This window comes from Leucopleurus acutus (assembly GCF_964270905.1).
Source record: "Leucopleurus acutus genome assembly, chromosome: 18".
NCBI lineage: Eukaryota > Metazoa > Chordata > Mammalia > Artiodactyla > Delphinidae > Leucopleurus > Leucopleurus acutus.
The window spans coordinates 31,899,970-32,993,762 of NC_139160.1; the positions used below are offsets into that span (position 1 = coordinate 31,899,970).

At 37.9% G+C, this 1,093,793-nt stretch overlaps 1 protein-coding gene and 2 pseudogenes across 6 annotated transcripts; 1 reads left to right on the top strand and 2 right to left on the bottom strand.

Moving 5' to 3' along the window:
* Window positions 1-405,961: 405,961 nt before the first annotated feature.
* On the bottom strand, window positions 405,962-969,004 carry DIAPH3 (diaphanous related formin 3; the record flags this gene model as incomplete). Of its 4 annotated transcripts, XM_082859701.1 has the most annotated exons (28): window positions 405,962-406,224; window positions 545,034-545,090; window positions 545,606-545,701; window positions 580,933-581,068; window positions 606,932-607,094; window positions 622,563-622,689; window positions 646,887-647,016; window positions 662,074-662,313; window positions 694,246-694,347; window positions 698,338-698,432; window positions 705,532-705,624; window positions 755,035-755,149; window positions 755,878-756,201; window positions 758,838-758,942; window positions 771,545-771,609; window positions 774,349-774,467; window positions 778,783-778,904; window positions 779,741-779,854; window positions 780,141-780,251; window positions 793,338-793,443; window positions 795,348-795,484; window positions 800,719-800,788; window positions 800,874-800,948; window positions 835,325-835,455; window positions 885,770-885,874; window positions 905,894-906,061; window positions 933,053-933,085; window positions 968,825-969,004. In XM_082859701.1, 28 exons carry the CDS (start codon window positions 969,002-969,004, stop codon window positions 405,962-405,964), a joined length of 3,582 nt encoding a protein of 1,193 aa, XP_082715827.1. The 4 variants fall into 4 exon arrangements, with proteins under 4 accessions (XP_082715827.1, XP_082715828.1, XP_082715830.1 ...); XM_082859702.1 differs by lacking the exon at window positions 933,053-933,085; XM_082859704.1 differs by lacking the exons at window positions 905,894-906,061; window positions 933,053-933,085.
* LOC309974924 (large ribosomal subunit protein eL31-like) lies at window positions 466,804-477,680 on the top strand (annotated as a pseudogene). The gene is made up of 2 exons: window positions 466,804-466,852; window positions 477,236-477,680. The product of its transcript is annotated as a large ribosomal subunit protein eL31-like (transcript).
* Window positions 969,005-1,054,585: 85,581 nt separating the features above from the next.
* On the bottom strand, window positions 1,054,586-1,055,224 carry LOC309974863 (transmembrane emp24 domain-containing protein 2-like; annotated as a pseudogene). Its single transcript has one exon. The product of its transcript is annotated as a transmembrane emp24 domain-containing protein 2-like (transcript).
* Window positions 1,055,225-1,093,793: the final 38,569 nt, after the last annotated feature.

The window sequence follows — 1,093,793 nt, forward strand, 5'->3', positions numbered from 1 at the left end:
TCATTACGATATGTAGGAGAGACCCAGGTAAGGGAAAACCTATAGGACAATGTAAAACAAAAAAGATCAAAAGTGGGATCCAAACCAGGTTAAGGAGCTGGCAATATCTAAAAGAGGGGCCCAGAGCCCTAGTCAGCAGTTAGGACTGACCTCTAGAGTTAGGGGACCAGGTAGAGGGTTGAGGGAAAGACCAGGAAGCCAGACTTCCTGGTCAGCCGACTGACTTTCTAGGTGTGTAGTGAGGATGGGCAAGCTAGACTATGAATCCACTATCCCCAGAGGTCACTGGTGAGGAAGGACCTGCTGAAACCTTACTACAGACATGGCAAAGAGTTCCTCAGGAGGGTCACAGACAAATGGCCCTTTGCAATTACAGCATTTGTATAAAATCCAGGTGTAAACAGCAAAGCTGGCACATCCTTAAGTTTAAAAATCTCTTTCGGGTCTTCCCTGGTGGCACAGTGGTTGAGAGTCCGCCTGCCGATGCAGGGGACGCGGGCTCGTGCCCCGGTCCGTGAGGATCTCACATGCCGCGGAGCGGCTGGGCCCATGAGCCATGGCTGCTGAGCCTGCGCGTCCGGAGCCTGTGCTCCGCAACAGGAGAGGCCACAACAGTGAGAGGCCCGCGTACCGCAAAAAAAAAAAAAAAAAAAAAAAAAATCTCTTTCTTAAACAGAGTTAATTTGTGTCCCAAGTTTCTGGTTATTCGTCTCATGGTTCCCCTAAAAATATGATTTAGAACCTCTAAGTGGGTAGAGGGAATTAGGGATTCTCTCCAGCTATAAATTATTCATCACCTTACTCCACTCTCTTTACCTTCATTGGGATTCTTCCAAATTGACAAAGAAACCTATTTACTGTTAATTGATCACCACTCTAAATTCACTGAGATTGCAGCAGAAACAGGCATCTCAAGTATTGCAGCTGAGATTAGCTGTATCACATCACAGGAGAGGAGGCAGGATGTGGCTACAGCGGGTTGTCCTCACTGACAGCAGACTTCCAATTTCAAGTGCACATGCTTCGAAATTCAATACGACAGTCTGAGTTTGTCTGAAAGTCAAGCTAAAGTGCAGAGCCCCATCTTTACAGCACAAATGATGGTCAATGGGAATTAAGTCGGGACAAAAGGATCCTTACTTGTTCCACTGCATGTTAAAACTTACTAAAAATAGGTAAAAACTCTTGATACCATATCTGTTGATAGCATTGGAAAAGGTTTTCATTTTTTACTCAGTTCTAGTTTCCCAAATATAATAAGCATTACATTTTAAAGCAAATAAAATAAATGCAGGAGAATCTAGTGTTATATGGGCATAAGGAAAAATTCTACCAAAGAAATGAGCTCTAAAGAGATGCATTTTATTTCACAATATTTTTGCCAGAAATGACTTGTTCATAATATTATCCATTCAATTGTAAGGTTTTACTGTAGAAATTGCTATTCTTCAAAGTTGGGAATATTTCTTATCAAAGCCCGAGTCAATTATACTAAAGCCAGAGGTTAGTGGTACAAGAGCAATCAAAGAAAAAGTAGTTAAGATTCTTATACTTAAGAACGTTGACCCAATCTATAAGAATGACAAGTTACATTACAAATATTAACATCAATTCATTCATTCAACAAATACAAATTGAGCTGCTAGTTCAAGTCAAACATTATTCTAAGCAAATCTGAGAAGTCTCTGTCCTCGTGGATTGTACATGGAAAGTGGGATGGAGGGTGTTGTGAGAAGAAAAATGAACAAATATATCCAATGTTATGAATGATGAATGCTGTGAAGAGAACTGAAGGATGGAGAGAGTGTTTCCATTTTATAATGAGTGGTCAAGAAAGACTTTCTGACAAGGTGATATTTTCGCAGAAATGTTAAAAAGAAATGGAATAATAAAATAAGCTATGTGCCTATCTGACAGAAGAGAGTTCCATACAGAAAGAATAGGAAGTGTTTGCAGGTTTGGGGAACGAAAATGTGGCCAGGGTGGCTAGAGCCAAGAAGGTGTGGGAGACCGTGGCCCATCGTGTTGACCATCGTGTCAGAGCTCAAATCAAGCAGGGCGTGGGAAGCTCTTGTACAGACCTTGGATCCTACATTGTCAATGGATCAAAGGGGCTTGTCTGCAGACAGTGGGAGCAGGCAGATGAGGAGAAGCGAAGGCAGGAGGACCACTTAGGCAGCTGTTGGAGTACTTCAGGCAAAAGATGTTGTAGGAGATGACAGTGGAGGGTGTGACAATTTAAAGACAGGAGCAGCTGACATACATCCGGGTGCTGATCTCCATAGATCCTTTTCCATAGGGAAAGAGGAGTCAAGGATGGCTGAGGTTTATGTCCTGGAGTTGCCACTCATTAAGAAGAGGAAGACTGTAGGGGAAGGTGAGCAGATTTGAGACAGAGGAATTATTCTGATCGTATCGAAACTGAGATGACAGTTAGATATCCAAGGAGAGTGGGTGTGTGTCTTTCCCTGGTCATATTACTGAGAAAAATCATTATTGCTGCTAGTAAGGATTAAATCATGTAGTAAAAAAAAAAATTCTCAAGAGGAGATGCCTGAGATACAGAAAGGCTCTGGAACTGGAAAAGCTAAAATGACGTTAGCTGAATGATCTCAGTGTGTCAGCCAACATTTCAGAGATTGGGAGATCTCTCACCTCTAAAAAAAAGAAATGTGACTAAATTCCATGAATGAATGACTCAGCTCTTAAAAATTCAAAGAGTATATAAATCCTCCCAAGCCACTGCTCACAAATAGAGCTCTCGTGTCTACCCCAGGAGCAGAGGGGAAAGGTTATTCTTTAGATGAGGACAATTTCCTCCTTTGGGACTCAGGACTTGTTTGAAGCCTTAGGAGCTAAAGTTCAGAAAGGCCTGCCTTTTGCAGAGGCTGCAATATCAAGAGGGAGAAATGTATAAGCACCACACCCAGGATGTTCCAATCCTGGCTCTTCTGGCAGGAGCTTGGTAACCTTGCTCAGATCTCTAGAATTCCGCCTAAGTTTCCTCATTTAGAAAAGAAACCAAATATAACACCGTTCTCACAGTGTTACTGTGAAGATGTAAGAATTAAAGAATTGAATACCATGTAATACAGTGTATAAGGTGGTATGATATGGACTATACCATATGATTTAGAATGTACCGTAATTCCTATGTATTCCGATCTCCTCACTACTTACTCCGCAGCTTGAGGGGAGCCTGACAAGAACAAGCCCTTTAGTGTCAGGGTCTGATTAGCCCTGTAGCTGAATGAGTGAACGACATGAATTAATTTACACGGTGGGGAGTCCGAGAGAATACATTTTTAGCATCTACTATATGCAAGATATTTTGTAAACATTGCTCAAATTAATCTCCATAACAAACATATAAGGTAAATATTTTCATCCTATTTTGTAAATACGGAATCTGAGGGTCTGAAAGGTTAAGTAATTCAAGCAACTCGCACAAGATCATGCAACCAGTAATTGCTTCTCAGACACGCTTGATTCTGCAACCTCTTTTCACTCCATCACTTTGTCTCCCTTGATGCTGCTTCCCACCCTGCCTCGGTGGCCTAGTGAGGTTTTGAAACATGATGATGAGACCAGGTCTCCAGACTAAGAATAGCCTGTGAACATGACCTGTCTAGACTTGTGCTTGTCTGTGCCTCTCTCTTCTCTGAATCCCACCTACCACTGTGCTCTGTCTGCACTTCAGTTTTTATGATCAAAGCCCCTCTTTAAATCAATGTTGCTCCTGATCAGTCATCCGGGCATGCCTTCAGACAGCAGGCTGGTCTGCAAAGCTACCAATAATCTCCTTTGACCACTGTTATTCAACTTTGAAGAAACCTACAAGCTGCCTTTAAGTTTTCCCTCTAAGTCACTCTTACATTCAATCCATCACCAAGATCTGTTGTTTCTACAGTCAAAATATCTCTTGAATCTTCCCATAACCATCCTTCTCCTCCAGCTCACCGATCACCTCTTACCTGTATTTCTGCAATAACCCCAAAGTTCTCCCCATTTTCCCTCTTATCCAACCCCAATCTCTTCTCCACATAGCAAAGATTTTTAAAGTAGAAATGGATTATGTGCTCCCCCCGCCACCCACCAAATAATGTCTGTAGCTTCCCATTGCACTTCAAATAGAATTGTCACCTTTAGGTACTGTGTACTACCCCCAAGCCTGCATGACTTACCTCTCATTCTCATCCCTGCTCCCCTGCACCAGTCGTAGCATCTCTGTTCACTTCCAGGAGAGGCAAATCTCCTTCCTCTCTGAGGTGTCATGCTACTTCCCCACCTCCTCAAGCTCCCTGCACCTTCTCCTTCCTCCAGTTTCTCCATTGCTTTATAACAATTCATAGTTGGCAATTTCAGATGGTTGGCTGCCAAGAGAAAGGAGAGGAGCCTTACAGGCAGAGGTAAGAGCAAATGCCAGCATGTGCAAGGCTTCTGATCAGAGACGGGAAAGAGCTATGTGTGTTTAAGAAGCTGAAATATTTTTTTTTCAAAAGACAGCCTTTGTGTCTCTGTGTGAGACTGTAGACTCCGTGGTGGTAGGGCCTTAACTGTCTTATCCACTAGTTCACCTGGCCTGATACTTACAGAACTGACACAGAAAATTCACCCAGTACACATGTAGGACATGACTTATGGCCTTTGGAATCCAGTGTCACAGTCACTCTGGACATTACTTGATTTAATCTTTTTCTCAACAGTGCAGAAAATATGTGGTATTTTCCACAGAAACTTGTATCTAACTACCTCACATACACAGGTATATTTGTAGTCACTGATACTTATCTGTGCATAATTTTGTTATCTTGGTTCAACCTTAACTATTTTTTAGTGAATCCATGACCCATTTTCTTCTCTTTGCTATGTCCTTCTGCTGACTCTGTTCTCCATAGGCTGTGGGTTGATCTCAAAGGTCTTGTGGCCTCATCTTGACTGACATGTAGCTCACAAAAATAAGCATCTTGGCATTTCTTCGTCTGACCAGCTATGTTAACAGAGGCTTTATGAATATTTTATAAATATTTACTGATGATGTGATAAAAGAAACAAAAGATCTAGTAAGCCTGACTTTTGTTTAATGAAATTTACTTTAAAAGTCTGCACTTATTCAACCTAAAATTGTTATTTGTACAATGATATTTGTATTAATTTTCAAAAAGCCAAGGTAAAGAGATATTTTAAAGCGGTAAATAGTTCAGAATAAATCCAATGAATTTTAAAAAACAGTTATTGTACACCTATTTAGTGTTTATAATTGTGCTAAATTATTTCACATATATCTTTAGTCTTATAAAGAAGATATTATTAGCCAGGTTTTACAAAAGAGAAAACTTAGACTTACCTAGGTTAGGAAAATTTTTCAACGGCAGAAGGCTGGTAAACGGCAGAACCACAACTGAAATCATAAACTGCAGTCAGTTTAATGAATGAAGATCTTAGTTTTCCAAGCAATTGTGTTTATGGGACCAGAATGTAAGTAAAATACCTAGTTTTAAAAATAATCAGGTTTATCACCTATCACTGCCCTAACACTGCAGAAAAACAGCTCCAACATCTCAAGGGCTTACAGCAATAAGCATTTGTATTTTTCATGCCTGGGTCTCTATGTCAACTACAGTTTGATTGATCTTGGCTGCTCTCACTTAGATTCCTTTGGGCTTGGCTGGTCTCCAGCTGAAGGTCAAATTCAGGTCTATTTCTACATTTCTTCATCAGCCTGAGGCAAGAACTACCTAGGGCAGGTGGCAGAAGCAAAAAAGACTAAACCAAGTGGAAGCAAAGAGCAACACATTTAAAGCTTCTGCTTGCTTTCACATTTCATTTGCCAAAGCAAGTCACATGGCCTGGTCCAAAGTCAAGTAGGCAAGGAATTACGTTTCACCAAATGGACTATGTGAGGTACTACAAAGTTACATAGTAAAAGGCATGAATCTATAAACTCATAATACAAAGATAGTGAAAAATTGGGAATCATGATACAATCTACTACAGCATTCATACAACTGGTCTTTGAGTTCAAGGAGCAATCTTGGATCTAGTTACTTAAAGACAAAATAAAAGAAGTAGAGCAACCCTTTTAAAATAAATTTATTGATAAAAATGCTTATTTTGAGATGTAAGTTTACATATAAACTTAAAGATAAGTGTATACAACTGTTTTAAGAATATTATTAAACAGAATGTTTCAGAAATAGAAGCTGGCAGTTCCAAAGTTCCCATATCCAAAGAAAAATTGATTATCAGCAAGAGTCATTTTTAAATCTGTCATATCAATAGCCACTAGCTACTAAAATTTATCATAAGATGTTAGTTTACAGATCTCACCAGTAGAAAGATATTAAAAATCAATGCAAAAATAATAAAATGTGGGCTTCCCTGGTGGTGCAGTGGTTGAGAGTCCGCCTGCCGATGCAGGGGACACGGGTTCGTGCCCCGGTCTGGGAAGATCCCACATACCGCGAAGCGGCTGGGCCCGTGAGCCATGAAGCCTGCGCGTCCGGAGCCTGTGCTCCGCAACGGCAGTGGCCAAAACAGTGAGAGGGCTGTGTACTGCAAAAAAAATAAAATAATAAAATTCTGTTTAATATGTGGGCTCAAAGAAGGTATTCAAATTCATGAGTGTAGAAATAGGAAGTATCTTGATAAGGTTGTTTATATTGCAGTGTTTCTGAAAAAAATAAGAAAGCTACAATTTATAAAAGATGGCCAAAGATCTTGGGTAAAAATTTTAAATGCTAGAAATAAAGTGAAAAAGAAGAAAACACATATACAAAACTACTTAACCATTTTCTTTACTACAGAGACATTACTATTTTTAAATGCTAGGAAATTAGTTTAAATTTTTAAGAGGTTGGGATCATTATGCCGTTTAGCAACATGTATTCACTTTAGAAGCACACACCAATGCCATGCTATTAAAGATGAAGAAATTAGTCCACTTCCAATTCTTTCCACCTCCTGATTTTTTTTTAATAGATCTTTATTGAGTATAATTGCTTCACAATACCGTGTTAGTTTCTGTTGCACAACAAAGCGAATCAGCCATATGCATATACATGTGCCCATATCCCCTTCCTCTTGAGCCTCCTTCCCATCCTCCCTATCCCACCCCTCTAGGTCATCGCAAAGCACCAAGCCTATCTCCCTGTGCTATGCTGCTGCTTCCCACCAGCCAACTATTTTACGTTCAATAGTGTATATAGGTTGATGCTACTCTCACTTAGCCCCAGCTTCACCCTCCCACCCCATGTCATCAAGCCTATTCTCTATGTCAACCTATTTATTCCTGCCTTGAAACTACTAGTTTCATCAGTACCATTTGTTTTGTTTTGTTTTGTTTTAGATTACATATATATGTGTTAGCATATGGTATTTGTTTTTCTCTTTCTGACTTACTTCACTCTGTATGACAGACTCTAGGTCCATCCACCTCACTACAAATAACTCAATTTCGTTTATTTTTATGACTGAGTAATATTCCATTGTATATATGTGCCACATCTTCTTTATCCATTCATCTGATGATGGGCACTTAGGTTGTTTCCATCTCTGGGCTATTGTAAATATAGCTGCAATGAACATTTTGGTACATGACTCTTTTTGAATTTTGGTTTTCTCAGGGTATATGCCCAGTAGTGGGATTGCTGGGTTGTATGGTAGTTCTATTTTTAGTTTTTTAAGGAACCTCCATACTGTTTTCCATAGTGGTTGTATCAGTTTACATTCTCACCAACAGTGTAGGAGAGATCCCTTTTCACCACACCCTTTCCAGCATTTACTGTTTCTACCTTTTTTGATAATGGCCATTCTGACCTGTGTGAAGTGATAACTCATTGTAGTTTTGATTTGCATTTCTCTAATAATAAGTGATGTTGAGCATCTTTTCATGCACATCTTGGCCATCTCTATGTCTTCCTTGGTGAAATGTCTGTTTAGGTCTTCTACCTATTTTTTAACTGTATTTTTTGGGTTTTTTGATATTGAACTCCATGAGCTGTTTGTTTATTTTGTAGGTTAATCCTTTGTCTGTTGCTTCATTTGCAAGTATCTTCTCCCATTCTGAGGGCTCTCTTTTTGTCTTGTTTATGGTTTCCTTTGCTGTACAAAAGCTTTTAAGTTTAATTAAGTCCCACTTGTTTATTTTTGTTTTTATTTCTGTTACTCTAGGAGGGGGGTCAAAAAAGATCCTGCTGTGGTTTATGTCAAAGAGTGGTTTTCCTATGTTTTCCTCTAAAAGTTTTATAGTGTCTGGTCTTACATTTAAGTCTAATCCATTTGGAGTTTATTTTTGTGTATGGTGTTATGTAGTGTTCTAATTTCATTCTTTTACATGTAGCTGTCCAGTTTTCCCAGCACCACTTATTGAAGAGGCTGTCTTTTCTCCATTGTTTGTTCTTGCCTCCTTTGTCGTAAATTAGGTGCCCATATGTGCATGGGTTTATCTCTGGGCATTCTATCCTGTACCATTGATCTATATTGTTGTTTTTGTGCCAGTACCATACTGTCTTGATTACTATAGCTTTGTGGTATAGTTTGAAGTTGGAGAGCCTGATTCCTCCAACTCCATTTTTCCTTCTCAAGATTGCTTTGGCTATTCAGGGCCTTTTGTGTTTCCATACGAGTTGTAAGATTTTTTGTTCTAATTCTGTGAAGAATGCCATTGGTAGTTTGATAGGGATTGCGTTGAATCTGTAGATTGCTTTGGGTAGTATAGTCATTTTCACAATATTGATTCTTCCAATCTAAGAACATGGTATATTTCTCCATCCGTTTTTGTCATCTTTGATTTTTTTCATCAGTGTTTTATAGTTTTCTGAGTGCGAGTCTTTCACCTCCTTAGGCAGGTTTGTTCCTATCCATCTCCTGATTTTTAAAAAAATTGTATTCAATTACTTCTTTGTGCTATATAACATTTACATCTTCCTACCACCTCTCACACTGTCTCAAGTCAGCCATGCTGACCCTCTTATGATTTCTCATCCCTGCCAAGATCATCCCTGCCTTGGGTTCCTTTTACTTATTTCTCCCTCTTCCTAGCATACTCTTCCCCAAATATCTGCCAGGTTGGCATCTTCTCATTAGTCAGGTCTCAGTTCAAACCTCACCCTCTCTGAGAGGCTTCCCTGACCACTGACCCTCAATATACTCAACATATCACCATGTTTAATTTTCTTTAGAGCATTTATCACTCTCAGAAACTCCCTTGTTCAGCACTTTATTTTCTGTCTTCCCACAGAATCATGTAAATTCCATGATGGCAGGAATGTTTTGTTTATCACTTCTAGTCAGGACTGTGACACTTTAGAGGAAATCTGTTCTTCTCTCTAGATTGGAGAAGACTTGTGTCATATCCCAGCAGACTCTCTTGTCTCAAGCTAAGCCTGAAGGATTTTAGAGTTTTGTTTAATATTTTGCAGTTGGAGGTTGCTTCTTTATCCTCATTGCACTGATGACAGTTTTTAAATAGTTAACCTCTATTTTTCTTTTTGTTGCTATTCCAGGTTTTGATGCATGCCAAGAGAGGAAATTTAACTAAAATCCTTCTACACCAACATCACCAATTTGCATTCTGCAAACACTGTAAATATCTTAACTTTCCTCTTGAATTTGTTTGTATGAGACCAAACTTAAAAGGAAGAAATGTTGATGGATGCTAAATAGTGGGAACCACCACTGCCATGGTGAGTTGCAGATGCCTTTGGGAGTCTGATAAGAACAAACGACAGGCAGACCTTTATAGGCAGACTCATAAATGCTGCCACCTGAAAGCCCGTTCATGGACTCCTTTAAGGACCACAGACCCCACATAATGTGGATTTCCAGTCATATTTCTCTACATTAACATTTGAACTTCTCAACATATATATAATAAAATTTCCAATTATCTGAATTATTCAAGTCAAAATAAATTCTGCTGTACCCTGCCAGGAATCATCTATTTAATTGATAATATGTTAATATTGGTAAAAGTATTAAGAATAGTTCCTGGCACATACAGAGCACCCTATTAGCATTTGATAAATATATTAAAGTAAAACTGTTTTGAACTAACCCCCACTCTCTTCTTAGCTGTTCAAAATATATTGCTGTTACATGGCATAATTACTAGTGAAACAAAATATATGTCCTGGCAACTATATTCCAAATGCATAAGACTATGATAAAAAGAGCATGAACTAAGCTGTCACAGAGTTGTGAGGGATTTTTATGCTGTGATGTCAAGGATGGGGAGAAACCCAACCAGCAACTACCTAGATGTTTCCAAACCCTTCTCAAGACTCCAAGAGTGTGAGCTTCTGCCGTTCCGAGTCCAGGGGGGTTTGATTTCTCTGCTTTAATTCCAGGCAGTCATGGTGATAGTAAGTACCAGGGAGGTCAGGTGGTTATAGAGCAGTGACATGATAAGAGTAAGTGGAGTAGCAAGGGACCAGCAGTCCCTGGAGACCCTCTTGTGCATGCAGTATGATTAATCAATTTCTCTAAAAGTAATATTCTTTCCATCAATTACATACTTTGTAGGACAAAAACCTCCCAAATTACTCCCAGACTTTCCCCAAAGTGAAGGTAATTGGGTACCCCCCTTTTTTAAAAGGTGCACATTTTGTTCCTAATTATAATGTCATTACCATAAGGTAAATGTCCTATTGCCAAGGTAACAGGAATGGTGTAACTTGCATCAGTGGGGAAACTTGGATTAAGAACTTGAACTCCATTTGGTCAGAGGACTTCTTGTATTGACTGCCTTCACACTTGGGTTAAAGTACTGCAAATCCTTCTGCAATGGAGCTATTCCTTCCTAGTCTTGTCTCTCATTCCTCCAAGTCTGGGGGACCTGCACAGATTTGCTCCTCTGACCCACACTTCTTCAACACCTCTCCACTTTTTAAAGGAATTTCTAAAATTTTATCTTCTTATAAAAAAAAAATTTAGGCCCATTGTTGAGTTTTACCTTTAAAAAATTGCTTATTTCATTTTTTTCAATTTGTATACTGCTATTAGAATATAGTATTCTTGAAGAATAATGATACTCTCCTTTATCATAATTCTTATACAAAACTATAAAATGATGTCCAAACTTGGAATTTCTTCTCAATCTACACAGTGACATTCCCCTAACCTAACACAATTCCTGAATACAGAATCACACCTTTTGACCACTGTAGATATCTTTATTCTTTTTCTTTGTTCAATTGTTTCCCATGGGCAAAAAATCCTGAAGTTTCTTCCAAGATGGGTTAATGTATTCTCAAGTGGCAGCTAGGATGTTGACCATAGCACCCAGCCAAAGGAGCCTTTTCTATATATCCTTAGGTCATGAAGCGTCTATGTCTCTACGTGCCTATGCTGTCCCTCTGACTGTCAGTCATTTGAGGTTACTGCATTAATATGCAATAGAGATATAAGAGGGATTTTTAACTGCCAGATGCACTAGAACTAGATTGTATCCCGGTCCAATTAATTCCCCCTTGAGCCCATCTTTATACAATAATATTTAACCTGTGTAATCCGTGTGAAATTCGGCAATACTGTCAACTTCTCTACCAAAGATGTTCCCACTACTAGTAGAGCACAGAAATAATGCAAAAGAAGCCACTATGTTTAGCTATACAAAACTCAGCAATGACCACACACTGCACCCATCACATATAAGTGCACTGTCTATATTCACAAAGACCCTACTACAGCATGGCAAAAGAATAGAGCTAAGGCACTGTTCGCATTTTTAAATGATCCATCCTACTCTTTTTATTCCTTCAAATACAGTGTTTTCTACCATATTTATTCAATTGTCACAGAAAACTAATGCAAGTATAAATGTAGCCAGCCATAAGAAATAAATAAATGCCCAACAGCCAATATAGATTATGTATTAAGATGTGGGTTATATCAAGGCAGGTTATTTCTGCAGGGACTTCATTCCCACAAATCCTCAAGCATATATGGTGTTACACAACAGATTGCTCTGCCAGGGCTTCTGCCTCTGAATTCCAGGTGTGCTCAATTTTGCATCTGTTATTTCACAAACATTGGACTTGAGCAGCAAACCATATGGCTTCCCTTACTGGATCAACTTTTTATCACAAATATGCACCAATTACCAGTACAGAGGCTGTGCCATCTGAAAATGCCAAGAGTGAGTGGTGTTGGGTTGGGTGCATAGACATAACTCAACATGAGTTTACAGCAACCCTGAATGTACTGTCTGGTGCTTCCCAGCTGACCCTGATCTATGGTATCTGGATAACAAATGTGCACATTTAGAATATTCTGTTCAGTTATAGCTCTGTGCTGGGAATCAAACAAGTTACAAATAGCCCCAAGTCCAAATACAGTAGTGACATGCAGTAATGGTGTCATTATCAGGCAATAATTCTATGCCTATTACTGACTCCTACTAGTGATAAAAAGGGTAGCCTGTAGCAAAGTGGCCACTCACAGACACTAGCAAGGGGATAGCAAATTACACTTAGGGTCATGATTCTATCCTCAATTAGCTCTGTGTATAAATGTGAGTCTCTGTGTGTGTGCCTGCATGTGTATGTGTATACATCTGCATGTGTGCATGTCTGTGTGAAAGTCATGTGTCTGGTCACTAATTCCCTGGCAAAGAAAAATTAAGTAAAACAAAAAGGGAATGTTCATTTTTAGAATCATTTTCTGGCATTGCCACATGACAAGTTATAATAAAGTGTGTTTTCACTGAACAACACTTCTTTTCATAACACAGTTATGGATCTCCAAACAGGAGAAGATGCTTCTTGAGAAGGGAACTCTCTGAAAGCCAAAAATACGGAAATGTTCTTTTCTATATAGTTCTTCAAGCAATAGAAAGGTGTCTAGAGAAGAATATCTACTTGAAATTCCCAAGCAAGAAGAAAATAGAAATTTTTTGATCCTGCATATTTACAGCACCTTAAAAAAGACTTGTTAAGATCGTTATTATATCCCTCTTATCAAGGACTTATCATAAACTCTGCTTGAGGCAGTCTCAGATTATAAGGGTTTTACTATGCAAGGAAAGCAAAAATTCCTGCTGTCCTACTGGTATTTTTATAAATTCCTCATTTATTTTACAGATCATAAAATGGTGACAGAGCAAACGTGTAAAAGACAGCCACAAATTTACATTTTTAACAACATTCAAAAATCAGTCTAATTTTATAATGATTTTAAAAGCTTACAAACATTTAATACAAAGGGAAACAAGAGATCTGGAAGTTCAAAACTGGAGCAAAAGCTAACACTGCTGAAAATGTTAGTTGTGTTGTTAATCTAAGCTTCCAAGTCCTTTGACTGGCATTGCAAGCTTGGTGCTAATCAAAGCAACAAATAACATAGCACCAAAGTTTGCTTGGATCACTTGGCTTTCTCTGTTTCTCTCTACTTCCTAGTGTGTGGTGAGGCTGGCTGTATCTCAATGTTATTTACTTATGTGTTATCAACTTAGGCAATGAATTATATAGTCAAGAGCATCATATGCTTTCTTTCTTTTAGCCAATTGTATTGATTTAGTTCTTTCTCATTGGCAGATAAATTCAGCTTATGTAGCAGCAGTTATCCAGAAGGAACGTTAATATGATCCACAAGATATAAGGAGCTTGCTTAAGCCTCCTGGACCATCCTTAAAATCTGACTTTGAGACTATTTTTTATTTGACCAAGACAAAAATCTCACTGGCCTCACCTCGTTAATCTTGAATGCAATGTCACAATTTACAGTCTAGAGGTTTAACCTTAATAAGCACAGATCCAAACTTTATCAGAGAGACTTACATCATAAAAAAAATAGCCACTTATGTTTGAGGATCAAAGCCTTGACAGAGACTCATGACTCTCACCCAGGTAAACTCGTAAGGGGCAGCAGTGCTAGGACTCCTGAAACTGGAACTCCACCATAGGGAACACATACAATATTGCTTTGTGACAAGTTGAGATGGTCTCAATATTAATTGATTCTATTTGATTGTCCCACCTCCTGCCAACTTACTAATTATCATTTATTATGCAGGAATAGAGTGAACAGAATAGACTCTGGCTGTGTGGTGACCAAAATAATGAGTTAAACCAAGGGTTAAAGGGAGGAATTTGCTGCCATATCCTTAATAATAGATATCACCAAAGTTATTCAGTCATTAGAATTTAATAAATGTATATTTACACCATTTCTTACTATTGTCTTATTCCAAAATTTCTAAATTTACCATTCATTTACCGGAACAGACAAATTTTCTCTCTATTCACCTGGCTTGGTCACTAATTCCTTCTAGCAAAGAGCTGGAGAATCATAAACATTCTGCTGCTTCCAACATAGCTGACTCTTCTGTTTCTAAATTAGAAGAGATATTATCTCACACAGGCATTTGAACTCCATGAAATCGATATAATACTGTATGTCTTTGGCATTCTCAATGGATACATCCTCAGAACTCTACGATCCTCAAAATTATGAACTCCATTAATTGAGATGGAGATGCTGGGAAGCTGGCTAGGCTTTCTAACCAGTAAATTGAATTCATCCAATTTCCAGGCTAGTAGCCATGTGACTCAAATTCACATTTTTGTTTTCAAGGGGTATATCATTTAATGTCTTCAGGAAGTAGGTATGTTTTTCCTTATTCCATCTATGGACATTTGGATCCCTTGAGGAATGTCAGAACTATAAATACTAAATTTACTAATGCCAACAATTGCAAAAATCCTAAACTTAATGTTTTTTGCTTTTGATAAGAGCAAATAGCATTTTTAATATTAAGGCAATAATAAATTAAACCTGATGTTATGTTTAATTAAATGTTGAGTAAAGTTTTATAGATTTCTATTGAATACCAAAATGTAATCCTTCATGTTTAACATGTGTATGTATGTAGATCCATATGGTATTTTTCTACAATGCTTTGGAATCTTTATTTATTTATTTTTTTGGCCTTGCCATGCAGCATGCAGAACTTCCTCAACCAGGGATCAAACCCGTGCCCCCAACATTGGAAGCACAGAGCCTTAACCACTGGACCACCAGGGAAGTCCACCTTGGAATCTTTTAAAATAATCTGCAAAGTAAGAAGTAAATAAGGGTCAACTATAAGTTACAGTGAAGTGGAATGAAATAGTTAATCACACATAATTTTACCTACAGGTATGAAGTTAAAGGAAACAAAGAGAAAATAATCAAATAGATGATCATTAAAGAAATATAAAGGAAGGAAGAATTTTAGTGTAATATGTGCTAATAAATTGATCAGAAAATAAAAACAGATTTATCAAAGATAAAAGAAAGAACTGAACAAAAAAATTAATGCACTTAAAATTCCAACCATCAAATGATTAAATAATCAGGCTGTTATTGTTAAGAATCCAGCTTTTCAAATATGGTGATTCAGTCTTCAACAAGAAATGAAGATTTATGAGCTGATGCCCTTAGTAACAGTTTAGTATTTCCCAAAGTTCTGAGGCCAGTAGTAGTTCTCATGTGAAGACTTAGCTGTACCTCAATAGCTGTTCTCTTCTTCTTCATTAATATTTCCTTCTTCCAAATTTTTTTTAGGTAGCTGCCTGCCCAGATAATGTCATCCTTCTGGCCTCCCTTGTAGGTAGGTGTGACCATAGGCCTTCATCTTTCTGGCCTCCCTTGCAGGTAGGTGTGACCATAGGCCTATGGTACAGAAGTCAAATGGCAGTTTCCAAATGTTCTTTTAAATAGTCATCTAATCTCACCATTTATCCTGTTTTTACTTCTTTCTTCTTGATGTTTTCTGGAGTGCTAATGTGATAACAGAAGCTGGACTAACCATTCTGGACCATAAGGTGACCTTAAGAATGAAAGATATGAATGGTAGAGCAAATCAGAAGAAATCCACCTCCCGGTACAATACCAGTCTTGAACCTCTAGGCTTAAAACTGTTGATAATTTGTTATTTGGATAGTGGTCTCAAGTAAGTGCATGAACATTGTTTAGGAAAAGAGGCCAGGCCTACAAAATTGGCTTTCTCATCAATATCTCTGCCTTCTATAAGAAATCCATCTACCAGCCTGCACTTTTAGGCTCTCTTCCAGTGACTCATTCTGGTAAGAACCTGACTTGCTTTGGCCACATTTACTTATTGGGTAGAATTAACATGAGGAGGATCTCTGTTCACTCATGGCCCAGTCTCTTGGCTCTGTCCACCTGAAAACAATGGACATCTACTCTCAACCTCCAGGCTCTGAAGAAAGAATAAGTCAGGCTCCTCCATCTTGCTCCTATAAGTGGATAGACCAATTCAAGACAGTGTGGATGGAACAGAAAGACCTATTTTAGGCTCAGAGCCAAGCCCAATTCTACAATTTAGCTAAACTATGTATGAATAGGGCAGTTACTTTAATCCCTATCCTGCCCTGTTGTTACTGTTATCAATTTTAGGCCTTGAGGAGAAGAGAGGTGAGTAATGAGACCACCCCAGCAATGATATTTTGAGCTTCTCCTCAGTGTATCAGTGCAAAGTCAAATCAGGAAGTGGTCCTTAATACTCCAGTTCTATATATTTGTCCATTTTAAGTAACTATGATTCTAAAAAATATTCCATAGAAATCATATGTTCTTTTTTTCTTCTTCCTCTTTGGGTCTGTGGTTTTAAAAAACATATCCAATAAAACAACACACACACACAAATCATCACCCCTCTATATATTAGTGATCTGAGCTTGAAAAAAAAAAAGAATCACAATATTGTACCATTTTCAATCCACTGAGCAATGTCTTCAATGATGACAATAGGAATGTAATGCTCAAGGAAACAAGAGTAAACTCCAGGTATTTGGCATTTTTTTGTATGTGGAATCTTAGATATTCCTAAGAAAAGTGCCAGGGAATAAGCTTTACACAACCAAGAGCAGTTAGATGTTATCATGCCCCAGTACATCTACTGCGCAGATAAGGAGGTCTGTACCGTTGCGGCAGTATCATGCCAACCTATATCAGAGCCTGAGGTAAAGGAAAAAATCAGTTGTCCTGGGCTGTCTTTATTTAAAATTTTATTTTAAATCTAAAGTTTTGATATTTTGTTCATCGTGGATTTTTTTGTGCTACTTTTGGTTTAAATATTTTCTTGGGACATTATTTATCTCTATTGCTCCTCCTTACATTTGGCACCCAAAACAAAATTGGATGAGGATAGATAAAAGGGTCTTGGGGTCTCATCCTAGTACTAGCCCCGCATTTCAGAGTCCTGCACTGGCTATCTGTGTGACTTCTGCCAAGTTTATCTGCATTTCTGGACCTTAGAATATCTGAGACGAGTCACCAGCTGATGCTTCCTTGCTTCACCTTATTATTTGACAATAGGAAAAGCCTGTGCCATGCATGATGCCTGAAGAGTTGACATTAAACAACATAAAAGCAGTCTTGCTGTTGTCCTCAAAAATACAAGCCCCTACCTGCATAAGGCAGGCTCATAACAGAGTTGGTCCAACCATCCTTGAGGTAGATGTCACATGGACATGTCAAAGAGCTGCAAATGGGGTGAATACTCAGTTGTGAACCGCTTTGGAGGATTTTTCTTCCTTTTAAAAAGAAGGTACACAGAGCTACTAAAACCTGCAGATATTCAATAAGAACCAGTATCTCTGCTTTGCCTGCTTCCAATTACACAGCATCATCCAAGCGCCAGTCTGAGGTTTCTTACATGCACTGATGCTTAAAGCACAGCCGTAGCAAAAGCTGGACTGACACTCTTCTTTGCCTCTAGCAATTGCTCAGTGTTCTGTTTTATTTTATTTGGTTTTTGGTTGACCACACTACAAGCCCGTCCTGCAGCGATAGCAAACATGGTTCCCTTCCAGGAGACTCACAAGACCTCTCTAGCGATCTTCATACTCTCTGCCTGGTGGGGAACAAAGATGGGACGAACTTCTTACAAGGAGCCGCCACAGACACACACTGAGAGGCATGTTCCTCCTCCCAGGCTGAGTGCCGTCTGCAATGCTGAGATTGTCGGCAAAGAACAACGGGTATCTTTAGAGATAAAAGCATTACCTAAATGCAAGATTTTGTCAGGTAATGACCTCACGATTTTCACCGTATCTCACAATTGCTGTCTGGTGGTGATTATAGGGTAGGGAGCAGTGTGTTTATTGGAAAGATCCAGATTACGCCTGGGAGGGAGGTAAGTTGTCTGGCAGGACTGACATGCAATGAAAGATTATAAAAACCTGGTTTCTCCAGTCTGACAATGAGCATGGTTAGAAAGGAACTTAATTGCACCATTTAAGATTAGGAAAGGTACAAGGGGAACAAAGTTATCAATTCCAAGCTTAAAATGCCATCGCACAATATGAGAATAAGTACTCATATGAATGGCACAGCAAGAAAATTTAAAAACCAATAAAATGAAATACTTCTGCACACAGTGGAATTCAGTGCTGCAGGAGATCAGAGAGTCAAATGCAGCAGCTGTATTTTAAAAGGAAGTTGAATAATTTTATGACCACTATAAAAGAGGAGACAGGCTTAAATTGCTACAGGAGGTTAGAAATGAGGAAAAACTTCATAACTACAAAAGTCGTAAGACCTGTGTGTAGGCCTAGTCAGAGTATTTTGATTTGCCACATTTTCTTTAGCTTTACCAGGATTTGTCACTCCTATTAGCCAAACCAGAAACTGTTCAACCTCAAAGCCCATGACCTTTTGTTTTGCTCTGTGTGGCTCACCATCTTTTGTCTTCCCCATTTGTAACATTACCAAGGCATTTATCACAGACTCCCTGGTGATACCTCCCTGGAAACACGTGTCCACCAAAGTGACTGGCCAGATGCTGTTTACTTTGCACACAGATTTCTGAAAGCTACTTTACGCCTTCAGTCTCTCCTCCACTTCAAGTCACATTATAGCCCTGAGGAGATACTGGGAGCAGACTCCAAACTACACCCAGAAATGCCATTAGATTTCAAATCAGTTGCTTTAACCTCTTATGCACCACAGACCACAATAATCCATCAGACGATGCAGGTTTAACCACATTCTGCCTCTCCCCAGTAGCCAACAATAGGCTTTTAGATAAATTAGGATTTTCATTCTGTTGACTGTCTATTGCCTCACACTCCTTACGGGATCATTTCTTGGATGGTGGCACCCTGAAATAATCTCTTGCATTGGTGTAGCACTTCAGAAGTTACGGCATATTTCTGTATCCATATCATTTGATAATCGTAGAAGCTCACTATGAAAGTCAGGGTAGGGCAAATATTAACATAGCCTGTTGAAAAATGAGAAATCAAGCTTCATTTCTGCTCAAGCGCTTATACTTTCTGATTCCTGGTCCTTTTCAATACAAAAGATGACTTACTACAGCTAAGAAAGCTGGCCATTTTATTCACAAATCTCCCTCCTTCCTCTGCCACTTTACTTAAATGCTCTACCACATCTAGAATGGTCTGCTGTTTCTTTCTAATAGTTTTAGTTTACTAAATGCAATTTACTCCATGAAAACAACCTTCATTCACTTAAAATAATCTCATACCCCAAGCAATTATCCCTAATACACACATTTCTCTAGGCCTCTTTCCCTAATCTTCTGAAAAATCATGTTTGCATCTATAAAATACCCAGGAACAGTTAAGGTGAATCAAATCCACAATGTTAGTCATTTTATATGCCTCACAAATTCAGGAACATCTTCCATATGAGTGTTCATATCTTCTTTCATTTATTCAATAAATATTTGAGCATTTTCTATGTACCAAGACACTGAGGATATGTAGCAGAGAATGAAACAGACTAACATTCCAGACCTTATTGAGTTTAGAGTCTAGTGGGGAAGACAAACAGTAAACAAAGTAGCTAAGAAATTTATAGAAGTGATAGAGTCTAAAAAATATAAATTCGGTAAAGAAGGAAAAAAGTGTCAGGATGGAGGCAAGTAGATAAAATTTTGAAAAAGTGGATAAGGCTTCACTGAAAAGATGGACTTTTGAGTGAAAATCAATGAAGCAAAAGAGATAGCCATGTGACTATCTGAGGGAAGAGTATTTCATATAAAGGAACAGCAAGTGCAAAGGCCCTGAGGTGGAGGTCTGACTATGTGTTTCAAGCAAGAACAAAGAAGCCTGTGTGGTCAGAGTGGAATTAAGGAGGACATAGTGGTAGAAAGTAAAGTCAGAGAGACACTGGAATGATAATAATACAGGGCCTGGTAGGAGATGGAGACCATGTGTGAAGAGAATGATATGAACTAAGTTATACTTTACAAGATATCTATCTGATTGGTTGAAACTAGGCCAAAATGGGCAAGAGCAGAAGAAGGAAGATCAGTTAGGAGTCTATTGCATTAATGCAGGCAAGTGACTCAGGAGTCATAGTGAATGTGGTAGGAATGGGATAAATTTAGGATATATTTTGAAAGTAGAATCAGTTGATTTTATGACAAATTATACGTAGAATACCAGAGAATGAGTGGAGTCGGGGATAACACAAAGATTTTGGCTAGAACAGGTAGGCAGATGAATTTTCTATTAATGAAGATATGGAAGGCAAGTGTAAGAGCAGATTTGGAGGTGGGGAATATCAGCAGATCTACTTGAGAAATGTTAAGTGTGTGATGTCTATTAGACATTCCTGTGGAACCTCAAGTAAGCATTGTGTATATGGAATATTTGGATGCATTTGGATTTTGAAGTTCAGAGAAGAGGCCCAGGCAGGAGACATAAACATAGGCATTAATAAGCATGTAGGTGGTAAAGATAATATTTAGAAATGAAACAGGATGAGATCCCCTGGGGAGTGGGAGAGAAGGGTTAGAAAAGAGAAAAAGTTGAAGGAGTGAGCCTTGCACATTTCAACATGTAGAAATTGGAGAGACAAAAAAAATGGTAAAGATATATCTAGAAAAGTAAAAGAAAATCTAGGTAAATGCGGTATCTTAGAAGTCAGGTGAAGAAAGTATTTCAAAGACAGAGTGATAATCTAAGTCAAATGCCTCTGATAGGTCAAGTGAAATATGAGAAATAATCTTTAGATTTAGCAACAAGGAGATCATTGGTGACCTTGTTAAGAATGGTTTCACTGGTATAGTGGGGAATTAAAGGATAATTTAAGTGGATTAAAAAGAGAGAGGAGAACAGTAATTGGAAACAGAAAGTCAGCAAACATAGATAACTCTTTCAAGGGAAAATGGGATCATACCTAAAGGAGGAAGTAGGGACACGAGAGGGTATTGTTTTTTTTAATATTGGAAAAATAAGGACACAATTATAATCTAATTGGAATAATCCAATTTAAGGAGGTTTGCCGAGCTACAAAAAAAGGGGGAGAATTGCTGAAGTGTTGTCTCTGAGTAGGGAAGGCAGGATGGGGTCTAATCATTCATGGAGTGTTTAGCCTTAGCCAGGAATATGAAGTTCACTTACAGCAAAAGAAAGAAGGTAGAATTGAGATAAAGGTAGGTGATTAGAGCATGTGGACATTTCTTCTGATTGCTCTTATTTTACCAATGGAGTAAAAAGCAGCATTGTTAGGCCAGAGTTAGAGTGGGATGTGGGTGCTTGGGACGATTGACAGAGAGGAAGTACATAGCACGAATCTAGGAGACTGGGAGAATGAATGGATCGGTAGGATGGCTGGCAGCCTTAAATTCTGCCTTGAAAGTAATGATCATGTGTCTAAAGTGAAAACAATCATCGTGAGTTTGATTTTGTCTCACTTGTACCAGCTGCCTGGATTCAGTCACAGAAGTACTCAAAAGCTTGTTTTAACCAAGGTTGTGATTTAGCCAAGTATAACAAAGGGAAAGGGAACAAGGGAGTTGAGGGTACAGTAGGCCCTCCATATGCATGGGTTCTGCATCTGGGGATTCAACTAACGGCAGACTGAAAATTTTTCTTGTTTTAAATTCCAGAAAGTTCCAAAAAGCAAAACTTCAATTTGCTGTGTGCCAGCAACTACTTACATAACATTTACATTGTATTAGGTATTATGAGTAATCTACAGATGATTTAAAGATACAGGAGGATGTGTGCAGATTATATGGAAACACTACTCCATTTTACATAAGGAACTTGAGCATCACCAGATTTTGGTATCCCGGGGGGGTGAGGGGGGTTCTGGAACCAATCCCCTATGGATACTGGATTTTGATGGATGACTGTATTTGCAGATGACAAGTGAATGAGTATAATGATTGGCCATAGATTTCAAACTAGATAAGAGGTTAGGAGAGGAGGTTAGGGGTTTAGAGAAAGTGAAAAAGTAGTAGGAACCGGGGGGTGGCGGGAGTGAAAAATGGTTGCAATTGAGGTAACTGAGGAAGCAAACTGGGAAGAAGGGGCGGGGTTGGTAATCAGTTAATGAGATGATTGAGGTAAAATGTGTTTGGATAATAAAAAGATCAAGATTATAGCCATAGGAGTGGTTGGCTGAGGTCCAATGAAGGCTAAGAAACTGGGAGTGCAGAGGACTGACTGGAAAGGTGATTTGTGTGGACTTGTAATCACTAAGCATGTGACATGAGTGGTACTGGAGTGAGGAGTAGTAAGATAAATTCTCAAGGGATGCAGCATACTAGCCAAAGGGATGGACGGGACAGTGGATGGTGGCAACAAAAGATGTAGCAGATGATACTGTAGTCTGATGACAGGGGAGTAAAAGTTGAGTCTATTTAAGGAAGAGGAGGGTAGACAGAATGATCTGAAAGTGGTCAAAATGAAACAGCCTAATCTATCTCATCCTTTTTACAAGGAATGTGGGAGATAAATGCTATATTTGAGGGTCTCCAGGGGAAGTAAGCCAGGCTTTAGTTAGACAAGAAAAATGAAAGGAACTTTGACAGAAGAGGCTGAGAATATAGGGATGTTTTTGCAGTTGACCATTTGTTCCAGAAAAGTTAACATGGTTAGGAGCTAAGAAGTGAGGCAATGAGGATGAGAGTCTGGAATGACTTGGGGGTCCCTGGGCTTTTTGTGGTAACTGACCTGAACAGGGGTGAAAGGCATGGTGAGGTTAGTTCTCATGGCTTCAAGGCTGTGAGCTCTCTCATCCTTATAAGTGGGCTCTCATTCCAGCGAGTGAGCTCTTGTTCAGGAACTTCAAGAGTTCTAGACTCTTAATTGTGGAAATGTGGAAGTTGCAGAGAGGCAGTCTTATTCTTAAGGCACAGCTAATCTCCTAAACCCTGCTGCTGTGGCCTGCAGAGGAGTGGCTGTCCCTAGTGTTCTGACGCCTTCTTGACTTCTGTCAATAAGGCTCCAAGGCCGCAGAGATTGCAAAGGCAAGAGTGAGCCCTCCTTCTGGTGTCCACCTCCCACTACAGTGGTAGCCAAGGTCGTCCAAAGAGAGCAAAATAGCTGAGGTGGCTTGTGGAGAGTTTTAAGGAAAACCTTAACCGTACATCCACATATATTCATTTCATTAGAGTACATACATATATTTCATTCATTAGAGTATGTGAAATATTTACCAAAAACAAAATTTTGGAAGGAAGGAATATTGAGAAGCCTACAGCTTCAAAGGAGATTTAGCTGGTCTCCTTTGGTTTTTTTTTTTTTTTTTTCTGAGTGTTAACACATCAAGCTCAACCTGAGGAAACAAGGATTTGGTAGTAAATTCCATATGTTTCCCAGATAGGGTTGCTAGGTAAAATACAGGATAACCAACTAAATTTGGATTTTAGATAAGCTATGAATAATTTTTCAAAATATAAGTATGTCCCATGCAATATTTCTCTTTATTGTATTTTTATTTGCTATATTTGACAATCTTACCCCAAGGGAATTTTAGAAAATTAATAGAAATATTCAGATGGCTAATGGTGGTCTGTCTTAGAGTAACAAGCCCTGAATGCATATGTCTCAGAAATAGTGGAAAAGTTTTAAAGCCTCCTTCTCCCAAGGTACCCATTCTAGGTTTCCTGTGTCACCAACTGAGTTTGGAAGTATACAGCTAAAGCTGAAATAAGCCAATAGTCACCTAAGGTGCTTCCTCTCTGTTTTGCCCAATACACTCCATTATTCCCAACGTCCCCACAATTTCAAATGATGGTTTACAGAATGGAGAGAGAAACAGTACAAGAGATTGGATATGGTAACCATTAGAAGGTGGTTTCAACGAGATTCCATAGTCATGGGACAAAAAGGAGACATTCTTAGGGATGGTCCCCAGGACAACAACCCTATCCTGTTGCAGGCCTTTCACAGGACTGGCCTCCCCTGTGGGATCTCTGGCATAGCTCTGGATAAATAAATGTTCTACATCTTTCCACCTTAACAGGTTTTAAAGAAAAAGAAAAAAATGGAAGATGGAAAAAATCTTTTCTAATGAAATGTTTCAAAAATTCCCAATTTAAGTATAAAGAATTTAGAACAGCACAGTAAGCTTGCCACCTGTGTTCTATTTACTTAGAGCAAAGATGATGTTCCCTGATTACTGAAGTTCATCAATGACCAGAGCACACCCTGTGTTATACTACCTACCGGTGAAAGTCACATGGGTGGCTGAAACATAAAGAAATGCATTATGTTAAAAATCTACTACCAATCCAGGAGGCAAGAGCCAGCTGGATAAATCAGAACAGATTTCAAATAATCACTCTATATGAACCTGCAAATTTATCCACATCCCTATCTCAAAAGCTAACATATTTCAGGTTCTTTCTCATATTTAAATCTAGATAAGTGAATTTCCAATATCCTTTGAGGATGTAGCTGTTGTTTAACACTGTGATTTCATATTTATACAGCTCTTCTCATTGTAGGATCTTAGACCACTTTGCCAGCATAATTCAGTATTAATAACCGTGAAAAAAAACAATAATTTCAGCTACGGTATTCTACTGGGCAACTAATCAGGAACACATTTATTTCCCTGGGCATTTGGAAGTTCCTGTTTTAACCTCAAGGAGAAAAAGCAGCCAAATCTTCTGACCCCGCAGAGGAAAATAAAAATAATTAAGGCCAGCCAACAGGACGAAAGAGTGATGTTTCCAAACAAACTCCACTTGTGGGAACCTCTAGAAAACCATTTTATATGTTTCAGGAAAGAAGAAATTGGTTTGGTAATGTGGTGACATTTTTTGACAACATTTATGTAGGAAAGGAAACCAAGATTATTGCATGGATTATACTACTTGGATAAGTTTGTATTTTTTGATTAACGTGGCAACTCCCCAAAATCTGACTATAAAAAATCAACTTGGAAATGTGTTTTTCTTGTGAATGAATGATTGGATGCAGCCTCTTCTATGAGCCCTGTACCTAGAATATTATATCCTCTCCCTTCACCCCAAAATCTTACTCTACCCAACAATGTAGCCAGAATGGTTATTTGTATCACTGATAACTGATGCCTGATGCAGAGAATATTTGTTTCTAGAAACCTCAGTAACCTTTTCTCATCTCAATGGATAAATCCAATCCCATTTTATTTTTCTTACCTACACACCATTTACCTAATTCCATATCAAGCCAGCTTCCTCAGGTACTTACACAGCCTTTTTCCCAATATTTAAATATAGGACCATAAGTAAAAAGGGGTTAGCACAAAGTACTAGTTCCTGAGTCAGGGAATAACCATTGAGAATTTAGTTTAAAACTGATAGAAAGGGGCTTCCCTGGTGGCGCAGTGGTTGGAGGTCCGCCTGCCGATGCAGGGGACGTGGGTTCGTGCCCCGCTCGGGGAAGATCCCACAGGCCGCAGAGCGGCTGGGCCCGTGAGCCATGGCCGCAGAGCCTGCGCATCCGGAGCCTGTGCTCCACAACGGGAGAGGCCACAGCAGTGAGAGGCCCGTGTACCGCAAAAAAAAAAAAAAAAAAAAAAAAAAAAAAAAACTGATAGAAAAAGCTCCATGCAAGAAAACAAGCAAGTGTATCTATTCTGTCTTGTAACCAAGAAAACCATCCTGTGTGTGTGTGAAAATTAGCTGTAAAACTTGGCAGATTCTTACCAGATGCAGAGAATGATTTTTAAGCAGTTGAAATAACTAGGATAAACAGGCCTCTTTAAATGACATTGTGCATGTCACCACCTTACAGCACAGTTTATTTTAGTTGATTTGCATATCGAAATTCTTGGTACTGCATCATTTATCCCATTTTAAAATGAAATCTCCTCTTCAAAGTTTCTTTTACTTTCTTTTTTTTTTTTTTCTTTTTGAATCCTCCACACATCAGACTTCCACCACCAAAACAGATGTCATTCACTCAAATCAGGTCACGAAACTGAAGAAGTAGCATGCTGGGAAGACAGACCGAACCCTGGACATCATTAGGCAATGCGGGATTAAGTACTCCAGAAAGGAATTGCATTTCCATGTCACAGTGGTCTGAGATGGATTTAGGACAAGACAAGGCAAGTAATAAGTATGTCTGTTGAATTTCATGAATCCTACTAAATCAATTAGTTGCTAAGATATAAGAAGATTTTCTCTATCCTCTTCCTCACCCCCAGTTCTACATAGCCCAGGAAGTTATCAAGCACAGGGGACTGGAGTGATCTGCCAGCGCTCAGCTGCTGCAGGGGGCTCCTAAATGGAAAATTACTCTGATTGTGGCAGTACAATTTCAGATGGCAAGCACTGTCCATGATAGTGAACCTCTCTGCTGAAGCTCAGAAAAAGGCCGAAATGTTTATCCCATTTTAAAGACACAATTAGCTCAAGTTTTTATCTCCACATCTGAAGAGCCTAAATCAGACTAGTGCCCTGTGAGCATTTCTGATGGAGAAAAGGAGAACGCAGTCCCACACTGGGTTAGTTCCTTTTTCTTTCCATTAACGGACTTTTTGAATAAGCAGCAATTAATCACCCTCCTCTGCCTACAAAGACAAAATTAGAGCTTTATATGCTAACTCTATTTGATGAGTATTTAGGGTAAAGAAATAGCAATATAGTCAGCATCTTCAACATCAGAATAAGAGCTTATGCAGAGTGTTGTGAATAAGCAATTTTTTTTTATCTCCACAGGAATTTTTCAGCACAAATCATTTTTTAAAAACCAGAAAGTTATTGAATCATCTTTGGAGGTGTACGAAGTACAAATGAATATATTTTTAGTGATTTCATAAAACAAGTGCAAAGAACACACAACAAAAATGCGTTGCCCATTAGTGTTACCATAAGAGTTTACACTTAATCCAAGCATTCTTCCGCTGCACTGGACCTTTTTGATGTTTTTTTTAAATTTAAGTATTAGAGTACATTCACTCACTAAGTATTTGTCCCTTGAGGCAGAATGTGATTTTTGAAAACTTTCAAAGCTCACATGGAAATTCTTCTCATCTGACGAATAAGAGCCCCCAAAGTGATCATGTTGAAAAACAATACTTCTTGGTAAGCACCATGTTTATCACATACACTCAGTGAGGCAACATTTATGGACTGAGACATTGCCCTGTGTAAGGTGCCAAGATGGAGAGATACAAATAAGAACACATGTGCACCCTACCCATTAAGGAGCTTGAAGTCTATTGGGGAGAGAAAAATAGATAACCTTGACAATTGCAGAATGCCTTTAATGACTTACAGAGTGAGCTGAGAGGACCCACAAAGGAATTATTAATGAGAGGACTGGTTAAGAATGTTGAATTTGATCTGGGCCTTGAAAGATGAGTAAAATTTTAACAGAGGAAATTAGTAATGGATGGGAATGGAAGTTCATGTTAAGCAAATGTGAGAGGAAAGCCACAATACACAAGAAAGAGCAGAGTGTGTTTATGGTGCCACAAGTATCCTGTTGTAAGTCAAGTCTTATATGAAAAATAAGAGGCTAGAAAAGTAGAAATGTGGTCATCAAAAAATGTACCACTGAATAGGACCTGAGAGAACATCTGATTCTACTCTCTTGCTTCATAAATGAAGAAACAAAAAGTAGCTAGCATAACTTGTAAGGTCCCAAGGATCACTAGATCTAGCCAGAACTGAACCCAAATCTTCTGCCAACCAGTTTTCTTTGCACCACTCCATGTGTAGGTTGGCATCACCTTCTGGAAGTCTGTCCTTGTAAGCAATAATGAGTGTGAAGTTGTTGAGCAGGAGAGTGATATGATCAGATATACATACATCAAGGAAAACTTTGAAAGCAGTTAGAAGAGACTGGAGGGAGAAAGATTGATGAAAAAGCTTCTATAGTCATCTAAGTTGGAGATTATAGCAGCCTGCACCAGACCTGTGATGACCGAAATAGAAAGGAAGCAGTGGATTCGAGTGTCATTTCAAGAATGAAATTGCTGCAACTTGGTGATGAGAGAGAAGAAGCTATTACAGATAATGATGAAGCTTTAGAGCTTCGGTGAAGGATATTACCCCATCACCTGAGAAAGGAAAAGGAGAATGAAGAAAAGACTTAGAGGGATAAAATAGTTAACTCTGTGTTTTCCTATCTTGGTGAATGGCATTCAATTGCTCATTAGAAGCTAAGAAGTCTCTGTTCAGCTTTCTGGACCCTAGATCCTACATGCAAACATCAGTGCACATGAGGCTAAAACATCAACTTTATTAGCAACCGGTGAAGAACAACAACGAAAAGTAAGTTTTGGTACACTGTATTGGAGATGTACCAGAAGAACTTTCCTTTTTCGCCTCAAGTCAAGTTTTGGGGAAAGAGTAATATGTCCACAGGGCAGACCCGGAGTCAACTTCCCAGGCAGCATTAAGGGCAGCTTCACCACCCAGATGGAGACAGGATGCAGAGGAGAAGCCCTCCCCATAAGAGCCAACAAAGAAAGGGGAGGTCTTCTGCCTGGTTCTTTATTTTGAGGACACTAGTCCCACCCTCTAATAAATGGTTGTCCAATGAGTGTTAAACTCTGACCAAGCTGAATACTCCTCCTCAAAGGGAACAGAGAGAAGCAGAAGCTTCCTTCCCAGCATGTCCCTGCAAAAGTCAAATTTCCAACAGAGTAAAAAGAACAGAGAACTTCCTTCCTCTATTTTCTAAGTCAGACACCAGAGAGTCACCTTCAACAACATTCTCTTCTCCCATAGCAGTTGAGTGATGCTGAAGTCTGATCAGCTCTATCTCCTGAGCACAGCCCAACTCTGTCCTCATTTGCCTATCCCCACTGATATTTTTTTCATATTTCCCCTAGACCAGTGCAGTAGCATCTCCCAAATGATGTCATAATCTGTGGCTTCACAACATTCCATTTCATTCTTTACAATACTGAGAGATACTAAAATGCAATGTAATTCTCTCTCCTCTTACTTAAAGCCCTCCACATGCTCCCAGTCATTTGGAAAGCATCCAAATACTTGACAATGTTAAATTTATTGCAATTATTTGTCATCGTATCCTACTATCCTACTAAATTCTGGGTTCTCTTATTCAGGAACATTGTCTAATTTATTTGTGTATTGTTTCAAAGCATAGCAATGTGCCTTAGTGTTCAAAAATGTATTCTGACCTGTACAAAACCCTTCCATATCTGACCCTGCTTAGTTCTCCAACTTTGTGTCCTGTCACAGCCTCATCAATTCCTACCTACTTTTTCATGCAAGTTTTAATTCCAAGTATTCCAAACTATTTGCTGGTAACTGAATATTTTTTGCTCTTTCTCCTCACATTTGCACACAGTCTTTGCTCCCTTCCTTCTGTTCCTCTGTTCCTCTTAGATATATTCCTACATATTATCTATATTTCAAAATAGCAGCTCATGCCTCCTTCCTGCAAATAGCCTTTCCTAATATTGTTTCTTCTCATTACAAAACTGGGCCAGGGTGAGTAGAAGACTCTTCCCATAGTATCTATGCATATTTCTAACTCTGCATTTATCAAACTGCTTTATAATGGTGATTTATCTTTTTTCCTATATAGATGTGTGAATGAAAAATATTGCCTGCCATATCAGTAAACAAAGGATTTTGCAACCATCAAGCCATCACATTACAGCTGCCCTGATGGTGAGCCCTGAGGGAACTCAGGGTGAAAGAACACAGAATACTGGCCACAGATAGCCGAGGTGCATATTCAAAGGAATAATTTCAGTGAGCCCAGATTCTTGCAACTTCCCATACATAGAAAAGCACTAAACTACTTAATTTGAGATATCTGGTTTTCTTTAATTAACAATAATCTTTTGATGTTCTGACTACCTGGTCTTTGTTGCAAAAACTCCTGTACATCCTGGCTCCCCTTCTTGCCTCTATGGAGAAGTCTCTCAGAGTTACCTGAGATGCTGTGTCCCAGGCTTAAGTCCTCAGATTTGTGCCCTGAATAAAACATAACTCTCAACTTTTAGATTGTGCCTTTTTTTTTCAGTTTGACAGTTGCTAAGTTTCCTATGTAGATGTTAAGATGCAGGCACAGGTCTTCATGTGAATGATATATACATAGATTCAGTAACTGTTGAAGGCAAAAAGGAAGGAAGGAAGGAAGGAAGGAAAGAAGAGAGGGAGGGAGGGAAATAAAGGAGAAAGCAAGGACGGAAAAAACAAGTTCAGTATTTTACATATTAAGTTTTTCAACAGAATATTCATTGGGACATGTCCAACAGAACCACAAGGTGGAAGGTTGAGCCTCTATTCCTCTGTCTTCCTGCTAAATACTTTGTTTTACCAAACCTTCAGAAACAATTCAATAACTAGAGGGTTCATTTTAAATTGCATTTTAAGTTAGAAGACAGAGTAAAAACAAATCTTTTAGGAAAAGCCATGTTTTATTAAATATTTAACTTTCTCCTAAGACTTATGGAGTTATGCAAGTCAGAAAAGGTCTGCTCTTCAATTAAATGGTGCAACTATAAAAAGTAAATAAGGTCAAATTTGACTATGTTTATGAAGTATTTGACAATTCCCTCTACTACTAGAAGAGTATCACATCCCTCCAGTACATTGTCTGGTAGCTGCCTTCCCTCTGTGCAACTGCATTTCATGGCCATGGTGAGAATCATGAAAAACAACATTCCAAAAATTAAAATAGAGTCTACTTTTTCTCTGATCAAAGTCAAAGGTCCTTCAAAAAATTCTTATAGGAATAAACAAGAACACATGAAATACTCTAAAAGGATAAACCCATTATAGTTAAATAAGTTATAGCAGCAGGAAGAGCTTAGGACAATAAGAGATATCAAGACCAATTTAAAGTACTATATAAGTAAGTTGTAAGAAAACAAGAAACTTTATTCTGCAAAGTTCTGCTTTTAGAACTTCTGCTTCTTTGGAGAAGAAAGAAGAACAAAGAAAATTAAGGTTCTTCTTAATGATAGCATATATGTAACGGGGCTGACACTTCCACTCAGCAGGTTTTGTCTTTTCCTTTTCTATTATCATTTTCATGACAAACCTATGTGACTAATGTTCTTCATTCAGCCAATAAATGTTTATTGCATGCCTATTACATAAACACAACGGTTAACAAAACTCAGTCCTTGCCCTGAAGCTCAGCAGGTGAATTAACCAAAGGCAAAATCAAGGTGTGATAAGTGCTAAATTGAGGAAGCAGGTAGAAAGAGAACATAATTTAGTCTGGGGGAGGGGCTAGAGTGCAGATTTCCAGGTGGAGGTAATTGCTAAACTGACATAATCAAGCAAAGAAGAGTGGCTTAGCAACAGGGAAAAGGAATCAGAGGACAGAGAGGATGTTCCTGTCTGAAGGAACAGCATCTGCAAAAGAAAAAGAAAAAAAAAAGCATATTTGTAAAGGATTTACCAACATTTCAATATTTGTAATTTATATTGTGGTGGAAGAAAAGATAGGAGATGAGGTTGAAAAGATAAACAGCAAAATCATGAAAAATCTGAAAGGACAAGTGAAGGAGTTGGATTTTATCCTGAGGACTGTGGGTTGCACCAGTGTTTTAATCACATAGTTTGGGTTTTAGAAAGACTGTAGGTCATTAGTGTGGGATAAGACAAGACTGGAGACAGTTTGGAGATGGTTCTGATAACCTAGGTAAGAGATGATGATGGCCTAATTCAAGAGAGCAGTGATGCTGTGGAAAGACATGGAGATACTGGGATGGTATTAGGAATGAAGAAGATGTGACTGAACTTGATATGTAGTCGTGGGAAGTTAAAACGGAAGAAATTGCTCTCTAGGCTTTTTATACCATGTCTTTTCCTTTTTTTTTTATATGATCTATGAAAGCTAAGCACTAATGGTGGTTAAACACCCTATGAAGTCATGGAAGGCTGCAGTGTGGGCTGCATCCAGTTGTTTATATTGATGGCCTAGGAACAGTGATAAAAGAAATGAAACATTCTGCCCAGTTAACAGGAATTTTTTCACTGCTCTAGGAAAATGGAACATTCAACATTATGTTTAGGAAGATGAATGAAAAATATTTGAAAAGTAAGAAGAACAAGGACTGAGGTTTATAATCATTATTCTCCATATAAATTACTAGCAGTTTATAAACCATCCATAAATACCTCCATGAATCTGATGTTTCAGAATTTAGTTTTGCTGTTTCATAACAAAAGAAGTTTCTATGATTATTATTTCATATGAGTTCACATCCCATGTTTTTTTCTTTGAACCTACAGTTCAAACAAACCTCAAATCTAATCACAAGACTTTAGGTTTTTTCCTCTAAAATCTGGGAATATATTGAAATTCCTTTCACATTTGCATGAAATCTATATGGAAAGTATAGTTCCCTATTAAGAGCCTTCTCAGCCAAAGATAAATATAAGCAAATTTCAAAATGTTCCAATTACCATCAAGTCTGCTTTTTACCACATCAACCATGAGACAAAAAGAAGAAAAAAACAAAAAAAAAAAAAAGGGAAAAAGTACTGTGTGCTTTGAGCAGAGAGGAATAACAGTGAAAATCTAAACAGACCACACTGATAGTCTCCTTTAAGGAAATAAAAGTAAACCAGACTCTGAGAAGGGAGAAGTGCCATGAGACACTAAAATGATCAGTTATATTGCAAGAAGGGAGAAGACGGAAGGGAGTTGTTCATAAGCAAAATTCTTCCCCAAACCCCACATAACAAACTAACCAACATAATACTCAAGGGAACTTTATTCTTTTACTGCTCCTTCTCTGAATGGTCAGAAGTAAAATCTAGTAAATACATGTTGATAGGTTTGAGTCTGGGAAAAACAGTATCCTAACATTACAACCCTTGGCTATAATCCAGCGAATATATGACCAAGCCAGAAATTTCTCCAACCATTACAATGGAACCACACAGCAAACACCAGGAATATTTTAAGTTCCTCTGAGTAGTATTTATTGTTACTACATCCATTAAAAAAGAAATTGCCTTAAATTTTTGAGATGAAACGTTTTAATAAGTATTTTTAGAGATGTTAGAAATTAGACAAATACCTACCTTGATCTAACACCCTGCCTTGGGAGGATAAAGGCCCCTGAGAAGCTTACCTTATGTGGAAAAAGCATCTTGGCAGTTGTGATTAAGTTAAAGGTCTTGAGATGGGAAGATAATCCTGTAAAATCTGGGTGGGTCCTAAATGCCATCATGGTGTCTCTGCAGAGAGGCGAAGAGGGAGATTTGACTCAGAAGAGGAGAAGTTGATATGACCACGGAGGCAAAGAATGTAGTGATGCAGCCAGAAGCCAAGGAACCCCTGAGTCACTAGGAGCTAGAATAGACTAGGAACAAGGCTCCCCTAGCGCCTCCAGAGGGACCAGGCCTTGCCAACATCAGTGATGCTGATTTTGGACCTCTGGCCTACAGAATTGTAAGAGAATAAATGTATCTTGTTTTAAGCCACAAGGTTTGTGGTGACTTATCACAGCAGCTACAGGAAGTCCATACAGACATCTTGGGTATACTGGGGGATGGAGATGCTTCTCATCACTCACTTTTCCACTCAGCAGTTCTCCTACACAATGCACTCACGGCCTTGGGCATATTACCTCATAAAGAGGCAGAGCTTTAACTGCTTTAACTGAAGAGAGTCTCCCGGGTATCCTCACACCAGAGGAAGTTGAAACTTCTGTGCAATCAGAACAGCCAAGCCCCACTCAGGAGCAGAGTTAGGCGATGGGTAAGAGACTATATCCTTTTCAATGCACTCCTGCTGCCAGTTGCCCCTGGACCCATTCTGGTAGCAAGTCAGTTTGTATGACTCACCGACTCACCAGTAGGGAGAAATCAGAGGCCAAGTGTGGGGTGATGGGAAGCCTTCCAGAGAAGGAGGTCCTTGTCTCAGGTCCGGCATTCACAAGCAATGTGACTTTGGGCAAGTTGCTAACCTACTTCACAACAGTGTCATAGGGCAGCTTTGCGATTAATTTGGAAATGCCTTTTGGTCTACAGAAAATCCATTCTGCCTGTGAGATTTGTATCTCCCAGAGCTACTGATTTGCATACCATGCAGCTCTGCCAAGGAAACAAGCATCTGCCTGCAGTAAGTACCCATGCAGAGTTCTCTTACAAACACAGGTTCTCGGCACAATCCAAATAAAAATGAAAGAAAGGGAGAGGGAGTCTCTTCCATTTGTTTCAGTCCTACTGATGAAATCCTATTTGACAGATTCTGACTCTGTTTCACAAACAGGTATATTGGCAAACGTTAACTTCCTTGAACCCTGTGAAGCTGTTGGCAAATTGTGTTCAAACGCTTTTGGATCCTCAGGAATAGGGCACTGTATAAATCCAGGGAACAATTATGTGAGAGAGACAGAGCCTTTATCTCCCAGTCTTAATAAAGAACTAAGCATAACGCCTATCAAACTTGTAGTTCTGACGCCAAATTGACCCCTCTGGGAGCTGGGAAAGTCTCAATCTCTTTCCTGCCTTATACAGCAGTGGTAATAAAAGAGTATACACTGAGGATTAACTAAAGTTCACATACTGCCTTGAAGAGAAAAGTCTTGATTTAAGTGCTGAAAATTACATTAGTGGGAGGGGAAAGACTGGAGAATGGAAAAAAGAATGGAAAGTTCCAGAAAGTTATAATGAGAAATATAAATTGAAGCAGGTCTAAGGGAAAGATGAGAGATCAGATGCATCAAGGTAGGGGGTAGGAAAGACTGCCCCCCAAAAAAAGACTTTTCCTCCATCTGTGTTGGCTAAGGCAGGCTCTTCCAGTCCTAAAGGGAAGTATATCCTTTAGGCAACAAAAGAATAATGATTCCAAGTGTAGAAAAGAGAAAGTAGCAGTAGAGTACCAGGTCATAAGAAAAGGGAAAAGAAGACAAAGAACAAAAACGGTTAAGAGAGGGAAAGGGACATGATAAGACAATAGAGAATGAAATTCATGAAGTCCATAACAGGGTCTAAGAAAAGAGGCCTTTAGTCCCCAATCCATTTTAAGGGCAAGCATTGTTGTCCTGATTTTATGAAATCAGAGCTAGCCCATACTGTCACCTTCCTGCTACAAAAGCAATGTGACCAAACCAAATAGAGAGATAGTCTAGCCTCTTAGCATATGGCAAAAAGAAATATTTTATTCACATTCAGAATTCCTAACGTAAAATACTCTGACCACCAAAGCTGTATTTGCACACGAAAAAGCAATTTGGCAGAATTTCATTAAAAAGTTGGATACAATTAAATTGGTTTCCAGGCTCCTATAATCAAGTAAATGGTTAGTTTTTTTGTTTATCTGTTTGTTTTTTAACCTAAGTTGACTAAGCTTTCCATAGATGTAGCTGACAATAGTGCCTACAAAAGGTAGCATTTTCAAATTTTCTCTAAATGGTTAGAAGCAAAGTATTATAATGCATTTTGATTTTGTACTGGATAATTCCAAAACCATCTTGTGGTTTTACAAAAAACTTGGCCAAATTCCATCAGATAATAGTCATGTCTCTCTTTGTGATATGAAGGGGAGTAGAGAGGGCAGGTGACAAAATTGGACTGCTCCACAGTCCAGAGAAAAGACATTTCCCCAGCTCATGAGTGAGCAGATCTCAGATTACATGACTACTCTGCCAGGCTCTGTTTCTTCAGCAGCGCTCAGCCCTTTTACTCTGTTCCAAATAATTAAACCATATCATCTGTGTAGTATTTTAAGTTATAATGATCTTATTTTCCCAACAGCATCATTCATTTATTGGACAAAAGTATTGAATAGAATTCAGTTAAGGAATAGAAAGCAGACTAGTTATTTCAATCAAGGATGATTTATACAAGGAATGATTAAGTAGGTGTTAAAAAACTAGAAACATGGTTTTATCACAGGTAGGGTAGTATTGTCCAACATGGTAGCCACCAGCCACATTCGGCTTTTGAGAGCTTGAAACGTCATTATTCTGAATTGAGATGAACTGAAAGTGTAAAATACCAGATTTCAAAGACTAAGTGTGAATAAAGGAAGGTAAAGTATTTCATTAATAATTTTTATATTGATTACATGTTGAAATGATAATATTTTGGGATATGTTGGGTTAAATAACGTCATCTATTTATATTTACTTTTATACTGTGACTACAAGGAAACAAAATTTTACAAATGACTTGCATTTTCTTTCTACTGGGCAGTACTGGATTACAGGCTTAGGAGGCCCCCTGGAACTGGAGTCTTTTGAGAGGGCGCTGCAGGTTGGTGTTAATGTGTCTGAGAGAGAGTGATGGGGCTGGTTCTGGAGGCATGGAAGTCTGCAAATTGGAGCTGATTGTTGCTGAATCAAGTGTCACTACCATGGTGAAGGAATGTTGGTGCAGGGATGCTGACAGGAATAACAGAAGAACGAGTAGGAGGAGGTCTCTTCTTTTCCAGCCTTGTAATTTTCCTCTGTTGCCGCCAATCGGCAGAACCTAAGAGGAGCCCAACTCTGGGAGAGAAATGTGATTGGCAGGTTCCCAGCCCCAGCAGCACAAAGCACAACATTGAAAGGAGAGTTTGGTGTTGAGAGGCAAATCGCTTAATCACCAGCGTGACATATGCTCCTTGCTGTCAGGCATGGTTTTTAGATATTAGGGATGCAACCATGAACCAAAGTCCTTGGCCTCATAAAGCTTCCATTCCAGTGAGATAGGCAGACAATAATAAATACATAAATAAGATAATTTCAGAGTGATAGGTGTTACAGAAAGAAGAAAACAAGGTCATGGGTTAGAAGGTGACAAGGTGAAAGAATGAGTTGGGCACTGCTTTAGATAATGAGATCAGGAAATGTCTCTCTGAGAAGATGACATTGGAACTAAAGTCTGAATGGAGGGGTGGAGACGGGTAGGGGATAAGAAAGAGGAAGCATTCCAAGGCCAAAGGAATAAAACATGCATAATCTCTGAAAAGAGAATGACCTGAGATTGTAGCTCAGCAGTCCCCCCAACCTTTTTGGCACCAGGGAATGGTTTCATGGAAGACAATTTTTCCACGGATGGGGGACAGGACGGGGGGGTGGCGGTGCTGGGGGGGGTGAATGGTTCAGGCTGTAATGCGAGCGATGGGGAGCTATGGGGAGCAGTGGGGAGCGAGCGGCAGATGAAGCTTCGCTCGCTCCACTGCCATTCACCTCCTTCTGTGCAGCCCGGTTCCTAACAGGCCGCATACCGGTCCGTGGCCCAGGGGTTGGGGACCCCTGTTGCAGCTGAAGCAAAGTTGCCAGGAGAAAAGATGATAAAGGGTGGTTGGGAGTGGATTATGTAGGGTCCCTGTAAATCATGGTAAGTAATAACGGATTTTAACTTAATTGCTATGGGAACCACTGCAGGATATTAAGCAGGAAAATGGTATGATTTGATTTACATTTGTAAAAGGTCATTCTGGCTGCTGTGTAGAGCACTGGGCTCTAGAGGGGCAAGCATACGACGGAGACCAGGAAGCTATCGCAATACCCAGGAAAAAGATGATGATGATGCCTGAGGCTGTGGTGGAAGCAGTGGAGATGTTGAAAAAGTGACTGTATTCAAGATATGGATTAGAGGTTTGAGCCAACAGTACCCATTAAGATCGGGGTGATTCATGTAATTCATTTGAGTAAATTTTCCAAAGAGCTGACACACTTTAAATGCTGAAATTTTAAGAAAATGTTCTTGTTTTTTTTCATGGAAATAATTCAAAATTGTACAAAACGTTTCTTGGCCTTGTTCTATAGAAAATCTCAACCGAATTTACAAACTGTTATTTCTACTCAGGGGCCTGTTCTCCAATTTTGTCTGCCATCTGACACAGTCTCTGTCAATTTCTTGAGTTCCTCAACTCCAATTACTTAGACTCCATATGTTAAAACTCTGCTTGTTTTGAGGCAGATCTTAATTAGGATGAAAAGATGATTTTTCCAGCTAATCTAAGCCACACACTGACTATGCCATTGAGGTAGAAATTGCACCTGCCTGGCTCAGGTCAGCATCTGCTGCCCCAGTCTGTCCATAAAGCCTCTGCTTACAAAAGCCTTCATCTAACCAAAATTATCCTTGCTTCTGAGATATCAGTCATATTTAGCTGTTGTGACCCACGAAGGTCAAAATCAACATGATGTGTACTTATGAAAACTGAATAACCAATCATTCAGAAAAGCTTATTTCCATATTACTTTAAGTCCCAATTTCCAGTACTTGTCAGTTTTCCAGTGTTCCTAGCTGATTCATAACGTTGCTAGGGTTTTTAAGGGGCCAATAAATGATCTTTCTTTTTTCATCTGCCAAGATGTTAATGGGAGTCCAAACTGAAAATCAAATTATCATTTACTGATGGATCTAAACTAGAGACTGGCTTGGATTTAAGGCTAAATGACTTTGCTAATATGTCCTCCTAAATTAAACTTAATGCCCCATACTACAAACCCACTACCTTCAATGAAATGGTGAAGGTGACAATCAGATTAGAGTTGGGTGAAAAGCAAATAGAAGGTGAGATAGAAAATAAGGCTTGATGAATTCACAAAGGTAGGCTCCTGAAAGGAATGGAGAAATTGAGCTGTAGTTGATGGGGATGTCAGATCAATGAAACACTATATTTTAAGAAGGTAAGTAGTGGGACATGTTTACATGTACATGGAAATAAGCGAGGGAAAGACTGAGGATGTAGGAAAGTGGATGTATATCAGGAAAGGTGATTGAGAGTCTGTGGATGGGATTCAGAGCAACAGTGCAGAGACTGGCCTCCATAGTAACAGGTGGGAACATAACAAACATGGGGGCAAATGAACTTAGGTTTCTAGATTTAGCTGTGGGCAGATGGAGTTTTCATTCTATGTTTTCTATTTTCTGAATGAAAAATGAAGTGAGGTATTCAGCTAAGAATGAGAGGGTGGGAAGTGTGAAAAGAGAGAGGGTTTGAAATTAAAATCTTGCTGGGGAGCAAAGTTACTGAGGAAACATTTCTGAGTGGTGGTGAAGGTCCATTTGAGGTGTGTGATAGTTCACAGGAAACCAGTCAGCTCAGACAGGTAACTTTCTCCAGCAGTATTTAGATGCTCAGGGATATCCAAGGAGAAGCTGGTCATGTGAACTCAAGTAAACAGGGTTATCACAGGTCAAGGAGGAGGAGAAATGGAGAGTCAAAGGAGTTGAAGACATTTGCAAGAGCATGATTATATTAATTTATTTAGCAATAATCTTCTAACTCCTAATATATGTCAAGAACTAATCAAAAATATATATACACTAATATGTATAAAATGGATAACTAATAAGAACCTGTTGTATAAAAAAATAAACTAAATAAAATCGAAATATTCAAAAAAAAAAAAACACAGTGAGATATCACATTATACCTGTTAGAATGGCTAAAATTAAAAAAAAAAAAAAAAAAAGAACTAATCAAAAATACCCAGCTAACTAATAGGTAGATATAGGTGCAGGCCACTATCTAGGGTGCAGATTTTTTCTTTAACCTCTTTTTCTTCTTTTCATTTTTCTTAGGGAAAAAAAAAAGGAAAACAACAGAAGACAACATATATTTAGTACTTACTATGTGTCAGGTACTCTACTAGGCACTTTTAAAAATTATCTTACTGCTTCCTATATCAATATTATGAAAAAAATCACTATTATTAGCCCCATTTGCAGATGAGGAAAAAGAGTATGAAGATATTAAGCAACCTATGCAGATAACCACAGCACATTCTGAACTACTGGCTTTAGAGCCCCTTGCTTCCACAGGTTGTCTTCATCACTTGTATTTTTACTTTAACACATAAGCAGTGGGTCCTTTATTTGGAGATCCATTTGGAAGAAGTAAGAACTTTGAACTCTGTTATAAACCGGAGTGAAATTATTATTCCAAATTTTCTGATTTTAAAAATTGAGCAGTCTTGCCATATAAGTAATTATTTTAAAACTTTACAAAGAGGTAAATAGCTACTCTAGTCTCCTTCCTTCCTAAACTCTCTTGTGGGTGATACATGCTGAAGAAAATATTTATGCTTTACCTAATGTTTTCAACTTAAAGGATACAATCTGAATTTCTAAATTTGGGCCTGAAAATAAACAGAACTGTCCCTCCTTAATTCCTCTTCCTTCCTTCCTTGCTAATCAAACCAAGATAATTGTTCTGCCCTAGAAAATGTTCAGTGAGTAACATACTATTGTTTTTTTTTTTTCCTATGCAAAGCCGAACTTAAATAGACACCCCATCCTATTCATCAACAATCACAAAATTAAAGAGGAATGAAAGGACTCAGGCTTTAAAACAAGGATTATGTAGGGGTGAAGGTCACTCACATTTTTAATGTGGAAAGTTTGACAGGGAAATAGGAGGTGTTCCTTTATTACCTAGAAAAAACACACAGTTTCTAAAGCTGAATCATACAAAATTCCCTTTGACTATTTTTTAAGACTATGTCATATTTGAATGTATTCAACCATCACTGTCTGGAAAGACAAATCCAGGTCAGACAAACATTAAAAAATGAACACTTCTGAACAGCAAAACTAATTGGTCATGCATGACATTTAGCAAGGTTTGGTAATAGCTATCATTTGCTGAGGATGTACTGCATTCTAATCCAGAGATTCTCAATCTTGGTTACACATTAGAATCACTGGGGATTTTTTTTAACTTTATTTTGAACTAATGTTAGACTTACGGAAAATTGCAAAAATAATAGAGTGAGTTCTCATATATCCCTCACCTGCTTCCTGTGACATTAACTCCTTACCCAGTACAAAGATCAGAGCCAAATTAACATTAGTACAGTATATTAACTCAATTAAAAATCTTATTAGAGTCTTTGAAGTTGTTCCACTCATGTCCTTTCGGATTTGTCTGGATTTGTTTTCTCATGATGAGAATGGAGTGATGATTTTTGTAAGAATACCCAGAAGTGATGGATCCTTCTCAGTGTATTATATCAAAGAGCTCATGATATCCATGTCTTTTTCCTGGTGATACTAACTTGGATAACTTCGTTGAAATCATGTCTACTGGATTTCTCCACTGTAAGGTTATTATGTCTCCCTTAGTATTTAATAAGTATCTTGATACTTTGAAACTATGCAAATAATGTTTCTCCTCAAACTTTTATCCATGAATTTTAACATTCATCAGTAGATCTTGTCTACAACAGTTATGACTGTGGTCTTATAAAGTGAGTTTCTATTTCTCTAGTTCCTTCTACATTTATTAACTGGAATTCCACCTGATACCGAGTCCCCATCACAGGTCAATTATATTAAAATATACTAAGCATATTATACCTGGTCCTCACAATGTGGCTAATAACCAGATGTTATTATCTGCTTTGGGATATGAAGAAACTGATACTTGGAATGACAAAAACTTATATTTTTACAGCCAATAAGTAACTCTGATCAGCTGTCTCCAAAATCCATGCTCTTTTCACTGTCCAATCTTCTTCCAAGTTCAGCTCACTGCTCTTGATGTCAAAATTTGTCCCATTTAAAGCCTACTCTCTCTACTAACTCTAATCATCTGTAATTTTTGCCTAGATCAGTCCAAGGTTGTACACATTTTTTTTTCCCAGAACCTTTTGACATCCACCTGCCTAAAGAGTAAGGAACAGTTGCCAGCTATGTTTTTTGCCTTTACCTGGACAACAGATCATCGCTGAACAATATGTGGGTGAACAAAAGGGTATGTCATATACATATCAAACCATTTATATATTTAGGCTAATAGGCAACCTTTTGAAGAAGTATAATCCAAATGCTCTCTGAAGGAATTAAACTCAGCAAGCATAGAAACCTATGTGTGTAGTGGTTAAGAGTGAGGTTTTGCTCCTACACTGTTGGTGGGAATGTAAATTGGTACAGACACTGTGGAAAACAGTATGGAGGTTCCTCAAAAAACTAAAAATAGAGCCATATAATCCAGCAATCCTACTCCTGGGCATATATCCAGACAAAACTATAATTTGAAAAGACACATGTATCCTTATGTTCATACTGTACTGTTTACAATAATCAAGACATGGAAACAGCTTAAATGTCCATCAACAGATGAATGTTTAAAGAAGATGTGGTACATATATGCAGTGGAATACTACTCAGCCATAAAAAAGAAAGAAATAATGCCATTTGCAGCAACATGGATGGACCTAGAGATTATCAAACTAAGTCAGAGAAAGACAAACACCATATGATATCACTTATACATGGAATCTAAAATATGACACAAATGAACTTTTCTACAAAACAGAAACAGGCTCACAGATGTAGAGAATAAACTTGTGGTTGCCAAAGGGGAGAAGCAGTGGGGAGGGATGGTTTGGGAGTTTGGGGATTAGCAGATGCAAACTATTATCTACAGAATGGATAAACAACAAGGTTCTACTCTATAGCACAGGGAACTGTATTCAATATCCTGTAATAAACCATAATGGAAAAGAATATGAAAAAGAATATATATATGTTTATATGTATGTATGTATGTATGTATATATACAACTGAATCACTTTACTGTACAGCAGAAAGTAGCACAACATTGTAAATCAAATATATTTCAATAAAATAAATTTAAAAAAACAAAGAGTGGGGTTTTGGAGCCAGGTAGACCTGAGTTAGAGTTTGGCGAATCACTCAATGAATATGTTTTTTAACTTTTTAATATTCAATTTCCTAACTGTTAAAATGCAAATATTAATACTGATTACATAAACTTCTTGTGAGGATTCAATAAGCTCTTAGTACAGGGGGATAAGCAATCAATAACTATGAACTTTAAAAAAAAACTCACTGTAACCAAATTGCCTAACACCTGACAAGAGATGAGTGCTTTTTAAAGGAATTTTTAGGTACAGCAGATAGAGGTAATTTTGGAAGAGACTGCCCTTTAAAAGAGAGCAGATGTTGTGGGCATGTACAGGTATTTTGGAACAGCCCGTGGGGTGCATAAGGATTCTGATGGAGAAAGGGATAAAAGGAAATGGAGAGTGTGAACTATCACCTTAATTCAGTTCCCTTGGGGGGGTGACCATCAAGTCAAGAGCTAGATAAAAGGGTGGGCCAGGGGAAGAGTTGCCATAGCTGCCAATCTGGAATAGCGGGCAGTTAAAACATCACATGAAATGTAAAGAGAGAAGATTTTCCTCAGAATGTCTCTCAGGAAGGTAGACCTCTCCGGTATGCACCATATGTGTACACCATGGGGATGAGGAATTTTATCTATTTCAGTCACTTCGGTATTCTTGGTGCCTAGAACACTACCTACCATATAGTAACTGTTCAGCAGAATTATTAGACTACTGGATAATGAATGAATACACTAATAAATTCAAAAGTCTGATTAGGAAGCTTAGCTACTTATAGGTCTTCTCTGTTGCTAACAGGGGTAAAAGAAAATTAGGGGGATGGACTGATTTTTCAGGTCTATAGAGGAAAACCTGGGTCCACCTACCAGCTGCTCTCCTTGTCTCCCTCTTCCTCATTAAGGGTTCAGGGTCTCTTCTAAATACTTGTTGAACAAATAAAGAACAATAATTTTTAAAAGGGCACCAAATTATAAACATGCTCAGGACATCTAAAAATCTGTTAGACTTTGGCTATATGTCACTGAAAATTACAACTGTACAAAGAGAAACAGTCATTTCTTGCCCAACTATGAAAATGTGAAATAAGATGCCGGTGGCAAAGATTTGAAGATGCTTTTCTCCCTTTCATGTTTAATAAGAGAGCCCTGGGAAATGTGCCTAGCTAAAGAACTTTATTTCCCAACCACATTTATAAATAGAGGTGGCCATTGAGATGTAAGTGATCTCCAGGGAAACTGCCTTGTCCGTTGGTCTTGTATTCCTGCCTGCAATAAAGTTATAATGATTGGAGCTCCAAGAGTTATCGTGTGATTTTGAGGATGATGAACAGAAGGGTATAAGGAAACTGGGTCTCTGATGATTTTCTAGAGCTGCCATAACAGTGTCTATCTCCAGACTTGATTTGTATAGGAGAAAAACAAATTTCCATCCTGTTTAAGTGACTATAGTGATGTAAGTACCTAACACAGTTTTAGTGTTGTGCCCCATCAGATGAAGTGTGTGTTTAGTTGAAATGGTAGAAGAGAGAAAGAAAGCAAATAGAAGTTTTAATTGACAGTTTTAGTAATTATTAACAGGATGGAAGAAACTACAGTGCACAATTTAAATAAATACTTATTATGAGAGCACTGTTATCTACTACAGAATTAAATAACTGAGCTGTGTTTTTGTCAATAACGGGCACATGTGGTATTGAAAAGAATCATAAATCACCTAGTCCAATTACCTGTCTGATGCTCAACTCTTCTCTAGAATATTTAGGTAAGAAGTCATCCAGCTTATGCTTGGCTACATCAAGTGATGAATAACTCTCTACTTCCCACGCCAGCCCATTTTTATCTTTGGACAGTTCTGAAAGTTAGAATGTTGTTTCTTACATTGAGCTGAAAATCTGTTTTCCTTTAGCTTCCATCCACTCATTCTAGCTCTCATCTTTAGAGCCATGATCAGTACATCCAATCCCTGTCCTAAATGATAAGCCTTCAATTATCACACTCCTCTTGAGACAGATGCCCCTGTGAATTTTCATGCTACAAAATCATGCTGACCATGTTTCTGAATATATTGAAATCTGCTTTCCCAGAATCCAGGGAATATGTATGACTACTCTTTTCTTTCCTTGGCATCATATACCTTGAAAGGACATGGCCACATTCTTTCTAGTTTGTAACAACTTTTATTTTGCCAAAAATTTTCTCTGTTACTCAAACACAGATACAAAGTAATCATTATTCCCAGTTGTTTTCAATAACTCTGAGAGATACATTTTGAGACAAAGCAAGTAAAGAACTTGTCAGATGTTTTACTATTTGCTGAATGAGACTACCCCAATTATACTTCCCCCAATTTTTGAAATTCCCCTACTTACTGTGTTTTATATCTAGGCAACTTATATGACTTAAATCAGAAATAAATCATTTATTTCTTACATCAGGTCAAATGACATTTGGTACATTTCACCATAATATCACCTCTGTCCTTTCACCTTTCATACACACGCCAGTGATCTCCAATAAATTTCTGCTTTTAGGATTTTGGATTTCTAAGCAGGCATAAATGATATTGACACAGAGTACTATTGTGAATTTCTCCACTAAACAAAGTCTATTTCTATTCAATTGGATCTATTCTTCTATTACCATATTTCATACAGACCCCACCCACCAAACTTTGGTGACACCCTGAGATTTTTACCATCTGTGTAATAATATTTAATTCAATTGGTTACCTGCTAAATTCAATTGATTACCTGCTAAAATCAAATATATTGAGCTCACAAAATGTAATAATAGGCAAATAAATGTAACCTAAAAACTTATTTTTTAATTAAAAAAACTGAAACTTGACCAACTAACAAGGACATTGTAAATTTACTCTGGAACTAATCTCTGGGTTTGACACCTAAGGGCAGACATCCCATAAGGAACTTCTGCCGCTTTTCTCTGTTTCTACAACCGGTGTTATGTCAAACAGGCAAAATTAAAATGGTCAGGAACTGCAGTTACCCTGTACCTGGAGAGCAGAACTCATTTTTCAGGCTAGATTTTTAAGAGTGTAAAGCCAGGTTCACAGTTTAGGAGAAACATAGTTTCTCATTCACAATCTGTCGCCCAGTCAACCTATTCTACTACCGATATCAGAAAGGTACAGAGATAAAATATACTTTAAACTTTAAATCCCTCAAACCAGGCTGTCAGGGAGGGGAGAGGTCAGATGCTGACATGCTGGAAAAAAGGAAAGCTGATGATGACCACAGTGGTGATATCAGTTTTTCACCAGATAAGTATGAGTTGGGATGGGATCACGTTACGGTGTTGACGTGAGAGACAGATGCGCCTAGAGAGGGTTAGGTAAGTGGCAGGCGAAGCAATACATGCGCAAAATTGAGATAGATCATCGGCAATCTCTGGGAATCATTATGTTCCCTACTAAACGTAGAAGAGACTGTTTTTGAATTATATGCATCCTGAAAAAGTCTTTTCTTCTGGGCCCAGAAATTTCCTGCCCAAAGCATAGGCAGGAAAGATGAGCTCAGTCCACAAGCTTACTCACGTCCTTCACTGGCTTTCACTTCAGCATGTATCTATTTTTCCTTCTCATTAAAAAAAGGCACTAAAATATGTTATCAGGATACCATTTGGAATTTTCATTCATATGGCATATTAGAAATAATTGCTTAAATTATACAATTATTATGTGGAAGACAACTTATTTTTATTATTAGCTTTATGGGTTGGTATTGACATTTTACATAAGAGTAACGATAGGTTTCTTCTGTCTTCAAAGACTCTACAGCCTAGGAAAGAAGACAAGACATTCATAAATACCTAATACATAATTTAGACTGTAACATGTGCCTTAAGAGTGAGCTAGAGTCTTAGAGGTTTAGAGAAAGAAGAGATTAATTCTGAACTCAAGAACACCACTAGCAAAATGTGCTTTGAATGTTTATGTCTCCCTAAATTTGTATGTTGAAATCCTAATGCCTAATGGGATGGTATTAGAAGGAGGGGGTCTTTGTGGGGGGGGGGTGCTTAGGCCATGAGGGTGGAGCCCTCATAAAGAGGATTAGTGCCTTATAAAAGAGGCTCTGGAAAGATCCCTAGCCCATTCCACTATGTGAGGAAAGAGTGAGAAGGCAAAGGCTATGAACCAGGGTGAGGGCTCTCACCAGAAGGCGACCATGCTGGCACCTTGATCCTGACCTTTCCAGCCCTCAAAACTGTAAAAAGTAAAATTTTGTCATTTATAAGCCACTCAGACTGTGGTATTTCATTATAGGAGCTCAAACAGACTAAGACTATTGGTGAAAGGACAAGATTCAAACATGAGCATGGTGAGTGCTGATCTCAGTCTTACTGCCCTGCCTTGGCCACATCATTTTACTGTGCATTAGTTTCTTCAAACATTAAATGAGAAAGGAAAAACAGCATTCTTGCCCAAAGTACTCATATCCTCTGGAGACAACTCAGAGATGAACAGATCAATAGACAGATTCCAAACCAAGCAAAAACATCATATTGTTCATGGAAAGCTTCACAGCGCTCAGAATAGAGCAGCAGTGTCATCACTCCCCACTGCTGCCATCCTCCAAACTTTACATTCTTTAGGAACGTCCCACAAACCGAGGCTATATTGTCAAGCTGGAGTAAAACGAGATGTTCACATGCAGCCAATCTTAAAAGAAGGTTAATTTGTGTTAGCAAATTGTCAAATAACCTGTCATGCCTAATTATTTTTCTTTACCCACATCCTTTTTACCCCACATAGCATTAAATAGAAAAAAATAAAAAAGGTCTCCAGGATTGTGTGATAGCTGATCTTTCAAGGCTACTTTGTGGCTAGATAAATAAAAAGAAAAACAGAAACATTGCTATTCCAGGATTTTTTTTCTCTCTTTGAAGACACTGAAAAGCAATAATGATGATATAGATTCAAGGGCAAGTGCTTTATCCTTTATAAAGTTGAATTAGTAAGTTGATTCTCTTTATCCAGTATGTTTTTAATGCACAGAGAGATAACATTTGATAAGTTCATAAAAAAAATTACATTAGTACAACAAGTAAGAGAGTATAGGCAGTGAAAATTCATGAAACAAACCAAAATGCAAAGAAAGTGATTGAGTCCCTATTGTAGTACATAAATTACATTGTTAAAATGATGACTGATATTATAGCTTCTATTTCAAAGACTCCCTTTATATAACAGGTCTATTGTCAAAACTGATAATAAGAAAATACTTTCTCAAGAGCATACCTGCCCATAAATTATTCTTATAAAATTGTAGACATGAGAGAGTTATCTGAAATAATGGCACATCTAAATTGAGAGGTGGGGAGAGGAATTTAAAGGAAGAAATGACACTAAAATATATCACCTTAAAGTGTTTTTTAAAAAGTACACCACATAAAGGTTCTTCATAATAGTCAAAAAAGAGCATGCAGGATTACATTATTTAGATTTATGTAGCACTCCATATTTTTCAATCATCCTCCATGCATGAATTCGTAACAGTGTTCTTCTATAGTTATCTGATTATATATTAGAAAAGTCTCTCTCACTCTCTCTCTGTCTCTCTCTCTCCCTCTATCCCTCCAATGAAGAAATTGAGAAGGAAATGAGTCAAATAACTTGCCTCAGCTCCTACTGAATAAAGACAAGTTTTTGAACATCTAATAAGAGAACTTTCAAATATGATAAGAGAGATCATGTCTGACCAACTTATCTAAAAAAAGAGAGTGAGAGAGAAAAAAAGCCCTCAATCAGGGCTGACCCCAAATTTGTTCTTTATACATTTATAGGTTGCAAGGAACAGAGGGGGATTTTGGTTATTGTCAAGTAATAGGGATCACTTTCAGTTTCCAGTCCAAGCTTGAGAAATAAAACCTTCTGGAGACCCAACCTTGTGGGTGCCCCCCATCACTTGCGTGAGTTTTACCTCCAGTAACACTACCAGGTTCTTACTGAGAAATCAGAGAAAAATCTCCTCAAGCTTCTGGAAGAGGAGGGGGAAAGTAACTGTTCTGAAATATAAATAGAACATTTTTTTTCTCCTTAAAAAAGACTTCCTTTAAGGAAAATTGTTTTACCAGAGCCTAACAGATCTGGAGGAAGGGAAATGCCCAACTCCAACCCCCTCTAGCCTTCCTGTCTCACCTAAGGGGGAAAACAGAACAAAACAAAACTGAGACTTAGACATAATCATAGGACTATGGAATGATTCCCTAATTCCCACATGTACCGCATCAATAGGGGTCCTGAATAATAACAGGGGATTACAGCTAAAAATTACTGTATAGCTCAGACCTTATTTACAAAGGGGGCTTTAGGGAAACCCAAATACAAGAGAAGACAAAAGCCGGAGAGGACAAAAGACACGACAAAGTTTAGCCTGTGACATCTATAGCAAATAGTGAACAGTCTAACACCTAGCCAGATAAATTAAAAAACCTCATACTAAAGATCTCATTACCTCGGTTCCTTTTACCCAATACACATGTCAGCCTTCAACCAAAAATTACAAAGCATGCTAAAAGACAAAAAACAGTCTGAAGACATAGCAACCATTAGAAGAAGACACAGATCTAGCAGATATTTTGGAATTGTTAGACCTGGAATTTAACTATATCCTTAGGCTGCTAATGGAAAAGGGGACAACATGTAAGAACAGATGGGTAATGTAAGTAGAGAGATGGAAATTCTAAGAGAGAATTAAAAGGAAATGCTAGAAATCAAAAACACTGCAACAGGGCTTCCCTGGCGGTGCAGTGGTTGAGAGTCCGCCTGCCGATGCAGGGGACACAGGTTTGTGCCCCGGTCTGGGAAGATCCCACATGCCACGGAGTGGCTGGGCCTGTGAGCCACGGCTGCTGAGCCTGCGCATCCAGAGTCTGTGCTCCGCAACGGGAGAGGCCACAACAGTGAGAGGCCCGCGTACCAGAAAAAAACCCCAAAAAACAAGAAGAAACACTGCAACAGGAATGAATGTCTTTGATCCGCTCATCAGTAGACAGGATGAAGCCAAGGAAAGAATCAGTGAACTTGAAGATATGTCAATAGAAACTTCTCAAATTGAAAAGCAAAGAGATTTTTAAAAACTGGGGGAAAAAAGGAATGGAATATCCGAGAACTGTGGAATAAATACAAAGGTATAATATTTACCTAATAGGGATATCAGAATGAGAAGAAAGAGAGAAAAGGAGAAATGTTTAAAGTATTAATGAAGTGATGGCGATTTGTAGTGAGGATACAAGGGAAAATTAGGGAGTGCAGAAAACCACATTCAGCTGTCAAAGCAACAAGTTCCTAATCTAGCAGTAATCTAGCAGTCACTATCCTCACAGGTAAATTTTCTACTGTGAGTGGAAATGGTCTGTTTTCTGACTACATTCTTCCTTCTCTTCCTCATGCCCTTTTTTACATGGCTTCTACCACCTCATGCCTGCTGTGTCTCTCTTAGCTTTGTGATCAATTTATTGTCCGTGTCCCTCTCTGGATGTCCCTATCACTAAGAGAAAATCTGACTGGGTTAATCACCCTCCAGCATCAGAACCTCTACGAGACAGGATTCCTTTATCAAACCGCCTGACAGGATGTTGGCCAACCTATAAGATGACTATATGCAGCTCAGGTGCCCATTCCTAATCCAGTCATCTCTGAGCTAAGCAGAAGGATCGTGTGATAAGATGAATGAAGAACCAGAAGCTGCCTCCTAGTTCATGTTTGGAAGGAACTGTTAGCAAGGTAGTCTCTCAGTATGTTATGAATTTATCTGAATTACCAGGCATTTTGGTAGCATGTTGCAAAAAGCAAACTAGGTACCCAAAGAAAATGGTAACTTTGATTCAATGTATCCTTTTCTCCTTGAGTTCTATTTCTGGTTTACACCATGTTACATATTCCCCACAACCACCAATGGGGGGGCAGGGAGTATGAAAGGTAACACTGCTGATGACAGCTCCAAGGTAAACTCTGAGATTCATCAGAACCTGGACTAGGCTGCCCCTATGACTCAAAGCATTCTGGTGACAGACCAGGGCAGACAGCTACACAGAGAGTACAAATGTTGATCCGATGTCCCCAAGAACAGCTGTGCACAACTTGATGGTCCCGTTCTTTGAGTTATTTCACTGTGTCGCCTGTCCCAAATATTTTCAACCATCCTCTACTAAACGTGGCTGAAAGACATAGAGGAAAATGTGTGTGTGCTAAAACATAGGCATGTGTGTGTATGAAAATTTCCCCTCAAGAGCACACTATGTTTGAAAAGAATTATTTTCCACTTACCTGATTTCGATTTAGGATATTACTTTTCTAAAACAGATAAAATCAATGTAGGAAGAAAGCAGTGTTCTATCAGTAATGTTTAGTTTTCACTGGAATTCAAGTTAAATATGAATGTGCTTTCTCTTCACTAGCTTTCAAGAGATCGTATTCAACTAACTTCCCTGTACACATAGGACACAGAGCAGTGAGGGAGAGGTACCAGACACCAGCATCATTCTCTTTAGTTCTTGACTGTGTCTGACTTTCAAGGACATTTTTCTCAGGGAGAGAAAGAGTGTTTTGCTCTACCTCCATGTAAAGTGCTGTGAGTGAGCAAAGGCTACAAGGTAGAAGATGAGAACCCTGTTCCTGTTCAACTAACTCTCTCTGGCCTCAGAATCAAAAGAACTATCCTCATGCATCACATCCTTTCTATTATCTCTGTGCATACTGTTTCTTGGCAAAAAATATAGTGATACCTTGTGTTTTCCTAGTAGATATCTGTGTTTAAGAAATTGACACAAGGGCTTCCCTGGTGGCGCAGTGGTTGAGAGTCTGCCTGCATCGTCCTGCCTATGCAGGGGATATGGGTTCATGCCCCGGTCTGGGAAGATCCCACATGCCGCGGAGTGGCTGGGCCCATGAGCCATGGACACTGAGCCTGTGCGTCCGGAGCCTGTTGCTCCGCAACGGGGAGAGGCCACAACAATGAGAGGCCCGTGTACGGCAGAAAAAAAGAAAAAAGAAATTGACACAAAATGCACACCAGTACACTTTTCTCATTTTACCAGTTTTCTCTGATTCCACATACCTTATAGCCTGACTGTTGCATGGCTGTAAGCAGCACATTTCACCCTAATCTGTTTCTTATGATAGATTTTTAGGGGAGAAAAGGCAACTATTTTGAATATTTTTTCTTCATAACTCCTTTGTCTCCTTTGTTTTTCTTCATAACTCCTTTGTCCAAGAAAAAACAGTGGCCACAGTTGTCACTATTCAATTTGCAAAAGAAAATACCAAGGTGATTTATTCATTCATCAAAATATATTGAGTGCCCCCAAGACTCAAACAGCCTTTGTAACGTCTGTGGGAACTTAAATTTGTCAGATACTTTTCCTATTATAAAGATGAAGAAACTAAGTCACAGGGAGGTTAGACGATTTATCTAAACTAAGAAATGGAGTATAATTGCAAAAATGAAGTCATTTTTTAAGTCTGGCTTCATGATTGTCAGCCAAATCATTGCACTTACACTTTCACACACAATTGTTACAAATGTTACCATACATCAGGACCCATGAGATCTGTACTTCCTGTAATATACATGTCATGTAAAGTATATCTCATGTAACATTATGCAATTGTTTGTTTTTACCTGTTACATAAAATTTATGGTGAATTTACACGCAATGTTAATTGAAAAAATGTTCAGAGTCGACTTTTTCACTAGCAAAACAAAACAAAACAAAACAAAATAAAAAACGAGCATATCTCTTAAATTAAAAAAGAAAATTGACCAGCCTTACTTTGTTCCCTCTCCTAAGGGCCTCTTGTCCATGAATTAGCATTAATGAAGGGAGTGAGAGAAGTGAACTCCCCGTACCTGGAGAGCAAAGAAAGCCAGACACATATAGAGAGCTTAGTGTACATGCCGCATAATAGTATTTCTGAAGAGTAGTGAATTCTGTATTCAAACAGAGATCGGCAAATAAATCCAGAGTTCCTGAGAGTTTGATTTTTCCTTTTTAAAGACGAGATGCTCTGATGGTTGGAGGTTTTCATTTCCCAGCCCTAACACAGAGTAGTCACATATGCAAACACGGACACAATGCCTGCAGTCTCAATGTAGATTAATTATTTCTGGCTGCCAGGAACCATGAGTGGGCTATGCTGTTGTCATGATAAACCCCACCCCTCCCTCACTCAGAGACAAAAGAAACACACACATGAAAAGGCCAGAGCCTCAAACCATAGTTATTTCACCTTGAATAGACTTTCCAAATGAAGCCTTTCATTTTGCTTTCTATATTAAACATTGAAAACCAAAAAGGAATTTCAAATCTTGTTTCTTCATTCGTGTATCACAAACTGCTAATTAGAAAAGATTTCTTTTACTAAATGATTTAGTTCTTATGTCTTTTTTAACACTTGAAAGGTTACAGCTTCAGGAAAAGAGGAAAGAGGCTTAATTAAAGAATGAATTATTGAATATTCAGTTTTAATTGATGTTGCCCCAGTGCTATTATTTTGCATGTTTATAGATGTTTTATGTGATTCTGTTATCAGAATAACCAGAGAGAGACATCGACTACTGAGACTAAAAAAGGGGGAGGGTTTCTGCCTGATCACATCCAGTCATTTAAGTTCAAGAATCATCTGAAGAGTGGTTTCCATGACAACGAGTCACTAATTGTGAACATAAAGTAAAAAATCAACCTTCCCTGAATTTGGCAGCTACATGGATGATGCTGAATTTTTTTTGTAAATAGTAAAATGGCACTTTTCCTTAGGCAATTCCTCAAGTCACTTTCCTGAAATGAAGAAGCCACTTCATTGTGGAGTTAACTCTGGTCTGGCAATGGTGTCAGATTAAAGCCATCCAGATCTGTCAGGCTTTGACTGCCAGCACCTAGCTTCTGCTACAGATATGGGGAGAAGGTTGCAATGAGGAGTGAGGGATTTTTGCATCTTAGAGCTGAGAGAGTTGCTGAGGACAATGAATGACCCAGTAAATGCTACCAAACACTGGATTTGAACATTCTCTAGACTGGGGAAAGAAAAACAATTGAGGGGGAAAAGTGAGTTAAAACCCCAAATCAGCCACTTTCCATGGGGTTAGTCATCCATGCTCAATCACTAGCAAAGGTTTCTGGTTTCTCTGTCTGGCAGATTAAAAAAAAAAAAAAACAGAAAAACAAAAAAGTGAACTCTTTGAGACTTGGAAACCTGTTCAACCGACACAATCACACCATTGAATATTCACCAGTTGATGACTTGCAGCATATCATTTGTAAAAATTGCTTCAGCCTGAGTTACCTTTCACCAGCTCTGTAAGTCTACTCACTGGGTCACTAGGAGTGAGTAAGAACATTTTGATAAATTCTGTTTCCATGACGATGAATTAACCAGTGAAAATGGGGAGGTGGTGAAGGATCTGTATTCTGTAGAATACTCTCAGATGTTTGCCTGTTTTCATTTTTAGCCATTTAGTTCTCATGGCTTTGTTCCAGGACTCTTTAATTTGCCAGTAGCTGTTTTTCCTACACAGATTACGGGAGTAATTCATCAGTGAATGTTTCATTCAGTGGTCCTATCTAATGTAAGAAAACATAAAAAAGAATTTTTCCAATTATGACTTTCTGTTTGTTTAGAAAGAATGTAGTAAGCTTTTTTCCTTTCTTTTTTCACAATCTAGCTTTAGTGTTCTTACTCTCCCTTATTGACCATTACCTTACACAGACTATAACTGCAATTTGTAAGGTGCTGGGATCTGCTTTTAAATACCAATAAATCCCAAAAAGGCAATGATTTTTGAATTTACTGGACTGAAACCCCAGAGGGAGACATAAAGAGAAAACGAACATTAAAACATGTAGGCCCAGTACATGTTACAATGGAACAAAGTGTTTAGGAAAAATTAAGAAAGGAATAGAGCCTTTCCTTTACTAAATTACTTTAAACTGGCTTACTTATTTATATACAATGGAATGTGTTTATGTTATTTCAGCATTTACCCACTTCCTGAATTTAATGATAACACTACTATATCCTTGAAAGGGAGGAGGGGACAATTGATTCTGATGGTTTTGTTTTCCAAATGATGAAAAAAGCAAAAAGAACTCATCTATTTGTACCAGAAAAAAATAGTTATGCAACTATTTTTTTCTGAGGTATGAAGTAAGAAAAATGTCTCCTCAAAACATGTATTTTCAATCTAAATTAATTTGTATCTCAACAAGTAACTAATTTATCTCATTTTAAAATCTAAGTTCAAATGGTAGGATTTTTTCCCTTGTCTTTCTTTTCACCTAAAACAAGGCAAATAACCAGTTTTCAATTTTCAACTGTTTATTCTGCCATTGTGTAGCCACAAATTTAAAGGATAATTACATTCTTTTCCAAATTCATTGATTTGCTCAGAGCAGGAAGAAATGTTATGCCTAGATGTTGTAGACTGCCAACAATGAACAAAATGATCAGATATCATCTTAATCTGAGACTAAAAGTGCAAAGGACCATGAGATTCACAGGAAGTAAAGCAGAAAACTATTTAACATTTATTATGCAAAGCTCTGCCAATCAAAACTACTTTTGAAACAATTTCAGTAAATAGTAATGCAATAATATATTTTTCTGTGAAGAACTTTCTTCAGGGTCATATTTGCTTTGAGAGCTTAATTTCTCTACCAAGAACAGAAAGAACTCTCACATTGAAAAGAATATGGTAATTTCCTTTTTCTACCTTTTTAACACATACATACCAAAAATATTATTAATATTAGTGGATCTCAGAGAATGTGCATGATTGGAAATCAAAGTAATTGTTTTAAATGAATAAACTCTAGTTGTTGTGCTAATCTATAAACTATTAGAAAAGAAAACCATGCCACTCTAAAATCAGTGTTGGCAGCCCGGAATTTGTTCATCTTGATTTAAAATAGCAAGGGCAACAGTGTCAGTTGACTGGATATGGACAAGGGGAAGTCTAATGAGTTCTTTTGTTCACCTGCCATATGTAACTCCTTCCACTTCTTATGGGCAATGTGCATGGGTTCTGCTAGCAGTGCCATGCTTCCCTTCCTAGACCTAAGGTCGTAACGCAGGTAGCTGGTATTCAGTTCACATTGATGTTAATAGTGTGAGATCCCTCTGCCAGCTGTTGTCTGGGAAATAAAGATGGCATGGCCCACACAAGAGACAGCTGCCTCCACATCAGCGTGACCCGTAGCTGGCACCAGGCAGTGCAGGAGTCAGCTTGTTAATGCTAATGTCTCCGGTGAGATAGGAATAAACAGCCACTCTCTCAGTCCTGTAGATTGAAAGTGTCACAAAAATACTGCCAGTCTAGGCTGCTGATCATTAAAAACGAGTACAGATGAGAGGAATAATGGCTTGTTGATCCACCTGAGTCAAGTTTGACATCCTTGTGACACTATTTACAACTGTATAGAGTCTTTCAGGTATTAGTGGGAGAGATTTTGACAAAGAATATAAGCATGAAATTTCTTGAATTTTAGGTTAAAACTGGTTAATAACAGAGAAAGTATAAAAAGAATATGTATATATATATATGTATAACTAAATCACTTTGCTGTACACCTGAAACTAACCCAACATTGTAAATCAACTATATTTCAATAAAATTTTTTTAAATAAAATAAAACTGGTCAATAATGAAACATACTATATACTCCGATAATTTCTTTTCACAATACACATTAAATGGTGTGCTTAACATCTATTTCATATGACGCATATGCCACAGAACATCTATTACTTAAAATTGTTTTTAGCACTGACAGGACACTACATAAATATTCAGGACAATGACATTTTCAAAGGCTTATTACTTTGCGTGTGAACATAATACATAAATAAATACATAGTATTTATCATAAATATGGTCACATTTAAAAAAAACAATGAAAAGAAATATTGAATGTATATTCATATAGCAATATAAGGATTAATAAGGAAATATATATTTATGAGTCTAAAGAACAGTATCTTCTAATATTTCCAATCTGTTCCTGAAAATGTATCTGAAATACATTTTTAATCATATAGTATTTTACTTCACTGAGATCTCACTACTTAAATACATTTTGCAGTGAACCTGTTAGTAAAGCCAGAAATATATTTGCAATATGAAATCTATTCTCTCCACATCTGTTTTGCAACTTTATTTTTTTTATAGCTATGATTTTAAAATGATATGTTTAGGGACTTCCCTGGTGGCGCAGTGGTTGAGAGTCCGCCTGCCGATGCAGGGGACAGGGGTTCGTGCCCCGGTCCGGGAAGATCCCACATGCCACAGAGCGGCTGGGCCCGTGAGCTATGGCCGCTGAGCCTGCGCGTCCGGAGCCTGTGCTCCGCGACAGGAGAGGCCACAACAGTGAGAGGCACGCGTACCGCAAAATAAATAAATAAATAAATAAAATGATGTGTTTAATATTAAAAGTTTAAAGCACATACATGCTTTTGTTGTTGGCATTTTTTCCCACTTTTAACCCCAGAAGTGATACTGAGAGATATAGCTTCAAGGGCAGCATTAAATCTCTTTGGAGCAAAGAGATTTGATCAAGAATGCTGGCCCAGGATCCAATATCCCACATGCCCAGAATCTAATCCCAGTGGCTACATACTGCTCCCTATGGTGCAAGAGGTTTATATATATAGTTGACAGCTTAGGATCTCTGTCCCAAGCCAAGAAAACATCTATTGAAGGATGTTTAGATGAAAGAAAGACATAGTGTTCTACTTAATGTATAAGTCAAGGCTAACCTCCATCGGTAAATAATATAAGATTTTTAACTGCATTGAAAGATTATTTTAAAAAGCCCTTTTAGTAGATTGCTACCAATTCAGTGAGCTAGCTGACACAGTCATTCACTCAACAAACATTTATGGAGTATTCACTATTTCTTTTCCCCATAGTTGGCTAGGTGTGCACATAAGATATATAGAGGTAGAGATAAAGAATCTAATGATTATAAAGCAATATGGAAGAGTAACCACAGAAACGCAACCAGAATAATTGTATTGGAGGATTGTGGGAAGGGAGAGAACAGTAAGGTTTAACAATGTGATAATTAGGGAAAAGGCATTCCATACAAAGGAACAGTTGAACAAAGAAAAGTGAAAATTAATCTATTACATATAGAAACCCACAAACAGCTCAGGGTTGCCTGAGTGCCCAGTCTAAGGCAGATGGTAGAAATGAAGAGTGACAGAGATAGAGGGGGGCCATATCAATGAGGTTCCATAGTCATTAACTACTTGCATGTTATCTTGTCCCAATGACCTTTTGGGAGGTGAAGGTAGCAGTTCTGATGAAAGATAATGACAATGATGGAAAATATTCGACAAGAAGATGAGTTGAAAATATGTTTAGGAAGTAGAATTAACAAACATTGGTGATTGATTGGGCATCTCATGAAGAGATGAGAGATTTCAAAATACTATATGATGCACAAGTTCTACCTGGAGCAACTGGCTGGATGGTGGTGCCAACCAACCGAGGGAAAAGAGCCAGCTTAGGGAAACTGTGTTAAAACAGAAGTGTCTATGGAACATTCTTGTAGAGATGCCCACGTAGTAACTGGGTAGATGAGTCTAGAGCTCAGAGCACAGGCCTAGATTTGGAATCCATTGGTAAATAATGTTATCTGAAACCAGGAGACTGAATAACATTGTTCAAAAACTATAGAAAGTGAGGGGCTTCCCTGGTGGAGCAGTGGTTAAGAATCTGTCTGCCAATGCAGGTGACGTGGGTTTGAGCCCTGGTTCGGGAAGATCCCACATGCCGCGGAACAACTAAGCCAGTGTGCCACAACTACTGAGCCTGTGCTCTAGAGCCTGTGAGCCACAACTACTGAGTCCACGTGCCACAACTAATGAAGCCCATGTGCCTCGAGACCGTGCTCTGCAACAAGAGAAGCCACCGCAATGAGAAGCCTGCACACTGCAATGAAGAGTAACCCCTGTTACCCGCAACTAGAGAAAAAAAAACCCGCACGCAGCAACGAAGACCCAACGCAGCCAAAAAATAAATTTAAAAAAGTATATATATATATATATATATATATATATATATATATATAGAGAGAGAGAGAGAGAGAGAGAGAGAGAGAGCAAGTGAGATAAGTTATGAATTCAGGATCCAACCCTGGGACACAACAATTATTTTAGCGATTTCCAAAAGAAAAGTAGCCAAGAAAGGAAACAACAAGGAGCTGACCAAAGGAGGAGAATCCATAATACATTAATATTATGGGAGCCCCAAAAGTGAAAAATGAAGCAGAAGGCTCCAGTAAGATAAAGATGGAAAAATACAAATTAATCTCCCTCTCTACCTCTCCCTACCTTAATACAAATCTACATCATTAAAAAAAAAAAGAACTTAGAAACCTAAAATGAAGAAACATTTGGAAAGGCCACAGTCTGCATACTCACATATTATTTAGGAGTTTTATAAGTTTATTCTATTTATTCATTCTCTACCTTATTCTCAAAGCACTACAAATTTCTTAGATAAAATTCCTAAATTCATTCTTCACAATTAAACTTGTAATAAATGTTAAGCAAAAGTCAGTTCAGTGTTATTCTCATTGACAAGTACCAGGAGTGTAGATTCTATCTCTTGCCAATTATGGGTGGAAACTTTGGCTTTAATGTCATGTTGAGAGTGCAATGGGTATTTTGTGAGAGATGAGAAGCCTCGCCCATCAATTGAGTCCTAATAGAAAAGCATAGCATTCTTCAATGCAGACAAGAGCAAGTTGTAAAATGAAAGGAAACTGGACTATAAAACCAGACAAAGTAAACTCACTGTAGACTCCTGGGTAGAGGACAGCAGAAATGCATTGGACTGTTGACTTCTTGGCATTGTTCACAGGAACAACCCTTCAACTGGAGACATAACTAACATGCCATCAAAGCTTTGTTGTCAGACACCATCAGATTCCAGTAACAGTTCAGCCTTTCCCAGCTGTGTGTCTTAGGCAAATACCTAATGTTCCTAAATTCTACTTTCCTCATTTGTACCTACCCCAGAAGCTTGTTGTGAAAATTAAGAGGTAACATGTAAAGCATTAGTCTAGTACAGCGGTTCTCAACACAGGGTGATTTTGCTCCCCAGAGGACATCTGGAAATGTCTGAAGACATTTTTGGTTATTAGGGCTGGGGAGGGGTTGGCTGTTACTGGATTCTAGTTGGGTAAGAGTTTGGGGATGCTGTTAAACATTCTATAAGACACAGGACAGCATCCAAGAATGAAGAATTATCTGACCCCAAATGTCAACAGTGCCAAGGATGAGAAATCCTGATCTAGTAGTTGTGCACACATTATAATAGCTGGTGTTTCCTGAACCCTCACACCATGCTAAGGGTTATTTAAGTGATTGACATTATCTCATCTAACATCACCCAAATACCATGAGATTAGTCCTAGTATTATCCCCTGTTTACAGAATAAGAAACTGACAGACAAAAAAGCAGTTAAGTAATGTACACAGAGTCACATAACTGGTAGTGGTAGAACCAGGATTTCATAAATGTTAACTATTATTACATTTCATAGAAAACTGAAAAATTACTCAGGTATTTTCAACTCTTAGCATCAGATAAGAAAGATTGTTTTTTTTTTCAACTTCCATGCCAACATTAATATAAATCCAGGCAAAATTGATATGTTGCATGCTTTGACTTCCTTACTCAAATTTTTCTTTAAATGTGGACAAAATGAAAATGGAGTAATGGTTAAAAGGGGGGAGGAGGGGAATCTAGCATTTCTTAAGAGCACCTTAAAAAGACAATTGCCAGAGCTCCTTTTAGAGAAATCTTAGTGTTAAAGATCAGTAAAACCTGACTTCAGTAACTGGCATTAGGTCTCCTCTAATGCTGAAGTCAATAGCTCCTCTTGTAATGGTGTTATGGTTTAAGCACTGCTTCAGGCCTATGTGAAACTTGAATGTGGGATCAAAGAGATAAAAGTGACCTGACTCTATCACTTTCACTTATAGCCTGAAATTCCTAGGATTTGTACATTTATGCAATTTTCAGTGATGTGTCATCGATTGTTTTTAAAAATCTTTTGCATCAATGTCTTTTGGAAGGTATTTTTCTCCTTTTTAAATCTCCCTTTAGGGAAGCTGAACTATAAGCTGTTGAGTATACATGTGTGTGGACCTGAAACCCTGAAAGGCAACAAATGCTGAAATGTGAGCATACATATGAGTATCTTGACAATTATAACAAAATGTTTATGGAAATTTGGGGATCCTGAATTTCCAAGATAATTGCATGTTGAGGGAAAACAGTATAGTATAAAGAAGGAAGCAATATGGCATAGTGGCTAAAAGTGCAAGATTTATCCTCTGGTCAGTATTCAAATCCCAACTGTATCATTTAATAATTATGTGATCTTGAAAATTGACTTGACTATTCTGAATCTCAGTTACCTTTCTTACTGAAGAAGGAAGACAGAAGGTTTGACCAACAGAGGTTGGTGTTCAGTGACTTATGAGTTGAATTTGAAAGGTAGTCAGGGATTAAGTAATGCAGAAATTTATATACCATAGTAGGATTTTGGATTTTATTCTGTGATGGGAAATCATTGGACATTTTTTAGTAGGGGAGTATCATGATGGCAATTTATGTTTTGAGAGGATCATTACGGGTCCTATGTGAAGAATAGACACTAGGGAGCCAGGAGTAGATGCAGGACAACCAAGAAAAGACAATTGCAATAGTGCAGGCAAGATATGTTGGTGGCTTCAAATAGGAAGATGACATCCCACACCTGGCAGCAGCCAAAACCAATTAGATTCATGACTCAACATAACTTCTGATAGATTGAATATGAGTTGTGAGAAAGAAAATAAAAATGATGTCAAAGTTTTGGGTCTAAGTAACTGGATGAATGGAGACAGAATAAGGAACAGGTAAAAAAAGAAGGGGCATTATAGAGTTTAGTTAGAGATAGTAATTAAACATCCATGTGGGAATATTCAGTCAACCATTGGATATAAAAGTGTATGCGTTCAAGAAAGAGGTCAAGAATGGATCTTAAAATATAGGCATTAAAAGAGTAGAAATATATTTAAGCTATGAGAACTGAGTGAGATTGCTATAGGAATATGTTAAAATAGTAAAGAAAAGAGACTCTGGGTATGATCTCTAGGGGTCTCCAATATTTAGAGGTCAAGAAAATAAGAAAAATGCAGGAAAATTATGGGAGGGGAGTTTCTTAGAGTCAAGCAAATAAAGTGCTTCAAGAAAAAGGAAATGACCTACTGTCATATGTTACAGAGGCACTGAGTGAGATGAAGGAAGAATTGACCATTGGCATTGTCAAGATAGAGACCATTGGTGACCCCGAGAAGAAAACATTCAGTGGAATGATGGGTCAAACACCTTATTTCATGAAGTGAGTTCAAGAAAGAATGAGAGGAGTAGAAATGGAGAAGGGAAAAGTAATTAACATATGTTTGTGAAAATCAAATAAGAAAATATATGGGAAGCATTTAGCTCAATTCTTGGCACTTTACAAAGTGACAATTGATAGCTACCGTCACTGTTTTTTATAATTTTTATGTAGTCATCCCCTATCATTTTATTAACTGTATCCACAGCCAGACCAAGAGAAATATATGTGTGTATTAATATATTAACATTTTTGTCAAGGTGTTCAATATATATGTATGTATAATTATCTTATTTTTTCCTTACAATATTCTGTGGAGAAAAAATATATAGTCATGTAAGTTTTTCACAGCTGACAATGTTTAGGCTCACAGCTTATGACTTACCTAAAGTCACATATAAAACTAGAGTGAAACCAAGATCTAATGACGCTTGACTCTTTTCTCTTTTCAGCAATAAAGAATAAAAGTTCAGTTATATCACCAAAGGGAAAAACAAAAAATATCAATGAGAATTAGACAATGTAAATACAAATATACCTTGTTTAGTGAGTTTTGCTTTATTGTACTTAGCAGATATTGTGTTTTTTACAAATTAAAGATTTATGGCAACTTTGCATTGAGCAATCTACTGGCATCATTTTGCCAACAGCTTTTGCTCACTCCATGTCTCTGTGTCACATTTTGATAATTCTTGCAGCATTTCAAGCTTCTTCATTATTATTATATTTGTTATGGTAATCTGTGATCAGTCATCTTTGATGTTACTATTGCAAAAAGACTACAACTCACCAAAGGCTCAGAAGATGGTTAACATTTTTTGGCAATAAAGTATTTTTAAGGTATATTCATTTTTAAAAAACATAATGATATCATTAATAGACTACAATATAGTGTAAACATAAATTTCATATGCACTGGGAAACCAAAAACTTCATGTGATATTCTCTTTATTGCAGTGGTCTGGAACAAAACCCATAATATATCCAAGGTATGCCTGTATCTGACTTGAATAATGAACACCCAAAAGATATTTTTAATTCATAAATCATTTGCACATGTTCTGTTAACCATCTGGTATGTTCTGTTCCTTTTAGACATGGTCAGATTATTCCATCAAGTGAGAAAATGTTCTGCCATAAAGACAGATTAAAGTGTTTTAGTCATAGAAATTATGTAAGGGAAGGTAGAAAAAACCAAAACATTTTTTAAGTATACACTTAATCAATCAAGAAACATCAATTTCTTGCAATTACCCGTGTTGGGTAGTTGGTTAGGTACTGGGCATACAAGAGGAAATAGCCAAGCATGATTTCTGCTCCCTTGACATCTATAGTCTAGTGAGATAGATAATAATCAGAGTTAAGAGACAGAGGAATATGTTCCAAGTAAAAGAAAAGGTAACACCCAGAAAAAGAACTAAACAAAGTGGAGATAAGTAATCTACCTGATAAGGAGTTCAAAGTAATAATCATAAAGGTACTTAATAAATTCAGAAGACTGGATGAACACAGTAGAAGTTTAACAAAGAGTTAGAGGATATAAAAAAGAACCTAACAGAGCTGAAGAATATAATTACTGAACTAAAAAATACACTAGAAGGAATCAACAGTAGATTTGATGATACAGAAGAATGGATCAGCAAACTGGAATACAGAGTGGTGGAAGTTATCCAAGTTGAACAGAAGAAGTAAAAAGAATTTTTTAAAATGAGGATAGTTTAAGATAACTCTTGGACAATATCAAGCATACTAACATTTGAATCAATGGGTCTTATAAAGACAAGAGAGGGAGAGAGAGAGGAAGGGGCAGGGAACTTATTTGAAGAAATAATAGTTGAAAACGTCCCTAATATGGGAAAGGAAACAAATGTCCAGCTCCAGGAAGCAAAGAGAGTCTCAAACAAGATCAATCCAAAGGGATCCACACCAAGGCACACTACAATTAAAATGGCAAAAGTTAAAAATAAAATAAAATCTTAAAAACAGAAAGAGAAAAGCAACTAGTTATGTACAAGGGAATTCCCATAAGACTATGAGCTGACTTTTCAGCAGAAACTTTGCAGGCCAGAAGGGAGAAACATGACATGTTCAAAGTGATGGGGGAAAAAAAAACCTACAACCAAGAATACTCTACTTAGCAAGGGTATTATTCAAATTTGAAGGTAAGATAATGAGTTGTACATAAAAGTAAAAGCTAAAAGCATTCAGCATCACAAACCAGCTTTACAAGAAATGTTAAAAGGACTCCTCTAAGCAGAAAAGAAAAGACTACAACTATAAATATAAAAATTATGAAAGAAAAAATCTCATTAGCAAACATACATAAAGGTATGTTCAACCACTTATAAAGCTAGTAAGAAGGTTAAAAGACAAAAGTGGTAAAATCAACTATATCCACAACAAGCAGTTAAGGGAAACACAAAACAAAAAGATGTAAAATATAATTTCAAAAACATTAAACATGAGGAGAGGGGAATAAAAATGGTAAAAATGTGGGGTTTTTAAGATGTGTTCAGACTTAAGAGAAAATCAACTTAAAATAATCATATCAATAATATATGCTGTTATATATGAACCTCATAGTAACACAAACCAACAACCACTAACATATATATATATACACACAAAAAAAAGAGAAGAATCCAAACAGAGCACTAAAAATAGTCATCAAATTACAAGGGAAAAGAACAAAAGAAAAAGAAAGGAACAAAAGCAAATACAAAACAACCAGAAAAATGACAAAATGACATTAAAGACATACCTATCGATAACATAATTACTTTAAATATAAATGGACTACATGCTCCAGTCAAAAGACACAGGGTAGCTAGTTGGATAAAATACCAAGACCATATATGCTGCCTACAAGAGCCCAATTTAGATCTAAAAATACACAAAGACTAAAATTGAGGGAAGGAAAACAGTATTCCATGCAAATGGAAATCAGAAGAAAGCCAGGTAGCAATAATTATATCAGGTAAAATAGACTTTAAACAAAAGACTGTTGCAAGAGACAAAGAAAAACATTATGTAATGATCAAGAGATCAATCCAGGAAGAAAATATAACAATTGTAAATATATATGCACTTAACATAGGACCACCTAAATACATAAGGAAAGTATTAACACATATAAAAGGAGAAACTGACAGTAACACAATAAAAGTAGGGGATTTAACACCCCACTTACATCAATAGATCAACCAGACAGAAATCAATAAGGAAACACTGGCCTTAAATAACACACATTAGGCCAGATATACTTAATAAATATATGTTCCATTAAAAAGAAGCAGAATATACATTCTTTTCCAAGTGCACATGGAACATTCTCCAGGATAGATCACATGTTAGACCACAAAATGAGCCCTGGTAAATTTAAGATTGGAATCATATTAAGCATCTTTTTTGACCGCAACTGTATGAAACTAGAAATCAGCTACAAAAAAAAAAAAATGCAAAACCCGCAAACACATGGGGGATAAACAGTATGCTACCAAACAACCAATGGTTCACCAAAAAATTCAAAGAAGAAATTTAAAAATACCTGGAGACAAATGAAAATGAAAACACCACAATCCAAAATCTATGGTACACAATGAAAAGAGTTTTAAGAGGGAAGTTTATAGAGATACAAGCTTACCTCAGGAAACAAGAAAATTCTCAAATAAATACCTAACCTTACACCCAAAGGAGCTAGAAAAAGAAGAACAAACAAAATCCAAAGTTCATAGAAGGGAAGAAATCATAAAGAGCAGAAATAAATGAAATTGAGAAAAAAAAATAGAACAGATCACTGAAACTAAGAACTGGTTCTTTGAAAAGATAAACAAAATTGATAAACATTTAGCTAGACTCATAAAGAAAAAAAAAAGAGTGAGGGCTAGGTAAATAAAATCAGAAACAAAAGAGGAACAGTTGCAAAAACACCACAGAAATACAAAGGACTATGAGATTACTACAAATAATTATACAGCAATAAAATGAGCAACCTAAAAGAAACAAATAAATTCCTAGAAACATCCAATCTCCCAAGACTGAATCAGGAAGAAACAGAAAATATAAACAGATTAGCAGTAATGAAACTGAATCAGTAATAATAATAAAAAATAATTCCCAACTACTGAAAGTCCAGGACCAGAAGGCATCACAGGTGAATGCTACCAAATATTTAAAGAAGAGTTATCACCTTTCCTCAAATGATTCCAGAAAAATTTGAAGAGGAAGAAATTCATTCTATGAGCTTCCATACTCAGTCTACAAGGCCAGTATCACCCTGATACCAAAACCAGACATTGACAACACACACACACACACACACACACACACACACACACACAATGGCATGCCAATATCATTGATGAACATAAATACAAAAATCCTAAACAAAATAGCAAACAAAATTCACAATACATTAAAAGAATTATTCACCATGATCAAGTGGGATTTATGACAGGGATGCAAGGATGGTTCAAAATCTGCAAACCAACCAATGTGATATACCACATTAACAAATTGAAGAATAAAGTCTATATGATCATCTCAGTAAATGCAGAAAAAGCTTTTGACAAAATTCAACATCTATTTATGATAAGAACTCTCAACAAAGTGGTTATAGAGAGAACATACTTCAACATAACAAAGGCATATATGACAAACCTACATCCAACATCCTACTCAACATTGAAAAGCTGAAAGCATTTTCTCAAAGATCAGGAACAAGACAAGGATGCCCACTCTTACCACTTTTCCCCAACATAGTATTGGAAGTCCTAGCCACAGCAATAACACAAGAAAAAGAAATAGAAGAAATACAAATTGGAAAGGAAGAATAAAACTGTCACTGTTTGCAGATGACATGATACTATATAGAAAATTCTAAAGATGTCACCAAAAAAACTTTTAGAACTAATAAAAGAATTCAGTAAAGTTGTAAGGTACAAAATTAATATATTGCAAATCAGTTGCATTTCTACACACTAACAACAAACTGTCAGAGAGAAATTAAGAAAACAATCCCATTTACAATTACATCGAAAAGAATAAAATACTTTGGAATAAATCTAACCAAAGAAAGTTAATAGTCTGTACTCAGAAAATTATAAGATATTGATGACAGCAAACAGGAATGGAAAGATGCACTGTGCTCATGAACTAGAAAAATTAATATTGTTAAAATGACCATCTTACTCAAGGCAGCCTACATATTCAACGCAATCCCTATCAAAATACCAATAGTAATTTTCACAAAACTAGAACATATAATTCTAAAATTTGTATGGAAATACAAAAAACCCCAAATAGCCAAGACAATCTTGAGAAAGAAGAACAAAGCCTGGCTGTATCATGCTCCCTGGTTTCGAACTATACTACAAACCAGATTAATCAAAACAGTATGGTACTGGAACAAAAACAGACACATAGATTAATGGAATGGAATAGACAGTCCATAAATGAACCCACACTTATATGGACAACTTAACCTACAACAAAGAAAGCAAAAATATAAAATGAGGAAAAGACAGCCTTTTCAATAAATGGAGTGGAAAAACTGGATAGCTACATGCAAAAGAATCACACTGGACTATTTTCTCACACTTTACACAAAAATAAATGCAAAATGCATTAAAGACTTAAATGTAAGACCTGAAACCATGAAACTCCTAGAAGAAAACATAGGTAGTATGCTCTTTGACATCTGTCTTGGCAATATTTTTTTGGATCAGTCTCTTCAGGTAAAGAAACTAAAGCAAAAATAAACACATGGGGCTACATCAAAGTAAAAAGCTTCTGCACAGTGAAGGAAACTATCAACAAAATGAAAAGGCAACCTACTGAATGGTAAAAGGTATTTGCAAACAATATATCTGTTAAGGGCTTAATATCCAAAATATAAACAAAAAACAAAACTCATTCAACTCAATACCAAAAAACAAACAACCTGATTAAAAAATGGGCAGAAGAACTGAATAGACATTTTTGTAAAGAGGACATACAGATGGCCAACAGGCACATAAAAAGATGCTCAAAATCACTAATCATTGAGGAAATGCAGATCAAAACCACAGTGAGACACCTCACACCTGTCAGGATGGCTATTATCAAAAAGGCAACAATTAACAAGTGTTGGCAAGGATGTAGAAAAAAGGGAACCATTGTGCACTTCTGGAGAGACTGTAAATTGATGCATCCACTATGGAAAACAGTAAGGGGTTTCTCAAAAAATTAAAAACAGAACTGCTATATGATCCAGCCGTTTCACTTCTGGCTATTTGCTGAATAAAACAAAAACACTAATTCAAAAAGAAGTATGCATTCTAATGTTCATTCCAGCATTATTTATGATAGCTGATACAAGGGTCCACTGATAGAATAATAGATAAAGAAGATATAATGGAATCATATATATAATGGAATAATAGTCATAAAAAAAGAATGAAATGTTGCCATTTGTGATGACATGGATGGATCTAGAGGGTATTATTCTAAGTGAAATAACTCATACAAAGAAAGACAAATATTGCATGATGTCATTTAAATGCAGAGTCTAAAAAACAAAACAGACAAACAAAACAAAATGAAAACAGATTCATAGATACAGAGAACAGATTCATAGCTGCCAGAAGGAAGGAGGGTAGAAAACCCGGCGAAATAGTTGAAGGGGATTAAGAGGTTCAAACTTCCAGTTATATAATAAATAAGTAACAGGAATGTAATATACAGCATAAGAAATATGGTCAATAATGTTGTAATAACTTTGTATGGGTACAGATGGTTACTAGACTTATCATGGTTATCACTTAATGTATGCAAATGTTAAATCATTATTGAGTACACCTGAAACTAACATAATATTGTATGTCAACTATATTTCAATTAAAAAAAGAAATAACAATTAAACCAACAAAATATATTTCATTAGTAACAATAGATGCCAGAAGACAATAATATTTTTAAAGTTATAAAGGAACATCACTGTCAAGCTAGAATTCTATACCCAATTAACCTATTGTACAAAAGGAGAGAAAATAAAGATATTTTCAGAAACATAAAAAAGAAACATATATCATTTGTATGAAAGATAAGAAAATATCTGCATCCTTTCAGCAAACCATGTATAATCACTTCCAGAAGCTTGGAATGAAGAGACTCTCAAAAAATACATGCATTCAGTAAGGCACTTTGGTAAAAAATATAAAAGGGAAATTGGGTTGATTTTCTTTTAAGGAATCCATATTTCTTGTTTCCACATTAATGAAAATAGGGAGTAGTGTACTTCATTTACATATCCTTGTAAGAGACCACTGAAGCCAAGGTGAAACATTAATAGAAATAAGCATTAAACAATTCTGAAATGCTTCCAAAATGTGTGAGCTGCTCCCAAGTCTCCAGGTAATCAGTATGGAACGCTACTTACTGCTCCTACAAGGCCAAAGTTTTCAATCCACGAGAGACTAGGGTTTCTTTGGAGCTGCATCCAATCTAAGGTAATGCATACCTCCTGAGAAACATGCACTTCTCCATCAGTGAGAGAATGGCTAAGATAAATTACGTGTCACCCTTCAAATCAGCTACTTCACACTCCAGTCATCTTTGTTAGCAACCAAACTAATCCTTCTTGTTCAACCAGTCCTTTGACACCCAAACTGCTTGGTACATGTTCTCACCAATCCATGCCTCACTGCTACTGTCTCTCCAAAACCTTTCAACTGTGTTCTCTGGAATTCCAATCTGATTAACCCTTACATCTTTAAACTCTTCCTGAACAATGTCTTCCACCTTGGTTAAGAACTTGGAGCTTCTGATGTGAGGTCTATGAACTATGTTTCAAGGAGTCAGTGACATGCTTAAAAAGACAATTTTTAAGTTTTCTTTCTATTATTTTGAAATATGTCTTTGTTAAAAAAAATTGTCTCTGTATTATAAGGATACTGTGTTATTACAAAAGGTCTAGGTTGCTTAGTTTATATGATCAAGCAACGTGCAATCAACATTAAAACTTCTTATAATGTTTTGAAATGTTTTCTATTGACAAAAATTAAATAAAATGTCTCTGCCTTATGATTAAAGAGAACTATTAGTGTTTACTTTAAGCATAGATTAACTTGCAGAAAACTTCCAAGGAAATAAATTATAAGGATCGTTTTATATCCTTTGGTTTTAACTTTGAAAAGGAACACACAAGCCACAATAATTTTTGTATCAAAAGGTTTGCATGAATGGACACACAAAGCTAGCAAAAGGTTTGCCTTGAATTTGTGGACCTTTATACACACACACACACACACACACACACACACACACACACACACACACACACATACACACGCACCCATATACTTGGATTGGAAACACTGTAATATTACCAAAACCTTGCCAAGCCAGGAATCAAGTCCCATCCTGGACTCCTCACTGTCTTTCACTCTTCACCCCACATCTATTCACTTTCCAACGCCTATGGATTAAAACCCTTAAATATCTCTCAAATCCATCCACTTCTCTCCATACCCACAGCCATCACTCCTGTCCAAGCGAGGTCACCTATTACTACAATTACTGCAATCTTTTCTGTGCCTCTAGTGTTAGTCCTCACTTCCTTCAATTCTGCAGTCAACCAGGGTGATTCTTACATTGCAAGACAAGAGAAAGAGAGAAAACAGATACATCACTATGGTTGTTTTTGAAACTGAGACTTTTTGGAAATTCTGGGGGAAAGTTGTGATGAAGGGAAAACTATTGAGGTAGAAGAAAATCTTAAATAATCACTTTGTTTATTGAAGATTAAAGTCTTTGGGATTAATTTGTACTATAATTGCAAGTAAAATAATATAATGAAATTAGAGGTTGCTTTTGGATAAATCAGAGTTTGTTGACTTTGTTGTTTTATTTTTAATACAGTAAAGGTTTATTTCTGTCTCAAAGTTTTCAGCCAACATTGGTTGCTGGGAGAGGGAGGGTCCTGCTCCCTCAGTTGTAGGGGGCAAGGCTGAGAGAAACTCCACTATAATGGTGATATATCATCTGAAGTTCATGCCTTCTTCAATTCCCCTCTGCAGGGAATGCATAGCACAAGGGTCTTTACACATTTTTTGTCCTGCTTTGGTCTGGGAGTGATCCACTGATCAGAACTAGTTGGAAGTCCCTCTCTAAAAGCAATGGGCTTGGGAAACATGGTTTTCTATGTTCCCAGAATAGAGAACTGGATCATCTCTACAAAGTCTTTCTATTCACTTTATACTTCAGTCAATTTCTTTGTTGTGTAGAGAATTTTCTCACCCACCCACTAAGGGAAACAACCCCATAGTACACTAAACACAGAGCCAGGCTATTTCTTTTCTTATTCAGGTCACATATGGTCCTTTCCATCTCATTATGAGCAATAAAAACCAGGTCTCATCACTCTATCAGATGGCCACCAAGGACAGCTCCCTGGCTCATGGAATGATCTGGGTTTTGCTGCATTTTGGCTGGACCTGGGGAGGCCTTTTTGTATCTGATGATATGAAAGAGGAGCAGTTCCTCTGGGATCTGAAAGTGGAGATGGTAAAGAAAGATATCTGTGTGGACTTTACAGAAAAGCTTCCTGCCATTAAGAGAACATATGAAAAAACTGATGTGACTCCCATGTCCAGAATCAGTTTCATTCACAAATGTGCACATAATGTGTCATGATATAGGTTACTTCATGATCCTGACATGCTTCAAGAATTTTATTTAACCTCAAGGAAGCTGTGGATCATGTCAGTGATTTGTTTTTTTAATGTTAGGGTATGTTAACTTGTCACATGGTTAGCCAGAGAAGGGAGTTATTCCTTTATGTTCTTTGGGATGGGATTCATGGGGTAGTTGAGGCTCAGGAAAGGCAGGAGGTGGGATAAGAGACTCTGACCTGAGAAGGAACAGATCACAGATTGCATAAATCTGTAAGGATAGCTAGAGCCAAGGGAAGAAGTCAGCAAGGACCCCCCGTGACAGCTAATGACAAATGAACTGACTTCCAAGTTTCCTTTTTCTCCTCTGTAATCCTCTTATGAAAGCCACACATATTTAGAAAAGCATGTTAGTATAGCCTTGGAGAAGGAAATAAATAGGCTCTATTTATGCTTGTGGCAAAGCAGTATGGGAGAGGACAGCAGCTCACAGAACAGTGATGGGAAGGCCAGGAGTGTACGTGAGGGGCCTCAAGCAGTAGTTAGGAGTGAGCAGTGAAGGGCAACAACTGGTAAAAACAGAAGCCTTCCTTTTCTGGAGATCCTCAGACAAAATTTTGTACTTAGAGCTGATGGAACATTTGTTCAATGAACTTATATTGTTAGTTAATAACACTCCTCTAGGTGCCAGGGATAAGAGAAGTGAACAAAACTACCACAGCCTAGGTCTTGTGGAACATAGGTCCCTGTGCAAGAGATGGATAATTTAAAAATACCCTAAATTATGTCCTATGGTTTTAAGAGCTGTGGAAGAAAGAAAGTGTGGTTGATGTGATTGCAGCAGCTGGGGAGGGCTCCATGCCATTTATAAGAGGAGATCAGGGGGACCTCCCTAAGAAGATGGCATTTGAGCAGAGAGCTGAAGGAGTTTGTGATTGATTTATACAGATGTCTGCAAGAGAATGTTCTATGTGAAAGGAACAAGTGAAAAAGATGAGACTCAAGTATGCATGATATTTTTGATAGCTTAGTAAAGAAAGGAACTCATATGTCCATGTGACTCACTGCTATCCCCATTGGTATATATTGGCATCAAATCTTATTTTCCACTGAGAAAGTCATTAACTTCATCAGAAACCGAACATGACTGACCAGTTTTTCCTGAGGATTTAATCAAGAAATGAAAGCAGAATGTGAAAATATTAACTTTTATACTAGAGTTTTCTGATCTTCCATAGGGCAAATCTGGAAGAATTTGATTAACCTTTGGGGAGATATTTCACTATTTGTTTTGGGGGTTTTGTTTTTCACTTTTTGTTTTTTGGAGGTTTTGGGGGGGCTTTGTTTTTTGTGGGTGTTTTGTTTGTTTGCTTTGTTTTGTTTTTGTTTTTGTTTTGTGGTACGCAGGCCTCTCACTGTTGAGCCTTTCCCATTGTGGAGCACAGGCTCCGGACGAGAAGGCGCAGAGGCCATGGCTCACAGGCCCAGACACTCCGCGGCATGTGGGATCCTCCCGGACCGGGACAGAAACCCGTCTCCCCTACATCAGGAGGCGGACTCTCAACCACTGAGCCACCAGGGAAGCCCGGGGTTTTTGGGTTTTGTTTTTTGTTTTTTTGAGAGAGAGAGCAAAAAGGCCAGACAACTCTAATAGTTTTTCAGAACAGAGTTCATTCATGATTTGCCTTATTTGGAAGCCATGTTTGGCCACATTAATGTGATACATCTTTTTACTCAGGGTCTTCCATCATTGTCAGGGAGGTTATTGCAAGAATATGTGCATTTGGGTCAAGCTGCTCACTTTTGAAGAGAAGATTAGAGGTAGAGGACTATATAAATGTAATGTTAATGAAGTGTTTCCACAGTTTAAAATTAAGAGTGACAAAGCTTTAATGTCTCTGCAAGCAGAAAGCTGCAGATACCTGGAAATGAAAGAAAGAAAGAAAGAAAGAAAGAAAGAAAGAAAGAAAGAAAGAAAGAAAGAAAGAAAGAAAGAAAGAAAGAAAGAAAGAAAGAAAGAAAGAAAGAAAGAAAGAAAGAAAGAAAGGAAGGAAGGAAGGAAGGAAGGAAGGAAGAAGAAAGGAAGGAAGAAGGAAGGAAGGAAGGAAGGAAGGAAGATGTAGTGTGCCTTTGATGTGGGAAAGGCCAAGGATTACTAAAACATTTATCTTTATTTTGATGCCAAGAAATATGGAACACTCTGACTTCAAAGGCTGAGGCAGGAAGTGGAACCAACCCTCTCCTAGTTCACCCTCAGATAACAGTGGCCTTGTGTGGGGAATTCCAGAGATCACCCAGTTCTCCAAGTTGAGTAGTTGAATTCAATGTAACATCATTTGAATGATGAGTGAATGTAACATCATTGAATGATGAATGAATGTAATATCATTTCCCTTGTCTTCAAACAAAAGAAGCTACCTTCAAGGACTATGACACAGACACTCTCAGTGTCAGCAGGAAAATTATAATAATTCATGCTTTGATTTTAAGGTCACCTAAGTAGAAGTAAACCGTAAAGAACTTAGTTTCCCTTCCTTCCTTCCTTCCTTCCTTCCTTCCTTCCTTCCTTCCTTCCTTCCTTCCTTTCTTTTTCTTTTTCTTTCTTTCTTTCTTTCTTTCTTTCTTTCTATCTTTCTTTCTTTCTTTCTATCTTTCTTTCTTTCTTTCTTTCTTTCTTTCTTTCTTTCTTTCTTTCTTTCTTTTCTTTCTTTTTTCCTTCCTGCCTTCCTTTCTTTTTTTTTACATTTGCAGATATCTACAGCTTGCTTCCTTCCTCCCATCCTCTCTTTTCTTCCTTTCTTTCTCTTTCTTTTTTGTGAATAAAACTGAGCTTTCTCATTAAGCTTTAAAACACATTAAAATTTACTTTTAAAATCTGCATAATTTGCAATTATGTTAATTTTTTAGGAAATCCACCATTTGTTGTTGGCATGAAAAAGCAAAACCAAAAGATGCAATTATTTGTAGAGATTGATTTTACATTCTATCTCTGAAAAGAAATCAATTTTCCATTCAACAGAATACCTTGTATGCAGTTCTTATGTATATGTGTGTTTATATGCAGTTTCCTAGGAACAAGTCTGTGGCTTTCATCAAATTCTCAAATGACTTTCAAAGGAATAAATACAAATTTAGAAAGCCAAGGCCCACTGCCTTAAATCAAACCCTAGCTTTACTCTGGGAATAGTTCTTCTTCTCCTGTTCTCTCCAGTAGAGTCTGTTAATTTCCTCAAACTTCACAGATCTCAACACTTGAATATGGTCTCCACTACCATTTCCAAACCATTCCTCATCCACCATCTTGTATAATGTTTATCCTCACAGCATCACTGTCCTCCACCAACTTCCTTTTCATTGTCCCTCACTTACTAAAAACTTTATAACCTAATTCACAGTCTTCCTCTCCATTCCAGGTTCTACCAGCATTAACAGAAAGTTGACCATACAGGTGAACAATATATCCAAAACTGTCCTCAAACATTTCTTTATTTCTATAATTTCAATGACCTTCCCCAACATTCTAATTCTGTTACCCACATCCCATAGATAGGACTTCTTCCTTTGTCATCACTTGAAATGCTCATGTCTGATTTCCTAAATTTAAACATCACAACCTAATAACCACAACTCCTAACTTTCCAATTCTTTCACTCAGCTACTTACATAATACCTGTAGCTGCAAAGCATCCCAATGGTTACAGCAAGAGCTCTGGAGCAGACACTCTGGGCTTAACAGCAGTTTTACTATGTTTAAGATGTATGAACATGAGCAAGTTTCTTAACCTCTCTAAGCCTTTGTTTTTTCTTTTGGAAATAATCGTTGTTGTTGAGAAGATAACATAACCCATAACATTTAGCATGATGCTACTGAGGAAGCATGTAATAAATCATAGTCCTTTTTATTATTATTTGACACTAACAAGATCTCTAGTGACTTCCCTCCTTTAATTTCTTCTTTGTTAACTCACTTCTAAACCCACTTCCCTCTCTACCTATCTTAAAAAAATGTAGTCTTTCACTTTAGACATTCTCCTGCCAACACCCTCAATTCTTTTACCCCACTGTACTTCCATTGCACTCACTGTACAAAATGCCAGCCCTAGATTGCCATTAAAAAATAAAAAGGCATATGACTTGGTGTGCTGTCCTTGGGCTGGTATAGGTGTTCAGTGAATTATGAGTGAATTAATGAATGAATGCTACCATAAGTTCAAGGCCTTCGTAATACCTTCAGAACTTCCCAGTAGACTTATTTCTTAGTCATCTCTTTTCTTTTTTTTCAAAGAAGTTATTTCAAACATTCTCTACCCTTCTGTACACTACCACCTGATTTCTCAGGAATTGCAATCTATATATTTTCCTCTCACTCCTGGATCATACTCTTTTGGACCTTCTGCATCAGCATTGAATCACATATGAGTCTCTCTCCTGCCCAGATGCAAACAAAATCTATATCTCAAAGTTAAATCCATCCTTCTTCATATTCTCTCCAGTTGTTGCCCTATTTCTCGGTTTTTCCCATCAAAAGTTCTTGAAAGAGTTGTCTAATATTCATGATCTATACTTTCTCACCTCCTGTTTACTCTTCAATATGATTTGAACCTCACCAGACAATTGGAACTCTTTCTGCCAATGTTATTTGTTGCAATAAAAGCTTGACATTTTGGCAGCAATTGACATTGCTAGATATTTTCGTTTGAATGCTTTTTTCCCCTGAGGGTTTTTTTTTAAATAACAGCTTTATTGAGATGTAATTCACATACTATAAAGTTCACACTTTTCAAAAGTACAATTCAATGTTTTTTAGTGTATTTACAAAGTTTTTCATTGATCACCATGATCTAATTTCAGAATATTTTATCACCTCCAAAAAGCAACCCCATACCCAGTAACAGTCACTCCCTACTCTCTCCTCCCCAGGCAAACATAAATCTACTTTCTGACTCTCTGGATTTGCCTATTCTATTCATTTCATACGATGAAATCATATAATATGTGGGTTTGGCTTCTTTCAATTAGCATATTTTGAAGGTTCATCTACATCATAGCATGTATCAGAGCTTCATTCCTTTTTGTGGTTGAATAATATTCCATTGCATGAATATATCACATACATGTTGTTCATCCATTAATTAATTGATGTGCATTTGAGTTGTTTCCACTTTTTGGCTACTATGAACATTCCTGTGCAAGGTTTTGTGTGGATATGTTTTCAGTTCTCTTTGAGTGTATATCAAGGAGTGGAATTGTTGAGTTACATGGGCACTCTATATGTAATTTTTTGAGGAACCATCAAACTGTTTGCCAGAGTGGCTACACCAGCAACATAAGAAGGTTCCAATTTCTCCACATCGTTAACAACATTTGGTATTGTCTATCTTTTTAATTATAGCCACCCTAGTTGGTATGAAATGGTATCTCATTGTAGTTTAGATTTTCATTTCCCTAATGACTAATGATCTTATCTTTTCATTTGCTTCTTAGTCATTGTTTATTCTCTTTGGAGAAGTATCTATTTTTCCCTTCCCTCAGACTTCTCTGATCATACTTTACTGGTTTTCCTCCCTCTTATGTAGGTTCCTCTTCATCCACCCATATTTTAAATATTGATGTTTTTCATTACTCTGCTCCAGATCCTATCCCTAGGTGGCTTCGTTCATCCCAGGAATTCATTAAAATCTAAAGATCAAATATTCCTAAATCTCTACCTCTTGTTCAGTTCTCTTTCCTGATATCCAGATTTGGCTATCCAACTGTCTACTGGACATCTTCATCTGTATGTTCTATAAACATCTCATACTGAACATGGTTAAACTTGAATTCACTGCTCTCCACCTAAACCTCAACCCATTCCTCCCAAGATGAAGCCATTCAGTAGATTACCCAACCCAACATTCTACCTATCTTACTCTTCCCGTTCCATTAACTCACACATGTAAAACATCCAAGTCCACCTTATTCCATCTCTTAAATTCTTGAAATAGGGTCCTTCACTATGTCCCTATTATCAGTGCCCTAGGTCAGCCCTGTTCATTAATTACCTGAACTAATCACAAATTAGAGTGGAAAATACAATAGACTGGCTCCCTTACCACCAGGTCAGCCAATCCTGCCAACATGAACAGAGACTGGCATGCTTAAGGACTACATTTCCCAATCTACCTTCAAGCTGGGCTTTCCACACTGAATTTTCAAGCAGAATTATGTTCCAGGCTAGAGGATAGAAGTAAGTATGATGAAATGGCAGTCACTCAGTTCTCTTGAAAGCACTGACAGGGAAGCAAATTTGTTATCCTGTGGCAGCTTTCCTGGAGATCCTTATGCAATGGTTCTTAAACTTGGCTGTGTACAAGCATCACCTGGAGAGGACTTTTTTTGTTTAATTTTTAATACTATGACTGGGCCCCGCTCCAGGTCAATTAAATACAGTCTCTGGAGGTGCAAGCCCAGCATCAGCACTTTGTTAAGCACTCCAAGGGATGCTGGTGGGAAGCCAAGTTAGGGAAAAATTACCTTGATGTCTAGCTGGTCCCTAACTTCCTGGTTGCCAAGCCCAAGCCATGGTAGCAGCTATTGCTCCTGATTCAACAGCTTTCCTGAGTGTGGCCAAGGCAGTGTGATTCACGAATGGGAGGTTGTGGCAGCAAACGCAGCAGTTCATTGGCCAGCCAGCATGGCAATGTGACTTGTGCAATTGTTTCTGGAAGCTCAGACTAGAGTCAGCTTCTCCAGCCCTTCCAACAAGTCTGTAAGCTGCTAAATACTCTGTAATAAATCCCTTTCTGCTGAAACTGGCCAGAGATTGTTCAGTTGTCTGCTACTGAAACTTGACCAATACAGCTACCTAAAATTCAAATCAAACCACATGACATTCCTGCTTTAAATAATTTACTGGTCTACCCTGTTTTTACATTTAATCTAAAATGCTTTTAAATGACTTACAAGGTCTTTTGTGATATGGCACCTGCCTTTTTTTAAGGCATGTTAGAAACATGCATTAAAGTAATTTAGAAATGCATAGCTTCATTGAGGAAATTAATCTTGGAAGAATTTCTTGAAAGGAAAGATTTGGACATATGGGCAACACTAGCTGTACATGAATATACATCACTGCATCTTATATTATTATTTTTAAAAACTGTAACAATTCCATGGATATTATCAGTAGTAGTGAAGTGAGAAGTGTTTTCGTATACTCATAGGGTGAGTATTAGTTAAAAGAATCTCTGTGTGATAGTCTTGTAATTGGTTTCTTTTTTTAATTTTTATTTTATATTGGAATATAGTTGATTAACAATGTTGTGTTAGTTTCGGGTGTACACCAAAGTGATTCAGTTATACACATACATGTATCTACTTTTTCAAATTCTTTTCCCATTTAGGTTATTACAGAATATTGAGCAGAGTTCCCTGTGCTATACAGTAGGTCCTTGTTGGTTATCTATTTTAAATATAGCATTTTGTACATGTCAACCCCAAATTCCCAATCTACACCTCTCTCTCACCTGTCCCCCTGGTAACCATAAGTTCATTCTCTAAGTCTGTGAGTCTGTTTCTGTTTTGTAAATAAGTTCATTTGTATCATTATTTTTAGATTGCACGTATAAGTGATAAATGATATTTGTCTTTCTCTGTCTGATTTACTTCACTCAGTATGACAGTCTCTAGGTCCATCCATGTTGCTGCAAATGGCATTATTTCATTCTTTTAATGACTGAGTAATATTCCATTGTATATATGTACCACATCTTCTTTATCCATTCATCTGTTGATGGACATTTAGGTTGCTTTCATGTCTTGGTTATTGTAAACAGTGTTGCAATGAATATTGGGGTGTATGTATCCTTTCAAACCATGGTTTTCTCAGGATATATGTCAAGGAGTGGGATTCCTGGCTCATATGGTAGCTCTATTTTTAATTTCTTAAAAAACCTCCATACTGTTCTCCATAGTTGCTCTAACAATTTACATTCCCATCAACAGTGTAGGAGGGTTCCCTTTTCTCCACACACTCTCCAGCATTTATTATTTGTAGATTTTTTTTGATGATGGCCATTCTGACTGGTGTGAGGTGATACCTCATTGTAGTTTTGACTTGCATATCTCTAATAATTAGCTGTGGTGAACATCTTTTCATATGCTTCTTGACCATCTGTGTGTCTTCTTTGAAGAAATGTCTACTTAGGTCTTCTGCTCATTTTTTGATTGTTTGTTTTATGATATTGAGCTACATGAACTATTTGTAAATTTTGAAGACTAATCCTTTGTTTGTCGCATTGCTTGCAAACATTTTCTCCCATTCTGTGGGCTTTTTCATTTTCTTTATGGTTTTCTTTGCTGTACAAAAACTTTTAAGATTAATTAGGTCTCATTTGTATATTTTTGTTTTTATTTCCATTACTCTGGGAGGTGGATAGAAAAAGATACTGCTGAAATTTATGTCAGAAAGTGTTCTGCCTAGGTTTTCCTCTAAGAGTTTTATAGTACCCAGTCTTACATTTAGGTCTTTAATCCATTTTGAGTTTATGGCTGTGTATGGTGTTAAAGAGTGTTCTAATTTCATTTTTATCATGAAGCTGTCCAGTTTTCCCAGCACCACTTATTGAAGAGACTGTCTTTCCTCCATTGTATAGTCTTACCTCCTTTGTCATAGATTAGGTGACCATAGGTGCATGGGTTTATCTCTGGGCTCTCTATCCTGTTCCATTGATCTTTTTTTTCTGTTTTTGTGCCAGTACCATACAGTCTTGACTACTGTAGCTTTTTGTTATATCTTCTTCTTGGATTGATTCCTTGATCATTATGAGGTGTCCTTCTTTGTCTCTTTAACAGTCTTTATTTTAAAGTCGATTTTTTCTGATATGAGTATTGCTACTCCAGCTTTCTTTTGATTTCCACTTGCAAGGAAAAATTTTTGCATCCCCTTAGTTTCAATCTGTATGTTCCCTAAATCAAAAGTGGGTCTCTTGTAGACAGCATGTATATGGGTCTTTTTGTATCCATTCAGGTAGTCTGTCTTTTGGTTGGGGTATTTAATTCGTTTACCTTTAAGGTAATTATCCATATGTATCTTCCTATTGTCAGTTTCTTAATTGTTTTGGATTGTTTTTGTAGGTCTTTTTTTCTTTCCTTCCTCTTTTCTTCTCTTTTCTTGTGATTTGATGACTAACTTTAGTGTTGTGTTTGGATCCGTTTTTCTTTTTTGTATGTGTATCTTTTGTAGATTTTCAGTTTGCAGTTACCATGAGGTTTTGATGTATCAGTCTGTATATAAACAAGATTGTTTTAAGTTGCTGGTCTTTTACTTTCAAATGCATTTCCAATATCCTGCATTTGTGCTCTCCTGTTCTCACAATTGCCAGTTTTGATATCATATATTTGTGAGGATGATTTCCAACATTTACTCTATGTTTGTCTTTACCAGTGAGCCTTTCCATTCGTAGTTTTCTTGTTCTAGTTGTGGCCTTTTCTTTTCTGCTTAGAGAGTTTCCTTTAGTGACTGTTGTGAAGCTGATCTGGTCATGCTGAATTCTCTTAGCTTTTGCTTATCGGTAAGTTTTTTTTATTTCTCCATCAAATCTGACTGAGAGTCTTGCTCGGTACAGTATTCTTGGTTGTAGTTTCTTCCCTTTTATCACTTTAAATATATCATGCTACTCCCTTATGGCCTGCAGAGTTTCTGCTGAGAAATCATTTGATAACCTTATGGAGTTTCCTTGTATATTGTTTATTGCTTTTCCCTTGTTGCTTTTAATATTTTTCTTTGTTTAAAATTTTTGTCAATTTAATTACTATGTGTCTTGGCATGTTCCTCTTTGGGTTTATCCTTCCTGGGACTCTCTGTGCTTCTGGACTTGGGTGACTGATTCCTTTCACATGTTAGGGAAATTTTCAGCTATTATATCTTCAAATATTTTCTCAGGTCCTTTCTCTCTCTTCTCCTTCTGGGACCTCTGTAATGCAAATGTTGTAGCACTTAATGTTGTCCCAGAGGTCTCTTAAACTGTCTTCATATTTTTTTTCATTCTTTTTTCTTTATTCTGTTCCATGGCAGTGATTTCCACCACTCTGTCTTCCAGGTCAATTATCTGTTCTTCTGTCTCAGTTATTCTGCTATTGATTCCTTCTAGTGTATTTTTCAATTCTGTTATTATATCATTCATTTCTGTTGGTTTGTTCTTTAACACTTCTAGGTCTTTGTTAAACATTTCTTGTACCTTCTCTATCCTTGCCTTCATTCTTTTTCTGAGATTCTGGATCATCTTCACTATCATTATTCTGAATTCTTTTTCTGGTAGGTTGCCTATCTCCATTTCACTTAGTTATTCTTCTGGGAGTTTATCTTGTTCCTTCATCTGGGACATATTTCTCTGCTGTGTCATTTTGTCTAACTTTCTGTGATTGCAGTTTCTGTTTCACAGGCTGCAGGACTGTAGTTTTCCCTGCTTCTGCTGTCTGCCCTCTGGTGAATGTGGCTATCTAAGAGGCTTGTGCAGGCTTCCTGATGGGAGGGATTGGTTCCTGCCCAGTGGTGGGTGGAGCTGGGTCTTTTCCCTGTGGTGGGCAGGGCCATGCTCTGGAAGACTTGAAGTCACTTGTCTGCTGATGGGTGGGGCTGTCTTCCCACCCTGTTGGTTTTTTGACCTGAGATATCCCAGCACTGGAGCCTACAGACTGTTGGGTGGGGCTAATGGCATCCTCCGGGAGGGTTCATGCCATTGAGTACTCCCTAGAACTGCTGCTGCCTGTGTTTTTGTCCCCACAGTAAGCCACAGCCACACCCCTGCCTCCACAGGAGACCCTGTAACACTAACAGGTACATCTGGCTCAGTCTCTTATGGGGTCACACTATCTCGTTGTGGCTTCTTCTTTGTCTTTGTATGTAGGGTATCTTTTTTGGTAGGTTCCAGCATTTTTTGTTGATGGTCGTTCTGCAGTTAATTGTGATTTTGGTGTTCTTGTAAGAATGGATGAGCTCACTTCCTTCTACTCTGCCATCTTGAGCTAATCTCCTGTTTTTGGTTTCTTATACTTTATTCTTATTTCACATTTTTTTTCGAAGAACATGTATACGTCCATCAGAAAAAAAAATAAAGACAGTTTCACTATAGGAGGAGGAATTTTACATTTATAACAGACAAATCAAATCAAATAAGCAGCCCTCCTTACAGAGCAATGCCCTAACAAGTCAGAATTCTTTCTGGGTGACTTAATGGACACATGCTCTCCATTGACAGTCTCCTTTCATGCAAGCCACTTTGGTCATTGCTATGGCCTTTCCAATGTAGAGAAGGTAATTGGAAATACTATAAGGACATGGAGATATTCAAATATCTTGTAAACTGTATTTATCTGCTTTGTCTGTGGGTTAAAAGTAAAAGAGTCTAAATAAAGAAGAAAGGTAAAAGCAGGCCTCAGGAAATTAGGAGAAATCATCAATAATTCTGCTATCTGCTCTGCTTCATCTCTTACATTAATAGCATGTGTTATACCAAAAGGGAACACAATTTGGTATTGACTAATGCACATACTGATAAAAAAACATCATCAAAACATGTTCCCAGTCCCTAGCATGCACCAGGAGCCATGGGAAGAGCTTTAGAAAATGATAAATACCATTAAAATTTCATAGAGTATCTCATCTGGTTCCTTCAATATCCCTGTGTGATGGGAATTCCTGCATCATCACGTTACAGGTAGGAAAACTGAGGTTCTGGAAAATTAAGTCCCTTGCTCAGGTAAGCATAATTCATAAGTAGCAGGCCAGGTTTCTTAGCTAGCTTTTACTATTCATTTAAGTTCTTTTCTATGCAGCTTACTTAATTTTATTAATTCTATTTTATTGTGGTAAGAACACTTTACATAACATTTACCCTAATCAAATTTTAAGTGTACAATACATATTGTTGACCATGGGTAAAATGTTGAAAAGCAGATCCCTAGAGCTTACACATCTTGCTTACTTAAAACTTTATGCCTAGGGCTTCCCTGGTGGTTCAGTTGTTGAGAGTCCGCCTGCCACTGCAGGGGACCTGGGTTCGTGCCTCGGTCCGGGAGAACCCCACATGCTGCAGAGCAGCTGTGCAAATGAGCCATGGACACTGGGCCCGCGCATCCAGAGTCTGTGCTACGCAATGGGAGAGGCGACAACAGTGAGAGGCCCGCATACCGCAAAAAAAAAAAAAAAAAAAAAAAAACCTTTATGCCCATTGATTAGTAACTTCCCATTTCCCCAGTCCCTGACAACCACCTTTCTATTCTTTGATTCTGTTAATTTGACTATTTTGGATACCTCATATAAGTGGAATCACATAATATTTGTCTTTCTGTGACTATCTTATTTCACTGAGCATAATGTCTTCAAGATTCATACATGTTGTCACATATTGCAGAATTTTCTTCTTTTGCAAGACTAAAATATACCACATTTCCTTTATCCATTCTCTGTCAATGGACACTTAGCTTGTTCCCACATCTTGGCTATTGTGAAGAGTGTTAAAATGACCATGAGAGTGCTAATATTTCTTTTTTTTTTAATTTTTGAAGTTTAAAAAATTTTTTTATACAGCAGGTTCTTATTACTCACCAATTTTATACACATTAGTGTACACAGGTCAATCCCAATCACCAAATACATCACACCACCACCCACAGCCTGCCATGGCTTTCCACCCTTGGTGTCCATACGTTTGTTCTCTATATCTGTGTCTCAATTTCTGCCCAGCAAACCAGCTCATCTGTACCATTTTTCTAGGTTCCAAATATATGTGTTAATATATGATATTTGTTTTTCTCTTTCTGACTTACTTCACTCTGTATGACAGTCTCTAGATTATTCCATGTTTCAACAAATGACTCAATTTTGTTCCTTTTTATGACTGAGTAATATTCCATTGTATATATGTACCACATCTTCTTTATCCATTCATCAGTCAAAGGGTATTTAGGTTGGTTCCATAACCTGTCTATTGTAAATAGTGCAGCAATGAACATTGGGGTGAATGTGTCTTTTTGGACTATGGTTTTCTCTGGGTATATGCCCAGTAGTGGACTTGATGGATCGTATGGTAATTCTATTTTTCGTTTTCTAAGGAGCATCCATACTATTCTCCAGAGTGGCTGTATCAATTTACATTCCCAGCAACAGTGCAAGAGGGTTCCCTTTTCTCCACACCCTCTCCAGCATTTGTTCTTTGTAGATTTTCTGATGATGCCCATTCTAACTGGTGGGAGGTGATACCTCACTGTAGTTTTGATTTACCTTTCTCTAATAATTAGTCATGTTGAGTAGCTTTTCATGTGCTTCTTGTCCATCTGTATGTCTTCTTTGGATAAATGTCTATTTAGGTCTTCTGCCCATTTTTTGATTGGGTTGTTTGTTTATTTAATATTGAGCTGCATAAGCTATTTATATATTTTGGAGATTAATCCTTTGTTCATTGATTCATTTTCAAATATTTCCTCCAATTCTGAGGGTTATCTTTTCATCTTGTTTATAGTTTCCTTTGCTGTACAAAAGCTTTGAAGTTTCATTAGGTCCCATTTGTTTATTTTTTTTTTATTTCTATTACTCTAGGAGGTGGATCAAAAAAGATCTTGCTGTGATCTATGTCAAAGAATATTCTTCCTATATTTTCTTCTAAGAGTTTTATAGTGTCTGGTCTTAAATTTAGGTCTCTAAACCATTTTGAGTTTATTTTTGTGTATGGTGTTAGAGAGTGTTCTAATTTCATTCTTTTAAATGTAGCTGTCTAGTTTTCCCCGCACCATGTATTGAAGAGATTGTCTTTTCTCCATTGTATATCCTTGCCTCCTTTGTCATAGATTAGTTGACCATATGTGCGTGGGTTTACCTCTGGGCTTTCTATCTTATTCCATTGATCTGTGTTTCTCTTTTTTCTGCCAGTACCATATTGTCTTGATTACTGTAGTATAGTCCTAAGTCAGGGAGTCTGATTCCTCCAGCTCCTTTTTTTTCCCTCAAGACTGCTTTGGCTATTTGGGGTCTTTTGTGTCTCATACAAATTTTAAGATTTTTTGCTCTCGTTCTGTAAAAAATGCCATTGATAATTTGATAGGGTTTGCATTGAATCTGTAGATTGCTTTGGATAGTAAAGTCGTTTTCACAATATTGATTCTTCCAATCCAAGAACACAGTATATCTCTCCATCTGTTGGTATCATCTTCAATTTCTTTCATCAGTGTCTTATAGTTTTCTGCATACAGGTCTGTTGTCTCCATAGGTAGGTTTATTCCTAGGTATTTTATTATTTTTGTTGCAATGGTACATGGGAGTGTTTCCTTAATTTCTCTTTCAGATTTTTCATCATTAGTGTATAAGAATGCAAGAGATCTCTGTGTATTAATTTTGTGTCCTGAAACTTTACCAAATTCATCGATTAGCTCTAGTAGTTTTCTGGTGGCATCTTTAGGATTCTCTATGTTTAGTATCATGTCATCTGCAAACAGTGACAGTTTCACTTCTTTTCCAATTTGTATTCCTTTTATTTCTTTTTCTTCTCTGATTGTTGTGGTTAGGACTTCCAAAACTTTTTAAAATAATAGTGGTGAGACTGGACATCCTTGTCTTATTCCTGATCTTAAAAGAAATGCTTTCAGTTTTTCCCCATTGAGAATGATGTTTGCTGTGGGTTTGTGGTATACGACCTTTATTATGTTGAGGTAGGTTCCCTCTATGCCCATATTCTGGAGAGTTTTTATCATAAATCGGTGTTGAATTTTGTCAAAAGATTTTAATGCATCTATTGAGATCATTGTATGGTTTTTGCTCTTCAACTTGTTAATATGGTGTATCACATTGATTGATTTGCATATATTGAAGAATCCTTGCATCCCTGGGTTAAATCCCACTTGATCATGTTGTATGATACTTTTAATGTGTTGTTGAGTTCTGTTACTAGTATTTTGTTGAGGATTTTTGCATCTATATTCATCAGTGATATTGGTCTGTAATTTTCTTTTTTTGTAGTATCTCTGTCTGGTTTTGGTATCAGGCTGATGGTGGCCTCATAGAATGAGTTTGGGAATGTTCCTTCATCTGCAATTTTTTGGAAGCGTTTGAGAAGGATGGGTATTAGCTCTTCTCTGAATGTTTGACACAATTCACCTGTGAAGCCATCTGGTCCTTGACTTTTGTTTGTTGGAAGATTTTTAATCAGAGATTCTATTTCATTACTTGTTATTGGTCTGTTCATATTTTCTATTTCTTCCTGGTTCAGTCTTGGAAGATTATAACTTTCTAAGAATTTGTCCATTTCTTCCAGCTTGTCTATTTTATTGGCAGGGTTGCTTGTAGTAGTCTCTTAGGATGCTTTGTATTTCTGCAGTGTCTGTTGTAACTTCTCCTTTTTCATTTCTAATTTTATTGACTTTAGTCCTCTCCCTCTTTTGCTTGATGAGTCTTGCTAAGGGTTTATCAATTTTGTTTATCTTCTCAAAGAACCAGCTTTTAGCTTTATTGATCTTTGCTATTGTTTTCTTTGTTTCTATTTCATTTAGTTCTGCTCTGATCTTTATGATTTCTTTTCTTCTGCTAACTTTGGGTTTTGTTTGTTCTTCTTTTTCTAGTTCCTTTAGGTGTAAGGTTAGATTGTTTATTTGATATTTTTTCTTTTTTCTTGAGGTAGGCTTGTATAGCTATAAACTTTCCTTTTAGAACTGCTTTTGCTGCATCCCATTGGTTTTGCATCATCGTGTTTTCATTGCCATTTGTCTCTAGGTATTTTTTGATTTCCTCTTTGATTTATTCAGTGATCTCTTGGTTATTTAGTAACATATTTTTTAGCCTTAATGTGCTTGTGTTTTTTACGTTTTTTCCCCTGTAATTCATTTCTAATCTCAAAGCGTTGTGGTCAGAAAAGATGCTTGATATGATTTCAATTTTCTTAAATTTACTGAGGCTTGATCTGTGACCCAAGATGTGATCAATCCTAGAGAATGTTCTATGTGCACTTGAGAAGAAAGTGTAATCTGCTGTTTTGGATGGAATGTCCTATAAATATCAATTAAATCTATCTGGTCTATTGTGTCATTTAAAGCTTCCGTTTCCTTATTAATTTTCTGTCTGGATGATCTGTCCATTGGTGTAAATGAGGTGTTAAAGTCCCCCACTATTATTGTGTTACTGTTGATTTCCTCTTTTATAGCTGTTAGCAGTTCCTTTATGTATTGAGGTGCTCCTATATTGGGTGCATATATAATTATAATTGTTATATCTTCTTCTTGGATTGATCCCTTGAACATTATGTAGTGTCCTCCCTTGTCTCTTGTAACGTTCTTTACTTAAAAGTCTATTTTATCTGATATGAATATTGCTACTCCAGCTTTCTTTTGGTTTCCATTTGCATGAAATATCTTTTTCCATCCCCTCACTTTCAGTCTGTATGTGTACCTAGGTCTGAAGTGGGTCTCTTGTAGACAGCATATATATGGGTTTCATTTTTGTATCCATTCAGCAAGCCTGTGTCTTTGGGTTGGAGCATTTAATCCATTCACATTTAAGGTAATTATCGATATGTACGTTCTATGACCATTTTCTTAATTGTTTTGGGTTTGCTTTTGTAGGTCCTTTACTTTTCTTGTATTTCCCACTTAGAGAAGTTCCTTTAGCATTTTTTGTAGAGCTGGTTTGGTGGTGCTGAATTCTCTTAGCTTTTGCTTGTCTGTAAAGCTTTTGATTTCTCCATCGAATCTGAATGAGATCCTTGCTGGGTAGAGTAATCTTGGTTGTAGGTTCTTCCCTTTCATCACTTTAAGTATATCATGCCACTCCCTTCTGGCTTGTGAAGTTTCTGCTGAGAAACCAGCTGTTAACCTTATGGGAGTTCCCTTGTATGTTATTTTTCTTTTTTCCCTTGTTGCTTTCAATAATTTTTATTTGTCTTTAATTTTTGCCAATTTGATTACTATGTGTCTCGGTGTGTTTCTCCTTGGGTTTATCCTGTATGGGACTCGCTACACTTCCTGTACTTGGGTGACTATTTCCTTTCCCATGTTACGGAAGTTTTCAACTATAATCTCTTCAAATATTTTCTCTGGTCTTTCTCTCTCTCTTTCCCCTCTGGTACCCCTATAATGCAAATGTTGTTTTGTTTAATGTTGTCCCAGAGGTCTCTTAGGCTGTCTTCATTTCTTTTCATTCTTTTTTCTTTATTCTGTTCCACAGCAGTGAATTCCACCATTCTTTACTCCAGGTCACTTATCCGTTCTTCTGTCTCTTATTCTGCTATTGATTCCTTCTATTGTAGTTCTCATTTCATTATTGTATTGTTCATCCCTGTTTGTTTGTTCTTTAATTCTTCTAGTTGTTTGTTAAACATTTCTTGCATCTTCTCAATCTCTGCCTCCATTCTTTTTCCGAGGTCCTGGATCATCTTCATTATCATTATTTTGAATTCTTTTTCGGGAAGGTTGCCTATCTCCCCTTCATTTAGTTGTTTTTCTGGGGTTTTTTTCTTGTTACTTCATCTGGCACATAGCCCTCTGCCTTTTCATCTTGTCTATCTTTCTGTGGATGTGTTTTTTGTTCCACAGGCTGCAGCATTGTAGTTCTTCATGCTTCTGCTGTCTGCCCCTGGTGGATGAGGCTATCTAAGAGGCTTGTGCAAGTTTCCTGATGGGAGGGACCGGTCGCTTATGTTTCTTTGAGATCTTGATTTCAATTCTTTTGGATAAATATTCAGAAGTAAGATTGCTGGATCATATGGTAGTTCTCTTTTTAATTTTTTGAAGAACTTCAATACTCTTTTCTAGGGCTGTTGCACCAGAGATGAAAGATTTGTGTATTGAAAACTACAAAATGTTGATGAAATAATTTAAAGAAGACACAAACAAATGGAAAGATATTCCACATTCATGAATTGGAAAACTTAATATTGTTATGATGCTCATTCTACTCAAAGCAATTTACAGATTCAACATAATCTCTATCAAAATTCCAATGGCACTCTCACAGAAATAGAAAAAACAATTCTACAATACATATGGAACCAGAAAAGACAACAAGTTGCAAAATCTATGATGAGAAAGAAGAACAAAACTGGAGGCATCACACTTTCTGCTTTCTAAATATATTAAAAAGCTACATTAACCTAAGTTTTGAAAGGAAAATTCACAGAAACTATCCAGGTCTTAATGCCAGGTCTGCAAGTGGGAGGAGGATGGAGAAGCTGGGGGGCGAGGAAGGGCTGAGGGAAGAGAATAACAAAGGAAATTTTCAAGGAAGTGAGTAGCATGGAACAGAGGAGGCCCCACTCATCACTTCTTTACAAAAGAAAATTTGGAGAAACATGCCCTTTTGGGAAACAAATTTAGTGGTTAACACAATGTCTGTGTTGTGTACACATCCATTCCACAGAGAGAGGAAAAAACGCCTTCTCTTCTGTTGGTTCCAGGGAAGGTCATCCTAAACCGAGGGATCAGCAAGCATCACTGTGTCTTCTTCTTCCTGCCAGAGTGTGTGGAGCTCCCTATACTGCTCATTTTTAATTGAGAAATTCAACTTATAGTAAATTTCTACTTTAAAAACATGAAATGGTGCTGAAGTAAGTAAGAAATACAAGAAAAAGTAAATTCTCACCTCCAATTCCTTCCCCACTCTACCACCTGCATCTTTTCTCTAAAGGTGACTCTGTGGAACGGTAGCATTGTCCCTACACAGTTGAGGTTCCTGCCCAGAACAGAGCCTCCCTTCTGTACTTCCAGGAATTAATTTTAAAGAAACACACACAGGTACATCGTATACATGGATGTTCACTGTATCGTTGTTGGTAACTATAAAAAATTGAGGGAAAAGATGCCCATGAATAGGAGTATTAAATAAATTATGGAAGAGCCATACCATGGAACAATAAACAACAATTAAAAATAAGAAAGTGGACTTACAACAGGAATGTTTAGAAATAGACTCCTAACAACCCTTCCTCATTAGGGTCCTGGTTCCTGTCTGGGAGGGAATTTAAGTTTGGGGAGTTCTGGGAGAAGCCTTTTTATCCTAAACAGCTAATAATAGTGCTCTTCAACCCTAAACATTAAAGGGAACTGAAAAAAGTGAAGTGACAGTACACCTGACAATATAAAAAGTAAATGACCCACATGGATTGAAGGAGGCCAACACAATAAAACTCTGCTAGTAAGACATCTAAGTTATTTTTGCTACCGCCTCTACTATTTTGCTAGTGTTCCATCCAGGCATCCAAAATATTCATGCTCTCTCTCCCTTCCTGCTATCAGCTCAAAGGCTGATCTGAAATCAGTCATTTACAGCTTAGTGGGAATATGTTGCAGAGCCAATATAGGCCTGGCAGGGGCCTATTTCCAGAAGTTCCTGGGCTAGAGAAGTACATGTAGCTAAAGTATTTAAAATAATTGTGCAGTGGAATTGTTTTCTGCTATTTCCCCCATTTTTAGTATTTTTATTACAAGTGTATGGTTTTCTGCTACAGAGGTCAGTTGTGTTTTTGAGGACTAACCTGACAAGATAAGGATTATTTTCTAATATTGATCAATGGGAGGATGTGACCAAAATTTCAAAATTCCTAACATTCACATTAGAAAGAAATCTGTTTCTAAATTTTGAACTACATGGATGCTAAATCAGAAATTAAAGGTGGTTAAACACCATGAACTGCTCTCAAGTAGATATTTTTGCCTTTGGAGCAGGGGTCTGAGTGTCATTGCTGAAGATAATGGAAAACCACTGAGGTCATGAGGAAGAGTGACAAAATAAAAGTGACAAAGAAACTCAATTTGTTAGTGGAGTGTAGAATGGACTCAAAAGGATAGAGGTGGAGGCAAGCAGATTAGAAAGCTCCTGTTGTGTACAAGTCACTAAAATGCATATTTTACACATCTAACCTCACTTATTCATCACGACAATAATCTGCCATAGATATTTTGATACTTATTTTACAGATGAGAAGACTGAGACTCAAGGAAATAAAACAGCTCTCCTAGTATCACATTGTTATTAAATATCAGTGCCAATTTGAGGAAAGAGAGAATATAGAATAAATTTATAACCTCTTAAGGCCTGAGATCAGTTACTTTGATGATCCTCTCTCTAGAACAGTGCTTCCAAATTGGCTGAGCATTGCAATCACTTGAAGAACTTTTTAGAATACCTAGTCCAGCATTGCACACCAGAAAGATGCTGATTATCAGTCAAGTTTGGGAACCTCTGTTGTCATCCAGATGATCTTCTGGTCATTTTACTAAAAGAGAAACTAGCGCAAGGGATGACTAATTCAGCATTAGACGTATTAACTTTGAGATACTGGCAGGGCACCCAGTAGAATCTCTGCATAATTTAGTTGGAATCATGAGACTAGAGCTGGGAAGAAACATCAGGACTAGAGGAATACATTTTGGAATGATCTGCATGGAGGTAGTACTTGGAGTCATGAAAGGTCTCCCAGGAAGAAATGGAGGGGGGAAGAATAGATGCTGAGGACAGAGCTCTGATAAATAGCCACAGGGGTGGAATGGGAGGAGGAAGAAACAGATAGACACAACTGAGACATTCTTCTTTAGATAGAAGAAGAACCAGGAAGATAAAATGCCACAGGAGTCAAATGAGTGGAGTCCAATTCTATAAGCATTAAAGGTAATAGTCATTAAGGAAAAATTTAGATTTAATAATTGAAAAGTTACTGACAAACCCTGAGATTATTATTTGGGATAGAAGGCAGGCAAAAAGGAGTTGATGAACTTGGTGAGAAAAGGAAGGAAGCAGATGTAGGGTTCAGGGAAGTCTGGCTATGAAAGAAAGGGAAGAAAAAGTAGCAGCATCTGGACCACAAAACTCAATGGAAGGTGTTTTAATTGTTATTGTCATTGGAGTATTTGGTGCATGCTAAGTAAGTGTGAAAGCATAATATTAAATTTAACTATAAAACAATTTACCCAAACCCAGAGGAAGTATCTCCAGTTCTAAACAGGGCTTGGCCATGTTAACAACAAATATTTATTGAATTTGGTATGTTAAATTTGACTAAGAGGTTATCAACAGGATTCAGTTTAAAGTTCAAAAATAAACTTTGGGATCATGTTGGGATCAAACCAGAGGAGAGGTAGTTCTGGGGTTCTGTACCTCATGTTTAATACTTCAAAGATGTGTAAGTGCAGCAGTCTGCTTCAAAGGAGGGGAAAAAAGGCAGACAGCCTACCATCTCACAAAACTGTTGACAAAAATTAAAGTATGTATGTGAAAGTGTCCTATAAGCCGCAATAGCTGTTATTCATAAATTTGGTTTAAGCCTATGTGATGAGATATAAGACTAATGAGGGCAGAGAAAGTCTTTAATTCACAGCTCTAACCCCAGTGGGTAGAACAGCGCCTGGTATGTAGTAGACACTCACTCGTTGCTTGTCAATGAATAAATGGTCATCTCTCATATTAAAATAAGTTAAATCAATAGAAAATTTTGTTGAATGATTTAATCCTACTCCTTGAAATGTCAGACTATCCTTAGAGGAATTTAATTTAAAGGTTCTGAAAATAAGATAGAGTCACATATACAAAAGGGTGTTTAAAAATTGAGATGGTAGAACACACAAATCAATCCTCTAAAGATAACCTCAAGACCTATGTCCCTAGTTCATTGCCATTAATACTTGAAAATCAACTCAAGCATCATCTCCTCCAAAAAGCCAGCCTTGACTCCGCAGTCTGGGTTAAGTACTCACCACACCCCCGAAACAGATCCACCACACCCAGAACTTCTGTAGTACTGTGGGAATATTTCTTTCATAGTACCTTTCCTATTGCTTTGAAAATCACTTGTGTCTTCCCCACCAGTCTTTAAGTCTCTTTAGGTCAATAGAATTGTCTTATTCTTCTTATAGTTGCTAATTCCTAACATAGTATCGGGCACTTAGTAGATGCTAAACAAGTTTTCGCTGAAGTGAACTGAATTTGTAAAAGACCTTCATAGATGGTATCAGTTTTATAACCTGATTCACTCATGCATTAGCTTTCAGCCAGTTTTTCAGCTAATCCCTGTTCATACCTGGAAGGAATGATAACATATCACTTCATAAAGACTTTCAGGACCACTTTCAAGTTACCAAATGTCATTTTAAAAGAATTTTGATCAATACTAGTTTAAATTAGATATCAGAAAATCCAATGCATACGTAAGTGTTTGCAGTATTTATATAAAGCTAAATTCAACAATTTCATCAATTTCCTTTCCTCCATTTAGCCTGACATTTCAGCTGATATTCCTGAACTGCTGGGTAAAGCAAATGCATTTCAGTTAGAGCCAGTGTCTCCTGTGAGATTTTGCCAACAGGTGCTCCAGCTTCTTCATTCTATGTACTCTTTCCCTTTACTTGCTGGATTACTAGAACTAGAATTCTGTATTAAAGAATTTACTGTGATGCTCTAAAGACTGATTTTTACAAATAAGCCTCTTTTGGATTACATGCAAAATGAAAATTTAAGGACCAACTGCACCCCCAGCATTGTATGAGAAGTGGTCAGTAGACAGTGTCCTGATGTTTTCTTTCCTACATCTTTCCTCAGTACTGAAATTCTGGGGGAAAAAAAGATATTCCAGGAATGCATCTTTATGTTCACAACTCTTACTATTCCAAACACATAGAAAATCCCACTCTAAGAAAATATAGCATAACCTTTTCCTTCTGAATATGACGTACCAGCCTAAATCCATATATTCCAAGTCTCTTTGGTAAATATACACTTTGTGTTACCCATCTGTGCAACTGCCATATATTTTTAAAGCCCACAGTTCACAGAAAGCTGTCTTAGAGAAACAAACAATGGAAAAGTATAGAAATATCTGATTTATTTCTCTGAATAGGAACCTCCCCAGAAGAAAGTGTACTACAATATCTTCAAGGCATGTGGTTTATCTTTGGGGGAGGAGAGTGAGTGTGAAGAAGGCATCGTTTTCCTGCAGTCTTAAATGGAATCTCTAGTTATATTTGCAAAGATAAAACGTATTTATGATTCTCAAGATTTTTTGAAAGTTGGCTTTGACATGTACTAATTAACCTTAACTCCCTGGATACTGCTTCATTCTTCTTTACCCAAGAAATTTGCATATAGGCTTCACTGGCTAATTTCAATTGTTTCATTATCTCCTGTGCTTTTCCCTCTCTCACATCTCCTGCCTCAACAGAACAAACATTCTTGCACATTTTATTTTGTCTTATTCAGATGAACTTCCCCAACTATTATTACTCTGCAGCAGCCCCTGCTGGTAAAAGACATCATCCAATTTATCTGTCCCTTCTCAATCAGCTGTTTTTGTCAAGCCTGGTGGTTAAATCCCCAACGAGCTATGTCACAGTCTAACCCTGGTGACCCACAGGCTCAGCAGAGCCTGGAACAGGGCTGCCAACCATCTGCAGGGGAGCAAATGTGCCTTGTTTCCAGTGTGGAAAGAACGCCAGAGGAATGTATAATTTTTAGGTGTCTTTATTTCCCTTGTTTCTAGAGCACATAAGGAAAAAGGGGATTTGAAACTGTGTGTGACTAAATGATAAAGGAAAATCAATACAGCAAAACAGACCACCAGAAAATCTTCAGTTGAAGCACAAGTTGTGACATGATGTCAAAGAGGCATTCTTTTCACAGAGAAGGCATATTAAATTATGCGAGTGCTGACTGCTCTTCCAAGGCCTGTTGATAGATACTTAGGAGAGGAAAATTTTCCTTTCTGGTTGACCTTAAAAGCTGTCTTATCTCAGGTCTTAAACGTTTAAATGTGAACATAAAACATTTTTTCATTGATCCTAGAAAAAAACATATTCTCAACCTGTCCTCTTTAGTTGTGGCTTATCAACTGTCCATGCATATAGAAAGATCTATGTGTGTATAGATAGGTAGATAGATGTATAGATATATTAATTCTCAGCTAAAGAATAAATACATTTATCATTCAGGATGATAGAATTAGAGTGGAAAACACCCAGGTGATTGCAATTTGTTTTGCCATGCACCCATGGAAACTCCCTATAGCGGAAAAAAAAAATAGAACAGGCAGGTTATGATAATAGGATATATCTGTTTTTCCTCACATTTGTCATTATATTTAAGCCAATCTTCCCAAAAAGTGTAAAATGTATACATTCGTAATAGGGATACAATTCCCCCGAGACTGAGATGCATGGGAAAAAATGCTGTGGAACTAATCTACAAGCACATGTAACAGAGCAAACAAGGCGTTGATTGGGAGAAATAAAAAAGAAGAGAACAATGCGAGACAGGAAACAGGACACAGAAGACAAACCGATTTAAAGATTTGGAGTATGTGGCTATTTTGGTATCAGGAAACCCAGCTTTAAAAGGAAGGGTGAATAAGCCTAAAACAATGGGAGATGCATTATTTTTGTGCGCAATCTCAACAGGAACAACATCCCTTCAAAAGAGACACCTCGGGGTTACTTCTAATTCAATAAGTTACTTTTATTTAATAGCAAATAACACCACCAGGTGTGCCAGTTACCAGGAGACTGTTAACCAAGCCAGGTAACCCAGATGGATGAGGTTTCTCAATTAGCACTATCACACAATGGGCACACTAGGGCACCCAAGGCCAACAAAGCATGATGGTTGAGAGTAGAATCTATTTGAATGAAATAGAATAATCCCAATGCTTTGTTCTTCTATTTGAAAACCAAAGTTGTCCCCAAAGAGCCAGCCTGATATAACAAAGCAGCGCAATCCAGGCTGAAATAACAGAAACCTCTTAGGCAAAGCTGCTAAATAGTTGTACTTTTTAAAGCAAACAGACAAAAAAAAAAAAAAACCAAACAAAACACTGTATGTTTCCTCAATACAAAAGATAAACTATCAAGTTGTGACAAGGGGCTTTGACTTACGGCAAACCTTGACTTCAAGAATCAGTGTGCAGATGAGAAACTGTTAAGTCATCTGACCTTTGTCTGTACTCTGGTTGGCAGACACCCACAAAAATACTACCCAGGAAATATCACTCCCATAAAGCAATGCAAAACGTCACTAATGTATTACTGTATCTGGCAAGGGGAACACTCCAGAATTTATTCATTGCTAATGAATTACCAATAGGAGGAGTATATGTATATGCCTTTGTGACTTGGGGGGAAAGGCCATGAGGGCCCAGCTTATTAAATTTTGTAAATCATAAGCCTTGTCTGAAAATGCAGAGCACTGTAGCTGATTTAGTTGTTGGCCTAGAAACTGTGCTGTTAGGACCATTAAACAGGTCTAGAGTTTAAGTTGCACAGTAAATTATACTCAAAAGAAACAGACAGAGATTTTGCCTCATGTTTTCTGTCTGTGAAGCACAAACCAGCTGCACCGCAGTGGCCCTGTGAGATGGTATCAGATTTTTACATGAATATGTCAAGCTAGTGCACCTTGGTTGAGCTCACCTGAGAGGACTGCGGAGTCCTCCTGTGAATTTTAATGTCAAAAATGGAGAACCAAATTAAATTAAGCTTTTCCTATTTGAAACATTTTCACAGCTGGAATAGATACAGACAATACTCTTTTTAGGTTATGCCAGCTTTTACAGTCACTTTCAACAAATAGCCATCATTAGAAATAGCAAGGACAATGCAGTTGATCGTTTAAAAATAAAAGGTTGTCATTTTGATTTTTTTTCTTAAAAGAAATAATGAATTGCCTATAGCCACTATGACTGAAACACCCCTTTAGAGGCCACAAATAAATGAGGCCATAAAGAAAGCATAGTCATATGTCAAAGAAACCTGATCCAATTAATCATTCTTTGTAGTAATTCTGTCACAAAACTTTCTAACATTTTGTTTCTATTGAGATGTAAACCCTTAGCTGGTAGTTTGCAGCCTATTCAGTTAATTTTATATTCATTTTTCAAAATGAAGGATAATTTTCCATACAAGACTAAAATTTTGAAAGTTCCTAATGACCAAGTTATAAATAGCCAATTATTTCATAAAAAGTGGGAAACAATTATTTTCTGAAATGTAGAGACTAAAGAAAAATGCTTTGGAGTATGTAATATAACATGAGTATTTATATTTTGAAAAAGGATTACATTCTATAATTGTTTCATAAACATTTAATTGGCTAAGAATAAATATCAAAACTGACCCTGTTACATTCATATAATCTGGGAGTATGTTTTTCAATCATCATAGAAAGAAAACTATGCTATTCAACATCACTTTTAGAATGGAGCCCTACATACAGTAGACACTCAAAAATGTTGGTTGAAGATAAACATGATTCTGCCCATTCTACAGACTTTTTAAACATAAAATTCTGACTTAGTTTTCCATGGTAAATTAGGTGAAACCAATCATCATTGGCAATTTATATCTACAAAGCTCTCTTCAGGGCAAAAGAAAATTAGTGTCAACCATTTATTGAGGTCTTCCTACCATCCCCAAGATTCTGTATACATAGAACTTCACAATGTAATACAACAGAACATTGCTTGCTTAAATTCATTAAAAAAAGTTTTTCCCACTCGGATACTTTTTATGTTAAGACACAAGAATCTAGTTTGGAAGATATGATTAAAATGTGGTTTGATATCAATAGAAGAAGGAAAGGGTGGAAATCAATACTGCAGGAGCTAATAAAGACAAATGTTCTGTGATTCACCAGGGAAGAAATAATGGATGAAAAATTGAATATGATTCAGCAGTGTAACAGTGTCATCAAAAGGCAAATGCTATATAGGATTGTATTAATAGACATATCATGTAAAACAAGCAAGGTAATTTTTCAGTAGCAGTAGTTCTCAACACTATCGGTTAGGCCAAAATTAGAAAAGCGCCTGTTCTTTGACCACAATCATTGCATAAAGTGTTGTATAGAGTTCACAGGAGAACAAAAAACAAACACAAAGAAAAATAAATGAATTAATATGGATTGTTAGGGAGATAGATACATAGACAGACAAACTATCAGACGCAAAGTTTAGAAAACCAGACTTGCTTTCAGAGATCAAGAGAATTAAGTCTATGTTCAGTCAAAAGCAAAGCCAAAACCAGCTAAGAGAGGACATAATTACTATAAAACCAAATACACAAAGGGAACAAGATCCAAAAAGAAGATAGGGACAAGTTGCTTTTATTAGGCAGTGATAGAACCAATAACAAATGGATTCCAGTTGTTTCAGACAATGATTTACATTAAACAGAAAGGAAAATCCCTAGCACATAGACAGGCATGCAATGATTCAATGGTATGCCTGGGATTCCAGTCACTGGACGTATTCAAAATAATCAGGATACTCTTTCATTCAAAAGTGATTTGGTTAATGAGTGCATGGCTGAACACACCTTCAAACATTTATAGTTGTTTTGTGTGCTATATAATATGACATCTAGTCAGATTGCTTACCAGCAAAGTTGAAAGAAACAGCTGAGGAAATTCAAACTAAAGTTACAGATTCCAAGGATCACTGAATCCCCACTTTGTCAAAAATAATCTCAGAATAAAAAGATAAGGAAAATACTAGCTAATTTTATTGAAAATTACTATATACCAAGCCCTGTCCTGTATTTTGTACTTATAAAACCTCATTTAGTATACAATCATATATACTATTATTATCATATTACTATAATTATCTCCATTTACAAATGAGAAACTAAAGTATAGGGAGATTAGGTAATTTTGCCCACAAGTTCCCACAGTCAGAATTTTGAACACCATCAGTCTAGCTGCAGGGCCTAGAAGGCTATCCTGACCCTCAGTTACCTAGGAATATAACACAGACTCAAAAGCAATAAGTAGAATGGGCTAAGATGACAGCTAAGTAGAATGGGCTAGCATGACAGTATCAATAGGTAATGACAGTTGGAGACTAAAGAAATAAACTTACGACGAAGAAGAGAAAATTTAAATTAGGAATAAGAAAAAATTTACACTTAATTAATGACATTAAGATTAGAAAACACATTTTAGAAGGCTAAGGAATATTCTCTCTAGACTTTCTAAAATTCTAAGTAGTTTAGATTTTCTTTTAGTGACGATTTAGTGAAATTTCTTTTGGATGAAGAATATTACATTTAGTCCTCCCCAACTCTTTTATAACATATGATTTATGTAAATCATAACATTGCTTGGAAACATTACACTAGAGGACTTCTAAGGAAATATTTAATTTCTAATATAGATTAATTTAATATTTAATTTCTATCTAATATAGATTAATCTAATTAACAGAGACAGCTGGCTACATAACCATACCACCAAATTTTGCACCTCTTGGGTCCCATTGAAAGAACAGGCAGTTAAAAATGGGAATAGAAAAGCAATCTAGAACATAGTCATGATTATGACAATGACCTAAATTGTATCACTCATAGTGTAAGCATACCAAATTTGGAAACATTATTAAAAAATGTATTCATGATATAAGAAAGAATGTCTAGCTGCACAACAGACACTATATTAATGCTGCTTCTTATAAAAATCCAATGATTATAACTAGTTTCTTCTTGCCTTAGAGCTTCCAGGTATTTCAATACGCCTTGTTCTTCTGTTTCCTTTCTTTCTTTCCCCCTTCCCTGAACTGGTCTCATTGAAAGCATATTTCATTTCTGATCAAAACAATGAGCCTACAGGTGACATAGGACTTCCTCCTTCAACTCTGATCTCCATTACCACCTTGAACAGGTACGCAGTAGCACCAGTTCTACTGGGAGTGTTTCCCCACCTGTCCCATTATTCTGTTCTTTCCCACTATCTAAGGGTCTTTAAGGGCATTTAGAACAACATTGTATTCTTTCATAATGGGTTCATTCATCTGTCCCGTGTGGATAAAATTGCATAACTGATTTAGGAATTTTCTCAATAAAACTCTTATGTTGGAGATTAAAGCTTTCTGTCCAATACAATTTTTAATTCTCACATATAATACTGGTGAATTCATGAATTGAACACTAGAGTCAAAAATAGCATGCTTCCTCTGGATCCTAAATCCTGAACCTTCTCAAAAAAAAGAAAAAATCAGTAGCATTCTTCATAAAAAATGTTGGCTCTTCACTGTCCTTCATTGACTATCCACTAATTGACAAAACACTGTTTACACCTAGGAAGGTTTAGGACAGATAGGATTGGTTCAAATATTGGTTCTGCTACTTACTAGCTGTATAAATTGACAACTCTGCACCTATTTCAGCATGTTTAATGGGAATAACTTTACTACTTTACTTATGTTGCAGGATAACTGTGAAGATTAGAGATGAAATCAAATTACTATGATATCATGCATGTAGCAGATACACAATGAATGATAGCTTTCAAAATTATGTTTATAGTCTAATTACATGTTAAAGTGCATTAGAAAGCCAAAGAATGTTCTAAAAGAAGGCAACGGATTTTTATACAGAAAATCTGAAAGTTGGGATTAGAAGTGTCCCTCCCAATCTTCCATTTCTGTGGACCTACCTTGTACCTCCATGACTTCTATAGTGATGGAGTGGTTTTAAGAAGACAGAGCCCCAAATCCCACAATTCTTCCATCAGAGAATCTCAGAATTTGTTTGGTGGACTGGGCTTCCAAATAAGGTTTTATCTGATAAAAACTTTCTTTTAGTAGAATAACCTAGGAAGCTATGTGAGATGTCAAAAATTCAAACAGATATTTTTCTAAATTCTTAAGAGTTGAGGTACTAAACAATTTTTTAAGTATATGAAAAAATGCACAACTTTGTCAAATTCAGGGGTCCCTAATGTTAGAAGGAAAAACATCCTGCATATTTTAAGAGTCAAAGAGATGCAAATTGCAATCAAGAGGTGTAGCCCCCTGAAAGAGGATTATAGAGTAATTGGACTCGTGGTGTATCTGATTAGCTGTGGCTTTAAGTTGTGAAGTCACTGTCACATACAATATATAAGAGTCAGTCCACCTTATCTACATCACAGGCAAAGAATCTGCTGCTTCCTGAAAAGAACTTCTGATTGTTAATAACTTCAGCAAACTGAGAAGGCAACCAAAAATATCCCTCTTGAGACAGCCACTCTAAAGAATGTTTGAGGCAACAAAACTGCATCCCCCAAAGGAAACATTGTTCAAGCCATGTATATTTAGAATTAAATATAGGGTATTTAAGATAATTGTGTGTTCATTTATTTATCCATTCATTCATTCAAAAGTATCTATTGACTATGTGCTAGGGCCAGGTACTGTTCTGGGCACTGTGGATACATTAATGAGCAGAACAGAAAAAGTCTCTACCTTTGTCACTCTGCCTTCTGGTCAGGGAATAAATATAATAAACATAATAAATGAGTAGAGCTGATGATGCCAGTGCCCTGTTTACATTTCCTCCACCCTCATGGGTTGAAGCCTATTAATTGTGAATAAAAAACTGCAGGTCTGCCTGAGCTGCAGGAGCACAGTCCTCTGACACTCAAGAAACAGCAGAAATGAGCTTTCAAGTCCTGAAAAGAGCCCTCATCCAAAGACAGAAGTGGTGCTGGGTGATACACAGCCCAGCTCCTCACCTCTTGGTGGCAAGCAGTTGAGCCTCAGCTGTCCACCAAGATAATCTGCTGATAACCTATCTCTCCCTGACCCACTACCCTACTCCTCTACCTGTTTTTCTTGGGGTCACCTCCCAAATAAACTACTTACACTCAAATTTTGTCTCAGGATCTGTTTCTAGAAGAACTTGTCTGTCCTAGGCAACAAGTACATTACATAGTAGGTTAAAAGGGGATACACGCTATGAGAAAGCACAGAACATATTAAGAAGGATCTGGATTAAAAGGCAAGGGACAAGGTGGTGGAAGGCATTTGAACAAAGACTTGAGGAGATAATAGGGTAAACCATGGGGATAAAGGGAGGAAAGCTAATGCAGAGTCCCTGCAGCAGGAGTACGCCTTGTGCCTTCAGGACTTTGGAAGAGACCATTGTGACTGCAATGGAGTGTGTGAGGGAGGGAGTAGTAGAGTATGGGATATGAGTGAGGTAACAGCTGTAGGGAGGTATTAAAGATTTTATAAGCTCTTATAAAGACTTTGGGTGTTAGCCTAAGTAATAGAGTGATATGGAAGGATTTGAGTGGGGGAGTAACATAATCTGACATTTTAAAATCTTTTTAGTTATTGTGTTGAGAAAAGACTGTAGGAGGTAAAAGATAGAAGCAGGGAGAACAGTTGGACATCTATTACAAAAATACACACAAAAGTCCATCAACAGGGACTTCCCAGGTGGTCCAGTAGTTAGGACTCGGTGCTCCCAAAGCAGGGGGCCCCAGGTTCGATCTCTGGTCAGGGAACTAAAGCCCGCAAGCCACAACTAAAGATGCTGCATGCCGCAGCTAAGACCCAGCACAACCAAATAAATAAATAAATAAACAAATATTTAAAAAGAAGAGTCTATCAACAGGTGAATGGATATATAAATTGTGGTATTTACATACAATGGAATATTATTCAGCCATAAAAAGGTATGAAATACTGATACATACTACAAAGTAGGGTAAACCTCAAAAATATTATGCTAAATTTTAAAATGCCAGACACAAAAGGTTACATACCGTATGATTGCATTTATAAGAAATATCCAGAATAGGTAAATCCATAACGACAGAAACATACTAGTAGTTTCCAGGGGTTGGGGGAAGATGATTTGGGAAGTAATTTCCTAACGGGGACAGGGTTTTACTTTGAGGTGATGAAACTATTTTGGAACTAGATAGAGGTGGTGGTTGACAACATTGTCAATATACAAAATGCCACTAAATTATTCACTTTAAATGGTTAATTTTATGTTATGTGAATTTTATCTCAGTTTTAAGAAGAAAAATCTAAAAAGGGGGAAAAATATGTGCAAGTGGGCTTCCCTGGTGGCGCAGTGGTTGAGAGTCCACCTGCTGATTCAGGGGACGCGGGTTCGTGCCCCGGTCTGGGAAGATCGCACATGCCGCGGAGCGGCTGGGCCCATGAGCCATGGCCGCTGAGCCTGCGCGTCCGGAGCCTGTGCTCCTCAATGGGAGAGGCCACAACGCTGAGAGGCCCGCGTACCGCAAAAAAAAAAAAAAAAAAAAAAGTGCAAGAAATTATGATGGCTTAGACCAGAAGGCTAGTAACAGAGGTGTTGAGAGTGGTATGATTCTGGACATATTTTGTAGGTGAAGTCAAGACAATTTCAGGACCAAATGTCAGTGTGAAGAGTCAGAGATAACTCCAAATTTGGGGGCTTGAGCAACTATTAGTATAAAGTTGGCATTTATAGATACAGAAGGTTGCCATTGGAGCATGGTTAGGTTAGAAGATCAAGAGTCCAGTTCTGAATATGTTAAGTTTAAGAGGTCTGTAGATAGTCAAGTGGAGTTTGAGATTTCTAACCTTATGGCAAAGAGTTAGAATCATATCCATTGTATTATTATGTTCACTGAGCAATGAGTCAGTAAATATTTGGTATTTTAAATATGTGTTGTGTTTAAGGGAATTCAGCTTATTGGAATAACACATCAGGCTTGTAATTCTGAGTCAAAATGTATAACCAGAATTTAAATATATTGATGATTTTAAGTGGAAATTTTGGTTTTATATATCAGATCACTTAAAAAAACAAACTTTTTCATATTTGTAATTTTAATTTATTAGACTCTTAAGAAATAAAATTCGTGAAACTTGCCAATGATATCATTGACACAGTTAAAAAGAAAATATTAAATCTGCTAATGAAGTTTAAATGATTTAGAGGTATATACACTTGCAAACAGATCCAAATGTTATTCAAAGACCTTTAAAAGTTATTGTAGGCTTACATAGTAAATTTTGTAAAATAAAACTAAAGGCTTAAGGAAGAACTAGGTTTTTAAATCTCTAACTTTAATAAGTTGACTATTATGCCTTAAAAGCAAGTTAACTACTGAATGCTTTTTTTTCTACACCTGAGGGCATCAACAAACACATTTAATAGCTTGCTCTGATGGAAAATGAAGAGGTCTGAATGTCTACTTTCTGAAGACCAAGGAAATTAAATGTGCTACATAAAATTTCAAGGCCTAAATTTCCAGATATTTCCTAATATTATTCATGTCTAAAGGGAGTCATGGTTTAATTGTGAGTTATTTTGGAAGTTTGGGCAATCTATGTTGCATGTCACGTTATTCAGGAAAATGCTTGGAGGCCCAACTTGTTAAGGTGTTTGATGCCTTTTATTACTGCTGTTGTTTTAACTATTCCACACAACGTGTCCAAAATTCCAATCCAATGTACTTTGTGACACAATAGCCCTGTGCATAGGAGAGAATGAAGTTGCTCAAAATGTCCCAATATGTCACAACCAAGGCGACAGCAGATACAGTCAGTGAGCAAAGGGAAGAAGTTACATTTGAACATGTGAAAGGTGCCACATTCATTTTTTTCTAGTTCATTAACATATCCAGATAGAGATCACAGCAGAAGTTTAAAATATTAAGAAGAATTTGTGGATACATATAAAACTGTGCTGATTAATTTTTTAAATTATTGTGTATAAGTAATACTGAGCTCTATTGGATTACAGCTATTTCTAAGTTTATAACAAGTGGAGTTTCACTGCGCTTACTCTTTATGGACTTATTTTAATAGTTTAAGGCATCTGAAATTTTGGGTTGCTCCCATAAGTAGAATTAATTTAGGTGGTTTGATAACTGATTATTTATGAGGCCAGTTGGAGGTAGAGTAGTGATATTAAAGTAGAAAATCAGTTTAAGCAGCTGAAGTTTCCAGCCAAGCTTTCCGAATTAGTTTAATTCATTAGGTAATTCCTCATTCCCCTCTGAATTTTATCTTTTGGGGACAGACTATCCCAGAATATTTTTAAAAACAAGAGTTAACCACAGAAGAGTAGAACATGCAATTTTGTAGAACTTAAGATATATGAAAAGATAACCTATTAAAAATTATCAGTCCTATCTGTCATTTCTTGTCCAACTCATTTGGCTTTATATTTAAAAATTTTACTAGTGTATTTCCAAATCTTAACTCTAAATATAAATGTTTATCTTTTAACTTTGTTTAAAAAAATTCTTGCCCATTTTACAAATTCATTTTTTGCAAAATTAGGAAAATACAAGAATGTTTCAAAAAGAAAATAAAAACTTCTCACAAATTTACTACACAGACTCAACATTTTGATGTATTTCTTTCCAGGTTTCCTTCTGCATGTACATAAAGACTTTATTTTTAAAATTTGGATTATATTTTTTATCCAGTTTAGCTTCTTTTCTTTCCTAGGTAACTTCACTTTGTGGACATTTTCCCAAACTTATAAAGATTCATGAGAAAAGTTTTTTAATGGTTATATAGTATTTCATTGTACAAATGTATCCTAATTTATTTAACCATTTCCCTATGGTTAAGTATTCTGATTACTTATTACTAAATAACAACCTAATTAATACTTGAAAACATGTGTGTGCCAACAGAATAAAAATTGACTAAAAATATATATTATAGGGAAGTTCCTAAAGAGTTAAAATATTATTTCTTATTTTTAAAAATCTGTTCTATTATCCTTCTCCTTGGAGATACATTTGATTGTATAATTTTAGTACTTATACCTATTCTTTGATTTTCTTCTTTTTGCTCATAATTGAATATATAGTCAGCTTAATTCTATGGGTCTAATGATTCTGAATTGGTGACATGCTAAGTTTTCATTTTTATCTCAGCTATATATCTACAAATGTTTGAGAGATTTACTTCTGATTACTTGTATCAGCATTTTGCTTTTTCTGTTTTCCAATATATTGTTTGGAAATAGTGAAGACAATCCAATGTGATATTCAAACAATTATACAAACACTGCTATTAACACAAACCTGTCATCACTATCAAAGCTGAAATGGTAGCTGGCATTTCATCTGTATATACCAGCAGCAGAAAGCAACTATAGCTCACCAGCCTAAGGAAAAAAAAAATATATTGGAAAAACATGAGGGCTTTCACAGGACCAAAGGGAAGTCAGGATGGAAACAGGAAGCAGGCAGCTCCACAGGGTCCCTGTGACAGGAAACACTAGAAGTTTGGCCCTGGCACTGCTGTGAGTAGAATTAATAAAATCTTTTTTTCTTACATCGTCACACTCGAGGTTCAATTTTCCCAGAAGAAAGTGTCCAATTGGGCAAGTTGCCCTTGATAGTACTGGGGGTGAGAAGAAGGATCTGGAGGGAGGAGCCTACAAGGATGTTTTGGATTCTCTAGTGAGCAACCAGGCACATGGACTCACCTTTACTTTGTTGTCACAAGATGAAGGAGAAGGAATTCCTCAATGGGAATCAGGGTGCACTTAGGAAAAAAGGAAGTGAATTCTAGACTGCCAACTCCATGGGGCAGGAATCTTTAGGTTTCTTATCCACTGATGCTACATATAGTAGGTGCTTAATAAATATTTGTTGAATCAAATAGAACTGGGTAGGCAAAAAAAGAAGAAAAGAAAAGAAATGAGGGAGGAAGGAAGGAAGGGGGAGGGAGGGAAGAGAAAGAAAGAAAAAGGAAAGGAAAGGAAAGGAAATGAGAAAAACTAAACTTAATTCAGGGTGAATACTTCCTTAATAAAATAAAGAGCTAAGCTAGATGACACTTTCGCTTTTCAATATGAATAAGGAGTGACTCTAAAGCAACGTGATTGATTTTCCTGGATGGCTTGCATATTGACTTTGAAGGCAATTTTCAAAAGGAAGCTCTAAAATGGTCTTAAGCAATGGCAGTAATGTTGGTGTAATAGAGAGCTTCTCTATGGGGGCACTTTAAAGGACTCATTTAGATGTTTAAGTCCTGGTAGGTAGGCTTTTAAAAAATTCACTTGTGATTACACATTGCACATTTTCTATAAACTAATTGGTTAAGGAAAGCAATATAAGGTAATAAGAAAACTAAGAGAGGAGCAGGAAGAGTACTACTCTAAACATGGTAGGTTTAATAAGATTTACAGATCCAGTATAATTTGGGGACCTAAATGATTTCTTAAACACATGTGTAAGACCTGCTAAAAGCTATACTAATAGTTACCATATATCTAATATTGACTAGGTATAAGGTACTTATACATGAAATTACACCTATACATTAAATTATCTATAATACTTATAACATCCACCCAGCTAAATAGATACCATTGTTCCAATTTTACAGGTAAGGAAACTGAGGGTCAGAAATTTGAATTGTCCAAAGTCTTGCAGTAAAGAAAAACAAAGCTGTGATTTGAACCAGTCTGTTCAGGGCCCCATCCTAAGTGTGGCACTGAAAGCAACACTCTCCAAAAGCAACTGAGCAAATGAGGCAACATCCCCTGTTCTCCTTGAAGATATAAACTTATGAGCATATTTACTCCCTACCTGCATCTCCAAAACGTTCTCACACAAACCATTTAATATATTTTCTAAATGATGCTAAAGTCAAGCAAGCATTTAATGTTATCAAACCCATCTTTCCATTTTTTTTCTTTTCAACCCAATTTATCTTTAAATTTATGTTTAGGTTTACAAATCTAATCATGTATTTAATATATAATACTAATTTTCAAAATCAAAGTGCCTGAAACATTACCAAATAGATGGATAGTGATGAACTTTCTCTTAAATGAGAACTTCAGCATATGATTTGCATTTGCACCAAATTCTTATTTTATGGAAAAAAAAGTACTGTTTTCTATAATGACCAAGGAATAGGCCTAGAGATATCCTTTGTAAAGACTCCTTGATGCCAGAGCATATCAGCATGAAAAAGTAATAAAAGAGAGCTCACAGAGATCTAAAAAGTTTATGGAAAGAACAACTACTTCATAATGAGAGTTTCCAGATCACAAAGTAGAAAGAAGAAATCCAACTATAAATCTATATTCAGAGTACAGCAGAGGAAATAGGATATGAGATAATTTCTGCCTTACTTTTTGAGCAGCGCAGATCTTATGAACGGAGGTGGAAGCTATTCAATAACATTTATTGAGAGGCCTCGTTCAGTGCTTTCCACGGGTGGGCAGTCAATAAATCTTATCTGGAGATGATATTTATGCAATGATAATCAGTCTACCTCAGCATAGCAATTTGGGGGGAGAATATTGTCTGTAGCAAGGTTAAGCCTTTTGAAGTAAAATGATAAAAGTAAGGGCAAAGACCAGATGTGGAAAGTATTCAAAAAAGAAATTAAGGTTTATGCAATATTTGCATAAGCATTGGCAACTACAATTTAGAAAAGTAAATGCATTTTCAGAAAAATTTGAAACACATTTTGGTAAATGTAGGGAAAGCATTAAAATTAGACATGATTCTCCACCCCCACCCCAAACTTCACCAACCAACACATATTTATTTCCTCATTCAAACAACGAAGACACAGACACAGAAGAAATTTGACCTTTGTTTCAGGGCAGAGTGGGATCAGTCATATACAACTGAGCCCTTTTATCTTTGTTTCTTGACTCTATGTAGACTAAATTAACAAGTTATAAACACGATCCCTAGGGTTTTGCCACACAAAATATCAAACTAAATAATTTCATACATTGACTTAATGGTTTGGTTCACCTGTAAAAAATAATTTAAACATAGAGTTTAAAATGGTTGATTTTAATTGAGAATCTTTATGTTCTTTGAATGAACTAAAATTAAGTACCTCATTTCAACACACACACACACATGCACAAGAGCACTCTCAGTGGACACTCAGGTGCTAGTATATGAGCTGGTCTCGTGTTTAGAAAAAAAAAAATCCCAAGCCATGCTGACAGTTAATGTAGAAAAAAATCTATACTTTTTCCTTATGAAAAATTTATTTTTACATAATTTTGTATGGAATTTTAAAATAATAGAAATTTCAATTATTCTTTTTTTCTATCTAGTAAGAGAACTCTAGTTTGAGGAATGAGTTATGGTGAGAAATAAAATGAGGAGTAGAGAAGGAAAAAGCTGCTATGACAACGTTTTTCTAATTAGGTGGCACGTAGAGCTATTTCACTCCATTCACCATAAAGTTATACAACATGCATGTTTTAGAAGTTGTTAAAGACTCAAAAATAATATGTAAGGTTAAAAATATAAATAATTGGAGCTGAATCTGTCACCTTAATAGTCTAATTTCTCATTTAATGTTTGTATGATTAGTAAGAAGGCAAGCTACATAGCAGACAGTACACTCCGTTACAAACCCAAAAAGGAAAAAGATAATTGACTGCAAACTTCAGGTTACCCAACCACTCAAATCATTTCTATGTTAGGGTCTAATTTTAGTTTTCTTAGACGTGTCTATATCCTCCTTCTTTGTCTTGTTCATAAACCCAGTCTGAAGCTCTGTGGCTGGCATAACTCCCCGAGATTTCAGCAGCCGGCTAGGAACAGTAACTTTTACCTGATCTTTTCTTTTTTTTTTTTTTTTTCTTTTTGCGGTACGCGGGCCTCTCACTGTTGTGGCCTCTTCCGTTGCGGAGCACAGGCTCCAGACGCGCAGGCTCAGCGGCCATGGCTCACGGGCCCAGCTGCTCCGCAGCATGTGGGATCTTCCCAGACCAGGGCACGAACCCGTGTCCCCTGCATCGGCAGGCGGACTCTCAACCACTGCGCCACCAGGGAAGCCCTACCTGATCTTTTCTTATAGAGAATGTGGGGAAGCAGAAAACACAGGCTGTTCAGTTAGCAGAGACAATGAAACCTAAAATAGATCTCTTTTTCATAGTTGGAGGGGATATGTAGATGGGGCAGGCAAGGGAAGTGTAAGAGGCAAACTTGTCCCCAGGAGCTGCCATCAGCCAAACAACCAGGAAGATAAATTGAAAATAAGAATAACTTCTTTTCACTGGGGCTTCTCATTTTCCACAAACTCCTCTCTGCATCCATATTGCAACTTCATCTCTGACTTCCTTCTGTAAGGAAGTCTGTTGTCACAATTCAAACGAACAAAGTTTACAGTAAATCTTTACAAAAAGACAGCTGAAGCCTTGGGAGCAAGTCGCTCTGAAAACCTGGAGAGGACAAAACTTCACAGTGCACAGAGACCAAATCAAATAAATTACATATTTGTGCCAGTACCTTTTGGAAACATATTGGACTTCACACGCACACACACACACACACACACACAAATTAGAAAATTCTGAATGTGTCACACTTTCCTCATTAAGCCTGACATAAGAACATATGTGCGCATACATGCATGAGTGTATGTAATGTGTGCGGGCAGGGGGGAGAGAAAGAGAAAGACAGAGAGAGAAGGAGAGAGACAGAAAGACAGAGAGAGAGACAGAACTGTAGCAAAACCCATAGAAAGAACCCAAAGGAGATGAAAAAAGTTTTTTTCCATTCTTTGTAATGTTCAAGTACTTAGGAATTACTATATCAGGATATACCCCATTCAGGCAAAAAAAGTTTCATGTTAGAACTTTGGGGAAAATCTTTTGGAATAGGATTCTATATGAGTCTGGTTGAATTAGAGGTGGTCAAATAAGGAGCATAAATTAAACACCAGTCAAATTTAGGAACATTGGCTAAACAAGGTGCAGACAAATAAGGTGTACAGCAAGAATTTATTAAATATCCACTCTTCGTCCATTCAACTGTCATAAATATTTGTTGAGCACCTACAACATTCCAAATTCAACCTCTGCTTTCAGTGAGTTCACAGATAACCTTATCCAGGTGACCAAAGGTGACACTTCTGGGAGTCAGGCAGCAAGGATCAGAAATTCAGGCTAAAGAGAACAAAGAGAAAAATCAGATACCTGGGCAGAGGAACGAAGCCAAGAGAACCTGGGCCCTCAGACCAGTTGATCTGCCTCGATTAGCAGAGAGATGCTCAATCTCAATTCAGGAAGGCTCCTGAATCGCAGATGGGAAACTAAAGTGGACCCAAATCCTATACAATCTTCTCCTCCCGTGTCAGTCCCCATATCCCCTATTATCACCCCCACCCTCACTTCCATCTTTGTACATTTCTGCTCAAACCCTGTATTTTAGTACAAAAAGACTGTTAAACGCATTCTTTCTGACCATCTCCTGCCTCTTCTCTGCTCTCACTCTTCACCCAGATGATGGAACCAATTTCAGATCTGCACATACAACACGCTCTTTCATTTACATGCTTCTACCCAAGCCTCCATGTGACAAGTTCTCACACATGCTAGGCATTGTGCCAAGTGCTCAATGTGAATTGCTCATGTAATCCCCATGAAGAGGCTACGATGGTTATTATTCTCTCCCAAGGAAAACCGACAAGGAAACCGAGACTTAAAGAGTTAACTTACACAATAATTCACAGCCATGAGTTGAGATGAGGTCTGAAGCCTTGAAACCTGCCTCCAAAGTCAATTTCATCATGAGTCAGACCATTTCACACTAACTCCTATCCCAAACAAACTTCCTCACTCCATCATTTGACTTCGATGCTGTTTTCTATATCCCCTAAATAACCTGTCATTTCTCTGTCACAGCACTTATCACACTCACCTTCATAGATCCATTTACTTGATTGTCTTTTCTCCAGTATCTAGAATAAGCCCACAAGCCCCTTACACTTGCAGAATTTAGCCCAATGCCTGGTATTTGAAAGGTAAACAATGAAAGTTGTTGACACTCAGGAATAAATAAATGTCATGAGGTTATGAAATCATGAGAATTGGAAGGATTAAAATATAAATTCATCTAATTTCCAAGCCATTCTTCTTCCAGTGTACCATACTGGCTCCCAGCTAATTGTGGATAAAAGTGGAAACAAAATTGTCCATTCTGTCATCCTTGAATTAAGAGAGTGGGAGAACCAGAGTTAAAATCTACTGTTTCTTATATCTGGCACACAACAGGAGCTCAATAAAAGTTTGTTGAATAAATAAGCCTGGTCCTGGTGTATAGGTAGCTGCTGACTCCTCACATAGGTTGACAGTGAATGTGTTACTCGGACTGTGATCTGTAGACCAGTAGGATTGGCAACAGCAGGGAGCTTGTCAGAAATACAGAATCCCAGGCCCTGCCCTATATCTTCTAAATCATAATTTGCACTTTATCAAGACCCCCAGGTGACTAGTATACACGGTAAATTTGAGAAGCTCTGCTCTAGAATGTATGCTGTGTATGGAGATGCGGTTCCCACCCAAGGGACTTGCAATTTAAGTTAGAGAGAAAAATTCTCCCAGTCATAAAATACAGTAGATTAGCACCATAAAAACAATATTAATGTGAAGGAAGAACAGCATTGATGTAAACTGAAAATTATAGAGAAGAAAATAATGCAATATTTCAAGGAGCTCTTCTTAGGCAGAAGACACAGAGCTCTCAATACAGGTGTTGACTGCAAAAGTTTGGTAGTGAGCCTCCTGCCCAGCACACCTGCCTTTAAATCATAATGAAGACAGATCTCAGAAAACCCATGTGGTTGGCTTCATATTGCAACTCAAGAAGAAGACTTGTATAATGGACAAGGAAGCAGGATCTGGAGGTAAACAGTCTGGGTTCAAAACCCAGCTCAACCATTGACCAGCTCAACAATCTTGACATTGGGCACACTGGTTAAACCTCAGGACAATATGGGTACCTAACTCATAGAGTTGTGATGAGCATGGGATGAAACGATCCCTGAAAAGCACTTAGCAGAATGTCTGACACAAATAAGCGCCCAATAAAAATAATACGTAATTACATAAACAAGATAATTCTTGAAATACATAGGCAACTGGTTTGCTTTGGCATGGCTCCCCTGCCCTGATAGGCTTGATGGGTAGCCTGGGTTGTCCCATCCCTCTTTCCAGCTCCCCATCCCCAATGTGATCGCTTGGCTCCTAATCAGGGCCCATGAGCTAGGGTGCAGTTGAACCCCTTAACCTTATACGAAAATGTTGCATACAGAAGTATTTGTGCATATTTCTTCAAAAAAGTTCATAGCTTTTACTAGATTTTCAAAGGCATTGATGGCCTCAAAAAGTCATTAATCACTATTCTAAATGAGGTGGGATAGCATGTCAAAAGCAGGTAATAACAACAGACTTGAATTCGGTCCTGACTTCATGAGTTGAGTGACTCTTCTAAGATATCGTCTCATCTTTAACGTGGGGATAATAACACCACCTTATTAATATCGTTTCCTGTGAGGGATTGTGTAACTGTCAAGTGAGATGCTGTATGAAATGGTACCGTAGCTGTAAAAGGCTTCCAGGTGTTAGGGACAGCTGTTATTATTAGTGATTTCTCAAACATCTTCTCCCACTCACTCCAAGGAACTGTGTTCTCAGGAAACATCCCCCTTTGAGATCCACAAGTCAGGTAAGCTGGTTAGGAGGCTTCAGTGCCCACAGCTTGTGCCCCTGCGATGTTTATAAGGATGGAGATGGCTGAGTGAAGCAAGATGGAAACAGCAGCTGGGGTGAGTGGTTACAATGAAATGTTGTTTAAGCAGGAAGAGGGGTTGGTGGCAGCGTCTGGCTTGGCTGCCATGGGTTGCTATACTTTGATCTCTGGACAGATGTCTCAGGCAGACATGCCCAGATGTGTCTTCCAGCCAGCGCTGTTTTCTCTTCAGCAACACATCTCCAGGCAGCCTTGCTGTGACATTTCCATTTATCAACAACAAAAATGAGTGGAATACAGAATGAAGAAGTCAAAAGATTCTGCTTCTTTAATTAAAAGGGGTCAAAACAAAGCAGTATAGAGAAAAGGAAGGAAAACAAGCTACATGAGTAGATGGGGACATAAGCCTGGCTTTGAACCTAGACATTTCCACAGTAATCAAGTGGATTGTCAGGAAGCCATGAATGTATAGCTGAGGTGCAAGTAAAAATGAGACTGCGAGGGGTATGATAACAGTCCTACATCGACAAAAATTTCATCTCATAGGACTCTTGTACAGGACGCCGACAGTGGGCTAGCTCTGTGCTGAGCACAAAGACGGCTTCAGAGTTTTTAAAGATGTGTTACAGTCTTCGTCGGTTCTTGAACAATTCATTCCAATCAACCAGTCTTTCCCAGCTAGCATTCCTTTTGAATTTCAGAAAGGAAAAGGCAGGTTCTCTGTCTTCCCCTTATTGATTTCAAATCAGAAATAAGGATATTAAATCAGTTAATGAAGAAATGACATAGGAGAGCCATGTTTTTTAAAATGTCATATCCTTGATAATATGGAAAAATAGGATGATGTTTGTAGTTCCCTGTCTCTAGGATTGAATCATGTTTGGGTCAGCCCATGACCATATATAACTGATGTCCATGGCCTGGCATTTGTTTGCATTTCTTCTCTCTGAGCTTTACTGCTTGAACAGTGCTAGTAATGAGAGGAAATGTATTTGTCTCTCATAACTGTCAGAGATGACACAGAGAAGCAAAAGGAATGTGGACGGTGCTGTTTTGTTTCTAATTAATGAGGGTTTTCAAGCATTTGTGTAAAAAAAGAAGTTGACATTCAAAGGGTCGGAATCTATTGCCCTTTTCAATGTTTTCCTTTAAGGAAAAAGAAGACAAATTTTTATGTAAAGAAAATACTGTGTGTGCAATTCAATGGAAATGATAGGGACAGCCAGAAATGAAATACAAAAAAAAAAAAAAAATCATCCAGGTACCATAAAGCAATGCATAGCTGAAGGTACCTTACTACTTTGTATCATACCTTCTCATTCTGAATAACTACTGTTATGTAATATGAATCATTGATGTTTAATAATAGAAATAACCACAGTCAGATGCCAAATCAAGGAGAAAAGATCTGCACTTTGAAAAAAAGAACTCTCTTAATATACATGCCACATAAACGTTCAGAGCTTGAGCTCTGAAAGGAATCCTGCAGTGGGGAGCTATTGAGAAAAGCAATTCTGAGCTAAAGAAGTGGGGGGGGAGGGGGCAGGTGGCAAATCTAGTTACAATTCTGGCTCTTTCCCAGTTGAAGTAAGTGACACTATGAAAGTACATCTAGGCCTAGCTCTGTGTGTGTGTATACCACCACACACAGACACCCTTTCTGGTTGCCTAGTAGCAGCTGGCAGAATTCAGTGGGCAGTGTGTCCATCCATCAAATATACCTACTGAAGTGTCTAATGAGAAGAGAGCTCTGTGTTACTCATCTTAAGGGAATAAAAAAACAAACAGGGCTTCCCTGGTGGCGCAGTGGTTAAGAATCTGCCTGCCAATGCAGGGGACACGGGTTCGATCCCTGGTCCGGGAAGATCCCACATGCCATGGAGCAACTAAGCCCATGAGCCACAACTACTGAGCCTGCACTCTAGAGCCCATGAGCCACAACTACTGAAGCCCGTGTGCCTAGAGCCCATGCTCTGCAACAAGAGAAGCCACCACAATGAGAAGCCCATGCGCTGCAATGAATAGTAGCCCCTGCTCGCTGCAACTAGAGAAAGCCCACACGCAGCAACAAAGACCCAACGCAGCCAAAAATAAATTTAATTTAATTTAATTTAATTTAAAATTTTTTTTAAATTTAAAAAAAAAACAAAAAAACTAGACTTTATATCTCAAAGACAAAAAGCAAAACAGAAGAATATCTCTACAAGGTAACATAGCAACAAATAGAAGGTATTCATATTGCAAAGCGCAAAGTCAAGAAGTAAAGGGATGCCCAATACAGTGTTTAATAATTACCATAAAAAGAAAAGAATATACTTGTGATGCAGATGTGGGTTCAATCATTTATGTCTTCCTGAAAAAGGAGAGTTTTTAACAGACAAGGAGTAATGGAGATCTATGAGAATTCACAGGTGAATGGAACATTCTGTTACCATACCCAGAATTTAACTAGCCACAAGTAACAAAAAGTTGTGATGGACAGCAATTCAAAGCAATGGGGATTTCTTTGTTTCACATAATAAAAAGCCTAGAGATAGGCAGCTGCTGGTATTAATTCTGCAGTCTCAAAAGATAAGAGCTAGAATTTCTGTGATTTGAGGGATCTTCCCTCTTGATCACAAGATAGCTGCTGCAGGTCCAGTCATTGTAACTTCATTCAAGGCAACAATAAAGCAAAGAAAGGATAAAAGGGTGACAGAGGATGGGAGGGGAGGAAAGGAGGAATGACTAGTACTCATGGTATATGTAGTATATGCCACTTTTACAAGGAAAAGTAAAAGTTTTCCCCAAGCTCCCAACCCCCCTGCAGACTTCTACTTGTATCTTATTAGCTAGAAGTGTTTCTCAGGACAACACAGGGATTCTGACAATGTGAGCCTTGAGTTTTTCCAGTCTCCAGAATGGCTGGCAGAAAGAGCTGGAGAATGTCTAATGATCTACCAAAAATTGGTGCCTGCCACAATTGGACAGACAAATAAGAGAACATATACAGGTTATGGAGAGATTCACTTTCAGGACTGAAACTATCTAGATAGTATTTTGAAAGATTTTACAAAGCACCCAAAGAAAGCATAAAAGTAAATTGTGGGTAGAAATAATATCTAGAATATCTTGCTTACAAAAACATTCACACCCTTATTATACACTTTCACACTTTTATGCACTGGAAAATTTCTATCCATGACAGAAGATCAGCCATCTCTGAAACAGGATATGGCAGTAATTGACCATGCTGCACACAGGAATTCTATGACACAGGTTAAACAAGAAAAGAGAAGCCACTTTCACCAGAGCGAAGCTACAAAAACTGGTTGTTAGAATAGAATATATCTACTTAAAGCATCTCCCACTGAAGTTCCACATTTCACCTCTCTTCTCTGGTCTGTTATCAAACAAGTGACCTCTGTTTTTTGTAGCACCTAGGCACTTTGTCTTGTTTGGGGATGTTTTATTTAATTGCAGACACATCCTGCTGGGTACCCTTGTCCTGTTACCTGAAATGAGGAGGAACTGTAGGGGGTTTTGCTCTCTGCTTACTCCCTGTCAATGAAGTCTTTATGCATTGGGACTTTTGAGGCTCTCCACAACCCCATGATTTGAAGTATTACTATCCCTATTTGAAAGTTGAGCAGCCTGAAGCTTAGAGAAGTAAAGTTAGATGACTGAGAAGGAACATCATAGAGCAGCAGCCTGGTGCCAAACCAAGACCGTCAGACCACAGAGCCTGCTGTGGTGCCTCCTGAGCACGCTCTGATTCTGGAAGTCTAAGAGACTAGCCAAGAACTAGCAAACTAGCAAAATTTCTGCATTATGTTAGATGTTGAGTAAGTGAATGAAACCAATTCTACTCTGGCCTCAAAAGAGAGAGTAAAAACAAATGAAATATTTTCCAACTTTGAGAGCACCAGGTCAGTTTGATTCAAGCCACTGTGGTCATCTGAAAGCCATTCTATGGTTCAGAGAAAGTAGCCATGGCATGCTGGGCATGCCAGTAGTTAGGCATGCTGGGAGGTCCCCGACTATTTTCAGGACATGAGGTAACAGAATCCCGTGGAAAGCGTGAGAACCAAACAGTTCTGAATGTAACTCCTCATTCTAAGTATCACTAGCCATTGTCCTCAGTTAATAGCTGAGTTCTCTGAGCCTGCTTTTCCTCTTGCGTACAATAGGGTTCATAATGTCTACCCAGTTGAAGTAATGTATGCAAAGCACCTTGCATAGTGCCTGACACAGACAGCTGGTGCTCTAGAAGGAGAGCAAACATGGGTGCTTGAGCCCTCTGTTAGCACCATGGTCTCCATGTGATGATACTCCACAGGCCAGGGACCTTTCAAGGTATGACCCCAAAGTGGATGAGGGAAACAGAGTCAGCAGGACAGTTCTCCATGCCCCTGCCAGCCCAGGACAGGGCAATCTAGGGCTCAGTGCTACCTAAAAAGCACATTAATATAGTATTGGGAGAGTTTGAGCACACAGGAATGTGATAGAGAGAAGATGTCAGAGATTAGGACTACTGAGAGATTGGAAGATGAAAGGGAGACCCAAGAGAACATAAGGCTTGCTAGCTGCATTTACCTTTTCCAAGTTACCTCGGTTTGGTTTCCTCATCTGTAAAATGGGGCTAATTGATAATAATATATTCCTCATAGGGATGTTGTGAGCTTAAAATGAAGAAGCACTTAGAACAGTATGCAAGGGCTTCCCTGGTGGTACAGTGGTTAAGAATCCGCCTGCCAATGCAAGGGACATGGGTTGAGCCCTGGTCTCGGAAGATCCCACATGCCACAGAGCAACTAAGCCCATGCGCCACAACTACTGAGCCTACGCTCTAGAGCCCACGAGCCACAATTACTGAGCCCGTGCGCCCCAACTACTGAAGCCTGTGTGCCTAGAACCCATGCTCTGCAACAAGAGAAGCCACCACAATGAGAAGCCCATGCACCGCAATGAGGAGTAGCCCCAACTCGCCGCAACTAGAGAAAGCCTGTGAGCGGCAACAAAGACCCAGCACAGCCATAAATAAATAAATAAATAAATTTTTAAAAATTAAAAAAACAAAACAAAACAACAGTATGCAAAAAAAGAAAAAAGATCTTTTACCAGGAAGATCACATGCTCCACAATTAAAGAAGGTGAGGTTTTAAAGCCTTAGAATTTCATAAAATTATGTTACTCCCAACAGCAGAGTGGAGTGGAGTGGAATTGTTAGTGTGAACTAGGAAATGGGTGAGCAAGCAGTGAAAGCCTGGCAGTGGAAAGCCAGAGATGAGCCAGAGTTAGAATGGATACAAGGGTCAAGCCAAGTTTTGGAGGGGGTTGTTTTGGAACAGGGTTTTTTAACCTTGTCACTATTGCTATTTGGGGCTAGATAATTCTTTGTTGTGGGGCTGTTCTGTGCATTGCAGAATGTTTGGTAACATCTCTGTTCTCTACTCACTGGATGCCTGTAGCCCCTCCCACCCCCAAGTCTTGACAATCAAAATTGTCTCCACACTTTGCCATCTGCCTTCAAGGGCAGGGAAGGGAGAGAGGAAGGGGCTACAAAATCACTCAATTGAAAACCACCGCTTTCTAACGCAGAGACCACGGTATGTGTTAAACCACAAGGAAAGAAATATATAGTTTCCATTTCCTGTCATGTCAAGCTTTTCTGTTTCATATCAATACAGAGGAAAAATGCCAAAATTTCAAATGGTAACAGGAAAAGGGAAAATAGCAATGACTGTCAACTTGAAAGGATGGGAATCAGCAGGTTCTTTATTGCTGTTTTTCTATGCAATAGTGCAAGACAACTGGGGGAAAGTATTTAACTGTAATTTTATTTAATTTAAGGATATGACCAAATTAAGAATAAATAATCTCTATTTACAAAATAGAAAAATTTGTATTAGCTTGAAAACAAATTTCCAGTCAAGAGTTTTGAAAGAACTCAATTGGCTTACAGTACCCTTACTGTCTGGACAGAAAGAAGCAATGAATATGACAAGAAGTCCTGATAGCTTTAGTTTGTCTTTTGTTTTTTTCAGACGTGATGCACTTAGAGTCTTTCAATTGCTCTTACCTCCCGGCTTTCTTTCAATATGAAAGCTTTAGCATTCAGTCATGAAATACTGCATCCCAGTTGTTCCTTTTTTTTTTTTTTTTTTTGATGTTGGGGGTAGGAGTTTATTAATTAATTTATTTATTTTTGCTGTGTTGCGTCTTCGTTTCTGAGCGAGGGCTTTCTCTAGTTGTGGGAAGCGGAGGCCACTCTTCATCGCGGTGCGCGGGCCTCTCACTATCGCGGCCTCTCTTGTTGCGGAGCACAGGCTCCAGACGCGCAGGCTCAGTAGTTGTGGCGCACGGGCTTAGTCGCTCCGCGGCATGTGGGATCCTCCCAGACCAGGGCTCAAACCCGTGTCCCCTGCATTAGCAGGCAGATTCCCAACCACTGCACCACCAGGGAAGCTCAGTTGTTCCTATTTTTAAAGAGATTCTGTAGAGTTGATATTTGTATAGTTTAATGTTTTAGGCAGAAGTTCAAAAAATAAATAATTCAACCCCATATCTTTACTTAGTCACATATTAAAGAAATATAATTTATAACAAACATCTGCTTTCCAGTAATAGAGTAACAGACGGCAAAGAAAATTGGGTGTGAGAAATGACATACACTCATGCATTTATGTAATTAAACCTTAAAAGAATAGCTGAGTGATATTTTTCTTCTAATGCCAATCCAAGAATTAATAACACTCAAGTTAGCGTCAGGTCTTATAAAAGTACCATCTTAAACATAATGACCTGGTCCAATGGTAACACCTGTTAGTTCTCTTCCTAGACAGCTCTCTGATGTACATGCTGAGGTGACACTACAGGGAAACAAAACAACTGGTCAGCTCAGAAGGGGGGAAATCAATACAATTGATTATTTGGCATTGTGAACACACCTCTCCAAAAAAGGTGATCACATTTAATTTTCACTTTCCAATTGTTTGCTTTAAATTGCTTTTATAAAAATTTACAGGAAATTACTATAGCGATTGCTCTGTGTTATCTTTATACCAAAATGTATGATGTTTATATTTTCTTCTGCCTCTTATCAAGAAGAAATAATGGATATTTGAAAAAGTATTTGCTGGATTATCTGAAAAAGTCACCAAAGATAAGGACTTTAATTTTAAAAATAGCCATTAGGTTAAAACCAATAAACTCTGGTGTAGAGCATGTTGCAAATGAGGTCAAACTCTTGAGTTAATTCTGAAATAAGCTGTTTATTTTGGTTTTGTTCCATGACTATAGATTGTAGCTTCCAACCAGGCCAGCCAAATCAAAACCACAGATGTTAATCCAAGACTACTCTGTAGTATAAACGAATCAATTCAAACCCGTGACCGTTACTGGAAAAACAACTCAAAATATACAGACCCACCCAACATGACTCAGTAATGGGGAAAAAATCAACCAGTAGGCCTGGTTCTTATGGTTGATCAATAATGCTACCTTCATTTAGGGGGAAGAAAACCAATATATTTTCCAGTTTGAATTGCAATAAACAAAGGGAAGTTCTACAATTAGCTCAAACTCAACCAAAGATTACTAGTTACAAAGTATCTGTGCCTCTCTATGAATCAGCAAGGTCAATCTGCAGACATGGCCTATAGATTCGCAGTTAAGTTACAGCCGGCCTCAGTCACTCTTTTAAAACTCTTATTAAACAGGATTTGAAATGCCATTTGTTGAGAGATGACTTAGATTATAGGGTTCCAAATGGAAAGAAAGTTATAATAGAGTAGGAAGGTAGAGCATCCATATTCTACAGAATGAAGTTTCAAATGACCAAAAAAACCTTTACTGAAAACAGTGAAGATCAAAATTCCATTCTGTACCATAAACACTAAACCCAGAAATCTCACCCAAACACTTGAGTCTTAAAGCAAGCTGACAATACATAATGTTTTGAATGCTGCAAAAGGATGATGATAAAAACAGAAAAGAAGTTTTTAGTGTCGATTAGAAAACATCTTGGAAATGACTTCATCTGTTGTTGATAATTAATTTTGAAAAAAAAAAGACAACCATATTATCTCACCTTCGAGTTCTTGCAAGTTGTTCATTCGTCACATTACTTTTATGAAAACAAGATTAAATAACAAAAGCATATTCTGGTATTAGGGATCCCTTTATAAAAGCAATCTTAGCATCCAAACAGTTTCAACCCACTTTCTCAACTTACTACATTTACATCTTTAATGTTCACCATAAATGTTGCTTAAAATATTAAACTCAAGGCAGTATAAGAGTCTGAAAAGTCAATTTGTGTTTCATATATCTTGTTTATGAAAGCATAAAATTAGAAAATACGTTTTCAAAAACATATTCAAAATGTATGATTGAAGCAAAGAAATAGAAGTTGAGATGATAGATAGGTAATCAGATGGCTTATGTTCAGCCATGCCAGAAAATTGAGCTGTGACCAAATATTTATTGTTCTGTTACAGAGCTCTTTTTAGTCAAGCTGTCTAAATTTGCTCTCCATCAGTGGTTCTCCACTTCTGTGTATATGTAGGAGGGGAGAGGATGAGGCGGCAGGGTAGGGGACTAATGGGGAGGACATGTCAAATGCCCAACTGCATAGTTCCTCTCAAATAGATCTGACTCTGTAAGTCTGAGGAGATCTTGTATAGACCTGTATTATAAGTAACCCAGACGACTCTGATGTAAGTGGTCCATGAATAATACTTACATTAAGAAATATTGCAGCCTTCTGCTTAACACTTGAGAAGCCTTGCTTACATCCTTAATACTCTCTACCAAACACTCTCAGGAAGGCACATTCCTCATAAAAGGTTCCTCCCTACTTCTTACCATTTCCTTGGGGTGTCTTTCCAGTCTCTGCCTCCCAAATCTCCTTGAATCTCTCCCTGCATCATTTCCTTCCACTTGAAACTTGACAATTTGGACTGTCCTTTACTTCCTGAAACTGCGCTTGCCTGATGTGAAGATTCTAGTTCCCCTGTAAATGCAATTTTCTGCAAGGTACAGACAGTTCTGTTCTTCTTTCAGCGTAGCTGCTATCACAAGTTTATGACATTCTTATTTTGAAAAAGGCAGAGTGGTGTAAGACAAACAACTGGGAAGCTGGAGTCCAGAAACTTAGGTTTGCATTTTGATGCATTTTGATGCTGCTAATTCTGACTTAGGATGTTGGGGAAGTCACTTTATGCTCTGAGCTCCAGTCTCCTCACCTGTAAAATAAATCAAATAATGCCTAACTCTTAGGATATAAGTTAGGGTTAAATGAGATACTGTCTGGAAAAAGTCCTTTGAAAATGGTAATTTCCTATAAATTTGGGAAATTTTTGCAAAGCAAGAGAAAGACCTGCCTATGATCATTTTGAAATCCTTGTCTCATGTGGAACAAAATATGGAACTTCTAGCTACTTTTTCATGAAGGATAAAAAGCATAATCCCTTGATAATAATTTAGTTCTTTAGACATCAATAATGCTAACTCTTTAGTGATCCAGAAACCAACTGTTCTAGATATTTTCCATTTTTCACTTCCTTCCTTTCTTCCTCTGTCCTGCTTTGATGCTCAGGAGTTGGTTCCTGCAGACCACATCTCCTGGAATCTCTTGCTAGCTGCTTTCTGGGTGGTGTTGGCCAACAGAAGGACCAGCAGGAGATGGTTGGCAGGATAGAAGCTGGGCTGTTTCTTCCCTACTCATTCTGTTTTCATACCATATCTGTGGTGGCAACTGTATCCACTCACTATGACAGCAGCCCTCTCCCTCTACAATTCCAATGCTCACTGGGTTCCAGTTACATATTTCCTCCCCTCAGTCCCTCAGCCCAGGGTGTGAAATAGGTTCCTGCTTTCAGCCCCTGAGTGGAGCACCTGTTCATCCTTCATTCATTCTCATTTGATCCCAGCCACCACACCCCTAAAAGTATGCCTTTTATTAAAGTCTTCTCGTTTGAACCATCGGGAATGAATTCTGTTTCTTGCAGGGACCCTGACTGATACACCAGTATAGTAGTAAACCAACTACATGCATGGAATTTTTGAAGGACATGGATTTAAGTTCATTTTTATGATTAGAGTTTTTTGTTATTGTAGAGTATCTTCCATCCTCCTGTTCTTAATCATAAACAGACATTACTATTAATATTGAATCATTTGCCTGGGCCAACATGGTGAAAAAGATTATTGCCCTAAAGCTAAATAGAAACAAATTCTCTCTCCTGAAGAATCTCTCTGAAGTTTCTATTACCATGGTGGTACTTTGGCTTTGGAGTGTATTTCTTTTCTTTCTTTGTTTTGTTTGAATGACAAAGAAATGGAAGTTTTCTATGGAGTGGTGGTATTTTTTCCTGTTACTAAGGTGGGGTGAGAAATGATCTCTTCTTTTTAAATAAATGTTTATAAGTTTTTATGTGCATTAGACTCCCTCAATATTTTTACGGAGAAAAAAAATTAATGAAGAAGTTATTAACATTGGAAAATAAGCTATCTCAATTACACAGTAACTTTTTCTCAAAGGTTTTCTTAATATTTATATATTAACATCATAATGACTCAATACAATTTATACAATTTGCAGCCATTATTGTGAAAAAAGATCCCTTAAAATAATACCTCCACCTTACAGACAGATTTGACATGCCATAATGACTCATGGAGAGCCAAATGCAGGATTACATGATAAGCCAGAAGCTGTGTCATGGTCTACCAGGCCAGGTAAGTAATACACATTTCGTAAAGGAGCCAAGTAAATAGTTACAGAAACAGGAAAGCCTCTGTAGAGTAAATTGCGCTCAGGCAATTTTTAAAATATGGATTATGGAAGATTCTCTTCTCTCCTTTTCTCTAGGCTTACCTTTTTAATAAGAACAAAAGTAAAACAAATGTGTGTGCACAAAGACACAGAATACATTCTAATAACTTCAGGGACTCTGATTTAATCTACTGAAGATATAGTTCAGAGTAGAGAAATGACATCTTGAGACCCCTTCATTCTATCTGGGTGTTACAGCTGAGACGGGCCTGTGTGAAGCAAGCTAAGAACAATATGTGCTGTTCTGATGCCCGAATATTATAGGTGCAGGAATAACTAGCTTGCAGAGCTTCAAAGAGCAGAGACGATTTCAACCTTAATAACCTCTGTGGCATTTTTCAATTTTCCAGGCTGCCAGTCAAATGAATGCATGTCTGGGGTCGGAGAGGAGACAAGAAAGGGAAGAGATTAACCTCTGAGATCCATGATATAAACTCCATTGGCTAAAACTGGTCATGTGTTAGAAACCAAACATGGATAGCGATAACCCTCTCTATACACTGAGCTCAGATGTTAGAACAAAGGTTCTAGGAGGGAAATTGGGATCTTCAGTGTTGCCTGGCTGAAATAATCATGGAATGTTAATCATTCTTATTTTCTTCTTCCCATAGATCGAAAGCAACCCCGCAGTCTCCTCCTGATCTTCAAGCTAATTAGTTCAAGAGATGGTTCTTAAAAAACCGTTGAGCGTCTTTTCAAATGAGAAAGGCTTGCAGAAAACTCAGACCTGCCCCTGCCCAAACTCCTCTATCTCACCAAAGTGAGCAAACAAAACTCTTGGTCTGGCACCTTCCTCATACACAACCCTTCCTCAACCTTGCTTTATCCGTCGGGAAATTAGAAACTCCCCCAAGAGGTGAAGATCTCCTAATTATGGATGCTCTAAGAAAGCTAAGATTGCTACTATTGCCAAAGAAATACAAATTATACGCAGAATGAACTTGCTCAAAAGAAGAAGCCATTGTGCAGATGTCTCACCACACCTTGACTTGTTTCTTACATTTTCTGGTATCAAACACTCTCAAGTTTTCTTTCAAAGTGTATCTTGAGACTCTGCTTTTACATTCAGTGCTCCTCCCAGAACTTCTGTGCAAGCACTGGGCATTCCAAAAATAAGACGAGGAATCACCCACTTCTGGAATAAGGGTCCATGAAACTAGGGAAAAACCATGAGGAATAGTCTGTTGATTCTGTCAGAAATCACCAGTCCCAGCCCTTGAGTTTGGGATAGTGTCACCATGATACTGCCAAGGGGCTGCTGACTCCAGGGCTGATTTCACCTGAGCTGATCCTTTTTCATTAATTCATCTATTTATCTATTCATTTATTCAACTGTGAAATATGTAATTTGTAGATATGATGTACAGAATTCTGTGACAGACACTAAAGAGAAATAAAAGCAGTCCAAAACATATATATCTTGCTAAGGAGAGTCTGCCCCACCTTAATCTACCTGTTTTGTTGTTTTTGTTTTGTTTTTTTGGCCAGGCCTCACAGCATGAAGGATCTTAATTCCTAGACCAGGGATTTGAACCCATGCCCCCTGCAGTGGAAGCATGGAGTCTTAACCACTGGACCACCAGGGAAGTCCCGATGTAGCTTAGCTCTTGTCTGAATAACTATAAGAGTGTTACACCTAGCCTCCCTTACCCACCCAAGCACACTTCTAATCCATTCTCCACACTGCCCCCAGGCCAGTAATATTTTCAAATGTAGCTCTGCTGTGTCTTACCCTCACTGCAAGATAAAGACTGCACAAGGTCCCTAGAAATATTCAGCCTTATCTTGCACCATTGTTCCTTTACATATGAGCTTCTTCCATTCTGGCTTTCTTTTTTAAATAAACTTTTAATTTGGAATAATCATTGATTTGCAGAAAAGTTGCATAGGTAGTAAAGAGTTTCCATACACAACTCACTCAATTTCAGTTTCCCCTAATGTTACCATCTTATGTAACTATGATATGTTTGTCAAAACTTAGAAACTAACATTAGTACATTACTATCAACTAAACTCCATACGTTATTTAGATTTCACCAGTTTTTCCATTAATGTTCTTTTTCTATTCCTGGGTCTAATCACCCTTCCCTTCTCTTAAATGCTTATCCCATCATACAGCCATTATGCATGTCATTGTATCACTTAAAATATTCTCTTACCCTCACTCTTCCCCCCAGCTCTCTTTGCTATGTGGTTTCTACTCATTGTTCAGATCTTAGCTCAAAAGTCACTTCTTCAGAGGACTCTCTCTAAAGCCTGAATCTAGGGCTGGTTTCTGTGTAATGTGCCTTTATACAACTACGTGCCCTTCTTTGTAGCACTTTTCTCTTTGATGTGATTATTTAATTTTGTCCCTATCTGCCACTAGGCTCTAAAGACCATGAAAGCAGAAAGCCTGTCTGTTTTTCCTAATCATTGTATTCCCCAAGTCTTAGCACGGTGTGTGGCATATCATATGGACTCAAAGATTGTACTGAATTAATAGATGGATAAAAGAATGAAAGAGAAGAGTTAAGTGATAATAGGAGGAAGCACATTATAGAACATCAAAATGAGTGACCCAGACAATACAGATGATCACAGAGCTTCAAAAGAGGGAAAGATCAAAGTGAGAGGCAGAATTACAAGAAAACTTCATGACAATAGAGAGTGGGACTTTACCTGGACCTTTTATTCATGCAATTAACAATTACTGAGTATTTACTAAGTGCCAAGCCCTCAAAATGTTTTGTTCATTTTAAGCAAGGAAATGGTGTGATCAGTGTGACATGTTGTAAAAAACAATGGAGCAATATGGAGGATTGACTGAATAAGAAAGAACCCAGAAAGTTTTAAAAAACAGTTAAGATAATAATTCAGCTAAGAAATACTGAGATCTCAGACTAAGGCAAATGTGATGAAGAAAAGGAAATACTGAGGAGGTCAATTCAACAAGCACTTGGAGATAACAAATACTAGAAAAAGAAATTCCCAGCAGGTTAAATAGCAACAAGAATGAGTTACAAATTAAAAATTAACATGGATATTTGGAATACAGTGAGAGTACTTCCAGGTTGAAGTAAAGGGCTCATGATGGAAGCTATGGAAGAGAGACTTGGATAGATAAATTCTGCTTTTGAAAAGTCAAGGAGATTGGACTTTATTCTATTAGTAATGAGTCATTAAACAATAATGACATGATGAAAGTGAGATATAGGATGAAGAAAATTTAGACAAAGGAAGGCTCATTGAGAAGCTGCTGAAGAAATCTAAGCATTTGCTTTAGAGTGTTAGCGTTAGAAATAAAGAGGAAGTGGCATCCCTATAGCATTTTTTAAAAGAAGATTGATTTACAAGTACCTAAATCAGCATCCAGTGTATTGATAGTATCTAGGGCAGAGTATTTTATCCTCGTTTTATTTGACTTACTCTTCTTTATGGAGAAAACATCCTGGAAGACTAGTAGGTTTTGAATACCCATCAATATTCATTGAAAACCCTTTATATGACAAGAACATGGAGCATACAAAAAAAAGTACATATGTGGTCTTCCTTTGAAGTATCTTTTTTAATCTTAGCTTTCAGGAGAAATGAATATATGTGATATACTTCTGTGGTCATGTTCCTCCAAGATGACCCCCATGATCTCCACCTCCTGGCATTCACACTCTGTGTAGTCCCCTCCTGTGTTGTATTGGGCTTGGTCTGTGAGACCAGTGACCTAGAGCAGAAGTGATGGCTTAGCATTTCCCAGAGTACATATAAAAGACTGCATCTTCTGTCTTGGCTTTCTTTCTCTTTCTCAGATCACTCACTCTGGGGGAAGTCAGCTGCTGTGTCATGAAGACATTCAGGTCACCTGTGAAGATGCACGTGTGGTGGGAAGGGAAGCCTCTGGACAACAGCCAGTGAGGAACTGAGGCCTGCCAACAACCACATGAGTGAGCTTGGAACTGGATTCTCAGGCTCCAGTCAAGCCTTGATTCAACTGCAGCTGTTGCCAACAGCGTGACTGCAGCTTGAGAAAGTAAGCCTGAACCACCCAGCTAAGATGCTCCCTGTTTCCTGCCCCTGAGAAACTGTGAGAGACAATAAATGTTTGTTGTTTCAAGCTGCTAAATTTGGGGGTAATTTGTTACACAACAATAGATAACTAAGGCAACTTCATATTACTAAACATTGAAAACTAGCAAGGAAATCATGTTTCCATCTTTGTCCTCGCTGCTAAGAAATGTAAGCTAAATATGATTCTTGATTTTGGTTGCTTTTCTCAGTCTATAGTTATTGATTTATCTTCTTCCCCCCACCCCTTTATTTTTTGTTTCCTATCCTTTGTCTTCTGTCCACTGAATTTGGTTTTATTCTTCTTACTCCTTTATTATAAAGCTCCTAAAGTCTTTTTGGAAATAGATGCAGGATAAAACAACAAAGTAAAAATAGCAGACATTAAGATAGGGTTCCAGCTGCCATCAGAGAGATCACAATCTCATGGGAGAGAAAAGAGACCAAGTAATGTGACACAGTCTATTACTAGTGTTCAACCACACAGAGATTGCTGTTAGAATTCCAAGGAAAGGGATACCAGAAAAGTTGTATTTTAGGTCAAGTTCCCCAGAAGCAGACCTTGAGATAGGATTTGCATTACAAAAGTGCCCTCAAAATAAACTGTTAAGGAAATGAAGAAAACAGGACAGGGAAAGGGAAAAAGCCAAGCCAGGAAAATTTTGAAAGTCTCATGGAAGATGGTTTCAACCTGATCCTATATGATAAGTCAGGAATATGAGAACGGCTTAGAGAGAGAGTCCTGAGCTTCCGTACTTCTGTACCCATTGGCCAAGGGCCTCTGAAAGACAGGGAAGCTCCCAGGCACACCAGCTTCTGGTGGGACCCCTTGAACTGCAAAGAAGTGGCTGCAGTAGCCTGAGGGAAGTGTTCAAAAGACAGCTGCAGTTGTCAGCAGTCAGAAGAAAGAACACGCTGAAACCAAGTGAGAACACAGAAATGGTGAAGAGATCTGAGGTCGTCTGCATAGAGCACCAAGGTCTGCTCTATTAGGGAAAATTCCATTCAAGGAGAAGGCTCATCACCTGTAAGGAACCTTATGGGATAGCTAGAATTGGGATAGACACGAAGAAGAAAGTATTTTACAGAATCTGAGATGACTAACCAATTATAAAACAGGTAGAACCTCTTGGGAACTCTAGAATGATTCAATATTATAACTTAGACACTTAATTCTATTTCTAATCCCAAGGCGGGATCTTAAGCCCACCTCTTTTGGGGGTTATTAAAACACAATCATTTGTCTTTAGAAAAGAGCTGGTGAAAGGTTAGAAAAATCTCATGCTTCTTCTAAACCTTAGACATGCTATTTTTCACCCATTCTGTTTCTAAAGTACAAATACAGCATAAAACTCTGAGCTAGATCTTAAATAAGAAGAAAGCCTGGTGGAAGAGGATGAGAATCCCTAAAGTGTTTTAAGACTCCCTCTTCTATTATTATCATTATTCCTGGGCTGCTAAAATTTGGAGACCACTTCAAATACAAGCTATTTAATAATATGTCTCTTTCTCTTTCTCTCTCTCTCTCTTTTTTTTCCAGAATTTATCACTAATAAATAAAGTGTTGTAATAGCTTTTCCTCCTATATACACTTTATGATATAGTCTAAATTTATCTGGAGTTGAGCATGAAGGCATAAATCACTAAGCCCCTGCTTGCCTGATCAAGAGCCTATCTTCTAGAAAAATCAGATCTCCAGGGGCTACTGTTCACAGAAACTCTATTTTCTGGCTCTCCGTCAGGGTTGCAGACACCTCTCCCCAAGGATTCGTCAACTGCCAAACAAAGAGGAAGGCAGGTCAATGATACCAAAATCTGCAGCTTCAGGAGCTTCTGAAGTCCTTGACCAGAAAAAAAATAATAATAAAGAGAGAGAGAGAGAGAGAAAGGAAAAACATTTTCAAAGGAACAAAAACACATGGTCTTAGAATTCATAGGCTACGTTCTAGAAAGGAGACTCTCAGAACCCCATAACAAGCAAGTTTCTGGGACTGTAATGATGGGCTACCAACCAGCCTAGGTAGGTACTGATCATTATTGTTTTATTAGATACAGTCCAGTTTTGTGTGCTATTCTATCATTTTGACAAAAGGATTTCTTCATGACATCTTTTGTCATGTTATCCTGACTTAAATGTGGATGAACCATACTGAATGATTCACATTTACAGAATGTAGGCTCTGCCTTCTAACTGAATATTTCTCTTTCAATTTGACCCCAGATACCCTTGTACTTTGGCAACACCAATTTATAGCACAAAATGTTAGAATTCCAACCCAAAACAGGAGCCATTGCATTGAGGGTTGTCACTTATATTATAGGTGAGAAAGCTGAGATTCAGAGAAGTCATATAAACCTGCTTAAGGCCAAGCAAAGCTTGTAGTAGAAGACCAGTTACTTGTCTCTCTAGCCAAAGCTCTTCCAGATATACCACAGTTCAACTAAGAAGGTTAAAGATCAATTTAAACTCCAAAGTGGTGCTGTATAAGGACTTAAAGAATCTTTTGAGGGCGAGACATAGTGCAATGAAAGCTGGATAGATGAGACAAAAAACAAACTCTATCACTTCAGCATCGAATGAGAGAAGGCTATCAGGCAAGGCCACTTAACGGCTGGATAGAGGAAGAATGAAAACAAGCTGGGGACAAAGGCAGGGTAAGTATGGCAAGTGGAGTGGGCTGAGCTAGGTTTTTCAAGCTTCCTGTGGATCAGCTAATTTGAATAATTCCGTGGGTTCCCGGGTATAGGGGCTGCCCTTGTTGTCTGGCATCTGGCTCTGGGGCAATTACGGTGGGTGCATATTAGCCCTGGAGTGTGGAAGCTCCATAAGGGAAATGGTTGGGATATGGACTTGACCAGTTCTGAGAAGGGGAACTGACCAGCCTTTAGCCATGGGTGAGCACAGCATCTCCAAAACAATTACAAGTGTTTATGAAAAAATAGAATTAGCCCTGGGCCAAACCACAGATACTCACAGAAGCAGCTGCGAAAAAATAAACAGCACCGTTAAGAATCAAAAGACCTGGGTTTCAGTCCTTCTGTCACTCATTTGCTATGTGGCTTTAGGCAAGTTGTTTAACTTCCTCTGTATCCCAGGCTCTTCATCTGTGCATCGAGAATTCATATAATTCACCTTACAGGATTGTGGTGGAGATTAAATATAATAATGTACATCTAACAAATACACATATTTCATATGTTTATGTAAAATATAAGGTCGTAAACAAAGGGATTTTCACCCTAATCATAGATATCATTCAAATGTAATGATATTAAAATATTTTTTAACATCTTTATTGGAGTATAGTTTCTTTACAATGTTGTGTTAGTTTCTGCTGTATAACAAAGTGAATCAGCTATATGTATACATATATCCCCATATCCCCTCCCTTTTGCATCTCCCTCCCACCCTACATATCCCTTCCCTCTAGATGGTCACACAGCACTGAGCTGATCACCCTGTGCTATGTGGCTGCTTCCCACTAGCTTTCCATTTTACATTTGGTAGTGTATATATGTCCATGCCACTCTCTCACTTTGTCTCAGCTTACCCTTCCCGCTCCCCGTGTCCTCAAGTCCATTCTCTACGTCTGCGTCTTTATTCCTGTCCAGCCCCTAGGTTTGTCAGAACTTTTTTTTTCTTTATTTTTATTTTTATTTATTTATTTATTTATTTTGGCAGTATGTGGGCCTCTCCCTGTTGTGGCCTCTCGCATCGTGGAGCACAGGCTCCGGACACGCAGGCTCAACGACCATGGCTTACGGGTCCAGCTGCTCCGCGGCATGCGGGATCCTCCCGGACTGGGACACGAACCCACGTCCCCTGCATCGGCAGGTGGACTCTCAACCACTGCGCCACCAGGGAAGCCCCTTTCTTTATTTTTAGATTCCATATATATGTTAGCATACAGTATTTGTTTTTCTCTTTCTGATTTACTTCACTCTGTATGACAGACTCTAGGTCCATCCACCTCACTACAAATAACTCAATTTCATTTCTTTCTATGGCTGAGTAATATTCCATTGTATATATGTGCCACACCTTCTTTATCCATTCATCTGTCGATGGACACTTAGGTTGCTTCCATGTCCTGGCTATTGTAAATAGTGCTGCAATGAACATTGTGATACATGACTCTTTTTGAATTATGGTTTTCTCTGGGTATATGCCCAGTAGTGGGATTGCTGGGTCATATGGTAGTTCTATTTTTAGTTTTTTAAGGAAGCTCCACACTGTTCTCCATAGTGGCTGTATCAATTTACATTCCCACCAATAGTGCAAGACGGTTCCCTTTTCTCCACACCCTCTCCAGCATTTATTGTTTGTAGATTTTTTGATGATGGCCATTCTGAGTGGTGTGAGGTGATACCTTATTGTAGTTTTGATTTGCATTTCTCTAATGATTAGTGATGTTGAGCATCCTTATAATGATATCAAAATATTTTAAAGGACCATATTCTTATCACTACATATACCTACAATCCTTCTAATTCTCAGAGAGTGTCTTTTTACTACCAAATAGACAGAAGTATAAATTGTAGATTCTTGATATAATAGATCAAGATAGCTCCTTCCAATGTGTTGTGCTCTATTGCCTCAAAATAATAAACTGACAAGACAATATCATGCATCATATTAGTGGCAGCTTATTCAGTGAAACTCCCAAGGAGAGGAATCTGCAGCTCACAGACAGACGCTAGGTTTCATCCTTTGTTAGCTCATCCTTCTTTGTAAACTCCTGAATTTCACAGAGTAAGAAAAATCTTAACTTATAATGATCAGAAAAAGGCATGATTCATGAAAACACTCCAAGTTCTTGGAAACACAAAACTATAAAATTATCAGGGGTAAAAACAAGATAAAAATAAATCATTTTGAACTTAGAAGGACTAGTTTGGGGTAAAGATTTATAAGGGGTATCTAGGAATGGGAGTCTGACTATAAAACATTCAGAGTTCTTTTCCAGACTTCAGAAGTTCTCAATGATTCTCAGTTCATTTTTCTCAGGAAGCACAGTTCTTTTGATATCAATAAAAGAGACTCAAATTGACCTCACCGCTGAGTCTTTCTCATTAAAATTTCTTCCCTCATCAGAAATGGGTGGTAGAGCAGACCCCCAAGGAAGGAAACGGTCTGTCAGTTAAAACCCTTGTTCACATTCTCTCAAGAGCTAAAAAGTGTTTTCCAGGAAGACCTCAAACACTTCCAAGAGATAGAGCTTTTCTTTTGTGTCCTTTCTCCACAGAAACAAGACACCGGTGAATTACTCAACTACATATATTTTCAAAGCATCATAGTGTGTGTACTTTTAAAATGCCTATAAAGCAATAGTCTGCGTAGTGCAGTTCCCAAAGAGTATCACTTCTAATGAAGTCCAGCCCAAACAGGAATTTCCAATCACTACTCACAAACCCCAAGTATTAACTGTATCTGCTTACAAGTGCATAAAACCTCTCATCATGTGTATACTTGTCTATTCCATAACCTTGAAACTCCTGGGAGCCTCCTGCTACCCTATTCCAAGTTCATGTACTCTCTTACCACTCTCCTGTTTACGAAGAATTCTCCTCCTGTGTCAGTGGCCAGAATGAGGTCATATAATAGGGAAGAACATATCTGACTCCATATTAGATCTATTTCTTTTGCTTTAACGTTGGTATTCTATTGCTTTAGCTTTAGTTAAGAATGTTGCCTATACCCTGAAATGTACAGGCTAGACTATTCTCAAGGCTCTGACCTTTAAGGGTGTAACACTTTTCCATTCATATAGAGATAACAAGTTGCAGAATAGCAAATAACATTTGTCTTGTTGGAGGTTTACAGGAACATCTGACCTGACCTACCTGGACAGCTATAAGAGCAAAGGATTCCAACACCAAGAAGTTTGCAACAACCAACCACACCCCATCCCCTTTCAGCATAAAAGAAGCCTGAATTCTGACTTGGGTACGATGGCTCTCTAGGATGTTAGTGTGCCATCTTCTTAGACTTTCCGAATAAAGTCATTATTCCTTGCTCCAACACCTCATCTCCTGTTTTATTGGCCTGTCATGTGGCAAGCAGAACAAGCTTGGACTCACACATCCACTTCTGGTGACATATCCAGCCACTGGTGAGGGGAATTAGACTACCACACTTGGCTAGGACAAGTCAGGGTTTATTGCTGAATCATGTGGGAAGGGGTGGGCACTGAACACATTAAGTTCTAAAATGTCCATTGGTTAGGAACCCAGCAGGGTCTGTTAGCATTGTCATTTCCTGAGTACTGCATTTAGCATTTTAATACAATATTTTATTTTATCTTCAAATACTCATGAGCTATTTATTACTATTCTCATTTTACATATGAGAAAACAGTTGTGGAAAGAATCAATACTATGCCTAATAGATCAGTGATATGCCCAGTGTCACAGCATTTTTCATAGTGGAGCCAGAAACTACAGCTAAGTTTGATTCTAAAACCTTTACAATTACCTAGCGTGCTGAACTTTTCAGTAAAAACTTCAGCAGCTATGATTTCTGTTGAATCATCATAATAAGTTGCTGTTGAATCATCAATTTGTTTTCCTTGGAAGTTCTTGGCAAATAACAGATGAAAGATACTGGGCTTGGACACTTCTTAGTTATCCCCAAACCAGCTCAGTCAGATTCACCTATGTTGAGATTGTTCAACAAAACAGCCATATGAAAAAATAGAGAGAACCAGAGGCTTGCCATGAAGCTCTGAGAACAATAGAGTTATTAGGAAGAAATACCAAAATATCATTGATTCGCTGGAGAAAATATTCCTGTTCTGATCCTCACATGCTGATACTACAGATGGACCCAGCTTAGCTGAGGCATGCTCTGTGCTTCAGCTGTTTACTTAAGCAGCACCAGGGTTCTCAGAAATAGTTGCCATGCCAACCAGCTCCAGGACTATATATACATTCATGACCAGGGCTTATTCTTAGGGCTTTGTTACCTCTCTTTCAAAAGTTTGAATCTCTTATTGCTAAACTGCTTGCATTCATGCATTACAGTCTCTGATAGTCAGGCGGTTTCCTTTTCTCCAGCAGGTGAAAAACCCAAGTGGAGGTTTGCAGCTTGTGCAGAGCAATCTTTTGACGCCACAGTTTTATAGTCAGGGACCAGACTGCTCTTTTTGCCCAAGCCTCTGAAGATTTGGTGTTTAGATGATAAAGGGCAGTGCCTTTTGTCATCTATTATTAACTGTCACATGTGTGCATTACCATGGAAGTTCTCAAAGGGGAAGTAAAGTGTGATTTTGAGGTACTATGATCATCGTGCTTTTTAAATTTCTTTGCCGCATTTTTAATGAGGCACATTTCAGAATAGCATCAGCCAACAAATTTGGCCAATCAATCCAGCTCATGTCTCCTGTTACTGCTGCATTTAAATAAACCTGCAATGTTGAAAGCTGAAGAGAGAAAGCTCTTTAATTACCTTTTCTCCTGTTTATGTTACTTTGATGGTTTTGTTCAAATGCATCTGAATTTTCAGTCTGTTTATTTTCTAATTATTGGATGACTACATGCAGCACTGCCATTTCAATTAGATTCTGATGGCTGATAAAACCACTGTTGACAGGGAGTACACAAATGAATTTGGGTAAACCAGATTAGTGATGTTTGTGTTGCTGCATTTAAATAAAACCAAATATCCTGGTAGCAATGTGATCAAATGTGAAAAAAAATATATAAAGAAAGAAAAAGCAGTACTGTGAGAAATCAAGTTTTCAACAGAGAAGCTGTTTCCTGTTGAGACATCATTTTAAATCCTCAAGTGTGCCGCCACTTCTTCAAACAGATTAAAACCCCCCAAAACAATCATATAATCTCTTCTAACAAGAGGTTTGTAGCTAGACAGATTGCTTTAAAGGAGAAAGAAGTAGAAAGTCAAAATCTAAATACTGATAATACATGCTAAATCGATCTGAATTGATAAGGTAGAGAAAGCATGGTGATAAAGCTTAAGAGGTTAAGACTTTATGTTCACCCAAAAGATCAATACCTAGGGAGGAAGAAAGCTTGGAAACATTTCCATCTCCAACTAACAACTGAAATATACATAGCAGAGGAGGCAAAGAAGAAACAGACAGGCTATTTCCCCAGGAACAGACCCTGCCCCAGCGGGGCTCAGGCTTGCTTTGTTATCGATGTAATAACTGTGCGAATGATAATCTTGAAGTGCTAAAATATTTGCAAAAAGGAGTGGATATCTGCTGTTTCTCTCAAGTCATTAAAGCAAAGCCAGAGAGTTTAAACAAACCAAACCATGTGTAGTTGGCCAAACTGAACAGAAACTAACATCCGTGCAGGGTGCGTCACCCGCCATGCCCTCTGCTCTGCGCTGTGCCATGAAGCAGCCTCCCAGCTTGGAACGTGTAGCCCACCTGACTGCTCAAGGGAAGAGCTGGGATAAGAACCCAGGAGTGACTCCAATGCCTTTGCTCTTGGCCATTTGGCAATGACAGGTTATCTAGTTTGATTTCATCTTATAAAATATTCACTTATTATCTACTATTTGCTCTTCCTTTCCCTCCTCACTGAGTGGGATCTGAGGTCTTCACCAGGAAAGCTCAGCCAGGATTGGAAGTGAGCGAGAAGTACTGCTTACCATCTACGTGTTCACAAACAAAGCCTGATGTTAAGTGTCTGGGAGAACAAAACCCAGAATGGTTGGCTACACTTCTCACCTTTCAATCAGATGTTTTGATATAATAGACTAATAACAGCTAACAACTATATAGAACTTTCTATATACCAGGCACTTTCTTAAGCCCTTTATAGAGAACTCTTAGCTACTAAGTAGAAGAGCCAGATTCTGACCTAGGCAGTCTTGCTCCAGAGTCCATGCTCCTGCCTGACAATATTTCCTGAGCCTGAGAGGATGACTGAGTGGGCATGTGATCTTGCATCATGCATATATAAGTGGTGCTTGCATCTAATTGTATATCTCTGGTCCGCTGAACAGTGAAACAAAATTGCTTTTCTATTACCTGTTGTTTTTCTTGATTACTGCTACTGATAGTTGGCTTGATAAAAATGTGTTTCTAATTGTTATAATGTATAGAATTTCTAACATTTCCATATGCCAAGCTTATGAATAATATATTTATACCCTGCTTCACAAATAAATTGCCTATATTCTCTACTTTCACACTGAAGGAAACAGCTCTAAGAAACTAACATCTACTTGTAATGCACTCTATACCTACTGTTCAAATGTATACAGCATTTCATTTGGTCCTCACAGCAAGCCCATGAAGTATTATAGGTGTTATTCTCTCAGAGCGAAAAGGCAAGGAACCAGGCATGGGTAAATGAAAGACAATAATCAATGGGATCCATTCTGAAAAATAAAAGAATAAGTTGGAAAAATGATAGATGCTGTGACTGAAGAAGTTGACTTGCCCATAATGACTGTTGAATAAGTCAGACAAACTGCTTAAGATCCTAGGGAGGCTAGGCAGAGGCCTATTAGCCCAGAAATTACAATTATTGTTTTTTGAATACCATACCATGGACTGTGGGGAGTTAGATAAGGAGAACCGAAGTCTCTAACTTTAAACGACTTATAATTTGACGAAGAGATATGCACATAAGTCCATATAAATAAGAAAAAGATTTAACACAGCTTCATCGTTTTGGGTTTTTTTTTTTTTTTTTTTTTTGCTGTGCAGCTTGTGGGATCTTAGTTCCCTGACCAGGGATCAAACCCAAGCCCCCTGCACTGGACCACCAGGAAATTCCCAACACAGCTCCACCTTAGCTCCCAATAAAATATTGATACTTGAAAAAAATAACTGTCTGCTAATCTAATATCCACTAGATTACTTACAGGATTATTGCAAAAGAAAGAATTAAAGTTATTATTGAGAAAAGAATAAAGAGCACAATGAAATCATTGAGTAAGATTCTTGAACAGATGGAGAGGATTTCATGTTGATGGGTAGGATAATGCTGTAGGTGGAGGAGCTGTTGTAACTTAATTGCTGCTGGAAGTTAGAAGTCATGTTAATAAAAATTTCCATTGTATGAACTCAGGACCAAGATCTGAAATGAGAGTAATGATGGAGTTTGAGTGTAGCACATTCTTATCCAGCCAGTCTAAGAAGTTGGAAGAGTAAGCACTGTACTCTCTTGGTTTCTTGTTCAGTAGTAAGGCTGTGTTGGAGAAAAGGAAAGTTTTATAATGATAAAAATTCTAAGGACTTCCCTGGTAGTTCTGTGGTTAGGAATCCACCTGCCAGGGCAGGGGACACGAGTTCGAGCCCCGGTCCGGGAAGATCCCACATGTCGCGGAGCAACTAAGCCCTTGTGCCACAACTACTGAAGCCCGCACACCTAGAGGCCGTGCTCCACAACAAGAGAAGCCACCGCAATAAGCCAGTACACTGCAACGAAGAGTAGCCCCCGCTCTCTGCAACTGGAGAAAGCCGGAAGACAGCAAAGAAGACCCAACATAGTCAAAAATAAATAAGTAAATAAAATAAATTTTAAAAAATATTCTATACTGTATGTCTAACATGAAGATTACTGCCTTTACCTGTTATGATCTTAGTGGCATGTTTTTATACTGGTGAAAGACAGAGCTTATTCATCTACTCTCTTATTTGACCCCTCCCTCTTACCTTCCCTCTCAATAAACATCACACATCTACGATAAAAAAAACAAAACAAAACGAATCCCAATGGACTGGGTTAGGTTGTACATGCGAGAGCTGTCTGGGGAAAAGAAAGAAAGTTGACTCTTATCAACATGTTATGACAGAACCAGGAAGACATCCCACCATAAGTACCCAGGAACTAGACCCAGAGGTTATTTCAGGGGTCACACTAAAATAGCTGCTTTTCTGCTTTTAATTTCAATTACATATGACAGTTTACCTCAACATAACCTACAGATAAATTGTGATTCAGAACCTAAGAAGGTATAAAATGTTACACATCTTATCAGAATTTTGTTTACTACAGATTTTATAGTCTTACTGTTAAGTAGTGTATGGCCTTAAGACACTATGCCAATTTCTCTGAATATCTTTTTCTTCATCTGTAAAAGATGGGATTGAATTGGGAAGAGATATAAACTCCAAAATCAGCTAAAACTGGAGTTCTAGGCACTGTGACATAATGATCTTGCAGCACATTGTATTACACTGATGTGCTTCACCCCAGCTCTTCTTTCATCGTGTGATAAAGGGATTCTGTCCAGTAAACAATACTACTGCGTAATACTTGAACTCATAAGCACTTATTTTTGTTGTATTATTACCAGCATTTTTTTAATATTCTAAAAAATGCTTTTTTCTTTGTCATCAAATATAGTAGTTTCTTCACATTGAATTTTCAGAAGAAATAAAGATGGAGAGTTTTCAGAAAGGAGAAAGATATATTCTGTTTCAAGTCAGTTTCATCTTTTCAGTCTTACATTGCATTTTAAGTCTCACATGACATATTGATAATCAAACTTCAAAGTATCTAGGAAAAATTCAAATCATCCCCTTTCTCTCCTCTTCTACTCTTTTATTAGAGGAAATGTAACAAAGGGAGGTGAGAAGAAAAGAGAAAAGGAAAGGAGAGGAAACTTTTCAAGATTTTGGACTGTCACTATCAAAATAAAAGTTCTTACAAACACCTTCCCTGTAAACAGAAGGAGTTGAGAGTCTAGCCCTTCTTGAGAACATGTTTCTTGCCCTTCCTCCTCTGTGCTGCTTGCTCTGTCCACAATTTTACCCCTGCTCTCCTCTCTGTAATCTCTCCACTCGGCTCTCTTTTCTTTGTGCTGTCCCTGCCCCCAGCATCTCTTCTGCTCTGGCCCCTTTGGCTGTCTCCAAGCTGCCTCTGCTCCTCCGTTATCCTATTCTATTTCAGTAGCCCTTTCCATGACCTCCTCTGCTCCCCCTGCCCTCCACTCACCCTTGTGATCTTTCTGGCCTCCCAAGCTTTTCCTATGATCACTCTCCTTGGTTTTTCTCTGATTTCTCTGCCCTCTCTGGCTTTCTCAACTTTGTTTAGAACTCAGAAAACCTTAAAAGGTTCAGAGATTAATTTCAGTTTGGATAAGCACCCAAACTTGTGAGTGCTTACGCTGATTCTTTACTAAAACTTTGGATCTAAAATCTTACTGGGAAGGTCGGCCTTATAAAAGTTCAAGTTCTTGGAATTTTATCAAGAGAATAATTTCCCCTCAAATACCAGCCTTTCTGCTTCTAATTCTGGGTATGACGAAAAGAGGGCCATTGTTTACTATGCACAATTTATCTTCTTTCATGGGAGGTGGGCTCTATACATGATTAGAAATCCCAGTAGGGCACTGAGGAGAGACCCAAGCAAACATATTTTTATTCATTCAGTAAAGGTTTATTAAATGCCTGCTACATGATAGAAGTGCAGGAAACTGTGCTTTACTTCAATCTCAATGAAATAATCATAGACTTACTTTTCATAAATACATTTTATAGACTGTATACTTTGTGACCTTAAATTAGATTACAAATGTCAAAAATGTTACTGTGTAAGTCTCCCTACTACTCTTGCTTCACTGTCTAGAATTTAAAGATTAGATATTGTTATTTACTTTCTTTACCTTAAAATACATATTTCCATTAACTCTATCACAGAGCAGGTTAGGTGCTTTTAATCAAAAGTTTTCACTTATTCTGTTACCAAACAAAGTTTGTGTGCCCAATGTACAGTGAGGCCAAACAAAGTGAAACATCAGAGTTTGGAGCAGAGAAAGGTTTATTGCAGGGCCAAGCAAGGGGAAGGGGGGCGGGTGGCTCATGCTCAAAAACCCAAAGCTCTCTGATGGTTTAGGGGGCAGAAGTTTTTATAGGCAAAATGCGGGGTGAGGGCTGCAGGGTATGTGACTTTCTTCTGATTGATGGTGATGAGGTAATAGGGTGGTGCTCTAGGAATCTTGTGCTCCGTCTCAAGTTGCCATCCTCCACCTGGGTGGGGGCCTTAGTTCTGCAAAACAACTCAAAGGTATTATTATGTATATCCCTTGAGGGGGAACCAGAACCCTGCCCCAAAGCTGCACTACTGTTTCTTGACTTCTTCTCCCTTGTCTCTGCCTCCCCTTACTTCCCTGATTAGCAATTGTTTGAACCTGCCCTTTGGAACTCAGGGAAGATCAAGGAGGCTGGATGAAGCCTATTTCCTACAAACAAGAAGCAAGGGACACAGAAAGGTTTTGACCTGGGAGCCTCACAGGGTCCTGCTCTGCTTCAATTCTCCCTTTCCTGGTCAAGTCCTTACCATAAAGAATGAAAAATGAATAGGATGAAATCATAATTCTTTTTGCTTGATGTCTCCGTCCACTATTTAGTATATTTCTTTGTTTAGCTTTTATTTTTACATTTTTTATGAAAGCTGGAAAACTGAATTTTTATAGTCAACATCAAGCTAGATTGCATAATCTGAAAATATCTGAAATATTGAGCCAAAAGGTAAATTCTATCTTCTGTCCTACTTATATATGGACATTTGCTCCTGTATCCCTTTGTTATAGGAGTCCCAAACTGGAGATTCATGGGTCATGTCTGCCAAAAGATGTGTTGTATTTGCCTGTAAAATATTTTTTAAATCTGAACATGAACTCTGTAGCAGACTGATAATCTCCACTTTGCCATAATCTCCAGTAATATCCAGTCATCTACTTGTGAAATCATGGACCTCAGATTGAGACTTGAACCCACGGACCAAGACTTGAACCTAGGCAAAACCCAGATTGGGACTTGAACCCACCTTCTTTTAACTGAGATCACACACTTAGTCTCAGGTCTTAATGAAGTTCAGGTTCTTGATGTCTCATCGCAGAAAGAATTCAGTGAGAGACAAAGTGATACGTAAGAAGTGGATTTATTTAGAGAGAAATGCACTCCCCAGATACAGTGTAGGCCATCTCAGAAAGTGAGAGCGGCACCAAGGTATGGGGTTGTCAGTTTTTATAGGAGTGGGTAACTTCATAGGCTAAAGAGTGGGAGGAGTATTCCAGCTATTTTGGGGAAGGGGTGGGGATTTCCAGAAATTGGCTCACTGCCCACTTTTTGACCATTACGGTCAATTTTAGAACTGTCATGGCACCAGTGGGTGTGTCATTTAGCTCACTGATGTGTTATAATGGGCGTATACTGAGGCTCAAGGGCTAGTGGAAGTCAGTTCGTCTACCATCTTGGACCTATTTGGTCCTAATCAGTTTATGTCAGGTTATGTCATTCTTTTAAAGGTTGTGCCCTGCCCCCTTCCCTCCTGTTTTGCTTGTTCTAGTTCACACATTTATATTACTCACCTAGTTCCATATGCATTTGTATTTATGATTCATAGCTGAGTGTAAAAAGGAGGTGAGATATGGAGGGACATGAACTTTTGATAATAGCGCAATACATCCTAACAATAGGTTTGCTTGAAATGTAGTGAGAAAATGCAAACTTCAGGGCTCCTTCTCCCATACCTTCTCTGTATGGATGAAAAAATAAGGTGAACTAAAGAAAGGAAGCATTCTATTTTCTTGATAACTCCCAAGAGACTCTTCTACAGTGTTTGGGATGAGTGAGCCTGCATTCTTAGGCGAATTCTCTTTTAATAGAAGCTAGCAGGAATATTCACTTTCTCCCAAACAGGGGGATGTTGCTTTCCAGTGTTAAATTTTATTCAAGGATCAGGAAGATAATATTGATAAGTAAGCCCTTAAATAAAATTGAATAGATTATCAGGGTACCTTTTATGGTATGGTAAGGTAATGCCTGAGTACAAAAGGGCAGCGAGATTACAAGAATTTGTCCATTTCCTTAATTCTGGCAGAATTGTACCTACATAGAAAGTGTCACTGACAATTGCAAGTTCCTTCAGAAATCAAGGGGCCAGAAATAAGTTGAACCTACACTGGATATGCTGCTTCTCAACTTGCTCTATATAGTCACCTCACTCGAATTCTGTATCAGGATCAAAATTATGTTTCTGTATGGAAGGAGGGCAGAGTAGTATACAGTATAGGATTAATTTAGCCCAGATTGAGGTTTGACTTTGCCCTCAGCTCCTGGGAAGTAATCTCTACACCTTTAGAATGTCCACTGATAAGAGTGTCTTTGTTGGTGGTGGGGGTGGCGTGGTTGAGCCATGCTAGATAATCTATACTAACGAAGTGACTTATGGTGGGGAGCTTTGTCCACATGGCATCAGCTCAATCTCTGGATGGGCTGGAGACTAAGGTCAGCCACATGGACAGTCAACTATGTCTATATGACTGAGCCCCAGTAAAACTCTGGACATTAAAGATCAGGTAAGCTTCCCTGCTGGCAGTACTCCAGGTGTTGAGAGAAATAGGCACTGTACACACAACTCCACTGGGAGAGGAAAACTGGGTTCTCCATTCCGTATCTTCTGAACACTCCCTTTGCAACTCTTCCCTCTGCTGATTTCATCTGCACCTTTTCACTATAACAAACCCAAACCATGAGTATAACAGCTTTTCTGAGTTCTCCAAGTCTTTCTAGTGAATTATTGAACCTGTGGATGGTCTTGGGGACCCCTGAAATTGCAGGTGGAGAAGGTCAGAGGGATGGGGGAGAATCTATAATGCTTTAGAAATTCTGCAGTAACTTTCTAAGGGTTCTAGCCCTATAAAGCCAACTATTGTCAGAAGACAGAGCTCCTCAGACTTTCAGCCCTTATCCAGCTCACAGAAATAGGGTCTAGGCATCCAAGAAGGGTAGCCTGAGCTTCTCAGCAACAACATATGGATTCTTCTTCCTCTTTCCAATGTAAGCCCCACCAAGAGAGAGAAAGAAAATCCAGCCAACTCACCTTTCCTTCATTCTCAGCATCTTATTCGATAAGTTTTCCTAAACCTGCTTCTCAATATCATCTGATTAAGGAAAAAGATAATTATGATATTAATGTCTTGCTTCCCAACACTGAGTGAAGTCACCAGCATTTAACTTCACACTTCAAAGAAATGGGTACCAGTGTACCAGACACCTATTATTCAAATGCAAATCTCAGAGTGAGACTGAAAACTCAGTTTCTTTTCATTTCTGACTACAAAGAACAGATGGCATTTTCACTGAACTGATCTCAAATTGCCTGTGGGACTGGAGTAAAAACACAGGTATGTGTATAGATCCACCTTAGAAAGTAACAAATTATATTTGGAAAAATATACATCTAGACTAATTCACTCCTGATACTAATAACATGCTGCCAAACACTGGAAAAGTTTTCCCCTACCTATAATTTTCCTTCTTAGTATAAAGTTCTAAGCCCTAGAGCAGAAAAATAGGAAGCCCAATGGTGCACACCCAGGGTTTCCTCTCTCCTAGTATGTCTTCCGTACTATAAACATAGGGCAGGGCACAGCCAATGTGGAACATGGTACAGACACCAGGGCTGCTACAACGCCGACTCCTACTACTTACAGAACGGTTTTCAAGTACCTGTCACTGTGCTGAGCACAGCCATTATCTTCTTCCATCCTCCCAACAGCCCTGGAAGCAGAAGGTGTTATTCTTCCCATTTTATAGAGACGAGGAATCCAAAGTTTAGAGAGGTTCAAGGGCCTGCCCAAGATCCCAAAGCTAGCAACTGCAAAATCAGCCTTCCACCCCAGTTCTGTCCACCTGAAAACAGTTTTTTAATCGATGCACATTCGGCACTCTAGTTAATTAAAGACTGATGCTAGCCATTTATCTTATGGATCATTAATGGATTGCCAATATTCAAATAATTAAAGTACAGTAAAATACCCTTAAGATTGAAAGTACTCAAATTATACAGAATATAATGAAATTTTTCTTGGATGCTTCAGATGATACTTTAAGCCCTGCTAACGTCTCAGGTGCATCTTCCTGCAGAAGAGTGATTGTGCTAAAGAAGTGTAGGTCAGAAGAATAACAGATAAATCAGCTTCCACTTACATATAATCACTACCTTAATTCTCATAAATACTTTTGCAGAGTTCATAATGTAGTGATCTACTAACTTTTTTCAATTCAACTTAACAAATCTTTATCTAGCGCCTTCTTTGTGCCAAGCCCCATGGTAAGCTCTGTGCAGCCGTAATAAGTGTGATATAATGCCTGTCCTTAAGGAGGACACATTCTGACTTTGGAACAGTATATTATCCCCCTTGCAATAGAATTGCCTTATCAATATTTAATTGGCTATAAGTGGAATATTAACAGCAACAGATCTACATTTTAAAAAATAACAATTGGTATGTCCACTGATTTGTAAAGTGGCTACTATTTTTCTCTTCTCCTCTCCTTCATGTTATCTATTTCAATGAGCTATAACTTTACCTCCTATGTCACCCAAGCTTATTTTGAAACTCTCTCTCTCTCTCTCTCTCTCTCTCTCTCTCTCTCTCTCTCACACACACACACACACACACACCTTACTAAATAAATCATTTGATGGTGGTATTTATGGTATTACCTAGCATCTATCACTGCTGCATATTCACAGGGATTTTGCAAAAATCTCTCATGACTCTTGGGAGGGAAAAGGAGCAGGGAACAAAGGCAGAAGAATGAGAGGAAAGAAGCATAACCTTCCCTTTGGCAGATGTCTGAGAAAAGGAGACCCTTTATGAGATCACTGCATCAAAGGGAAGTAAGAAGTTTCCAGGCTGCCAGTCACAAAGCCACCAAAACTCACTTTTAATGAAAAAAGAAACTGTTAACTCCTGCACTGTTGTAAAATACTTACCAAAGACACCTTCCCTGCTAAGTGCCATTCATTTCAGGAGTGAAATGCTGTAACAGAGAAAAATGCCCAGGGCAACTGGGAACGGGGAACTGTGTGGTTCAACTGTCCCTGTAGGGGAGGGAAAGCGTCTCTTTCCTTGACAGCTACCCCACTTAACTACTGTGCAGTCAGCTCTACTTGGCACCAGTGAAAATTCAGCCTTCCAGTAGATTCCCTGCCATCTGCCTTATGACTATCAGCCTACAGTCAACACACCTTGAATGCTTAAAATCCTCAATGACCCCAAGGGCTGCCTTTTGGGGGCAATTAGAAGATCCATGGGAAGAAAATCTTTACTTTGCCACTTGGCTTCAGTTTATGAATTTAATTGAAATTCTGGAAGACAACATTCAACTAAACATTATTTCCTGATTTTTTTTTCTTCACCTTGTGCTTTTTTGGTATCCACAGCCAGCAGCCATGGAAGCTGAGGGAGTGACAAATGGCCATCAGGAAGGCTTGAGTCTCCAGAAAATCAGCAGAGATTTTATTCAACTAACAAGGAGGAAAAAGGAGAAATGAAAACAGAAACAAAATAAGCTCAGCTTTTGGCCCCAGGGCTCTACCAGGTATGTGCCAATTTATTCACCCTGAAATCTGAAGAGATTCCAGATGGAAACATTTTCATTTGTTTTATTATTTCTTTACTTTATTGGGATATTTTATTTATTGGGATTTTTAGTGGTTACTACTTAAAAGTTTCCTTTACAGGGCTAAGAAAGAAGCAAAACAATTACCCAAAATCTATGGAGGAAAGAGAAGTGTTTACTCACTTAGATCACTGGAGTATGGAGTATATGTCTCAGTAAAGCCAATATCTGCTTTTCCAAAATGTATTTTTCCACAAGAAAAAAAAAAGTTTATTTTTTTTTGTACAAAACACATGACTGGGCTTGAGTACAATCAAAACATGTCTTCCTGATCCATTTGAGTCCTAGCTAAATGACCAAAGCTAAATGACTATTCACCAGTTCAGTCCAGGACCTGAAAACTTAAATAATTGCTTGTAACTTCATAGTCTGTAAAGTCTTGTGAACAGTGGTATAGATGGTAGAAACAGTTTTTTAATCCAGCTAGTATTATCCTCCCCACGGTTACGTTTTTATCCCTGGTTATTTCTGTCTAGTTCCTCTTGTTGAATGATTCCTCTAGATTTGGATTAATAGACACCTTAAATTTCTTCAATTTAGATCCACATTAATTAGATTCATAGCTCTACTCATTTTCCTATGCACACACTTAAAGAGGTCATAAGCCCAAATATAAATAATGCCTCTGAACAAATGCATTTTTCAATACTGTATTTAAAAATACACTAAAGCTGAAACAAAAGCTTCCCAGTTAAAATAGAAAGTGGTGAAGTTTCAACCAAAAACATATTAACCATTTAACCATACTGTACCTGTGTTCCAAGGACAGTTTTTTTAGCTTCTTAAAGACATTTAAAAATGCAATTTAAATTATTTTGTAGCATCTTAACGTGGTTTTCAATCACTTCCATTTGGAATTAAACTTAAATTGACTTTACAATCAATACTCATCTCCCTTTTTTCCTAGATTTTTTGGAGACAAGAAGTAATTCTCTATGTTGCAAAGAAGAGTTTTAGTTGCATTAAGAATTTCTGTTCTGAAGAGAAACACAAATACCCTATGATATATCTTATATGTGGAATCTAAAATATGACACAAATGAACTTATCTATGAAACAGAAACAGACTCACATACATAGAGAACAGACTCGTGGTTGCCAAGGGGGATGGGGTTGGGGGAAGGATGGAGTGGGAGGTTGAGGTTGGGGTTAGTAGATGTAAGCTATTACATATGGAATGGATAAACAACAAGGTCCTACTGTATAGCACAGGAATTATAGTCAATATCCTGTGATAAACCATAATGGATATATATAACTGAATCACTTTGCTGTGCAGCAGAAATTAACACAACATTATAAAACAACTATACTTCAATTTAAAAATATTTAAGTAAAAGTATTTCTACTCTGTCAGAATCTGAATCAAAAAGAACAAGCATGGTACCTTTTTTTTTAAACTGAAAAGTGAGTGAAAGATCCCAAGTGTATGGCTCACACATCTCAACTCTCAGGTCAGGGTCCTGGAAGAGCAAATGGTGTTTTTCCAGCCTCTAGATCCCTGTTGCATTTGCTGGGATTCTCTCATTAGCAGTTTATGGAAGCTGGAAGTGAGTTCCATAGCCATGACTGATGCTTTGAACTCAATAGGTTTCTTTGGGGTAAAATTTTACACCAGGGTTCCAATTAGAATCTAAGGCTGATTACTTACATTTATAGACCTCCGGTCTAAATCCAAGCTTTCCTCATCACTGAATCGATGTTTCTTCACTAGATGATTGATTGTGGGAGCATTTAGTGGTTCCTCCCCAGAAGTCTTCTTTCTATTGCTTTTGGGGAAGCTCCAATGGCTTTGCTTTAGCAAACAGAGAAACTGGCTACGAGGTAGCTCTGGAGCCTCTCTGCCTCCATTTATAACCCAACAGCACCACTTACCAGCATTGCCACCTTGAGAAATTTGCTAATCCTCTCAAGGTCTTAGTTTCCTTATATATTAAATGTAAATACTTAACAATACTGGTCTTAAAGAGTTCCTTTGAAGATTAACTGTATAAAATATTACAGCATTATAGTAAGTACTCAAAATATGGGATATTGTAAGCTATTATTATATATGTTATATATGTATGTTAGGTTTTTCTGGTTCACTGGAGTCTCACTGGGGTGTAACACAAATTATAGCATAACCTAACATGCCCTTGAAAATCTCCCTAAGGTAGTATGTACTCTTTTGGGTACAGAGCCTTGAAAAGACACAGCATCTATATCAAACACGGTTGGTGCCCTGTTGATATCCTTACTGCATGCAAACACCTGCCAACTCTCTGCTCAAGGACTTTTCATATGTCTGTGGGCCCACCCTCAGCCCATGTTTAGGGTCAGCCAGAAGTCTGGAGAGTTAATGCCTCTCAGAATCTTCAACAAATGACAAACAAGCAATTGATAGGTAAATGTCACTTATTCCTTGGCCATCAGTTGGGACAAATGAAATATGTTCACACTGTCCTCCAGAGTTCCCTTGAGGGGCTGAGCTCCAGATATCCTCAGAGATAACTGTTCAGAGGACACCTTTAATTGTCTTCATCTCCTTCATTCACTTCTCTATTCTCCCAGTATTTCCTGGGATGACCTCCCATACACATCACTTACACTTGAATCTTTGTCTCTAAGTCAGCTCCTGGGAACCCAAGAAGAGCTCTCAATAAAACTGTTATATTTTCTTTCAATAAAATGTGGAAATAAATTGTTTCTTTTTGGTTGAGGACCTAGTAAAGTAACTGACTTGGTTTGAAGGTTATACATTACTTATATGTATTTATATTACTTATATGTATGTGTGTATTCTTAAAGTTGAAATCATAGTGGAACTCAGCAGCGTGGTTCTGCCTTTCCCCTCCAACTTCCAGAAGTTTCTCCATTCTTCTGAGAGGTTCCTTTAGAATATGGGTCTTGGCTCTCCTTTTTCTCTTCTATTCTTGAAAAATTGCAGTAGCTGGGGCCAAACCAGAGACATAGCTTTGCATTTCTGGGGAAGGAGGGAAGGCAAAGCAGCATCAACAGAGGGAATATTAGAACTAACTAGGAAGAGAACAGTTGAGGGGTTGGGGAGGGGGCTTGGAGTGGCATGTTGGAACCTGAGTAGAGCATACATAGCATAAAGATCAGGGTTTCTAAACACTATTTGTTGCTAAAAGGAACGAGGGCTGATTCTAGGGCTGATTCCTGGCTTCTAGATGATCTTGTGCCAAGGACAAAAAGAAGGGCTCCAGGAATAATGGGGCTGTGTCAACAGGATACAGAGGTCATCTTGAAGGGGCTCCTACTTGTAAATCTGGGACAATTTGAGCATCAATAGAAAACTATGTAGCAACAAATTATAACCATTCAACAAAATAGAAATCTGTGAGTTCATACTGATCTTAACTAATGAATTAAATTTGATGAAAAACAGGTTATTTAAAAAATCTTGAAGCACCTCCCACATAAAACACATCTTAATTACAAAGGGAAAAAGAGTGACATTACTGTGAAGAATCCTGGCAGACACCAACTAACTCAAATGTTCAAACTTAATATAACTAATAACGGAACAAATCAAAATTGTGCACCACCACGTGATAGAATGCAGTAAGAAGTTTACTGCTGTGATATTCCTGCTGAAGACACATAACATGAAAATAATCAGGAGGAACTATTAGTAAAAGGCAAAATAGAAGAACATTCCACAAAATATCTGACATTCAAAAATGTTAAGGTCATAAATGTTGAGGTAGAACTGAGGAACTTTTCTAGACTGAAGGAGACTAAGAGATATGACAGCAAAAGGCAACATATGAGACTGGCCTGGATTCTTCCCATAATGGACATTATGGGAAAATTTAAATGAGATCTGAAGGTTAAACAGCAGCAATCTTAATTTCCTGATTTTGGTGTACAATTTGGTTATATAGGGAAAAGTCCTTGTATACAGGAAATACACACAAAAGTACCACGTAGGCCACTTACTCTCATATGATACAGAAAAAGAAAAAGGGGGGGGTGTATATTCACTAGTCTTATAATTTTTCTCTAAATTTGAATTTTTTTCTAATTTGGTAGCCAGGGAAAATACCTATAGATACCAATATTTAAAGATCCTTCCCCTGCCCCCCAAAATTCAGTTAACCAGAAGAAAACCTCAGTCAACAAGCTCTATCAACAAAATGCAGGTTTCATCAGGTTTTCAGTACCTCACCAAAGTGTGAATAATCAACCAAATATCATTAAACTCTTTAGGAAAGCTTACACCATGCCCAAACAAACCACCAAGGGACAAAGTAATCCAGACAAAAACACACATAAGAAAAAGAGAACATTGGTTCATTTTTTTTTAAACAGTATCTGTGGGGCATTCACAAAGTCACCACATAAAATAGTGGAGGTTTTTTGAATAAGTTCTCCCATTTTCAACACAAAATTCAACTTTGCCTACATTCTTTTGACATACTCTCCCAGAATAGTTGAAATTTACTAAAGCAATCACTGATGGCTGTTTTAAAGAGAGCTGATGGAGCTGACAATCATTGAAACTCAAGTAGTAGTTTACTACCTAGGCTTTAGAATCAGACAGACTCTGGTTTGAATCATAAATCTGCCAATCATATTGGATGTTCTTCTTCCTGATTCTTCTTTTTTCATCTGCAAAATGAGGACAATAATACCTACCCTCACTGTATGGTTGTGAAGAGTAAATGAGATTATATTCACAACTTTGCACATTAAAAAGTACTCATCAAGTGATGCTCTTGATAGTACTTTTATTACTCACCATTAGCTGTTCATAGTCTCAAGATAAATAGGTCTTCCTTCTGGAAGAGGCCCTGAGCTCATCATTTGTCTCAATCATGTTCTGTCAAAGAAATGTCCATGGCCAGTTTCTACTGGTCACTCCACTCTCCTCGTGACACCCATTCCACCAATCAGTATCTATGTCCCAGTTTCCTAATTATTAAACTGTTGTCTCTCAGCGTCAGACCCTATTTTCTATACTCTGTTTGGCAACACAAGGGCTGAGACTCTAAAAACCTTCCTCTTCCTTTGCCAGCAGCTCCATGTTAGTCTCTGACACAAGGGGATGCTAGAGGGAAGTTCTTCCTTCCTGTTTGCATCCTGCTTTCATTTTGGTTTTCTGTTGTTGCTTGACTTTCCTCTTCTGTGTCACTCTGACAGCTTTTCTTCACCCTGATGGTTGGTTCTAATGTAGTCGTTGATCTCAGTCTACAACACTCAGAGAACCAGCCTCAATACACGACTCAGAGGCTCTGCAGAGCCCCTCTCACAGCCACTCAGTGTTAATAATCCCAATCTCTTCCCTCTTCCTGCCGTCCTGGGGTTGTGCTTAGTGTTCCCTTTCGACCTTTTCATTTCTGCAGTACCTGGTAACAATAGGTATCAAATAGTTCTCTATTTTAAATTCTTTCTATTAAAATAATGGGTGTGTATTTTACCTCCTGAGTGGACTCTGAGTGATACACATGGGTTGTACATCCTTCTTAAAGTCCTCTTTAGACTCTATCCCAGGATCCCTTCTGGGAATAATCTTGAGCCATAAGCTTAGTCAGTTCTGCACCAACCTACTCAATATAGGCATTTCTCAAATAACTTTGATCTCCATGACTGTTCAGGCTAACCATGGCTCTCTGTCAAAGCAACACTTGTCACTACATCTGATCTTTCCATTCACGTCCACTGGCCCCTTAGAGACACATGTGTTTTACCTGAGTGCCACTAACCATTTACCTTCACTTCCTACCTCCCACCGAGATCACCTGTAAACGTTTTTTTTTTTTTTTTAACATCTTTATTGGAGTATAATTGCTTTACAATGGTATGTTAGTTTCAGCTTCACAACAAAATGAATCAGTTATATATATACATATATTCCCCTGTAAACGGTTTTTGACTCAGGCTAGTAATGTAGCTGAGAAAATTGTTGAAATCAAAGGTAGCAGAGAAGGATAGACAGACCCATACGTATCATGTTTTTATCACATATTCTGCCTCTCTTCCATTTCTCTTACCTCCAGGTCACTCCAAAAAAGCCATCAGTATTTTCCTCAAACATCATTTTCATCTTAGCACTCCCTTCCTCAAGCAGGTACAATGACTCCCTATTGCCTACCAGATCAAGAAAAAACTCCTAAGTTAGACCCTGGGTGTCATTAAGGTGGCTTCAACCAATTAGACTGTAACAGTCTGTAGGTATTCCCACTGGGGAAATGGGATGTGTGGGAAGTGGGCCTGGGGTTCAGCCACTCTCAAAGCAAACACTCTGGAATGTGGTGTACTGGGGAAAGGACAGACGAGAAGCCATAGTCTCCATGGAATGTGGTAAAGCCCAAGAGGGAATCCCCCCAGAAATGGAGCAAGTCTTTTGGAAGAGCTTGAAGTGCTCCTCACCTCAGTTACATGCTGTCAGGGGCCACAGACATCTTCAAGACTATTTGAGGGCCAGGAAAACTTCATTCTTTGACACCAGAGGTTGCTATGCCCCTTTGTAGAAGGCCATTTATGTATAGTAAATTGAGTCCTTTACCTGCATTAAAAGAATTTGAATATTTTACCTGTTTCAATGGGTGTTTCCATCAACCACACATATCCACCAGATAAGTTTCTACGAAAAGACTGTTTAAAAAATGCTTATTAGGAAGACGAGGGGAAGATGGTGGAAGAGTAAGACGCGGAGATCACTTTTTCCCCACAGATACACCAGAAATACATCTACATGTGGAACAACTCCTACAGAACACCTACTGAACGCTGTCAGAAGACCTCAGACTTCCCAAAAGGCAAGAAACTCCCCACGTACCTGGGTAGGGCAAAAGAAAAAAGAAAAAAAGACAAAAGAATAGGGACGGGACCTGCACCAGTGGGAGGGAGCTGTGAAGGAGGAAAGGTCTCCACACACTAGGAAGCCCCTTCCGGGCGGAAACTGCGGGTGGCGCGGGGTGGGGGGGGGGTAAGCTTCGGAGCTGCGGAGGAGAGCATAGCAACAGGGGTGCGGAGGGCAAAGCAGAGAGTTTCCCGCACAGAGGATCGGTGCCGACCAGCACTCACTAGCCCGAGAGGCTTGTCCGCTCACCCGCCGGGGCGGGCGGGGCTGGGAGCTGAGGCTCGGGCTTCGGTCGGAGCGCAGGGAGAGGACTGAGGTTGGCGGCATGAACACAGCCTGCAGGGGGTTAGTGCACCACGGCTAGCCGGGAGGGAGTCTGGTGAAAAGTCTGCAGCTGCCGAAGAGGCAAGAGACATTTTCTTCCCTCATTGTTTCCTGTTGCGCGAGGAGAGGGGATTGGGAGCGCTGCTTAGAGGAGCTCCAGAGACGGGCGTGAGCCGCGGCTAAAAGCGCGGACCCCAGAGACGGGCATGAGACGCTAAGGCTGCTGCTACCGCCACCAAGAAGCCTGTGTGCGAGCACAGGTCACTATCCACACACCCCTTCTGGGGAGCCTGTGCAGCCCGCCACTGCCAGGGTCCCGGGATCCAGGGACAGCTTCCCCGGGAGAACGCACGGCGCGCCTCAGGCTGGTGCAACGTCACTCCGGGCTCTGTAGCCGCAGGCTCGCCCCGCACTCCGTACCCCTCCTTCCCCCCGGCCTGAGTGAGCCAGAGTCCCCAAAGCAGCTGCTCCTTTAACCCTGTCCTGTCTGAGCAAAGAACAGACGCCCTCCTGCGACCTACACGCAGAGGCGGGGCCAATCCAAAGCTGAACCCCGAGAGCTGTGAGAACAAAGAAGAGAAACGGAAATCTCTCCCAGCAGCCTCAGAAGCAGCGGATTAAAGCTCCACAATCAACTTGATGTACCCTGCATCTGTGGAATACATGAATAGACAACGAATCATCCCCAACTGAGGAGGTGGACTTTGAGGGCGAGATTTATGATTTTTCCCTTTTTCCTCTTTTTGTGTGTGTGTATATGTATGCTTCTATGTAAGATTTTGTCTGTATAGCTTTGCTTCCACCATTTGTTCTAGGGTTCTATGCATCCGTTTTTGTTTTTCTTCCTTTTAAAAAAAAATCTTTTTTTCGTAATTATTATTTTTTATTTTAATAACGTTATTTTATTTTATCTTACTTTATTTTATTTTATTTAATCTTCTTTCTTTCTTTCCTTCCTTCCTTCCCTCCTTCCTTCCTTCCTCCCTCCCTCCCTCCCTTCTTTCTTTTCTTTCTTTCTTTCTTTCTTTCTTTCTTTCTTTCTTTCTTTCTTTCTTTCTTTCTTTCTTTCTTTCTTTCTTTCTTTCTTCTTTTGCTCCCTTTTATTCTGAGACATGTGGATGAAAAGCTCTTGGTGCTGCAGCCAGGAGTCAGTGCTGTGCCTCTGAGGTAGGAGAGCCAACTTCAGGACACTGGTCCAGAAGAGACCTCCCAGCTCCACATAATATCAAACGGCGAAAATCTCGCAGAGATCTCCATCTCAACACCAGCACCAAGCTTCACTCAACGACCACCCAGCTACAGTGCTGGACACCCTATGCCAAACAACTAGCAAGACAGGAACACAACCCCAGCCATTAGCAGAGAGGCTGCCTAAAATCATAATAGGTCCAAAGACACCCCAAAACACACCACCAGACGTGGACCTGCCCACCAAAAAGACAAGATCCAGCCTCATCAACTGGAACATAGGCACTAGTCCCCTCCACCAGGAAGCCTACACAACCCACTGAAACAACTTTAGCCACTGGGGACAGACACCAAAAACAATGGGAACTACGAACATTCAGCCTGCAAAAAGGAGACCCCAAACACAGTAAGATAAGCAAAATGAGAAGACAGAAAAACACACAGCAGATGAAGGAGCAAGATAAAACCACACCAGACCTAACAAATGAAGAGGAAATAGATAGTCTACCTGAAAAAGAATTCAAAATAATGATAGTAAAGATGATCCAAAATCTTGGAAATAGAATAGACAAAATGCAAGAAACATTTAACAAGGACCTAGAAGAACTAAAGAGGAAACAAGCAACGATGAACAACACAATAAATGAAATTAAAAATACTCTAGATGGGATCAATAGCAGAATAACTGAGGCAGAAGAACGGATAAGTGACCTGGAAGATAAAATAGTGGAAATAACTACTGCAGAGCAGAATAAAGAAACAAGATTGAAAAGAACTGAGGACAGTCTCAGAGACCTCTGGGACAACATCAAATGCACCAACATTCGAATTATAAGGGTTCCAGAAGAAGAAGAGAAAAAGAAAGGGACTGAGAAAATATTTGAAGAGATTATAGTTTAAAATTTCCCTAATATGGGAAAGGAAATAGTTAATCAAGCCCAGGAAGCACAGAGAGTCCCATACAGGATAAATCCAAGGAGAAATATGCCAAGACACATATTAATCAAACTGTCAAAAATTAAATACAAAGAAAACATATTAAAAGCAACAAGGGAAAAACAACAAATAACACATAAGGGAATCCCCATAAGGTTAACAGCCGATCTTTCAGCAGAAACTCTGCAAGCCAGAAGTGAGTGGCAGGACATATTTAAAGTGATGAAGGAGAAAAACCTGCAACCAAGATTACTCTACCCAGCAAGGATCTCATTCAGATTTGATGGAGAAATTAAAAACTTTAAAGACAAGCAAAAGCTGAGAGAATTCAGCACCACCAAACCAGCTTTACAACAAATGATAAAGGAACTTCTCTAGGCAAGAAACACAAGAGAAGGAAAAGACCTACAATAACGAACACAAAACAATTAAGAAAAAGGGAATAGGAACATATATATCAATATTTACCTTAAATGTAAATGGACTAAATGCTCCCACCAAAAGACACAGATTGGCTGATTGGATACAAAAACAAGACCCATATATATGCTGTCTACAAGAGACCCACTTCAGGCTTAGAGACACATACAGACTGAAAGTAAGGGGATGGAAAAAGATATTCCAGGCAAAGGAAACCAAAAGAAAGCTGGAGTAGCAATTCTCATATCAGAAAAAATAGACTTTAAAATAAAGACTATTAGAAGAGACAAAGAAGGACACTACATAATGATGAAGGGATTGATCCAAGAAGAAGATATAACAATTGTAAATATTTATGCAACCAACATAGGGGCACCTCAATACATAAGGAAAATACTAACAGCCATAAAAGGAGAAATCAGCAGTAACACATTCATAGTAGAGGACTTTAACACCCAACTTTCACCAATGGACAGATCATCCAAAATGAAAATAAATAAGGAAACACAAGCTTTAAATGATACATTAAACAAGGTGGACTTAATTGATATTTATAGGACATTCCATCCAAAAACAACAAATACACATTTTTCTCAAGTGTTCATGGAATATTCTCCAGGATAGATCATATCTTGGGTCACAAATCAAGCCTTGGTAAATTTAAGAAAATTGAAATTGTATCAAGCATCTTTTCCGACAACAATGCTATGAGACTAGATATCAATTACAGGAAAAGATCTGTAAAAAATACAAACACATGGAGGATAAACAATACACTACTTAATAACGAAGTTATCACTGAAGAAATCAAAGAGGAAATCAAAAAATACCTAAAAACAAATGACAATGGAGCCACGATGACCCAAAACCTATGGGATGCAGGAAAAGCAGTTCTAAGAGGGAAGTTTATAGCAATAGAATCCTACCTTAAGGAACAGGAAACATCTCGAATAAACAACCTAACCTTGTACCTAAAGCAATTAGAGATAGAAGAACAAAAAAACTCCAAAGTTAGCAGAAGGAAAGAAATCATAAAAATCAGATCAGAAATAAATGAAAAAGAAATGAAGGAAACGATAGCAAAGATCAATAAAACTAAAAGCTGGTTCTTTGAGAAGATAAACAAAATTGATAAACCATTAGCCAGACTCATCAAGAAAAAAAGGAAGAAGACTCAAATCAATAGAATTAGAAATGAAAAAGGAGAAGTAACAACTGACACTGCAGAAATACAAAATATCATGAGAGATTACTACAAGCAACTCTATGCCAATAAAATGGACAACCTGGAAGAAATGGACAAATTCTTAGAAAAGCACACCTGCCAAGACAGAACCAGGAAGAAATAGAAAATATGAACAGACCAATCACAAGCACTGAAATTGAAACTGTGATTAAAAATCTTCCAACAAACAAAAGCCCAGGACCAGATGGCTTCACAGGCGAATTCTATCAAACATTTAGAGAAGAGCTAACACCTATCCTTCTCAAACTCTTCCAAAATATAACAGAGGGAGGAACCCTCCCAAACTCATTCTACGAGGCCAACATCACCCTGATACCAAAACCAGACAAGGATATCACAAAGAAAGAAAACTACAGGCCAATATCACGGATGAACATAGATGCAAAAATCCCCAACAAAATACTAGCAAACAGAATCCAACAGCACATTCAAAGGATCATACACCATGATCGAGTGGGGTTTATTCCAGGAATGCAAGGATTCTTCAATATGCACAAATCAATCAATGTGATACACCATATTAACAAATTGAAGGAGAAAAACCATTTGATCATCTCAATAGATGCAGAGAAAGCTTTCAACACAATTCAACACCCATTTATGATAAAAACGCTGCAGAAAGTAGGCATAGAGGGAACTTTCCTCCACATAATAAAGACCATATATGACAAACCCACAGCCAACATCATCCTCAATGGTGAAAAATGAAAACATTTCCACTAAGATCAGGAACAAGACCAGGTTGTCCACTCTCACCATTCTTATTCAACATAGTTTTGGAAGTTTTAGCCACAGCAATCAGAGGAGAAAAGGAAATAAAAGGAATCAAAATCAGAAAAGAGAAGTAAAGCTGTCACTGTTTGCAGATGACATGATACTATACATAGAGAATCCTAAAAATGCTACCAGAAAACTACTAGAGCTAATCAATGAATTTGGTAAAGTAGCAACATACAAAATTAATGCACAAAATTCTCTGGCATTCCTATACACTAATGATGAAAAATCTGAAAGTGAAATCAAGAAAACACTCGCATTTACCATTGTAACAAAAAGAATAAAATATCTAGGAATAAACCTACCTAAGGAGACAAAAGACCTGTATGCAGAAAATTATAAGACACTGATGAAAGAAATTAAAGATGATACAAATAGATGGAGAGATATACCATGTTCTTGGATTGGAAGAATCAACATTGTGAAAATGACTCTACTACCCAAAGCAATCTATAGATTCAATGCAATCCCTATCAAACTACCACTGGCATTTTTCACAGAACTAGAACAAAAAATTTCACAATTTGTATGGAAACACAAAAGACCCTGAAGAGCCAAAGCAATCTTGAGAACGAAAAACGGAGCTGGAGGAATTAGGCTCCCTGACTTCAGACTATACTACAAAGCTACAGTAATCAAGACATTATGGTACTGGCACAAAAACAGAAAGATAGATCAATGGAACAGGTTAGAAAGCCCAGAGATAAACCCATGCACACATGCTCACCTTATCTTTGATAAAGGAGGTAGGAATGTACAGTGGAGAAAGGACAGCCTCTTCAATAGGTGGTGCTGGGAAAACTGGACAGGTTCATGTAAAAGTATGAGATTAGATCACTCCCTAACACCATACACAAAAATAAGCTCAAAATGGATTAAAGACCTAAATTCAAGGCCAGAAACTATCAAACTCTTAGAGGAAAACATAGGCAGAACACTCTATGACATAAATCACAGCAAGATCCTTTTTTACCCACCTCCTACAGAAATGGAAGTAAAAACAAAAATTAAAAAATGGTACCTAATGAAACTTCAAATCTTTTGCACAACAAAGGAAACCATAAACAAGACCAAAGGACAACCCTCAGAATGGGAGAAAATATTTGCAAATGAAGCAACTGACAAAGGATTAATCTCTAAAACTTATAAGCAGCTCATGCAGCTTATGCAAACAACCCAATCCAAAAATGGGCAGAAGACCTAAATAGACATTTCTCCAGAGAAGATATACAGACTGCCAAGAAACACATGAAAGAATGCTCAACATCATTAATCATTAGAGAAATGCAAATCAAAACTACAGTGAGATATCATCTCACACTAGTCAGAATGGCCATCATCAAAAAACCTAGAAACAATAAATGCTGGAGAGGGTGTGGAGAAAAGGGAACCCTCTTGCACTGCTGGTGGGAATGTGAATTGGTACAGCCACTATGGAGAACAGTATGGAGGTTCCTTAAGAAACTACAAATAGAACTGCCATATGACCCAGCAATCCCACTACTGGGCATTTACCCTGAGAAAACCATAATTCAAATAGAGTCATGTACCAAAATGTTCATTGCAGCTCTATTTACTATAGCCCAGAGATGGAAACAACCTAAGTGTCCATCATCAGATGAATGGATAAAGAAGATGTGGCACATATATACAATGGAATATTACTCAGTCATAAAAGGAAACGAAGTTGAACTATTTATAATGAGGTGGATGGACCTAGAGTCTGTCATACAAAGTGAAGTAAGTCATAAAGAGAAAGACAAATACCATATGCTAACACATATATATGGAATTTAAGAAAAAATAAATGTCATGAAGAACCTAGGGGTAAGACAGGAATAAAGACACAGACCTACTAGAGAATGGACTTGAGGATATGGGGAGGGGGAAGGGTACGCTGTGACAAAGCGAGAGAGTGGCATGGACATATATACACTATCAAACGTAAAATAGATAGCTAGTGGGAAGCAGCCGCATAGCACAGGGAGATCAGTCCCCTGCTTTGTGACCACCTAGAGGGGTGGGATAGGGAGGGTGGGAGGGAGGGAGACGCAAGAGGGAAGAGATATGGGAACATATGTATATGTATAACTGATTCACTTTGTTATAAAGCAGAAACTAACACACCATTGTAAGGCAATTATACTCCAATAAAGATGTAAAAAAATGCTTATTAAATAAATCTATGATGGCTATCTTAAATAAACAAACAACTACAATCTTTAGTTCTTTGGGTGGTCACTCTTTTGGTTTTATTACATTATATAAGGTTGGCCAAAAAGTTCGTTCTGGTTTTTCCCTAAGATAATATGTTACCTACAAGGAAAATTATCTATGCCTAATTTATAAGTTTTAAAGAGATTGTTCAGGTTATTTCTATATGATTCTAAATAGCCAGCTAAAATTAGAAAATTCAGTCAAAAGTCTGCATTTCTGATCTACATGATATCAAACACCTAGATATTTAAAGATACCTGGATCATTGGCATATCTTATAGATCAGCCTAAGGAAGAAAGATAATTAGGACATGTAAAACACATTTCCATATTTTTTAATGCTCCTACTGAATTTTTACTTAGCTAATTATGATTTGGCTTTAATGTTAAATATTATGCTTGGGTTTTTTTTCTTATAAGTTGACTTGGTACTAAATTATCCTAATTTTAATGTGTCTGTCACGACTTTAAATATATTTACTGTCATTCATTTCACTTCAATGTTTCTTCTCAGTTATGCTCTTGCCATTTACTCTGTTTTAGCTGTTTTGTGATATGGCATATTTCAAGTTTTTTCACTCTATTTCTTGAGGATTTATAATTTTAACAGCTTGATTTCTTAGTTAATGTTACAAATCTCTCTGATTTCAGGAATCTATAAAAATACTGAAGGCAAAATGAGGGATATAAGCACAAGAAAGTTTCTGTTACCTAATTTCACCAAAAAATGAAGATTTGATGAACAGGGTGGGGGTGGGTGGTACTGCCTATTTAAATCCATCCGTGGCCCACATTCTGAGCTTCACATGTGGCACATTACAAGACATTTTATATTTTTTGCTTATTTCCATGAAATAAAATATGTTTACTATACATATACTACTGAAACAAGAGTTTATTCACACTTGAATGTAAAGAACATGCTTCTCTTGATGAGTCATCTGGAGGTGGTAAATGTAAGTAGCAATGTATTTATTTTTGTAAATGTCCTTTAACCCACACTGCTGGCCAAACTTCAGGTTCAGCCTCATTTGATAGGCTGCTTTAAGAAAAATAACTCTCACTTAAAAATAAATAAACATTGACCATCAATAACAATTTCTTCTATTTATATTTCCTTGGAATACATCATATCTCATATAAATGAATTTAAATACATTCTCAGATTACTAAAATGCCACTCATTCCAAAAGTCCTTTGGAACATGCCTACCCCAAGAATACCAAGATGCACTTAGAATAAAATCCAAACTCTTTAACCCTGACCGACAAGGCCTTGCCTGATCTGTCAATTGCTCATCAATTATTACTCCCTTATTTAATATATCCCAGCCATACCAATCTTCATGTTACATGACTTGCAATGCTCATTTTCCCCTCAGAACCCTTGCATTTGCTGTTCCCTCTACCATGAAGGTTGTTCCTCCAAGTCTTTGGATAACCAGTTCCTTCTTATTCAAGTCTTACCTCAAATGTCACATCCTCAAGAGGTCTGCTCTAAAATTCTAACTGCTCTCTACTCCATTTCCTTGGATCATAGCATTTATCTGTATCTGACATCAGGTATTTTCTTGTTGTCTGCCATAGGCTGAGTCTCTGAATAGCCTCATTCTTCCCTGGGGCTTCTCCTCCATCCTGACCATCTAAGTGTGGTCCTTAGATTCTCTCCAGGTTTCTGATTTGTTTTCCCACTCTCTGCTGGGACTGGGGGCTGCCTCAAATCTTGACATGTTTATGTTTGACCCTGATGCCTGTCTTCCTCCTACCAGCACCTTCTGTCTCAGAACTAGATGTGGCTCCCTGTACCCTCATGCCTTGTTTTCACAAAGGGACCTTCCTTAAAGTTATTATCTTTAAGCTAAACTCACTAGATCAGAATCTTTGGCTTGGACCTAGGAACTTTGGTTGAATATTCACCTCCTTAAGAAACAGGCTGAACATGAAGACTGTTTTCTTACTCCTCCAACATTCCTTGAGATGGTAAATTTTCTTGACTCTCTCGTATTTCTTGACATTTACAGGAACTTCATTTCCGGAAATAAATGATTTCTCATTAATTTTATCAGGATGCCAAAATATGATTCATGCAGCTTAATGCAAGCAACACATGGTACAGTGAGGTTGCATGAGTCTGGGTTCAAATCCTAGCTATACCATTTACTAGCGATGTGAACCTGGAGATATTTGTCAAGATCTCTGAGCCTTGTCCTCCTAGGTATAAAATGGGGGTAATAAAACAGTCTTCCTGAAAAGGTTGTTGTGAGGATTCAGTGAGATAATGTGAAGTGTTTATATCTGTGCCACACACACTCACACACAGTGGAGGTACAGAATGATACAACCCTATGGAGAGGAATTTGCAATATGTAACAAAACCACATGTGTATTTTACCTTTTGGTCCAGCATTGCACCTACAAGTACACTTCCACAAGTAGAGTACAGCATAGACACAAGGTTACTTGTCAAGGCTTTGTTTGTGATAGCAAAGTATTGAAAAACATCTAAATGTGCCACCGCAGAACGCTGATTGACACAATAGAGCACTATGCAGTTGTGAAAAGAGTGAGAAGTACTTGTATGAACTGATATCAAGGGATTTCTATGATGTACTAAGTGAAAAAAGCAAATGCAAAAGAATATTATGATATATATGTAAAACCTTCATCATAAGACAGAAAATCAGAAATATGTATGTATCTACATGCATATATAGAAACACATACATATACATATGCATGTATACCTATGCAAATATTGATACACATATTCATATGTAACTTTTTTGCTCACTTTTGCAAAATGAAATATAGGAAGAATAAACCAGAAACTAGTAAAAACAACAACCCATAAGTGGTAGATGGAAATTGGGAGAAAGATAGAAATAAGGTTTCTCTGAATAGATTTTTTTTATGCAGTTTTGCCTTTTGAACCATATGTTTTACATATTCAAAAATTAAATTTAAATGAAAAAGGATTTACAAAAAGCAAGCTCTAAAATTGAATACAAACAGAAAAAAATGAACTTAACCATATATCAACTTGATGATATAACCACAGAGAGAAGCAGAATGTTTTGAACACTGTAGTCTTGACAATACACTTGGTAGGACCTTATCAGGCAAATCCAGATTGTGAGACTTTCTATAGGGTGTCCGTCTTGGAATCTTCAAAAATATTAATGTTAAAACTGAAAAAAATAGGCAAGAGGGACTGTACTAGATAAACAGGTACCAAAGAGACAAGATAATGAAATATAATATGTGATCCTTTCTTGCGTCTTGAATTCAACCACAAAAAATAACCATAAAGGACATTATTGGGACAGTTGGGGGGAATTTGCATATGGACTGTAGGTTAAAATATATCATCATATCAACGTTAAGTTCCTTGGATATGATCATAATAAGATGTTTTTGTTCTTAGAAAATATATGCTGAAGTATTTATAGATGAACTGTCATGATTCTACATGAACCTTACTTTCAAACTTTAGGCAAAAAGAAAGACAGAGAGAGGGAAAGCAAACGTGCAAAATGTTTATATTACTCTTTCAACTACTCTGTAGGTTTGAAATTATTCAAAATAAAATTTTGGGAGGTAACCTCCAAAACAAACAAACTAAAAGTGATCTGTGCCTGCTAGCTATTACTATCTCTGATTCTCCCAATCTGGGAGGCTGTGAAAAGGAAACCTGGAATAAATACATATGGCTGATAATAAAAAAGAAATCGTGTACTGGGATCTATTTTCAGCTTACTGAAGCATGTCAGTTGATACTTATTCATTTCCCATAACATTTGCCCAAACAAATAAAATTGCTCCAACTTTTAAAAAAGGAAGTGAGACTGTCTCCAAGCCTCCCTGGAAAGAAGCAGTTAAATCTTATCATTATTTTGCCTCCCTCTTATTTAGTGATGTGCTTTGGTGGAAACTCAAGGGGAGTATAGTTCCAGCCAGCCTCTGGGAAAAACGCAGACAACACTGTCTCTCGCCCCTGTGAATTACACTGGGGGACATGCCGCTGCTTCCAGCCTGCCCATCTCAATTATGATGACAAAGCATCAGGCCAAGAGGCAGACCCCTGGGTAGTTGGGTCTATATTATTTCAGATTTTAAATACTGAAAGCAAGACAGAAAACCTTTCTCCTAGATAGGGAGTGGGAAGTATAATTTACAATAGATTAAGCTCCCCTTATCTGGGGGCATTTAAAGATCTATAGGACCTTCCTTTTAAATTTCTGGTACACAATTGACCTAACAAAACACCTTTACACACTCCTAAATTACATACTTTTTAAAAGTCTTTTTCCCAGATATATAATATTTGCCCCACAAGATGATGAAATGACAATTTGCCACTGGCCTTCTATTTTTCTTTCTTTCAAGACTTAAAAGCCTGTTTCATTTCTATTGCAGGATTGTGTCCAGGTATAGAGAGACACCCTTTGTAACTGGTTAAAAGCTACAGAAAGGCTCTATTGAAACAAAATGCTGCTCATATCCCGATCCATGCCAGTAGGAATAAATCGCACAAAAGCACCTAAAGAAAACCGTTTTATAGTTACTACTGTGGTACATTAGCTGACAAGGGAGAGATGCTTACATTTATAGATTTTTTTTTCCTTTTGTAGAGGCAGAATCTATAAGCAGCTGAAGAATTGTGTATTATCACCGCTGGAATTTGAATTCAGCTAATGAGAACTAAGAGCAAAAGGAAGATGCCTTGTGAGGCTTCTTGGTCTTGGCACTGTACATGGGCCATAAAATTAGGCTGCCTTGCTTCCCTTCGGGACTATAGCACCTCTCTGCAAATGTATTTCAAGATTCCATTTTCACATGCATAAAAATATTAAAATATGCACCTCCTTAAAGCGTGCATCCTAAGCTAATTATGAAGTTGAAGCTATCAATACCAAGGTAATCTTATGATATCTTATATTTACATAGTATTATGTACCTCTGTGCTTGAGAGCATAGTCACAGACATAATCTCACTTAATCCTGGGAACTCTGTGAGGTAGATTGAGTGGTTCATCTTTCCATTATGCAGTTAAAGCAATGGAACAAGACATTCTCAATGCTGAAACTTTATGTCTACCATTTATCAGAACTGAAAAACTCTGACTTGAGAAAGAGAGGAAGAAAGAAATATTCAGCTCTTTCACTTACTAGTTGTGTGGCCCTAGACAAACGACCCAACTTCTCTGAGCTTCAGTTTCCTCAGCTGCAAAATAAGGGAAATAATACCTACCTCTTAAGAATGGTTTGATGGTTAAATAATTTATTTTTGAACTTACACTCAAAAATGATAGCTATTTATTTATTGACTCATTCAATAACTATTTTAGTGTTTTTAGCATTTGACAGACAAGAAAGATACAGATCTAGAGGAAGCAAGTAATATAACCATACTCTTAAGATACAGTGCTAGCCTTCATGAAACTCACAGACTTGAAGGTTGGTATACATTTAAATAAACCATTAGAATGTAGTGTGATATTATGGAAAGCCTACAAAGGCCACCATGGACAGTGTGAAGGTTTTACACTGCACAGTCCAGGGGGCAACATTCATGTCACAGTGTCTGTGAGTGATGACACTAGCGTTGTGTAATGTACCACCTGAGAAGCCATCCACAGCAATCCTGCTAGTAACAGACAAAGGTTAATAATAGCTTCATAGAGGTAACATTTAATCTAGGCCATTCCAGAAAAGAGAAAAAGTGCATGAGAATATATGAAATGAACATGGAATTGCAAGACCACCATTGCCAAAGTAGGTGGAGTACACATATGACCAAAATATGAAGTTGAAAAGATAAAAAGAGACCATGTGGTGAAAGGCCTTGTAAACCATGCCAGATGCAGTTAACTCTCCCATAATGTGGGGATTAGGGGCGCCAACCTCCCACACAGTCAAAAATATGCATATAACTATAGTCAACCCTCCATATCGTGTTCCACATCCTCAAATTCCATGAACCGCCAATCGTGTAGTACTGTAATATTTAGAACTGAAAAAAAAAAAGCTGCATATAAGTGGACCCACACAGTTCAAACCATGCTGTTCAAGGGTCAACTGTAATTTGTACTTTACTCTCAACAACAAAGAGCTTTAGTGTAAATATATGACTGCTGCCTTAGCGTACCTCTCCATTTCCCATCAGCCTCTAATGTCCATTTGGAGATAGTTCCAGGGATTGTCCAAACAAAATGAAACCCAAAAATGTTATTGATAATGCTGAGACCACTGTACAGGATTCACTGTGGCTAAGAGGGAAGACAGCCTTAGAATGAAGCGGACACTCTGGCAGGTATACTGGAGTGAGAAGAAGAAACCAGGCTCCTGATGACTACATTGAATCCCTGGGTCCAGTCTTGTCTGAAGTCCACCTACTTTGGGATCTTTGGTAATGTGAACCAATAAAATTCTATTTATTACCTAAACCACTTTGAGTTTTGCTGTTTCTTTCCACCAAAAGATTTTAACTAATACAAGTGCCAACAAAAGACTCTAAGCAAAGAAGTAGCATAATTGTATATACATTTTATTAAAATATTACTGGTAGGAACTGGGAAAAGAATGTACTAGAAGAGGCCAGAAGTCAATAGAATAGTCTTTCACCAAAGTCCAAGCGAAAAGGGAAGACAAAAGGATGAGCTGTATATCCTGTCATAAAAAAAAAATCTTCAAGGAATATTTTTCACAGTAAAACCAAATTGCAAAAAATTTTGTATAATATAATCTTGTTTAATTTTTAAAACCTTCTTTATTTATGTGCTTATGTGTCACTTCACATTTTACTACTATATTCTGCCTGAATTTTTTAAAATGAGAACTCTTAGTTGTATAATTTAAAGAAAGAAAATTTAAGAAATAATGACCAAGTGACTCGACTCTGTGGCCTTGAATGGAAAGGATGAATTTGAAGGACATTTAGAAGTCAATCTATCTAAAGCCATCCTTTTAAGAAAAGTTCTAGCCCCACCTCATACATGACTCTTTTCTGGACTACCCCTTCCCAGGATGATCTTTCTCCTTTTAACTCCTAATATTCTCACTCTCTAGATGATCATTCAGTCTTTCCCACATTCTGCCTTGTACTGAAGATTAACTTTTTATGAATGTATTGATATATCTTCCAAATGGTTATAATCTCCAAGAATCTTGGTTTATGCTATTTTTATAGCTCCACTACGCCTAGCCCTGTGCTTTGTATGTTGTAACTATTCAAATATCTCCTGGTTTGCTGGGTGTTCTTTCACACCCAGTGTAGAGAGGGCACTATACTGCCCTCTCTATTCCACATTCCCCTACCAAACTGCAAGCAACCCTTGACCAAACAGGCCTGGAAATCTCCTGAGAATGCTTCTGTCCTGCAACATTAGAACTCTTCCAAGTTCTAGTTTTAGCACTGCCTCTGTATTACCAAAAGGCCTTGGGAAATTGTCAGCTTCAGTGAGTCTCTTTCTGTCTTGTAAAAACCTTCACAGAAATATCTGGAGAGGCCAAGATTAAAAGTCAAGATACAGGGCTTCCCTGGTGGTGCAGTGGTTGAGAATCTGCCTGCTAATGCAGGGGACACGGGTTCGAGCCCTGGTCTGGGAGGATCCCACATTCCACGGAGCAACTAGGCCCGTGAGCCACAACTACTGAGCCTGTGCGTCTGGAGCCTGTGCTCCGCAACAAGAGAGGCCATGATAGTGAGAGGGCTGTGCACCGCGATGAAGAGTGGCCCCCGCTTGCCACAACTAGAGAAAGCCCTCGCACAGAAACTAAGACCCAACACAGCAAAAATAATAATAAATTAATTAATAAACTCCTACCCCCAGCATCAAAAAAATTTTCCATCAGGCAGGACAATCACATACTTTGCTAAATAGCTTTGGCTGGGTCTGTAACTAACCAACAACATCCCTTTAAAAAAAAAAAAGTCAAGATACATGGGACATCCTTGGTGGCACAGTGGATAAGAATCTGCCTGCCAATGCAGGGGACAGGGGTTCGATGCCTGGTCTGGGAAGATCCCACATGCCATGGAGCAACTAAGCCTGTGTGCCACCACTACTGAGCCTGTATTTTAGAGCCGGTGTGCTGCAACTACTGAAGCTCACGTGCCTAGAGCCCGTGCTCCACAACAAGTGAAGCCACAGCAATGAGAAGCCTGTGCACTGCACCCAAGAGTAACCCCCGCTTACTGCAACTAGAGAAAGCCCGCAGCAACAAAATCCCAACGCAGCCAAAAATAAAAATTAAATCAAATCTTAAAAATAAATAAATAAATTTTAAAAAAACAGTGTACATACACCTTAATTAAAAAATACTTTATAAAAAAAAGTCAAGATACTCAGAACTTGTGAAGCACAGAAGGAAAAAGCTGGCTGGTGCAGGAAGACAACATTGGAGAAGCAATAACGTATCTGAAGGAAGATAATTAAAGTACATTCTAGAGAAAATACAACTGATAAAGACATCCATTTGAGAAAAGCAATAGGACAAGAGGACATAGCTAAAGGCTTTGCACCAGAACCCATGATCCAAGTAAATAAGTTGTCCTCAAATGACTACAACAAAATCACAAACAGATTTGATCTGGTTGTGTTTTGTTGTCAAGGTCATTTACTCAATAAGTTCATTTAGTTTCTATATTTATGAAGCACTGTGGTCAGTACTGAGAAGACAGTAATAAGATAAGCATGATCCTGCCCTCATGAAGCTTTAGTTCTAGTGAAGGATAAAGACAAGTAAACAATCAACTGCAATACAGTATGATGAGTGCAGTATTGGGAGGGCACCACTCACATTGTAGTCTGTGTACCTGGACATTTACATTTTTCCCTGAAGGACATTTTCACAAACCGCAATGTGGGTAGTGCTCTGGATAAGAAATATAATGGGTGTTATGGATTGAATGTTTGTGTCTCCCTGAAATTCATATGTAAAGTCTCAACTCCTAAGGTGATTATATTTAGAGACAGAGACTTTACGAAGGTAATTAAGGTAAAATGAGGTCACATGGTTGGAGCTTTCATCTGATGGGATTAGTGTCCTTGTAGGAAGAGACATGAGTGGAGAGAGCTCACAATCTTGCTCTCTCCTCACCATGTGAGGACACAGCACGAAGGTGGCTGTCTACAAGCCAGGGAGAGATCTCCCACCAGAAACCAATCCTGCTGGACCTTGGTCTGGGACTTCCAGCCTCCAGAAAATTTCTGTTCTTTAACCACCTAGTTTGTAGTATTTTGTGATGTCAGTTCTAGCAGACTGATTCAATAGGAAAATCACAGAGCATTATAGGAGCACCTAACCCAATCTTAAGGGTTTATAGAAGTCCTCCCAAGAGAAAATGAAATTTAATACCAGATCCAAGGAATGAGTAATAGTTAGCAAGTCAAAGGGAGAGTTGGTAGAGGGGCTGGGGGAAGGTGTCATGTGGAAATGTTTCCCAGGCAAAGAGAGGAGCAGATACAGAGAACAAGACACAGTCACGGTCCACACTGAGCGAGAGGGGCGCAGCTGTAAAAGGATTAGCAGGACACAGTCACACAGGTCTTTTATAAACCTTCATAAGAAGTTTGGATTTTACCCACAGATCTATAAAAATGCTATAATATTCCTAATGTCATGAAAATTAACAATAATTGGAATCATTTGTTCTATGTAAAATAATTTGCAATCTGGAAGGAAATTTTCACTTCTCCAGTTTTTCAAACATTTTCTCAGCACCACATGGTTAGCCGTCAGTGACATTTGTTTAATAAATGATGGGTTTAGGCTTTTTCTGAGGTTATTATGATCCTCATCTTACCATTGCAATGTACCCACGGTTCCAAATCAAAGGGTTTTTTAATGACCTCTTATTGACATGGTAAAAAAGCCTTTCTCTAAAGAAACCCATGTAATAACTGCTTAAAATTCAGGCTTGCAGTCAGATTGCCTCCTAAAATTCAGCCCTGGCATCACCAGATCAGCCAACACAGTGCTGGATTTGGGAAGGTCAGGTTTAAACCATCCACTCTGGCCTCCAGAACAATTCTGTATTCTTACTCCTCCTGCAAGCTGCCGATCCTTGGATGAGTATTACCACTACCATTTTACATTTCTTATCCTTCCGGAAAACAATAGCTAAACATCGGAGCATGAAATAATATTTTGTTCTGGGGTCTGCTGAGCATGTCAGGTCAAATTCTCCTGTTTTTGGCCTTCAAGTTGTTTTGTGAACTCCCCGAATAGCATTGCACCATATTTCGTCTTCAGGAAAACAGACATTTTGAAAACAAGAGTTGATGGACCTTGACAGCCAGCTCCTTAGCATGGGAGATAATTACACTCTGACCTTGGGGTCCTTGCCCTTCTCCAACTTCCTCCCACAACACTGTGAACTCAAGGCTGCTGGGAGTCCACTGCCTACTGGACATACCTTAGTCTCAGCATTTGGAGAAGATGGCCAGCTCTCAGAAATCTTGAAAATACTTTTTCATACTGCCCATTTTTTAGTGTGTATCTGATGCACATAAAAATCTCAATGTGATGAAACTAAGAATTGGAGCCATGGGATGAGGAAGCCATATAAACTCAGGTTAATAACGTGAGCAAATCCCCACCCCAATACAGTACCACTGCTGATTGAGCTGGTAGCAAGAAGTCATTTGGAGGAAAGGTGTTTCTGTGATCAATAATCTTTGAGCATCCTATTCAGAAATATCAGGCTTTAGAACTCAACAAAAGAGTCTTCCTGAGAAAGCAATGGGACACCCAAATTGCTTCAGAAACAGAGATGTCACTAACCCTCCTGAAACTCTAGAGGAAGGTCAGCGAGTGCAGCTCACCTGAATTCTTCACCACTCTGTGTAAAGATGGCTTTGGCCAAGTCATTGGATCTATTTCACATAGAAATAATATTAACCACCTACTCTGCCTGAATAACTGTTCTCACCTCAGTGTGGGATTCACTCTTCTAGAATCCTTACAGGTGCTTTTCTTACCTCTGGGGCAGCTACCAGCCCCTTTACCACCAGTAATGGACAGCGTATCTATCGGTCACTTCTTTATTTTCACTTGTCTTTGTCTGCTTGTCTGTCTTAGGTCAGGTTTGCTGGAAACAGACCCTGAGACAGAGACTTGCACACAGTTTTTTTTTTTTTTTTTTTTGCACACAGTTTTATTGGGGCATGCAGTTAGGACCGACGTGCACATGGAAGTGAAGAACAGAAGTGAAGGAAAGGGGTTCGCGGTAAGAGGAAGGAGATGAATTGAGATGTAGTCACACTGGGGGCCAGACCTACAGAGAGCACTGAAGCTAGCATGGTCCTTCAGAGTTGTCCCAGTTACGGCAAGGGAGCTGGGGCTTTATATTCCTCAGTTGACAGGTTCTTAGGTGAGGGCTGCTCTAGGAAGTGATCCTGGCCTTGGGTAAGGCAGCTCCAGCAGATAGAGAGTGATTCCTGGGGAGGGGCTCAGCTGTGAGTCTTCAGCAGCAACACCCCCAGAATCTGGGGGACTGGTGTCTTTCACTGGAAGGGGGCGTGGATGCTGCTCCACAGCACTGACCACACCCCCTCACCCGATAATTTGAGGAGCAGCGAGGGATGGAGAGAGTCTGACTTAGGGTGATTAAGTCACATTTTCTCCCCTCTTATTTAGGTCAGCATCCCCTTTTCATTCCTCCTCCCTCCTAAACTCTGGTGGTATGTTAAGGAAATGCTCCAAGGGGGCTCTTGTTTCCACTCCTCCAAAAGGATCAGACTAAGGCAGGCAGCTTAGGCCAAGGGTCTTGTAGTTTTAAATTCTGCAGTGCTTAGATAGGTTTAAATACATTATGTAATATTTTTTACAAAAGGAAATTTCTAATACTCACTTCTAATTTTTCTTGCTAGCTTTGAAATGCAAAACGCACAGTATTTCCGCTACATTCTGGTCCAATGAATTTTTGTCCACCATCCAAGAAGGCTTACAGTCATTGTTTCTATGGGATAATGTGTATTGAGTTCCAACTACTCAAATCAAAAGAAGTCTTGGAACATTGCCAGCTGGGGACTGCCACACAGGTAGTGGCTGAAATGAGCACATCATAATTGTCAAACCCTTCAAACACACAGAGGAAGAGCAACCAGCCGATTAGAAGCTGAAGTTGCTCAAACTCATGCTGGAGGGCCAAAATATAGTTCTCATCAATTTATTCCCAACAAATAAATCCAGTAACACACACTCCAAAACAAGGTAGGCTATCTCTAGAGCTCACACGTTTTAATGGAATCGCACTTCATTTCTGGAACAAACACATCTTGCCCAAGCAGCTCAGCTCTCATTACCAACAGGGTCTGGTCACTGCTCCCTCCATCGCCAGCATGATCCCCGTCATACGAAGGAAGCTGGCGTGAGGAAGGATCAGGGCTGCAGCCTGCAGCTGGGAAGGCGGGCCTGCCCCTGTCCCAGCCTCTGCCTGGGACTCCCTCCGGGCTGCGGGGCCTGAAATGTCCCTTTAACTCTCTTTGGCTCTTTTACCTGTGAAACAGGCCGCAAACAGCCTTTTCCAGGAAGACTCAATGTTCATTCAACGTAATCAAAGAAAAACCCGCCCTCAAGGGAGACACAGAGCTCAGAGCAGTTTCTGAGGAATGACTTACTTTCCTCCTCAAAGGGGGTTAGTATTTCTGAGGTTCGAGGCCCTCTGATTCCTTTGACAGCGATGTTCATAATCGCCAGCTCTCCGCTGGCAGGGCAGCACCACCGAGGAAAGCCCGGTGTGAGATGTGCCCAGTGCAACGATGCCGGTTAAATAAGTATCCTTCATCATCTCCCAACAGTCAAGGAGTTTCAAATCCTGTCAATTCATCCCACGTGAGGGAGATTATGTGATTTCCATGTTCAAGTGCCCCTGTGGTTTGATTTGCATAAGCAAAGACTTTGGGGACATGGAAACAAAGGATCAGTGTGAAGGACCGGAGCGCTGTTAGCATAGAGCATTCTGATTTCCAGACAGCGGGTCCAGCAAACCACTGGCACCTTCCCCCACCCCCACCCCCCACCTAACCCAATCTAGGATTTGAAGATTTCTCATCTACTATAAGGAGAGAGGTTACGGAGCTGAGGTTTACCGGGAAGGCTGTCTTCTTAAGCACAATAATTTCTTTCCTTAAAGGGCTCCCTTCCTCCCACCACCTCTTTCTCTTCTGATGTTCATTCCAAGGCACAAATATTCTGCCTGATAATACTGGGAGAGGCAGCCACAACCATTTCCAACACTGCAGAACACAGAGGGGAGCTCTGTCTTCATCAACACACACACACACACAAACACACAAATGTATTTATTTTTATCCTGTTTTTTCATCCACTCATGGAATATTGATCCAGCAACACCTAATAAAAAGGACATTGGTTAGGAAATTTGAAGACTTGGATTTGTCCTGACTTTGCCACATTAGTTATCTGGGCAACTCACCTATGTCCTCTGCAACCCAGTTTTCTCCTCTCTAAAATAGAAGGGATGGACCTGAAAACCCTTGGATTCCTTCCATCCCTAACATAAGAAAAATTAATAAGACAACCCAGTGCATGGTCATAGCAGACAGACTGAACAACTGGAATGTAGGGGCTGAAGGCCAAGGGGAGTGTCCCAGAAGCCCCACCTTAAGTATGCTGTCACCTGTCACTTTAAGAGTTTGTCACCTACCATCCTTGAGCTAGTCTCTACTTCTTTGAAAGAATATCAACAAATGTGTCTTAGGAGTGTTGGGAAAGTTAAATATAGTACTTCTATGTGAAAAGCACTTTGCAAATTATAAATGCAATACACTGCTACTAATGTGTTAACTCAGGTGAAATTGAAATTCCAAGTACTAACAGCAGGATGTTGTCAAACAGTCCTTTAACCCATTGGTTTTCAGGGGAGTGGACTTGGGAGTGATTTTACCTCCCAGGAGGTATTTGGTAATGCCTGGAGACATTTTTTGTTGTCACAACCAGGAGCAGAGGAGAGGGGCTATTGGCATCGGCAGGACAGAGGCTGGGGATGCTTCTAAACATTCTGCAAGATCAGGACAGTCCTTCGCAACAAAAAATTATCCTGCTTAATAGTAGGCCTAATACTCCAAAATCATCCTAAACAGTGGCTGTATGTTTTCCCGGGAAGGAAGACAAGTCCAGTCAGAATGGACCACCAATACTTAGATCCTGTGAATATACCTAGACTCCAACAGAGTCCTGTAGTCCCATGACAGAGCTCCAGCTAAAAGCAATTTCCTTCAAAGATTTCATCACCAAGCTCTTAGCTACAAGAATTTGGATGGAGGTTGTCCTGTGACCAAAACGTACCATACATGGAAGGGCAGGAAAATCATGAGCATGTGAATAAGTATGGAAAACATAAGCTCTCTTTTTCATTGTGGTCAGGGGAAGAAAGTCAAATCTCTGTAACACATTTATTACATGTAATTAGGCAATGGGAGCTGGGGAAAGAATATATGCAGATTGGACAAGGCATCTGGTATACTGTGGGCTGAACTCACTGAGCAGCTCATTCTCTCTGGAAATCTACCAATCTAAAGGTCTGCTGTGAACAGACAATATAAGAGTTTAAAATATCTGCTATAATTGATATTTCTTTCAGTTACTTTTTTAAAAAGAGATTTGATGACTAGCCAGGTGTTACAGAATTTGAAGCGTGAGTAGTTCTACTGAATGTCTGTTGAGCATTTGCACTAGAAACACTGCTTGCAACCCAGGCTGAACAGTGAACATGATTCTGTTGGATCTTTAGTGGGCTGGTAGTTTTAGTCTCCAACTGGTTCAACACCTCAGATGGAGAAAAATAAATAATGAAACCAGAAACTTTTATTTCACATTTAAACAGCAATATTTTTGACCCAAAGAAAAAAATAATTTTAAATGCATTTGACTTATTTCTCACCATAATGCCTTAAGGAGGATGTTACCATAAATGGGGAAACAAAATTGTAAGGAATAAGAAAGCTTTGAAGGTAGGATTAGAACTCAAAACTTTTAAATCATTGAAACTCATGGCAACGGTTCTGAAATGCAACAGTTACCTTCTCTATACCTTCTCCTTAAACTTGACATTTTCCCGTTCCGTGTTACGCCAATATGTTCTCTAAAAAGCTTTTTTTTTTTTTTTAATCACAGTGACTTGGTAGGTGAGGGTATTGCAGTGCTGGCCATTCCCTCTTGACTTGTCACGTTCAGACCAGATTTCAGTCCTTGGGCCTGATGTTAAGGTCTCTGACACCTCTGACCACACTGAGAGTTCTTCCTTTACCCTCTTGAAATGTTGGTGCAGGCACTGGCACTGACTCTCTCCACAGAGATGAAGAGCCTGGAAGTGAAATCGCATAGTGGAGGTGAACACCTTGTAAAACACAGAGCAAAGGCATGATGGTTTTAAGGTGAACCAAGGTCACTGCTCCTGGGAGTTTGGTAAGGTGACATTGACAACACCTTCAGAAGCCCTGGTTTTGTAGTACACTGGTCATTGAGGTCTCTTTGAGAGGAAGTAGCTGATTAAGATATATGCAGATAACATTCCAGATTTTTCCTGGGTCTGAATATAAACTTGGCTGGCCTTTTTGAAATGGCAAAAATCTGTCAAGTCACCAGGCTGCCATTTTTTAAATTCCTGCTACAACGAACTAAGTGGCACCTCCCAGGATTTACCCCATGTTCAAAACTTGTTCTTTTAATTAAAGGATAAAACAACCTGATAAAACTCTAAGAATATAATTTAGGTTCTAGGAGACTCCAACTATTGGGGGTCTACTTTTGTCTCTGTACTTCCCTTAGGACCTAAGTTAACTCTTAAACTTTTTAATTAACAGTTTATTATAAGAAATTCGTAAAGGTATTATTCTCCTATCATCCTGTAACATGCACGCAAACATACACATTTTCTTTGTAGAGTTCACTTTTGAGGTTTCTGGTTAAAGACAATCCCAGCTTCTAAAAGGCCTTCTTTGGTTTGAGGCAAAGAGAGACGAACAGCTCAGGAGGTGCCTCTCAGAACCTGTAGGTCATTTTTATTAAGGATGGGGAGACACAGGAATGGATGAAGGTAGAGGGAAGGAGATTATCTTCCATAGATGTGTATACGTTCAAACTGGAGGAGAAGTTCTCAGTGGTGCATAGGTTAAGGAATCTTAAATAAGTGTCCAAGGAGCTTTCCCTGAGAAAGCAGTACTACCCCTGGTAGGATCACCTACACGGGCTGGTTTTGTCAGCACAATTGGAAAAGAAGAACCTCAAAGCCAATCCTCTGGGAGAACAATAGCCTGACAAAGAGATACAGGGAGAAAATTCTTCTTAGTGAAAATGATGTTTATTCAAAAATACTTCCAGAAGCTATCACACTTCAAGGAATAAAGACATTTTTTTTCTTTCTATAAGGAGGAAATTGAACCAGTCGCACTGTTAGAGCAGTGGTAACAAAGGAAGCTCAGCCAGACCCAAGATGTGGGCAGGTACTTATAAGACCCTCAGGTGGAGAACCTTCAGGATGGCGGAGGAGTAAGACATGGAGATCATCTTCCTCCCCACAAATACATCAAAAATACATCTACATGTGGAAAAACTCCTACAGAACACCTATTGAAAGCTGGCAGAAGAAATCAGATGCCCCAAAAGGCAAGAAACTCCCCACATACCTGGCTGTGTGGCTGACAGGGTCTTGGTGCTCCAGTCGGGAGTCAAGTCTCTGAAGTGGAAGAGCCGAGTTCAGGACATTGGATCACCAGAGACCTCCCAGCCCCATGTAATATCTATCAGTGAGCGCTCTCCCAGAGATCTCCCTCTCAACGATGAGACCCAGCTCCACTCAACAATGAGCAAGCTTCAGTGATAGACACCCCATGCCAAACAACTAGTAAGAAAGGAAAACAACCTCAGCAATCAGCAGAGAGACTGCCTAAAATCATAATAAGATCACAGACACCCCAAAACACACCACTGGATGTGGTTCTGCCCACCAGAAAGACAAGATCCAGCCTCATCCACCAGAACACAGGCACTAGTCCCCTCCACCAGTAAACTTACACAACCCAGTGAACCAACCTTACCTACTGGAGGCAGGCACCAAAAACAACAGGAATTATGAACCTGCAGCCTGCAAAAAGGAGACCCCAAACACAGTAAGTTAAGCAAAATGAGAAGACAGAGATATACGTATCAGATAAAGGAGCAGAGTAAAAACCCACCAGACCAAACAAATGAAGAGAAAATAGGCAGTCTACCTGAAAAAGAATTCAGTGTAATGATACTAAAGATGATCCAAAATCTTGGAAATAGAACGGAGAAAATACAAGAAACATTTAACAAGGACCTAGAAGAACTAAAGAGCAAACAAACAATGATGAACAACACAATAAATGAAATTTTAAATTCTCTAGAAGGAATCAATAGCAGAATAACTGAGGCAGAAGAACAGATAAGTGACCTGGAAGATAAAATAGTGGAAATAACTAACACAGAGCAGAATGAAGAAAAAAAATGAAAAGAATTGAGGACAGTCTGAGAGACCTCTGGGACAACATTAAATGCACCAACGTTTGAATTATAGGGGTCCCAGAAGAAGAAGAGAAAAAGAAAGGGACTGAGAAAATATTTGACAAGATTATAGTTGAAAACTTCCCTAATATGGGAAGGAAATAGTCAATCAAATCCAGGGAGTGCAGAGAGTCCCATACAGGATTAATCAAAGGAGAAACATGCAAAGACACATATTAATCAAGCTATTAAAAATTAAATACAAAGAAAAAACATTAAAAGCAGCAAGGGAAAAGCAACAAATAACATACAAGGAAATCGCCATAAGGTTAACAGCTGATCTTTCAGCAGAAACTCTGCAAGCCAGAAGGGAGAGGCAGGACATATTTAAAGTGATGGTGATGAAAGGGAAGAACCTACAACCAAGATTACTCTACCCAGCAAGGATCTCATTCAGATTTGATGGAGAAATTAAAACATTTACAGGCAAGCAAAAGCTAAGAGAATTCAGCACCACCAAACCAGCTTTACAACAAATGCTAAAGGAACTTCTCTAGGAAGGAAACACAAGAAAAGGAAAAGACCTACAATAACAAATGCAAAAGAATTAAGAAAATGATAATAGGAACATACCTATCGATAATTACCTTAAATATAAATGGATTAAATGTTCCAACCAAAAGACATAGACTGACTGAATGGATATGAAAAAAAGACCCATATATATGCTGTCTACAAGAGACCCACTTCAGACCTAGGGACACATACAGACTGAAAGTGAGGGGATGGAAAAAGATATTCCATGCAAACGGAAATCAAAAGAAAGCTGGAGTAGCAATTCTCATATCAGACAATATAGACTTTAAAATGAAGATTATTACAAGAGATAAAGAAGGACACTACATAATGATCAAGGGATTGATCCAAGAAGAAGAAGATATAACAATTGCAAATATTTATACACCCAACATAGGAGCACCTCAATACATAAGACTAATGCTAAGAGCCATAAAAGGGGAAATGGACAGTAACACAATCATAGTAGGGGATTTTAACACCACAATTTCACCAATGAACAGATCATCCAAAATGAAAATAAATAATGAAACACAAGCTTTAAATGACACATTAAACAAGATGAACTCAACTGATATTTATAGGACATTCCATCCAAAAACAACAGAATACACTTTCTTCTCAAGTGCTCATGGAACATGCTCCAGGATAGATCATATCTTGGGTCACAAATCAAGCCTTGGTAAATTTAAGAAAATTGAAATCATATCAAGTATCTTTTCTGACAACAATGTTATGCGACTACATATCAAATACAGGGAAAAAAAACTGTAAAACATAAAAACACATGGATGCTAAACAATATGCTACTAAATAACCAAGAGATTACTGAAGAAGTCAAAGAGGAAATCAAAAAATACCTAGAGACAAATTACAATGAAAACACGACGATCCAAAATCTATAGGATGCAGCTTAGCAGTTCTAAGAGGGAAGTTTATAGCAATACAATCCTATCTCAAGAAACATGAAAAATCTCAAACAAACAACCTTACCTTACACCTAAAGCAATTAGAGAAAGAAGACCAAAAAAACCCAACTTAGCAGAAGGAAAGAAGTCATAAAGATCAGATCAGAAATAAATGAGAAAGAAATGAAGGAAACAATTGCAAAGATCAATAAAACTAAGAGCTGGTTCTTTCAGAAGATAAACAAAGTTGATAAACCATTAGCCAGACTTATCAAGAAAAAAAGGGAAAAGACTCAAATCAACAGAATTAGAGCTGAAAAAGAAGTAACAACTGATACTGTAAAATACAAAGGTTCATGACAGATTACTACAAGCCACTATATGCCATTAAAATGGGCAACATGGAGGAAATGGACACATTCTTAGAAAAGCACAACCTTTCACAACTGAACCAGGAAGAAATAGAAAATATAAACAGACCAATCACAAGCACTGAAAGTGAAACTGTGATTAAAAATCTTCCAACAAACAAAAGCCCAGGAACAGATGGCACCACAGGCGAATTCTATCAAACTTTTAGAGATGAGCTAACACCTACCCTTCTCAAACTTTTCCAAACTATAGCAGAGGGAAGAACACTCCCAAACTCATTCTACAAGGCCACCATCCCCCTGTTACCAAAACTAGATAAAGATGTCACAGAAAAAGAATACTAAAGGACAATATCACTGATGAATATAGATGCAAAAATCCTCAACAAAATACTAGTAAACAGAATCCAACAGCACATTAAAAGGATTATACATGATGATCAAGTGGGGTTTATCCCAGGAATGCAAGGATTCTTCACTATACGCAAATCAATAATTGTGACACACCATACTAACAAATTAAAGTATAAAAACCATATGATCAACTTAATAGATGCAGAAAAAGCTTTTGAACAAAATTCAACATGCGTTTATGATAAAAACCCTACAGAAAGTAGGCATAGATGGAACTTACCTCAACACAATAAAGGCCATATATGAGAAACTCACAGCCAACATCGTTCTCAATGGTTAAAAACTGAAACCATTTCCACTAAGAACAGGAAAAAGACAATGTTGCCCACTCTCACCACTATTATTCAACATAGTTTTGAAAGTTTTAGCCACAGCAATCAGAGATGAAAAGGAAATAAATGGAATTCAGATTGGAAAAGAAGAAGTAAAACTGTCACTGTTTGCAGATGACGTGATACTATACATAGAGAATCCTAAAGATTCTCTCAGAAAACTATTAGAGCTAATCAATTAATTTGATAAAGTAGCAGGATATAAAATTAATGTACAGAAATCTCTTGCATTCCTATACACTAATGGTGAAAAATCTGAAAGAGAAATTAAGGAAACACTCCCAGATACACTGCAACAAAAAGAATAAAAACCTAGGAATAAACCTACCTAAGGAGACAAAAGACCTATATGCCAAAAACTATAAGACACTGATGAATGAAATCAAACACAATACAAACAGATGAAGAGATATATCATGTTCTTGAATTGGAAGAATCAACATTGTGAAAATTACTATACTACCCAAAGCAATCTACAGATTCAATGCAATCCCTATCAAATTATTAATGGCATTTTTCACAGAACTAGAACAAAAATATTCATGGTTTGTATGGAAACACAAGAGATCCCGAATAGCCAAAGCAATCTTGAGAAAAAAAAAACAGAGCTGGAGTAATCAGGCTCCCAGACTTCAGACTATACTACAAAGCTACAGTAATCAAGGCAGTATGGTATCAACACAAAAACAGAAATATAGATCAGTGGAAGAGGATAGAAAGCCCAGAGATAAACCCACGCACCTATGGTCACCTTATCTTTGATAAAGGAGGCAAGAATATACAATGGAGAAAAGACAGCTTCTTCAATAAGTGGTGCTGGGAAAACTGGACAGCTACATGTAAAAGAATGAAATTGGAACACTCCCTAACACCATACACAAAAATAAACTCAATATGCATTAAAGACCTAAATGTAAAACCGGACACTATAAAACTCTTAGAGGATAGCTTAGGGAGAACACTCTATGACATAAATCACAGCAATACCTTTTTTGACCTACCTCCTAGAGAAATGGAAATATAAACAAAAATAAATAAATGGGACCTAATGAAACTTAAAAGCTTTTGCACAGCAAAGGAAACCATAAGCAAGATGAAAAGACATCCTCAGAATGGGAGAAAGTGTTTGCCAATGAAGCAACTGATAAAGGATTAATCTCCAATATTTACAAGCAGCTCATGCATCTCAATATCAAAAAACAAACAACACAATACAAAAAATGGGCAGAAGACCTAAATAGACATTTCTCCAAAGAAGATATACAGATTGCCAACAAACACATGAAAGGATGCTCAACATCACTAATCATTAGAGAAATGCAAATCAAAACTACAATGAGGTATCACTTCACACTAGTCAGAATGGTCATCATAAAAAAATCTACAAACAATAATTGCTGGAGAGGGTGTGGAGAAAAGGGAACCCACTTGCAGTGTTGGTGGGAATGTAAATTGATACAGCCACTATGGAGGACAGTATGGAGGTTCCCTAAAAAGCTAAAAATAGAGCTACCATGTGATCCAGCAATCCCACTACTGGGCATGTACCCAGAGAAAACTATAATTCAAAGAGCCTGGTACCACAATGTTCATTGCAGCACTATTTACAATAGCCAGGACATGGAAGCAACCTAAGTGTCCATCGACAGATGAAAGGATAAAGAAGATGTGGCACTATATACAATGGAATATTACTCAGCCATAAAAAGAAAACAAATTGAATTATTTGTAGTGAGGTGGATGGACCTAGAGTCTGTCCTACAGAGTGAAGTAAGTCAGAAAGAGAAAAACAAATATTGTACACTAACACATATATATGGAATCTAAAAAAACCAAAATGGTTCTGAAGAACCTAGGGGCAGGACAGGAATAAAGATACAGATGTAGAAAATGGACTTGAGGATGGAGTGGGGGAAGGGTAAACTGGGATGAAGTGAGAGAGTGGCATGGACATATATACACTACCAAATGTAAAATAGATAGCTAGTGGGAAGCAGCCGCGTAGCACAGGGAGATCAGCTCGGTGGTCTGTGACCACCTAGAGGGGTGGGATAGGGCGGGTGGGAGGGAGAAGCAAGAGAGAGGGTATATGGGAATATATGTATATGTATAGCTGATTCACTGTGTTATACAGCAGAAACTAACACAACAATGTAAAGCAATTATACTCTAATAAATATGTTAAAAAAAAAAAGAAGCCAAAGACCCTCAGGTGTAGTTTGTGGTCTCTGCTGGAGAGTGAGGGATTCCAGGAAGACAGATGAAACAAACGTTCCTATAGTGTCTGTCTCAGAACAACAAGAAAACTTCCTGAGATCAGAGCATCCTGGAACATGCCACCTCACCCTTGCTCAGATTTTATATCGAAACTAATTATCAATATTCCATTTGACACAAAAGTGTTTTAAAATAGAATGAAACAAGCTTGATTAAATATGAAACGGCAAGAAGGTATATGTAATTAACTTCTGTTCCCTTTGCTGATAACTTATCCTATGTGGTTCCCTTTGTTCCTCAAATCTAAAATTGTCATATGGATCAAAACAAAGTCTTCTTTTAAAAAAGACTTTAAATAAATAAATGAAGAATCTGTTTAAAGAAATATATTCTGAGATACACTTTTTTAGTTTCCTCAGTCACTACCCTGATATTAAGTCAAAGTTACACATACTCTCCTAGTGAAATGCTTAAGATAAAACAAGGTTTAATAAATGTTTCAAGCTTATCGGTGAACAGTCACACTTCTCCCTCTTTTCATTTACTACATTTTTCCACATAAGGAACGCCATATCTGATCAACCATTTTAAAAATAAACAAAGCTCTGTGGGTGGCTGATCTCAGATTGTGTCTGAGATTCATCTTTGTATCGGTGCTAATCTGTGTTGTCGTCCAGTCTTGATGCTTCCCCAGCCTCCAGTGGAAGGCACTCACGTAGGAAACAGAAGATCCATTTTTCAATTGTCCCAGAAGGTTCTTTCTCAACATGAATGCTTCCATGAGTAGTTTATATCCCATTGACTATAACCCTATTACCTCTATTGGGAACAGATGTTGGTATGTTGTAAAAAACTAATACTCATCACAAAAATTTCATTTAGATCATTGTACATGAACACATAGAGATAAATGCAGGGCTAAAGTAATAGAATTCAAGAACATGGAAAAATTCAGAAATAGCTTATTCTTGCTATGCACTTTATCTTCTGGAAGTAAAAGCAACAAACTGTGCCAAGAATTGATTGGGAATTAATTATAAAATTCTCTGACCTAAATCAAATTATAGATTATGTGAAAATAGAATTATTTCCATACATTGCAAAATTATACTTTCCTGAGTATATCTGTTTTACTATGTAGTATTACACACTTTTTCAATGGCACTCTATGCTAATCATTGTCATTTATTTTATACACATTTTTAGCTCAACTCTACTTATAAGGACACTTAGGATTCCAAACATGCACAGTTTTATGGAAAAATACCATTTTTGATATATTGCCCAGTAGACACTGATAATGTCAAATCTTTTGAGAAGCTTACCAAATAGTGGTAGATTTTTTAGTTATGATTAAAGTGAAACAGAATGCCTATTACATATTGACCAACAAAGAGAGATTGTTGGAAGATTCCAGAACAGTGAGGTGCTATCAGGGGGTGTTCTTAGATGTCCACCAAAGGCCGTTCATTACTTAAGGCCAGGAAAGATTTATGAGGCTGCAAAAGGAACAGAGTGTAACAATTATTCAAAAAGGATATTTGAATTTAGGTATCAAAAATTTGAACAGCCTTAGTTACACGATATTTGACAAGGGAAATGTCACTGTCTTTATTTTTGAGTCCTTAGAAATGAGTTTGAAACTTGGAATAAGTATAAAATCATCAAAGAGGAGCTCAGCATCTCTTAGTAGGACTGTCCCAGTTCAGCCATGCTGTTATCCGTATGATGTTGTAAAAATTCAAATAAAGATTGAAAGTGTTTTTCCTCACCTGCTCCTGTCTGGTAAAAGTACTCATGAAGAACTTAAGGATGAGAGCCATACTCAAGTGGTAGAGAATTATGTCACAGAAGTTAATTTTTTAGAATTAAAATGGGAACTAAGATATCTGAAACAACTCCCTTGTTTTACAGATATAAATATTCACACTTGGAGAAGGTGAATATTTTTTCTAAGTACACGCGGTGAATCAGTGGGAGGCTGTTAAGCTTGAGGGTGGGTGCTCTGGAATTGTACTGCCTGCTGAGCATCCCCCTTCCATCACTTGGTGACTATGTGACCATAGCGTGTTTCTTTATTAATCTTTCTAGGTTTCTATTTCAATTTCTTCATCTGTAAAATAGACATAATAATAGCAGAGTGGAAGCCCTCTTATTCAATGTCATAAAGACAACAGTATCAAAATTTCATTGTAAGCAGTGATACATTAAAAAATACACAATAAATTATTTATTTTAACCTAAAACGTATTTATTTTATTTATCCATCTTTCATGTAGGGCCAAGGCCTTTTCTTTGAGTACAAGCCATCCTACTTTGTTTCCAGTCATCCATAAAGGTTCCATTCCTTCAAAGTACAGCAAGCATTTTAAAGACATTGTAAGTCCATCTAAGCACAGAACTCTTAGATTTTTACAGTTACCAAATGTATAGCTGTAGTCTTACCTGTACCTAATTCAACACCTTTTTGAAAACTATATCATATTGATTGAATCCTCCCAGTACATTCAAGTTAGTTTTTATAAACATAACCTTCTTTTCTACTGGGATTCTTACTTCATTGAATTGTGTTATATTTAATAAAAATATGTTTTGTTTTAACAAGTGCAACTGGTATAATCAGATTTGGGTCCGAATATCTCTGACTCAATAAAATGTACCTTGATTTAGAGGAGCAATGGTGGTCAGCTTCCTGAAGATGTGCCTTAAGTACGTCAGTGTGTTTTACAGATGATATGGAGAAAGGTAAGTAGTCTTCTCAATCCAGGTGGCCAAGGAAACTTGTACTGAAAGTTCACAGAACAGTGCCAGTATGTTAGTTATTCAAGTTTAGAACTCATTTCTCCTAACTTCTTGTCAAGTGTCAGGAAGGGGAAATTTCTCCCCTACTCCTCTTGAGTTCTTTTGGCTGGTCTAATAATTAAATTGATCAAGACAGATTAACAAGGGAAAAAGAATAATTTAATTCATATGCACAGAGCTCTCATAGAAATAGGGCCCCCGAAGTGACCAAAGTAGGCTGTTTATATATCATTTTTAGACAAAGAAAAAAGTATTTATGAAAGGGACTGTGCTTCGGGTAGCAGACTAATGAAGAAATAACAGTCTGTTTATACAGCTTTCTTAGCCTTGAATTCCCTAACTTTGTTGATAAGAATGCTTTCTATCCTCCTGGTATAGGAAGGAGGCCTTCACATGGGAGATTTATTTCCTGCTTTTAGGGGAAAGTTGGGGGGTAAGAGTGTTTTTTACATATCATTTTTTTTAACCAGCTGTTTCTCATTTAACTTTAATTCAAAATAATAAGTATGCCATTGAGGTATGTGTTGGGGCGGCCTGCCCTTGGCCCTAACACAGGAGATAGATTGATACTTGTAGGTAAATATTCTTCTTTCCTCTCCACATTTTTTTTCACATTGGCATTCAAAATTAACTTTGACTCTCTATTTAGTTACATTAATAAAAATTACTACTTGATTACATTATATATCCAAGGTTTGTTACAATAGTAAAGACTGGTGATTAACTCTAGAGTCATGCTAAATACTGTTCCCATAAGAAAAATGTTTTTATTTTTTTAAGAGTTAGTTTCTATTTTTCTCACAATTAAGATACATACAGTTTAAGAGTCAGATACCGTATGACACTGATTCAAGTCTGCACATTTACCCACATTTTAATATCTTGGAGATCTGGATGCCTTCTTACTGTCCATGACATCTCATAATTACCATGGACCAGGTGGCAGTCATAACATATGACGCTGCCTGGACATTTACACTCCTTAAACGTATCAACATCAAAATGCAGAAGTGACAGCAACTTGGAAGAGAATCACAGAATCAATAGATCAGTCATTTGAGAAATCCCGCGTCACTAGTGATCTCAATGGCCCAGAGAGCCATACAGTGGTATGGAAAAATACAAGTACTGACAGCATTGAGCTGAAGTAATTCAAAAGAATTTGAAGCTTTAGGAATAATATCCAATTCATTTCACTTACATTTTTGTTTTACATGTATTCACAGGAGGGATGTATGATCAAAAAATACTATGTCAAATAAATATAAATGAGCTCTTTCATTAATATTATATAAAGATTAAAATGATCCTGACAATAGTGCAGTAACTAGTACCAAAGTAGCACTCCCATCATAAATGAGTGTAATAATGGGGCAAATATATGAGGCAACTTGGTTCCGGTACTGGACTACAAACAGTATAAGGCTGTGCACCCTGAAAAAGGAACTCAGGATGTGAGTCTCATTCGTAATAGCCCAGCTGTCTGACTAGGGACAAATTCTTGATTACAGTGCAGTGAGCTGGAGTCCAAGCAGATCAAGGCAATTTATCTGAGCTGAGGAGCCAGAGATCAGATTTGGGGCAACTGAAGCAGCTAGAATCTATAGGACCAGGACGCCAGAGGCAGAAGCTGCATGGAACTTTAAAAGTTTGAATGGGGTTTCCTCATGCACCACATGACAAAAAGCTGTGCTGTGCATGGTCAAAATGATATCACATGAGGCTTGCCAGAGAGCAGCTGCTACAGGGTTCAACCTGGAAAAGAGATATTAGTGGTCAAGCAGTGCTTGTTAAAATGTCACTAGCACTTTGGATATCCTCCAGGGCAAAAAAGACTACCCTTTAGAAGTAAAGCCTCTGTCTTACTCCATACCCACCCAAACAAAACCTAAAACCAAACTCTGACAAGATCAGCTAGAAGACAGAGTGCAGAAATTGAGTCCCATCAAGAGGAGGTTGGAAAACACCTCCAAACACCTTTCCGAACATCTATCCTGACAAAGCATATAACTAAGGCTAAGGTTACAAAATGCAAGGTGATCAGCCAATAATTGAACTGACTGCTAAAATAAAATCAACATTTTCCAGAGTCTCAACAATGTACTATCAAAGATGATGGCTATAAAACCAAATCCAGGGACTTCCCTGGCCGACCAGTGGTTAAGACTTCACCTTCTAATGCAGGGAGTGCGGGTTCGATCCCTGGTAGGGGAGCTAAGATCCCGCATGCCTCAGGGCCAAAAAAACAAAACATAAAACATAAGCAATATTGTAACAAATTCAATAAAGACTTTAAACAAACAAACAAACAAATCCATAAAGAAACAAGAAAACGTGAGTCATAGTCAGTAAAAAAGCTGTCAAGGGCTTCCCTGGTGGCGCAGTGGTTGAGAGTCCGCCTGCCGGATGCAGGGGACACGGGTTTGTGCCCCGGGCCGGGAAGATCCCACATGCCACGGCCATGGCTCCGGAGCCCGTGCTCCGCAACGGGAGAGGCCGCAACAGTGGCAGGCCCGCGTACCGCAAAAAAAAAAAAAAAGCTGTCAAAAAAAAAACCATTCCCAAGATGACTCATATGTTTGATTTACCAAACAAAGACTTTAAAGCAGCGACTATAAATATGTTCAAAGAGCTAAAGAAAAATTGTTTTAAAAGTAAAGGAAAATATGGTTGGTCGTAATAAGTAAATAGGTAGAAAATCTCAGAAGATAATTTTAAAAATTTTAAATATAAATTGTACAACTTAAAGTAGAACAACTAAAATGAGAAAATGGGGTTAACTGCATATTAGAGTTGGCAGAAGATTTAGTGATCTTCAAGATATATGAAGAGAGATAATCCAATCTGAAAATCAGAAAGAAGAAAATACTGAAGAAAAATGAACAGAGCCCCAAGAGGTCTCAAGTGTTACAATTGGAAAATGATAGATGATAGATATAGACAAAATAAAGAAAGGAAGGGAGAGAGGGAAGGAGGGAGAGAGGGAGGGAGGGAGGGAGGGAGGAAGCACATAAAGATTTGAAAAGAGAAATGGAGAAGCAGAATTATCTCTGTTTACAGACCATATGATTTTCTCTACATAAAATTCTTAAGGTATCTACAAATTTTTTTGAAATTAATATGTGAATTTAGCTAGCAAAATTTAATACACAAAAATCAATTGTATTTTTATACACCAACAACAAACTGGAAAGTTAAAATTAATTGAATAAATTTAATTTAAAAAGTACATGATCTCTATACTAAAAACTATACTGCATTATGGACAGACATTACAGTGGACTAACTGGAGAGATATACAATATTACAAGTTCAAGTTCATAAACTGGAAGGCTTGATATTATGATGTTCATTCTCCCCAAATTTGAACTACAGATTCAAGCAATCTCACTTAAAAGTCACAGCAGTAGAAATTAATAAGCTCATTCAAAAGCTGATATACAAATAAAAGAACCTAGAATAGTCAAAACAATTTTAAAATTAAAGAACAAGCTATAATAATTACACCATCTCATGGTAAGACTTACTAAAATTTACACTAGTCAAGACAATGCAATAATGGTGTAATGATAGACAAAAGTATCATGGAAATAGAATAGAGTCCAAAAACTGATATACATATATGTGGCCAATTGATTTTTTACAAAAGCCAAAATGTCATCAAATAAAGAAACATATTCACTTCATCAAGTGGTGCTGAAACTACTAGATACCTGTATAAAAAAAAAAATGAATCTTGACCGCATCTGACACCATATACAAAATTAATTTGATAAAATTCATACCTAAATTTAATAGAGAAGACAATAAAATTCCTAGAGGAAAACATAGGAGAAAATCTTTGTAAACTTGATATAGGTAAATATTTCATAAACAGAAGACAAAAAATAATTGATAAGTTGGACTTCATCAAAATTAAAAATCTCTGACAGAGCCGGGATCAGGGTGAGGCAAGAGCAGCCAAATCATGCACATTCAGAGTCAGTCGCTGTCTTTATTTAAAAGTTTGATATTTTGTTCATCATGAACTTTTTATACTAATTTTAATTTTTAAACTATGAGATTAAAATAGTATTTATCTTGATTACTTAGTTTTTTGGCATCCCTTTAAACTTGTGCTTGAGACAAGTGGCTTACTCTCCTCACACTAGTCCTAGCCCTGATCCTGTCCTTCCTAAATTTTGAACTCTGTATCCTCAAGTCAGTGGATCCGCAGGCTTGCTTTTGGTTCCCCCTCCCTGCTGTGTAGCTGGAACACCCTTTCCAGTCAGTAAACTGGGTCAGTTACAGAAAATACCTCATTTGTTTTCCTTCTCCAGGAATCACTGTCCAAGTACCTATCTTCCAATGGGTGAATATCATTTTTTCATATGTTTTGTCCAATTTTCTAGTAGTTTAAGAAGGGAGGGTAGTTCTGGTCCCTGTGTTCCATTATAGCAAGAAGTACTTGCAAGAGTTTTGAAACGTATTTTTATCTCTAGTGTTTGTATGTTTAAAGTTCAGTGAATACGGCAAGCTCCTCAATATACCTCAATTTTTACCGATTTAGAAGAGAGGGTTATCAAAAAAATTTTTTAAGTATTATAATTTTTAATCTATATTAACATTTTGCAGGTGGCCTGGTGACCATTGATTTTTATAATGCTGACTTTATTTTTAAGTCTAAAAATATTTGGTAATTACTTGTAAGAATGCTGTGGGAAGTACACTGAACCAAAGTTATGGACAATGTGCAGATGTGTGACACATGACTGTCTGTAACAGGATCCACAATGAAAGAACTGGAAGTTGCTAGGTTTAGTGACTGACATTGAGGTTATTTCTATCTCATATGTGGAGATGTATTCCATCTGCATGAGACAGGCTAGAAATAAAGAGAACTTTTATACTTGTCTCTATTCCTATGAAACTTTGAAAGATGTTTTATCTTTCCTTCCCAAAACAGGGATAAGGTATTAGTTCCAAGAATGTGGACTAGGCTCAGAGGAGGGAGGTCAGTTGCTCTCAAACTGCAGGTCTCTGGGCTAGAACCAGGAGAGGCAGGTGGGAATGGCCAAGAGGAAGAATGAAGTATTCAGATTCCTAAGCTATGAAATGAAGACCAGAGAAACCAGCCACAATAAGAAGGTCTGAATTCGAGAGCAGGAGGTTAGAGGCAGCAGCTTGTATATCCTCAGACCTGAGAGTGGATGGAACAGCTTGTAATCTAGCAATTTCTGTCCCTCCATTAGTGGGCATTAAATACTTCATCCAGAGGGACAGAGCATTTCATTCTGTTGTGATCAGCAGCACGCATTTACTAAGAGAGAGCAGTAATTATACAACAACAACAGAAAAGAAATTTGTGTGCATAAATTATCTCCCTAAGGCATAAGACATTATTTAGATTAGTTTAGATTAAGAAAATTATCTTTTTACTTCCTCTTACTGACCAGACATAGAACAAGTTTTGGCATCTTCTAACACTGCTGCAATATGTTTACTGCAACAGAAATGTGAAAGAAACTGCAACTCTGCAAGGTGAAAGAGGCCCATTCATTATTTTTCTTTTTTTGATTTTTGAATTTTTATTCTGAGATTCGGAAAAGAAATTTACAATTGTCAGATTAATTTAGAGATTGTTGAAGTACTTAAAATCATGGTTAACATTACTTCTGTGATATTCCTTGTGCCATGCCAATTACTCAAGATGGTTTCTTAAAAGATTGAAATAGTACAGTATATCAATGAACTTTATTTTCTAATTCTTGAAACTTCAATGTAGACCTGTGGAGGAATGTACAGTCAGGCCCATGGATGCAGAGGGCCAATGACACTAGTTATTTTACATAAGGTACTTGAGAATCTCCGGATTTTGTTATCCACGGGGATGGGTGTTTGAGGATGTCCTGGAACTGATCACCCGAGGATACTAAGGGACAACATAAAATTCACTCTCCTAGCATTTAGTTAACTGGCTTTTGGAATGCATCTAGCATAGTCTCTCCTGGTTGTGAAGTGTGGACAAAGGAACTAGACAGACTCGAGGGTGTTTGAGGGATGACCATGGACAAGCTCTTGGATCCCCGTGAGCCTCTGTTACTTCTGTAAAATGGAGATTACCTTCCTTACTTCTTAGGGTTGCTCAAGAAACATGTCATTGTCCGAGACTTTCCGGGGTGGCCAGCCTTCAGTTACAACAAAGTCTGCTGACCTAGTGGAGCTATGAAAAGACAGGGGGTCTGAGTATTCCTTTGTAGACTATAGTAATTTGAATCTACCACCAAAGTTAAGTTGGTATTTATCTTGGACTAATGGAAAAATTAGGCTTCAGTTTTGTAGACCAATAAGTCAGAAAATGTGCCTGGTTGCCTTTTTGTTCCTGTCTCTCCTCTTCGTTGAACTTTGTGAAACTTCCTTTCCTCCCCATGACCAGACCATTGTTGACTTTTCTCTCTTATGTATGGGAGGTCCCACAAACTGCTTCTCGCAGTCTGCTGTTTATCTTCATTACTCTGTCTTTAGAGAGATCTTTCTTGTTGTTAGAATAATTGAGTGCAGAGAACTAGGAAGCCATTTTCAATACACAGTACTTTGAATGTGGTTCAAATAAATTGAGGCTCCTTGGTTGGCAGCTCTTTTTAATGTAAAAGAGCTTGAGACTGCAGTACTACATGGTAAATGTGACATGGGATCCATCTCTTCTGTATGATAATGACTCTTTTCATCTGTATCTCCACCCCAGATCCCTCTTTTGAACCTCGTATGTCCAACCTTGCAGGACACCTCCAATAGGATAGCTTAAAGAAAGACTGTATCCAATCTTTCCTGAAGGTCAAAGCAACTCATCATTTCTGACCCAGTACCCAGGGGAAAGCAGTAGCAGGTCGGCTATGAGGCACTGGAATCTGCAGGAACAAAACCTTCCTTCCGAGGCCCATTCATTCTTAAAATCATTCCATGTTCTCTTCTCCCTGCTGAGGCTGCCAGCCACCTGCCAATTGTGATGTATTTTATGATGTAGATGGAGGGAGCTAGACAAGGATCACCAATTAATTTCCTTCCCAACAAACGACAAAACGTATCATGAAATTGGTGACCACTGGGTCTTGGCTTCTACCCCAAAGGCAACAGTTTCTCCTCTTTGGCAACTACTTTAAACTTGGAATGAAATCAGCAGTTCTTGCCCCTATGGCCACAACTATCTAAGTCAGGTCTGTAAATAGAATGTTTGGAAAATATGGTAGAGATCCTCTGATCCAGGCCTCCCAGCTTAGACAAGCTAACTGAGGCCCAAGAAGTTATATGACTTATGCAAAATCAGCATAAATCAAAGATATGCAACTCACACATTTATCCAGTTATTATAGTCAGGGATACCTTTCTTACTTGCCTTACCCTGTCTACACAGTTTAAAGATAAGTCTATTTTTATTCAAATTATGAAACTAGTTTGCAAATATGTGGTCAGTCTTCTTTATAACCAGAGTAAACTAAAACTTTTAACTTAATAAACAATTAAATAAAATTCAATAAGTTGAATATTTTAAAAGATCAAGAAAAACTCAGGTACTAATTGCATTAACAAACACTTGAGTGTTTATAATATACAAGGTGCTGGGCTAAGTTCTAAGGAGGCTAATGGGGCAAATGCAAAGAAATTTAAGGTAACCTCCAGCATCAGCTATGTATTGCTGCCAAAAAAAACAAAACAAAACAAAAAATGAATCTGAGCAGGTTAAGACAACAATTTATTATATTTCAGGATTTTTTTTGAATTTTATTTTATTTCTTTTATATACAGCAGGTTCTTATTAGTTATCCACTTTATACATATTAGTGTATATATGTCAATCCCAATCTCCCAATTCATCCCACCACCACCGCCACCCCCGCCACTTTCCCCCCTTGGTGGACTGACCAGGCAGTTCTGCTGATCTCAACTGGACTCTGGGGCTGCAGTAGGCTGGTGGCTTGGCCGGCACTGGGTGCTCTGATGGCTTGGGGTCTAAGTGGGAATGTCTAAAGTAACGGAGATGGCTGGACCTCTCTCCACTTGATCCTTCATCCTGGGCTTCTTCACGTGATGGCAGAGCATTTCAAAGAAGCAAGAGCAAAACCAAAATCTGCAGTCTCCTTGAGACTTCCACAGCATCAAGTCTATTATGCTCTTCTGTACAAAAGGAGAAAAAGACCCACTCAGATGTAAGTGATGAGGAAAAAGAGGCTTCATCTCTTTGTGGGAAGAGCTGTGAAGGGTTGGTGATCATTTTTAATCCATCACTTCTCCCTATCTCAGGAACTTAGAATCTAGTTGCAGAAATCATAAGTATAAATTGCCACCAGACATAGCATTATTTTACTGGTATGAGTGAGGCAAGTTTCTAATGCCTCTATATGTATCATCTATCTTAGTATTCATTATAATCCTATGAATTATTTTAAGTGATAATAGGTTTTATTAGTAGACATGAGGAAACCTTAGTACCTAAAAGGTTAAGTAACTTGACCAAGGTCATGCTGTTTGAAGGCATTGAATCAGAATGCAGGCCCAAGCAGTCAAATCTAAATCCCATTCTCTTGAACACCACAGTTTGTGAAATGCTGTTAGGGTACTGCAGTAATTTTCTATTGCTGACATAACACATTGCCACAAAGATATTGACTTAAAACAATACAAATGTATTATTTCACAGTAGTGTAGGTCAGAAGCTTGGGTTGCCTTGGCTGGTTTCTCTGCTCCAGGTTTCACAAAACCAAAATAAAGGCTGGGCTCTATATATATATATTTTTTACGGTATGCAGGCCTCTCACTGTTGTGGCCTCTTCCGTTGTAGAGCACAGGTTCCAGACGCGCAGGCTCAGCGGCCATGACTCAAGGGGCTAGCCGCTCCGCAGCACGTGGGATCGTCCCGGACCGGGGCACGAACCCACGTCCCCTGCATCGGCAGGCGGACTCTCAACCACTGCACCACCAGGGAAGCCCTCTATTTTTTTTAAGTTCTTTTTTTTTGTTAATTGAAGTATAGTTGATTTACAATGATGTGTTAGTTTCAGGTGTGTACAACAAAGTGATTCAATTATATACTCTTTTCCAGATTCTTTTCCTTTTAGGTTATTACAAAATATTAAGTACAGTTTCCTGTGCTATATAATAGGTCCTTGTTGGTTATCTATTTTATATACAGTAGTGTGTATATGTTAATCCCAAACTCCTAATTTATTCCTCACCCCTTCCCCTTTGGTAACCATAAGTTTGTTTTCTATGTCTATGGATTTATTCATTTGTATTTTTTTTTAGATTCCACATATGAGTGATATCATATGATATTTGTCTTTGTCTGGCTTACTTCACTTAGTATGATTGTCTCTAGATCCATCCATTTTGCTGCAAATGGCATTATTTCATTCTTCTTTATGGGTGAGTAATATTCCATTGTATATACATATCATATCTTCTTTATCTATTCATCCATCAATGGACATTTAGGTTGCTTCCATGTTTTGGCTATTGTAAACAGTGATTCAATAAACATTGGGGTGCATGTATATTTCCAAATTATGGTTTTCTCTGGATATATGCCCAGGAGTGGGATTGCAGGATCATATGATAGCTCTATTTTTAGTTTTTTAAGGAACCTCCATACTGTTCTCCATAGGGGCTATACCAATTCACATTCCTACCAACAGTGTAAGAGGGTTCCTATTTCTCCACACCCTCTCCAGCATTTGTTATTTGTAGACTTGTTGTTGATGGCCATTCTGACTGGTGTGAGGTGATACCTCACTGTAGTTTTGATTTGCATTTCTCCATTAATTAGCAATGTTGAACATCTTATCACGTGCCTGTTGGCCACCTGTTTGTCTTCTTTGGAGAAATATCTATTTAGGTCTTCTGCCCAGTTTTTGATTGGGTTATTTATTTTTTTAATATTGAACTCTATGAGCTATTTGTATAATCTAGAGATTAATCCCTCGTCTGTCACGTCATTTGCAAATATTTTCTCTCATTCTATATGTTGTCTATGGCCATAGCACCCTGAATGCACCCAATTTCATTTGATCTCAAAAGCTAAGCAGGGTCAGGCCTGGTTAGTACTTGGAAGACTGGGCTCTTACTGGGAAGTTCTGGAAAGAATCTGTTTCCTAGTTCATCTGGGCTGTTGGAGGAATTCAGTTTCTTGCAGCTGAAGGACTGAAGTTTCATTCTCTTGATGGCTGTCAGCCTGGAGTCACTTAGCTCCTAGAAGCCTCTCTCCAGTCCTTCCATGTGGGCCCCTATATCTCAAAGCCAGCAACAGTACATGAAATCGTCCTCACACTTATATCTAACTTTTCCTTCTGCTGCATCTCACCTGGCTACTCTTCTGCCCCTTCTCTCTTACTGCAGCCAGAGAAAGTTCTCTTCTTATAAGGGCTCATGTGATAAGATTAAGCCCTTATCAATCTTATTACAGGTGATAAGATTGGGTGATCCAGGATACCCTCCCTATTTTAAGGTCTGTAACTTTAGTTACACCTGCCAAATTCCTATTGCCCCATAAGGTCACACATCATGGATTCCAGGGATTAGTGTATGGACATCTTTGTAGGTTATTCTGCCTACCACAGGTATTAAGTACTACTGGAGTTCAGAGGAAAATGAGATCATGAAGACTGGGAGGTTGGAAAGTGTTCAGGGATATAAAACAGGAGTTGGCTTTTAAGAGGATGCATGAGACCTGCTCTTTGTGTTGGGGAGGAAGAAATAAATGCCCATGCAGGAGGCTATTCCAGTTAGTAATAAGAATTGCACAAGTAAGGACACTCAGGAAAGTATAAGGCATTTGTAGTAAATGATAATGATTAGAACAATGGATTTGTGGAAGCAATTAGTGGGAAGATATGTTAGAATACAGATTAAGGTCAGCTGGTGGGGAACCATTAATGCCACATAGAGGAATTTGAGTTTTATTCTACAGGCAGCAGGAAGTCATTACGTTTTTTAGAATGAGTGAATAATAAAATGATCTTCTGAATGAATCCAACCAGTGTATAGGAAAGATAGGACTGGGGAGGGCAAGAAGATGGCAGAGTAAATTAGGGGACTATTATAGTCATCCAGTTGTGCAATAATAAGTGTGGATAGAAAGGAAGGGAAATTGGCAAGAAGTCTCAGGAAGAAAGAAACAGCTGTACTCTAGGATTCATTGAAAGTTGCATGTAAAAGAGGAAACTGTGATGTTAGAGAAATGGTAGAGGGGTGGGACGGGATGAAATCTACTACAAAGAGGAAGGCTGAGTCAGGTTAAGCATAAGTGTGATTCCAGTCTGGGAAGAACAGCTCTGCCCTAACAGGGAGGGGTTGGGGTCAGCATCCTGTTCAGCCTTCATGCCCATGCTTAGGGTAAGAAATGGACTCCCCACTAAGCGGGTACCCACCTGAGTTCCCCTGACTTCAAGAGCCACAGCTCCAGGCACAGAAATGCAGAGACACTTTTCCCCCTGAAAAGTTCCTTTCAATATTTGGAGTTATTTTCCAAACAGTGGTTTAATTAGTGTTTATAATTTCTGCACTTAATGAAAAATTTACAGCTCCATGTTTGCTTCTGAGGATTCTATGTATTTGTGAAAGAACTTTTTTCTTTCTTCCTATTTTTTTAATGCAAGATTTTTATAGACTCAAAATCTTCTGAACTTTAATCTTTAGGAGCATCTCTGCATCTCAGAATTGATGTATTTAATAATAAAAAATATCCCCACTGTACTAGAGGATGGATTAAGAGATCACTCCTGAAGGCACTTCTTAATAGTCATTCTTTGGCAGGCCTGAGATTTACAGGGGCCATCATCAAAGCAGCCATGTAAATGGGGACATATTGACAACTTTCCCACTTAAAGGCAGAGCAAAAAGGATTTATATGCTTCAGCCACAGCTCTCTTGGGAACTCAACAAGGGACTTATTTTGTTTCTCTTTTAATAGCTCCTTTTGGGTACTTTATGGACCAGTTTTCTCATCTCAAGCGTCCAATCCCAAGACATAAATTAATTTTAGATGCACCTGTTATCCACCTTGTCTGCTAAGGCAATATTCACTATTTGTTTTGGTTGCCATGGAGATAATTGACTTCCTGGTGTGGCAGGAGTCTTATTTGGGGGTATTAAAGGGGTTTGGGTCCAAGGATTCTTTAATTTACACACAGTGAGGAAAGCCATTTCATCAATGGAGCATTTGTATATATCACCCACTTATAATTGGAATGATTTTTTTTATCACCTTGTGAAATTTCCCTTTTTATTTTCCATCACTTCCTTTTTTTAAGGTTTAACCTCTACTCTCCAAGGTGCTGACTAAAACCACAGCAAAGGGCAAACAGTCCATTTATTACTGTTGTGTAAGATGGTTGGACACAGCCTCCCAGAAGAATACTATTTGAAAAAACAGCTGAAGAATCTGAGAAAATGGTGGATTATAGAACCCTATTCAGGTGGATGAAGAGGCTACATTTTATTAAGGCAAGAAACACGTTGAATACCAATTCATAAAATCAATCTCCTAGTGATCAATTCGGGCTGCTAAAGATTGGTCCCTCTGGAGTTTATGTACCAGTTCTGAAATTTACAAAGGTGATTGTTGGATTCTGCTGTAAACTGTTAGAACAGGCAGTGTGAAAGTCCTTTTCAAGTACAATGAGAAAAATTAAGAAATGGCAGTTTTGAAACACTCAAAGAGAGGTATACAAATAATAAAATGATAAAATATAACATTTTACACACATTCCCTCTTACCGTCCACATTTTGACTACAACTACAGATCATGAACATTTGCATAACAGATTATAAAAAGACCTTTAAAGGCACTTAAAAATATAACTACCAGAAACATACCATATTTATTGCACTCCACAAATTTGATGTTTGAAAATTATATGATTTACAGTATTTCTACACATATATTTACAACACCCAAAAAAGTCCCTTAACAATTATCCACAGGGCTAATATTTTTGCTAAAATAATTTTTTGTTGTAGTTCAAAAAGCTATTACCGAAAAAAAATTAAATCAATGATCAGCATGAGAATCCTTAGGAGCAATAACAGTGAACAAAACTCTAAGAACCCACTTCAGTTTTTAAGTGCACAGCACAAAATCAATTTGCTATGACCCTGAGAATCAGCCTTCTTCACCACATGACAACAAAAGAAATGGGGATGAAAACAAATTAAAGTATGTTCTTAAAAGTCTTTTTTGCCTTCCAAAGATTTCAGGGTCTCTTTGAGCTGTGAAACTTTTAAAGGCAGCTCTTTGAATGTTTATCAATATCGTTATATATTCTTACAGTAATGGCTTTTAGGCTGACCCTAGAAACTCATGATTCACTTTCTGATTCCCCTTTCATTCTCATTATTGGCTTATTCCACAAATATTTTTTGAGAGTGTATCACGAACATAACACTGTACTAGTCAAAGGAGGGAAAGAAAAATAATTGATGCAATCTAGGCATGCACTAAGGTAAGGATAACACAAGGCAGATAATTGGGTGTATGCATCCAGAAAAAAAAATGCCAAAGGAATCCAAAGTGGATTCCTGCTCCACTGCAGTGTTCCCATACATAGGCTCCTTTAACACTGCTGATTCCCAAAGGTATTTCACATGTGTAGGAGAGGAAAAGGCATTCCAAAGGGAAAAATGTACACATGGAGGCTAGTATGCATGGAGACAAATAATCACTGAGTCTTACATGCACTCACTCGCTGCCCCAACACAGTCCTAAGTTCATTCTATATATTAACTTGTTTCATCTTCACAGTGACATCCTCATTCTTCAAGGAGAAAAGGTACTATTATCATTCCCTCTGTCTAAGGAGAGCTGGAAAAGCACCTTGTGGCCAGGCTGAAAAAGGCCTTCCTTCGATTGCCCTCTCTAGGCTCTGGGGAGCCATATTTTTCTTTTCTTTTTCTTTCCTTTTTTTTTTTTTCTTGAGCAGGGATAAGCTCAACTCAGCTTTGCGCTTTAGAAAGATAACCCTGAAGCAAAGAGGAGCATGGATTGAAAGGGATAAAATTTGGAGGGACTTTTCTTTCAACAAAAACATATTTATAGATAACCCTGTGCACACATACATACCATGCACAAAACTCACATAATACACTGCACACCCACGCACAGCACGTAAATGCACGTATACCACATACTCCAAACACACACATGTACACATGCATACACATACACAACAAACACACACATGTACACACAAATACACATCACAGGCACATATATGTGTACCACACACAGACATTCACACATATCCCACATATACATATATGTACATATACACTCAAACATGGCACAGAACACACCCACTAGCACCACATGCACACATACAACATGTAAACCACACATATATACATCACACACACTCACACACCGACACACTGACACATACTCACAGTCATTCCCTGGCTTCTATCATGAGGTAAATGAGCTCAAAAGGCAATGCTCACGAAAATTACTTTATATCACTTATTTTCTGTTCTCTGACAGACTGGACATTGTCAGCAATCCTGAGCCTGCAGCAAAGAAATGTTGCAAATCTCCTTCATCTTCTATTTCTAATGACCTGACATTAGAAAGACTTTGTGTTTCTGAGCTCAGTGTCCATGCCAGGAGGGCTATCTGGAAAGGCAGCACAAGGGACTTTGGGCAGCACTGTCCTCAGCTACTGCAGATGATGTCCTGGCCACTTATGTCGTAAATTAAGAAAAACCAATACATTTTGGTTTCCCAAGTTTCATTTTGGTTTCTTTTTAGAAATTGTCTGTGTTAAACCTGGAGGAAGTCAGTATATAGACCAAGACAGTGACTCCAGCCTGCCAGGGGATCCCCCTGAGTACATATAGACTAACTTAAGCAGTTTTCTTTATGTCTCATTTTCTACATTTCTTTTTATAATTAACATAATATATAATTTCATCATTTATAAGAATAATATATCTGTATCTATACAAAATAAAAACATTTTTTTACTCAAAATAACTGCCACCTAGTTGGTAAATTATATTCATATTGTGATTCATACTTAAATTTCTTTAAGCCTTCAGGAAATTCTGGAAAGCAAAACATTTTTGAGTGCACGCGACTTAAGTTTCACTTAGGGACCATGAAAAACACATCCTTTAGAACACACGTAGAACATTTACAGGAAATGTGGCCCATGAGATATGAAGCCTCTGTTTGGTCTGAATGGAAGATCACATTTTCATAGTTTTAGGTCAAATTACATCAGTTTCTTTCCAGTTAAAAAAAAAGTGTCATACTAGAATGTAAATATCTTTAAAACCTCTGAGATGTAATATTGTGATCTCTCAGGATAATTTACTGAAGTGAGACCAATAAACTGCAGCAGCTGTAAATACCCAGAGTTGTGCTTAGGAGAAAAGGATTTCCAGAATAAACCATTTGCAGGGAAAATAAAATCTAGCATCCTTTATTTTGAGAACCTACGTTTAGAGCGGAAGAAAAAACCTCCAATATATATCAGTGTAGAGTTTTCACACTTTATCATAAGTATGAATAATTCGAGTTGCTGCAGTAATTTAGGACTTAAGACCAATGTATGACTCTAGGAATAATTTCATTGAAAGAAACAACCAAAGTGATTTCTTTTAGTTTCTTCCCTTTCCTCCCTTTTTCCTATCTGTCAACTGTCCAGTATTATTCTTTCTACAGAACTGCATGCAAAATATATACAAGAAGCATTTACTGAGCCCCCTACTCTTCTAGGTTCAGAATGAGACATAAAACTGCAGGAAGCTTTATATTTGCCCTAAGTGAGCCTGAAGTCCAGCAGGAGGGATAAGACCCTCATGGGAACGCCTAAAAACAAAAGCCCAGTTACGAGGATGAGCAGGGCGGCGCAAACTGCTTTAGGAGCACAGAGAATCACCAGACTGCAGGCTGAAGAAGACATATGCGTAATTCCAACAATGGGAGATGAAATTCCCATTTCAAGGACCTAAAGTTTAAGTCTGTTGAGGGACGTTTTGATGGCAGCAGCAGATGTTTGAGACCCTGTGCTAGAAACAGGGAGAGTTAATGACTACAGGTGGTTATCATACCAAAATGACAAACAACAATAACAAAAAAATCCATAACAACCAGAGTGGCTTCTGCTAGATGTGCTGACATATTTTCAAACACTGAAAAGTGTTGCTCATCAATTATCTTTCAATTTGATTTCCTTTTTCTCTGTATGCTGGTGAAGTGCTTTAATGAACATTCATACCATCTCAGTGGAATTGGGAGATAGTGCTTTTTGGAAAAACAGGTGAGGATGTTGCTCAAGGATATCTGAGTGTTTCTGCCCAAGGGGTACAGCAGTGAACTCACAAAGCCCCTGCTGGACCAGGACAATCACAGTGACTATCAAAGCAAGAGGTTTTTGGTCCCTGGGGAGTTTTCGAAGTGGGATTTTATGGAAGACTCTGTCAGAGGGCCCTCGAGGCTCTTCGTGAGAGTTCACACACATCCCTCCTCTTCCTCCCCTTGACACCTGCAACCTGAATTTCCCACACAGAATCACAGCCAGATCTACAACGCAGAAGAGCCCATTCGATCAGAGGCATCCTTCCCTGCCCCACCAGTGGGGAAGAGCTCCACTGTTAATACTTCTGCTGAAGTCTGAGCCCATAGGTTAAGTAAATACATTAACAGAATTGCCAGCCTCCAGGGGAAACAGCAATCTGCCATTTGCAGAATGCCTATCGTGTTCCAGAGCCTTACATATTCTTTTTTCTCTAAACAATAATCCTGTAAGTTTAGTTACTATTATTCCTTTTTCATAGGCTTCAAAAGGCAAAATAATTTGCCCAAGACCCCATGACAGAGAGTGGTAAGACTTTCTGATCCCAGACCATTGCTCCTCTCTGTTCTGGGACTGGAAATATAACCCACAAGTGAATTATATATTGCAGTCTAAGCAGTGTAAAACCATGGTGATCAACTAGGTATAACTATATTGGGCTAACCCTGAGAGAAACTGAACAAAACCCCTGGAAAGCCCAGACCACATTATTCTAGGTTAGAAGAAGTTGAGGAAGGAGCTCAGACTGGGACATTGTAACCTTAACCAGATAAATGAATTCCCTGCCCACAGGGGCCAGTGTGATGGAACCTTGCCCTCTCTTTTATAAGACAGTATTTTCACAGACACGAAACCCTCTCAGAACCTTAAACTAGGGCTTGATGATTTGCTTGTTCACACATAGTGCCTACTGAAGTGTACTGGATGGAAATCTGAACCCAGGCAGGTTATAACTTCATGACTTTTCCCTATGAGTAGTTAATCTAAAAACCAGAGATTTCAACATGGACGTTCCAAGTTGCTGTGCCATCCCTTAGGAAATAAATGGTACTTATTCAAAAATTACTGAAATCTCATAGACTTGAAATGGGCTGACCCCAAGGCATAGGGATGAACAGAAATGAAAGATGAAAGGATCTGTCCTAAAGAACAATCATCTTATTCTCCTACTGCCTGTGACTTGGAATGAAATAGATCCTAGATTAGGCAAGTTTTCCAGCATCTCATAGACAGCATCCTTTCATTTCTCCTCTTCCTTTTCTTAATTGGCAGTGGTCTCTGTGGAGCGGTTGTGTTCAGAGTAGGATGGGTGTTGAGGTTTATGCGGAATGGAGAGAGATGAGAAAGAGGAGGAAGCAATTAATTCTTTTAATCATTCATTTCACAGTATCCGAGTACCACCTTTGTACAAGCTGGGTATATCATTTAGGAAAATAGTCAACACTCCCTGCCCTTGTGAAGATTCCATTCTAGTGAGGGGACAGATGAAAAAAGAACAAATAAATAAAATGTATTGCATGTTAAACAATAAGTGCTAAGGAGAAAAATAAAATAGAAGGGCATAAGAAGTGTCTGAGAATGCAATTTTACGAGGGGATAATTTAACATGGGAGCACATGTTACTACTCAAAGACTTCTAATTGATGGAATTGTCCTAACCCTGGTACAGTAGACTTAGTTGGTACATTAGTTTCCTAAGGCTGCTTTAACAAAGAACCACAAACTGGGTGAATTAAACAACAGAAATGTATTGCTTCACAGGTGTAGAGGCTAGAAGGCTGGGATCGAGGCATCAGCAGGGCTGGATCCTTCTGAGGGCTGTGAGAGAGAATTGGTTCCAGGCCTCTCTCCTGGCTTCTGGTAGCCACAGGTATTCCTTGGCTTGTAGATGGCATTCTCCCTGTGGCTTCACATTGTCCTCCTTCTGTAAGCATCTGCATGTGCATGTCTGTCTCTGTGTCCAAATTTCTCCTTTTAATGAGAACACCAGTTACATTGGATTAAGGCCCACCCTGATGACCTCATCTTAACTTGATGATCCTAAAGATCCTATTTCCAAATAGGGTTGAATTCACAGGTCCTAGGGTTTAAGAGTTCAATATCTTTGGGGGGAGACACAATTCCAACCATAAAAATTGGTAAGAAATGCTTAAAAAAAATGTAAAGTCCTTACAATAGCACTTGGAGAGAGGAATCATTAAAGGGGTTGATTGCTCTCATCGGGGAATGGTGATGATGCCTGCCTCTATATTTAATAAAGGCTAGTTTCAGCCTTACAAACATTTGTAATGAATTATTTAATGTTAGCTGGCAAAAATATACCCATTGAACAAAGATGTTGTCTTCTGTTGCTATTGGATTTGTCTATAGAATAAGAAAGGAATTAGTGATCTCTAAGGGACTATAGCAACAGAAAAGGACAGGGAAAGGTCTCCTTAGCCAAATCATAGCAACTCAGCACACATTGGGTTAGTACTTGTGCTAGCAGCAGCTCAGCATTGCCTCCTGGGTTCCCTAATAAGCATATTCTCTGTTCACAAAGGGTAGAAAATATTATCAAGCTAAATTTTTCCCTCTGCCGACAGTTAGGGATAATGTGCACCATGTGAATCAAACTGATCACATAAATTAAGACTTTAAAGCACAATATCTGAACATTTCCCAACGGAACATTACTTTTCTGTATAAATTAAAAATGTCTAAAAGGGGGTTTATTAGAAGGAGACTATCAAAGCTTTTTATGAACATGCTTTCTCTTTTGATCTATATAATTTTCAAAAAGTGTTAGACATATCATGATTTCTAGCACAACTGGAATTTTAAATCTAAGAATCAGAAGGAAAAAATGCAAATAGAAAAGACATGATTTTGAAGCCATGTCTATTCTGCTGCAATTAGTCATTAAGCAGAGGAAATGAATTTCAGTAAAAAGCTTGCATTATCTAACACTTTATCAACCAGAAAGCTCCAGAAAAATAGCGTTTCTAATATCCCCCAACACAAATCTTCAATCTATTAACCACAGGATTACAAGAAGGTTATTATTTGCTTTCTTACTGGTTTAGGGAGGAGAGAGAAAATTACATCTTTGCATCAGTGAGCTTTTTCAAACAATGGAGATTTACATGTCAATCTCCTGATTATTAAATATTATCTATGTGATTTTCAACCACATCCAATAGAAAAATAATTTTAGTCGCAGATGATATTTTAGAAATACTAACTATGTACTTTGAATTTACATAGAGCCTTGGAGAAGATTAAAGTCCTTTCAAGGTATGCTTGTGGATCACTGAGCCAGAACAGATCTGAAGTGGTCATTTATTTCCTAGCCCTCTCTTCAAGCATGTCAATATTAAAATATCAAATATTAGCAGACTTTTCACGTTCCATTCTTAAAGAACTCAATCCATGTAAGGCAAGTTAATAGTGCCTCCTTGTACTTGGGAGATTACTAAATAGTAAATATAGTGTTCATAATGAGTCCAGGTTGGTGGCCATGGGAGGTGATGGAAAAATAATCCTTGTTTGAGTGGCAACTAAGGAAAAGTAAAGTCCCTCTCTTTTGAAAGGTTAGTCCGTCAAGTTACTGGACCACAGAATACTCAAAGGATACAAAGTCAAGTATATTACTTTGCTAGGACTTCCATATAAAACCAGAGACTGGGTGGCTGAAACAACAGAAATTTATTTTCTAATAGTTCTGGAGGCTGGAAGTCCAAGATCAAGGTTCTGGCAGAGTTGGTTTCCTCTGAGGGCCATAAAAGAAGGGTCTGTTCCAAGCCTTTCCCCTTGGCTTGCAGATAGCCACCTTCTCACTATGTCCTCACATGGTCTCTCCTCCTTGCATGAACACCCCTGGTGTCTCTCTCTGTGTCCTAGTCTCTTCTTATAAGGACATGAGTTACATTGAATAAGGCCCACCTTAACACCCTCATTTTAACTGAACTACCTCTTTAAAGGTCCTATCTCCAAATAAAGTCATCTTTTGAGATATTGGGGGGTAGGACCTTAATGAATGAATTATGGGGGGAAACAATTCTGCCTGTAACAGCAAAAGATGGGGATCATCTATTGAGCTCAGTGATCATGACTCTACTGTTCATAAAGTTTTGCACATTATTCTTGCTTGAAGGATGAATGCAGGCATCGTCTTTTTTTTTTCTTTCTTTCTCATTAGTCATCAGTTTTATACACATCAGTGCATACATGTCAATCCCTATCACCCAATTCAACACACCACCATCCCCACTCCCCCACGGCTTTCCCCCCTTGGTGTCCATACGTTTGTTCTCTACATCTGTGTCTCAACTTCTGCCCTGCAAACTGGTTCATCTGTACCATTTTTCTAGGTTCCACATACATGCATTAATATACCATATTTGTTTTTCTCTTTCTGACTTACTTCACTCTGTATGACAGTCTCTAGATCCATCCATGTCTCAACAAATGACTCAATTTCATTCCTTTCTATGGCTGAGTAATATTCCATTCTATATATGTACCACATCTTCTTTATCCATTTGTCTGTCGATGGGCAGTTAGGTTGCTTCCATGACCTGGTTATTATAAATAGCTCTGCAAAGAACACTGGGGTGCATGTATCTTTTTGAATTATGGTTTTCTCTGGGTATATGCCCAGTAGTGGGATTGCTGGGTCATATGGTAATTTTACTTTTAGTTTCTTAAGGAACCTCCATACTGTTCTCCATAGTGGATGTATCAATTTACATTCCCAAAAACAGTGCAAGAGGGTTCCCTTTTCTCCACATCCTCTCCAGCATTTGTTCTTTGTAGATTTTCTGATGATGCCCATTCTAACTGGTGTGAGGTGATACCTCATTGTAGTTTTGATTTGCATTTCTCTAATAATTAGTGATGTTGAGCAGCTTTTCATGTGCTTCTCGGCCATCTGTATGTCTTCTTTGGAGAAATGTCTATTTAGGTCTTCTGCCTATTTTTGGATTGGGTTGTTAGTTTCTTTAATATTGAGCTGCATGAGCTGTTTATATATTTTGGAGATTAATCCTTTGTCCATTGATTTGTTTGAAAATATTTTTCCCAGTCTGAGGGCTGTCTTTTCGTCTTGTTTATTGTTTCCTTTGCTGTGCAAAAGCTTTGAAGTTTCATTAGGTCCCATTTGTTTATTTTCTTTTTATTTCCATTACTCTACGAGGTGGATCAAAAAAGATCATGATGTGATTGATGTCAAGAGTGTGCTTCCTATGTTTTCCTCTAAGAGTTTTACAGTGTCTGGTCTTACATTTAGGTCTCAAATCCATTTTGAGTATATTTTTGTGTATGGTGTTAGGAAGTGTTCTAATTTCATTCTTTTACAGGTAGCTGTCCAGTTTTCCCAGCACAACTTATTGAAGAGACTGTCTTTTCTCCATTGTATATCCTTGAATCCTTTGTCATAGATTAGTTGACCATGGGTACATGGGTTTATCTCCAGGCTTTCTAGCTTGTTCCATGATCTATGTTTCTGTTTTTGTGCCATATTGTCTTGATTACTGTAGCTTTGTAGTATAGTCTGAAGTCAGGGAGTCTGATTCCTCCAGCTCCATTTTTTTCCCTCAAGACTGCTTTGGCTATTCAGTGTCTTTTTTGTCTCCATACAAATTTTAAGATTTTTTGTTCTAGTTCCGTAAAAAAATGCCATTGGTAATTTGATAGGGATTGCATTGAATCTGTAGATTGCTTTGGGTAGTATAGTCATTTTCACAATATTGATTCTTCCAATACAAGAACATGGTATATCTCTCCATCTGTAGGTATCATCTTTAACTTCTTTCATCAGTGTCTTATAGTTTTCTGCATACAGGTCTTTTGTCTCCCTAGGTAGGTTTATTCCTAGGTATTTTATTATTTTTGTTGCAATGGTAAATGGGAGTGTTTCCTTAATTTCTATTTCAGATTTTTCATCATTAGTGTATAGGAATACAAGAGAGTTCTGTGCATGAATTTTGTATCCTTCAACTTAACCAAATTCATTGATTAGCTCTAGTAGTTTTCTGGTGGCATTTTTAGGATTCTCTATGCATAGTATCATGTCATCTACAAACAGTGAAAGTTTTACTTCTTCTTTAACAGTTTATATTCCTTTTATTTCTTTTTCTTCTCTAATAGCCATGGCTAGGACTTCCAAAACTATGTTGAATAACAGTGGTGAGAGTGGATATCCTTCCCTTGTTCCTGATCTTAGAGGAAATGCTTTCAGTTTTTCACCATTGAGAATGATGTTTGCTGTGGGTTCGTCATATATGGCCTTTATTATGTTGAGGTAGGTTCCCTCTATGCCCACTTTCTAGAGAGGTTTTTATAATAAATGGGTGTTGAATTTTGTCAAAAACTTTTTCTGCATCTATTGAGATGATCATATGGTCTTTATTCTTCAATTTGTTAATATGGTGTGTCACATGATTGATTTTCATATATTGAAGAATGCTTGCATCCCTGGGATAAATCCCACTTGATCATGGTGTATGATCCTTCTAATGTGTTGTTGGATTCTGTTTGCTATTGTTTTGTTGAGGATTTTTGCATCTATATTCATCAGTGATATTGTTCTGTAATTTTCTTTTTTTGTAGTCTCTTTGTCTGGTTTTGGCATCAAGGTGATGGTGGCTTCATAGAATGAGTTTCGGAGGGTTTCTTCCTCTGCAATTTTTGGAAGAGTTTGAGAAGGATGGGTGTTAGCTCTTCTCTAAATGTTTGACAGAATTCACCTGTGAAGCCATCTGGTCCTGGACTTTTGTTTGTTGGAAGATTTTTAATCACAGATTCAATTTCATTACTTGTGATTGGTCTGTTCATATTTTCTCTTTCTTCCTGGTTCAGTCTTGGAAGTTTATACCTTTCTAATAATTTGTCCCTTTCTTCCAGGTTATCCATTTTATTGGCATAGAGTTGCTTGTAGTAGTCTCTTATGATGCATTGTATTTCTGTGGTGTCTGTTGTAACTTCTCCTTTTTCATTTCTAATTTTATTGATTTGAGTCCTCTCCCTCTTTTTCTTGATGAGTCTGGCTAATTGTTTATCAATTTTCTTTATCTTCTCAAAGAACCAGCTTTTACTTTTATTGATCTTTGCTATTATTTTTTTGTTTCTATTTCATTTATTTCTGCTCTGATCTTTATGATTTCTTTCCTTCTGCTAACTTTGGGTTTTGTTTGTTCTTCTTTCTCTAGTTCCTTTAGGTGTAAGGTTAGATTGTTTATTTGATATTTTTCTTTTTTCTTGAGGTAGGCTTGTACAGCTATAAAATTCCCTCTTAGAACTGCTTTTGCTGCATCCCATAGGTTTTGGATCGTTATGTTTTCATTGAAATTTGTCTCTAGGTATTTTTTGATTTCCCTTTGATTTCTTCAGTGATCTTTTGGTTATTTAGTAACGTATTGTTTAGCCTCCATGTGCTTGTGTTTTTTACATTTTTTCCCAGTAATTCATTTCCAATCTCATAGTGTTGTGGTCAGAAAAGATGCTTGATATAATTTCAATTTTCTTAAATTTACTGGGGCTTGATTTGTGACCCAAGATGTGATCTATCCTGGAGAATGTTCTGTGCACACTTGAGAAGAAAGTGTAATCTGCTGTTTTGTGATGGAATGTCCTATAAATATCAATTAAATCTATCTGCTCTATTGTGTCATTTAAAGCTTGTGTTTCCTTATTAATTTCCTGTCTGTATGATCTGTCCATTTGTGTAAGTGAGGTGTTAAAATCCCCCATTATTATTGTGTTACTGTCGATTTCCTCTTTTATAGCTGTTAGCAGTTGCCTTATGTATTGAGGTGCTCCTATGTTGGGTGCATTTATATTTATAATTGTTATATCTTCTTGGGTTGATCCCTTGATCATTATGGAGTGTCCTTCCTTGTCTCTTGTAACATTCTTTATTTTAATGTCTATTTTAACTGATATGAGTATTGCTACTCCAGCTTTCTTTTGATTTCCATTTGCATGGAATATCTTTTTCCATCCCCTCACTTTCAGTCTGTATGTGTCCCTAGGTCTGAAGTGGGTTTCTTGTAGACAGCATATAGATGGGCCTTGTTTTTGTATCCATTCAGCAAGCCTGTGTCTTTGGGTTGGAGCACTTAATCCATTCACGTTTAAGGTAATTATTTATATGTGTGTTCTTATGACCATTAGTTGTTTTGCATTTGTTAGTTGTTTTGCATTTGTTTCTGTAGGTCCTTTTATTCTCTTGTGTTTCCCACATAGAGAAGTTCCTTTAGCACTTGTTGTAGAGCTGGTTTCATTGTGCTGAATTCTCTTAGCTTTTGCTTGTCTGTAAAGCTTTTGATTTCTCCAGTGAATCTGAATGAGATCCTTGCTGGTAGAGTAATCTTGTAGGTTCTTCCCTTTCATCACTTTAAGTATATCATGCCACTCCCTTCTGGATTGTAGAGTTTCTGCTGAGAAATCAGCTATTAACCTTATGGGAGTTACCTGTATGTTATTTGTCTTTTTTCCCTTGCTGCTTTCAATAATTTTTATTTGTCTTTAATTTTTGCCAATTTGATTACTATGTGCCTCAGTGTGTTTCTCCTTGGGTTTATCCTGTATGGGACTCACAGCACTTCCTGGACTTGGATGGTTATTTCCTTTCCCATATTAGGGAAGTTTTTGACTATAATCTCTTCAAATATTTTCTTGGGTCGTTTCTCTCTCTCTTTTCCTTCTGGGACACCTATAATGTGAATGTTGTTGTGTTTAATGTTGTTTCAGAGGTCTCTTAGGCTGTCTTCATTTCTTTTCATTCTTCTTTTCTTTATTCTGTTCCACAGAAGTGAATTCCACCATTCTGTCTTCCAGGTCACTTAACCATTCTTCTGCCTCAGTTATTCTGCTGTTGATTCTTTCTAGTGTAATTTCATTTCAGTTATTGTATTGCTCATCTCTGTTTGTTTGTTCTTTAATTCTTCTAGGTCTTTGTTAAACATTTCTTGCATCTTCTCGATCTTTGCCTCCATTCTTTTTCTGAGGTCCTGGATCATTTTCACTATCAATATTCTGAATTCTTTTTCTGGATGGTTGCCTATCTGCACTTCATTTAGTTGTTTTTCTCAGGTGTTATCTTGTTCCTTCATCTGGTACATAGCCCTCTGCCTTTTCATCTGTCTATCTTTCTGTGGATGTGTTTTTTGTTCCACAGGCTGCAGGGTTGTAGTTCTTCTTACTTCTGCTGTCTGCCCTCAAGTGGAGTAGGCTATCTTAGACTCTTTTGTAAGTTTCCTGATGGGAGGGACTGGTGGTGGGTAGAGTTCCAGGCATCATCTTATCCAACTGCACAAGCTACAACTTTGATCTGCTTGAATAAAGAAGACTTAGCACAATATGGACAGTTAATGCAGCACTCCCCACTGCAGCTTGTGAAGCTGTCAGCCTCTCCCTTCTGCTCTTGAAATAAAGAGGAAATGCAGTGTGGATTATGAGAGTCAAGGCTTTAGAAACCTCAAAATAGAATACTGGGTCCATTGGGAAATTTTTAAAACCTTGTCTACCACAGTGTCTGATACAATCAGGAGCTATCTGAATAATGTATCTCTAAGTAAGCTGACCTCCATCATACTCCTTCTTGTTTGTATCTTTCAGCAGACATCAACCCCTGTCAGAGCAGAGATGTACCACATTCACTAGATTTCCCCAGTTCTAGCCATGGTAGTAGATACATAGTACTGTTGACTCTCGAACAGCACGAGGGTTAGGGACATTCAACCCTCCACACTGTGGAAAACATACAACTTACAGTTGGCCCTCTGTATAAACCTTTACCCATATCCACAGTTTCACATCTGTGGACTCAACCAACCATGGATCATGTAATTCTGCCATATTTATTACTGACAAAATCCACAAATAAGTTGACTTGCGAAGTCCAAACCCATGTTGTTCAAATGTCAACTCTAATTGAAGCCTGTTGATGAGTGAATATACCTTTTCCTTTAGGGGCAGCTCTAGGGCTACCACAGTCATAGGTGAGGCAAGTTTTAAGCTTCCTGAATCACTGCCTTTGGCTTTTCCAAGTAATCTGATTCAGATTGTCTGCCCATTCTTGATGAAAGAAAGGTAGTCTGAGCTTATCAGTCAAGGGTTTTCACTTTTTTCCCCATTACTGTATGTAGTCTCATTATCTAGCTGAAGGAGACAACTCTAAACAGGATTGACTTTCCATTGATTGGCTTTGCTTCTGGTTTGATTCATCTGAATGGCAATCAAGGAAGGGCCTTCACAAGAGTGCAGCTGGCAGTAAGGGTTTATGTGCTTTTATACTTTACATAATACAGGGTAAATTTTTTTTCTTCTAACTAAACATCTGACATTATCCATTTCACTAAATTTCTCACAAAGTGTCCTCCTAATGAACATGCACTCACTTACAATAAGTCACACAACTGTGACTGAAAGGCAGCCATGTCCATGTGCATTTTTATCGTGGTCTATGCAAATTTAAAGTCTGCATGCCTGCCGGGTCCTGTTTCCTAGTGTGAGGACTCCTAGACACCCCTCATTTGCCAGCATTCCTGGGGAAGAAACGTGGGCCGAGCATTAGAGACCTCTCCCAACTACAAGAGGAATCTCAGTACCAGCACTGCTTCCCCTGGCCCTCCCCTCTCCAGCTTCCTGGAAATGGAGGTCATTCCCCTTTTCTAGAAGACCAAGGGTCCCTGCCCTGCTCTGAGTGTCACAAGATAGAGAAGACAGAATAAGCAGCAAAATAAAGATTGGATGCTGTTTCCAGGAATTCACCCCCATTCTCAGATTACAGATTATCTAAAGGGAAAATTTCACTCAACCAAAAAATCCGTTCAGCTCTGTGAAGCTGCAGATGTTATAAATGGACTCTTTCCTAAAGATCACCAAACCTTGAATTTTTCCTGCCAGAGAGGAGCTGATCTTCATGGATACCCATGTTATTACCAGACATTAAGAAGGAAGGTGAACTCTGTTCTCTCCTCACAAAAGACATTTTTTGCCTTTCCCTCTCCTCTTCCACTGAACCCACTATGTTTACAAGTACAAGCTACGACTCTGGAGATGGAAAATCTGATACTGTCAGCACAAGTGGAACAAAATGAAAAGGGAAAAAAACCTACATCCATCTGGACTTCCATATGTTCTGTAGCCAGGAGGCTAATATAATTCCTTGAATGTTGGTTATAAAGCAATGTGATATGGATAACTGCTGTGCACTGAGCTTATTTAGACAAGTGTTCTTTCTACTCAATAAAATTTGAAAGGATTAAAGTACAATCACTCCCAATTATCTACCCATAATTTTTTCCCTTCTATCAGAGTTTGGACCATACCCTACAACTGGTCCCTCTTTTTATCCCAGTCTGAGTCCCTGTCCACTGGACCAGGGGATAGAGTGTAACAAGATGCATGAATTCAGGGAAGGTTGAGAAGTTGAACATGACAAGGCTGGGTGCACAGCCAGGCCGAGGGCTGATGACAGGTCTGCCTAATGAGTTAGGAGCCAGGCTGTACATAGCCTTATATGTTATGGAATGGATTTCATATTTGAGCAACAGGAACCCTTTGCAGTAATGTGATGCTTTTTGTTTGAAAGAAATAATCCTGGTGACAGTGTGGACAATATGCACAAGAAGAGAAAAAAGATGAGGGGACAATTTGGTGGGATTGCCATGGTCCAGCAAAGAAATATGAAGGCTAAACTAAGGCAACTCCTGTAGGTATGGAGAGGAAAACCCAAGTTGAATGTTGTACTCAGAATTATACACTGTGAAAAGTTACTCTCCTCTTGTCAAAAAACAAAGCAAAAGTAGAACCCCCAAGGAATCCTTCTGGGGATTTTCACAGCCCCTATTATATAAAGAAGAATATTAGGGAGTCTTCACGCTTGTTGAAAAATACTGGGGAAAAAAGTGGGGGGAACCTTAAAATTATACCTTATTTCTTTATCTTATAGGGCAACAGTCATTAATATTTTAATTTCTCATCTTAACGTGTAAGTTGCTTCATGATTTCTAAAACTCATAGTTTTCTGTATCCTAATTTTATTCTGTTACACTGAGTATAAAAACACCTTTGGTGTTTCTTTCTTTTCATTTTTTTCTGATGACACCTCAGATTTCCACCTCCAAAAGCTCAGTAACAGCCTTGACCATGGGCCCTTTAGTACACTTCATAATAAAATTAAAACTAAATAGATTTCAACTTAATGTTTCTACATCCTCTTTTATATATATATCCTTTAAAGTTGGAGACCACACAATGGTCTTTGTGCCAATTATTTTTTAAAAAGAGAGGAGTTTTGCAAGATACATTTCCCCCTAAAAATTTAAATCTTCTGTTAAAATCTGGTCAAAATTATTGCTACATGAAAGAACTGAAAAGAGCCACGATTCAGTGTGGGTAGATGAATACTATTATAATATAATTTACAAAGATTGCACCATGCTAACCAAACTCTCTGTTGTTCTACACTTGGCATAATTGTGTATTCCAAAGGTTTTCACCTGTTAGGAAGGATGGGCCGGCTTAGCTGAACACTGTTTTGTAGGTCAGCAGGTTCAAGGTCACCCCTTAGAAGCACCTTCTGAAGAGCTCCAGAGCATGATGTGAATTAGATAACCATACCAACCTCAGCAGAGCTTGGCACTCAGATGCTCAGGGACCCACAGCCTGGATACAGAGGAGTCTGAGTCTTAGACGTTAGAAGTGGGTGGGATGACAGGATTGTGAGACATGTTTTAAAAGAATTAAGGATTCCGAAAGAGTGGGAGGAAATCGCCTCATGTCCTCACTGAAGCTTCTTGTGAAGCCTGGACACTAACCCACTGCATCAGAGAAGCAGATGTTTCTGATTTCTAGCTTTCTCTTTGTTATGAAAATAAGCACAGGTTAAAAGAGAACTGTGTTTGTTGGACCACGATTTGAAGCACGAATCCCACAGGTATGGGAGAGATGGGAGAAATGGCAGCAGAAGCCCTCACCTGTTTTCTGATGGGCTGTGCAGAAAGACAAGCTCTTGAGAAGTAAACAAGTTTGTCAGTTCACTAAGAAAGCAGCGAACCAGCTGTCACTCTGTTGCACAACACTTAGTCTTTCATTTTATCCCAAAGACACAAAAACAGACATCCAATACCACCTCTCCGTTCTCCTAAGTAATACAATGGAATTGAGATTCTCCAAGTCCACAGAGAAAAAATGTAATTGGAGTAACTAGAATAGGGAGAAAATAAACATATACATATATATATATATATATAAGGGAGAAGTAGTCATCAGCTGCTAACTTAGGATTGGTTTTTCAGTGGGTCTTCCTAATCCTGTCTGGAGTCTTTATAATAAAGGCAGCTTCCATTTTCACCAGTATAAGCCTATATTTCAAAAGCAAATTGGATACCTGCATGAACAAGCAGGCAGTTAGGCAGCTAATTACTGTTTGCAATTCAATTACCTAATTACTGTGGGCAAGTGTAGGGTGTTTGTGCAAGCAAACAGTGCCACCCAGAAATATTGCAGATTTGATTAAGAAGGCTTAGGTGCAAAGATCCGTGTTCACTGCTAGTGCCTAATAGACTCAATAATTTTCCCTCTGGGCCCAGGAAAGTCCAGGTTAAACACTCTTCTAGGAATGGAGTGGGGAAAAGCCCACCTAAGCAGACCTCACAAGCTTCTCCCCATGTCAGGCTGATGCTAAGATGGAGCTCTGCCTCACTACTCAAAGTATGGTCCACCTCGCTACTCAAAGTATGGTCCACAGAGCAGCAGTATCAGCATCTTTTGGGAGCCTGTTTGAGAAGCAGAATCTCGGGCCCCATCTCAGAACTACTGAATTAGAATTTGCATTATTGTAAGATGCCCAGGTGATTCATATGCCCCTGCGTGTTTGAAAAGCACCACCATAGATAGCTGCTCCAGAAACAAGGTTGGCCTTGGTTCTAAGTCTGCAGAGTTAGGTTGGGGGGTGGGGAGGGAAGTGGGGGGGGGAGTGTTATCTTTGGAGGTTTTCCTTTAAAATGAGAGCCAGGATGGTAGAAGATGACCAGTGTTTATTCAGCCACAATGAGCAAGCTTGAAGCTTCAAGAGAAATCCTAAAGAGGAAACCTTTCAGGAATAAATCCTGAAAATGCTAATACTGAGAGTACTCAGCACGTGCCCTGGGAGACAGCAAAGACGATGGAGCTCATTACCCCACTAAAGGCTTTCACGTGTCATTCCATGAGCATTCTCCTCTCATCTAGGATCCGTTTGCCTGGTAATATTTATCTACATCTGGGACTACATGTTCAGCCACAAAATCATTCTGTGAATGTCCTCAGCCAGGACTTTGAGTCCAATTAATCAGTACAATCTGCCTCCACAGAAGAGCAATATAAGAGGACTCTGTTTTGTGGTCTCTGCCAATCTCCACAGAGACTGACCACACTGATGCCCTTACCCAAACGTTGCTGAGACGATGGCCATGCAGCGTCAGGGAGAGGATTTTTCTACTCCCAGAGAGACTGCTTCAACCACCTCATCAATCTTGCTCACTTTGCATGGTGCTGGAACCTGAGAGCATGACATTTTAGGCAAAATGGTGTAGTTTGTCTTCATGATCTAGAGGAAAAGCACTGCACCGGAATCAGGGACCTGACCCCACCACTTAACAGCTGGGCAACCTCGGGCTCAGTCTCATCATCCAGAAAATGAGGGGATTGAATTGGATGGTTCCATTAACTCCCTTTCCAGTTCCCACAATAATGTGTCTTCATCTCTTCATAATTGGGCTCACAGCTTCTAAGCCTACCTCCAGATGCTGCATAGAGCACATGAGACCTTCCATTTCCCAGCGTGGGCCTTTTCAGCTATCTCCCACCTATACTTTCCTACCATGAATCTCATCCAGTTCAGAGCTTCCTTCAGCTATCTGTTCCATTGGACACCTTCCACAAAGCTGTACTCTAAAGTATTAGCAGCTAATTTAAATGTGTGAACTTTCCCATGGTGTATTTAGGCTTGAATGGAGAACTCTTGCCTTAGTGCAGAGGACTCAATTTCTAATACGAAACTTTAAACTTGCTTCCTTGATAAAGAAACTATGGTGTGTCTACACATAGCCAAAGCACTGATCATGAGGCCACAAAACACAATCTGGCTCTTTTTGTTCCGGCAACTGAGGCCCAGAGACATGAACTCACTTGCCCAGGGAGTTGTCAGGATTAGAATGAACATTTCCTGAATCTCAACACTGTAAGGAGGTTCATCTTTTTTATTGTTATTATTATTAAAGCAATTACAATTTGAGGTAAGTGCTGATCAATCAGCATGATCATTAACTTTGTATCTCAAAAGGTCAATGGGAGACCAGATCTCAGACAGGAAATGGTTTTCATCTCAGGACTTCTTCTGTAAAGGAAATGAGAAAGTATCTTTCACAATAATGCGTTACAGTAGTTATCCAAATGAAAGTTAGTGGGCTCTTAAAATCAGTCATTCAATAACCCAAAGGGAAAAGGCAATTGTTGAGAGCACAGAGATTATTACAAGAGACCAAGACAGAGAAAAGGATGCAAGGAAACCTCTGACTGTCAGTCACTGAGGTCAATGACTTTGCATCTTTGTCTGGGGCTGGATTGGATGATCTCTACATTTTTCTCATACTCTGAAAGTATTTTGAAAAAAAGTGTAATAGGTAGGAATAATGAATCAAAAGCCCAAAATGAAGGTTAGTAGGAATAAATAAAACGTCTGATATGTGGATCCATATAAATAACTGTACAAGGACAGGATGAAGTGAAGCCATTGTTTAGCAGCTCTATGATTTTTTAAAAGTCACTGATACCAGTCAATCTCATATGACTTTGAAAGGGTTAAGTTCAAGCAACATTAATATATGTTCATTTGAATATAAATTAAGGAAAATTATAGTCCTCCTCTTCTTGGTTAGACCACATCTAGAGTAGCATTTCATTTTGATACTGCATTTAAGAAGCACGTGGATAACCAGAAGAAAGTGGCCAGAATGGTGAAGGGACTCTGAACTTTGTCCTGTGAGGAATGATAGAAAGATGCAGAATGTTTAGTCTGAGGGGAAAAAAGGCTCCATATGACCTGATGAATACTTGAAGGGCTGTCATTTTCAGGAGGGGCTGGCGTTATTCTGTGTAGTCCCAGTAAGTGGAGTCAGGGTCAGTGCAAAAGAGATGCAGAGGGAGGACTCTGAGAAGTCAGGGGCGTCCAAACTCAGAATGGGTCACCTCAGGAGGTCACTCACCAGAGCAGTCCAAGCCCTTCTGTTTGTTCTTCTTTGGAAAATATCCAAGCATCACATGAGTGGATGAGCAAGGGGACTCTTCCCAACTAAGGGTCTATGAAATGAAGAGAGAAGCTGGACAGAAAGAGAAAGCAGAGATGAGCACGTGCCAGGTGTTTATTACTGCTTTAAATGAAACCATTCCTGTCTAGGGAATAGCACTAAATCACTCATTTTCACAGGGGGATAATTTTAGTCTATTTTGCTAATAGACATAGAAGGCACTTCTACAGCATTACGACAATTAAGGCACTCTTGATGTCACTGATATAATAAGGCTATCACCTATTAGTAAGTTTTATTTTTCGCTAATGAGACACAAATATCTTGTGTTTATAACTAGAAAACTCATTTTTTCTGTACCTAATATGTGAATTCACTACGTGTGCCTTATTTAAGGTTGTCATATCTCATTAGCAAACTGTATTTTTACCTGACCAGTTGAAAACTCATCATGTTAATGGCAACTCTTATTACTTCATGAAGAAGTGTGTTGCCTTTGCTTTGTATTCATTCTAGGTTTCTTTGTTGCTGCCAGTGTAACTATAATTTATTAAGATGTGGCTGTCTTCAGTAGTGTCACCATCTGTGTTATTAATACAAAAGCAAAACAAAATCTGCTCCTTTTATCTTATATCTACCACTGCCACCGCCCCCACCCCCAAATGCAATGATTGTCTTATTTTGACTTGGCCTAGAGGCATGAATTGTTTCCTGATTTTAAGAGCCTCCACTTGGAAAGTGTTTGAAGTTCACCTCTTCTCTATAGACACAAGAGAAATCACTAAAATTCTGACAATACACATCACAATCAAATGTGCAGATGTCTACAACTATTAATTAGCACAGATATTGAAATTATCAGAGAAAAACGTTCCTCCGTGGTTTGTATCACTATAGTCTGTTTTGAAATTGTACTGTATTACTCCCAATAAAAGCTTGGAGACAGAGAAGAAAGATATATCAATTCATAAAAAAATGAGCATTTTTTATAATTAAAACAATAAGCTACTAATTCTTTTTGGGAAAAGGAAAAAAAGGGAGCAGTGACTTTTGGACAGCTAAGGGGTAAAATAAGGCCCCTGAATCCTAGAAAGTAAAGGAAAAGAACCTGTAAGAATGCTGGAGAAAGTACATAAGGGGATGTGAAGACACCAGAGGCCACTTTTTCCTGCTTTTTAGTTTTTCCTGGGTTATAGTGAAGGCAACTGCCAAAGAAAATAGTTATGTCAGCTTATATCTGGGCAGGAGGTAGAAACAGTCTCAAATAAGAGGAGCCCTGGGCCAGTAAGAGTCTCTCCTTTGTAAAGGCCTCTGAAGAGCTACACTATCCCTCGGTAACCCTCCAGAGCCTCCCAAGAAATGTTCTTTGAATGATCATTCTTGGGGAGTTCAGTCCATTAAAGGACCTGGGATTTCAAGCTCATGTTTTTCTCTTGATCACCACTATTTTTACCAAGGTTCTGGCACATGTTAGAAGCCGGGGGGGAAGGAGCAGGAAAGCCCACAACAAACAGGCCACACAACAAGGTTCATGCTCCTAAGTCTTGGAAGCCACTGCCCTTCACTGGACCTCCTCCCCACCAATCATGGTTGTCAGAGAAACCAACTCTCTGTCCAGATCAGCCTGTTCTAACAGCCCACTGTCAGAGCGTTAGTGACCTTTGAAGAAAGGGGGAAAGAATTATTTGAAATAACCAGTATTTCTCAATGCTCTCTGGGGATAGAGGTGGGGGGGGTTATTTTTATATTTTTTATTTCATTTGATTTTTAATACACAACTATGAGTTAGCAAAAGTAAATATCACATTCTCCAATGGACCAATGAAGAAATCAAGGCAAGAAGAAATTGAGACTTTCCATGGTTGTCAGTGTCACTCAACTATGGCCAGTCATTCAAAGGTCATATGGAGATAAACAAAATTAAGATTAGAACCCAGGTGCCCAAATCCCTAATTTAAAGCTCTTTGGTGAAATCAATTTCCCTCTTCCCAACACTATCTAATTCTCTTCAAAAAGAAAAGCTTTTAATTCTGCATGAGTTCCAGAAACTGTTCTAGATTCTGATGAATCAGTTAAGTCCACAGAAACTCAAAACTTTTAAGTTAGACAGGTAAGTCAATAATTACATGATTAGTTCTGTGGATAGTAATACAAGTTCAAAGAAGATGCTACAGGAACACAGTAGAAAAAAATCTCAATTTTGTCTGAGGATGTCAAAGGTAGTAATGTTTGAGCTAGTTCTTAAAATGTAAGAGTTTCCAAAGTAGAAAAGAGGTAAGAAATGTCCTGGAAGAAAGCATAGGGTAAATAAAGGCAGAAAAATATACAGACCACAGGTATTCTAAAGGAATGGTCAATGGTTTAGAGCCACTACATTGGGACTGGGTTGGTAAGGGGCCTGTATGCTAGGTTACTGAAATGGCACTCAGTCCTGTGGGCCAAGGGAGTTATGGAAGGATCCTCTAAAACCAGTGAGTAACAACTGTTATCAACAACCTATTAGGAGCAGAGTTCCAGGTTGCAGACACCACTCTACTGGCATGCTGGCATGAATTGAGAACAGCAAGGGTCCTTTTGCTTATACTAACCTTCCTCCCCCAAGCTGATATCACCATTTCACCTCCCCTTCTACACCATCCAGGAGGCATCTCATGTAATTGAACCTCCATAGAAAGTTCTATGTTTGCAGTGAATGGAGTCATTCATCCAACTACAGGATCTTCACTATAATTGCAGGAAGCTCTCACTGTGGGCTGCATTAGGAGAGCATACTCAGGGCTGGCACGAGGACAATGGGCTGGTAGAGCCAGCTGCTAATGTCATGTCCAGCTTTTATGCACAAAGTGAATGGGAGTTTAAAAAACAGTCAACGTCCATTATCATTGTGATTCATCTTCTTCCCATCAGCACCAGGATGTCTCAGATTAGGTTATCTGGCATTTGGGGAAAAGATCTAGGGCCAGGCTGAAGGGAAGGGGTGTCGCTGAAGAGGCAGGGTTTCCTCTGAGGCCCCAGCTGCAGACACCACGCACCAAGCTGAGAGTCGAGCCAAAGTTGGCCTGAACAAGGGCTGAAAAGGCCTTTATAAAACAGAACAGGGCTTCCCTGGTGGCGCAGTGGTTGAGAGTCCGCCTGCCGATGCAGGGGACACGGGTTCGTGCCCCGGTCCGGGAGGATCCCACATGCCACGGAGCGGCTGGGCCCGTGAGCCATGGCCGCGGAGCCTGCACGTCCAGAACCTGTGCTCCGCAACGGGAGAGGCCACAGCATTGAAAGGCCCGCGTACCGCAAAAAAAAAAAAAATACAGAACGTGAATCCTGGAGCCTCCTGCTCCCAGTAAGAGGAGAATCAGGGAATGGTAGGAACTGACTGTAATTTTCTTTTTCTGTGGTAGCAGAGCAAGGAGAAGTGTCACTAACAGAAGGGAGAGGAAACAGGAGATCTTTATGCTGAGCTGCTAAATTCACTGGAATCTGAAAACCGCAATAGGTTAAGTTCACTTCCGACACCATTTGGCGTTTCACCTTGTGTGTTCAAGAACCTCGGGTGCAAGGATTTTAAAAATACAGCCGTCTCATCTGCAGACAGGGACAGATTGCCTGAAACCTTGGGACTAAACTATGAGGCTCTGAGTGCCTGTATCTGTGAGGGTCCAATCAGAAAAGCAATTTATTGTGCGGATTTGACTTACAAAATTGAGGGAGCTGGTAAATAGTCTCTGCAAAGCTGTTGTTTTTGCATCTGATGCTGGAGCCTGATGTGCAGAGGGCAGGCAGCCCAGAAGGGAAGGTGGATGTAAAGTGGTCAGTGAGGGAGGATGAGCTGGAATCTGGGAACGGTCCCTCACAAGGGCAAACTCACACTTGGCCAGGAGTCAGAGAAGCTGCAGAAGGATTCAGGAGAAGACGGAGCAGTTGTAGACCCAGCTGCTGCCCCTCACCCTGCTCACCTCTGTGTAGGAGTGACAAAAGGACCTGGTGACACTTCCCGGTCTTCCAAGCATAAAAACAATAGGGTAGTTGCTGTTACAGTTGTGCCCCCTAAAGCTTGCACAAAAATATCTCTTGTACCTGCCTTGATTAGAAACATACAAGGAGGGGGATTCTGGGAAATGCAGCCCAGCTTGGTCAAGTCAACATGCTGCAGAGCAAGAACATGCTTTTAGAACTGACTTTGTGATTCTAACTGAACGTGGATGGTGTATAGGTGTTGTGTCCATTTCTTAGGGCTCCTGTAACAAAGTGTCACAATTTGGGCAGCTTAAAACAACAGAAATTTATTCTCTCAGAGTACTAGAAGCTAGAATTCCAAAATCAAAGTGTCAGTAGGACTACATTTCCTCCAAAGGCTTTTCTGGAGCCCGGGGAAGAATCCTTTCTTGCTTCTAGTTTCTGGTGGTTGCCAGCAATCCTCAATGTTTCTTGGCTTGTGGCAGCATAACTCCAGTCTCTGCCTCTGTCTTAAATGACCTCTTCCCAGGTTCTCTGTGTGTCTTCTTCTTCTAGGGACACAAGTCATGCTGGCTTTAGGCCCCACCTTAATTCAGTAAGACCTGATCGTAATGTAACTAATTACATCTGCAGAGACATGGTTTCTAAATAAGGTCACATTCTAAGGTTCTGCATGGACATGAATTCTGTGCGGGACACTATTTAACACAGTACAAATGTCATAAGGGAAAATCTAGACCAGGAAATAAATGGAAATCTTAGAATAGAGAATTCAACCCAAGAAGAGCAGCCTCATTCCAAAGAATCATGTGTTCAGGAATGCAGTTAGGATCCCAGTTAGACACTAAATCTATTGACCTTGGAATTCAGGCATATCTAGAAGACTGAAAGGCAAGCACTTACTGTTTTCTCATTTATCTCATTTATTTCCTCATAGGACATACCATATTCTTATTCAAATTAGAAAATCTAGGCTCAGAGAGATTAAATAATATGACCAATATACAACCAAGAAGCAGTAGTGTGGGATTTGAACCCGAGACTATCAGCTTCCGTAGGACATCTTCCTTCATTATCCACATTGTGTACCAGTAAATAATATTTACTGAGTAAATATTAAGAAACTTTTCTGGACCATCTCTTCCATGCTTACATCCTCTCTGCAGACTCCCCTAACTGCCCTGGATGGAGCGACTTCTTCCACTGATCTCCCACATTTTGATCACAGTTCCAAGACTGCACTCATTCCATTGTGCTGTAATTCTCTATTTGCATATCTGTTTCCTGTCTCCTGTGCCAGTTCTTATCATTGCAGTATTCCTGTGCCCAGCCCAGTGCCTGGCACATAATAGGAACTCAAATCTTAATTGATTAAAGTTCTTCAGAGAAGAAACACTACTTTCTAAAAATTTCTGGGAATGTTGTGTCTATATCCTCCCCCAATACACTATTTTCAGACTTTAGAGACTCTGAACTTTTCTCTTATGCCAAATGAAATACTTCTACTGCAATGCAAATTTTTACTTCTCTTCCCTTTTCTGAAAAGGTATAAAACAGCTAGTCTTCTGAAAAACTTCAGAAAAAGTAGCAAGTAATTTTATGTGTCCATTTTTCTGGTTAATAATCTTACTTCCACAACCTAATTTTATGATATTTTTTGAAAACCTGTTGCCTGTACTTATGAACACACATAAATATTTTTCATTTCATTTTTTGTTTTTAGGTCATTTCAGAAACTTAAAAAATCCACATTAATCCCAGCCATGCTTTGGGTTCTATTTCTTCCCATGCATCTTCTCTATTTCTTGCTACTTTGCTCATTTCTCTAGGAAAAAGCATCTGCCTTCATCAGACTCACTCACTTCCCAGGGAAACAGACCACCATGAAAACTATACCAAAGGGGGAAAAAAAGAGGCAAGCCAAGTTTTGCTCAGGGCCACCACCTAAATTTAGGCTCACTGATTCCCCTGGGCCTTGCAGCAACTAAATATTATTTTTACTTATCTAGTAGCCTTCGGTTTACTCAGGCCTGTATTATCCACAATAGAGGCTACAAGTCAGAAAAGGTCAATTTATTTTAGCCCATGGCCAGCTCTCATTTCCTTAAGTATTTCAATCCATGCCTAGTGAGGTACTAGATCCTGGCTATCAACATGTGCTCCACAGACAGGCAGCAGCAGCATTTCCCAGGAGGCGATTAGAAATGCAGCATCTCTGGCCCTTCCTCAGACCTACTGTGTCAGAATCTACATTTTGACAAGTTTACCAGTTGATTCTTAATGTACATTAATTTTTGAGATGCATATCCCTAGATAATTGGAGGTAACTGTGAGTTAGAAGTAATACAAATAAATGGCATTAAAAAACAAAACAAAACACCTAGGCTGGAATCCTGGCTGTTCTATATTTCTTACCTATGTGACCTTTGGAAAATCACATGGCATTTCTGACCCCCAGTTTCCTCAACTGTTTATAAACACTGTAAAGTAATCTAAGAGTCACTTGCATCAGAGTCTTCAGTCCTACTCTATAACCACTAAATCAGAATTTCTCAGAGATTTACATTTTAAAAAGCTTCCCAGGTTCTTATGCACATTTTAATTTAATGGTCACTGTTGTCAATACATGTAGGGAATAATCTTTTCTATCTTGACATCAATGCTAGTGACATGAGGGAAGAGTACAGTGATTTGAATAATTCTCTCACTAAGTTTGTGTCTGTACTGTGTTTCATCTTCCTTCTTTAGTCTCCATCATAGGTGAAGAAGGGGTAGTCTTCCCTCAAACTGAATCATAGCAGGAAGATTGCTTTATGGAAGAACGCGAAGACTGACAGTCATTCGAAAACATTTCACCAAGACAAAGGCATGTGATGCTTAGTGAGTTATTGTTATTATCAGTGGCTATTCATTGCTCTCCTGATTTGTCTAATACTAAAAAGGTTTCCAGGGAGATGTGGCTTCCTACATTCTCCTTCACAAGATGTTTCTACACCTAGCAGTTAAATAAAACACAGAAAACCGAGCACTCCCTTCTCACTGCTATGCAAGCTTTCCAGATCAAAGAAATCCCTTCAGCAGTCCTATACAATTAAGTTAGAGAGCCGTGATGGAAATCAATATTCGGTAAACCTCTCCTATATGCCAGGCACTGTGCTAGTTATCCTCCTATGGCCTCAGATTCAGAAAGAAAATAAAAAAACAAAACCCTGCAATCTTAAGAGCCAGGGGTTTATTTATTGCATTTTACAGATAATGATGAGAATGAGCATTTGGACACATTACATTCTGTTTTCATACATAGGTTTGATTCTGAGCTTCAGTTAGCTCATTAGAGTCTCAAAAAGAACAAAAACACAAAAACCTAAGAACTAATACTCCAGTGGTGCTTAACTTACAATTCATTCACCATCTAATCCTATTCACAGTTTTCACTCTCACAGTATCATGCAACTTAATTCATGAAATATTGTTTAGTGCTGGCTCTACTCCCTGGGCCCCTGATAGGCAAGGTGAGGGCCGGTTAAGTATGAAATGATGATGACACCTATGAAGACTGCCTTGCATCCTACTCTAGAATGGGATTGGTACAAACAAATGAGCTGATACCACATGAGTACGAAACATTTAATCAGGGACAGACTCTGGAAACTTCCACTGGTATCTGGCTGAGGGGGACAGACCAGGCACAGGAAGGATCTTAACGTGCTGAGATGGAGGGTCGAGCAATGCAGGAGAAAGATCAGATAAGCAAAGTTTGGGCAGCAGGGCAGTTCAGGGTCTATTCAAGCAAACGGGAGTGGCCCCATTTGGTGGCAGCACAGCAGATATGCAGGAGAGACCTGGGAAGGCAGGATGATATCATGGAAAGCCTTGAATGTCAAGCCAAAGAGCGTGTCATATATTCAAAAGGTTTTGGAGCAGAAGAGCACTTGATTAGAGCTGCATTTTAAACATCACTCTGCCAGCTCTGTGTAGAGTGCTTGGAGGAGAAAAAGAGATAGAGGTAGGGAAGGAGGCTGTAGCCAAACCAAAGCCCTTGGATGAGTGAGAATGGAAAGGGACAGCTGATATGAGAAACCTCCATGGAGCAGAATTGTATGCACCTTGCTGGGGACTGAGCAACAGTAGCATCAGAAGGCAGGAAGGGCTGAGAGGAGCCCACCTGTGATCCTTGATGTCAGCTAGATCGACATTTGTACCTCAACTCTGTTCAGCTACCAAAACTCTCTTGAGTCTGAAATCTTATTTGTAACAGGGAAAAATTAACCTTACAGGGCTGTGGTGAGGGGTGACTGAGTGAACTTGTTAAATATCTAGTCCAGAGTGAGCCTGATACCTTGGCTTCCTCCTTTCCCTGTGTTCTTGTTATTTAAAGCACAGGGCATGTTGGGGGACGGATGGAGTCGGGGGTTGGGGTTAGCAGATGTAAGCTATTATGTATAGGATGGGTAAACAACAAGGTCTTACTGCATAGCACAAGGATCTATATTCAATATCTTATGATAAACCATAATGGAAAAGATAAAAAAGAATGTATATGTATGTATAACTGAATCACTTTGCTGTACAGCAGAAATTAACACAACATTGTAAATAAGCTGTACTTAAATTAAAAAAAAAAGAAAAAAAAACAGGGCATGGACCCGCAGCAGCAGCAGTATCTAGAAACATGTTAGAAACGTAGACCCTCACTCCCCACCCTAGACCTGCTGAATCAGAATCTGTCCTTTGACATGATCCCCAAAGATTTTCATGCACATTAAAGTTTGAGAAGCATTACCCTATGCTTTCCATCCAGGTCCCCCAGCTTCTGTCTGACTTCTTAGCTTTGACTCCCCCATTCTTTCCTCCACCTCCCACTCTCCAAGAAAAACTGGGAAAATGAAGGGGAAAAATACCATAAAGCCTAGAAGAATGTCCTCCGACTCTAACGTAACAACATTAATTTTTCTCTTTTGTTAAAACTGTCACTAGAAGCCATTTTTTTTTAATTTCTAAGAAGTGAGTTTCAACAATATTTGAAGAAAAATGACTTCCAAAGACAGATTTAGTTGGCAGTTTTTCTGCTGTGTTTGTGGGGAGTGGGGGCTGTCTCAATATTTCCCTGGTGGTGCAGTGGCTGGGAATCCGCCTGCCGATGCAGGGAACACGGGTTCCAGCCCTGGTCTGGGAGGATCCCACATGCCGCGGAGCAGCTGGGCCCATGCACCACAGCTACTGAGCCTGCACTGTAGAGCCCGTGAGCCACAGCTACTGAGCCCGCATGCCGCAACTACTGAAGCCCATGCACCTGGAGCCTGTGCTCTGCAACGAGAGAAGCCACCGCAATGAGAAGCCCGCACACCACAACGATGAGTGGTCCCCGCTCGCCACAACTGGAGAAAAGCCCACATGCAGCAACGAAGAGCCAATGCAGCCATAAATATATACGTACATACATACATACATAAAAGAAAAAAGCACACCTGCAGTGAAGTTTTTAGATGGGCTGATAAAGGAAAAGACAGTGCTCCAGTGACAGTACTAATACAATTTTATAAGGTAACAAGCAGGACCTGTGGCTGAGAGACGAGAACCTTTGATTTCATGGATTAAGGATCAAGCTCAGTTCTGAATGCCTGTACATTTGGCTACCATTCAAACCAAAGATTTTAGGCTCTCGACACTGAAGCAACAGCATGGTAAAGGATCAAAAGATGGAGATTTCTTCACAAGGGAGGGTTAGTTCAGGTTCTGCCAATGTAGGTATTCTCTGCATAACATCCACAAGCACGGGGAAGTGGCTAAGCTGGCAAGCCAGTGGCTCAAGGCAGCAAAAACAGACATTCTGACTCCAAACAGAAAGGACAGCACCGTGAGCTCTAAGCCCCATGCTTGCAAAGCTGTGTTCATGATGAGAACACAAAAGCCACAAAACAAACAACCCTGGATCAACACCTCAGAAATTCACCAGCATGGATCCAGGACTCCTTACCAGAACAGTCCTCCAAATACTTCTCTGTAAATGGGAAAAACTTCTAGAATTTCCTAACCCTGATGAGAATCTGCAACTGAAAAAACATTCCCTGATTTTATTTCAGTCTAAATAAGTGAGGATGGCATGGATTAAAAAGTATATGCAGTTGACTGGATAGTCTACTACATTTAATATAATTTCTTATTATTAGTGACGGCACCATTATGATAGAGAACAAAGATCTAGGAAGGTGAGATTCTTCGCCACTTAGCTGAGTTCTTAAGCAAGTGGAAAGCCACCTTTTAAGTATCCATGTTGTTGTCAATAATGATTATAGTTAATTTCCATTTATAAAGCAACAGACTGTTCTTACAAAATGTTACTGTAAGGGTAGTAGATAATTCCCAAATGTTAAAACTGAGACAGAGAGAGGTTAATATCTTGTCCAAGGATATACAACTGATAAAACATGAACCTGCCCATTACATTTATATCTTTCTGACTCTCAAATCCTATCTACTAATTCACATTGCCTCCACTAAGTCAGTACACCTTACTGTGCCTCACTTTCCTTACCTGTAAAATGAAGACTGTATGGTCTCCCATGTCATTTTCTACCCTGATATCTTTTTTTTTAACAATTTTATTGAAGTATAATTTCTTTACAATTGTGTGTTAGTTTCTGCTGTATAAAAAAGTGAATCAGCCATACATATACATATATCACCATATCTCCTCCCTCTTGCGACTCCCTCCCACCCTCCCTATCCCACCCCTCTAGGTGGTCACAAAGCACCAAGCTAACCTACATGTGCTATGCAGCTGCTTCCCACTAGCTATCTATTTTACATTTGGTAATGTATATATGTCTATGCCACTCTCTCACTTTGTCTCAACTTACCCTTCCCCCTCCCCATGTCCTCAAGTCCATTCTCTACATCTGTGTCTTTATTCCTGTCCTGCCCCTAGGTTCTTCAGAACCATTTTTTTTTTTTAGATTCCATATATGTGTGTTAGCATATGGTATTTGTTTTTCTCTCTTTGACTTGCTTCCCTCTGTATGACAGACTCTAGGACCATCCACCTCACTACATATAACTCAATTTCATTTCCTTTTATGGCTGAGTAATATTCCATTGTATATATATGCCACATCTTCTTTATCCATTCATCTGTCGATGGACATTAGGGTCGTTTCCATATCGTGGCTATTGTAAATAGAGCTGCAATGATCATTGTGGTACAAGACTCTTTTTGAATTATGGTTTTCTCAGGGTTTATAAGAAATTATATTAAATAATTTTATTAAATAATAAGAATATATTAAATAATATAAATTTAATTAATAATTAAATGATATAAATTTAATTATATGACTAATTAAATATAAATTTTATAAATAAATATAATAATTTATATTTGAATATATTTAATATTTTAATATTAATAAATTTATTTAAATATAAATAATTAAATAATATAACTTTAATTATATTATTAATTAAATATAAATTTAATTAATAATATAATTAAATATTTAATTAAGAAGAAATTATATTAAATGTGGTAGACAATCCAGTCAACTGCATATACTTTTTAATCCATGCCATCCTCATTTATTTAGACTGAAATAAAATCAGGGAATGTTTTTTCAGTTGTCCAGTAGTGGGATTGCTGGGGCATATGGTAATTCTTTTTTTAGTTTTTTAAGGAACCTCCATACTGTTCTCCATAGTGGTTGCATCAATTTACATTCCCACCAGCACTGCAAGAGGGTTCCCTTTTCTCCACACACTCTCCAGCATTTATTGTTTCTAGATTTTTTGTTGATGCCCATTCTGACTGGTGTGAGGTGATACCTCATTGTGGTTTTGATTTGCATTTCTCTAATGATTATTGACGTTGAGCATTCTTTCACGTATTTGTGAGCAATCTGTATGTCCTCTTTAGAGAAATGTCTATTTAGGTCTTCTGCCCATTTTTGTATTGGGTTGTTTGTTTTCTTGATATTGAGCTGCACGAGCTGCTTGTAAATTTTGGAGACTAATCCTTTGTCAGTTGCTTCATTTACAAATATTTTCTCCCATTCTGAGGGTTCTCTTTTCATCTTGTTTATGGTTTCCTTTGTTGTGCAAAAGTTTTTAAGTTTTATTAGGTCCCATTTGTTTACTTTTGTTTTTATTTCCATTTCTCTAGGAGGTGGGTCAAAAAGGATCTTGCTGTGAGTTATGTCATAGAGTGTTCTGCCTATGTTTTCCTCTAACAGTTTTACAGTGTCTGGCCTTACATTGAGGTCTATAATCCATTTTGAGTTTATTTTTGTGTATGGTGATAGGGAGTGTTCTAATTTCATTCTTTTACATGTAGCTGTCCAGTTTTCCCAGCACCATTTATTGCAGAGGCTGTCTTTTCTCCATTGTATATTCTTGCCTCTTTTATCAAAGATAAGGTGAGCATATGTGCATGGGTTATCTCTGGGCTTTCTATCCTGTTCCATTGATCTATCTTTCTGTTTTTGTGCCAGTACCATACTGTCTCGATTACTGTAGTTTTGTAGTATAGTCTAAAGTCCAGGAGCCTGATACCTCCAGCTCCATTTTTCTTTCTTAAGATTACTTTGGCTATACGGGGTCTTTTATGTTTCCATACAAATTGTGAAATTTTTTGTTCTAGTTCTGTGAAAAATGCCGGTGGTAGTTTGATAGGGATTGCATTGAATCTGTAGATTGCTTTGGGTAGCAGAGTCATTTTCACAATGTTGATTCTTCCAATCCAAGAACATGGTATATCTCTCCATCCGTTTGTATTGTGTTTGATTTCATTCATCAGTGTCTTATAGTTTTCTGCCTAGAGGTCTTTTGTCTCCTTAGGTAGGTTTATTCCTAGGTATTTTATTCTTTTTGTTGCAGTGTAACTGGGAGTGTTTCCTCAATTTCTCTTTCAGATTTTTCATCATTAGTGTATAGGAATGCAAGAGATTTCTGTGCATTAATTTTGTATCCTGCTACTTTACCAAATTCATTGATTAGCTCTAGTAGTTTTCTCAGAGCATCTTTAGGATTCTCTATGTATAGCATCATGTGATCTGTAAACAGTGACAGTTTTGCTTCCTCTTTTCTGATTTGGATTCCTTTATTTCTTTTTCTACTCTGATTGCTGTGGCTGAAACTTCCAAAACTATGTTGAATAACAGTGGTTAGAGTGGACAACTTTGTCTTGTTCCTGATCTTAGTGGAAATGGTTTCAGTTTTTCACCATTGAGAACTAGGCTGGCTGTGGGTTTGTCATATATGGCCTTTATTATGTTGAGGTAAGTTCCTTCTATACCTACTTTCTGGAGGGTTGTTACCATAAATGCGTGTTGAATTCTGTAAAAAGTTTTTCTGCATCTATTGAGATGATCATATGGCTTTTATCCTTCAATTTGTTAATATGGTTTATCACATTGATTGATTTGAGTATACTGAAGAATCCTTGCATTCCTGGATAAACCCCACTTGATCATGGTGTAAGATCCTTTTAATATGCTGTTGCATTCTGTTTGCTAGTATTTTGTTGAGGATTTTTGCATGTATGTTCATCAGTGATATTTGCCTGTAGTTTTCTTTCTTAGTGACATCTTTGTCTGGTTTTGGTATCACAATGATGGTGGCCTCATAGAATGAGTTTGGAAGTGTTCCTCCCTCTGCTATATTTTGGAAGAGTTTGAGAAGGATTGATGTTAACTCTTCTCTAAATGTTTGATAGAATTCGCCTGTGAAGCCATCTGGTCCTGGGCTTTTGTTTGTTGGAAGATTTCCAATCACAGTCTCAATTTCAGTGCTTATGATTGGTCTGTTTATATTTTCTATTTCTTCTTGGTTCAGTCTCGGAAGTTTGTGCATTTCTAAGAATTTGTCCATTTCTTCTAGGTTGTCCATTTTATTGGCATATAGTTGCTTGAGGTAATCTCTCATGATCCTTTGTATTTCTGCAGTGTCACTTGTTACTTCTCCTTTTTCATTTCTAATTCTATTGATTTGAGTCTTCTCCCTTTTTTTTTTTGATGAGTCTAGCTAACGGTTTATCCATTTCATTTGTCTTCTCAAAGAACCAGCTTTTAGTTTTATTGATCTTTACTATCGTTTCCTTCATTTCTTTTTCATTTATTTCTAATCTGATCTTTATGATTTCTTTCCTTCTGCTAACTTTGGGGTTTTTGTTCTTCTTCCTCTAATTGCTTTAGGTGTAAGTTTAGGTTGTTTATTTGGGATGTTTCTTGTTTCATGAGGTAGTGTTGTATTGCTATAAACTTCCCACTTAGAACTGCTTTTCCTGCATCCCAAAGGTTTTGGGTCGTCATGTTTTCACTGTCATTTTTACTAAGCATTTTTTGATTTCCTCTTTGACTTCTTCAGTAATCTCTTGGTTATTTAATAACATATTGTTTAGCCTCCATGTGTTTATATTTTTTACAGTTTTTTTTTTCCTGTATTTGATATGTAGTCTCATAGCATTGTGGTCAGAAAATATATTTGATATGATTTCAATTTTCTTAAATTTACCAAGGCTTGATTTGTGACCCAAGATATGATCTATCCTGGAGCATATTCCACGAGCACTTGAGAAGAAAGTGTATTCTGTTGTTTTTGAATGGAATGTCCTATAAATATCAGTTGAGTTCATCTTGTTTAATGTTTCATTTAAAGCTTGTGTTTCCTTACTTATTTTCATTTTGGATGATCTGTCAGTTGGTGAAAGTGGGGTGTTGAAGTCCACTACTATGATTGTATTACTCTCTACTTCCCCTTTTATGGCTGTTGGCATTTGCCTTACGTATTGAGGTGCTCCTATGTTGGGTGCATAAATATTTACAATTGTTATACCTTCTTCTTGGGTTGATCCCTTGATCGTTATGTACTGTCCTTCTTTGTCTCTTGTAATAGTCTTTATTTTAAAGTCTATCTTGTCTGATATGAGAATTGCTACTCCAGCTTTATTTTGATTTCCATTTACATGGAATATCTTTTTCCATCCCCTCATTTTCAGTCTGTATGTTTCCCTAGGTCTGAATTGGATCTCTTGTAGACAGCATATATACAGGATTTCTTTTTGTATCCATTCAGCCAGTCTCTGTCTTTTATTGGTAGCATTTAATCCACTTATATTTAAGGTAATTATCGATATGTATGTTCCTATTAACATTTTCTAAATCCTTTTGGGTTTGTTGTTGTAGGTCTTTTCCTTTTCTTGTGTTTCCTGCCTAGAGAAGTTCCTTTAGCATTTGTTTTATAGCTGATTTGGTGGTGCTGAATTCTCTTAGCTTTTGCTTGTCTGTAAAGATTTAATTTCTCTGTTGAATCTGAATGAGACCTTTGCTGTGTAGAGTAATCTTGGTTGTAAATTGTTCCCTTTCATCACTTTAAATGTGTCCTGCCACTCCCTTCTGGCTTGCAGAGTTTCTGCTGAAAGATCAGCTGTTAATCTTATGGGGATTCCTTTGTATGTTATTTATTGCTTTTCCCTTGCTGCTTTTAATATTTTTTTCTTTGTATTTAATTTTTGATAGTTTGATTATATGTGTCTCAGTGTGTTTCTCTTTGGGTTTATCCTGTATGGGTCTCTCTGTGCTTCCTGGACTTGATTGACTATTTCCTTTCTCATATTAGAGAATTTTTCAACTATAATCTCATCAAATATTTTCTCAGTCCCTTTCTTTTTCTCCTCTTCTTCTGGGACTCCTATAATTCAAATGTTGGTACGTTTAATGTTGTCCCAGATGTCTCTGAGACTGTCCTCAATTCTTTTTATTCATTTTTATTTATTCTGCTCTGTGGTAGTTCTTTCCACTACTTTATCTTCCAGGTCACTTATCCGTTCTTCTGCCTCAGCTTTTCTGCTCTTGATTCCTTCTAGTGAAATTTTAATTTCATGTATTGTGTTGTTCATCATTGTTTGTTTGCTCTTTAGCTCTTCTAGGTCCTTGTTAAACATTTCTTGCCTTTTTTCCATTCTATTTTGAAGATTTTGGATCTTCTTTATTATCATTACTCTGAATTCTTTTCCAGGTAGGCTGCCTATCTCCTCTTCATTTCTTTGGTCTGGTGGGTTTTTACCTTGCTACTTCATCTGCTGTGTTTTCCTCTGTCTTCTCATTTTCCTTAACTTACTGTGTTTGAGGTCTCCTTTTTGCAGACTGCAGGTTTGTAGTTCCCATTGTTTTTGATCTGCCCCCAGTGGCTGTTCCCAGTGGCTAAGGTTGGTTCAGTGGATTGTGTAGGCTTCCTGGTGGAGGGGACTAGTACATGTGTCCTTGTGGATTACCCTGGATTTTGTCTTTCTGGTGGGCAGGACCATGTCCGGTGGTGTGTTTTGGGGTGCCTGTGACCTTATTACGATTTTAGGCAGTGTTTCTTCTAATGAGTGGAGTTGTGTTCCTGTCTTGCTAGTTGTTTGGCATGTGATGTCCAGCACTGTAACTTGCTGGTCATTGTGTAGAGCTGGGTTTTAGCATTGAGATGGAGATCTCTGGGAGAGGTTTCACCATTTGATATTACGTGGAGCCAGGAGGTTTCTGGTGGACCAATGTCCTGAACTCGGCTCTCCCACCTCAGAGGCACAGGCCTGACACCTGGCCAGAACATCAAGACCCTGTGCCTTCTTTGTCTCCACCATCTTCTTGTGGCGCCATCACCAGGGAGAGCCCTGTTGTTAAGCTAGGTCTCAGTGTCCTTACCCTGACATCTTTGATTCTCTGTGAGGTTAGGTTAGTCAATTAATATACTGTAAGGTATTGTGATGGTTAATTTTATGTGGCAACGTAGCTAGGCTATCGTGTCCACCTGTTTGGTCAAAACTAATCCAGATGATGTAGTGAAGATATTTTTTATAGATGTGATTAACACTTACAACCAGTTGGCTTTAAGTAAAGGAGGTTATCCTCAATAAGGTAAGTGGGACTTATTCAGTCATTTGAAGGCCTTAAGAGAAAAACTATGGTTTCTCAGAGAAAAAGTAATTTTGCCTCAAGACTATAACAGAGAAACCCTGCCTGAGTGTTCAGTCTTTTAGACCACCCAGCAGTTTTGGACTCAAGATTCCAATTCCTACCTGAGTTTTCAGTATACCAACCTGCCCTATAGATTTAAAGCTTGCCCCTACAATCTTATAAAACAGGTCCTTAAAAAAAAGAAAAAAGAAAAAAAATATATATATATATGTTTCCTGAAGGTTCTAGTTCTCTGAAGAACCCTGACTAAGTGACAGGAAATAATTTGTAACTTTTAAATACAGTGTTTCTCAATCATTTGGCCTAGATGAAAGCACTAAACACAATCAAAATCAGGTATGTAGAAGAGTAACATCAGCAACATGAAAAAATTGATCTGGGGCTTCCCTGGTGGCGCAGTGGCTGAGAGTCCGACTGCCGATGCAGGGGACATGGGTTCGTGCCCCAGTCCGGGAAGATCCTGCATGCCGCGGAGCAGCTGGGCCCATGAGCCATGGCTGCTGATCCTGCGTGTCCAGAGCCTGTGCTCTGCAACGGGAGAGGCCATGGCAGTGAGAGGCCTGCATACCACAACAAAACAAAACAAAACAAAAAAATTGATCTGCCCCCAGATTGATCTTGGACTTCTGAACCTTCCGAATTATGAGAAATAAATTCCTGTTGTTTATAAGCCACCCAGTCTGTGGCATTTTTTAATAGCAGCCTGAAAAGTCTAAGGTAAAAGACAAAGAACTACAAGACAGAAAACAATTAACAAAATGACAATAGTAAATCCTTTCCTATCAATAATTACTTTAAATGTAAATGGATTAAACTCCCCAATCAAAATACATAGAAAGGCTGAATTAATTAAAAAGCAACAAACAAAATCTTATGTGCTGTCTACAATGATTCATTCTACATTTAAGGATACACATTGGCTGAAAATGAAAGGATGGAAAACATATTATGTGCAAATGGTAACCAAAAGAAATCAAGAGTGGGCATAATTATATCAGACAAAATAGACTTTAAGTCAAAAACTGTCAAAAGAGACAAAGATAAAACATTATATAATGATAAAAGGGTCAATCCACAAGAAGATATAACAATTATAGCTCAACATCAGAGGTATATATACCTAAATACATAAAACAAACATTGACAGAACTGGAGAGAGAAATAGACAGCAACACAATAATTGTAGGAGTTGTCCATACCCCACTTTCAATAATGGATAAAATATCCAAACAGTAGATGAATTAGGAAACAAAAGACCTGACTAAGACTAAATGTCAAATTGTCCTGGGATTTCTCTGGTGGCACAGCGGTTAAGAATCTGCCTGCCAAATGCAGGGGATGCAGGTTCGATCCCTGCTCTGGGAAGATCTCACATGCTATGGAGCAACTAAGCCTGTGTGCCACAGCTACTGAAGCCCGCATGCCTAGAGCCCGTGCTCTGCAACAAGAGAAGCCACCACAATGAGAAGCCCGTGCATCACAACAAAGAGTAGCCCACAGCTGCTGCAACTAGAGAAAGCCCGCATGAAGCAACAAAGACCCAATGCAGCCAAAAATAAATAAATAAAATAAATAAATTTATTTTAAAAAGAAGAAATATATCAAATGCCCCTAACAGGTATATATAGAATGCTCCACCCAACAGCAGCAAAATACATGTTCTTCTCAAGCACACATGGAGCACTTCTAGGACAGATCACATGTTAGGTCACAAAACAAGTCTTAACAAATTTAAGAACATTGAAATCATACCAAGTATCTTTCCAGCCACAATGGAAATCAATAACAGAAAGAAAACTGGAAAATTTGCCGTATGTGGAAATTAAACTACATACTCTTGCACAGTGGAACAAAGAAGAAATCAAAAGGGAAATTAGAAAATATCTCAAGACAAACAAAACACACAACATACCAAAACTTATGAGATGTAGCAAAAGCAGTACTAAGAGGGAAGTTTATAGGGATAAAAGTCTATATTAAAAGAGAAAAAAAATCTCAAGTAAACAACACAACTTTACAACTCAGAGAACTAGAAAAAGAAGAACAAACTGAGCCCAAAGTTGGCAGATGATAAGTAATACTAAAGATTAGAGCAGAAATGGAAAATGGAAAAACAACAGAAAAAGTCAACAAAAATGAGTCCATTTTTTGAAATGATGGACAAAATTGACAAACCTGTAGCTAAACTGACCAAGAAAAAGAGAGAAGATTCAAATAAATAAAATAAGAAATGAAAGAAGTTAATAACTGATGCCACAGAAATAAAAAGGATGATGAGACAACTATAAACAATTATACTCCAACAAATTGGATGACCTTGAAGAAATGGTTAAATTCCTAGAAACATACAATCTACCAATACTGACTCATGAAGAAATAGAACATCAAATAGGCCCATAATTAGTAAGAAGATTGAATCAGTAATCAAGACCCTCCCATCAAAGAAAAGCCCAAGACCAGATGACTTCACTGGTAAATTCTACCAAACATTTAAAGAAGAATTAGCACGAATTTTTCTCAAATTCTTCAAAAAAACTGAAGAGAAGGAAACACTTCTAAACTCATTTTATCAGGCCAGCTAATGCTGATACTAAAGCCAGAAAAAACACTATAAGGTCAATATTCCTGATGAATATAGGTTTAAAAGAATCCTCAACAAAATACTAGCATACAAAATTCAACACACCTTACAAGGATCATACATTATGACCAAGTAGGATTTATCCCTGGATGTTCATGTTCAACATATGAAAATAAATCTATGTGGGTGATACATCACATTAACGGAATAAAGAATAAAAATTACATGATCAGCTTTATAGACACAGAAAAAGTATTTGATAAAATTCAACACTCTTTCATCATGAAAAGACTCAACAAACTAGGAATAGAAAGATTGTACCTCAACATTTTAAAGGCCATACATGAAAAACACACAGCTAACATCATACTCAACAATGAAAAGTTCAAAACTTTTCTTCTGAGATCAGGGACAAAACAAGGATTCCCACTCTCTCTGTTTCTATTCAACATAGTACTGGAAGTCCTAGCTAAAACAATTAGTCAAGAAAAACAAATAAATGGTAGTCAAATCAGAAAGGAAGAAGTAAATTTATCTCTGTTCACAGATGACATAATGTTGTATGTAGAAAACCCTAAAGATTCCACACATACACACAAAAAGTAAGGACTAATAAATGAATACAGAAAACTTGTAAGCTACAAAATCAACAAATAAAAATCAGTTGTGTTTCTATACACTAGCAATGCATAATCCAAAAGGAAATTAAGAAAACAATTCTATTAACAATAGCATCAAAATGAATAAAATACTTGGGAATAAACTTAAGCAAGGAGGTGGAAAAGCTGTACACTGAAACCTACAAAACATTGCTGAAATAAATTAAAGAAAACACAAATAAATTGAAAGACCTCCCACATTCATTGATTGGCAGATTTAACATTATTAAAATGTCCATACTACCCAAAGTGATCTACAGATTCAATTCAATCCCTATCAAAACCCAATAGTATTTTTTACAGAAATAGGAAGAAAAATCCTAAAATGCATATGAAACCACAAAAGACTCTAAATAGCCAAAATAATCTTAAGAAAGAGTAAAGCTGAAGGCCTCACACTTTTTGATTTCAAAACATATCACAAAGCTACAGTAATTAATACAATATGGTACTAGCAGATAGACAGACATATAGATGAATGGAACAGAATAGAGAGTCCAGAAATAAACCCATGCATATATGATCAACTGATCTTCAACAATGATGCCAAGAATACTCAATGGAGATTGCATTATTTCTTCAAATGGTGTTGAAAAAAACTGGATAACCACACACAAAAGAATGAAATGGGACCTTTATCTTATACCATACACAAAAATCAATTCAAAATGGATTAAAGGCTTAAATGTAAGATCTAAACTCATAAAACTCCTAGAAGAAAACATAGGGGCAAACTTCTTGATGTTGGTCTTGGCAATGGATATGACATCAAAAACACAGAAAACAAAAGCAAAAATAAATAAGTTGGACTATATCAAACAAAAAAGCTCTGCAAAGTAAACAAAACAATCAAAAGGGTAAAAAGGCAATTTATGGAATGGGAGAAAATATTTGCAAACCATATATCTCCAAAGGGATTAACACCCAAAATACTTGAAGAACTCCTATAAGTCAATAGGAAAAAATAATAATAACCTGATTTAAAAATGGGCAAAAGATTTAAATTAAAAAAGACATACATAGAGCTAACAGGTATATGAAAGATGTTCAACATTACTAATCATCAGAGAAATGCAAATCAAAACCACAATGAGATATCACTTCATACCTATTAGGATGGCCATTATAAAAATAAATAAATAAATAAAACAGAAAATAACAAGTATGAGTCAGGATGTGGAGAAATTGGAACCCCTACACATTGCAGTAGGAATGTAAAATGGTGTAGCCAATACGGAGAACAGTATGGATGTTCTTTAAAAAATTAAAAATAGAACTACTATATGATCCAGCAACCACTTCTGGGCATTTATCCCCCACAAAGAAGCTAAAATCAGAATATCCAAGAGATGTATGCACTCCCATGTTTACTACAGCATTGTTTATAAACCTTCTAGCCAAGAGGTAGAAACAACCTAAATGTCCTTTGACTGATGAATGAATGAAGATAATGTGGTATATACATACAATGGAATATTATTCAGCCTTAAAAAGAAAGGAAATCCTGTTCTATGCTACAACATGGATGAAATTTGAGGACTTTATGCTAATTGAAATAAGCTCCAGAAGGATATATACTGCATGGTTCCACTTATATGAAGTATCTAAAGCAGTCAAACAAAGCAGAAAGTAGAATGGTGGTTTCAGGGCTGGGGGAAGAGGGAAACTGGGAATTGTTGTTCAATAAGTGTAATGTTTCAGTCATGCAAAATGAAAAAATTCTAGTGATCTGCTGTATGACATTGTGCTTATAATTACCAATACTGTAATGTACACTTAAAAATTTAAGATTACGTCTTGTGTATTTTTTACAATTTTTTTTAAAGGTAGGTATATGTTAAAATTGAAAGTAAAAGCGAACTAGTGAAAGGAATTATAAGACGTGTAATTTTTGACTCTAGACCTACGGCCAGCCACAGTCAAAACCATGTATAGTTTTGTTTTTTGAAATATATTCCATAATTTTCCAAGGCAACTCCCTCCTTTGTCCTTAGGAAATCTTTCTTTAAAATTCTTAACTCCGTCATGAGATATGGCATTTGTGTCTTGCCCTAAGTCTAAATGTTTTATTCCATACTTGTCCATGCCCTTAGGATTCTCTGTGTGCCTTTTCCTCCCTGTACTATAAAATTTTTTAAATGACTCTGAGACTTTACCATGCTATAAACCACTAAAATTCCTTGGTATTGACCAACAGATTGACGATCCTTAAACATCACTATGAAATAACCAACTCAGTCAGCAAGGTAGTTATCAGATTTTATTCTCTTGGTTATGCTTTTCACTTTGTTACCTAGCCCTTGCCTTTCAAAATGCCTAAAATTAGGTTTAGTTTACCTGTGCTAGCTACATGTGGCTAGTTATATCTAAATTTAAATGATTTAAAATTATATAAAATTGAAAATTCCATTTTCTAGTCACACTAGCCACATTTCAAGTGCTCAGTAGCCACATGTGGCTAGTTGCTACTGTGTTGAGCAGTGCAGATATAGAACATTATCGTTACAGAAAGTTCTATTGGACGGTGCTGTTCTAGATCCTTTCTTCACCCTCCAAAAACCCCACCCTTAGGTGGCATATTAGCAGAACACTTAGCCTCTAAATAAAGTTCACTTGTCTCATCTGAAAAGTGAGAATAGCACTTTTCTGATTCAAGAAAGAGGACTGACCCAGATTATTCTGATGTTTCTTACTAGTCTGATAGTCTCATTTCTGCAAACCCACTAAGACTTGACCCTTGGTCAAGAAAATAACCCCATTATAATAATGTTTCTCCGGAAAAAAATCAAATTTGAATTACATCATCTCAACTCACAGCCTCTTTGCCAAGAATATAACCTACTTAAGTGTAGGAACTGCATTCCAACTTCACGAATTCCTTATTCAGTCCAATATGGCAGGTGGTACTTAAATCGTATTTTTTCACACCCCAAGGGGCCTTGAAAACACTGTGGTAAGAGAACCAGCCTCTCTATGAAGGGTCACAGCATTCCTATAAGAAGACATCTGGGAAGCAGAAAATTCATTTAAAAATGCAAACTACATAGTCCTGTAAGTAATTAATTGGGGAACATAAGTTGTATTTGAACTAAAATTGAACCTTTGATTACATTTAATGTCTGGTGGATGATTAATGTTTAAAATGTTTGTTGTTTACTAAACAAGGAATTTGTCTTTTCTTACCATCTGAAAAATCTTGTTTAAAACACTTAGTTTCAGAGATATGATCATTTCTTTGGCACTTACTGGACTGTTAAATTGAATTCATGCTGTCCTTCCACATTTCCCAGCCTACGCAAGAAGTATGAAAATGGGAACGGATGAGCAAAGCCTGGACATGTTTCCATATCCACTGTGTTAACGTTTATTGATGCAAGTCAGCCCTGCACACAGATCTACCACCTGGACCAAGATAAATGGTGAACAGTGTACTTGTTGCTTGGGCAAATTCACTTCCACATCCAAAACAGAAGTTTCCTAACTTGGAATGTTATTCACTATCACTGCAAACTTTATTGAGATCATCATTTTATCTTAGAAACAATTTTATATCAAAAACCCAGATATGGTTGAAAGACAATAGTTCCCAGCGCAGGATATAATAGGAAAGGTTATCAAACCACCCTTCCTTCTTTGCCTCAAATAGTCATCTTTGCTCTAGAGTTTCCTGAGCAGGGAAAATGAACTGGGGGAGGACTGGGTAATTCTCTCCATCCTTCCATTAACCTTCCCAGTCTTCTATGGTGCCAGCTCAACTTGTTGTGTTATTCTTGGCTTCCTGCCTCCTGAAGAACCTGAAAAAAAAAAAAAGCCCCTCTCTCATCCCCAAGTTTTAATAGTTGAGATGTGATCAATAAACATGGATGATGGACTTCAAGTACTGAAAGATTGACCGGTGATATTCAAAAGCTGATTGTAATAACACCCACCACTATTTGTTATGGGGCCAAGCAGTTTATACACATTCTTCTATTTAATATCAATAATCTTTCAGGTGGGTATGATTTACTGTATTATGAGATGAGGAAAATGAGGCTCAAGTTGGCTAAATATTGTGTTCAAGATAACAAAGCTAACACATTGCAGTGACAAAATTAGAGCCCAGGTCACTATGATTCAAAAAGCTTGTTCATTAATATTGCCCAGCTAGGAATGTCCTCCCAGACTCTAGGCATGGACTACCAATTCTCCCATCATGCTGCCTGAAACTGAAAAAGTGGCATATCTCATCATTCTTTGGGCAGGGCAAGATAAGGTTAATTTTAGAAGTCTAATGAGAAAGAATTAAGGTACATCCTGTTAGACAGTCAACATAAGTGGCTCTCATTAGCACAAGGAAAAACCAGTTTGTATGGTCAGCAAAGGAAGCAGCCTCAGCTTTCTTTTGTGATTCTCAGCTGGTTGCCCCTTTAAGTAGCTTAGTCCACATAGTCACATTCGTAGATCCTCTAAATCAAAACCTTTTTTAAAAACACCCATTATTTGGTAGTAATGATTCCTAACTACCAAAGAGTAAGACATACCCTCTCAGGAAAGAACACTGAAGAGGTTTCTCTGAATGCTGGTGAGTTTCAGCTTTTCAAGAGAAAGCCATCTAGAAGAGTGATTTTACACAATTTGTGAATTTTATTCGATTCCAGCAAACTTTTATTGGCACCTGCTCTACATGGGAATTGTGCAAAATGCTGCAGAAGAAGTGTAGAATGAGATTGTTGTCAACTGGAGTTTCACGGTTCATTGAGAAAGACAGATACACACCCAATATGTATAATCTGGCAGACAGTAGTTAAGCTGCAAAATCGATCTCCAAGTAAAATGCAAGAGGAGAGTAGGAGAGGAAAAGAGTGATTCTAATGATAGGCAGGGTAGAGACAAGTCTGAGAAGGGATTGTAGAGATGCGGGCTCTTTGGGTAAATAAAGGCAAGTAAGAGATGGATAGGAACTAACATCCCAGAAGCATAGAAGAAAGCATGTATGCATCTGAGAAATAGTAATAGCCTGGGAAGGCCAAACAGTAGAGTGACTGTGGGGAATCAAGAATATTAAGGGCAATCAGCCTGGGAAGATGTTGGAAGCCAAGTGTATTGCCATAATTGTCAGGCTCCTCCTGTAGACCCTTGCTACTCAGAGTCTGGTCGAGGGAATTCCTTGGAAGTACCGTGGTTAGGATTTGGCGCTTTCACTGCTGTGGCCCAGGTTCAACCCCTAGTCGAGGAACTAAGATCCAGTAAGCCGCCCAGAATGGCCAAAGAAAAAAAAAAAAAAAGAGTGCACTAGAAAGAACAGGAACCTCAGGAACATCTGGGAACTTGTTAGATGTGCAGAAGCCCAGGTCCCACCCAAGACCAATCACACCAGAATCTACAATTTTACAAGATCCCCAGGTGAATCTTTGCACATTATGGTTTCAAAAACACTGCTGAGGACAATGGGGGAGCCATTGATGGTTCCTTGGGAAGAGGAGTAGTCTGATCTTAGCTGTGCTTGGGAAATGCAACTTTGTGAAGTGGTATGGATGGCACACAAATTGGCCATTGGATGAGCAGTTATTCAATGATCACATTCTTTACAAAAATAAGACCAGTTGTCTTCTAGAATAATTATTACTAAGTGATACCCCAGTAGTCATAGCTCCATCACATTTAACTTTGAGGTAACTCGGATATTAATTTTTTTAATGAAATTTATTCATCGCATGGGAAGATGAAGGGAAATCTTCCTACTGCCAAAAGTAGACATATTTTTCACTTTAATTCATAGGTCTGGAATCTATGTAACCATGCTGTTTGATTTTAGATGGTTCAAATCTTTTAAAGCTATCTGAAATCTAATAGCCAAGGACCCTGTAATGTGAGATAAAATTAATCAGGCAGGCTCAGCGCCCTAAATCCAGAATAGTCTGTAGCAACTCTTGGACCCTCCCACTTTCTCCAAACACCCGTTTTGAGATAGCCAGGATAATTTTCATTACCTGCCCAGACAGCTGTGGAGTGTTGTAATTCATTGTTAGATAACTGCAGCATTCCTCCTTAGAAAAGGATACTTATTGTCAAGGATGCAGTTATTCAAAGGTTTAGTATATTTCTTCAACAGTGATGTACCCACCACGTGCAGAAACAGCCTAGCCCTAGAAACCTCAAAGCCAGGCCACAGCTAACATGCTCATCCCTGCTTGGAGGTCGGTACTACAAATACCCTCCCTAGGTTGCTTGTAATCTCTGCTGCTTTAGCAAACAGTCTAAACCACTCCTGTTGGAAAATCCTCTGGACTCCTGAAAATAACTCCTTACTAGCTGAGCAAACCTTAACCCTCCCCTACAAGCAGATAAGAAAATGCCACACATCTAGAAGGCAAGAGGTAGCCAATTTTTATCTTTAAGTATCTCCTCCTTCCACATCCACAGAACAGCCCTGCTATCTTATGATCTTTACTATGAAACTGCAGAGAGGAGAGAAGTGAAAGAGCTAAAAGAAGATAAAATCTCTCCACTCTACGTGTGCGTGCGTGTGCGCATGCATGCACACAGTCATGTGGGAGGGACGCAGAGACGACCACATAAAATTGAAAATCACCTCAGATGACAACGAGGAGACAGGACTTGCAAGACTCTGGGGGCAGAGATAATTAGAGTGAGTAGGTGTGTTGGGTGAGGTCTAAGAGGTTAGACTACGTACTTAGATTACTTGGGAAATGTTGGACTTTAGGTCAGGGGAGGTTCATTGCTACACCACTTCCTGTAATCTAGATATCACAAGTGACAAACAGGACAAATATGAGGGAAGCTTTTATACTCTAAAATCACTTTTTCTATGTTCATAATAACCTCTTATTTGGCACTATTTTCATTTTTTAAGACACCTTAGCATTGGCAAAATGTGTCCAGAGGCAATTAAATCCCTCTAGTTTCTTCTGTGAAATTGATGTTTAATAACTATTTGGGGAGTTTCTCCAAATAAAAAATTCCATTTTTCCCCATTTCTATTTTAAAATCTCTGACAATCAGTAAATTTAGTTTGACAAGTAATGCCACAAGTAAAGCTACTTCCTAACTTCATAAAATCAATCACAAACTATATCCCCTGTAGTAGAGAAGAGACAGCCTTTGTTCATTGGCACAGCCTGGAAGTACCCAGAAACCAGGCAGCAAAGCTCAGCTGGTCCGATGCAGTCAGAAACCTCTCTGAATCCCTATGAGTACCTACTGCAGATCAGGTGCTTTGTTAGGGAGAGGTTGAGAGAAGACAAATAAGGCATAAACCCTGTCTCACAAACCTTATATAATATGAGGGAGGCAATCAAGGAAAGAGTCATTGTAATCCAGGTTTATCACTATAAATCAATACGGGACAGCTACCCACAAAGGGTTGGGAAAAGCTTCTTCACCAATTAGGGGGAAAATCTGTCCAAAATTTAGTTCTTAAAAGTTCATTCTGATGGAGGATTTCAGTCAACCTGGAGATGCCCAGGCAGGGTTAACCAGCTCTGAGAGCAAAAAACAAATATCATATGATATCAGTTGTATGTGGAATCTAAAAAAAAAGATACAAATGAAATTATATACAAAACAGAAACAGGCTCACAGACATAGAAAACAAACTTATGGTTACCAAAGGGGATAGCAGGGGTGGAGGAGGGTTGGGAGAGACAAATTAGGAGTTTGGCCTTAACATATACACACTACTATATATAAAATAGGTAAACAAGGACCTACTGTATTTTTTGTTTCGTTTTTTTCCTTGATATCTCCAATTCCTACTTTTACTACTACTTTCAAATTTGTCTACCACTTATTAGGAATAGTAATACAGTGAAGATTTATTTGACTTAAGGAATAGGCAGGTAGCCAATTGGAGGAGAAAAAAACAATTAAGGGAAACTCAGCTATGCCCCTCAAAAACATATAAATAGCCTGGATAAGTGAGAATTATTTAGTCCATTGTTGTCTTCTCACTTTGTATTGCCTAAGTTATTTTGGTTTTGAGTCTAAGTTATTTTGGTTTTGAGTGTCTTTGATTGTTATCTCCCAGAGAAGAAATCTCTAGTTAGTGAGTTACTTAGTTAGTTAGTTTTTTGTGCATGATGGAGGGTTAAGTTTTATTTCCACAACCTTGAATATGACCATGGATGGATTGCTGACAGTAAAATCCTTTTTTCTTTTTTTTTGAATTTTATTTTATTTTATTAATACAGCATGTTTTTATAAGTTATCTGTTTTATACATATTAGTATATATATGTCAATCCCAATCTCCCAATTCATCCCACCACCACCACCCCACTGCACTTTCCCCCCTTGGTGTCCATACATTTGTTCTCTGCATATGTGTCTCTATTTCCGCCTTGCAAACTGGTTCATCTGTACCATTTTTCTAGATTCCACATATATACGTTAATATACGATATTTCTTTTTCTCTTTCTGCTTACTTCACTCTGTATGACAGTCTCTAGGTCCATCAATGTCTCTAAAAATGACCCAATTTCGTTCCTTTTAGGGGCTGAGTAATATTCCATTGCATATATGTACCACAACTTCTTTATCCATTCATCTATTGAGGGAAATTTAGCTTGCATCCATGACCTGGCTACTGTAAATAGTGCTGCAATGAACATTGGGATGCATGTGTCTTTTTAAATTATGGTTTTCTCTCGGTATATGCCCATTAGTGGGATTCCTGGGTTGTATGGTAATTATATTTTCAGTTTTTTAAGGAACTTCCATACTGTTCTCCACAGTGGCTGTATCAATTTACATTCCCACCAACAGAGCAAGAGGGTTCCCTTTTCTCCGCACCCTCTCCAGCATTTGTTGTTTGTAGATTTTCTGATGATGCCCATTCTGACCGGTGTGAGGTGATATCTCATCGTAGTTTTGACTTGCATTTCTCTAATAATTAGTGATGTTGAACAGTTTTTCATGTGCCTCTTGGCCATCTGTATGTCTTCTTTGGAGAAATGTCTATTTAGGTCTTCTGCCCATTTTTGGATTGGGTTGTTTCTTTCTTTAATATTGTGCTGCATGAGCTGTTTATATATTTTGGAGATTAATCCTTTGTCCGTTTATTCATTTGCAAATATTTTCTCCCAGTCTGAGGGTTGTCTTTTTGTCTTGTTTATGGTTTCCTTTGCTGTGGAAAAGCTTTGAAGTTTCATTAAGTCCCATGTGTTTATTTTTGTTTTTATTCCCATTACTCTAGGAGGTGGATCAAAAAAGATCTTGCTGTGATTTATGTCAAAGAGTGTTCTTCCTATGATTTTCTCTAAGAGTTTTATAGTGTCTGGTCTTACATTTAGGTCTCGAATCCATTTTGAGTATATTTTTGTGTATGGTGTTAGGGAGTGTTCTAATTTCATTCTTTTAAATGTAGCTGTCCAGTTTTCCCAGCACCACTGATTGAAGAGACTGTCTTTCCTCTATTGTATATTCTTGCCCTCTTTATCAAAGATAAGGTGACCATACATGCATGGGTTTATCTCTGGGCTTTCTATACTGTTCCATCGATCTGTATTTCTGTTTTTGTGCCAGTACCATGCTGTCTTTATTACTGTAACTTTGTAGTATAATCTGAAGTCTAGGAGCCTGATTCCTCCAGCTCTGTTTTTCTTTCTGAAGACTGCTTTGGCTACTCAGGGTCTTTTATGTTTCCATACAAATTGTGAATTTTTTTGTTCTTGTTCTGTGAAAAATGCCATGGGTAATGTGATAGAGATTGCATTGAATCTGTAGATTGCTTTGGGTAGTATAGTCATTTTCACAATGTTGGTTCTTCCAATCCAAGAACATGGTATATCTCTCCATCTCTTTGTATAGTCTTTGATTTCTTTCATCAGTGTCTTATAGTTTTCTGAGTATAGGCCTTTTGCCTCCTAAGGTAGATTTATTCCTAGGTATTATATTCTTTCTGTTGCAGTAGTGAATGTGATTGTTTCCTTAATAGATGAAGAGATGAGCCTTCTAATGTGTTGTTGGATTCTGTTTGCTAGTATTTTGTTGAGGATATTTGCATCTATATTCATCAGTGATATTGGTCTGTAATTTTCTTTTCTTTTATTGTAGTCTCTTTGTCTGGTGTTGATATCAGGGGGATGGTAGACTCATAGAATGAATTTGGGAGTGTTCCTTCCTCTGCAATTTTTTGGAAAAGTTTGAGAAGGATGAATCTTAGCTCTTCTCTAAATGTTTGATAGAATTCACCTTTGAAGTGATCTGGTCCTGGACTTTTTTTTGTTGGAAGATTTTTAATCATGGTTTCAATTTCATTACTTGTGATTGGTCTATTCATATTTTCTATTTCTTCCTAGTTCAGTCTTGGAAGGTTATGCCTTTCTCCGAATTTGTCCATTTCTTCCAGGTTGTCTGTTTTATTAGCATAGAGTTGCTTGTAGTAGTCTCTTATAAGGCTTTGCATTTCTGCGGTGTCTGTTGTAACTTCTCAGTTTTCATTTCTAATTTTATTGATTTGAGTCCTCTCCCTCTTTTTCTTGATGAGTCTGGCTAAGGTTTATCAATTTTGCTATCTTCTCAAAGACCATCTTTTAGTTTTATTGATCTTTGCTATTGTTTTCTTTGTTTCTATTTCATTTATTTCTGCTCTGATCTTTATGATTTCTTTGCTTCTACTAACTTTGGGTCTTGTGTATTCTTCTTTCTCTAGTTTCTTTAGGTGTAAAGTTAGATTGTTTATTTGAGATTTTTCTTCTTTCTTGAGGGAGGCTTGTATTGCTATAAACTTCCCTCTTAGAATTGCTTTTGCTGCATCCCATAGGTTTTGGATGGTCACGTTTTCATTGTCACTTGTCTCTAGGTATTTTTTGATTTCCTCTTTGATTTCTTTGGTGATCTCTTTGTTATTTAGTAACATATTGTTTAGACTCCATGTGTTTGTGTTCTTTATGTTTTTTTCCCTGCAATTTATTTCTAATCTCATAGTGTTGTGTTTGGAAAAGATGCTTGATATGATTTCAGTTTTCTTAAATTTACCAAGGGTTGATTTGTGACCCAGGATGTGATCTATCCTGGAGAATGTTCCATGTGCACTTGAGAAGAAAGTATAATCTGCTGTCTTTGGATGGAATGTCCTATAAATATCAATTAAATCTATCTGGTCTATTGTGTCATTTAAAGCTTTTGTTTCCTTTTAATTTTCTGTCTGTATGATCTGTCCATTGGTGTAAGTGAGGTGTTAAAGTCTCCCACTCTTTTTATGTTACTGTTGATTTTCTCTTTTATAACTGTTAGCATTTGCCTTATGTATTGAGGTGATACTATGTTGGGTGCATATATATTTATAATTGTTATGTCTTCTTGGATTGACCTATTGATCATTATGTAGTATCCTTCCTTGTCTCTTGTAACATTCTTTATTTTAAAATCTATTTTTTCTGATATGAGTATTGACACTCCAGCTTTCCTTTGATTTCCATTTGCATGGAGTATCTTTTTCCATCCCCTCACTTTTGGTCTGTATGTGCCCTAGGTCTGAAGTGGGTCTCTTGTGGACAGCACATATATGGGTCTTGTTTTTGTATCCATTCGACGAGCCTGTGTCTTTTGGTTGGAGCAATTAATCCATTCATATTTAAGGTAATTATCAATATATATGTTCCTATTACCATTTTCTTAATTTTTTTGGGTTTGTTTCTGTAGGTCCTTTTCTTCTCTTTTGTTTCCCACGTAGAGAAATTCCTTTAGTATTTGTTGTAGAGCTGGTTTGGTGGTGCTGAATTCTCTTAGCTTTTGCTTGTCTGTTAAGCTTGATTTCTCTGTCAAATCTGAATGAGATCCTTGCTGGGTAGAGTAATCTTGGTTGTAGGTTCTTCCCTTTCATCACTTTAAGTATATCATGCCACTCCCTCTGGCTTGTAGACCTTCTGCTGTGAACTCAGCGGTTATCCTTCTCGGAGTTCCCGTGTATGTTATTTGTCATTTTTCCCTTGTTGCTTTTAATAATTTTTCTTTGTCTTTAATTTTTGTCAATTTAATTCCTATGTCTCAGCGTGTTTCCCCTTGGGTTTATCCTGCCTGGAACTCTCTGTGCTTCCTGGACTTGGATGGCCATTTCCTTTCCCATATTAGGGAAGTTTTCCACTATAATCTCTTCAAATATTTTCTTGGGTCCTTTCTCTCTCTCTCCTCCTTCTGGGACCCCTATAATGAGAATGTTGGTGTGTTTAATGTTGTCCCAGAAGTCTCTTATGCTGTCTTCATTTCTTTTCATCCTTTTTTCTTTATTCTGTTCTGCAGCAGTGAATTCCACCTTTCTGTTTTCTGGCTCACTTATCTGTTCTTCTGCCTCAGTTATTCTGCTACTGATTTCTTCTACTGTATTTTTCATTTCAGTTATTGTATTGTTCATCTCTGTTTGTTTGTTCTTTAATTCTTCTAGGTGTTTGTTCTTTAATTCTTCTAGGTCTTTTTTAAACATTTCTTGCATCTTTTTGATCTGTGCCTCCATTCTTTTTCCGAGGTTCTGGATCATCTTCACTATCATTATTCTGAATTCTTTTTCTGGAAGGTTGCCTATCTCCACTTCATTTGCCTATCTCCACTTCGTTTCTCTGCCTATCTTGTTGCTTCATCTGATATATAGTCCTCTGCCTTTTCATTTTGTCTATCTCTCTGTGAATGTGGTTTTCATTCCACAGGCTGCAGAATTGTAGTTCTTCTTGCATGTGCTGTCTGCCCTCTGGTGGATGAGGCTATCTAAGAGGTTTGTGGAAGTTTCCTGATGGGAGGGACTGGTGGTGGGTAGAGCTGGGTGTTGTTCTGGGGGGCAAGCTCAGTAAAACTTTAATCTGCTTGTCTGCTGATGGGTTGGGCTGAGTTCCTTCCCTACTGGTTTTTTGGCCTGAGGCAACCCAGCACTCGAGGCTACAGGTTCTTTGGTGGGGCTAATGGCAGACTCCAGAAGGGCTCATGCCAAGGAGTCCTTCCCAGAACTTCTGATCCCAGTTTCCTTGTCCCCGTGGTGAGTCACATCCTCCCTCCACCTCTGCAGGAGACCCTCCAACACTAGCAGGTAGGTCTGGTTCAGTCTCCTATGGGATCACTGCCCCTTCCCCTTGGGTCCTGTTGTGCACACTACTTTGTGTGTGCCCTACAAGAGTGGAGTCTCTGTTTCCCCCAGTCCTGTCAAAGTCCTGCAATCAAATCCCGCTAGCCTTCAAAGTTTGATTCTCTCAGAATTCCTGCTGCCATTGCTGGACCCCCAGGTTGGGAAGCCTGACATGAGGCTCAGTAGCTTCACTCCAGTGGATGGACTTCTGTAGTATAATTGTTCTCCAGTTTGTGAGTCACCTACACAGTGGTTATAGGATTTGATTTTATTGTGACTGTGCCCCACCTACCGTCTCACTGAGGCATCTCCTTTGTCTTTGGATATGGAATATCTTTTTTGGTGAGTTCCAGTGTCTTCCTGTGGATGATTGTTCAGCAGTTAGTTGTGGTTCCGGTGCTCTCGCCAGAAGAAGTGAGTGCACATTCTTCTACTCTACCATTTTGAACCAATCTAGGGCCTACTGTGTAGCAAAGGGAACCATACTCAATATCTTGTAATAATGTATAATGGTAAAGAATCTGAAAAAGAATATTTGTATATATACATAAACTTGAATATGTATATGAAATTGAATCACTTTGCTGCACGCAGAAAACTAACATAGCATTGTAAATTAGCTATACTTCAATTTTATTTTATTTTATTTTATTTTTGACTGCGTTGGGTCTTCATTGCTGCATGCAGGCTTTTCTCTGGTTGCAGCAAGCAGGGCTAGTCTTTGTTGTGGTGCACAGGCTTCTCACTGTGGTGGCTTCTCTTGTTGTGGAGCATGGTCTCTAGGTGTACAGGCTTCCATAGTTGTGGCTCGCCAGCTGTAGAGCACAGGCCCAGTAGTTGTGCTACACAGGCTTATTTGCTCCACTGCATGTGGGATCTTCCCAGACCAGGGCTCAAACCCATGTCGCCTGCATCAGCAGGCAGATTCTTAACCACTGCACCACCAGGGAAACCCTATACTTCAATTTTGAAAAAGCATTTAAAGTTAAACTATTGTGTTCTTGCACAAGATGAGCTACCCCAGCACCACATGCAGAATTCAAAATGGATTGAATCCCGTAGTCAGGATGACTCCTGAGCATCTGTAGAAAGTTCTTGTGTGCTAAATCTGTGGTTGGTTCACTGGGAAAGACTAGTTAGTCGGGGTTCACCACTGTCAAGCACTTTAGAATGAGCAAGGACCACAGAGCTGAATGGACTGCCTGGGTTTGAACCTGGCTCCCCATTTACCACATATTGGACCTTCGGCTCAACCTCTCTGTGCCACAGTTTCCTCATCTGGGAAATGGGGATAATAATAGCACCTACTTCATAGAGTTGTTATGAGGAGTAAATGAGTTAATATTTGTATAGTTTTCAGAATAGTGCTTGGCCCTTAGTAAGTGCTTTGAAAGGTTATGTTAAATAAAAGTCAGTATCATGAGCCCCTTCCCCATTCAATGCCTATCAAGACAGGGTGGCGAACCATAATTCAGTGCAGATAATATCTGCTTTTCTATAGATGAAATGACCTTTCTCTGGAGGAAAGAGAGCATCTGTCTGAAGCAGCCTTTCTCTACCAAAAAGATTCACTAGGATTATATTCAAATCATGTCCCCTTCCCTCCAGTGAATGAATGGCATACATTTTCCCAAGACACTGGCCATAGTGGGGCCCAACATCTCCTTCTTGTATGAAATAGATATTCAACCAAAAGTAAGAGGTGGTCTCAAGGGAATAGAGATCTCAAGATCTGATAACAAGTTAGCATTGAACTATAGTCAAATCCTTTATTCTTTCTTCTCTTAAATTCAACATTGAAATTAATTCCATTAATTGGCTTTTTTGTCTTAGATTATAAAATTAATTATCATAAATCTTCTGTTTTTCCTATTGTTCTCCACAGAAGCTGGCAAATAACCTTCCTTCTCTAGACCCCTCAAAAAAATTCTTTTTTAACAATTACACTTAGGCATACACATTATCCTCAGACTGACAGACTTCTACAAAACTAATTTCCCCATCGTCTTATCAGAGGTCTGCACTGAAGCAGCAGCCACATGGAAACTTTATAAGCTGCACAGGGCAAGTAAATGCCAGGAAGCAAAATTGGCTGCCTTTAAGATTTTACACAGACATTCCAAGTCCCAGAGCTATTTCTTTTCCAAAATTTTAATAATTAGTCTTTTTCTTAAGCTTCGACCCAAAAAAAGAAGAAGAAAGAACAAAAGCTTCCTTCAGAGGATATTAGGATTGTATTAGCCTTCTTTGTCTGGCAGCTTAATAAGCTTCCCACTGAGAGGGTCAGGAGCCACAGACACAGCCCCTCCCAGGCTCACTGCAGATAAAAACTCCACTGATACACAGTTGAGTCCCTGACCCGCAAGTTAACACTCCCTGTTTGTCCAGACGGCCATTCTCCTGAGTGCAGCCTGACAATCATGTCAAAGGAGGCTAGGACCTGATCACCAGCCTCATTTTCGATTGTGAGTAAAATCAGGGTTTGAAGCCAGGTCTCTGAAGATCTGGCGCAATGACATGAACTTGGTCCCCTAATAAATCACAGCTGAAATCAGTGTGCAGGAGACCAAATGCTATATGATGCTGCTGGCAAGATGAATTCTATTATAGTCTCACTTGTCCCCTTTTGCCTTGGCTTAAAACTTTCAAAGAAGTTTAATCAGAGTTTCCAAAACTCCATGTTTATCCTTTGTTTAAAAGCAATTTTTTTGTTCTTTTGGGGAATCATCTTACAGATGACCTCAGGGGGAAAATTACATATTTGATATTTATCCTGAGGGCTGTGGTCTCTCATAGGAGCAGAGTTTAGAACAAAGACTATATGTGAATTTAGAAATTCTGAGCAAAGAAAGAACAAAAATTACACATCAAGCCATTTTTGAAAGAGCAAAAATTACATATCAAGTCATTTTGATTTATTTTTAACATTTTACATTTTCTATCTAGAAATGTTGAAAATAAATAATAATGCCTGAAAATTACTATTTACCTTCTGAATTCAGCTTCATTGGAGCAGGTGATACTTAAGAAAGCATTACAAGTAAATATCGAAACATCACAGAAATATTGATGTCTTACCTCTGTTTTCTTCTCAGCAATTTTTAAATGGGCCAAGTGGTATAAATTCAGCATTAAACACGTAAAGCACAAATATTTTTTCTTGATTCTTAACGCAGAGATGTGTACTCACAAAGAAAAATCAATTTGGCAACCTTGTGTGTACACGACAGTTTTCATTTCCCCACTTGCTGAGAAGAAATGCAGACAATGGGCACTGCTGAATGAAGTGACATTTAGAGAATTGTGATTTTTTTTCATTACCACCTTAGTCACACTTAAAATTTTTATTTCAATTACATGAATAAACCTTTCCTACATATTTGAAATCCAACCAGTAAAATTCTTTGCAAGGAAGCAAAATTTTCACCTACTCAAATCACCCTTTTATGCGTATTGTCAAAATGATACATGTAATGGCATCAAAAGGCTGAACAAGTAGAAAACTCAGGCTCTTTGGGCAATATTTACAAATTTATCCATGTCTTCACTTGCCCTAAACTGACTTCTTTTAACCTTAGACTCATGCCTTCTGGATCTAGCCCATCCTTAGTTTCATGACCACATGATTCTAACGGCTGAACTAGAAGCAGCTAATTTACAGTCTCACATCATAAAAGAATCAGTTTTCCTCTTTAAAGAGATAGTTAATCATTGATGGTTATGCCTTCTATACTTAGAATATTCTCTTAGTCATATCCTACAATTTGGAGAGTGAGTTTTGGGGGAAGTAGACTGTCTGCCCTGCTATTTTGCCAGATGAGCACTTTTTCCTAAAGTACCTTCATTTTCCTGAGTAAACCCATTTCTCAGCTTCCCTGATGTGGAGCAACAACAAATACCCCAGCCATCTGGCTTCACATGTTTCATACTCTGGGAAACAAAGGTCTTTTTCAACATCAGGCCCATTTAACATCCATGCCAGACCCTGATCATTATTTCATTTGTTTCTTCAAAATAACCTTGCAGGATTGGTCATCTTATCATATTTTCTAGTTGAAAAAACAGAGTCAGAGAGGTTCAGAGGAGTTAGGCTCACTCAGCTATCAAGAATTTGAGTCTAAGTTGTATAGCCATGTGTAAATCAATGAAGTTAGACACACCCTCTCACCATACACAAAAATAAACTCAAAATTGCTTAAAGACTTAAACATAAGACATGATACCATAAAACTCCTAGAAGAGAACATAGACAAAACATTCTCTGACCTAAATCATACCAATGTTTTCGTAGGTCAGTTGCCCAAGGCAATAGAAATAAAAACAAAGATAAATAAGAGGGACCTAATCAAACTTACAAGTTTTTGCACAGCAAAGGAAACCATAAAATGGAAAAACAACCTACAGAATAGGAGAAAACATTTATAAACAATGCGACCGACAAGAGCTTAATTTCCAAAATATACAAATAGTTCATACAACTCAACAACAAAAAAACAAACAACCCAATCCAAAAATGGGCAGAAGACCTAAATAGACATTTCTCCAAAGAATAAATTCAGAATAGCCAATAGGCATATGAAAAGATGCTCAACATCCCTAATTATTAGAGAAATGCAAATAAAAACTACAAGAGGTACCACCTCACACCAGGCAGAATGGCCATCATTAAAAAGTCTACAAATAACAAATGCTGGAGAGGGTGTGAAGAAAAGGGAACCCTCCTACACTGTTGGTGGGAATGTAAGTTGGTGCAGCCACTGTGGAAAACAGTATGGAAGTTCCTCAGAAAACTAAAAATAAAATTAACATATGATCCAGCAATCCCACGCATGAACATATATCTGGACAAAACTATAATTAAAAATGATAACTTGCACCCCTATGTTCATAGCAGCACTATTCACAATAGCCAAGACATAGAAACAACCTAAATGTCCGTCAACAGATGAATGGATAAAGAAGATGTGGTACATACGTACAATGGAATACTACTCAGCCATAAAAAAAGAATGAAATAATGCCATCTGCAGCAACGTGGATGCAACTAGAGATTATCATACTAAATGAAGTAAGTCAGAAAGAGAAAGACAAATACCATATGATATCACTTATATGTGGAATCTAAAATATGAACCAAATGAACCTATCTATGAAACAGAAACAGAATCACGGCATAGAGAACAGACTGGTGGTTGCTGAGGCGGAGGGGGATGGGGGAGGGTTGGAGCGGGAGGATGGGGTTAGCAGATGTAAGCTTTTATATATAGAATGGATAAATGAAAAGGTCCTACTGTATAGCACAGAGAACTATATTCAATATCCTATGATAAACTATAATGGAAAAGAATATTTTTTAAAAGTATGTTTATATAAGTATAACTGAATCACTTTACTATACAGCAGTAACTAACACAACATTGTAAATCAACTATACTTCAATTTAAAACAAAGAAGAATTTGAGTCAAAGTGTCTGCACCCAGAACTTAGATTCCAGTAAGGAGTCATCTTGCTTCTGTTTCTGGACACAAGCAAAATATAATGGTGAGGATTTGAAGCTAGTATTCAAATCCCACCTCTGCCCCTTCCCAGCTTGGAAAAGTGAAATAAGGCTAGAGATGGACAAGGCCCATAAGACGTTAGTTTGTGAAGTTTAGAGAGTATGTAAAAAACACTTAGCACAGTGCTTCCCATGTAGCGAAGTGTTCAATAAGGAAAGGGCTATCAAAGCATGGCAAGTCCCAAACTGATTTAAGATACTCCAAGTCACAGTAAGTGTCTTCAAGACATCTTTAGAGTTAAGATACAATAGGCTTGGCCAGTTTTTTAGTCATCCAGGGCTTTAATAATAATAATTAATAAAAATATCTTTTATTAAAAGCTTACTACAGCCAAGCACTGTGATTAGCACTTTCTATACAACATCTTCACTGATTCTCACAACCATGCAATGAGCTAGAAATTAAACTTGTTTTATAGATGACAAGCCAAGGACTTGGAGTGGTTCTATACATAGCCGGCTAGTTTTGTGAAGGAGTGGAGCTATAAACCAAAGCTTTTACTATAGTTCTGTGAACTACCCTTTGATTATCTCTGTGGCAGGATATGTAGTTGTTCGTCTAAATGCTACTGTTTTATTGGCTTTTTTTTCTCTGCTACATTAAAAAGATGGAATGAAAACATTTCTACTCACCTCCTAGAAAATGTGAAGATTGAGTTCTCCCTGCCCTCCAAGAAAAAGAAGCTATCTTACCTATTGCTAACAATTTGGGTTCCAAAAATGCTGAACCCAATAATGGGTCATCCACTCTGCAAGAACATAGGAAAACAGGGTTTCAAGAGAGCTGAAGTCCCTCTAAGAAAGAAGGAGAGATCCCTCCAAAATGAAAGTAAGTCAGAAGGCAGCAACTTGGAAGGAGGAGGTGAATAAAAACAGTCACAGGAACAGGAGCCTCATCCCCAAAAGTAAGCCTTACCAAGGACAGCCCTGAGGGCCTGGGTGAAAGGCAAGAGCAGAAGTGGTGAAGAACATCATTCGGAAGCCAGCCTGCCTCTGAGCAAACCCCACTTCCACTTACTTACTTGTGACTTTTGACAGGGGAAGGGGACTTATCCTCTCTGCTACTCAATAGCTACCTCAGTTTTCCCTTCTGTAAAATGGAGATAATATTACTGTCTACGTTATAGGGTTCTGAGGATGAAATGTTAAGCCATTAGAACAGTGCCTGTCCCAGAGTGTGTGCTTAGTAAGTGTAAGTCATTATTTATACAATATTTGCAAGCTCTGGAGTTGGGTGGAGCTATGTCACCATATGACCAAAATAGAGCCTTTGCATGGACGGCACCCACACCCTATGCTCTCACCAGCAGATTCTCTTGTTGGGGTTAGTTCATTCCTAAAGAAGGAGGACATTTTCCCCTCTACTCTTCTAGGTTCTTGGCTGAGATCCCCCATTATAAAAGATAGATGAACAGGAGAAAAAAACCCCACAAGTTTAACAACATGTATACCTCCTGTATACATGGGAGAGACCCAGGAAAACTGAGCAATTCTCCAAAATGACCCAAGACACCACCTTAAATACCATCTCTAGCTAAAGACAAAAGATGCTGGGGAGTACGGGGAAGGCCAGTTACAGGCTGTTACCAGGAAAAGTGCAGTAAACAAGGGCATGGTAGTTATGCCTTCTCCATTGATAAGAGTTTCTAGAGATCTGGTTATCCTCTTCTTCCTGGTACAGAAAGGAAAACACGCTTAGAAATAGACAGTTCCCTTATGCATGTAAATGTCTCTTAGAAAAGGGTAAGGGCTACTCAGTCTTCAGAGCTTCTCCATTGTCTGCTGTTTCTTAAAAATAATCAGCCTAAAATAATCTTTATGCCAAAGAGGAGTATTTGGGGGTAACAAATCCTGCTCCCCCTCATATCCAAAAGTACCCCTGTGGTCTCCCAGCAGGAACAACTCTGCTCTGCCCCTTTCAAATGCCACATGGGGCCACTGTAATGCTGAGGTCAGAAAGCACAGTAAAGTCAGAGCCCAAATGACTAAGAACTGGAACCCCAGTTCCTGGTCCTTCTGCCCACCCCCCCCCCACCCCCACCTCCCCGCCACCTACCACTTAGTTCTATTTTACTCATTTCCCTCATCTGTAAAACAAAAACACCACCCACCTCACAAGATTGTTATGAGTATTCACTGAGATAACAAATAAGAAGCAGCTAGCATAACACCTGACACATAGTAGGTTGTTTAAAAGATTTATTTCCTTTCTTCTTTCCTTAAGCTAAAGACAGCATTTACTAAACACTGTTAAGGGACTAATAATTTAAGGTTAAAAGGCTAATGGGAAGCAGGGAATCAGTTCTAGCATTAAGACACTGCTGCCTATACAATATCTACTGATTTATTCCTTCCCCAAATATTTGTTTCTCATGATGTTTATAGGTCAGAAAGAATGACTTCTATGTAGGAATAAAATGAGGATGACAATAATAATAATTATTAATAATATCTAACTTCAGATCATAGGCAAAGTGCCTTCTGTTTTTTTAATAGAAACATCTATGTTTTTCTCTTTAGGTCCCTAGAAAACGTAATCATAATTTACTCCTGTGTGTTAGGAGGAAATCAGCCCTGCTGCAGTCATTAAATTCATTTAAGTCCACACAACAGAAGGAGACACTCTAGAGGTCCTCTTTCATCGTTAAATGAGCACCTAGGTGGTGTGGACAGAAGTGAAGGAGATAAAGCCACTTTGAGTAATAAAAGAGAAAAAGCACTGATTAATAAAAATTAATCCGATTTTACATATTAATGGATACAGACCCGCCATCTGTTTACTATACCCATTGTGTGACAATGCAAGGAAGGTAATGAGGAAAACTACTGGAAAGGCCCCACGGTTTAAAAGACCAGAAAAGACTAGAAAAAGACTAGAAACAGAGGCTCACTTGAAGGACCGATTATGATGCTACACCTAACTCCTCAGCAGGACAGCTAATTTCTCACACCAATCAGTCCATTGCTAGAAGTGCTGAAGAGGAAAAAAAGAAGTCCCTGCTGCACACTATCCTGTCTTTCCCCAGATTCTAAATCTTCACACACAAATAATTTGCAAGCACAGACATCTCTGAGGTTCGGTGAATTGTCCCTCCCACCTCTCTTTGTTCCCTCAATCCTAGAGGAATGCTCCCAGCAGACAGGAAATGTGACCCAGAAGTGTGGTAGCATGTTTGTGTCTTGTTTCAGGAAGATGAGTGGTTCCCAGTCTCCTCCAGTTGAACTCACACGTTCCATCTTTGATGAAAAATTTAAACAGTCCTGGCTCATTTGGAGCTCTTTGTTCTCAGGACCAGTTTAGGAAACAGCCCTCAGGACACAGCCAGTAAACGGCTTGGTTGTACCCACTGTGCTCTGAGTATGTAACCTCAGGAATCAAGACAAGCTATGGATATTTTCATATTGTGGCTTTTTAGGCAGGATTCCTTGCTACCAACCAGTAATATCAATCCTGATCTAGGTTAGATTTCAAGAATCTATTTCAGTGGTCAAATGCTGGTTAATAGAGTGGATATAATATATGCCCATAGCCTTCTAATTAGTTCCAATGTTTCTCTCTGAGTATAAAATGTCATTGGAAGTATTCTTAAAGAAATAACTGGGAGATATGTAGATAACCCACACAAATATCTATATGTAGCTGGGCTTTACCCAAGTGAACCCAGACAGAAAATGTATCAATATTAACTAATAACAACAATCGTTCATTTACTCTCTTATTGTCATAGGATTGAAGGCTAGGGAAGTCAGGGTTGATTAAAGTAGAGGGTCTTGGGTTCAAACTGATACCAAGAGCACAAACATGCTGAGAGCTGCCACTAGCCAATACAGAAAATGTAGACGGATCCCTGCCCCAACCCTGAGCAGAGGCAGCCCTGTGGGCCCAGAGTTTGTTGAGCAGAAAGGGGGTCTGAATTTTAGATACCACTTGTGACTTCAGTGGTTGTTGTATGTTTCACAAGCAGCACAGTCACAGAGAGCTGCAGCCTCCGTGTGCATAGGGCACCTCCCACAGCAGAGTGAAAGAAGGCATCTGGATGGGTTGGTGCTGGTAATAGGGACTGTCCCACAGGTGAGTCTTCAAAAAGGTAGCCTCTGCCTCTTCCTGTGGTTATTCAAGTGAAAGTGAAAAGTTCTCCCATCCATGGCATAAAAGCAAGCAAAAAATAACCACCATATCTCTTGCCAACCTTGTCTCCTTGACCGGGGGGATTTTGAAGACAGAGGGAATGATCACTTGGTTCTTTGCATCTGTAGCAAACCAGCCTCTCCTTCACTGTTGGATTAATGGTTTGGGACACCTAGTGCTGCCACGAAAAGTGCTAGCACACCAAACACCTTGACACAAGCAGCTCGTGTAGGAATGGCTTTAGTTTACAATCAGATGTAAGACATGTACGATTATATTCTTTAAATACATGGGATATATTTTACCTTTTCAAATGAAAATTCCAACACATTACCATTCATAAATGAAACGAACAAAAAAGTCATAATCAGGAAAGAAGTTAGAACCCGCCCAAATAATTTCTTCTGAATTGTCTCTCTATCTGCTCCATTTCTCTTTTCCCCACCCTCCCAGAGTCTGTGGTTGCCAGCGAGGAAACATGAATGCTGAAGCAAGAACAAAAGGAAAACAGAAACATATATTTATGTAAACTTGTATTGATTCAACTAGGAAGAAACCCCACAGCTTTCAAGGTCTGAGTCACAAATCATTATGACCAGAAATGCTGATGTACTAGGAATACGCAAGGACTTTTGCTTGTTATCATGGGTCAGGCCTGTTGCAGTGCTAGAGTTAAGCTGAAAAACATTAAATATAGTTTTAAGCCTCCATTTATCAGGCGATATTTTGGGAAAGGGAGGACACAGTGGCTGTGAGTCCAGGCTTGTATATTCAGCTCCACATGTAGTCACAGACAGATCCACATTCAGGAAAATCAGAGGGAGGTCTCATTACCTTTCCAAACATGAGAAAACTCTGTTCTTCCCAAGATGACCTGAAATGTTCTAATTATTGGTTATTCCCTCTGGTTGGTGATGCAGCCAACAAGCACGTAGAGTTCAGTGAACCCACAAGTGCACAGCTGTTATCTTTGACTTGTGGCCAAAGCAAAAATTGGAACAGAATTTACCCAGACAAGTATAAAGGCTTCTGTTTAAAGCAGCTATTTTCTAAGTCAGATAAACAGCTTTGAAATGGAGAAGAAATGAATTCTTTTCTAGAATGTCTGAATCAAAGTGAGGTCAACGTCTTGAAGACAAGATGTTAACACAGATTACCCACACAGGCTGCACAAGTCTCCCAAAGAATGAGGCAGCCTCCATGCCTCCAGGCCGCCTGTAGTTCTACCTGTTTCATCAACTTGTTTTTGTGTTTGGAAACAACCTTCTGCATTCAGGAAAGGTAGCTATGTTGATTTAGTTAGTTCATGATATAAAACAGCAAAGGACAGCAAACCACTGTGTTGAAAGCTTCCATGAGCTGGCAGTGGCATAGGCCAGTGACCTCTTTTTCCAGTAGCTTGAGAGGCTCTTATCTGGCAGTAGGAGGGCAGAAAGAAACAGAGTAGTTTCACTTTGGGCTTGCATCAGTGATTCTGCCCTTTGAATTTCCACTAAGAAATGACATTAACAAATACCTCATTTTTTGTAGGAAGCAAAGGGACTGGTAAGAAATAGCTGGTGGGAGAAGCAGGGGAAAATCACCCTCCCTGTTCCTTACACAAACACCACATGCCTATGCTAATCTGGCAATCCATCTTGCAATCACCAAGCAGTACCCAGCAAGGAAGCAATTTGCACGGCAACAGTGGTCCTCAGAGCTTTTCATAGCTTGACGTCTATTGCGGCTGCTTATACTGGAGCAGCGGGTGGGTATAAAATAGCAGAATCTGAGCCTACAGAAGCAGCATCCCAGGGTAGAAGAAGAGATTTTTTTTTTTTCCAGTAGAGCGTATCAATGTACCTGAATGGAGAGCTGGGTCCTGGTGAGCTGTCATCATCAGCAAATCTGTCTGTACTTCCATCTCAAGTGGTCTATTTTGGTGATAACAACGCTTATGCAGCAAGGGTTTGAAAAGCCTGCTTCTCTTGAATCCAAAGGGGTTATGGACCATGTCTGCAGGGCAGACAGCCCTCAGCCTACTCTCAGCTTTCATTCATTCCCAAAATCTCCCTGCACTCTTCACTTGCAGCAGTAGTAAAATGGCACCATTTTCCAAGGCCTTTCAGCACAATGCATCCACACATGATAAGGAATGACCAAGCATCGTGGGCTGTTCTAAAACACTCTATTGTGAAGGTGGTCAGACGCATAATTGGTGTCGACTTCATACTAAGTTGGTCAGGGATAGTTATCAGAAGTCCATTGAACAAATGGATGGGATGTTTCAAACCCATGAGCGTCAAGCTTCTCCAAAAAACAAGATGTGACAGCTGAAGTCATGCTTAACAGAATTGGTTTTAAAATGTGAAGTGGGTTTTAAAAGCAGCCCTGCCTTCATATTGGGTGTGAATGAGGCTTAGCATGAAATATCAAAAGAGGAGAAATCCCTGTCAAGGCGGAGACTCTTACTTTGTTCTCTGTGGATGACAACTAGATACCTCTAGATAATACTTGAAAGTACTAAGTTGTGTGGGCAGCAGATGGGTGGGCGGCCAAGGCTGTGTGAAACAGCATTCCAAGAAAGCAGTTCAGCCAACTTCACAAGCAGCACATTAGGAACAAAGCCTGTAACAATTCCTGACCTGTTGTTTCTCTGGTAATTTGTTCACCAGAAGTCAGCAAGGGAAATCCTGCCTCCACCTTCCTTGGACTGCATGTGTCCTGCTGCTGGTTGTCTGGTTCTTTTACCCTACTTCTACTCAATTCATGGCTTTCTTGTAATTCTCGAACACTGGAGTTGGCAAACTTGTTCTGTAAAAGGGCAGATAGTGGAGATTGGTTCAAGATGGTGGAGCAGAAAGACATGCTCTCACTCCCTCTTTCGAGAACAACAGAATCACAACTAACTACTGAACAACCATCAACAGGAAAACACTGGAACTCACCAAGAAAGATATTGCACTTGCAAATACAAAGGAGAAGCCACAATGAGATGGTAGGAGGGGTGCTATCACAATAAAATCAAATCCCATAACTGCTGGGTGGGTGACTCACAAACTGGAGAACACTTATACCACAGAAGTCCAGCCAGTGGAGTGAAGGCTCCAAGCCACACATCAGACTTCCCAACCTGGGGGTCTGGCAATGGGAGGAGGAATTCCTAGAGAATCAGACTTTGAAGGCTAGCAGTATTTGATTGCAGGACTTTGGCAGGACTGGGAGAAACAGAGATTCCACTATTGGAGGGCACACACAAAGTAGTGTGCACATTGGGACCCAGGGGAAGGAGTAGTGACCCCATAGAAGACTGAACCAGACCTACCTGCTAGTGTTAAAGGGTCTCCTGCAGAGGTGGTGGGTGGCTGTGGCTCACCAAGGGATAAGGACACTGGCAGCAGAAGTTCTGGGAAGTACTCCTTGGCGTAAGCCCTCCCAGAGTACGCCATTAGCCCCACCAAAGAGGCCGGGTAGGCTCCAGTGTTGGGTTGTCTCAGTCAAAACAACCAACAGGGAGGGAACCCAGCCCCACCCATCACAGACAAGTGGATTAAAGTTTTACTGAGCTCTGCCCACAAGAGCAACAGCCAGCTCTACCCACCACCAGTCCCTCCCATCAGGAAACTTCCACAAACCTCTTAGATAGCCTCATCCACCACACTAGAGACAGCAGAAGCAAGAGCTACAATCCTGTAACCTGTGGGGGAAAAAACAAATTCACAGAAAGATAGAAAAGATGAAAAGTCAGAGGGCTATGTACCAGATGGAGGAACAAGATAAAACCCCAGAAAACAACTAAATGAAGTGGAGATAGGCAATCTTCCAGAAAAAGAATTCAGAATAAGGATAGAGCAGATGATCCAGAACCTTGGAAAAAGAGTGGAGGCAAAGATTGAGAAGATGCAAGAAATGTTTAACAAAGATCTAGAAGAATTAAAGAACAAACAGAGATTAACAATACAATAACTGAAATGAAATATACACTAGAAGGAATCAATAGCAGACTAACTGAGGCAGAAGAACAGATAAGTGACCTGGAAGACAGAATGGTGGAATTCACTGCTGTGGAACAGAATAAAGAAAAAAGAAAGAAAAGAAATGAAGACAGCCTAAGAGAGCTCTGGGACGACATTCACATTATAGGGCTGCTAGAAGGAGAAGAGAGACAAAGGACCCAAGAAAATATTTGAAGAGACTATAGTCAAAAACTTCCCTAAAATGAAAGGAAACAGCCATGAAAGTCCAGGAAGTGCAGAGAGTCTAATACAGGATAAACCCAAGGGGAAACACGCTGAGACACATAGTAATCAAACTGGCAAAAATTAAAGACAAAGAAAAATTATTGAAAGCAGCAAGGGAAAAATGACAAATTACATACAAGGGAACTCCCATAAGGTTAACAGCTGATTTCTCAGCAGAAACTCAACAAGCCAGAAGGGAGTGGCATGATATACTTAAAGTGATGAAAGGGAAGAACCTACAACCAAGATTACTCTATCCAGCAAAGATCTCATTCAGATTTGATGGAGAAATCAAAGGCTTTACAGACACGCAAAAGCTAAGAGAATTCAGCACCACCAAACCAGCCCTAAAACAAATGCTAAAGGAACTTCTCTAAGTGGGAAACACAAGAGAAGAAAAGGACCTACAAAAACAACCAAAAACAATTAAGAAAATGGTCATAGGAACATACATATCTATAATTACTTTAAACATGAATGGATTAAATGCTCCAACCAAAACACACAGGTTTGCTGAATGGATACAAAAACAAGACCCATATATATGCTGTCTACAAGAGACCCAAGTCAGACCTAGGGACATACAGACTGAAAGTGAGGGGATGGAAAAAGATATTCCATGCAAATGGAAATCAAAAGAAAGCTGGAGTAGCAATTCTCATATCACACAAAATAGACTTTAAAATAAAGACTACTGCAAGAGACAAAGAAGGACACTACATAATGATCAAGGGATCAATCCAAGAAGAAGATATAACAATTGTAAATATTTATGCACCCAAAATACGAGCACCTCAATACATAAGGCAACTGCTAAAGCTCTAAAATAGGAAATTGACAGTAACACAATAATACCAGGAGACATTAACACCTCACTTACACCAATGGACAGATCATCCAAACAGGAAATTAATAAGGAAACACAAGCTTTAAATGACACAATAGAACAGATAGATTTAATTGATATTTATGGGACGTTCCATCCAAAAACAGCAGATTACACTTTCTTCTCAAGTGCACATGGAACATTCTCCAGGATAGATCACATATTGGGGTACAAATCAAGCCTCAGTAATTTCAGAAAATTGAAATCATATCAAGCGTCTTTTCTGACCACAACACTCTGAGATTAGAAATCAATTACAAGGAAAAAAACGTAAAAAACACAAACACATGGAGACTAAACATACGTTACTAAATAACCAAGAGATCATTGAAGAAATCAAAGAGGACATCAAAAAATACCTAGAGACAAATGACAATGAATACACAATGATCCAAAACCTATGGGATGCAGCAAAAGCAGTTCTAAGAGGGAAGTTTATAGCTGTACAAGCCTACCTCAAGAAACAAGAAAAATCTCAAATAAACAATCTAACATTACACGTAAAGGAACCAGAAAAGAGGAACAAACAAAACCCAAAGTTAGCGAGGAAAGAAATCATAAAGATCAGAGCAGAAATAAATGAAATAGAAACAAAGAAAACAATAGCAAAGATCAATAAAACTAAAAGCTGGTTCTTTGAGAAGGTAAACAAAGTTGATAAACCATTAGCCAGACTCATCAAGAAAAAGAGGGAGAGGACTCAAATCAATAAAATTAGAAATGAAAACTGAGAAGTTACAACAGACACCGCAGAAATACAAAGCATCCTAAGAGACTACTACAAGCAACTCTATGCCAATAAAATGGACAACCTGGAAGAAATGGACAAATTCTTAGAAAGGTATAACCTTCCAAGACTGAACCAGGAAGAAATAGAAAATATGAATAGACCTATCAAAAGTAATGAAATTGAATCTGTGATTAAAAATCGTACAACAAACAAAAGTCCAGGACCACATGGCTTCACAGGTGAATTCTATCAAACATTTAGAGAATAGCTAACACCCATCCTTCTCTAACTCTTCCAAAAAATTGCACAGGAAGGCAACTCCCAAACTCATTCTATGAGGCCACCATCACCCTGATACCAAAACCAGACAAAGATACTACAAAAAAAGAAAATTACAGACCAATATCACTGATGAATATGGATGCCAAAATCCTCAACAAAACACTAGCAAACAGAATCCAACAACATATTAAAAGAATCATACACCATGATCAAGTGGGATTTATCCCAAGGATCCTTCAATACACACAAATCAATCAATGTGATACACCATATTAACAAACTGAAGAATAAAAACCATATGATCATCTCAATAGATGCAGAAAAAGCTTTTGACAAAATTCAACACCCATTTATGATAAAAACTCTACAGAAAGTGGGCATAGGGGGAACCTACTTCAACATAATAAAGGCCATATATGACAAACCCTCAGCATACATCATTCTCAATGGTGAAAAGATGAAAGCATTTCCTCTAAGATCAGGAACAAGGGAAGGATATCCACTCTCACCACTATTATTCAACATAGTTTTGGAAGTCCTAGCCACAGCAATCAGAGAAGAAAGAGAAATGAAAGGAATACAAATTGGAAAAGAAGAAGTAAAACTGTCACTGTTTGCAGATGACATGATACTACACATAGAGAATGCTAAAGATGCCACCAGAAAACTACTAGAGCTAATCAATGAATTTGGTACAGTTTCAGGATACAAAATTAATGCACAGAAATCTCTTGTATTCCTATACACTAATGATGAAAAATCTGAAAGGGAAATTAAGGAAACACTCCCATTTACTATTGCAACAAAAAGAACAAAATACCTAGGAATAAACCTACCTAGGGAGACAAAAGACCTGTATGCAGAAAACTATAAGATACTGTTGAAAGAAATTACATATGGTAACAACAGATGGAGCGATATACCATGATCTTGGATTGGAACAATCAATATTGTGAAAATGACTATACTACCCAAAGCAATCTATAGATTCTATGCATTCCCTATCAAATTAGCAATGGCATTTTTTACAGAACTAGAACAAAAAATCTTAAAATTTCTATGGAGACACAAAAGATCCCGAATAGCCAAAGCAGTCTTGAGGGAAAAAAATGGAGCTGGAGGAATCAGACTCCCTGACTTCAGACTACACTACAAAGCTACAGTAATCAAGACAATAAGGTACTGGCACAAAAACAGAAATATAGATCAATGGAACAGGATAGAAAGCCCAGAGATAAACCCACACACCTATGGTCAACTAATCTATGAAAAGGAAGCAAGGATATACAGTGGAGAAAAGACAGTCTCTTCAATAAGTGGTGCTGGGAAAACTGGACAGCTACATGTAAAAGAATGAAATTAGAACAATCCTTAACACCATACACAAAAATAAACACAAAATGGATTCGAGACCTAAATATAAGACCAGGCACTATAAAACTCTTAGAGGAAAACATAGGATGAACACTCTTTGACATAAATCACGACAAGATCTTTTTTGATCCACCTCCTAGAGTAATAGAAATAAAAACAAAAATAAACAAATGGGACCTAATGAAACTTCAAAGCTTTTGCGCAACAAAGGCAATCATAAGCAAGATGAAAAGACAACCCTCAGAATGCTAGAAAATATTTGCAAATGAATCATCAAAGGATTAATGTTCAAAATATATAAACAGCTCATGCAGCTCAATATTAAAAAAACAAACAACCCAATCCAAAAATGGGCAGAAGACCTAAATAGACATTTCTGCAAAGAAGACATACAGATGGCCAAGAAACACATGAAAACCTGCTCAATATCACTAATTATTAGAGAAATGCAAATCAAAACTACAATGAGGTATCACCTCACACCAGTTAGAAATGGCATCATCAGAAAATCTACAAACAATAAATGCTGGAGAGGGTGTGGAGAAAAGGGAACCCTCTTGCATTGTTGATGGGAATGTAAATTGATACAGCCACTATCGAGAACAACATGGAAGTTCCTTAAAGAACTAAAAATAGAGTTACCATATGATCCAGCAATCTCACTACTGGGCATATACCCAGAGAAACCCATAATTCAAAAAGACACATGCACCTCAATGTTCATTGCAGCACTATTTACAGTAGCTAGGTCATAGATGCAAGGTAAATTTCCCTCGACAGATGAATGGATAAAGAAGATGTGGTACATATATACAATGGAATATTACTCAGCCATAAAAAGGAACAAACTTGGGTCATATGTAGAGATGTGGATGCACCTAGAGACTGTCATACAGAGTGAAGTAAGTCAGAAAGAGAAAAACAAATACCGTATATTAACGCATATATGTGGAACCTGGAAAATGGTACAGATGAACCGGTTTGCAGAGCAGAAATTGAGACACAGAAGTAGAGAAAAAAAGTATGGACACCAAGGGGGGAAAGAGGCAGGGGTTGGGTGTTGTGGTGTGATGAATCGGGCAGTTGGGATTGACATGTATACACTGATGTGTATAAAATAGATGACTAATAAGAAAAATAAATAAATAAAAAATAAACATTAAGAAAAAAAAGGGCAGATAGTGAAAAGGTTAAAAGTCAATAGGCCATTCAGTCTCTGTCACAGCTACTTAACTCTGCCATTGTAGCAGGAAGCCAGCCAGCCACAGACCAGACACAAATGAATGAGTGTGGCTGGGTTCCAATAAAACTTTATTTACAAAAATAATTTGGGGGCCAGATTTAGCCCACAGCCATAGTTTGCAGACCCGCTTCTCTAAAATACTGTATCTTAAACAAAGTCAACCCTGGGAAATACTGTGAATTTTCAGTTCCTAGTCCACATTTCAATAACCTTCTATGGTAAATTGTTAGAGTAATGATTCCCTCCCCACGCCCAATCTCTTTGTGCCTTCCACTAGCCGTGCCTCTGGGCAGTCTCCCCGCATAGTGACTGTTATGAGCTGAATTGTGTTTCTCCAAAACTCATATGTTAAAGTCCTAACCCCTGGTACCTAGAATGTAACCACATTTGGAGATCAGGCTTCTAGAGAGGTGATTATGTTAAAACGATTACGTTAGGGTGGAGCCCTTATCCAAATTGTCTGGGAAGAAGGGACACCAAGGAAGCACATGCAGAGAAAAGATCATGTGAAGAGGCAGCAGGAGGGAGGCCATCTGCAAGCCAAGGAGAGAGGCCTCAGAAGAAACCAAGCCTGCCAGCTCCTCGATCTTGAAGGTGCAGGCTCCAAAACTGTGAGAAAATACATTTCTGTGTTGAAAGCACCCAGTCTGTGGTGTTTTGTGAGTTGAAAGAACCCAGTCTGTGGTGTTTCGTGAGTTGAAAGCACCCAGTCTGTGGTGTTTTGTGAAGGCAGCCTGAGCAAACTAATATGCTGACTCTGGGCCACACATGTGACTCACCTGGGCCAGTGGGGCAGGACAAATACGACACAAGCAGAGACTGGAACAGTGTCTCTTGCTGCACTCGAGATCCCTGCCAGCAACCCTGTGAACAAGTCTGGGTTACTCTGCTGCATGGTAAGAAACACACGGCCAGTCCTCTTGTCACCCCAGCCCACAAGTCAACCCAGAGGCAGCCGCCCACGAATGCAGCAGGGCCCAGCTGAGCTCAGTGGGAGAACCAAAGAACTGACCTGTGCTAACTGCTGACCCATGGGCAACTGTTGGTGTTTTCAGCCACTAAGTTTGGGGATAGTTGTTACGCAGAATATATACCCACTGTGTCTCCATCACTTTCCATGTCTTTTCCACCCCACCACTCAGACCGACCCCCTTGCCTCCAGCTTACTTGGGCCGCTTCAAAGCTGCACTTCCCTCCCCCTCCACACTGCCCAGTAGTTCGGTCCATGCTCATCCGTGCAGGACACAGCTCTCTAGTAGATGGGCATATTCATTTTCTGTTGCTGTGATAATAAATTACCACAAACTTAGCAGCTCACAACCACACACCTTTATGATCTCACACTTCTGTAGGTCAGAAGTTTGACACAGGTCTCCAGGTTAACATTGAGGTGTCGGCAGGGCTATGCTCATTTATCGGAGCCCCCAGTGGAGACCATGTTTTCCTGCTCATTCAGATTGTTGGCAGAATTCAGTTCCTCGCTTCTAGAGGACTGACAACCTTGTTCCCTTGCTGGCTGTCAGCTAAGGGCCATTCCCAGCTTCTAGAGGCCACCTACATGTCTTAGCTCCTTCCTCCATCTTCAAAGCCCCCAAGGTGATGTCCCTCTCATACTTAGAATCTCTCCTGCATCTTCGTCCATCACATTTCTCTAACTCCAGGTGGAAAAGTTTTCTGCTTTTTAGTGTTCATGGGATTAGATTGGACCTACCCTGATAATCCAGGATAATCTCCCCATCTCCATAACTTTTATCAACTTCTGCAATCACATCTGCAGAAATTTCTTTTGCCACATAGCATAGCATATTCACAAGTTCTGGGGATTAGGATGTAGACATCTTGGAGGAAGGTGGGGTCTGTTATTCTGCCTACCAGTTAACAACCTGTGGCAATGAAATCAGAGGCTGTAGTTCTTTACCAGCTCTCAGTTACGATGGGAATTTTTGAAAGGCTAACTCCAAACTCTCAATGTGGCCACCTCCCCACCATAACCACCATCACAGCCACTCCAGTGCTTCTACATCATTTATTTATTCTAGAGTAGTCTTAACCCACACCTCCTCCATCTATGTAGCTCTTATACACACTTAGTTGGAAATTAGGGTATATGGACCATGACTCCCTGAACACAAGGTTTTTAAGAATGTTGTCTGGATTCCCTTATGTCACTGTCTTGGGCAAATGAGCTCTAACAGGTAGTCGTTTTTCTAGCCAACTGCTTCAAACTCTATTAAGCTTACCTCTAAGGTTGTGTGCAGGAAAAATGCCAGTGTTATGAGCAATGTCACAAGTTCCTACCCCTCTCTACTTCGAATTTTGCAAACTGGTTTATTGCAGTCAATTAGAGCTACCAGAACCTGTTCTATATCAGTTAGGATGACTTCAGCTGCAAGAAAAAGAAACCCTGATTTAAACTGGCATACACAATATGAAAAATTACTATTTCATGTTACAAGAAGCACAGACACAGATCAGACTTCGGGGTTAGTTAATTCTGTGGCTCAAAAAAATAATTGAGGTCAAATTTTGTCCTCTCTCTCTCCATCCTATCATTCTTGGTGTCATCAAGCTGGTAGCAAGGTGTCTGCTGCTCTTCCTGGCATCACATACAATTGTAACATCCAGAGGAAGAAGAGAGATCGCCTCTTCCTGCGTCTCTATCTTTGTTGTGAGGAAACGTTTTCCTACAGGTTCCCCAGTAGACTGCCCCCTGGTTTCATTAGCAGAACTGACCTCATTTTAAAGCAGGACATGGGAAGGAGAACATGTCACTTCATCAAGCCCTTCCCTGATCAGCCTTTTAAAATAACAACTGCTCCCCAGCACCATCTTCCTACATCCCCTTCTGGCCCTGCTGAGGCCCTATTTCCCTCCTTAGTCTTTATCACCATGTGTTTTGCACTGTTATTTGTACATTTTCTTTTCACACATACTATAACATCAACTTCATTGTGTCAGGGATCTGGAACTTCCTTATTTACCTAAAACAAGGCATGGCACATAAGTTTCCCTCAATATTTGTTAAACAAATGTGATACCCCTTGAACCAGTCAGGTCCTTGGAGCTGGAGGTAAGATCCACTTCCCCATTTGGCTGCAGTGGGGTGAGCAGGGTACTGAACAAAAGTGAGTTTGTGTTAAGAGTAGATAGGCAGTGAATGTTAGATAGGCAACTGACAGCCTCATTTTTAACCCCATTTCCTCACCAGCACCATCACCTATTGGCCTGGGGAACTTTGAAAAGACAGAGACTTTGGTCATAGTGAATCTTAAAGCGGTTTACTGGTTTCAGGTAATCTTCCAAGGAGGAAGGACCAGACTCATAGAAGCTTCTCTTCACAGATCCATTTGTCCTAGCATCCTAGCATGGTTTGGGGTAGAAGGGAAGATTACTGATGTTATCAAGTCCACTGACCTTTATTTAATCTTTTGCTACTTTAATATTTGGAACACTTTATATATTTTACCCATATAATTCTGAGGAAGCAATCAAACTAAAGTTTACATAGTAATAAGAAGGGGTTTTATCCTGGAAATAATCAGGATAATCTAAAGCAGTTAGTTGGGACAATAAAAGGAACTAAGGAAAGCCATTAGGCTGGTGTCTGGCTATTCAGACTACTCCACTAAGGGAAGCCTGAGCAGAGTTTGGAGAAAGGCAGCAGGTGAGCCTATTCCTTGCATGTGGCATAATTCATAATATTCCTCATCACATTCTGCTCTCGGAGGTCTTGACAGCCACAAGGGAGGGAAACACCAGGTCTCTCAGGCCTCCTTCTGGAGGCCCCTCCCTCAGAGAGGAGCCAATATACTCACTGCAGAGAGATACCTGACAAGCACCTTGTGCATGCCAGTCCTAGAAACCCCTTCCCACTCTCATTCCCAAAATGTTTCTTTGTCCTTGCAAAGAAAACAAAGGGGCTATGTGGTCTGTTTATCCGGAATCATTAGAGGGGGACAACCCTGCGACACTGTGACCCAACCTAACCCAGGCTCAGAGTCTTCTTCCCACTTGGACCTATTCTGCCTAAATAATGCCTCTTATCCCACTTAGCTCTTGCCATCACTGCCTCTCCCAAGGCTCTGCTCCTTCAGGGGGCTACTTCCCTCCCAAACCAAAGACAACTGTGCCCAATTTCCTCCCCTGGATCCTCAAGCTGCTTCTTGAAATTCCTTATGGTCTCTAGAACCAGCTCTTCTCAAAGACACCCTCTGAGGAAACCCTAATTATAATCAGTGTTTCCATTATTTATTTTCTTGCTCAAATTGTTCCAGCTTTGGGCATTAAGAGTCCCTTCAGGTTAACTCCTCCTATGTCCTTACAGCAAGCATGCTTCCTTTTTCTAGCACTTCCTTGTGCCGCAAGATGATCCTGGTTAATCTTGTGTTTTCCCTGCCCTACCCCTGAATCAATCACTTCTTTATGAAGCTCTGGTTCCTTTTATTGAAGAACGGTGTTCAGAAACCAAGATCTGGACACCAGGCATACTCTGCTATTGCAGTGCCATTGCTTCTTAGGCCTTCTCAGCAGACAGAGCTAGGAAATACCTGTGTGTATAATAACCCATGCGTATACACATATCTGTATTTTTGAATCCATCTGTGTGTGTGTGTGTGAGTGAGTGTGTGATATATATATATATATATATATATATATATATATATATATATATATATATGTGATATATATATATATGTCCATGAGTTTATACTGATACCTCTGATTCCAGGCCAACCTTATAGGTTTTAGCCTTCCCCCTTCCTCCAATAATGATAAACCTGGTTTAATGTCTACTTTATTACTTATAAGTGAATATATGACCTCCTTTGTTCATCTCTAGTGTATACATGAAGTGTTTCAGGATTTCTAGCCCATGCCCCTGTTAGAAGCACATTTACTAACTAGATTACAGCATTTGTATACAGTTACTTTTGTCTTTAGTCTTCCAATATTCAGTCAGAATACTCTTTTACAAAGTTACTTAGGTTCACTCTTTTCTAGCAGTAAGATTCTTGACTGAAGGCTTCTTCAAGCAACCTGTGTCCCTTCTCATAGGCATGGGACCCTTTCTTCACTTACATATGACCTTAGAGCATTGGGTTTTGACATAATGATCCCTTTTCTTCTAGAGAGCAGGCACATTTAAACACACTTCTGAGGTCCTACTTTTAGATCCTTAGCCTAAACAAGTGTCAAATATATATTGTGCCAGATCTTTACATGTCTTCTTTACAAGATTAAACCTCTTAATTAAAGATGGAGAATGGGCTTGAGTCTTGTGTAGATTGCATTTATGCTTTATTATTTTTCTATACAAAACTTTGGATGCCTGAAATGATCATTATAAATTTCTTTTTATTATTCTAAATTTGTATTATACCCTTAAGTGGTATATTGGATTGCTATAGTTCACAACCTCCAGCCATAAAATACAAAGCAATAAAATCTTCTAATTAATGCACACATATGCAAAGTTTATAATGAAATGCAAAGCTATAATTGGACCCAGTTCCCCATCTTACACAAAATAGCAATAGCTATGAACTAGGGGGAAAAAGAGCTGGAATATTCAGCATTGAAGTTGAATGATTATTTACAGTAACTTAAAGAAAAAACATTATTCCAGATTTTAGAGAGAAGAAATAGCCATAAAACCAAGAAGGAAAAATTTGTCTCAATTTATCATTACACAGGAGGATAAGGTCTACTATACTCATGACACACCAAGGTGGGGGAAGACTGTAGCCAATTTATAGATGTGGTAGCTAAGGAAATAAGCTCATCTACTGACTATAATCTGCCCACATATACTCCTACATACAGCCAACACACACACACACACACACACACACACACACACTCCTCTATGGGGAGCCTTAAATTCCCACTTCCTTTTGAGTTTTTGTCCTACATATTTCTATACATATATTATGTCTCTTGCTGCAAACACAGTTGTTCTATCTTTGACTACACGTTATCTCCAATCATGACTTCAAATGACCCACAAATACACTTTTCACAAATAATTTGTTTCCAAATTCTAAAACACTGAAAATAATAATTTAGGAGTTCTGAACTTTACATGAAATGGAAAAAATCCCACGTCATTACGTTAATGTTAGGACCTAACTGACCAAAGTTGCTTCACCCTTAGTCTTCTGAATGAACACAAACTGTCACCACCATCCCTACAGTTGCCAAAGCCAGATCCTGGAAATCATCCGTCATTCCTCACTCTCTCTGCCCTGGGGCACATTAATCCACCAATAAGTTCTATTAGTTCTATCTCCAAAATGCAGCATGAATTCTTCTACACCTTTCAGTCTCTACTGTCGCAATCCTAATCCAGCCTACTAACAGTGATTAGTTGAACCACTGAGGTTGTCCCTTAACTGTTATCCCAATATCCATTTTTCCCACCTTGAATCCATCCTCTGTACTGCAGTAAGTGAGTGACTTTTCACAAATATTAACTAATAATATTACTCCTTTGTTTAAAGAATGTTAAAAGTTTCCCATTTCCTTCTGGGGACTCATCTTGCCCCACATTTCACTCAGTCTCTGAACTCATGCCCATAACCACCCTTCAGTTCCATTCTGCCTTTACCCATCCCTCCCACTCTACACCTAGTTAGTTCCTACCCATCATTCGTATTTCAACTCAAATGTCACTTCCTCTAAAAACTCCTCCCTAACCTCACAGAGTAAGGCAGGGTACCTCTCATCTATTGTCAAAACACAATATGCTTTTTCTTCGTAACACTGATTATAACTGAAATTCTACATTTGTTTCAAAAATTATTTAATTACTCTCCTTCTACCCCCATTGGACTATCAAGAATTATGTCTACTTGGGTTCTCTCTAGCATCCTGAGCAACAAAGAGGGTGTCTGGCACTTAGTAGGTGGTCAATAAATATTTATTCAATGAATTCTGGAAAGAAAAGGAATAGCCTGAATATATAGAATTTTCACTTTTGTCTTATTTATCAACTGTCAACAGCAGGTGAAATAAAAACCCTGTCAGCGCACGTGAATCTCCTACTGTGATCCCTGAAGTTCTGCTGAGCTCAAGACAGATGGAAACCCTGCAGCAGTCTCATAGAAGGGCTCTCAGGTATGACCTGCATACAAAGTAGGGAGCAGGAAAACACTCCAGGGCAGAAAGCCAGCAGCCTGTTGACATCCATAAAATACAAGGCCAGCTCTGGCTTTGACCCTCTCGGGTCCAGTAAAACATGGTACAGATGGAGAAAAGGAATGGGCTGATTTCTTGGAGTTATTCCAGAAAAGCTGAAAATATGACCAATATTTGAATATATGACCATTTATCAGCCACTCTTGTATGACCTAATAATGTGCGATCATCTTTTTAGTCTCAAAAAGCAGGAGACTAAATGTTTCAATGGTGATTTTTCTTCTTTCTGCCATTTCCAGGTGACATATTTTAGTAAGATATTTAGTAAATATAAGGTAATGCTTTCTGATCCTCTCTTTCCTTGCTCCCACAAAAATATCGCATCCTGGCCTTGGAACATGGAGGCAGGAGAGTAACCCACCTGGAGAGGGGACACACCACCTCCAGGAAGGAGCCAAGAGCTCAGGAACACTGGCCCAGGGTGTGCAATGAAGGTTTGCCTACTCTGGAATGGAGCAACATGCAGGGTCTGGTCCCAGGGGCCTGGCTGACACCACGAGGGATCTCCAGGTGTCAGAATTTCTGGGCATCAGGTGGTGCCTGAGGCATGGACAGTGAAAGATGCTAGAGGCAGGATTCAATGCAAAGAAAAGGGATAGTGGGAACCAGGCAGGTAGAATCAAGGTCTATGGCCAAGCAAATTGTTCATGATTAGGGGGAGGGAGAGAATTGAGAAACAAAGAGGATAAAGCTGACCAGGTTGACCCCTACCTTATCACGCTTCCTTGCCCTTGAATCTTCCTGAGATTCTATCTGCAGGCTCTTAATCAGTCATCTTCTGATCTTTGTCCCTTGGATGAACCTGCCAGGAAAACCTCCTCAATCAATTCACCCATCTACCTCTCCTTTCACATACTTGGTCTGACGACTGTATAACTCAGGATAAAATTGTCCTAACTGTGTAGAATGGTACAATTCCCAATTAACGAACCCCACCCCCACCCGTGCGCACAATCTGAGCTCCCGGTGCACCTAGTCACCTTTCTCCAGATGCCGTCCCAAAATGTTAACATCTGAGCATTTTGAACTGTCTCCGCTCCCATCAAATCCCATTCCCACCTTGACTCTCAGCCAACTACACCTCCTAGTCTATGGAGAAAATAAAAGCCATAGGAAAAGAAACACCTCAACCTCCTCTCCCTACTTTTTGACCTCAAAGGTGTCTGGATAATTGCTCTCTTCTTTTCCACCTCAGGAGAGGTGGTTCTTCTGCTGCCGATGGTGAAACCCCCCCACCATGCGCTCAGGATCACATTTCGTCCAAGTCCTCACAGAGCCTGCTCCATCAGTTATGGCCTCCCTTCCCTTCCTCTGTCTGCAGCTTCTCCTGTGCTACTCACTCTTGGCAGGTAAGTCTCTCCCTGCTTAAAAGAATTGTTATCCCTTTAACTCTTTCCTTCCCCACTTTCATAGGTGACTTAAAAGGCCTCTTTTATACTTAACAATTTGTACTTTGTCCCCTCTGATTCACCTGGCATAACTGAAACAGCTCTCACCAAATCAACAACAACCCAACGGACACTTTTCTGTCTGTTTCACTCACTGCATCTGACACCATTGGCCACCTTCTCTTCTTGCAGCTCCTATGACCCCAACCCTCAATCTCTCCATCCCTTTGTAGTCTCTCCTGCTGACTTCTCTTCTGCTCCCTTTCTTGTCTCAGCGTCACACATTACTTACAAGAACTCACCCACCAGCCATTGCTGAACACTTATACACAGAGGACTTTCAAATAGCAATCCTGTTCTCCTTAGTTCCCAATCCCCCTGTCCATGAGTTTACTAAAAGCTTCTCTTTAGAAAGCCCAGAACTATGTCTAACTCATCACATCCCAAATTGAATAAAGCTTCTTCACAAAAAACATCTTGTCCCTGATGGCTTCTCAGTTCATCCCTAGTCACCCAAACCCAGAGCCTGAGAGGCCATCGAGATTCTTCCTATCCTTTGCCTTCACACCCAGTCTTATTGACTGTCCCTCTTAAATACTTCTGCACAGCTCCACTCACATCCATCTCCACTTTCAATGCTATGGTTAGGCTCTGGTCATTACTTTCCTGAAATGTAGTACTGGACTCCTGATGTATTTCCTTGTGTCTCCTCTGCTCCCCCTTAAATATATCCTAAAGAGTTCTCCTCTGCTTTTGTCCCTTAAAGTACATACTACAGGGAAAATAACAAAACTTCCTAGCATGTCATACAGATGATTCTCAGTCTGAAGAACACAATTACCACCCCTATTAATAAGTATGTTATTTGGGAATTAATAATACCTACTGCCTAAGGTTTTTGTGAGGCATAAATGAGTTAGTACATATAAAATGGTCAGAAAAGTATCTCATACAAAGAGAGTACTCAGACAAATTAGAGAATATTCCAGTAAGAATTCAATAAATGTTCAATAGATAAATAAATGACTGAGACACTCAGCAGAGGATTTGGTGTTTTGCATCCCAGTGTTCTGTAAGCACAGAAAACTAAATATGAGCACAGCAGACCTCAGATTCCAGGCTAAGGGGGAGGCAACTGCTACTATGATGCCAGTTAGGAACCTCGGTGGTCCAAAGACCACATTCCTGGGCTTTGCAGATCAATTTGAGATTAAAAAATCACATTAATTGTGAGATCTCTGTTTTGGTTTCTTATTTTTATTTCCGTTGGGGATGATTCATTTGCACGTTCTTCTTTGCTTGTTCACTTCTTTGAAACCTTTGAGTATAGACACATACAGGGCAAGAACTATATTGCACACAGTGGAAACTCAACTTCTAACTGATGTTCCTTAGGTAACTGATGATGATAAGATGATCAAATGATGACAGTGAAGATGCTAATAAACAGTTTCTTCTCTTCCCCACTTATATTACCTAAGCTTGCCAAAAGAAGCCTCTAACCCCTGTAACCTTAAGGAAGATTTTACATAAAAACACAATTGTGGGCTTCGCTGGTGGTTGAGAGTCCGCCTGCTGATGCAGGGGACACGGGTTCATGCCCCGGTCCGGGAAGATCCCACATGCTGCGGAGCGGCTGGGCCCGTGAGCCATGGCCGCTGAGCCTGCACGTCCGGAGCCTGTGCTCCGCAATGGGAGAGGCCACAGCAGTGAGAGGCCCGCGAACCCCACCCCCCAAAAAAAAACAAACAAAAAATACAATTGTTTTGCAGGGTCCCAGGTGGCAGATCCTGTCTCTGTCTGAGTCACTGAAATTTATGCTGCAAAAGGATGTCTCTGAGCTCTTCCACATCAACCTCCAAGACACACCTGAACCTCCATTACTGCTCTGTCATTGTTATTTATCTAAACTAGGCCTGCAAGCTGTTTATGTGATTAGTATCCTCCACCATTTTTGGGCAGTGAGCTTCTCAAGTTCCAAGTTTACCTCTTTCCAGTTGAAAGAAGGTCATTCTGTGTACCTGGATTTGGGGGAAAAAAACAAAGGGCTGGATGGAGGGAACTTCCTTTGTACTACTATGAGATATGATTTAAAAAATACTTAATGTTCCCCAAACCTTTCACTGGGGCAGGATGCAGCCACAACTTTCAACATGAAGACCACAAAACACTGCCAATAATGGAGAAACATATTTCACTTCAGTAATTACAGCCAGGAAAGTATGTTATTTTTAAGAGAAACTAGCTATTACATTTTAGATATTTTTATTCTTTTTACACTTTACAGTTTTAGGATTCAGAAAGGATCGTGTTATACAATTAAATTCTCTCTATAAATACACAAAGCAAATATAAGATGTTTAGTATGGTGCCTGGCACAGAATAATATAATACATGGTCATCATTGCTGTTGTTATTCTCATCATTTTGATCATTATCTCCCATAGTCTACTAGGGATATGACCAGAAAAGAGAGCCAATCATAACTTTATCTTCTACTTAGGTGATATAAATACAGACAGATACAGATAAAGGTCTTTTGCAGTCATCACATCACATTCACACAGTAGCCCTGTGAGGTAGGAAAGGTAACATAATTATCCTAATTTTACATATAAGGAAGGTGACCCCGAAAGCAGATCAACACCCCCCCCCCACCCGCAGCAGTCAGTGGAAGGTTTGAGCATGCAATTCTGCTTTTCAGACTCCTAGCTTCTTAATTTTTCTCTTTGAGGTTGAGAGGAGGGTGCAAAGGAGACTGGGGGACAGGGATGTGAGAGAGGTCAGGGGATGAGAGATAGTTATAAGGATGTTGTTTTCCATGTTACCTCTGTCCCTCAACCAATACAAGGTATAGAGTTGTCAATTGATTTCATTAGTGAGCATAGCTTATGAAATTTCTCTCTTTACTTTGTTATCATCCCTATAAACTGATTGTAAATAGACATTAGCCTACTTTCATGGTTTGTTGCTTCTTACACCAGCATGAAAAGTCGGAACACAGCACTATATCCTACAAAGGCTCAAACTTCTCTTTGAATTTATAATACTTGTTCTAAAGGAGAAGTGAGATTCTGACAATCATGGGTTGATTCCCCGTCATGCTCCCTGGCTTCTTGGCTTGATAAGCTAGACCTTCAACAGTGCCAAACATATGCTGACTGCCCTGGCTCACCCAAGGTATGCTGGAGGCCTTAGGAGACCATATGTTAGGCATCTGACATATGTTTAAAAAGGAGCTGGTCATATTTCTGAAGAGGTTTTCTATAATGTAGCTTCAGCACTGCTAGAACTAGCCCTGTAGCTCACCATGTTTAATTCATGCTTAATTACATTTGAATCCATGAACTTTTCCACGAAGTCTTCACAATTGCACTCCCGTCGTAGTAGTCTTAGTTGCTGAATTTTTCTGTGGTTTAAGCACAAATGTCAGTGCCTTGTGAAGTTTCACAGTTATGCTATTCACTGTCATTTCTCAACCAGCCATGAATCAACATAATTTGATGATAGCTGCACAATTATGAAAATACTGTCAAGTAGACATCACCCATGTGAACCTAGTGCTAAGCATTATTGTAATGAACTCAGGGAAAAGTCATGAAATTCCTAGCCAGCCTGAACTTAACAGAACATGAAGTCATTTAACTTAATTGAAACTGTTAGCAATGAGTGTTTCTACTTCAGCAACAGAAATTCCACACAAATTAGAGCTGCTTAGGGAAGGACTGCCTTCTGGGTTGCCTTTCACACAGAGATGACAAAACGACCAGATTTACCCTGGCATTTCATATGCATTCAGCCTCCCTCTCCAGATACCATTTGATAATCTCCTACTACCACGTTTAAATCAAGTCCTACAAAGTTCCGTATCAGAAAGTCGTGGAATCACAGCTGAAAGGAACTTCCAAGGTGACCTAATCCTTCACATTCATTTCACAGATGAGAAACTCAGACCCAGACTCCTAATATCACAGCTGTATAGCAGTAGCCTGGACCTGGAACTCAGGTTTTCTGACACCCTACCCAAGAAATAGTTTTAGACATGTACTAGAGCACATCTCAGAAATGGTAGCTGAGCGTTACGAGTGAAGACTGAAGCTTTGTTCCAACCTGAGCAATGGAACACCAAGGGCTCAAGCTTGGTCTTCTTCTCCACTCAGATCGACCAACCCTACTACTCTGGCTTTATGCCTGAAAACCTCACCATCAGAAGTTCTTCTTTGGATTTAAACCATTGGGTTCCAAGTAGAATCTTGTTTAAATGGAAATAATGCATTAGACAGCAGAGGCTGTCCCCTGAAATGGCCCAAGAAAGTGTGGATTTCCAGTCAGCAATCAGGGCCTGAACGAGTGGGACAGAAGACAGAGGTAACTGATGCAATGGGATGAGGGAGGATACCCTGGGCGCAGTACAGAGCCATGCTGGGTACCTGGAATCTGAAGGTCTGGATAGTAAACATGCCTCTGAGGGGCAGACTGAGTATTTATAATAGGTGGGGGAATGGAGGGAAAGAGACTGATAAAGAGCATTGGAGTAGGTGGGTGATTGATACCCACACACTAAGGACCCATGAATAATGACCGATGACCAGTACTTCCTTCTCTGGAGAAGAACTATATCTCCTAGCAGCATTTTACCTTTTCATTCCTTTCTTTCTCAGAAAAGGGAAGAAAATTTCTGCATCTCTCTTAGGCACTTTTGCCTAAGGTTTTCTCTAAGTATGTATGACATACAGGTGTTCAATTCCTTAGCTAGAAAGGCCACGGTTTGAGAAAATCTTCTGAGTTCAGGCAGCAGGGATAAACCTCCCAAACAAACCATCCTCCTCCCATCCTTTTGCTACAAAGCTTCCTCGAGGTGGCCTTGGTCAGTTTTGAAGTCCACAAAATACAGGAAAAGAGCTGCAGCTATTGCCTAGCAGCACCTCTGCCTCCCTTCCCTTTTCTCCACCTGCATACCTTATACATGTAGGCTGGACACAGCTGGTAACACTTAAGGGCTCTGGGACCAATCCTGCCCTGCTTTAAACTGGGTGACGATATAATAAGGTAGGCAATTCCCATAGTAGGTAATCTCCACTAGGGTTGAGATGCAGGTCATTTTCTGGTGTGTACAAGTGAATCCACCAGCGAGGCCCTGTGCTAGTCAATGAAAGTAGAGAGCAAAAGCCAGAAACACAGGTCCTATTCTCAAGAGCTTCCAATCCAGTGCAGGAGAGAGAGCATCTATGGAGAGAGATACCCAACAAAAATAACAAGATCAGGCAAAGGGAGGAAAGGGGAGAGGAAGAGAATGCAGAAGAGGCATGAGAGGGAAGGGAAGAAGTAAATGGATGAAAGAGAAGGACTGGGACATGCATCTTTGCGTAGATGATGATAACAGTTAAGTGAGCACTGTGTCCCCAGCATAGTGCTGTGATATATACATTACCTTAGTTGATGGTATTTGTGATTTTACATCTCCAGGAAGAAACTGGAATCATTAGTAGATTAGTACCTGTCTCCTAAGACTTACCTCTAGGAAAAGGAACGGAACAAAAGTGCATCAATTACGGATGACAAAGCAAAGCTGGGGCCTGTGGTTTGAGAGCAGTGAGTCAGTGGCCGGAACTCTGCCTTAAAGCTCCTTCCTCTGGGCACATTATCTGCCATTTTATCAACTTGGCTTTGAGTGTCTCCTAATATCTGGCACAGCACACTGGACAGCACAGGTGCCCAATGTTCATGTGTGGGTTTGCCTTGGATGGTAACTTCTTGCATCCTGAGTGACCCCGCATTGTTGTCATTAGTGAGGGACCAAATCCTTACCCTTCAGTTTGTCAGCAATTCAAGTTTCCAAAGTGCTTGACAGATCCAGACCCACTGTAGACCTTTGGCCGATCTATCCTGATATGCACAGCCATTAAAACTCTCCCTCCTGTTCCTGCACATGCCGGCCAGTTCCTCCAAGTGCCAAGTCACTCTCAAGTGCCAAGAGTGCAAGTGGAATTGAGAGATTAGTGATGCAGAGGTGGTTAAAAAGTGGCGGGGGACAAAGGAACAGCAGCACTTCATGCCAAGGACTTTTTCACCCAGAGCAGGCCAAGCCTTTGTCTGCCAGCTTGGAAAATGCTGGCCACAACTCACCCTGGGCTTGCCAGGGTCAGAGATTCTATTATGAAACGCTCTCTAGGTCCAGGGAAATAATTATTAACTGTGGCTTCCACAGGCTGGGATTATGCCAGGTGGAAAAAACCCTGGACTTTAATCTTCTGATCTGAAATGTCAAATTGGGCCTAAATACTTCCTAGGGCTGTAAGTTCTGCTTAAGGCATCAAGCCAAGCTCTTGCTGTCTTAAGACCTTCTGTTCTCAACTCAGTCTTTTCTTTTGCATTTCCATGTTAATTAGAATTCTCTGCAAGGGAGAGAACAATTGTTCTGGCTATTATGTACTATCAACAGGCCATTTTCAAGCTTTTACTCAAAATTCAGTGATTAGACCTCAGTCATCATGCCTTCCGGTTACTCTCACTTAGCCCTTCACACTTGCTGAGTAGACAACAGTCAATCATGTGGTTCTGAGACTCGGAACATATTAGGCCTCCTTCCATTCTTTTTTTTTTTTTTTTTTCTTGTGGTACACAGGCCTCTCGCTGTTGTGGCCTCTCCCGTTGTGGTGCACAGGCTCCGGACACGCAGGCTCAACGGCCATGGCTCACGGGGGCATGTGGGATCCTCCCGGACCGGGGCATGAACCCGTGTCCCCTGCATCAGCAGGCAGACTCTCAACCACTGCGCCACCAGAGTAGTCTTCCTCTTTGTTTACTCCCTATTTTGCTGGAGCTCATCTTCCAGCTGCCTCCCAAGAAGGGAAGCAGGGAAGATCTTTTCTTTTTTTAAGTATTTTCATGTCTGGAAAATCTTTTATTATTTCTCTTATAATTTCCTCATCTTTGTCTTTATGTCTCTCTTACTATTTTGATGTTAGACTTTCTGGATTGATTTTCTAATTTCCTTTTCTTTCTTCCATTTTCTGTCCCTTTTGGTTCTATTTTCTGAGAGTTCCTCAACTTCATCCTCTAGTCCTTTTATTGAATTTTGTATTCTACTACCATAGTTCTAATTTTAAGGGCTCTTTCTAATCTGTTGATTTTTTTTATAGCCTCTTGTGTTTGTTTTATAGATGTAGTATCTTTTATTGCTCCGAAGATATTAAATATAGATTTTTGTTTGTTTTCTTCTGCATTGTCTCTGTGTTTTATGGGACCTTTTTTACTTGTTTGTTTGTTTTTCTCTTTAATGTTGGATGCATTCCTCAAATATATAGTGATCCTTGGCTGAACATTCACATTTAAGGCTGACACTTTCAAAGTTGCTGATTAGAAGTTCAGCGTTCCCAAGCATGACTTGTCCATCAGTGGAGTGTGGTGCACATGGGCATGACTTCTCCACTCATGAGCTAAACTGGTGATGTTTAGCTCTGAAGAAAACAAGGCTTTTGGTAAAAGAGAAATATCAGTATGTGGAGATCCCTTCTCTGGAAGAGTTGTGTTTCTTTAAAAATTCTCTAATCCCTCCCTGGGGGCAGGGGAATTTTGTGAAGAGGCATCATAAAACTGACTATTAGTGTTACCCAACCAAGCGTGGTTTCACTCGCAAGCACACCGTAAAGTCAATCTATTGACAGCGGGTTGTGGTAAAAGAAAATGCAGTGTTTATTATAAGGCATCACACAAGGAGCCCAGGACAACTAGTGCTCAAAAAGCCCAAACTTCCCTATGGCTTTCAGCAAAGCATTTTTAAAGGCAAGATGAGGGAGGGACATCCAAGGGTATGTGATCAGCTGGTGTACAATTCTCTGATTGTTGATGATGGTGTCACAGGGGTTACCATTATCAATCCTAGGGCACCAGGAGGCCTGGGGGCTATGTGCTCATGGTCATCAAGTAGTTAATTTCTTCTATTTGGTGGGGATTTTAGCATCTGTAAAACAACTCAGGAATTATGCATCAGATTATAATATCTAGGTACTTCAGAGAGGAGCTAAAGCAGAGGATTTGGGAGAGGGGTCTGCCCTGGGAAGCCCCCATAGGGTCCTGTGTAATTACATTTGCATTCTAGAAAAGCAGGGATTAGGGAGGACAGTGAACTGTGGAGGATTCCATAGATTAGTGCAGTTTAATGGCCCTGCTTCCAGCTCTCTGCCCCACCCACTGCAAGTACTATGATGCCTAGTGTTACTAGGAGAGGGGAGACAGACAAATTGACAAAAGAGGCAGGTAAAGTATAGAGTCTGAAGGAACTGACATGTTACTGGGATGGTATGCCATACTTCTCAGAATTCATGGGGCTGGAGACTTCTGCAAGACCAATGCAGTTTATTGACACTTAAGGTTTCCTAAAGATGAATCCTACTCTTAGGACTAACTCTGGCCAACATAAGGAGATAAAGTGTTGTAAGCTGGATAAAAAGTACCAAGCAGCAGCCTCCATAGAGCTATATTGCTAAAATAAATCTTCCTGCTAGCTGGTCTGAAGCTCGCTGTTTCTGTGTATTGAATTTCAACCTATTTTTATAGTCATGCATTCCTATAAAGACGCTTATTACAGAATGCAAAGACCTGATTAGGAAGAGTAGCTACAGAAAATGAATTATGCAAAGAAAAGAGCTTGCATTCTTAATCAATATACTTGCTAACAAATATGCAGCAAAGAAACAACAGGCTAAGAGCCACTACCCTAGAAATAAATGCTTGTTATTCTAAGAAGAGTATCGTTTAGAAATAAACCACATCATTTGGAAAACTTATGTGAATGACATCCTACAACTCAAGCAGATGAAAAGCAATTGCTCTTGTGCCATCACTGGGAGGTAATGAAAAGTCTCTCTGCTCTCTTCCTAAACTCTTGATTCAAGTTACACTCATGTCAGGATCAAGAAAAAACTCACTTCTACAGCTTCCTTGGTACCTTGCTCAAAGGGATAAGAAGAAGCTTCCAAAAGAAATGTTCAAAGATGGCTTTGAAATGATCAGGAGAATTTGGGGTCCCTAATACTAGTCTCTCCCACCTTGAGGGTAGTGATTTCTTACTATGGAAAACTGAAATTTTCCTTCACTGAACTTCTCTGTATATGTGAGAAGTCTTATACTACCCCAGGGAGGTAGGCTTAGTACAGTCTCCAGTGGACACTATATAGCAACTCAAATATTTAATAGCTTTAATGCCACATATCTACCCATGCATATATCTACCATGTCTACCAATGCCTATATATTATGAGTTACCATAAGTGGTTAAATATCCTATGAAATGTCCTCCAATCCTCAAAGACTATAAACAGGTACTCCTACTGTATCCTGATATGTATACTTACTCAGTCTTAGCAGTTACAATTGCCTATTGATACATCTATGTCCCTTCCAGACTCTTAGTTATGAAGGCGTGCATGGGGCATCATCCAACATTACATACCCTGCCCAATGCCCAGCACAGTGCTGGGTACTTAGCAGATGTTCCTGCTGCATGAAGGAGTAGCTTACTATGTCTTTACTAAAAGCTCTTCATAGGGCTTCCCTGGTGGCACAGTGGTTGAGAGTCCGCCTGCCGATGCAGGGGACACGGGTTCGTGCCCTGGTCCGGGAAAATCCCACGTGCCGTGGAGTAGCTGGGCCCGTGAGCTGTGGCCGCTGAGCCTGCGCGTCCAGAGCCTGTGCTCCGCAAAGTGAGTGACCACAGCAGTGAGAGGCCCGCGTACCACAAAAAAAAAAAAAAAAAGCTCTTCATAAACCTTGCCTCACTTCTACATTTCAGCTTCTAAATAGTTGAGAGGTGGATATGGAGGTACAAGGGGAGAAAGCAGGGAAAAGGATCAAATCATCAAATGAATTCGACTCTTCACCTGTTTTTGGAACTCGAATTTTGAAAACCACAATTCCACCTAATTAAATGTTTTGAAAGAATGTAACTGGATGCAATCACCTTAGTAAGCAGTTTAGCACTATCCTTTAAAGTTGAATTAACATAGCCTACAACCCAGCAATTCCATTCCTACACTCTTTAAGAACTCTTGCATATGTGCACAAGGGGACATGCACATGAATGTTTATTGCAGCTTTGTTCACAACACCAGAGAAATGGACACACCTAAGCATTGATTGAGGAGAGAATGTGAAAATAACGGAATGGCAAGTGAGCTGAAATGAACTAAAGCTACACAAAACAAGGGTGAATCTTAGAAACATGTGATGGTTAGTTTTACATGTCAACTTGGCTAAGTTATGGTGCCCAGTGGTTTGGTCAAACACTAGCCTAGTTGTTGCTGTGGAGATACTTTTCAGATGTGATCAAAATGTATAATCAGTAGACTTTAAATAAAGCAGATTATCCTTCATAATGTGGGTGGGCCCCAACCAATCTGTTGAAGGACTTAAAAGCAAAGACTGAGGTTTCTTTTTTTTTTTTTTGTAAGTTTCAACATCTGCTCCCCCCTTTCTTAGGCTTGAAGAGAATGGCAACATTTCTGTGACCCAGGAAACTAGGGAGAGCTTCTGTTCTTTTTTTTTTTTTATCATCTTTATTGGAGTATAATTGCTTTACAATGTTGTATTAGTTTCTGCTGTACAGCAAAGTGAATCAGCTATATGTATACCTATATCCCCATATCCCCTTCCCTCTTGAGCTTCCCTCCCACCCTCCCTATCCCACCCCTCTAGGTGGTCACAAAGCACTGAGATGATCTCCCTGTGCTATGTGGCTGCTTCCCACTAGCTATCTATTTTACATTTGGTAGTATATATAAATCCATGCCACTCTCTCACTTCATCCCATCTTACCCTTCCCCCTCCCTGTGTCCTCAAGTCCATTCTCTACATCTGCATCTTTATTCCTGTCCTGCCCCTAGGATCTTCAGAACCATTTTTTTTTTTTAGATTCCATATATATGTGTTAGCATACAGTATTTGTTTTTCTCTTTCTGACTTCACTCTGTATGACAGAGTCTAGGTCCATCCACCTCACTACAAATAACTCAATTTCATTCCTTTTTGTGGCTGAGTAATATTCCATTGTATATGTGTGCCACATCTTCTTTATCCATTCATCTGTCGATGGACATTTAGTTTGGTTCCATGTCCTGGCTAAGTGCTGCAATGAACATTGTGGTACACGTACTTTTTTTTTTTTTATGGCTGCATTGCGTCTTCGTTGCTGCGCGCGGGCTTTCTCCAGTTGTGGCAAGCAGGGGCTACTCTTCATTGTGGTGCACAAGCTTCTCACTGAGGTGGCTTCTCTTGTTGCAGAGCACAGGCCCTAGGTGTGCAGGCTCAGTAGTTGTGGCTTGCGGGCTCTCGAGTGAAGGCTCAGTTGTTGTGTTGCACAGGCTTAGCTGCTCCGTGGCACGTGGGATCTTCCTGGACCAGGGATCGAACCCGTGTCCCCTGCATTGGGACCACTGTGCCACCAGGGAAGTCCCACATGTATCTTTTTGAATTATGGTTTTCTCAAGGTATATGCCCAGTAGTGGGATTGCTGGGTCATATGGTAGTTCTATTTTTAGTTTTTAAGGAATCTCCATACTGTTCTCCACAGTGGCTGTATCAATTTACATTCCCACCAACAGTGCAGGAGGGTTCCCTTTTCTCCGCACCCTCTCCAACATTTACTGTTTCTAGATTTTTTTATGATGGCCATTCTGACCAATGTGAGGTGATACCTCATTGTGGGTTTTTTTTCTTTTTCTTTCTTTAATGAACTATAGTTGCTGTACATTATATGTTGCAGGTGTACAATATTGTGATTCACAATTTTTAAAGGTTATGGTCTGTAGTTATTATAAAATATTGGCTATATTCCCCATGTTGTATAACATATCCTGTGTATAGCTTATTTTATACATAATAGCTTGTAGCTCTTAATCCCCTAATCCTTTATTGCCCCTCCCACTTCCATCTCCCCACTGGTTGTTCCCTATATCTGTGAGTTTGCTTTTTTGTTATATTAACTAGTTTATTGTATTTCTTTTTAGAGTCCACATACAAGTGACATCATACAGCATTTGCCTTTCTCTGACTTATTTAATTTAGCATAATGCCTTCCAAATGCATCCAGGCTGCTGCAAATGCCACATCTTCTTTATCCATTCATCTGCTGATGGACACTTAGGTTGCTTCCACATCTTGACAATTGTAAATAATGCTGCTATGAACACTGGGGTCCATGTACCTTTTCAAATTAGTGTTTTTCTTTTTCTTCAGATATACACCCAGGAGTAGAATTGGTGGTCATATGGTAGTTCTTTTAGCTTTTTAGAAACCTCCATACTGTTTTCCATAGCGGCTGTACTAATTTACATTTCCACCACCAGTGTGGGAAGGTTCCTTTTCTCCTAGGTGTGATATTCTTTATAGTCAGTGCCTTCACATACATTATTTCATTACAGTCCCTTAACAACCTTATAGGTCACACAGAGAAAACAAAGAAACTAGGAATCAGAGATATAAGTTCTCACCAAGATCATGCAGCTGTGGCAGAGGGAAGAATAAAACCCAGGTTTCCCGGCTCTGTTCTACACCTGACTGCATAATGTTTATATTTAGACAAGGGGACTCACTGAATCAATGCAGGAATCCTTAAAGGATTGTCAGAGTTCTCAAGACATAGTCCTCAGTTACTATCATTTGTCTCATTTTTTGGCTTAGACCACCAAGGTACCTGCTAAATCACTTATAACCTTGCAAAGGGTTACAAGGAGCCACTTCATCTGTGACCCTCACCTTCTAACACCGATCACTCTCTGTTAGACTAGTTATGTTGTCACCTTGGGTGCTTCAAAGAGTGAGAGAAACACACTCCTTTATCAAGGTCTTGGGTAAGGGCAGTATGGGGGTCTATCACAAAGGAATACATTGGGGCTACATCAGAGGTAAGACCCCCAAAGACGGATGGTCAGAGAAGGACCCTGTTTTGAGGGAGGGCCAGGAGAGGGTAAATGCCACAGTGGAACCTCAGCGTTCTCTGTGATCTGTGAGCAGCCCTGTGGCAGAAAGTTCCAAAGTAAATTGTAGACCTCTCCCCATCCCCAGGGTCATGAGCATAAGTTCTCTAAATATTAAATTTTTATATTTAATTCTATTAGTTACTACCTATATTTGTGTGTATGTAAATAATATCTTCTTACAGAGGTAGCATCCAAGAAACAGAGAGGTTAAGTACCTTGTTCAGGTGCATTCAGCATACTCGGTGGTGTAGCAATAAGGACTTTTGTGCCTAGAAACATTATTTATTATAAGTTGTTTATATTATTATACTGTCTCCCCAGTGATATTGCCGGGTCTTTAATGCCAGGGTCTAGATCGTATGCATCTGTCCCATACTGCCTCTTGGCTTTCATGTCACATCCACAACTCCTATCCTTAAATACAGCTTTGGGGCTTGACAACTAGAGTTGATTAGTTAAGTGGGTCGTAAGTTCCATCTTTAAATCATCCAGCTGTTCTCTTTACTCAAGAATAAAACCAACCCGGCTGGTAGGTGGGAGTTTCCCACTGTGACCCAGGAAGTCGAGGTCTGGAGACAGGTGTGGAGGGGAAAACTGGAAGGGAAGAGGGAGCAGCGAGGGGGTGGCAGGGACCTAAACCTTCTCCTGGTCTACCAGAGCACTGTGGTGGGGCTGCTCACGGACAGGGGTGGAGGTGTCCCAAGTCGTTATTTGGAAGGAAGCTTATTTCTTGCTGTGCTCTGCAGTCGGGTAGGAATGGAGGGTCAGGGCATAATAGGATCATTGAATGTTGGAGCTGGAAGAGGTCCCATGAACTGAATCTAATCATTTTGGAGATGATGAAGCTGAGGTCCACAGGGGGACATGCTTGGCCCATGGACACAACTGGAGCCTAGTTATTCCAACTCCACTGAGATCTCTTCTTTGTCTAATAACTCATTGTGGTTTTGATTCACATTTCTCTAATGATTAGTAATGTTGAGCATCTTTTCATGTGTTTGTTGGCAATCTGTATGTCTTCTTTGGAGAAATGTCTATTTACATCTTCCGTCCTTTTTTGGATTGGATTGTTTGTTTTTTTTGATATTGAGCTGCATGAGCTGCTTGTATACTTTACAAGCAGCTTAATTAATTAAGAGAGTAATCCTTTGTCAGTTGCTTCGTTTGCAAATATATTCTCCCCTTCTGAGGGTTGTCTTTTCGTCTTGTTTATAGTTTCCTTTGCTGTGCAAAAGCTTTTAAATTTCATTAGGTCTCATTTACTTATTTTTGTTTTTATTTCCGTTACTCTAGGAGGTGGGTCAAAAAGGATCTTTCTGTGATTTATGTCATAGTGTCTTCTGCCTATGTTTTCTGCTAAGAGTTTTATAGTGTCCGGTCTTGCATTTAGTTTTTTAATCCATTTTGACTTTATTTATTTATTTATTTATTTATTTTCGGTATGCGGGCCTCTCACTGTTGTGGCTTCTCCCGTTGTGGATCACAGGCTCCGGACGCGCAGGCTCATTGGCCATGGCTCATGGGCCCAGCCGCTCTGCAGCATGTGGGATCTTCCTGGACCAGGACACGAACCCGTGTCCCCTGCATCGGCAGGTGGACTCTCAACCACTGCGCCACCAGGGAAGCCCTTGACTTTATTTCTGTGTATGGTGTTAGGAAGTGTTCTAATATCATTCTTTTACATGTAGCTGTCCAGTTTTCCTAACACCACTTATTAAAGAGATGGTCTTTTCTCCATTGTATAGTCTTGCCTCCTTTGTCAAAGGTAAGGTGACCATATGTGTATGGGTTTATCTCTGGACTTTCTATCCTGTCCCATTGATCTACATTTCTGTTTTTGTGGCAGTACCGTACTGTCTTGATTACTGTTGCCTTGTATTACTGTACAATAGCCTGAAGTCAGGGAGCCTGAATCCTCCAGCTCCGTTTTTCTTTCTCAAGATTGTTTTGACTATTCGGGGTCTTTTGTGTTTCCATACACATTGTAAAATTTTTTGTTCTAGTTCTGTGAAAAATGCCATTGGTAATTTGATAGAGATTGCATTGAATCTGTAGATTGCTTTGTAGTATAGTCATTTTCACGATGTTGATTCTTCCAATTCAAGAACATGGTATATCTCTCCATCTGTTTGTATAGTCTTTGATTTCTTTCATCAGTGTTTTATAGTTTTCTGCATACAGGCCTTTTGCCTCCTTTGGTAGGTTTATTCCTAGGTATTTTATTCTTTTTGTTGCAATGGTAAATGGGAGTTTTTCCTTAATTTCTCTTTCTGATCTTTCGTTGTTAGTGTATAGGAATGCAAGAGATTTCTGTCCATTAATTTTGTATCCTGCTACTTTACCAAATTCATTGATTAGTTCTAGAAGTTTTCCAGGGGACTTCTTTAGGATTTTCTATGTATAGTATCATGTCATCTGCAAAGAGTGACAGTTCCACTTCTTCTTTTCCAGTTTGGATTCCTTTTCTTTCTTTTTTTTCTCTGATTGCCATAGCTAAACCTTACAAAACTATGTTGAATAATAGTGGTGAGAGTGGGCACCCTTGTCTTGTTTCTGATCTTAGAGGAAATGCTTTCAGTTTTTCACCATTGAGAATGATGTTGGCTGTGGGTTTGTCATATATGGCTTTAGAAGGAATTCTGCCGCAAGATTGAAACATAGAGACCCTGCCTGATTTTCCATTTCCAGCCTGGCAGCCTGGTCTACAAATTTCAGACTTGCCAGTCCCCACTATCATATGAGTCAATTCCTTAAAATAAATAAATATATATCTACCTTCCATTGGATCTGCCTCTCTGGAGAAACTTGACTAACACAATGCATAAACATCAGTGATAAAAGCATATAAAATAACATCCAGTGGTACTGTGTTACCATATTTATAAAGCTCAAAAAGAGAGAAAACCAACCAATATAATGTTTGGGGATATATACATATGTGGAAAAAATATTTTTACAAAGGAAAAGATAAGCCCCACACTGCATGATCCCACATAACCTCTGTGCAGGGAAGCAGGGGAGGGAGCTCAGGCTTCCCTTTTACAGGAAGTTGGTAATGTGCTAGTTCCTACATAGGGTGCTAGTGTTGTGAGTATTCATTTGATTACTATGTCTTACATTTTATATGTGTATTAAATGTAGAGTTTTTATGAAGCGAATATTTTATGCTTAAAACTTTTTTAAACAAATCTTATAGACACCTATATAAAAGAACATGCTGCTGAGTTTCTTTTGTTGGCTTAGCCACTGTTTTTAACATAAAATATTTCTTCCTGGAAGTCTCTCTCTGGTCTTTTTTCTTTAGTAACACTCTTTCCTCTTTTTTCTTTGTCCCACTTATACTTTTCACAGCTTCTAATCCATTAACCACTCTGACATATGGATTTAAAAGCCCTTCTTATTACACACTCTGTTGGATTCAAGTTCTCCAAGTCTGATTTTCCCAACTCTTGTTTCGTAATAGGTAGCTTTCCATTAACCTTGATTTTCAACCCCCCTCATCTGGTTGTACTGCCAGCTCCCTCATGCTCACTGTGCCCAGGTTCTGAGCCCTGTCCAGGGAGAGTACCATACTCCCTATTGACTCCTTGGGCTTTGATTATCTCTCCTCTTAACCTTGTTCTTTTGGTTAAATAATTTCTCTTAGCTAAAAGTTCACACTGTTCCTGTAAATTTCTTTCCTTCAATTCTCTCTTTGACCTTCTCTAATCCAGCTTTTACCCACTTCACTCCATTGAGACACAAAGCTACCAATTAGTTCCTCCAGGGGGCTCAGCCTCCTGACCTCTGCACCAGCCAGGCCCCCTTGGCCTCACAGCTCCCTTTGATCTTGTGAAACACTCTCCTTGGGTCCATTGATAACTCCTGCAAGGACCAGGCAGAATGTGTTCTTTTGCCCAGAATGCAGAACAGCATGCAGCTGACCCGCCATATTTTGCTTGCTACAAAGTAGCTCCCAGCTCAGAGAGAGAAGCCTCGACAGGAGAATCCTTTTCATTTGAAAGTGTTGATTGTGCAGGCTGAAGTAACTTGAGGAAAGAAAAGAGCTGCCTATGATTAGAAAATGCAAATCTTCTTTCAAATAATTTTTCATCAACTTAATAGTTGAATAAAATGAAAATTCTGAGGGAATTTGAATTGGGTCCAAAGTTTACTGTAATAACTTGTCTCCACTTTTTTTTTTTTTAATTTTCTGAGCAGCATATTTGGGGTTTGGTTTTATAACTAAACATGTGAGCAGCATATTCCAATTTTTTTGTTTGATTAGCGTTTATTTTGATTTAGAAAGAGCTAGAAATAATCTTTTCTTCTCTGAAATGATACTTTTAAAAAATCTTCCTTTATGGCCTTTATTGTAACATCATATATGAAGATAGGATGTATTACTTACAATATAGTTGTTTGGATTTGAGTTGATAATCTGTACTTGGACATTCAAGATAGATCCTCACAATATATCTCCAAATTACCATTACTGATTTATCTCTATAATTGTATACACCTAGCTAAACAGGACTCTTTTCTCCCTATGCCTTTATTTTTCCCCTCCATATCTCTGCTCCTGTAAAGTTTTTTTGTCTTTTGTTTTTGTTTGTTTGTTTCCTGGCTTAAAGACCTCCTTGCCCTCTCATTTCCTCTGGTCAAAATTCCTCCCATTATTTGACCAGCAGTAGTACTCAGATTATACCCTCTCTGACCTTATTTTGTTTTATGTATTTGTTATATTATATCTTTAACTTTTTATTTGGAAATAATTTCAAGCTCACAGAAAAGTTGCCAACATAATACAAAGCATAATACCTTTTACACAGATAAACAAATTTTAACATTGCAATATTTGTTGTATCTTTTCCTTTCTCTGTAGGCATGTGTTATGTCCAATATTTCCCTCATGAACTTCTTTCAGATGGGTGGTATTTATCATGCCCCTTTATCCCTTAGCATTTCAGTATGTATTTCCTAAGAATGAAGCTATTATTTTATGTGTCCTTGGTACAGTTATCAACTTCAGGAAATTTAACATAGATATGATACTTTTTATCTAAGCAGTCCATATTCCAATATTGTCCATTATTCTAATAAAGTCCTTTTTAATTTTTTTGTAACCTCTAACACAGGATCCAGTTTAAGATCACATAGTTCATTTAGATTGCATTTAATCAAAGTCATGTCATTTCTTTGAATTTATCATCACAGCTAATAAGCAAACTGGAGGTAGTCATATTAAGAATATATAAAAATCCTGCTCTTCATCACACTCTTCCCCCAAGATTTAGCATCCATTAATGATTCTTGCCCAAATAAATCTTTATTATGATAATTGGAAAATGGTGAATTTCCAAGTCCACTATTCCATCCACATTTTTTTTTTTTTTTTGCGGTATGCGGGCCTCTCACTGTTGTGGCCTCTCCCGTTGCGGAGCACAGGCTCCGGACGCGCAGGCCCAGCGGCCATGGCTCACGGGCCCAGCCGCTCCGCAGCATGTAGGATCTTCCCGAACCAGGGCACGAACCCGTGTCCCCTGCATCGGCAGGCGGACTCTCAACCACTGCGTCACCAGGGAAGCCCTTCCATCCACATTTATCTGTCTGAATTTATTCTTCAAGGAAGAACACTCCCTTTTCCAATTTTTTTTACTATATTAATATTATCGGTATAGACTCATAGATTACTATTTTATTCAGTGGGTTACTATCCTTATTTACTGTGATGCTTAAAATTGTCCCAGATTTGGCCAGCAAAACTTCTTCAAGCTGGCTTACCTATGATTTTGTTGTGTCCATGCATTTTTTTGATCACTTCCTTACTTCTGGCATAACAAGATGGTCCAGGCTCATCTTATACCTTCCTGTCCCAGCCCTACAATAAGCCATTTATCATTCATATCACAAACATTATTTTAGTACCTACATGTGCCAGGCATACTTCTAGTCTTCACAGATGAAGTTAACAAGAAGAGACCAACATTAGTCTTTTTCCCCATATCTCACACCCATTCATCCTATTCTTTGTGGTGAAGTACATGAATTTCTCACAAGTTGGATTGCATATTTACTGAATGAGAATAGTTACTTTCTTAAGTTATTTTCTGCTTATCTCAAAGTTTCTCTCTTGTCTGAATCGCAGGCAGGGTGGTCCTGTGAGTCAGTAAGAAGTAACTACAAGTCTAGGGCTGTCTTCAGCCAGCAGGGAAGGTTGCTCTAGGAGCTTCATCCTGGGGTCAGAGCGCACCCCACTGTCCCTGCTGGCCTGCTGTAGTGCCAGCCTGCTGGGGCCAAAGCTGGGCGGGAGGGCCTTGACGTCGACTGTTGAGAACACAGAGCACTGGATCAACACTTTAAGGAGGAGGCACTATAGCCAACTCAGAGATCTGGGTTAATCAAGAACAATATGGTATAGTCCCCCTTTATCCAAAATTTTGCTTTCTGTGGTTTCAGCCAGCCATAGTCTACAGTTTTCTGAAAATATTAAATGGAAAATTCCAGAAAGAAATACTTCATAAGTTTTAAATTGCCTGCTTTCTGAGTAGCTTGATGAGATCTCTGGCCTCAATCCCACAGGACCTGAATCATCCCTTTGCCTGGTGTGTCCATGCTGAACACACCACCTGCCCGTTAGTATAAGAAAAAACAGTATATATAGGGCTCCGTATCATCCTCGGTTTCAGGCATCCACCAGGGGTTTTGGGACACATCCCTGCAGATAAGGGAGGGTGGCTACTGTATTGTTGAAGAGACATATGATTTTCCATCTTGCTCCCTGTGCTTCAGCCACAGCGGCTTTCTCACCATTCCTTGAAAAAGCCAAGCTCTGCCTCATCACAAGCTCTGGGTTCTCCACACTACCCCATCTCTTACCCTCCAAGACCCTTAATAACCCTGTTCATTTCTTTAACGTTAACTTTACAGACTGCACAACAGATCCTTAAAGAACATGGTGAGGAGCTTGGATTTTTATTCAAGGGCAAGAGACTTTAAAAACAAACAACTATCATGACATTTAAGGTAATTGACTATAGATGTACATACCCTCTCACTTGAGCTAAGAAATGTAACAACCTAGATGAAAATGTTAGTACTCTCACCTCTATAATCTAGAAGACTTGCTTGCAATCTGAAAATTTTGAAATGAACAAATCACGGCACACAGATTCAGAAGAAATGAAATGTCCCATGGTGAGGCTTTAAGCAGAACCTCCTGCTTTATTTAGGGATGCAACTTCCTGCTTTGGTCATGCTGTTTGAAATTATTAGTGGACTGTTAGTTAGGTACACCTAAGGGACTTTTGAGAATGTAATTTAGAACATTTAATATAGATGAAATGGGAATGCTTTTCATACCCAGTTGTGCAAAGCTGAATGCAAAAGGGTAGTTGACTGAAAAAGTGTATTTGTGTTAGTAATGCTGAATTTTGAAGACCTTTCTCTCTATAACCCCACTACCTTTTTTTATTCATCTGGAAAGTGGTGGGAAGCAGGAAAATGTCCCAGAAGAAATGCTATTTTTAAGCATGTACATTTTGGGAATTTGAGGCTTTGAAAAATTATGTAACCAATCAATCTGATAATTGGATGGCAAAATAATCAGATTATGATTGCTTTATTCACCAATAGATAAAATTATCCGTAGTCAAGATTGGAGAGATTTGCTAAACAATTAGATATGAAGAAAATATTGGTATAGGTTTTTAAAATTATTTTTCTGATTATAAAAGTAACATTAAAAAAGCTGAATGTCTTGAAATAAATTCGTTGCAATCTCCTCATCCAAATATACTAAGAACTATTATTTTGATATGTCAGTGAATAAGTTGAGGTAGGTCACACGGTAAAGAGAATTCTATATTCTGACTTCTGCAATCATTTTCTATTCTATTTCTTCTTGTCCTTAAATAATCTTCAGTATATGATTTTGAGTGCCTACATGTTATTCTGGCATGCATATACCTCATTTATCCAACAACTTCCTTCTTTGGAGGAATATAGGTTGTTTCCGATTTTTAGTTATAATGAACAGTATTTTGGATTTCTGGTTTGAAAAATGGCAGATTAACTACAAACACTTTGGTCCTCTCTCTTCCCAAACCCAGCTAAAATATACATATGTGTATATATATATATAGTTATATATATATATAGTTATATATATATAGTTATATATACATATAGTTATATAGTTATATATATAGTATATATGTTGGAAATCTTTAAACACATACAATTTATTGAGTCTTGGGAGAAACTATACATCTATTTATGTGACTTTTAAAGTAACCTGGCTTGCATCAGGAAGCTTAACAAAAGCTTCTGATGATAAAGTAAGTGGTTCTTATTATGTTCAAATCTGAGTGCTTGGTTTTTGACACTTTCCCTTGGTGTAGGTAACACCACACTTGAAGGCTTTCTACCTCCATGTGATCATAGCTCTTCTATTACTGCATTTATTACTTCACATTGTAACTATTTGTTCACAGACCTGTCTCACACACTAGCCTAAGAGGTCACAGAGGCCAGGAACCACATTTTCATTCCTTCAATACATATTTTTTGAGCACCTGTTACATATCACAGTGTGACAGGAACAGGAAAAACAATGATGAACAAGTAAACATGGCTTATTTCAGCAAATGCAATGTGGTCTGACCCCCAGACTGGTGCGTTAGTTAGTTATTTCCACTGTGATGCCGCATAACAAATCACCCCAAAACTTGGAGGCTTACAAGAGTCAGCATGTGTTCTCCTGCCCACAGGTCTGCAGGTTCTCTGTAGTTTGCTCGATCCAGGCCGGGTTCCTGCAGACATTCTGCTTCAAGCCGAAGTTTGGCTGGGCCTCGCTCCTCGCTGTGAGTTGGGTTCTGGTCTAAGACACTTGTGTTCATTCTGGGACACAGACTTCTCAAAGCATGCTCCCCTCATGGTGGATTGCTGAAGCACAAAATGTCAAATGCATTAAAATCGTCTGCTCCATGACATCCATTAACTTTCTATTGGCCAAGGCAATGGCCAATGTCAATGCAACCTCAGCGTCAATGCAACAGGATGTGACCACTGTGGGAGGGCACTGCCAAGTTCCATAGTCTGCTTATAACAGGGTGAATGTCAAGAATGGCAAACTATGATTCAATTTACTCTACTAGGCTACTTTTTTTTGTTACAGCTAACCATCGTACCCTGTACTGATCCTTTTTAATTATTCATTGCCCTTATAAATAATTTGTTCAGTATTTGTCTCCCTACTCATCTGTAAGCTCCATTAAGGTAGAGATCTTGCCTGTTTCACTCACTAACCAGTCACCAAATTATCCTAAACACATAGAAAAGACTCAATAAATTAGTATTGAATTAAATTGAATTGGTGGTGAGTGTCATGATAGGGAAGGTCAGAGAACTAAGAGATCATATGGAACAGAGTTTCCTAGCATTGCCTGCTTATTAGTATCACCTGGAGAACTTTTAAAAACTCTCTCTGGCTTCCCTCGTGGCGCAGTGGTTGAGAGTCTGCCTGCTGATGCAGGGGACACGGGTTCGTGGCCCTGTCCGGGAAGATCCCACGTGCCGCGGAGCAGCTGGGCCCGTGAGCCATGGCCGGTGAGCCTGCGCGTCCCGAGCCTGTGCTCCGCAGCAGGAGAGCCACAACAGTGAGAGGCCCATGTACCGCAAAAAAAAAAAAAAAAAAAAAACCTCTCTCTGTCTGTGCCTCACCCAGACCAATCAAAGCAGAGTGTTCTAGTTTTAATCTGAGAAAATGGAAATGGGGACTTGGCATGTTTCAAACGCATACCAGGTGTTTCTAACATGTAGCCAGGGATAAGACCCACTGATCTGGGGACACCTATCTTGGATTTGGGCAGCAAGGACTAGTCTGTGAAGAAAGTGTATTTAAGCAGAGACTACCCCAGGACTGATGAGTCGGTTTTGGCCCAGCAGGGAGAGGAGGTGGCCATGGAGGCGTTTAGCAGAGAAGTTGTATGTGCCAAGGCACTGAGGTAAGAGAGAGCTCCTTCACCTGGTGTCTGGATCAGGGGGCAGTGAGGGACGTGGAACCCAACAAATGTCCCTCTGGGCAAAATTCTCAAAACATGACTGGAAAACTTAGGATTTGGAGGAAAGATTTCCAACCAGGAAGCAGAGGTTTCTCAGGAAGGGTTCTGCCTGGTCTGAGTAACTTCCCTCAGTGGCTTTCCAGGGTGAGGCTTTTGTTTAGTGCAGCTTTTGCCTGAGTGTATTTTTGTTGCTGCTGTTATAATGCTGAACTCTTTCCAGCTCTTTGTTTATGTAACTCTAAGCAGCCATCTAATTTCGAGGATATGACGATCTTTCCATGCAGCATTTTTGTCCGTGGTGACTGCTGAGTTACGTCTTCATAATAGGCAAGCAAGTTTATTTTTGTTCACGTATCAGTATAAGAAATAATCATACCAAGAACATTTCGGCTTTAAAAAAAAATCCTCTTTAAGATAGACTTGATGTAGCTCAGTAGTCTCCTCCTGCAGATCCATATGATGAATCTATTTCAGATGTTTTTACCAGTGAAAGCTTGTTGCTCTTGTCAAAATGATTTACTTTCCTGTACTCAATAATGAAAAATATTTATCCGTTATGTTTTATTTCTTGTCTTAGGAAGCTTAGAGATAAAACTGCAGAATTCAATATTAGCCCAGGTTTGGGATATAATTCTCTTCCTGCCTATCATATTTTAATTCTTTCCTTTTATCTTTAGCAATTCTACTCTACATGTGTCTTCAGTGGTAATCTACATTTGATACTTTTTTGAAGCAAGAAGATTAGAAATTACAGAACTCTTACTAGATGCTGTGGGAAAAAATGGCATGTAAGACTCATTCACTGTCCAGGAATCTTCAACCTACTAAATATTCAGAGAGGAATTTCTCTTCCAATAAGTATATTAATGAAAGGCTTGTAATTTTCTAGGCCTCAAATTATCTCGACAATAGGCTAAAACTAAAACTGTATTTCCTTGCATTCTATCTGAAAATTGAAGTTATAACCATTTTTAATTAAAATTCTTCCAACGGTATACAGGATATTCTTTTCTGCAAAGACATATATGTACAGATATACACACATATGAAAAGGCAGTAGTAGTTGATAAGACCAATGCATCATTGTGAAGGTTGGCAAATATGAAAAGCTTATTTGTAGCAGGTATATGGGCACTAACAATGAAATAGTAAATGCATAAATAATTGCTGCCTGCTGCCTTTTTTGCAGCTTTCCAGAGAAAAAATTATCCATTGAGATCAAGTAGTTTTAATCATTTTGCAACAGAGAAGATAATCTAAGAAAACTGAGTACCCTGTTCGAAGAAGTTAATGAAAACAGGATTCAATAAACCAACAAGTTGAGACCTTCCAAAGAAAATTAGGCCATTCCAGATCCCAACGCCAGGGTTGTCTTCTAATCTACCTCCTTTGAATAAAAAGAATAATTTTTTTAAACCCTCTAAAAATTATTCCTTGCTACAGTTCTGCCTTCCAAATCCAATTAGCAATTTTTATTATCTCATTTTAGTAACATCTGTTAAGCTTTAAAAATATATTACTGGCTTTCTATTGATCTCTTTCTGGTCTGTATTTATAAAGAAGAAAACTTCTTATTTCTATTTACCAACATGAAAGAAAAAGAGATTTAAGTCAAGACACTTAGCATAGAAACGTCATAAACTTCCACCTAAATAAGCAGTTACAGAAGAGCAGACGCGTCTTGATTGCTTTGGTAAACGGTGCTGTCATAGACCAGTCAATACAGTTAATGCTAACTGTAATGTACTGTTGTCAAAATTGTCCTTATTCCTAAACTTAATTTCTGATTTATGTCATTTTACATAAAGTAATTCTGAAAAGCTAAAGCTTATTGCATTCATTCCTGCTGATGGGAGACCGACATGACAAATATCTTCTATCATGAGTATTTGAATATCAAGTTCAATATACCTTGTGGGTTCAGGATTGACTGGTGTCTGCTCAGTCATCCCCCACCTGCCCCGGACTTCTGGTAACACAGCTTGAAATACCAGTAAATCAAAATTGACAGGTCTTGGGACTTCCCTGGTGGCACAGTGGTTAAGAATCTGCCTGCCAGTGCAGGGGACACAGGTTTGATCCCTGGTCCAAGAAGATCCCACATGCCACAGAGCAACTAAGCCCGCGAGCCACAACTACTGAAGCCCAGGCGCCCTAGAGCCCGCGCGCTGCAACTACTGAGCTCATGCACTGCAACTACTGAAACCCGTGCACCTAGAGCCCGTGCTCCGCAACAAGAGAAGCCCACGCACCGCAACAAAGAGTAGCCCCTGCTCGCCACAACTAGAGAAAGCCTGCGCGCAGCAACAAAGACCCAACACAACCAAAATTTTTTTTTAAAAAAGATTAACAAGTTTTGACCTGAGCTGTATTTATAGAAAACACCATGTTTGTCTCCAGAGTCAATATCCTTCACGAAGGCCTATAGAAATACTTACAATGCACTGTGGAGTGCCTTGGTCATTTTATTCAATAAGTGGTGCATTTCTAAAATGGGAGAAGAATGAAAATTCAAGTTTTTAATTTGATTACAAACGAGTCTCCAGTGAACTGTGGTTGTTCCTTACACATCAGTTCCTATTCCTTGGGGCAAACACAGGAACTGTAGGAGCCAGAGCCGTCACATGTTGTTCTAAAGAAGCTGGAAAGTGTCAGAGCTCCTTGCTTCTATGGTTGTAGAAAAATCCTGCCGGATCCTTCTCCTAGGCAGTATCATGTCAGAGAATTTGCGTAACACAAACTTGTGTTAAGCACTGCTTTCTCTTTCTCCAATCATCCCAATCTTTCCCTCTCTCTCTCTCTCTCTCTCTCCCCTCCCTGGCTCCCTTTCTTATTCTATTTATACTACCTGGTTCACATTTACCTTTATAGAAATTTCTGACTAGATAATTCACACCCTTTGTTGGGGGGCGGGGGTAGGGGGGCAGGAACAGAGCAGAACGTCAGGTTCTATGCTAACACACTTAACAGAAGAGACTCTAATAATTTCCTACAGTTATTCTTCTCAGCGTAGTATGGAAATGCACTCATTAGTTTAATTTTTTTTCCTTCTGATTGCCAGAATTATTTATTGCTGAAAATTGAAAATTTGTATTATAGTTATTATTCATTTTGATTGGTTTAAAAATTCAGTTTGTTAGGAATCTTAAAGAAAAAAAAAATCCCACAAAGTTTAAATGTGGTTCCAAAAGGCAGCAAAGGAATTTGAAGAGAACAGATCTGCTGAAAAAGAAAAATGTTTTAGCATTTTCAACTGACCAGAGTGGAATCAGTGAAAAGCAGGAAGTCTCAGAAGGAAACTGCAGCAAAGTAAAAAGGGTTTATAAAAGAATAAATAGCCATTTTGAGAGTTGTGTTGGAAGGGATAAGGTGATTTTTTTTTTTTTTATCTGAGGCTATAATGAAAAGACCAGAATTACAGATTTGATGCCTCTATGGGAATCAAACTTTTCCACGACAAGAAATAGACTTTCATCCCCGGCTAAAAATCTTGAAAAGACCTAGAAATATGGACCTGATTATTTAGAGTTGATTCCATCACAATCTGTGGAGAAACAACGCATAATAAAGGATCAGGGTGATCATGTCAATTGAGGACAGTCCCATGAACTAATCTGAATGATTATTTGAGCTGGAGGTTTCTTAGGCTGCAACTACCTATAGACAAGAAATGAGTGGATTATGGCACAATCTTCATTGTTACTATCTGTGGAGATTGTTCTGCAATCACTTCTGCAGCTGTGATTGTTATCAACAGCCAAAGTGAACATGAGCAAACAGCGTGGTGCAGTGGGGGGACACACCCAAGGAATCGTGGTGCAGTGGGGGGACACACCCAAGGAATCGAGGTGAGGCTTGAGCCTCTTTTTTTCTCTTCCACTAACCAGCCACTTGATGTCCCATATGGGGAAGCCCTATAAACTCATATCTCTTAGTTTCTTCAACTTTCAGATGGGAGTAATATAATAATATTCACTTATCTACTACCCCACTGGGTTGTTATGAGTATCAAATTATATGAAAGAAGGAAAAGAACTTTAGAAAAGATTTAAACCATTGATAGATTTGTTGATCTATGGTACCAGAGATCATTCTTACATCTGCTCAAAGCTCAAATTTCATTATAATTTATGGCATGCATATTAATTTTATTGTTTTTTAAACTTAGTCTTAACACATTCCTACTTAAAAACTAGTAGATGAGATGGTTTTTGCAAAGGGACTTGTCTTTAGTTTTGCTGTAAGTGGAAAAGTCCTATTGTAGAGACTCATTTTTTAGTACTTGGAAGACTTTGGAAAGAAGTTCAAATTCAGAGGCAAGTTTTAAATCCCCTTCCCAAGTATTTCTATGGTAATGGCAACAACAATATTAACACTAACTGCAGTGACAAAGCCCTTGATTTCCCCTTATGGTTATGCTGAATGCATACTGTAGTTTGAAAAAGATAAAGCAATACTTCCTGGGAAAAGCCAACTAGCCTCCGACAAGTTCGCACAGAGAAGGAGAGCCTTCATGTGGTTACCAGGGGTCTGGATCATGGATACTCAGGTTGCAAATTCAGTGGTCAGCGCATCCAGAGGTAACTGGGCTCAGAGACATACTCACACCAATCCAGCTTCCAAGTCTGATGTTAAGAATCCACAGCACCAATTTATTTACTTATAGCAAAACTGTCCCTCTGCATGGGTAGATCCAGACACGGCAATGCTCACCAGAAGATTGCTTGATGGCTATAGAGTCAGAAGCTTACTGCCTGACCTGAACATCTGCTGTGAGATACCTGCACTGCACAGGCCAGGACCTTGAGCTCATGGTTCAGGACACCCAATCTTCCGGAGAAGGCTGGAGATGGAGAGCCCATCTTCGTCCCCTTTGACTAGCCCTATTATTGACCAATCAGCTTTCAGATTAAGACACTTTTTCCCTTTGCCACATGAATACCTTCCCTTCAATTTTAGCCTGGGAAGCGTTCTGCCTCTGTAAGGTAATCATATATCTTTGCTCTGATATATTAAGTGTTTGTTTCATAGAAACACTTGGAGGGTAATATTTCCAGGTTCCTGGGCTGCACCTCACTGTGGCCCCAGGTCACGCATCACCAACAATTCTTCCTCACATTTCCCCAGCCTGCTCTGGGCCTTTGAGCGCGGTTCGGTCTGGAACGTTCACCATATCCTGTGAAACTTCAGTACCATTTTAAAAGTCCATTCCTCTCTGTGCACTGGGTAGGCTAGTGTTCACTAAGAGAGCTACGTCACCAAACTCAGACTGTGGGGCATAAGTCATTTTGCTGGCATAGCCCTTCCCTCCAATGGAGAAAAATAGAGAAAGAGCATCCTCTGCATTTTGCAAGAATGACAATGTTGAAATCAGTCTTCAAAGAATCATTCTAGTTCCATGGGCCCATAGTAGCTATGGGATCTCCTCTTGACTAGGAAGATTTCACTTCATCAAATAAAAAAGCTGTATTTTGTCAAATAAAAAAAAAGTTGTCACTAATCACCGTAATACTTCCAGATTCAAGCAATTACTCCATAACTGAATCACTTTACTGTACACCTGAAACTAACACAACATTGTAAATCAACTATACTGTAATTAAAAAAAAAAGATTCAAGCAACTACACCAGCCCTAGCTCCAACAGGCTACATGTGTAATCACAACTAACATTTATTGAATGCTTTCTCTGTGCTAGGTAGAGTATTAGCATTTTGCATGGATTACTTCATTTAATCCTCACAATGACCTTATGATGTAGGTAGTTTAATTATCCCCATTTTACGGATGGGGAGACTGACAGTAAGAACAGACAGATGGTAGAATGTGGAGCCAGGACATAAATCTCCCGGTGAAATCTGAAACAGTATGGTGACAAGAGTGTTCCATTACTGAAAGCCTTTGTTTTTCCCATGGTACTTGTCCCTATGGTATGCCTGATCCCTACAACAAAGATGGATCTAGATATTTTGCAGTTGCTAACCATCTTGGCAAGAGCTGGGCAAATAAAAAGTCAAGAAGTGTAGAAACTTGTATTTTGTTGCTACAGAAATTGTGCCAGGCACTCCTCGGATCAGTTATGATTCCCAGCAGACAACTTTCTCAGCTGCCACAGAGCCATAAACACAGCTCTGGGATCTACTGATCAATGTTCTGAGCTGTCCAGGAGAATGTCACACACTGAGAAGTATTCAGATTTGAACTGAAAAAAGGGTTTTGTGCCCTACAAACCATAACTGAAAAAAAAATCGTCAAACATTTTTGAAAGACTCACAGTTTTCACATAATTTCTAGAACATTAGACATTTGCTGGTTGTGTATATGCATCTTTTTTTTACTTTCAGGCCTATGTGGTGATACAGTTTTCACCTGAGAGCCCCAAGGAGAGAAACTTCTGCCTCACTCAATACTCATAAGGTTAGAGACAGCAATTTTTTTTTCCTTCTAGAAAACCAATAAGGACTTCCCTCATAAATGGACCACAATCCCTGTATGTATTGCTATCTCTTCAACCACACTATTTGCTCCTCTAGAGGAAGCTATTGTATAGGCCACTGCAGGCCCCAGTGGGACTCCGCCAGAGGTGATATCTAAACACAACTGTGGCTCACAGTGGCCTTCTGACCACTCAGATCCATGAATTTGGCACCTACCATGTGCAGGCCACTTTGCTATCAACCTTCAGTGTTTTAAGTTTTATAAATGTACCCAAACGCTGAAAATTATTTGGCCAGTGTGAAAATTTTAGATCCATGCTTAATATGTATATGAAATGTCACTTAGCCCAGGGGTCCACAACCCCCAGGAACCGACCACACAGCAGAAGGTGAGCTGCGGGAAAGTGAGTGAAGCTTCATCTGCTGTTCCCCGCAGCTCCCCTTACTGACTGAACCATCCCGTCCCCATCCCCAACCCCCGTTCTTGGAAAAATTGTCTTCCACAAAACTGGTCCCTGGTGCCAAAAAGGTCGGGGACCGCTGACTTAGTCAAATAAATTGTCCTGTTGTGTCATTTGGACCGGGACACACGCCTTTTAGAATCAGAGGACACTCAACCTTCAAAGCTGGTCGACCCCACTTCCCTTCCTCACCCATCTTTCCCCCACACCCATCTCCAAGTCACCTCCTCTCATCCCCTACATACAAACACACACTTTTTCAAAACAAACCCATGGAGTAGCTATTCGCATGGCTACTCCATCATTAAGATCTATCACTTCCCAGCACCTTATGGCTGTAATAGAATGTTCCCCCTTTGATGAATGCTTGTTCAACAACTCTCACAGTTGCCTACCCAAGACACTCTTTCCTGCAGGAGGAAACAAAATTACACCCTCCTTTACAATGATCCAGCAGAGAAAATGAGATCACCCAACACATTACAGCTTCTATCAGCGGAGCCACATGATTCCTCTTGAGAAAGGAAGGAAAATGAGCTGCCAGCTAAAAACTCCTAAAGAGTGTCACAATTACAAATTTTCATTGGTGCTCCTAGTGACGGTACCTCTGACCTAGAACAACTTAGACACACAGATGTACTCCTGAGTCTGCTCATTAGCCTAATGAGGATCGAGTCAGGCAAAGAGTTAATTTGACTAATTTAATCAGCAAGCCCTTCGACGTGTCTACTGGGAGAACGCCAAAGTGACGGAGACAAACAGAAACACACAGAGGAGAGGAATTTACTGAGCTGTGCTTGTGATTAGGCAGAGTCATAGCTTGAACACATAATAGGATAAAAGCTGGAAAAAACCTTAATGATTGCTCACCCCGGCCACTTCATTTGTTAAGACCTAATGAGGTTAAGAAATCATTATAAAAATAAAACTTATTATAAAATGAGTAATACATGGGAAAGCATTTTCAAAACTGTAAACTGCTGTGCGTGTGCATACACAAAATATTATTAAATTGTTTTTCCAAACAACATAGAAGAAAAACTAAAGCAATGTATTCATTGTTACATATTTTCATAAAACAAATACTATAAATAAGTGTCTTCCCCTTCCCAACCCCCACCCCCAAAACCCTGATTCTTTAGCTGTGTGGACACACTTCACACTCAGTCATCTGATAAGGATATAGTTTGAAATTATTATAAAAAATTTCCTCTAAACTTTTCTTACTCTTGAAGACTCTAGAAAAATAAAGCATTGATGAGTGTTATTTGATGACAAATGTAAATTTTAGTTTTACCAGACTTAGGGATTTTCAGTTAATATTTGGTGTAGGTGATTTATGTTTCTGATTAACGGTTTTCAATTTCTTTAAAGTTCTACCTTAAAATGAGCACTATAAAATGTCTATTTAATGTTGGCAGTACTCCTGACAATGTGCCTTGATCTTACAATTAGAGATTAAGCCACGATTGCTCATCAGATTCTGTAATTCTAAGAGACTTGATTGAGGGTTTTTTCCTGGACAACAGAATGTCATTTGCATTGATTATTTCATTATATTAATTTTCTCATCACTTTTTCTTTTCTTTTTTCTTTTTTTTTTTGTTTTCATTTGAACACAATTAAGGAAGTTTTTTCCCAACAGGCTCAAGCCTAAGGGGATGAAAAAAAGGAAATGAATGAGTTTCTTCAGTTAAAAAACAAAGGAAAGGAAGAAAGAAAGGGTTTATGGGGATACTAAGCCATATAGCCTATAAATTGGTCCTTTTTCCTTTTATCCTTGATGATAGTTTGTAGAATTAAAAGAGGATGGGGAAATTTATATTTTGAGGGTGAGTCTTTTAAGAAATTAATCTTTTGTAATGTCCTTTCTATTTAATGATACTGCAACAGACACACCAGGCAACACATAATGTTCCTTTTCTGTAATTTTTCTTAAAAATAATTTTTCCCTATTCAATTATTGATGGAGATTCTATTATGTATACTAGGTATAAAGTTTATATTCTTGTAAAAGAGATAGACATTAAATAAATAAACAAATAAATATGACCATAAAACATAAGTGCAATAAAGGAAAAGAATTGTGTTCTATGAGAGAAAAATGGGGATAACATTATTTATATGTGAGTGTGTCAGGGACGGACTCTCTGAGAGATGTAAAGAACAGGTGCAAGTTTAGACTCATCAAGTAGAGGGAAGAGGGACCAGGCAAAGTAACAGAAAATGCAAAAGATCTGGAAACAGGAAAGACCTTGGTGGGTTCAAGGAATATCATCAAGGTCAGTGTAAATGGAGTAAAGGAGAAAGTGGTACAAGATGAGGCTGGAGATGAGGCCACTGTCCAGACTGGAGTGATTGAAGAGTGAATAGGGGAGTTGCTATAGACTAGTAGTGAATTGAATGCAGGATTAAATTTCTTTGCTTCCTCCCCAAATTCATTATAAAATGACAAACAGAAAATAAATCTTTTATAAAAGGTATAAACCCCCAAGAACAAAGAAAGATGCAGAAGAGACAAACGGCATCAAAATTTTAGAGAGTCTGAAAAGCATGTGAGCAAGTGGTAATTGATTTATCAACTCTGAGAAAGTCAGCAGTGGGGAAAGTGAAGAAGTTGCCCAGTTTACCAAGTTACCTCTAGACATGGGGTGAATCTAAAAACAGAAGGATTGGTTGAAAGTCCATTCAAGAATCAGAGAAGGGCTTCCCTGGTGGTGCAGTGGTTGAGAGTCCGCCTGCCGATGCAGGGGACACGTGTTCGTGCCCCGGTCCGGGAAGATCCCACATGCCCCGGAGCGGCTGGACCCGTGAGCCACGGCCGCTGAGCCTGCGCGTCCGGAGCCTGTGCTCCGCAACGGGAGAAACCACAGCGGTGAGAGGCCCGCGTACCGAAAAAAAAAAAAAAAAAAGAATCAGAGAAACTCTGTACCAGTCAAGAAATGATCCAATACAGAGAATTAGCTGCTTACAAAACTGTTGGGAAAACTAGAGAAGTGCAGGTCAGAGAAAGCCATGGTTACTTCTCAGTTTCACTGTCAGTTTTCAGAAAATCAAGAAGTTGCAAAACTTCAGAAAACTGCCAAAGATGATCACAGCTGTCTGAAGCATCATAGCAGGTGATTTGCAAGAAAATACTCTGAGGCTGCTGTAAAATCTCATATATGCTGAAGTCCACAAAATTCCCTACAACTGCCAGAGGGCAATAAATAACATGGTTTCCACGTTTTTGATGCCTTCCATTCTTGTAGGTGTGTCTCTTATTGGCAGACTTGAATCCAGAACTTGGCCAGCAAATAATTCTGGGAATGTAGTTCCTGGGCTTCTAGCTCCTCCAATACAAGCAAGAGTTCAAAAGAGTCATGATAGCAGGGGGAAGAGAAAGAGTACTGAAGCTGAGTTGCTACATCTGTTCAACACGGAGTCCCTCCCAGACCCCATTGCCCATTCGTGCAACTGAGCAATCACCCTTTCCTCTTGTGGGTAGAAGATGAGGGGTAGGACAGATCGTGTCTTGACTGGAGCACTAGAGTCAGCTGATGGCTGGGAGATCATTCTTAAAACTGGGGTGTTAGAGAAACTGAACATATTAAATGTTGAGATCACCCCCAGATCTCTTCTCCCATTTAACTCTAGGTTTAAGCCCCCAGGCCAGATATTGTAAGAGCCTTCCCTAGAAAACCTGGCAAGCCCCAAAGAAAAGGCTACAGAGATACTTCTATCAAGGATTTCTCCCAGAAAAAGACCTTGTCAGATTACTTTATAGAGAAGCCCACAGTGGCAAAAGCCAAGGATCACCAGCATTTGAGGAAGATATGAGCCCAAAATAAACAAATAAATAAAAAACACAAACACATGGAGGCTAAACAATACACTACTTAATAATGAAGTGATCACTGAAGAAATCAAAGAGGAAATTAAAAAATATCTAGAAACAAATGACAATGGAGACACAACGACCCAAAACCTATGGGATGCAGCAAAAGCAGTTCTAAGGGGGAAGTTTATAGCAATACAAGCCCACCTTAAGAAGCAGGAAACACCTCAAATAAACAACCTAACCTTGCACCTCAAGCAATTAGAGAAAGAAGAACAAAAAAACCCCAAAGCTAGCAGAAGGAAAGAAATCATAAAAATCAGATCAGAAATAAATGAAAAAGAAATGAAGGAAACAATAGCAAAGATCAATAAAACTAAAAGCTGGTTCTTCGAGAAGATAAACAAAATAGATAAACCACTAGCCAGACTCATCAAGAAGAAAAGGGAGAAGACTCAAATCAATAGAATTAGAAATGAAAAAGGAGAAGTAACAACTGACACTGCAGAAATAAAAAAGATCATGAGAGATTACTACAAGCAACTCTCTGCCAATAAAATGGACAATCTGGAAGAAATGGACAAATTCTTAGAAATGCACAACCTTCCAAGACTGAACCAGGAAGAAATAGAAACTATAAACAGACCAATCACAAGCACTGAAATTGAAAGTGTGATTAAAAATCTTCCAACAAACAAAAGCCCAGGACCAGATGGCTTCACAGGCGAATTCTATCAAACATTTAGAGAAGAGCTATCCTTCTCAAACTCTTCCAAAATATAGCAGAGGGAGGAACACTTCCAAATTCCTTCTACGAGGTCACCATCACCTTGATACCAAAACCAGACAAGGATGTCACAAAGAAAGAAAACTACAGGCCAATATCACTGATGAACATAGATGCAAAAATCCTCAACAAATACTAGCAAACAGAATCCAACAGCACATTAAAAGGATCATACACCATGATCAAGTGGGGTTTATTCCAGGAATGCAAGGATTCTTCAATATACGCAAATCTATCAATGTGATAAACCATATTAGCAAATTGAAGGAGAAAAACCCTAAGATCATCTCAATAGATGCAGAGAAAGCTTTTGACAAAATTCAACACCCATTTATGATAAAAACTCTACAGAAAGTAGGCATAGAGGGAACTTTCCTCAACATAATAAAGGCCATATATGACAGGCCCACAGCAAACATCATCCTCAATGGTGAAAAACTGAAAGCATTTCCACTAAGATCAGGAACAAGACAAGGTTGCCCACTCTCACCACTCTTATTCAACATAGTTTTGGAAGTTTTAGCCACAGCAATCAGAGAAGAAAAGGAAATAAAAGGAATCCAAATCAGAAAAGAAGAAGTAAAGCTGTCACTGTTTGCAGATGACATGATACTATACATAGAGAATCCTAAAGATGCTACCAGAAAACTACTAGAGCTAATCAATGAATTTGGTAAAGTAGCAGGATACAAAATGAATGCACAGAAATCTCTGGCATTCCTATATACTAATGATGAAAAATCTGAAGATGAAATCAAGAAAACACTCCCATTTACCATTGCAACAAAAAGAATAAAATATCCAAGAATAAACCTACCTAAGGAGACAAAAGACCTGTATGCAGAAAATTATAAGACACTGATGAAAGAAATTAAAGATGATACAAATAGATGGAGAGATATACCATGTTCTTGGATTGGAAGAATCAACATTGTGAAAATGACTCTACTACCCAAAGCAATCTATAGATTCAATGCAATCCCTATCCAACTACCACTGGCATTTTTCACAGAACTAGAAAAAAAAATTGCACAATTTGTATGGAAACACAAAAGACCCCGAATAGCCAAAGCAATCTTGAGAACGAAAAAAGGAGCTGGAGGAATCAGACTCCCTGACTTCAGACTATACTACAAAGCTACAGTAATCAAGACAGTATGGTACTGGCAGAAAAACAGAAAGATAGATCAATGGACCAGGATAGAAACCCCAGAGATAAACCCACACACATATGGTCACCTTATCTTTGATAAAGTGGCAGGAATGTACAGTGGAGAAAGGACAGCCTCTTCAATAAGTAGTGCTGGGAAAACTGGACAGGTACATGTAAAAGTATGAGATTAGATCACTCCCTAACACCATACACAAAAATAAGCTCAAAATGGATTAAAGACCTAAATGTAAGGCCAGAAACTATCAAACTCTTAGAGGAAAACATAGGCAGAACATATGACATATGACTATGACATAAATCACAGCAAGATCCTTTCTGACCCACCTCCTAGAGTAATGGAAATAAAAACAAAAATAAACAAATGGGACCTAATGAAACTTCAAAGCTTTTGCACAGCAAATGAAACCATAAACAAGACCAAAAGACCGCCCTCAGAATGGGAGAAAATATTTGCAAATGAAGCAACTGACAAAGGATTAATCTCCAAAATTTACAAGCAGCTCATGCAGCTCAATAACAAACAACCCAATCCAAAAATGGGCAGAAGACCTAAATAGACATTTCTCCAAAGAAGATATACAGACTGCAACAAACACGTGAAAGAATGCTCAACATCATTAATCATTAGAGAAATGCAAATCAAAATTACAATGAGATATCATCTCACACCAGTCAGAATGGCCATCATCAAAAAATCTAGAAAGAATAAATGCTGGAGAGGGTGTGGAGAAAAGGGAACACTCTTGCTGGTGGGAATGTGAATTGGTTCAGCCACTATGGAGAACAGTATGGAGGTTCCTTAAAATACTACAAATAGAACTACCATATGACCCAGCAATCCCACTACTGGGCATATACCCTGAGAAAACCAAAATTCTAAAAGAGTCATGTACCAAAATGTTCATTGCAGCTCTATTTACAATAGCCCGGAGATGGAAACAACCTAAGTGCCCATCATCGGATGAATGGATAAAGAAGATGTGGCACATATATACAATGGAATATTACTCAGCCATAAAAAGAAACGAAATTGAGCTATTTGTAATGAGGTGGATAGACCTAGAGTCTGTCATACAGAGTGAAGTAAGTCAGAAAGAAAAAGACAAATACCGTATGCGAACACATATATATGGAATTTAAGAAAACAAAATGTCATGAAGAACCTAGGGGTAAGACAGGAATAAAGACACAGACCTACTGGAGAACAGACTTGAGGTTATGGGGAGGGAGAAGGGTGAGCTGTGACAGGGCGAGAGAGAGTCATGGACATATACTCATTAACAAACGTAGTAAGGTAGATAGCTAGTGGGAAGCAGCCGCATGGCACAGGGATATTGGCTCGGTTTGTGACAGCCTGGAGGGGTGGGATAGGGAGGGTGGGAAGGGGGGAGACTCAAGATGGAAGACATATGGGAACATATGTATATGTATAACTGATTCACTTTGTTATAAAGCAGAAACTAACACACCATTGTAAAGCAATTATACCCCAATAAAGATGTTAAAAAAAAACAGAAAAAAAAAAGAGCTGCAAAAATGTAAAAAAACAAAACAAAAACAAAACAAACAAAAAACATGGAAGACAGAAGCTATAAAGGAAAGAGAAAAATGTCAAAAGCAAAAACTATCATCAACTATCCTCAGAGACTAAGGAGGGTATATTGAAACGAGAACTGAAAACTATATTTTAATTGAAGTATGATAGCAGAACCAAAAAAGTTCTGCTTTTTAAAGTTTCTTAGTAGAAACTTTAGCAAATAGTTACAAAAATATCCCAGAAATTAGAGTAAAAAGACAAAGAGGTTTAAAAAAGATAAAAGGAGAGAAAATATAAAGGATGATCCACATAATAGAAGCTCCAAAAATAGAGAAATGAGGAAATTATAAAAGAAGGAGAAGAAATTATAGTAGGGATAATTCAAGTTAATATACCAGAAATGAAGGACACTGTACTTAACACAATGAATGAACATGGACCAAGAAACATTGGAACACTGGGAACAAAATCTTACAAGCCTTTAAAGAGGAAACCAACATAGGACTTATATCAGGGATTGGCAAGCTTTTTCTGTAAAGAGCCAAATCATAAATGTTTTAGACTTTGCAAGCCATAATATCTCTGTCAAAACTATGCAGCTCTGCAGTTATAGTGTGAAAGCAGATATAGACAATATGCAAATGAATGTGCATGGCTGTGCTCCAATAAAACTTTATTAAAAACAGGCAGTGTGTCATACTTTGCTAACCCCTAACTTACATAAAGAATCGAGAATCAAAATGGCATCAGACTTTGCAATCAACAGACTGAAGACTGCATGACAATTTTTCAATGTCGGTAAAATTCTGAAGGAAAAGTATTTGTCATGTAGAATTCTACTCCCAGCCAAATTATGAAATAAAAGTGAGGAGTGAATAATGTCTCAAAAATGTTATTTCCCACTGACCTCTTCTCAGGAAGCTAACCAACAGTGAGCTTCATCAAAATGAGAAAGAAAGTCAAGAAAGAAAAAGACATAGGATCCTGAAACCAGGAATTAGTTTCCATTTCTTAGAACTCAGATTGTGGTAAAGCAAAATACCAAGCCTGCAAGTCATACAGCACACAGGGCACCCACTCCAGACTGGAGCAGAGCACAAGGTTTTGGTAGAAATGGCTTCAGGAAGATGAGATTGAGAGAATATCAACTATGTTTATATGGATTCAGAAAACACACAACTATCCAAATAAAGAAAATAACTGTTATTAACTCCAAAAGGGACAAAAAGTTGTGCAGGAAAAAGAAAATAGTAATCATTGATCACTGTATGACTCAACTCTGATAATGGTCTCAAAGTCGTAATAAACATTATACATTGATCTAATCAAATTATGATAGAGTAAATAAAAGCAAAAATAAAAATGGGACCTAATTAAAAGCTTTTCACAGCAAAGGAAACCATCGACAATACGAAAAGACAACATACTGAATGGGAGAAAATATTTGCAAATGATATGACTGATAAGGGATTAATATCAACGTATATAAACAGTTCATGCAACTCAACATCAAAAAAACAAACAACCCAATTAAAAAATGTGCAGAAGAACTGAATAGACATTTTTCCAAAGAGGAAATGCAGATCACCAGCAGGCACATGAAAAGATGTTCAATGTCACTAATCCTCAGGGAAATGCAAATCAAAAACACAATGAGATATCACCTCACACCTGTGAGAATGGCCACCATCCAAGAACACAAATAACAAATGTTGGCGAGGATCTGGAGAAAAAGGAGCACTTGTACACTGTTGATGGGAAGGTAAATTGGTGTAGCCACTATGAAAAATGGCATGGAGGTTTCTCAAGAAACTAAAAATAGAACTACCATATGATACAGCAATTCCACTCCTGTATATATATATATCTGAAAAAAAAAAAAAGACACTAATTCAGAAAGATACATGCACCCCAATGTTCATAGCAGCATTATTCACAAATGTCAAGATGTGGAAGCAACCTAAGTGTCCATCAACAGATGAATGGATAAAGAAAATGTGGTATATATGTACAATGGAATACTACTCAGCCATAAAAAAGAATGAAATTTTGCCATTTGCAGCAACATGGATGACCTTGGAGTGCATTATGCTAAATGAAATAAGTCAGACAGAGAAAGACAAATATTGTATGATATCACTTACATGGGGAATCTAAAAAATACAACATAGTAGTGTACATATGTCAATCCCAATTTCCCAATTCATCCCACCCTCCCTTTCCCCTCTTCATATCCATATGTTTGTTCTCTATGTCTGATGTCTCTATTTCTGCTTTGCAAATAAGTTCATCTACAGTACTATGTATAAAATAGATAACTAATGAAAACCTACTGTATAGTCCAGGGAACTCTACTCAGTGCTCTGTGGGGACCTAAATGGGAAGGAAATCCAAAAAAGAGGGGATATACATATATGTATGGCTGATTCCCTTTGCTGTAAAGCAGAAAGTAACAACATTGTAAAGCAACTATACTCCAATAAAAATTAATTTAAAAAAATAAAATAAACATTAGAGGATTTAGAAGCTAAAAAAAATACAATAAACTAGTGAATACAACAAAAAAGAAGCAGACTCACAGATACAGGAATCAAACTAGTGGTGGGGGGAGAGGCAATGGAGGAGTGGGGGGAGTGAGAGGTACAAGTATTTGGTGTAAGATAGGCTCAAGGACGTATTGTACAACACAGGGAATATAGCCAATATTTTGTAATTACTATAAATGGAACGTAACCTTTAAATATTGCATAATTTTTTAAATTTTAATAAAAATTTAAAATATTATGATAGAACTACATATACTGAAAAGATGGAGGGTAAGAACCGCAGTGTGTGGGAGAGGTGGGTATTTGTGGAAAAGAGAGCTAAAACTGTCTCCGATAGCGGAAAATCAAATAATATGTAAAGCTTAAAGTCTAAAAATAAGTAGTGCTATAAACATTTAGAGGCAAATACCAAATGAATCAGCTGCAAAAGTTGAACATGGCTGTGTCAGGGTGTTCCGCATTAAGGGTGGCAAGAGTCATTTAAGAAGGCTTATGGAACAATGCGACCCTTTTAAACTCCGAGTGTATATAAAACTTAGATTTTTTTAAGTTAAATTTTAAGAATAATGAATATTTTTCCATCAGTAAGAAAATAACCAAATGGTAAATTTAATCGGTAGATTTTGTATAGCTCTTAAAGTAATCAGATGGGACTCACGTTTTAAGGTGGATAAAGCTCAATAATAATGTGGAACAGAAAACAAAACAAAGCAAACTTCAGAAAGAGATGTGGAGTGTGGTAGACATAAAAAGTTTAAAAGCATGGAAGACAGTACTGTGTTTTATTTATACATACATACATATGTACTAAAGAACAAAGACTTGTGTGGCAAAAATAAACAACAAATTCAGAATGTAGTGGTCTCTTGGAGGGAGGACGATGGGGTCAGAGAGCAGTGCCAGATATGCCTTCACTCTAGAATGTTTTATTTCTCTAAAAATGTCTCCTAAGCAAACGAGGTGAGTAATCCAGTTAGACAAATCAGGAAGACGTTAGAGATGCAAGAAAGAGAAGGATAAACACGAAGAGCAATCATAACTTTAAAATCAGAGCTGTGTTCCTTTTTCTGACAACACTTCACCCCTCCATGTAGGGTCTTCTTTCACTTCTCTTTTTTCCGTTTTGTTTTGTTGTTGTTGTTTTGAGTGTTGTCTGTGTGGTCTTTCCATCAGCATTCCAATGTGCCCTCGCAATGACTACACCTCCCTCCACTTAGAGTCCTGCTCCATCAAGCTTCCTATACACACATTTCCTTATCTCCCATCCACTCTTAAGGGTTTTCTTGTTTTTGAAGTAACTATGCCTCAGTAGGATTATATTCTGACTAAAATACAGAGTTATTAATTAAAATTGTTTTTTACCTCCTCCCATCCTGCCATCATATCTTTGGAGAGGGGAAGCTATAATTTAAAGCACTGTGAGATTTACAGCACAATTTCATCATTAAACATAACGCGAAATCAGGAAGTAGCAATTTCCAGGATTGGTTCAGTCTTGCAACACTGTCACCAGGAGCCAGGCTCCTTCTACACGGGCATCCTCAGAGCATTGGCTGGGTCAATCTGAGGAGATTTGCCCCTCGCAAATGTGGCCATGCAGGTGCCACGGTCCCAGTATCAGCTTGAAGAAAAGAGTTGTTTCCTCGAATCCACCTCTTTTATTACAGAGGAAACCTATCTTAACAACTAAAGCAGACGTTCCTTTGGGTTGCATTCACCAGGGTGGGGGTACGTGCTCATGCCATAAGTACAAAGTGGGATGGAAATGAGAATCTAGAATTTTCAGTCTCTAGAGTGGGAGGCAGGTTCTGCCAGCAAGCAAGTGGGGGGTTGGATAGGCAATCAACAGTGCCTACCACTTACCTTGTGTGGCTCAGAATATCCACCACCATACCCCACAGAGGGCACAGCAGTGCCAGTGGACAGAGCCATACTAGCAGAAGTAGCAACAATGCCTACCAAAGCAGTACCCAGATAGAAAGGCGGTACCAAATGGAAGCCACAGTGGTGCCAGCAGACACAATGGTGTCCGACAGAGAGAGCTGAGTCCAGCACAGGGACAGACTACAGTTGCATTGTTTGATATGGTCACCAATATCCACAGGTGGCTCTTAAACAAAAATTAAATTTAAAATTCGGTTCCTTGGTCACACTAGTCACATTTTAAGAGTGCAGTAGCCACGAGTTGCTACAGCTATTGCTACTGTATTGGACATCACAGATCAAGAACATTTTCATCTTTACAGGAAGTTTATTGTTTTAGCACTGGGCTAGAGCAAAGGAAGAACTTCTGAAGCGACAAATCCACATTACATAGGAATAAGATTAAATTACAGCTCATCTGCAGGCATCTCCAGGGATGCCTGGAGTTATGGTACAGACCCTTGGCCAAGATAGCAATGAAATGTTCTAGCTAATGATTTATGATGTGCTATTTAAAGCCCCAAATTCCCCTGGAGATGCCCAGTGCCAGCTTGTCTGCATTGTTTAGTGACAATGTATAGATTGATGTTCCCCACCTGGTTTACCTGCTCACTCAGCCTGATTTTGGCTGTGTGATCAGTGAGGTATGAAAGATGTCCAAGCAAACTGGTGCCTTGTCTTCCCTGAAACAGATATCTCGTGCTCATATTGATATACCATGATCCTGAGACGGAGCATATTCTGCACAACAGTGAAAGGACCCTGGAAGCTGTGCCCAGGTGTTCCAGCCTCTGTAATGTTGCTTTGTGCTTTCTGGCTCCTGGTGCCTGTATCCTTTGCTTGTAATCAATCTTTCATGAGCATATACCTTGTTAGAGTCCTTCGAGTCCTTTCAATTATCTGACCCCAAGTAATTTGTGCATCCCATGGTGGCCCATCAGATTTGGTCATTAACACATACAAAACACCCTCTGGACACTGCCAGAAGTAACTAGGCTGAACTTTACAAGGCTCTGGAGGTCCCACTCTAGCAGGTGTAAGCAAGAAACACCATGATATATACAAGGTTTTGTTGTTGTCTTCACTCTTACATGTCAAAAGGGAGTCATCAATGAAGTGATATAGACGTGAATAATCAAAGAGATTGTTTATGTTCAAATCCTTGGAAAGATCATTTTATTCCATAAACCTCAATTTTCTCTTCTGTAAAATGGAAACTATTACACAATTCACATCATAGGACTGTTTGAGGCTGATTTGTATACCACATATAGTGAGTAAGATGCTGATCATAAAGTAAGAACCCCAGAAATGTGAGCTCTTGCTATAACTCTCCCCAAATAAAGATATCTGTTAATAATGAACATTCATAATAAACTGAGTAATGCATTACCTGAAAGATCTCATTGTCTGTCTTGGGTTTCTTTTTTTAAATTTTATCCAGTAGCATTGTCTCAATTACCTTCCAATTTTACATATGTTTTGTTTTCCTTTAAATATTTTACACAAACACACACTGTATCTGAATAGAGTGCTACATCTTCCAACCCCAAATAGCATAATATTTTCATATGCTCTGCTGATGAGCTTAGTTTTTATTAAAAATGCTATATTTTTATCCCATGCATGGCACTTGCTCAGTGGGAAAATTATGAATGTAATTGTTAGACCACTAACTCAGATTTCTTTCCCTGGTGGTTAATGATGGCTTCTAATCCCAGTGGTATAACTGCTTTCTAGCCGTCTGCTGGTATAATCTTTTCACTTCATAGTGAGATCTCACAGCTAGTAAATGGTAGAATTGGGACTCAAATCCAATCAGACCCATATAAATGTTGAAGTTGTAAGAATATTTGGATGATATGATACATTGGAGAGGATATCATTTATGATAGAAATAAGAGATTGTGAAGAGACAAAAATTTTTTTAAAGAAATTGCTTGAACCAATTTATAAGACAAAGCTGCAGGAGAGATAACAAAGTATAGGGTATTGTTCTTACTGTTAAAGAACTTAGACCCCTGATTGGACCTGTCCTACTCAAGTTTCTTTAAATCATATGAAACAGAAACCCATTCAAGAGAACTCAAATAAAATTGTGATTTATTGTAAGGTTATCTTAAACAAGAAAAGGAAATATGACTGAGCCTCATGTAGACTAGATTGGAAATCAGAACGGTTCTAGGAATTGAGGCAGGAACTTACTCTCCCTCTTTTGATGATAAGATCTCTAAACTCTACCTTTCATGAATCCTTTACTCTGAATTACTTTCTGTCTTGCCTGGTTTCCTCTGCTCACATATCTGAACATGGCCCAACACACCCTGACTCTGAACTCTAGGGCCCATTGCCTCATGTGACCAGCATTGTGTCTGTCATTTCTGTCGGGTAGGATCCTGCTTACCATTATAGTCATTCTGCATTGCTTGCCCTTGACTCAGAAGCTCATCTGTTTATCAGTTTGGCTGGAGGTTTGTGAGCACCTAGAGCTTTATAGGACTGTGGAAAGTAAGCACCTCCAAATATATCCTTTTTACATATATATACATGCCATTCAAAGGCATTTAGGGCTACCCCAGTGGTGCCATGTAAGGTATACGCCAAATATATAGTAAAAAGGGAAGTACTCCAACATTTCCATGGTAGTAGATACCCATGTGGGTGGAAGCTCTGAGAAGCCTCAATAGAGGAGGTGAATAGTAAATGGTATCTTGAAGAATGCGTATATGATGACATGGAAAGAAGATTAAAGGGTGCTCCATTCAAGGAAAAGGGAATGAAGGTAGGAAATATTAAGGTTCATTCAAGGAGTAGAGTTTTTGAACTGAAGCAGGGTATTCATATACAAGTGTAATTTAAAAATAAGTTTGTAAAAGGTAAATTGGTAATCGAGGAAGGTCCTGAAGTCTGTATTACAGAGAATAGATTTCATTCTAGAGGAAAGTTTGGACAAGACATTGTTTCAAATATTTTCTTTTGGGGGTACATAAGGAGAAGTTTTGGTATTGGGGCTATTTGAAGATGGGTCTTGGGTGCTCCAGGACTGGAAAAAAGAGGAAATGTGATATAGCATACTCTACTTCTAAGACTCCATCCTTAGGAAATTATAAAAGATAAAGATCAAGATTTTTGTACCAAAATATTCATGGTAGCACTACAAATAACAGAAAATCCTGGAAATGATTTAAATACCTAACAACAGGAGGTTCATTCATAAATTACGTATATCCAGATGCTATGTCATTAAAAAGAATGTTTCTGGAGAATATTTGGTGATGTGGGGGGAGGTGAGGTGGAGCTACTCATTATATATTAAACATAAAATTCAAGGACAAAGCTAGTGTTTATGCATATGGTACTGCCTAAAGCTTAAACATCAAATCTTCAGAATTGTTATAATTCACTCTATACTTCTTAAACAGAAGATGCTAACATTATTGTTTACATGTTTGACAAAAGATATAGCAAGCGAATATTGGTATCTGCTATATGTGTTAAGGTAAATGCTAAGTTCCTGCAACAAAAAGACAGCAAAAATACAAAGGCTTCAATAAGACAGAGGTTTATTTCTCTCTCATGTACTCACCTGGGTGGTGTAGGCTTGTTGAGTAGCTTCCCTTTGAAAAGTCATTCAGGAAACCAGGTTTCTTCTATCTTGGTTCTTCACCTTCCACCAGCTTATCTTTTTTCTTGTATGATCAAAGCTGAGTTGGTGTCATGTTCCAGTTCTACCTAATGGAAGGAGGAAAGAGAACAAGTTCTACTTTATTTTTAAGGATGTGTGGCAAAGTGGCTTCTGCTCATATCCCAGCAGCCAAAATTTGGTCACATGGTTGCCCTTAGCTGTAAGGGACGCTGGGAAATACAGTGGGAGGGGATGTGCTCTATGACTTGAAGGAAGGAGAGAAGAGATACTTGGGGACAATAAACTCTTCCACAACTGCTAGGTCCCCAGGGATCCTTTATTAACTGTTCCCTCCAAATCTAAGGGTTTTATTTTCCTTATGTCAGTAGTGGAAACACTCTGTGACTGTCAGTAAACCAGTTACCCATTTTAGTTTACTGTTCATTGAGCAAGTAGATAGTCAAATGGAGCAAAGGAGAAATCTAAGACCACAAACTTGGGTGGGAAAAAGTAACTGTATTCCTTTATTTTCTTTAAATCTAACTCCAAGCCCCATGCCATCTGGCTGGCAAGAAATTCACTCTTTGGCATTACTGGTCTCTTCTCCCAGGGTTGTGTCAAAGTTTCCCCTGAGTTCCTGTGGTCACCACCTGTCATTGCACATCAGGTGCAGGTTTGCTCCAGGTGCCAGACTCCGTGCTTTCTGGGCGGCGCAAAGAGCCCAGGAGTATTTCTGAGGCCACGTGTGCACAGCACAGGCCCTACCTCTGGGATCTTTCCACGATCATTTCCAAGCCCCACCCCAGCCCTGCCGGGGATTGGGTCCCAAAACTGCTGCAGTCAAGGCCTCCAGCTCTGCTTTGACTATCCCAGTTTTGTATAAACCTTTCTTCTCTCCCACAGTTACGTTCAGGGAAATATTGTGAAAGCCTGAAGTCCAGACTAACATTACAAATGACAGAAAAGGCTCCAGCCTTCAGCAGGCTTTGCTTTCCATCCTGCAAAATTTCTACCTGCTTAGAATGGAAGAGGAGGGGAAAACACAGCAAATACACACACAAAGAATCACTTATTTTGCCACCAACTTACTGGAATTGTGTGTAAAATCAGAATGAATGTACTTCGGTACATGGACTATCTGTTTTAAATTGGCAGGTTCTTTTCTGCTTGGTTCCTAGTTACTGGTCAGATTTTGGAGAGTTGGAAAGGTCAGCTAACCTGCACCTAAGTGATGTGTCCATGTCTGAGTCTTCTTTCATGTCTGAGAAGAAAAGGAGAGTGGCAAGAGGACACAATGAAAAAAGGAGAGGTTCCTCATTTAACTGTCGAACCCACAAAGTTTGCCCTGGTTTAAGATAAAGAACCTGGAGGCTGTCATAAAGCTTGAAGGGTTTATATTTATTACACAAACCCAGGCCAGCAGATGGACATGGAATAGTGTTGGGAGCCCCGAGCAGAACAGAGAAGAGGCAAAGAGGGAAAAATATAAATTTCACTCAAATCACACCCAGGGCAGGTAAATGGGTCCCTTTCTTTCTTTAGGCTGCTTTCTATCCACATCCACCTCCTGAGAGAACAGAACTCTCTGGCTCAAAATCAGGTTTTTGAGAATCAAATCTCCTATTTCTCAGTCCTTGGCCTATCTGACTTCCCAAACATCAACATTTCAAATTTTTAGAAATATTTGACATTTTTCCTGTTGATTTAATACAAACCAGTGATTTTTTTTTTTAAGAAAACTCATTTTAACACAATGAAAACATGACAAGAAGCAGCATGCAGCCAGGTCCCTGCTAATGGTGTGGCCGCCTCTCGGCAGACACTTGGGAGGGCCTCAGAAGTCAAACAAGGAGAGGAGCTCAATATTTTATGTCAGGGAAAACTTCCTCTACATCTTCCCTTTTTCCTAAAGATGAAGAAGTGTTGTAGCGAGTTTCTAAGGTGCTATGGTTGACATCTTTATTAATGATCTTGCAGAGACAGCAAATGGTACTTAAATGAAATTTGCAGATGACGCTAAATTAAGAGCTGTTGCTAATACCAGTGAAGACAACACAGTAATAAATAAACCTGCGATGGTTAAAAATACAGGGAAGCAAAACGAGGGAAGAGATACAGAATATGCAATACAAATATGATAGCAATACAGAATACGTGTGTCTTGTAATGTTATGTGAGAGCTACCATGCTCCCGAAAAGGAGACCTATATTAGGGTAAATATGAAGGCACTGGCTCATGGAGAGAGGAAATTCCATGTCCCTTCCTTACAACTCTAATGGACCTGAACTTGGAACAGCATGTCTAATTTGGAACCCTGTATTCAATCTGAAAAAGCCTGAGAATAGAGAACAAAGCTGAATGGAGAATCACCAAGTGTGATGCAAATAAAAGAGTTAATGGGGATAAATATTTATAATTTCAAGACTAAAGAAAAGTCTGCAATTATTTGGAAGGTGCAAACACCACGAATAACAATTATTTCGCCTGGGGAAAGGCTTGTAACTAGAAATAATGAAGTTAAGTATGGCATATTTCAGAAATATCAGGAAACTTTTTTCCCATCCACAAAAGCTATTAGATCTAAGCGATAGGTGCAAAGAACATTCTTCCAGAACTTCCCATTCAGTGGGGAAGAGGAGAAGTAGTGGGAAGGATTGTAAGGTAGTTTAAGAGAAAACATTAGCCCACCAGTGAGCAAAGAGCAGGGAAATCAGGACCCTAGGGCTCAGTAGCACCAACACAGGCCTCTGAGGGCCTTGAGATAGGGAGCTCTGGGCCAGGGTTATGCAGCTAAGAGAATGCATTACAAACAAATAAGGAAGACTTGTGATTTCCAGAACTCCTTCCAGTCCTGGAAAGGATGAGCAGAAAAGATTCCATTCACATATCAAAGGAAATGCTTAGAAGAGATCTCTGACCCATATTCCTGGGGTCCTCTAAGAATTAACTCTCCTGTAGTGGCAGGTAGGTTATTCATCCCAGCAGCAAGTGTACTAAGAATAGACAAAACTTTCAAGTGAATATTGATACATTCTGACAACAGTGAACTCACAGTTCAGTTATGACAAACTCTCAGGTCTGACAATTTCTCCTCTCATCTCTTCCGGATAGTTGTTGATAAAAGAATTACAGGATAGAGCAACACATCATTGGCAGGCCTCAGCTCTGCCACATAGTAGTATGATATCTTGATTAAGTTATTTGACTCTTATAAGCCTCAGTTTTCCCATCTATAAAAAATGGATATCATAATAATGTCTAGAAACTGTCATTTGCCTACAGTTTCCAAGATCCAAGAATCTTCCTAGTCACTTAAATGAATGTTTCATAAATTATTAGTTTTGTAAATACTAGTTTTGTAAGATAGTAAGTGGGCAATGGATGATATCAGGCAGAGCTCTTGATTACATACAACAAAGCCAGCTCTGGTGATGAAATAAGAAGTTTTTAAAAGGGATATTTAACAGGGACAAAGATGTTGTGGAAAAATTGGCTATTCACATGCAAAAGAATAAGACTAGACCCTTCTATTACATTACTCACAAAAATTCACTCAAAACGATTACAGACTTAAATGTAAGGCCTGATACCATAAAACTCTTAGAAGAAACCACAGGGAAAAGCTTTTTAACATGGGTCTTGGCAATGATTTTTCGAATAAATTTAATCAGAGAAATGAAAAAATGAAGAAGCAAAGAAAAGCAGTCAAACAGGACAAAATAATAATAGTTTAGTTATTAAACAAAGTCAAGGACCTTTAGTTCCTCCTCAAGGGTTACAGATAATATTCTGAGCTGTATCCTTTGAGCTGTTTTGCAGATACTGAAACCCCCACCAGGTGGAAGAAGTTAACTGCATGATGAACAGAGTGCAGCCATGACGTAAGTTGCTCCATCTTACATAATTCCAAGAACTGGCCTCAAAGAAATGGGATCAAACTGATCCTGGATCCGAAGATTAACTGTACTAACAACAATCAAGATGGCACTGATCAGACCACCACATGACTAATTTCAAGATGATTGCCAGAGCCGACTGTGCTATTCTGCATGTAGCCCCCTCCCTCTGCTTATACACCCCTAAAATCCTCCTTTAAAAGGTCTTGCTCCCTGATTGGCAGCAGGGAGTTGGCTTTTGTACATTAGTCCACCTTCTCCCCTGGTTGCTGACCTCCTGAATAAAGCAACTTTTGCATTCCTACCAACACTTGTCTCTCAGTTATTGGCTTTTGAGCTGTGAGCAGCCAAAACTGAGTTTGGTAACCCAAGGAGAGGAAGTAAACACTGTTAGAGTTATTTGGTGATAATAGTGAAATATGCCACTATTACCCACTTCCTTGGTTTCAGGACCCCTGTGTTCTGGCTGTGGAGGAAACGGCACCACATATTGGTCACTGGCTCAGGTCAAAACCACATCTTGGAAAATAACACACAGCCTGCACACAGAGCTGTCACCCAACCAGAGTGGTAACTGAGTCTTCATGGGCCATCCCACTGAGCTACCAGGCCAGCTGTTTCTGAACGTCAGGGTACACAGTAGGGCCAGTGAATCCTATGGCATGGGCACATTAGCTCATGTCTTTTGCTCTGAAATAAATTCTCTGTTCTGTAAATTCTGGCCCCAGCTAAGGCCTTGGGAAACGGCAATCATCATATACTTCTCAAATGGGTAGCCACTTGGATCTTGTCACCACAAAGTTCTCCCCTAACCCTTTTCCAGGCAGTTTAGGGGGTCAGGGAACATGATTCTCAAGATTCCTCAGGATCACATAGCAATCACAAGTAAGGTATTCCAGCCCAGCAGGATTCTGAGAGGCCAAGTTTATAGCAGTCTTGTATCTCCAGTCTCTCTACCTTCCCCTCTTTCCTCCTCTCCTCCTCTCGATTATCCTTCTCCTTCTCCCCCCTCCCTCCACCTCCCCCTCCTTCCTCTCTTTTAGCCTTTTTGCCATTATTCTTTTTTTCACTCTCCCTCTCTCTTTTCTCCTTCCTCCCTTTTTTCACTAATTCTTTCTTCTCCTCCTTCACCTTGGACATTTTTTATCATTTCTGTAGTTTCAGTCACCTAGTGTCTTTTCCAAATGGGGAGAAGCCCAATTCCTACCTAAATTTCCCAGGGCAACCTTTATCCCACTTGACCCCCAGGCATACTGTAACTTAGAACATTCAGAAAAAACAAATAAACAAACCTTAAGACTACTACACTAAATTATTCTTCCTAGCATAGAAACATTTCTCATTTGTCTTTATTTTAAAAGTTCAAGCTTTGATTCTTTCACTTAAAAAAATTATTCATTTAGATATCAGAGGAAGTATTTGCAAATTCCTTAATATATTCTTTACAAATTTTCTCAGTTTCAATTTCTATCTAAGATAATTTTTCTTTCGAACTAAAAACCCTCTTTCACATCGATGGTCTCATTAGATAATTGTGTTTTAAACTGAGCATTTGATAGGCTTTTAATCTGTCTACATATTTCTATGTTTGTTTTACTGTGTTAGATTTAAGTACATATTTCCAAGAACAGTACTTTTAACCCCTTTAGATATTTTCTTATCTGTGTTGCTATTGTTATTTTACCCTTTTCTAACTTGTTTTGACAAATTTTATTTTGTGACTTTGATCTTTAGTAATAGATCCATGATAAAAGTAATCATTATTTCTGTTACCTGACATCTTTCAAAAACTTTGAAGCCCAAGTTTAAACATTGTCTATTGACTGTCAGACATCTGTTTTAACTAATAATACAGTTTTATGGAAAAGATAAAGAATTGCCTAAAATTTCAGTAAGGATTTTTCAATTGAGGCATAAATGGGAATGTATAAAAGAAAAAGCAAATTATTGCAAAAAGCATATGAGTAGAAATGGTCTAAAATAGAAGGAAATTTTCTAAGAATAAGAAAATGTAGTTGGAACATGCACACACAAACACACAGACACTCTTCTCTTAATCCTTTTGGGTCTTGGATTCCTTTGAGAATCTAAATAAAGCTATGGATTTATCCCCAGACAGAAATACATTGACACACCAGGTCCATGGAGCCCAACTTAAGAACCCATCAACCTATCTCTAAGGAATAATATTAGATAATTAAGTCAAAATACCTTCTTGCTCCCCTTTTGCTCCAAAGCCCCATTGGTTGAAATTTAGTACAATTGTCCCTTGGTACCTATGGAGTTTGATTCCAAGACTCTCATGGATACCAAAATCTGTGGATGCTAAAATCCCTTGTATAAAATGCCATAGTATTTGTGTATAAACTGGACACAGCCTCCCATATACTTTATTTATTTTATTTGTGTTTGGATTTTTTTTTTTTTTTTTTTTTGCAGTACGTGGACCTCTTACTGTTGTGGCCTCTCCCGTTCTGGAGCACAGGCTCCGGACACGCAAGCTCAGTGGCCATGGCTCACGGGCCCAGACGCTCCGCAGCATGTGGGATCTTCCCGGACCGGGGCACGAACCCGTGTCCTCTGCATCGGCAGGCGGACTCTCAACCACTGCACCACCAGGGAAGCCTGTGTTTGGATTTTTTTCCTTCCAGTTTTATTAAGGTATAATTGACATATAGCACTGTATAAGTTTAAGGTATACACTATAATGATTTGAGTTACATACATCATGAAATGATTACCACAGTAAATTTAGTGACCATCCATCACCTCATATAGATACAAAATAAAAGAAATAGAAAAAAATTTTTCTTCCTTGTGATGAGAACTCCTAGGATTTACTCTCTTAACAACTTTCATATGTAACATACAGCAGTGTTAATTATATTTATCATGTTGTATTTTACATCTCTAATACTTATTTATCTTATAACTGGAAGTTTATACATTTTAACCACTTTCATCCAATCCCCCTTCCCCTAACCCCCACCTCCAGTAACCACAAATCTGATCGGTTTTTCTATGAGTTTGTTTGTTGATTTTGAAGTATAATTGACCTACAACACTATTTTAGTTCCTAGTGTACAATATAGTGATTCAAAATTTCTATACATTTCAAAACGATCACCATGATAAGTCTAGTTACCATCTGTCACTATATAAAGATATGACATAATTATTGACTATATTCCCCACACTGTACATTTCATATCCATGACTCATTTATTCTGTAACTGGAAAATTGTACTTCTTAATCACCCTCACTTAATTTCTCTCATGCCCCACCTCCACCCCCGACAACCACCTGTTTGTTCTCTGTATCTATAACTCTGTTTCTGTTTAGTTACATTTGCTTATTGTTTTGTTTTTTTAGATTCCACATAGAAATGAAATCATACAGTATTTGTTTTTCTCTGACTTATTTCACTTAGTATAATACCCTCTAGGTCCATCTTGTTGCAAATGGCAAGATTTCATTCTTTTTTATAGCTGAGTAATATTCCATTGTATATATATATATATATATATATATATATATATATATATATATATATATATATATACATACCATGTATTCTTTATCCATTCATCTATTGATACCTGGGTTGCTTCCACATCTCAGCTATTGTAAATAATGTTGCAATGAGCATAAGTGTGCATATATATTTCCTCTATATACTTTAAGTCATTTCTAGATTACTTATAATGCCTAATACAATGTAAAACATATATAAATAGTTGTTAATACAATGTAAATGCTACATAAATAGTTGCTGGTATGCAGAAAATTCAAGTTTTGCTTTTTTAGAAATTTCTGGAATTTTTTTCAAATATTTTCAATCCACTGTTGGTTGAATCTATGGATGCAGAACCTGTAGATACAGAGGGCCTGCTGTATTCATCCTGACATAGAAGTAAGGTCAGTACTACCTGTGATTTAACCTTATGTCCATTACGACAGAGCAGAAAAAGAAAGAAAGAATGAGTGAATGAAGCAAGCACAACTCATTATGGGCATGACTGTGAAAATACTGTGGGCCCAGGTTTGGAGAAAGTCATTCTAGGCAGAAGAGACTTTTCCGGGAAGAGCAAAGGGAGATGGTGTGAAGCACCATGCTTTGTGTGGCAAATCACCAGTGAGAAGGGGCAGTGCAAGAGATGGGATCACTCCATGGGGGTAGGGAGGGGGCTGGTGTATGTAATGACTGGCACCTAGACTTTATCCTGTGGAGAAAGGGTTTTGCACGGTAGATTAACTGGTCAGTTTTGAATGTCAGAGAGGTCACCCCAGCCAGAGTGTGGAGAGGGCATTTGAGGAGGACGAGACCAGAGTGCTGGAGGCAGAACCCCCACTGGGAGGTGGTGGTAGAAGTCCAGGACAAAGAGGACGAGAGACTGAACTAAGGCAGTGATGATAGATCTAACAAGAAGAGAAAAAAAAAATTGAAAAACATGTAGGAAATAAAAAACACAGGACTTGGTAATGGAGTGGAGATTGGAAGTGATGGAAAAGTCAGTGTGCTATCCTTCTTAGGGGTACTGGTGTTTTACGGAGGATTTAAATTGTAGAATAAACAGCTTTAGCATCCCAAAACCACTCCACTGAGGGCTTTGGGTGGTCTCATGCTGAGAACACAGCCTCATCACGTGACATTTTCCTTCTACTAAATGACAGCCAAGACTGAAGTTAGGAAGCAGAAAAATTGAGGGGGATGAAGTAAAGAAAGGAGACTCACAAAGAAGTTTATACACCTATAAATGTCCTTGTAGTCTCCCACGTCACACACACACACACACACACACACACACACTGAGCCCCCAAAACGGAGAGTGCTCCCCTATCAGTGCCACACACCTACAGTCTGTTTGACCAGGATTCTTGTGCTACATAGAATACAGTGCCATTGAGTGCCTAAAGTATGTTTTCTTTGATTTTCAGAATACATTCTTTCATATTGAAAAATTGCTCCCATAAGTGCTTACCCTAGTAAAATCACGGCTTATGATTCATGTCTGATTCTGCTTCACTGAATTTTGACTCTTTATAGCTGATATATTTGGGGGATATTTTCTAATTTCTGGAAAATTACCTCTTTCTCTCTTCTTCAGGTCACTGACCAATTGAAAAATAGAAGAACCACAAAGGCAAAGGAAAGGAAAAGAGTGTGTGTATGAGAGGAATACGAACTACTGTTAACTCTTGATGGTTATATCAGGGCCCTTCACCCAACTGCCTTCTCTCCATCAAGCCCAGCATAGCGAATGTCTCCTGAGAGGGTTTTGGCCCCCTAACACCCACTGATAATCTCCATTGGTGCTTCCCTTAAGCAATCCATATAAAAATACAATAAAAACATATATATAAGTAAAACAACGTGGTTTCATTTTTTCTTTAGCAAGCCCAATTATGAGCCTCCCAAGTTCCCATCTCCAACCCACTTGCTGTCCCTAAGCCATTTCTATTAGTTTGAACCATATTAAATAACCCTTTTTACATGTCAAGAATGGTTGCATGTCCACGGTTTCACATGGTTGAACTTAATATTGTAGAAATTCTAGAGCCACTGATATCTACAGTGTGTCCTTTCCTGAGATCATAGGGAAGAAAAACAATCTGAGCCATTCTTTCTGTGAATGTACCTGTTGCAACACCTCTGTGAACCCCCCATTCCTCCTACCCCACTTGAGGATTCTCCCTTCCACAGAATTTGTGTTGGGTTGAAGGAGTAATGACAGGTAGTCTGAAAAACTTAGGGGTTTGCTTGGAAAAGACCAATGGAAAGACATCTGCAGCCTAGCTTGTGTTAGAAACAGTGCAGTAGTGCAGAATTCTCCTCCAGCTTCCCAGGACCACCCCACCAAGGACCATGGTGGTCTTATGCTGAGGACACAGTGCCAGCACATTGCAATATGAGAACCCATTTCCCTCCCACTAGACCCAAAGCACTGTCCTGGCCTCCTAAGAAAGCTCCCTCCCTCCTGCATACAAAAGGAAAAAATATATAGATTTTATAAAATGTGGCCAACAAGAAAAAACTAGAGTCCAAATTCTGAAGACCCTGCTGGAAAAATTCATATCTGACTTTAATAATCAATAGCATATGCTGGCATGTGGCTATCATAACACACGCTTGCTATACGCCTGCAGACTGTGATACAATCAAGCTTTCATGTATATTTATGTGACCAGGAGGACTTTGTATTTGACAATTTTAAAAGATGCATGGACTCGGCTCTGTTTAATTCTGACATATTGTTCTATTATCCATAGGAGGCCATTGGCTAAATTGTACTATTCACATGAGGGTCCATGATGGAAATTTATCAGAATGATAGGAAAATATTCAGATTTCAGTTTTCCTTAACAGTGAAATTTGAGAATATAAGAATATTGCGCTTCCAAACGGCCATCAGAACTAGATTTAAGAGGACCTCATTGTACAACAAATGCATTATTAAAATAGGTTTTTATGCATGCATTAAAAGAGAAGCAGCTTGACAACTGATGGAGCAGGAAAGACCAGATCCACAAAATTGTAGCAAATGAAACTACAGACTCAGGGAGTCAAATTCAGCAAGCCTAGAGGAAGCCCCTAACGGTGAAGGAAACTGGCATTTCAAAAAATAAGCAGTTATTTAAGTATTTATTTTGCTTCAATAATGTAATATTTACTTAACTTCCTCAATGCTAATTCCATCTAGACAAGTCATTTCGAGTTCTCTAGGCCCTTTCATTCATTCAGCATCTGCGGGTTGGATGTCTCAATGCGATAGTTATTGTAATAGACAGAAGTTTTCAAAGGGACTACTCATGGTCACTGCCCTTAGGAATCTGACAGTCTAGAGAGAAAACAGACAGAGATACTTGTTGACAGAACACTCTAGTTTGGTGTTCCTCTTGAAGGAGGTAAGAAGTAGCAGGAAATTCCTGGTTGCCAATGGGAATTTCAAGAGCATCAAAGAAAGGTGTTATAGGGGCTGTGAGCCCCAGAGAGCATGTTCCCCTCTCAACATTATCCTTGTTTAATGGGGCCTTTTAAGGGGCAGGGTATGTGTCTGCCACTGTTTCAAGCGATGGTGATGGGTTTGCAGTAAATCATTCTCGTGTGTGATCAATGACATGCATATTCAGGATGCTAGTCTTGGTGAGCCAAGATAATCAACTTATTGCAAACAACATGTGGGATTAAAAATGTATTAGACTTGGGGTCAGAAGGCCTGGCACTGAGTCCCAGCTCTGCCACTACCAGCCTATGTGACCCTGAAAAAAATCACTCCAGTTGCAAGGAAATCTCAGCTGTGAAATGTTGTTGGAATATTGAAAGTCACTGGAGGCCTAAGTTTCTATGGCTTAGTGGAACTGAGCCTTTGCCCAGCAAGCCTAACTAGACATCTTTAAATGAAGGCCACAATGGAGCATTTTGACTTCGTCTCAGAACCACAGGTAGAATCCTGCCTTCACAAGGCCACATGATCATGCTGATGAAATAGATTTTGTTGTCTTTAGACATTATCTATTAAGAACTAAAGACTAAAGATCGATGCATTCAGTGATTATATATTGAGCCTATACCATGGGCTCTGGGAAACAATGGGGATAAAACAGAGTCCCTTCCTCTCCCTGCATCAATAAGCAAGAAAAGCATTCTGGAATTTATCAAGGAGGTCAAATGTCTTCCAGTAGCATGCATAGCTACTATCAGAACCCTACATCTGACATGATCTTAGAGACCATACAGGAAAACATCCTCATTTTTCATTAGGGGAAATTAAGACCTAGACACATATCTTTCCCAAGTCACTCAGGGAGCTAATGACATTCTTCATTTATCAACAAATATTTGAGCTCTGGACGTTTTGCTGGATGCTGTGAAAACAACAGTAAACAAAGCACTCACAAATCTTTTTTTTTTTAAAGGGGCAATCTTTCTTGAGTTTATTTAATTGAGGTTAAATAAACTCAAGAGTTAAGTACAATTGCTAACATATTCTCCTGTTTCTAATGACCGTGTGACATTCTCATACCTGCTAGCTGTGTTTGCTGATCAGATTAGCCTCACAAATCTTATAGTCTAATGGGAGAAAGATAAGTAAACATGATTTGATAAGCACTATGATCTGGAAACCCATTTTATAGGAGTGCCAGAGAGGGTTTTCTTGAGGGAATCAAGTCTAGGCAAAGCTCTAAAGGATGGGTAGGAGGCAAAGACCTAGGCCTGTGAACCCAAATTTAGAGTTCAACCCTCTTCTACCAGCCAGGACTACAGGAACCACCTGAGATTCACTGCTCAGTGGGGAGTGGGCAATGGTCCTGGAGGAGATTTACCTGCCTCCAGTCCTCTCTGACACACAATGTCCGCTGGCTCCTGAGAACCTTAGTCTGGGTTCGCTCTGCCCCTGCTTCAGTGAATGGTGGATAGCATAAATGTAGTAGAAAATGTACGTCCAGCTGAGTTGAGCAGACCTAGGTCAATCCCAACTCTGACAGTGACAACAGCTGTGACCTGTGGGTCAACCCTCTCTGATTCCCACTTCCCAGCTGCACAATGAGGAAAATACCTCTTTAATAAAGTTATTTAGTCTTCAGTCAAATAATAAATATAAAATAGAGCCTCCAGCAGCCAGGCCAGATCAAGAGCCCACAAAGAGTAGCTTTGAAGGGTTAGGCAACTGCAAACACCTGAACTTGCAGGCTTCTTGTCAGGGGTTACTAATAGAATTTGCAAAGGAAACAATAAATTCAAGGTCTCTATACACTAAGAAACTATCTTCTGTTCTGCTCCTCTGCTTGCTCATTATCAATTAAAATTATTATAAAGTTTCTTGGTGCTTTACATCAAGGCCATTAAAAGATATCTCCATAAACCCTCCATCCCAAGCTCATAACTACTATGGGCTTACTGAGAAAAGCACCAAAATTAAGTTCAAATGTACAGATTTACTGATTAGAATCAATTCAGTCAGACATAACATGTAAAAAGAAGCACAATTTCTGTTGTCTTGTTCTTCTGGCATAAATTAATTATAGCTTATCCAAAGGAATTTTTCATGAAGGACCTAACAAAATTGTAAATGGAGAACTGGGAATACTTTAAATAAAAGAAGCAAGGGCTTCCCTGGTGGTGCAGCGGTTGAGAGTCTGCCTGCCGATGCAGGGGACACGGGTTCGTGCCCCGGTCCGGGAAGATACCACATGCCATGGAGCGGCTAGGCCTGTGAGCCATGGTCACCGAGCCTGCGCGTCGAGAGCCTCTGCTCCGCAACAGGAGAGGCCACAACAGTGAGAGGCCCGCGTACCGAAAAAAAAAAAAGAAAAAAGAAACAAGTACTCCATCCCACTCCTGATTCAGAGGGGTTCTTCCAAGGTGGATAGAAATTTAGCTCCCCAAGTGATCCTCTTTGACTGGATACAGAACCAGGTGGGTGAATGGGTGACGTCCAGACACGTAGACTGTGCATTCCAATGCATAATTTCTCTGCAGGAAACTGGGAGTTCTAACTTCAGTGAGGACCACCCTAGCTGTTGGCCTCCCGGACTTTACTCCATATAATTTCCTTCTTACATCACCTTCAAATCTAGCTTCTCATCAGACTTTGCAAATAATGTAAATGACAAGTTGCAAACTAACCACACTGAGCCTGAATGAAAGGGGATGTGGAGGACCTGGAGGCTGATAATATGCCTGTAGGTCCTGACATAAAATTTCTACTCTGTCTTTTTAGATGCAATGATGATATCAATTCACTCTTTTCTACTCAAGGATGTTATGCAACATCAGCTCCCAGTCTCTGACTTACAATTTTAATGATCCCTAACCAACAGATCTTCTTCATTCTAGCTACAGAAATCCTAAGGATTTCTCTAACTGCTATACAAGCAACTTGCAAGTTTTTTGTCTCCTTTATACACATATGCCAATGTTATCAACAAAAGTCAAACTTGTCACATGAGAAAAGGAGCATAGTGCAGTATTACTAACCCTGAGAGAGCATCATTGTTTGAATTAATAAATCCAATTAGTGACCCTTGTACCCTTCCAGCTAATTGTAAACCTCTATCAATGGGTGATTACCCCATATAATTTTAATGAAAAGAGTCAAAATTTCATAAATAAGCAAGAGTGCACATAAAGGGAATGTATGGTTATTCTAACCAATAAAAAAAAAACAATTCTAAGTTCTCAAACTCAGCATGTGTCCTGATATCTCTCACAACTTCTGTGTCACTGTTATCACCGAACACACTGATAATCTAAAGCTATTGAAAGAGGCACTCTTTCTAGGGCTTTGATATCATGTCAGTTCTCTTGTTCCCTCTCATATCCCAAGGTCCACATGCTAAGGCAGTGATCTGAGCAGGGATGGTCAAATGGGATACTCGTAGCCCTGGGAGTATAAAGGCTTTCCAAGGGGTATGGGAATTCCTCTAGTTGTCTGGGCATTCCTTTTTTTAAAAATGAGGTATGACTGACAGAAAATTACATTAGTTTCAGGTGTACAATGTAATGATTCCATATTTGTATCAAGATGCAAGATGATCATCACAATAAGTTCACTGGACATCCATCACCACATATAGTTACAGAAAAATCTTTTGTGATAAGAACTTTCATGATCCATTCTCCTAGCTACTTTCAAATATGCAATACAGTATTATTAACTGTAGTTGCCATACCTACCATGGTGGGGTTTATGACTAAATTGTGTCCCAGCCTCTCCTACGTGCTTTGAGCTATGTGGGCCTCCTCTCATTCGCCTGATGGGTAGGAGCCTGATGTGTAGCCAGTTCTTAGGTTTTATCCAAAGCAAGTTATTCTATATGTATCTGTAGATTTGGTGTGTTTGTGGGGGGAGATGAGTTCAGGATCCTCTTATGTCACCACCTTGAATCAGAATCCCCCTATAGATTTAAGAAAATCAATTTCCAGGTTCTCAGACTCCACTCATACCCTTTCCTAAGAAGGATTTGCCTGAGAATGCACCTGGGTTCACCAAGAGCCCCTTTCTTGCTTTACAAAAAGTGAGCCACAGCTTCACTCCCCACCCCCACCGTAAGAATCATCAGGGGAGAGGACCTTCTTTCATGACTACGCAAGACACTCTAAGTTCTTACAGCTTCCAGTCGTTTCCTCTTTTTTATGTACTTCTGATAAGAATGAAGGCAGGCATTAAAAATGAAAAATGTTGGTCCCTGTTTGTATGTTCTAAAAGCACATATACAATAAAGTGGGGCTGATGATAATAAAATAAAATAAGGTGGAAGTAACGATCATTTTTGCTTAATGACTTTACTTCTTTTATACTCAGATTATTATCAAAAGATTCATTATTCATGAGGGAGAATCTGTTGAGAGTGAGGCAAAAGGAGTATCTATGGGAAATATTGAAGTCTAAAAATGGTACCTTCTTTTTATGTATTTAAATATAAGCACTTCTTTTCAGCTATTCTCAGTGCTCATCCCTAAGACATGTTATTAGCTGGGAAAAAAGCAGCTTGCATCAGAAAAAAGAAAAGCACTTTCCATCAGCCAAAACAGTATGGGTTAGTGACATAGATCTTTTAAATGTAAGTGGAATGTTTCCTAGGTTTCCAAATTTTGCAAGATAGATTAGGTAAAACCCACATATAAACCTCTATAAGATTTCTTTCAGAAATTGGTGTGTATTATTAAATAAGGTAGTTAAAACTATTTTATCTAGTCATATCTTGAAATATTTATTCTAATCTTCATCTTATGAAAAGTTTAGTATTTCTACCTGCTATTAATAAAATAGAAAATTATGCTAGCTGCCAGACTGATTCATTTTCAGCAGTTTATATACCTTTCTCTTTTGTTTCATATGTAGGAAGTTTGATCATAGTGTCAAACTAAAATAATGGAGTTATTACTTATGTGCATATTATTTAATTATACTTAACAACCAGACACCAAAATATGATGTACACACACACACCCCACGTATGCACATGCACACATATTTACCTAAGAAATGTCATGACTTTTACTATAATCTCTAATTTTTTGGTGACATAATTTTACCTCTACATTATACTACATTGTTACAAATTAAGTAATGAGAAACTATATATTGAATTATTTTGTTTTTATGTCTTAGTATAAATGGATAAATTAGATGTATTAAATCAAAAACATTTAAATATTGATTTAACAGTTTTAGTAATCACTTTTATAAGATGTATTCTATAATTTCTTTCTTCAGAGTTTCCATTATATACTTCAAAACCCACTTATTGATACATTTATTTAATTTAAAAATGAAGTCAGAGAGATCTCCAATTCTAGGAAAAGATGGAGTAGACACACTTCTCTATATTCCACCAACTAAGTACAACTTAAAATTCAGTACATTATATAAAAAAACAAACAAGAAGCCTCTGAAAGGAAGAAGGTGGACCAGTGAGGGACCTTGGGACCTATGGAACAGCACAGCAATAAGTTCCCTAGTTTTTCTGTTTGCCTTCTATATATTCTAGACTGGGCACCAGAGAAGCCAGAAACACCAACAGGTACAGGGGGGAAAAAATCCCCCCCCAAAGCCTGCTTTCTCTAGCCAAAGGGCCAGGAGAGGATTACCCAGCAAGAAAGAAAAGTTTTAGACAATACTGCCCTACTCCAGCCACATACCATGAAAAAAGTCAAGGCCATACTCCCACTCCCAAGGTGTGCCTTCCTACTGCCAGGGTGGTGTCAGACAAGGCTAATCAGGGAGCCAGGACATTCACCACCACCCAGTGGTAAAAAGAGATCCCAGTGGAGGCTACATGAGGAGCTTAAACATCCACCCTTGTCCAACAGTAACAAAGGCACCCTCTCCCAGAGTGTTCATGGAATCTGGACATCTACCTGCACCTGACAGCAACTGAGTGGTGTCCACCTTTGCCCACCAGCATGCCGTCAGAGGAAGTCTGCTAAAACAAAATATTTAAATAAAATCCAGAGTCTAATACACAATACTCAAAATATACAGGATATAATAAAAAAATCACTCATCTTACCAAGAACCAGGAGAATCTTAACTCAGATGAATGAAGATAATCAAACATACCCCAACATGGAGATGACACAGATGGTAGAATTATCTGATAGAGATTCTAAAGCAGCCATGATAAAAATATTTCAGCAGCAATTACGAACATGATTTAAACAAATTTTAAGAAATAGGAAGGTTCAGGAAGGAAATAGAAACCTCAGCAAAGAAATAGAAGATATAAAAAAAGAAAAACAAATGGAAATTTTAGAACCAAAAAAAGCAATAGCTGAAATTTTAAAACCTCAGTGTATGGGGTCAACACCAGAATAAGAGGACAGAGGAAAGAATCAGTTAACTAAAAGACAGAACAATAGAAATTACGCAGTCTAAGCAACAGAAAGAAAAATGAACTGAAAACAATTAACAGAGCCTTAAAGATTTGTGACTATAACAAAAGATCTAACATTCCTCGTTTTGATATGTAAGATGTAACCAGTGGGGGAAACTGGGTGAAGGGTAAATGAGATCTCTCTCTACTGGTTTTGGAATTTTCTGTGAATCTATAATGATCTAAAAATGTTTAAAATTTTTTTCCAAAAAAATGAAGTTAGACATCTTCTGAGATGAAGTTAAGTTAATCAGTTTGGCAATGTGCCTTTGCTTTTTAAGTAATCTCTATGTTGATCATTAATGAGCTAAATTTTCTACTCTAAGTTTTAGATGAAAAACTATTTAAGCTACATGATAAAATAAAAGTATTTTATCAAAATATAATATTGGCAAAAGTGGAATAAAATTAACACTGTATTTAGTTTCCCTATCCTTTCTGAGTATACACTGGGTTTGAGTAAACAGGGTGCCTATAAGTTTTAAAATAATAGATACAATTAATTGTCATTTGATAAGTCTGATAGAATCTTTTTGGCATATTTTGCTTTCCTGAAATCAGAAACTCAAGTTCAAGGAGACAGGGAAAATTATAAAAGTTTCTAAACTTAAGAGTAAAATTATATATATTTAAACTGGATGATAATGGATATTAAATCATTATGGGGGCTTCCCTGGTGGCGCAGTGGTTGAGAGTCTGCCTGCCGATGCAGGGGACATGGGTTCGTGCCCCGGTCTGGGAAGATCCCATATGCCACTGAGCAGCTGGGCCCGTGAGCCATGGCCGCTGAGCCTGCGCATCCGGAGCCTGTGCTCCGCAACGGGAGAGGCCACAACAGTGAGAGGCCCGCGTACCCCAAAAAAAAAAAAAAAAAACACATTATGGTATTTAGATTCCACTGGATACATCTAAAAGGGTGATGTAACAGTTTCACACTTAAATGTCAATATTTAGAAAATACCAGAAATCTGCATCCCTTTGCAATTATCTAAACTTATGGTAAAAATTCTTTGAGGTCATTTTAAAAATACATAGAAGGGCAAAAAAATGTTTGAAGACCATATCCATAAGCCCAGCATCTCTCAGACCTGACCTTCTTCCCAATGGTCCCAGACCACTCTGGGTGCTGACCATCTATCACCACCACATGGCTACATAGCCACTCACACTGGATTTGTAGGATTCAACCCCTCTTCTATTTGCACTTCTATCATAGTCACTACTGGATTCTTCCTAGGGCTAGTCTTAGAGTCAGGTGTTCTGGGTGTGGAGATAATAGACTTTCAATGCCAATCTAAACAAAAAGTGAATGAGACGATTAGTCAAGGAGGTTTGTGTCTCGAGCACATTTGACCTAGGACTGCTTCTGACCCATTTGATCTTTTTAATGCTTCTTTGTCAGTTCTTGGTCTCCTTTACAAGTTGTGTTTAGTTTATTTTAAGAAATATTTATAAAAATCTCCTATATACATGACACTGTACTTTGTGCATAGATAGATAGCTTATATATCATTGCATATATATTTTGAACATACATATTTATATTGTATGTACATTAAAAGGAAAATGTAAGTGAAATAAATGGATTAATATGCTCCTGAAATTTCTTCCAATTCAGAGTTTATCTTTTCAATATTACTTTTTGAGTCAGAGTTTTTTATGTTTATGTCTTTCAACACAGTGTAGGATTTTCTTTCAAGCTGCTGAGACTCTTTCTGCAAGTATTTGCCCACGTTTTTCTTGACTTTATGGAGAAGTTGTCAACAAAAGATTTCAAACAAGATTCATGATCCTTCTTTGAAAGCCTTCCTTAAATAGTGTGTTTACAATGAGGGTTTGCAGTTGTTCAGTCATGTTTCCATAAATAATAACCAACTTTAAGTATGTGCATAAAACAACAACCATGTTATAACTGCTGTCTGCCCGGCCACCAGTGATCAGAAGATACCAGCAAATATAAAGGCTCTCTGATTTCAGAAATGATAAGATGTAGGGGAAAAACTGTGTTTCAGATTTGATCTAATATGGTAATATAAAGGAAAGAATAATTAACTTTCTCTAGGATGGTCTGGGTTGATTCTCAGAGGTCATACCTGAATATGTTTTTGTTCAATTGTTGTCTTATTGCTGGATAGGCCTCCATCAGGCAGATATGGGAGGGGGAGGAGAAAACATGGAGACATGAAGCAACAGGGCACAGTGGGGTATAAATGAGTTGGTGAGAGCTTAAGGTGAGCCTGGAAGCCACAAGGAGCCTAGATCTCAAAATAAAAAGCTTAGACTCTGTTGGGAAGGTAACTATGAGCCACTGAAATTTTAAAGCAGTGTTAAGATATTAAAACCCACTCCAGTTGCACAGTAAAGGAGAAGATTAAGGGATATATTTCCAGAGAGCAAGGAAAACAGGAAAGTCTATTAGGCAAGAGAAAAGTGCTGCTGAATCGAACCCCGCCCCAATTCAACCCAAGCATGCATTAAACCTTTAAAACCAAGAAAAGAGCTTTATAGGTACTCTCCAGTAGGAGGCCAGCAATAGGAACTAGATAAAGTTCTTGTTCTCCAGAAAATGTATTAAGAACTCAATAAACATTTGCTGACAGGAGGGGAGGGAGAGAGAGAGAGAGAGAGAAGGAGGAGGAGGAGAGGTAGTAGTAGTAGAGGAAGGAGAAGGAAAAGGAGGAGGAATGCAGGGAAGGAAGGAAAAAAGAAAGAAGGAAGGCAGAAAAAGAAAGAGAGAGAACTTTTCAAAGAATCAACATTTCAAATAGATGCTATCTGCATTTTGAAAGTTTAGAAAGATTATAATAGATGATAGAGGAAGACATCTAAAAGAACTTTTTCCCCACCGGGCGAAGTTCTGGTAAATTTCTTCATGCCGCCTTCTACATCTTTACCCTATCTCTCTTTACTCATGTCAGGGTTAGAATTAGGATTTATTTCATTCTCGCCTCGGTTTCTGAGACTCCAGTTTTACATATGTTAGACTTTTTATATCATTCCATAGTACCTTGAGGCTCCATTCAATTTTTTCAATCTTTTTTCCTATGAATTCAGATTTGATCATTTTTATTAATCTATCTCAAGTTAACTGGTTTTCCTCTCTCATCTACAGTCTACTGCTAAGCTACAGTCTACTTCAGTAACTTTTTAAAATTTTAAGATATGATATTTTTATTTCTATAAAATCCAAATGGTTTTTCATTATCTTTGTGGAGATTTTCTATATTTAATTCACTGCAAATATATTTTTCTTTACATCCTTAAGCATAGTGAAATAGTTGCTTTAAAACCTTTGCCTGCTAATTCTAACATCTTGTCCACCTCAGAATTTGTCTTTTCTCTTGAGAATGGATCATATTTTCCTGGCTCTTTAAATGTCTAGTTATTCAGGATTGTATCCTCAACATTGTAAGTATTGTGTTTTAAAAACTGAATTCTTTTATATTCCTCTGAAGAGTGTAAATTTTCTGTTTTAGTAAACAATTATTTGGTTGGAGTCAAACTGAATACACTGTCTCTTGGAAAATAGCTTAAAACTTAGTTCAGTTCTTTAATATTTGGCTGGAATCTGTCCCATGCATGGTTTGACATTTAGCCAGAGACTTGGGCAGATTTTATAACAGAACTTGGAGCTCTCCCTCTCAAAGTCTCTGGAATTTCCTCTTCATTTGTCAATACCTTCATTTGCCCAAACTTGTGCTCTGGTTCTTTAGGCCAGAAAAATTGAAAATTTTCTTTTAGAGGTTTTTTGTTTGTTTGTTTGGTTGGTTGTTTGTTTTTTGAGGTACGCGGGCCTCTCACTGTTGTGGCCTCTACTGTTGCGGAGCACAGGCTCCGGACGCGCAGGCTCAGCGGCCATGGCTCACGGGCTTAGCCGCTCCGCGGCATGTGGGATCTTCCTGGACCGGGACACGAACCTGTGTCCCCTGCAGCGGCAGGTGGACTCTCAACCACTGCACCACCAGGGAAGTCCCTCTTTTAGAGTTTTAGTGACATCTTGATGCCAACTTTGGCCTGCCCTCAGACTAAATACTATTGGAAAATGGGTAATTCATCCATGCAGTTCACTTTTTTAAAGTGTCAGCTTCTCTCCAGAATCTGCCTGCTTTTGTTCATTCTCTCATGCCTTTAGGTCACTGGTTTTTCAGTTTTGTCCAGAACTTATAGTTACCAGCAGGAGGGTAGGCTCAGTAGAGGTTACCCAAGCCACACTGGAAGGGGAGGTCAGATTATGACTAATCCTAATTATGATTTATAATTACTTACTGAGCCTTTGCTCAGTAAAGTCATTTGCTCGGTGATTAATAAATAGATAGTTGGTAGATGATGATGATAGGTAGGTAGATAGGTAGATAAATAAATAATCTCATTTAATCCTACAAGAATCCCCGGGGGCGGAAATTGTTATTGTTTACATTTTACAGACAAGGAAATGGAAGTGGAGAAAGGCTAGAGGTCACACTCCAGTAACAGATTCAAACCCAACTGTTTTAGAGTCCGAAGTCCAAATTCTTATTGCTTTAAGGAAGAAAATTAGCTCTCTCTACCAAAAGGTGCCCTGAGGCACCAAAGATGGCCCCAGGCAGGTTTCTTAATCAGAAACCAACTTTAAACTAGATGATTGCAGGTGCTTAGAAATTCATTTCCTTACTCACTTAAAGCAGTGTTCCCCAACTTGGCTTAACAGAAGGATCACCTGAGGGGAATCTCTGACTACAGATCAGAGACTTTTAATCAGTCTCCAGGGGCAGGGGATGAAAATCCAAATATTTAACAGGCTCTCCAGATGATTCAATGTTCTTCCCAGTTTGAAAACACTTACTTAGAGAAATGAGCACCTGGTACCCAAACACTTTATTCACAACTGTTTCCTGGTATAAATAATGATGATAATAAGAAATGCTAATTATCACCTAGAGCTTACCTCAGGCTCAGCAGACTCTTTTCTAAATATTTTACATGTATTATCTCCTTTAATCCTCCCAGCAAACCTGTAAGTAAGTCACTACTGCTTTTATGAGGAAACTTGTCCACAATCATACCAGGAAGAAGAGGAGCAGAGTTTAACTAGGCTGTTTGATTCTACGACCACTCTTTTTATTACCATGCTATTTCATTTCCACTTGTCCAATCTGCCGCAACTGAAACAGGAGGGAAGGGGGCAGGGCACAACATTTGAAAGAATGACATAGCCCAAGGACATGACATAAACTGATTAGAACCAAATGAGTCCAAGATGGCAGAGAAGTCAACTTCCGCCAGACCTTGAGCCTCAGTATACACTCACTGTAACACATCAGCAAGCTAAATGACACACCCACCAATGTCATGACAGTTCCAAGGCCACCATAAGGATCAAAAAGTGGACAGTGGCCCAATTCCTTTAAATCCCCGCCCCTTCCCAAAATAGCTGGAATACTCCTCCCACTCATTAGCCTATGAAATTACCCACCCTTATAAAAACTGACAACCCCATACCCTGGTGCCTTTCTCGCCTTCTGAGGTGGCCCACACTCTGTCTGTGGAGCATGTTTCTCTCTAAATAAATCCACTTCAGGACTTCCCTGGTGGCACAGTGGTTAAGAATCTGCCTGCCAATGCAGGGAACATGGGTTTGATCCCTAGTCTGGGAATATCCCACATGCTGTGGAGCAACTAAGCCTGTGCACCACAACTACTGAACCTGCACTCTAAAGCCCACATGCCACAACCACTGAAGCCCACGCGCCCTAGAGCCCGCACACCGCAACTACTGGGCCCAGGCACAGCAACTACTGAAGCCTGCACGTTCTGGGGCCCATGTGCCACAACTACTGAACCCGCATGCCACAACTACTGAAGCCCGTGTGCCTAGAGCCCATGCTCCACAACAAGCGAAGCCACCACAATGAGAAGCCCATGCACGTGACTGAAGCCTGTGACTATAGTCGTTGTGCAGGCAACGAAGAGTAGCCCCTGCTTGCCACAACTAGAGAAAGCCTGCACGCAGCAACCAAGACCCAACGCAGCCCAAAAGGAAATTAATTAATTAATTAATTAAATCCACTTCTTACCTATCTCTTTGTCTCTCACTGAATTCTTTCTGCCATGAGACATTAAGAACTTGAGCTTCATTAAGTCCTGAAACCAGATGTGTGATCTCAGTTGGAAGACTGTGGGTTTTGGCTGGGTTCGAGTCCTGGCACACGGGTTCAAGTCCCAATCTGAGGTGCATGGTTTCACAACCACTCCTAAAAAGAAGTTTGTGTAAACATGTGGCCACTATACATATTTCCCAAGGGCCAAGAATAAGATTCATAACTCAGCCTGGAGAGAGTCCCTTTTCCTTGACTGAACTCATTGAAGCTTTGGGTCGTTCTCTGGGCAGTGTCAGAAGGTCCTGCTCCTTTGATTACTTTCAGCAGGAAGATAGGAGAAGAGTAGGAAAGAGCACCAGAGAGCACAGCCAACTGAATCACAACCTAGTTATTTCTACACACTTACAGTAGCAGCCCCTGCACTAGGTGTCAGTGTATAAACCAGATGAGGAGTTTACAGACTAAGGAAAGAGGAATACAACAAACACGATGCCAACTACTGCAAACTGACCTATTGACCACATGCACAATTCTTAGGGTCTTTTATAGAAAATGGTGGCCACCAAAGAAGTTTCAAGTAGAGAGAGTCAGCCATTTCCTGACAGTAAGTTATGCTTAAAACAAGTCAGACCAATAGATGTTTATTAACTAAAATTTTATTAGCAAAGCAAGTATTAAAAAAAAATTTCTTATGACTTCTGTAGACTGGAGAAGGCCTCCATTCTCTTCCCTTTCAGATGTTTTAACCACTAACTTGCATGAAAGGCTCATTTTAGGACAATGCCAAGTTTCCAGAGGCAGGATTCTGTCACCCTGATAGCCTGACAGAGTCTAGAGCTCATGGCTACAAACCAGACCTTTCAAGCGCAGTCCCTGAGGGTACAGTCACAAACCTTGCTGGATTCTTATACCTTATTTATGCTATTTGTTAAACATTCATTGGATATTAAATTCCTCAATTTCACAACTGACAGCTCATTTTCTAATGTTCCCCACATTAAACAACAGGCTGCATTTTATGCAAATAGAAACCTATTTCTGACATCAAATATGCTAATTAGAAACAATGTTGTTGATGGAGATGTGGATAACTGGAGGGCCTGCAATAGCTACCTCTGGAGTGTGGTCCTTTCTGATAGAGTGCTTTCTGACCCTTCAGCTATACTTAATTAGCATCCTAGCTGACCAGTCTTGACCGTGCTTTCTAAATTAATCCCTGGATATGGGCTTAACCTAAATTTTACATCTTATAATATCAGATTGTAATCTTAAAGAACTTTAAAGATAATTCCACTAACAACGACAAGAAACTAGAAACTATGGTAAGCGCTATAAGGAAGCCAATTACAGGGCATTTGATTGAGAATAAGAAGGGAAACCCATTTCCTCTCACCAGGGACCCAAGACTGGAGGAGGCAGGGAGACTCAGGAGTCAGGGATCTCCTTTCCTGCTTTTTTCTCCCAGTCTTACTGCCTCAGTTGTGCAGAAGTACAAGCAGGGCAGAGCGGAGAATGTTCAAGGGAGTGTAGATAATAGGAGTCATTAACAGTGAGAAGGGACAGGTAACTTGCATGCCAGGGGTCAACAGGAAAGCTTCCTGAAAATACCCCAACTCTTACCTTCCCCCGCCACCAACAGAGCTGGTGTAGTCATCTCAGTGGACCTTAGGCACATGGATTCCTTCTTCTCAGAATGCAAGCAATTCTAGTCTCTCAGAGCCCTTTTCTGCACAGATCACCTCTAACTGTTGTGTCTGATGCCTCCTCCACCATTTCTCCTTAACTCCTTCCCCTCTGTTCAGCCTCATCCAACACTTCTCTATGAAAGCCATCTCTGGTCATTCATACTTTCCAGCACAGCTTTTCCTCTGCTTCCTAGTTCCTAAATGATGACAGAGAGTGGATTCTGTTCATTTTTATACTTCCACTGGTGGGGCTTTTTTTGTTTTAACAACAAAAAATGTTATGTTCTGTATACTCATTATACAAAGAAATCAAGCAGTATACAAAAGAATAAGGACTAAAGCAATAATCATGTTAAATCCTACAACCCAAAGAGAACTACGGTCAGTAAACAAACTTTCAAATATCTTACTACAAACAAATACACATAAATTTGTATAATTTTACATAAACAGGGCCTTATTATGCATGTTAATTTTATCATAGCCATGTTTTTTTAAACACATATTTTGGCTTGCTTCCACATTCATACATTCTAATATAATCAAACATGTACACATATAGGGATGAGTTGTTTTTAATGAAAACATATTATGAATTCTTCCTTTCATCTTGCTTTTATCACTTAACAATGCATTATAGAAAATCCTCTAAGACAGTGGTTTAAATTTCGTTCTTTTTAATGTCAACATAATATTCCATGAAATTACCAGGGTATATTTAACCATTCTCTTAAGGAAGCACATTCACTTGTTTCTAGATTTTGTTTGTTTGGGTTGTTTTGGGTTTTTGTGGGGTTTTTTGGCACTACAAACAATATATGAATACTTCTTTTACATATATATCCTTTATATATTGTCATTTTTACTTCTTTGACTATACGTGAAAAATCTGCAGGCCATTAGGGATTGCTTTAAAATTTCTTACAACCACAAATAAGACTGCAACAAACATCCTAGTCTACACCTCTGATTGTTTCCTTAGGTTAAGTTGCGAAAAATTAAATTAGTAAATTAATGAGGTAGAACATCTTCTTAATGCACACTGCCAAATTTTTCTCCAGAAAGACTATGGTTGTAGCCTTTTCAATCTTTCTAGCAGTGTAAGAGTGCCTATTTTATAGCACCCTCCCTAGTACAAACTATTCTTCATTTCTTCATTAACGCTGTCTCATAAGAGCATCCCTAATCATAATCGTCACTCTGTGTGTCCACATCTCTTGCCAGATCCTGAAATTTTGATGTTCAAATGCCAGTGGTTTACTTTTTCTTTTCTTTTTTTTCCTAAGGTGGCACTCTCTGTGAAGTATCTTTAGTAACTTCTGGAGCAAAAGGAATTCCCTTTTACTCTGGGGCAGTTTTCACTATTGTTGATTACAATCTAGGTTATATCCCAAAACAACCAATAATTTTATCTTCCAAGAGACAACCTTTATTCCTTGAGGTTTCTAGCATTGATGAATATAAACTACAAGAATGAGGGTGTCTTCTTTTTTTTGCGGTACGCGGGCCTCTCACTGTTGTGGCCTCTCCCGTTGCGGAGCACAGGCTCCGGACGCACAGGCTCAGCAGCCATGGCTCACGGGCGCAGCCGCTCCGCGGCATGTGGGATCCTCCCGGACCGGAGCACGAACCTGTGTCCCCTGCATCGGCAGGTGGACTCTCAACCACTGCGCCACCAGGGAAGCCCACTTGCTTATCATTTTTATGGCTGTTCCCTGAAGGCCATTTTCAATTTCCACCCCACTCCTGTCCCTACCTCTGTTACTAAGAGGACATGAGGGGAAGGGGATGTGCCAACAGCAACCTTGAATGCATAACCTTGGGGGCTACTCCTCCAGGTCTTTAAAGTAACTTCACAGAAATCGGTAATTTTTTTCTCAGTTCTTTATGTTAAAAATTATAGTGTTACATGAAAGGGTAGAAAATATTTGTCACTTTCTTCATACTTATCCAAACATAATCAGTTGCATCTTTTGGTACCAAAAATATCCATTCGTTTATTTAGTCCACAAATATTGCACACCTAGAATGTGCCAGGCACTGTGAACACCGTATCTGGTGGATGTGGTATTAACTTTTGGTCAGGTCAACTTGTTTAGGCAGGTCCTAACCACCTGAGAATGTGGAAAATGTTTCCACAACTCCACCCACAGTATGGCCAAAAAGATAAAGTTTAGCCACCCACAAGTTATTTTAGCCTTTTCCAAATCTACTATGTTCATATAGAAATGAACCTAGATTATAATCAACCTTCCATTATCTACAAGGAGGTAATAATATTTTCTATTATTCAAGTTGGTATGTTATTTAAAATAATCATTTCTTTTTGTCTTTGAGGTGTGTTCTGAAACATGCATATTCGATTTAATGCTGTCACGGCAAGCACTGATTAGTCACAAACTATGTCTGAAACAATCTTCGTCCTCAAACGGTGGAAGGAGAGTGACAACTCTGTGGGTCTCTTTTATAAAAGCACGAATTCCATTCATGAGGGTTCCACCTCATGACTTAAGCACCTCAAAAAGGCCCCACCTCCTAATACCATCCACTGGGCATTAGGATTTCAACATATGAATTGGGGGAGAGGGGGACACAAGTGTTCTGTCGGTAGCAGAAACATTTTTCAAGGTTACTAGATGACTTTCCCCTGCCCTGACACTATTCTGTACTTTGAGGCAGCAAAAACTTGCATGGTAAACTGCATTGTGCATTCTCCATGTTATGCATTCTTGCACCATGCTTGTGGTGTTAGGACACAGGATGGTTATCAATGAGCCAGGAAGCACTCTTCTCAGGTTACCCTGTGTGGTGTGCTCTGCATATGAATTGTTTAATCCTCTTTCTACCAGTTATTCTGGCTTCTGATGAAAGGGTTTTGACTCCTAATGCCCAACAAAGTGTATGCAAATAACGGTGCTGAACTTATCTCAAGGAAACAACAACAATAAAACCATCCCATGAAATGGGAAAATGCAACTTTCATGATAGCTTGAGTCTCCTTCAAGAAAATGACCATGGAAAAGGAAAGAAAAATCTGTAGACAATGAGGGATTGGTGCAAACACTTTAACCTAACAATAGGCTCCAGACATTACCTTAGCTGATGCCAGTCTGTGGCTTCCGAGAATTTGAAGAAAACGAGGAGGATTGATTTCCAATGTGCAATACCAAGTCCCCATTTCCTTAGGGGCTGTGCTAATCCTATCCTTTCTGATATTAATTCCATTCCTTCCAGGAACATATGGACCACACCCTGAGGGGAAGTGAGGCAGGAAGTGAGCTCAGAGGCAAGCCTTTGAACTTCACACCCTCCAAACTAATTTTGAAAGCTTATATGACATTCCAAATATAGTACTAATGATTTAAATTCAACAGTACATTAAAATAATAATTCATTATCTCACCAAGCATAATTTGTTACAGTAAATTTGTTAATATAACATTTTAAACATCAAAATAAGTAGAAAATATAATAGTACATTCAGAAGAGATGTTTGATAAAAATTTATTCTTATTCTTAACTTTAAGGTCTCTAAAAATTAGGAATAGAAAACTATTTTCCTATAATGAATACCTATTTCAAACCAATTGGTAATATCATAGTCAATGGTAAAATACTGTACATATTTCTAGTAAAATCTGAATGAAGCAATAACGCCTACTACAATAATTATTACACAAAAATCCCTCTTCGTTATTCAAAAATATATATTAAGCACATACATTTTTCTTGGCCCTGGGGGTATAAAAATGAACAAAATAAAGTCTGTTGTCTTGAAAGTTCTCACCAAACAAAAAGATATAAAGATATAGCTATTGGAGGGGCTTCCTTGGTGGCACAGTTGTTGAGAGTCCGCCTGCCTGCCGATGCAGGGGACACGGGTACGTGCCCCTGTCCGGGAAGATCCCATATGCCGCGGAGCGGCTGGGCCCGTGAGCCATGGCCACTGAGCCTGCGCGTCCAGAGCCTGTGCTCCGCAACGGGAGAGGCCACAACAGTGAGAGGCCCGTGTATTGCAAAAAAAGAAAAAAAAAAGATATAGCTATTGGAAAGGAGAAAGAAAATTATTGTTACTTACAAATCATGTAAGTTTATGTAGGCAGTAGTTTGTGTAGAAAATATCAGATAATAAACTGAAAATGAACTAGAATTAATAAGTGAAATTAAAAACATAAATGCCTCCAAATTAATATTGGGAGGAAATGTTATGCATAAAGTAATAAAAAGATAAAATAACTAAGTACCTTACCAAGGAATATGCAGACACCAGAATGAATGTGAAGAGTACTAGAATACGCCACCCCAAAATATGCCTCTTTGGCATATGGATTATTTGGGGCCAGACTACTGAGATCCAGCAAAGGCAGGGCAATCTATTTACCTCTCCCTAACTGCCTAAAAATAGACCACAGTTGACTCTTGAACAACTCAGGGGTCAGGGGCGCCAACACTTCGAGCTGTGGAAAATCTGCATATAAATTATAGTCTGCCCTCTGTATCCACAGTTCTGCATCCATGGATTCAACCAACAGTGAATCATGTAGGACTGTAGTATTTACTATTGAAAATAATCCACATATAAGTCGATGCACACAGTTCAAACCATGTTGTTCAAGGGTCAACTGTAGAAACATCCCCTTTTATAAAGGAAATTTTCATTTGTAAAGGTGTCTCCACACCCAGAAGAGAGCTACCCCTGAGATAATCCTTATCACCTGAGACTCTTACCTGCATAAGACAACACTTATTTACCATCTATTTTCTCCCCTCACCTTCCTATATAACTTGCCTCTTTGCCCTGAAGCCCCAAACCCCTTTTTCTTCGTTAAGTGTCAGATGGTATAGAGCCTCAATCATCTGGCTACCAAATTGAGTCTCGTTTCTTTACAAAACTCTGGACATCAGTCATCATAAGTAATGAAAATTGTTTTTTCTCTCTTTAATGTCTACCAGTGTGAATCTCAGGCCCTAGCCATTGAACCTATGAAGGCAGAGGAAGAGGGTTTTTTCCTCCCCTACAAGTGAAACTATAAAGTCTACAGAAAGATCCCAAAGAAAATATGACTAAGTGGAAAGGCACACTAACTAATCTCAATTTCTTCCAAAATAATATATATAGCTTGAATAGAATATCAATTAAAAGAACAATGACTTTTAAAAAAATGTGACAGACATGATTCTAAATTTAATCTGAAAAATTAAAAAGCAAGACTACCTGAGAAAATCTTGAAAAAGATAAATGATAAAGAAGGGGTTTCTCTACCAGATATTTTAAATCTTCAGAGCTACAGTAATAATTTTTCAAGTGTCTAATTCTGAGAAAATATTCAGACGAAACAATAGAACTGCAAATTTATAGGATAAGGAATAAATTATTCAATAAATAATTTTGGCTACATCAACAATTTAGAAACAATCCATTTAGAACCTCACATTACAGATGAATTTAAAAAATTAAACATAAAAATAAGTTACTCAAAAAGTTAAAATATAATTATGCCAAGACCCAGAAACTATACTCTTAGGTATACAGCAAAATAATTAAAAGCAGATATTCAAACAAACACTTGTACACAAATGTTCACAACAGCACTATTCACAATAGCCAGAAGTGGAAACAACCCAAATGTACACCAATGGATGAATGGTTAAAAATATATGGTATATCATATAATGAAATACTATTCATATAAAGGATTGAAGTGGTTATGTTACCAGAGTTGCCACCAGACCCTTGCAAAACCCCTCCCTTGAAAGGAGCTAACATATATTTTTAAGTCACAGGTCTGTACACAAAGAAAGGAAGCTATAGGAAGAACCAGAGAGAACCAGCTAAAACCAAGATGGGATTAATCTGACCTCCAGCTGACCCTGAGTCTCATTCTACACTGACTTTACTACATTAGCTAACACACCTACAGGCACCACAATGGGAATTTAGTGACCAAAAAACCATTTCCAGGAAAGCCCTGCCTCTCTCCCAGAAAACTAATGCCTATGCCTCCCCATCATTAGTCTCACTCCTCCCCATAATGTCCTTAGTCCTTAAAATAAATTCCTCTCACCATTAAGGAGAGAAGTTGATTTGTGAAATAAATTCCCACTTCTCCAGTCTCTGGCCATTGAATAAAACTTGCATTGCTTCAATCTCAGTTTTGGTTTCATTTTTGGCTGCATGAACCCAACAGAAAAAGAAGGCAGAAGCCTAGGGCTCAAGCAGGGGTCCATATGACTTAATTTGGTAACAGTTATACATGCTCCAAGATGGATGAACCTAAAAAATATTTGTTGGGGAGGAAGAGTTTTTCCTCTACCCTTCTAGGGTCTTCTGGCTGGTCTAAGAATTAACTGACATGAGACGGATTTTCTCCTGTTGGAGAAAATCAAACAAAAGTTTAATAACATGCATACATGGGAGAGACCAAACTGAATAACTCCCCAAAACTAACTAACTCCCCAAAATGGCTGACACCCTCACCTTAAATACCATCTTTAGCTAAAAACAAAAGAGGTTGTTGGGCCTAGGGATTTGGGGCTTCCAAGGGAAGGAAAGCAATTCATGTGGAGATGGAAAAGCAAATGTTTGGTAAACAAATGTCTGCTGGGCTATTCAGAGACAGTGGGACAAAGAGAGTAATTTTAACAAATAGACTTTGCTGGGTTCCTCTCTGTTGACCACATCTATCTAGTTCATATTATCTATGGTGATGACCCCCTTGGTGGAACAAGTCCTACATTCTTCTGGGCAGTTATGGAGAAGGTCAAAGGTTCTTCCTGAGTCTTTGGGGTCTTAAAAATAATCTGCCTAGATTAATCCTCATGCCAAAGAAACACATTTTGGGGTGGCAAGTTTTGCTCCATACACATTATACTAAGTCATATATTTTATAAATTAAATGGTTATTCATATATGTAAAATATATACATAATACATTAAAATATATAATAAATATGTATAATAAAATGATTAGTTATGTGAATTTCACCTCAATAAAAATGTAAGTATATAAAATTACAGAAAAAAACATGGATGCATATGCTCTAAAATCTGGATTTGGAAGAGCTTTCTATATATAAAATCATGAAAGAAATCAAAGGAAAGGATGAATACATTTGATGGGTGAAAATATTTATAATTTGGTGAGTCAAACTAAATAAGAAAATGTACTATATAGATAGGATTCTGAAAAAATATGAGTCATTATGTCTCCAAACTTGCCTGCCCTTCCCCATTTATAACTCTTCTCTGGTTTTCTAACCTCTTGTTAATCTGATCTAAAGAACCAGTTGAAAGTCTATCAGACATATACATAAAATTTGTTTCACACCTTGCCAACAGCATGAAATAAGCCTTAGTATAGGGTTTATGAAGACACTATTTATGCCCACAAAGTGTTGAATTTAAAAAGGAGCAGATCATAGCAAGATTTGTCACAAGTCTTACTTTGGTTCACCTATAAACAGATTTTATTAGATTTTTATTTAGATGCTCTGGGCAGATTGTTTAATTTTGAAATTAAGTTTCCAGGTTGGCAGTGGAGTTTTAAATACTTGAATTCTAGAAAGGCAGCAGCTTTTAACCTTTGTATTTCTCTTTTAAAAGCTAATTAGGAAATCAAACCCCAAAGGACTGAATCCATAAAATGTTGGCTTTGTAATACTGATGGAACAATTTAAGTCACCTGCTATTTTGGTGTCATCTGATTAGTCACTGGAATGAGATATTCAAAGAAATCTTAAAAGATTTTTAAAAATAATTTAGGAGCTCCACCGCCTTGGTTAATATTAGAAACTATTGCTTGGAAAATTAAATCTGAATAGAGAAGTATTTTAGACTTTCTTATCACTCCTGGCTAAATGTTTCCTTAATTTATTATGCACTTGATCCGTCGGTAAACTTTGGTGATAATTCCTAGCTGTGGTGTCAGCTGGAGCTCCAGAGCCTGCCCATTATCTCTGTCGGTGCCCTGGCGCCCCGTGGGCACTCACCACAAACAGCTGGAGTCCACTAAGGGGAAAAAAGAGCACTAAAGCTCTTTCTACCTCCAAAGGCATTTCCAGCTTGGGAGCACTTGAAATGCTCAGCGACATTCAAAATTCCCCTTTACTTCAACAGAAGGTTCCATTTACAGCTATGATCTTCGACCTCTTCAAATGAGTCTAAAATACCTCCTTGACACTGAGGTAATTTTTTCCCCTTTTATCTTAAATATGGCCAGGATCCTATGAAATCCCAATGTGCAGGGTGACCCAGGTATGTGTGCCTCAGGGATGAGCTTCCTAGGACTCCCCTGTCAGCATCTCCATTTGAATTTTCTTCTCTTAAATACCAATCATGTGAAGCATATTTCTCGTTAATTTAATCCTCAAGAACAAACAGATTTTTTTTCCATTCGGCAAGTGGAACTACTGAAAGTGAGCAAAACCCTGTGGGGCCCTCCCAGTACAAATCTTTCGCTGTCTTCGTTTTTTTATCTGTAGGAAATAGCCTTCATTCAACCTCCTTGACCTTCCCTGAGTTCCAAAGGGCAGGTTCAAACAGTTGCTAATCAGGGAAGGGAGGGGCAGCAGAGACAAGGGAGGAGCAGACAAGAAACAATAGTGCAGCAATGGGGAAAGGGTCCTAGTACCTCCTCAAAGAATGTACATAACAGTCTGCTACAGAGCTCTGAGTCACACAGGAACCAGGGCCTCCACCCACGTGTTGGATGGTAACTTCAGTCTGAGCACAAGCAGTGGAACCCAGACTAGTTGTAACCAGAAGGCTGATGATTGATATTCCTGGAGCACCGCCCTGTTACCTCACCACCAACCAATCAGAAAAAAGTCACACACCCTGCAGCCCTCTCCCCAGATTTTGCCCATAAAAGCTCTTCCCTGAAGACTAATAGAAATTTCATGCTCCTAGAAGTGCTTAGGAGAGGTGTATGTGCCAAGGAGTAATTAAACAATATGTGTGGATGGCAAATGAGAAGCCCACAGGGGAAGAGTAGGCTTACAAAGGAGGGTGGGCTTCATTCTGCTTTGAGGTCCGTGAGTCAGAGATGAAGTGGATCTTTAAAGGTAAAGGATTTTGCTTATAGAAGTGAAGAGGAAGAGAAGAAAGCATTCCTGACTGTGGCCACTAGTCTCCAAAGACCATCACCACCAATTCCCTCCCACCTCATACCCGAATGATGTTTGTTCCATCAAGAGTTGGATCTAATTTCCCAACCGTTGAATATGGGCGGATCTTAGTGACCCCTTCTAACTAGTAGAAAGGGGCAGAGGTACACTGTGTGACTTCCAAAACCAGATTTTAAAAGGCCATGCCACCTCTACCTAGTGTGTGTGAGGTGCTTGCTTTTGGAACCCAGACACTATATATTATGAGGAAGCCCAGGCCTCATGGGGGAGCCTGTGTGGACAGGAGCCAAGGACCCCAGCTGTCAGCCCTGGCTGAGCCCACAGCCACTATGAATTGCCACACCTCCAAATGAGGAAACCTTTGAGGTGACTCCAGCCCCAGCGACTGTCTGACTTCAGCCTCATGAGAGAACACAGGTGAGAATCACCTAGCTGAGCCCAGTCATCCTCTACCACCCTGAGTGAAAACAATTGTGTGTAAATGACTGTTGTTTTTAAGCCAGAGTATTTTGGGGTGGTTTGAAACAGGAGGGAAGGGGGCAGGGCACAACCTTTAAAAGAATGACATAGCCATAGGACATGAAAAAAACTGGTTAGAATGAACTAGGTCCAAGATGGCAGAAGATTCGACTTCCAGTAGACCTTGAGCTTCATTATACACTCATTGTAATGCATATCCATGCTAAATGACACCCACAGTCACCATGACAGTTCTGAGGCCAACCATAAAAGGCCAAAAAGTGGGTAATAGCCCTAGTTCTGGAAATCTCCACCTCTTCTCCAAAATAGTTGGGATAATCCTCCCATTCATTAGCCTATGAAATTACCCAGCCCATAAAAACTAACTACCCCATATTTTGGGGCCTCTCGTCTTCTGAGATGGCTCACACTCTGTCTGTGGAGTATGTTTCTCCCAGGGCCATTCTTACCTTTTGAGATGGACCACGTTCTGTCTATGGAATGTGTATCTCTCTAAAAGAAATCCACTTCTCACCTATCACTTTGTCTCTCACTGAATTCTTTCTGTGACAAGACATCAAGAACCTGTGCTTAGGCTTCCCTGGTGGCGCAGTGGTTGAGAGTCCGCCTGCCGATGCAGGGGACACGGGTTCGTGCCCCGGTCCGGGAAGATCCCACATGCCGCGGAGCGGCTGGGCCCGTGAGCCATGGCCGCTGAGCCTGCGCGTCCGGTGCCTGTGCTCCGCTACGGGAGGGGCCACAACAGTGAGAGGCCCGCGTACCGCAAAAACAGAAAAAAAAAAAAAAGAACCTGTGCTTCATTAAGTCCTCAGACCAGGTGTGTGATCTCAATTAAGAGACAGTGGGTTCAAGTCCCAATCTGGGTTTTGTGTGTGTTTGAGTCTCAGCCCTTGGGTTTAAATTCCAATCTCGGTGTTGGCTGGGTTTGAGTCCCAGCTTGTGGGTTCCAGTCCCAATCTTAATTGTGCAGTTTCAGCTTCTTACATAGAAGTAGGAACTAGAGCACAAAGGAGGAAGCTGAAGTAACAGCATAGGGTCACTGAACAACAGCCTGACGTCGGGCATCACAGGCTCACTGAAGTTGAGGAAAGGGTATAGAAGGAAAGCATGGCATAAGGCTGCAGGGTCAGGCACAGGATATGGACAGTTGTTGATGCCATACCAAGGGGGGCAGTCTATTCTATGGGCAATGGGGAAGCCACTGAAGTGGTCTTAGAGGGGACGTGGGAGGTTAATATGATCAGATCTGAGACAGCCCTTCTAGCAGCAGTGTGCAGAAGCCCTGGGAATACTCCATTCATCCCAGTAGGGAGGGTGAGGGGCCCTGAAAGAAGGCCAGAAAGAGGAGGGATGGAGCATGGAGGGAAGATTTAAATGTGCTAGGGAAGATAATCTACAGGATTTGGAGGTTGCCTGCATTTGAGGTTGAGGGGAGGAGAAATTAAAGAAAACTTGTTCATTCATTAAATTCTGATTGACAGACTACTAAGTACTAAGCATGTTTCTGAGCCCTGAGGATAAAGCAATGAATGAGGCATTTGGTCCCTCACGAACTTATATTCTAGTGAGGAAGAAAAACAAATGGGTTTAAATGAGTTTAAGACAATTTCTAGTTCATGCCTTTTCTCTTAATCCATCTTCTCATATACCAGGCAGTATACAGGAGAAATGGACAATTTTCCAGAAAATAAGATGAACTCCTTAATTTAACATTCTGGTGGTGATCCACGGGCAAATTATCTGGGTGCTGGAGAGAGTTCAGGACTTGTTCTTTGATACTGTTAGACCCTGTGTGGAAATCCAGAATCATGGAGGTCAAAGGAGTACCCTGGGTTGTCTCTTGTGGTCTTTGGTCCCAGAGACCACGGCCATGTGGCCAAAAGGAAGCATGAAGGACACGCTTGAGCCAGGGAGGAAGTGATTCTCATTCATTTTTCTATAGTCAGGTAGGCATTTGTTAATTCAGCAAATATCCATCATTCTGACTGCTGGGCATACTGTAGTGAAAAAGAGAAAGAAAACCCCTCAATTCATGGGGCTTACATTATATTAGGGAAGACAGATAATAAGAGGTAAAGAAACAACATAATATCTGTATAGTAGCTTCCTATTGTTGCTGTAACAAAATATCAGAAACTTAGCGGCTTAAAATGCCATAGATTCATTATCTTACGGTTCTGAAGTTTAGAAGTCTGAAAATGGATCTTATGGGTTAAAGTCAAAGTGTCAACAAGACCGCATTCTGAGAATCCATTTCCTTGCTTTTTGTAGCTTCTTGAGGCCACCTGCATTACTTGGCTCATGGCCCCCTTCCTACAACAGCCTCATTCTGACCTCTGTTTCCCCTGTTAATCTCCCTCTCTGACTCTGATCCTCCTGCCTCCCTCACATAAGTACTCTTGTCCCACGCAGACAATCCAGGATGATCTTGATATCCTTTACTTAATTACATCTGTAAAGTCCGTTTTTCTATCCCTTTTGCTATGTAAACTGACAAAATTAATGACAGATTCTGGGGATTGGGATGTGACATCTTTGGGGACCATTATTCATCCAACCACAGTCAAGTTCTGACTACTATGAAGAAAAATAAAGCAGGATAAGCAGATGGAAGGTATGACTAGGGAGAAAAGGAATGAAAGGAGAGGTCAAATTGGGGCCTGATTATGTAAGATTTTTAAACTGTGGTAAGGACTTGGGAGTTTATTTTCAGTGTGTAGCGAAAACTCTGGAGGATTGGCCAAGTGTGGCATGACTTGGTTTACAGTTTTGAAGGTTTACTTTTGATGCCATGTGGAGAAATTTTTAGGGAATTTCATTCCAAAGAATAACAGAAAAAAAGGACTGAAGGACAATGCATTGTCAAAGGAGGTGTTGTTGCTTTTGTTTTTATTCATTTTTTCACATTAGAGATATACCAGCAAGTCTATGTGCCTGTGGGAATAGTCTATTGAAGGAGAAATGGGTGATACAGGAAGAGAAGGGATTAAAAGCAGAGGCAAAGTCCTTGACTGGGCAAGAAGGCAATAGGATCCAGTGCACAAGACGAGGGGTTAATGTACGATAGGAACAGAGACGATTCTTCCTTCATTAACAAGTGGGAAAGGTAGAACCAGAGGGAAGGGACCAGAGACCAGTACACTGCACCTATTTCCCTGGTGGAATAAGAAGCAGGGGCATTGCTAAATCCGTGTGTGTGTGTGTGGGGGGGGGTGTTACAGGAGAAAACTAAGCGTGAAATATTTGAGAGTGACAGAATGCTTTGACTATGGAAATGTTGTAGGTTTCCTGGGCAATATTGAGAGCCCCTTGAGGATTGTAGTCATTAATTTAAAGCCAGCAACATCGCCTGCATGCTTTGGTTTCAGCCATAATCAGCTGCTTGGGAACAGTAATGAAGAATATGAAAAGTTGGATTTGATCAAGATTAGAGTTTTGAATGTGAACACAGTGGAGAGAGAAGGGGAGAATGGATTTGAGGGTGTGTAAGGGAACAATTATAAATATGGACTCTGGCATTTAAATTATATAAAGGAGCAAAGTGAGGACATGGGGCATTGAAGGACAGCAGAAAGAGGTAGGGTCAATGGATAGAAGGTCTCAGGGGGATAAAAAATTATTGGTATGGGGGTATTAGTGTGAGATGGAAAAATAGGAGGTAATGATCAGAGAGAGATGCCTCAAATTGAGATTTTGAAAGAGATGTATGTAAGGGTAACAAAGCATACCATGGATTTGGATAACTAAGGTGCAATGGAAGACAAGAACATTAGAAGTAAAGACAACGTGTTGGACAAATTATCCATATAGATATAAAAACACAAAGGATAATAATAGAATAGTGATAGGGAAACTTCCAGTGATCCAGGGCCTAAATTCTTCAACTAATTAAAGCAAAAGATTAGAAGGATGGTAAGTGATTATTAAAAAGAGGGGTACCAAATAGCATAGTCAAATCATTGGGTGGGGTCAGGGAGGCAGGGGAATGATGGTCTGGAAGTGGGAATGAAGAGTATTACCACTCTAGGTCCAGTGGTCCATGGGGTGGTGGGAAGGAAAACGGCCATCATTTGAGAAAGCTACAGGGAAAACACTGGCCTCAAGGGACAGCCAGATTTCCTTAGGAACGAGAAGGTGGAAGGCACTTTGAAGGATTTAGGGGATTTTGCTGATGACACTCAGTGAGTTCTAGAAAATACAGTTGCCAAGTTTAAGGCTCCGAGGTGTAGGAACTGGGGTCGGGAGAGAGCTGCATGGAGCCATGATGGGGATAATACCCTGAGCACTCATGGGATTAGTCTGATGTTCTCTCAGGGCAGGAGCCAGAGAACATTTTCTGTAAAGAGCCAGACAGGTTTTGTGGAACGTAAGTTCTCTTGTCACGACGATCACTCAGCTCTGGCAGTGCAGCCTCAGATGTGCGTAAACGAATGAGGGTGGCTGAGTCCCAGTAAAACTTCATTAGAGGAAACTGGTAGTTAGCTGACCCCTGCCTGAGGTGGAGTTGATTGATGAGTTTTGGGGACTGTTAGTTGGGTAGTTGCAGGCATAAAGCAGGTTGAGGTCAGAGGAGGGTGGTGGGAATAGTATTCTCACGGAGAGTTCATGTTATTCTAGGGCCCTGCATCCTGCCAGCAGGGTGAGAGCTGGGTATTCCCTGTGGCATCTGGACCTCTGCGGGCCCACTCAGACCCTGTTGTGGCCTCCTGGGTTTTAGCTAGACTAATGGGTAAATGGTGTGGTCACCTTCCAAAACACAAGTGAGGAAGAAGAGACACTTTTGAGGGAAAAATGTTGAGTTTCATTTATGATGTTGACTTTGTTATCCAAGTAGAGACGACCAATTGGATTAGGGTCTGGAGCTCACAAGATGTCTGGGTGGGACATATAAAGGCACCGTCCTTGGGTAAAGGATAAATTGAAGTCTCACTGAGGCTTTAATTGAAGGCAATCCCCTTGGGAACATGTAAGGGCAGGCAGAAATGGTTTGCAGTTTTATATATTGATAAAATCAATCCCATGTTTTCTAAATCCCATCCTCATTTTGTGCTGGATGGGCACCAAGATTTTGAAAAGTATGAGATGGAAAGTTTCCACCGCTCACAGATCAGATAAATGCACTACTTGTTTGAGGTTGTATAACCGAGGAATGAGTGCATGAAAAAAAGTCTTGAATCTCCTGCAATTATTTCAGTAGAGCACAATGATTAATGAGTTGAGGGTTGAAATATCCTCTTTCCTTTTGATGGCTCATTTTTCTGCCCATCATCACCTCTAGAAGAGGACAAAGAAATGAAATCATTTAACATTACTACCAATTAACAGCTTCTGTGGAGAAACTAATGGAAACTCTAGCATAAGTGGATGTTTTTAGGTTGTCTCTTTCTGTGCCCTGAGAACCCAGAAAATCAGTATGAGGTAGTGGAAATGTGGTCTGTGCTGAGAATCTGAAGACCTGAATTTGAGGTGGTTTAGGTACAAACAGGACATGTGACCTTGGGTTCCTCACTTAACCTCTCTGCCCTGCAGTGTTCTCACTTGTAAAGTGCCAACTACATGCCAAGTATATGCCAGACACCTTGCATACCCCTTGCTTCGTTTAATAATTCCTACCTGGGCTTCCCTGGTGGCGCAGTGGTTGAGAGTCTGCCTACCGATGCAGGGGACACGGGTTCATGCCCCGGTCCGGGAAGATACCGCGTGCCGCGGAGCGGCTGGGCCCGTGAGCCATGGCCGCTGAGCCTGCACGTCTGGAGCCTGTGCTCCGCAACGGGAGAGGCCACAACAGTGAGAGGCCCGCGTACCGCAAAAACAAATAAATAAATAAATAATTCCTACCTAAAACAAGGTTGCTGTAAGAGCCACGGGAAATGGATATAAAAGCACCTTGTAAACCATAAAGCAATACACCACATAAGGGATTCTATAACACTAATCACGGGTTTTCAGTGGCCCTAATTGCCACAGAAATAGCAATCAGTTTGCCCATGTCTGAAAGCCTCATTTTGGGGTTCAGTTTTCTTTTGTGTTGCTGTTTTTCTTCCTTTTTTTTTTTTTTTCTTTTTTGGATGTGCCCCACGGCATGTGGGATCCTTTTTCCTCCGACCAGGGATCAAACCCATGCCCCCTGCATTGGAAGGACAGAGTCTTAACCACTGGACCACCAGGGAAGTCCCTGTGTTACTGTTTTCCATTATTGTTCTTAGGTTAAGGAACCAAACCTCCCATTTACTGCTTATGTTTTATACTAAAATTGCCAAACTCAGAAAAGGGAAGGTAAAGTTCTAAAATTCTTCAGTGACCTGAGGCCCAGTCCTCTTACTAAATGTGCTGTGACTTTTATAAACCCCAATCTGCTGCCCTTTCTAAAGCTCCCCTTAGCAAAGTAAAGGGTTTGGAAAAGGAATCCACAGAGGTGCTCTTTTCTGGCCTGAGGAGGCAGTGCCATTAGGATATTATGGCATTCTTGCATTATAATTTACACCTGCATTTCATGCATTTTATTCACTGCCAATAATTATTGAATAATTACTGTGTTCTCCCACTGCGGCCTCTCTTTGTACTCCCACTTCTCCCTAGGGTTTCAGCTAGATTGTTGCCTCTTGAAAGTTTCTTTCCTTCTGAAAAGCAGGCAGGTGGCTTGTAATTGTTATTTTTGAGCCAAGCATTTAAATAGGCAAGCTTTCTACCCAGTACCCTATCTCCCCGGTTTCCGTGTGTACTGTTTACTGGAAGGATAACAGGAAGCAGCTTGTCCTAGGAAGTCACTGCTACTTAAAGACTTTAAAATTCATGTGTTTGTGACTCCCGCGTTACCTATTTTCATGTAGCATCTTCCAAATCTGCTAAGCTGATTTGAATTGAGATAAATTAGATCATTTGCAGCCCAACTTGCCTGCCAAATTCAAACTGGCACTTGAAGCACTTTATGTATGTTTGGGGGTTTGTTGGAAGACAAAATCATCAAGACTTAGCTATAGTGAAGGAGTTTGTTTGTTTTCCTGTATGGAAAACAAGTTAACTCCTGCTTCTTTTTGCTTTTTACTCCTTTGCTGCAAAAAAAAAATAATTCCCCAGTCACCTGGTTAGTCTGTCCCCATATACATCCTCTAACTCAGAGATTTCTATCTTCTTGCCAGGAAACAAAAACTTCAGAGATTATAGATAAATCTAAAGTACTAGGTATAATCTGATTGCTTTACCTACATGATCTTTTAGTCATTTCAGTGTCACTGCTCCCAGGTAAAGTTTTGTTAAGACTGGAATCTTTACTCAACATTCCTTTCTGTTAAAAACCTATAATTACTCTTGGAACGAACTTAAACTTTTGTTACTTCCCAAAGAGTGCTTACGCTGAATCCTAAAGTGTTCATTCGGTTTTTGCCACCTACTTTACAACCACATGAAACTCAATATATGATGGTTTAATAGACAAGTGTTTCTTGAGTCTGATTATTGAAAATGGAGACAAAAGCTGTTCTGGACTCCAAAGCTTTCACATAATTTATTATTCCACACATTTATTATTGTGTATTTCACAATAAATACACAAAGGCTGCTTTCTGTTTTTATTCAGACTTAGAACTTGTAACCAAAATGACCCAAGCCCTGGTATCACAGGATAACTGAATACTTATTATTAGAAGGCAAATTTTACTGGATAAATACAGACATTGCTCAAATTGGTTGTACAGTGTAACACCCAGCACTTACTAAGGCAAAGTTGTTTACACTCATCTCTTAGTTAATCCTCACATCAAGGTCTCCCTAAAGTAGGGGGGTAGAAAGTAGGAAATAATATGATCCTCTGCGTTATAGCACAAGAGTTGAGCTACTTGAAATTGGTTTGGAAATCTAAGCTCGGGACACTCAGAATATCGTCTTGTTCCCAGGAGCCTCCTCAGTTTCCAAATGATTTTCCCATAAGAAAAGAGAAGATAATAAATAGAGTCATAGGAATGTTTGAAACTTCATTTTATGTTGCTGTAAATAATACATTCCTTTAAATAATATCCCTTTGTAAGCTCATTTATCACCTCACCCAGCCGTCTCTATTATAAAAAACTCAGATTTGGGAGATGACAGATTGGCAATCCCAATGCCCCAATTGTTATAAAATGTTTGATAAAGTTGAAGTCTACCTTCATGTATATTTTAGACATTGGTCAGTTTATTCATTTAATAAATTATTACTGAACATCTGTACATGTTAGATACTGCACTAAGGGCTGGTGATAAAACAAATACAGCATAGCCCCTGCTCTCCCTAGGACCCTCAATGATGCTAAGTGTAAAATCAGAATCAAAATCTAGGAGATGAGATTATTTAGATAGAGAAAGGACTGACCTCAAGAAATAATCTGTGCATGGCCAAGATGTTACAACACATAACCAGTACACAATCACTTGTGTTGAGTCAGAGATATTAACTAATCCAAATACAGTAAATAGAAGAAGGTGAAATAATTCACTTACTCATATATCATGTATTTATCATTCGCATACCTTTCCGTGCCCTCACAGAACTTACAGCCCTTATTTACCAGTGTCTCCCTCAGTTTTCCCAGCTGTGAATATGTCCCCACATCCATTCAGTTGCCTAGACCAAATAGCAGGAATCAACCTTGATTCACCTCTTTCCTTCAACCTCAAACCTCCCCTGACCTCTCACCCCCAATTCAGAAGCAAACTCGGCCAACTCCAAAACACACTGAATGTACACCGTCTCACAGTCTGCAGTCACTGCTCTTGTCCAGCCCCGGCACCTCTCGTCTGGCCCTCGGTGGAGCCCTAACTGAGTTCCCTGCCTCTGTTCTGCCCTTCCAACCCCAGCACACACACCATCCATTTCCAACTCAGCAGCCAGAGTAAACTTCTTAAAATGGAAACCAGCTGTATGTCAATTACATCTCAATTTAAAAAAAAAAGGAAACCAGATTGTGCCACTTATCAGTGCAAAGTGGCTCCCCTTGAACGGAATAAAATTCAAACTCCTTTTTCGGGGCTATGAAAGCACATATGATCTAGTCCCTGTCTTTCTCTCCAAGCTCAACTCCTACTATCATGGCCCACTCCCAGCCATACTGGACTTTCTGTGCCTCATATTCACCAACTGCCTTCCCACTTTGAGCCTTTGTACAGGCTGGTCCTCCTAATCTTTCCGTGGCTGGTTCCCTCATCACTCAGATCACAGCATAGAGTTATAGCCTCAGACATCTTCTTTGAGCTCTCCCTTTACCATCATATCACCACCAGTTTAATTCTCCACATACCACTTATCACACTCTGGGGGTATCCCTTTTTATTGGTTTATTTGATTGTTGTTTGTCCACCACCATTAAAATGGAAGCTCCATGTCTATCTCGTTGGGCCTAAAACAGTGCCTGATAATGTACCCAATGCTCAATAAATATTTGTGGAATAAAAGGATGAATGATGCCAGCTAGAAAGGGGGGGAGGGGCAGAATGAGGAACTGGAGGGAGAGGAGGGGAGGAGACCTGGGTTTAACCTCAAATCTGTCACTCTGCAGTTTATGTCATCTAGCACAAGTTATCAATGCTAAGCCATAATTTCCTCTTCTGTAAAGTAGGAATAATAACTGTGAGCATATAAACTGCTCATCTTTCTTCCTGTTATGTGTAGATGCTAAATAAATATTAGTTTTAATGTGATATTATTAGGTGTGCTCTGTTATGGACCTGAACACTTCTAATATGTCACCCCATGAGTGGGATGAACTACACCTCCATAACTTCCACCTCTTTTGATACGATTCTCTGCAAGTCAAGCAACTCTCTGATTATTAACTTGACCTCCTACATACCTGATTCATTAGTATCCTTGGCTGCCAATAAAAGCATATTTCCTGATGAATATTAATAAGATAACACCATGTTTACATTTAGTCTCTTTTGAGTTTTGTTAGCTTGAATCAGTCCCCTGAACTTATTCCTCTCTGGGAAAAACCAAACACAGAGGTGTGGGACCTCCAAGGCTGCTGTCCAGGCCCTGCCCAATGGCTGCACCAAAGTCCCAGGCCCAGGAGAGCAACCCCAGGCTGTCCTGGACAGCCGTTCCCAGTTGTGCACATGGACTCCCATGCTTTGAATCTAATCACTCTTCCACATGATAACTCTTCCAATACTGATAATTTTCTATTTTTCTTTTACCTCCCTCCCCCAAATCTTCCCTTGAAGATGGATATCTGCATAGAATGAGAAATCACTGGGGTCGTTTTACAGTTCTGAGCTTCAAATGGGTCAGGAGTGACACCGGCTGAGACATTTCATGTGTTTTTCTTTTAATCTGTCTTTGGGGGAAAGAGCTATATCTGTTATAGACTTAATATTTTTAGAAATTTAATGGGCTCATTTAGAAGTAAATATTTTAAATGGGCCACCCACTCATTGCCTTAACTGCACCTTACTGTGGCATTATCACAGAGGCTTCAAACCTCAGGGACCCAGAAACCTTTTAACACTCTGTTTAGTAAACGATAAACTCTTGGGTGATGATCTGAGTTCACTCTCCCTTAGCGCAGATCAGGCTGCTGAGGCAGGTGATATTTCAGTCATTTGAATGTCAGTCTAAAAGCATGAACATCTCTGCCACACATCATCAGAGCCCCGGGTCATTTACACTTGTGGTTGTCTTACTTCACAGCCCAGAGCTTTCCCCGAGCTGCTGTCATTCTGACCCTGAGGCCGCCCTTCACAGCCTCCTGACTCCACTCCCCACATCCCCTTTCAAGCCGACACTGAGCAGAAGTTGACCTTGTCCCATCAACCACTTACCCACACAGACCCAATTAATCTTTGGTTGCCAGTCAGTCTAACTCACTTTCCTCCTTGAATTCTATAGAGTCTCACAGAAGGGAAGTTTCGGCTTCATTTTCTTCCATGTGGAATGAACTGTGGCTGAAACATAGATGGCTGCGCTATGGAAGGATTTGAGGACCCCTGGGGACCAAAGGCATCTTCTTGTCAGAGTGTCAGGGTGTGGGAACCTACCCCTACTCCTTTCTTTTGCTCCTTAGGGCTTCTTTCCAAGGATAAGAAATTCCTAGGTAAATAACCAATTGCTTCCAACCCGGGAGTCTGCTCTAAGACAGATTCCACACAAAAATAAAGGGAAATGGATGGAAAAGGGCACCAAAGAAGGCATTCTGAGTGTCTCAAGGTGTATGAGGGTGCTGGGTCCCTGTGCATAGTGGGTGCCCAAGTGAGTTTAACAATGACCAGACCTGGCTTCAGTCAAGAACACAAAAACATAAATCAGTTGTTATTTCAATAAATGTAGGGCAGAAGTCTATCATGAGGACTCGGTTCATCAGTAAGTGTTTAGAATATTCAAAATGCATTCAGACCACTTGTAAGATGATAACTATTGTCTACATGAGATGCCTATATCGTCATTGACCTGGATTTGATGAGCTGCTCACACGAGTAGAGTGAAGATTTGATTTGGGGTGCAAGGACTGAAAAGAAAGACAGCATTGCCATGGAATGAGAAACTCAAGCAGTGGGGAAGATCAGTGGTCCCTCCCACATTCCAACACCAGGGAAAACATCCCATGGTGTCATCCTTGGAGTTGGTGAGGCCCACCCATTGTAACAACAGTTGGGGAATATACTTGGGTCCTGTGATAGGCAGAATAACAGCTCCCACCCCCAAAGTTGTTCATGTCCTAATCCCCAGAAGCTTTGCATATGTTAAATTACATAGTAAAGGAGAATTAAGGTTACAGATAGAATTAAGGTCTCAATCAGCTCACCTGGAGATAGGTGAGATTATCCTCAATTATCTGGGTAGGCCAAATGTAATCACAAAAATCTTTAAAAAGTAAAAGAGGGGGCTTCCCTGGTGGTGCAGTGGTTGAGAGTCTGCCTGCTGATGCAGGGGAAACAGGTTTGTGCCCTGGTTCGGGAAGACCCCACACGTCGCGGAGCGGCTGCGCCCGTGAGCCATGGCCGCTGAGCCTGCACGTCCGGAGCCTGTGCTCCGCAACAGGAGAGGCCACAACAGTGAGAGGCTCACATACCGCAAAAAAAAAAAAAAAAAAACAGTAAAAGAGGGAACCTGCAGAGGAGGTCAGAGTGATGATATAGGACGGACTTGACCCCTACTGCTGCTTTTGAAGATGGGAGAAGGGGGCCACGAGGAAAGAAATACAGACAGCAGGAAGAGTCAAGGACAGATTCTCTCCTAGAGCCTGGAGAAGGAACACAGCCCTGTGGGTACCCGTGAGACCCACATTGGACTTATAATCTATAGAACATGTAAGATAATACATGCGTGTTGTTTTAAGCCATTCAGTTTGTGATCACCTGTTACAACAGCCACAGAAAACTAATACAGGTCCCTTCTGAGGTGGAGATCCAGATGCCCTCCCACCAGGGATAATTTATCCAAAGTAGTGAATCATTTTTCAGTCTCTGTGGAGAGCACCTGCTCATCTTTTACCACAAGCTGAAAGCTTCCCAATTCCACTCTCTCTTGTGGCATATGCTATTCAGACCAGCTCCTCTGTGGCCATAGGCATTCATAAGCCCTGGGTGGGCAGCAGAATGCTAAGGGAAGAACATTCATTATTGGAAGTCAAAGTGAAACTTACCTTAGAACTTTTCAGCCTACTACTTCAAAAGAAGAGCTAAACTTGAAGGGCGTTGTTAGGGATCTGACTGTGCAGCTTTAGCAAAACAAATTCAGAGACAAAATGTGTCCTATATCTCTAGTTTACCTTTATTGTTCCAAAGAATAGCAGGGATCTTAGAAGACTGTCATCTTACAGCACAGTGTGTGGAGTAATAGATGGAGGGGCAGTACTAATGGAGCTGCCTTGCTTTAGTAGGTTTAAGGAAAATCCTTGACATTATTTTCCTGCCGTTTTCTAAATTAAATTTATAAGAAATATTATGTATCCTGCTGTGCCATGTGAAAGCTATATTCCTGTAAAGGGCTTATAATCATATTTTAAAAGCTGGAGGGTGAAGTTTGTTCATGTCATCAAAGTCACAAAGTAAAAAATAGAGCCTTACCTTGTGCATTTTTATAATTGTAATACCTTTTGATATATATAACACCACAAAGTGCTTCCCTGATATTGTTTCATTAATCCTCAGAACATCCCCACTGGAGAGGTATATTTTTATCTCCACTTTGCATATGGGAAAACTGAGGCACAGTGAGTGTCAGCAATTTGCCTTGGCCTGCCAGTGGGTTGGCCTCACAGCTGGCACCGAAACGCCAGGATCTTAGGCCGAAGACGATTCACGCCATTCATCAGACAACAGTCATCTTGCTAATCTACCTTTCTGCAGGTACGGAAATAACTCTAGGAGGACTTCTGCATTGCTCAAATTTTATCTTCAAGTTCCTCAAGAAAAAAACCCTATAAATAGATTTTCTGTTAATTCCACTACATCTGCTTAAAATAAGTATGAACAGTCAGTAGTTTGGAGTGGGAGGGTTCACAGTGGGGGCATTTTGAAAATTTAGTGGGAAATGTGGATGTTCTGGGAAAATGCAACAGGGACTGAATCTGGGGAGCCGGAACAGGACTGTCGGGGAAGCTGGAAGCTCCCACAGCCACCTGCCCACCGGAAGCACTCATCTCCTCTCAGACCAGGGAACTCCAGACCTTTCGGGACATCATGTTCCTGGGCAGAGAGGTTACTCCTCTTTTTCTACAGGCTTTGATTTTACCCTAGCTCTCAAGCCACTGCTTGACATGCTTTCAACCAATGATTATGCCCCAGGTTTGAACATCTCGATAGAAAACTACAGTAACCTAAATCTTTACCCCTGCCCTGTGCCTTTGCAGGAGCAGGAGGTCCAAAATCTCCTCTCTGTTTGTTCCCTCAGTTGTGTTTCCCTGAGCAACATAGAACCAAAGTCTTGAGAATCTTACAAACAACAGAGGTGAATAAATGATGTTTTAAGCCCCACTATGTATAGGCATTAATCTCGCTATGTCACTCCAGCAGCCTCACTAGAATTAGGCTGCCCCTGTTGTTTAAGGGCGTTTTATCCTCAACACCCTTTAATAAAAATATTGGGACATTGTTCCTAGTTCTTCTTCCTGAGAACTTTTGTTCTTTTTTTTTTTTTTGCGGTACGTGGGCCTCTCACCGTTGTGGCCTTTACCGTTACGGAGCACAGGCTCCGGACGGGCAGGCTCAGCGGCCACGGCTCACGGGCCCAGCCGCTCCGCGACACGCGGGATCTTCCTGGACCGGGGCACGAACCCGTGTCCCCTGCATCGGCAGGCGGACTCTCAACCACTGAGCCACCAGGGAAGCCCCCTGAAAACTTATTTAAAACAAAGGTAGTGTATTTATTTGGATAATTAACATTTTCTATTCCTTTCTTCGTATGCCCATATGCTATATGTGTCACTGTGTTGCAAATGCTCAGTTGTTCTGTGAGTTATTTATACAAATAGTTGATTGACTATAGCTGCACAGAAGCACATTTTAGAGGAAAGTTTCCATTCCAGGATTAAGATTAACAATGGGGAGACAAAGGGCTTGCTCTGCCTGTTCCCTCCTGGACAGGGTAGGTGGTCTTACACAGTGTTGTTTCTCACACAGGGTGTGGGGTGCCAACTGGAGGGTTTCCCAGACCTGCCAGCCAAGCCCCAGCCATATCCTCTCACTTCAGATCATTCCAGTCTGTGCCAGTGGTTTTATGCTGCCAGCACCCCGGGTTCTAAGGGTTCCCTCTGGCCACAAGCATGCTCAGCCTGAGAGGAGGAAATGTCAGAGGCACTGGGGAGTGACCACCGCTGGCGCAGCACTAACCAGATGTGAAATAGGATGAGTGGATCCGTGTTCCACCCTCCTGGCCTCTCAGGTGGAATACTTCTGAGGCATATTCTATACCATCTCTCAGACGCCCCTTAGAGGATGCAACCCAGTCACCCACAGAAGTAACCTGTCCTCTGAGCACCCTGTCTCGGCTTCCTTCAATTCCCAATCTCACTTCCTCACTCCCTGTTGTCCCCTCCTGGAATAATTTCCCAAATAAACTCAAGGTTGGCTTCTGGGGGTACCCAACCTAACTCACCCATGTTTCCTGGACTTCTGTCTTCCTACTGAATCATAGAGTTGCACGGGACCTTCCAAATCTTCTAGCTCCTGACAGACCTTTGGGGGTGGAGGAAGGGCAAGATAGCAGGACTCTGGCCATTTTCTTCAGCTAGAGCAGGGGAATTTCTATGTGTTTTACCTCTCATCTTCCAGGTAATATTCCACTTGAACTAAAGGATCTAAACCTTGAAAAAGTTGCTTGAAAACCATAGATCTAGGGAAACGTATTTCCCTATCCAGGAACCCCCTCTGTGTTAGTTTCCTATTGCTGCTGTAATAAATTACCACAAACTTTAAAAATACAGAAATTCATTTTTTCTGAACTACAGAAATTAAAGTTCTGGGGGACAGAAGTCTGAAATCAAGGTGTCAGCAAGGTCAGTTTGCTCCAGAGGCTCTGTGGGAGAGTCTTTCCTGCCTCTTCCAGTTTCTGGTGGCTTCAGGCATTCCTTGGTTTGTGACAGCATCACTCCAATCTCTGCCTCCATCTTCACATGGTCTTCTCCACTGGCTTTGCATCCTCTCACCTTTTGTCTTTCACAAGGACTGTTCTCATTGGATTTAGTGCCCACCCAGATAATCCAGGATGATCTTATTTATATCTGCAGAGATCCTTTTTCCAAATAAGGTCATATTCACAGGTTCTTGGGGTTAGGACATGGACAGATCTTTTGGGAGCCACCATTCAACCCACAGCATCATCCATGATGTCTCTGGCCATCACAGCACAAACCTGTAATGATTAGCAACTCCTTCCCTCACAAGGCAGGTGATTCCATCTTTGCTAAATTCAAATTTCGTAAAGAGTCTTCTTACTGTGCCCAAATTGACTCTCTATAACTTTTCCCCATCAGTCCTGATTTTGCCTATGGAGATATCCAGGAGAAATTCAGTTCCTTTCCAATGAGATTAATGAATTCAGCTGAGCCTAAAAATTTGGGGTCAGAAAAATTTGGAAGTTTGTGACTTCAGGGCAATCTGGACAACTAATTCAACCTAATTCATCAAATATTATGTGTTTACTTTGTGCAAGGTACTGTGGTGGATGGTGCAGAAGATTCTAAGATGGGTAAGAGAATCCAGGATGCAGTTTGTGAGCATCTAGCAGGGCCACAGGACATGCTCACACATAACTATTACACAACTAACAATAAGACAAGGTAGAAGGTGATGGAGGTCATAAAAGAGGCTTAACAAAGTGCACTGGGAGTTAGATGACAGAGAATGTACCTTGCCATCCTCTCCAATCTATTCTCCACACAGAAGCCAAAATAAGGTTTAAAAAATTCTGAGTATGTTCTTTCAGGCTCAAAACTATACAGTGGTTTTTCATGAAAAAAAAATAATGGAACTCCTAGTATGGCCTTCAAATCTCCTTCTGAATGGGCCCCTGCCTGCCTCTCAACCTTGTCATGTACGTATTCTTCCTTGCTTCCTGGAAAGGCACCAACCACATGAATCCACGTTTAGTTCCTCAGTTATGCCAAGCTCTGTCCTGGCCCAAGGCCACCTCCCCAGTTACTCCCCGAGCCTGGAACCCTCTCACCCCCAATTTTTTCACCAGTTAGGTCTCAAACTCAAAGAAGACTCCCTTGATTCTTTCATAGCACCATAACATTTCTTTATACCATTTATTACAGTTTGCCATCACACACGTAGGTGTGTAGTTGTTTGAAGTGGTTCTTTGCTAGTAAACAGCAAGTTCATCGGGGCTATTATTTCCCACAATGCCCGCATGGCCTATCACAGTGCCTGGATGATAGATGTTCAATAAAGGCATTTGCCAAACAAGTGATTCAATGATGAAAGAACAAGAGCAACCAGATGAAAGTTTCTGTAGGAGGTGACATTTGAGGAGAATTTTGAAGAAATGGTGGAGTTGGGGCAGGAAAAACGTTCCAGAAGAGTGAAGAATGTATAAATGGGAAGTTCAGGGCTTACTGTTTGGAACATGGCAAATAACAGAGTTTAGTTTAATATAAGGATATGTCTAGGGCAGGGATCCACCAACTTATCCGTAAGGGGCTGAATAGCAAAGATTTTAGGCTTTCTGAGCCATGGAGTCTCTGTGGCAACTACTCAGCTCTGCCACTGCAGTGTGAAAGGTGACATAGACAGCATGTGAACAGGTGGGTGTGCTTGTGTTCTAACAAAACTTTATTTACAAAAATAGGTGATGGGGACTTCCTTGGTCGTGCAGTAGTTAAGAATCCACCTGCCAGTGCAGGGGACACAGGTTCAAGTCCTGGTCTAGGAAGATCCCACATGCCGCGGAGCCACTAAGCCCACGAGCCACAACTACTGAAGCCCGCACACCTAGAGCCCGTGCTCTGCAACAAAGAGAAGCCAACACAGTGAGAAGCCTGTGCACCGCAACGAAGAGTAGCCCCCGCTCGCTGCAACTAGAGGAAGCCCGTGCGCAGCAATGAAGACCCAACGCAACCAAAAAATTAATTAATTAATTTAAAAAAATAGGTGATGGACCAAATTTGGCCAGTGGTTTGCAGTTTGCTGGCCCCTGATCCAGGGAATAACGAGAGGGTTACCATTCATTTGAGGCTGGTACAGCACCCTGAATCCTAAACTGTGGATTCAATAAGTTACCAGACAGGTAATAGGCCCACATATGGCCCAAAAAGCCATAGCAAGTTTTAGATAAAGAAAGTATGTGATTAAAGTGGTGTTTTTAGTATGGTTAATCTGGCAGCATCCTCTGATCTCTGAATCAGAAGAGATTAGAGACACAGAGAGGAGCACTTGGGTGTCTATTGTAATAATAATAATCTAGGTAAGAGATGATAAGAGCCTTACTTGAAAAGAATGAACATGAAGCAATAAGGGAAACTGAACTATTAAGTCTGAGGTCTTCATCCTGGGTATTAGAAAATGGTGCAAGGCTAGTAGGGAAGGAACAGGCAAGTGAGGGGGAAGAAGAGCTTTGGTGTTGAGGGAAAATGGCCAGCTGAGTTCCCACATGTGCAGTTTAGGTAAGAGAAGAACATACAATGGGATATATAACAGATGAGAGAAAATTTAGGGTTCAAGCTAGGAATTTGTGCTGTGGATGCAAACTTGGGTGAAAGCCCAAGCTAGTGGAGAGAGTGGGGGCATGGTGCCTGAAGACAGATGTTGGCGATGATCTTCACTGAGACACCGAGTGGAGGGAGAAAGTGTTAGTAAGTGACCCAGGATAGCAGAGGCCATGGGAAGCAAACAGGGAAGGTTCCACAAGGAAAGGTGAAATCAGGCCCAAACAAATTCCTGTCCAGAAAACCAACAAAAAACAAATCTGTTTCTGGAATTATTTTTTAAACTATATTCACAACATGGTGCATTGACCAGAAATGATGCACAAAAATTAGCCAGAGTGAGACTGGCCTTAAGGTTGGCACCACTCTGTTCTATTAAAGAATGAACATGAGGGGCGGAGTCAAGATAGCGTCCTAGGAGGATGTGGAATTCGCATCTCCTCACAACTAGGGTAACTACCAGGCACCAGTTGGGGACCATGGACACCTAAGGGGACGGGAGGAATGCCCAATTACCAGCTTGTGGGATCTTGGTTCCCAGGCCAGAGGTTGTATCTGAGCTCCTATGGTGGGAGCTCCAAGTCCAAACTGCTGGACTAACAGAGAACCTCAGACCCCAGGGAATATCTACTGGAATGAGGCCTCCCAGAGGTCCTAATCTCAGCACCAAGGCCCAGCTCTATCTAACTGCCTGCAAACTCCAGTGCTGGACATCTCAGGCCAAACAACAAGTAAGACTGGAGCAAGGTAAAAACCTACAAGACCAAATAAATGAAGACAAAATAGGCAACCTGCCTGAAAAAGAATTCAGAGTAATGATAGTAAAGATGATCCAAAATCTCAGAAACAGAATGGAGAAAATACAAGAAACGTTTAACAAGGATCTAGAAGAACTAAAGAGCAAGCAAACAGTGATGAACAACACAATTACTGAAAATAAAAACACTCTAGAAGGAATCAATAACAGAATAACTGAGGCAGAAGAACAGATAAGTGATCTGGAAGATAAAATAGTGGAAATAACTGCCAGGGAGCAGAATAAAGAAAAAATAATGAGAAAGAATTGAGGACAGTCTCAGAGACCTCTGGGACAATGTTAAAAGCACTGACATTCGAATTATAAGGATCCCGGAAGAAGAAAAAAGAAAAGGTCTGAGAAAATATTTGAAGAGATTATTGTCAAAAACTTCCCTAACATGGGAAAGGAAATAGTCAATCAAGTCCAGGAAGCACAGAGTGTACCATACAGGATAAACCCAAAGAGAAACACACTGAGATACATATTAATCAAACTATCAAAAAATAATACAAAGAAAAAGAATTAAAAGCATCGAGGGAAAAGCAACAAATAACATACAAAGGAGTACCTGTAAGATTAACAGCTGATCTTTCAGCAGAAACTCTGCAAGCCAGAAGAGAGTGGCAGGACATATTTAAACTGATGAAAGGGAAAAACCTACAACCAAGATTACTCTACACAGCAAGGATCTCATTCAGCTTCAATGGAGAAATTAAAACTTTTACAGATAAGCAAAAGTTAAGAGAATTCAGCACCACAAAACCAGCTTTACAACAAATGCTAAAGGAACTTCTCTAGGCAGGAAACACAAGAGAAGGAAAAGACCTACAGAAACAAACCCAAAACAATTAAGAAAATGGTACTTGGAACATACATATTGATAATTACCTTAAATGTAAATGGATTAAAGGCTCCAACCAAAAGATAGACCGGCTGAATGGATACAAAAACAAGACCTGTACATATGCTGTCTACAAGAGACCCACTTCAGACCTAGGCACACATACAGACTGAAAGTGAGGGGATGGAGAAAGATATTCCATGCAAATGGAAATCAAAAGAAAGCTGGAGTAGCAATTCTCATATCAGAAAAAATAAACTTTAAAACAAAGACTATTACAAGAGACAAAGATGGACACTACATAATGATCAAGGGATCAATCCAAGAAGATGATATAACAATTGTAAATATTTATGTGCCCAACATAGGAGCACTTCAGTGCATAAGGCAAATTCTACCAGCCATAAGATTTGAAATCAACAGTAACACAATCACAGTAGGGGACTTTAACACCCCACTGTCACCAATGAACAGATCATCCAAAATGAAAATAAATAAGGAAACACAAGCTATAATTGACACATTAAACAAGATGGACTTAATTGATATTTATAGAACATTCCATCCAAAAACAACAGACTACACTTTCTTCTCAAGTGCTCATGGAACATTCTCCAGGATAGACCATATCTTGGGTCACAAATCAAGCCTTGGTAAATTTAAGAAAATTGAAATTGTGTCAGATATCTTTTCCTACCACAGTGCCATGAGACTAGGTATCAATTACAGGAATAAAACTCTAAAAAATACAAACACATGGAGGCTAAACAATACGCTACTAAATAACCAAGATATCACTGAAGAAATAAAAAAATACTTAGAAACAAATGAAAACATGATGACCCAAAACCTGTGGGATGCAGCAAAAGTAGTTCTAAGAGGGAAGTTTACAGCAATACAATCCTACCTCAAGAAACAAGAAACATCTCAAATAAACAACCTAACCTTACACCTAAAGCAATTAGAGAAAGAACAAAAAAACCCTAAAGTTAGCAGAAAGAAAGAAATCATAAAGATCAGATTAGAAATAAATGGAAAAAAAAAAGAAGGAAACAATAGCAAAGATCAATAAAACTAAAAGCTGGTTCTTTGAGAAGATAAACAAAATTGATAAACCATTAACCAGACTCATCAAGAAAAAAAGGGAGAAGACTCAAATCAACAGAATTAGAAATGAAAAAGGGGAAGTAACAATTACTGCAAAAATACAAAGGATCATGAGAGATTATTACAAGCAACGATGTGTCAATAAAATGGACCACCTGGAAGAAATGGACAAATTCTTAGAAGAGCACAAACTTCCGAGACTGAACCAGGAAGAAATAGAAAATATAAACAGACCAATCACAAGTAATGAAATTGAAACTGTGATTAAAAATCTTCCAACAAACAAAAGCCCAGGACCAGATGGCTTCACAGGTGAATTCTGTCAAACATTTAGAGAAGAGCTAACACCTATCCTTCTCAAACTCTTCCAAAGTATAGCAGAGGGAGGAACACTCCCGAACACATTCTATGAGACAACCATCACCCTGACACCAAAACCAGACAAAGATGTCACAAAAAACGAAAACTACAGGCCAATATCTCTGATGAACATAGATGCAAAATCCTTAACAAAACACTAGTCAACGGAATCCAATAGCACATTAAAAGGATCATACACCATGATCAAGTGGGTTTTATCTCAGGAATGCAAGGATTCTTCAACATATGCAAATCAATCAATGTGATATTCCATATTAACAAATTGAAGGAGAAAAATTATATAATAATCACAATAGATGTAGAAAAAGGTTTGACAAAATTCAACACCCATTTATGATAAAAGCCCTCCAGAAAGTAGGTATAGAGCGAACCTACCTCAACATAATAAAGGCCATATATAACAAACACACAGCCAACATCATTCTCAATGGTAAAAAACTGAAACCATTTCCTCTAAGATCAGGAACAATACAAGGTTGCCCACTCTCACCACGATTATTCAACATAGCTTTGCAAGTTTTAGCCACAGCAATCAGAGAAGAAAAAGAAATAAAAGGAATCCAAATTGGAAAAGAAGAAGTAAAACTGTCACTCTTTGCAGATGACATGATACTATACAGAGAGAATCCTAAAGATGCTACCAGAAAACTATTAGAGCTAATCAATGAATTTGGTAGAGTAACAGGATACAAAATTACTGCACAGAAATCTCTTGTATTCCTATACACTAATGATGAAAAATCTGAAATAGAAATTAAGGAAACACTCCCATTTACCCTTGCAACAAAAAGAATAAAACACCTAGGAATAAACCTACCTAAGGAGACAAACATGTATATAGAAAACTATAGGACACTGATGAAAGAAATTAGAGGTGATACAAACAGATGTAGAGATATACCATGTTTTTGTATTGGAAGAATCAACATTGTGAAAATAACTATACTAACCAAAGCAATCTACAGATTCAATGCAATCCCTATCCAACTACCAATGGCATTTTTCACGGAAATAGAACAAAAAATTGCACAATTTGTATGGAAACACAAAAGACCCTGAATAGCCAAAACAATCATGAGAAAGAAAAATGGAGCTGGAGGAATCAGGCTCCTGGACTTCAGACTATGCTACAAAGCTACATTAATCAAAACAGTTTGGTACTGGCACAAAAACAGAAATATAGGTCAATGGAATAGACCAGAGATAGGATAGAAAGCCCAGAGATAAACCCATGCACATATGGTCAACTTATCTTTGATGAAGGAGGCAAGAGTATACAATGGAGAAAAGACAGCCTCTTCAATAAGTGGTGCTGGGAAAACTGGACAGCTACATGTAAAAGAATGAAATTAGTACACTTCCTAACACCATACACAAAAATAAACTCAAAGTTGATTAAAGACCTAAACGTAAGGCCAGACACTATAAAACTCTTAAACACACTATGACATGAATTACAACAAGTTCCTTTTTGACTAACCTCCTAGAGAAATGGAAATAAAAACAAAAATAAACAAATGAGACCTAATGAAACTTAAAAGCTTTTGCACAGCAAAGGAAACCATAAAAAAGATGAAAAGACAACCCTCAGAATGGGAGAAAATATTTGCAAATGAAGCAACTGACAAAGGATTAATCTCCAAAAATATAAAAGCAGCTCATGCAGCTAAATATCAAAAAAAAAAACAACCCAATCCCAAAATGAGCAGAAGACCTAAATAGACATTTCTCCGAAGAAGATATACATATTGCCAATAAACACATGAAAAGACGCTCAAAATCGCTAATCATTAGAAAAATGCAAATCAAACTTACAATGAGGTATCACCTCACACTAGTCAAAATGGCCATCATTAAAAAATCTACAAACAGGGCTTCCCTGGTGGTGCAGTGGTTGAGAATCTGCCTGCTGATGCAGCGGACACGGGTTCGTGCCCCGGTCCAGGAGGATCCCACATGCCACGGAGCGGCTGGGCCCATGAGTCATGGCTGCTGATCCTGCGCGTCCGGAGCCTGTGCTCTGCAACGGGAGAGGCCACAGCAGTGAGAGGCCCGTGTACTGCAAAAAAACAAAACAAAAACCTACAAACAATAAATGCTGGAGAGGGTGTGGAGAAAAGGGCACCCTCTTGCACTGTTGGTGGGAATGTAAATTGTTACAGGCACTCTGGAGAACAGTATGGGGGTTCGTTAAAAAACTAAAAATAGAATTACCATATGACACAGCCATCCCAGTACTAGGCATATACTGTGAGAAAACTATAATTTAAAAAGAGTCATATACCACAGTGTTCATTGCAGCACTATTTACAATATCCAGGACATGGAAGCAACCTAAGTATCCATCGATAGATGAATGGGTAAAGAAGATGCAGCACATATAAACAATGGAATATTACTCAGCCATAAAAGGAAACAAAATTGAGTTATCTGTAGTGAGGTGGATGGGCCTAGAGTCTGTCATATAGAGTGAAATAAGTCAGAAAGAGAAAAAGATATACTGTATGCTAACACTTATATATGAAATCTAAAAAAAAAAAAAATGGTTCTGATGAACCTAGGGGCAGGACAGGAATAAAGACACAGACATAGAAAATGGACTTGAGCACACAGGGAGGGGGAAGGGTAAGCTGGGACAAAGTGAGAGAGTATCATTGACATATACACACTACCAGATGTAAAATAGATAGCTAGTGGGAAGCAGCTGCATGGCACAGGGTAATCACCTTTGTGCTTTGCGACCACACAGAGGGGTGGCATAAGGAGGGTGGGAGGGAGACACAAGAGGGAGGGGATATGGGGATATACATATGCATATAGCTGATTCACTTTATTATACAGCAGAAAATACGCAACACTGTAATGCAGTTATACTCCAATAAAGATGTTAAATTAATTAATTAATTAATTAATTTTAAAAATGCAGAGGTTAAAAAAAAAAAAAGAACAAACGTGACACAGAAAAGCGACAGACCTATTTGCTTTCTTTATCCTAGGCAGGCTTGCATATGTCAAATGACCTGAAAAAATTCAATAATCTGTTCATTTGCTCTTGTCTCTTTCTGATACTCCATCGATGGGTGATTTATCAGTGCAGCCGGGATTGCACAGGGGCATTCTCTGCATTTGCTTTGATGCTCTGATGCCAAAGCACATTATCATGACCAAAGGCGGTTATTTCCACAGAAAACAATGGCTCATGGTTAATACCACCCTGTTGGCATATAACAGGGGAGATGACTGGCGATAATGCGAGAGCAGAGAGTTCACTGCAGCTCACGTCTGTCCTTCAGCTGAAGCCTATTGGCACTGTGCTATCACGCTGCCCTGCATCCCCAGGAAGAGTGGGCTGTGTTTGTTCTTAGAACAAAGGCTCAGCATCCTTCTTGGTCCCAGCTAAAATCAGGAGGGGTGATGTCCATTGGCAGAGGACTGACAAAGGCTGATTTCACTGGATTTTTTACCTCTCACTCTCTAAGTCAAAGGCCTTTGACTGCAGATTCATGTGGTTAGGCCAGCAGAGAAATTAGCAAAAGGAGGAAAGCATTGATCCTAAATAACCTTTCCTGGAAAGGGCCCAATTTATCCTCACCTGCTGATCTCTGCACACTTTCCAGGTACTCTTGAATTTAAATGACTGTTTATTAGTTTCTTTGGATTCTCTTTATGAAAGATTTACCATTTTGCATTTTTTGGAAGAAAAAATTAAAATCTTCTGCAGCATCGCTGGGGATTTTACAATCAGAAAGTAGAAAACTGCATTTCAAATTTGAAGCTAATGAGAGCATGTCCTGTAATACATGGAATGTAAGGCTCTGTGTCTGCAGAGGGAAGGGATGGAGAAAACAGGTTATCTGCCTGCTGCTGTTCCCTGTCACCAGAAAAATCTCAACTTTACCATCTAACAAGAAAGGTTTGCAGCCTGGAACAAGTCATGCCTCAAGTGAAAAACAACTGTTACCAATTCAGGTAACAACGTATGTGATTTTCACAAAGTCATCTGGCTACATAATAATGAGTCAGTTATTTCTCTAGAATGACTTTCCATGGAGTTTGTGAATACATTTCAAATTTTAACACTACAGTGTCGCAGGTATAAAAGCTACCAGGCCGTAAATTAAGCTGTGCTGTCATTTGCCTTTGCCCCTACAGATCCATTTTCCCACCTTCTCTGTGCTGCAGGAGGCTGACATTTAAAAACCCTTTCACCAAATCTCCTTGTTCTCTGGTTTCTGATTGGGCTTGTCCAATAGGGGGCGCCAGCAGGAGATCAGAGGACAGGATGAGGGAGGCCAGAGTACCTGTCCTTTCCCTGTCAAAGTTTGAGCAGTGGCTGTGTTTTGCCATGTGGCCCCTCCTGTGGGCTCGGGTCTCAGTGTCTCTTCCTTTGCCCCTGCAGACTCAGGGGCACTAAATGGCTTCCCACCCTTTGCCCCTGGTGCTTCCCCATGCTCTGCCATCTCTTTCATACCTGGCCACACCTCTGGAAGTAGTCCTTTCATTAACTTCTCTTCAGTGAAACCCTTTGAAGGTAATTTTGCTTTCTGACTGCTCCTTGAAGGAGACCACGGCAATATTTTAATGATACCCATTAAAAAATATGTAAAGGGAAGTATGGAAATAACTATGTATATCCTAGTCACAACTTTAACAGGACTATTGGGAAATTTGATAGAATAGCTTGATAGAAACTGTTGTGGTCCGAGCATGGGTTGGAAATCTGGACATAAGGCAGAATGTAAGGAAGATAGAGTTTATTAAAGAGAAGGATGGTTGCAAGAACAGTGGCTGACTTCCTGGTAGCCAGGGAAAGTCGACAATGAGCATGGGTTGCTTGTCTGTTTTTATAGCCAGGGAAGCTGCAAGTCATCTGTTGACTGGGCAGAGTACGTATACTTTCAGTGTGCTGAGCGGGAGAAAAATGTGGCAAATGTCTTTCCTTATATAAGATGGGAAAGGGACAGGGCATGCTGCTTGGGAAGGCTCTGGGACATTCCAATGGTCGCATTATGACAGTGATCGGAGTCCTGTAACTTTTTATTCTGGCAATATTGGCCCTTTGAGCTTATCTTGTTCTTTGTCCTTGGAGCACACCAAAGAAACTTGATAGAATAAATCTGAATTTCATCTGGAAGAAAAAGTATTCAAGAACATAGTCCAAAATTTTCTGAAAACATATTTAAAAAGCAAAAGCAATGAAAGAGCTCTCAATTTAGCAGATATGTCAATTGATTTTAATATTTCACAAATTGAAACAAATTAACACTTGTGCAAGAGCAGAAGACAGATGAGTTAAAGAGAATAGAGAGTCTAGAAATCCACACAAAAAAATGTGGGGAAAGTGTTCAGGAATGTATGAAAATGGTAGTATTTCCAATCATTAGGGAAAATAATGATTATTTAGTAAAAAGAGTTAGGGTAACTGGCCAGCCATTTGTAAAAAATAAAACACTGGATTCCCAACCTCATTACTTATATCACAACACATTGCAGAGAAATCAAAGATTTTAATGGGAAAAAAAACAAACAATAAAAATACTCAAAGAACATAATTTATAATCTTGGAGCAATTGTTTATGGTTGTTTCTAATCATGTCAAGAAAATATGAAATAATATAGTTTTCATTCTTAATTGTTATGTAAAATACAAAATTCTGTATACTTAAAAAAGAACTCCACAGTATATATATGAGGAAAAAAATATTTTTTTAATTTTTTAATTTTATTTTATTTATATTTTTATGCAGAAGGTTCTTATTAGTCATCAATTTTATACACATCAGTGTATACATGTCAAACCCAATTGCCCAATTCATCACACCCCCACCCACACCCCCCCACCACTTTCCCCCCTTGGTGTCCATATGTTTGTTCTCTACATCTGTGTATCAACTTCTGCCCTGCAAACCGGTTCATCTGTACCATTATTCAAGGTTCCACATACATGTGTTAATATACAATATTTGTTTTTCTTTCTGACTTACTTCACTCTGTATGACAGTCTCTAGATCCATCCACGTCTCAACAAATGACCCAATTTCATTCCTTTTTATGACTGAATAATATTCCATTGTATATATGTACCACATCTTCTTTATTCATTCATCTGTTGAGGGAAATTTACCTTGCATCCATGACCTGGCTACTATAAATAGTGCTGCAATGAACATTGGGGTGCATGTGTCTTTTTGAATTATGGGTTTCTCTGGGTGGCATATGCCCAGTAGTGAGCTTGTTGGATCATATGGTAACTCTATTTTTAGTTCTTTAAGGAACTTCCATGCTGTTCTCCATAGTGGCTTATCAATTTACATTCCCATCAACAGTGCAAGAGGGTTCCCTTTTCTCCACACCCTCTCCAGCATTTGTTCTTTGTAGATTTTCTGATGATGTCCATTCTAACTGGTGTGAGGTGATACCTCATTGTAGTTTTGATTTGCATTTCTCTAATAATTAGTGATGTTGAGCAGCTTTTCATGTGCCTCTTGGTCATCTGTATGTCTTCTTTGGAGAAATGTCTGTTTAGGTTTTCTACCCATTTTTGGATTGGGTTGTTTGTTTTTTTAATATTGAGCTGCATGAGCTGTTTATATATTTTAGAGATTAATCCTTTGCCTGTTGATTCGTTTGCAAATATTTTCTCCCAGTCTGAGGGTTGTCTTTTTGTCTTGTTTATCATTTCCTTTGTTGTGCAAAAGCTTTGAAGTTTCATTAAGTCCCATGTGTTTATTTTTGTTTTTATTTCCATTACTCTAGGAGGTGGATCAAAAAAGATCTTGCTGTGATTTATGTCAAAGAGTGTTCTTCCTATGATTTTCTCTAAGAGTTTTAGAGTGTCTGGTCTTACATTTAGGTCTCAAATCCATTTTGAGTTTATTTTTGTGTATGGTGTTAGGAAGTGTTCTAATTTCATTCTTTTACATGTAGCTGTCCAGTTTTCCCATCACCACTTATTGAAGAGACTGTCTTTTCTCCATTGTATATCCTTGCCTCCTTTGTCAGAGATTAGTTGACCATAGGTGCATGAGTTTATCTCTGGGCTTTCTATCTTGTTCCATTGATCTATGTTTCTGTTTTTGTGCCAGTACCATATTGTCTTGATTACTGTAGCTTTATAGTATAGTCTGAAGTCAGGGAGTCTGATTCCTCCAGCTCCGTTTTTTTCCCTCAAGACTGCTTTGGTTATTCGGGGTCTTTTGTGTCTCCATACAAATTTTAAGATTTTTTATTCTAGTTCCATAAAAAATGCCATTGGTAATTTGATAGGGATTGCATTGAATCTGTAGATTGCTTTGGGTAGTATAGTCATTTTCACAATATTGTTTCTTCCAATCCAAGAGCATGGTATATCTCTCCATCTGTTGTTATCATTTTTAATTTCTTTCAACAGTGTCTTATAATTTTCTGCATACATGTCTTTTGTCTCCCTAGGTAGGTTTATTCCTAGGTATTTTATTCTTTTTGTTGCGATGGTAAATGGGAGAGTTTCCTTAATTTGTCTATCAGATTTTTCATCATTAGTGTATAGGAATACAAAAGATTTCTGTGCATTAATTTTGTATCCTGCAACTTTACCAAATTCATCGATTAGCTCTAGTAGTTGTCTGATGGATCCTTAGGATTCTCTATGTATAGAGAACTTACTGGCAGTATTGTGGAATACATAGCCTGAATTTTTTTTCTGCTGAAAACAACTAAAAATGCTGGATTAAAAATTGGTAAAGCTCTTTAAATATATTACTGAGCTGGGATAAAACTAAGGAGTTTCCAGAGGTCAAAAGTGTAATTGTAGTAGAACCCTGTGAGATAAGTGAGGACTGAAACAGTTTTCATTCTGAGAGTGTCTGCCAACCCTTGAGACCCAGATCTTCTCTTTTTGTTGCTTCTACAAGGAGAAGGGGAGCTGATAAAGCAAAGGCCTGACTGGGACCACTAAGGCTATACCTTTCCCTGTAAGAGTGAACAAGAACTAAGGCCTGTTGTGTAGAAGGAGAGAGCAGGGAAACTTGCCTGCCACTGCCTTGGCACTGCATGGACCAGTCCATTTCCACTGAATGGAAAACTCTTACCCTGAGGATTTGCCAGCCTTCCTGGGGTTCTGCACCCAGAATTCTCATTATCTGGTACAGTTAGTCCAAAAAGGTTCCAGCTGGCAGTGACCCCAGGCAACAGGCAGAAGCAAGTACAGATTCTCTCTGAAGGCATGAAAATTCAACCCAAGCCTCAAAGAACTCTTAGAGATAAGAGTCCAAAGAAAATAAGCTCATATTCAAAAATAAAGGAAACAAGGCACCAGAAGCAAGAGCCAGCAGATACAAACTTGCAAAATGTTTAGACATCAGCATTATCAGATATAAACTCTAAAATAATGTATTTAATATGTGTTGGTAAATAAAAGAGAATAAAAATATGAAAGGAGGGGCTTCCCTGGTGGCGCAGTGGTTGAGAGTCCGCCTGCCGATGCAGGGGACACGGGTTCGTGCCCCAGTCCGGGAAGATCCCACATGCCGCGGAGCGGCTGGTCGCGTGAGCCATGGCCGATGAGCCTGTGCGTCCGGAGCCTGAGCATCCAGAGCCTGTCCTCCGCAACAGGAGAGGCCACAACAGTGAGAGGCCTGCGTACCGCAAATAATAATAATAATAATAATAATATGAAAGAAACAGTAGGGTACTAGATACAACCAAGCAGACCAGAAAAAGAAGCAAACAGATTTCTAAAATGAACCATATAATAGTTAATGTTAGAAACAGTGGGTGGATTAAACCGAAGATTAACACCAGCTGGAGAGAAATTACTGTCCTGTAAGATAGATTGGAAGAAATTATCCAAAAGTACAGTTAAGAGACATGGAAGATAGACAATATCTTGGACATATCTAATTTTCCAAAAGATGATAGAACAAAAGAGAAAACATACCTAATGAGAAAACGGCCAGAAGTTTTCAGAATTGTGGAGAGACACCAAAGTTCAAATTCAGGAAATTAAATGAATCTTGGGGAGAATAAATAAAAACAAAGCCATACCTATATAGGTCATAGTGAAACTGCAGAACCTCAAAGATAAATATAAAAATATTCAGCAAGAAAAGCAAGATTACCTCTAAAGAACAGTAGTTAGACTGACAACCAATATCTCAATAGCAAAAATGCAATTTGTGGAATGATACCATCATTGTGCTCAAAGAAAATATGCAAACATAAAACACATCTTTCAAGAGTGAGAGTGAAATAAAGAGAACTTCTCAAAAACTGTTTACTACTGATAGATTCTTACTTAAGGAAATTCTGAAGGTAGATGCAAAATGATTCCAGAAGAGTTTGAAATAAAGAAGAAATGATACTGATAAATATAGCATAAAAGAAAAAAATGTGTAAAACAGTGATAACACTAATTTATGGAGTTAAAAAGAAAGATTGTATGTAGTTTTGAAGGGTCCAGTTGATGTTAAAGTATTTAAGAAGTTGTATTATTTGGAAGAAGAGTTAAACAATGAAAAAAAAAAAATATATATATATATATACGTCTCTGCCCGTGGTTCCCGGCACAGACCCTTGTAATTTTCTGGGTGATGAGAGTGCAAGGAGCATCCCTTGTTCTAACATTTAGTCTTTCTTTGACCCTGTCCCTGACACAGGGCTCCTAAGCTCTTGTGAATTCCTAAGTGGTAAGGGTGCTGGGAGCATCTTTAGTTCTAATGAGGTGACTCCATGTGGGTTCCTGGATGGAGGCTGATCACCAGAAAGACCACACCATGATGAGAAGCTTGGAATTTGCAGCCTCACCCCCCTTTCTCCAGAGAGAGGAGAAGGGCTGGAGATGGAGTCAATAATTGATCATGTCTACATGAGGAAGCCTCCATGAAAATCCCAATAATTGGGGGTTTGGGGAGTCTTCTAGGTTTATGAGCTCATCCATGCTGGGAAGGTGACACACCCCAACTCCACAAAGACAGAAGGTCCTGTGCTCAGGACCCTCCCAGACCTTGCCCTATATATCTCTTCATTCGGCTATATCTTTTATGATCATCTTTAATAAACTGGTAATAGTAAGCATTTCCCTGAGTTCTGTGAGTCGCTCTAGCAAATTAAGCAAACCCATGGAGGGGGTCATTGGAGCCTCTGATCTCTAAGTGGTTGGTCAGAAGAGCAGGTGATAACCTGGGCTTTGGATTGAGTTCTAAAGTGTGTATGTGTGTGTGTGTGTGTGTGTGTGTGTGTGTGTGTGTGTGTTTGGGAGGGTGGTAATTTGTGGGACTGAGCCCTCAACCTGTGGGATATGATGCTATCTCCAGGTAGATAGTATCAGAATCAAATTAAATTGGAGGACACCCAGCTGGTGTCTGAGACTTGCTTGTTGTTGTGGGAAAAACCCCACACATTTGGTGACCAGAAGTGTCAGAAGCGTCCTGTGTGAGTAGTAAATGAGAGTCACAGGAGGAAAAATGCAAAAGTGAAAAATTGGGTTTTTTCCTGCATAGGAAGAAAAAAACTGAGTTTTTCAATTACAAAGAATAATTAATTAACTTTTAGAGATAAAGCTATCAAAATAGGGAAACTACTAAAAGAATAGAGTGTAACTTTCAAACAGATAGAGGAAAGAAATGAAGTGAGAAAAGTTGGGGGTGGGGTAGAACAGGATTAAAATGCAATTTTTAGGAATATATACACATATGGAAAACCCACAGAGAAAGCTTGTGGAGACTGGACACAAAGTGTGGCCGCTAGTCTGGGCTCAGTGGAGTTGCCAGCAGGATGGTCTTGGACTACCCAGGGCAGAGCTGGGGAGGAGGGCGCATGAGGACCAGTTTTCAGCAGCACCTTCATCCCAAAATGTTAGTGGTGATGACTCTTAGTGAAATTTCAGGTATTTGTCAGTTTCTTCATATTTGTATTTATAATATTTACATAAAAACTAAGATATGTATGAAACTAAATTTATCTGACTGCAGGACACAACAAAGGGAATTTTCCGTGTTTTGAAAGGGCCAATGTTTGTAATTCCCTAGAAGTCACCCTGAAAGTATATTTTTTGGAGTTTCTAATGTTCTAACTGAATTTCCTAAGGTGGGCTGTGCTTTATAAACTCTCAAGCCCCATCTATGCTACTGTTATCACTACCTTTCCTACATGGGTTAGTATTTAGCAATCATTCTTCTCTCAAGAGATCATTTTAATAAAACCACATTCATGCTGCGACACGAATGTGTCATCTAACCACATCTTTTTTTTTTTTTTTTTTTTTTTTGCGGTATGCGGGCCTCTCACTGTTGTGGTCTCTCCTGTTGCGGAGCACAGGCTCTGGATGCGCAGGCTCCGCAGCCATGGCTCACGGGCCCAGCCACTCCACAGCATGTGGGATCTTCCCGGACCGGGGCACAAACCCGCGTCCTCTGCAGCGGCAGGCGGACTCTCAACCACTGCGCCACCAGGGAAGCCCTAACCACATCTTAAAACTATGTCATCTTACAACAGAGGACTCCCATATTGTGGGCCTTCTGTAATTATTAATACATGTAAATAATATTTTTTCGATCATTTTACCTGTTCTAACTACTATCCTGTTGTTCATTTTCTCCTCATTGCCAAAACGCCTCTACCCTCCATCCTTTTCAGCCCTCCCTCCCAACACTCACACATGCCCCGCCCGCCCCCCCCCCCCCCCCCCCGCACACTTCCAGTTCTTTCATTTTCATCGATGGCACCATCATCGTTTCAATATCTTGGGCCAGGAGTCATGATTCTTCCCCTTCCTTTATACAAATAACTAGCCGTTCAATATTAAATACAAATAAATTTCTCCAGGAAATAATATCCCTAAAGGCAGAAGGGAAGATCAGGGAAGCGGCTGTGGTGGAGATCATCCGTTTTCCCACTCTTCTCCCCTCCTTTGGGCGCACAGCCGCGGTACAGTTCTAAGCTTTCCCTGTAGTGAGGTGATTCGCTTCTCGTCACTGGGACGTGAACACAAATGGTGTCCGCTACTCCCAGGCCTGGCCAGGAAAACCTCCGGTGTCCCCTCCTTCATGGTCTTTTTCTCCTTAAGCTGCCTGCCCCCCACTCTCCCCACCTCCTCACCCGCAGCAACCCCAGAGCCAGATGCTGAAGTGGCAAAGCCACTGCCAGCCTGGGCTCTGAAAGACTTGTGGGGCATCCCGCCCCACCTGCAGGCCAGCCCTTAACCGCTCTGGGCTGTGAGGGGAGCAGGACGTGAACTGCCAGCGTCTTGAGCCCGGAGTCTTCGGGTCTCTTTGTTTGCACTGTCTTCCTACCCTAACTCAACGAGTGGCACATTCTCAAGAGTTGCTCCTAATAGCCTGAGAATGAAACTTCGTTCTCTAATGATTTTCTCTAAAGTTCTTTTCAGATGAATTCTTAAACACTGTGTGGTGTTTCACCCATGAATGTCAGATTTACCTCATTAGTTAATTTGATCTCCTGGGTGCAGAACTGTTCGTCTTTTCACTCAGTGTGATACAGAGGCACACTCTGTGGGGTACATCTCAGATGCCAAAAGTTAAGCAGAGCGGTATTTTCCACTAGAACCATTTGGTTTGTTACAATTACGGATGGAAATGTGATCTGGAAGCTGAAGCCGCAGTTCTGAGAGTGCAAAAATAGCAGCAACAAGTCATATATTTACAGGAAACAAAAGGTTTAAAACTAGAATTATAACAGAAACTAAACGACATGGGCTGTTCTGGAACGGGATGCAGGAATTTCAGAAGAGTCGTCTCCTGTTTTGATGGCTCTTCTTGAGCCTGTCTCAGATGTTATCCAAGTATAGCTGAGCCGTTTATACACATCCCACAAATTTGACACCGGATGCCTTGAGAAATCATATGGATATTTCTTAAAGGTCTTTAGGAGGGAGTGCTGCAGGGCTTCAAACATGGTACACACAGAAAAATGCCTTCTGACGCCTCTTCACCCTCCATCTTCACCAGATACCTACAGTGGCTGCAAAAGCACCTCTCACTGTGGAAATCTCTACATTTTCCTCCTCTATCCTCTGCTGCCTTTTGCTCATCCCTCTCTGTTCTTTTCAGTGTAAATCCTGCTACCCTATTCTACAGATTCCCCAAATATCCACCCCTCACTCAGCTCCCTGATCTCCGTGGAAATATCCAAGCAAAGGGATGCGGGTTGGTAGGAAAGAGGGTGTGAGTGAATTCTTCCACATTAATTTTTTTGTCCCTATCATACTGATATGTGAGCTTTGTGGGATTGTATTGATCAGATGATTCTTTTCTATGCTCTTTCCACTTTTTAGGAAGAAGCTCTTAGTTCTCCAACAGACCCACAGCCCTTAACTAAATGAATTGGGAAGGTTTTAGGGAAGTGCAAGGCCCAGAAATTGAGGGTGAGGCTTTGATCTCTACCAATGTCAGTTGTAATTCTTAGTTACCAGTTTCGGAGGCTAATGCTCCAGGCCACTGACAGAAGGGGCTGGGAATTGTTCAGTTTATTTCCATTTTTCCCAGAACTCTCATTCTATGGAGGTCCTAAAAGCAAGGTTGTGTAAGGCTCATTTGTCCATCTTTATATGATCTTTGAGGACAGGTACCTCTTCAGGTTGTTTGCCTGAAGACTTAGAGAAATAAAGGAACAGGGTATTTCCTTGTCTGCAGACAAAAAGCAAACCGGTGGAAGCGCCTGTCTTAGCCCTCTGATGGCTGTGGTTCTGTCCAAATTCTTGCTCTGCAACAGGGAATGATGGGGATTAACTAGCACTACTATTTCTAGCTCTCAGTGACCCTCAGGTCTGTGTCAAGCTGATTTCCATGAGCCAGTGAGAGCAGGAGATTAGAAGATATCCGCCTTTTCTGTTTGGTCCCAGTCTGATGCTAGCAGTGTTCTCAGCTAGGAATGTCCACAGGACTTGTAGTGAGCCCCAGGGAACGCTCCCCTCTGCCACCAGGGCCAATGTGGTGGCTGGACCAGCCTCTGTGGTCCTTATGACTGCAGGATGCCCTCTAGTAACACATCGTCAGGGAACTTGAGGAATAAGATTTATTACTCACAAGTCCTGGTGGGTACACGGCACAGAGTGAGAGGGAAGGAATGTGGACCTGGGGCCTGCCTTCATTAGGGTCCAAAGGTAGGGTGTCTAGGGTGTCAGGGGTTCACTCTATTGGCAAATTTAAAACATAAGAGCATAGGAAGAGAGAAACAGGGTCCCCTAAGTGGTCAGTTATCTAGTTACGCAGGGCTTTCTCAAAGGAGAACTTCATGGGTGGGGCGGCCTGATTCCTTCCATACTTGTGTAGCTGGCAATATGTTAATTTGAGGTGGATGGTTGTGAAACAGATGCCCAGCAGTCAAAAGCTTACTGTCAGACACTTACAATACACTGACCGCACTGAAGACCTAGGAGCTGAGAATCCTAGTGTCAGACAACTCGCTTCATTTCACTTATTGGGGAAGAGGGCCACGAACTAGAATTTGGGGTTCTAGGGGGCTCGTGTTTCTGTTGCCCTTTTCAATTGTCTTCGAGCCCTCACTGGCTGGCAGCCCGCCTGGCAACTCACTCCTGGAGGCTCTGCCTCGCATTCTGAGTGCGGGGTCCCGGCCTCGCTGACAACTTCATGTTTCCTACAATCATTTCCTTTGTGACCTTTACAGCTGTCAAATGAGCTTATGGTCTTTTTTTCCCTCTAGTGCTTTACCCTGAAGTGAAATAAAGCTACACATTAATCAGCTTGGGTTCCCAGACACTTTGCTCTGAGCGTCCTCTATAGTTCTCTGCCGTCTAGTAGAACATGCGTGTAGGAGCAAGGCTGGCCTGCCCTTTCAGAACACACTGTGCTCTCCAAGGCCGCGTGACAGAGCTTGTTTAGATAAAAGCGCCAGGCCTGTTTTGGTAGCTTCTGTTTGGTTTATTTGACTTTGGTGAGATCATATTAAAGTTTCATGCTTTCTGAGTGTGTAAAATTGATGAAGCATAAATTAGTTGGCTGATTTGTGCATTGTTGCTCTATTGTTCATAAATGACTGTCTTTGGGAAGCTCCCTAGTGGATACAACCTTGTCTGCATGGATCTTAGATAAAACACCACTGTTAGCATTTGTCAGAAAAGTATGCATCTGTGGAGAAAAAAAAAAATTTTTTTTCAGTTCTCTGAAAAATCAGACAAGATGCTTATTTCTACATATTCTTATTTTTCTCCCCATCATTTCTAAAGAATGTATGTCCCACAGTGATGTGGGTGATCTAATGGCATGTACCAGTAGTGTTAAAAATTAGAGTGACAGGGCTTCCCTGGTGGCGCAGTGATTAAGAACCCGCCTGCCAATGCAGGGGACACAGGTTCGAGCCCTGGTCTGGGAAGATCCCACATGCCACGGAGCAACTAAGCCCGGGCGCCACAACTACCGAGCCCGCGATCTAGAGCCCGTGCGCCACAACTACTGAAGCCTGTGTGCCTAGATCCTGTGCTCTGCAACAAGAGAAGCCACCGCAATGAGAAGCCCGTGCACTGCATCGAAGAGTAGCCCCCACTTGCCACAACTAGAGAAAGCCCACGTGCAGCAACGAAGACCCAACACAGCCAAAAGTAATAAGTGAATTAAATAAATAAATTAAATAAAAATTAGAGTGACAGACAATCTCAAATGCTATGGTTATTTTCTAAAATAAACACAGGAAAGCATATACTGAAAATGTATCAGGTAGGAAGGTGATATGCTTGCCTTAAGTACCAAGATAATTTAGTACAGGCTAATTTTTGCCATAATTAATATAATAACAGATGTTCACCTTGGAATACCTCAAATATAAATCTTGATGCATGTAAAATTAATAAAAATTTGAAGCCTCCTAATTTAGTTAGATTTGCTTTTATGAAGATGAAATAAAACTTAGGATGTTTGATACCATGAGTAATTGTTAGTTATTTTCCTTTTGTAGGTGGCTTAACAAAATTTATACAACCTCCTGTCAAATTAAAAAAAAATTCTAATGGTTCAAGAAAAATGTATGTCTGTGTGTTGTTATAGACAAAGTAGGATGCTGGCTTGGTTACCTGCCGCTCAACCTCAGACTTATTTTGTGTCCCCAAATGAAAATTTCATGCTGTTTCCATCTTCAGGGCCTCTGTCTATATTGTTCCCTCTACCTGGAGCTCTCTCTGCCTACCTAGTTTACCATTCTCTCCACGTGAATTAAGTCACTACCCAGGAGAGCTTCCCTGACCCCCCATTAACACAGTTAGCCTCCCATTGTCCTAAAGCCTGTTTCCTAGACCATGCACACTTACTCTGTCTTCCTTGGTGACTTATACACCCCTCAATGGCAGAGGCTCTGTTTCTTGAGCCTTATAGCCCCAGTTTTTAGCAGAGTCCCTGGCATTACTGAATGAGTGGGTTTATAGTAAGAACTGATATCTGAACAGCTTATGATTGGCTCTTGCATCTAATTAATATTTTATATGCACAGCTGGACTTTAGCAAAACGGTCAGAGTTGTCCAAGAATAAACCAGTATCATTCTCTAACAGATCCTTCAGTTTTCTTTCATTAAATGAATTGTTCATTAATTATTTGCAACACAGTTGAAGTAAATTTTATTAAGCTTTATGGTATCATGCAGGACACTGAAGATACGGTAATTAACAAAACATAGAGCTTGTTTTCTGTAAGCAAGTCAGATACTGGAGACGTATGCCACTAGATTTGTGTGTAAGGATAATGTCAGCAACTCTTAACTTTAAAGGATTAAATTTGGGAACAAAAAGGATGGACAGATAGAAACTTTATACTGGAATGTTTTAGTAATAACAGGAAAGTTTGCTTTTCATTTGTCTTTTAAAAATTCAATTATTTATTTGCTAGTATTGCTGACTATAGAATGGAAAAAGCATACATATGGGAGGCCAATACCCAGTTCAGTTCATGTACAATAAATCTCTTATCTTCAGTATGATTGGAACATTAATTGCTGCTCATCCAAATAATGGAATTCAGAAACCTCTCAAAAAATGCTAATCCAAAATGCACAGCTTACTACTAATCGAAGGTATGAGAAATACCTTGATGAGTGAACTGAAAACTTTAAAAACTTTACACATTCTGAATTTATTTTTTCAAAAACCCCAAGCTCAAATGTACTCAATTTTCTAGATATTATTAAAAGGCCTATTTTAAACAAAGTGATTGTTTTGGCAAAAAATAAGTCTTATCAAAGTTACAACTTATGTATTGTACTTCCATTTCTCCCTAAATTCAGAAAGAAAAAAGGAAGCCAAGGGAAAAACAAAAATGATGTACATTTTTATTTTGCTGAGAGGCTAACGGTTTGGGCAGAACTCATCTTTTGTACATACCATGCTAACAGAAATCTCACGAGTCTTCAAAACACGGAGGGCTTGACAAGCTGTTCATCTGTGCAGGAAAAGCATTCCTAGTGGGAACAGTGTCTGCAAAGTCAACTAACCTCAGAGGACCCAACATTTCTGTCTTTGACCAACAATGGCAGCAAATGTTCATGTTTAAACTTAGTCGCCTTATGTGTGATTATTTGACAATGCTGTACTCAAAGAGAAGCATTGATGACAGGAATTCAAATGAGAAAATATTTTATAAAATTATCTATTTTCATCTTTGATATATAGGTATAGGAGATTCTGGGAAATCATAGCATTTTGAAACAAAATAATGAAGCTGAGTGGTGAGTCATCTCTAAGGGCAACTACAAAACTGTCTGCAAAACATGGAGCAGGCAGGGTGTTTGAGTCTTACATCTCCACTGTTTTTCTAGAAGGCATTTTAGAATCGCAAAAGGAGCCAGTATAGCTTAAGATCACAGGGTCTGGAGTTTTTGAATGCTTAGATTTTAATTATGAGTTCAATCCTTACTGGCTGCTGACCATGGATAAATTATTTAACTTCTCTACTCATTCACTGGTAAAATGGGCTCCAAAAGCAACTCTTCTTCATGAGGGTGTTACACATATAAAGTGAGATAAGACACATAACATGCTTGGAACAGTGCTTAGCCCACATTAATGTTTTCCACATGCTGGGAATGAGTTGCTCTATTGCTCAGACCGAGGCAGCACACCAGCCCAGACCCTTAGCAGCTATGCTTTCCCACTAGGCTTTTTGCCTTTCCAGACCCCTTCTTTCTAGGATAGGGCTGATTTATTTCAGTTGCAAGACCTGGTGCAGGTACATGAATAAACCAGGACAGTTATTATGACCCTCAGATAAGCAAAGCGGAGTGTGTGATGGAGCGAAGGTGATAAGCCCAAGGCTAGGGTGCCCACTTATGATTTCATGAAGTCACAGAACACAGATTCTGAGAGTGATAAAATCCTCCAGGGCTCACATAGGCTAACCTTCTACCTGAGTAATAGATTCCTTCATTACGTCCCAATCAAACAGAGACTGGCCTTTGCTTGCTGAAGTAAGTTGGTGAAGGAGGCTGTGTAATAAGGGCGGGGAGTACAAAGAGCAAGGAGACAGGGGCTCCGATGGGGGAGCAAGTCCGTTCATCCCTCAGATGAAGAATAAGGGGTTTGAATTAGGTGACCTCCAATGTCCCTCATAAGGACTTGTTTGAATTTTAAGTCTCGATGACTTCATAACCTTGAAGGACAGCCTCTCACTGGGTGGCTCTATGGTTAAAATGCTTTCCCATATAGGCTGTTGGCCCCTGCTCTATCCTCTGGAGACACACAGGATACATTCATTATCTTTTCCATACTAATCTTTGAAGGATTTGAAGGCAGCTGTGCTGTCCTCTGAGTCCTCCCGTGCTCTGAACACAGACACACTGTGCGTCAGTATTGCTTCCAGCCCTCACCGTGGACACCTCCCTTCTAGCACTGCTCAGCAAATCTCTTCTGATCTCGGTGGCCTATTCTGCCCTCCTCCTAACTCCCCACATGTGTGCATGGCCTCTGTTCCCACCCACACCCTCCAGTCAGTGCACCATCCCAAACCCAAATCAACAAAGATGTCAGTCAACCCAGAGTCTGTATATATAGTGCAGGCAAGGCATGGTGTCTTGTTTCTGAGCTTCAGGGAAGGCCAAAATGCCGGCAATCCCAATGGGTATGTGAGCCATAATTCTGGGAATGAATCTGGTTGCCATTCTGTAGGATATCCAAAGCTGTAAGAGGGCTGGGTTGTTCCTAAGAAATGGGCCACTAGACCCCTCCCTCATGTGCTGTCCTACCAGAGGACTGTGCCCACCAGCCAGCTTCTCCTCAAAATGGCACGGGGTGGGGTATGTGTTTGCTGTGAAGGATAACTATTGCTTATTCACTTGGATGCCTTTCTGTTTCTTCCTGCCTCAATCTATCCCTCTGCTTTTCTACTCAGAGCTCTGTGAAGTGTTTTCAAAGTCCTATCTTGTCTCAACTCTTCAGGAGGATGGAGGAAAGGGACTCTTGTCCATGTTTTGACCACAGCATTAAAGGGGAATTGGCTCCCCTTGAAGACAAGATGGTGGCGACAATGCTATTCAGACTGAAACAAGGGGAAGTTGGGATGCAGCGTTCCATTCAATGTGTGGGCGTAGATTCCCTCATTTTGTTGCTTCTCAGTTCTCCATCAGTAGGCCTTCAACCCTTACAGGTCAGATGTAAAACGCATATGCCCTCAACGAAGGGTAACACTGCTGTTACTATACACTTTAAAGAACTCAAAGGAGGTTCAAGTATAGAGGAGGAGAAGCCATAAGGATGGCAGAAGCCCAGCTTCTCAGGAACACTGGGGCTTATCAAAATCAAACTTACCTTCCTCATGCTGTACCTGGGGCATGCCCAGAGAACGGTCATCCTGACCGAGGTCACCCTCCTGAACAGGGCATCTGGTCTCCACAGGCATGGCTGCCGTTCCCATGAGCCACTAATATCTTTATGCTTAACAGTGTCCTTGAAGTGTGCCTGTTCTTACGTAAGTGTGTTCTCCTCCGGCTCATCAGACAGAAGCTGTTAAGCTTCTCTGTAGAGTATGAGGAGAGCTATTACAACATATCAAAAAACTCCCGAAGTGGAATCATGAGAAAGTGCCTGAGAGGCAACACTTCCAAGTGACTGTCAGGATAAAGGAACTAATCGTTGAAAAAGTGGGTGGTACATTGGTGAACTTGGTGAATACATGTTTCCTATAACATCCTGAGACCCCAGAAGTTACTAAGGCATGAAGCTGCTGGACACTTCTCGGTGGACACTCTGGACACTTCTTTAATCTCTAAGACACCTTCAGTATTCATTTCATAATGTGAGACGTACATTTAATCTAATGGGGGCAGTAAATGTTCTGCAGAAAACATATGGAGTGAGTTCCAGGACATTTTAACTGACTTTCTTATAAAGTTAAAAAAAAAAAAAATCAGATGTTTTCTTCGGGTCAGCACTCCTTTATTTGGGGGAGAGGCTGTGGAAGGAGGGGAGGGTAACGGATACAAGCTATAATTCAGGAGGGTGATACAAGGAAGGTCAGGCAGGACAGAATGATGTGTGAGATCATGTTAGAAATATCACCAGATTCCTTGGGGAGTTATAAAAGTGCCTTAATTCTTGTCCTTGCCAAACATCCTAGAATAGTACGACAAGATTTTATTTATTACCCCAAATTGGACTCTGACGCTCTGGGTGGGCCACAGGTGTGGGATGTCAGTCATGGCTCTCACAATCAGCAGAATGGCCCTTGTTAGGTCATTAAGGAAAGGAAAGGAGTCAAGATGAGACCCTCCAAAGAAATGCTGTTTTTTTTCAGGCTGGAGAGGCACTTGTTTGTTTTTATTAGGCAACTGCTTGGTTTTGCATGGAAAGGGCCATCTGTGCCTGATAGAAGGGAAGGGAAGAAATACCTCATTTAAAAATCAACCTTCCCTCAGAGGTCGGATACTTTAATAAGGATGTCTAAATTTTGTTGCCAGATTGTGATATATTTTAACAGAGAATGCTTTACACATATGGAACTTTAAAATTATGACAAAGCATGTAAATAAAAATATCCATATTATTAATATATCTGTACAACTAGAATTTGCCTTTATACATGTTATTAAGTATATTAAATTAAATATGCATGTTATTAAATATTTATGGTTAATATACCATAAATATTTGTTCTTTTATGCAAAGATAGACCTGTTCCACCAGGATCAGCCATGCCTGTGAAAACAGATACTTTGGGGAAAAATTAACTGGAATATACCCATCTGAGCACTTGGTCTCCCTCTCAAGAAATAATTCATCAGAATGCTTGATTCAATCTGTTTAATTAATTTATTCTGGCATCTTAATGTTTGACCATCAATCACACCCAGTCAGATTATATATAAAATATTAACATTAGATTGTCATTGGAGATTCATGTTTAAAATAAATATTTAATAACGCATAGTTAGAAAGCAAGGAAAAAGGAGAAATTTTTATAAATAGGTTTTTAATCCAAACGTAACATGGAATAAAAATGCCAAGAAAAAATGTAAAGTCTCAAACTTCAGATACAATTAAAAAAAAAAAAACTAGGGTAAATAATAGACTTACTAAAATATGTTAAAAGGCTGTTGTAAAAGAAAATGAATAGGCAGTCCTGAAGTGGTAATCCAAAAATTCGGCTTCTAATTTCATCAACAGAATCCCTTTAAAAAAATTATATTTCAAATAGCTTAAAAAATGTATAACAACATAGATCTGCCAGAACCTGGAGCATGTTAGTGATATTCATTGGAAGGAGGCAGTTTCTGGAATTTTCAAAACATTTTTTATCCAATGGTTGGAGTTTCAAAATGGATAGTAGAGGGGAAAAAAATCTATCATTTTAAGGTTTCCTGAAATAAATTAAGATTCCTTTTAAGTTCTTGTCTCTTGGAGATGCTGAAGGGAGAGTATGGTTGCAGACAAATGTGACATTCAACTCTAACTAGGTGAGTAGGAGTCGAAGAGCCTACCACAGCCAAACCCTAATTAGGGGCACAGCTAACTTTCAGTCTAACTCAAACCCCATCCCCACCCTAGCTGTAACCTCTTCCTTCATACCTATTTTAAAAGGCAATGGTCTGGGCTTCCCTAGTGGCGCAGTGGTTGAGAGTCCGCCTGCCGATGCAGGGTACATGGGTTCGTACCTCGGTCTGGGAAGATCCCACACACCGTGGAGCGGCTGTGCCCCTGAGCCATGGCCGCTGAGCCTGCGCGTCCGGAGCCTGTGCTCCACAACGGGAGAGGCCACGACAGTGAGAGAGGCCTGCGTACCACACACACACAAAGAAGTCAGTGGTCTATTTAGAAATAATGAAGTTTTATGGTTTAAGGTTCCATTATTTTCATTTTATAGGGAGATTTGGATTCAGTACTGAAATGCCATCCAGTCTCTGTGGTTCTTTGGCAGCGCCACGTGTTTTGCTAAACAGTAGCTCTTGAGCAAAATGGTTGAACAGTTTGGCCCTAGGACGTATTTTAAGAACAGTCATGCCTGGCAAGGGCAGGTAACAGCTACCATTCAACAATTCACCACACAAAAATGAGGACCGGGTCACTGCCAGCTACAATTCCTGGATCTCAAAATTTTTAATACGAAGAAAAAGACAATGAATGCCACTTTTAAAAATCTTCATTCATATTAGCAGTTTATATTAGGACCTACAACTTGCCAAAAGTTACATTCTGTACAAAAGGTTGGCACAAAACTAATCACCAAATATGCTCCCAGTGCACCCGTTTATCTATAAATGAAAGTTTAATTAATAAGATGAAATGTAGCACAGATATGTACATTATAGATTTAGTTTCTAACTAGTAAACTCAGATCTACATTGGATTATGATACTTTAAAATGAGAACGAATCACCCAGGAAATAATCATTTGCGGCTAAACTAACATTTTGAAGTCATTAATAACTCCTGTTTTTGAATAATGGTTTTAGTTGTATGGTAACAACTAAAAGAGTTTTGGAGTTACTTGGTATAAATAATTGCATTTTCTAGATTTAGCAGAATTATTTTCATATAAATTACTGAAATGTTTACTTCCTCATATAAACACTAGGTGTTTGGCACATTTTGTTTAAATATTCAAGTATGTTAACAAAAGGACATACATGCATATATGATTAGATTGCCCCCTTATTTTTAAATTACTTTAAATATTTGATTGGGAAACTTGTTAGCAACAAGTCTTTGCTTTTGGACCACTCAGTGATCACTTAGTGGTCTGTGTTCTTGCCAAATTCTCTCCCCTGGTGTGAGAGAAAGGGGAAGGGAATCTATTCGGGGCTTGTCACTAGCCTGGATGGAACACCCTCATCAAGGCACTGACCAGTGTGCCTTTTATCCACTAATTCAAATGAACAAAATCTGTTTGCTCAGAAACACACCCTTGTACCGCAATGTCCGCCTTCAAATTAAAGGTCATCTCTACAGTTTCCATCTGTAGTTGACTAAAGGAATATTATGAATTTTAAAACCCTAATTATAACCCCCGTCTATTGTTGAAAGAAATATCTGCAACAGAAACCAATGTTTCTTGGTTGGCTCTTACCTCTGTCAACTCCTTGTTTTGTGTTTTCCTCCTCATAGCTATAGCCCTCCTATTCAGGCCTGCTCAGAAAAGGCTCCCTCAGCGAGGGCGAGGCAGTACAGGTGTGTACAGTTCCTGGCTACTGGCCCTCGCCTGAAGGTTGTCCTTCAGCCTCTGCAGACAGATGCTCTGGGGGCTGATTGCTCAGTTTCGGGACTTCGCTGCCTTCCTCTGCCCCTGGGAGGTTGTGTCATCGTCACTTCCCTTTACTGGCCAGGCTGCTTCTCCCCTGTGTCTGCTCCCCGGCCCTAAGTTGACAGTATTTACCTGCCATCTGGTGTGTCCAAACTACTTGGTTGAATTTCAGTTTTATTTCTGAAAATCCCAAGTCTTTGCAAAATTATGTTAAGAACAGTCAGAATTCCTTCATTTAACTTCTTTCCTTGTGGTTAGGTCTTCCATCTGCTTAAATGTCCTTCACCTTTCCTGATTTTTAAGATTTGCTCTCAGGAAAACAGGAATTGCAACTGGAGGGCAAAATGCACATTTCAGCGATACAGATGAGAACAACTTATTCCCACCTTGGCTGTGGATAACCCTCTGTTCCCCAATGTCTATAACCAGGGCCTGGCTCAGAGTTCTAATTAATTAACTTTATTAACTTGGAGCTGAAAGGAGGTGACAACTTAAACATGGAAATAAAAGGCAGTGGACCTCGCAGACTAGTTCCATGTAACTGCTTTTAAACTGGAGGTAAAAGAACAGTCGGGCTTCCCTGGTGGCGCAGTGGTTGAGAGTCCGCCTGCCGATGCAGGGGACGCGGGTTCATGTCCCAGTCCGGGAAGATCCCACATGCCGCGGAGCGGCTGGGCCTGTGGGCCATGGCTGCTGAGCCTGCGCATCCAGAGCCTGTGCTCCGCAACGGGAGAGGCCACAACAGTGAGAGGCCCACATACCGCAAAAAAAAAAAAAAAAAAAAAAAAAAAAAAAAATTAAAAAAGAACAGTCACTTGCTTATTGTACGTCATAAAGCAGAAGAGATGCTTAGATAGACTGCAGAGCACAGTCTGTTTCCAGCTAATCCATGGAACATGGTAATTACAAAAAAAAAGAAGCAATTTTTTTCATTTAGTGCAAGTAACAAGTTTATTTTCTTTGATATAGAATTAACAGAGTTAATTTTATGCCCCTAGTGAGGAAAAATCGCAACATTTGCATAGGAAAGCTTTCCTTGAAACACTTCAGATCTTTGTTAAAGTTATTGATTGTCACATCAGAGAATCTGCAATTTCTAGTTTGTTCACAGAAATTAAAAAAATTCCTTACTTGGGAAGTTTCAAAATGGCAATTCGATCCTAGAGTCATAATTACCGGGTCGGGGGCGGGGTGGCGCGGGGGGAATGCTCTCCCGGCTAAGAGTTTCCGCAGCACTGTAATACTGTGTACACCCACTTTATACAAAGGCATGTACATTTTGCAAAGAGAGAGCATATATTCCTATTTATCATTTTTGGAACTGTGTTCAATTGCTGTATAGTCTCCTACAGGGTCTAATTAACATGAATTCAACAATGATGATAATGAGCTTACCAATCATTTCCTCATAGATGTTATATTCAGTTTTATGTTTTCCGTGCTACGCTGATAGTATACAGATCCCAATTAAAGAGAAACCTGGGCCTATATAAATAACATAAACGAAATATACATGGGGTATGTAGCAAGACTTGAGGTTGATGATTTGATGTTCACTAATGTTGGAAAGTACTAAAGTAAAAATTACAGTGACTTGGGAAGATGGTATTTTCTTAAGGACACACTGCTGAACACATGGCCACCTACCTGCTCTCTAAAGCATTATATGAAAATTCAACCACCAAATACAGAACACATGAACACCAGGAGACAAAAAAAGCATTAAAGCCCATTACAATCTTGAATAAGCCAAGACCTCAAGTACATAGGAAAAGCACTGCAATCATGTATTGAGTTTTATTTTTCTAATATATATCATAAATTAAAACCATATAAAGTCACTTATATAAGAAGCAATTTTTTCAAGTGGTATAGCTTAGAGCATGGCTTTATATTTGGCTTAATCATTTTTACCACTTTAATTTATAAAGCTCGTAATCTTGCCAGCAGGGCTTCAACTTCGGGAATGGATTCGTTTTTAGAAACAGAGCCAAGAAGTTCCATTTCCTTTTTTCTGTTGCTTTCTACATTACAGGCTTCCTTCTTCTCAGCTGCCTTGATCCTCTCGGTAGACGTGTGAGTGTCTAGATTATAATTAAGCTCCTTGGTGACGGCAGTCCTTGTGGAGCTGCAATTGATACTGTAGTGTGAATGTGACCCTTCTGTCAACTGCAACTTCTGATTTTCTACAGTAAGGAAGAAAGAAACATAAAACTTATCACTGTGATAAGCAAGCACTGTGCACATTATGAAACATTAATTATTCTCAACAAACAAGTCCTCTTAGACAGACTAAACTAAAAAATATTCAAAAGAGTAAGGTAGATTTAAAATAAACACGCAGAGGTTAAGAATAAGCTAAAAAATATAAATAGACAACTATTTCATTAGCAGACACAGATATGGAGAACAAACTAGGGGTTACCAGTGAGGAGAGGGAAGTGGGGAGGGGCAATATAGGGGTAGAGTATTAAGAGGTACAAATTATTAGGTATAAAATAAGCTAAAAGGATATATTGCATAACAGAAAATATAGCCAATATTTTATAACTATAAATGGAATATAACCTTTAAAAATTGTGAATCAGTATATTGTACACCTGTAACATATAATTTTGTATATCAACTATACTTCAATTAAAATTAATTAACTAACTTTAAAAGTAAATAAATTTTTAAAATTTTAAAATAAATGCTTGCTGAATCGGAAAAAAATAAATAAATAAAATAAACACACAGAGGTTAAGAATAAGCTAAAAAATATAGGCAACAATTTCATTAGCATTAATACTTATTTCCTACTTCTTCTGTGCTTGAAATGCCCATCACTCAGTTATTAGCAAGGCTTAGTTCTGCATTTCATTTAGGTCCCTGCTCAAATGCTATCGAGAGAGGCCGTCTCTGACCATCCATCTAAGATAGCACTCACATTTTCATCGCTCTATCTTCTTACACTCATCTTTCCCTTCACAGAACTTATAACCACCAGACACATCATATACTTGTTTACTTGTCTGTTGTCTACCTCTTCACTAGAATGTAAGCTCCAAGATAGCAAGGACATTGTTCTAAATACTGCTGTAACGTCGGTGCCTAGGATGGCCGTGGAGCACAGCGGATGCTCAGTAAATATGCATTGGGCAAAGAATTTATTTCCACACTCTATGACCCAAGACAGGCGTTAGTTTGAATAATAAAAAGATTAATTTCCTTTTTAAACAAATCTAAGGAGGAAAGTTTCTAATAGGAATTTTAAAGTTCAATGCTTTCTTTTAAAAAAAAAATACTGAATTTGGCAGGCAAATTGTTAAAACTTCCTAGCAAATCAAAATAATGTCATAATTTGCCAAATACGTACCCATATACTCATACAGACCTATAACCTATACACACATATATATTCTTTCATTGGTAAGTGACAGTGATCTGGACTTACCCAGGCTGTGAGGAGAGAGGTTTAATAGCTAACGGCTAAATGGTGCTAGCTGATTGACTTTCCCAAAGAGCAACAGATTTTCTTTTAATTAACTTGACTCTCACACTGCACAACCTTATGAGTGATCTCTCTCGTAGATCTCAAATTAAAAAAAAAAAAAAAACAGACACCCTCAATATTCATGTAACCTTGAACAGAGCTTGAAAATGGCTTCAACAAACTTGACATGACATTTAAAGTTTTTTGGTTATTTGCAGAGAGATGTTCCATTATCCCAATAGTGATTACTTTGGAGCAGAAGCAGTCACTCATGACAGTGTGTTTTATGTGAGTGCTGAAAATTCCAACCGAAAACAGCTTGTACATTAAAAGGTGACTGCTGAAGATATTTACTGCACTGTCATTTCCTGACCAGGGGCTTCCAATGATGGATGAGTATTTTACACACTTTCCTGGACAATCTCAACAAGTTTTAGAAGTCTGATCACTTTTTAGCTCTTGGAAGAAAATAAATACACTTTTCCTATCATCACCTTCCCTATCAGGTGGGCAATTGTTACTCAAAAGTTACTAACAGTTCAGTGACTTTCTCTTAGAGCTGTTTATGCTCTATAGTTTATAATGTACATATCATGTTTGCAGTAAAAAAGCACAGCTGACACTCTATTCCTACAGTTTCCATGACCGCACAAATTTATTTATTTTCTAGCACCCACTCTCCTGACCCAAGGTGTTTGAAAACTGCATCGTAGCTAAGTGCAAATTTTTAGTCAGCTTACTGCTCCTTCCCCAAAAACGTTCCTACCTTTTCTTGTCATTCGATTTCTTGTAAACAACTCCATCATGATGATATCTCCAACAAACTAGTTTATTCTGCCGCTGGGCGACTCTCATTACATTTTTGACAACAGAGAAGAGATTAAATTGGCTAAAATATGGGTCTGTAATATACATAAGTAAAGTATTCCATACCTTCCCTGGCTATAATGTATCAAGCCCAATTCCACATGTGGCAAAGTGAAAAGAGCATGGGATTTTAAGGTAAATCTGGGTTGAAATCCAACCCCTTGGCCCTAACAAGTTATCTCACCTCTTTGAGTCTCAGGTTCTAATAATCAATCTCCACCAGAACTAAAGGAAAGGATGTGGGTGACACCTCCTTTGAGGTACCTCCCTCCAAGCTTTCCAAGGGAGGCTTCTACCACCCAAGCCTTGTTCAGATGCTCTGACCTTTCTGACTTTCTGGTGACCATACCCATGAGAGCTGAAATGCCATTCTATTAATAGCTTGTATTTATGTAGCACCTTTATTTCTAAAGCATCTGTTGCACTTGAAACATTGCCACTGTCATTTTATAGATTGAGAGGTAAAAAGCAAAAGGAGGTTAAGTCATTTGCTTAGACTTAGTTACTAAGTAAATCAGTGGCAGAAGCCAAATGCTGTCTCTGGAGATAGTAAGGCTGTCTTAAAGAAATTTAAAAAGCTTTTTGCCAAGAAAAAGTGCTAAGTAATTCAAAGCTAAGTTTCATAATAAGGATATCCTGTACTTATACTTCAAAATGCTTTCTGACACATTTAATACGCCCAATAACTTTGTAAAGCAGATAGTATACCTATGGAAACTACCTCAGCACTGTATCTCCAAGGTCACACATGGACTCCTTTTCTCTCCTGGTATTACTTAAGTTCCTGACTGCGAACTTCAAGTTCGACCTTTATTCACTACAGTTCCCTAGCACTCACTGTCCATTCTCCTAGACAGCCCTTTCAGCCCTTCTTCTCTCCCATCAAACGTCCAACCTGTTCTCCTTCACTCTCATTTCACTCACTCATAGAAGCAATCAGAAGAGAACCCCCATAAGCTTCCTGTGCCCCCGACACCTATATGCTGATTGCAGGCACGCCCACTTCTTCCCTCCTGGGGATCTCCTGTGCTCCCCTCTGAGGACAACCAACCCCTCAAGGTGGGTGCCAGCTTGTCCATCCCTCTGGCAGCCGTGCCCTCTCTCTACTGCGTCATAAAGGTTTCCTTCTTCATGCAATCATTCCCCTCAGCATGTAAATACTGTTTAGTAACAGTCCCAATCTTTAGAGAAAAAATCTCTATTTGATTCCACATCCTGCTCCATTTACTGCTTCCGTTGTTGACTGCCTTTGTAGCAAAACATCTCAGAAGAATTGCCCATACTACTGTCTCATTTCCTCTCTTCCCATTTTTCTCTTGAACTCACTCCAGTCATGCTTTTGACACTTTACTCTTCTGAAACAGTTCTCGTCAAGGTCACTAATAAACTAGTGTTGCCAAAAACAAGACCTGTATACACACTTGGATATTTTTGTCCTCCTTTACTTGACCTATACCAGATCCAAGGATGAAATGCCCAGCAGAGCCTGGGTTTTTCTTTACTGTTTGCTCTTTGAACTTCTTTGGATGCTTAGGTGGATAACAATGGGTGGCCAATGCAGGCAAAAGTGTTTCCACCCTACTGAGAAAACTCCAGATAGTTGTGGGCTAGCTTTAGGGACAAAATGATAAGAAGAAAAACCAAGCTGGCATGTAACTCTTCTGTGGTTTTAGGTGGAGAATCTTTCATGAGAAGCAATAGACAAGATAGTATAAAACGGAAAGAGGTCATTCCTGAGACCACTGAAGAAATAAAAAAGAAAGTAAGGGGCATATTTTAGAATGAGCTTATAGCTGTTAGAAATTCCTAGATAACACTTCTTCACTCCAGCCCTCACATTTATCTCTCAGTATCCTAACAGCCCCCATCTTGGTCCCCAGCCTTGGGAGGTCCAAACTGTGGAACGGAGGGAGTCACACCCTAAACTGCAAAATGACAAATGAAGTTGAGTTGCAGAATGAATCTCCTGTCCCACTGCAAACTAGAGAAAATGTTTACAAGTATAGAAAGCTCTCAAGTTGCAAGTTCACTTTTATACAGAAATTTTATTACAATGTTTGTTCAAGGCCAGGTGTCTTTTGCCATTACTATTATTTTGAGAGTCCACTATTGGTGGTTTCATGTGGGTTGAACTGGAGACCCAAATTCTACACAAAAACATGCACTTAGTTTATAAATAGTTCACTTCAAACATCAGGGGGATACCACAACCCTGCAAGTTGGCGAAAACTCTATATAGGTATTCAGAGGTATGAAATAAATTGTAATTGGAGGCCAGTGGGCTCATAACCTTTTTTATATGAAATTAGTTCCAAATACAAGATGACACACTTGGACACACGGACTCTTTCAGTGGAAGATAAGGCTGGATGTCAATTAAAAAGAGAAGCATTTTCTATTTCCCCTCAAGTCAAATCCTTACCAATACACATTTTTAAATGGAAACAAAAAACATAAAGGCAAAGTAGAATGATTGCTTAACTCTCCAAAGATAGGAAGCTTGTGCTATTATTTTATGAATTGAATCCAAGGTTGTTTTTTGTTTTTGCCTTTAAGACACTATAATCGATGTCTGTGAAGAGAAGTATGATCTATCTAGGACTATTGCCAATATCCAGGCCCTTGGTGATTGGAGTACAGATGGGCAAGGACCAGCTGCCTTTCTTAGTGCTAGGTCAGTAAGGGAATCCAATCCACACATCTTGTATTTATGTTTCTGTGGAAATATTAAACAGGGTGAGAATACATGCTGTTTTCCTTTAAGATAGGAAAACTCATTTATTTCAATTTAATTCCTCATATGATTCTTACTATAAGAATTGATTCTGGAGTCCCACAACAGCTTTTTCCTGAAATTAAATGAAAAGTTGAAAATTGTTGAAAAGTTGAATGGCTCTCAAATACAGAGAACCCACTAGACTTAAAAGAGAGAGAGAGAGAGAGAGAGAGAGAGAGAGAGAGAGAGAGAGAATAAACGCCTTAAACCACATCGGGGCTGGATCCCATATGACCTTGGCAGACTACAGATTTGGATGACAAAGAAAGCTAAAAACAAACAAACAAACAAAAAACCACCCCCAAACCCACCATCCTGAGCTAACTTTTGCATTGTTTCTTTTTTTAAAAAAAATAAATTTATTTATTTATTTATTTATGGCTGCGTTGGGTCTTTGTTGCTGTGCACAGGCTTTCTCTAGTTGCAGCGAGCGGGGGCTCCTCTTCTTTGTGGTGCACGGGCTTCTCATTGTGGTGGCTTCTCTTGTTGTGGAGCATGGGCTCTAGGCACGCAGGCTTCAGTAGTGGTGGCACGTGGGCTCAGTAGTTGCGGCTCGTAGGCTCTAGAGCGCAGGCTTCAGTAGTTGTGGCGCATGGGCTTAGTTGCTCTGCGGCATGTGGAATCTTCCCAGACCAGGGCTCGAACCCGTGTCCCCTGCATTGGCAGGCGGATTCTTAACCACTGCGCCACCAGGGAAGTCCCTGCATTGTTTCTTAAGTAACACAAAAGACATAGGAACCAGGAAAGTTGCTGACAAAAACGAAAATATAAACATATGCAACTTGGCATCTAAATGAGAAAATATTTCAGCCAACAGCTGTTATGCTTCCTGAGCTAAGAAGGCAAGGCTAAGGCCCTGGCTGACAGCCCTTGCAGAAAACCCTCTCTGCTACAGGAAATCTCAGTTATGGTCCAGAAAGAGGCATTATTCCCTTTAAGTCGGTATTGATCCTCCATCACATTGTGGTTCTAATGGGCACTGGCTTCTCAGAAGTGCCAACTCTCAGATGAAATATAAAATTGAGCTCCTGCCTTTTGTGGTCAATGGTGAGGCTGTGGCAGCTTTGACAGGAGTAAGAATATAGAACTCTGGTGTTCTAAATTGACTGCATCTATTCAGTCTTCCTGAAATTTGATCTCTCCTTACAATTCTTTACCTTTTGCTCTTAACTATTACTTTGACCTACTAAGTAGCTGTTTATTTCACCCCAGCAATGCCATTACTTTGACAGGAGAAGAAAATGACCCATAAATATAATTTTTAAAGCACTACTGGGTCTACATGATAGTAAAATGTGTGACAAATATATGTTTTTAATCTATGCAATAACTGAAGTTAGTGCTGGCCACCAGCAGCCCATATCCCTGTGGTTTTTCTTACTGTTGATTTACTGATGCTATAAATAATTGTCTTCGCTTTCTTCATTTTGCTGTTTATTTTATCTTTTGTATTGAAAATATATAAAAATGATAAAAAGAGCAAAAAGAGCATTTTGTATATAGTTAAACTTTTTTAGGAGTGCCAAGAAACTCTTACTGAAACCAATTATGTAGAAACAAAAACAACAAAACAAAGCAGTTACTCCCCTAATTCTAACAAAACAGACAAGACAGAGATGATAGATGCAAGTTATTTCTGAATAAAGGAGATAATTGACAATTAAATTAGAAGGTTTTTTGCATAAACTCATCATATATACACTTCTATTCAGTCTTGGTCTATTTCACTGCCCTTTAAATAAAAATTTAAAGACAGCACTGCCATTTTACAATTTCCTATACTGGCCTTCCTAATTTGACACAGTGTGAGAAGGAACTAGAGATGCTGCAGGCTCCTGGGCACAGGACAACCAGGATAAATCCAGCTCTTTTCTCTAAAGGGAATAGTAATGCAAACCCTTCCAGTCAACTGCTTATCTTTCTGATTTGCAATATATTACCTGAATTGAATGTCTCACTCTATATTTGCTTCCCTCTTTCTCACCTTTCTACCCAGTTATTAGCAAATTCTAATTTGGCTTTCAGCCATACCTCTCTGTTAAAACTGCTCCTTACAAGATTATCAGAAGCCTCAAAATCCCTCAACTCAATGGAATTTTCCCATGCCTCATTTTCTCTTACAGTTGCAACACTTCAGAGTGTGTGTAATAAAGAATTTGGTTAGTCTTTTCCCACTCCTGGGCCCCTCAGACCATGCCTAATAATTTATGCTAATGAGGTGACTCATGACGGGACCCTATTTAGTTTGTGGTAATGAGTGATTCAGAATGGGGGATGGCCAAATCAGAAAGATCAATCATGTGACTGGAGGGTTGGGAGGTGGAGACGGAGTTCAATCATGTGGCCTATCAATCATGCCCAAGTAATGAAGCCTCAGTACAAACTATGGGCACTGAGGATCAGGTGAGTTTCCTTGGTTGGCAATAAGTATTATCACACACTGACAATATGATGTATATTGTCACACACTGATGCGCTCGGGGGTGGAGGGTAATATATCCCTGAGGACAGCAGAAGTTTTATGTTTGGAACCTGTTTGGCTGGTTCTGGCTTGTGTCCTTTTGCTATAACAAAGCTGCAATAGTAAGTAGAGCATTTTCTTGAATTCTAGGAGTCATTCTAGTGAATTATTGAACCTGAGGAGATAGTGAAAACCCCTAAATTTTACCCAGCTGGTCAGAAGTGTGGGAGCACTTGGGAGCCCTCAAACTTGCAGCTAGTGTATGAAGTAAGGGCAGTCTTTTAGAGGACTGTGACTTGTAAAGTTTGGTCTAACTCTGGACAGCTGGTGTCCAGCTGTAATAAGTAATTGTAATGTACAATTGTAATTGTAATGTAATAAGTCATTACATTACAGATACATTATATGTTATCTATAACTTAACATCAGTATCATCGCCTTACCTTTATGCATAGATATGCTATAGTTTGCAAGCAATTCCCCACGCATCTACTCATTTTACTCTTATAACACTCCTGTGAGATAAGTGACATGGATGTATTTACCTTGTTTTACATAGAGTTGAGGCAGCAGACATAACTTTCAGGCAGAGCCAGAGACAAAACTCAAGTCTTCAGACCCCTGGTTAGCACCTTCCATCATGACAAGGCCCTTTACCATGCTTACTCTTCCACTTATTGATGATTCATTCTTAGCCTTCTAATTTACTTTACCTTCTCAGACCTCCCAAACACAAGGATACCTCTCTTCGTGTGGCCATTTCTCATGATTAGATCCGTGGCTCATTTCTGTCCTTTTTACATTCTCTTTACCAAGATCTCACAGCTTCAACTATCTCCTCTAGGAAGGAGACACCCACATCTGCATCTCCAGCCCTAATGGGAGAGCTTTGCTACTGTGCCTACCTCAGCATTTCCATCTAAACGCCCTACCATAATCACACAACACATTTTTGAGTCAAACTTTCACATTCAAAGCAACTTCCTCTTTATACTAACATACCAAAACCAATGATAGCATCTGTTTACCAGTCCTGCTATCTGTCACTGACAGTTGTCTCGGCTACCAGGCACTTGTGGTCACCAGTGTGTGACTTAGTAGCTATTAAATAAATGGTTTCTAAAGTATGCAATTTCCTGTCAGCTAATAGATACCAGACAATAAATTATTTATTTATTTATAAATTATAAATAATCGGTTGGTCTGGTGGTTTATAAGGACAAGAAGGTAGGAAAATTACACAGGGATATGCTTTGGTATTACAGTTATTGAACACATACTATATATTAAACCCTCTACATGTTATTTAAAAGATTTTCCAACAACACTAAAATATAGGTATTACAACTGTTTCATAAATGAGGAAATTGAGGCTTAGAGAAGTTCACGAACTGTCAAGGCCACACAGACTTTGATATTTGCTTCTGGGAAATTCAATCCAAATCTTATTCCCCCATGCATGGCTCTGGGGGCACATGATGAAGCCATGGCAAAAAGATACTGTGAAAGGTAAAGAGCACTTTATATTTTGGGGTTTGAGGACAGGCCTATTCCCAGTGCTAATAACCAGGAAGGAAGCTGTTTTCCTGAAGCCATTTCTAAGTAGTATCTTACAGTGTGCTTTCAAGTATTTTTCTTTATTTTTTATATTTCCTAATTCAATATTTATTAGATATTTCGAATGTACAGATTTTTTTTTCTGAATGAGTAATGTATGCTATTTCAACTCCATTTCACTTTCATAGAATCATATAATATAGAATCATGTAATCTCAGGATTGGAAAGCCCTTAGTTAGTTGGTAGAACCACCTATCCAATGCTTGAATTCCATTCACTCAGCATTCTGTCAAGTGGCTGTCTAGCCTAAGTTTGAAGACCTCCAGTCATAGCCTCACAATCTCACAAGGCAATATATTCCTCTACTAATTAAATGTTTTACTTTATATTTATCTAGTGTTTGTTCCCCTGAAATCTTAGTCACTAGCCCTACTGATTTTCCCACTAGGGCTATATTAAGAGTCTAATTTCTCTTCCACTCACCAGCCCTTCAAATACTTAAAGACAGCTATCACACTCCCCAAATCTTTGCCAAGCCAAACAGCCACAATTTCTTCAACTGTCCCTCCAGAGATCATGAGCTGAAGTTATGGTTAAGTCAACTCAACCTGCTGTGTACTTATACACCATGCTAGGTGCTGAGTCCTTGAAACATTTAGGGTCCTGTCATTTCTATGAACATACAAAACCATATTCATTTAGTAGTTCAAAATTACGGAAAAAAAACAAATCCAACTAGTGTATCCAGTACTATAACACAAAAGAATAATTTGCTCAGAGAATCCTTTTGAATATAACCTTTAAAAATTTTCCATATAGACTTAATACTTGAAGTTGGACAGGAACCAAGATAGCAGAGTAGAAGGACGTGCTCTCACCCCCTCTTGCAAGAAAACCAGAATCACAGCTAACTGCTAGACAATCATTGACAGGAAGACACTGGAACTCACCAAAAAAGATACCCCACATCGAAAGACAAAGGAGAAGCCACAATGAGACGGTAGAAGGGGCGCAATCACAGTAAAATCAAATCCCATAATTGCTGGGTGGGTGACTCATAGACTGGGGAACACTTATATGACAGAAGTCCACCCACTGGAGTGAAGGTTCTGAGCCCCACATCAGGCTTCCCAACCTGGGGGTCCGGCAACGGGAGGAGGAATTCCTAGAGAATCAGACTTTGAAGGCTAGTGGGAATTGACTGCAGGACTTCGACAGGACTGGGGGAAAGAGAGACTCCACTCTTGGAGGGCACGCACAAAGTAGTGTGTGCATCGGGACCCAGGGGAGGGATCAATGACCCCAGGGGAGACTGAACCAGACCTACCTGCTAGTGTTGGTGGGTCTCCTGCAGAGGCGGGGGGTGGCTGTGGCTCACTGTGGGGACAAGGTCACTGGCACTGGCAGCAGAAGTTCTGGGAAGTAATCCTTGGTGTAAGCCCTCCCAAGTCTGTCATTAGCCCCACCAAAGAGCCCAGGTAGGCTCCAGTGTTGGGTTGCCTCAGGCCAAACAACCAACAGGGAGGGAACTCAGCCCCACCCATCAGCAGACAAGTGGTTTAAAGTTTTACTGAGCTCTGCCCACCAGAGCAAGAGCCAGCTCTACCCACTACAAGTCCCTCCCATCAGGAAACTTACACAAGCCTCTTAGACAGCCTCATCCACCAGAGGGCAGACAGAAAAAACAAGAAGAACTACAATCCAGCAGCCTGTGGAACAAAAACCACATTCACAGAAAGACAAGATTAAAGTCAGAGGGGTATGTAGCAGATGAAGGAACAAGATAAAACCCCAGAAAAACAATGAAGTGAAGTAGAGATAGGCAACCTTCCAGAAAAAGAATTCAGAATAATGATAGTGAAGATGATCCAGGACCTCAGAAAAAGAATGGAGGCAAAGATCTAGAAGATGTAAGAAATGATTAACAAAGACCTAGAAGAATTAAAGACCAAACAAACAGAGATGAACAATACAATAACTGAAATGAAAACAACACTAGAAGGAATCAATAGCAGAATAACTGAGGCAGAAGAACGGATAAGTGACCTGGAAGACAGAATGGTGGAATTCACTGCTGCGGAACAGAATAAAGAAAAAAGAATGAAAAGAAATGAAGACAGCCTAAGGGTCCTCTGGGATATCATTAAATGCAACAATATTTGTATTATGGGGGTCCCAGAAGGACAAGAGAGAGAGAAAGTACCAGAGAAAATATTTGAAGAGATTATAGTTGAAAACTTCCCTAACATGGGAAAGGAAATAGCCACCAAAGTCCAGGAAGCCCAGCGAGTCCCATACAGGATAAACAGAAGGAGAAACATGCCGAGACTCATAGTAATCAAACTGGCAAAAATTAAAGACAAAGAAAAATTATTGAAAGCGGCAAGGGAAAAATGATGAATAACATACAAGGGAACTTCCATAAGTTTAACAGCTGATTTCTCAGTAGAAACTCTACAAGCCAGAAGGGAGTGGCATGATATACTTAAAGTGATGAAAGGGAAGAACCTACAACCAAGATTACTCTAGCCGGCAAGAATCTCATAAAGATTCGAAGGAGAAATCAAAAGCTTTACAGGCAAGCAAAAGCTAAGAGAATTCAGCACCACCAAACCAGCTCTACAAAAAATGCTAAAGGAACTTCTCTAAGTGGGAAACACAAGAGAAGAAAAGGACCTACAAAAACAAACCAAAAACAATTAAGAAAATGGTCATAGGAACATACATATCGATAATTACCTTAAACGTGAATGGATTAAATGTTCCGACCAAAAGACACAGGCCTCCTGAATGGATACAAAAACATGACCCATATATATGCTGTCTACAAGAGACCCACTTCAGACCTAGGTACACATAGAGATGGAAAGTGAGGGGTTGGAAAAAGATATTCCATGCAAATGGAAATCAAAAGAAAGCTGGAGTAGCAATACTCATATCATATAAAATAGACTTTAAAATAAAGAATGTTACAAGAGACAAGGAAGGACACTACATAATGATTAAAGGATCAATCCAAGAAGAACATATAACAATTATAAATATATATGTACCCAACATAAGAGCACCTAAATATATAAGGCAACTGATAACAGCTCTAAAAGAGGAAATCGACAGTAACACAGTAATAGTGGGGGACTTTAACACCTCAATTACACCAACGAACAGATCATACAGACAGACAATTAATAAAGAAACACAAGCTTTAAATGACACAATAGACCAGATAGATTTAATTGATATTTATAGGACATTTCATCCCAAAAAAGCAGATTACACTTTCTTCTCCAGTGCGCATGGAACATTCTCCAGGATAGATCACATCTTGGGTCACAAATCAAGCTCAGTAAATTTAAGAAAATTGAAATCATATCAGACATCTTTTCTGACCAAAATGCTATGAGATTAGAAATGAATTACAGGGAAAAGAAAACGTAAAAAACACAAACACATGGAGGCTGAACAATATGTTACTAAGTAACCAAGAGATCACTGAAGAAATCAAAAAATACCTAGACACAAATGACAATGAAAACACGACAATCCAAAACCTATGTGATGCAGCAAAAGCAGTTCTAAGAGGGAAGTTAATATCTATACAAGCCTACCTCAAGAAACAAGGAAAATCTCAAATAAACAACCTAAACCTTACACCTAAAGGAACCAGAGAAAGAAGAGCAAACAAAACCCAAAGTTAGCAGGAGAGAAATCATAAAAATGAAATCATAAAGATGAAATCATAAAGATGAAATCATAAAGATCATAAATGAAATAGAAACAAAGAAAACCATAGCAAAGATCAATAAAACTAAAAGATGGTTCCTTGAGAAGATAAATGAAATTGATAAACCATTAGCCAGACTCATCAAGAAAAAGAGGGAGAGGACTCAAATCAATAAAACTAGAAATGAAAAAGGAGAAGTTACAACAGACACTGTAGAAATACAAAGCATCCTAAGAGACTACTACAAGCAGTTGCCAATAAAATGGACAACCTGGAAGAAATGGACACATTCTCAGAAAGGTATAACCTTCCAAGACTGAACCAGGAAGAAGTAGAAAATATGAACAGACCAATAACAAGCAATGAAATTGAAACTGTGATTAAAAATCTTCCAACGAACAAAAGTCCAGGACCAGATGGCTTCACAGGCAAATTCTATCAAACATTTAGAGAAGAGCGAGGACTCATCCTTCTCAAACTCTTCCAAAAAATTGCAAAGGAAGGAACACTCCCAAACTCATTCTATGAGGCCACCATCAGCCTGATACCAAAGCCAGACAAAGAGACTACAAAAAAAGAAAATTACAGACCAATATCATGATGAATATAGATGCAAAAGTCCTCAACAAAATACTAGCAAGCAGAATCCAACAACACATTAAAAGGCTCATACACCATGATCAAGTGGTATTTATCCCAGGGATGCAAGGATTCTTCAATATATGCAAATCAATCAATGTGATACATCATATTAACAAACTGAAGAATTAAAACCAGATGATCATCTCAATAGATGCAGAAAAAGCTTTTGACAAAATTCAACACCAATTTATCATAAAAACTCTACAGAAAGTGGGCATAGGGGGAACCTACCTCAACATAATAAAGGCCATATACAACAAACCCACAGCAAACATCATTCTCAATGGTGAAAAACTGAAAGCATTTCCTCTAAGATCAGGAAGAAGACAAGGATGTCCACTCTCACCACTATTATTCAACATAGTTTTGGAAGTCCTAGCCATGGCAATCAGAGAAGAAAGAGAAATAAAAGGAATGCAAATTAGAAAAGAAGAAGTAAAACTGTCACTGTTTGCAGATGACATGGTACTATACACAGAGAACCCTAAAGATGCCACCAGAAAACTACTAGAGCTAATCAATGAATTTGGTAAAGTTGCAGGATACAAAATCATTGCACAGCAATCTCTTGCATTCCTATACACTGATGAAAAATGTGAAAGAGAAATTAAGGAAATGCTCCCATTTACCACTGCAACAAAAAGAATAAAATACCTAGGAATAAACCTAACTAGGGAGAAAAAAAGACCTGTATGCAGAGAACTATAAGACACTGTTGAAAGAAATTAAAGATGATACCAACAGATGGAGAGATATACCATGTTCTTGTATTGGGAGAATCAATATTGTGAAAATAACTATACTACCCAAAGCAATCTAGAGATTCAATGCAATCCCTATCAAATTACCAATGGCAGTTTTTACAGAAGTAGAACAAAAAATCTTAAAATTTGTATGGAGACACAAAAGACCCCGAATAGCCAAAGCAGTCTTGAAGGAAAAAAAAGGAGCGGGAGGAATCAGACTCCCTGACTTCAGACTATACTACAAAGCTACAGTAATCAAGACAATATGGTACTGGCACAAAAACAGAAACATAGATCAATGGAACAAGATAGAAAGCCCAGAGACAAACCCAAGCACCTATGGTGAACTAATCTATGAAAAAGGAGGGAAGGATATACAATGGAGAAAAAACAGTCTCTCCAATAAGTGGTGATGGGAATACTGGACAGCTACATGTAAAAGAATGAATTTAGAACACTCCCTAACACCATACACAAAAATAAACTCAAAATGCATTCGAGACCTAAATGTAAAACCAGACACTATAAAACTCTTAGAGGAAAACATAGGAAGAACACTCTTTGACAAAAATCACAGCAAGATCTTTTTTGATCCACCTCCTAGAGTAATGGAAATAAAAACAAAAATAAACACATGGGACCTAATGAAACTTAAAAGCTTTTGCACAACAAAGGAAACCATAAACAAGACGAAAAGACAACCCTCAGAATGGGAGAAAATATTTGCAAACGAATCAACAGGCAAAGGATTAATCTCCAAAATATATAAACAGCTCACGCAGCACAATATTAAAGAAACAAACAACCCTATCCAAAAATGGGCAGAAGACCTAAATAGACATTTCTCCAAAGAAGACATACAGATGGACAAGAAGCACATGAAAAGCTGCTCAACATCACTAATTATTAGAGAAATGCAAATCAAAACTACAATGAAGTATCACCTCACACCAGTTAGAATGGACATCATCAGAAAATCTACAAAGAACAAATGCTGGAGAGGGTGTGGAGAAAAGGGAACCCTCTTGCACTGTTGGTGGGAATGCAAATTGATACAGCCACTCTGGAGAAGAGTATGGATGTTCCTTAAAAACCTAAAAATAGAATTACCATACGATCCAGCAATCCCATTACTGGGCATATACCCAGAGAAAACCGTAGTTCAAAAAGACACATGCACCCCAATGTTCATTGCAGCACTATTTACAATAGCCAGGTCTTGGAAGCAACCTAAATGCCCATCAAGAGACGAATGATTAAAGACGTTGTGGTGCATATATACAATGGAATATTACTCAGCCATAAAAAGGAACGAAATTGGGTCATTTGTTGAGACATGGCTGGATCTAGAGACTGTCATACAGAGTGAAGTAAGTCAGAAAGAGAAAAACAAATGTCGTATATTAACGCATGTATGTGGTACCTAGAAAAATGGTACAGATGAACCGGTTTGCAGGGCAGAAGTTGAGATGCAGATGTAGACAACAAACGTATGGACACCAAGGGGGGAAAGCCGCGGGGGGGTGGGGATGGTGGTATTCTGAATTGGGCGATTGGGATTGACATGTATACACTGATGTGTATAAAATTGATGACTAATTAGAACCTGCTATAAAAAAATAAATAAAATAAAATTGAAAAATTAAAAAAAAAGAAAAAACTTGAAGTTGATTTTCAGCCTAATAAAAGCTGCTTAAAACTATCTGTTTTTATTCATTAGAGAATTCAATCCTGGGATACATTTGTAATGAAGATGATTTTAAATGAAATAATTTTATGTATGACTTTATACATAGAAATGTTCCCTTACTTCTCCCCAGCCTGTCACTAAATACAAATGTCACTAGCTATATCCAGGAGATAGTAATATGTTCAAGGAGCAAGAAAAACAAACTCATATCCATCTAATTCTGATCTAACTTGCTAGAATGTAAGCTCCACAAAGGCAAAAATCTTTGTTTTATTCACTTAGAATAAAACAGTACTTAGAATACTGCCTGCTTTATAATGAGTGTTTAAAACATCATTTCTTGAGTGACTGAACCTAAGCATGGCATAATTTTACCACCTTGTTTCATATTAATCCTTCCCAAAGAAAACACTTCAGAATAACATTCCCTGAATAACAAACTATTACATGTCATTTTTGTTTAATGTATATTTTTGTGCTTTCTGGCCTCTTGAGGACCTAGACTTGAGTCTAGAATAGCGCTGTCCAATAGAAATATGAGTGTCAGGAAAGCGGGCTACATAAGCTTAAAATTTTCTAGTAGTCACATTAAATATTGGGAAAGAAAATCAGGTGTAACTAATTTTAACAATATATTTTACTTAACCAAATTTCAACTATTATTTCAATATGTAAGCAAAATAAAAAATGTATTAATGAAATCTTTAACTTTTTTTTTGTACTAAGCCTTCAAAATCAAATATGTATTGTACACTTAGAGATCATCTTAATTCAGACTAGCCACATTTCGAGAGCTCAAGAGCCACATATGACTATTGGCTACTATATTGGTAGCATAGTAACCTGGAGTTCCTACAGTGCTAATACCTATAAATTTTTGAGTCAGATATCTTCATAGAAAATTCCAGTGATGGGTAACAATCTCAGTTGGATTTTGTACTGTTAGAAAGCTAATAATTATTATTAAAAAGAATTTAGGAATTATAATTTTTTAAACTTTAGTTAGACGTTCAAATTGGAATAATTCATATCCTAGTGGAAATTAATATTGTTCATTTCCCCATATTTACTAAAAATACTTCTATAATTTGTTATAAGGCACCATATAGGGATGTATGGTTCACAGGGCTAAAGCAAAAATAAGTAATATCAAGATCACAGGCCCCAACCTTATATGGCTATGCACTTTGGAACTTTTCTCCTCAGTATCAGGGATGCATTTTTATCAGCAATTTATTTCCCTGTGTAATTCAGACTAGTAATCTTAGCTTCATTCTATGGTCCCAGGTTGTATAATAATCATAATTAGTTACCAAATAAATATGTGCTATTTGAATTACATAGGGAAATAAATGCAGATATAAATATAACCCTAATACTGAGGAAAAAAAAATCCCAAAATACATACCTTATTGAGATTAGGTCAATAAGTGAAAGATAACGTATGAATGGAATCAGTTATTACAGAAGTAAAATGCTTTTCAAACATTATTTTTTTAGCTACATGAAAAACAATCAAATGAAAGAATGCAATATTCCAAAATTTAGCATTTCACTGTGATTTTGTTTTATACAGAAAGGAAGACACAGTTGTACATTCCTAGGTAATTTGGATTTACGTAGCTTCTGTGAATGGTAAAACAGACAATGGCTAAAGATTCAAAATGCAATCATGAAATTGATTGCTATAATGACATACCTACTCTTTCTACTATCTCTGTTTTGACATATGTTTATCTAGCCCCCAAGGCATAGGGAGACCAGGTTACCATTCAGACTCTTCTATTTTTACTTCATAGTTCTGTAGACATTTTAGTAAATTAGTGAAAATTAGAAGGATCTAACATATTAAATGTGACTCTCCTTCTTTCCAAAATGAGATTGACCTTTATTTCTTGTCACTCTCCCATTCAAATTGGAACAGGACCTACATTGGGGCCAGGTGCACAGAGGCGCCACTATTAAGGCTGAAAGACCTGCCTTTTTTGATTGTTCTATTCATAGCCCAGCAGCATTAATATGTACTGTATTAATGGTACCAAGTTTCATTATGAAATCTTAAACTACTTCTAAGATTTTGGTTTCTTGTATTTCTAGAAAATGAGTAAAAAAAAATTTGGCACAAGTCATTGGCATTACCTTAGAGAGGAGTTCAGGCTAGTAAACTACTGTCTCCTACTGTCAGTTTGAGGAAAGAAGTACCTCAGAGGACCTTCCTCAACCATATTCCTTTTTTACAGATTTACAGGTTACTGGCCTTCTTCATCCAAAGTACAATTCTGCATACTATGCCCTTGGACTGGTAACCTAGGAAGACATGTTCATGTTTTCTGAATTTCTCTGAATTCTTTCCCTGCTTAGACTACGACATATGTGACAAAAATCCAACAAATACTCTGAGTATGGATCTTATCCACTAAAAAAAAAAAAAAAAAAAAAAAAAAGGCTGCCTTTAACAATAATTCCCACATACATATCAGAGGGAAAAGGCAAGAAAAAAAACTATATTATTTTGAAATATTATAGATTTCTCCTAAATAAAAAATATTAACAAGTATGAGCTAAAATAATATAGTAGGACATAGAACAGAAATGTTTAAAAGCTTGAAGTTCTGTTTCTAAAATATGGAAGGGGTACATGACAATTTAGGGTAAAAACTACTCATTTTTAGAACTAGCATATTTGGATCAATGACTTGGGTGCTGGATGTAGAGTCCCTTGTGCTCAGCCTGCAATCTGACTTCTGATGGTTTCGGCTGAGTCAAAGAATATTGATCTGCATTTTAAAGGTGAAATTTTTGATTGGCAAAATAAGTCAGGCAAAGAGGACCTTTCTTAGAAGCTGCTCCCTTTTAATGAGGAAACAGTAAAAGGAATAAGTCAATGTCGCTTCAGTTATTTTCTTGCAAATAAAACCCTAAGCTTGGTTCCTATGAAACCTCACGCTGCATTGAGATCTCTGAAAAATTGGTTTCTGTAAACAACTCATTTTGAATGCAGCACAGGCTGGGCCTGCACTTCCTAAGACCCTGTGGACGCACAGTCGGATCTGCCCACGTAATTCCCTCTTTCCATTTACTGCTATAGATTCCTGCCTCAGGCTTTGCTAGCCAGCAGGGACTGTTTCCTCAAAGACCCGCTTCTACCCATCTTCCCAGGGCTTTGGAGCACCTCCTGTCTCTATGGTAACACGAAACACAAAGCAGTAGAAATGTACTGTACAGCAGGCAGAAAAGAAAGAAATTAGAGTGCAGTACTCTTGGCAAGCTAAAGAAGGTGCTGACTGCAGGAAAATGGACAGAGGACAAGACGGAGCAATTGTTAGTTGTTCCATTTCTTGTATATTCTCCTAAAAGAGCTACAAGTGTTGGCACAGAAGAAGCCTTAAAGTATATGGAACTTTATAATCCACATGGTATTTGAAATTAAAAAAAAATGACTGCAGATCCACACTAGCCATATATGTCCAGCAATTTATAGTTCATTAAACTATTGAGATGAAAGTATTCAGTTAATTGAGATACCAAGTATGACAAGAAAAAAATTAAATCAAATATTCCAAAATGGTTTATGTTAAAGACAGGAAAATATGTTACTATCATACGGCAGAATGTTCTCATTTTTTATTATTCAGCCTTAAGATAATGTGAATTTTTTTAGTCTTTTTCAGTTTGGGGCACCATACTAAACGGAATATCTAAGTCTATTTAGTTCAGTGTTTTAGTATAATCAGTTCATCTCCCCAAATTGTTGGTCGATTCCAATCTGCTTCCTGTTTACAAACAGCATCCTTAACTTGTGATGAAGTATATAAGGAACGGTAATGCTATTCAACTTGAATCAGAAAATATTCACATAAACCTATAACATCTGCACATTATGAAAGACATATTATTCATATAGACATTTGATAGCTCTTCTAAAAAAATTTCGTGCAAACCTATAAAATAATGCTGAACATCGATGCTGGAAGCTTGCTATGAACTTCAGAATGTCTATTAAAAATGCTGTAGAGAAACCTGACTACTGGGCCTCAGGGCAGCATCTGCTGACACATTTCAAGCACCTGAACTCAGAGATGCACAAAGCTGGTTCTGGACTCTGTCCTTTGAGGCAGCACCCCAAAAATCAGAGCAGCAGAAATTCAGAGCAACTATAATTTCTAGTTATAAAATTTTCTATACACTCACTTGTATAACTCTATTATTAGGAGCTGAGATTTCTTTCCATAGTCTTAGTTTGTTGTTGTTTTTTTAACCCATCAACTGAGATGCAGCAATGAGCTATAGCCACTAGAGGTCAGACAGTTACACCTGTCACTGATCATTAAGTTGGTATTATAGCACTTTGAATAACTTAGTGACTTAAAAATATGGAACATAATACATTCTTTTACAACTGTTACAATATAGTAATAATATGTCTGCTAATTGACTATTCTATTTCTAATGGACTTAGATTTTACAGTGGTACTAGCTTTCCATATGGGCTCTCACTTGATTGGAAGAGGAAAGAAACCATTGCAAATAATGGAATCCCACAACATAAAAAGGGTTCTTCTGGAGTATAACAGAGAAGTGCTGTGTTCTGCAGTTTTACCAAGTCCATTTGGTGACCCTAACATTCACGGCCCTTCCAACATGAATTACTTTATTTCTCTAATGTAATAGCTTGTGTCTGTTTTCTCCTGGGGTATACAAGCCTTATCATCTTATATCTTATCAGAGGAAAGAAGTAATTATAATGAAGGGGTGGGTCACTCCTCATCTGTCCAATGAGGTTTACTATGTGACAAACCAAAAATATTGGTTAAAAAAACAACAACAAAATTTTCAACTATAACACAATCTGCGAAGATGGAACTCAGGCTTAGTTCTAACAAAAATATAGTCATTATCACATCTTATTATAATGAATAAAATTACAATTAATAAAATAATTGTATGTAAGTTTCCCCCCCCACTTCAGGTTTTGTTTTATAAAAGACTAATAATAAAAACAATACTAATGTGTTTGAGCACTTAAGTGCCCGTCTGCACGAGGTGTTTTACATGAGTCATCATACAATCTAATGGAGTGTGACATTTATTCTCCCCGTTTCACAGTTGAGGAAGGGATGCGTTGAGGGGTTAAGAAACTTGCCCAAGGTCAGGAGGAAAGTGAAGGTGGAGGGAGGATTCAAGCACAATTGGAGCCAGATTCAGCTCCAGGCTTCAAACTATAGCACTGTTATCTAACTGGAAAAAAAAAAAAAAAAAGCTACAAATGCTGAAGGAGAAGCAGACAGTATTCCTATATTAGCACAAGGAACCAAAAAGGAACTACGAGACACTTCACTTTTAACAATATTGTTTCTGACAAATACCTTAAAAATTTATTGAGCTCTCTCTCTAGTTGAAATGAACCAGGAATATACTTTTCCAGGGTTTTTGCTTGTATGGTATAAAGTACTGCCTGTACTTAAAACTGCAATATAACTAGTTATTCATAGAAGAAAAATCTATGGCTCAGATTCACTAGTACATTAGAAAATAGGTAAAGCTAGTTATTTTGACATTATTACATGTAATAACTTTACATTTTAATTGATACTACCCAAATTTGTACCAAGGAGAGTCCAGAGTTATAAAATTTTCTAGTTTTTTAAAAAATAAAATGAACTAACCACAAATGCCTCAATTCTATCTTAAATTAGAAAATTTTTGCATATAGTTTTTCTCTTACTAGCAATCCATAATTGAGGAAATTACTATTCCTTAAACTAAGACATGCATTTTTTAAGCTGTACTTATGCAGTGAACTCTATATGCAATTCTTCTACCCATCTCTACTCCTCTGTCCTAAGCATTGCCTACAATAATCTATAATCCGAGTCTCATCAAATGCTACCTCCTGATTTCTCAAAAGGTTGTGAAGTCCCTTGCCTTCTGCTGTACTTCTTTCATGTGTTACACATCCTGTTTGCTTAGTGTTATAGTTTTTTGTGTCCCTGCTACAGGCCAGAGTCGAGTGACAAGACCATAAAATACTGGGAGTAGGATCTGTGTTTTTCTAATCCCTCGTGGTGTTAGATGCAGTGCTTTATATGCAGATGTGTGTTGTATTTCATCATAAGAGTCAAGGGGGCAGAGTCTATGTTCCATCATTTTTGGGCATGATGTAGGATACAAGATGGACAACTACTTTCACTCCTTTAGTCAAAAAACGCTGAGTATGTACAGTGGGCCACACTATGCTAAGTGTCAGGAATACAGCAGAGAATAAGCAGACATGGTTCCTGCCTTCAGGAAGCCTGCCATCTAACTGCCTTGACATATCTATATTTATAGAGATATTTCCTTATTATCTTCCATATATAGTAAAGAGAAATAGCAAGAACTGCTCAAAGTGTTCTGAGCTGTCAATTATGTCTCTCACTTTTTTAATGCATTATTGGATTTGGTATCTGTTACGGCTTTTAGCAAAACTAGGACCCATGCCTCTTAAATAATAAACACAAATGTTTAAGTCCTGTGGGTGTGTTAGATTTCAAAAGAGAATGCGTAGGGTGCAGGGGGATATGTCACTTGTAGGAGATGATGAAGAAGGGAACAGAAGCAGTGTTGAAGGGAACAGGGCCTAATCAGAGAAAATCTAAGGAGAGCTGATGAACTAGGCTACTTGCGGGATGGATTGACAGGCAAGAGACAGGGAGGGAAAAAAAGAGCCTATGTAGAAATGCAGGTAAGGAGCTGATCAAATCAGGAATAGTTTATAAAGGGTGAATTGGGCAGGATTTGGGGAATACCACATGAAGAAGGACATGGATTTGTAATCAGAAGTTCTGAGTTCGAGACACGTTTGCTCCAGATGTAGTTGAGAATGGTGGCTGCCTCCACTGTTCTTTCCTTGCAGTTAAAGTCTTATTATTCTCCTTGTTGTCAACACTGTATTAAAAGGGAGAAGTATGACCTGAATTCATCATTCCACCTCGCCCACTCTTAAGACACTGGTGTTCTAGTTTTCCATTCTCTCCGGTCAGCCTGAAACCAGGTCAAAGTGCTTTGGCACAGGAAGTCACTCCCCCGGAAGCCTCCTTAACCCCTGCCCCTCCACTCCTGCTGTTCATTCTCACAGTTCTTCTCCTTCTGCACTTACTATAAACATGATGTGTTCGTGTAATTGCATATTTAATATCTGTTTTCTCCACTACATTCTACCAAAAACATCTCTCACCGGGTCTCAGCCAAATAGTAATGATGTAACTGCTACCATTTAGTATGCCTCCGTGTGCTAGACATGATCGGAGGGGTCTTTAATAACATTTCCCCAGGTCATTCTCACACACTCTGCGAAGCTGTTTTTTTTTTTTGTTTGTTTGTTTGTTTGTTTGTTTTTTGCGGTACGCGGGCCTCTCACTGTTGTGGCCTCTCCCGTTGCGGAGCACAGGCTCCGGACGCGCAGGCTCAGCGGCCACGGCTCACGGGCCCAGCTTCTCCGCGGCATGTGGGATCTTCCCAGACCGGGTCACAGAACCCGTATCCCCTGCATCGGCAGGCGGACTCTCAACCACTGCGCCACCAGGGAAGCCCGAAGCTGTTGTTGATATCCCCATTATACAGGAAGAAAATCAAGGCCAAGAGGTCAGCCACTGATCTGTCAGACCATGACAATGCTCTTGGCTTTGCTGCTGTGACTCTTCCCTGTCTCCTGGAGAGGCTGTGATGATCTCCTCAGGCAGGTTAAAGGCCTTTTTGTGGGAGGCAAGTTTAGCTTTACTCCTTCCACTGCTGTCTCTACAGATTTGGTTTTAACTGAGCTTACCACCATGGAACAGCCTTTTTGTTTATCAAGCTGTATGCTCATTGATTTGTTTCTTTGGATTTATGTGAAAGAGAACCAACACCAATTTTCCCTGGCTCATCTGGCTAGCTGCAAACTCCACATTTGTGACAACTTGGGTCAGAAGGTGCTCTATTATGGGGTTAGTTTATATCTAAAAGGAAAAATTGTAAGGGTTTCTTTTTAGCACTATCATTCACTTTTTATATCCTGGAATGATTCTTTTAATCTCTGTTAACTTCAGCATCTTTCTTTGTTTACTGGCCCTGATTAAATAAGCCAAATCTACACAGGATATTTATGACAAAAACAATATGTATGAAAGCTCTTAGATGGACAGATCACCACACAAATGTACAGCATTGTAAGGGTCCACTCATCACAAATCTTGAAAGTGGCTGTGTTTCAGCCTCTTATCTGATGTTTACAGCATAAAGATTAGTAACGCATACTCCTGAAGTCATACAACTCTGAGTAAAAACAGAGGCATAGATGCTTTTGGAATAATTGATCAAGATATGTCTTTTAATGTAAAAAACAAAAATAAAAATTCATTTCTAATATTTTCAGCATAATCCATTTCATCAGCAAACTGGCTATACTTACATGTATCATTAAATTCGTGGTTAAAGTCATAAATCCACTCATGTGTATTTATGTGTTAATTTTCTGGGAATAGGTGGGTGGATATCCAAATTCTGACTATATCTCATGAGAATGGAAGCTGCACTGCTTATGAATTATAGCTCTTTGTCATTTAAAATAAGCTGGCAGCTTCCTCTTAAAGCATGATAACAGCAATACATTTAAGAATCAAATTTGAGGATTTCAGGGCCTCTACCTATTAAGAAAGAGATTATGAAAAGCTTTTTTTGGGGGGGGGGTGTGGCACTTGGGGTAGAAAGGAGATTTTTCATTCGTAGAGCCAGATAAATAGTTCACATTTCTCTAAAATGTTGGTGCTTTTCTAAGTGATTTCCTTCTACTCTCACGTTCAACTAACCTGAAAGAGACATATCTGTGACTTTTTGTCTTTTTGAGTAGTAACTAACATTATGTTCACGAATTAACTGGGAATGAGGAAACAGACTAAGAAGAACCATTGAAATCTCTAATTAAATATAAGCACTCTTGTTCTTATATTCTCACTTTTTCCAAGTGTCTTCCTCATTCTCCTTGGCTATCAAATACAGGTCTCAAAGAAGCAGGTGTGTGGACACATTAGCACACATGGCATCCATTTAATCCTCCTGTGAGGTGGTTATTGTTTATCTCCATTTACCGACAAGGAAATTGAGCCCAGACATTAAGTGGATTACTCCAGTGGCACAGTGAGGAAAAAGCAGAGGCAGAATGAACACTTAAAAGTCTCTCTGTCTTATGTGAGACCCTGCCATCGTCTTCTGGGTCACAGATTAGCTGTTTTGCTGAAGGGAGTGCTCTTTATTGTAGAAGTGGTTGGCTAATATGAACAGATATGGAAAAGTGGTATTGCTGGAGGTTGTGTAGAAAAAAAAGAATATAGTGGAGTTTCACGAGATCTAAGCAGCTATGAGCTTAAAGACTTTGTAGCAACAGAGCTTGAGTAAGAAAAAACGAGTTTTGTTGATCATAACTCTCGCTTTTATGTGGAATCTGTTTGGGGATCGATAGGTTTATTCTGAAATTCCCCTGTTTCTCTTATTTGCTTTTAATCTGAGATAAACAAAAATCTATATTCAAAGTTAACATTTCAATAGTTAAGAGTTGGAAATCCCCAAACGAAATGTGCCACTACCTGTGGCTTTACGACATTTAGGCTCAGCTTGGTCAGTGCCAAAAGGAACGCTTTTCTAAGATCCTTTTCCATTTTAAAGTTCTTTGACTCAATGAAGAAAATGATACTAAAAATAATGTGATAAATATTTGTTAGTAGAATCTCCTATATGAGAAAGAAGTAGATAAACCACAGAAAAAGTGAAGCTCAGCCTTTTATCCTTTCTTCTGAAACAAAGGAGCATGCAGAATCCTAAGTTCAGATGATAAGATGACAGACTATTTCTAAGATGTAAATGTGCCAGTTACTATTGGCTGGATTTAGTACCTTAGAGATATCACGTATACTTTTTATCTTACACTGTAAGAATAACATCACAAAGGCTATCTATTTACATCAATGTTCTACTAGGAAAAGAAAAAACAGTCACAGGTGGTTACCAGCAGGAGTACTCACAGGTTCTAAAAGAATAAATAGGAAAATGATGAAGCACTTTGGGCTCTTCAGGGAAAAGTTACTGCTATTTAAGAAATTCAAGGACCTTTTTCCCATTGAGATAACATAAAGAATGCTTTCACTGACAAAACAGGGCATTCATTTTTAACATACTTATATTTTGTAGACATTTACTTTGTTGTGCCACATACACTTTTCTGATCTGCTTTGGGTTAGAGGTGCAGAAAGTTTTGCAGGCTAATAAGCCTTTTGCCTGGTTGGTGCCAGAAGTTTATCACAGTTTATACACCCAGGGTGAGCACATTCTAAAGCAGATTCCATCATCACACATCCTCATGTAAAACCATGTACACCAAAGCATTGCAGAAACAGCCTTCAGAAGTAGAACAGAGCAGTGGCACAACAATGAAAAACATTGCAGAGACCAGAACCTTTCATGATCTTTGACAAGTGATGGTACAGAAAACAGTAACAACTTCAGAGCCATGGAGGTGCTGGGGTTCATGTAAAAGCAACATCCCTTTCTCCTTGTCTGCTCTTAGTGGAGCCTCCCCAGAAAGAGTGAGTCTAGACCAAAAGGCAATATTAAAAACAAAAGGTTAGAGATTATCATGGGATATTAATTATGCAAAAGAAGGCAAACTGAATTTAATCAGAAGCAGCAGACTCGGGGCAGGAAGAATTTTCTCTTTTTGACAGAAGCAGTTAGGAAAACATTTATGGTAATACCACAGCATCTGCTGATTACAGTCAAAGCTGCAGGACACCAACGTTAAATCACTGAGCCATCCTGACAGCTCCTGGGTACTCAAGTCACATCAAACAGCAATTTACAGTGAAATTCATCCAAGTCTAAAAATCAGCCAACGTGTTTAAACCAGAGAGAAGTAACTTAGTTTGGACTTTTAAAAAACAATTATAAAAGGGAATTACAGCTGACAAAACTTTTGATCTAATATATGTCCTCGACAAGTACATATTTTTAAAGAACACATGAATTTTCAGATCTATTAGTGTACTTTGTGATCAATAAGGTTTTGAAATTTGTAGCAAGAAAGGACTTTATAAGGTCAAAAATGTAGAAAGTAGAGTGTTAACTCTTTTGACAAGTCAGGACAAAATCTCACATCTCAGTGCTTTGAAATGATACATCTAAAGGATTCAGAGCATAATTAATTAGAATGATAATTTTTTTTTTTTTTTTTTTTTGCGGTACACCAGCCTCTCACTGTTGTGGCCTCTCCCCTTGCGGAGCACAGGCTCCGGAAGCGCAGGCTCAGTGGCCATGGCTCATGGGCCTAGCCGCTCCGCGGCATGTGGGATCCTCCTGGACCGGGGCACGAACCCGTGTCCCCTGCATCGGCAGGCGGACTCTCAACTACTGCGCCACCAGGGAAGCCCAGAATGATAATTTTTGAACAATTAACTTGGCTGCTAAGCAAATATGAGTAAAACAGAAAGCTCAGAGAAATAATGAACTGCAACATAGTATAACATTAGGATGATTATTCTATAAACTGCCTACAGAAGGACAGGTATTACCCATCTGGAAGTTGCTAAAATGGTAACTAAAAGAGTACTGAACTTCTATAGATACTAATAACTAAAACTGCCATACTTACGTGTTTCAGTGGGCTTTCTTATGGTCAAAAACACAAAGATTTAAATTTAAATCTTTGAATGACCCAAGAGACCAGAGAACAAAAGATTGTGTTCAAGTCTCCTGAGATTAAAATTCACAAAAGTAAATGTCTCATATTTTATCCAAAATCAACAGCAAAGATTTTCTTTCCCCAGTTGCTTTGGGAGTTCAACTAAATATTATTCATTACATGAGAGATTAAAAGAAAAGGAAACACAAACTTTAAAATGACTGTTTTTGAAGGAAGCCATTGAAACTCTAGTCACAAGGGATGGCTCTATTGTTGTCTTTTTCTCAGCTAGATAAACTGCTTCAAAATATGTTTGCTACAGTTAATCACTAACACAATATTCATCTGCAATTTTAAAATCTGAACTTCTTCCCAAACACATTAAAAATGTCTCTAGACCTCTATTTATAGACATAACCTATTGATGGCAAAAATGCAACTGAGTAATCAAAAACACTGACAAAAAACTAATAACTGAAAAGGTCAAAAAATGAATCTGCTGAAAACTTCAACTTAACAAATAAGTCAATATGTAATTGAATAATGAATCGATGAAGGTTTACAGTGCACCTACATGTATGAGCTACAGAGTTACATACTACCAAGAAGTTGAAGGTACTGTTGCTGGTCTGAAAGGGACCGTGAACAAAAGAAGTGCTTATTGGGCTCATTTTTTAGTGTTAGGGAAGTACCAGAGGAGTTGTGCACACAGCAAATGCACTAGGATTTCAGAGGAATGAGGTGTACCTGGGGATAGTTTAAGTGAAGGCAGGCTTCACAATGGCAGGGACTCAGCTGAGCTTTGCAGTAAAAAGACACTTTTTACTTAGGACTTAAGACACTTCAGAAACAATTTGCAGGGCACCCCACTTAAGGGGAAATTTACTAAAAAATGTTACAAAGGTCCGACCTAGTAGATCTTAAGGTTCAGGACAAGTGACACTCATGCAGATGAACATATGAAGGCAATCAAGAAAACATAACATGGGTCATCAAATACTAACATTTTTAATATCAAATTGTGTCAGGAATATCACACAGAAAACGTTTTTCTAATGGTGTTTGACCCAATAACGACTGTTTCCACAGAAGGGGTTACACGTTTATTACATACTATTGGACGCTCAGGCACAGAAGGAAAGCAATGACTGAGGGAGAGACAAATGTGAACCTCCTGTTACAGAAAGTTAAAAATTTCAAGAATTTACCAACTTCTTTCTTTTGTTCCAGGAAAGTCTCTTGAAAGGCCACAAATATTCTGGGGAAGCTTAAATATAGGGCAGAAAATGAAGAGGGTTTGGACAGACTGAGGATGTCATTCCAGCCAGTCAGAGAGAAGGGGTTGAGCCTCCAGCATTTTGTTTGGAGGACAGCAGACCCCTGCTGATCCATCACACTCTGTCCCCTCCGGCACGCACACAAAATGAAGGAATGAATGAGCGGGGAAAGTGGGAAGCACAGGTGGCATGGTAAAAACAGACGAAGGAGCTAAAATGGCTTGCACTAAAATAAAAAACAAACAGAGTAGTCATTGGCAAACAGATGGCTCCTAATAGAGAAGAAAGTTGGATTAGACAGTTAGTTGGAGCATGTATCTACTGATCCAGAATCAATGGAGAAACTTTCTTCTTCCTGGGACAAACCAGAATTCTGGGTAAGGAACAAGAAGAGAGCTGTTCTTTAAGTTTGGGTGGAGACGCTATGTGACAGAAGTTAGTTTCTATGTAGATTCCCATGGCAGATGTTGGGGAACACATTGCTTTTAAGGTAGGCATATTCAGCACACTAAGGAAACAACTGCATAAAGCAGTAAAGATATAAAGTATGCAAAGTGGAGCTTGAAGCAAACCCATGACAGAAGAGCAAATTGAAGAAACTGAGAGCATATTTATTAGCCCTCCAGGACATTTTAAAATCCTACCAAAGTTACCACTCTGTCCAAATAATATTAAGGATAGACAACATTCAGAACTGGAAGGTCATCAACTCCAGTGTAACTTTGCCCAAGAGGAAACTAAGGCCCAGAAAGATTAACTCAAAGGTCCTAGAGCTGGACATTATGGAAGGAGGGTAACATGATGGTTGTCCAACTCCCAGCTTCGGGGGCAGGCCAAATGAGGTTTAAACCTCAGGTTTACTCCATTAAATGTTTATAATTCAGTTTAATTTCATTTGTCTGTAGGTACTTTATACCATGACACACATTGCATTTATACAGTGTTCCCCCTATATGTTTCAATATGTACTTATACCTTGCTCTTTCTTCAGGGGGAGCAGGCAAGAAATACCAAGCTGGGGGAGAAAGATGTAGAAACTCAGGGATAGTCAAGTCAAGCAATTTATGAGGCAAGTTAGTGAGAGAAGCTTGGCCTATATGCAGCTCTTGTTGCTGGGTCACGTTACGCTTGCCCATCGGTATAATTTGCCCCGGAATTCACTTTCTACACAGAAGAGGAATTTATTTACTTAATGTAATGAAAATACTGCACATTTGTACCACTGTTGCTTTCTGCTATTTTTCATTACAATTGCATAGTGTTTCAGCTACATTATGGGTTAAACAGACTCTTGAGGTCTAGCCTGGGAACCTACCCACCATTTGTAACATTTATAACATTGTTTCTGTGGGAAATTGCTTTGTGAGTTCCAAAACAACAGATTTAAAAATTAACTTTGGGAATATAAGTGGTTTCAAAGCAGAAGACTGTCCCTCAGACATTTCATATAATTGGTTACTTAATTCATGCATTGAAGAAACAGTAACAGATTGCCTACTACACACCTACCAGTCATGGTGCTGGGGCTGAGAATGCAAAGGTGAAGGAGGTCCTAGACCTTGAGGCACTCCTATCTAGCAGGGAAAAGCACATTATTAAAACAAATAAATTATAAATAAGTGCTAAAACAGAGTTATGGGGAAAAATGCTGCTGGAGCAAAGAGGACAGAGGAACTAAGCCTCCAAAGGACTGATGGTGGAAGTAACATTTGTGTCGAGTCTTGACAAATGAGTTCAAGTCTATCACATAAAGAAAGGAAGGAGGGCATCTCAGGTAAGAGGAGCAGAAACAAAATACCAGATGTGAAAGCGTCTGGTGGGTTTGGGGAAATGATGGTAGGAATACTGGCAGAAGGAGTTGGGCTGTGAACTGTCAAGATGCTTTTTATTCATAAAAATTTAACTGCTGGAGAAAGGACTAATAAAGAAAATCATTCATCTGTCAATGAACATTTAGGTTGCTTCCATATCTTGGCTATTGTAAATAGCACTACACCGAAGACTGGCGTGCATATATCCTTTCAAACCATGTTTTCCTCTGGATATATGCCCAGGAGTGGGATTGCTGGATCATATTGTTCTCTGTTTTTAGTTTTTTAAGCAACCTCCATACTGCTCTGCATAGTGGCTGTATCAATTTATATTCCCACCAACAGTGCAAAAGGGTTCCCTTTTCTCCACACCCTCTCCAGCATTTATTGTTTGTAGATTTTTTGATGATGGCCATTCTAACTGGGGTAAGGTTATATCTCACTGTAGTTTTGATTGGCATTTCTCTAATAATTAGTGATGTTGAGCAGCTTTTCATGTGCCTCTTGGCCATCTGTATGTTTCCTTTGGAGAAATGTCTATTTAGTTCTTCTACCTATTGTTTTGATTGTGCTATTGGCTTTTTTGATATTGAGCTGAAGGAGCTGTATGAGCTGTTTATAAATTTTGGAGACTAATCCCTTGTCAGTTGCACTGTTTGCAAATATCTTCTCCCATTCTGTGGGTTGTCTTTTCTTTTTGTTTATGGTTTCCTTTACTGTACAAAAGCTTGTAAGTTTGATTAGGTCCTGTTTGTTTACTTTTGTTTTTATTTCCATTACTCTAGGAGATGGCTCAAAAAATATATTGCTGTAATTTATGTCAAAGAGTGTTCTGCCTATGTTTTCCTCTAAGAGTTTTATAGTATTCGGTCTTACATTTAGCTCTTTAATCCATTTTGAGTTTACTTTTGTGTATGGTGTTAAAGAATGTTCTAAATTTTTTCTTTTTTTTTTTAACATGTAGCTGTCCAGTTTTCCCCACACCATTTATTGAAGAGACTATCTTTCCTCCATTGTATAGTCTTGCCTCCTCTGTCATAGATTAATTGACCATAGGTGCGTGGGTTTATTTCTGGGCTTTCTGTTCTGTTCCATTGAACTATATTTCTGTTTTTGCGCCAGTACCACACTGTTTTGATGACTGTAGTTTTGCAGTATAGTCTGAAGTCAGGGAGCCTGACTCCTCCAGCTCCATTTTTCTTTCTCAAGATTGCTTTGGCTATTTGTGGTCTTTTGTGTTTCCATACAAATCTTAAGACGCTTTGTTCTAGTTCTGTGAAAAATGCCATTGGTAATTCGACAGGGATTGCACTGACTCTGTAGATTGCCCTGGGGAGTTTAGTCATTTTGACAATATTGATTCTTCCAATCCAAAAATATGGTATATCTTTCCATCTCTTTGTGCCATCTTCAATTTCTTTCATCAGCATCTTACAGTTTTTGGAGTATAGGTCTTTTGTCTCCTTAGGTAGGTTTATTCCCTGGTATTTTATTCTTTTTGATGAGATGGTAAATGGGATTGTTTCCTTAATTTCTCTTTCTGATTTTTCATTGTTAGTGTATAGAAATGCAACAGATTACTGGGTATTAATTTTGCATCCTTCAACTTTACCAAATTCATTGCTGAGCTCTACTAGTTTTCTGGTAGCATCTTTAGGATTTTCTATGTATAGTATCATGTCACCTGCAAAAAGTGACAGTTTTACTTCTTCTTTTCCAAATTTGATTCCTCTTATTTCTTTTTCTTCTCTGATTGCTGTAGCTAGGACTTCCAAAACTATGCTGAATAAAAGTGGTGAGAGTGGACATCCTTGTCCACTGATCTGAGAGGAAATGCTTTCAACTTTTCACCATTGAGTATGATGTTAGCTGTAGTGCTGTCACATATGGCCTTTATTATGTTGAGGTAGGTTTCCTCTAAGCCCAATTTCTGGAGAGTTTTTATCATAAATGGGTGTAGAATTTTGTCAGAAGCTTTTTCTGCATCTATTGGGATGATCATATGGTTTTTATTCTTCAACTTGTTGATGTGGTGTATCACACTGATTGATTTGTGGATATTGAAAAATCTTTGCAACAAATGCTAAAGGAACTTCTCTAAGCAGAAAAGAAAAGGCTACAACTAGAGACAAGAAAATTATGAATGGAAAAGCTCACCAGTAAAAGCAAACATATAGTAAATGTAGGAAATCATCTAAACACAAACATGATATCAAAACAGCAATTGTGAGAAGAGGAGAGCACAAATGCAGGATATTGGAAATACATTTGAAATTAAAAGACCAGCAACGTAAAACAATCTTGTTTATATATAGGCTGCTATATCAAAACCTCATGGTAACCATAAACCAAAAATCTACAACAGATATGCACACAAAAAAGAAAAAGGAATCGAACAAAACACAACACTAAAGTCAGTCTTCAAATCACAAGAGAACAAAAGAGGAAGGGAAGGAAAAAAACATACAAAAACAAATCCAAAACAATTAACAAAATGGGAATAAGAACAAACATATCAATAATTACCTTAAACGAAAATGGATTAGAGGCTCCAACCAAAAGACACAGACTGGCTGAATGAATACAAAAATAAGACCCATATATATGCTGTCTATAAGAGACCTACTTTAGATGTAGGGACACATACAGACTGAAAGTGAGGGGATGGAAAAAGATTCCATGCAAATGCAAATCAAAAGAAAACTGGAGTAGCAATACTCATAGAAGACAAAATAGAGTTTAAAATAAAGACTCTTCGCTTTGCTGTGCACCTGAAGCTATCACAACGTTGTTGATCAGCTATACTCCAATATATAATAAAAAGTTAAAAAAAAATGAAGAAAAAGCCACCCCCCCCAAAAAACCCCCACAGATTCCAATAATGTCTGGTGCTTCCAGCAGCTATTATACTGCAACTGTCTGTTAAAACTTTGTGTTGTGATGTTTATTTTTATGCTCACTCCAGAATATAATTGGATACTTGAAAAAAAAAAAAAAGACTTGAGGGAAATAAGGGAGTAAGTCATGTGGTTATCAAAAAATGAGTGCTCTGTATTTGTCAACAATGGAATCAAAATAGAAGGTTAGTGCTAGGTTAGTTTAAGGTCTAAAATATGGGGGGAAGATTCTAGCAACTAAATAAGAATAATGTTTTTAAAAACAGAAAAGAAAGACTCTTACAAGAGACAAAGAAGGACACTACATAATGATCAAGGGATCAATCCAAGAAGAAGATATAACAATTGTAAATATATATGCACCCAACATAGGAGCACCTCAATATATAAGGCAAATACTAACAGCCATAAAAGGAGAAATCGACAGTAACACAATAATAGTGGGGGACTTTAACACCCCACTTACACCAATGGAGAGATCATCCAGATAGAAAATCAGTAAGGAAACACAGGCTTTAAATGATACATTAGACCAGATGGACTTAATTGATATTTATAGAGCATTCCATCCAAAAGCAGCAGAATACACGTTCTTCTCATGTGCACATGGAACATTCTCCAGGATTGATCACATGCTGGGCCACAAAGCGAGCCTCGGTAAATTTAAGAAAACTGAAATCATATCAAACATCTTTTCTGACCACAACATTATGAGACTAGAAATCAACAAGAAAAACCCTGTCAAAAACACAAACATGTGGAGGCTAGACAATATGCTACTAAACAACCAATGGATCACTGAAGAACTCAAAGAGGAAATAAAAAAATACCTAGAGAGAAATGAAAATGAAAGCACAAGGATCCAAAACCTATGGGATGCAGCAAAGGGGGTTCAAAGGGGAAGTTTGTAGCAATACAGTTTACCCTCAGGAAACAAGAAAAATCACAAATAAAAACCTAACCTTATACCTAAGGCAACTAGAGAAAGAAGAACAAACAAAACCCAACGTTAGTAGAAGGAAAGAAATCATAAAGATCAGAGCAGAAATAAATGAAATAGAAATGAAGAAATCAATAGAAAAGATCAATGAAACTAAAAGCTGGTTCTTTGAAAAGATAAGCAAAATTGACAAACCTTTAGCCAGATTCATTAAGAAACAAAAGGAAGAGGGTAGTTTTTTTTTTTTTTTTTTTGATATTGTGTTGTATGATCTGTTTGTATATTCTGGAGATTAATCTCTTGTTGGTCACATTGTTTGCAAATATTTTCTTCCATTCTGTAGGTTGATATGGTATATTGACAGAATGGCATATTACTTAGCCATAAAAAAGAATGAAATAATGCCACTTGCAGCAACATAGATGGACCTAGAGATTATCATACTAAGTGAAGTAAGCCAGACAGAGAAAGACAAATATATGATATTGCTTATATATGGAATCTAAAAAAAAAAGTGATACAGATGAACTTATATACAAAACAGAACAGACACAGACCCACAGACATAGAAAACAAACTTACAGTTACCAAAGGGGAAAGGTGGAGGGGTGAAAGGAATAAATTAGGAGTTTGGGATTAAAATATACACACTACTGTAAATAAAATAGATGATCAACAAGGACCTTTTTCTTGATACCAAGAAGAAAAAAACATAGGGTAATCTGTGAAATGCAGACTATAAAATGTGCTTAAGGTGTGCAGGGAATAAGAAAGAAGCACAGGGAACTATACTCAATAATTTGTAATAACCTATAAGGCAAAAGAATCTGAAAAAGATTATATATATATATATATATATATATATATATATATATATATACACACACACACACATATGCATAATTGAATCACTTTGCTGTACACTTGAAGCTAACACAACATTGTATATCAACTATACTTCTTAAAATACAGAGAAAAAAATTCACTCTCTAGCAAAAGTGAACCCCACCCCCACCCCCCAAAAAAGAAAGGATCAAAATTAGTGTATAAGCAAAATTGGTCCATATTGGGGCCTCTTGGACTATCTTATCATCTTGGATTTTCCAAAGGAAAGAGGATGGCTAGATCAAGAAAGTTAAATAGATCCCTGGCTTGCACAGAAGATGGAGATTTCTACCTACTTATTTCATTAGTATTGTTTTTAACTCCATGTGTTGTATTATTAACTGTCACCAATCTTTTGCTGAACTATATCAAATCAAAGATGATAAAAGCTTGCCTAATGATATTTAGTGTTTTAGGAAATATGATAAAGGATCAGCATTTAAAATAAAAATTGGCATATTTTAACCATTTCCTTATGCTTGCTTCTGTTAAACTAATGTTCTTTATATGAGCAAAATTATAATCTTTTTCACTATATGAAACTGTCTCACTGTAAACACATGCTTCAGGAAAATTCAGAATAAAAGTTCATCCAACATTTCAGTCTGTACACAGATCAATTTTAGTTAATGCATATACGTAAACAAAAGAAAGGAAGCAAAGCTAGAGAAAGGTAAAGAAAGAAACAAAAAGGAAAGAATGTTTCAGCTCAAGTACCTTTTAAGTTTACAAGGAACTTTTTAATATTCAAGTACATGATCCATTTGCAGAGGGCTGAAGGAGAGTGTTTAGGACTAAGTAAACTAGATTTCTTTCAAGTGTGATATAAACAAAAGGATACAGTCCACTGATCCATTGTAAACACTAGTTAAAAATAATCTTGACCCTTCAGTGTAACGCTTACACAAGGTACATGTTAGGACTTCATTGAGCCTAAGGCAAGTTAAAAAGCATTTTAAAAAGCCACTCACAGTATTTAGAATGTAGGATACCCCAGCTGCAGTGGTTAGTAATCTGTTCTATGTTTTTGGTAACTAAAAACAGAATGAAATTTTATGTTTTTCCCATCTTACTTGGTACAGATTCCTCATAGCTTTGAGAAATTACTGGCTTTCACGGCTATTTTCCCGAATCCTGAGAATTTATCAGTGAAACTTTGGTGACAGAAAGGAGGGTTGAAGTTTAGGACTAGTCTGCTAAGAAGGGGTGTGAATGATAAATAACTCATTGTAAATTTGGAGCCAAAGAGGTTATTAGTTTCTAGTTGTGTCCCTCCTCCAGCCCTTCTACATACCACCCTTCCTGCAAGAAGCTTTATATTCTTGGCTGTCTGGAATCCTTAGCATGATTCCCAACTATAACCCACCTTCTAGAAACCAAAGAGTACTAGAGCCCAAGCCTCACTCTATTCTGTTTGAGGCTGACAATATTATAGTCACGGAACTTTACGTTTTCTTTTACTGACAAGGAAACTGAAGCCCAGGTTGGTCAAGAGACATGCCCCAAATGAACAGTCATGGTACACGCTTTCCATATAAAACACACCTACCACCAGCACCCCTTCCTCTTTGAGGCCTCTGAAAATCAGTCTGTGCACCTCAATGACACTACAGAGCTGCTCCTTGATTTTATGGTTTGCAGGCTGTGTGTTGTTCCCTAGGAAATATTTTGGTCTAATTTACCTGTCAAAAGTATGAAATACTGTACATAATAAAGTCTTTCCTCTGACTCCAACTCTTTCTTTAATCACAGAGCTTATATTCTATTGGGAGAGGCAGGCATTAAACAAATAATCCAACAAATATGTAATTATAATTTGTAAATGCAGTGAAGGAAAAGTAAAGGATGCGATTATGAAGTGTAACGGGGGACCTGACTTAAGTTTCAGAGACAAGGCAGTTATAGGAATGCTTCAGTGAGAAAATAATACTTGAGACCAGAAAGATAATTAAAGAGTTAGCGAGACAGGTTTAATGGGAGAACTGCATTCCAGGCAGAAGGATCTACATAAAGCCCTTGGGTGGAAGACTCTTGTGGTTAGAATGTAGTGACCAAAAGTAAGAGTGGCTCACTCAACTGAGATTGCAGAGGTCTGGAATTTTATTCTAAGAACCATGGGATGCCACTAACAGATGTTAAGCAGGAGTGTGACCTATCCAGATGTGCATTTCTCTGATGGTCCTTGTCATAAAACTCAGTTTTTTTTTCTAACTTTTTATTTTATATTGGAGTATAGATGATTAACAATGTTGTGTTAGTTTCAGGTGTACAGCAAAGTGATTCAGTAATACATATACATATATCTATTCTTTTTCCAATTCTTTTCCCATTTAGGTTGTTATATAATATTGAGCAGAGTTCCCTGTGCTATACAGTAGGTCCTTGTTGGTACACACCACTATATTTAAAATGGATAACCGACTAGAACTCAGCTTTTAAAGTATATGTCCTGAGTCCAAAGAATGAATAGAGTTAACAGTGCAAAGTCTTCTCTCCTATTTGTAAAAACAATTCAAGGCAAGTGCTCTTTTGATAGTCTTTATGTAGCATCATATAAAGTACCCTAGTGTTGCAATCTAACATGAAAACAAACTGCAGAACAAAAATAGCATACATCCCAATCTTAGAGAAAAGTAACAAAGCTTGTGCAAAATTCACAAAGTATGTGATATCTTCAAAATAGTGAAAACTATATAGTGTTTTTTATAAAAAAACAAAGGAAATTGTTACAAAATTATATGACAAATTTGAGTATGAGTTGCAAAGTAAAACTGGAGGCATAATTTATATTGGAAATTGTATTTTCTTTTTCTTTTTTTAAATTTAATTTTTATTTTATATTGGAGTATAGTTGATTTACAATGTTGTGTTAGTTTCAAGTATACTGCAAAGTGATTCATTTTCATATATCTGCTCTTTTTCAAATTCTTTTCCCATATAGGTTATTACAGAAAATTGAGTAGAGTTCCCTGTGCTATACAGTAGGTCCTTGTTGATTATCTATTTTATATATAGTAGTGTGTATATGTTAATCCCAAACTCCTAATTTATCCCCCCCCCACCTTTCCTCTTTGGTAAGCATAAGTTTGTTTTCGAAATCTGTGAGCCAGGAATCCCACTCGAAAAGATACATGCACCCCAATGTTCATTGCAGCACTATTTACAATAGCCAAGACATGGAAGCAACCTAAATGTCCATCAACAGAGGAACGGATAAAGAAGATGTGGTACATATATACAATCGAATATTACTCAGCCATAAAAAAAGAATGAAATGATGCCATTTGTAGCAATATGGTTGGATCTAGAGATTATCATACTAAGTAAAGTAAGTCAGACAGAAACAAATGTATGATATCACTTATATGTGGACCCTAAAAAAATGATACAAATGAACTTATTTACAAAACAGAAACAGACTCAGACTTCGGAAATTGTATTTTCTAGTCTGAATTTTAAAGGATCTTTATAATTCTTATTTTAAAAGGCCAAAAGTGAATTTTCAGTGAAATACTTTCTGAAATAAACTTTCTGAAATGACAATCTGTTTAGTATACAACATTCTAAATTCACCATAAAGAAAAATCCTTAGCAATATCCTGAAATGTGATTGTTCAAATAAGTGGCTTTGTTTTGGTGATCCTGAATTATTCCTGTGGTGCTATATATAAACCACAGGTGCCAAATACTCCACCTTCAATTTGCCTACCTTTGTAGAGAAAGACAGATATGAGACGCTATTAAATTTTTTGGCCTTGAAATTAATAACCAATAATCAACCTCAATAATACTAAAAAAAATAAGTTGGGACTTCCCTGGTGGTCTAGTGGTTAAGAATCGCCTTCCAATGCAGGGGACATGGGTTTGATCCCTGGTCGGGGAACTAAGATCCCACATGCAACTAAGCCCGCACCATAACTACTGAGCCTGCAAGCTGCAACTAGAGAGAAGCCTGCATGCTGCAACAAAGATCTCACGTGCTGCAACTAAGACCCGATGCAGCCAAATAAATAAATAAATAAATAAACTAATTAAATTAAAAAAAAAAGAAAAGTCTTTGAATGGATCTAATCAAGGTAAAACAAAATCAGAGACTGGCAAAAACTCAGAGAATTGTGTATGACCACCAACCTCCATAGGACACTCAAGATTTATTTGCTATAGGAATCAAGAATCTCTTCTCAGGTTAGAGTTTTTATTCTAGGAATAAGTTTATGAAGTTGATACATTTTGATTTTTGTCTAGCTTATGAGAAAGGAGGACATGTCATTTTTTATTTGTAGTACAATTCCTAACAGAAAAATGTAAAGCTCTACATCAAAAAGTTACATAATACATTGGAGGAAAGCATATTTTCATAGTTTCTAAAGTTAAATTTGTTTCTTAGTTGGGTACTTTAACAACCTAAGAACTGAAAACATCATAAACCAGCTGATATTTATAGCTTCTAAAATACCTGATTGTTAAATAAATAATGCTCTTGGGATACCTACGTTTCTGCTTAATAAAGGAAATTAGCCTTAACATAGCTTCTTGGTGAATATAAGACTTTAGTAAATACTTGCTTAGTTTCCAATTTTTAGGAAAATTTTACTAAAAACAACAAAAAAAGAGAGTAAAAAGAAAGTTACAGTTCTAGAATGAAACAAACTTGTTTAGTCATCTGCAACATCTGGTACTGAATGTGGATTTCTTAATTATTGAGAGGGCCCTGAAATATAAATATTCACAGGTTCAAAAGAGTGCTGCCAAATAGGTTATCAAGCAAAAAATACGCAAGCACCTGGAGAACAAAATCCATCTGTCTGACTGAATTTAGTTGAAAATAATTTTTTAGACTTGTTAGTAAAACCCTCATGCAAAATTTATTTGATTGAATAATTTACCAAGAATATTTCCATAAGCATCATAAAGTACTACAGTGGATAAAAATGAATATACTAATCATCTTTCTAACTTTGAACCACTGCCATAGCGTCTAGTGAATATATTTTGTAGGTTTCTAGTTAGGTTTCATCGTGCACGCAGTCTCAACTTGAAGAACAGGACTCCCGTAGATATGATGTGGCCAGTCCCATCTATAGGGAAAGGCAGGTAGGAGTTAATATTCCTGGGTGTAGCTGATGTTTACTTGAAGGTAAGCATGGGTGTCTCTCCCTCAGAGATGAGCACTGTGGGGCTTTCCTTATCTTCCCTGGTTCTGGAACTCAGGTGATGGCTAGAGTTAGGATGAGAAAAGCCAGGGGGAGTAATACTAAATCCTATATTCTCTCTCCTGGGGCTTGCTTTTGCAAATAAACTGTGTATTTGGAAATAAACCACTGTTTAATATGTTCGGATAATTCCCCCCTTCAAATATTTACAAGTTAAAAGGAGACTATTAAATGAGATAATAGAATGTATGTAAAGCATTAAGCATGGTACTTCTTATGTAAAAGTCACAAAACAAATATTTCCATCAGGTGCCCACTTGCCCCCTCCGCTAAGCATCAGAAAACTTAACAGCAAAGTTCCTAACAAAGAAGAGAGGTCAGCAATCAGGTAAATCATCTCCTATTAGGTGAACTGTCACAACCCAATTGGATTCACGGTTCTGATACTAAAACGAGCATTTATTCTTTCTGAAGACTAAAAGATGTACTTAAGTTAGTACTAACCTTTTATAAGAGTAAGAGTATTCTAACAAAAGGACATTGAGTAGTAGGATAAAATGACCCTTATCTAAAAAAGAATGACAATTCAAGCTGAATCAAGCAATTAAAAAGATATGCACTGGTACATTTTCTTCTAATCTAACAGTATGGAAAAAATGGCTTTAAAAAAAATTCCTTGTTCCACCACCAAATCCTCTCAGTGTGGTTATCTTTAAAAACAAAACAAAAATCAGAGACTATGATATACTCTCATCTTCCAAACACAAGGAAACAGCAGCTTACTACATCCTTACTGAAGCTTGAAAGGTAAGGATGCAGCAACTCTTGTCTTTCACTCAAAAGAATTTCCATTTTAGCTGTACCCAATCACATTCACTAGTTTCTATTCAGATGAGATGGTTACTTGATCTTATGCTTTTAGCCAGAGATCAATCAAGATAATCTACTAAAATCAAAATGGCATATTATTTAAATTAATAATCACTTTTGAGAAATAGTTCAAGGGATTTCATATCATCTAGGTTGATTTTTAAACATTAAACAACATATGATTAGTAATGGTGGAATATTAGAATACAAAATTTGGGGCAATCTGAAAACCTGTCAGTCGATATGATTATCATTTGAGAACATGTGGAGTTATTTCTTAGAGACAATGCCATGTTCCCTTATGTCACAAACCTGTTACCATGATAGGGAGGACAAATGCCTGCCATATAGTGCTATGCATCCTGTTACAGTAGGTTCATTCAAATTTATAATACAATCTGTGATGTCGATACAATCACTTTAGATCTCACTGTTATTTCAAACAAATCCATAACTGAGCAAAAAGGCAGGATGTTGACAAGAGTTAATGTGTGTTTTACACTGTTTACAATTGCTTTCTAATCTACTAAATGGCTGTGAAAATTGATGCACTGTTAGGGGTGCTTTTATATACTAGTACAGATAAAGAGCTGTTACGTTGCTGTAATCTCTGTAATGCTAAATTGAATTTTCTACAGTGCTCTATGTTTTCTCTATTTGTATATGACAAGTAGGCTCCTGATTTCATGCCAACCCTTAATAAAGAAACCAAAAAATCTTCTCATTTTATTAGTTAAGATGTATTAATTCAGATGTACAGGCTTGTAATTCTATCCTATTGTAAAACAAAACTTTTAATTGTATTTCAAATAGATTAAGAAATCACATCCCAAGAGATCTGGATTATCTCATTCTAAATCTCTGAATCATTTAACTTGACTAGCATATGGTATATTAAGGCTATATAACCCAATGATAGTTGTAAAAATTCAGACACATCAACGTGAAATATTATTTAGTAATACCTCCTCATAGTACTCTACATTTTGACAGTAACAGGCAAGAGGGCAGAAAGGCTTTTGAAAGAAAGAATTGAGGTTTATGTACCAACATCGATAATTATGTGTGTAAATATATATATATACACACACACACACAGTATATTTAAATATCACCACAAACAGGCAATGTGTGAGTGCCCATTATTCATCATAGCTACTAGAAGACTATATTGCCTCTTTGGCTGCAACAGACATGTATTGTAAACGTGTGACATATCTAAGAATCATTCCTCCCTTTCATGACTGTGACTCCTGTTTCAGGCTTACCAATGGAACAATCTGGAATCTGAGGTTTCACTTCCATACAAGCTATGAATAAAGACTACCTTTTGATTAAAGCAAAGAACGACAAGCGTTCATGATGTTTAAAAACAACTTTAAATCACCCAACTAATTATCAACTACTTGTTTATTACACCAACCTTTTATATTTACAAGAAAGGGGTTAGAAATAGTGAATGATTAGGCTTTCATTGTCAGATGTTAATTGTGCTTGTATTATAAAATGGTTACTTCTATAAAAAATTTTGTTTAGAAATAAATAATGCCCCTGGCTTTTTTTTCTACTAATATTTTAAGTGCTGGTAGTCAAAGAAAGGAAAATTCTGTTATGTGTTGGTAAGAATTAAACACATAGGAAAGTTCAATAAAGTACATTTGCCCAAATATGCATAAAACAAAGAAAGCTTATTTTACGACTATTGAAACAGGGGCAGCATCTTTCAAAGATCTGTCTTCTTCCTTTTTATACTTATCAATATATTTCATACCCTTACTATTTTTCTCTCTACAAGTTATTGCATTGACATTTATAAAGTGCATCGTTAAGAAAATTAAATAATTGGTTGTCTGATTACAATTTCACTCTGAGCTTAATATGGGGTTTTAAAGTCTTTTCCCGTCTGCTGTCTCTGATTCCCGGTGGTAAAGTGGTCTTTTCAAGGACTTAAAATAACTTAAAGTGATGTCTTTCTAATGAAGGAACACAGGACTATTTTATTGCCTCAAAACAACTAATAAAAGAAAAGGAGAAAAAACAAAAGTACTAACAACAAACTTTCTATGACAACCTGATACATCTGGAAATCGGAACTTTAGAACACAGCAGTTATTGAAGCAACTTGACTATGAAAATAATATTTAATGATACTAAAGATAACAAAGCACCAACAAATATTCCTTTCATCCGTCTTTCTAAAATTTGTCTTGAAAACATTATGGAATGAATATGCAAAAAACAAGTGTTGCTAAATTAGTACATAAAAAAGTATTGTAATTGTATATTTTGACAAAAAGAATAGCACAATAAGCCCTATTCCTGCTTTCCTTAAAAATAGGAAGTAAGCAATATTCTTATTTCCTTAAATCAGCTTGAAGCAATTTATTTCCTATGAACAACACAAATACTACACGGCAAGGATTAATAGGTCTAAGAGAATTAGGATGGCATGGTAAAGAGGTCCTCAACAGTGCTCGCAAGTATTCACTGAGGCAAAGTGACAAAAATAATGATTCCTGAAGCTAAATTTATATAAATGTAAAATTACCATATGTCCTTTTCTTGGGGGTGTTAAAATATTCTTATTAAAAGTGAAATATATGTGTAACAGAGAAAGACAAATATTATATGATATCACTTATATGTGGAATCTAAAAAATAATACAAGTGAATCTATATACAAAACAGAAACAGACACAGACATAGAAAACAAACTTATGGTTACCAAAGGGGAAGGTGGGAGGGAGGGGAGGGTAAATTAGGAATTTGGGATTAACAGATACAAACTACTATACATAAAATAGGTAAGCATCAAGGATTTACTGAATGGCATAGGGAACCATATTCAATATCCTGTAATAACCTATAATGGAAAATAATCTGAAAAATAAAATATATAACTAAATCACTTTGCTGTATAGCTGGAACTAACACATTATAAATCAACTATATTTCAATTAAAAAAATGAAATATAGGTGACTACAAAGGATAATTTTTCTATCCATTCATTCATTCAACAGTTAGTAACTAAACTCCTATTATTGGTCAGGCTCTGTTCTAGAAAGAACAGACAGCAAAACTGAAAAGGTTCCTGCCCTCATGGACCTTGAATTCTGGGGGAAGGCAGTAGGTAGGCTCACAAGACACAAACAAAACAAGTAAATGTATCATATGTCAGAGGGTGGTTGGCATAATGGAGAAAAAGGGCAAAGTAAATGCACTGAGGGCTTGGGTGGCTATTTTATAAAGAACGGTCAGAATAACTTGCTCAGATCAAGAGAAAATGGAGCGGTGATCTGCAGGAAAACTGGATGAGCATGCATAATTTTGGAAGGAAAAACATTCTGGGCAGAAGGAACAGCAGGTACAGACTAACGTGTTCTAGGGGTGGCAAGGTGGCTGGGTCAGCTGACAAGTAAGCCAGGGCAGAAGCAGCAGAAATGAGGTCAGAGACATGAGGAGGGTGGATGGTTTGGCCTTGTACGTCTCTTATCCCACTGGAAGGTTTTCAGATGAAGAGCATCCAGTCTGACCTACACTTGAACAAGCTCACCCTGGCTGCTGTGTTCAGAACAGACCAGAGGAGGACGAGGGTGGAGACCAGGAAGCCAGTTAAGAGGTGATTCCAATAATACATGTGACAGATGATGTGACTAGATTTGCTTTCCTTCCTAAGAGGTCCAGAGAAAACACGAGATGTCGATTCAACAGCAATTTTTAATAGACTTTTAAATTTATTTCCCAGCATCCCACTCTTTTGAGGAATTCTTTTAGGCAGAGACTGGTCTTAATTCCAGGTTTTTGTTAGAAAGCGATTTCAGTCATCCACTCCATCACAATCTGTAGCTGGACTTTCTCCAGGGAAGCAGAGCCCGCTGGGCAGTTAGTGACCTTGCACTGACTGCTGGAGCGGAATTAGCATGATGGCCTCACTTGGGTTTTCTTTTTTGTTTTTAAGATTCTCTTTTTTGATGTGGACCATTTTTTAAAGTCTTTATTGAATTTGTTACATTATTGCTTCTGTTTTATGTTTTAGTTTTTTGGCCGTGAAGCACGTGGGATCTTAGCTCCCCGACCAGGGATCGAACCTGCAACCCCCTGCATTGGAAGGCGAAGTCTTCACCCCTGGACCACTGGGAATTCCCTCACTTGGATTTTCTAATCTCTAAATTGGATGGAAAGAGCTATTCTTTTTCTTCCTTTTCCTTCCAAACTTCTTGTTATATCCTTGCTGCCCCTAAAGTCATATGGCTTCTTCACTTCTTTTACCCTGTGATCCTCTGAGCTCCAACCTCACATTCTCTCTGTCAACTTTAAATGTTGGCACTTTCTTCTAGAGAGCTCACCTATGCCCATGGTTTCAACTGTAGGTTTTTGGCTCCAAACTTTACACCTCTATGCTAAACACTTTTCTGAGTTGCAGATCTCAGTTTCTATCTGTGTATAGAATGCCACCTTCTCCTTCAAATTCCTCATGTCTAAAAGCAGACTTATTTTCTCCCTGGGAGAAACACCTGCTCTTCTTCCTTACCTTGACATTTTTGTTTAGTGGTACTGCCCACTTTCCTGCTTAGCCCCTTGCAGTAGTTCTATCCTGGGGAAGGACAAAGGGGAGGGAACAGGAATTCTAACAGCATATTTCTCTACAACAAATTATCCGCTTCCCTTTTATCCAGCAATCACTCAGGTAGAACTCTTTGTAATAGTAGCCAGATATTTTTCTGGCAGGAGCTTCTTGTTTTGGAGAACCCTAGAAAAGAGGGAGCCATGTGTGTGTGTAGGGGTGCACATACAGGTACACACAAATTCCTTTGTTAGGCCACAGTGATATTTTGGCCAACAACTGTCCACAAAGAATGTAGTATTGGAAGATGTGGCAGATACAGTGCTCACCAAATATTCCATGTGCATTCCTACATTCCCCGGAATGCTCTGCAATTATGTTGGGGTCATGTGACTAGTTCTGGTCTCTGAGTATGAGTTGAAGTGATGTGTGTCACATTGGGGATGAGACAATTAAGAGCCAAAGTGTCTCCTCCTTTCCTCCTTCCCTTTGGCAGAGACTGTGGTCTTCCAGAGAGTGTAGCTACGTGATGGAAGGAGGTCTCCTAACCTACGCTGGACCTCATGTGGGAGAGAAATAAACTTGTACTGTGTTAAGTCAGTGAGATTCCAGGGTTTGTTTGCTATAACAGTTAAGTCATCATTACCCTGACTAATAAAGATTGGGTACCCTTGGTAAGTCAACGTTAAAGGTGAAATAGATTATTTTAGTACTCGTGTCATTCTAAAATTTCTCTAAAATCTTAATTTCCATTAATATTTCCTTCTGGTATCATCTTTAGGATAATGAGTCCAGAAATTTCTTTACTTAGTAAAGGAAGTTACCCAGATCAAGTTTCAAGGCTATATATCTTTTATTCTAGTATTGAGGGATTTGGTAAGTAAGTCTTTGCTAACATTACATTGACTCTCTCGTTTTCTCAAATGTGCATGTGTGTGTGTATGTGTGTGTGTGTGTGTGTGTGTGTGTGTATACACATGTTACTTAGCCTCTGCCTTCTAGTCCAAAAATATCACACTTAAAAATTGCTCTTGTCCTTCTGTTCATATTAGTTGCTTTATTCCATTGAACCTATCTTGAGGTGTATCAGACCTACAGATACTAAATGTTTGCAATATAGCTATAATAAATTTCTGTTTCTGGACTTTTTTGGGTGAAATTTTGACTGAAGGTAACCCCTGGATGTCAATTAGATGTCCCCTCACAGCCATCTCTGAAATCTCCGTTTCTCCTCTAACGTCTGAATTAGGTGCCTCTCCAGGGTCTCTTACAGCCCTTTAGCATGGGGATGGGAACAGTTATCACATTACAGCACAAATGCTTGATTGTCTATCTCTGTCCCCAAATTGTAACCTATGTGAGGTCAGATACCAAGTTTGTCTTTCCAGTACTTAATATAGGGCCAAGATTATAACTGAAGCTCAATAAATATTTGCTCCCACACTGAATAGATTAAGGAAAATTATTTTTGAATTTTTAAGCTAGTTCAAGACCACCACCTTGGAACATGACTTCTTACCGTGGGGATTATTAGCTTTTTCCTAAGGAGAAGATTCATAACTTTAATCAGATTTTCAGAGGAATCTGGGTACTCTTCAAAAAGGGAAAAAGCCACTGCCTTAAAGTCATGCACACACACACACACACACACACACACACACACACACACACATATACACACAGGCACACATACACAGGACTCTCGATGACCAGCTCTGTGTTGTTGCATTTGCCCATTTCAACACTCACTGCCCACCTCCACAGAACTGCCTGGGCCTCCCTGAGGACACTCACCAATTTATTGACTCTTTCCTACTGGAAAGTTTTGCGTTCTCTAAAACCTCTGATATTTGACCAAGAACTGTCTTTCTCCAGATTATTTATAAAAGTGTTAAGTAAGCCTAGAGCTAATATCAATCCCTGAAGAGACCTAGTCTTTAAACTTCTCAACCTTTTCTTCTTACCTTTTGTTTTCCTTGTCTAAGAAAGTTCCTTTACCATAATTAATCCTCTCATTCAACCTCAGCAAATGAAGATTCATATTTATTTTCCCATTTTGGCTATAAGAATTACATATTTACACATCTTTGAGCAGGAAGACAATATATAATACTCAGGCATCATTCATTTTAATATCTTCATTTGTCAGGAGAAGAAATGCCTTATCCTTCTAACCAGGTATCTTCCTGTCCCCTAACATACAATATACTGAAGAATAAGCTATTTATAATTTTAAAAATCCATGCTTAACTAATTGAAAGTGGTTATTTTCAATCTTTAAAATAGAAAACAAAACGTAAGAATTTAAAAAATGAATAACTATTGATTTTCTTGCTAGTTATTACATTCACTGTGGAAAAGTTGTTATTTAAAAAAACTTATGCTAACAAGGCTTGATCATATCCTAGGGACTAGGGGAAAAGGATTTCTGAAAGCCAACCTGAAAACAAACACACACTTTCCCTGACTCTTCACACTGCACATTTAGTGGCACACTTATGACGGTATCACATGACTACCAGTCAGTTACTCTTAGGAAGTATTTTTTTAATTAACAACAGAAGAAAAACCAAAGCTAATTTTTAAGGCTTAAGATTTCCCCCACCCCTTAATATTGTAAAACTTAATAAACAGAAACCTCACTTAAAATTGAGTTGGGAGGCCAAAGGGGAAGCTCTCACACCCTATGACGATAGCAGAGCTCAATAATAAGAAGAAAGACTACCTTTCTTGCCTGGTAAGGACTCAGACACTGAGAGGAATCTGGGTACTCTTTTTTTACCAGCAGCAGTTTTTTACCACAGCAATTGTTTTATCACAACTCAGCCAAGGAAAAGCCACTATACCTCAAATTCTCAAATCCTCAAATCCTCACATAGACTCTTTGTTTACTATAGCCCTCCCAGTTTCCTTTCCCTTTTTAAAAGAGGCCTCTCCTTGCTGTGTGGGAACTGCACATGGCTTGCCATGGTTGCAAATCCTGAATTACAATTCTTTATTGATCCCGAGCAAACCCATTTTTGGTGGAGAAATAACTGGCAGTCTATTTATTTTAGATCAACAATACGAAGTGAGTAAACAAAACATAAAAATGTAAACATAAGGCATATGTCAGAAATATTATGGGTTTGGTTCCAGACTACTGCAGTAAAGCAATAAAGGAAGTCACACAATTCTTTTGGTTTCTCAGTGCATATAAAAATTATGTTTATACTATACTGTAGTCTATTTAAATGTGTGATAGCATTATGTCTTAAAAATGCACATACCTTAATTTAAAAATACAACATTGCTAAAAAATCATCATCTGAGCCTTCAAGTGAGTGGCAGTAACATCAAAGACCACTGATCACAGATCACCATAACAAATATAATCATAATGAAAAGTTTGAAATACTGAGAGAATTACCAAATGTGACACAGAGACATGAAGTGAGCAAATTGTGCCAATAGGTTTGTTCTATGCACGGTTGCCACAAACTTTCAATTGGTAAAAAAAAAACAAAAACCCAAAACCAAAAAACCAAAGACACACAAAAACACAGTGTTCGTGAAGCACAATAAAATGAGGTATGCCCATATATTCTTTATCTCTATATAAACTTTAAAAAGTCTATCAAGGCTCAAAGCTTTACATGCTCGGCCCCCCTTTGCTTCTCTGACCCTAAATCTTCTCTCTCCCAGATAATCCCTCCATCACATACCAGGCCCCTTGATGTTTTTTTAAAAAATGCCAGCATACTCCAGCCTCATGACCCTGCCTTCAATCTTCTTGTTTTCTCCATCTGCAAAAGCCACCTACTCCTTCATCTCCTTCATGTCTATCCTCAAATATTGCTCTTAGGGAGGCCTTCCCTCATTTCTTTCTTTAAAACCATATACCTCCTCATGTCCCCACTACCAATATTTAGCATTCTTGATCGCTTTTCCTACCTAATCTTCAAAAAAATATTGCTTCTGACTCCTTTCCTCTCCTCCTTCTGGGGTTCTAATTACACACATGTAAACCTGAGCTGCCAGTATGGCAGCCACAGCCACATGTGACAGCCACATGGAGAGTCTAGAATGAGATGTGGCCAAGTGTAAAACACACATTGATTTCAAAGACTTTGCATGAATAAAAGAAAGTGAAGTGTCTGATTAAAAATATCTTCATATTAATTACATGTTGAAATAATATTTTACTAAATAATGGGTCAAATAAAATATATTTTTAACATTTTTTTTTTTTTTTTTTTTTTTTTTTGCGGTACGCGGGCCTCTCACTGTTGTGGCCTCTCCCATTGCAGAGCACAGGCTCCGGATGGGATGCGCAGGCTCAGCGGCCATGGCTCACGGGCCCAGCCATTCCGCGGCATGTGGGATCTTCCCGGACCCGGGCACAAACCCGTGTCCCCTGCATCGGCAGGCAGACTCTCAACCACTGTGCCACCAGGGAAGCCCTAAAATATATTTTTTAATTAATTTCAACTCTTTAAGTTAATATGTATTCTGCCATCTTATGTCTATTGGACAGTGCTGTTAAACATTTTTGGGTGTCTCATGTTCATTACATTTTTTCTCCTTTTTTTTCCTCTCTGTGCTCCTGATTGGATATTTTCTAATGACCTGTCTTCTAGTTCACCAATTCTGTTTTGTCTGTATTGACATTTCAACCATCATTTTACCCATCAACTTGTTTTCATATTCTGTATTTTTCAACTCTAGAATTTCCATTGAATTCTTTTTATAGATTCTAATTCTTCAGCAAAACACTCCATCTTCTTAACTATTTTTCTTTTCCTTTATTTTCTTGAATATTTTAATCTCATTTAAAGTCTTTGTCTAATAACTCTAATGTCTGGATCATCTGTGTATCTATTTCTAGTGTGAGTGTGTTCATACGTCCTTATCTCTTGTCATAACTAGAAACATTTTATTGCAATCTATATATTAAGTATATACTTATGCCCTGATGATAATGCTTCTCCCTGAGGGTTCACACTCTCCTCTCCTAGGAAGAATGAGTGAGTGACTACCTTAGGATTCACTCAATCAGGGACTGAACTGACCCCAGCCTAAGCTGTAGTTTTAGTAAGACTCAGTCTACTCTGATTTCCCAAGTTCCTAGGGCATTGCCCTCTAGAGTTTTTGAATGACAGCCTGTCAGGTTGTGATGTCCTCAACAAGGTATTTTCTGCTTAGACTTTTAGTCTCCTGCAACTCCTGACCTCCCACAGCTTCGGAATACAGTAAACGTCACAAAGGGGAAGCTGGCTCTGTGCTGAGGACCTTCCAGGCTCCTTTTCTGCCAGTCCAGCACCACACAACTGCCAGAACTTGGCTGGTTTTGCTGCTCTGAAGTAGCCACCCTCTTTCTGGGGCCAAGGCAAGATTCCCAGCCTCCAGTCTCCAGCCTTAGGGATGATGACCTGCCACCAGCTCCACCCTCACCCAGAAGCAGAGGTTTGCTTTATTATTTTTTCCAGAGCACACTTCACCATCTAACACACTATGTATTCTATTTTCTAGTTTATCACCTTCTCGCTTCAGTACAACGTATCCTCCAGGAGAACTGGAGTTTTGTCTGTTGTTTTACATCTGCATCTTCAGTTCTCAAAATACATGGAAAGAATAAAAGAATGAATTTGTGACCACTGCATTGGTAAGATAAGAGAAGCCTGAATAAAAGTGATTCTTAAGTAAAGACGAACCAATTTACCCCTCCGAGAAATGTTCATCCTACCAAAAAAACAAAATGTACTTTCTTGGCATGACAAGAGAGCAACCATGAATCTTTAAACCTCTAAGGACCCTGATTAACAACAACTCCTTCAAAAGTTTCTGTGGGAAGTTATACTCTCACTCCCTTGACGTCCCTCTGATATTGCTCAGAACAATCTGTCAATTTTTTTATAATGGCCTTCAGGGCCAGCAGCATCTTAATTTTCAATGGTGGCAAAACATTTTCCCCTTGAAAGTAGGCTTGGCTTTAGAAAAAAAAAATAGAATCCCTTTGGAGTGAGGTTTGATGAAAAAGGAAACTCATAAAATCATTTCTGATCAGTGAAGGGAAGACTGTGTGGTAAACGGGAATTCTTTTTTTTTTTTGGAGTTAAGTTTTATTTGGGGCAAAATGAGTACTGCAGCCCGGGAGACAGTGTTTCAGATAGCTCTGAAAAACTGCTCCTGGGAATTCTTTTATGGTTTGTAAACTGGCTCTGAAGGCAATTTCAAGAAACTGGAAAATTCATAAGAGTGAAAATACTGTTGAAATTAAGTATTTTAGTGTTTTGTTTCATTAGTTTAGTCCTATGGTTAAACATATAATTTTCAAAGTATACAATGCCCATTGGAAGGTAAGAATTAAGAATACATGGAAGAACTAAAATATTAAGAATACAGAGAAGTCTAGGAATTGTTATGGTAGATGAAATTTTTTTTTTTTTTGCGGTACGCGGGCCTCTCACTGCTGTGGCCTCTCCCATTGCGGAGCACAGGCTCCGGACGCGCAGGCCCAGCGGCCATGGCTCACGGGCGCAGCCGCTCTGCGGCATGCAGGATCCTCCCGGACCGGGGCACGAGCCCGTGTCCCCTGCATCGGCAGGCGGACTCTCAACCACTGCGCCACCAGGGAAGCCCTAGATGAAATTATTTAGAGTTTACAAAGGCTTTGCTAGATATCATGGTGATCATTTCACAATGTATGCAAATGTCAAATCGTTGTGCAGTTCACCTGAAACTAACATAATATTGTATATCGACTATATTTCAACCAAAAAAAAGGATTGAGCAAAACAAACAAACCAAACACCCCACAAAAAAAACAAACAAGTCTGTATGTCCCAGTTTAGAATGCAACACTTTGCTGTGCTAGTGTCACTAAGCAGGTCTCTAACAATTCTGTGTTTCATGAGACTGAACTGTGTCCATACTGTTCATAGGTTTCCTTACTGTTGATATCTTTGTTATCCACTTAGATACAAGTCTGCATGTATTTTTTACATCTTACAATTCTGAATCACCCTCAAAGTTAAACAATAATACATATTAAAAAAAAAAGTAAGGAAATAAAGCCACCTCTTCCCAACTTCAGTTGAGGAGTCAGTAGATCAAACAGAGAAGAAGAAATGAGAATCATTAAGAACATGAGTAAAATACAAACTATGAAGCTGAAAGTTGGCTGCAAATAATGGTGCTTAAGTTAATTCAATATATTTTCTTAATATACTTTGAAGAATGTCCTGATATTTTAATTTATAAACTATGAGAAGACCCAAAATGAAGAGATACTCAAAAGTGTCCAAAGCCACACACTACCACTTTAAGAGGCTATTTCTTTTGTTACCTAGATTCTTGAACAAAATAAGCTTTAGCTGTGAGAGATCTGTTACTAATACCAGGAAATAAAGTAGTCCCCTGAGAGGTCACCTCTCTTCCTTCTCCTCCTTCTCTCTCCTGTTAGTCATTCGCAGATTACTATCGATAATTTAGGTTAGTCATATGAGCATTTTTGGACAGTAAGAGAGTTAAAATTGATTTCTTCAAATTGAAACTACCAACAAAAATATTAATATTTTATATTAATAACGTATTTTCTATGGGAATATTTTGATTGAGAAGAATTGACACATACATATAAATGGAAGGAAGTAATTGATTCTATTATTAGCAGTTATTGTGGAAATAATTTCAGAAAATGGTTATATCCATCTGTCTGAGAAAACAGACTTTAACACAAAATGAAGTCATATTCATTACATGAAAAAAATGATCAGAACCTAGTAGTAAAGCCAGCTAAATGTGTTTCTACCAAGCTCAGAGTTTAAGTTTTCATGCATTTTAAAATGTTTCTGGTCTCAAAACATTGAACAGCTGACAATTTCCCCCAAGAGAACAATACCTTGAGGAGAAAGGCAATTAGAATATGGATTGACCAGCAATCAGTAATCATTACTTGGTACATTAAATGTAGTACACCGGCACCTGGTAAAGTAATTTAGAAACTGGTTAAATATCTGGAAAACAGGGCTTTCTCAAGTTAACTGTGAAAGCTCGGAGAAATAAAATGGACTTTCTCAGTTACAACATATCAGGAAGAAAACTGCTGAATAAGGCTTTAGAAAGTTAAAATTGGGTGAACATATTAAAGGCAATTGGACTCAAAGGGATTGAAGTAAAAATCTGTTATTTATGGAAAGTTTAAATCCCCCACAGTTTACAACGTAAAAGAGTGGATGATACATTTCATATCAAGGTTCAATATTTCCACGAAGGTAGTTTATATGAACTGTACAATTCAGAAGAAGCTTTTCATAAAATTCTTAAACTAGAAGAGAAGAAATGAAAATTACTTATAAACCAGTGAGACAAGAACTTCCAGAAACTCCCTTCACTAGTGACATCTTTCCACCTACCTCACTGTCCCACACACTCTACCTTCCCTCCCATTTCCACCCATGAACTGTCCGAGTTCTAACAGGGCCAACCCATCCCCTGCAACCCAGACCGCACAGCTTCTCATTCAAGGACAAGACTCCAGTGACCCACTCACCATTTTCTAACACCATCAATTTCTCCCCACGTCATTGGATTCTTCTCTTTAGCAAACAAACGTGCCACTGTTTCTCTCATCTTAGACAAATGCCCTTTCCTGGACCCCAATTCCTCCTCAAACTACCAACCCATTTTTCTCCTTCCTTTTATAGCAAACTTCCTAGAAAAAGTTATCTATAATCTCAGTTTCTAGTTCCCCTTATTCCCTTTTGAACCCATTTCAATCAGGTATCCGTCCTACCCACTGCACAGTCAACTCCATGATAATAAATCCAACCGTCACTTCTCAGTTCTCACCTTACTTGACCCCTCGTCAGTAGAGGACACAGGCATCACTGCCTCCTTCCTGAGATCACCTTCCTTTGGCTTCCAGGACATCAGAATGCTTCGTCTTCCTGCTCCGTGTTCTGATGTGTCTCCTGCTCATCCTGAGACCTTAATGTTAGCCAGTCCCAGCGCTCAGGCCCTGAACATTATCTTTCTGCCCACACTTACTTCCAAAGTCAGCTACTCAGTCTCACTGTTTAAATACCATTTGCCTACTGAGAATTCCCAAATTTATACCTCCACAGGCCTGACCTATATTTGGTATGCATGTTCTGAATATTTTAAAGATGTATTGTTTTTATAATCTCCCCCCACCTCCCATGCTGCCTTTCTTCCAGAGTAAAAAAAAAAAAAAAAGGACTCTATTTATTGTGGACAATCAAAAACTAATTTAGGGCTTCCCTGGTGATGCAGTGGTTAAGAATCTGCCTGACAATGCAGGGGACACGGGTTCGATCCCTGGTCAGGGAAGATCCCACATGCCGCGGAGCAACTAAGCCCGTGCACCACAACTACTGAGATTGTGCTCTAGAGCCCATGAGCCACAACTACTGAGCCCGCACACCACAACTACCGAAGCCTGTGCACCTAGAGCCCATGCTCCACAACAAGAGAAGCTACCGCAATGAGAAGCCCCTGCAATAAGAAGCCCGCACACCGCAAAGAAGAGTAGCTCCCGCTCGCCGCAACTAGAAAAAGCCCAGGTGCAGCAATGAAGACCCAACATAGCCAAAAGTAAGTAAATAAAATAAATAAATTTATTAAAAAAAAACTAATTTAAAAGTGCATTCAGGGGCTTCCCTGGTGGCGCAGTGCCGATGCAGGGGACGTGGGTTCGTGCCCCGGTCCGGGAGGATCCCACATGCCGCGGAGCGGCTGGGCCCCTGAGCCATGGCCGCTGGGCCTGTGTGTCCAGAGCCTGTGCTCCGCAACGGGAGAGGCCACAGCAGTGAGAGGCCTGCATACCACAAAAAAAAAAAAAAAAAAAAAAAAGTGCATTCATTCAAAAAACCTTTATTGACATGTATGATTTTCTTAACTGCTAGGTATGAGGGCTATAAAAATGAATAAATCACCTGTTCTCCCAAAACCTAGGTCTAACTATATTCATACACATACAAATTCATTAAAGTCTATGAAGAAATAAAGAGGATCTATGCCCATTTGAAACAAAATAGTAACTGATAAAATGTTTTTAAATGGGCACATAATTTTGTGCTCTTTCATATTTTTATTGAATAACTTTTCTGAGTGAGCCTGTAATTTTATAGAAGCATTAGTTTAACATGATTCACTTTTATTAAGTTGGTCTTTCTGAAAAATAACAGATGGATGACAGAAAATTTGTGCTTTAAAAAATTACAGTATATCTGCAAACATCTTATTACAGACTTCAAGGAAAAAAATCCTTCATTATTGTTATTTCAAATGTATTCTCTACATTTAAAGTTAGTTTAAAAAATGACACAACACATGATAATCAAAACTGCAATTTGAAAAAGGCATGCAATTTAAAACATGGAAGGAGATTGGGGATGTAATAATAAAATGGAGATTCAACTATCAAAAAAGTATACAATCCAATTTCTACTGAATTTGAACTCAATCCTTATCCAATTATTGCTAAACAAACAGGGTGAAGGAATAATAAAGAACTTGTTCAACTAACAACATGGTTAAAAACATGGGGTGTGAATGCTGGCTCTGTCTCTTCCAAGTTGTGCGAGCATGGGGCAGTCTAAGTTTTAGTTTCTTTATCTGTAAAACGAAGATAAGGCTGGCTCTCATCTCATGACAGTGATTACTAAGTAACATAATGCACGTAAATACCTTAGCACAGTGCCTGATCTATAAACTAAGGACTTAACAAATATTAGCTATTATTACCATTATATTTAATTTCTTAAATTTGTTTACTACATCTTGTTTTTTTTCCTAAGAAGTTTTTTTTTCACCAGAGCTATTCAAATGAACAAGTAACAAAAATAATTAAAACAAAGAGAATATTCACACTGAGCTCTGAATTCTGCCTGAAAGTTTTTAAGCAATACAGTTCATTACAGAGAACAAAGCTATACTTTGAAATCAGTTTGTTCTGTCAAAAAGACAAAGTGCTCAGAGGATGTAACTGAACGACCATAATGCACCCTGGCCAAGAAGTGGGGCTTTAACTTGCTCTTTAAAGTACATGCAGATGAGCACTGTTCTTTCCATTTTAATATAGACTTCCCCCCCATCTGAAGTAGATAATTGTTGTACACTTTTAAGTCACTTTGTCAGTGTTCTTGAACTGTGAAAGTAATTCCGTGTTGAACTCATAAAATATACTCTCCAAGGTCCAAGTTTAAGTGAGCACAGTGATTTGTTTCTTAACAATAGAGCCCAACTAAATTTAAAAACTCCTTTGTACTGGACAGTCCTTGAAGCTTTGAGCACCTTTCTTATCCACAGCTCTTCTGAGCAAAGCAGCCAAGGGCAGTGGTTTCCCTTTAGATACTTTGTGCCTGTAACCAACTATCACCACTCCCTCACCTCTCATGATCAAAGTCTCTACCCTTGCCTCCATTCCCACCACACGTTCCCACTGCCTCAACGATTCCCTTTCCTGCTATCACGGCCACCGCCATTACCCTTATACCCCTCCTCATGATCGATATGAATAAATTAAGCCCTTTACTTACATTATTCCATTTAATCCTCACAACAACTTGAGATGTGTTGTTTTATAGATGAGGAAATCAAGGCACAGAGAACTTAAGAATAGTTTTTGGCCTATGTTCATGTATTTGGTGAATGAGAAAGCCAGAATTTAGATCAAAGTTTTAATAACTACAAAGCACATGTTCTTACCATGGCCTAGTGTATCACTGGCACAGTGCTAATGCTAAAAAATTATTTGTTGCATCAATGGATAAATAAAAGTTGCCATGCTTTGGGTCATGAAGCAGTGGTAATGGTTCACTGGACAACTGGCAGGAGATGCTGACTGACAGGATATTCTAGACTTGATGTTATCTAGCTCACCCTGTAAATTCCTTTTGTAGGACAATGAAACACATAGAGAGGGGCACACATAGTATAGGAACACTAAAAGGACAAGAGAGAAGGCAATGGGTTAGAGTCATAAAGTCAAGAAAATCGGTGTAAACATAAGCCAAAAAGGTAAAAAGCATTATATCTGCTGGTAGTAACAACAGCGGCAGAGACAGAGGACACATCATTTGGATGGCACAGCACCCTTGAGGCAATGGCAATAACCTGAACATCACTCTGTACTCCAAGTGGCTGACTGATGCGGAGGCTGCCAACGTGCTCTTTTAAACTCTTTCTGGTTCCTCTTTTGCCATCCAAGCACCAATCCTTTTCTCAGAATACAACAGTTTCATCCATCTGCTCAAGTCACATGTTTATTCCCCACATACAATCCTGTATCGTGTTCTGTATTTTCTCTCTATCCTCACTGCTTCAGTTCTGGTCGAGCCCACCACCATCTCCTGTCTGGATCACGGCAAGTTCCAGCCAATCTCCATCCATTCTCCACATGGCTGGCCTTCCAGCCCCACCTTCTGCACTTGGCTAGGACTTACTCATCTCTCATTTAAAACACTTTCTTTGGGGAAGCTCACCCTCAGAGTGGGGTTGGTCCTCCTGTTAGTGAGTCTTTTGACACTCGCTATTTTTCTAACACTTGTCACACTGACTTAGAATTACTTGTTCAGTTTAACAAGTCTCTGTTTCTAGATCACAGGCTCCTTGAAGACAATACTGTGTTTGTTTTGTTCAATCCTATACTCCAAGTACAGTGCCTGACCCAGAAGGAGTATACAATAAATATTTGCTTAATAAATACTGATGACTATTTCTTCACATAACACATCATCTGCAGTATCCTGAAGGTCTCTGTTTCTAGAAACCTAAAAAAAAAAAAACACTCAAGGTATGATCTGAAAGTGTTTACAAACAGAACTAGAAACTAGCCCACCTCCATGGAGGACTGACATCATACATGTACTGTGCAGAGTGATCTGGGATGGGGAAGGGGTGGGAGGTAGACTTCCTTCAGTATCTAAAGGGGAACCACTGACAATCTTTAAGTGGTAGAATGACCTGATCAGATCTGTGCTTTAGGTGGAAAAATTTGGTGGCAGTGGATGGACTAAGGAGTGTTAAGACTTGAAGAAGGAAGAGCAGGGGTGCAATTAGAACGCTACACGTGAGAGGCTTTTTTAATGGCAGAGACAGCCTCCCATATGGCCATGTGTTTTAGTTCTGACAGAGAAGTCAAAGGATTGTCGGGAAAGATCTTTCCTTCCTGAAAGCAGAGACTCAAAAGAAGAGATCCCTTTCCCAGACCCTGACATCTCTGGACACGGCTGTGTGTGGCTGTGATGCCAGTTACCTTGCAAGCATAAATTGACGAGCCCAAGAAAAAACAGCCATGGAGAGCAAAGAGGAAGGTTAAAAAGAGTCCAAATCCTTGATGACACTGTTGAAGGCTTTATAAAGATCAAACTAAAAATAAGTTTTACTTAAAAAAAAAAAAGTCGAGATCTTAAACCTCTGTCCCTCTTCCTCCAATAAGATGTCATATTCTCAACTGTGAAGGTAAAGTTTACCTTCACAGGGCTTTTTCCACTCATCCCATCCAAATAAGTTAGCATGCTCCAACTTTAAGAGACACATTACTTATTAAAGTGACTTAAATAAGAGGTGTATTTATTATCTCAGTTATCAAGAAATCTCAGCTTTCTTGGCTTCATGAGATGGCTGACTGGGGCTCTCAGGGAGCTGGCTGGGGTATGGAGAGCATGAAATCCCATTTTCTAACATGTAACATACAGCTCTATTTTATATGAAAAGTGAACATAAATAAGTATTCTACCCATCAAAAAAACTCTCCAATTAAATTCTCCCTCCCCCAAATACAATAAGAAAACAGGGAGACAAATGAGGAGGGGCAGTACTGAAATAATTTCCTTTCTTTTAATGAAAACTTCTTATAAACTGAGATGCTTATGTACCAGCAAGTAGGATAGACCCTATTTCCCCCTTTATCTATCTATATGAGGCATATGGTTGTTTTCCTTCCTTTCATCCATCCAATATTTGCTACTGTTCATCATATAACCATCTATTACTTAGCTGTTAGTAAGAGCACATCATTTTCTCTGTCCTCAAAGAATTATTCAGAATTCACCTTAAGAAGACATCACAAATTACCTGCTTAGCAAAGTTCCCAGCACATGGTAGGCAATCAAATATTTGTTTAATGCATCTGTTCTCTAGTATAATATTTGTGAGGGTTCTGAAAATTTGTGAAGGTAAAATCTTCAGGATACAGCATCTGATTAGAGGAGGGGGTGAGGAAATAAATCACTAGAAGGTACAATTTTGAGCTTTGGAAGGTCTTTATTAGACACAAAACCCAGTCCTTCATATAAACCTCAATTTCTTCATAACATTCCTGCCAAACAACAATTCTGCCTGCGCTTGAATCTTACAACTGGTAAAGAGGTCGTTCCGTGCTAAGGGAGGTCAGCCTGGCATTATACAGTCCTTACTGTTAACATGATCTCCTTTAGAGTGAGACAAAATCTGTTCCCCAGTTAACAGAGAGGAAATTCCCATAGTCTGTCCCAATGATGGCCCTTTAAAGAAAAGTAGTGGAGGTTTGATGGAATTAAGAGTGACCTAGTGACACAAGACGAGGTAAAACTTTGAACAAGTCCTATAAACAATCTGAGACTGATGTTCTCTTTATCTAAGACGAGAATGACAATCTTCACCTGCCACATTCATTGTAAAAAATAAATGAGATAACATAAGTGACCACACACAGTACTTGCTGGCACGTAAGCATTTTTTAAGGTGTGCACGAAGATGACACCACTGAGCACTTCTAAAGATCACCCTTTGCAAAAGGATGAGAGTAAGTGTTCAAAAACTACACTGTAAAGTGGACCAGCCATATTAATATCAATTAGATTAAAAATCTTAATGCACAGATATGTCATTTAACAAATAACTTCAGTTATATATGGGTTATAATGTCTAGAGCCGTATTAGTCTCTTGATGAAAATTTTTATATTGAAATGCATAAATATTCATGATTCCACTTTTCTTACATTCACAGGAATAATGCTGGACTTGGACATCCAAGAAATGTTAATTCAAAAGCGATGATAATGAAGATGATGTCGACAACAAAAATACAGGTACCTCTCATGGAGAAGTGCTCTGTGCCAGGCAACATACCAAACTCTTCACATCTAAATAGCTTTACGTGCTCACAGAAACCTTCTGAAGTAGATATTATTATTAACATTTCCATTTTATAAATATGATACTGAACCTAAGATAGCTTAATTTACTCAAGTAAGGTCACACTATAAGTGGCTAAGGCTGAATTTGAAACCTGGTCTTTGATGTTATATTCCCTCTATTGGTTCCTTAACACATAAAATAAGTGGGTCTGAGAGAATTATTATAAAATATATTCACTCACTGCACTGAATTCTGTTTTAAATGAGATTATCTACCAATAGGGGAATATGTGACTATTTCACATTATTACATCATCTCTCCTTTATGATGACTGTGACTAGTGACTGGTATGCCTATTAAAAAAATAAAAGGTAATACTAATAAAAACATTCTAATTTAATTTTTTTTAAAAATTTTGTACACTGGAGTAACTCTCACAAAATGCACCCAGAACGGTATATATCAAGCACGAATGTAATATTTTCAAAACCACTGACAAGATATATTCAAAAGCTCTGCAACATAACAGTCCAGGAGTGTTGACATGTTAAATAGTAATCAAAATATAGGATCAACAAGGGTTGGTATAATTTTAGAAAAACACTGCTTAGAACTACTCTGAGTTTGCTGTGAAACAATTAAAACACTTAACCATCATTTAAATGTTAAAAGTTTATAATATATGGGGTACAATTTTTAAATTTTCAATTTTTAATCTATATGCATTTATTTAAGCTGCAAGCACTTTCTTAGGGGCCTACTTTACAGTTTGCACAGAGGGTAGCCATCTGCCAGCCAGCCACCTTCAGTGCCATCCAGTGATCCATGGCGGAAGGAACTTGTGGTCTCTGTTGCTTCATCTAATTCCAAGTCCTGCATTAATTTGTCACCCAACAGCTCACTCCTCCTGGTCCAACCAAGGCCAAGTCTGACTACTCACTTAGACCCTTTGGGACAAATCTTACTTTTTGGCCATGTACTTAATAATGAATATTATATAACGAAAATACTATCTTTATAGAACTAAATCCCCCACAAAACCCATAATGGTTACATTATGTTTCCAGTTACCTATGCAAGAGAAACATTGGTAACTTTTCCCTATAACCATAAACCCACCTCAATATTACCACCACTGAGTTGATAGTAATGAAGAGAATTATAGTATAGGAGGATAAATCTTCCAAAGTGCTAGCCTCTGAGTTCCAAGGGTAAAAACAAAACAAAACAAAACAAAAAAACAATTATTAAAATAGACAGTCCTATATGTCACTAATCATATTGAACTTTTAATCTCTAATCCATCTCTACAGAGAACACTAAACCACAACAGGGAAATTTAACAGCAGAAAGAAAAATCATTAATTACTGAACTGGCATATACCAGGCACTAGCCAGGTCCCTTATATATTCATTTTCAGACTCATAACAATCTTTTATGGTTGGAATTGTTATTTCAGTGTTATGGTGAGCAAACAGGCTTAAAGGTCAAGGTTATGTTGTTGGCTCCCTTCCTGACACGATGTTGCCTGTGGTGAGGAAAAACTCACACTAAACTTTCCTCCCTTTAAAAAGAATATTATTGAACATAAACCACTCTAACAAGGTCCTAAAACTTTAGAGAAGGTACTGTGATAAGTCCTTGTAATTACAAAGCTAAATTCCTCTTGTTCTATATTCTATGTTTGAATAGCTCAAAAAGAAAATCAAAGCTGTCTAGCACTTGACAATCCATCCAAATTTTCAGAAACATAGATAGTGTTTTATTCAGGGAAAAGCATTATAAATTATAGACACCAGAGTATTCCTGGCCTAAATAAAACAGACTACCTAATCCTATTCACAGTTACTGAATGTGAAGTGCTAAAATAATTAGCTTAATGCCATGAGACTGTTAAGATGATACCAGGAGGAAAGGAGATCACCATAACCAAGTTTCCAAAGTCAGATGGTACGTCTTCTAATAATATCTCTTAAAGACAAACTCTGCATGTACTATACAGTATGTGTAATTGAGACATCTTTGATAGTGAAATGTTGAGAAAGGCAGAAAAAAGTAATATCTGTTTTAAAAAAGTAATGATTATTTGTTAAATCCTTTCAGTAGACTGTAATCCAATACAGTAACCCTTGGAGCTGTTATTTTTTTGGGGGGGGTGGGTGGAGGGGGAAGGGTAAGCTGGGACGAAGTGAGAGAGAGGCATGGACATATGTACACTATGAAATGTAAAATAGCTAATGGGAAGCAGCCACATAGAACAGGGAGACCAGCTCGGTGCACTGTGAACACCTAGAGGGGTGGGATAGGGAGGGTGGGAGGGAGACGCAAGAGGGAGGAGATATGGGGATATATGTATATGTATAGCTGATTCACTTTGTTACACAGCAGAAAATACCACAACATTCTTAAGCAATTATAATCCAATAAAGTTGTGAAAAAAAAAAGATAATTTTGTTTAGTTCTAACAGAAGTGAGAGAAAGTGTGGCCAGCTTTTCTTGAGATGCTTTCAGCATACAAAGCATTTTGATTTCTCCCAGATTAAAGTCTACATATTTGGTCTTGTAGTGTCTAATATGATTGCTTTTCTAAAATTTTAAAATTTAATTTATTTTTTTAAATAGAAGGTTCTTATTAGTCATCAATTTTATACACATCAGTGTATACATGTCAATCCCAATCGCCCAATTCATCACACCACCACCCCCAATCCTCTGCGGCTTTCCCCCCTTGGTGTCCATAAGTTTGTTCTCTACATCTGTGTCTCAGTTTCTGCCCTGCAAACCGGTTCATCTGTACCATTTTTCTAGGTTCCACATATATGTGTTAATATACAATACTTGTTTTTCTCTTTCTGACTTACTTTACTCTGTATGACAGTCCCTAGATCTATCCACATCTCAACAAATGACCCAATTTCCTTCATTTTTATGGCTGAGTAATATTCCACTGTATATATGTACCACATCTTCTTTATCCATTCTTCTGTCGATGGGCATATAGGTTGCTTCCATGACCTGGCTATTGTAAATAGTGCTGCAATGAACATTGGGGTGCATGTGTCTTTTTGAATTATGGTTTTCTTTGGGTACATGCCCAGGGCTGGGATTGCTGGATCATATGCTAATTCTATTTTTACTTTTTTAAGGAACCTCCATAATGTTCTCCATAGTGGCTGTATCAATTTACATTCCCACCAACAGTTCAAGAGGGTTCCCTTTTCTCCAAACCCTCTCCAGCATTTGTTGTTTGTAGATTTTCTGATGCTGCCCATTCTAACTGGTGTGAGGTGATGATACCTCATTGTAGTTTTGGTTTGCATTCCTCTAATAATTAGTGATGCTGAGCAGCTTTTCATGTGCTTCTTGGCCATCTGTATGTCTTCTTTGGAGAAATGTCTATTTAGGTTTTCTGCCCATTTTTGGATTGGGTTGCTTGTTTTTTTAATATTGAGCTGCATGAGCTGTTTGTATATTTTGGAGATTAATCCTTTGTCCGTTGATTCGTTTGCAAATATTTTCTCCCAGTCTGAGGGTTGTCTTTTCGTCTTGTTTATGGTTTCCTTTGTTGTGCAAAAAAGTTGAAGTTTCATTAGGTCCCACTTGTTTATTTTTGTTTTCATTTCCATTACTCTAGGAGGCGGATCAGAAAAGGTCTTGCTGTGATTTAGGTCAAAGAGTGTTCCTCCTATGTTTTCCTCTAAGAGTTTTACAGTGTCCGGTCTTACATTTAGGTCTTGAATGCTTTTTTTTTTTTTTTTTTTTGCGGTACGCGGGCCTCTTACTGCTGTGGCCTCTCCCGTTGCGGAGCACAGGCTCCGGACGCACAGGCTCAGCGGCCATGGCTCACGGGCCCAGCCGCTCCGCGGCATGTGGGATCCTCCCGGACCGGGGCACGAACCTGTGTCCCCAGCATCGGCAGGCAGACCCTCAACCACTGTGCCACCAGGGAAGCCCTTGAATGCATTTTGAGTTTATTTTTGTGTATGGTGTTAGGGAGTGTTCTAATTTCATTCTTTTACATGTAGCTGTCCAGTTTTCCCAGTACCACTTGCTGAAGAGACCGTCTTTTCTCCATTGTATATCCTTCCCTCCTTTGTCATAGATTAGTTGACCATAGGTGTGTGGGTTTTTCTCTGGGCTTTCTATCTTGTTCCATTGATCTATGTTTCTGTTTTTGTGCCAGTACTGTATTGTCTTGATTACTGTAGCTTTGTAGTATAGTCTGAAGTCAGGGAGTCTGATTCCTCCAGCTCCGTTTTTTTCCCTCAAGACTGCTTTGGCTATTCGGGGTCTTTTGTGTCTCCATATAAATTTTAAGATTTTTTGCTCTAGTTCCGTATAAAATGTCATTGTTAATTTGATAGGGATTGCATTGAATCTGTAGATTGCTTTGGGTAGTAGAGTCATTTTCACAATATTGATTCTTCCAATACAAGAACATGGTATATCCCTCCATCTGTTTGTATCATCTTTAATTTCTTTCATCAGTGTCTTATAGTTTTCTGCATACAGGTCTTTTGTCTCCTTAGGTAGGTTTATTCCTAGGTATTTTATTCTTTTTGTTGCAGTGGTAATGGGAGTGTTTCCTTAATTTCTCTTACAGATTTTTCATCATTAGTGTATAGGAATGAAAGAGATTTCTGTGCATTAATTTTCTATCCTGCAACTTTACCAAATTCATTGATTAGCTCTAGTAGTTTTTGGGTGGCATCTTTAGGATTCTCTATGTATAGTATCATGTTATCTTCAAACAGTGACAGTTTTACTTCTTCTTTTCCAATTTGTATTCCTTTTATTTCTTTTTCTTCTCTGATTCCCAAAATCAGAGAAGACTTCCAAAACTATGTCGAATAAGAGTAGTGAGAGTGGACATCCTTGTCTTGCTCTTGATCTTAGAGGAAATGCTTTCAGTTTTTTACCATTGAGAATGATGTTTGCTGTGGGTTTGTCATATATGGCCTTTATTATGTTGAGGTAGGTTTCCTCTATGCACACTTTCTGTAGAGTTTTTATCATAAATTGGTGTTGAATTTTGTCAAAAGCTTTTACTGCATCTATTGAGATGATCGTACGGTTTTTATTCTTCAATTTGTTAATATGGTGTATCACATTGATTGATTTGTGTATATTGAAGAATCCTTGCATCCCTGGGATAAATCCCACTTGATCATGGTGTATGATCCTTTTAATGTGCTGTTGGATTCTGTTTGCTAGTATTTTGTTGAGGATTTTTGCATCTATATTCAACAGTGACATTGGTCTATAATTTCCTTTTTTTGTAGTATCTTTGTCTGGTTTTGGTATCATGGTGACGGTGGCCTCATAGAATGAGTTTGGTAGTGTTCCTTCCTCTGCAATTTTTTGGAAGAGTTTGAGAAGGATGGGTGTTAGCCCTTCTCTAAATGTTTGATAGAATTCACCTTGAAGCCATTTGGTCCTGGACTTTTGTTTGTTGGAAGCTTTTTAATCAGAGTTTCAGTTTCATTACGTGTGATTGGTCTGTTCATATATTTTATTTTATTTTTATTTATTTATTTTTTGCGGTACGCGGGCCTCTCCTGTTGTGGAGCACAGGCTCCCGACGTGCAGGCTCAGTGGCCATAGCTCACGGGCCTAGCTGCTCTGCAGCGTGTGGGATCTTCCCGGACCGGGGCATGAACCCGTGTCCCCTGCATCGGCAGGCGGACTCTCAACCACTGCACCACCAGGGAAGCCCCTGGTCATATTTTCTATCTTTCCCGGTTCAGTCTTGGAAGGTTATACCTTTCTAAGAATTTGTCCATTTCTTCCAGGTTGTCCATTTTAGTGGCATAGTTTTGTCTGTAGTAGTCTCTTAGGATGCTTTGTATTTCTGTGGTGTTGCTGTATGTTCTCTTTTTTCATTTCTAATTTTACTGATTTGAGTCCTCTCCCTCTTTTTCTTGATGAGTCTACCTAATGGTTTATCAAGTTTGTTTATCTTCTCAAAGAACCAGCTTTTAGTTTTATTGATCTTTGCTATTGTTTCTTTGTTTCTATTTCATTTATTTCTGCTCTGATCTTTATGTTTTCTTTCCGTCTGCTAACTTTGGGTTTTGTTTGTTCACTTTCTCTAGTCCCTTCAGGTGTAAGGTTAGATTGTTTATTTGAGAGTTTTCTTGTTTTTTGAGGTAGGCTTGTATAGCTATAAACTTCCTTCTAAGAACTGCTTTTGCTGCATCCCATAGGTTTTGGATCATCGTGTTTTCATTGTCATTTGTCTCTAGGTATTTTCTGATTTCCTCTTTGATTTCTTCAGTAATCTCTTGGTTATTTATTAACATATTGTTTAGCCTCCATGTCTTTGTGTTTTATATGTTTTTTTCCTTGTATTTCATTTCTAATCTCATAGCGTTGTGGTCAGAAAAGATGCTTGATATGATTTCAGTTTTATTAAGTTTACTGAGGTTTGACTTGTGACCCAAGATGTGATCTATCCTGGAGAATGTTCCGTGCCCAATTGAGAAGAAAGTGTAACCTGCTGGTTTGGATGGAATGCCCTGTAAATATCAGTTAAATCTATCTGGTCCATTGTGTCATTTAAAGCTTCTGTTTCCTTATTTATTTTCATTTTGAATGATCTGTCCATTCAAGTAAGTGAGGTGTTAAAGTCCCCCACTGTTATTGTGTTACTGTCGATTTTCTCTTTTAGAGCTGTTAGCAGTTGCCTTATGTACTGAGGTGCTCCTATGTTGGGTGCATATATATGTATAATTGTTATATCTTCTTCTTGGATTGATCCCTTGATCATTATGTAGTGTTCTTCCTTGTCTCTTGTAACATTCTTTATTTTAAAGTGTATTTTTTTTTTTTTTTTTGCTTTACGCGGGCCTCTCATTGTGGTGGCCTCTCCCGTTGCAGAGCACAGGCTCCGGACACGCAGGCTCAGCGGCCATGGCTCATGGGCCCAGATGCTCTGCGGCATGTGGGATCTTTCCGGACCGGGGCACGAACCCGTGTCTCCTGCATCGGCAGGCAGACTCTCAACCACTGCACCACCAGGGAAGCCCCTAAAGTCTATTTTATCTGATATGAGTATTGCTACTCCATGTTTCTTTTGATTTCCATTTGCATGAAATATCTTTTTCCAATCCCTCACTTTCAGTCTGTATGTGTCCCTAGGTCTGAAGTGGGTCTCTTGTAGACAGCATATAGATGGGTCCTGTTTTTGTTTCCATTCAGAAAGCCTGTGTGCTTTGGTTGGAGCATTTAATCCATTCATGTTGAAGGGAATTATCAATATGTATGTTCCTGTGACGAATTTTCTTAATTGTTTTGGGTTTGTTTGTGTAGATTCTTTTCTTCTCTTGTGTTTCCCACTTAGAGAAGTTCCTTTAGCATTTGTTGTAGAGCTGGTTTGGTGGTGCTGAATTCTCTTAGCTTTTGCTTGTCTGTAAAACTTTTGATTTCTCCATCAAATCTTTATGAGATTCTTGCTGGGTAGAGTAATCTTGGTTGTAGGTCTTCCCTTTCATCACTTTAAGTATATCATGCCACTCCCTTCTGGCTTGTAGAGCTTCTGCTGAGAAATTAGCTGTTAACCTTATGGGAGTTCTCTTGTATACTATTTGTCGTTCTTCTGTTGCTGCTTTCAATAATTTTTCTTTGTCTTTAATTTTTGCCAGTTTGATTACTATGTGTCTCGGCATGTTTCTCCTTGGGTTTATCCTGCCTGGGACTCGCTGTGCTTCCTGGACTTTGGTGGCTATTTCCTTTCCCATGTTAGAGAAGTTTTCAACTATAATCTCTTCAAATATTTTCTCTGGTCCTTTCTCTCTCTCTTGTCCTTTTGGGACCCCTACAATGCAAATGTTGTTGCGTTTAATGTTGTCCCAGAGGTCTCTTAGGCTGTCTTCATTTCTTTTCATTCTTTTTTCTTTATTCTGTTCCACAGCAGTGAATTCCACCATTCTGTCTTCCAGGTCACTTATCCGTTCTTCTGCCTCAGTTATTCTGCTATTGATTCCTTCTAGTGTAGTTTTCATTTTAGTTATTGTATTGTTCATCTCTCTTTGTTTGTTCTTTATTCTTCTAGGTCTTTGTTAAACATTTCTTGCATCTTCTCAATCTTTGCCTCCATTCTTTTTCTGAGTTCCTGGATCATCTTCACTATCATTATTCTGAATTCTTTTTCTGGAAGGTTGCCTATCTCCACTTCATTTAGTTGTTTTTCTGGGGTTTTTTCTTGTTCCATCATCTGGTACATAGCCCTCTGCCTTTTCATCCTGTCTTTGTTTCTGTGAATGTGGTTTTTGTTCCACAGGTTGCAGGATTGTAGTTCTTCTTGCTTCTGCTGTCTGCCCTCTGGTGGATGTGGCTATCTAAGAGGCTTGTGCAAGTTTCCTGATGGCAGGGACTGGTGGTGGGTAGAGCTGGCTCTGAGCTGGTTTTTAATTTTCAATAAGATTAGAGAGGAAACGAAACCCTTATCTCAAAGAGATATCCGTATCTCATGTTCATTACAGCATTATTCACGATAGCCAAGGTATGGAAACAACCTAAGTGCTCATCAATGAATGAATGGATCAAGAAAATGTGGTGTGTATATATACATATACAATATGTAATGGAATATTTTTCAGCCTTAAAAATAAGGAAATCCTGCCATTTCATCCTGGCAACATGGATGAATCTGGAGTGCATTACACTAAGTGAAAGAAGCTAGGCAGAAATTACCACATGGAATTACTTCTCTGTGGAATCTAAAAAAGAAAAAAAAAAAGAAACTCATGAAAACAGAGTAAAAAAGTGGTTCCAGGAGTAGGAGGTGGGGGTGGGGGTGGGGGAAACAGGGAAAGATTGGTAAAAGGGCACAAACTTTCATTAATAAAATGAATAAGGTCAGGGGATCTAATGTATAACATGGTGACTACAGTTGGTAACACTGCATTGTATAATCGTAATTTGCTAAGAAAGCAAACCTTAAATGTTTTTGCCAAAAAAGAAAGAAAGATGAATATGTGAAAGATGTGAGGTGATGGATGCATGAATTAACTCAATGGGGGCGCTGTCGCAATGTATACGTATGTCAAATCATTACGTTGTACACTTTAGACATCTTACAGTTTTATATGTCAACTGTAACTCATAAAAGCTGAAAAAAGACTGGAGAATAGTTTTCCATATAATTTATTACAGCTTCTGTGAGAAGTAACAGATACCTCACATTCATATACTTTAATGAGAGTGCCACCTCATAAAAAGCTTTTCCCCCCCCGCCAACTCTACTGATAATTTATAGAAAGTATATTCAGAATCCAAATCTGAAACAAGTATACTGTGACAACCACTGATAGTGCATCTCTTAACCTGAGATTTAGCTCATGGTCTGCTTCTGATAAGAATCACATCTTTCTAAAAAGTCCTTAGTTTTCTTTAGTACAAAAAACAGTAGGCTGCTTTTTCTGTAACACCCCATATAATGCCTTCCTTCTAGAATATTTTTCCCCTTGAAATTAAGCCATGAAATAAAATGTCCTGCTTGAAAAACAGTGTATAAGTGAAATGGGACCCAGGTACTTATGTAATTTGGGCTGAAATGTAGAATGAATAAAGAGCAATATTCTTACTTAGGGAAAATATTTATCAAATACAGCATTTAGTATCAGTTCCATGTCACATTTCTAGGTGAAATTTCAGTTTACAAATAAGATACTATGATTTGGTGAAGAATGTATTAACAAACTATGATACATGTAAGTTATTTAAAAAGGTTGGTCCTAGACAAAAAAGTAAAATACGTGAAGTCTGCCTTTGGCCACTGCTGTCCCTGGTGATGTTCCGTTCCAGGGAATACTTTCTCTCAAGCTGCTCATGTCCTATCTGCTACAGGCATTTGTTTCACATGGGTACCCTGTGAGCTAAACTCCTCTTCTTCATGTTGGGGAAAGCTGTTTATAGAGCCATGACTTTTGGCTCTTATTGACTTCTTTCTCCTCCCTGGAATACAGAAATGACATGGCATTCCACTAGCCAAACTGGACCGGGGGCAGCCTCCAGACTAAAAGCTAAAGGTTAAAGATGGTAAGCATCAAGACCGAAGGAGATAATCCCTCACCCTCATCCTTTCCAACCTGGGCCTGGAAGAACGACTCCTGCAAAGAAGGGTGGCAAGAAGAGGGACTGCCATCAATGAAGTGGTGACCAGAGAATATACCATCAACATTCACAAGCACATCCATGGACTGGGGTTCAAGATGCCTGCCCCTCAGACACTCAAAAAAATTAGAAGTTCTCCATGAAGGAGATGGGAACTCCAGATGTGCACATTGACATCAGGCTCAACAAAGCTGTCTGGGCCAAAGGAATCAGAATGTCCCATACTGGATCCATGTGTGGTTGTTTAGAAAACGTAAAGAGGATGAAGACTCACCAAACAAGCTCTATATGTTGGTTATTAATGTTCCTGTCATCACCTTCAAAAATCTACAGTCAGTGTGGATAAGAGCTAACCACTGTCAAATAAAGTTATAAAACTACAAACAAAAAAGACAGGAGTCCAAGTCCCCGATGACATTGTGGAACTTCCATATAAGCATCAGACCGACACCTTTGAATTTCTCTAACTGAAGTATTTAAGTCAATGATATTTGAGTTTTCTCTTATATGCACTTGAACCTAATCTTAACCAATATGCATTTTTGCTGGGGAGGGGGAAACTGGCTGGTTGGAGGACAAAGGGGAGGAGGATTGTTCATTGCATCTTCTTTTGAAATTCTCAATTTGAACCATGTGAATGTTTTACTTAGCAAAAATTAAAATTAATTAAAATATAGATTCTAAAAATATTAATAAAATACTATGTCTGAAATATTACAAACTATTAACATTTAATGAAAACATTTAGGTTTATTCTATGAAAAAAGTTCATAAAAATCTGGAAATAACTTATTTTAATAAATATGGGCAATGTATAATAATATAAATCTCAATAGTTTCTTCTGTAAAACACGGAAGTACATCAGGCCAGGAAACACTGTGTCACCTTTGTAACAAAGGCAGGTTCCATATGTGGTTGGTGCTCAAAAATGCTGCTTGAACGAATAAAATGCCATAAAATATATCACCAACGCAAGGGTTCTCCTCTGTATGTGCCTGTCAGTTATCTATAAAGCTGAATGTATGAGAAAGACTTTAGGCAAACAGAGAGGAAAATGACTAGAATTTTCGAAGCTTAGCAGAATACAGTTCTTGGTAGTTATTTAAGCTAGTAAGTAAATATTTTAAGCCCATTTATTTATCTGCCCCAATAACTCATTTTCATTGACTGACTAGCATATGTAACAATCCCAAATGAAAGTTTAAGAAGTATTTATGTGGGGTGAGGCATACAGTTGCTATTAAAGAAGTATTGTAGGAACTTAGCCCTAATTCCCATGATTTTTATTTTTCTAAGATTTTTACCCTATTAAAGCAATCCAAAATAATGCAACTTACTAAATGTATACTTGGCTGAATTTTCATATTGAAAAATTCCACAAATAACTCTCTAAACATTACATAAGTCAAGATTTTTGAATTATATTTTACATTTATACTATAGCACATCTTTTTTTGTTCTATTTAAGAAAAAAAATCATCCGTTTGCCCACAAGGGATTGTTAACAATTATAACCAACTTATATGAAAATTTGATTAGAAAAGCTCAAGTGGAATTTGCAAGTATGGCCTTTTTACTGAAAGAATCCATGAAACTTGCAAAAGATTGATAGTAATGTGTAACTTACATTGTCAGTTTCATTTTTTTTCATGTCTTGGTAATAAATATTATTTTGATAAATAAAGATGATTTTTATTGCATTTATTGCACTGTGATTTTTATACAACAATGGCTCCTCAAGTAATATAAAAGGAGGAACCATACTTCAGTACTCAAGCTGTTAACTCATGTTTCTTTTAAAGTTATTTGTCAACATTTCCACAACTGTATAAGAACCAGGTGAATCAATGATGTGGGTTTCTCTAATTCCTACCAAATGAAAATCCAGTCCTGTAAATAGCCCTGTAAGTATTTCTGGACTATCACTAATTCTACTCTATTTGCCTCTCACTATTGCCTTAGGAACCTTTTCGCTTTGGGTCTATTTGAAAAAATAATGGTTAATGACAGAGAAAAGAGGATGTACAATAAATCAAAGAAAACTTGGGTGGATTTGCGTATGCCCCACTTGGCATCAATCCAGCCATAACAGTAGGTGAAAAGGGAAGGAATTCCAGTCCCATCAGGTTACTTACTTGTGTCTGGAGGAACCAAAACAGAAACAAGGTAGATTAGTTCTGAGAACAGTTTCTGAGCACCATCAAAGTAACGGCCAGAATGGTGCTGGCAGCTCATGCCCTTTCAGGAGCATCAGAAGCAAGGCAAACACTTCTGAATAAAGATACAACCATATAAAGAAGCTTTTACGTTTGACATAAAACTGTTGTCAGAACATTGTACATAAGACATGTCATTACCCCTGTCAAAGATTCTGTGTTCAAAGCCCTTAGGAATTCAAGGTCAGAAAAAAAAACTTGCCACTGTTCAAGAATTGGTATATGACCTTACAGACGGAAATACTAATGATCTAACTTACAAAAGGTCCTCAGAAACATTTTCCAAAAAGCATCTGACAGCCTTATGACATGGTCTTTGTTGATTTTTCCCTTCTGTAGGGGACAGAGTAATTAATAAGATGTGACGATTACTTGTAAACAAGGTTATGGAGAACTGACAGTCAACGTCCATTTTAACCACCTACTACAGTGCCTTCCTGTATTATACTGGCTGGAAAGCTAAGAACCATCTCAAAGATCCCCTCGCAGTTTGGATATGATTTGGTTTGGCTAGTCTCCAAACTGCTCAAGGCTTAGAAAGGTGGAAGTAAAGTAGAGGCCGTGTTTTTGCTGGTTTTGCTCTCAAATGTGACTTTGGAAGCATCAGCAAGTTCCCAGTATCTGGTCACTAGCTTTGTGGGTGCTGAAAGGGAAGATGGGTATCTGCTATGTTGGGGTAGACAGCAAAGGCCCTGTGCAGTTCTGTAGCTGGCAGTAATGATGGTAGCTTCCAGATCATAGGGACTTTGTGTCAGGAGTGGCAGTGAGGTTCTAGAGCAGCAGCTTCCCAATTGAGCAGGCAGTTCTGTCTCACAGAGGAGGGAGCAATTGCCTTGATGGCCTGTGTCCTGGCTTTGGATATTATTCATAAAACTCAATCTAGAGTGCTTCTTCATTTCTCCCAATGATACTGCAATCCATTTAATATGCCATTATCAGTACTTCTCTGCTTAAACTGAATTCTGGTCTCAAGCTGAAGCTTGACCTAAACACGTGCCAGCACATACATACTCCTTTCAAGAAATAAATTTCCAGTTTGTAGTGGAGAGGAAGAGCAATACAGGGTTCAAAGTCTATACGGAAGGGAACACTTCAAAATAATGTTCAGGGACTAAAGGATGCTACTCAGCTCTCCCTCACTCAGAATCTTTTGTGCTCTTGGTGACGCTGACATGTGTTCAAGGATGAGAGGCCAATGTTTAAAACAGTTCCTTGATGCAAAGTGTCCAGATTGTTAGTAGAAGTACTTCCAGAATAATATCCAAGATTTAAAACCCCAAGGATAAAAGAACAGTAAGTACAATAAGAACTAAGCTTTTCAGAGTCAGTGAGACCCTACTTCCCAGGACTGTGTTCCTGAAGCTGCAGGCCCCTATCAGTTTCCAGGGGCAATGGGGTATTGAGATACGCTATACACACTCCCACCATGCAGACATTCAACTTCCCATAAGATGCTATCTCTCTGGCAATTTTCACTGGAAGCTTAATTTAACTGTACTCTGTGTGTGTGTGTTCTTTCCCCACCAATCCACAGCTCACTTGAAATAGCCCCTTGATAAAGCTTCCTTTTTGGGTTGATTATCGTGTACGGCTTAAAGCTCCTTTGTTAAGTCTCTCCTTGCTAGAAAATAATGGTTTTTCTATCTATCACCATCAATATCTCAACAAAAGTTAAAAGAAGGAAAAAAAAGACTAAGTTTTTTTGATAAAGGGACAGTTCCCTAATTACAGTTTGTGAGGCTTAGCCTGCAGGCTGTGGGTAGGGTTGCCAGATTTAGGACAAAAATTTGAATTTCAGGTTAACAATTGTTTCAGATAAATAACAAACAATATCTTTAGTATCAGTATGTCCCATGTAATATTTGGGATATATTTATATAATATTTTTAAAGTATTTATGGGAAATACTGATATTAAAAAAGTATTCATTGTTCATTGGAATTCAAATTTAACTGACCATCTGTGTTTTATCTGGCAATCCTACTTGTGCAAAACCCCTTGCATGCACTACCACTGCAGAGTGATCTTATTCTGTACCAAGCTTAGGGGTCCGAGATTGTCTAAAGGATTTAAGACACCTCCAGATAAAATGAAAGAGCTCAGTGTGGATGATTCATGGCATTTTAAATAATGGGGAATAAAGACTAAATTAAACTCTCCATTGGCCTTAGACCCTTGGTATTTCCTGGGTTTTGTTTCCTTGAACCTAGATTCAAGTATTCTCTTGCCCAGAGGATGCAGCCCAAGTTTTGGTACTCTAGAACCAGCTCTGCTTCCTTTCTTCCCACTGGCTGTCAGGAAGCTCAGAAATAAATCACAGTACTGACTTTTCAGTTACTTCTCCATGCTTTAAATAGACAAGGTACCTTAAAATCTTTTAAAAAAGAGAGGGACCATAAAATGCTCACTGAATCAAATGAGCTGGCTTTCCTTTATGGTAGTCATGGATAATCAGTGATAGAAACAGCTCTAAAAATTACAGACGACAGTAGTCACCTTCCTAATTTTTCCACCTGTGGGGAATAAAACATAATTATTTCCTTTACTTTAATAGCTATATGTTAGAAATTTGGCTATACAAGTTTTAAAAGAGTGTAGTGTCCTATACTATTGCTGCTGTGATGAACGTACAACCCAGAGCAGAAAAGCTATTCCAGAGTTTCAACTTTTATTTACTAAGGCATGTACTGGATAACACAGAGAAGAGAGCAGTATATCAAGCAATTTTGTGTTTTTATTTCTTAAAAGTATTCTGTTGCTAAAGTATGAGAAGTGAAAATGTGGTTAAACTTTGAAATGTAATATATATCTGGAATATAAAATAATTTGCAGCATAGTTAAGTTTTGCTCAAGTCTGGAGAGATAACATGAAAAATTCTCAGACTAGCAGTTTGCTGACTAGAAAAATCACTGTATTTTCAATCAGCCTAATATGGCAGTTGTTTTTCATAGGCAGAGAAAAGCTAAAGGGAGACTTACAGCCTGTAGATATTCGGCCTAGCTTCGCAAAATTTAGCTGCTAGTTTCTTCTTATCCTTGTTATATGTTTTCCATATGGGACTTATTATTATCAACGAGAAATAATAGAAGCAAACAGAAGCAAGAGGAAAGGTCCAGACTGGCATGCATTAACTGCTTGTCAACTATGGTTTTCCTAATGAATTGCCCTGTTGCTCTGTATCTCACTGATTACAGTACAACAGCTTTCATTAGTCACTGCAAATAAGACTTGGTGCCACCTTATTTACATCCTATTGCAAATAATTAGCATTTCATATTAGAATCATCCAAGGCACTTCTGAACTTACAGCAAGACTATTTGACATCATCCAATACTTTTTTCCACCCTGAACAAGCTTAAAAACAGATTCTGTGCTTTTTAGTTACAATGGTGTCACCAATGAATTCTACCATGGCTTAAATTCCTGCCAATATTGTAGCTGGGGATATCAAAACGCTGCAGTAATTAGACCTTGCAAGCCTGACTTCCCTAGTGGTAGAACTGTCACAGAAGGGGGGAATTGATATTCAAAGTTTATAATAACTCAAACCTCTACAATTATTGCTAGAACACGAATACTACCATTTTCAACGGCAGAAACTGACTTAAGAAAAATGGTTTATTACAAAGATAAAAGACAGGAAAAAAATAGCATCATACGCTTTGCTGACCAATGTCTTTTCTCTGCTAAAATTTTATAATTACTTATTAAAACTCAAACCTTGATTATTATTAACTTGGGGAGAAAGTATTTCTTTTGAAAACATAGCTGCCATATTTAACAGATTACGAGGTCCATTCTATCACATAAACTAGAACTTCACTTTACAAGTGTTGTATTCTAGGATTAAATATATAGATTTACATATATTATTTCATATAACCAAAATGATAGAAAGAATGTTGTACAAAGCCAGTTATTTCCACCCCTATATAAATAATAACTGTGTATGCATGTATATGTATGGACCTACATATGTATACACATATGTAATTCTTTATATGTAACTGATGTTTTCTCCAGCATGCACATACAATAAGACAGGAATCAATGAATCAAATGATTCTGAATTTCTGTGAATATGTTGTTCACAGACAGAACTAGCTAATCTAAACATAACACCTCGGGAGAGGGTAACCATCACCCCCAGGCAGTGGTGGGGTCCATTTGCCTGCTCTCATTTCTCTGACCTCGCCATCGCTGGGCTCTGTACTATGTGTATAGATCCTTATATCTACTTGAGGGCCTCATGAGATAATTGAGCCTCCTGGTCCAGCTAACCAACTAAGGAATCCCCAACCCTTTCTGTATTTCTTCCAATTCACTGAGGCACAGATCTAGTGTGAGAGTCTTCAGATGGCTGATCTTGCGACCCCTCACTCATAAGAGTGTTGATCTTTTGGACTCTTCCTGTCTCAGAGTTAACTATCCTCACTAGACATTTGAGAAAAACAGGCAAGTGGCTGTTAAAATGCAATTTACTAGTAATGATGGTAATAATAATAAAATTAGCCTTAGGTAATACAGAGAAGTAAACAGAAACACATTAAAAATAATAATGTATGACTTTTGGCTAAGAGCTCCCAATGAATGTATAAGAGATTAGAGGCTAGAAATCAATGATGATAATAAAATGTACTCAGTTGATAAAGGCATTTCATACAAATTATCTTTTCTACAAAAAGACTGAAGACCTTCAAAGAAAGAGGGTCTCTTTTTCACATTAAATATTTTATTCTTTACCGTGTCTCTCAATGGAGGCAGTGAATTAATTCTATCTAAAGAAGCCTCTTCAAAAACAAAGCCAACCTCTGTTGATTTCTTATAAGGTCAGTGTGACCTGCAGGAACAAAGGGGTGTTTATTTCCCCCTGGCAACAGCTAGGTGCTCAAATCCTTAGGGGTATAGGTTGTTGTTTAAGAAACTGGGATAATAATTAGGTCTTATATCCTTGAGGTCACATAAAGCATAGTAAACAATTATTTAATATTCAGGGAAGAGGACTATTAGAACTTGTCTGGGCTGACACACAGTCAGCCTCTTTCTCAAATGTTTGCCTGAAATGAACCGGGGAATTTGGAACTCTTTCCCATAGGAGTCCTTATACTCATTCATCCATTTTTCTCAAGTAAAGGATATGGACAAATGCATGGGTTTGAATCCCACCTCGGACACTTACTAGTTATTTAAACTTGAGCCAGTTATTTAACAACTTTCTGTGAAGTCCCTCTTTTATACACACACACACACACACACACACACAAATATAAATATCTATGCCTTATGGGATTTTTGTGATGATGGAATGAGTTACTACATGTAAGGGCAAAACACTACCTAGCTATAGTAAGAGCTACATAAATGTTGGCTGTTATTTCTATTGTTAGGAAGATGTGATGTAGAGAAAATAAACCATCGTGAACTTATGCACTTAAAAAAGGAATATCTTGTCTAGTCTATTATTAAAGTGGCCTGGTTATGGTCTTATGCAGCCAGCCTACCACCATATATAGTTGTCACTTGGTATCCAAGGATACCAGGAACCCTGGGCTCCAGGAACCCTGTGGATACCAAAATCCATGGATGCTCAAGCCCCTTATATATAATGGCGTAGTATTTACATATAACTTACATAATCCTGGAACATCCTCCAACATCCTCTGTATACTTTAACTCATCTCTAGATTAATTAAAATACCTGAACCAATGTAAATGATATGCAAATAGTTGTAAATACAATGTAAATGCTATATAATTAGGTGCTAGCCTGCTGCAAATTCAAGTTTTGTTTTCTGGAACTTTCTGGAATTTTAAAAATACTTTCTTTCTGGAACTGGGTTGAATCCTTGGATATGGAGGGCCAATCGTACATAATTTGACGTGCAGCACTAATGTTCACATTTTGGTCTCTAACAGTCTTCTCCATTAAAGAAAGTGATTCCAAGTTCTACAGCAGGGAAAAAAAATACTCAAAATGAGCCTGGAGCATCTTATTGCCAAAATGTAAGGACACATTAAAAAAAGCCTGGGTCAGTGTTAAAAGGATACAGAAACTTGAAGACGGTTCTTACTGGACAAGTCTGACAATTCGGGCATCAAAAAGAAAACAGAGAAATTAGTCTTTTGGGAGTTGAAATATATTCTCTGAGTTTCTTGTTGCTTTGTGTCATAATATCGGTAAGGCTAGACCTCCACTGGCCTCTTTCTCTCTCTCCCTTTTTTTTTTTTTAATATTTTTTCTAGTTTTTGCTTCTTTGTTTTTCCATTTGAATTTTAGAATTAGCTTATCTATTTCTAAAAAAATTCTATGGATAATTTTATTGTAAATGACTTAATGTTGACTGATATCTTTATGAACTAATACATAAAGAATTCCTAGAAAAAAGTAGGAAAAGACCAAATAACACAACAAAAATGGGAAAAGGATATAAAGAGATGTAAGATATATAAAAATTAAAAGAGAGAAAAGATACTGGTAACATTAGTTGACTCTGAAAAGAAACTGTGTATAAAGGACAGGGGTGGGAGTGAAAGTTTTATAAAGTTTTAATTTTGGACCATAAGAGTGTACTATCTATTAAAAATGAAATTAATTATAAAATAAATACAATCATGGCTTAGTAGAATAAGTTAAGTAATAATAATAATAATAATAAGTTAAGTTAATAAGTTAAGTATAAACAGTAGTCAATTGTGACAATTAAAATGGAAAATTAATATATAGGACATGAAGTAATAGAAAAACAGGTGACTATAATAAGATATATAAATTTTTACTAATTTAATACATAAGGAAGTTTTTTGTTGTTGACTTGTAATGTGTCTTTAATGTAATCACAACTATATTCCAAGGATGGAGGTGTGATCTCAATTTGTATGGATGCACACCGCTTTCTCATTTGAGAACATCATTAGTGTGTTGTACACACCTTGTTGAAATGGGAATCTGCCCTGTGGAAATTTAATGCTCTTAATATAACCAGAAAACATTAATTGTGACAGAAGGGACTGGGTTGAGTCAGATCACGCATACAACCGAATGCCCTGACTTTCAGCGGTCAATACCAAAGATTCTAAATTCTGTCCCTGACTGAGAACAATACAATGCACTCTCTTCTGAACGTTGATGTTAAAGGGAGGCCCAGCCACCAACTGCAGTGACAACACAAGACCACGTGTCTGGGATGGGGTGTTCGGGAGTCATCTTACATCTCTTGTATATATGATTTATAAACTGGATTTGATCCTTGTTCCATAGGGAAGTATTTATACCTAATGAAAAAAAGCCAATACACTTATGTAGGTGAATTTTTCTCCACCTGTATAAAATAGAGAAGCATCTATTTAGGGCACTATAAGTAAGAAACATAGTTCCACAAAGACAGGATATATTGCAAGAAGTAGGAAGAGTTCCAAAGAAGGGCTGCAAGAGGTCAGATAAACCAGTGTTTTGGCAGGAGAGTAGACTCTGCTCACTGAACTGCTCTTAGCTCCAGGGAGCTGAAATCTCTGGAGGACGTCACTAATCATGAGATACTCAGAAGGCACAATAATGCACTTGGTGGAGTAAGTTGGAACAGCTTGTGACCAAAACATTCACATGGTGAAGAAAAAAAGCACCAGGTTTCCTGGCAAGGTGTGGACTTTAGAATTTCCACCCATACAGAATGCTGCTGCAAGAGAAGGTGAACTTTGTAAGGTCCATAATGGCAAAAATAGCTAGAGCCCCAGCATCTACGACAGATGCTACCCGGAGCTGCACAATGAACATCTATCTATTGAGTGAATTCTCAGCATTCGACTACAAAACGTTGATGAAGAAACTGTAGAATTTTGTCCAACAGCAAATCATATTTCAAGCTTAAATGTTTAATGCTAATTAATGTCTCATAAAGTTCAAAAGAAAATCCAATCATGTAATTATATTAAAAGAGAACATTTGGAACACTGAGACAAACAAAGCACAACAACAAAAAACAGTGCCATTTTGAAAAATATTAAGCAATTTAATTAGACAGCCACCATACCTACTTCTGTATAACACTTTTGACCTACAAATTGTACCTTCACACAATACAGGCAGCTCTGTAATTACAATGATCACCACAGTTAAAAAGCTTAGAAAGAGAATGAGCTAGTAAATCAATGCAAAAGACGTAATTGCCATATTCAAAGACCATGCAAGCCTGCTTGTTATCTATAGTTCAATATAATTATTCCAAAAAAAAAAAAAAGGAAAACAGCAAGAAGAACCAAAAAGTCAGGTTGCTTGCCTTTTCTTAGCTGAAATGAAAATGTTTGTACCTAAATTTAGAAAGATTTCTAGCTTATTTTCTGCTTGTTTTACTTGAATTTGAAGACTTTTAACATCTAGATAGTCTTTACTGATCATCTGTCAGAACCCTGGTGTCTACGTCACTGAAAATATTTTAAAAGCCTATTATTATGAGAACATTGATCTGATCAATGTTCTGATCATTTTGCTAAACTACGCTGAAACTTTGTAGGATATTAGAGTAATTTAGAACCACAACAGTGAGTTAACAATCTCCAACTTTGACCCTCATTGTTCTGTAAAATTTGATTTGTCATGTTTTCTTTATCTGTACAGAATGCTATTAAAACATCTTTCCTAAGCAGTCCTTTTCCAGAAAAAAAAATTACCTTTCTCTACTCCTTCAAAATTTAGTTCAAATAACATTTTGTTTATAAAGTTTTTTAGTCTATCCATATGCTTTCTCGTTAGTATAATCTAAGTATTTATAATTTTATTTGTTATAATCTGATATTAAGAAGGTTGGTTGTTAATGATGTAATATATACAATTGTGTTTGTCCTGTTTACATTTCAGTCTATACATTCCTTGAAGGCCTGGAGCTCAATTTCTCTTACATTTTAACAGGAGACTGTGGGGTTTGCATTAACTTTTCTTTATAATTAATTAATTAATTATTGGCTGCATTGGGTCTTTGTTGCCGCGTGCAGGGGCTACTCTTCGTTGCGGTGCGCGGGCTTCTCATTGTGGTGGTTTCTCTTGTTGAGGAGCACAGGCACTAGGTGTGTGAGCTTCAGTAGTTGTGGCACATGGGCTCAGTAGTTGTGGCTCACAGACTCTAGAGCACAGGCTCAGTAGTTATGGCATACGGGCTTAGTTTTTCCACGGCGTGTGGGTTCTCCCCGGACCAGGGCACGAACCTGTGTCCTCTGCATTGGCAGGCGGATCCTTAACCACTGCGCTATCAGGGAAGTCCTAACTTATCAATATAATTAATTTTTTTTTTTTTTTACAGAGTACCTCTCAGTTTGGGCTTTAGTGTCTTAATCAGTAAAATGAGAGAATAAAATTAGAAAAGTATTTTCTAAAATATCAGGTTTCTATCCATCAAGACTGGTGCGACATATTTTATTTTATTTTATTATTATTATTATTATTTTTTGCGGTACGCGGGCCTCTCACTGTTGTGGCCTCTCCCGTTGCGGAGCAACAGGCTCCGGACGTGCAGGCTCAGCGGCCATGGCTCACAGGCACAGCCGCTCCGCCTCATGTGGGATCTTCCCGGACCGGGGCACGAACCCGTGTCCCCTGCATCGGCAGGTGGACTCTCAACCACTGCGCCACCAGGGAAGCCCCCATATTTTATTTTTAATGAAATACAGTAGATTAGAAGAGATTGGATTAGAAAAGAAAATAGACTACATCACAATGAAGTAAAGGTAAAAACTGAACTTTTTGTTTTCTGGTTTTAAATAGGTGTGTGTGCATGTATATATAGTGGATCTTGTATTATGTTTTTCTAAGTGTGGGTTTAAGTCAAAAAAGTTCCAAAGTCACTGGGGATAGAAGATCTTTAGGTTCCTTCAGTATCTACATTCTGTAATTTCTAAGGCATTCACTTAGGTGTTAATCTTTTTTCTTACATCACTGCTCATTAAGAACTATTCCTGAATTAGATGTAACTTTTTCTAGAGGAGACTATTTAAAAAATTCGAATAGATAAGCACATTAATGAATGAAAAAATGTTCATTACTGAGTAAAACTTGAAAGAAATAGATTCCTTGCAATTCCTTTTTCTCAAAACAAAGCCAGAACTTAATTTCCATACAAATTTTCAATTTAAAACACCATAATCTAGTATAACTACTGAGAAGAAAATAATAAAAGCTACTATTGAAAAAGTAGTGTATAACTAGCGTGTTCCATCATTTTATTCTTAAATTTAAAATAAAAATATCCTGAAAGATTTCTGGAAGACATCCTTATAAAACAAAAATATATGGTCTGGGAAGGTCCCACATGCTACGGAGCAACTAAGCCTGTGCACCAAAACTACCGAGCCTGAGCTCTAGAGTCCACGAGTCACAACTACTGAGCCTGCGTGCCACAACTACTGAACCCCGCGTGCCTAGAGCCCATGCTCTGCAACAAAGAGAAGCCACTGCTATGAGAAGCCCGTGCACCGCAAGGAAGAGTAGCCCCTGCTCGCCGCAACTAAAGAAAGCCAACGTGCAGCAACGAAAACCCAACACAGCCAAAGATAAATAAATAAATAAATTTATATTAAAAAAGAGTTAAATATAAATTAGAAAAAGAAAAATATATCACCTCTGATGAATTCATTGCAGATAAAATTTGAAGAATGATATCCAAGATATGGTGGTTTAATTATATTTAATTTAAGTCTTCTGTGCCTGCAGTATCAGTGGTCTCTTAGATTTCTGACATACGTTTACTTAGGAAAAGAAAACTCCAAACAAATATTCACCCTAATCTCTTTCCACTATTAACCTCAACAGGTCAAAGGTGCATCCAGAGAGGGCAAATGTTTCCCTTCCCTATTCAGCATCCACCACAGACATCACTAAATGAGCACAATGTTCTTTCCAACTGAGCCTTTCCCAACCCAGTGCTCCAGGAAATGACTGCCAATCAATAGGTTGTTGAGAGGAAACATTTTCCACATCTGGCCCAGATCATAATCCACGTATGTCTGAAAACTTTGGCATGGAAACTAGGTTGTCAACACACATGCACACACATACACACACACACACCTGTATGTTTGCCCAACTGACTGATACATACATGCCTTCAGAAATCTGTTTTCATTCAGAGAGTGAGGCAGATATAGTCAGTAATTCAAACCTTCTACTGTGTTTAGTTCCTGAAGTTGCTTTATTCAAGGAAACTCAACTTATTTATATTCTTCAAATTCAGGAATCAAGGTCATATATGAAGGTAGATATCTGGTCCATATTACCTCCCTTTCTTTGCTCCCCATTAAAGCACACATTCCCATCAAATGGCTTAGTAATGGAAGTGATATATAATACATGATGTTCTGCATTAAAACAAATATAGTAAGCATTACTTATAGGTAACAGAGTCTTGGGGTAAAAAGAAAAACATGAAAGGCTAGTCTAACCCAACAAAAAGCACCATAAAGTCTGTCAAAAACAAAAACCTAATTTTCTCTTTTTGCTCATCAACATCATCTCATATCAAAAGTTAAAGTTTGCGGGCTTCCCTGGTGGCGCGGTGGTTGAGAGTTCGCCTGCCGATGCAGGGCACATGGGTTCGTGCCCCGGTCCGGGAAGATCCCACATGCCACGGAGCGGCTGGTCCCGTGAGCCACGGCCGCTGAGCCTGCGCGTCCGGAGCCTGTGCTCCGCAACGGGAGAGGCCACAAGAGTGAGAGGCCCGTGTACCGCAAAAAAAAAAAAAAAAAAAAAAAAAAAAACTTAAAGTTTGTGAATTATTGAATTGGTGAGTAAATTTGCCCCTCTAGATCATCTGACTTTGCCTCTGAGGGCTCGTGTCACCTCCTCTTCATGTCAATGTCTTGCATGGCTGAGTTGCCACAATCTGCTTTGGTCACTAAAGCTCAAGTCATTCGGAGCCATCAAATCAATTATAACAGCCATTGCTGTCTGACACGGCCAACCAGTGATTGATAACAAAACTTGTCTGCTTTCAGTTCTCATCTGACAGCAACAAACCAGTCCCAGCCTGCTCTTACTGGAATTTGTCATAAATCAATAGCAATTCCACCAGGCAGAAAGGTGCTGGCAACTCTCTTTAGTCCATCTGGCCTCATTTTCTTTTCAAATTTAAAAAATATATAACTATTAAGGTAGATTAATGCCCAAAGTTTATTTCTTGAAGTGTCTAATATTACATGAAAGTAATCTCATAATTTAACACCACATAATGTTCTTATTCTTTAATTTGATTTTTAAGGTGAATGACTAAAACACCACTAAAACTTTGCAAGAGGAAATTTTAGATTCAAATGCTACAATTTTATGTATAATAGAGACAAATGACATTTCCTTTTAGATTATTTCAGATCCGACATCATGTATTTAAATGACTATTTAAGAAATATTTCAACAAAATCTCCCCAAACCAGATTATTTTTTACTATTTAGCTATGACATTATAAAATGCACTAAACATTTAAATACAATATTATAAGCAAATATCAGTCAATAAGCATTGAATATTAATTGCTTGTGGAAGACTGTACTTTGCAGATATGCATACATAATTTTTTTCTGCAAAAGTTATTACTTATGGACTAAGACTAGTGCCCTTTAAATATTTTGTGAAGTTGAATAACACTGAGTTATTTGAAGGAAAAGAAAACAACCCTGATTGAATTTGTAGAACTTGGAGAACACTCTGAGAATTTGTGACACCTCACTATGCAATTTGCAACATCAAAAAATACCTAATAAAAAACCTGGATACATCTGGCATCGCTTAGGTAGCAAGCTCATTTAAGCGGGAATGAATGATTCTTGCACAATAAAAGTAAAACAAAGATCATTCATAATAACAGAAGCATTTATATAAGGGGAGAGGACAAGGAAAGGGAAGAAACATTAAGGACGTATTTTACATAAGGCACTGATAGGGCCTTTATATACATGATTTCATTGGCTCCTCAAACACCTAAGGTAGACATTTTTATTCCAATTTTCAAAAAAGGACATAGGGGCATGTCAAACTGAATTTGAAGTCAGTTCAACCTGATTTCAATGCCTATATTCTTTGTATGTTCATTTATCATTTACTTACTACTAATTGAGAACCTATTATGTGCTCTATGCTAAACTAAGCATCAGACATAGAAAAATGAATAAAACACAGGCACGGGGACTACAGGTAAACAAAACAGACACCTAACCAGAGAGGTTGTAGCAGCCATGGTTATAAAAAGAGAGCATCGCAGTGAGTAAGGCAGTAACAGTTCTACCAGCTCCAAACTCCAACATGTATGTACTCACAAAGCTTGATTTAAATCTCAGTTCAGCTAACTAGATACATGATCTGGGATAAGCTACTCTCCTAGCTTGCCTTTTTCTCACCTATAAAAACGGACTTACCTCAAAAAGGTTGATTTGAGTTTGAAATGAATTAACCTATTCAAGAAAACACTGGGCATTTGATAGTTGCTCATTAAATATTACTTTCACTTCCCCTTTTTACACAAATCCTCACCTTCAAACACCTTCCAAGTTTAGTTGCCAATCCTCAGAAACGTACAAGACCTACCTTCTTCACTTAAAATGTAAAATTACCTGATTTATAGAATTCCCTGACCAAAACTGGTACCCGTGGTAACAATGGTTTGAGGTCATTTTAATAAAGATCTTCGTCAAGAAGGTGGCCTGCGAAAGTACAGGGACCACAGCAGTAAGAGGGTGAAGAATGGAGTCTCAGCACCTGGAGTGGCTGCTGAAGAAGTAGGAAGGGCTCAGCAGAGCTGCCTCCAGAGGGACTGTGCTCTACATGTTGGCCAGATCCAGAAGATGCGGACTTGCCAAAGCAGTATCTAAGGTGCTTAAGACTTGTCGTGTTCCCTTCAGTGCACTTCCTCTCTCCTTCTGCTGAAAAGGGAAGGGGCTGTTATGTTAGGCAGCCCTCAACTGGTAAAGATTTGCCAGACTGTCAAATACTATGACTACCAAGAAGAAAATATGCACAAGAGACTATATTCCTCAACATTATATAATTAAAACCTATAATTCCACTAACCCATGAAGATAGTTTTAAGTGCCATAAGGGAATTCTGTAGATCAAGTCAGTTCTGCATCTGTTACAATAACAGTTACAGATTGACCTGAATTTCTCTTACTAAATTTTAGTTAGTCAGTCAACAATTGAACATTATTACCTATGTCTCTTTTATACTGAAATATTTTTACCAATACATCATCTGTCCACAAAAACTTGACTGTGTTCACAACCAATGGCTTTCCCACTTCTGGAAGTTTTTTTCTTTCCTTGTTTTTTGGTCAAACAGCAGTGAAGCAATTCAATTTCAGATTAAGAACATTTAAGAACATTTCAGGGGTGAAGTTTAAATTCTCTCCTTACTGGCCTTCCATTTCTCCTGACCATGCTTTAAGGATCTATCTCCCTCATGCTTAGGTCCAAAGTATCAAAACTGACCACTGTTAATAGAGGGATTATTAAAGGGATTTGAAGTTTTGAATCTGCATTTTGTTAAGAAGGTGATCCTCTAGAATAACGTGCTGTATGAAAATAAACTAATGACATTTCATCTACTGAATTGTAATTTGAATCTTGAATGTATTTGACATTCTAATACAGAACTACTGGAAGCAGCAAGGTATAGTAGAAAACCCACATTAGATGCAAGAATTAGAAATTCTTTATTCTCTATGTACCCATGTGAGATAGTTAACTACTCCGGGTACCCATTTTCTCATTTATTAACTGGGAATACTAATATCAGCATGTGTGGCTCCTGGTGCTGTTCAGAGGACCAATGACAATACCACCAGTGCCAGTAGCATCAGAAGTACAATACCATCTACGGTTTTTCAGGTCTGTAAGTATCATCTGGACCAAGCATTCTGTGAAAAGCTTTGAAACACAGAATTTAATTAATACCTACAGCAATCTACAAAATACATGCATTTTATGGATTTTAAAGACGAGGATCCTTGAGGCATAGAGAGAGTAAACATTAAGTAAATATCAAAGCTGGGATTTGAACCCCGGTCTGCTTATCCCAATGCATATCCTCTTACCACAGTGCTACATAGACTCCTGTTAAGCACTACAAAAATGCAACCAAGGGCACTGGAAAATACACAAGAGTGTACGTACTTACATGCCAATCATGGAAGTTTAGCAGACATGCACCATGCACCTTTTTGATACCGTGTATGCACCCTTCTCACCTACTTATTCAAGGTTAGGTTGCAGAATCATCTCAGAATATTCTTTCTTTGTTTCCTTTGAAAACATTCTCTTGTCTAAGAACAATTAAGGGACATATTAAGCACAGAACTCAAGAGATACCTACTTTGGAGTCAGAAAGATCTAAGTTCCAATCCATCCCTACCATACTCTACCTATGAGACCATATATTAATGATTTCACCACTCTTTACCTTGGAAATAGGAATAGTCTGACTTGCTTCACAGCATCATTGTAAGAGTTAAGATAAGTAAGTACACAGTGCCTGTCACATAGAGAACGCTCAGTAAACAGTGCCTTCTAATATTAATTACAATGATAGTACTAATGACATTTAATTAGCCTGTGTACTGGGATTTCCCACATGCTATGTCTAACACCCTGGACCAAGGCCTTCTAGAAACTGTAAAATTAGCAAACGATGAACATCTAAGAAGTAATAAAAATGTCATGGAAGAAAGTGAAAGCAAGTTAAATTCTAGCTTTGGTATCTTGAGAAAAATGTCATCAAGTTGTATGTAAAGGTTCAAGAAACTTTTAACGAGCTTGAATTAGATAACTTATCTATCTTTCCTTTATAAGTTAGAATCATTTGATCTATATTAGAGAAACAATATATTTACTCCTCCTCTCATATTTTTCACACTATAAGGGAAGAGGAGAAGAGGATAGTGGAACAAGAAGATGAATAGAGAAGGTGTCGCCCAAAAGCATGGAGGGCATTTTCTCTGAGCTGGTGAATAGTGGAGTAGCTCTAGGTATCCACAACTAAGCCCGGAAAGGGAAAAGGAACAATGGGGATGGTGAGCAAACTGGGGTGAGGTTAAGAGGTGACCTGGAATTGTAGGGGAGCAAGGGGGCTAGTTATTTCCTGTGCCCCACTCTAGCCATTAACAGGTCATTTTTACAGTTTAACCACCTGTCATCCCTGACAAGACAAACACCTTAAAGAAAAATTTAAAATCAAGCAGGTGCTATTTAAAAGAAAGATAATAGGTAAAAGGGATAGGGTAATTAGGAAAGAAGAAATACACAGAGAAGTTGTTTTTTTCTCCTTGAATTTCCTCCCATTACAGGGATATTTTAGAAGTACGTGCATGGAAGACAAAAACACAAAGAGAAAATGTGAGTAAATATAAAGGGAAAAGAAAAAATTCTAATAGTCCTTATGCTATTATACTACTTATTTGAATTACTCATATCTGCATAATACTACAAATTTAATATTACAGACTTAAGAGTATTTTAGAAAGAAGAATACCAATGAAAGGAATTGCTAGTAATCAGGGAACTGTAAGTATTGCTAGCAATTAGAGACAGGGTTGCAAAATGTTACTTATTTAGATATATATTCCACTCTATAACGCCAAATTATTTACATAATCTTAAATAAATTAAAAATGATTAGCTAGACTGATAAAGATTTCATACAAGAGTAAAATCTTTAGCCCAATTCAAACATAGCTAATATGCCTAGAGTAAAAGTTTATAAAATAAAGTCTCTTAAATTCCAAAATTGGACCTTTGAATATTATTCAATATAACATGATTTATAAATAGAAGAAAAGAAGTCTGTGGAAATTACTGGGGAAATTATTCATGGTTTCTTATTTGATTTTTTGTCGTGAGCACTACCTTAAATTGACACAAGAATATTTTTCAGCCTCCTCTATGTAGTTTCAACAAAATAATGCTAAATCACATTCATGTAGTGTAAAGTAAAAAATATATGAACAACAAAAAATTTTCAAATATTTACATTTTGCTCTTTTTTGACAGTTTGCACTTTAAAGTTATGAATTAGGAATTGTAAAAATTTGGAATTAAGAGCAAAATATGTTTTTGTATGCAGATCTGGTATTAATGTTACAAGAAAAGTGGGAAGAATTAAAAGTATTATTGTTTAAAATATATGCATAGGATGTGGAGCTAAGGCTTACCGAGTAGAGAGAGAGTTTAGTTGGAGAAGACTGAAAAGTTCTGAAGATGGAGAGTGGTGATGTTTGCACAACAATATGAATGCATTTAATGCCACAGAGCTGTACACTTAAAAATGGTTAAAATGATTAATTTTATGTTACATATATTTTACTACAGTAAAAAATACATATATGAGAAAAAGGATGAAAAATACAAGATAAAGATGTAAATAAAAGGAATACAAAATAGAAGATTAAAGACTTCATATTCTGAATAGTAGCATTAAATATAGGAGATTAAAAAAAATCTTTTTAAAAAAGCTTTTAGAAGAAAATAACATTTATGACCTTGAGGTAGGCAAGATTTCTTAAACAGGACACTAAAAGTGTTAACCATAAAGAAAGGTTCAATTAATTGGACTACATTAAAATTAAGGTCTTTTTGTTTAAAAAAAATGAAAAAGTGAAAAAGACAAGCTACAGGGTGGAAGAAGATATTTGTATTACATATATCCACCAGAGGACTTGGGTCCAGAATATACCCAGAACTTCTCAAATTAATAGGAAAAAGACAACTTAATAGAAAAAGGGACAAAGACTTAATCAGGCATTTCATGAAAGAGGTTACAAAATTAAAGGAAATACAAGTTAAAGCCCCAATGTAACACCAATACACACCAGTAGAATGGTTAAAATAAAAAAGAACTTTAAAAGACTGGCAACACCAAGTGTTGCTGAGAATATGAGGCAACTGTAATTTCATTCACTGCTGATCAAAGTATAAATTAGTAAGATTTATTTGGAAAATCTTCTGGTAGTATTCGTGAAAGCTAAACATTAGCGTACACTATTATCCAGCAATTCTACTCCTAGGTGTTTACTTGATAGGAATGCATATATCTGTGCACCAAAAGGCATGTTTGAGGATGTTCATAGTAGTACTATTCAGAATAGCTCCAAACTGGAAACCAACCAAAGGTACTTCAACAGCAGAATGGACAAGTTATAGACCATTCAAATAATGGAACATTAGCAGTAAGAATTAGCAAACAGTTGTTCTGTGTAACATCACGATTGACTATAATAGACATGTTGAGTGGAAGAAGGCAAATTCCAAAAAGAACAGACTAATACTCCATTTATACGATGTTCAAAAAGAAGCAAGAGTACCCAAGTCTTAGAAGGCACAGAATGGTTATCCTTGAGAGGTGATGGTGCGGGGGGAGGGAGCAGAGGAGTTAGGGACAGGAAGGGTCTAGTAATGGGGCTTCTGGGGGTATTGGTGATGCTCTGTTCCTTGGTATGAGTGGGGTTACATGGCATGTTTATTTTGAGAAAATATACTGAGCTATATACTTCTACAATTTGTACCTTTTTCTGCATGTATGTAATATTTCAGTAAAAAGTTCAAAAATGAAACAGCACATTAAAACTTAAAGTAGAAAACAGTTAATGACAATGTAAAAAAATCCTCAATTTTCAATGAAATAATGGAAAGAATCATAATGCACTAAAAGGCTTATCTGTAAAACACTGAAATGGAGGATGCTAATTGCTGACACATACCCCTGCAGATTTTCAGCAAACACAAATTCTCTAAATTTAAGTTTCAGAGTCCTGAACAGTATTTGATTCAAAAGCCAAATGAAGAAATGGCTGGGGCAAAGGAGAGACAAGTCAGACACCACAATACAGTACAGAATGTGGGCTTGAAGGAGAAATAATGGTGACATACCACCTTCCTAGCCAAGGGAGACAGTTACAGGCAAAGCAGTGACAACACTAGGTTCCAAGACAAAAAGCCTGTGACATAAGAAGCATTACCACAAGCCACAACTACCTGGACACTGAAAAGCAAGAGAAGACCCAGGGCAATAAGAAAATATTTGAAGAGATTTGAATCTCAGCCTGAGACTACACGAACTCACTGTCACCACCCACCCATCTCAATCCCTCCTCATACTATTTCCAGCAATCCACAAATGAGTAGTAATCTAAAAAGACCAGCATGTGATTTGAATACAGATCCTGCTAAAAGGAGGGAAAAAAAAAGAACAGATCAAGACATGTCTACTCAACACAGTAGGTCATGTTTTTACTTTATTTTATCATATTTTATGTTTATATTGAAGCAGCTTTGACAATTCACCCTTCATGAATTATGACAAGATTCTTCACAATTGAAGAAATGATAGACTTTGAAGGTGGCAGTGCTCAGAGTGGGAGTTCACATTTTTAATCATAATGAAATGTTGAATGTGAAATACAGAGGCACCATTCCGAGAACAGGAAGAAACTGCACAAGTTGAAAAGTTTGGGTCACACTGGGAACTGCAAATGGCTCAAGTATAGCCAAGTGGTGGAGTCTGGTGATGGAGCGCAGAAAGGTGAGGCTGGGGAGGTACAGGCAGGTTCACGTGAGGGATTACATTCTGAACCACTGGCATTTACACAGAGCATGAAAATGTCTGTATTTTTGGATGATCTCTTTAGTAGTAGTAGTGCAGAGGAGTGAAGTGGATGGGAGGAAACCTGGAGGGAAGGAGAGTAATGGGGATACTATAATAAAACCAACCATCTAGAAATGAGGATGGATGGGAAGAAGGCAGTGGTGTTCAGAGAGAGGGAAGGCCAGGTGTGAGCAACCTCATGGAAGTGGGATAAACTGTACTTGGTGACGAATGCTGTATACATGTGGTAGTGGAGGTGACAAAGCAAGGGAGGAGGTTTCCATCATAGGGATGGTAATAAAGGTTGGGTTAGCAGGAGTTAGGATGTAGGATAAGAGGCTCCAGATGCACCATGTGGTGGAGGTGCCTGAGGAATGACTCCCCACGGAGAGAACTCTCTCATCCTAGCCTCAACACTTACAGGTCTGCATGACAGCCCAGACTGAGGACTGTCCTGAAAAAGTATGAAATTTCCTTTTCTGAACATTTTAAAGAGAAAGTGGCCAATTATCTTTCTGTAATGGCTACTCATAGATCTACTGAAGGGTCTCTTGTAGCCTTTTGATTCTGTGACAACTGCTCTTTTCAGAGTCATACAGGGATGCTTGGGGAATTAATGGGATATTTGTAAAACATTTTCATTTCCTTTAAAGTTTTTATTTACAATCCATTTACATACATTTAAATGCAGCTAGAAAAACACATTTAAATTCAATTTCCTTTGAAATTGCCAAGGGAATGTAAAAGGGAGAATTTAAAAAGCACTTTAATAGAGGAAAAAACTACACACTACAGGTATCACTGTCACTTCCTTGTCTCAAAACATACACACACACACACACACACACACAAAATCAAGTAAACCAGTGGCAAACCATTTCTTACACTAAGTTTGTATTAGAATCAATTCTTTAAGTTTCTATATTGCTGAAAAACCATATGGGTGCTGGTTACATGGTGAGTTCATTTTGAGGAAATACACTGAACTCATGATTTGTGCATCTTCTGCACGTATGAAAAATTAAATAAGAAAATTGCAGCAACTAAAACAAAAACCTCAACTTTTAAAATGATTAAAAGTGTGATACTCCATGAAGATGTAATATCCAATATCTGGATTCTGATACCAGTCAATTATCCGAAAAATTATGATCTAGAGACAAATTACATTATGGGTAGAAATAATAATAACCATTAAGGTCACTTAATACATATATCTTCTGGGCACTCTGCTAAGTATTAGGGAATGGGAAATGAAGACGATGGTCCCCGCCCTCCAGGAGTTCATACTCCAGTAAGAATGACAACTGCATCGACAAATAACCAGGTGGCACAGGGAGCAGCACAGAGCAGCTGGGATTATTTTTCTTTGACCAGGAGTGGGATGGGAGGTGGGCCTGGAAGGTAACATCTGAAAGGGAGCTTTGAAACGATGAATGTGCCTGACAAGGGAGAAAAAGAATCTCAGGGAGTAAGATGTGGAGCGACTAAAGTATTTTAGTTAGGGACGAGTAGAGTCGAGTTGATGGACAACTTGTAAAACTCAGGGCATTTTTGTTCCAGAAAGGTTTCTTGCTGCACTTGCTTTCATAAGACCTGACAACTTTAGCCTGCCTGGAAGTAAGTATTTTAAAACTTAGTTACTTTTTTGTCTTTCTTTTTCCTCTGGCTTTAACACACAGCCTGAGGTTTGTCAGCATGTTAAACAAGAACAAAGCAAGAGAAAAAAAAAGATGGCGAAATAGAAGGGAGAAAGGACCAAAACCCAACATGGCAGGGGCCAGTACTATTTCAAGTGTGAATATTGTTTAACCTAGGGGTTAACTATCTTTTAAAAACAGAATGCAAAAGGTTTTAGCAATTCTTCTGCTATATCTGGAGGGTGATCCTTCCAATACTAGAGGAGCACTTGGAATAAGTATTTCAGATAAATAGTTCAAGGGTACTGAGTTCTCTTATAATTTTAGTGGGTAAAGGGAAGAAACGGTAAAGGGAAGTAAAGCCATTCACTAATGGCTGGTGTGGAAGGAAACTCACAATGGAGACAGTATTGCTAAGCGAACTTTCTAAGATGGAGGCCAGAAGCCATTGAGGAAGCGTAGCTTACACATGTCCCAGTCTGCATGGAATCTCATCTTTTTACCACTTACTGTCCTAATTAAGGCATCCAGAACATTAGCCAGAAACTCAAAATACTTATCAGACTCTTGTCCTGAAAGAACTTGGGACAGCCATTCCTCAAGGACAAATATTTCCTTTCTTGTGTCAGAGTACCGCTTCACGGCTATTGCTTTATAAACCCAACTATTTCTCTTCCCTGAATCTGTGTCTCCCAAATTATAATTCTTAAGACCCCATATAAACTCTTTTCTTACTTGCAGGCTTCTGTGCTTTCTTTTCTTTTTTATTTTTCAGTTGACACTGGTGTGTGCAATAGAGATATTCCTTGTTCAACTGAGAATTACCTACGAGCCAATGGTTACCAGTTCCCAAGTGTATGTAATATATGAGGCAAAACGAGGTTGCGAATTGATTAGTATTTATCCAGTGCTGGTACCCCAAAAGACAAGCTCTGCATTGTCTGGATTATGGAAAGCCTTGGTTCCCTTACCTCTAAGAACCATAATCAGCTTAGAGGGATCTGAAACCATGACTCCTCGGATTCTCCATTGAGGATGAAGACTTGGTGTTGTAGATTGGTTCAAGATGGTGGAGTAGAAGGACGTATGCTCACTCCCTCTTGCGAGAGCACTGGAATCACAACTAACTGCTAAACAGTCATAGAAAGGAAGACACTGGAACTGACCAAAAAAGATATCCACATCCAAAGACAAAGGAGAAGCCACAGTGAGGTGGTAGGAGGGGCGCAATCACAATAAAATCAAATCCCATAACTGCTGGGTGGGTGACACACAAACTGGAGAACACTTATAACACAGAAGCCCACCCACTGGAGTGAAGGTTCTGAGCCACACATCAGGCTTCCCAACCTGGGGGTCCGGCAATGGGAGGAGGAATTCCTAGAGAATCAGACTTTGAAGGTTAGCGGGATTTGATTGCAAGACTTCCACAGGACTGGGGGAAACAGAGACTCCACTCCTGGAAGGCACACACAAAGTAGTGTGCGCATCAGGACCCAGGTGAAGGAGCAGTGACCCCATAGGAGACTGAACCAGACCTACCTGCTAGTGTTGGAGGGGCTCCTGCAGAGGCAGGGGGGTGGCTGTGGCTCACCATGTGGACAAGGATCCTGGCAGCAGAAGTTCTGGGAAGTACTCCTTGGTGTGAGCCCTCCCAGAGTCTGCCATTAGCTCCACCAAAGAGCCTGGTAGGCTCCAGTGTTGGGTTGACTTAGGCCAAACAAGCAACAGGGAGGGAAACCAGCCCCACCCATCAGCAGAAAAGCAGATTAAAGTTTTACTGAGCTCTTCCCAGAAGAGCAACACCCAGCTCTATGCACCACCATCCCTCCCATCAGGAAACTTGCACAAGCCTCTTAGATAGCCTCATCCACCAGAGTAGACACAGCAGAAGCAAGAATAACTACAATCCTGTAGCCTGTGGAACAAAAAACACATTTATAGAAAGACAGACAAGAAAAGGCAGAGGGCTTTGTACCAGATGAAGGAACAAGATAAAAACCCAGAAAAACAACTAAGTGAAGTGGAGGTAGGAAATCTTCCAGAAAAAGAATTCAGAATAATGATAGTGAAGGTATACAGGACCTCAGAAAAAGAATGGAGGCAAAGATCGAGAAGATGCAAGAAATGTTTAACAAAGACCTAGAAGAGTTAAAGAACAAACACGTAGAAGAATTGAAGAACAAACAAACAGAGATGAACAATACAATAAATGAATTGAAAAATACACTAGAAGGAATCAATAGCAGAATAACTGAGGCAGAAGAACGAATAAGTGACCTGGAAGACAGAATGGTGTAATTCACTGCTGCAGAACAAAATAAAGAAAAAATGGTGAAAACAAATGAGGACAGCCTAAGAGACCTCTGGGACAACATTAAACACAACAACATTCACATTATAGGGGTGCCAGAAGGAGAAGAAAGAGAGAAAGGACCCGAGAAAATATTTGAAGAGATTATAGTTGAAAACTTCCCTAACATGGGAAAAGAAATTGCCACCCAAGTCCAGGAAGTGCAGAGAGTCCCAGGCAGCATAAACCCAAGGAGAAACATGCTGAGAAACACAGTAATCAAACTGACAAACATTAAAGACAAAGAAAAATTACTGAAAGCAACAAGGGAAAAACAACAAATAACATACAAGGGAAGTCCCATAAGGTTAAAAGCTGATTTCTCAGTAGAAACTCTACAAGTCAGAAGGGAGTGGCATGATATATTTAAAGTGATGAAAGGTAAGAACCTAGAACCACAATTACTCTAACCGGCAAGGATCTCATTCAGATTCCACAGAGAAATCAAAAACTTTACAGACAAGCAAAAGCTAAGAGAATTCAGCACCACCAAACCAGCTCTACAAAAAATGCTAAAGGAACTTCTCTAAGTGGGAAACACAAGAGAAGAAAAGGACCTACAGAAACAAACCCATAACAATTAAGAAAATGGTAATAGGAACATACATACCGATAATTACCTTAACCGTGAATGGATTAAATGCTCCAACCAAAAGACACAGGCTTGCTGGATGGACACAAAAACAAGACCCATATAAATGCTGTCTACAAGAGGTCCACTTGAGACTTAGGGACTGAAAGTGTACAGACTGAAAGTGAGGGGATGGAAAAGGAGATTCCATGCAAATAGAAATCAAAAGAAAGCTGGAGTAGCAATACTCATATCAGATAAAATAGACTTTAAAGTACAGAATGTTACAAGAGGCAAGGAAGGACACTACACAAAGATCAAGGGATCAATCCAAGAAGAAGATATGAAAATTATAAATATATATGCACCCAACATAGGAGCACCACAATATATAAGGCAACTGCTAACAGCTATAAAAGTGGAAACAGACAGTAACACAATATTAGTGGGGGACTTTAACACCTCACTTACACCAATGGACAGATTATCAAGACAGAAAATTAATAAGGAAACACAAGCTTAAAATGACACAATTGACCAGATAGATTTAACTGATATTTATAGGACATTCCATCCCAAAACAGCAGATTACACTTTCTTCTCAAGTGCACACAGAACATTCTCCAGGAAAGATCACATCTTGAATCACAAATCAAGCCTCAGTAAATTTAAGAAAATTGAAATCATATCAGGCATCTTTTCTGACCACACACTATGAGATTAGAAATCAATTACAGGGAAAAAAAAACATAAAAAACACAAACAAGTGGAGGCTAAACATTACGTTACAAAATAACTAAGAGATCACTGAAGAAATCAAAGAGGAAATCAAAAAATACCTAGAGACAAATGACAATGAAAATATGATGATCCAAAACCTATGGGATGCAGCAAAAGCAGTTCTAAGAGGGAAGTTTATAGAAATACAAAGCTACCTCAAGAAAGAAGAAAAATCTCAAATAAACAATCTAACCTTACACTTAAAGGAACTAGGGAAAGAACAACAAACAAAACCCAAAGTTAGGAGAAGGAAAGAAATCATAAAGATCAGAGCAGAATTAAATGCAATAGAAACAAAGAAAACAATAGCAAACTAAAAGCTGGTTCTCTGAGAAGATAAACAAAATTGATAAACCATTAGCCAGACTCATTAAAAAAAGAGGGTGAGGGCTTCCCTGGTGGCACAGTGGTTGAGAGTCCGCCTGCCGATGCAGGGGACATGGGTTCGTGTCCCGGTCTGGGATGATCTCACATGCCGTGGAGCGGCTGGGCCCGTGAGCCATGGCCGCAGAGCCTGCGCTCCACAACAGGAAAGGTCACAACAGTGAGAGGCCCGTGTACCAAAAAAAAAAAAAAAAAGAAAAAGAGGGTGAGGACTCAAATCAATAAAAATTAGAAATGAAAAAGGAGAAGTTAAAACAGACACCGCAGAAATACAAAGCATCCTTAGAGACTACTACAAGCAACTCTATTCCAATAAAATGGACAACCTGGAAGAAATGGAAAAAATTCTAAAAAAGGTATAACCTTCCAAGACTGAAACCGGAAGAAAGAAAATATGAACAGAACAATTACAAGTAATGAAATTGAAACTGTGGTTAAAAATCTACCAACAAACAAAAGTCCAGGACTAGATGGCTTCACAGGTGAATTCTACCAACGTTTATAGAAGAGCTAACACCCATCCTTCTCAAACTCTTCCAAAAAACTGCAAAGGAAGGAAAACTCCCAAACTCATTCTATGAGGTCACCGTCACCCTGATACCAAAACCAGACAAAGACACTACAAAAAAATAAAATTACAGAATATCACTGATGAATATACATGCAAAAATCCTCAACGAAATACTAGCAAATACAATTCAATAGCACATTAAAATGATCATACACCACGATCAAGTGGGATTTATGCCAGGGATGCAAGGATTCTTCAATATATGCAAATTAGTCAATGTGATCCACCATATTAACAAGTTAAAGAAAAAAAAATATGATCATTTCAACAGATGCAGAAAAAGCTTTTGACAAAATTCAACACCGATTTATGATAAAAACTCTCCAGAAAGTGGGCATAGGGGGAACCTACCTCAACATAATAAAGGCCATATATGACAAACCCATAGCAAACATCATTCTCAATGGTGAAAAACTGAAAATATTTCCTCTAAGATCAGGAACAAGACAAGGATGTCCACTCTCGCCACTATTATTCAACAGTTTTGAAAGTCTTCTCTGATTTTGGGAATCAGAGAAGAAAAATAAATAAAAGGAATACAAATTGGAAAAGAAGAAGTAAAAGTGTCACTGTTTGCAGATGACATGATACTATACACAGATAATCCTAAAGATGCCACCAGAAAACTAGCAGAGCTAATCAATGAATTTGGTAAAGTTGCAGGATAGAAAATTAATGCACAGAAATCTCTTTCATTCCTATACACTAATGATGAAAAATCTGTAAGAGAAATTAAGAAAACACTCCCATTTACCACTGCAACAAAAGGAATAAAATACCTAGGAATAAACCTACCTAGGGAGACAAAAGACCTGTATGCAGAAAACTGTGAGACACTAATGAAAGAAATTAAAGATGATGCAAACAGATGGGGAGATATACCATGTTCTCATATTGGAAGAATCAATATTGTGAAAATGTGTATACTACCCAAAGCAATCTACAGATTCAATGCAAACTCTATCAAATTACCAATGGCATTTTTTACAGACCTAGAACAAAAAATCTTAAAATTTGAATGGAGACATGAAAGACCCCAAATAGCCAAAGCAGTCCTGAGGGAAAAAAACGGAGCTGGAGGAATCAGACTCCCTGACTTCAGATTATACTAGAAAGCTACAGTAATCAAGACAATATGGTACTGGCACAAAAACAGAAATATAGATCAATGGAACAGGATATAAAACCCAGAGATAAACTCATGCACCTATGGTCAACTAATGTATGACAAAGGAGGCAAGGATATACAATGGAGAAAAGAAAGTGTCTTCTGTAAGTGGTGCTGGGAAAACTGGACAGCTACATGTAAAAGAATGAAATTAGAACACTCCCTAACACCATACACAAAAATAAACTCAAAATGGATTTGAGACCGGCCACTATAAAACTCTTAGAGGAGAACATAGGAAGAACACTCTTTGATGTAAATCACAGCAAGATCTTGTTTAATCCACCTCCTAGAGTAATGGAAATTAAAACAAAAATAAGCAAATGGGACCTAATGAAACTTAAATGCTTTTGCAAAGCAAAGGAAACTACAAAGAAGATGAAAAGACAACCCTTAGAATGGGAGAAAATATTTACAAACGAATCAACGGACAAAGGATTAATCTCCAAAACATATAAACAGCTCATGCAGCTCAATATTAAAAAAACAAACAACCCAATTGAAAAATGTTCAGAAGACGTAGACATTTCTCCAAAGAAGACATACAGATGGCCAAGAGGTACATGAAAAGCTGCTCAACATCACTAATTATTAGAGAAATGCAAATCAAAACTACAATGAGGTATCATCACCTCACACCAGTTAGAATGGGTATCATCATAAAATCTACAAACAAAAAATGCTGGAGAGGGTGTGGAGAAAAGGGAACCCTCTTGCAGTGTTGCTGGGAATATAATTTGATACAGCCACTAGGGAAAACACTATGGAGGTTCCTTAAAAAACTAAAAATAGAATTACCATATGATCCAGCAATCCCACTACTGGGCATATACCCAGAGAAAACCGTAATTCAAAAAGACACATGCACCCCAATGTTCACTGCAGCACTATTTACAATGGCCAGGTCATGGAAGCAATCTAAATGCCCATCGACAGGTCAATGGATAAAGAATATGTGGTACACACATACAATGGAACATTACTCAGCCATAAAAAGGAATGAAACTGGGTCATTTGTAGAGACGTGGATGGATCTAGAGACTGTCATACAGAGTGAAGTAAGTCAGAAAGACAAAAACAAATATCATATATTAACACATATATGTGAACATAGAAAAATGGTACAGATGAACTAGTTTGCATGGCAGAAATAGAGATACAGATGTAGATAACAAACATATGGATGCCAAGGGGGAAACGTGGCGGGGTAGGGGTGGTGATGTGATGAACTGGGAGATCGGGATTGACATATATACACTAATATGTATAAAATGGATAATTAATAAGAGCCTGCTGTAAAAAAATAAATAAAATTCAAAAATTAAAAAAAAACCAAAAACAAAAACGAGGTTGCACCTACGTATAAATATAGATTAAATTGTCACTCAGTATAGTCCCATTACCAATAGCCCAGACTTTGTTGAAACAACGAGCTGCTAATAGCTCGGAAACTGCAGGCTGGACCTAGAGCCGTCCTTCTCAGCTCTAGGTGAACTGTCACTAGCAAACTGACTAAAAATGAATGCATATAATCAATGCACACTTTAGGGTTTTCTAAAAATTATTTTTTAAATGAAGAAATTTTCTAATGAAATTTCAGCCAATTATGTCTGTTGTGTTTGTTTGGCAGTTTCCGCTAATGTTGAAAGTATGTTTCAAGCTAGTCTAAGTAAATAGTCTGGAAGGATATGGATTGAAAATGAATCTTTTCAATCTACTGGTTCATGCAGTCACAATTATTTTTTTTTGTACTCTGGGGTGTGCTTTTTTTTTGTTTTGTTTTGTTTTTTTGCGGTACGCGGGACTCTCACTGCTGTGGCCTCTCCCGCTGCGGAGCACAGGCTCCGGACGCGCAGGCCCAGCGGCCATGGCTCACGGGCCCAGCTGCTCCGCGACATGTGGGATCTTCCCGGACCGGGGCACGAACCCGTGTCCCCTGCATCGGCAGGCGGACCCTCAACCACTGCGCCACAAGGGAAGCCCTGGGGTGTGCTTTTTAAAGAACTTTTTATACCTTAAAAACAGCAATTCTGTCCATGTTCTGTATTGCTAAAAATTTATTTCCAGTCAATAAGACTTACATTACCTATTTAACATCGTTTTTTAATTTTATATATCTGTTATAATCAGATATTGGAAATATTTTCATTTTAAAGAAAAACAAACATCAAAAAAGAACCAAAATGAAAAATATGAGCCAGTTAGTTGTGAATATTTCTGGAATTGACATCAACATTTTAAAGACTTTTTTTCACATTGAATCCTGATATTAAAAGGTGAGAGAGATTACCCCCAGACCATTTTTTCCAAAATGTTCTTTCTCCAACTAGGGGTACCTTACGAACACAATAATCATCTTAGAAATTTGTTTAAAAACAGAGAACCTACCCCCAGAGGCTCTGCTTCAGTGGGTCTGGAATGAGGCTTCCCAATGATTATGACACACAGCAAGGTTTGGAACCACTGATAGTTTTTCTCATTATGTATAATTTATAGAGTGCTAGTTTCTGGCTTTTGACTAATCATTTTCATGTAATGACTGACAAGGAGAAAAATGAGTCTAACTTTTAAAAATTTAACCTTAAACTATCATCCAAAAGTTATAAAATCATGCTAAGTTTCAAAAAAGAAAAAGGAAAAAAGAATATATAATTAGTAGGTGGAATCATTAATTTTTCACCAGTTTTCTTAGGAGCAAATGCTGGGCACAATGAAAAAGAATGTTGAACTGTGAATAAGACATGTTTGGCTAAAAATAATTGAGAAATAACTGTAAAAATGAGCCAAACTGTAAACCACAAAACTACTAAAAAATATCTAACAGGTTGCTAAGGTGATCCATGTTACCAATTACCAATACATGAAAAAAAAAACACACAAAAACATGCCACCATTATTCAGGACTGTCAGTGAGGTGTATGTACTTAAGGAATGGACTTCCCGATAATGTCCTTGGAAGGCTTGACTGTGGCATAGATCAAGAATCTTCTAAGAAATATCCATATGAGGTACAGATTTTGCAGCTACATTTTTAAGTCAGGCTGCCTCCATCTATGTATTGCTAGAATGGTTCATCAGTCTTCCAGGGAGAATCACAGTGGGACATACCTTCTTTGAGCTTCCTTGATTTAAAAGGAGGGACAAGGAGTGAGTGCTTTGAGCTGGGGTTAAAAACGAATTTTAAAATTTAGGTCACTCATTCCCTCATTTTCCCAGTGGGGTGGTTCTTTTAAGCCATCAGGCTCTGTCTTCCCTGCTGACGCCCACCCTCCTCAGAAGAAATCTCAAGCTGAAATGGAGGGCCACCTAACTTCATGACTGCTCAGACACATCTATCTCCTCTTGGGTTTCCTGACACACACCCTAGCAGGCGCTCTCTCTTCAAGAGGCCAACTATCTCACATGTGATCTATCATTTCAGGAAGTGATTATCCTGTCACCCACACCAGACTGAGGCCAGGAGAAGCAGCTTGGGCCCTGGATTCCGTCTCCTCATAGTCAACTCCTCCTTCCCAGGTGATAGTCCTTGTTGTAAGACTCACTCCAATCAAGCAACCTGATTCTAAAAGCCTGTGTACTGTCACGTCCACTAGAAGTTGTTTGGGAATGCTTTGGTTTGTTTGGCCCAAGTGAGCAAGATGTTGGCATGCTGTATCGCTAAAAGCAAAGGCCTACAGAGAACCCAATAAGACAAGCTGGGCTGCAGGTTTCTACACTGGGAGGCTCTGGAACACAGCCTCAGGAGTGGTCTGGGTCTGCCCCTGGAAGAAAGTTGGTGGGGGCTCTAGGTACCACAAAGAGCTGGCTTTCCGGATGAGGTTTAACATTCATACGATGTGCTTTCAGAACACTGCTTGATATCAGAGCACTCCTCATCCCATATTCAGATTTTAGGACTTTCATCTCTCTGGTCACTGAGAAAGAACTTTGGTTGAGTGAGGATGGATGGTCTACTCTGATTTCTCCAGAGGGCTACTGTAGACCAATCGTGATGGAAATCTACCGTGCCGTTTATCATCCAGTCCACTGCTAAGCTATATGTTAACACAAATTCCCTCTACCAAAAAAATAAAAGAAAAAAAAATGGATGTGCAGCCTCATGGTAAGGTTAGACTTCATTTATTCTCTGAACACTATGGGAGAAGTCAAGATTGGTAGTAAATTTGACAGTAAGGAACTTCGTTGGCTGAGGAATTAAGAGCATTAATAACAAATAAGCTCTTTTCTCATTTATTATACTGAGAATGCAGTGTTTTAGAAGTACAACCAAATATTTTAAAGTTGAGGATTTAGTAAAAATAACCTTTAAAAGAATATTCCAAAAAAACTTATTAAGGAATATCTGAGATACCTTACATATAAAATTCACAAAAAAGATATATACATTTAAAAAATAGTATTTATGGGCTTCCCTGTTGGTGCAGTGGTTGAGAGTCCTCCTGCCGATGCAGGGGACACGGGTTTGTGCCCCGGTCCAGGAGGATCCCACATGCCGCGGAGCGGCTGGGCCCGCAAACCGTGGCCGCTGGAGCCTGTGTTCTGCAACGGGAGAGACCACAACGGTGAGAGGCCCGCATACCACAAAAAAAAAAAAAAAAAAAGAGAAAAGGTACAAAGTCATTTCAGAAAAAAAAAGTCATTGTGCTTTCCAGAAATGTAAAAGCAGAGTCGTCAGGCAGGTTATGCTTTTTGGTTAAACAACCCGCAAAAAAAAACAAAAAAAACAAAAAAAAAATAGTATTTATTATATAGTTTATAGGTATTTTCTTGTCTTAATTAAAAATTATTAAAAGAAGAAAATAGTACATCTTAGAAAATTTCAACAAGTAAATTTCAAGTCTTTCCTCCTTGGAATTTATGGACTGAATATCTAAACAGTGGGATGGGACTAATTTGTTTAGTGTTTGAAGCACACAAGTGACTTACTATGATCACTATCATAGGACACTAATTTCTTTCAGGGCACTGAATGATATTCAGGTAGTTGCCTCCCTGGAAAGAGCAGGACAAGCAATAAAATTATTAAATACACATAGAGTTCTTTCAAGGAAAAACAACGACAACATTGAATTGAAAGGCCTTCTTTCCCTACTTGCCAGTAAAAAGAGGAATCTGTAGTTATGATAGGGCTATCTTTATACCAATTCTGACAATCTCAATACAAACAAATATAAAGCTATGGTGAGGAACAGCTTGCTAAAATAAGCCTATGATACTAGTTCCTCTACATTTTAAGGACATTTCAGCCAGGATGTACCTTTAGTCTATTCAATTAAGAGACACATACGTTAAATTTATACCTAAAAAAATACTTTGAAATTTATTACTATGTTTACACAGTAGCTGCTTTTAAAAATCTCATGAACTTGACTATTTTTAAGGATCAATACACTTTTAAAGGGAAGATATAATAGTATAATTGTGCCTCACATGTTTTCTCTTACCATTATAATATTTTTTTCTTCCCCAAGTACCTATAACAATTAGGCTTTACAATGAATTATGAGCCAGGTTAATAACATTTTCTCAAATTAAAGTAGCACGATAGACCACACAATTGGTAGATATCACTTGGTCATTTATTTTTCAAAAGGGGTCTGTTCTCATTTATGTTGAGTTGATTTTCAGTTTCAACACATTTCTGGCAACTAAATCATAAGTCTCTAAAAATAAGGTTTTATAAAGAGAGGGGGGAGTTACCAGTATTAACTGAATCTAATACCTATATGAATTACAATTGGTTGGTTCTAGCCAAATGAATTATTTTACCTTAGGCCACAGTACTGCAGTTTCAGATGGAAATAAAAGGAAGAACCATTGATCTGTCTCCTACAGCCTCTGGGCATTCCAGTACTGCATTTAGCCCGGATAAACAGTTGTTATGATATGCCTACCACCTACCTCTGAGGGACTGCTGTCAAATTAATCTCCATGTCATCAGTACCTTCTCAACAGGTTTTAAACAGTCTTCTCTTTTTCTCTAAGTCCCAGATCAACAGTTGTCAGGGTCTGAGTCAAGCTGTGCTTCTGCCCACAGTGGCACTGTCAGCACTGTCAGCTACTCAAATAATTTTTTAAGCAGAGCAGCCGGTTGCCTTCAGCAGCAATGCTTTTGGGGGCACTTCGTGCTGTTCACCCAGAGTCTCTGGCTGCTCTACAACTGTGCTAGTTAAGGGATCGACAGAAGGAACAACAAATGGCTACAATTAGCATTCGCCCTGCTCTCGCAAAAGAATTTCATTGCTATGGCAACGGGAGTTGCCCAGACAACATAGGGCTTTGGCTGAGAATAGTGTACTGCATTATACCAAGTACAGAACAAAATAGCCAGAGATCAGGCTCTCGCTTCACGGCACAAAGATCTCTGCCACCATATTTAAGTTTAATTAACGCGAGCTGATTTCTTAATTTTGTAAGACAAGGTTCTGGCTGCTAATAGCCTGAAACAAAATATCATTATTGATCCATTCTTTTAAAACTCCAGTAAAATAATTAGAGTGATCACATTAGGTGATCACATTAGATTCGTCTTAACTTGATTTTTCTATTTCCTACCTTAAGAGTAGGAAATACTCCTACCTTCCTACTTATATTGCTGTTAACAGTGTTATTTACAAACTCATTTTTCCCTCAATCAGTTGCTATGATAGAAATGTATACAATGTTTGAAAAATTAACAGGAGCTTCCTTACACCTGGATGTTCAACCAAGCCTTAGCTGTGTGTAATTTTAGGAAGGAACAACAATATCTAAGCAATTTATATCAAGAGCTACAATCGTACAGTTATAGAAAATCATTTAAAATCAAACAGAAGCCTGTTTATTACTGTTTTTAAAGTAAACTTTTAAAGCAGAAAGCTGAAAATATCTTGAAATCGGTTTGGTAGTAATACAAGTAAAATGGAAAAAATTAATCTAAATGACACAGAAATAAGCTACCTTGGCTACCATTAAATGGCTCTGCATTCAAGCTACATAACTGGATCAGCCCCACTCATAGTCATGTAAACCATTCCGTGGATATGATCCAGGAGCACTTTTTAATAAGCCATGAAGGGGAGGATGTGCAGGCAGCACGGGACAATGAGGCTAGTTGCTATTATTTGGCAGATGACGATCCTCTTTTCTAAAATTTCCAAAACTCAAATATTTCCCCCTCCCAAACCAACATTCCTGTCAGCACGGGACCAAATATTATCAATAATAACAGTGAACATTTATTGAATGCACAGTGTTTTGTATGGCTTGTTAAATTCAGTTTTCACAATTACCCTATAAGGTGGGCATAGTTTCCACCCACTGACATATGATGAAACCAAGGTGCAAAGAGATTCAGTAACTGCCAGCATATAAGCAGAAAAGCTGAAATTCAAAACTAGTTCTATCCTATAGTATTCTTTATTTCAGCTATATTGTGTTATACCACAACTACTAATGTAGTAATTTTAAAGCTTCAGTCTTTTTTGAGAACAACAGTAAGTACAAATTCTAAAATGGGAAAAGTCTAAATGAAAACAAAATTAGCAGTACATATAATAAGCATAATGATGCTCAATTTAGTCAGATTTCTTAATTATCTGGGGCTATGGATTAGTCGGTGTGAAGAGAGAGAGAAATGAACTCTCACTGAGCATATTAGCTACTGGTTTTGGTACAAAATGTCTGAAAACATAATACAAACAATCTGACCAGAAATTATAACCCTTAACTTATATAGACATTTATTTTCATTTTATAAAAGATTATTTTTAAATTTATTATTTATTTATTTACTTTTGGCTGCGTTGGGTCTTTGTTGCTGCGTGCGGGCTTTCTCTAGTTGTGGCGAGCGGGGGGTACTCTTTATTGTGGTGTGTGGGCTTCTCATTGCGGTGGCTTCTCTTGTTGCAGAGCACAGGCTCTAGAGCTCAGGCTCAGTAGTTGTGGCGCACGAGCTTAGTTGCTCCGCGGCATGTGGGATCTTCCCAGACCAGGGCTCGAACCCGTGTCCCCTGCAATGGCAGGCGGATTCTTAACCACTGTGCCACCAGGGAAGCCCATAAAAGATTATTTTAAAAAGTAAACACTTTATTAGTAGTAAATAGCTATTAATGAAAAGTAAGATTATTTTATTGTCTGGTAGAAATAATCCTGCTTTATAGTTTTTAAATGATACCTCCAGAGTTCAGGTCATACAGTATTACTTAGCACTTCAGTTAATGCCAGGTCAAAGAACAAAAACAAATAATTTTAGAGTTAAAAAAATTGTTTATATATGTAGATAAATAAACTTGACTAAGTCTAATTTTAGTCCAATCTAATGGTAAGGGGCAAATATTAGAAGACTTTCCAGGAAATTCAGCTTCTACTTTCATGAGTCACTACATATTTATTTATGTAATTCTAATTTAAGAAAACAAGAGTTTTTATAAATCATTAAACTTCAGACTAAATGCAGTACAAAGTGTTCTTTTTTTATAGTCATAAAAAATGCTATAGTAATGGAAGTCTGAAAAATATAGTTTTTTATCAAACTGATATTTTGGGACTCAAAACTGTATTACATAGGGAAAATTACTTCATTCTGAACATGTTTGAGCAGTGGCAGTATTGAGATTTTTGAGATAGAAAAACAATGTGTAAAATGACAGGGGAGAAAAGCAAGATCCTCCATGACACTGCCTGATGGCCACTATTTTCCAAATAATACCTACGTTTAATTTGACCATAATTAAACGTCATTTATAATGAAATAAACACATTAAAAAGGTACGTGCAAAGAAACTCAGTGCAGTTGTAGCTTCTATTCAATTTGGTATAAATGTTTCTTGTACTTACGGATATTTTAGGATAATAGAAGCAAAATTGTAAAAGTGCCCACCAATACAAGATAAAAAAAAATAAAGGAATGTATGTGAAAGCCCTCTGAAAACTGTAAATGTGACATAAAAATGTGTGTTTCACCAAAAATGTGTTAGCTTTCAAAAGCTCAAAGAAATCACTCTTGATGTTTACTTATTTTAAGTAAATCAGTGGAGAAAAGAAGATGAAGTACATAAATTGCCTCCGCTTCTAACCCACCCCTTCCAATCTATCTCTATTTCTAAAACCCTCATCCAGGCCATCTCCAGCCTTCTTCTCCCGGGACACCTTCACTTTTCAGCTATTTTTAAACAATTTAAATACATGCTAAACTCAAGAGAAAATTCCTCAGTTGACTGTTCCAATTTACTCTGTCACAAAACAGGAAGTAAAGACAACTTTTGTCTCCACCTTATCTTTCTGTACCCTAAATCATATTTTTGAGTGCACCTTCTATTCTAGAAAAAAGTAATCTGATTCTATTCAAGGATGGGCAGTTTATTGAAGTGATTCAGAGAATGGAATTTGCTGTCACATATCTGGGTTCAATTCCTAGCTCTGCCATTTATCAGCTTTATGATTTGGGGCAAGGATTACTTAACCTTTTTAAGCCTCTGAATGAGACAATGCAAATAATGTACTCAACAATATCTAACACGTAGTAAGTGGTCAAATACTGGCTGCTTTATTCTTTATGGAATCTTATTTTTTGAAATAGATTCTCACTCCCCTCACCCTTTATGTCTGGGGCAATCTATTCTCTCTGTTTCTACCATTTAGCAATTAGCATCTTGTAGACAGAAGTCCTGAGTTTGAATCCTGGCTCTGCCACTCAGTAGTTATAATTATCTGCAAAAGAACCCTTTCCAATAATAAACATAGCACACTGAGAATGAAAATCTAAACTATTTGCTTACATAAAAACATGCTTAAACTTGTAAAAACCAAAAGTTCCAGATTAGGGACAGATCCCAGACCAATCATCTCTGTGTCACTTAAATTGTTAACGATCAGTCTTGTCAAACCAAACCTTAAATACCTTCCACTATCAATTCCTCAATTAATTGATTCTTAATCATTACTATTTCTTTGAACTGTTGCTATGTATTAGGCTGTGCTGAGAATCTTCCATGCATTATCTGACACAAATTTTTACAACAAACCAAGGCAGGAATGATTAGAATCACATTTTATGGATGACAAAACTGAGGCACAAGGAGCAAGTAACTTGCTCAAGGTTACACAACTAATAAGAGGCAGATGGTACTCTTGACCTCTATTCTCTACAGCCACAGTTAGTGTCACAACATCCACCTGACCAATAAACTGTAGATTCAATGTTCAATTTTTGTGTTTAAATGCTTATATGTCCTGTGTTGTTCATGCAGCTCATGTTACATACACATTCTCCTTAGAGTTAAAACTACATAGAGTCAGATTCAGCACTTATTTTCAACTATTTAGAAGTCATGGAACTTGATTCAATAACACACAACCTGTAAGCACTAAATAAATGTTCACTGATAATGAAGAAAATGTGCACGGCCAGGGCAAAGTCAAGGTAGCATCACACGCACGCTAGAAATAATTTGCAATAAAATTATAAAATATTAAAACTTAATGAGTACAATCTCAATTAGGAAATTGAAAATCTGCTCATTAAACTGGCAGATGATACTTAGTTGGGCAGGGGTTAAACACTTTCGAAGAAAGAAATACAATTTAAAATGACCTTGATAGATTAGAGAAATAGTTCATCAAAAACAGATAAAGTTCAATTAAGAGAAGAACAAAATGGCATACTTAAGAACCAAAAGCATACCACACAGATAAAAATGGGAATGAGTAGCTGGGCAAATTGATGGGGGGCTAGGGAAACCCAAGCCACAAATGAAACAACCTGATTATCTGTTGGCAATATGGGCTATTCTTCTCTCTACCTATCAGTGTCTTACAACTCTGGCTGCACTTTGGAATCACAAGGAAAGTTTTAAAAAATATTGTTCATCATGGACCAATTAAATCAGAATCCGTGGAAATAAGGTTCTATATTGGTGTTATTTAAAAACTCTCTAGGTGTATTTAATGTGGCCAAGGTTCAAAATGACTGGAAATTATAACCAATCATATCCTTTATATCCATATGAAGAGCCTTATGAAAATAATAACATAGCTGTTATGTGTGATTAGATAGTGAGATATATGTTCACAAATAGAAACTATTTAATAAAAAAATCTAATATTAATCAATCATGATTCCAAATACTCAAGAAACATGATGATAGAAGATCTGTGGTTCTCCAAGTGTAGTTCCTGGATGAGCAGCCTCTGGGAATTTATGAGAAATGCAAATTCTCATGCCCACCACAAACCTCCTGAATCCGTAACTCTGGGGTAGACCTAGCAACCTGTGTTTGGTTAAGCCTCTCAAGGGATTCTGATAGATGCTAAAGTTGAGAACCAAAGCTGTAAGCTAAGGAGTCAACTTTCTTGTTTTCTTACAGTGTCTGTTTTCTCTTATAATTACAATTAGGATTGTTATATGCTTTCTTTTGAAAGCCATCCCAAATTCTTCCTAGAAGTAAGTAAGGTATATAAATTATAAATTTTTAAAAACTCACATTTTAGCCAAGTGCTCATAATGTATAATGCCTTCATTACTGAAATACCTTTTATTAAAAGGATTCATGTGATAAATTCAGTGAAAAAAAAAATCTGTTAATATTGCTGCCAAAATTGTCCCGAAGCAGTTTGTTTGTTGGCTCAGTTTCTTTACCTTTCAACTGGCTCTGCTGGCATCAAGTAGACTAAGTTTAGTCACAAGCATCTATACAGATCTATTAGCTGCTGCCTAATGACCCAAAACCCCCAGGGAAGGAGGTGTGAGTCCCCCTGAGATTTTAGCTTTCCCTTTACCACTTATGTGCCACTGGGATTTAGGTCTGTCTCTGATTTCCATCCCTCTATCTCTATCTCATTACTCCAATAAATCAAGAGATGGTTATATGTATTGTTATTAACAACCAAAATGTAAAAAAAAAAACCTACTCCTGGACTAGCAGCATTGAAAAATCATCACAAATAAACAGTAATAATAACTCCTCCTAGCTGAGAAATAAGACAGAAGAGATAACAACATTAAAATGTATGGTTTTTCCTTAATGGATGACATATTTTGAAAAGAAATACTGAGAAAGTTTCTTTCCTCCTCCTCTGTTTCTGATCTCCCTGCCCCTCACATTTTGTCAGTTATAATAAAAGACAAAAAGATATAATTTAATTGCTAATTAAAAATGCAAAACAATGAGATACTATTTTGTCTAATTGCTGAAAATTGTGAAACACATCTAGTGCTGTTGAAGGTTTGAGGAATGGACACAGTCACTGGATGCTGGTAGGAGTATAAATTAGTATAATCTCTTCACCATTCCCACGTCAGTGTGGCAATATGAATAACAAAGCCTTAAAATTGTTCATATCTGTTAACTTGTCCTGAATAAATAGTGCTGTTTATTAAACAGTAAAAATTTTTAAACCATGTAAAGGTAAAACCCTAAAGAAGCTGGTTAAAAATGTAGGGCCCATCCTTACTATGGGATAGTCTAATACCACATTTTATAGAGAAGGAAGCATGGTAAGTAATGAACTTAAGAACACATGCTTAGTAAACTACATATCATTTTCCCCCTTCCATAAATTAGAATCAACATTTAAAAACTAAGAGTATGGTTCAACTGCTATGGAAAACAGTATGGTGGTTTCTCAAAAAATTAAAAATAGAACTGCCATATGATCCAGCAATCCCATTTCTGGGTATATATCCAAAAGAATCGAAAGCAGAATCTTGAAGAGATATTTGCACTCTTGTGTTCATCGGAGCGCTATTCACAATAGCCAAGAAGTGGAAGCAACCCAAATATTCATCAACAGATAAATGGATAAACAAAATGTTGTACATATATACTATGGAATATTATTCAGCCTTAAAAAGGAAGGAAATCCTGACACATGCTACAACATGAATGAACCTTAAGGACATTATGCTAAGTGAAATAAGCCAGTCACAAAAAGACAGATGCTGTATGATTCCACTTATATGAGTACCTATAGTAATTAAGTTCATAAAAACAGAAAAGTAGAATGGTGGTTGCCAGGGGCTGAGGGAAGGTGGAAATGGAGAGTTGTTGTTTAATGAGTTATAGAGCTTGAGTTTTGCAAGATGAAAATGTTCTGGAGATCTGTTTGTGCAACAATGTGAATATACTTAACACTATTGACCTATACACTTAGAAATTATTAAGATAGTAAATTTTATGTGTTTTTTTTAACCACAATTTTAAAAAAAATTAATAAAAAAAAATAAAAACTAAGAGTAGCTTCTATTTCATATTAATTCTGTATCAGTTTAAAACTACCTTAATTAATATGTTGATATTTGACCTTGGAAGATATGATACATTTTTTTGTGACATATAAATGACAGTGATCTTCTAGGAGAAATGTATACATTTATTCACTTAATCTGGATCTAACTCATCAATAGTAGAATCATGTGCATTGAACTGAATTTTTTCTTTGGTAATAGACTATGTATTCAAAAATAGTTTATAAAAAAAGCTACTCAAATTTTATCATAAAATTAAATCTAAATGCATCACAAGTTTGTTATTTTGAGAGTTCACCTCTGATACACGTTTGTGAGTTACAAGTTGAGGACAAGGTTTTATGGCAATAGTTTACCATACTCAATAGTTCCTGATTAATAGTAAATATTAGGGCATAATGGAATTTATATCAAGATTAGCATTGGAAGGCCCAACTTCAAGACCCAGTTATGCCATCATGTGTTTATTCTTTCTTCCATGTATTCACATATTCACTCATGTATTCACTCATTCACCCATTTACTCATTCATTAATTTTACAAATAGTTTTCTGAAGTTTTACCATGACATAGCTTTTCTAGAATAATGTTCTTGTAGTGTCCCCAGTTCAGTCAGAAAAGCTAGAGGGGCCCTGAATTGCTCTCACATGACAACAAGGAGGAAAAGACAATGGACAGGTACACCAAAGGGAATTTAACAGAAGAGGGTAAATAGGCAGCAGAGTCTACAACATGCTTGCTCTTTTAACATATATTGACCAGACCTGTCATTCTAAGGTCTCTCACTAGAACATCTGAGTGATGTGGAATATTATATTACTAAAAAGTAACACAGTCTTTCCTTTAATGGGCAGTTTGACATAAGTGTTACGATGGAGTTCTAAGTTGTATCAAAATCTATTTATTCTCAATATGAAAAACACCTACAAGCCAATAGAAAAATATGCAAAAGACTTGAATAGGCACTTCACATAATAAGATATTCAAAAAGACAAAAGAACATGGAATGGTATTCAAGTTACTCATGAGGGAAAGGCAAATCAAAACCACAATGAGCTATCCTACCAGAATTGCTGAAATGAAAACTCTCATACACTGCTGATGGAAGTATAAACTGGTACAATCATTTTAGAAAACTGTTGGTCAGTATCTACTAAAGCTGAAGATACGCTTATCCACTGAAACAGCAATTACACATCTAGGTATATTTCCTTTTTTTTTTTTTGGAGTATAATTGCTTTACAATGTGGTGTTAGTTTCTGCTGTACAGTGAAGTGAATCAGCTATATGTATACATATATCCCCTCCCTCGTGGATATCCCCCACCCCCCCCACACACATCCCACCCATGTAGGTCATCACAGAGCACCGAGCTTAGCTCCCGGTGCTATACCACAGGCTCCCACTAGCTATCTATTTTACACATGGTAGTGTATTTATGTCAAACCTATTCTCCCAATTCATCCCACCCTCCCCTTCCCCCCTGTGTCCACATGTCCATTCTCTAGTTCTGTGTTTCTATTCCTGCCGTACAAATATGTTCATCTGTACCATTTTTTCTAGATTCTACTTGTATGTGTTAATATACAATATTTGTTTTCCTCTTTCTGACTTACTTCACTCTGTATGACAGACTCTAGGCCCATCCACATCTCTACAAATGACCCAATTCCATTTCTTTTTATGGCTGAATAAATTGCATTATATATATGTACCACATCTTCTTTATCCATTCATCTGTCGATGGACATTTAAGTTGTTTCCACGTCCTGGCTATTGTAAACAGTACTGCAATGAACATCGGGGTACATGTGTTTTTTTGAATTATGGCTTTCTCAGGGTATATGCCCAGTAGTGGGATTGCTGGGTCATATGGTAGTTCTATTTGTAGTTTTTTAAGGAACCTCCACACTGTTCTCCATAGTAGCTGTATCAATTTACATTCCTACCAACAGTGCAGGAGGGTTCCCTTTTCTCCACACCCTCTCCAGCATTTATTGTTTGTAGGGCACAAAAACAGAAATATAGATCAATGGTACAGGATAGAAAGCCCAGAGACAAACCCATGCCCCTATGGTCAACTAATCTATGACAAAGGAGGCAAGAATATAAAATGGAGAAAAGACAGCCTCTTCAATAAATGGTGCTGGGAAAACTGGACAACTACACGTAAAAGAATGAAATTAGAACACTCCTTAACACCATACCAAAAAATAAACTCAAAATGGATTAAATACCTAAACGTAAGACCAGACACTATAAAACTCTTAGAGGAAAACATAAGAAAAACACTCTGACATAAATCACAGCAAGATCTTTTATGACACACCTCCTAGAGTAATGAAAATAAAAACAAAAATAGGCAAATGGGACCTAATGAAACTTAAAAGCTTTTGCACAGCAAAGGAACCATAAATAAGACAAAAAGACAACCCACAGAATGGGAGAAAATATTTGCAAATGAAGCAACAGACAAAGGATTAATTTCCAAAATATACAAACAGCTCATGCAGATCAATAGGTATATTTCTGACAGAGCCAGAAGACATGTATAAGAATGTTCTTAGCAGCACTATTTGTCATAGCCCAAATCTAGATACAATATAAATATCCACGAACAAAAGAAAAAAAAATTCACATATTCAGAGTGGAATGCTAGATAACCATTAGAACAAACAAATTACAACCTCACACAACAGCATGGATACAAAGTGTAAGATTGTATTTATAAAAAGGACAAAGTAAGTCTAGTTACTGCTGTCACAGTCAGGATATGTGTAGGATGCGAGATTATGAAACGGAGGATCTGGAAGGGGCTCTGTGTTTCTAATAACGTTGTTTCTTGATCTGGGTATTGGTTACATAGGTAAGCTTACTTTACGAGCATTCATCAAGCCAGGTACTCAGGAAGTGTGTACTTTTCTATATGTTATTCTTCTATATACAGTATACATTTAAAATGCAGTAAGAAGTATAAGAAATGTTTAAACAAAACAAAATAATACTTCCCAGTGCAGTGAAATGCATAGTGCCAAGTACTTTACTGAAACAAAGAGGGCTTTGCTGAGGCAATAATTTGTACATTTATAAGTCTTTTATTCCTGATTTTGAAATACTAATAAGAACAGATACTACACCTGATCTCAGTCAAAAGGCTGAGAAGCGATAACGGAATCACTTTACTGTACACCTGAAACTAACACAACATTGTAAATTAACTATACTCCCATATAAAATAAAAATTAAATTTAATTTTTTTTCAAATAATAAAGAATAATTTTACTTAAAAAAAAGAAAGTAGAAATAGTATTTGGTATTTCTTGAAAGAGGACAGTGAAGGGTTAAAGAAGATCTTAGTGTAAAACTATAACGACATTCTAGGTAGGACTACAGATCTGTTTAGAAGAGGAACACGTGACTAACCCTATAGGTCTACAACATGGAAACAAATAAATCACACTTTTCAAAACAGATAGGCCTGGACCCAGGGGCAGAGAAACTACCACAAAGAGAGCATACCAGCAAGACATGAAAACTCATCACAAACTAATAATTAAAAACATTACTCTCAAAACCTTCCCTTTTCCTGGCTTTAAAACAAACAAATATGTAGAAGACACAGAGTTAATTTCTAGGAAACATTACAAGTTACTATGACATAGTACCTAGAGTTACTGACTCTGCCTACTTAGTTCCATTACTGAATATATTTATCTCTCACCCTGAGCAGATCATGTCTTTTTATACTTAGGTGAGGAAAGGGAATGGGGATCAGTGAATGAAGAGAAAGGAAGTTAATAGAATGGAGAGTAATAGGCCTTGTCCAGTTTCCAGCAAATGAGTAGCAAACAGACAGAGCAGTGCTCAGGAAGTGATGAAAACCTTGAGACTTATTAGAGAGGATACTGCTGCCAATGGCTGCAAGTGTAGCAGGGATCCCAGGGGCTCTCTTGGGCAGTGCTTCTCTCTGCCTGGGAGACTGTACTAGTTACCTCTTCACGCCCTATGCCCTTCATTTATTTCTGTCTGCACGTTCAAAAATAGAGCCTCATCATCATTATTTGAGAAGTTGCCTCATGACAGGTCACAATGAATTTTAAAAGATACTTTTCTCTTTTTTTCTCCTCCTTTGGGACATGGGGAAGACTAAGACAAAGGGATGAAATTATACTTTTCACCCAATGATAAAATATACTTTGGATTAAATAAAACCCTGCTCATGGTTTAACAAACATCAGCTTAAGAATCCCTTAGCCTAACTATATTAACAAGAATAAGAAATAAAAGGACTAATAATAAAAGTTTCTTGGTTGTGTCTTATATTTGTAACCTTAAAATTCTATGGATTTGGAGTTATTAGCTTGTCAGAATCAAAGTACAAGGTGTTATTAACATTTTTAATGCTTAATCTAAACAGTGTTTTTTTGGTTCATCTTTCAATATGGGTATGAGAATTTTGTTTTCATTTGCATATTAGCACTTTTCTGCTGCATACATGCTTTAATGGGAAAAGTATGAACATATAATTTAACGGCCTAATCATATTTCAAAATAAAAAGAATTGCCAGAATCTTTTAACCTTGAGGCTACGATAATGCACTGGGTGAGGGTAAATGAAGTCGATATATGAGGTAAACGGTGATGCGCTAACACTTTCTTTAGCATACTTCAATGTTCCTTTATTTCATTATTCCTCTAGAAATCGGGATTAGGCAGCTCCTCTAATTAACCCAAAGATGTTTGACTAATAGAAGGAGATTGCGAGCATAATTAGTTAAATGATAATGTACATAGCATTTAATGATCATTGTCATTTATTCTAATATCAGAGCTAATAAATGGTGAAACTGTTTAAGCCAAATGCTATCATATCACAATAACGTACATCATGGTTAACACTAATAATTTCTAATTTATTTGGGAATCAATGGTACATGCGGCTTTCTTAATGCATGTCAATGCTTTCTTAAATTTATAGACCCTCATAAAGTAGAAAAATATTTACCTCCTTACCTAGACTACATAACAAGTAGTCATACCACCACTCCCCTCCAAAGCACAAATAGTTCTTCTAGCTACATTAGCTACATCCTTGGCTTTCATGAGGCCAGTGTAATGTATTAAGACACTAATTTACAAACACTCATTCAATAACTGTAACTAATATGAATTCCAAATGCAAATCTCATCCCATTCTCTTGTTTCCTAAGGATTCAGTGAATACAGATTAGCCATCAAGTTCTTATGCAGCACCGGAAGGCTACTTTTGCTCTAAAAGGAAAAAAAAAAAAAAAAGAAAAATAATAGAGTGGTGCTTGATTTTCTCTATTATGCATTTCCATCATTTTCTCTCACATTAAGAATTACAAAGGACAAATATATTCAGATATGTGCTGCAAAATCACTGGCCAATGCTATCTACAGGACACAAAAAAAGTGGGAAGACTGTCTGATTTATATGGAGAAGCACAGTCATTATCCTGAGCTAGAGGTACCACCGTAACTCACTCTCATCACCCATATCATCACTCTTTAAGAATGCATAGTGAAGAGCACTTTATTCTCTGGATCACATAAAAATGAAAAGCTGAAAGCTAGAACAGAGAGAAGTCTCCTTTATACACAGTTATTAGAAGAGAGAAAGTGAAAAAGAAAAATGAAAAATAAAAGTAAAATCTGTATATTTTAGTAAAGAAGGAGATAGAAAGCTTAGCTTAGATTTTAGCTTCTGGTTATTCTCAATAGGGATAAACTGAGTCGTTAGGTGTTTCGCCATCCTGACTGCCCACCTGCTGCCCATTTAGATGTTTCATACTTCTAACTTTAACTTTCTTTAAAGTTAATGGTTACTTTATGAAGAAATCCAAAAGGCTTCCAATGAAACACAGCAGTCCACTGTCTCTGACTCTCTTCCTTATTGATGCTTCTCCTGCTATCTCTTGATTCATCAATTATAGACATTACTTATTGATTTTCTATTGTGATAGATTGAAGCTTAATATCCTCACAGCTTCGGTCTCTCCATAGGGCTGCTCACAACATAGCTTCTCCCAGAACCAAGAAACGGGGAGACACAGCACCCAAGACGAAAGTCACAGTATCTTTTGTAACCTAATCTCAGACGTGACATACTATCATTTCTACCCCATTCCGCTGGTTATACAAACTAATGCTGGAAAATGTTTGGGGGGTGGGTTACATGAGCAAGAACAACAGGAGGCAGCGATCACCGAGGGCCATCTTGGAATCTGCCTACCACAGTGCTTTTACTATTATGACTGTAAAATAGCATACAAGGCCATGCCAAATTCCAGTAGTGTACCATGATTATACAGTTGACCCCTGTACAGCACGGGGATAGGGGCCCTGACCCTCCACACATTTGAAACTCTGCATAGGATTTATAGTCAGCCCTCCATACACGAGGTTCCTCCCAACTGTGGTTCCACATTCATGGACTCAACCAACAGCAGATCGTGTAGTATTACAATGTTTACTAGTGAAAAAAAAATGTGCATATAAGTGAACCCATATAGTTCAAACTCATGTTGTTCAAGGGTCAACTGTATATCACTTTTTTCTAGAATTAACAATTGCTTCTTATTTTCCTAGTGCCTATCACTCTTTCCATACTTGTCCCCAAAGCTTTATAATACAATTATACGATTGTACACAGTTGTATACAGTCATACAAATATAATAAAAATTGTACAGTCAGATATATCAGATTATCTGTAAATTCTACATTTTCCCCCTTATCTTCCCTAGAACTCTGTATGTTCATGCTTTTCAAAATACTGTACTGTTTTTTCTGCTACTATATTTTTCATATCCAAAAGATTTTTGTTTCTAATCCTTTTATACATATATATATCTTATATATATGACATATATCATCCTATTCTTTTCATCATTGAAATATTTGACATCTTTGCAATTACTATGGTGTTATTCTCTGTTTACTAAGAGTTCCTCTGGTTTGTTTCCCTTCTTTTTTCATGTTGAATGTTTTCCTCAAATGTCAGCTGATGAGTCCTTGGGCCAAATTAATATTTCAGAGAAAATAATTTGTGTGAGTAGGCTTGTTAACTAGTGGGCTTCTCTGTGGAATGCTCTTGCAGTAAGTTAGCATTTTTTGAGGGAAGGGGGCCCATAATGCCCGTATCTGAAGGCCTTTTCTCTAGACTGTTCATTATCTCCAGAAAAATCTTCTGTCATCTGCTTGGAGTATAAGCTTGGCTTCCACTGAGTGGTGGCTGGGGCCAGAAGAGGACTGTGCCATTCACGTCTCCTCTTTTCTCCTGGAGATCCACCTCTGTGTTCAGGTAACCCCTGTTTCCAGTGCAGCACCTCACCTCTGGCTTGCACCCCATTTATAGTTTCCAGCACAATTTTTCCAAACAACATCTGTACCTCCCACCTCCTGGAGGGGAGGAGGAAAGGAAGGGAGGGAAGTGCAGCCGGAGGGTCACAAGTCTGGACTTGGGAGCCATGCTGCCTGGATGGAGGTTGATCTGCTCCTTTGCCATCACCCCCACTTTCAGCTGGATGTCTCATTCCTCTTGTCAGTGGTTCCTGGCACCTGTGACTCCTGAGCCCTTATGTGATGCTGTGAGGAGCACATCAGTCTGCTTCTCATTGGGATCCCCCACTGTTGGGGATTGAACAGTGTCACCCAAAATTTATGTTGAAGTCCTAACACCTGGTACCTGTGAATGTGACCTTATTTGGAAATAGGGCTTTTGCAGATGTAATCAAGCTAAGGTGGGGTCACACTAGATTAGGGTGAGCCCTAACCAAATGATTCGTGGCCGTATAAGAAGGGCATGTGAAGACACAGAGACACACAGGGAGGGCATGAGAAGACGGAGTCTGAGATGAGAGTGACGCAGCCACAAGCCCAGGAACACCGAGGATGCCGGCCACCTCCAGAAATGAGAGAGGGGGAACGGGTCCTCCCTTGGAGCCTCCAGGAAGAACCAACACTGCCAACACCTTGATTTCGGACTTCTAGCCTCTGGAATTGTGAGAGAACAATTTTCTGTTGTTTTAAGGCCCCCAGTTTGTGGTAATTTGTTTGGTAGCCTTGGAAATGAATACACCTGGATTCCAATTTCCTCTCTCCCGCAACATCTGCTTCCCTGTCTTTATATGCAGTTGTTCCAGGTTAAACATGTCTTGACTTCATAGAAGTTGACACTGGTTTTCATTACTCCTTTTCCTTGTGGCTTTGTGGTGACTCCCAGGGGGAAAAGGAGGTAAAAATACCTTTATTATTTTATTTTAAAACCAAAAGTCTCTATAGACTTTTAATTTTTTGTCTTTTTCTTTTCTAAACTAATTCATACCAATTAATGCACTTTAAGTGCAGTATAGGAACTATTCATAGTAACAGAATTAATTTCAATCTCTCCAATTAGCACACCCATTCTGCATACTACTGTCACTTTGCTCAAGAATTTATAATCTTTCTATTGACACATGCATCATGGAAGGTAGGCAGAGAAGGGGAAGAATGAGGAGGAACTAACATCTATTGAATTTATTAACTATCTACTCAACTGTAGGTACTTTAGTATAGTCCCTATTTAATCTTCCAAATAGTCTATGAAGCACATAGTGTAATTTCTCTTACAGCTGAGGAAAAGGAAATCCAAAGGTTAAATAAGCTGCTAGGGTCACCCTTTTATTAAGTCAAGAAGTCAAACCAAGGCCTGTCTGCCTCTAAAGCCCGAGCCTGACTCCATGCTGTTTTCAAGTCATACTGTTTGACCAGATCACCCAAGCCTTCTATAAGCAGGATTCAAGAATCTGGCTAGTTTTATGCTTTCACAAATAGTCAGCGAGTAAGAACAGCTATTGCTATTTTTTAAGTAACTACAATACCTGACAGGCACTTGGCAAAACCTTTATTTCTGATACTGATGACAATCTTGAAAAGTGGTTTCTGTATCTGTGGCTACTCCAGACTGAACTTTAATGAGGGGCAAATAAAATAAAATATAAAAGTAAATCTAGTAGTACCTTAGAAATATTGAGTTTAACACCAAGTGTTGTTTTTGTAGGAAAAGATCTCAGACACATGATGTAGTTGGCACATGCCTGGAGGAAAACCAGCTGCATTAGGGTCCTCACCATCCCTGCTAGAGTGCCTTCCTCATATGTAGCACGACACCCAAACAATGCTTAAACACAGTTTCAGCATTGTGTTTAGATGGCATAGATGTTCCAACAGAGTGTCCATTATTTTCCTAATTAAGTACTACGCTATTTTAAAACATGAAATACCTTATCCTCTAAAAAAGGGATGACTCTGCTTGGCTGGTGCTCTAAAGCAGCAGTCCCCAACCTTTTTGGCACCAGGGACCAGTTTCATGGAAGACAATTTTTCCAGGGACGGTGGGTGGGGGTGTGGTTCAGGCGGTAATGAGAGCATGGGGAGCGGCAGATGAAGCTTCGCTCGCTTGCCCGCTGCTCACCTCCTGCTGTGCCGGTTCCTAACAGTCCGCGGGCTGGTACCGGTCCGTGGCCTGAGGGTTGGGGACTCCTGCTCTAAAGCACACTCAGTTGGCCTACTGCCAAACTGACCCCTATGGTTACATCTGGAGATTAACCTTTAGAACTTTTAGGCAGTTGGAGAACAAAACGCCCTTTGTCACAGGGCCTGTGAAGCACCTGGGCTACTTTTCTTTCCCTCAGACTTTACGGACAGCTATTATTACAAAAGTAATAGCCTCTTTTTTCAGCTGGGCCATTGATGCAAAAATTATCTTGCATCTCCCTGAGCAGTAACCTCTCACAATCCATCTAGGAGACATGCCATCCTCCACTTCCCTTGCCTTCCTTCCTCACCCAGAGACTGTCACTTTCAGGAGGAGACCTTATATCCTAGTTCTCAGAGAAAAAAGACTTCATCACGTGAGACCTCCAAACTCCCTTACTCAATATTTGTATCCACTTCTCTCCATATATCCTTTCTTTCCACCGTCCAGGTGCTCTCCCATCCCATCCCCCAGCAACCTCACCCTCAATACTGCCCCACCAAACACTCATCCCTCCCTTCCGGAGCTCCTTCCCTTCAGAATACAGACAGTAAAGCCAGAGCCACACGAAAGGCAAAGAAACACAACCCCTTCATTGAACTACAACCTGTTCTAGTTCCAGCTATTTCCCTTCTGTTTCATTCTTTCATACCCAGGCTTTTAGAAAGGACAGCCTCCACTACTCTAACCAACACTGTCTGGCTTCAGTCTCTACTATTCTACCACAACTGCTCTTCCAGAGGTGAACTGTGACACCTGTGTCCTTCAATCCAATCTGTGCCTGGGCACTCCTCCATCCTTTCCTTACCTGGTCTTTCTGAAGCCTATGGCTTTGCTGACTGCTCTTTCTCTTGGCCTCTGGGAGACTGCTCTTTCCCAGCTGCATAACCCAGTGAGCCCTGCACACACACCTTCCTGCCTGGGAGATCCAGCAAGACTAATGACAGTCCTGGGTACAGGTGATGTCTTCCCCTCCCTGCCTCTTGAGTGAACCTCCACAGTAGCACAAGTTCACTGGACCTTAACTGTTTATCCGAAACAATTTATTTGTCACTAAAATTGTAGATCCACCAACCATTTGATATGTTTTCCACATTTGTGATTATGTCAATGAAAGTTTAGTTTTCAAATGACAAAAAAATAACAGTAAAAGTCATTTGAGAACTAGACTCTTATTGACGTAGTCACAAATGGGGAAAACACGTCATGTATATATGCATAAAAATGTAACATGTAAAAATAGAGAAAATTTGTAAAAAACCAGTAATAAAACAATAAAATAATTATTTTTTATTCTTTGGAGAATTTGATAAAATCAACAGATCCTTTGAGCAGGAAAAAAAATATGCCCAAGCACAAAATCTAAAATGAAAGTACAGAGTTAAAGGAGCTTCTAGAGTCTATCCATTGACTCCTTATAAATCCAGACTCTGAACCTATGCTATAAGAAAAGGATTTAGAATGGGCCCCAAAATTTAAAGATAACAATTATAGTCCACTGTGTAACACAAACAGAACAAGAGACATATTAATCATAACAACTATTTCAGAGAAGTCAAGGACATAACTTTTCTTATACAATAGTTCTTTATCTCCTTTCACTCAATTTAGTCTCAGCCTTCAACTTACATCTGTGAGTACTCATTAAATGAGAGGCATTTGCTATTTCTTGCATAAATGTCCTTTTAAAACAACTTGAGGTCCTCACTACTTGAGAACTTTCTAACCTGTTCATGCTTAAGAGTCTGTTTGATAATGACTAGCCAAAAGGTTGTCCTGTCCTGACTATAAATTAGAAAGGCCTTTCTGTCTACCCACAGGGCATCCTTACCCAGGCAGGAGCCCTGCTGAGTTTGTTCTTCCTTTTGCTTGACTACATAGTAAATAGCAGAGACTGATGTTTGAATAAAATGTGAAATCACCCAAATTATTTTATATTCTTGGGCTAGAAAAGTCTCCTTAAAAAATGTTTAAGTCTTTTGACACTTACAGGTAGTACTTAATTCTGCTTGAAAGCCCAAGTGTAAGGGTGTCAAAAACAATTAGTATTTTAATAGTTCCCTTCCTTAGGCAGGCACAAATTCATCAGAAAGAGAACAAAAAAGATTCTCAAGAAATTAAGCCAATGACATTTAGCAAAATCATATAATTTGACTATATTATTCTTTATGCTCTTTCTACTTTAAAATAGGATACAGTTAAAAAAAATGGAAATGGTAGTTGTCACCATTTACTACTTTGATAGATAAGGTTTTCTAGACAAAGACTGGTTTGGTGTCATCCTCACTGTTTTCAGAAAAGCCTTATGGTAGTTAGTGCTCAATAGACACCACTGAAAACCTTACAAATTTCATAATTCTGCCTCAAGACAAATTCTTGCTGTTTCGGAAAAAGGTAGGTCAAGAAATAAGGGGACCCAAAGCTGAGTGAAGCAGGGAGGGGGGATGGTTGTGTGTGAAGTTTTAATATATCAACAACAAAGCCTGTCTTGTGCGCCCCCCTTAGTGTTATTTTGTGGGAAATCATGCCAATTCAAAGATATCTACCTAGCTTCACATTTAATTCTGACTTCCAGTCTTGGAGTGGCAGAGCAGCTGTGTCTGGAGGCAATACAATCTTATTTCTATAAAAATCTCTCAAAGCTCCATACATAAGTGGAAGAGTCAAAATAGATAATCAAATCCAAATTAAGGCTATTAAGAATTGATTTGGTGTAAAGATAATATAGCAAGATTTTGTTTAGGTTATGGATGCTCACTGAAAATGTGTAATCCTTGTTTGCCTAAAATTTTGATTATGTTTTATCTTATTTTGTCACAGTTAAATAGTTTTATCATTAGGGATTTTAATTGCATATAGTTTATAGAATTCTTTCTGATTACTCTATATCCAGTTAATCAAAAAAAAAAAATCCCACCGTACCACTTAATGAAAAGAGAACCATCTAATGAGATGCAATCAAACTGCAGGCAGATGCACCATAAGGTGTGGCCGAACAATTCATATTTGTGAAAGCTTTGTCACAAACATTTTACAGAGTCTACAAGGGAAAAGAAGTCCCTGAAGAGAGTAGAAATCACTGTACCCTGAAAAACACTAGTCACTCAGTGGTAATACCACTCAGTTTTATAAAGAAAAAAAGAAAGAAACAACCAAAGAAAAAGAAATGGGAGTCATACCAAGTCATTTCAAGGACATGGAGTCATACCAAGTCCTTGAAAGTCTTCTTTCAACCTTCATAATGTGGGCTCCACTATTATGCAATCCTTCCCATCTTCATCCTTTTTCTGTCTCTCACTCACTCTGTTACTCACCTGTGTCCATTCCTAAGGCTCAGTCCTTGACTTGCATTCTCTAGCTTTGAAGATTTCCTGCAGGTAACTCATCTGCTTATGCAGTGTTAGCAAGTCTTTGTGAGGGTATCAACACAGAGCTCTAGACTTGGCTTCTCCCCTCGTACCTTTGATCAGCTCTCTAACTCTCCCCATTCCTTGCAGCCAAACCATGTCGGCTCAAAGCGGCTACAAAGTCCTTTCGATTCTTTCTTCTCTCTAACATTTGTCACTTTGATTCCATACAAACTGCTCAGACCTGTCATTTTCCTGCTCAAAAACCTCAGTAGTCCAAGTTCTTGGTCTGGCATCAGACTCTCAATATACTTATTCCCTATCTGGTCCTTTATTTTTTTATTTTTTATTTTTTTAACATCTTTATTGGGGTATAATTGCTTTACAATGGTGTGTTAGTTTCTGCTTTATAACAAAGTGAATCAGTCATACATAAACATATGTTCCCATATGTCTTCCCTGTTGCGTCTCCCTCCCTCCCACCCTCCCTATCCCACCCCTCCAGGCTGTCACAAAGCACCGAGTCAATATCCCTGTGCCATGCGGCTGCTTCCCACCAGCTATCTACCTTACTACGTTTGTTAGTGTGTATATGCCCATGACTCTCTCTCGCCCTGTCACAGCTCACCCTTCCCCCTCCCCATAACCTCAAGTCCGTTCTCTAGGAGGTCTGCGTCTTTATTCCTGCTTTACCCCTAGGTTCTTCATGACATTTTTTTCCTTAAATTCCATATATATGTGTTAGCATACGGTATTTGTCTTTTTCTTTCTGACTTACTTCACTCTGTATGACAGACTCTAGGTCTATCCACCTCATTACAAATAGCTCAATTTCATTTCTTTTTATGGCTGAGTAATATTCCATTGTATATATGTGCCACATCTTCTTTATCCATTCATCCGATGATGGGCACTTAGGTTGTTTCCATCTCCGGGCTATTGTAAATAGAGCTGCAATGAACATTTTGGTACATGACTCTTTTTGAATTTTGGTTTTCTCAGGGTATATGCCCAGTAGTGGGATTGCTGGGTCATATGGTAGTTCTATTTGTAGTTTTTTAAGGAACCTCCATACTGTTCTCCATAGTGGCTGAACCAATTCACATTCCCACCAGCAGTGCAAGAGTGTTCCCTTTTCTCCACACCCTCTCCAGCATTTATTGTTTCTAGATTTTTTGATGATGGCCGTTCTGACTGGTGTGAGATGATATCTCATTGTAGTTTTGATTTGCATTTCTCTAATGATTAATGATGTTGAGCATTCTTTCATGTGTTTGTTGGCAGTCTGTATATCTTCTTTGGAGAAATGTCTATTTAGGTCTTCTGCCCATTTTTGGATTGGGTTGTTTGTTTTCTTGTTATTGAGCTGCATGAGCTGCTTGTAAATTTTGGAGATTAATCCTTTGTCGGTTGCTTCATTTGCAAATATTTTCTCCCATTCTGAGGGTTGTCTTTTGGTCCTGTTTATGGTTTCCTTTGCTGTGCAAAAGCTTTGAAGTTTCATTAGGTCCCATTTGTTTATTTTTGTTTTTATTTCCATTACTCTAGGAGGTGGGTCAGAAAGGATCTTGCTGTGATTTATGTCATAGAGTGTTCTGCCTATGTTTTCCTCTAAGAGTTTGATAGTTTCTGGCCTTACATTTAGGTCTTTAATCCCTTTTGAGCTTATTTTTGTGTATGGTGTTAGGGAGTGATCTAATCTCATACTTTTACATGTACCTGTCCAGTTTTCCCAGCACCACTTATTGAAGAGGCTGTCCTTTCTCCATTGTACATTACTGCCACCTTTATCAAAGATAAGGTGTCCATATGTGCATGGGTTTATCTCTGGGCTTTCTATCCTGTTCCATTGATCTATCTTTCTGTTTTTGTGCCAGTACCATACCGTCTTGATAACTGTAGCTTTGTAGTATAATCTGAAGTCAGGGAGCCTGATTCCTCCAGTTCCTTCTTTCGTTCTCAAGATTGCTTTGACTATTCGGGGTCTTTTGTGTTTCCATACAAATTGTGACATTTTTTGTTCTAGTTCTGTGAAAAATGCCAGTGGTAGTTTGATAGGGATTGCATTGAATCTATAGATTGCTTTGGGTAGTAGAGTCATTTTCACAATGTTGATTCTTCCAATCCAAGAACATGGTATATCTCTCCATCTATTTGTATCATCTTTAATTTCTTTCATCAGTGTCTTATAATTTTCTGCATACAGGTCTTTTGTCTCCTTAGGTAGGTTTATTCCTAGATATTTTATTCTTTTTGTTGCAATGGTAAATGGGAGTGTGTTCTTGATTTCACTTTCAGATTTTTCATCATTAGTATATAGGAATGCCAGAGATTTCTGTGCATTAATTTTGTATCCTGCCACTTTACCAAATTCATTGATTAGCTCTAGTAGTTTTCTGGTAGCATCTTTAGGGTTCTCTATGTATAGGATCATGTCATCTGCAAACAGTGACAGCTTTACTTCTTCTCTTCCGATTTGGATTCCTTTTATTTCCTTTTCTTCTCTGATTGCTGTGGCTAAAACTTCCAAAACTATGTTGAATAAGAGTGGTGAGAGTGGGCAACCTTGTCTTGTTCCTGATCTTAGTGGAAATGCTTTCAGTTTTTCACCATTGAGGATGATGTTTGCTGTGGGCTTGTCATATATGGCCTTTATTATGTTGAGGAAAGTTCCCTCTATGCCTACTTTCTGCAGGGTTTTTATCATAAATGGGTGTTGAATTTTGTCAAAAGCTTTCTCTGCATCTATTGAGATGATCATATGGTTTTTCTCCTTCAATTTGTTAATATGGTTTATCACATTGATAGATTTGCGTATATTGAAGAATCCTTGCATTCCTGGAATAAACCCCACTTGATCATGGTGTATGATCCTTTTAATGTGCTGTTGGATTCTGTTTGCTAGTATTTTGTTGAGGATTTTTGCATCTATGTTCATCAGTGATATTGACCTGTAGTTTTCTTTCTTTGTGACATCCTTGTCTGGTTTTGGTATCAAGGTGATGGTGGCCTCGTAGAAGGAGTTTGGGAGTGGTCCTCCCTCTGCTATATTTTGGAAGAGTTTGAGAAGGATAGGTGTTAGCTCTTCTCTAAATGTTTGATAGAATTCGCCTGTGAAGCCATCTGGTCCTGGGCTTTTCTTTGTTGGAAGGTTTTTAATCACAGTTTCAATTTCAGTGCTTGTGATTGGTCTGTTCATATTTTCTATTTCTTCCTGATTCAGTCTTGGCAGGTTGTGCATTTCTAAGAATTTGTCCATTTCTTCCAGATTGTCCATTTTATTGGCATAGAGTTGCTTGTAGTAATCTCTCATGATCTCTTTTATCTCTGCAGTGTCAGTTGTTACCTCTCCTTTTTCATTTCTAATTCTATTGATTTGAGTCTTCTCCCTTTTTTTCTTGATGAGTCTGGCTAGTGGTTTATCTATTTTGTTTATCTTCTCAAAGAACCAGCTTTTAGTTTTATTGATCTTTGCTATTGTTTCCTTCATTTCTTTTTCATTTATTTCTGATCTGATTTTTATGATTTCTTTCCTTCTGCTAGCTTTGGGGTTTTTTTGTTCTTCTTTCTCTAATTGCTTGAGGTGCAAGGTTAGGTTGTTTATTCGAGATGTTTCCTGCTTCTTAAGGTGGGCTTGTATTGCTATAAACTTCCCCCTTAGAACTGCTTTTGCTGCATCCCACAGGTTTTGGGTCGTTGTGTCTCCATTGTCATTTGTTTCTAGGTATTTTTTGATTTTCTCTTTGATTTCTTCAGTGATATCTTCATTATTAAGTAGTGTATTGTTTAGCCTCCATGTGTTTGTATTTTTTACAGATCTTTTCCTGTAATTGATATCTAGTCTCATGGCGTTGTGGTCAGAAAAGATACTTGATACAATTTCAATTTTCTTAAATTTACCAAGGCTTGATTTGTGACCTAAGATATGATCTATTCTGGAGAATGTTCCATGAGCACTTGAGAAAAATGTGTATTCTGTTGTTTTTGGATGGAGTGTCCTATAAATATCAACTAAGTCCATCTTGTTTAATGTATCATTTAAAGCTTGTGTTTCCTTATTTATTTTCATTTTGGATGATCTGTCCATGGGTGAAAGTGGGGTGTTTAAGTCCCCTACTATGAATGTGTTACTGTCGATTTCCCCTTTTATGGCTGTTAGTATTTGCCTTATGTATTGAGGTGCTCCTATGTTGGGTGCATAAATATTTACAATTGTTATATCTTCTTCTTGGATCGATCCCTTGATCATTATGTAGTGTCCTTCTTTGTCTCTTTTAATAGTCCTTATTTTAAAGTCTATTTTGTCTGATATGAGAATTGCTACTCCAGCTTTCTTTTGGCTTCCATTTGCATGGAATATCTTTTTCCATCCCCTTACTTTCAGTCTGTATGTGTCTCTAGGTCTGAAGTGGGTCTCTTGTAGACAGCATATATAAGGGTCTTGTTTTTGTATCCATTCAGCTAATCTGTGTCTTTTGGTGGGAGCATTTAGTCCATTTACATTTAAGGTAATTATCGATATGTATGTTCCTATTCCCATTTTCTAAATTGTTTTGGGTTCGTTATTATAGGTCTTTTCCTTCTCTTGTGTTTCTTGCCTAGAAAAGATCCTTTAGCATTTGTTGTAAAGCTGGTTTGGTGGTGCTGAACTCTCTCAGCTTTTGCTTGTCTGTAAAGGTTTTAATTTCTCCATCAAATCTGAATGAGATCCTTGCTGGGTAGAGTAGTCTTGGCTGCATGTTTTTCTCCTTCATCACTTTCAGTATGTCCTGCCACTCCCTTCTGGCTTGTAGGGTTTCTGCTGAGAGATCAGCTGTTAACCTTATGGGGATTCCCTTATGTGTTATTTGTTGTTTTTCCCTTGCTGCTTTTAATATGCTTTCTTTGTATTTAATTTTTGACAGTTTGATTAATATGTGTCTTGGCGTATTTCTCCTTGTATTTATCTTGTATGGGACTCTCTGTGCTTCCTGGACTTGATTAACTATTTCCTTTCCCATGTTAGGGAAGTTTTCAACTATAATCTCTTCAAATATTTTCTCAGTCCCTTTCTTTTTCTCTTCTTCTTCTGGAACCCCTATAATTCGAATGTTTGTGCGTTTAATGTTGTCCCAGAGGTCTCTGAGACTGTCCTCAGTTCTTTTCATTCTTTTTTCTTTATTCTGCTCTGCAGTAGTTATTTCCACTATTTTATCTTCCAGGTCACTTATCCGTTCTTCTGCCTCAGTTATTCTGCTATTGATCCCATCTAGAGTACTTTTAATTTCATTTATTGTGTTGTTCATCGTTGCTTGTTTCATCTTTAGTTCTTCTAGGTCCTTGTTAACTGATTCTTGCATTTTGTCCAATCTATTGTCCATTCTATCGCCAAGATTTCGGATCAACCTTACTATCATTATTCTGAATTCTCTTTCAGGTAGACTGCCTATTTCCTCTTCATTTGTTAGGTCTGGTGCATTTTTATCTTGCTCCTTTATCTGCTGTGTGTTTTTCTGTCTTCTCATTTTGCTTATCTTACTGTGTTTGGGGTCTCCTTTTTGCAGGCTGCAGGTTCGTAGTTCCTCCTGTTTTTGATGTCTGTCTCCAGTGGCTAAGGTTGGTTCAGTGGGTTGTGTAGGCTTCCTGGTGGAAGGGACTAGTGCCTGTGTTGTGGTGGATGAGGCTGGATCTTGTCTCTCTAGTGGGCAGGTTCACGTCTGGTGGTGTGTTTTGGGGTGTCTGTGGCCTTATTATGATTTTAGGCAGCCTCTCTGCTAATGGGTGGGGTTGTGTTCCTGTTTTGCTAGTTGTTTGGCATAGGTTTTCCAGCACTGTGGCTTGCTGGTCGTTGAGTGAAGCTGGGTGCTGATGTTAAGATGGAGGTCTCTGGGAGATTTTCGCCGTTTGATATTATGTGGAGCTGGGAGGTCTCCTGTTGATCAGTGTCCTGAAGTTGGCTCTCCTACCTCAGAGGCAGAGCCCTGCCTCCTGGCTGGAGCACCAAAAGCTTTTCATCCACACGGCTCAGGATAAAAGGGAGAAAAAGTAGAGGGAATTAGTAGAAGTATGAGGAAAGAAAGAAGGAAAGGAGGGTAGGAAGGAAGGAAGGAAGAAAGAAAGAAGCAAAGAAGGAAAGAAGGCAAGAAGGAAAGAAAGGAGGGAGGGAGGGAGAGAGGAAGGAAGGAAGGAGGGAAAGAAGGAAAAAAGAAAGAAAGAAGATACAGTAAAAATAAAGTAAAGTATAATAAAGTTATTGAATTAAAAAATTCTTATTTAGAAAAAAAAAAAAGGGACGGAAAGAACCTTAGGACAAATGTTGGAAGCAAAGCTATACAGACAAAATCTTACACAGAAGCATACACATACACCCTCACTAAAAGAGGTAAATGGGGAAAAATCCTAAATCTTGCTGTCAGAGACCACCTCCTCAATTTGGGATGATTCGTTGTCTAAAGGAGGGAAGGAAGGACGGAAAGAAAGAAAGAAAGAACGAAGGTAAAGTATAATATTGTTATTAAAATTAATTATTAAGAAAAAAAATTAAAAAAAAACATGGACGGATAGAACCCTAGGACGAATGGTGGAAGCAAGACTATACAGACAAGATCTCACACAGAAGCATACACATACACATTCACAAAAAGAGGAAAGGGGAAAAAATCATAGATCTTGCTCCTAAAGTCCACTTCCTTAATTTGGGATGATTGGTTGTCTATTCAGGTATTCCATAGATGCAGGGTATATCAAGTTGATTGTGGAGCTTTAATCCGCTGCTTCTGAGGCTGCTGGGAGAGATTTCCCTTTCTCTTCTTTGTTCTCATAGCTCTCAGGGCTCAGCTTTGGATTTGGCCCTGCCACTGCGTGTAGATCGCTGGAGGGCGTCTGTTTTTTGCTCAGACAGGATGGGGTTAAAAGAGCCGCTGATTGGGGGCTCTGGCGCACTCAGGCCGGCGGGGACGGAGGGGCACAGAGTGCGGGGCGGGCCTGCGGTGGCAAAGGCCGGCGTGACTTTGCACCAGCCTGAGGCGCGCTGTGCGCTGTCCCGGGGAAGTTGTCCCTGGATCCCGGGAACCTGGCAGTGGCGGGCTGCACAGGCTCCGCGGAAGAGGGGTGTGGAGAGTGACCTGTGCTCGCACACAGGCCCCTCGGTGGCGGCAGCAGCAGCCTTAACGTCTCCCGCCCGCCTCTGGATTCCGCGCTTTCAGCCGCGGCTCGCGCCCGTCTCTGGATTCCGCGCTTTTAGCCGCGGCTCGCGCCCGTCTCTGGGGTCCGCGCTTTCAGCCGCGGCTCGCGCCCGTCTCTGGGGTTCGCGCTTTTAGCCGCGGCTCGCGCCCGTCTCTGGAGTTCCTTTAAGCAGCGTTCTTAAACCCCTCTCCTCACGCCCCAGGAAACAAAGAGGGAAGGAAAAGTCTCCTGCCTCTTCGGCAGGTGCAGGCTTTTCCCCGGACTCCCTCCCGGCTAGCTGTGGTGCACTAACCCCTTCAGGCTATGTTCAAGCCGCCAACCCCAGTCCTCTCCCTGCGCTCCGGCCTCAGCTCGCAGCCCCGCCCGCCCCGGCGGGTGAGCAGACAAGCCTCTCGGGCTGGTGAGTGCCGGTCGGCACCGATCCTCTGTGCGGGAATCTCCCCGCTTTGCCCTCCGCACCCGTTGCTGTGCAGTCCTCCGCAGCTTCGAAGCTCCCCCCTCCGCCTCCCGCAGTCTCCGCCCGCGAAGGGGCTTCCTAGTGTGTGGAAACTTTTCCTCCTTCACAGCTCCCTCCCACTGGTGCAGGTGCCGTCCCTATTCTTTTGTCTCTGTTTTTTCTTTTGCCCTACCCATGTACGTGGGGAGTTTCTTGCCTTTTGGGAGGTCTGAGGTCTTCTGCCAGCCTTCAGTAGGTGTTCTGTAGGAGTTGTTCCACGTGTAGATGTATTTCTGGTGTATCTGTGGGGAGGAAGGTGATCTCTGCGTCTTACTCTTCCGCCATCTTCCGCCTTCTCCTGGTCCTTTATTTTTAACCAGGCCAGGTGATTCACTAACACTGATTCACCAACACCCAAATATGGTATGATTTTATTAAAATGCGTTAATAAATATTTTGATTATCTTGACTTACTATTTTCTACAAACTATAGAAAATCTTTAGATTTCAAATGCACTGTATTAAGTAAAGAAATGAGATAATGCCCTGTACTCATTAGCAGATGCTTTCATTTATTTACTGTTGTTAAACTTTGCTTGATTAAGCAAGGGAAAGAAATCTAATTAATAAGTAACTCTCCACTGCTAAGGAGTAAATAATCCAATCAAGATTGAGCCTAACCCTTCACATCTAATGCAACAACCTTCAAACCTGTGACGATCAAATATCTCCTTTTGATGACAGATAACATATTAGGGAGAAGATGAGAAGGATAACTCCTAGCTACGGATAGAGCTTTAGCAATTGGCATACTAAGTCCTACTTATTTGGGTGACAACCGCAGACCCGATTTTGCTCAATGTACACTAATTGTTCTATGCAAGCCTAAACATAAGCATGTCTGTTCATTCAACACATTCTTACTAAATATCCATGTGTCGGGCACCAACCCATGGAAGAACTGGGGTTACGGCAGTAAACAAGCCAGAAACCCTCCTTTATTGTCTTGTCTGCACCCTGATGGGACTCAGGAGTAGTGTGGCAGACACTGAATAAGAACATTTTAAGGCAAATGTGTGTTGCATAATAGGAAAAACCAGGGTGCTAGTAAGAGCATATAGGTGCTTATAAGAGCATACAGTTTTACAGGGTTCAGACTAAGGTTCAGAAAAGACCTCCTGGGAAAGTGTGTGCATGCTGCTTCTGCTTCTTCGCTCACGCTTGCCCTCAGGGTTTTGCCTCATTTCTACTTATCCTTCAAAACTTAGCTTTGATTTCAGGTCCTTCTAGAAGCCAAGTTTGAATTGTCCTCATAAAGTCTGGATTGGTCTTTCAGACTTCTTGGTGTTCCAAAAGCTCTGTGCATTACCGCTATCTTGGCATTAATTAGATATATGAGAATTGTTGCTCATCTGTCTCCCAACTAGATAGTGGATTCTTAGAGGGAATCACTACATATTAAGTGCCCAGCAAGTGCTTAATACATTTTGCTAAATAAATGAATGAGTGAAGGTTTAGCAAGGAAAAATACCAAATACTTAATTTCTTCCTAGGTCTTAACAGACAAAGCAAAAGCTAAAACAGGGAAAGGTTTTAACCAAAGTATTTTGGGTAGAGATTTGGAGCACAACACAAGGGCTGAATTATTCAGTGTGTACAATTTCTGGAGTTAGAATATTGTACTTTTGAGGTCATCTTTTGCCAAAATATATTCCGTGATATTTTAGCCCCAAGGTCTCACAGGATACTTTATCAGGATTTTATCATTCTGCAATAAAAGATGATCTCTGTCTCTCTCTCTACACACACACGCACACACACACATATATAGTCTAAGTCTATAAAATTTCCATGATCTTTCTAACAGAGTATAAACTTATTAGATTAATTTAGATCTTTTAATAGAGAGTTTATTAAAAGAAATAAATAGTGGTCCTCATTCAAGAAGGTGGTTTATCCTTGTAATCCAAGCCTCAGATAAAGAAAAGAATGCTATCTAGTGGTTCAATCTGAGAACAAGGGAGAAGATAGACCAGAGGCTAGAAAACCTCTGAGAGGGTGTGAGGGTGTATCTCAATAGCTCGAACTTATGTCACAAGAGAAAAAAATGTACACACGTGGTTCACCCAGATGATGGGAAGAGGAAAAGATAGGGATTCAAGCAGTTGTATTCAGAGCACGATGTGGGAGAGAGATTAAGAGCTTGGACTCAAAAGTCAGATGGACCTGGGTTTGAAATTTGGTCATAGGACTGGATACAAACTATCAGACCTGTTCAATCCTTGGTTATTTTTGACTATAAAATAGAGATAAAAACATTGACTATCTAATAGGATTATTAAGAAGATTAAATGGCATATGTATAAAGCATTTCAACATATTGCTTGGCTTTTAACTTAAATAACTCAAGCAAAGTAACAGTAAATATTAACTTTATTATTACTATTAATATTATTATTTTATTTAGGATGCAAACAAATTTAAAATAATTGTAGAAAATCTCATATATCTTTTAAAACTAATGAGATAATATCAACTACTATATATTTTTAGAAAATATAAATATCAGGTGTTAGTTTTGTTTAAGTACATGAAAGCAAATTAAAAAATAAATGGGGTTTCCATGTTACATTTCAGTTGCATAGTTCAGTTGTAGGGTTAGTACTTTCAGTGAAAACACACTAATTTTTAGAAAAAGATTTCAAAATGAACTCTGAAATGTCACCTTTTTCTAAAAAATATGCATGATGCTTGTTGCAATGTCCTTAACCAAATTCTGCATTTTTCAATGTCTAGTCGGATAAATCTATCTTTATACATACAATCCTTAAAGATTAGTCTGGTGGTTTGAATTTTTTTCACTTGGTTAGAAGTATAAAGGGAAAACAAAAGAAATATCAATGAAAATAAGTTTTTAAAATATTTTAATCCACTACATTTTTATTAGAACAGAGAATTTGATCTTTATGGTATATCTCCTTTGGTTTGCTGTATAATCTACTTGCTTAATTATCACAAAAGCCTTAGAACTTACGATAGTAAGTTGGCCTTGGTAGAGATAGAAATGTAATGCTCACCTGCTTTTTTCATCTGGACCAGAAGTATCACAATTTACAATTATAGATGAACCTTTGTAGCCTGGACACTTTACTAACATTACAGTCACAGAAGGACTGTGTTTCTCAAGGCCAGTACACAAACTTATCTTAAATAATTTCCCCCTACAAAATGGCCAAAATATTTATTTTAAATTAAACACAGCATGGGTATATGTATGCCATTATAATCATATCATATCATGGCTGTGGGTCTTTTCTTTAATGACTTACAATGGGGGCTGAGTTGTTTATTTCATATATTGTATTGATAATAATAATTAAAAAATCTAAGTACCTATATTCAATCAAACAAGAAACATGATGGAAATCAAAACTATATTACGGTTGTGTCACTAAAAAGCTCTGTACTCTAAGAAAGTTTTCAGCCTCTCTGAGTTTCTCTGTCCTCTACAGTTTTTGCCATTATTTAGTATATCACAATGACTCTAAATAATAACCCAAAGCTAGGGATTAATTATCCACAATGAATTTTTCTGACTTATTACAATTTTTTCTTCCTATTGTTAGACTAGGAAAAGGCAAAACAATAAAAACATACTATTGAAAAAAGTCAAAAGATCTATTTAAAATTTTGGTGTAGATTTTTACCTTTTCTCTCATTTATTAAGCATGTATTATGTATACTTTACCTTGAGCAGTCAGGATCTACACAGCTATTAAAAGATCATTACATCCATGTCTTTTTCTTATTTACCGCATACTCTTTTTTATGTTATCCTAGAAATTCTACTTAAGTTTCTCTACTCAGTCAGATATTAATACTTCTAGAACGTAATTCATCTGTACCCAAAACAACTCTCGAAAAAAATCTGTCAAGTATCTTTTCATTTCTAAATCTGGTAAACTTTGGTAACAATCTCACTGAATAAACGGCAATCACGATGGATGAATTTGACTTTGACCATGAAAGGTAAGCAGAACCCTGTAATACATAACAGTGAGGGAAAGGGAACCAAAGTAAACAAAACCCAATCAACACAAAATGGCATCTTGAAGACAGGAAGAGGGCTCCATGAGGTTGCGTGTTCAGGAGCCAGTTAGAGATGTCTGAAAGGAGTCAGTCTCAGATAAATATCGGAGACTAAGTTAACTCACCTTCTTTTTAGTGATTCTAGCACATCCCGCCACAATAATATCACATGAAGCTCACCTGTATTAAAGATTTTGCCAAAATGCTGGTCACAGTGTTTCACACTGTACTGGCAAATACGGTACAGTAAAACAGGTAACAATTCAATATTTCAAATTGTATCTTAATGTAAAGCAAATCCACTACTTAAAATAGTTCTAAGAAAGCACAATGCTTTTGAAAGGATACACTGGACAACACTGATCAGAATGTGTGAGCTAACTTCAAATAATAATATTAAAAGTAAAACATGCACTTGAGACCTGAAAGAAGAATCCTCGACACTACCTCAAGGCAATAATGGAAGGATGGAAAATATGAGTGCACAATCGCATCGCAAATATGTACATCCACACATTTTTACTATTTTAGTCATACTGAAACTCGAGAACTTCACAGCAACCTACTAAAATCACAGATCAAGAGGATAAAAGTAGATAAGGAGAATGTGCAATTTATGAATACAGTTTATTACCATGGTTACAAACTTTCAGAACAGGCTGAGACGCTGGACTGAGACTTCGCCGAATATCTGTTAAAAAATATATATAAAAGAATCTTAATATAGAGGTCTGTTCATCTCAGGAAGTATAACAGTATTCGACGTATTTCCAAGGTTAAGTATTTCTGGAAGCAAAGCAATGCTTCAATACCCTGAAATACTTGAAGCAATAATGTTATGACTTTTACTTCTCATTTAATTATGCTACTGTGAACTCCACTGGGATAAGGTACATATGGTTCTTTAGATGAGACCTGTCACACTAATCAGGCTTTTCCAGGTTCAGTGCATTGATTTGTTAATGTGCTACTGACACTGGCCAACTGGAACGCTTCTCTCTCTGACACTTGCAAGGGAAGGATTAAACAAACTTATAAAACTTCTGAAGAGTTTTTGCCCACAGCTCTGCATTCTTGACACATGACTTTAAAAGAATTACAAAAAGTGGGGGCGGGGGGGATGTTGGCGCGCGCGGGGTGCTGGGGGGGGGGTTGTTCTTTGTGATAGTCCCCTAGAAAGGAACAGGAAACAAGTGTAACGTTCACCTTTCGGCTTCGGTGTCCTTTTCCTTCGGTCGCGGAAGGCAGCCCCCGACTGCAAGGCCTCCAGCAGACTATCCATCACTCCTGTCTCATCACCCTCTGTGAAAAGAGATGCAGGGAATTCCATCAGCCCTCGGGGTTACCATAGCAATGTCAAAGCATGCGCAGAAACTGGTGATGGTATGGTAGGGGGAAAAAAGATCAGATGCCAGGACTAAGCCAGCAATTTCAAAATATGATATGACTTAACTCTCTCATAAATCAAATATCTTTTAATGAAATCTGTCTCATTAGTGTCCGTGTTACTGTCCACTAAAGAGAACCGAGTTCGATTGATTCACTTCAGAGCACTGTTTTTATAGTCTGGTGGCAAAATAACTTTAAATGGAAGGTGGTTCTAGTCATATCTGTGTCTCAGGTTATCATAAATCACATTTCCCTTGTAGAAATGGGTTATTTTCAAGGCATCGGCTCCTTTTCTAAAATCGACCAGGTGTGGGAGAGTATTTCTGTTGTCGTTATTGAGATTCTGCTGTCTAAACTTATACAAAATTATATTTCCAGGCTAATTTCTGTGAACGTGCTCCCAACAATTGATTCTTCATATCAGGATAATTGTCCCCAGACTTTAGGTGACACAGAACAATCACTGCAAACTTTTACAGAATGTATGAAAAGTTTGTCTTCTACAATGAAAAATAAACCAAAAGAGGCTCTCAAAAATCTAAATGATTATATCACATTATGATTAGTTTAAACTGATATTCTGTATATAATTGATGAAGATGTGGTTATAGAGCCATTTCTCTCTATCTGGTTATCTTGTAATAATCTATAGCTATTTACAGTTGTCAATGATGTTATTTAAAGGAAGTGGTTAAAAAAAAAAAGCTTCAAAGAAACTATTGGATCAACCTAAATTCATGAAAATGCCAAAATTTTTTTTTGTCCCTTAGAGAGAAGTTATTTTCAGGCATTCTCCATGAAATTGTATGTCTGGTATACTGTCATGTGTAAAGTACTAGAAAACTATTTTCCTCTGGATTTTTTATTTCTTCTTTTGAAACGCAATCCCTTTATAGGGAACAGATGACAAATGAATGCAGTAGAGTACAAATAACACATTCATTTACAGTTTATAAACAGATATGTGAATATAAACATGTGTCAGCCCTTTTCAATCTGGTTCTGTTTCATTTTTAGAGAAGTACTAAACCTCGTAGGTATAATCCAAAAACAGGTGGGTGAGAAACAGAGTATTTGGAGCTTGTTAACTTACACGTAAATTTAATTCTAAAGTGGCTTGATGGCTATTTTAATTAAAATACGTCAAATACTTCAGACACTTTAATTAGTAACTATCTGAAAATTTACACTCAAACTCAACTATATTTTTTCTAAAAAGAACTCCAGGTAAAGCTAAATATTTAAGGTTGTGAATATATTTCATTAGTAAAAGGAAACACTAAAGATTCTTTAGTAAGTTTGCTGTTGTTAGTGGTACTGATGACGTGACTGTGAAAGTATTACATGTGTATTATAAGCCTGAGCAGATGGGTAAACACGCTGATGCTGTTGGCAACAGGGATGCTTGCTGTGGGATGCGAGATACAAATATGGAGTGGGAGAAGGAGAGGAAGAACCATGAAGTGCTGGATTGGATCTAAAGGTATCATAGAAGATCAAGCTTTAAGAAAAATGCTTTTTCTAGCTTCGTGGCCCAAAAGAGCCTAGAAGTAATGACACTACAGTAGCAATGAGCACAGCTGGCCCTCAGATCTTGGTTTCTAAATATTATTACTCACTAATAGGAACCGGAATACTTAGAAAAATGGCTGATTCTAGGACTGAGATCAAGAAAGTATGAAATGAGTTGAGAAAATATTACTGTGCCAGAAAATAAGAAAGTGCTCAAAGACAGATAGGGATATATCAAAAGGGCAGAGGAGCCAGACTGAAGGATAGCCTTGGCCAAATTTAGGACAATTTGAGCACTGAATGGGTAATGATGGGAATGGATTATTACACACTGGAAAAAAGAATCATGCATCCATACTGATGCTGAAAATTTAAAAATTTATTAAATATCGGGGAAGAAAAAGCTCTGCTTTAAGTAAGAATGTGAACCAATAGATGTCAAAGATATAAAGAGGACCGAGTTCCATTAATATAAGAGATAGATAAGGGAAACAGAAAATTCACCATATCACAACTCACACAGTAAGAATTAATGAGGCAGAAATCATCAATGGTTACAAAACCCATTGTATGTAAGGTTATGGAGGAACATGGTATGGAGAAATCTCAAAGATATCACCTTACCCAACTAATCAAATTTGACATCACCAGTAATGGGGCACACTGACAATAATTGTCTCCTGAAGTGATGCAGTGAGATGGACACAATATAAACTGTGTAAAAATATTTAACCTGGGAATTCCCTGGAGGTCCAATGGTTAGGACTATGCACTTCCATTGCTGGGGGCACAGGTTTGATCCCTGGCTGGGGAACTAAGATCCCACAAGCCGTGCGGCATGGCCACAATAAATAAATAAATAAACAAAAGCTTAAATCCATCTTTAACAGAAACAACAAACAACAAAAAAATTTAACCTGCATCTAAATGTAAGGAAACCATCTTACAAATCCAAAGTGAGCGACATTCTGTGAAACAACTGTTCTGGTTTCTTAAAAATCATCAATATCATGAAAGACCAAGCAAGAGAAAGAGAGGAGAAAAGCTTAGGGAAGCAGCATTCTAGCTTAGAGGAGATTAAATAGACATGGCAACTAAATGCAACACACAATCTTCCATTAGCTCTCGGATTGTAAAAAAGTCACAGATGACATTATTGGGATAATTAGACAAATTTTAAATTTGCTGGGTATTAAGTAATTATATTGTACCAATGTTGGTTACCTGAGTTTGATAATTATATTATGATCAGGGAGGATAATGTCACTGTTCTTAGGAGATAGATGCTGACATGTTCAGGCTCACTAAACAACTGACATCACAGTTCCACGTTCCCAATTTCACACCTTTGATCACGCTGTTTTGTTTACACAGAACATCCTTCCCACTTTCTTCACCCATCTAACTCCTTCTCCTTCAAGATAGATAACTGAGAATCCTTTCCTGAGCTGTGTGTGCTGAACTGGTTGCCCCTCTGTGTCCTAATGACTTGTGGTACATATAGCAATAAATCCTTTACAATATTGTTTACTTGATGGTTTCTACCACAGAGAGTTTGTCGAGGGCAGGGATTGTGGTTTCCATTTATCTTTAACACCTAGCAAAGAAAGTGTTCATTAACGTATGTTGACTATATTAACAAATGAAGCACTAGCGTGGTCAGCTGGAAGGAGTCACCACGTAGAAGAATAAAGGTCACGATGGGGAGGGAAACAGCGGGAGCACATTCCCACCACCACTGTAAACAGCACAGCTTTGTTCCCTCCTTTCCCTGGGTTCACACAACCATTCAGTTGCCAAACCTTGCTCATGTACATGCCAGTATCCCAAGAAGTGATCCATTGTTTCCTTTTCTGACTAAACTTAATGTTGGTGGTCCAGAACTGAATTATTTTTCACCTGAAATATCGCATGAGTTGCCTAAAATGATGTTGCTTCTCGTTTCTCCCTAATTCTAATTCATCCCATAGAGCACTAAAGCGGAATTATGATCCCCTGGTCACAAATTTTCAATATCACTCACTTCCCACAATATAAAGTCCCAACCCTTTCTCTTGGCCCTGACACTGACTCCAACTGCTTTGTAAATCTTATCTCTGGTTTCCAACATCACAATCTGTTCTTCAGCTAAAGGCAACTGCCTGTGATTCTCCACAAACATTTTCTCTCCCATCCATCAGTCTCTACCTGGAACTTCGATCCTTGGTCTTGTCCCCCAGAGCTAATGGCTTTGCTTGGCCTTCATTCCCCACTCCCGCAATGGAAAGAATAGTGTATCAGAGAAAGAAGATCTGCATTCTAGTCTGAGCTGTCAACTGGCTACATGTTCCTACATGTTCCTGACATGTGCAATAGAGATAATACCTATCTAGGGTTGATGAGAGGATCAAATGAGATCATACAAATGAAAGCAGTGGTAAATTGCTAAGAGATAAAAAATGTAGGGAAATAAATTCATAAATGAACTCCATAGTGCACTATAGGAAGTTTATGTAATATCTGATTAGGTTTTCAGCATTGTTTTAGATCCATTATAAATTAAATAACTCTTTAATAGCATATGTGATTAATAACATCATTTCTAAGGGAAGCTCTGATCAGAAATACAGGTAGACTCTTAAAACAATCCAATGTGTAAGATGGAGACATAAAATGAAGATGTTTTTCCAAATGCTGAAAATGCATTTAGAATATTCATTTGACACATGTTTATTGAGGGCTATGATGCGCCAGAACATTACTAGGCATGAAGGATATCTAGATCCCAAGAATTAACAAGAAATGTTTTCAGCTCTCCAGAAGCAGAACAGTGTGCTAGGTATGGGAGGGTTCTATCGGAGATGTAAGTTTTCCTAGTGAATTATGACCTGGTGAACAAGCAGAAGTTGACCATGGCAGGGACTGGGGAGGGAACAGCATACCTGGAAGAAGAGATAGCAGGTTCAAAGGCAAAAGTTATAAATAAAAACAAAAGTGAGGTACAATAAAGTATTTAAAGGACTCATATTTATATTATTCTAATACAAACCAAAGAAATAAAAACTAGCCATTTTTATTGTAGACTAGAATTCAACTTCTTTAACTACAAGTCAATTGATATTCAAAATATTTATTATAGTCTCTCTCCTGCTGTTAAAACTCTTTTAAATAAATGGACTAACTGCAATAGTCAAAGCTGTGCTTTGTGTGAATAACATATCACCTTGTTTAATTTGTAAATCGTATTTTAAGAAGTCGTACAGCATCAAGGGAAATGGAGAAGGGAGAGGTAGGGATGAGATATTTTTAAAGGAGAATCAAGAGGATGTGAAGACAGGCAGAGGGGGATCTGCTAAGGAGATCACATGGGAGACAACTGGGCCATAGGAGAGAACAGTGGCTGAGAAACTAAAAGCAAATCTGCTGGGTTGACCATTTGGAAAAAGGATTGTTCCTTATTTCACAGACCTGTCAGAGAGTTTGGATAAAACAGTGACAGGTATATATACACAAATACCCAGCACATTTTTAAAAAAAATATTAGTATAAACCTAGAAATAATATTGTTGTCCAATAGGAAGTAATCATGGCATGTTAACTGGAGGGGTGATGAATATTTACACCATTGCACTATTATAAACACTGGCTATTCGTCTGACCATCAGGTATGATAAAATTATAATGTGAAGACAGCAGAGGTAAAGGAGAAGGGGTATACGAGGAAAGTATAAGCGGGGAGAGGGTATAAGGGAACTAAACCTTCTACCACTTAGGAACTCAGTGACTGAAAGGAAAAACTGACAAATAATAATCTAAGTACATTATCTAGAAATAAGGAAGAGGTAAATATCAGAAAAAAAAAAACCCACTAAGAATTAAAAGTGGTTGCCTCTGGGAAAGGGGAGGAAGTTGAGACGGTGAAGGAGAGTGTATTTTATTTTGCTATAAGCCTACTGTATTTCATTTAGGAATGTGCAGAAATCACACTGATACACACAAAGAAACTAAAAAAATTCCTGACAGGAAGAGGCAACCAAGAAGGAGGAGGAGGAGAGAAAGAGATTGCTTCTTGACCTTAACGTGCTTTCCTATGACAAGGGGAAGAAGACAGGTAACAAATGGTCCAATATACAATGATGAGCATTGTGATGGAGATCTCCACCCAGGAAGGACACCTGGCATAGGGCAGAGGGAGAAGGGAAAGCCGTCACAGAAGGCCTCCTGAAGACCTAAGACTTAAAGGAGTCTTTACATTTGCCAGAGCTTCCTGAAGAGGGAAGGCCCTGCAGAGTTCACAGAACAGCTGTACAGGGGACATGAAACACTTGGGAGAACTCTCATGTCCATGGGAATGGAGGGCAGGTTACAGTAGGGGTTACTGAGAGGTGATGCTGAGGAGACAGGTAGTGGCCAAATCACCAAGCGCTGAAGAACATTCCAGACTGTGAAGTTTGGAAGGGAGCCATTAACTTATTTTAAATGAAGAATTAACATGGTCAAATTTCTACTTTACAAAGATCACTCTGAGAAGAGACAAGACAAAGGGCAAGGAAAATAAGGAGAAGGCAGGTTTCCTGGTTTAAGTCCAGGCAAAATGCGATTGTGGGAATCAGGTAAAGAAGAGGAGTGGTGAAAAAGGAAAAGAGAAAGGAGGAAAAACAGAAAAATCTTGGTCTGCGTGGATGTGAGTACTAAAAAATGAAGTCGAGGCTAATTTCCAAGTATCCGGTTCGGCCAGTTGGATATATGTTGGTATTATTCACCAAGTACTGAATTATTTTTGTTTCATGGTAGAATGGGGCTGAGACAAGAGAAGAATTCAGTTTGGATATGTTGAGATCTTCATGAGATATCCAACTGCAGGTGATTAAAGGTGTCTAGAAGGATGATGGTTTCACAGGTTTAAAACTTGGGGGAGAGGAATTAATTATACTAACAAGTTGAACTTAGAAGCATACTGGTCGTACTGGAAGCTATAGAAAAGAACATAAACATAGTGAAATGGTAATGAACACAAGTTTTGAATTTAGACAACCTGTATTTAAATTCTGGCTTTCCAATTAGAAATCAGTGTGGCTTTGGGAAAATTACTTAACCTTACTAACCTCCATTATTTTTTCCTCAACTTTGATGTGTGATTAATAATAGCGCCTACTTCACAATATTATTGGGAGGATTAAAGGAGATAAATCACGTGTAACACTCAGCAGAGTGCCTGGCACATCATAAGAACTTAATAACAGTTAATCTTTGCTGTGGTCATTACTGATGTTATGGCAGAGCATCAGTTCTGTTAGGAAGGGTGTGTGTAGACATAAGGAAAGAGCTGAGGGGAAGCCACATGGCAAGCTAATATGCAAAGGGGATTTTAGGAGGAACCAACTGTTCTCAACCTGTGACCATTTTCCATTGTGTTCACTTTGCACGTGCTTCCAGAGCTCCCCTTTTCACTCCCACAGTCTCTGGCACACTTTCTTTAAGTCTCATTACATTTGATATGACTTTAGTAGTAGTAAGACATATAATAACCACCTGGAATTTGGCAAGAGGATAGGGAAGGAAAGCTCAGTTTCTCCAAAGAATTGTTGAAAGTGTGCAGCTGATACTCAAAATTCAGAGACTCAGAATTTAACCCACCTCTTTCTAAAAGAAACACAAGACAGTTGCCCCAACAAAACTACATGAATTTACTGTTCATGCTGCTAGTTACAGACCTTCTGGGGACAAAGCTGTATTTGATTTACTTGCTAACCTAGTTCAGTCTTTAACCTTCTAGAACAAAGCTCAAAATACTACTTAACCCAGACAGCAAAAAGACAGGAATAACACAAAACAACATCTTCGAACATGTCTTAATCTAGATGTGAAACTGAAAATTTATTTGAGTCAAGGGAATTAGCCAATTTTCATTGGGATTTAACTGATAAAATGATAATTAGAAGAGTTCTCTTGTATATTATAATGACTGACTCAACCATGAGAAGTGGAATTTTATATTTAGAAACCCAATACTTTAATATTTCTGGTTTTATTCACTATTCTTCATTATTTGCATATCTTGAATTAAATATATTTCCTGTTACAAGTTAGAAGGAAAAATGTAGCATCTTTTACAACGAAGTAAGGTTGTTTTCCTTTTTTCCAAAAGAAACTTAAGAGCAAAGTCAAGGAGCCAAAGTGTTGGGCTTAAATCTTGGCTCTTGCCAGCTGTGTGCCCCTTAAAGACCATCTTGTGCCTCCCTATTTCCTCCTCTATAAGATGGGGATAATAATAGTACGCTCCTCAAAAGGCTGTTGTGAGGATTAAGTGAGCTAATACATGTAAAGAGCTTAGGATAATGCCTCACACACAGTAAGGCTTCAATAAATATTACGATTATTTTTAATATTATGATGACTCTTCTTTTTCACTAATATGGCACACATTGCTGAATGGCCAGTGCAACACATCCATTCCCTACCCTCTCTTTGTCTGCTTCCACTACAGAAGCTGGAAAAGTTAAAACCTCATTTTCCAAAGCTTCCTTGTAGTGAAGCTGAGGGTGGCCCTACGATGCATTTCTGACTGATAAAGTGTAAGTGATCACCTGTATGGTGCTGCTAGAAACAGAAGAGGCAGATGCTGATAGCCACTCTCCCCCTTCCTCCTATCTTGAATATCTACCGGAGCTGTGACAGCTGTGGCTGCCATCGCACGTTGCTACCCCTTCTCGCTACCTTGAATATGCTTGGACATGTGACAGTCATCATAACTCTGAGCACAGACCACGGGGCCATTCTTTTAGTTGCTCTGGATAAAATATAAGGCTATATTTTTCAAAGCTTCAGTGAAAACTATTTTGCAGATACATTTGAATGTGTAAACCATAATTATTATACTATTACATTGTATTCAGACTGGAATCTAAATGATTTCATGTCTTACAGTAAGTAGAGTTATAGAGATATTTGTAAAATAAAGAATTTTTCTTATATGAACTCTCCAGTCTCAAAAAGAAAAAAAAATCCATTACTGGATGTCATATATAAAGCATGGTTCTATTCTAATTATACAAACCACCAAGAAAAAGGGGTAAAATAAATATACTGTTATATATAAATCAAAGTGTATTGTTATTAACTTTTAATCTCCAGATTTCTTATGATCTAGATTCTGTTGTAAGAAAGTGATTTTGGCATCATAGTCATTCAGCTTAACTCATGAAGATATCTAATTTACCTTCTTCTGGAATTTTTTATGAAAGTTCTTTCATTTTAAAAACTAATATAAACAGTTGACCAAATTCCAGAAAAATAAGTTACTTGTCTGCTCACTTAATTCTCCTCTCAAATAAAAAGGGCATAACCACTTTCGGAATGTAAGCACACTTAGGCACAAAATTTAAAGAAACCATATAGTCAATGAATGAGTTTGTCATTACGAAATATTATAGCAAAAACTTAGTTGTGCTGCATTAAATAGACATCCAACATTAAAAAAATACACCAAAACACAACTTCAATCAGACAGACAGAATTTCCCAAAATGTGTACCACAGAACGCTAGACCCATGAGAAGCTCTGTGTGTGTGTCCATGCGTGTGTACTGTGGGGGAAGTAGGGCGGTTCTGTTGTCAGATATGCTTGGAAAATAATGTATAGTATATATTGCTCTTGGCAATTCATATTGAGTATTGAAACGAAATTCATGGTTGAATTTCACATTGACTAAGAAAACTCAATTCATGACTCATGATAAATGTGGCGTTTCAAATCAGTAGAGGATAAGAAAAGATTCAATAACTACTATGATGGTAGTTTATTTGGATCCCACCCTGCTATTTATACCAAAATAAATCCCAGTGGATCAACTATTTCAACATGAAAAAATTAAATTGCAAAATATAGCAGACAGTATAGAAAAGTATATTTTTCATTGGTTCTGAAAGGAGACGATTTTCCTGGGAAAAATCTGAATACCCAAATGTCATATAGTTTGTACTATAATAAATGTCTATAAATCACAAGAACAATAAGAACAAAGTCTACACATAAACAATGAAAGGAGAAACCAGGGGAAAAAAAAATTGAAAACAGGTATTCCCTAAAACTGATTTTCTTGAAATAAAGAACATTATGACTCAGGAAAAAAAAAAAAAAATCAACAATCAATAAAAAAATAACAAAAAATCAGGCAAATAATATGTTCAGGGAATCCATCATAAAGACAAACAAATAGGGCTTTTATATAGAGGATATAATCCACAACGTCATTCATAATTAAAGATTTTCCACGTACATCAATGAGAGATCATTTTTACCTATTAGCATGGCAATAATAACAACTGAGGATAATTGGTAAAGGTTGGAAAACAGATCATTCCACACATTATTGGTGGAAATATAAAACTAATGCAACCTCTTGGGAATGCAATTTGGCAATCTGTATCAGAAATAAAACTGCACATACCATTTGATGAAATGATTTTTTTCTAAGAAAATTATCTTACTTGTAACTCATGAGTGCAAGGGCATATGTACAAGGATGTTTATTACAATGTTTATAATAACAAGTGATTGAAAATGACCTAAATGCCCATCTGCAAGAGACAGACTTAATAAACTATGACATTCATATACTAAAATATGCCGAGATGAGGAAAAAATAATGAAGCATATTTAAATTGTTGATATGGACCATATCCAAAACATAGTAAGTGAAAAAAGCCAATCACTTATCAATGAGGACATTGAGTACAGACCTTTCTATGATCACTCACGGCTATTAGCTACAAAGCAGAGGATAAATTTCCTGACTTCCTGCTTAGCAATTACTCCACCACATGATGTTGAAGAAAGGCACTAACTAATCATTCTTTCTGTGTTAAGTGTTTGTTAAAATATCTCGCATGTAAGTATCCAAGTGACCAACTCTGATTAGCTTGTTCACAGTGACCTTTTCTAACAATTACTAAAGAAAACAAAATTTAAAACCAGTATTGTCTCCCTGGCAAAAAGAACATTGCCAAGGTTGTGTGTTGTACAGGGCTGAGTGTGCTGAACAGAGGTCTTCAGATGCAAAAGTACAGAGTGTCTGGGGAAAAATAATGTATCTATTTACATACATATGTAGACGTGAAATGATAATGACATTTAACAAGATGTGACTATCACTCACAGTGAACACCCATGACCCTATAATCACAGAGTAACCCAGAGAGGAAAAGGTTAATTACACGGTAGAACACCACCATTCTAAGCAGAAGTTTAACTTGTCACCCACAAGAGCTTCATTTTATCCTGAGAAATTAGTCTGACAGTGCTTAAGCTCGGCAATTGCTTACTTCCTGTTGAAAACATATTAGATGTATTTTAAACTTGTTTTAATATTTTCATATATTAGAAAAATCTGAAAAGACTTTTCAATGGCTTTGTTCCTCATGAAGTTTTTGAACAAAGAATGATATGATTTCAGATAGAGAAAATAAAAATGCTTATTCAATACCAAGAATCAAGGGGAGGCTAAGCTAGGGAATAGAGGTGATTTTGCAGGAATTTTCTTTCAGGAGAAGCTGGGACAAACGGACTTGAGGCCATGAGAGGCCACTCTCAACCAGCGGTACCTGGAAGAGTGAATGGGGCCCAGAGGGAACCACCAGTCATGCTGTGACAGCAGCATATGGTGCATACTGGAAGAAGGGGAAAATAAGGTCAGGAAGGGAGGCTGAAGGAGCTTGGATTCAAGGCTGAAGAACTGCCATAGAATGTTTTTGAAAGGTGTGAAATAATCAAAATTGGACTTCACTATGATTAAAGCTGGCACAGTGTGAAGGTGTCAAGCCTGGGTGACTGGGAAAACAGTGGTATCATTAACCCAAAATGAGAACATAAAAATCAGGTTTTATGTGGAACATGACAAGTTAGGTTTTAGATGAACTGATTCTGAGGTGCTGGCAGAATAGTCAAACTCTTTTGTCCAGGAAGTAGTTGGAAATATAAAACTATAAAGTCTGTAGTTCAATTCAATCTTACAAATGTGCACCAAGGAATATGTGGCAGGCACTGAAACCAGGCCCTGCCCTGTTCTCATGGGACTTGCAGTCTTAGGGCAATTTCAACACATAATTCGTCACTACCTGTATGACGAATGTTCCAAAAAAGAAAGCCAAGTGGTATGAAATTGCTTAATACAGAGGCAGTAGGTTAGAGGTATAGCTATGGCTGCCCAGTGATGATTTCAGGGGTTATTCTTTGGTACCTGTACTTGTATTTGCACTTAAATTTCTGAAGATAGGTTTTATTTGTACTTTAAAACACATGACCCTATAGATAGCACAGTAAACAGTGGAAATTTGTGTATTAGTATTTTGGGTGCCAAGAATGTAGTCAAGTGCCACCTCACTACTGCCAATCCTGCCCAAAGTAATTTTACTAGATTCAGGTTCTAGGTTCATTTCGAATATGAATTTGTGGTTCAAAGTACTAAGTATTCATTATTTTTTCAGTTCATTTCAAAGGAGAAATACAGATTTCTTCTGCACAAATATAGTATTCCTTCCCCAATCAGATGCAGGAATTATGACATTAATATTACAAACTGAAGATATTTTAAAATCCTAATCAGGTTAACAGCAACATATTTTTGAAAGAAAGGAAGTCAGAAAAGATAATAAGGCAAGTCTGAATGAGTGGAAAGTGAGGAGGAAAAGGAATTGACACATGCTTTGAGAAAGCAAATAACACAGAAAAGAAAAGAAAATGGGAGACAACTGAACTTTTGATTAACTCATTTACGACTGCAAAGAAACTGAGGCAAAAATGTGCTAAACTCTCTCAATAGAACAATGGAAGTTTTTCCCTCAGCTACAAAAAGCTGACAAAATGAATACAGAAGCCCCTAAATAAAAACTGATATTAGGTAAGTTTGAGAACAATTTTATTTAGAAAAGAAAAAATGCATAACAAAAAGAACATAAACTAAATGTGAGTTAGATATATGAGGAAACATCATTGAATGCCCATGTACTAGGATCTGTGTGGAGCATTTTACCTAGATTTTCTGATATAATCTCCAGCCCTGCAAGGTAGCTATTATCAGATCCATTTTAAAGCCAGGGAACCTGAAGCCCGCAGAGGTAAAGTAATGCACCAAAAGCCCTACAACAGGTAGGTAGCAAAGGGGAGGTTTTGAACCAAAATCTTTGGATTCTGAAACTGACATTCTTTCCATTACACTCACTTTTCTTGACCCTCTGTATTGTGACACACTGATACTACGATCCTCTAGATACTCCGTATCTGCGTTGTGTGATAACTGAGAAGTACTCAGACCCTCAGCTTTGTTGAGCTGTACTTAGAGTTGCTTTAGGAAATGCCTCAGGGCACAAAGAGACAGTGGCTTTCATAGCTGGGAACTCAACCAACAAGCACAGATTAGGCCTCCCCAAATTCACTGGGAGCCAGGCACCTTTTTCCAGAACCAGGTGATAAGTGAGATGCAGGTCACTGATGACTCCTTCCTTATAGGGAAAGGCCAGCTACAGTTGGATTAAAACCTTGAGGCCAGTCAAACCACTATCACTATCATTCTCAGTTACTCCATCTAAGAGATAAGTTCTTTCTGATCCCTATTTCTTCCAGTATTTATTAACATAAGCAACTTCTCTACTATCTTGATGTCTTCAATGAACACTCCTTTCACTGCAACTGGAAAACTGGAGGGATGATCTCCCTGCCCCCTTCTAGCTGACATTGCTCATCCTCTCATACTTCTTTGTCATCTGACTTTGTCACCTGACTCAGTCTTCCTCTGCCAGTCAAGTCTTGCCATCATCCTGCATGAATTCAACTCCATGTGAACTACTAATCCAACAGCAAATGAGTTCCTTGACCTCCCTCATCTCCAGGGACGAATCCTTTCTCCCTACTTTCCGTCACCCACCCTCACATCCATAATCTGAACTTTACTACCATCCACAACTATTTTATTTCTATTAATTTGGATTCATACAAGCCATCTGTCCTTATTTTCTCTCTCTTTGTCCCTCTCCCTCCCCCTAACCCTCGTCCTGTCATCTATCCACGGAAATCTCCTACACCCTGGCCCCACTGTCTTCACTTCCTTGCCTATCCGTGGTTCATCACTTTGACCATGGTTCACTGGCCAATATCTTATTTTCCTCCTCCATTACGGTCCTTTCTCAGACTACTGGTGAAACTTAAATGAACTGAAAATTCTATCTTCTTGGCACTACACACTAGCTGCTGAATAACTGTGGTGAAAAATAATACTGCAGGATCAGGGCTGGTACATAATCACAGCTACCAACCTCAACTGGATTCTTAGTACTATCTAACACACCATCTATGTTTTACCTGGAGGCTCTCACTCCCACTCCCTGAGAGGGGCTGTTTCAATGCTTCTTTCAAGGCTTTCAACTGACTACCCTTCCTCAGCAGAGCACTTGCTCTATTTCATATATAAAATAGAAACTACTTGATGAAAAAAAACCCTTAACTTCCTACCATCAAATCTACAAATGTATCTGCACCTGGGCCCAGTTTTTTCTCCTTCCCACTCATCACATTAGCAGAGCATGTCACTTTCCAAGACAACTTCCTCCACCTGTGCTGATATCTCATCCTCCACACTCTTTCCAGCTGCCCTCAGGACCTTGCTCTATTGAGTATCATTCTTCCCCAACTTCCTTTCCTTCCTCATTTTCCCCAACCTACAATTAAACAAATTCAAACACACGCTTTGCCCTTTCGACACCAAACCCCTCTAGCTACTACCTTTCTTACTTCTCAGTCTCCCTTTCCATACTCATTTATCAACCCTCTCCTCTCTCCTTAGAGCTGATGTCAATGGGACAATTGTCAGTCTGTTTATTCTATGATCTCTTGGCAGCATTTGACATTATTGACTACCCTTTCTCCTTTGAAATGGTCTCTTCCCTGGGCTTCATGATACCAGAATTTCTTAGTTCCCCTCCCACCTCCACGGCGACTCCTTCTCACACTCTCTTCCTGGCTCCTCTTCCTCTGCCTACACGTACACCATTCCTCACAGTCTCCACTGGCATTTTAACTCCCACAGCTTTGCATGTTGAGAACTCCAAGTTTCCATCACCAGAGCACAAGCTCTACTCCTGAGCTCTGGCTACAGTGACCAACAATCCCCATTTGCCAAAGACTAAGGGGTTTCCTGGAATACAGGGCTTACAGTGCTAAAACTGGGAAAGGCTCAGGCAAACTGGGATGAGTTGGGCACCCTAGACCATACCCAATCATTCACTAGACATGGTAACTCAGGTGTCCTACAGATACTTCATCACCATTTCCCCCAAACTTCATCTTGTCCTGGTGTTCCTTATCTCAGTGAAAGGCACCACCTGTTAAAGTCAGATGGCAGCTGTTGAAGACAGGTATACACAGAAGGATCTCTCTATCTCAAAGCACTGAGTTCCCAGTCTCTTTTTTTACTGGGGAAATATCCAATAAGTTTCCTATAGAACCTGTTAGCACTTACAAATTCTCCCCAATGAAAAAACAACAAAAACTAATGTATTTTTTATCTGAAAAGTTACAGATCTACTGGAGAGCTCCAGTGGGGCAACATTTCTTTCCTCGATGCCAGTGCCACGTTCTTTTGCCATTCATGTTCTTGACACTAATTCTATAAATTATAAAATTATAAAATTTATAAAATTTCTTCTTTAAACTCCTTTGGATATTTCTAACATGCTGTTATGGAATGGTTAATTTTCCTCTTCAATAAGCTAAAATAAAGCAATGTTTCTCGAGTAAGGAAACTCTGGGAAACAGCTTGTATTAACTTATGAATACCTCAGCCTGAAGACATGGTACATGTCCTGCAGGTCACTGGGAAGCAAAATGGTTGCGCTTCACAGCTTATTCTGTAAATCTGGGGTCCCCAACCCCTGGGCCACGGACCGATACCAGTCCATGGTCTGTTAGGAACCGGGCCGCACAGCAGGAGGTGAGCCGAGGGCGAGTGAGAAGCTTCATCTGTATTTACAGCTGCTCCCCATTGCTCACATTACCGCCTGAGCTCCGCCTCCTGTCAGGTCAGCGGCAGAATTAGATTCTCATAGGAGCATAAACCCTATTGTAAACTGCTCATGTGAGGGATCTAGGTTGTGTGCTCCTTATGAGAATCTAATGCCTGATGACCTGAGGTGTAGCTGAGGCGGTGATGCTAGCGCTGGGGAGCAGCTGCAAATACAGATTATCATTAGCAGAGAGGTTTGACTGCACAGAGACCATAATAAATCAATTGCCTGCAGACTCATATCAAAACCCTATCAGTGAGTGGCAACCCTCTCCTCTCTCCTTAGAGCTGCAGACTCATATCAAAACCCTATCAGTGAGTGGCAACCCTCTCCTCTCTCCTTAGAGCTGCAGACTCATATCAAAACCCTATCAGTGAGTGGCAAGTGACAATTAAGCTGCATCTTATGGAGTAGACTAGACATAAGCAACAGACTTCGGGTGTCACTCTCTCCCATCACCTCCAGATGGGACCATCTAGTTACAGGAAAACAAGCTCAGGGCTCCCACTGACTCTGCATTATGGTGAGTTGTATAACTATTTCATTATATATTACAATGTAATAATAATAGAAATAAAGTGCACAATAAATGTAATACACCTGAATCATCCTGAAACCATCCCCTCACCCCCCTTCCGTGGAAAAACTGTCTTCCATGAAACTGGTCCCTGGTGCCAGAAAGGTTGGGGAGCACTGCTGTAAATGGTCTGTGGACCTCAGTTATCTCCACATGACTCCTGACTCTGGGTGTGCTCAATCAAACAATGCCTTTAAACTGCTTGGACAAGTAAAATACAGCCCAGTGCACAAAGGAGAATGAAGAAAAGTTTCAGATTAAGAATCTACAAGAGAAGAGCAAGATCTAAGACTCTTTAGACTGAAGAAAATAAGGGAAATAAATAACTTCATGGTACTCAACTTATCATATTTACATCTCCTCATCTTAATTCAGCACCAGACAGTAAAGAGGCTTAAGTTACAATGAAAACTTGAGACCAAATTACAGAGTTATTGGAAAAGAAACAATTAACACAGGATTAGACTGCCTGATGGGAAAGGGAAATGGTGTCCTTTCCTTTTTCTCAAATTTAAGAAGATATTCTCTTCTATTTCTGGGAGTTTAGGTATAACATTGTTGAAATGGGAGCCTTGCTGTGCTTTCACAACTTGAAACCTCTTACTAGACACACAGCTACAAACGTATATGATGATTTTCCATGCTCCATATATTCATCTAAGCGTGAACTTCCCATTTTCATCCTCTTGCCAGCCATCTTGTGATCACATTTGTACATATTAGTGCTTTCACCAGGGGGTATATGCATCAGTAAGAGGAGAAGCTGAAATAAGATTAGTTAATTTGCTACTTCATTAACAGCTGTGGTAAAAAGTCCAAAGAGAAAGGAGCTTGAAACTAGCTAAAATGAGGGGTTTGCATTGTAAGCGAATCTAAATTATCTATGTCCCCTACTCCTGTGGATAACTGGGAGTCAGCTGTGCACACATCTGTGGGTGTTTATAAACATTCACCATCTGTGAGAAGCTTATGGGTTGTAAATGGTGAGCTAATTAGTGAAATGTTAGTCATTCCTAATGACAGTTTTTATGGATAAAGGTTTTACCCAGGTTAAATTGATCTCGGAACCTTGTTGATCACTGGAGGCTACTCTACGTTTTATTACAAGACTGAGGACCTACACTACGCTGTATAAGTCACACATTAAAGATGCATTATAACTAGATCAGGCTGCTAGTTTATGCATGTTAATGAGTTCTGCTCTTAATAGACTGAAGTGCTGATTGAGTATATGTCAGGGAAGATGAGAAGTTGTCAATCTGTAAAAAGGTCAACCGGTTCTATAATAAATGGCATTTTCATTTCTGTTCTACATACATACTAACCACGTTCCATTCAGAAAATTAAGATAGCATAGAAGCAAACTAGTAATTGACATGAGACAATTCATTACTGAAAAGATTTGCCCATATACATACATACATACATATCTGCATATATACATATTTGCCTAAGTTCCCCATATCAGTAACTTTTTCTAAACTCAGGTCTCTCTTTTACTGATCAAAAATGTGGAGAAAACATTCGAAACAGGGTAACTTTCAAATACATTTTTCCTATAACCGAATGGGAAGCAAAACAAAAACAAAAACAATACACTGTACATGGAGAGAAGACTCCTATTTACTGCCAAATGGAAAGAGTCTTACCATAATAGAGTTTGTATTTTAATAGAGGACAGTGTTGTAGAATGAGTGAGTGGAGAACTAAACAAAGTTTGATTGCCTGGGCTCTAACAAGGCTCGTTTTTTTACTTAAAAATTAATTTGCAGAATATAAATGAGATTTCAGAGGCCAAAGGAACCTTATTTTATGGATGAGAAGACTTTTGTTCTGGGAAGCTACCTGGTCTGCAAACCTGGTCACGCTGACCACTAGGCTGGGCCACTCAGCACTGTACCAGGCTGCTCATAGTCCAAGGGGATAACAGCACTATCCACAACATGGTGAACTGGGGCAAATTAAAAAAACTACCCTATATAAAATGTTACTCCTTCCCACGCTTCCAGTCCCCACGACCCTGCTCTATTTTATTCTCCTCAGAACTTACTGATTTCTAACACTATAGTATATTTATCTTAAACACTGTCTTCTCCACCAGGATACAAGCCCTCAAGTGGCAGGGATGTTTGCTCATTTTATAGTGCCATGACATAATATGTGTTCAATAAATATTTGTTAAATGAAGGCAACATTTTGATAGGAAGGATATTTTTCACCATTACAGTAATAATTCTGTTAATGAAGGAAGGCACTCCACTGCCAATTTTTATAAATTTTTGGTCAGAAATTTAAAACCACAAGAGCAAATCACACAGGAACCTTAGGAATGCCTTTTGTTATGCTAGATAAGGTGTGACTAATGCTTTAAAAAAAAATCACAAAATACTGAAACATCGCATATGCCAGGTAAATAAACAAGAAAACAAATTTTAATACTGAGAATTCCAGAGCCTTGGAACTGAATATCTGAGCTGATACCAGCTGAAGTGGAAGGAGGAGGAGTGACCCATTTTCCTTCAAAGGGGAGAATGGGACATATTCTCTGTCTTACTTTACCGGCATCCCAAGCCTCTGTCAGACTCCAGGGGAAGGGTGCCCCCAGCTTATCCTTATGATCTAACATGATTTGTTTTTAAATGTTCTTGGTTAGTGTAGTTACTAAAACACCTAAACTGTCTTTGTTAACAAAGAAGTTTGTTTCTTTCCTCTAAGAAAGAAGCTAACATTTATGTGCAGTTGTTGTGTTTCATAATCTATGCCAGGCCCTTTCAGGTAAAATTACCCCCCAAATAAAAAGGCTTTAAATTGGAGATGCAAACTCAACGTGTCCTAAAGCTAGTATAGGCATAATCCACCCTGTCGTGGAAGTTTCTCCCTGCCTCCCCACACCCAATCAGTGACACAGGCCTATTGGTACTACCTCTAACTGCCTTTCCAATCTATCTTGTCTTCCCGTTTTCAGTACATTCTAGTTTGGGCCTTTGGCATTTAACTCCTGCAAAATTGCAACAGATTCCTAACTGGTCTCAGTCTTTCTACTCCCTCTACATATACTCATCCATCTGCCTTTTTGCCATGAGATCCATCTGTCTAAAAGAAGACAATGCCCTTGGAGGATGAAGCAGAAACCCAAAACGGCACACTCCCCAGTCTTCCAATTTAGCTTCATCTTTCCCCACAGCTCTACTCAACGATCATTCCAGGCCTGCTACACTGTTTATTGCTGTCCAAATATGAATTTGATGCCTCTGTGTCTTAATTTAGCCCAGTGGATTCCAAGGCTTATTGGAAGGCTCAGTGGAAGCCCTGACTTATTTCAGTTTGTGTTCACTTGGTATCCACCTAATTCAAGATTCTGGATTTCTAAGTACGAGTAGAGGTCTGACCACTACTGCTCAGATGTCAGCCCACCTCTCTTCTTCCACCATAATGTGGAAGCCAAAAGGACCTTTAAAATATAGGGCCTATCCACATAAGAGAGGACGCAAACCACATACTTGGGTTTTTTTTTTTTTTTGGTCACGTGGCACGCGGGATCTTAGTTCCCTGACCAGGGATCAAACCCACACCCCTTGCATTGGAAGCGTGGAGTCTTAACCACTGGACTACCAGGGAAGTCCCCATACTTGGGTTATAAATGAAAAAGATGCCCCCATCTGCTGGGAGAGAGACTAAAAATGAGGAGAGTCCATGCAGCATAGGATCCCAGCACACTGCTCCTCATTCCAGAAGGATATGGGACTAAAGGGCAGAATTTCCCATGGAGTCACAGAGAGTGGAATCCAAGAGTGGAAGCATCTTGTGTCCAACGAGCAGATCTGGGAGAGCGGCGGATCCAGGGAAGCATCGTGCGGATGCACCGTGTGCTCCCGAGAGGTGGCCCGGGAACAAGTCTAGGCACAAGAGGGCTGCAGAAGCCCCCCTAGGACTTGAGAGCTGTGGGAGGAACACAGGGACTCCCTATGGGCACTGGCTGGGGAGAAAGGAAGTTAGAGAGAAAGTCCAACCAAAGAACGCGGATATACTCCTGAGAATCACCAATGTCAGGGAGCAAAGGAGGTAGGTATCTATGAGCAATCTGACAGATCTCCGGCATCACCATTCAAGAGCAAAACAGACATCACCTTTACCAAAAGCAGGCAGGAGAAATGTGGAAGTAGGGAGGGTGTTCTGGGCCCAGACAGAACAGAACCAAGAAGAATGCACATTCTTAGATGTGTACCCCAAGCTGACCTTCAAGCCTCGGGTCCCCTTTAGGGAGAGAGCTTGGCAGGGAATTTCAAACATGAATAACTGAATTCTACACTGGAATTACTGAGCTAAAACACACAGAGACAGAGAATTGACTAAGTTGTTTACCATTAGGCAGGCTGGTGGTTCAGAGTCAGAAATTAAACTGTATTTATAGAAATATTACATCTTTGTGTGTAATATTTCTATTACATCTATAGAAATATTACACATGGATTTGTTCTCTTGACTGAAATACCTATTTGCTACCAATACTATAAAAGCAACAAAACAAAACAAACATGACAGATGTCATATCTCATCCTAGGATTGGGTCAATTTACCTTTAAGTGAGTCTGCTCAAATAGAATATGTACAATTGAGGGATTTTTGTCCTGCAGCCATGAATTCCATAAATATTTTAGAAGTGCTTATTGAATACCTGCTAGGGAAAGATACTATATTAGAAACAGAAACTCACTTTGAAAGGTTTATTGTTTTTTTAAACATGACTAATTTTGTATGAAAGAATTTTATTTTTGTGAGATTTCTTGAGAAATAATAGTATGTTTGATTTTCATGTATAAAGAAGCAGATTTTTTATAGCTAAATTAGAACATTAATTGAAGTATCATTCCAAATAACTATAGCAAATGTTTCATGTCATTTTCTTCTTTTTTCACATTTTATAGAAGATAAATATCTAATTAGTGAAATGAGATAAACCTTTTGCTCCAAAGAGGCCTCTGATAAGTTTTTAGGAGGAATACAACAAATTCTCAAATTTTTTGATTTTTATTTTCATAATTAACTGACCTCAGATTGGAGAAGGCTAAAAGCATGCACACACACACAGGCCTCCCTTAGCTAAGCTGTAATTCTCAGATGGAAATTTTTCTACCTTGAAGAGTTCCTCAGATTCTAACAATGTAAACATTGTTGCAGATATTTCTCCCTTCTCTTCTTACCTTTCTCTTTTTAAAGTTGATAGATGGCAACTGAGTTGGTATTCCATTTCTATTCCACCAAAGTGCACTGCTTTAGGAATAGGATGGTGCCAAACATAAAATGGGAATTTCCTCCCCGGGAGGAGGAAAGATTGGAAAAACAACACTCCTTCCCAAGCTCTCCCTTATGACATGAGTGCAGTAGTTCTGAACAAAGCTTAATGTCATTTGGGCTCTTCTAATTTTCCAGGCAGAGAAGAAATAGTTCATAAACTCCCAACTATGCCTCCAAATATAACATGAAGCCATTTTATGTTCAATCCCAGCAGATGATTTAGGAAACATCACTTCCTCAGACTGCAATGCTGGGCACAGAAAAGTGAAATGGGAAAATCAGTTAGGACACAGTATAACCCCAACCCCATGTTTCCTTGGACCAAGTTCCTTGAGCATCCCATGGAAAAGCTCTCCAAGGGCTGCAGTCTACAGGGAAGGTGAGCAACATTAGGGTCTTTCTGCAAGGATGAAAGGTGCTTCCAATGATCATAAATGATATTTTCATCTACCAAAGCTGAAATCAGAGGATAATGATAGAGGCACAGCAAAATGGTAGAATCGTCTATTAAAACATTTAATAGATCTATTTATTTACTTACTGATTTAATATCTATCTAATAAAAATACTCCACGCAAACAAGAAATAGTGAGCAACTACTATCAAAAGTTGCCATGTTTTTTTGAGAGCTTAACATTGTTCCATTTAAAATAAATAATGGAGGGCAAAGAAAATGAAAAGAAAGTACTTTTATTCACTCATGAAACCAACAGAAAATATAATCTAATTAGCATTGAGAATATCCACTGGAAACGAGCTAATAACTGCAATTCAGCACTAACACAATCAATAGTTATAAAATATATCTGAAGTGCAATAGAAAAACCCTCTTTTTCTTAATTCTTAGCTTTTGAATACAGAGAGTCCCTTTTGTTCACCAATCTTCTTGACTTTATGACATTTGAAGGCTATTCTGAGTTAACTTAAAAAAGAGGAACTGTTGCACATTTAGAAGCTTAGAACTAATGGCAAGTCAAAGAATCAGAGTGGGAATGGCTTTGGAGGGAAACTATCCAGCCTCCTAATGCTGTATTTCCTTTACACAACCCTCTTGAAAGTCAGTGATGGAGCCTCTGACTCAACACTAATTTGACAAAAAATGTTTCCACTTTGCAAGAGTTGCTGCATGAATACCACTAACAGTTTAAAAATGAACATTCAAAGGATTATATTACTAAAATTACTGTCACTTTTACCCATTAATGATAATTACTGGTGACAGTTCTATGGTGACACAATTTATTCTAGCCAGTAATGTCTCCCAAGAGTTGCTTGTTCCAAAAACAGTCAGTCATCTGTTTTCTGTATTACACTAGTCTGTCAAATTCTTCCTGCCTTGGGGCATCCTCTCCTGTGTTAAGGCTGCCCTCAATGTTGACTTCGTTAATATTATGCTGCTTCTAATTTTCCTGAAGAACATTGGGTACCTGAGGAAGGAAGCTATTTAGGAAACAATATTTTAAAATCCTATCACAAAATAATGTCTAATTTCATCTAAACACTAATGCCTATTTATACCACTTTCAAGTAACACATAAATATTCAATTTCTCTGCTTAATTTTCCCAGTCTTCCCTAGGGTATACTTATTTACCATCAAAAGCCAAATACTATTGAGTTCCTCTTTTACTCAGCAAGATAATCACTTCAGACTTTGAGCAACCTTCATGACCAAGTTCAACACCACTGAATGGATTTCCTTCAACTTTAAGGATTTAATGTCAAAATGACCAAAAATAGGAAGAGAAAAGAGACAGCCTATTAATAAAGAAAAAGCTGGCTCCCCCTATGACCTTTTGACACATTGATATTTTCATCTCAAAAGATATACAAACAATAGTACAGAAATACTGGGGACAAAAGCTGGGATAAAAGGATAGGAGCACAATGGTTGTGCTAGGTTGGTTACTGGAACAATTGACAGCCCAGGCTCTTGTTAGCATTTCAAAAGTTCAAGTGCACAACTTTCCATTTCAAATTAACAGAATCTAAAAGTCAGGTAATTTTTCTGCTGTTGGAAATGTGTTGAAAGATTAAGTTTTCCCTAACAATTACCATGATTTGTGTCAATATTTTTACTCATTTAACTACTAGATCCTCGCTTTGCAACACAGATCAGCCATTTTGCAAATGCATGCTTTGGCTATAGGAAGATAAGAAAAAAGTTAACAGAACAATTTTTTTACTCTGTGTCATAAAACTCAAAAGAATAGTCTCTATAGATTATTTATATTAGGAGTTGGCAAACTTCTTCTGTAAAGGACCAGATAGCAAATATGGGACAAATGGTCTGTGTCCCAATTACTCAACTCTGCACTTGTAGCAAAAAGCCAGCCACAGACAATATGTAAAGAAATGGGTGTGTCTACTTTCCAACAAAACTTTACTTATAAAAAGAGGTGCAGGCTGATTTGGCTCAAGGGCTGTAGTTTGATCTACATTTTTACTTTACATATAAATAACAATATGCTCAACTGAACACAAAATGGAAGAGATGTCTTTCAGCCAATTAAATATGTATCATTTGTTTGGCAAATCTTCTGACTGCCTTCCATGGTATTTACTATGTGCACACAGTGTGCTAGGTCCTACGAGAAGAACGCATAAGGCCATATTCTTGAAAAATGCACAAACTATTAGAAGCACAGGACTAAAGCAAATAAAATGAGGATAACCAAATATTCTACACATAATTTATATGGCAAGACTATAATGGTTTATAAAAAATAGACTATTATCAAGAGCAAATATTACGAGAAGACTTTTTGGAGAATGCAAGAATTGTTAAATCACATTTTGTTAGATTCAGTCAGTTAAGAATTAGAGGAAAGGTATTTATGGGAGAGAGAACATCAGAAATAAATTCAGAGAAGTAGGAATAACTATGCCAGAGGTACACTGGATAGTATAACCAGTTCAACAGAGACAGAGGACAGTCACTGAGAATTTCAAGTTCATGGTCTCTTATCTGTAACCTCTTTAGTCAGATATTTCAGAATTGAAGTTTTTCAGACTGCAGAAAGGTCAAAAAGCTGTATATGCCATAAAATCATAATACACCCAGAGCAACTTAGATCAGCATCCTCTAATTAAAAATTTTATTATTTCTGCAGCATGAATATTCACATTTGATGGAACCTCTTATCAGTTCAGGTCAGATTTGGCATCAAATCAGTTTGGACACTAAAGTTACTTTAAAAATTTTGGTTTTCAGAGCATCCTGCATTTTTGAATTATAAAAGGGGATGTAGACATATTTAACTGATTGAAGGACCTAAGAAATTCTGTTCTGGTTGCAATTTTGTCTGATTGTTTGCTATAGTTTTTTTGACTAGCATACACACACACACACACACACACACACACACACACACACATATATAACAATTGGAAAAAAGGTAAAATTTATACCATCCCTGGTACGTGTGTGTGTATATATATACACACACACGTATGTATATGCACACACATATACATACATATACATGTATACATATGTATGTACATACATATGTGCATATATATATGTTTGTGTGTATATATATAGTGTAAAGTGTTGGGTTGGACTCTATTAAGGTAACAACCAGGTTCAAAAGTCTATCTTCTATGGATCTAAAACAATTGGAGGTTTATGGAGGCCTCTGTTTCTCAGGGTAAATGCTAAAAACAGAGGTTTAAAAAATGTTTAAAGGGAATACATTAGATTACAGAAACAAGATAAGTCTGTTAAAAGACAAAGAGATTTGTGATTATGCCTGAAATAAGACAACATTCAATGTCTATCTCTGAAATTGAAGAGAACAACTTCCCATCAAATACAAATAATAATTCCACTCAGAACTGGCAATCTGACTTGGAAGGGCTCATGGTGACAACAATCCACTGGCTTGGAAAGTGTACACTGTGTAAATATTGATTAGGGAGACAGTTATCTAAGGAGTACTCAATGTTATACACAAAGAAGATGCTACTGTGATTGAGTTCTCAATTACAGTACAATAAGTGTAACTGATGTTATCAAAGTTATAGCATCTCCATATTGTAATAAGATCAAAATTACTGATTGATATGATTTCTGCCTAGATTATAAACAGGGTGAATCTAGGCTTAGTAATACAAAAATTTATGAATAAGTGATGTTAATATAAAGATTTCTTTGGTAAAATTCGTAAAAGAAATCTGTGCTATACAATAAAGATTTAAATGATTTTCCCCCGATGATTGGCATTTAATCTCTCACTCCAAAACAAACCTAAACAACAAAAAATGGAGTCTATTTTCTACTTGGCATGTAGTTAATATTATATAATATTCATAAAAGGGCAATGAAAATGATTTTTATTTATTTATTTATTTATTTTTTGCGGTACGCGGGCCTCTCACTGCTGTGGCCTCTCCCGTTGCGGAGCACAGGCTCCGGACGCTCAGGCTCAGCAGCCATGGCTCACGGGCCTAGCCGCTCCGCGGCATGTGGGATCTTCCTGGACTGGGGCACGAACCCATGTCCCCTGCATCAGCAGGCGGACCCTCCACCACTGCGCCACCAGGGAAGCCCTGGTTTTTAAATATTGAATGAGCAGTAAACCAATCAGTGTGAGGATGTACCATAATGATGTTTAACAAAGAACTACACACATAGCTCAAATTAAAAAAAAATAAGAATCAAGGTTTCAAGATATGTTGTGCTAGAGAAGTCTGAGAGCCTCCTTTCCTAATTTCTCTTCTCTGGGGCATTTTGGAAGGAGACAAAATGGTATGTGAGCCTTGCACAGCTACACAGAGAAGCCATCTATGAGTGCACACAAAAGCTATTCTCTAAATGAGTTTCTACAAATTGAAGCTGTGTTTTCCAGTGAGAGACTCCTGCACACAAATGAAAACCTGTATAACTATTAGTGAGACTCTCTAGGAAAAGTCTCCCACCAGACACCTCTTGATACTATTCATGGGGTCTCAGTCTCTTAATACCATCAGAAAAAGAAAATGTCACATGGTAGAGATGGGGGGTGGAGACGGGGTGTCTCAGGGCATTTGTGCTCCAGTAAAGCACACTAAGGTGTTTGTGCCCTTTCAAAAATACTATACTGCAAGTTCCCTGGGTCCTTAACTTCTAACCTGGGTCAAACAGTGAAAATACTGAAGACAGTTTCACCCCTTTCAGAGCTGTTGAGCTCTGGGCCCAGAACTATTTAGACTATTGAAAAATCCTTCCTTCAAGAGGGGCAGGGTGGGGCAGAAGACCTAAATAGATATTTCTCCAAAGAAGACATACAGATGGCTAAGAGGCGTATGAAAAGATGCTCAACGTCACTAATTATTAGAGAAATGCAAATCAAAACTACAATGAGGTATCACCTCACACTGGTCAGAATGGGCATCATCAGAAAATCTACAAACAACAAATGCTGGAGAGGGTCTGGAGAAAAGGGAACCCTCTTTCACTGTTAGTGGGAATGTAAATTGATACAGCCACTACGGAGAACAGTATGGAGGTTCTTTAAAAAGCTAAAAATAGAATTACCATATGACCCAGCAATCCCACTACTGGGCATATACCCAGAGAAAACCATAATTCAAAAAGACACACGTGCCCCAATGTTCACTGCAGCACTATTTACAATAGCCAGGTCATGGAAGCAACCTAAATGCCCACTGACAGATGAATGGATAAAGAAGATGTGGTATATATATACAATGGAATATTACTCAGCCATAAAAAGGAACGAAATTGGGTCATTTGCAGAGACGTGGATGGACCTAGAGACTGTCATACAGAGTGAAGTAACTCAGAAAGAGAAAAACAAATATATTAATGCATGTATGTGGAATCTAGAAAAATGGTACAGATGAACCAGTTTGCAAGGCAGAAATAGAGCCAAAGATGTAGAGAACAAATGTATGGATGCAAAGGGGGGAAAGTGGGGTGAGGGTGGGGGGATAAATTGGGAGATTGGGATTGACATATATACACTAATATGTATAAAATAGATAACTAATAAGAACCTACTATGTAAAAAAATAAAATAAAATTCAAAAAGAAAAAGATACAAATGAACTTATTTACAAAATTGAAACAGACTCACAGACTTCAAAAACAAGCTATGGTTACAAAGGGGAAATGTGGGGTGGGGGGAGGGATAAATTAGGAGTTTGGGATTATATATACACACTACCGTATATAAAATAGATAATCAACAAGGACCTACTGTATGGCACAGGGAGCTCTAGTCAATATTCTGTAATAAGCTATATGGGAAAAGAATCTGAAAAATAATGGATATATGTATATGTATAACTGAATCACCTTGTTGTATACCTGAAACTAACACAACATTATAAATCAACTATACTCCAATATAAAATAAAAATTAAAAAAATTAAACCTCTTGTAAATCATGTATACTTCAATAAAAAAATTAAAAAGAAAAAGTGGGGCAGGGAGGTGCTAGTTCTAGGCATTGGGATATACAAATCTTTGGATAAGCAGAAGAATCAAAGTAGAATCTGAAGCATTTGGGAAGCATTCCTAATTTGGCAATTCTCTCAAAACTTCCCAAGACAGAGGAAGAGGCTATCTAGTTTAAAACCATTGATATGGCACTAAAGAGATAGTTGTCCCTCTCACAGGTTTTAAGGGAAGACAATTCTCAACAAACGTATACAATACATAGGTATAGTCTAGTGCCAGTCACCGATTACCAAAATTGTTTTGGTCCCTATTTTCTGCATTATGGTTAAGTCATCAGTGGTAAAGGAATAACAGCACAATAGTTAAAAATACGACTTCTGGGACTATCACATTAAGTGAAGTAAGTCAGATGGAGAGAGAAAAGTATATCACTTAGAGATGAAATCTAAAAAAATAATATAAATCAACTTATTTACAAAACAGAAACAAACTCACAGACATAGAAAACAAACTTATCATTACCATAGGGGAAAGGAGAAGGGGGAGGGATAAATTAGCATTATGGAACTAACAGCTACACACCACTATATATAAAATAGATAAATAATAAGGATTTACTGTATAGCACAGGGAACTATATTCAATATCTTGTATTAACCTATCATGAAAAAGAATCTAAAGCTGTACACCTGAAATAACACAATATTGTAAATCAACCATAGTTCAATTAAAAAAATTTAAAGAACTAAAAATAAAAACATGACCTCTGGTCAGAAAACATGAGTCTTGGCTTCACTTCTTGCTAAAACTGTGACCATGTACAAAAGGAATTAACTGACTCTTTGATAAAAATAGTCTTCTAAGATCACTGCAACTATTACATGCAATAATGAACACATACAGAGCCTGGCAAATATGTGATACATAAAATGGTGGTGGTAGTGGTAATGACAGCAGTAGTAGTGGGTGTTGTTGCTTTTATTATTATTATTATTCCTTAAAAGATGAAGGTAGGAAAAGAGAAATAATCAATGCCAATGCAATCTAATTTATTTATTCTTCTAAGTAGAGAAATAATTAAAACTGTTTGATATGCATAAATGGCCAAAAGATGCTAAAAAACTGAAAGCACTACTCTATAAAACTAGAATGTATGCAATTATGGAAAATAATCTAAGTTTTACGATATATGTAGAGGACACGGTAATTGTCAAGCCTTTGAAAGCAAGTACACACATTAATTGCATAACTTTGAGACTGGCAGAGACATTCCCAAGTAGTATTTCTGTAATATGTACTTCCTCTAAAATGGAGGCCTAATTGCTTAGTTATTCTAAATTGCAGAATGGAAAATAAAGGAGCAGTTTTGGCCATGTAGGTAAACAACAGATTTCTAAAAGCTAATTATCTCTTTATTTAATAGACTGAAGTTGTACCAAATGAGACATTTAAGTCTAATAAATAATAAACAAATTGTAACCTAAAGACTAAAATATAGAAGCTGCTCATACAGTTTTTATTGCTCCATTAAATAAGCTCTTATTTACTTCCTTCACAAAACATAATTATACAACAATGGGTCCATTTCAAGACCATTCTGATGTGCTATTTAAAAATTAAGTGAATCAACTTACATACTCAGGAAGTCTTAAAGCATAATATTTGAATTCTATTATCAAACACCCTATTCATTTCCATGATTAAGAAACAGAAGTGCAGCTTTGAAAAAGTTGTACATAATCACATAAAATCACTATTTGTCTTACTAGAAATGATCACACATAAGGACAGCTACACACTTTAAATAAATTTCACTGTCTACACTTTAATTTCTACATCAGATGTTTAATACTTTCAGTATCTTCTAAATAAAAATAATTCAAATTTAAACATCAACCTCAGAGAATGTATTCAAAATTCAACCAATTAAACAAGGACATCATGAAAATGTAGTTAATTTGCTAGTTTGTTTAATGTAATACCAAATCATTCAACAGAAATAACCACAACTGCATATGTGAATATTTAAGAGACCTCCAGGCTCATCATTTTTAAAAAAAACAAAAATGAGACAAATGACCTTTTAATGCTATTACATAATACAAGATGCTGTGCTTCTTAGTTTTGCTGCTCAAAAGGATTTTTAATGCTTCATTTTTCTTCTTAGGGAAACAGCCCACCATCCCATGTTTATTTTCATTCTACTAACAAAAATAACATTCTGAAATGATAGTGATAATAAATAGTAAACTTGAAAATAGTTGCTCGCTGTCTTGCCAAGGGCAAGTAGTAATTTATGATGGATAAGAAAAGCAGGGATTGAATTTACTCTACTGCCTCGGGTGATGGTACAAGAATTTGTACATCTGTGAAAAAACACAGTTCTTATTTGCATGGTGAAAATACTAAAGTCATGAAAATATATGGAAGGAAGCTTCCTGTGGGTTTAGGGTAGGGTTATGTGAAGATTTTTCTCCCTCTCTATCATTCAGGGGTATGTGTTCTACATACAGAAATAAGAAAAACCAAGAAGTTCCTGGTCCAGAGAGGTGGCAAAACACTACTATAAATTGAACAATTTGCCCTTCTACATTCTTTTGAAAAAAGGAAAGCCAGGGCAACAACTTCTACAAAGATTAGAGCAATACCATATTCTGTATGAAAATATAACACCCAGAAAGAAAAATAATATAAAGTTTTAGCTGATGCTCACAATAAGATGTTTAAAAAATGCCTACTATTAGCATATATAGCATAGTAAATATACAGGAGACCGGTTATCCTATCAGTTTATAAGGAGTTTTAAAACCAATATTTTAAATGAATAAGTTTGATATACATTAATATTCTCTTTAGTTCTGAAGACCAAATTTCATCTCCAGCACACACCAACACAGCCAGTCTCTATTTTCATCTCATTATCCTGTCTTACTTTACTTCTCATAACTTTTTATAATCTGAAATTATCTTACATATGTGGTTGTCTGATTCACTCATTATAATTATAAACTTCATCACAGCAGAAACCTTATTTATCCTTATTTACCACTGTAATCACAGCACATAGGAAAAAAAAACTGTTGATGAATAAAAGAAACAAAAGTGGCCTAGCTATTAATTTTTTCTATACCAATAAAATAATAATGGAAGACCACTGCAATTATATTTTTCATAATAATACAATGTATTGACGAAAAGCATGTTCTACATCTAATATGGAAAGAAAAAGGTGACTTCATATTTGTACTATTTTTAAAACAGTACTATTTTTAAATATGAAAAAAGGTATCAACAAATAGTAATAATATATTTGATTCTTATATGACTTACTTGGCTGTAACCACTACATTAATACTGAGACTGAATATTTTGTTTTTCTATGCTAATAATCATGTTATGGTTAAAGGAAAATTAAAGACCATTCAGAATAATCATCATTTACTGGGATTTTAGAAGAGGTCTTTTACTTCGGTGAGAAAATTATATATTTAGGTGCTACGAAATTTGGGATATAGCCCTAAATTCTTTAAAATTCTACAGTACAGGAAAATAATTCAAAGTTGATTTCCAAAATTTTCAAAAGAACTGCATCATAGCTTTCTATTGCATCAAATGCTGTATGATCTTTTATCAAATGATTGATTAAATCTATTAAAATATTCACATAATATATAGTATTAAAGTATTTATTTAATATTGTTTATATAAATCAATGTTAGCCAGACTATCCTTTGAAGAATACTCTCCCGGAAAATGTCAAAATGTATGGTACATATGGACCTCTGCATATAAAGGCTTTGGGAGCTCCCATCGAGTGAGAGCCTTACATTTATTTGAAACCCATCTACGATAATTTCCAGACCATGTTTGGGAAGAGATAGTATAGAAAAATCTCATAAAATAATCCAATAGGTCGAATAAGATGAGCTCCAATTTACAAAAGATGTAATAGAAAACTTTCCTTAAATTTATTTGAAAAATCAAAAATATTCAAATTTATTTTAATAATTAAGAATAGAAAAGTAACAACCTCAACATAAAATTACCCATCTGAAAACAAAATAAACCAGCTATTAGCCATAATTGATCGTCAAATTTTAGAACAGTTTTGATAGAATTCAGAAACAGACCCTGGTAAATTAAAAATTGTACATCAAATATATGAATGATTAAGAAAGAATTACAAATAAATGGAGAATAGTATTATGAATAACTTAAACTAAAAAAAGATTGAAGCAGAATATGAAATTGCTGAAGGGATGATTTTCTAAACCTAAAGATGATAGAAAAAAATCACAAAAACAACGATTATAATAAAACATTACATAAAAAGAAACACATGTCGAGATATAAAAATAAAAAGCGAAATTGAGAAAATCTATTTAAAAGGTAAATATTGATGCATAATAAACTAACACATAAATCAATTAGGAAAAAGACTAAGACAACACAATTCACCAAGGAGGATATACAAATGCACCATAAACACTGAAAAAATGTCCAGATTCAGTAATATTCAAAGAAATGCAACTGAAGATAATAAAATACAACTTTTTAATCTATTAAATTAACAAAAACCTTAAAAAATGAGAATACTCAACTAAGACACATTCATAAACTAACTAAATGTTAAAAGTTGGTGAAATTAGAATAATACTTCTGGAAATCAATTTGGTAACATGCACCAAAAGTCTTAAAAATATTTACCCTTTTCTATTCCATATTCTAATAATTACAAATATTTTCAATTAGTTATAAATAAATAAATATCACACTGAAAAGTTGGAAAAAACTATTGTTCTATGACCTCACATTGACTAATGCAACATGGTATATCCAGTGGAGGCAACGACATAGATATTACAAATTACAAATTAAAAATCACAAGTTATGTAAAACATGAAACATTCAGGAAGTTCAGCAAGGTAATGTGAGACACTAAACTCACGTTGTTAAAAGGTACAAGCTTTTAAAACTGAAGGAAAAATGTGTCAAAATATTAACAGTGATTCTTTGGATTATGGATAATGGTCTTTGATCCAATACTTTTTAGGTGATTTTCTATAACATGAAAATATTATTTTCAAATTGGAAAATAAAATAAACTTAATTATTTTTAAAAATGAAAACTTCCTTCAGGAGAAATAGAAATTTAAATGAAAACATTATTAAGATTACATTGGATGTGAGGTTTCATTAAAATTTTTGCTTCCTATCAGGTTTCAACTTTCCAGACTGATTGCTAAAAAGGCTCTGTGTGACAGACCCCTAGGTAAAACCCACAAACAGTACACAGCCAGTCTGCCATCAAGTAACTCATCTAGATGACTTGTTAACCAACACAAAATGAGCTAATGTTCAAATATCAGAATGTCTGGTAAATTAGGCAGTAATACATTATTTTAAAAAGGTGTCCAGAAGTTTCTTTTAAAAATCAGTGCTAAGTTTTCCTGATCTCCATTTTGTTAACACTTTAAGATACCTCTGAGAACACTTCCTGAATTTCAAATGTACTCCTGTGAACAAGAAATTGTGCTTGGATAATTTTTTCCCCTAGAAGAAACATGTACAATACATTAAGATACTCAGCTTGCTTTATTAAGGATAAAATATGCCTGTAAAAGTGAAAGTAAAGAAGGCAAAAAAGGCATCTCGGTTTACCCCAGGGAAACCTTAGGTGAATTTGCAGCCCTGAGTTGTAAACTATGGTAATTGAGCAGTGAAGCTGATGGATTTTAATTAAAGTTTTCTGCAATCCTTAGTGGCTTGGAGGTGGAAGAGACAGAATTTTGAGAGGGTAAAAATATAACTACAATTTACTTAATTCTTTTGCTTCTAACTTAGTGGTAACTTTTAGCTTTAGAAAATATACATATACGTCTCTGTAAAACAGTAGTTTTCCTACGTTTTCTTTTAAATTTTTTCCAAGAACTTTTTTTTTTTTGCTGTATGCGGGCCTCTCACTGTTGTGGCCTCTCCCGTTGTGGAGCACAGGCTCCGGACGCATAGGCTCAGCAGCCATGGCTCACGGGCCCAGCCGCTCTGCGGCATGTGGGATCCTCCCAGACCAGGGCACGAACCCGTGTGCCCTGCATCAGCAGTAGGACTCCCAACCACTGCACCACCAGAGAAGCCCCCAAGAACGTTTTAATAAAGAAAATTTCAGGGATTGCCCTGGTGGCGCAGTGGATAAGAATCCACCTGCCAATGCAGGGGACACAGGTTCAATCCCTGGTCCAGGAAGATCCCACATGCCACACAGCAACTAAGCCAGTGCGCCACAACTACTCAGCCTGCACTCTAGAGCCCGTGAGCCACAACTACTGAGCTCATGTACCACAACTACTGAAGCCCGCGTGCCTAGAGCCCATGCTCCACAACAAGAGAAGCCACCGCACTGCAACGAAGAATAGCCCCCACTCGCAGCAACTAGAGAAAGCCTGTGCGCAGCAACAAAGACCCAACGCAGCCAAAAATAAATAAACAAAATAATTAAAAAAAAAAACACAGAAAATTTCAAAATACAAAGGTAGAGAAAATGGTATAGTGAACACATCCAACCCTCTAAGTACCCATCACCCAACTTTACCACGTAATATTTACAGCCAATCTTGTGTCATCTATACACCTGCCTACTTTCCAGTCATGCTAGGCTATTTGACTGAAATCCCAGATATAATATCTTTTCATCTATAAACTTTCAGTACGAGTCTCTAAAAGAGACTTTAAAACATATTCACAACAATGTTGTCATGTCTACAAGAAAAAATAAAGTATTGAAATTTTTCAGACTACTTTTTTCTACATTTGTTTGGATCAGAGTATATATAAGTTTCATTTATTACAATTAGTCGATATGTCTCTTTAAGTCTCTTTTAATCAGTAAGTTTCCCCTCCATCATATTTTCCCCTTCCTTAAGAGTATTTTGTTAAAGAAAACAGGTTACTTGTCCCAGAGAATTTCCCACAGTTTCCTATAGTTAATTTATTCACTGACATAAATTCTTGCAGATTGGTTATTTAAGTAGTAGCCAAAGAACTGGTTATTTAAGTAGTTGCCAAAGAACTGCTAATATAATGGAACTACAACAGTACACCAGAGGACCAAAATCACCTATGACCAATATCAGAATTAAAACACTACTTGTTAGTAAACTAAAGTGGGGAAAGCCCATAAAAGAAAGAATTGCTCTACTGTTTAACTATACAAATAAGCGATCTTGTCTTCCTTTTTCACAGAAGTATATTAAACTGCTGATAAAGTAAACCATATTAATCTTGGTGTACACAGTATAAATAGCAAATTTGATAGTACTCACCAGTCTTCATTTCTAATAGGCGCTTTTTCTTTCGTTGGCGTTCAAGTCTTTCCTTCTCTGCCAATTCTTTGGCTATCCTGGCACGTTTTTCTTTTTCCTCTGCTTCTCTTTTTTTGAAATTGTCCTTCATTGCTTGCTATTACAAACAAATTTTGGAAAATGATCAATATTAACCACAGGGATTCCACAAAGAAAATGGAAAATTATTAATCTGTAAAATTGTGATTAAATGTCCTTTAAGTAATGGCTACTTCTTATATTAGTAACACAATCTTTTAAAATATTAGCACATGAACCTTTGTTAAATTTGTTATGTATGTAAAAATACAACTGTTATGTTTAAAACATCTGCATGTTAGTGAAATCAACTAAGAGAAGGAAGACAGAAACTAAAGATAAAAGAGCATTTAATTTACAAATCAAAACCGTTTTCCTATACATACTTCCAAAAGAGTGTCTAGAATATGTATTAGTCTCCCGTACCTCCTCTGCTAATTAAACTACTGAGTACGAGAAAAATAATCACGGAAGAAATGATAGAAAAGAGCTGAAATTTTGTAATGGCTACCTTATATTACAAACCATTATTTAACAATTTCTTTCATACAGAGAGAAGTGTCATAAGGATGACTAAAGAAATATTTAGCATTTCAAAGTCAGGCCCTCTGACTGTTCATCAAAACCAATAATGACATGTGAACCATAAGAAGATCTCAATAGATATGTGATTAGTTACTTTCTTATTTTTTAAATTTTTATGCAAATCAAGAAATGCCACTCATGTGGCATTTGTGGGAATTAGCAGGTAATCACAGATTTTTCAAAGTGCCAACAAACAGCATGGCATAATATTACACTCTCCTGTGGAGACCATATTCTCAGAACCAATGAATCCAAACAGGTTATCTAATTGCTAGTTTATCACTAATATAATTAAGTAGAAAAGTATATAATTAAACTTTAGCAAGTAGGTGGCATGTTATTTTGGGGGGAGGCTTTAATTTCTTCTTTACTATAATATTCTTCTTTTTTCTTTACCCTAGGGATAATGCAAGTTTTTCTTTAGAAATAAAATAAAAAAACAAAATAAAGTATTATTGATCAAAACAATAAAAGGAAAATTGCAAAGAAAAAAGGAGGAATAAAAAGCACAGAATAAAGGGAATATTAAACTCATCCATTCATCCATCCATGCAATAAACATTTACTGAGAGACTGAATAGTAAATGGTACTAACCTAAAGACTTGGGAAATAGAGATATAGTTCTAAAACAAGTTTACATTCTGTGTGATAGGGTGGGACAGGAGGCAAAGACAGATGATAAACAATTAAAATCTTTAATAAATATAGTACTACAAAAAAAAAATTAAAAGAATGATGTGATAGAATGCCTGGACAGTTAACTTACATTAGGTGGTCAGATAAGGCCTCCCTTTCTGATTTGATTCAAGCTCAAAGTCAAGGACCTACCCAGATAATGATCTGGGAAAAAACAAATGCAAAGGCTGTTGGTGGGTTGGAGAGAAAAGAAAGAGGCCAGTATGGTGGTGTTAGATAAGGTCAGAAGATATGCCGGGGCCTGATCATTTAGGATCTTCTAGAACAAGATAGGGGGTTAGAGTTTCTTTCAAGGAAGTAGGAAACAACTAAAGACTTTCAAGTAAGAGAGTGCGAAACTAAGTACTCTAAGATACAAGTACTAATGAAGCACCTTTGTTCCAAACTATTTTTTCAAAGATATTTATATAGTGAACACTCTTGGTAGAGGTAGTGTCTACCTCTTAAGCAAATGGATTTGTTTACTGTCCAGTATGATAAACTGGAGCAAAGGTCAAATAGTCTTACTAATTCTGAAAAACGATTGGGTTCCCTAAATTCAGGATTTCCTTCCAGTAATACAAAGCACTATGTGTGTAGGTATTAAACCCAGCCCTCTTCACATTGCCCTGTGGGAACCTGAGATCAGTAATCTATGAAAATATTTACTCTAGCTATGACTAGTGCTGTAATAAACCATTCTTTGTTTCTGACCCCATGGTCTTTTGTCTTTACCAACATCTACGAAACTATGGAAATCATGAAACTTTGATAAATTCTTAGATTCTTCACAGTTCGTGACATATAGTAACACTAAATATTATTGCTAAGCTATGAAATACCAGCTGCAATAATACATATTTTAATATGCAATCCCTCCTTTCCTCAAAATGGAATCTGCATCCTCCATTCTGACTCAGAATGATTGTGTGCTTGTTCACTACAATGAAAGCAAGAGGCAGAAGCAAGACTTGAAAGCTATCTACAGTTTATATTTTTTTCCACCATGTGGCTTCATATTGATGCAGTATACGTTAAGCACCAGCTATAAGACAGCTGCTAAAAAGTCAACATAAGTTAGGAAAAGTGAAGGCAACCTATAAAATGGACAACCACGAATAAATGGACAAATGCTTAGAAAGGTATAATTTCCTAAGACTGAAGCAGGAAGAATTAGAAAATATAAGCAGACCTATCACAAGGAATGAATGAAATTGAAACCATAATTAAAAATCTTCCAACAAACAAAAGTCCAGGACCAGATGGCTTCACAGGCAAATTCTATCAAACTTTTAGAGAAGACCTAACATCGATCCTTCTCAAACTCTTCCGAAAAACTGCAGATGGAGAAACACTCCCAAATCCATTCTACAAAGCCACCATCACTCTGATACCAAAACCAGAAAAAGAAATCACAAAAAAAGAAAATTATAGAACAATATCACTGATGAACATAGATGCAAAAATCCTGAACAAAATACTAGCAAAAAGCACATTAAAAGGATCATACACCATGATCAAGTGGGATTTATCCCAGGGATGCAAGGATTCTTCAATATATGCAAATCAATCAATGTGATATACCACATTAACAAATTAAGGAATAAAAACCGTATGATCATCTCAATAGATGTAGAAAAAGCTTTTGACAAAATTCAACACCCATTTATGATAAAAACTCTCCAGAAAGTGGGCATAGAGGGAACCTATCTCAATATAATAAAGGTCATATATGACAAATAAGCATCATACTCAATGGTGAAAAACTGAAAGCATTTCCTCTAAGATCAGGAAGAAGACAAGGATGTCCACTCTCACCACTATTATTCAACATCGTTTTGGAAGTCTGAGCCATGGCAATCAGAGAAGAAAAATAAATAAAAGGAATACAAATTGGGAAAGAAGAAGTAAGACTATCACTGTTTGCCGATGACATGATATTATACATAGAAAATCCTAAAGATGACACCAGAAAACTACTAGAACTAATCAATGAATTTGGTAAGGTTGCAGGATACTAAATTAATGCACAAAATCTCCGGCATTCCTATACACCAACAACGAAAAATCAGAAAGTGAAATTAAGGAAACACTCCCATTTACCATTACAACAAAAAGAATACAATATCTAGGAATAAACCTGCCTAAGGAGGCGAAAGACTTGTACTCAGAAAACTATAAAACACTGATGAAAGAAATCAAAGATGACATAAACAGATGGAGAAATATACCATGTTCTTGGACTGGAAGAATCAATATTGTGAAAATGACTATACTACCCAAAGCAATCTACAGATTCAATGCAATTCCTATCAAACTACTAATGGCATTCTTCACAAAATTAGAACAAAAAATTTTACAGTTCATGTGGAAACACAAAAGACCCCTAATAGCCAAAGCAATCTTGAGAAAGAAAAATGGAGCTGGAGGAATCAAGCTCCCCAACTTCAAACTATACCACAAAGCTACAGTAATACAGAATGGTACTGCTACAAAAACAGACATATAAATCAATGGTACAGCATAGAATGCCCAGAGATAAACCCACGCACATATAGGCACCTAATCTATGACAAAGGAGGCAAGAAAATACAATGGAGAAAAGACAGCCTCTTCAATAAGTGGTGCTGGGAAAACTGGACAGCTACACATAAAAGAATGAAATTAGAGCACTACATAACACCATACACAAAAATAAACTCCAAATGGATTAAAGACTTAAATGTAAGACCAGACACTATAAAACTCTTACAGGAAAAACACTCTTTGACATAAACCACAGCAAGATCTTTTTTGACCCACTTCCTAGAGTAATGGAAATAAAAAGAAAAATAAACATATGGGACTTAATTAAACTTAAAAGCGTTTGCACAGCAAAGGAAACCAAAAACAAGACAAAAAGACAACCCTCAGAATGGGAGAAAATATTTGCAAATGAAATAAGAGACAAATGATTAAACTCCAAAATATACAAATAGCTCATGGAGCTCAATATCAAAAAAACAAACAATCCAGTTAAAAAATGGGCAGAAGACCTAAATAGACATTTCACCAACAAAGACATACAGTTGGCCAAGAGGCACATGAAAATATGTTCAACATCATTAATTATTAGAGAAATGCAAATCAAAACTACAATGAGGTATCAACCTATGCAGGTCAGAATTGCCATTATCAAAAAATCTAGAAACAATAAATGCTGGAAAGGGTGTGGTGAAAAGGGAACCCTCTTGCACTGTTGGTGGGAATGTAAATTGATACAACCACTATGGAAAACATTATGGAGGTTCCTCAAAAAACTAAAAATAGAACTACCATATGACCCAGCAATCCCAGTACTGGGCACATATCCTGAGAAAACCATAATTCAAAAAGAGACATGTACCACAATGTTCACTGAATCACTATTTACAATAGCCAGGACATGGAAGCAACCTAAGTGTCCATTGACAGATGAATGGATAAAGAAGATGTGGCATATATATATACAAGGGAATATTACTCAGCCATAAAAAGAAATGAAATTGAGTTATTTGTAGTGAGGTGGATGGACCTAGAGTCTGCCATACTGAGTGAAGTAAGTCAGAGAGAGAAAAACAAATACCGTAGGCTAACACATATATATGGAATCTAAAAAACAAACAAACAATAAAACATGGTATTGATGAACCTACTTGTAAGGCAGCAATAAAGAGGTAAACATAGAAAAAGGACTTGAGGACATGGGGTGGGAGGGTGAAGCTGGAGCGAAGTGAGAGTAGCATAGACATATATACACTACCGAATGGAAAATAGTTGGCTGGTGGGAAGCAGCAGCATAGCACAGGGAGATAGGCTCAGCTCGGTGCTTTGTGATGACCTAGAGGGTGAGAGAGGGAGGAGCGGAGGGAGGCTCAAGAGGGAGGGGATATGGGGACATGTATATGCATATGGCTGATTAGCTTTGTTGTGCAACAGAAACTAACACAGTATTGTGAAGCAATTATACTCCAATAAAGATCTATTAAAAAGAAAAGACATGTGGTTTCACAGACAAGTGTGTATATCTGTATGTGTGTGTGCATGTGCACCTGTGTATGTATGTGTATAAGGGAGATGGGAAAGGAAAGGTGGATTGTGGAGGACAAAGGTTAGGCAAATATTTGGGAATCAAAGCTTATTTCTTGTTTGAGGGAAATGAGTAAGAGGAACGGGTAATAGATAAAAAATATATCATGTAGCTTATTTTTCAAACTTATTAAAGCATACAATTTCCAGATGTGAATTTTCTACTTTAATGACTGGATGCATTTCAATGAGAACATTGAATAGATCACCTATTACCAGATATAATTGCCACACCCTTTTAATATTCCATTGGGCAATAAAAAGTCAAATTTACTTCTTAGGATCTATAAAAATAATGTCTACCTTTAGAAATAAGGTCTGAAGTAGTTCTTAAAGCTGTTCTGTTTTATGGAAAATGCACTATAGAGTTTCATTTAAAAGCCTATCTCATTGAAAACATATCTTATTCTAACATTATAACTATTAGAAGAATTTTAGCTGGAAAAATACCAACAGACAGCACAGAAATAGGCAGTTAGTCTGAAAATACTATCTCAGTTCAAATAGTAATTTGGAGTTTTCTTTTATTCTAAATTTTGAGAAGTAAAAGCAGCCTAAAACAGAAAAGTTTAGAAAACCGCATTATTCTAGATATAATTGCCTCTTAGTTACTTCAATTCTAAAATTTGAAGCCAGAAAGGAAAGTTACGGGTGAACCATATACATAGTTATCTATAAGACAACAATTTCTTTTTTAATCAACTTATTCTTGACCTGGTTTTCCATATAGTCAGTTGGTAAATAAATTGCCCTGTCACTAACTACTTTCATCTATGTAAAGCCAAAAGAAATTCTTTGAGTGCTTGCAGAACTTCCAGACACACCCTGGTACATGCTCTTGTCTGAAAGATCTATGGGCTTACCAGTCTAGAGGATTTTAAAATGTCAGTCACATTTTGACTGTTCACTTCAAAGGTATAACCAATAATTTACCTGGGTTCCTAAGGCTCACGTGCTTTTTATGGTAATAGAAGATTCTAAAATATCTCTAAAAAATACAGAGGTATATTAATAAATGTACATACAAAAATATATAGATATATGTTAACAAATATACATGTGTCCGTATGTGTTCATGTCTGTGTATTTTGGAAGAAAATAAAATACACCAGTTCACAATTGTTTTCCTCCTATAGTTTGTTTTCTACATAACTAAATGTAATAACAAGAACTTTCCCACAACTAGTTTAAATACACATTATAGCATTATACAACACATTTTCTCTCAGAGAAAGCAAAATAAACCAAAGCCAGTAAATTTAAATGAATGTGTGTATGTGTATGTATGTAAAATTTAGAAGCCTTGCAGAGTATAATCCTCCAGAAATCGTGGCTATTATCATAAATGTTATCTTTGAGTTTTTTATATTTGCATTATCCTTTATTATAAACTTCTATGACTTGCTTTTTTCACTCTACATTTCTAAGATTCATCCATATTTTTATGTATAACTTGTGTTTTATTATTTATTCTCCTATCAGTGGGATTTGGGTTGTTTCCAATTTGGGGCTATGATGAACCATGCAGTTACAAACATTTTTGTATGTTTCCCTGTGTATATGTGTAAGAGTTTTTCTTAATGGCAGGTCTCATTGGCTCTTAGATCTGTTTAGAAATTGTTGAAAGATACTCTTTAAGTGAAAGAGAACAGAACATTTTAGAACATAAGATAAGCAGTGAGAATAAGTATTGCTTGTTTCTGTTCAAAAAAATATATAAATATAAGAGTTCTGGGTCCCATTATAAAATATTATTTTACAATGTGGGTTAGGGTCAAATACTTTGAAAGCCACTGCTTTCTAGGATAGGAGCACAACTGATGAATGAAAGGAGAGGGTTGTCTTCAGTCTCACTAGGTGATGTGAAAGTGTTTTCAAAGTGCTTGAGCCAAAGTACACCCCCACCATCAGTACATAATCATAGCCTACATACTCACCAAGACTGTTATCATCAGTTTTTACCTATATGGAAGGTATATAATAGTATCACATCATGCTTTTAACTTGTATATCTATGTTATTAATTTAAGTATTTTCTCACATGTTTATAAAATATTTGTATTTCCTATTCTATGAAATGCCTATTCCTATCTCTTATCCACTGTTCCATTTGGTTATCATTTTCTTAATGACTAGTTCTTTAAATATTTTGGATACTAATCTTTTGTTAGCTTTATAAATATGTCCTGGATTGTAAATGTCATTGTCCTTTATGTATGTTGTCTTGCAGTAAACAGAAGTTCTCAAATTTATGTAGTAGTCAAAAATCTCTTTTCCCTTATTGTTGATACCTTTAATATATTATTTAAGAAATCCTTCCCTACATCAAAGACAACAATATTCCTCCATAGTTTCTTCTTAAAATTTTAAATGATGCTCACATTTCAGTACCTACTTTATTTAACTGGGATCAACATTTGTGAATACAGTTGTGAATAAAATGAGCTGGGAATCCAATTTAATTTTTTCATATGAAAAATGAGTTGACCCATAACAATTTCACAAGTAGCCTATCCTTTCCTCCACTGATCTACAAAGCCATCTCTTCTGGATTTCAAGTGTCCATATACATGTTGATGTTTTGGGGCTGTTTTAATACATATGATCAATGTATCCATGTTTGCACCAATAACGCTCTGTCTTAATTATGATAGCTTATATATTCTTCTTCTTCTTCCTTTTCTTCTTTAAAAATGACTGCACTATTCTTGGGCCTTTGCTTTGTCATCTATATTTCAGAATAGACTTATTAAGAGTTTTGAAAAAGCTTGTTAGGATTTTGAACAGAATTGCTGATTCTGTAGATTAATTGAGAATTGATGTCTTTATATCAATATCTTTATATCAATATTGAATCTTTCTATTTATGAACATGATGTGGCTCTCCATTAAGTTTCATCTTTTAAAAGTCTATTGAAAAAAACTTAGAATTTAACCCATTCAGGTCTTGGACATCTTTTGTTAGATTTATTGTCTGTATCTTCTCTTCCTATTTCTTATAAATGATGTATTTTTTTAAATTATGATTTTTCAATATTTTGTAACTAATGTGTAAAAATGTATTTGATTCTATACATTCCATTGATAAAATTTCTTATTTTTAATCATTTTCCTGTAGGTTCATTTTTGCATTATTCCTATGAATTATTCCTATGAATAATGCAAAAAGGAACCAACAGGAAAATTATTAAAATTATTAAAAATAAGAAATACATAATGGACAATTAGTTTCTTCCTTTTCAGTTTTTATACTTTTCATTCTTGTCTTATTGTACTGTAGTAGCTAAAAGTTAAATTTCCATTATTAGGTAAAGAAGGTTCCCTTTGTCCTACATTTCATATTTAGGGATAGAGGGTTCAACCAGTTTATTGTTCTTGCTTTAAAAGATGAACACCGGTTGAATTTTATCAAATGTTTTCTCAATCTATTGAAACTCTTAATGTAGTGACATGGATATTCTAATACTAAACCACACTTCCATTTCTGAGATAAGCTTAACTTGGACATGAAGAATTTACCTTTTTGAACATTTGGTCATAATTTTTTTTACACTCTATTAGTTTGGAATAATCGTTTAATTAAAATTTGGGAAAACTCATTTGTAAAACTTTCTGGGCCAAGTATTTAATTTGTTGGAAGATTTTAAGTCATTAAATTAAAAATTAGTCATAGACCTATTCAACCTTTCTATTTCTTTTAAAGTCAGTTTCAATATGTAATTTTTTTCCTAGGAACTTATCCATTTCATCGACCTTTCCAATTCTGGCCTACAAATTTTTACAATATGCTCTTTTTATTAGTATCTTCTATATCTATAGTTATATTCCTTACATTCTCAATATTGTTTCTCTTTTTTCTTGATTAATCTCTTCAGAAATTTATCTAATTAACTTGTCTTATTGAAATAAGCACATTTTGGTTCTTAAAAATTATCTAAAGTCATTTTTTCCCCTTCATTTCCTTCCATTTTTTCTGGATTGTATAATTGTTTTTAAATTTCTGAAGTCAGATGCTTAGCTTATTAACTTTGTCTTTCTGATTTTTTTTTTTTTTTTGGCGGTACGCGGGCCTCTCACTGTTGTGGCCTCTCCCGTTGCGAAGCACAGGCTCCGGACACGCAGGCTCAGCGGCCATGGCTCACGGGCCCAGCCGCTCCGCGGCAGGTGGGATCCTCCCGGACCGGGGCACAAACCCGTGTCCCCTGCATCGGCAGGCGGACTCTCAACCACTGTGCCACCAGGGAAGCCCTGTCTTTCTGATTTTTTAATATAAAGACTTAGGGTATAAATTTCTTTACACGACTATTATTTTGGCCCACAAATTCTGATGTATTTTCAGTACTTTCAGGTCTGTTTGTTTCTATGATTTCTTCCTTGATACATGAATTATTTAGTATGTTTTTAGAATTTTTTAAAAAGGTTTTAAAAAGTCACCCTTTTAAAATTTTATTTCTAACTTCATGTTATTGTGGTCAATGAATAAACCTGAAACTTACAAATTTATCAAGATTTGTTTCACAATCTCTAGTATGTGATTAACTTGACAAAAGGTCTACCTGTGATTGAGAAGAATATGTGTTCTTTAATTGCTGGGTTGGGTTCTATACACAAGTATCAAATCAAATCAATTAATTGAATTGTTTAAAGCTCCCATATCTTTGGCAATATTTTTATGCTTGACACATGAATAAGTTAGAGAACTTTGTTGAAGTTTTCCAATATAATGCTATCTGTCAACTTATTCCTATAGTTTACTATCATTTACATGTTTATTTTGATGCCATGTTATAATGCGCATGCAAATTTTTGAATCATATCTCTCTGGTGAATTAAGCTTTTTATCATGACATAATATTCCCTTAAGTCTATTTTATCTGTTATTAACATAGTTTCCCTTTTTCTTTTAATTAATATTTGCCTTGTATTTCATTAACTGTTTTGTTACTTCAAACTTTTCCATATCCTTGGGTTATTGGTTAGTTTCTTATAAACAGCATAAGACTATATTTTGTTTTTTGTCCAATCTTATGATCGTTTAAAATGTTATTATAATTTATAAAATATTTGTGTCCACAACTTACATTATTTCTTCTATTCTGTTTAATCTATCCTCCTTTTACATGTAGTTTTTGTCTGTTTGTTTTACTTCATATGTCTTTCTTAGTCCATTTCTCACCCTATAGCTTGGAACTTATACTATTTTTTACTGACTATACTTGTAATTTTATCACACAAATTAATGATGTTTAAAGTTAATTGATATCTTGACCTCCCTTTCTCCCCTTTGAACAATACAGAGAATATAAAATACCTGAACTCTAAACATATCATTCAATTTACTTAACAATTTGTCCAATAGTTAAGCTCTGTCTCCCCTTCTCTGAAAAACAAGCTACACATTGTTTTATTGTATACTTCATTTCTATACATTTAGTTTCATGGTAGGTATGCCTTCTTGTCTCTCAACTTTTTCTTTAAGTAAAAATTCTGCTTCTTTAAATGCATCCTTCAGAGCAGGAGCGAGTAAACTACAATACTTGTTCGGCCACCTATTTTTGTAAATGGAGTTTTACTGGAACATAGCTGCACCCATTCATTTACCTACTGACTGTGGCTGATTTTGCATGGCTATAGCAGAGCTAAGTAGTTGCAACAGAGGCTGCATATATTTAATATCTGGCCCATTGAAAAGTCTGCCAATCTCTGCTTTAGAAGGTCTTTTAACAAAGGGATATTCACAGAAAACACCTTTATTATCTGTTTACATGAAATTAGTTTAATTTTGCCCTTGTTCTATAAAGAGCTTATGCTGAATACCCCAAATTAAGAGAACAGTAATTTTTTTTAACACTTGAAAATATCTCACTTTCTTCTATTTTCCATTTTTGCTAATGAGAAGTCATCTGTATCTAACTGTCGTTGCATTAGTGATTGTATCTTTCTCTTTGGCTGCTTTTAAGATTTTGTCTTGTAGTGTTCTACAGTTTCACTACAGTATTTGTTAAGTGAATTTCATTTTATTCATCTGGCTTGGTATAGGCTGTACTTCCTATTCTATGGATTCTTGATCTGGAAAACTCACAGCCGTCATTCTGAATATTGTCTTTCATTCATTCCTTCAAGTCTATCTTTCTGAGACTCTCATGGTACAAGGGGTAGCCCTTCTCGCCCTGTCCTCCATGTTTCTTAACATGTCTTTTACACTTCTTATCTTATTGTCTCCCTGGATTGCACTGGACAATTTCTTTAGATCTGTTGTCTAATTCACCATTTCTTTCTTCAGCTGAATGTAGTCTGCTGTTTAATACATGTTTATTTTCAACCATCATGCTTCCATTTCCTTAAATTCTATCTTAATTCTTTTTCAAACCTACTTCGTCATTTTTGGTAATTTCCTGTTTCTTTCTCTTTCTTTAATCTCATCCGTTATTTACTTCAACATCAAAAATTGTTATTCAATATCTAGAGTCTTGGGGGTTTATATCTATTGTTCTGTTCTATCATGATCATTTCACCATACAACGCCTTGTTTCTTTGTGTGTTTGTTGATTGCGATTAAGTGCCCTTATTTGATTAAACTTAATTTGCAAGAATCTAGAGGATCAAAATTGTAATTGCCTCTTGCACAGAGTTTTTAATTTGCTTCTGTAAATAATCAGGTATCATTTGTAACCTGTATAAGTTTAATTTCCTTTTGTCCTAGGCTTGGCATAAAAATCTTATGCAGTGTACCTAACCTGCATTTAGCCCTGGTCTTAATCTTGGCATCCCAGGGCAAGCTTGGCTTTCCCCCTTGTGTACCTATGTTATGTTCAACATGTAAGTTTCAGCTTTGTCCTTTTCTCTTTAACCCTTTTTACCCTCAGAGATCTCCCTTGCTTTCACACAAAACAGCCATGTTTTAAAATGCTTTGTTGTATTGCAGTGGGATGGATATTTAAGAATCCATATTAACAGATCAATGGGACAGGATAGAAAGCCCAGAGATAAACCCACACACATATGGTCACCTTATCTTTGAAAAAGGAGGCAAGAATATACAATGGAGAAAAGACAGCCTCTTCAATACGTGGTGCTGGGAAAACTGGACAGCTACATGTAAAAGAATGAAATTAGAACACTCCTTGACACCATACACAAAAGTGAACTGTAAATGGATTAAAGACCTAAATGTAAGGCCAGACACATTTTTTTAGAGGAAAACACAGGCAGAACACTCTATGACATAAATCACAGCAAGATCCTTTGTGACCCACCTTCTAGAGAAATGTAAATAAAAACAAAAATAAACAAATGGGACCTAATGAAACTTAAAAGCTCTTGCACAGTAAAGGAAACAATGAGCAAGGTGAAAAGACAACCCTCAGAATGGGAGGAAATATTTGCAAATGAAGCAACTAACAAAGGATTAATCTCCAAAATATACAAGCAGCTCATGCAACTCAATATCGATAAAACAAACAACCCAATCCAAAAATGGGCAGAAGACCTAAATAGACATTTCTCCAAAGAAGATATACAGATTGCCAACAAACATATGAAAGGATGCTCAGCATCGCTAACCATTAGAGAAATGCAAATCAAAACTACAATGAGGTATCATCTCACACTGGTCAGAATGACCATCATCAAAAAATCTACAAACAATAAATGCTGGAGAAGGTGTGGAGAAAAGGGAACCCTCTTGCACTGTTGGTGGGAATGTAAATTGATACAGCCACTATGGAGAACAGTATGGAGGTTCCTTAAAAAATGAAAAATAGAACTACCATATGACCCAGCAACCCCACTACTGGGCATATACCCTGAGAAAACCATAATTCAAAAAGAGTCACGTACCACAATGTTCATTGCAGCACTATTTACAATAGCTAGGACATGGAAGCAACCTAAGTGTCCATCGACAGGTGAATGGATAAAGAAGATGTGGCACATATATACAATGGAATATTACTCAGCCATAAAAAGAAATCGAAATTGAGTTATTTGTAGTGAGGTAGATGGAACTAGAGTCTGTCATACAGAGTGAAGTAAGTCAGAAAGAGAAAAACAAATACTGTATGCTAACACATATATATGGAATCTAAAAAGTTTTTAAAAAATGGTTATGAAGAACCTAGGGGCAGGACAGGAATAAAGACGCAGACGTAGAGAATGGACTTGAGGACACAGGGAGGGGGAAGGGTAATCTGGGACAAAGTGAGAGAGTGGCATGGACTTACATATACTACCAAACATAAAATAGATAGCTAGTGGGAAGCAGCCACATAGCACAGGGAGATCAGCTTGGTGCTGTGTGACTACCTAGAGTGGTGGGATAGGGAGGGTGGGAGGGAGATGCAAAAGCGAGGTGATATGAGGATATATGTATATGTATAGATGATTCACTTTGTTATAAAGCAGCAACTAACACAACAATGTAAAGCAATTATACTCCAATAAATATGTTAAAAAAAAAGGAATTCCTATTAACATATTATGAAAAGCAAAGTCCTCAAAAGTTTGTTCTTATAGAAGGTTGACCAACACATAATCTTTATTTCTTAAATACTTTCGTAGGGACTTCCCTGGTGGTGCAGTGGTTAAGAATCCGCCTGCCAATGCTGGTGACACGGGTTCGATCCCTGGTCCGGGAAGATCCCACCTGCTGCGGAGCAATTAAGCCCATGAGCCTCAATTACTGAGCCGGCATGCCCAAACTACTGAGGCTCGCGTGCTGGAGCCCCGGCTCCGCAACGAGAGAGGCCACCTCAATGAGAAGTCCGCACACTGCAACAAAGAATAGCCCCGGTTCACAGCAACTAGAGAAAGCCTGCACGCAGCAATGAAAGACCCAACGCAACCAAAAATAAATAAATTTAAAAATAAATAAATAAAATGGAAAATAAATCTTTAAATACTTTTCTATAATGTGGCAGTTCTTATACACTGTATATTTCTCCCTGGGTACATTATACATGTATGTTTTAGAATCTAAAGGTAAACAATTTAACATTGCACAGCCATATAAAGTCAGTCCTAGGCAGGCACTCAAAACAGTTTGCTGAATGAAAAGAATGTCTTAAAAAATACAGTAAATATGACCTTTCACTGCTCTCAGAAATTATTTTTAAAAATCTATCTGAGCTTATTACTGTATATTAGAAAGAGCATACTGGTTAGAAGGAGGAAATCTGAAGTCATATTGCCTTTGTTTGAATCTCCACCTGACACTAAATAGCTGTGTGACTTGTATCTCAGTTTCCTCTTCAGTAAAATGGGTAAAATAATACTTACTTTATGAGGATATTTTAAGAATTAAATAAATTAATGCATGAAAATGGCTTACAGAAGTGCCTGGCACATAGTAGGACCTATATAAATGTTAGCAATTATTAATATTATTAGTAGTAATATTATATTATTACAAACTTATAAAATTATTTTCATTATTACTGTCATTAACGAAATACCTCAAACACACAATTATTTATCCAGTAACAAATCAATGAAGAGCCATTTCTAGCTTACATCATTTATATGTTTCTATCAAGAAAAAGGGGGGATGCCAATTTTCACAGATCTTATGAGAATATAAATTCCTTCCATCCAGAGACATTGGAATATGATTGTACATGGAGTTGATAGGAAGTACCATCAAAGCATGCATCCAATACAGCTAGATTACTTGGCAGGGAAGATAAAGAGATGAACTAAACATGGAAGCTAGGTGTACTCTTAACCTGAAGTCTAGCTATTTACTGCTAAAAATTTAACATACATATATATATATATATATATATATATATATATATGAATTATGTATAAATGTACACATACACAGCTTATAGGGATATTTTAAGAATTAAACGACCTAATACATGTAAATGGCTTACAGAAGTGCCTGGCATACACACACACACAGACATTGTTTTTAATACTCTGGTAAACTTTAAGAGATTTTTTCTGGAAAAGAGTTTAGTTTCCTGTGTTCTTCCCCCCGATAAATTCCTCACTTGAAATTTGACTTTTCTGATAAACTTAAAATATTGCCCAATTATACAATAGTCGTTTTATTTTCCCCAAAAGTAAAATTTTAAAAAATCAATGTGCATATTACCCCTTCCCAAAAAAGCCTAAGAAATAGTCTATATTCCAACTACGCCTTTACTCGACAAATATATTAGCCTTAAGTTATAAGATAAAATTGTAGTAAAATAAAATTTTGAGTATAAGACACAAGCAGACTTCCACAGATCCTGACTTTTTATTTTTTAAAGAAGATGGTGGGGGTAGGAGTTTATTAGTTTATTTATTTTTGCTGTGTTGGGCCTTCGTTTCTGTGCGAGGGCTTTCTCTAGTTGTGGCAAGTGGGGGCCACTCTTCATCGCGGTGCGCGGGCCTCTCACTATCGCGGCCTCTCTTGTTGCGGAGCACAGGCTCCAGACGCGCAGGCTCAGTAGTTGTGGCTCACGGACCTAGTTGCTCCGCGGCATGTGGGATCCTCCCAGACCAGGGCTCGAACCCATGTCCCCTGCATTAACAGGCAGATTCTCAACCACTGTGCCACCAGGGAAGCCTGATCCTCACTTTTTGATTGCACTTCTCCATTTGATTCTTAGCCTATTTAAATAGTTTAATCTGTCCAACTCAACATTTTTCAACATATGATAATGTCTTATATATTTTTGTAACAGAAAATTTTGGCAATTTTATTAAATGAAAAAAATATTAAGTTTATAAGTGTCTTCTTGTTCAGAGTTGTATTTCTTTCACCATTAATGGATATTTAACCTATGTCAGCCAGGGATCTCTTAGTACAGTTTTTACTAAACTCAAAAATCTTTTCTTCTTGCCTAAGTATTCAATTTTGTCTCAAGACCCTAAAATGAGATTAGACAAACTGAATTTAAATCTGCATGCCTTCCAAAGAGATGGATGTTAGGACTATGAAGACATAGGCTAATTCTCTCAAAGTAAACAACCACATAAGAGTCCAGCACATTCCCACTAAATGCTTGTTAGGACTTTACCTAACCTTAAGAGGCAACACTCAGCCATATGGAATGACTGCTTCCCAGAAATTCCTGATGACTACTTTAAAAACGCATTCCTGTACTCCTGTATATACACAACATGAAAGAAAAAACATTTAGCTAATTAATACCAGTCATAAGTCTCTAAGAATGTAAAAGGTATGTGATCTACTTATCAGTTTTCCATCAAAATTACTTTTTTAACTAAATAGATTATAACTACCTCATGGAAAATACGTTTATTCTTAGAAACCTTTATTTGCAATAATTATAAGGTAGATGCTTTAGAAAGGAATCTAGAATGACAGTAAAAATTAATCAAATTATTTTCTCTGGTATTACCAAATCCAATTAAAAAATGCTATCAGTGAGAACAGGAAAGCATGATATACTATACACCGGCACCAACGCTTCATCACCTTAACATTCAAGACAAAGTGTTTTTAGTTGAACTTTCTACGACCCGAGAAACTTATGAAAATGGAAAACTATCCTTTGAGAATGTCCCAAAGGATGTGCAGGTGCTGATGATTAAACAGTTTTAGCTTCAAGTTGCTCTTTATTGTAAAGTCAGCCTTAGATGAAACACCAAATTACTTATTAGCCCATCAGGGACTTAACATTACTGGCCCTTCATAATTATGCCATGAGATTGTTTGTAATTCGTCCAAGTACTTTGCAAAATTTTCAAGCAAATGAGATTTTTCAAACTATTAAACAATGTCTTTAATAAATAAAGTATGAAATGTTCACAATTAAGGTTTTCCCACAGTAGAACTTGATTTTTCCATTAAATATGTTCTCTTGTGTTCTGAAGTGATATACTATAAAAATATTCTTTTTCTTTTTATCTGCCAATCATGAGGCTAAATAAAGGCACGATTAGGCACAAGACAGCAGCCATGAAGAATGGTGCTTAAAGATAGGCCTGTTGATAGGACAGCATGTTTTTTTTTTTTTTTTGAGCTATTGCTAATCAGCTCCTCAAGGAAAACATCCAACCAAAGCCCAACAATATTCCATATAAACATGGTAATGTTTAAACATAACATAAAAAGTAGCCTTAAGCCAATAGTGTTTTTTCTGTCCTTCTCTCTCTCTTTTTTTTTTTTTTTCCGGTACACGGGCCTCTCACTGTTGTGGCCTCTTCCGTTGCGGAGCACAGGCTCCAGACGCGCAGGCTCAGCGGCCATGGCTCACGGGCCCAGCCACTCCACGGCATGTGGGATCTTCCCGGACCGGGGCACGAATCCGTGTCCCCTGCATCGGCAGGCGGACTCTCAACCACTGCGCCACCAGGGAAGCCCCTGTCCTCTCTTGTTCAGGACATGGAAGACCAGTATATCTGATGTACAAAGAATATGCCATTTTATTCATTTTCATTTGTGGTATCCTAGTTTAGTGCTATCTTTCCCATTACATGGGTTAATATACTTATTATGCTGTATCAGTTATGTAGTTGATTTCTTTTTTCTCCATTATCAATTGTTGTTCTTATTACGGTATTAAAATAATTCAGTCTTTACTTTTTGCTATATTATTTCCATATACAAAATACTTAAAATGTAAAAGGGATATACAAATCACCAGTCATTTAGTCATACAGAAATCTGTCAGTCAAATGCATTTATTATCCCACTAAGCAATGCATACTAAGAATAAATCTTATCAGTAAAGAGAAAAATTAAGCCAGGTAATCTAGGTGTGTTATTATTGTGAAAAGCCTAAAGAACAAAGATTAGAAGAACCAAACAGAATTAATTTTCAAGGCTGCAAACCCAAATATTCAGCACCTGGAATTGATCTAGTTCTTTAAATAAACAGATGCTAATAGGTAAGAAGAAGATTCTATAGTTAGAATATTTATTTTGTTCTAGGTTTGGAGCTTTATACCTCTAAGCTTTATACCTCTAAGTACGATCTCAGAATAACAATGGTGCCAGTGAAGATAATTTTCAAGTCGTAACCTCACCCAAATCAGCAAGGATAGAAGATACTTCCTATTATAATTACATAAGCTGGCTCAACATCCAATCACAGGACTTTTACATGATTTTCTTTTCTCTGATAGTGTATAATGAGTCCATCTACAAGATTTAAGGAGCATACAGAAAATGCTTAATGCCTTGGAGTTCCTGCTGGTCACCCAGTTGGTCTATATAGTAATCATCAGAAATGACATTTAGAGTTGAGAAGCTTCAAATTGGGGTAATTTAAATGATTTGGCAAAATGAGTTTTGTTCTAGCTGTACTCTATATGAAAAAAATTTACACTAAAAATACCCTCTCATTGGATGATTTCATTTTTGTTTGGCAAATCACTACTTTAGTCTGAGTATTCACTAGAAGGATAAATTGTATTTGATCAACACATGCAGCAAGACAAAATGAGTTATAACTGATTTTATATTTGTTTACTACACAGTATCTTTCAATTGTGTGAACCAAAAATCAACTTAAAGTCTGCAAACAGCATGAATGATAAATCTTTAACTAGATGAAACATAACTTTAACAAAACTGTAGACATAATCTAAAGACAAAGCTATTGATGGAAAATAGGTAGCCATTTATTTCAGAGTATTTTATATAGAAGCATAAAATTAAAAAGAGATAAAATCCTTAAACTACAGATCTTATTAAAATGAAATGGGAAGGGCTTCCCTGGTGGCACAGTGGTTGAGAGTCTGCCTGCTGATGCAGGGGACACGGGTTCGTGCCCCGGTCCGGGAGGATCCCACATGCCGCGGAGTGGCTGGGCCCGTGAGCCATGGCTGCTGGGCCTGCGTGTCTGGAGCCTGTGCTCCACAACGGGAGAGCCCACAGCGGTGAGAGGCCCGCGTACTGCAAAAAAAAAAAAAAAAAAAAAAATGAAATGGGAAAGGTAAAAATTACTTCTGGTCTATGTAGAGAGATCACTTATTTTGAGGGTATATGAACATTATGTTATTTGATCTTCAAACTGTAACATCCTTAAGAAACACATGCTGTTATTAATGGGGAGCTGAGACTCAGGAGGTTAAGTAATCTGCCTAAGTCATAACACCCAAGGCACTTGGATGCCAAAGCCTGCACTCCCAGGCACTGCTGTCTCCCCAGTAGTGACGTGGACAGGAAAAACATCACTATTAAAAACAAACAAAGGGTGAGGCTTATCATAGGCAGAATTCAGCAATCATTTAAAATGTGAAGAAATCAGAGGAAATTATTTTTCTTTGACTGTCATCACACAATTCAGATGGGAGGTATATACGTGGAAAACAAAATTTAGGGAGAAACAAACTGGACTTTATGGACTTTAATAACTGCAAAGTTCAGCACATATATCTAAACCCAGTGCAAAAAAAAAAAAAAATACAAGGCTCCTCCACCTTTTTTGTATGCAACAGTAATCCCTTTTAAGGCAGGGATTGCTTTCTGCTATCCTCAAAATCCTAATGCTAAAGTGGGGTGTCCAGATATGCAGGGTCTTTGAATCTATTAATAAAGAAGGATGTCTAGTGACTTTTCTAGTACTTCAACATCCCAACAGAGAATGTTTATGTGCTCAGGATAAAAGCTGCATGAACCAAAAAGTTTGACTTCTTTAAGTGTAATCACATCAATTCTATACATGAATATATAATATTATAAACTCAAAGGGTCTACATAGTTACATATGTCTAATTAAAACAGAAAAATGACATATTCTTAATAAGTAAAACTTATTAGAAAATTTGTTTTCAAACATGTTACTTATAAGAAGACAAATAACAAAGGAATCCTAAGCATTCGGAAGTATTTCTCTAAGATGAGATGTTAAGTAAAATAAATGAGGTGTCAGGTGAAATTTGCTCAAGGAGTTAAGAGTGTTGTTGTACTGTGCTAATAATTCTGGGTAAAGAAAGAAAATAGCAAAAGACCTTCCAATGATAAAAAAGAAGCATCATCAGGATAAGACGTGAGTGTGTTGAAGAAGAAACCATGTAATTTGGGCCCAAGGGAGTAAAAGCAGTTTGAGCAAGACTGTGTAATATAAAGATGAGTGGGAGGTGGGACCAGGACATACATATGCTTCAAAGCCACAGTGACCAACGAGAGACACAAAAATTAGTTTTAAACTCAAATGACAAACAAGAGCCTGCTACAGCTGTTGGATAAGATAAAGGGAAGTAAGTCAGAAAGAGAAAAACAAATATCGTATGCTAACACATATATATGGAATCTAAAAAAAAAAAAATGGTTCTGAAGAACCTAGGGTCAGGACAGGAATAAAGACACAGACGTAGCGAATGGACTTGAGGGCATGGGGAGTGGAAAGGGTAAGCTGGGACAAAGTGAGAGAGTGGCATGGACATATATATACTACGAAATGTAAAATAGGTAGCTAGTGGGAAGCAGCCACATAACACAGGGAGATCAGCTCGGTGCTCTGTGACCACCTAGTGGGGTGGGATAGGGAGGGTGGGAGGGAGACGCAAGAGGGAGGAGATATGGGGATATAGTGTTATAAAGCAGAAACTAACACCATTGAAAGTAATTATACTCCAATAAAGATGTTAAAAATATATATATAAAGGGGGACAAGAGGGTCCTTGCAAGATCCAACCAAAATTCCATAATGAGCTCAATTCATCCTGGAGAAGCATGTTATCTCTTTTAATAACAGGTGCATTGGTAATGGCATATAACAATGAGTCTAAAACCAGACCACAGTGGAAAACGATGATTGCTATGTAACACTACACGACTGAAGGCACGAATTTCATTTGGTGAAGTTTGATTCCTGGTGGGTCACCAATTTGCTCAGCCTATAGTGTGAGGCCAAACATTTTCACCTAGTACCTCCAATTTGAACTTTATGCCTCACATGAGTCCTATGGGAAATAAAAATCTATTACAGAGAGGTGCTGACTCTGTACCGCTCACCTTAACCCTCATCCCAGCCACAAGGCTTTGCATTAATAGGCCTATAATTTTAAAAGTGAACATTTTATGCTTTGAAATAGAACCAGACCTGCAAACATTTTTCTATCGTGAGCTCATCAATGTAAATAGAAAGTTATTCTATCAAGGGGTGAGGAAATAAGGTGAGCCTTGTGCTGATTCCCTCTAGTAAGTTATAAAAAACACCCTTAAAAATTACATTTTGATTGTTCTTACAAACTCTCTGAGAGCAATGTACTTGGAAATGGTAAAAAACAAAAAAAGTACAGGCTTTGGAGTCAGGCAGTCAGGCCTCCATTTAATCCTGCCCCTGCCAATTCTGAAGTGCGTCTGCCAAGGCATGGATTTTCTTTCTCTGGCCTGTAGTTCCCTCCAGGTAACATTCTGTATCTCATAAAAATGTTGTGAAGACTAAGTGGGATGACACATGAAGAGCACCTAGCACAGGGTCTTAGCAATTCCATCAGTGGCAGCTGTATTTGGTTGAAGATGATAGAAAAGGGGTAAGTTAAACTGTCACAATGAACAGCTGTTCCTCAGAGGAAGCCACAAGATCATGAAAGCTTCCCCCCTTGGTTTACTGGGTTTGAGGCAGCAGACTGAAACAGATGTTCCTTTGTTACCTATTGTAAAAAGTCTCTCAGGGAGACAAAAGGAAGGAGGGCAGGAAGGAAGGAAGGAAGGAAGGAAGGAAGGAAGGAAGGAAAGAAGGAAGGAAGGAAGGGCATGAGGGAGGGAGGGAGGGAGGGAGGGAAGGAAGGAAGGAAGGAAGGGCATGAGGGAGGGAGGGAGGGAGGGAGGGAAGGAAGGAAGAAAGGAAGGGCATGAGGGAGGGAGGGAGGGAGGGAAGGAAGGAAGGAAGGAAGGAAGGAAGGAAGGAAGGGAAGATGCTGAACAGCTCTATCTATGCAAATTAGTTGAGAGATCCTAGTTAACACTGGTGAGACTCCCTGGCTTAGCATCTCCGTTCAGTCACCTGCTAGCTGTCACTATCTATCTAAGCCTCAGTTTCCTCATTTGTAAAATGGGAATAATCCAGTACACATACCACATCTGTTTGTTGTTGTAACGACAAAATGAATGAGAATACCTGGCACTTGGTTGGCAGTATATGTGTTAGCTATTAGAGAATGCCACCCACTGTAGATGGGGGCATCTGATACTAGATGAAGGAAATTCTGAGCACAGATTAGAAGTGCGAGTACAATAATTTAGCCCGGCAAAATATGGAGGGAGTGTGCCAGGCATAGGGAACAACGAGCAGAGTGGCCAGAACTTGAGAGAAAACATTCCATAGTAAGCTGCTGTAGTGGAGGGCAGGTGTAGAATGAGGACAGTGCTCCAACTTCTTATGTGTAATACAAAACGGACCTCCAATTTACCGGAACATTTGCTGCTCATTCATGACCAGGGATCATGAATGTCAGTGGATGAAGTAATAGTGTAAACATAGTTTAATGTATCAACTATACTTAACAATGTAAACATATCTTAAGTGTATCTTAAAGAGAAAATATATTTTTTGCCTATTGTATTAATGTGGCTTTCCAGAACAAACCTTCAACATATTAAAGGTCCACATCTATCCCCAATATTTTCATACTAACTCATTGAAATTAGCCTGGTTTCCACAATTGAATTGTATAGAATTAAATAGCAACCTAAGAGATCAGAAGACATTGACAAATAGACATCTATTTGTCAGTAATTTCTATCAGTCTTGACGCTGTGGTCTTTTTAAAGATACAGTGTCCAAAATTCAAGGAGTATAACTATAAAGAAAGGAAGAAAAAATTTGTGTGTGAAATTATACTTCTCTTACAGTCTTCTTTATGCTTATTTTTATTCTAAAGAAAATTCCCTCACCAGATTACTTATTTAGATAAAGTGTTTTATACTTAGCTCTAATGGTTTTAATTTAGTACAATGTGTATATGAGTGTGTGTGTGTGTCTGTGTCTATATGTATGTGTGTGTGATAGCAGCTACTTCTAGGACCATGTAAACTGTGAAATAGGCAAAGTATAGCTGTCACTCTATGACCCTCCACCTTGAATCCTTCTCCATTCAAACACTTTCTCTCTCTGCCCAACACCTAGTAACAGAAATGCCAAGTCACCCAGAGAACTCCTACCAGATCTCAGGAAGATGTGGAATTAGATCTGGTTTCAAAACCAGACAATACAGCCTTGGTCTCTTTCTTCATTTGCCAAAGGGGGATAGAAACAACGAAAAGATACAGAATTACCATGAAGATTGACTGAGGTAATATATGTTAGGCATTTGGAAAAATGTCTGGTTCATAGAAAATACTCAATATCTGATGGGTATTATTATTTTATATATGCATTTTATAATTTTATGCATAATTGTGTCATGGGTCCCCAAGACCACCCTCAGGCTTGATAATTTGTTGGAAGGACTCACAGAACTCAGAAAAGTTGTTACACTCACTGTTAACAGTTTCTTACAGTGAAAGGATATAGATTAAAATCACAGTTGTCTTCTCCCAGTGGAGTTTCATTATTCCAGCAACAATGTGTGACAACACGTGTGATGTACTGCCAACCAGGGAAGCTTACCCAAGCCTTGATGTCAAGAGTTACTGAGGGGACTTCCCTGGTGGTCCAGTTGTAAAGAATACACCTTCCAATGCAGGGGACATGGGTTCGATCCCTGGTTGGGGAACTAAGATCCCATATGCCTCAGGACAACTAAGCCAACTACTGAGCTCGGGTGCCTCTACTAGAGAGCCCGCATGCTGAAAATACAGAGCCCACTCACCCTGGAGCCTGCGCGCCACGACTAGAGAAGGGAAAACCTGCATGCCACAACTAGAGAGAAGCCCATGCACCACAACAAAAGATCCCACGTGCCGCAACTAAGACACAATGCAGCCAAAAAAATAAATAAAATTTAAATAAATAAATAAATAATAAGAGTTATTGAGGTCAGTCATGCAGGCATGAATATAGACTCCCTGCATGAATGACCTTGGCTACTCAGTCTCCAGCACCCCACAGACGACGAACTGACAGTGTGGCCCAAGGCCCCTGGTGAACAAAAGTAGGTGTTCACCGTAAATCACATTTTTTGCATAAACTATCTAGCTTGGCCCAAGGCCCCAGGTATACAAAGAAGGCCATACCGGGCAGGATATTCCAAGGCTCACAGCTGCTCTCTCCAGAGCCAGTCAAGGGCCACTACTTTCTCTAAAATGTACAGGGTTTGAGTACCTTAAGCCCACTGAGTTAACCCTTTACTGCATACTAATTTATTAAGCAACTACCATGCACCAGGAGCTATGACACTTAATATATATTATCTCATTTAATATTTAAATACTCTCATGAGAAAGGAATTAACATCCCCTTTTACAAATATGGAAACTGAGGCTCGAGAAGGTTAAAAGGATTCATAGTCATATATTAACTAGTGTGGAATCCAAACCTTGCTCTCTCAAACTGCAAAGCCTTTGCTACTTCCACTAAGCCATGTTGTCTCATAAAATATTATAAAAATTAAAGTATATTAGACATCACGAATATAGGCACATAATAAATATACTTAATAGATTCATTTCTGGTAGTGAAAAAATAATTTAAAAAATCACTTTGAATTTGTGGAAGAAATAAACTAGAGCTGTGAGCAAAATGCGCACTTATTGTAGACCAGTTTTCATTTAAAATATTGAGTTTTTATTGAAAGGGTATCTAGTCACAACCAGGTGATTATAATCAAGTCCAATAAATTCAGCAATAAAGTTTTCCTGAGATTAAAAAGAAATTCAACCTTCTTTAAATTCAACCTTCTTTTTCTTTACACCTCAAAACTTTTTAATCCCCACAAACATTCGCTGAAACACAAAAGTGACTCACCCATCTATTAAGAATAACGTAATTTTTTGTTGTAGAAATGTATTACCAGTTTCCCTAGAGGAAACAATGCTTTCTCACTTTAATACGTGTGTGGTTTTCTCCCCCATCTAATCAGCTAATACTTTTCAAAAGATCTTTTTAATGCCTAAATGAAAGGATTCCACATCAGAGACCTGACCTCCCTATTAAAGTATCTAAAGGAAACCCTAGGAATGTAAAATCCATTCAAAGGCAAATCGCAGGTAGCTTATTATACAATGCATTAAGAAAAGGGGAAAAAAGCTTCATAAGAACTGCACAGAATTTGGTAAAATTATACCACAAAAATACAAATTGATCTTAAGTATAAAGAAACAAATTTATAGCCAAAAACTTACTACAAAAGTGCTTTGTAGTCAGCCAGGAGGGGAGTCTTTATGAAAAGCTTCAGAATTTGTCACTTTTTCAATCAAAATTTCTGATTACAGCTTAATGTTGGGAAGGCCAAAAAAAGGACAAAACACATTTTTCAATAGATTTAAAAATCTGAAAATTTTAAAGCTAACTTTCAATATCAGAAAAGGTAGATTTTACTACAGACAACAGGAGTAGAATGAAGTAATAAGAGTAATAATAGATAGTAATATATTATATTATATATATAATATATAATTAATATATAATTATAATATGTAATATAGTAATATATTATAGTAATATAATAATAGTAATATAGATACAAATACTTTTAAAAAACAAATTAAGATTTTTAACATACCATGAACATGGTTCTGAAGTTATTCAAATCAGTCAAAAAGTCTTCCACAGACACCTTCTTCACATCGATGGCATAGTACCCCATTATACTCTGGTATAACTTGTCCATGTTTTCATGTAATTTTGAAAGTTTCTCATAGTGTTCTTTTGCACTGATAACAAAGCTGTATATTACAGTTAAGGTATTCTGAAATTTACAAAGTAATGCTGTAGGGGAAAAAAAATCCTATAAGTCCAATGTTTTAATTTAATTGTTAGCCATTATTACATATCTCCAAAATGCCAAAATTACCTCTAATAGTTAACCATTCTTACAATTCAATCTACACTGTACAGTGATGAAATCTTAAGTGTGCTTCCTAATTAACACTGGTGAAGTTATCAGAAAAGTTATTTATATATTTAATATTTCTCTTTTACAATTAAGTTCAAGGAAATTTTTCTTCAAATTTGCCTATCTTATCAGCCCATGTAATATGATTTAAAATTATAGTTCAGTAGTTTCAATGATATTGAAATCAGTAACACAGGCATTTTGCATAGTAGTTAAACTGGACAACCTGGGGTCAATTTCTAGCTCCTGCACTTGGTAGTATTGTGCCTGTGGACAAATGCCTTCATTTCTCTGTGCCACAATTTTGTCACCTGTAAAATGGGAATAATAATAATAACATCACTTATAGGGCTGTTGTGAGGACTAATGAGTTAATACATACAAAGTTCTTAGAAAAATGGCATTTCGTAATACATATAAATACTTGGTCTTATTATTGCCCACTTATTCAATTTAAGCTCTACTTAAGGTTCTAAAAGCAATAAATTTTTTGAGTTACATTAAAAACTTCTTATATTGTATAAGTAAATTCATGTTTTAACTTCTTTGGGAAATTGGTATACAATTTCTTATATGAATTACATGATTTAAAATTATGATTACACACACACACAGAAATGTTCTTTTCTCACTTATTTATGACAATTAGTTGAAAGCACACTGAGACTGAGAAGACTAACTTTCTGTGAATGTGGTGGTGGCATTAGAACACATTTTCTAAACAAACAATAGAATTTCCTTTGTGGTGTGACAGATTGCTGTGGTAGCCAGATAAAAAATCTCCATACCACATTCTTAAAAGATGACTCCGCTACAGCATCAGTCATAATTATCTATGGCTCTTTTAAACTGGGACATTAAACTTACTGAAGTCATTATATTGTCTCTAACACAAAAAGATAAACAGATATTAACACATTTTTTCAGAAGTCAGAAAATAAGAATAACTAGACTCAGACTGGGAGAACAAAATAAAAAAATGGAATGTTTATGTCTAAAAAGAAAAATTTTCCACAATTTCAAAAAGATATGGTTCCTCTGGTCAGAGCATTCTCCAGTACAGGATGAAATAAGGAAAATGATCCAGGCCCTCTATTTTGAGAAAAAGAATGAAAGAAAGAGGTAGCACTGTTGCCAGATATGTGGTGAACCTGGGGCAGAGAAGAATGCTGCTCCCACAAGGAAACAAGGCATCCCCATCAATCACCTGTACCCATGTCTACGGTCAATCCACAGATTACATACTGCCCTTCCATGTCTGTTTTTGTTTGTTTGTTTGTTTTTTAATACTATGCTCTGCTTAGTTAAATATATAGTATTTTAGAAGAACAGACTAGAATGTAAGGAGTCTAGATTCTAATGCAATAGGTGATTTTGATTTTTTTTTTTTCTAATGAGCTTAGAAAATCTATGGAGCTTTCTTTGGCTAGTTTAAACAGCAAAATACCTCCTCATACTTTCTAAGAATCTAGATCATAATAGTACCAGTGGTCGATGCATTTATATGTAGCATCATTTTTTAATCGTTGGATGAACAAAAGATTTTGTATTAGTAAAATCACAAAATCATAAGAAATTATAATACAGTCACACGTTTCCATATACTTTGTCTCGTGAAACATCCATATTTGTGAAATGCTGTAAGTAAAGTAAATTTATGTAAATAAAAATCACACTTGAAATGCATTCAGAAACTATCATTAAATGGAACATATGGTGATTGATTTGTAATGTGCAGTAAGTATCCCTTCATTTACCTAGCAAATTGAGAAATCAACATTGGTTTATATATTCCACCTATAAACTCTCACCTAAAATTTATGTCCCAGATAGAGACTATATCCACATGGATTATTTATATATCCTTAACTCCTGTCTAAAAGAGGAATCATTTTCTGCCTTTGCTTGTCCAAACCTATCATTCCAAGTTTGGTTCAATTCTTCCTCTTCCATGAAGCCACCTTCTCTAATCTCTGCAACTGTGAGTGATCATTTCTTCCACTGAATATATAGCACTTTTAGTCCAGGTATCTCTGTAATGAAGTTCTCTGTTTTCCCTTCTAGTACAATCCCCTAGTAGTGTTTTGTTTTTGCCATGTGATCACCTGTGATTATTAACCCTTTTTCTAGATGCTGTATTAAGTCTAATCATCTGCAACTACATTGGTGCCAATGACTTATTTCACCCTACTGTCATCACTCAAACTTCGGTGGGAAGAGTAGCAGGCCTCCTCAAAAGTCTGATGTAAGTCAAGGAACTTCTCTTCATAAAATTGCACATATATACATTCACACACACACACGAACGCATACAATTTGGATGTAATGTTAAGAGCTAACAGAGTTCCTAAAAAGTAGTTACCCTGGACAACAGGTTGCACTACTATGGTGGGTGTTTCTAATTGTATGGTTCTATAGCTACTCCTTTTTTGCCCTTATCACTGCTTATAAGGCTTTGAGTTTTAATAAATATGAGTAATTTTATTCTAATACCTGGGAATATGCCCATTCACAGGAATCAGTTTGGCAAATAGGTTAAAATAAAGCTCTATTACTCAATAACACTTTCTAGATTGTAGGTTAAGAATCAAAAGTTAATGACATATCAGAAATATGCTTGAGCATACTTAAATAAAACAGTAAAATTCTATTAAATGATGTGATGGGAAAGAAGACCAAGAGCCAGAACGATGGAAATTACATGGTCTTGTTTTAACAGCTAGAGAGTTTTATAAGTTAACTTTCTTATCATTTTTATCTACAAAACAATTTGTTCCCAAAGGAAAGTAAGTAGAGCTTTAAATAAGTGGAATTATCCACAAAGACGGTAAAATTGTGATTGAACTGAAATAATTCTGGAAATAGCCAAATAAATTCTCAGAAGTTTAAAATGACTATTTGATAGAATGGAATAAATGGTTACCTTAATGAGGCACTCTACATCATTACTGCTGGGTACTTTCTCATTAACAGATGAGGGAACATTCACATAAAAAATCATCATTATCCAAAAGAAAAAAACAAACACAGATGTTCTTGTACCAACTGTTAAACTCCAGCTAGAAGTTAATGCCCATATCCATAGTAGTCATAAGGCTTTATTTTTTTCCCCAGAAAGTTCTATATTCGTAAAGAGCTTGAGAAAAATAGGTGAGCTATACAACAAAATTAAACTCTGATAAAATTCATTACAGAAATATTGATATATATCCAACTACTTGATATTTTTATAAAACCTATTTTCTTTTCCTTTACCAGGACTAAGGCCAAATTCTGATTAATTTCTACTTGAACAAGTATAATTTTCCCATGTGAAGGTACATGACAACCAGAACTGTGTTCACACACATTGAACCAAAAATGTTTAGTGTTGGCCAACTAAGTAGTCAGAATGAGATGTGGGATTTAACTCCTGGTTAGCAAGTACTGTTCATTCCCAAGCCACCCAGCCACCCAGCATAAATTTATTCTAAATGTAAATCTACATTTATTCTCATGTTTTGCCCTCATTATTGCACCTTCCCCACCAAGGATGTCTATTACTTCCATTAATCATCTTACAAGGACCAGCTTCAATCAGTCCTACAATGTTTATAGTCTAAAAATTTTTTTTTTTTTTTTTTTTTGCGGTATGCGGGCCTCTCACTGTTGTGGCCTCTCCCGTTGCGAAGCACAGGCTCCGGACGCACAGGCTCAGCGGCCATGGCTCACGGGCCCAGCCGCTCCGCGGCATGTGGGATCTTCCCGGACCGGGGCACGAATCCGTGTCCCCTGCATCGGGAGGCGTACTCTCAACCACTGCACCACCAGGGAAGCCCTACATCTAAAACATTTTATAGATCTTCTTCAGTACCCGGGATCTGGCCAGCCAGCCAGCCAGGTTGGCAGCCAATATATAAGTAGTCACTAAACACCACTAAGTACCACTCTTCTAGACATGAGGAAAATGAGTAGTTAACAAGGTAAACAAAGTCCCTGCTTTCATGAAACATGAATTCTAGAGTGTGGTGAACAGGTAATAAAGAAGAAAATTAATGAGATATTCAGACAATAATAAGCATGATGAAGAAAACAAAAGTTTGTGTGTGATATTGTATACAGTGACAGAGGCTAACTTATGCTGCGTAGTCAGGGAAGTCCTGGCAGAGAAGGTGACAGTGACTGAAGCATGACTGTCAAGAAGCCATGAACACGACGTTATAAATGTAGTAAGACTTCTGAGAAGAAAGAGATCATCATAGACTTGAGGATTCATGTAGGATGAGAAGTATATACAATTTTTTAACATATTTATTGGAGTATAATTGCTTTACAATGGTGTGTTAGTTTCTGATTTATAACAAAGTGAATCAGCTATACATGTACATATATCCCCATATCTCCTGCCTCTTGCGTCTCCCTCCCACCCTCCCTAACCCACCCCTCTAGGTGGTCAAAAAGCACCAAGCCTATCTCCCTGTGCTACATGGCTGCTTCCCACTAGCTATCTATTTTAAATTTGGTAGTATATATATGTCCATGCCACTCTCTCACTTCGTCCCAGCTTACCCTTCCCCCTCCCCATATCCTCAAGTCCATTCTCTACGTCTGCACCTTTATTCCTGTCCTGCCCCTAGAGTTTTCAGAACCATTTTTTTTTAGATTCCATATATATGTGTTAGCATACACTATTTGTTTTTCTCTTTCTGACTTACTTCACTCTGTATGACAAATTCTAGGTAATCCACCTCACTACAAATAACTCAATTTCGTTTCTTTTTATGGATAACATTCCATTGTATATATGTGCCACATCTTGTTTATCAATTCATCTGTCGATGGACACTTAGGTTGCTTCCATGTCCGGACTATTGTAAATAGTGCTGCAATGAACATTGTGGTAGATGACTCTTTTTGAATTATGGTTTTCTCAGGGTATATGCCCAGTAGTGGGGTTGCTGGGTCACATGGTAGTTCTATTTTTAGTTTTTTAAGGAACCTCCATACTGTTCTCCAAAGTGGCTGTATCAATCTACGTTCCCACCAACAGCGCAATAGGGTTCCCTTTTCTCCACACCCTCTCCGGCATTTATTGTTTGTAGATTTTTTGATGATGGCCATTCTGACTGGTGTGAGGTGATAACTCATTGTAATTGTTATTTGCATTTCTCTAATGATTAATGATGTTGAGCATTCTTTAATGTGTTTGTTGGCAGTCTGTATATCTTCTTTGGAGACATGTCTATTTAGGTCTTCTGCCCATTTTTGGATTGGGTTGTTTGTTTTACTGATATTGAGCTGCATGAGCTGCTTGTATATTTTGGAGATTAATCCTTTGTCAGTTGTTTCATTTGCAAATACTGTCTGCCATTCAGAGGGTTGTCTTTTCATCTTGTTTATGGTTTCCTTTGCTGTGTAAAAGCTTTTAAGTTTCATTAGGTCCCATTAGTTTGTTTTTATTTCCATTTCTCTAGGAGGTGGTTCAAAAAGGAACTTCCTGTGATTTATGTCAGAGTGTTCAGCCTATTTTTCCTCTAAGAGTATTATAGTGTCTGGCCTTACATTTAGGTCTTTAATCCATTTTGAGTTTACTTTTGTGTGTGGTGTTAGGGAGTGTTCTAATTTCATTCTTTTACATGTAGCTGTACAGTTTTCCCAACACCACTTATTGAAGAGGCTGTCTTTTCTCCATTGTATATTCTTGCCTTCTTTGTCATAGATAAGGTGACCATATGTGTGTGGGTTTATCTCTGGGCTTTCTATCTTGTTCCATTGATCTATATTTCTGTTTTGTGCCACTACCATACTGTCTTCATTACTGTAGCTTTGTAGTATAATCTGAAGTACAGGAGCCTGATTCCTCCAGCTCTATTTTTTCCTTCTCAAGATTGCCTTGGTTATTCGGGGTCTTTTGTGTTTCCATACAAATTGTGAAATTTCTTGTTCTAGTTTTGTGAAAAATGCCATTGCTAGTTTGATAGGGACTGCACTGAATCTGTAACTTGCTTTGGGTAGTATAGTCATTTTCACAACGTTGATTCTTCCAATCCAAGAACATAGTATAACTCTCCATCATTTTGTATCATCGTTAATTTCTTTCATCAGTGTCTTATAGTTTTCTGCATACAGGTCTTTTGTCTCCTTGGGTAGGTTTATTCCTAGATATTTTATACTTTTTGTTGCAGTGGTGTATGGGAGTGTTTCCTTAACTTCTCTTTCAGATTTTTCGTCATCAGTGTATAGGAATGCAAAATATTTCTGTGCATTAATTTTGTATCCTGCTGCTTTATCAAATTCATTGATGAGCTCTAGTAGTTTTCTGGTAGCATCTTTAGGATTCTCTATGTATAGTATCATGTTATCTGCAAACATTGACAGCTTTACTTCTTCTTTTCCGATTTGGATTCCTTTTCTTTCTTTTTCTTCTCTGATTGTTGCGGCCAAAACTTCCAAAACTATGTTGAATAACAGTCGTGAGAGTGGACAACCTTGTCTTCTTCCTGATCTTAAGAGGAAATGGTTTTAGTTTCTCACCACTGAAAAGATGTTGGCTATGGCTTGTTATATATGCCCTTTATTATGTTGAGGTAATTTCCCTATATGCCTACTTTCTGGAGCATTTTTATCATAAATTGGTGTTCAATTTTGTTGAAACCTTTTCTGCATCTATTAAGATGATATTTTTTTTCCTTCAATTTGTTTATATGGTTTATAACACTGGTTGATTTGCATATACTGAAAAATCCTTGCATTTCTGGGATTAACCCCACTTGACCAGGGTGTATGACCCTTTTAATGTGCTGTTGGATTCTGTCTGCTAGTATTTTGTTGAGAATTTTTGCATATATGTTCATACATGATACTGACCTGTAGTTATCTTTCTTTGTGACATCTCTGTCTGGTTTAGGTATCAGGGTGATGGTCACCTTGTACAATGAGTTAGGGAGTGTTCCCCCCTCTGATATATTTTGGATGAATTTGAGAAGGATAAATGTTAGCTCTTCTCTAAATGCTTGATAGAATTCACCTGTGAAGCCATCTGGTCCTGGGCTTTTGTTTGTTGGAGAACTTTTAATCACAGTCTCAATTTCAGTGCTTGTGATTGGTCTGTTTATATTTTCTATTTCTATTTGTCTGTTTCTATTTTCTATTTCTTCCTGGTTCAGTCTTCGAAGGTTGTGCTTTTCTAAGAATTTGTCCATGTCTTCCAGGTTGTGCATTTTATTGGCATATAGTTGCCCGTTGCAGTCTCTCATGATCCTTTGTATTACTGCAGTGTGAGTTGTTACTTCTCCTTTTTCATTTGTAATTCTATTGATTTGCGTCTTCTCCCTTTTTTTTCTTGATGAGTCTGGCTAATGGTTTATAAATCTTTTTTGTCTTCTCAAAAAACCAGCTTTTAGTTTTATTGATGTTTGCTATTGTTTCCTTCATTTCTTTTTCATTTATTTCTGATCTGATCTCTATGCTTTCTTTCCTTCTGCTAACTTTGTTTTTTTTTTTTGTTCTTCAGTCTCTAATTGCTTTAGGTGTAAGGTTAGGTTGTTTAATTGAGATGTTTCTTGTTTCTTGATGTAGGATTGAATTGCTATAAACTTCCTTCTTAGAACTGCTTTTGCTGCATCCCATAGGTTTTGGGTCATCGTGTTTCCACTGTCATATGTTTCTAGGTATTCTTTGATTTCCTCAGTGATCTCTTGGTTATTTAGGAGTGTATTGTTTAGCCTCCATGTGTTTGTATTCGTTCCAGATTTTTTCCCTGTTATTGATATCTTGTCTCACAGCGTTGTGGTCAGAAAAGATACTTGATACGAGTTCAATTTTCTTAAATTTACCAAGGCTTGATTTGTGACCCAAGATATGATCTCTCCTGGAAAATGTTCCATGAACTCTTGAGAAGAAAGTGTATTCTGTGGTTTGTGGATGGAATGTCCTATAAGTATCAATTAAGTCCATCTTGTTTAATGTGTCAATTAAAGCCTGTGTTTCCTTATTTTCATTTTGGATGATCTGTCCATTGGTGAACGTGGGGTGTTAAAGCACCCTACTATGATTGTGTTACTGTTGATTTCCCCTACTATGGCTGTTAGCATTTGCCTTGTGTATTGACGTGCACCTATGTTGGGGGCATAAATATTTACAATTGTTATATCTTCTTCTTGGATTGATCCCTTGATCATTACGTAGTGTCCTTGTCTCTAGAAATAGTCTTTAAAGTCTAGATTGTCTGATATGAGAATTGCTACTGCAGTATTCCTTTGATTTCCATTTGCATGAAATATCTTTTTCCATCCCCTCACTTTCAATCTGTATGTGTCCCTAGGTCTGAAGTGGGTCTCTTCTAGACAGCATATATACGGGTCTTGTTTTTGTATCCATTCAGCCAGTCTATGTCTTTTGGTTGGAGCATTTAATCCATTTACATTTAAGGTAGTTATCAATATGTATATTCTGAGTACCATTTTCTTATTTGTTTTGAGTTTGTTATTGTAGGTCTTTTCCTTCTCCTGTGTTTCCTACATAGAGAAGTTCATTTAACATTTGTTGTAAAGCTGGTTTGGTGCTGCTGAATTCTCTTAGCCTTTGCTTGTCTGTAAAGGTTTTAATTTCTCTGTGGAATCTGAATGAGATCCTTGCTGGGTAGAGTAGTCTTGGTTGTAGGTTCTTCCCTTTGATCACTTTAAATATGTCTTGCCTCTCCCTTCTGGCTTGCAGAGTTTCTGCTGAAAGATCAGCTATTAACCTTATGGGGATTCTGGTGTATATTATTTGTTGTTTTACTGTTGCTGCTTTTAATATTTTTTCTTTGCATTTAATTTTTCATAGTTTGATTTATATGTATTTTGGCATGTTTCTCCTTGGATTTATCCTGTTTGGGAAACTCTGTGCTTCCTTAACTTAATTGACTATTCCCTATCCCATATTAGAGACGTTTTCAACTATAATCTCTTCTAATATTTTCTCAGTCCCTTTCTTTTTCTCTTCTTCTTCTGAGACCCCTATCATTCAAATGTTGGTGTGTTTAATGTTGTCCCAGAAGTCTCTAAGACTGTCCTCAATTCTTTTCATTCTTTTCTCTTTATTCTGCTCTGTGGTAGTTATTTCCACTATTTTATCTTGCAGGTCACTTATCCGTTCTCTGCCTCAGTTATTATGCTATTGATTCCTTCTAGAGAATTTTAAATTTCATTTATTGTGTTGTTCATCATTGTTTGTTTGCTCTTTAGTTCTTCTAGGTCCTTGTTAAAGATTTTTTGTTTATTCTCCATTCTATTTCCAAGACTTTGGATCATCTCTACTATCATTACCCTGAATTCTTTTTCAGGTAGACTGCATATTTCCTCTTCATTTGTTTGGTTTGGTGGGTTTTTACCTTGCTCCTTCATCTGCTGTGTTTGTCTTCTCATTTCACTTAACCTACTGTGTTTGGGGGTCTCCTTTTCACAGGCTGCAGGTTCATAGTTCCCGTTGCATTTGGTGTCTGTCCCCAGTGGCTAAGGTTGGTTCAGTGGGTTGTGTAGGCTTCCTGGTGGAGGGTCTGGTGCCTGTACTCTGGTGATGAGGCTGGACCTTGTCTTTCTGGTGGGCAGGACCACATCCAGTGGTGTGTTTTGGGGTGTCTGTTAAGTATTTTGCCTTTAGGCAGCCTCTCTGCTAATGGGTGGGGTTGTGTTCTTGTCTTGCTAGTTGTTTGGCATAGAGTGGCCAGCACTGTAGCTTGCTGATCATTGAGTGGAGCTGGGTCTTAGAGTTGAGATGGAGATCTCTGGGAGAGCTTTCGCTGTTTGACATTACATGGAGCCGGGAGGTCTCTGGTGGACCAATGCCCTGAACTCAGATCTCCCACCTTAAGAGGCACAAGCCTGACACCTGGCTGGAGCACCAAGACCCTGTCAGCCACATGGCTCAGAAGAAAAGGGAAAAAGAGAAGAAAAGAAAGAAAAAGAGAAAGAAAGAGCGAGAGAGAGAAAGAAAGAAAAGAAAGATAGAAAGAAAATAAAGTTATTAAAATAAAGATTAAAAAAATTAAAATGTAATAAAAAAAGAAAGAAAGAAAAAAAAAGACAGAAAGAAGAGAGCAACCAAACCAAAAAACAAAGCCATAAATGATAACCAGCACTAAAAAAAAAAAAAAAAAAAAAAAAAGGACAGACAGAACCCTAGGATTTATGGTAAAAGCAAAGCTATACGGACAAAAATCACACAAAGAAGCATACACATACACACTCACAAAAAGAGAAAAAGTAAAAAGTGTGTGTGTATATATATATATATATATACACATACATATATATATTTTAAAAAAAGGAAGAGAGCAACCAAATCAATAAAGAAATCTACCAATGATAATATAGGGTAAACACTAAAGTAAGGTAAACATAAAACCAAAAACAAATTAGATGCGGAAAGCAAACCCTAAGTCTACAGTTGCTCCAAAAGCCCACTGCCTCAATTTTGGGATGATTCGTTGTCTATTCAGGTATTCGAGAAATGCTGGGTACATTGAGTTGATTGTGGGGATTTAATCTGCTGCTCCTGAGGCTGCTGGGAGATCCTTCTCTTCTTTGTTCACACAGCTCTTGGGGTTCAGCTTTGGATTTGGCCCTGCCTCTGCCTGTAGGTTGTCTGAGGGCATCTGTTCTTCGCTCAGACAGGACGGGGTTAAAGGAGCAGCTGATTCGGGGTCTCTGGCTCACTCAGGCCATGGGGAGGGAAGGGTACAGAGTGTGGAGCGAGCCTGTGGCGGCAGAGGCCACCATGACGTTGCAACAGCCTGAGGTGCACCGTGTGTTCTCCTGGGGAAGTTGTCCCTGGATCACGGGACCCTGGCAGTGGCAGGCTGCACAGGCTCCCAGGAGGGGAGGTGTGGATAGTGACCTGTGCTTGCACAGAGGCTTCTTGGTGGCTGCAGCAGCAGCCTTAGCGTCTCATGCCTGTCTCTGGTGTTTGTGCTGATAGTCGCAGCTCGCGCCATCTCTGGAGCTCGTTTAGGCGGTATTCTTTTTTTTTTCTTTTTTTTTTTTTTGCGGTACGTGGGCCTCTTACTGTTGTGGGCTCTCCTGTTGCGGAGCACAGGCTCCGGACGTGCAGGCTCAGAGGCCTTGGCTCACAGGCCCAGCTGCTCCGCGGCATGTGGGATCTTCCTGGACTGGGGCACGAGCCCGTGTCCCCTGCATTGGCAGGCGGACTCTCAACCACTGCGCCACCTGGGAAGCCCTAGGCGGTGCTCTTAATCCCCTCTCCTCGCGCACCCTGAAAGAATGACTCTTGCCTCATAGGCAGTTCCAGACTTTTCCCGGACTCCCTCCCGGCACACTAGCCCCCTTCAGGCTGTGTTTACGTAGCCAACCCCAGTCCTCTCCCTGGAAACCGAACTCCGAAGCCCGAGCCTCAGCTCCCAGCCACCACCCGCCCCGGCGGGTGAGCAGACAAGCCTCTCGGGCTGGTGAGTGCTGGTCGGCACCGATCCTCTCTGCGGGAATCTCTCCACTTTGCCCTCTGCATCCCTGCTGCTGCACTCTCCTCCGTGGCTCTGAAGCTTCCCCTCTGCCCACCCCCTGTCTCCACCAGCGAAGGGGCTTCTTAGTGTGTGGAAACATTTCCTCCTTCACAGCTCCCTCCCAGAGGTGCAGGTCCCGTCCCTATTGTTTTGTCTCTGTTTTTTTCTTTTTTCTTTTGCCCTACACAGGTACGTGGTGAGTTTCTTGCCTTTTGGGAAGTCTGAGGTCTTCTGGCAGCGTTCAGTAGGTGTTTTGTAGGAGTTGTTCCACATGTACATGTATTTCTGATGTATTTGTGGGGAGGAAGGTGATCTCCACGTCTTACTCCTCTGTCATCTTGAAGGGCTCTTGAGCAGGATATTTTAATCTGAGACTTAAAAGTTTATTAAGAATGGGTTAAATGGAAAACAGGTGAGAGAGAAAACAGGCAAGGGAGGAAAGAAGACTAATTCAAAAGAAAAACTCTCCTCTTACAAATCACTCAATTACGCAACTTCCCACTCTTGCAAATGGACCATGTATTATACTAGTTTACATCTCACCCATTCTACTCTTCTATTTTACTCCTAACCACAGTTCAATTAAATAAAAATGTACTAAATTCATTTACCTGAAAAATGCTGTGCTTTATGCAGTGTGGAATATAGATATAAGTAAGATGCAAGTCTTTCTCTCAGTTTTAGCATCTACATAGTAATTTGAGGAGCATCCAAAATATTGCTATACAGTGTAATAACAAAAAAGAAAGTGAAAATAAAGTGCGATAACAATGAAGAAATTTAAAGACTATAAAATGGAGAAGAGTCGAATAACGTGTCACGTAAGTTGTGTGACAAATACAAAAATATAGAAATGTCTAGCAAAATGATTTTTTCTAAGAGACTTGGGAGAGGGGGTAGGATGAGGAGAAAAGAGAACGGTAAAGCCTTGTGCAAGGAGAATTTCAAGGGTGATGCTCTAGGATCTATTTGTTATTTTCCTCCAAATAACATATATTCCAGAATGTAAAGGTCAGAAGAAATGCAAAAGCATCGCATGACACCAATCCTGGCATTTTCCTAATTTTCTCACTGATAAAGAATTTAATAAATGTGTATACCTCACATATAATACTTTATATATAACAATATTGGTGACCCTACCACAAAACACATTACACATTTTCAAGCAAATATTTACAGTGAAACTACTCTACTCTAATTATACTTTTGAGCAGGCTTTGCAATCGAAAAGTAACATAATGATTACTAAAAAGTCAATGTGATACATATGAAATAATTGTGCATGCCTTTTAAAGAATGTACTAAATTTGTATTTTTTAATATTAAGAAGTGTATGTAAAGAAAGCAAGTACTCACAGAATAAAAATACAGTATACTATAGTTGAGTGCTATTCGTGAAATTTCATTTCGTAAAATTATAACAAAATTGTACACTATAGTTTAAAACAATTCAGTTAACAGATTAAAAGTTCACTAAATCATGATTGTTTAACGTAAATATCTATTTGCAAAAATGCATCCTTAAAAACTTAGGTAACACACATATGCTTTCAGAATTTGTTGATGATCCAAACATTTGATATGTGCTTTAGCTAATAAGCACTAATACTTAAAACATAAAATTCCAGTGTTAACAACCCAAACTTTAAACACATTTTTATTCATTGTGCATTTAGTTTCCAAATTCTTCCAGTTTCTAAGATGTAAGAAGCTCACAATTTGCCATTTTAATAAGGTCTGTATAAATGCATTTAATATTCAAAATCTGACTTGTTGTCAGTCCTAATTAAAGTAAACAAAGCTTTGCAATGAATGAATTTAATTACTTTGAAACTAGTATGTCTAACTAAGATGAAAAGCAAACGAGTACAATCTAATCTCAGCAAAGAATATTTATGATTATAAGCTTTGTCAATAGCAAAGTGCACCAACTGTTCATATATCTGACTTCCAAGAGATACATGAATGCTAATCAGTTCATTAGAGGCTTCTAGGTTGTGATATTTAGCGACAGGATGTAGAAGCTTTCTTGTCCATGGAGTGTAATTGTATTCAGAATGAAAAATTGTTTCCAACAAAGCTTCATCCTTCCTATTTCTGATTTCCTGCTCATTGCTTTTTATGAGCTACATACCTTTCAAGAAGCTGACATCATTCAGCTTCTGTGTCATATGAACACAAGTATGCATAAGTCCTGAGATCATCTGCCGAGCAGGATTCTACCACCCGTATTCTAAGCTCAGGAATTTATCTCAGGTCCTATGTTCCAGGTAACTGAGCTTCATAATTAGTACACATACAGTATATTACCAGAAACTGTATGGAAGCAAAACCTTTTATAAAATGCTTTCTATCTATAGGGAACAATAAAAAGTGCCTCAGTGAACAGTTCTTAATGATTATAATAAATTGTCACATATGAATATTTTAATATGATAAAATTGGGGGGGGAAGCTAAGAATGATGAACCTGATACAATTCTGCAATAAAAAATTTTGTTTAAAAAGCATACTTTGCCAAATTAGAAGGTGTGGCAAATATATATTTGATGAATAAACACAGATTTTAGTTTTAAAAAAACAACCTTCTCAAATGTAGTGATAAAGGCATCCTGCCTAATAAAAGAAGAAACTGGGTGGATAGGAAACATATGAAAGGAAACAAACACATTAGCCTGAATTGATTGTTGCTGGAGTGCATTTTTATGATATCTCCCAAAAGAGACAGTGAAGAAAGCTAAAATTGAACTAATTAACAATTAAGCTGAAAGTATATAATACAATAAAATCTATGACAAGCCAGGTAATAATTTTGTGATTTGACAAATCTCAGGGGAGAAGAGATAGAAAGAGGAAAAGTAGTTACTTCATTTCAAGTATCTCAGTTTAAAATAAAATATTAGGAGTATCTATTTATAAGAGCTCGTTTAGAAGTGGGTTATCCTTTCATATAGAATTCTGAAGTTCATATGGAATTTTGATAATGCATAGTAGTAATACTTTATTAGAAGGCAAAAGATATCTAATTTCACAGAACGGTTTGGAAAGCAACTCAACATTAGTTTCTGGAAATAAAAAAAAAGTTTACTACTTCAATCACTCATTAGAGATTAACTGACAAACTTAGTAAAACCGAAGATAATTGAATTTCAAGGAACCTTAAATTAAGCAGGACACAATCCTAATGCTATTAGTTTTTATGTATATATGTATATCCACACACACACTTCCACATAAACATACACACCCACGTATTTTGTCAACGTTATTTTGGGTCTAGAGAATACCTACACCAGTAGTGATTGGGATAGGTTCGGTTCTGATTTTGGAACCATGTCGTATTTCTAAAGGAGATTTTAAAGCTTCTTGAATATGAGTTCATTTGTAATATATAACAACTCTTGAAATTAAGCTGACTAGTCACAACAGTTTATAAAGTCTTCATCTGCTTCCTAAAACATTTCAAAAGTATCTAAATCACAACATGACATTAGATTCAAACTTCCTCAAATTGAGTTTTCCTATCCTTTCAGTTTACCATGAACATCAGAAGGAAATAGGGCATACGGAAGGAAAAAGATGAGACAACATATTATTCATATTAATAAAAAGGAAAAAAAGGATTGAAATCAATAAACTTCTATATTATTCTTGATAGGTAAAAGCCTTGATAAATTTCCTTGCAAGAAGGCAAAGGTTAAACCTTCTATAATTTGGCTCTGTAGGGTGATCTCTGGTTATGCAAGTATACTTAAAATGTTAAGTAAATCGTACTCCTAATTGACTAGTGACTTAAGCTATTTAGATATCAAAGGATATGGACATCTTTGTCACAAACTTATCATGCAAGTCCTCAGGAGGGGGAAAGATTTTCAAATCTTTCTCAAGCTGTTGAAGCTGCCTTCCCATCTGCTTCAAATTCTTTTCCAGCGTTTCTACAGAAACTAAGAGAGAGAATATTATACACATTAGAAGGATGAAATTATAATATAAAAAAGTAAAACACTCTAGAAACAAAACATTTGTGAAAAACCTTAAAATAATAATGGAAATCCACTAAAATAAATGAAAGGTAAATTTCATTTAAATTTTTTGATTTTTAAATCCAGAAATGAAGAAAATTTAATAAAAGATTATTTAAAACAGAAGATGAAATTTAGGAAAAGCTCACATGTACAAACCACATTCAAGAAATACTTTTTGTTGAAAATCAGAGTCCTTGACCTCTACAAACAAAACAAAATAAACAGTCTATTCAGAAAAAGAAGGCAAAGAAAGACAATGTTTTTAAAATTAAAACTATTTCAATATAATTTTAGCATGTTTCAAAATCATGATCTTTTGAAAGGGAAAAATAAAATATACATGGAAAACATGGGGAAAGTATGCTCTTCTGTTCAAGGTCTCCCATGACAGGAATGAAAAGGTATCAGGGGTTATCTGAATAACATGTGAAACAAATGTCAAACTTTCTTTAGTGGTACTATGAGGACAATCTGTGTTTATTAACCAATAAAGATTTTTTTGTGTGTACATTCTTGCCCAGTGCAAATCACAAGTGATTTCACATACAGCTAAACTCAGGATGGATGGATAGATGGCTGGATGGAAGAGAGATATACTATAATTTTTAATTAACATTTAAATTGAATGTGTTAGCACACCATTGGACAAAATCACATACTTAAAACATTATGATTAAGTTTGCTGATCAAATTTTATTACACACACACATCAAATTTGGGAAACACCTAGTGAAAAGACAAAATCTGAGGAACTCCCATGTAACAAAACACACAAGGCAAACACTGGGAAGGAACATAGGTGGATTATTTGTTTTTTTCTGACACCTAATACTTCATTCCAATAGCTACCAATTCTCCAACGCCAACTGGGTGTCTCCCAATTCACTCCAATTCTGACATGCATTGCCTGGAGTTAGCCCAGAACCCACAGGTTTAAGGACTTAGTCCCACAAGACTGCCCTCACTTCACAGGACAGTCACAAGTCCCAGGGATCACCCATACTTCTAACCAATGATAAATTCAAGGGTTCCCATGCCCTCCCCACCAACCCATTTATTTTTTATAATGTGAAAAATTATAATGTGAGTTCCCTCACAGAACTCAGGGAAGTACTTACTATACTTGCTACTACATTTTTTATTATAAAGGATATAACTCAGGAATAGCCAAATGGAAGACATGCATAGGGCAAGGAATGGGGAGAGAGGGGGTAGCACAGTCTCCATGCTCTCTCCAGGTACGCTGCCCTCCCAGCATGTCCCTATGCTCACTACAGCAGAAGCTCCCTTAGCTTCGTCATTTCAGTCTCATCGCAGCTTCACGACACAGGCACGATTGAGTACATCACTGGAGATTGGTGACTGAACTGGAGCTCAGAGGGTGGGCTGAAAGTTCTAACCCTCTAATCACATGGTTGGTACCTCTGTCAACCAGTGCCCCCATCCTGAAGTTCCCTAAGCTGGCCCTCCCCCACATCTGCCTTGAGTCATCTCAGTAGCATACAAAATACACTCTCATCATTTAAGAAAGATTTTAGGAATCAGGAATAAGGCCCAATATATAGTTTTTACTCTGCCGCATTGACACTGAAGTGCATATCTGGTCAGAAGGCAGAACTCCAGTACCTGTGAGGAGGTATAAGATGAGTACGTTTTTGATTTATGAGTTGTCACCCTCAGAGCTGCCTAACAGCCTGGGCAGCCCTCAGAGGAGACCAGCTGCTTGTAATTGAACATAAAGCTATCCCAGTGAGTGAGTGCTTCTCAGTGGGAAGAGAGAAGGGCTTCAGGTTCAGATGAAAGGCTTATTAGGGGATCCTCTGAGCCTCTTCCAACTCATTGGTAGCAGTGGGTCAGGGACTACATTCTATCACTGTGATATGAAGCAACTTCTCACTAGCTCAATTTCCACATGAGTGAAATAGGAAGAATCTCGCCTCATACCTTTACCTCACTGGTATTTCATAAAGATCAAATGCTATGATATAGGATGAAGAATTTTTTTAAAATAAAATGGATTATGAGATGTTACTCTTATTCTTAGAACTCAGTAAGACATGAAGACCTTAAAGATTAAAGTCAGTAATATTAGAATCTAAGGAAACTTAAAAAAAAAATCGTCATCATCACCATCATCATCAACATGCCAGGAACAGTGTTGTAGAACTCAGGCTAAAAAGAAAAGTTGCTAATTTCAAGAGCAAAATGTTTGGGATGTTAGGAAGCTTTGGGGCATATTCAAACATTTAAGGCTGACATCATAAGGAGTAAGCAGGTTGTCTTAAAAAATGGTTCTGTGGCTACTCTACAGATAGAAATCCCATTAAGCCATTATTTAAGCTTCATCAGCACTATCTGATTACATTTATGTATTATAGTTAAGAGAATTTAAGTGTGATTGATCAACTTAGTGAAACCAGCAGTGCTGGTTTTTAAATGAAGACCAAAGCACAACTGAAAGAAAGAAACGTGTGTGCAAGTTCTAGGAGAATAAAATACAATCCAATGTTTGGGGCCATCTGATGGGTAAAACTAAAGAGTATTTAAGAATTTCTTTGGTGTTTTTCTTTTTCAGCAATTATGTTTACAAAGATAGCACCTTTATACATCCGTGAACATCATTTAGCCACACTTTTCTCATGTGTCAAGTTTTTTGAGGTCAGTGACTATAACTTTTTGTATTAGAAATCCCAACTGGAGCAGAGAATTTTAAATTGTACACCCTCAAAGAAGTGTTAATTTACTGGTGTCTCTGTATCTGACCTGTGTATGAATTTTATCTTTCAACTTTGTCACATTTCTTGACCAAGAAATTAATCTTATTTTTTATTTTTAATTCCTTTTCATTATTTAGAAGTAACAAAACATAGCCATCATCAAACAGAATTCACTAGATTTTTTTAAGGCAATTTCAATTTTTGCATTTTACTCAATATTCAATCAGATGGGATGTCACCTCAGATACCATGTATCTCTGTCCCCAGCTAACTGCCCATCTGTAATCTCCACACGTTAGTGGGCAGCAGAACCATAAATTCTGTTTCCTGTGCTAGAAACCTGCTAGTCTTGACCCTTCCCTCTCCTGAACCCTCAGATCCAAAGGATCGTGACATTCCTCACATTTTACTTGACAAATAGGACCTACTTCCTTGCTAGGTTGAACACTATTCAAGGCATCTGGAACACTTTTCTCTGCCCTCTTGTCTCCTACTGTTTTTCTCAGAGCCATATCCACACTGTTTGTCTGGAAGTTTCCAGACAAACATTAATTTAAAGATGTCCCTTCCCTGCTTAAAAACCAGACAATAAACTGTTTACATGACAACATCGGAGTTCCACTCACAACTTGGCTCTACCTCCTAATCAGCCACACTTTACTCCCAAGTCAACAGTCCTGCTCGTAGCTCTCTTCCTCCCAAACCCTTTCATCTGTTCCGTACCTGATGATGGAAATACCGTGTCTATTTGCCTTGCCCACTCCACCCAAGTCATTCTTATTCATACTCTACAATATGAGTCCAAAACCCAGGTCAGGCCCCTGGTGACATGCCTTCCCTACGTGTCATACCTGGTAATTATCTCTATCTTTGCAATTACTACACTCTATTACTTTTATCGTTTTAATATGTCTTCCTCTCCCAACTAACTGGGGATTCCTAAGGGAAGAGAGCCATATTTCATTCATCTTTGTACCTTGGGTTACATAACATAGTGCAGATACTCAAATGTTTGTTGAAGGAATGGATTTTGTATTTAACTTTAACCTCTTGAGATAAAAGCATTAAAAATGGGAAAATATAACAGATTAAATATCTAAAACCTTAAAATCCAAGACACAGACTTTTCTCCAAGTGCCTAGTTATTATGATAATTATACACTAGAGGTGTTAGAAAAGTTCTGAATAAAAGTCAAAATCACAACCATAAATATTTAGATTTACAGAAATCATGAATATAGGCTCTCTGTAATACGATGGCCTCTATGGTTTACCACGTTAAGATTTCAAATAAAAAAGGAGAAATCGTATACATTTAAGTAATCTCTGTAATTAAATAATAATTGTCTATGAATATCTCCTGGAGGTATTGGTCATTATTTTATAACAAGCTTACTAAGAAATGTCACAGTCATTCTTACATACCATGATACATTTCAGGGAAGTTGATTCCTTTAAAGAATGCTTAAACAGCAACTTATTAACAAAAAACTGTAAACATTCAAACTAAATTACCCTTCCTATGCTCCTAGACACAATTGTTTTGTGAGAGAAACTAGGGCCTATAGCATTTCAAGCTTTCAACATAGTGATTTTTCCTAGACGATTGTAATAATAAAGGTATTAATAAAACTGTAAGAATATTTCACAAATGCACATTAAAAATAATAAAATGAATGGACAAGATGGACAAAAACCTCAGTACCATTAAAAGAAATCCCTAACATTAGATAGGCCTAGAACAAAATCTAAGATCTACAGTATCATTATAACATTCATTATGTTGATAGAAAAGCATAAAACTGAAATAAGATGGTAAAAAAAAGCAGAAACTCAAAATAAATTGCAGCTTGGTTTATAACAGGCAAAGGTGTAAACTGAAAGAAGCAATGCTAAGTGACTGGCCAGTCACCCTCAGCTTGTCTTCTGCCCAGCTTTTCCTTCTTCCCATTGTTCTGATTCTTGATGGAACGCCACATAATAATACATTATAATTTGCATCCCCTAATTAACTTATTATATTGGGTTGGCCAAAAAGCTTGTTTGGGTTTTTCCATAAGATGTTACAGAAAAATCCGAATGAACTTTTTGTCCAACCCAGTACTACAGAGGACCCCTGACTTACATTACACTTAACAATTTTTCAACTTTACGACGGTGGGGAGAGCTATGCATTCAATAGAAACCATACTTCATATACTGAATGCTGACCTTTTCCCAGGATAGCAATATGTGGTACACACTTTTGTGATGATGGACAGCAAGCCGCAGTTCCTAGTCAGCCATGCAAGAGTAAACAATCGATACGCTTACAAACCATTCTGTACCCAGAGAACCATTCTGGTTTTCACTTTCAGCACAGTATTCAATAAATTGCATGAGCTATTCAACACCTTATTATAAATTAGGCTTAGTGTTAGATGATTTTACCTAACTATAGGTTAATGTAAGTGTTCTGAACACGTGTAAGTTAGGCCAGGCTAAGCTATGAACTTTGGTAGGTTAGGTGTATTCAATGAATTTTCAACTTATGGTATTTTCAACTTGCAATGGGTTTATCTGGATGTAACATCATCATAAGTCAAGGAAGATCTATACATGCAATGACGGTTTTGCTGTTACCTTTTTTATATACATCACACTGCAAAGGAATTGCCTATATTTGTTATGGAGTCTGGAGAGAGGACAGGTAGGCAGAAGGCAAGCAGAGGAAATGACAAGCACAACCAGTGAAAGGGCTCCAGTCGGTTCTGCTGACCCATTTCCCCTACTCTGGGCAGAAAAGAAGCAGCTTTGTCCTCTCTGACTATAAAGAAGGTGCTAAAGGCATAACAACCTTTTAACAAGAGAAAACAATATTAGTGGGAGAAGCCTATCTAATGGAAAATCATGTTTACCTATAAGAATTTGAAAACTCCTTTCTGCAAATAAGATGTTCAAGAAAATGGTAAATATTAAAGAAAAGAGGCCCGTAATAGAGATGTTTGTAACAATATTCAAAATATTCCCTCAAGATAATGGTTTTGTGTGCATGTTTGTGGGAGGGAGGTGTGGCTGCTTTTAATGTGGCCCATGATAAATATAGACTAACTGACATGCAAATTATGAGATGAGTTTTCATGTATGGCTATTGGAGACCATGCAGCCTAACAAGTCCTGGACTGCATGCATATCTCTAAACTTGAAAAATTCCAAATTTTTTCTCCTGCTTAGATCTTTCCCCTGAACTCCAACTGCCCATTGAGTATCTTTACTTAATATTTAATAGGCATCTTAAACTCACATTTTCAAATTGGAACTTATCTTCCTTCTGGAATCTGCTCCTGCACCTCAGTAAATGATTGGTGTTATGACTCCTCTCTTTCCCTCATACCCCACACACCCAATCACAGAGTAAATGCTGTTGATTTCTACCTTCAATGTAGGTGCATTGCCTAAATCCTTCTCACCTCCCTTGCTACAACCTCTCGGTCCCAGCCAACATGCTCTCTCCCATGGATTATTCTTACAGCATCAAACTGGTTTCACTGCATCTGCCCATTGTTCCTCTACATTTTTCCCCAAAGAAGCAGCCAAAGCAATCCTTTGAAAATGCAAGCCAGATGTCACTCTTTTGCTCAAAGCCCTTCCAATGGCTCCCCATCTCAGAGCAAAGTCAAAATCCTTATAATGGCCAATAACGTCCTATTGGATCTGCTACCTTTCTGACCGTATCTCCTATTACGCCCTCCCCCCCCCCCACCTCCCTCTGATCCAGTCTCACATCCATATCTAGGGCTTAGGCACCTGCTCTTCCCTCTGCCTAGAGTGCTTCTCTCACACACCTTGTCATGCCTCCTCACTCCTCTGTCAGGCTTTCACGCAAAGGCCTTCTCTATGGGGCCTTCTCTGACCTCCCAACCTACATTCCAAAAAACAAACAAAAAAACACCTGGCCTAGGATTCCACAGCTAACCACCTGATATAATATACATTGACTTCTTTCTTTGTTCTGTATCCACTACCTAAAATGCAAATTTCAAGAGAGTAGAGACTTTTTCCTTTGTGTTCATATACTACTCTATCCAGTACCCCAAATAGAACCTGAGACAGAAGAGGCATTCAGAAAACAACTCATGAAATACTGAATGAATGAATCTTATGTAAGCCACTGTTACTTTTTTTTTCTGTCACTCAAAGTCAGTCTAATCCTTATTCTTTTTTGTTTGGTTGGTTTTTGTTTTTTGTGTTTGTCTAATCCTTATTAATAAAAGTGCCTAGGACAGTGTCTACCATGCAGCAAGAGTTCGATAAACTTTTTGGAAAGAATTCTTTCCTTATAGGGTCAAAACATCAAAAACTATTAATGAGCACTAGCTCTTTTTTCCGTAAAATATGTAGTTTGACAGACAGCTACTGAGAAGCTGCCATCAAGGTGACAGACATATTTACATGACACAAGGGTCTCCCAACGGATCAGTTTTAAATCTTTGCTTCTGAGGACAGAGGGGAAGATTAACTAAAGAGACATTTTCTTTAGGTTTTCCTATGAAGGAGAGTAAACATCTTTTTAGATGTTTCTATTACTTCTATCATCTATGTTCAGTATTAGTTCATATTTCCATATGGCATTCCTCAATATTTCTGGGCTGATAAATTTGATTTTACATAACATGCAAACACCTCCAGGAAAAAAATAACTATAAGTTGTTGAAGAGTTGCTGGAGACTAGTTGTTTTCAAAGGTTGTTTAGTAGTAGGAACCCTTTTTCAAAAGAAATTTTATATCAAAGTTCAAAATATGAATTAAAAATAGTGTCAGGCTGAAGCACAGAAGAGTAAATAGAATTTTCCATATTCCATTCCTTATGCTATTATGTCCAACTGGAGAAAATGCATTGAGCTGTACATTTATGATTTGTACAATTTCCTCTATGTATATTATTATCTAATTTTTAGAAAGTACAACAGTTTTTCAATAACACAAATCTACAGAATTCTTGGCCTTGTACTCTAAAGCTTGCATGATTTTTAGGCAAGACAGTTGGAATCCATTCAAACAATTTTCGAGAATATATATTAAAATTCTATAATAATATATTATATCCATGCTTACCTGCATCATTAATGACAGCATAGGCAGATGTGTGTAAACAAGGGGCAAGACGGGAATAAAGACGCAGACCTACTAGAAAATGGACTTGAGGATACGGGGAGGGAGAAGGGTAAGCTGTGACAAAGTGAGAGAGTGGCATGGACACATATACTCTACCAAATGTAAAACAGATAGCTAGTGGGAAGCAGTTACATAGCAAAGGGAAATCAGCTTGGTGCTTTGTGACCACCTAGAGGGTGGGATAGGGAGGGTGGGAGGGAGACAGATGCAAGAGGGAAGAGATATGGGGACATATGTATATGTATAGCTGATTCACTTTGTTATAAAGCAGAAACTAACACACCATTGTAAAGCAATTATACTCCAATAAAGATGTTAAAAAAAAAAGAAAGAACCACTGAAAAACAACTACAACAAATGTAGAGAATATTTACATAGTGCTTACTAGGTGCTACATACAAGCTTTATAAATATGTACACATACAAACCTATTTAATCCTCACACCAAACCTCTAAATTAATACTACTATTATCCCCATTTTATATACAAGAAAACTGAGTCCTAGAGAGGATAAGAAACTCATCCAAGGTTATTCCTCTGGCAATGGGCAGAGTTGGGGTTTGAACCCCGGTGTCTAGCTCCAGAGTCCATGACTGTAATAACAGCCTCTCCTATAATATAATGCCTCTATCACGTTTTTATTTCACCCACTGAAATCATTTATTGGAATTACTGTAATTGTCACTGCCTGTCAATAAAAACTCCTTAAATTCAGTGGCATATTATGAATTTCAGCTTTAACTGCTTCAGTATTTGCATATGATGATATAAGAAAAAGGTATTTCGAAGCTCATCATCAACAATAACCCTTAAACACCAAAACATTTCACAACATAATATAAACGCTTTCTATATATAAAGCTAACAGTGCAGTTACCCTTAACTATTTCATAATACTCAGAGATGATGGTGCTGCCTCCATGCACTTATAGGAGTGATGACAAGGATGACTGGAGTGGGTTGAAGAGTGTCCCCCAAACTCCATGTCCACCCAGAACATGAGAAAGTGACTTATTTTGAAACAGGGTCTTGCAAAGAGAATTAAAGATCTCAAGATGAAACCATCCTGGATCTAGGGTGGGCCCTAAATCAAGTGATTGCTGTCATTAAAAAGAGATGTGAGGATACAAAGACATGGAGAAGAAAGCAATATAAAAATAGAGGCACAGAGATGCCAAGGATTGCTGGCAGCCACTAGAAGCTTAGAGAGAGGCATTGGATGGTTTCTCCCGAGAGACTACAGAAGAAACCAATCCTACCTACACCTTGATTTCACATTTCAGTATTCCTGAACAGTTAGAGAATAAATTTATGTTGTTTAAAGTGACCTGGTATGTGGTGATAGTTTATGGCAGCCCTAGGAAACTAAAACTACTAATTCAAGATTTTGCAAGCTATATAAACACAGTCTGGTTTTGGGAAGCAGTTGGCAATTCTACCTTCGGCATCTTATCAGCTCCATGCCTCTTCACCCAGTTGGTAACATGTCAGTTTTGTGAGCAATGAGATTCAACAGACAGCCATAACTGTGTTTGCTCCATCCACTGCTTAGGTTTCTTTATAGTATACAGATTTGTTATGTTAAGCTATCCTTCAAAATGCTGGAAAATTATCTTTCATCTACCTGGTTTGTAATTTCTCACTTCATGTTGCAAAACTGAAGTGCAGTAAATACTCCTTCCCAGCCAGCAGTCTAAGAATAAGACCTTGGTCATCACTGTTGATCCTGTCCTGTTACTTGATGTTAGCTATGGCTCATAGGTGACACTGATAGAACTATTCAAATAGCTATTTCAAATCTGTAGCTGGCCAAAAATCTGCAAACACTGTAAACTGTTAGTTTCTTGAAAAGATTAATGCTGTATTGATGCCACTTTCAGTCTGCTAACCTCCAAAAAAGATACAGAGGTCTTCCTGGTGTGGTTTTCTTCTTCACCATCATCTATCAGCCCAAGCAGCAGCCAATTCAGGAAATGTTCCTGGCTCAGTATCTTAAAAAGCAATCTTTAGCTGCAAGTAGTTCCTCCACGTCAGTGTTCTTCAACGTCACTCTAAAGAATCCTTAATCCTTCTAGAGATTCTGGCCATGTTCTGTCTATATTCCTTTCTGCTGCCTTCCAAAATAGTTTATATTTGCACCATAAAATAGTGTAATACCACCTTATCACACTCAGGTCCCCAATTTAAACTTTTGATGCCAATCTACATAGATAATCCTTGGAAATAAACTGGCAGGACTTAAATAAAATGTTGCTCATCAAACAACTTGGACCTAGCGGCTCTTTACCAGTACACTGCACTCCCAGTACGCTAGAAATATTTTTCATAAATCCTGCAATTACCTTGTGAATGGTTCAGTTATATTTCATCATAACTTTTTATGTTAAAAGTATTAATTTGCTGAATGTAAAATTTTATATATATAGTCCTTTCAGTAAGTATATGGAAACCTACATGTGAATTGCCTTTTAAAAATAAATTTATTTTTAAATTATATTTAGCTTGTAGTAATATTAAAATTGTTTTACAGTCCCTGAGTATATGTATTAGATGGCTACAGACAGTCAAAATAGTTGAGATATAACTACATAGGAGTCATAAACTAGCTTTCCAGACATAGCTTCTTACTCTTCATCTATATGTGGAATCAATGGTACACAAGTAGGAGACATCGAATACTTTCACTATTTCCACAGGACAATGAAAAAAAAAAAAGGTAAAACCATCTATTCATACCTCACATTTAGAAAACTGTCAACAGATAGTTCAGAGTGTTACTAGTCTTTGTTAGCTACTTGCTTATAAGAAAATTACAACTATTAAAGTAGCAAAACAGGGAGAAGTGGTAAAGAAATATATGTAGGGATATAATGAGTAAAAGACATGATAACACAAAACAAAAAATTAGTACACTTAGTTCAGTGTAAATGAATGCATTTTAAAATAAGATCCAGGAGATGCCACAGATCTCATCCTGAAAATTAAATGTAAATGCTCATGAATATATTTATTTAGAATGCCTCAATATTTCCTCATACATGTACTAATTTATGTGTCGTCTATTCAAAAAAAGTAATTGAGGCATACTTGGAATTATTTAAAATCATGTGATAATTCATGGTTTGTGTAAGAACCTTTGTTATTCCTAAATTGATTACTAGTGAACATCCAACACAGCAGGTCTAGGGCTGTTTCTTCAAATTATCTGATAAAGTAAAAAATCATACAGTATAGGCCACTCTATTCTAAAGCCAAAAAACTAAGCAAGAAGAATGTCTTAAATTATTGGATTAGGGGCTTCCCTGGTGGCGCAGTGGTTGAGAGTCCGCCTGCCGATGCAGGGGACACGGGTTCGTGCCCCGGTCCGGGAAGATCCCACATGCCGCGGAGCGGCTGGGCCCGTGGGCCATGGCCGCTGAGCCTGTGCTCCGCAACGACAGTGAGAGGCCCGCGTGCCGCAAAAAAAAAAAAAAAAAAAAAAAAAAAAAATTATTGGATTAGTTTGCTAGGGCTGCTATCACAAAATGCCACAGACTGGTTGGCTTAAACAATAGAATTTATTTTCTCACAGTTCAAACTGTTGCCAAGTTTGATTTCTTCTGAAACATCTCTCCTTGGCTTGCAGGTAGCCACCTTCTCTCTGTGTCCTCACATGGCTGGTCTGGTATGCACACTCCTGATGTCTCTCTGGGTCTAAATTTCCTCTTCTTATAAGCACATAGGTCAGATTGTACTAGGGCTCACCCTATGGGTCCCATTTTAACTTAAGCACCACTTTAAAGACCCTCTCTCCATATACAGTCACATTCTGAGGTACCAGGGGTCAGGGTTTCAACAAACAAAGGGCTTCAATATATGGGGACAGAATTCAGCCCATAACAGAATATATTTTGTGCTCTTTATTGACAATTAAAGCAATATCCTACATGGTTGTCTTCTGTAACTAAATTATCTTACTATAAATGCCCCCACCAACAACAATGTGTCCTGTCAAATTATTTCATTGTATTGTCAGAAATATACATTAAGAATGTGTATTTTCATAAAACTCTTAATACTTTACAATTGGTTTAAAATACCAAAAGAATTTATTTATCTTGCAAAATTATGAGGCCCCAACTTTAATCTCCATGACTTAATGGTTCCAACTAACACCATGTTGGTTGTGTCGTTAATTTTGTTGCATAATAAACATTTTTATATATTTACAATATACACTTAAAATATAAAATGCAGTTGAATTAATAACTAATACTGAATATCTAAAATACATATCCAACTTGCTAATACATTTTAATTGGCATTTTTGGAAGTCTATAGTATAAGGAGGTTAATGGAAGCCTTTGAAAATGCTTTTTGCTTGTTACAGCAGATGAATTTGAAATTTTCAAACACTCTGCATTTCCAGGTGACAGCCACCTGGAAATTAAGCGTTCTAAGTGCTCACAGTAGGTGAATAAAAGACAAGCATTCAGTATTTAGTAAGGCATTTATCATAAAATGTTGGAAGGTCATGAGGAATTGAAAACCAGGAGATGTATTTGACTAGACAAATATTTGGGCCAGACCGAGGTATTACTAGCTAAAAGCAAACAAACAGTCTTAAAAGCAGAGAGGTCTATAAAACAGAGCAAACAAAAACTCAAATATAAAACATCAAAGAATGCTCCTGAAAGGTGAAAATGTGGAAATGGTAAAAGTGAAAAAAATTTATAATGGGCAATCATTAAATCCACTCTGATAATACACTGAATATTGTCCTTTCTCAAGAAGCTAATTTCATTCCCAGCAGTTCCAGGAATAGTCTCTAATCTAGAGTAGTAGTTCTTGAATAGTGGTCTAAGATTTTCTGGAAAACCTATGAATTTATCATTAAAGAAAGATTGGAATACACAGAAACTTAGGTGAGGTTCCCAGCAAGCATCAGGAAAAAGTACCAAAGGGAAAGGGACATTTGCTTTAAGGTACCTGACAAAGGAGAGACCTAGACAACATTCTAGGCCACAGCTGCCACTTCCCACAGAACCTACCACACAGCTCTCAGCTGACGTGCTGAAGGCTAGAGGCAGGGGAAATGAGAAAAAGGAAATCAGAAGAAAGTGAGCCAAAAAGGATTTTTCTCAAGTAAATAAAATCTGGGGAGGACAGAGTAAGGGAGTAGGAATCAAGAACCACATTTTACAGCACATCATGATCTACACACTGAAGTGTAGCTGGAGATGGCAAGTAAGATGTTGGATATGCAAGTATGGAGCTCAGAAGGAAGTCTGGGATATAAATCTGTAAGTCATTAATGTAACAACGCTATTTAAGCCCTTGGAGACTAAAGAGATCACCTAAGGAGAAGCTACAGAGAGAAAAAAGAGAAGGACTCAGTATTAGGCTAATAATATAAGCAATACTTACAGGGTGCATAGAAAAAGGGGAGGAAGTTGCGTATATAAAGAGAGGAGACAGTTGGGACAGAAGTCAGATGTGAGTGAGGTAACCAGGGCTGCACAAAGACACAGAAACCACACCTTGGACCAGCAGCAAGACAGAGCACAGTTTCTGACGCAGTAATCACACAACACATGTTTGTTAAATGAATGAGTGAACAAGTGAGTTACAGACTAGACTAGCATGGTATCTCTAGAATTCAGAGTTAACTATTTAGGGAAAAATGGAAATATATGGAAGAGCTATAATACCTTAAAAAAGACATGGGCTGAACAAGGTGACACTGTAAATTTACCTTGGTATTATTTTAATACACTCCAAACCCCCCCCCAAAGTTTGGTCATATTTTCTATTCATTAATAAAATACCATTCCAAATTAATATGAAACAGGTTATTGTGAAATAAAACCATCATAGATTAGAGTTCATTAATTTCAACTGTTTAGACAAGGGAAAAATGTATTCAACCCTTAGAAGTCCATAAAGGAAAGAAATATTACAATGGTATACAGAAATACAATAATGATCAAAAAAATATTTTCACTGAAATACAACAGAAAAGCTGTAAGCCGTTATCTTTTAGCAAAGAAGCAGCCCTAATGAAGTAGATTCTTGAAAACTGTCATACGGGTAAGCTCATTAGTTACAATGAAAGCTCCCCCTGCTGATCCAGGAGTACCTAATGGCCAGGATATGTTATGTCTCAAAAACAAAGGTACTTTTAAATTCATGTGATAGCTCACTGAGGAGATTTCAATTCTGGAAACTTTCAAATGATAATGTGTAATATAAGAGCACTGAAATTTTCCAAAGAAAACAAAGACTTATTTCATCCAAGACTACATTAATTCCTCTAAAATCTCATCCATTAATAGGGTAATAAACTCATGAAAAGAAATCTAGCTCAACAATCACCTACACTGTAAAAAAAATTCTTTCAGTGATGGCTTTTCTATTTCAAATATGAAGTTGGCTACTCCCTGTGAAACACATTCTCAGTATCTGCTGGCCCATACACATATGCATGCCTCCGCTAAAAAAGATGGAAACTAAAACCCCTAAAGGCCCCAAAATGCCCCACAGAAACACCAAGAAAGAAAACAAACAGAAGAATATCATTACCAAGTTACAACTCTGCAAGCAAACCCATATGAAAGCTACATACTTTTCAAAAGCAAAATATTGTAATATTTATACAGAATTTTAAGTACAATCAAATGAGTCAAAATAGATAAATGACATTTATCTTAATTCATAGCAAAACTGCTAGAAAATGTATTATACAATAAAAAATACATCTGAAAGAAAAGTATATTCCAGCTTACTATTTTGTTTAAGAACTAATAGGAAAAATAGTAAAGTGACCAGAAATTCAAACTGCTATTATGAGAAAATGCCCACATTGATTTTATTTTTGCTAAAAACCTAAGGCTGATGTAAGCTATTAACTACTCAACCATCTAATCCCCAGAAAAAGAAATTGCTCTATATTTCAAGGCACTTGAAGGTAGCATTTCTTCACCTAGTACTCTGTTGCTTATCAAGCTTAATATTCATCAAGAACACACACTTTCAATTCTTTTTCATCCCATTTACTTAAATTTTATTCCAGAATTCCAGAAATCTCATTATAAGAAAGGTGCCTTCCTTGAGTTAATGAACTAATCATGTAAAAGCTATTGCGAGTATCTGTGAGTTATTTATTTATTTATATATTTGGTACGTGGGCCTCTCAATGTTGTGGCCTCTCCCATTGCGGAGCACAGGCTCGGGACGCGCAGGCTCAGCAGCCATGGCTCACGGGCCCAGCCACTCCGCGGCATGTGGGATCTTTCCGGACCGGGGCATGAACCCGTGTCCCCTGCATTGGCAGGCGGACTCTAAACCACTGTGCACCAGGGAAGCCCTCTGTGAGTTATTTTTAATGTTCTTTTCCTCTGTGCCTTTTTGCCCAGTCTCACATTGTTTAATACGAGAAGATGATTTGGATTATTTTCCCTTCTTAAATTCCCTTAAAACACTTACAACTATACATAGGGACATTATCTTCTTATGCCATGAACATTTTAAGGTACACAAGGGCAAAGTAAGGAGTAATCCATTAGAACATTAGGATGCAAGAGTGAAAAGTTAAAAGACTTATTTTTGGCTTAAAAATCCATACTAATTGTTTCCAATTTTTTTTTTCAAAAGACTATATGAGATATACACTTCAAACAAACATATATCTCAGGAAAAAGTGTGAAAGAACATCTCATCCAATCACATGTCTCTCTGCAAAAAAAATGTGCTACAATCCCCACTTTATAGAAGAAACAATTTAAACAGGGTATGAGGACAGCAGAAGCAAGAAGAACTACAATCCTGCAGCCGGTGGAACAAAAACTACATTCACAGAAAGACAGACAAGATGAAAAGGCAGAGGGCTATGTACTGGATGAATGAACAAGATAAAACCCCAGAAAAAACAACTAAATGAAGTGGAGATAGGCAACCTCCCAGAAAAAGAATTCAGAATAATGATAGTGAAGATGATCCAGGACCTTGGAAAAAGAATGGAGGCAAAGATTGAGATGATGCAAGAAATGTTTAACAAAGACCTAGAAGAATTAAAGAACAAACAAACAGAGATAAAAAATACAATAACTGAAATGAAAACTACACTAGAAGGAATCAATAGCAGAATAACTGAGGCAGAAGAACAGAAAAGTGACCTGGAGGAAAGAATGGTGGAATTCACTGCCACAGAACGGAATAAAGAAAAAAGAAAGAAAAGAAATTGAAGACAGCCTAAGAGACCTCTAGGACAACATTAAATGCAATGACATTTGCATTACAGGGGTCCCAAAAGGAAAAGAGAGAGAGAAAGGACCAGAGAAAATATGTGAAGAGATTAAAGTCGAAAACTTCCTTAACATGGGAAAATAAACAGCCAAGCAAGTCCAGGAAGTGCAGAGTCCCATACAGGATAGACCCAAGGAGAAACACGCCGAGACACATAGTAATCAAATTGGCAAAAATTAAAGACAAAGAAAAATTATGGAAAGCAGCAAGGGAAAAACGACAAATAACATACAAGGGAACTCCCATAAGGTTAACAGCTGATTTCTCAGCAGAAACTCTACTAGCCAGAAGGGAGCAGCATGATATACTTAAAGTGATGAAAGGGAAAAACCTACAACCAAGATTATTCTAGTCAGCAAGGATCTCATTCAGATTCGATGGAGAAATCAAAAGCTTTACAGAAAAGCAAAAGCTAAGAGAATTCAGCACCACCAAACCAGATCTACAACAAATGTTAAAGGAATTTCTCTAAGTGGGAAACAAAAGAGAAGAAAAGGACCTACAAAAACAAACCCAAAACAATTAAGAAAATGGTCATAGGAACATACATATTGATAATTACCTTAAACGTGAATGGACTAAATGCTCCAACCAAAAGACACAGGCTGCTGAATGGATACGAAAACAAGACCCATATATATGCTGTCTACAAGAGACCCACTTAAAAACTAAGGACACATACAGACTGAAAGTGAGGGGATGGAAAAAGATATTCCATGCAAATGGAATTCAAAAGAAAGCTGGAGTAGCAATACTCGTATCAGATAAAACAGACTTTAAAATAAAGAATGTTACAAGAGACAAGGAACAACACTACATAATGATCAAGGGATCAATCCAAGAAGAAGATATAACAATTATAAATATATATGCACCCAACATAGGATCACCTCAATACATAAGGCCACTGTTAACAGCTATAAAAGAGAAAATCGACATTAACACAATAATAGCGGGGGACTTTAATTACACCAATGGACAGACCATCCAAACAAAAAATTAATAAGGAAACACGAGCTTTAAATGACACAATAGACCGGGTATATTTACTGATGTTTACAGGACATTCCACTCCAAAACAGCAGATTTCACTTTCTTCTCAAGGGTGTACAGAACATTCTCCAGGAGAGATTACATCTTGGGTCACAATTCAAGTCTCAGTAAATTTAAGAAAACTGAAATCATATCAAGCATCTTTTCTGACCACAACGCTATGAGATTAGATATCAATTACAGGGAAAAAAACGTGAAAAACAAAAACACATGGAAGCTAAATAATACATTACTAAATAACCAAGAGATCACTGAAGAAATCAAAGAGGAAATCAGAAAATACCTAGAGACTAATGACAATGAAAACACGACGATCCAAAACCTATGGGATGCAGCAAAAGCAGTTCTAAGAGGGAAGTTTATAGCTATACAAGCCTACCTCAAGAAACAAGAAAAATCTCAAATAAACAATCTAACCTTACACCTAAAGGGACTAGAGAAAGAAGAACAAACAAAACACAAAGTTAGCAGAAGGAAAGAAATCATAAATATCAGAGCAGAAATAAATGAAATAAAAACAAAGAAAACGATAGCAAAGAACAATAAAAATAAAAGCTGGTTCTTTGAGAAGATAAACAAAATTGATAAACCATTAGCCAGACTCATCAAGAAAAAGAGGAAGAGGACTCAAATCAATAAAATTAGAAATGGAAAAGGAGAAGTTACAACAGACAATGTAGAAATACAAAGCATCCTAGAGACTACTACAAGCAACTCTATGCCAATAAAATGGACAACTTGGAAGAAATGAACAAATTCTTAGAAAGGTATAACCATCCAAGACTGAACCAGGAGGAAAAACAAAATATGAACAGACCAAACACAAGTAATGAAATGGAAACAGTGATTAAAAATCTTCCAACAAACAAAAGTCCAGGACCAGATGGCTTCACAGGTGAATTCTATCAATCATTTAGAGAAGAGCTAACACCCATCTTTCTCAAACTCTTCCAAAAAATTGCAGAGGAAGAAACCCTCTGAAACTCATTCTACGAGGCCACCATCACCATGATACCAAAACCAAAGATACTACAAAAAAAAAAAAAAAAAATTACAGACCAATATCACTGATGAATATACATGCAAACATCCTCAACAAAATACTAGCAAACAGAATCCAGCAACACATTAAAAGGGTCATACACCATGATCAAGTGGGATTTATCCCAGGGAAGCAAGCATTCTTCAATATATGCAAATCAATCAATGTGATACACCATATTAACAAATTGAAGAATAAAAACCATATGATCATCTCAATAGATGCAGAAAAGCTTCTGACAAAATTCAACACCCATTTATGATAAAAACTCTCCAGAGACTGGGCATAGCGGGAACCTACTTCAGCATAATAAAGGCCATATACGACAAACACACAGCAAACATCATTCTCAATGGTGAAAAACTGAAAGCATTTCCTCTAAGATCAGAAACAAGACAAGGATGTCCACACTCACCACTATTATTCAACATAGTTTTGGCAGTCCTAGCCACGGCACTCAGAGAAGAAAAAGAAATAAAAGGAATACAAATTGGAAAAGAAGGAGTAAAACTATCACTGTTTGTAGATGACATGATACTAAAAATAGAGAATCCTAAAGATGCCACCAGAAAACTACTAGAGCTAATCAATGAATTCGGTAATGTTGCAGGATACAAAATTAATGCACAGAAATCTCGTGCATTGCTATACACTAATGACGAAAAATCTGAAAGAGAAATTATGGAAACACTCCCATTTACCACTGCAACAAAAAGAATAAAATACCTAGGAATAAACCTACCTAGGGAGACAAAAGACCTGCATGTAGAAAACTACAAGATACTAATGAAAGAATTTAAGTATGATACCAACAGATGGAGAGGTATACCATGTTCTTGGATTGGAAGAATCAATGTTGTGAAAATGACTATACTACCCAAAGCAATCTACAGATCCAGTGTAAACCCTATCAAATTATCAATGGCATTTTTTACGGAACTAGAACAAAAAATCTTAAAATTTGTATGGAGACACAAAAGACCCCGAATAGCCAAAGCAGTCTTGAGGGGAAATAATGGAGCTGGAGGAATCAGACTCCCTGACTTCTGACTATACTACAAAGCTACAGTAATCAATACAATATGGCACTGGCACCAAAACAGAAACATAGATCAATGGAACAAGATAGAAAGCCCAGCGATAAACCCACACACCTATGGTCAACTAATGTATGACAAAGGAGGCAAGGATATACAATGGAGAAAAGACAGTCTCTTCAATAAGTGGTGCTGGGAAAACTGGACAGCTACATGTAAAAGAATGAAATTAGAACACTCCCTAACACCATACACAAAAATAACTCAAAATGGATTAGAGACCTAAATTTAAGACTGGACACTATTAAACCTTTAGAGGAAAACATAGGAAGAACACTCTTTGACATAAATCACAGCAAGATGTTTTTTGACCCACGTCCTAGAGTAATGCAAATAAAAACAAAAATAAACAAATGGGACCTAATGAAACTTCAAAGCTTTTGCACAGCAAAGGAAACCACAAACAAGACGAAAAGACAGCCCTCAGACTGGGAGAAATATTTGGAAATGAATCAACGGACAAAGGATAAATCTCCAAAATATATAAACAGCTCATGCAGCTCAATATTAAAAAAACAAACAACCCAATCCAAAAATGGGTAGAAGACCTAAATAGACATTTCTCTAAAGAAGACATACAGATGGCAAAGAAGCACATGAAAAGCTGCTCAACATCACTAATTATTAGAGAAATGCAAATCAAAACTACAATGAAGTATCACCTCACACCAGTTCGAATGGGCATCATCAGAAAATCTACAAACAACAAATGCTGGAGAGAGTGTGGAGAAAAGGGAACCCTCTTTCACTGTTAGTGGGAATGTAAATTGATACAGCCACTACGGAGAACAGTATGGAGGTTCCTTAAAAAACTAAAAATAGTATTACCATATGATCCAGCAATCCCACTACTGGGCATATACCCAGAGAAAACCATAATTCAAAAAGACACATGTACCCCAATGTTCACTGCAGCACTATTTACAATAGCGAGGTCATGGAAGGCAACCTATATGCCCATTGACAGACGAATGGATAAAGATGTGGTACATATATACAATGGAATATTACTCAGACATAAAAAGGAACCAAATTGGGTCATTTTTTGAGACGTGGATGGATCTAGAGACTGTCATACAGAGTGAAGTAAGTCAGAAAGAGAAAAACAAATATTGTACATTAACGCATATATGTGGAACCTAGATAAACGGTACAGATGAAGAGGTTTGCAGGGCAGAAATTGAGACAGAGACATAGAGAACAAACGTATGGACATCAAGGGGGAAAAGCGGTGGGCGTTGGGGTTGGTGGTGCGATGAATTGTGAGATTGGGATTGACATGTATACACTGATGTGTATAAAATTGATGACTAATAACATCCTGCTGTATAAAAAAAATAAATAAAATTCAAAAAAATAAACAGGGTATGAAATGATAAAAGTGATTTTTTTTAATTTAAAAGAAAAATTCACTATAATACCGGAAAAAAGTATCTTTCTTTAAGTTGACAAATGACCATTGGTCTGTACAAAAAGAATAGAGATACTCTCCCAGACCAAATGAGATATCTTCCAAAATGTATATCTATACATTTGTATATATTCACACAAATGTGTATTCATAAATTCATTATTTTTTGAGGCAAGTAAAGTTTTTTTCCCACAGAACTGATGTGATATATAACCTGGATGCTTCAGATGTTCAAAAAACTGCATAAGTCATATTCAAACCAAATATAAATAATAGGACTATCCTTTCTCTGACCCTTTCTGTAACCAGATCTAAGCCCACAGCAGGGGCTAAGAAGGAGCTTAGAAACTGAGCTATTAGGAAGGAGTGACTGGAATCTATGGCAGTTTGGTGCCTACTGGGGTAAAGGAAGCAGGCTCTACTTGCAAGGTAGGCAGATGGAGATTCAGAATCAGGCCAAGGGGGACACTGACTACAGGTGCTTGGCTCAGATGCATAATCATCCCAGGTGCTTATGAATGACTCATCCAAAGAGAACTGCACTGGACACAGTGGAAGTGGCTTAGCAGCAGAGGGTGGGGCTGGCAGGTATTCAGAAGGTTTAAACTGCAAAACTTCCAATTCAAGAACATGGTATATCTCTTCATCTGTTTGTATCCTCTTTAATTTCTATTTCTTTCATCAGTGTCTCATAGTTTTCTGCATACAGGTCTTTTGTCTCCTTAGGTAGGTTTATTCCTAAGTATTTTATTCTTTTTGTTACAATGGTAAATGGGTGTGTTTCCTTAATTTCTCTTTCTGATTTTTCATGACTAGTGTATAGGAATGCACTAGATTTCTGTGCATTAATTTTGTATCCTGCAACTTTACCAAATTCATTGATTAGCTCGAGTAGTTTTCTGGTAGCATCTTTAGTTTTCTCTATGTATAGTATCATGTCACCTGCAAACAGTGACAGTTTTACTTCTTCTTTTCTGATTTGGATTCCTTTTATTTATTTTTCTCCTCTGATTGCTGTGGCTAAAACTTCCAAAACGATGCTGAATAAGAGTGGTGAGAGTGGGCAACCTTGTCTTGTTCCTGATCTTAGTGGAAATGGTTTCAGTTTTTCACCATTGAGAAAGACGTTGGCTATGGGTTTGTCATATATGGCTTTTATGATGTTGAGGTAAGTTCCCTCTATGTCTACTTTCTGGAGAGTTTTTGTCATAAATGGGTGTTGAATCTTGCCGAAAGCTTTTCTGCATCTATTGAGATGATCATATTGTTTTTCGCCTTCAATTTGTTAATATGGAGAGATATACCATGCTCTTGGATTGGAAGAATCAACATTGTGAAAATGACTATACTGCCCATAGCAATCTACAGATTCAATATAATTCCTATCACACTACCAATGGCATTTTTCACAGAACTAGAATAAAAAATTGCACTATTTGTATGGAAACACAAAAGGCCCCGAATAGCCAAAGCAATCTTGGGAAAGAAAAACGGAGCTGGAGGCATAAGGCTCCCATACTTCAGAATATATTATAAGCTACAGTAATCAAGACAGTATGATACAGGCAGAAAAACAGAAATATAGATCAATGGAACAAGATAGAAAGCCCAGACATAAACTCACACACATATGGTCACCTTTTCTTTGATAAAGGAGGCAAGAATATACAATGGAGAAAAGACAGCTTCTTCAATAAGTGGTGCTGGGAAAACTGGACAGCTACATGTAAATGAATAAAATTAGAACACTCCCTAACACCATACACAAAAACAAACTCAAAATGGATTAAAGACGTAAATGTAAGACCAGACACTATCAAACTCTTAGAGGAAAACATAGGCAGAACACTCTATGACATAAATCACAGCAAGATCCTTTTTGACCCACCTTCTAGAGAAATGGAAATAAAAACAAACAAATGGGACCTAATGAAACTTAAAAACTTTTGCACAGCAAAGGACACCATAAGCAAGATGAAAAGACAACCCTCAGAATGGAGAAATGGGAGAAATTTGTGTCCTTTAGCTAATATTTGCAAACGAAGCAACTGACAAAGGATTAATCTCCAAAATATACAAGCAGCTTATGCAGCTCAATATCAAAAAAACAAACAACCCAATCCAAAAATGGGCAGAAGACCTAAATAGACATTTCTCTAAAGAATATATATAGATTGCCAACAAACACATGAAAGGATGCTCAACATCGCCAATCATTAGAGAAATACAAATCAAAACTACAATGAGGTATCACCTCACACTGGTCAGAATGGCCATCATCAGAAAATCTACAAACAGTAAATGCTGGAGAAGGTGTGGAGAAAAGGGAACCCTCTTGCACTGTTGGTGGGAATGCAAATTGATACAGCCACTATGGAGAACAGTATGGAGGTTCCTTAAAAAACTAAAAATAGAGCTACCATATTACCCAGCAACCCCACTATTGGGCATATACCCTGAGAAAACCATAATTCAAAAAGCAACATACACCACCATGTTCATTGCAGCACTATTTACAATAGCCAGGCCATGGAAGCAACCTAAGTGTCCATCGACAGGTGAATGGATAAAGAAGATGTGGCACATATACACAATGGAATATTAATCAGCCATAAAAAGAAATGAAATTGAGTTATTTGTAGTGAGGTGGATGGACCTAGAGTCTGTCATACAGAGTGAAGTAAGTCAGAAAGAGAAAAACAAATACCATATGCTAACACATATATATGGAATCTAAAAAAAAAAAAAAAATGGTTTTGAAGAACCTAGCGGCAGGACAGGAATAAAAACCCAGAGGTAGAGAATGGACTTGAGGACATGGGTAGGGGGAAGGGTAAGCTGAGGCAAAGTGAGAGAGTGGCATGGACATATATACACTACCAAATATAAAATAGATAGCTAGTGGGAAGCAGCCATAGAGCACAGGGAGATCAGCTGGGTGCTTTGTGACCACCTAGAGGGGTGGGATAGGGAGGGTGGGAGGGAGACGCAAGAGGGAGGAAATATGGTGTTATATGTATAGATATAGCTGATTCACTTTGTTATACAGCAGCAACTAACATGACATTGTAAAGCAATTATACTCCGGTAAAGATGTTAAAAAAAAAAAAAAAAACAACTGCAAAACTATATGTTTTTGTATATAGGGCCTCACTATCCAGTCAAAAAATTAAAGTCAGAGCTCCAATAATGACAATTGATAAAGTAAATGTCCTACAGCTTTCTCTCTATTTTTAAAATGGCATATTCAGTATGAAAACACAGTGACAAAGTGGCAAGTAGGTTCAAATAAAAGACATTATTTTCTGTACCAACTGAAGACCCAGAGCACGAAAATCTTTTCTGTAAAAGCACAAACCTTTACTAGCTTTGTCCAAATGTTCCAAATCATTCACAAAATTGAGGATATCAGGGTAGTTTTCTTCACATATTTGCACAAGAAAATGTAGTAGTGTTGTTTTCTGATCTGCTGATTTTGTGTCCTTTAGCTAAACAGAATGAGAGGGAGAAAAAATACAGAGTCAAAAATATGTTGATAGTCTCTCTACTTAAATAATGTTAATACTGTTTTTTACAGATAAGAAATAAATGAGCTGTAAAATTAGTTAATGCTATTTTTGAAAAGCCACTATTTAAACACTTGAAAAGCTACTCTTCATATACTGTTGTTTGGTCTAAGTCATTAATATTTACTGTAAAGAAGGAATAAGCTTAATTCAATCTAGTATGCAATGTTTCATGGGGGAAAAAAAATATGGTGAAATGCCCAGGAAAACAGGACAACCTGGGAACGTATATAATATCAACACTTAAAACAATCCCACATGCTTGCTCATTTTTTCATTTGGCACAGATTTATAGAATGCCTACTAGGTACGGCAGGAGTCGGAGACGCAACAACCAATAAGTCATTCCTCAAGAAGCCATTTAGTGGGGGCGGGGGGGAACCCCAGAAAATATGCATTTCCCCTGTGTGACAAAGAGTATAGTAAAAATAATCATACAGTATGCCTAGGAGGACAGGGCACCTGAACTGAACACCAGCACGCAGGAAGTTGTATGGGTTGGGGAAGGGAAGGAAAAAACTCAAAGGCACAGTTTGAAAAAGACCATAGATGAGGAAGAAAGTAGCACTTTAGAGGAGTCCAAGTGACTCCAAAATAAAAGTACATGTTGCGGGGAGGGGGAAGTAGGGAGAGTAGAAAGAAATATGAGGAGAAGGCCAGAAAATTAAAAGAAAGGCAGACCATGCTATGGATATAGGATTCTGATCCCTAAGAACTGGGAGGTTTTAAACTAGATGAGAGCTAATCAGATGTACATTTTAGAAAGCTCCTTGTAGCACAGTGTGGATAAAAGATTAGAGCAAGGGTAAAAACAGAGCAGGAAGAATAATTTTAAAAGCTGTAGCAATAATCCAGGCAGGGAAAGAAAACAGCCTTGAGATGAGGTAATGCCTTAGGCATGAGATAATGGGACAGGGTGGGCATGGAAACCCACATGATGACATCTATTGAAACGGGACAGAAAGAATGAGAAAAAGATTTGGGTGGGGTGGAGAAAAAAGAATTGTTTCAGTTTGGGACAAGTGAACTTGAAGTTTTTGAATAACATCTAAGTGGAGACACTGGGAAAGGATATAGATATATATAGGTGTAGAACAGTGTTCTCAACCTTTATTTCATTATTGCTGGCTAAGTTTTTTTAGGCGTATTTTTCCGAATCATTTGCACCTATGAAATTTTAAAATGATACATATATTGTATATCTGTTTATGTACTGCATGTACATCTGTGCTTTACACATAAAAACAGAGGCAGATAGGACAGATATTTTTGCTCCCCGAGAACTGATTTTCCATCCCTTGAGGGTGATAAACTGTAGAGAATACATAGTGAGAACTTATTCTAGGATTACCGGTTTGTGAGCTCTTAGCCTCCAAAGCTAAAACGTTGACCAAATAAACACAAATAAGTACACAGCATAAAAGAAAGGTGAACAGAGGCTTGAAGAGAAGGCCATGATGGACCAATCCTAATCTGAAAAGGCCGAGGAATGAATTAGAAGGGAGAAAGGCTAGGCTACAACCTAGGTACAAATAGAGGTCCGCTTAGCTTTTGTGAGTGATGGGGGTAGGGGGTGTTGGGTGTGAACACAGGGCAAATACATAATCTGATAGTGTTCCCTACAAATGAGTAATCATCCAGATCAGATACACATATAAGGGGAGAAAAAATCATTCTTTTCACACCAGGATTTAATTTAGAGTTGGAAATTCTTGGTATACTTAACTGTGCACAACCCTATTGCTTCCTTTCCAACAATTTCCTACCTTAAAATAAGTGTATACACACACATACACATATATATCCATATGTATTTTTTTCAAACTCTGTGTCACTAAGTATTATATCACTATCAGAAAAATATCAAATGAAAGTTACTATCCGATTGTGGCAGAAGGAGATATTCTGTGCCATCACAAATATTAACACACATGACTTATTAATGCACAAACTATCTTGTCCCTGGAAACACAGAGCTACCCTACTATAGACAGCCAGGCTTTCACATGATTACTCTTATAACAGTTCAAATGCTGCACTGGCCTATTCGGCATGCAAACCATTCAGCAGCAATTGTTCCTGGCACTTTAAAAACTGACTGATATGAACAGAGTCCATTATTTGATGCCTCTTAAAAGGAACATAAATCACAACATTCATCTGAGTGTTCTGAAAAATTATTCCTCAAAAACTGACTCTGATCACTAGCTAGACTGATTGCCACTAACGTGTGAACGACCAGCTAAAACATAACACTAAAACTGGCCTTTAACTAGCTATGTCACCTTGGGCAAGTTACTGGACCTCAGATTCACATAAATAAAGTGAGAATATGGAACTGGACAGGAAAAGGAAACTCTAAATTCACTTTCCACTCCAAAAATATTAAATATACTTTACAGTGGACTTGTGTTAGTAGACACTGCAAAATCTATTTTTAAAAAATACTAGAATAAAAATGAAGAAACCTAGTTATAATCTCAGTCCAGAAGTTATTTTTGCATGCTTGGGTCAGTTAAAATCTTTCAGTTTCAGCTTTCACATACACTGAGAATGTTAATCCGATTTATAAAAGTTACCTGTCAACTCTACAATTTCATTCGTACTATCATCTTTAATGGATAAGGCTAGGGTAAAAGTAGCAAACTTTCACAAATATAATAGTTTTCCCTGGTACAACCATCAGTCAGTATAAAAACTGTCCTTTGATTTTAATTTTGCTATTTTTTTTAAAGCACTCTAATGGTTAACTCTTCTGTTCCCCCACCTCCCTCTTTATAGCAATGACTAGAGAACACCGTTCCTTCGGTGGATTCCCAGTTCCTGACTGTCACCAATTTACACCTTTCTTATCATGCTCCGTTCATGTGAAACTAGACACATGTCCTGTGTGGAATGTTGATTAAGACAAGCACCTGGAAAGAGCTTTCCAGGGCTATTTGTGATATAGTTAAATGGCCAGCAATTGCTAGGATTAATATATTAATCTCTATGATCCAACAATAAGCAACTGGATCAATCTTGATCTTTATTCATGAGCAATAAGAATTCAGAATTAGAATTCTATAACCTATATAACATCTACCAATTTAATAAATGTTAAGGATGCAGGTCAAACACAGATTCAAATATTTAGAGACAATCATAAAGCTAAACACTAACTTATGGAGGAGGTTGCTAGCCTGGCTGTACTATTGAAAACATCAACTGGTTAGCAACTCACATACTGGTCACAGTCTAATATTTAAAATATACTCACTGAATAATAAATAGAAGTCTCCCATCCCTCCAGAACAGAATCTATATTTAACAACCAGGAGACTTAAAAAAAAAAACACTCAAATTCCCAAATAAATAAATCTGAAAATATACCTAATAAAAGATAAGAAGTTAAGAAACACAGAGAGTGACTATTTGTTGACAATGCATGGTTACTTACAAACTACTAGTTGCTCTAAATTCCAGGACAGAGATTCTTCATTCAGTTCCTAATGTTCTCAGGAAAAACTGCACAGTGCTGGGAAGGTATTCTTCCTGCCTCGATTACTCTATTCCCTTCCTTCCCTCCCCCAAATCACTTTAAAAAAAAAAAAAAACCCAAAACAAAAACCAAACAAAAAAACCCTCCCAGAAAGCACACGAAAATATATGAAAGCAGAGCAAAATATATTTATCACAGTCTTCATTTACTTGCTCAATATTTTTTCACCTTTTGATAAACATTAACAACAAAAAGGGCACACTCTATTTCTACTAATTATTCATAACATACATAATCAGCGATTGAGCTAGACCAAGGAAAGCTTGAGAGATGGTGCTAATTTTGTTGAAGAGAAAAAACAACTTGAGCATACTCTGTAGTGCTAACTCTTGGAAAGAAAATGAAGCTAAAATATCTGGCTTAAAAATTTATTCTTAAGTTTAAAAAAAATGCTTTTTAAAAATTTTCACCTACATTGCTTGACAGGATTCCTTTGGTATCACTGTCAAGAGATTTATCTTACTGATGAGTAATCGTCACTGTTAAGGAGAATTTCTTGTTTATATATTGTTTCTTTAAGGAACATTTAATGTGGCATAGATGTCAAATAAACAAAAAGATGGATGGAGTTTCTTCAACCGCTCTGTTCATTCCAGACAAAATAATGTTAAAAGCAGATCCTGTAATAAATCATGGCCTAGTTGTCAGTCTGGATAGAACTCCTTTGTAGCTACAATGCAAGGTTTGGGAATATTTTTAAGCTATTCAGCACGAACTTGGATGACATTTAAAGAAAATTCCATTGTTTTAGTCACAAGAAAGAAAATTCCTAAAATAAAAACTAAGTATCGTCTTGGTGATTTTCAGAATCCAAAGAACTACAACCCCTTACACTCTGAATAATAAAACTTTATCTTAAGAATATTGTTAAACTAGTAGCTGTTCCCCATTATCATGTTCCTATACTTCAATTACGTTATCCAGACAGCACTGACTCTTTGGATGTTGTAGACATTGCTGAACACCAGAAAAATGACAAAATTATGAGGGTCTGTAATGGCTCCATGAACATTCTAGAAGACCCTACCTTGTAAACAGTATGAATGCTGAGGACAACAGCAGCCACTCTTATTTGTGTGGCACTTCCTAAGAGACAGGGATTGGCCAAATAATACAAACCTGTTAAGTGCTTGAAACACACACCATCCTTATGAGGAAGGAACTGGTATTAAGAGGGCAAAAGAGATGTGAAACATCATGTAGCATACCCCAGATCACATAGCTACTATCCAGTAGAGCCAAGATTTATTTGAACCCACTTCTGTGTGAATCCAAAGCTCTTAACCACTATAAAATGCAGTTCCTCTACAAAATCTTTATTTAATATAGATTATTATGCATCAAAAGAAACAAAATTCTCAAAAACACAGTGGATAAAAATAGTAGTAAAACAGTAAAATAGTGTTCATTAATGCAATTTAAAATACTGAAGCCCTATAACCTGCTAATTCTAGCCTGGAAAGCCTCTACACCCCTATCCTGAGGTCACTTCTAGTTCTAAAAGCATGGCATTCTTTCTATTGTTTTATCTATACAATTAATAAAATGCTACCTGAATCTTACCTCAAATGCAAAGTCTTTCCATATTGCTAATAGATCAGTGCTCACAAAATATGATAAAAATATGGTTGAATGAAACTGTAAAGTTTCATCTTTAACAGACCCAACCAAGTATATCTACTAACATCATACTCCATCTTAAATCATTTGCAGAATAAGGTGCTTTGTATATGTTTGAAACATATCTAAGAGTAAGTTACATGTAGCCACAAGAAAATGGATGTGTGAATATGAACTGCCAAAGAATATATCATAATTGCTCAGATATGAAGCTCAAAAAGTCAAATGCGTAGGTTCAAACGCACTAGTGAAACCAACTACAATTATAGAATGAACTGTTTCCTGATATATATAAATACATTTTTAAAAATCAATCATTGTGCTGATTAAATTTTTAAAAATACTGTGTATCCCTCCAAAATGAATGGAAATTTAAAATCTTAACATAAATTAAACAATATGCTTTGCATCATCTATGTCACTGCCGTCACTATTAATACCTATAATAAAACTTTCATAGTGATTTTAAAGATAGGTAGCGATAAACTAATATTAGGTAAAATAGATATTAGATAAATTTATAGCATTCACATATTACAAAACATATTTATTGCTTAGTTTTCATTTTAAAATGATGAGAGTTGAAACATTAAATAAGGAAGAAAATGCTTTAAATAATGTCAGCTTCTATAATTAAACTGACTTCTACTATATCTCCATAGACACACTCTCTGAATTATATTTTAAACGTATTTCTCTTGGATTTCAGTGAGCACTTCAGCATGAAAAGCATTTTTGCATTTTAGTAAAATTTTATCTTGTTGCATTATTATATTGTTCAATGTTCTATTATTTACACTATTCCCTTATTTCACAAGAGATTTAAAATAGCTGTGTTCTTTAGTTAATATAAATGGCTCAAATACATTAATTTTAAATTAAATGGTTTTTATACTTCTTAATTTTTTTAATTAACAGACTTTATATTCTAGAGCAGTTTCACTTTAAGACAAATAGAGCAGAAAAGACAGATTCCCATATACTCTCCCCTCCACATACACAAATTCCCCTATCAGTAACATTTTGCATTAATGTGTTACATTTGTTAAAATTTATGTACCTTTATTGATGATATTGATACATTATTATTAATTATTAACCTCAGTTTACTTTTGGGTTCACTCTGTGTTCTAAAGTTGTATGGGTTTTGCCAAATGCATAATGTCACACATCTACCATTACTGAGTCATAGGGCATAGTTTCAACATCCTGAAAAATCCCCTGTCCTCCACCTATTCATCTCTTCCTTCTTCCCCCTCCCCCCAAACCTCTAGAAACCACTGAATTTTTTACTATCTCTATAATTCTGTCCTTTCCAGAATGTCATATAGTTGGAATCAGAGTATGGAGGCTTTTCAGATTGGCTTCTTTCACTTAGTATCATGCATTTCTCCATGTCTTTTCTTGGCTCAAGAGATTTTCTTTTTATGACTGATTTAATAGTCTATTGCAGGGGTCCGCAATGCTCAGGCCACAGACCAGTATGGGTCCACAGCCTGTTAGGAACCTGGCCGCACAGCAGGAGGTGAGCAGCAGGGAGGCGAGCAAGCGAAGCTTCATCTGCCACCCCCTGTCATTCCCCATCGCTGGTCTATTGTATGACTATATGTATGACTATATCAGTGGGTTTTATCCATTCAGCTATTGAAGGACTTCTCGAGTTGCTTCCAAATTTTGGCAACCACGAATAAAATTGCTACTTGTATGCAGGTTTTTTACTCCTGGGGTAAACAGGAATGTGATAACTGAATCCTATGTTAAATCTATGTTTAGCTTTGTAACTGCCAGCCTTCTAAAGATGCTGTACTATCTTGCATTCCTTTCATCAGTGAATGAGTGATCCTGTTGTACCACATCCTCAGTAGCATTTGGTGCTGTCAGTGATTTGGATTTTAGCCATTCTAATAGATGTGTAATGGTGTCTCATTTTTTTTAATTTGCAATTCCCTCACAACATATGATGTTGAGTATATTTTCATACAGTTATTTGTCATTTGTAAATCTTCAGTAAGATGTCTGTTCAGGCCTTTTTAAAAAAATTGGGTTGTTTTCTTATTGTTGAGTTTTAGAGTTCTTTGTATATTTTGGATACAAGTCTTTTGTCAGATAGGTGTTTTGCAAAGATTTTATCCCACTCTATGGACTGTCTTTTCACTTCACAGAGCAGAAGTTTTTAAATTCAAATAATGGCTAACTTATAAATGTCCAGTTTTTCCAGCATCATTTCTTTAAAAAACGATTCTTTTCCATTGAATTACCTGTGCTGCTTTGTCCAGGATCAGTTGACTATACCTGTGTGGGTCTATTTCTGGGCTCTCTATTCTATTCCACTGACTATATCTTTTTCCCCCCAATACCACAGTTTTGATTACTGTAATTTTATAGTAAGTCTTGAAGTCAGTCCTTCCCCTTCCTCCTCCTCCTTTTCTTCCTCCTTCTTCAGTGTTGTATTGACTATTCTGAGTCTTTCACATATCCATAAAAAATTTAGAATCAATCTGTCAATACCCACAAAATTACTTGCTGAGATTGTGATTGGAATTTCATTGACTACATGGATCAAGCTGGGAAGAGCTGACACCTTAACAATATTGAATATTCCTTTCCATGAACATGGGATATCTATTTCTTTATCAGATTTTTTTTTTATTTCTTTCATCAAAGTTTTGTCATCTTCCTCATACAAATATTGTAGAAAATTTTTGGTGCTAAAGTAAATGATATTCCATTTTTTATTTCAAATTCTAATTTTTCATTGCTGATATTAAAAAAGTAGTCAACATTTTAATGCCAATCTCATATCCAGAAACTTTGTTCTAATTGCTTATTAAGTTCCAGAAAGTGTTTTTCTTTCTTTCCTTTTTTTTGATCAATTTTGGGGGATTTTCTACATAGGCAATCATTTTACTTATGAGCAAAGACAATTTTATTTATTCCTTCCCAATCTGTATACTTTTATGTCCTTTTCTTGTCTTGTTGCATTAAGCCAGGACCTCCAGTACAATGCTGAATAGAAATGGTGAGAAGGGACATGTTTCCTTGTTCCTGATCTTAGGGGAAAAATATTTAGTTTCTTATCATTAAGTATGATGCTCTCTGTAGTTTTTATAGATGTTCTTTATCAACTTAAGGAAATTCCCCTGTATTTCTAGTTTGTTGAAAGTTTTTGTCATGAATGGGTATTGTACTTGATTAGCTGTCTTTTCTGCATATATTGATATGGTCAAATGGTTTTTCTCCTTTAGAGCCTGTTGATTTGATAAATTACATTAATTGATTTTCAAATGTTAAACCAGCCTTCCATACCTGGAATATATCCCTCTTGGTCATGGTATCTAATTCTTTTTTGCATATTGTTGGCTTTGATTTATAATATTTTGTTGAGGATTTCTGCATCTATGTTCATAAGAGATATTGGTCTATAAGTTCCCTTTCTTATAATGTCTTTGTCTGGTTTTGGTGTGCACTCATTTCATCATCAGACTCTTCCCTGCTACCTAAGCACATATGTTCACAAATACTATTGGCTAAGTATTACTATACAGATAATAGTGTTGCATGTTTTGTCTCTGATCCAGACCTTTGATAAAAGAAAGCCTCCTAGAGTATCAGGAATGGGGTATCTTGTTTAATTTTTTATTTTCATTTATAAAATGTGTAAAAACAGGAGACTAGATTGAACCAAAGATGGCTGGTAAGATTCATTACTACCTCTGATGGGTAGTAGCTATCTCTAAGCATGGTGTTAAGGAGGATTCTGAGGCTGTCTGCTTCAGGGAAAGGAAGTTTGACAGATTAGCAATGCTGGTTTTGAGAGTGGTGAGACGACAGCACATAAGCAGTGCATTTGCTGTTCATGAGCAAAGCCACTTATCTTTTATAATTTGATTAAAGGAATAATTCTAATTTACAATGTTTAATAGTAACTGAAAAAACAAAGGTAATGTGAATAAATTTACCAAAAACACTACTTAGTAAAGCTAATTAAATAATTCCTGGAAAATGCTATAGACTAAATGTGTTAACGAATGAGTCAAAGAGGGTTAAGGACTCTAAACAGTTTCACATTGCTTTGGAAGTCAGTATTTTTCAGTGATTTAATTGGCTGGATGTAAAATAAGAATGGCATTTGTTATCTGTAAGTCTTTGGCCAAAAACTGCTTTATTTTCGAAGGGTGCCAAAACTTACTAGGGTGGTTTTCCAATCTGATAAAGAATAAAAAGCCCTCTAAAATCCTTATAAAACAGTAAATGCAGATGGAACAATGGATTTGTTTGGGAGAAGTCTTTCTTAAAAATAACTTCATGGAGTAAAGGAAAAGGTGATATACAAGAATCAAAATTTCACAAAGATTCACAGTGGCAACCCACGTGACTGTGACAGGCTTATGAAATAGAAACTGTCAGTGACAGGCAGAGGGATTTGCCTCCTGCTTTTCATAATCACTGAAACTCTACTTTCCAAGGTCAAGTCCTGCAAAATAACTCAGAACACTGACCATCAACTTATTTCAGTTCCACCACGTGCCTGAGATTCATACTCCTTTCACTCCCTTTCTTCCTTTCAGAATAATGTCCAGCGTGGCATGAAAGAAAAGCAGCAGTTTTGGAAATATTTTCACCTCTCATCCTTAAGTGAGGAAGTAGAGTTGTTTCATTTCTGATTTTGTTCTTGTGTTGGTTAGGTTTTGCTTTTGTGTGTTTGTTGGTTGGTTGGTTCCAGGCCACCAATTGGGTTTTCATTCTGGGATAAGTAAGCAGGGCAGAAGACAGACAAAGTGATTTTCAGTTCAGTCTGTGCATTAAAATCACCTGGGAGAGCTTTTTAAAAATGCCACTAAACAGGATCCACATGCATACATGCTGAAGTAATTGATCTGACGTGAGGCTGATGCATCAGTATTTTTTAAAGGGCACTGTGGGTTGAGAATTGATGTCCCACAAGGAGAGCTGTTCACAACTTTAAGAAATCATTCACTAGAGTTGGTGACAGCATTAAAGAATGAGGAAACTAAACATTTTTTCTAAAAAATCTTCCCCATCACAGCTTTGGTGAAGTTATTCTACTTTTGGTTAGCCTGTGCTCGTGAAAGAAATATACAGACCAGATAAGAATTTCATGCACTAGAAAAGATAACTTAGACAAAAATCAATCTGACCTGCCACCACTGCCTTTTATCACCTAACTCCCAACACCAACAGCCCCATTACTATGTATCCTTTTATAATTTCATCTTTGAGAGGAACTAATTGCATATTCTATTGATAACAGAAAATTTCCTACAAAGTAATGATATGGATAAATTTATAGAGGAAATCAATAGTGAATTTTTCTGCAATTTCCCCCCTAATAACAGCATAAACTGATAGAAATAAGTTATTACAATTGGTAAACTCTTTCAAAATTTATATTTACTATCCCAATACAGGTAGTCACTTTATTTAGTTATACAGAACAAAGAGCTACAATTTACAGCTCCATCCTCCAGTTGTATTGATTGAGATGATTTGTTACTCAGGAATCAAACATTTCAGTAGACATTAGTAAACATTATCAAACACATGTTATAGTCATTGTGCATGGATTAATAACATCTGCTTTTTAAATAACAAGTTAAAATCATCTCATATATTTAATATGGTGTTGAACTTTGATGGTTGAGTCAACTCATTTTTTGCTAGAATGCTGATCTACTTGGCTCTACGCACAGATTCACTACAATCACTAATTTCAACACTAATGACATACAAATTTTTCTAGGTGGGCATTCTGGTCAGGCAAGCACCTACTATTTTGCTGCTTGTATTTCTAAGGATACAAATTAACCAATACAGGTCCTGAAAAAAGAATATAATCTCAAACTGCTTATTATCCAATTTTATCTAAAGTTTAGTAATATCTTTGGAGGATTTTATGAATGACAAGCAGTCTGTCCATTCTTCTATATAGTCTGAGGTTTATCCTTTTAAAAAGCCAAGTCGCCAGAAAGCAAGGTATTGAATACTTACACCATTTTGATTAAACTAGGGATAGCATTACTGTAGCTGAAAAGTACATATGTATCTTACTATGAGGGTTCTCTTGGAGTGTTACCCCATAAGAGGCTCTGAGTACATATCTGTCAGGGGAGGGGAGGGGAGGGGAAGATGGAGGAGACAAGGGGAGATGGTTCTAAAAGAAAGAACCTCATGAAATGGATTTTTTCACTTGCTGTTTAAAGGAACACTGCTCAACACTGTATTTTCCCTTTATAATGACACAAACGCAAAATTTCTCGTGAAGTGCAGCTTTGGCTAATAAGAGAAACCACAATTTTTAGCTCAGGAAAAGTTTCATGACCATGCTTTGCACTTCACTTTTTCCATCCGAAAGCCTCAAACCTATACGTCTACTTTAATTTATGTTTACATCTTAATACATTCTAGTCTATGGTTACTTTATATCTCATATTTAACATTTATATTTATTTATCACAGACCCTATCGAATCTTTAAGTAAAAGAAAGTAAAATATTTTCTCTCTGAACTCATTTATTGTAGTTAGTCATCTCAATTACAAATGTATACAAATATATAATATAAACCCTAAAACCAAACTACAATGCATACAGGATTCATGACTCATGTATTTATTTCTAAACAACGCAAAGTTAACAATTTAATTTGAATTTTCACACACTGTTCATACTTAAGCTAAATTTATAAAGGGCATTTAAAAGTAAAGATTTTGAATATAGAAGAGTAAATGTCATATAATTACCCAGCATGTTCGAACAGATTAAAATATTACCCTGTCTTTCTACTGTCAAATAAATATGGAATTCCCTGTGTGTGGGCTTATTATCAAACCAAATGCTTTACACTCGGTGTGAAATTCACAATTGTCAACAATCAAGCTGCTACTTCTGATGACAAACATGATAAGATATCATCTTGTTCAACATAGGCTTATATAGCCTACTTGACATGTAGGCTAATAAAAAAATATGAAGTTGTAGTATTTATTTTGTTTCTTGTACAATATAAGGCTCCTTATAGGGATGATCAAACTAGCCAGTACCATTGACTGAAAATACAGTCAACTCTATTACCTGGAGACAGATTAACTGGTTTGCAGCATGACTATAGTAAAATCGTAGCAGCATGCATTGTATTTGTAAGAGGTTTTAAATCACTATGCATCAGTGACTGTATATAAACATGAGAGGATTTCTATTTTCAGCTACATAATAACATTGTCTCTACACAACACTGTATGTACTGCATTGTGTCCACTGCACTGTTATCCATTCAACAGCTATTTGTTCAGTATTTACTATGTACCAAGTACTGTATTAGGGAATTCCACCTCATTAATCAGACCTAATCTCTTGTCTACACTTCTCTTTCAAGGCAGAAATAAGGGAGGGTATGTGGTCAACTTCTTGTGAGTTGGCTGTAGTTCTGAGATGCAAAATCTAAAGAGGAACAGACACTTGGCACTATGAAACAAACTCCAGTAGGTCTGTACGTGTGGAATTAACTTCTCCCCCACCTCGCTCCTCATCCTGTTTTTCTTCCTTTGCTTCCCTTCTTAGAGAAAGCCTGAACCTGGCAGTCTTACTTGCCTCCTTATCCTTCAGCCTCCAAGTTAATAATCACCATGCCCTGACAATAACTAGATGTTCCTTAAATGTGTACACTTCCCTCCATCCCCTTTCCCCTTCAACGCCTTTACCACTACCTTAGCTCAGACCTCCAACATCTCAAAGCACAGTGACAGTTTCATAGTGGACACTCAAATATTTGGTAAAACATTTGAATAAGGCAGCTTCAGTCAGATGCCTTCTAAGACACTGAGGTAAGCTAGGAGAAGGACACACCAAAATCAGCCTGAACTCTTTTCTCTTTTGAGCAACTACTTCGAACATGTCAGTAGCAAGGAGTTATCTTTGACCCCTCCCTTTTTCCTTCACCATTCCCATCTATCTTCTCAGCTCCATTTCCTCTGGCATCCTCCCAGGTCACATGACACAGGTCAGCCAATCACCGAGTCTCTCCCCACTATAACCCCCACCCCCAACCCAGTGCTGTCCAATAGAACTTCCAGCAATGATGAAATGTGCCATATTTGCTGCCAGCATGTATGGACACTGACTCACTTGAAACATGGTAAGTGTGAGGAAATAAATTTTTAATTTTATTTAAATAGTAATTGATTTAAATTTAAATATGTATGGCTAATGGTGACAGTACTGGGAAGTGCAGCTTACCTTTCTTCCATAATGCTGTTAGAATTATCTTCCTGGAAGACAGATGATAATATCACTTGACTTACAGAAGTAACATGTCTCCATAAAACCTTCAGTATAAGGTGTGACATTTGAAGCTCTTCACCATCTAGACCCATTTACTATCACATTTCCATTTTCTCCACTCCTCTTCCATCCAGGCTCCAACTGTGCCATGATATAACCCTTAATGTGAACTGTTGACACTTGCTTAGAATGCCCTTTCCTCTCAGGGAACATCCACTCATCCTTCCAGATCCAGCTCAAATTCCTGATCCTCTCTGAGTGTGAAACTGCCCTTCCTTAGCCAAGCTAGCCACTCTCTCTTAACTCTGTTGCCATAACTTTAGTATAGAGCGCCATTAAAATATCTAAGCATAATTAATGGCTTACATGTGAAAAATATGAGTCCCATTATCCCAGGTAAATATTAATCACATACATTAAATGAGATGATCAGGTCAAGCATTTGGCACAGGGGTAAGTAAGCACTCTATAAATGTGCAGTCTTATGAATCACATCATAATACTTGCTAGGAATCTTAACTGAACACAGCAGGCTATGAAAAGCAAGGAGAGGAAAATAAAAAGATGGAGATGGGAGAGGGGAAAAGCTCACAAGTCACCGATACCAACAGAAAGCATAAGCCAGGGAAATTGTGTAAGAAAAGCCATGAAAGCACGAAGAGATCAACTATTCAGTAAACCCATAGCTAAAGCTGAACTTGTTTCTCACCTTCCAATCTAACCGGTAATCGCAATAATCAAATTCCTTAATCAGGGAGCGTAGATGTTACGAGGTCAAGAACAAGAGAAAGCTTTTCTTGTGATGTGTAACTGAGAAGAATTTGTTGTAAGCTGATCAATAAAGCACTGTTACTATGGCCCACTTCTTAAGACAGAGAGCTCTGTTATATACAACACTGAATACATTTGCTGTAAGAAAATTTAAACTATGGAAGAACCTGGAAGAAAAAAAATCTCTAAACTTACTCAATTTTCATCTCCTCTAAAATTATATTTAGATAGAAACATTTCAAAATAATTAATAACATCTGAGTTATGTGTATTCCTAATATAATGATTTTCCCTTTATATAAAGCAGTCTCATTTTTCTCTCCCTTTAGTCAGCTTTCAAAAAAGAAAAATGCAAAGAAATATTTAAATAGTTAAAGGTAAAGATTTTCGTGGCAATTCCAAGTAATGCTCAATATATATACTGTCATATGTACGTATTTATATTGAATGAATATTAGGTTTAAATAATATTTTGATGTTCCATTTCATCAGTTCGAGAAAGCACAGGTTTACAACATAATTTTGCAGTTAAACAAAATTCTTCAGTTGAATTTGCAGATCAGAGAAAACTAACATTTGGATTTAGTTCAGAGGCTGAGTTGAGCTCAGTTCACTCTGGGTTTGGGTTGATGGTTCAGTTTAAGTTCTTGACAATGAGCACATCAAAATAAAAAATACGTAATGTAATCAGGGCTGACATTTAAGAATAAGTGTTCAGGCAAATTATATGTTCTGAAAAAACAAACTCACTTTACAGAGAGAGCTAAGGTTAAATCCGAAGGTTTGAGCATTCCGGGAGCCAGCATTCATGTAGTTTCCCATTAGCAACACAAGTTCCAGCAACTTGCTAAAGCTCCTGCTCTTCTTTATCTCTTCGCAGGCAGTACTGACAGCCATGATGTCAGGTTTGATGTTGTTCACCTGCTCTTCAAACTGAAGCTTAAAGAGAATAGCACTGAGCCGTGGCCGTAGTCTCTTCACATTGCTCATCTGATTGAAAAGAAAATAGCAGATTTCCTTTAAAATGCATGGTATACTTTAGTACTGTGCGGCTGCAAGTAATCTGGGATGATTTATTGGTATGACAGTATGGAAAAAGCAATATGTCCCCTGAAACTGATAGCAGGAAGAGAGAAAAGCCCTGCGTGTTTTTGTGAGGAATCCTGAGTCATCACTCAAAGAAAACATTAAAAATTTAGATGCTCGATGAAAAGAGAGCTTTACTTAAATGACAAAGTTTAAGAAATAAAGTACATATATCTTTTTTTAAAAATGAATTTTTAAAAGGTAACAGGATACAGCGGCAACAAATTACAAAGCATTCATAGCACTGCTTTAATTTTTGTTCAATACTGAAATATGCTGGGTCATGTTTAAAACACATTCAGAAAGGTCTAAAGAGGGTTTGTTTCTTCAAATAGCAATTGATGTCCACAGGAGCCCTGCTGACTAACAGTATGTGTTAGATTGAAGGAGAGTAAATAGGTCCCAATTTGTACTAAATTGACTTTCTTCAGAAACAGGACAGCAGAATGACTCCTGACACATGCTAAATTAGCAGAGTCAGAGTTAGAAAACATGGGCAGAGCAGGAGACAGAAGCGGTGCAAAGCCACAGGTCTACCATGTGCCAGGTTAGCCCCGTTTGGGACTCTGTGTTTCCTTACTGGGTATAAAGGGGGTTGAAAGTGTTGAAAGAACAAAAGGGCTAGAGGGTCAGCAACTTCTTGCCTTAAATTTACCCCCGAACCATGTGCTAGCAACACACGTGAGAGGGTAGAGCCTGAAGGCTGGAGACATACCACATTTAAGTTACATGTGAATTCCTTGACCAAACATGTTAGGAATTTGAGACTTAAAACAGATTGATGGGGCAGCAGTGGTAAAACAGGTGAACTTCAACAACGATTATAAACATCAAAAGCACTTTGAGGCAAGGTCAGGAAAAAAAAAACAGTGACAGAACATGATAGGATCAAAATAGGGAATAGTTCTGTTAATCGCTGATCCTCAAGGAAAAGCTAAAAAACAATGCCACACGAAGCTTATAGGATTTCTGTTAAAAACTATCTGCTCATAATATAACGATTGTTATTTAAAATAAACTGTACCATACAAAAGCCTGAACTTATTAGATTCCAATAGGATACTACAGGCACTGCTTTAATGACTTAACAACATAACCCAGTTTACTCATCTAACAAAATCGGAGCAATAAAGAGCTCTCAGTAGATACCTCTGAGAGAATATCTTCAGAGGAACCAAGTTCTTACAGTCACTAAATAGTTTCTCAGCAAATAATATATCTAATTTACATACAGAATTCTCCCCAGCAACTTGACGTGTTAAATGCTTATGTGTATGCAACCAAGACTCTAAGAGCTCAACTAATATAATTAGTAAGAAGTCTCCTCTACAAGTATTCTAAGGAATGTCTTAAAATTCCTTGAATTCAAGAAACGTCTTCAAAATCCCATCTAGAGAAAATAAAATTTTTTCTCCTAGAAGAGAGTAAAGAAACTGTAAGCTCAAAAATGACATTTTTTTAAAGTACAAAGAAACATTACTAATGATGGTTTTATAAAATATATTTTAGTAATATAAAAATTTATGAAAGACAAAGTGAGACCTTATTAGAATACCAATTCTTAGTGGGCATGAATCATTGTTTGGACATTGTATGTCTAGCACACAAAGTAGAGGTAAGCAGTGATTACTTCTGATAAAGTCATTTCATTTGTTTTAAAATGCTCCCAAATGGACTCACTTACCTGGAACTTGTACCCTTACTTAAATATTACAAATGTAATATTTGTACACATTCATATTATACTGGACCAAGGCTGTACTATGCTCTGTTACATTTAATTTATCCTTTAGAATACTAAGACATATAAGGGAACACTCACATGAGCTCATACAGTTATGGCCATTCAGAAGGTGTATGATGGGCCCACAGCATCTCTGCTTTCATCCTATGCCCTCATTCATGATTATGAAATCAGGTATTTGGTACTTTGCAATAACAAGAGAAGAATTCTCCAGTACCCCATGCAAAACATTAGTATTGCAAAATATATTAATTTTAACATATATTAATGTACCACTTCATGTGCAAAGAGAAAAAAGACTACTTAAATGTCTACATTAAACTACCCTGGGGCTTCCCTGGTGGCGCAGTGGTTGAGAGTCTGCCTGCCGATGCAGGGGACCCGGGTTCGTGTCCCGGTCTGGGAAGATCCCACATGCCGTGGAGCGGCTAGGCCCGTGAGCCACGGCCGCTGAGCCTGCGCGTCCAGAGCCTGTGCTCCGCAACGGGAGAGGCCACAACAGTGAGAGGCCCGCGTACAGCAAAAAAAAAAAAAAAAAAAAAAAACTACCCCGAAGTATGTTAAAGCTTTCCTGCTGACAAGCTAGCCATATGTAGCCAGTACAAAGTAATTAATTTTCCTAGAAAAATATAACCTAGATTTGTATGAGTAATGAGTCTACCTGGAACGAGGGACAGGTACCTTGAAAAAATAGAGTAAGTCTGTGATGTAATGCAGAACAAAGTGCTGAGTTTATCAAATACCCTGACAAAGCCAAGTCAGGAAGGGTAACCTAAACAGATCTTTGAACACATTTTTAAATTAGATGTCCTTTTCATATTGTTCTTTCTTCCAAATTTTGAAAAAGTGAGTATTTTGGCTGATAAGAAACAAATGCATTTTAGTGAACAAAATTACTGCACTGGAAAGGAATTTGAGAGATCACCAGAACTAGATCCTGTCCAGGGTCTACCATTTAGCCTACGCTAATCCCCTAGGCCAAACGGCTGCCCCTTTTATTTTAAAAATAACAACAACAGGGCTTCCCTGGTGGCGCAGTGGTTGAGAGTCCGCCTGCCGATGCAGGTGACATGGGTTCGTGCCCCGGTCTGGGAAGATCCCACATGCCGCGTAGCGGCTGGGCCCGTGAGCCATGGCCGCTGAGCCTGCGTGTCCGGAGCCTGTGCTCTGCAACGGGAGAGGCCACAATGATGAGAGGCCAGTGTACCTCAAAAAAAAAAAAAAAAAAAACCAAAAACAAAAAAAAGTCAATGAAAGTTAATGTTCTAAGATCTAAATCTTGTAATCGATGAAGGTAATAGCAGAGTTATTTTTCTCACTGGGCAAATCAAACTCTATTTCCTCAGATGGGATCAAAGAAAAAAGGTAAAAAAAGGGAAAATATTATATATTTTTTAAATCCTGAAGAATGTTTCTTCGCCCCCTCACATATTCTATCAACACTAGACATTTGCTGGGACTTCCCTGGTGGTCCAGTGGTTAAGAGTCGGCCTTCCAATGCAGGGGACGTGGGTTTGATCCCTGATCAGGGAACTGGGATCCCAAGTGCCGCAGGGCAACTAAGCCTGTGCACTGTGGAGCCCGTGTGCCACAACTGGGGAGCCCACGCCTCTGGAGTCCATGTGCCACAATTAAGACCCGATGCAGCCAAATGAATAAATATTTAAAAAACAAAAACACTGGACATTTGCATTCTGTTTGCTTGCCCAAGAATCTAGAACTATGACTTGTCTGCCAAAGACTAGACTGAATGCATAAATGGAGAGCTATGATGCTCAAATAATATTCTCAATTGTAACAGAAAGTCATTAAAAAAGAGATGAAGAAAGGGTTACTGCAAAAGTTTAACTGTAAGATAGTTAATAATTAGAATGTTAGAAGAAATTAGAATTCATTTTTACAGAGGTATCCTTTACATTTATTAGTACAGAGTCCTAGCAATGTAAACACATAGCACCAAAATCTGACAATAATGAGTTATAGTCTGAAGACCAACCTAAAGGCATAAAAAAGAAAGTTAAAATATTTTGGTTTTATTACTATTTTTTGAAAGCAGGCAGCAGTACTCCGGCAACCACCCCATCACACCACCGCAGATGTCATGGGCCTGAATGAAAACACCTTAAGAACAGTGACTGGATAAAATCAACAAACAATATCCAGAACACTAAGGGTAATTTTTATTTCAAAATTTTGTTTGTTGGCAATATACACATTGTTGGAGCAGGTACAAAGTAAGATGAAAAGACCTTGAGAAAATCTGTGAACCAAAAAGCATTGACTGGGTGCCCACTCAGTGTTGCAAAAGGCACAGAAGTGGTGGTTGCTGCCCTTGTATCACTGAATTCTTTCCATCTGTCTTAAAGGGCAAAAAGGAGAAAAAGTCTTCAGGGAGATGTACTCTCCCATAATCTCACTATGGTTATCTTTTTCTCATATAATTTTAAGTTTATCCATTATTTCACAGGGGGAAAAACAGAATCCATCTGACATTTTTATACCAACTACATTTAACACTATATCCTCTTTATTCAGTTTCTTTTATAAATATGAGATTTTCAGGAGCCAACTTATTCAAAACTTGTTGGGTTTTCCCCCACTTCTTGCCTGCAGCCTTGTGTAGGCACACCTCAAAAGAAATTTGAGAACATCCTCTATATCTTCATTATTCTTCCCTAAAGTTGTGGTAAGACTAATTAATCATTCAACTTTCCTTCTAATACAAGTAACCTGCTGATTGAAAAGCTACTAGCTTGAGTCTTAATTGATTTACTACTCTAAACCTTTACATTATACATGTTGTAAATACATAATTATAAGGAATAATGGGACGGCATTTCTGTAAGGTTAAATGACTCCTTCAAGGGCACAGGGACAGTAGGGCATGAGCCTAGAGCTAACTTGCTGCCAACTAACTGTGCATGCCACTCAGAGAATCACAATGTGGAAATTAATAACCGCAACTTAAAAGCCACCTGATACTCAAACTATCAATACTTCTACTATGTTTTCCTATGAGTAGGAAGAGACTTTAATTTCCCCATGGTAGTTATCAGACAAATCACTATGGAGACAGGTTGACCCTGCTGTGAGCTCTGCCTGCTACTACTTCATATTTCTTTCCTTTCTTCTTGGTATACCTAACTACCCCTGTATGTTTCCAGATCCACTTTTGTTGTCCCATTACACTGCACTCTCCACTCTTATTTCCATATTTGCTAAGTCTTCCACTCCCCGTAAGAGAGGTGTGAGAAGCAAGGAGACTGTGAAAAAACGAGTGCATCTTTGTGAAAGACAAAACTAGAGAAAACAACAAAGGGTTGAGGGAGAAAAGTGACATCTGAGAAAGGAAGGTGATCTAACAACAGACTTAAGACACTTAGGAAAAAGTTTTGAACTTGATTTTTCTAATTAAACTATATGAAAAATGTCTTCCCTTTACTGTTAGCTGGCCAATATTTTCATAATCTCCAGAATTCTCAGAAAAAAAAGTTCATTTCACTTTAGGAAAGGCATCAAAAACATAGCTATTCAAGTGCCTTATGCCTGGGTAGTGCTTAGAATATCAAGAGTATTTTTAAAATAAATGTGCTCTTATGATAATAAAACTCATAAGTTAAAATTATTTTTTTTTAAACTACACAACAGCAAAGTACATTTTTTGTACTTTGCTATGGCAAAGTCGCATTTTTTTTTTTTTTTTTTTTTTTTTTTTTGTGGTACGCGGGCCTCTCACTGCTGTGGCCTCTCCCGTTGCAGAGCACAGGCTCCGGACGCGCAGGCTCAGCGGCCATGGCTCACAGGCCCAGTCACACCGCGGCATATGGGATACTCCCGGACAGGGGCACGAACCCGTGTCCCCTGCATCAGCAGGCAGACTCTCAACCACTGCGCCACCAGCGAAGCCCCAAAGTCGCATTTTTTACATTTTTCCAAAGGAGCAAGGTAAAGCCAAGAATTATACAAAAAGAAAAAAAAATAAAAGGATAAAATGTATATTCCTCCAGGTAGTCAAGAAATAGACAATTAGCTATAGACATCAGATATACTTTCTCTTTGTCTACAAATGCTTATCAATTCTGGACCACGAAGGATTTCACAGGAGGTCCAAATGAGTTCCACAGATACTCAGGATCTGAAAGTGGTAAAGTTAGAGAGCGAGAGACTTGTTATTTAATTTGGCAGTCTTAGCAAACACTCAACACATAAGTTTCATATCTGATGAATTAAAAAGTTGGCATAAAACCCAGAAACTTTCTGGTGTCTTAAATTCATTCATGTCTGCTTCCAGACGATCCCCACCCTAACATAGGAAACCAATGTTTTGATTGCTATCACTATAACTAAGTTTTGCCTGTTCTTGAAATTTATATAAATGAAACTTTCAGGAAACACTATTGGTGTCTGGCTTCTTTCACTCAATAAAATGACTTTGAGATTCACACACATGTTAGTATGATTGAGTACTGTGTTCCTTTTTATTAATATTTCATTGCAAGAATGAGCAATATTTCATTGCAAGAATACACCAAAATTTGTTTAGCCTCTTTCCTAAACCAAAAAGTTGATGGACTTTTTGGTTTCTTCCCAGTTTGGCGCTGTGTAGTGGGTTGGAATGAATAGGCATTGGAAGGATAAATCCTAAACCAGGTACCTGTGAAGGTGACCTTATGTAGAAATAGGGTATTTACAGATGTAATTAAGTTAAAGATTTCCAGGTGAGATCATGCAGGATTCAGGGAGATCCCTAAATCTAATGCCATGTCATTTTACAAGAAAGGAGAGAGAAAGTCACACACAGGAGGAGGCAACATGAAGACTGTGAAGATGGAGGCAGAGACTGGAGTGATACTAAAAGTCAAGAAATACCAAAGGCTACAAGCAGCTACCAGATGCTAAGGGAGACGCATGGAACAGATTCTTCCTCAGAGTCTCCAGAAGGAACCAACCCTGCCAACAGCTTGATGTAGGACTTTTGGTCTCCAGAAATATGACAGAATAAATTACTGTTGTTTTAAATCACTAACGTTGTGGACATTTGTTATGGCAGCCCAGGGAAACTAATACAGGATATTATGAATATTCTCGTATGAGTCTTTTCATTTCCATTAAATAGTATAGTGTAAATGCATACTTAACCTTACAATAAATTGTCAAACTTTTTACAAAGTGGCTTATGACACTTTACGCCCCCTTTGCCAATGTTATGCTTTATTCTTGAAGCTTTTATCTTTGAACATTTAGGTCTATATTCCATCCCTCATTAACTGTTCTGCGTGGTGTGATGAAGGAGTTGAGATTCATTTTAGTCAATAGAATATCCAAGTTTCGCAGCATCATTTGGTACAAAGAAGTTCCTTTCTCTACTCACTAGCCTTAAAGTCTTTGTTGAAAAATCAATTGATGGTATCTTTGTAAATCTATCTCTATACTTTTGAGAAAAACATTTATATATCCTTAAACCAAAACCTTACTGTCTTGATATCAAATCAGTAGTCTAGGTCCTCCAAGTTTGTTTTTCAAAATTGATTTTGTCCATTCCAGGTCCTTTGCATGCCATATGAATTTTTGTGATATCTTGTCAGTTACTATTATAAGACCTGCTGGGATTGATTGAGAATGTGTATCGTATGTGTATTATGAATCTATAGATCATTTGAGGGAAAAATGAGGTCTTAACAAATTGAGTCTTCCACTCCAGGAGCATGGTATGTATCACCATTTATTTACAACTTCTTCAAGTTCCCTCACCAATAATTTGTAGTTTGCAGTGTAGAAAATTTGCGTATGTTCAGGGAAATGCATCCTTAAGTATTTTACATTTTTTGATGCTATTGAAAACAGCACTAGTTTTATTTTGCTTTCCGATATATCATTGCTCATAGAGAAAAATACAACTGATTTTGGTACAGTGACTATTTTGTGACCTTCTAACAAAGTTTACTACAGATTCCTTATGTATTTACATAGATAATAAGTTCACTTACATCATTTCCAATGTACAGGCCTTTTATCTCATTTTTTTTTATTACACAAGTTAGAACATATATTATAATGCAGAAAAGTGATAAAAATAGATATCCTTGCCTGGTTTCCAATCATAAATGACAAAGAATTTAATCTTTCCCAACTAAGTATGAGGATAGCTCCATGTCTTCCATAGATGTCCTTTATCAGGTTGAGAAACTTTCCTTCTTTTTCTACTTGCTAAGAGTTTTTATATATCATAAACAAGATACAATTCTGTCAAATGCTTTTTATTTTGTATCTAGATAATTATATGATTTTTCTCCGTATTTTCTGATAATATGGTCAACTACCTTAATTTTCAAATGTTAAACCAACCTTGCACAGCTTGGTAATGACACACTCTCCTTTTTAGGCATTGCACTATTTGATACAAAAATATTTTGACAATTTTTGTATATATGTTTATGTATGATATGGGTCTCTAATTTTCTGCAGTAGATTCCGTTCTTTGATTCCTGATGGAAATATGAAGAATTTAGTTTTTTCAGTGCTTTCATTTTCATTAGGTTTAAAATTATTTCTTCTTTGACCCATAAATAATTTAAAACTATGTTATCCAATTTTCAAACAGTGAGAGATGTTCTATTATTGTTGTCCAATTTAATTCCAATTTACATAGAAAACATACTCTACAAGATTTCAGTCTTTTGAAAATTACTGAGACTTATTTTATGTTCCCATATAGTCTACCTTGGTGAATGTTCCATGTGTATTTGAAACGAATGTATATTCTGCAGTTATATGGGCAATGTTCTATAAATACCAATTAGAACAAGCTGGTTGATAGAACTGTCTTGATTTTCTAATTATTTACTGATTTGTTTCTTGATCTACTTTTTCTAGAATTTACTGAAAGGGGGCATTAAAGTCTCATTATGATTGTGAAGTTATCTATTTCTCCATTTAATTCTACAGGTTTTGCTTCATGAATTTTAATGTTCTTTATTAGGTGCATGCATATTTAAGATGATTGTTTCTTGTAAATTACTCCTTGTATCCTTGTGTAATGCCTCTATTTCTTATAATATGATTTGTCTTGAAATATACATTCTCTGAAATATACAAAGCTATGCTACTTTTCTTATTGTCTAGTATCTGTTTTCCATTTGTCCTTTCTGCTTTTTACCTCTCTTTTATCCCTTCCTGCTTTTGTGTTTATCAAGCAATTTTTAGTATTCCATTTTATTTCTTCTACTGGCTTCTTAACTATATCTCCTTACTATATTTTCCTGGCTGCTCTAGGACTACCAATATGCCTCTTTATGTAGTCTACTTAGAGTGACTATTAAGTCAGTATTGTGCCTGTTCATAGGTTTCATTTCCTGCCTCCCCTTTCCAGTATTTCACTCACACTTCCCACCTTCTGGTTCATTTCATGTGTGTTATAATGTTACAACAGCATAATTCCATTTGTCCTACCCAATCATTTGTGCTACTATCATATCTTTTACTTCTATATACATATAAACCTCATCCTGCAATGTTATTTTTTTAATTATTAGTTTTAAGTAAATTATGAGAAGAAAGAAAACATAGTTCGTTGATTATTTCACATGGTTTCCATTCCTTTTTGTGGATATCACTTTTCATTTAGTATCATTTCCACTTGGCCTGCAGGACAACTTTTGCATTTCTTGTAGGGCAGGTCTGATGGTCACAAACTCTCTGTTTTCACAGAACTAAAAATGTATTTATTTTACCCTATTTTGGGAAGGGTATCTACTAAAGAGATAATTTTGAGTTTACAGTTTCTTTATTTCAACATTTAAAATACACCCTAATGTTGATTTCTGCTTTCCATTATTTCTGCAAGGGCAGCTAAATCTCTCTCCTCGTTTTCTTACATGTTTTCCCCTCCTCAAATCACTTTCATGACTTTGTCTTTGTCTTTCAGCAGTTTGACTAGAATGTGCCAAAATGTCTTTCTCTTTATATTTATCCTGACTGGGTTTTGCTGAGGTTCTTGAACCATAAGTTTATATTTTCCACTCAATTTGGCATTTCTTGGCCCGTATTTCTTCAAATATTTTGCCAGCCACAATCTCACTTTCTTCTTTTGGGACTACAATTACAGGTGTTTTAGACTGTTTATCTCCAATATACTATTAACCCATATACTGAATATTTTAATTCAGTTATTGAACTTTTCAGTTTGAGAATTCCCATATGGCAAATTTTTATAGTTTTCATTTCCCTGCAAAGATTCCTTAATTAAGATCATGTTTTCCTTCAATTCTTAAAAGATAATTTGCTTTAGTTCTTTGAACATATTTATAATATGCACATTAAAGTCTTTGCATTTGAAATCTAAAACCTGGGCTGTCTTGTTTATTTGACTGTTTTTTACAATACATCCCATTTTATTAATCTTTACTTCTTAATGAAATGATGAAATGTTATAACCACTCTTGAGTTGTAATATTCCTTTGAAGAATGTTCCTTCTTGTTTTAGCAGGCAAATCAGTCATTGGGTGATCACCTTAAATTTCTCAGTAGGCTTATTTAGAGGCTTAATAGGCTTGAGCTCACACTTTGTTAGTGTGGCTCTGTGGAAAGTGGGAGTTGTTTCTCTAGCCCCTCTAACTTGATAGGACTCATTCTTCCCAGAGAAGCCTGTAGACTTGATTATAGGTTTTCTTAGAGTGAGTCTAGAGTAGGTACTCCTTTAGGATGTTGGTCTTCTTTCCTAAGGTATAACCTTTCCAGTTGTTTGAGTGAATACCAAGTAAGTTAATGAGGTGTCAAGAAGCTATCTCTATTCTGGCAGGGCCAGAACTCCAACGCCTCCTAGGAGTGTGGACCCCTAGTATCTCTCTTCTACTCTCACTGTGCAGCAGGTGCTATCTGGCAAATCTTGCTCAGTATATGAACAGCTCAGCCTCCAGGCACAGACTCCAGGGAGACTCCCACATGGAAAACTGGAGTCCCTTTCTGCACAGTTCATTCCCCTATAATGGCCTGCCCTGTTTCAGCTGCTATAAATTCTGATCCCTGCTTCCACACTCCAGAGAAAACCACACTTTCTGCTCAAACCCCAGCTCTCTGTGCTATTATCGGAAAACTTTCGCCAGACCAAAAGCTGGGCATTCACAAGTTCATGCAGTTTCTATTCTCCCAAAGCTTGCAGTTTTCTTCTACTGGTTGTCTACGGCCTTAAAATGGAGGACCTGAATATTTTATCCATTTTATCATTGTTAGTGGTTTACCCAGCTTTTTAAAAATGTATTCCTAAGTATTTTATAGTTTTGTTACTGTAAATGGAATTTTAAAACCTTTTTATTACTATTTCAGTTTTAAGAATACAAAAAACTCTTTACCCAGATTAACCAAGTGTTTCCATTTTGTATCATTTGCTCCATCATATTCTCTCTCTTCCTCTTCACATATATGTATTATAAAGGAAATACATGTGTGTATATATACTATAATATAATACATAAATATTTAGCTAAGGTTATGTCCACCAGTTTTTCCAATCAATGTAAAGTTACAACATATTCCCTATATAATTAATGTTACTTATAGGAAGATGCTTTGAGACTATATAAATATAGTATGTATACAACTTATTTTCATCAAATTTTCACCTTTGTGTTAATGGGGAGAGCCATTAAGTAGAATACTGGTTATAGTATTTACTGAACTTTATTAAAAATGCACTTTACAGACCTTTCCAGATGGCGTCAAGAATGAGATATAAAATAAGCCAGTCTATATCTACAACAACTACACATTAAGCCACCACTGCGATAAAACTGCCTAACTCTATAGTAACTTAGTTTCATTAGTCCAGTCTCCCTTTTCCATTATGTTTCCAAAGTAGTCTTAGAAGAGAATATCGAGACCTGTATGATGAGATTTGCAGAATACAGGAAATGCTTCTCAGGCACTAGATGATACTCAGATCTAAAAAGCAACCTTAAAACAATGTTGTTTGCAAAGTGATGAATCATAAGAGACCTTTTTGCTTACAACTACAAAATGCTTTAGGCTTTATTTCAAATGAATGATGCATGGCTAGTAATTAGTATGTGACTATAATGATCTTTTGTTTCATTTTTGCAAATGAAACACATTAAGCAGATTGTGCCATAAAATTTCAATACTACATAGATGGTCTAACTAGAAAGCATCATGTTTCTATACCAAAAAACAACCATAATTCCTATTATGGACTCAAATGCCCCACTTTTTTTTTTTTTTTTTCGTACGCAGGCCTCTCACTGTTGTGGCCTCTCCCGTTGCGGAGCACAGACTCCAGACGCGCAGGCTCAGCGGCCATGGCTCACGGGCCCAGCCGCTCCACGGCATGTGGAATCCTCCGGGACCGGGGCACGAACCCGCATCCCCTGCATTGGCAGGCGGACTCTCAACCACTGCACCACCAGGGAAGCCCAATGCCCCACTTTTTAGTTGCCTATTTAGAAGATTTAAAATCCCAAAGAAGAAAAAGGAGTAACTGACAAAATTTCCTAAAACTTAATTTCAAGTTCAACAACTCAATAATTTAAGCTCCTACATAAACATACTAAGTAATTTGTACTTATTATTAACTCAAGTTAATCTTTAAATATCAAAAATAAATTTTCTCCAGTGATGAAGCATACAGAAACCAGTGCTAAAAGCAACTTCGAGTACAGTGGGCACCTACAGCAAACAAACACACAAGAGTGACTGCCACCATAAAAAATGAAGGACATCCTTTAATGTCATAAAACTATGGTTCACAGCTGAGCTGTACTAGTTACTAGTTGAGTGAACAAGTTGCCTCAGCTCTGAAATGGTAATGCCTATTTCTGGAGTTATGTGAGAGTCAGATATAATTACTCATTTATTTATGTATCAGAGTACTGAATACTTATTATGTACCAAACTCTGTTTAAGGCCTTGGGGAATCACACTGAAAATAAGATGACAGGGACCTGGTCCAAATGGCTGTACTAAAGTAAACAGATGGAGAAAGGGAGAGAAAAAGACAGAAAAACAATAAAACAGACAGGATCACTGTAGTTAAGGATAAGTGCTCATGAATAAGTAGGATGATGGTGGGGGGGACACCAGGATGATGAGCCCTACCACAGGAAAGTGGCACCTGGGCAGAAGCAGAGGTTGCAGCAGGAGTAAGTGCAAATCTGAGGTGGAAGCAAAAAACGAATGTGGCTGAGACACAGCGGACAATGAAGGCAGTGGTAAAATATGAGACTGGGGCTTCCCTGGTGGCGCAGTGGTTGAGAGTCCGCCTGCCGATGCAGGGGACATGGGTTTGTGCCCCGGTCCGGGAAGATCTCACATGCCGAGGAGCAGCTGCGCCCATGAGCCATGGCCGCTGAGCCTGCGCGTCCGGAGCCTGTGCTCTGCAACGGGAGAGGCCACAACAGTGAGAGGCCTGCATACTGCAAAAAAAAAAAAAAAAAAAATGAGACTGAAGAAACAGACACAAGATTATCTTACAAATTATAATGAAAGTAGAAACCATTAGAATGACCAGAAGGAAATTCCCCTTCTGGCCAAAGATGGAAAAACAGGGAATGGACTTATCTCCCTTCCCCCTGCTGCCCTGAGGCAACAGTTTTCAGGCACTGACTCCAGGCAGTGTGGGATGGTGGTGCCTGAGAAAGGGGAAACAGGTGTGCCCCGTGACCGTCCCAGCTTACTGTTTAGAAAGAGTTTCCAAACTGCAGCACAGGAAGAAGGAACCCAGGTGGAGCAGGAGGTGTCCATGATTGAGAAGGAGGTCAGAGTCTGGGAATGCCAAGGCAGCTAGAGTTCTCAGGACAGAGTATCAGAAAGGAAAGAGTAGCACAGACAGAAAGCTCCAGAGATCTCAAGAGTTTCCTGCTCATGTCTTTAACTGTAGTATCCACCACATACATGTGAGAAAACTACTGAAGGCTGGGGAAAGAATCAGTCAAAAGCACTGGAGGTAATAGTGCCCGATTCTCAGACAAAGCTGGGAACACTTATTTGTTCTCAACAGGCAGAGTGGAAAAACCTCATAATTCATGGGACATTGAGTAGGGTACTCAGAAGGGTATTGCCTTAGTTGTGGGGAAAAATAAGGTCTAGTCTCAAGGCTACTCTGATACCATGTAACAAAGTTTAAAAACAAGCCATAAAAGTCTGAAACGGTTTCCAAGTAATTTAACTGCCTCCTAAATCAAAGTTCAAGAATATTTATAAGAATACAAAGGTATCTAGAGTACAACATGGTAAAATTTTTGTTTGGAGCCCAAAGGATCAGGAAAATACAAACAATGAGGAAAAAATTTGATAAAAACAGACCTACAAATGCACAGATGATAGAAATACTAGACAGGAAAGTTTAAAGTTATTATATTTCGTATGTTTGAGAAGGTTGAGGAAAGATCAAGGATTTTAAGCTGAGACATGAAAGGTATTTTTTCAAAAATACCTGAACTGAATTTCTAGAATAGAAAGCTATGATATCTGCGCTGACTAAATAGGAAAAACAGCAAATTAAACACCATAAAAGAAAAGATTAGTGAACTGGAATGCATGTCCAAAATGAAAAAAGAGGAAAAAGAAAATAAAAAGGGCATCAATGAGCTGTGGAACAAGTTTAAGAAGCCTATTATTATGTGTAATAATAGAATAATATATGTGTAACTTAAGTCTCTGATATAGAGGTGAGAAGGGAGGTATAGAAAAGATATCTGACAAACATAATGGCTAAAAAAATTCCAAATTTAAAGAGAATTATAAACCAACAGATCCAAGAAACTCAATGAAACCCAAGGACAAAAATATGATGAAAACTACACCCGAGGTACATCATAATCAAATTATTCAAAACAAGCAATAAAGAAAATCTTCAAAAACAACCAGAGAAAAAAGAAACATGTACAGAGGAACAAAGTTAAGGGTGATGGCAGATTTCCTGCCCAAATAATTCAAACAAGAAGACAGTGCAGTAACATATTTAAAGTGCTGAAAGAAAGAACTATCAACTTGGAATTTCATACCCATGAAAACACTTCAGAATGAAGGTTAAAAAAGACTTCCTCAGACATATAAAAATTCATTAGCACTGGAAGAAATGTTACAGGCAATTTTTCAGGCAGAACAAAGATGATTCCAGATGGAAGATGTACACAACAGAGTGAAGAATGCTGGAGTATGTAGATAAAAAAGACTACTGATTTGCTGAAAGTAAAAATAACAAAATGTTATGAGTTTAAACATACGCCAAGGTAAGATGTGTGATAACAAGTGCACACAGCCCAAAATGGGAGAACATTGTTGTGAGGTTTCACAACACACTTAAGGTGGTATCATATCCTTTGAAGGTAGTTAAAAATATATTATGTAAACCCTAAAGCAACCATAAATAAAACAAAAAGTAATAACTAATTAACCAACAGAAAAATAAAGTTATTAAAATACTCAATCCAAGAGAAAAAGAATACCAAAGAATAGATGAGATAAATAGAAAATAAATAACAAGATGGGAGATTCAAATCCCACCATATTAATAACCACATTAACAGAAAATAGTCCCTCTAGTTAAAAAAGAGAAATCATCACACTGGATTAAAAAAAAAAAAAAAAAAAAGCAATACTCAACTAACATGCTGCCAGTAACAACAGTAGGTTAAAAGGAAAAGGACAAAAATTAGTTATCACTAATCAAAATAAAGCTGGACTGGCTATATTAATATAACACAAAGTAAACTTCAGACCATTAGAGTATTTTAAGCTTGGAAGTGACATAATCACATCTACTTTTAAGACTCTGCCCCTCACCACTGTGGCCTCTCCCACCGCAGAGCACAGGCTCCGGACGCGCAGGCCCAGCAGCCACGGCCCACGGGTCCAGCCGCTCCGCGGCACACAGGATCCTCCCGGACCAGGGCACGAAACCGCATCCCCTGCATCGGCAGGTGGACTCTCAACCACTGCACTACCAGGGAAGCACACATTTACTTTTATACTAAAAGATCTCTAGCTGCTATGTGGAAAAGGACAGAGCATTCAAAACATGAGGCATAGGGCCTGAAACACAATAGGTTATCAACAAATGGCAAACACAAAAATATATACAGTTATGATGGGCTGACCCAGCATTACCACCCCTGAGATTTTATCCTTTCTCAACAATATTATTTTAAAATGAATACCCATGCTTTATTCTACTTTAAATTTGTCTTCCCGTTGCCATTCATTAACATGTATGAAACAAAAGCACCTTAGGCGTGGCAACCCCTGCCTGACTTTCAGAATTTCATTTAACAAAAGAGGGATTATGAGAAATCATTAAAATACCATAAACAAGATACTTACATTCAAGAGGCACTTTGGCTAAATCCCCTAAACTCACAAGTGGTTAATTAATTACATGTTCAAGATTAATCAGTGGACCAGGTAAAGGTTAGTCACAGAGTAAAAGGGAAAGTTGGAGCTGGACATCAAAAAGTCGAACTCGGATCCTTGGATGCGATGCCAGCCAGCTGACCCTTTTATCTCTATCTCCAGAAGCTGACCTCACTAGCGGGCACTAAAGTTTGGGGTGGTACTTCAGGGTGGCAGGGTCAGGGTAGTGGAAGTAAGAGAAAGTGACACAGGAAAAACTATGGCATAGATTAGCTTACTCAAAAGTAATAAAGAATAAGAGGGCCTTTTCCGGTAACATCTGTTATCTGAGTCATATTTTAAAATAATAACTCTCCTCAAAATACCCTTAAATGATCGACTCTTTGCCTCGACTTTATTTTTTCCTATGCCATTTTACAAATTCTTGCTCCTTCTCTAATACCAGAATATTAATGGCAAAGCTGTTTCTGTATTTATTCCAAACTGAAACCCATTAGGAATGACACCTTGCTACATTTCTTAATATTGATTGCTTGCAGTTTTTATTCTGTTTCTACATTAGGACAAATACAGTTCATTCAGGGGCTTCTAAAAGCAAATCAATGGCCTTTCAGAAATTCATTCAGTGTTTGGGTTCATGCTTCAGTTCAAGCCATTGATTTGGTGGGTGCGTTTTGGGAGTGTTCAAATCAAATCACCCTGATACATTTTTCAGGCAACTCTTCTGCCCTTCAGTAATAAAGTATGTCTATTGCTTTGTCTGAAGATGCCAGAGGGCCCAGGTCTGTGATCTGCACTTCAGGCAAAATGGGAGAATTATGTGGATACTGACTAAGGTGTGGTAAGATAAAGGAAAGTGTGAAGGCAGGATTTAGACAAGGCACATAACTAACAAAGGATTAGGCTACAGCTAAGACCCGTGGTTAGAAAAAAATAGATGGAAACCTGAATTTTGGGGTGGTTAAAGTTGAGGGGAAAAAGTAGTCTTCAACTGGCAAAAGAGGTAATTACTAAAGCCAACAGTCAGAATGAGAGTTCCAAAGGAGGTTATAAAAATCCACTAAGAAATAAGAGGCTAAGAACAAGCAAAGCAAAAAAAAAAAAAAAAAAAAAAAAAGGCAAAAAGAGTGCATAAAGTAACAGAATGAGAACAGAATAGCAAACAGACAATTAAGCAATAAAGGAAAGGACTGTCATGAAGCTAACTGAACTAGTTTCTTCTTAATTGCATTCAAAATATAGAATGCCTCGGGATTCCCTGGTGGTGCAGTGGTTGAGAGTCCGCCTGCCAATGCAGGGGACATGGGTTTGTGCCCTGGTCCGGGAAGATCCCACATGCCGCGCAGCAGCTGGGCCCGTGAGCCATGGCTGCTGAGCCTGCGCGTCTGGAGCCTGTGCTCCGCAACGGGAGAGGCCACAACAGTGAGAGGCCCCGCATACTGCAAAAAAAAAAAAAAAAAAAAAAAATATATATATATATATATATATATATATATATAGAGAGAGAGAGAGAGAGAGAGAGAGAGAGAGAGAATGCCTCAAAAAATTCTGGGTCAGAAATTAGAAGAAGCATAAATAACGATAGTGTCAAGGAAACCCATAATACAAAGCTACTGGAACCTTAAATCCTTTCAGAATATACCAGCATTCAATTGATCAGAATGACTGAGGTGCTTTACTGTGGTGAGTAGTTCCAAGTGGAACTACTTACAAAGTAAACACTGATAAAAGAGGACTGAAAGACTACTTGCCCATAGCACAAAACTTCAGTAAAGCAGGGACGGGACTAGTCCTGAGCAAAAATGCAATGTAGGCTAAAGTCTACCTTTAAAAACCTTCCCTTTGCATTCATTAGCCTTTCCCACCTCTCGTATATATACAATTCTTTACCAATACATCAGCAGTCTTGTATTTAGAAGCAACACGGTATGGAGGAAACAAAATAAAATATGGAAATGTGGACTCAAAAATCCTGAATTTCTTTCTACAGGAAGAAACCCATAATGTGACACCAATGAACAAAACATTGACAGAATACTAGTCCAATCAGTTTCAGCATAAAGCCACAAACTATGAGAACTCAAACATATTAAAATTTATACTGAATTGACTATTTAATATATTAATGTAAGTCAGTGGTGGTCAATAACGTTAAGTCAATAAGTGGTACAGTGCACATACACACACTCAGAATTAGATATTTCTAGCAGATGGGAATTCGGACAAAAATAAAAGTCAAATGATTTGGTAGCAGTGATATTGGTGGTATGGAAGTTAACCTTAGCTTTTCACTAAAGGGGAAAAGAATTACTTTGTTCCCCATCTTATTCCTTAAATAAATATGTCAACTTGGATACAAAATTGGCATTCTTGGTAAAGAAAGAAAAATAGCATTAATAACGGATAATAGCTAAGTTTCAGGACAGGAAACTTGACCCAATGTTAGAGAAAAGAAAACAACTACATTTAGCCTTTCAAAAGAGCCAAGTCTGGTATGGAAGATAAGGATGTTTAATGGAACATACAATTTAATACAAAATAAAAATATAAGCAAAGCGGGAAAAGAACCAAAAAGCAACAACAAAAAAGTTTTTAAAGCCCGGACAAGTGTGTAAAGAACCAAATAAACACAGGACTGAAACACCGCCATCCTCTGTGCCAGGAGCCACAAGCAAATTAAAATGAATAAAACTTACGCAGTTGAGGTTCTGGGTATCCCAAAGATATTTTCAAGGGCTCTTAACACCAATTCCCTGTCAACTAGGGGACAGAAAATGAGGAGAAGGCTTCTCAAGTGAAGTGAGTGCTCACAGAGTGATGGAGCCAGATAAGGCAGTTTATATTCCAGGCTCTTCAAGGAAGGACAGAAGATTTACCTCCCATTTGGGCCCTGAGTTTCTAAAGATAAAAAATGGTTAGCATTTAGTTTCTACAAAGAAAAGCAGGGATGGGACTAGTCCTGAGCACAAGTGCAATGTAGGCTAAAGTCTACCTTTAAAAACCTTCCCTTTGCATTCATTAGCCTTTCCCACCTCTCGTATATATACAATTCTTTACCAATAGATCAGGAATCTTGTATTTAGAAGCAACATGGTATGGAGGAAACAAAATAAAATATGGAAATGTGGAGTCAGAAATCCTGAGTCTGAATTCTTCTCTTCTGTTTATGAGGTGGCGGGGGGGGGGGGTTCTGGGTTGTCACCTCTTCTATATGAGTTTCAGTTCTTATAAGCCTAAGAGGCTGTCGTATCAGAGGGATAGATCTACCAGGTCAATGTATACAAATATACCTTGTGAACTGTGCATCTCTAAAGCCAAATAATATAATTGTCTTGTAATTACTTGACTGTGGTATAGTTGCTAATTTGATACAATACCTATGTCACTGACCTGAAACTCCAAAATTAATCTCTCTCCTTGCTCCTATTATCCAAACTCTCGTCTTCTAAGTGTAGTAAGTCTCAGAAACCATATTAAAAAATAATCAGACTAAACTACTGTAGAGTAAGTTTTTAATCTCCTCTAGCTCTCCTATTGCATGACATGATTTACAAGCGGAAGGTTAACCTGCTATATTATAATATCTCAGATAATTAAAATGAATTTGGGAGTATTTTTTGGTCCTTGAGCACACCTTCTATAATAACCATCAAGCTATTATTGTATGCAACTGTGTGATTTTAATTTCAGGAGATTCCTAAGGCAGAGACCCTCAGTTGGATATACCTAGTCAGAGAGCTAGAGGTTATTTCTGGCTCCAACACGTGCCACTAATACGAGACGTTCATCCTAATCAGGTTTTCAGTAATTTGAATTGTCCCCCTGAAAACTGGTCCCACGAACAGAAAATAAATACTCCAGCACCATATCTCATCATGAGACCTGGAAGTCATGATAGCTGATCATAACTGAGATGGTTCATGAGTCAGAATTGCCTTTAGGCCACACTCCTAACCCATGACCTTTGCTGCTTTGGACATTAAATTGTGTATAATTAAAAGTCAAAGTACAAAAAAGTCTGGGAGATCTAAAAAAATGGTCAAAGAGAGTTATTAGAAAACAACTGTGGAGTGAATAAAATCATTGAGAAAGAGGAGGGTATGAAACAGCTAACAGAATTGAGCACTTATTATTGACTCCACACATGCACGCTCTCCCTTAAATCTCACTACAACCTAATGAGATAGGCTCTAAATTCACATACATTTTATAAATAAAGAAAATTAAATTGAGGGGTATTAAGAAACTTCCCCCAAATTTTATAGCCAGTATATGGTACTTTAAGAATTCAAACCCAAGTCTGTCTAATTAGACTAGAAATGCAATGGAGGATATTTGAAGGAACCTGGAATACCAAGACAAAGTCATTTTAACCCAGATTTGTGTTTCAGTACTAGGAACATGTGGCATGGCAAGTCTCAGTAAGCCAAGAGCTAAATGGTTTTAGTTTTTCAGTATTTAAAATAAACCATAAAGCACCTTAGGGAAAGTTATTTATCCATCTATCAGATATTTATTAGTGATTATTACATGCCAGGTATTGTTCAAGACATTAGAAATTCACCAGTAGGTGTCTAAGAGAATGATTCCTGCCATGATCACGGTCATTCTTATGATAAACTAATAGACAGATTAATGGACAGAACATAATATAGTAAATGAGAAGGTAATGAGTGCTTGAGGGAAAGATAAAGCAGGGAAGAGGAAAAGAAGTGTTATGGGCAATTTCAAATAGGGTACTCAGAGAAGACCTCCAAAAGTTGACATAGGAAGAAAGATCAAAAGGACATGAGGAAGCAAGCCATTTGGATATATGTAGGAAATAAGTCCAAGGAGAATAAACAGCCAATGTAAACCTCCCAAGAATGTGATTGGCATGTTTGAAGAACAGTACAGAGGCCACGTGGTTAAAGCTGAGTTAGGGGAGAGTGGTAGAAAATGAGGCACGAAACAGCGAGGCAGGGGCACATATGCAAAACCTTGTCAACTATAGCAAGGATTTAGGCTCCTCCTCTGAGGTGGGAAGCCAGTATAAGGTTACAGGCAGAGACAGAACATTATCTGCCTTATGTCACTAGCTGCTGTGTTAAGAACAGACTGTGATATAGATAAGTTGACATAGATATCACTTCTTAATATCATCAAATTATTTCACAACATTTTACATTTTACTTTCATGTTAGATAGAACACAAACAAAATTGCGTACCTTTTGCCACCACATGAAAAAAGGGGTAAGATCAATATAAATCACAAATGAAAATTCAGTTTTTGAGAAACTCACTAGAGTTGGCAACTCAATGAAATAGCATATCATTCTGATCATGCTGTGTTTTTATTCGTTCTAATAAATTAAAGAATTGCAAAGTTATTTAATATAGCTGACATTCTACTAATTTCAGGGGAACAAAGGTAACAAAAGCTCATAAGAGAATTCATTCAGAGTTCAATTCCACTTATCCTCCCACTCTACAGAGAACACAATTGGTAGTATGTAAGTGATTTTTTCCCATTAATGGCAGGATTTGATATTACTATTTTGATGTAGATTTGAACTAAATGAACTCAATCCCTTGATTAAACAAGACTTTATCACAGAATATGCCTGCACACTTTTGGCATTTTAACTTTATCTTAGTTCATAATATAGGAGCTATACATTTATTATTATGATATATTAGAGGTCATTCCATTTTCTTTCATATGAGAGCAAAATCTAGAGGCAAAAGTAGTCTTTTCTTCCTTTCCACAGATACACATTCTCATGACCACTAGCTTCTTTCCAAAGGTCCCTGATGAATTATATTCCACAAATGCCAAACAGCCCTCTCACCCTTCCTTATGCTTAGTTTTTGAAACAAACTGCAATAGTGTCACATTATAAAATCACCTTGTACAATTCCCTAGACCATGGATTGCAATTTTCCTCAGAGAGGTGGTAACCAGCAGCAAAAACAAACAAAACCTTGCTGACGATGAGTCTCTCTCAAAGGAGAAGATTGAGAAAACCAGTAAGCTTTGCATATTTTGCCTTACCCTTCACTGTCTCCTGTGTTACGTTTCTAATTCACTCCCTGGCTGATCTCATCCAGTCCCACAGCTTTAAATTCCACATGTACATGACTGGCTCCCAAATTTATGCCTCCAGCCCTGAACTCCCAGCTTACATCCTAACTACATATTTCATAGGTCCACTTAGATGTCTATAGGTGTTTTAAGTGATCTTCCCTCCCAAAGTCTGTCTCTCTTACAAGTCTTTTCCTCTTCTCTGTAAACAGGATCTCCTATCTTTCAAATTATACAGGCCAAGCACCTTGGGAGTCATCCTTGACTCCCTCTCAACCCTAAATCCAATCTGTCAGAAATCCCGGCTTCCCTACTTACAAAATACATATGGAATCTGCCCTTCTCACCAGAGACACTGCCATCAAGCCTGTCAAGCCACCACTATGTCTCACCTTAATCACTGTCATAACATGTTAACTGGCCACTGCCTTCAATTTACGCCCCAGCCCGCAATCTGTTCCTCACACAGCTGCCAGAATAATCAATCTGATCTAAATCTAAAGCACAGATAGGATAATTTCACTTCTTTGTTTAAAACTCTCCAATGGCTTTCTCAGGATAATGTCCACGGGCCTCACAACATGGCTGCAAGGTCCTGGTGGCATCTCTCTGATGTCCCCTCCTATTCCCACACCCCCTCATTCACTTTGCCACAGCCCCGGCCTCAGCTGTGTCACACTCACATATCCCTCAAAGCCTGGCGCTTGTGGTCTCCTCTGTCTATAACATGCTTCCCCAAGACAGCCACACAGGCTTCTGCTCAGATGGGAGAGGCCTTCCCCAGCCATGTTAATCTCACACGTATGCACCGCCCTCATGCCACCACTTCCTGAGGAGTACTTAGTATTACTTGATATTACATCACGTTTTTGTTTCTGTGTATATTGTTACTACACTCAACCAAAATGTAAGACCAAGAAGGAGTAAGAGACATGTTCACTGCAACAAACTCAGAGTCCAGAGCAATGCCCAGCACACAGTAGGTGTTCAATAAATATTTGCCAAATAAATGAACAAACGAATGAATCATTGCTGAACCAAGGAGACGGGTATTGAAATAAAACACATGAGACAGCAGTACAGTTACCAATATAATCTCAAGGTCTAAATTCATCCATAAAACACCTGGTAATCCAGACCCCTGTAACACCAAAAGGCTGAGGCAACACTAATGGACCCGAAGCTATTTCCTCAGAAGCATCTAATGAGAACTCAGATCAATACCAGAGATGTTCTTAAATATACTCAATCTATCAGCAGTGAAGCTATGTTAAGTTCCACCATAAAAAAGCCTCTAATTTTCTGTGAATTTCAGTATATTTGCCTAAATCGATAAATCTGTTACACATTTTATACTACCTGTTAAACATGTAAAGAAAAAGGTGTAAATGGCCTTTTAAGAGTTCTGTCAACATGTACCCTCATTGTGTCATATGTAGGCAGAATTAAGAAGAAATCTGTGAGAGAAAAGATCTTCAGAGAAAATACTACGATGGGCAAGACAGATATTAGCTGACAACTGATGTTTAACTACTTAAACCAACAGACATTAGCTGACAACTGATGTTTAACTACTTAAACCAACAGAATTTCTATAAGTTTCACTAAAAATTCAAATGGCACTGTGATCATTTTGACTTAGGCTGCTAAAGGAGATGAAAAGCAGAAATCAGATCATAAGGAAAATGACAGAAGTATTACATGTCTGAAGAATTTCAGGCTACAGATCAATGACAATTGAAAGCAAGCTAAATTAATAAGCCCTAAACTAGGTGGAAGAAAAGCCATCTGTGCTAGTGAGCCTATATTAAGTCCTGGATCCTGGTAGAAGCATGTCAAGAAGGTTGCAAAGCAAAGTGACAAGAATAACTGAACAACAGCTGAACGTTTGTGATCTTAAGAGAAGCAGACCTCTAAGATTTAAATAGCTATGGATAGAGTTATAACAGTTTATTATTCTAAACAATGTCCTCCTGGGTAGATTTGCAGATGAGACTGCCAGAGTGCTATCTAGAACATCATGGAATATGAAGGACCTGGGACAACTGGACAGGTACCAAAAAGCAGCAACTGAAGACAAACAGAACTTCATATTTTCCAGGAGGAGAGACTGGCAAGATTTATGCCACTGACAGACAAGACTGAAGATGAATTATTAAAGAGTAAAGGAAATAGTAATTATAAGAAGCCAAAGTGGGTCCTTGAAGAAGACACTGTATTGCACTAATTCCATGTCTTTTGTTAAGTTTTAAAGTGATAATTCTGTGAAACATGAATGATTTTTTGTCTGGACATTTGCAAAGCACTCAAAATAATCAGCACTTGAGGAATGAGAGAGATAGATGGATATTTTAAATATGGGAAAGCGATGGCTCAGTGGACATCTTCTTTCAGGTCCCTCACCAATCTTGATCAGTCTTTTCTTAAATTGTTTCAATAAGCTGTGATTCTTATACCAAATCACAATTTCCTCAACACTTTTTAGAATATACAACCACTGAGTACTGAGTATTGACAGACTTAAACACCATGGCCTTCTGAGTTAAAGAAGGATCAGGAAAAGGTCCAACGTAGGTGTGGTACCAGGAGAAAAGTGGAATACTGTGACAAGTCTACAAGTTAGGTGGCAGAATCATATAGGGTGATTATATTCTGTTTTGAAAAAAAGTGTGAAATTATACTTTTATGCCCAAAAGTGTTGGGTACTTGGTCTACTTTTGAATTAACCCATTCTTACCCAGAGAAATAATTGTCTGGAGACCCATTTTAACAAAAATTAAAATAACTATCTCAGGGCTTCCCTGGTGGCGCAGTGGTTGAGAGTCCGCCTGCCGATGCAGGGGACGCAGGTTCGTGCCCCGGTCCGGGAAGATCCCACATGCCGCGGAGCGGCTAGGCCCGTGAACCATGGCCGCTGAGCCTGCATGTCCGGAACCTGTGCTCCGCAACAGGAGAGGCCCGCGTACCACAAAAAACAAAAACAAACAAAAACAAAATAACTATCTCAAGAGTATCTAACATTTTCATTTCAAAATATGATTTTAAAAAAATACTCTGTATTATACCATAATGATAGATACATGTCATTATATATTTGTCCAAATCCACAGAATGCACAACACCAAGAGTGAACCCTATAGGGAGGGTGGAAGGGAGACACAAGAGGGAGGAGATATGGAGATATATGTATATGTATAGCTGATTCAATTTGTTATAAAGCAGAAACTAACACACCATTGTAAACCAATTATACTCCAATAAAGATGTTAAAAAAAAAAAGTGAACCCTAAGGTAATCGGGACTTTGGACAATTATGATGTGTCTGTGTAGTATACCATGTCAAAAAGTTCCAAGCATACATGAATACTATGACTATATTCCAGGGTAATAAGAACCATTTAGATATATACACTGGGCATTATGGTAGCAAAGAGGCAGGATCCTGAATTCTACAGGGAATAACAGAAATGCTAGGGAAAGAATTCCAGAAAGGGCTTCCTCAAAGCAAAAAGAAAGGAAAAGCAGCCTATTGACAGCCCTGAGTGTGGTGCCTTGAGAGCACAGCAAGTTGTGGAGGAAAGACAAAGCACAAGGAGAAAGAAAGACAGCGGACGGGGCAGGAATTGCCTCCTTAAAGACCTAATGCTGGGTGACTGGGTGGCTAGGAAGGAAGGGATTATGGAGAAGTCTGAGGAAACACTTGGGGGTGATCGGTATGTTCATTATCTTAATTATGGTGATGGTTTCATGAGTGTACTTATGTCAAAATTAATCAAATTCTGCAAATTTTAAATATGTGCATTTTACTGTATGTCAATTATAGCTCCATGAAGTTTTGTTGGTTTGTTTGTTTTTAAAACTTTAATGTTATTCTAAAAATTTTAGACACCCATGTAAAAGTTATGGGAAGCAACTGAAGCAGTTTAGGGAGCTAGTGAGGGATGGTCAGTGGCATTTCACTGCTTATTTTACAACTTTACAAGATGTTCCACACAATCAAACGAAAGACTTAATCAACTGCTATTTATCACGTTCCTATTATGTGCAAAGAACCAAGCTTCTCCCAAAATACAGAACGTTCCTTTAAGTAAGTAATGTGGATCTTCAATTCACTCATGTGAATTACAGATGTATTCTATTTAAATAAACACTCAAATTTGATACAATCGATAAAGTCACTAACGTTGTTTGCATTATATAATCAACTTTAATTCCAAACAAGAATTATTTAAAATAGTAAACAAACAAAATGCAGCTTACCTGGACATCTGTGTTTGTTTACATTATTTCTCTTTGGTAGAAAGGCAGTGTTCAAAAGTAACATATCCAAAATGCTAATAACGAATGTCAATTAAAGACCAAATAGAATATATAAAATATAACATGTAAATGAGAAATATGTTTTACTTTTGTCATGTATTACTTACATACAACTATCCAGGGTTCTACGTCCTATAGAGTTTGGTATACAAATATAGTATTCAGAAATATGTGAATATCCATTAAATTGTACGTCCTTGAAGCTTTCTTTCAACTATCCTTCATTAAGGGAATAGTTACAGAAAAAGTCATAGTAGGGAACATGAAATACCACATAGGAATTTCAAAACAACACATTATAAAACTAAAAGCCTCCAAAACATATTTCACGGTGAAAACTTTCAGAACAATGTGTATATGAACATGCATACATTTGTAAATACAAAGAAATAGGATCGGAAAGTCAACAAAATGTTAAAAATGATCGTTTATATGGAATGCAGTGGGTAGTGAGATACAAGGAGCTTCTACATTGTATTCAATATTTTTATATGCTATTTAAATGTTTTATAACACGAATATTTAGGTATATTTTAAAATGAGGCATTTTTAATGCAGGGAAATTTGCATGAACTTCCTACAACATTTTTTGATTAAAAAAAAACAAAACAGGAGGTCTCTACTGCACAAAGTTTAAAAGCCCTGCCCTGCAGTGACACCAAATGGTGGTAGATCAAAATACAGTACACAAAAAGAACATTGTTTAATTCAATTTCCTATAAACATTATGATTCCTTTGAAGAATTGGCAGCTTAACAGAACTAAATAATGTGGAAACAAATACTCAAAAACCTAGAATTTTTAATCAAAGAAAGTCTAGTACACCAAGTTTCAAATGCAAATTGTAGGCCTCTTTCTAAACTTCAGCTAAATCTTGTGATCCCACTGAATATTTACATATCTTATTTCTCACACAGTTAACCATGCTACTGTGAGCACAGTGATTTTACCTAATGGCTTATTGATCAGAAGATCACTGCTAATATAAAAAATACAGTCACGTAACTAAAATCAGGTTCTACACAATGGGAACCAACTTTTGGTAAGTAGGCAATATTTTGGGGAAATAAATGAGAAGGTTCTGGGGCTAAAGAGGGAAGGGAAGAATCCAAGAAAAGAGACAGGTAATTGATCCAATGAGTGAGAGTTTCTAGGAAGAATATTTTCATTTCTAAATCTTATTGATAGAAAATTAAGTTGAATAAAGCATGAGGCAAGGACATGCTAAATATGAACCAATTTCTCAGCAAAAAGTTGTGTCCTGGACTATCCAGGGAAAAGAATATTTCAAGTTCAGCACATCAGTTAGTACTCAGTGTCTTCTGCCCAAAACCTAAACCAACAAATAAAATTAGCATGTAAACGTCTCATTCATTTCAAGTCACACAGAAAGATATAGAGATGAACCATCTCCCAGAATGCTCCTCTAAAATAACAAAATAACCATTTGACTAGAACACTTAGTCTCTCAACATTAAATGACAGCTAGTTCAGACTTTTTGATGGGTTACTGTTTTTCTTATGCCAAAATCCCCTGGAAAACAAAGGACATATAAATACACTATCAGCCACAAAACAAGTCAATAATAGCATTAAACTACTAGGTCCTGAATTCACAGCACTGGATATCAGTTCTAAAAGGTACCAGCCACCACCATGTCAACACCACTACTAGACTACAAGGCATAGACAGGGCCAGCTCTGGAACACCTGAGAACTGTCCTGCTCAAATTGGCCAATGCCCGAGTCAGAAGGGCTGCCGGGAGAATTAGTTCAGGGAGATACCTTAAGATTCTGAATTACCAGTAATAACAGATGAGTGACTAAACCCTTAGAACCATAAAAGTACCCAGGTCTAGTACACCTGCATTAAGACTGCTTTTTAAAGAATAGAGATAATATCAGGATTAAAGAATTTTGCTTCCAATTTCAAGGGAGAAATAAATAAAAGTGGATATGAAACTCTGTATTACAGGAAACCTGGAAAGAATATAGACATAGCAAATGGTTTAGTGGTTGAAAGAAAGCTTAAAGGATGTACAACTTAATGGATATTCACATATTTCTGAATACTATATTTGTATACCATACTCTATAGGACACAGAAGCCTGGATAGTTGTATGTAATACATGACAAAAGTAGAACATATTTCTAATTTATATGTTATATTTTATACATTCTATTTGGTCTTTAATTGACATTGGTTATTAGTATTTTAGATGTGTTACTTTTGAACACTGCCTTTCTACCAAAGAGAAATAATGTAAACAAACACAGATGTCCAGGTAAGCTGCATTTTGTTTGTTTACTATTTTACATAATTCTTGTTTGGAATTAAAGTTGATTATATAATGCAAACAACCTTAGTGACTTTATCGATTGTATCAAATTTGAGTGTTTATTTAAAAAGAATACTTCTGTAATTCACATGAGTCAAATTAATGAATTTACATAACTGGATAAAAGAAAAATGTAAACTGACTGGCAAGTAACATAACTGCAGGGTTTTAACTGATTTTTGTTAAAATGAAAACAATGCTAGAAATCACAATATCAGTGTATAGAACCTGAAGATGAAACAGAGCTAACAGCAAGTCTATCTATAGTGAAAACAAATAAAAAGGCAAGCTTTGGCCCTATTTGGGTGCAAAGACTATCCCAACCTTTGACTCTTCCTTGTTTATGACTCTGTGATGATTTTTCATCTAGAAATGATTAGCACTTTAGGTTTATTCAATAAGTAAAGGCTTTTCTACAAGAGAAAAGTCTTGTAGGAATCTGCAGTTTAGCTTACCTCAAGATAACAGCCCGTCTTTGACATATACACAATTACATTAGCATATAACTTTTAAAATAAAACAGGGCTTCCCTGGTGGCGCAGTGGTTGAGGGTCCGCCTGCCGATGCGAGGGGCGCGGTTTCGTTCCCCGGTCTGGGAGGATCCCGCATGCCGCGGAGCGGCGGGGCCCGTGAGCCATGGCCGCTTGGCCTGTGCGTCCGGAGCCTGTGCTCCGTAATGGGAGAGGCCACGGCAGTGAGACACCCACGTACCGCAAAAAAAATAATAATAATAAAAATAAAACAGCATTATGGGAATCTTTAAAAATGTACCTGGTAATTATAATCAGTTTCCTAAAACCACCAAATTTATATCATTTATACAATGTTGATAAATTGAAAACACATCACTCTTTAATGAATTAGTGAACTTATTGAGCTTTTAATCCAGAAAGGAGAACAGAAAACTTCAAGGCATTCCATGCTGTTCATCATTTTTTGGGTAACTCTCAAGTATTGTTGAGAACTCTAAGCAAATTTTCCTGTCTTTTGGGGGATGGGCGGGAGTTTGAGAAGTAGGGAGAGCCAGATTGGAAATGGTGAATAATTGATATGGAAAAAAAGGTGAAGTTGAAGAACATCACCATTTGTCACCCCCTCCCCCAAAAAAGAGTATATAGAAAGTTTTCATTTTTTCTTCAACTGTCTTTCTGCTTTCTTCACCAAGACAATTATATTTTACAATGTTAGTGCAACACAAACCAGAACTTGAAACAATATTTTTAGGAATATTCATAATCAACAGGTAATGAAGCTCTGTTCATATTTCCATAGCAGATGGTTTTCAACAGCATCACTCCTTTCTCATTATATTCCATTTGTAGTCAGGTATGATCCAGCATGGAACGTGGAGAGTCAAGGTCAAGTTTGTGTTGACATGTCCTGAAATGGAAGTGATCCATTTCTGTCTTAAAATCAAAACTATAACCTCTAGCCCTGGTATCTGGGAATATAATTGTTTTAACTTTCTGATCCCTCTGAGCACACTGCTTGTAAATCATATCTCTTTGATGTGAACTCTCGTCTTCAAAGGCGGGCATAACCTGGCTATTTAAATAAACCTGAAATATCTGCAAGTTTGAGTTCATTCTTCTGTGACAATCACTAGAAAGAACATGGGAATAGTTTTAAATCTCTGTGATGATATGCAACATAAAAGGTTACTCGTTAAATAGACATTTTCACATAAGTTTGTATGTGTTTCAGGCTTAATGTGTATGGGAATATTTCAAAATTATAATTTTACATGTTATGCTTTTCATCCAAGAGTCAAAAAAGATGGGCAAAAATCAAAACTCTAAGTAGTCTGTGGTTAAAAATGTAATGCAAATTCTCCTGTGTCTCATATGGAAGATATTATGCCAAATAGGGATTAAGAGAACGACAGAGTGACCAGGTGAAAGAAAATAAATAAGGAAATTAAAAAAAGAAGAAAAGAGAAAAACAAGATGAGGAGGAAAGAGTACTCTGGAGAATTGGGTAAAAAAAAAGCATTTTTCTAAAGATAATAAATTTAAAAGTTTCATAATAAAAATTATAAGGCTGTGAACAGGAAAAAGGTGCTTTTTTTTCTTCTGAGTTTGTGAACTTTGGGTTCAGGATGGAGGGTGAGGGAGGAGGGGAGGTGTAGGAAGGGCTGAGTAGAATGGGTTCATGAAGACACAGGAAGGAGTTTAAGAGCAAACGTCGACAGCATGCCAAATATAGTATGTAGACATAGTCCTTTAGTTATCCAATCCAAATTTTCAAAATTATATCAAATACAATTCCATCATGTCCCTGGAAGTTGGTAATAATATAGCTGAAAGCTGCAGGAAAAAAATAATCTTATATATTAAAAAAAATGAAATACTACTTTAAAATATCATCATGATGGCAGAGTGTAACCAATCTCAAAACGATAATTTAATGGTAGAAGGAAAGAGCAGGAGAAAAGAAAGCTTGATAAAAAATCTTAAAGTTACAATACCACTAATATATAACACTGGAAAGTCTTTTTTCACCTCTTTAGACCCCAACTTCTATAAAGTAGGAAGCCAGAACAAGGTGATTATCAAGGTATCTTGAAGATTTTCTAAAATGTATTCATTTTTCACCCTCATTGTCAAGAAAGAGACTATATTTCTAATTTCAGAGTCTAAAATATGAGATGAACTGAAGTGAATGATTAGAATGAAAACAGCACTAGAATAAATCACAAATATACTCTCTAGTCTTAGGAGTACAGGTTTCATTTTACATTTTGACATTAAAAAGAGAACTTAAAAAAAATCATGTTTATGCTTTTGAAAAAAATTCTTGGACTTCATTTATGGCTAGAATTTCAATATATAGTTTAAAATCAAGATAATTTCCCATAAATATCCTCAGGTTTAAAAAAAATGCAAGATGGACATTAAATGTTTTTGAGCAATGATGATGTGAAAAGCCTTACATTTCCTTTTCTCTGTTTTTGCACAGTATAAAAATCCCCTCCAAAGAGAGCTGACACTGAGAGACAGTACTTACCACAACAGCAAACTGCTCGGGTTCACATAAGTTGTTATAGTCACTCTTGAACTGAGACAGTGAATTTAACTGTTCTTGATCAGGAAGATGCTTCATTAAGTTCTAAAAATTAAAACCAAAAGAAAATATCTTCACTAAATATGCTTCTTAAATTCTAGGAAAAATTTTTAATAAACTATGGGAAGGAAATCATTGAAGAAGTTAATCTTTAGTTTTATTTCTAGGTAACCTCCCTAATACTAAACCTTAAGCTACATTCTCTGCATCTTGAAAGCAACCAATTTTCCTCTTCTCTATCCAGGGTTATTATATATTCAAATCAAGTACTACTGAACGTTTATTTGATTAGCTATATATTGGAGAAAGAAGAATTCAACCTATACCAAAGGAACAGCTTTCTCACCTGGATAAATGTGATCAATTACATTTCAGCTTTAGGGAATTAAATGTCATAAATTTCAGGCAAAGCCAAACATATTTTAGCACTTCACTCACAGGGATAAAAGAAATCATCATATTGCTATTAATAGGGAAGGTAAAGAATGGAAAAGAAATCAAGGGAATTGTAATGACAGCATTTGCAAGATTTAACCAATATGATTACAGTTTTAATAATAAAAATGAAGGCATCTCTAAAACAAAGTAACTTTTCTGATGTGAAAGAAAATTTGAAAAGGCATTGAAGACAAAGGATGATACACCTTGCAGATGAAAGCATATAGAGAGAACTTAAGTGCCATGGCTGTAACAGCCCTTTGCCTATATCATCTGCAGCCCAGAAACCACAGGTTCATTTGGTTGTTCTGGCTCCTTTGTCCACGCACAGCCACAGAAATGGATCACTTCCATTTCAGGACTTGTCAACATGTCACAAGCCACACACTTAGAAAACAGAAACACTCCCAATGGAGAAAGACCAAGGGAATACATATAATTACGCTTCTCTGTTAAACCATCCCTTAGACAAAGTCTATATAGATCCTCTGTATCAAAATATAATCAAAATATAATCGACTATAATAGTATTATAGCGAGTTAGTATACGGATATTAAAATTAAGAAAGAAAAGAGTGGTTGGTGCTCACAATTCCAAATTACACCATCTATAAACTCTGTACAAGCCCAAAGTCAAGTACAAATTATAATTAACCCTACATCATGCTGAATATATTTAAGGAGGAAAAAAAAACCCAAAGGTGTTATTAGTTAAAAAATAATGTTAGAGAATGTTACATATCAAAGAGTTAGATCAAAGAACAAGTTTTTGACTCACTGTGTACCTTTGGACATAAACTTGATTGACTGGCCAAAAACAAACAAAAAAGTGGCAATTTAAGATCATCCCTAAAGAAAGTATTCACCATTAATACTATCAAACTGAATAAAAACAATAAAGGTATATGATTTTCCCATATAAACAGAAGCTTCCCTTAGTAGAATTGCCTGAGATCAAAACACCTGGTTATTAATATTTTCTTTTAATCATTCTAGTTGACATCTGATCTATTTATTACATTGGGCTTCTGAATTTCTTCAGCATCCTTTCAGATAATCATCATATCCCCTTAAGTATTTTTAGTTAATATATACTTAAGTTTTCATCTTTCATCACAAATTCATTAATTTTTCACTTCATTATTTTTGCTTTCTAAAGTAATGAAACTATTGTGATTTATAAGAGTACAGGCCCGACCTTCTTTTGTCTCTCCCTTTATCATATTTCCCATCCTAAGCTCCTAAATTCTTCAGTTGCCCCCACACACTCAGCTTTTCCCTCACACGATCCCTCTGCTCTTTTCTACATACATGCCATATTCAACCTTTAAGGACACTTACACACAGATACGCACACTTAGCACATTACCTAGTTCTAAAACAACCTCAAAACAGCCATGTTTATCCTGTATTATAGTTATATATAAATGCCATCTCCCTTGCCACTCCAGAAAGGTAAAGTCTATGTCCGATTGAGCCTAACACCATGCCCTGCACATGGTGAGCACCATGAAATACGTGCTAAATTAATTAATTAATTAAAGACTGATGGGACAAAGGTAAATGGGTAACAATGAGGTGGAAAAATAACATGCAAAGATGACATCAACACTGACATCTTGTTATATATGAATAAATAACTAGATATGCCATAATAAGATCATGACAATGAACAAAGCCTACCAAAATAATGATTATTACAAAGTAATGCTTTTTCCATGCCCTGTTCAAAACAGGCAAGTTCTTCACTTTACAATTAGAAAGTATTTTTAAAATTAAAAACAAGACTTCAAATAGCATAAAATTCTTATTGTTAATGAATATTTGAAGACTTTGCATATGTCCAAACTAAATTTTTAGATTTTAAATTCATAAGATTGGTTTTATATTTAGCAAGTGTGATAACCAGAATAATGCCCCAATCCCACTAAAATGTTCACACCTAATCCCCAGAACCTGTGAAATATTAGGTTACATAACAAAGGGAATTAGGGTTTGGGATGGAATTAAAGCTGCTATCAGCTGACCCTAAACTAGAGAGATTATCCTGGATTATCCAATGTGCCCAATGTAATCACAAAGGTCATTAAAAGTGGAAGAGGGAGAGAATAACAGAGTAAGAAGAAGATGTGACTATATAAGACAGGAACAGAGAGCTGCAACATTGCTGGCTTGGAAATTAAAGGGAGGCATCGACCAGCCAAGGAATGCGGGCAACCATGAGGAGCTGGAAAAGACAAAGAAATGAACTCTCCTCTGAAGCCTTCGGAAAGGAATGCAAGTCTGCTGACACCTGGACTTTGGCACGGTAAGGCCCACACCAGACTTCTGTTCTACAAAAATGTAATACATTTGTTTTATAGTAAGCCACTAGATTTGTGGTAAATTGTTAAAGCAGTAATAGAAAACTAATATATTAATAAGTTATATGGAACTGAATGTTCTTAGGACATGAATTTTAAAATGCAAACTTTTTTCCATCTCAAACAACAAAAGCCACATGATCATCCAAAATATTCATATAATCAACTTAAAAGCTACTCTGTAAATATTTAACAAATACATTGTAAAAATTACATATGCATTAAGTAGAAATATTTTATTGAAGGGACTTGGAAATCTACTCTCAAGAACAAAGCACATTCACGATCAACAGGAATAAAGACAAAATGTAGTAAAGAGAAACTACTAGAGGAAAAAAAAAATGCTTGAAAAAGGTTTGTTGAATTAGGTAGTTTATGAGTCTGAGACTCAGCACAAATCACTGATGGGATTATATATTACCACCACACTTAGAAGATGGGACAGACAAAACCAAGAACTTCCAAGGATACCACTTACTGATGGATTAAAACATCTAGAATATTTTTAATCAGTTGTTAAAATAACTAATAAGAATAAAAGACAGCAAACTGAAGATATTATTCTCTCACTGTATGATTTGTGGTCTGCTTCTCCAACTTTAAATTCTGTCAAGACATGCATTACTGTACCTTATGTATAGAATTCAGCAAGTAATTCTGAAACCATACTAGCATTCATTAAATAATCCTGTGAGTAGAAAATATTTTAAAAATCTTCCAGCCTTCTGAATGATTCAGAATACCATGCAAACAAATTTCTAGAATTCATGGGAACACAAATGACTCAAGTAAGGGTTGTTAATCAAGGTAACTCTAAATAAAGAGAAAATTCCCTCAGTCTTCTATACCAAACAATAATATACCTTTATAAGACATATAAACCCAAGAAAAATACATTCTATAAGGATTATACAAATAAATTTAAATTAGCATATTACTAGTCTTAACTGTAACATAAACGTACATGTAAAAGTAAACAATTTGCCTTTCAAAAACAGTCATTTGAAATAATTGAAATGTAATCATTTGATAGCATTATATTTAGTTTGCAGTTAAGAGAAGATGCAGAGCTTTATCTCCTGGCAATGCAGAAGTTATGCTCAAACTAATTATGCAGCAATGATTTTCCAGTTGAATGATTTAGTTTAAGAATTTTGCTTCACTTACAGATTTCTATTTAATGAGAAGCTTGCAATGAAATATTGGAATTTAAGCTCTCTGCCTGTTTGTTTACCTGAATCATAGACTCTCCCAACTGTGTTTCATCCACTTCCAATATCATCATTTTGATTTCCTCATATGGCACCCGAAAAGAACTCAGGAAGATTGCTAAGAGGAAGAGGAAAAAAAAGGTTAATAATGAAGAAGGTAAGAAAACAATTTGAGATGTAGTTCTATATATAAAATCAAAAATAATTCATAAAGTGAGAGATTTTAATTATTTAATATAATTACTGTGGGGGAAACTTTCATTAGCACATTTTATACCCTTCTCCAGTTTTAGAACTAGTGTTTAAACAACAGTCCTATATTATTATGCTGGTTCTGGGGTTGATTTTTAATGCTTAGTTATTAGCCTAACATAGGAATGGTGCCAATTTTGATGTGATTTTAGAAAACTGAAATATGTTTAGAACACTATAGAGATATCACAATGTAATGAAAAGAACCATAAAACCTCAATATGTACATGTAATATTTATCTACACATGTGTGTTATTAGCCTGCATAATATCTTCTGGCCTTACTAAATAGTTCAGAAAAAAAATTTTTTAAGAAAACTGCTAAGCAGTGCATTAACACTTTTCCAAGTTATAATAGCACTTCACTGTTCAGAAATATTGTAGACAATATGCCAGAGAAATACCTTTTTTATGTAACTAAAGCTTAAATATGCAATATTAGAACACAAATTTCAATGGAAAACTGTCCAAATGGACTAGATGGGATAATATGTTATTACTGAGAATTTCAACATTATTTCCATTTTTATACCTCATACATCTTATGTTAAAACACAATGATTTCAAAAGTATATAAGAATATTTTCATAGCATTAGATTTAATGCTTTTACTGTTTCCCCCCTTATTTGACTAGTATTATTGTTTCTTCTGTCCAGTGACAGATGTCACTTCTTGAACACACACAGACTTTGCTACCACTACCTACTACTTTGTTTTATATACCAAACATATCATTTCACTTGTAGGTATTTTCATATAAAAACACTATTTTACATAAGACAGAGAAAACATGATCTTTCTTGGAGTAAGGCTGTATTCCTGAGGATACCATGGATCAATTACAGACGCACAACGAGAGCACCATTTGTGTTCTTATCATCAGCTTCATTCACACATTTTGAACTCACACAGTCATAAATGTGGGATAATAGTGCTAGAAATTATAAATGTGTATAATCCTCAATATCCCAAGCATAAGATGGAACAAAGGAGCTAAATGATATTGTAAAAGATAGAGATTAGTGGAATTATAAAAGGATAACCCCATTATAGACATTAGAAAGCACAAACATATTATACATATATATATATATATGATCTCAAAGAGATAATCAATGAATAATTGATAGAGAGGGAATAAAATCTAAATCTGTAAATCATGTATAAAACAAGTTGCATATGATGGTAGGATTAAATATAAATATTAACAAACAGGAATACTAAAAGAAATTTAGCATGGCAAATTAGCTCATTTATGATTAGAGAAGAACTTCTTAACCATAAAAATCAGTGAAAAACATGAAAAGATTGATATCTGACAAAATAAAAAGAAAACACTAAAACAATTAAAAGCACTTAAAACAATTAGAAAGCAAGGAAATTGGGGGGATGAACCTGCCTCAAAATTCAGAGGGCTTTCTCCCACTTCATTTAGAAAACAATGAGGTCCAAATAGGAAAATGAGAAAAATGTATGAAAATGCAAAGGAATAAGAAGAAAGTTACAAAAAAATAATAAATAATATGTTAAACATCAGAAGTAAGCAAATTGAGAAGGCAAATTGTTAAGATAGTACCTGTATTGCAAACTTAGAAAGATAGTAAGATTAATCAGAATCCTTAAAATTCCCTTTGAGAGACAGTAAATTCTACTCAAGAAACCTAACCATGGACACAATAACAAAACGTAGAAAAGGTTATAATGTTAAATAGCAAGATTAAAAGGAAAGAATTATACCAAGGCATAATATAGTAATTGAGAGAAAGAAATTATAGTTTTGTATTTCAGGCAGCATGGCAAAGTAGACAGAGAACCTTGAAATATTTTTTAAAAGTTATTTTTTATCTTAATCTTAAATCTATTTCTGAGCTGTAGTGAAAGAAAGGAAAATAGAAATCCTGGAGAAAATGAAATAATTACTTAAAGAAATGAAAGAAAAGTTTGAAACACTGGACAGGAAAGAAAAGAACATTATGAAAGAGAAACAAAGATTTGAGGGAGAAAAAAACTTTAAAAATAAAAATATACATATTTAGCTACTGAAATGGAAAACTCACATGGATTAGACATCAGATAAAGAGAAAATTGGTGACATAGGCAGAGAAGCTACCCAAAACACAAAGACAAAGAGATGGAAAAGTACTAGGTTAAGAGACATAGAAGATGAGTAAGGACACCTAAAAATGTCTTCTTGGAGTTCCAAAAGGAACACATGCACATACACAGACGCATGCACGCGCATGCGTGCACACACGCACACGCGCACACACACACACACACACACACACACACACACACACACACACCAGGGAAGAAGGCTATTTAAAGAGAAAATGTCATTTTCCAGAATTTTAGAGAGAGACAAATCATCAGAACAAGGAGGCTCAACAAGTTCTAAACATAATTTTTTCTTTAAAGCTACATTAGCTTCTTGTAAAACACCAAGCATGGGAGAGTTTGTACAGTGGGAACGCTCAAGCTTTGATACTGGAAGAGAAAATTGGTACGAATGCAGAACAGGTATATATACTTAGGGTAGAGGTATACTTAGAGAAAAGCCAAACTTTTTCTGTAAACGGCTACATGGTAAATATTTTAGGTTTTGTGAGCTATACAGTCTGTCACAACTACTCAACTCTGCTATTGCAGCCCCCAAAGCAGCCACAGATAATATGTAAAAGAAGGCCCTGGCTAAGTTCCAATAAAACCTGTTTAAAAAAGCAGGCAATGGATGACATTTAGCCTGAGAACTATAGTATGCCACACCCTTTGTATCACCAAAAGTAGGAAACAACCCAGAGGTCGAATGAAATAAAGTATAATATTCAAAGAATGTTATACACACTAAACTGCAATGAAAATGAATACACTACAGCTAGATGCATTAATATGGTATGATTTTATACATGTAATATTCAATATTAGTCAAAACCAACAACTTATTGTTTAGGAACATGTATGTGGTTGGTAAAACTGTAGAGAAAAAAGGAAGGGAATATTTAACTCAAGATTCAGGATAAGGTTACTTCTCACAGGAAGGGGGATAAGATTAGAGAGGGTCATATATAAGTCCCTAAGTATTAGTAATGTTCCATTTCTTTAGGTATGAATGTTTGATTTATATATCATGCATTTCATATATTCTCTCGTATGTATAATACGTCATAACAATATATTTAAAACAAATTTAAATGAATAATATGAAAACAAAATGCATCTGGTGGAAAATGGTGACATACTGTGTGGTAAAGGATTAAGTTTTGGAAAAAGGTGACATACTGTGTGGTAAAGGATTAAGTTTACCCAAGTAAGGTCTGGCTCCTATGAGGTATTCTGTAAGCCCTAACGCCCTGTGTGAAAAAAGTGTCTTTGTTTACTGGGGGCATTCACTGGACCACACCAGACAGTTTATGCTAATAATGTGATTTATGGTGGGGGCTTTGGGTCACACAATATTAGCTTGAACTGTGGAGGGGCTGGGAACTAAGGCCATCATATGGGGGTTCAGCTATAATCAAGACCCAGTAAAAACTCTGAACACCAAGGCTAGGGTGAGCATCTCTATTGGCAATAATCTGTAAGAACTGTCACACATCATTGCTGGGAGAAGCTACTACTGTCCATGGCTCCACTGGGAGAGGACAACTACAAACTTTATGCTTACAACTCTCCTGGACTCTGCCCCACATGCCTCTTCCCTTTGCCAATTTTAATCTGTACCATTTTGCTGTAATAAACTATAACCATGAGTAAAACAGCTTTCAGTCAATTCTGTGAGTCCTTCTAACAAATTATCAAACTTAAGAGTGGTCTTGGGGACCCCCAAATTTGCAACTGGTGTCAGAAGTGAAGGTAGTCTTGGGGACCCCCTAACTTTGCAAATAAAACAACTATATGATCTCACTTATACAATTACGTAACTATATAAACATAAATAACATAATATACAATTAATAATACATGTTTAACAACATACAATAATACATGAAAGAAAAAATTAAATGTGAATAGAAAAATCTACTTTGCAGACAGACGTAACTTATTCCTTAACTTTCTTCTATATTTGTAATTCATCCACTACTTTCAGGTATTATTCCATAATTAACATATATATTAAACAGATATATTTATAAAGATTGAACTATGTTTTTTTATAGTTTATGAATAAGTTTTGGGGAAAACATTTGCTATAACTAAGGGCAAATCAACTACAGAAGAGTTGAAAATGACCTAATGCATAACACAAATCAGAAAATAAGCACAGACCTTTAAAAAAATTTTTAAGTTATTGAGAATAATGAGATACTCATTTAAAGCTTAAAAAATATCCATTAAACTGAATCTTTGTACTAGCATGCATTTTATCCTTCAAAATGTGATTATACTGACCCCAGTGGGAAACTTTGAATGCAGTGAAGGAGTGTAAAGTGTGCAGATTTTGGAACCAGTCACACATGGTTTTTGCAAGGGAACTTATAAATATTTAAACCTTTACATTAATTCCTAGGTTTCAGGGTTCCTCCCTTTATAGCTCTACTACCCACTCCAAAAAATCTGGTAAAGCATATGAACCTTGTAAAACTCCTGAGCCATCTCTTGATCCTAGAATGGCTAGAATTCTATCTTTTAAACTGAGCCCAGAGTCTGCCAAAACCTTTACAAACTCAAAATATAGGGATCTCAACCCACATTTAAATAAATAGGTAAATAAATCTGTGGATTTTAGATCCTTTCTGCAAAACTCTGTGAAATATTTCAGTTAAGGGAAATCTAAGAGAAAGTATCTTAGATTTCTAAGTGATATGATAGAGTCATGTCACCATCACAAGACTCTTCTCAGAATTCAGTATCTCAGAAGACTCTGAATTTCCTAGACAAAAACCAGCTGTGAATCAGACTATAATTACAGTAAAGATTACAGGCTGCTAAAACTTCTTAAAGCTTAAATCATAACACTTACTACAATCAGAGAGGGTAAGAATAATCTGAGATGGATTACCTCATAATATTCTGACCTGGTATGAATTCTGACCTTTTGATCTTATACATTAAAACATGCATAACAATTAAATGAATGAATACATATGCCCTAGCTACAGCAACCCAGACAACAATATCCTTCTTTATGATAACATAATTTTGTTATCTCTAAACAGGAATAAATATGCCCTATACCTACTGGCCATTTTCAAAATCAGCAATCTTTTTCAAGTCACTGAACTGCTACACCCACCAGATACCCTACTTACAATGTCAATACTACTACCTACATGATGAGACTGTAGTAAAGGTTAAAGAGCTAAATACAGAACTAGCACACCAGCTATTACAATTAAATTTGAAATCCCATTTAGCACATGTGTGTAATATGTAAGTAGAACCCTATTCAGCAAGTCAAGTATTCAACTTTGAGATGGCTATTTAGGCTATCTTATCATGGCTAACCCATCTAAAAAGAATTATACTCAAAATGATATTTCTTTAGGACACCTACCTAATAAGACAATTTGTAACGCAGGTCATAAACATTTTTCAAGACAAAAATCATCTTTCAAATCACAGAGTATAGAACTTTTTGACATTATCTAAGTTACTAATGCTTTTAACAGAGACAATGTTCCTTTAAGAGGGAAATGCCCTGAAATATCTGTATCACATAACAAACCCCAAAATTTCACTGGTCTAACCTCCCCTGCAAAACATATTTCTAATTCAGACTACATGTCCATCACACACCAGGAAGACAGGCTCTTTTACTTATCATCCTCCTATCAGGATGATGAACACCACTCTGGGTGCGGAGCAGAGAGCACTGCTCCCATCAGCAATTAACGCTTCCACACATAAGTTACCTCATCCCCATTGATATTTTCATTGGCCCAAGCAGGTCACATGGTACCACCTACCTTGAAAGGGACAGGTATGTGCCCAGAAATAGAAAACTGTGTATTGGCCAATAGCACTAATGTCTGCACACTGCCCGTGGGGATTCTGCCAGGCTTACACTGAAGAAAAGAGATGGCCCTCTGCCATAATGAGTTGCAAAACAAGAGGGTTCCAAACCTTTCACAAAAGGAATGTCAACTCTGCCTTCTCTGTACACTAACTTAACTCCCTCTTTAATCAATAGCATGGATCTTTATCCTCTCATCAAGAATTGTTTTGTCCCAATACTTGCAAAAAGCTCACTTGAGGAATGTAATAATTGAAAAGCAGACTAAAAGCCATGTTAGCTCTTCATGCCTCTAGACTCTCCACATTTTATCCCTCTTATAGCATTAGAAAAGTAATATATCCAGATCATACTATCTCAGTTCCAAATAGAACTATCTTTGATGCATTTAAGATGCAGTTAGAAATCAGTCAAAAGCAAAACTATTTGCCCTCTTCTCCCACAATAATTCAGTCAGGAAAACAATTCAATACTAAGAATTTAGCTCCTGTAACAATAATTAAATCTAAAATATTTCCAGTCAGTACTTTTGAGGAAAGGCTTTGAACTGCTCAGATGGGATAACAGAATTCATTTTAATCATCATCCTTATTTCCATTAACATTCCAACCTCCTTTGTGTGTGATCAAGTATCACAAATAATAGAGATTCAGCGGTATAGAAGAAATAATCCACTACCAATATTTTTCAAAATATTATGTCATCACCTAAATTCCATAATTCTTTACTGTTATACTTAAAAGAAAGACTTTAAAGGGTAGGTCTCTTTTCAGTTACGGGAAATATATTTCCCTTTCTTAGTTTTATCTTCTAATATGCATTAATCTTTTGAAGAATTTAACTCATAATTTACCTAAAGGAAAGGAAAATTATCTTTGAATTTATTATAAATAATAACAAAATTAACATAAAATGAAAAGCAAGTCAAAAAGAAAATGAAATAATTTAAACGAACCAGTGTGTTCAGTGGTGTGTTTCACTAATTTAATTGTATTGAAATCTGATACTTACAAAGGTTCTGGGCAACTTTAGAATCTAGAAATTTAAGTTCTTTAATTCTTTTCTTAATAGCTTTCTTCTCTTCAAAATCTTCTTCTCTTCTCTCTGTAAAATCAAGGATAGATCCATGTTAAGGGTGGTAGGCACTCAATTGCCAAAAGACAGGATATGAACTTTGTCATAAAAGAATCTAAAAAAAGATATAAATCATTTAAATCAGTTATAAAAATAATAGAATAATAGATATCCCAAGACCTAAACTATTTCAGATAGGGAGTGGCAGCTCTTTCCCTAGAAAAACTACTAAGAGTAAATATTTAGAGGTCTAAACAGCAAAAACAAAAACAAAGCTGATGTGCACTATGGAAACCAATGCTATCAGGTGAAGAATAAGTGCAGTTAGCTCCTTTGAACAATGTACAGTACACAATTATAAAAGTAAATGTATTACACTTAGGATAGGTTAAGGAGTTAGCTCTAAGAGCGCTAAACAAAGACAAACACCTAGCTGTTTTACGTTTGATATACCTTGTTCATTTAAAAAGACAGCTCATGTAAAACTTGAAGAGTAGAATGTTTACAATTCGTTTTCCAAATCTTAGAAAAATATTCAAATTTTGATAATCAACCTACTTTATCTGAGTTTTTAAAACTCAGCAAATGCACTTAACCTCTCTATCTTTGCTAAAAAATAAGTAAGAGAATAAATACATGATGCTAAACAACAATATATGAACTGTGATTATAGCACAGCACATGACAGTCACGGTTAACAGCTGTAACCAATAAAGCGATCCTGTCATCTTTCCTCTCGTCTCTTTTGCATACGTTGACAGCACTTCTGATGAACGTAAGTCATCTTTACAAAATTAGGATCTTGATAACAAAGAACAACGGATCAAATTGTTTAGTTAGATACGTACAAATAAATCACAAATGTTGAGGAAGAATAACTTCGAAAACAATCTTCACATACAAGATAGCACATTATAATTAAATTCTTTGTATATCAGAAAAGCATTATAATTACATGTTTAGGTACACAGTGTGAAATAGGGATCAAATTTTATACTTTTCAAAATGTTTATTAACTAATTATCTCTATCATTTTATGAATAATCAACCATCTTTCTCAACTGATTTTATATTACACTTTTAGTCTATGTGTTTTCCTGGACTTCTAATTCTGCTCCACTGTTCCATGTACTACTCTTGTGCTATTATCATTCTGTCTTAAGCACTATAGGATTTATGATATATCTTACTATATAATTGGCTGTTCAAATTACTTTTCTTCCTTTTCTAAACTTGCTTCACTTTTCTCATTTATTTTTCCACAGGAACCTTAGAGTAATTCCGAAGTTCCAAAAATAAAATCCACTTGAATTGTATTTGAATTCCAAGGCATTTGTAAACAGATTCAGGCAAATTTGATATGTTGACAATTTCTAAACTTCCTAATCATGAACATGACATGTGTCTATAACTTTTTAACTTAACACAGTACTCTGCGTAGGCATCCTGTATATTTATTGTTAGTGTTAGGTATCCTAAGTATGTCTATTACACTCCTATTATACTCCTGGGGGTACTGATTAATTCTACATTTCCCCACTATACTTTGCAACTAGTTACTGCTGGAATACAGAAACTGTTGAATTTTACATATATGTTTTATAATCATTCACTTTACTTATTTATTCTTTCATTCAAGTAAGAAGTATTTATTAAGCACCAACTAAAAAAGACCATGCTAGACAAAATGGAGATGTCTTGACCTCAAAGAATTTAAGGACCAATAGAGAGGACTGCAAAGTAAATGGCAATTACAGTACATAGATATATCTTCAGTGTTTGGGTAAGAACCACAGGATATTAAAGAAAATTAACCTATACTTGCCAGAGACAGTCTTCATGTAATGAATGATATCTAAGCAAAAGCTAGAAAGCGAAAAGAAGTTAGTCAGGTGAGAAAGTTTTAGGGTGCGGGAAGGAAGGACACAGACAGATAACGGAAGGATAGTGTTTCAGGTTCTGCAAGAACTTGAAGGGCACAGCAAGAATTAAGAATAATAAGAGCTGGGGTTTTCCCTGGGGGGCGCAGTGGTTGAGAGTCCGCCTGCCGATGCAGGGGACACGGGTTCATGCCCCAGTCCGGGAAGACCCCACATGCCACGGAGCGGCTGGGCCCATGAGCCATGGCCACTGAGCCTGCGCGTCCGGAGCCTGTGAACGGGAGAGGCCACAACAGTGAGAGGCCCGCGTACCACACACACACACAAAAAAAAAAGAATAATAAGAGCTGGACTTCCTTGGCAGCGCAGTGGTTAAGAATCTGCCTACCAATGCAGGGGACACGGCTTTGATCCCTGGTCCAGGAAGATCCCATATGCCACGGAGCAACTAAGTGCATGCGCCACAGCTATTGAGCCTGTGCTCTAGAGACCGCAAGCCACAACTACTGAGCCTGCGTGCCACAACTACTGAAGCCCACGTGCCTATAGCCCATGCTCCACAATAAGAGAAGCCACCGCAATGAGAAGCCCGCACGCCACAACAAAGAGTAGCACCAGTTCACCGCAACTAGAGAAAGTCCGTGCGCGCAACGAAGACCCAATGCAGCCAAAAATAAATTAATTAATTAAAGAAAAAGAAGAAGAGCAAAGAATATTGGGTGTAAATAAATGACACCAGAAATTAATCAGACATCAGATCATGCAAGACCTTTTAAGCCATGATAAGAATTCTGGCTTTTATCCTCCAAGCAATGTGGAGCCAGTGAAGGCTTAAGCATGAGAGAGACATCAAAAGAACTGAATTTTAGAAAAAACTCAGCTTACTGAAGGTGTATTGAAAGAGTGGCAAAAATAATTGTAGAAGGTCAAGACAGAAGGGAGTTGTAGTAATCCAAATGAGAAAAAAATGGAACCTCACCCAGACCACCAGGATGGAGAGAATAGATGAGCCCTCAAAGCAGAATCCAGTCCAGACCCATCTCTTGAGCTCCAACTTGACTATCCAACTGCCTAGTCTCACACCTCTACTTGGATGTCTAATGGGCACCTTCAACTTCACGTGTCCAAAACCCACAAACCCACATGCACACACCTCCATGCTGCTCTTCCTGGAATTTTCCTCATCTTAGAAATGGGAATGCTCTTATTGCAATTGTTCAAGTCACAAAGCTTGAAGTCATCCTCTTTCCATTAACCCAAAACTACATTTAGTCCATCAGTGAACCCCATCAATTCTAACTCTAAAATATTCACTAAAATTTAGTATTAAATTTAAAATTTAATATTCACTAAAATAAGTAGGGGCTACTATACTCCCCCGCTTGTGGCTACCATCCTTTCTCACCTGGATCACAATTGCTTTCTAACTAGTCTCCCCATTTCCAAGCTTGACCAACTGCAGTCTCTTCACCACAACGCAGCAAAAGACTCCTGTTAAACCTTAACAGAAAAGGTTTACTTCTCTCACTTCCTTATACAGAATAGCACCCCAACCCCGCCCAGTATTTTCTATCAACATCACTCTGCCTTTTTTCTCCTCCAAAGCACTTACTCCTCACATATCATAAATCTGATACTGTCTCTCTTCTCCCATTAGAAAGCAAGTTGCTAGAGGCAGGAACTTTGTTCACCGTTGTATGCTGAGCATCAAGCCTGGAACATAACAGAAGCTCAGTAAATGTCTGTAGGTATGTACGTACCTGCAGACTAAAGGAGAAAGAAGGATTTAAGTAACCAGGCAGATGATGATGGTGCTGTTTATTTAATTCAGCAACAAACGAGGAACAGTTTTGACCTAGTCCAGTTTTAAACATGTGTAGTTTGAGGAGCTCTTTTATCTCCACATAGTCATGTACAAGAGGCAGCTGAATGTACAGAAGAGAAACCTGAAACAGTGATACAGGTATCAGTCCTAATAATTATTCTACTGACTGTCACAGGTTCTCCAGGTATCAGCAAATAATGACACATTTGTCTCCTTATTCCTAGTATTGAAATCTTTTCCTTGTCTTGTTATACTGGTTAAAATTTTCAGATGAAGGCGAGTAAAAATTTTATTAGTGAACTTCCTTTCCTCAACCTGACCAAATGGCAATCCTTTACTCATTAGAAAATGTATACATTTTATTTTCCTATCTTTATCCCCAAGAAAAAGGCTGATTCTAAGTTTTTAAAAATCAGTTTATTTCTCAACAGCAGTAACCTGCCACATTCTGAAACATTTTCTGGTCTACATAAAGAAAAAAGTCAAAGAAATGAAGAACCTTAAATTTTAAATAACATTGACTGAACATCTACTAGGCATTGCACTGAACACTTTCTGTTGCACTTGCTTATATAATTCTCATAAGAGTAATACTATTTCTGTGACTACTATCATCATCATCATAATCATCATGAGAAAGATAATGCTTAAGGTAAGTAGCTTTAAAAGCAACAGATCTGATAAAAGAATAAGGGTCACTACACTTTGACTCTAATATTCTTTCCACTAGTTGTAAAATATGTTAGGTGTCACATTAAAAAAAAGAAAAAAGTTTATCTAGCAATCTTGACCACTTTAACCTGCAAATCAGAAACTGAAGCAATTTTAACCAATTCGGCTTTTTTATAAAAATGACAAATTAGACTCTTATTGAGTTTAATGTATCAGCATACCCATAATGCAATGAAATCATGGCTTTCTCCTCTCTTATCTGCTCCATATAGTCAAAGGATGGCTGGGGAAAGATGGAATGGAAATAGGGTAAAGGGGGGAAGAAGCAGAGTTTTCTAAGACAGAAAACAAGATTCAAAAAAAAAAAAAAAAAGGTAGAAATATGCTTATGTAGATATGAAACCAGATAATCAGTTTATTATCCAAACAGACTGATTTGGTTAAAATCTTTCATACTGAGAAATAATGAAAAGTACTGCTGGGGAAAAAACACAGCCAGATAATGGACTGCCTCAAATCAGAGTAAAACCAGTGAAAATGTTTATGCAAATGTCACTGATAAAGCAGAAAATACATGTTGACAACAACAGGGATGCATTAAAGAGGAATAAGAATAAAGGAGGCTGTTCAGCGGGAATGAAATTTTTTCACAAAATCCTGTTTCAGTTTCCCATGCTGACAGTATCTCTGTGGAATACTAGCCAGGAGAATGCAGGGTCCTGCAGAGAACTCAGGCTTGGAATCTCAATGCCACGTTCTGCCATCCTGGCCCCACAGAGTACCAGACACAGTCCACTGTGGCTTACATCCCTCACCTGGAGACACTGGCCCTCTAAGGACTTGTGAGAATGAAGTGAAATGATCTTTACCTTCCTGAAACCATCCCCTACCTCAGCAGTGACAGAGAAAAAAGGGATAAGAAACAGAGTGCCTGACCACAGCTCAGGAGCCCAGAGGCGAGCACATTTTAGATTCATCCCATCCACTGGTGGAGCTCCTATTCTAAACCCAGTACCAACACATTTTCACTAAAAGACTAGCTCTCCTCAAGTATGAGTCATAAAGTCAGATTATTAGTGCCATCTGTACTTGTGATCTAGCTTTTCTGTCATTAGAAGTCCGCGTTTAACCTTACTTCCTAGAGATGTTGAGTAAGGCTACATTCTTCCGAGAGAAGATTAATCCTGTTCAAGAATGGTTCTGATCACTAACACAGCATATGCCGCATTTCATGAGGGTTTTATGTCAGAAAGAAGTCAAAGATGGCAAAACTCTTTGTTGCCGAGAGCTATGAACTGAAAAAGTCTTTTTTAATTACATTTTCTCTTTATTCTTTTCCTATTTTCAAAGTTTCAAAAATAGCAGCAAAATTATATAAAGAATCTCCTTTCAAAATCTTTTCTTTCATACTAAATTTTCCATTAAATATCACAGTTCCATGGTACACGGTTATACATCTTACTCTAGTTCATTTTCCATTATTTTCTAATCAGATTGATTAAAAATGTGACCTTTTTCTAGGAATAGGATTCCACATAAATTTTACAGTACATTATTTAACCACTGCAAACAATTCTAGAATATGCACAATTCTAAACGTGTGAGTACCTAGTAGAAGCACAAAATGTAATAAATACTATAGTTTCTCTTTCCACAGTTGAGTATTTTAAATCAGTAAATGTGAATAATAATTTTTTATTCTATTTTTGTCAGAGCTTCCTGGGTAACTATCTTATGACAACGTTTTTAAAATACTAAGCATTTTAATTTTTTCTGGTTTTCATTTAGTACAAGTGCTATTAAATTTTACATGTTGTATGTTTAAAATAAATTACTTTTTTTTTGTTCATTAGATTATTATAGCATTAGCCTTCAGAGGATAAAAGGAAGTGACTGAATGATTAAATAACCATTCTCTATGACACTGAAAGAAGCCAATAAAAATCATCTCAACTACAGAAATAAAGCGAACATAAATCATATGATTAGGAAATGAAAACTGAGGCCTACCACAACCTTCAAATAGGGTGAAAGGTGGGGGCAGGGAGAGAGCTATAAACTAGAGATTATTTGCACAATTGTGGTTGTTTTTCTTCCTGACTTTTCTAACTACTGAGGTTCTAAGAGGCCAATAAAGAGTATCAAAAATTTATTGGGCCGAAATTTAGAAGCAAACAGCCCTTGAATATGAAGTTTAACTACCTCATCTATCAGTGAGGAAACCTAAGTAGAGAAAATATGAGTTACTTGCACGAGGTCACACAAAGGCCTCGGCTATCACCAGATCCCAGACAAGAACACTGACCACTGCATCACAGGCCCAGAGCAGCTCTGGGACAGGGAATCTGCAGCAGGAAAACAGTCTGCAACCAAGCTCATAAGAGGAAGTTAACTCCCCAAGCGTTGCTTTTTCAGGTAATGGAATTTTCCCTTGCTGCACATGTTTACTGGGAGAGCAGGTGAGGCAGTGAGTGGACCTGGGGAAGGAAGAGAAATGCTTGGTCTCCTGAACACAATGAGCAGAATTTAAAGTTATGGAAAAAAACTATACTTCCAAAGGGAAAGTTGAGAATTCACCCATCACTACTCTCACATGGTGGCTCCCTTTGGACGAGGCTCAGTTATTCAGCTACATGGGGTGAACGGAATGGAAGTCTTAGGGGTGGTATTGAGAATAGGTGAATGGTTGAGAAAAGAAAGCAGATTTCTGAGAGTTAGTACTGCTGGAGTTGTGATAGGACGATATGGTTTCAAGGAAGGTTTAGGCAGCTTGAAGATAGAAGATACATACAAAATCCATAGAAAAAAGTGAAAACTTGGAAAAATTAGCATTTTTTAAGTTGGCACTATCCCCTTGGTAAAATATCAAAGTAAACCCTTTGGTACTGAAAACTATAATTGTATAAATACCTTTAGTCATATCTGTCAATGGTTTGATCTGTCAAACCCAGTTTTAATATTTTTAGGCACAAAAATAAATGGCTACGTGCCTAACTGCAAAGAAAATAAATAGGGCAGAAACAGATTATTTTTTTACTCAAATATTAATATATGACTGCCATAACTAATCAGAGCATTTTACTAGCAAAAAGATATCTGTTTGGCAACCCAAGGCTAAGAATTATATAGTATATAAGAAGACTAGTTGAACCACTAAATAAAATCTTATGGAATAGATGATTTCAACATCAGTAACGATCAAAAGTATAGCAAATAAATGCACATTTCTCTATACAATTAGAAGACAAGGGTATAAAACAACTTTTCTTGAAGGACTTTTTCTCTATAACTCAAGTCCTATATGGATAAGGGAGAAGGATTTCACTACTTAACAAGCCTTGAACTAGAGGTGTAGGTAGATTTTTTTTTAAACGATGTACAAAAGGATTATTAAGGCATTGAGAATACACTTTATAAAAAACTTAACACATACACTTCAAAGTGATCACATGATTTCTACATACTTAACTAAAAGCACTTTGTTTTCTATGTCTCTTTTTCCTTTATGAAAAAACAAGCTGATCAAAACAAACTGTTATAGAAACTACTTCATCTCTAAGGACCTTTGCAACCACAGAAATAAGCAATATTGCTCATCTCAAAAGTATTACCACTACAAACTAAAAGAACCACTTTCTTCAGGTTCCCTTGTGTGAACACCCCTTCATGACCAAAGACTTAAATAGCAGAAAAACAGGTGTTCAAACCAAATAAAATTATCAACACCCTTCAAAATCACATATTCAACAACTTTTTTTAACTCAACAAGCTTTGCTGGGGTGAAAAATAACCCTAGGACAGTTAAGCCTATTTATCATGTATATCTTAGTGTTAATTGTTTTAATTAAATTAGTTACAAATTGAGATGAGTTTTGATTGAATAAACCATAGGTATGAGGGAAGAAAGTAAAAGGAATCACTCAGCTACCAGAGAATGAAGCCCATTCTCACATGATCTTCCTTGGCTCATCACAACTTCTTATAAAAACATCCCTAAATTGTATCCTCAAAATCTCCCCACTATAAGGAATGTTTCTAGAACCTAGCCCTATGAATTATTTCTGAATGTTGCTGTTTCCCATTCATAGAATAATACGTGTATTCATAAAAAATAATTTTTCTAACTATTGTTTTTCCCAGTACAAGCTACTCCCATATATCCTCTGATGATATTACAAAGTAGAAATATACCTCTGCTAAAGAAATTACAAAGCAAAGAATAAAAGTTAATGTATGACATGCTAATGCATACACAAGAGAATCAACTGAAGGGGAAAAGAACCTTATTATGAAAAGAATGAGAACTCAGTGTACATTCCTAATTTAAAAGAAGGATTAAGTCCAAATGAGGACACAGGTAATTCAGGATATCTAGCATGCTGTAGAATGGAAAGACTTAATAAGCCAACTTATTAGTATTTGTACACACAGTGCTAAGTAACCTGGGAACAGAAAAAGTAACAATAAATTATATTAACTGGCAGATATAAAGCCATGCCATATTAAATAGGGAGAAGGTCGATGCTCTCACTCCCTCTTTCGAGAACACCGGAATCACAACTAACTGCTGAACAATCATCGACAGGAAGACACTGGAACTCACCAAAAAAGACACCCCACATGGAAAGACAAAGGAGAAGCCGCAATGAGATTGTAGGAAGGGCACTTTCAAAATAAAATCAAATCCCATAACTGCTGGGCGGGTGACTCACAAATTGGAGAAAACTTAGACCACAGAAGTCCACCCACTGGAGTGAAGGTTCTGAGCCACACGTCATGCTTCTGAACCTGGGAGTCTGGCAACGGGAGGAGGAATTCCTAAAGAATAAGACTTTGAAGGCTAGTGGGATTTGATTGCAGGATTTCGGCACAACTAGGGGAAACAAAGACTCCGCTCAGGGCACACAAAATGTAGTGGGCGCATCAGGACCCAGAGGAAGGAGCAGTGACTCCATAGGAGACTGCACCAGACCTACCTGCTAGTGTTAGAGGGTCTCCTGCAGAGGCGGGGGTGGATGTGGCTCACCAAAGGACAAGAAAACTGGCAGCAGAAGTTCTGGGAAATACTCCTTGGCGTGAGCCCTCCCAGAGTCCACCATTAGCCACAACAAAGAGCCCAGGTAGGCTACAGTGCTGGCTAGCCTCAGGCCAAACAATCAACAGGGAAGGAACGCTGCCGCACCCATCAGCACACAAGCAGATAACAGTTTTACTGAGCTCTGCCCACCAGAGCAACAGACAGCTCTACCCACCACCAGTCCCTCCCTTCAGGAAACTTCCAAAAGCCTCTTAGATAGCCTCATCCACCAGAGGGCAGACAGCAGAAGCAAGAACTACAATCCTGCAGCCTCGGGAACAAAAACCACATTCACAGAAAGATAGACAAGATGAAGAGGCAGAGGGCTATGTACCAGATGAAGGAACAAGATAAAACCCTAGAAAAACAACTAAATGAAATGGAGATAGGCAATCTTCCAGAAAAAGAATTCAGAATAATGATAGTGAAGATGAAGCACTATGGAAAAGAATGGAGGCAAAGATCGAAATGATGCAAGAATTGTTTAACAAAGATCTGGAAGAATTAAAGAACAAACAAACAGAGATGAACAATACAATAAATGAAATGAAAAATACCCTAGGAGAAAACGATGGCAGAATAACTGAGGCAGAAGAATGGATAAGTGACCTGGAAGACAGAATGGTGGAATTCACTGCTGTGGAACAGAACAAAGAAAAAAGAATGAAAAGACATGAAGATAGCCTAAGACACTTCTGGGGCAACATTAAATGCAACAACATTCACAATATAGGGCTCCCAGAGGGAGAAGACAGAGAGAAAGGACCCGAGAAAATATTTGAAGAGATTATAGTCAAAAACTTACCTAACATGGGAAAGGAAATAGTCACCCAAGTCAAGGAAGTGCAGAGAGTCCCATACAGGTTAAACCCAAGGAGAAACATGCCAAGACACATAGTAATCAAACTAGCAAAAATTAAAGACAAAGAAAAACTATGGAAAGCAGCAAGGGAAAAACGACAAATAACATACAAGGGAAATCACATAAGGTTAACAGCTGATTTCTCAGCAGAAACTCTACAAGCCAGAAAGGAGTGGCATGATATACTTAAAGTGATGAAAGGGAAGAAACTATAACCAAGATTACTCTACCCAGCAAGGTTCTCATTCAGATTCGATGGAGAAATCAAAAGCTTTAGAGACAAACAAAAGCTAAGAGAATTCAGCACTACCAAACCAGCTTCACAACAGATACTAAAGGAACTTCTCTAAGTGGGAAACACAAGAGAAGAAAAGGACCTACAAAAACAAACGCAAAACAATTAAGAAAATGGTCATAGGAACATACATATGGATAATTACCTTACACGTGAATGGATTAAATGCTCCAACCAAAAGACACAGGCTTGCTGAATGGACACAAAAACAAGAACCCTATAAATGCAGGTTACAATGGACACACTTCAGACCTAGGGACACATACAGACTGAAAGTGAGGGGATGGAAAAGGATATTCCATGCAAATGGAAATCATAAGAAAACTAGAGTAGCAATACTCATATCAGATAAAATAGACTTTAAAATAAAGAATCTTACAAGAGACAAGGAAGGACACTACATAATGATCAAGGGATCAATCCAAGAAGAAGATATAACAATTATAAATATATATGCACCCAACATAGGAGCACCTCAATAGATAAGGCCACTGCTAACAGCTCTAAAAGAGGAAATCGTCAGTAACACAATAATAGTGGGGAACTTTAACACCTCACTTACACAAATGGACAGATCATCAAAACAGAAAATTAACAAGGAAACACAAGCTTTAAATGACACAAGAGACCGATAGATTTAATTGATATTTATAGGACATTACATCCAAAAACAGCAGATTACACTTTCTTCTCAAGTGTGCACGGAACATTCTCCAGGATAGATCACATCTTGGGTCACAAATCAAGTCTCAGTAAATGTAAGAAAACTGAAAAACTATCAAGCATCTTTTCTGACCACAACGCTATGAGATTAGATATCAATTACAGAGAAAAAAACATAAAATATACAAACACATGGAGGCTAAAAAATACGTTACTAAATAACCAAGAAATCACTGAAGAAATGAAAGAGGAAATCACAAAATACCTAGAGACTAATGACAATGAAAACACGACTATCCAAAACCTATGCAATGCAGCAAAAGCAGTTCTAAGAGGGAAGGTTATAGCTATACAAGCCAACCTCAAGAAACAAGAAAAATCTCAAATAAACAATCTAACCTTACACCTAAAGGAACTAGAGAAAGAAGAACAAACAAAACCCAAAGGTAGCAGAAGGAAAGAAATCATAAAGATCAGAGCAGAAATAAATGCAATAGAAACAAAGAAAACAATAACAAAGATCAATAAAACTAAAAGCTGGTTCTTTGAGAATATAAACAAAATTGATAAACCATTAGCCAGATTCATCAAGAAAAGAGGGAGACGACTCAATTCAATAAAATTAGAAATGAAAAAGAAGTTACAACAGATACCACAGAAATACAAAGCATCCTAAGAGACTACTACAAGCAACTCTATGCCAATAAAATGGACAACCTAGAAGAAATGGACAAATTTGTAGAAAGGTATAAGCTTCCATGACTGAACCAGGAAGAAACAGAAAATATGAACAGACCAATCACAAGTAATGAAATTGAAACTGTGATTAAAAATCTTCCAACAAACAAACGTCCAGGACCAGATGGCTTCACAGGTGAATTCTATCAAACATTTAAAAAAGAGCTAACACCCATCCTTCTCAAACTCTTCCAAAAAACTGTAGAGGAACACTCCCAAACTCATTCTATGAGGTCACCGTCACCCTAATACCAAAACCAGACAAAGACACTACAAAAAAAGAAAATTACAGACCAATATCATTGCTGAATATGGATGCAAAAATCCCCAACAAAACACAAGCAAACAGAATCCAACAACACATTAAAAGGATCATACACCATGATCAAGTTGGATTCATCCTAGAGATGCAAGGATTATTCAATATATGCAAATCAATCAATGTGATACACCATATTAACAAACTGAAGAATAAAAACCACACAATCATCTCAATAGATGCAGGAAGAGATTTTGACAAAATTCACCACCCATTTAACATAAAAACTCTCCAGAAAGTGGGCATAGAGGGAACCTATTTCAACATAACAAGGTCATATATGACAAACCCACAGAAAACATCATACTCAATGGCGAAAAACTGAAAGCATTTCCTGTAAGATCAAAAACAAGACAAGGATGCCCACTCTCACCACTATTATTCAACATAGTTTTGGACGTCCTAGGCATGGCAATCAGAGAAGAAAAAGAAAAAAGAGGAATACAAGTTGGAAAAGAAGAAGTAAAACTGTCAGTGTTTGCAGATGACATGATACTGTACATAAAGAATCCTAAAGATGCCACCAGAAAAATACTAGAGCTAATCAATGAATTTGGTAATGTTGCAGGATACAAAATTAATGCACAGAAATCTCTTGCATTCCTATACACTAATGATGAAAAATCTGAAAGAGAAATTAAAAACACACTCCCATTTACCACTGCAACAAAAATAATAAAATACCTCAGAAAAAACCTACTTAGGGAGACAAAAGACCTGTATGCAGAAAACTATAAGACACTGATGGGAGAGAGGGGGAAGATGCCGGAAGAGTAAGACGCGGAGATCACCTTCCTCCCCACAGATACATCAGAAATACATCTACACGTGGATCAGCTCCTACAGAACACCTACTGAATGCTGGCAGAAGAACTCAGACCTCCCAAAAGGCAAGAAACTCCCCACGTACCTGGGCAGGGCAAAAGAAAAAAGAATAAACAGAGACAAAAGAATAGGGACGGGACCTGCACCAGTGGGAGGGAGTCGTGAAGGAGGAAAGGTTTCCACACACCAGAAGCCCCTTCGCGGGCGCAAACTGCGAATGGTGGAAGGGGGAAGCTTCGGAGCCGTGGAGGAGAGCACAGCAACAGAGGTGCAGAGGGCAAAGCGGAGAAATTTCCACACAGAGGATCAGTGCCGACCAGCACTCACCAGCCCAAGAGGCTTGTCTGCTCACCCGCGGGGGCGGGCGGGGCTGGGAGCTGAGGCTCGGGCTACGGGCTTCAGTTGGAGCACAGGAGGAGGACTGGTGGCGTGAACACAGCATGAAGGGGTTAGTGCACCATGGCTAGCCATAAGGAAGTCCTGGAAAAAGTCTGGACCTGGCGAAGACGGAAGAGACCTTTTCTTCCCTATTTGCTTCCTGGTGCATGAGGAGAGGGGATTAAGGAGCTCCAAAGACGGGTGCAATCCGCAGCTAACAGCGCCGACCCCAGAGACAGGCGTGAGACGCTAAGGCTGCTGCTGCCGCCACCAAGAAGCCTGCGTGCGAGCACAGGTCACTCTCCACACCTCCCTTCCGGGGAGCCTGTGCAGCCCGCCACTGCCAGGGTCCCCTGGTCCAGGGACAACTTACCAGGGAGAATGCAGGGCGCGCCTCAGGCTGGTGAAACGTCACGCCGGCCTCTGCGTCAGCAGGCTCGCCCCGCACTCCGTGCCCCTCCCTCCTCCCAGCCTGAGTGAGCCGGAGCCCCCGAATCACCAGCTCCTTTAAGCCCGTCCTGTATGAGCGAAGAACAGACGCCCTCTGGCGACCGACAGGCAGAGGCGGAGCCAAATCCAAAGCTGAGGCCCTGGGAGCTCTGAGAACAAAGAAGACAAAGGGAAATCTCTCCCAACAGCCTTAGGAGCAGCGGATTAAAGCTCCACAATCAACTTGATGTACCCTGCATCTGTGGAATACCTGAATAGACAAGGAATCATCTCAAATTGAGGAGGTGGACTTTGAGAGCAAGATTTACGGTTTTTTCCCTTTTCCTCTTTTTGTGAGTGTGTATGTGTATGCTTCTGTGTGAGATTTTGTCTGTTTAGCTTTGCTTTCACCATTTGTCCTAGGGTTCTCTCCGTCCGTTTTTTTTTTTTCTTCTTTTTTTTCTACTTTAAAAAATTATTTTTTGCTTAATAATTACTTTTTTTATTTTAATAACTTTATTTTAACCTTACTTTATTTTATTTTCTTTTATCCTCTTTCTTTCTTTATTTCTACTTTTTCTGCCTTTTATGCTGAGCCATGTGGATGAAAGGCTCTTGGTGCTACAGCCAGGAGTCACTGCTGTGCCTCTGAGGTGGGAGAGCCAACTTCAGGACACTGGTACACAAGAGACCTCCCAGCTCCACGTAATATCAAACGGCGAAAATCTCCCAGAGATCTCCATCTAAACACCAACACCCAGCTTCACTCAACGACCCGCATGCTACAGTGCTGGACACCCTTTGCCAAACAACTAGCAAGACAGGAACACAACACCACCCATTAGAAGAGAGGCTGCCTAAAATCATAAGTCCACAGACACTGCAAAACACACCACCAGACGTGGACCTGCCCACCAGAAAGACAAGATCCAGCCTCATCCACAAGAACACAAGCACTAGTACCCTCCACCAGGAAGCCTACACAACCCACTGAACCAACCTTAGCCACTGGGGACAGACACCAAAAACAATGGGAACCACGAACCTGCAGCCTGCAAAAAGGAGACCCCAAACACAGTAAGATAAGCAAAATGAGAAGACAGAAAAACACACAGCAGATGAAGGAGCACGATAAAAACCCACCAGACCTAACAAATGAACAGGAAATAGGAAGTCTACCTGAAAAAGAATTCAGAATTATGATAGTAAAGATGATCCAAAATCTTGGAAACAGAATAGAGAAAATGCAAGAAACATTTAACAAGGACCTAGAAGAACTACAGATGAAACAAGCAATAATGAACAACACAATAAATGAAATGAAAAATACTCTAGATGGGATCAATAGCAGAGTAACTGAGGCAGAAGAACGGATAAGTGACGTGGAAGATAAAGTAGTGGAAATACCTACTGCAGAGTAGAACAAAGAAAAAAGAATGAAAAGAACTGGGGACAGTCTCAGAGACCTCTGGGACAACATAAAACCCACCAACATTCGAATTATAGGGGTTCCAGAAGAAGAAGAGAAAAAGAAAGGGACTGAGAAAATATTTAAAGAGATTATAGTTGAAAACTTCCCTAACATGGGAAAGGAAATACTTAATCAAGTCCAGGAAGCACAGAGAGTCCCATACAGGATAAATCCAAGGAGAAATACTCCAAGACACATATTAATCAAACTGTCAAAAATTAAATACAAAGAAAGCATATTAAAAGCAGCAAGGGAAAAACAACAAATAACACACAAGGGAATCCCCATAAGATTAACAGCTGATCTCTCAGCAGAAACCCTACAAGCCAGAAGGGAGTGGCAGGACATACTGAAAGTGATGAAGGAGAAAAACCTGCAACCAAGACTTCTCTACCCAGCAAGGATCTCATTCAGATTTCATGGAGAAATTAAAACCTTAACAGACAAGCAAAAGCTGAGAGAGTTCAGCACCACCAAACCAGCTCTACAACAAATGCTAAAGGATTTTCTCTAGGCAAGAAACACAAGATAAGGAAAAGAACTACAATAATAAACATAAAACAATTAAGAAAATGGGAACAGGAACATACATATCGATAATTACCTTAAATATAAATGGATTAAACGCTCCCACAAAAAGACACAGACTGGCTGAATGGATACAAAAACAAGATCCATATATATGCTGTCTACAAGAGACCCACTTCAGACCTAGAGACACATACAGACTGAAAGTGAGGGGCTAGAAAAAGATATTCCATGTAAATGGAAACCAAAAGAAAGCTGGGAGGCTTCCCTGGTGGCGCAGTGGTTGAGAGTCTGCCTGCCAATGCAGGGCACACGGGTTCGTGTCCTGGTCCGGGAGGATCCCACATGCCGCAGAGGGGCTGGGCCCGTGACCCAAGGCTGCTGAGCCTGCGCGTCCGGAGCCTGTGCTCCGCAGCGGGAGAGGGCACAATAGTGAGAGGCCTGTGTACCGCAAAAAAAAAAAAGAAAAGAAAGCTGGAGTAGCAATTCTCATATCAGACAAAATAGACTTTAAAATAAAGACTATTGGAAGAGACAAAGAAGGACACTACATAATGATCAAGGGATCGATCCAAGAAGAAGATATAACAATTGTAAATCTTTATGCACCCAACATAGGAGCACCTCAATACATAAGGCAAATACTAACAGCCATAAAAGGGGAAATCGACAGTAACACATTCATAGTAGAGGACTTTAACACTCCACTTTCACCAATGGACAGATCATCTAAAATGAAAATAAATAAGGAAACACAAGCTTTAAATGATACATTAAACAAGATGGACTTAATTGATATTTATAGGTTATTCCATCCAAGAAAACAGAATACATATTTTTCTCAACTGCTCATAGAACATTCTCCAGGATAGATCATATCTTGGGTCACAAAACAAGCCTTGGTAAATTTAAGAAAATTGAAATTGTATCAAGTATCCTAGCTGACCACAACACTCTGAGACTAGATATCAATTACAGGAAAAGATCTGTAAAAAATACAAACACATGGAGGCTAAACAATACACTGCTTAATAACGAAGTGATCACTGAAGAAATCAAAGAGGAAATCAAAAATTACCTAGAAACAAATGACAATGGAGACACGACAAACCAAAATCTATGGGATGCAGCAAAAGCAGTTCTAACAGGGAAGTTTATAGCAATACAATCCTACCTTAAGAAACAGGAAACATCTCAAATAAACAACCTAACTGTGCACCTAAAGCAATTAGAGAAAGAAGAACAAAAAAAACCCAAAGTTAGCAGAAGGAAAGAAATCATAAAGATCAGATCAGAAACAAATGAAAAAGAAATGAAGGAAATGATAGCAAAGACCAATAAAACTAAAAGCTGGTTCTTTGAGAAGATAAACAAAATTGATAAACCATTAGCCAGACTCATCAAGAAAAAAAGGGAGAAGACTCATATCAACAGAATTAGAAATGAAAAAGGAGAAGTAAAAACTGACACTGCAGAAATACAAAAGATCATGAGAGATTACTACAAGCAACTCTATGTCAAAAAAATGGACAACCTGGAAGAAATGGACAAATTCTTAGAAATGCACAACCAGCCAAGACTGAATCAGGAAGACATAGAAAATACGAACAGACCAATCACAAGCACTGAAATTGAAACTGTCATTAAAAGTCTTCCAACAAACAAAAGCCCAGGACCAGATGGCTTCACAGGCGAATTCTATCAAACATTTAGAGAAGAGCTAACACCTATCCTTCTCAAACTCTTCCAAAATATAGCAGAGGGAGGAACACTCCCAAATTCATTCTACGAGGCCACCATCACCGTGATACCAAAAAGAGACAAGGATGTCACAAAGAAAGAAAACTACAGGCCAATATCACTGATGAACATAGATGCAAAAATCCTCAACAAATACTAGCAAACGGAATACAACAGCACATTAAAAGGAACATACACCATGATCAAGTTGGGATTATTCCAGGAATGCAAGGATTCTTCAATATACACAAATCAATCAATGTGATACACCATACTAACAAATTGAAGGAGAAAAAATACATGGTCATCACAATAGATGCAGAGAAAGCCTTCGACAAAATTCAACACCCATTTATAATAAAAACCCTGCAGAAAGTAAGCATAGAGGGAACTTTCCTCAACATAATAAAGGCCATACATGACAAACCCACAGCCAACATCGTCCTCAATGGTGAAAAACTGAAACCATTTCCACTAAGATCAGGAACAAGACAAAGTTGCCCACTCTCAACACTCTTATTCAACATCGTTTTGGAAGTTTAAGCCACAGCAATCAGAGAAGAAAAGGAAATAAAAGGAATCCAAATTGGAAAAGAAGAAGTAAAGCTGTCACTGTTTGCAGATTACATGATACTATACAGAGAGAATCCTAAAGATGCTACTAGAAAACTACTAGAGCTAATCAATGAATTTGGTAAAGTTGCAGGATACAAAATTAATGCACAGAAATCTCTGGCATTCCTATACGCTAATGATGAAAAATCTGAAAGTGAAATCAAGAAAACACTCCCATTTACCATTGCAACAAAAAGAATAAAATATCTAAGAATAAACCTACCTAAGGAGACAAAAGACCTGTATGCAGAAAATTATAAGACACTGATGAAAGAAATTAAAGATGATACAAATAGATGGAGAGATATACTATGTTCTTGGATTGGAAGAATCAACATTGTGAAAATGACTCTACTACCCAAAGTAATCTACAGATTCAATGCAATCCCTATCAAACTACCAATGGCATTTTTCACAGAACTAGAACATTATATTTTGCAATTTGTATGGAACACAAAAGACCCCAAATAGCAAAAGCAATCTTGAGAACAAAAAACGGAGCTGGAGGAATAAGGCTCTCTGACTTCAGACTATACTACAAAGCTACAGTAATCAAGATAGTACGGTACTGGCACAAAAACAGAAATATAGATCAATGGAACAGGACAGAAAGCCCAGAGATAAACCCACGCACATATGGTCACCTTATCTTGGATAAAGGAGGCAGGAATGGACAGTGGAGAAAGGACAGTCTCTTCAATAAGTGGTGATAGGAAAACTGGACAGGTACATGTAAAAGTATGAGATTAGATCACTCACTAATACCATACACAAAAATAAGCTCAAAATGGATTAAAGAGCTAAATGTAAGGCCAGAAACTATCAAACTCTTAGAGGAAAACATTGGCAGAACACTCTATGACATAAATCACAGCAAGATCCTTTTTGACCCACCTCCTAGAGAAATGGAAATAAAAACAAACAAACAAAAAAACGAATGGGACCTAATGAAACTTAAAAACTTTTGCACCACAAAGGAAACCATAAACAAGACCAAAAGACAACCCTCAGAATGGGAGAAAATATTTGCAAATGAAGCAACTGACAAAGGATTAATCTCCAAAATTTACAAGCAGCTCATGCAGCTCAATAACAAAAAAACAAAGAACCCAATCCAAAAATGGGCAGAAGATCTAAACAGACATTTCTCCAAAGAAGATATACAGACTGCCAACAAACACATGAAAGAATGCTCAACATCATTAATCATTAGAGAAATGCAAATCAAAACTACAATGATATATCATCTAACACCAGTCAGAATGGCCATCACCAAAATATCTAGAAAGAATAAATGCTGGAGAGGGTGTGGAGAAAAGGGAACACTCTTGCACTGCTGGTGGGAATGTGAATTGGTACAGCCACTATGGAGAACAGTATGGAGGTTCCTTAAAAACTACAAATAGAACTACCATATGACCCAGCAATCCCACTACTGGGCATATACCCTGAGAAAACCATAATTCAAACAGGGTCACGTACCAAAATGTTCATTGCAGCTCTATTTACAATAGCACGGAGATGGAAACAACCTAAGTGTCCATCATCGGATGAATGGATAAAGAAGATGTGGCACATACATACAATGGAATAATACTCAGCCATAAAAAGAAACAAAATTGAGCTATTTATAATGAGGTGGATGGACCTAGAGTCTGTCATACAGAGTGAAGTAAGTCAGAAAGAGAAAGACAAATACCGTATGCTAACACATATATATGAAACTTAAGGGGAAAAAAAATGTCATGAAGAACCTAGGGGTAAGAAAGGAATAAAGACACAGAACTACTAGAGAATGGACTTGAGGACACGGGGAGGGGGAAGGGTAAGCTGTGACAAAGTGAGAGAGTGGCATGGACATATATACACTACCAAACGTAAGACAGATAGATAGTGGGAAGCAGCCACATAGCACAGGGGGATCAGTTCAGTGTTTTGTGACCACCTAGAGGGGTGGGATAGGGAGGGTGTGGGGGAGGAAGATGCAAGAGTGAAGAGATATGGCAATCTATGTATATGTATAACTGATTCACTTTGCTATAAAGCAGAAAGTAACACACCATTGTAAAGCAATTATACTCCAATAAAGATGTAAAAAAAAAAAAGACACTGATGAAAGAAATTAAGGATGATACCAAGAGATGAGAGATATTCCATGTTCTTGGATTGGAAGAATCAATATTGTGAAAATGACTATACTACCCAAAGCAATCTACAGATTCAATGCAATCCCTATCAAATTACCAATGGCACTTTTTACAGAACTAGAACAAAAAGTCTTAAAATTTGTATGGAGACACAAAAGACCTCGAATAGCCAAAGCAGTCTTGAGGGAAAAAAGCGGAGCTTGAGGAATCAGACTCCCTGACTTCAGACTATACTACAAAGCTATAGTAATCAAGACAATATGGTAATGGCACAAAAACAGAAATATAGATCAATGGAAAAGGATAAAAAGTCCAGGGATAAATCCACGCACCTATGGTCAACTAATCTATGACAAAGGAGGCAAGGATATACAATGGAGAAAAGACAGTCTCTTCAATAAGTGTTGCTGGGAAAACTGGACAGGTACATGTAAAAGTATGAAATTACAACACCCCCTAACACCATACACAAAAATAAACTCAAAAGGGATTAGAGACCTAAATGTAAGTCCGGGCACTATAAACCCCTTAGAGGTAAACATAGGAAAAACACTCTTTGACATATATCACAGCAAGATCTTTTTTTGATCCACCTCCTAGAGTAATGTAAATAAAAACAAAAAGAAAGAAACGGGACGTAACGCAACTTAAAAGCTTTTGCACAGCAAAGGAAACCATAAACAAGACGAAAAGACAACCCTCAAAATGGGAGGAAATATTTGCAAATGAATCATTGGACAAAGGATTAATCTCCAAAATATATAAACAGCTCATTTAGCTCAATTAAAAAAAAAACAAGCACCCAATCCAGAAATGGGCAGAAGACCTAAATAGATATTTCTCCAAAGAACACATACAGATGGCCAAGAAGCACATGAAAAGCTGTTCAACATCACTAATTATTAGAGAAATGCAAATCAAAACTGCAATGAGGTATCACTTCACACCAGTTAGAATGGGCATCATCAGAAAATCTACAAACAACAAATGCTGGAGAGGGTGTAGAGAAAAGGGAACTCTCTTGCACTGTTGGTGGGAATGTAAATTGATACATCCACTATGGAGAACAGTATGGAGGTTCTTTAAAAAACTAAAAATAAAATTACCATATGACCCAGCAATCCCACTACTGGGCATATACCCAGAGAAACCCGTAATTCAAAAAGACACATGCACGCCAATGTTCATTGCAGCACTATTTACAATAGCCAGGTCATGGAAGCAACCTAAATGCCCATCGACAGATAAATGGATAAAGAAGATGTGGTGCATATATACAATGGAATATTACTCAGCCATAAAAAGGAACGAAATTGGGTCATTTGTAGAGATGTGGATGGACCTAGAGACTGTCATACAGAGTGAAGTAAGTCTGAAGGAGAAAAACAAATATCGTATATTAACGCATATATGTGGAACCTAGAAAATGGAACAGATGAACTGGTTTGCCAAGCAGAAATTGAGACACAGATGTAGAGAACAAACATATGGACACCAAGGGGGGAAAGTGGCAGGGGCTGTGGGTGGGGGTGTGATGACTTCGGAGATTGGGATTGACATGTATACACTGATGTGTATAAAATGCATACGTAATAAGAAAACAAATTAGAAGTAAGCATTAAAAAAAAAAAGAAAAACAGTAATATAAATAAATAAATAAATAGGGAGCAGGTCATCCCTGATGTATCAGTGTGTGGGGAAAACAATACAGAGTTTCATCAGAGTGGCCTGCAAGACTATCCAAAGCTTGGTAGGAGAAATGTGATCAGACATTAAAATGACCATTATTCCAAAATACTGAGAAAGAATTTCAGGTTTAAGAAGCAGAGGGCTTCCCTGGTGGCGCAGTGGTTGAGAGTCTGCCTGCCGATGCAGGGGACGCGGGTTTTTGCCCCGGTCCGGGAAGATCCCACATGCCGCATAGCGGCTGCGCCTGTCAGCCATGGCCGCTGAGCCTGCACGTCTGGAGCCTGTTGCTCCGCAACGGGAGAGGCCACAACAGTGAGAGGCCCACGTACCGCAAAGAAAAAAAAAAAAAAAGGAAGCAGAATTTTACAATGAACATAATTCTATTCAATGACAGCATGCTTACATTCTTCAGGATCTTGTATTTTTGCAAAAAACTAATCAGAGTGTGGAGGATACACACAAATTTCACATTAACATTTTAGTGTTAGGAAAAGAAAAATGAAGCTCTGGTACTCTATCATAAAAACCTTGGACTTTTCTACAACTATGGGCTTGGCATTGCCCTGGGAAAGGGGTATATATGTCGTCTCTGATCAAAAAGATGCCATAGTGTGTGTGTGTGTGTGTGTGTGTGTGTGTGTGTGTGTTGTGTGCACGGGAGCCAGTATAGGGAAGAAGAGATGGAGACAATGCCTGGATGTTTATTCAATTCAATTCAACCTTAATTATACAGCCTTTCTGATAAGTAGTTATCCTGTCCCTCTGATTTTATATTCCTGTCTCCGATAGCTCCGTTAAAAATTCAAGTTATTTGCCTGATTTCTCAGTTATTGAATCTTTATTCCTCTGTGTTCCAGGATACTGCCCATGTTCTAGACCATTCTGGTCTCCAGGTGTTCTACCTAAAATGGAGCTCCATTATTTGTCTGGGCTATTTTCTAGAATCAACTATTATGTGCTAATTTCCTTCCCATAACCACCTGAACTTTGGCTCATGTACACACCTGTTTTCCGTGCATCACCTTCCTTTGATGCAACCCAAATGTTCCATATGTACCTTTCCACTATAGGGAAGTGGTTAAGGGAGCACTAGGAGGGTACATGTTATACTGTGACTGGGAAACTGTTCTAAAAATGATCTTTATTTGGCAGACAAGAAATTGGGGAGTTAGTGCTTGATGGTTACAGAGTGTCAGTTGGAGAAGATGAAAAAGTTCTAGTGATGGATGGTGGTAATGGCTGTGCAACAATGTGAATGTACTTAATGCCATAGAACTGTGCTTCAAAATAATTTAAATTGTAAAATTCTGTTATGTAAATTAACCACAATTTTCAAAAATAGGAAAACTATTTATTAAGGCTGGATTTCAAACCATTTTTTTAATAATATTAATTTGACCTCTTCTTGATTTGGAAATATATGTAGGAATGAGTACAAACTTTTTTTTTAAATAGAAGAAACAGAAATCTAAGTGATTCCAAAATTCTTGAACCAGACCAAGCTGGGATCACTTAAAATGCGTATGGTTTTTCCCACTTTCCCAAGAAGTGGTGAGGCCAAGATGGTACTTACTCTGCACAATACCCCCACACATATACAGTGGTTTGACTACTTCTCTGATGACACAGAAAATACTGCTACAAAAGAATCCTTCCTCTCTTACCCTTCACCCTGGATTATCTCTTCAAATTGTACAAGGAATTTAATTCTTGGGCGATTCAGTGTTTTAAGTACCTAATCATATTTCCATTTTCTTGAATGTCACAACCCAGCTCTCAGATTTCTAAGAATATGGTAGCCTATGTCAACTACTCTGCAATTAGAGATGACAAGTGAGAAAACAAGGGTGGATTTTTATACCAAAGGAGATCTAATTCCTCTTCTCACTTCTTCTTATCCCTCCACTTTAAGAGGTTAGGCACACAGTGTAGTCCTCCCGCCTTTTAATTCCTTCCTTGCTTAGGAGTTGGCACAGGTAAGACAGCCTGACATTTTCCAGCACTGGAATTGACCCTCTCATCTCCTTGGTTGCTGCTCCATCTAGGCAGCTGCTACATGGGTTCTTAGCCTCAAACCACTTACCTGAGGCCAGAGAGTCCTATTTAGCATATTCAGACAAAAGCCACTGTAATAAAATGGTTTTATCTTCCTGTGCTGTGGATCCCTACGGGTATATCTTACTATATAAAAAGGAGAAAGGAGAGCTGATCCAAGACTGGATTCAGAAACCCCTGATGCTTTATAATCTCCAAGCCCAACAAAAATTCCTCAGAATTTAAGAGGAACATAATTTCCACCTCCTTCCAAATGTCTATATTTAGAGTTACTGGTTTTTAAATCATAATTTCCCAATGTCTTCCAGCCTGCCTCCTGAAAACCATCTTACCTTTAGCAGACTAACCAAATGTGCTATTAAAAGGAAAAAAGAAACTACTTAACAGACCATTCTGTGAAAGGGGAAGGGAAGAAACCTTTCATTAATGGGAATGCAGTGGCTTAAATTTTATTAGAGAATCTCACTTTAAACTCAATTACTTCACAATTATGTAGGGCCACCTGACAATTGAGCAGAGAAGCATTAACATCTTAGTGGAGAACAATCTACAGGAACTGAAACATCACTCACTTACTGTAAACTATCTAAACTTACTAATTAAAAACTATCTCTAGTTTAAATGCTGTATGAAAATCTCAGACATTAAAAGTTAATGAACAAAAGACATATACCAACAAGCCAATGCAGAACAGGAAACGAAATATTAAACAAAACAACAATTTTGACATCTAGGAACACCTATTAATTGGGATTCTCTGGTGCATGTCAAAATTCCTAACCTTTAAAATGTTTTAATATATTGTATTTCTATTCTTAAGACTATTCTACTTCATGCTAGAAACATCAACTCCATATATCAAATGATTACTTGAATTTCTGAAAGCTTCAAATCCTTTTTCCCCCAATTAAAATGGATAGTAAAAAAATCATCTAATAAAAATCTCAATTTACAACAAGAAAACTAAAGCAGAGTGAGGCTAAGAGTATGACAAATGCACATCAGGATTCCGGACTCCTGTTTCTTGTGCTTATTCCACTGGAAATTTTACCATCCTGGCCACTTGAAACCTATCTAGTCTACCTATCAGTAGAAACTGCGAATGTGATGTTGTGAGAAGTGAACAGAATTAAAGGCGGGGAGTCATTCTACCCTGCAGAGAAAGTAGAGCCAGATAATAATTGGAGATGATACCTGAAGATTAATTTTTTTTCTTTGCTGAGATTTTTCCCACAGCCTTGCCATTTCAGGATCAATGGCATTTATTTCCTCTGGGGTAAAGATAACACTTAGAATAAGAGGTCATCCCTCAACACTGAGTATAAAATTAGATTACTGTTAATATCTACAGTGAGACAAAAGTCTTGAAAGCTAGTGGTTCAACTGCAAGAACTGAGTACTTAGAGGGAAAAAAATTTTAATGCATTTGCAGAATTTTCCTTTAACTACATAAAACTGAGGACAGGATCCCACGAGCAGTGGAAAGGAAAGATGCAGAATGTAAGGGAAGCACGAAGTCTTAGACACAGGGAAGACAAAAAAACCCTTCTTGGGCCAATGGAGAATTTGTAGGGGATCAGATTTTAGACCCAACTGTGGAGGGTGTGTTCCCCTCCTCCTGCCACAGATGGAAGTGGGCTGGGGGAGAGGCCTGGGGAGTAAAGAGACACCAAAGAGGGTTTGGAAACCTCAGAGCAGACTGTCTCTCAGTGGCCTTTTACCAACACAGGGCAAGCTCTGGAGAAGAATGGCGCCCACACATTTAGACAGTGAGGGCGCCTGTAAGAGTATCTTGCTCTGTAAACAGGGGCGTGCAAGTGCTAAAGCATCAGTAGACATATTTTCAGAAATATGTGCTCTACTACATTAGACTTCTCAAATAATGATTGAGAAATTCACACTGGATGTAAATTCCCCTGCAATTCTAATAGGAAAACAATCTATACTAGCAGTAAATATTATATTCTAAACTTTAAAGACTAAGTCGGTGAGAGGAACTGCAAAAAAATATTTCTTCCCAATATGTACATACAAATGCCCCAAAGTAAAGTAACATGTAAAATATACTTTTCTATTGACACATAAAACTTGACCTCAAATTATCAAATTTAAAATCTTATCCCAATACTTAGTCCTCCTAGGTTACTTGAATACTCACAATGCTTTCTCAGCTTTTCACAAACTGCTCCTTCTAAGCCTGAGGAAGATATATACCACTTTTCACTTCATCAATTACTTCTGTCCTCACAGGTGAGCAAACATTCTTCAGGAATTACCATTACACAGATTCCCTGTATTACAAATGGGTGTCTCTTTTGATCACTGGCACCATTTGGAATAATTAACTATCAAATATATTGCCTTCTGAATGCAGTTTACTGAATTAATGGAACCTTGTGTATGTAATATACTTGACAAAAATTTCTTCCACTTCAGAAACCTAAGGTCATTCCTAAGCTGTGACTGTTTAAAAATAAAACAAATGACTTACATATCTTGTTACAAGTTTGGGGATTCATTTACATTGACTAAGGCAAAGTCACCCTTTTACCTTCTGGTTAAACAATACACATATAAAATATATAAGAATATTTTTTTAAAAAGCCTGAACATAAAAATTCCAGCTAATTGCCAAATTATTCTGGAATTGTTCTCTAGGAAAAAGAAATTAATTTTAAAATTCATTATAAAACAATTCAAACAGTATAAAAGTACATAAAGTGAAGGGTCCTTTACACATTACTATAAATATTCCCCAAAGATAATGAGTACTGGTAATGATAGTTACTGGTAACAAAAACTGCTACTGGTAGTCTTCTAAAAGGCTACACATAAAATGGGTATGAGTATAAACACAAACAGATGTATATTACGTGCATACCAAACTACATTTTAGGGTTTTTTTTTCTTTTTAACCAAATTAGCTTTTACCATATATAATATTTTATATTTTACTTGTTTCACAAAGCAATAAACCCTTAATATTTTTCTATATTCATATTTATGGATTGACCACATTCTTTTTAACAGCTTCATAGTATATCTCCTAGGTACCGTAATTCAACAATATCATAATTTAACTATTTTCCTTATTGGTGAGTATTTAAGTTGTTTCTAAACTTTTGCTATCAAAAATGTCATTACAGTGAACATCCTTATACATATATTTTTTCCTATGTGTATAAGCTTTTTTGTGTCTGCTTTTAACTGTGCCTAAGTGATAATCTCATTCCCTTATATGAAAAAAAGAAGTATGGTCAATTTATCACTATTAGCACAGTTCTTCTACTACCTGGATAAAACAGATTTTTTAAAATTTATTTTGGTAGCTTATAAATATTAAACTAAAATTAACTCTGATTTTACTGATATGTAACTGAGGCCAGGAGAACTAACCTTTCTAAGGCCATACAACTACCTAGTGGTAGATTCAAGACTAGAATCCAGCTTGATTCTAGGCCATTCTCACTGTACCATACTCCACTTCCTGGAAGAGGACATCCAGGGCAGAGAGCCCTGTCAGAGCAGTGATAACAACTGGCCCTGTAATGGTTGTCAGTATGGAGCTCCCCAAGGATGTCTTTGCCACTATAAAGACAATCTTAAGTTTCACTCACTCACTCACTTACTCACTCAGAAGGCACTGAGGCTATCCACAGAAGAACTGGGAAAGTAAAACAGTCCCTGTCCTTAAAGAATTTTAGTTAAAGTTGGAGCAATAAGATGGGTAGAGATAAAATTATAGAATAATACAATCACTTACATAAAGTGGAAAGTTTTAGAGAAGTCAGCATCATTTGATACATAACCAATCAAAAGCCCAGAAAAAGAGTTTATTGAAAAATTAGTAAAATTTTGAATGACTAAAAGAAATGAGGCCAATCAAGAAAAAGATGCATGGAGGTTCAGAGAAGCAAAAAGAATAACATATGGCCAGATTGATCAGGGAAATCTTCATGGAGCAAGGGGTACCAGATGTGGGCCTTAAAAGATGAATAGACAGGACTAGAATGCATTCATTTTCTCTCACCCCCATAAATAGTCGCTTTCTGTATATAAATATATGAATTTGTATATACACACAATATAGTAAAATATAGTCCTGAATAAGTTTTCTATAGAATGTAGAAGGAAAGTTGAGTAAGAAACAAATCCAAAGGGCAAGAGCTTCGGTTGTTTCCAGTCTTATTCCACTTAAGGCAGCTGCAGAACAGAAGGGTTTAATTTAAGAGTTATCATCATACATGAACTCCTCGTGAATCTCTGAGACAAAAGAGAAACCAATCCTTACAGGAAAGCAGAACTAAAGCAATGGACACCATGATTTGTATGCAATGGGATTTTTGATAGTTTATTTATTTAAATATATTTATTTATTAATGCAGAGTTGACTCAAAAACTAATTAGTTTCAACCAAACTTTTCTGTGTGTTAGAAATAAAGGGGCTATAGACCTTTTCACCTCTTTTAAGAGAGGCAAAGCCTCTAAAAAGAACTTGCCGTTAGCATCAATCTTTCTAGGCTCGTAGCAGGCCACTTCCTAGCTTTGTAACACCACCACCATCCAACCTGGCCAGCAATGCCATCATCATCACCATCTACCTTCCTATGCCTAAGTTAGCAGGCATTTCAACAGTGTGTCAGTTCTTCCTCTGCCCCCACCATTCCTTCTGCAGGAACAGCGTTCTCCTTCCTCCCTGCTTTCAAAAATCATAGTCATCCTTCAGAACAACTCAGATTTTCCAAACAGTCCAGGCTTCAGACTTCATCTCCTGCCATTTTCCACTTCACATAATGTGCCCAAGCCATACTGAACTTGACGGATCCTAGGTTACAGATTCTTTCCAACCTGAGGAACTTTGAACGTGCGATTTCCTGCATCTGGAGATCTTGTCCCTTGATCCCTTGCCTGGCAAATTCCTACTTCTTTTTGAGTCTCCATTCAAATGTCATGACCTCAGAGGCTTTCCATGACCATCCTCTCCAATCCAGCACATATCACAACTTGCTCATTACTTTCAGAGCACATTCAAAAACTATGGTTATTTTTCTTTATCTACCTATTCATTTTCTATCTTCTCCATTTGAAAATACACTACACGAAGGCAGGATCTGTATCTGTCTTGCTCAGCACTGCATCTCAGGAGATAGCACAGTACCTTTTATAAGGGAGACATCCAATATTATTTGTTGTTTGGCTGACTGGTTGTTTGGTCAGCTGGCTGGTCGACTGAGCTGCATGATTTGCCATGATTTATTCAATAACCAAAACCAGAGCCATTGCTTGCTGATGGCAGATAACTGCAATCCTAGTCATGGAATTAAGAAGTAGCTAGCCCTGAGGGAGTATGATTTGTATATCCAATTTCACTCACTGACAGAAAAAAAGCCACAGGAGCACGAAAACTTAAGCACTTAATACAATAAGGATTACAGAGCTCTGAGGAGAAATAGTCCTTAAGCACAAAGCTGCTGGGCTAGAGATAAGAAGGCCCCTCTTCTGCAGAGGAGTATCGATCCGCAGAATAGATGTGGGAACAAGTGCCAAGAGGTACGGGTGGGTATTCCTGTCCTGTTTCTTTCAGAACTCAGGGTGTGTGCATGAGTATTTTCTATAATAATCATGAATTAATTTTTATTTAAACCTATAAATTAAATTTTTAAAAGCAAGTTTTACACATTAAAAATATGCTTATATAAAAAAATTAAGAATAACCTTCTGGGTTATTATTAAAATCTCTTACATTAAGTAGGCAATGAATTATAGGGAATAGAAAAAAGAAAGAAAATATTTCTCGATGATCAACAAATAACCCAAATGCATCCAATGACGGTTCTATTGGCAAAGGCTTTAAGTCTACTATGTTTAGCCATCAAATTTTTCACCTATTAAATGATAAAATGATCACTATAGATCCTATTAACTTTACCAGTTAATGTTTATTTAACAAACATTCCTACTTTTTCTGTTACAAGATGCAAAGCACTATGATCGTTATGGGTGGTCCTTTTGGCTAAAAAGGTTAAAAACAAATATCTGTATAACGTTTTACACTTTACAAAGCATAGTTTCCAGTTGGAACACCAAGTTTTAGTTTACCAGTAATGAAGAAAATGATGAGGAAACAAAAGCCCTATCAACACTACTTCATATTGTTCCTTATACTGTCATTTCTTTAAAAAAAAAAAAAGTACAGTTCTTGTTCAATATATAGCATATGAAATGCAATGTTCGCAAAGATCAACCCGAAAGATTCCAAAAGAATATATACACAGCTAATTTTAATTAGTACACAAATAACAAAATACAGGCAAACAGACACAAAGGAAAGGACATGTTGCTGATGAATATTGGCCCAGGCTTATCAACATGAACAGCTACTGGATACAATAATTTGATCATACTTAAATTTGCAGTTATTAGTCTAAAAAAACATAAGTACATAATAGACATGTTGAAAAATTTGTTAAACGACACCACCACTGCCAGGCACATCTTTAAAATAATGTGTAATATAAAATGAGAGAATGTGAAAATCTAGTACAATAGAAAAAAATGGAAATTATAAAATAAAACTGATGGCTGAAGTGTGGTGCTGCACTGGGGGTTAACAACACTGTGTCTATTGTTCAGCTGAAACACACAATCTGCCTTTATATACCACTATAATGTTCAATCAAAAACTGTCAATCAGCACCATTTGTTTGTAATCCCTCATCAGAACCCATTGCCTCAGTCTGAACATTCACAGGAAAGAATGCAGAGAGTATATCTGCAACCACTTAACCTTCATCAACCGACATTCATGCACACTCATTAACATTTTTTTCATACCACTTTCAAGCATGACACAGCTCATACCAGAATAATAATTCGCTGATAATTGTTCAAGACAACAGCTGGACAGGCAGAGTGCAGAGGTGAACACTCTCATAGATTATGGGGTACAGCAATGCATTACAATTAGTATAAAAACTCATATGCTCATGTTCAATAGTTTTCAAAAAACAGTTAAGAAAATGTCATTAGCAAAAACAGTGATCCTAACTTTAACTCTGCATGGCCCACTGTCTGGTTCTTTTAACACTTTACTGTTTTGAAATAAACCAGTGGCAGCCATCGACCCCAGTTACTGCACCATTGCATTAACAGAAGCAATAATTTTGATGCAGTACCATCTGACATAATCTAAACCTATGATCTAAGTTAAAGACTATCAAGAGGGAAGGGAGAGTTTCACATCTTTCTAATAACATTGTTTTGTAATAAATTTCATAAGATTATTCTTTATTAAAAAAAGTGGGACTAAATACTATGCTTTAAAAATGTGAATTCAGGGCTTCCCTGGTGGCGCAGTGGTTGAGAGTCCGCCTGCCAATGCAGGGACACGGGTTCGTGACCCAGTCCGGGAAGATCCCACATGCCGCGGAGCGGCTGGGCCCGTGAGCCATGGCCACTGAGCCTGCGCGTCCGGAGCCTGTGCTCCGCAACAGGAGAGGCCACAGCAGTGAGAGGCCCGCGTACGGCAAAAAAAAAAAGTGAATTCAGATAAATTAATACCACTGAAGAAACCTGGAATGATATCAATAAAAAAGAAATCCTAGATATAGAAGGGAACTTAGAGAATATCCAGTCCAATGTCCCATTAATAAAAGCTTCAACAGCTACTCTACTTCTTTGCCATGATGCAATACAAATAAAATGAAATTAATATAATGATAAATTAGTTGCCAGTTATGAAGTAATGTGAATCAGGTATCATGCTAGGTATTCAATAGACATAGTCTCTTAATAATACTTTAAGAAGCTATTAACCTTCTTTTTCAAATGAGAAAATTGAAGTTAATCTGAAAAAGAGTGAAAATGTATCCAAAGTCAAAGAAAACCCAAACAAACAGAAAAAAAAAAAACAGAGATAGGATTCCAATCAGGCAGTCTGATTCAAAAACTGAAGGTTTTCACTGTTAATTTCTGCATTAGAATCTTGTTTCTATTTCCATTATTTCATTTTAACATTCTGGCTGCACGATTGTTAGAATTAGACCTATCTCTGAAAGGTTTTTATAGTAAGTCCCCTAAGAGCTCCGTTCTGAGAGCTCATTCATAAGTCCAATTTGTTCGTTAAGTCCAACAAAGCTGGCCTAGGTACCCAACTAACACAATTGGCTACACAGTACTGTACTGTAATAGGTTTATAATACTTTTCACACAAATAATATATAAAAAACAAACACAAAAAATGAAACATTTTTAATCTTACAGTACCTTGAAAAGTACAGTAGTACAGTACAACAGCTGGCATACAGGAGCTGGCATTGAGCGAACAGGCAAGAAGAGTTACTGACTGGAGGAGGGAGAGGAGGTGGGAGATGGTAGAGCTGAAGGATCATCAGCAATAGGAGACGGAGGGCAAGCTGCGATTTCACTCACGCCTGACATTGATGGCACAGGTTCTGGTTCCTTGCTGGAACAAGATGCACGTTCACATCTTTGAAAGTTCACAACGTTAAGGTTTGCATGTAGGGGACTTAACTGCATTCCAAGACACAGCACTTAATGTTCCACAGTTTTCTACTCTTCTCATGTCCAAGAAACCTGCTCTTAGCATTCATAAAATCTCTAACCCTGTAATTCTACCTAGTTTCCCTCTGACACTCCACCAGCCTTTATTTCTTTCACCACCCACCTTAGATTTCCAGATCAAACTTCTTAAGGTAGCTCCTACTATGTCTTTTCCGTCTTGCTTATTTGACATTTAACCACAAATGTCTGGGAGGTGGATCACCAAACCTAAGTAAATACAATGTCTGTTTCTGCAGTCCTATTTCCAATTAGTGATCCTTGTTGAAGGAAATCACATAACCTACATTGGGATCCACTATGCTTTAATAATATTCAATATGATCTAAAATAAGACCTCAGTAACATAACCCAGGGATCAGCAAACTATAGGCCCATGGGCCAAGGCCCATCTGCCACTTGTTTTGTAAACAAATTATTAACTGGAACACAGCCATGACCAATAGGTAAAATAGAGTCTGTGGCTACTTCTGTACTACAACAGCACAGGGGCGTAAGTATGACAGAAGCTATAAGCCCACAAAGACTAAAATAGTTACTATTTTGCCTTTTATAGAAAAGCTTTGCCACCCTATGCTGGAGATCCATAACAGCATCTCAAGTCAACTGGATAAAAACCCATTTGTCTTCAGCCTAGAATCTATAGACACCAGCCTAATTCATGCTATAAACCTAAATTACCCCATGGTTCTACAATTCTTTCCAAAGTCCATCAGCTAATGATTATCTAAACTTGGTTGCTTATACATCCACAAATCTCTCTCATATGTATGCATTCCCATGGAAGTATCCTAGATTCAGGACTACATCACCAATCCCCTGGTAATTAAATTAGTCTCTTAACTGATATTCCAGCCCCTGGACTTTCTACTATGTCACAGAGCAACTCGATACTGAATTTTCATGCCAAAGCATAGATTATATCATGTTATACATTTATTCAAAACAGTCCAACCTTTGTGATAGAACTTAATATATTTAATATTTTAAATTATTAACTTAATATATATAAATGAGTGACATGAACCTCTTTCCAGGTTCATCTTCCAGGTTCATCATTGTCCCATCCATCTCCCCATCCCCACAGAGACTGAAGTACACTCCATCAGTACTCTTAACTTCCAAGCCTACATATTTGCCAAACGTGCCCAGCAAACATGTTCACAGTTTCAGCTCCCTCTCCTTGTGTGTTCATTCACTCATCCATCCGACTGGCTTATAAAGCACAATTAACATCAGACACTGGCCTGAGTAAAGGGAATGCAGTAGGGAGAAGACATGTATCTGTGCATGGAAAGATTACAATCTAATAGGAAAAGAAACATTAAATAAACAAACAGATATGAATTTTACTTGAATCACAAACCAGTGTAATGAATGAAAAACAAAGGGCAATGTGGGACTGAATTACAAAGGGATCTACCCTAATCTGGGAAGTTAGAGAAGGTATGTCTCTAAGAAAATGACACATAAGTCAAGAAATGAATTATGTATGGGGTCAGCAAGGTGAAGCTACCTCCTTCATAAGGTCTTTTCTAATTACCCCAGTGTAAACCAACAGATTTTTAAATATGTCTAATAGTTGTGATATAATGACTTGATGTAATATGGTCAGTCAAGATATAATAAAAGCTACTTAGCATAGAAAGTATGTATGAAAGTAACAAAAAATTATACTGCATATACAAATGTTGAAAGGATAAAAGGAAATACAGTCAAATCCTATAATTAATTCAAGTAAGGTAGTAGTGTTTAGGGTAGTATTTTTTCTTTCAGCCACTTCTAAATTTTCTCTAACATAATAGTTTTATAGCAGTTTAAATAGTTAAGTGAATTATCTTTACATAATTTTGATAAAAACATAAGTAATATTTTGTTGCTTGATTACTAACACACATATAATACTTTATAGTTATAATACAGAATAACCCATAAAACATTTATCTTTCATGTAAAATTGCAAGCTTCCCAATTATAATACCTTTGAATCCTATACCACATTTCACTCAATAAATTTGTTATATTTAAATATTATTTGTATCCAAAAAAAAAAAGAAAAAGAAATATTAGCAAGGATGTGGAGAAACTGGAACCCCTGTATGTTGCTGGTGGGAATATAAAGTAATTCAGTTGCTTTGGAAAATAGCTGGCAGTTCCTCAAAAAACTAAACATAGAATTACCATAGGATACAGCAATTCCACTCAAAAAAATCAACCCAAAAGGGTTGAAATCAGGTACTCAAACAAACACACGTACAAAAATGTTCAGAGCAGCACTATTCACAATAGCCAAAAGGAGGAAACAGCACAAATCCATCAAAGAAAGAATGGATAAACAAATCATGGTATAATACATACAAGGGAATATTATGCAGCCATTAAAAGGAACGTAGTAGTGATATATGTTACAATGTGGACGATTCTCAAAACTGATAGCTGAAAGAAGCCAGATACAAAAGGCCACGTATGGCATGATCCCATCTAAATCAAACACCCAGCTTAGATCAATTCAGAGACAGAAAACAGACTGGTGGTTGCCAGGGCTGGAGGGAAGAGACAATGGGGAGAAACTGGTTAATGGTACAGGGTTTTACTTTGGACTGATGCAAATCATCTGTAACTAGATAGAGGGGGTGGTGGCACATGTGCTAAATGCCACTGAATTGTATACTTTGGTTAATTTTATGTGATGTGAATTGCACCTCAATTAACAACAACTATAAAAAAATCAATACTCAACAAAGGAGCAATTTTAAGGAAAAAAAAAACTATGAACAATAAAATGTGTTACAATCTGTTTGCTAACAGTTATTCCTGGGGTTTGTAGACATCAAATCAAGGTCCATCCAACGATAACAGAATTTACCTAAACTTTTTCCTCCTTCTTATACAGATTCTTGCTGCTAAAACAGGAAAAAAAGGTGAAGCATTTTAGCATCTAGATTCTGAACTTACCCGACTCTCAACCACCTTCATTATTCTCTGAATTTTTTACCTAATTTAGCCCATTATTCACTTAGAGCTAAAGTCATCAGTGGTAGAGTTAATTGGAATCTAGATCATTTAAATAATTCTACTCTCCTTCCAAAATTCCTATTTGCTTAAAATGAAAAAAGACAGTTTGCTTGAGGAGGTTGAAATTATTATATTTCTGCTTTAAAGGAATAAAAAAACATTAATTTCAGCCAACATTAATTTGGTGCCCACTAGGTGCCAGGCAGTTCCCTAGGTACTTAGGACGAAACAAAGATCCCTCTCCTAAAGGAGTTTAAATTCCAATTGGTGCGGAGAGAGAAAAAGACAAATGCATACCTACTAAATAAGTAATAAACAATATGTTAGAAGGTGATAAATGGTATTTTAAAAAAAGAAAAACAAGGTAGGGAGAGTTGGGTTGGAGAGGTTGTGGGCGAACACAGGCAGTGTGGCAGTACTAAACTGGGGGTAAGTACAGGAGCCTCATTGAGAAGGTGGCATTTAAATCAAGACTTGGAGGTGGTAAGGGGCTCACTCGAGCAGACACCTGGAATAACAGTGTTCCAGGCAGGAAAGAGCCCAAGGCAGGAGTCTACCTGGTATGCCTGAGGTGAATCACAGAGGCTCTCCAGTGTGACTGCAATGAAAGAACTGAGACGAAGGTTGTAGCAGAGGAAGTGAGAAAGCAGAGGAGCAGGAGTGAGAGTGGTTTCCAAAGCTTCAGCCCTCTCCCAGCAGAAAGGGCTGGCCCACGTAACGGCAGACGGGACGGCTGCACAGAGGTGGAGGCCAGGCAGGCTCTCCAGTGCTAACCTGGGGAAGGACACATCGGCAGCAAGGCAGCAGAGGCTCCCATGGGGAATTTTCCTAGGAGATAAAGAATGGGTAGGGACTGCAAATTAAAACATTCAGAGTAAGTGATGACACAGAGAGAGGCAATGCAATGCATGGCCAAATTTAATGGAAAAAGTAGACCAAATTTACCGGAGAATGGTGTGTAGAATAGAAAAATAGCAAGAAGTATACAGCTAAAAATACAATTTGGACCTGAATGCACAAGGCTACAAATGCCAGACAGGGAAGGCCTTTTTTCTTTTAATCCCTTAGAATGAATGCACATGTGGGAGACCTGTAGGGACGATAAATCTGAAGACAGTTTATATTACTGTCTTAAAAACAGAAAGACTATGAGAAAACAATACAAAAAAAAAGATTTGAAGAAAGTACATAATGAGTGAAATGGCTATCATGGCTTCTAAAGTTTAAAGGACCAAAACAGAAGATACGTCATTATGCTGCACTGTTAGTCACGGTAGCTGGTCTCAAGGTCATTTCCACACCGATGCGTATCGACTTCCACCCAGGCTCCCCCCAACATGCTCCCACGCCTTTCCCTCCCTCCTTTTCTCTAGTGTCCCAACAGGAGACAGAGGAGCGAACGTGAGGCATGAAGTTAAGAAGTAAACCCTTGACTTTCAACTTCTTTCTAATGATGCGACCTTGAGGATTAGATTTTTAACTTCTCCAGGCAACAGCTTCTCACACTAACTCTTATAATGTGAAGACCAGGCCCAGTTAGGAGCTGAGCAAGCACCCACTTCTCCTTTACTTTGTAAGTCAGTTCCTTTCTCTCATTCTTGTTTGCTTCCACCAGCTGTTCTGGCCTTCTTATAACTCTAGAATAATCAAGAATAATGAGAAATTTTGATTTACTGAGATTGCAGGTTATGCTTATTCATCAAGAACACACTGACGAAAATGGCTCTTTTGACAAAGCACACCTCAGAGATACAAAAGTGGGCATGGGACCATCATGTCAGTTTCATTCTCTGCACTCAACAATCCTGCTGAGGAAAAATGATAGCTAAAAAAGAAAAAACCAGTAATCCACTGATTAGTCATTTTTGGATGCCTAGTCTACAGAACAGTATTCTTTCAGATATATACATATATGTATATATATACATATATGTATGTATACACACATATAGAGTAAATTCTATTACAAAAGTACTGTTACCACACTGAAGTTGATACAAACTGCTGTTTTCCTTGCTATTGGTATTAAAAGCAGATAAATCTGCTTAAGTTTAATGGAAATACAAATGACTGGTCAATTTTAAAAACTCATATTCACTTTTACAGATAGATAAGATTTTAAATGAAGTTAAATAAAACTTGGGAAAATTAAAAAATATTATTCAGAAAAAGGATAATTTTTAAACAAAAGCTCTAAAAACTAATGTCCATCATTTAAAAACAAACACAATTATCCCACTGGCTATTTCAACGCTTCTGGGTTGAATCTTACACTAACGGGACCAAGAACGCCAAACTATCCCATTGTGACCTGTGAAACCCTCAAAAATAATTGGTTCTCTAATCGAAAAAGAAAAGAAGATTAAAGAAGGGAGAAGAGCCCTGCTTCAGGAGGAAAAAGTCTCAGACAATACGATGACAGAAGAGTAGACTGGCAAGTAACTGAGCCAATAATTAAATTAAAATAAATTGCTTAGTTTGTGTGAAATGTGGTTGTATTAGATCTTTTGATAAATGTGATATCCCTCAGTGGTGAAATTTTTCCAATTAAAATAAACTTTTTATATATTGTATTTAAATTATCCAGTGAAATATGCAATTATAATAACATTTCCCAGCCTGTAATGAAACTGTATGTTCATATTAGGTCTGAGTAATATTTGGACTAGGAAAAGGTCCCTCTTCCAGAAGTCCCTATTATATAAATATTATATAAATATTTATAAATATATAAATATTACATAAATATAATAAATGATTCAGATAAAAATATGTTGTGAAACATCGTAAAACAAGAGTAACAATCTGTATTTTAAAATATAATTAAACTTTAAGGTGAGGGAATTAAGTTTTTCAACAAGGCAATATAGAAACAGTCATCTCCCACAAGTTTATAATGTATAAAATATAACACATTTCTTTTTCTAAATTAGAACCAGTCTTTCTTTCTTCCTTACATAGTAACAAGTGAAAGTCAAGAACCAATTTGTTTTTAAATACCAGTGGTTCTTTACCCTAGCTTTTTGAAGGGTATTTCTGGCTTGGGAAAAAAAAAAATTAAGTAAAAACATATATACAGAATTTACTAACATCTTAGAAAAAATGAAATTAATAGTATACATTACAAACTAGAAAATATACAGTAGGCTGTGATACCTTTTCACATTAATTTAATACAGTATATTTAAATAAAGAAGAGGAAAAATCATTCCTGGCACTTAGACATATGAGGATTTTTCCTAAAACTCCGGAAAGGCACGTGGCTGTGGTAACAAAAACATATGTTGGTGTGATTAGTAAAGATCCAAAGCTCAATAAACATTTAGTGAACAGAACAAATGATTTAAACAGTTAAGCCAAAATGCCCCAGGACCCAAAAATGACATTCCTATAAAGGGAATGCAGGGCTAAAGGAGACTGGCATAATTTTAATGAGCGGAATCAACAGGGCCAAGTACCTTGTGAAATGCTGCAATTTTATGGCATCCAGTTATCCCAAACCCCGTCCTCTGTCAGAAGTGTCCACGTCCTAATCCTTGGAGTCTGTGAATATCTTACCTTACATGGAAAAGGGAACTTTGCCAGTGTGGTTAAGGTTAAAGACCCTAAGATTAGGAGAGTCTCCTGGACGATCCAGATGGGCCCAATTTAATCACATGAGTCTTTAAAGAACCTCTCCTGACATAGGTCAGAATCTGAGAAGCATGTACTCAAGGAAATCAGGTGGGGAAGACTCAGCTCACTGCTGCTGGTTTTGAAGAATCTAGAAGGAGGCCACAGACTGAGGAATGTGGGCAGCCTCTGGAAGCTGGAAAAGGCAAGGGACAGATTCTCCTGAGAGCCTCCAGAACATAGCCCTTGATTTTAACCCAGTGAGACTAACCTACAGAACTGTAAGATGGTAAATTTGCATTATTTAAGCTGCTAAATTTGGAGTAATTTGTTAGAGCAGCAATAAAAAACTAAGACAAAGCCCCACCTGTGAGCATAATAATTCCTCCCACCTTTGCCAGCTAAACTATGCTGAAACTGGAAGGAAAGAGAGGAAAACGGATGAGAAGCCAATCTAGAGTCCTGACATCACTGGGATACTGAACTTACTAACTCTGGGACTACCAACCACCAGACTTCCCTTTTAAATCACTTTTAACTGGGTACTGTCTCCCGCAGGCAAACTTTCTCACAGAGTCACCAGAAAAAATCGATTTACATACACTAATGCAGGATGTAAGTTTCTAAGTTCATCATCCAATCTTAGATTTGGGGGCTGTGAGTCATTCTGAGATAAACACTTTTCACTTCAAGAGTTTTGCCTCCCCTATCTATTACTAGACAGGCTGTCAGAGAAGAAGATATACCAACACCCATTTTCAATTAAGTTCCAGACATCTGTTCATGTATTTCCTTAATTTGTCACCAGTTCAGGAAACAAGAGTTAGGCTAAACCATATGTATAAAATACAATTGTATACAGTTGACCTAAATAATTTCTTTAGCTTACATCACAGAGCTGGAGGAGTAACCTATTCTTGAGAAATTATCACTCCTGTGAACATCATGCTAACACTCTATGAAACGAAGAAAATGAACAGTTATCATCCTTCCTGCAAACCCTGGGGGGAATTTAGGCCATCAGCTCTACTTGGTACTCTTATTTGCCTATCAACTAAAGGTTCCCTATGCCTTAATGCGCCCCAGTTCCACAATGACATTAAGCCATCTGTACCATCCTCGTTAGGTTGAAACTGTAAATAAGTGTCAAAAATAATGAATTATTGGGCTTCCCTGGTGGCACAGTGGTTGAGAGTCCGCCTGCCGATGCAGGGGACGTGGGTTTGTGCCCCGGTCCGGGAAGATACCACATGCCGTGGAGCGGCTGGGCCCGTGAGCCATGGCCGCTGAGCCTGCGAGTCCGGAGCCTGTGCTCCGCAACAGGAGAGGCCACAACAGTGAGAGGCCCACGTACCGCAAAAAACAAAAAAAAAAACAAACAAAAAAAAAGGAATTATTAACACGATCCAGTAAGGTTTTATAAAGAACTGAATGAGCTTTCCAAGATCACTCTCGAATCATCAGCTCAATGCTCTAAAACAGAATCACACCAAGAAAAACAAAGTTAAATTTTTCAATTTTTAAAGTTCATGAAATTACACACCAGCTCCATTAATGGGCACCAGCTCCATTAACGACATAAACTGAAAGAAAAAAAAAAAATCACAGAAAAAGTTTTAAAAAAAGAGGGAAATAAAATCCCAAACAGGTCTTTACATTTATTCCTGATTCAACAGATCCTTCTCTACAGAAACTTAATAAAGCATTTGACAGTTAAGATGTACACAAAAATGAAAGAAACAAGAGGTATAGACCAGTATTCTAAAAGTCTTCCTAAGTGGCTATTAACATAGGTCCATTAACAGAGCAGTTTCATGGTTTAGAAAGCTTCATTTGGAAATAAGGCCAGGGACTTCCCTGGTGGCACAGTGGTTAAGAATCCACCTGCCAGTGAAGGGGACAAGGGTTTGAGGCCTGGTCCCGGAAGATCCCACATGCCACGGAGCAACTAAGCCCGTGCACCACAACTACTGAGCCTGCACTCTAGAGCCCACGAGCCACAACTGCTGCTACAATGAACTGGGCATTGCAAAATATGTTTTAAAATATTCATCATATAATCCTCACAATAAACTTATGAGCTGGATCTTAACTCCCCCATTTTAGAGAGGAAAGACCTACAGCTGTAAGGGCTGGGGTCGCACACTTGTAGGTGGATTCCACAGTGCCTCACTTCTCCTGCAGACTCCACAGCGTGATGTTAGTATTTACAGTTCAAATACTTACAGAAGTAAAGAGAGGTACCAAATGATGAAAGATGGTCTTAATAAAAAACGGCAGGTTTTTAAAGCCTTTAATATAAATTGTGGGATGAGGATGAACTGCTGTGGGGCAGTGGTAAGGTGGCAGGAGATGAGAGGAAAATTATTTTAAATCAAAGAAGAGCACTTTAAATAAAACATAATAGGATTTCTTTTAATCAGAGAAGCAGCATGGCATAGCAGAAGGAGCAATGGCTTTACACTCAGATCTGTATTCCATTCACAGTGGCGGCTCCTTTTAGCTGAACTTCACTTGAAGAGCACAACTTTTTCTTACTGATAAAATGTATACAACATTTGCCTGGGGCCCTTTGCAGAATTGTTTTGAGGAGCAAATAAAACGATATAAATGAAGTAAACATAACTGCTAAAAAGAAAGACACATTATTAATACTGTTGTTTTATTACTGTCTAATTAGGGAATAAGTTTTCTATTTTTTTTTCCATTTTTGATATATGCTTTTATAAACAAATGCATTATGGCCTGTTAACATGGATTTAAAAAATGGATGGCCAGATGTTGGAACCACCATAAAAACTTATTCTAAGCTGGATAAAATATCTCATTACAAATAACACACTAGCCCTTTAAATTACAAAACAAACCCAAAAACCACATACCTGTGAATAGGCAGCAGTTGAGGCGAGGCCCCTGACCTCCACCTCACTCCCACCTCTACATGCTGCAGCAGGGTCCTTAACCTTTTTTGCCATGGAGCCCATCGGCAATCAGAGAAGTGGACCCCTTCTCAGAATAATTTTTAAATGTATAATTTAAATACATAAGATTTCAAAGGAAGCAAATTGTTCTCGAACGCAGTTATTAAAATGCACTGTTTATGGACTGGTAACAAACAGGTATGGCAACCATGGAGATGGACTGCTCAGATCTCCCTTTAGGAAAGAACTTTCCACTCGGTTACAAAGGAACACACTTAGCTGACAGGCTCCAAGCCATGAGCACCCTCAGGACCCTCCTCAGTTTTGGAGCCCCAGCCAAGGACTGAGCACGGCAGAAGTAACCAGGCCTGGCCATCACGGCCCAACCTGGGACTCCTCTGACAGGCATTCTGGGCTCCAGCACTCCCTCCCAGCTGCGCTGGCTGAGAAAATTTCTCAGATTTGCATCACAGTCCCAGGTTCTTCCTGCCTAGTCCTGCTCTGAACCGCCTTTACCTTTCACATACATAACCCATCCCTTGCCCCTTAAAAAAACCCTCCTGCACTTCAACATCTCAGCATCTGCTTCCTGGAGGACCCAACAGACAAAATATGCTTCTTTATTAATGTCTTAAGTAACAAGGTCTAGCTGCAGGTCTAATAACTACTCTAATTTTGAAGTAGTGATGAGTTTCAATGATATTTCAATGTACCTGAAGCAATTCTCATGTGATATGAAAGTACGTATGAACCTTACAGGTAGAAACGACATAGGTACTGCTGTGTTTGTTGCCTATATTTATCATTGAAGGAAAAACTAAATTTCAGTTAGAGGTTAATGAAAGTGATGATGCTAATTTTTTTTTTTCTTAGCCAAGTTCACAGGCCTCAAGTTAAGAACTCCTGGTGTAGTGTGTGTCTGACTTTGAAATATCCATTCTTTTAAGGCACAGACACCTACTCAGACAAGTCAGAGCTGTGATAAGCAAAGGTCTCTAAACTGGCATTCTCCTCAGATGCCATGACAGCCATGAAAGCTTGTGGTAAACACAGAACATGTTCAAGGTATCAGAGCATATGCCCAAATGACCTAACCTTGAGGGACCAAGAAAACAACACCACCACCCAGCTTACCTAAACACATGAATATATAATCACCTCCAAACCTAAGTTATGAAATTCAAAGTTATAAAATTACAATAAAGTTATTTCCACAGAAAGTTTTTTTTTCTGTTACAAAAGAATTTACTACACTGTTTATTTAATATCAAATTCCTATAGCATGGAATCCAGCAAGAAGCGCTTATCTCCTTATGACTCTCCTACCACGATCCCACTCCCTCCTTGTGCTCCAGGGATGGATCCAGGTACAGTGCTAACTCCATGTGATTCTCTCTCTTCCAAGCCTGGCAAGTGGTGTGTGTGGAGGAGGGCATGGGGGTCAGAGAGAGTAGAGAAGAGAGGAAGTGAATGGCCAGATTTACAAAATATTACTTTAAGATTAAAATAGCACATTCAGAAGGAGGAGCCTCATTTATATTTTCAGAAGAACAATGGTGTGCACTAACTATGAGTGGGAGTCCTGAGTGATAGAACATACTGCAGACAAGGCTGTCGAAAAATGCACTTTGAGCAATCAGAGAGCAACAAGAGATGCCAGGGTAAATGGGGAAGAAGACAGAAGAAGGAAATGCAGGAAATGGAAGAGAAATCCTAAGAGACAAAATCCTAAGCGATGACAATGGCATGTAATGACCTTACAATTTTGTTAAGGTTTGACAGCTACAGGCGCACCACTGAAAACTGCTACCAGAATTAAAATACCATGATGAGCTACTTGTAATACGGAAGGGAGACAGCATCCCCCAATCTACCACTAGTCAAGTGACACTAGTTGAATCCAGTGCCCTAATACCATTCTTTTCTCCAGTGGAAGAAGAAAAAAAGAGAATAGAAAAAGGAAAGAAAAAAAGCCATGTTTATGGGCATACCCCCCCCAATACAATACATACAAGTCCAAGCCTCCTCCTTTTCTGTTTATAGCATCAGTACAATATATAAGAAACATGCCTATTTACAGGGACCTTTAAACCTTCTATCACACCATGCCAAAGATATGCTGGGTAACTAAGTGTGTAACTGAAGCATTTTGTGGACTTGAAAGTTGCCTGTGGCTCCAACCTAAATAATCCCTTTCTTTACGCTCTCTCTATAGGTTTTATTTCTCTAAAGCTTTCAGAATAAATTTCTGTTTCTTTTGCAACCCAACAGAGAATATAATTGGTAACAATGAGATACTCTCTAATGGTGAAACAAGCAAGACATTCCTGACCTATCTCATAATTTCCTTAAGTTCTTTCCAGATTCAGCCACAGACAAGAACCAAAATAAATCCCTAGGGAAATATTTAATTTGCCACTGACTTCCTCCCCAATCTTCCCAAACTAGTGTTTGTCAAATGTCTTTTCAGAAACCTTTAAGATGTTGAACATATGTTACATTCATTTTGGCATCATCTCTATATTAACATGCTCTCAAGAACCATACTTCTGTTATAAATTATATTGTTCACCTTAATGTAGGCTTCTGAGGTAGTTCAGGATTTTTTATACACTTTGGTTCATACAGAGGAATAAATTGTGTTTCAGATACAAAGCAACAAACTGAACACAGCCAAGTCACAGGGATACTCCATGGTTTATCACTCCCTACCCCAATACTTTGTCCACTGAACTATGATGTCAGAAATCGAAGCTTGATTTGTTTTTAAGTACATAATCCATTAACTGTTTCCATATGCCATAACTGTTCAGTTGAGAAATTATTTATAAACCAGTTTATTGGCCCTATCTGGCAAATATGATGCACCTGTTATAAAATTTGATTACTTCAGAAAGCTAACAATTGTGGAATCACATTTTCATAATAAATCAAGTCTATGAGAATTAGACTATTCATATACTTTCAGAAAGCCCTTTAATCCCTATTAAGTTAACAGTTTGTGAATAATGAAAGTAATTAATATTAATTTTAGTCGATAAATCCAACACCAATAACCCATTAGTATACGTTAATCCATTTTCCAACAGCCTGTAAAAATTAACCAACAGATGCTTCCACTCTGGTAAAAAATATGCAGGTCATTAGCATTATTTTGATGATACCAAATGTTCAATATAGTATATGAACATTGTGATTAAATTTCTGAGAGATATACAAACAATGTTCTTTTATAACCTTGTTAAGTCTTAACAGAAGCCAGAGACAGTAAAACATGGCAGTCTTTTCTACAATCAAGATCAGTACTGGTTGTCCCACTCCTTGTTCTTAGACTTCACCTGCGAACTTGACTGCGCTTCACCAAGGCCACAGAGTAACATGAGTACAGGGCCCCTCACCACAGTGTCCCCAGTGCTAAACACAAGGCCTCACATTCAACGTGTCCCCTGTAAATACTTGTCGACTTGAACGATGGTAGCCAAATAGGATAAAGAGAAAAAGCAGAAGAAATTAAAGAGGCAGATGAGAAAAATAAAAGAAAAAGATGACCAGGAAAAATGTCTACATGTTATTTTCAAAAGAATCTAAACTATGGAAAGCTAAGATGTATCTCAAAAGTTTAGGATGGAGAGAAGCAAGGAAAACAAAGTGAGATACTTAATAGGGAAATAAAGTATAAAAAAGAAAATGATACTACTGAATCAGAAAAAAAAATGTTGATTTCATAGGAAATGGCTTAGAGGGGGGTTTCCGTACTCCTTAAGATATGACACGAGGGGGCTTCCCTGGTGGCACAGTGGTTGCGAGTCCACCTGCCGATGCAGGGGACACGGGTTCGTGCCCCGGTCCGGGAAGATCCCACGTGCCGCGGAGCTGCTAGGCCCGTGAGCCATGGCCGCTGAGCCTGCGCGTCCGGAGCCTATGCTCCGCAAAAAAAAAAAAAAAAAAAGATATGACACAAGGCACGCTTCATTGAAGCAATGCTATAAAAGTCACAGGGAAGGGATTAGTTTAGAAAGCAAAGTAAGTAAAATCTAACTGGAAAAAAAGGAAGAAATATAATAAAGGGCAACATGAGTTAAGAGGGAATGTCCAACTCGCTTACCAATAACATCTTGCTCCATCTATGAGTCAGTGGGGCAGGGTGCTATTGTGGGGAGTTAGAACTGTTTTGCAATCGTAGACCAAGAGAAAAACCTCAGCAGAGATGTGGTAAAGTTTAAACAAAGTCACATGAAGAAGACCCAGCTCAGGGCTGGTATACCACAGGTACTCAATAGGGATTATTAGTTCCTCTTCCTCTTCCAACTCCCAGGTTATGAGACCTCTGAAACCCAACAATCTTAACCTAAATGTCTCATAAACCTAAAGCAGTGTAAAATAAATAGCCATACTTAGGACAAAAAATAAAGAACATGAGAGAAAATCCCAAGGTTCTTTTTAGATTATTGGATTCAGTTCCTTTCTTTCTTTTTCCTTTCTGCCAATTTCAAATGCTTAGGAAGCACAAAGATTGGCATCTACCATTTAAAATGCCTGGAATGGAACATTCAACTATGTCAGAGAAAGAGCCCTGGTTCTTAGTCCAAACAGGTATTTCAATTTAAAAAAAAGTTTAAAAAAACTTTTCTCTAAAAATCCACAACTCTTCACTAATCTGAATTCTTTGTCCTTCCCTGCCAAGTTGTGATGCAAGCCAATGATGACAATCAACTAGCAGCCCGTGCCTCTATCTCCCCCTGCCTGCTAGAGAGTGGAGAGCAACTATATTTCTACCTGGAACTCAACAATGAATAATAGGTTTAATTTTGAATTCTGCAGAAATGACAAAATTGATTCAAAGTAACCTTTGGTGTCACGTGAAACAGGCAAATATTCGCAGCCAGGCCACGAATAAAGAGACAAGGAGCAACCTATCCACCAGCCTCTGTCTTGTCCAAGTTTTCTAAGAACTTTTCTCTTACCTTCCTTTCTGACCTTTCCTATAAAATATCTACTGAAATCCTGTCTTTCTGAAAGCAGCAATGAATAGCCTTTTCTAATGAAATACTAATAATGCCAAAAAGAACACTTAAGGCTCCTCAAATAATGCTTTCTAGGAATTATTCTTTAAAATCCGAACCAAAAATAGTCACCTTCTCAGCTCGCCACCTGCTGGCATTGTGAAATGTTGGCACTGCCCTGCGTTACAACCCTGGGCTTCCCTATCTTTCTGTTGATTATGGAAATATCATCTACTGGTCCCAGAAAAGAGGAAGCAGCATTTGAGCTGAGAGAAAAGAAGTCATAGCCTCTGCCAGCCTCTAAGTCAAACCAAGGAGAGATTCAGGGCAGTGTGGAAGCATGCACCAATCCAGAGAGGCACTGATATATGGAATATTCAGAAAAGGATCATTATTTCCTCACCTTAACCTTTACAACTAGTATTAGATTGAGCAAATATGTTGATTTTTTTCAACCTTAAATCGTAAGACTAAAGTTAGATGACAAGAATTTTTTAAAGGTCCAATTATTTCATTTATGGCTAACACTACAGCTAAATTAAAGACATGCTAACAAGTTTCCCTTTTGAGCCTCATTAATTAAGAAAGTAATCAGAGTAAAGAGGGGAAAAAAAATAGAGAAGCTGGATCCCAGAATTACTTAAATAGCTTTTAGGTACCACCCTTTCTACCTACTAGAAAAGCAGAGGGAAAACTAATCAATTCCAGATTATGAAATCTGAAATTCTGAAGTGTTTTACATGTAAATACACATTTTAACTGCCATATATTTTCCCTGATTGCCTGAAGAGTGCACTAATCTTATTCAAAGAAAATTTTGATTCTCCATAATCAAAAGATAAAATTAAGATCTGCTTACTTCACAAGTTTTCCTATGGTAAGCTTGCTAAGAAAATGCCCCTGGTTTTCAAAGATCAAAATATATCATTTTTACTATTTTGGTCAAGACCAATGGTGTTCCAAAATATCTGATAAAGGCTTTGGATTTAACACAAATTCTAGAAATCTAATTTACAATTACCTTTTAGAGTTTCTAACTTACAATTATTTTTTTTAAGTTTTTAATTTATATTTTAGAAAGCATTTCAAAGGAAAGCAAATGATTTTTTTGCTATCTGCCAACATCCCTTGGTTGCTGTGATGATCAAGTTAAATCACGTATATAAAGCATCTAGCATGGTGCCTAGTACACGGTGGGCACTTTAAGAAATCAATTCTTCTGTCTATACCAAGCCTCCCCATCTCCATCCAGATGGAGAAAAGCCCGCGCACAGCAAAGAAGACCCAACGCAGCCAAAAATTAAAAAACTAATAATTTTAAAAAATAATTAAAACAAACAAAAAAAGATAATGACTGACCTAAGTGCCTTGTACTACAAACCTAAAATGTGTTACTTAAAAATGAACTGAACAGTATATGTGCATATCAGCCCTGAAACATAAGTGGTAGGCCCATGACACTGGATAAGAAAAAAATCAAATTTCAGACAAGAGTAATTCCTAAATATAATTGTTAAAAAGAGAAAAATCACACTGTACAGGTAAAAGCTATCTGTGATGGCTTTTGAAAATGAATTCCATTGCATTTAATGAAAAGATGTTATAATCTACTCATAGACCCTATTTCAAACTAATTTTCAAGATGCTCTATAAATTTGATATTTCTATCCCATGTGAGTCATACTAATTAATTATGTGATAGCCACTGTAACATTAAAGGGTGGGAAAATTCTGACTAGAGGAAGAGTTACATTTTGTTTTCATTTTTCTATTTCTCATTGACTACAGGGAATTTTCACACCAAAATTTTCTCTGAAAATACCCTCCTTTATGAAAGTCTAATTTAGAATATCTTCAAAGAAGGTATTATAAAGAAATTTTTTAAGTTTTGTATTAAATCATTTGTATTTTAAAAATTGTTCAGCTGATACTCTATATAAAAAATTAACTTCAGATTATTCATTGGATTATTCATTTATCCATTAGTAACATAAAAAAATACCATTTATATGACACAAATAATACTTTCTAAAGGTAAGCATATAAAAAGTTACAATATTAAAATACTAAGAGTAACAAATAACCAAGATATTAAACTTACCTTTTGGTTGGCAACAAAACATATTCTCAAGTTTACAAAGCAAATCCACATTTTCATACTTATTTTCATTTGCTTTTACCCAGAAACAGTCTTCAGTCATTTCCTGAGGTCTGATCTGCAGCCAGAGAGAAGATAGATTCACACACAGTTGAGTGTTTCATCTGTCCCCCACACCCAATCACCATGTATACACCCAGTGCCCCAGAGCTGCCAGTAGATGTTTATGAAGTAATCTCTGTAAGATTTTTTTCCCAAAGTATGTTCAATGAAATACAAGTTCTGCAGGAAGTTAATGTGTTATTAGGGAGAAAAAAAAAAAAAAAAAGGTTCCGCTCTCAAATAGTTGGGAATTTGAAGTTGAATGAAATGAAGTTTGTTTCTTCTCAATTATACTTCTCCTAGTCTTTAGCAATGCTCAATTTATGTGACCATGGAACCATCATTCTGCAGGATTCAGAATTCCTATGTCTCGACTAACTATCCACTTCTGACAAGTAGTAATACTTTTCCCAATAGCTATCAATATAAAAAAGTTCCTAAGAATACTATTTTTTTGTACTTTTGAAAAACACTTCAAAATACAGAGTATAACCACAATAATGTTGAATTGGCAATTTAATTACAATCAAATCCCATGGTAACAACTAATATCAATTCCTACCCAATTTATAAACCAGAGAGCTTTAGTCAATAGCAAAGGGCTTTGACTCAACATTTTTATTTAAAATAATGCCTGTTTATTTAATGTCATTTTGAATAGGGATCCCATTGGAAACTAAATACAATTATATTTAAGTTTTAATCTGGGTAACAGTATTATTTCTCTATTTATTTCTGTTTTACCTTTAACCAGTTCAATCTTCTCATGCTGGTCTCCGGTTTAAATTCTTTCTTTGGTTTTAACCCAAAAGGCAGGGTTGGTGGTGGGGGAGAGGTTCGTCCACAGAGAAATCCCAGGGGAGGTGGTGGAGGCACAGGACCACCACCAAATGGCATGGGCATTCCTGGAAGGGGAGGGGGTGCAGGTGGGGGGGGAGGGGGTGCAGGTGGGGGGGGAGGGGGCAAGCCTCCACAAGAGGGCAGTGGCTGCGGTGGAGGAAGTGCTGCGTGGCCAGTTCCATTTTCTTTTGAAGAAGGCAAATAGGTACCCGGTGGCAAGGCACCAAACTATAGGCGAAAGAAAAAGAAGAAATATGACAAAGAACTCTCTATAAAACATGTTAAAGTACACTTTTCTCAAAAATAAGGTATTATTTTAAACCAAAAACAACTGAATTTCAGTAACGTCATGTGGTTTAACCTAAAAACAAAATTTCAAAGATTTTTTTCCCAATTTAAGAATATTATAGCTTTTGTTTTCATAAAAATGTAATTGTCAGAAATATTACTCCCCGTTTTGAGGTAGTTATGGCCAACCAGGTGGAGATGTCCAGGAGGCAAATGGCAACATGGGCCTAAAAGATCTGAAAGTCAGCAGTCTCTACAGGACAGCTGAAGAAGGCATGGGTGTAGATATGTTCACCCAGAGTATGCAGCATGAGGAAAGGTTTGTATACAGAATTCTACAGGACACCAGCATTTAAGTGGTAAGTAAAAAAAAAATAAGATCCAGAAAAAGAGAGGTAAATAATATTGCCACATCGTGCCTTTGCCCTTGAGAAAAAAAATCTAAGATTCTTAGTAGGACCTTCAGAGCATCTCACGATCTGGTCCCTGTGACCACTAGGCACTTCTGTCCTTATGTTTCCATGGCATAATAACAATAGATGCATTTTTACTATCATAAAGGTGATCTGGGTTGATAAATAATTTTTTGTGATATGGTTATTTCCTGAAATTACTAACTTCAACTCTGAGCCATATAGCTATAGGAGTATTAATAAATCATTTAAAAGTTTTATGGCACAATTATGGAAAATAGATCATGTATAAAGGCTTGAAATCGATATCCAAGGTCAGCACAAAGAAAAAGTATTTAAGAGAAGTTGAAACCACAGTCAAAAAACATGCCTTATCAAAAACATTAAGTATAAAGAAGAATCACTTTAGTGTTATGCTGGGTTGCTGTGATCATGAATAGCACAGCCCTTTCAATGTTAAGGATGTATGTACATTATACTCACACTCAGTATACATTTATGGTTAACAATTAATGTCTTAAAACAAAGGTATGGTTGAATTTCTGCTCTAGATTTTGATGGGTGTGACAGACTTATCACTGATGGGGCCAGACACTGTGACCACCTTGCCCCCCATTCTATCCCCAGCACCTAACAGTACTTGGCTGTTAAGTGACTGAAGGAATGAAGTCACAGATAATAAAACATATTTTATTCATAACCTTTATAATCAGCATAGCTTTGATCAAAGAGAAGGATATTAAGACAAATGCATAGATTTCATGAGAAATACAAACTTATCCAAAGGAAGTATTTGTCAGTTGTTATTCAAAAATGAATAATTGTGGCCAGTGTCAAGTCTCTAATTACAGGCTTTCCTCTAATAGACATAAACAAAGGTCATCACTGTACACAATTTAAAACAACACAGGAGATTCCTTGATTTAATCTGCTTCAAAATGTAAATATATTCCCATTTTACATAAAAGCACATGCAGCAATAACATATCCAAAGATGGTGAATATGTTTTCTATAAATTGAAATTTTCTAGAGTAGATTTACGAGTAATGCTTCAACTGGGAAAAATTAAAAAGAAAGGAAAGTCTAAATTTATACTAGCCCAGACCAGGAAAAACTTTTCATGAATATTTCAGTCATTGTCTATAACTCAATCTGAAATTAAAAAACACAAATTTTTTTTAATATGAGAGACAAGGAGCCACATAAGAAAGATGAAAACTTTCAATAAATTGTGGTACCTTCTCTTGCAGCACTAAAGAAAGATGATCAGTGGGAATTTTCTTGTAGATAGATTCTATTTTTTTTTTTTCCAAAACTGAACACTAACATATAGCTCTTAGGGTATCTTCAGACAGACTCTGCAACAAAACTATACACTAAAGTATAAAAGAAAACAAACTCTCAAAATAACATAAGAAATAGTATACCTAAGACTATTTCAACATAACCATAAATTAGGATGAAAGGAAAACAGCAAAACTATACTTATTGCTCATCATCTTATGTGTAAATCTACAAGAAAAAATTTAGCTGTGAAAATTCTACTTCCTTACTTTCATCCATTTAAAACATGCAGATGATGTATTTCTTGCTACCTAAATGCTTTATGTGTAGAGAGCATATGTGAGTGTATGTATTATCTGCTCCATAATCCAGATTTGCTCTCTTTTTTGTCATGTTTTAAATGTTTACTTTTGGAAATTGAAAAATTATCAGAAAATGTTCTCATTCAGCTAGAGGTTATCTTTCACTGCAAGGTACCCATAGGCTGAAGGTTTTCAAAAAATAAATAGCTTGAGCAATAATTTTCTGTAGTGGGATAAAGATCAGTGATGAATGACAAGTCTAAGAATAAAAGACTTTCTTACCCTTAACGCTTAATTACCTAGCAAACACGTGACATCAGGTACAAAACCCAAACGAAACATAAGGAAGTAGATTAGTAAAAGTTTAGACGTTCTTAAAAATGCAAGCAGAAAAAAAGGGGCAAAATCATTTTAAAAATAAACACAGCGGAATAGAAATACATATAAACAATAATATGAAAACATACAAGGGAAATTAAAGTTTCAACATTTTGATGCTATGAAGATATGATACGACCTTTGTTCCCCTGGTGAGCTTTCAATACCCAAATTCACTCCAGGTAGATGGTATTTTACCTGTGATTTAAAAGCTTGTAACTCTGCTTGAAGCTCGTTAATCTGTGCCTCTTTTTTCTGCAATTGAGCCTGAGTTTCTTGGTGGTCGGTAAACTCTTTTTCAAACTGAAAAGGAAAAAAGAAACAAAAACACACAAGAAAGAGAGTAAGATGAAAATACAAAGCACTATTCTTCATCTAGAAATTTGATTCTAATGATCTGTTGGTAGAACATAAACTTTTATGAAAGGAGTGGTGGATTTTTGCTAAGTCACCCACAGCTTTTCTCTAGGTCCCTCTAGGTCCCACCAAAATCATTCATTTGCAAAGGAGCAGACAAAGCCATAAATGAAATCTGTGACCATCTCCTCTCAGCAGAACAAACTGGGCCCACAGTTATCCGGAACCCTGGCATTTTTCTTAAAAGTCCCTAAATATCATTGCAACTTTGTGTAAAATAATAGAGAGCTAGGCATTGTACTGAATTCCCTGACCCCTACCTGCAAAAACTTATACTTGAAACTTGTCTGAAGTTTATCAACATGATTTAAAAGAATTCCACTTTAATATTTATTTATTAATAAATAACTCCACTTTGTAAATGCATCAATTACTTTCTTTTTTCTTACTACAACATCATGAGGTTTAAGGACCTGATGCAGGCTCTAACCTTCAACAACAGTTTAAGAGGATAAAGTCCATTTTATTTACCATTAATCTTTGGGAAATTAATGATAAATTAGTCTTTCAAAGTCCTTAGTGCAACACTTTGTGGGAGGAAGGCAAATAATAAAATTTGGTGAATCGAATGAGTTTTCTAATTGATACAGCCACTCATCACAAGTCACCATCCTGTATTCAAACACCTTCACCTCGCCATCATCATGACTAAAAACCTCTACTAGCAGAGGTGAATTCAAATAGAGTATTGTCTCATAATCAAGAACAAGTATTTGACTGCCTTTTAAAAATAAAAAATAAAAAATAATAATAATCATTTAAGAAAATACAAATATTTCACAAATGTAGCCTTGAGAGAGTTAGGGTTGGGCTCAGGGTTAGGATTAGGGACTCCATACACTGATGGCTTCCAAGTCCCTACCACCAGCTCAGCTTCACATCTACACTCCAAACTGTAAACCAGTCTATAAATATATTTCCAACCTAATGAACATTTTTCAAGACTAAGAAAGCATTCCAGTATTTTCAAAGCCAATATTATCATCTTCTCTACAAACTTCGATTTTTGAATACTGCTGTTCCATCTAAAAGATAGCACACATATCATGACTCCTTTGCTCTTAAACCTTCAGTGGCTTCATTATAAAAGCCACACTCATTAACCTAATATCTAAGTATCCCCTGATATCTGGTCCCATACCATCATTTTCCTGTATTCAATAAATATCTAATAGCATGACTATTATGTGTTTCTCAGAGTAGCAGGAACTAGGGGTACAGAGTTTAAGAGAGTATGATCACTGTGTTTAGTAAGCACAGTGTCTGGTGGCAAAGTCAAAGCAAACTAACCACCCAAAATCTATGAAAATTACCAGCAATAAAGAGAGAAAGACTGGAGGCATGTGCAATCTCAGGTTTAAAGAACTTGAGTCATTAGCTGAGAAGTGTAGCTTGCATTTCAAATAGAGTGACTAGCACAGGGTGTACATGAATGACAAGCCATCCCCTGTAAGGGGCACAAAAGGAGGTATGAGAACAAACTGCACAGGATGAAGCTGGAGGTAGACAGGAGTGAAACTGTTGAAAGGAATTTCACAATAAACCAAGAAGCTTTTTTCTTTTTTGTAAAACCTAAAAACTGTAGAGAGCTATTTGAGTATTTATCATAAGAAAACAACATAATCAAATTTGCACTTTGGAAAACCCAACCAGCAGCAGTGTGGACAATGGACTGAAAGATAAATACTAGAGGCATAGAAATGAGTGTAGAGCTACTGAAGTTATCCAAGCAAGAACCGAAGCCTTTCCTAAATGAAGGTAGAAAATAGGGTAACGGAAAGAAAAGAAAAAAATATGTATTTTATATATATATATATATATATATATATATATATATATATATATAAACACAATCCAAAATATTAGTGTCTGACTGAACAAAGGAAATGAGTGAGGGGAATATATCTAAGATCACGACATTGTTCTGTTGCTTTGCAAGCCAGCAACAAAGTACTATAATTTGAGGGAATGACATACTTACGGGCAAAAACGATGAATTTGGTTTTGAAGGTATTAAGCTTCAGATACTTATGGGAAATTCAAAATAAATTTATATATGCCTCCACGACTTCCTTGGTGACGGAGTGGTTAAGAATCCGCCTGCGAATGCAGGGGCATGGGTTCAAGCCCTGGTCCAGGAAGATCCCACATGCCACAGAGCAACTAAGCCCGTGTGCCACAACTACTGAGCCTGCACAATAGAGCTTGCATGCCACAACTACTGAGCCCACGTGCCACAACTACTGAAGTCCACGTGCCTAGAGCCTGTGCTCCGCGACAAGAGAAGCCACTGCAATGAGAAGGCTGTGCACTGCAACGAAGAGCAGCCCCCACTCTCCGCAACCAGAGAAAGCCCGCACACAGCAACAAAGACCCAATGCATCCAAAAATAAAAATAAATTTATTAAAAAGAAAAAATTTATATATGCCTCCTCCTCGGCCATCTCACCTTGTTGCCTCACACTAATACATCAGGGCTCACATTAGCTCTTACTTCCTTGGGTAAGTCTTCCCTGGCCACACAAGATCTATAGGCTTACAAACCACATAGGGTTTTCCTACCACAACAATTATCACACTGTAATACAAAATTATCAAAATGTAGTATCACACACCTCAATAATACCCACCAACCTGGAAGCTCACTAATAGTGAGAACCTTTTCTATTTTATTCATCACCTTTCCAAAGCTTTATACTTATAATTAAACTCAATAAATATTCGTTGAGTGAAGTCATGAGACTGTTTCTGTCACACCTTCCTTTATATGTTGTATAACCATGTCAATATCATATATACCTTTAGGTCCTCAATCTCCCAGCCTCAAAAATCTTTGAGAGGTCATTTTCTCTACTCTCCTTTATACAACTGCTCAGCCAATGTTTACTGCTACTTAGCAAGAAATAAAAAACTAAATTCTTAGGAGATTAAGAATGAAGAAGTCTTTTTCACAATATCAATATGTACACTATCCTATCTTATAGGCCTTACAATAAGATGCAAAAGGAAAAAGAATTATTTATAGGAATAAAAATAAAACTATAAAAACAACCAGTCATAATTAGTACACTCAAAGAAAACTTATTAAAATTAACTTGACCATAAAGAGAGTATCTGTATTACTTACCAAAGAGATAAATTTCTACATCTTCCCCTATAAAACGATCAGACGAAATATAAAGTGTGCTTTAGCATTTTTATATCTATAGTCAAATCACAGTAGCCTTGGGGATAAAATGAATCTCCATTAAAGACATACTTTATAAAAACTGATATGATAGACTTCTTCTCCAAAAGAGTTAGCAGAGCAGTATTATGCTTACAAAATTACATGCAAAAATGTCAAGAAACACAGTTAAGGTTGAAGCTCTGCTTAATTTCATTCCCTAGGGTAAATGTATTAGTGCATCTGTACAAGAAGGTGGATAACTCAATACACTCTATGTACTTTCTGACATTTCTGGTCTTCATTTTTCAAATTTATGCACTAAAATAAAGAATGTGTCTAGCAACCATGATAGCTTCCTGCCTAAAGCAAAGTATTTACATGTGTCCTTATAAACCTATCAGAAAAAAATTCTTGCTGACACATACAAAATGATGTGGCAATAGAAATCTTCTATGGAGCAAAAAATATTTTCTGAATATACCTAACACATATAACTGCTGACTAAAAGGAGACAACTAACCTTGAACAAGTTCTTTCTTCTATTTACATGAAAAGCATACAATTTTAAAACAATGTCTTAAGAAAGATATCAAGTTTAACACCAGTCATATATGAATACTGTATACATAAAAATGATTATAAAAGCAAATGTAGGGGAGATCTTCAAGATGGCAGAGGAGTAAGACTTGGAGATCACCTTCCTCCCCACAAATACATCAGAAATACATCTACATGTGGAACAACTTCTAGAAAACACCTACTGAATGCTGTCAGAAGACCTCAGACATCCCAAAGGCAAGAAACTCCCCAGGTACCTGGGTAGGGCAAAAGAAAAAACAGAGACAAAAGAATAGGGACAGTACCTGCACCTCTGGGAGGGAGGTGTGAAGGAGGAAAAGTTCTCACACACTGCGAAGCCCCTTCACTGGTGGAGACGGGGAGTGGCGGGGGGAAAGCTTCGGAGCCACGGAGGAGAGTGCAGCAACAGGGATGCAGAGGGCAAAGTGGAGAGACTCCCACACAGAGGATCGGTACCGACCAGCACTCACCAGCCCGAAAGGCTTGTCTGCTCATACTCCCGCACAGAGGATCGGTACCGACCAGCACTCACCAGCCCGAAAGGCTTGTCTGCTCATCCACCGGGGCAGGTGGGGGCTGGGAGCTGAGGCTCAGGCTTCGGAGCTCAGATCCCAGGGAGAGGACGGGCTGGCTGCGTGAACACAGCCTGAAGGGGGCTAGGGGGCCACAGTGAGCCAGGAGGGAGTCCAGGAAAAGGTCTGGACCTGCCTAAGAGGCAAGACATTGTTTCTCGGTGCATGAGGAGAGGGGATTCAGAGCACCACCTAAACGAGCTCCAGAGATAGGCACAAGCCACGGCTATCAGCACGAACACCAGAGACAAGCATGAAACGCTAAGGCTGCTGCTGCAGCCACCAAGAAGCCTGTGTGCACGCACAGGTCACTATCCACACCTCCCCTCCCGGGAGTCTGTGCAGCCCACCACTGCCAGGGTCCCATGATCCAGGGACAACTTCCCCAGGAGAACACACGGCTCGCCTCAAGCTGTTGCAACATCCCCAGCCCTCTGCAGCTGCAGGCTCTGCCCGCATTCCGTACCCCTCCCTCCTCCCGGCCTGAGTGAGCGAGAGCCCACGAATCAGCTGCTACTTTAACCTTTCCTGTCTGAGCGAAGAACTGACGCCAGAGGGTGACCTACACGCAGAGGCGGAGCTAATCCAAAACTGAACCCCAGGAGCTGTGCAAACAACGAACAGAAAGGGAAATTTCTCCCAGCAGCCTCAGGAGCAGCAGATTATATCTTCACAATCAACTTGATGTAGGCTGCATCTGTGGAATACCTGAATAGACAACGAGTCATCCCAAAATTGAGGCAGTGAACTTTGGGAGCAAATGTAGACTTGGGGTTTGCTTTCTGCAGCTAATTTGTTCCTGGTTTTACGTTTATCTTAGTTTAGTATTTAGAGTTTATTATCATTGGTAGATTTGTTTATTAATTTGGTTTCACTCTTCCTCCTTTTTTTTCTTTTTCTAATATATAGATATATATTTTTTTTTCGTTTTTCTCTTATTTTTAGTGTGTATATGTATGCTTCTTTGTGGGATTTTGTCTGTATAGCTTTGCTTTTACCATTTCTACTAGAGTTCTGTCTGTCCATTTTTTTTTTTTTAAGTATAGCTTTTAGCGCTTGTTATCATTGGTGGATTTGTTTTTTGGTTTGGTTACTCTCTTCTTTCTTTCTTCTTTCTATTACTTTATAACTTTTTTTATTTTTAATCATTTTTTTAAATTATTTGATTTGATTTGATTTGATTTTTCTCTATTTTTCTCCCTTTGATTCTGAGCCGTGTGGATGACAGGGTCTTGGTGCTCCAGCCAGGTGTCAGGCCTGCGCCTCTAAAATGGGAAAGCCGAGTTCAGGACATCGGTCCACCAGAGAACTCCCGTCTCCATGTAATATCAAACAGCGAAAGCTCTCCTGGAGATCTCCATCTGAACGTTAAAACCCAGGTCCAGTCAACAACCAGCAAGCTACAGTAGTGGACACCCTATGCCAAACAACTAGCAAGACAGGAACACAACCCCACTCATTAGCAGAGAAGCTGCCTAAAATCATAATAAGGTCACAGACACCCCAAAACACACCACCAGAGGCAGTCCTGCAAGACAGAAAGACAAGATCCAGCCTCATCCACCAGAAAACAGGCAGTAGTCCCCTCCACCAGGAAGCCTACACAACCCACTGAAACAACCTTAGCCACTGGGGGCAGGAACCAAAAACAACGGGAACTACGAACCTGCAGCCTGCGAAAAGGAGACCCCAAACACAGTAAATTAAGCAAAATAAGAAGACAGAGAAACACACAGCAGATGAAGGAGCAAGGTAAAAATCCATCAGGCCATACAAATGAAGAGGAAATAGGCACTCTACCTGAAAAAGAATTCAGAGTAATGACAGTAAAGATAATCCAAAATCTTGGAAACAGAATGGAGAAAATACAAGAAATGTTTAACAAGGACCAAGAAGAACTAAAGAGCAAACAAACAACGATGAACAACTCAATAAATGAAATTAAAAATTCTCTAGAAGGAAGCAATAGCAGAATAACTGAGGCAGAAGAATGCAGAAGTGACCTGGAATACGAAATAGTGGAAATAACTACTGAAGAACAGAAAGAAGAAAAAAGAATGAAGAGAATTGAGGACAACCTCAGAGACCTCTGGGACAACATTAAATGGACCAATGTTCGAATTATACGGGTCCAAGAAGAAGAAAAGAAAAAGAAAGGGTCTGAGAAAATATTTGAAGAGATTATAGTTGAAAATTTCACTAATAGGGGAAAGGAAATAGTCCAGGAAGCACAGAGAGTCCCATACAGGATAAATCCAAGGAGAAACATGCCAAGACACATACTAAACTATCAACTATTAAATACAAAGAACAAATATTAAAAGCAGCAAGGGAAAAACAACAAATAACACACAAGGGAATGCCCATAAGGTTAATAGCTGATCTCTCAGCAGAAACTCTGCAAGCCAGAAGGGAGTGGCAGGACACATTTAAAGTGATGAAAGGGAAAAACCTAAAACCAAGATTACTCTACCCAGCAAAGATCTGAATCAGATTCGATGCAGAAATTAAAACCTTTATAGATAAGCAAAGGCTAAGAGAATTCAGCACCACCAAACCAGCTTCACAACAAATGCTAAAGGAACTTCTCTAGGCAGGAAACACAAGAGAAGGAAAAGACCTACAATAACAAACCCAATTCAATTAATAAAATGGTAATAGGAACATGCATATTGATAATTACCTTAAATGTAAATGGATTAAATGCTCCAACGAAAACACAGACTGGCTGAATGGATACAAAACAAGACCCGTATAGATGCTGTCTAAAAGAGACCCACTTCAGACCTAGGGACACATAAAGACTGAAAGTGAGGGGATGGAAAAGATACTCCATGCAAATGGAAATCAAAAGAAAGCTGGAGTACCAATTTTCATATCAGACAAACGGACTTTAAAATAAAGACTATTATAAAAGACAAAGAAGGACATTACATAATGATTAAGGGATCAATCCAAGAAGAAGATATAACAATTGTAAATATTTATGCACCCAACATGAGAGCACCTCAATACATAAGGAAAATGCTAACAGCCATAAAAGGAGAAATGGACAGTAACACACTCATAGTAGGGAAGTTGAAAATTTCCCCACTTTCACCAATGGATAGATCATCCAAAATGAAACTAAATAATGAAACGCAAGCTTTATATGATACATTAAACAAGATGGACTTAATTGATATTTATAGGACATTCCATCCAAAAACAACACAATGCACATTCTTCTCAAGTGCTCATGGAACATTTTCCAGGATAGATCATACCCTGGGTCACAAATCAAGCCTTGGTAAATTTAAGAAAATTGAAACCGCATCAAACATCTTTTCCGATCACAACGCTATGAGACTACATATCAATTACAGGAAAAAATCTGTAAAAATACAAACACATGGAGGCTAAACAATACACTCCTTAATAATAAACAAGAGATCACTGAAGAAATCAGAAAGGAAATCAAAAATACCTAGAAACAAAGGAAAATGAAAACACGCCAACCCAACACCTGTGGGATGCAGCAAAAGCAGTTCTGAGAGGAAACTTTATAGCAATACAATTCTACCTCAAGAAACAAGAACTATCTCAATTAAACAACCTAAACTTACCCCTAAAGCAATTAGAGAAAGAAGAACAAAAAACCCTCAAAGTTAGCAGAAGGAAAGAAATCATAAGGATCAGATCAGAAATAAACGAAAAAGAAATGAAAGAAACAATAGAAAAGATCAATAAAACTAAAAGCTGGTTCCTTAAGAAGATAAACAAAATTGATAAACCATTAGCCAGACTCATCAAGAAAAAAAGGGATAAGACTCAAGTCAATAGAATTAGAAAGAAAAAAGGAGAAGTAACAACTCACAATGCAGAAATACAAAGGATCATGAGAGATTACTACAAGCAGCTATATGCCGATAAAATGGACAACCTGGAAGAAATGGACAAATTCTTAGAAAAGTACAACCTTCCGAGACTGAACCAGGAAGAAATAGAAAATATAAACACACCAGTCACAAGCACTGAAATTGAGACTGTGATAAAAAATCCTCCAACAAACAAAAGCCCACAACCAGAGGGCTTCACAGGTGAATTCTATCAAGCATTTAGAGAGCTAACACCTATCCTTCTAAAACTCCTCCAAAATATAGCAGAGGGAGGAACACTCCCAAACTCATTCTACTAGGCCACCATCACCCTGACACCAAAACCAGACAAAGATGTCACAAAGAAAGAAAACTACAGGCCAGTATCACTGATGAACATAGATGTAAAAATCCTCAACAAAATACTAGCAAACAGAATTCAACAGGATGTTAAAAGGATCATACACCATGATCAAGTGGCGTTTATCCCAGGAATGCAAGAATTCTTCAATATACACAAATCAATCAATGTGATAAACCATATTAACAAACTGAAGGAGGAAAACCATATGATCATCACAACAGATACAGACAAAGCTTTTGACAAAATTCAACACCGATTTATGATAAAAACTCTCCGGAAAGTAGGCACAGAGGGAACCTACCTCAACATAATAAACACCATATATGACAAACCCACCGCAAGTAGCATACTCAATTGTGAAAAACTGAAAGTATTTCCACTAAGATCAGGAACGAGACAAGGATGTTTACTCTCGCCACTCTTATTTAACATAGTTTTGGAAGTCCTAGCCACAGCAAGCAGAGAAGAAAAATAAATAAAAGGAATACGAATTGGAAAAGAAGAAGTAAAACTGTCACTGTTTCAGATGACATGATACTATACATAGAGAATCCTAAAGATGCCACCAGAAAACTACTAGAACTAATCAATGAATTTGGTAAGGTTGCAGGATACAAAATTAATGTACAAAATCTCTGGCATTCCTATACACCTACAACGAAAAATCAGTTAGTGAAATTAAGGAAACAATCCCATTTACCACTGCAACAAAAAGAATAAAATACCTAGGAATAAACCTACCTAAGGAGACAAAAGACCTCTATGCAGAAAACTATAAGACACTGATGAAAGAAATTAAAGATGATACAAACAAATGGAGAGATATACTATGTTCTTGGATTGGAAGAAGCAACATTGTCAAAATGATGATACTACCAACAAAAAATTTCACAATTTATATGGAAACACAAAAGTCCCCGAATAGCCAAAGCAATCTTGAGAAAGAAAAACGGAGCTGGAGGAATCAGGCTTCCTGACTTCAGACTATACTCAAAGCTACAGTAATCAAGACAGTATGGTATTGGCAGAAAAACAGAAATATAGATCAATGCAACAGGATAGAAAGCCCAGACATAAACTCCCGTACATATGGTCACCTTATTTTTGATAAAGGAGGCAAGAATATACAATGGAGAAAAGACAGCCTCTTCAATAAGTGGTGCTGGGAAAACTGGACAGCTACATGTAAAAGAATGAAATTAGAACACTCCCTAACACCATACACAAAAATAAACTCAAAATTGATTCAAGACCTAAATGTAAGGCCAAACACTATAAAACTCTTAGAGGAAAACATAGGCAGAACACTCTATGACAGAAATCACAGCAAGATCCTTTTTGATGCACCTCCTACAGAAATGGAAATACAAACAAAAATAAACAAATGGGACCTAATGCAACTTAAAAGCTTTTGCACAGCAAAGGAAACCATAAACAAGACAAAAAGACAACCCTCAGAATGGGAGAAAATATTTGCAAATGAAGCAACTGGCAAAGGATAAATTTCCAAAATATACAAACAGCTCATGGAGCTCAATATCAAAAAAATGAACCACCCAATCCAAAAATGGTCAGAAGACCTAAATAGACATTTCTCCAAAAAAGATATATAGATTGCCAACAAACACGTGAAAGAATGCTCAACATCACTAATCATTAGAGAAATGCAAATCAGAACTACAGTGAGGTATCACCTCACACTGGTCAGAATGGCCATCATCAGAAAATCTACAAACAATAAATGCTGGAGGTGGTGTGGAGAAAAGGGAACTCTGTTGCACTGTTGGTGGAAATGTAAATTGATACAGCCACTATGGAGAACAGTATGGAGATTCCTAAAACACTAAAAATAGAACTACCATGTGACCCAGCAATCCCACTCCTGGGCATATACCCTGAGAAAACCATAATTCAAAAAGAGTCATGTACCAGAGTGTTCACTGCAGCTCTATTTACAATAGCCAGGACATGGAAGCAACCTAAGTGTCCATCGACAGATGAATGGATAAAGAAGATGTGGCACATATACACGGTGGAATATTACTCATCCATAAAAAGAAACGAAATTGAGTTATTTGTAGTGAGGTGGATGAACCTATATTCTGTCATACAGAGTGAAGTCAGAAAGAGAAAAACAAATACCATATGCTAACACATATATATGGAATCTAAAAAAAAATAATAATGGTCATGAAGAACCTAGGGGCAAGATGGGAATAAAGACACAGACTTACTAGAGAATGGACTTGAGGACATGGGGAGGGGGAAGGGTAAGCTGGGATGAAGTGAAAGATTGGCATGGACTTACATATACTACCAAATGTAAAATAGATAGCTAGTGGGAAGCAGCCGCATAGCACAGGGAGATCAGCTCGGTGCTTTGTGACCACCTAGAGGGGTGGGATAGGGAGGGTGGGAGGGAGACACAAGAGGCAGGAGATATGGGGATATATGTATATGTATAGCTGATTCACTTTGTTATAAAGCAGAAACTAACACACCATTGTAAAGCAATTATACTCCATAAAGATGTTTTTAAAAAAAGGAAATTTAAACTATCTGGGATGCATTCAAATCAAACACTTGAAAGTTTGCTACTACTTTCCCACGATGAATTGAAGTATTTACTGAGCTTGGAATACAGAGTCAGTGGGGTGAAAGGTCACCATACAACACAAACATTTATCAACTGGAACACTTATGACACTTAATTTAAAGGATCTAATAATTTGTTTCCCCCTGTAAACTAAGTTGCTTCGCAGCAATGGTGATATATCCACAGCTGTAATCCAAGCCTACAGCCAAAGGCCTGGGAGATAATATCCTCTCACTAAGTATTTGATGAAACTTAGGACTTCTTGGACAGGATACTTACAAAGTTCTTCATAAGTTACAAATAACTTATGAAAGTGTCTACCATTTGCAAGTTATGTTTTATCTTAAAAGTCTATAAAAAATGTACAATTCTCTCAAGATTCATTTAGGGCCTGACACATCAAAAATGTAGACTCTCTGGAATAGTGCCTAACTCAGTGTAAATGTTCCTTTTGTATGTGTTCATTGAGGTGGTGGTAGCAGTAATTACCATGATTCTTTGAATGTGAGGAACCAGCCCTAAGAATTCAAATCAGAATGACTACTTAAAATGTAAAGAATCCAACAACAACAAAAAATAATAAAATTTAAAAGTAAAATTTTAAAAACAGAAAAAGTCCAATAGATACCCATTAAGTAGAGATAAAAGCACAAAACAGTACCTTAAAGAAAAGTGGGGAATGGCTAGATGGTCAGCAGTACTATTGGCCAGAAACAAATGAAACTGCTGACATTCAATATTTTTTATCTATGAAAATGATAAGTTTATGTGGTTCCTCTTAGTCTAATGAAGTAACTTTAATCAAAACAGAAAGCAAGTTAAACTTTTTCTCTTAAAATTTTTAGACATAATTTCAATCTTAAGGGCCTGAATTTATATGATGTCTTGAGAAATACTCCAATCTTAAAATACTGACTCTATACATTGTCAATCATTTATTCATTCAACTCATTCAAAGAATATGTTTTAGTTCTCAGTCCAGGAATTGTTCTAGGTGCCAGGATAGTGAATAAAGCAAACACAAATCCCTCATAAAGTTTATTCCAGAGGGAGAAATAAACAAGACATTCACATATACACACACAGATACCTAAATTGTGCAACATATCAGATGGTGATAAATACAACAGTAGAAAAACAAGAAAAGAAGCACAGGGAGGGTCAGAGTTGGGAGTGGGGAGTTTAAATGTTTAAATATAATGGTCCAGGAAGTCCTCCTCAGAGAATGGGATTTGTGCAAATACCTGAAGGAGGTAAAGAAGGAAGTGAGAAGAAGGCACAGAGTCCATGAGGCAGAAGCAGAGCTGCAGGAGCCCCCATATAGTTTTGCAAAGTTAGTCAAATTACTTACTTTCTTGTTAAGTTCTGATGCTTTCTCTTCAAACTCTTCTAGTTTCACCTGATACATGCAAACATCTAAAATTGCAATGACAAAATTTTTATTAAATTCATTGTTACTTTAAAAGTTTAAAAAGAAAAAAAACAGAAAAATTAGAAATAGTGTCAGTAATAAAATCAACAAAATGGTGAAACATATAATGTTGGAATGGAGGATTTTCTAAGCATGATACCAAGGTCACAAAATATAAGGAGAAAGATAAACCAAATTACAATTCTAACCTTGTATTAGGCAAAAGGAGGAGGGAGTTCAACTGTAACATACAATACTAAAAGGTTGCTATCCTCAATTCATAAATATTTTGAAAAAAGAGAAGAGGATAGTCAATACCAACTAGGAAAATGTGCAATAGTAATGAGCAGAAAATTAGGAATAAAAAAATTAAAAATTGCTAAATCATAAGAACAGATACTTGATTTTCCCTAGTAATATGAAAATATAAAAAGTTTTAATGAGAAATAAGCAAAGATTAAATGATCCCTAATATCAAGTATTGGAGATAGCACAGGGAACTCTACTCTCCTAAAAACAGTGGAAGTATAATTAAGGAACTTTGCTGATGAGAAACGATGCAATATGTACTAAAACTTAAAATTAATATTTTCTTTCACCCAGTAATGTATTTCTAGGACTTCGCCTTTAAGCAAGAATATTCATTAAAATATTATGTTAGCAAAAAACTGCAAATAACTTAAATGTCCACCAATAATAGATTGACTAATAAGCTCTGATATGTATCCACATGATGGGATACTTGGCAGGAGAAGTAATTCATATTATGAATGAATTCATTATGGATGTCTCATGAATGTACTGTATCCCTTCTTTCTTTTTCTAATGAAAGTAATAATGAACACGGTTTAAGAAAATATACCACAGAACAAGTTAGAAGAAGCAGAAGTCAACCAAATCATTGCATCCAAAACTCAGTCCCACTTCCTAAATGCTTCCTCTTACAGCTCTGGTGGTTAGCTTCCTAACTCAAAATAAAGTGTGTACACCATTACTTTCTGATTTAACTATTTAGGACATTATAGATAATTTCCTACTATGAAATAAGAAAACACTGTTTCCCAACTAATCCCAATTTTTGATAATTTTACTTTCATTTGGCTGGCTCTGTAACACTAAATTAATACTTAATCCTCTGATTCCTGTTGCACAGACAGCATCTCTTGAATCCCTCTTTTAATATATGGAGTTATCTGTGCCCTATACTTTCCAATATCTGTCTCCCCTACTGTCCTCTCTCACCTAAGCGTGTAAATACAGGGACACTCTCTTCTGTACTTAAGTCTTCTGCATTGTGTCTATAAGTTTATTCTAAACATTTACAATAAATAAACACAATGGACTTATTATAACTATGTTAACATGTTTCACTTATATAGCCAAGAAGTATTCAAAGATTATATAGTATTTCCTTCTCAAGAATTCAATGTCAAAACCTCTCACCTACTCAAGAAAAAATATTCTTAATGTCCAGGTAGAAAAAGTTTTCTCTTCAGACACTATTCAGAATCATTCCACATTTTAGTTTGCTACATATTTAGAGCATATTTTTCTTCATTTCTATGTCCCTCCCACCCCCAAGAACTCCTAATTTCTTCTCGCCTGCAGAGAGAAACAAGTATTCACTTTATCACTCTCACTAGTATTATCTACTCCTTTCTCATTCTATACATTCCACACTTCTTCCTGAACTCAAATATTATATGAAGAAAAAACAACTTCATGCAAATAATAGATATTCCTTTTTAATGCTAAACCAAGATTTGACATATGGTAACTTCTTAAACATTAGTTACAATGTGGAATCGGGTATGATGTCAATGACCATTTTGTACTGTTACTTTTAAATCATTTAGACACATCAAGCCCTGGTCATTTGGGAAAGAGTGGTTTGCAGAGTCATGCAGATCCTCCAAATGGTGACACATCTCATCATACAATATCAAAATAAACAGATAGGGTAATACCACCACTGATCTCATCAGAAAAAAATTTAGGACTGCAAAGCTGCCAAGATGATGGTAGCAAGTACAAGTTTTCCAAAACTCAAATATTTACTTGAATATTCCAATTTTATCATTGGTAACATATTCTATCATTTTCATTGAAGTTACAGACACATTTTATTTCATTTTTAGGAAAGTGTGTGCCAAACACTCACATCTGAGTAGCCACAATTTGTATGACGATCCTTTTTTCAAAGTTAAAAAAAAAAAGCACGCATTTCAGCTGGCAGCTCAGACGATTACACAAGTATTTCCAATTGGACTCTGGTTTGCAGCACAAGTGATTCACACACACAATATATTGAATATTGAATATATTCACACAGAATATTGAAATGATGTGTGTGCAAAGGTAGATATTTAATAAAATTAACTTTTTTTAGTTCTTTATCAAGGACATTCTTAAATAAAAAATGGCACTTTTTTTGTTTCATTTCTTTTGCTTTACTGAGAATAAAGAATCCCATGGCTACTAATACTGTTTGGTGCCACTGCCTTGATTCACAACAAAGTACCAGCAGTTTTCCCAATATTGCTCTGAAAATACCAATAGAGTAAAAATGCCAAATAACTGTCTCAGTATTGTTATGAAAATAGTTTTGACTATTAGGACCTCCTGAAAAGGTATCCAGGACCCTCTGGAGTCTACAGCCCACACTGTGAGAAACAACACTCTAGCACTAACCCATGGGTAAGGGACATAAGGTATTTTCATTTAAATAACAGAGAAACACTCACCAACAAACTGACTTAAATCTAAGTCTAGTCTTTTTCGATATGTGAAGTCTGGATCCATCCCATCTCTATGCAGTACAATCTGGGATACACACTCATCAATTAATTTGAAGTACTGTTGCCTAGAACCAAGAAAAAGAATAAATGTACACTCTATTAGTGTAACTTTACATCAAAACATTTCAGTAGCTTGATTTCTACTTCAATAATATACAACTGTATAGTTTCAACAGTTGACATATAGATTTAACATGTGAGTGAGAGTAAATACAACTGCCACTTTCCTTCTAATGATTTTAACACATTACATTTTTTTATGATCTTTTAGCTATAAATACAGTGTGCTTTAAAGATCATTTTCTTGCAAAAGTCAGAATCTTGACTTAATTAGTAGGCAGTAAGAAATAGAATATTAAAATGAAGTGATATGTACTTAAAAGCAGTCCTCAGCAGAGATCATCAACCTATCACTGTACCATACTGAAAGAGCTACCATTAATTCATTTTATTAATACAAACCAAAAGATATATTTTCTAAAAAATTATCTGGAAGGTTCTTAAAAACATACAGTTCACTGTTTTTAGAATGTTTGTGATACTGTGAATTATAAACAATATCAGCTGAATGTTCCTTACTCAAAAGAAAGCTAGAAAACTTCAGTATAACAAATTTTGTCCAAAATTTAAATTTAATTAAAATCCCCAAATAGGCTTCATGTGTTAGTACAATTAAGTTCAATCCACCTGTGTTAGTAATAAGCTAAAATACATCCCTTAAAACTCAAGCCAACAAACGTGAAAGAAATATCCAGAAGATTTTACAAACAAAACCAAACTACAGTGATAGAGAGAGTGATAGAGAGGGTGGGTAATATTCTAATGAATACAGTCCTCGATCCGAACCACCACCTAGGACTATTTCTTCTCAATGACTTTTTGCACAGTTTTCCTCTCCAACCCCTTCTCACCACGTATGTGACGATGCCTCCAGCTACTTGAGACTTCCTTCCCTGTATACTATGACCTACTGCCCTGGACCTATTTACCTGGTACCTAATAAACCATCCATTATGTTGAATAAAATTCACTACAGCTTAACATTAGCAAATAAGGCAATGTTCATTAATTGTCATAGAGTAAAAATATTCAAGACATAGTGTTCTTGGATACAAATTAAAGCAAGAAGGTATTATCAATGCTTTCCTCAATTTTCTCAACTTCTTTCAATGAAATAATCTCCCATTCCCTAATATTTTAGCTATAATAACCACATTTACACTTGAGGTACATAAATTGCACACACGTTTCTAGCTATCACATTTAAAAACTGAGATGACGCACTCTGTCCCTTTTTTACTCTTATTTAATGTTATCTTGATGTTGTTTTAATAAAAACATGGCTTAAATTAACACCAGCTATTGTGTATAATGTTTTTAAAAAACATAATGTCATTAAGTGTTTTCTCACTTCCACCACCCTAAATTATGAGCTCATTTATAATGTAGCTGAAAATTCATGCAAAAACTCTTTCAGTAAGGCAATACTAGTAAAGAACAATGTACGTCTGGAATTCAGAAATGTAAACCTAGAAAATAATCTCTATGAGTGATATTGGTAAGGTAGTGAATATGTCAAAGGAATATGTAAACAACCTAATTAAGGGATAAACATAAATGTCATTACTTCATTAATAAAAGTCATTTTTGTTGGAGAATATTTTGAAATCACCTTCACTTTCTCTGCAGTTTTTTTTTTTACCAAATATCAGAAATTATCTCCCATGCACATTCAACTAACATGCTATTCTGCACACAATAAGCCATTAGTAATTTGTTACAGAATTGAATTTGATCTTCTATCCACCTTCCAATTATCTTACTGCATTTGATTTTTCTTGGGGACCTTTGATGTACATTCTCCAATCAAGTTCCATTTCAGTAAAATTTCCTTTTGTTCCAGATGTGAAAGTAAGCAAAGATTTTAATTTTCCTATCCACTAATTCTTTTAAATGACAATATTTTGCATTCTACAATGAAAATTAACTTATAAAAAACTTCAAAATTTGTATTTATTAATGTCAATATTAATTTTAAATGTTCATCAGTCGAAAATGTTCAGATAACTGAATATTTCTGAAAGGCGAAATCTAGGTCCATTCGAGATAGTAAAACCGAAAAATGAAGGTAAAACCAAAAGAACAAGATTTATGAATCTTGGACTACACATCAAAAAGAGTAAAATTTACTGTATGTTAATTAAAAGGATGAATATATAATAAAAATATTATGTAAGTGACCACAATTCTGACTCTATCTTGTAATAAATGTATACTCACTATAAGAATCAACAACAACAATAATAGTAATAAATAACTGAGAATTTTGGAACATAGGAAAGAATCGATGGGATCATCTTCACTACGGCCGTCATGGGAAGAATTCTGCCTTCATAGCAACCATATCTGGAACAAAGACAAGGGCCTCGGGCTTAAAGAGCCAAGAAAGAAGGCAACATAGACGAGTATCAAACTTAAAAGGTGCTACTCAAAAAATGACCAAACTAGATGAACTTCTATGCCTCACTAATGTCACTTTGGTAATGCTACAACGTAATATTTCTTTAGACTTTTTTTTTTTTTAAAGCTGTGGTTTTCTTTTTTTTTGAAGATGTTGGGGTAGGAATTTATAATTAATGTATTTATTTTTGCTGTGTTGGGTCTTCGTTTCTGTGCGAGGGCTTTCTCTAGTTGTGGCAAGCGGGGGCCACTCTTCATCGCGGTGCGCCGGTCTCTCACTATTGCGGCCTCTCTTGTTGCGGAGCACAGGCTCCAGACGCGCAGGCTCAGTAGTTGTGGCTCACGGGCCTAGTTGCTCCACGGCATGTGGGATCCTCCCAGACCAGGGCTTGAACCCGTGTCCCCTGCATTAGCAGGCAGATTCTCAACCACTGCGCCACCAGGGAAGCCCATCTTTAGACTCTTGATTCCACTAAAGTGAAAGGCTCGCCTGAGTGTGCCCCACTACAGTTGTGCTTTTTAATCTGTTTTGAAGTTAGACACAACCACATGCTCCCTGGAACACAGATGAAGGGATTAAATAACCCCCTTTGTAACACCGTAGACACATTCAACGCTTCAAAAGCAAACAGCAGTCTTAAATTCTTGGAAATTCAAGCGGCAAAAAATCAGAGGTTGACAGGACCAACCACACAGGTATCAAGAAAAGGATGGGGCTACTTTAGAATAAATGGAAGTTCCAAGTTTATTTTTAGGTAAATCTTCAGGAGAGTATAGTATTACAATTAGTGGGGTACCTATGATACTTAAAAATATTATTAATCAAGTATTAGTATTTTTTATCTAGCATTTATAGAGTGGTTAAATATTTAAAGTGTCTTATTTTAATAAAATATGAGAAAGAAGCAAATGAAGTCTCAAAACAGGTTCCTGAACTCTATTTTAGAATACCACTGGGACTTCCCAATTCTACAAAGGAAAGAGGTAGGGTGGATGATCTGTGCTCATCTCGAAGAACCTAAAGTTTTACCACATTTAGACTTTTATTCTATTCACTTGTTAGGTACATCAAAAACATAAATTGCACACTCTGACATCACCTAGAGGACACAGCCTGAATGAGACTGTCTAGCAACTCCTTCTACTTGAAATTAGAGTAAGAAAAGACATACTACCCATAGTATTTGAGAATGAATTTCAGCAAAATTAAATTAAAGGTGACCAAAATGGTTTTATATTCAAAGATCTCAGCTTCCTTCATAAAACAGTAATAAAAGAGTTAAGAGGGTATAGAGGACATTTATTGAGCATACACCATATGCCAGATACTTGGCTAGGAGTCTCACTCATGTTACCATTTTAATCTTCATAACAGTCCAGCAGCTTAAGTGTTACTATCCATATATAACTACAGATAAACATGGATAAACAATTATTTTCTTTAAACAATTTGTTACACTCAAGATGTCTAGGATATAATCAAACTTGAGAAGTCATTTGTCTAGCTTTCTGATACATTAGCAACATTAAACACAACTGTATTATTAAGGAACTTGCTAGCTACTTAAACACTAATAAAAGTGATGTTTAGTATCTGCCATTCCTACTGCCTAGGGACTAACCAGAAAACATTATTCATCACGCAGTAAACTAGTAATTTGTTGCTAGTTTGCATTTTTATTCAGCTGAAAAGTTGTAACCAAGAATCTGCTGGAGCTTAGAAAGTAATAGTAATATCATTTTACACCATTTTCTACCTAAATATATGCCCAGAGGAAACAGTGCATTCTATGAATCAATATTATGAAAGAAATACAAAACTTAAAAATATTTGCTTGCCCAAATCAAACATCAGGTGAATTTCACAATTAATAGAATTTTATTAGTGAAAGAAAATATTAGAATGTAGCTTCCTCTTACCTTATAAAATAATCATTTCGAATCAGCAAAAGATGCTGCAGAATTGAAATGAAATATCCCTCTGCTCTGGTTTCCTTAACTGTGTTCCACACCATGTTGTGAAGATCATTTGCTTCAGTAAACTGATTAAGGAATATGTGGATTTATTTATCCTCTATACCAAACAACTGCAATAATGTGACACGGAATCTGCTCTGTAAGGCTTCGAAAGATTACTGTGTATCTTAACCTAAAATAGGCATCATATATACTCAGCATATAATAAAACACATGTAGTTAGGAATGAGAATAGAGGGAAAACTATGTGCAAATGACAACCTGACCTGACACTTCCTGGCTTCTCCTCCACAATCAACTCCAACCAATATTCCTCTCTTGAGCCAAGATACTGCTGGCAGAAAGAGTAGTGGGCAGCTGGTTGTGAATGAAGTCTTTGGGTTCTGGGGGAGCCCTGACCAAGAGGGCTGGTGCCAGGCATTACCTACCATGGAGCAGCCCCAGTGGAAGACAGAAAGGTGGCAGATCTCTGGACAAGCACAGACATCTGCAGATGCACAGAATTAACAAAGGCCCGTATGAGGATACACCCAAGGTACAGGGTAGGAACTAACCAGCAGGCTAAGGGCACCTATTCCTAATGATGAAGGGACTAGGGGGAGGGGAGGTGCCAAACAAAAAGAACAGATTGTACATGTATACATAAGAGGCTTGTCTAAAAAGCATCCATTTGTAGATTGTAACATCCATTTGCATATGCATGTATTCACAAAAACGCACATAAACTAATAAAATAAAAAAGGTTTATACAAACATCCTTCTGATTCAATAAAGGTTTGATTTTATATCATTTATCTAGAAATGGCTTCAGAAGTTTAATATTTTATGGGGTGGGGGCTGTTTAAGGGTTAGCAGTAATTTTACATATTTGATTAGACTTCAGAACAAAAGGATATTCAAGTTCAGCTCTAACATCTTCGAGGCGATGGAAGAACTCAATCAAATCCTCTTCTTTATGCTCGTCAAAGACTTTAAGTTGGATATCCAGGCCATCATTCTTAATACGCTTTAAATTCTAGAGATATTAAATAGGAGTTATAAGGAACAGTTTTGTTTTTAACGATGCAAAAAATTAATGAAAAACATAAACAATAAACCAACCATTCAACTTGATTTACAGCATTCAAACACTTAAAGTGTTAAATAATACTCAAACCTTATCATCTATTTCAAAAATAGATTTTATACTCAAGCCTTTTTTCCCACAGATAAATTATTCTTGAAGGTAATTTATCTAAATTTCCCCCTACTCAAGTACTTCTCTAATTTAAATATTAATAAGGAGTCTGCAGGGCACTTACTGGCAATATCTCTTTCAGTCCACAACGCATAAATTCATTTCTGATGTGAAGCCTGAAGTCCAAATCATCAGGAGATGTAACAAGAGCATTGATAAGCTGCATACATGCTACCTACAATAAATTACACAGCAAGACTTAGACTTGGATTCTGACATTAAAGGAGTAATAGAACTGAAACATCAAGGCTGTGTTCCAAGTATTATCAAATATCTTCCTTCACAGGTGAGTCTATTAAAACGATAATTTGTATGTAAAATATTTTAGTCAATTATAAATTAGACAAGAAATATAGTTTCAGGGGAATTTTTAATTCACTCCAACCAAAGTTAAGTTCTTCTCCAAAAATATCATTCCATACACATAAGACATAAACTGAACACACACTAGTTGAAAAACTATAAATATCCTTAGATAGATCCTATCCTAAAATAGGATAATAAAATAATTTCTCATTCATCAAGAGAAACCCAAAGACTTTAAGTCAATGAGAGTTAGCAAAGGCCTGAAACTAGTTAATGGGGTTGTTATAACCAAAAATTATATTATGAACATTGCACAGCTAATTACTAGAAGTTAACTTATCAGGCAATGGTTCCTACACTTTGACAAAAATTCAGCTTACTGTGTGTTACGCTTATTAAAAAGACATAAAGAAATAACATAGCTAACTAAATGCTTTAGTTTATAACTTAAATGATGAAAATTAAAAATCGCTGTATTTTCCCATTCATATTTAACACTCCAAATTTCAACCTGGATCTCCTTTTTTTTTAATCCCTGGCTGAATTATATCTTTCATTATCCAAAATCTATATAATGGAAGCAAAAGAGGTTGCTTCTAGAGAAGCAAAGAATTCTCTGCTGTTGTTGATGATGTTATTTTTCTAAGTCCACATTCTACCAAAATCTAACAAGAAAGACCAGCTTACTGATCAATGTGTTTAACCTCATGCTGTTCCCTAAATTGTCCTTTTTCCATCCCTTAAGGCAAGGTTTATATGAATTTAAAATGCCATTTTGGGATTAAGACACCAACAGGGGTCTCAGTTCCTGCTGGTTGAAATATATTATAATTGTTCTATTTGATATCTAAACACTAAAATCTGGCCAGCATGCCTCTACTGTCAAAACTTGAAAGAGAGGGAAAAGGAAAACATATTTAAAAGAAAAAAAGAAAAAACTTAAAACAGCATCTACCTTTCCAGTACGTTCACTCAGCTGTAACCAGTTCATGTCAGAAAGTCAAGTTTAAAATGCTTTCTTTCCACTTCCTTGCCAGTCATTACCCAATACCCACAAATGTTTTTTTCAGCATTTTAAAAGATCTCAAACAGCATACAAATATTTAAATTAGCATACTAATTTAATTTCTCTACGTTCAGAGAAATTAAATTAGTATTAGCCACCAGGTTTCCAGGAAAAGATGCAAATTATAGACAACTCAAAGAAAGAAGCAAAAATAAACAACATAAAAATTAGCAGCAAATATCACCTAAATGGAAAGTTGATAAGTGTAGAATAATATTAGCATGAAATTGAGGAGAAAGAAGGGAAAAGAATCATCCAAATTATTCCCAGGAAACGTTTTAAAAGGCAATTTTTCATAAAAAGAAAACTAGGAACTGACTTAAGCCGAAAGAATGAATTTAATTCTTTAGGATCCCTTCCCAACTGTAACAGTAATTTGCCACTATCATGACCTACAACCACTCTTTGATTAATTTATATCATGTAAACATATGTCTACATACAGTAAAATGTATTGATTTACATCCTTACAGATAAAAAATTCTATAATCAAGATAAAGACCAAAGAGTTCCTTCTAGGTTTCTAATACATACATCGAGACATTTAGACCTTTTTTATCACATGATTTCACACTGGTATAGCATACCAGCATAAGTGGGAGCCAATCTGGCATCTATCCCATATAACTCAATTCCTAGAGACAGTAGAAAAGGCTCAGGAACTAAAAAGGTAAAATAGGACATGTTGCCTCCCCTAGTGAAGATAAGCAGGTTCAGTAACACAAATATACTATGTACTATAAGAGATGTGTTCAGTATATGATGAGAATGTGGAGACAGTAAATAAAAACAAGGAAAGCTGAGGAACAGTACTGACTCTTAAGGATTAATAGGGAGACAGCCAGATGAAAAGGAGGACCAAGATGTTTAAAGCAGAGCAGTTTACATGTTCAAAGATCTGGGCTCTTTTGCTGAGTTACAAGGAATTCAGATTTCCTGAGCAGTTTGTAAGGCGGGAAGTGGGAGAACAGGGGAAGGACCCAAAAAAGATGAAGCCAGACAGAGGAGGCACAGCTTCATGTGCCGAATCAGAACTTTCTGACTCAGCTGGAAATAGGGGAAATCATAAAGGATTTTATGCAGGAGCGGCGATAATAGAGGTAATAGATTCAAGTTAAGAAGCTATCATACAGGTAGCTTCGTTGAGCGATGAGGAGGTCTTGAACAACATTTGAAAAACATTTGATGGCTGGGAGAACATGTGGTTGAGGCAAAAGAGAAGAATTTACAAGTCCTCCCACCTTTGTTGTTCAACTAGATAGGAGGTGGGACCATTAACGGAGACATAAAACGCAAGGAAAGAAACAAAAACGCAAGGAAAGAAACAAATTTCACAGAATAGGATAAATCCTGCTTCTAAAATTCTGAGATTGAAATGTACATTAGGAATCATACATTCATTTAAGAAATTAGTGAATGCTGGAATATTAACAGAAGCTCAAGGAAATAATGAAATTGTGATATTCATCATAAAGAATTAATCATCATGTTCTGTTTGATGTTCCCAAAATGTAGCATATATGATCTCCATTAATTTGCACTAGTTATGCCATACTAACAGTTTCAACAGCAGGCAAAAGCCACCTTCCTCTGGAACTGACGAGGGTAAGAAAACAAGAGTTTCTGCCCTCCTGGGAGCATCCTAACTTATCTGAAGGTTCTATCTTTGGGCACCAGACCTTCTCTGTTTACTAGCTCATGCATTTCATTCCTTCCAAGCCTGTTAATGATGTCTACTAAGCACTTCTTGGTGCTAGGGATGCAGCTATGAAATGAAAAAGACAGAAATCACTACTAGAGAAAGAGAGGAGGCAAGACTGAATCCACAGTTTGAATTGTCTGGGCAATTCAAAGGCTGACATTTATTAAGCGAGAAAAAAAATCAGCATAAACAGAGGAAACAGTCTTGGGAAGAAAGATCAGGACTTAAGTTTTGGAGATGTTAAGTTGGAAATATTGTCTATTATTGATCCTCATCGAAAAAACTAGAAAAGGAAATTGGATATAGGAGACTCCAGTTGGAGAAAGAGATTACCATAGCATTTGTATGTAAAAACCAAGACCTTAGATGGAATCACTGAGAGAGTAGTAAAGAGAGAGAGAAGAGGAGGTACAAGAACTGGTTGGGACATTTCAATTGTAGGTTTTGATTTGAAGGTTGAGGAAATGAGTTAAAGAAAAGTAAAAAGCTGTCAACGTGGTAGAAGATAAATGAAGAGATTGTGGTGTCCTGGAAGAATGGGAGAAAAGTGTGTCAACAGGGAGAGTGATCAACTGTGTCAAATGCTCTAATAGGTCAAATAAGATAATTACCACTGCATCTGGCAAATTGGTGACTTGACGAGAAGTTTTTACAAAGGGACAGAACTGCTGCTGCACATGGAAAACATTTTCTTCTCACATGTACCATATGCAACCAGTAAATGAAAGCATACAATTAAAATTGGCTCTAAAATATTCTCCTTGCTCCAAATGTACCTTTATACTTTAGAAATACTGCTCGTTAACCTTTGGTTTAAACAAGGCTTGTAAGTACAACACATCTTTAGGTGTTAGATATGTACTCAGTTCTAATGATACGGAAAGTAAATGCTGTAACCTCATTTGTTACTCTTGCCCCAATTATCAAAAAGGAGCCTTACATGAGAAAAGGTATTTTTAACATAACTTCTAGCTATGAAGATGTGTCTGCACACAGAGGCACACACATATCCAGCTAGAATTCGGAACAGTTGAGGATTTCCTCAAGAACAGCAACAGACAGAAAATGTCCTACAAAAGCTGAGACCAGCAAACCCCACATAGCCAAGGATTAGGAAAATAAGCAGACAAAACAGTAATTACAAATAGTGGGACAAATGTCAGCAATGTTGTAAACTAGAGGGGTAAAGACATATAACAGGGGACAAAGTAGATAAACTGTAAGCAAAAATCTCAAAGATATTCAATATGAGGGATAGAGCTTGTCAAAGGCAATCTTAAGAACAAGGCAAATGATCAAAGGAAAATCTTTAGAAGTAGAAAGAGGTTAAACAGCAAGACAAAGATACATGCTGGAATTGACATCACTTAATCAGCAAAGCAGCTTTCTGCCCTTGAAAATGAAGTGAGAAGGTTTCTTCACATGTGAATATACATCACCTAAAGTTCCTCTAGCACACAATTTAATTTACTGCTGTCTATCACTATGTGCAACACAAACAGGAGAAAAAATAAACACTTTATGCATCTTTAACCTTTGGTTTCCAACCCTTTTCAGACAAACAAGTTTAAGTACAAAATGCCAGGTATACTAACAGCAGTGATGCTTGAGCCTCGAACACAGGCCTGTCCAGGTTTTGCAAAGGCCACCAGCACAGATGCTTTCTCCACGATTATGTGGAAGGAATTGAAAAGGTATCCAACAAACAGCAAAAGCAAACATTCTTTAGAAAGTTCACACTTGGTCAACATATTCATCCTGAATATAACATGTTTTCACATGTAAAATGATGGCTATACTACACTGAAAACATATCAGCTTCCAAAGCTAAATTCAGACTGGAAACAAGCACCAGTAAAGTACTTAAATAAAAATCCTATCAGAATCTGTGAATACTTACTATTTGGGCCTGGAAGACATAGGTCAGACCGCTATTCACCTTCTCTACCCCATAGCAGAAATCATCTGTCTCTCTTTGCACAATCAAATTCTATATTATCAAGTTAAAATGAGTAAATGATGCTTATAGAGAAATATCTTGCCTCCAGTGCAACTAAAGAAACTCCAAAGAATTTTAAAATCTCATGTGTTATTTCAGAATATAAACTAAAATAGACTACTACATTATGTAGACAAACACAGAAAGAGTGAAGTATATCAGCATATGTAAAGTCCTATAATTTTACTTATATTTCCAATTAAATATTCGGTAAATGAACACAGTAAGAGGACAAGTCAGAGCTTGAGGTAACTGCATATATCTCATACAGATGCAGAGAAATAAACTGAAGGATTCAAGAGGCCCTAATTTATATGAACAGGAACAGTTGGATTCAAGACAGAACTTGGATTTTTAAAGGTTTATTCAGACACTCCCCCTGAGACATCATGAATTTCTTCTGTGATCTCCCATTTTGTTGAAACTCCTAGTATCGCAATTTTCATATGAAACATTAGCCAGCTATAAATTCCTGAGTATAAGCTTCTTAAGGACTTAAGCAGTGTATTTCATTCATCTTTATAGTTCTAATATCTAGCAGAACCCTGAACAGCAATCTCTGAATAATTAACTAATTGACTGGTTAATTATGAAATTTTGCAGTTACCTTGAGTCATGAATTAAGTGTATCTTTTTGGTGGTCTATTGTAGCAGAAGTGAAAAAATGTATTACACAGACTCAGAAAATTGGCAGTATACTCTAGGACAAAAATGTTTTTTTTAGTTTAGTAGGTGTGTGCTCCACATGACAATATGAGTTCACGTTGGTGTATTATTTTACTGTTTCTTTAATGTTTATTAGCTTAATGGCATATTATTTACTAGTCCATTTTAATATGTTTAACAGTTTGATTCATATAGATACAGTAACCAAACTGCTGCAAACCTCAATAAAAGTAGTGGTAAAAAAAGAGAGGAATTAAAATAAATTGATCTCTGCATCCTTCTGGAATGCCCCAACAGTGATCCTAAAGATAAACATTCTACTACACTCTGTATCCTTCATTAAATGTGCGAACGACTTACTTGATATTAAAAATAACTCTAGTTAACACTGACTTTTTTGAGGGGGTAGGAGATACTTGAAACAAAAAGAAACAGTAAATCAAGATATGACTATTCATTATAGGAAGAACTTCGTTTGGTCTCGGGCAAAATTAAACTTGGGTACATTTTGAGTATTTAAGGGGTAAGGGAAACAAAACAGAAGCTAATAAACTTGGCTAAATTCAAAAAGGCATTGTAACTGATTTGTTTCAATGTCATATTTGTTGACTATTGCCAAGTAACATATTTCAAAGTACAGACTACTTTGTACTACTACTCTGTAGTATCATATGAACCGAAATTAGTGAAGGTTTTGTTCCATTCACTCAGCATCAAGGTACAACAAATGCACACCTTTGTGTATACAGTAACAACACCAGGAGCATCAGGCTTAAGGAAAAGAAGCCAAAAAGGTGACAGAAGGAGGTGCAACGGTCTGCTCTCTGCTGCCAGGCAATTCTCTCTGTGTCTCTGCATGTATTGCAAGTAGAGGTACAGATGGTTTTCTTCTGCAAGACCTTGACAAGGATGTCTGTATAGCAAACCATCTTGGAAGACAGAGAAAGCATCTCCCCTCCAGAGCAAAAGGGAAGGCAGACCCACAGCCCATTCTGAAAGATCTGTGTTCTCCAAGCTCCTGTAACACGACCTGCCATTGCAGCCATGTCTTCAGACAGTCCCTCCAAAATAAAGACTGGACTCAATTATTTCCTGAACTGAGAACCCAAAAATTTATCAGCTGGCTGGGAGGCCTTGTTGAAAGCACTGTCACCTGGTAGCCCCAACTGATAGAGATCCCAATTGGGGGTCCCCAACAACTATAAACAACATGTTCCTTCCAGGAACACCATGTACACCTTCAAAACTATGTATCTTGTGGGGAAGCCAGGCATTAACATGCCTCTCTCTCCAAAAACACCATGACTTACACCACAGAGGTGCTCATAAGAGATGCTCAGGTGTGTGAGGAAACAGTACCAGCACACGTACAGCCTCAGACAACTGTGGCCATCTCTCCACACCCAGGCGAACTTTGGTTACTCTGGGGAGCTTCCTGGAGAGAACACTGAGCACTACATACGTGCACCTGCAGACAGTTATCCCTACGATGAGTCACTGAATTAGAACAGATGATACGAAATGTGTCCCTGGTTTTAGCTGAAGTAATCAGTGACACTGCATCACCCTTGCAAGGCACTCAGGTCAGCTTTCACTCACTGGCAGGGTTGTTACAGATGAAAGAGTTGCCCCAGATGTCCTCCTTGCTGAACAAAGGGAAGTCTGTGCAATCATTAATACCTCAGGCCGAGTGAAAGACCAACAGAAGAAGATAAGAAAGCCTCCTGGTGTCCTAAGATAGACCCTGATGGTTTACAGGATTTGTTCAGCTGATGGGATCTAGGACCTGGAAGGCATGCCTGAGGTCAGTACTGCAGGGCAGCCTCAACCTGCTGCTTGGAGCACTGCTGACCAGCAGGCTTAATTAAATACTCTGGGAGACAAATGGAATGGAGCTCATCACAGCCTGTATCAGTCAGAGTAACTGCTGCCCATGATACCAGACTTGGATTCTCTAAGCTCAGGGTGTCGTCCCTATAACACAACCCACTGAAACTGGAAACTGGGGTTGACAAAGCTGATACTTGAGCTACTGCTATGGCTGTGGGTAACTGAAGTCCTTTGTTTTTGACCTAGGAGTTCGTGTCTTTTGACAGCAGCACCCACACAAGTGTGGCAGACTAACACGGTAGTTTACAAGTGGCATAAAACCACAGATTCTTTGTGTTCTTGACACTCCAGGAGTCCAGGAAGACACCATAGGAAGGGAAGGTACAGCGTGCCATCACTGAGGACACAGATGCAGAGGAAAAGTCAAATAGCCAACCCCCAAAACTCCAGGATTCCCACACTTTGATTCCTTTCCTGACAAAAATCTACCACAATCCCATCAGCCCTATGCCCAACAACATGGGTTTGAACAAACTCTTTAGGATCTAGATAATGCTTCTGACACTCTAGCAAAGTATGGCTCTAACAAGAGAAGAAAGAAGACACACATAGAAAGAAAAAATAATAATAAGAGGATAGAAATGAAAATAACAATGAAAATCAAAGTGTGACAGATACTAGAGATTGGTGCACTCACATTATTCCAACCCTCTTCTAAGGAAGACCCAGGCAACACAAGGAGCTAATGATATACATGAAGACTGGACCCTATCAGAATCAGAGGTAGTCACATTATCTTCATCATTATTATTAGCAGACTTAAGTAAATGTAACAATCCTCCCTTAAAAAGTACTTTGGAATAAATATACTTTGCACTAAGAGAAAAATGAAGAATTTTTTAATTTTACTATCTCCCATTTTCTCCAATTTAAAAGCAAACAATTGGTTTCTATTTTATTCAGAGACAAACAAACAAGTTTTATTTTTAATTTCATTTGCTAATATCACCCCTGACTAGTACATTTTAATAAATGCAACTTAAATAGCTAATGGAATAAAATGGGTACTTAGAGCAATAGCTTTATGGGAAAATTGATAATCAGCTAGTTCTAAAATATTTTTTTTATTTTTGTTAACTTTAGAAACACCCAGAGACAAAAGTATTTACATATTACTAAAGTACTGCTTGATCATTTTAAAGGAAATAGAATTAGCAACCCCAGAAAAGAGAATCTACTTACTTTTTTCCCCCTAAGTTAGCTATCAGGAAAACAATAACTTTACTCTTAACTTAAGCTTGCTATCTGCTAGCTATTTCATACATCTGACTTAACAGGAAGAAGAAACATCCATTAGAGTATAAACACACAACAAAATGGTTTAGTAGGGAATATTAGAATTGAGAACAATTCTTTGAATTGTTCAATTGAGAACAATTCACAAGAAATGAATTTAAATGATGCTAAAATGACCTTTCACTTCTCACTGAAAATTAAACTTTAAAAACTATATCAAGAAATTATAGTGTTTATAGGACATCAAAAAATAATGACACTACTAAGTGTAACAGAAAATATACTTAATTACAACTTAAGCAATTAGTTTCATAAAAGCTAATATAATCAGCCACCTGTATCCTGATAAAAATTCCTCAAGCAATTTCCACAGTTGTCCAGAAAGACGCTGCTGCTAGCCCCTCCTCTCCACCCTTAATGCCTTAACACTAAATATGGCAAATAAGCCGTCATTAAGAAAGAAATCATCCCCACAAATATTCACAGTAGCATTGTTCATAATAACCAAAAAGTTTAAAACAGCCCACATGCCCACCACCTGACAACTGATAAACGAAATGCCGGATACCATACAGCAGCATCATATATGGCATCAACAACAACCACAACAAAATGAGGCTCTGATACATCCTACAGCATGGATGAACTTTGAAAATACTATGCTAAGTGAAAGAAGGAAGAAAAGACCACATACTCTGTGATTTCACTGATACCAAACATCTGGAATACGAAACTCTATAGAGGGAGAAAGCAGAGTATTGGCTGCCTACAGCTAAGAGATAATGAGGGCACCGAGGGGTGACAGCCAGGGCATGAGGGCTTTCTTTTGGGGATGATGAAAATGTACTAAAATTGATTGTGGTGAAAATTGCACCGTTCTGAATATACATAAAAACATGGAATTGTACACTTTAAATGAATAAATGTTATCTCAATAAAACTGTTAAAAACATCATTTCAAAATTATATCAATTCTCTAGACGAATATATTTTCATTTCTTCAAGTCTTACTGTCTTCTATGGAATAGTAATCTTAATTTATAGTTTTTAATTAATAGTTCTTTTTATCATATTTTATCATAACTATAAAGTTATTTTTCCATAACTTAGCACCTTCAGTAAAATCAGAGTAACTACCCATAATAGAAATGAATAAATTTACCCAAGAATTTTTTTGACTCATGTAGTTTGCCTTCAAGTTCATATAGTAATCAGGATTTTAAAAGACCAGATAGATTTAGTTTAATGTCTGGTAGCCAAAACAAATTTAATATGCCAAATAACCAAGAATTTTAAGGTTGCAATAGTCAAACTTTCCAATTAATGAGTCAATCATGTAATTTACCTAGGCAAAACTTGACTTTGTTCTTAAAGAGCCCTTCTTTATCCTTTCCCTCACAGCTTTCAAACATCAAATGATGTAATAATGTTGTAAAAAAAGTTGGAACCCCAATTTTATCAAGATTTTTTAAACCTTTTATTTTGAAGTAATTATAGATTCATTGGAAGTTGCCAAAAAAAAAAAAAAATACGTACAGGTTGGTCCTGAGTACTCTTCACACAATTCCTCCCATTGGTAACATCATTATAGTACAATACCAAAACCAAGAAGTTGAAATTGGTACAATCCACAGAGCTTTTTCAGATTTTACCAGCTTTACACTCATCTGTGTATGCGTGTACAGTTCTATGCAATTTCATCACATGTATAGATTTGTGTAACCATCACCACAATCAAGATACAGAACTGCTTTAATTGCACGACACTCCTTCCTGCTATTTATTTACAGCCACACCCAACACTTTCCCGGACCCCAATCCAAATCTTTGGCAACCAGTAAAGCAGTAAACTGTTCTTAGAGAACTGTTCTCTATAATCTGGTTATTTCAAGAACGTTATATAGGGCTTCCCTGGTGGCGCAGTGGTTGAGAGTCCGCCTGCCGATGCAGGGGACACGGGTTCATGCCCCGGTCCAGAAGGATCCCACATGCCGCGGAGCGGCTGGGCGCGTGAGCCATGGCTGCTGAGCCTGCGCGTCCAGAGCCTGTGCTCCGCAACAGGAGAGGCCACGGCAGTGAGAGGCCCGCGTACGGCAAAAAAAAAAAAAAAAAAAAAAAAAAAAAAGAATGTTATATAAATGAAACCACACTGGGCAACCTTTTAGGACTGGCATTTTTCAACAGTGTGTAACCTTTTAGGACTGGCATTTTTCAATCTACATAATTCTCTGAAGATTCACGCAAGTTGTGTTAAGTCAGTAGTTCATTCCTCTTTGATGTGGAATAGTATTATATGTACAGTGTACCACAGTGTAACCATTCACCTGTTGAGGGACACGGGGTTGTTCCCAGTGTGGGGCTATGACAAATAAACCTGTTATAAAAATTTGTGCATGCATTTTTGTGTGAACATAAGTTTTCATTAGCAAGTTTTCATTAAATGCTGGGTTGTATAGTAAAGTATCAATTTTAATATCAACACTGGTAATGTTTCTTTAAAAAATGAAGATCACATTTAATCTCCACTGACTTTATTTTTTTAATTTACCAAAATTACTTTTTAAAGCTAGCATTTACTGAACGCTTCTGCTAATGAACCAAGCAGCGTACTAAGCATTTAAACCTATATCCTATGTAATCCTTGCATCAACAGTGAGCTAGGTACTGAGATTATTGCCATCTTATAACTGAGAAAACTGAAGTATAGAAAAGATTTGGGAACTGATCCAGAGTCACTAAAGGTACGATGTGAAGAGCTGGGAGTCAAATTCAAGCCTGCCTGACTCAGAACTCTATTGCTTTCATCATTCCTATAACATGTGTGTCATTAAATACAAAAAGTATGCATTAGAACCAAAAGGTCTTTACTTAGGGAATAAACTTTACATTGGGACTATTACATTTCATAGTGAGATTTTTAAACTAGACATAATTTCTAATAAGCTGCACAAATTACCAAAATTAATCTAATAACCTACTGGTATTTGCACAAACACTGTGCAAGTAAAAGTTACATGAGTACTAGAGGAAAACCCAGATAAAGTAATTGTTCAGCTTTTCTCTACACAGTTTCTTTTAGGCTCACTCTTCATTAGTCCTGTGGTGAACAGGAAATCTGGGGCCAATGAGAAATGAGAAGGAAAGGGAAATGAGGGTAATGGTAAATGGATTAACAGATCCCAGCCCACCGAGGAACTGAAGGAGCAGGGTTGAGGTCAGCGGTGGACACAAAGCCCAGGCCCCCACTCCCAGATGTGGAAGGAGGAGCTCTTTTCCAGAAGCTCCAGGAACTGGACCCACGCAATAGTGACCATACACGTACTCAGATCTTCAAGTCTGCATACTGTCCCGAGAAACCAGTCACACAGGGTTCCTCACCACCATTCACAAACACTGTCATCATAAGCAGATTCACAAAATACCGTCTTCAGAAATGTCATAATAAATTATTAATATGACAGTCTCTAACATTTTCTGATTTTTCATCAAATACCATGTTTATTTTTTATTAACTTAACACTAAGATCTGGCTTTTCCATTCCTACCACAATGAGAAACAATTAAATGGCTAAAGTACACAGAGCTTTCAAGTAAAACTTAAAACTATAATATTTTACTATTAAGTGTGAAACAGATTTACTTCATAGCTATTAGCACCTTGGTTTCCAAATTTTATTGCACATTAGAATCACCTGAGGATCTTTCAAAAATCCCAATAGCCAGGTCCCAACCACACCAATTAATTTTTTTTTTAATTTGAAGGTCATCAGTCATCAATAAATTTAATTTGAAGGTCATCAGTCATCAATAAATCCTTAAAAATACTTAGGTTTGATTAGCAATGATTGTAACAATAGTTCCAGCAATAAAATTCTTGTGTCTTTAAAAAAAGGGAGAAATTAAATGAATATTAGACATGCAGCTTGGGTACTATAGTGTTTCAAGTCTAAATGTGACTTTTTGGGAGTGCTTAAAAATCTTTGAAAGAAAAAAAAATCTTTGAAAGGATTTTTCTAAGTGTATCTTGGTCTTTTTACTCATGGACACTCTCAACTTTTCAGATATAAAACTAATACAACGAAAAGCCACAATTGACTCAATTGCCTAGACTTCTTAAAAAATTATAAAAATCAACAATTGAGATAACAATTCATGGACTATGATTATATATTTCACAGAGAAATCTAGTAAGTCAACTTCTAGGAACCTAAGGAAATAATTATAGGTGTACATAAATTTGTATCTATAAGATAAATTATGATATGTTAGAATTCTGTATTTATTTAAAATGCTATAAATATTAAATGGCATGTGGGGTTTCATACTACAGTATTAAATATAAGTCAATCAGGAAACAGTTACAAAAAACAGTATGAATGATAAACATGAAACCTACTTGCAATTGAACTGAATTGTGCCGAAGACCTTCCACAATAGAAGAAAATCTGTCAATTTTTCTTTCTTCTCCAGATGATGTTAAAGCTTCTAAAACTTCTTCAAGGCTATTGGAAAATTTGAAATTATAAAGTAAATTACAAACAGCAAATAACCCAATACAATAGCTTAATCTACTAAACTCCAGAGTGACTACTCCTAGGCAACCAATAACATTTTAAAAGTAGCTTACTGATCATATAGCACATATCAAGCATGAACTATGTTACATGTTTTAATTCATTTATTCCTCATAATAACCCTACGATCATGTTTATTTACCAAGCATTTATATAGTACTTACTACACATCAGGCACTATTTAAACCGGTTTACAAATATTAACCATTTTTAATGTATATAATTCTATGAACTCTATAATATGGGATAATTATTTTTATCCCATATTATAGGTTAGGAAACTGAGGAAGAAAAAGGTTAAGCCATTTGTCTAGGGTCTCAGGTCTACTAAATGATAAACCTGTGTAGTGAGCACTATATAAATGCTCTTAACCACTACAACCCTACTCTGTCTTGAGTATAAATAAATGAAGCTCTGGTGCCCCAAAACATATAGTACTAAGGAATTACAGTCAAATATAAAGAATAATGGTTATGCAAGAAGTATACTTGCTACTTCTTTAAAGAATGCTTATGCTAACAGTACCCAGCATACTATAAAAGCTCACACAGTTTGTGGACGTAGACACTTTAGTCCTAAGAGTTATTTACTCATTTTGATGACCTATCCTGAAGTCAAGAAATAATAAAAATAATATGGAAGTGGAGGAGGAGGAGTAGAAGAGGGAGGAGGAAAAAGAGGAAGAGGATTAAGAAAGAGAAGGTAAAGGAGAAGGACAAGAAGAAAGGAAAGGAGGGAGGAAGGGATAGGGAAGGAAAAGGGAAGAGAAAAGAGATAGAAGAAACAAGAAGTAAGGGAGAGAGGGGGGAAGAGGAAGGAGGGAAGCCAAGGGAGGAGGATGGAGGAGGAGCAGAAAGGAGTTGGGGGAGAACAGGAAGTATCTTATGTGTCGACATTAAACTCACACTTAGGTTTCTGCACCAAAATTAACATGGCATTTTTAAAATGGGAAAGTGCAGAAGCTGTACGCCTGGCTTTGCAGCTGGGACTGCAGCAGGCACGGCCTCATCCAGGGATACACACTATAGCTACATATGGGGGCAGAGGGCCAGGGCTGAGTGGTGCCTGTTGACTCTCCAACTAAGTCCAAACTGAGCGGCGCAACAGTCATCGGCCCCACAGGACCTCTACATGGACAATTTTTAAATGTGTGCAGGAGGTTTCACTTACAGGGCTCTGCCTACCCTTATAGGAGGGAGGGCCATTTCTGTTTGTTCTTTTGGTTGTTCAGTTTGTATATCTTTATCATTTATAAAAAGTATTTTAAATAAATTTTAAATGTTTTCTTGTAATAAGAGCACTAATCTTCCTTAAAAAGAAAAACAGGTTTATTTTTATTTATCTTTTAATATGTATGTAATGGTCTTTTAGTTACAGCTCTAGCAATTGTGGATAATGTCTTTAAAGTTAAAACTTTAGTATGTACTTTACTGTCAAGGACCTTGCACCCTCAACCATTACATTATCAATTACACACTTATTATTGAATTAATTCTATCCAATAAATAAATAAGAAACAGAACCAATTTGTATATTTTTCAAAGTCTCCATTTAGAATGTTTATTTAGGTTTTGAGTTCAGAACAGTTTAAATATAATGAAGAAATCCATTTTTCATAGAAACATGTTAGCCCATAACTACTATATTGATTAAGAGAAAAAAATTACTACTCAAACATTTCTGTTCAGCCAATATAAATCTAAATCACCTGCTTAAGTATAGTTCATTTTTTAAAGTAAATTCTAGACTAAAATAGAATAATGAAAACATTATATGACTCAAACTGTATTAAATTATTATGTAATGAGAGAAATAAGTTGAGAAGACTTACATGCTTTCCTCCCCTACAATGCACACTGCAGAAAGGAGTTTAACCACATCCGTCATCATACTGGGCTTCTCAGGATCAATGGCTCTGGCTAACAAAGAAAGACTCCTCTCTTCACTCATAATTCTTTCCAAGCCATACTACAACATTTTGGAAATAAGAGGTTAAATTTTAGTGGTTAGTTGAAAAAATAGTGCCCTGAAGGAAATGTAGTTATTTTTAAAATGTTTATAAGATAATATACGTGTACATGTAGTAAAGCCAGAAAATATAAAGAATGCATAACATCCTAAAAAAATTCATAGAAGTATTCCCTTTACATTAAGAACTATGAGAATCAATCAAATATAGATAACCCCTCAAAGGTAATTTTATAGCAATATGACTGATAATTACTAAGATAGATAAGTGGCCAACTAGAGAAAGAGAGAAGCAGTGAGGAATACTGAGATTCCCAACAGGAACATACAAAATGAATAGACTGATACTGAACCAGACACTGAGGCCGTGAGGAGCTCTACTGGGAAGGAAGGTTGGTAAGAAGTACCACAAATAAATGCACAGATCACTGTCCCAGAGAAATATAATGTGAACCACATGTGCAATGTAAAATTTCAAACAAAAAGTAAAACTGATTTTAATAGAATTATTCCGATATACCCAAAATATTATCATTTTAACATATAATCAATATAGAACATTTATTGATGAGATATTTTTACTTTTTTTTTCTTCCTAAGTATTCAAAATCTAGTGTGTATTGTACACTTACAGCACATCTCAGTTCAGACTAGCCACATTTCAAGGGCTCAGTAGCCACATGTGGCAACCACATTACACAGTGCAGGCCTAGATAGTAACACTTAGTTCATAAACAGGCAAAAGCTGAAGGGTGATTCAGGCTGATACCATGTAGAAACTGCCATAAGAACATGTGTATTCTGATCTGAACGATATTTTGTTATCAGAAAGACAATGCAGCTGTAAACACATTATATAAATGGAATGATTTTGAACGAGGCCAAAGTTTGCTACTGCCAGGATGTCACATTCAGTTGGAAGATAGGAGTTATGTTAATGACTTAGTGTTTTGATTTAAGGATGTATACATCTCTTAGGGTCTACTCACAATTTATGGAAGATAAGTATCAAATAACAGAGGATGAATAGAAGCAATAAAACAGTACTATTTATCTACCATACATCCCAGAGGATCCTTTTAAAGAGTGAGAATTTAGTTGATTAGAATTACTACTAAGCACTAAAAAGGAACTTAATCTCAATTACAGACCTACGAACTCAAAATTAGCACTAGGTATTGGTATCAAAGTAAAATCTATAACAAGCTTAAATCCAAATGCTTTGAATGTTATGAATGCTATAAAAACGTATTTATAAGTTTCCTGTCTTGTATATCACATTTACGTAAAGAAGCTTCACACTGTGGTGAAATATTGCACTTGCTTTAAACCACTATCTAAAGAACACAGGTACAAAGAAGGAAGTACAAACAGAAGGGTCAAGGGCCCCAGGGTATGATTTTTGAAGGGACTTCTCTGTCCTGTTGGTGACAGGGAAACGTTTACAAGGAAACAGCTAAACCAACCAGGAAATGCTCACTTTTGTGGTACTCTGGGCTGTTTCATAACTGGAAACAAAGAAAAGCAGGCATGGGGCCAAAGACTACAATATGCCTCGACAATCATTCCAGGGAATTGTCAGAGTTTTGTAATGTACCACTTAGACCCAATTCAAAAAGTCAATCAGCCAATGATTACCAAGTACCAAAGGGCTAGCTCTGTCCTAATAAACCTGAGACTGAGTAAAGCTTGCCTTCAGCACTTCCTCCTTCACTTCCCCCACTCTGGGCTGGCATGAGCCAGCACCTGCCCTTCTGGAATCAGAATCCTGTGGCTCCTCCAGCCATTCAAAGCAACTCATACTGATTTCCTCTAAGGGATACCACCTACCTTCTCTGTCAGGCCCTCTGACCCTAAACCATGTGTCAAGAGTGGAACAGGAGCATTCTCTGATCTCCTAGTTTCGACCAGTGTCCTGTGAACTCAAAGCTGCATCACTGGCAATATTCTCTGACTTCGCTAATGGAAAATTGTACGGTGCTCATTTTGAGACTGGAATGAGGCCAGGTTACCACTACTGTATCTAGAATTAAAGACTGAACTGCTGCCTACTTGTATAAAATTACTCATTCAATTATTTAAAAAAACAAAGCAAAACTAAACCCGTTGACTCTGTGAGAGAAATAGTCAACTTACCAGTGCTAGCACTTAAAGTGCATTAAATGAAGGCTATTACAAGGTTAGAGAGATAGTGACCAATTTTGGAAGGTCTGTCTCTCCACTGAATGTTAAGGATCCACTCCAGAGTTTAGGAAAACTCAAATGTTCTAAACTGAGGACCAGTGATAAGTTCCCTTTGCATTCTACTTGAGGCCTATTATTACCTCATAGAACTACAGGCCACTGAAGGTGTGTTAGGCAGGGGAAGGTGAATACCCTAAATCCCTGTGTCAGATGCCCTACATGAACATTGGTGCTGAATGACTACCCACGTTGAGTTAATACCAGCAGCAGAGATAACGTAGGGAGGGGGCTGGCTTCAGGAAAAAGGCACCCTCGCTGGGGGTACACACCTTAACACAAAAGGTTAACTGGCCAAAAAGAAACCCCTGTTTTGACTACCTCTTAATTTAAAGGTATTTAACTTTTCATCTTAACTTTTATTTTCTTCCTAATAAATATTCAAAATCTTCTTCTATTTAAACACTACTATAAAGTTCAATTTAGTATTATAAAAAAATTCAATTTCATACAATGATATCAGATTCACTCATAATATCAATTATATGATTAATTACTAGTACCAAATAAGGTACTAGTACATATATTTTTTTCTCTTAAAGCCTATATTTTTCATCATTCAATGAACTTTTATAAAGACTGCACAGTAAGGTAAAGGAAAAACCATCAACCAATCCTGGAAAAAATATATTTACCAAAAAATTTCACATATAATTATGTTTAGAATTCAGACATTATAATTCCAAGTATCAGTAACTTTTTATTCATAGCAGCATGACAGTAATAAATGCAAATGGAATATATTCCAGCTCCACATAAACTATAAACAAAATAATCCATTATTTAACAATAAATCATTATATTAATTAGAATATAAATACATAAAGTTTACTCCCTTTCCAATTCAGCCTTAAACCAAGTAGGAATATTATCTTCTATATACCACTTCACTTTAACCATGACATTCTTAAATTCAAATTATGATCCAAATACCCCGTGCCCCTTTGTTTTGGAAAAACGTTCCTGGGTTTTCGCTGCTCTTAGCCTTCCCATCACCAGTGAAATTTCCAGTTGCTATATTCTTATTTTAGAAGCCCCCCCACTCCACCTGAAAGCAAGTGTTATATACTCAGTGTGAAAAGATGTCTCACTATGAGCAATTTGATTCCTTTATTCACTCACTCTTAAAACATACTCTACAAAGGTTACATAATATATCTAAAATCGAATTCTCACAGAACAGTGAGTTCAGTACAGAAAGTACTTGTGATTTCTACATCAGATATTTTCCCTGAAAATCATATCTGATTGGAGGAAGCAGGGAGGTGAAAAATATTTCATTGGTTAAAAATAGAAAACTTAACTCCAGAAAATGATGAAAAATCCATAAATAATTCAATTAAAAAATAATTAGAAAATATAAATATTTGCTGAATTTAATAAAAAGAAATGTAAATGTCAATTTAAGTACAAGTACTTAAATACAAAGTTCTCTAAAAGTTTATTTTAAAAATGAGGATAGGGTTTCCCTGGTGGCGCAGTGGTTGAGAATCTCCCTGCTAATGCAGGGGACACGGGTTCCAGCCCTGGTCTGGGAGGATCCCGCATGCCGCGGATCAACTAGGCCTGTGAGCCACAACTACTGAGCCTGCGCGTCTGGAGCCTGTGCTCCGCAAAAAAAGAAGCCGCGATAGTGAGAGGCCCACGCACCACAATGAAGAGTGGCCCCTGCTTGCCACAACTGGAGAAAGCCCTCGCACAGAAACGAAAACCCAACATAGCAAAAATAAATTAATTAATTAATTAACTCCTACCCCCAACATCTTCAAAAAATAAATAAAGATAAGGCAAAAATATTAAAAATTAAAATTAATCAGAAATACACAGTTTTGCTATAAAACACAAATCATCACCCAACATAGATAAAAGTTCCTCTCCCGCTGTCTAATGAATGAAAACACCTATCATTACTGCACACATCATGAGATAGATATGATTAGATGTTAGAGCTAGAGACATGGCATGGAATAGAGCTAATTTCTGCAATTAACAGTATGAAAAAAAGGAAACACAGTTAGATAAACCCAGCTTCGGTACAGAGCATAAACCATTTCTCTTCTAATGTATCCTCTTTAAATATTCAAACTGCAGACCTGTCATATTATATTTGGTTTCAATATTACAGTTGACTCTTGAACATCACAGGGGTTAGGGGCACCAACTCCTCATGCAGTCAAAAATCCGAGTATAATTTCTGACTCCCCCAAGACTTAACTACAAATAGCCTACTCTTGACCAGAAGTCTTACCAATAACCCAGAGTTGATTAACACGTATTTTGTATGTTATATGTATTATATACTATATTCTTACAATAAAGGTAGAGAAAAGGTTATTTTAAAAAAGCAGAAGGAAGAAATAATACACTTACAGTACAAATATGTATTTATTTTTAAAAATCCACATATAAGTGAACCAGTGCAGTTCAAACACATATTGTTCAAGGGTCAACTGTACTTGCATTAAGCATCAATGTTCCTCCACCTCTGGGAGCTGTTCATATCTGTTCACATTAATTTCATTAAAAATTTAAATCTCTAGACTATAAAAACGAAGTCTTTCCAACTTAATTCTTTGGTAATAAGTATTACTGCAGACCACATTTAATAATCGTTTATGATTTCAAAGCTGATTCATGCTATACTTCTGAAAATTAAAAGAGAAGAGGGAAGGGAGAAAGAGAAGGGAACAAAAAAGAGGACAGATAAGGATGTAGAGAGGTAGGGAGGAAGGACAGGAGGAAAAGAAAATTAATCTGCGCATGAAGGGTTAAGCACCAGAAGAGGATGTATTCATCCCCAAGTTTCTCCTGTTGAGAGAGTTGATTTGATAGAAAACTAGAAATCAATACTTCAATATTTTTTCCATTATATACTGAAGAGCTTATCAAAGCAATGCATCACTTTAGTGCAAATTCTATATTACATAACTCTTCTTTCATAAGAATTTCTGTAAGAACTGATAAAGGACAACTACAATTACCTATGTACATACCTGGGTGTTCATCAAGGCCTTTAGACACTGTATGACTTTGTGCTGATTCTTCTTTATAATTTTTTCTTGTCTGCATAAAAGATATCAATGTTGGAATCATACCTGGATTACAATATGTAATTTGTATGGAATCATACTTACATTACAATACTTACATTTTGCCACTAATCAGCTTTTCCAAAATGTCCAGTAATAATCCAAGCCCCTCATGTCCAAAGCTCTCCACCCAACTGAAAAACAGAAGAAAGGGTAGTCATATATTAAGTCAGTATTCTAGTTTGGAATATCACAATAACGCTATATACTCACAAATATTTTGCACTTGTTATATTCTAGTCATAAATACAATAAAAGAATAACATTATGTGTAAAATCATTCATGATTCATAATCTTTGTGAAAAAAGGAGTGATGACGTGGTAAGCCAGTGATGTGCTGAACCCAGCTTGCACTTGGCTTGTGAGAGCTGAGTGTGCCCAGCTCTTCCATGCCCCATGTCCATTGACATCATGTTAGTAGCTTAAAACCTGCCATGTTGGAAGTATTGACACTACAGAAATGAGCAAATGCTGCCAATCAGAGTATCCCCTCACCCAGAGCCGGCTGTTAAACATTTAACAGCACACCACTGGATAAGCCTCACTCTGGACTATTCCAAAGAGCAGAAATTGGGCAAGGGAGCAATATTTAAAGAGAAAAGATTCCAGTCTACATAAAGAAAAAGATTACTGAAAAAATTAGTCAAAATATTGTAAAAGCATGTTCTAGGAGAATTTTCCAAACCACTAAAATACATCTTTATAAATGTTAACAATTTCTTAAATTTCAACGTTCAGTTGTACTTTTAAAAAGAGCTTTATCATTATTTTTATTTATTATTTATTTATATTTTTTTGCGGTACGCAGGCCTCTCGCTGTTGTGGCCTCTCCCGTTGCGGAGCACAGGCTCCAGACGCGCAGGCTCAGCGGCCATGGCTCACGGGCCCAGCCGCTCCGCCGCATGTGGGATCTTCCCGGACCGGGGCACGAACCCGTGTCTCCTGCATTGGCAGGTGGACTCTCAACCACTGTGCCACCAGGGAAGCCCTATCATTATTTTTAAATAAATATTTTCATCTTGACCCAACCACCTCTATTCCATTAAACCCATTAATATAATCAAAGTATGTATGTAATTAGGATAGCAGTGCCAATAGACAACAGCTCACCTTGATTATAGGAAAACCACCTTAGGACAAATCAGTGTTGATTTGAAAAGCCTAGCACAATAAATAAAATAATGTTAACAATAAGTCTTCCAAAAAGTAGAGGAAAGAAAAAGATATAATATGCTATATATGTGTATTTCTTTGTATATATGTGCTTGTATACATATTTGTTTGTATGTATGATTTTATGTGTGTATGTGTGTCTGTGTGTAGCCTTTGAAAAATGGAATATTAATAACAAACTTTCATCCAATAATCAAAAGCAGGATGTTATAAAGAATAAAAAATTTAAGTCACATACCAGCTTATAATGCCATTTTCTTACTTAAGACACAATATTAATTCCTTAGAAAATAAGAGTAAACACTAAATGTAATATATTTGCATGAAAAATAAAAATATTATTTTAAAAATTCCAGGGACTTCCCTGGTGGTCCAGTGGTTAAGACTCGGCACTTCCACTGCAGGGGGCGCAGGTTTGATCCCTGGTTGTGGAACTAAGAGCCCCCATTTCTGGCATGGTGTGGCCAAAAATTAAAAAAAAAAAAAATTCCCTCTTCTTCACTTGTACACTTCTGTGAACACGGCTTAATCACCTACAAATAGTCAGAGTTTCTGATTTTAACCACCCCCCCACAAAGAAAAGAATTTGCCATTTAGATTGGCAGACTCATCTCAGACTATTTTACTCATCTCTTCTCTATGAAAACCACAGAATAACTAATTCAAGAATGCACTTAAACAGGAAAGATACTCCATGTAAAAGAAAAGAATGAAGATCACTATTATAGCTAAGGTGAAGAAAAAAAGTTCAGTATAAGTTGGTGTTTTCAAACCAGGATGCTACTTCAAAAGTTAAGAGTTTACTCTCCACTATCAGCATCGCACAGATTACTTGTAGGCATTTCAAATCTTGCTTTCATATTTCATGAAAACGCCTACAGCATCCCACTTAACTGTTTGCCTTGTTGACATCCAATTCTGTATTTATTCTTATTTCACTTGCAACAGGGAAGCTTGAAATCAAACATGCAAGGAGTAATTTGAACGTTTTACTTGGGCTGGAACTGAGATGTGTGGACAGACTGTTCATCAGACCCTCCTGTCTTAGTACCTCACAGTAAGACTTCAGTATTTTGTTTGAAGTGTTTCTCAACAATCTCTATATTCAAAAGTATATCCATTAAGATATCGTAAAGCTAATATAAATGGTTTAGGATTCTTCATACTGCTATCACCTTCAATCATCATACAGAATAAAGTTACTATTCCTAAAACTGCCTTATAACAAAATATACAAAGTATTTTAAAATTATGTTAATGTAACAAAAAGATTTTCTTGCACATGATATGCTCATGTTGGAGTCCACTATAAAATTCAGGAAGCATATCAATCCAGGTAAATCAAGTCTGAGTAATAAATAATAGAACACAGCTATTTTGAAGATTTATCACCCTATTATAACAACTATTTAACTATACAATACTGGGACCCACAGAATTTCTCAAATCAACTATTTCTGGACCCACTAAATAACTCTCTTCTACAATGCAGAACATGAGTCATTAAAGTAAAACTTATATCCACTCATGCATATTACATATGAACTAATTCTCTATAAAAGAAACTTACTAAGGTTGAATGTAAAGAAGCATTATACCCAGTTACTTTACACTACAACCTTTTAACTCACGGTGGGAATTAATTTCTTGACAATGATAATATCAGAGAGATTGGCAACAGCCTTCTGAAAGCCAGACTATACTTTACATCATAAAACACATCAATAACAAGGAAAGTCAGACAGCATGCAGGGAAAGGAAGATAAGATGCTTGATAACAAAAGAAACACTAATATGTGAACATAAAAAGAAAGCTGATGAAAATACTTACTGAAAAGGTAATATTATAATACAAACTAAATGTGCATAAAAAGTTTCCATGTTTTTCTTAAAAATTTGCAAGGCCAACATATTCTTGTATTAACAAGTTATCATTCACAAACCCATTCTCTCAAAACCCTTGCCCTCACCCCTATTATTTTCAGCAATGTTATTTTTAAGAATAGGAGCAAATATCATTTCCTATCTCTTCTGGAAAAGATGTTCAAGATAAAAAAGTGATATTGAGTAGGCAGGTCTGCAGTGCTGACAGAGGTTTATTAAAATCGATAGCTTTCTACAGAAGTGAAAAATTTCTCATCATCAATGTAAGAAGCAACCTGGAAAAAAATTATCAACTGATCTATAAATGATCAATATTCAGGAAACAAAATCTGTGCTATTTATTCTGTGCCTGACAGCATAGTGCCATAGGGCATTATGTGGTTTAACTAAAACACCTGCATTCATGGATGAATAAGCACTGGGCAAATGTTTTTTTTATTTGTGAATAGAAATGACAGAGATTAGTATGACGTGTAATGGAAAAAAAAAAAACGCTTTAAAACAGCAGAAAGTAATGTGCTAAGTACTAATTTAACACAAAATCTACCTCTTAAAATTCCATAACGGGAGAAGGTGAGATTTCCACTATTGAGAAACAACGGAAATGAGCTGCAGCTGCTCACGGGAGAACTGAAAGATCGAGATACAGAGCTCAATGATATGGGTGCAGTACATCAGACACAACTTCTTTCACAGGAAGAGGATCGGCAGAAAGCATTGACTTTGGAAGAATGTTGCAGCAAATTAGAAGGAAACTTTATGTCTTGATTCCATCAAGGACGAATCTGAGAAATGAAAACTGACAACAACTCTCTCGGACACCTTAACCGGACAGCAGCTACTATTAGAAGCCCTATTTTTGAAGAGAGAGGGATGCCTACTGTCCCCATTCCTCAGAGAGGGTGATCACAGAGAGGACATTCAGATGTTAATCCTGTGGTTTGTGAGCAACTTGTATTTTCTAGAGATTTCACAATGGAACTATCCATTAAAAAACTACTGCTAGGGTGGACCTTCAAAATGGTGGAGAAGTAAGACATGAGACCACCTTCCTCCCCACAAGTACATGAAAAATACATCTATGTGTGGAACAACTCCTACAGAATGCTGGCAGAGGACCTCAAACGTCCCAAAGGGTAAGAAAATCCCCACGTACCTGGCCATGTACTGACAGGGTCTTGGTGCTCCAGCCTGGTGTGAGGCATGAGCCTCTGATGTAGGAGAGTGGAGTTCAGGACACTGGACCACCAGAGACCTCCTGGCCCGATGTAATATCAATCGGTGAGAGCTCTCCCAGAGACCTAAGACCCAACTCCACCCAATGGCCAGCAAGCTCCAGTGCTGGACGCCCCAAGCCAAACAACTAGCAAGAAATCAAACAATCCTTTAGGCAGAGGGGCTCCCTAAAATCGTAATAAGTTAACAGACATCACAAAACACACCATGTGACACAGCCCTGCCCACCAGAAAGACAAGATGCAGCCACACCCACCAGAACACAGGCACCAGTCCCCTCCACCAGGAAGCCTACACAAGCCACTGAACCAACCTTACCCACTGGGTGCAGACACCAAAAGCAACAGGAACTATGAACCTGAAGGCTGCAAAAAGGAGACCCCAAACACAGTAAGTTAAGCAAAATGGGAAGACAGAGAAATATGCAGCAGATGAAGGAGCAAGAAAAAAACCCACCAGACCAAACAAATGAAGAGGAAATAGGCAGTCTACCTGAAAAAGAATTCAGAGTAATGATAGTAAAGATGATCCAAAATGTTGGAAATAGAATGGAGAAAATACAAGAAACACTTAACAAGGACATAGAAGAACTAAAGAGCAAACAAACAATGATGAACAACATAACAAGTGAAATTAAAAGTTCTCTAGAAGGAACCAATAGAAGAATAACTGAAGCAGAAAAAAATGGATAAGCAAAGTGGAAGATAAAATAGTGGAAATAACTACCACAGAGCAGAATAAAGAAATAAGAATGAAAAGAATTGAGGGCAGTCTCAGAGACTTCTGGGACAACATTAAATGCACCAACATTCGAATTATAGGGGTCCAAGAAGAAGAAGAGAAAAAGAAAGGGTCTGAGAAATATTTGAAGAGATTATAGTTGAAAATTTCCCTAACGTGGGAAAGGAAATAGTTAAGTCCAGGAAGTGCAGAGAGTCCCACACAGGATAATTCCAAGGAGTAATACGCAAAGACACATATTAATTAACTGTCAAAAATTAAATACAAAGAAAAAATATTAAAAGCAGCAAGGGAAAAACAACAAATAACATACAAAGGAATCCCCATAAGGTTAACAACTGATCTTTCAGCAGAAACTCTGCAAGCCAGAAGGGAGTGGCAGGACATATTTAAAGTGATGAAAGGGAAAAACCTACAACCAAGATTACTCTACCCAGCAAGGATCTCATTCAGATTTGACAGAGAAGTTAAAACATTTACAGATAAGCAAAAGCTAAGAACATTCAGCACCACCAAACCAGCTTTACAACAAATGCTAAAGGAACTTCTCTAGGCAGTAAGCACAAAAAAAGGAAAAGACCCACAAAAACAAAACAATTAAGAAAGTGGTACTAGGAACATACATATCAATAATTACCTTAAATGAAAATGGAGTAAATGTCCCAACCAAAAGATATAGATAGACTGGCTGAATGAATGCAAAAACAAGACCCATATATATGCTGTCTACAAGAGACCCACTTCAGACCTAGGGACACATACAGACTGAAAGTAAGAGGATGGAAAAAGATATTCCATGAAATGGAAATCAAAACAAAGCTGGAGTAGCAATTCTCATCAGACAAAACAGACTTTAAAATAAACATTATTACAAGAGACAAAGAAGGACACTACATAATGATCAAGGGATCAATCCAAGGAGATATAACAATTGTAAATATTTATGCACCCAACATAGGAGCACCTCAATACATAATGCAAATGCTGACAGCCAAAAAAGGGGAAATTGACAGTAACACAATAATAGTAGGGGACTTTAACACCCCATTTCACCAATGGACACATCATCCAAAATGAAAATAGATAAGGAAACACAACCTTTAAAAGACACATTAAACAAGATGGACTTAACTGATATTTATAGGACATTCCACCCAAAAACACCAGAATACACTTTCTTCTCAAGTGCTCATGGAATATTCTTCAGGATAGATCATATCTTCGGTCACAGATCAAGCCTTGGTAAATTTAAGAAAATTGAAATCATATCAAGTGTCTTTTCCCACCACAACTCTATAAGACTAGATATCAATTACAGGGGAAAAAAACTGTAAAAAACATAAACACACGGAGGGTAAACAATACAGTACTAAATAACCAAGAGATCACTGAAGAAATCAAAGAGGACATTAAAAAATACCTAGAAACAAATAAACAACCTAACCTTACACCTAAAGCAATTAGAGAAAGAAGAAACAAAAAACCCCAAAGTTAGCAGAAGGAAAGAACTCATAAAGATCAGATCAGAAATAAATGAAAAAGAAATGAAGAACACAATAGCAAAGATCAATAAAACTGAAAGCTGGTTCTTTGAGAAGAAAAACAAAATTGATAAACCACTAGCCAGACTCATCAAGAAAAAAAGGGAGAAGACTCAAGTCAACAGAATTAGAAATGAAAGAGAGAAGTAACAACTGACACTGCAGAAACACAAAGGATCATGAGAGATTACTACAAGCAACTCTATGCCAATAGAATCGACAACCTGGAAGAAATGGACAAATTCTTAGAAAGGCACAACCTTCCAAAACTGAACTAGGAAGAAATGGAAAATATGGACAGACGAATCACAAGTAATGAAATTGAAACTGTGATTAAAAATTTTCCAACAGGGCTTTGCTGGTGGCGCACTGGGTGAGAAGCCACCTGCCAATGCAGCGGACACAGGTTCAATCCCAGGTCCGGGAAGATCCCACATGCCATGTGTGGCATAACTACTAAGCCTATGCTCTAGAGCCCATCAGCTACAACTACTGAGCCAACGCACCTAGAACCCGTGCCCCACAGCAAGAGAAGCCACCACAACGAGAAGCCTGCAGGTGGCATGAAAGACCCAAAACAGCCAAAAATAAATAAATTTTTTTTTTTTAAAAATCTTCCAAAAACAAAAGCCCAGGACCAGATGCCTTTACAGGCGAATTCTATCAAACTTATAGAGAAGAGCTAACAGCTATCCTACTCAAACTCTTCCAAAATATAGCAGAGGGAGGAACACTCCCATAATCATTCTACGAGGTGACCATCACCCAGATACCAAAATCAGACAAAGATGTCACAAAAAAGGAAAACTACAAACCAACATCACTGCTGAACATAGATGCAAAAATCCTCAACAAAATACTAGCAAACAGAATCCAACAGCACATTAAAAAGATCATACACCATGACCAAGTGGGGTTTATCACACGGATGAGAGGATTCTAAAATATACGCAAATCTATCAATGTGATACACCATATTAACAAACTGAAGGGTAAAAACCATACAATAATCTCAATAGATGCAGAAAAAGCTCTTGACGAAATTCAACACATATTTATGATAAAAACTCTCCAGAAAGTAGGCATAGAGGGAACTTACTTCAACATAATAAAGGCCATATATGGCAAACCCACACTCAACATCGTTCTCAATGGTGAAAAACTGAAACCATTTTCTCTAACATCAGGAAAAAGACAAGGATACCCACTCTCACCACTATTATTCAACATAGTTTTGGAAGTTTTAGCCACAGCAATCAGAGAAGAAAAAGAAATAAAAGGAATCCAAATCAGAAAAGAAGAACTAAAACTGTCACTGTTTGCAGATGACATGATACTGTACATAGAGAATCCTAAAGATGCTACCAGGAAACTACTAGAGCTAATCAATGAATCTGGTAAAGTAGCAGGATAAAAAATTAATGCACAGAAATCTCTTGCATTCCTATATACTAATGAGGAAAAAATCTGAAAAGAAATTAAGGAAACACTGCCATTTACCATTGCAACAAAAAGAAAAAATACCAAGGAATAAACCTACCTAAGGAGAAAAAAGACCTGTATGCAGAAAACTATAAGACACTGATGAATGAAACCAAACACGATACAAACAGATGGAGAGATATACCATATTCTTGGATTGGAAGAATCAACATTGTGAAAATGACTATACTACCCAAAGCAATCTACAGATTCAATGCAATCCCTATCAAACTACCACTGGCATTTTTCACAGAATTAGAACAAAAACTTTCACAATTTGTATGGAAACACAAAAGACCCCGAATAGCCAAAGCAATCTTGAGAAAGAAAAATAGAGCTGAAGGAATCAGGCTCCCTGAATTCAGACTATACTACAAAGCTACAGTAATCAAGACAGTATGGTACTGGCACAAAAACAGAAATATAGATCAATGGAACAGGATAGAAAGCCCAGACATAAACCCATGCATATATGGTCACCTTATCTTTGACAAAGGAAGCAGCAAAAGACAATGCAGAAAAGACAGCCCCTTTAATAAGTGGTGCTGGGAAAACTGGACAGCTACAAATAAAAGAATAAAATTAGAACATTTTGTAACACCATACACAGAAATAAACTCAAAATGGATTAAAGACATAAATGTAAGGCCAGACACTGTCAAACTCTTTACAGAAAAAGTTAGGAGGAACACTCTTTGACATAAATCACAGCAAGATCCTTTTTGACCCACCTCCTAGAGAAATGGAAATAAAAGTAAACAAATGGGACCTAATGAAACTTAAAAGCTTTTGCACAGCCAAAGAAACCATAAACAAGACGAAAAGACAACCCTCAGAATGGGAGAAAATATTTGCAAAAGAAGCAACTGACAAAGGATTAATCTCCAAAATATACAAGCAGCTCATGCAGCTCAATATCAAAAAAGCAAACAACCCAATCCAAAAATGGGCAGAAGATCTAAATAGACATTTCTCCAAAAAAGATATATAGATTGCCAACAAACACGTGAAAGAATGCTCAATATCACTAATCATTAGAGAAATGCAAATCAAAACTACAATGAAGTATCACCTCACACCAGTAAGAATGGCCATCATAAAAAAATCTACAAACAATAAATGCTGGAGAGGGTGTGGAGAAAAGGGAACCTTCTTGCACTGTTTGTGGGTATGTAAATTGATACAGCCACTCTGGAGAACAGTATGGAGGTTCCTTGAAAAACTAAAAATAGAACTACCATATGACCCACCAATCCCACTATTGGGCATATACCCTGAGAAAGCCATAATTCAAAAAGACACATGCACGCCAATGTTCATTGCAGCACTATTTACAATAGCCAGGACACAGAAGCAACCTAAGTGTCTATCGACAGACGAATGGATAAAGAAGATGTGGCACATATATACAATGGAATATTACTCAGCCATAAAAAGAAATGAAATTGAGTTATTTGTAGTGAGGTGGAGGGACCTAGAGCCTGTCATACAGAATGAAGTAAGTCAGAAAGAGAAAATCAAATACAACATTCTAACACATATATATGGAATCTAAAAAAAAAAAAATTGTTCTGACGAACCTAGGGGCAGGACAGGAATAAAGATGCAGACATAGAGGATGGACATGAGGACATGGGGAGGCGGAAGGGTAAGCTGGGACGAAGTGAGAGAGCAACACTGACATATATACACTACCAAATGTAAAATAGATAGCTAGTGGGAAGCACCTGCATCTCACAGGGATATCAGCTTGGTGATTTGTGACCCCCTAGAAAGGTGGGATAGGGAGGGTGGGAGGGAGATGCAAGAGGGAGCGGATATGGGGATATATGTATATGTATAGCTGATTCACTTTGTTATACAGCAGAAACTAACACACCAGTGTAAAGCAATTATACTCCAATAAAGATGTTTAAAAAAAAAAGTTCCGTAACTGGAAATACCAAACCCTTCTCTTTTAATTGCTTCAAGAAAAACTTCTAAATGTATTACCATTTAGCACTTCCTAGTAGGGGTCTCAATGTAGGAGAAAAAAAGAGGTGAAAAGGTGACAGAAGAAATAAAAAGAGGGAGAGGGGCAACTGGTCTCTAGGATTAAATGTTCAAACCACCTTCAAATGTTCAAAGCAGCTTAGGATTGGAAATTGTTATTGCTTCCAGAGACAGAGGATGAAATCAAAAGTGCAGAGTGGTTTACAGTGTAATTTTGGGTTTATGAAGCAAATACAGTCACCTCATAAAGCAGAAATGGTAATCAGGTCTCAAATTTACTTCCTGGCCAAAGGAACAAATCACCATCTATATGTTTCCCATAGACTAAAGTTAAAGTTATTACCTCTCTTCCCAAATGTGCTCTAAGGAAGAGAAAGACAAATGCATCATGGATTGTCAGAGTTGGAATAAACCTACCAGATCATAAGGGCAACCTCACCTGTTACATACACCTGCAGGACAGGGACTATTTCTTATTTGTCTTTAAATCCCAGCACCTAGCACATATTAAGCACTAAAATAGTTTTGGAATGAAAGTGAAACTCCTTCCACTTTTATATACAGTTGACCCTTGAACAACACAGGGCTTAAGGCCACTGACCCTCCATTTAGTCAAAAATCGGTGTATAACTTATAGTAAGCCCTCCACATCTGTATCTGCAGTACCTCCATATCCGCAGTTCAGCATCCTCAGATTCAACCAACCTCAGATTGTGTAGTATAGTAGTATCTACAATGGAAAGAAATCTGCTTATAAGTGGACCCACGTAGTTCAAACCTATGTTGTTCAAGGGTCAACTGTATAAGGAAAGGGACACAGAGAGAAGTTAAGGTCGCTTAGAAATAGCACTAAGTCTGCCGATGCATGCCCTGGCTCATGACCTTAACTTTATATATTTAGAAAAAGGCACCAAGTGATGACGCATTCCACGCAACATCACTGACACTGTGTCAATCTTCATGCCAGAAACATCAATTCTGATTCTAGAACTGGTACTTATACATACTTAACCAAGAAGGATAAATCTGAGTCCCTGTCCTACATCACACTTTAGGACTTGACTGACTGCTGCTCAAAGGATGATGTTTCACCACTACTAAAACAAATGCTCATTAACTAAGTCAGTCAGCCTTTAGTAGGGGCGCACTGTGTGCTCAATACTGCACTAGGGATGAGAAATACAAAGCTGAATAAAACATGTTCTCTGCCCTTGAAAAAATTCACAGACTACTGGTTGAAACAAATGTCGAGCAAAATTATTTCCATAATGTAAGACACGCTATAATCATGGTGCTAAGGGAACAGAAAGAAGGTGCAGCACCTACCTCTCCTGGGAACAAAGCAGCTGATGTCTGCCCTGAGTCTTGATGGATAAGTCACAGAAAGAAAGAGAAGTCGCTAAGCCAGAGGGAATACATGCAAAAACATTAAATATGAAAGGCATGGCCTGTGCTAAGCACAAGTGGCTGTATCTGAGATAAAAAACCAAACAGGTAGGAAGGAGCTTGTGAAAAACCTATATACAGTCAGCACTCCATATCCATGGGATCAACAAATTGCAGATCAAAAACATTTGAAAAAAAGAAAATTCCAAAAAGTTCAAAAGGCAAAAGTTGAACTTGCTACACACCAGCAACTATTTACATAGCATTTCTGTTGTATTTACAACTATTTGCCTAGCCTTTACATTATTAGGTATTATAAGTAATCTAGAGATGATTTAAAGTATACAGGAGAATGTACATAGGTTATATGCAAATACTATACTATTTTATGTAAGGAACTTGCGCATCCTCAGATTTTGGTACTGATCCCCCACAGATACCAAGGGATGACTGAACAATGCCATGGGCAATAAGAAGCCACTACAGGGTTAGGCATACGTGGTAGACAGAGTAATCCCACCCCTACCCCTCAAAGATGGCCATGTCCCAACATCAGAACCTATGAATACCCTACATAGCAAAGGGGGAATTAAAAACGGAATTAAGGTTGCTACCAGATGATTTTAAAATAGGGAGATTACTCTAGATTATCCAGATGGACCAAATCTAATTACGTAATTCATTAAAGCTGAGACCCTTTCCCAGGTGGGTTAGAGATATGAAATGGAAGAAAGGAGATTCAAAGCATGAGATGGACTCAACCTGCCTTTACAGGCTTTAAAGATGGAGGAAGGGGAATATGAACCAAGGAATGTGGGTGGAATCTAAAAAGCTGAGACAACCCTAAACTGACAGCTAGCAAGGAAACAGGGATGCCAGTCTCACGAATGCAGGGAATTGAATTCTGCTAATAACCCAAATGATCAAGCAAACAGGGTTGAGTCTCCTCATTCTTGAACACACAACATGTCTCCATTTATTAAGACCTTCTTTGATTTCCTTCACCATGATTTTGTAGTTTTCAGCATAAAAGTCCTGTACACAATTTGTTTAGACTTACACCAGAGTATTTTGTTTGTTTGTTTGTTTTGGAGCAGTGGTAAATAGTGTTGTTTTCCAAAAGTCATTGCTAGAATATAGAAATACAATTGATCGTTTTGTTCAGGTAAAAAACAGATAATATAAATTTACCCTCTGAATATTTAAGTGTTCAGTACAGTACTGTCAACTGCATTCCCACTGTTGTACAACAGAGCTCTAAAACTTTTCCTCTTGTGAAACGCAATTGATTTCTGTTTATCCTGAATCCTGAAATCTTGCTGAACTCAGTGATTAGTTCTAGTTCAAAAAGTTCTTTGAACTTCTCTGTGTAAACAACTATGTCACCTGTAAATAGGGACAGTTTTATTTCTTCCTTTCTGATTCAGATGTGTTTTATTTCATTGTGGCCTCATTGCTCTGGCGAGAACTTCTAGCACTGTGTTAAGAGTGTTAAGAGGGAAAGTCCCTGCTTTGTTCCCAGTCAGAGGGGAAAAGCATTCAGTATTTCACCACTATATACCATAGTAGCTACAGGATTTTTGTAGATTCATGTTATCAAGTTAAAGTACCCCTCTGTATTAGTTTCCTAGGGTTGCTATAACAAAGTATCACACAGTGGGTGACTTAAAACAACAAACTTATTCTCATAGCTCTGGAGTCTGGAAGCTCAAAATTAAATTGTCAGCAGAATCAGGCTCCCACTGAGGCTATGGATAGAATCTTTCTTTGCCCCTCTTAGCTTCTGGTGGTAGCTGTTAATCTAGGATTCCCATACCTCTGTCATCACGCTGTGTGCTCCCGATGTCTCTTTTCTTCTTATAAGGACACCTGTTATATCAGATTAAGAGTCCATTCTACTCCCTATGATCCCATCTTAATTAATCTGCAATAAAGTCACATTTCTAAGGTGCAAGTTAGGACTTAAACATATCTTTCTGGGGAACACAATCCAATCCATAACATCTATTCTTATTTTTATGACAGTTTTTATCATGAAATAGGGGTTAAGTTTTATCAAATGCTTTGTCTGCATCAATTGATATGATCAGGCGACTGTTCTTCTCTAGCCTTGTCCATATAGTATATTACAATAAGGATTTTTGTGTCTATATTCATGATGGACATTGCTCTGTAAAGGTGGAGGTTTCAGGTTTGTTTTTGTTTTGTCTTGTTATTGTTTTTGTCTGGTTTTGCTATCTGTACAAGCTTCATAAATTGCAAACTGTTCCCTGCTCTTGTATTTTCTGGAAGAGACTGTGTAGAATTGATATTATTTTTCTTCAAATATTTGGTAAAATTCTCTAGTGAAATCATCTGTACTTGATCTTTCAAGGAGTTTCAAATTAGTAATTCAATTTCCTTAATAGAGGACTATTCAAATTTTCTATCTCATATTGGGAATGTTGTAGTATTTTATGCTTTTCAAAGAATTGGTCTTTTTCATCTAAGTTGTCAATTTTGTGTGTTTACAGTTGTTTGTAGCATTCCCTTATTACCGTCTTGATGTAGGGTCTATAGTGATATTCTCTGTTTCATTCCTGATATTGGTAACTTGTGTCTTCTCTTTTTTTCCTCATCAATATTAACAAAGGCTTGTCAATTTTATTAATCTCTCCAAAGAGCCAGCTCCTTGATTCACTGATTTACTCTATTGTTTTTCTGGTTTCAATTTAATTGATTTCTGCTGTTTATTATTTCCCTCCTTCTGCTTGCTTTGGGCTTACTTTCTTTTCTTTTTTTTTTAAGATTCTTTTTTTTTGGCGGCACCACACAGCTTGCGGGATCTTAGTTCCCTGACCAGGGATTGAACCCAAGGCCTCGGCAGTGAGAGCACGGAGTCCTAACCACTGGACCACCAGGGAATTCCCTATTTTTTTTAGATTCTTAAGGTGATAACTGAAATTACTAATGTGAGCCTTTTCCTCTTTTCTAATGTATGTGTTTAGTGCTACAGTACTGCTTTAGATGTGTCCCACAAATTTTGAAATGTGGTATTCTCATTTTCATTATGCTTGGTATATTTTTTGTTTCTTTAGAGACTTCTTCTTTGACCCAAGGACTAGATAGAAGTGTGTTGTTTACTTTCCAAATGTTCAGAAGTCTTCCTGTTATCTTTCTGTTAGTGATTTCTAGTTTGAGTCCATTTTGGTGAGAGAACACATTTAGTATGATTTCAATTCTTTTAAATTTGATGAGGTTTGCTCTGTAGCCCAGGATATGGTCTGTCTCGGTATATGTTCTGTGGTAATAAGAAAAGAATGTGTATTCTTTTATCATTGGATGGATTCTTCTATAAATATATGCTTTTGCTTGATGGTGGTGTTGAATTTTTTATACCCTTAGTGATTTTCTGTCCACATGTTGTATCAATTGTTGACTTAGTTGTTAAGTCTCCATATCTAATTGTGGATTTATCTATTTTTCCTTTCAGTTCTATTATTTCTTGTTTCATGTGTTTTGCATATCTGTGATTTGACACATACACATTTAGGATTGAGCTTTTGATATAGAATCAATCTCTTTTACTTCTTTACTCTGAGGTCTAAATTATATTAAAAATAGCCACAACTGCTTTCTTTTGATTAACATTTGTATATATGTCTATTATGCTTTTACTTTCCATTTGCCTATATCAATATATTTGAAGTAAATTTCTAATAGAAAATATATACCTAGTGATATTTTTAATCCAGTCTGCAAATCTCCTTTAATTAGCATATAACCATTTACACCTAATGTAATTATTAATATGTTAAGGTTTCAGTCAACCTTTTTTTTTTTTGGTTTTTGTTTGTTCACTTTATCTTCTTTTTCCTGACTTCCCATGGTTTACTTCAACATGTTTTAGAATTCCATTTTGATTTACCTAATGTGTTTTTCATGTATATCTCTTTGTATGGCCTATTCAGTGTTTGTTCTAGATATTATGTCATAATATGTCACAGTTTATTGGTGTCACCATTTCACAAGTTTGAGTGAATTATAGAAATTTTACCTCCTGTTACAGACTGAAAAGTATTCTTCAAAATTCATATGTCGAAACCCAAACCCACAATGTGACTATATTTGTAGATACGGCCTTTAAAGTGTTAATTAAGGTTAACTGAGGTCATAAGAGTAGGGCCCTGATCCAGTATGATGAGTGTCCTTACAAGAGTAGGAGACACCAGGGATGCAGAGAAAAGGCCAAGTGTGGACACAGTAAGACAGTGGCCGTCTACACGTCTAGGAAAGAGGCCTCAGAAGAAACCAACCCTGCTGGCACCTTGATCTTAAGGTTTCAAGCCTCCAGAACTGTGAGAAAATAAATTTCTGTTGTTTAAGTCATCCAGTCTGTAGTATATTGTTATGACAGCTCTCCCTTTACTCTTCCCATTTATAGAATCATTGTTTTTTAAGTATTTCTTCTACATGGATTCAGAACTACATCAGACAGCATTATAAATTTTGCTTCCACCATCAAACATAATTTACAGAAATCATGAGAAGGAAAGTATATTGTATATACCCTTATCTTTACTTACAGTGTTCTTTTTTTCTTCCTAATATTCCAAGGTTCCTTCTTTTATCTTTTCCTCTGTTTAGAAAATGTTCTTTAGTCATTCTTTTAGGTTAAGTTTACCGGCTACAAATTCTCTTGGTTTTCTTTCATCTAAGTATGTCTTGATTTACCCTTCATTCCTGAAGGGTATTTTCACAGTATGTAAGAGTCTGAGCTGACTGTTCTTTTTTTTCTTCATTTGAAAACTTTTAATGAGGCTTTTGGCCTCCATAGTTTGATGAGAAATCCAATGTCATTCAAATTGCTTTTTCACATAACTAAAGTGTCATTTCTTGCTGCTTGCAAGACTTTTCTCTCTAAAAAATCTTAGCTTTCAGAAGTTTTACTATGATTTGTCTTAGCGTGAATTTCTTTGGGTTTATCCTGTTTGTAGTTCATTCAAGTTTCTTGAATCTGTAGGTTGATGTCTTTTGCCAAATTTGGGGAGTGTGCAGCCATTGTTTCTTCAAATAATTTGATATCCTGCTTTCTTTCTCAAATCCTTCCAGGACTCTGAAGACAGCAATGTTAGATCTTTAGTTATAGTACCATAGGCCCCTAAGGCTCTGTTCTTTTTTTTTTTTTATGTTCTCTCTATTGTTCAGATTAGGTAATTTTTAATTTTTATTATTCTATACTGCAGTTCACCAATCCTTTCCTCTCATTCCTACATTTTGCTATTGAGCCCCCTTCAGTAAGTTTTTTTTTTTTTAATTTCAGTTGCCATATTTTTCACTTCTACAATTTCCATTTGGATCTTTAAAGAAGAATACAGGAAAAAAAAAAGAAGAAGAATAAAGTTTCTCCTATTTCCTTGCTGAAGCTTTCTATTTTCTCTTTTGTTTCAGCATATGCATAATTGCTCATTAGAATAGTTTTATGATGGCTGCTTTAAAAATCCTTGTCAGATAATTCTAATATCTACGTCATCTCAGTACTGACATCTATTAATTATCTTTTTTATCTTATCAGTTTGAGATCTTCCTGCTTCTTGGGATGACAGGTTTTTATATTGAATCCTGGAAATTTTGGGTACCAAGCTAGAATTTGGACCTATTTAAATCTCTTATTTTTAAGCTGGCTTCTTGTGATACTGCTCCAGTAGAGGAGGGAGAGGCAGCACATCAAGACTGCAAGGTGGGAACAGAAGTCCAGGTTCTGCACCTGGCCTCCACTCACATCTCTGAGGAGAGGTTCCCTGTTACTGTGGACATGGTGGGTGTATGGGCTCCCCACCTGGCCACCATGGTACCTCCCTGGCAGGGAAAGATAGGACTGCCTCATTATGCTCACCATGGAACTTCCACTGGCACCAACAAGGGAGGTAGGGAGGAGGGTTATCTTGTTAACCAATGGATTGTGGTGCAAGTTTTGACTCTCTACTTGGTGCCCTATGACACCATCGCAGTGGGGAGAGGGAAGAGCTCCTCGCTATTGCTGTCTGGGCGTCTAAGTCCAGGCTCCCTACTAGGCTTTGATGGTGAGGGTGGGGATGGGGCACTATTTTTCTTCTGTGGTATTTGGTAGGCATACACTGGTTACTGTCACAGTTTTCTGTCTTGCTGGCTGCCCCTTTCATGGTCCCCTGGCTTAAGAGTAGTAGTAGCCTTTTACTGGGATTTTGTCTATGCTTATTAGTATTTCTAGGTTGCTGACTTCTTTAGGTCCAAATCTGGGATCGAAGAGGCAAAAAGAAAATTCACAGAACTCACCACCATGTTGTTCCTTGGGTCCCAAGTTCCCTAGCCTACGTGCCATTTTGTATTTATTTCATATACAATGTCTTATTTTTTTAGTTGTGCTTAGTGAGGAATAGGTAAAAGTACATCTACTTCATCTTCTTAGAAACACAAGTTTGAAACATTTACAGTTAACATGTGAGAATCGGCAGAAACTCCCAACCAAGGCACCTGAGAAAAGGCAGTGAAGATGACATCAAACCTTAAGGAATACACCAGAAACTAATACAACATTGTAAATCAATACTTCATAAATAAATAATTTTTTAAAAAAAACAAATCATAAGAAGAGAGAAAATAGATAAGAGTCAAGGGTCAACTGCTGAAGTGAGGTCAAATAAAAATTGAAAACCATTAAAAGCTGAATTCAAGACCAGTTTATAAATAACTCTGCAATAGTAAAATTCTGATTGCAGAAGAATTAAAAAAAAAAAAGGGTGATTAGAATAGACATAATAAATGTAATAGGGGATAAAGATTTGATGGGAAAAGTCTGAAGGAGAAACAAGAAGAGGTAAACAAACAAATAATTAAAATAGGGTATAACAAGCATTAGGACAAACGTAAGCAAAGGATGCTAAAGAAGCAGGTAAGGTAAGTACCTAATGTGGCAGGGGCTAGAAAAAAATCCTTAATCAAAGAAAATTTTATGCCTACAATCTTCACATGGAAAGATGCTAACATATCTTCAGTTTAAAAAGCAGATATGGTAATATGGTAATTTCTACTTTTTTTCAAAAATATGTGTTTTTGTTCCTTTATAGGAAATGTGTCACGTATGTGGAGCTATACAGACACATTCTTAATTATCTCCTACCTAATCAGCTCACTCATTTACCTGCTGGTTTCCAATCCATGTATGAAACACTGGCTAACATCCATTGCAAAATGAGCATTCCAGGCAAGTGTTCTACTCTCTCATACATCCACATGCTTCTGCTCCCACCAAGAATCAGATGGATTGGTTTCCAAATCCATTTTTGCCAGTTGTACTTATTGCTATAATTATGTAATTTAAACTACATAAACAGACAACATATCATTGGGAAAAGTGTTGTTGTTCCTATGAAAATTAAGTCTAATGCTTTGGAAACATTTTTTAAAAGATGACATTTAAACAGTGCTATAGAAGTAGATGTAGACGCAAGCGTAAATATATTGAGAGATCATCAAAAAGACTTTTTTTTAAAGAGTAAGAATTCTATTCTCAGGTTACTTTGTAGAGCCCCCACTTTCCTGTTCCCCAGTAAAACACCATCATGAGGGCGACAACGCATCATGACTATGGTTTATGCAGTCAGCCTTTGTCTCCTCCAAGAACAGCTCTGGGCTCCACATCGAATATCTACAGAAAAAAATGGATGTTTAAGTTTTGAACTTTTAAAAAAAAAGGGTATATGTGAATCATTTAGTTTATGATTCCCTGCTTTAACCAACTTTTTTCAAATAAACAGCAATAGAGGTAAACAAGAGAACCTCCTCACACACACCCACTCCTACCCAAGAAGTTACAGTGTCCAAGTAGGTGATGCTATTCATTTCTCCTTCATTTTGCTTTTGTGTATTGTTTATTTTCCTGCCATGAATTTATATTTTTAATAGTAAGACAGCATTTTTTAATTACGAAAATCAATAATTTTACATGAATGCCTAGGGAAGCACAAAGTTATTTTGCTAAAAATCAACATAAGGAGCTTCTTGAAAGAGGAAAAAATACATCACCGGTCACATGTGACAAAGTAACAAATTTCAGACCTTAAACTTAGAAGGCCAGCTTTAATATGTATAATATCCAGATCCAATTTACATTCCCATGTCAGAGCAATATATCACCAATGCCGAATATAATTATAGCTTATTTTAAGCTTTCATTTTTACCTACTCTTAGCAAGGTGACTAATTACTTAAGATGAAGAGTTCTGGGGAGAGTACAAAGCAATTAACATGCTCTGTAGGGCAAAACAAACATACACCTACATCCCATTCAACAGGCCATCCACAAAAATGACACCAAATTATACAGGTGGATAGGGAATTTAGGAACTAAATAATGTTCTGATTGTAAAATCTACCAAACTTCAAAATACAACCATTAACGTATATTTTCTAGGAATTGACTTTTAAAGAAATTATGTATTTAAAACTAGCTATTTATTCCCCCCTCTAATATTAGATGAAATAATGAAGTAACAAACTGAATAATCCATTCTCATAGTTACTTTTTAGCTACAACATATTCAAGGGTATAAAATGTCTAGAGAAAGTATTCCAAATAAAATGTAAAGAAAACCAGATGAACTGCAATGACGAAAAACAAAGCACTTTATACAAGAAACATGAGTTCTTTATCTTTAGATGAAAAGATAGCAGGAGAACTACAGATTTAAAATAACATAATCACTATGCACTCTAATGAAAACTTAAGCCTACTATTAAAAGTAACATATTGCAGAAATTGCAATAGTTTAAAACTATTAAATAGTTTAAGTATTAGTAAGCAAATTTCTTAGTATCAAATGCATCATTACTTTAGGAAAGCAGTAACTGAATTATTCATTTTAGTATTAGTAAGCAAATTTCTTAGTATCAAATGCATCATTACTTTAGGAAAGCATTAACTGAATTATTCATTTTAAGTACAGACTAATTTGACAGCCAACAAATGGGGAAAGAAAAATTGTCATCACACTTCAGGCCTTCCACCATCTGTTCCCACCCTAAATACTTGCTACTACTGCCCAATACTAGTCCAACAGATCAGATCAGTCCATAAATTTAATTATTAAGTCCATAATCTGCCCTTAATTCTGTCAAGTTCATTCCTAGCTTCACTCATAATGCTCCCCTCCACAGAATTACCTCTTCTCTAACCAATGAAACGATTTCATCTTTCAAGGGCCAGTTCAAGTTTCCTCCTTGTTTGAACTCTCACTAATTTAAGTTTCTCCATTTGTTCAAAGGGTTTCATTCCCATGATCCCAGATATTCCTCCAGTTACTGCCCATTTATTTCTCTCCTTTCTTTTATAGCAGAAGGTCTCAAATGATTTCATCACAGGTGTAATCAGTACATCTTCATCCATTCACTCCATCTCACTTCAATCTGGCTTCTGCCACGCAGACTCCACAAAATTACTTTTCTCAAAGGTCACTAACAGCCCTCCCCTTGCTAATTCCCACTGTATTACCTTGCCCCACCTCAGCAGCATTCTATGTGGTTTGCCACCCCCTTCTTTTGAAACACTCTTCCTCTCTTAGGTTCAGGAAATCAGCCTCCTGGTTTTTCCTCCTCCCCACCAGCCAGAGCTCAATCTGTTTCCCTGGCTTCTCCTCCCTTTCTGGGCCACAAATAATTGCTGAGTTCCTCAGAGCTTCTTCCAGGAACTCTTCTGTACCTTGCTCTCTTTCCAGATGCATGTGCACAGATACACACACCCCAGCCCTGGATCTCTGCCATTCTCAGAGCTTTATGTACAATCCACATATAAACAACAGTACATATCTCCACTCCACAGTTCTCCACTGAGCTGCAGACTCACATATCTGGCTCCTTGCCTGATATCTCAAATTGTGAAACTCTTGGACATATCAAACTTAACATGTTTAAAAGAGATATTTGATTTTCTTCTCCAAAATGCATGGAATCAGTAACAATTATTTTCCTCTCTCCCAGCATGGATGACAAATGTCGCCTGCCATGCACGAAGGATGTTGTAGACATCAGCCTCTGTAGCCACCCCCAATGGTGCACCTTGAGGGGATTCAGGATGGAGAAAAACATGATACTGGCCCTGGATAGTTAAGGTGCATAACAAAGGAACAATTTCGACAAGCCCAGACTCTTGCATCTTCCCATACACAGAAAACTGCTAAATTCATTAACTTGAGATGTCTGGTTTTCTTTAATTAGCAGTAATTTTTAGATATTCTGACTACCTGGGTTTTTTTTTTTTTTTTTTACAAAAGCTCCTATATATCCTGGCTCCTCCCTTACCTCTTCCGAACAGTCCCTCAGAGCTATCTGAGAGGCTGTCTCCTGGGCTTAAGTCCTCAGTAAGTCTGCTAAATAAAACATAACTCTCAACTTTTAAGTTGTGCAAATTTTTTTCAGTCAACACCAGTTAACAGCACTGCTATCGACCTCTTTGCTCAAGTCAAAAATCCAGGTTTTGGGTTCTCCTTTTCATTCACAGCCCACATCCAATCCATCAACATGTCCTACTGTTTCTACTTCACTTTATCTGCAAAATCCACCCAGCTCCTCGCCCACTACTACAATCCTTATCCAAGCCCCCTCATCCCTCCTGTGGCTACTTCCACAGCCTCCCTTCTGCTCTCCCTGTCCACTCTCTCCCATCTTGAATCTATTCTCTCCACAGAGCAGGAGTGATCTTTTTAAACAGGTAAGTTAGAATACATCACTTCCTGCTTTAAGCTCCTTAATAGCCTCCCACTTACTTAGAATAAAAATCCAATTTCCCTACCATGACTTTAAGACCCTCATGACCGGGTCACTGCCCACCTCTCTGATGGCCCCATCCGCCTGCCACTGTTTCTCCACCTCAGGTCTCTGCTGCCCAGGAGATGCTCCAGGACCAGCACCAATGCCTAAGCTTCTCTTATCTAGTTCCTTGTCCTCCTGATCTCTTAAACTTCACCATCTCAGACATTCTCTGACCAGCTTGCATCTAAAAGCTCTCTATGCTTTACTGTTGGTCCCATACTTTTTCTTGACTGAACTGATGATATCTTTTATTTACTTCTATTTTCTATGACTTTCCCCAGTATGCTTCTTGTTACTGTGGTACCTCACACAGGTAGAATATTACACCCTTGGCTGTACTCTAGTGGCATGTTATCCATGACACATACTTAAGGACTTAATTAGATAAGAGCTGGTGGTACATGTATTCTTTAGTGTTTGTTAGGCATTTCTCTCCAAATGGAATCTGAGCAATGTGAGGACCAGGAGAAGTGCTTGCACCTCTTCTAGTTTTGTAACAGGGAGGTCCATATAGACACTAAAGTACCTGGCCTTCTACCCTGAAGAATGAGCAAGACAGGCTCATGCATATCACTTCATTTCATGCTTTAAGTTCCCTATTCTCTCCTTACTATTTAAGTTCATTTAACCTGCACTCTGATATTCTCTTCTGAGCCCCATATTAAGGTTCTACAACAACAGAACATTTTGTCCCCCTCCTCAGAAATTCACAGCATGACAGAGGAAGCAGCCATACCTAGACTCAAGAGTGAAAAGGCTCAAAACAAATGCACAAAGAAAATTACATGAATTTCTGATCTCTACAACTGTGTTGTCCAATAGGTAGCCACTAGCGACATGTGTATACTTAAATTTAAATTAATTAAAATTTGATTGCTCAGTCACAGTAGCCACATTTCAAGTGCTTGATAGCCACCTGTGATGAGTTCGAAACACCATAGACACAGAGCATTTCCATCGCTGTACAAAGTTACTGGACTTCTGTTCAAATGAGCCTAATTTCTCTTTGGCCCTGCAGAGACACTCCAGGTGACCTTCCTGGTTCTAAGCTTAATGTGAGTGTTTCTTTTCTGTTACCTTTTATAAATTTTAACATACAAAAGATGTTTAACATATGAAAAGTATACCTATTTCTTTCTGATGTATATTACACCTGTAACAAAATAAACAGAAATCTGTGGCCAGTATAAAATTGAGTTTTACTCTATACGATTTTCTGAATCTAAGAAATTAAAACTTCCTTCTATTGCCAATATATTGTGCCTCCTTTAATATTAAGGCCTTTCTTTATTTATAGTTATATATTTCTCTATGTAGAGTTATGTCAGAGAATATCAAGACAAGGATCAACTTACTTAAATTCTTTACTTAAGCCACTCAGCAATATACTCAACACATAATGTCAAGACCAAAAAATTAGTCTCAGAACTAAACTATATAAATTTTCGTTTGTAGGATACCAAATAACTAGAAGCTTTAGTGCCTGCAGTACAAATAATTTTTCCACTGAAAATATTTATCTTTACCAAAGAAACCAAAGTATTCAGTAAATAACATCATACTGATAGCTATTATAGATTTGAACACAGAAGGTTTACATTTCTGAAAACGCAGACTATCATCACCGAAAAGAAGAAAGTTTCTTATATTTTGCCTTTACATCCATAAGAAATTGTTTAAGATTAACAGCAGGTTTTTTTCCCAAATTGCAGTAATCGAATCTTTTCAAATCGTTTTCATTCATATATTCTCCCTTTTATGCCTGAATATCAAACTACTTTGCTTTTAAAAGCAAAAATTTGAGACTCTATGTTACATTGTAACTGACTTTATATTTGAATAGGATTTTTTTTAATTAATCTTGGCTATTCAAACAGCAATTTATATTTCACTTTGAATAGACTGGGAGACATATATTTTAAAATAGATTGGCAGCACTTTACAATTCTAGGACTTTTCATGTCAAGTATAAACTGAGCTATATAGCTCTTATTCAGCATTTGCAGAAAATATGTATTTCTCTGTTAAAAGCAATTACTCTATTTTCGATGTACTCTACTTTTATTGTTAACCTTGCATTCAAAGTCAAAGCTTTAAGATACAGGTAAAGTTAACTTTGAAACCAAATAATTATAATACATTTTAATATATCTATGAGCCAAAGCCAAGCTACAGTATGAATGACAATACACAAAGGAGAAAGCCTCCCAACCAATGGGGAACATTCAACCTTCTAGAGAGTCTCTCAGAAAAATGACACCAGCTTTGGAGCTGTTGTGAAAAATGCATTGGAAAGTAATGGCTTGCCTTTCAAAAATATCAAGTTAGTATTCACTTGAAAACATTAATAACTATTTTCTTCCAGGGCATGTTTTATTAATATTTCACTCATTTAAAGCACTTTGGAAAGAACAGCAAGCAAAATGACCTAAAATTAGAGGTAATTCTCAACAAATATTTCTTTAATAAGTAATACTGTCATAAAAGTTACAAATCCTGAATGATAATTTACACATAAATAATGCAAGGCATAGCCCAAGATATATGGCAATGTCTAAAGAGGTAAAGAAGAATATTAACATCCTACCTTACGCTTTGACTTCTTACTGGAAAACAGCCTGGAAAAAATGCTTGTAAGAGGTAAAAGTAAGCACATCTCTGAGGAAATTTCTGTTTAAAAAAAAACACGAACCTCACTAATATTTTTAATCTACCAAAGGGGATGTTTCTATGACTTCTATGATGTGCCATATTGCCAATTTCCTCATCCTGACCACAGGTAGCCAAAGTGAAGGCCACCATGGACCAAAACTATAGCAGTCTGTCAGACCAGCCTCTCCTTTCCTTTCCTACTTTTTATAGTTGGTATGAAGCCCACTCCCTTAGCATTAGCCTTATCCCACCAAGACTGTAGTCCCTGCTGTAGGCAGCCTCCCTTAGATCACTCTTTGATTCTCTTGATATGAATGTCTACTCATCCTTGGAGGTTTTAAAATATAAGCTTTAGTGTTTAAGACTTTAACCTCATATGTATTCTCATAGTCTTGAACATAACTTTGAGAAAATAATAATCATGCAATAAATATATCAAAGAAATATGCAGCTACTCAGAAGAACCAAGGCATTTAAGCAGCACTGTATAATAAAATATAACAGAAATGGTATGTATGTGTTGTCCAATATGGTAGCCACAGCCACATGTGTCTACTGAGCACGTGAAATGTTGCCCTTTTTTTCATTAAACTTTAATTAATTAAATTTAAATAGCCACAGGTGACTAGTAGCTACTGTATTGAACAGCACAGGAAAGAAAACACAGAGTCATCTACGTTACTAACCTTTCTGACATCATTACTGAAGAGAAAGAGAAAGAAAGGAAAGGAAAAGGAAAGATGAAAACTACAAGAATGTACATTACCAAGGAACACCTTTACTCCTCTTGCCCATTCAGAAATTATCACTGTAAATATGTATAAACTGCTAGTTTTTCTAAGGCTGATTTTCTAAAAAAAACTTTTTATCTCATGTCTTAATTTAAATTCCAAAACACCACGAGAATAAAAATAAACTGGAGCATATTATTAAAGAACATTATCCTCCTTCCCTCATTTCTACAAAGGGAGAGGTCTTCTACTATATTCCCCATAAAGCAACATTGGGGGTTACTTCTGGTCACTCCCTCTACCTCGTTATTGGAATATCTCCCAGGAAAAATTACTTTATCAAATTGGTGTAAGTGGAGAAAAAAACAGAACGCTCCTACCTGCATAGGAACCTGGCCTGCAGTTACCTATTCTCTCTATCTATTACTACATGATAAGTGATTCAGTGGGAAGAAGTAAGAAGTATATTTCACCTTCAAGCCCCAGTTTTGCTTTTCACTCTAGCTTTTCCAGCAGTACAGCTGATTTTGTTTCTTACCCTGCTTCTGTATCTACTTTTTAAATGTATTTCAGAATGCAAAAGCAAAAAGACGGTGTAATTAGCATCACCATAAAACCCAGTATTTTGCATGTATACATGTCAAACAGGACAGAAGTTGAATTACAGGAAACTGAATAAATGGTAACAGGTCTCTTTTTTGTGGGATTTAGGGGTGAGTCATAGAGAAAGAAGACTTTGGGAGGCCAAGCAAGAGAAAGATACTGAAAAAGTGCTGAAGCAAATGCAGGACCTGAGAGATGACTGTTTATTTCACTTGACCAAGTTGACTGTGTTTAAGTAGAGGTCGTTTCAAGAAATTCAGAGCAGGGTAACCCTTTGTATCTTAGTAAGTTTTTGAGCTGATTCAAGCCCTGAGGCACATGATAAAAGCACTTTTGTTTACATCTTCTAATACTAAAATAAAGAACCTAAATGTCCAATGAAATTAAAAACTGGAAGAAACAAAAATTTAACACTTATTGACCTATTATGTATCCCAATAAATAATGCACTGGTACTCAGCCCATTTCTTCTCACTCCCCTTCCCCACTTCTATTCTGTTCTGTTCTTGTCTCAAAGGGGCTGAACCTGCAGGCTGCAGTTCCCAGGCTTTGTAATCAACTGCTCTCTGCTAGGTTTGACCAGAGGGAAGGTGAAGAAAGAATAACAAGGCCTCTCTCTCTCCCTTGGCAGTTTCTCTGCAACAGTTGCATCTTCCCCATGGATCCAGTTTCTTCCACTCAACACCAGGCTGTGAGCTTCCAGAGCATTGCCTTTCCCTCCAGCACAGGGGTGGAGCAACTTCCGGCTGTTGCGAACCTCCACTACCTCACTGCTCCCTATTTGGTTTCTCAGTCTTTCCATCACCCATTTAACCAATTTCTGGCATTAACTTCTTTTTTAAAAAGCGTATAGCATGCGCTCTGGTTCCTGTTTTCCTCTCAGGACCCTGACAACATGTATAATACACACATATACATATATGTGCATTACAGTTTGATTCCGATTTCATCTCCAACTTCTTCCTAGGAACGCATCTTTGGTAAGAACAAGGAAAGGAACAGAAACTCTTTAAGAATCATAATATGGTATAATAAAGCTTTAAGAAGAGAAACGTTTGACTTGTAGATGTTTTAGTTTGAGTGCTCTAAAGAGTCTGCACCACCCTTACCCCACCACAATGTCATTGATAGAATCCACTGACCAAGAGGAGGGACTTTGCAGGCACAGTTGAAGGATGAAGGCCTAAAAACATTGCTCACCCAAATAAAGCCAGCAGTGTCAAATACTTACCACATTAATGAGAGAACCAGCAAGATGGTGAGGCTGGTTCAAAAAGAATTGGAAAAACATCAGAAGATATATAATGACTTAAAGAAAGGATAGTAGAAGAAGAACAATAATTTAAATATAAAACTAATTAATATCCTGCAGGGCAATAAACCTGCAACTTCTGGGGTTTATCTTTAAAAAATAAAAATTTAAAAAGCAAGCAACAGTAAGGTAAAATAACATAATACTAACATATGCATTAAAAATTTAGGGCAAAGGCACACAAGACCCTATTAACAGTTCACCACTGAGCAGCAGGCTTTGACAATCAAATGACAAAAGAGATGAAGACTTTTTCTTTTCTGGTTATACCCGTCTAAGAAATTCAGATTTTTGACATAAGAATACAATGCCTTTATAATTTAAAATTTCTTATCCAACTTTCTTTTTCCTGGTATTAAACTAGATATTCATGACCACCCTCCCAACAACAGTCACTGAGACATGATTTTAAAATCGTGTCTGAGGTGACAAGAAAGTACAGTCTCCTCAAAAGCAAAATTTAAAGAGAGAGAAAGAGAGAGGAATTTAGACAGGTAAGCCTGCCTCAAGCCTCATCTGCTCTGGGGGACAAACATGAAGCCCTGGAAACCCAACATCTCCTTTGTGGTAGCTGAGCAGAGCGAATAGAACAAGTGTTACAGCCTCAAGCCTGAGAAACGCCGGCAAAAAGCAAGGCTCTCAAAGGGCCACACCTTAAGTAAGAAGGTGACCTAGCAATAAACCTGCCCCGTAAAGGAGGATATCAAGGCAAATTTCTTCTGATAATTCATAACCCAGTCACACACATATGTGGAGGAAAAAAAAACAAAAAAACAAAAACCTCAAACTGGTCATTTTAGTTTAAGGCAGCCCTGGATCATTACGTTCCTAGTAGTAGAAAAGCATTAATTCATTCTAGCAAAATATCTTCAAAATAAATCTCAAAGAAGAAGTTCCAAGGAATAGGAGGTCACACTCTAAAATTACAAAACACACAGAGAAACAAGAAATGAGTAAAGGTGAAAAAAATAAATAAACAAATAACCAACACCAGGAGTAGGCCTAGGAAACCTTTATTTACTAAAATTACAGAGAATATAAAATATTTAATATGTTTAGAGAAATAATAAACAGGATAAAAATAAGCAAGGAGGGGCTTCCCTGGTGGCACAGTGGTTGAGAGTCCGCCTGCCGATGCAGAGGACATGGGTTCGTGCCCCGGTCCGGGAAGATCCCACATGCCACAGAGCAGCTGGGCCTGTGAGCCATGGCCGCTGAGCCTGCGCATCTGGAGCCTGTGCTCCGCAACGGGAAAGGCCACAACAGTGAGGTGCCCGCATACCAAAAAAATAAAATAATAAAATAAAATAAAATAAGCAAGGAGCATTATGAAAAATTATGAAAAAAGATAAAGAGTTTTGAAACAGCCAAAAATATTATGAGGATGAAATTATAATAATGGAAATTTAAAATACAACTTATAAATTAAATAGCAGATTAGACAATGGTGAAGAAATAATTAGGAAACTAGAAGATATTACAAAGTATTCCCAGAATACAGTACAGAGAGACAAACAGATGGAAACTTCAAAGAGATAGGAAATAATGGTGTATGGAGTAAGAAGCTCTAACACATACAAAACTGAGAGAGGGGGGAATCAATATTCAAAGAGTTAATGGCTGAAATTTTCACAGAACTTATGAAAGACACTAATCATATTCAGGAAGTCCAAAAAAATCCCTAGTAAAAACAAATAAGAAAGAAATTCCACCTAGACACATAGAACACACTATAGAACACCAAAAACAAAACATAATAAAACCAGAGAGAAAAGGCAGATTACCCAGAAGAGCATGAGTTTTAGATAAAAGAGCCTACCTCTCAAAAACAGCAATGTAAGGCAGAAGAAAAAATTATATCTTCAATGGACTAAGAAAAGATATCAGAAAACCTTAATTTCATGCCCTTAGGAAAACTATTCTTCAAAAGTAAAGGTAAATAAAGTCACTTTCAAACAAATAAAACAAAGTTTTACCATCAAAGGACTCTCACTACAGGAATGTAATGATATACTTGAGCAAAAAGTAAAATCAGAAAAAAATGTGCAAGAACCAAAAAAGGATGAGTATGTATGTGTATAAACACATATACATAAATACATATTTGTAGTATATCTCAGTAGTAACAATAGCTAATTTACAATACGAAAAAAGAAAAAAGAGAAAATTAAAATATCACACAGAACTAGCATACAAATCAAGAGAGAATGATTGGTGTTAACGTATTTTAGGTTCAGAGGAAGAGAGACTGCTTTTTTATGTCCCTTTTAAGTACACGCATGTACAGTTTCCTTTTTAAGCGTGTGCATGTTAAATTTCTCTTCTGTTTTAAGATCAAAGAGAATGTCTTCCAAATTAGTAAATGAGGAAAAATGAAATGAGAAATTTTAAATCTATCAAAAGAATTTGAGGAAGAAGAAGGAAGAATACAGAATAGAATGGGGGAGGGGTGAGCAGGAGGAGGAGGAAGAGGAACATGGAAAAGCAGCATAAACTGAAAATTTTAAATGGAATGTCATATAAATCCCAATATATTTCTACAATTGATATGAACAAAGATTATCAGACAAGTTTTTTTAAAAGCATCCATGTATTATTTACAATGGATGTTCCTAAAATATAAGAACAAGGTATGAAAAATGATTAATTGTGATAAAATGTGAGTAGCTGCACACAGCATACATAAATATATGAAATACTGAGAGGAAAATGCAAGTCTTCAAAGAACACATAGAAGATGATGCCATTTAAATAATGTTCAAAAAGATATAAAACCAAGCAATATATTAGGAATACATATATGGTAATCTATAATGCAAAGAAATCCAAAATTCAGGACAGTGGTCACCACGGAATAGTGCAAAAAAGGGACACTGAATTAAGGAGGGAGGCATAGAAGCTTCAAAGTTATAGGCAGTAATCTATATGCTAGCCTCATTAGTAGGTGAGTGGGCACTTATTTCACTATAATGACAAACAGCCTTTTTTTATATGTTTAACATTTTATAAAAATAATTTTCATAGTAAGTCAAACTATTAGTAACTTCAAATTTTTGTCTTGACTTTTTCTCTTCAGATCAGGTTGACACCAAGGAATACAGTGATCTTGTTGCTTGCCACAAGCCTCCTGTCTCTATCCTCATGTGCAGTACATGGCACAAAACATTCAGCAACTCCAAAGATAAGCTCTCCTACCAGCTTTATGTTTTCAAGCCCAGAAATGCAGGAAAACTACACTCTAAACATAGCACTGATTAAATGGAATAATGACACATACAGGCTGCTTACTTGCTCTGCAGTAAACATATATTTTACTGCAAAATTTTCTAAAGTGATCTTCTAGAAGTTACAGTTAACTTAATCAAATCTAGTTCCAAAACCTCCTTAGAAATCTTCTAACAAAATGATAAATTGTAAAATATCTCTTGTAAACTTCAAAATGCACACATTAAGCATGAGTAAAGGAAGATAATGCCTAGGGCTTCCCTGGTGGCGCAGTGGTTGAGAATCTGCCTGCCAATGCAGGGGACACGGGTTCGAGCACTGGTCTGGGAAGATCTCACACGCCGCGGAGCAACTAGCCCCGTGAGCCACAATTACTGAGCCTGCGCGTCCGGAGCCTGTGCTCCGCAACAAGAGAGGCCGCGATAGTGAGAGGCCCGCGCACCGCGATGAGGAGTGGCCCCCACTTGCCGCAACTAGAGAAAGCCCACGCACAGAAACGAAGACCCAACACAGCAAAAATAAATAAATAAATATTTTTTTAAAAAAAAGATAATGCCTAATATCACAAAACACAAAAATCTAAGAAGACTGGTATTTCTGAGACAGAAATCTTATCCTTGACGACCACATCAACTTGAGCAAATGAAGATGCATTCTATAACTAATTTGCTATATGCAAAGATGAGTAATGGACTAAAACGCTTAATATCAATCATAATGATGTTAGTGTCTACCTTTTTATGTTTCTACCTCCACGTATTTGAAAGCTCAAACATAACTGTTGACTGTGTTGAGATCCACTAAAAGTTATGTTTGATAATTTGAAGAAATTGGTCTTTTCACTTGTGTTCCAAAAATAAAGCTTCTATGTCTTTAAGCTCAAAACTGTCCTTGATGTTGAATAATCAATAAAACTTCAAACAGAAGAACTATGTGATCTTCAAATCAAGTCTTTATAAAACAAGGCCAATAATTTGGTATTTAAAGCGCTGGTTTTCACATAATTCACTATGCAGATAGTCAAAGGATGACATGTCTCATAACCGTTACGCAGAGTTTCAGAGGTTGGTGAATGGTTCTAAAATACTGCATATCAGGGATGGGGTGGTGCAGGGGTGCTCTACTTTTTCCTTGATTTTTTTTTTTGCGGTACGCGGGCCTCTCACTGCTGTGGCCTCTCCCGTTGCGGAGCACAGGCTCCGGACAGCAGCCATGGCTCACGGGCCCAGCCGCTCCGCGGCATGTGGGATCTTCCCGGACCAGGGCACGAACCCGTGTCCCCTGCATCGGCAGCCAGACTCTCAACCACTGCACCACCAGGGAAGCCCTCCTTGATTTTTGATTTAAATAAATCCTGATCCCAAACCAGCATTGGAGAACTGTCATTAATTAGTTCACTTGCTTCTTTTTCAATTGTATTCACAGACATTAAAGAATTTCACTCTGATTTTCTCAGTAATACTACAGATCTAATAATAATCTCAAAAGCTTACAAAAAGTTGGAATTCCTTCTCTCTTGAAATTTAGTCACATACTGTACATAAAAAAGAAAATATGAAAACTGACTTTATCAGCAGACACATCATAACTAACTGCAACGTCCAAAGATTTGATCAGAAATAGCTTCAAGTTTTACATGTTCAGCTAAGTCATTCCTCTAATTGGAGCACTGGGCACAGAAATACTCATGTCTCAATTTTCTATCTACATAAAGTGCCATGATTTCAGAAAAATTTCTCCAATGATATGGTTTTCTATTCTTTCCAATTAAAAAAACTACTTCGTAGGAAACAGCAACACTTGTGAATTGATGATAATATATTCTATCGTACGTATATTGGCTCAACAGAACTGGCCACTCTCAGGGAAATAATTCCACAAATTTTTATTTTTGAAATATTTATTCTTTCAAATGAAAGAAACATACAGCATTATTTCCCACTGTCTTTATATGGAATCACAATAAATAATTATATCCATTGTAATATGCCTGAATTCATACATAAAATCCTCTCACAGTTTTTCTTTCACTATCATGTTCATCTACTCAAAATATGAAAAATTAGAAGAGGTAATGGCAGGGTCTATTTCTTATTATACTGAAATTCCATGGTTATTTCCAGTGCCCAGTAACTGCCAGATAAACTGAAAAATGACTGTAGCTCCCCAGTTGACCCCAAAATACCCTCTTCCTACATTTAAACTCCACAGAACAGGGCCTGGACCTGCTTTGCTATTTACTCAAGCCCCACATCTAAGATGGTACTTGGAAACAAAACATTGGTACTTGGAAAACAGCAGGTGTTCAATAACCATTTTTTAAATGAAAACATTTAATAGGTAAAGATTAAGATGGAGACCAGAGCTCTTCATGTATGACTATACCTGTCAAATAAACAAACTCCTAATTCAACTTAGTTTCTAGCAATAGCCAACATAAAACTGAAGAAGGTTAAAATTGTTTCAATCAAATCTTCACTGAGCACTTTCTATGTGCTAAAAGCACTGTGCCTGGTAAAGAGAGGTATATAAGACATATGAAATCCCTGGTCTCATGCCCACCATTAATTTACAGCCTAGAGAACACACTGAAAGTGGTAAAATATGGAAAAATAAAGATAAAATTGAAATAATAGAGATTCTTTGTTTACTCTTCATGCTCCTTACTTATACCTCACTTTCATGTCTCTCAGCAGGTAGGGTCTTTTTATTTTAAATACTTATACTGTCAAGGATCTTTATTATACTGTAGCCAAACTTCAGAAACATCCGGAATATCAGAATATCAAAAAAAGTCTTTTATATATCATTAACCTCCAATCATAGTTTTTCATTCTGTTCCTCTAGCCCTTTGTCTATATTTTATACACACACACACACACACATATGCATACATATATATATATATACACACATATATATGTATATAGAGAGAGGGCTAGAAAATATTCATATATATTTATGCAGAAATAAGCATTCATTATACAATAAGAAATCAAAACTAATCTACCGTAGACTCTTGCAGCTCAGAAATTCTGATTCTATGACTGTTCAGACATTTTATAACAATTCCTACTTAAAATTTTTCAAGAATATGCTGGACTAAAAGGTCTAAAAACTGATTTATCAAGACACCTATTGTAGTGTGGCTAGATACAGGGCACCCAGTTAAATGTGGAATTCTGGAAAAACAACAAATAATTTTTTAGCGTAACTACGTCTAAAACCCAGACTTTACTGGGCGTCCTATATTTTTATTTGCTAAGTCTGACAACGCTAACCTCCTATGGGCTCCTACAAAGATACCAATTCCAATAAAGGAAATAATAAATTAATGGTATTTCTTGTATATTAAACAGGAATGAGCCAATATATATGTACAATACCAAAATTCAGAGTGAAACTCAGCCCCATTAAATTGACAGTTTCTGATGACTGTTCGCTTTTGAAAAACGCCTCAAATTTTTAAAAATTCTAAGAAAAAAAATAGAATGACTTTTTTAAAAGTCCACAGGCTACATATCACTCAGTAATAAACACAAAAGGTACTATTGAGACTGTATTTCCACATGCATATAAAAATTATGTATTCAATTTTTACCTTGAGAAGTTGTTGAGGTAGACCACCTATTTACTCACAGGCACCATGAAGTACTGCATAAAAGTGGCAGATCATGGCATCTGTTTAATTCAGTAATATGCCCTCATGTTCAGAAAGACGAATTACCTCACGGGATTACTCGTCAAAGACACGCGGAGGGACTCCAGGCACGTGAAGAGCCTTTCATCTGCAGACTCCATCTTCAGTTCATGGATGAATTCCTGAGGTGAGATCTGTCGACTACTCTTAACACTTCCCTGTAAAATAAGTTAAAAATTTTTAATTCATGTTGTGTGAAGATTATCCATTAAAATAGTAACTACATTAATCCCACCTTTCATATTAACAGCAGCACACAACTACTCTGAGTAGCATTATTTTGAGAGGATGATTTCCTTACTTCTGCCCATAAATCTATAAATTCATAATCCATGGTATCCACAAAAGATAGCAACATAATATCAAAAGGTTTTCAAATTAAAATAATTGCTTTGTCAAATCCAGACTATCGTGGAAAACATAGGAAATATCTGAAAATATACCAATGTGTTTTAGGCACATGTAAAATAAAAACCAAAACTTAATACAAGAATGACCCTATTAAAATTAATATTCCAAGCAACACAGAAAAAGCTGTAAATCTTTAAGCACCTAGTTCTAGGCAATACAGACACAGAGATTATCAAAACCTAAGTCTGGAAGGAGAAACGCAAGCAAGGAAACAGTACTATTCAGAGCAGTCTAATTCCTCTAACATGCCACCAAGGGACCAAAGGAGGAACACCCAACTTGGCAGAACAGACAAGGGAAGCCAAGGGGAAGGTAAGTAAGAGGGAGGCAAAGACTTAGACAAGAATACCTTTCAGGCTAAAACATCACACAAAAGCACACACCCAAAAAGAAAAACAAAAGCACATAGCACATATAACTGAGGATAGATGCCAGGTCCTGGAGTGGTAGAGCACTACCACACAAACAGCTTTTCCAGGGGGGTTGGAAGGATACACTGGCAGCAGTATGAAATACATATGAGAAGAGCTGGAGTTCATTCATTATTCAACAAACATTAATTCCCTACTAAGTGCCTGTCGCTGTGCTAAGTGCTGAAAAAAGACCAGTGAACAAGAGACAAAGATACCTACCTGCACGGAGCTTTATTCTCCACAGGGAAGAATAAAGAATGACAGACAATAAATGTAAAATAATTAACATACATCTCACTGTAGTGTTAAGTGCTATAGAGAAAAATAAAAACAGGAGGAGGAATAAGCAGCATTAGGAGGTGGGATGCAATTTCAAACAGGGTGGTCGAAGCAAAAATAAAGTCTCACAGAAAAGACTCTGAAGGCCTCAAACCTGAATGTTAGAATAAAGGTTTGAAGGAGGTGAGAGCTCTAAACATGCAGATATCTGGAAAAAATTTGTGATGGAGGGGACTGCAGTCCTTACAGGCCACCAAAGAACTTGACTTTTACTCTGAGATCAGAAGCATCAGAAGCAGAAAGACCTGTTGAGAAGGTATGTGTATAGTCCAGATGGGAAATGATGAGGATGCCCAACTAATAATAAACTTCAGAATTATATCTATTTAAATTACAGATTACAAATCTAATGGGAAGAAAAGGAACTGTACATGCCCAAAAGCAGCTAAGTTGAGATGGTAGGAAATTAGATGTATTTTTTCATTTCTTTTTATTTTTATTAATTTGCTACAGCATTGCACAAGGAAACATTCCCAATAATGCAAAACAAATTAGCCCTGGGAAACAGGTGATTTTCATAAATAGCAAGTCATAATTTACTAAACAAAAATATGCCATTCCATGAAATGGGAGCTAACTGAATCCACATTCTATGGGATCCTTACAGCAAAGTTCCTAAAGAGATGAGTTCAGGCATCCAAAAACCCAAACAATAATTTGCCTTAATGACCCAGAATAGGGCACTTAATGAACAGAATGTCCCCATTAGTAAAGTCTTCCAGCTATTATAACTTCCATGTTGGTCAAATCAACATGTTGGTCCCCCTAAAATTGGGAACAAGAGAAGAAATGTCAGCTCTCACCATTCCTATTCAGTATTGTAGTGAAGGTCCTAGATAGTGCAGTAAGGCAGTAGCAACAACAGACACACAGATTAGAAAGGAAGAAGTAGATATGTCTATTAGCAAATGAGATGATTATGTACATGAATTTAGCAAACTCACAGAATAAAATTCAATATAGAAAAACAATTTTTTTCTAACTACTACCAGCAATTAGAAAATAAAACTTTTAAATATATCGTTTTCTAACAGCATCAAAAAAATACAAAATCATTAGGAAAATTTTTAACAAAAGAAGGGAAATATCTATACACTGAAAACTATAAAACATTGTGGAGAGAAAAACGACCTAAATAAATGAAGATGCTATACCATGTTCCTGGATCAGATGACTCAATATCAAGAAATCCATTAATAAATACATTTAAAAAATAATAATTTATAGATTCAATATAATCACCATCAATGTTCCAGCAAGCTTTTTTGAAGAAATCGAGAAGCAGTTTCTAAAATTAATATGGAAATGCAGAGAACCTACAATAGAACAATTTTGAAAAAGAATAAAGTTAGGGGCTTACTTTATCTGGTTTCAAGATTTACTGAAAAGCTACAGTAATCAAAGTAGAATTAATGGAACATTAACAGAACAGAAGAGAGTACAGAAATATATTGAATCTATGTAGTCAATGATTCTCAACAAAGATCTCAATGTAATTCAATGGGGTAAGAAGAATCTTTTCAACAACTGGTGTTAGAATAATTGAATATCCACATGAAAGAATGTGAACCTAAATGTAAAAGCTAAAATTATAAAATGTCTAGAAGAACACATAGTGAAAATCTTCACTACCCTGAGGAAGGCAAAGGTTTCTTAGGATACAAAAGCACTAACTATAAAGTTGGATTTCATCAAAATGTAAACCTTCCACTTTTCAAAAACCTCTTTTTTTATTAAGATAGCTTCATTAAGAAAATGAAAGGTAAGCCACAGACTGAGAAAACATTGCAATATGTGTCAAGAACTGTACAGAGGCTGAGATTTTACCCCACATACAAGCTAAGTTAGCCTGTTACTATTTCATGAATTCTGACAGAAAACACAGGACTCCTCAGTTAGAGACAAAAGGACTCTATTATACATGTTGGTTCCCTAACCCACCAACCCACAGGGATGATGCAGAGATCCCTGATGAATGATGGATACCTACACACACAGTGGACTGTATAACAAGGGAAGAACACTGAGCTTCGGGCAATCACCACTTTTATAGTGAACAGTAACAAACCCGCTCATTATCCACAGAGATATAACTTCATCTCTAAAGCTGCTTCACTGTAAATGCAGTCCTGAGAAATGACCTGGATAAAGAATGGTCAGGCCTTGCATGTTGGCATAACCAGAAAGAATATACAGGGATATCCAGGGCCCATGGTAGACTGGCTCTCCCAACGATAAATATATCTCATAAACAGCAGTCTCCAACCTTTTTGGAGCCAGGGACCAGTTTCGTGGAAGACAATTTTTCCACAGACAGAGGGGCTTGGGGGGATGGTTCAGGCAGTAATGCAAGTGATGGGGAGCAGCAGATGAAACCATTTAATGAACTCCTACAATTCAATAGTAATAAGACAAACAGTCCATTTAAAAACGTGAATAACAGACTTTGCAAAAGAAGATGTATGAATGGCCAATAAGCACATGAAATGATGTTCAAGATCATTTGTCATCAGGGAAATGCAAAATAAAACCAAAAACAAAATTATGCTACATACATCCTGGAATGGTGAGGGTGTGAAGCACCTGGAACTCTCCTACACAACTAGTGGAGATGTAAAACAGTACCGCCACTTATAAAACAGTTTAGAGATTTCTTTTAAAGTTAAATATACACTGACTCAGCAAGTGCACAACTAGGTGTTAAGCAGGAGGGGGAAAAATCCATACAACATTCAGAACAGCTTTATTCATAAAAGCCAAAGACTGGGAACAATGCAAGCAATCATCAACAAGTTGTTGTATATCCATACAATGGAATACTATGCAACAATAAAAAACTTCACTGCTGATAATGCAACAAGATAGATGAATCCAAAAAACTATGCTGAGTTAAAGAAGTCAAAACAAAAAATAGAGCATAATGTATGGTTCCCTTTATAGGAAAGACCGAGACCAATCTGTCAATCTTTTCTCTGGGGCCACTCTGGTTCAAGACATAGAAGCTGAGCTGTTAATTATCTGTGTGTTTGATTAGAGAATGAAGGTAAACGCAGACAACATTTTAAATGGGGCAACAAGTAGACTTTCCCAATAAGCACTGGGAAAAAAAGAATAAACTTACTGGCAAAAAATAATTCTTTATTTCAACCACATTAGGTTTTTCCAGTTTGAAACATTTACTGTGTAAAGGTCTCTGCATTTTCACCTGAGATTCCTGCCTTAACACCCTCCCCTCTTACCCAAACCCGCAGCATCACTACGATGCAGGTTCCTCGTGCTGGCTACGCCCAGACATCAGTTAGATCTGGGCCAAAACTAACTTCCCGGAAAGATATTTTTATAAGCCACACAAACTGAGTCCCCCCCACCCCATCTATGGATTCCTTTTTCAAAACACTCACCACTCTGTATTGTAATAACTTTAATTGCTATTTATTGCTTAAAGGATATATTGAGTACCTACTGTGTGCCGACATTGTTTATATGATGTGGCTACACTGGTGAAATAAAAGTCAAAGATGACTCCTAGGTTTGGGGCCTAAGCCAAAATGTAGTGCTAACTACTTAAATGGGAAAGGTGGAAGAAAAAGAATGAGTAATAGAGGAAGCAGCTATTTATTTAAAAGTCGTAAGTTTGATCAAATGACATTTTTCTCTGTCTAGGAAAATAAAATCTGAGCAGAGACCAAAATAAAGGAAAGCAGGGAACATGGGCATTCTGGAAGAAGGGTATTTCAAGCAAACAGAAAAGCAAATACAAAGCCCTAAGGTAGGAATGAACTTGGCATATTTGAAAGACAGCAAGAAAATTCATCTAAATCCCAGTGAGTGTGACAAAGAGTTATAGATGACAAGGACAGATAAGACAGGCAGACATCTAATCCTGGAAGCAGGGGACTGACAAACCACAGCCAAATGTTTTTGTATGACTTGAGCTAAGAATGGTTTTCACATTTTGAAAGCTTGTAAAAAAGAAGAGGAAGAGGAGGAGAAGGCGGAGAAAGAAGAGAAAGAAACAGCAGCAGAAACAACTGAAAGCATACATAACACCCTAGCCTAAAATGTTTACGATCTGGCCATTTAAGAAAAAGTTTACTGGCCCCTGATAAGGTCTTAAAAACCATGGTAGAGACTTTAGCTTGTATTCTAAGTGGATGGAAAAACATGCATAGAAATTATAAGATAGAGCAAACATTTTTAGAAGATTATTCTAACTACTGTGTGGCACCAGACTCTAAGTGGCAAAACATGAAACAAGGAAACAGATTAGAAGCCTTCTATATTGTCTGGTCAAGAGTTGGCAGCAGGGCTTCCCTGGTGGCGCAGTGGTTGAGAGTCCACCTGTCGATGCAGGGGACACAGGTTCGTGCCCCGGTCCGGGAAGATCCCACATGCTGCGGAGCGGCTGGGTCCGTGAGCCATGGCCGCTGAGCCTGCCCGTCTGGAGCCTGTGCTCCACAACGGGAGAGGCCACAACAGTGAGAGGCCTGCGTACCGCAAAAAAAGAACAAAAAAAGAGTCGACAGCAGCCTAGTATATGACATCAGTGATGGAAGGCATAGATTTGCTCAATATGAAGGAAGATCAGATCAGACTTACTGATAGTTTGGATGTGAGGGGTGAGGTGTGAAAGAATTAAAATTCAAAGATGATGACAAAGCTTTTGTTCTCAACAACTAAGGGAATGGTGTCACCATCTTCTGATTACTGTGACCCTGACAAGAGCAGCTTGAATGGTGGATTGGAGATAAGCCTGAACAGAAATTCAAGGGAGAAAGCAAGAAGAAGAATGGACAACTCTTGAGAAGATTCTGTAAATGGGAGCAAAGAACAAGGGCAGTAGCTAGAAAGGAACCTGCAGTGTGATTTGGGGTGTTGGGGGGAAAACCACAACATGTTTGCATGCTGATGGGAATAACCAAGCAAAGAGGAAGAAACTGATGATGCAAAGCACAGGTATAGATGCAGGAAAACAAACAAGTGAACAACAACAAAAAACCCTTAAGTAGGTGACAGAGGATGTGACCTACTATACAAGAGGAAGGATTGACCTTACACAATTGCAGGGAAAGTGGATCATTCTAAGAAGAGCAAAAGCAGAATCTAAGGGAACAGATTCAGGTAGCTTGTTAGATCTGGTGACTAGGAAGTAAGGTACGGCAGTTCTATTCTGATTACATCAACAGTCTCGGTGATAGAAGCGGCAATATAACCAGCTAAAAGTGAGGATGCAGAGCTAAAGGTATGAGAGGAGATATGAAATCATTTTCAGAAAGTAAAAAAGCACACTGACAAAGGCCATGTGGTAGAATATCTGTTAACGTAATCTGTTAAAGGCTCGCTTTGCCAACTGTGGTCATTCAGAAAACACTAGTCAGTGTGGCTGTGTGCTTCCTCCCAGATGTATGCTGTGCTGACGTGTAAATGCAGAGGAAGTGGGAAGTTCCATTTAACCAAGGGCAGAGTTTACATGAACAGAGAGGCAAATGAACTGAAGATTTATGTAAGATAACAAAGGACTGTGTGTCTAAGGTCAATAAGACAAGAAGTAAGAGCATGGTGAGGGTGGGGAGGAGATGGACATGAAAAAATGGTAGAGTCAACAGATTAGCAGTTCTAAAAGGGTTATAGAATTCTTAACGTGGGAATGTTAAGTAAGTAAGTAGGTCAGGAAAGGAAGTTTGTAAACCATATTTAGAGGTGGTATTTTATCAATATTATCCAAGGTAATGGGTGGGTGAGATTGGGGGGAAAAACAAAGATTGTTGGGAGTGATAAAGTAAAGGAGATAAGAGGATGAAGTATTAGATTGATCATCTATGTGAATGATCAAGTCAGGAAGGATGATGACAGTGGAGGGAGCAGGAAGAAAAGCAATAAGCTAGATCAGCAAACCTCCTGGGAATAGTCAGCACCTCTGTGTGGTATCATCTTCTCCATTAGAACACATCTACTAGGGCAGCGTCTGCTTCTGGGAGCCTAATTCAGCACTGCGTCATCAGTCCCTGGTAAAGTGCCTAGCATTCAATGAATGAATGAGGTTATAAAATGGAAGGCACACATGGACTAAGGATTACAACAAGAAAGGAGAGGCAGATAAGTCACACCAAAAAAAAATTCTGAAGAATGAATGCTTAGCTAGAAAGGACTATTTCAATGTAAAGACATAGGAAATAGACCAGATAATTGGGAGATTAGTTTTCAGCACCATTTCCCCCCTTTTATTATATTACTACCAAATACAGGTACAAAAGAAAGGAAATTGAGGGGAGAAAATATTATGTTACATGAGTAATCAGAAATATTCCTTTTAAACAAAGCCCTTCCAGTGTTTCTTTCATTTTACATAACTTCAAAGGAAGCAGGCAGCCAGGAAGAGGAGGATACTCACGTCTGCCTATCTCTAAGTCCATTAGCCATGAAGATGAAAATACTTAGAAAGCTTTATCCCGTGGCATCAAAACACATTAGCGAGAGAAGGATGTCCGCCTGACATCACAAAAATTAGAATGATATTTATCCAACATAGTTTTTAAACCTTTTTTAATCCCTTAGTAAATTTTACTCTAAAATACCATATGCAGGATAAAAAGAAAAGTACATACACTACTCTTGTCATTTTTTATTAAAAAATATTCTAAGGTACAAAAAGTAATATACCCTTTCACAACGTATTTCCCTTACCTGTTCTCTTTCTCTAAAATCAAACATTCATTCTTTTGCTATGTAACTATTAAAGGTAATAGTAACCATTTCCTTTGACCTGTCTTAGAACAGATTCATTTGTACCTGCCTCGATGCCTGCGTTTCATCTCAGTTTAGGTGTAAGACTTATTCAGCATATTTCTTCATTATTCTGTCTCATTTATTTGTTTGGAGAGTAATTTGGAATACCATTTCTATGACAAATTAAAAATACTGTATTGTATTTTGTTTTGTTGTATTTCCGAGTTACTAGTGAAAAGTACTAAAGAGCTGACTTTCTTTCCTTTTTCAAATAACTGAATTATTTCTATACAACCATGGTGAATCCACCACTTAATGATGACCTGATTTTTAAAATAATAAAAGTAAAAAGCTAAATCTAGAAAGTCTGCATGCTCTGCAGGAAGCCGACACAGCATAATGCCCATGTGGGTGAGGACAATGGCCTTTTAGTCCCTAGTAGAGTGTTTAACACATGGTAGGTTGCTTTAAGCAAAACTTTGCCTACATTATCTGAGACATCACAGAATTCAGGAACTGTATCCTTAAAATACTATTCCCATCACTGTAAACTATTGCTCAACTTGTTAAATCATATCTTATTCCTCTCAGAAAGTAGGTAGCCTATACCAAAATTCACCGTGCAGCATCTCCAACTGCAGGGAATTGTTCAGTTTTTTTATTATACCTAAACCTATCAAGAAAAATCAGCATTTCTTAACATGAAGACCTAAAATATAGCCTCTAGAGATTAAAAAATTAAAATATTGGGGGACTGTAGAATAGATTGAAGATTTAAGTGCTTTTTGTATGAAGATATGAAGAGTTACTAGACTCAAGATCCTTCTCCATGACATTCACTTTGTAATTTTCAGCAGGTTAACTTCAGAATACAGAAAAATTCCATAAACAAAAAGCCAAAATAGTCAAAACACCTAAGTTCTCATAGTATTGAGTATGTGTACTCTTGCATGGGTGTGTATATGTCTATCTCTATGTCTGTTTATTTATGTCAGTAACAAATTAACTGCCTCAGATTCTCTTTAGCATTGCAATTCCCAAATTCCTGGTACCTATTCAGATGATGAGACTTGTGAAGATAAATAAGATAATATGAAATATGGAGAGTATTTAAAGAAAAAGTTTGCATTGATAATGACAACATTTTAAGAAAACAGCAGAGTCACCACTATACAAAAAAGGGGTGGCACAGTTGCTGCCAAGCGGGTAATTAAAATCTAAATTACTATCATGTATATTGCTATTAAAATGCATTGTGACAATTTCCTTGCATTTTTCAAATGATTTCTAGCATCTCTGATGTTACTGATCAAAAGAAACACCAACCTGTCACTGCAGTATGAATTACTTGTTTTCAGAACATTTGTGATCCCAATAGATCTCCACTGCCAATAAAACCTGTCATTCAGAGATGATATTATGCTATTATGCTACATTATGATATTAAGATATTGTTTCATAGTAGAAACAATGAGCCATGAAAAGTACTGCAGAAAGGAGCATTCACTAACAAAATTAAGTTTAGCAAAGAACTCCCTTAACGAGTTATTTTTTTCCATAAGCATTTAATGAACACCATTATGAACCAAAAATTCTGCCTATAATTTTGAAAGCTGCTTTTAGTGTACAGTAAAAATAACATATGTTAAAAGTTTAAAATTACCAAGTACATTTTACAAAGAAACAGGATAAAATACAGAAAATCTACTGCTCTTCCCCCTGTCAGTTTCTAAAATATCTTTATAGAGGAAAAAAAAAAAAAACTGATTGACCCCATACTAATTTTAGTCACTAAGAAGTTAATTTGAATAAATAATAAAAGAAATTCAACACACTATATTTCTCTTATTATCCATAAATACCTAACTAGCATCGATTTCCCTTCCATTCACAAGGAAAGCTTTCCTTTGCTGGCCCATTGCCTTCAAAAGACACTTGACTATTTAGACAATTTTATGTATTTAAAAAGTGTTGCTCCAACTGCTGAATGCATTATAACATTTCCACCTGCTTACCATGACAAGAACTAAGGTGTTCTTTAGCTTTTAAGGCTCAAAAAGGATATACCATAACAGTTAACAGTCAGCTGCTTCTACCAGAGAATAGTTACTGAATAAACCACGGTGAGCCATACCCCACAAACACACTGCAAAAACTATAGCACCACACACCGTGAACACATAGCATGAAATACAACATGCAGTTATAAAGAATGAAGATATCACTATGAACTGACATGGCATGCTTATCAGAACATATTTTGAAGTGGAAAAATTATAAAAGAATATCTGTAGTATAATACTTTGTATATTATAAAAGAGAAATAAGAAAATATACATATATCTGTTTATTTGTACAGGAAGACACAGGAAGGAATAACCAGGAACTAATGAGACTATCCCTTCCAGGGGTGAAAGGGAACATAGTAGATAAGATGGGAGAGTAGGACACCTAAGAGAAAGGACGGTAAGTGACAAGTCTCAGAATATACCTTTTTGTATAGTTCAGATTTTTGGAACTATGGTGATGTTTCATATACTCATAAAGAAAAAAATCAAGAACAATGGGAAGAAAATCCTAAAATGAAATGAATCCAAATACAAATGGATTTCAAATGGATAATAATGGCAGAGAAATAAGCAAGAATATGAAATCTGAAGGTGTGGTTTTGGGAGGGGGGTATTTAGATAGATACAGAGACAGAGAGATACATAAATAGATAAAGATAGAGAATGAAATATATGTAAGATCCATGTCTGTATACACATATCATGTGTATTCCACATATGGATATACATATATTATATATGTATACATTATACATACATATATGCAATATCCAAATATGCACACTATATATACGTGTCATACATACAAGCATATACATGTATGTCTACATGCACATACATACACATGTTTATGTCCTAGCTCTGTCTGAAGGGCCTAGAAGTAAAGCCATCCTATTAGTAGAAGACCTAGAACCCAGATAATGATTTTTAAATTGCATTCTCCACAAAAAGGATAAGGGCTAGGACAGAACAAGATGATCTTGGAAGATTTTATGCAAGAGAGTAAGGAAGTGCACAAAGAATGAAGGGGATATGCCGAAGGACAGAAGAACCAGCTTGAAAGGGTTTCTACTGGTCAAATATAAAGGGGGGGGGGTAGGGGATGTAGAGTGACTGCTTAAAGGACATGTGATCTCCTTTGGGGTTGATGAAAATGTTCTGGAACTAGATGGTAGCAATGGTTGCACAACACTGTGAAGATAATAAATGCCAATGAATTGTACACTATAAAATGGTTAAAATGATGAATTTTATATCACAAGAAACTTTTAAAAAATTTATAAAACAGAAAAAAATAAATTTGTTCTGTTAGAAGTCAGAACAGGAAATATCTTGGGGAGGAGGAAGGGGAATGACTGGGACACTGGAGCTTGCTAGTGCAGTCCTAGTTCTCCAGCTGAGTCCTGATTACATGGGTGCATTTACTCTGTAATAGTTTATCTAGCACTAGACTAAAGACATGTGGACTTTTATGAATGTAGAGTACTAAAAAGCCATTTTCAAATTTGCTAAGTTTGATGCCTTATGCTATTTCTAAGGTTAGACAGGTACATGCAAATGGAATTCCTTTTAAATCTTTAATTTACATTTAAAAATCATGCCATTTAGGAGGAGCTTCAAGATGGCAGAAGAGTAAGACGTGGAGATCACCTTCCTCCCCACAAATACATCAAACATACATCTACATGTGGAACAACACCTACAGAACACCTACTGAATGCTGGCAGAAGACCTCAGACCTCCCAAAAGGCAAGAAACTCCCCACATACCTGGGTAGGGCAAAAGAAAAAACAGAGACAAAAGAATAGGGAAGGGGGCTTCCCTGGTGGCGCAGTGGTTGGGAGTCTGCCTGCCGATGCAGGGGACACGGGTTCGTGCCCTGGTCCAGGAGGATCCCACATGCCGCGGAGCAGCTGGGCCCCTGGGCCATGGCCGCTGGGCCTGTGCGTCCGGAGCCTGTGCTCCGCAACGGGAGAGGCTGCGATGGTGAGAGGCCCGTGTACCGCGAAAATAAAATAAAATAAAATAAAATATGGACGGGACCTGCACCAGTGGAAGGGAGCTGTTAAGGAGGAAAGGTTTCTACACAATAGGAAGCCACTTTGCAGGCGGAGACTGCAGTGGTGGAAGGGGGAACCTTCGAAGCCACAGAGGAGAGCGCAACAACACGGGTGCAGAGGGCAAAGCGGAGAGATTCCCGCACAGAGGATCGGTGCCGACCGGCATTTACCAGCCCGAGAGGCTTGTTTGCTCACCGGCCAAGATGGGTGGGGGCTGGGAGCTGAGGCTCGGGCTTCGGAGGTCAGATCCCAGGGAGAGAACTAGGGTTGGCTGCCTGAACTCAGCATGAAGGGGGCTAGTGTGCCACAGCTAGCCAGGAGAGAGTCCGGGAAAAAGTCTGGAGTTGCCTAAGAGGCAAGACACTTTTTCCTCCCTCTTTGTTTCCTGGTGCACGAGGAGAGGAGATTAAGAGCGCGAACCCCAGAGACGGGCATGGGACGCTAAGGCTGCTGCTGCTGCCACCAAGAAGCCTGTGTGCAAGCACAGGTCGCTACACACACCTCCCCTCCCAGGAGCCTGTGCAGCCGACCACTGCCAGGGTCCCGTGATCCACGGACAACTTCCCCAGGAGAACACACAGCGTGCCTCACACTGGTGCAACGTCACGCTGGCCTCTGCCACCGCAGGCTCGCCCCACATCCGTACCCCTCCCTCCCCACGGCCTGAGTGCGAGAGAGCCCCAGAAACAGCTGCTCCTTTAACCCCATCCTGTCTGAATGAAGAACAGACGGCCTCAGGTGACTTACACACAGACGCAGGTCCAAATCCAAAGCTGAACCTCAGGTGCTGTGTGAACAAAAAAGAGAAAGGGAAATTTCTCCCAGCAGCATCAGGAGCAGCGGATTAAATCTGCAGAATCAACTTGATGTACCCCGCATCTGTGGAATACCTGAACAGACAATGAATCATCCTAAATTGAGGAGGTGGACTTTGGGAGCAACGATATATATACTTTTTCCCTTTTCCTCTTTTTGTGAGTGTGTATCTGTATGCTTCTGTGTGATTTTGTCTGTATAGCTTTGCTATTACCATTTCTCCTATGGTTCTGTCACTCCGTTTTTTTTTTTAATTACTTTTTAAAAATATTTTTAATAATTTTTTTTTACTTTAATAACTTTATTTTATTTTATTTCATTTTATCTTCTTCTTCCTTTCTTTCTTTTTCTCCCTTTTATTCTGAGCCGTGGGGATGACAGGCTCTTGGTGCTCCAGCCAGGCATCAGGGCTGTGCCTCTGAGGTGGCAGAGTCAAGTTCAGGACACTGGTCCACAAGAGACCGCCCAGCTTCACGGAATATAAAACGGTGAAAATCTCCCAGAGATCTCCATCTCAACACCAAGACGCAGCTCCACGCAACAACCAGCAAGCTACAGTGCTGGACACCCTATGCCAAACAACTACCAAGGCAGGAACACAACCCCACCCATTAGCAGAGAGGCTGCCTAAAATCATAATAAGGCCACAGAAACCCCAAAACACACCACCAGACGTGGACCTGCTCACTACAAAGACAATATCCACCCTCATCCACCAGAAAACAGGCACTAGCCCCCGCCACCAGGAAGCCTACAACACCCACTGAACCAAATTAACCTACTGGGGACAGACACCAAAAACAACGGGAACTATAAACCTGCAGCCTGTGAAGAGGAGACACCAAACACAGTAAGTTAAGCAAAATGAGAAGACAAAGAAACACACAGCAGATGAAGGAGCAAGGTGAAAACACACCAGACCTAACAGATGAAGAGGAAATAGGCAGTCTACCTGAAAAAGAATTCAGAATACTGATAATAAAGATGATCCAAAATCATGGAAATAGAATGGAGAAAATACAAGAAACATTTAACGAGGACCTAGAAGAACTAAAGAGCAAACAAACAGTTATGAACAACACAATAAATGAAATTAAAAATTCTCTAGAAGGGATCAATAGCAGAATAACTGAGGCAGAAGAACAGATAAGTGACCTGGAAGATAAAATAGTGGAAATATCTACTGCAGAGCAGAATAAAGAAAAAAGAATGAAAAGAACTGAGGACAGTCTCAGAGACCTCTGGGACAACATTAAACGGACCAACATTTGAATTACAGGGGTCCCAGAAGAAGAAGAGAAAAAGAAAGGGACTGAGAAAATATTTGAAGAGATTATAGTTGAAAACTTGCCTAATATGGGAAAGGAAACAGTTAATCAAGTCCAGGAAGCACAGAGAGTCCCATACAAGATAAATCCAAGGAGAAACATGCCAAGACACATACTAATCAAACTATCAAAAATGAAATACAAAGAAAAAATATTAAAAGCAGCAAGGGAAAAACAACAAATAACACACAAGGGAATCCCCATAAGGTTAATAGCTGATCTCTCAGCAGAAACTCTGCAAGCCAGAAGGGAATGGCAGGACATATTTAAAGTGATGAAGGAAAAAAACCTACAACCAAGATTACTTTACCCAGCAAGGATCTCATTCAGATTTGACAGAAAAATTAAAACCTTTACAGACAAGCAAAAGCTAAGAGAATACAGCACCAGCTCTACAACAAATGCTAAAGGAACTTCTCTAGGAAGGAAACACAAGAGAAGGAAAAGACCTACAATAATAAACCCAAAACAATTAAGAACATGGGAATAGGAGCATATATATCGATAATTACCTTAAATGTAAATGGATCAAATCCTTCAACCAAAAGACATAGACTGGCTTAATGGATACAAAAACAAGACCCGTATATATGCTGTCTATGAGGGACCCACTTCAGACCTAGGGACACATACAGACTGAAAGTGAGGGGATGGAAAAAGATATTCCATGCAAATGGAAATCAAAAGAAAGCTGGAGTAGCAATTCTCATATCAGACAAAATAGACTTTAAAACAAAGACTATTACAAGAGACAAAGAAGAACACTACATAATGATCAAGGGATCAATCCAAGAAGAAGATATAACAATTATAAATATTTATGCATCCAACATAGGAGCACATCAACACATAAGGCAAATACTAACAGCCATAAATGGTGAAATCAACAGTAACACAATTATAGTAGGGGACTCTAACACCCCACTTTCACCGATGGACATATCATGCAAAATGAAAATAAATAAGGAAACACAAGCTTAAAATGATACATTAAACAGGATGGACTTAACTGACATTTATAGGACATTCCATCCAAAAACAACAGAATACACATTCTTGTCAACTGCTCATGGAACATTCTCCAGGATAGATCACATCTTGGGTCACAAATCAAGCCTTGGAAAATTTAAGAAAACTGAAATTGTATCAAGTATCTTTTCCGACCACAATGCTATGAGACTAGATATCAATTACAGGGAAAATTCGGTAAAAAAAATACAAACACATGGAGGTTAACAATACACTACTTAATAACCAAGAGATCACTGAAGAAATCAAAGAGGCAAGCAAAAAATACCTAGAAACAAATGACAATGAAAACACAATAACCCAAAACCTATGGGATGCAGCAAAAGCAGTTCTAAGAGGGAAGTTTATAGCAATACAATTCTACCTTAAGAAACAAGAAACATCTCAAGTGAACAACCTAACCTTACACCTAAAAAATTAGAGAAAGAAGAAACAAAAAACCCCAAAGTTAGCAGAAGGAAAGAAATCATAAAGATCCGGTCAGAAATAAATGAAAAAGAAATGAAGGAAACGATAGCAAAAATCAATAAAACTAAAAGCTGGTTCTTTAAGAGGATAAAAAAAATTGATAAGTCATTAGCCAGATTCATCAAGAAAAAATGAAGAAGACTTAAATCAACAAAATTAGAAATGAAAAAGAAGTAACAACTGACATTGCAGAAATACAAAGGATCATGAGAGATTACTACAAGCAACTCTATGTCAATAAAATGGATAACATGGAAGAAACTGACAATTCATAGAATTGCACAACCTTCTCAGACTGAACCAGGAAGAAACAGAAAATATGAACAGACCAATCACAAGCAATGAAATTGAAGCTGTGATTTAAAATCTTGCAACAAACAAAAGCCCAGGACCAGACGGCTTCACAGGCGAATTCTATCAAACATTTAGAGAAGAGCTAACACCTATCCTTCTCAAACTCTTCCAAAATATAGCAGAAGGAGGAACACTCCCAAATTCATTCTACGAGGCCACCATCACCCTGAAACCACAACCAGACAAAGATGTCACAAAGAAGAAAACTACAGGCCAATATCACTGACGAACATAGATGCAAAAATCCTCAACAAAACGCTTAGCAAACAGAATCCAACAGCACATTAAAAGGATCATACACCATGATCAAGTGGGGTTTATCCCAGGAATGCAAGGATTCTTCAATATATGCAAATCAATCAATGTGATATACCATATTAACAAATTGAAGGAGAAAAACCATATGGTCATCTCAATAGATGCAAAGAAAGCTTTTGATAAAATTCAACACCTATTTATGATAAAAACCCTCCAGGAAGTAGGCATGGAGGGAACTTTCCTCAACATAATAAAAGCCATAGATGACAAACCCACAGCCAACATCGTCCTCAATGATGAAAAACTGAAACCATTTCCACTAATATCAGGAACAAGACAAGGTTGCCCACTCTCACCACTATTATTCAACATTGTTTTGGAAGTTTTAGCCACAGCAATCAGAGAAGAAAAAGAAATAAAAGGAATCCAAATTGGAAAAGAAGAAGCAAAGCTGTCACTGTTTGCAGATGACATGATACTATACATAGAGAATCCTAAAGATGCTACCAGAAAACTACTAGAGCTAATCAATGAATTTGGTAAAGTAGCAGGATACAAAATTAATGCACAGAAATCTCTTGCATTCCTATACACTAATGATGAAAAATCTGAAAGTGAAATCAAGAGAACACTCCCATTTACCATTGCAACAAAAAGAATAAAATACCTAGGAATAAACCTACCTAAGGAGACAAAAGACCTGTATGCAGAAAATTATAAGACACTGATGAAAGAAATTAAAGATGATACAAATAGATGGAGAGATATACCATGGTCTTGGATTGGAAGAATCAACATTGTGAAAATGACTATACTACCCAAAGCAATCTACAGATTCAATGCAATCCCTATCAAACTACCACTGGCATTTTTCACAGAACTACAACAAGAAATTTCACAATTTGTATGGAAACACAAAAGACCCTGAATAGCCAAAGCAATCTTGAGAAAGAAAAACAGAGCTGGAGGAATCAGGCTCCCTGACTTCAGACTCTACTACAAAGCTACAGTAATCAAGACAGTACGGTAGTGGCACAAAAACAGAAATATAGATCCATGGAACAGGATGGAAAGCCCAGAGATAAACTCACGCACATATGGGCACCTTATCTTTGATAAAGGAGGCAAGAATATACAGTGGAGTTAAGACCGCCTCTTCAATAAGTGGTGCTGAGAAAACTGGACAGCTACATGTAAAAGAATGAAATTAGAACACTCCCTAACACCATACACAAAAATAAACTCAAAACGGATTAAAGACGTAAATGTAAGGCCAGACACTATAAAACTCTTAGAGGAAAATATAGGCAGAACACTTTATGACATAAATCACAGCAAGATCCTTTTTGACCCACCTCCTAGAGAAATGGAAATAAAAACAAAAATAAACAAATGGGACCTAATAAAACTTAAAAGCTTTTGCAGTGCAAAGGAAACCATAAACAAGATGAAAAGACAACCCTTAGAATGGGAGAAAATATTTGCAAATGAAGCAACTGACAAAGCATTAATCTCATTTACAAGCAGCTCATGCAGCTCAATATCAAAAAATCAAACAACCCAATCCAAAAATGGGCAGAAAACCTAAATAGACATTTCTCCAAAAAGATATACAGATTGCCAATAAACAAATGAAAGGATGCTCAACATCACTAATCATTAGAGAAATGCAAATCAAAACTACAATGAGGTATCACCTCACACTGGTCAGAATGGTCATCATCAAAAAATGTAAAACAATAAATGTTGGAGAGGGCGTGGAGAAAAGGGAACCCTCTTGCACTGTTGGTGGGAATGTAAATTGATACAGCCACTCTGGAGAATAGTATGGAGGTTCCTTAAAAAACTAAAAATAGAACTACCATACGACCCAGCAATCCCACTACTGGGCATATACCCTGAGAAAACCATAATTCAAAAAGAGTCATGTACCAAAATGTTCACTGCAGCTCTATTTAGCCAGGACATGGAAGCAACCTAAGTGTCCATCAACAGATGAATGGATAAAGAAGATGTGGCACATATATACAATGGAATATTAGCCATAAAAAGAAACAAAATTGAGTGATTTGTGAGGTGGATGGACCTAGATTCTGTCATACAGAGTAAAGTCAGAAAGAGAAAAACAAATACTGTATGCTAACACATACATATGGAATATAAAAATAATAATAATGGTCATGAAGAACCTAGGGGCAAGATGGGAATAAAGACACAGACTTACTAGAGAATGGACTTGAGGACACGGGGAGGGGGAAGGGTAAGCTGGGACCAAGTGAGAGAGTGGCATGGACACATATACACTACCAAACTTAAAACAGATAGCTAGTGGGAAGCAGCCACATAGCACAGGGAGATCAGCTCGGTGCTTTTTGACCACCTAGAGGGGTGGGATAGGGAGGGTGGGAGGGAGGGAGACGCAAGAGGGAAGAGATATGGGGACGTATGTATATGTATAGCTGATTAATTTTGTTATAAAGCAGAAAGTAACACACCATTGTAAAGCAATTATACTCCAATAAAGATGTTAAAAAATGCCATTTAAAATATTTTAAACAGAATATAGTATATTTCCCTGCTAAAACATTAAATTAAATGAAAAAAGTCACACTAAGTCAAATAAGGCCAACTTGTTTTTATTTAGCATCTTCAGTATATTTTTTTGGAACTGGGGGGGAAAAAGCCCAAATTTGGGGGTGGAGGGAGCTGATTAAATAAACATGGATGTTCTAATTTGCCAGTCTCTATTTGATGGTTCAATGAAGGATAAAGATTTATTTGGCATATCTGAACAGAAAGAAAAAAATGTGCTGATGCTCTTAGTCATTGGTTCCTTATCTTCTTTACTGTGTTGATTATGTTTATGTAGAAAGAAAAAACACAACAAAACTTCATTGGGCATTTACCGAAAAAGGTTGTAGTGGGATGAGGGATTAGAAAACACCAGCTGTTCCAGTCTTTAAAATTAGGCAATTTGTTTTTCCACCCCTCCAGGTAATTACACAATTATTTGCCTCCACAATTCTGAATACTACTTTCAAGTGTCACTGTCACATTTATAGTGTAAGCCCATCTTCCTTTGTTTCTTCTTTCTTTTTCTTGATTTATAGAAGAAAACCACCCTGCCTCTTCATATATACATGCTAGCCTACAAATCTAATCTGTTTATGTTAGTAAAAAGCTCAAAAACATATAACAGCACAAAATCTAATACACTTCTGAGATTATTCTTCTTGTAAATAACATTAACAGCTAAATATAGGACAAAAATAAATAGCAGAGACGAAGAAACAAGATCTTTGCATCAGAATCACATTCCACTGTGACCTATGATTTCCTCGGTGTAAAATATTTACAGTGCTTATAGAGTGGAGGAAGCTGTGCAACTGAAACACACTTGAAATATACCTGTATTATCTGATTTTGTCATAATAAACAAATATTCCCTTCTCTTAAGTTTTAAAGCTGTGCAGTATACAGATCAAAGCAAAGGAAAGGAAGGAAGGACTCACATTCTGTAGGGTGGGGTGAGAGAAGGAGCCACATGAACTAATGAATTCATCAAAATGAGGAGAAACAACTCAAGTCCAAAAGGGGTTAGATGTTCACCCTCCTTGAAACTAAGTATATAGATATGAAAAGGCTGAAACTGTCTCAAATTTCTTAGTATTTCCCAGAATCCCTGGCCTTATTATGTTCTAAGCAGATACTACATAAATGCTTCTTAAATAAATGAGAAAATAAAGAGGGTAATGGATCTGAATTGACTGAGCAACTTCTGTGCTCCTGCTAACAACATCCAAAAAAGGTTAAAAACTTTGATAGTAGCACGGTAACAATTTTACAAGTTTATAATTTCTAGGATGTTCTATAAAACCTATCTATCCATCTAAGAATTGATTCAATAATAACCATCTGTATAATGTTGGTTATGTACCAACCATTATTATGAACACTGAGACTCAAAATCAAGTTAGGAGAAAATCCTGTCCATGAGGTGCTCGTCATCAGGCAAGAAAGAGCATCTAAACAGTTGTAAGATGGGGGGGGCTGGATATGAATCCATTCTCAATAAGCAGAAGGGAGGATGTCCCAACTGTCATGTGGATAATCAGGGAAGGCTGCCTATTAGAGATAATTCAAGAACCAAACCTTAAAGGATGGGGAATGCAAAGTAGAATAACACAGACAACAGTTAGGTGAAAGAGCCAGTGCCTTTCAGGATCTACATGTCTACATACATCACTGGTGGTGTAGGGAGGAGAGAGAATGCAGTCAGAAAATACACAGGAACCAGAACACACAAGGTGCCTACTTCACACCAAGGAAAGTAGACTTTCACCCACATATAATAGGAAGTCACTGCAGAATTGGAAATAAAATACAATAAGCTGTATGTTAGACAGATACTCTGGCAATAGTGAGGAAGGCAGAAATGTGAGCCTCTAGAACGCTTATAAGGTTAGAGAGACAAGGCCAGTTCAGAACTTGTAAGATAGAACTCATCTTCTCAGCTCTATTATAACCTTAAAAAGAAGAGGCAGACAGACAGACAGAAAAGCAGAGAGGAGAGAGAGGGAAGGATGGAGGGATGAATGAATGAGTTACTAGAGTTGGTCACAAAAGTGGGTTCACCTCACATTAAGGAAACCTAACACGTTCGGTCTCCAAGGCACTTGAGACAAAATACAGGAAGAATCGTTTCTCCTGTAATTAGACACAAAGGACTTTCTCTCTAAACATCCCACTCTTCTCAAAAATATTCAATGCTCTACCAAAGAAAAAAATATATATATTTTTCCAAGCCTACCTTTTCAACCCTATATCCCACTGTTCTCTTTCATAGGAACTTCACTGAAGACGAAAGAACAATTTCCCATCCACATGTGCACATCACAGTTTTCCCCACATACATGCATCTTTGCCGGTGTGTTTCCTACAGCCTGCTATACCTCCACATCCCTGCACCTCCAAATGTTTAAATCCTACCTGTCCTCCATTCATACTCATGCCACCTTCCCATGAAAACCTCCAAATTCCCACTTTCTTATTCATTTATTTCTCCTATTGTACTTTAATTATTCTGCCTGGTTTCATTAACATATTTATAGATTTTATGACTTCTACCAGATTAAAAACTCCTTGGGTATAAGATAAATGTTGGCTTTATATGTTTATATGCATCCCAGAAAACAGGAACTCAAACCATTTAAGAAATTTAAAAATCTTACCTTCATCAAAACTATTAATACATTAGGGCAGTTGGTTAAAACAATAGTTACACTCATTCATTCATTCAAAAATATCTGCAGAGCATCTATTACATGCAGGCAGTGTTCTATATGTTAAAAATAGTGAAATGAACAAAACCATCAAAACTTCCTATTAAGTTTTGGAAATATACTCTTGAGATTTTTACCTATTTGGTAGGTAATTCTTTCCTTCCCAGAGTAGTTCCAGTATCACTACTACTTAGACAGTGATTCAGCATATTTCCTTTCAATTACCTCCTAAACCTTTCCTTCAGGTATCTACCAAGCACTGCCCCTCATGAACCTTATGGATAAATAAGAATATCTGTCCTGGTAGAAAGGATAAACATGTCAGATTCTCAAACTCTGTGGTAGTCTGGAAGAATATGAACATAAATACTACTAGTAAAAAATAATTAATACAAGTTCCTCGTGTTCTCAGACCCGACCTTATATTACATATTTATTGATTATCTGTCTCCTCTATTAAAGTACAGGCTACATGAGAGCAGGGATATGGTCAGCTTTGTTCATTACAATAACCCTACTGCCTAGAACAGTGCCGGGCACAGAGCAGTATTTCTTTAAAGAAAAAAAAAAATGAATTAATGAATGGACGAATGAATGAGAGTTAAACATCTCTATTATCCTAAGAGATACACTGGTACTATAATGACTCAAAATAAAGATCATGACTTGGAGACCAGCCCTGTGTCAATCCATCAACATTTTTCATCTCTGGACTGGATCTTAAAAAACAATTTTCGGGGCTTCCCTTGTGGCACAGTGGTTAAGAATCCACCTGCCAATACAGGGGACACAGGTTCGATCCCTGGTCCACGAAGATCCCACATGCCATGGTGCAACTAAGCCCTCATGCCACAACTACTGAGCCTGTGCTCTAGAGCCTGCGAGCCACAACTACTGGGCCTGCATGCCACAACTACTGAGGCCCACACATCTAGGCCCCATGCTCCGCAACGGGAGAAACCACCACAATGAGAAGCCCATGGGCACCGCAACAAAGAGAAGCCCCTGCTCGCTGAAACTAGAGAAAGCCCACAAAGCAACAAAGACCCAATGCAGCCAAAAATAAATAAATTAAATAAATTTTTTTCAAAAATCCCCTGGGTAGTTTATAAATAGGCTACCTTCCCAGCCCCTGTCATTAACTTGTACTGTCATCACTGCTAACACAAGAGGAGGGTAAATCCACTCATCATAGCTTTGAGCAACAAAACACAGTGCTCCATAAAGAACTGTACACATTCACATATAGGAAGGAGATAAGGTAATTAAGTATCTAATTTGTCAACAGAAAACCAATGAGAAAATACAGTGGTCCTGAAAAGGCATTATTTAATCACTGCTTTGATTGATATATTTCAGAATGATGAATAATGCTCACGATCTGTAGAAACTTATACATTCCCTACAAATTATTACTAAATAGCAAAATAAAATATGACTTTTAATAAAACATATTTCTTGATAAACAGGCTAAGAAAATTCAAGTAGATAATATTAATTTACAGGAATATAATTTTAATGCCATTTCCATTCACTGATATGTATCATAAGCATAGGTCACTTACTAAGCATAAACTGGGTTTATCACTGAAGTACTACCACACCCAAATGTATTAATGGAAAAGCAATAAATTCACACTTGAATTTTTAAGTAAGAATACATAAAACAAAATTATAAAGTTTTAAGTATAAGAAAAGCAAATATCCTATATGTTATAAACATGTTACACTTGAATTCCTGATAAAAATACTAAATTATGGAATATATAATTGGTTTTCCCTTTTTTACAGCTACCACCTCACAGGTCATGACTTATAATTAAATACAGTGGCGTTGCTGGTAAATGTTTTACAACCATCTCTCAGGGAAAGAAAAACAACTTATTGGTAGTATTTGCCAATGTATGGGATGTAAGTACTCCCAAATGGCTGATTACAAGCAACAAATGCAATGCCACCAAATGTGACAGAGAAACTGGCTCTAGACCACCAGTGAAAAATACACTGTGCTAGACTAATTTGTGTTTGGCACATACTGTACTTATAAATCATGGATTTATTCATCAGTAACTTACTGTACATGGAGGCATGATAAAAATTACACAATTCCTGCCTTCAGTGAAATTAGAGTTCTTGTGAAAATCGGAATGGCACAATGGCATGTAATTTCAAATTACTTAAAAATCTAAAACAAACATATTTCTTTCATCTTCACATTTGCAACAGCTAATATTCATTTTAGGCTGCTCAATCACCAATCTCACTTCATCCTGTCTCAACATTAAATAACAAGTTAACCTAAATATAGCAAAGTGACAATGAATTAAAGATTTCTTCCTAAGAGTTTTATGCTTATTACATGTATGTAATCAGTACTCTAAATTATATTTTTTAATTATTTTCTTTCTAAAAGTCTGATTCTCTTTTAATTTGCATTTTCCAATACATTTACTCAACCAATATTATTAAGCATTTTATATATGGGGTGGGGGAGGGGGAGCACGAGCATGCCTGGTGTGCGTGTGTGTGTGTGTGTGTGTGTGTGAGAGAGAGAGAGAGAGAGAGAGAAAGAGAGAGATTCATTAGGCATATACATTTCTGCGCCACCAGGGAAGCCCGGCATATACATTCCTTTATTCAACATTTATTAAATGCCAGATATACATATATACACTGATAGCAGACCCCTTGCTAGGATAAGAAGATACAAAAGTGATTAAGATATATCACTGCCTCAAGTTTATTTCCTTCACAGTAAATCTATTAGTCATCTTCAATTTATGCCCAAAGATCAGGGTCTTCAATGTTTCTCAACTTCTTTGAGTAGTGGGATTTAAAACATAGCATTCTCAGAAGGAACTGGGGGGTGGGGGTAGGTAGGTGAAGGGGATTAAGAGTACAAACCCCCAGTGTTATTATTATATAATAAATAAGTCATGGGGATGCGATACACAGCATAAAGAATATGGACAATAATTTATAATAACTTTGCATAGGTGCAGATGGTTATTAGACTTATCATGGTGATCATTGCATAATGTATGCAAATGTAAGTCATTATGTAGTATACCTGAAGTACAATATTGTACATCAACTATATTTCAATGTAAAACATGTTATTGATAAATGTGACATTCTGTAATCCTTTAGTATAATTTCTGAGTATAACCAAACCTGTATTGCCGTCTTGATAAGGTTTTCATAATTTTTAAAACTCTTAATTTCTTTATTCATGTGTGTGTGTATACACATATATATAAAACTTCTCATAAATCCAAAAAAGTGAAATTTTTTACCTAGCTGCTCTTTCCCCACCTTCCCATTGTAAGGTAACCCATGTAAAAAGCCTGGTATATATAACCTTCCATATTTTAACCCAGGCTCACATAATTTCATACATATATACATACATACATACACACACACACACACACACACACACACACACACAGAGAACTATACAGGTAGAAAGTTTATTTTATTTTATTTATTTATTTTTTTTGCGGTACGCGGGCCTCTCACTGTTGTGGCCTCTCCCGTTGCGGAGCAGAGGCTCTGGACGTGCAGGCTCGGTGGCCATGGCTCACAGGCCTAGCCGCTCCGCGGCAATGTGGGATCTTCCCAGACCAGGGCACGAACCCGTGTCCCCTGCATCGGCAGGCGGACTCTCAACCACTGCGCCACCAGGGAAGCCCAAAAAGTTTATTTTTTAATGTTATCATCTTACATAATTTTCTTTTCAGTTATTGTCTTGTTCATCTCTGTTTGTTTGTGCTTTAGTTCTTCTAGGTCCTTGTTAAACTTTTCTTGTTATCTTCTCAATCCATGCCTCCATTCTTTTCCCAAAATCTTGAATCATCTTTACTATCATTACTCGGAATTCTTTTTCAGATTGATTATCTCCTTTTCATTTAGTTGTTCTTGTAGGTTTTTATCTTACTCCTTTGTCTGCAACATATTTCTTTATCAACTCATTTTGTCAAACTTTACTGTGTTTGTGGTCTCCTTTCCACAGGCTGCAGGATTGCAGCTCCTCTTGCTTCTGGTGTCTGCCCCCTGGTGGGCGAGGTTGGTCCAGAGGCTTGTGCTGTTATCCCCTTGACAGGGGGGTTTTGTTGTGGTGACCAGAGCCTGCCCTAGAGATTGAGTGGGGCCTCCCCTTTGTTCTGTGGTTGTCACTGTCAGGGGCAGGGGCTGCTCCATAGTTGCTGCAGTTGAGGCCCCCGGATCTGTTTCTCAGCTGTGATTCTGATCTATGGTGTGAGGTAAGTGGGACTGGAGCACTCCCACTAGGAGAGAAGCCACTGAGTTTTCTCCCTTTGGAGCTGTTCACCTGTGAATGCACTCTGTTGTGTCCCCTTTCACCTGTTGCGCAGGCTCACAAAGTACACTGTTGTTGGCACTGCTCTCAGTCCTGCCTTAACTGGGGTTAGGCCGGCAATTGGCCCTGGTGACCCTCAGGAGTTGTTTTCACTCGGCCACCAGCACAGGTCCACTGAGGTCAGGTCCCAGTGCCACACTAGTCATGCACCTGGACCCACTGTGGGAGCTATGGAGGCCACTTGAACTCTGGCCTGGCCCAACCCCCACGTGTACGCGCCCACAGAGCCCACAGCTGCTAAAGCCAGACCCGTCCCAGCTGCAGGAGCACTTGTCCTTTTGGATGTTTCACAGCCGCTGAATTTAGGAAGCCATCAGCAGGGGTGTAACTCTGCAGTTCATGTAGCCACAAGGAGAGATTTCAGCTCTTTTTCCTTAGTCACACAGCCCCTGGGGCTCAGCTGTGGTTTCAGCCCCTCTTCTGGGCAAATTTCCTAGTGGGGGCACCTATCCGCACCCTCCCGGGCCAGCAGGGCAGGTCCCAGCACCCACTGAAAGATCTCCTAGTAGGGAGAGCTATCCGTGCCTCATCTTACATAATTTTCTGCATCTTGCTTTTCTGTGATTTAAACCTCATGGAAGTTTCTCAAATTATCTAGTATAACTTTAATTCATTGTTTTTAATATTGGCATAATACTCCCCAGTATGGCTACCCATAATTTATTTAGCCATTGCCTTTTGTTTCCAGGTTTTTAACTTAGTAAATAATAATGAAAGAAGCATCCTTGTGCATATGTCCTCATCTATTAGTGCTTTTGCTCCTTCTTCACAGATTCCCAGGAGTGGAATCCCTGGGTCAAAGAGCATGTATATTTTCCTTTTTTCATAAACATTTAAGATAGCTTTCCAAAAATGCTGTATTCATTTTACAGCTCCACCAGCAACATATGAAGGTACTTTTTCCCCACATTCCCACTTAAACAGTAAATATCTGATGGATATAGTTACTTTAATTTGAATATCCATAACTACAAATCTTTACATATGTATTTATCTTCTTGGATTTGTTCTTCTTAAATTGTCCTTAGCCCATTTTTCTAGTCAACTCATGAAAGCTCACCGTAGGGTAACAGATATTAGCCCTTTGTCAAAATCATTAGTAATATTTTTTACTACATCTATTGTCTTTTACCTATGCTTAGTTTGCTATACAAATTCTTCTTTGAACACTTGATTATGCCTATGTTTTCTTTTAGTTTCAAGGTTTCCATTTCTGGGAGAAAGCTGTTCTGTAGTCAGAAGACAACACCAATGTTCAGAGGCCAAGGGGAAAGGGAAGAGAAGGTCCTGGCATTAGATCTTCATTTTAGCCATCCCTTCTCTTCCAGGTAGGAGTCAATAAATCAAGAAATTGCCTTTTTTGCTCAAGTTAGTTCAAGGTAAGCTTCTATCACTAACAACTAAGAGAGATTTGATTAATACTGCAATGTTCTTACCCAAATGAATTGCTAAGTTTGACACAATGTGGGTTTTATGACAGTACCAGAAAATCAGTACTATATCAATTATTTCCTATTCTCATTACCCATGTCAATGTTCCTAAGTCTCCACATATTTATAAAGAGAAAATATCACTAAATGGTTTAAGAAAAATGAATCTAATTATTTCTTAATGCACAACAGCTAAAGCTTTTGAAACTTATATATAATTGACAGTATTATTTAAATTACCCTTAAGAACTACAGTAAAAGTACACTCAGAGTTTCCATTTGAAAAATGTGTCTTTTTCTTAGCACACAATTTCACACAATTTTTATCCTTTGAATTTTCTCTTTTTATACCATAAGTGAAGTAAGCTTCATTTCCAGATACTGGGCTAGAAAGTTATGGATATGATGCCTAATCCTTAATTTTAGAAAGTACAATTTTACATGGCTGTTCTCATTTTAAAATTTAAGATTCCTGAAGGCCTTGTTCCTATATATATAATTCTACAATTCTTCCTCTTAACAATTAGACGAAGATGAGAAAAGAAACTTGGGCTACATAATAACCATTTAATAACAACCACATAAGGCAAAATTTATGTCAACATTTTGCTGCCCCAAATACCCAGTGCTGAGATCCTCTCATGCTGGGAGAAAAGGAGTGAGAATTCAGACACGCAGGCTCAGCACACAGGAGCTCTGAATCTGGGCAAAAACAGAGCCATGAACCCTTATCAAGATCTCTAGGAAGTTTTAATAAAGCCCACACTGCATTTACACAACTTGATGGGCTACTGCAAGGCCTTCCCTGAGCTTTACAAGCCACATTTCAAGGCAGCAGCAGACTCACGGAAGCACTGAGCGCTGTTTGTAGCACCCACGCAAGGGGATATTGAGGAAGCCTCCAGACACCTCCTCTCAACAATGGCCAAACATAAATCCAAAAGCAACATTTGTCTTTAGTCCCCAGACCTCATTCCCAACACCAACACCACACTCAGACTTATCCATACCCAGTGGTATCACAAAGATGGGATGACGGCCAGTCACTCAGTACTGACCTCATCCGTTATACTGTTTCTGCACAACTTCTCTTTGACTCCCAGACTCCTGGAAGCACTTGCTTAACATGAACCCCTCAGAACCACATGTTGCTTCCTTCTTTGGATGATTTCCTAGGCACGTATTCTAGCTTCTTACTTGACCTTCTGATATTTACTTGCTCCTCAGCCTGGCCTTAACCTTGGAGTCACTTGAATTGGTGCTATTTGCCGGATCAGAATTGTTTTGGCCCATTTGTAGTCAAAGGGAAGATGATATCAAGGTTCTAATTTATCATCTTCCTTTACTGTGCCTTCTACTTGTCCCCTATCAGGACAGGCTATGTTAGTCTATACTGTATCCCCTGGAACTCTAGGCTTCTGTAGACGTGGTCAGAGTTGACCACAGGAGGGTTAGCCATGGTCTCTAAGGTCCACTACTCTTTTTCAACAGAACAGATCCACTTTTATTTTTGAGATATGATGGGGGAGTAGTGAGGGAGCTATATAAGACTATATAGCCACAAAAAGGTTCTTACACTAAAGAGAATTTTCATTAGTATTTGTTTATATTTTCCAACCTCACATGGGCCCTCAAGAAGCTTTCAGATACTTTTATTCATATTCCATTCCTTCAATACCTGTTTAAATCCTATCGGCTCTTTTCAAAGCTCTATCCCTATCTCTGCCCTATTCTTAGCGTTATGACTTTCCCCTTAATTCACTAAGAACAGTGAAACTAGGCAGTTGACTCAACTTTCCTCTTCCATCAAGGAAACCAGTTTTCTTCTATCTTTACCAAACTCCCTGCCCAGAAAAACATGTGTGCTTCTTTATTCTTATGACTTTTAACATTAAACCAGCAGTCTAATCCCAGTCCTTATTTCCCTCTTTCTCTGTAGTGATTCCTTTTCTACAAACCTTTCAACCAGACCCACCCTCTCACCCAAACCTCCCTCAATTCTGCTTCCCCTCAGGCTACTAATTCATTTTTTTTTTTCTATCACCACTAAAACACTGACAAGTATGGTGTGTATTCACTTTCCCCCCTTCCTCAATATGCATTCACTTCTTAAGCCTTCATAGATTTGCTTACCTCTGCCCTCACCAGCCCTCTCCCAGAGTTTCTCTTACAAATGACCATCAGGGAACTCCTAATCCATGTCTCTTTTCGGTCCCCCTCTGCTAGTCTCCCTGAAGCAAAACGTTTTTTGTATTTTCCCATCTGAGCCTTCCTCTCCCTAGACTATCCCTTCTAATTCTTCTCTAGCTGTCTATATCATATCTCTAGATGAAGATACAGCTGTAGCACCTTTCCAGAATCTCCTCCTCTATCCACTTAACAGAAGCTTTCACAATGGTTCCATCATTTGTCTCTTCTTGAGACAAATGAAGAAAACTTCATTGAGAAGTTTTCAACCATGTCTTTTTACCAAGAAACATGAAAACTAATCTCCGGCATGACCAATTTCTGACATGCCATGACCAATTTCATGAATTTCAGGAAAAAATATGTACTTCTTGAACTTCTACATACACAAATACTAAAATTTTCTTGAAATGGGACATTGGATAATGCCAAAAAACACTTAGAGGACAAATGTATTTTTTACAAAGAGTATCTTATACTACTTACTATAAATTACAGTTACTAAGGGTCTCTAACCAGTCTCAGAACAAAAGGCTTTGGAACATAATTAGGACAACATTAAAAGAAAAAAAAGAAAAACATCAGAAATAATGCTGACACTTTAGAAAACAAAGAATATACCTTTCATTAGTACTACTAGATGCTTTACCTAACATATATGCCAGACACCATGTGTGTGGTAATAACACTCCGTATTTCATTCTTTCCACAACTACATCTTGAGGTTGGTATTCTCAACCACATTTTCCATTCTGAATAAAAGTAACCAAAAATGTTTAACAACAGTTATCTCTAGTGAAGAAATTGTGGATGGTTTTCATTTTTTCCTTTTTGGTTTATATGTATTTTCTGCAATGATTATATATTATTTTTGAAACGTATTAAGATGAAGACATCAAGTTTTTGAAAGCAGGAAATCTAACTGAGAAACATTTCCTGGTAAAGGAAGGAATCAAAGAATTTTCAGAAATGAAAAGTAACTTAGATGTTATCAGATCTATCCCCCTAATTTTTCATATTGAAAAAAAATCAATTTTAGTAATACTTAATAAATTCTAAGGCAGACAGAAAAATCACATGAAATACTTCAAGTATAAATAATTATTTTCATATATTTTAATGTAGTAATACACCTCTTATGAGTCAAGTCTCCAAGGTTTCCTATATTTTTCATTTATTATGGTATTTGCATCATCCAGCATTGTCACACATAGGTAAGTGCTTAATAAACACTATTTGGCAATGATCACAAACTGAACATTTAAATTATTCATAGATTTATCCAGATGTTTCCAAAACGTAAGTTCTGTAAATAAAAGTGATTATTAAATGAGTGCCAATTTACTACAAGAATGTAAAATGAATCTGTGTGCTATTCCAAGTTACATTTAAAAGCTCTGCAAACAGCATACTATTAGCTCTGCTGATTTGTTTTTATTTTCCTAATTGAAATGTGGTCCGTGTTATCAGGCCATCTGCGCCATGGCAAAATGACTTGGTAAACAAGATAAAAATGGTATTTTCTGTTAGCAACAACATCAGATTTTGTTTCTGCTAAGAAAATATTATTCTAAAAAGACAGTTTCTGGTACCAGTACCGAAAACTTGGATAAAGGAAACCGCAGTAGGAGCAGCCCGTAGGAGACTGCGGAGAGTCCAGGGTCTCCCCACTAACCCACCCAAGACAGAGTATGAGGGCTTCTCAACATGGCTGCAGGCAACAATCCAGCACTTTAACATGCACTTAGGGCCCATGTATTCCACTGTACTCGTTTCACCTGCCGATACACTTTGTCTCTACTAAACTGTGAGCTCCTTGATGTACTTGAGACCTTGTCTTAACTGACATTAGCTTCCCCAAGTTTCTCGCATGTAGTAGAAGAAAGACCAGATCACTACAGCTTAAAATCAAGGAGCAAGCACTTGGCAACATGCAAAAGTCTGATATAATCTGGTAGATGGTTGTCCCACTCTTCCCCCCATATCATCCTCTTTGCTTTTTGTCCAAAAAAAAGCCCTGTTCATCTTGAGAAATACACAAAAACATCAAAAAACAGGTCACCCATAATCCCACTACTCCTTTTTGTTTGAATATGAGAGGAAATGGGAATTCTTTCCTCAGTTTCTCCAATTCTAGGCCAAAATGACAGACAACTGTGAGTGTTTTAACAAGTTTGGTTAGAATACATAGAGTTTTCCTTTAAATGAATAAATACACACAGGTACCAACTCATTCACATATACATGTACATCCTCACACAACTTTCTTTAAACAAAAAGTGGTTCATACTATACATGTGCTTCTATACCATTTTCTATATCAGCTAACTTTCCAAATCATAAACTCATTCATTTTAATAGCTGTATTATCGATCACTACATGAATGTGCTATAAATTACTTAATCATTTCTCCATTGATGGTTATTTTGGTTATTTTAAATTTCTTTGACATTTTACCCAGTGCTACAAGGGACAACCTCATACATAGATCTTTATATATTAAAGCTATTGATAAAAACAGACTCAAAATCTGGGACTGTTAGATCAGTAGGGTATGCAAGTTTTTTATTTTGAAAGATACTGCCAAATTATACTCCCAAAAGGTTGAATTGCTTTATATTTCTACACCCTCACCAAACACTTACTGTCAGCACTCTTTTTTAGCTTTTCTATTTTGACAGATGAAAAATGCTCTCCATACCTATTTTAATTTACATATTGAGATTGAACATCTTTTCAAGTGGCTGCTTGCCATTTGTATTTTCCCTGGGCAAATTGCTTACTCATACTAAGTAAAAAATTTCCTATTGGGTTATTCATCTTTTTCCTAATGATTTGTAGGTGTTCTTTACACGTTAGTGATACGTTAGCAACTATTTTCTTCCAGTTTTTTATGTCTTCTAACTTTGTTTACGCCCTCCCTCTCCCTGTCACTGCCCATATAGAAGTTTTGAGTTATTATATTAACAAATGTACCCATCTTTTCCTATACAATTTCTGGATTTAAACTTGCTTAAAAACACTGTCTCACTCCAAGATTATTTTTAGTAATATCACCCCAGAATGATATTCCACATTTCATATAACTTACCCAGCCTAGCAAAGATGAGTTTTTCTTACTGAAGAGATAGGCCTAATCTTAAAACTTCAATCTTAACTAACTTAAAGTTCCCCTTTCCTCAGTGTGGCCCTCACTCGGACTAGGAAATCTATAATGTTGGACAGGGCTGTGGATCTTCACTATCTTCCCACCTTGTCCTTCAATTCCATCATCGCTATTCACCACGTTTCCTCCAACACCTTCAGGGTTGAAAAGAGAGAGAGTAGGGAGGAAAGAAAGTTAAGATGTAGAAAACTGCTGTAATCAGGTATCACTGTCACACGCCGGTGCCACTGTCCTCTGGATATGGCTGATAGGCAAATGCTGCCTCCTTCTGTGGGATGCGCATGTGGGTTACTCAGACTCCCTTGCTGAGACTTGGCAGTCCACTCCACATAGACTCTCTCTGTTGGGGGTCACTGCACGTGCAGGTGGGCCCCTTGGGCAAAACTCCTTCCAAGACAACTCAAAGTCAACTCCCTTCGGAGAGGTCCACATCCAGTCAATGTTCTGGTACAAGTCCACTTGTTCCAACAATAGGTCTAAGCCGTTCTCCTCGCTCTGCCACCAAAGCAGTTCACATAGCCCTTACCTTTAGAGCCACCATTCACAAATAGAGCCAGTTTCTAATTCCTATGTCCTTAAATTGAAAAGGATACAGTCAGCTTCTCTCAAATGTCCACTCATTTGGTTATACTCCCTTAAAAGGTGTCGGAGATAATGCCATAGCTGACACCTGTATCTCGAAAGAAAGCCTCTATCAATCTTCTATTTTTTACATATTTGTTAACCTATTCTTATAGAGCCTGGAATTGAATGAGCTAATGGTAGCACAATCCATTTCACCATCACTTTTCATGGCCACACTGCTCTGGTATCTGCTATCATTAGCCCACTTGCTATCCTTGGCCTTTGTACTTCTGCCAAAATGCTAACACAGTAGAAGTCACATTAAATATTTCTGCTATAGAAACCTTAGTTTTACTGTTATAATAATTCCTTTTTAGACTTTTTCAGAATCAAAACAGCCTTAATACTGTAGCTGAATGCCTTATCTTGGGTTGATAGATTTTTTTTTCTTTCCTTCTTTATAATGTCTTATACTTCCTAAATTTTCTGTAACAATGCATTATTTTTGAAATAAGAAAAAAAAAGATTGTTAAAATTGTTACAGTTTAAGTACCTTTATTCAGTCCATTCCCCATTACTCACATTCTTAACTTAGATTTTGTTATTAACTTTAAATAAGCTTTATACAAAAGTAAATAATTGCTTACAGCCATTCTATTCATTCATTTATTTATTTCTATTTTGTTTTAAGATGATATTTGAATTCTGATCATATCTCACAAGAAAACCAGGCCTCTACAGAACTTTTAATGTGAAAAGTATTTAGAAATCATATACTTTTCTCAGTAAGGAAGAACAGACAAAACAACGGGATAGTACCATATGGGTTGAAGACCACCTCATTAAGTGATACTCTGTAGCTTTTTAAGATGTATCTTTGATTTTAATAATTTAAAATTTGAGCATCTGAATAAATGAATGACACTTAAAATGTTACTTGATTACTAAATAAGTTGATCTTAGAATTTCTAATCATTTTGATTATTTAAACAGCCTTTGTCTCCTAAGAAATTTTTTTAAAATGACAGGGGGAAGTATATAAAGATCAGAAGCTATAAAAATAAAAATTCTTAGTGAAAGAGTAAAATGAGGACACCAGTTCCTGTCACTTTCTCCTCTAAAAGGAGTTAAGAAGTGAACCTCAAGGGAGGTACATTTTACCAACTGTTAAGATACCCCCATATCTTAAATTACAACTGACTTCAGATAATGAATTAGGAAAAAATCAAAATATAACAGATAATTAGCCTCCTATTAAAATGACCTAAGAGATTACACATGTGCACCAAGATCAAGAATTTATTTTAATTACAATAAAAAGTATGGCCTCCAGAATTGCAGGGTACTCTAACAGTGGTGAGTATGTGCTATAAGAGGAAGCAGTCGGCAGGCCTACCTGCAGACATGTCCAGAGAACCAGGGTTCTTCAGAGAGCCCCACTAAGACTCCCCAGGAAAAGGGGTGCCAGAAATATTAACACCATCATCTAATTTGTGCTGCATCATGTATTCCCTGCCTTGGGGTTTCTAGTCCATCACATTAACTCAACTAATTTAATTTATACATGAAGTATGAGGACAGTTCAGATAGGAAAAGCATATGATGCTATGGGCACACACCCCATTATCCTCATAGTGGATCATCGACAAACCAAGTAAGCAACTCTCTGTCATTTGGCATCCAATATAGACTAGCCTAAAAAGAGAGAAGAAAATAGAAGAATTTTCTCCTTAATAATAGTATTTCTGATTACGGATTGTTAAAGTGATATTTGGATTTTAATACATCAGTCCCTATTAGCTTAGATTGTATACCTGCCCACAAAATACATACTGAGTCTTAGAATGTTGACCAGTCAAGTTTGTGAGGCTTCAAAATCCATCACCTGTAGACAGTCATGGATTCACAAAGGTAATACTGTCACAAAGGAATCTACCTTGTCCAGATAACTCATGAGCTCGATGCATGTCTCTCGTCTGTCTTTTTCCTCCAAGTACAATACACAAAGGCAGAGCCAGGGCACGTTGTACCTTCTCTGGGCCCTCAAGCACTAACCAAGTTGGCAAAGAGAGTGGCAGTACTGAGGTCAAAACAGCACAAACTGAGTCTTTAATTAAATGCGGCTAAGTGGAGGATGGGAGTTAGATAGCGGTACAAGAATAGAGGAACTGGTACAGGCAAGAACAAAAAAGGGTTGATGTGGACGAGATGGAAGTCAACAGGAACTTCGGGGAACAAAGGTTTCCCCATGAACAAAGGTTACTGCAGGTTTGGACATGCTCCCAGAACATTCCTGAATGGGTATGATAGATTCCATTATAAGAGGATGAATATAATGGGTAACTAAATTTAAAAGGAGATTTAAAATTGGGGGTTAGAGTATAATTTTTAGAAAACTGATAAAAAAAAATTTTTAAGTTAAAAGTTTACTTTTAAAAAGGCACCAAGCCCAGAAACTTGTATAGTTCTTGAAAATAACAAGTCATCAAGTAATTTGTAGGTTGTGCAAAAATATGTGAGTAGGGAAAAAAGGCATATTTATCTGTTTGTCATGAATCTAGTATAGTTAAAGTGTGATAAAAAATAAACAAAAGGGCTTCCCTGGTGGTGCAGTGGTTGAGAGTCCGCCTGCCGATGCAGGGGACACGGGTTCGTGCCCAGGTCCAGGAAGATCCCACATGCCGCGGAGCGGCTGGGCCCGTGAGCCATGGCCTCTGAACCTGCGCGTCCGGAGCCTGTGGTCCGCAACGGGAGAGGCCACAACAGTGAGAGGCCCACGTATCGCAAAAAAAAAAAAAAAAAAACTAAACAAAAAAAGAAAAACCAAATGGGTTTGTGAATGAGGCAAAATTTTCTAATGAATTATTAAAACTTTGATTTATAAATCTTAATGATATCTTCAATTCATATTATATATTAGGGATAAAATATTAATACATTAACTTATATTACTAAGTCCCCTACATACGAACCTTCAAGTTGTGAAATTTCAAAGATGCAAATGTGCGTTCGCATGTCCAATCACGTAAGGTGTGAGTGAAATTGCAGCTTTCCCTCCGTCTCCTATTGCTGACAATCCTTCAGCTCTACCATCTCCCACCTCCTTCCCCTCCTCTAGTCAGTAAATCTTCTTGCCTGTTCACTTGATGCCAGCCCCTGTATGCCAGCTATTGTACTGTACCACTGTACTTTTCAAGGTACTGTACTGTAAGATTAAAAATGTTTTCTTTATTTGTTGTGTTTGTTTTTTAATGTATTATTTGTGTGGAAAGTATTATAAGCCTACTATAGTAGAGTACTATATAGCCGATTGTGTTAGCTGGGTACCTAGGCTAACTTTGTTGGACTTACAAACAAATTGCACTCTTACGAATGCACTCTCCGAACAGAACTCAATCATATGTAGGGGACTTACTGTAATATATATGATTAATACAATGGACATGTTTATAATAAACATTTATTGGCTTAGTGGCATATATGATCGGCTTTTTTTAAATTGATAGGGTAAGTGATCAAAAAATTTTGGAGACTACTGACCTAAAATACAGGAAACAAGCCAGAAGCTTCTGTTAACCATCTAGATATACCATGGAAAGAACCTGCGTGAATAAAGCCAAGACACAGCGAAACAGTGCTAAGAGATACGGAAGACCGAGTCCTTACGTCACCTGAGAACTTAGATCCAGGCCGGCCTGAAGCCAGCATATCCCAGGGCTTCCCAGATGCAGGAACCAACATGTTCCTGTTTTTCTGAGTCACTTGGAGCTGAGTCAGTCACTTCTAACAGAGGGTAGAACATTCACATAGGGTAACAAATAAAACGAGTTACAGAAAATTGTATTTTTACGACCCCACTGGAGAGATAAAGGAAAGAAAAAAATAAAGTTCACCGGAGTCTGACTTGTTTAAGGTGCTAGAGACAGACATCCAGTATCAGGCTTTCCACTAGTCTGTAATAGAGTGATTGATGCCCAAAGTATGCTGTAGGCGACACAGTTACTCCTATGAATCAAATTCTGTAAATACCAAGAGGTGATTTTTTTAAATAAACCCCAAACTGTTTATGAAGTATGATAATATCATTCTTGTTAATGTAATAATATACAAGAATGAAAAGAGTTGTTTCTGTAACAAATTAATGCTTAGAAACATCAAGATTAGGCTGAGTTGCTTTAAAAAAAATTTGTTTTCAAATTAGGTATGATCAAGAGAACTGAAAAGATCTCACTGTAAAAATCATACAAATTCTCATAGGTCTGAACTTAGACTGTTTTTACAAGTATAAATTCTTGGCTGAATTAAAATACACAAGTGGTGATCACAGATGATGCTTCATGCTTTATGTAGGAAAAATCAAAGTAGGAACAACTCCTACTCAAAGAAAAGGGCTTGGCTCTGTATTCAAATACTGAGATGTGAATATATAATTTTATGCTCTAAGTAGAAAAAAGATTGTATTTTTTTATGATGACCAGTTTTAATAATTTGTATTTAACTTTTTATTCCAATATAATCAGATTTAAGAATGCTTCATCTGTAGCATTCACACAGTCCCATTTTACACTTTAAACTTTGATAAGATGACTTATCAAGAGATTTAAGATAAAGATAACATAAGAGACTTTATTTAATCATTGCCCTACTTCTCATACCATAATTCTCATAAAAACACTCCTAATTTTTATTATTTGGTAAACTAAGTTTTCAAGAGGCATAATGAATTTTCTGAAATCACAAAGCTAGAAGTAGCAAAGCTGGATTCTCAACTCCTAAAAACAAAGTATAGTGTGCCGTGATGAATAAAATAACCTTTTATAAAATATTGTAGAACACAGCTTTAATTCACACCATCCAGAAAAAAATATAATGTATTCTTTGTTCCTATTTCAAATCATTAATATTACTATACTATTTCAGTAATTTTCTTAGTATTTAAAAATAGTATCTAAATATACTCACCATTTTTGTAATTTATTTTACTACTATATATATAATAAAGTCCTAATGTCCATAACATTTTACAATGTGTTACAGAAATTGATGAGTTTAATTACTTAATGTGCACAGATCAATTTGAAATAAATTGAAAATAAGCATGCCATACACTCTACTTAATCTTGTTACAAACTTGTTTCAAAATTCACTTCCTAATTTGCAACCCAGTAGGTTATATTTTAAAATAATAAATAGAAAACTTTCTTTTACATCTCAGCAATTTAAAGCCAAAGCAACTAAAGGTAAGAAGAGTCCTACTAGTCAAAAGATCTGACCTCAAGGGGAAAAAAAGTCCTATGCTTTTATTATCTAAACCAACACATCCGGCTTGTTATACTCTTTTTCTTCTTAAAAATGCAAATGAAATAACATTATACTTCCTTCTCTGTCTATAGAATAATTTTCAAATGAATTACAGGCATAAAAGGTAGAAAAATTGGTAGACAAATGGAATAACGAAGGAAAATAATCATTCAAAGTCAATTCTAGTTGGTTAAGGATGGCACGGAAGTACATACGTAAGATGAATAATACATTTTCATTCTAAGTAATACAGGTATCTGCATAAGGGGTCACACATCACTTCTCACATTGCTAAACCATTTTAAAGCACAAGGTGATAGAAACTCTCAGATGCCTATGAACTCCATTTACATGGAGTACATCACTATAATTTTTTAAATGCATTCATATTCAAATCTGAGAAACATGATTCTGAGGCTCATCAGTCCTGCTTAATTGCACCAACATCTGCAATCAATTTAAATTCTTTAAGATAGTCTTTCAGCACTTGAAGTGATTTCATGCTGTGATAGATTTAACACACTCACTAATTTATAGACACACACAAGCAGATGAGACCTATTTTTCCAGGGGTGGGGTTAAAGTACTGAAGGGCAGTCTGAATTTCCCAACTATCAGTGGGATATAAGAAAGAATGCATTTTGCATAAGTTATTTAAATTATATAAGATGATAGCACTGCACAAACATAATATAGAAATTAAGACTAAAACTAGTGTTTTATTTAATTCTATTTGTAGGTCATGGACCATTAAGAGGTTTGATGACAGTTTACTGGTAAAATAAACAGCAAAATCTAGAGCTATCATTTGACATTATACAGGAAAAAGTCATGAATTAATATATCATCATTTTCTCCACTGAAAGTCAAGAGGGGCTGGGGGAGAGCAAGAAGAAGAATACCAACAATCCAGAAATGGTTTTTTAACCAAACATATAAACTGACCTAAAATGAGGAAAATAATTCAAAAATCAGAAGACTAAAGGACCTGGGCAGATGGCAGCAGGAGCATAGTTTCTGAAAGTGCCTGGATCTCCACAGAAAAAGAAACAAAACAACTAAATAGCAAAACCAAAAACCTAACAATATTGAGAAATAAGGTATCTCCATGATCCTCAAAATACAAGCAGCTGGAGAGAAACCACTAACAGTCACACGATCTGCACAGCCTCACGGTCTGTGTGGAAAGAAGCAGAGAAATAAACAAGATGTCTGATGATGTGAAAACAGGAGAATTCTAAAGTAGCCCAGAGGTATTCTTTAGCAATTTGAGAACAGCAGCTGAAAATGATTGGGGTTTGGCCCACACCAGCTGTGGGTGAGCGTAGGAAGCAGAAAAGAGCTGAAGAGACTGGAACTGTCAATGTCCTCTGAGTCCCAACACTGAGGTCAGGGCTCCCTTCCAGGACAGGACCCCACAATGTGGAGAAAGTGTTGAGAGTGAAATCAACACGGAGCTAAACATTCCTACTGACCACAAAAACATAACCATAAAACATAGCAAACTGTCACTTACGATTTCAAAATGAACTAAGAGACATTTAAAAAATATATAAAACATGAAAACAAATACCTAAAGCAGAATTAGAAAAACTCAGACAAGTGAGGAGAGCAAACTCAGGAAAAAGAATGGAAATAAATCAGAAATGAAGCTTGAACTAGAAGAAATATAAGAACAAAAAATAATAAATCATATTATAAGAGATTTAGAAATGAAATACAGAATTTTTTTTCAAAAAAAATCAAAAAGAAATGAGTAAGGTAAAAGGATTTGGGAAAAAGTGGCATATTGAAGATATATAAAAATCCAACATACCGATAATAGGATCCATGAAGAAGAAAACCAAAGTAAGTACATAATGAAAGGGTATCTGCATATTTTATAATCCCAAGTCAGACATATAAATAAAGAGAGCTAGTAATCTATAGGGAATGAAAATTAGTTATCTGCAGACCTTTTAAGAGCAATGCTGTCATGCTTTATGCTAGAAAAAATTTTAAATTGTGGGACTTCCCTGGCAGTCCAGTGGTTAAGAATCTGCGCTTCCACTGCAGGGGGCATGTGTTCAATCCCTAGTCAGGGAACTAAGGTCCCACATGCCACAAGGCCAAAAATAAAAATAAAATTTAAAAAAAAAGAAAAGGGAAAAAAATTGTAAATTTAAGATCCTACAGGAAAAAAACATGTGAGCCAAAGTTTTTATATCCAGTAAAACTGACTAAACAATAATGGGCAAATACTGTTATCAACATGAAAAACTCAGGGAATACTGTTTCCATGACCTCTTCAGACAAATCTACTGAAGAACAAACTTCAGACAAACAAAATAACTAAGAGAAATATTAACAAAAGGACTGGTTGTGAGCATTAAAATACAGTTACTCAGAGAATTAAAGACTAAACAGGGGTTAAACACAGTTAGTAAATGCTAAAGGAGTATAAAATGTAATGGCTATATGCTCCATTAGTACAACAAGAAAAACAACAGCTGGAGATGTGGGCAGCACATGCGAAAGAAAAACATTTTAAATACATACACATAAAAATATATGCATACTTTTTTCCTTTGCTCTCTCTCCACTGAAAAGGCCTACAAACAGTGATTAACCCAATAGCAATAAGTATCCTTGACCCCCAGATTGTTCTTGAAATATCATTTCCCACTAAAAGAAATGACAGATTCCAGGTCTAGTGTGGGAAAAGAGGGGAGTCTGCGTAATCTTACCTTACCAGATAGAAATGAAACAATGTAAAATAACAGGGCCATGCCAACCAAAATGACTAGAAGCCAACTGGACAAGGTCCCACTGGTTGCAGATGGGACAATTTAAGCTTCACTAAGAATAATAATATTAAAAATAATATATCACCTTTAGAGGATGATAGGGAACCAATTCAATATCTTGAAAACTGGCAAATAAAAGATTCAAGCATTTATCCTAAATTTCTTATATCATAAGGTAATCAGTATTTGTGAGAAAATGTCTCTTTATAAATATATTCCAACTAATAAATGAAAATAAAATTACAGAATTTTAATGATAAACTGGATATGAAGTACTCCCTAATACAGAACATACCTCCTACGGTCTTACCAAAGGGATCAAACCCGAGTCTGATCAAGCCTCTGGATCTAGCTGCGGCTTTGCAGGAAATGCAAAGGAAAGAGAAACATGTTAACTTTACCACGAGTATGCAATCGGCAAAATACAGACTGCCTTAGATAAAATAAAGGGAACCTGAAGATTAAAAAAAGTTAAAGATATGCCAATTTTAAAATATAAGCAACAATAAACTATGATGTCTAGTGGTATAATTTTGGAAGATAAAATTAAAGAAAGTCAAGGAAGTAGTTCCTATAAAAGTCAAGGTAGTGATTTAGGAAAAAAGCAAGATTTGAGACAGGGTAGATGGAGGGCTTTCTAAGTTGGCTGACAAGGTTCTCTTTATTGATCTGGGTGGTGTTCTTATGATAACTTATTAAGCTACATATTTATTTGTTGGTGTTTTCTATAACTGTGTTTCATTTTATAAATCAAAAGTTAAAAAAATCAGAAACCCTGGTTTCCAGTCCTAGCTACTAACTGGGGGCTGTTGCACACTTCATTTGCAAAATGTAGAGATGCTCTAAGATAATTCCAGACCTAATATAAATTAAAAAACACCTCAGGGCTTCCCTGGTGGCGCAGTGGTTGAGAGTCCGCCTGCCGATGCAGGGGACACAGGTTTGTGCCCCGGTCCGGGAAGATCCCACATGCCGCAAGGAGGCTGGGCCCGTGAGCCATGGCCGCTGAGCCTGCGCATCCGGAGCCTGTGCTCCGCAACGGGAGAGGCCACAACAGTGAGAGGCCCACGTACCGCAAAAGAAAAAAAAAAAAACAAAAAACCACCTCAGTAACTACAAAAATCTCTACTAAATGAAAGAGTATAACAAAGCCACCCTTAACAAAAAAAGCCAGAAGATGATTTTTAACTCACCAAAACAATGCAATACAGCTTTCCCAAAGGCTACCAAAGAAAACAGAAAAAAATCTAGCATAACAGTAATAATATACAAGGAGTAGACAAAATCTAAGACTGCCTGAATTTTCTTTTGGACAATTTTATTTTCATACCTCAAAGAATCCCAAGGGCAGGGTTCCCAGTTTATGTAAACTACCCTGGAAAACTTCTGACAGTAAAAGAATTTGAGATAATTTTTACATTGAGGGTAAGAAGCTATACCAACCACACTTATTTTCTTGAGGGTGGGGAGAAACCATTATATTGTACCAGTTAGGAAATGGTAGTAAATCAGGGAAGCATGAAATTAGGAATGAATACCTTTTGTACATCAAGATGATTAACCCATTATGAATTTTTAAAGTATGTATAGAATTTATTCTCTTTAGGAATAAGTAAGAACTGAAAGGATGTCTCTCAAGTACAAACCAAAATAAAGAGGGGTTTAAGTTTACTGCCACCATTAAAGCTTTAAAACCAGACACACTCTTCTCCTCCTTGTTCATACGTGTTCTACTGGGCATCCTTTTCCAAAAAAGACCAAGTTCTTCCATCTGTTACAGTAGATAACCTTCCCCTCTTTGATGATTTTTACAAGAGGCCAAGTGTCGGAGAATTTCTTCGTAGCTACAGTATGCCCTTTGAACACTCATTTTGACGTTATGCACGTGCAAACTAGCGTGGAACCCACAATGGCTTGATAACAGTTTTATGAGTAATGTTCACCATGTTCAGCCTTTCAATCCTATTAACTTCTAGTCTTTGGCTCAATTAACGTTACACTAAAAGACTCTCATCTTGTCCAGCCCAGTTCTCATCCTTGACTGTACCCTAGAAACACCGAGAGAACATTACTAAATACTGATGCCTGGGGCCCACCTGACTTAATTGTAAATGACAGGACCCAGATATCAAGATTTTTAAAGCTCCCCAAATGATTCTAATGGATATCAAGGTTGAGCGCTACTGTTCCTGGCAACTTTTTTTCCTATTTCTTCAATTACCTAATAGAAGAAATTTTCACATATTGAGGTACGGGGACATTATTCTGGTTTATACGTGAGTTAATTTGTATTTTATGCTGACTAAAACAGTCTGTTTGTGGCCTATCAAACATACATTGTACATTTGCTTTAATCATTAAAGAAAAGTGTGCACTGACCAGGAGTAAAGAATGTCCATGTTAAAAATAAAGATTAAATGCCTCCCTACCTGGGAGGCCAATGCTGATACTCCTTAAATGATAAGACTCCCTTCCCAGATGCCAAGGCCATACTGTGTACATGCTGATCTGTGTTTTGGGTATTTTTTTGAAACCCTGAAGGAATGTATCCCTGACTTGTTTGATGTTCTTTGTTCTGACGAGACATAAAACTGTGCTGAAAACCATGCTTCTCCAGAGCAGTTCCTCAGAGTTATCTGAGAGGCTGTCTCCCAAGCTATAGTCTTCAGTTTGGCTCAAATAAAACTCTTTTCTATTCCCATTATAGATCATTTATTGATTATTTCCACTGACATACCTTTTCCATTCATTCACTGAAAAACAACTGTACATAATACATAGCATTTTTCTCAATTTTTCACTTATTCCTTCAGAACTGTTCCTTCTTTCAAAAGGTTCATTCCATATGGATATTTGCTCTTCACTTTCATCTCCATTATAATCACATGCCTCTTCTTTCTGGCACTTTCAAAGTTTTCACTACTTTTGCAGTTATCAGAAATAAGCTTAATTATATTCATTAAAGTCTAAAAAGTAAGCATGAACATAGAAAAATATCTTAGATCAAGAAACAACTCAATAACCAAGATGAAAACAACCTCAGATGACCTATAATGCCGCAACTGGTATAAGCACCACTGGCCCTCTCAGGCTCTAAAATTCTAGTAAATTTTACTAGTAACTAACAATGTTTCTATATCTGGCGAATCTTTTAAAAAGTGCTATAATGAAAGAAAAGATGTCTTAACGAGCCATAACATTTTTAAAAGACCCAAAATACACAATTCTAGTTTGAACCTAATATAATTTCATCCTATATAAAAAAAGAAAAGATGACTGCTTTCTTCATATTCATCTCCTGCCCAAACAAAAACACAATGCAGTAACATCAGAGAACACTATACACCACTGGTGCTGCTCAGAACGACGTGTAAGAAAGCTGGATGAATCTGAGCTGTTAGAAGATAATTTTAATTGTACATAAATAAAACCTGTCCTATATAGGCACAAATGGAAATTAAAATGCCAGACAGATTAGGAAATACTCTCAAGAAGAAGTTGGTTCATTGCCCTGAGGCTCTGAAATTTTCTCCTAGTCAGCAAGCAAGACGTGGAGACAAACAGGCAAAGTATTGTAAGGGTACTGATGATAAACAGGTAAGTGTCTAATACTGAGCTCCAGCCCCTTTTACCAAGTTTTTATGTGGCAGGGATGCTTTGATCAAATCCCTAACCTGAAATGTAAGCCAAAAAATAACCCGTGTTTATTTTACCAAGAATGTGTAACTATTTATGGTTCATCTAAGTTTCTAGTGGTTAAAATATATAAGCTTTTTAAATAACAACGATGACAAAAAACAGAGGAAATAAAACAAGGACAACAACAACTTGATTTACCTGTATCTGACAATGTTTCCAAAATTTACATATGAAACTGAAATCTAAAAAATAAAACACACACTGAAAGTTATGAAAACACCCTCAATCAAGTCTAGATTTTCTACTTGGGGAAAACGTTCATACATACAAATGAACACACAACTAATATTTTCTCAAAACACAGTTCTCTTCTGATCAAAATATGCCTAGAAGGTTGATATTGCAGAAAACTCTGTCCTCCATGTTTGAGAACACCATGACCTACTGAGCTAGAACAAGTGATGATACCTTTCAAAATACTTTTAACACTACATATACACACCTACATACATACACATATGTGAAAGTCTATAATCCTGCGCTTACGAACTCAATTTACACTCAGTCATTTCATCATGAGAAACTTTTGTTACAATCTTTCTATGTGCCTTTTAAAATTATGTTCTATAATACTTGTTATTTAACTTTATTTTTTGTTAAAGAAGACTAAGCAAGAACTACAGAAATACTTAAGAAAGGATTCAAGGAGTAAAGCTAAACGCCATCCAAACTTTTCTAACAAATGCCTCGGAGGAGCCCTTGAAGTCTCTTGACTGCAGTCTAGATTGACTAGGAAAGAAAAAAATTAGAAATAAAGTCAAAGGAAGCTAGTAAACTTCCAGGAGCACTTATAAAAGAGGATTTCTGCTTCATTCCCTGGAAAAAGAAATCAAAAAGGAAAAAACTAAATACAAATAGGGAATAAAGGATGGATGTTATAATTATGCACCTTAGAAATGTGAGATTAGGCCTTTTTTATTTCATGTCAGCCCACCTAAAATGAGCTTGTTACTTGCAGCTGGGATACAGTTTCCTATGACATATTGGGGGGCGGCGGGGGATGTCAAGGAGGCTGTAAGAACTTTGGATTCCAACCTAGTGCAATCCTCAGGAACTAGAAGTATGCATTTTGAAGAGAGATTTTTAAAGCATTATATCCACACCTAATGGTACAGCCAAAAAAGACCATGTGCTGATAAGTCATAGTTGTAGTGGTTGTAGTCTGTACAGAAGTAAACTGCCTGGACAGTGTCATCATCTCAATGTATAAAAATAAATTAGGAAAAAAAGAAGATGAATGGTTCTTAGAGACATAATCGTTCTTAAAGACATCATAAAGGTGTTATACTACACAGCATAAAATAAAATGTCCCTCAAAACTCTTTAAATGTCTCTCTCTCTCTCCCCCTGAAACTCCACCTCCCCACAGAGGACCAGATATCTTTCTGGTTCTCCTGTCCTATTGCTCAAACACGCCTGGCTGATTCTCCTCTTCCTCCTTTCACTTTCTGGGATATAGGTTTTCGCCTCTCTAAGTTGTCTCTAGTTTTGAATTGCCACGCATCACCCTGAAAAAGCCTAGAAGTGGAACAGCAAATTTTTTCTTCTCAACAAATAGAAAAGAGATTTTATTTTTACTAATCCTTTGTAACGCGTTGGGGTGGGAGTAGGGGGGTGTTGGCAACTCATTGATCTAAATCCTACTCTCTACAGCTATCCTCTTTAACACATTCTTTAGTTGCATATAAATTAATCCATGGTTTTCTGTTAACCCTGTCATGGGAGACTTCCATATTACCCAGACAAAATACACCCAGAAAATGAACACAACATATACACTGATGTCACAGATAAAGGGTATGGTACACCTAAACAAAGAAGAAATAAGAAAAGGAAAATTTGGGGAAGGCAGCAACTCTATTAGGATATATCTCCCAAGCTTGGTTGGTTCCACTCAAAAGAATCTTGACTACAAAAATCATCACTTAATATCTGAAAGGGGCTTTAAAATATGTTTAAGGAAAAAAAGGATTAAAAATAATTGAACCACACGTAATAAAAGAGAATTATACTCACAGTTGGGTTAAGCATAATTAAATACATTTATATGGTAGATTTGTATTTTAAATTCTAGCTCACTTCCATTTAGAAAATAGGAAAATTCTTTGGCAACTGTGGTTTAAGAGATCCTCTCTTGTTCTAGAATTTTCTTCATCCTACCTTGTTCAGGAACTGTGGGTTCTCTTCCATTTGGACTATCATGTCACATCCTACTTATAAGGTCCTTACCACTAACTGCAGAATAGTCTTACCCTCCAGCAAGTCATAGTACATAGGTAAAATCTGTATCGTTCTTTCTTGAAAGAAGTTTTCTCCAATAAACTTGCTGCTAAGCACAAGTCATTTACCAAGGGATGGGCACCTGGCCTTGTAGTGCCTCCCCATCTATGCTCTGAGTATACTGGGTGAGGCGAGGATCTTTTAAGATACTCCTTTGGATGGAAAAAGAAATTTCCAGAGTGAATTAAAGAAATAGCCCACGTAGGCCAAAATGTATCTGGATGGTCTATCAGGATGTTTACAGCAGCAAAGCAAAAACCCAGCTTAAAGCAGCTTCAATAAGAACTGGCATCACCTCATATAATGGAAGAGTTGGGAGGCAGGACTGCACTGGGCCAGAGCAGCAGCTCCATGACATCAGGCGTCAAGCACCCCACACCCCCTCACAGCCACGACAAGTAGCAGGGAATGGCAGCTTTCCTGCTCTGGACCCTTTTATGAGGGAGAGAAACCTTTCTCAGAAGCCCCCACCAGACCTGGCCATCAGACTGTACTGGCCAAACCTGGATCACATACCCATGCCCTAGGAACTTAGAAACACGTGAATCTGGCATTTTTAGCCTCAAGTATGATATTTGCTTAGTAAATTTTAATAATCTTTCCTAACTGAAGAAATTCAGTCTTACTATTTGGCCACCTAAACTGAAACCTACTAAGATCTTGGAAACAACCTAGTTTGATCGATGGTTTTTATTGTTTTTTTGTTTTTTCCTATTTTAAAACCAAGCTGATCTACTTTAGGGCTAGTTTGAGTGTTAACGTTTCAGAAGCGTTTTCAAAAAATCAACTGTAGGCATCAATACTATTTTCCAAAAAATAATATTAATGCTTACCCACAAAAGAGAATCGCGAAGCAAATTCTAAGGCTAAAATGTTAACATCTGACAAAGTCCCCACATCCTCTCTAGAACAACCTATCTATGAACTTTGTTTTTCTCAGAGAAACTTTTGCAGTACTCATTGACCTAAATATACTGGCATAACAAAGTCCATATCCTAGAGTTAATAAAATGTGTTTTTACTTCCAGAGCAAAAACAGATGACTGGTCAGTTTGAACTTTCTACAATGTTAACCATTTGCTGAATTATTCAGAACCCTCCTAGGAAAAGCCATGACTCTCCACACACCAATTAAATGCTTTAATCATACTTTAGATAACTAATCTATTTCAATCCTGATAACCTAATTACTTAATTCTAGTAAATAAATTCCAGCCCAAGTCCAAAATAGAGTATTAAACTTTAAAATCAGTGAATGTAAGCTGAAACAGATCCACTGTGAAGAAGTTCAAAATGTTTTATTCTATAAAAAAGTCTGTTTATCTGAAATTCCAGAATTAAACTGCACTATTATGCTAGGGTTTTCTATACCAGTTCTAACTAATGTATTATCTCTTGTAATTATATTAAGTGGATTCATGCTTGTTGGATTTAAAATTCCCTAACAGGAGACTCTGCCCTGATGACTCAACATAAAACAGGTACACCATCTCCACTCCCCCTGCATTTTTTTCCCCACATCACATTTCACCTCCCATTACATGTGTTTGTGTGTTTCAGTCATGTGTGTCTCATTGCTCCATAGGAAACAATGACACACTATCTTGGTGCTCAGTCGCCGGGGCCTTAAATACAGACACTTTTATTAAGTGCCCGACATACAGACGCTTAATAAATGTGTTGAGTGAACAAATGAACGTCTTAGAAATGTAGACTCACTAATAAGAAATTTGTATTTTTACTGAGGTACATTTACTTATATTTTTAATTGTGGTGTAATGATTTCAACAGTAAGAATTTCAACAGTAAATCACAAAGAAAAATAAAAAACAAACAATTGCTACTACAACCACTGCTACCACAAGAGGCAGCCACCAGTTAAAAATCTGTTACGTTCTAATCACAGAATAAACAATTTAATTCTAACAACAAGCCTATGGTGTACGTATTAGCCCCATCTTATGGACGAGGGGATTGAGGATCAGAAAGATAAAATAAGATGTCCAAGATCAAACAGAGGATAAACAGTCAATCCAAAACACAGAGCTCTGACTCCTAAATCCCCACTGTTAATTTGTGATGGCCAAGTATCATCAAGGGACAAAAGCAATTCACATCTCAATGGCAAGATACAGAGCCCATAGAAAGAACTGGGAAAAGCACAGTACTCAGTACACAGTAGTGAACATCAGGCAGCCAAAAAATGAGACATGTTTAAAAATTAAACATCACTTGAGTCTTTCCTCCAAAAGAAATACCTCAGAATCACTGACTGGTCTAGTAGATAAATGGAGTTAAAGTATAAATAACTTACATTCTTAAAAGCTGCCCTTGGGTTAAAGTATCCAGTGAAAACTACAGTGTGTTTAGTTATTTTTCTCAAATCCAATTCTATTTTATGTTCAGCCAAAAGCATTTTCTACTGTCTTTCTACCGAGCCTTGCTTCTTCATTAGCTTCCATCTTATATTTTTCATCCAATCCACTTAGTCGCAATTTTTTTTATGACAACAAAGCTCATTTGTTGTTCCATGAAATAAATATAATTGATTCTGTGTGCTGGTCATGTTTCTCAGACATTTAGTTATTACTTCCACCCACATATTTCATGTTTCCCTAGAAAAGTGGCAGCCACATGGATTCTTAATGCTCCTTGCAGTGTCTACATTTATAATTTGTTACAAGCTAATTTTATCCACAGGGAAACTCACATTAAAGATAGGCCTCTAAGCCACTATTATGTATCCTGATTTAGGTAGTTAGAGTAAAATCAGTCTCACTTTTCTACAATACAAGTATTATCCCAGTTTATAAGTGACATTAGAAATCAATACCCATCTTAATTCACTAACAAGGAGGGGTGTCCTAGAGTGAGTGGACCAAGCAACCACAGTGCTTCTTAACAGTGTGAGTGGCCAAACAGCAAAAGCAGTTTAAAAGTTATAAGGTGAGAAATACTTTCAAATTAAACAAACTTATTATAATACTTGTACCTTTAATTATACATACAAAAGCTCTATGATTACAGTTGCCCACAAACTTAGGCACTTCATTAGGCAAATGTATTGTTTTCCATACCACAACATGCTTCAGCAGTACTTCTCAACTTGACAGTTTTACTTACTGTCTTGGAAGCAGTATTAATGTACTGCATCACCATTTCTTTTTTGATACTGAAGTCCTTTTCCCGCAATGGTGCCTTTTTATCTTCATTTAAATTCATATCTTCCTGGAAAACACAATTAAAAAGCCTCGTTTTAGAATCTAAGTAGAGCAACAGTTCTACATACACAATGAACAGAAAATCAATACTTTGTGACTAAAGCAGCATTAACTGTTTTGGAATGATTTACATGTAGCTCTGCCAGGAGAAAAAAGAGAAAGGACCTGGAGATACAGAGAACAGAGTATTCTAGATCATTTTAGCAGGTAAAACACTTACCAGAAAAACTTTTTAAATTCACAGCAGGCTAGTAAAATTACATTCACATCACTATAGATAATTAGACAGTTGAAGATTTCTGCCTTCCATAAGCTTATTAGGATTCACAATTTATATATAATTGTGAAATATATATATTACATATAAAAATATATTTATCTATATATATTATAGTCAATATATAATATTTATAATTTATATAAATATATTTTGAAATATAAACATTTTTACAACAGCTGTACCTGAAGCCATCTTGCACCATTCTGAAAGCGCTCCTCCATGTATCATAAGAATTAAAAGGTAAATAAGCCAATCCCTTTTCAGATTCTGATAAGCTACAAGCACATACCAAATACCTAATACTGATCCTAGCAAAAGGTGAAGCATCCTACCATTTTAACTGTCTCTTCTCCACCCCTATCAAAAATATTCATTAATTAATTTATTGCATGTTCTAAATCACATAAAAGTGGCACTCATAAAAAGAAGTACCACCTAAAAACCTAACATTTCTCAACAGCACCAATCAAAATAAAGGTTTAGGTAAGCTAGATCTTGCTACAGACCTAATTCTGACTAAAAACTGCAAGTCAATAATATCCACATAAAGATATGAATTGCGACCAGAATCCATCAGCTCAGTTGACAAAGGAAGGGAGGCTGAGGTAAGACAAAAATGGCTGAAGGAGAGGGCAGCTCAAATGGATTTCCTCCTGATCTTAGCCTTGGGTCATCTGTGTGCAATGTAGGACATCTTAATGTATATAAACTACATATCCACTCAGAAACGTGCCCATAAAAATCAGGACTTTGGATCACCCAGGGAGCCCAGAAAGTTAAATTTCTTCTAAGTTTTATAAGGGTTCTACAATTCAGACACTGTAGTTTATGCCTTTAGCTGACTCAGTTTTTGGCTACCAAAACTGTGAAGCAATTAAAAGTCAAAATTCCCTTCATTTCACCTTGATACAAAATTTAAGATCTTAGAAGTTGTCCCGTTTGATACTCCAATAAAAGGTAGCAATTAGTAATGTCACTCTTGGCTATTCTGGTTAGAAATATCCCATTATGTGAATAATGATTTAGTTTGTTTCTTTTTTTTTTCTCTAAGCCAGTGATTTTCAATACACCTTAACACCACTTAGGAAGCATTCCGGAAATGTCTCGGGGCATTTTGGTTGTCATGGTGACTGAGGTGATGCTACCAGCATTTACAGGGGAAAGGTGTGCTAGACATTCTGCAACACATGAGCTAATCCTACACAATAAGAAACTGTCCTGTGTCCCACAGAGAGATACACAGAGAGAACGAGAGAGGGAAAATCATAATTATCTACACCTAGACTCTAATTCAATGAAATTAGATGTACAACAGAATTAATATGTAAATTGTTATATATTTAATACTTTATATATTATGTAACTTAATATACATTGAATTTTCCAAGAATCCAACTACTCTGTAAATTATAGTTGCACTGTTTTTGTTTTAAGCTTTACCATCATTTGTGTTCCATTTCTGAAATTTAGGTATCCCAGGACAATGCTGCTTGTGGTATCTGAATCAACAGAACAACACACCTATATCAACCTACATCGTAGCTGTTGTACTCACAGTGGCATGAGGCAAAGACTCCAGAATGTGATTTTATTGTGCCTTCTTGAGTAGTCGATGGCCAACTGTTTACAATGAAATACATACTGTTTTATTATATAGTACAGTAGGTATTATATGTTGATTTTTTTAAATTATGAGTGGAGATAGTTTATATAATCTATAAAGAATTGAACTAAGAAAAAGTAATGAGGAAGTTAAGGAGCAATTGCTATAAACGGTGTGTGTGAGGAGCACCTAAGAGCACAGAGAACATCTGTTTTAAATTATTCACTGTATTTTTTATTTTCTGTCTAATGGCCAAATGTGACCCAGCCTCTTTAACCAGCAAATTAAAATACTTAACAGATATAGAAAACTAAAAAACAGAAAACCCATTAGCTGTGGCTGAAATCAAAATAAAATTTTAAGGTGGAGAGTTGTAAGAAAGAAAAGACTACTGCTTTCTTTCTGGAAAGGCATCTTCATGATAACATGAGCTTATACACAAAAGTTGTATGTTTGGAATTAAGGAAGAAACCCAGAGTTCTCCCAACTTCTTTCCTCTGGCTTACCCCACCTCTCTTGTCTAAATATGACACTCAACTCCATAACGAAAGTTTAATGACAGTGGCTGCTTAAAAACAAGAGGAAACAAAGAAGAAATGATACTACAGAGAAGTTTGGAATCACCTACATAATCGCACAAACCTTCCAGGATCACTCACTAGGTATGTAACTTCATCTAACAGATGGTCCTTCTCTTTACATCCAGGAAGAAATGGCACTCGAAAGAGTAAGAAAAGTTCTGCCCTTTACAAAAGGAAAAAGAGAAATAAGGGAGTGATGGAAAGAAAAAAAAAAGTATGTATCTGTGGAATAGGGTACAGGATTTTTAGAATGGATTTTGAATCTTTATCAGTGGAGAACAGGGCTAAAAAAAGAAGAAAACTCTACAAGACACTGGCACTGAACCTCTGAGGGCCACAGAGTCCTAGCGAAATGTATTGGAGCTTCTTCCCAGAAAATGCACATCCATATTTTATGTTATAGTTCCAATTCAAGTTAAGCTGAACATCTTCCAAAGCTATCCAAGAACCTGGAGGTGGGAGGCAATGCGGGAGCCAAGCATCTCTATTTAATAAGCCCCTGCCTTAAGGCAAAACCTTCAGCATGAGATTTTGAATATCACAGAGTCTAAACTCCATGTATGTATTACACAACAGAAAATACAGGCTCATAGAAATGAAATGACTTTTCAGAGCTATCTGGTTGCTAGAAGCTTGAGAACTGGAGCCCAGACACCCAGTCTAGTGCAGTTTCCAGATAACTGTAAAGGGTCTCTTGTGAGCAAGTCATCAGTTTTCACATTAGTGAGTTCACAGCTGGTTAGTATGATCATATCGCATTTCCGTTGTCTTAGGGCACGTTCCCTAGAGGCAGACCTGGGACAGGGATGCAGGTGCAGGTGATTAATGAGGGGGATGCTGTCAGGAAAAGGGGACTGAGACAGGGACATTCGAAAATGTGGCCTTAGCTGGATTCTCGCTTCAGCCTGAAGTGCACAGCAGTAGATAGTACCTGGAGGGAGAGGCCAGCCTTGACACCACCCAAGTCAGTCAGCCATTAGCTGCAGGACCCCAGTTCCCTGAGGCCAAATCTCTGGATTAAGAGGGCAGATGTGAACCACCAGGAGCCAACACTCACACCTGGGTACGCCCGTAACCAGCCTGGTGAAGGGGGTCTTGGAGGGGCACCAACAGTGTCCACTACAGCATTTGAAAATAACTTACTTTATATTATAATAAGGCTTCTTTCTAAGCAGAACTGAATAATACAGAAACCCACATTTATGGCCTACACAAGCAATATAAACCTCTGTGTGTTAACCAGTTCTTCCATTCAAACATAGGTCAGGACATGTAGTACACTGTATGGATACAGAATGATACTGTAGCTACAGATTTTATAACAGCCCTGAAAAACAGCTTACTTCAATATATATATCTATATATTGATATATATGTAACTCAATAAATATCTGTAATAAATAAAATAATAAACAGCAAATACATAGAACACATAACTGTACAAGGCCTGAGGAATGATTTGAATGAGGCTAATATTTCAGTGGGTATGAGATAAATTCTATTTCTTTAAATGGAAAAACCTTATCAGTTGGCTATTTAACTGAATATAGCTCATTTAAAAATATTTTTTGAGTAGTCATCAATCAAAACTTTAGTGTCTGTCAATCTGAAGAGTAATTATTGGTTTTGTTGTGAAAGTTCTATTAATACCTTAGCAACATACATAATGAATTAACTCACTTATAGCACTACCTTCATATACATGCTTAAACACAGTTTTTTGCCTGGGGAAATTGGGAGTTGCAGCATCAAAAAGTAATTTTCCTCTAGTTAATTACTTTCTAATTAAAAACTATACTTAAATTGAATCACTGTGCTACTTCACTATGTGAGTCTGACTGGCACTTGGGGCAGATTTCAGAAATACAGGGAGGAAATACTGAAGAAAAAAAATTAAGGGGCATGCTAAAAAATAAGCAGGATTCTTGGAAAGTGTCAAGGTCATGAGAGATGAGGAAGTACTACTGATCAGGAGATGAAAGAAACATGGCAAACCAAACATAAGATGTGATGCTGGGCTGTAACCTAGAACAGGAAAAGCACATCAGTGAGAAAACTGCTAAAATCTGAACAAAGTCTGTGGTTTGGTAACTACTGTACCAACATTAATTTCTTAGTATTAATAATTGCACTAAAGTTATATAAGATGCTGGCATTAGAGGAAGTTGGGTGAAGGGTATAAAAGAATTCTCTGTACTATTTTTGCAACTCTTCTGTAAGTCTAAGATTATTTCAAAATAAAGTTTTTTAAAAACTAAATTAAAATATTCATAAAACTTCTGGTTTAAAAAACTAATTTGAAAAGAACAAGAAAAATGGAACATCCTACATTCTTTAAAAATACAGTAGTTTTTTAAACGTCCACTAAATAAATGTTTGTAGTGTATTGGCCACAATAAATACACACAAACTTGATGGAGGGGAGGGAAGTAAAGAAACAACTATCAAGACAAATCTGAGGCTACCGAAAGGAAGAGTTAAGACACAGGTAACAGAAGCCCATTCAAAATCTTTTAAAGGTCAGGCATCCTTCGGAATTTTCCAAAACACAAAGTTCAAGTTGCTCACATGTCTTCCCATTTTCATTCCAAATCTACTCTCTGAACCATCCTTCTCATTCATTCTTGAAGCAACACCTGCTACACCTTTTCACAAGGACCTGGTATTTCTATAATCTTAAATAACGGTTAAGTCTGAGCCAGGCATTGTGCTAAAATACTTATAAGCACAATTTATTTAATACTCAGTAATAACCTTTTGAGGTATGTACTATCCTCTCTTTATTGATGAGAGAACTAAAACTTCAGGAAATCCTGTAAGTTGGCCACAGTCCTGTAGCTTAGATTTGTCTCTCCATTCTCATTTCCATATTATTTATCTCCATTATCTAAAATCCCACTTCCGGGCTTCCCTGGTGGCACAGTGGTTGAGAGTCCGCCTGCCGATGCAGGGGACACGGGTTCGTGCCCTGGTCCGGGAGGATCCCACATGCTGCGGAGCGGCTGGGCCCGTGAGCCATGGCCGCTGAGCCTGCGCGTCCGGAGCCTGTGCTCTGCAACGGGAGAGGCCACAACAGTGAGAGGCCCGTGTACCGCAAAAAATTAAAATAAAAATAAAATAAAATAAATAAAATCCTACTTCCTCTGGGCCTAATGCCATCTGACATGCTCGGCAGCCAACACCTTGTGTTGACTCCTCTGCCAGTCCATGCCTTCACACCCACAACCAGCAATCTTCATTTCCACTTTCCTCAGCCTCGGTCTTCATGACCACACCTGGGCCTTTTCATTAGCTAAAAACTGTTCCACCTCTAGTATCATCATAATCCCCAAGATCCTTTTCTCTGACCTCAATCTTCTATCTTTTCACTTCTCCCATTCCCAAGCCACCTATTTTTTGACCACAATAAAACCTCCAGTGTCGTGACCCCCTCCATTTTCTCCCAATTAGTCTCTTATGGTCCATCACTTCCTACAACATTGATGGAAAATCCTAGTGGTCTCTCCTCACATTCCCTAGAGTACTCATTTCAAACTTGCCATTTCCAGGAGCTATGAAACCATTGCTTCTACCTACCATTTTCAGTAAGCAAATTTTAATTTCCTCCATGAAAAGGAACCTATAATTCAATTTCCTGTTTCCTCTATTACCAATTTATTTGCACACTAATTTTTCTGTGCCAACTCTTGCCTCTATCCAAAGATAATCCCATTCATTTATGCTCTGGATCCTCTTTCCTTTCACCTCCTAAAAGGGCACTGCACATCAGTTACCCTGTTTTAATCCCGTTTCACTAAATTCTTCTCAGTTGGTTGGGTCTCAGTATATAAACATGTTAATCCTTAATGGATTAAAAATTAAAAGAAAAAAGCCTCCCCTCAACCCTAGCTCTCCTTTGTATATGCCTTTCTTTTTCCTCCTTCACAAATAATTTTTAAAAGAACGTTTTCTACACTTGCTGTCTCTTTTACATTGCATATACTTTTTAGATATTTGTCAAATGAGATATAACAAAACTTCCCAAATAGAATTTGCTAATCCTATTTTGGGACAAACATGAAATGCAGGTAATTTTCTGGGAAATGGAGCTGGAGCCAGAGATAACACTCACAGCCCCAGCCTTGAAGAGTAATGGAAACAAAGTCCAGCTCCAGAGGCAGGGTCTCCAGGCAGTGGCACTTGCACAGGTAAAACTGGCCAAGCTAAAATCCATCATGTCTTCAGGGAGCACAAGCAGAACCACACACAACCTCTGTGACCTGGAACGGTCAGTGTGTGGTTGAGCTGTGCAAAGCAGCACCTGCTTGAGAGGTGAATAGCACTGAGATCCTACCAAGACTTCACTCACCAGGCTGTGTGACTTTGTGTGGTGTTGTGTCCTCTCAGAGGAAAGAAGGTGTACACATTTTTCTAACTTGCACAAGGACACCAGATGGGTAGCTGTGGCCCTGACCTGGAAACCAGGTCAATGACATGTAGTCAAGCCAGCAGCTTTTAAGATGCTCCAAAGGATTTTTCCTATGTGTCAGATGGGGCCAGAAGTTCTCACAAACCAGGAAAATCCAAGTTTGCTACTATCTTTAGACACCTTGACTCCATCCTAGGCTGATAAAATACCAACACAAAATAAATACCTTCTACTTCTTCTCTGGCAAAACTGAGAGAGAAAAAAAGATGTAATCTTAATACTCATGCACATACATGCAACTAGTGAGCACCAAGGTGTAATCAAGCAGAGAATGGCAAACAGAGAGTGGACATTTTTTCAACTGAATTACAAACATTAGACTCACTATTTTCATTCATGGATGTGGATTTTACAAGACAGCATGTTCATTAAATTTACATACATCAAGTTGAGTGGGATAGTTAATGCCATGGAGAGTCAGACTAAATTTAAAATGATTGACTTATTTGGAAAATTAAGTGAATATACAAGCAGCAAATTGAAGATGGTCAGGTGTGAGGAAATTTACCCAGAGAGGAAAAACACTACAGACAGGCAGAAGCACGACTAGAGTTATAAAACGGATCCTGGAAAAACAGTACAATAATGGATCAAAACATTCATAAGGATCAATAAGCATAATATTAAAAGGTAAAAATTGGAAGCACAGCAATATCAAAACCAAACATTCTTATTGTCAACAGCTATCATCTCATTTCAGTAGTGTTCAATGCTTTGTTTCATGGGTTAAAGCCAAAATAATTGTTCTTGGTAGCAGTTTTGCTAATGTTTTTCTTCACTACAGCCACAAATTGGTTATACATTTTAAGAGGTCCACAGTGATCCCCTAATTACTTCTCCTGGGACCTCAGAGCTCAACATCCTACAAGAGCAATTTTACCCATACTTCTTCTAAAAGTATAATTCTGTCCTTCACCACACTGGAATTCATCTTCCATATCACACAATGTCAAAAGGTCTTGCTGATGTGTATCCCTACTGAGGAATATTCTTACTACCATGAGTGGTTTAGTGCCAAATAAAAACATCAAAGATTTCATGATCTCATTCCAGGTAATTATATACTCCCAAATAGTGCACATTAACTGAATCTCATGTAGTTCTGCAATTTAATATATTGTATTCTTAGATTAGGCTTAAGTAAAATTAGAAAACCTGTAAAAGATAAATACAACCAAAACCCTGGAACTTGGAATTAACTTTATTACTACTATTTTTTTTAATAAATTTATTTATTTTTTTTGTTTGTTTTATTTATTTTTGGTTGCGTTGGGTCTTCATTGCTGCGCGTGGGCTTTCTCTAGTTGCAGGGAGCGGGGGCTACTCTTCGTTGCAGTGCGCGGGCTTCTCATGTTGCAGAGCATGGGCTCTAGGTGCGCGGGCTTCAGCAGTTGTGGCACACGGGCTCAGTAGTTGCGGTTCACGGGCTCTAGAGCGCAGGCTCAGTAGTTGTGACACACGGTCTTAATTGCTCCGTGGCATGTGGGATCTTCCCAGACCAGGGCTCGAACCTGTGTCCCCTACATTGGCAGGCGGATTCTTAACCACTGCGCCACCAGGGAAGCCCTATTACTACTTTATATTGAAGATGCCCATAAATATGCTAAAGCTATAAAACAGCTTATCTTTCTTTGTCCATCATTTTTACTATGTTCTTATATTAACCTTTATATAATCGTTTCATTTCCTTTACATAACTTTGATTATAAAGAGGTCAGATTTTTTGGTTTCACCAATAGTGGGGTTGGATTCACTGTTCTATCCACAATGTCTTTACTCAATCCCAATTAAAATTAACAGGAAATCAGATAGCTAGCTCATTAACAGGACAGCAGCCATAAAATAGCATTTACCCAGAGATTGACAACAAACTCATAAACATTGTTATTCGACCGAATATTCTAACTGGAGCTTATAGAAAGAGTGCAAACTATTTCAATTTGAAACCAAATTACAATTTAACCTAATGCCAGTATCAGGGAATAAACAAACAGAGAAGAAACTTAAATATCACTTTTTTTCTCACATGCTATAAATTTTAGCAGAATAGACAAGAAATGAGATGAATATGCAGCATGCTGCACAACTCTACTTTGGAATATAATCTGGCTGAAACTGTTCAAGCTTATGCATAAGCACCTACAATCACAGGCAACTGTTACGTAATCCAGCAGAAAAGAACACTGCTACTTCTAAAAAGGGCTTCATTCACTTATTTGCTTTTCAACTTTTCTAAACAAATGGCCATTCCTTCATAAATTACATAAAGGATAAAATGGTTATTTCACAAAGCACAAAGGCTGACTTTTCTAGAGAAGAAAATAAGAATAAAAAAAAGCCTTCATCGTTTGGAAAGGCTGTACCTGCACACTTCCTAATTAGTGAAAGAGCAAGCTTAAACATTAACATAACCTTTATCCTTTTAAAACTCTCCTTTCTAATCATTTGACTGGTTCCACGAACTCCCACCAGGCAAAATCTAAGGCTCCTAAATCATTTATTTTCTCATTTATCTGGATCTAGAAGAAACAACGAGGCACTGACATTATCCCCCTGACAAACACAACCCATGAATCAAGTTGACAATAGCCTTACACTTCTACCCTCTCTTCCTCCTCCATTTGGATTATTATTTGGATTGCTTTTAAACAAGCTTTCCCTGAATTTTTCAATTTCTACCTGAAGGAGAGGGAGATGGGTGACCACTAATAGATCAGAACAAAGCATTACCATAGAACCTCTCTCGTTTTATCTGGTCAACCCAAAATATACTTTTATAGTTTATAAGAAATAAAAAACACCCATGATACGGAAAAGTAGATTTGTAAAAAATGCTAATACTTGAAATGAGCGAACTGCTAGTAGGAATCTATAGCAGTCAATTAGCCCTTAAAGAACTAACACAAACGAGTTTTCTTGGTGTTTCATTCAGACTCCTGGTGACCCTTAAGACATCACTTACACATCCAACACAATAGGTGTTCATTTGTCTGACTGAAGAAATAGCTATGCATAAATCTTTAACACCAACAATGAAAGCGGAAAAAAAGATTTAAAAAGAAAAAAGAAAAATTATCTTTAGCATGTACCCAAAGAGTGGCAATGTGGAATAAAGATAGCAGTAAGAACCCTCCTCCCACCAACTGTACCAAAAAGAATCAAATTCAATTTTATCAGTTCACTTGAGCTCTTCTTTCTTCCTCTGGACCTTAGTTTCAAAGATATCTGAGTTGACTACAAAGCAAAGAACACAAAGACATCTCAGTATTTAACTCTATGTGTACTAATTTATATCTTTTCTTGCTTAGACATGGTATTCACCAAAGCAGAAGAAACAAACTAATTCATTCAACAATACATGAAGTATGCACTGTGAAGACACGAAGGGAACAAAGATGAATAAAGTTAAATGTTCATAATCCAATAAAATAGAGTTCTTATGAAAAGATTAGAAAACTGATCTAATGACATAATAAATAAAAGAAAACAGAAATGTATCATACATAGTCACTCATTTAATCAGTAATGGAGGATATACTCAGTTTAAAGGATAAAAATTAGCAGAACTACACGTCAACCTCATTGGAAGGCGAGTCTAGTGAAGGGCTAGCCAACTTAATACAAATAACTGAAATGTAAAATGAAAAAAAGGCCTTTACCAAATACTTCAGGAACAGGAAAAAAATAATAATAATAACTCTTTTCTGGGGTTTTCTACTCCAGAAGGAGTAGAAAGGAAAAAGAAAGGAATAAGAGTAGGAAAAGATACAAAAATTAATCACAGATATTCTGATTACATACATAGAAAACTATGAGGAACTCTACAAAGAATAAAAACTGAGAATTCAATAAGATTACTGAATACCAAAAGCAACACACAAATTAATAATCTTAGTAAAAATGTTAATTTTTTTTAAATACTAGTTACATTTTAGAAATAAACCAAGGAATAAAGCTCATAAAAGATGTACACGACCTCTAGGGAGAAAATTATAAACTTTACAGTTCAGGAACAGAGAAAATTGAAATAAATAAATAGATATAAGATATCCAATGTTCACAGAAAAATTTAATATCACAAAGGCATTTATCCTGTCTAAATCAATAAATTTATTGCTATTCCAGTCAAGATCCCAACAGGGTTTATAATAAAACTTAACTAATTGATTGTAAAATTAATATAAAATCACAAAGGGGCCAAGAAGAGCCAGGACAATTTTGAAGAAGGGAAGGGGGTCCTAGATATGAAGGCTTATTATACAGTTATATTAATTAAGACAGTGGATATAAATGCAGAGCTAGACAAACAGACCAATGGACAAAATCAAACCTCAGAAACAAACCTACATATGAGCAATACCTTGATGTATAACAGTGGTGTTATTACAAATGATGGACAAGAATGGCTATTCAATAAATTCTGCTAAAAAAACTAGTTATCCATGTAGGAAAAGTATTGGATCCAATCTCTCACGTCAGACATAAAGATATCATAATTCTAACAATTTTAGGAATGTAGAAGAACAGATCTATAATGTCAGGATAGAGAAGGATTTCTTAAATAATATAGTTATGACATATTTAAGACCGTTTAAAAATCAAAATGGAGCAACTATGGCTCAGGCATCCAAAATGGAGCCAGACCATTGTTGATGTGGTTTCAGACACATTCCTGCATCTCTAAGAACTTGAATTTTCTCTGAATTGTATCAAATTCAAGAACAGGACCAGTCATTTCAAAACAATATCTCCTAGTATCTGCTAGCTGCACCCTTGTAGTTTTCTAACAGAGAAGAACAAACCTGACTCCATATTGTATCTATTCCTTTAGCTCTAACCTCTGTGCTCTGTTGCCTTGCTTAGTCATGCTGACTGTGCACCTTTGTAAAAGAAGTTGCCTATAGCCTGAAATATACATGATAGCCCATTCTTAAGGGTCTGCCTCCCAGGCTTGACCTTTAAGGTATAAAACTTTCATTCCTACAGAGATAAAAAGTTTCGGAACAGAAATAACATTTGTCTTGTTGAAGATTTACAGGAACATTGTGATCAGACCTAAGTGGACAGCTGCAAGAACAAGGGATTCCTGCATCAAGAAGTTTGCAAAACCAGCCACACCTCCACCTTTTTTTAGTATAGAAGCCTGAATTCTAACTCAGGTAAGATGGTTCTTTGGGACCCTAGTCCACCATCTTCTAGGTCTGCTGGCTTTCTGAATAAAGTCACTATTCTTTGCCCCAGCACCTCAGTCTCTCCATTTATTGGCCTGTCATGCAAGGAGCAAGTTAGCAGCTTGGACTCCGTAGCAGTTTCAAAGTCTGTCCCCCTTCACAGTTATGTAATCAGTTCAGACCCCAGCCAATCCCTGATTAACAAGCACCCTTACTTCTTTCTAACTCCAGTCCTAATTCTTGACAGACAACTTATGTAAATAACCTTGCAGGTTTTTTGCCTTTATAACCCTCCCCAATTTTGTGGTCCAAAGGAACACAATTCAAATGGTCCTTGAATCTTTATCTCCTGGGCTGCAATCCTAACAAACCCTAAATAAACACCTGTTTATTCAGTCAGGTCTCTGTTTCTGAAATTTTGGTTAACAATACAAAGAGCAGAAACCATAAAAGGATTTATAAATCTGGCCACATTGATTTTTACATTTCTATACTTTCATCCATCCTACCACCCCCAAAAGGAAGTAAAAAGACAAGACTCAGACTGGGACAAGATACTTACAACTCACATAAACTGACACAAGCATTAAGGATATGTGATGAATTCTACAAATCAATAGGAAGAAGAAAAAAACCTCGACAGAAAAACTGGCAAAAGATATGAACAAGAAATTCACAGAAGAGTAAACCAAAGGGCCAATAAGTGTGTCAAGAAATGTTCAACCTCACTTATGATCAAAGAAAAAAAAATGTTTAAAGTATTAGGTAACCTGTTTATATCCAACAGACTTTCAAAACTTAAAAAGCCTTATTATACCACTGCAAACTCAGTGACATTCTACAAATTAATTCCAATCACTTGGAATCTTCAAGTGTCAAATTCAGAAGATACAAGATTAAGGACCTCTTCTAGACTGAGGAGATTTTAAAACATGACAACTGAATACAACACACAGTTCTGAACAGGATTCTTTTGCTATAAAGAGCACTGCTGGTACTACTGGTAAAACTTAAGAGCGTGAGGATTAGTTGACAGAAATTGATCAGTGTTAGCCTCCTGATGGTGGTGGTTATATTGTGGTTAAGTAGGAGGATGTCCTTTTTTGTAGACTAATACTAAAATATTAAGGGATTATGAGGCATTGAGTCAGCAACTTACCAGCAAGTAGTTCAGAAAAAAAGTTTTTTCCTGTACATTTATCATTAAGACACAGAAAACTTTTTTTTTTTTTTTTAACATATAGGAATAAAACCAACAGATTCAGGGTATTGTTCACCTTCAGGAATTAAAGAAGAATGTGATTGAAAGGAGTACACAAAGTATTTCAATTAATTATATATGTTCTATCCTTTTTTGTATACCTCACATACCCTATGTAAAAATACCACTGAACAAAAATAGATTCAACTTGAAAGTACATACTGAAAATTGTTTCAAAATTAACTTTTGAATGCCTTTAGGATTATCTATACTATGTTTCCCCACACTAAAAGCTAAAATATGTATTAAATAGTAGGTCATCTAAGCTCTTAATGCCAATAAACACTTCAAACACATGCTTAAGAGATAATGCTGATGGCATTTTATAAATGTGCTCCCTCCTACATTACAATAGAGCCTAGTAAACATCTTCCCAAGAAAAGATTAGATCATTACTATTCATACTTAAGTATTCGTGCAACTTTATTAGACCATTTCTTCCATGCTTACAAATGATGACAGGAAGTCCAGAATTTAAATAATTTTTGTTAGAGTAATTCTGTCATCATTGGCATTCATTTAATGCCTGTTGATGATCACATCTTGATAGATGACCTTTCTTGCAGCTTTCGTTCTCTCAACAGATAGTGAAAGTGAGAAAACAAAGAAAAGATATGAATGCATGAAATCTCTCTTCCTATTCACTATTTTAACATTTTTGTGTTATTTAGCAAACTGGCAATTAAAGCTAATTTCCACCTAAACACAGTATTGAAGGTGAAAAGAAATGTAAAGTGTTAGAAATCTTAAAAGTTAGAAAGATGCACCTAATTCAACAGGCAGTTATTTGCGATGATAAACCAGTTGGATGATGCTGCATGGATTTAATCTAGCAGAGAGACATATCAAAATAATAAATAAAGGATAAATTACACAAGGGACTTATACACAAGCAGCTCTGAGGGGTGAAAGATCTGTACACTGAACACTGTAAGTCACTGATGAAAAAAGCTGCAGAAGACACAAATAAAAGGAAAAATGTTCTGTGTTCTTGGGTTGGAAGAATTAGTATTGTTAAAATGTTCATCCTACTCAAAGCCATCTATATATTCAATGCAATCCCTATCAAGATTCCAATGGCATTTTTATAGAAACAGTCCTACAATTTGTATGGAACCACCAAAAACCATGAATAACCAAAGCAATCTTGAAAAAGAACAAAGCTGGAGACATCACACTTCTCAATTTCAAACTATATTACAAAGCTATAGTAATCAAAACATTATGGTACTGGTATGAAAACAAACACAAAGAACAACAGAACAGAATCAAGAGTCCAGAAATAAACCCATGCATATATGGTCAACTAATATTTGAAATGGGAGCCAACAATACTCAATGGGGAGAGATAGTCTCCTCAATAAAGGAGGAAAAACTGGATAATCACATGCAAAAAAAAAAAGAAAGAAAGCAAGAAAAGAAAGAAACTGGACTCCACCTTATACCACTCACAAAAATTAACTCAAAATGGATTAAAGACTTAAATTTAAGACCTGAAACTCTAAAACTCCTAGAAGAAAACATAGAGGAAAATCTCCTTCATGTTGGTTTTGGCAATGAGTTTTTTGAACATGACACCAAAAGCACAAGCAACAAAAACAAAAATAAACGTGAAGGATTTCATCAAATTAAACAGCTTCTGCACAGCAAAAAAAAAAAAATCAACAAAATTAAAAGGCAACTTATGAAATGGGAGAAAATATTTGCAAACCACATATCTGGTAAGAAGTTAATATCCAAAATACATAAGGAACACATATAACTCAAAAGCAAAGAAACAAAATCTGATTAAAAATGGGAAGAACTAAATAAACATTTTTCCAAAAAGGTTAAACACATGGCCAATAGGTACATGAAAAGGGACTCAACGTCATTAATCATCAGGGAAATGAAAATCAGAACCACAATGGTTATATCACCTCACATAGTCAGAATGGCTGTTTTCAAAAATATATATATCAAGTGCTGGGGAGGATGTGAAAAAAAAAGAACCCTTATGCATTGCTGGTGGAGTGTAAATTGTTATAACCACTATGGAAAATAGTACAGAGGTTCCTCAAAAAATTAAAAATAGAACTATCATATGATCCAACAATTCCACTTCAAAGGATACAAATTTACAGTTATAAAATGAATAAATTCTCAGGATGTAATGTAAAGAATGGTGACTCTAGTTTAAAAAAATATTATATAGTTGAAATTTGCTAAGAGAGTAAACCTTAAAGTTCTCACCACAGGGAAAAAAATGATAATTATGTGAGGTGATGGACGTGTTAACTGACCTTACTGTGGCAATCATCTTAAAAAATATACCTCTATCAAATCATCACATTGTATACTTTAAGTTTACACAATGTTAAATGCCAATTTTGTCTCAATAAAACTGGAAAAAAATAAGAAAATAAGTTCAGTTTCTGGTTTGTTGAGGTTTAACATTCTCTTAGAGAGCTTGATTATAGCTGCTCTTTGTAGAAGACACAGCAAAGGGTCAGAATATAGGGAATATTCTACAGTATGAAAGGGCTCCAATCCCCTAGAAGGAGTGTGTAGGAAACAATTGATAAAGAAAAGACAAGAGGGACAGAGGCAACACTCAGAGGAAATAAAAAGAAGAGGAGGCATGGAAAGTAAACTGGTATGAATTGGCTAGAGAGGAGAAAAATCAGGAAAAGGAAAAAAGTGTCACGGTACCCAAAGGAAAAAGAGAAACACAAACAAGAGGTCAGCTGTGCTGTGTTACATGTTGCAAACAGGATCTGATGATTGGAAAGCCACTTACAGTTAGAGGGGTAAACATCTACAGCAAAACAACAGCAAAAATGAAAAGCTATTGGTAGAAAGAGCCAGAGTAAACTATTCTTTGTGGAGGACAGGCTCTGAATGGAACAAGATAAAGGACAGGAGCTGTGGTAAAGGACACATGAGCTTCCCATGGACAGGATATGGATCCCAGGGAGAATCAGGTCCGGGCCATCTAAGAGATACTGCATCCCAAAGGTAACCCCACCAGAGGAATGGTTTCATGGAAGCCTGGGGCAGAAGGCCAAAGGAGACGTCACCAGTGACAAGGGAATTATAGGTGAGACTGGGAGCAGGGGAGCCATGAAAATACCATAGGAGAAAGGAATCCACATTTGTAATCCCCTAACCTCTGACAGGCAAAATGGTCCCCCAAAGATATCCATGCCCTAAGCCCTGGCTTCTGTAAATACGTCAAATGACATGGCAAAAGGGACTCTGCAGATGTAATTAAGGTTACAAACTTTAAAACAGGGAAATTATTTTGGATTTTCTGGGTGAGCCCAAGCTAATACATAAACCCTAAAAAGCAGAAGACTTTCTCCAGATGGAGGCAAGAGATGCCACAGAAGGGGAATTCAGAGAAATTCTAAGTGTGAGATGGATGTGATGTATCTGAGATGTAAGGGCCCATGTGAAGGATAGGAAAGAGGCCTCTCAAAGCTAAGGCAGCCCCCAGAGGACAATCAGGGAGAAAACTGGGACCTCAGTCCTACAACATCAGGGAACTGGACTCTGCCAACAAAATGAAATCAGAAGAGGATTCTCCCCAAAGCCTCTGATAAGAGCCTCTGACACCGACTTCAGCCTTGTCAGCCTACAGAAACCAGCTAAGTCGACCTGGACTTCAGCCTACAGAACTATGAGACAATACAATGGTGTGGTTTTAGCCACCAAATCTGTGGCAATTTGTCACGGCCAGCAATAAAACTAACACAACATCCCACGGCACCAGTGCTAGATTATAAATACCCTCAGCCAGAAAAGTATTTTTATTCCTCCTCCCCTCATCTCCAATGTCATCCTGGAGGAGACAGGTTCAGTCTGGAGAGCAGGAAAGAAGGGAACTGCAGTGTGGGGAAACAGAGCAGAGCCCACCAGAGCCCCAAGCACGGCCCCAAGCATGGCCCCAAGCACGGCCACAACCACGGCCCCAAGCACAGCCACTACCACAGCCCCAAGCACAGCCACGACCACAGCCCCAAGCACGGGCCTGACCACGGCCCCAAGCCCAGCCACGACCATGACCACAGCCTGCACTGGAGGCTTTAAGTGGAGCAGCCTTGAAAGAGGGAAAGTGAGAGGCTTTCTCTGGATAAAAGTTAACTTATTTAAATTAAACTAGGGTTTTCATTATCTGAAAGCAAACAGAAAACTCTGGGACCTACGGTGAATTTTATCCAGGGGCAGGAAAGAATAAGCTGAAAGAGCTGGTTTAAAGGGGCAATGGCTGGAACAAACAAGTCACTTTCAATCTGTACCTACCATGTTCACCTCGGTCAAAAAGCCAGCTACACAGATCTACTGTGAGTTCAAGAGCAACCACTGAAATTTGACGTCCATAAATCAAAGCTGTATACACAGCAATGCTCACACAACTATTTCACATATCTAAGATCTAAAGAGAAACCAAGATGAGCTTTCAGATAAAAACTCTGCTTTCACTGGATGACAAACAGGAAAAAAAGCCCTTAAGAAGTAGCATAACTAAAAATTCATCACTACTTTTAAAAAGTGCACTGAAAATGTTACCCAGCGACCAACTAAATTAATTTCCTAAATAAAAGTGAAATGAGTACAAATGTTGAAGGATTACACTGTACTTCGCATTCATTAAGTAATCAAGTCAACACACTGTCTTTCAAAGGACCGTCTTGAGGAGGGAAAAGAGGTGTTCTTCAAAACAAAGTTTTACTTCATGTAAAAAATCATCTAAGTACCTTTGATAACGTTAAACAAGATTTTTTTAAACTGTACAATGCCAAAACAAAGAATCTAGATACAACTTCTAAATGAAACCTCATTTTGGCAAATGCCAAAAAATGAAAATGGCAGATTATTCAATGTTGCTTCCTCAAAAGAATTTTTATTAATAAAAATGGTACAGATAGGTGCAAGCCAAAAATAAAACGCAACCTAAATCTAGCATCCTCCCCAGATATAAAAACAGCTTTAAATTTGTCAAAGATGTGGTATCCCACCTGACAAGCCTGAGAAATATCACTAGTCCACATTTAAAGTTGAAAGACCCTTCTCAGCTTTAGAATCTCCAGCAGGTTTTCCCTGCATGGACCACTGTGATATGGTCAAGGTATCAGAAAGGGAGAAAAAAAAAAAAAAAACTTTATTTTTTTTAAAGTCTTTAGTTGTGACAAACTCACTCATTAGCAAATTGGGCAGCCCTGAGAAAGCAATCATTCATTTTACTTCTGCTGAGTAAAGTGAGTTTGACTGCAAAAGGTCTTCTGCCAACAAGGAGACCTGTTTAAGATTTAACAAGTGGGGCTTCCCTGGTAGTGCAGTGGTTAGGAATCCGCCTGACAATGCAGGGAACACAGGTTTAAGCCCTGGTCCAGGAAGATCCCACATGCCACGGAGCAACTAAGCCCATGCACCACAACTACTGAGCCTGCGCTCTAGAGCCCGCAAGCCACAACTACTGAAGCCCGCGTGCCTAGAGCCCATGCTCCACAACAAGAGAAGCCACCGCGATGAGAAGCCCGCACACTGCAACGAAGAGTGGCCCCCGCTCACCGCAACTAGAGAAAGCCCGCGGGCAGCAACAAAGACCCAACACAGCCAAAAATAAATAAATAAAATTAATTAATTAATGTAAAATTTTTTAAAAAAAGATTTAACAAGTGATCTGGCCCAGTTATTAAAATGTGTACACACTTCAAAAATGCCAAAATCCATCTGCCCTGTTCATACAATTAAAATTGATACTCTTAGCTAGGAGAAGGGTAAGAAAGACTAACAGAAACATACTTCTAAAGTCATCATGTTCAGAACAGAATACCATCAACTATGTTCTGTACTTCCTAGGTAGTTGTACTTTAACAACTACTAGCTGCGGTAAGCCTCCATAAATGTCTAACATCACTGGCCTACTTGCTTTACTTACTCAGATGACACCAGCAATTATGAACCAAAAGAAAAATTTTTCTTAACAAGGTAGTCACAAGTGAACCAAAAAAGTACCATTCCAGAATCTCACAGATAATTTAGGTAGTGGTTCCACATATGATACGTGAATGAGGGGGCACTTTATTATCTTGAGTCCTCAAAGGTAGTCTTGAAAAAATCTACCTTATACAAGTCTCATTGACAGATGCAAAGGCTAGCAAAAATGGTTACGTTCTTTTGTTCTAGACTGAAATTATATCAACTTGTGGTGATAAAAGAATTACAAAGGCACACCCCAAATTCAGTGAGTTCAAGTGCAGATTTAACTGTTGCAGGACTATGCAAACCTGGTTATCGTGAGAACTGAGAAAGGACTCAAACAAGGTCCAAAAATCAGCACACTTAACAATGCACACAGCAGAGAGCTGTGACCGTCATTCTCAAACGCAACCGACCCAGACAGACCACTTAGATAATCCATTTAAGGCAAAAAGTATATCATTTGATACTTTAGAGGTTTACGTTTTTATGTATTTCTGTGTAAAACAACTGGTATGACATTTTTCTTCGGATTCTTAATTTTGTAATCCTAAAACTCTCTACGCCTTAAGTACTATCTTAGTGACATCAGAAATCACCTATGGAACCTGAGTTTCAGATGTGTGGTTCCATTAACATGAGCCGAAGCAAAGGCTTTTTTTTACATCAAATGTTATATAAGGAATCAAAATTCTTACCATCATCTTTTCAAAAAGCTCTAAGATTTCCTTCTCTGACAGTGGCTTTGGAATGTTTTCATTCATCTCTGAAGAGCAATCATTGCTTGAAAATGCAGTCTTCAGGTTGGAAAGTGGAGTCCTTTCTTTCTTGCTCCCTGGAATTCTTATGCTGGCAAATCTGTCCAGCTATGAAGAAAGATAAAATAAATAGCACACACGTAAGTATTCTCTTCTCCAACATTATTTACCTAATTCCCAAAATGAAAAAACAAACAGGGTCAATTACATTATCACTGTGATTTCATCAGGAGGCTTTCAATTAATTCAGCACTTAATCTTTAAAATTAAAAGAAATAATAAATATAAAAATAAAAGTCTTCATAACCATCCTGTCTAAAGGCAGAAGAGATACACAACCTCAAAAGATTCCTTCTAATCTTAAGATTATAGAATTAAGAGTCTAATGAGTGACGTTTGCTTTACAGATTAACAAATTAAGCATTTTTACAAAGGTAACTTAGCTAATTTAGTGGTTGGCATTCTAACTAGTACTCAGTGTCCTGCCCCCCAGCCCCTCATCCAGTGTCCTTTTCATAGTACAGACTATGGGATGGGGAGGTGGGGGAGCAGGGCATGATTTAGGCATTTTAAAAATTGACTTTTACTTACACCTCCATAACTTGTTGGCCTGATAGACATCACATTTCTCTTTATTCAGGTTGGTCTGTATTTGAACTTCATGAACAACTATAGAGTAGCTAAAGCCTCAGGAAATAAAACTGGATTTTTGCTGCAATGAGATTTCTTCTACAATTATATCATCAAATAGTCCACGGATATTTGAAAATGCATAGACTAGTTTACAAAGTTAATTGTTCATTCATTGAAAATTGCTTGAATTTCTCAAGTTCTATTCCTAACAGAGAACCCAGACACATACAGTGTTTCAAGTGGTAACCAGCAAAAAAGGTAAAGAAGTGTGTACTTAAAAAGCACAATGATTCTGGAATTGTTCAGCATAACTGTGCACACATTAAGCTACTATTTTCACCATATATATGTGTAGTACATAGTCCTGTACTATTCATTGTAGTAGCTACTAGCTATGTGTGGTTATTTAAATGTAAATTAAATTTTTTAATTCAGTTCCTTAGTTGCTCTAGTCACATACCAAGTGCTCAAGAACCACAAGAGACTAGTGGTTCCCGTATTGGCCAAAGCACACAAAGTACTTTTCTATCATGACAGAAGGTTCTACTGGATAGGGCTACTACAGCCCATTAAAGAAACACTTAAAATTCTGTTTAAAAGGACAGTAAGTCACAGTATTGATTATTCACTTCACTAAAGAAATAGGACTCTTTTCAAATAATGATATGCAAAGATAATAATGTTTATCTTTCAAAATAGGTCTTGAAGTTCACTTTGGAGATAATCCCTAGGAAAAACACCATGTACTATACACTCACACATGGTCCATCTAACATGAACTAAACATTAAAGTACTAACAATATGACAGCTTCTGGCAGGATTACAAAGTAGTCACAAAACACCACTGCTCTCATCCTAACAACAAAAGAAGCCAGATACCCTACAAAATTGTACTTGCTACTGTTTTCAACCCATCAGGAAGCTGAGGAAACAAGAAAACCTGTAAGAACTAAATACTGGGACGTGACAAACTGCTTTTATCCCTGACGAACAGCTGAAGAAAAATAAAGGTAAAGAAAAACCAGCCAAGTCTTTTTTATGAACTTTGACAGCTGCATGGGTACTAGCATGAGAGATTAGAATTCCAAGGGCCTCGGTCATGAAGCCTCAACCATGGAGCAAGTCTGCACCCTCCTACCAACTCTTTCCCTCAAGTCTTCACCAGCTACACGGGGTAGGAGGCCAATGGCTGGGGGCAGAGCAGGAAAGCTGAGTGGGATGCTTGCTCCCTGAGGCATGAAAGGTCTCTCCCAATGCAAAGGAGCTGCTCTCCGAAGGCTCTGGACCAGACAGAAGACCTGAGAGAAATCTAGGCCTTCTGAGAGCACACAACAGCTGAGCACAGCTGACAGAGAGCACACGAAGGCTGGGAGCAGGATAACAGGTCTCTCTGAAGAAACAGAGAGACAGCAATGGAACTGAAAACAAAAAAGAGAATGCTACAGTAACCCTAAAGATGGGCATCAGGACTTTAAAGCAGAAAGAAATATTCCACGGTTTTCAAAGCTAAAGTTCAGTTGTAATGTCAAAAAGCAGATTTCCAGAATCTCATTAGCACTCAGATCCTAAGCCCTCAAAACATCTGAGGCCACAGATGAGCTGAATAAAAAACCGAAGCAGCAGGAAACCAAATGCAGCTCAACTAGAGATCACAGTGACTCAGACCCCATTCCAACAGCCTGAAAGAAGGGCATGCCCTTTCTTGGAAGCAAATATTATTTAATTTCTACTGTAATTAAATAAAATGTCCACCATACAATCAAATATTGCTAGACACACAAAGGAGCGAGAAATGCACCCATAGTCAAAAGAAATCACCTAGAGATGGCCCAGAGGGTAGAATTACTAAACAGACTACTTAAAATAAGATTTATAAAAATATGCTAAAGGATATAATGAAGAGTGGCCATCATGCATGAAGGATGGAGAATTTCAGCAGCAAACCATGGATACTATTTTTTTTAAACTATTAGAATGAAAAATGTATCAGAAATGAAGAGTTCATTAGATGGCCTGAACATTGCTGAGGAAAGAATTGGTGAACCTAAACACATATCAATAGAAAGAATCTAAACTGAAACAAAAAGGAAAAAAAAAAATGGGAAAAGGGAAAAAAAAGAATAGAGTAACCACAATCCGTGATACAATATTAAATGTTGTAACACAAGTGTAACTGGGGTCCAGAAGCAGAAGAGAGAGGATAGATAGATAGATAGATAGATAGACAGACATATACATATATCAATTCACAGATCCAAGAAGCTCAGCAAACCCCAGAAAGAATACTAAAATAACAAACAAAAACCAAACAAACAAAAACAGCTAGGAGCCTCATAGTCAAACTGCTGAAAATTAAAAATAAATGGCAAACCACAAAAGTACAGCCAGAGAAAAGAAGACATTATATATAAAACAAAAATGATACAAATGAAAATTTCTCACCAGAAACAATGCCAGCAAAAGACAATGGAATGGCATCTTTGAGGTACTGAAAGAAAAATACCCTTATCCTAGAATTCTATGTTTAGTAAAAATACTTTTCATAAATAGAAGCAAAAGAAAGGCATTTCCAGACAGACAAAAGCTAGAGAATCTGTCGGCAGCAGATCTCCTCTACAAAAAGTGTCAAAAGAAGCTTTTCAGGCAGAATTGATGGAAATGGAATCCCATATTTACAAAAAGAAATGAAGAGCAATGGAGAGGTTGCTCTATTAGAAGTTGGTGATACAAAGATAAATGAGCTATTTAGAACGTAAATAACAAATAACAGTCCAGTGGAGGAGACAAGCACATAGACAGGTAATTATAAAGCTATGTAGACAATGTAGCAAGAAGTGTATACAGTGTATCACAGTAGCAAAGAAGAGGGCCCTCTAGCTCACCAACATAAACTTTCCCTGCTTTGAAATAACCCAGAATCATAAAATTATCTCCACATGAATATATGTCCAGAAGTTATGTCTCTATGTACGTCAGTACTCCAATCCTTGATACTTGTTTTAAAAAACTAGGGACACCCAACAGCTGTTTTAAGAAATGGGGCTGGTTCCTCTGTCTGTCTTCTGAAACACTACTTCATTGCCATCATTTCTATACATGTAATATCAATTCTTGAGTGTAGAAACTATGCTAACTCCTCTTCACACACACACAAAAAAAGTTAATTAATATGCTAAACTTATAATGAAGTGAAATTAAGCAAAACATCATTAATGCAACATCAATATTATAAATGTAAACATGTCAATGAATGGGAATAGTAAGTTTAAGCAATTCACAAGCTAATTTGTGAATACTTAACTTCCAACAGTGTAGAAGAAATCAAAATTTTAGTTTTCACCAAAAGTCACAATTTTTTTAAATAAAAATCTCTGAAAGTCATAAAAATAACAATGACTAATATTTATAGAGCCCCTTCTGTATCTACACACTGTGCTAAGAGCTTGAAATGAAGCATCAGGTTGAATGTATTTGTTTAATCCTTCAATGAGGAAACTATATGTTTAAATAACAAAGAACAAGCTCCAAAACACTTTTAAACATAAAAATGCCATAGTATTTAGCATAAAAAATAGCATAAAGAAAAAAAACATCAACCCATTATGTTTTTAGATGTAGGACTGCATTTGTATCAATAAACAATACCAGAATTTGTACAATAATACAAAATCAGCACACCTCCCCCACATGCTTAGCACCTAAACTCTGCAGGAGGGTTGTCTTCTATCCAAGTGTTAAAACAAATGTGCACTGGGCCACTAGCCTAGCTAAATAAGGGCAAGATAGGAAAAATTAGCATATTCCTTTTCTAACTTCTAACTCTATAAAGATGAAAAAAATCAGTGTTTCATAATTTCAATGCTTTTATTTATTTTCCCTGATTAGAAAGGAATGAAAGACAAAATAAGGAAGGAGCCGTGGGAGAAAAATAAATACAATCCTTCTATATTAGAACAGTAAACTGAATTTGTTGAATACCTCGGGCTTAAAGTAAAAGCATTCCCAGGTATGTGATGCTCTATTGAGCACTACAAGTAGTTTCCAAATAATCTGGGCACTATTACAAGCTAGGTACAGAGTGAACATTACTATCAAATCAGTGTAAATGTTCTAAAGAAGTTTCATTTATTTTAAGGGATGACTATGACTCCACACATAAATGGGGGGAAAAAAACCACTCCTAATTTATCTTTCATGGAATTACACATACAATTTGCTTAAACCACGACACAAGAGAACATAAAAGCAAACTTCTAAAACACTTTTGTACATAAAAACACGATAGAAATCCCCATCATACTAACTGTAAGTCGATTGTTATTTAATTTGGCAATTTCACCGCAAGTGTATGTGTTTTACAATGTGTACTTGGACTGCTACTCCTAATTTCACCTGAAATTCTCTTAAAGTTCAGCTAGAAACACAACCCAAGCAGGTGAAGTACACAATCTGCCTTTGTTGAAGAACTGGTTAAATACACAGAAGACTCGGGGAATCCTATTATAATGCTGTTTGGAGGTGGTACACAACACAATTAATATGGCTTCAGCTGTGTCTGGGGTGCACTGGGTTTTGTAAATTAATATCACTTATCTTCAGGGGAAGGTAAATGAGCACTCTACTGAGTATTATACTGATAATCAGTAATGACAGTTTTAAAAAATTTAAAACTCTATCTGGATGTTTAGCTATTGTATAACACTGTAAGAGTGAAAAAACAGTTTTTACTGTTACAATGTTTTAAATGCTAACAGAGCAGTGATTATTTTTAATTTAAAAACAAAAGGCAGGGGAGGAGCTTCAAGATGGCAGAAAGTAAGACGTGGAGATCACCTTCCTCCCCACAAATACCTCAGAAATACATCTACATGTGGAACAACTGCTACAAAACACCTATTGAACGCTGGCAGAAGACCTCAGACCTCCCAAAAGGCAAGAAACTCCCCCACGTACCTGGGCAGGGCAAAAGAAAAAAGGAACAGAGACAAAAAGAATAGGGACGGGACCTGCACCAGTGGGAGGGAGCTGTGAAGGAGGAAAGGTTTCCACACAATAGGAAGCCCCTTCACGGGCGGAGACTGCAGGTGGCGGAGGGGGAAAGCTTCAGAGCCGCGGAGGAGAGCACAGCAACAGGGGTGCGGAGGGCAAAGCGGAGAGATTCCCACACAGAGGATCGGTGCCGACCTGCACTCACCAGCCCGAGAGGCTTGTCTGCTCACCCACCGGGGCGGGTGGGGGCTGGGAGCTGAGGCTTGGGCTTCGGTCCGATCGCTGGGAGAGAACTGGGGTTGGCTGTGTGAAAGCCTGAAGGGGACTAGTGCGCCCTAGGTAGCCAGGAGGGAGTCCGGCAAAGTCTGGAGCTGCCGAAGAGGCAAGAGACTTTTTCTTGCCTCTTTGTTTCCTGGTGCGCGAGGAGAGGGGATTAAGGGCGCCACTTAAAGGAGCTCAGGAGACGGGTGCAAGCCGCGGCTATCAGCGCGGACCCCAGGAACGGGCATGAGACGCTAAGGCAGCTGCTGCTGCCGCCACCAAGAAGCCTGTGTGCAAGCACAGGTCACTATCCACACAGCCCCTCCCGGGAGCCTGTGCAGCCCGCCTCTGCCAGGGTCCCGAGATCCAGGGACAACTTCCCCGGGAGAACACATGGCACACCTCAGGCTAGTGCAATGTCACGATGGCTCTGCCACCGCAGGCTCGCCCTGCATCCGTACCCCTCCCTCCCCTAGTGAGAGGCCTGAGTGAGACAGAACCCCCGAATCAGCTGCTCCTTTAACCCCATCCTGTCTGAGCGAAGAACAGACGCCTGCAGGAGATCTACACGCAGAGGCGGGGCCAAATCCAAACCTGAACTCCGGGAGCTGTGCGAACAAAAAGGGAAATTTCTCCCAGCAGCCTCAGAAGCAGCGGATTAAATCTCCACAATCAACTTGATTTACCCCGCATCTGTGTAAAACCTGAATGGACAAGGAACCATCCGAAATTGAAGAGGTGGACTTTGGGAGCAACGATGTATATATATTTTTTTCCCTTTTTCTCTTTTTGTGAGTGTGTATGTGTATGCTTCTGTGTGTGATTTTGTCTGTATAGCTTTGCTTTTACCATTTGACCTAGGGTGCTGTCTGTCCGTTTTTTCGTTCTTATATTTTTTAATTAAAAATTTATTTTCTTAATAATTATTTTTTGTTTAAATAACTTTTTTTTATTTTATTTTAATCTTCTTCTTTCTTTCTTATTTTTTCTCCCTTTTATTCTGAGCCATGTGGATGGAAAGGCTCTTGGTGCTCCAGCCAGGCATCACAGTGGGGCCACTAGGTGTGAGAGCCAAGTTCAGGACACTGCTCCACAACAGACCTCCCAGCTGCACATAATATCAAACGGCAAAAATCTCTCTGACATCTCCATCTCAAGGCCAAGACCCAGCTCCACTCAACGACCAGCAAGCTACACTGCTGGACACCCTATGCCAAACAACTAGCAAGACAGGAACACAACACCATCCATTAGCAGAGAGGCTGCCTAAAATCATAATAAGGCCACAGACACCCCAAACATACCACCAGATGTGGACCTGCCACCAGAAAGACAAGATCCAGCCTCATCCACCAGAACACAGGCACCATTCCCCTCCACGAGGAAGCCTACACAATGCACTGAACCAACCTTAGCCACTGGGGACAGACACCAAAAACAACAGGAACTACGAACCTGCAGCCTACAAAAAGGAGACCCCAAACACAGTAAGATAAGCAAAATAAGAAGACAGAAAAACACACAGCAGATGAAGGAGCAAGATAAAAACCCACCAGACCTAACAAATGAAGAGGAAATAGGCAGGCTACCTGAAAAATAATTCAGAATAATGATAGTAAAGATGATCCAAAATCTTGGAAACAGAATAGAGAAAATATAAAAATCGTTTAACAAGGACCTAGAAGAACTAAAGAGCAAACAAACAATGATGAACAACACAATAAATGAAATTTAAAATTCTCTAGAAGAGATCAATAGCAGAATAACTGAGGCAGAAAAACGGATAAGTGACCTAGAAGATAAAACAGTGGAAATAACTACTGCAGAGCACAATAAAGAAAAAGGAATGAAAAGAATTGAGGACAGTCTCAGAGACCTCTGGGACAACATTAAACACACCAACATTCGAATTATAGGGGTTCCAGAAGAAGAAGAGAAAAAGAAAGGGACTGAGAAAATATTTGAAGAGATTATAGTTGAAAACTTCCCTAATATGGGAAAGGAAATAGTTAATCAAGTCCAGGAAGCACAGAGAGTCCCATACAAGATAAATCCAAGGAGAAACATGCCAAGACACATATTAATCAAACTATCAAAAATTAAATACAAAGAAAAAAAATTAAAAGCAGCAATGGAAAAACAACACGTAAGGGAATCCGCATAAGGTTAACAGCTGATCTTTCAGCAGAAATTCTGCAAGCCAGAAGTGATTGGCAGGACATATTTAAAGTGATGAAGGAGAAAAACCTACAACCAAGACTACTCTACCCAGCAAGGGTCTCGTTCAGATTTGATGGAGAAATTAAAACTTTTACAGACAAGCAAAAGCTAAGAGAACTCAGCATCACCGAACCAGCTTTGCAACAAATGCTATAAGAACTTCTCTAGGCAGGAAACACAAGAGAAGGAAAAGACCTACAATAATAAACCCAAAACAATTAAGAACATGGTAATAGGAACATACATATCGATAATTACCTTAAATGTAAATGGATTAAATGCTCCAACCAAAAGACATAGACTGGCTGAGTGGATACAAAAACAAGACCCATATATATGCTGTCTACAAGAGACCCACTTCAGACCTGGGACACATACAGACTGAAAGTGAGGGGATGGAAAAAGATATCCCATGCAAATGGAAATCAAAAGAAAGCTGGAGTAGCAATTCTCATATCAGACAAAATAGACTTTAAAACAAAGACTATTACAAGAGACAAAGAAGGACACTACATAATGATCAAGGTATCAATCCAAGAAGAAGATATAACAATTGTAAATATTTATGCACCCAACATGGGAGCACCTCAATACATAAGGCAAATACTAACAGCCATAAAATGGGAAATCGACAGTAACACAATCATAGTAGGGGACTTTACCACCCCACTTTCACCAATGGACAGATCATCCAAAATGAAAATAAATGATGAAATACAAGCTTTAAATGATATATTAAACAAGATAGACTTAATTGATATTTATAGGATATTCCATCGAAAAACAACAGAATACACATTCTTGTGAAGTGCTCATGGAACATTCTCCAGGATAGATCCTATCTTGGGTCACAAATCAAGCCTTGGTAAATTTAAGAAAATTGAAATTGTATCAAGTATCTTTTCCAACCACAACACTATGAGACCATATATCAATTACAGGAAAAAAATCTGTAAGAAATACAAACACATGGAGGCTAAACAACACACTACTTAATAACCAAGAGATCACTCTAGAAATCAAACAGGACATCAAAAAATACCTAGAAGCAAATGACAATGAAAACACAATGACCCAAAAGCTATGGGATGCAGCAAAAGCAGTTCTAAGAGGGAACTTTATAGCTATACAATCCTACCTTAAGAAATAAGAAACATCTCAATTAAACAATCTAACCTTATACATAAAGCAATTAGAGAAAGAAGACCAAAAAACCCCCCAAAGTTAGCAGAAGGAAAGAAATCATAAAGATCAGATCAGAAATAAAGGAAAAAGAAATGAAGGAAACGATAGCAAAGATCAATAAAACTAAAAGCTGGTTCTGGGCTTCCCTGGTGGCGCAGTGGTTGAGAGTCCGCCTGCCGATGCAGGGGACACGGGTTCATGCCCCGGTCCAGGAAGATCCCACATGCCGCGGAGCGGCTGGGCCCGTGAGCCATGGCCACTGAGCCTGGGCGTCCAGAGGCTGTGCTCCGCAACGGGAGAGGCCACAACAATGAGAGGCCTGCGTACCTCAAAAAAAAAAAAAAAAATCCTTAGTAAAAAGTTGGTTCTTTGAGAAGATAAACAAAATTGATAAACCATTAGCCAGACTTACCAAGAAAAACAGGGAGAAGACTCAAAACAATAGAATTAGAAATGAAAAAGGAGAAGTAACAACTGACACTGCAGAAATACAAACGATCATGAGACATTACTACGAGCAACTCTATGCCAATAAAACGGACAACCTGGAAAAAATGGAAAAATTCTTAGAAATGCACAACGTTCTGACACTGAACCAGGAAGAAATACAAAGTATGAACAGACCAATCACAAGCACCGAAATTGAAACTGTGATTGAAAATCCTCCAACACACAAAAGTCAAGGACCAGATGGCTTCGCAGGGGAATTCTATCAAACATTTAGAGAAGAGTTAACACCTATCCTTCTCAAACTCTTCCAAAATATAGCAGAGGGAGGAACACTCCCAAACTCATTCTACGAGGCCACCATCACTCTGATACCAAAACCAGACAAAGATGTCATAAAGAAAGAAAACTACAGGCCAATATCACTGATGAACATAGATGCAAAAACCCTCAACAAAAAACTAGCAAAGAGAACCCAACAGCGTATTAAAAGGATCATACACTATGATCAAGTGGGGTTTACCCCAGGAATGCAAGGATTCTTCAATATACACAAACCAATCAATGTGATACACCATATTAACAAACTGAAGAAGGAAAACCATATGATCATATCAATAGATGCAGAAAAAGCTTTTGACAAAATTCAACACCTACTTATGATAAAAAAAAAAACCCTCCAGAAAGTAGGCATAGAGGGAAATTTCCTCAACATAATAAAGGCCATATATGACAAACCCACAGCCAACATCATCCTCAATGGTGAAAAACTGAAACCATTTCCACAAAGATCAGGAACAAGACAAGGGTGCCCACTCTCACCACTATTATTCAACATAGTTTTGGAAATTTTAGCCACAGCAATCAGAGGAGAAAAAGAAATAAAAGGAATCCAAAACACAAAAGAAGAAGTAAAGCTGTCACTGTTTGCAGGTGACATGACACTATACATAGAGAATCCTAAAGATGCCACCACAAAACTACTAGAGCTAATCAATGAATTTGGTAAAGTAGCAGGACACAAAATTAATGCACAGGAATCTCTTGCATTCCTATACACTAATGATGAAAAATCTGAAAGAGAAATTAAGAAAACACTCCCATCACCATTGCAACAAAAAGAATAAAATATCTAGGAATGAACCTACCTAAGGAGACAAAAGACCTGTATGCAAAAAATTATAAGACACTGATGAAAGCAATTAAAGATGATACAAATAGATGGAGAGATATACCATGTTCTTGGATTGGAAGAATCAACATTGTGAAAATGAGTCTACTACCCAAAGCAATCTACAGATTCAATGCAATCCCTATCAAACTACCACTGGCATTTTTCACAGAACTAAAACAAAAAATTTCACAATTTGTATGGAAACACAAAAGACCTGGAATAGGGAAAGCAATCTTGAGAAAGAAAAACGGAGCTGGAGGAATCAGGCTCCCTGACTTCAGACTATACTACAAAGCTACAGAAATCGAGAGGGTACGGTACCGGCACAAAAACAGAAATATAGATCAATGGAACAGGATAGAAAGCCCAGAGATAACCGCACACACAGATGGTCACCTTATCTTTGATAAAGGAGGCAAGAATATACAGTGAAGAAAAGACTGCCTCTTCAATAAGTGGTGCTGGGAAAACTGGACAGCTACATGTAAAAGAATGAAATTAGAACACTCCCTAACACCATACACAAAAATAATCTCAAAATGGATTAAAGATCTAAATGTAAGGCCAGACACCATCAAACTCTTAGAGGAAAACATAGGCAGAACACTCTATGACATAAATCACAGCAAGATCCTTTTTCAGCCACCTCCTAGAGAAATGGAAATAAAAACAAAAAGAAACAAATGGGACCTAATGAAACTTAAAAGGTTTTGCACAGCAAAGGAAACCATAAACAAGATGAAAAGACAACCCTCAGAATGGGAGAAAATATTTGCAAATGAAGCAACTGACAAAGCATTAATCTCCAAAACATACAAGCAACACATGCAGCTCAATATCAAAAAAACAAATAACCCATGGGCTCCCTGGTGGCACAGTGGTTGAGAGTCCGCCTGCTGATGCAGGGGACATGGGTTCGTGCCCCGGTCTGGGAAGATCCCACATGCCGCAGAGCGGCTGGGCCCGTGAGCCATGGCCGCTGAGCCTGCACGTCCAGAGCCTGTGCTCCACAATGGGAGAGGCCACAACAGTGAGAGATCCGCATACCGCAAAAAAATAAAAATAAAACAAAATAACCCAATCCAAAAATGGGCGGAAGACCTAAATAGACATTTCTCCAAAGAAGATATACAGAGTGCCAACAAACACATGAAAGAATGCTCAACATCATTACTCATTAGAGAAATGCAAATCAAAACTACCATGAGATATCATCTCACACCAGTCAGAATGGCCATCATCAAAAAATATACAAACAATAAATGCTGGAGAGGGTGTGGAGAAAAGGGAACCCTCTTGCACTGTTTGTGGGTATGTAAATTGATACAGCCACTCTGGAGAACAGTATGGAGGTTCCTTGAAAAACTGAAAATAGAACTACCATACGACCCAGCAATCCCACTACTGGGCATATACCCTGAGAAAACCATAATTCAAAAAGAGTCATGTACCAAAATGTTCATTGCAGCTCTATTTACAGTAGCCAGGACATGGAAGCAACCTAAGTGTCCATCAACAGATGAATGGATAAAGAAGACATGGCATATATATACAATAGAGTATTACTCAGCCATAAAAAGGAACGAAACTGAGTTATTTGTAGTGAGGTGGATGGACCTAGAGACTGTCATATAGAGTGAAGTAAGTCAGAAAGAAGAAAACAAATACCGTATGCTAACACATATATATGGAATCTAAAAAAAAGGAAAAAAATGGTCAGAAGAACCTAGGGGCAAGATGGGAATAAAGATGCAGACCTACTAGAGAATGGACTTGAGTATACGGGGAGGGGGAAGGGTAAGCTGGGATAAAGTGAGAGAGTGGCATGGACATATATATATTACCAAACTTAAAATAGACAGCTAGTGGGAAGCAGCCGCATAGCACAGGGAGATCAGCTTGGTGTTTTGTGACCAACCTAGAGGGGTGGGATAGGGAGGGTGGGAGGGAGGGAGATGCAAGAGGGAAGAGATATGGGGACATATGTATATAATTGATTCACTTTGTTATAAAGCAGAAACTAACACACCATTGTAAAGCAATTATACTCTAATAAAGATGTTAAAAAACGGAAGATATGTAATTATTAGTCATCTTAGAATTTGAAAAGTCAGAAAAACTATTTATGATCATAAACATACTTCCTTAGAACCCAGAAGGGATTATTTTCATGCAACGCAGGAGTATTATTAAGCAAATAACAGTTCATTTTAAGTAATGAATTAATTCTATTTGAGGGACTTCCCTGGTGGCGCAGCAGTTAAGACTCTGTGCTCCCAATGCAGGGGGCCTGGGTTCGATCCCTGGTCAGCGAACTAGATCCCACATGCATGCCTCAACTAAGAGTTTGCATGCCACAACTAAGGAGCCGGCAAGCCGCAACTAAGACCGGGTATGACCAAGTAAATAAATAAATAAATAAATATTTTTTAAAAGTTCTATTTGAACACATATACCTGAAATCCAGAAAAATATATCACTTAAAATTATCAATTTTCATGCAATCTTGTACTACATTTAAGAGAAGGAAAAACCTTAACAGCTAAAATAACTTGGCTTTTTAATTATCTTTATTACTAACCAGGCAACTTGCTGATTAAAAACATGGCTCCAGAGTCTGATTTCTGAATCCTGCCCAGCCCCTTGCTTGCTGGGTTACCCTAACCAAACTACTTAAAATTTCCACGATAGTATCTTTGGTGAAGAACTGGTTAGATATACAGAAGACTGAGGGAATTCTATTACAGTGCTATTCGGAGGTGGTACACCATATTTAATTAATATGGTAGTGAGTTGTTAATAGGAAATAAAACTACTTCTCACCTTTCAGCTTCAGGTTAAAAGGCTGACCACTCTATCTAAAGTAGAACATGAGCTCACCCACTCCCCTTTCTCTGTCACAGCACACGGTTTATTTCCTTCATACGTCCTGACATATGACTTACGAAAACCTATAGTTTTCATATATTTTGTAATTGTTGACTCTGCCTCTTTCCCACCAAAATGTAAGTTCCATGCTAGACAAACCATCAACTGTCTTAGTTGTGGTGGCCAGTCTCTAGGACAGCCCCCAATGATCCCCTGACTTGTGTAACCAACAGCACACTGTGAAAATTATGGAGGGTCATCTCCAAGACTAGGTCATAAGAGACATTACAGCTTTTGTCTTGCTCCCTCTTGGATCACTCACTCTAGGATATGCCAGCTGCCAGATCACAAGGACACTGAAGAAGACCTAGGGGGAGGCCCAAAGGGCAAAGAACTGAGCTAAAGAAGCCAGAGAAGCAGGGAGGCATGTTGCCAACAGCCATGTGCTTAAGCCATCCCAGAAGCCCCAGTCAAACCTTCAGATATGAGAGCTCTAGACAACCTCTTCACCGCAACCTCCTGAGACACCAAGTCAGAACCACCCAGCTAAGCAAATTCCAAACTCCTGACCCACAGAAACAATATGAGATAATAAATGTTTGCTGTTTTGGCTTAGTTTGTTACACAGCAGCAGGTAACTGTTACAGCCACAGTTGTGTGTTCAGCCTATGGAACAGTTGCTGGCAGAAAGCTAGCAGTCAATAAGTACTTGAAGGTATGGATAAATAAGCAATTACTAGAGATAAAACACATAAAACATAGTGCCATCCCACAAATGTTTACCACTTAAGGGAAAAATATAATAACAAATTACAAATAAAGTATTGTAAATGCCCTCAAGAAAATCATAAGTAAATTAGCAACAGATAGAGACCAGTGATTAATTCTGGGGTTGAGAAGGAACCTCAAGAGAGGCTTTGGAAAGGGGATACACAGGGAATCTGGTGAGGCTGATATGAGAATTACAGGAGATGGTGCATGTTACAAGCTAAGCAGTATACCTGCGTTGTTCCATGGTCTTTACTAAAATGCAAGTGACATCACTATTACAAAGAGACATCGTCGTGGGGAGGAAAACTGGCCGTTCATTGTTTCAGGTGTGATAAGCTAACCACCCCAGTCATAGGTTCACCCAATAACAATTCCCACAAACCCACCAACTACCTCATTCTACCTTCAATGTTCCTAAATATTACAAATGGGCATTTCCCACTTTTAACTTGTATTATTGAAATTTATGAAAAGTTCTTTAGCCAGACGCTTCTTTGAAAAGATGAAAAAGTACCACCCCCCCAAAAAAATTAACTACTTACAATGATTTGCTCATATTTAGATTTCATATAGTATTTTAATATTATTAAATGAAAAACATTATATTATTGAAATTCCTTTAAATTTCTTGAAAATAAGTTACCACATGCAATACGTATTCCACAGCCAAATGCCATGTGCAGAGCAGCCAATGGAAATGCCCACGTAGGGAAGAACGAAGGCCTCAGTCTTTCTTTATCTGCGATAAAGTCACAAGTCCAATCCTAGCGTGCATGTGTTCGGTTGCTCATTTGTTTTTTTGTTTTGCCTATGTTTATAATTTTTTTAAATACTAAGTTTCACTTAAAGGTTAATTAAAAAGATTTAATCCTTTCCCATTAAGTTCAATAACACCATGAATTCTACCACAGACCCTTGATGGTCCATGGACCACAGGTTAAGAGTCCCTGGTAGGTAGATATGGAATAATAACAGAAATAGTGGTGGAAAAGAAAGCAACTCAAGTTCTAATGCTTGCAGTGAATCAATGGGAGGGACTAGATGACCTACAGTTGAGACCAACATGGAGAAATAAAATAAAAATGCTCAAGAAGAGCTGGAAGTTTTTGAATGAAGAGCTACCAGGAAAATAAAGTCCTCAAATAACCCCTAGGTTTCAAGTAGAGCAAGAGGAAAGCAAACATTCAAAGATAACAGGCTTTGAGTTCCAAAGAACAAAGTAGGAGGGTTTTCGAAGGCTGGAGAAATTGGGAGATACTGTCAGATTAGAAAAATAAACAGACCTGGATAAGGGAGAAGCACATAGGTGCTTAGTGAAGATGTGGATTGATTATGACTTCTGATGTTGACTCTGGTCAGTAGAAAAGTGATTTTAATTGTAATAATTTTAATGAAAATTAACTAGGAAACATAAATCAAACCATGTGGACTGTATCTTCTCAATTTATCTTCTCTCTGCCCTCTGCCCCTACTGCCACTACCCTAGTTCAGGCCACCTGGACAATTGCTGCAGCCTCCTAACTTGTCCCTGTGTCTTCACTGCCCCCTACCTCTACCCCTCCCCGAGCTACTCCCTGCACTGATGTCAATTTGATCTTACCGAAACGCAAATCAAATCATGTCCCTCACTCCTGTGCTTAAAACCTTCAGCCTTTGTAACCCCATTACTCAGAGGATGACCCTCAAATATCTTAACCATGGCTCAAAGGTCCACTTTAATCTAAATCTTACTTCCTCTCCAGACAATCTCTTCACTACTCCACCACCCTTATATGATCTAGATGTAATGAATAACCTAGAGTCTTCTACACATGCACAAGCTATCCCTCATGCCTAGAACCTATCCACACCCACAACTCCTATCCCATCTCCTTTATCTGGCTAATTTCAACTCAATCCTTAGCTTTCAGTTTGAACTACATCTCACACAGGAGGCTTTCTGACACCTCAAGACTGGATTAGATGCCCACAGACCTAGTGCTTTCCATTATATTATATGTATACTACTCTGAAACTGCCTTTCATCATACATATGTTTACTCAACAAACCTTTAACCCCTTGAGAACAAGAATTGTTATTTTATTCACGAAATGTTCCTGGAACTTGGCATGGTCCTAAGCATGTAGTGGGTGTTCTATTAATATTTGTTAACTGGGTTAATTAATGAAGAGCTTCCTACCTTCCATGCCCAGGACACAAGCTACTGCATCTTACACTTCTAAATCCTTCTCAACGATATTTTAAATAAGGAATAATTAACACAGCATATCACGGAGAATGCCAGACATTATGCCTTTTATATATTAAATTTAAAAACCCAGACTCTTCCCAACACTGTTATTTCAAAGTGCAGTCCCCTACACTAAAAACAAGTATGAATTTCTGTAATTTAATACCATGGTATAAGATAGTAAGGAAAATACCCACTCAAAGGAAAAGAGCACAAATACATTTTAAAAGAATTTAATATTCAAAATACCTCAAAGTTATATATACCCACATCTACTCAAATAGTTTCTAATTGCATATATTCAAATATTATAATACTATATGCTTGAAAGGAAATATAAATTAGCTCTGTAAATAAGTATCAGACTATTTTTAAGACATAGACCAATACTACCCATACACAAAAATTATCTGAAGACATCAACAATGGCTTTCTACTTGCCAACCTGACACTTCCACTAGGAATCCATTCCACTGATATCCAGGAAGTAAAATTATTACAGGGTAAAAAAATTACTACCACTCCTGCCAGCCTGTATTCCAACCTGTCCTTTAAAAGTCAGCTGAAAAGTCACCTTCTCTATGAAGTCTTCTCAAAGACCAAAGTTGACCACACCACTGTGCCATTCCAACCCATATCACTGCACTACAACTGTACACTGGTTGTGTACACATCTGTTTCCCCACTGTTCCCAGAGGGCAGAGACAGATTATTCATTTCTGTATTCCTATACTAGTACTAAGCCCTCAATAAAGGCTTCATGAATGAATGGATAAAAGGATGAATAAACAAGTCTGCATACCCTACTACATCTTAGCATATTCAACTCTGAGAGCTCTTGATCTTATTCCCAAGTTTCTACTGATTTGAAGAGGAGCTCTCTAAACCAGCCCATAAATATTTAAAAAGTCCAAGATAGCACTTAAGTGTTACTACTGAAAATCTAAGTACAGGAAGCTCTAATTAACTCATATTAATGGACTCAGAAAGGCCCACCCAACTTAGTAAATAGTTTAAGTTTTATAGAACTTATTTTCACGTATATTCAGTTGTCCCAGTCCATGCTGGTATACCTACTTTAGACAGAATACTTTTAATATATAGTTTTAAAGAAAAGCTATAGAATATATTATCATACTTTTTGCTTTATCATTCATTTTTAACTTAAAAAGGAAAAATAAGAATAAAAATGCAAAATAAACAAATTATAGTACAGAAAGCTTTATATCTTACTAGGCCAATATAATTATTTTAAATTATTCTTTTCCATTGAGCATTTTTTGTAAAGTTAATGATTTAGGTCCCGTGACCGTACTTGCGAGTTAGACACAAATTCAGATAATCAAAATCATTTTATTTTCTTTCATAAGTATGACATCTAATTTAACATATATCCCACAAGACACAGCACATCTAGGTAGGCACAGGAGTACTCTGCAGGTAGACAAAATCCAAGCCTGTCAGGCACATCCATCTGGAAACTCATCTTCGAGTGAACCAGTCTCACAGAAAACACCCAGGAATATGCTGGAGTGGTCTGGCAGCAGTTAGTTATACTGAGTGAGTCTGAAGGCCCATGGAGAACAGGGAAATCTTCTCAAAGCACCCATCAGAATGCACACCCAGACCATGAATCCCTCAGCGTCTCTAAGACCCCATTCCCGAGGGGAACCAGGAAAGCCTGCACGTATACCTGGCAGCAGGCTGCCATTGTTGCTAGATCTGTGATTTCCATACAGAAGTTTTTCTACGTCCTTTGCAATTAAGAAGGCTTATATCCTTTACCCGTTGCCATCTCTCAGTCACACATATCATTATTCCTTTCGGACAGACCTTTTTCAGTTTTGTTTACTAGAAATATTCAAAACAGTTCATTTCTTATCACAGAAAAATTATTAGATACAATATGTCTTTACAATTATAATTTTCTCAGGATTAAGATCGATGGCTATGATACAACTTTCCCTTGTCAGTTCAAGGTCAGTAGTCTCATATGGGTGGCTGCAAGAGAAAAGCAGAAAATAAGGAGATATATTGAATACGTCTAGATTTTACACTGGCACTCTGAGTGGAGAAAGGGATAGGACTTAAGTGGCAGTATAACTCTCTTGGTAAAGATCATGTTCTCTGGGGCCAGTCTGCCAGTTTTCCCAGCTGCCTCATGTGACTTTGAACAAGTTACTTATACTATCTCTTGCTTCAGTTTCTCTGTATTTGAAAAAGGGAATAATAATAATGCCCACTCAGAGGCTTGTTGTGAAAACTGAATGTGTTTATAAAGCTAACATTTGGAATGCTACTTGGCACATAGCTAGTAATTAACTGTCCTTACCATCACATAACACTCCTTTTTCCAATCAGCAGCTGTGTTTCTACATTCTCTAAGTAAATTCTCCAGCAACTTATCTTACATCTTTCTATTCCCTGGAAGATTCTTGCATGTTGACTGAGAGACGTATACCAAGTTAGAGAAGCAGGGTTCTACCATGGAGGCCTTATGTGCCACGTCAAAAAGCTTTAGGCTTGACCTATAGATAACAGGTGCAATTAAGCAGTTTCAAATAGGATTAAATATGGTCAGACATGCAATTTAGATAGGTCACTCTGGTTTCTGTGCAGGAAGTTGGCTTTTTAGGAAGCAATAGAAAGTTGTGAGAGTCCTGACGAGATAATAAAGGGACTAGTGCTGTCATAGAAGACTTGAGAGAAGAGAATATATTCAAGAAATAATCAGAAACACTGGAAGGGTGAAGTTACCGTCTATGAAAATATAGGAATAGAAATGTGTTTAAGAGGGAAGTAAAGCATTTAATTTGGGGCACATAGAGTTTCAAGTACAAATGAAACATCCATGTGAAGGTATTCTAGATCAATGCATGAATGTCTCAACTTGAGGGAAAGATCATAGACAGAGATATACACAAAGATATACCAAGTCAAGTACTATATACACAGGAAAGGAGCAATGGCTTCAGGAAAGCAACCTGAGAAATGACAATAGTTTTAAGATAGGCAAAGGAAAAACACACACAATACAGATAGAAAAGGAAAAATCAGAGGGATATGAAAACCTATAGTTTGGTACCACAGAAGCCAAGAAATCTTTGTTTTTCAAAGAAGAAGGAAATAACTGTATCAGGCAGAGCAGAGAAATCCATTAAACTTCCGAAGACTAAAAAGTAATGAATATCACTGGGGATAAAAAGGATTATTTTATAATGATAAATTGAAACAACAATCCAAAATGTATATGCACTCAGTTGCAGAGCTTCATAAAACATGAAGCAAAAGCTGAAAGAACTAAAAAGAAAAATTAAAAAACCCAAAATTATACTTGGAGATTTCAACACTCCTCAATAATTTTTAGAAAAAGCAGACGGAAAATCAGAATATAGAAGATGTGAACAACACTATCGACCAATTTGGCCTATTAACTATTTATGGACCAATTCTAACAAAAGCAGAATATACATGGAACATCCACCAGAACAGACCACATTCTGGGACAGAAAGCAAGACTCAAATTGAAAAAGACTGAAATCACACAAAGTATGGTCACTGGCCACAAGGGAATTAAATTACAAATCAGTAACATAAAGATATCAGGAAAATCTTCAAATATTTGAAAATTAAACAACATATACCCAAATAATCAATGGGTAAAAGAAGAAATCAACAGGAAATTTAAAACTATTTTGAATATTCAGAAGATTAGCAGCTAAAGCAGCTCTCAGAAGGAAATTTATAGCATAAAATTCTTATTAGAAAACAAAGTTCTCAATTATTTAAGCTTCCACCTTAAGAAGCCAGAAAAAGAATAAAGCAAAAGTATAGAAATGATAAAGATTAACAAATAAATGAAAATAAAATAAAGAAAATCAGTGAAACCAAAACCTGGTTCTTTGAAAATATCAATAAAATTGACAAACCTCTAGACAAACTAATCAGGGGAAAAACAGAAGACAAATTATCAATATCAGAATTGGAAAAGGGGGAAATAAATACAGATCCTACATTAAAAAGGTAAGGAAATATCACAAATAATTCATAATTCAACAACATAGATAATATGGAAAAGAATTCCTTAAAAGACAAACTACCAGGTCTCACTCAAGAAGAAACAGAAAATTTGAATAGTCCTATATTTAGTAATAGACATTTCATTTCAAACAAGATAGGAATGGCAAATAAACACATGAAAAGATGTCCACAATTAGTCACTGGAGGAAACAATTTGTCAGTGTCTTATAAAGTTAAAACCACATGACTCGCCCTCCAAAATGAAAACATATGTCCAAAAACAACTGCACTCAAATGTTCATAGCAGTTTTTCCTAACAGTCAAAAACTGCAAACAACCCAAACTGTTGAATATATAAACCAACTTTAGTATTCTCAAACAAGGAAATACTATTCAGTAACAAAAAGAACAAATTTCTGATACACCCAATCACTAGATGAGTCTCAAAAGCATTATGCTAAGTAAAAGAAGCCAGACACAATGGCAAAATACAATGTAATGCCATTTACATGAAATTCTAGAAAACGAACTACTGTATAGTTCAGAAAACTGATCAGTATTTTCCAAGAGCTGGGAAGGGGGAAGAGAACTGACTGCAAAGGACACAGCGGAAACTTTCTGAGGTGATGGAAATGTTTTATATAACTGTAGTGTATGCACGACTGTATACATTTGTCAAAATTCAGACTGCACTTTTAAAATTAATACATTATATTATACGTAAATCATACCTCAATTTTTAAAAGTGCATATTACTAATCACTAATATTGTGACTGCATGGTTTACCAAGCATTTTAGTATATATTACTTAATTTAGCTCTTATAAAAACCCCTATAAACAAGGATGCCAAGGCTCAAAAGCTAAATGACATTCAAAGCTAGTACATGGCAGAGCTGGCATCCGAACCCCGCTCCCCTACATTCACCTACATGTAATGAAGAGCAGACACTAATGGAGATCTCAGAACTTCCGCCAGTTGCTGTACAGGACCATGTCTGTTTTGCTAGCTGTAATTGTGGACTACCTGGTGTCTTGAAGTCAATTTAGTGGAATGGATCACCTTTCTTTTTTTTCATGGAATGGAGGAGTAAAGAGGAGTGGAAAGGGGCTTCCCTGGTGGCACAGTGGTTGAGAGTCCGCCTGCCGATGCAGGGGACACGGGTTCGTGACCCGGTCCAGGAGGATCCCACATGCCGCGGAGCAGCAGGGCCCGTGAGTCACGGCCGCTGAGCCTGCGCGTCCGGAGCCTGTGCTCCGCAACAGGAGGGGCCACAACAGTGAGAGGCCCACGTACCGCAAAACAAACAAACAAAAAAGAAAGGAGTAGAAAGGAAGGAAAAGAAAATGATTAGAGTTCATTATGCTTAGAAACATTAAATATTGGTTCTTAAAAGAACTTTCGTTTTGACAGAGAGTATTTCTGTATGTGTGCTGGGCTACAAAATAAAGTGTGTTTCTCACTGTGGGTCCTAGTCAAAAAAGCTTGAAAACCATCGCTGCAGGCCACACAAGGGATTACGGCAGTAACGTTGGCTGCAGAGAGATGAAAGGGGAGATGAAGATCAGCAGGAGCGCTGTACTTTAGGCAAATAGTTGTGAGGGACAAGGGAGAAAAAAGCAGGTCAAAAATAACGCCTGCCCCACAGAAACACCCAGTGGACACTTTGATGGAAAACTCAGCATTGTGACATCCACATTCAATTTTGTCCAGCTTACCTTTTCACACATGCCCCCCTTCACTGTCCTCCTCCCAACCTTTTTGCCTCAACAAGGAAAGCTTTCCTTTCAACCCAGGTATAAACAATGAAGCGTTGTAAGCTAAATGATTTTTTTCACCTTTATATTACCCTAGCACCTTGGACAGCACTTTATACCTAGCGGGTGCCCAAATATTCGTAGAGCAAACGCTGTTTAAAGTATATTAAATCTGCCTAGGGGCCTCAAGGCTACAGTAATACTTCATACCTTTAACCCAACAGTGTCCTATGAAATTAAATTCTGACAGTAATTTAAGAAATAACCTTGAAATGTGAAGTACTTTTGCAGGCCTTTAACAAAGCAACCTAAAGAGATGGGTTTCTAACATTAATGTTTCCCAGGATGTTTCAATTTAATGTTTTTAAAATACTGTTATTCAAACATATGACTACAGCAGATGCCATTCTTATATTTCTTCTCTCAAGTCCTGCCCAAAAAAGGCTATTCACTTTAGGAAGTTCTAAATTAAAAGCACACATGCAACACATGTTGCAGGGGTGGCAAACTTTAATTACAAAACATATCGCTAGCACACATCAAAGCATAATGGCAAATGTTTCCCTGCGCTCTGACTCACCAGAAATAGTTTAAAGAGCCCTCAAAATATCCAGCTATCCTCTCCCTCCTCAAAGCTCTGCATTGCTCTGTAACACACATACCCTGTAAGGGTCAACTGCAAATAAGTCAGTCACACCACCCCTCTGTCCATACATCGGGAAGTATTTTTTAAAGGGGGTAAAAATGGACAGAACTGAATGCAGTAGTCAAGATACTTGAGCTTAAATGAGACTCACCAAAACCCTGTGAGGAAGGCAGAGAAGGCATAAAATTAGTCCTGCTTCACTGACAAGTGAACAATCTAATAATTGATCTGCCAAGGTCACAGAGCTAAGAAGTGGTGAAGTTCTGTCTTCCAACGAGAGTCTTCTGATTCCAAGTCCAATTCTCTTTCCACACGGCATCAATCAACAATGACCAAGAAAGAACTGAGTTGTCAGTGTCTCCTGTTCAAGAGAGCTGTGCTTATTCTCTGACCTCCACAACAATGGGCCAGCTGCCTAAACTAGACTGCCTGCTCAATCTTTCCCTGGAAGGAGAGGGTAGCAAGGAATCCAGGACAGTCAATCATGTGAACATCTAAGATGAAGGTAGGTCAAGGCAACAGTCAGAAATCCAGCCAGGTGGTCAGAAAGGCTGACATCAGGTCCTGGTCAAAGCTTCTCTACTCTATGCAAAGGCAAGACTCCATCTCCAGGAAGCTTGACCAGGACCAAGCCAGGCCCAGATCCCAGGAAACCACAATACCAGGCAGGTTATCAAAAGAGAGACTCGTTCTTTCATTTGTTGAATTAATTTATGAAAATGCTTAACATGTGCCAGACAACATGCCTGGAAGTATTAATAACAACTCACTGTCTCTGTGTTCAAACGATTTAAACCAGTGAGAAAGACAGACCATAGGCCAACATCAAAAAAATCTACAGGGCTTCCCTGGTGGCGCAGTGGTTGAGAGTCCGCCTGCCGATGCAGGGGACACGGGTTCGTGCCCCAGTCCGGGAAGATCCCACATGCCGCGGAGCGGCTGGGCCCGTGAGCCATGGCCGCTGAGCCTGCGCGTCCGGAGCCTGTGCTCAGCAACGGGAGTGGCCACAACAGTGAGAGGCCCGAGTACCGCAAAAAAAAAAAAAAAAATCTACAAACAAATAGATGCTGGAAAGGGTATGGAGAAAAGGGAACCCTCCTACACTGTAAATTGGGAATGTAAATTGGTATAACCATTATGAAGACCAGTATGGAGGTTCATTAAAAAACTAAATGTAGAGCTACCATATGATCTAGCAATCCCACTCTTGGGCATATATCTGGAGAAAACCATAATTCGAAAAGATACATGCACCCCAATGTTCACTGCAGCACTATTCACAATAGCCAAGACATGGAAGCAACCTAAATGTCCATCGACAGAGGAAAGGATAAAGAAGACATCGTACATATATACAATGGAATTTTACTCAGCCATAAAAAAGAACTAAATAATGCCATTTGCAGCAACATGGTTGGACCTAGAGATTATCATACTAGGTGAAGTAAGTCAGACAGAGAAAGACAAATATTATATGATATTATATGTGGAATCTAATAAAAAATGATACAAAGGAACTTATTTACAAAACAAAAACTGACTCACAGATCTGGAAGTCAAACTTATGGTTACCAAAGGGGAAATATGGCAGGAAGCGATAAATTAGGAGATTGGGATTAACATATACACACTACTATATATAAAACAGATAACTAATAAGGACCTACTGTATAGCACAGGGAACTCTACTCAATATTCTGTAATAACCTATATGGGAAAAGAATCTGAAAAAGAATGGATATATATATATATATAACTGATTCACTTTGCTGTATATCTGAAATTAACACAACATTGTAAGTCACCTATACTCCAATAAAAATTAAAAAAAAAAAAGACAGACCATAAATCATGTACTGCTTTGATAAAAATATGCACAGGGCACTATGGTAAAACCCAAAAGTTCTGACCCTACCAAGCCCAGGGGCAAGGATGAGGGGAGAGGCAAGGAATGGAGACAGGATGGACAGAGAAAGTCTTCACTGAGGAGGAACCCATTTACTAATGTAAGATCAGAGCACGATGGCTTCCAGAGTGGCCCACTGAAGCCACTCCACAACATGACTCTGTTTCTAGAACTTGGAATAGAGATTATGTGTTGGCAAAGTGCAGAGACAGAGTCATGAAACAAAGGTAAGGGTGGGGTCTGAATGAAAAGAGGAAAAAAAAAACTGTAGAGTGCCCACAAAATATGAACAAACCTCAAGAATATCATAACATAGAATACTATTCAGCAACAGAAAGGAAGCACTCACACACACCACAACATGGATGAACCTTGAAAACATTATGCCAAGTAGAAGAATTCAGTCACAAAAGCGCACGTAAGACTCCATTTATATAAAATGTCCAGAAGAGGCAAATCTATAGACAGAAAGTGGACTGGACATTGCCTAGGGCTGAGCGAGTTGGGAATAATTCGGGAGACTATTCACAGGCATAGTATATTTTATATAAAAATTCTATATAGTATATCCTATATAAAAAGAATATATATATATATTCTTTTTGAGTAATGAAAATGTTCTTAAATTGATTGTGGTGATGGTTCTACAACTCTGCAAATATACTAAAAACCATTGAATCATACACTTTAAATGGGTGAACTACATGCTATGTGAATTATACCTCAATAAGGCTTTGCAAATATACCACTGTAGATTCTCATAAAAGTTAATACTTAATAACTGCACATGGTTTTATTATTGGCCTTAGGAGCCATCTGAAGGCTAAATCAGCACAGCAAGTGTGTGGGTTTGGAGCTACATGGAACAAGACTCAAGCCACAGCTACACCACTTGAGAGCTGTGCATACTTGGGTAAGCTACCTACTTAGGCTGCCTGAGCCCCGATGCACTCCGCACTACAATAAGTACATCACCCACCTTGCAGGGTGAGAAGTTATATACATAATCTGCATAAGTGCTCAATATTACTACCATTTCTGACTATTATCCTATGAGAAATAAATGTTATTCAGAAAAGTTTACATAAATATCCTTTTCTTAGATACTATCCAGAGGAATAAAACATAGCGTTCTGATTCAATTTTTTAAATTGTGCATGTCCAGATCTACATCTCATTCATCTTTTTATGCCCACCTAAACCACGTGCCTAAGATGTTACTTTGGATATTGGGGGTGCTAAACACTTTTTGAGTGCTCAGTGAGTTCTAGGCACTGTTTCATATTTGACATAAAGTGAAGCTGAATTCAAATCCTAGTTATCAAAGTGCTGTGCTTGGTCCTCCTTATCATGCTTCTGTGTTTTTGGTGCTACTGTTTATTTGGGTCTTGTTGTTATTCTCATTGTTATTTTTTACCGTTAACCAAGAGTTACATTCAAAAATATACTTCTCAGAAAAATTCATTTGAATATATAAGAATCTGTAACGGTGATATAAAATGTTAAGTACTTATAAGAAAGCTGATTATTTTCAGCATGCAGAATATAGGATAAGGCATGCTTAGTTCTCTCGTTTTTAAACAAAACTTTTAAAAACTATATGTGTGATATTTTAGTCTGGTTTACTTTAATTAGCAACTACATATTTTTGAAAAGCTGACATGTCTTTAGCTATTCTTTGTACCTCTTTTTGAAGTGTGCGATTCACCCTCAAAGAAAGAGAGATGATTTGAATGATTCCAAGTTGACTAACAACTTGTGATTAAACAAAATTTTTAAATGAACATATTGACTAGTCCCTTTTACTATTTGAAAGCAACAATCTAATGTATTTCACAACCAGTTCTACCTCTTACTTTAGCACTATAAAGAAAGTCCATTTCCAAAACATGCAGTTTGTAGCAATTTCAAAGGTGTTAGTGCAGCACACCATCAACATTACATGGTTAGTTAAGATGCACAACAAAGGAAACATCAAGGATAATCTTACCATATCATCTGTCAGTGTCCTAATATTTAAATGCTGCAAATGAAAGAAACCAATCATATCAGTAATTTATAACAGCTTTTTTAATATTAGTTAATAGAGTACATTTAAAATTCTACAACGCTAAGTTGAATGTAATTCAATTTCTGACAGTCTGATAAAAATGCATTATATATTGTTTTAATCACTTTCTCAAAAAGATGGACAAAAGTTACCCTGAATGTAATAGTCTCCTAAAATTTCTTGTCTTTGTAAACCTCACAAACTAGAAACCTCACTGTAGAACAATAAATATATTCTCCCAAATAACAGTATTAGCTACCATACAGACTTAGAATGCAATGGATATAGGGGTTTAAATAAGATTTTCAGAAAAGTGTTCAAATTATAAAAGTGAAACTTTAAATCTACCATTAGCATGCAGCATAATAGATAATGAAGTACTTTGCTGGCTAATTAACTTAAACAATTCTAATAAAAGAGAAGAGAGTACTGGAATGACTATTTGCATCTTTAACATCAGTTTGATTTATCACCAGTTATTGACAGTAGACACTTTTCAATTTCATTGCTACTTCTTTGAGAACCCTTTTGCCAATTTCCTTGCTAGACATACACAAGGCCACTTTAGAAAGTGAATAAATTAGTTTCCTGCAAAGTGGAGTTGAAAGAAAAATTAAGCATTTAGGGGGGAAAAACAATCCAAGTTTTTATAAATTCTGGAGCTGGGGAAGATTTTGTATTTAAGTAGCTGGAATCAATTTCCAATTCTCCTTCTTCTTATTCATTGTAGCATTAGACCTTTAAAAGGGCAGAGAAAGTGTCAAGCACATTTCCTAAACGGGAAATTAGGTCAGGTCTACGAAAAGTATAAAAGGATATGTGTTAGCAATCATCATCTAACGGAATAAGTGGCAAATAGGTATCAACAAATTCAATATTTATTGACAGAATGAAATTTATCATTCATGCTTGTAACTAGAATGCACTTTTTTTTAACATCTTTATTGGAGTATAATTGCTTTACACTGGTGTGATAGTTTCTGCTTTAAAACAAAGTGATTCAGTTATACATATACATATATCCCCATATCTACACCCCCTTGCGTCTCCCTCCCACCCTCCCTATCCCACCCCTCTAGGTGGTCACAAAGCACAGAGCTGATCTCCCTGTGCTATGCGGCTGCTTCCCACTAGCTATCTATTTTACATGTGGTAGTGTATATATGTCCATACCACTCTCTCACTTTGTCCCAGCTTACCCTTCCCCCTCCCCGTATACTCAAGTCCATTCTCTAGTAGGTCTGCGTCTTTATTCCAGTCTTGACCCTGGGTTCTTCATAACCTTTTTTTTCCTTTTTTCTTAGATTCCATATATATGTTAGCATATGGTATTTGTTTTTCTCTTTCTGACTTACTTCACTCTGTAGGACAGACTCTAGGTCCATCCACCTCACTACAAATAACTCAGTTTCGTTTATTTTTATGGCTAAGTAATATTCCATTGTATATATGTGCCACATCTTCTTTATCCATTCATCTGTTGATGGACACTTAGGTTGCTTCCACGTCCTGGCTATTGTAAATAGAGCTGCAATGAACATTGTGGTACATGACTCTTTTTGAATTATGGTTTTCTCAGGGTATATGCCCAGCAGTGGGATTGCTGGGTCGTATGGTAGTTCTATTGAGGAACCTCCATACTGTTCTCCAGAGTGGTTGTATCAATTCACATTCCCACCAGCAGTGCAGGAGGGCTCCCTCTTCTCCACACCCTCTCCAGCATCTGTTTGTAGATTTTTTGATGATGGCACTTTTATGCTCATGAATCTACCTCGATGATGATCCAGGTTAAAAATTTGTATAGTGTAAATCACTATCCCAGATTCTCCACCCTTTCAGAGAAGATGTTCCTTCTTCTACGGCAGGAAAAACAGTAACTGGAGGGACACAGCATGAGCTTTGCTTATACTAAAGAGAATGCAGCTGGATAAGTGATCATGCCAGTTCTAGACTGAATTACGTGATCAGTAGACCACATATGCTGACCTAGGAGCAAAGAAATAATAATACTGGATTAACAAAAGTTTAATGTTGAATCCTGGGTTGTAAAATTTACTTTTAATCACTATTAACTTCAGCAGTTGAAATTAACAAGTATGCACAGAGGCCCGTGAGAGTGGGTGTGATCCTGAGGCACTTAGGGTCACAATCTCATCCCAGAGACCATGACTAGAATTGAACCCAAATCCACATGGCTACTGTCTGTGTGCTTTCCCACCAGTAGAGATTTCCAGCCCACTGCATTTGGTTAACCACACTGCTCTCTCCCTCTCCAACCAGAGGTATCACCCCAGTCACAACTCACATCACACCTGAAAGGGATAATTTCAAGTTCCTCTGACAAGAAAAAAGGAATAGAGCCAACTTCTGACACAACAGCATTCTAAGTAGCCTAATGCTTGAAAAGTAAGGCTAATGAAAAAGTATCATGCAGAAATCCTACTTGGAATAGTATGCCACAATAAAGCGAAAACATGTACTAACACAAGTGAAATATTCCAAAATGCCAGTTTGAGTTGCCTTGAGGAAAATGCCATAAAGTGATGTTAAAGAAGAGAAAAGAAACAATGAAAGCGGACAAACGATTTTAAGAGAAATGACACTAGGGCCTATGTAAGATTTATGAACTAAAAACTGCATAGAAGATACAGAAAGTATTATACAGAAAACGTAGGGAATGTAGGTTACATGATGTAAAATTCAGAAGATGTAAATAACCAAGAGGAACATTTTTATTTACCTTCAATGGCCTAAAATAGGACAGGCTTTTAAATTAGAGTTGAACTCATAACTTACAGAAAAAGAGTAGTCACTCTTGAGTAGAAACAAGACACATAAGGATTCATTTTTTTGGTCATAGTATTTTTTTAATTTTTTTTTAATATCCTTAAACTATTTCATTGAGGATCTAGCAACTCAATTAATTTGTTAAATGCTTGGCCTGTTTTTTAAACACTATATAGGCATGCATGTAAGTCCAATTACAAGCTATATTATTATACACAATCTTTCACAAAAAAGAACACGCAATGAATTACAACAGAATTATAATGCTTACATAGAAAAATAAGAAAACTCAAAGGGATGTAAGCGTGGGAAGTTTAACAGTCTGAGAGACAAGCAAGAAGTTAAGGTCAGGTTCACTATTCCTTCTCTTCTGGGAAACACTTATCTATCAATTCTTACCACCAGCAAGATAAGCCAGTAGGGCATGATGATAGCAAATTCAAGGGCCCATGACAGAACTAGAGATGTTGACTAACAGAGTAAACAGCTGGAAAACTCATCTAAAAATGTTGGTTTCTATAGCCAAACAGAAGAGACAGAATAAGTTTCAATTCAAGATTCAGCTTTCAGAAAACAGAGATTACATAGGTATTTGTTTACCCACATGCAATCTGAAAGAAACCACTAAACACAAGCTAGCATTAAAAAATTTGAGTAGATCTAAGTGTGAGTAATTTCCCCTACAAACTTAAATGTCTAATCACAGTCCACTTCAAATATGACTGGGGGAAAAAAAGAAACACTAAATATTTAGTGAAAAAATGTAAAGGTTAGATCAAGTGGCATCCTTTTGTAGGATCTTTGAATGCTAATATTAATTCAAGTTTATTGTAAAGTTTACATTATCTCAAAGTCCTACCTGTTTAGATTACAGACTTCTAAAAAGTGGAGGGAGAGGGAGAAGAGAACGACTGACATAAAATCCTCAGATAACTCTGTGGGGTTTTGGCCTTGCTTTTGGAGATACAAAACTACAAGGGTGACATCCTTAATGTATAAAAGAAAAAAAAACTTTATTATAAAAAAGTATTGCTTTTATACTAGTACTTGAAATACTGTTCAAATGTCTGGTTAACTAAGACACTTAAAAAAATGAAGTATTTCTGTTTTATAGCTACCAGCATGCTCTTTACTATATGGTCTGGTTGGGGAAAACAGGAACTGCCCCTATCAATCCAGTTCATGGGTAGAATTTGCTAACATTCATACCAAGTAGGAAACAGAATCATAAAACCACTATTAAATGGAATCAAATAGGAACACTCTTAAAAATAACAACCTGATAGCAACATTAGGGTTATATTTGCCAGGAGGGAGAAAAGTTAAAAGCATACAATTTTAGATATATTAAAACACTTACACCTAGATGTGACTTTGTGACCTTTAGTTACATTATCTGGCTTATGACTCTATAGTGTTAATGCTTTATGACAATGAGATAGAATAAAAGTGGTGATAATATCAAAATATAAACAACTCTGAACACAGGACCACTGGTAATTAATTGGCTAAGGTGTGGTACTAAAGCACACTGGGGCTCTTTTCCCAAGCCAAACCTCACCCTTCTTCCCGTGGTCCTATGTTTCTCAAACTGCTAATTCTATTTCTCCCTAAAAAGAAAGCAGCTCTACATGTAGACAGGTTTTCTGCTAATGACAATTCCTAGGATGAATGGTCAAGAGGATCACTCTGGAATTGAAAGAGAGAACAAGTCTTTATAGATTTTTCTTCAAAAGAACATAGAATCAAAAAGGGGGGGGGGCAGTTTTGACAGAAACACAGAACATCGTCCTCTATATTCCCATTTAAGCAAGGCATCAAAACCTTTATTGAAGACAGTACATAATGTCAAAAAATAGATCCAGAGCTTACAGAGCACTGTGCAAAATGCTGTCAATATCGAGGTATGGAGAACACCACCACCAACTTAGTTGACAAATAAGTAACAAAGACCAAATAAATTATGTAATACAAAGCAACATACAAACCCCTGAGGTTCACATGCAATGAAAAAAAGATTCCATGCTGTAACCTAAGCGTTTTAGCAAATTTTACATTTTCTTTCATTGGTTGGCACATGTGGATTAGCAGACAGCAAAGGCTCTGTCCACTGATGTCCTTAGACACGTGAAGGCCCACCAGGCATCAAGCTAGCAGGCTCGGATCACTGTCAGCAGAGGCAATACACAGTAATATTTTAGAATAATCTTTAGCTGTTGCAATTTAATTCTATTAAGTTTACACCACTTAACTGGGTCATTATGAGAAATTAGCAACAAGAGGAAAAATTAAAAAGATTAAAGCCTCCGAACATAAGTGACTTGGACCCAATTCTCATAAACTAGACCCTCCAAACCAAGTGGTTTTCAGCTTGTTAGTGTGCACAAGAAAAACACCAAGACTTTCTTTGTAAAAGTAGATGTCAGGACCTCAGCTTCTCAAGATCCTGGTGCAGTAGGTCTAAGGTGGGGCTTAGGAACCTGTACACTTAAGGGGCTTGAGGGCACTGCTGCTGCAGCGAGTCTGGGACCACACTCCACCACTATTAGCATTAAACATCCCCTGGGCTGCACACAGACCAACGTCTGTCACGTGCCTCATTTAAAATCTATGTCGCAGAAACAAATGAAAAAAAGGGTGCAGACAGGAAGCACAGAGGATTTTAAAGAAGTGAGAGACAGGGAGCTGGTACGGTTGGGACAGGCTTTAGTGCCCTGAAGTGACTGGCACCAATTAGCACTGATTTAAGAAAATTCAACGATCTCTGAGTGCAGGATGAATCACCAATTGTATCACTTATTCAAATACTTAGTCTCTCTCTAAGGTACAATAATTCAATCTCATAAGCATATATTTAGTACTTAAGTATCAAAAATTGTTCATTATATCAAACCACGACATGACACTATTTGCTTGAAAAAACGGGTGACAGGTTCTGATCAACAGAACACAGTTACACCTTAAGGGGAAAGGGCCAGGCTCAGTCCTCTCTTAATCGTAATCTGTTTAATCATAATTATAATCTGCTCAAAGTTTTGTTTTAAAGTCCAGCTTATTTCCTTCCACTAATACACTTATAAATATGTGTTTTAATCTAGTAACATTTCTTATCCACACACCTGTCTTTATTTTAATATCAATGTCAATTATAAAGATTGTAGCAATGTGAAATAATACTACTAGCGACTGTGACACTAAACACACCTGTGGATGGGTCGAAGCGGTATCTCCCCAGCAACCACACAACACACCTAGATCTGAAAATATTGTTCTTCAAGGGCTCCAGATTTAACAGCTCAGGAGGGTCCAAAAATAATACTGAAGCTTTCCCAGCTCTGAGGACAAGAGTAGAGCTGGCTCTTTGATACTATAAAGTAAAGCTTTTAAGCTGCCTCGCGCTTCATGTGGTCATTTTTTTAGTTTGAGGTGGAGAAAAGTGAGAGAGATGTTACGAACAGGTAAGAATCAGAAAAAGCTCACCAGCATCTTTTAATCTGTTCATTTACTCAAAATTGTAATCCTGCCCATCTTAGGATGATAAACACCTGTCCACTGCCCATTTTCCAAGGCTTATGCACCTTAGCATCCAAGAATCCAGACCTGCCTTCTCCATGACTCCTTCTTTGTGAAAGACCAGGTTTCAGAAGGAGGCATCATTCAACCATTTACAGACATGAAAAGATTCATTTCTAAGAGGGCACAAGGTTTTCAAAAGGATCAAAAGTCTACCACATAACTGCTCGAAAACAACCACCTCTCCAGAAAAACCAATTCTCAAATTGCTACTTGTAACTCTCACCTGAATTACACATCACAGGGGCTGAACACCTAACAAGTCATTTTTTATTCTAGCAGAACTCTAGTGTTCCTTTTCTTTCAAAGAGAAAACATAATGACTAATCCTAGTAACACAGCCTTCATACCTATTTTAAGATATTCTCTTCAGCTGTTCCAGTTTCTTTCACTAAATTACCAGATCAAAAACTCTTCTCCAACGGGTCCAGGAAAAGACAATTCAAAACCCTGAACCCCTTTACAAGTTAGGTCTGGTTCGAGGTCATCAGAACCCAAGACCTTTTTCATTATCTGGAGAAGGCTGAAAAGTAAGATATTAGCTGTAGACGGATTTTAAATGGTCCCAGAGCTTCCAAAATCACCCTGAAGTTTATCTAATTACTATGTTATTTCTGAGAGTGCCTCAGCCTCTTAGATGTCATGTCTAAGACACGAATTTAGACTGGATATTCCTGAGACTTATATAGTACCACGCATCACACTGCTCTATATTTGAGAAGGGTTTTATTTGTTTACATTTTAGCATCACCATAAGGAAATAAATCTGGTGAAACCTTCTGAGAGAACAATTTGGTGAAACAAATCCTATGTTCAACCTAGTAATTCTACTAGTAATTACTCTTTAACCTAGTAATTCTATTTGTAGAATCTATACTTAGGAAATAAGAAATACAATCAAGTATTCTTATACATAGATATATATCACTACAGCATTATTTTAAATAGCTAGAATTGTAATCAACCTAAAACTTCCCAGAATATGTGAAAGATTAAATTACAGTCTTACCATAGCAAAAATGCTTACAATATAATGTTACATGAAACAAAGCTGTATTTAAAATTGCATTTGCAATATAATTCTAACTTCATTAATATACACATTTATGGAAAAAAACCAGACAGGAACCACTGTTAATTTTATATATCTGGATTGTGGGATTTGAAACAATTTTTTTTACATTTTTCTGTATTTTCTTAGCTGTCTGGAATGAGCATATTTATTTTTATAATGAGAAAAGTTTTTTTTAATTACTATGGATAATACTTTTCACGCTAAACAGAAAATATAGATTTGTTCCTTTTCAAATAAAAATGTATGTATGAGACAGTAAAAGAAATAAAAATCTAAAAAATCTAATAAATACTGTGAACAGAGACTTTTTAATAGGCTGGATTTTTAATGCATATTTTCAAATACATCAGAATACATTAAGCACATTATTCATTTGTTTTCTAATCCACATATATAAATTAACCAATCTCAAAAGTCTCCTTGGTTTTGTGAATTATTGATGTTGTCACCTGCTAGAGACTTAATTCCAAGAAAACTATATGAATCACTACATCACAAGCACAAATCCTTTTGACACAAATTCAATTTCTGTGGCAACAATAATATATTGACTTAGCTTTATTTTTCTACTTTGACACTTATTAATGTCAGAAATAAAAGAAATCTATCATTTTTCCTTATTATAAATGTAAACTATCTCATGCCATCTTAAGAAAGCTAAGGTAGGGCTTCCCTGGTGGCAGAGTGGTTGAGAATCTGCCTGCCAATGCAGGGGAAGTGGGTTCGAGCCCTGGTCTGGGAGGATCCCGCATGCCGCAGAGCAACTGGGCCCGTGAGCCACAGCTGCTGAGCCTGTGCGTCTGGAGCCCGTGCTCCCAACAGGAGAGGCCGCGATAGTGAGAGGCCCACGCACCATGATGGAGTGGCCCCCGCTTGCTGCAACTGGAGAAAGCCCTTGCACAGAAACGAAGACCCAACACAGCCAAAAATAAATAAATAAATTTAAAAAAGAAAGCTAAGGTAAATACCACTCACTTGATAACTCAATGCAAATAAAGACATGATAACAAATAAGACATGATTGTTCAGGTAAGACCTAGTCTCATAATCCTTTTTTTCTTTTTTCTTTTATTTATTTATTTGTTTGTTTGTTTGGCTGTGTTGGGTCTTAGTTGTGGTATGCAGGCTCTTTCGTTGCGGCATGCGGAATTCTCTCTAGTTGTGGTGCGGGGGCTCAGTAGTTGCAACACACAGGCTTAGTTGCCCTGCGGCATGTGGAATCTTAGTTCCCCGACCAGGGATCAAACCCATGTCCCCTGCATTGGAAGGCGGATTCTTAACCACTGGACCACCAGAGAAGTCCCTCATAACCCTATTTTTCTACTACGCAATACAATTAGGCTGCCAACATGTGCAAGACACTATATTAAATACAAAGAAGATCCACCCAGTGGTTAAGAATCCACCTTCCAATGCAGGGGACGCAGGTTCGATCTCTGGTCCGGGAATTAAGATCCTACATGCTGCAGGGCAACTAAGCCCATGTGCTGCAACTACTGAGCCTGCATGCCACAACTAGAGAGTCCACATGCTGCAACTACAGAGCCCAATCGCTCTGGAGCCTACACGCCACAACTACTGAGCCTATGCACTCTGGAGCCCACGTGCCACAGCTAGAGAGCTCACACGCTGCAAATACTGAGCCCGTGTGCTCTGGAGCCCGAGCACCACAACTAGAGAGAAGCCTGCGCACCACACCTAGAGAGAAGCCACACGCCACAACTAGAGAGAAGCCCACACACCGCAAAAAAGAGCCTGCATACCACAACTAGAGAGAAGCCACACGCCACAACTAGAGAACTCACGTGCCACAACTACTGAGGCCGTGCACTCTGGAGCCTGAGCGCCATAACTAGAGAGAAGCCCACGCACCACAACTAGAGAAAAGCCATGCACCACAACTAGAGACAAGCCCACATGCTGCAACAAAGAGCCTGCACACCACAGCTAGAGAGAAGGCATGTGCCACAACTAGAAAGCTCATGTGCCGTAACTACTGAGCCCGTGCACTCTGGAGTTTGAGCGCCACAACTAGAGATGCCCGCACGCCACAACAAAGAGTCCACACACTGCAACAAAAGATCCCACGTGCCAGAACTAAGACCTGCTGCAGCCAATAAATAAATAGACAAATAAATTTTAAAAGCAAAAAAGAAGAAGAGTGCTAGGAGGTAGAGTCAGAGACAAAAGGGATGGGGGGGTGTCTAGGGCCAAAAAAAAAAAAATTATATATATATATATATATATATAGAGAGAGAGAGAGAGAGAGAGAGAGGACCCAGTCCCTGCCCTTATGAGCTTACAACCAAAGGAGCAGCAAGACAAGTAGCTGAATAACCAAAATGCAAGACAGTGGGATAAGCACCATAACAGAGGTATTTAATGCTGACAGGAAAAAAAGGCAGCATTTTTAATCATATGTGCATAAATACTTGCTAATGAACATGCAAACATTATAGCAATGATCTAAAACTAAAGTCAAATTAAGCCATGATTTAGGTAAAACTGGTAGTACAGAATTTGTCCTTTTTACACAATGACAGATTCCTAAAACAGTCATTCATTCAACAAATATTAAACATTTCTATGTATTGACAAGGGAACCATCAGTAAATAAAACAAAGATTCCTGTCCTAAAGAAGCTTACCTTCTATTGGGGAACAGACAACAAACACATTAATAAGTTATAGAGGATGTTAGAAGGTGATGAGAGCTCTGCTAAAAATGAAAATTAGCACAAAGTAAGGCAGGCCCAGAAAGCAGGGTTGCAATTTAAAATGTGGGAATTGGGGTAGGCATAAGTCTGAATGGGAAGGTGGCATCTGAGCAGACTGGAGTGGAGTAAGGAATCAGGGAAAGTGTTTCAGATAAAAGAGCAGGGAGAACAAAGGCCATTAGGAAAGAGCACCTCTAGGGTTCAGGGAAGGAGGGAGCCAGTGTGGCAACAGCAACATGAAACAAATCAAAGAGGAAGGAGGGGCAGATCCATCCCAGGCCATCTTAAGGACATGGGCTTTTATTCTTCTAACAGAACAGTCACAAATGTTTATGTATAAAAACATGTTATAAGTAATCAACTTAACTAGTAAATAATAGTTGAATCCACTTTGCCAGCAGCTCTGCTTTGCTGGGTGTCAGTTGCATTGGACCACCCTCCTTTCAGCTGCTGGGGCCTCTCACATGCTGTGATTTTTCTTTGGGGCTGAGAACTCCAAGCAGTGGCAGTTTCCCAGCACCATCCCTACAGCCAGCATGTTGCCTGGGCCTCAGGAGACTGACAGCTAAAGGGGAGAATACAATGTGAGGGAAGAAAACAGACTGAGTAGGTATTGCACATATAAATTTACAGTAAGGGTGGGTGAACCTTCAATATCATCAAGAAATGAAGATCCCAATTCTGTCCCCCATAGCCCTTTTGTTTACAGTTCCTTGGCCCTGGTCCAGGAAGATCCCACACGATCTTCCCGCGGAGCAACTGAGCCCGTGCGCCACAACTACTGAGCCCGCACTCTGGAGCCCGTGCTCCACAACAAGAGAAGCCACCGCAATGAGAAGCCCGCGCACCGCAACGAAGAGTAGCCCCCGCTCGCCACAACTAGATAAAGCCCACGTGCAGCAACGAAGATCCAATGCAGCCAAAAATAAAATAAATAAATAAAAGTTACCAAAAAAAAGGAGTTGACCCACTGAGTCCCTCTTATTCCTTTCAGGTGGTAATGGGGAAGCTGGTCATGTAGGTAAGAGACCCCCAGCATAAACAGACTTGGGGCATCCTGGTACCAAAATGCTTTGCATGTATGCTGGTGGTGGTTCAAGACCTGCGGACAGCACGTGTCCTGTGTGTCAGCCTATGCCTGAGATCGCCAGACCCCTTTCACTGCATATCCTTCTGCTATTGCTGTGCTATATCCCTATCCTGTAATAAAAATGTTCTGTGTATATAAAAAAAAAAATCCCTTTGGGTCATTGATCACTCACTGTCTTGCAGTTTGTGGGTTTGTCTTTTTTTTCTTCTTTCCTTTTATTTAAAAGTGGCAGGGACCTTGTTTCCCTTATCTTTGAACTCTTAGACATACCACAGCGCAGGGAACATTTAGGCCAGTGGTTTTTCGATCTGAATATGAGAATCACCTGAAGAGCTTTTGTTTTCTTTTCCTAATACAAATACGTGAGTAATATCCCAAACCAACTGAATCAGAATACCCAAAGATAGGGCCTGCCATAAGTACTTAAGCTACCCCCAAGGTGACTCTAATATACAGCCAGGGTTAGAAACAACTAAATTGGGCAAGCTCAGTCTTCCAGTGCCTAGCATCACCAAAGTCCCACATGTGCAGATATGGCAGGCACCTGTTGGGTTTATCTGTCTCGTGCACACAATCCCTTCTCTATGTCATAGGGGTGGGACCAGCAATCTTCATCATTCTTTGTGAGCCAGCCCTGCCACAGCTGAGGTGAGCAGAGCTCAACACTTAAATCCAAGCAAAGCCAATTAAATCCTCACTCTCCCAGAAATGTGGACTTGGGATTCAGAGATGAGAATCAGGACCAAGAACATATATGTATACCTGGAACTGTGAGACTCTGGGCTTGGCTGTGTGAAAATCAAGGTAGCAGAAGCGATACAATGCAGAGATACAACAGTGGAGCAATGCCTGGTAAGAAGCACCACAAAAATGTATGATCCCAGAAAACGGAATGAGACAAGCTGCCCGTTTTCAGTTCTCAGCTCCAATCCAAGTGAAGCAGCTAAACTCACTGTGCTTGATCCCAGGAGATAGCCCTGTGCATCTTTACAACTGCCCTTTCTAAGGTTAAACTAGATATTGTTATGTTCCTTTAAGCCAAAAGAGGCCTTGACTGAGACAGAACCCAAGACTGCAAAATAGATCCCTAGGTACCCATATCATATAGCCCACATCATCACCATTTCCACCGTCACCTATTGAGCATTACCATAGTTACTAATACACCCAACAATCCTATACATCAGCCATTATCCCATCTTACCGATCAGTAAATTGAGTGTCACAAAATTGATCTGCCAGAGCGGATGAGTGGCCGGGCTGGGAATGGAACCTTGGTCACTGTGACCCCAAACCCAGGCTCAATTTCCTTCCCTTCCCTTCCCTTCCCTCAGTCCTTGCCACTCCGTGGGACAGCAGCTGTTTCAAACCTAGGGAGGAAGACTTACAGTAGAAATGAAGCAGTTTCTGAGTTGTTTATGAGGCAAAGGAATTGGAAATGAAATCTTAACAAGAAAGGTAAGCATAGGGCTTCCCTGGTGGTGCAGTGGTTAAGAAGCCACCTGCCAATGAAGGAGACACAGGTTCAAGCCCTGGTCCGGGAAGATGCCACATGCCACGGAGCAACTAAGCCCGTGAGCCACGACTACTGAGCCTGTGCTCTATAGCCCACGAGCCACAACTACTGAACCCACATGCCACAACTACTGAAGCCTATGCACCTAGAGCCCGTGCTCCGCAACAAGAGAAGCCACCACAATGAGAAGCCCACTCACCGCAACAAAGAGTAGCCCCCACTCACCACGCGCAGCAGTGAAGACCCAACACAGCCCAAAAAAATAAATAAAATAAAATAATAAAATAAATAAAAAGAAAGATAAGTATAATTCCAATTGAACGGTTATTAAGTGTTATAACACTGAGTACAAAGTCTTATCTTAAAAGTTGAGGTGATAAGAAGCTGGGGAGATTGTAATTTCTGAAAACTGACTAACACAAAAATATATGTTTTGCTAGGGAGTTTCCCCCTTTATTTTTTTAAAGTTGCTTAAGTGTGAAATAGAAATGTAATCAATAGTTTTTATATTTTTATTTGTAGAATTTAAGCGTTAGTACATGCCACAAGCCTTATACACCATGTCCTTCCAAATCAGACTAAACATGAGCCACAAAAATATCCACATTTCAAAATCTCATTCAAAAAAACACACACACATACTTGTCAGAAATTAATTACAGGGCAAAAGCTAAATAAAGAAAATTTAATTTTTAAATTATTGATGTTTAAACTCTTTTTTAAATAATTAAATCACCACTAAGTTTTCCTGCATAATTTGATTACTACTTTTTATTACTACCCTCTAAATTGGTTTGTCACTTAAGTCAAAAAGGTGATTGCATATTTACAAATTTAATATCTGAAAAAGGAGGAAAAAGAGCACAATTCCAGCTCTTACATGCAGTCCCAGTACTATACATAAAATGTGGTTATGTTTTACATCTCTTAGAAATACTAACCAAGCCAGATATCATTATTGAGCATCTAAACTAACAAAACATCATGCCCGGCCTGGTATATACAGAACTATAAAACACAGCACCTGCCCTGAAGGAGTTTACAATTCAATAGGTTCTAGAGGAAAACATAAATAACCTGGGTCACTTATTTTCCCTTTTCAGTGATTCAAAAATAATGTAACATAAGTAACCATCATGCCACTGCTACACACACAGAAATACATGGGTTCCTCACCTTAATACTTTTCATTGCACTTCTCACCCAAAGAAATTTGGGGAATTTGGAGAGAAAAATCCTTGAATGGGGTTACATACAGAGCAGTCCAATACTATATCAAACTTACACTATGTCACACGATGACATAGTGAAATTCCAACACATAAAATTCTATCTCACAACTTAGGTTTTGAACACACCAATTTCTGTAGTCAAGCTGCAGGCTCAAGAAACTACAGCCTAAACTGCCCTTGGCAATCTTCCAACAACACCAAGGAGACTTCAGTGATGACTCTCTAGTAATAACCCAAGTATATTTGTAAAGGACTTCTGAAAACACATAGTTTCATATTGATTCATATTCATAATTTCACATTTCATATTGATCATCGCACGATTCAAACACACTAATAAAATGAGTCAACAAGGTTTATGGGGAAGTCAGCAGCTGACAGCAACAGGCACGGGAAGGCCCCCAGTGATCCTAATAACCTATTGCAAATGACCAAGGACTGCAGGTATAACTTACATATAACATTGTGTAAGTTAAAGACATACAATGTGTTGATCTGATACATTTATATTTTGCAATATGATTGCCACAGTAGCTTTAGCTAACCACCTCTATCACTTCACATAATTATCATTTCATTTTTGTGTGGAGAACACTTAAGATCTAGTCTCTTAGCAACTCGGAAGTTTATGATACAGTATGGTTGACTATAATCACTATGCTATACATTAGATCTCCAGAACTTATCTTCTGATTGTAAGTTTATACCCTTTAACTCATCTCCCCAAAGTTTATCTCCCTTAACACATTCCCCCACCCTTCTTTTTCAGATTCCACATATAGGTAATATCATATAGTATTTGTCTTTCTCCCTCTGGCTTATCTCACTTAGCATAATGCCCTCAAGGTCCAACCATGTTGTCACAAACGGCAGAATGTCTTTCTTTCTCACAGGTGAATAAACATTCTATTGTGTGTGTGTGTATATATATATATACCATATCTTCTTTATCCATTCAACTGTTGATGGACACTTAGGTTGCTTCCATATCTTGGCTATTGTGAATAATACTGCAATAAACATGGGAGTCCAGATACCTTTTAGAGGTCCAGTTTTCATTTCCTTTGGATATATACCCAGAACTAGGATTGATGAGTCATATGATAGTTCTATTTTTAATTTCTGGAAAACCTCCGTACTGTTTTCCATAGTGGCTGAACCAGTTTACATTCCCACCAACAGCGCACAAGGGTTGCCTTTTCTCCACATTCTCACCAACACTTGTTCTCTCTTCTTGATGACAGCCATTCTAACAGGTGTGATCCCATGCCTGTTTCTGTCATCGTTGATGTCGTTTTGCTCATAAACCCATCATTGAGGGTAGCTTCAGAGGCTAAGAAAGTGTATCATCTTTGCCTGAACAAGATGTACAAGTTATCCAGCAGGAATAAACTGTCACATCATTGGAAGGCAGTCTGACCTGTAGATGGCCTGTGCCTGAGGCCACAGGCAGTCCATTTAAACATGAATGTGGGCCAAAGTCTAGCATTAGCCACTAGCCACATATGGCTATTTCAAAAGTTAATTCAAATTAAAAAGTCAGCCCTTTGGTAGTATTAGCCACATATGACTAGTGAATATCAAATCGGACACAGCAGAACAGAACATTTCCATCATCACAGAAAGTTGTACTTAACAGCACTGATCTAGGTGGTAGTACAAGCTAATGAAATGAATGAGCTCATGCTGGAAGGAGGTATCAAGTAAAAAAAGTAAAAGATCAAAGAGACAGTACTTGGGAACACTAAGAGGGTAGGAAGAGGGATGAGCAAAGATTAGAAGAGAAGAATAAGTTACAGCAAAGGTTTGAGGAAGTGAGGGATCAGTGCTAATACCTTGACGTCTAGTAAGACGAAGCTTGAAAATCGGCCACTGGGTTGGCAGTTGTTGACCTGCCAAAGCAATTTCAGTGGAATGACAGAAGCAAAGACAGGTTGAGGAGCCTATGGGAGGTGTCTGAATCCCTCCCTTATGAGCGCACTCTACCCTTGGCCAATGCCATCATGACAGCAGCAGCAAGCTAAGAGCTATTTAGTACTTACATGTTAACCCCCATTATAACACATTGAAACATCATGTCTAACCTATAATACGGGTACTACTGTTCCCACATCATAGATGAAGAAACAAACAACAAAAGTAATTTCCCAAGGTCACACAGCTACCAATTTCAGAGCCAGGACTTAAACCCAGGTTAACTTCAGGGCCCGAGTTCTTTAAAATTACACAATATGGACTCCCTGGTAATACCACACACTTGGTCTGTACCACTATTCTCCATGCCAGACTGAATGGGAGCCTCTTGAAGTCAAGAACCAAACTGTACCCACCTGTGCTATGCTTGGTACTAAAGGCCATTCAAATATTTACAGAATAAATGAAAACAGCTAATTCACAGAATTTGGCTATAAGGGAAGGAAACAGCATGGTATTGAGTGGGTCACAGGGTCATGGGAAAGTTGGAGAGGGAGGTTGTTTGGTTTTGCTTCTGCTTTTTCTTTCAGAATGGAAGATATCTGAGCATTCTTACAGGATGGAGCCTGTGAAGAGTGAAACAGCTTCATGGAATGGGACTGGATCAAGATCAGTGGCAAAGGGATTAACCTTGAATAGAAAAACAGACACTTCTTCTGTGGATATTGGAAGAGAAAGGATGAAGAGTTGCAGATATAGAAGATTACAGCAGCAGTAGCAGGAAATTGAGCCAGTTCAAGCAGTACGGCCTTTATTTTCTCTCTGAAGAATGTGTCAAGGTGAGTGTGAAGAGTCAGGAGAAACCATCTCTAAGATCATTTCAGCAAATGCTGTGGCATGTTCCTGTGCAGTATCAAGTGGGAGCTTCACACACACAGAGAATATCATTAAAGGATCCAAAAGAAAATAATAAAAGTCATCATTGCCTCTGTATGGGGAAAATCTGAACTGGTGGTCTAGGATGTAAGGGAGTCTTAGTTAATTTCACTCTGAACTCATACACTGTTGGGCTTTTTAAGAGTTTCACACATTACTTTTTCAATTTAAAAAACGATTTACAACAAAAAGGAATCAGGCCCATAGAGAAGGTAAAAAGAGTGAATACATACAGTCTCAGCATAAATGCTGAGAGAAGTAAAAAAGGACATAACCAAAAAGCTAGTTCAAAGCCAGGGCTCTGGCCCAGCCTGGTTGCTTTCACATCCATCATTCCCTGTTCCCAGCTGCAGCACCTCAGGACCATCCCCAAACCTCTCTCCCTGCCTCAGTTCCATCAAGTGTAACACAAGGGTACCTACTTCAAAGCATTGTATTAGGACTAAGTGATTAAAAGAGTATCCAGCCCACCAAGAGAGCTGAATAAGCATAGCTATCATGATGATGACTGTGATCAACATCTCTGAAGACCCTGCTAATCAGTGAGTCTGTAGATTCCTGATGTCTAAGGGCGTCAGTTCACAGAGCTGGAGGGGTTTCCACCAGGATGCAGCAGCACGGGTCAGCCACAGAGAAGCCTATCAGGTTGTTCCAGGCTTGGAGATAGGAGGCAAGTGGACAAGAAGGCCAGAGCTGCTTTATTTATTTATATTCTACCTTATGGCAGGTTTGAGGAGGCGAGGAACGTGAAGGCATCCTAGTTCAAAAGGAAGACCTGGGTTACTTTCATAGGGTGTGGGTTTAGTGTAGAGCAAGTGTTGTCAGCAGAGGCTGACAGAGAAAGAAAGAGAGGCAAGGTCAAGGGATGGAGGTCTAGATGAAACAGAAAGGAGGGGATATATGTCCAGGGACCAAGCCTCTTGGCATGTTCCCCACTGTAACTAAGGTCGGGTCCCTGGACACAATGCAGGTGTCCAGCCGGAATGGAGGAAGGAGGAGGGAGGGGGGAAGCAGAAGAAAGGTCAAAATGCTGTCAATAACTGAGATCATGTCACATGCCCTTCAAGATGACCAGCCTGAGAGAATTCAACACTACAGAGGTGGAATCTCCCCTATTTTGGGGTTCGGGAACCAAAAGAATAAAATTACAGTCTCCCACTTACAAAGTTGCAACTTTACGATGATGTAAAAACTATACCCATTCAATAGAAACTGTACTTCAAATTTTAAATTTTGATCCTTTCCTAGGCTAGTGATAGATAGGTGGTAGGATACTCCCTCGTGATGCTGGGCGAACAGCAGCCGCAGCTCCCATCAGCCACGTGATCACGAGAGAAACAATCACTCTGGACCCACACAACCAGTCTGTTTTTCACTTTCAGTACAGTATTCAATACATGAGATATTCAACACTTTATTATAAAATAGGCTTTGTGTTAGATGAGTTTGCTTGACCATAGGCCAATGTTAAGTTTTCCAAGCACGTTTAAAGTAGCCTAGGCTAAGCTATAATGTTCAGTAAGTTAGGCATATTCCATGCATTTTTGATTATATTTTCAACTTACAACAGGTTTATTGGGCCCCAACCACATGGTAAATCCAGAAAGATCTGGAATAACAGCTGTCTTGTATTAACTGTTAGGCTCTGTGCCCAAGCTATTGTAACATGCATTACCTCAACTAATCGTCACAATACTACGATTATCTATTCCATTTTACAGATAGGATAACTGAGGCACAGAAGTTAATTTTCCCAAGGACATACAGCCATATTTGAATCCAGCCCAAGCCCTCTTTATCACAGTGGTTGGAGGGTTGGAGGGGGTGTTCTAAAGCCATGCTGCCAGGCCCCTGGAGGAGGTTGAGTCGGCAGGTTCAGTTCTCCAATGACCCAGATGTTTCTGGTAGTCTTTACATGCCCTCACCCACCACCACTGCAATCTTTTATAAAAATAAAATAGACATTTAGGGTATATCAATATTATTTAAATTAAAACTAATCATGAATAGATTAATGAACCAGGTGGTGTAAGGTTACAAGAGTAGTTTTGCATAGATTTTCAATTAGCCAAGTGTTCACATCATAAGCTCAAGCCTATATCAGGCACTACCATGAGAGAAAGTGACTTCCAAAAGCTTACAAACATATGCATACAGCAACTGAAAGCAGGCTCGAGATAACATATCAATAAGAGCAAAATGATACCCTCAGAAGATAGGATGAGTGCAGTTAGAACATGGTTTTAATGAAGACCATCACCTTTTATAAAGAAATGAAACTGTCATACTGAGTTTCTGAATGTAGATTATGTGCATTCTATTTTTCATGTTCATTTCTCGGGCTGTCAATTTTTCATTAGAAATGAATTATAATTGTCTTTATGAAGTGCATTCTATCCAATGTTTTGATAAACAAAAACAGTTTAATACTACACTACAGTCCACAATCAATGTCACCAATTTGTAAATCCTGGTTAAAAACTGAATGTTACAAAGTTTCATTTTTATGACACCCAAATAAACAGCCTGCCTCAGGAAAATGCAGCAATTATAGGATAAACTCCCCCGCATCTTGGGAAGACACCTCACAATAAAATTAGCTAAAGAAATGTAACATTACAGATCTTACAATTAGATTAATCCATGTATCTTACTGAGAGTTTCAAGAAATTCTACACCTTAACCCCAGAAAAGGCATATACTTTTTTTTTTCTTTTAACATCTAGAATGACCTAGAATTAGCAATAATTTCCTTGGAGAGCTTTGAGCAGGTTATTTAGCCATCTTTAATCCATGAAGGTTTGACGTAGACCACAGCTACTTGGGTATACCCCAAGGCCCTCAGCACACAGGATGCTCTTAGTACATGTTTGATACATTAAATCCCAGTGCCCCCTTTATTTCTGGTATTTAAGATGGGCTATGATGCTCAAAGATAGAGAGATTAGAAAGTTATTGGATATTAATTCCATTCATGGATCTATTTTTAGGGAAAAATACCCTTTTTTTCTGGTATTTAAGATGGGCTATGATGCTAAAAGATGGAGGGATTAGAAGGTTATTAGGTATTAATTCCATTCATGTATCTATTTTCACGGAAAAGAGAGAGAGATATATTGGAAACCCCCACAACAACAACAAAAATACTAATCAAAATTTTTTAAAAATTAAATCCTGTAAGCCCTTACTTCAAAGAAATGAAGAGTAAATATTATAAGGAGATATAAATAGAAAGGGAAGAAATGAACATTTCAATAGAATTTATGATGTTTCATTTCTGAAGCTTACCGGTGAGCAGTTACACTGTGTTCTGTAACTCTTTTGTATGGTAAAGTATATTGTTTAAAGATTGCAAGGGAAATGTTGACCCTTAGAAAAGCACTTAGAGGTAAACTGTTTTAAAGCACATTGTATGCATCCTTCACTACTGATAAATACTTACTAATCACTTTTCGCTCTTCACGAAACAAAAGACTAAACAAAGGTGCAAAACCTTTGCCTGTTCAAGGACTCTCCTAACGTCTTGTCTTACGGCATCTCCAGGTTCCTCAAACTGAGGTCTGCAGGGCCCTTCCACAGACTCTCCGATTCTATCAGACTTTTGAAACTTTGTATTTTTCCAAGATTATATTAAACGTTAGAAATAAAGCAAGCACATTCTGTACAATCTGAATGACCCCTCTAGAACCACGTTCCATCAGGCACTTTTGGTGACCATGCCTGCATCTGTGTGCTCTACCAATATGGTATCAGCAGGCCCAACAACATGGACATCATGCCACGTACGGTTCACAAGCTCCTGCACTTAAGAAGAATTCAGTTTCGAAAAGTTCTAATTCCAAAATGACACTATTCAAGGAACGATATACCCAAAGCTATGGAAAGTTAAATTTCAAGAGAAAAATGAATATAGAGGCTGGTGGTCTTGGCTCCAATTCTTTCTGCTCTTTATCAACAGTTCCATATAATTTACTAAAAAAAAAAAAAAAAAAAATTTACATATGGCTCTTTTCTTTTTATCATAAGAGTTCATTACTTCACCCAGAACCTCAAGTCCAGACCTTGTGAAAATAACAGGAATGTTAGATAACAGGCCTCCACCAACAGTGTGCAGCCAGATCTCTGGAGCCATCAGTCTGTGCTTAGCCTCCTCAGCTCTGGAATTCCATTTCTATCCAAGAGTCAAGTTGACAAAAAGGAAAACAGCAAACCACACACATATCTTTCCAGTATTAAATCCAACAGTGATGACTTAATTTCAACAAAAATAATTATCAATCACATTAATGTTCTTAATTTAAATTTTATGGGTTTTATACCTTTGTTTTGGATTTTATATGTAAATCTGTTTTGTAAAAGAGCCATAAGCATAAAGAGTTATACTTGGTTTTATATCTATACATATATAAGTAACATTTTTACTATCATTCAATCCACAATGGAGTATCACAAGAATTTTTTTTTCTAAGTTTGAGGTCATTTCCTTTGCCAGTTTCTTTTTGTAAGTTTCGTTGGTACCTAAGTTTCATAGTTGCATAAAACTCGTTTTACAAATAAGAACATACCCCTCAGAAAGCTCCAGAAACTTGCTCTAACCTTTCAGTAATAAGAATCAGAAGTCTGGGAGGAAGGCGGAAGATGGCGGAAGAGTAAGACGCGGAGATCACCTTCCTCCCCACAGATACACCAGAAATACATATACACGTGGAACAACTCCTACAGAACACCTACTGAAGGCTGGCAGAAGACCTCAGACCTCCCAAAAGGCAAGAAACTCCCCACGTACATGGGTAGGGCAAAAGAAAAAACAGAGACAAAAGAATAGGGACGGCACCTGCACCAGTGGGAGGGAGCTGTGAAGGAGGAAAAGTTTCCACACACTAGGAAGCCCCTTCGCGGGCGGAGACTGCGGGAGGCGGAGGGGAGAGCTTCGAAGCTGCGGAGGACTGCACAGCAACGGGTGCGGAGGGCAAAGCGGGGAGATTCCCGCACAGAGGATCGGTGCCGACCGGCACTCACCAGCCCGAGAGGCTTGTCTGCTCACCCGCCGGGGCGGGCGGGGCTGCGAGCTGAGGCCGGAGCGCAGGGAGAGGACTGGGGTTGGCGGCTTGAACATAGCCTGAAGGGGTTAGTGCACCACAGCTAGCCGGGAGGGAGTCCGGGGAAAAGCCTGCACCTGCCGAAGAGGCAGGAGACTTTTCCTTCCCTCTTTGTTTCCTGGGGCGTGAGGAGAGGGGTTTAAGAACGCTGCTTAAAGGAACTCCAGAGACGGGCGCGAGCCGCGGCTAAAAGCGCGAACCCCAGAGACGGGCGCGAGCCGCGGCTGAAAGCGCGGAATCCAGAGACGGGCGCGAGCCGCGGCTGAAAGCGCGGAATCCAGAGGCGGGCGGGAGACGTTAAGGCTGCTGCTGCCGCCACCGAGGGGCCTGTGTGCGAGCACAGGTCACTCTCCACACCCCTCTTCCGCGGAGCCTGTGCAGCCCGCCACTGCCAGGTTCCCGGGATCCAGGAACAACTTCCCCGGGACAGCGCACAGCGCGCCTCAGGCTGGTGCAAAGTCACGCCGGCCTTTGCCACCGCAGGCCCGCCCCGCACTCTGTGCCCCTCCGTCCCCGCCGGCCTGAGTGCGCCAGAGCCCCAATCAGCGGCTCTTTTAACCCCATCCTGTCTGAGCAAAAAACAGACGCCCTCCAGCGACCTACACGCAGAGGCGGGGCCAAATCCAAAGTTTAGCCCTGGGAGCTGTGAGAACAAAGAAGAGAAAGGGAAATCTCTCCCAGCAGCCTCAGAAGCAGCGGATTAAAGCTCCACAATCAACTTGATATACCCTGCATCTATGGAATACCTGAATAGACAACCGATCATCCCAAATTAAGGAAGTGGACTTTAGGAGCAAGATCTATGATTTTTTCCCCTTTCCTCTTTTTGTGAATGTGTATGTGTATGCTTCTGTGTGAGATCTTGTCTGTATAGTCTTGCTTCCACCATTTGTCCTAGGGTTCTATCCGTCCATGTTTTTTTTTAATTTTTTTCTTAATAATTAATTTTAATAACAATATTATACTTTACCTTCGTTCTTTCTTTCTTTCTTTCCGTCCTTCCTTCCCTCCTTTAGACAACGAATCATCCCAAATTGAGGAGGTGGTCTCTGACAGCAAGATTTAGGATTTTTCCCCATTTACCTCTTTTAGTGAGGGTGTATGTGTATGCTTCTGTGTAAGATTTTGTCTGTATAGCTTTGCTTCCAACATTTGTCCTAAGGTTCTTTCCGTCCCTTTTTTTTTTTTTCTAAATAAGAATTTTTTAATTCAATAACTTTATTATACTTTATTTTATTTTTACTGTATCTTCTTCCTTTCTGTCTTTTTTCCTTCTTTCCCTCCTTCCTTCCTTCCTCCCTCCCTCCCTCCCTCCTTTCTTTCCTTCTTGCCTTCTTTCCTTCTTTGCTTCTTTCTTTCTTCCTTCCTTCCTTCCTACCCTCCTTTCCTTCTTTCTTTCCTCATACTTCTACTAATTCCCTCTACTTTTTCTCCCTTTTATCCTGAGCCGTGTGGATGAAAAGCTTTTGGTGCTCCAGCCAGGAGGCAGGGCTCTGCCTCTGAGGTAGGAGAGCCAACTTCAGGACACTGATCAACAAGAGACCTCCCAGCTCCACATAATATCAAACGGCGAAAATCTCCCAGAGACCTCCATCTTAACACCAGCACCCAGCTTCACTCAACGACCAGCAAGCCACAGCGCTGGAAAACCTATGCCAAACAACTAGCAAAACAGGAACACAACCTCACCCATTAGCAGAGAGGCTGCCTAAAATCATAATAAGGCCACAGACACCCCCAAACACACCACCAGACGTGAACCTGCCCACTAGAGAGACAAGATCCAGCCTCATCCACCACAACACAGGCACTAGTCCCCTCCACCAAGAAGCCTACACAACCCACTGAACCAACCTTAGCCACTGGAGACAGACATCAAAAACAGGAGGAACTACGAACCTGCAGCCTGCAAAAAGGAGACCCCAAACACAGTAAGATAAGCAAAATGAGAAGACAGAAAAACGCACAGCAGATAAAGGAGCAAGATAAAAATGCACCAGACCTAACAAATGAAGAGGAAATAGGCAGTCTACCTGAAAGAGAATTCAGAATAATGATAGTAAGGTTGATCCGAAATCTTGGAGATAGAATGGACAATAGATTGGACAAAATGCAAGAATCAGTTAACAAGGACCTAGAAGAACTAAAGATGAAACAAGCAACGATGAACAACACAATAAATGAAATTAAAAGTACTCTAGATGGGATCAATAGCAGAATAACTGAGGCAGAAGAACGGATAAGTGACCTGGAAGATAAAATAGTGGAAATAACTACTGCAGAGCAGAATAAAGAAAAAAGAATGAAAAGAACTGAGGACAGTCTCAGAGACCTCTGGGACAACATTAAACGCACCAACATTCGAATTATAGGGGTTCCAGAAGAAGAAGAGAAAAAGAAAGGGACTGAGAAAATATTTGAAGAGATTATAGTTGAAAACTTCCCTAACATGAGAAAGGAAATAGTTAATCAAGTCCAGGAAGCACAGAGAGTCCCATACAAGATAAATACAAGGAGAAATACGCCAAGACACATATTAATCAAACTGTCAAAAATTAAATACAAAGAAAGCATATTAAAAGCAGCAAGGGAAAAACAACAAATAACACATAAGGGAATCCCCATAAGGTTAACAGCTGATCTCTCAGCAGAAACCCTACAAGCCAGAAGGGAGTGGCAGGACATACTGAAAGTGATGAAGGAGAAAAACATGCAGCCAAGACTACTCTACCCAGCAAGGATCTCATTCAGATTTGATGGAGAAATTAAAACCTTTACAGACAAGCAAAAGCTAAGAGAGTTCAGCACCACCAAACCAGCTTTACAACAAATGCTAAAGGATCTTTTCTAGGCAAGAAACACAAGAGAAGGAAAAGACCTATAATAACGAACCCAAAACAATTTAGAAAATGGGAATAGGAACATACATATCGATAATTACCTTAAATGTAAATGGACTAAATGCTCCCACCAAAAGACACAGATTAGCTGAATGGATACAAAAACAAGACCCTTATATATGCTGTCTACAAGAGACCCACTTCAGACCTAGAGACACATACAGACTGAAAGTAAGGGGATGGAAAAAGATATTCCATGCAAATGGAAGCCAAAAGAAAGCTGGAGTAGCAATTCTCATATCAGACAAAATAGACTTTAAAATAAGGACTATTAAAAGAGACAAAGAAGGACACTACATAATGATCAGGGGATCGATCCAAGAAGAAGATATAACAATTGTAAATATTTATGCACCCAACATAGGAGCACCTCAATACATAAGGCAAATACTAACAGCCATAAAAGGGGAAATCGACAGTAACACATTCATAGTAGGGGACTTAAACACCCCACTTTCACCCATGGACAGATCATCCAAAATGAAAATAAATAAGGAAACACAAGCTTTAAATGATACATTAAACAAGATGGACTTAATTGATATTTATAGGACACTCCATCCAAAAACAACAGAATACACATTTTTCTCAAGTGCTCATGGAACATTCTCCAGGATAGATCATATCTTAGGTCACAAATCAAGCCTTGGTAAATTTAAGAAAATTGAAATTGTATCAAGTATCTTTTCTGACCACAACGCCATGAGACTAGATATCAATTACAGGAAAAGATCTGTAAAAAATACAAACACATGGAGGCTAAACAATACACTACTTAATAATGAAGATATCACTGAAGAAATCAAAGAGAAAATCAAAAAATACCTAGAAACAAATGACAATGGAGACACAACGACCCAAAACCTGTGGGATGCAGCAAAAGCAGTTCTAAGGGGGAAGTTTATAGCAATACAAGCCCACCTTAAGAAGCAGGAAACATCTCGAATAAACAACCTAACCTTGCACCTCAAGCAATTAGAGAAAGAAGAACAAAAAAACCCCAAAGCTAGCAGAAGGAAAGAAATCATAAAAATCAGATCAGAAATAAATGAAAAAGAAATGAAGGAAACAATAGCAAAGATCAATAAAACTAAAAGCTGGTTCTTTGAGAAGATAAACAAAATAGATAAACCACTAGCCAGACTCATCAAGAAAAAAAGGGAGAAGACTCAAATCAATAGAATTAGAAATGAAAAAGGAGAGGTAACAACTGACACTGCAGAGATAAAAGAGATCATGAGAGATTACTACAAGCAACTCTATGCCAATAAAATGGACAACCTGGAAGAAATGGACAAATTCTTAGAAATGCACAACCTGCCAAGACTGAATCAGGAAGAAATAGAAAATATGAACAGACCAATCACAAGCACTGAAATTGAAACTGTGATTAAAAACCTTCCAACAAAGAAAAGCCCAGGACCAGATGGCTTTACAGGCGAATTCTATCAAACATTTAGAGAAGAGCTAACACCTATCCTTCTCAAACTCTTACAAAATATAGCAGAGGTAGGACCACTCCCAAACTCCTTCTACGAGGCCACCATCACCTTGATACCAAAACCAGACAAGGATGTCACAAAGAAAGAAAACTACAGGCCAATATCACTGATGAACATAGATGCAAAAATCCTCAACAAAATACTAGCAAACAGAATCCAACAGCACATTAAAAGGATCATACACCATGATCAAGTGGGGTTTATTCCAGGAATGCAAGGATTCTTCAATATACGCAAATCTATCAATGTGATAAACCATATTAACAAATTGAAGGAGAAAAACCATATGATCATCTCAATAGATGCAGAGAAAGCTTTTGACAAAATTCAACACCCATTTATGATAAAAACCCTGCAGAAAGTAGGCATAGAGGGAACTTTCCTCAACATAATAAAGGCCATATATGACAAGCCCACAGCAAACATCATCCTCAATGGTGAAAAACTGAAAGCATTTCCACTAAGATCAGGAACAAGACAAGGTTGCCCACTCTCACCACTATTATTCAACATTGTTTTGGAAGTTTTAGCCACAGCAATCAGAGAAGAAAAGGAAATAAAAGGAATCCAAATCGGAAAAGAAGAAGTAAAGCTGTCACTGTTTGCAGATGACATGATCCTATACATAGAGAACCCTAAAGATGCTACCAGAAAACTACTAGAGCTAATCAATGAATTTGGTAAAGTGGCAGGATACAAAATTAATGCACAGAAATCTCTGGCATTCCTATATACTAATGATGAAAAATCTGAAAGTGAAATCAAGAAAACACTCCCATTTACCATTGCAACAAAAAGAATAAAATATCTAGGAATAAACCTACCTAAGGAGACAAAAGACCTGTATGCAGAAAATTATAAGACATTGATGAAAGAAATTAAAGATGATACAAATAGATGGAGAGATATACCATGTTCTTGGATTGGAAGAATCAACATTGTGAAAATGACTCTACTACCCAAAGCAATCTATAGATTCAATGCAATCCCTATCAAACTACCACTGGCATTTTTCACAGAACTAGAACAAAAAATGTCACAATTTGTATGGAAACACAAAAGACCCCGAATAGCCAAAGCAATCTTGAGAATGAAAGAAGGAACTGGAGGAATCAGGCTCCCTGACTTCAGACTATACTACAAAGCTACAGTTATCAAGACGGTATGGTACTGGCACAAAAACAGAAAGATAGATCAATGGAACAGGATAGAAAGCCCAGAGATAAACCCATGCACATATGGACACCTTATCTTTGATAAAGGTGGCAGTAATGTACAATGGAGAAAGGACAGCCTCTTCAATAAGTGGTGCTGGGAAAACTGGACAGGTACATGTAAAAGTATGAGATTAGATCACTCCCTAACACCATACACAAAAATAAGCTCAAAATGGATTAAAGACCTAAATGTAAGGCCAGAAACTATCAACCTCTTAGAGGAAAACATAGGCAGAACACTCTATGACATAAATCACAGCAAGATCCTTTCTGACCCACCTCCTAGAGTAATGGAAATAAAAACAAAAATAAACAAATGGGACCTAATGAAACTTCAAAGCTTTTGCACAGCAAAGGAAACCATAAACAGGACCAAAAGACAACCCTCAGAATGGGAGAAAATATTTGCAAATGAAGCAACCAACAAAGGATTAATCTCCAAAATTTACAAGCAGCTCATGCAGCTCAATAACAAGAAAACAAACAACCCAATCCAAAAATGGGCAGAAGACCTAAATAGACATTTCTCCAAAGAAGATATACAGACTGCCAACAAACACATGAAAGAATGCTCAACATCATTAATCATTAGAGAAATGCAAATCAAAACTACAATGAGATATCATCTCACACCAGTCAGAATGGCCATCATCAAAAAATCTAGAAACAATAAATGCTGGAGAGGGTGTGGAGAAAAGGGAACCCTCTTGCACTGCTGGTGGGAATGAATTGGTTCAGCCACTATGGAGAACAGTATGGAGGTTCCTTAAAAAACTACAAATAGAACTACCATATGACCCAGCAATCCCACTACTGGGCATATACCCTGAGAAAACCAAAATTCAAAAAGAGTCATGTACCAAAATGTTCATTGCAGCTCTATTTACAATAGCCCGGAGATGGAAACTACCTAAGTGCCCGTCATCGGATGAATGGATAAAGAAGATGTGGCACATATATACAATGGAATATTACTCAGCCATAAAAAGAAACGAAATTGAGCTATTTGTAATGAGGTGGATAGACCTAGAGTCTGTCATACAGAGTGAAGTAAGTCAGAAAGAAAAAGACAAATACCGTATGCTAACACATATATATGGAATTTAAGAAAAAAAAAATGTCAAGAAGAACCTAGGGGTAAAGCAGGAATAAAGACGCAGACCTCCTAGAGAACGGACTTGAGGTTATGGGGAGGGGGAAGGGTGAGCTGTGACAGGGCGAGAGAGAGTCATGGGCATATACACACTAACAAACGTAGTAAGGTAGATAGCTAGTGGGAAGCAACCGCATGGCACAGGGATATTGGCTCGGTGCTTTGTGACAGCCTGGAGGGGTGGGATAGGGAGGGTGGGAGGGAGGGAGACGCAACAGGGAAGACATATGGAAACATATGTTTATGTATGACTGATTCACTTTGTTATAAAGCAGAAACTAACACACCATTGTAAAGCAATTATACCCCAATAAAGATGTTAAAAAAAAAAAAAAAAAAGAATCAGAAGTCTGCATCAATGCACATGTCACCACCTGACCTGCCAGGATAAGACCTAGGAACAGAATGCCTCCACCTCAACATGAGGAAAAAGTCTGCTCCAATTAAGATTTCCCAGTATAAGAAAGTTATTCCAATATCCAATGTAACATCCCCAATGCCCTAAAATCTAGACCAAAATTGTACTACTACTACTATTACTACTAATGATGACAACAACAAACCTATAAATGGTAAATATTTAGAGGTTACAGTGCTGTTACAGGTCCTGTTCTCCGCCCATCACATTAACTTTTAAGCTTCCCAACAACCCCATTTTACACATGAGGAAACAGGCACAGAGAGAGGCTAAGTTCACCCAAGTTCACACAGCTAATATGTGACATAGCTGGAATCGAAGCCCTAAAAATGGTACAAGTCACTGCTTGTAAACATCATTCATAATGCCTCTTCTACAAAAAACTGTGAGAAAGGTTGGCAGTGGGTCCTTTGAAGAATAAAATCTATGGCAAAGCATTTCCGAGTACTTTTCATTAATTAGATAGAAACTTGAATACTCCAGCACCAAAACTTAACTTACTGAAACTCTGAAATTCTCCTGTAAGTTAATAATGATTATGTGATTTGCTATTTGAGAAAATTACTCCCAATGGTAAGGTATTTCAATGCCACCCTGCTGCTATTGAGAGAAAGTTACCTTTGTAGATCCTGTTCAAAGAAAGTTGGTGCTTTGATCCTTAATATCTCATAAAGTAAAAGGTTATGCTTAATCTATATTTTATAGACCTAAAAGTCAAATTAGTTTCTGGGATAAACAAGCAGAGTGTGATGGTAAGCATATTCTGTAGCATTCATTTCATTCCTAGTTTGGAGGATACTATGTGCTGAGTTAAAGACAATTACGTTAGTGTAATACATAGCAGTTTTTTCTTGTATTATTCTGCAAGCATAAACAAGTTATACACAGGTTAATTTACATTCTATGTAAAAAGCCAATTTTAAATCCAATCTACAAGGCAGTAAATATATAAAGATTCTAGGACACAGCAATAAAGTTATGCCGTATAGTAGAGTTAATTTAAGACAACAATAAAAACATGACAAATTTTCACATTCTACCAACTGCGCAAAGGTATTTCAGGTAACATCTGTTCAGAAGCAATTGTTACAAGACAGACTAGATGAGATGCAAGGTTTCACAGTGCAATAAATGTATGTCAGTTTGCTTCTTCATAATTAAAGACCCAAGTCTTTGAAAAAAGCAATTAAGCCTTGCTCTAAATCTAAGACAATTATCCCTGCTCCCACCCCTTTTTACTCACAAAGAAAAGATCCAGAGTGATCCAGAAGTAATAAATACCATATATTATCTATTTTCAGCAGCTAAATATACTCCCCAAAAGCCACTTGATATATTTTGTTCTCTTGATAAATCATCTATTAACAAATAAAAGTAAACTTATTTTTCCTGTTAGAAGGATAGAAGAAAAGAAAGTCTGGGATGATTCAGAGCAATTTACATTCAACGCTCTGTATCCACAGGTTCTGAATCTGACTAGTCAACCAAACACAGATCAAAAATATTTGGGGAAAAAAAGTTCCAGGCAGTTCCAAAAAGCAAAACTTGAATTTGCCGCACACTAGCAACTATTTACATAGCATTTACATTGTATTAGGTATTATAAGTAATCTAGAAATGATTTACTGGAGAATGTGCATAGGTTATATGCAAACACTATGCCATTTTATGTAGGGGACTTAAGCATCCATGGATTTTAGTATCCAAGGAGGGTCCTGGAGCCAACCCCCCCGTGGATAACGAAGGACGACTATACTTAGAAAACTGGACTGAATAAAGTGATTTTTACCTTATGAAGGTTTCAGTGCCTGCTAGGTTAGGTGGAATTTTGACATGAATAAAACTCAGGTGCCTAAAGCCTTCAACTAAGAACACCATCTCCAATTCTTGACAGTGTAACTCTAGGACAACTGAGAGCATCACTTTAACTGAGGACTCAATGAAGAAATAAATTCAAAAAGAGCACATAGAAATCACCTGTATCATTATCATAGTTGCTTTATGATAATGATACAGCACAGCAAGATGAATGAAGGTTCTAGTCATTATTCCAGGAAACCAAACTGTGGTTATCTAATATTCGCTCAAATCACAAATCTTCCAAAATAAACGATACCACAGGAAGAGATTTAAATGAATCTGATGGTTCTCCTAAAACATACATTTATAAACTGTGAAACCAAAACTTTCAATGTGGTCATCCTCATAACTGCTGTTAGTTTCCTGTGGCTGCCGTAACAAATTACCACAAACCTGATGGCTTAAAACAGCAGAAATGTGTTCAACTGGGCTAAAATCAAGGTGTCAGCAGGGCCGATCTCCCGATACGGGAGAAGGGTTCCTTGCCTCTTCCAGTGTCTGATGGCTGCCAGCATTCTTCGGCATGTTGCTGCAACCCCAATCTCTCTGCCTTGTAGTCACCTCACCTTCTCCCTTTCTGTAGTCAAATCTTCCTCTGCCTCCTTCTCATAAGGAAGTGTGTTTGCATTTAGGGTCCACCCTGATAATCCAGGAAAATATCCCCATTTTTTAAAACTTAACTTAATCATGCCTGCAATGTCCTTTTTTTGTCATAAGGTAATGTTCACAGGTTCCAGGAATTAACGTGAATGTTAAGACGTGAATAACTTTGGGGGATCATTATTCAGCCTACCACACCTGCCTCCAAATAAGCCCAAGGAAATAAGGCGAGCAGGCACTATTCTCACCAAGCCCACTACGATTTCAACTCTCAAGTTCCCAGAACAATAAGCAAAAGTTCTCCAACCTGATACCTCTTCCCACCTCACAATCTGCCTATAATCAGGAAATCACTAATTCTATATTCATGAAAGGCATTACTAACTATTGTTAATGGTTCCTGAATGAAAAAAGAAGCAGTAAAACAGTAAAAGTAAAACTCCCACTAGCATGGGAGAGTAATACGGGATAGGGATTAAGGATGTGTACTCTGAAGCCAGCTTGCCTAGGTTCAAATCCCAGCCTCACCCACTGGCAGCTGTGCAACCAAAGGCAATTTAACCTCTGTTCCTCAGCTTCCCCTTCTAGCAAACAAGGCTAATTAATACTATCCACCTCATAGGCTTGTTATAAGGATTAAAGCACTTGAAAGTTATGAAGCACCTAGAACAGTGCTCAGCTCACTAAGGTTAACTGTTATTGCTAACAATGACCAAACATAGTAGACATACAGATATTAATGGACATGGTGAAAAACCTCTCACAACCAAAACTGATGGTACTGTAATGACATAACTGGACAGTAACAATCTATACAATGGAAACCATGATTAGATAGATGCCAGATTTACACTAAAGTCTATGAGAACTTAAAGGATATTCCTAATTGAAAAAGAAGAGCTACTCTTCCAGCTTGGATCATGGAATTTACTGGCCCCCTTTCAAAGGGCTGGCACACATCCAAGGGACGGAAACTTCTCCAGAAGCCACACGTCCTGCTCTCACTCTGGATCTGGTAGCCACCACTGTGCGTACTGTGTGTTTCTAATAGTGGGAGGTAAGAATGGAATGCCCAGAATCACTGACAGGCTTTTCATGACGAGTAAGAAACTGTTTTGTTTTGTTCTAGAAGGGAAATAGGACTCGGGTCCAGGTACTGACGCTGTGACCTAGGGCAGGTACAAGTTTAATGATCCTACTGAATTCTATTCACCTTCACAGTCTTCACCCAGGTTCTTGCACTGTCCTTCCAGCCTCCACTGGTTGCAAGCCATCTCCCAGTAACTATCCCAGTAACTTAATACACACACACTGCTTGCCATATTCCCTGCTGAAACCAAGTTGGTTAGTTCGCAAGCAGCCCAAAAGAAGTTGATTCATTACGCAGCCAAACTATCCTACGTTTATAATAGACAGACTTCTACTATTTACACACATCTATGGGAAGAAGTTCTATGCTAGAGATGTTTATAAACAATTCAGAAGTAACTTGAGGCCCACAACCAAACATGCAGTAGAAAACAAGGATTTGTTTGTCTGCTTTATCCAGGTTCAAAGTAAAACAGGATTTTTACACTTTTACACTTTTACCTTCTTACACTAAGACAGGAGTCAGTGGCCAGGTTAGCCCTGAGTCCACTACCAGTCTGTAGCTTTGTGGTTGCAAACACCAAGCACCTACATTATCCCTACTCCTGTCCCATCACCAACCCGCACTACTTGTTCCAGTCAAAAGCAGCTGCCCCAGGCAACTACAGGACCTAATGACTAGGTGACCTGAAGAGATTCAGGCTAGCTAGCATCACTTCATCCCAAATCAAGAGAAAGCCAAGAACCAACTTGATGTCTGGCAATACAGCAGACTGAACAACCGAACAATCATTTTTTGAGGCATTGCAGAGATCTCGTGAGGAAGAGGTGGTCTCCAAAGATCACCCTCCAACCCATTAACAAGTGTTACTGGAGTGGGACTGAGAACAGTGAGAAGTAGGCAGACTGGGAAGGGCTGCTCAGAAGGTAACCTTGAGATTGGGATACTGAGCCTAGGCCAGGACAGAGTTAGAGCTGAGCCTGGAACCCCAGGCCCTCTAAGAGTCCAGTTCAATAGGGAGGTGGCACCCCCAGGCTCCTGGTGGAAACAGATCATCTCCAGAGAAAACCCTCCCCGGTTAGGCCTCCTAGAAGACAGGTTTAAGACAAAGCAATGAAATTATTGAATTTGAAATTATTGAAATACAAAGTTTAACAAGCGCAGAGGGAGAGACCAAGCTACCATGGGTGCAAGTCAATGTCAGACAGTTCAAAGATGCACATACCAGAACTGCCAAATAAAGAATAAAAAGAGTAAAGTAGGAATCGTCTAAAGAAATAAAGGAATAAGAAACAAGGAATATCAGGAATACAGTAACCAGGCAGATTGGAAAAAGAAGCAAATGGAACTTACAGAAATAAAAAATAATTGATAACACACATATTCACAAGTTAAATAGATTAGACATAGCTGATAACAAAATTAGTGAAATGTAAAATACCAAGAAATTACCATGTAAGCAAGAATCTAAATTAGTTTGCGAGATTACAAAGAATCCAAATTACTTCTAAATTAATTTAAAGTTTTGATTCAAATCAGACCCCTATCTAAAAACACACAGTATTTTAGATGTGTTTATTAAATTTAAGGCTTAAAAGTGTTGCCTTCAGACATTTTTTTCATCTTTACAAAATACCTAAGAAATGAAAAATAGCACAGATCCTAGAACTCACATCACCTGATACTTTTCTCAAGGAAACTAAACTTAAATATTATCTTAGGTTCTGTTTTCATGACCTCCGTTCTGGAATGAGTCACAGAAAATTACACTTCATGTATTCCAGAGCACAGAAGTCGGAGACAAAATGGAATGACAACATTAACCCAGATGGTAAACTGTAAAAGGAAGAAAAGTCATTGCCCAGTGGATTCTTCTCATATGGGATAGAATCTTTCATTGCCAGTCTAACCCTATCTTATTTATTCCTCAGCTCTGTCAAGATAACAATCAACAACATAGTTGATCCTCCTGTGAAATTTCACCATTCCTATGGCCATGTTGATACTTAATTTTGTGTAATTAATCCATGTTGTCCCTCATTTTCAGTATTCTGATACATCTCTTAGCTCTGCTCTCAGTTTTATTCATCTATCATTTTTAATTGTTACATGTAGCTACTCACTCCTCCTCCAGAAGACTTTATTCCCTTAATTTGTGTATCCTGACTTACATTCCTAACAACTTTCATTTGTTCACAGAAGGCACATGCTGTGCTGTAAAATTTCACCTGTGACTAAAATGTTTTTCCATATTCCTAAGTAAAATGGAGGGGTTAGTATTAAATTTTCAATTCCGTTGGTCCCACCCCAAATGTATCCACTCTCTATGTGATTAATTTATGATTTATCTACACACACACAACAAAACAATCTTCACTGTCTATTCTTTCACTAGTTGATGCCAACAGAAAGATTTACAAGGCGCTAATCATGACACTTCCTCTGACTGTTGAAGTGAGTCAGAGAAGCAACCAGAACAGCAGGTTTCAAATACTTAGACTTCTTTCCAAACTAAACAAAACATTCTTTAGCAGTGACCACATGACCCGCCAATTTTAAACGAGCTGTTTCAACTTGGAAAATCATAATCTACTTTTAAAAATTCTTCTTGGGATTTAAATATTAAGCAGAAAAAGAAATACTATCACCTAAAAGTTCACTTTGATATATCTCATACCCTCAGATGCTGGGGGGGAAAGGAAAATTTTAACTTAAAAAAATGTGAAGTCCATAGTGACGTCAATATTCAGACATTTGAACTGCTTCTCACGTCAGCCTTAAAAAATCTGGGGCAACACACTGATCAGGGTATTTGTCAAAGGATCCAAATAGAATTGGACCCTGCCGTCATAAGTCTACGAAGAGATTGGCAGCTCTGACAATCTAGAACAAAATGTAGCCCCCAGTTAGGCCCTGTGGTCCCACCCACGCTCAGTCAGGTCAGAGCTGAATGACATTGAAGGACCCGGGACCGAGCCGCAGCCTACCGGCACTGTGGGAGCTGCCCCACCCCCCAGCTTCAGGCCTAACTTACAAACTTAGGGCGTTTCTCTCCAGGCTCCTCGGGGCCTCCGGGCGGCGGAGGGTGCTGGAGGCCCTTCCTGCGCGGCATCTTGCTGTCCCGGCAGCTGCGGAACGAGGCGGAGGAGGGATAGGGGGCTCCGGCGGCCGAGCCCTGCGCCGCGGGGTGCAGCCGTGGCCGGTACCGATCCATGCTTCCCCGCAGCTCCGGGGGAGTAGGAGAAGAAAGAAGGCGGGAGCTCTACAAGCCACAGGCGGGAGCCCAGGGGTCTTCCCGGTTCCGCCCCCCACGCCGCCAGTTGGGTTCAGCCCAACCGCTGCCTCCCGGGCCACATCCAACACATCCGAAAATTCCCGCCGCCGCTGACCGCCCGGGACCCGCCAATCGCGCGCTGCGCGGTCAGTGACGGTCCCGGGAGCCGCCCCTTCCGGGAAAAAATAAACGTGATTGGCTGTTCCGCCCGTTCTTTTCGCTGTTCAAGCTTCTGTTGGTCCAGGCAGCCCACCTTAAGGGAACTGGGCGGGATTGGGTTTGGGGAAGTGTGGAGAATTTATGGGGAAGTCTCTTGTCTGGGTGTATTTGGAATTTGGAGAATGGGTTCTTGCTAACCTGGGAGTCTGGCGAGACCCGCCCTACACCACCATATGAACAGCGCTGGGATGTGAAATCATCTGCTAACCTTCTCTGCAAGTCTCGGGAGGTCTCGGTGCGATGGCCACTGAGAAAAGTAGTTCTGGGACCCGTACTTGAAGGGGTGCTAAGCGGGAGAGAACCACAGCGCCCACGGCGCTCCATAAGGATGCTTTCTCAACAGATTGTCAGAATGCCTGCTGAGTGCCGGAGTACTGCGAGCCCGCTCAGGGTGGCAGAGACGGCCACCAAATATCAGCGCTGGGCCACGCCCTTAGGGAGCTCACAGTCTAATGTGCTTCACAAATCCTTACACAAATAACAAAATAATGTAAATGTTATAGCAGTTATTTTAAAAGTTCATTGAGAACAAAAGGGAGAGGAATTGACATTAAATCTGAAGGAGGGGATTTGGAAAGACGAAAGGAAGGATGCCTAGATTTTCTCTGAACAGAAAAGAGTGGCAGGACTTTCAGATAAAAGACGTTCCAGGCAGGAGCAAGGCCAAGAGGAGTGAAGATCAAAGAGTTGAAAAAACTTCAAGGGCATGTAATGAAGGGCCTTGAGCGAAACCATTCTGAAGAGTTTATTGTGTATAGCCAAGGTCGAGATACAAGGCCAAAGCGGTTTTCCCACACATAAGCGTGTTTTCTTTCCCTTTAAAAGCAGTCTCTCCCTTTGAACTATTTCCTTAAGCTACCCATCTTCTGACTCCATGGAGGTGGTGTGGGTAAACATGCAGTACTGATTTGGGTACAAGAAACAACTCTAAGAACTCAGGAGATTAGCACAGAGGTTGAGAAAATGGGCCTTAGTTTCAAGTAAGTCTTCACACTGGAGTTGTTTTTTTTGGGGGGGTGGGTTGTTTGTTTTATGTTTATTTGTTTTTATATTTGTTTACTGTACCAAACTTTCTGTGCCAGTCTCTGTCCTCAAAAATCACCTTATTTTTAGGGGAAAGTCCAGGAGAACAGAAAGTTCAGGAGAACTGCAAGTCGTTCCTATGTATTGGTGACCGTTAGACCCAGATGCAAATTTTATTCCCGTTATTTACTAGCTATGTGATGTTGGAGGTGATGTTAAAATTTCTTTCTGTTTCCTTTCCATATGCAAAAGGGGATGATAATAATACCTAACAAGCAGTGTTGTCAGGCTTAAATGAGGTAGCATATGTAAAGTTCTTAGAAATGTCTGTGAAAGCCTCTCCCACCAAAGACCACCAGGAGGAACATGTGTAGTTGAACCAGTGGAGTTTGTTACTCATAAAGAATGAGGACATGCACTATGGGATGGGGTTTCTCAGTAAGAGTCCAGAAAAAGAATGAGAAGGGTTACTCTGAATTTCAGCGCTGTCAGGGATTGGGGACAGTTCGATGAGTGTGTAGCTTAGTAAATCTTACCTAGAAGGATGGCAGGCTAAAGAATGAGGCTAAATCTGTAACTGACAAAGGAGGAGCAGTCATTGATAGTTTCGGGAGGTTTGGTATTTAGTGATTTGCCCACTGACCTTATTCTGTAAGATGGGTTATTTCCTTGAGAAGAACAACAGGGCCTATCTGTGAGTGTCAGGCCAGCTTCTAAAAACACTGAGGCCCAGCTGGAAGTGGCAACTAGTTCCCTCATGTCAAGGGCTGCTTTTTTCTTTCTCAGGTCCTTGGCATGTAGATGGTACTAAATATAAATAAGCAGGAGCTGTTATAATTGATTTTCAGGCTTTACATAGAGCACTCTGACATTTTTCTCATAGAAATTCTTTGCAACCACAATGCACCTGTGAAAGTAATACATTTGTCTAAATTTCACATTTTTAAAGTGCATTTTATATGTGTTTATTATTTAGACATCGCAACAGCATGCACTGCCCCTCGTTCTGATGCCCCAACAAGAAGGATATGATATACCCTACTAGTCAACAATTTTGGAAGTGCTACCTTGTGCCAGCCTTGGTACCCAGGGCTGGGACAAAGTTGAATGGCACCAAAGGCAGACCTGGAGAAGCTTGGAATCCAGGAATATGTTTCTTTCCTTTATCATGTCTGTTCATTCTAAACATCTAGACAATTAGTAATGCAATCCTTGTGAGGGTTCACTCTTAATGACTATATAAGAGAGAAAGTTGTGAAAAGTTGAGGGAAGGGATGGATCATTCCCATTCAAAATTTTTTTTTAGTGACAAACAATTTTATGAGATACCATTTTACCCTCATCAGACTGGCAAATATTACAAAGTTCCACATCACCAAGTTTTGACCAAGATGTAGGGATTTCTTCGTAGATGATAAGAGTGCAAAACTGGTACAGCCAGTTTGGGCAGCAACTTGGAAACACCTAGTAATGGTGAAGGTACATGTACCTATGACCCAGCAATTCCATGTCTAAAGTCTCCCTGGAGAAGGCCAAAGATACCGTACAAAGGTATTTCCTGAACATCTGTAAGAGCAAAAAAGGGTAAAGCATTTAGCCATCCTGCAGTCAGGGAATATCTGGATAAATCTCAAAAATAAAGAGGAAAATCAAGTGGCAAAATATATATATATATATACACATATATATATATATAAATGTAATGTGTATGTGCGTGATAACACTGAAAAAACACGAGGGAAATTAACACAACAACGTCATCTAGTTCCAAAGAGGAAAGGAAGAAAGAAGAAGGAAGGAATTAAAGCTGAAATGTTATAGCTGAAGTATCGGTAAATGTTTTTATCTATTAAAAGTGAAACATCTGAAGTAAATCTAGCAGAATATTAACACATTTAATCTCAATGGTGGGTATATTTGTGTCTATTTTATTTTTTATTATTTTCTGTAATTTTCTGTTTATTGGAAATGTTTCATATTAAGGGTTTTTTGGGGTTGAAAATAAGTTTTTTATATATAAGGTTTTTAACAAAATACATAAGCTAACAGAAATAAAGTAACTTTAGAAATAGCTCCCTTAACTCTTCCTATTCCTTCAGAAAATTTTAGTTTGTTGGCATTGAGACCACAATGAGCTATTAAGTTCATGTAAGGAAAAATTAATTTTCTTTTAGGATGACTTTAATTTTTTTTTAATTTTGAGTAATCAGTCATATTTCCTCCTCCACCTGCCTTTCCACTTTTTTTTCTGTCTTCTCTTCTCACGTGAATTTCCCTTCTCTCCCTTAAATTAGCACAGAGGTGGAGAGCTAGGGAACAAGGAAAACCGCTACATTTCCCTCTTTCAGTTAAACTACAAGTTCAGTTCTTTGCCATGAATACTTTCCAAGTGATCAGTGCATTAAAACAAGAACCACTTAATAACAAGCCTAATTCAAGCCTAAGTAATTTAACTTTATCATTTTCATCATTGCTTTACCACCTGACTACAGTGGAGGAATGCCTCACTGTACATAAATTCTGTAGCATTTTGTGCTTAATGACAGTGTATTCAAATAATTGTCTGGCCATTAGCACCGACTTTGCACTTTCATTACAAACCCTCAATGACAAGATAAAACAGTGTTGCCTCCCAGACGGGATATGAGGCATGGCTTCTTCCACATTTTCCACATGCTTGTCCGTCTTGGTTAAAATTGCTTCTGTTTTACAATAGAATGTTAGATGAGAAAAAAGCAAATCACATCCTCAGAATGACCACTGATACAGTTATATGATGTATGTGTCTACACCAGTGTTTCTCAGCCTCGGCACTATTAACTTCTGGAGCTGGATAACTCCTTGTTATGAGAGGGACTGTCCTATATACTGTAGGATGTGTAGCAGCATTCCTGACTTTTACCCACTAGTTGTCACCAAAAATTTCCCCAAGCATGGCCAAGTATCCCTGAAGGGCTGAGGAATATTTCACTGTATGGATATAGCACATTTTGTTTATCTATTCATCAGTTGATGGTCATTTGGATTTTTTTCTACCTTTTGACTATTATGAATAATGCTGCTATAAATATTCATGTACAGGTTTTTGTGTGGACAAAAGTATTTCTTCTCTTGGATACATGCACAGGAGAGAAATCGCTGGGTCATATGCTAACAGTTTAAGGAACTGTCAGACTTTTCCAAAGTAGCTGCACCATCCTACATTCCCATCAGCAGGGATGGTTCCAATTTCCCCACATCCTTGCCAACAACTTTTTTTTTTTTACCTGACTTTTTGAACTTAGCTATGCTAGTGTGTGTGGAGTGGTATCTCATTGTAATTTTGATATGCTGCTTATTTTTTGTAAAGAAAATGTTACTGAAATACAACTATGCCTGTTCTTTTACGTATTGTCTATAGCTGCTTTTGCTCTACAACTGTAGCATACTTGGGACAGAGACCATATGGCCTGCAAAGCCTAAAATGTTTACTATCTGGCCCTTTACAGAAAAATATTTTCTGACCCCTGCTAAATTATTTTTCCCCCTTGGTGTATCACAATTTGTTTTGTTCGGTTATTTATTTTTCTTCAATGAGAGTAGTATTCCAGTAAGAAGCAAATATTAATTTTGGACAAATGTTCATGATAGAGCCACATTCTTCCCTTTGCCGTATTACACATTTACACAGGCTTTAACAGTTTTTTTTAAGTCTGTTTAGCAAGGCCAAGAAGATCTTGCTACCATAATAAGTCACTGTGGAGAACAGTTGATTCAAGGTAGGTATGAAAAGGAAAATTATTATATACATATGTGATTCTTCTTAAAACACATTTAAGTAATTTGTGCTCTGCTAAGTTTTCTCCAGGGCCTTATGCTGTAAGTTCAGATAGAAATTTTTCATAGGGAATATAGTTAATATATTAACACAGTTTAATGTCATGCTTAATAGTTTCCTGGGATTAGAAACTATCAGATTTTGATTAGAAAATTAATTTGCCCATGTTTGTAGATGATAGAGCCGTTTAAAAGGGAACAGGAATATTCCTTAATATTAACTAACTTACATTAACTAATATTAACATTTAACTAAGGTTCAGTTGAAAATGTTAGATGTCACTACCAGATCACACTCCCAATATTTGAAATAAGTAGCAAAAAGGAATTAAGAAATCATTAAGCCTGTTGTAAGATTACAGTTTAATTCTTTCATATTAAAACACAATTACTAACACCCACATATAATTTGTTGAGTCACTTGGATAATAATTTGTCTAACAATAGCAAATAGTAACTACATAACTCAAAGCTAAAAATACATGTAAAATAAGCTAGAATTCTATGGTACCCTATAGAGATTTTCAAATATTCTTTTTCTTTCATTAATATCTCTTTCTCATCACCATATATGTTTTTCTTTTTTTAACCTCAGATGAATTTCTGTGTTTTGGACATTCTGTAAAATCAAATGTACATAAAGCCTATCTTTATTGAACTCTCTCCTGAAGGCATTCTTTTGTGTGTATTATTTGCTTTGGTTCTAATTCTTTAGCTGAGCCCATCCTAATACAATAGAATAAATACAGTTTTGTCAGCTTGCCGTGATTAATCTATTGATGTCTCTATCTGGTCATGAGAGGGTATTGTATAATTAGTTGCAATGGTTAGCAAAGTTAGCATCCTTAGGTTTTTTGCCTATGATGTCTGAAATATTTACAATTTCCTGTGAAATCAAGCTCTGCCTGCACACTGTTCTGAAACTGCAGTCACAAGTGACCAGAAAATTTTATGCTGTCAGGTCTCAATCCTTGATCACCTCTCCATTTGCTGCCATTGATAACAGCATTCTCTTTATTTTTCTTTTTTGACATATAATGTTGTATTAGTTTCAGGTATACAATATAATAATTTGATTTTGTACATATATATATATATATTTTTATTTTTTTGGCTGTGCCACGTGGCTTGTGGGATCTTAGTTCCCTAACCAAGGATTGAACCCAGGCCCTTGGCAGTGAGAGCACAGAGTCCTAACCACTGACCACCAGGGAATCCCCTGTATATATTTTGAAATGATTCCACAATAAGTCTACTTAACATCTGTCACTTTATACAGTTACAAAAAAAATTTTTTTCTTGTGATGAGTATCCTTCTTCAACATCTCTACTCGCTTATTTCTCTCATCATCTCTCTAAACTTTCTTTTCCTGACCTTTGCTCGGGATAGCATCTCACCCTATAGTATGCCTCAAGGTAGAAAACCTAATTCAGTTCCACTTTTTGCAGAGCCTCCAAATAACAAATGACTGGTGGAATTCATGCTTCTGCGGTACATGCATGCCTCAGTTTACTCATCTGAAAAATGAAGAGGTTAAATTGTTCTTCAGATATTCCAACTAAGATGCTCAGAGCTCTAATCTTTCATATCAGTACCTCCAGGGCCACCACAGAAGGGGAGGGAAAAGGAAATGGAATGATTCTGGGCCCTCTCCCAAGAGACATTTAAACCAACACTGCTTTTACTTGTACATAGAATTCTTCAACATGAGGTTTCATGTGGAACAAAAAAGGATTTGGAAAAAAGTAAAAAAAATTATTAAATGAAATGGAGTCTAAATCAGTTTTTCTCAATCTTTTTTTTATTATCTTTCCCTTAAGGAGCCTTTGTAGACATTTTTCCTAATTGCCTTCCGGTAAAATTTTAATACTTTAGGTATGCCATGTATTTATCAGTGCTTTAGACATAAAGAGAGACCTTTTTTTGCCCCCTAAGAACCAGTTTTCATACCTTTGGCATGAGGTACCAAGGGTGATATCGGCTCCCTTCCCATCCTCTAAATGCTCTAAATAATCCACTACATAACTAACTGGGTCACTTTGAGCTACTTACTATCCTCTGAGAATCTCTATTTCCATTTACAAAACAGGAGAAATAATTTACAAGCATATTATCAAGATTAATTGAAGTAACATATACAAAAGTGTTTTAGCAAAGTGCTAGGTACATATTATATATTCAATGTTATTTTTCCTTCTCCTTGAAAGTCCCATCCATGTTGACATTCTATGATATCTCAATTCTAGTATATTCCCAATTTAGGCATATAACAAAACTGAAGCTCTCACAATCTCCACCCCAGTTGTTAATGTTTGCCAGCATCACTGCTGTTCTTCAATATTCCAGATAGCAGTCCTGAAAGTTCTCTTTGACGTTTCTTCTCTTTGACAAATTACACCCAAGTCACGGTGGTACAGGGTGAACAGTGAGCACCACCCACCACCCCAAAATCTGAAAAGGAGGAATGTTTGCCCTTCTGATAATCAAACTAATTAAATTAACATATAATCAGAAATTGTTGGGTTTTTTCCTACCTTAAAGGACTGATAACTTTGACTTCATGAGTATATTAATCCATGTAAACAAAAATATTCATCAGAAGGCGGGCAGTCAGAACTGGAGAGGGGAAAAAATGAGACTATCCCATAGACACCTAAAATCCAACACATACAAAAGTGAAATCAACATCTTTGTCTCTTTACCTGCCTCTCACCCAGTCAAGTCACCTCAGCAGATAGCAACATGGCCTACCCACTTACCTTAGCAGAAACCTGCTCCCTTTGGCATCCAGTCTCTAAATCCTGTCAATTCCTAGCCCTTAACACGCCTCAAATCCTTTCTCTCCACACCATTGCCCTGCCTCAGACACTGTTCTCCTGCACGGCTGAACCAGCCTCTGACTGCCTTCTCAGACTCTGCTCTGGTCCCACCAGTGTATCCTAGAGGCTGCTGCCACAGAGCTCTCTCTGAAAAGGTTATCTGATTGCCTAATTTCTCCTCGGGTTTAAAATCCAGCTCCTCCAGCTATCACAACTCTCTGATACCTCAGAAGAATAAGACTGGAAACCTGTCAAGCAGAAACTGCCATAAACCAATGTGGCATACGCATTGCCTTGACTGGAGAATGGGCAGCTGAAAAACATTTTAACTAGTTTCCTGATATGAAACATCTACTTTCTCTTGACCTTAAAAGAAAACTTGGGGGCTTCCGGGGTGGCGCAGTGCTTGAGAGTCTGCCTGCCGATGCAGGGGACATGGGTTCGTGCCCCGGTCCAGGAAGATCCCACATGCCGTGGAGCAGCAGGGCCCATGAGCCATGGCCGCTGAGCCTGCGGGTCCGGAGCCTGTGCTCCGCAACGGGAGAGGCCGCAACAGTGAGAGGCCCGCGTACCGACAAAAAAAAAAAAAAAGAAAAAGAAAAAAAATTTTCTTTGGGAACTCTGTTCAATTTCTCAGTACTATTCTACTCTTCCTATCATTAGGAAGCCTGATTCATAGCTCTGTGTTGTTTAAATTACTATTTTTCCTTTACTTATTTTCCTAGTTTTAATTTTACTGTAAAATCTCTTCAAGATTCTGCAATTTAGACTCATAATGTCATCTCTCTTTCTTCTATTTTCCGATAAATCTTTACCTTTACCCCAGGTTACGTCTTCATAAATAAGTTTCCAAGATTTTCCTTTTCTTAAAGGCAAATGCTGGAGGCTAATTATCATCTCACCGTATGGTTTCTCTTCTCTTCTTTATTCCTCAAAACTATCACGCAGTTCTCCTGCGATTGCTATCGAAATTCATCTGACCTCTTCCCATTATATTTGTACACCTCTAAACTTACCATCTGTTATTGTCCTTCAGATGGTTACTAAATCCTGAATTCATTTTAAGGTCCTGCCATTTCTCTAACTCTATTTTCACCTCTCTCAGTTATGTGATTCCCTAGACCTAATTTTCACTTCTTACTACCAGGAGGGAGTGAACTGTTGTAAGCAAAATAAAACATCCTCTCTTCATTTACACTATGGCAAGGAAGAGCTGCACCTCACCCATTTCCTGAAAAGTGGTCTTGAGCAAGGACAAACTAAGCTGGCAAAGGAAGAAATGAGGAGAGCTCAGAAGGAGGCTGAACAGACAGCTGGGTACACCAGGCCCTGTTAAAGTCTTCAGGTGGGATGGACACACAGGGGACTCCAGCCCAGAATTTTTTTTTCTCCTAATTTTTATATTTTTGACAGATAAAACCACAGGGCTATGGAAACATGTGTTAGCCCTCCACCAAACCTGTGTTAAACCTTAGTGTTCAGTCTTAGTCTGTTTACTTTTAGTAACCACATGTTTCTCTGTCCTTAATAAATTTGCTCAAATGCTTTTTGAAATTAAGTAGTACTTCTAGTTCAACCTAACTTTCTAAACTGAGGTTTTAGAAGACAGGACCTCATTTTAATATTTCAGAATGTAAAGCACATGTTCTTTTTGATATAATTCATATATATGATTTCGTGTATTTTGACCATGTCCTCTCTTAGTTTTCTCTCTTCCACTTGAAAGAATGCCTGTCTTTGAGTTCTTGTCTCAGTACAGCAGCACCCAACCCCTTCAGCTGTTTTGGTTGATCATAGATGAATTTTTCCCTACTTGTCCAAATCTTTACTAACTTATAATTACCAGTACCACAAACTGAATTTCAGATGTAGGTAAACCATTCTTCTGTAAGGCAGTGGATACAATTTTCATTTGTTTTTAAAATACTAAAATGCAAAATAGTTTACCTATCAATAGGCCCAGTAGCTCTATTCAAAATAGAGAACTTCTTATAGTAATATGTTTTATGTATAAACATTTTATAAATTGAAAATCACTCTAAAGTATATATATATTATAATTTTCTCTGGCATGTATTTGCCACATGCTATGTAGGTATCAGATATGCTTTTTTTAAAATATATTTTAAGTATTTATATTTTATATAAATGAAACATATATATTTTTAGGAGTTGTTAACATTAGTTTTCATTCCATGGACTATCAAATTGATGTTTTGAAGCTAGCTGAAAGCATGACAGATGGCCAGAAAACAGCACTTAGTGTTAAAACTGTGTCATAAATCATTCATAAGTGAATATCTTACCCTTCACATATGATCAAGGGTTGATGGTATCACAACCTGAAGACCGATAGAAAGTGCAGGTTTGAAGGTATGTTTGTCACAACTGTTTCCGTTGCAAGTCACAAATTCTCAGCTCAGACTAGCTGAAGCACAGAAGGGCATGTCTTTTCGTATAACAAAAAAATACTAAGGAAGTTCACATAATAAAAAGAACTAGATCTCAGAAGCTGGGCCTGGAGATCAGGATTGGCTACATATTTTGCATAATGAAAAAGCAAGATGCCCTGTTTAAAAATTATTAAGAATTTCAAGATGACTACAGCAGAGCAGTCAACATTATATGTGAGGCCCTTCCAAGTTCAGAATCCTGTGTGACATGCAGGTTGTATGCCCATGAAGATGGTGTGCTAGAGATTCAAGTCAACCAAGACCTTCCTTCTCTCTTTCTCCCTGACATCGCTCACATTCACTTTTCTCTGTTTCTTTTTTCATGTTTTCCTCATTCTTTCCTACTGCAATGGCTAAGCCAGTCTTCTTTGCTAATTCAAGCAAATACTGTTTAGAGAGGTCTCCGACTGGTCATATCTGAGTGAAATGCCTAGGTTTGTTGAGGGGACCCAGCAGGGGAGAGGTAGAGTTACCCAAGTGAGAGAATGGGGTGGGCAGATGCATTCAAATCACAAGGAATTGTTGTGGAGTTCCTTAAAGAAAATTGGGATGCTTGCACTAATAAAGATGAGATGGAACAGTATCCTGAGTAGGCAAAACTGAAATATCCACATAAAACCCATTGGGTTTGACTTGTCATCCTTATTGTTTGTAGTTTTTTAATCTTTCTGATCCACAGTGTAAAGATTATGTGAGATGATTAATACTATAGTATGGACATTCAGTAAATATTAGTTTATTTTACATTCTCTAATGTAAGTGTGCATCACAGGGTATAAAAATATCATTAATTTGGGATAGTGGTACAGTTTTTGGTTTTATATATAAAAAGATAAACTGCACAGTGAGTCTGGCTGGCTCTAAACCTTTTCTGCAAAACTCACATAAGAAACGGTTGAGGGGCTTCCCTGGTGGCTTAGTGGTTAAGAATCCACCTGCCAATGCAGGGGACACGGGTTTGAGCCCTGGTCTGGGAAGATCCCACATGCCGTGGAGCAACTAAACCCGTGCACCACAACTACTGAGCCTGCGCTCTAGAGCCCGCGAGCCACAACTACTGACCCCATGTGTGACAACTACTGAAGCCCGTGCGCCTAGAGTCCATGCTCCACAACAAGAGAAGCCACCGCAATGAGAAGCCCGCGCACAGCAACGAAGACCCAATGCGGCCAAAAATAAACTAAATAAATTTTTTAAAAAAACAACAAAAAGAAACGGTTGGGAGAAAGCTGGAGGACAAATGGAAGGGCAGTGACAAGAAACTTGTGTTTACAATGTGAAGACTATTACTCTTCTCCAGAGCAGGTTTCATAAGTAGAGCCAGTGCACATTATTTGTAAAGATTTGACCTGTCCCTTAATTCCCCTCAGTATGGATGGACAGTCTGCCATGATAAACAAATCTCTTCTGAAGATTTGGAAATAACAAGAGGGAATTTTTAAAATTTACCAAGTATAACTTTCCTAAGAATCCTAAGAATCTCTTTTGTAGACATTCCCTACCTGCCATTACCTATTCAGGTATCCAGACTGTTTCATTTCTTTGCCTTTTTCATTCAGCTTTTGAACTATATAGAGTTTCCTTTCTTTTACACATGGGTATACTGGCTACACCTTTGCCATGCATTATTGAAAGTTTATGAAGAATAGAAAGAGGCTCTTCACACTCTCAGAGAGAAAGGAATTAAGTTTAATTTCTAGGAAGAGCTGAATAGGGAATTTATTATAGACAAGAGAATTAATAAAAGAAAAACATAAAGGTAGAATCAACATTTTGTTTTTGTTACATAGTCAGGATAACAAGGAGAACTGCACAATCACTAATGTAAATAGCCAGTCATCTTAAAAGCTAAACATTTTGAAAATTATCTATTTAACTAACTTGATTCTTTTCTCTGCTTTACTTTTGTTAATATGGACTATATCTTGAGAACTAAACTAAGAAGGAAAAAAATTTCAATCATGGTAGGTGATTAGTAGGTTTGTGTGTGTGTGGTTGCAAAATAAATCATATAATTGAAAATATAGAGTTTTATATGCACTGGTTCATGGAACCTCCTCTGTATATATTTAATCCTTTATTTTTTCATGAAGAAATCATGCTAAATGTTACATATATAACCAACCTCTCTCTCTCTCTCTCTCAAACTCTGAGGAGTCAACGCTTTTGTAATAGTTCTGGAAAAGCAACAGTCATAGCTGCAAGATGGATTTTCACATGCATTCAGAGATAGCTGGGACCAAGCAAATAGTTTATTTGCCTTAATTGTCATGTATAAGATTAGACAACAGATGTTCTCTTACATGTGATTTGCTAATTTATTTCATTCTTTCTGTCCATTTACACAATCCATTCTGAAAATCAGTATTGAGAAAGTGTAACTGAATCTTCTGCTCCTCTTTTTTTGTTTTGCGGTACGCGGACCTCTCACTGTTGTGGCCTCTCCCATTGCGGAGCACAGGCTCTGGACGCGCAGGCTCAGCAGCCATGGCTCACGGGCCCAGCCGCTCCGCGGCATGTGGGATCTTCCCGGACCGGGGCATGAACCCGTGTCCCCTGCATCAGCAGGCTGACTCTCAACCACTGCGCCACCAGGGAAGCCCTCTTCTGCTCCTCTTGAAAAACAAAATCTAATTTCTCACATTAATATGTCATCTTTCAATGCCAAAACTTAGGGAGAAGAATGTTTGTTACCAACCACAACTTTATATCATGCACAAATAAAAAATCTTTATTCTTTAGCTCCATACAGAAATACCAACACACACCCTTCAAAGAACAGCAGCAGCAAAGCAAAAAAACACAGCTGCTATCACACTATCATGCTCTCCAAGGTATTTAACATCTATAAAAGTTTATCTTATTTTTACTCATAAATTCTGGCAAATTCAGTCACTCTCCCAACCCCCACCATATTCATGCATATTCACACATTCTCTGGAAGTCTGGAAATTTGCCCACAATTATGTTTAAAGCCATGATTTAAATGTGACTAGTTTTGAATGAAATGAATGACTTCTACTAAAATTACTTAACATCAAGCATGTTTTAGAAAACCTTTTAGATCAGGACCCATTTTTCTGTTATGTCTGCCCGATAGTAGTAATGCTAAAGTTCCTTGATCACTTAATGAGGAAACTGACACGGTTTTCCATTATATAGTAGAGCTGACCATAGAATATTTAAATTGGTTTCAAATTTTAGGTTAATGTTCTTACTGCTGTCCTGCTACTTACCTTAATTTATCTTAGTATTTTATGGTGTTGGACATTACTGTCTGCATAATGATCACAGAAGTTTTAGATGTAGTGCCTCCTCTCTCCTCATTAATGCTGCTACTAAACTTCACTTCTTAAGAAAAAATGATTATATTATATACATATTTCAAAACAGATAATTATGCAGTTGAATGATTACTGCCGTGTGTGGTACTTTAATTCTTATGTGGTGTGTAACTTGATGGTAATCACCCAAAGAATATGTACTCAGTTTACCACTTTTTAAGCTATAAAAATAAAATAAATATGGTAATAAAAAAATCCAGTTTACAGAAGATTATAAAGCACAAAGCAAAAATCTCCCATTCTTTACTCCTACTTCTGTTTAGCAGAGATAACCACATTTAACTGTTTTTATTTCAAGTTCCTTTGGTCATTACTTCTGTAATACTGAATATTAAACTTACATCTTGTTTTTGCAATTTATAAGTACTCAACAGTATCAACTGACTCTATTATGAAAGATGAGAAAATTAGCTTACCCCTACCCCTTCTGCTACCTCCTCACTCCAAGGTTTGCTAATTTAACTTTTATTTCTGTTTAATTAGTTACCTTTATTTTTATTTACATATATACACAAATATTTTTACATTTATAATACATAAATGTGATAATATAGTATATCTTTTATCTTAGTGCAGTTTTTTCTTTCTTTTTTTTTTTTTTGCCTAATTTTCCCTCCCTTTATTCAGAAACACAGTCCCTTTCCATTAACAAATGTTTACAGCCTATAAAGAATCTTTTGATATTTCTTCATGATTTTATAATCATGTAAAACATACACATTGCTCAATGGATATAGAGTTTCAGTTTTGCAAGAAGAAAAATTTCTGGAGATCTATTGTATAATAATGTGGATATGCTTAACACTACTGAACTACACACTTAAAATGGTTGGAATGAGTAAATTTTATGTTATGTGTTTTTACCAAAATTTAGAAATTTTAGAAATACGTGATTATATAATCATACACATATGTTCATATATAGGAAGTCTTCACTTTGCACAGTTCCTACATAAACAAATTTCACTTACCACAGTTCAGTTGAATAACACCAGTCTCCCAAGAACATGGTTTAAATTTCAGTTGCCACAGTATATTAACTGTGAATGATTGCATAAAGTACAAACTTCAGGACTTCCCGGGTGGTGCAGTGGTTAAGAATCCGCCTGCCAATGCAGGGGACACAGGTTCGAGCCCTGGTATGGGTAGACCCCACATGCCAGGGAGCAACTAAGCCCATGTGCCGCAACTATTGAGCCTGTACTCTAGAGCCCATGAGCCACAACTACTGAGCCTGCATGCCACGACTACTGAAGCCCACACGCCTAGAGCCCATGCTCTGCAACAAGAGAAGCCACCACAATGAGAAGCCTGCACACCGCAACAAAGATTAACCCCCTCTTGCCACAACTAGGGAAAGCCCACGAGCAGCAACGAAGACCTAACGCAGCCAGAAATAAATAATTTTATATTAAAAAAAGTACAGGGTTCACTGCTAACTTGTCAGTCTACAAACCATCTTGTAAATAACAAATGTACACCATGATCATAACCAGTCATGGCACTTTTTTCAAAATCTGTTGATTGATTGGTCACTGCACGTCTTTTATTCAGGTCATGCACAGACAGCAAAGCATGTAGTGTGTTGTGTCCTTGTCTCCCCGTGATAAAACTACACGACATTTTACAAAATGAATAATCAAAAATGGAAATGGACAACAAAGATCAAAGTGCACCCATAAAAGGAAAAGTCATAATGCTGGTAGTGAAATTCCAACTGAACATAAATCGAGTTATGAAAGAAATAACTGATCATGGGAATGCTGACACTGCTGCCATTCAGGAGACTCTAGCTGTGCAGCCAGAAGGACTTAGTGAAGATGAACTTATCAACATAAATAAGGAAAGTGATTGTAATAAAAAGAATGATATCCCTGAGGAAGTGATGCCAATAAAAAAAACTTCACGTTAAAAGCATTTCTGGAGATATTTCACAACACTGAAAGGATAAAATGTCAGAAGCTGAATCAATCTTAAAAAGAAGAATGACGTGAGTTCCCTGGTGGCCTACTGGCATGGCCCGGGTTCAATCCCTGTTTAGGGAACTGAGATAGGACAAGCAGCACGGCATGGCCAAAAGAAAAAAATTCAAAAAAAAGAAGAATGATAATTTGCTAAGTCATAGAAAAGATACTTACTCCATATAGTAAGTTATCCAATGGAGAAGGCAGTAGTCTTCCAATCATCCTTGATAAGTTTGTTTTATAAGTTTTTTACAATGAAATAAAACGATTTAATTCTTAATGCTCCTAATGTTTTAACTTACAGTGTACTAAATATATCGTTTTACATTTGCTAATTTCTCTATACCTAATTGACAGTAAGAGCAATTTTAATGTTTTGACTAAACTTGTTAAGGGTTTCAGAACAATCTTAGTTTTCTCTATTGACTATTAAACCAATGCGTACGGTTTCAGCTTGCACAGTCATTTTTTATGGTCTTACTCTACATGCAAAGAGATGATACTGTAGAAGTTCTTTTGGTCATTGTTTATTTTACAAAATTGAGATCATGTCACTTACACTTTTCTGCATTGTCGTCTTCTCACTCATTTTTTTTTGTGGAAATATCTTTAAATTGATTAGTATAATTGTAAGAGATTCTTTTTAAATAGTTGAAAATTTCATAATATACATGTACTATGATTTCTTGAACCATGCCTTTACTAATGGTCATGAAAAACGTTTTTAGCTTTCTGCCACAGTGATCATTGCTGAATAAACATTTTGTAGAAATAGTCTTAAGTACTATTTGATTTATTTCTATGATATAGATTCCCAAGAGTGGAATTGCTAGGTCAAATGTATACTCTTAGATATCGAGATAGCTTCACCAAAGGCCGTAACAATGCATATTTCAGTCCCTTGTCACTAAGGTAAGTATCCTTTTACTTTGCATTCTCACTGGAAATAGAAATTAGAACTCTTAAATTGTTGTCAGTCAGATAAGGTAAGGTTATATCTTATTGTTAATTTAATTGACTATTATTGAATATTGGAGAGTTTTATGTTTGTTGGTCATTTGAATTTGCTATTTGTAAATAACCTTTTTTTGTGTTCTTTGGTCATTTAAAAAATTGAGGTGTCTTTTTCTTGTCCATCTTGAGCTCTTTGTACATTATATTTTGACTAGCCAAAAAATGTAGAAAGAAAAGCAATTTGGTTGGGGTCAGAACTTGCTTTACTAATTAGCTAGAATGTGCATTCAGCAAATCAGTAAGATATTGGTTTGTATAGGAAGAAACAAATAGATCTGCATAACAGAATAGCCTTCAAAAACAAATCCAAGTACATATGATAATTGATTAAATTTATTTTATTTGTTTACATAAGTGGCAAAATGATGGATTATTTAATAAATTTTTCTGGTAAAACTGACTAGGCACAGGAGAAGTCAAATTGGAAACTCTTCTAGACAAAAAATAAATTTCATATGAATTAAAGTTATAGCTGTAAAACTAAAAAAACATTCTTACACAAAAATCTTCGATACTCTATGTATAATCTATGGATAGAAAATAAAATTTCTGGCAAAAAGGATGAGATCTATTTGACTATACAAAAATTAAAATTTTTCCTGTGGTTGCAGTCAAATTACCAACCAGGACATCAGTGTTGTCTGAGGGTTCACTGATGGGGAAAGGATCACTTGCAGGACTTTTCACCACATTGTCTCACAACCTCGCAGCTGAGCAATCCAAGGAAGCACTCAGGGTTAAAATCACAGTCTTTTTTAATAATCTATCTCAAATTCACATCCTGTCATTTCTGCTGTATTCTATTAGAAGTTAATCAATAACCCTAGCCCACACTCAAGGTTAGGAGCTAACACAAAGATGTGAATACCAGGAAATAGGGATTACTGGGGCTACTTAGAGGCTGCCTACCACAATATATTCCATTCATAATTTTAAATAATATGCATACTTAAATCTTGTTTCTTATTTCAACATCTTTAGATGACATCTCTCAACTACCATAAAACGAGGAAATTAGCTCCTTCCACCTCTCTCAGCAGCGCCCCCCCTGCCGTTTCTATCATTTAGACTACTGTCTTTACATTGTCAACATTTATAATATTTACCTGACAAATATAATTACATCTATTGACTCTCTTCACTTTAAGGGAAGGAATAGGCAGGGAGTCCTCTTCTCTCCCATCTTTCAGTCTGAGGGAGACTTATTCTGGTGGATAATCCCCACACTAGATCCTTAGCCCTCCTTTGGCAGGTTACCCCATTTATTTTTAACCTAGAGATGCAAATGAGGAAAATTGCACAGCTGTTCTACAGACTTTGCTTCACATAATCACCTTGATTTCCGTCTCACTTTATTTTTAAACTGTCCAATACAGAATCTGAAGTCTCCCATTACTTAGCAGGAAATAACCATACTCATTCCCCCTATAAGATTTCCTGTGCAGGTATTGGTCTGTAGATTCTTCCAGTCCAGATTACTCATAAATATGCTCCAAACTACTCTCTGTCTTCTAAACTCTCTTATCTGTTGATGTTCCCACTCTTCTTTTTGATTCTTTAATGAATGTATTCTCCTATTTGCTTCTTTACTAATATTTCAATAGAATTCTGGGAAGAATAGGAGCTAAATCCCTTTACCCAGTTGGTCACAGTGGAACAGAACCAACCCTATCTATCTACAAGACAGTTAATGGATGCTTGTAGAATAACTAAATTAATTAATACATTAATGGTTGGAGGTGAATGTGATTGTATTAGTTTCCTATTGTTATCACACAAATTACCACAAACTAAGCTTAAAACAACAGAAATTTATTATCTTACAGTTCTGGAAGTCAGTTCAAAATAGGTCTCACTAGGCTGAAATTAAGGTGTCAACAGAGCCCATTCTTTTCTGGAGGCTCTAGAGGAGAAGGCATGTCTAGACTCATGCAAATTGTTGGCAAAATCCATGTCTTTCTGTTGCAGACTGAGATTCCCATTTCTTCCTGGCTGTCAACTGAAGGTTGGTCCCAGCTTCTAGAGACGACTCACATGCCTCAGCTCATGGCCCTCTCCCTCCATCTTAAACACAGTAACTGCAGATCAAGTCCCACTCATGCTTCAAATCTCACCTGCCTCTTCATGTGTCATCATATCTGTCATGTGCAGTCATGTGACTCTTTAGTCTTGTCCTCTGTTTTTAAGGATTCACCCCAATTATTAAGTATAGCTCATTATTTTAAGGTCAGCTGATTAGCAACTTTAACTTCATCCGCACCCTGAATTTTCTTTTGCCCTGTAAATTTACATATTCACAGATTCCAGAGATTAGAACATTGACATCTTTGTGGGGCCATTATTCTGCCTTCCACAATGGTCAATACCCATTGCCATTTATCAGGAAAGGCAATTGTATAATTCTACAGTTTTGGAAAAAGTTTATGGAAGTGTGATAGTGATTTCGTATGCACACAAGCAACAGGGAGCAGTAGCTGGAAACAAGATCTTAGTTCCTGGACCAGGAATCCTAACCACTAGACCACAGAGGCCAGCGACTAGGACCTGGATCCCCAGTTCTTGCCTGCCTTATCAAGAAAAAATTCAGGCAAGGAGGCAGAAGGTAAAGAGAAAAGTAAAAAGTTTATTGGAAAAGCAAAGTACATGCAGAAAAACACACAGGTGAACTTAGAGAGTCGCGCCTTTGGGAAGTTTAAATCCTTTATAAGGGGGCAGTTTTCCGGGTCTTTGTCTTCCTTCTGGCCAATCATCTTGATTTGTCTCCCCTGCCTAGTCTGTCTCAGGACCCTTCCCTTAGGTGCACATGCACTTCTCAGCCAAGATGGATCTCGATGCAAAGGAGTCTGGGGGAAGCAAGACTCGTTATGGCCTGGTGTTGTCCCCTGACTTTTGACCCCCGAGGAGCCTTTCTGAGCATATGTAGTGCTTCCCTTGCCCCAAGGAGGGGGGAAGCGGAGAGCCCTTGATCCTTTACTCAAACAAGGTTTTGCCCGCTCTTTGTTCTTACCATGACTGTTATATTAAGGCATCCATAAGAGACAAAGCCTGGCTATTTACCCTGTCTCTGTTGCTTCCATTTCAGAGAGTAAATTGGATGCTGATTTTAAATGTTTAACCTGGAGACCATCTATCTCCTGTCTCAGGAAATGCAAACAGGAGACTAGTTGTAAGTGTCTGGCCTGAAGTCTACTTTTTCCTGCCCCATGAAATATAAGCAGAAGGGCAGTTGTAAATGTCTAACCTGGGGCCCATCTATCTCCTGCCTCAATATGATTTCAGTAAGGCAGTGAAGAAGGTGAGGAATATACTTGACCAAGCAGAGCAAGGTATTATGTAGGTGGCAATGAAAATGAAAGCATAGAACATTAATTCTTAATCATAGAGGTAGAATAAATAACTGGGGACAGGATGTCCTATGTCTCACATATTTTACTTATAAGTAACTAAAATATTCTTATAGCAGAATTTATAAATTTGTCTCATTTACAAATTAAGGCAGATAGTTACCTCAAAGAAATGTATACTACTAGGACTAAAAGTAGGCATGGAAAAAATTAATTTGGTAAGCTTTGCAAAGATATTTCTGGTTAAACTGAATATATGAACCCTGAGATTTCAAATATGTTTCCTTAGAGAGTCAATATATGTATGAAGATAGTGAAAATAACAGTTTACTGGAGTATATTGAAAATGATAATTTTGTTATACAAAATTTAACCATCCCCTAAAATCATAAAATCCTTATTTCCACATTTGCAGTATAATAAAGCCAAGTGTCATATTCTGTGAAGTGGTGAATATCATTTTCTCCGTCATAAGGGAAAAAGACATTTTTCCACAGAAAAATACCTCCATTAACAAATTTTGAGAATTTCATTGCTAATACATACAGCACAGAATGGAAGGAAACTTGGCAAATGAAATTTCATAATGGTCTGCAGATGAATTTTTCTATTTTACATGGCATAGGGAAAAATATACTTTTAAAATGTCCATTTATTGTTGTTATACTATCATTTGTGTTAGTAAATAAGTTTGCAGTTATATTACATATTTCCAACTCTGTATAAACTGTTTCACTAATCAATTCTTGCTTCTAATGCCAGGTAAAGTAAAGCTAAAGGATAGGTTCAGACTTTCATTTAAAGGTTGACCATCTGCCAATGCTACTGTACCATGCAGACAAAAACAAGTAAATAAGCATGTTCTGTATTTTACTGATGAGCATATAGGTGAATAAAATTCACCTGTAGTGCTAAGTTCACTATATATAGTGCCTACTGAGGTGTCACGTTGCTAAGAAATGTACCTTTAACGTGTTTAAATACACTCATAAACATTGAAAGCTGATCTGAATATAAGTTGGCTAGTATTTCCTACAAATTGCAGATCTCAAGATGTAATCAAAATAAAAAGTGATTGTACCTCACCAGGTTGAAATATGTACTTAATGCTCATATTTACAGTTCACAATCATAAAAGTTACTCAAAGTAGATTTCAAACATCTTTAGGAATGCTAATTTTATTTAATAAAATTCTTCTGTGTAATTTCTTTGTTCAGATGGAATTTCTAGGTAATATTACTTTTTAATGACTATAATATCATCCTGACATCAAAAGATGGTTGTGGGTTTATGAGCATTTTTATAATGTCAGAATTTTAATATTTTAATTGTGAATCCTTAATAACATGAATTCATTCTTCTGTGCTAACTCTGACATCTTTTCTTTTACAAGGGAATATGTAATTTTATTTTAAGCAGAACAGAGTCAGTATTTATTCTCTTAAAATTACCATTTGTTTCATTTTTGTGCCTCTTATAAAGAGTGTTAGATAAATTGAGAAAACTCTGTTTGTTCTAGGACTTTATCAGAAAGAGAATAATGACTAAGACTCTCTCCTTTTTTCTTTCTACCTACATTTTTTGAAGACTTCTCTTATGTGCCATCTAAAAAAAAATAACAAAATTAAAATCCTGTGAGAAATCTCATTCTTTTTTGTTTTATAACCTTAGATTTTCAACTGTAGTGGACCCTCACTATATCTTTGCAAATTGCTCTATTTCTAAAAACCACCTTTATGCATAATTTGCACCAGAAAATGAATATATAAATCACTGCACACAAATGTTGTGTGTTTATGAATCATTTTGTGGGTGGCCCTGAAAGTTGCTAAACACAAGGCTGATTTAAATGTGTATGTGGGTTGGTAAGCTAGCCTTACTTACTCGCTAAGGGACAGCTACATTGTAAGACAAAGAACTAGAAATAACACCTGCAGCAAAATGACAAATTATTATATGACATGCAAATTTGAGGTCATTCATAATTAGTGATAAGTGAAAAAGTCAAATGTGTGAATGCTTGAGAATAATTTATTAGGCGTAATTTCCCAACATAAAAGTTTATAACTGTCAATACTATTTGTAAAATCTAAAGAGAAGTCAAGTGAAATGGGAAAGAATTAAGTAGAAGGGAGGGAGCTGGGAAATTTGGGTCAGTCAGAGAAATGTAGTGGTATAATGTGGTATACCAGGAAGGTCCTGGGATCTATTAGAGATTAGACAAAAGTTCTAATTCTTCCACATCACATCTTCTCTTAAGCCTCATTAATCCTTTCATTAAATGAAATGTTGTACTCAACCCTTTTGTACCACATCCCTGACAGAACCTTAACGAACTAAGAGCCGAAGACAAGAGCAGGAGAGTGTCAATCCTAGAATGAGACTTAAGGACTCATGTATTTAAAGTTTGGGAAGAAGAACTAGGTCTTGAAATATCCTAGCCATTTCTGTTAGCTTGTTTTTGTGTTAAGCTCTCTTTTTATTACTCTGACTGCCTTTCTGCTCTGTCTCCTTCAGAACACACCTCCTCTGACTTTCGACTTTGCCTGTTCTCAAAGCCACCACACATAGAAGATGTATTTCATGGCTACTGGTGTGTTGTCTGTGTTACTATCTTCTATTCACCCATCCAGGTCTACTCATCACCCTTCTCTACCCAGCCCTGTGCCCTAGGAGGGTGACCTGCATAAACTATATCTGTGAACTCCTCTGTCCCCTGGCTTTCAGTTGTTTTCAGCTAAGGGGAGATTTACTGTAAGAATGGACAGAAGGGGGAGGATGAGCTTGAAATACTGATCCTCCCATGTGTCCCCCATAGCACAAATTCTCCACAGAGGCAATAATAACCTTGTAGAGGGTGAAAATTGGTACATAAGGGCAAAAAAGTATTTAACTAGTTACAATGGTTTGTGGCTGTCTAAATGACCACAGTACAGAAACAGATATACACTAAATCTGTACTACTAAACTTTCACGTGGGAGAAGTGATTAGGTATAAAATGTATGTAAAGGATCTTTGGGGCAGGGAAAGTGACACCCTGTCCTATACAGTCAGTATACCCTGGCTGCATTCTCCAGCTCGAGGTAACAGCTGTTCTGAGACATGGGCTAGGTAGAAAAGAGAGATAGTGGGAGAGAATAGAGAAGCTCTCTTAATTAACTTTAACTACTGAGAAGAGAAAAAAAGAGAACTAAGTCTTCAAAAGAAGAAGGGAAGGCCTCCCTTTTTCCTTGTTTCTCTAACCTCAGTAACTAACACCTAATCTTATTTTAATGTGTACACTTTCCCCCAGAACAAACCTTTACCTATAAATCAATTAACATCAGATTTCCTGATCCCTTACATAAACAATGAGGGAGTGCTAATAAAACTTAATTTATGTAGAATGTGTTGCAACTTACATAGCTCTTTCAATAACGTGTGCTTATTTTATTCTCAAAATTACTTCATATTAACATTTATAGATGAAGACTAGACACAGATCACTTATGTAACCCAACCAAGATAATAGTTAGTAAATTGCAGTACTAAGACTCAAATATTTTTTTAAATAGATTTTGTGATTTTTCCATTTCAATAGGTTAAATCCAAATAATCCTCAGATGCATCATTATGTTCTTAAATTAGTTCTTTATCTTAAATTTTAGATTCTTAAGGTGTTACAGAAGAGATGGAGGACAATGCCTGTCTTTTCAGGAATTTTTAAAAGATATACTGTTGTTGAAATATAAGTATTTTATACAACATTATGGATATAAAAGCAGATATGAGTAGATAAAATTAACAACTCCAGTATAACAGTAGAGACTTGACTATATAATAATTCATGAAAAAAAATACCCAACTAATCCAAGTGCAGAGAAAAAAATATGTTAAAATCAAGAGGTGTGAAAGAAATGTTCAATCTAAGAGATTTTAATGAAAACCCAGCTTAACATTTAACTCCTTAAGGAATGAGAACTCTATAGAACAAGTGGCTTGAGCACATACCACTAAAAGATTTTGACGAATGAAATCTATTTGGGAAATGAGATGACAAGGAAGCAAAGTAAACACATAAGGAGACAATTTTAGTTGAAAAGATATATGTTTGCAAGCAAGCAAAATATTCTAATAATATAAAGGATTAACACTAATCAGCAGGGTGTTAACAAATATATCGGGGGAAGGAATTACAAAGAAAGGAAGCAAGCTTACTAATAAATGAGGACAAGCATGAAATCAATTATGTCCTATGACATTGAAATTGTTTTTTTTTTCTTTAACAAGGAAAATGAAGAGGAATTTTTGCAATTTAGAAATAATGATGTAACAAGTGTGAAACAAAGTAACAAGTGATAACAAGCATGATAAGGAATTTAGGTATTCTGGACACATATAAATCAGCAGCCAAAAATGACTGGCTGGTCAGAGGTGAAAAGCAATTAGACAGAGTTTGTTGAGTTCCTTGTAAATCTCATTGTTAAAAGCTAGTGGATATCTTTGGAAAGAATTTGTTGAAAAGAATTTTTCACTGCTGAAGAGAAAGGTCAAAGAACCAAACCAAAGGTCAAAGAACCAAAGCAGGTCAAAGAACCAAAGGTCAAAGAACCAAAGGTCAAAGAACCAAACCAAAGAAATGACCATCTGGGAGATATATTGTTAACTATTAACAAAATAATGGTTTCACCACTACAGGAGGAAAACTATGTATTAGAAAAAAATGGTTCCAAGAAAAATGAATAACAGCACATTATCAAGATAAAAAAAATCCTATTCAGAATTATCTTTTCTATAGAATTATCTAGAAAATGTCTGGTATTTCAACATTCATATTATTTCCATGCAGCCTTCCTGAATGTTTTATTGGACAAAATGAGTTTGATTTAGATGGAATGTGGCCAAGAGAAATCAAAGCTTCCTGAATGTCTGTAGTAAAGATTATAAGATGAAAATATATCAGATAGTTTTCATACAAGTTATTTGAATTTATCAGTGGAAAAAACATACTACTCAATTTTTAACCAAGCTGTTTTAGCAAAATTAAATTAAAGATTTCTAGTATTGAAGATAGAAATTAGATTAGAAATTCAATAAGATTGAATTAGAAATATTCAATATAATAGTTTCTGAGTCAAAGTTATTTTTTTAAAAATAAGTGCAATTTGTTTCCATTCACAGCTTGACAATTCTTGAATATGTTTATCAGCTGGCTGAAGTACATTTCAATTGTTAGACGTACATGAGGGAAAAAGTTCAACAAGTATGAATTTTAAATTTATGTTCATTCTTTTTAATAGCTATGTAATATTCTACAGTATCGTTTACTTAGTTATTTTAAGTAGGGACATGTAAGTTATCTGGAACATAATTATAGTAGTATTTATTTAGATAATTGTTTATTCATATCAGTTCATCAAGACTGTCTTTGAAGGAGTTACTGATATTTGGGAAAAAAATCCCATGTCAAAACACTTTTATCTATAAAACAATTACATGCTTGAATTTCTCTCTTTACTACTTGCATCTCCCCAACATACACACAGACACACACAAACTCACTCACACACACAAACCTCAGAGAACCAAGGGCAACAGTGTGTTAAAATATCAAGAAATAGAAAGAGAAAGAGAAAGGGGCAGAGAACTTATTTGAATAAACAATAGCTGAAAACTTTCCTAAACTGGGAAAGGAAACAAGATCCAGGTCCAAGAAGCACAGAGAATCCCAAATAAGATAAACCCAAAGAAGTCCACAACAAGACATTCTAATTAAAATGGCAAAAGTTAAAGATCAAGAGAGAATCTTAAAAGCAGCAAGAGAAAGCAACTATTTTGGTAAAGTGGAACTCCCATAAGACTATCAGCTGACTTTTCAGGAGAAATTTTTCAGCCCAGAGGGCAGTGGAATAATATAATAAAAGTAATGAAAGAAAAAAAAAATCTATAAGAAGAATGTTCTACTCAGCAAGGCCATCATACAGCTCTGAAGAAAAGGAAGAATTTTACAGACAAACAAAAGTTAAAACAGCTCAGCTCCATTAAACTGGATTGACAAGAGTGTTAAAGGAACTTTGCTGAACATAAACAACTGCAACTAGAAATGTGAAAATTATGAAAAGAAAAAAATCTCACTGGCAAACATATAATAAACGTAGTAGAAAAACCACTTAGGAAGCTAGCAGAAGAGTTAAAAGACAAAGTATTAACAGCAAAATCATCTAAATCCACAATAAGTAGTTAAGGGATACACAAAACATTAAAATCTGAACTAAAAAACATTAAACATAGGGAGGTGGAGAGTAAAAATGCAGGGTTGTTAGAGTTTGTTCAACCTTAAGAAATAACTACCTGAAAATAATCAAGTACATATAATTATATAAAATTTACATATATAATTATATATAATGAGTAAATTGTATATAATTTATATACATAATTATATATATAATCTATATATATTATATATAATTATATATAATTTCTGAAGTATTTATAAATTTTTATGTATAAATTATGTATAATAAAGTAAATTACATATTATAATATAATTTATCTTATAATATATTATAAATAATATAAAGTATTACATATAACTATATGTAATATATATTTTAATGTAATAATATATATTATGTATATTATACATATTGCATAATGTCATATATGTTATATATTATGTACATTATAATGGAATAATTATATATTATATTATAAATATTAATAATACAAATAATAAAAATTAAATATACACTAAAATTAGATATTATATCTTAATAGATATTATATATACTATAACATATATTATATATATTATATATAATTTTATATTGTAATATATAATATATATCATATATATAACATAATAATATTATACAATATTGTATATTATGAAATATAATATGTAAACATTATATTTATAATATATTATATAATAATATATTAATAAATAATATACCTAATATATAATATTTATATGATACTATATATTTTATTTTATTTATTTATTTATTTTTTTGTGGTATGCGGGCTTCTCACCGTTGTGGCCTCTCCCGTTGCGGAGCACAGGCTCCGGACGCACAGGCTCAGTGGCCATGGCTCACAGGCCCAGCCGCTCCACAGCATGTGGGATCTTCCCAGACCGGGGCACAAACCCGTGTCCCCTGCATCGGCAAGTGGACTCTCAACCACTGCGCCACCAGGGAAGCCTGATACTATATATTTTAAACACTGTATTACCTACAGTATATTATATATAATATATAATAATGTATACTATAATATATAATATATATAATATATTATACAAAACATATTGTATATATAATATTTATATATAAGTATGCATTATATATAAAGTATTTTATGTATGTGTAATATATATTTAATATTATGCTATATATATAATATATCATTAAAATTATATATTATATTTAGTATATATGATATGTAATTATACATAAAATAATATAATTATATTGTATAACATATAATAATATATAATCATATATTATATGAAATATCTAATGTTATATATAATATATATAATTATGTAATTAAAATGATATTATTTTCGTATATATAGTATACTATTATTTTAATATATATAGTATAGTATATAATTATAAATAATATATTATAATAATATATTATAAATAATATGTAGTATATTATTCATATATTATATATAATATAATTGCATATAATAAAAATATATGTAAATATTATAAATTAATATATATCATATATGTATATATAAAATATACATAATATGTGTACATAATATATTATGTACATAATAATATTGACATATATGCATAATATATATTATATATAATTGTATAATACAATTATGTATATATATGCATAATTATTTTAAGTTGATGATATACATATACACACACACACGCACATATATGCTTGTATATATGAATGTCATGGTAACCACAAACCTATAACAGATACACAAAAGAATAAAGAAAAAAGAATACAAACCTAACACTAAAGAAAGTCATCAAATGACAATGGGAGAGATGAAGAGAAGCTAGAAACAGAGAAGAACTCCAAAAACAAGCAGAAAGCAAGTAACAAAATGAAAATAAGTACATACTTAATGAATAATTAAATGTAAATGGATTAAATACTCCAATCCAAAGATATAGGGTAGCTGAATGGCTACAAAAACTAGACCCATATATGTGCTACCAGAGACTCTCTTCAATCTAAAGACACACAGGAGACTTCCCTGGCTATCCAGTGGTTAAGAATCCACACTTCCAATGCAGGAAGCACGGGGTCGGGGAACTAAGATCCTACCTGCTATGTGGCATGACCAAAGGAAAAAAAAAGACACACAGACTGCAAGTGAAGGATGGAAAATTGTATTCCATGCAAAAGGAAAGGAAAGAAAGCTAGGGTAGGAATATTGATAATAGGCAAAATAGACTTTCAAAAAGAAAGATTATAAGACACAAAAGACATTACATAATGTTAACTGTTTTACATATATATAATAAACAATGATATATATATGTGTGTGTGTGTGTGTGTGTGTGTATACTTTTGCAGGCTAAATAATACATGACTAAACAACCAATCAGTCACTGAAGAAATCAAAAAGGAAATAAAAGATACCTAGAGATGAATAAAAACAAAAACATAATGATCCAAAATCTGTGGGATGCAGCAAAAGCACGTCTAAGAGAGAAGGTTATCGTGATACAAGCCTACCACAAGAAACAAGAAAAATCTCAAATAAACTAACTAAGTTTACACCTAAAGGAACTAGAAAATTAAGAACAAACCAAATATAAGTTAGTAGAAGGAAAGAAGTCATAAAGATCAGAGCAGAATTAAATGAAATAGCAACTAAAAAAAAAAAATAGAGGGACTTACCTGGCAGTCCAGTTGTTGAGATTTTGCTTTCCAATACAAGGGGTGTGGGTTCAATCCTTGATTGGGGAGCTAAGGTCCCACAAGCCTTACAGCCAAAAACCCAAAACATAAAACAAGCAATATTATAACAAATCAATAAAGACTTAAAAAAATAGAAAAGGTCAAGGAAACTAATAGCTGTTTCTTTGAAAAGATAAACAAAACTGATAAACTTTTAGCCAGACTCATCAAGAAAAAAAGATTGAGAATGCAAATACAATTAGAAATGAAAGAGGAGAAGTTACAACCAACACCACAGAAATACAAAGTATCATAAGAGATTACAACAAACAGTTATATGCCAATAAAGTGGATAACCAAGAAGAAATAGATAAATTCTTACAAATCTCCTAAGACTGAGTCAGTAATAAATACACAATATGAACAGAATTAAACTGAGTTAGAAAACAAAACAAAAAAACCTCCCAACAAATGAAAGCCCAGGACCAGAAAGTATCACAGGTGAATTCTACCAAACATTTAAAGAAAAGTTAACACTTATCCTTCTCAAACTATTCCAAAAAAATTGCAGAGGAAGGAAAACTTCTGAACTCATTCTACCAGGCCAGAATTTACATCTTATCTGATAACAAAACCAGACAAAGACACTACACCCACACACACAAATTACAGGCCAACATCACTGATAAATACAGATACAAAAATCCTCAACAAAATATTAGCAAACTGAATTCAACAATATATTAAAAGAATCATACACCATAATCAGGTGGGGATTTATCCCAGAGATGCAGGTATAGTTCAACATCTACATATTGATTGATGTGATACACCAAATTAACAAACTGAAGGATAATAATCATATGATCATTTCAATAGATGCAGAGAAAGCTTCTGACAAAATTCAAAATTTCTCAAAAATTCTCAACAAAGTGGGTATAGAGGGAACACATCTCAAAATAATAAAGGCCACAGTTAACATCATGCTCAATAGTGAAAAGCTGAAAGCATTTTCTCTAAGATCAGAAACAAGGCAAAGATGGCCACTCTCACAGCTTTTATTCAACATAGCTTTGGAAGTCATAGCCACAGCAATCAGATAAGAAAAGGAAATAAAAGGAATCCAAACTGGAAAGGAAGATGTAAAACTGTCACTGTTTGCAGATGGCATGATACTATATATAGAAATTCCTACAGACACCACCAAAAACTATTAGAACTAATAAATGAATTCACCAAATTTACAGGATATAAAATTAATATACAGAAATCTATTGCATTCTATACACTAACAATGAATTATCAGAAAGAGAAATTGGGAAAGCAATCCCATTTACAATTGCATGAAGTACAGTAAAATACCTAAGAATAAATCTAACAAAGGGGGTAACAGACATATACTTGGAAAACTGTAAGATGTTGAAAATGTGTTCATGGTCGATTAATATTGTTAAATTGACCATACTACCTAAAGCAAAATACAGATTCAATGCAATATCTCTCAAAATACCAAACTCATTTTTTCACAGAACTAGAACAAATAATTCTAAAATTTTATGGAAACATGAATAGAGAAAGAAGAACAAAGCTAGAGGAATCATGCTTCCTGATTTTAAACTATTGTACAAAGACACAGTAGTCAAAACAGTATGGTGCTGGCATAAAAATAGACATATAGAACAATGGAACAGGATAGAGAGCCCAGAAATAAACCAATGCTTATATGGTCAATTAGTCTACGACAAAGGAGGCAGGAATATACAATGTGGAAAAGACAACTTCTTCAATAATGACATTGGTAAAGCTGGATAGCTACAAGCAAAAGTATCAAACTGGATTACTTTCTCACACCATATCCAAAAATAAACTCAAAATGAAAGAAAGAATTAAATGTAAGGCTTGAAACTGTAAATCTCTTGGAAGAAAACATAGCTGTATGCTCTTTGACATTGGTCTTAGCAATTTTTTTTCAGTCTATCTCCTCAGGCAAAGGAAACAAAAGCAAACACACACACACACACATACATACACACACAGAGACAAAACCCCAAAAAGACAGAAAACAAATGAAAAACCCAAATGGAACTGTATCAAACTAAAAAGCTTTTGTACAATGAAGGAAATGCTCAACAAAACAAACAGACCACGTACTGAGTGGAAGAAGACATTTGCAAACAATATATCTGATAACAGGTTAGTATACAAAATATACAAAGAAATCATAACTCAACATAAAAAAAAGCAAGCAATCTGATTGAAAAATGGGAAGAAGATCCAGACAGACATTTTTCCAAAGAAAACAAACAGGTGGCCAACAGACACATGAAAAGATGCTCAACACCATTCATTATCAGAGAAATGCAAATCAAAACCACAATGAGATACCACCTCACACCTTTCAGAATAGCTATTATCAAAAAGACAACGAGGGCTTCCCTGGTGGCGCAGTGGTTGAGAGTCCACCTGTCAATGCAGGGGACACGGGTTCGTGCCCCGGTCCGGGAAGATCCCACATGCCGTGGAGCTGCTAGGCTCACGAGCCACGCCCCCTGAGCCTGCGCATCCAGAGCCTGTGCTCCACAATGGGAGAGGCCATAATAGTGAGAGGCCCACTACTGCAAAAAAAAAAAAAAAAAAAAAAAAAAGACAATGAATAACAAGTGTTGGAGAGGATGTGGAGAAAAGGGAACCCTCATGCACTTTTAGTGGGAATGTAAATTGGTACAGTCACTATGGAAAAAAAATGTGGTGTATATATATAATAAATAAATAATATTCCATATATATGTAATATTTCACTCAGCATAAAAAAGAATGAAATCTTGTCACTTGCAACAACATGGGTGGATGTAGATAATATTATGCTAAGTGAAGTAAGTCAGGCAGAGAAAGACAAATAGCATATGATTTCACTTCTATGTGGAATCTAAAAAGCAAAACAAATGAACAAGTGAATCAAAACAGAACCAGACTCATAGATACAGAGGACAAACTGTCAGAGGGGAGAAGGGTAGGGGGTTGAGTGAAATAGGTGAGAGATATTAAGAGGTACAAACTTCCAGCTATAAAATAAATAAGTCATAGGGATATAGTATACAGCATAGGGAATATAGTCAATGGTATTGTAATAATTTTGTATGGTGACCTGGTAACTGGACATTAGCATGGTGATCATTTTAGAAATATATAAAAATATCAAATCACTCTGTTGTACACCTGACACTAATATAATATGATATGTCAATTATAATTCAATTTTTAAAAGTAAGTAATAGTAAGATTGGAGACCTAAATGCAACTGTGTCAAATAAATAAATAAATAAATAAATAAATAAATATTCTCTGGGGGGAAGAAAAGGAAAAGTTTTTATTTCTAAATGTTCCTGCTTAATCCATTCAGATATCACATTCTGCAAATCACAAACAGTACTAAAATTAAAAGCTGAAGTACTAGCTAAATCAGAACATTTAAAAGAATGACTGACATACTTGACAATCTCATGGGGGCAGAGAAACCATAAAAGTAAAATGAAAAGCAAAAATAAATACAAGGAAAAAGATAAGTGACAAGCATGGGGAAAACTGTTGTGATGGCATGTAAAGGCTTATATGAAGAAGGCAGTGTAAAAAAATGAACCGAGGATATGATTGATGAATCTAGAGAAGGAATAAAAATGACCAGTAAATATTTAATCTAATAATCAAAGACATACAAAGTAAAATAACAATTTGATATTATTGTTGATCCATTGTGCATAAAGAAAAATTATTAACTCCTGTGACTGGACAGAGCGTGGATAAACTAGGACTCTCATACACTTGGGTATACACAAAAGAAAAATTGGTACAATGAAAGGGACAATTCATTTTTACTTCCACCATAAAAGAAAATCAGTTTGGTAACAAGTTTCCAAGTGTAAAATGTGCATACACTTTGACCTAGAAAATCTGTTCCTAAGGCTTTTTTTTTAAAATAAGTGATTTCATAACTGATCAGAATTCATTTCTGCGTTTTAAAAAAATATTTATTTGTTTATTTATTTATTTGGCTGTGCCGGGTCTTAGTAATGGAACATGGGATCTTCAATCTTAGTTGCGGCATGTAGGATCTTTAGTTGTGGCATGTGGGATCTTTAGTTGAGGCATGCAGGACCTTTAGTTGCAGCATACTAACTCTTAGTTGTGGCATGTGGGACCTATTTCCCTGACCAGGGACCACACCCGGGCCCCCTGCATTGGGAACACAGAGTTTTAGCCACCGGACCACCAGGGAAGTCCCTGCATTTTTATATTAATAAACACTTGGCAACAATCAAAATGTCCATCAAAAGGGAATTAGGTAAATAAATTCCAGAGTAACCATATAATAGAGAATATTCTACTATCATTAAAAATATTGATGGATGACAGATGAATGGATAAAGAAGATGTGGTACATATATACAGTGGAATACTACTCAGCCATAAAAAAGAATGAAATAATGCCATTTGCAGCAACAAGGATGCACCTAGAGATTATCATACTAAGTGAAGTAAGTCAGAAAGAGAGAGATAAATACCTTATTCTATCACTTACATGTGGAATCTAAAATATGACACAAACGAGCCTATCTATGAAACAGGAACAGAATCAAAGACATAGAGAACAGACAGGTGGTTGTGAAGGGGGAAGGGGTTATGGGAGGGATGGAGTGGGAGGCTGGGGTTAGCAGATGTAAGCTTTTATATATAGAATGGATAAAAATCAAGTTCCTACTGTATAACACAGATAACTATATTCAATATCCTATGATAAACCATAATGGAAAAGAATATTTTAAAAAAGAATATATATACTATATATATATATATATATAATATATATAAAATATATATATATAATATATATATATATATAAACTGAATCACTTTGCTGTATGGCAGTAACACAACATACTGCTGTATGTGTATGTATGTATGTGTTACTGCTGTATGGCAGTAACACAACATTGTAAATCAACTATAGTTCAATAAAAAAAATGTTGATAGAGGTTTATATGAACAGAGTTAAATTATGGTTATATTAACCCAGGTTCTCTCTCCATCTATCATTGAATCAATGCATTTAGTGGCTCAGGAGGAGGGCAAATATAACATAATACATATGTATGTGAATGAAATTTTAAACTTAAATCAAGAAGTTTAGGTTTTAGAAGATGTGGTACACATATACAATGGAATATTACTCAGCCATAAAAAGAAATGAAATTGAGTTATTTGTAGTGAGGAGGATGGACCTAGAGACTGTTATACAGACTGAAATAAGTCAGAAAGAGAAAAACAAATACTATATGCTAACATATATATATGGAGTCTTAAAAAAAAAAGTGGTTCTGAAGAACCTAGGGGCAGGACAGGAATAAAGATGCAGACATAGAGAATGGACTAGAGGACACGGGGAAGTGGAAGGGGAAGCTGGGATGAAGTGAGAGAGTGGCATGGACATATATATACTACCAAATTTAAAATAGATAGCTAGTGGGAAGCAGCCACATAGCACAGGGAGATCAGCTCGGTGGGATAGGGAGGGTGGAAGGGAGATGCAAGAGGGAGAAGATACATGTTTATGTATAGCTGATTCACTTTGTTATACAGCAGAAACTAACACACCATTGTAAAGCAATTATACACCAATAAAGATGTTTAAAAATAAAATAAAATAAAGGCAAAAATAAAAAGTTTAGGTTTTTAAGAGCTGGAGTTTGTGAGAGAACGATGTTTAGTTTGAAAAGTTTGGCTTTGCATATTAGAAGCCAAAGCTCTGAAGTGTTCAAATAAATGATAGATTTGGATGATTGTCCGGTGAGTTTCTTCTCCTTTCTGGGCAAAGAAACAAGTTTATTTTTCACAGACATAGAGAAGAGTAATAAACTTGGCTGCTATCAGTGGTCTCTGAGAAGGAATATAGTTCTCTGCATTCCTGTTGACTAAGCTTTGAAAGTGGGATGAGTGGGGAGAATAGAAATCCAATTTCATTTAAGGTGCACCAATGAAAAGGGTACCTAGGTTTTACTTCTCTAAGTACACCCCAGGGACACTGCAGGTCTTTTAAAGAAACTCTATGTTTAGTGCGTGTATTAGTTTCAAATTGCTGCTATAACAAATTACCAGAAACTTGGTGACTTAAAACAATACAATTTATTACCTCATAATTCTAGAGGTCAGAAGAACAAAATTAGTCTCAGTGTGCTAAAATCAAAGTTGTTGGGAAGGCTACATTCCTTCTGAAGTCTTTAAGGGAGAATCTATCTCTTGCCTCTTCTAGATTCTAGAGGCTACCTACATTCATGCGCTCAAGACCCCTTTCTCATCTCTAAAGCCAGCAGTGTAGCATCTTCCAGCCTCTCCCTCTCTCTGCTTCTATTATTATATCTCCTTTTCAGCTTCTGATCTTCCTGCTTCCCTTTTATAAGGGTCTTATGATTATGTTGGGCCTACCAAGAGAATCCAATATCATCTCTGTTTGTAAAGATCTTTAACTTAATCACACCTGTGAAGTCCTTTTTACAATGTAAAGTAACATAATAACAAGTTCTGATGATGAGAATGTGAATATCTTTGGGGGCCATTATAACATGGTACACTACCAGTAGAATAGAAATGACTGTATTAGATGTGTCAGCAGGTGGTCCCAAGGGTAACGTCAGTTTGGCATTGGAAAAAGCTGACAGGGCACAGGTGATGTTAAGCAGTGGATGTTTGTGTCCCTTCGAAATTCATCTGTGAAATCATAACCCCGAAAGGTGATAGTATTAGGAGGTGGGGCCTTTGAGAGGTAATTAGGTTATGAGGGTGGAGCCCTCATAAATGGTATTAGTGCCCTTATAAAGAAGGCTTCAGAAAGCTGCCTTGCCCCTTCTACCATGTGAGGACACAGTGAGAAGACAGCTGTCTATGAACAAGAAGTGGGCTCTCGACAGACACTGAATCTACTGGCACCTTGATCTTGGACTTCCCGGCCTCCAGAACTGTGAAAAATAAATGTTTATTGTTTAAGCCACTCAGTCTATAGTATATTCAGATATAGCAGGCTAAGGCAGATGGGTTGGTGGGCAGACTTGAAGAGACCTTGTGTTTGGTATAAAGTGGATGGAGAATGTACAATCTGACAGCCAGATGTCAAGGAATGATTCCAACCCTTTGACCAGATGTGACAAGAATGAAAACTGCTGCCTAAAGGGCAGATAAAAGGCAGCATAAGACAGAGGAGGATCATTAAGGATCTAACCTTGGTTTTCTTCTGCCAAGATGATTCATAGCCCTTGACCATTAACCAAAAAATCACCCTGGGTGAAGTGAAGGAGAAAAAAAAAAAAGTCCTGAAGTTCTGTGACTATGTCAAACCATGAGTAACCAAGAAAACAGTGGACGGAGTCCACCATGAATTGCCAAGGTTGACTTTTCTACTAGCTGTGGGTCTTCAGAATAAATTAAACAGTATTTTACTGTAAGTTTCATACACTTCAGTAAATATTTTGAAATTAATAACTAAAACTTACCTTTATTAATATGTAAATAAACCTATAATTTATTATATGAGAAAACACACTATAAAAATATGTTATCCTATTTTAATTGCTATATTGTATTTACATGTGTTTATGCATAGAAAAACGTTTAAAGTTTATGCTCCTAATTAATTTAAACATGGGTCTTTCTGGCTGATTGGAGGATGTGATTTTTCTGTACTCTTTTTCTTTACACCTATCCAATTTTAGATCTGCAATGCGCATGTATTATTTGAATAATCAGCAAAAATAACAAAGCTGTTTCCATTTTGCAAAAAGCTATGGTAAAAATACTATCATTTATTTTAGATAGTGAGATGGTGTGGATAGAACACTGAACTAGCTTCTGGCAAAATGAGATCAAGTGTCAGTTTTCCAGTATGCTAGTCATGTGACCTTGAATAAGCCACCTACAGTTTATGGGCCCCATCTGGAAACTGGGGACAATGATGCTAGCTATACTACCTCACAGTGGTACCATGTGGAATGCATTGGGCTTGACATTTACTGTGTTATCTAACCCTCAAAACAACTCTTGATGTGTCTATTATTTTTTTTAATTTTATTTTTTTGTGGTATGCGGGCCTCTCACCGTTGTGGCCTTTCCCGTTGTGGAGCACAGGCTCCGGACGTGCAGGCTCAGCGGCCATGGGTCACGGGCCCAGCTGCTCCGTGGCATGTGGGATCCTCCCGGACCGGGGCACGAACCCATGTCCCCTGCATCGGCAGGCGGACTCCCAACCACTGCACCACCAGGGAAGCCCCTGTGTCTATTATTACCCTCATTATACAAAATCAAATATAGAAAATACATATTACAGTTCTTTGAAAAACATAATATAAACCTAAGCTATTCCTGCAATATAATCAAGAAGAAATGCTTGCAGTGCTAAGTGTAGATGTGGATGTCACATAGAAGCTCTTTAAACAATATACAGATAGATTGATTTCCAGTATGACGATCAAATTCCTTTAAGGTATTCAGCGATTTGAAGAGAGATCTGGGAGTTCTCCGCCTGAAGATAGCCTCTTTAAAACCAGACATTTCAGTGGTATCCTATCACTGCCAGGGTTCTTGATTTAAGCTTTGCTTCTGAGAAATAGATTGTTGATTGAAAGTATCAATTATAAACCTGTGTTTACTAAATTTGAAGTGATTTCCAAGCAGTTCTGTGTGTGTATTTGAAAACACATAAACATATATCTGTTTTATATATGTATATACACATATTATCATGTTAAGTGCTTAGCTATCATTAATTACCTAGTATTCCAGTTAAGATGAGATATAAGTTATGGATACAGATGAGGAAACTAGAATCAGGAATATGGACCAAGTATATTGCCATATGAAATAAAAGTGTCTAGAATAATTCTGTATAACCGAATTAGAAAAATGAGTACAAATCCATACTTCCTTATCTAAAAGCTTTGAGGTTACAAGTATTTTAGAATTCAGAGATTTTTGAGTTTCAGAAGGTAATTAAATGCATATAACTTATGTAATGTGCTGATATGTAATATAACCTCTCCAACAGGTCTGTGCCCTATAATCAACCGTATTGTTATTTCTGCAGAAAACTGAATGAATAGTCATACTATAAGTAGGATAAATAGTCTTTAAACAGTCTTGTATCAGTTCAGGCTTTGCTGCCAAGTGAGTTTGCAGCAAGCTTAGGAAGAACTTTTCAGTTCAATTAAATGAGGTGCTTCTATTTCCAACTTGTTTTCAGGTTTTCATTTGCTCTTCATTTTCCTGCTCTTGCTGATGTGTTGAGAAGGGCTCACAGTTGTAGAAAGAGATAATGTGAAGACACTGTGTTAACAGAAGATTCATCACTGATGGTGATAAGAAAGTTGTCTACAGGGAAGGAAGTGCTTGTTTCACAGGATCAATGTGTACTCCATAGATGAATAAAGCATATCCATGTCACTGGATGGAAAGAGCTGATAAACAGTTTCCTATGCTAAAGATTTTAGAAACCTTTAGTTTGTATGAAAACCTAACTAACTCTTGACCTCTGCTTTATGGGCTCTTGCTGGTGATAATGCTTATTATCAATTTCAAGTTCTGACGACCTAGTTGAAGTTATTGGCAATGTTGATATGCTTAGGACTGTAGATACTTTAATAATTTGATGATTATGTGAGTAAGGTGAATAAAGGGTATATTTTTCCTGGACTTTGGGTAGAATATTTCCATTAGCAATAGGTCAAAAATAAATGGTGACTTAAGGTTGAGGAAAGTTCCCTCTATGCCTACTTTCTGCAGGGTTTTTATCATAAATGGGTGTTGAATTTGTCAAAAGCTTTCTCTGCATCAGTTGAGATGATCATATGGTTTTTCTCCTTCAATTTGTTAATATGGTGTATCACATTGATTGATTTGCATATATTGAAGAATCCTTGCATTCCTGGGATAAACCCCACTTGATCATGGTGTATGATCCTTTTAATGTGCTGTTGGCTTCTGTTTGCTAGTATTTTGTTGAGGATTTTTCATCTATGTTCATCAGTGATATTGGCCTGTAGTTTTCTTTCTTTGTGAATCTTTGTCTAGTTTTGGTATCAGGGTGATGGTGGCCTCGTAGAATGAGTTTGGGAATGTTCCTCCCTCTGCTATATTTTGGAAGAGTTTGAGAAGGATAGGTGTTAGCTCTTCTCTAAATGTTTGATAGAATACATCTGTGGAGCCACCTGGTCCTGGGCTTTTGTGTGTTGGAAGATTTTTAATCACAGTTTCAATTTCAGTGCTTGTGATTGGTCTGTTCATATTTTCTATTTCTTCTTGGTTCAGTCTCAGAAGGTTGTGCACTTCTAAGAATTTTTTCCATTTCTTCCAGGTTGTCCATTTTATTGGCATAGGGTTGCTTGTAGTAATCTCTCATGATCCTTTGTATTTCTGCAGTGTCAGTTGCTACTTCTCCTTTTTCATTTCTAATTCTATTCATTTGAGTCTTCTCCCGTTTTTTCTTGATGAGTCTGGCTAATGGTTTATCAATTTTGTTTGTCTTCTCAAAGAACCAGCTTTTAGTTTTATTGATCTTTGCTATCATTTCCTTCATTTCTTTTTCATTTATTTCTGATCTGATCTTTATTATTTCTTTCCTTCTGCTGACTTTGGGGTTCTTTTGGTTCTTCTTTCTCTAATTGCTTTAGGTGTAAGGTTAGGTTGTTTATTTGAGATATTTCTTGTTTCTTTAGGTAGGATTGTATTGCTATAAACTTCACTCTTAGAACTGCTTTTGCTGCATCCCATAGGTTTTGGGTCATCGTGTTTTCATTGTCATTTGTTTCTAGGTATTTTTTGATTTCCTCTTTGATTTCTTCAGTGATCTCTTGGTTATGAAGTAGTGTATTCTTTGGCCTCCATGTGCTTATATTTTTAATAGATTTTTTCCTGTAATTGATATCTAGTCTCATAGCGTTGTGGTCGGAAAAGATACTTGATATGATTTCAGTTTTCTTAAATTTACCAAGGGTTGATTTGTGACCCAAGATATGATCTATCCTGGAGAATGTTCCATGAGCACTTGACAAGAATGTGTATTCTATTGTTTTTGGATGGAATGTCCTATAAATATCAGTTAAGTCCATCTTGTTTAATGTATCATTTTAAGCTTGTGTTTCCTTATTTATATTCATTTTAGATGATCTGTCCATCAGAGAAAGTGGGGTGTTAAAGTCCCCTACTATGAATGTGTTACTGTGGTTTTCCCCTCTTATGGCTGTTAGTATTTGCCTTATGTATTGAGGTTCTCCTATGTTGGGTGCATAAATATTTACTATTGTTATATCTTCTTCTTGGATTGATCCCTTGATCATTATGTAGTGTCCTTCCTTGTCTCTTGCAACATTATTTGTTTTAAAGTGTATTTTTCTGATATGAGTATTGCTACTCCAACTTTCTTTTGATTTCCATTTGCATGGAATATCTTTTTCTATCCCCTCACTTTCAGTCTGTATGTGTCCATAGGTCTGAAGTGGGTCTCTTCTAGACAGCATATATACGGGTCTTGTTTTTCTATCCATTCAGCCAGTCTATGTCTTTTGGTTGGAGCATTTAATCCATTTACATTTAGGGTAATTATCGATATGTATGTTCCTATTCCCATTTTCTTAATTGTTTTGGGTTTGTTATTGTAGGTTTTTTCCTTCTTTTGTGTTTCCTGCTTAGAGAAGTTCCTTTAGCATTTGTTGTAAAGGTGGGTTGGAGGTGCTGAATTCTCTTAGCTTTTGCTTATCTGTAAAGGTTTTAATTTCTGCCTCAAATCTGAATGAGATCCTTGCTGGGTAGAGTAATCATGGTTGTAGGTTTTTCACTTTCATCACTTTAAATATGTCCTGCCACTCCCTTCTGGCTTGCAGAGTTTCTGCTGAAAGATCAGCGGTTAACCTTATGGGAATTCCCTTGTGTGTTATTTGTTGTTTTTCCTTTGCTGCTGTTAATATTTTTTCTTTGTATTTAATTTTTGATAGTTTGATTAATATATGTCTTGGCATGTTTCTCCTTGGATTTATCCTGTATGGGATAAATTTTTTTTTCTTTGTATTTTTTCTTTGTATTTAATTTTTTTTTGGTATTTTTTTCTTTGTATTTAATTTTTTCTTTGTATTTAACTTTTGATAGTTTGATTAATATATGTCTTGGCATGTTTCTCCTTGGATTTATCCTGTATGGGACTCTCTGTGCTCCCTGGACTTGATTAACTATTTTCTTTCCCATATTAGGGACGTTTTCAACTATACTCTCTTCAAATATTTTCTCAGTCCCTTTCTTTTTCCCTTCTTCTGTTGGCACCCGTATAATTCAAACGTTGGTGCATTTAATGTTGTCCCAGAGGTCTCTGAGACTGTCTCAGTTCTTTTCATCCTTTTTTCTTTATTCTGCTCTGCAGTAGTTATTTCCACTATTTTATCTTCCAGGTCACTTATCCGTTCTTCTGCCTCAGTTATTCTGCCATTGATCCCTTCTAGAGAATTTTTAATTTCATTTATTGTGTTGTTCATCATTGTTTGTTTGCTCTTTGGTTCTTCCAGGTCCTTGTTTAACGATTCTTGTATTTTCTCTATTATATTTCCAAGATTTTGGATTATCTTCACTAACATTATTCTGAATTCTTTTTCAGGTAGACTGCCTATTTCCTCTTCATTTGTTAAGTCTTGCGGGTCTTTACCTTGCTCCTTCATCTGCTGTGTGTTTTACTGTCTTCTTATTTTGCTTAACTTACTGTGTTTGGGGTCTCCTTTTCACAGGCTACAGGTTCATAGTTCCCGTTGTTTTTGGTGTCTGTCCCCAGTGGCTAAGGTTGGTTCAGTGGGTTTTGTAGGCTTCCTGGTGGAGGGAACTAGTGCCTGTGTTCTGGTGGATGAGGGTGGATCTTGTCTTTCTGGTGGGCTGGTCCATGTCTGGTGGTTTGTTTGAGGTGTCTGTGCCCTTATTATGATTTTAGGCAGCCTCTCTGCTAATGGATGGATTTTTGTTCCTGTCTTGGTAGTTTTTTGGCTTAGGCTGGTCAGCACTGTAGCTTGCTGGTCGTTGAGTGAAGCTGGCTCTTGGTGTTGAGATGGGGATCTTTGGGAGATTTTCGCCATTTGATATTACATGGAGCTGGGAGGTCTCTTGTGGACCAGTGTCCTGAAGTTGGCTCTCCCATCTCAGAGGCACAGCACTGACTCCTGGCTGGAGCACCAAGAGCCTTTCATCCACACAGTTCAGAATAAAAGGGAGAAAAAATAGAAAGAAAGAAAGAAGATAAAATAAAATAAAATAAAGTAAAGTTATTAAAATAAAAAATAATTATTAAGAAAAAAAATTTTTAAGTAAAAAATTTAAAAAATGGACCGACAGAATCCTAGGACAAATGGTAAAAGCAAAGCTATATAGACAAAATCACACACAGAAGCATACACATACACACTCACAAAAAGAGAAAAAGGGAAAAAAAAAAATCTTTCCTCCCAAAGTCCACGCCTCAATTTGGGATGATTCGTTGTCTATTCAGGTATTCCACAGATGCAGGGTACATCAGGTTGATTGTGGAGATTTAATCCACTGCTCCTGAGGCTGCTTGGAGAAATTTCCCTTTCTCTTCTTTGTTTGCACGGCTCCCGGGGTTCAGGTTTCGATTTGGCCCCGCCTCTGCAAGTAGGTCACCTGAGGGCGTCTGTTCTTCGCTCAGACAGGACGGGGTTAAAGGAGCAGCTGATTCGGGGGCTCTGGCTCACTCAGGCCTGGGGGAGGGGGGGGTATGGCTGCGGGTTGAGCCTGAGGCGGCAGAGGTCAGCGTGACGTTGCACCAGCCTGAGGTGCGCTGTGCGTTCTCCCGGGGGAGTTGTCCCTGGATCCCGGGACCCTGGCAGTGGCGGGCTGCACAGGCTCCCAGGAGGGGCTGTGTGAATAGTGACCTGTGCTGCACACAGGCTTCTTGGTGGCGGCAGCAGCAGCCTTGGCGTCTCATGCCCGTCTCTCGGGTCTGTGCTGATAGCCGCCACCTGCGCCAGTCTCTGGAGCTCCTCTAAGCAGCGCTGTTAATCTCCTCTCCTCACGCACCAGGAAACAAAGAAGCAAGAAAAAGTCTCTTGCCTCTTTGGCAGCTCCAGACTTTTTCCCGGACTCCCTCCCGGCTAGTTGTGGTGCACTAGCCCCCTTCAGGCCGTGTTCACGCAGCTAACCCCAGTCCTCTCCCTGTGACGTGACCGAAGCCCGAGTCTCAGCTCCCAGCCCCCGCCCACCCCGGCGGGTGAGCAGACAAGCCTCTCGGGCTGGTGAGTGTTGGTCGGCACCGAACCTCCATGCAGGAATCTCTCTGTTTTGCCCTCCGCACCCCTGTTGCTGCCCTCTCCTCCGTGGCTCTCAAGCTTCCCCTCCGCCACCCGCAATCTCCGCCCGCGAAGGGGCTTCCTAGTGTGTGGAAACCTTTCCTCCTTCACAGCTCCCTCCCACTGGTGCAGGTCCCGTCCCTATTCTTTTGTCTCTGTTTTTTCTTTTTTCTTTTGCCCTACCCAGGTACGTGGGGAGTTTCTTGCCTTTTGGGAGGTCTGAGGTCTTCTGCCAGCATTCAGTAGGTGTTCTATAGGAGCTGTTCCACATGTAGATGTATTTCTGATGTATTTGTGGAGAGGAAGGTTATCTCCGTGTCTTACTCTTCCGCCGTCTTGAAGCTCCTCGTGACTTAAGGTTGGAGAAAAGTTTTCCAGCAGTGACTCACACACTTGTCTGCTTCAAAAAGAAGCGGGTGTCTATGTATTAATGTCAACACTTCGGATCTAGTAATGGATAGGATATCCATGAAAGATATAATAATAAGCAGAAAGGCTACAGAAACAGTCTTTAATTAACCTCCTTCCCAAATCTTCCAACCATTCTGTCAAACTAGATTCAGCTGTGACTGAAGACAATAGACCGCTGGTATTTATTGGTCTCTAAGGAAGGTGCCTCACCACTGCAGGTTAATGTAGAAAAGTCAATCTGGGCAATTCATGGTGGACTCAGTCAGTCCAGTGTTTTCTTGGTTCCTCATGGTTTGCCCTAGACACAGCACTTTTTTTCTCTCTTTTCTCCTTCCCTTCACCCAGGGTGATTTTTCAGTTAATGGGCAAGAACTATGAATCATCTGGACAGCAGAGAGGACAGGGTTTTTTCCTTGATGATGCTCCTTGGTCCTATGCTGCTGCCCTTTGGACAGTGTCCTCTCTTCTTGCAACATCTGCTAAGATGGCTGGAGCAAAAGTTTGGTAGAACCTCTCAATAATCTTGAAAGAGTTATCATCCTACTATGAATGGGGAAACTGAGACCCAGAGAGGTTAGGTACTTTGTACAAGGATCACATAGACATAAATGATAGAGCTTACAGCCTTGTATAGTTCAAAAAATGGAATGAGAATGATAACTTAGGGATAAAAAGTAGAATTTTATTTAATACATTGTCTAGCAAGCTCTAGAGATAGCTATACTTTATTAAATTGCACATAAAAATATGTGGGGATATTTCTTCACGGAATAAAATGTATACGAATAGCATCAATTTATGATCACAAGAAATGGACCAAAGAGGAGTGAAAAACCCAAGAATGATGAAAACACCTTCCATATATTCAGCATGTGTATTATTTCTATAGGTTTGGAATGAAAAGACATTGTATAATGGTCTGTGTGCTCATCTAAAATGACAAGAGAGTAGGAGATAAAAATCTCCTAACACAAACAGCAGTTTTGTTTCCAATGACAGTGCAAAGAGCCAAGCAAAATCTACACTAGGTAGTTTAAATTACTTTCTTGAGGCTGACTTTAAGAGTGATTTGATTCCTACTTTGTGCTAGCAAAAATACACCTTTGAGCCTCTGTGTGTTTTATTCCCTTTTCCTTCATTTAAACTCACACACCCACAATCCACTCACTCTCAGACACGCACACATAACCCACACAAAATATATATAGATTAAGTCTTCTCTAAATCTAATCACAAATAATACAGTTCTAATGGGGGATGTCCAGGCATTGTGATAGGCTTATAAGGAATGATATTTTAACTAAAAATCCTTTAAGCAGACCTTATGCCAACTGGCCTTCTTAATCAAATGCTTGACACTATAGGAGACTCATCAAATCCTCTTCATTAGTTTTTCATTAGAATAGTGAACAGACTTAATTTTTCAAGGTACTTATTGGTTAAATTGGTTCTCATTTCGACGTTTTCCTGGGGTAAAAAAAGTTGGGGAAGTTGAATTAGATGCTGAACTGAGCCTGTAGGCATGATACTCAGTAAGTCAGACTCACTAAATGGAACCATCAGCAAGAAATCAGAGGGAGGATAAAACCTTATGGGTTGGGTATGTCTGATATATGTGCCTCGCTTGGCATAGTAAAAACAAATAAATATTCAAGAAAATAAATTTTAAAAAATTGGCCTGGGCATCAAGGAATCTAAATTTATTTTTAATTAGATTTGTGACCTCCTGTTTTCCCCATTAAATATGGAATACTTCTGCATGCCAACAGGATAAAGTTGTGAGAAAATTACTGTAAGCAGAAGTGCTTCTAAAACCTGATTTATCCTCCCTATGCCTAAAATACTTTAACATTTCTGGATGATGAAAAATTAGTAGATTAAAATATAATGTTCTGAGGGTTACTACTCTAAAAGCTCATTAAAATTGATAAGAAAAACACTGAGACCCTAATATAAAAATGAGCAAAGGATATGAACAAACAGGACATACCAACAGAGATAATTAGCAAGCAAACATATGGGAAAATGTTTAACCTTGTTAGTTACCAAAGAAATTCCAGTTAAAATAACATTGTGTTAATACCGTACCATTTAAATGTGTCAAGGAAATTATATACTGGTGGATTCTACCAAACATTTAAAGGAGAATTAACATCAATCCTTTACAAGCCCTTCTAAAAAATAGAAGAGGAAGGAATCCTTTCTTACTCATTCTGTGAGGCCAGTATGACCCTGATACCAAAACCAGACAAAAACATCACAAGAAAACTACAGACCAATGTGTTTTATAAATACAGATGCAAAAATCTTCAACAAGATACTAGCAAATGAAATCCTGCAACATATAAAAATATAATACACCATGACCAAGTAGGATTTATCTCAAAAAATCATGGGTAAATATAACATACCACATTAATGCAATGAAGGGAAAAAACAACATATCATCTCAATAGACGCAGAAAAAGCATTTGATGAAATCCAATACCCTTTCATGAAAAAAACACTCAATAAACTGAAAGTAGAAGGGAACTCCCTCAACCTAATACAGGCCACCTCTAAAAATCCACAGCTAACATCATACTTAATGATGGAAAACTAGATCCCCCAAGATCAGGAATAATAAAAGAATATCTGCTTTTAACACGTCTACTCAATATTGTACTAGAAGTACTAGTTAGAGCAAGTAGGCAAGAAAATGAAATAAAAGTAATCCAAATTGGAAAGGCTCTCTATTCTGTTCTATTGATCTATGTGCCTATTTTTAATGCCAATATATGATTATATCTTTTAAATTATTTTTATATATATACAAGGATGGACAAAGAACATGAACACAGGAAACCAAGTGATTCACTAACATGGTATAGTCATTGGTATCCCACTCCTCCTCATAATTGCATTAATTATGAAGATTATGAATCAACCACAATGTTCTTTAGTATTGTGATGTCGTTATATTTAAAACATTTTGAAAATACTTGAAGGAGGATTTCTGAGTGTTCCTTTGGATATGTCTAGCATATAAAGAAAGATGTGTGGATACTCAGTCTAGAAAATGATTCTGACCAGGATCATAGCAACACTGAAAGATGTAGCCAAGTGCAGTGAGGTGGGGTGCCTACATCCTCTGCAGAGCAGCCTGGCCAAGATTGTCTCCTGGAGGTGCAGCCAGACCGGGGGGGTGAGATGTGGGCCTTCCCACTGACCAAGGCTAGCACAACAGACTGTGTACTGTGAAAAGGAAATTTATAATTACAGGAATGGTGACCTTGAGGAGTGCTCCTTATATGAATCAGAGACTGGAGCACATCACTGGATCTTTAAACAGAAGTTTTTAAGATATAACATGTTTTTACAATTTTTAATATTACAGCATATTGCATACATATTTACATATAGAAAAGTACACAATTCAAGCCTACAACTAGGTGGATATTTACATAAGTATAAGTTAATTTTGCCACTGCCCAGATCAAGACAGAACTTTTCTGGCAGTACCAGCAGGCTCTTGGTGCCCACTCACAGTTGATAACCCAGCCAAAGGCAACCACTATCAGACCTGTATCACTATAGACTTAGGTTTGCTGCGTTTGAACTTGACAAATACGGGATTATTCAGGATGTACTCTTTTGTGCCCCCTTCTCTTGCTCAGTATTACATCTGGGAGATTCCTCCATGATATGCATGTATCTAGAATCCATTCTGTTTCAGTGCTGTGTAGTATTGTCAATTTACAATGTGGATTTACAATTCCTGTAATCTGCCTCCTGCAGAATGTAGAAAGGCTAACGAATTTCCTTTTATTTAAATTTCACTCTGATGTTAAACACATGCATGATTAAATAAACTATCTTAAGAGGAGGAAGTTTAAAATAATGAAAAAAGAATTTCCCTAAGACTATTTGGTCTTGATAAGACGTCAGATGTAGTCAGCTGGAGAGCTGTTGCTTCTGAATAAATAAAATGGGCAGATGTTTGGGAAAATCTGTAGCATTGTATGATAATCCTGTGGAGAGGGTAGGCAGAACCATGAAGCAGAGGGATTGACCAGTTGGCCAAAGTGGTAAACAAGGGAAATTTGCAAGTCCAGGAGGGTTTGCAGGGAACACACAGTGATCACACGGCCCTTCGGAGTTGTGGGTTTGAGGCACATGCAGTGTGACTCCAGTGGTCTGTTCTGTCCTATTGTACAGCCATCTTGCCTGTTTCAGGCAGAAGATTAGATTAGGTTCAAATAGAAGTGATGAGGAAAAGGTTTCATTTCAGTCTTAGCTGTCAGTAAGCTGCTGTTTTCAAACATCAGGCTTTCAGACTACAGCTAACAGACTTATGTTGGAAAAGGAGAATCAATTCCTAAGAGCTATAAACCACATTTCAGAGCTTGCTCTGGGAGGACATCAGAGGTTAGATTATGTTAAATAGTAATAGTAGTAATAATATTAGTGTGTAAGTCTGTTCTTATTTAATGGGGAGATTGGGGCATGTGTTTTCTGTACCTACAGCTGGTGACCTTCTCAGTGGTTCCTCTCGCCTCTGCATTCTCTTCTTCTCAGAACTTGGTGTACGGAATCTTTATTTCCTAGAAAGGCAAAGTGTTGACTTGTGAATCTATAGAAGCTGGCATGTAAGCTTGTTGGCTGCTCACCAATCCAGCTTTCTACTGACAGAGAAAATTTCTTTGTTTGTCATAACTAAACATATTAAGATGTATAGAACCTATTTTGAATGTTCTAACATAAGTTAGCACTCACTAAGGTCTGTGCAACCTTGGGGAAATTAGATCTTGGAGTCTGAGTTTCCTCAACTGTAAAACTATGATTTTAAATTGAGAACGCTAAAGTGCATGTTTAAATGCTGATATAATTTATTTCTAATTCAAGCCATGTAGAGAATCTCAAAAAAGAAAAAAAATTCCCCTTAGATGTTAGGCTTAGCCTTACAACAGCATTGACTCTAGGAACCAAACATTTGATTTTGAATAACCTTGAATTATATTCTGCTTGAATCTGGGTGCTACATTTGGAGCTCACAATGTACCCCACTGAAGCGGCAGAGAAGCACCAGGAGGCAAAAGAACAATTACTTCTTGAAAAAGAGTGATGAGAACCTGACAATAGAGTGGTCTTTTTGGGATAGATAGAGAAAGTGCCAAATGTCAGATAACATTAGATTAATTTGAGATCCAGAGAACATTTAGGTCAGACTAACAAATTTATCTTTATTTGTGCTCTTAGCAACTTGTGTACCAGGTGTTTATTACTCTTGGACAAGAGCCTTCTGCTTATCTGGGAAGAGTTCATTGAGACATGAGTGTCCATTACGTAGGTGTGACATTAAGTGATAGGAAGTTGGCATGCCAAGCCCATGTTGTAAGGGACCATGTTTTATGAGGAGGAAATGTTCATGATTAAGAATTTCTTAGACAAAATTAGGCTCATGTTTAAATTATCCTGAGTTATAAGATGATCACCAGAGAAAATGTGCAGTCATCCTCCATGGAATTGTGCTTATTTCAGGCAAAATTATTCCTAATGCCCATCCCTCCTTTTAGTGTCCAATATACAGCTGTCAAGTGCTGATGCAAGGCATGAAAATTCCATTTTTCTTTTCTTCTATAAAAAATACGAAAATCCTCCCATGCAGTCTTCTAGGCTACTCTCATACAGTATGATTTATGTATTTCTTATATGTTTCTTTCTTTTCAAACCTGGAAGTATATTCTTTTGTTTTATTGGGCTATTTATTCTCTTGACATCCTTGGATGTGAGTTAATGGAACCATGATAAAAGGATAGAGAAGTAGAACAAACAAGACTGATTGTATAGATTAGGACTTCCTGACAGATTAGGGATGGCAAGGATAGGAACAAAAGATAAAAATCACCTGATTCATGTGCACTGGGATGGTCCAAATAAACGAGCGCTTGAAGGTTTTGCTATACTGTGACTCTGAAAAATAAATGCAGGAAAGATTGGGTTATGACTGTGGAGATTAAGGAAAGATGTTTGCTTTCCTTTAAAAAAATTAATTTTGATACATAAAATGTAAATGCTTAGTCTAAGAGCCTAGCACAATGCTTTGCATTAAATGAACATCTAATAGATATTTGTTAAAGTCAGGGAAAGGAGTTGATGCTTGTGGGACTAAGGAGATGGAGTAGGCAGACATCTATTAGTTTGTCTTCCCAGAAAAGTTCCCACCCCCTTTCTGGCCAGGCCCCATTCACGTGGCTAAGATTGGAACATGACACCATCTGACAGTTCCTGCTGATTCTGATTGGTGTAGGGATGGAAACCCAAAGTAAAATAATCCTGGTGCCTTCTCTCCACAGTGATTGGCCCAGAGAAGTACCCTTAACAAAATCTGAGCCAATTGGAAGGCCTCCCCAGGATTTTTCAAATTGGAAACATGGAAAATCATGGTAAAGCTGGAAGAACGTAAGAGTGAAAATTGCTGGTTGTTACTCTTCCATACTCAGGAGGAAATAAGTCTGACGTGGAGAAGTCAACCCACAGATAGAAACAAGAGAGGGAGAAAAGTCCTGACCACATTTGTCCCTGGTTCTAGCTGTTCCCATGGCCCAGTTTTATCCTTGGCCCTTGTGAGATTTGGTCACTTGAGCCAACCCTGCCCCCTTCACCAAAGCTCAAAGAGTCCTAACTAATACAAGGGACACTTAAAGTAGAAGTAGAACTGGACTAATTTGGAAGTAACTAGACTCTGAGCAATGTGAGGTCAAGGATCATGTCTTTCATCTTTATAATTGCAGTGCGTGAAGTAGTGCTTGGTACTGTTGGGAATCAATAACTGCAGAGTCATTCCAAATACATTTATTAAGTATCCAGGAAACATGCTAAGTACTGGGAATAAAACAGTGAGCAAGACAATTGCAGTCCTTGCCCTTAAGAAGCTTTCAATCCAGAGAGAGCACAGACATAACCCGGCAATGGTAATAAAAAGTGATGCTTGATAGAGGAGTATTTAATTAGGGTTATTAGGTAACAAATAGATAGCATAGCTAATCTAAGCAAAGAAGGGAATTATTAACTAACGGGCTATTTCACAGAACCCAAGGGAAAGAATGCAGCCTAGCCTTAGTGAGGACAGGGACAAGGACTGGAGAGACATTGTCCACCCAGAAGTGCTCTTTCTGACTCTCCTCTCTGCTTCTCTTTATCTTTTCCCAAAGACTGCCCCCCAGTCTGAGTGCTACTCTAAAGCACTGGTCACAGCTTCCAAGAACAAACCTGTCTGAGGAAGATAATCAAACTGACCAGAATTCCTCTGAGGAGGAATATCTAGTTTGAAATCACGCTTGGATAAGTTGGTAGGCTGAGTGGGTGAGCCCTCAGGGCATGCTTGAGTTGCACAAGCTAATTGCTGTCAACTCTATGCATAAAACAAGAAGAATGGGTGTGACCCAGGAGAGACAGTTAGGAAGGAGAGGGTTTAGAGAAGAGACTGAATGACCTCTCTACCCTTCACCTTATTAACAACAAAGACTACAAAAGTTAAAAGATACTCAATGACCAGATACTTGTAATGGAAATGGTGATAGAGAGCTGAGTTCTGTCTGGGTTGGAGCAAAACGAGACAGTCCATGAATAGGCAAGAGGAAGACAGCCAAGTTACACAAGTTAGTGGCCCAGCCACCTGGAGAGACTCATTCTCTATGCTCCTATTTCATGTTGCCAGAAAAGAAACTCTGATTGGCTGATCTTGGGACTGGTCTGTCTGATAGGCATGTACAAAATGACTGTTGGGTCCACAAGGGGGTAGATGGGATAGTTAAGGGGATTCTTGTGAACTGGTCAGATGTTCTAAAAAGCATTTAATACAGGGAAGAAATGGGTGTCAAGGGAACATATAAGAGAGGTGTCTAATTCATGCTAAATATTCTTTGAATAAAAGAATGAGTAAACTAGATTTTCTTGTATGGTTTGTCAAAAGCTGTGATATATACAGAAGGAAGACAAAGCCATGAGGCAGTCAAAGTCAAGAGTAAGAAAAAGCCATGAGGTAGGAAGAGAGTAAGTAGAATACATGGTTGCAAGAGAAGTAGGCGCTGAGACAGAGACTCCAGAGGCTTTGCTGATGTGGGGGAGGGCAGATGATGAGATGCGACCCAGCGAGCAGACAGCGCTCTTCCTGTTCTCCTCAAGGTCTGACTCTGTGAACGGAGGGCTATTATTCCCAAGACCTGATAGTTTAAATGCTGGACTTGTCCCTTTTTTTTCTTATTTCCTTATTTTCTCCAGTATTCTTACAAGTAACTACCATAGTTGAGATGCCCTGAGCACATTTATGTTCCTGAGAATCTGAAAGAGCTTAATAACAAAACAAGGAAGGAAGGAAGGAAGGGAGGGAGGGAGGGAGGGAGGGAGGGAGGGAAGGAGAAAGAAACAGGGAAAGAAATGAGCAGGATCACGGCTAGCACGTGCATGTTTATAATTAAGAGTTTCATTCTCCCCTTCAACCCGGTTCCTTTCTCATAGTTTCTGTTTTCCTCTCCATCCCTACTTCTTTATTCCCTATGAATTCCCTCTCTCAGCCTCCGAATAAAAAACCTATTCTACCCATCTTTCTCCTTTCCCTTTCTATTTAGTTACACATAATGTTGTACAGATGTTCACTGGGTTGCTCAACACTCAACTTATGCAAATTTGACTTTATACAAATTATTACATAAGGCACATAATAAAATTTTAGAGACACAGAAAATTTTGCATTATGTGTGGAAATGAAAAGTATTTTAGTGCATAGATGAATGCTAAGAAGCAAGGTCTAAAATAGCCCCTACGAGGAAAAGGGCAATTGCTCTTCCCCTTCTGCTGTCTCTTAATCCCTGCATTGATGGAGTCACACTCCTCCTCCATCTCCTTTGACCCCACTGTGGTAGGATCTGCAGTGAAGTGCTCAGAACTGGGATCCCACTGCTAGGGGTGTCACATCCTTTTTTTAGCTGAGTGACCTTGGGTAAATCATATAATCTCTCTAAATCTCAATTACCTACTCTACAAAGTAGAGATAATAAGGTTTCCTTCCTTGGAGTTGTTATAAGAAACAAATCAGATAACCTTTGCATAATGCCCAGCCTGTAATGAATATCCTTGCCTGATATTACTCACCCCAGTAACAGGCTTCTTTCTTTCCTGACCTACAACTTAAGTCCTTTTCAACTTCTGAGTCATGAAAAAAACATAAGAGATCAATAGCACAAACTGGGGAGCATCAATAGTAGAAAATGTGGTCCTGTGGGGCTTCAGATCAAAAACTAATCTTTTTTTTTTTTCGAAGTGAGTTGGATGGATCTGAGTTCATACAGCGATGAAGTGAGCTGGAGGTTCCTCTAAAATGCTTTTCCAGGTTTGAAAGGGCTCTCAATTCCTTCTTTCCTGATCCCTTTCTTTCATTCCAGGTTCTCCTGCATAAATAAATGTGGGGGGAAAAGCACTTAAATCAGATTTGGAGGAGGAGAAGGTGGGGAGAGTAATAGTCAAGGTTTGTAACCTAAATATTCTCCCTATGAAAACAACTTCCTACAGAAACTCAGGTCACATGCCTTTAAACTGCAGTACAGTGGAATAAAACGGTTCTCAGCTCTTATTGAATGGGGAATTTATCGGGCTGCCTTTTAAAAAAATCTCCTTTTGTGGAACCAGTGAGAGTCTCGGGAACCATGTTCATATCCATAATAATGAAGCCAGATAAGGGTGAACGACTCAGATTCTGCCCATCAAACCATCCAAGCACCATGTGAAAAGTTTTGATAAGGCCCCAGGAAGACAGTTTATGCAGTCCATTTGTCATTGAATATGGTCTCATCCTTAGCACAACATTTTTAAACAGTTTGATTTTTAAAAAAATCAATAGTCCTAGAGTAAGAATGATATCAGGACAACAATCTTCAATTTAATATTGAGGGCTTTTTTCACATCTCTTTTAGCTTTAAACCAACTGGCTTGTATCATAGTCTAAATTCCAACAATGACGTTCCAATGCTTCCAGATTAATTCTTTCTTACTTTTGTCATGTAACACAGGTACAGACTCTTTTCTTGCTTACCAGTGGTTTCTGACTTGACTTTTGAGCTGAGGAAACTCTTTTATCAAATAAAACCCTACTCAGAACTCAACAGCCGAAAGGAACTGCTCAGGAAGCATCTGCTATCAGGAAGATCATTGGAAAACCACTACCCTATGCTAAGAATGCTTTGTTTGACTGGCAGATTTCATAGCCAGAATAGAGAAGCAATCAAAATGTAATTTGCTCAAAGTATGGAAATTTGTTAAGTAGCACATAAATAGAACATAATAAAATATAATAGCTACATTTATGAAAAAGTTGCATTACAGTATTATGCCTTGCCACTAGGAATAGAAATGGCTGCAGGTTCAAGACTGCATTTTCCAGTCTGCATTCTCTACTTTCCCTCAGGTGTGACGGGCTGGAGCTCTGGAACAACCCATGATAAGCATTAGGCTCTCTTGCCTCTCTCCTGAGTGAGCATCCCCCCAGTAGTTAGAATTTGTACATGTCCTAGGACAAGGCCTTTCAATCCTGGTGACTGATCACTGGAAATGTGGTTCCAGATTATGGCCCATCTGGAAGGAACCTCTAGCAGAGATGGTACAAAGACATTCTCCTAAACTGCTCTGACTTTGACATAAAACTGGGGAGAATGGAACTTTTCCTCAACCCAAGGATGTTAAATCTTATTTCGTTAAAAGGAGCTTTGATCCTAGAGGCATTACTTTATAATAACAACCCCCTGTATTATTTTTGAGAAAATTAACCATCTTTATGATGAGCTCCCATTTTCCAACTCCAGAGTGGGATCCTTGGTTTTTATAAACCTAGAGGGGAAATTTTTTCAAGTTTCTAAACAAAGTTACCGAGCAGACTAGTGGAGTAGGGTAGATACAGTAGCATGGTCCTACGTGTGCAGCACAAAACTCGATATGTCAAAGCATCAAGAATTTTTCAGAGGGTAAGACAGTCAGGATAATGTATCTTACTCTTGAACCCTTGCATCGAAAAGCTCCTTTTCCTCAGTCTTGCATTTCCTCTGCCATTGTTCCTTCAATGCAGGCAGCCACCATCCCTCCAAGCTGCTGCTAGTCCTATCAATAAGGAAGTTTTGCTTCAGGTCTGTCTCCTCATAACCTACTCCTTTTCACTAAGGGTAGTAAGGAGTAGAGTTGTCCTGGAGCTCTCTCACAAAGGCTCATTAGGGCTGACTGTTAAATTTTCAAAATTTTTGCAAGCCACTCTTAAAAATTAAATTGTGTAAACTTAGAACTAAGCAAATTTTTTTAAACTAATAAGCACTCAAAATTCATCACTTACTAGTTATTTTACAACTACCTGTACTTTTATGCATTCATTGTATGCGTATGGTGGAAAGTTCATAGACAGTTATGCTTTTTTGTGACTCTTTCCCATTCTACATTCAGTGATGTCAGGTTGGCAACTTGAAATCAATCACGGTAAGAACATTTATACCATGGAAATTGTTGAACACAACAAAATTAGGGCTTTTTTAATTTTCTGGATAGCTAGTTGTTAAATGTTTGCCATCACATTCTTGGCAAAGACAGTATGAATGGATGTCTATTCCTTTGCAGATGCCCAACAAAACACTGAGTTAAATTTACATGACTAGCTAGTGGGACATTTCACCATCAACTAGCTATTTTTATAATGCTGTGAACTCCGATAGTCACAAGTGGAGGCCCTTGTTCTCTCTTTTTCACCAATGAACACTGTAAATCAGTAGCAGTAAAGAATTAAGTTAGGTTTCAACAAGAAATAAAAACTACGCCAATCAACTGTGTGGGTAGCACCTTATACTGTTAGAAAAGTGGTAAAGATATGAAACTCATAAATCTATTGCGTGAATATATCAGACAGAGATGGAGAAGAAGCTATCACAAGAGGAAGGACATAAATTGTGTTGTGTGAAAGGAAAGGAATGTATTAAAAGAAAGAAATGTACTGCATGGGTTCATAATTTGGTAATAATGTGAACTCATTAGCTAAGTCTGGGATATTTTTGCTGGGCAGTAAACAGTTTGTCATAGGTAGAAAGAAGACTTTACTGAAGTTAGAAGGGTTAGATCATAAAAGAATGATTTAGTGGACATCTAATGGCTATTATCATATGTGCTCACATTCAAAGCCAGGCCCATTTGTATGTGGGGGGATGGGTTCTTTGTGGGTGCCTTTCTGTATAGTGTCCTTCTAGGGATGGAATTGAGTGTTTCTGCTTTCCTGGAATCCAAGCTCTTCACACCTCTGAATCCCAGACAGTGTCCATCTCTGCCTAAGTCCATAATGTATCCCTATTCCCCAGTGCTTTTCTAGAATTAACTTCTTTCCTGGATGATTAATCCTAACAACATTTTCCTTGGTAGATAAGGTGTGTCTGTTTCAAATAGGGCTGGGACTAGGCTGAGGCAAGTGGACTTGCGTCTGGTGCAAAATTTAAGGGGCAAGAAAAAACTTCAAAATACTTCATAATCAAGATAAATAATATTTTAATGCAATGTTTCAAGATATCAAAATTAATGCAAAAATCCATAATTTATGAAATATCCAAATTTTAAATAATGACAGCATTATTATTTAGTAAGAAGAGTGGGTGTTCTCACTTGTAAACCAGTCTTCCAAGTTGACAGCTCTTGTTCCCATTTTCATGTCTCTCGTGAGAATTTGCCCAGTTAGCTATTTCCTCTCTCTCCTAGATCTTCAGCTTCCTCTTAAGGAAGATTTGCTCCCCAAAGCCAACAAACTGCTTAAGTGTCAACTACCTTTAAAATAAAAACAAAGCTAAGACTGACTCACCTCAATTGCCTTGACTCCGCTACAGCTGGCACCTCCCTGATCTTCCCTTTACACCAAAGTTTCTTTTTCTTTTTTAATATTGATTTTGAAACTCTTTTTTCTTTTTTTTAAATATTTATTTATTTATTTGGTTGCGCTGGATCTTAGTCGTGGCGGGTGGGCTCCTTAGCTGTGGCATGTGAACTCTTAGTTGTGGCATGCATGTGGGATCTAGTTCCCCAACCAGGGATCAAACCCAATGCAGGGCCCCCTGTATTGGGAGCAGAGAATTTTATTCACTGCACCACCAGGGAAGTCCCTATACAAAAGTTTCTTGAAAAAGAGTCTATGCTCAATGTCTTTGTGTTCTCACCTGCCATTGGCATTTGCTCACTGGACAATGTTGATTATTCCTGTCTTCTTGAGGAATCTCTTCTCCTTTGACTTCTATGATGCCACAATCCCCCTCCTGCTTTCCAACTTTCCTTCTCAGACTTGTTTGCAGGCTCATTTATTCCTGCCCTTTCTTAAAATGTTGATAATCCTCGAGGTCTGACACCAGCACTCACTCTCCTCTCCTCCCTCCCTCGGTGACCACATAACTCCCCTGAGATCACTATCACTAATAAGCACATGACTCTCCTTTCCAGCTCTGAAGTCTTTCCTGAGCTACAGATTCCTACGTAAACCACCCACTCACTCTCTTGGCTGTCCCCTAGAAACCTCAAACTCAAAATATCCAAATTGAAATCATTTGCCATCTTCCCATCTGCTTTTCCTATATTATATATCTGGTTGAATGGCACTAAAATCCAACAAAGAAGGAGAAGTCACCCTTGAGTCTTCCCTTTCAATGGTCTAGGGCTCTGGAGCCCCATGTTCTTTAGGAGATGCCACCTCCACCATCAATGGAGCTGCCAGCAGAGGCCCCCAGGGATCCCCTTCAATATCTGTGCACAGACCCATAGAACTCCTGTGCTCCTGCAAGGACATCTCACGATGATCTGCCCAGGTCATCCCACTCTTCCTCTCTGCCCTCATCTGCTGCCTCTCTCCACCTCACTCCCTCTGTGCCAGAAATACTAGCCTTCTTATTTCCACCAGACCTTTCTTCCCCCAGATGCTCACATGACTCCCCACTTTCCTTCCCTCAGCTCTCTGCTGATACAAAAATCATCAGAAAGGCCATCCCTGTCCACCTGACATAAAATCAGCAACTCACTCCCCTGCTATCCTCTAGTGCCCTATCCTGCTTCATTTTTCGTCACACCACTTATATACACATGACTTATACTTATTTGTTTACTGTACCTTCCCCATCAGAATGTACATTTCCTGAGAGCAGAGTCTGTTTTATAAACTCTATATCCTTATCACCTAGAAGTGTCTGACATTTAGTAGATGCATAGTAAATATTTGTTAAATAAATGAATGATTAATTCCTGTCACGTCTACTTTAACATGTATTGTCTCTATTAGTTTCCCCTTTCACACATTCTATAAATGTTGACTCAGGCCCTCGTCTGAGCCCTGCACAGTGCTGGTGTTCACCCATCTGCTGCTCCAGACCTCACTCTCTCTGGCCTGGACTCTTGCAATTTTCCCCTCACTGGTCTCCTTGCTTGCAGTCAAGCCTCCCTTTTACCTGTTCATCATGCTGTTGCTAGATTATCTTTCCAACAGAGCTCAAATTGATAGTTTCTCTGTGAAAGCTTTTTCAATAATTTCAGGGGAATTGCTGGACCTTCCCTGTGTCCCAGTGTATCTTGTACAGGTGGTTATCATGACACATATACCACAGCACTTTGCTACACGTATTTACACAACCATCACACTCTACTTGACTGCAAGTCCATTGAGGGCAGATGCTGTCATTTATTTGTCTCTAAGTCTTATTCATCTTCACTACTTAACAGTGCCAGGGGTATCATGAAAGCTTGGTAAATATTTTTGAATAATAATATAATTTTGAATAAGTGAAGAAATAGTGTATTCAATGAGTTATTTGCCTTTATGCCAGAGTCCAAAGCACTTATTCACAAATCACAGTGTGTTTGTCTAACTTTAGAAATGATGCTACCACACACCTCTATATAATATGTAAAAAGCAGGTAGTGTTATCTCCTTCTAACAGAAGGAAGATTGGATTTATATCTGTTTCCTAGGATTAGTTTGCACCCAAAACTGGATTGATAGCATCAAGTCCAGTGTACAGATTATTAAATTAGATGTTAAGGGATTATCAAAGAAAAGTAGAAACATTCTCTGCCTTCAAGGATTATATTACTTCAAAGACAGGACGACATGCATAGAAAATACATGTTCATCAAACTCCTTTTAACAACCCTAAAAGTGGACCACCCAAATATTAGGACAGAAAAAAGGCCTCTTCCAGCCAAGCTGAAACTCCTTCCGCGGGAGATCAGCGTCTTTGTTCAGATGACAGCTGCCTACCTAGTGAGCGGAACTCCAAGCAGGGAACAAGTTGCCTCTTCTAAGCCTGCAGTGCTCCCTAATGGCCAGCTGTCCAGGACATGCCTCAGAATCACAGCATTCTGACCGTTCAAGTCTCAGCATCACTTCCACAATTCACCCGGAGGGATGAAGCAGCTGGAGCAGAATGCACAGGGAAATGACGATGAATTCCTAAAGACTATTCTACAATAGGTTATCTATCACTGGCAAGTCAATAGGTAGATGCTTCCATTTTGAAGGAAGCTGCTAAAAGAAAAAAATAGACTAAGACCATGTTTCTAAAACTAAATCAAAACTACAGTTATTCAACTTCAAAATTGTGATATTCTGGTTTTCTGTGTAAAAAGAAAATGAGGCAGAAAAATAAAGTAATTTATAGGCACCTTTCATGTATTTTGAACTGTTCTTTCAAACCCTGTCCCTCAATTAATCCTTACAACAATACTGCAAGGTAAATATTTCTAGCCCTATTTCTATAGAAGAAGATATTGTGGGGAAAAAAGGTCCACATAAAAATATTAATGATTTCTTTCTCTCAGTATGGATCATGGTATTTTATTTTCTTCTATAGGTTATATTCTATTAGTCTCATTATTTATTTTGTGGCTTTCCCGAGCTTTGGTCAGGGGAGCTCCCTCAAGTGAACTCTTGTGTCTTTTTCACATGCCCCCATCAGTTTTGGGGCACTTCCTCACTCTCTGGCACCACAATATATACTTCAGGCTCCTCTTGCATTTTTCTTGCCTCAATCCTGGAATCAGCCAAGAATATGCATGCTGCTTTTATTGGACAATGGTTTAAAAACAAAACCAAGATCTGAGTGCCAGGTGGGCTCACTGCTGAGATGTCACTGTTTCTAGGCTCTTGTAGGGAAAAAAGATAAGAAATACATGTGTGCCTAACACATACATTCCACACACAGTCCTCTACCTCTCTCTCTCTCTAAATATATTAAAAACTGTGAATTCACACTGATACCTCTGATTCCAAATCCCTAGCCTGCCTCATTTCTTTCTCCAGCAGTGAGAAACCAGACTCTCATTATCCACAACATATTTATTTATTTAATCAATTCTGGAAGGCATGTAAAGAAGTTATTGAATTGCTAACCAATACCTCAGTGAAAAACAAATTTAGTAACAATATTTACTATTGTTCAGTTCTTTGTAGTTAACCTTACAATACATAGTCCAAACACTGTTTTCCAAATTTTTGCTGTGTGTACTTTGAGTTTCCTCTACTCCCTGATTCATTTTAACTATTTATTGAGTATAACTTACATTTAGAATTACCATGATGCCAAAAGTCAAAGCTTTAAAAAAAACAAAAACGTTACACCCAGAGCAGTGTCATTCTTCCCTCAGCCTTTCCCCTGTCCGGATTTTCCTATTCTTTCCATCTAGGCCCACCCAACCTCCTTTAGGTGACCAAATTAATTAGTTCTGGTTTATGCTTCCTGTGTTTCTGTTTGCACGAATGAGACGATATGGGAATATTTCTCACACTATATTACACATACTATGACACTCTTTTGCACCTGGCCAATTCACTTAAAAGTATATCCTGGAGATAGCAGATAGCAGAAGCAAGAAGAACTACAATCCTGCAGCCTGTGGAACAAAAACCACATTCACAGAAAGATAGACAAGATGAAAAGGCAGAGAGCTATGTAAAAGATGAAGGAAAAAGATAAAACCCCAGAAAAACAACTAAATGTAGTAGAGATAAGCAACCTTCCAGAAAAAGAATTCATAATAAAGGTAGTGAAGATGATCCAGGACCTCGGAAAAAGAATGGAGGCAAAGATTGAGAAGATGCAAGAAATGTTTAACAAAGACCTAGAAGAATTAAAGAACAAACAAACAGAGATGAACAATACAATAAATTAAATGAAAACTACACTAGAAGGAATCAACAGCAGAATAACTGAGTCAGAAGAACAGATAAGTGACCTGGAAGACAGAATGGTGGAATTCACTGCCACAGAACAGAATAAAGAAAAAAGAATGAAAAGAAATGAAAACAGCCTAACAGACCTCTGGGGCAACATTAAATGCAACAACATTTGCATTAGAGGGGTCCCAGAAGGAGAAGAGAGAGAAAAAGGACCCAAGCAAATATTTGAAGAGATTATAGTCAAAAACTTCCCTAACATGGGAAAGGAAATAGCCACCCAAGTCCAGAAAGCACAGAGAGTCCCATACAGGGTAAATCCAAGGAGAAACACGCCGATACACATAGTAATCAAATTGGCAAAAATTAAAGACAAAGAAAAATTATGGAAAACAGCAAGGGAAAAATGACAAATAACATAGAAGGGAACTCCCATAAGGTTTACAGCTGATTTATCAGCAGAAACTCTACAAGCCAGAATGGAGTGGCATGATATACTTAAAGTGATGAAAGGGAAGAATGTACAACCAAGATTACTCTACCCAACAAGGATCTCATTCAGATTCGATGGAGAAATCAAAAGCTTTACAGACAAGCAAAAGTTAAGAGAATTCAGCACCACCAAGCCAGCTGTACAACAAATGCTAAAGGAACTTTTCTAAGTGGGAAACACAAGAGAAGAAAAGGACCTACCAAAAAAACTCCAAAACAATTAAGAAAATGGTCATAGGAACATACATATAAATAATTACCTTAAACGTGAATGGATTAAATGCTCCAGCCAAAAGACAGAGGCTTGCTGAATGGATACAAAAACAAGATACATATATATGCTGTCTACAAGAGACCCACTTCAGGCCTAGGTACACATACAGACTGAAAGTGAGGGGATGGAAAAAGATATTCCATGAAAATGGAGATCTAAAGAAAGCTGGAGCAGCAATACTCATATTAGATAAAATAGACTTTAAAATAAAGAATGTTACAAGAGACAAGGAAGGACACTACATAATGATCAAGGAATCAATCCAAGAAGAAGATATAACAATTGTAAATACATATGCACCCAACATAGGAGCACCTCAATACATAAGGCAACTGCTAACAGCTATAAAAGAGGAAATCGACAGTGACACAATAATAGTGAGGGACTTTAACACCTCACTTACACCAATTGACAGATCATCCAAACAGAATATTAATAAGGAAACACAAGCTTTAAATGGCACAATAGACAAGATAGATTTAATTGATATTTACAGGACATTCCATCCAAAAACAGCAGATTAAACTTTCTTGTCAAGTGCTCATGGAACATTCTCGAGGATAGATCCCATCTTGGGTCACACATCAAGCCTCGGTAAATTTAAGACAATTGAAATCATATCAAGCATCTTTTCTGACCACAACGCTATGAGATTATAAATGAATTACAGGGAGAAAAATGTAAAAATCACAAACACATGGAGGCTAAACAATACATTACTAAATAACCAAGAGATCACTGAAGAAATCAAAGAAGAAATCAAAAAATACCTAGTGACAAATGACAATGAAAACATGAAGATCCAAAACCTATGGGATGCAGCAAAAGCAGTTCTAAGAAGGAAGTCTATGGCTATACAAGCCTACCTCAAGAAACAAGAAAAATCTCAAATAAACAATCTAATCTTATTCCTAAGGAACTAGAGAAAGAAGAACAGACAAAATACAAAGTTAGGAGAAGGAAAGAAATCATAAAGTTCAGACCAGAAATAAATGAAATAGAAACAAAGAAAACAATTGCAAACATCAATAAAACTAAAAGCTGGTTCTTTGAGAAGATAAACAAAATTGATAAACCATTAGCCAGATTCATCAAGAAAAAAGAGTGAGAGGACTCAAATCAATAAAATTAGAAGTGAAAAAGGAGAAGTTACAACAGACACCACAGAAATACAAAGCATCCTAAGAGACTACTACAAGCAGCTCTATGCCAATAAAATGGACAACCTGGAAGAAATGGACAAACTCTCAGAAGTGCACAACCTTCTGAGACTGAACCAGGAAGAAATAGAAAATATGAACAGACAAATCACAAGTAATGAAATTGAGAGGGGTGGGATAGGGAGGGTGGGAGGGAGGGAGGGAGAGGCAAGAGGGAAGAGATATGGGAACATATGTATGTGTATAATTGATTCACTTTGTTAAAAAGCAGAAACTAACACACCATTGTAAAGCAATTATACTTCAATAAAGATGTTAAAAAAAAATCTTCCAACAAATAAAAGCCCAGGACCAGATGGCTTCACAGGTGAATTGTATCAAACATTTAGAGAAGAGCTAACACCCATCCTTCTCACACTCTTCCAAAAAATTGTGGAGGAAGAAACACTCCCAAATTCATTCTATGAGGTCATCACCCTGATACCAAAACCAGACAAAGATACTACAGAAAAAGAGAATTACAGACAAATATCACTGATCAATATAGATGCCAAAATCCTCAACAAAATACTAGCAAACAGAATCCAACAACACATTGAAAGGATTATACACCATGATCAAGTGGGATTTATCCCAGGAATGCAAGGATTCTTCAATATACACAAACCAATTAATGTGATATACCTATTAACAAATTGAAGAATAAAAACCATATGATCATCTCAATAGATGCAGAAAAATCTTTTGAAAATATTCAACACCCATTTATGATAAAAATTCTCCAGACAGTGAGCATAGAGGGAACCTACCTCAACATAATAAGGCCATATATGACAAACCCACAACAAACATCATTCTCAAAGGCAAAAAATTGAAAGCATTTCCTCTAAGATGAAGAACAAGACAAGGATGTCCACTCTCGCCAGTATTATTCAGTAGGTATTGTCTTTTTTTTTTTTTTTTTTTTTTGTGTGTTACACGGGCCTCTCACTGTTGTGGCCTCTCCCGTTGCGGAGCACAAGCTCCGGACCCGCAGGCTCAGTGGCCATGGCTCACAGGCCCAGCCGCTCTGCGGCATGTGGGATCTTCCCGGACAGGGGCACAAACCCGTGTCCCCTGCATCGGCAGGCAGACTCTCAACCGCTGCACCACCAGGGAAGCCCTCGCCAGTATTATTCAGCATAGTTTTGGACGTTTTAGCCACAGCAATCAGAGAAGAAAAAGAAATAAAAGGAATACAAATTGGAAAAGAAGAAGTAAAACTGTCACTGTTTACAGATGACATGATACTATACATAGAGAATCCTAAAGATGCCACCAGAAAACTACGAGAGCTAATCGATGAATTTGGTAAAGTTGCAGGATACAAAATTAATGCACAGAAATCTTTTTTATTCCTATACACTAATGATGAAAAATCTCACAGAGAAATTAAGGAAACACTCCCATTTACCATTGTAACAAAAAGAATGAAATACCTAGGAATAAACTTATCTAGGGAGACAAAAGACCTGTATGCAGAAAACTGTAAGATACTGTTGAAAGAAATTACAAATGGTAACAACAGATGGAGAGATATACCATGTTCTTGGATTGGAAGAATCAATATTGTGAAAATGATCATACTACCCAAAGCAATCTACAGATTCAACGTAATCCCTATCAAATTACCAATGGCATTTTTTACAGAACTAGAACAAAAAATCTTAAAATTTGTATGGAGACACAAAAGACCTGGAGTAGCCAAAGCAGTCTTGAGGGAAAAAATGGAGCTGGAGGAATCAGACTCCCTGACTTCAGACTATACTACAAAGCTACAGTAATTAAGACAATATGGTACTGGAACAGAAACAGAAATATAAATCAATGGAACAGGATAGAAAGCCCAGGGATACACCTACGCACCTATGGTCAACTCATCTATGACAAAGGAGGCAAGGATATACAATGGAGAAAAGACAGTCTCTTCAATAAGTGGTGCTGGGAAAACTGGACAGCTACATGTAAAAGAATGAAATTAGAACACTCCCTAACACTATACACAAAAATAAACTCAAAATGGATTAGAGACCTAAATGTAAGACCGGACACCATAAAACTGTTAGAGAAAAACATAGGAAGAACACTCTTTGACATAAATCACAGCCAGATCTTTTTTGATCCACCTCTTAGAGTAATGGAAATAAAAACAAAAATAAACAAATCGGTCTTAATGAAACTTGAAAGCTTTTGCAAAGCAAAGGAAACTACACACAAAACAAAAATACAACTCTTAGAATGGGAAAAAGTATTTGCAAACAAATCAATGGAAAAAAACTCCAAAATATGTAAACAGCTCATGGAGCTCAATATTAAAAAAACAAACAACCCAATCCAAAATGGGCTGAAAACCTTTATAGACATTTCTCCAAAGAACACATACAGATGGCCAAGAAGCACATGAAAAGCTGCTCAACATCACTAATTATTAGAGAAATGCAAATCAAAAGTACCATGAGGTAACACCTCTCACCAGTTAGAATGGGCATCATCAGAAAATGTACAAAGAACAAATGCTGGAGAGGGTGTGGAGAAAAGGGAACCCTCTTGCAGAGTTGGTGGGAATATAAATTGATACAGCCACTATGGAGAACAGTATGGAGGTTCCTGAAAAAACTAAAAATAGAACTACCATATGACCCAGCAATCCCACTACTGGGCATATACCCAGAGAAAACCATAATTCAAAAAGACACATGAACCCCAATGTTCATTGCAGCACTGTTTACAATAGCCAGGTCATGGAAGCAACCTAAATGCCCATCGACAGAGGAATGGATAAAGAAGATGTGGTACATTTATACAATGGAATATTACTCAGCCATAAAAAGGAACGAAATTGGGTCATTTGTAGAGACATGGATGAACCTAGAGATTGTCATACAGCGTGAAGTAAGTCACAAAGAAAAAAACAAATATCGCATATTAACGCATATATGTGGAACCTAGAAAAATGGTCGAGATAAACCAGTTTTCAGGGCAAAAATTGAGACACAGATGTAGAGAACAAACGTCTGGACACCAAGGGGGAAAAGCAGTGGCAGGTGGTGGTGGCGGTGTGATGAGTTGGGAGATTGGGATTGACATGTATACACTGATGTGTATAAAATGGATGACCTAATAAGAACCTGCTGTATAAAAAAATAAATAAAATTAAATTAAAAAAAAGTATATCCTGGAAATTAATCCATATCAGTCAATAAAGATCCTCCTCATTTTTTTTTTTTACAGCTGCATAGTACTTCACTGTGTGGCTATACCATATTTATTCAACCACCCTTTGGTGTGTGGGCACATAAGTTGTTTCAAATATTTTGCAGTTAAAAATAATGCTGAAGTTAATAGCTGTGTGAGTATACTTTTTCATATTATTGGAGATATATCATCAGGGTAAATTCCTAGACGTGGGATTATCAGGTCAAAAAGTAAGCATATATATGATTTTGTTAGAAATTGCCAAATTCCCCCCAAAATGGTTGTACTAGTTTAATTTCTCCCAGCAATGTATGAGAGTTCCTATTTCTCCATAGCTAGGCCAGAATATGTTGTCATACTTTTTTTTTAATTTAATTTTTTTTGTCATATTTCTAATTTAATTTTATTTTTTGGTCATACTTTTTTTTTTTTTTTTTTTTTTTTGCGGTACATGGACCTCTCACTGTTGTGGCCTCTCCCGTTGCGGAGCACAGGCTCCAGACGTGCAGGCTCAGCGGCCATGGCTCACAGGCCCAGCTGCTCCGCGGCATGTGGGATCTTCCCGGACCAGGGCACGAACCCGTGTCCGCTGCATCGGCAGGCGGACTCAACCACTGCGCCACCAGGGAAGCCCGGTTATACTTTTTAATATCACCAATTAGATAAGTGAGAACTTGTATCTCAAGTGCTGTTTTAATTTGAATTTCTCTAATTATGAGTAAAACACTTAATTAATTAATATTTATAATATCATTATATTTTTATTGAACTTATTTTCATATACTATGAAACATTTTTATATCTTTTTGGTGAATTGTGTTTGTGTCTTTTCTCCGTTTTTCTACAAAGTTCTTAGTCCTTTATTCCTCAATTTTCAAAGGGGAAATTTAGGCTTCTTTCTATAGGTGTGTCATTTGAAATTCTGTACACATTCTGATGCTTATGTGATAAACTTTCATTTATCTTATATAGTTTTATTTAACTTATATAATCCATATTTTCCCTTAGAAGGAATTTAGAGCAGCACTTTGCATATTTTTTTGTAGTTATACTGTTTGCATTTTACAAACACATTTTGATCACAATGTGGCTAAATGACGACAGCAGAATCAAAGAGTCAAATTCATGCACGACTCCCTCATGCAACGCCTTCATGAGATATTTACTTAGTGAGAACAAATGAAAAATTATTTTTAAGGAAGAAGGTATATCAACTTGTCCATTCTATAATTCTGACACTCATTCTTATAAAAAGCAGGAGAAAGCCTCAGAAATCATTGCACTCAAGGTAATAAATAAAATAAGTGGAAAACATGAAGCAGTAGTGAAAAGTACCAAAATGGAGAAGTACCTAGAGATTAAACAGCTTTACTAAGATCGCATACAGAGTCAAAGACTGAGCTGTGAAAATTCTGGTTACTATTTAAAAGGTTTCATTTAATATTCTTATTAGTTTTATGAGAGAATAAATAAAGAATTTATTAAACTTTGCAGATTGTACTAAATGAGATGTTTTCAACAGAGGAAAGAATAGAACATGGTACATATGGAACTAACAAGGTTAGAACTGTGTGGGTAAACAATCATGACGTGATTAATCTTGGGAAAACACCAACTAATGTTCATTGTGGGAAAACATTAGTATTTCAAGTGTAAAGAAATCCAAGTGGATAAAATTCTACAGGGCTTGGGAGTGACAAATAGACCTATTAATAACTAATACCATAAAATCACAGATATTTAAGCTGAAGAAGCTTGAGAAATAAATGAATAATAATAATCAACTGCATTAAGGAGCATTCATCACCTACACAAACAGCTCACAAGTTGTGCCTGGTCAATTCAGTCAACATGTTTTGTTGGGTCCATTACATTTTTTAGAAAACCGCATTTGAATTCACTTAGGTCCTGCCACTCATTCCTTCTTGTTTACATTTGGCAAATTTTACCCATTTACTTATCTCCTTGTCCCCTTGTAAGCACTTGTGTTCATTAAGTCTTTTGTGTACTACAATATCCCTCCCCTCTTTTTAATGCAGTTTATTTCTTGAAGAAACTTGGGTAGAATGTGCCACAGTCTGGATTTGGCTGATTGCGTCATTGTTGTACCATTTTAACTTGATCTTATATCCACTGTATTTCCTGAAAATTGTAAGATAGATCTGGAGCAGGGGTTGGCAAACTTCTTCTGGAAAGGGCCAGATAGTAAACATTTTAGGCTTTATGGGCTACAAAGCTCTGTCACAACTACTCGACTCTGTCACTGTAGGGAAAAAGCAGCAGTAGACAATGTTTAAATGAATGAGCATGGTTGTGTTTCAATACAACTTAAATTTACAAAAACCAGTAATACAGTGTCAGTTGGGGTAGAAGGAGTAACAAGACCTGGAGATGAGTGAGAACGTGTCTTTCTTCCTTTCAAATTTCAATCTGTCCCAAATCTTTTTGGTGAGTCCCCATTGGATTGGAAATTCTTTCTCCTCAGTCACTCCTCCCATCATCAGTAATAAGTCTGGCTGAGTGTTCCTGGTCATTCAGGTAACAGGCTTCTGCTTTTCTCCCCAATTTCACTGCTGTCAAAGGCTCAGTTCTACCAAAGAGCTGATCTCCTCAGGATCCCAACTTCTATGGAGGTAGTGTTTGTCTCTCTTCTATTTGTGTTCTTCTGAAGAGATCTCAAGCCTACAGGTCTCTCTTAGGATTTAGACAGCACTGTCCCTAGCATATGGCAAAGCCAGGAACATCTCTGATTCCAGTCACTCGTGGGGTCAGTGCTGCTTCAGAGGCCACATCACTAGGGTAATGTGTGGAGAAATGAAAAAGAATCCACCAGATAGGGCTTCCCTGGTGGTGCAGTGGGAGAGAGCAAGGGACATGCCTGCAATGCAAGGGACATGGGTTCGAGCCCTGGTCCAGGAGGACCCCACATGCCGCGGAGCAACTAGGCCCATGTGCTATAACTACTGAACCTGTGCTCTAGAGCCTGCGAGCCACAACTACTGGACCCACGTGCCGCAACTACTGAAGCCCATGCGCCTAGAGCCTGTGCTCCTCAACAAGAGAAGCCACCACAATGAGAAGTCAGCGCACCGTAACCAAGAGTAGCTCCCACTCGCTGCAACTGGAGAAAGCCCTCACAGCAACGAAGACCCAACGCAGCCATAACTAACTAACTAACTAAATAAATAAATTTAAGAATCCGCCAGATAAAGGTCTGGACATAGAAACAGTATGTAAACAGAAGGGCACTGGCCTGGGGCCAGCTTCACCTCCTCTTACACTCCTCCCTCCCTCCCTTCCACACCGCCTGTTGCCTCTTTGCACCATCTCTACCTCTTCTTTCCCCTTTCAAAGCAACTCTAATGTCAATTGTGTCTGCTTTCCTCTGGATGCCAGTGTTAGAGACTGGAATTAGTTCTTTTCTCCAAGGTTTCCCCTTACCCGAGAAGGTCACTCGATAACAAACTTTCCAAACGAATTGTTTCCCACACACCTTTTCAAACACTCAACCAGCCTTGGCTTTTGTAGGTTGCTGTTTCTGGAATGGCTTTCTATGCCTTCTCTTCCTGGAGAGCTCAGCTCAGGTGATAAAGACATCCCTTCCTCTGTCACAGCGTCCCGGGCTCATTTCTCCCTGAAACTCAGCAGAATGAGTTCATGCTTCTCTCTGCTCCTCTGTCTCCCCACATAGGCCCTACGATAGCATTTCCCACTTTCTGTTACTACGTTGTAATTAGGTGTTTGCCATTCTGTCTCCCTGACTAGACCTTGACTGCTCGAGGCCTGACATGTTATGTCATATTCCCCTTTGTGCTTCCAGAGCTTTGCAGTATCTGCTGCATGGTGGCTGCTGAGTAATGTTTAAATGATTTCATGAATTATACTTCTTTGTCTCACATGCACATTTAGCACAAATATCGAAAAGGTACAAGCACTAAGAGATTTCACACATTCTGCTAATGCAAGACAGGAAACTAAAGCCCAATAGCTAAGTGAGAAGTTTCTGTTTTTCAGCTGTGGAGTATGAAGTATTGCCTCCCTGAAATGGAGAGGGGCACTGAATGAAATGGACAGTTGAGGAAGTTCCACTCTGTATCAATCTACCCCTTGCCTAGTCACTAAGGTTTCAGAACTCAAGGAGGGGTTGGCTTATGGGATGTCTCTTCCTCTTCTAGGGGACAAACTAATAATTTAGGTTTCTCACAGGATTGCATCTCAACCATGCAACTGACTATGAACGTGATCTTTCAGTTACCAAAACCCTGCTGACCTAGGATTCCTCAGAATCCTCAGCTCAAGAAAATAGAATGTCCCAGGAGAGAGAATTTAAAACATAATAAAATACAACAAAGGAAATCCGATACCCAGCTATGTTGGTATCTTTCTAAAGCCTTACTAGCACCATAGTAAGGCTTTCTGCTTCTGTTTCATTATGTGACAGGCAGGGACTGTAAACACTGTCGGTGGCAGAGAAAACAGTGTCTAGAAACAAATAAGAAAAACTAAGGCTGAAACTGGGAATATGTGCAGAGCTTATGCTTTGGTATTCTGTGGTCATGACAGTTTTTGCTCTTATGAAAGTACTGTGTGTGGTGTTCTTTTTCTCAGTAATGATTTCTGAAACTGTGTGACTTGTGGAATTCGCTTTTAAAAAAATGCGTGAGTGTTTAATCGTTCCGGGTGTGAGTAACCACATTCTGTTCGAGTGTGCTTCCAGCCCTCACTTTGCTCCTTATCAGCGACAGTACTCCAAACACTTGTCTCAATTTTAAGATCAAAGCTGATGAAAAACAGACCTCTAAAGGGTTGAATTGCCTTCTGCATTTTTGTGCATCAGAAGAAAATACCTATACAACTTGAAAGGGCTGAATTTTTTTTAGTGCCTCATCTTCAGATTGTGAATTCTGCTTTGTTCATTTCTTACTCTGTCAATGTCATCTGCTTCGTGAAATGTATCTTTTAATTAATTATTCTTGTCTCAAATTGTCTTCTGTGGCTCACTGTCAGGACAAGAATTCATATTAGTAAAATAGGACCTGTCGATAAAGGGAAATATCTCGGCTTATTTCAGCATGGAATTAACCTCATTTAACCAGTAAATCACCTTAACTGATTTTTCAGAAAAATCTTTTTGTTGTTTATATATTTTTTGAAGTTGCATACAGCATGGCTTTTCTACAAAGCAGCAATTCAGAAACATGAAAACACTAAATTATAGAAGAACCGAGAAGTCTGACTGAGAAAGCATTTGGAGAGAATCCTAAAGCTAGAAGCCAAATCAATAACAACACAACAACAACATCAACAACTCCATTCACATTCTGCTCTATGGGGAATCTCCAAAAAGCATCTCCCTGAAATGCGTTATTAAATATGAGCAGTTTTCTATAGGTCCTACTTGTCTACTTGGGTTTTTATTAAAATGATGGGAACAACTATAAATAATACAGATAAATGTATAAGGTGATAAAATAAGCAGATAGGACCTTTCTAAAAGCAACCCTAAAAACACTGATAAATTTTCAAAAGTAAAATATTTACCAAAGCTAATAGAACCAAACTTTCCTGTGATTTGGAGAATCATAATTTAGTCTATGGGAAAGAAATTGAGGTCTGAGGATTTACATAGATTCCCATACTCTTTTCAATATACTCCTTCAGGAGTGAATATGCAGTCCTTTCTTAAGAATGGGGATGAATGTCACCATTCTTTTAGTCCAGATACAGGAACACTATGATAATGTGCGGTTTGGTCATTAAGATCGACTACATGGTGTAGAAATATCGTTGGACTAGAAATGAAGACCTCTAGGTTCTTGTTCCAGATGCACCATTAACTGGTTTTGTGACCTTGAGAAAATCAATGAATTTGACAAATATTCCTTAAGCACCCAGATACTATACACAATGTTGGAGATATTTTGGCAATAGGCAAGATTCCTTGATTTCCAAGTTCTTTCACCTTAGTAAAGAGAGACTGTAAAAATAATCACACTGTAGAATTACAGATGCAACAATATGAAATAGATGGGATGGGGATTGGGGCAAGAGGAGACATTTTGGGAACTTTAAGCCCTTTGGTCTGGCTGGCTTTGAGAGAGTTTGACAAGGTGGGATAAAGATAAATCTGGAGTCGTAGGCAGGAAATAAATTGTGGAGTGGTTTTAACATTATAGTAAAGAGTTGGGACTTTATCATGTATCCAGTGAGTCTCAAATTTTGATATGCAACAGAATTATATGGGGAGCTTGTTAAAACACACATGTCTCCCTTTAGTAATGGCATCAGATTCTTCAGTGGCAGGACCAGGACACTAATGTTTTTGACAACATACACAAAGTTTGCGTCCAACATACACAAAATTTGAGAATAACTGGTATCATCAGTGGGCATCCACTGAAGGTCCTGAAATAAGGAAATAACACCAGATTTGTATTTTAGAAAGTTCACTGTACCATGTGTGTAGAGAATGGACTAGAAAGGCGTAAATCTGGGGACAGGGAAACTGATTGAAAGACTATCTTTCCAGTGATCTATGACCCAGTATCCCTTCCTGGGTATGTGTCTGAGAAAACATCCAATATATGTACCTCAGGAGACAAGCACAAGAATGTTCATAGCTGTGATGTGTGTGGTAGCAAAAAACAGGAACAACCCAGATATCCGCTAACAAGAGAATGGATGAATTGTGATATCTTTCAAAAAACAGAATATTCTACAACAGTAAAAATGAGTGAGTATTGTCTACATTCAGCAGAATAGGTGAAACTTACAAATAGAGTTCTGAGACTAAAAGAGCAAGTAACTGAAGGCTAAACATTATATGATACCATTCAAATAGTTTTAAGATGAGCACTATTAAACAGTTTGTACACACACACTGTTTTTTTGTTGTTTTGTTTTTAACAAGCAAGAGAACAATTTAGACAAATTTAAGCAATTTAGAATAGTATTTACCACTTGTAGAGCGCAAGGATGCATCAGGTGGAAACAAACAATAGCTTCAATGGTGTTAGTAATGTTTTGCTTCTTTATTTGAAGGGTGGCTTGATGGCTGTTGGTGTTTTGATTATGCATTATGACTTATATTTGGTAACTAGTCTACAAAGATGAACCTCCAATGCACCATGCTTCCCAGTATTCATGCTCCTGTATAATCCCCTCCCACACTGAACCTGGGGATATAATCAAGAGAATGCAGCAGAAGTGACACTATGTGACTTATAAGCCGAAATCATAAGAAACTTTGTATCTGCCTTCTTGGCCTCTTAGAGCACACACACCGGGAAAGCAAGCCACCATGTAGGAAGTCCAACTACCCCAAGACAACCATATTGTGAGGAAGCCCAAGTTAGCCAAGGAGAGGCTGCATAGAGACAGGGTGATGTCTGACCAGCTGTCCCAGCTGAGGCACCAGATATATGAGTGAGAAATCATCATGGGTGCCCAGCACAGGTAAGCTTTCAGATGACACCAGCCCCAGGTACCACCTGACTGCAACTACATGCAGAACCCCAAGTGGGAACTGCCCTGCTGAGCTGAATCAATGCTCAGAATTGTGAGCCATAGTAATAAATTGCTGTTTTAAGCCACATGGTTTGCAATAAATAACCAGAATATTATAAATATGTCACATATATTCTTCTATACCTATCATATAGTACAATTACTTTTCAAAATGAGATTACTAAAATAACTTGTCAGAATCAGACAGTTTTGGCTTCAAATCCTGGCCTTGCCACTCAGGCTGTGTAGCCCTGGATAAATCACTTCACCTTTCTAAGAATCAATTTTCTCATCTGAGAAAGAGGGGGAAATAGTAGCTCCTAATTCATAAGGAGGTTGAGAGGCTTAGGAGATATAGAATCTATACATCCTTATCCAGGCATAAGTTAAGGACTTAATAAATTATAGGGACAGGCCACACTACACAAACTTGCTTCTTCTGGATCTAAGGAGGAAAGAAAAAAGCTTTTGCTAATGAAGAGTATAGATTATAGCTCAAGAACTGTAAATATCCATGGTGAACAGGATTCAGCCAGAACAAGTGACTATAAAGTCTTTTCCCACTCTGTGGTTTTATGAAGCTTCATTGATTTCCTGTGGTTTATTTCAGGTATAAAACATTTGAATTCAGATTTCCCAGGGACAGATTTCCCCGGGACAGATTTCCCCAGTTATTTCTCTATTTTTAGCATTATCTCTGTCTTTGGCTTCCCTCTCCTGTGGTGCTCTCCACATTGGGCCCTCATTTCCTGTCAGGTGACAGCAAAAAATGTAGGGATAATTCAGTCAGTCCACTTGATGGGTGACTGGTTAATACATCTTACAGAAGGATAGGTAAGGACGGAGGAACATGAGATTGAATGCATGTCCTCTTTGCAGGGTATGTGAAGTCTGGGAAGAGAAGCTGGACAGGTAAATTTAAGAAGCAATCTTGTTTGAAAGATGATTACACTCTGGGAAGGGGTGAAATATGACCATTTTGTGTCCCATAGATATCCTCAGAGTCTAATGAAAGGCAGTTTCTGCCCTTTTGCATTTAGCTTAGTCCACAAGCCACACAGTTCAAGAAGATTAACAACACCAGCTGGGAGGTAAGCATTGCTGTTCTGAAGAGGTTGCTGCCCGTGGAGCTTGTGAACCACGAAACATCAATATCGACGTTGGCTGGAGGAGATCCGCGGGGAATCAGGCATGGTTGAAGCCTGCACAGGTCTGCACAGGGGGCAGGCTCTCTGCCTGCAGACCCCAGAGCTCACAGGATCAGAGGATGACTTCTATCTGTTCTCTTACCAGGACAGAGCAAAGTGATGGGGGTTATAATCCAGCAGGAGGTATTTGGGTCAGATGAGCTCCAGAGGTCTCTTTAAGGTCTAATTCAATGAACAGTATGTTTTTCTTATCTCTGATAAGAGGTAGCATTCTAAAAAAACTTAGTGTACTTCTGAAAAAAAAATTGTACTCGTGAAATATTTGTTGAAACTTCATAAGTGTCTGTACTTAAAAAAACATTTTTTAAAAACCGCAGTTACATAAATGTTCAGACTATGGAACTTTGGGGCTTTATTTATTTATATATATTTCTCTTTATAGATTCCTTCCTTCTTCCACTGAATTTTGAGAAGGACATAAAAGTCATTTCCTTTACAAGAAATCCCTCTACTCCCAGCAGTCCTAAATGTTAGAAGGCAAGGTAAGATCACTGGTGGAACCTCAAGGTAGGATTTTTGATACCAGAAAATTCTCTATAGTTTAGCCATAACTAGTATCTAGAGAGTTGTTATTACTCCTGCTTTTCTTGGGGGAAAATATGTAGATTCACATCTCTACCTCATTGAGCTTTCCTAATAAATTCCAGCATTGGAATCCAGCATTGGATTTTTTTGGAAACAATTTCAAACTTACAGAAAAATTGCAAATACAGTACAAAGATTTTTTTCTGAACCACTGAGCTTAAGCTGCTGACCTGATGTCCTAAAATCCCCCCAATACTTTAGGGGTTATATTCCTATATGACAACAAGTACCTACGTCAGGAGATCAAAATTGATATTTTACTACCATCTAGTCCTCAGATCCCGTTCAAGTTTTTCCAACTGTCCCAATGATGTCCTTTATAGAAAAAGGATCTGGTAGGAAATGAAGTGTGGCATTTAGTTGTTATGTATCCATGGTTTCCTTTAGTTTAGAACAATTTCTCAGTCTTTTCTTGACTTTCATGATCCTGACACTTATGAAGATTACAATCCAGTAGATTTTTGTGGGGTTTTGTTGTTGTTTTTTAATTTTTTTTTAACAGAATCCCCTTCATTTTGTTTCCCCATGATAAGATTGATGTTACACATCTTTGGCAGGAATACCACAGAACAGAGCTCTGTTCTCCTTGCATTCTATCAGATGGAATGTGATTTTGATTTACCTCATTACTGAAGATGTTAACTTAGATCATTTGATTACAGTGGTGTCTATAATGTTTCAGGTTCCCTTTTTAATTAATTAGTATTTTGTGGGGAGATAATTTAAGATTACAAAAATATCCTGTTCCTCATCTAAGTTTCTATTTATTTATTTATTCATTCATTCATTCATTTCAGCATGGACTTGTGGGCCCCTATTTTATTAAATGGATTATAATAAGTTACTGTATTTATTTTGATACTCAAATTGTCCCAGATTTAGCCAGTGGGATCTTCTTGAAGCTGGTTCCTCTGTCCTTTTGACATCTCATCAAAGTTCTTTTAACATTTCCTTACTTTCTGGCACAAAAATGTTCCAGGATTACCTCATCCTTTTGCTGCTCTCGTGCTGGAATCAGCCATTTCTCTAAGAAGCCTAGATCCTTTTAATGGAGGATGGTATTTAGAAACCAAGATTTGGTTTCCAAGTGTGCTCATTGCTGTTGGGGTGTTGTTGCTCACAGCACTCTCAGCTCTTTCAAGCTTTTTATATTTTGAGAAATTATCCATTTGTCAACATGTGGCAAATGCTTTTTCTTAGTTTGAGGTTTTTCTTTTGACTTTATCTATGGTTATTTTGCCTATGCAAAAACAATTGCTCATATTGTAGCTTTATCAATTTTTTGTCTTGGCTTCTGGGATTCATGTCTAACTCAGGTATTTCACACTTCAGCATTACAAACATTTCTCCCTGTGTTTTTTTCTAGCACTATAGAAAAAGTTTTTTTTAAAATCCTGAAGTGCACCTACCCAAATGTTGGTAAAAAATCTGTGTTTCATTGGGAGAGCAAGCTCAGTGCCACAGACTGACACACCATTTGAGGAAAACCAAGACCAAATCCAACTTTTTAGATATGTAGGTATTTTGTGATCTCTTTATACAAACTATTGGTTTTCTGCCCTGGTTCACCATTATCATTACCTTTGAAGCTTTTATAAAATAGACTGCTACCTAGTAATCTACCATACAAAACAATTGAATCGGACCTCTGGGGATTACTGGATAAAGATTTTTAAAAAAATCTCTACAGGCGATCTAATGTGCTGCCAAGACTGAGAACCACTGATCTATTCCTACATCTTCACAGCTGCCTAAAATTCTACTACTAGCAACTGCTTCCTTTGGATAAGCAATTCCTCTTTAAATATCTTCTTTTAAAACATAAGTGTTTTTCAAAATTTAATACTCAAGTTTCTAATAATTTAGCACTGAGTTTAGCAGACTCATATCAAGACATAAGAATTAAAATTATATGTGTAAAGAAACTACCTGTGCAGCAGACCCACTCTTGTGGGCTGGTTGTGCACAGAAGGCAGCAGTTACCTGGATAAAGGGGATATGGTGTGAAAACAGGAAGAAAACTTGCCATCACAATGATCTCAAGAGGAAACTTAAAGATAGTTCTGGACTTCTGGAAAACAAGAGCAACTTGGGAGGAATGTAATATTAAAAACATGGTTCATTATCCGTGTGATTATGGGTAAGTGACTTAACTCCTCAGAACCTCAGTTTCCTTATTGGCAAAAATGAGACTAATATTATTTGTGGGATTATTGTGAGAATTGTATCAGATTATAAAACTAAAGTTCTTTCCATGTACCTGATGCATAGTAAATACTCAGTAAATTGTTGCCACAAGTTAGAAAGAGCTACTCTTACTCCTTCCAACTAGCACGACTTCTAACAGATGACTATTTCTGCATGAGCTAAGTTGTAAACTGTAAATTGGCTTAGATTGACTTCTTGAGGGGCCTTTATATAATATTCAGTGATATCATTATTTAACACTAATCTTATCATAAGAGTTTTGAGCTGAGACAAGTTTTTTAGAAATGAGCATACACTTCTTGGGCTCCCCTCGTGGTGCAGTGGTTAAGAATCCTCCTGTCAATGCAGACAACACAGGTTTGAGCCCTGGTCTGGGAAGATCCCACATGCTGCGGAGAAACTAAGCCTGTGCGCCACAACTACTGAGCCAGTGTGCTACAACTACTGAAGCCCATGCATCTAGAGCCTGTGCTCTGCAACAAGAGAAGCCACTGCAACGAGAAGCCTGTGCACTGCAACGAAGAGTAGCCCCTGCTCACCACAACTAGAGAAAGCCCATACGCAGCAATGAAGACCCAATGCAGCCAAAAATAAATAAATAAAATAAATAAATTTATTTAAAAAAAAAGAAATGAGCATACATTTCTTGATTTCTAAGAAAAAGCCAGTAAAAGAAAAACTATACTGAAAGAAATTAGTTTTTAAATAGTTAAGTTACTCAGTCTCACTGTTGGAATTGTATTGAGGTAATGAATGAATCCAAAGTGGTAAATATGCTATAATTGTTTATTGCACTAAAACTCCAATGTTGTAACTTTTGCAGTATCTTGTGTAAGTATCATATATTCTGAAAAATAAGTGATATTACAACATGAGTTGGTCATGGATAATACTGAATATAGGAATTTATTATGGAATTTAGTATGTATATACATATTTCTTATTTTACCTGACATATGTTAAGAGTCAACTGGCCTTGTGACAGTTTGAAATAATAGACAAAGCATTTCAGAAGTAAGCTCAGAATTATGTAGCCTGAGACATGCACAATTTCCTGTAGTGTCAAGTAAAGTGAATATGAAGTACATCCTTAATAAGCAGAAACAGAAACTGATAGCCCTAATAAAGGAGGAATTCCCTTAAGCTTTTATATACATATATATGAAAAATCTATTAACGCAGTTCTTTTATTTAAAGGAAATTGATGGTTTAAGTAAACTGTAGCTATCAATTCTCTTTATAAAGAGCTTCAACAGGGAAAGTTTTGTACCTGTTAATCAGTTCCAAGACACGGTCAGTTGAGGGAATTGTATTGATGCCTAAACCAGGCCACAGGTTGGATGGGTGGAAAGACTATCAGATCTGTTTGCTTTCAGCTAGTGTATTTTTATTAAACATTCAATATGAGCTAGCTCTGTGTTAGGGACTGGGGTAACTCAGGGTCTGTATAATCGAATATGGGATACATGAAATATTACGGAGAAAAAAAATTTTTTTTTTTACTAAACAAAAGGGAGATATGTGTATAGATTGAAGTAGTCAGAGAAGGCTTAGTGAGATAGCACTTGACTTGGGTCTTAGAAGTGTTTGGACGGATTGAAGGTGGAGGAGAGGGAAGGAGGCATTCTAGGAAGAACAATGTAAGGATAGAATCAAAGAGGTGGAAATAAGCATGGATGTGTGGGGGCTACATTCATCCATTGTTGCTTATGTAACAAATCACCTCCCAACTTTAGGCCATTTGCTGTTGCCTATTGTTCTACTGATCTGGGCCAGGCCTAGTAGATCTCACTTAGGCTTGTAGTCAGCTAAGAGGTCAGCTAGGGCCTGGCTAGTCTGGAAAAACTCACTTACATTTAGGCTTGCTGGCTGTTGTCTGAAGGGCTATGGCTGGTCTCCACATGGTGGTCTCTCATACTCCAGCTGGCTAGTCCATGCTCCTCCCCACCTGGTAGGGGTACAGGGGAGAAGAGAAGAGTAGAAGTATGCCAAGGCCCAGACTCACACCTGGCACACTATCATTTTTGCCACGTTCTGTTGGTCAATGCAAATCACAAAGCCAGACTAAAGTGGTGGGGAATTACACTCCTCTTAATAGGAAGAGCTGCAAAATCACTGGGCAAAGGGTGTGGACCACAAAGAGTGGCCATTTTTTTTTTTTTTTTTTTGTGGTACGTGGGCCTCTCACTGTTGTGACCTCTCCCGTGTGGAGAACAGGCTCCAGACGCGCAGACTCAGCAGCCATGGCTCATGGGATCACCCCGTACCAGAGCTCGAACACGTGTCCCCTGCATCGGCAGGCGGACTCTCAACCACTGCGCCACCAGGGAAGCCCCCTGGAGTGGCCATTTTTGTAAACAGTTTTCCACATGGGTCAACCTCACTGAGGTACAGATGTTGTGAAAAGATAAGGAAACAGGGAAAATATATTTTTAGGAAGACTAGCTTGGCAAGAGCTCACACTCAAATTTGAGACGTCACGGAAGAGACTGAAGGAGATAAGGAGCTGCATCAATAATCCTAGTAAGAGGTATAAGGGGTTTGTCTTTGTTTGGGCTGCTATAACAAAGAACCACAGACTGGGCGGCTAATAAACAACAGAAATTTATATCTCACAGTTCTAGAGGCACCTGCTTGGTCACGTTCTGGTGAAGGCCCTCTTCCTGGTCATGGCCAGTGCCTTCTCGTTGTGTCCTGATGTGGTGGAAGGGGGCTAAGGACTCTGTGGTGTTCCTTTTATAAGAGCTTTAATCCCATTTATGAGGGCTCCAGCTAATGACTTAAGCACCTCCCAAAGGGACTACCTCCTAGTACTATCGCCTTTGGAGGTTAGGATTTCAAAATATGAGCTTGGGGGGATAAAAACAAATCAGACGGGACTTCCCTGGTGGCGCAGGGGGTATGAATCTGCCTGCCAATGCAGGGGACACGGGTTCGAGCTCTGGTACAGGGTGATGCCACATGCCGCGGAGCAGCTAAGCCCGTGTGCCACAACTCCTGAGCCTGCACTCTAGAGCCCATGAGCCACAACTACTGAGCCTGCATGCTGCAACTACTGAAGCCTGTGTGCCTAGAGCCTGTGCTCCACAACAAGAGAAGCCACCAAAATGAGAAGTCCATGCACCACAACAAAGAGTAGTTCCCACTTGCTGCAACTAGAGAGAGCCCACACGTAGCAACGAAGACCCAACGCAGCCAAAAATAAATAAATGAATAAATTAAAAAACAAAACAAAACAAATTAGACCAATACAGGTCAGGCCAAAGATAGAGGCAGTATTTTCAGGATTTTTATTTGTTTCTTAAAAGTAACCATGAAATAAATGGTTCTATCTCTTTGAAAATACTTCGGGGCATTTTTGAATTGGTCTTGACTCATAGTCGTGTGTTTCTGAACTGTGTCTTTTGCTGTCCATATCTTTGGGCTATGGCCCATCCTTAGACTCTGGCGGGTTGTAAGTACATAGTATTGTGCTGACAACCCCAAACAGGACCATATTCAGCAAATCTGCTGGTGTGAGCCCTTCAGGTGTACATTCATCAGCACTCAGCTGTTCAACAACTGAAAGATTTGTGTGTGTGTGCATGTGTGTGTGTGTGTGTGTTTGCACTCTCTTTAGCTGAGTTTCCCGCGAGACTTGAAACAAATTCCAATCTTGGTTTCTGAGCTCCTGTCTGCAACCTCAAGTATGCTTACTTTAAAACTGGGCCTTTGATGTACCTTGCTTCATTCCTTTGTTTCTGGGACCATCTCACCATAATGTCATCAACTATGACCTGCCAAACATCATCATGTATTAACCTTAACTCTGCTTAGAGCAATAAATGATGGTGCTCTTGCTTTTAGCAACTCTAAATGTTGCCTCAGGTTAAAAAGGAGAAGTGTTTTTATAAATATCCTAAGACTTATACGATAGCTAACTTCTATAAAAATTACACAAAATAGGGACTTCCCTGGAGGTCCAGTAGTTGAGACTCCACACTTCCACTACAAGGGACATGAGTTCAACCCCTGGTTGGGGAACTAAGATCCCCACATGCCACAAGGCACTGCCAAAAAAAAAAAAAAAAAGAAAAAAGAGAATTATACAAAATAAAACAAATACCATAATGAGTATGTTGAGGTAACACTGGTTTATAACATTATATGTTTCATGTGTACCACACTATACTTTGACTTCTGTATACACTACCGCATGCTCACCACCAAAAGTTTAGCTTTCATCCATCACCATACAGTTGACCTCCTTTACTCATTTTGCCCTCCCTCCACACCCTTCTCCCTCTGGTAACTACTACTCTGTTCCATACTGATTTTCAAAAGTACATTATTTCTTTAGAAAGTCTGAGGAAAAAAATAATAATTGAGTTAGGTCTTGGAGAAACCTTAAGAGGTCAGTCTCAGAATGATTGTCTTAGGAGAGAAAAGTCATTCAATGCCAAGTAAAGATTTCAGATACTCATACTTCCCAAATTGATTAAAAAATTTATTGCTTTAATAACTGAAAGTTCAGTTGTTATTACCTACCCTGATATGCTTTTCAAATGGCCACATTGTTTTGTTCTAATGATTTTGCTTTTCTAAAGACTTGTAAATCTTCTATGAAAAGATTTAATTGCTTCCTATGAAGGAAGGAGGAGAGGATGAAAATGCGTGGTGTGAGGCTCTAGAAAAACAAAGCATTTATCTCTATTTCTGTCTGTTGGGATGCTTTAAGGTTAATAATTGGGAATTGCTCATTTTAAAGCCACATTGCATTAAAAAAAAAGACACATGCTTCCTGCTGATAGAGTTTTCAGACTGCCTAGAATTTATTGTAATTTTATGAGAGAAAAATCTTAATAGCTCAGCAATCAAATACATTATAAAATAATTTTAGAAAACCTAAGTATTTATAATTGTTCCTTGTAAATTTCACTTTTTTCCCTCTTGTACAGTTATGTTATCAGGATTTGGAATTTTAATTTGCAGCTTTCATTCATTTTACAACAGTATAATGAATGTTTTATCTTCCCTGGGACTATTATATCCAGAGATAATAAGAACAGTCATCTGTTATATGGTCTGCATTTCTTGAGTTGTCTTCTGTGATTTTGTTGTCAGCCTAGCAAAATTAATTAGATTAATTCCCTAAATTCTAGAGAATATCATTAGATACCAATTAAGCATTCAGAAATGTATATTTTATATACTAGTTTATAGACTAATTTTAAAAGAAAGTAAACCCGCCTAGATTCATACATTTTGATGTTTAGTCATCATAATACACCCTAATATCTATTATGTGTCATTAGTTTTGTAGGAATCTGGTAAAAAGTCATTTATATGTATTTTGAATAAGATGCTAGCTGACCTTAAGCATTTTTTCCCTGTTTGTTTCTTTATGTACATTTTTCAAATAGGGCTAGACACTGCTATATCCTCAAAAACAAAACAAAACTCTGAAAAAGAAAATCACATACACAAATCAGATTGGCTGCTAGTCATAAATGTCTGACTGGATGCCCATTTATTTTATACTTTTATTATTGTTTTTATTTATTTTTTGAAATAATTTTCAAAAAGCCAATATGCACACAGTTTAACCATCAAGTATAATGATATACAATAGTTCTTTGGCTCACTTCTTCTCAGCTTTACTTACTCACCAGAGATACTGGCTTCAAACACAGCTCTTTTAAAAATTTTGGTAGACAATACTTCCCAGTCTCTCTTGCAGTTGGTTGCAGTCAAGTTTTGAGTTCAGGTGAATGGAAACTGAGCAAAAGTGATGTAAGCCAATTTTTAAGCCCATCAAAAATATCCTGTGTACTATTCTCAACTTTTAGCTGAATGGAGATGACCCTGGCACCTAGAGGATGGGGAGTCCTTGAGACACTGTTGGTATTCTATGTGTTGGTTACCATACTGTTTTTCATGTACATTTTTGGTGGTGAAATACACCAGAAAGACTAAGTCGCTCCCCAGTGCATGACTTTTTGTCTCCGCTATTATGTAAGAAAATGCAAAAGTGGTTTCTAAAAATGTAACATCAAATTTAATAAAATTTTGTACCAGATTGAGAGTTGCATGTCTTTAAATGTAGCTGAAAAATAGTACAGGTTTGCTCCATGGAAATGCTTTGTTTTGAAAAGTCCTGCTAATCATGATGGCTTCACTAATATCCCAAGGAACAAGATACAGTCATAGTGGGGTTAATTGTTAATACTTGTACACATAAACACATAGTGCAAATAGTCTTATTCATAATTTAGATTTATTTTTAACAAACTTGGAGTCAGATCTTGGAATCATTATTTTGATGTTACTGTGTAGCTACCAAGACCTCATTCCAGGAATAGTAGAAACATTATCACTGCCACTTGATTGTTCACCTGTATTTATATTCCTAGTGTAATTCTTGATCAGTTGTTTGTGTGTAGGAATCCTTTTAAGCCACTTGTCCATTTTATGAAGCTCAGTTAACATTAGGTAACATAATCCAGAAATCCACTGAGTAATACAATTGCAGTATGTGACTATAAGTTGAAATTTGACATAGGAGAAAAGGTGCCATTGACAACTCCTCCAAGTTACAGAATGTCCACCACCCCACAGGATTTCTTACATATTACACATGCCATTGTCCAGCAGACAAAGTGAGTGAAGGTACCAGATTTGATCTGTATATTACTGTACAACATTTAATTTCCTACTTTTGTTCTTGTTGTTTTTGTTTTTAAAAATAATTGTTTATTTACTGAACCTTGGGCAGGTTAGATACACAACCAATTTTAAATTTACATCTTTTAACTCAGTTTTGCAGTGTTTTCACACACACACGCACACAAATCGGCCTGCAACAGTTGTCCTAAGGTAAAACACAGTCACCTTAAACTGTTGCAAGTATTTTCACCCAAGGTTGAAAAATTGCTTATCCTGAACATAAAAACTTTTAATAAATTTAAATTAGTTATATAAAACTCGTTACTTGTAGTTTTCCCCTTGCAAAGATCCAAAAAAAAAAAAAATGTACAAACCCATCATCAGAGACCAAGAGAAAGTCATTTTATTTTATACAAAACAAAATTCACATGTGCCATAAAAGAAAGACCCAGGAAAAACAAAAACAGAAACCCTAATACTGACAGTAATGTTCAGTACTCTAACTGAAACAGTGGACAAATGCCACTGATCAAAAATAAAACAGTGGCTGTATATCACTGCAAAGAAATCCAAAAGGCTTTTAACCCTTTGGCATCAGAAATCCAGAGTTTTCCAATTACTTGAACGCATACCTCCTATGTGCCAAGAGTAGAGAAAGTGGATGTGCCAGCATAGAAAGAAAAAGAACTATCGTTCACTGCAACACCCAGAGAATTGGCTTTAATAGATACTTCTTACAAGGTTAGGCAGAAACCAAAACAAGGGTCGTTAGCTGCTTGTGTCAACAATTTTAAGTGGAGGTGATTGAGTTCTAGGGTTCAAAGTAAAACTATAAGGAGAAAAAGGTTGTTGGCTTAAGTCTTATCTTTAAAGCAAAAACAAGATAGACAAGGTATAAAAGTACCAACCTGGTAGCATATTCTAGTCACAGAGCTCTGCCATTAGGCTGGATAGAAAATGTCAAGATTCAGATTGTTGTTTCTCATAAGGACTCAACAAAATGAATCTTTAATGACTTGAACTGCAGGATAAGGGATCCCAAGAATGCAGTCATTTTAGTAAAGTACTATCCTGAACAAACTGCATTTTATGATGAAAACAAAAGGAGAGAAGATATAATAAGGACTATACACCTATATTCCACTTACAGTGCTTGAGTTCTGGAAGGACCTGTATAATGAAGGCAGAATTCAAATATGAAATCATGCCAATCACATGTCAAATTTCACTATAACTTTCCTAAAAAAGTGTTTTCCCCCAATATCTCTTAATCACAAAGAAACAGAAGCTGTGAATGTACAGTTCAGAAAATAAAAACGTAGAAACTAATGACATTATTATGACCAAGATGTTTGGTAAACAGTGAATTATGAGTTTGGGCTCATGAGGAAAAGGCTTTTTAAACAACCCTCTGGACTGCAAAAAAATCTCTTCAGGTAGTAGATCTGTCCCAATGTCATGGCAACTAGAACAAGAGCTTCAAAGAAGGACCAAAGGACCACTCTGCTGTTTGTGTTGTCATTGATTGCTCTGTGTATTCTCTCCCAAACTCCCCTGTTCATGCTTTACAGCTGTTATTGCCACTGCGAGCTCATTAATCATTTCTTCTAGCTTGTTCTGGTGAGCTTCTGTTTCCATGCCTTGTCCTTAGGGGGCCTCCCCATTATCAATGGTGTACATCACTATCTTTGGAGTCACGGTGGACACCCTATTGCTAAAACAAAACTTATATGTTCCATCCATGTGAGCAGCAAATGTGTATTTCTCACTGGACTCCCTGTCTCCCTTATAAATTCCTTTATTTTCAGGCCCTGTAGCCTCCACATTGATGTCCAGGAAGCCGCCCTCTGCTACTTCGAAGATGAGGCCCATCTTGGTGCCCGAGGTGACCCGTTTGAAGAAGCATTCCTCTGCATGCGCATCGATGCTGACGAAGTAGCCCGAGACCGTGGCCAGGAGGGCGGCCAGGAGCACAAGAAGCTCAGCGAGCGTCACCATGGTGCTGCTGGGGCCAAAGCCAGCATTGCAACTGTGGCCTCCGGAGCTGCACCACCACAGCCTTCTCGTAATTTCCTACTTTTTTGATAAAGACTATAGATATGCCATGACATTTCCTTCCCTCACTCCAGTGGAACATTTCCATGTCCACTCTGGAGACTAGTGCGCTCTAAACCCTTGCTGCTCATACTGTGGTTTATGGACTAGCAGAATCAGCATCATCCCAGTAGCCTGTTAGAAATGCAGCATCTCAGGCCCATCCTCAAATCTACTGCATCAGAGTCTGCATTTCAGCAAGATCCCCTAGAGAATCATACGTCGTTAACTTTTTTTTTTTAACATCTTTATTGGGGTATAATTGCTTTACAATGGTGTGTAACACAATGGTGTTACAATGGTGTGTGCTCTACAATGGTGTGTTTCTGCTTTATAACAAAGTGAATCAGTTATACATATACATATGTTCCCATATCTCTTCCCTCTTGCGTCTCCCTCCCCATCCCACCCCTCCAGGCGGTCACAAAACACCGAACTGATATCCCTGTGCTATGTGGCTACTTCCCACTAGCTATCTACCTTACATTTGGTAGTGTATATATGTCCATGCGTTAACGTTTGAATGAACCTCTCCCTCGTGCGAAAGAGCCTAGAGGCTGGCATTCTGCATGAAGAGTAGGGCTGGAAGATCCACCTTTCTTTGTGCAGTTTAATGCCCTTGCTTTTGGTTCTGTGCCTCACTCTCATCAGGATCTCTGTCTAGTGTCCCCCAAGTCCCCAACATGGTCGATTTCTTCAGAAATGAAATTTCTTGTGGCATCATAGTTTTTCAAGCCTCAGTGTCTCACACAGATTCCTTCTCCTTTCCTCTGCCTGAAATTTCTTTCCCAATCCTTCTCTCCTTCACATGAGTCCTTTCAAGACCCAGTTCAGGTGGTATGATCTCAGGAACAGTTTCTCTGGCCTGCCCCCCTCTCCATCCCTCTACCATCACAAACCCACAGATCAACAGAAATGCCTCTTTGGGGGCACCCACCTCACCCAGTGCTTACTCCATCTTTTCACAGGTCCTGGTCATTGCTACCTTATCCCTCTCTTCGACTGAACTGTAAGCACTTAAAGGCCTTTTCTCCCTCAATACTTAGCACAAAGCCTGGCACAGGCACACAGGGAGGTTCCTAGTAAATAGCTGTCGAATAAATGTGTCTGAAATGACCTGAACCTTTAGCAGTTCTCTCACTTGTAGTGAAAGCGCAGGCACTTTGTAAACGTGTCTTCGGTTTTGCCCCGATGGTGTGGAGAGTCTCTCCAGGTTTTTCTGCTCTGGATGGAATTTCTGCTCCCCCTGGTTTCTTACCTGCTGTCTCACATCTGGACTTGGCCTCTCATTTTGGGCTCTGGGGCTGAAACCAGTTAGACTGCCTGCCTGACTTTCTATCTATTAATCTTGACCCTGAGTGCCGATTCTTGACCTCAGTTCAGCACTAGACAGAGAGCACCGTGAGCTCCTTGGTCCTCAGTCTCTCTAGTCAAACTGGGCTAATGAAAGAGAAGAGTGCAGTCAGGGGTGGATGGATTATGTTTAGGGAAAGCTATACTGTGGAAATAGGTCGTTGTTTTATTTTTATATTGTTTTGATGTATAGAGTTTGTTTTATCTTTGCTTTTGCCAGATTAACACAGTATTTATATAACCTTGTGTTTCTTTAGAATGACATTTTGTGGGGGCTTCCCTGGTGGCGCAGTGGTTGAGAGTCTGCCTGCCGATGCAGGGAACACGGGTTTGTGCCCTGGTCCGGGAAGATCCCACGTGCTGCGGAGCGGCTGGGCCCGTGAGCCATGGCCGCTGAGCGTGCACGTCCGGAGCCTGTGCTCCGCAAGGGGAGAGACCACAACAGTGAGAGGCCCGCGTACTGCAAAAAAATAAATAAATAAAAATAAAATAGAATGACATTTTGTGGAGAATGGGAAATTGTCATTTCATTCTTTCTTAGTCTAACCCTAGGCCACATGCCTGTGATAGAATATTTTTCCGCAGGCTTTTTGCAGGATTATATGAAATGAACATGAGATTTTTACGTTATTCCAAATAATATTTCACAAGCTGACCCTATATTTGCTATCCTCAACCTGAGATAAATATGCAAGAATTTACCATTCTGAATATAGTCTATTAATTTTCAACTTAGTGACCTATTTCTATTTCAATCATAAATGCCAAAATGTATTAGCTTAAATTAGCTTTGTGTCTTATGTTTACACTTCTGTGTATTTATAATCGTTCAACTAAAATGATAACTGAGAGACAGTCCCTCAGAATTGAGAAGTTATATGAGAAACTACCCACCTGATACCTTCTTTTGTTAAATTAAACTTTTTATTTTGAAATAATTGTAAATTCACATGCAGTTTATTCACATGTAATGTAAATTCACATTGTAAGAAAAAATGCAGAGAAATCCTGTGTACCCTTTATCCAGTTTCTCCCCGTTGTAACATCTTATAAAACTATAATGCAATGTCACAATCAAAATACTAAGATGCCGAACACTTCTACTGCCACAAGTATTCTACATGTTACTTTTGTATAGGTTCACCGCTCATCCCCTCCGCTATCACCCTCTCCTTAACGGCTGCCAACCACTAATCTGTTCTCCACTAGAGAACATATGGTAGTTGCATGTTTATTTTACTTTATTAAGAAACTGCTAAGCTGTTTTCCACAGTGACTGTACCATTTTACATTCCCACCAGTAATATTATGAGTGACTCAGTTTCTCCATATCTTCACCAGCATTTGGTGTTATCACTATTCTTTATTTTAGGGATTCTGATAGGTATATAGTGATATCTAACTGTGATTTAATTTGCATTTCTCTAATGGCAGATGAGGTTGAACAGCTCTTCATGTGTTTATTTGCCACATTATATCCTGTTTGGTGAAATGTCTCTCCATGTCTTTTTTTTTTTTTCGGTACACGGGCCCCTCACTGTTGTGGCCTCTTCCGTTGCGGAGCACAGGCTCCGGATGCGCAGGCTCAGCGGTCATGGCTCACAGGCCCAGCCGCTCCGCGGCATGTGGGATCTTCCCAGACCGGGGCACGAACCCGTGTTCCCTGCATCGGCAGGCAGACTCTCAACCACTGCGCCACCAGGGAAGCCCTCTCCGTGTCTTTTGTCAATTTTCTAATAGGAATTTTGCTCTTTGGTTTTGAGAGTGCTTTATATATTTTAGATACTAACCCTCTGTTGAATATGTGATTTGAAAATATTTTCTGCCAGGCTGTAATTTGTCTTTTCATCTTCTTAACAGGGTCTTTCACAAAGCAAACATTTAAAAACCTTGATGAAGCCTAATTTATCAATTTTTCCTTTTATGGATCATAATTTTGGCATCAACTCAAAGAAGTCTATGCTTAGTCTTAGTTATCCAAGATTTTTCAGTTTTTTCCTTAAAATTTTTATAGCTTTAAATTTGTCTTTTATACCTTTTGAGTTAATTTTTTTGAACAAGGTGTGATACTTAGGCCAAGGGTCTTTTTTTTTCTACAGATGATGTCCACTTTCCTTAGCACTATTTGTTGAATGGACTTTCTGTCTCCCATTGTGTTACTTTTGCACCTTTGTCAAAAATCTATAGGACATATTTTTGTGGATCTATTTCTGGGCTCTCTATTCTGTTTGTCTACCCCTCCATCAATACCACAAAGTCTTGATTGATGTAGCTATGTAATACATCTTGAAACCGAGTAGACTGATTCCACCAATTTTATTCTTCTTTTTTCAAAAATGTTTTAGCTATTCTAGTTCCTCTGCCTTTCCACATAAAATTTAGGAGAGATATATATGTGTGTGTGTGTGTATATATACATATATACACACATATATATATACCTCCTCACAAAAAAATCTTGTTAGAATTTTTATAGGAGTTGTGTCAAACCTGTATATCACTTTAGGGAAAATTGATATCTTTACTATGTTGACTCTTCTAATCCATGAACACTGTATTTCTTGTTCTTTTTTTTAAAAATTTTTTTTTTTGATGTGGACCATTTTTAAAGTCTTTATTGAATTTGTTACAATATTGCTTCTGTTTTATGTTTTGGTTTTTTGGCCATGAGGCATGTGGGATCTTAGCTCCCCACCAGGTATTGAACCCGCACCCTCTGCATTGGAAGGTGAAGTCTTAGCCACTGGACCATGAGGGAAATCCCTCTTTTTTTTATGCAATTACTTTATAGGAATCAAACTACTGTTCATGGATGTTAATAAGATAGTTTCTATTATGTACCTGGTGTTTTCTTTTTCATTTTTTTTGAACTCTGTATTTCTATTGACTTATTTAAATCCTTAATGTCTTATATCAGCATTGTGTAGTTTTAGCATACAAATCCTATGCATGTCTTGTTAGATTTACACATAAGGATTTTTTAAAGCTATTGTACAAGTGTTGTGTTTTTCAGTATTCATATGTTCATTGCTAGTATACAAAAAAAAATCAAGTTTCATATGTAGATCTTGTATCTTGCCACATTGCTGCATTCACCTATCAGTTCTATGAGATTTTTTTGGTAGAATTTGAAATTTTCTACAAAGTCAATCGTGTCTTCTGTCATAGGGACAGTTCTATTTCTTCTTTTCTGATCTGTATGTCTTTTATTTCCTTTTCTTGCCTTATTTAACTAGCTAGAAATTACAGCACTACGTTGAATAACATTGGTGAAAGCAGATATCCTTGCCATGTATCATTAAGCATAAGGTTAGCTGTAGGGTTTTTTTGTAGATGTTCTTTATCAAGTTGTGTAAATTCCCCTTATTCTTATTTTTCATGAAGTTTTTTGAATGGTTGTTCTGCATTGATTGATTTCATCATGTTATTTTTTCTTCTTTTTTTAATATAGTAGATTATGTCAAATTGATTACATTGAATAGTTTTCAAATATTGGAACTGTCTTGCATCCATGGAATAAATCTCACTTGCTCATAGTATATAATTCTTTTTTTAAATATATTGCTGAATTCTATTTGCCAATATTTTGTTAAAGATTTTGCATCTATATTCATGAGGCATATTGTTGTACTGTTGTACAGTTTTCTTGTTTTTTACTGTCTTTGTCTGGTTTTGGTATCAGAGTAATACTAGTTCATAAAATGAATTGGGAGCTATCCTTTGGTATTCTATTTTCTGGAGGAGCTTGTGTGTAGAATTGGTGATAATTTTTTTTTTTTAAGCATTTGGTAGAATTCTCCAGCAGAGTCATCGAAGATCAGAGTTCTTTTTTGGTAATTAAAAAAATTATGAATTCAATATCCTTAATAGCTTTAGGGCAATTCACATTATCTATTTCATATTGGATGACTTGTAGTAATCTGTGATTTTTGAGGAATCTGTCCATTTCTCTAAGTTGTCAAATATATTTGTGTAGAGTTGTTTTTAGTACTGTTGACCTGTGAACAGCATGTGGGTTAGGAGCACCAACTCTCCATGCAGTCAAAAGTCCATGTATATCCTATAATTGGCCCTCCATATCCATGATTCCACATCAGCATATTCAACCTATTGTGTATTGTGTAGTACTGTAGTATTTACAATTGAAAAAATTCCATGCATAAGTGGACCTGCACACTTCAAACCCATGTTGTTCAAGGGTGAGCTATTTTTCAGGGTGGGGGTGGTAAATGTTTATTTATTTTTCTTTTCTCTTTTTTTATTGAGGTGTAGTTGATTTACAATATTATATGTTTCAGGTGTACAACATAGTAATTCACAATTTTTAAAGGTTATACTCCATTTATAGTTATTATAAAACATCAGCTATATTCCCTATTCTGTACAATATATCCTTGTAGCTTGTTTATTTTATACATAGTAGTTTGCACCTCTTAATCCCCTACACCTATCTTTCCCCTCCCCCTACCCTCTCCCCACTGGTAACCACAAATTTGTTTTCTATATCTGTGAGTCTGTTTCTTTTTTGTTATATTCATTAGTTTGTGATCCTACATGTAAGTGATATCACACAGTATTTGTCTTTCTCTGTCTGACTTATTTCTCTAAGCATAATACCTTCCAAGTCCATCCATGTTGTTGCAAATGGCAAAATTCCATTCTTTTTTATGGCTGAATAGTATTCCATTGTATGTATATGCCACATCTTCTTTATCCATTCATTTGTTGATGAACATTCCCTTATTATCTTTTGATGTCTGTGGGGTTTTTAGTGATAACTTCTGTTTCAGTCTTGATATGGATAATTTTTCTTCTCTCTCTTTTTCTTTGTCAGTCATAATAAAGGTTCATCAATGTTATTGATCTTTTTAAAGAACCAGCTCTTTGTTCCATTGATTTTCTCTATTGTTTTTCTGTTTTGAATTTCACCAACTTATGTTCTTTATTATTTCTTTCCTTCTGCTTGCTTTGGATTTACTTTGCTCCCTTTATTCCAGGCTTTTGAGGTGGGATGTTAAATTACTGATTTGAGAATGTTCTTCTTTATTAACAGAGATTTTAGTGTTATAAATTTCCCTTTCAGCATTGCTTTAGGAGTGTCACACAAAACTTTTATGTTGTGTTTTCCTTTTCATTCTGTTCATTGTATTTTTCGATTTCCACTTTCCTCTGACCTTCATGATTTCTGATGAGCAATCCACTGTCATTGAATTATTTTCCCTCATTGATAATATGTTATTTTATCTGGCTGCTTTCAGGATTTTGTCTTTGTCTTTAGCTTTTAGAAGTTTAATGATGATGTGTCTTGTCATGGATTTCATAGTTTTTCCTGTTTGGGCTTCTTCAATCTGTAGTTTTATGTCTCTTGCCAAATTTAGGCAGTTTCCAATCATTATTTCTTTGAGTACTTTTTTAATCTCATCGTTTTCTTCTCTCCTCCAGGACTTGGAGGACTCAAATGTTAGATTTTTGTTATAGTCCCCCAGGTGTCTGAGGCTCTGTTCATTGTATTTTTTTAGCTTATTTCCTCTCTGTTTGTTCAAATTGGGTAATTTTTATTGTTTTATCTTCCAGTTCATTGATTCTTTTCTCTGTCACCTCTTTTCTGCTGTTTTGTCCACTTTATTTCAGTGATTGTATTTTGCAGTTCTAAAATTTCTATTTGGTTCTTTTTTATATCTTCTAGTTCTTTGCTGAGGCTTTCTATTTTTCAAAAGTTTCAAGAGTGTTTGTAATCATTCAGTGAAGCATTTTTCGATGGCTACTTTAAAATCTTTGTCAGATAATTCTAACATCTCTGCCATTTCAGCATTGACATTTATCAATAGTCTTTTAAAATTCATTTTAAGATCTTCCTTGTTCTTGGTATGATGAGTAATTTTCAGTGGAAACCTGAATATTTTTGTGTTTTGTTATAAGACTCTGGATCTTATTTACTCCTCTTATTCTAACTCTCTTTCTCTGACACTTGTTCTTTTGGGGAAAGAGGAGGGCACTTCCTTGTTAATGCCAGATAGAGGTAGCCTCTGTGGCCATCCAGGCTCGGCTGACACCTGGTCGGAGGGATCCTCATTTCGCTGGATGAGTGGGACTTTCAGCTCAGCTGCGATCTCCACTGATATCACAGTGGAGATGGCCTTGTTACTGCTGGTTGATGGTGAAAGTCCTCACACTTCCTTAGACTTCTTCTGACACTGCCCTAACAGGGAGGAGGAGGAGTGCCTAATTATTGCTGGACCGGGGTGGAACTACAGACTCTTACATGGTCTCCAGGAATATTGTGTAAGAGAAGGGACTCATTACTGGCCAGCAGGGGTAAATGTTCCATCTTCCTGCTTGGCCTTCTCAGATATCCCCTTAGTAGCGGTGTTGGGGCATTTTGCTATAGTGTGTGTGAGTGGAAGTCCCAGCTCCTCACTCCACTCAGTCTTTGCCAGCATGAGTGGAGTAGGGCCACAGCCTTTTCTATGGTGCTTGGCTTTTATTGTTTTCTGTCTTGATGGGTTGCCCTTTTTTTATTGCTTGGCTAGAGAAAACAGGTTTTGTTGTGGCTTTTTTCCTTGCCTCCATTGGCATTCCCATACTGTTGGCTTCTTCAGCTCCAGGTCTGGATATATGAAGTTAAAAGAAAACTTAGAGAACCCACCACCATGTTTTGTCTCATGTTCCAAAGTCTCGTTTGTCTGCCTTCTTCTCTCTACCTTTCAGTGACATCCTATGTGTTTTATATAAAATGTTCAGGGTTTTAAAGTTTTATTTTATATGACAAACAGGGAAATGATGTTTACTCTATGTTCCCAGGAGCAGAAATACAATACATTCAATTTTAAAAATGAGGAAATTGAAGTCTTGGGTAAGGATCCACAGCTACTAGTGGCATAACTGAATTAGATTCCTGCTTGCTCAACTCTTTGTTCAGTGTTCTCACCATTGTAACAATGAAATGCAGGCATCTGCCTTGAACTGTGATGGTGCAGAGACAGTGTTATGAGAATCCTGTACAGACTCCCACTGCCTCCTGGCCACGTATTTTACTTTACACGTATTCCTTCAGAACCTTTACGTGGTCTTAGCTAACTCACTATATTACTGTCTTCACTGATGGGTCCATAATTCCCACATATGAACAGCTTCGAGGCAGCAGTGTTAATTTAAGGGAGGGCTGAGGAATTAAACACTAACAAATGCTCTCTTTTTACTTAATTATATATTATTGGAGATGGATGGGGATAATGGTTGGAAATAGGAGGTGCTAAATAGCCTCAAGCCATCCAAACATTGCCTGCCTTGTATTAAACTCCAATGATAACAATATGCTGATATGGCAGCCTCTGTTGATTTTAATTAATTAATTTAGGACAATGGTGAAATATTTATTTAATATGAATCTGAGGTTATCTTTGGCAATGAAAGATTAAAGAGGACCTTAATAAACAAATTTGTTTATTTTTCCCATACTGTTGGCATTAGAAAAACATCTATAGCCACATGAAAACAGAATCTGTCATTTATGAGTTCCACTTATCCTTGCATAAGTCTCAAGTATCAAAATTGATTTTTAAGAATGTTCATTTGAAAAACAGCAGAGATAAGATTCAAGGATGCTTGCTCTTAGAGAAGGATTATTTATTAAGGGAAAGACTTGTCCTTTGGAAATTATTATCATAATTATCACTAAGAACCCAATTCTATATTTCTTATTAAGGCAAAATCCCTATTGAGGTAAACACAAGAAGGATGTTGATTGCAGTGGGATATCTATCTGAATAGGACTAAGTAATCAGCTTTGAAATGTCACTCAGTGGAATCAGCAGGGCAGAGGCTATTCCCTGGCAGGTTGCAAAACATTTTTTTGGAATTGCCAAGGATTTTACATCATCCTTGCATAGGTAATTATTAGGTAACTACAGAAGCAATATTTAAAACTCAAGGAAAAACTTTACTGGAACAGAGAAAATAGCATAGAAGTCCAAGGAGCTATATCAACTCGTTGACTATGTTGAGAGTCATTGAATCACATACTCTCAGAGTTCAAGCCACTTGGTCTGAACCCACACTGGTGAGTAATTCTACTCCAGATTCACCTGGCCATGGTGTTTCTACGTCTCCTCTCAGGGAAGTCTGAGACTGGCACAAATGGCCCACTTCAGTCTCTGTGTGCTCTCCCTGTGTCTTCATTTGTTGGGCTTGACTCTATTCCTTCAGGCCATGCAAGTGCTTGGGGAATAAGTAATGAGAATGCAAATTAGCTTAAATCATTTGAAAACATTAAAAACCTCAATACAATAGGCACTTGACATTTTGAAAGGCTACTTCCCAAAACTTTTAATATTCTCCAGACATGGAAAGATCGCTGTGTTGAAAGTATATATCAAGTTTTCAGGTAGCAAACTACAGCCATACACCACTGAGTTTTCAGATACCGAGCAGCTGACTAGTTTTGCTCACTCACCAAAAATTTTTATAGAAAACATTATCTCTGTAATTGCCCTCAGCTCACTGATTTACTCTTCACTCATTCTACAAATATTTATTGAAGGCCTAGGTTGTGACAGGTACTGTACTAAGCTCTTTAGATAATAAAACATGTACAATCCCTGTCCTTAGGGTATTAGCAGTCTAGTAGAAGAGGATGTCAATGCAGAAGTAAATAAAAAAATATAAAATACAATTTATGATCAGTGCTTTGAAAGAAACAAAGAGGGTAGAGTGATACACGGTACATTGTAGAGAAGGGCTTACTCAGGACTGGTAGGCAGGGAAGACCTTTGAGGGAGTGCCATTTAAGCTGAGAATTGAAAGTGTCAGTTACATAAAAAGTAGGGGACAGGCTATTCTCAGTAAAGGAACAGCATGTGTAAAGTCTCTGAGACTGGAAAAAACACAGAACATATGAGGGGTTGAAAGGTCAGTGTGGGTGGAGGAAAGTGAGAAAGGTAGGTGGGCAGGAGATGAATTTCGTCAGATAGGCAAGGGCTAGATCACATGGGATCTTTGTAGACCATTTGTCTTAGTCCATTTGGGCTGCTATAACAGAATACCATAGACTGGGTGGCTTAAACAACATTTATTTCTCATGGTTCTGGAGGCTGGGAAGACCAAGATCAAGGTGCCAGAAGGTTTAGTGTCTGGTGAGGGTCAGCTTCTTGAATGACAAATGGCCATCTTCTCGCTGTGTCTTCACATGACAGAAGGGGGTGAGGAAGATTTTGGGGTCTCTTTTAGAAGGGCTCTAATCCCATTCATGAGGGTTCCAACCTCATGACCTAATTACCTCCCAAAGTCCCCACCTCCTAACACCATCATGTTAGCGGTTAGGATTTCAACATATGAATTTTGGGGGGATACAAACATTCGGCATATAACACCATTGTCAGGAGTTTATATTTTATTCTTATGTAATAGGAAGCCACTGACAGGGTTTTAATAGAAAAGTGACATGTTCATAGACCAGGTCAGACTTGTGGCAACCCAGAGTAGCTATTTTACAGTAGCTATAGAATCTGCTTGTTAATTCTAAGGAAAGGCAGCTGGTAATAATTAATGACATATAATGATTACTTTTTGTTGTTGTTGTGGGAAAAGCTGGTTGGAGAAAAAACAGGTTGGAGGAGACATGAGTGTCAGTAACCAGCAGAGAAGCCAACAAAATAGTCTACGTGAGATGGTGACTTAGACTATGATGACAGTGGTGAAAATGAAGACCAGTGAAAGGATTTGACATGCTTTTTCAATGACAGAGAAAGTGTGTTGATATCAAGCAGCTAGACTGGGTGGATGTGGTGCTAGTTGCTGAAGTGGAGAAGACTGAGGAGACATGGGTGGTGGGCCACATCGAGAGTGTAGTTTTAAACTGATTTGCTGCATTTGAGATGCGGGCAGACATCTGAACGAGGAGGCTGACAAGCATCTGTAAACCAGGACTCAGAGGACAGGTTTTAGGATGTAAATTTGGTATTTGAGGCATAGATATAGAATTGAAAGCCATGGAAACTGAAAAGATCACCAAGAGAGAGGGGTATAAGAGAAAAGGAAAGAGGGTTTAGGACTGAATGAGAGGTCAAAGAGAGAGAGAGGCATCTGCAAAAGAGTCCGAAGAGGAATTGGCAAAGAGACAGAAGGAAAACCAAGAAAACAAAGAATTGAGGAGAGGAGGAGAAGGAGAAAGATGAATGGTCTGCTGTATTGAATGCCACCGAGACGGGTTCTTGACTTCAAAAAGCATAAACATCAAATCAAAATTAGATATATTTAGCATCTGTTATTTCATGTGTTTTACCTGCTAACATGTTTTTCCTGCTCACCTGCAGAAATAACAACTGCTGAGTCATAACACTGTCAAATCACATTCTTTAAAGAAAAGTCTCCCATCTTTTCTTTCTTCATGAATTTTGATTCTCCCTGAGTTCTCTGGATAACTTCTACAATTCTCTCCATTTTCTTGTCATACACAGAATCTACAGTCTTCAAAAGTCTCCACTTTCCAAATGTAGAACTATTTTAGATGCAGTTTATTATCTTTTGAAAATTATCCATGTTCATTTTAAAACATATTAGCCCTTCACCTTCAATGTATTTGAATTGCTATGTTGTCGGAGCCTTGAAATATTAAGCTTATCGAAAAGTTAAGACAAGTTTTCCCTAGAGGGTGGCAAGTAGTTTTAAATTCAAAGTGGTAAAAAACAGTCCATATCTTAAAATAGAAGCAAATTTTTTCTCTGTTTCACATTCTCTCAAGATATCCACAATCCTTTTAAACTCTCTATTTATTATTAAATACAAGCAATTTAGCTCCTTTGGGAGATTATGCAAATAACTCATCCAGAATTAGCATTTAACATGCAGTTCTTATATCCACACAAATGTTTTGTATAAAGTTGTTTTAAAAAGATTCAAATCTTTATAATTAGGAAGAGAAAATATATTAATAGGAATAAAGGGATACTCTGCTAATCTCCCATATGTAAATTAGCTTATAATTTTCCATCATTTACTTTAGAAGCAACAGAACAATGGAACTTCTCTTCTTCAATATTGCTGTCTCTCTCTTTCTCCTGTCAAAAGTATGTGCTTGTACATGTATATCTAAAAGAAAATGACAAGGAGTGTTAAATACTTTAGTTTTGTAGGAAAGAGAGGGTTGGTAACTTGTGAGTGGGCTTGAAGTTGATGCTCTGTGCTTTGGCCTCAAAGGGATGAACTGCAACACAGACCCCCTGGGGTTCTTATTTCTACTGGCTGTTCGTCCTTGTCCTCTTTGCTAGGGGCTAGATCCACTCTTGCCCATCTGACCCTTCCTCTACAGTCTCCCCACCCCTCCCCAATCTTTACATGAAGGACAGTATTGTAGAATACATGGGGAAATTGTTCACTTCCATGGGGAGCACTTCCCTGGGGAAGTTCACTTCCTTTTCACTTTAGTCTCTAGCTTGGCCCTTGGAGAAAATGATCATGCAGGCAGCACATGGACACTGATCAACAGGGCAGTACTGGGTGGAGTCTTCTGTTTCACTTATCTTCTGGAGCATGACTTTTCTCTTTCAAGTTTCCAGAAGCGCAATGCCCAGTCCTAGGAGTTTAGCATAATTAGGTGATCTAGGATGGTGAAGGATTCACAACCAAGTCAGACACTGAACCATTGAAAGCATTAGGTTGTTGAACCTGGAAGAGGAAAGGGGAACTCTGAAGAGACTTTAAATACAAAATGGGTTATTACAAAAAATTTTTTTAAATTAGAGTATAGTTGATTTACAATGTTGTGCCAATCTCTGCTGTATAGCAGAGTGACTCAGTTATACAAATACAGACATTCTATCTTAGTATTCTTTTTCATTATGATTTTTTATTTTCCTTTTTTTTTTAACATAAAGTTGGAATAACTTTCTTGAAAAATCCAATCACAGAGAGCACTGCCTTCACTGATGAAATAGACAAACATGTGAAGCATCAGTGCTATCTAACAGGGCTTTCTGGGATAATGTTTTTTTTCTTAAATTTTGAATTTTATTTATTTTTTTATACAACAGGTTCTTATTAGTCAACAGTTTTATACACATCAGTGTATACATGTCAATCCCAATCTCCCAGTTCATCACACCACCATCACCATCCCCCGACTGGTCTCCCCCTTGGTGTCCAGACGTTTGTTCTCTACATCTGTGTCTCAATTTCTGCCCTGCAAACCAGTTCATCTCTACCATTTTTCTAGGTTCCATATATAAGCATTAATATATGATATTTATTTTTCTCTTTCTGACTTACTTCACTCTGTATGATAGTCTCTAGATCCATCCACGTCTCTACAAATGACTCAATTTCATTCCTTTTTATGGCTGAGTAAAATTACAATATATATATGTACCACATCTTCTTTATCCATTCATCTGTCGATGGGCATTTAGGTTGCTTCCATGACCTGGTTATTGTAAATAGTGCTGCAATGAACATTGGGGTTCATGTGTCTTTCTGAATTATGGTTTTCTCTGGGTATATGTCCAGTAGTGGAATTGGTTGATCATATGGTAATTTTATTTTGTTTTTTCAGGAACCTCCATACTGTTCTCCATAGTGGCTGTATCAACTTACATTCCCACCAACAGTGCAAGAGGGTTCACTTCTCTCCACACCCTGTCCAGAATTTGTTGTTTGTAGATTTTCTGATGATGCCCATTCTAACTGGTGTGAGGTGGTAACTCATTGTAGTTTTGATTTGCATTTCTCTAATAATTAGTGATGTTGAGCAGATTTTCATGTGCTTCTTGGACATCTGTATGTCTTCTTTGGAGAAATGTCTATTTTGGTCTTCTGCCCATTTTTGGATTGGTTTTTTTGTTTTTTTAATATTGAGCTGCATGACTGTTTATATATTTTAGAGATTAATTCTTTGTCCAATGATTCATTTGCAAATATTTTCTCCCATTCTGAGGGTTGTCTTCTCGTCTTGTTTATGGTTTCCTTTGCTGTGCAAAAGCTTTTAAGTTTCATTGGGTCCTATTTGTTTATTTTTGTTTTTATTTCCATTACTTTAGGAGGTGGATCAAAAAAAATCTTGCTGTGATTTATGTCAAAGACTGTTCTGCCTATGTTTTCCTCTAAGAGTTTTATAGTGTCCAGTCTTACATTTAGGTCTCTAACCATTTTGAGTTTACTTTTCTGTATGGTGTTAGGGAGTGTTCTGATTTCATTCTTTTACATGTAGCTGTCCAGTTTTCCCAGCACCACTTATTGAAGAGGCGGTCTTAACTCCACTGTATATCCTTGCCTCCTTTGTCAAAGATAAGGTGCCCATATGTGCGTGAGTTTATCTCTGGGCTTTCCATCCTGTTCCATTGATCTATGTTTCTGTTTTTGTGCCAGTACTATATTGTCTTGATTACTGTAGCTTTGTAGTATAGTCTGATGTCAGGGAGTCTCATTCCTCCCGCTCCATTTTTTTCCCTCAAGACTGCTTTGGCTACTCGGGGTCTTTTGTGGCTCCATCCAAATTTTAAGACTTTTTGTTCTAGTTCCTTAAAAAATGCCATTGGTAATTTGATAGGGATTGCATTGAATCTGTAAATTGTTTTGGGTATTATAGTCATTTTCAGAATATTGATTCTTCCAATCCAAGAACATGTATATCTCTCCATCTTTTGGTATCATCTTTAATCTCTTTCATCAGTGTCTTATAGTTTTCTGCATACAGGTCTTTTGTATCCCTAGGTAGATTTATTCCTAGGTATTTTATTCTTTTTGTTGCAGTGGTAAATGGGAGTGTTTCCATAATTTCTCTTTCAGATTTTTCATCATTAGTGCATAGGAATGTAAGAGATTGCTGTGCACTAATTTTCTATTTTGCAACTCTACCAAATTCACTGATTAGCTCTCATAGTTTTGTGGTGGTATCTTTAGGATTCTCTATGTATAGTGTCATGTCATCTGCAAACAGTGACAGTTTTACTTCTTCTTTTCCAATCTGTATTCCTTTTATTTCTTTTTCTTCTCCGATTGCTGTGGCTAGGACTTCCAAAACTATGTTGAATAATAGTGGTAAGAGTGGACATCCTTGTGTTGTTCGTGATCTTAGAGGAAATGCTTTCAGTTTTTCACCATTGAGAATGATGTTTGCTCTGAGTTTGTCATATATGGCCTTTATTATGTTGAGGTAGGTTCCCTCTAAGCCCAGTCTCTGGATAGTTTTTATCATAAATGGGTGTTGAATATTTTCAAAAGATTTTTCTGCATCTATTGAGATGATCATATGGTTTTTATTCTTCAATTTGTTAATATGGTATAGCACATTGATTGATTTGCATATATTGAAGAATCCTTTCATCCCTGGGATAAATCTCACTTGATCAAGGCGTATGATCCTTTTAATGTGTTGTTGGATTCTGTTTGCTAGTGTTTTGCTGAGGATTTTTGCATGTATATTCATCAGTGATATTTGTCTGTAATTCTCTTTTTTTGTAGTATCTTTGTCTGGTTTTGGTATCAGGGTGATGGTGGCCTCATAGCATGAGTTTGGGAGTGTTCCTTCCTCCGCAATTTTTTGGAAGATTTTGAGAAGGATGGGTGTTAGCTCTTCTCTAAATGTTTGATAAAATTCACCTGTGAAGCCATCTGGTCCTGGACTTTTGTTTGTTGGAAGATTTTTAATCACAGTTTCAATTTCATTACTTGTGATTGGTCTGTTCATATTTTCTATTTCTTTCTGGTTCAGTCTTGGAAGGTTATACCTTTCTACAAATTTGTCCATTTCTTCTAGGTTGCCCTTTTTATTGGCATAGAGTTGCTTGTAGTAGTCTCTTAGGATGCTTTGTATTCCTGCGGTGTCTTTTGTAACTTCTCTGTTTTCATTTCTAATTTTATTGATTTGAGTCCTCTCCCTCATTTTCTTGATGAGCCTGGCTAATGGTTTCTCAAGTTTGTTTATCTTCTCAAAGAAGCAGCTTTTAGTTTTATTGATCTTTGTTATTGTTTTCTTTGTTTCTATATCATTTATTTCTGCTCTGTTCTTTATGATTTCTTTCCTTCTGCTAACTTTGGGTTTTGTTTGTTTTTCTTTCTCTAGTTCCTTTAGGTGTAATGCTAGATTGTTTATTTGAGATTTTTCTTGTTTCTTGAGGTAGGCTTGTATAACTATTAACTTCCCTCTTAGAACTGTTTGGATCATCATGTTTTCATTGTCATTTGTCTCTAAGTAGTTTTTGATTTCCTCTTTGATTTCTTCAGTGATCTCTTGGTTATTTAGTAACGTATTGTTTAGGCTCCATGTGTTTGTGTTTTTTTCCTTGTAATTCATTTCTAATCTCATAGCGTTGTGGTCAGAAAAGATGCTTGATATGATTTCAATTTTATGAAGTTTACAGAGGCTTTATCTGTGACCCAAGATGTGATCTATCCTGGAGAATGTTCCGTGCACACTTGAGAAGAAAGTGTAATCTGCTGTTTTTGGATGGAATATCCTGTAAATATCAGTTAAATCTATCTTTATTGTGTCATTTAAAGCTTCTGTTTCCTTATTTATTTTCATTATGGATGATCTGTCCATTGGTGTAAGTGAGGTGTTAAGGTTCCTCACTATTATTGTGGTACTGTCGATTTCCTGTTTCAGAGCTGTTAGCAGTTGCTTTATGTACTGAGGTGCTCCTATTTTGGGTGCATATATATTTATAATTGTTATATCTTCTTCTTGGATTGATCCCCTGATCATTACGTAGTGTCCTTCATTGTCTTTTTTAACATTTTTTACTTTAAAGTCTATTTTATCTGATATGAGTATTGCTACTCCAGCTTTCTTTTGATTTCCATTTGCATGGAATATCTTTTTCCATCCCCTCACTTTCAGTCTGTATGTGTCCATAGGTCTGAAGTGGGTCTCTTGTAGACAGCATATATATGGGTCTTGTTTTCGTATCTATTCTGCAAGCCTGTGTCTTTTGGTTGGAGCATTTAATCCAGTCACGGTTAAGGTAAATATTGATATGTATGTTCCTATGACCATTTTCTTAATTTTTATATGTTTGTTTTTATAGGTCCTTTTCTTCTCTTGTGTTTCCTACTTAGAAAAGTTCTTTTAGCATTTGTTGTAGAGCTGGTTTGGTGGTGCTGAATTCTCTTAGCTTTTGCTTATCTGTAAAACTTTTGATTTCTCCATCGAATCTGAATGAGATCCTTGCTGGGTAGAGTAATCTTGGTTGTAGGTTCTTCCCTTTCATCACTTTAAGTATATCATGCCACTCCCTCTGGCTTGTATCGTTTCTGCTGAGCAATCAGCTGTAAACTTTATGGGAGTTCCCTTCTATGTTATTTGTTGTTTTTCCCTTGCTGTTTTCCATAATTTTTCTTTGTCTTTAATTTTTGCCAGTTTGATTACTGTTTTTCAGCATGTTTCTCCTTGGGTTTATCCTGTATGGGATTCTCTGTGCTTCCTGGACTTGGATGGCTATTTCCTTTCCCATGTTAGGGAAGTTGTTGACTATAATCTCTTCAAATATTTTCTCGGGTCCTTTCTCTCTCTCTCCTTCTGGGACCCCTCTAATGCGAATGTTGTTGCGTTTAATGTTGTCCCAGATGTCTCTTAGCCTGTCTTCATTTCTTTTCCTTCTTTTTTCTTTATTCTGTTCCACAGAAGTGAATTCCACCGTTCTGTCTTCCAGGTCACTTATCCATTCTTCTGCCTCAGTTATTCTGCTATTGATTCGTTCTAGTGTAGTTTTCATTTCAGTTATTGTATTGTTCATCTCTGTTTTTTTGTTCTTTAATTCTTCCTTGTCTTTGTTAAACATTTTTCTCATCTCCTCGATCTTTGCCTCCATTCTTTTTCTGAGGTCCTGGATCATCTTCACTATCATTATTCTGAATTCTTTTTCTCAAGGTTGCCGATCTCCACTTCATTAGTTGTTTTTCTGGGGTTGTATATTGTTCTTTCATCTGGTACATAGCCCTCTGCCTTTTTTCTTGCCTGTCTTTCTGTGAATGTGGTTTTTGTTCCACAGGCTGCTGGATTGTAGTTCTTCTTGTTTTTTCTGTCTGCCTCTGGTGGATGTGGCTATCTAAGAGACTTGTGCATGTTTCCTGATAGGAGGGACCGGTGGTGGGTAGAGCTGACTGTTGCTCTGGTGGGCAGAGTACAGTAAAACTTTAATCTGCTTGACTGCTGATGTGTGGGGCTGGCTTCTCTCCCTGTTGGTTGTTTGGCCTGAGGCAACCCAACACTGGAGCCTACCTGGGTTCTTTGGTGGGGCTAATGCTGACTCGGGGAGGGCTCACACTAAGGAGTACTTCCCGGAACTTCTGCTGCCAGTGTCCTTGTCCTTGCGGTGAGCCATAGCCACCCCCCATCTCTGAAGGAGACCCTCCAACACTAGCAGGTAGGTCTGGTTCAGTCTCCCCTGGGGTCACTGCTCCTTCTCCTGGGTCGCAACGTGCACACTGCTTTGTGTGTGCTTTCCAAGAGTGAAGTCTCTGTTTCCCCCAGTCCTGTCAAAGTCCTGCAGTCAAATCTCACTAGCCTTCAAAGTCTGATTCTCTAGGAATTCCTCCTCCTGTTTCCAGACCCCCAGGTTGAGAAGCCTGATGTGGGGCTCAGAACCTTCACTCCAGTGGGTGGACTTCTGTGATATAACTGTTCTCCAGTCTGTGAGTCACACACCCAGCATTTATGGGATTTGATTTTACTGTGATTGGGCCCCTCCTACCATCTCACTGTGGCTTCTCCTTTGTCTTTGGATGTGGGGTATCTTTTTTAGTGAGTTCCAGTGTCCTCCTGTTGATGATTTTCCAGCAGCTAGTTGTGATTCTGGTGTTCTCACAAGAGGGAGTGAGAGCACGTCCTTCTACTCTGCTGTCTTGGTTCAGGGCTCTGGGATATTATTTTTTATCTGAACCTCCAGTGTGTGGGTAGTGGCACTTGAAAAGGGGCTAGTGTGCCCCATTTTTTTTATTGGAGTAAAATTTCTTTACAATGTTGTGTTAGTTTCTGTTGTACAGTGAAGTGAATCAGCTATATGTACACCTGTATCCCCTCCCTCTTGGACCTCCTGCCCCTCTCTTCCATCCCCACCTAGGTCATCACAGAGCACAGAGCTGAGTTCCCTGTGCTATACAGCAGGTTCCCACTAGCCATCTTTTTTACACATGGTAGTGTACTTATGTCAAACCTAATCTCCCAACTCGTCCCACCCTCCCCTTCCCCCACTTTGTCTACATGTCCGTCCTCTATGTCTATGTCTCTATTCCTACCCTACAAATAGGTATGGTTTATCCCAGGAGATTGAATATAATTCCCTGTGCTATACAATAGGACCTTGTTGTTTATCCTTTCTAAATATAACAGTTTGCATCTACCAACCCCAAACTCCCAATCCATTCCTCTTTCCCAGCCCCACCCCCACCCCCGCCCAATGGCAACCAAATCCATGTCTGTGATTTTGTTTCCATTTCATAGATAGGTTCATTTGTGCTATATTTAGATTCCACATTTAAGTGATAACATATGGTATTTGTCTTTCTCTTTCTGGCTTACTTCACTTAGTATGATAATCTCTAGTTGCATCCATGTTGCTGCAAATGGCATTATTTCATTCTTTTTTATGGCTGAGTAATATTCTGTTGTCTATATATACCACATCTTCTTTATCCATTCATCTGTCAATGGACGTTTAGGTTGTTTCCATGTTTTGGCTACTGTGAATAGTGCTGCTATGAACATAGGGGGTGCATGTATCTTTCAAAATGGGTTTAAATATATTCCTTACAGTTGCCTACTGGTAGAACTAGAAAATTGGGTGGAATGTATAAGGGATACACATTTCTCCTTCAACAAACATCTAGGAAACTACTCTGTACCAGACAGAGAGTGGGCAGACTGGACACAAGATGAAAATAAGCATTTATTCACCTCAAGGAAATTACTGTCTGGTGATGAAATAGACATGCAAGCAAACAATTATAATTGGTCACGTTAAATGTAAACACAGAGAGATGAATAGTTTTCAAAGAGAGAATAGAGGAAGCCCACCTGTATCTGCTTGGGGGTGCCAAGAAAGCTTGACTAGCAGTCTACTCTTCTCCATTCCCACTGCCACCACCTCATCCAAAACCCCAGGGTCTCTCATCTAAACTTCTCCAGGTGACTTAGGGCTGGTCTTCCTGTCTCCCATTTGCTGCTTCCTCTTGTTTATCCACATTGCAGCCAAAGCAGTTTTCCAAAAAGGAAAATTGGTCATGTCATTTCCCCCCTAAAAAGCCTCAGTCACTCCCCATTACCACATACTAAAATTCAAACCCTCAGTCTGGCTTATTAGGCATAACTGGCCATTGCTTCCATATCTGATCTTGTCTCTCACTGCTTCCCACCTTAAGCTCCAGTTACAATGATCTACTTGCCATGTTCCTAACTCACCATCTCTTTCTGTGCCCTGGGCCTCTGCACATGTGCATTCTCTCTCTGAAACTAACTAACCTGCCCTCAGATTTCACACATACAGATATATTGGGCAGGCAGGAGATTGGGGGTGGACCCTGGCTCAGCGGGCCAGGTTTACAGAAGTGGTTAAACTGCGGGCAGCTGGAGACAGATCTCACCAGGAAAACTCTGGGACCCAGGGCAGGACATGTGCCTTAAAGTTCTCCTACCTGAGGGGCAGTTGTATACCAGCTCTGGTCAGACTTTGCTTGAGGGTTCAAGAGGGGAATCAATTCCCCGGCTCTTCTAGCCTGTGTGATGGTCAGCCGTTTACGTTGCCTACTAAAGAAAACTCTACCCTTTCTCATATTCATGTATCTTTCAAATCTGATTAGGCCAAAATACTGTAGAGTCTGAGCTGAATATAGATCAATATTTACATACCTGTCTACAACCTCGGAAGTTACCGTACAGTAATGAAAGCCGGCAATTACAAAGCTCTTAGCAGAAAAATATTCCTTTCCAGCCCTGAGCTTGTGCCAGGGAGAGTGAACAGAACTCTAAAACCTGTGGAGGTGTCAGCGTCAAATCAGAGACCTCAGAACTGGGATCTTAATATTTATCTAATCCCACCACCCAGTGTACCCGTGATGAAGCCAAGGCCCAAGAAGTGCAGTGAGGTGCTCTCAGTTCCAAGCGTGTTCCCAGTTCTCGCCCCAGTGCTCTTTCCACCACATCCCACAACCTCAGAAACAAGGCTGGATGAGGTCCCTGGAATTTCACTCCTACCCTCTTGATTCTGATCATAGACCAGATTTTCCCTGAGAGAACGAGTTCCTAATGGGCAGCCCATGCATGTTGCAGCAAATTTGTAGTGTCAAGGCCTCCAAGAGACTGTTTCATTTTGGAGTCTTTCTTCCACTCTCAGATAACCAAGAGAGGCTGCAAGATGTGCTCTTATCTAGAAAGCTAGACCTCATAGTGTCAACTAGGGTGTGTCTAGGATGGCATCCTTTCCCCAGGCCTGCAAGGTATCGGTTACTCTGCTGTCTCCAGATTCCTGTAGCTGCTGTGGGCAGTCACATCCATGCCAATCCCCAGCTGCCCGCAGCCCCACCAAGCAAAGAGGTGCTATTTAAACAGAACTTTCCTCAGGAACGCACTGACTATTGTTAAGTCTGCATGATTCAACCTCTTGTCAGTCATGTAATTCCAAGAGTCCTCCATCAGAAGATAAAGATTCCTTAGTTAATTTCCAAGCTTTACCTGGAAGCTCCCTAAGCTATCTGTATGCCCCCTTTTGTTGGTCCTGAGCAAAAAATTCAGGTCATCTCAATTAACAAGAAAGACAGGGAATGAGAACAACGAGTATTTCAGGGAATTAAGAAAAGGTTTACAACTAGGCCTCATGGATACGGTTTGCTTTCTGGTATTTTGTAGGAATTTCTCTCCAATGTCCATTTTCTGCTTTATGACTCTGGCATTATTAGAGCTTCTGATTATTTACAACATTTACTGCCCTCATGGCCTCTCCAAACAGCCTTCTCTGTGTATCCTTTCACCTCCAACCCCTCTGCTAATTGCTCAGTTCTGGGTTTTGCTTTTTTCACTTTCAAATTTCTGAGAGAAAAATCTCATTGCCCTGCCTTATCCCTTTTTGGAGAAAGCTGTTGTGTCAAACCACCTAATAAACCTCTGGGGAACCTAAATATTTGCTGGCCTTCCGTCACTTGCTCTAGGAGATGGTGTGCTACGTAAAATGTCATATAAAATGCTTAAGGGACCATCGAGACTTGCCTTCCTTGACCAGCAGCTGGGTGGCTGTGGCGGGGCACGGGCAGGGGGTGTGATTCCTAGGAGAGCAGTGAACGTGGCCTGTCTGGTCCGAATCCCAAAGAGCCGTGTGGATGAGGCGATGTTGCTTCTCCTCCCTCTCAGCAGCCTGCATTCACGCATAGAATGGAGTGACTGCAAGGCTTCCAGGCAAATAATAAACCGTTCTGCTCCCCCTGACCACCCCCCAGAAATATTCCGGATCCCGGTTGAAAGAAACTTTGGTAGGCTAAAAAGGGGGAACGTGTATAGATTCCTGTGTGCCCAACTTTATTTCATTTAGTAACTTAGGCAACAAAGAAAAATGGACCCTGGGCCTCTTTGAACCAAACCTTAAATGCATTTTGGTATGTGATTTAGTTTCAGAAAAAGAGACTACTGGCTAAAAACCCTACCTCATGATAATTTAGATTTTGAAAATGATGCATTTGTATCTTGGCTACTTTATGGACGAAGGGGCTCCCGAGTTTTGGATGATTCATTCCTTACTATACAGAGCATTTGCCATTACTTACTGAAGATTAAATTGAAGAGACTCTATACCTTACACATGGGAAAATATTTGCATTTTAACATCTCCAGGATGTTATTAAACATCTAAGAAAGGTCCATAAAAGAAAGTGTGTCCTAGAGCTTGAAATAGAAAGTAATTAGAAAAAATAGAAATAGAGTTCCTATTTTTCAGAAAGGAGCCATATCATCCCATAAATCTTTGAAAAGAAGTTTTCTTTGGCCCTGCTCTAAGCATTCAGATGCTTCCCAGGAGCACCTTGACCTTAAATTAACATTTATAGAGTTTAGCTGACATCAAGCTTTACAGTTTAATGGAAGATGTAAAGTTGAAGAAGGTAAGTAGTCTAAATTGGTATTGTATATTAAGTTCCTAATAAGGATGCATTTCTACAACTACCACCATTTTCATTTATTTCCCCCTCTAGAACAATAGTAGCAATTGGCAAATATATGTAATGCATTTTATCTCATGAATAATACATTTTTATATGTTAACCTCATGAATAGGAAACAGTTCAACAATAACAGGAGCATTAATGCTGTCTTCTTAAGAAAGGGTGTATGTGATAATATCTGCACTGTCTGACCTTGATAATGGTGTTTTCTGTAGAATCTATGGAAGGTTGGAAGAAATATTAACCAAGTGTTAAAATAACAAAGAGGCATCTTTTAAAGAAGAAAATATACAGTGTCACCTATAGATTCTGTTACAGATCAAATGAAAATGAGATACATTCCATTCTGTTCAAACCAGGAATGTCTTGTAAGTGTAATGTGAATCCTGGAGAGTAATATATAAAGCATGAAGATGGTGTTTCAATACTGCTAATGAGTTTTCCTTGGTTGTATTGCAGATAAAAATGGGCTCCCGATAAATATACATATTTCTGTACTGCATGAAGCCCAATTTATAAACACTTGGCATTAGCACACAGAGGAAAAGTCCATTTCTCCAACTGTTTAGGCTGCCAGGATAACAGTGGTTTGGTCCCAAGAAAAGATACTTTTGAAAAAGCAGGTGACTAGGAGAACTAGTTCTGCCCTTAGACCTGGACAAAAAGCGCTGGGCTTTGGGCCAGGGGACCTCGGCTGCTTCCTCTTCCTTCCCCCTTGTGCTTGGAGCACCTCCTCAAACGATCTAAGTCCTCCTCCGGTGGCTGTGACCAGCCAAGTGGCAGTGCCATCCCAGCAGGGTGCCCTGCCCCAGACCACTCTGTGTGGGCCCCAGGCTCCATCGCTCCTCTTTGGGGTGCTCTCCAATACTCACCTCCCAGCCCCTAAGTGTGGGGTCAGCCAGATGCTCTGGGGAACTGCTGGACTCATGTTGGTGAAGCTTGTCCTGGGGCCCTGAGGCTGGTTGCCCATTCCTGGAGGGCAGCCACGTGAGCAAATTGTTCTTGCAGAAAGTTCAGTCTTTCTGTCAAAGGAATGTATGGGCTACCAGAATGATGCTGCCAGACTGATTTTGGATAACTCAAGTTGTTTATACAGACAGCTTCTCTTTGAAAACATATTTGCCTCCCCCCATCCCAAGGTAGGGATGGCCCTGTGGTAAACAACAAGAATTAAAATTCTAGCCAGATTAAAAGAAGACAAGGATGGTTCCCCTTCTTCAAAGTTGATGAGATATCACTTACACAGGAGCTAAGAAGTAAATTAATTCTTAGTATGAAATGTCTGGGAAAATAAAATGTTTTACAAAAAAAAGAAAATGTAAATCAGGACCTACTGATAGGCACTTATGATGAAAACACTTACTGTAGCACAGAGGGTGAAATCTCTTTTGTAGGAGACATCCTTGGCCCTATCAGACTCCCCCTTGAGCCCTGCCCCGTGTCCTCTGTCTTGCTTCCTGCTGAAGCCATGGCTACTGTGGACAGGTCTGCACAAGCTCTGACTCATGCTGAAGGAATTGCTTCTCTCACCTGCTCTGGGATCCCTGCCTGTGGTGTGGGACATCTACGGCCTCGGGTGTGAGAAGGAGTTAATTCCCAGTGGGCAACTCTCAACCGAAGGAGTGCCAAGGGAGATCCTAGAGCCAGTGGATAAAGGCTGTGATCCTTCAGGTGGACAGTTCTACTCAGCTACTCAGGAGGTGCCCTCAGGGTAATACTCCAGAGTTGTGACCAACTCAGTCATGAACACTTGATTTGCCCTCTCCTCCTTCCTGCTTTCACTCTACCTGGTCCTTCACTCTTGGTCCCTAGGATCACTTAACAGAATAAACTACCTGCACAAAAGCCTAGGGCTCAGGCTTTGTTTTCCTAGGAGGAACTTGGGTTAAGACTACAGGCAAACATCCCAGGTCACTGTAATTATTCCCCTAAGTTCCACATGGCCTGTCTTCCATGAATTATCTATCACTTAAGCATGTCTCAGTGCAGCACAAAGAGCCCTCTGCATGTGCATATATTTACAAAGTTTACCACACTGATATAAAGACACACGGTTATCCCATCACTGCCTGCTGGAGACTATTGATTAAGAAAGAGGGGCCCATATCTTATGTCCCTTTGGTACTCCTACTAGCATCCAAGATGTTGTTTTACATTCACTGGATAGTTTATGGTGTTGGACCACTGGTAACCTGCAGAAAGTGGCCATATAAATAAAACTGTAGACTTCACTCAATTCAGTCAATGTGGATGGAGGCAAAAAACCATTTTCCTCTAACAGGAATATTACAAACAATGGGTATTATATTTTTTAAGATGTCTAACTGGCTTTATAAAAATGCAGCTTTTTATTTATCTTCTACCTACTTACCAAGTGTCACTGGGGTGGTATAAAAATCACTAACTGCTGTGTTTGTATAGAATGAAATGATTGTCAGAATATTCATAAAATTTCAACTTTCCTAGGATTCTGTATTTTAGGAAAAACATTCACAGTTGTGCATAGTATAATTTAAATGACTGAAGCCAAGCTGCCAAAATATTCAAATTTCCTTAAGACTTAAGGACATCTAGGATATATAGAAAAGTGGACAAGTATTTGTTAAAAATAAACAGGCGAGTCAGAAATAGAGTAATGGAAGTTATACACAGTCACTTACATATACCCACACATGATCAATGAGGCCTGTGGCATCTGCAAGCAACAATTTTCCACAGTCCCAAAGGGAGAGTGGGATGATTAAAGTGTTTCCTCTTGGACAGGCATCGTTGCTCTTTAAAAAGGAGAAAACTCTAGTTCACATCTGGTTGAGGTACATTATTGAAATACATTCCAGACATTGCTTTTTTTGGTCAAACAGCTGGAAATCTTTTTTTTTTCTTAATAATTTTGATCTGCCTAATCTTCAGCTTCCTCTGGTGGAGAAAAAAGACAGTACAATTGGCAAAGAAATATACCCCTTTTATGAACACCTCTGTTCCAAGCATGCAATGTAATGTTTTACATATGTTATTTCTAGTAGGGTCACTGAGAAATGCACAATTGATAAGCTGTATCTGAAAAGGTCACGCTTGCATGCATTTTGTTGTTGTATCTTATATGGTCCCTATTTTTATTGTTAAAATATCCTATATCAGCTAGTTTTTAGTCAGGAAAATAGACGCCAGAATAAGTATTTCAAGCAGAGGAATTTCATACAGGGAATTATTTACATGAGTTTGAAGTCTAAAAGAGCAGAGAGAAAATGCTGAAGTAGCCCTAGGGTTAGTAATCTCTGGAAGCAGCTGCCATCCCTAGGACTGGGGGAACAAAAGAGAGGGGAAGGGGATCATCAAGACCTAGGACCTCAGGGGCGGCCTCCACTTCACCCCACAGCTGGTGTTGGTCTCCTGAGGTGCTGGGAGTGCCAAAAAAGCCTGAGGCTAGACTGGTGGCTATTGGAGCTGGAGAACAAGATAGATACCTTCTCCCTTCCTCCTGCCTCCATTAGGGAACCTAACAGAAGGTGGACCCAGGGTAGCCTGGGAAGTGCCATTCATAGAATCTCAGCCCCAGCATCACAGAGCAGGTCACAGAAAGGTGGCTTTGGAGCTGAGAGACAGTATGCAAATCACCAGTCCAGAGCTCTGCAATAATCACTAATTAATATAGTACCTTTGTGTTTAGATTTTTGTACAGAGCAGACAAAATTTACTTTAAGACTCTTTAAAACCAGTTGTAGTTGTTTTATGCCTTGGAGCTTTGAGATCACAAGGGTACAGAGTAAGGTTAAATGCATCATTTGTAGTACTCCTAAAAGATTATTATGAGATGAAAATACTCTGCTAACATTATAAATAAGGTTATGTATTAGATATAAATTAGTATATATAACTATATATTATGCAATAATACATATAATATTTATATATCATATATATTAAATTATGTTTCTAAACTTTTTTTTGCACCTGATCTTATGAATCAGCTGATAGATACAACAACATTTTAGAAAGTTAGATGAGTTTCTATTGGTTTCAAATATAACATGCTACAAAATTTCAGGAAGGGTTAAGCTTTCCAAATTCCACACCAGAGAACTTGGTTCAAGATTTACTTTCATTAAGCATCATTGAAGCCAACTTTCTACAGGACCACAATGAGCTTGCATCCTTAATTGGCTCTAAATTAGTAACATGTAGCAATTCTTCCTAACCTCTTCTATTTTTCATCCAGTGGGCTGTTCCCCTAAAACTTCCAGAGTATTAATTTTCTTACATTGTCCCTTTATACATAAAGAGGTGTTATTTATTGACTCAATGTCCAGTGTCAGAAGTAGAAATGTTTTCTTTCTGGAGAGTGGAGATGATGAGGAGAAAAACATTTAAAAGTCAGAAAATTGAGTTCAAGCTCAGTTATGCCCCCTATTATCTGGGGTGTAATCTACATGTGGTATACTGTTTTTATAGCGGGGTTTCTCAGCCGTGGCGGGGCTGATATTTGAGGCCAGGTTATTCTTTGCTGTGGGGGACTGTCCTGTGCATTGTATGTTGCTCAGTAGCATCCCTGGCATCTCCCTACCAGATGCCAGTAGACCCTTCAGATCTGTGACAACCCAAAATGTTCCCAGGCACTGCTAAATCTGCCCCAGTTGAGAACCACTGCTCTAGAGTGTATTTCCTCAGCTAGTTGTAGTTACCACTTCACATGGTTGTTATAAGGGTGAGACAGATATTGTATAGGTATCAGTGGTCCTAGCATGGGCTCAAATTAAGCAGATCGGTACACAGTTGGTAAAATGTGGGGTGTGTGTTACCTCTTGGAGGAAATCAACATGTTTTTGACTATGGGGCCTTGCTGCTAAAAATGTGGTCAGATCAATATTGCCTCGCATATACCCAGAGAAAACCATAATTCAAAAAGACACATGCACCCCAGTGTTCATTGCAGCACTATTTACAATAGCCAGGTCATGGAAGCAACGTAAATGTCCATCGACAGAGGAATGGATAAAGAAGATGTGGCACATATATACAATGGAATATTACTCAGCCATAAAAAGGAACGAAATTGGGTCATTTGTAGAGACGTGGATGGATCTAGAGACTGTCATAGAGAGTGAAGTAAGTCAGAAAGAGAAAAACAAATATCGTATATTAATGCATATATGTGGAACCTAGAAAATCGTACAGATGAACCAGTTTGCAGAGCAGAAATTGAGACACAGATGTTGAGAACAAACGTATGCGCCACCAGGGAAGCCCAAGATTTAATTTTAATAAATATATTTCAAAGTATTGCATTAAATACTATTACTATTGCATTAAAATATTATCTATCTTGATTACTAAGCTTTTTGTCACTCCCTTAAATTTTGTGCCTAGTCCCAGCCCTGATAGATGCAGCCCCAGGCCAGTCTTACTAAATCAGAATTTGCTTTTTAACGAGATCCCCAGGTGATGGAGATGCATAAAAGCTTCCGATGCCCTGCTGTAGTTGCCCCAGAAGCAGCAGCAGGAGGAGGGGGTGGGCATAGGGAGGAGAGCTCCGGAGAGTTTCAGATCTGGGTTCCTCAGATATTCCTCATGCGCTCGTGGGATACTGGCTGCAGGTAAAGCTGTGGGAGCCGTGTTCACGCGGGGTTAGGTGAGACATCTCCTCTTTGGATGCCTAGCAGGTAAAGTGTGACGCAAAGAATGCGACAATCCTCTGAGATGACCAGTCTGCGGCTTTGGAAGCCGGGCGAGTGCTTCTTCTGATAGAGCGCGTTGGCGCCCTCCAGTGGACCCGGGGAGCCACTGAGCGAGACAAGGGCCGGACTCCGCGTGGGAGCCGCGCGCAGGGCGCAGGCGCAGAAAAACAGAGCCGGTGGGTGGGTCTTTCAAGTGGCCCAAGGCCTGCTATACGGTGGTGAGGGCAAGAACCCGTTATTCCGGTAACTTGGCTAGTAGCTAGAAACTGGAGAGAGAGAAGAAAACTTAGGTTACATATACTCTTTAATTTATTTTGATTGAAATTTTGAGCACCTCTTCTGCCCTGAGCAATGGTGGATGAAATGCATGTGGTTAGTCTTCAACAAATATTATTAATTACATAAAAGAGTGAATCCTGAGCTTCAACTCTTGACTTGGCCACATGGGCACTTTTATCTATGTGAGTACATTATAGACCAGAAATAGTTGTGCATATTATAGTCCTGGACCAGTGGTTCTCAAACCCGTGGAACTCAGTTATTTTGAAGGACATGCCAATTTTTATGCATGCCAAAATTGCATTGACAATTAAAAGTCTCGTGTGTGTGCGTGTGTGTAAAATGATTTTTCTTTAGTTCATTTTTCACACTTAAAATCATTTTCTTTTCTTCTAGTTTTTTCTTTTGTCTGCTGAGTAAGGGTGGCAGAGAGGACTGAGCCCCAGAACAAGAGAGTCTGGGGCACAAAATTCTGATATGTGCTATTAACACTGTATTTTTTAATCATCTGGACAAAACTTAAATTTCTTAGATGGTCCTCATCTGCTAAATATGATTATAAAAGTATAGTCCACACTTTAGAGTTTTCAATATTTTAAGCATAAGATCTCCTTTAAAAATAAAAGCGTACAGGGCTTCCCTGGTGGCGCAGTGGTTGAGAATCTGCCTGCGGATGCAGGGGACACGGATTCGTGCCCCTGTCTGGGAAGATCCCACATGCCGCGGAGCGGCTGGGCCCGTGAACCATGGCTGCTGAGCCTGCGCGTACGGAGCCTGTGCTCCGCAATGGGAGAGAGGCCACAACAGTGAGAGGCCCGCGTACCGCAGAAAATAATAATAATAATAAAAGCAGGTAATATACATACATTTAATATAATTTTGATATATGTGTGTAAGAAATTAGGGTTTTGCTGAGATGATTTAAAAATATACAGTCTTAAAAGCATGTTAGCAGAATTTTGTGCTCCAGACTCTTGTCCTCCAGCTCAGTCCTCTCTGCCACCTTCACTTGGCAGACAAAAAGTAAACTATGAGAAAGCAAACTATTTTAACTATGAAAGGTGACCTAAAGAAAAATCATTTCAAGACCAAGCTGGTTGCAGCAAAATTCATTAGCCTTCTCCAGTATGAAAGCTGGTGTCTGGGTGACATTCCAAGGTTACTAATGCTTGTCAGTCCAACAACTTTCAGTCTCTACGTGATGGGGAATCTTTGGGGTTTGGCATCAAAGGAGAAAGGATGTAAAAATGGCCCTGATGGATGTTCTGAGGTTGTTTGATCTAAATCCAGAGAAAATAGCAGCTATCACAGCTGATGGAGTACCCGCTATAACTGGGAAGACGAATAGTACGGAGGAAAAAAAATTAAAGTCAGAAAAGCTGGTGCCAGACATTTTATCATATCTTTATTTTATTTTTTACAAACCAAGCTTGACAACTTGGAAATCCCTTTGTGCAGTTTATAAAATAATGAATTCTAAATGAAGGCCTGCATTCACCAACAGACCGAGCAATTATGTAAACAATTTCTGTTCCCCAATATGGCTCCCTGTCATTGCATTTTCAAGTCAAGTCACTTCCATGAGGTGGAACAGTAACACATGTGATGCATATCTTTGAAGCGTTAGCTATCAGACATGGGAGGATGCCAGTTACTTGACATCCCAATGACAAGAAAGGTATCTTGTGTTATATTTCTACTTCTGAGTTACACTCAGGGAAGAGTCAACTGAAAGACAAAAGTACTACAGGATAATTTGTATTCTTGTATTATTTCTCCTATGTTCAATGGTGTTTATTCTCTGATTTCATTACTATGTGTCTTATTTTCAAGCTCCTTTTAAATACACACACACACATACACACATATACACTCTCACACTCATTCACTCACACACAACTCTTTAAAGTTTCAATTAGTCGTATGCTTTCAGCGTGTTTCCTCATGTTAATGCTTGTCTTTCCATCTGGTTTCAAGCTCCTGGAGAACAAGCACGGTGTATATTATGCCCTTTGTGTTCTCCCCACACAGTGAGTGTTCAAGAAAGACTATTGACTGACTGACACATCTCCCCTTTTTCTCTTTGTCTCTGACACCTCTGCTTTCTTTCAGAAATGGTATTTTTTAAGTGGCAGTATTTCCCCACTCTGGACTTAGAAAAAGCTCATCTCGGCGTCTAACTTTTTCTTTATGTAAGATTTTCAACAATAGACAAAATAGAGGTGGAAGGAAACCAATATTCTACTACCCCTTGACAATAAATATGTTTTTAATTGAAGAGTGACAAGTGTCTTAGAGAATAGGAGCTTTTTCCCCAAGAAGAATTCTCATGTGTACATCTCTGGTAAAGTAGCCATTGTAAAGTGATAATACCTCCTGCCTATTCTATCCACTCCAACTACTCCTGAATTCAAGGCAGGTATTAATGGATGGCCCAGCTTTATTATTCTTCTGCTGCACAGCGGGTCAGAGACATTGTCTGTATTTGGGGTCTCTGTTGTTCTCACACAGAACTTAAATAGCAGTTTGTTCTCCTTTTGAAATAGAAGCCTAAACCACAATTATTTTTTTAACCTTACCTTAGGAAAAGCCTTGGTAGTTCAGCGATATCCAGAAATATGGACTTTTCAGGAGACATCAAAGTGTACCCTCCATCAATCTGAGCATTGTTTGATCTCACAGAGGCAAGGTAATGTGCCTTTATTACTGTTGCTTTCTCTATTACAGCTATTATGGATTGTACAGTCATGGTAGATTATTATTACAGGGACACTGCTCTCGTGTCACATCCTCCCATTTGCGTCAGCCTCCTGGAAAAGGTGCAGGGGAGAGAATCTCAACCCGACATGGCATCTGTTCTTCATAGCCTCTCTGCCCACGGCAATTATAGCGTAAAGCAGCGTTCTCTTGGTACTGTTTCCGTATCCCGTTTCTTTTCTTTTCATACTCCTGGTTGAAAGTCTCTTGGAACAAAAGGATATTCGGAAAAAGAGTAGGCCACAAACAAAAGTCATGAGGATTAGTATAGCATGCCAGTGTCTATGGTCATTTCCTACTTTGTTCACCTGCTCACAGGTGCCTGCTCCGTGGTTGCTGCTGACAGTATCTGTAACACCCAAATCAGTGTAACCGCTGGAGTTCCCGAACCTATTTCACACTCTAGTGACAGCACCAGAAGACACCCACTGAGGGTCTTAGTTTGGGTTTCCCCAGAAGAAGACTCTGAGACAAGGATTCTAATGCAAATTTCCCCAGGAAGCCAGGGGAGGTGGTGCCATTTGGAATCCGACGACTCCAGCTTCCCATAGTGGTAGGGGACATGGGGGAAACAGGTGTCAGTGGTGGGATGGCCCCACTTTCCACATGGTGCTGGATCTGTCTCCCCCTGCTTGGGAGTAGAGGAGTCGTGGAAAGACAGAGTGCAGAGAAGGGCAGCAGGAGAAGAGGTGACTGTGGTCCGGGCCAGCCATCCAGGTCTCTGCCCAGGTGGAAAGTGTATTGTGGAGGAACATCCCTGCCTGGGTCCAGGTTCAGCAGCTAGGGTGAGGATTCTCCAGTAGACACAGCAAAGGCGATCATGAGAGAGCCTCAGAATTCCCCTTCTTGGGACTTCCCTGGCGATCAGTGGTTAAGACTCTGCGCTTCCGCTGCAGGAGGCACAGGTTTGATCCCTGGTCAGGGAACCAAGATCCCCGCATGCTGCAGTGTGGCCAAAAATAAGTAAGTAAGTATGTAAATAAATAAATGGAATTTGGAATCCAACAATAATAGTTAAAAAAAGAAAAAAACCCAACTCATCCACTGGACATTAAAAAAAAATTCCCCTTCTCATTTTTGAAGCAGAGAGAGGATGAACTGAGGCCAGAACAAACTTTGATCCTTTATTTGCTCTCTCAACATGTCCCTACACTGTTCTAGGTTCAGGAAGACAATAATAAGAGGTAGTAGCTATAAGACATAGAGCAGGCCCTGGTCTGTGAGGTAGCCACATTTTACAGAGGAAAGCTGAAGCACAGAGAGATTAAGGAACCTGCCCAAGGCCACACAGCTGGGAGGGAGCAGGGCCAGGATTTGAACTCCAGCAGCCTTTCCCGCAGAGTCTGTTCTTGTGACCCCAGCACACACTGTCATGAGAAAATAATGTCTATTTACATTTGTGCTCACTTTCACTTCTTGACGTTTTCCCAACATGAAAGACGAAATGGGGGAGCAGTGTCTTGGGAGATTCATAGCTTCCTTTGGGGAGATTCTTGGATTTAGGCCTCATGTCTGGGACCATCAGTGCCTACTCCCTTACTTGCTTTGTATGATTGGTTTCTATAAGTAAAACATGATTTACCAAAGGAAGCAGGCCCAGAGTAGTATCCTTAGCATATGGCAAAGGGCCTCGTGCTTGGGATTATAAACTTTTCATTGATTGTGTCTTACCTCTTTTATGACTTTACATTTCTATTTCCATGTTAACATACCTATTTTTCCCCATCCAGTTTATCTGTGGAATGAAGAGAAGTGGAAACCATTTCTTTCTCCAAGGCAATGACTACAGAACTTAAGGTAAATCCAGACATCATAAACCTTCAGTATTTCTGTCGGGAAAATGTGCTGGGCGTGATAATTATTCAGGCAACTTTTTCCTCCCAGGAGGACAGGCAGTTATTTTGACAGCTTATTTCATAGTTACAGATAAAGTTTACATTGTCAGTTAATGGGAATCCACCAGGTAATAGTCATGAGCTCTCGGGGGACAATCTCAAAGCTGTTTCCAAATGTCCTTTATGGCAGCATATGGTCGTATCCTCCACTTCATCACCAGGTCAATCGGCAGTTGCTCTTTAATATGGTATGTTCTTCATGCACCAGTGCAATTTCCAAGTTCCATCACATTTGTTTTTTCCCCCTTGGTGCCTGAAAGTTGCTTAAGCCGCTGATTATTGCCTTGCCATGAGCTCTGATCACTATTCTGGATAGTAGGCATTCAGATGTCATCTTTAATTTGTGATATTAATATTGAACACCATCACCGTTCAGTGGTATTAGTGAAGTATTTACATATAGACTAGCAAAGCATTTGAACAGTGCATTGAAAACTGTCTGTTCCTAATTGGAACTGTAAAGTTTACTGCAGCATCTTCATGACGTGGATATGATTTCTGGTTATAAAGTGGCCTTGGAAGTTTTCTTTCAAAAACAAATGAGATGTGTTTTTGCAGCTCTGTATTTCCTCACCTATTCAGACCATTAATGATTGGTGGTGACAGTGCTTGGGGAACTGTTTCTTACAACCTCACACACTTTAAGAAAGATTAATTATCTCCAAGAGTTTTTACTGGGAATCACATTTAAAATTAGTGACCTAATTAGTTAAGAAATGTATTACTTTATTATGGAGAGAGAAACCTTGCACCATAATGATGGTGTGAAATGCATGAAAAGTCCTTTTACTTTATGACATTAGAGGACGGTGGATTGTCCAGGAACGTTTGGACTGCTATTATTAATTATATGATTTGAAGAGCACCTTACCCTGCAAGAAACATGGATATCAATCTGTATCTGAGAGAAGTGGAAGAATGCAAAAGAGAAAAACAGAAAAGAAAAGGGAACATCTTCCTTCTTGTGTTGTTAGATGACCTCATGCCCTGGTCTGTTTAAATTGCTTACTTCCTATGACTCTATAAACTTCTGTGTTTTCATTTGCTGGATTAGATTGAAGTGTCAACTATATTTGATGAATGGCATTGGTAATATATGTTCATGTTCGTCTTTGCTCTTTCTGCTTTTATTTATATAGAGTCAGTATAATTTATCTCTCCTGAAAAAGCTTTCAGCAAAAAAGACTTTTTAAAGTACAAATACCTTTTAACAGGGTTCTGGGGTTTGTGATGATCAAATCACTCATCTTTCCTTCTTCTTTCTAGCTTTTTTTCCTTCCTTACTTTTAAGTCTAGTGACTAAAAAAGAACACAGGAAAGCTCAATGATTGTACCTAAGCAGAATAAAAAGTTAGCATTGCAGACAAGCCTTTAGCTTGGTCGATGCCTATATCAGCTTAAGCTGCTAATAGCGTAATGATATGAAGAACTGTGCAATTATCTGGATAATTTAGTTTAACAATACCAGTCTGCAGCCTTCCCTGTTCAAACACGTTTTATTCTCATATAGCAGCCCAAGCATAAGATTGCAGATTTATTGTTGCTCTTGCTGACTAGGAGGAACCTGTTTCTTCTTTCGGAGGTTGGGAAGGACCCCCTGGTAATCTTGAGGTTAAAATGGTGTATGCTGTTAATTGTATAATCAGCTATTCACTCTGTATTTTTGCTTAGATCAAAATGTTATGTTTAGGTCAATAGGCAAACATATCTGTTTCAAAGCTTTCGGAGGGTTAATAGGAAAAAAAGGGAATGATTAAATGGACAGAAATCACAAAGTCAGCCTAGTCAGAGTCTGAAAACTACCTAGCACAGTAGTGGCTAGGAAATGAGAGGCAGCAAAAAAATGGGAAAATGTAGTAAACACAAAGCTGGTTTTGGAGGAGTCCTTGGTTTCCTTCCTTCCTTCCTTCCTCCCTCACTCCCTCATACCCTCTCTCCCTCCCTCCCTCCCTCTGTCCCCCCTTCCTTCATTCTTTTCTTTTAAAAATATTCTATCCTTATCCTGAACTGCATCCTTCCCTCATTTCTCTCTTCATTCTTTTTGCCATCTAAGAATTTCTCCTGCTAATTGAAATCCAAGGTTCTTCTGTTATTTACCAAAAGGCTGTTGGAACAAATGAAAAATGTGATAAAATGCCAAGTTAAATCAGTTGAATCACAGAAATAATGACATGAATATAATTGTATTTCTGCTTTACAGATCCATTTGTCTCTGATCCATGGGCATGAGGGTTACCATGACCCACTGGCATGGGGTCAGCACAATCTGTTTTCTTAGTAGCTTCAGATCTAGACTTCTCTGGGACTCTGTGAAATGAAAAGGGTGATGTACATGCTTTGGAACTCTGGACACATTTGTTCTGACATCAGAGAGTCAAATAAGCTGACTTTAAAATGAAGAGACTATAAGAGTAACAAATTACAGTCCTGCATGACTGAACGCCAGATATAAGCTCATGAATTTAAAAAAAAGTTAGAAATGAGGCAGATTTTATTTCTCAAGTACATGTGGATAAACTGGGATCGATAGTTTTCAATTTCCATAGTCTTGACAACACAGATGACTCTGGAAGTGAAATCAACATTAATCAGAATGGAAGAATGTGTGTTTTTTTTTAATGCAAAGATTTCCAAATTATGTGATTAGTATGCAAAGTAAGTTGGATCAAATTCTACCTTTTCTTATTCTTGTAAACACTCTTTGCAGACAGTTGTTATAATTCCTATTCATTTGGGAAAAGAATATGTTAACTTATGGGCTAACATGAAAATAAAGTTAATTTTAAACCACCAGATATTTATATAACCATATAAGCAATCATTAGAAGGGGCTTAAAAATTATGAATATATGAAAATGTTTGTGGACCTGGCTCTGGAATGAATACTATCATTTTGTAATAGTAGGTTATTCTGTCTAGGTTAGTAGGTCTCCTGAGAAAGAACCAGGAATGGTTTTCCTAACATAAGAGAAGCCATTTTTGGCCTAAGTCATTTTGTGATCTAAGCCTGGTCACAATGCTTGCCTTTGAACAGGTCTCAGTAATTAATGATCTTAAGAGAACACAGGAAAAAAGGAAAAGCAGTCACGAAACAATGGTTCAGTGATATAAAACAGAGTCCTAGTTCCTCCTCAAGGGATATGCCGCACAATCTGATACATATCTTTGAGTTCTGCAGGAACTAAGGGCCCACCCAGGTGGAGGATGGTAACTACTTGCTGAGACCCCAGACTGGTCGAACCTTAGGAATGATGATGTTAACCCTTTCTGGCCCTTGTGACTTCAATCAACTAAAGCTTGGACTATGTCAACATTTGCCCCAATTCTATGCTGATTTCTCCTCTGCTCAAGCCCCTTCATGAATATCCATGTGCCCTTAGCTTAAAACTTTCCCAACTTTGCTGTTCAGGGAGACACAGCTTTGGGAAAGATCCCTAGTGTTCCCCTTACTTGCTGCACATAATACATCCTTCCTTCTCCCCATCTTTGGCTTGGTTGTGTCTTTTGGCTTGACACCCACCAAGAGGCACACCCAGATTTGAGGGAGCAATATTATGACCCTTATGAAACCCAGAAGGACCCTGTTTGGGGCAGGGAGACCTTTCGATGTTCCCAGTTTCTTGTTTGTACAAAATAGGCTTCATTCAGCCTCCTTGATCTTCCCCTAGTTCCAAAGGGCTCATTCAAACAGTTGTTGATCAGGGAAGGGAGAGAATGCAGAAACAAGGAGGAGCAGTCAACAAACAATACTGCAGCCTTGGGGCAGGGTTCTAGTTCCTCCTCAAGAAATATACATAACAATACTTTTGAGTTCTTCTGGAGGAACTAAGGCCTCCACCCAGATGGAGGATGGTAATTTCAGACTGAGCACAAAATTCCTGGAACATCATCCTGTTACCTCACCACCAACCAATCAGAAGAAAGTCACACACCTTGCAGCCCTCACCCCAAATTTTGCCTATAAAACTTTCCCCCAAAATTATCAGGGAGTTTGAGGTTTTTGAGCATGAGCCACCCTTTCTCCTTGCTTGGGCGTGCAATAAACATATCTGCTCCAAACTCTGATGTTTCAGTGTGTTTGGCCTCACTGGCCATTAGTGTTTGGTAACACTTAGATATCTAATAGATGCCTCAAATTCAACACAATCTAAACCGAACTCTTCATAGTTTATTTCCCCTCACCCTGCCTCGAAATGCTTCTGAAACAGGAGACAAGGGGGCAGGGTACCACATTTAAAAGAATGACATAGCCATTGAGGATACAACATAAACTGGTTAGAACCAACTAGGTCCAAGATGGCCGAAAATTTGACTTCCAGTAGACCTTGAGCCTCATTATATGCTCACTGTAATACATTAGCATATGCTAAATGACATGCCCACAAG